Source organism: Carettochelys insculpta, chromosome 6 (genome assembly GCF_033958435.1).
Source record: "Carettochelys insculpta isolate YL-2023 chromosome 6, ASM3395843v1, whole genome shotgun sequence".
Taxonomy (NCBI): domain Eukaryota; kingdom Metazoa; phylum Chordata; order Testudines; family Carettochelyidae; genus Carettochelys; species Carettochelys insculpta.
The window spans coordinates 62,192,736-63,312,798 of NC_134142.1; the positions used below are offsets into that span (position 1 = coordinate 62,192,736).

The 1,120,063-nt window shown below is 44.6% G+C and overlaps 13 protein-coding genes and 2 pseudogenes across 34 annotated transcripts; 6 read left to right on the forward strand and 9 right to left on the reverse strand.

Annotated features, from left to right (window-relative positions):
- Window positions 1–24,730: 24,730 nt before the first annotated feature.
- On the reverse strand, window positions 24,731–73,997 carry RPAP1 (RNA polymerase II associated protein 1). Of its 5 annotated transcripts, none has more exons than XM_074997029.1 (25): window positions 73,974–73,997; window positions 68,245–68,488; window positions 66,508–66,656; window positions 66,208–66,300; window positions 64,637–64,823; window positions 62,616–62,792; window positions 59,156–59,353; window positions 52,134–52,249; window positions 51,524–51,622; window positions 51,003–51,104; window positions 48,894–49,061; window positions 45,966–46,148; window positions 42,708–42,842; window positions 42,325–42,504; window positions 40,908–41,065; window positions 39,448–39,624; window positions 37,550–37,751; window positions 35,555–35,664; window positions 34,573–34,768; window positions 33,254–33,403; window positions 31,751–31,893; window positions 28,533–29,337; window positions 26,538–26,714; window positions 26,086–26,142; window positions 24,731–25,217 (listed from the first exon to the last, which is right to left on the reverse strand). In XM_074997029.1, the coding sequence occupies exons 2-25, from the start codon at window positions 68,432–68,434 to the stop codon at window positions 25,062–25,064; spliced, it is 4,308 nt and encodes a 1,435-aa protein (XP_074853130.1). In that variant the 5' UTR covers window positions 68,435–68,488; window positions 73,974–73,997; the 3' UTR covers window positions 24,731–25,061. The 5 variants fall into 5 exon arrangements, with proteins under 5 accessions (XP_074853130.1, XP_074853132.1, XP_074853131.1 ...); XM_074997031.1 differs by lacking the exon at window positions 73,974–73,997 and adding an exon at window positions 69,675–69,853 and having other exon boundaries at window positions 52,134–52,246; XM_074997030.1 differs by lacking the exon at window positions 73,974–73,997 and adding an exon at window positions 69,675–69,853 and having other exon boundaries at window positions 37,550–37,748.
- Window positions 73,998–93,709: 19,712 nt separating this feature from the next.
- On the forward strand, window positions 93,710–125,879 carry LOC142014688 (transmembrane protein 151B-like). The gene is made up of 2 exons (XM_074997659.1): window positions 93,710–93,802; window positions 124,307–125,879. Exons 1-2 carry the CDS (start codon window positions 93,710–93,712, stop codon window positions 125,735–125,737), a joined length of 1,524 nt encoding a protein of 507 aa, XP_074853760.1. The 3' UTR covers window positions 125,738–125,879.
- Window positions 125,880–134,977: 9,098 nt separating this feature from the next.
- On the forward strand, window positions 134,978–206,065 carry TYRO3 (TYRO3 protein tyrosine kinase). Of its 7 annotated transcripts, none has more exons than XM_074997037.1 (19): window positions 134,978–135,439; window positions 139,617–139,800; window positions 143,948–144,048; window positions 149,730–149,900; window positions 153,248–153,334; window positions 159,592–159,707; window positions 162,185–162,362; window positions 163,098–163,240; window positions 165,109–165,253; window positions 176,818–176,947; window positions 177,161–177,261; window positions 178,826–178,921; window positions 181,746–181,826; window positions 184,467–184,559; window positions 185,382–185,503; window positions 185,779–185,888; window positions 187,267–187,426; window positions 188,607–188,743; window positions 205,836–206,065. In XM_074997037.1, exons 1-19 carry the CDS (start codon window positions 135,352–135,354, stop codon window positions 205,927–205,929), a joined length of 2,337 nt encoding a protein of 778 aa, XP_074853138.1. In that variant the 5' UTR covers window positions 134,978–135,351; the 3' UTR covers window positions 205,930–206,065. The 7 variants fall into 7 exon arrangements, with proteins under 7 accessions (XP_074853138.1, XP_074853140.1, XP_074853134.1 ...); XM_074997039.1 differs by lacking the exon at window positions 205,836–206,065 and adding an exon at window positions 197,703–198,523; XM_074997033.1 differs by lacking the exon at window positions 205,836–206,065 and adding an exon at window positions 193,508–197,609.
- Window positions 206,066–217,997: 11,932 nt separating this feature from the next.
- On the forward strand, window positions 217,998–306,421 carry MGA (MAX dimerization protein MGA). 8 transcript variants are annotated; one of them, XM_074997041.1, is made up of 25 exons: window positions 217,998–218,157; window positions 233,254–234,403; window positions 242,310–243,237; window positions 243,630–243,717; window positions 243,893–243,988; window positions 249,327–249,458; window positions 249,836–249,934; window positions 250,878–251,512; window positions 253,508–253,868; window positions 254,938–255,275; window positions 256,004–256,150; window positions 256,880–256,952; window positions 258,405–258,925; window positions 260,754–261,051; window positions 268,392–269,027; window positions 269,679–269,978; window positions 270,924–272,620; window positions 279,358–279,482; window positions 280,767–280,818; window positions 282,627–282,809; window positions 287,510–287,621; window positions 297,162–297,398; window positions 298,514–298,693; window positions 299,128–299,280; window positions 301,860–306,421. In XM_074997041.1, exons 2-25 carry the CDS (start codon window positions 233,340–233,342, stop codon window positions 303,164–303,166), a joined length of 9,762 nt encoding a protein of 3,253 aa, XP_074853142.1. In that variant the 5' UTR covers window positions 217,998–218,157; window positions 233,254–233,339; the 3' UTR covers window positions 303,167–306,421. The 8 variants fall into 8 exon arrangements, with proteins under 8 accessions (XP_074853142.1, XP_074853141.1, XP_074853143.1 ...); XM_074997040.1 differs by lacking the exon at window positions 217,998–218,157 and adding an exon at window positions 228,940–229,024; XM_074997042.1 differs by lacking the exon at window positions 217,998–218,157 and adding an exon at window positions 228,940–229,024 and having other exon boundaries at window positions 254,938–255,161.
- Window positions 306,422–340,745: 34,324 nt separating this feature from the next.
- MAPKBP1 (mitogen-activated protein kinase binding protein 1) lies at window positions 340,746–476,865 on the forward strand. Its single transcript, XM_074997048.1, has 31 exons — window positions 340,746–341,208; window positions 342,232–342,593; window positions 384,911–385,002; window positions 416,973–417,035; window positions 418,106–418,163; window positions 423,734–423,904; window positions 426,673–426,810; window positions 427,574–427,756; window positions 429,006–429,166; window positions 433,240–433,429; window positions 434,062–434,208; window positions 435,149–435,333; window positions 435,448–435,539; window positions 435,949–436,074; window positions 436,469–436,539; window positions 436,969–437,090; window positions 437,672–437,747; window positions 441,311–441,422; window positions 442,141–442,204; window positions 445,341–445,466; window positions 452,148–452,296; window positions 452,889–452,932; window positions 454,013–454,249; window positions 455,266–455,435; window positions 457,069–457,214; window positions 460,177–460,356; window positions 461,916–461,994; window positions 463,251–463,561; window positions 464,581–465,465; window positions 470,175–470,260; window positions 471,660–476,865. Exons 2-31 carry the CDS (start codon window positions 342,477–342,479, stop codon window positions 471,951–471,953), a joined length of 4,875 nt encoding a protein of 1,624 aa, XP_074853149.1. The 5' UTR covers window positions 340,746–341,208; window positions 342,232–342,476; the 3' UTR covers window positions 471,954–476,865.
- Window positions 476,866–479,400: 2,535 nt separating this feature from the next.
- Window positions 479,401–491,406, forward strand: JMJD7 (jumonji domain containing 7). Of its 5 annotated transcripts, XM_074997051.1 has the most exons (9): window positions 479,417–479,527; window positions 480,317–480,413; window positions 480,669–480,822; window positions 481,554–481,807; window positions 482,797–482,853; window positions 483,905–484,000; window positions 485,215–485,291; window positions 488,738–488,897; window positions 490,737–491,406. In XM_074997051.1, the coding sequence occupies exons 3-9, from the start codon at window positions 480,680–480,682 to the stop codon at window positions 490,823–490,825; spliced, it is 876 nt and encodes a 291-aa protein (XP_074853152.1). In that variant the 5' UTR covers window positions 479,417–479,527; window positions 480,317–480,413; window positions 480,669–480,679; the 3' UTR covers window positions 490,826–491,406. The 5 variants fall into 5 exon arrangements, with proteins under 5 accessions (XP_074853150.1, XP_074853151.1, XP_074853152.1 ...); XM_074997049.1 differs by lacking the exon at window positions 480,317–480,413 and having other exon boundaries at window positions 479,401–479,527; XM_074997050.1 differs by lacking the exon at window positions 480,317–480,413 and having other exon boundaries at window positions 479,401–479,527; window positions 481,554–481,765.
- A 6,672-nt stretch (window positions 491,407–498,078) lies between these two features.
- LOC142014465 (cytosolic phospholipase A2 beta-like) lies at window positions 498,079–562,241 on the forward strand. The gene is made up of 20 exons (XM_074997055.1): window positions 498,079–498,399; window positions 531,048–531,120; window positions 532,544–532,680; window positions 533,158–533,289; window positions 533,832–533,872; window positions 536,902–536,944; window positions 538,980–539,043; window positions 539,852–539,979; window positions 540,119–540,229; window positions 541,957–541,994; window positions 542,961–543,096; window positions 543,963–544,099; window positions 545,566–545,788; window positions 546,423–546,540; window positions 552,122–552,259; window positions 552,993–553,097; window positions 553,893–554,084; window positions 556,439–556,605; window positions 558,552–558,738; window positions 561,762–562,241. The coding sequence occupies exons 1-20, from the start codon at window positions 498,349–498,351 to the stop codon at window positions 562,004–562,006; spliced, it is 2,466 nt and encodes an 821-aa protein (XP_074853156.1). The 5' UTR covers window positions 498,079–498,348; the 3' UTR covers window positions 562,007–562,241.
- Window positions 562,242–564,781: 2,540 nt separating this feature from the next.
- SPTBN5 (spectrin beta, non-erythrocytic 5) lies at window positions 564,782–718,561 on the reverse strand. The gene is made up of 68 exons (XM_074997660.1): window positions 718,451–718,561; window positions 714,539–714,706; window positions 713,517–713,633; window positions 712,393–712,550; window positions 710,342–710,570; window positions 706,006–706,637; window positions 704,893–705,031; window positions 702,866–703,098; window positions 701,785–701,938; window positions 700,772–700,972; window positions 696,876–697,082; window positions 695,836–696,048; window positions 694,409–694,561; window positions 693,820–693,950; window positions 692,059–692,310; window positions 690,648–690,935; window positions 689,632–689,875; window positions 688,429–688,568; window positions 685,419–685,518; window positions 683,969–684,139; window positions 681,786–681,950; window positions 680,994–681,220; window positions 679,312–679,498; window positions 678,128–678,328; window positions 675,946–676,062; window positions 674,208–674,371; window positions 672,475–672,607; window positions 669,610–669,755; window positions 667,921–668,035; window positions 665,506–665,616; window positions 664,046–664,225; window positions 659,963–660,166; window positions 657,823–657,972; window positions 642,571–642,675; window positions 641,029–641,214; window positions 627,346–627,501; window positions 626,498–626,689; window positions 624,904–624,999; window positions 620,835–620,953; window positions 619,767–619,881; window positions 618,270–618,383; window positions 617,440–617,561; window positions 615,871–616,037; window positions 612,975–613,159; window positions 610,914–610,991; window positions 608,750–608,922; window positions 607,371–607,461; window positions 606,105–606,251; window positions 604,845–604,982; window positions 603,706–603,962; window positions 603,318–603,504; window positions 599,681–599,893; window positions 595,476–595,672; window positions 594,291–594,495; window positions 593,315–593,509; window positions 592,400–592,555; window positions 590,971–591,188; window positions 588,912–589,101; window positions 587,388–587,564; window positions 585,988–586,092; window positions 584,878–585,477; window positions 577,438–577,509; window positions 574,451–574,537; window positions 573,912–574,003; window positions 573,594–573,679; window positions 571,207–571,336; window positions 569,582–569,709; window positions 564,782–566,117 (listed from the first exon to the last, which is right to left on the reverse strand). Exons 1-68 carry the CDS (start codon window positions 718,559–718,561, stop codon window positions 565,981–565,983), a joined length of 11,757 nt encoding a protein of 3,918 aa, XP_074853761.1. The 3' UTR covers window positions 564,782–565,980.
- Window positions 718,562–734,006: 15,445 nt separating this feature from the next.
- EHD4 (EH domain containing 4) lies at window positions 734,007–789,512 on the reverse strand. The gene is made up of 6 exons (XM_074997056.1): window positions 789,245–789,512; window positions 772,868–773,044; window positions 767,252–767,349; window positions 748,361–748,773; window positions 743,894–744,058; window positions 734,007–737,391 (listed from the first exon to the last, which is right to left on the reverse strand). Exons 1-6 carry the CDS (start codon window positions 789,475–789,477, stop codon window positions 736,858–736,860), a joined length of 1,620 nt encoding a protein of 539 aa, XP_074853157.1. The 5' UTR covers window positions 789,478–789,512; the 3' UTR covers window positions 734,007–736,857.
- Window positions 789,513–792,590: 3,078 nt separating this feature from the next.
- LOC142015378 (cytosolic phospholipase A2 epsilon-like) lies at window positions 792,591–846,720 on the reverse strand. Its single transcript, XM_074998859.1, has 21 exons — window positions 846,610–846,720; window positions 846,137–846,228; window positions 840,544–840,626; window positions 834,057–834,193; window positions 832,552–832,680; window positions 830,675–830,715; window positions 825,692–825,734; window positions 824,100–824,175; window positions 822,498–822,667; window positions 822,279–822,374; window positions 821,419–821,456; window positions 819,705–819,840; window positions 817,802–817,938; window positions 815,963–816,188; window positions 813,114–813,228; window positions 812,498–812,635; window positions 811,576–811,683; window positions 810,143–810,331; window positions 807,084–807,250; window positions 794,549–794,735; window positions 792,591–793,301 (listed from the first exon to the last, which is right to left on the reverse strand). The coding sequence occupies exons 1-21, from the start codon at window positions 846,718–846,720 to the stop codon at window positions 793,093–793,095; spliced, it is 2,628 nt and encodes an 875-aa protein (XP_074854960.1). The 3' UTR covers window positions 792,591–793,092.
- Window positions 846,721–859,135: 12,415 nt separating this feature from the next.
- On the reverse strand, window positions 859,136–885,996 carry LOC142015379 (cytosolic phospholipase A2 epsilon-like). Its single transcript, XM_074998860.1, has 21 exons — window positions 885,886–885,996; window positions 885,119–885,205; window positions 882,705–882,777; window positions 881,859–881,995; window positions 881,348–881,479; window positions 878,345–878,385; window positions 877,589–877,631; window positions 876,503–876,575; window positions 874,200–874,369; window positions 874,006–874,092; window positions 872,362–872,399; window positions 871,565–871,700; window positions 868,078–868,214; window positions 867,443–867,665; window positions 866,428–866,542; window positions 865,887–866,024; window positions 863,712–863,819; window positions 862,896–863,087; window positions 861,020–861,186; window positions 860,445–860,631; window positions 859,136–859,344 (listed from the first exon to the last, which is right to left on the reverse strand). Exons 1-21 carry the CDS (start codon window positions 885,994–885,996, stop codon window positions 859,136–859,138), a joined length of 2,604 nt encoding a protein of 867 aa, XP_074854961.1.
- Window positions 885,997–895,167: 9,171 nt separating this feature from the next.
- LOC142015380 (cytosolic phospholipase A2 epsilon-like) lies at window positions 895,168–941,692 on the reverse strand (annotated as a pseudogene).
- A 20,402-nt stretch (window positions 941,693–962,094) lies between these two features.
- LOC142015381 (cytosolic phospholipase A2 epsilon-like) lies at window positions 962,095–1,012,466 on the reverse strand. Its single transcript, XM_074998861.1, has 20 exons — window positions 1,012,440–1,012,466; window positions 1,010,119–1,010,191; window positions 994,062–994,198; window positions 992,665–992,796; window positions 991,530–991,570; window positions 989,806–989,848; window positions 988,052–988,115; window positions 984,849–985,009; window positions 984,612–984,692; window positions 979,618–979,655; window positions 978,572–978,728; window positions 977,744–977,880; window positions 976,720–976,942; window positions 974,302–974,416; window positions 972,903–973,040; window positions 970,821–970,928; window positions 968,757–968,948; window positions 967,727–967,893; window positions 964,092–964,278; window positions 962,095–962,321 (listed from the first exon to the last, which is right to left on the reverse strand). Exons 1-20 carry the CDS (start codon window positions 1,012,464–1,012,466, stop codon window positions 962,095–962,097), a joined length of 2,448 nt encoding a protein of 815 aa, XP_074854962.1.
- Window positions 1,012,467–1,019,283: 6,817 nt separating this feature from the next.
- On the reverse strand, window positions 1,019,284–1,078,225 carry LOC142014690 (cytosolic phospholipase A2 epsilon-like). The gene is made up of 21 exons (XM_074997661.1): window positions 1,078,159–1,078,225; window positions 1,077,726–1,077,761; window positions 1,064,226–1,064,298; window positions 1,058,359–1,058,495; window positions 1,057,958–1,058,089; window positions 1,054,700–1,054,740; window positions 1,049,979–1,050,021; window positions 1,049,280–1,049,343; window positions 1,046,794–1,046,957; window positions 1,046,600–1,046,668; window positions 1,045,847–1,045,884; window positions 1,040,374–1,040,509; window positions 1,038,015–1,038,151; window positions 1,036,677–1,036,899; window positions 1,035,084–1,035,198; window positions 1,030,854–1,030,991; window positions 1,028,030–1,028,137; window positions 1,024,873–1,025,064; window positions 1,024,071–1,024,240; window positions 1,021,480–1,021,666; window positions 1,019,284–1,019,531 (listed from the first exon to the last, which is right to left on the reverse strand). The coding sequence occupies exons 1-21, from the start codon at window positions 1,078,183–1,078,185 to the stop codon at window positions 1,019,284–1,019,286; spliced, it is 2,478 nt and encodes an 825-aa protein (XP_074853762.1). The 5' UTR covers window positions 1,078,186–1,078,225.
- An 11,191-nt stretch (window positions 1,078,226–1,089,416) lies between these two features.
- On the reverse strand, window positions 1,089,417–1,114,031 carry LOC142014691 (cytosolic phospholipase A2 zeta-like; annotated as a pseudogene).
- Between the last annotated feature and the right edge of the window lie 6,032 nt (window positions 1,114,032–1,120,063).

The following is a 1,120,063-nucleotide window of genomic DNA, read 5'->3' on the forward strand; positions in this document are numbered from 1 at the left end:
GTACTGCTACTTTGAACTGCTGCCCCGCCCTGGACTGAGGGCTGGGCTAAGCTTGTATTGCCATTGGGAACTGCTGCCCCGCCCTGGACTGAGGGCCTGGGGCCTGTATTGTATTGCACTGGGAACTGCTGACCGCCCCAACTGAGTGCGGGCCGGTGTTGCAACCCCTCTTTGGTTGCCGACCGCCCTAGGCCAAGGGCCGGGTGGTCTAGGACTTCCTACACTAATAAATAGTAACAGAGAGATAGCCATGTTAGACTATATACTATCAAAACAAAAAAGCAGTCCGGTAGCACTTTAAAGACTAACAAAATAATTTATTAGGTGGTGAGCTTTCGTGGGACAGACCCATTTCTTTTACCTAATAAATAAAATTGTTAGTCTTTAAGGCACTATACCACTCTGCTGGGGGTGTTTTTTATGTGAAACCAACAAAAAGAAGCCAGGCTAAAGCAGTAATATGGAAAATTAATGTTTTTCGACAAAGTGGCTAACTAACCCTATCTCTGAGTTGAGATCTCAAATCTATCCAGATGTCTTAAGGGGAAATGAGATAGAAATGAGATAACTGTCCCCAAAAGAATGCACTCTGCCCCGAGAGAACCACAGAGTGGTTTAAGCAGACTGTTCAGGGGAGGGCACAGCACAAGCTGGTACGGACTGAGAATGACTTACTGCCCCTGTAGCAGCGGTTTCCTGCAGGGCAGGATGGAAGCATGGGTGGGCAGGTCAGACAGCAACTGGTCCCAGTGCATTTATCCTGATTATTTAAAACTCAAGAAGATTTGAGTTGGCCTGTAAGGGCGTGTCTATGTGGTGAGTAGTTTTTGAAATAATTTATGTAATTTCTGCCATGCATATTGCATAAATGATTTCCAAATTTCTTATGCCAAACAGCACTGCCGTTTGGAATATGCAGCTATTCCAAAAGTTCCGTTATCCCCTCACGCACCAAGGGGAACCAGAGTACTGTGCTCAAAACAGTAGCACTATTTTGAGCGTGGGGAAAAGCCGCAATGTTGCTATTTGGGAATACATTCGTATCCTGAAATAGCAATCCCCGGGCAGACATAGCCTAACTCTACCACTTTAGGCTGCAATTTAATCAAATCTTATAAAGCGAGTAGCACCAGGTCCTGTTGTTGTTTCCCAAAGTCATGTGAGGGACCCAGTAAATCGCAGTGAGCCATTGCTCCAGCATGGCATGAAGAGATCATGCTGCTGCAGTCTTGCCTGCTTATGGCCTGCTTCTCTGCTTTACGACACTGGTTTTACACTGGCATAATGCCAGTGAAGTCAGCCAAGTTACACATGGTGAAACAGAGTAGAGAATCAAGGCACTTTTTGCCAGATTAGGGATACAAGCCTTAGCCAGGTTCCAACATAGGCGATTGCAGCTCGCCTTGGTGTGAGCCTGTCTTCATAAGCTGGTTAAGAACATTAGAATGGCCACACCAGGTCAGACCAATTGTTCATCTAACCCGGTATTCTGTCAGCCAATACTGGCTGGTGCCAGATACTTTGGACCGAATGAACAGAAAAGTGCAGTTATCAAGGGATCCCCTCTGTTACCCAGCCCCATCCTCTGGCAGTCAGAGGCTTGGGGACACCCAGAGAAAGGGGTTGCATCCCTGACCATATCATGGCTAAAAGTTGTTCATAAACTTATCCTCCAGGTGCTTAACTTTTTTTCATGCTGTTATAGGTTTGGCCTCCACAACATACCATGGAAATGAGCTCTCTGGTGCAAAGTTCTTCCTGCCGTTTATTTTAAACCTAATGCCTATTAATTTCATTGGATAACCCTTGTTCTTGTTTTATGTGAAGGAGTAAATATCATTGTATTCATTGTCACCAAACCATTCCTGACTTTATAGACTTCTTAAATAGGTCCCCGTAGTGGTTTCTTTTCCAAGCTGATCAGTCCCATCTTTTTAATCTCTCCCCATCTTTTTAATCTCTGCTTGTCTCTAATCATTTTCGTTACCCTTCTCCATACCTTTTCCAGTCCCAATATCTCTCTTACAGATGGAGTGGCCAAAGCAGCAATCAGTATTCAAGATGTGATTGTCCTATGGATTGATACTCTGTTATGTATCCCTTTCCCAATGGTTCCTAACATTCTGTAAGTTTTTTTGACCACAAAGATGCTTTCAGAGAACTATCCACAATGATTCCAAGATCTCTTTCTAAAGTGTTAGCAGCTAATCTAGACCCCATAATTTTTATAGGAGTATGTTTTACAACGTTCATTATTTTGCATTTAACACCACTAAATTTCATCTGCCAGTTTTTTGCCCAGTCACTACGGTGTATGAGATCTCTTTGTAAATTTTATAGCCAGCTTTGACCTTAGCAACGCTGAGTAATTTTGAATCATCCGCCAGCTTTGCTTCCTCTTTTTCCAGTTCATTTCTGAATGTTAAATACCACTGGTCCCAGTACAGATCCTTGGGGGGACATGCTATCTTCCTCTCTCTAGTTGGAAAATTGATTATTTATTCCTATCCTTTTTCCTATCTTTTTAACAGATACTAATTCATGAGAGGACCTTCCCTCTTACCCTATGGCTGCTTACTTTGCTTAAAAGCATTGCGTGAGGGACCTTGTCAAAGGCTTTCTGAAAGTCCAAGTGGACTATAATCCACTGGATCACCTTCGTCCATGTGTTTGTTGACCCTTCTCCCCAAAGAATTCTAATAGTCCGATGAGGCATTATTTCCGTTCACAAAAGCCACATTGATTCTTTCCCTGACATAGTGTGTCCATCTGTGTGTCTAATAATTCTTGTCTTCAACCTACAGTAAACCCTCGATTTAATGGATCTTGATACAATGAACTTAGGAAATAACAGACACTGTCTGCCAGTTCCCCCAACCCCCTAAATAAACACCGGAGACTCGCCAGAGACGGTGCCGGGGCTGGAGAAGCTGCCGGAATTGCTTGGGCTGCCAGGGCCACTGCAGCCGGAGGAGCTTGGGGGGGAAGGGGGGCTGTTGGCAGGCTGCAGGAGTTCTCCTCCCCCACCTCTGTGTGCATGGAGCATGGTGGCATCCTGCAGCCGGTGCCTGCAATGGTGCTGAGCAGCAGCCAGGAGCCGTGTCTACATGTGCACGCTACTTCGAAGTAGCGGCACTAACTTTGAAATAGCGCCCGTCACGGCTACACGCGCCGGGCGCTATTTCGAAGTTAACTTCGACGTTAGGCGGCGAGACGTCGAAGTCGCTAACCTCATGAGGAGGTAGGAATAGCGCCCTACTTCGATGTTCAACGTCGAAGTAGGGATCGTGTAGTCGTTGCGCATCCCGCAACTTCGAAATAACGGGGTCCGCCATGGCGGCCATCAGCTGAGGGGTTGAGAGATGCTCTCTCTCTCGTCCCTGCGGGGCTCTATGGTCACCGTGGGCAGCAGCCCTTAGCCCAGGGCTTCTGGCTGCTGCTGCGGCAGCTGGGAATCCATGCTGCAGGCACAGGGTCTGCAATCAGTTGTAGGCTCTGTGTATCTTGTGTTGTTTAGTGCAACTGTGTCTGGGAGGGGCCCTTTAAGGGAGCAGCTTGCTGTTGAGTCCGCCCTGTGACCCTGTCTGCAGCTGTGCCTGGCACCCTTATTTCGATGTGTGCTACTTTGGCGTGTAGACGTTCCGTCGCAGCACCTATTTCGATGTGGTGCCGCGCAACGTCAAAGTTGAACATCGACGTTGCCAGCCCTGGAGGACGTGTAGACGTTATTCATCGAAATAGCCTATTTCGATGTTGGCTTCACGTGTAGACATAGCCAGGGTGTTGGAAGCTGTCGCCCACTGGGAGGCTAGGGGCAGCCACGCTCTACATTTGTGCGGGCGGCTCATAGCCAGGGACTGAAAGCTGCAGGAGGTGGAAGGAGCCAGGCTGGCATTCAGCTCCTCTCCTGGTAATTGGGAGGGAGAGAGAGAGGTGTGAGTGAAAGAATGGGGCAGGAGGGGGAAGGGAAGAGGTGGGGTGAGGACAGGAGTGAGTGATGGGCTGGGAAGGTCAGTGCCTCATCATACAGTATAACCATTTGGATATAACAGCTTTCGGCATTAACGGACACCCCTTCTCCCATTAGTCCGTTAAATTGAAGGTTTACTGTAGTTTCAACCAGCTGGCCTGGTATTGAAGTTGGTTTTATCAGCTCCTAATTGCCAGGATCATGTTGGGAGCCTTTAAATAAATAATTTGACATTACATTAGCTATCCTCTGGTTATTTGGTACAGAGGGTGATTTAAGTGGTTGGTTACACACTACACATAGTAGCTGTGCAATTTCCTATTTGAATTCCTTCGTAATTCTTGGATGAATACCATCTGGTCTTGGTGACTTACTACCGTTCTGTTTGCCAATTTGTTCAAAAATGTCCTCTTATTGACTCCTCAATCTCAGACAGTTCCTTAGCTTCCTTGGCACCTAAAATAATGACTCAAGTGTGGAAATCTCACTCACATCCTTTGCAGTGAAGACCACTGCAAAGGCTTACTTCAGTTTTCTCCACAATGGCTTAGCCTTCCAATGGCTCCACTAATTGTTTGGCAGCATTTCTGCTTCTGATGTACGTCTAACAGCAAAAATTGTTCTATTTTGTGCCTCTTGCTGGTTTCTCTTCAAATTCCCCCTTTTTCCCCCTTTTCTGTCCTGCCTAATTACTCTAGATTAATGAAAGGGGTGGCTTTCTGACACAGACTTCGTGATTGACCTTGGAGGAGTCAGCTAAGCTCTGGCTACCTCAGTTATTCATCCATAAAGTGGAGAATCAATACTTCCTTTTCTGTCCTGTCTACTTAGATTTCAAACTTCCCAGGGCAGGAACTGTCTCTTACTCTGTTTAGCACAGTAGAACCCCAGTTTCAATTGAAGTCTCTAGGTATGACCTTAATGCTAGTCACTTTCTTAAAGCTAGGCATAGTAAATGAAAACAAACCAAAACCTGTCATCATCACGGTTGCACTCTTTGAAATAACAGACAGAAGATTTTCAAATTGAAATTCCAACAGCAGTGTTAACTTGATGACACTTGCCAGCCTGGCCTGTGTTGCAGTATTTCTAAACACAATAAATGTGTTAAGTTACATTTAATTAAAAAAAAAAAGCTGGAATACAAAGTGCTAGCTATGTGCAAGGCTGGTGAGTTAACAGTGCCGTGGGGAAAATAGCAACTTGCCCTTAAAGTCACGGTTTGAACTCCCACAGTGTTCTGGTTCAAGTCACTCTCTGAAAGGGAGGCATCAAGATCTAAAAAGTTCCCCTCTTAGGCCAGGTCTACGCTAGACATTCAAGTGGATTGTAGATATGCAATTCTAGCTATGGCCATTGCATAGCTAGAATCAACTTATCCACCATCAACTTAACCTGGCTGTCCTCACAGAGGGAGATCAATGGGAGAAACTCTCCTGTTGACCTCCCTTACTCCTCGCAATAATGAAGAGCACAGGGGTCGAATGCCAACCCCAGATAGTTGGATTTCACTCATTCCTACGAGGAGCACAAAGTCTAACACCAAAAGATCGACTCTGACCGGGTCAATCTTCTGCGTAGTGAAGACATACTCTTATAGAAATTGGGTGGCCTTCCCTTAAGGGTTCAATGTGATACTTGTGGGTGCAAAGGCTCCCACTGAGATCAACGGTTGCACAGTCTACCCCATTATAATGAATTTATATTGAAATTATCTTTGCTTTGTTCCACTGCCATTCTGGTGTACACTATACATTGTCTCCCTCTCCCTCTCCCACTCCCTACAGCTAGCCGTTGTGTTCATTTTTGACAGGCCTGGGGAGCAAATGAGTCAGTGAAGAGAAAATTGGAAGCTGATGAAAAATGCATGTGGCACCTTATCTGGGAAATGGACAGTTTCTTTCCATTTCTCTACTCCTTGCTGGCTAAACAGGTCAATCATGGAGTCAGCGGCCAGAGCAATTTTGAATCAATATTTATAAAGCCATTTCCCAAACGTTATTTCACGCCTCATTGATCAAAGAGCATCCTGACCTTGCTGATGATGGAGGGGCTGCTTGAGGACGTGAAGCAGAACTGGTTGCTAGGCCTGAGATGACATTCCTAATGTGACTGTGCACTGTTCTTCTCCCCACCCCCTCCCCTTCTTTGTTTGTGCCCTTGCCCAGTGGCAGCCCTGGCTGGCGGCCTGCAGCTTGATCCTCATTAAAAGCCCTAAACAAGTGCAAGCTGCTCATTAATTGGCAACAGTCGAGCTGTGAAAAGGGGGCATTAAAGCCAGGGCTGCCCATTGCACCCTCCAGCACAATTAATTTTGTCAGTAGTGCTTGTCATTAAATAGACCCGTTTCCCCCCGCCCCCCCTTACTTAAGCACACAAAATGTACTCACAGCAAGACAATTAAAACTATGGCAACAATTATAGGGAGGGGATTGTCATGGCAGACCGCAGCAAACCCCAAGGAAGACTGTGTGACTAACGTAGGACGGTGTCTGAAAAGCGGATCACAAGATCACAAAATCGGATCACAAGAAACAAAACAGTTTCCCCTCAAACAAAGAAAGAGAAAACTGTTCATTAAAAGCAAAACCACCAGTTCAGATATTGGAAGATACTAAGGCTTTGTCTACACTAGCATTTTTGTCAGCCAGAGAGTGAAAAATACCCTCCCTCCCCACCCCGCTGAAATAAGTTTCACTGACAGTAGCACCGCTGTGGACGGCACTATTTCTGAAGATGTTCTCAGATACGCATTGTGGGTGACTTGATTGTGCTGGTAGAAAAGTTCTCTCCCACCAGCACAGGCTACGTGGGAGACGTCAGGTGCTGCTGTAATGCCTGTAATGTAGACAAAGCATTGGTGGCGAGTAGCCTTTGGAAGCCAGCAATGCAGGCCTGTGATGGCAAAGGGATGATGCAGAGCCCTCACTTGAAAATCCCACTGCCAACAGCACCAGCCGTTAGCAGTCATGTTAGTACTGAAGACCCGCGCTGGGTTACGAGATCTGGGATTACAAGTAGCCCCTCCATTGCAGTTGGGCACACTTGCAACTGTGTATAATGCCAATTGATCCAGATGCCCCATTGTAAGTTAAAACTGCAGCTGAGGCAGGAATTGTTCCTGGCTGTTAAAAGGAGGGTAAAGAATTCAAGCGCCATTGTGAAGGGGCAGTAGGAAATGTTGGTCTCTGACCCTGACTCAGGCAAAGTAAGTTCCATCCAACTGTACAGATTGCTCCTCTGCCTTCCGGTCTGTTGTGAGATCCCTGCTGTGAACTTGCCACTACTTTATTGTGTGCCTCTTTGGGAGACTCCACTATGCAATACAATAACCGAGCAGAAGTTCTTCCCTACTCCCTTTGATGTTTGTTTTTCTATACACATTTTCATCACCTTATGCCTAATTATACTCCATGTACTCCCTCATGAGTAATTTTTCTCACTCCTTGGTGTTGGTACCCTTCCAATACCTGCAAACTAATATTATAGCTTCACTTAGTTGGAATTTAGTTATCCCTATTCAAGTATTTTTAATGTTCCCAAAGTCAGTCACTGAACTCCTTCTAATATGTCATATCACAATTTCTCTAAGACTGCGATCCCTATACACCATATTCTAGGGCAACACCCTGCCCATACGAATAACTGAATCAAACATTATGATGCCATCCTCTATTGCCATACAGGCAATAGGTATTACCAGTACTTCAATCTGCAAAGGGATGCCCCTGTATGCAGAGCTGGAATAAAAATCGTCATCTGCTGTATCTCATTACTATAGGCTTGCCTCTCACAACTGGGTGTCTCCTGTCACCAATGTCTCTTCCATCATTTTCCAGGATTTTTTTTTTTCTAACTGTACCTGCATTTCATTGAATCCTCCCAAGTTATTGTTCCAGGAGGAATTCTGCTCTGTTAATTTCTATGTTGATTTCAATATTCCTCGCCCCCTGCTGACTCCTTGTATTTATCTGATGTTTACTGTGCCTTCCATACTACTTGCATGAGTGACCTTAATTCACATGCTTTCTTCCAAACCACTAGCTAAACTCTTAAATAAAAAAGACTCACAATTGACCCTTGTACTTCTCCAAAGAATACCTCCCCTCAGCCTCGTGCATTGCTGCTTATCATTTTCCTGTGTCCATGGGCCTTCCCAGACATGTGACAGTGCTATTATCCACACCAATTTGAATTTGTTTTTCAAGTTAGAGTTTATGACCATACTAGAGCAGACCAGCGATCCATCTAGCAGAGTATCCGGTCTCTGACAGAACAACCAGAAGTCCTGTGGAGCCTTATAGACTAACATATTTTGGAGCATAAGCTTTCTTGGGCAAAGACTCGCTTCGTCTCTTACCATGGCCCATGCCAGATGGTTCGAAGGGGATGAACAGAACAGAGCTATCAAATGATCCAGCCCCAATACTTATTCCAAGATTGTGGCAGTTGGAGGTTTAGGGACACCTCAATGCTACGTCTGTACTACAGCCAGCTGTTGCTAGAAGTTACAATGGGAAGAGATCTGAAAAAACACACAAAAGCGGATCGCTCTGGCAATCTGCTCTGTTGACAGAGAGCGGACGGACTGCCCAGCCGCTCTCTCAACAGAGCGGCCAACCAGAAGCACAGCAGACAGGGCTGTCCAGTGACCTGGAAGCCCTCTCTGTCAACAGAGAGCCCACCCGGAGCATCCACACAGCTTTTTTGTCGACAGATTCTGTCAGGAAAGGCATTCTGCCTCGTCGGGGAGAGGACGAAGGCTGTCGGCAAAAGTGACATTTTTAATGTGGACACTCCATGAGTTTTATTGGCAAAACCCTCTAGTGTAGACATAGCTCGAGTGTGGGGCTACATTCCTGATCATGGCTAATTAGCATTAATGGACTCATCCTCCAGGAAATTAACTTACTCTTTTTTTTTTCTTTTACCTCAGCCATACTTTTGGCTTTTATCATCTCTCTCTTTCCTAATGGTGCTGAATATTCTGTGAGCTTTTTTGACTGCTGCTGTACATTGACCAGCTGTTTCCCAAGAACTATCTCCGCTGACTCCAAGATGTCTTTCTTGGTAGGCAACAGCTAAATTAGATGCCCGTCTTTCTGTATGTTTTTTCCAGTCTGCATTACTTTGCAGTTATCAACATTGAATTTCATTTGCTATTTAGTTGCTCCATCACCTAGTTTAAGAAGATCCTTTCACAACCCTTTGCACGGTGTATGAAATGCTTTCCTAAAATCCAGGTCTGTGTTATTGATTGCATTTCTTTAAGCCAATAAATTACAGCCAAATTAAGCAGCCATGTTTTCCTTGATAGTTATGTGTTTTGGGCAGGGCTACTGCCCTGGCATCAGGTGGCCATTGCAGCAGTTAAAACAATCATAGTCCCCAAACCTGCAAAGGGATCAGCCTGTGCAAAGGTTTAAATGGGTGCCCCCATGAAAGGAATTGTCCATGTGGCTGGAGTTCCATGTAAGATCAGGGAATACCAGTTGAAATTAGGCTGTTGGGCAGCCACTATGTTTTAATAAAGGCTAGTATAAAAACCTTAGTTTTCACCATGCTGAAGGCCCGAAGGGAACATTACATCATCTAGTCTGAGCTCCTGCATATCACAGGCCACTAAATTCCAACCAGATACCCCTGTAATGAACCCAATAACTTTTGCTTGGCTAAAGACATGCATCCAGGCTTGATTTTAAGTCCTCAAAAGATGGAAGATCCAATACAGGTCTGGGTAGCTCATTGCAGTGGTTAATGACACTCACCCTTATAAATGTTCATCATATTTAGAAACATTTCCATTCAGTGATGATTCCACATGGACAACTATTTTTAAGAACCATCAGCTCTCCAGTTTTGAATCCATTTAATGTGTGCACTGTTAATTTTGGAGAGTGCTAATTTTCTTTAGGTCAGAAGATCATGCAGCACAAATACTTCAAAAAAGAGTCTCAATATATGAAATCTGCAGTTATCTGCCTCAAAAAATTGTCATCTCAGATAAATCAGCTGTTATATACCACTTTATTTTCACATAAACACATTCAATGCCAATTCTCTTCCTCTCGTTTAACTCTTTATTAATTGAGTCGCATATCAGTTTCTCTCTTAATTTGTCTGGGACTGTCGTCAGACTAACAAACCTGCTGTTACTCTCTACACACACACACACACACACACACACACACACACACACACACACACACACACACACACACACACACACACACACACACACACACACACACACACACCCCTGCCCTGTTCTACCCACTCTCTCCTCTTTAAACAGATACCAACCAAAGATTTTAACATTCCAATTATGTGATTGTTTCATTAAGTCTCAACTATGCCATTTATATCAAATTTCTTCTCATCAGTGACAATTTCCAATTCCTTTTGTTTATTACCAAGACTCCTAACTTTGGCATACAAGCAGGTGAAAGTATCTTGTTACATTCTTTGCCACATCTGTTCAGTTTGTTTGAAAGCTTTGCCGATTAGAACTTTGCCATTGCTTGGGGTTACAGTAAAAGGTGTCGATGTCTTCTATGACCAGGGCATAGGAATTCTTTCTGCTGTCACTGTGATCTTGCACTCAACACTACCATACTAACTGGCTGTATAAAACCCAACAAAAGGCGGGTTCCTAGATCCATAGACTGGATTTCCACAATGCCTGACCTTCACAGCCCTGGATTTGAACAGCGCAGCATGTCAACCTTAAAATTCATCATTCATGTGCATGTCAAAGATGATGTTCTACTGACCACCAGCTGGCCATGTGACTAGAGCATCTTAAATACTTTCAAAATATAATAAAAAAAAATAATATTTTGATGACTTGAGAGAGAAAAGCCCCCTGTCTCTCTGAAATTGAGATCTTCTGATTTCAATTTCACCCCTGCTTCTGCTGAATCAAGCAGTTCAAAACACAGATGATGTACAGAAGTGTCCTATTTGGGATGAAGCAGAGCATCGTAATCAGTTGATTGAGGGAGCTGGCAGATTTCCAATTCCTTATGCATGCCAAGGAAGGAGAATATTTTCCTTCCTCTGTTGTCTCCAGCAGCCCACTGATACGAAGGAGAAAGGAGGGAAATTGCACTGGGGCCTATAGATTCAAAGAGGCTCAGAGCTCCTGGCTACTGCACTGTCCAATTTACAAAGTCCCACATCTGAATCCTATTTGGCTTCCCGGGTCTCCTTCCTCCCCTCCCCACCTAGAGTACCTAGGCTCCGGGGACATCCCCCGTCTCCTTCAGGTAGACCACAAGGGGCAACACCAGCTGCTCATGGGGGCTGCTGCTAGCCCAGCTGAGTCTCTGGCACAGCCCCAGTCTCTGACTGTTGCAAGCTCCAGCACCTGGGAAGAGACATGCTGCTCCTCTGGCACCTTTCCCCAGCTGAGCTAGAGGGCTGCCTTTTATAGTCCCACTTCCTGTCCCGCCTCTCTACTTCCAGCAAGGCAGCCACAGGCATCCTGGTTCTGTCTTCCACAGGGGGCAACTGTGGATCTCTCCCTTTCTGGTCAGGCAGGAGGTCATTCCCCCTTGTTACACTACACGACAGCTTATGCTGATATAATTGACGTCCCTCGAGGGTGTGAATAACCACCCCCTCATCCAAACTCACATAAGTTACAACAACATAAGCACTGGCATGGACAATGCTGTGTTGGTGGGAAAGCTTCCTAAGGAACACGTCAAGCAGATTTCTACCTCAGTGTGCTACGGAACAAAAGATTAGAAGTTAGAACCGAAACGCTCTTGGGGGTTTATCAAGTAGCAAACCAAGGAATGAGAAAGGAATACAACCTTGCATAAAACAACCTGGAGCGGATCTTTGGCAACACTGCCCACGCCCACCACTCACTGCTCACTCTGCTTCCTTCCCCCCAGCCACTGAGTGTGGAGAGGTGACTCACACAGGACAGTGGACAGGAAGAGCTGCACTCCTGGGGTGTGGGGCAGTGTTCCCTCTAATGTTTCCTATCCGTGAGTGGAATAAATTTTGTTATGCGCACCAAGGCCCGTGCAGATGTCAATAGAAACTCACTGTGAGTGGCTGTGTGCGTTACGCTAATCAGCTGGGCGGCACCTGAATCTCTCTTGGGCAGCTGCCGAAGTGCTCAGCTTAGAGGGAACATTGTGGGGGGAATGCGTGGGAGCGTGACTGAGGCAGGGATGCAGGGCTGCACTCCACAGGTGGGGGAGTGACTGGGACAAGGCAGGGGGAAGGGAGAGCTGCACTCCAGGGGAGAAGGGGTGACTGAGGCAGAACGGGGGCAGCACCCCAGAAGCAGAGCAAAAAGGAGAGTAAAAAGGGAGCCTGGGCAGTGACCCCAGCCACCAACCCTACTCTTCAAACCATCAGACGCTTCAGGATCCCTTCCCAGGCACTGGCCACCACTATCGCTCTCGGCCAGAGCTGGGCAGCTCCTGAGTGGTCCCCCAGCTCCCTCAGCTGCTGCTCTTCCTGCTCTCCAGGCAGCAGAGCAGAAGCTGCTTGTGGACAGTTACTGGGCTAACTGGATTTTCAGTGTCCGGTCAGTAGCACTGACTGTACCCTGCCAGGTCCCCTTTCTAATTGGACTTTCTAGATGAAAACCAGATTTGTGGCCACTATGTTCTGGTAAGATGCTGGTTGTGGCCATACAGTGTTCTCAACCCCCACCTCCAGGATGCATCTTAAAATTTCCACATTCATAACACTGTCTATTGGGACCAAACATCACTAAATTATAATCTTCCACAAACATATCCCTACCTCTTCTCTCTGAACAAAACATAAGAATTAACTCTTATATACTTGTATAGAAACAGCTAACAACTATCTAACAGCACATGCATTAAATTCCCAAGCCACGTACAGCCTGAGCCACTCTAGTCCAGCGCACTCTCAGCTGGAAACACCCATAATCCAGCATGATTTTAGTTACCGGGATGATCACTTATCATGGGTGTGGCCAAGTTTCCTGTGGTCCCGTAAAGTTTGGTTAGAGCCATCAGTCCTGGCTCTCAGTGGTCTGTGTTATTTAGCTCTAATTTACTCCTAAATGTGTTCTAAGAGGCTAGTAAGCAGTGGAATTGCTGGTAACGCTGCTAGACAATATTGACCTCCCATGGTCCAGCAAATTCTGTCACTCAGCACTGGTCAGGTCCTGAGAGTGCTGGACCAGAGAGATTTAACCTGCAGTACCTGTCCTTAAATCCAACACATCAAGTATCTAGAAAAGAGGGGTTACCAGCCCATCACTCTTGAGTGAGCCTTTGCCACTCATTTTCCTGAAATAACCTTCTCCAGTCACATTAGCAAGTCTCCATGGCTGTGGCCACACTAAACCCCTCCTTTTGGAAGGGGCATGGTAATGAGGGATTTCAGCAGATGCTAATGAGGCTTTTGGTTTTGGGAAGAAGGGGCTTTCGAAATCAGGGGTCCTTTTGAAAGGCCCCCAGCTACATGGGCAGTACACATTTCAAAAGTGGCACTTTCAAATCGCATATGGCTGCCATTATGCTAATGAGGCACTGCATATTCATGGTAGTGCATCATTAGTATCTGCCGAAATCCCTCATTAACACACCCCTTCCGAAAGGAGGGGGCTAATGTGGCCGCAGCCAATGAGTCTTTCAGGACATTTAATTTCCTTCTCTGGTCTTCTCAGTATCAGCCTTTCATTATGATCAGAAACAACAGGAAGCCCTGTGGCACCTTATAGACTCTCAGAAATGTTGCAGCATAAGCTTTCATGGGCATCTGACGAAGCAGGTCTTTGCCCATGAAAGTTTATGCTCCAAAATTTTTGAGAGTCTATAAGGTGCCACAGGACTTCTTGTTTTTGAAGATACAGATTAACACAGCCACCTCTCTGATTATGATATGAGTTGCTCTTTTGTTCCTTAACAATTTCTATGTTGTGCATTGATGAAAAATGATCAGGCAGATTGGAAATGTCAGAGTCCACCTCTACTCTCAGTGTGTTGGAACTATCTGGCATTACTTGTAGAACCCTTCAGTCACATCAAAATGTGTCCCCCGGTCTGTCAGGAATATATATAATGCTGGATGCAGCGTTCTTCAGTGGTACCCTTTTAGCCCTGAAATTTAGGTGTGATTTCTCAAAGATGCTCTGTCGCATGGGTAAAGAGATGAGAAATCATGGGCCCTTTTGTCAAAATAGTATTCCTGTTTTCACGTCAGAGTTTCCTTCATCTTCCATATGATTTCACTGTTAAGAAATTTCAGCAAGTTTTTGGTAAGTGATAGATTAGATCTGATCCTTCTTCCCTTCAACAGCTGAGGTGGAGAAAAACCATTCTCCAGAGGCATAACACAGTAAACTAGTAACCCTGCATACAAATAACCCCCACTCTCATAAGTAAAAGTACTTTTCATAATGTTCTTTACTGTCTAGACCAACCTATCCATAAATCCATTTGATTGGGAGCAATTTAGATTCACTGTTTTGTGATGAAAATTCCAATTTATGACAATTTGCCTAAAATATGCACTGAAAAATTGTGGCCCACTATTGCTGGAGACTTAATCTGGAATTGCCTGGCTGGAGGAGATTCCCCTCACGCTGGCTATCACTGACGTACTAGTGGTAATTTGCTAAATACAGACGTTTTCACACTGCGCAGTGCTATCTGTGAGTATTAAAAAATCCCTTGCCAGGTATTTATGTCAGTGCCGACCTTCTCATAATGCCTCTGTGGAACAGTGTCTCTGCCTGTTGGCATGACATTTATTTCAAGCATGAAAAGCTGTTTCCTACCATATTAGTAATGTTGGGCTTGATTCCGGGCTAACAGAGCACCTCTCATCCTCGTTCTTTGCACTTCTCAATTCCCAAAGTAACCCTCGTGGATCTTCTGTAGTATTTCTTTTCATAGGCTCATGGGAATTGAAGCCTTGTTATCCTTGAAAATCACCCCATATATCACAGTAAATTCATGTCTGCTGTTCCAATAGACACTTACACATGGACAGCAACCGCTTATTTCTTCAGGCCACCCTTTAATGATCACTTCTTTAAGGGTTTTCAGCAGTTCAATTTTCTCTCTTATTCATTAGTGTTCTGTTGGCCATGGGAATTGACTTTACAATCAAATCTCCACAGGGTTTCATCTCTATTTCTGAAGTCTTTGCTGGTTCTGTGGCAGCCACTGTTCTGGAAAATGCATCACTAATGAACATGAGTTTACCGGGCATGTAGGTCACAACCAAATCATACTTCTGCAGCGTTAACTTCATTCTTTGAATTCTTAAGACACAATAATTTAGTGGTTGGCTAAATAACTATCAGAGGCTTGCGGTACATTTTATCTTCCACTGCCTGGCCGTAAATTATGCTCACTGAATCTCTCATATGCAAGCAAAATTCCTAAAAGCGCCTTCTCAATCAGCGTGTGTCTGGTTTCTGCTTCAGTCAGTGAGTTGGATGCATATGCTACCATTTGCCAAAAATCTTCGTGCTTCTATAATCTAACCCAGAAATACATTTACTTCAGCCCTGGGAAAGAGAATGCATGTGGGATGTAGTAGCTAATAACCATCACCTATTACTACAAACTGCGAAGTGTGCCTTGGTATTTCAGACAAACCTATCCTGGAAAGGATAATGAGGAACAGATTAAATTCCTTCAGAACACTTGGTGTGTGGTGAAGGGAGGGGTGAGAAACCCTGCTGGTCATTTATATTTCTGGCATCACCATAAAGCAGTCTCTGAAATGGATGGCCAGATCAGGTGGTGACAGAGTTAGCAGTTATAAATTCATAAGCTTTCAGATGAGACACAAAACTGAGCTCATGTCTGCTGATCATTAACGATCTCAATGATACTTTTTGCAAAAATAGGGTTGTTAACCCCAGTGGCCTGGAAACATTCCAATTTAGATAGCCACTTAAATCATCCTCACAGACTCACCCAAAAACGACAGTCTCCTCTACTTTCAGAGCTGAAGTATTGTGTAGTACTTCTGCAGACTGCAACATTACCCCCTCCTTATTTCAGATCACTAGATGAAGAGATCTGTGTGTACAAGCCCCTGCCTTCCTTACCACTGTGTTAAGAGGCTTAATATTTGTAAATGTCATTGAGATGCTATAAATGAGAAGAGACTTACAGACTTCAGCATGGTTACCTCTGTGTGAACCTTGTCCACGCTGGGGCCACTAACTGTGTTTTCTGAAATTTAGAAAGCTGAGCAATCATAGAAGGGACCTTGAGATGTTTTTTAGTGTAGGCCACTGCACTCAAGCCAGAATTAAGCATTATCTAGACCCCTCCTTGACATGTGTTTGTCTAACCTGCTCTTTAAAATCTCCAATGATGGAGATTCCATAACCTCCTTGGGTAATTTATTCCAGTGCTTAGCTACCCTGAGTTAGGAAGTTCTTCCTAATGTCCAATTTAAACTGCCTTGGCTGCAATTTAAGCCTCTTCTACCGTATCCTCAGAGACTGAGAACAATTTTTCTCCCCCCTCCTGGTAACAACTTTTTATGTACTTGAAAACTATTGGCCTGCCCCCCCACCCCCCGGCCCCCATCTTCTCCATTTTTTTTTTTTTTTTTTTGCCATTCTTCTCTCCTAGGCACATGAGAAACAGCAACATCATAAGGTAAAATATTTATGCCCTTTCTACTGAATAAGACTACCTGAGACTATTGAAAGAGTAAGGGAGATGCAAACTAAAGAACTCACTGCAGACTGAATAATCATTTAGCTAGACTACCTAGGAAGAAGTGTGTGGAATAATCCACCTACAGGAGAGTGAGGACCATCCTAGAGAGCCACAACCTCCTTTGCAGACAACATGAAATACCAATGAAATGAAGCAGAGGGAGTTTTTGACTGCAATCAAAGTGCAAAAGAGTATACACATCCATCACTGACATTATTGAGCCTTTACAGACGCTGGATAGCCATCTACTCACACTCTCCTCAAGACAAGCATTCATTTGGCTAGTAATTCAGCAAGAGACTGGAATTCTAAATTCAAGCTCCCTATCACAATCTACAGAAACAAATACATTCTCCTAACTTACTATTGGAGAGGCAGATGAAGAGAGGAGTTCATTACTGGCAAAATGTTCAAGTATGACTTTCTGAAGTGACCCTTTAAACCCTCACTATCCAAAGGCCTTAATTCCATTCCAGTTGTAGCCTCTGGAAGTTTTGTCATTGACTTCCCCGACAGCAAGATTGAGCACACGCTGAGAGACCAATGTGAGGGCAGATTTTCATCCAACTATTGCCACCGTTATAGAGTCATTTCTGAGATGGGCTAGAGGAAAGCAGGAGAGCCAAGAGTAGCTTAGCAAGAGGGATTCAAGTAGAGTGGTCAGATGTCTCAATTTTATAGACACAGACCTGATTATTTCCAGCTTTGTCTCATGCAGGTGCTTATTACTACCCACACCAATCCTGATTTATTCACCCTTGGTATCTGTTCACTCTAGTGAAGAAAGATGATGCTTCCCAATTTGGGACTTGTTTAGTAAAGTGTACATAGGATTAAAACATTTGGAAATCACCAGGAAACATTTCTTCTCCTGGGAGTCAGTGGTAGAAAGCCCTTCCTCCCCTCACAGGCCAGGGAACCCAGCAAAGGTGGGACTGTTTCATGCTGAGTCTTCCTTGTCATCTTCACACAGGAAATGAAATGCAACTGTCAGGAGACTACAGAGACTGGACAATAAAGCCGCTCCAAAAAAAAACCACTCACCCAGGAAAGTCTAATTTAAGAAAGCGTCTTGCTTTGAGCTACTGATTTGGTGCCACTGGCTGAACTCCATGTGGTTACTGCACATGGACACAGAACTAAATCATTAACCACATTTACGACATTGTAAGAATCCTATTCCTAGACAAATTAATGTCTCATAATGGCCTATTGGATATGCCTTCCATTTACCACCCGTCTTAGGAACAGTCACAGCAAGCAGCAGCATGAGACCCTAGGATAAGGGGCACCAGCCTGAAGTTAAGGAAGGAAAAAGTTTCACTTGCACTGCGAGAACAGTCAGAGCAATTTGGCAGCAGAAGAGCTCTCCCCTGGAGATGGGGGAGGCACCAGCCGTAAGATTCTAGTGAGAATGTGTTGACTGCAGAGGAGCCCTGCAAAATGCACATGGTGTGAGGGACTGTGGCCTCACCAGTGCCATGTAGTCTGGGATAGTTACATCCTGTGTCTTATACACAAGACTCCTGTTAATACATACAAGAGGAATATTAGCCTTTTTGCAAGTGTATCATACCATTAGCTGATATGCTATTGGTGATCCACTGTAAGCCCTTCTCCCTAACCCGCAAAGCAGCTGGTCTGGTGTGCACACATCAACAATGGCCATGAGGCAGTAGAAAGCAAGCAAGGATCCAAGTAGGCGCTAGAGCCAGGATAGATAAGCAAGAGTTGGGGTCAGATTCAGCCACGGGTTGGAGACTGGATATCAGAAATGGTTCACCAGGATGGAAGCAGGTAGCCAATGAAAAAAAACACAGTAAAGACAAGTGCAAAGCACTATGTTTTGGAAGGGGAAAAAAATCAAAAGCATAGCTACAAAAGGAAGTACAGGGGTTCCTCGTTATATGTCACTTTGCTATAAGTCATTTCACATATGTATTGTTAAGTAATTCAGAGAAGCATATTCATTATAAGTCGCACTGATCTACACTTAATGTCATTTAGGGGCCAAGGCTGGGTGGCAGGCGCTGTAGTGCAGGGGCCCTGGAAGTGAGCCCTGAAGTTATGGGGGACCAGCGGGGAGCTGGCAGGTAGCCGGGAGAGCTACAGGGAGCCATGGTGAGCTATAGGGAAGCTGGTGGTTAGCTGCTGGGAGTCGCAAGGAGCCTGCAGGGAGCTGGTGGGGAGACAGCTTATTTTTTATCTATTTATTTAGTTATCTGTTTCATTTATGGTTATTTATTTTTTATTATTTTTTGTGGGTTATAGGTACATTTTATGTACCACACATGTGAACTCTGTGTGTTGGGAACATCTCAAGCTAATTACATTATTCCTTATGGCCATGAATTCCCCTTTATAAGGCGTTTCACTATAAATTGCAATATTTAGGAACGTGACCTGGACTTACAATGAGGACCCCCTGTAATTGGCTAAGCAATAGCACAGCTGAAAAGCATCTGAAGGGGATTCCAGTGAATCACAAATAGCTTATCAGCAGTGTGATACAGCAGCAAAAAGGCTAATATCTTTCTGGTTAACATTAACAGGAGTGTTATATATACAACATGGGAGGTAACAGTCCCACATGGCACTGACGAGGCCTCAGCTGGAACAATGCATCTGATTCTAGGCATCACATTTTACAAGAGAGGAGGACCCAATGGAGATTCCAGAGGAGAGAAGAAAAAACCAACAGGTTTAGAAAACGTAACGTAGGAGGCCAGATTTGAAAAACTGGGCATGTTTAGGCCAGAGGAAAAGAAAACTGAGGAGGGACCTGGTAACGGTCTTCAACTATGTCAAGAGCCATAACAAAGAGGACAGGAATCCACTGTTCTCCATTCCACTGAAGGTAGACAAAAAAAGGGAGATTTGGGCTAGATGTTAGGAAAATAAGTAGTTTAGATGGGAGGTTGTGGAATCCCCATCCCTGGATGTTTTTAAGAACAGGTGGAATGAATATCTGTCAGAGATGGTCTAGGTTTAGGGCCTCAGGGCCTGGCCTACGTGATCTCCTGAGGTCCTCTCCAGTCCTACATTTCTAGGGCTCTGAGAGCTTGTGGTAGCAAGGGCACTCTGCCTGAAACTCTCCATCACTTATTCCCCCAGTGCAGGGGGGGCTCTTCCCAGTATCTTGGAACTATAAATAGGGCCAAGTAGCCAACCTCAGGTGCCTTACTTCTTATCTGGAACTCTTCCTTCTTTTTTCACTGAGCTCCACATTCCATTTGAAAGCATGCGAGTTGCTGATAAAGTTGCATCCCAAGCCAGCATCGTCAGCAAGCCAAACTTCCAGTATAAATATTTTAAATGTATGAGAGGTATTAAACAAACACCCTAGTCAATCACCACACTCCCTCACATCTTTCCCCTCCCCTCCTCTGCTTTAAGAGTGAACAGAATGTGAAAATAACGCCTGCTCTTCTGCACACAGGGCCAAATGTTGGAAAATCCCCTTGCCAAGCCACCCCTTTTTCCAGGCAGGGATGCTGGCAGAATGCCCCAACGCGACAGACTTCTATTGAGACACCTCCGGTCTCCCAGCAGAAGCCTGTAATTTAGACATAACCTTACAGAAGTGCTGACGCTGACTATCCAAAAAATCTCCTGAGGCCTCACTGCTGCATGACCAACCCCATGGGTTTACTTTATGATCTACTGCTGTATACCTCTTCGAGAAGGTCTCAGCCCCAGTCAGCTCAGCTGATCAGTTACAAAGCAGAAAGCATTCTTTAAACTCTTGAAAATCATGTGCAAAGAACTTTGGAAATAGCTTCTATGCTGAAAAAGTAAAGGCTGGAAAATGTATGTTCTCACCTCTCCCTTTGCTTGCTTTTTACCTCAGCAATACCAGGAAATGCAAATCTGGTCTCCCCTCCCCCCGCTTTTTTTTTTTTTTTTTTGAAGTTTTATAGGTCTTATTGGACATCTCAGTCATGCTTATTAGGAACTTTTTACTACCTCCACTGAAGGAGCAAAAGTGCTGAACCTTTAAGACGTTCTTCCTTTATTCTACTAAATGGGTGACAGTGATAAAAAACAACCACCCAGTTTTACATTTGACTGAAATCTCTGCTCCTCAACTTTGTCTTTTCTACCTCCCCAATGACATTGCTTCACAAGATCTCCAGCAAGGAGTTTTCTGACCTAACCCAAACAAGGGCATCCTAATATACAACCAAGTTTTGAAAATGTCAGGCCTTCTTTCTGTAATCTCCTATAGAACCAAAAATAAGCACTAGCTCAATTTCCCCCTCACTTTAAATTAAGATATTTTAGCCATCTTTGCTGTTGTCTACATCAAGAGCCACACCTCCTAACTGCCAGGACTGGTTCTTTCTGCTCTTATCAGACATGAGAAACTGAACCTGGGAGGAGCCCAAGTATGGTCCAGCCAGCCTTGGCCAGAAGGCGTTTTTACCCTCTCTTGGAAATTAAAAGATTGCCCTAGTCTTCACTTTGTCCTCTGATTAGAATTATCAAGCACCATACAATGCTTGGGTTAGAATTACTTCAACCCCAAAATGTGATTGGAAATTTAGGTCTTCATGGATAAGCAGAAGCAGCAGGATGACCTTCCTTCTAAAGCAGTTTTAAACCTCTGACACAACACCAGAGTGTATGGAAAGAGAGAAATTACCAAGCCCTGCCCGGGGTTTGATTTGTTTGTTTTTACTTTGTATATTGATCCAACAAAAGATGCCAACACAATAATCAAACCCTTCTAGCATGTTATTTTGATGAGGATTAAACTGGATTACCATAACTAGCTAGCACATTTTGTCCCTGCTTAAAACAGCAATTTAAATTTCAGTTTCCACTGACTGTAGCAACAGGTCTTTCAGACATGTTCTCTCTCTCTCTCTCTCTGCTGGCAGAGCATCGATTGGTTTTAATTCTTGAGTGGTTGCTAAGCAGCAAACACATAAAGCTTTCAAAAACTTTTAAAGAAAACCTAGTGAAAGTTTGCAGCTACTCAAAAAGCAGCAATATTCTAAATCACCTTCCCCAAATACAGAATAGGCTGCTGCACAGAAATAGGGGGCTTAAAACAGGCTAAGCAGCGCCCTCTGGTGTTTTATAAAGGGAACACAGCTACCCAAAGCCTTGTAAAACTGCCGTATTTGCACCATGGCCAGTATCCAGGCATGGTCAAACTTTTTCAGTTATAGTAAAACAACGTGGCCTGCTGCTACCCCCTCCTTCATGATTGTTGTCACCCCCGTGCCTGGCAAACTTGGGTGGCGTAAGGAACCACTGAAGGCACAAAGTGGCAGAGGAAGCCAGAAACTAGCCTGATCCACTTTTCGCAACAAGGATCATTGGAAGACTTCAGACATGTTTATGAATGTACCAATATACGCCATGTGACTTCTTCCACTATTATTCACATGCAATCTCAGTGGCACTTCGTTGCACACTGTCAGTAGGGAGTCTCTTCTAGTGAATTCAAATCACATTGGTCCCGTATACAGAAACGCCTGTTGTTAAAGGCATGAAAGTCAAGTGTAGCTGCTGCAGTGTGAGTAACAGATGGGGCTAGCATCGTGACTATAGATCTAGGGTTTCAAAATTATACTCAGAGCAGCTAGCCCCTCCTATGGTTACATTTCCAATTTCAGGATGCTAACTAGATCAGAGCTCGTGCCGGAAATCACTTTCAAGTTCCAAACCTAGAGCTGTCACACTCCAGCAGCTATTCTCTCTCGTAAATATCACTATTACAGGAACTTGGAAAGGTGAGAGAAGATCAGTAGAGCAAGCTGTGCTGCCCAAAAATGACACACTAGTAAACCAGGAGTTAGGTACGCAACCCTCCACTGTATGTGTCCCAGGATTCCTGAATACCAGGATTCAAGCTCCTGACCTGTAGACAAGGTAAGCCCCATATACAGTAATCTCTTTCATATCCAACATTCTATCATCCGGAACTCTCAAACAACCGGCATTTTAACCATAATTAATTTTAGTTACATTTTCCGTAAGTACAGGGTAGTGAAAGTAAACACAAATAAATAGAGCAAACACTGTACAAGTTGACAGTGTACAATACTGTTGTTGTTGGTAAATCAAGTCATCTGCATACGTTTTTATTTGTTTCTTAACATCTCATCTTGTTTTTCTTTAGTGTTACGCATTGTTAGGCATACCTCTCTATCATCCAGAATAGCTGAATATCTGGCAACCTGGGGTCCTGAGGCTGACGGATATGAGTTTACTGTACCAGCACAGGAGAGTCCAAGCCTCTGACTTGTAGAGGAATCCACAGACCGTTGCTGTGTGGCCACCATCATGTCCCATACTGTATAGTACTTCCCATGGGTTAACCATCTGCAAGTGACAAGGCCATCCAGACCCATTTAAGAGGTTAAATGAAGACAGAAGGAATGAGCATCCCCTTAGTTCCAAACAAGCTAAGAACTATCAACGTTATTTACAATTTGTGTACGTTCCAAAACTCCCCTGTGTCTAAAGCACAGGTCTGAAAGAGTTTGGCAAAGGAGGTTGGAAAAGGAATGTGCCATCAAATTATGCAATTAGGCAATGAGCTTAGACCTAGACCTTAAATCTTTTCTCCATATTTTTCCTAGAAGAGGAACTCTTGTTGTGGTAAGACAGAGAAATCAGAACAGGTGTCAGTAAAAGTTTTATCACTTTTAAAAGAAAAAAATAAAAATCAATACTGCCTACTTCATGCATATCTGGCTTTATGAGGTATTGACTTTCATCTGTGAGAGACCTCAGATCAGAAATTGCAACAGAAAAAGAATATTACAAAGGATTAAAGAAATACCAGCACTGCCCAGATCCTGCTTGAAATAGAGGAGAAATTGCTGCATAAGAATCTAAGATTTTTGCCCTTCTGCGGGCCTTGGGACTGGAATGAGACACAGGTGCATAAATGTGCACATATTGGTCACGTTCGGATTAGCAGGTTGGAGTTATTACCATCTAACAGGAGGTCACGGGCCTACATGCGCAGCGGGGCCAACAGAACTGTGAGGCCAAGGGGTAAGTGGGGGTGGGGAGAAGGCTCCATATTCCCAGAAGGGGTGAGGCCACAGGCAGAAAGGGATGGGGGAGAAGTCAGCCAGCCCTCAGCACTGCTTGGACTACACCATTCTTCTGCCTCCCTCTGCAAGCCAGCCATTAGGGCCACCTGGGGCTCTGACAGTAACTTAAAAAGGACCCAAGGCTCCAGCTACCACTGTTGCTGCAGTAGTGGTGGCCAGGAACCCTGGGCCCTTTTGAATCAAGGAGGCAACTGTCTCAGGGCCCAAAGACCCCCCACCCCCTGCTTCCTGGCCTGCTCTGCCCACACAAATGAGTAATTGCTTGCAAGGGTCTGGATTGGTCAGAGCTGTCGCCATGAGTCCAGTGTGACTGCTCATGGTAATAAGTGCTGTGACTGGCAATGGACACAGTTATTTCTGTCACTATACCACCAGCCCCCGAAGTTAAAGGATAGAACACAGGATTAGGACGGGGAGGCTATTCCAGGCTTGGGAGTTTCATTATTAAACATGTTGATCCTTTAGCCTAGTAACTTCCTGTTCAAGCCATAAATTCTATTCACCTGCTCTTGGTTGAAAAGACAATCAATCAGTGCCCATTCTAGTCAATCCGATACCTATTTTTTCTTATGGGGAAGTGCAGGAGCTGCTAAACTTCTGGTCCTGCAGAGTGAGGATTTTGTTATATTAAAAAATAAGGGGGCGGGGAGAAAAAGCATCTCACAGCCCATTCGAGAGAGTGCCGTGGGTGGATGTACACAGAACTTGGGGTTTAGCGTAGTTTTCTTAGGGTCTGACACAGCAGAGCTGTGTGGCTTACTGAATGCATGCAGCACTTTCTGAGAAACACTGCTGAAGAAAAGAGCACTTCCTCCTGTGACATTGCCAGCCTCTGGAAAACACCCTGCAAAGATTCCAGGATCCGGAAAAGGAGCGAGAGCTAGCATTCAGACACTGGGGAGGACAACTGAAGTCACATTAAAAACACAAAAACAAAAAAACAACAACAGACCACCAGCAAGAGAAGACTGAACTTTTTTTTCCCCACTTCATTTGCTTTATTAAATCAGCCTGCATTCACATTCCACTATGCAGGCATGTTTCTTCTGTTCTCTCCAGTACCAAGCAGTAACAAGCCAGAGAGAACCCAAAAGGCTGTCCCAGCACTGCACACACCAAGACGAAGATCATCCATATCTTTAGAAGCCATGTGACATACCATAGTTCTGAAAGGTTACCATGTGCCTTTCCCTTTGCCAATATGGAAAAGAGGCTCAGGTAACATCGCACTCCATGGAGTTCACTCAACACTTGTCACCATCTTGTATGAAATGACCTTTCCCACCCCTCAAGTCCTTATGTCACCGAGATACTTCACTATGGCTCTGACATCTGCATGTTCTCCATAGGCTTGCTCTTGATTACCGTTTCCAGGTACTTCAATCGAATGGGAGGGAGCTGCTTGTAAAGGTCAAAGCCCATTGGGCTCTCTGTGTTGGGCAGTTTGTAGTAGAGAAGGTGCTTTTTTAATACCTGAAGAAAGGAAAAGCCATTAAGTCTGGTGGGAAAAAGTCAGAAGCTAAAATGCTCCCCACTCATCGCAGCTGGAAGCCCAGGCATTATTACTGTCCCATGTGCAGCAGAAGAGGAAAATCTGTGTGAGGACCAGCTCTCTCAGAGGAAGATTCACTTCCTTCCTTTTTACCTGAGGTCAACATGCCCTCCCCACCTCCCTGCTTTTGTCAACACAGAGAGGGGCAGGGAGTCTGACAGGTGACGGAAGCCCACGTTAGACAAGGGGGTTCCACCAGAGTATTCATCAGTATATGTTTATCATTTCTGTAATTTAAAAAAAGCATGGTGCTTTACAACAAGTGGAGATAAGAAGGAAGAGGTTTTGTCTCTTTGAAGAGATAACTTCTGGAGTGGGGGAAGAGAACATGTGACCTCATTTCATACGGTTAGCAGTTTGCCAGCTTCCCTTCATGCATCCTCCCACCTAGAAGGTGCCCAAAGTAGAGCAGGCTATGAAAACCCACGCTGCCCCCATTTGTGGCTGAGCTGAAAATGGAACCTCTCCTCAGATCTCAAGTTACCCAGATATAATGGTGCTCACACTAGCCCCATGGAACGAGAGAACAGGAAACCCATCTCCCTCCCTTCAGGCATCTATGCCCCTCATTCATTTGTATAGAGGACAGGACATTGCTGCTGGGGCTCAGGTTTTTAGATGTTTCAAGCCAAAATACAGCAACTAAATTTGCTCCTGCTTATGGCAGCAATGATTTGTATTATCACAGGTGGATAAATGGGGAGTCCTACAGCCAGAGTCGAATCGATGATGGTTCAACATCAATAGAAATCCACTCCCAGTATAACAGCTGGGTGCCGAGGAGCCTACCTCATCCACCAGCAGCCAGGTCTTCCACAGCATGCTTTTCCGAGCAGTATCAGCCTCCTGGGAGCAAACCAAAGACGCTCAGCTCAGTGCAGCACAAAGCCTGATGTGTTCATATTTTTACTTCATATTGTGGTGCACTCCTGAGAGAGTTCTGCTATCATTACGCTACATCATACAACAATTTGCTCCAGAGCAGAATAACCAAATATGCAGTTGCTGAACCCTCTCACCCCTTCTTCCTCAAGTGCAGAGGATTTGGGAGGTCATTAGGGTCACTCTCAAATTGCCACAGCTGAAATTCTACCCTTGCCTCTTGGCATTTCAACTTTTTCAGGCCCACTGCATAGTAGAACGGAGAAGAGCAAACACGTGCTTAGAGCCAGGGACCAGGAGCACGGACAGCAAAACTGCTAGCCTTGCAGCTAGCCCCAAGGTTATCTATGACGACATACCTGTGTTGTGCTGTCCTGGGAAAAAATGAAGCTATTCACATGAGCCACAGCCACTACATACAGAACAGGGCACCAGATATGACGCAGTGCACCAGTGACAAGCGATCGGAAATACTGTCGCAAGAGGTTCAGGTTCTCCTCAGGAGGCGAGGTGTACCGCTCCAGGGGCACAGGAACCTGCAACGAAGCCAAACACACACTATCACCCTCTTCCAAGTGCTTGTGCCAGTGACTGACAGGACAAGCTCCTCTGACAAGTGTCCTCCAGAAAGGGCTATTGTGGTCATCTAGTCAGGCCTTGTGCATAATAGAAGCCACAGATAGTCCCCAAAATAATTCTTATAGCAGACTTCCTTTTTCTTTAGAGAAACATCCAATCTTGATGTAAAAATTGCCAGGGACAGAGAATCCAGCACAATTCCAATTGTTTCAATAACGGTTGAAGCTCTCTAGCCTGCCACTCTCTCATCTAGCAACATCCATAATCTAGCTTGATTTTATATGATTTTAGTTAGCTGGATGACCAGTTATGTGTGTGGCCAAGATTCCCGTGGTCCCATAAAGTCTGCTGACAGCCACCAGCCCTGGCTCTCAGTGTTCTGTGCTGTTATTTACCCTAAACGTCTTCTGAGAGCCCAGTAAGCAGTGGAAGTGTTGGTAATGTTGCTACGCATTGATCTCCTGTGGCCTGGCAAATTCTCTCATTTCACACTGGTCAGGTCCTAAGGCTGCCAGACTAGAGAGGTTCAACCTGTAGTTAATCACCTTCATTGTGAAAATTATACATTTTATATCAGGTCTGAATTCGCCCGGCTTCAGGTTCCAGCTTTTGAAGCATGTCACATCCTTGCTTGCTAGACTGGAGAACATTCAGTTGGATACAGAATTCTGATTGTCTTTATGCTAGCAGTTAGTGATTGAAACAGTGAGAAGATGGCTGATGAGGCACACTCAAGTTATGAAGCAGTCACTCTAACAGCATTGCAGTCTGCTAGTGTGACAGTGAGATTAATATATTGATATATACATGTGGCAGAGTCTATGCTGCTGCTGGAAGCTCCCTCTTTCAAAACCCAACTATCCACCTTACCAAAAAAAGAAAAAAAAAGGCATTAAAACACAGCTTTTTAAAACTGTCTTCCCAGAGTCTTCAAAACCACAGTTCTCAGCTAATTTTCCTCACATATGCAGTATGAGGAGGACCTTCTCTGTTAAAAATCAATTCCTATTACTTTTCAACTCAGGTAAAGGCAGCAGTCCTCACTGACGAAACAGGTCAGTGCCAAGTTTCAAACTTCAGTCTTTGTTGTAGCAACTGTATCACTGGAATTTTTCCCCTCATTTAAAGTATTTTTCCAGCTCTCTTTTATAATTTAAAAACAGCTGGAGAGATTTTATTTAATAACTTTCCAAAACAAAATTTTTTTTCGAGCAGTGACAAAGCAGGGCAAAAAATACTCTAAAAATTCAGCAGTCCATAAGTGTCTGTGCATGTGAAAATGAGGGATCCTGATTGAAATTCTTCTGTAACTATTGCTAGGCTTCTGTATTCCTTAGTCTTCTGACGGGCAAATCCAAATGATATCATAGTGCTGTTCTGCAGAATAAAGCCTCCATTTAAACAAAGATGACAACTTAAATGCCAACGTGCAGAATTTCCATAACTTCAGCAATGAAGCGCCATGAAATCCAATAACCACCCCCCACCTCTCCTAACCTGACGTTAGGTTGAGTTGGTCACGATTACCAAGGACCTTGACTACAGCAGAAACCAGTGGCAACTCCTACAACAGCCCTGAACTGAAGGAGTATCACTTTCAGGTCATGTGACATTTCATGTTCCACATATTAGATTTCTTCAACAGGAATACAGAACTTGCCAGCTAAGGAAAGAGACAGCTAGGGCACCCAAGGCAGAAAGACAAGAATCATAATGGCGACAATACCCCCTTTAGGGGAATAGAAGGACTGTCAAGCAGTGTGCCAAGAGGTTACCTGTTTGAGTGACACTCCCAGGGCTCTCAAGGTGCTCATGTGCTCCCCAAAAACTGCCAGCCGCAGCTGAATGCTGAACCGCCTCTGCAAAGGCAGGAGAACAAAGGCTCCAAAGAGGGGGTCACCAAAGGAGACGCCTTCAAACTGCTCCAGGAGACTTATATAGAGGTCATGGAATGAGGCCAAGCCAGGGAGAGGTGCATCCAATTCCAGGGAGTCCAGGACTTTGGGCTGGCAATAGAGAGCGAGAAGGGCAGCTGTGTAGCAATGGACAGGTCCTTCCAAGAACAGGTCACCACCTGTGAGGAACACACACATAAGCCGTGCCAGCTTGGCAGCTGCTGAGATGTTCTGAAGCACACGGGCACGCCAGGTTTCCAGGAGCAGGACCCACTGCAGGTTCCGGGTCACAATGTTCACAAGATCAGGTGGAAGAGAGTTCAGTACAGATCCTTGTGTCTCCGCACCGGTCACTTTGTTGTAGAGGCTGATGAGAGGAAAGAAGGGCCAGTCCGACGGGAGGATGGGCCCTTTGACTTCTGGAAGCAGCATGGATTGGACGAGGTAAGTTCGACCTTGGTAGGCTACCTGGGAACGAGCGAGAGCAGGCTCCAAGTGTGCAAACTGAGAGAGGTAACAGGCACGGATAAGAGGGAGATGCTGGTATGATTCTGCCAGCAATGCACCACGGCGGAGTTTGGGGAAACCAGCTGCTGCTGAGCCAAGCTGTGCCAGCTTTGCGCTTGGGCCCAGATGTAGGATATCAGAGAAATCTGTCGCTTCTGGCCCTCCAGCTTTCCCTTCTCTGTAAAATAAGGCCAACAAACCAAACACTGATACTGAACCCTGGTTGTACTCACACAGAATTAGACTGCATGCTCTACATTTCCCTTCCAAGGTGAGGAGCAATGGAGTACCAAGCCTCACTGAACTCATCTTTGGCTTCCAGCTAGCATGACACAACACTGCTAGCATCCCAGATACCATTGGCGGGTCAGAGCTGTGAGGAAGAGCACATGTTCTGTGCTGGCATAGTCCATTGCCAGAAAGAAACCCACACACCAGGAGAGCTCTTGTTACTCAGAGTTCTCGCTTCTCTTACGGGAAGCAATGATGCTTGGAAACTCACAGAGCCAGATGAAGTGCCAGCAGGTATTTATCTGAGAGGCAGCCGTGTTAGTCCGTATCTTCGAGAACAACAAGAAGTCCTGGGGCACCTCATAGACTAACAGATATTTTGGAGCATAAGCTTTCATGGGCAAAGACCCACCTCATCATATGCATCTGATGAAGCGAGTCTTTGCCCATGAAAGCTTATGCTCCAAAAGTCTATAAGGTGCCACAGGACTTCTTGTTGTTCAGGTATTTATCTGTCTCAGTAGATAACACCATAGGGTGCTGTTTAGGGCATCAAAGTGAGAACACAGAGACTCCAGGAGCCCCATTTGCATTGCCAGGGCAATACTCACTCTGCTGGTTTTGCAACTGGCTTTGATAGGGGACAGAGAGAGACATGTGTTCTAGTGGTTAAACTGCAGGACTGAGAAATCAAGCCTCACCCAAGCTCCAGTCTCAGCTCAGTCACTGATTCCAACTACACCTAACTTAACCATTACATGGAGACAATAGGAAGGGCTGTTGGAGGATTGAACAGTGCTTGTAAAACACTCTGAACAAAAAAAGAACATGAGAAACATGAAATATTTTTGTGGTGGGTACATCCAGCCACTTCCAGGGATCTGCCATTGTTCCATGGCAAGCTACAATGAGACATTCAGAGATAATACAAGGCCCAATTGTCTCCATTATTAGATAGTGAAAGCTTCACATCTGTGATGATCAGTCTAGTAGTTTGAGGTAAAAGTTTCTGTGGTTAACTCTTAAACTTCAGCTTTAGCATACTGAAACTAATTGTGCGGGTAGCTAGATGGTAAGGGTGAAAAGGAGATTGAGAAAGGTGTTCCAAGGGGGATAGGGAACAACAAGAAATCTTGTGGCACCTTATACACTAACAGATATTTTGCAGAATAAGATTTTGTGGGGCAAAGACCTGCTTCATCAGATGCATGAGTTGGGGGGGGGGGGTTCAGAGGGGTATTTAAAGAGTGGGGTCCCAGAAAAAGGGAGGGCCAGAGCTGACAAGGTCTATTCAGCAAGGTGGAAATGGCCCATTATCAATAATAGATATCAAAAGAGGAAAAAACAAGTCAAATCAGACAGGGGGATATATGCCATTGTCAGTCTAATGGGGATATCTTAACACCCAGGGTAGAGAAGCTGCCTTTGTAAGCTGCAAGCCACTCCCAGTCTCTGTTTAATCCTTTATTAATGGAGTCAAATTTGCAAATAAATCGCAGCTCAGAGATTTCTCTCTCCATTTGATTTCTGAAATTTCTTTGTTTCAGGAATTTGTGTCCAGTAGTGTCCACCCTCCCCCACGCATGCATCTGATGAACTGGGTCTTTGCCCACGAAAGCTTATGCTCCAAAATATCGGTTAGTCTATAAGGTGCCACAAGACGACTTCTTGTTCTTGAAGCTACAAACTAACATGGCTACCTCTCTGATACTTGTCACCATTGAAGGGGGATAGAGAACTGATGTGGACTAGGTTTCCATCTGCTTCATAGATCTTACCTAACCTTGACTCAGTGCCTCGGTGCTGTCACAAAGGTGAGACAACTAAATGGGGATGGAAGGATACCTGTCTCTAAAAGGAGGGGAAAACAAACTATCACGTCTCTCTCATTATCAGTGTGCTGGAGAGAAACCCGAAGCTCATGCTTCCCGTTTTCACCAATAGGTCATGGTGCAGAGGAATGCACTATGAGGTTTGTCTTCACTCAGGCCAAACATGTCTGCACTGCAATTACAACCCATGGCTGGTCCCTGCCAGGCAACTCTGGCTCATGGGACTCAGACTAAGGGGCTATTTAACTTCTGGGTAGATGTTTAAACTTGGACTGTAGCCTAAGCTCCAGGACCATCCCTCCTAGAGGTTGTTTGCCAGCTTGAGCCTGAATGTGTACACTTCAATTCAACAGACCCTCAGCTGGAGTGAGAGGCACAGGTTTTTAACTGCAGTATAGTTCTACCCATAAAATCTGACACACATTCTAATGTAAAAATCCACGTTCCCCTTCTTTTTCCAAGAGATTTCCCACCTCCCAAATTACAGGCAAGGAACCAGGTTTTTAAGGAAAAAAATACAAAGCTTACGGAATGAATTCTGGATTAAAGGCAACACCCAAAAGGAGCTCATGAGCAAGATGCTCACTTCCTGGCAACAGACGGCTTAACAGCGCCATGGCAACACAGTGGTGGAGTGAAGCATGCTGGGTGTAATCTGGACATGTGCCTGCCTGCACAGGAAAAAAAAACCAACATATGAAAGAACATTGCAGCATGTCTCAAAGAGGCAATAACAATGAGTTTGAGGAGCAGTTAGCTGGCCTGGGGAAAGCAGTGGATGACAGAGCTATTAGAAGTTGAATCAGAGCAAAGGAACAGCCAGTTTTCATATGGAGATACAGTAAAATTCCTTTAATCCAGCCTCTGATGGTCTGGAAACCCTGATGGTCCAGCATCTAGCAAAAAGTCCCATTTAAAGAGATAATCCAGCAAAAATTGATGGTTCAGCATACAGTAATCCCTCACTTTATGCAGCTTCATGTTGAGCGAAACTTGCTTTAACGCAAGTTTCACACAATGTGAAGCTGCTGGGCTCTAGGCAGGGTAAGAGCCCCTTCCCCCGTCTTCCCAGACTGGCGCTAGGCACCACTCTGGGAAGGCAGGGGAAGGCTTTTAGCCCGCCTAGCTGCCTATCCTTGTGGGCAGCCAGAAGGGCTAAAGCCCGCTTCCCTGCTTCCTAGAGCAGCGCTGCTTGACGACCACGCCAGTTCACCCTCATTAAACCCCCTACCGGCTCAACCCCCGCAAAATCCCCTGCCCCCGTGGCCCCAGCTCACCTCCCCACATGCCCCAGCTCACTTTCCCCAGCAGGGGGCTCCAGTGCACGCCTGGGGGGGAGCTCCAACCCCTATGCAGCTGACTCAGTATGTGCAGGGCTCCGAACACCACCCACTCTGTGCATGGGGTTCCAAACGCAAGTAAGTCAGGTGTGGGTCCATGGGAGGGGGTAAGGGTTTCAGCCTGGGGTGGTTAGGGTTGCAGGGGGGCCAACAGCAGCCACCACCGGTGCCCCGGGAAAGCAGCGGCCATGGGCACTCCTGCCCCCACTGGGCCTAAATATGGGACAATTCGTCCCCTTTAAAAGATAAGTAGGGACGCCAAATATGGGACCATCCCACCCGATATGGGACAGTTGGTCACCCTACGAAGCGGGAGGAGCACAGGGTGGTAACATCCAATAGTCCAAAAAATTTGGTAATCTGCCCCCGTCCAGTCCTGGACACGCGGATTAAAGGAATTTTACTGTAGCTTTCCTTTTTGTCCTAGACTTTTAGGTATTGTTGCTGTACATTATTAAAAACAACTGCTGCAGCTCTCTTTTAACAGTGACTGCAAAGTGATTTGGGATCTAAGGCTCTGGAAAAGTAATTGTAAAATAATGATAGCTTTGGATCGGTGAGTTGAGCAGTCAGAGTTAAGACAGAGACCAGCTGATTCAAGAAAGAGTTGCTTGGCTGGTATGTTAACTGGTAGGAAAGGCATGGGTGAGACTAGCTGTCAGGGTAAGAACGATTAAGGTGCTGGGGTTACCATTTTCTGAGCCAACGCTAGCACAAAGTACTGCAGGTGGTATTCATGCCGCAGGATCCAGGCAGATGAAGGGGTTATGGAGGGAGGGCTGGTGGGCCAGCTGTGGAGCAGGTAGTCCTTCAGACCTTTGAAGTCTAGCACAGAGGTGTACTGTTGAATCAGAAATGGAGGCAAATACCATTAACACCACCCTACTCAGAGAGAATCCTGTCTAGTAATCATCACCTTACCCTCCCCAGCACAAACAATAGTAGCTGTAGGCAACTCCAGACAAGGGTATTCATATAACCTGAAGAACCCTTCTTCCTTGCCACTGCAATGAGAGGCTCTTCCTCAATGACTCCCACTCTTTTGACTGCTTTACCCTTGAATACATACAGCCAGGCCTCCTTATGTGATCATCAGAATCATCTGTACCAGATCCCAAAGTGCTTCAAAAAGGGCACATGGGGAAAAACAGCCCAGTGGTTTATGTGGCTTCTGTTTTTAACATGAGGAAGATGCAATTGCACAGATCCAAGTAAAGCCACTTCAGCAATAGACCAGACAACAGATAAAAATGAGTTTGGTTGGGGCCGGGGGGCAGCTGGGACTCTGTCATCACTGGCTTATATACGTTTGAATGTACTTACTGCCACTATCTTTTCATTCACAGAAATCAGAGTTAGACTATGCGACTGGTCAGTTCATCCCCAGGGAGCTAATACAGAGTAAATCTCAATACTGTATCCTCCAGTGCTTTAAATTACTTTTAGGTGTCTCTGGTCCTAGACTTCTGCTTCTCCCAAGAGATTACTCTACAAGGTAATGGCTTTCTTTGCTGGAAGGTTTACCTGATACCCAGCCCAAGTCCCTCATTTAATTTCTTCCTTTTACTTCAACTACATCTGCTTTGACAGCCCTAAATAATCAATCATTCTCTATCCTTACGCCACCGTATTTCGATCTTTCAAATATTCAGGTATATCCTTCACCTTCAGCATCACTTAGCTGAACTATAAATACCTGTGTGTCTTAATCTTTTCCTACAGATTAACCCTTTGAGACCTTGTGGTCTTTCTCTGAATTATATCTCGCATCTCAAAGATTTTCAGGTACTGAGCATCCCAGGACTAAATGGATGATTCGAGTTGTTATTTCGCTGGAGCTGAATAGATGACAGACTCTTAGGCTGGACCAAAAATGTAGTTAGTGGAAAACAAAAACACACTATTGCTCAGTAGAAATGATCCTACTTTATTACCCTTGAATTGCATGTGCAGTTTATATCCCTTTGCTGGGTTATCATGCAGCATTGCAGCCAGAAGCCAAACACTCACCTTGCTAACCAGCCCTTTGTGGATATGGGTGATGTTGTTGGTAAGGAAGAGGAGGGCAGTAAGGAAGGGGAAGGGTGACTTGGAGCCAGCTAAACTCATCAGGGGTTTCCCTCCAGTGCAACTCAATGACACGATGCTGGGGACTCGCTCTGGTGTTGGGGAACAGGACAGGGGATTGCACAGAGCAGAGCACGGCCTGCGTGAAGAGAGAAATGGAGATCAGGTCATTGGCACTCATTTCACTGGTTTATTTGGTAGTGAGTTGCAGGCATGGGATTCTATCTCAGAAACACCCAGACAATAAATTGTAGTCTAAGAGAGTATCCCAGGAACTGCGAGTGCATACAACTCCTTGCATTATAGAGCCCTACTTGGAGCTGTATGTAACATACTGGTTGTGAGGAATTCCAATCGTTTGATGACTTGTTCACAGAGCCCAGGAACACACAGCACAAGCCCCCGCTCTCGTGTGTTGTGCATTCAGAACTACTAAAGCCCAAACAGACTAACATTATTCCACACAGGTAAGTGCAACCCATATTGCCAAAGCAAATCCTGTTTGCAAAGACTGAGGAAGTCAGCCCCTGCCTAGAACACAGGAATCTGAAAATATGCTGGTTTTTTCAGAGTTCCTCCTTACATTTGTCTGATGTGTGGGAGGTGTGGTGCTTCAGTATTCTCTTGTCCCTTTACAAGAAATCTTCCTGTGCAGAATTTTGCTTAAAGGGGGCTGTTTACACGTTTACTGGTGCACTCACAACACAGAGCTACTAAGCTCTGCACTTTCAGCAAAGAAAGAATGGAGTAATGCTCTTAAAACAGCATTTTTCATGTATGGAGGGGGGCACCAGACAGTATTTTTATAAGAAATTTTCTGTTCTAGAACTGCTTTTCTCACTGCACTGCTGTGACAACAGGTCAGGAATGGGACTGCAGCCAACTTGTCCAGCTGCAGCAGCAGTCTGGCTTGGAAGGGTTTTACCTTAGTAGATCCCACATGCTGTGCATGGCAGGTTGGCTAAGGAGGGGCAGCAGCACCTCAGATGTCAAACACTCCACTTCCTCCAGGCAGTCAACTGGATTTATTGACGGCTGCAGAAATCATTGAAAACAGGCAATTCAATTCAAAGACATTCAAATGAAATGAACAAACTACTTTTGGGGAAGAGGCAGACAGATTTACCTTCTTCCCCTTTTTGTTTAAAAGAAACCTTTGCTCTACACACATATTTTGCTTAGTGAGAATACCATGGGTTACAGTAAGTCGCTACAGGTGGATAAGCTGCCTACTATGCTAATGCATTAAACACACTGATACAAAACTACGTTGCCTGTTTCAGGACTGCCATTTCAACACAAGACCTAATGCAATTGCCTTGTTTTTTTAAAGATGGGTAGCTCTAGTGCAATGTTATCAAGGACTTCAAGAGTGTGTCTACACAGCAAAGTGACTTCGGAATAATGGCCGCTATTCCAAAACAACTTTGCAAGTGTCTACACAACACAACCGCTACTTTGAAATAATTTTGAAACAACAGATGCCTTATTTCAAATTTGGTAATCCTCATTGTATGAAGAATAGTGCCTAGGGGCTGTTTAGACAGGGAATAGGGGTTGTTTTGAAATAAGCTATAGTGCATCCAAGGGCCCTAATCCAAAATAGACTCCTTTTGTCTGGACGCTCTATTCTGAAACAGCTGAGCACTAGTTCAATATGCCTTGTGTGTGTAGATGCACTATTTCGAAATAAGCTATTCTGGAAGAGATTTTTCCAGAATAGCCTATTTCAAAATAATGCTGCTGTGTAGACATAGCTCAACAGCATCTGCAGCACACAAGATCATTTTGGCCTTGGAGGTTGAATAGTTCCCGGTACTTTGGTCAGAAGGGGAGGTGTTGGTCACACGCACGCACGCATCCCACCAAGACAAGAAATGTCTGAGGAATATGGAGAGGTGCCCTTGCTGGGACCACATGGGGGAAAATAAAGGTGCAGTTGCTGTGAACTGTGAAAATTACAGAAACAAATTTTTGTACCAACCAGTTCCAGTGTTTTGCAAATATTTTTTTATCTCGTCTAACCACAAAACATTACTGGGGGTAAATCATCTTTGTACAGGCAGTATCCTATACACAGTTTTCTTTTTAGATTTTTAATGGCAAAAACATTCTAGAATTAGAATTCAAGACTATACAAAAAATAAAATAAAAAAAGATTTCAAAATATCCCAGGAGGGCTGGATAGGATAAACATCTGGCAATGAGTGTTGGAACCATCAATGCCACTAGTTCCAATCCAGCCCCAAGTTCGTAGCAACTGAACATCACATGCATCTTCTGATCGTTTGGTGACCTGTCTGAAGTGAGCTGGTGGTCTTCCTCCAATTCCTAGAGGACAAGATTCCATGCCACATGATCAGGCAACTTAGTGCACGTGTTTTGTGGACTCTCAGAGGAGGGAATCAAAGACTGAATAGCCAGATACCAAATTCTCTCATACCCCTAAGAGAGATTTCTTCCAGGGCAGGGTTGAGCTTTTCTGGTGTATAAATGTAAGATGTCAGGCTGATGTCATTAGAGGCCTGACAGATTTCAGAAAACTCCTTAGTCATACAACATGACAGTTATTGGGTCCCTCTCCTTCTGTACTTCAAATGCCCATTGGGTAGAAAATACGCTCATCTTCATTGTTCCTGTACTGCAAATGCTCATGAGATGACAGTTACAGGTGAAAAGAAGGCTGTGGGCAATGCTGAATGTGAAGGACATTGGCAGTTCAGCCAATGGTTAACTGCAGTTTAAAGGCTGTCCAGCCCGGATATAAGGACTGGAGATCAGCGCATGGTCATCCACACTTTCAGTTAGACCTCCTTATAACCTGTTCTCATTTCAAGCCTTTCTTCGAATTCAGGAGTAACGGAAAAAAAACACAAGTGCGTGACAAGGGAGGATGTGCTGGCTCTTTAGCAGGCCTTACCTGTCGGCTGCAAAGGCCATAGTAAACCCCCAGGTAGATGATGGATGCTGTTGTGAGAGGCTGGAGAGCCTGCCAGGTTTCCATCTGAGATATCTCTTGGATGGACTGCCTCAGATTGGTCTCCAAGAAGGGTCTCAGGCCTGACACCTGACTCCAGTTGACTGGTGGGGGAGGAATCTGCTCTCCCTCTCCTGGGCCACTGCTGCAACATAACAGAGGGATGACAGGACAAAAAGGAATTTCTAAGCAAAAATCTTATCCTTGAAACCTCAAAGATAAAAACTGATTTTACACTTAGGTGTAGTCCAGCTAATTCAGAACCTACACAGATGCGTTAAGATTCTCACCCCATACTTTTACCTCTACCTGCATTCCCTTCTATTTATCTACCTTCACTTTACCTGCCACGCTGACTCAATCACCCAATTTGGGTAGATCACTCTGAAGCTCCTTGCTCTCCTCCAACCCACTAATTATGCACCTTTAGGAAAATCTGCTGCTTTGCTATTTACTCCTTCTCTACAGCAGTAATAAATATTAAGACACTGGATGCAATATAGATTCTCTGGGGGAACCTACTATTCATTTTTCCCCCCCACTATGACACTCATTCACCCTGAGGAACCTGGAGATGCTCCTATAGTAAGCTGCTTTACATCCATGGAATGTGCAAACAGGAATACACGTCACTGTCAAGTTAAAACTCATGAAGTTGTTGCTCTTGTTTCTGTCACTCAGACTCTGAAAGGTGCAGGAGTTTCTAAAATCTAATTTGCTTTCCATTGCTCAGGTTGGACTACAAAATAAGGCAGCTCAGTTTCACTTTGTCTCTGCTCAAACGCTTGGGTCTCACCTACACTCATGCAAGCTGTTGAAGTTGACTCCCCAGTTCTCACAGGGAACAATCAAAGGGAAACCAAAAGAGGCCTAAAAACTTGCTTTTTGTTAAAATAAGAACACCATGGAATAGGTTTCAGAACAAAAAAGCAGTCCAGGAACACTTTAAAGACTAACAAAATAATTTATTAGGTGATGAGCTTTCGTGGGACAGACCCCCTTCTTCAGATCATAGCCATACCAGTCTGAAGAAGTGGGTCTGTCCCACGAAAGCTCACCACCTAATAAATTATTTTATTAGTCTTTAAAGTGCTACTGGACTGCTTTTTTGTTTTGATAGTCTATAGACTAACACGACTCTCTCTCTGTTACTATGGAATAGGTTTGTTTGAGTAAGATGTTTTGGTGAGACAAATGCTGCTGTACTAAAAGTGCCCATTTCCCCATACCACGCCTCAGGTGTTACTCTAGAAACTACAGCTGATCAGCACCACTTCTGACCTTCAGAATGCATGAGAAGCAGCACTCTCACTTGTGATGGGAGGACAATAACCGCTGGGAGAAACTAGTATTCCTGGGAAGCTGCTTCAGTGATTTCAGCTGATTCAGTGCTATTTAAATTTGGTTGATGACAAATTTCATTATACAAAAGCACCAGATAAAGAGGGTGGCTCAACTGTCTCTAATTTCCATGTATCTCCCCATTGCTAGTCATTGTCTTGCTCTTTCCTTAAGTCATACCCAATGCACTAGATAACCTACTTCAGCTACTCTCAGAAAAGCATGTCCATCTGCAGAATTTCTACAAAAATCCAGGGGCTTCCTTGGGACTGGATCCTGCTTTCTTCTGTGTATTACCCACTGCTGATACCTCTGGAAAGTCTGACTGTTGAGGACACTGTCACATAATTTTGGTTCCAAACGCGATCTAGCTAAAGTGAAGGTTAAAGAAAATGGGAGGGAAGGCCACTCTGCATCCCTGTTTCCCCAAGGTACTGCAGACAAGAAACAGAATTCAAAAACCTTTAAAAATCACAGCTGATGAAAAGCAACGGGCCTACCTGCTGAGCTGGGCCTGCAGCTCTGCTGTGTAGCCGGCAGTCTGAGTCACATGAGTCAGCAGCGTGACCACAGCTGTAGCTCGTTGGATGTCGAGTGGAAATGTAGGCTCTTCCTGGCATTCACTGAGCAAATGGGGCAGGGACTGGAGGATCTTCACCAGCACTGGGTAGAGATCCCTGTAGTTGGTGATGATGGTGGGTTGGGGAGGAGGAGGGGGAAAAAAAAAAAACAAAAACCAGGAGAATGTCATTCCAAACTCATCAGAATGGGAATGTTCCATTAGTGCAAAGCTCTTCCTGTTAGACTGGGCAGCGTCCTTACTTGGCAAAGTATTTATATCACATTCACTGCTCTAACACCCCCATCACCTGCTGTGAGTAACATACATACAGACCTGCAGCTTTAAGGAATCCTCTTCGCTTTCTCTCCTCTTTCCTTCTTCGGCATTAAGACTTAAAAAAGCATGATGCTAAACTTCCTCACCTTATTCAGTGGGTCTGGTGTATTGGAGGATGGATCTTTTGGAAGCATTATTATGAAGCAACAAGTCCCCCACCTGGGACAGAAGACAGTGAAATTCCCCAACATTCTGAAGTTTTCTGAAAGGGAGCTCCACAGATAAGCCCTGCCACTGAAAAAGCTCTGTCCACCACTCCTATGAACCACACTCCCCTGCAGAATAAGTCTATGGCTGCAGGACTGCGCAGTTATCAGAAGAAGGTTGTAAACGAAGAGGAAAAGTTGATCCCTGAAGTGGCCTGGACCCATCCCACTTGAACGTCAAGAACAAGGACGGAGAATATGCTGCTCTACTGGATGGAAAGCTGCACAGAATGCAGTCCGCAGAGCACCAGGTTGCATTGGCCTGTGTTGTTTAGCAGGCATGTGCTGCTTTGTTACAGCTGGTGGGTTCATTCCTAGGTTTGTTGTAACAACTGTGCCCAGAGGTCACCAATACATGGGCCACCCATGTTACATGAAAGGTAAGAAGGCAGCAGTGAACTACTGGGAGAGTGGGGATTTCTTGTTCTGTGGAGGAGCTGCAGCACAATGCTGGTGCTACTACTCTTTTAAAAGAGGGAGGTCGGTGGAAATCGATGATTTTACACAGTGCTTTTGTCCTTTAAAAAAAACAAACAAACAAACCAAACAAAAGATGCCAGAACTGAAGTCCTGCCAGCAGCCTCAGCCTCTGGGTTCCTGGCGATGTGGGGAGGGGGGGCATGATACACAGCATGGGACAATGACCCCTCAGCCCCACGGCTGGGAGCCAGCTGGGGCATGGAGCCCTGGCCAGCAGCCTCAGCCATGGGAACCCCAGCCAGGTGAAAAAGCCCTGGTTTTACAGCATCCTGGGGAGGCTCCACAGACCTCCTGAAACTGACCACACTGCAACAGGCAGCTCATTCTCTTCATTACACAGACACCAAATCCCCATTTCTCCAGGTTTAGGTCATACCTGTAGAGTTCACAAGACTGACCGTAGCCAGCAGCCACTGCCCACAGCCGGAAAGCCTCAGTGCTCAGCCTTATGGATTCCTCTCTGCACAGAGGCAGGTCCTGGGGATCTTCGGCTATAAACCGACTCAATCGACTCTTTAGCTCACATTTATTAAGCTGAAAAAAAAAAAAAAACAGACAAAAATCTACAAGCGTCTCTACCATTAGCACCTCATGCATTGATACAGCTGCAGCCTCCATTCAGAGATTTGAAGGGATTGTCTATGGTGATCATCTAGTCTGACGTCCCCTATAACACAAGCCATCAAGCTTCCCCACAACAATCCTGAGAGTGACCTTTTAGTAAAACATCCAATCTTGATATAAAAGTTATTAGTGATGGAGAATCCACTCATAGAACCGTAACGAGGATGAGGCAAGCAGGGCACTTGTCCCAGGCTCAGCATAATTAGGGGCAGAGCTCTGGTAAGTCACAAGGCCCCAACCCCCTGGATTGTCTGTGCTGGCCCCTGGCCTGGCCTGGCCAGGCAACTTCCAGGAGCTAAGGAGTTAACTCCTTCTCCCATGCTGCAGGACTCTATCCCCTGCTCTGGGAGGAGGCAGGGGCTGGGTTACTCCAGACAGCCAGGGCTGGGCTTCTCAGTCTGCTCCCGCACTGCTGCCACTGCCATGTGTGTCAGGAGCCCGGACTGAGACGTGGCTGCTCCCCGAGGGGTTTGTGTGGACCGTGAGGGTGGAAGCGCCGTTTGCCAGCACTTGCCTGTTGTATCATGATGTCTTGCACAGCTAACTTCATCTGATTTTCTGGCTTGTTATCGGAAGTGAGGTCATCAGTTCAAAGGGCAGGGACAGTGTAAAGGAAGAATGCCCACATCTGAAGGCGGATCACTTGCCTAGTGTCCAGTCCCCTTCACCCTCTTTATGTGGTTTCATTAAGAAAATGACTCCAGGAGGAGTGTGAGAAAGCACCTGCTACCTCCATGGATGGGACAGCTGTAAGAGGGAACCTCTACAGAAGTGCTGCCAACGCTTTCCCACCACTCATCCATGCACACGCTCTTGGCCTCCCACGAGCCTTGTTTAACCTTCAGAGACAACTCATAACAGTCAATCAAGTTACGCATAACGTCTGCATTGGCAGCACACATCTGAGGGACAGAGATGGAGGGGCTGGAACTCACACTGTTAATATTAAAGTATTTGGAAACCAGCTGCTCTTCATCATTCCCGAAATGGATGCAAATCAGAACCCAGATCCAACTGTCCCTCCACATAAACTCTGGGTCCAACTTGGCAGCTCAGTCTCACCTCCAGTTAAATTCCCTCCCTTCATTTAGGAAGCAAGGCATATTAAATCAGTGCTTCCACTTCTGATCCACGTGACCAGAAAGGCCATGCTGAATCGTAACGCTTACCAGTCTGGCTGCTGCATTCCTCCCACCTGATGCCAGGACTCTGATTAACTTCATGGCAGTGGCACATGCAACTCCATGGAGGCTAGTAAGCAAGTGCCCTGGGTCTGCTACCTGAGGATCCCACTGAGTAGGGAGAAATTCTCTAATGATGGTTTCAATCAGTCGAGGACACGCCAGGAGCTGTACAAAAGCAAGTAATACAGACGTTCATTCTCGGTGCAAGAGAGCAACTTTGGCTGTTGGATCGTCAGCTGGAGCAAGTAGTTTAAGAATACTGAAAGTCTCCCCTATCCCCTCTCCATTTCTTCACCACTTTTTCTTCTTCCTCACCATTCATCCCTCCCGTTAGCCCTTTCTCTCTGACCTTCTGCACAGGTGGCTACCTGACTGCAGGCTTCAGAGGAATGTCTTGCTACCCGGGTGAGAATATCCAGGATATCCAAAACTACTGCAGGCACTGGCCGCACCACCTCAAGGATGTACCTCAGCCGATGAAGAATCTGAGTCTTCAGAAGTCCCTGCAAAACAAAAACCAAAAAAATTAAACAGAACTCTTTCATGTTCCTAATGTTAGCTCTCCACGGCGTTCATCCTACCGCAGATGGAGAGAAAACCCTGGGCTTTTATTTAGAAGAACAAGACTGAAAACCATTGTTTGTTTTAAAACAAGAACTTTCTGCTAAGAGCTGACAGTGTGATGACAAACAAGTTTAAGCTGGGATAACCAAACTTCCACATGGGATTGGACCAGCATGTTAGGGATCTAAACCCACGTGCTTCAGAACATAAGCCCACTATTGATTGAGGGGGATAAGAAGACATCTCTGCCATAATAGACAATTATGAACTAATATTCCTGTACAGGTTCTCCCTCCTTTTTCTGATTTAACTGAGACTGGCCACTGATGCTGCTCTAGCTCAGTATCCTGTTTCTGGCAGTGGCTAATCTCAGCAACTGAGAACGGACAGCTATTCCCATTTTACAGGTAGGAAACCCAGGGCACAAAGATATAACGTGACTTTTTGCCAGATTAAATAGCGGGAGATCAAGATCAGTGTCAAAGGTAGGAACTGAATCTGAAGGTCAAAGGACACATTCATTTGTGGACCTGGAAAGCACTCTTTTCCAAAGATGTGGATTTACTACTCTTGCTTCATGACGCTACCTTGGGGGTCTCTTCTGAAATTTACTACAAAATGCACTTTCAATAAAAAGAGGAAATTGAATTTCAAAAGGAACAACAGACCCATGATGAGTCTATCGATGGGATCTATGACAGTATTCGTATCTCGTAAGGTCCCTTGAAAAATCTTTTTCCCTTGGTAACAATCAGCATAGGAGGATATAAGTTTCTTAAATCCCACAAAATTGCACCTTCCAACCTCATGCGCTCCTTCTTTTGATGCAGCTTCATAAACCTTCTGTAAAAGTACACCACTTCTTGTCTACATCAGATATGACCCTACCATTGCAGTCATCCTGTTCTCAATAAGTGCAAGCCTACAACTTGCTGGTATGGTCTATGGATCAACTCAGTTGTGACCAAAAAAAAACAAAACCACCAGATCAATAGATGCTAAGGATGTGGGCATAATTTTGGCACTGAAAAATGTTAAGTTTCCTCTTCGCTGCTATTTTTAACATCCATGTTTCGGCTCCATTTAACAGGACTGTCATCAATACCGTGCTGAACACTCCTATCTTAGTTGTCACAAAGGTATCCCTGCAGCCAAAGAGAGGCCTCTGAGGATGTTAAAATACCACAGACACAAGACCAAGGGTTGGCAACCAAAATAGCAAGAAGAGCCATTTATTTTTAATTCAGCAAAAAAATCAACAATTCAAGAGCCACAATGCACGTGAATATGAGATGGTCCTTAGTAAATAATGTCAAACCATACTTTTTAATCCCTATTTTAAGAACAGTATGCACACAATGATTTGTAATGTGATACGTCTATTGCAGGACATTCACTGTTTATTGAAAATAATCAGGAAAGGTTTTTAACTTTGCTATCATAGCATCAGGAGCCACAAAGTAGTCCTGAAAGAGCTGCAGGTTGCAGACACCCGCACAAGCCCAATAAAATGTATGATTCTTTGGTTACAGAACCTCCTGCTGTCAACCAACCTCCTGGACAGATAAAACAATTTGATCATTCCATGTCACTGCCATCTTCATGCACTGTCAGCAGTTTTGGGGGGTTTTTTGGGTTACAAGATGCATGCATGGCTTTGATTTTATCACTACTGGTCATGCATCTTGTAGCCATTATTCTCATTTCTTCCAGCATTAACTGTAGTCATTCAGTAGTCTTTCCAAGTAAGACATCATCATCCACATATGAAATTTTCTAAAGAGAACTATTTAAAATGTCACACCTCCTAATTTTGGCCTCATCTAGCTTTATGATCAGCCTATTAGAACAGTAAATAATGTCAGGGAGAGAACACACACACAGCACTCCTGATTCTACTGGAAAAAAAAATCAATCTAATAGAACTGTTGACTCATACAACTAAACGTACTGTGGTACAGCTCCAACATTAGGTACACTACATCCTCAAGCACTCTAAGCTAGCACAGCTGTACCTTCAGTGATGACTGCTGCACTGAGTCAAAAGTGGACGCCAAGTCTGTAAACGTAATCTGAACTTCTTCTTGATCATTTGTCATTTTTCCAATGATGTTCCACAGAGCACACATAGCATGGATTGACCTGTATGGAAACCATGCTGCTTGGGTCTCATTTTGTGCAAGTTAGTTACTCTTCCTATTTTTTAAAGGGGGATGAAGCGGCCCTTTTCCAATCTTCTGGAATGTGACTGGTTTCCCAGATGTTTAAAGACAACTAAAAGCCAGATTTCCACTCTTGAGCAGTTTTAATGAAACACTGTTAAAAGCAGGTATTTTATCATTTTGTAACTGACAGCAAACATTTCCTTTGATATCACCAGCCTGTTTGTGCTGATTTCATCTTTGGATTAAGGTTGTTGCTAACACCTTGGTAGGCATCTATCTTTATTTCACAAAAAAACACGTTAGCTCAGGTTAGTTATAACATGACTTGAGAATAACAATCACATCAACATGATTTGGCAGTTATGCTGATCTGAGAACAACCAAGCTTTTCATTCAGCACCACAAGCTGAGTTCTCCTCCACTTTGATCCAGGCCTCCATTAGCACTCCTTTTAAACACCCTGTCAGTATCACTGGGCAGAACAGAAGCCTAAATACCCCTGAGCTGCTCAGCTAGAATATCCCAGGAAAACAAAGTAACAAATGATAACTGAGACGGTATGCACCAAAGTGTGCAATGGTGGACATACCATTGTTGCCTATAAGGTTTGCTCTGAGACAACAATGCTGTTCCTAGGTCTCGTATCAGTGGGACAAAGAAAAAGAGAAGCAGGCGGTGAATTCACATTGTAGTGTTTAAGTGCAAGATGAATGATTTACGAGGTGGTCTCACTGGGGTAACATGCCACAAGAGACGGTGACATCAAGGTCACCAATGTTCCAGTGATTTCACTGGGACTTCAATTGACAGGTCCAGCTGGTTAGCTTTAACAGCACATAGAGCTTTCATGCAAATATCTTTTTGGTGGCAAGATTCCAAACATATCTATGAGCTTACCTTTATGACATCATACCGGGCCACAACTGGATCTGGCTTGTTTTCATCAGATTTTTTGCCTTCTGTCTTTCTCACTGAAGTAATTTCTTCCTCTTCATCCTCCTCCTCCTCCTCTTCATTGTTGGGGGTGAAGGGGAACACAGCCATCCCCTGGTACCATGAGAAAGTCTGGTCAAGATACTCCTGGAATGAAAAGAAAATCACATGCACAAATTATAGCAAAGGGAGTGGGGCTGCAGAGAATGGAAACGCTTAAAAATGCTTGTGAGTACAAGCTAGTGCAACCCAAAATGGGAACAGAAGACCTTGGAACGCAAAGCAATGCTGAAAAGATGAAGGATTAGCTATGATGTCAAGAGCTCATAGAGAAGGCTGGGATTCCACCTGGAAGCCTTGAACTTGGAACTTTACTCTTTTAAACCAAGAAGTCAATAAGTGCTAGATAGATAATTTCAGTCTTCAAATAAGAAATAAGTCACCTCCCTTAGATAAGATCTAATTTTTGGATGAAGGAAACACTTAGACTAGAATGATAAAGACTGGAAATTAAAACAAACATAACACAAATTAACAGACTCTCAACCAGCCAGAAACTGATTAACACCTGATAAAACCTGAAGTACTCCTCAAGATTGTGGTCATGTATAGACGAAGGTGAGAAAAGTTAGTGATGACATATTTTGTAGACTATTTCCCTTGGATAAGAGGTACTTTGCACACGTTAACTATCTTCCAGCCAATGACCTCAGAGTGCTCGACAATTATCAATAAATGGAGCTTCCAAATATCCCTGCGAGCCAAAGCAGAACCATTTACCTCCATTTCAGAAAGGCAGACTGAGGCTGTGAAACTTTTCCAAGATCACACTGCATGTCTCTAGCAGAGCCAAGACATGATGGCAGATGCCCACTCCAGAGCATAAAACCATCCTTTCCTTACAGGTCTGGAGCCGCCCTCTGAAGCCTGATAATATGCATGACACATCAAGGATGTTCAAAACAAGAAACAACAAAACAGACATGCCTTTATTGTGCAATTGTTGGTAGAGTGTTTCTAGCCATGAGTATGCAAAGACCACTCTCGTGAATGAGTGCAGGGAAGGGGTTAATCTCTCTTGATGTAACTTGAGACCAGGTGAGTCAATGGGAATGAAGTACCTTTGTTTAAGATGAGGATAACTTTAGCTTCTGGGGGCTATTTGTCTGCAGAACAGCAGAGAGCGAGACCGACAGGAGAAGATGTTTCCCAGGCATTAGAATGAAAATCAGAAATATCCTGACCATAGCAAAGGTCAGCCATAGAGGTGTAAGTACAAGGAAATTTTATAGTTAGATATGATCAGGTTATAGTTATTTTGAATTTGGTTGGACTGAGTACTGTGTTTCTCTTTTGTGTTTTTGTTTATTTTGAGATTTTTCCCCTGTAACTTTTAAGCTGAATCTCAGGGAAATATTTTTCTCTACATGCAACCCATGATTAGCCTCTCTTGCTCTGTGAATAAATCATGGTTTTTTAGCAATTGATCCGATCCTATGTCATAAGAAAGGTTTGTCTGCATCCACTGGCCATATAGCTATCAGGTTACAGCTTGTTTTGTTCTCAAGGCCTCTGTGGAGGGGAGAATAGGGCAGGAGTTTCCCAACAGGAGGCATTCCCCAGTGTGCCTGTCTGGGTCAAAGGGGTCTCCAAGGACTGCGGTGGTGGCAGATATCTTCCAAGGTCCAGGGGATCGGTGACTTGGGAAGTTTTAAAGTAAAGCCAGTGTATAGACAAGATGTTTTAAAGATTTTGCAGGACTCCACTTTCTGCACTCTGAGTGCCACAGTGGGGAAGGATCCCTGACAACCTCATACACAAGTCCAAGCCATAACATTCCTTCTTTACCGCCCCAACAGAGAGAACCCTGACTACTGCATTTTGCTCTTAGTACCTAGTTATCAGAAACATGCAGAAAATTCAGAGTAAGAGAAGAGAAAAAGAAAAAAGAAAAAAGTCAGCCAGGAGCTAGTGGGACTGGTTCATAGACAGGGGACAGGAGAGCACAATTAAAGTGAGGGATGCTGGTGCAGAAGAAAGGAACAGTAGAACAGGGAGAGCTACATGACTCAATTTACTTCACATCCCCACTGTGACTATGCTCCTGTGATTGGCGCATAGGGGGTGTTACAGGGGACTACCTGATGGAAATCTTACTGCAGCCCCCCAGCCCCCCTCATATCAGAGCAGCTCCTGGCCAAAGGAGTGAATTCAGGCAGCAGGGCTTGCCATGCTCCTTCTGGAGGGCTAAGCCCAGCCAGGAAGTATGTGAATCCTTGCCCCAGAGGGCTATCAATGATATCTGCACCACAAAAAACAAACAACACACTATAGCCTTCTGGTGAAAGAGTGACACACGGAGGAAAGAACAAGAAACAAGACCAAAATAGCAGAGAAACCAAAGAAAACAGACAGAGGAGTGGAGTGAAAGTGGCAACTGTGCTGGGATAAAGCATCAAGGAGAGTGTCCAGCTGCCAATCCAAGGGCTGGTAGGGAGCACCACCATAAAGGGCTGGAAGCCACTGATGGAAGAAGTCCAACAAAAGGAACTAAATACACACAGCTTGAAAATGGGGCTGTGAAATAATACAGTGTACGTGAAGACCGAGGAGAGAAATTCAGCAGCCATGGGATGAATTTAAGGCAAGGCAGAGTTAGTTTGTCTATCAGGAACAAATTCGGAATAGGGAGATCTAGTAGAGTAATTAGCCAAGGAAGTGGCACAGTGGAAGCCCAACTGTTTTCAGTGAGACCATACAAAGCACAAAAATAGAGTTGTATAGAGAATAATGCAACACTGACCACCCTGGCTTGATCCAAATGACCTAACAGGTCCCAGCCTTCAGAGTCCCACACCCAAATTGGCACTGAACCCAGCATCACTCTCTCACCTCATCTTCAGGCGACACCAGCAATGCATGAAGAGCACGGACAGATGCTGCAATGACATTATCCACTGTATCATCCAAAGAGAAGCGCAACAGGAAGAGGAATCCAGCATCGAGCAGCAAGCGCAGGACGCTACCCTTCAGGGAGGAGGCAAACTCCCCAGCCTTGGCCTGAAAGAAATGCCGCCCACATCCTCATCATCAAAAACAACAGGGTCTTCCCATTAAAGCCAGATGCATATGAACAAGCACCACACTGGCGGTTGCTTACATTAAACACAGCAGCTAAGAGATCTGTGTTTGGTTAGCGACTACAAGGGAGTGCCCTGCCCAAAGGGAGTTACACAGGAATGTTAAAACATTACCTAGAGACTATGTATTTTTACATGACTAACTCCAGAACTGATTAACTTCAGAATGATCCTGGCAGCTGCCCGCACTCAGGCAGGAGGAAACTTTAGAACCAATTAAAATGGGAATCCAATGAGCATCCTAAACTCTAGTGGATGTGCACGATGCAGAAAGCTCAGCAGAGCCAAGTTTAGTTTGGATACCCGCATTTCCAACTAGCAACCTGCCATGAATTCTTTTGAACCCCTCCCCCTTCTGGCTCCCCTATCTACCCCAAAATGCCCCAACGGGATCAACATACAAGAGCAATTACATTGCAAACACCTGGAACCTGTGAGGAAGGCTGTGCTGCCATAGCACATCATGACACCAGACTGATTGTGGCTTTATGACCCACAGTCTACAGCTGCATCCAGAATACTCCGGTTTTACCTCTACTAGGTGGGACCTGTCCCATATGCTTTATACCATTCCATCATTTCTTGACATTTCACACTTTGTTTGAAGGATCAGAGCTCTTCTCCTATTCAAAGCATGACAAACTATCCCTGTGACTGCACTATGGCTCTCCCACTGTGGTCTCACCCCTCTGCGCTAGCCCTATCAGTGGTAAGCACCGAGACCCAAAAGCAAGTACCCCAGAAGTAGAAAGGCTCTCTATCCATTGGATGCTGTTCTTTTCCTTTTGCCTTCTGTAGGGGTAGGTCCACACAGCAAAGTTATTTCAAAACAGCAGCCATTATTTTGAAATAACTTTGCCAGTGTCTACCCAACGCAACCCTATTTCAAAATAATTTTGAAACAGTGGTTGGCTCATTTCAAAATTGGCAAACTTCATTCCACGAGAAATAGCACCTATTTCGACAGCAATTTCAAAAAAGGGGCTGTGCAGACAGGGAATAGAGCCTATTTCTAAACAAGCCACTGTGCACCCAATGGCACTATTTCGAAATATGCTCTATTGTGTGTAGACAGGCTATTTTGAAATGCATTTTGTTTGTAGCAGCATTATTTCAAAATAAGCTATTCCGGAAAAATACATTCCAGAATGTTTTATTTCAAAATAATGCTGCTGTGTAGACATAGCCTAACTGAACAGCTCCCCTTCCGTCATCTCAGAGATCGTACTTTTTAGTTCTGAACCAAACTCCTGCTCTTCTTCCCACCCCATAAGATTCTTCACTATTAAGTCTTCTGTACATCATTCCTTGCTGACCTCCCCTGCAGTACTTTCCTTGTAAGTCTGGTAGGAAGTTGTGCTGCTTTCCACCCCACTTTAGGAGTAAGGATGCTTTGCTCTCACCTGCTATAAGAACAAGCCTATCATGGAGCTGGCTCAGCCAGTGGGAGAGGAAGTGCAATATGTCAGACGAAACCATGGTGCCACCAAATACGTAATTTCTGGAACATTGATGAATGCCACTTTTGAGCACCTTCAAGAGATACCTGGGGCTCATTTTTTTTCATAGCCCCATTCCACTTGCATTCATGTGGGCACACATCCAAAAAGCATATGCACATGGCTCACCCATTTGCCAAGGTGGCAGGGGTAGGAGATACAGGAGTTGGCTCTGCCAGCTCTGCACCAGTAAGGGGTTCTCCTCAATAGCAGCATTCGCTGCTCGTGACTTCTGGCTGGAGTTCATTGACTTTGTGCTGCCTCAGCAGTGTGATGTGAACACATTGCATTAAAGAACATGGGCTCGGACTTAGCCAGCAGCGTAAATTAGGAGGAAGAACTTCCACACAACATTCACCCACCTTCTGGACAATACGACCTAGCACCTGTAGCGCCAATGTCCTCTGCTGAATAACATGACTGCGGCACAGGTGGAAAAGTTCTTGAAGGGAGTAACCAGCCCTCTAAACAGACCGGGAGGAGAAAGGAAAAGAAAGGTAGTTAAACAGGATCCTTAGAGTAGCTACAAAATGCAACACAGCACATGGGATAAACTGCATTGCAAAAGAGTTGTGGCTGCTGCTTTATTCAAATGACCGAGAGATTCTAAACTCATTGGAGACTGGCTAAAGGGAGGCTTCACCTTGATAGGTAAAACAGCTGGGGGGAGTAATTCTTTTGCAAGTTGGGGTAGTGGTGGTGGGGAAAGAGGGCTCAGCATGTTCTGCTTTCTCTCCAGGGCCCTAATTCTACAAAAAATCATCTACACATTCCTACAGTGACCACCACTAGGATATCCAGAAACAAAGAATCTGAGAATGAAGCACAAATCAGAATAGGGTGCACTCTTTGCATTTCCACTTGATTCTGGTATCTCCCTCACCTCTGCTTCTTCTCCATGGTGATGTAGACCCAGATGAGTAGGTAAATCTGCATCTGGAGGAATCAATTCTCCTTTCAGACTAAATCGTGCTTGCATTCCCTATTTAAAAAAATATATATATATTTTACTGCCTTCTATTCCACACAATCCAGCTTTTATATCACACTTCCTCACCACACTTTTGAGCTCTTAGCTCACAAAGTCCCAAGTTTTCTGGAACTTAGCTCCATTGCCGTGGTCTCTTAACTTCCACAGGTATCTGTCTTTCATATTCCAGTTGCCAAACTTCAAGTTCCCCGATTTCTCAGCCACTAGAAATTAAATTCCCATCTCAACCCCTGGTCCCCTCTAATTCAGATCAGATCAACCCCAAAACAATATTATGGAAAAGGCCAGGACTGGACGAACATGGTCACTGGCATCTCATCACACCCTAAGAGAGGACAGCAAGAGATATGGAGAGATGCCGTTGCTGGTGTCGTTTATCGTTTGAAGAGAAAAAGGCACATTTTTGCAGGAATATCAGTCTCTGAAGACTTCCCCAACATGAACCAGGCGCAGCCCAACCACACACGCACACAGGGAAAACATCAGTTTTCACTTTCCAAACCTTTTTGGTTCTCCTCTGCCGTGGGCGGGGCAGATCCTTTATCCACTGCAGCTTGTCTAACTCCAAATTGTCCATGTGGATCCATTCTTTCCGGGGCTTGATTGGAAGGTCAACTTCTTTGAGGAGGGACAGAAAGCATCAGAGGCATTATCTTTCCTGGGCACAGAAGGAAACAGCCAAATATGTGGCTTGGAGACCCTCTCATATGCAATTTTCACCCCAAGCAACAAACACCCACTATCTTCAAACTGACTCATGCCTCGTGCATAAACATAAAAGATTACTGCTGTTATAATCTTTCATAAACTCTAGAAGAGGAAGTAAACAGCACTGTAATGAAATTCACAGATGAGTTGCTAATTTATGAGGAGGTGAACACCTGACAAGACACAAACAAAAAGGGACAGAAAAAAGTTAAGTTCAAGTTGGAAAAAATGTAGGCTAAACATCTGGAAAAATAATCTGAAACAAAAGGTAGAAAGCTAAGAAGCAGGAAAGAAATAGGTGACAATGAACAGTAAATTAGCAGCCTCTGGTGAACTATGGCAGTCAAAAGGTCAGTGCAATATTGAACTACTAGGAGACATGTCACAGGACAGAGATAATAGACCCTCACTACACAGATCTGATACATCCACACGTACAACATTGTACTTGTTCTGGCTACTCGTAAGACACTGAAGCAACTGACTTCTGAGTAAAGACACGGAGCTTGTGAAGGGATGCAAACTCCATACAGGCCCCAAACAGGTCAATGTGAGCCTGACAGACCACTTACGTTACCTGGCTACTCCTGGAGGGAGATCCAAGCCTAAAGGACCATGAAGCCCAGTTGGGCAAAACAGGATGGTGAGTATAAAGAGCAAAAATCTATATCAGAAAGGGACTGAAGGGAGAGAGCTGGGGTAGAGTGGGGTGGGGACAAACTCTCCAATCCAACCTGGCTAGAGAAGGCTGGTAAGCAGATGGAGAGGCACTAAGTGGCCACCGGGGTGGAGTAAGCCCTAAACTGCTACAGCCTGAAAGATGGGCAGGATCTGGACTGCCAGGAAGAGCGTGCTCTGGCAGCTGTTCTAGGGAGGAACAGTGTCATGAGAAATTCAGAGGCATAAAAGACCATGCCCAAGCAGAACGGAACCCAGCAAAACAGCAGCAAGGGGTGGGAGTGCACAGACCGTGGCTGCTGGTTATAGGGTCCCTCAGCTAGAATCCCATGTAGCAGTCCAGCCTGAATTTTCCTCCCAGCCTCTGGAAAAGGGGCAGGACCCAGGGGTTGGAGCCAAAAGACCTTCTGGTGAAGGCATTGCAGTTTTATGTCAGATCTTCTGTTACCCCAGACAGGGTGGACAAAATCATGACCTAGCTAGAGAAACGTCAGCGGGGGGCACCGTACGGGGAAACCCCTGCTACCCAACATCCGGCCATGAAGAGGTCTTCTTGCGACAAGCAAACACGCTTCACAGTGCCAACTAAATAGAGAGAAAGCCTGCCTGAGACATGGCTCAGTGGAGAAACATGACAACTGACAAGTAAACACCATAGAGGAAGAGCAATTATTTAGCATAATAAACAGATCTTTGAGCTAGAGGAAACCGAGAGGGGACAAATTTAGGCTCAACATAGTGGAAAACTTCTTGAGAGAGAGGGAAGTTAGGCTGGAAGTTGCCCTCCACAGGGACAGCATGCCTGTAACATGTAACTGGAGCCAACTAAACACTAGCAAAGGTCACATAAAACCTAGTCAAGGATGGATGAACTACGAGTCTTGGCCATCTCTAGATTCCACCCAAGGTACCACACAAACATTAGCTCAAGGCAGCCAAGACAAGGAGTAGTTGCTGTGACCAGAGGCCACGGAAGAGTAGCAGCCTTGCTCCTGAGTAAGAGCAGGACGTGGTGACTGTTTAAATTACTGCCATGTGCTGAAGTTGCCTTGCAAGAGAAAGTGGATACCTGGAAATCCTTTTCCCTGAGCAGCATTTTGCCTGCAGATAATTAGCCTGGCTTGAAGCCTGAACTTCTCCTGGATCGTGTTTTCCACTAGACCTTTAATCTTTGTAAGGGCCCCTATAATTTGGGAGACATAACCACAGATTCATGTCTATTGTAGTCTTGAATTGGGCAATGAACCAAGCCTATTTCTAAATAAGCCATAGTGCACCCAGTGGGTTATCTACAACCCAGGCAAGAGCTGCTCCACAGAACTTCAGCCAAAGGCCCAATGTACATTTTAATTAGTGAAAAAAGCATCTCAAGTGTAAGAAGATGGCATGTTTGTGGGTCATGGGTGTGAAACAAAACTGAAATCTACTGACATTTCCAATTCAACAAGTTATTTTTCCCTTCTCCCTTAACCACTTAGACTGGGTCTACAGGGAGCAGCTAGCGTGGATCCGCCGGGAAAATGAGCAGCCTCAAAATTGCAAATGGCTGCTCATTAGCATGGTCCCATGGCTCCTTAACATAAAATAAAAGGAAATTTTTCTTCACACAGCGCACAGTCAACCTGTGGAACTCCTTGCCCGAGGAGGCTGTGAAGGCCAGGACTCTATTAGGATTTAAAAAAGAGCTTGATACATTTTTGCAGGTTAGGTCCATAAATGGCTATTAGCCAGGGATAAAGTATGGTGCCCTGGCCTTCAGAACAAGGGCAGGAGATGGATGGCAGGAGATAAATCACTTGATCATTGTCTTCTGTTCTCCTTCTCTGGGGCACCTGGCATTGGCCACCGTCGGCAGATGGGATGCTGGGCTGGATGGACCTTTGGTCTGACCCAGTATGGCCATTCTTATGTTCTTATGTTCTAACCACACGAGAGCTCAGTCTTGGCAGGAGTGCTGGCAGTAAAGAAGCCGTGTGGATGTGCCCCTGCCGGGAAAAAGCCCCTCTTTTGCCAGACCCTTATGCCTGAAAAAATTCAGGCATAAAAGGACTTGGACACAGAGGGGCTTTTTGCAGCAGGGGCACATCCACACGGCCTCTTTACTGCCGACACCCCCATCCGCCGAGACTGAGCTCTCGCGTGACTATGCTAATGAGTGGCCATTTGCAATTTCGAGGCTGGTCATTAGCATGGATCTGCCAGGAAAGCCACGCTGTGTAGACCCAGCCTAAGTGGATAGGGCTAATTTAATCATGCCATGAACAGGTTATTCATGTTACTGATGGCTATTGTACTTCAATCTTGTCACAAGGAAAAAGACATATTTAACCCAAGGTACATAAACAGAAGCTGGTAGCCTGACTACAAGGGGCTGTATACTGACCTTTTCTGGGTTTCTATTGCTTTAAGAGTTGCAAACCCAACCCTCTCTCTCTCCCCCAACTCTCTTTCTCAGAGCCTGCAAGCACTTTTTCTCCTCTAATGAGAGTACAGCCTCTGAAAAAAGGTTTTGGTACCTTACTTACCAGAAATTGAAGCCTTTTATTCTCTTTAAGAAGGAATTTTCTACTACTGAACAAATGTCTCTCATAGAGCCATCGAACTAAGCTGCCCTCTCTCTCCTGTGGGATTCTGAGTTACCATTTCTGCACATTTACTCATGATGAATATACTACTTGACATCAGCAGTGCTAGTTTCCCAATGTTAAGTGCTAATGTAAAATTAATATTACGTCCCCTGCCAAGCACGGTGCATTGCATGTGTATCCGGAGGCCGCTGGAAATGCCTCACTGATTTTTAGAATTGCTTCTCTCTATAAATAGCTCTCCTGCAGCTCTCCTCCTTGAAATAGGAAGTCTCCCATAGAAAATCCCTTTTTCCATTTCAACACAGGCTTTTGTGGGAAGCAAAAGGACCTTTTCTAAACAACATACTATAGGCTGAACCTCTTTAATCCAGGACACTCTGGTCCTGCAACCTCTGTAATCCAGCATGATTATAGCAGAGGTGGGAAAAGTACCCAAAAAGTTACTTGCGTAAACATACATCTGCTTGGGATGGGGGTGTACTTAAGTACAAATCAGTGGTTCCCCTCTGGAAAACTACTTCAGTAAAAGTACACACACATTCTCTCTCTCAAGTCACATCTTTATTGTACTCAAGTATCCAAAAATGAAAGTAGCTGCACTTTTACTCAAGTAACGTTTGGGGTACTTTTTCCACCTCTGGATTTTCATTAGCCCCAGTCTTGACAAATGGTTGTCTGGCTAAGTTTCCCATGATCCCATAAAGCGTGTTTACAGCCAACTAGGCCTGGCTCTCAATATTTTGTGCTGTTTAGCTCTAATTTACCCCCAAAATGTCTTCTAAGAGCCTAGTAGGCAACAGAAGTGTTAGTAATGCTGCTAGACAACAGTGACCTCTCATGGTCTGGCAAATTCTCTCATTCGGCACTGGTCAGTACCGAGGGTGCCAGATGAGAGAGAATCAGCTTGTACTCCCAAGAGCTCCAGTTCAACCAACCCCAACTTACAAAAACCACTTCTCCTGAGCAACTAATCTGTTGGTGTTGCCTGGTGTGGAGTGGGGTAAGGGAGCATCGCTAAGCTGTAACTTGTGCACTCCATTGTTCAGGAGATAAAGAGCTAAAAATAACTCTTTCATTAAGGCTGCAGTTGATAAAGAATGAGAGAGGAAGAAAATGGACTGTCGAGTGAGGCAAATAGATGCTTGTGTGTGAGAAGCTGTTTTAGCATGTCTCTCTTTCTCTCTCATCAAGGAAACGGTGAGCATCCTTATTCTCTCTCCAAAACACACCGCTGAAATTCAGGAGCAATTCAAAGCTCTCATTAGGCAGCCTGCATGCTACACTGTCACCCAGAGAAGACATCAGAAGATGAAGAGACGGAGACAGCAAAGGAACAATGTGAATTTGGGGAGAGAGGTAAATAAAGACACAAGTGGTGAGGGAAGAGGAAACTTGGGCAACAGGATGGAGAAAAGGAAAAGGCATAAGCAAAACGAGAGGGAGGAAACTGGGACTGGGAACAGAAACGTAAGGGAAACGTGCTCTTGTTTTCTGAACAAATTCAATGCTAACATAACCAGTGAGGCCAACGGCCACTGCCAACCCAGGTGCAAGGTGGAGGTCAGGCCAGATCCACTCCCCTGGAAGGGGCAGAGCCTCGGGCAGAAGGGGTGAAGCCGGGGCAGCCAGCCCTTATCACCACCCAAAGCTCGGTGCTGCGCCAGCACCGCCCCTCCTGCCCAGCCTTCAGAAGCCATGTGATGCAGCAGATTGACACTGGGCCCTTCTGCCTTTGCCCCACCTGCCCAGCAGGCCTGTTTGTAAGACTGTCCTACAGACAGATGTTTTCTTGCTGTCCAGAGGACAGAAACAGCCCATGAAGTAGCAACGCTGGCTTCCCACAGCGCCTTTCCATGGTTCCCCAACAAGGATCTACAGCAAGAGGGAATTTGTCCTCATGTCCATTCTCCCCTTGGCCTCTCAGCTGAGAGTGGAAATAAGAGGGCAAACAGCACCAATTACAGCGGTACTTTGGTGAAAACAACCAGCAACTCAGCAGCAAGACCTATTCATTAATTTAACTTTCTTTTTAAAAAAGGGAAGCAAGAATAGGCATTCAAGTATGCAGAGCACACACTGATTGGTGATCTCAGCAAATCCAGTAGTCACACCCCTCATCTGAACTGTGGCTTTGCTGGAAAACAGGATTCTGCTTGGACAGAGGGCAGGATTGGTGGGGCACTGGCAGCAATGTAGCTCCCAGTACCTCACCTTCTTCCCAGACTGGAAGGCCGCAGCTGCTTTTATGCATATTGGATAGAAATTAGCCACCTTGTGGGAGAGCAGAAATGGTGGATACTTACACCTGCCTGCAGTTACCTTGTCTCCCTTCTATGGCTTTTAGAAAGAAAAGGGGACTCAACTACATCCTATTCGGAGAGAGAAAGAGTAGAAGACCTTGGGGATATCATGGGGAGAGAGAGATATTTGCTAGTAAGGTGTGGAGGGAGGGAGGGGAAATAAGATCCAGTTGAACACTATAGGGTGTCCCTGAAGCACAGCTCAAAGGTGAGCCAGAAACAGTAGTTGATTATTTGCCACCAAAACATCAGCTGAGCCAGGGCAAGAGGTTGAGGGGACTGGCTCCAAGATATTAATTGCCAAGATAAGGACATTTTCCTGCCTCCTCTCATACACACTTTGCCTCCTCTCTGAATATCAAAGACCAGTCGTGGTAAAGCAAAGCACAAGAAGCACCTGAGATAAGTGAGCAGGTCGACCTTTGAAAGCTTCTCCCTGTAAATGCATTTCTACAGAACAAGTGCTCCCTCCCTGCTTGATATTACTCTAACACCCAAAGAATGACGGAGTGCGCCAAACTCTTCCACCCCAGCATGAAGACAGGCATTCTTCGGAAACCCGATCAGTTGGTTCTCAGACCCAAGCCACAGAGTAAGATCATGGGAAGTAAGTTAAGAAAAGATCAAGTAGGTCACCCGAACTGACCAAAACTATTTACTGCAGAATTCCCATTAACGTCTCATCTTATAAGTAGGGCCAACACCTTCCATGACAGCTGACCTCTTGAAGACAGAAGGTGAGCCACACAGGCTGTAAATACACCTCCTGCAGGTGTGTGGATTCACTGCAATTGAACAGTAGTTGCAGACGTCCCAAGCTCTGCTGCAAATGAACCAGTAGCTAAGGGCATCAGTCAATGCACAAGAAAGCAGCTATTCTCAAAGTGGTGGTGACATTTAAAGAAATCTATTGCAGCAGCAGTTGCCTCTGTTTCTTTTTGCCACACTATTTCCTTTCCTCACCCTGTTCAAAAGATCAGTAAGGCTCACCTCTGAACCAGCTGTAAAGATTAATGAGTTCTCCTTACTTACAGTCCACATGTATAAAACAGTACCCTTACAAAGCATTAGAGCTCAAACTAACAACTGTTGTTTTTCCACATGGACCCAAAATTTGATATATTTAAAAACATCTAACCAAAGGCAAATTTGGCATTTAACTAAGTGCTGCAGAATAAAGCACTGGAAGGATTCAGTTCAATCTTGATATAGAATTATGTCTATACTGCTACTAAGTGTAAGTTTATTACCTGTGATTTCCATTTTTTTATCTTCTTCAGTCTTCACAGATACCTCCGTGCCTGAAGCCTCTACAGAGAAACCCTCTGAAGTCTCCTCTGCATCATGCTGGGATTCAGTCCCAACTTCTGGATGTCCAGGCTTCTCTCTTCTTTCCTGGTCTTCATCAACACCATGTCGTGACGTTAAGAAAGCAACTAAGCTGGGATCTAAAAGTAATGACAGATTGATAGAATAGCAAAACTGAGCTATCAAAATGCTTCTTGGTCTAGTTCCTACTCTTTACGTTTAGTCTTTTTTTACTCCAGCCCCAAACGCTCTTGGTGATCATCTCTCCTGTGCCAAGTTAACACATCTTCCCGAAGGCACTCACTGCTTTAGGATCTCTTGATCACCGAAGAGACAATGGGTTGTTCAAATACAGGAAGGACCAAACTGAAAAATGCTTATCAAAACAGAGAAAAGACCTTAAATTCTACTTATTCTCACAGTTTGAAAATATAGAAGTAATATGCTCCCCATATTCAAAAAAAGGCATGAACACGTCACACTATTTCTTTTGGAGAAAACTTGGCTCTCAGATTCACCTGGTGATCTCAGTTCTGATAGTCTCCTTACATATGAATTTCTCATTGATATTAATATGATGTCCACATAAATAGGAAGCACAGAACATATGTAGAATGGTTTTATTGAATCATTTTATTGGACCACAGTTCAAGTTCTGGGTACAAGTTCAGGGAAGTTCTTTTTTTTTTAAAAATCTGAACTGGCTTACCATCCCTAGTATCAGCCATGGACTTCACAGTACCCAGAGAACCACAGAAATGAAAGAGACCTCCAGGAGTCACCAAGCCTAGTTTCCTGCACTCATGGAAGGACCAAGTTCTATCTAGACCATATCTGACAGGGGTTTGTGAAATCTCCATTCTTTGGAGATTTTAAAAATCAGCTTAGACAATCTCCTGAGGCAACACTGTCAGTTTGGAAGTTTTTCCCTAATGTCCTACCTAAATTGCTATGCTGTAATGTAAGCCCATTGCTTCTTGCCCCTGTCCTCAGGGGTCCAGGAGAACATTCTATTCCTCCTCCTTGTAACAACTTTTTATGTACTTGAACACTGTTATCCCCGCCCCATCTCATCTTCTATTCTCCAGACTAAACCCATCCAGTTTTCTCTTTCTTCCCTCATAGGTTGTATTTTTCAGTCCTTTAATAATTTTGTTGCCTTTCTCTGGACCTCCTCCAATTTGTTCTCATCTTTCCTGAAAAGTGATGCCCAGAACTGGTCACAAATACTCCAATTGATACATAAGCACGGAGCTGAAGAATTACTTCCTGTGTCCTGCTTAAAATACTCCTGCTAATACATCCCAGAATGATTTTTCCCCCCAGTAATGTTACACTATTGAATCAAATTTATCCTGAGATCTGCTATGACCCCCAAATCCCTGTCTGCAGTACTCCTTCCTAGGAAGTCATTTCTTATTTTATATGGGTGCATCTGTTTGTTCCTCCCTAAGTGGAGAACTTCGCATTTGTTCTCACTGAAATGCATCTCATTTTACTTCAAACCATTCTTCCAGTCTGTACAGGCCACTTTGAATTTTAATCCCATCCTCCAAAGCATTTGCAATTCCTCCAAGCTTGGTACTGTCGATAAACTTGAGGAGTGTATTCTCTGTGCTATTATCTAATTCACTGATGAAAATATTAAATGGAACCAGATCCAGAACCGATCTCAGTAAGACCTCCACTAGCTATGTTCTCCCAGCTTGAATATGAATCACCATTAACTCCTCTCTGAAAACGGGTTTCCAACCAGGTATGAACCCACCTTATACTAGACCAATTTAGATTGTATTTCCCTAGTTTGTTCATAGAAAGGTTCATGCAAGACCGTACGAAAAGCCTTAATGAAGTCAAAATACATCACATATGAGCACTGGCAGCTCTCTTCGTGTTGGGCAGTGGGGGTGGGGTGGGGGAGGGATGCATGGAAGAGGAAGGCATTTACAGGGGAGAAAAATATTCTTTTAGCTAAAATATGGGTCAGGCAATCTCAGTTTTACCCCAGCTCTGCCACCGACACTATATAATCTTGTTGCCAGGCACATAACCTCTCTCTGTGAGAGATTCCACATCTGTCAAGTGGAACAGTGACAATTACGCCCCCCGCAACTCTTTGTGGGGGCATGGCAAGATTCAGTTCATAAAGTGTCTGTCAAGTGCACAGAGAGCCTCCAATAGAAGGTAACAGAAGTAAAATGTTATTAGAGAACAACAACCACCATGCTGATTACTACTAGGGGAGCGGAGGCACAAGGTATTAGGAATTCCTTTGTAATTCTTTGGAACCCTGCAGGGGGGCGTTATACTGTTATAGCAACATTAGCTTATGGAAAATTAACTCTTCTAAATGTATGTCACGTTTTGAAGTCCATTTGTAGAAAGGAAAAGTGGTAATTGGGACTCCACAAGCTACGATATACTTCCATCTATCATAGCATGCCCTTATCTTGTTCTCTCTCACATCCCATGATTAAATCTAAATCTCCCTCAACGAGAAACTCCACTGGATCAAACACTGTGAGGTGTCTGACTAACTTAACACGCCCAATATTTCTCTTATTGCAAGCAGAGTTATGCTTTCCTGAACTTCACTGCATAAAAAAAAGGAGAATGATTAATAAAATCTTTCTCAAGTCATACATATAAATATTGTTCAGAAGACCCTGACTGTGGCAATACAGACACAGTGGGTCAAAAACATGCTCAGCCCCAGCATAGAGCCTTCAGTGACAGAATCAACAGAGTGCTGCTGCAAATATCCCTACCATGTGAAGAGGGTATACGGGGTACAATGCACCTGGGCATGAAGCTTTATGGTCCCCTCCACACCAAAAACACAGATGCTAATCCAGCAACTGGGCTGCAATAATCCTTGCAGTGTCACTTCCTAGGTGCTACGCAACCTCCTTCACTTCTGTCCAGCACTGGGCCATTCTCAGGCTGCAATGTGGGTTTAGAATTTGCCTCCATGTGACCCTGTCTTTATGAACAATTCACTATTTTGTGGACATAAAATGCAGCCCACCAATCTAACCGGTCTAATTCCTTAAAGCCAGAGAGCTAAAAGTCTTGGTAGTTTGATCCTGCTTGTTGTGACTGTAGATACCACAGTACTTTATATTCCAGAAAGATGTGAAATAGTTTTTGAAAGATATTAAGTCTTCTGCCTCACCAATGCTCTCTGGTGGGGTGTTCCACTGCACAGAAACAACAGGTTTCCTTTACACAGTTTTGTTACAAGTGGCAGAAACAAACAATTTCATCTAGGGGGTTTGGAGAGCACAGATCTCTTGATTAAGGGTGCCCCCAAGATTCTGGCTTTACTCTATCCCTTTATGGTCAATCGAGTACACTCTACATCTCCTCCAGCCTGAAAGAGGCACCAATATGTGTTCATACCCAGCTCAACCAGCAGCTTCCTCTGCTCCTGTAGGATCTCCTCCTGGGTCATGGAGCGCAGCTTCTGTAGATTCTCCTTGTGGATAGCCAAAGCTTCCTGCTCACCTCCCAGACTTCCAAGACCCTCTCCAGTTATAATACGAGGTCTCAGGGTGCTCACATCCTCACCAACTTTGCCTAGAAGATCCAGCAAAAGAATCAATTAGCGAATCCAGTGTCTATAGCATTATCCATTCAAATCTGAAAGAATCATAAACATGCACAGAAATCAATTACTTTCCAGTTGTCTCAAAAAGAAAAATGAAGGATCTTGAGAGGTTCTGCTTTCATTCTGTAGGGGCCACAGACAAAGCGACAAGGAAATATCTGAAGGTGCTGGTACCAAAAACTGACTGGTTAACTCTCCGTCTGCCACATGATTTTTCAACTGCTAGATACAGTGATACTTCATCTTCCCCCATTTAATAACAACAAATTGGAGCCCCAATTTTTTCTTATAGTATCACCAGGAAGGAAGACATGGAGTGCAACTTCTAGCTAGAGATGAGATTCCCCATTACAGGAGTCCCACGTACTGTAGTCATGGACAAACCACATCAACATTTTAGAAAGTAGGATTCATTGACTGAAAGGCCAGAGAGCTCAAAAGTGACTGGCCAGAAATGAAAGACAAAACTTCAAAGACAAGAGCTTGAAAGTAAGCCACGATGTCCCTTTATGAGGCCAAAGTGAAGGCAGAGAAATATGGCCCAGTGGTTAGGTACCAGTCTGGAACTCTGATGGAGCAGGGAACTGAACTCCAGTCTCTGAGATGGTCTGTGGGACCTTGGTCAAGTTACATGGCTCCTGGAAGCGCTCCGGTGGTGACTGATAAGCGGCGGGCAGGCGTGGAGCCCACCTGCCCTTTGGTGCCCCTGGCGCAGGAGCAGTCCCCCTGGTGTCCCTCTCACTGTGCACTCTGTAGAGCCAGGGTGGTGGCTCCCTGCACGGCCCCAGGGCGCAACGCCTGTTCTGGCCCGGCCCGGCCAAGCCCTGGGACTGGCGGCCAGCACATGGCACCACGCGGGCAGTGGGTGCAAAGCAGCATTGGGCTTTGCAGGGTGGGGCGGGTCAGAGCGGAGTGGATTGCTCCCGCAGCGGTGGTGGCGACGGTAGGGCGGTGGTGGGAGGAGCAGTCAGGCTCACCAGGGCCAGGCCCAGTAGGCAGTGGCAGTGCCGTGGGACCCTGGCTGCAGGCAGGCTGACCACCTGCGGGGGGTTGGGGTGCTGTGGGCGGGTCTCACCCCAAGTGGAAGTGCCATGTGGGAGGGGTGCCCCAGCCAGCTGAGAGAGGGAGTGGCTCTGTGCTCACCATGGCACCTCCTGGACACCCAGCACTGCCCGAGGAGGAAGGGGCACAGTGGGGCTGGGAGGAAGGGTCTCCAGGCATGAGGCTAGTTCCTAGCAGTGCTGGGCACATTGCTCCGAGTCCCACCTCTGGACGCTGCCCACCTAGCACCAAGAGCAGCACCAGGCCAGTGCCCAGTGCCTGTCGGACACAGCCTCGTGGCAGAGAAATGCCGGAGAAGGTAACCTCTGTGCGAGGACAGAGCATGGAGCAGGGTGGCCACACAACGCCGCCTGCCACGCTCTGAGCTGCGCAGGGGTTGGCACAGGCTGACCACTTGGCTCAGCTTAGAAAAAAAAAGTGGGGTCAACAATGAGCATTTTAGGGTGAGTGCACCAGGGGCGCACTCTCTCCCCCCAGGCATAGCCGGGTGACTTTCTTTAGGATCAGTGAATTCTTCTTTTAATGCATTGCAGTCCAGGTTTTAATTATCTGTGTTTTGGTAGGAAGAGACCCATACCAATTATTCAGTACCTCAACTTCCCATACATAACATGGGGATAATTGTACTTGGCAACCTCTCAGGAATTTTGTGGCAATACAGGTATTAAAGATTGTGAGGCCAACCAGAGACCACAGTAGTGGAGACCATTTAAGTATGAGAGTTGAGACAGACAGAGGCTCTGTGACTCACCATTCTTAGCGCTGTGGAGTGGCTCCTTCTCTGTTGAGTCAGGGGAACAGGTCACACCTGGAACTGCTAAACTTTTGTGTGTATGCCTAGTCTCCACCGCAGGGGGAGCTGTCACAGACTTTTCAGCTGCTCTCTTAGCAGCTATCTTCTGTGCAAAGATACTTTTTCCTCCAGATTCCACCTTCCCCTGCAGAAAGATAAATTCCCACATCAACACTACTTCTTCTCCAGGCCCCCCACACCCGTATCTCAGACAATTGTGTATACACTATACAGAGAGAATGGAACAGAACATTTCGGAGGGAAATGCTAGTGCCTGCCCTCACTCCTGTACACATATGACTTGTTTCTACGACACTGTTTGAAATCAGAACAGAAGGAGAAAAATAACAGTCCTCACTGTTTGATGATTAAAAACAACTGGGTTTCATTATAGGTGAATTCTGGTACATCAGAAAGCAGATACACCTCAAGATCCAAGAGCACAATAGCTCATGCTCTCTGGTTAAATCTGAAACCCTGTTTATCGAATGCTTTGCATTTCTGAGGATAAGTCAGGGGTTTTAATATACCCGGCACATGCTTGGAACAGGCTTCTTACAAGATTATTATACTGTAGTGAGGTGAGCAGATTTACATAGTAATAAGTGGGCAAGTGATACTAAAATAATCTTGGCTAAATTAATGTACTGCTTCTGCTAAGGAAGCAATCCTCTGTATTCCCATCAATCTATAGGAAATCCATGCACACCAAGAAAACAGGACTCCCCTACTTTTCTTGCCTAGTGACGGGGGAAAAGTGTCTAAAAAATGACAGCGTATTAAAATGCTAAGAAGCTGCTTACATATTTATAGTAACCAACTTGGCAGTTTAATAAAAGCTATTCCTTTTTAATAGCCTTCCCTCTAAAAAAAACATCTCTTCAGATGCACCGGCACATCCATAATGTGGCATTGCCCCAGAAACAGGATCCTGCTCTCAATTAGTTTTGTTTTCTTAGCCTGAGTCTCCTGTTACTGCAAAACTAAGCTAATAGAAGCTTCTGCCTCCATTTCAGGTCAAACAAAATCAAAGCTCAGAAAGCTGCCGCACCAATGCAAATGAACTCACAAGAGGGTTTGTGAAGAAGTGCCACCTCCTGGAGGAATTGGTACAAATCCAACTATTAAAAGTCTTTTATTCTTTATTAATAGACTATGGTGTTTTCTCTGGTAAAAAAAAAGAAAACAAAAACAGGTCACCTAGCTGGTGACACCCGGACTGTCCTGGGCTTCCTCGGCAAACAGCTCTGAAAGGTCCTCTGTCTTTCTAGATTAGGGGAAGTGAATCTCATATAGTGGTAGGATACATAGCAATCTCTGGCTCTGACTTGGCAGGGCAGCTTTTTTGTTTGACGAGGAGAAAATTCAGTAGATACGCAAATTAGCTCTTGATCTCTAGTCTCCTGAGCTGCCTGCTTATGGCTCAGAGAAGTCACAGTATTGTTGCCAGGCATTCTGCTTTACAGTGGGACATTCTGGCAGTTAAATAAGAACGTTGGGGAAGGTTTAGGTGAAGGTGCATTTCTGACCTCATTTTTTATTTCAGACCGGTGAAATGCTCTGGGAAAGGGGTCTCCAGTGGGTCTGGGCATGGTCACAGCTGCCGTGCTTGTGTCACGTTCCTGCAGAAAAGAAACAGAAGGAACTAGAAAAACTACTGCTTGAATGTAAACACCACATTGTTTGTCCTTCTTAAGATGTCACAACTATAGCATTCAACACATTCTAAGACAACAAGGGCTTCCTTCCACCAGAGAACACTCCCTCCCCACTCTGCAGGGCTCTCTTCACAGCAGCCTGATGCTATAACACATAAGCACATGACGCACAATGATTTTACTGAAGACAGCTGTGATATGTCGATCATGATGCTCCAGTCGTTCCTCTGGATCCTCATCTTCAAAGTGAACAGAGGTATTTTTGAACTTGAATTTCTTTGGGGGTGCTGGAGAAAGGGTCGGGAGAGCATCAGGAAAATCTGAAAAGGCAAAAACAACAAGAAAAGAACACCAATGAACAGTCCATGAGGCTATTTATGATGTACAGATTTACTCAGCTCTTCAAGGGGTTTGATACATATTAGGGAATCTTGCTCGGATATGTGAAGATATCTGTCAGCTTGGTGAGAATTAAACGTGATGAAGAGACAAGTTAAGAATTCTCAACTTCTCTGAGAAACAGGGTGAACTTGTATTTTATTGCTGATTTATTTACAGACACCATTCATGGGCAAAGGTTTTAAACAGTCGATTTCACAGGGAAGAGCACTGAATTCAAAACCACAGGTCACAAGGAAAAGCTATAGGTACAAGGGCAATACAAATATATGTTAAGATAAGTTTGAAACAGAGAGAACGCATTGTTCTGTAGTTAGAGCACAGGCTGAGAATTCCAAAGACTAAGCTTCTAGTCCCCACTTTGCGACACTGAACAAGTCAATCCCTCAGTTTCTCTATCCACAGAAGTGGGAACAATATTTCTCTATCGCACCAATGGTTGTGAGGTTTAAGTCACTGATTTTACAAAAGCACTTTGAACTTATATGATTAAAGGTTCTATAGGACTGTTTGCTGCTATCAGTCCATGGGCAGGCAGACTGAGGGATGTTGCAGGGGCAGGCTGAGGGATGTTGCAGGAAGGAACATAGAGCAAACTAAAACAGCTGCTTGCTGGTAGGATGAGGAGTAGAGAATTAGACAGAGATGCTGAGAGTCTAAATCAGGGGTGGGCAGATTATTACCTGCAGGCCGCTTCTGGCTCAACTGTTTTAATCTGGCCCTCAAGCCCCCACTGGGGACAAGGGACTTGTCCTACTCTGCACGGCTCATGGAAGCAGCCAGCAAGTCCTCCCTCCCAAGCGCAGGGACAGCCAGCAGGCTCCACGCACCGTCCATACCTCAAGCGCCACCCTGCAGCTCCCATTAATTGGAAACAGGAGCAAGAGGAGCTGCAGGGATGGTGCCTGCAGATGGAGGAGCAGCATACAGAATGGCCTGGCACCCACTCTGCACAGGAACGCAAAGGGGGACTTGCCATTGCTTCTGGAAGCTCCTTGAGGAGGTAAGTGCCGCCCTGAGCCTGCACCCCTGACCTCCGCCTACACTCCAACCCCCTTGGATTTTAAATTGCCTTGATTTAGATCAATCCACCCTAGCCCAAATGAAGAGCAAAACAGCTGGTGCTATGCACATTAGACAACGGAGGTGGCTACTACAAATATAAGTCAAAGGAAATGGATATCACGGAGTAATATGTAGAAATGAATGATGCCACAGGCAGCACGGCACTGCACTGGAGACAGATGTGCATTGCAGGGATAACTAATGAAGGGTATAAGAGGACAGGCATGAGCACATAAGAGGAGCTCTTTAGCCTAGATATAGGAGTTAAAGATGAAGAATGTCACAAGCAGGATACAATCGAAGCGATGCAAACAGATGAATGTTGAAGGGAAGGAAGCAGAAGGCATAAAGTATACGAGTGCTGAGGTGGACGTGATTACTCAAAGATCAATGGGGAAGATGTCCATAGGAGCAGAAATTTAAGAAAATCACAAAGGAAGTTACCGTCTAATATCACCACATCCTTGCTGTTGTGCAGCGGGGGTGTCTCTTCCTCTACACAGTCACCGGCTCCACTCCTCTTGTCTGCCTTCCTCACAACCTTGACTGCTGGGGAAGTCTTTGCTGCCAGGAACTGGTTCTGAAAACGCAGCAGGTCTGCCTCAGACTCCCCAGGTTTTGGCCTTGACAACATCCTGCTTCCTTGGTCTTGCTGCCCGTCCTACCGCCGTGTGTCACTCTGGGGATACTTGGCACACACACACACAGCGATAACAAATTAGAGACTTGGATTATGGGGAGAAAATCCCCAAACATTTCCTTCTGACACACATGACTCTCCCAGGCTACAGCGCCCACCGCCCTCTCGAATAACCCTGACCACAGTTCATTGGCACCATTGCTGTGAGGAATGGTTACCTATCATCACTACCAGGCAATGCACTGCACAAGTAAACTTTTGCTCTGCCAGACATCTGGGAGCAAAACACCACCCGTCCAACAAATACAGACAGTTAACAGACAATGCTCTTTTAAAGATGTTTTAATACAAGTTTGGCATGCTGCCTTTAATTGTGTCATGTTGTGAGTGTTTAACCCAACAAGGTACAGTTGGAGCGATCCTATTTTCAGCACCAAATTAGTACAAAATCACCCAAATCTCCCTCTGTAACCAATCGCTTTTCTCCATTCATTTAGCCCTGACCTCCTCTCAGAATCTTACATTCTCTGCCCACCTTTGGTGCAAGAGCCATTTCTTCTGCAGCTCCTTGCAAACTGAAACAACTTTCCCACATCTTCCTGCCTCTTTCATTTCCCATCTCACTATATCACTTCAAAAGTGACTTCTCTTATTTTGCCTTTTTATTGTCACTGGCCTTCTGCATGGGATTCAATGTTTGGGGAGAAGGGTGCTATCAGAAATACCTATTTATTTACAACCTATATACCCTATTTAGAATATCTGGATTACCTGTATCGAATTTACTGGAAAGAAAAAGCTGAAATAGGGTACATAGTTCGCCCTCCGGAACACTGTTGATTTCAATAGCATTTGATTGGGGATGCATCCAGCCCATTCTCTCACTGTTCCTTATCCAGAGACCCATATAAATGCAGCCAAAAATTCTCTATTTTAAAAAAGAGTATGTTGGGCAAAAATGTTTAGCTCCAAGCAGTTATCTTCAGGCAGGTAATAAAGCAGACTTCCAGAAGTGCTGAAGACACACAGATCCCACTAACTACAACAGTCATTATGACTGCTCAGTACCTCTGACACATAAGGAGGATTTAAGTGCCAAATTAGACACTCAAGTTTGAACACAATGGCCTGCTTTTGACAGTTGCCAACTCAACAGTCCTACAGAGGTGACTCCTGTTTATGCCAAGACCAGGTACAGCATGTGCAACAGCAGGGTGAAGTTCCCTTCACTAACCTGTCAGCAGAACCATCTCTAGGAGCAAGAGGAGAATTCCTTGGCTTTTCCTCGGAGTCTGCCAGCAAAGGTCCCATGAATGGCTGCTTTGTTTTGGAGGGCCCTGGAAGGAGGATGCCCTCTATTACACAATAGGGAGTTAATATTGTGCTGAGCTCTTTGTAAGAAGTAAGAGAACATGATTCTGTATCATAAATCTGCATGTATCGATGCTGGATTGCCTTTAAAAAGAAAGGGCAGAATGCTGCCTGCATTACACTTTGGCTTCCTTCCAACCGCACCGCAACACCTGTGACTTATTTAGACACTTCTTCCTTCTGCATTTCACAAAACAAGCACCCTTGTCTGTAGGTTATTTATAGAGTTCTTTGTCTTGGCAAGGACTGCAATAATCTCATTTTGACTTACTCCTTCCCCTCACCTCCCTGCACCTATATGCATAAGCAGCACCACATACCATTAGAAATCCAGCGGTTCTGCCCCACCATAATGGATTTCAAAGACCATCGCAGCCCACGTTATAATGGTGCTGGAGTATCAAACAAATTGGCTAGAATCACAATGTGTTGCTGATGTCCCTTGGCACTTGTCTACACTTACTGATAGACAGATGCTCCAGAGATTGATCTCCCAGGGGTCAATTTAGTGGGTCTAATAGCGGCATGCTAAATTGACCCACTGCTTGCACTTCCATTGACCCTGGTACCCGACAGGGTCTCAAGGAGTAAAGCAAGTTGATGGGAAAGTGTCTCCCATCGAACCCTCCTCCCCCCAGTGAGGATGCTGTGGTAAGTCAAACTAAGTTACATTGACGTAAATTATTTCAATTTTGCCCTCTAGGCTAGACCTGCCCTTAAATAAATCCCTCACCAATTCTACCATCCTTGCCCTGCCTTCAACACTCAGATTTACACATGCCCACTTGGCTACCCTGTGCACTACTCACAACATCTGAAAATAAATGAGGTCACATGGTCACTTTAAAACAGTCTAGAGAGAGACATCAGCCACTGTGGGGAGAAAGCCAGCCACAGATGTTCAATTGCCCCAGAAAACACCTCTCTTTCTCAAAGGCATTCTCCTCAGCATGGGTGCAGCTACTGCCTCCAACAGGACTGAGACACAATATAACATCAGAGTTCACAGTGTGGATGGGAATTTAACCTTGTTCTGGAATCAGGCTAAAGAAACATTACTGATTCCATCCACACTGCACCTTGATTAAGAGACATGTTGCAATCAGCTTCCCCAGTTTGGTGGGTTTCTAAGTGTGCACAAACCAGAAATTATTTAAATACATTTGATGCTACCAGCTGGGCAGAAGTTGCTGACTATGTGCATGGGGTTATTTCACCATCCCCCAACACCTTTATTCTAGACTCAGGGTGCACCAAGTAGGAGGTGCCTGAAATTTCATAAGCGGCTGCTGGGTATTGGACTCATCCATTCCATTAAAAATGTTGAAATATCTGACTGCTTTTGTGTGTGCACATTCACTTTTACATACTGATTAATAAAGTTTGTACATTCTACAGACTTATTTTCTTACAAGTGCCAACAGGTTTTTTTCCATATGAACATAACCAAAACTTCCGTCGGTTTGGATGCCATTAGATACCTTGGTGGGCAGGGAGGGGCTGATAACTGCAGGGATGAAAAGTGGGGCATGACATAAAAAGTTTGCTTACCCCTGTCCTACTCGTGGACTGCTGTACAATCTGGCTTGCCCAGTTGTCAGAAAACAAGAAAGCCCCGTCTGCAGCAGGCAGAAAAAGCATGCTAAAACTTGCCGGAAATAATTATATTGCCACTGAGCTGAGTTCTGAACCCAGTGCAACCGGGCTTTGAAGACCGGTCCCAACCATCTCACAAATAAGGCCTCTACTTGCACTACCAGAAGCACCTTAACTTAGTTATCTACTATATTCAGAAGTGTCTCTATAAACAGAGGTAGCTGTGTTAGGCTGTATTCTAACAAAACAAACAAGCAGTCATGTAGCACTTTAAAGACAAAACAAGTTATTAGGTGATGAGCTTTTGTGAGGCAGACCCACTTCTTTAGATCTGGAGATAGTGATTTGTCAGTTTTTTCAAAAAATTTTTTTTTGCACCTCCATATTATAAAACCATCATGCCATTTCCAGTATAGCACCATCTCCAGATTTGAAGTGGGTCTGCCCCACAAAAGCTCATCAACTAATTATTTTGTTAGTCTTTAAAGTGCTACATGACTGCATTTTTATTCTGTATAAACACTTTTTTATGATGTTTGGTAAAATACCCACCAGCATTATGGATAGAAAGTAATGGTCTATAACAGCAGTGGGCAATAATTTTTGCAGGGGGGCAACTCCATGAGTTCTGATAAGCTCTCAAGGGCCACACATTTCTTTCATCACCATCTATTGCAGGGGCAGGCGAGATGCAGGCTGTAGGCTGGATCTGCTTGTGGGCCGTATCTGGTCTGCATACTATTTATATCCCACAGCTGGTGCAGTGGTGGGGGCTGGAAGCCACAGCCTTTTTTTACCCTGATGTTAAAGTTATATGATAAAGCGAATCCAAAACCTGTTAGGTAAGTAACAAAAAGACAGAAACCGCAATCACAGGATGATTCAAATTTTCTCTTAAAATATATAGCTCTGGAGAGAAATTGCTGCCTATCACTTTAAGAGGGGACAGGGCCAACTGCAGGAGCCAGGATCTTATTCCCTTGGTCCACTGGGTCGCTCTATTTCCTGCTCAGATTGCCTCCTGTTTGGTAACAGTGCAATGGCTGCAGGTTTTCAGGGGGAAGCAATACACACTTAAGTCCATTCCCAGCCAAGTGGTGGATGAGGCAGCAAAGTACAATACTATGCTTTAAAAGTCACAGTTAAAATAAATTATAAATTAAAATTTAGAAATTATATATACATAATTAAAAGTTTTAATCCTTAGATAGCTGTAGGAACCCCAGGTGGAGCAGTTGCAGCAGGGGCTGGCAACCAAGCCCTGAGCCCTTTCAATCAGTGCCATTTGCGGGGCTCCCAGCCCCCCACCACTACTGCACTGTCTGGCCAATGCCTGTGGTTCCTGCAGATATTTAAAAAACCTACCAACTCCTGGCCTACCCTGGGCTGTGGAATATAAATAGTATGCAGGCCAGATTCAGCCAGTGGGCCGGATCTGGCCTGCCCCAGTCTATAACCATCCTGGAGACCAGTGTTTTAGACTAGCTGTATGAGAGTGATGGGAACAGGTGTAAGAGATTCACCATGTTTTGTTATAAGTGTTGAACTCAGTCAACCCTGTTTCTTCTGTTATGATCACCAAACAAGCCAGCAGGAGCCATATTTGACACCAACAGTAGAGACATGTACCATTACCGCAGCCAATGATAGGCCCTACCAATTTCACAAATGTGAAAGACATGACAGGAAGCATGATATAAGCCCTTTCCCATGAAATCTGGTCTACCCCTTGCTGCTCAAAAAGCAAAGTCAATGGAAGGCAAAGGGCACTGACAGTACACAGTGGATCAACACTCTCCCATTGATTCCGGTACTCCATCGGGATGAGAAGATTGGTGGAGACAACAGGAGAGCATCAGCAGCCAACCTTACTACGTGGAAGATGCCACGGTAAGTCAGTGCAACAATGTTGACTTCAGGTACCTGTATAGTGTATCTTGCATTGACTGGGGAAGATGATAGCAGATGATAGGTCTAAGCTGTAAGTAAACACCCTCAACCCTGGCAGTGTCCTGAGGGCTTGAGCTCCAGTCTGAGCCATAAGCAGGACACAGCTGGAAGGGACCAGCTGTGTTGGTTTTTATTGCAGCGACCATACCCGAAGTATCTTCCTCAGTAATAGTAGAGTGCATCTGTAGGCCCCCCAGCAGGGTCCCTAAGGGCGGTGAGGGATTAGGACTTGTCTCTCCCTTTGCAGTTCACTTCCAATCTCTCTCTGAACCCCACTTCTCGGGCTTTTGCCCACTCCCCCCCCCCCCCACCATCACGCAAGGTGTGCGGGGGGCCGGTAGGCACGTGTGCGCCCTGGCGGGCGGAGGTGAGGACTGCGCTAGGCTGGGGCAGGGCGTAAGGAACGGGCCGCATTAGGGCACCAGGAACGAGGCGGGGTCTAGCAAGACAGCCAACCCGGGCGCAAGACGGGGGCGGGGGCGGGGGACACCAGGGGATGCGCCCAGCGACCCAGGCCGGGAGCGAACCAGCGCAGCGTGAGGACCGGCAGAAGGACCCCCGCGACCTGAGGGCAACAGCCCATGACTAACCCCCGCCCCAGCCACCAGGTACTTACCTGCGCATGGGCCGCCAACCGCAGCGCTTCCGCCCCGCAGAAGTCGTCATTTCCGTTCCGCGACAGAGCGCAGTTCGCCCCAAGCTCCGCCCACCGGCGCCATATTGGAGCCGCGGGAGAAGCGCGACCCGTGAGTGGGCGGCTGATAGGGCTGTGGAGGGGAGTCCCGCCTCCCTGACGTCGGGCTGTCAGTCACTACGAGCAGCGGGGCCGTGAGTGGGACGTACACGTGGGTGCCGTCTGTTCATGGCTGCTCGACCCTGCCTCGCGCCTCTGCCCCGCGGCACGTGCTCGCTTCTCCCTCTGCCCCGCGATCCCCGGCGCGGCCCTTCCCAGCCACCGGCCCGCCCCCTTGGGTGGAGGAGCGCCCTGTGCGGGGAGCTCCCCCACGGGAAAAGAGAAGTAGGCTCCCACCGTGGCCCCAGCCTGCAGCCCCCAGGATCACGCTTATCATTTTGCACGTGGGTGTTTAGCCCAACTGCTCCCCTGCGGCCCTGCCTCGAGTTAAGGCTGGGTGTGACTTTGTGAACATGGGGAGCAGAAGTAGGACCCATAAAGGGGACTGAAGTCCACATTGCAGTGTGTCTGGTTGGCAGGAGGTGCCATGGCAAAAAATAATTGTGAATACTTTCTGTGTATATTCCTGGAAGTCTGCCAAGTCTGCTGCTTCCCCAGGAAACAGCTGCTTTGTGGCCTGTTGGGGAAAAAAACACCCAATCTGCTTGAGCTCTGCTGGCTTGTGGGCTCCATGAGATAGGGTAGCATGAAAACTCTGGCATTGAAAATCAGAGCCACTAAAATACTTACCTGAATTTTCTCATGATTCAGTTGTCTCATGACCGAAATCTCTGGAGAGCACTTGTTGCGCAATGTGCCCAAACACACAGGCGAACCTAAGTCTAAGTCTAAGCAGTAGATTGACTATTTGGGATCTTGATATTGAAGATGTGAACCTTAAGGGAACAAGCTTTTAACAGTGCCCTGAATTTATGTAAATATTTTTAAATTATGCAAATAGTACAGTCTTGATGTTACAAAGTGTTTGCATACAGGAGATTGCAAACACTAGAGGAAAAAGGTATCTATAGTAACGTGAGTGTAACTTGACTATTCATTTAACTTCCATTGCTTTTATCATGATGGTGTAGCAATGTCAGTCCAAGAGTATTAGAGAAGGTGAGTGATGTAATATCTTAATATATTTTGTTGGACCAATTTCTGTTGATGAGAAAATCAGGGCTGTTTCAAGGAGGGGGTGGGGCCTGAAGCAACCAGGCCTCTAGTATTCTTGGTAAAAAGCCCAGAATAATCCTTCCTACACCCTGGCCCTGCAGTGCAGCCTGGAGGAGTATGGGGACCTGGCATGGCAGTAGCAAGGGGTGCTCCTCACTCACCAAGCTGGCTACAGCAGGAGCTGGAGTGGTCCAGTAGCCTGTTCCACGCCACTCCACCCTGTTGCCCTCCCCATACTTTGTGCCTTGCTTCTCTATGTTGGTGGGAACTGGAGCGCCCTGGGGCCAGAGTACTATGTTTCCTGCTGCCACTGAGAAGTGGACCACAGTAGGCCAGGAAAGGGCATCAGGGTGAAGTGGACCAGGCTGCCAGGTTGCTACTGATTCTGCTGCCGCAGTGAGTGTGGGGACTTGGAGTGTGAGCCCTTCTGCCACCATTCCAGGTCCCCATAAGTAGGGTGAACATCCGTTCCATTTTGGAGGGGACAGCTGTGTATTTCAGGAGCCATCACAGAAACCCGATTTATTTTGCAACAAGGGTTAATTGCCCCGTATTCTGTTTTTATAGCAGGTGGCTGCCCCTGGTTCTGGAACCCCATGGCTGGGGGAGCTCGGAGCTGGACCCAGATGGTGGCACGGCTGTCGCCTGGCTTCCCGTATGTGGGGGAACCAGATGAGCGCAGCTGCTGCCCGGCTTCCCCTGGCTGGGGGAACCAAACCAGCATGGCTGCCAGCAGGCTTCCCCTGGCTGGCGGGAGCCAGATCGGTGCAGCTCCTAACCAGCGTCCCACAGCTGGTGGAAGCCAGGAGCTTTGCTGGCGGGGCGGCAGCCTTGGTCCCAGTGCCCTAAGTCATGGGGCAGCTGAGAACCACAGCTGCCCGCCCCCCGGCCGCCTCCCCAGCAAGGTGGCAGTCCCCATAAGGCAGCCACCGCCTGACTCCAAGGTAGGGTCACCATCCGTCCTGTTTAGCCTGGGACGATCCCCCTTGCCCCCTGTGGTCACCCTACCCATAAGACCCTGCACAAGACAGTTGGGACAACTGCTGCAGGGCCCCCAAAAGTACAGGGCCTGCGGCGGCCACCCTGAGCCATCCTGTGGACGAGACAGGTCTGGAGAGAGTGAAAATGATAAAAAAGCTTTTGTTACCTACCAAAAACGAGGAGCATAATAACTGCCACTAGACTGGAGACTTCTTCGTCTTTCATCTTGTACATGCCAATCAAAGCGTTTAGATCAGGAATACTAATTTGCTCCTAATAGCCACCCTGTCCCTACAGGGTCTGAACCAAGTTGACTGCAGGATTTTAACAATTTTTTCACCTCATTAAAGAAGATAAAAGTAAAAACAAATATTAAAACATAAGTGTTAGTTATGAATTACTAAATCATGTAAATATATATGCAAAGTAGGGTCAGCCCATATTCTCCTGGTGGGCAGCCAGCGTGATTCTCAGCATTGCAGATTTCGGGATACTTCCTGGCGTGCAACCTAGTCGTGAAAAACCAGCTTGAAGTGTCAAAAAAAGGAAAAAATTCAATTCTACACCAAAAATTTGGAATGGAGAACTTCCTCAGCAATTAATTTAGCTACGACAGATCAGGAAAGGGATCTTGGAGTTATAGTGGATAGTTCTCTGAAGACATCCACGCAGTGTGCAGCGGCAGTTAGTAAGGCAAATAGGATGTTAGGAATTATTAAAAAAGGGATCGATAATAAGACAAAAGATATCATACTTCCCCTATATAAAACTATGGTACGCCCACATCTCGAGTACTGCGTGCAGATGTGGTCTCCTCACCTCAAAAAAGATATATTGGCATTAGAAAAGGTTCAGAAAAGGGCAACTAAGATGATTAGGGGCTTGGAAAGGGTCCCATATGGGGAGAGGCTAGAGAGACTGGGACTTTTCAGTTTGGAAAAAAGGCGATTGAGGGGCGATATGATAGAGGTATATAAAATCATGAACGGTGTGGAGAAAGTGAATATAGAAAAATTATTTACCTTTTCCCATAATACAAGAACTAGGGGACACCAAATGAAATTGATGGGTAGTAGGTTCAAAACTAATAAAAGGAAATTTTTCTTCACACAGCGCACAGTCAACCTGTGGAACTCCTTGCCCGAGGAGGCTGTGAAGGCCAGGACTCTATTAGGGTTTAAAAAAGAGCTTGATAAATTTTTGCAGGTCAGGTCCATAAATGGCTATTAGCCAGGGATAAAGTATGGTGCCCTAGCCTTCAGAACAAGGGCAGGAGATGGATGGCAGGAGATAAATCACTTGTCTTCTGTTCTCCTTTTCTGGGGCACCTGGCATTGTCCACCGTCGGCAGATGGGATGCTGGGCTTGATGGACCTTTGGTCTGACCCAGTATGGCCATTCTTATGTTCTTATGTTCTTAATCTCCCATGAGGTTAATCTCCCACCCTGCTCTTAGTAATGGCAAAGTTAGGAACACCTCCACGGTGGTTATTTGAGAGCATTTTTTTTTAAAGACTAGCCAGCATGGAAAATAACACAGATGCCTCTCTAAATCTTGTATAGATGCACAGTCCAACTTACCAATTAGGCAGAAAGATTATAGGCACAATTCTGATTCTGACCCAATGATGTGACTTTTTTTTTTTTTTTTACTTCCTGTTCCTGGCATTTGCACTTCTGGAGCTAATGCTGAATGATTCTGTTTAAGAACATCATGGCTGTTGGCCTAGGTATACTATCTAGAAGAAGAAAGTAGGGATGGCTGGGCCATGCTCTCAGAAAACCGTCATCCAGCATAGTCCCTCAAGCTCTCATATGGAACCTGCAAGGAAATCGCAAAGGAGGAAGACCTTGGACAATGTGGAGAAGATTTACTGAGGCTGAAGGACAACAACAGCAGGACTCCTGGAGTCAACTAGAAGTTTTGTCCTGAGACCGACTGAAGTAGAGGAGGCTTGTGGATGACCTATGCTCCACGCAGAGTACAAGGGTCTAAGTCAACTAAGTCAGTGTACCTAGGAGTTCTTAATGTGAGGGATGAATAAATGCCTATATGGATTCCCAGGGAGGGAAAGGAAATCCAAGTGTCTTCGGTGCTCCTCTGATCCTGCCCTATCAGAATAGCTCTTCTTCTGCCAGAGCTGTGTTTTTCAGTGGGACTGGAACTGGAGGAGGTGGAGGAGGGCCACCATGGGGCCAGGGCCTTCCCTCTTTTGGGAGGGTTCCAGGGCTACTGCCTAAAGGAACTGGAAGAGAATGAAAGATTATCCTGGTTCAGGGAAATCTGTTGCTTATAGAAGTGGGGGGGGAGGGATAGCTCAATGGTTTGAGCATTGGCCTCTTAAACCCAGGGTTATGAGCTCCATCCTTGAGGGAGCCATTTAGGGATCTGGGACAAAGAGATTAAAAGAAAAACAAAGGGGAGATGATAGTGCTGGCTCCTGCCAAGAGGGCAGGGGACTGGACTCAGTGACCTCCTGAGGTCCCTTCCAGTTCTATGAGATGTATGTCCCCATAAATTGGGGAAGGGATAGTGCAGTGGTTTGAGCGTTGGCCTTTTAAACCCAGGGTTGTGAGCTCAACCATTGAGGGAGACCATTTAGGGATTGGCGCAAATAGATGCCTGGGATGTGCTTGGTCCCACCAAGAGGGCAGGACACTGAACTAGATGACCTCCCAAGATTCCTTCCAGCTCTAGGAGATTTGTATCTCCAATTTTTTTTTATATTTTTTTTAAGTATGTCTACACCATAGCTGAGTGTGGTGCCCATCCACATACATGCAAACCTGTGCCAGCTCTGCTCAAATTAGCCTGCTAAAAATAGCAGTATGGACATTGTCGCACAGGCTAGCCACCTGAGTACAAACCCAGAGGATTGGGCTCTTGCCTGTGTCATGGTGTCTACCCTGCTAGCTTGAGCAGAGCGAGTGCTTTTCTGTAGCCAGGCTGGAAGACATACTCCCAGTTGTACCCTGGGGGTAGGTCTACACAGCAAAGTTATTTCAAAATAACAGCTGTTATTACAAAATAACTATCCTAGCATCTATACAACGCAGCCGCCATTTCAAAATAGCGGTTGGCTTATGTTGAAATTGGTAAACCTCATTCCACGAGGAACAGCACCTATTTCAAAACAGCTATTTGAAAATACGAAAGGGAATAGAGCCGATTTGGAAATAAACCATAGTGCTCAAGTGCCAATGGCTCTATTTTGAAAAATAGGCTCTGTGTGTAGACGGTTGTATTTTGAAACAGCTAAGTGCTATTTCAAAATGCATTTTGGCTATGTCTGTACTGGCCTCTACTTTTTGAAAGGGGCAAGCAAACGTGGTGGATTGAAAATGCAGATGACGTGCTAATTTGCATGTTTGATGCCTTGTTTGCATAATGGCAGCCACTTGCCGTTCCAGAAGAGCTGCTTTCGAAATGCAAAAAAGCCATGTAGATGGGGTTCCCTCAAAAGAAAGCCCTGCCTTTGAAAGTACCCTTCTTCCTAATTTTTTTTCAGGATGAAGGGTGCTTTCGAAAGCAGGGCTTCCTTTCGAAGGAACCCCATCTACATGGCTGTTTTGCATTTTGAAAGCAGCTCTTTCAGAACAGCAAGTGGCTGCCACTATGCAAATGAAGTACCAAATATGCAAATTAGCACCTCGTTTGCATTTTCAATCCACCACATTTGCATGATCCTTTTGAAAGGGAGAGGACAGTGTAGACATAGCCTTTGTGTGTAGCTGGGTTATTTCTAAATAAGATATTTCAGCATAGCTTATTTTGAAATAAGGCTACTGTGTAAACATACCCTGGGAGACTTCAGGCTTGACTCTGCACTCCCCTGAAGCCTTTCTAGTTATGCCAGTGTAAAACTGAATGGACAACTTTCTTGCCTTTAGCTTCTAGTTCCCAGTTTCTCCTGTTCTGAGGAGGGGGAAAGAGATGACAAAACAGCTATTTGTTTGTTTTTGGCCTGTAGATGGAGTTTGAAATTATTATTTAGTCTGCTTGGTATTGGCCATCTAGAGCCAAATTCTAGGTTTCTCTATCTTATTTGAAGTAAAGAGACTGTTTTAGTTTGTTACTAGGTTTTTGTTAATCCCTTGAACAGTCTGATCAAAGCATGACTAGCAATAATCTGTAGAGAGCAATACTAATATTGTAAGAGAGATGGACAAGGTTACTAAGACGAATAAGTATTTTTCATCTCTGATTTATCTCAAAATTTCTTTACAAGTTCTGAGGGTGTGACATGATGTGACAGTTACTGGAGGCATAAAGTAGGGAAGCGTCCATAATATTTTCTGTCAGGTATAAAAAATACTCAGCACTCAATTATCAATTACTCCAAGACAAGAAGACTTCCTGTCAGAGCTTCCAGAGTTGTATGTATCTCCCTCCATCATTATTTTTTTATCATCAGTTTTAATAATACAGTTAAAGATGCTATATATAGTCTATGTTCTATCAATAAATCATGCTTAGGCAGCTTCATATTTGTCCTATAATTTATAGGTACCGCCTTGTATTCATGTGTTAAATTATTCTGGCTAACAAAATGTCCCTAGTCCAGTTTCAGGAGTCATGAAGGTGAACCAAAATGTTTTTTTTACTTGGAATTAAAGAAGACACTGTATTAGACTTTACTGACTCCTTCCCCTCTGTCACAAGCCTGGATAATCATCCTCATTCCCAGTTCTAGCCCACCAGTGGCCCCAGTTTAATACCTTCTAGTAAAAGCTATTCATCTTCTCATCAAAGGATGGCCATGACAGTCTCTCCCTAAGGGCCATATGCTTACTCTTGGGTGTGGGGCATGGGTCAGGAGCCAGAATCACAAAAATGTCTTAGAAACATACATGGAGGGTGGTACGTAGGGCAAATGCAGCTAGGATATGCAGTATTGTCTACTGCTAGTCTGTTGCAGAACGGCAATTTGGTGACATGAGTGATGGGCCAGCTGGGAGACTCATCCATACTTGTGTGTTCTTCCTCCACAGAGATGGAATTTATGAAACACTAATCAGCTCACTACCGTGGTCTCAATCCTGCAAGGTGCTGAGTGCCGTCAGTTCTTACTGAAGTTGGTGGGAATGAAAGCACTTAGGCCTAAATGGAAGTGCTCAGCACTTCAGAGCAAAAGCCAAACATGAACCGCCAAGGACTGTTTCTTAAGCTATGTTCTGCGGAACACCGGTGTACTGTGAACAATTTGCAGGTGTGCCGTGGTGGTATAGCAACTAGAAACGGAACATAGCGCGTATATACATTTTCTGTTATTAAAACCAGATACAATGTTACTTCTTCATTGTGATGATTGGATGACTTCATTTTGTTTTTGCTGTATATGTTGTTGTTTGACTTTTGCGGGGGGGGGCGGGTCTGACAACAATTTTTTTAAGAAAACTTCCATTCATTTTCCGCATAAAACATTATTGTTTGATGTTCCACAGTCTCAAAAAGTTTAAGAAACACTGCCCTAGGAAGAGTCATAGCTCAGCAAAACACATATAAATGCTTAAAGCGTGGGAGGTCCCCCATGAAGTCAAAAGGGCCCTGACACTGTGAACAGGTTGTGTTCCGAACACCTGGGCGTAACTCGATCTTGTCATAAGTTGGAATACCCTTAGACTGTAATCCCTCATGTACCTTGAATTTCACGTAAGTCGAGAAGGGCTTGGGTCAGGGCCCTGGGAGGGGGCAGGGGGCTAAGCCTGGGGTGGGTGAGGGCAGCAGGGGTGGTGGGAGGGTGCAGTTGAGCTGGGGATTGCAGGGGGTTGGACACGGGCAGCAGGGGGTTGGAGTGGGGATTGAGCCCTGCCAGGGGTTGGAGCTGGGGCTGCAGGGGTGGTGGGTCGGGGTTGGAGCTGGAGCCCTGTGTGCTGGGGATTGGGAGCCCTGGGTGCAGGTTGAAGCTGGAGCCCCATGGGCTGGGGAATGTGAGCTGGAGCTGTGGGGGGCTGAACGGGATGAACCAGGGTGGGAGGGGTTAGCGGGGGGGGTAGAGCCTCATGTGCCTGCAGTGGCTGACAGCTGAAGCCCCACGTGTGCTGGTGGCTGACAGCCCAGTGTATGTGGGGGTGGGGGGTTGAGGCAGGTGGAGGGGGAATTGAACGGGGGTGAACTGGGGTGGGGGTGGGTTGAGCTGGCAGCAGGGATACAGCCCCTGTGCACACCAGCAGTGACTGACAGCTGGAGCCCCAAGTTGGGGGGGAAGGGGTGAGCTGGGGCGGAGGGAGGGAGGGAGGGATTGAGCCAGGTGGGGGGCCTGAATGGGGGTGCACTGGGGCAGGGTGGTTGAGTGGAGGAGGGGGTTGGAGCCCCATGCACGGATTGAAGTCAGCCTCATGCATGGGAGTGGGGGGTGAGCTGGGGCCATGGAGGGATTGAGCCACGCTGGGAGGGGTTGAACAGGGGTGCACTGGGGAGGGGTGTTTGAGTAGGGGCAGGTTGGAGCCCCCTGTGTGCTGAGCCAGCCGCATGGGGGGCGTGATCTGGGGCCACACGGGGGTTGGGTCAAGAACCATGGGAGTTGGGGCTGGGTGGGAGGGATGGGGCACCAGGGCTGGAGCTGGGTCCGCAGGGGTTGGAGGGGAACCCCAGGCATACAGCTGGAGCCAGCTGGGGTGCATGGGAGGGGATGAGCTGGAGACTGGTCATAAGTATGAATGGTCATAAGTCAGGGACCACCTGTACTCATTTGTTTAAAGTTATTATCCCTGTGAGCATTGCTGGCACCAATGGCAGCTTTGTTGCTAGTGGGACGAATTCAGAAGCAAGCAGAGCCCCTGTATGTATCCATGTATACTCAGAGACCCAGCCACAGAGGTCTGGATGGCTTTTCTTTTAGACCTCCAGCCTTCATGATGATTTGAACCCAGGCCTAGTATACTAATCCCAACAGGTATACCTCATTACACCTGTTGAAGATACACAGGCCCATGTAAGCCAAGCATGTTTTAAGTAAAACCTCTACCTACTTACAAAAAACCCACAGCCCAAGCGAATTCATGTAAACCTATGAATGGGGATGTGTGGATTTTTTGAACAATATTTGCTCATATCCAGCAGTGCATCTGCCAAGCAGCATTTTGGCTTCTGAGAATTAGTGGGAGATTTCCTCCTAGTTGTTCGTTGTATCAAGTTCATGTATATAGTGTTATCGGGCTATGAGGACAGACTCTCAAATAATACAAGTCTTCGTACGCTCCAAAGGTAATTATTTCTGGAGCAGTTGGTATATATCACTCTTAAACTACAGCATCTCCTTTGCCTCATCACCACCCCCATCACAATCCCAAAATAACTCCCAGTGAGTAAAGAGTTTTTCCTTCAGATATCAGCTCATAGCTGACACTCCTGAGGATTGATTCCCTTGCAAACATGAAAGTGTAGTCCCGTGGATTTACTTCTTTCATACGGTACATCAGCCGGCAGCAACCTGGCACAGGATCCAAGCGTGGCACGTGAGCCAACTTTCATCAGCATGTGAGGCGGGAGCTCAGCCCCACCCTGCCTCCCCCACGCAGCTGGGAGCTTGCTCAAAGCCTGTGGATTAACAAAAGAGCAGCTAATGCTCCCAACCACCACCTAAATGGTGAAGCTCTGCGTCTTCATTTATTTATTAATGAAGCTGTTGTAAGTAGGTCTGTTAGTGACTTTAAAAAAAGTTATCACCGGCGTTTGGACTGTACATAGAGGTCAAAAGGTCATATTTCGGCGTGCCACCTCGGAAACGTTGCTGACCCCAGCTTTACATCATAAATCAAGCACTTCATTTGAAGAGTGGTGTAAGTGAAATTCTACATTTGTACAGCTGGTGAACATATCCCCATCAATACACAGAATGACTAATGGAAAAATCCATGAATGGATGCTTGAGTCACCTTTTTTTTTTTTTTTTTTTTTTTTTACTGGCAACATACCCCAAAGTACCAGTGGTGAAATAGAGGCTTCTAAATTTCAGCCTGCTCTGCACAGGAGGCTTTTCCTCATTGTTACTGTCATTGGACCTGTCTGCCAAAGACTGAGTAATGTAACGGATGTGTTTAAGTCTACTGTAGCAGATTTTAAAGGAATCCTGCCGAAGTGCCTAAACATGACATTTCACACAACTTAAAATAGTTTAATGCACTGGGCTTGCTCCCTCTTTCAAATTATCCTTGGAGAGCTTCTGAAGAACTTTTATTCTGGAGGTGCGCCAGGATTCTTTCCATTTTTCTTCTGTGACTTTGTCTCCCAGGTCATAGCAATCCATTCTCCAGTTGAGGAGGAGGATAGAGTTCTAAAGGCTGCTCCCATCATAAGCCATCATTGCTACTCAGCAATGTAAGACAGAGGGAGTGGCTTAAGTGAAGGTGAAATGTTCTGCCCTACCAGTGCTCCTTCAAAGCTGAGGGCTTGGGCAGCTGCCCACGAGAGATTCAAGTGTTGCGCAGCTGATTAGCAGAGTGCCCACAGTAAGCAGCAGCCAACATTTTTTGAGACTATGGAACATCAAACAATAAGGTTTTTTTATGTGGGATGCCTATGAAAATTTTCATAAAAAAGTTGTCAGACAAAAAAAAATCGAACAGCAACATATACAGCAAAAACAAAATGAAGTCATTTAACTCATAGCACGTGACTCAGCACATAACAAAATTTATTCAGCACATGGATGGAAAAAAATTGAGGGAACATTGATCCCCTACCCTGTTCCCATACACAGGGAGCAGAATCGCATTGCCTTTGCAATGCCCTTAGTGCAGGAAGCTCAGTAGTGAATGCAGATCTCCTGTGTGAAAGTTATATTGTGACTAGGATCAAGCCATCAGAAAGTATTTCATACTGTACAACTGTGCTAATGCTATTAGGTCTGGCAGGAGCCACCGACACTACTGATCATGAAGTGGTGCTTTCTTCAGTAAGCTTGCAAAACTGAGTCACGCAGGATGGGAGTAACTCAATCAGCTGTGAGAACTCAGAAGGTTGTGATGGGGAACTGTGTCTCTTGCTCATGTTTCCTCATGTCAGGTGCCTCACATGTGCCAGCTGCTCTCCTCTCCTGTTTACATATATGTTAGTCCCCTGGTGGAACCTGTGAGACCCTGTAGCCTCCTCCAGCAATATGCATAGTGATATGTATCAGTACTGCTTCATTGTCAGCTGCACCCAGCCCCATCATCACCCAGAGCTCTAGGCCTCAAAGAGATAAGAAGCTGCATGAAAAAATAGCTGGCTACAATGAAACCCAGGCAAGATGGAGGTGATGGTTGGAAGAAGAAGATTCCTTGAAGAAATTCCTATTATCTTAAAGGGAATCTAATCTCATTCTGTTACCCAGTCTCAGGATACTACTGTGCACTTGGCTACCTCTTGGCTACCCAAATAGCAACGATCAGTGTCCTTCTCCATCTTGCACCGGTTAGGAGTAAAACTCTTGTTAGATGCAAACCTAGTCATGGTGATTTACATAGTCATGACATCCAGACAGCACTGTTACCACATACACTATGCCCGGGGAGGAAAGTAAAAGTCATAATGAAGCTCCAGCTAGACCAAGATGCAGTAACTCATTTACCAAGCCACACAGGGTGATGGGAGCCAGTTAGCTCTGCTTGCTACATTAGCCTCCTGCCCCATACCAGAGGCACTTCAAAGATCAGTTGCTCATTTCTGAAGCCATCAGTGGGTTGGCTGTGGCTATCTTAGTGACTCATCATGACTGGTGCTTCCACCAGGGACTATAGAGCTGATAGTACCCAGAGGAAAGCTCACAGGTGCCAAGACCAGGTGTTCTCACTCTATGGATGTACAATGCACTTCTTCCAGAAATCAGGTTGATACCAATTCTTGACACCTTCTCCGTGCAAGCTACAACTCTTCTTTTTGCTACTTGCATCACACAACAACAATGGCAAATGGCCTGGCAATGCTTCCTTCAGGTTAATGAGCAAGGATAACCTAAATACACACACATAATTAAAAGGCTCTTTTCCCCAGAGTAGGGGCACAAGGAGCAGCAGAGTACAGTCCTTCTGACCGCATGTTGCTCTCCATAATTCTGTTAAAGCATTGATTGCTGTGTGTGTTAGTTAAATTAAGTAGTACCTTTCAGTCTTATCTTATTAGTGAGGGAGATTCTATTTTAAACCCAAAGTCGGTTTGGCAGTGGATACTCAGAGTGCTGGCATCTTGCCTTTGAGAGAAATAAAAGCAGCAGCAACTCCCCTGCTTTCTTCCTGGGGAACAATCGTGGAAGCGCTCCAAGCTATCAAATTGACTAAAGGATGAAATTGTCCAGATCACAATTTCTGTATCAGAAATCTTGGGCTCAGTAATTCCTGCTGTAACAGCTGAGGCCTAGAGGCAGATTTGGCCTTTTGTGTTTAGTCTGGAATGGCGTTTGGCCACACACGGCCTGGTATGAACCACAAGATGCAAAATACCCTTAACTGGTGAAGTTCACTGCTTTCTAGGGTCTGGAACCACTAGTAGAATCATCTCCTCTTTTGGCCGCTCCTTTGGTGAGACTTTTGGCTCGACTGCTCTATATGTTATTTAGTTGTTCTTTTGCTTCTTCCCAGCTCTCGTCACATTCCCTGAATTAACCATGCCTTTGAGCTCAGTCCCCCTTCTTTTAGCCTTGTGGGCCCTGAATTCTAGTCTCAAGCCTCCAGCCATCCCCTTCCTTGGGGCAGAATTTCTCAGTCCTCTCTCTCCTAGCCTGTGGTGGTCCTGTGTTGCAGAGGTCTGCAGTTCACTGTGATCGCCTCAGCAGCTCTGACTGCAGCTGAGCAACCTCCAGTCCTGTTCTCTCAGAGGCAAGGACAAGATTATCCAGTGACCATCCAGCTTCCATAAAACAAAGTCCTGTATATTCACAACAAAAGCATTTCCACACAGATACATCTTCAAAACAATAATCAGCTTATGTGCATGCTTACCTTATCAGGTGCTCAGTCATCTTCCACAGAGCCCTGTAAAAAGTCTAAAATACTTCACGTGTTTCTGTTTCTGATTGCTAGACAATCTCATGCCAGCCAATTCTTAGATGCAGTGAGAACACCCCTCTCCTGAGCTCAGGGCTGCTTTTTATACACTTCCAAGTCTTTTGCCTGACAAGGCCTTTGAACCAGGTCAAACCAGTCTGTATGCGATGCCTCAAGGGAGACAAGAAAAGAAAATAAAAGCTTATTACCTGCATAGTTTCAGTATTGTGAATTTGTATTAATTACCAGCCCCCATAATCGTTAATTCCATTGGAAAGCATTCTTTATCTTACCCTTTAAGCCAGCAATATAATCTCTAGCCAGCCCCTAAATATACATACAATATTTAAAAAATGAACACAACAGTCTTTGCATATTCCATAGTATGTCACACTCCTGTATCTGCAAGTTTCAGTTTGGCTTCACTACATGTGAGTCTAGTGCTCCTGGAACGTGATGTGTTGACATCCATGGGGAACAAAGTCATCTTTGCAGAGAGCAGGTAACATATGGGCAGTGAGATTTCTCATGCTGGCCCATATATGCAACTTTATCCTGCCTGGAGCGGAGAAAATAGTTCACTTTCCATCTCTGTTGTAGGTTATGTTCTCCCCCCCCAGCAGCACACAGTGAAAGAGGGAAAGACCTATAGTCTGAAGGAATAAGAGCAGGGAGGGAAGGATTGGAAGCAGCAGGACTAGGAGAGGAGTAGCCCTCATCCACTACAATGAACCGCTGGAGATAATTCAAGGCAGGGAGTATGTGAGGAGAGGCTGCTTTGAGTGAGAGCAGCAGCTCAGAGGCAATGTCAGAAGAGGCAATCCAGGTTCCTGTGAATTCAAGATGGAAGGCACGAGAGTGGAAGAGGTTGTGGTTGGCAGGGATCTTTTTAGTGATGTAGCGGGGCCTGGGCATTCCAGTGGGGAGCAAGAGAAGGGGAGGAAGGGAAGGGAAGAGTGTGGACGAGATTCGGAAAGGATGGGCCAAAGGAGATAAGTGACGGGGGGGCAGGGTTAAAGTAGTTGTCCCAAGAATCAAGGAAGAAGTGGCAGAAAAAATGAAGTGAAACAAATATGTAGCGGTAGGAAGGGAGGGACCGGCACAGATGGGACAACATAAGTAGGTAGGGTGGATACGAACTGCAAAGAGGTGAAGATCAAAGGAGTGGGAGATGTAGCTGGTAGGAGATGGGAGAGGAAAGGGGAGCATTCCACATTCCTCCACAATGGACAGGGAAAATACAATTGTGGGCCTCAGACCTGGCTATGCACCCACAGTGCACCCACTCAGGGCCTCCTGGGACCCACACTGAGAATATGTCCTACCAGTTGCATTTAAATCCCAGATCTCTCTGCTGAGCAGGGTTCCAGTTAGCACTGGTGATAAGAACACCTCTCCCCAGGAAACTGGGCTGTGCTCCCCCAAGTACATTTTACATAGTTCACTGAAAAGTCATCATAAGACAACAACCAATCCAATGCTCATATCCCATTACCAGTCTTTCACCTATGCCACTCCTCAACAGTCAGTATGACTAATACTGGATTAATAATATGGGTAATATCAGAACATCCTTCATAACAGAAGAAGCCTTTCACACTGCCAGCTCATTAGAAAATATGAAGTCTTTACAAACGAAGAAGGAATATTGCCTTTGTCCTCGCTTGCTCCAAAGAAGCAGCAAAGTAAAAGCAGCAGAGTGTATAATCCAAGTGCTGATAAATTATTGATGCCCTCCCTTCAGCTTTTTACTAATCAAAAAAAAATCAAAGCTCATTTTGTAAATGGCCCGGGCAGGTTTTATTTGGACTCATCCATAATTTGATTAACAGATGATGCCTTAAGGTATGTAGTTGCCTGACTCCTATTGATTTCAGTAGGAGTTGGGTGTAAAAATGCCTTTGTGGGCTCTGGACCTATTACCATTGCAGCAATTTTACTCTTTGCAGACGGTAAGACACAGGTTTTGGGTTATGCTTTTAAAAATAGACGTAAGTTCAAGGCAATGCCACTGTTACCTGATGTTACCTGATGTAACTGTTTTAACATGTGACTACGACTACACAGCAGACTATTGCTATAAATACTCATCTCTACACTAAGGCCTGTTTAAGTGCCCACCAATTTTAACAGGGTGTAGCTCAGGTCCCAGCAGTCCTACAAATGCTAATGCAACATTTGTAGGACAATGTGACTTATTTAACTAGTAATAAAGGCACTTTTCATCCATGATTATCCCTATATGCCAATATGCAGCAATTTACAAACCTCATCTACATCAGTCACTCTGCCCCCTACTGAAGTGCAACTCCTCTGAGGCAGAATGTGGTAGCTATTTAACAATGCACAAGTTGTCACCACTCTTCAGAGGAGGAGGAAAAGTAAGTAGTCATAATGTAATTACTCAAATTGGAACTTGATCAGGACAGAAGATTTAACATGTCTTTTGGTGAAGTGCTGGAGGGTCTCTAACCATCATAAGTACCAGAGGGGTAGTCATGTTAGTCTGTATCTGCAAAACCAATGAGAAGTCCTGTGGCTTCTTTTTGGCGGTAACTCGATAACGAGTAGGACGTCTTCAGGTCACCCTCCTATTTGTAAGTCCACTGATGGCTGATCAGCCCAATTCTGGAACTGCAGATCTTGTCACAGAAGAGGCATGGGTTGCTAGCCGTTGGAGCAGGGTGTGGGGCAGTTTTTGACACTCTTTTCTTCTTCTCCACCTCTCCCTGTCTGCACTCCGGCAGGGCGTCTCCAACTGCACCACCCCCTCACAGATTACCACTCTCCACTGGGGACAGTCTTGGGCAAGGTTCTTCCAAGTGTCAACCCAGATGCTGTGCTTTTTCATGTGTGCCCCCAGCATGTCCTTATATTGCTTCTGCTGGCCTCCAACGCTCCTCTGTCCTTCCTCCAATTCAGAAAAGAGAATCTGTTTTGAGAGGCACCGATCAGACATCTGAATCACGTGACCAGTCTTACAAACTTGTTGATGAATGATAATGGTTTCAATGCTGGTCATGTTCAGTTCTTCCAGGATGCTAGTCCTGTGGCTCCTCATAGACGAACAGTTTTTTTGGAGCATAAACTTTCATGGGCAAAGACCCACTTCTTCAGATGCATGCCATCTGACAAAGGGAGTCTTTGCCCATGAAAGCTTATGCTCCAAAAAATCTGTTTGTCTCTAACAAGCATAAGTGGTCAGGACCTCCATTTTTTGTCTCATCTGAAAAGCAAAGAACAAGCAAGGTGACTTAAGACAGTGATATAGCTTTGCAAATTTTGCGCCAGTATTCTCAAACTATAGCGCAGAACACCATGCTGTCTGCTAAACTGTGATACAACCCCTGGCCAATCTTGGATGAATAGGCATCAAAACTTAAATTGACATGCGCTGTGTTCCTACTGTGAGTGGTTGATTGTGACCTTACAGCAGCCGCAGATACTGATTGCACCTAAGGGCTCTGCAGAGAGGAGGTGACACTGAGAACGTATTTTGCGAGCCACATAAAAAGAAAGAGACCATGCTGCCTCTAGCCCAGATGCGGGAGAAGGGGCAAACTTTTGGGTAGGGCACATGAGTTGTGTATGTCTCCCTGTGAAGCGCTTATCATACTTTGGGCACTATATACATAAGTATGCATATTTAATGTGTGTTAGAATAGAGAAAAAGGCTTCTAAAGGGAAAAAATAGCCCCTTCAGGCAGCTAGCACCAGTGACACTGATCCTCTCCATTTACGGAACTGCAGAATGAGCTTCTTTGCATGGATTTGCTGTCCTCTTTAGAATTTAAGCTTTGGGATCTTTTTCCCCCATCCCTTCTGGTTCTGAAAACAACCTTGATAACTGATGAACTGGATCTGTAGCGAGTGAGATGGAAACAAAAGCAGCAAGTGAAATGTGAACACTGTTTAAAGCTTAATTTTGGGGGACAGTAACTGCCATTCCCGCTCCCTTCCCCATCTCTATTCTTCTCTTTTATTGCTATGCTTTTCACATGCAATGGGTCAAGGGCAGCAAGAGCACAGGCAGCACCCGGTGCCACTGGATGCTCAAGTCTGTGTCTCATACTGAGAACCCCAGCTAGGCTCAGGCCCCGAATCTTTCCCTCCTCGGCTCCCAGTCTCTTTGGTTACCAGCCCCGGGGGTCAGCTTGCAGCAGTAATCCTAGAAGCACCCAGGTTCAAAGAAGCAAGCCAACATTTATTCAACATCCAAAACTGTCGGAGAGAATCGATGGAAATGAAAGCATATTCCTACACTTCACACCGCTGTTCAAAGCTGCCCGAACCTGCTAGGGTAGGTTTTTGCTTAGTACAGGTGAATATTCAATAGAGTGTGTATCTTAACCATCAGGGTTCAGCTAGGTCTTTTTTTGACCCTTCTGGTGTGACTCAGCTTTCAACTTGGAGGTAGCTCTCCCCTATAGCACCTGGACTAATGATGCCTTTCAAGGGATAAGCCCTGTGGCCCTTATCCAAAGGGCAGCCAAGTCAAGAGGAGTCTTTCCACTGACTTCCTTGGCCTTTGATCAGATCCCGGGGCACCTCCCTTCTCGGAAGAACCCTCTACAGTCAGACCTCCAGAGGAGCTCTGCTTCACAGCTGCCTGTCTGGCAGCATCTTGAGCCTGCACCAGGCCTTCACCCACATTGAATGAACAAGTACCCTTAACCATTTTGTTCATCCAGGCCAACTCTCCAAGGAACTCCCAGCACCGCTCCCTGCTCTTGGCTGAACAAGTGAGCTTATTCTCCAGGCATCCCTCTCCACTCCCGAATCTTCCTGACCAGGGACCACCACTCCAGGGACCAGCCAGCTTCTTAAACCAGTGGGAGTTTATTGGGACATGGGCCAGCTTTGAAAAAGTAACATGATGTGGAGGGACTGGGTGTGGGCCAGGGAGATGCCTCCTGTCTGCTCACTTGCCTGCTGTAGGACTTTAAAAAGGCATTTCAAAACACACACCTACATGGCACAGGCATGGAGAAAGGGATCCTAGGGGATGCATCTCGCCAGGCACAGAGAGTAAGGAAACAAACCTGCAGGGATGCAGCATTCAGGGCTGCCAAGTGCAGATAGGGCAAGGAGTTGGCAGGAGGCTGTGGAGGGGGAAGGGGGACCTGGCATGTGTTAGGTTTAGGGGAAGCAGAGAGGAGTGAAGGGGGAAGGGAAGGGAGAGTGGAGGAGCCAGCTTCCTTGCAGGCTCGCAGGTCAGGTGAAAGGAGGCAGAGGTGCTCGGTGCTGCACAGATGCGGGGGCAAGTTGAGTCCGGACCACCGCCTGCCCCGGAGCTATTGCTGCGGACGGGCAGGGGTCCCTTGGGGGTGTTGGCAGGGGAAACGCTGTTATATTTTGTTCTCATAGAAACATTGTTTTGTAAATGAATGCTTACTAATGTTCCCATGAGGTTCAATATTGTATTTAGCATTGTTAGTGAATCCTCCTTAATTTTCTCATGAAATTCAGCATTGTTTTGTTACTGAAATCCTGTTCATGCTCTATACGACTGAATAACTCTACCTCTCTGTAACTTACATTCTGTTAATAATCTATTGGTACTTTACCTCCTGATTAATAGGGAATTACCAGAGTGAAATGTCATATGGGCAGTAGAAATTCAGTTTGAGCTGGAGGAATGGATGAAGAAACTCTCCCCTGGTTTGTTGGGGGGGTGGTGAACAAAGGAGGAGAGAGGTATAAGTATTGCTCACTTTGTGTTGCAAGGTGTGCAGGCTTTGAGGAGAGATCCCCCTGCACCTTACTTGGCATGCCAAATAAAGATTCTTCTTCCACTCTCGGTGTGTTATTGGGCCAGCGTTGCATACCGGGCACGAACTGCCACTGTGCCACCTTAAGAAGGAGGCAACAGGGGAAAGTGCTAACCCCAGTCCCCAGAGCAAAGCCCTGGCGGCAGCTGCCCAGGGAGACGCCGCAGCCCACGGGGACCTGGGGCCCCACGCGGCGGGTTGTTTCCCGCCCAGGAGAGACCCCCGCCCGCTTCCCCGGAGAGCGGGACTGCCCCCAGGGAAGCCGCGGGTGGCCTTGGGCTCGGACGCTGCGAAGCTGGCAGGGGCCGGATCCCCCGCGGGCTCCGGGATTGCCTGGGCTGAGCTGTGCAATGACAGGTGCGCGGGAGGGGGACGGGGCCCCTGGCTGCCGCACGGCTCCGGGAGCATTGTCCTGGCTCCCCCGCGTCCGCGCCATGCACAGACAGGCAGCTGGGCGGCAGCGCCAGGAGAAGAGCTCCCGCCGGCGGGAGGGTGCGGGGGGGGGCACTTTCCCCAACTGCAGCGTCTGGCTGGGACTGATAAGGTGACCGCGCTGCAGGGCGAAGGGACTGCGAGTGACACACACACACACACGCCGCTTCCTTCGGCTGGTGGCCGCAGGACGCCCTGCAGATCTGCCGGCGCAGGACGCCACTTGGGCGATGGGGAGAAACCTGCAGCCCCGGCGCTTCCTGCCTGCTCAGATCCGTCTGTCCCGCGGGGAGACGGGACTTGGGGACCCCGCGGCCCCTGGGCGTCTTTGAGGTGCGGGGCTGAGGGCCAGGAATGGCTTCGGAGGGGGGCCCAGAACCCGCCGCTGCAACACCTGGCAGCCCCCCCGCGGGGAGCGCAGCTGCGGAGGCAGAGGCGCGAGAGGAGGTGAGCGGGGCCGGGCCGGGCGGGGTGGGGCTGCGTGCAGGGTGTGCGGGGCCAGCGGTGCGGATGCAGCACTCGCCCCCCTGCGCCGTTGCGCCAGCACACGAGACAAGCGATCGGCCCTTGCGCTTGTGTCCGGGGCCAGGCGGGAGGGGCCGAGCTGCGGGCGCGGGCGGGTGAATGTCACCGCGAGGAAGCCAGGCGCGGCCAGGCACCGCCAGGGGCTGGCGCGGCTGGAGTCTGCCCGGCGGCTTGTCGTGCAACGGAGAGGGGAAAATAAGTCCTCGTACTTCAGCCTCGCTGGGCGACTTGCAGCCGCTTTGCTGGGGCAGAGGCCAGGCGCCCACCCTGCACTGCACGGAATAGCCTCGCATGGCCCCGGGCCAGCCCCCCATGGTGCAGGGCTACCTCCACGGCGGCGTCGCTTTGACCCTCTACTGCCGCCTGTCGGCCGAGAGGCTGCGCTTTCCCCGCCGCGTGTCCCAAGGTAGGATCGGAGCCAAGCAGCACGTCCTGAGAAGGGCTGGGAGACTCGCCTGGCCTCTGCTGGAAGGGAGGCCCCCGGAGGGCTTTGCGACTGGCTGGCGGCGCAGGTTCCTTCTTTCCTAACCATTGCCTGGTGCGGAGGTACAGACGGTCCTGAGCCAATCTCGGGGTCCTGTACAGACGTTTCATTGGATAAGCCCTGGGCCAAATTTAATGCCGACTGATAGGGAAGGACTAACGTCTGCGTGTTGAATAACAGGTATTTTGGAGCATAAGCTTTCGTAGTCTATAAGGTGCCACAGGACTTCTTGTTCTCGAAAATACAGACTAACACGGCTACCTCTCTGATACTTGCTTTTTGAATGGGACTCTACATAGTTACAATAAATTGCACCTTTAGGCACCTATCACAGATGCCAGGGTCTAAAACACCCCTAAAGATCAACCAATATCAAAAGCCATACTTGTCCTACATCCACACATTATTAGTATTATAACATAGCAGTGAAGCAAAGTAGTGTACTCCATGCAAAGTTTGAAATAGAAACATTTAAGCTCTGTGTTTAAATATTTAAGGAGGTAATAAGAAAACTTGAGGCACCTTATAGGCTAACGGATATTTTGGAGCATAAGCTTTCGTGGGCAAAGAACCGCTTCGTCAGATGCATCTGACAAAGCGGGTCTTTGCCCACGAAAGCTTATGCTCCAAAATTTAAGGAGGTAATAAAGAACCGAGTCCTGGTTATGGCAAAACTCACTGGGTTCAGTGACAATTTTGCCTAAGTAAAGACTTCTGGATTAGATTTATAAAAATTTACGCCCACCCCCCGAGATATTTTTCAACTTCCAAGCAATAATCTAATTGACTGAGTCCCTCAAGCAATTTAAAATAATTTTGCATTATTGTCATCCAAGATAATCACTGCTAATCAACTTGTGTTGACATAAAACAGATTGACCCATAACCCATTGGTTGAAGCAGAATTATATGACTCAATGATTGTAAATATAAGCACCAGAGAGCATCATTCTATGATAGAATACATTTAGGGCAAAGAGAGATTTAAGCTTTTTTCCAAACTGAGTGCAGCATTTGGTGTGCACTTCTTTGATCTTCTGGCTTTTCATAAGCTTGTCTATGAGACATACATCATGGTTGGAGGAGAGAAGGATATTTTAAAGTAGTATGAGTTCAGTTCTCAACAAATTTAAATGCTCTCCCCTCCCAAAGGAAATGCTTAAAATGAAAGTGAGGGGAAGAACATTTCCATGTTTATTCAGGATAGCTCCTGCTATCACTGCCTGGGCTCTGCACTAGATCAGAGTGCCACATTACAGTAGCTTGTAAATGTAAACAGAGCATCCTCAGCAAACCCTACATTAAGTTCAGATATATTTAAGAACCTTTTAAAGAGAATATAATATAAAAGTAACTCTTCAGCTTACGTTGAAGAAAAAGTTACTACAATTGGACAATGATGCCATCAATGATTGCAAATATTTTATCCCCATCCTCAGTCATTTTTTAACTTGTGAGGCATAGCTCACTGCTGTAAACTTCAACTAGTATCATCCTACAGTTACTGATATCACTGGAACTCTCAAATATAATGACACCCGTGTGGGAGCTCAGTAACCAGATAGTGTTGGGCAGGACTTCTCGATTTAGCCAGTCTGTGCTCCTCAACCGCAGAGGGTTTTCACTGCATTAATCCCACTGCAGAAATATCTAGACCCTTCCTGGGCACCACGGAAGATAAGAGTACTTGATCTCCGCACTAATATCATGCTTCAATAATCCCCACTCTACAATTTTGTCTGTGGTTCAATATAAACATTTCCATGTTTAATTTTACACCGTCTCCTTGTCTCATTTGTTTACTCTTCTGTAATAAGTCCTTTCCTCTCCTTTCTGCCTGCACACAAAATGTCTGTGTAATGTTCTTAAGTCCCCGCAAACCCCTTCCAAGTTCTGGTAACTCATGATCCATTATTGACACAATTATCTATTATTATAGATAATCTAATATTATCCATTATTCACACAATTTGTGTGTTCCAGTTCTTCATAAATCATGGAAGAAAATTTTAATAGTGACTAGAAAAGCTTTTAATTGAATAGGCAAAACAAAACTGGTAAATTCCCAAGCTACGAATAGATGTTTGAAAGCTGAGTCTAAACAAACTGGCTATGTCTACATTAGAAGCCTCTGTCTACAGCAGTTATTGTTGGAAGAGATGTTCCGAGAAAACTTCTGTCGACAGATCGCATCTACACATAAAAGCGGATGGATCTTTTGAATTGCACTGTCAACAAAAGGGCCCCCGGAGCATCTACATGGCTTTTTTGTTGACAGTTTCTGTTGACAAAATACATTTTGTGTGTAGATGCTCCATGAGTTTTGTTGACAAAACCCCAGTTTTGTATCACAACTCTCTAGTGTAGATGTAGCCATACAGTTTAAACCAGACATTTGAAGAACAATTTGTTTTTTTAGTTATTTACTATGACCCTAATAATGCATTATTAAAGTCGGTGGATTTTCACCATTGACTTCAATGACTGTAGAAACAAACCCTAGGTTGTAAGACCAACATTCTGCAATTTGCCTGAAAGGTATTGACAATTAAAGCAAGATCAAGAGCACTCTGCAATGTTTTAGGTGTTAGTGACACTATCAGCTGTTGCAAAAGAAACACAGCCTCAGGAACAAAGGTTTTGATAGGGAAAGCAAGGAAAAAGGATATTTCAGGTACTTCAGATCTTTCCATATCTACATGAATTCTCCAGAAATATTTTCTTTCTAATTTACCTTCTTTCTTGATGGTCTTTTTTTGTTCCAGTATCTAACCCACCCTCCTCCGTTGTTACGTTTTACCTGCTGGCGGGCCAGGTTTCCTAAACTGGTAATTACTGTGCCATCTAGACCCACATCTGGTGCAAATCAATATATTTCAATGTAGCTATGCAACTTTACACCAGTTCAGGATGTGGCCTTAAATATATTAATTTTAAAATGTAATTGGAAGTTTTGTTTTATTAAATGTCATGAATAAAAAGTAATTTATAACCTTTATTAGCTAAATAATTGCCAAAGAATCAGAAACCAGGATTCCCCCAGGTAGCTGGCATTTTAAAATATTTGTTTTTCACACCCATTCCTATAGATTTAAACAGTGCTTCTCCATTAATGTTTTTAATTTGTCCTTTGCATTGAAAACCTTTAATTAAGTGTGAGGTAATATAATCAGTTAAGCTCTCCAAATGAAAGAAAAAAGTATAAGAAGCCATGGGCAGATATTGCTGAAATTTGCAGGCACTAGGCTGTGTAACATGATCATAACATCACAGCAGATAAGAGACCTCTTAAGTCATCTCATCCATCTCCCCTTGCGCAGTGCAGGAACACAGGGAGCTTATTTCTTTTGTCATCAAAGAGTGCCATTTATGATCATGACAGCACCCTTAGTATTGCAACTCTGAAAAATACTGCTTATTTGTGAGCTTCGTGTTGTGTGACCCTTTTCTCGGAAACACACACAAAAGGCCATATGACATAGCGCATTTTCCCATTGAGGAATTATTGTAATCCCAGCTGTTTGATCTTTTGTCTTAGCCCTCTCTCTTACATAAGTCTAGGAATCTCAAATGTACTTACAATAGTCATGTGCCCACTTTCTCCCTCTCATATCGTAGTCCCTTTTTTATCACTATTTGCATGAAGTTCTGAATGCCTAATTTATGGTGTTTTCTAAACTTGAGGTTGAGTCCCTTAAATTTTCCATCACGTATATAAGTCAATGTCAACAATTCCATTTTATAGTCTTGGCAATGCTAAGGATTGGACCAACTCCCTTTATGTTTCTTCATAACTTGGATTTAGTTCTAGGATCCTCATGTTCTGCTCACAGTGTCCAGCAGGCTAGCCACTAGCCACACGTGGCTATTTGGTTAGCTGAGTGTGGCTAGTTGGCATGAGCAAGAAATATATTTTCAGAATAAAGTGGCTAGTTAACCATAGTGGCTGCTGTTTCAGAACTGACTGGACACTACAGTTCTAAATTGTTCCCTGTCTATGGCCTGAATCACAGTCAAGAGGCCCAGGAAGTTCATGGTGTTCTCAGCAAATTTTTCCTTTCAGCGGAAGGTTTATGGGCCCTGTAAACATGGAGTACAGCCCCCCTCCAACACTGTATATTTCTGAAATTTACAGGGATGGAAACCCCCTTCGTTCCCCCTTAGGGAACATTTCTTTCATGTTCCCCTCTTGTCCGCCTTCTGAGGTAACGAAATGGTCTGGCAATAACCATGTTCTCTTCTTTCTCAGCTCAGCAGAAACAATGCTGAGGGAGGCGTGATTTGGGAAGAGGGAAGATGGGTGCTGTTCCTAATCAGCTTTTCAAGAAGACATCGTGAGGGTCAGTAGGTAACAATCTTTCAGAGAGTAGCTGGCAACTCTCTTATCCTTGCCCCCTCAAAAATTCTACACATCACCATCTCCACAGGGTTCTAGAAGAAGAGCTTTTGGAGGGTTCCAGATCAGGGGTAGTGTGAAATGATGCCAAGGAAGCACCATTCCCTCCCTGGCCCCTTCAAAACCCTACTGGCAAGTCTACCAAAGTGACAACGAAGATGGCAGCGGGTGCCTAGCCAGAACATCATACCGCAACAACATTGCTCTTGTTTTGTATTCTATCCCTCTGCAAATGTGTTATAGTAACTGGTTTTGTTTTATTCATATCAACACAGCTGCAAGGTATTAGGCTGACATTTCCAAAGACCAGCCGCCTCTCCAATTCCTTTACCTGATTGCTTTGCCAGAATGTGGTCCCATTTTAGCATCTCATCCTTAGACTGCTGCCTTGATAATATACTAATTCCACATTTTCTGCCACTGAAGTGTGTTTGCCACCTGCTGGCCTCATTCCTCCAAATGCTTTTGAATCAAGACAGAAGAGAACAGATCCCTTTCCCTCCCTGCCTCAATTCTCCAAGTAAATGTAATCAAGGAGCAAACTTGCTTTATCAATATTGATAACCTCATTGTAAAAGCCATTCAAAGTGCCAACCATAGCATCAGCACAGAAAAATGGAACACCCGTCCCAACAGTTCTTGTAGTTCAAGGGAATATTTGCACTACATATCCTGTCAACCCCTACTCCATGCTTTGCCAGTGTGTCTTTTCATACCCTCACTCAGAGTTTCTGTTATTTTCTTATGTCCTGTATTTTGTCCTGCTTTGTTTTCTAATCATGTTTATATGCTCCGTGTTATGAGGTAGGCTCATGTGTTGAGGCTGGCTCTGTACTCTGTCCTCATTACCTAAAGATTATGATAGAGAAAAAGAAAAACAACCGGGACACTGCAGTTGCCAGTGTGTGAGCTTCAAGTGGCAGCTATAACTCCAGCAGCGTGTGCATTTTAACAGTAGCATGTCCTTCCATGGTCTTTTAGCAATGGGGGCTTCCTCCTGGCAGTGTATTTTTAATGCCTATGAAATTCCATCAGTTTGGATCTCCTTTAACTAATACTCTGCTTTGGATACCATTCAGATGAGAAAACACAGGAAAAAACTGGATGGAACTACATGATCAAAATTGTACCAGGCCCTGGAAACTTCATTAATGTAGTAAACAGTATTTGCTGCTTCATCTAGCTAGTTTATTTAGGACTAAAGTGCATCGTGCCCTTCTAATTCACTCTCAACAGTCTTTTAAACAATAAAATATAAAGTACAAAGTAAGGGATGGTTTACCCTGAAAACTTACATTATCTCTCAGGAGTATGGAAAAACCACATCCCCACAGAAGCATAATATAGCTAACCTAGTCCCTGGAGTGGCTCATGCAAGGTTGATGGAAGAATTAGTTACCACCCAGCAGGGAGGTGGATTACCTATAGTGATGGAGAAACCCTAAGTGTCTACACTGAAGCATTACACTATTGTTGCAGCCGTGTTGCTTTTGCACTTCAAGTGTAGACACAGGTGAAGGCTCAAAAAAACATATAAGGTAGGTCCTGGTCAAATCTGGTCAAACTTTCAGCTGGTGTAAACGGAGTAGCTACACTGACTTCAATGGATGTAGGGCATTTTAAACGAGCTGGAGACTAAGTTCATGAATTTATATATACTAAAACTGACCCAAATGGATTGTAACCACTCTGGGACAATGAACAGGAATAACTGGTACTTACTGGTTACTCAGAGGAGCAGTACATTCTCTTACTGGGACATATCCAACAATGCAGTATTAATACAGCCCTCGGGGAAAGCCAGGTTTTCTCCATCATGAATGATCTTGGATTCATATCCCTGAAGGAGAAATTAACCCTAACTAAGAGTGAAGACAATATCATGCCTTATTAACCCACCTACTTCTACCTCCACTTCAGATGGGGAAAGCTCTCCATGCCTGGAACTCCAAGAATGCTCCCTGTTTTTCTCTTTTCTTTCCTGTGCTTCATACTATGCCTAACCTCCCTCTGGCAGAGAACAGCTGGACCACTCTCTCTCTGGTGTTTACCAAGGCTGTACCTCAAGCCAGCAGAAGATTGTGCTATGAAGTGATGTAAGGTACATCCCTTCATGGGGAGCAAAGCAATGCTGCCTCTGCCAGGATCCCAGCCCATGATTACCTCTGCACAAGAAGGGACCACGTGGGGGTAAGATTGTGTTCACTTAAATAGGGAAGTCAGACACTTCCATTTTGATACCAAAGGCCCAAAGCGGCTGCCCCAAATTTTATGCACACAATCTCTGAGTAAAACTTGAACTTTCTGAGAGTTTCAAGAAAATCTGTTCATTATTTCCAAGTTATAATAAATAAAAAAATTGGTCCATAAAAAATTTGCTGAGTCTCATGATTTTTCAGAGCTTTCTAGCTTAAAATACAACCTATAGAAGATAATTTTAAACGTCCATAGAGTTCAGTGATTATTTCATTAATTAAAAGAGAAAAATGGGACTTTATATTAAAATTGTTGGTTGACATGGCCATGACATAGTGAGCCCATAGTTTATCATATTAAGCAGTAGTTTTTGGTTCATCTTGGACCAGAAGCTCTGTCAGCGTGGCCATCTGATTCTGGAGTGTCACCATCAGCTCATCTAGCCACAGTGTGGAAGTTTCCATTGCTCAGTTAATCTGAAGATCCTTGAGAAATTAATCCACTCTGTATTGTACATCAGTCAAGATTGTTCTATACACTGTATACCTTACATAAAACCACAGTGAAGGCAAGTAACAGTACACACCTTCTACACCTCCTCTTCCTCCTCTCCCAGAGACACAACAACATCCCACCACTGGAACAATCACTGTACCCCACAGATAACACACCTCACAATCTTCAGTCCAATAAAGAATGGACCAAGGCCTCCATTCACAGAATCATAGGGCTGCAAGGGACCTTAGCAGGTCATCTAGTTCAGCCCCGTGATTCAAGCAGGATCAACCCCCACTAAATCATCACAGCCAGAACCTTGTCAAGACTTAAAAACCTCTAGGGATGGAGAATCCACCACCTCTAGGCAACACATTCCAGTGCTTCACCACCCTCCTGGTGAAGTACTTTCTCCTAATATCCAACCTACTCCACTCCTTCTGTAACTTCAGACCATTGCTCCTTGTTCTGCCATCTGTCACCACTGAGAACAGTTTCTCTCCATCCTCTTTAGAGCTCCCCTTCAGGAAGTTGAAGGCTGCTATTAAATCATCCCTTAGTCTTCTCTTCTGTAAACTAAATAGGCCCAAATCCTTCAGCCTCTCCTCTTAGGTCATGTGCTCCACCCCCTTAATCATTTTTGTTGCCCTCCGCTGAACCTGCCACATCCACATTCCCCAAACATGAGAAAGTGTGATGTTCTGGAAACGTCCAGAACATATAAAGGAGTGCGAGCTGGGAGAAAGTTGTTGTTGGGTTTGAGGAAAAGAGGATTGGAAGGCTGGCTCCTTACTAGGCCGAGATAAGGTTGTGACCAACGTTCCTGCTAATCTTTTACATCCATGTGCAGATTTTTTTCCATCCCTGTGTGGAATATTTTTATGTGCACTGAGGCATCGGTGAATGTGCACCACTAACAGAAACACAGAACGTAGCTGTGGGCATTCTACTAGTAAGAGGGGTGGCATTTGAATTTCTCCTGAGCAGTTGCACAAGTGTACAGCTTTCAGGGAACACTGGTTGTGATGTGTTGTCTGTGGTGTATGGTGGTGGTTCTGGTGGTGGGTGGCTATCTGAGAGGACAGGCAGAGGAGATATACTATTGGGGCCTAAACTTTTTATTTCTTTGCTTTTGTGATTTTTGGATTAGGTGCATTATGTACAGAACGACCTAACACACACACTGATGTGATTTGGGGCACGATTATAATAATACTTCCTGGCTCATTATAGGGCACTATGTGAATCCCCAGTTCAACAGCTAGTCCTCTGAGGTCTCGATAGTTTCCAAAGCACAGGAAAGGGAAGGAACCCCTGAGTTCAGCGAGGAGGGAGTAGAAATGCATGGGAGATAGAGCAGTGGGGCTGGAGGCATCAGCCAGGGAACTGGGACTGAAGGTCTGACATTCAAGCTGGGAAGCAGCCAACTGCAGGCAAAGGAACTAGTGGTAGCTACAGCTGGTGGCCAGTCAGGGGAGCCAGCAGCTGTGTAGAGAATAAGGCCCCAGGTGCTGAACTGGGGACTGGACTTTGGCTGGTGAATGTGCAGGCCAGTGTGAGTTTGCCTCCAGGAAAGGGGAGAGCTAGAGCGATTATTCCTGGCCAGAAGAGCCCTAGTTTGACACAACTGGACTTCACCTAGGGGCTGAGCTAGGACCTGTGGAGTACCATCTCTTTTGTGCTGTAACTTAAACTAGTCATGCCTTGGTAATCTGCCTCCTATTTCCAGCAGTTTGGGCAAAGAAATCCTCTGTTACCAAAGCCACTAGTGTTCTCAGGGGTTAGAGCTGGAAAAGCCTGACGCTTGGAGTGTCTACAGCACTGGACCCTGACAATGTGGAAGCCACCACCAGCCACCAATCAACTGGTGTGTCCCCCGCAACAAACTGGCAGAAGCATTGAGATCCCAGTGATAGCCCAAAAAGAAAGGAGAAGAAACCCTTCCAGTTGGAAGGCGCTTGAATGGCTGGGAAGAAATGCAAGTACTAGGTACAGGAAGCAAACCTCTGGGGGGCTGTGTGGATGGATGGAAACGAGACAGTAGGATAAAAGTAGGCATGTCATAGGAGGGGGAGAATGACACTCTACCTCCATGCTCAAGGTGTACAATAGAGTGGATCCCACTACCCAGCTGGGATTTCAGTGCCAAAGGAAGATGGTTTGTAACAGTCTGCTGGCTCTGCCAAAAGTCCTTTGGCTTTGGGGTGTGGTTTGGAATCCCATAGCTACTGTGAGTTTATAACTGACCCCATTGCAGGGTGTGACTGGTCTCAGGCTGCCTGGCCTTCTCTTCACAGCCACCTCTCAGGATGCTCTGGCTGCCTGGCTCTGGCCCAGCAGCTGTCTTTATACTGGCTTGCTGGGCCCTGATTGGCTGCCTCTCACACTGACACTCTAGGGAGCTTGGAGGACTTCTCTATTGCTCTTTCCTGGGTTGGGGTGTGACAAGAACCCAAGTCCCCAGCAGGAAATTTCATGGCCTAGTCCGCCCCATCACAGTTATTTATGAAGCATATTATAGCCACCTCCTAGGATTCTGCTTTGCCTTTTAAATCACCTCAGAAATGTGAATTTTCAATGTCCCTTTGAGGCAGGGGTTGTGATTCCTATTTTATGGATAGGTACATTCAGTCACAGCAAAATTAACTGAGGACCCAATGAGGCAGTGGTAACAAAACCCAAGACTTCTGGCTCCGGGCCAAGAGGATACGCGGGATAAAATTAAATTGATAAGTGGGTGTGCCTTTACTGAAGTTGTCTCAATGCTACACTGTTAGAATCTTTAGAAGAACGTGTGTGTGTGTGTGTGTGTGTGTGTGTGTGTGTGTGTTCTTCCTTTGGGAGGCAATATTTATCTCTAATTCTCTTTTCTCTCAGAGAAGTGTTGACTGCTGAACTCCTATCTGGCATTAACAGGGGCACCGTTAGAATTACCACACTGGCAGGGGTCTTTTTGCTACATTTGACAAGATGTGGATGCAAGGAAACCTGTTCCCTAAACCCCATATGTCTGTGGCAGCACTGCTGAGGCTAATGCTTGCCAGACACTATTGTGAGTAATGCTGGCCAGACACTACTGTGAGGACCATGCACTGTGACGCCTGACCTTTGTTGACGCTTCAGTGATAGACATTCCCTTACAATAGCATTAGCTGCTACTGGCAGGTTATTACAGTGAGGAAGCTGATATGAGGATTAACAAGGGAGATGCCTGTGGAGTCTAACCATAGAATCATCACATAAAATAAAAATTGAAAACTGTCTAGTGAAAAAGAACGAAGGAGGAAATAATTGCAGAGCTACAAAGAAGAACTATATGAAGAGAAAACAATTATTTTTACAGGGCTGGACCCAAAGCTCACTGAAGTCAATGCACATAGTAACATTGATGTCAGTGGGGCCTGGACCATTCCCATACAATACTACTTTTGAGTATTTCACAGAGCTTTATATTCACAAGTTAAATCTCACGTGATCCCTTTGAGCTAGAAAGGGATTATTATTATTATTCTCCCCACTTAGAAGCATGTAAGTAATTTGAGACAAGAAAGCTCAAATGACTGGTCTAAGAAGAGTGAATTTTTGGAAAGAACAGACACAGAGCCTTGCAGTGCATTTTCGATATCGCTGTGAAGCCCAACAGTGACAAGCTAGAGTGACAATCTTGAACAAATATTTATGATGACACTGACAAGTAAAGAGATCATGCAGCCAGCCCCATTTTAGTGGGACAGTCCTCATTTTAAATACAACCTGTTGGTGTCTCGGGAATGTCTTTCAGGACAGCTCACATTTCCTGGCTTTTCATTTAATCAATCAAATCTTTTTAAATGCAAAATCTTTGTTCCAGACACACCGCTATAGAAAGAAAAACTTGCTTTGTGTTCATCAGAGATAACCAACAGCACTGTGGAATAAAAGTTCAGTCTGATAAACAGAATTTGGACTGAAAATTTAAATGGGTAGTTATTCTCAAAGCTACTCTTTTATTAAAGTAGACACAATATTCAGCGTTGCATGATGAACTCATTCAGAACTGGAAAAGTCCTCCTCGCTTAGAAAAATATATATTGTGTTGTTGCTAAGTCAGAATGCAACAACTTCAGCATTGCAGGTTTTAAAGGTGGCACTTTTGTGTGTGGAAGGCTGACAGACCCAGGTCATCAGCAGGAGGGAATGAACCTGCAACCTTAGGGGCTAAAGCCACGTGCTCTATCACATAGTGTAAAAACCAGTAGGCATTCAACAAGGCGGAGACTTCATTTTTCCTTGGTCAGTGGTCTTAGTGCCTCTGGGTTACATGTGCATTAATGTTTGGTGACTGCACTGAAAGTTGCCATAAATGTGGGATTTTTATAAAATTCTGAAAATCAGGGTCCTCTCATGTATCAGTGTCCCCTCAGTTTAGAGAGCTACCTAAATTTGTTCCCTGCACTTCTGTAGAATGTGAATGTCTCAAACTTGTAAATGGATTTTGGACCAAATTCTTCTCTCTGTGCCAGTGGTGTTGAAGTTGGTGGCATTCCCACCTGGTCTTAACATGTTACATACACTGGCTCAGATGCAAATTTACTTATTTCCTGGGGCTTCCTTTACTTCTAACTTGCAGAACAAACAAATATTCTTCAAGAGCTTGCATGTGAAAGTGACTGCTTTCAGCATTAGAGATTCCTCCTGTCCCTGCCTCTAGTTCTTCTTCAGAGGGAGGCTCAAATGTTTTTATAAACTAGGCTGAAGCCAATAGGACCCATCTGGAATGGATTTTATTTTTCTATTACATTTTTCATCTGAGGAAGTGGGTCTTACCTACAAAAGCTCGTGTCCTAATAAATGTGTTTGTCTGGAAGGTGCTATAGGACTGCTTGTTATTCAGTAGAACAGTGTTTTGTGTTTATGCAACCTCCTGAAGCTTGCTACCCAGACCAGTCAGCACAAGAGCTCTGCCTCTCTCTGCTATAAGCTGACATCCCGCTACAGGCCATAACTGAGGGGAGAATTTGCCTCCCTTCATTTTGCATGGCCTTCTTTCTCTAAACAAGCAATCTGATAACTTGATTTAATGAGAGGAAAACGGAAACTGCTGAGAGTTAAAACAAAAACAGATTCAGGTACACAAGAAGCCGAAGGGAGATTTATGGATTAACTCTTCTGCAGAAATTAATACTGCTATGTTAGTGCCACTACAAAGGCACAGAGCATGCCATAATTTTATTAAGATCAAAGTAAAGAACATTTCTGAGCAGCATGTGACACCACAGCTTTTAAAAGGAGAGATACTGCACAAAGATTTCACCTTGATTGGAATTCCACCCCAGAACCATGCATTTGTTACATACACCCAACAGCAAACAAGCACTGCAGGGAAATCGGCTAAATAACTCTTCCCATTAAATTCTCCCCTTATTCTCCTCTCTATATACAGTACTTGGGCAGCCATGTTTTCAGCACTTTCTGTTGGCTGAAGATTATGATATACAGGTCTACACCAGGAAATGTATGGGTGTGTGGGCCCAGCTTCCTAATTTAGGGGTGGTGGGAGCTAGAATTTGGGTTTAGACTCTTCTCTAGAGACACCCAGTTAGACCTGATGTAAGGGTTCAGCTGGAACTAAATTGCACAGTGCGTTGATTTTGAATGGTTCACAGTCAGTGAACTTTCTTCTCTAGACAGCCCCTCCCCACCTCCATGGAGTTAGTCCACAGTTCCACCAGCTGCAAAATGGTTGCCAAAAATGGGTTGTAATGCAGCTGTCATTAGTAGCTTTATAGTGGGTCTTCTGTCTCTATTTGCCAAAGCTCACCTCAAGCAAGCTATGAATATTTCTCTGAAGTGGAGGATACTTTGGAATATTTCAGCACCCTACTGTATGTACAGCATCCTTGTTCTGGACAGTACCATTTTATTGCCACACAGGGGCTATGTCCACACTAGAGCATTTTGTCGACAAAACCTGTGGCGCATCCACATTCCCAAGGCACTTTTGTCAACAGTGTTCTACTGCTTCCCCATGGGGAAGAACACCTCTGTCAACAGAGCTCTGTCGACAGAAAGGCAGTCTGGATATTCTGGGGGGCCTCCTGTCAACAAACAGAGCTTCCGGGACACTGGGAAGCCCTGTCTGCTGTGCTTCAGGTTGTCCATTTTGTCAAGAGTGTGCCCCGGCAGCCTGGCTGCTCTCTGTTGACAGAGCAGATTGCTCTTTCGGTCCGCTTTGCAGTCTGACCACAATCTATCAACAGAAGTTCTGTCGCAAGATATCTTCTGACAGTAACTTCTGTGGACAGATCGCTCTAGTTTAGTTTAGTTCCAACAGGTAGCTTTGCACAACATTTTTCTTCATAGATGAAGCATTTCCATAGCTTTCTCTAGATGAAGCATTTCCACAGCTCTATCTAGACCAAGGAGAAAAGAGTCACAGAATTATAGCAAAAATCCATCTGTACCCAGCCATTGCACCATCCTGCTCTAGAGCATAATGTTTGGTAATCCAATATTCTCTCCTTTTTTCATGGCCCTCATTCTCTGGGCCACATTAGTCCCGGGTTTTCATCCCCTACAGTCAGTAGACTTATACCTGGGATTAATTTAGCCAATCATATTTTCTTGGTTTGCTGGCTCCCTGCTAATTGTGTTTCTTTTTCTTTGATTTCCTCCATCTCTTTCTTCATTCTTTTACTTAGTTGACCCATCTATGGTATATAAAAAAAGCCTCATCCATGTACACAGTAACACTGAATCATCACCCACATGAGTAATCCTTAGCCTTGCTGAGTTATTGAGTGGTTTTACTGTTAAATTGCGTCATGACCTGACTGCATTAGGCTCAAGCAGGTACGTGGTCATGCAATCAATCCATCGCGACGCAAGGCTGTGATGCAAACATTGCAGTGGAATGCAGAAGTATCACAGCATGATTGTTGTGAGGGGCTCTGATCCCATTTGCCATCATCACTCCCCGTGTCTTATGTCTCTTAAGATGGAATTTGGAGGAAAGAGTTTCTTTTTCCTCTTTCTCTCAAAGCTATTATTCAGCAAATCTCCCCCAGGAGCCAAAACAACTTGTGGTACCTGAAAGGGCCATATGCTGCATTAGAGCTACACATTGGGGCTCACTGGCAGAGTGCAAGTAACTTAAATTTCTTACTAGTACTGTGGTATCACAACCCTCTGCTCTGGAGTGGGGAGGGGGCTTGGTGCAGGGTTTTGTGGGATCTGCCAATGACAGGACCTGTAAGAAATTTAGGTGTGGAGTAGAAGGTGGGGAGGGGCTTTGAAAAGGGAGTTGGTGAGCATGTGTGTGTTGGGGGGTGTGCTGGAATGAGAGGCTGGGGCTGTGGGGAGCTCAGGGGAGGGGGCTGGGGGTAGGTCTGTGTACAGTGGAGTGCAGGGTGTGGGGGATCAGCCAATCCTTGTTGGTGACACTGGCCTGCGCTGCGCCTGTTTCTGGCCAAAAGGCAGATGTGGGGCAGTGTCCATCGGCATGGGAAAGGAAGTATAGTGTGGGGGAGGTGAGGGTTCTGGCTGCTGGCCCCAGGCTGCTTTGAGTCTGCTGCCAGCCCATTACTCTAACCTGCTGTGTGCCTGGGGACTTTGTCTGCAAGCTCAACTCTGTGCAGGGGGGGAAGGAGAAAGGAGAGAGGGAAAGAGGCTGCCTTAGAGCCCCATTGCCCAGGAGGCCACTTTCTTACCAGTGCACTGCACTGGGGCACCCCGCTTACTTCCACCTTTGCTCAATGGGCTATATCATGTGTTGGTGGAGTAATCTTCATTGTCATCCTCCAATTAATTCTTACCTGGGACTCATCTCTGTGCTATAGTCCATTCTCTACCTCTCTAGGTTAGTTGCTCTCCCTTCTTGCACTGTCCTCACTATTTCTCTGCCTTTGTTCCATCTGCATTCTTCCCACGTCTGGGTTATCGGTTCTCCCTCCCTCTCTCACCCACTTCTCTCTCTCTCTCCCTCCTTTCTTTTCTGCTTCCCTGTCATGTTTGCACTTTCCATTCAGGCCACGTCTGGGTTACCTTCTCTTTTTAACTCAATATTTCATTTTAGAAATCATAGCAGTTTGCTTCAGCAAAATTAGGGCCTTGAGGTCTGCCATCAAGGGCAAGTGTGATTTTCAAAGGGGACAGAGGTTTATTTTAGAAATGCTTTTGGAATGATGTTTTTTTATTAAGTGTGAATTTTAATAACATTGAACACGAGGAACTAACAGTTCTGGCTAGGAGTCAGGTACAGCACAGTCAGCACTGGGTCACAAACTATCTATGAGAAAGAAATGTAATGAATCATTGTATTCACTTGCAACATATTTTCTGCAAATAGGCCCACGGCAAGAGTTTTCAAGATTTAAGATGCAGAAAATGTGAATGGGTAGTGAAAAGGAATTTTTTAACTAGAGAGAAAAAGAAATAAACATAGGCCATTTTTTCATGTTAGGATAACATTTTTCATTAAATTAAAAATCCTAGAATTCAAAACAGTTTTGTCATTTTCCTTTCAATTTTGCAAAAAAATGTGTCCCCAGATTTCAGAGTATGAATGGTGATTCCAAGTCAAATTTTTTTGGGAGTCAGAGTTACACCTGGAGTATATATGGCTTATAGCGGAAGCTGCTTGAAACCTTAGCTGTCCTACTCCGTAAGCTGTACTAAGGTATCTAGGAAAAGATATAGCAAGAGGGATTGCTTGTGGCTTCCTACACCACCAAAATGCAGGTACTTCTGGAGTAGAACACTCCTCCTGTTTAACAACACATAGCAAAATTAAATAACTGTTTAGAACAGAAATTAAATAGTAAGTAAAATAAGCAGAACTTCTGTGAGACTGTTACTATGCCAAATAAATATTACCCCAGAGCATTGATGGTGAAACTGGTGTGGGCTCCTTAATGACTACCTAGAGCTCATGGTCTTGGTTTTACAACCTAGACATTTAGTTTTATGAACGCATCTGCCCTGTATAAATTGATGGCTAAATTACTATTTAAGTTACTGGGGTTCTGCAAGGATTCAGCACTACCCAACATTCTCATCAATATTATGGAATTAAATGTAAAATCACTGCTCATAACATCTGAGGATGTCACAAAGATTGGGAGAGTGGCAAATAATGAGGAGGACAGGACAGTCATTTAGAGTGATCTGATTGCTTGATTAGCTGGGCAACTGCCATCAAATGTGTTTTAATACAGTCAATGTCATTCCTCTAGGAACAAGAAATGAAGGCGAGGCATACAGACTGGGGGACTGTTGTGTTTCTGAAAAGGTCTGGTGTCCTTGTTTCTAAGAGCAATGTTGAGATAATGGAGAGAGGACAGAGGAGACCCACAAGAATGATCCAAGAGCTGGATAAAATGCCTTACAGAGAGAAACTTAAAGAGCTCAATTTGTGTAGTTTATGAAAAAGAAGATGGAAAGGACATTTGATTATAGTGGGTAAGTCCCTTCATGGGGAGACCAAGCGAGGTACTATAGGGCTCTTTAATCTAGGCCTATGTCTACACTAGAGAGTTTTGTTGACAAAACCGCGGTTTTGTTGACAAAACTAGCAAACCGTCCACACACAAAATGCGCTTTGTAGACAATATGTCGACAAAACCCGGCACTTCCGTCGACAGCCTTCTGCCTTTCCGCCATAAGGCAGAATGTTTTTGTCAACAGATTCTGTTGACAAAAACCAGGTGTGGAAGCTCGGGGGGGAAGGGGATGGGGCTTTTGTTGACAGAATGGTCTTCCATGGCGCCAGGAGTTCCTTACCTGAAAGAGGACGGCTCTGATGGGGGACTTCCCCATGCCAAACTGGTTGCCCACTGAGTGGTAGCTGTTGGGAGTGGCAAGTTTCCTCAGGGTGATGGCAACCCACTTCTCCAAGGGGTGGGAGGCTGCATCTGCAGAGGGCAGGGGCGAGCCGGGTGCAGAGCTTCCGGAAGTCTCCTTCCCCATGTGGAAGTTCTGGAACCACCGCTGGTTGTCACACTGATCCATGACCAGCCGGTCCACTACCAGTCAGAACTGGTGGTGTACCTCCTGACCTGCCTGGTCACCCGGCGGGCATGAGCACTGATGGGGCACTGGGGGGGCTGAGGTCATACTCCTCAGTCCCATTGTTGGGTGCATGCCTCCAGGAAAGGTGACGGACAGCCGTCAGCAGCACGAGCAGCAGCTCAAGCAGCAGGGAGTGGTCCAGGGCAAGCCGGGGGCTGCTGTGGCACTATGGCTGACTGGAAAGCAGAAACTCTCTCTCAGAAAGCATGGGAGCCCTGCACTAGCTATGCTGTCCCTCAGTGAGGTAGGCAAGCCTCAGCATGAGCAGGGAACATGGTGGGGGTAGTCCCTTTAAGGGTGCACCTAGCTTGGTCTCCCGTAAGGGTTTGCTGGCCATGAGACCCTGTCTGCCAGGGTTCCGGGGCCTGTTCTGTCGAGAAAGCAGCTGGGAGGTCTGCAGCTTTCTGTTGACAGAGCTGATCACTTTTACGATCCGCTTTTGTGTGTGGACACGATCTGTCAACAGAAGTTTTGTTGGAAGATCTCTTCCAACAGTAACTTCTGTTGACAGATCACTCTAGTGTAGACATAGCTTAGAAGGAAGAACGTGTAATAAGTAATAGTGGCAGAAAGATGAAGCCAAACATATGTCAGTTAGAAATTAGGCATGATTTTTAAGTGAGGATGATTAACTAATGGAAAAAATTACAAAAAGAGGAGGACTTGCCATCACTTGTTTTCTATGAATAAAGACTGGATGTTGTTTTGGAAGTTACAATTGGGCTCAGTACAGGGATAACTGGATGAAATTTCATGGCCTGTGAAATATATCAGACTAGCCTTAGACTCTATAAATCCACTTCGGCTACGTCTACACTAGGACTCTACATCGAAGTAGCCTATTTCAAAATAACAACATTGAAATAAGCTACTTGGACACATATTGTCCACACATCCTGGGGCTGGTGCCATTGATGTTCAACATCGAAGTAGCGACAGGGAACATCAAAAGGAGCCACCCCGGAAGGAAACGCGGAGTGTCCACACACACAAGCACTCCCCGACGAAATAAGGGGCCGGGAAAGCCTGTGGACGGAGTCACAGGCTGGACTAGCCCTTCTGGGGTGACAGCAAGCCGTTCCTTTAAAGGGCCCCTCCCAGACACACCCAGCCTGCACAGCACGAGGTCTGCAGAGCGCTAGCCACACTCTTGCAGTCCAACGCACAGCAGATATGGGCACCCAGCAGCAGCAGCAGCAGCACCTGGAAGCCTTCACCTAGGGAGCAAGTGCCCTGCTAGGTGCTGTACAGGAGGCCACCCAGCAGCTCCTGGAAGGGGGGCCCTCCCTGGGGGCATACGGGGATGCCCCTGACCACCGGGCTCCCCTGTTCCTCCCCCGCTGGGTGCTCTGCTGCCTCTGGAGCTACCCCACCAGCTCCGAGTGGTGGGAGCAGCAGGTTATGGGGGAGTGGGACGATGGCATGTGGCTGCAGAACTTCCGCAATTGTATATTGGTTCCAGTTTTTGTTGTGCACATAAGACAGTTTACCAGTATTCAAAAATCCACAGTTTTATTTTCCACAGAACCTGAGACGTGTGCTGAGACGTGTTGGGGGGATGGTGTGCAGGTGATGGGGGCGGTGTGCGGGAGGATGCTTAGCAGGCCCAAAGCATTTCATTTTGGGCACCCAGAAAGAGAGGAACTCAAAATCAGTGAAAGCTTTTGAAAAGATTGTCCTAAGTTTCTACTTCTTTCTCCCGAGATCGATGATTCTGACCGCTCAACTAATAAATTTTGCCCAGCTATTACTCAGCTCCATTAAAAATATTTACTTCTCACAGGACTACTAGGAAGAAGAGTTACTGACATACCTCCTCAATGGAATAAACATTTCTCCTGAACCTCTAATTTCCATCTGACCTCTGGATGGTATCATTTAAACTTTTGGAATCCGTGACCATGCTGGAGACATTTCTGCTGAAGCCATTCAGAATGAGCGTAACAATACATACTTTCACAGGTTCCTAACTACTTGCTCAAAGATATTAGAAGTCAGGAAGAGAAACCAGGAGCCCTGGTACTCAGTTCCTTGCTCCAGCCAACAGAGTTCATTCCATCCCTGATAGGCAAATGGGAGAATATGCCAACTTATATACCCAGCTTCTTCTCTTTCCTCATTCTTCATTGGTATGAAGATGTAAAAGCCAAAGTCTGATCCTCAGCTTGTTACAATACAAAATATATTTTTTTAATTATGAAGTTGCAGGAGCAACTAAGTTTCTGTGGCAGAAGCAAAAGCACTAAATGCTGTAGCTGCAGTTGAACAAGGAACATGAAGCACTGGGTGTGCCTGATAAGCCAAAAAGCATTCCAGAGTGGCTCTTTATTTTGGGCGCCTGCTACTCCACAGTGTCTGTGAAGCCAAGTGCACAGCAAGTCTGGGCTTTGATTTGTTTATGATTTGGAAATGAAATTCTCTAGGCATGTCCTGAGGGGGAAAATTAAACTAACTGCAGATTCACACACTGGCCTCATCTCTGATAATTTTGTCAAGTGCCAACCTGCAAACACCTGTTTGTTACAGGTACCAGAAATTCTAGTTCTTAATCTGCAGATTGTGACTATCCAGACTATTTTCTAATAACCATAGGAATGAATTAAATAACATCTATCACATACAGCAGTGATCTAAAGGCTTCACAGCATCAGATAGTAAAGAAGCCAGGACAGTATATGATGCTCATAGATTGTAGTTTACTGTATAATGAATTTATATGAAAGAAGGGTGTGTTTCTTTATTACCTTTGAGAGTGGGTGATACATTATTACTATTATTGTTATTTTTATTCTTGATTGTATCTGACATCTTTCATACAAATTCTGAGCCAAGATGCTTTGCAGAGTTGGATAGCAGAATGACAACATTAAATAATTATAATGTCAAAGGAAGAGAGAAATGAAGGTGTGTGAGCAAGGGAGAATATATTTGGGATTTGAGATCAAATGAACAGCTGAGGAGATAGACTGATACAAGGGTGTTGCAAAGGAGATAATTGGTACAGGAATAGACTAGAAAGAATAAGATGGTGAACAAAAGGGGAGAAATAATGACAAGGGTCCCTGAACAGTTCTGTGGAAGATTTTGAACACAAAGACCATTTTGAACTGGATTCTGAAATGAATGGGGAGTCAGGAGAGCCGTCTGACGCTGAGAGCAGTACACCTGTGTTTCTTCATGTCTGTGAGAAGGTTAGGGCTCGGGGAAGAAGGAAGCAGCATTCTATACCTGCTGGAGTCTGGAGCATGTGTCTGCCCTAGAGAACAGAGCAGCAAATAGTCAAGGCAAGAAATGGAAGCGTGAGTGGGGATTACAGCTGAACTGCTGGGCAGGCATCAACATTCAAATACAAGGGCACAGAGACAGTGACAGGTTGTAAGAAATGGGCAAAATGAAGATTAAGTTTACCAAACAGCATTAACATCTGCCTTTTTTGATGAGTCTCATATTTCCAGTATCACTGGGAACATATTAGACCGTCAGGTATATGAACCCTCCTTAGACATTCCTAGTTCACTGCAGCATTATGTTCAGGCCCAGCCTTGGGACTGGGAATGGTGTTGGGACACTAGTGAGAAGGGCTGAGATATTTTCAAAGATGTACAGGAGAGTTAGCTACATATCTTCCATGATAATAGATGGCTCAAGCCCCTCACAGCTTTGAAAATCTCTTCCAGAATCCACATGTAACCAGTGTGGTTATGGGTGACCAGTCAGATTAGATGTTAATAAATGCTTGGCTGCATGTGTGTTTCTTCTGTGTACCATCCCAGCCTTGGGCAGACAGCTGGCACAGCAGACCTCAAGCAAGCCACTCAATAACCACAAGATCAGGAAAGGGATGAAGGCACCCAGCCAGGTTTATTGTCAGCAAAGCATGATACTAGCATCCCGCAGACTCCGCTGTACCACTAGTACGTGCATGCCCATAACAATGAACCAACTCAGTAACTGACGACGCTTTCCATTCCTCCCTAGGCCAAGGAAAGACACTCCCTCTGAAATACATTTTATATCTCAATTCAAACATAGGTATTGCCCCTTGACATGGCTAGCTATTACCCATTACGTTGTACATACTGGTTCATTAAAACATCTTTATTACATTCTGTTATCCTGACCATATATTTTAAAACAGGTCAGTGTGCTTCTGTTATCCTTGAACAATGTTTTTGTGCCATTCTTAGTATTAAATGAGCATATGCTCTAATAGATAAGCAAGCTAAGATAAGCAAGATAACAAGGAAACAGTGTTAACTGGGACTATGTTGAGTGAGGAGTTACTGTATTTCTACAATATCAGCCCGATTCTTGCCAGATCCTGTAAACAAGTCCTGCCTCATCACCAGGCCTTTGATGTAAAGACCTATGTCTCAGGCTCTCTTCCTGCTGTAACTGGCTCATTTTAAATGAAAAGTTCCTGTGTGAGCAGCTGAGTGTGAATTTGAAGTTCCACAACTGCCTTCTCCTGCAGGAGCATCCAGCTGTTACTTCAGCCTAAACCTAGAAATTGGTTTACAGAAGTTTACAGTCTGCTCACAAAGACGAGGGCTCAAAACTTACTTAGAAAAGTCATCGGAGATTCTTCACGAAGTTCCCTACCTAACTCCTCCTACACTTCAGGAGAGCCGGTGGCCAAGAACTTTGCTGGACCCAAAAGCTGGGCTATGGGATTAGGGTTTACAGGCAGGTGACAGAGAGCCTGAATCACACACAGCAAGGCATCAACCAAATCCCCCCAGCTCCCAGCCTCATACGCCATCTTGCACTGCTCAAGACTCTTTACTGAGCAATGCAAGTTTATTAATTGATTCGCCACTTCATCAATGGGAAGTGGCTATACACCAGCCTTTGTAAACTTGAGCAGATTTACCATCCGCTTCAAGCAAATTCACTTGTAAAGATAACTGGAAAGCACCTTTATTGTTTACAAAAGACGAGTTTTGCATACAACCTCCCAATGGTCCCTGCTCATTTGTTAACCTTTGCTATTTGAAACACACATTCCTGATGTGTGTCAGAGATAGCAATAAATCTTCTTTATGGAATAAAAACCTTTATTTTTACACAGTTGGTGGAATAATGACCAGCTGCCATTAGCCCTCTGTAACACCAGCAACTCCAAAAGCTTTAGAAGTATTCAAGAGCATAAACATATGCAACAGTGATATGATGTATAAGACACCCTGCATACACACTGTTGTTTCCCCTGCCTCCATCCCCATTCTCCTTTCCCCTTCTTCCACTTTTGTCACACACTTAGGGATGGGGCACGGGTGTGGAGGTATCCATGGGGGCAGCTTCAGCACTGAGGACTGCCTGGGGCACATTTGCCCTGCCCTGCCATTCATAGGGCCTTACTGCAGGCCCACCCAGCCATGGAATCATCCAGGCTGTTTCTGCAAAGCAGGCCAGGATGCCATGGAGAGGGTACAGTCTGTGGCTCCTGCACTTCTGCAGCCATTCAAGACATCCGCTGTTCAAAGAGTTCTCACTGTTGCATTCTACTGTCCTCCCTTCCCTGCCTTTCTTGTTCTAGGAACCGTGAAGCAAGTGCCTGCTCCCACATTACTACCCTGTCCTCAAACTACGTATCCTTCCTGCTTGCATTTTAGCTGGTCTTCCCTTTTGTAATAGGACAAGACACAGGCTGGTTCTACACGTTCCCCTTCCTTTCGAAAGGGGCATGTTAATGAGCAGCTTTGAAATATGCTAATGAGGCACTGCAATGAATATGCAGCACCTCATTAGCATAATGGCAGCTGTGGCAATTCGAAAGTGCAGCTTTTCGAATTGCGCACCGCCTGTTGAGACGGGACCTTCTGAAAGGACTCCCCCCCAAGTTTTCAAAAGCCCTTCTTCCAATCTGGTGATTGGAAGAAGGGCTTTTGAAAACTGGTGGGGTCCTTTTGGAAGGTCCCGTCTCCACGGGCGGCACGCGATTCGAAAAGCCGCACTTTCGAATTGCCGTGGTCACCATTATGCTAATGAGGTGCTGCGTATTCATTGCAGCACCTCATTAGCTTATTTCAAACATGCTCATTAACATGCTCCTTTCGAAAGGAAGGGGAACATGTAGACCCAGCCAGCGGGTGTGTCTACACTTGCATTCCTCTTTCAAAAGGGGCATGCAAATGAGGTCACTCAAAAATGCAAATGAGGCGTAAATTTGCATGTTTGATGCCTCATTTGCATATTCCAATTTTGAAAGAGCGTCTTTCGAAAGAAGAAAGCCAGTGTAGATGCTGCTCTTTCTAAAGTAAACCCCATCTTCAAAAGAATCCGTCTTCCCTTTATTTAATGGAATTCTGTGGAGTGCCTGTGTTGTGAAGCATCCTTCTGCCAATGCACTGAACTTCAACAAGGAATTTCTTTATTTAATGGGAAGAAGGATTCTTTCGAAGATGGGGTTTACTTTCGAAAGAACAGCATCTACCCTGGCTTTCTTCTTTCAAAAGAAGCTCTTTCGAAATTAGAATATGCAAACGAGGCATCAAACACGCAAATTTTATACATCATTTGTATTTTCGATTTACCTCATTTGCATACCTCTTTCGAAAGAGGAATGCAAGTGTAGACACACCCAGAGGGTTATTGTCCTAAGTAGCCCAGCACAGGAGCCCAGCAAAAATCATTCTGGAATTTCAAGGACAGAAGAAATTCCTTATTGAAGGTCAGTGCATTGGCAGAAGGATGCTTCACAACACAGGCACTCCATAGACCAGGGGTGGGGAACCTTTTATGCGTCAGGGGCCACTGACCCACAGAAAAACCAATTGGGGCCACATAAAAGTGAGAAGAAGAAGAAGAAAGACAAAATCTCCACTGATGTGGCCCCTGACTGAGACACCTCACTCCCTTCTCACTCCAGTAATACAGGTAGCAGGGGAAAAGAAATGGGGTCTGAGGTTCAGAGCTTCCCCCAGGCCAAATTAACTTTTCTTGGGGCCTGGGGTGGAACCAAAATGGGGGCTCAGGGTTCAGTGTGGGGAAGGGGGCTGCCAGGGAGCAGGTGTTTAGGGTCTGGATGGGAGGGAGGGTGCAGCAGTGGGGTGGGTGGGTGTTTGGAGGTCTGGGTGGATGGCAGGGTACAGGAACTGGCTAAGGGTGGGTGAGCTGGGTTGGAAGGAGGCTGCAGGAGCGAGCTGGTGATGAGGGGTTTGGGGCAGAAGGGAGGGGGAAGGAGCAGGCTAGAGTGGGGGTCTAGGTGAGTGGGAGGGTACAGGAACAGGCTGAGGGTGGGTGTCTGTGTGGGAGGGAGGGAGCAGGAGGAGGGTGGGCATGTGGGAGTCTGGGAGGAAAGAAAGGTGGGTGCAGGAAAAGGCTGGGGTGGGGGCTGTGCAGCAGCAGGCTGGAGATTGTGAATTCTGGGTGATGAGGGGCACTTACCTCAGTGTGCCGCACCCCTCCCCCAGCTAGGTTATGGCAGCACAGAGAAATGCTCCCTGGAGAGGCTTTTCTCTCACTGCTCCCAAGCACTGCCCCTGCTGCTCTGATTGGCCAGAATTCACCGGGAGGAGGGGGGTGGTGCCTGGGACAGGTGGGGACAAAAGCCTCTCGGGGCAGCCGTTCACTCCCGCTCCCCCAGCCAAGAGACAGGGAGAAGCAGCAGCAGCAGGGGTAGAGCTGCTGTGTCTTGCTCCCACCAGGCAGAGCCCCTGGGCTGGATCTGGCCCTGGCTCGCCTGACTCCAACCTGTGAGGCTCAGGGCTCCACAGCTCCCACCTGCCTTGGGCCAACGTTGGGGAAGGGAGCCCCGAGCCTCAGGGGCCACATCCAGGCAATCCATGATCTGGATCTGGACAGTGGGAGGGGGTTCGACATCCCTGCCATAGACGCTGCCAGGTTAATCGTACTGAAAGAAGTGCTGGGAGAAGGGAAGTTTAAAACTCCCGTTGCCCCCCCGCCCACCCATGCCCCCCTAAATAAAACCCTGGGTTTGTGGATAGGTGCCACGCCGTGCTACGTAAGCCTTCTCCATCATTTCAGGCATTGCCCATTTTGGAGGTTATTATAGTTCTCGTGGTGCCTGATTTGCAAAGAGAGATGTTAGTCTAAGCTGCTGGTGGAAAACCAGGCCAAGATACCACCAGAGTATAAAAACATATGGTGACTCCGCACCTACAAGGATAGTGGGCTGGTAAGCCATCAAGGTGGCCCTGAAAAATAAGCCCTTCCCTGACATATGACTACCCACATGAGTCCTGCTACGGGAAAAATTTGCAACGATCAGCATCAAGGATAGGATTCATAAAGGAATCAACAGGATGCTGTATTAGCTTCCACTCAGGCCTATTGACAGGTGTTGGGGGAAAAGGGCGCACCTGGTAGTCCAGGCTTTTCAGGTGTTTTGTTACATGGCTGGACTGGTAGCAATTAGCACACATACGAGGAAGGTAATACAGGGTTCTGATTTTAACAGACTGAAATGTACTAGAAAAAACGTGAGCCTGCCCAGTCAAACCTCCCTTTCACATGCTTGTTTTACTCCTTGAATTTCCAAGACTCCATTTCAAATTGCACAGGAAGGGAGGATGGGGCATACCAAGGCACTGGCATGCACCAATCCATGGCAGATGCACACTGCTGCCTGTGGGGCTTTTAATCCCTTTTGCATCCATTCACAGAGGTGAACTCTCCCTGCCCTCCCCTGCCCCAATCCTGTATTAATAAATACAAAAATGGAGCTAGAAACTTATCAGGCTCCAGGGCAGCCTCTCCCTCTTTCATTCCTGCAGCCTAATCCATGGCAGGCTTCTCCTCTGGGGGGAGGGAAGCATCAAAAAGCTCTTCTGAGTATAGCCCCAGGTTATGCTACAGCTGCTTCTGCAGCAAAGTCTGCTCTGGAACTGGTTTCATCAGCAGAGTTATTTCATTTGCTTCATTCATTATCTGCTGCTGGCTCCTGTCTATTCCCCGGCTGGCTGCAGGGGCTAGCAAGGCACCATCCCAGCTGATCAGGCCCTCGTGCATTGCTCATGGTGCAGTGCTCAGGGGAATCCCCAGCACCAGGTCAAACTCAAGAGATGCAAAGCCGGTGAGCTGCCAGAGGGCCAGTTGTGATCTCTGGTTTTCTGGCATGTGGTCTTGAGCCTCTCTGCACAGGTACATTTCCAACACTGCCAGTTTCTCTGATATTTCCTGGTGTGCATGGTCATTTCTGATACGCTTACTAAAATCAGTTGTTTTGCTGGCCTCATATGAGAGGTTAGCCAAAACTGGGCTGTGCTCTTATAGCCACGATGCATCATGCACTGTGAAGGACTTCTTGGCAGTATCCATGGCAAATACTGTAAGTTCCCCGAAAGCCTGTTTGCAGGCTGGCAGTCAGAATATAATGGTGAGCTGTTGAAGTAGACCAACATGGGATGCTTCCGTTTCCTGCTGTCAACTGATGATTCTGGAGAGACAGAGGACAAACAAAGTCTGCCCGCAGTGTGCTGGATATGTTTGGTGGACTTCAAGAACCTGAGTCCAAAGAGGCTGTAACTACACTGCCAAAATGATAGCGCTCAAACGCTGGGTGCTACATTGACTTGAGCTCAGACCCTCTCTCCTCACAGTCTGCTTGGGTCTGAGCCTGAGAGATGTGTGTGCAGGTGGAAGAGGGGTTGGCACTTGAGCCAGAGTAAGAGCCTATGCTTACACTGCCATGTAGACATAACTCAGTGGATCTGGACTCAATCAGACCCCAATATGGCTCCTGTTGTTTTGCAGTTATCATTCAGACATTCTGAGCACTGGTTGTAACCACTTTGCTGCTCTCCTCGGAGTTCTCTAAAGGAGAGGAGGAAAAATGTGCCTAATTTTCATTTGTAACAAGGCCACTAAATACTATTCCGGCAGCATAACAGGGCCTTAAAATAGATCTAAATTACATGTTTAACAATTTGGTCCCTTTGCGGCAGTTATCATCGTTTCCTCCTCGAAGCACCTTGGGCCAGAATCTGATCTCAGTTACTCTAGGTTTACACTAGTGTAATTCCCTTGAAATCACTGGCACCACATTGAGTTTACATCATTGTGAGATGAAAATCTATAAAATTAGAATCTTGCCCCATGAGTCTAACTGTACAGGGCTCCAAGAAAGGCATGGAAGACCTCTAAAAATGACCCAAAAGAGCTTGTCTGTGCCTAAAAATGCATGACTTTAAAGTCAAAACCTCAGCCTCGCACAGACAAAAGCAAATGCTGCCATCCCACCCGGAAAAGGGCAAACTCTTCTTTCAAATGGCATACAGTTCCCATTTCTCACTCTGTGGGTCATGAAGCATTGGACCTTAAACTCATCACTGGGACATAACTCACTCTTGCCTCTGGGGGATCTCAGGAAACCAATAGTAAGAGGGGAAATGGTATTTAGGGGGAGAAGGAGGCAATTATTCTCTCAGGCTGCTTTAAAAACCTGGCATCTGCTGGGAGTTGTTAAGAGGTCTGGAATGCTCGAGGTGGCCCTTGGGAGATGGATAAATTCTATTTTTGCATCAGATGTGGAAAAGCAGAGAGCAGGTGTGTGTGTCTTGGTGTGTTTCCCCTTTTTATTGCGGCAATGCTCTTACCACAAACTGTGGCCAAGGGGCAGCAATATTAAGAAGGAGGCCAGTATAGAAACAGTCCTGAACAGTGCACATCACGTAGGAGGCTGTATGCTGGAACCCACCAGTACTGAAATTCACACTGCTGTTGGTCTTTATAAAGAGACAGCTCAGTGGTCACAGTTCGTGGCTGCTTGGCTTGATTTGTTTTTTATTACAGCCCAACATAACATGACATGCAACCGATTCTTTGCAACATGGTCAGGGTGGGAATGCTCGTCCCGTCCTTTCAGGAGACACAGGTGGCAATATAAATGAATTCATTTGCGATCTGAGTCCTGCCTTTTACCCATTAATTACACAGTGTAACACACGCACCCTTTTTTTTTTTTTTTGCTTTAGCGAATACTGTTTTCAGCCTGTTACCATGCCACCTGGAACTGTGATTGTGTCAGAACTAAAAGTAAATATGGTTGAATTTAGGCAGTGTCTGCATGGGAGGCCTCCAAGAAAACGCTGCCGCACACATGGTGTTGATAATTTGGTAGGTGTCACTCTTACCTCTGAGTCAGCTCTGTGCTGCTGCAGGCACAGGCCCTAGTTCTGGGTTACATTCCTCCCACTTCCAGCAGCCCTCTGGGGTGCGGCCAGAATGAGCGGGTACCAAATCACTAAAGGAGGATGCTCCCCAGGCTTCTGGGCAACAGTGCAAGAGCACAGATTCAGAACTTCAGCATTTGCAGAAGACAGCAGCCACCTGTCTTCTCCTTCAGACATTGCACAACCCTCTCGACTCAGTGGGATTGCACAGGATGTACATGGAGGCAGAGGTTGGACTGTGTGTCCTGATAGGGGTGTGAGAGCAAGATACTTGCGTGGACTGTTGGCTGTTGGGCCCAGGCCCACAAGTGTGAGCAGGCACTGTGCCTCTGCTCATCCTCACTCCTGTGCATTTGGGTGAGGAGGTGAGAACAGGCAAAGTGTTGGCTCTGCCTGCTCTCACACTCAACACACGAGGATAGTACAAGGTGCCAAGGAGACAGTATAGGTTAGCCTGATCCACGCTGGCCTCAGTGGCTTAACCCTCGCTCTTTTGTGAGCATTTCAGCAGGTTTCAGTTTTAAGGAAGGGTTCAAAGGAGGACAATGAGGTAGCTTGGCTGATAGTTACAGAGAGCCCCTGCCACGCACAAAGGGCGGCAGGGAAGGAAGCACACAGGGGCCTGGTTAAAACTGAACAAAGGATGATGGAGGCAGGAGATGACTTTTCAGTGCTGAATAAAAGAGGACAGGGTAGGGTGGGGACAGTGCTCAGTTTATGCCAGGGTCACTAGGGCTGAGCCCTGGTACCTCTTCCCTTGGCTGTTCATAGTCCCAGCACCTCTGGGCTTGCTGCCTCTGAGAGGAAAGTAAAACAGTTGCTTGAGTTCTGGCCACTCTTTTATTACAAACTGAGCCCTGGGTGGCACTATGTCCTGAAAGGCCTGAGAATGAAGACAAGCAGCTTATGTTTGATAAAACAGAGAAGAGGGAGCCCAGAAAAGTATGACATGGCCAAAAGGAGAGGCTAGGAAATGACCTTTTCTTTTTTCTGCATGGATATGAACAGGGCAAGACATGGCCATTGAAAAGGGTGTAGCAGTAACTGAGATGCAAGATGATGAGAGATGGACGAGTTTTAGCTCTGTGTGTGGATAGGAATAGCTGTTTCTAGGAGATGTTAAGCAGAAAGTATCTGCAAGCCTGGCTGTGAAGACCTAGAGAGAAATCTGACTGCAAGGTGACATCCAGGCTCTGTGCATGAGTGAGGGGTGGAATGATGGTGTTACCCACAATGACTGTGAAAAGAAGTAGAGGGGAGCATTTAGAAGAAAGATTCACAGCTCTGTGTTAGCCATAGGTGGCTCGAGCTGATGACTCTTCATCCACAAGGAGATGTCAGAGACACAGGCTGCGATTTCGTTTGGCCCGAAGGAGCGTGGTCTGGACTAGGTTTGCTATCAGCATAGGCCTATCGCACGTTACTCCCAAGGTGGAGCAAGGAGAGTAAAAGGAAGGTGTTGTGCCTTGGAGAGAAGTCTCTGAGGTACAGTCCTTTCTGGGGCTACTCCTGTGACTGCAGTTTACATACCACACCTTACTGAGGGCTTTGCCTACAAGTCCAGTCTAGCCCTAAGACATTCAGGGGTGAAGCCAGACAATCTTGAAAGTAAGAGTCGTGTGTTATGTACGATGCCATCACTGACATGTATTACTCTCTCTTTTTCTTCCCAGCAACGCCCTGTCAAAAAGTCCTTGAGTGCCTCCATGTGCAGAGAATCCCACTGGAAATGCCTCCTCCTTTCTGTCCTTATGTATGGCTGCTTGGCTGCTGTGGCCTGGTGTCATCTAGCCCGCGTCACCAAGCTCAGCTTTGATAGCTCCTTCAAGGGCAAGTCCATGATCTACCATGATAGCCCATGCTCTGACGGCTATGTGTACATCCCCCTCGCCTTCCTCACCATGCTGTACGTGGCCTACCTAGTGGAGTGTTGGCACTGCCATGCCAGAAGCGAACTCCAGTACAAAGCGGATGTGGACAGCGTCTATGACTGTATCAACCGCATGCAGCAGGCCACTCCGTGTATCTGGTGGAAGGCCATCAGCTACCACTTTGTGCGACGCACCCGGCAGGTGACCCGGTACCGCAACGGCGATGCCTATACCACTACACAGGTCTACCACGAGCGGGTCAACACACACGTGGCTGAAGCCGAGTTTGACTACTCGCACTGTGGATTCAAGGACATCTCCAAGGAGCTGCTGGGCCTGGAATGCTATGCAGCCACGAAGCTAAGGTTCACCAAGTGCTTCAGCTTTGCCAATACAGAGTCAGAAAACTCCTACCTGACCCAGCGGGCTCACTTCTTCACAGAGATTGAGGGGCTGGATGACTACATGGAGGTCAGGGAAGGTATGCAGCTCAAAAACATAGACTTCAAAGAGCTAATGATGGCCTATGGGGACCCAGAGCACCTCCCATGGTATGTGTCCCACTATACTTTCTGGCTGGCAGCTGTCTTGATGATCTCTTGGCCACTGAGGGTGCTCATAGAGTATCAGACTGCATACGTGCACTACCACGTTGAGAAGCTCCTAGGCCTGGAGTACACAGGGCCCAGCATAGCAGAGGAGCCCCGGTATAGGTATCACGTGCCCCGGGATAACACTCAGGACAGCACTGAGCTGGAATGGCACATCTGTACCAACCGACAGCTGATCCCCACCTACTCAGAGGCTATGCTCTTGGATCTGACAGACTCCCCTGTGTACAATGGCTACTCCGTGTGTGGGTACCGAGAAACAGCTCGCGGCTGTGAGCGCTGCAACCAGGCCTCCAGCACCTCCTCCATCTTCTCCCGCTACGCCTTCCACAGTGGCAGCGGAAACTCACGTCTCTCCCTCAGCACCAGCCGCTTCTCTTTGTGCCGGGTTCACGGCTCCCACAGGACAGGCCTCTGGAGGAGCTGCAGCAGCAGTATCGTAGACCGAGCCTGCCAGGATGAACAATGTTGCTCTTACTCTAGCCAGCTAGCCATCAATGAAAACCCACCCACCTACCAGGACGCCCGTTTCTTCCCAGTATTAATTGTACACAGGCCAGAAGGGCGTGAGGGGAGGTGCTTCTACATCCGGCGCTCATCCTACCTGGAGACCTCCTTGTGATGAGTCTTTATGGCTCTACAGCCCCTCCCTCCCCAGGACAGCTCCACTCCTCTGGCGTGGTCTGACAGAGATCAGCAAGGAAACCATAAACTTCAACACTGTGCCACCACAGAGTACTTCACATGGCAAAGTCTCCAATTACAATGCAAGAAAATATATCCACTCTGACAAGCAGCTACTCCTTTCTATTCATTCCTCCTTCCCTTATTTCCCTTCACGTGGTGTCCCTTCTCTCTTTTCTCTTTCCCCACTTCTTCTGCTCATCTGTCACCCTTTTCCTTTCTTCCCCTGTCCTGCCTTCCCTCTCATTCCCATCTCCATCCTCCCCTCATATGTCAGTCATTATACTTGCAGCAGTTTCCAATGAAGGACCTCCAAGAGCTTTGCAAACATTGGTGCATATACCCTCCTAACTCTCTTGTAAGGCAGGAAACTGAGGCCCAAAGAGGTTACGCAATTTGCCCAAGATCACACAGTAAGTCAGCAGCAGAGCCAGAAGCAGAATTCAAATCTGCAGCTTCCCAGTCACCTGCTGTTACCACCAGATCATGCTTACTTTCCCAAATCTCTCCCTTTCTCTCCCCCTTCTCTTATTTCCTGCCTCCCTCTTTTGCTTCCTCCTGTGTTTCTGTGTCCACCTCTAGCTTTCTCAGTTCTGTTCTCTACGTTCTCACCATTTCTTCCAAAGGCCCTAGAGTGCTGGATCTTGCCTAATCAAAGTGTCTTGCTTGCTTGCCTTCTGTGTACGGCAGTTAGTACTGGTGGAAAATATCTGCACCACACAAGTTTAATGGACCATTTGTGTAAACAAAGGTCCTGATGCTAAAAGTGCTGCCCATCCAAAGCTATCACTGAAGGATCATGCCTCAAAATACTATTTCCCAGTAAAAAGACAGAACGTGTTCCATCCCATCTTTCCTCCTAATCCACCATATGCCTGGGCCTTGTCAATAAACATTTCCTGCTGTTGCTAACCCCAGTTCCACACTTCAGAGTTTAACCCCAGAGGCACTGAGACCACTGACAAGTGGGAGTGAAGTCTCTGCTCTACAGCCTTGGCTGAGAGCCAGCTGGTGTTTAGCTCATGCGGTAGAGTCCAGGGCTTTAGCCCCTAAGGTTACACGTCGGTGGGGAGGGATAGCTCAGTTGTTTGAGTATTGGCCTGCTAAACCCAGGGTTGTGAGCTCAATCCTTGAGGGGGATTTAGGGATCCAGGGCAAAGGGATTAAAAAAGAAAGCTGTTAGAGATGGTGATAGGCCTTGCTGCGAGGGCAGGGGATTGGAGTCAATGACCTCTGAAAGTCCCTTCAAGCTCTATGAGACAGATATCCCCCTCTCTCTTTCAGATATATATGTACACACACATGCAACAAGTTCATTCCCTCCTGCCAAGGACCTGGGTTTGCCAGCCTTATAAATGGGGACACATCCAAGATGGGATAGGACAAGCCCCCACTTGTAAGGGCTGACAAACCCAGGTCCTCAGCAGGAAGGAATGAACCTGAAACCTGAGAAGCTAGAGGCGAGCAGGCTTTCAGCCAAGGTTGTAGAGCAGAGACTCCACTCCCCCTTGTCAGCAGTCTCAGTGCCTCAGGGGTTACAAGAGTTAGCAATGTTGGAGGCACTAACGCATACTTTGTGCTTGTTGGCACCCCCATTTTTTGCACGGTGACCCTGCTTCCCAGTTACTCCATTCAAACACCTGGCACAGGAAGGGGATTGCTAAGGGGCAAAGGTTCTTTTGTCACCTCAGTGTTCCCCGTATTCTGAGGCTGTTTGGGGGTTGCCACAACCTTCAATGTAAGTCAGAGCAACCTCAGAGCTGCTCTAACTTACAGTCTGCTTCCCATGCCTTCTATGGGGCCCGGGAAGCAAAGAATAGCTGTAACTGTGTATGAGGGTATATCCCCTGCCCCACTCTCAGTCTCCAACTCCCTGGCCCTGGCATCAGGGGCTGAGATCACACCCTGTGTCATCCTCATTCTATGCTGGCCAGGAGGCCCTTTATGCAGGGGTATCCTTGGGCGCTGTTTCTACTCCACACAAGGCCCCTTTACGCTGCCAGATCATGATAAAGGTGCCTTACTGTAACGCCAGCCTGGCCCCTGTGTCATCTAATCCTGCTCAGAGCAGGGCTAAATGACACATTAAAACACCGGCAGCAGCTGATGGCACTTCTACAGCATGGTGCTCCACCACCAGTGGAACTGAACTACCATTTGCAACAGTCAACAAGGCTGGAGATTCTGTCAGTAGCACTCCTGCTTTCCCACCTTGGGTGTCAGAGTCACTGACACATTTCCTAGCTCCATGATCTGAAGGAACCAAAGGTGGCTGGCACCTCTCAGGATCTGCTAAGGAATGCAAACCTCTTCCACTTTGTTGGGGTCACGGACTTCATGATTATCAGTGGATTGCACTAGATATCAGAATGCAATACAGTATTTTTCAGAAACAAGTTACTTTAACCCCACATGGCAAACAAATAAGAAGCATTGTCCACTAAAGTATTGTTAGCAAATGCTTGCTCTCAAATCAGTCTCTTATATATCTACTTGTAATAGGAAATTTGTACTGTCTGGTATGTGTAGATCATATCTCTAGCCAGTGCTTTTCTCGTAAAAAAAAAAAAAAAGAGGAGCTGGTACAGCTCCTTGCCACCCCACTCCCCACCCTCACTGGTTCCCACAGCTGGGGCTGCCAGAGTGGCAGTGAGGGCTCCAGCTCCTAGCCCCGTGCTGCTGTGAGGCGGTGGGGCCTCCAGCTCCTGGCCCCTGTGCTGCAGCAGGGCTGGCAGGCAGCTCTGGCGGCCCTGCAGCTGAGAGCCAGCTGGGGCACTGATCACCACCAGAAGTCCCAGCCTCAGGAACCCTGGTGAGGAGTTGCCGGTATGCAGTACTGGTACGTACCACCACAGAAAAAGCCGCGTCTATAGCTATATATGTATAGTGATTTCTTATGGCATTGACTGTTGCACTGTGTAAAAAGCCTTTCGGGTTAATTATTCTGTTTTGTAATACTGCATTTATTTCAACACAGGACAGAGAGGGATTGCTTCTACTTATGCAACACAAAGTTAATCTGACACCAAGTTATTGATGACTACAATCAAAAGGTTGTCTCACTCCACAGGAATTTATCTATTTATATACATGTCTTGGGTAAGTGCCTCCCAGTGTGACAGCTAGGCACTAACTGCACAAGTTCAGAAACATATGTGATGCTTTGTCTATTATCTTGACAAAAGTGCTTAGAGCTGCCCACATACTTAGAAGAGCCAGGTCTAGGTTTGGGGGAGTTTATAGAGATGGACTCAAGCCAAAATTTCAGTTGTGACAAACCTCATACTTTAGAAGGAATTCAGACTTAGATTCACACTACCATGAGCCAAACCAGACATCAGATCTGAATGGCGCACCCCCCCAAAAAAAAGCATGGGGAGATTTTAAATCTTGCTCAAGACTCACATCTGAGCTCTATAGCTTCTTGAGCTCATCTTTAATTATTTTTAGATGGAGTATTTGAAACTGTTTAATATGGTTCCCTTTCTCCTTTACATACACGCATGCACAGAGTTAAATTATGGGCATATGGAAGACTTAAGAAATGTAGGAGGCTCTAGCTTCCAGAAATACAGGAATTGGGCACATTCCAGCACTATTTCCTGCTAGAGGAGATGATGAAGAGACAGAGGAGAGAGAGAGAAGGAAACATGAAAGGAGACAGAAAAGGGATGCTGGATACATACACATTAAGTGAAGGGAAGCAGCTCAGATGGGGGAAAAGATAGCTCTCAGCCTGCGATCACAGCCATATCAGATAACATGGTCATAGTGTGGGTGTCCTACCCACCCTGGTAAAATGTGGTACAGTCTTCTAGCATAGCTGGAGCTTATATCTCTGAACTGTGCAAAATCCCTAGAGCTGTCCAACACTCTAGCACAGTTTGGGGACTAAAGGATATTTAGGTGCAAGATAGAGACAGACCGGTGTATCGACCATGTCAGCAGACAGCTGTATTTTAAGTGGGTCCCTTGACATGGGCATTATTGTGCAATGCTATGTTATGTAAACAGGCTGTCACAAGTCCACTGTTATGATGGGCTGGGAAGAGCATGGGAGAGAACTGTTGCCAAACCAATTAATTTAATCTTTTCAGTGAAGTGTTAACTAGCTATATGCACTATATCCATCAGAATGTCCCCCATCTCCCTCGTTATTTCCCTGGCAGTGCTTCAGAAGCCCTGAGGATTCTTACCAAATTCACTCATCCTCTTTGACCCTGCCTAGTTGGGGCATATATTGAGAAGGCCTTAGTAGGCCCAGAGAGCGGCGGTAAACACAGCACTCATTTTGCTATTTGGTAAAATACAAAAGCTGATGCTGCTCCCATTCTGACCTCGCACAAAATGTGGTGGTTCAGCCATCACCAGCCAGCTCAGGAGGCATTCGAACCACTATCCTGGACCTCCTTCCCAGCTGAGCAGACCTACTCCTGCTACATGAATGTCACTTCACTGTCATTCTTTCCATCACTTCAAATTGCTAATGCAAGATGACAGACCTATCTTCTAACAACTGAGAGAACAACTTGTGCCCTTTGTTACTAAAGTCAGTGAACAGAGAGGACTGGACATTAACATCTGAGTGTGAACTGTGTCAGCTGTAAGAAGACCACTTCATTTAAACTATGGGGAATTTGTGTACAACTGCAAGGCAATAGCTTAAGCAACAACAAAGATGGAAGTAATCTAGTTGCATTTGTGGAATTTGATCCCTTTTGACACAGAACAGGGACACTGTGGGACTCTGTAGCGAGGCCTTTACTTTGCAGCCATCAGAGAGAGGTTGTGATGGTGATGAAGACAAAGACAAAGCTGTTTTCTCTTTTGATGGCCAGTTCTACTTTTGTAGTTTCGTTATTCAGCAACCCTTGCAATTAAAGCTGATTGAAAAATAGAGCAAAAAATTGGGCCAATATTAAAAAAAAACCTCCTTGCCTTTAGAACTTTGTTAATGCTTTGACCAGCCCTGTAGTTGGTCAAAAAATGAGGTGGGAAGAGGGAATTATGCAGATTTTCATCATGAAATTTTTCAACAAAATTTTGAAATTCAAAAAATTTCAACATGCTATACAGGTACTGTGCTCTTTCTGCCTTTATCAAGACACATATAAAGCATACAATCGGTCAGGTGAGCCATAACACAACAATATCAAAATAGAGAAAGGAGGCAAGCAGGAAGGAGGTAACTTAATTGTGAGTCATTGTAATTGTTGTGTAATGACCATTGTCATCGGTAATCTATGGCCAATAGCACAAAGATCCTAATGCCCAAAATCATTGATGCTGACAAGCAAATAAAGATTGTTCATGACTGTTTGAATCTTAAAAGCATTTTAAAGTCACAAGTTATTTCTGACAAGAGGATAGCACTCTTCCATAAGTTTTCTCACAGCAGTCTGCAGTCCAAGATTGGCACAGCATCCAAGATTTCAGTCTAATTTTTGAAAAGTTCTTCCTCCTTATCATTGAGGGTATAATCCACTTCTAAGAAGATACGAGGCCAGATCCTCAGCTGGGGTAAGTCAGAGTAGTTCTGTTGACTTCAGTGGAGCTACGCTGAGCTGAGAATCAAGTCAGTAGCCCTTAACAAAAAGTTCATATTACATACTGTACTTATGTTTGCAGATAAAGCTGTTCCTGCAGGCTTGTTTTCAGGGAGGTTGGTAATTAGAGTCAGTTGAACAACAAGGGGGGAAAAACGGTGAACACTTAGACAAATTTTTTTCTACACTGGTTAAAAACTTTTCAAATGATAAGCACTAAAGGGCAAATATTTCAGATCCACCAGTAGTATTTAAGTGTGTTCTCTTCAGGTTCCTTGCCTTTACCCAAACTCACTACCAAGAGATAGGGTTGCATGTGAGTTACCACATCAAATAAAATAACTTATAAACAATTGTTTATGTTGCATATCAATGTCTTGGAGGTCAGATCTCTTTTTCTGTGAGTCAATTTTTCTATTATTCCATCTTGTTTTCTGCCCATCTGCATTTTTTTTCAGTTAGCTTGGCCCTCAGCACACTTGTACTGTATGTGAAACATTGTCTAATAGTTACAGCATGGTAATAGAGAATCCTCAACTATGCCACTACTCCTGTGTGACCTGGAACAACTCACTTCATTTACCTATACCTAAATTTCCCATTTATCAGTGCCTCAGTCCTCCCATCTCTAAACTGGGTATATTAATATCCTCAGAAGGCTTCTGGGACATTTGCAAATCTCAGTTGTTGAAATCCTTACATGAAAGGTGCCATAGGAATGCCAAGTGTTAGTATAATGTCCATTACTCTTCACACAACGTTGCTGAACCTTGAGAATATAACTACTTCTCATAACCAATGTGTATCAATATACAGCATATATAGCTAGGTCTGTATATATGGCTGGAAGGGAGAGAGAGAGATTAGCTACAGGGACTATCCTGGAAGTGCTCTGTACTTTTAGCAACCATACAACTCTGAGCATCATATCACAAGAATTGACGCAGTCCCCACAAAGGCTCCGTCATGCCCCATGAGCACAATGGCTCCCTGCTAACTGTTCAGTATATCTGATTTGTCAAAGTCTCCTCCTTGCCTTTTTGTGTCAGACTGGAAAAACAAAGGAGAGAGGAAGTACCTACCTATTTTCATTCCAGTCATGGATCCCGTGTGGTGTTGTTCAAACAGACCAGGGATTCCTAACAGAAATGCAAATGGATAAGAATTAGTATGAGTGCAGAGACCAGAACCTGTAGCTTGGGTAACCCTGGCATAAGTTATGTAACCCTGCTGTGCCTCAGTTTCCTCACCTGTAGAATGGGGCTAGCAATACCTCCCTTCCTCACAAAGGACCTAATTCACAAAGGTTTGCTTGTAGAGCCTGAGATGGAAGGCACTGTACAAATGCCACACAGCATATTAACTATTATTACAATAAACTCTCTATTTAATGGACCTTGATATAACGGACTTCAGAAATAAAGGACGGTGTCTGCCAACTCCTCTACCCCCTCCTAAATAAATGCCGGAGGCTCACCAGAGCTGCCACCGGGGCTGGAGGGGCCACAGCAATGGCTGGGGCCACTTGGGCCAGAGGAGCCGGGAGGGAGGGGGAGCTGCAGTGGGGCACAGGAGCTCTCCTCCTCCAGCCCTGTGTGCAATGGCACTGAACACCAGCCATGGGGTCATGGGCTGCTGCCCACTGGCAGGCTGGGGGCAGCCATGCTCTACCTTCGTGCGGGTGGCTCAGAGCTGGAGGCTAGAGGAGCCGCAGCTCTGAGAGCTGAAGGAGATGGAAGAAGTCACGCTGGCATTCAGCTCCTCTTTTGGTAACTGGCAGAGGGAGATGGAGGTGTGAGGAAAAGAATGGGGCAGGAGGGGGAAGGGAAGAGGGTGGGCAGAGGACAAGAGTGAGCGATGGGTTGGAGAGGTCAGTGCATCATCATACAGTATAACCATTCAGATATAACGGACTTCTGGCATTAATAGACACCCCTTCTCCCCATTAGTCCATTAAATTGTGGGTTTACTATATTACAAAACTCAGACTTGCACTGGGCTACAGCGAAACTTTTGGTCCCTTCAGCTGTGGTTCCCAGAGTGACTCTGCTGAAAGAACAGTGTCAGGACAGGGATGCTTGAACAATCTGTATTGTGAGGGATGTTGAGAGCCAGTCAACAAAACTGTAAGCCCTGTGTGTGATGGAAATCATGTCAAGCCAAAGGGTGCACCCTTATTTCCAGCATCTATCTGTCAGGGTCTTTGTCACAACCTTCCCTAGGTTCTTTACCTCCTCACAGAAACACCTCCCTGGAACATGGAAGCTAAAATTGGTTCCCTTTCCACAGACTATGTTATCCCTTACATTTCCATGAGCAGATAGGGCCCAAATCAAGCCAACAAGGTCCTGGGGACACAGAATATCAGCCAAGTTAGGGTTTGGGAGATCTTCTGGGCTTGGGTCTCCACTACCTAGTTGCATCTGACAAAGGAGGTCTTTGCCCATGAAAGCTTATGCTCCAAAATACCTGTTAGTCTATATGGTGCAACAGGACTTCTTGTTGTTTTTATGGATACAGACTAACTTGGCTACCCCTCTGATACTAGTTGTGCTTGTGTCCACAAAGCACACACACACACATACACACAGACTGCAAGTCAGAGGAAATTCTGCAGGAGGAAACTCAGGTCAAAACTTTCAGACAAAGTTACCAAATAAAATTAAATTCATTGTTAAGACACCAAAATAAGGGGGTTGATTTTCACATGCCCTGACTAAGCCCCAAGTGACTCCTAACTGATTTCATAAAGTTAGGGATTGCTCATGACCTCTGAAAACCAGGCTGCTTATTTAGGACCATAACTATGGGCTTAGCACCTTAATGAATTATTGAACAGCCACCTCCGCTCTTTTTTATTATTATTTTTTGCGTTCAGTCTCCTCCTAAACTGGTTTTTCCTGTGCAGTGGACAAGATAACCCCAAAAGAACAAGAGGTCCTGTGGCACCTTATAGACTAACAGATATTTTGGAGCATAGCCCGGCTTCTCCTCTCTTGATGTTCACAACACATTAGCTGCTGATAATGCGCCACATCCTCCCACACTGAACAGACCTTGTCAGCTCTGGCCCTCCTCTTGACTGGGACTCTCTCCTTTTCATGAGCCTATAAATTTAGACTCTCCTGATGAAGCGGGTCTTTGCCTACCTGAGCTTGTGCTCCAGAATATCTATTAGTCGATAAGGTGCCACAGGACTTCTTGTTGTTTTTGAAGATAAGGATTAACTGGGCTGCCCCTCCTCTACTTCACCCCACATGGTTTTCCTCCCGAGCATGCCCCCCCGCCCGGTTGTGTAGGGATGTTCCTCAGAGAGCTGGCCTGCGGGCATTATTTAAATGAATGAATGGCACCAAATGGTTTGCTGGCAAGAGTGGGTGTTGGGGGGGGGGAGGTAAAAGCCTTATACAGAATCACCTGGCAGGGCGCTCGACTCTCCCTTTCGGTCAGGCAGTTCCCGGGGAGACTCTGACTCCGCCGAGCTGTTATTTTCCACTTCGTTAAAAGTTCGGGAAGATTGGTTAATAAATAGAGCCCATGCATATTCATGAGGAGTGATGTCACGGGGCGGCGGGGGTGCCAAGCCGCTCGGTGCCTGCCTGGCAGCGCCATTTCCTGGAGGAAGAGCCGGAGTAAGAAGGGCTGAAGGAATTAGCAGCAGCCCAGGCGGCCGCGGGGGCTGCAGGCAGCTCGAGGCCAGCAGAGGGAGACCGCCCGGCCGGCCGCCCTGCCTTGCGTTCCCGCTCGGGGGAAGTGACTGGCTCTGAGCGGCGGGAGGAAGAGGCGAGCGGGATTTGGGGCGGGGGGCTTCCTGCAACTCCCCCTGCGCTCCTCCCCGGGGCAGCGGCGGGAGAAGTTTGCATCGCCGCCTCCCCGGGGAGCCTCCTGGGAAAGAGCAGCGCCCTGGGGTCCCGCCTTCCCCCGCCCTGCTCCTCCCGTGGGAGCCCGAAGCAGGCGCCGGCGTGGAGCTGGGGGGGAGGATGCTGCCGATGGAGATGCGGGAGAGATGGAGATGAAGCAGAGCATGGGGATCCCGGGGCTCCTGTGGCTGGGACTCTGGGCTCTGGCTCTCCGGGACGTCGCTGCTGAGGCAGGTAAGGCTGCCCGGGCGGGCTCCCGGCTGGGGCGCAGGAGGGAGGAACGCCGCTCGGCCCGGGCTGGCGGGCTCTGCAAGGGGCTCATGCTGCCGGGGAGGGGGACGTGAGCACGCTTAGCCCGGGGGGCTTTGCCGCCCCCTTGTTCTTAACCCAGCCGGCGGCTCTTGCCTGTTGTCCCGGGTGGCAATTCCGGGCGGACCCAGAGCGCTGGGGCCAGCCGGTCTCCAGGGGCCGAGAGCGCCCGCTGACACCGCACCGGGGCCACCCTCGGCGCGCCGGGCAGGCAGCGGGCGGCCGGCTCCCTTCCCAGCCCTGCAGCCGGCGGAGTATTGCTCAGACCTCGCCGGTGGCGGTCAGAGGAGTCACACTCCGCCCGGAGAGCGCCACGTTCTCGCTGGGGAGCCGCCTGGCGGCTTTTTGGAGGGCTGTGGTCCCGTCCCCCCCCCAGTCCCTCCCTCATTCTGAGTTCCCCTAAGAGCTGCTGCGAGAGGTGTGATCAGCAAACTGGGGGTTTTTTTGGTTTCAAACGTGGCTGCGTTTGCTGCTGCTGCCCAGTTGGCCCTAAACAGGTCTTGACTTTGAGGAACTTGGTTGCTCTTTTCAAGGACATGACAGTTTTTGTGCCTTGTTTTCAGCCTAGGTTTTCGAAAGGTTTGGGATGGGTGTTTGCTCCCTGTACTCTGTGGTTGGTCACCCCGCTGGCATGGGAATTTTTCTGCCCCCCCCCCGATGGGATGAGTTTGGTCAGGTTTTTTTAAATGAGTGCTGACAATGAGGCTCCTCCACCCATGCGTTGGCACCTTCGTCAGTGGCCTAGTTTTCAAAAATGGTACTCAACACTTCTGACAAATAGACCATTTATGGATCAGGCCATCTGTGCCTAAATGTGGGTGGAGGAGCCCGTGCATTTGAAATTGTTAGCTTCGGGTTTTCTATCTCCCCGTTGCTATTTCCTTTGCAGTGGACTCTGACTTGGATGGGACCTGTTGATTGTTTTTTGTTTTTGTTTTTTTTAAATTCACATTACTTATTTATGTGTCTATATTTGAGGTGGGTCCAAGTATTCTGCTGCACATTTCTATGGATTTATCAGCCTCACTTTAAGCACCCGTATTTGAAAATCTTGTCAATAAGTTTGAACAACATAAAGGTGTTTCATTTCAGGTCATGAATTACCTGCCAATATTTGACTATGTGTGGTAGATAACAAGGGCTTTCCAAAATAATGTGGAGAGCACCTCTAATGCAAATGCTGGGGAGGGGAAAGTTTAGATCCTACACTGATGCAACAGGCTGTATTTATGAACCTTATGCTTGCCGTGAATATTCTTGTGAATAAGACCTGGATGGTTGCAAATAGAGTCCTGAATACCAGTTAAGTGAGTCAATGGGAATGTTTGCTCATTATTGTTCAGGTATTTGCAGAGCTCAGCTGGCTATATAGGAAGGCCAGGTGATGATCTACTCCTACATGGCTTTTGTTTGTTTTCCTTCCAGCCTACATTTTCCTAGTTTCAGCTACAAGTAGACACACAAGGACTTGATTTTATAGCCTAAGCCTTCCACATAAAGGTTTCCTATTGAGTTCACCAGGAATTTAGGCCTGAATTTTACCTTAAGATTCACGTGGGTGGAGCACTTTGGTTTCAATCGTTTATCTTACAGATTTTGATTGCTAGATTGGGGCCCTTAGGTATGAAAGGAATGGAAGGTCTTTGTCTTAGTAGGTAAAAGTCTGCTGGTGTTTCTCCCTCCATTCGAAAAACAACTCCAAAAAACTCTTGTCGTTAATAATGAAAAGGTGCGGAGATAAGATGTAAAATATGCCATGCACACAGAGAGAAAGAGAACTAGTGTACTCATATATTGTCGATTACGTCTGACAGGCAGTCTGGAGTTAATGCAATTTCATTTCCTAACGAATTACGAATCTTCACTTCTACACTTGGCACATTGTGGCCGGGGGGGAAGTTAGTTTTTATTTCCTGCACTAGTTAAAATGTTATGAGGTAAAAAATTGAGAGTGGGTGAGTAAGAGGAGTAATATCTCAAATATAAAATAAATCTCTGATCCTTCTCAGCCAACCTGCGTGCACCCTTTTCTTCTCTTCAGAAAAAGGTGCTGCAGCTAAACTGCACCTGACAGATGAGAGAAAAGTGTGTCTGTTAAAAATTCTCTAGTTATTTTGTTCCTTTCAGTTCAGTTCTACTCATGGATTACACAGAAGTGCTATAGAAAATAGCCAGATAGGATATATGTTAGCGCTGTATTTCAATTTCTTGCATGATCAGTTTGGGTGGGAACAGAAACCTTTAAAGGCCTTCCAGATACCTTCATTGTGTACATTATGATTAACCCTTTCAGCAAAGCAGATTGTGGCAAGCTAACTAGCGACAGAGAGAGTAACCTGCTGCTTCAGTAAGGCATTTCTTACGAAAGAGGTGGTGTGTGCATTTGGATACCTGGCTACGTTAGGCTTATATAAAACAGATGGCTCCGTTGTGAAATGTTAATGTTCTGTTCCAATATTCTGTGCGGTGAGGGAGGATGCTCTGCGGCTTGCACTGGGACGTGTAATTTATGCCACTTTCAAGTTAAGTAACGTGAGATTAGATCATCCTCATTCAGGTGATTCATTCCTTTGCCCAACCAAAGTATTGCTGCATCTGAAATTAAATTATGACTTTTCTAGTTTCAGTGCTCTTAGTAAATTTGCTAAATTAACAGCTCCTCATCCGTATTTACAGCTGCTAAAACACAGCTGAAAACGCACACACGATGTTTTGCTAATAACACAGTGCTAGGAATAAAATTGCCACTGTTACCCCAGGGATGCAGTGTAATGGCAAAGGGACGTGGGGCACCAGGCCATCTCTGTAGTCAAATGCAGTTCATGCTATGAAAAAGTTTGAGGCCAGGATGGCTGCATGCTTAATTAAGGGCAGTCACAGGCTGGTGTTTTTCTATCATGGCACTGTGGGCTGGAATGTCATCTGGTGACAGAGCTGACTGCATGTGAGCAGAGATGGGTCTTAATTCTGCAGGGTAAGTCGAGGGCAATATAGCGGTGGGCAGTTTAATCTTTCTCTGAAGGATCCAGTATAGGCCACTGCCAAAGGTAAGGTACCAGACTAGACTGAACAATTGGTCTAGGATAATTTGCCACTGCCTGTATTCATGGGCAGGAAAAGGCTACTTCCACCAGCAGGACTGGATACTTTACCTTTGTCTTCCACCTTTCTGCTTCACAAGGTTTCCTGTACTTCCCCCGTTCCCTGTTTACATGCCCATCTTTTAAAAATGTACTTACCCACTGGGCTTCTGTGTTTTTACAAGGTGACATATTCCATACATTCACTTCTCATTCAGGGGAGTGTGTCCTACCCACATGCAACTGTGCTTTAAGCCAAATGCCGATCTCTTTTACACCAGTGTCAGTCACGGTAACTCCCCGGATTTCAGAGTGACGCTGATGTAACACAAATCCAGATTAGGCCCTTTGTCTCTGTTCTGGAGGTACACAGTGGGTGACTGAAGTATTCTTCCACCCCATGCTAAGGAGAAGTATGTTCTGGAAACAGGGTTTTTTACCCCCCTGTGACAGGAATACTTTAAAGTAGGCCTTATTTTCACTGGGTTTATAAATTGCCTTGGAGCTTTTCTAATGCAACAGAACAGTGTATATGGAATAACCTGCTGAGATTGAGTCTAAAATCCTGGTTCTTTACAAAGGCATACAGTGGAACAGAAATGAGGATTTATTAGTGATAGCATGGCTGCTGAAAAGTGTATGGGGGCAACATGATACTGTTCTGAGGGAACGCAAATTGTCCGAGCACTGCTGTGGAGCGCTCATGGCATTTATATCTAGCTATGCCTGGGAGCTGCTGCGTGGACACTCATTCTGCTGCTGTCCAAATTGGCAGTGTTTTTGAAGAAGCCCTGTATAGATTAAGTCTCCGCCATTTTCAAGTAATTGGCATGTCAGTATTCTCGTCTTATAATCATAAAACAAGCATAATAAGACTCTGGGGGGTGGGGGCAGTTAGAAAACTGTGCAGCGTGTTCTTGTACATTATGTCCTTCCAGACCACCAGCCTAGATTAATTTCCTGTACTCCAACCCCCCACCTCTTTTGGGGCTGGGGAGGAGGAGTATTTATTTATTTTTTAGGTATGAAATTGACAGACTCTCCAATCAAATTAAAGGTGTCTCAGGGTCAGCCGGTGAAACTAAATTGCAGCCTCGAGGGAATGGAGGACCCAGAGATGTTGTGGATCAAGGATGGAGAGGTGGTGCAGAGTGTAGACCAGGTGTACATTCCAGTAGATGACAAACACTGGATCGGATTCCTCAGGTACAACAGCTGTGGAGGAGACGGACTATCATGAAATCTACTGAGCCAGATTCTGCTATCAGCTACAGCAGCAGAATCCCACTTGTCACCCTGTGATTGTACCTTTATACTTTGCCTAGATATAACTGAGAGTGGAATTTGATCCATTGTGTTTAAGTCACTTAGGAAGGGATGGATTAGAGCTGGTGGAATCTGACTGGTCTCCTAGATGCTGCGGGGGATGGGTGCTTTGGAAATAATAGATAGTCTGGTAGCTAAGAAGTGAAAGGCATTGCTTATCCTATCAGAAGTTCTTTAAGCCATCCAGTCCTGCATAATCTGTGCTGAAATTGCGAAGGGATATTTAGCTGCATTCCTTTTCGTCTCCCTTTAAAAACAAAACTTTTCTCCCGTTCTGTGTGGTATGCACGCCTGAGTGATATTATGGAGAAAGAATGGGTCAAAGGATTACTAAAGTGAAGGAGAAACTCTTACTTTAAATCCCCAGCTCAACTCTAGCCTCAGTCATTTGTGTTTAAAAGTCATTGTCGTCAAAAGTCTCTTCACTGGTCACAGAGATGGGATAGTGGTCTCATCCCAGTGGTAGTCTCAGCCCAGTTACCTGTAAATAGTTCTTCCCCACCACAGTTTGTAGCTTTGAAGCTAGTCTCATCAAAGGACTGAATGGACCTGGGGGCTGAATTACCTCATCAAACTCTTCCCAGGGGTCATACTAGGCTCATGCTCAAGATCACTGCCAAGTTGGCTGGGGGAGCTTTTGCCAGTTCTGTCCTTGCCATAGCTGGATAATCAACAGGGGTCTCTCAGTCCAGCTCCTTCACCAGCACTGGACAATGAACAAAACAAAAAAGCAGCATGATGGGATGCGTTTATCTTATTTGTTCTAATAAACTCTGCAGCACAGCTGGAAGCTTAGATTCTGACATGGATAAGTAAGTTCTCTCTCTTACACTCATTAATTCTCATCCTCTCCCTCTCTCTGACTAAAAGGGTTAGGTGTCCTAATTAAAATGAGACTCGTGGGACTAGATTTCAATCCTGTTTGGAGAGGAGGATTTGTCACGCACACCATCCCTTAGTCATTCCAGCACATTTACTCCAGTATGTATATCAGGCCTGCTTTTGTCACAGGCCCAAAAAGCTGCCTGTGGGGCCAGCTTTTTATACCTTTTCTTCAGCAGGAGGTGGCCTCTCATGTACCCCTGGGGGTAATAATGGGTTAAGCAAGGACCATGCTCCATCTCTGACTCCTTCCTCCAGGCATAAAGGGAGCTTGGTACAAATGGCGTGCTATGAGTGGGAGTGTACCTGGAACAGCCAGGCTCAGTCTGGGATCATCCATTCACAAGCACAGGCCTCCCTTCCTTTGGATTAGCATATCTTGGAGTTACTTTGTATCACTAAAGCTGCGTCTACACGTGCACGCTACTTCGAAGTAGCGGCACAAACTTCGAAATAGCGCCCATCGCGTCTACACGCGTCGGGCGCTATTTCGAAGTTAACTTCGACGTTAGGCGGTGAGACGTCGAAGTCACTAACCTCATGAGGAGATAGGAATAGCGCCGTACTTCGACGTTCAACGTCGAAGTAGGGACCGTGTAGACGATCCGTGTCCCGCAACGTCGAAATTGCTGGGTCCTCCATGGCGGCCATCAGCTGGGGGGTTGAGAGATACTCTCTCTCCAGCCCCTGAGGGGCTCTATGGTCACCGTGGGCAGCAGCCCTTAGCCCAGGGCTTCTGGCTGCTTCTGCGGCAGCTGGGGATGTATGCTGCAGGCACAGGGTCTGCAACCAGTTGTCAACTCTGTGTATCTTGTGTTGTTTAGTGCAACTGTGTCTGGGAGGGGCCCTTTAAGGGAGCAGCTGGCTGTTGAGTCCGCCCTGTGACCCTGTCTGCAGCTGTGCCTGGCATCCCTGTTTCGATGTGTGCTACTTTGACGTGTAGACGTTCCCTCGCTGCGCCTATTTCGATGTTGGGCTGAGCAACGTCGAAGTTGAACATCGACGTTGCCGGCCCTGGAGGACGTGTAGACGTTATTCATCGAAATAGACTATTTCGATGTCGCAACATCGAAATAAGCTATTTCGATGTTGGCTGCACGTGTAGACGTAGCCTAAGAGTCCCTGGAGTTCTGGAGATTCAGATAAAAGGGACCAGTAGATCACTTAATTTGATCTTTTCTGTAACACAGGCCGTTACATTTCATGCAGCTGGTCCTATGGTGAGTGAGCCCGATAAGCTAATGCATTCCCATTCTGAGGAGTCTAAGCTGCTGTGTCCCACCGGCAGAGAACAGGAGGGAGTAAGGAGCTACCATTGCCCCTGCAATGGCAGGGAAGTGATCAGGTGTGATATGCCCAGAGGATCCCAGCAAGTGAACCACACATCACGCTGTAGAGGAAGGCAAAATAAAAGTCCCTGTCAATCTGGTCTAATGGAAAATTCCTTCCCAGCCCCAAACCCGGTAGTCAGTGTGACCATGAGCAGCTGAGCAAGTCCCACCAGCCAGGCATCTAGGCATGAGATTATCTGCAACACTCTACAGCCATTATCCAGCCCATTCAATGACCGATCTCTGGCTATGGCTAATCTCTGATGCTAACCCCCACCTTCTCCCCAAAACAGACTACATGTAGCCAGTTGTGCAGAAGTCAGGAATGAGGCATGAGATTTGATTACAGATGAACTTGGGCTGCAGTAAGCTTTCCTCTGATAGGACAAATCTGGGTGCAGTAATCCCTCCTGCAGCACAGCATAATATACTCTCTCCATTGTATACCCCTGCCTGCCCCCAGATGAAGGACTTTTTTGTCTCCCCATACTTTCTTGTTCTGATCTGGTCTTGCTAACCCTTTTTCTCTCCCTTCATGTTCCTCCACTAACAATAGCACCAGAGCTGACTCCGGATGCTGAATCTAGATATGGCCATTGTCTTTTCCTGTTACCTTCTTACTCCTACATTTCAACCACCCACTGTTTTATGACTTTCTCCTACAGTCACTGTGTTTCAGAACATGCGGCTGGATGGGCAGGACAGCTGGTTTCATCTGAAGGTACAGCTCTGAAACTCAGGCTGTAGTGGGAGCACTTTGTGCTTTTCAGCAGGCACTCTCCCCTTCCTTTCTTTCATCCTGCACATTCACCCCATCACTGAGACCAAAAAATGGAGCATTAGATCTGCTCAGGGTCACTGCATGGCCGCAGATGCATGGCTGCAACATCAAAATGATGCATTTTGCATTTGTATAATCAAAGGGCACACTCTTTTTCTGAGGTTTTTTGTACCTGAGACCCTGAGGCCTCAACTCCTGGAGCAAACTGCTCTCTGTCTCAGGGCAGAATTTCCCCCTTGGATCTGAGGTCTCAAACTCTGACACCACTTAGGCTCTAGGTCTGCCCTCACTTACATGGGTCCGTTCTCCTGCAAGTCTAGGGAGCTGCACCCGAGTGAGGGAGACCAAACTGAGGCCCTATAGATCAGATCCTCAGCTGGTATAAGTCAGTGTGGCTCCACTGAAACCACAAGTCAAAGATCTGTCCCTTAGATGATTTGTAGTACGAATAGATCAGTTTGGTAGACGTGTTCCTCGGATAAGAATACAGCTGAGTAGGTTTGAGCAAAGGAATGCCAATTCTGCCAAATCATCACACGAGAGTTTGTGCAAACAGTCCTGTCCCTAACGAAAGCACAGCATCTACATTCTCCGCAGGTGAGCGAATTGGAGCTGCTGGCTATGGATGATTTAATAGTCCAAGCTTCCATCCTTAGACTAGCTAAACTCTTGGGAATCACATGTTCAGAATCCAGTGGGTTAATTAGCCCCTTTATATTTTCAAGATAGGTGAGTTAAGTGCCATGCTGTTTCCTTTCTGTAGTTAATTCAGCTGAGGGCCTGTCTGCTCTGTGTGGGTATTAAAAATCCCCCAACAGCTTCCACAGAAGTAGGGCTTGACCTAAAATATCTCTGTTCTCTATCCACTGTTGTGACACATGCTTTGTGCTGGTTGGCTACTGCCCTCCTCCCCAGAGGTGGCTACACCTCAGTGGTATTTTGTGTGTATCTTGTTTGCCTAGTGCTTTAGGAGTCTGTGGGACGAAAGCTGCTTTATCAGTGTAAAACATCAATGTTTTTTCACTCTTTTCAGTTTGAAATCTGTTGAGCGAACAGATGCAGGGGAGTACTGGTGCGAGATTGAAAACAACGGGAAGAAGGAAGAATCACAACGAGTGTGGCTCATAGTAGAAGGTAAGGAGGAGTAGTGTTAGCTTCTCTTTAGGGCACTCTCCTACTGGGATCACAGTGGTAGAAGTGGTCAGAGGAGGTTGTGCCAGGCCCTCTAGTCTCTTCACAGAGGGGGGCAGCAGCAAGAATGATAAAATACCACAGTGAGCTAATTAAGGGGCAGGAGTAGGAAGAGAGAGAGCGGTGCCAGCTGCTCTGGAAGAGTGGGTACTCAGTTTTTAATTTTGCTGACCAGAATATAAGTGAAGGTTCCTCCCATGCACAAACCTCCAATCCAACCTCCTACTTGCTCACTGTGTGAGTCTTTAGATGCCTCCTTCTGCCAATCACCAGGAAGAACTTCACAGACCATTGCTTATCCAGAGATCACAGGTTGAGCGCCATTCCCTTAGTTCCATGAGAAGCACTTTGCTTTAGAATTTCCAAAACCAGTACTGCTTCAAACCAAAGTTTTTTTTTTGAACAGTAGCAGCATCTATTTAAGTGTATAAACTTTAATGCAAGTTGCACAGCAGTCTGGCCTGGTAAATGTAAAGCTTCTGCACATTTGTCCAACAGTTACCAAGCCAGAGTGGACAGGCAGTTCCTTATAACCTGCAGCCATACCTCCTAAGGCGATCCTGATCACATTAGGTCTCACACATTAAGGCTGCTTAGTATTCACACAGTAGAGCTACAGAAATATCCAGATAGCACTGAGAAGTCATATCGTTGGTTTACTAGGTGTTACTCCTCTTGCTGGGCAAGTGCTGAATCAGCACCTCAGCATAGTCCTAGGGTGCACAGTGTTGTGTGTGCGTGGGGGGACGGGGGTGGTGCAGTGCTGTGTATTAGATGGAGATGTAAAACCAGGGTTCTAGTCATAGTGGCCATGTCTACACTCAGAAAAAACTTTGAAATAGCCGTGCTAATGGCCAAATCAAAAAATACTAACGAGGCACTGAAATGAATATTCAGCACCTAATTAGCATGCCGCCAGCCACGGCACTTTGAAAGTGCCATGGTTCGCTCACCTGCGGCTCGTCTATGTGAGGGTCCTTTTTGAAAGGACCCTGACAACATCAAAATCTCCTTATTCTTATTAGCTGAATATAGGACAAAAAGAAGGGGATTTTGATGTTGTCAGGGTCCTTTTGAGAAGGACCCCCGTGTAGATGAGCTGTGGGCGAGCGAACCGCGGCACTTTCGAAGTGCTGTGGCTGGAAGCATGCTAATGAGGCGCTGAATATTCATTTCATCGCCTCATTAGTATTCTTCGATTTGGCCATTAGCATGGCCATTTTGAAGTTTTTTCTAAGTGTAGGCATAGCCAGTCAGTCATGAATCTTTCATAGTGGTTTTCAAAAGAATAGGGTGTTCACTCTGCTGTCCATCCGGATTCAGTTTCAGTGTTTTGTCAGCGTAGCATTTCCTTGGCAGCTTCAACTGGAGGAAAAAGGTTATAGTTAAAAAAAACCTCCCCAAGAGTGTAGTGTTACTGGTTCACAGAGATGACTGCAGTAGCATGGTGAGTATGTGATCACTATATATTGGATAAAACACTACACAAACCTAGGTTATTACATGTAATATAGCCCAGAGGTGAGCAAAGTTCGGGGCAGGCCCCTTTGGGAGTAGGGTGTGAAATTTTCAAAAGGGGAGCTCAGCATGATTGGCTGCTAGGTCTCAGGTTCATCTATCTCATTAAAAATGTTGAAATGTGTTACTGTTCTTATGTCTGTGTGTTCACGTGTGTACTGATTAATAAAGTTTTGACATTCTGCACACTCATTTTCATGCTGAAAGAGCTTTTTTTTCCTCCATATGAACATAACTGACATTTCTGTTGGTTTGGATGACATTAGACAAGTTGGGGGGGTCCTGCTAATTTGAGGGATAAAAAGTGGGGTTCGACATAAAAATTTGCTCACCCCTGATCTCACCCAATGAACTTGAATGAATTTATATATATTTCTTTATCTAAAATCAAAGGCCAAATCTCACAGGCTGTATTCAGTCAGAAATCTTATTGCCTGTAGAGGGAATTTGGCCTTGATTAGAACTACAGGATTTGGCTTTTATCCTCTTTATCCAAGAATTTAAGAAAGCAAAATGACTTTGCAGCTGGTTCCAGTTTAAAAAGTGGGGTCTGTCATGTAGAACAAGACCATATGTGAAATCTGGGGAGGTAACACAATAGAGGCACTGTGGTAAATGTGACTTGTTTGAAAACAAACGCTCAGGTTCCTCTAGTACTTGGTACCTTTGAAATGACTCAGTGACCCCTTCCATCCCTGTAAGTGTCTACACCACAGTGGTATAGCTGCACCACAGTAGCGCTTGTAGGGTAGACGTTCCCTTAGAGTCAAAAGACTTCCAACCAAAATTTTTAAACTTGAGTGGGTCTAAAGTCAGGCATCTCAATCTGCATTTAAGCATCTTGATAGAAACAAATGAGGTTACACTTCTTAGGTGCTGATCCAAGGCAGTTCCTTCTGAAGTCAGGCCATTTACTTATATTAGAATTGAGTGCTTTAATTTAAGCATTGAAGTTCTGCCTGTAACTCTCACTGGTTCCCAGACCTGCCACTGGGAGAAGAAGGGATATAAGCGGGGGGCAGTTGCCCTGGTCCCTTTTGAAAAGCTGTAACAGTGCTGCTCTGTGGTCTGGGCAGTGCTGAGGGCTGACTGCCCTTGGTTCTGCCCCTTCCACAGTGCAGAGCCATGCCCCCCTCCTGCCTTGCCCCGAGGTCTGCGGTGGCTGTCAGCATTGGTGCTGCTGCTGGTTCCTAACCGCTGTTAAATGATCGCATAGTAGCATCTTCCAGAGAGGCCTTTTTTTCAATTTTGTCCAGCTAGGAGAATGTGTTCTCTCCTTTTGGATGCTGATTTTGCCACCACCCACAGCCTAAAGATTTGACGATTAATGTAGAGCACATTTCAGCTGCACTATAAATCAACCTGGAAACTGAAGCTGACGCAGAATGTGGCAGCCTTCTTTTTAAGCGGTGCATCTCCCCAAAAGCACCTGTCACCAGTGCTCCAGGATCTGCACTGGGTCCTTATTGGTACCTAGGCAAAATTTTGTTGTTGTTTTGGATCTAAAAAGTGGAATGTTTTGGGACCTGTATCTTTCAGTGATCACCTTTTTCTTTGTACCTACATGCTGTAGTGCTGGACAAGAGTATAAAATCCAAAGATCCAGCTGCAGTCAGCTGGGATGCTGGTCCAAAGCCCTTTAAAATCAACGGGAATCTTTCCATGGACTTTAATGGGCTTTGGATCGGGCTGTATGTGGGAGAGCTGACAGCAGAGTGAGCCTGTGTGAGAGGCCCCGGCAGCTGTGGAACAGATTCTCCCCGTTGGTGTCAGATAGCCTGACTGTATTGGCCTTCAGGACAGCTGCAAGGCTGGTCTAAAAGCTGCTTTTTGTTTAATTTCCGGGACAGATATGGCAAGTTCTCGCAGTCTCTTTGGGAGATGTTACCAAGTTCAAGCATCTTTAGAGTCCATTGTATTAAATGCAAAGGTTACATATTATTACAGTAGTGAGACTGGATAATTAATCAGAGGACTTTACTCAGTAAAGTGGGAGCCAAGGATGAACTTTTGGGACAATGTGTGTGAAGTGGATTTCCTGAGAAATATCCTGAGGGAGGTGATTACAGATTCCTCTGCTCCCTGCTGCCTCTGGTTATCCAAAAGCCCAGCTTTTTAAAGCTGTGCCCTGGGGAGAGATGGACTGATTGTCTGCTGATTATTGTGACCCAGGATCAAAGGCTCTATCTGCCTAAAGGAAGGACTGCTATAGATTCATGCATGCTTGTTCTGAGCTAACAGCTTCCATGAACTTGTAACAATAAGAAACTCCTGGGTGGGGTTTGGAAGACTGACCCCTACCAGAGTTAGTGTGATTTCTGGTAAGCTATTGGTGGGTGTGGAGCTTCTTGTATTGCTTTAATGTTTCTTTGGAATGCTTTCACCTTTAGAATACATGTGTTTGCTTAGCAAGGACTGTGCTCTTACTTAATTGTGGGCAATTACAACTCTTTATAGACTCTATGGAGGCAAAAGAGGCCTGTTCGTGCAGTCATAATTCCCAGGGAGCTCCTGTTTCTTCTGTCAAGGGTTCAACATATAGTCTCCTATCTTAAATGGAGTTACTCCAACATCCACAACACTGGATTAGTTTTAACTAAACTTGTTTTATTTTTTAATTAACTATAAGAGAGAAGGTTTGGGGGGCATTAAAGTCAGCCATGGTTGAAAGAAAAATAAATGTAAAATGTTTTCTAAATGTAACAAACAAGACTTGATTAGAAGTGAAGCTCTTTCTCCATATTCTCAGTATGTTCCTGACCAAACTGTCAGACTAGGATCTGCTCCCATTGTCCAGTGGCTGTTTCTTTTGTCTGCTTAGGTGAACAGACCAGCAGTCCTGTAGCACTTTAAAGACTAACAAAATAATTTATTAGGTGATGCACTTTCGTGGGTCAGACCCACTTCCTCAGATCTGGAGATATCAGAGAGCTGGGTAGGGAGCAAGAACTTGGGGTATTTTTGCCCCTTATTTTCATAACTCAGCCGTCCTTGGAAATACATTTTCCTGAGCCCTGCTTAAAGACTTTTTTTCTGCCAAGAGCAGGGAGTCATGGGGCCTGGTTGCTCTATGCTGTTTCTTTTCACTTGTGAAGGCTGAAATGCAGCTTTTCTTTGTCTTCCACCCCACCCACCACCACCATCACACACATTCACGTTGTCTGAGGACTTTGTTTACAGCTTATATGCAAATTGAGGAAATACTCATCCCGTTGTTAAGACAGGCCTGTCCGACCAGTTTTACCAAATCCAGGCGACATGAGTTTGAACACGTACCTGTAGCATTGCTGGCGGGTGGGGCGGGGGGGGGGCGGGGAGAGGAATTTCTTAACTTCACACAAGATGTTCCTAGGCATATTTCACTGTGATAATTATTGACCAGTGAGGAAATTCCAAATAGGTTTCCAAAGGACACTTCACAGGGCACATTTGGGACAAAGGCTATCACAGAAGTGTGTAGGGTGTGAGTACAGGAGTATGTTCAGTGCTATGGGAAGGGGTTCAAAAATACCTCAGGGAATAGGTGCTCAGGTCCTACTGACTTTCAAGGAGAGCTGCATAGGTGGTGAGCATAATAAACAGGGGAAGCACAGCCACCCTCTCACCCACCTCTTGTTCCAGCTGGGACCACACACTGCCTGGTTCTTCCTTCCCACCTCCCACCACTCCATTTACACTCCTGTGCTCCAGCCTGGGCTGTGAAAAAGCTGAAGTCACATGTGTCATCCACCTTCCCTCCCTCCGTGCTCTGGAGCTATGAGGAGAGCGAGGGAAGAAAGTTGGGCCACGCACCACCTGCTGGGATAGGGGTGCCTTGCTTCTACAGTGCAGGACCACTTGGCTTCCATGGGGCCCTGGGCGGCAGGAGTGGGGCTGAGGGCTTGCCTTTCCCAGTCCTAGATTCACTCAGGAGAGCAGGCAGCCTTAATGCCCTGAAGTGCTTTGGAAAACATAACCCTGGCTGCTTTGTGGAGGGCTCAGAGATCTCTGACCAGTAGCTGTTGAATAAGTTCTAGGTATTCGTGTTAATGGAAGACAGTGGGAATCTCCTGCTGGAGACAGAGGGAAACTCTCCCGCTGCTACATCTCTGCGTTTGCTGTTCTAGGTGTGCCCTACTTTACTATGGAGCCCGAAGACTTGTCTGTGTCCCCTAATGCCCCATTCCACATGTCCTGTGCTGCTGTTGGGCCTCCTGAGCCAGTGACAATTGTCTGGTGGATGGGAGACTCCAGAGTGGGGCTTCCCCACATCTCCCCCTCCACCCTAAATGTGTCAGGTAAGGCTGCCTCCCTGATTAAAGTTGCTTGTGGTGCAAGGAGGGTGGGGGGAAGAGACCATGTGGCAAGGTGTGCAGTGATACCGGATACTGGTGTAATGTGAGACTGGGCCTCGAACGTGCTGTGAGGCTAAAAGCTGGAGATTAGGACAAACCTATATCCAGCGTATGGCGCAGGTCACCCAAAGGGGTTGTTGTTCCCCACGATACAGTGCAAAGTGGCTGGCTGCATGCTGCTGGAGAATAACAGTTGGTTGCCTCTACTGTGGCTGCATCTCTTGAGAGCGTTTTTGGTTTAATTAGATTATTCTGTTTGTAACATTTGGCTTATGGGTCCAGGTGTGTGCTGCCAGTGCTCACCCCTCTACAGCCTGCTGGACATATCCTGTCACCCTGCCCTGCTGCTGCACCCCCAGATCCCCACCATGCCAGACCCTGCATTTTCCCCACTCCCATCTAGCTGTGCTGGACACTGGACCAGCCCTTCATCCAGCAACCCTGCTATACACTTCTCTCTGCTCCAGCCATGCTGGACACCTGCCCAATTAACATTTGTCACTCAGATGAATTGTTTGAAAAATGTGATAGGAATTGATTGTGACTGAAGGTGGCAAGATAACAGAGAGTAGAGTCTACTGTCTACCTCAGAAGAGGACCGCCAGAGTGCAGGCCTCCTCACTGGAGTGCAGGAGCTCTGAGCTGGAGCAAAAAACTCTGAGGTGAAAGGGGTGTGTACGGTCTCTGCTGAGATGGTCCACAAAGGTGGGGCCAGGAGGCAATGAAGAAAAGAACATCTGTCCACGAGAAGCAGGACCGCATATCCACATGCCCAGCTAGCTATCCAAGAGTAGCACTGTGTAATCGGCATAGCCCTGGGCCAGATACTCCAGAGCTCCTTTACCGACAAAAGGTTCTGTGCACCAAATTTCTCCCTGGCGAAAGCCATTCAAATCAGTGCAGTTGCACTGGGGATTAATTTGGCTCAGTGTGTCTTTGACCATGTCTTGGGCTATCCAGGCTGCCTGTCATATTAACCCCTCCAGCACGCCTCATTTAGGTGTAAATCAAAATAAGGGCTACAATTCGTCGCAGTGTTCTCAGCTGTGCCCTCTCTTGGGTTGCTGTTTTGTGCTGGTCTGAGAAGGAAACATACATTTTCCTGGGTGTTATAACCTGCCAGTCGAAATGGAAGCAGGTGTGACACACCATCAGGCAGAGAGAGAGAGCAAGGAAACAGTCTCTATACACCCATTTTCCCAATCCGATGGCACCTCACAGAGCTTTAATTTCTTAGGGAAGGGGGCTGTCTAGTTCTCCTCATACCAAGGGTGGAGCAGTCTTTAGGCTCATTATTCATTCATTGTAGGCTTGCCCCTCCTCCCGCGCGCGTGCGCACACACGCACACACACGCACACACACACACACACCAACCAACCAACCAACCAACCAACCAAGGGGCCAGCTTTTCCTGCTCTTGGGCAGCATTGTTCTGAGAGTTTAGCTGGAATGAGGTTGTTAAGACCAGAGGTTCCACACCTTCTGTCCTTGTGGAGAGTCTCAGTGGAGGTAGAGCAGGTGCCAGGTTTCTGTCTCCCCCATCTCCCCACCACTGGGACATGCCTTTCCCCTGCCAAGCAGAGCAGCGCTCAGTTCTGAAGTACCGAGCAGCCTGTGAGTTATTCAAGATCTGTCTTTTTAACCACAGAGATGATTACAAAATCATCCTTTTGACTTGAAACCCACTTAGTGGTTACTTCTTAGGAAATTTAACTCTCAGTCATCCTCTGGGCTTTGCCTGTTGGATCTTGCCGTTGAAACAGAAAACAGGTTTCCCAGCATGAAGCTGTGTATGCTGACACCAGGTGGTCAGAGTTCCCAGGCATGTCGAAAGAGCAGGCCTGCGGGGGCAGCATGGCATGCTTGTGTTGGCAGAAGGACGAATCCAATCACAGGAAAATAATAATAAAGCAGTGACTGAAAAGCAAACGTCTTGTGACTGAAGTCAACGAGCAGCCCCTGACTGAACGAGGACAGGACTGTTGGGGTAGGGGAAGCACAGCTGCCGAACCAGCCTGTGATGGGAGTTTGGTGCACAGCCTGTTTCCCGGCAGGGACCATGTTTCCCTCTATGTTGGGAAATTGCCCACCGTGTTTTGGGCACTCGCGCTGCAAACCAAATAATAACAATAATAGTAGTGCCTCAGCTTTCTTGCCAGCTGGAACGTCTTTCGCTGTGGTTTGGTGAGATCAGTGGAGTGTGTTAAAATGTGTCATTCTCGCTGTCATTCATTGTAGTCTCTCCTTTCCTCCTCCGCCTCCTTTGCCGCCCCCCCTCCTTTTCAGTCCCTGTCAGTCTCAGTCCCCGTGAGGATGAGTCAAACACAGCGAGGGCAGGCATGGTGCCAGCTGCTCCACACGGCTTTGAGACGGTATTGCCGTCCTAACTTGCATGCACAGCGGCTGCATTGACCTGACTGGAAGAGAAACCATAAAGCAGACTAGGGCCAAGTGTACCAAGGACAAGTGCTGGATACATTTCTCCAGGGGGCTTTGCCAAGGCCTCTGAATCTTGACTGATCTGTAAGCAACGCTGGGTCTCTGCTCAGAAGCTTGCCCACAGGACTGCATTAGACTTTGGCTTTGAGGGCCCACGCCTCCCCTGCCCTGTGCCTGGTGTAATCATTTATCCCCATGCAGAGGAGTGTCAAATGTCTCGGTTTTGACTGAGGAGAATTTTACATGCACTTTGCCCTCATATACATGAGGGTTAACAGCTACCTACAGGGTGAAGCAAGAGACAGTCAGGCTCTGGGTTGGCAGTACAAAGCCTTGTTTACCCATGCCCCAAAGTGGATTCCTACCCCAGCTTGGAGCTGATTATTATATGGATTGCAGTAGAATCCAAGCATGAGGGCCCCATTGTTCCAGGCATGATTCTTGCCCCCTGGTCCTGGTCCAAGAGCTCCCAACCAGTGAGTGCCCCAAACAGTAAGGTGGGGAAGGAGGCCCAGGCTAACAATAATGGGATGGGAATGATGGTGAGAGAGTTGCCAGCCTAGCATTTTGACCTCTTCCTTCCCAAAGTCCTATCTCTCTCTCTTGTTGTACCGCAAAGTGCAAAGATGGACTCATCCACCAGGCCTCACACCTCTCCGTTTTATAATGAGTAGTTGACACACTAACGACACTAAAACCCTGCTGCTTTTGGTTGTCACCCGGCTTTGCCTCCAGTGTCACGTCTAGTGTGAGCTGGATGTTGAATGTAACCACAATTTTGCTTGTGGTTGAAGCGGGACTTGACGGCAGTTTGTATTGCTTTCTTTGTCTTGGCTTGGCTGACCTCCAGGTATTAATCAAAGTACGGTTTTCTCCTGTGAAGCCCACAACATCAAGGGACTGTCTTCTTCTCGGGCAGCCACTGTTCGGATTAAAGGTAAGAAAGCCCGAACAGGGAAGCATTGGGGGTGGAGGAAGAGGGAGGGCATGCTGCTGCTGAGCAGCCATAGGACTGAGCAGAGAGGAGCTCTCAGCAGATGGAATGCACTGTGCTGTAATGGCTGCTTGCTGCTTGATATGCAGGCCCATACCCCGGCAGTGAAATTGGCAACTGAAAGCAAACCACAACTGCGCCCGGAAGGGAAACGTGATGTAAGACAAAAGGGATTTTCCTCACAAAGGTAAAGCGTCAGGGCCACAGATCAGGCTAGGCAGACTCTAAGGTGTAAGTGGGGAAATCTTTCCTTTCTGGAGAAAGATGAGTCGCATCGGAGCTGAAGATGCCTTTTTCCTGTTGGGGCAATGCACTGGCATCTCATTGGCTGCTGGAAAGAGAGAGGGGGAAGATCACCGGAGGCCACTAAAATTAGCAGACTGACACTGATTTTATGGATTTCTGTGTTCTATACTGTTTAAAATCTCATTTACCCTAAATAATTTTTAGCCCTTCTGTGAACATCCATCATTCTGTGAATCCCTGAGCTCTTGTCATGTTTTCTTTTTAGACAGACTGAAACCAATAGAGAACCTGAAGTGGCCAGTTTCCTCCCTTCATCTTAGGTCACATTTGCCCCTGAGTTTTTGATTGTTCTTTAACATGTGTAAAATGTGCAATTTTTAAATGCTAGTCTTCAGACTTGTCACAAACATTTGTTCCAGGCTACAGCCTAGAGTAAGAACAAATGTTTGTGTCTCTACTAGAATCACAATCTAAGTAGTTAATGTCTTGAAGAGCCCCTTTAAATCCAACTATAGACCAAACCTTTTGTGGTGTGTATTTGCCTTTATGTTGACACTTGTATCTGCTGCCAACAGCCCAAGAACGCAAAACCCTGTTCTGTTTTGTTGTTGTTTATGACTGACTTAGAAAGCATTTGGGACTGTCAGGCAAAGGGCTTGTCTGCATGGGGAAATTAATTGGACTAGCTAGTGAAGAATAGGTATTCCACAGTACCTCATCTGGAACTGCTCCCCCTCTGGACGCTTGGGCTAGGTCTACGCTACGAGATAAATTCAAATGTATTAATATTGATTTTGTAACACTGTATTTCATAAATTCGAATTTGACTATACTCGCCTCCCCACATGTGCCTCACAAAGTCGAATTTTGCCGCCACACTCAATCAGCAAACATCAACTGTTGCAGCAATGCATTGTGGGAACCTATCCCACAGTTCCTTCATCCCTGTAGCATTCTGGATATGTTTGTTGGTATCTGACATTTTCCCACATTGCATTGCCTTAATTCCCCTCCCCTGGTAAGCAAATGTCCATTTTTCCAGTCGGAAGGATGGAAAAGCAGGGCATCAACAAAGATGGCAAAGTTAGCAGAAATCTATTTCTTCTGTAACTTGAATTATCAAGGATTTTATAAAAATCAGCAAGTCTGTGTCTTCTCAACTGGCCATCCACCCATCCATTGACTGTCCCCATCTCCTTGATTGCATCTGATCCCCGACAATAACACAGGGCAATTAAAAGCATTAACAAAGTGATGATAGTAAAGTTTTTGAAAAAAGAGAGTTACTGAGGGGAGGGTATTTGGCTTCCCTGTTCGTTATACAGCTTCTGTGCACAGTCTGTCTTCTCAACTGGCCCTCCACCCACTCTTCTCTGCATGAAGGGGTGCGAAGTTAGAAGAAAGAGGATAGAAAAGGCTAGGAAAAACGTTTTTTGTCTTCCCTCTTCACTACACCGACATTGCCAACACAGGGAACACTTCCCTTTGATGGCAAAAACACCCTGAAAATTTTAGCTGCCGGGGATACTTCCTCCTGAGAGGCAGCTAGCCCCCTGGGTCCTTGTTGGGGGGTAGCTTGTAGGGAGCCAGTTGAAGTATTCCCCCAGCAACAGCAAGCCCCTGAAAATCTTGGCCATTGTGGTAGACTTCCCCCCTATGGCTGCAAGCTCTCAAAATTCTTTCCTGCCTTTGGAGCCCTAACTGTGCGCAAGCCAGGACATAGTGCTGCCTGGCAGCATGGTCAGCACCGAACTGTAGGCATGTCCTTGTATTGGATCAGGGGCTAGTCACGTGATGTGGCTGAGCGTGGGAGAGATCCCGATGGCGCAGCACCTGTGAGGGAGGGGAGGGGTGTGCACAAATGTAAACCGCTGAGAAGAAGTTTCTCAGCCTCTTATGCAAGCACACCCTCCACAACAGCCTTGTTGCCATGTGGCACAGTTGGGCAGCGGGTGGCGCTGGGCAGCGCAGAAAAAAAAATACCAAGTGTTAGAGATGGAACCCTGAACTCTCTGCTGGGGCTATTGTAGTGGGTAGATTCACTCACAGCGCTAATAGCAAGGAAAGAAAGACGTTTCTCAGAATCTCATCCAAGCGTGACCCCCCCAGCCACAGGCTTCCTGGTCACCATTTGAAATTAAGGTCTTCCTGGTATCCAATTCCTGCGCACCCAAAGAGCAGCAGCCAGAGCGGAACACTGAGGGGCATTGTGGGTTACATACAGGACACCTCCGGAGGCTAATAAATTTTGATTTTAAGACGGGGGCGCTTCCGCACTGGCCTTTAATCCAACTATTAACATCAAACTTGATGCTACACCCAGCAGGTACTGACGATATTGATATGAGTGCCCCCTAAATCAAGCTAATGGTATTTCCAGTGAAGACAGTCATGTGGTAATATTGAGCTAACTGCCTTAAATTCGAATTGATCTCGTAGCGTAGACATACCCTTGGATTCCAAAATACTAGTGCCTTTTTCCTACCTAGCTCACTCCACAAAGCTGTTGTACTATAAATTCATCTCCTGTCTTCTTCCACAATAACTTTCAGTTTTAGAAACTTGACATACATCTTTAACAGTAAATTACCATGTAAATAATTAGGCTGAGTCCAGGCTGGCGCATATCCAATGGCTACAGGGTTCTCGTGTATTTTAAAAATTATAGATTGCCACAGTAAACGCTTCCTAGCCAAGCTTCATAATCAGACATCAATGAATGAATCCCCACAAACTTCCTGAGAGGAAGGCATTGTTCCCATTTTATAGATAGGGAAATCCAGGCACCAAGACATTGAATGAGTGACCAAGTGTCACGCAAATTGGTGAGAAACCCAGGAAAAGACTTGTAGACTTCCAGGCCTGTGCTGTAGCCACATGTCTGCTGATAGCTTAGCAAAAATGCCCAAGCAAGTTGCAGTAAAGTGAAGGAAGTGGGGAGGCAGTCTAAGGCCTGCAGCTCTGATTCTGCTCCCATGGAGACAATGGCAAAGTTCCTAATGACTTCAGTTGGAGCAAGAGCAGACATGAGGGGTGCTCATTTAGGACCTAATCCTGCAGCTACACATATTCTTTATTTATACTAAGAATACGAGTAGCCTCATTCACTCCAGTGGTGGGTGGAGGGGGTGTTACTCATGTAAGTAAAGGAAGGTGCACACATAGGTGCAGGATTGGGGCCTTACAGTTTCACAGGTGAGGAGACGGGTGAGCACTCAGGCATCTTCCCTAGTTTATTACTGACTCCTTTCTTCTGTGTCTCCAGACTCTCTCCTATTGCTGCTGTTCTGGGCTGGCCATGGTGCCCCAATGTGCTCGGTATATTCTTAACAGAAAATGACAGTTGTTGTAGCATCCACAGGCAATGTTCTCTAAGCTGTGAACTAGTGCAGCCTCTCAGGAGAGAGTCACATGCTGCCTGGCTGATTAGCTGAGTGCCCACAGCTAGGTTTTGTGTTTCTCTTGATGGTGCACATTTGCACATACCTCAGTGAATGTAAAAAAATATATAATATTCTGCACATGGATGGAACAGATTAGAGGGAACGTTGTCCACGGGCCCCACTCAAGTTCAAGGCCCATGGTTCTAGGCAGTCTACAGACACGCAGGAAGAGGTTATGTCTTCACTGCAGAGTTAACTTCAGTTATTCCTCTCTTAGTTTAGCTCACAGGAGAGCAGTCACACTCTGCACAGTAACACTCCACCTCCTGTGTCCATACTGGTTCTGCATGCACTTGGGTACAGGCTTCTTGGAACGTAGCCCCTGGTTCTTAGCCTTGTGGTAAACGGAGCTGCTCTATGAATTCTACCCCAATGAATTGTGGGAGAACTTGTTTGACCTGTCGGGAGGATTGTGGGAAGGCTTTGGAGGACTAGGAGCACTTGAGTGGCACTAGTCTACATCCACACTACAGAGTGGTCATGTGAGCAGTTGATGAGTTGTGCTCACTAGAGTTTTGGACTGTACCCCCCCAGAAGTAACAGCCGTCTTCAATTGAAAGGACCTGCATGTTAAGGACCTATGTGGATGAACAGGACACGAGTTAAGGGCAGCATCTGTCTTCTAATTGGAGTTAGGTTTACTGAAGACAAGTCCAGAGAGAATTCTTGCCCCAAAGAGCTTCCAACCTAACTAACCAAGACACAGGGCTGGGAGACACTAAACATTATCACCCCCTTTATTACAGGCAGACCAAAACATAGAGATATGAGCCACTTCCTCAGGCTCGCACAGGAAGTCCAGAGAAAGACTAAGAACTGAGCTCCTGAGATCTCCTGATTCCACCCCCATCCAGAGCCTTAGCCACCAGAGATTCCTTTCTTTCTAGGAGACACAGGCTCAGTCTTGGAACTCTGTAGCTGGTTTTGGAGTGACAAAGGCTTGCTCACCATTGGAACAAAGCAAACATTCAGCTCCAGTATATGCCATCCTCTCCCACAGCCCTCAGAGTAAGAAGTTTGGGGGAGGGGGCTGGGCAGGACTAGGGAGAACTGCACCTCAGCTGTGGGTTGGCCTCTTGAGGACTGTTGCAGCCAAGCATAAAAGAAAGTAGTCCTGAAACCTCCCCTACTGATACAAGTGGTAGAATTGGACTCTGGTAGGGCAGAGACTGGGAAGAATGGAGATGTCTCTGGCCCTCCGACACCAAGGGAGGTGTAGCTCATAAGGAAGGATCTGACACCTGCCAGGCATGAGACCGGTGATTGTTTCAAGCAGAAGATGTAGCATGAATGGAGAGACAAAGCCAACAGTGGGAGAAGAGGAGGCTGGGTATGCTAGAAGAGAGGTTTGGGGGAAGATAAGTGGAATGAGAGGGAGATTCAGATAAAATGGGAGGAGGGAACGTGCAGGGGACTGAAAACAAGGAGAAGGAGCTTGCATGAATGCATTAAAAGACTTGGAAGCCAATGAAGAGATTTAGGTGAGTTGGGGTAGTGACGTTGTTAGAGCTAGGCAGAAAAGCTCCATTCATGCCAAAAACAACGAGATGTCCTGTGGCACCTTATAAACTAACAGATTGATCGAAGCATAAATTTTCATGGGCAAAGACCCACTTCTTCAGATGCATTCGATGATGGAGGTCTTTGCCCACAAACGCTTATGCTCCAATAAACCTGTTAGTCTATGAGGTGCCACAGGACCTCTCGTTGCGGAGACAGACTAACATGGCTACCCCTCTGATACTTATCTCCATTCATGTCAGTAGTCATGTTAAATTACTACTCTAGGGACTAGGCTTTGTTCTGATCCCTGCTGGGCACCAGTATGGAATCAGATCTAGGGCAAATCATTTAACCTCTCCATGTCTCAGTTTCCCCATCATAATATATGGGGACTGTGGCGGGGGCGGGTAACCATAGGCCTGAGACTAGCAACTCATGTGCCCTGTGAAAATGAGGGAAAAGTCTGCAACAAATGTATTTGTATGTATCATCAATAACTGGCCAGTGAAAAGTTCAGTGTGGAGCAGGAATTGGAACAGTGCGAGCAAGCCTAGCAGTTCACAGGTCCCACCTCCAAAGGCCTGACTTGAGTGGGTGGCTAAGATTAGAAGGGGCTCAGCTGTCCCAAATCAATTTTTGGAGTCATCCTGTGCACCTGCCCAGCTCAGCTAGCAGCACCAGGGCCAGGAAGAAGGTGGAACGGGACATCATGGGGCAGGGCCCCACTTTTTCACAGAGGCATTCATCAAGTAATGCTGTGGTGGCTCCTCAGGATCCGGGAGCCGTGAGAGTCAATGGGCCAGAGTGGGTTGCTGGGCTCAGCCTCTCAAAACACCTGCTGTTGCAGCAGGAGGATGAGGCAGGCTCAGCAGCGCCCCCAAAGAATACTTTCGACCTGGCACCTATGCTTCAGCCCCAAATCCCCAGACTGTCTCTTCCGCCTATAGCCTTGTGACCTTCTGCTCAATTCTGTGTATACTAAAGAGTTTCCTTTTTTTTTTCCTGTAGCCATGCCTCTCCCAGCTTTCAATGTGACCGTAACCCGAGTCACCAGTAGCAATGCCAGCGTGACGTGGGTCCCGGGATTTGATGGCCACTCCCTCCTTCATTCTTGCACGGTTCAGGTACGACCCTCAGGTCTCTCCTCTGGCCTGCATGCGCAATGGGATCCCTCCCCTTGGCTCTCCTGCTAGATCATCCTTCACACTTGACTTTTCTGTGGGAGCACTGGGTTTTCAGGCCAGCCCTTTCAAACGTCGGGGTCTACGTCTGGATTTTGGCACAAAAAAAAAGGTGGCCTGGTTTTCAGATGTGCTGAGCTCCTGTCATTCTGGTTGAAGACTATGGCAGTTTTGGGCACTTAGCACCTCTGACAGTCACCCACTTACATATTGGCTTTAGACATCCAAGTTTAGATGCTGCCGTAACTTGGAAGCTCAGCCACACGTTTGATGCCAGTGTGCCAAGCAGAGAGAGGCAGTCAATCCTACAATAGTCTGGGCCGGTCTAACCAGGCATATTCCCTCAGCCTGTGTATCTATCAGGTGTGAATATCAGGCAGGGTTCACGCAGCCCCCTGTGACGCCCCTCTTCTGTCACAGCTTTGATACCAGTGCCAGTGGGATCACTATGTGGTGCTGAGACATTTTCATTGGAAGGAGGCCATTAAAAGCACACTGGTAAAGCAGGAGCACAACGCAGCAGTACAGGCTATCCTGCTTTCTCTCCTGTCGCATTTGCGGAGGGGGGACAAGGAAGTAAGCCCATGCTCTCATGCTTATTCCCTTTCCTAAAGGAAGTAAACTGTCACTATAGAGACATTTTTAACCACCCACCTGCAGACATTATGCCTAGATGTAGCCAGCTTTCTGGGTCTCTGGCAGCGTTTTGTTGCTGCTGCTGCTGCTATTGTGTGCAGCTCAAAATGAGTTTCTTCTTTTGCTTTGCAAGGCTGAGTTAGTCCCAGTTGGTACAGCCTATTCTTCCAGGCGTACATGCTCCTCTGCCTCGACTGTTGTAATCTTTCTGGGCTTTGAGCTCCCCCTCTCTGTTTGTGGGCCCAGGGAGGGGGAAGGCAGAGAGGAAGCAGAATCAAAACAGCTCCAGTTCCAGCCAGTTACCAGGCTTTAGCATTTCTTAAGTCTCTCAGCCCTTTCTATGCCAGTGCTTGCAACTTGGGTCAGGTGAACTGGACAATAATACTCCATTTATTGGAAACATGACCCTGAGGGAGCTGGGGTTCCTGCAGTGGGTCTAGCACAGGAAATCTCATGTTTCGTTTTCCCTCTCGCCTCACCCTACAGCACTGATTTTTGTGAGAGCTGCTGACTTACCTTTCCATGTGAAAAAGCATGCCTCTGGCTCCCAGTGAATGAGCGATTGTGCTGCTGCGAGGGTGCGAAAAGAGGGGCTTGGAGGTTGGCCCTAGTGCATCCGCAGCTCAGATGAGCAGAGAGCATCTCACAGGAGAGGCTAAAATAGTGCCACTTCTCCTCACTTCAGTGCAAGGGGGTGGGGGTGGGAAGCGAATGCAGAGGCTCTGTTTCACCACAAGCAGCTGAACAGAAGCATAGGCAGAAGGACAGAATTCAAACAGAAAAATCTGAGAGCTCCCACCCAGCTCAGAATTACTTGAACTGGCAACAGGAACACCAAGTCAGCCTATTATGTACTGCACACTGCCTGAGCGTCCTTATTTCTTATTATTAGCAAAATACATTAATGGAGCAAAATGGGGGCAGAGCAGGAGCTGTTACATTCATAGTGGAGACAAAGTTAGCAGAGATGTTTCCCCTTTGTTGAGACCCCGGGTTCTGTCCCCAGCTTCGCTGGCGACTCATGGCAGGTGTCTGAATAAGATGTGCTGAGTTGGGGCTGCCTAGTGGATTCCTATTATTCTCAGGCCATCGGGGTGTGCTGGTGTTGAACCCGACTGCTTGCAAAAGGGATGCTGCAAGAGCAAATAGGATCCAAAATTCAGCGTTGGGAAAACTTCAGTTTTGTAGCCACTAAAGGCCCAGAGAAATAAAGCCCAGATTCTTTTCCTTGTTCATTCCCGTCAAAAGCTTGTCCGTTTTGAAAGAAAAATGCTTTTTCTGCAGTGTCTGCAACCTGAATGCTGTAGCAATAACACTAGTGCAGGAGATCCTGACAGTGACATTGAACTGAACATAGAAACTGACTGTGAACAGGAAGGGAGCTGATTGGTCTGTGTGCTTTGTCTGTGTTTAGAGAAATGCCGAAAGTCAACAAGTAGCATGAAGTAAATTTTGATTTTAAAAATGCCTTTCACTTTAAATAGTCCAGTCTGTGATTTGTAATGCAGGCGAGGAAACATTTTAAAATGTAGGGCCAGAGCAGTAGCTGACATAAATCATTGTCTTTGCATTGAGGTCAATAGAGAGGATGGCTCATGATTTTTAATTTGACAGCGTCTCTTGAAATATAGAATTATACTGCTGATTCAATATTTGTTGCTACTTGTTCCGAACTGGTTCAGAAATTAGCCATTTGTGTGAAATAAATGACCAAGTGTAGAGCACGGTCTTGTCGTTCACCCTTCTTATTGTAATATACCTGCATGCTCCTCCTTGCAAAACAGGTTGCTGAGTCACCCGAAGATCACAAAGGCTCTGCAGAAGTTGTCCCTGTCCCACCCTTTTCCTGTGGTTTACGAGGATTAAAGCACTCCACCAATTATAGTGTACGGGTGCAGTGCGCTAACGAGATGGGCACGTCCCCCTTCACAGATTGGGTTTATTTTCAGACCGTGGAGTTAGGTAAGAAGATATCAGACAGAGGCTGGAAAAATTAAAAGATGTGTTAATGTTTGACAAGTCAGTTCTGATCAGGAGGGCAGGGGAGATCAGAACAAACCATTAATGAATTGCATTGAACTCAAGGTAAGGAACCCAGAGGTCATCTGTGTGTGACTCCACTCAGAATTTTCCTAAAGTCCCACTCCTATTGTTTCTTTTACCGTGAGTGATACTATTGCCAGAAAAATGATTGTAAACTGGATATTTTCTTTTCTTTTTTTTTCTGGATGGTAGTTCCATATTTGTTCTTACCCAGTACTTTCCAGATTACATCACACGTTCATAAGCAAACGTGAAAGCTACAAACTCAACTCAGGATCTTAAAATAAAGTCAATATAATGGGCCAAACGTACCCCTGGTGGCACATTGCTGGTGTAACTTCAGGGAGTCACACCAGAGATGACTTTGGTCCAGGCATTCTGCTTTTTCGCATTGTCCTCACTAATAAAAATGCCTGGCGACACTGACGCACAAGACAGAATGGAAACTAACTCACACATAGCCGTACAAGCTGGGGAGGCCCAGCTGGTTTGTTGGCTTTCTTGTGGAACGCCCTTTGTGCAGGTGAACGACATGTTGGGGGTCTGAAGTGAGTGTGCAGGCAGACAGCCTCTGTGGGTGGAGGGAGGTGGGTGGGGGAGAAGGAATGCCTGTTTTGCAGGGCAATTGACTGAGTATCACCCTCTTGTCTCCAGCTTCGGGCAGCTCTCCACAAAACATCCACATCATACAGAGAGACACTAGCCTGGTTTTGGGGTGGGAAGGAGTGGCTCCAGATCCGCTGAAAGAAAATCAACTGGGATACAGGCTGGAGTGGAGTCAGGATAACGCCACACAGGTAACATATCCAGATATCAACCCTGGGGAGATAGATGGTGACTCCTTTTGGACAGAGTTACAGAATACTAAAATTAAATCTTGTTGTAGACCATGCGGCCTCTCCTATGCACTGTCATCTCTCTGTTAGATCCTCATTGGTGTAAATCAGCATTGCTCCCTTGGTTTCAGTGGAGCTGGTCTGATTTACATGAGCTGAGGATCTGGCCCAGTTCTGCTTTCTTTGCATGTGCAGAACTCTTATTTGCAGGAATTAAAGACCATTAGTAAATCTCTGAACACCATCCGTTGTAATTAATGGGAGTTCTGGGTATTCAAAATATGCAGCAGCCGAGAGGGGCCTAAACCGTACACAGTGGCTTCAGCTCAAGGCAAGCAGTGTCTTGGCCTGATCATTTATTATGTGTAAGTTTGACTGTGCTCAGCTATCACAGCAATGGGTGCAGAGCACTGAGGAATCAGATCCCGAAGCATTTGAAAATGGCAAGGGGTATGTAAGTGCACAGTGTTATTACAGTTATCAGAGGGGTAGCCGTGTTAATCCGTATCCAAACAATGAGGTTATTATTATTATTATTACTACAATGTACACTTTCCATAGTTCCTTGGGCCCCCTCTATGTCCACATTGCACCCTGGAGCTTTTCTACCAGGACAGCTGGGGATTCTTCTGACTCCTTGTAAGCCCCTTGCCCTCGCCAGAGAGCACGTGTTGGTGCATGGCTGAATGCGCTGTGCACCAGAGATCCCCAGCTGCAGAACTACCCCAGGAGGCAGCGCAGAGCCCTGAGTGCTCTCTCACACACTGAAGCCCAAACCATTTCCCAGCTGCTCCCTGCATCAGAGACGTGATAGAAGACGACACACCTTCTCTTAAGATCCTGCACCAAGGAGTTTGGCCAGTGTAGTAGATTTGGGCCTTCTGTCTCCTGTGGCTTATTTGTTTTTCAAATGCCAGGGATACAGTAATATTAACAACTGCAAAGCATGTGAAAGGGGGTTAAATCCTTTATATTTTTCATAGTGATCAAGGGGGTTTAAAAGGACTCTGCCATGGGGGCGGACTCTAAGTTTGAACATCAGTACTTAATTTTCCCTGATACCTGCTTCTGAAGTTTGTGATTCTCTGTGGGGGTTTCCCACTTCCATACAAGTGCTTTGCCAATGATCCCATAATGATGAGCAAGTTTGCAATAACAGACAAAGGGGGAGAAATTATCCAAGCACCAATTTCACACGAGTACACATCCACTGACTTTGGTGGAGCTCCTCCTGACTTGTACCAGTGAGAGAGGAAAATCAGGTCCAATATTGGCAGCCAAAAAGTTTCAAGGCTCTATTATAAGTGATGCATGTGAAAAGGAAGTTAAAAATTATGGCAAATAGCTTGGCCATGTGCACTTCAGTGAAACTGGGCTAGAAATGCTGGCTGGTGATTGAAATTTGGCAACAAGTTAAAGCAGAATTTATTTTTTCTGATTCAGCTTTCAGTGGCTTTGGAGCATGTTGCAACTGCTTAATGTCTTTGAAGCAAAAGGAACTGTGCATCTGAAAAAGACAAAAGAAGATATTTCTGTAGCTATTTCATCCAAAGGCCTCAAAACAGTCATTAATTAAGCCTCCCAATATTCTTATGAACTAGGAAGATATTACAGTTAGCAATTTTAGAGACAGGGAAGCTAAAACACAGGGGAGGTGGAGCCTGAGGTAACATAGCCAGTCAGGGACAGAAAGAGGAGAACCCAGGAGTCTTGTCTTCAACCTTACTCTAACCTCTGGGCACAATGATCCATTTTAATAATAATAAAAACCACATTTTTCCCCTGATTGCTTTGAATGCGGGTTACTACTTGTTCTCATCTGCTTTCAGGGGGAAATGACAGTGCAAGAGACAAAAGCCAATCTTACAACATGGAATCCCCAGAAAGACCTTATAATCAGAGTGTGTGTACTTCACTCAGCTGGTTGTGGACCCTGGAGTGACACTTTCTTGGTTGCAGCCCAAGAGGTCATAGGTGAGTAGCAGGGTGATTTTAATTTGTTTTTGCTATGGTGAAAATCCTCTCTCCTAAGCTGGGAAACAGTGACTGCTGCTCGTACCACTATATCTTGTGGGCCCTGTGCCTTGCAAAGCACACAGCTGGCTAAACATCGTGGCTGTGTACGCAGTACATTACATTGAACAAAACAGAATTTAAACAGCCTTTAAAGATCTGGCATAAGCAAAACAATTCCCACCTGCTGCTTTCTTCTTTACTGATGCTGCAATGGGTAGCACGTGGAGCAGGGAAGGACATGCAATTCAAGAGATAAAGGCAAGAGCCTGATTCTCTTCTCGCTTAGACAGTGTCCACACACATTTGCACTGACTGAATGAAACTGGTGCAGTCTTCCAGGTGGATTCTCTTCTCTGGTTGAGTTTAAACCAGAATCTTCCAGCTTTAAACTCAGTCCCCACACAGCCTTTTGGACTGGCTTAACTAAGTCAGTTTAAAATCACCCTGTATATGAAACAGGAGAACGGTGCATGTCGACAAGTCCTTATGCTGGAGAAAATCTGAGGTTATTTCTTTGGCGTCAGTGGGCCAGGTCTACAGCTAGTATACACCAGCATGTCACTAGAATGGAGCGATGCCAATCCATACAGCTGAGGACACAGCACTGTGGAACTACAAGCGTGCACGTGTGAGGAGACACGGGTACAATGAGTCTGACATAGGAGTGACCGTGCTGGGCCAGACCGATGGTCCATCTCTCCCCTTCTGTCATCCAACAGTGGCCAATGCCAGATATGTCAAAGGGAATGAACAAAACAAGGCAATTTTGAGAGCTCTATCCCCTGTTGGTCAGTCCCAGCTGCGGCCAGCCAGAGGTCTACGGACCAATCCAAGCATGGGGTTGTGCCCCTGAGCATACTGGCTAGTAATAATTTATTGGCCTGTCCTCTCCATTTCTTTTCATCATCTGTGCTCACCTATTCCTAGGCACAGGCTCACAATCTGAGTGCAGGGCAGAATCTGGCCCAAGTAAGTGCAAAAGGACTGCAAAACCCTGATATTCTGATGTGGAAGCGCTTGATAATATATGTCTTTTGGAGACACAGGGCAGCAGGCAGTCAGACTTTTTCTCATCTTTGTGGATTTTTTTTTTGACTGCGTTTGTTATGAATGTTGTAGTTTTTACTGACCCTTTGCCCCCGTATGCTGTTTCTGTGTCACTTTTTATAGTTCTTTTTCTGCATTAAAAATAAACTCTTGGCAGGGTCTCATTTAAAAGTATAATGAATTGTGTAACTGGTGATCTTGAAGGTGACAGACTAATAACATTGGGACAGATCTGGAATTCACAGGAAAATATTACCTCTTCCATCCCTTTTTCCATACCGATTCTGATGACAGATGGCTCTCCGTGCCTGATGATGAAATTATTATTTGCAAAATCAGAATTGGGGCTTCACTGATTTTCAGTGAGATTTCGGCCCTGTTATGCCTTCACTTTTGAAAATGGCATCATCTAAAGCACTTAGGCCTTGCAATGGTGACTGAGCAAAACATAAAAAATACTTTTTAAAATCTGGGCCTTCCAGTCTAAATGGACAAAACAGAAAAAGGTTGGGAGGAACAATACAGAACAATCAGGATCTCTGTTCTATTTTATATAGGTTCTTGGATAGTGCTCCTGACCATAGTATTCAAGTACCTTATAGTCATGCATTATGGAACATGACTAACAGCTGTCATGAGTTCTTTTGTCCTCTTATTCTCTTCACAGAGGGAGAAACGTGTGTAGTAGAACATCATATCTTGGTAGGATTTTTTGTGAGGAGGGTGTTTTGTTTTTAAATCTACATGTTGCAATGTATTTATCATAGAGAAAGGAAGGTCAAAGAAATGCAACTTACACTTGGTTCTTGGGGAGGTCATTCCACCGTCGTGAGGTGGTCCCCAAGAAAATTCTGTCTCCCACGCAGGTGAGCTTTACCCTTATATTAGTAATTCCGTTAGGCCATAGAAGTGAAATGTTCAGTCCCACTCTCTTCACCCCAGAACTTCAGGTGGTATTTCCAATATCTGGACCCAAACCATAGAGCTGCTTGAAAATAAGGACCAAGACCATGATTCAAATTCTGTGGGAAGCCAATATGGAGAATGGAGGACAAATTGGATGTCCCTGCCTAAGCCCATGTTGCAGGGGTGTTAACTAAATGCTGAAAACTTTGTGCCCATGTTAATCAGATATCTCTAGTCCTTCTAAAAGGTGAGAAAGGTATGAATAACTGAGGCCATGGTTCACCAGGATGTGATTGTCTACTTGCTACCTGGGAAAATGCTTAGAGTCTATGAGGAATCCAAGAATACTCCTAAACTACAGACTAAATTGGCCAGTTTTGTAGTTCCTGCACCAGGCTCTTCAGAGCGCTTTCCTCCTCTGACCAGCATTGCCTGTGTCTTGCTCTGGTTCAGTTTCACCCAGCTGTTCTTCACCCAGGAGCTGATCTCATCCAAACGCTGGCCCACCTTGGCAGTAGCAGCATGGTTTTATGTGGTAAACGAGAGCTAGCGCTGTGTGCGCACTGCTCACGTTTGAGTCTGTGTCATCTGACTGGTTCACCTAATGGCTGCCTGCAGGTGGCAGAGAAGGAGCAGCAAAGAGAATCGAGCCTTGCGAGATTCCAGGGGCTCCACCAATCGTGGAGGTACAGTTTTCCATCACTGCTCTTTGGATGCGTCCCTCCAGAAGGAGTTGGACCAATTTAGTATATTACTTTGGACCCTTGCCAACTCTCTCATGTAAGGCAGCCCAGTGCTGCAGAGAGATCCGGGAAAATGAGAATGGATACCCGCTTCTGTCCACTGACAGGAGATCATCCATCAGTGCCACTTATGTGGCTTCACTTCCGTATCTTAGCACAAATCCAGATTTTGCCTGGCCTGTGACGTTAGCTTCAGAGAAGGGAGCTTGGAGTTAGCTGTGGTGCATGCCATGCCACAAGGATGATGAGTGAGCTCTGTGTTTGTTTCCATTCGATTTGGTTTGTGCTGCAAGCTGGGGACTGGGTAAGGGATGGGTTGGGTTAACTGGGGCCTGGTTGTGGAAAAGGAAGGGCAATCTGTAGGGAGGCAGGCAGAGGGCAGGGGCTCACACTTTTTTGGACAGGGAGGCGAAGAAAACAAGCCATCAGCAGGGAAGAAGAATGTCGGGGATCAGGATGTGAGGTGGGAATGCTGGGGAGGGAGTCTCCTCAAAGGTTCCGAAAACTCTGGCGTCTCTGTGACCAGTCCCAGCTCCTTCTAAAGAGGGGAGGCTCACTGCTCCTAAGGGGCTCACTTCCCCTGTGGTTTCTTTCTCCTGCCAACCCATGTGACTGCGGCTTGGGGGAGAAGCATAAGCCCGGGTGCCGTGGATGAGAGACTGGGCTGGCTGGGGGCAGGGGGGGTGGGGAGAACCTAGCCTGGTTTCACCAATCACCACCCTCCTTGTTGCTGCTAATGTTGCTTTTTCTGATTAAGCCATCTATCTAGCCCTCTCAGGCCTCATTCTTGCAGTGAGGTCAGCAATGATGGTCAAGCAGTTCTCATGGTGCCTCAGCTTTCAAGATAGGGCTTAGGTGACACTGAAGTGCTGGGTGAACGTCAGTCAGTCAGGCTGGCAGCATTCCATGTATGTCTTTCCCAGGGCAGCCACAATGAGAAAATCACCTTCAAGAACTGGAAAATGTGGCAGGAAAAAAATCAGTGAAATTGTCAGGGGCCTCTGGGGCTGGTGTCGTGCCTGAAACAGTGTTTAGCCCCTTCTCATTAACTGATTAGATTTCCAGAGGATGGTGTCCTACTAAATCAGAATAAGGTCGCTATATAAGAACAAAACATTTTTGTTTGCTTTTGTCTCAAAAATTACTTTTAAAATAATCTCTGTATTGATGCTTGTTGTGGCCAAGGGTTGGTCTTCAAAAAATGCACATGACCAAGGGCACAAAAGCAGGAAAACTGGGTTATTTATAGAAATGCTGACAGGCTCTAAACTACAGAACTGCAGAAATGACATAACTTTATTCCAGGCCTGTGCCTGAGAGAAAAGAAAAGGGGCTGACTTACCAAAAATAGCCATCTGGCAGTGGTTACGCTTTGCGTGGGTGCTCTGTGTGCAAAATGCCAAAGGGTGTGTGGGGGGTCAGTCATTAACACTCCCTGGGTGGGGGCAGGCAGCTAAACTTATAGCAACTTTGAGTGCTGTTACTACAGAGAGCCATAAGAGCTCTGCTGTCTGCACATGGGAATCTCTTACTCAGGTGGAAGAACCTGGGACAAGTACTTCAGGGACATGGGCAGAATGATTTAATAGCTCTCCTCTGTCTCTAATGTTTCAGATTATATACTCGGGGGCGGGGGGACCCTTAGGATGTGCTCTTCGTACATCCTTGGAGTGAAAGAACTGCAAAGCTAATAAAAACCAGTGCTCTCATAACACAGGAATGTTCCTACATGCTCATGTAAACACATATGTAATTCTGCTGGATTTTTGCCTCACACAGTGCTGTCAATAAGACACCTTCTGCAGACAGAGGGACAAGATGGAAGGTGAGGAGCAGAGATGGTTCATGCCTATCAACCCACAGGGGGTGGGGGGGTGTGAAGGCAGCCAGCTTCAGCAGTGTTGTTGAGCATGCTCAGTACAAGCCATGCTGCAAATCTGGGAGGGAACATGGCCCAGCATGCCTCCAGGCATGCATCATGTCAGGTCAGGAGGCAACTCTTACCATCTTTACTCTTGCTGTAATGCTTGCCTCTAGTCTAGTTCAACAGGAAGAAAGGTTGTAACTGGGATACATCCAGAGGTGGGGGGCAGTGGCTCTAGGATGTGTGCTTCCTTTCCCTCCAAGTCCCAATCCTATGGATTAATTTCACAGTGGTTCAGGAGGAGTGAGAATTAAGGGGATAATCGCTTTGCAGCACTGACCCCTTCCATCACGTGCAGAAATCAGACTGGGCTGGTACATGTTAATTAGCCATTCCAACATATCTCTGCTGGTTTTAGCAACTTCAGTGGAATTTAGCTTTTCTATTTTTTTTTAAACTTAGAAAGTTTCTAACCTTTTTCATTTTGAAGAAGACCTGCACGTAACTTGCAAACAGACTTAAACATAGCTTTGAGAGAGGTGTGAACTGTTCTCTTTTGTCTCCATGTCCTGAAGGTGATAAAGGAGATGTGTGGGTTGATAGAGAGGTGCCAGATCTTGTTTACACATCATCAACATCATCAATAACTATCAAAACAAAAAGCAGTCAAGTAGCACTTTAAAGACTAGCAATATAGTTTATTAGGTGAGCTTTCGTGGGACAGACCCACTTCTTCAGACCATAGCCAGACCAGAACAGACTCAATATTTAAGGCACAGAGAACCCAAAACAGGAAGCAAGAAGGACAAATCAGAAAAAGATAATCAAGGTGAGTAAATCAGAGAGTGGAGGGGTGGGGGGGAAGGTCAAGAATTAGATTGAGGCAAGTATGCAGACGCGCCCCTATAGTGACTCAGAAGGTTCCCACCATGATTTAAACCATGTGTTAATGTGCCGAATTTGAATATAAAAGCCAGCTTGTCCACTTCTCTTTCCAAAACTGTGCGATAATGTCTCTTCAGTAACACACATACCTTGAGGTCATTGACAGAACGCCCCATTCCATTAAAATGTTGACTAACTGGTTTGTGGATCTGGAGTGTTTTGATGTCTGTTCTGTGCCCGTTGACCCTTTGTCTAAGGGAGTTAGAAGTCTGTCCAATGTACAAAGCATCTGGGCATTGTTGGCACATGATGGCATATATGATGTTAGTAGAGGAGCATGAGAAAGTGCCCGTGATTCTGTGAGTAACCTGGTTAGGTCCAGTGATGGTATTTCCAGAGAAGATATGTGGACAAAGCTGGCAGCGGGCTTTGTTGCAGGGAAAGGTTCCAGGACTGGTGTTCCTGGGGTATAGACTGTGGCTGTTAGTGAGGATCCTCATGAGGTTGGGAGGTTGTAGGAGAGAACAGGCATGTTACCCAGGGCCTTCTGGAATGTAGCATCCTGATTAAGAATAGGTTGTAGGTCTTTAATAATTCATTGCAGTGGTCTGAGTTGGAGGCTGTAGGTGATGACCAGTGGTGTTCTGTTCTTGGCTTTTTTGGGCCGATCTTGGAGTAGCTGGTCTCTGGGTATGCGTCTGGCCCTGTCGATTTGTTTTTTTACTTCTCCTGGTGGGTAATTCAGGTTTATGAATATTTGGTAAAGTTCTTGTAGTTTTTGGTCTCTGTCAGTTGGATCAGAGCAAATGCGATTGTACCTAAGAGCTTGACTGTAAACAAAGGATCTAGTCACGTGTGCAGGATGGAAACTAGAAGGGTGTAGATAAGTATAGCGATCAGTAGGTTTTCGGTACAGTGTGGTACTGATCAGGCCATCCTTGATTAGTACTGTAGTGTCCAGGAAATGTATCTCTGGCATGTTGTAATCGAGGCATAAGTTGATGGTGGGCTGTAGATTGTTAAAGTCTCTGTGGAATTCTTCTAGAGCCTCTTTAACAATCTACAGCCCACCATCAACTTATGCCTCGATTACAACATGCCAGAGATACATTTCCTGGACACTACAGTACTAATCAAGGATGGCCTGATCAGTACCACACTGTACCGAAAACCTACTGATCGCTATACTTATCTACACCCTTCTAGTTTCCATCCTGCACACGTGACTAGATCCTTTGTTTACAGTCAAGCTCTTAGGTACAATCGCATTTGCTCTGATCCAACTGACAGAGACCAAAAACTACAAGAACTTTACCAAATATTCATAAACCTGAATTACCCACCAGGAGAAGTAAAAAAACAAATCGACAGGGCCAAACACATACCCAGAGACCAGCTACTCCAAGATCGGCCCAAAAAAGCCAAGAACAGAACACCACTGGTCATCACCTACAGCCCCCAACTCAGACCACTGCAATGAATTATTAAAGACCTACAACCTATTCTTAATCAGGATGCTACACTCCAGAAGGCCCTGGGTAACATGCCTGTTCTCTCCTACAGACAACCTCCCAACCTCATGAGGATCCTCACTAACAGCCACAGTCTATACCCCAGGAACACCAGTCCTGGAACCTTTCCCTGCAACAAAGCCCGCTGCCAGCTTTGTCCACATATCTTCTCTGGAAATACCATCACTGGACCTAACCAGGTTACTCACAGAATCACGGGCACTTTCTCATGCTCCTCTACTAACATCATATATGCCATCATGTGCCAACAATGCCCAGATGCTTTGTACATTGGACAGACTTCTAACTCCCTTAGACAAAGGGTCAACAGGCACAAAACAGACATCAAAACACTCCAGATCCACAAACCAGTTAGTCAACATTTTAATGGAATGGGGCGTTCTGTCAATGACCTCAAGGTATGTGTGTTACTGAAGAGACATTATCACACAGTTTTGGAAAGAGAAGTGGACAAGCTGGCTTTTATATTCAAATTCAGCACATTAACACATGGTTTAAATCGTGGTGGGAACCTTCTGAGTCACTATAGGGGCGCATCTGCATACTTGCCTCAATCTAATTCTTGACCTTCCCCCCCACCCCTCCACTCTCTGATTTACTCACCTTGATTATCTTTTTCTGATTTGTCCTCCTGGCTTACTGTTTTTGGTTCTCTGTGTCTTAAATATTGAGTCTGTTCTGGTCTGGCTGTGGTCTGAAGAAGTGGGTCTGTCCCATGAAAGCTCACCTCATAAACTATTTTGCTAGTCTTTAAAGTGGTACTTGACTGCTTTTTGTTTTGATAGTGTACAGACTAACACGGCTTACTCTCTGTTACTAATCATCAATAACTGTGGGCTCAGCGCCTGTTGGTGTCTGATGCCTCTCTCACTATTTCCTTCCATCTTCCCCTATCCAGAGTGCAGAGTGGCTTAGTTTCGGTAGACTAGCTCTGCACCTATCTACTACACCATCTATCCATTCTCTGTGGGGTCTGCCTCTCCTACTCGAACCATCCACTATGCCGAACACTAGGGTCTTGATTTTTCATTCGTCGTTCATTCTGCAAATATGTCCAAATAGTTGTAGCTTCTGTTTTACAATCTTCTGCACCAAGTTCTCTTTTGGCTGCATCTTCCTATATAATTCCTTGTTGGTGACCTTCTGCATCCATCTGATTCTCAGAATCTTTCTATAACAACTCCTTTCGAACACCAATATTCTTCTTTTCGAATCTTTCGTTATCACCCATGTCTCACATCCGTACAACATGCTGCTGAATACGCACGTTTTCAAGACGCTCAGCTTCGTTCTTAAGCTAATTGCTTTGCTTTTCCAGATCTTATCCATCGCCTTCAAACTTGCAAATAGCTTTCGCTATTCTAGTCGCTATTTCCTTCGCAACTAAATCTCTGATAGCTTTTTTACAAATATAGGAATACCAGCAGCCTTCAACCCTTTCTGCAGAATCCTCATTCTTTGTGAAACTCTTTGCTCTTCATGGATATGTCATCTCATTTGGTCAAGGTACCATGTAGCTTTCAGGAACGTCTCCCACGGTCTGTAGCCCAACATGCTAAATTTTGTGGCACACTGACATTTGTGTAGCAGACGAGTATATGCAAAAACAGATGTTTACTGAATTAATACAATCCTGATAATACAATCAGCACAGTAGTCCTTTATTATATGCTGAACTAGAAGACTTGCCCTGATCGCTTGGCTCCTCTGTGGCAGGGTGCTGGCAGTGCAGGGAGCACAGTGATCAGGGCAGGGATTGGGGGCTCAGGGCAGATAATGGTCGGCGCAGGACTCACATCAGGGGGTTGGATGTGAGAAGGGCTAAGGGCAGGGGGCTGGGGTGCAGGAGTCAGGTCAGGGAGGTGGGTGGTATAGGGGAGATCAAGGCTGGGGGCAGGGAGGTGTGGGCAAGCTCAGGGCAGGGGGTAAGAGTACAGGATTTAAAGCAGGGTTGCAGGCTCAGACCAGGGGGCTGGGAGGCCTGGGGGTGGGCCTCACTGAGGCCACCTATGGCAGCGAGGATGGACCTGCAGCTGCTGACCCCAGCTTCCCCTGAGCAGGGTCCCAGGGCAGTGCTGCCTGGCCCTATCTGCTGACTCCTCTGGGGAGGGGGCTTGGCTGGGGAGGCCGGGGCTGTATTGTCTGGCCCTGACAGCTGGTGGAGTCTTCTAGGGGAGTGGTGCTGCGTGGCCTGGCCTTGGTCCCTAGTGATGCTCCTTGGGGGTGGGTCTGCGTGACCTGGTCCTGGTCCAGGACCTGGTCCCGGTCCCGGTCCCGGTCCCAGTCCCGGCCAGTGCTCCTTTGTGTTGGAGGTCGGGGGGGCAGGGCTGCATGGCTGGCCTCCCTCTTCTGGCATTGCAGCCAAGTGCTCAGGGGAAGGGTTTAGGTCATGGAGGCCAATTACCTGGGCCTCTTGCAGGCAACATGGAGAGTCCTGGTCCCAGCTGACTACTCTCTTCCTGGTGCGGCCGCCTCCCTGTCACCACTCTGCAGTACAGCTGTCCCCATGCTCACTGCCCCACTGGGGTCACTCCGCAGTATCACTGTCCCTCCTACTGGCCCCCACTTTTTCCATGTTATGGAAGACACTCCCGTTCCAGGCTAGTAATGTAAATGATTAACCGGTTAACTGGTTAACCAGTAAAGCCTCACCTTGAACAGCCTAGGCACATGAGCCAGGGGTGCTCCAGTCCGGCTGGAGCTGTCCCCATCTGCAGCTGCTTGTGGCAGGTGGTGGGTGTGGCCGGGGAGACAGACAGAGACTGTTGGCTGAGCTGGAGCACCCCCGCCAATGGCGCTCCCTCGCTGCAGATGGGGGCTGCTCCAGCTGCATTGGAGTCGTCCCCCCCACAGAGCAGTACTGCAGGCAGGGATGCTCCAGCCGGGCTGGAGCAGCCGCCCCAGCCATGCTGCCCCCTTTTTGTTGGTTAATATGGTTAAACCTAACATTTAACCAATTAAACTGGATTTTATATCCCTATTCCAGGCACGTCCTCTTTTCCTGGCACAATCAAACCCTGACCTTGCTTTAAATTAGGATATAAGGAAGCTGCATACAAAATTCGGTGGTCCTGGCTCTGAGCCTTTAAGAGGAATTCTTGAACAAATGGACCCATAGACAGATGGGCAGACAGACTCACAGACAGACAAACACAAGCTCTCTGAAATAATTTCCTGGATTTATTCCAACTCAGAAGTTTACACTGATGCCTTACATTTTCCCAGTTTGTTACATGAATCATTCTTCATGCTTTTAAAAATTCCACACTAGGGGTATACAATTCGACCGATAACTGAAGGCCCAGAAATGCCTGTCACCAGACAAGGCTCCACCAGTAGGAATGCCGAACTCCCTTTCCCCGCAGCGCCCACCCGAGCAGCTGGGAGCCATGGAGAGAGGTTTCTCTAGTTCTCAGTCCATTGGTTAGTTACTTTTTCCAACCTATGATGACAGAAGTATTGCTCAATAATTCCATTGAATTCCTGAGACCCCTCACAATTCACTCCCATGAATACCCCTCTTCCAGATCCTCAGAATACCACAGTCAGCTGATGGAGTCTGTCAAGCCAATGCCAAGGCTGGAGACACGCCGAGTAACCTGTTCCACATTCTGTTCTCATCCCAAAATAGTTGAGAAGCATTGAGATTATCCTGGAGTTGAGGAACTGGAATAAATTAGTAAAAATATCCCAATTCAAACTGAGACAGCAATGGGTATTTAGACACCATATATAAGCACTCAGATCTTGTTGCTGCAGTCGCTCCATTGCTCAGGGGACTTCATCTACACTTCCTAATCAGGAAGGTTCTGATGTCCTTCTGGTGCCTATGGACACTTACAATATAGGAGTTATCCTTTGGCCTCACTCCCCCCCTACATATATTCACAAAGATATTTGTTCTGGAGGCAGATGTCAGTCAGCAAGGGATTCCTATCCATTGTTTGTTGGACAACACACAGCAGAAGGTGAAACAGAAGGTGACACCAGTGTCATGATTAGTTTTCCCCAAGCCAGTGGACCCCTGGTGGACTTTCAAAATATCAGCTTACTCAATTTACCTTACACACAACATTGGAGGCAGAATTAATGCCAAGCTCTTCTATGTCTTTCAGAATGCCGCCAAGCCTGTGAGGTATGCTTGGCATCGCATACAGATATGTTGGCCTGTTTGAGACTCCTCACATCAGAAAGAAAACAGAGTAAAACCTGTACATCTGACCATCCTTGTTAAGAATCCATCCCAATGATTACCGAATCAAATTCTGACCTCATTTAAAATAGGGTAATCTGGAACAACTGTTTGCTTAATTGCTGTGGGTGAATCCACTCATATGATACAGGGCTGCTTCACTTGTGCTAGAAATTCATCTCAGTTAAGCAACCAGGCTTTTGATGATCAGTTGAGTACTTGCCTAAGCCAAGTCTCACTGTAGATAAAAATCCTCAAGGCACACAATATTGGTAAACTGGATTAATTCAGCTTTTGTTTGTCAAGCACAGATGGTCTCCTACTTCTTAAGCATTGTTTTATTTTCTCCCTAGACGGTCAAAGACAACCACCTTATGGGACATCTTGGGTCCCTGTGGCTTTGGGCATTCTGACTGCCCTGGTTACAGCTGTTGCCCTGGCACTCATTCTCCTTCGAAAACGAAGAAAAGAAACTCGATTTGGGTAAGATAGGTTCTTTTCCCGGTTACGGATGCTGGAGCTGGTAGTCTTCAGCTCCCTCTCCATGCTGGTTTCTCGTTTGCTGGTTTTTATAATGCGGACTGGTTGCAGATGGAACATTTCTACTCCTCGTTTGGAGCCACTGCACCGTCTGACAGATTTGGGTGGGGATAGCCCTGTAGCAATTATAATTTTGTGCTTCTGTTTGCCTCCTAGACAAGCCTTCGGCAGTGTGATTGGCAGAGGAGAACCGGTGGTCCATTTCAGAGCAGCTAGGTCTTTCAACAGGGAATGCCCAGAGCGGATTGAGGCAACATGTAGGTAAAATGGTCTGAGTTCCAACAAGTCATGTCCCCATGTATATATCGGTCTTGCTCACCTTCTCCTAAAACTCATTTTTTAGGACAAAAAACTGGGATTAGCTCAAATAAGGCTCCAGACACAGTGTGGGCAGGTGCTGAGCATGTTTCCCTACACAGTTCTATTCAGGGTTAACCCTTTGTCTAATCCAACTCTGGAAAAAAAGCTGGGCTGGATTGTTGTCCACAAGGCCATGTCTAGATCAAAGAGATCTGTTGGCAAAAGATACACAAATTGCACAATGCATTTGCATATCTCCTGCCAACAGTTCTGTCGGGAGAGGCTTTCCCAACATTTGGCCTGTCAACATGGGGCCAAATGTCAGGAAAACCCCATCTGCCAACACCTCCCTTCTTCCTCGTGGAACAAGGATGACCTGGATGTTGGCAGAAGGCTCACTGAAGGTCTCCCAACAGATGTCTGCAATGTAGATATAGCCCAAGAGTCTTGGTTGAGGCGACCATGTTGGATTTCAAACACAGTCCGCAGAGGTGAAAGGACAGTGTGTTATATAGCTTCTAGCCCTCTGCATTTGGGTTTACACTAAATGCAGATCTTTTTGCCACTGTCATTCCGTACTACAATGCAAAACAAAATGGGTCTTATTCCCCACTCCACTGCACCAGTGTTACTCTGATAGTACTCCATTGACTTTAATGTTAGTGACCTAATGGAGACTAATCTGGACTAAGAACAGTAACAGATGAGCTCTCATCGTAAAAAGTAACCCTTCAAAATGTGGTACAAACATGAACTAATTAATCAGTCCTCTGAGCACCTGCATGCAGCAAGAAAGAAATATTAGGCTGGTATTCACAGATGAGGAGCTAAGTCACAGTTAAGTGATTTATGCAAAAGTCAGAGCCAGTATTAGAAGTTCCATCTTCCAGTTCTGCGTTCCAGGCCCTCAGCTAGATTCTGCAGAGGGGTGATTCCTTGGAGCAGTGCTGCATCACCAGACTGAGATGGTGGCAACACATGCCTTTGATTGTGCTCCTCTGGAGTTAGAAATTGTTCTGTTGCCCTAATGCCCGTCATGTTTTGTGCATTAATTTATCCATCTTCGTGAGGCACAGTGAGACTTGTACTGTGTGTGGTAAGAGCTAAGGGCCAGATCCTCAACCACTGTAAACCGATGCAGCTCCAGAGATGTCAGGGGAGATATGCTGATTTACACCTGCTGAGGTCTCAAACACCCTCTGGGAAACTGATAAGAGTCTGACTCTCCAGTGTTGTGCACTGTACACTTTTATCCCATTTACTTTTGGGGCTACCAAGAGCAGTGTTATCACATCAGTTCCACCTTTGTTTCTGTGGCACCGAAACAGCAATTTCCATATACTGGAAAGGTACTGGAGTCTTGTCTTGCCTGAGACTCAAGGGTATGGGAGGAGTCCTCCCTTTTCCAAGTTCACAAACATACAATGTTGGTGTAGGACTGAAGGACTGGATTATGGGAGACGGCTAAAGGGCTGGACTCACAGCATGTTCTTTTGATCCCTCTTCCTTTCATTTTTCCAGTGGACAGCATAGGGATCAGTGATGAACTGAAGACCAAACTCACAGATGTTCTAATCCAGGAGCAGCAGTTCACTCTGGGAAGGATGCTAGGCAAAGGTGAGTCTATACTAAAACCCAGACAAGACCTAATACAATCACGTTAATGCCCCATCTACATATCAGGCATCTCCAAGTCAGGGGAAGTGGTTACAATCAACTTGTCTTGGAGACTGTTAAACATGATTAAAAATTTTAGGGGTTGTACCCATCTCTTGAGTTAAAACAATTAAAGGCTTTGTCTTGGTTATGGAGATGTGATTAGGCCACATCTACACAACAGCTGTTAGGAGCTTTGTAATCAGGTCATGAGACTCATTTGTAGCTATGATACACATAAGGTTTTACACAGTACTCTTGGTCCACCACATGCAAACATGGCAGATGTTTTAAGCTAAGGAGTATTTTTCTTATATTTCAGCCATCCTTTCAACTTAAAAATGAATACAATGCAACTAAGTGGTTTGGAAGGAGTTCTATAAAAATTGTTTCCTGATACGCTTTAAAATCTTAAACAAAATAAAAAGGCACAAATAATAGGAGGCACTTTGCAAAAAAACCCACAAGACCAAAAGATTAGATGGGTCCAGAGTCAAATGTTCACAGTCTGGGGATGAATTTTTCCACAATTTGGGGGCGTTTGGCTCTAAGATTTTAGGTCAGGTTACTCACTAGGGCTACGTCTACACGTGCAGCCAACATCGAAATAGTCTATTTCGATGAATAACGTCTACACGTCCTCCAGGGCCGGCAACGTCGATGTTCAACTTCGACGTTGCTCAGCCCAACATCGAAATAGGCGCAGCAAGGGAACGTCTACACGTCAAAGTAGCACACATCGAAATAGGGATGCCAGGCACAGCTGCAGACAGGGTCACAGGGCGGACTCAACAACCAGCCACTCCCTTAAAGGGCCCCTCCCAGACACAGTTGCACTAAACAACACAAGATACACAGAGCTGACAACTGGTTGCAGACCCTGTGCCTGCAGCATAGATCCCCAGCTGCCGCAGAAGCAGCCAGAAGCCCTGGGCTAAGGGCTGCTGCCCACGGTGACCATAGAGCCCCGCAGGGGCTGGAGACAGAGCATCTCTCAACCCCCCCAGCTGATGGCCGCCATGGAGGACCCAGCAATTTCGACGTTGTGGGACGCGGATCGTCTACACGGTCCCTACTTCGACGTTGAACGTCGAAGTAGGGTGCTATTCCTATCTCCTCATGAGGTTAGCGACTTCGACGTCTCGCCGCCTAACGTCGAAGTTGGTGCCGCTACTTCGAAGTAGCGTGCACGTGTAGACGCAGCTTAGGAAAGCATAAAGCCTTTAACCGAAAGACCAGCAATGAATCCAAAGGGAAGGAGAAATCAGGTGGCAGAGGCAATGGAAAAGGGAGCTGGCTTTCATTTTGACATAAACAATAGGTTTCTAAGATTAGCTTTAATGTAATTCTCTTCAATTCTGCTCAAGTAAGACTCTTCCACCCGCCACACGCCCACGTCCCCCGCCTCCAAAAAATGTGCTTCTGAAAGTCAGTTTCATGCAGGGAGAACAATCTTTCTACGGAAGAAAAGGGCTCAGATCTTGATGCCGCTAGGCAATAGAACTTGTTAGAACTAATGCAGAGGAAACATGTGCCTGCCTCTTGCCTGGATTTCATTGACAGACCCAGAGATTTATCCCACTGTTACCTAGCTGGCCAGGTCCTCAGCTTGTACTCTGACATAACTGGGGTACTGTCATGGTATAAGTGAGCTGGAAATTTGCCCTAGCCAGGCACTTGAACATTCCTTCAGTGTGAGAGAATCTCTAGTGGGCATCAGCCTGGTGCAGCCAGTTCTGCACCATCTGCTCCAGGCCCCACAACCCCAGTGCTCAGCACTGGGCTGTCGTGGGGCTGGGAAGGGGCACGGGTGGAATGCCTTATGCTTGGATAATCACTAGCTGCCTTTGGTTCTCCCCATGGAACAGCATAAAGGTAGCGTTCAACTGCCTTTACTTTCACCCCTCCCTGCTTTGGGTCCAGCGACGTGATCTTTTGTGCACTGCAATTATGAAATGAACACATACAGGAGGGTGCTGGAGAAAAGCCAGCCGAAAGGAGCTAATTTTTATCCCGTCCTTTCACTTTGTGGTGTGGATGCCAGAACCATCTTGCACCACTTCCTCCCTCTTGCTCCAGTACTGCTTACTTGGCAGCACTCTGATCTGAAGCAATATGCCTCAAATCAAATGCATTCATCTACAAGATAAGCAGTTATGAAACGGCATATGTAGATTTAGTAGCTGGAATTTATCCCAGCAGGCAAGTAAAAGCTAGACTGAAACTAATGCAAACAGATATATTATTTTTGTTTCAAATCTATGTCCTGGTTTAAAGCCACTTCAGGCCAAACCAGCTTTAACATGGTGTAGCCAGACATGCTTTGTCTACACTGAGGCCTTGTTTCCAATGGAGGAATTTACAGGGGCAATCCCCCTCCGCCCCGCCCGCCCACACTGGTCAACATGTGCTCCTTGTCCGCACACAAGTGCTTCAATCGATTGTCAGGACAGCTATAGTCAGTGACCGTTAATCCCTGAATTTGCAGAGATATGGCCTGATTGTGTCTCATTTGATGAATCCCACTGGCACAGTCATTGGGTTGTCACCTCTGACAGCTGTCACCTTGGAAAGCTTCCTCAGATGAAAACTTTCTTAGTTCTCCAGCTGAGAGGCCCCCCTCTGCCCCTAGCCAAGTCCCATTCTGCCGAGCCCCTGGTGACATCCCCTCTCCAGAAATAATCCTCAGCTGTGACCCAGGATCCTTCCTCCAGCTCTGCATGTCCTCAGTCAGCATCGTCTGTGATGGTACTATCTCCTTACTGCCTGCTCTGGTATTCCACAGGGGAGTTTGGGTCGGTTAGAGAGGCACTTCTGAAGCTGGAGGATGGCTCTTTCCAGAAAGTTGCAGTGAAGATGTTGAAAGGTGAGTGAAAACAGGGGGCAGCTGAACACTTCAAATACAATAATTTGTCGATAGGTAAATGTCTGTAAACATTGATTTCACCATACACACGCCAAAGTGATGAACAGATATTTCCATCTGGCCTTGGCCAGCTCCTGCTGAGACAACTCACTTCTTTGTTGATCCCTTTTCATTTCCCTTTATCACTGTCCATTTTGTCTTTAAAAATGGGGCAAGGGTCATGTCTCCTTACAGTTTTTACAGCACCTAGCACTTCTGGGACACCACCAGAGGCAAATAGTGTATGTTACCTATGGGTTGGGTATAAGATACAAAACAGCAGAACTCCCATTGATTTGGCATTCAGCCAGTCAGTGGATGTACAAAACAACCACAGCTTCCATGTTGGCCAGGAAGGGGAGCCTGTAGCTGGAAAAGCAACTACTGGATAAAGCAGATAAAACAAAGCAGGGTACAGTCTCCCATAATATTCTTGCCCATAAGTTAAGGAAGTATGGATTGGATAAAATCGACTGTGTAGTAGCTAGAAAACTAGCTAGATTATCAAGCCCAATGAGTGGTGATCAACGGCTCAAGGTCTGGTTGGCAGTCGGTTTCAAGTGGCGTGTCCCAAGGATCAATTCTAGGGCTGGGATTGTTCAAGATCTTTATTAATGACCTGAACAAGGGAATGGATTGCACCTTCAGCAAGTTTGCAGATGACACTAAGCTAGGAGGACAGATACACTGGAGGGTAGGGATAGGGTCCTGAGTGACTTAGATAAATTGGAGAATTGGGCCAAAAGAAATTTGATGAGGTTCAACAAAGACAAGCGCAGAGTCTCGCACTTGGGATGGAAGAATCCCAAGCATTGTTACCGGCTGGGGACCAACTGGCTAAGTATCAGTGCAGCAGAAAAAGACCTGGGCATTACAGTGGATCAGAGGCTGCATATGAGTCAACAATGTGTCCTTGTACTCAAGAAGGCTAGTGGCATGTTGGGGTGCATTAGGAGCAGCATTTCCAGCAGATCTAGAGATGTTATTATTCCCCTCTGTTCAGCACTGGTGAGGCCACATCTGAAGTATTGCGTCCAGTTCTGGGTCCCACAGTATAGAAAGGATGTGGATGCATTAGAGAGTCCAGCAGAGGGCAATGAAAATGATTGGGGTGGCTGGAGAACATCACCTATGAGGAGAGACTGAGGGATTTTGGCTTATTTAGTTTGCAGAAAAGAAGAGCAAGGGAGGATTTGTTAGCAGCCTTTAACTTGCTGAAGGGATGCTCTAAAGAGGATGGAGAGAGGCTGTTCTCAGTAGTGACAGATGGCAGAACAAGGAGCAATGGTCTGAAGTTACAAAGCAGGAGGTGTAGGTTGGATATTAGGAAAACTATTCACCAGGAGGGTGGTGAAGCACTGGAATGTGTTATCGAGAGAGGTGGTGGAAAATCCATCCTTAGGGGTTTTTAAGTCCCGGCTTGACAAAGTCCTGGCTGGGATGATTTAGTTGGAGATGATCCTGCCTTAGGCAGGGGGGCTGGACTCAATGACCTCCTGAGCTTTCTTCCAGCCCTAGGATTTTATAATTCTATGAAAGTGGGACCCTTCCCCCTCCCCCACCAACACTAACCTGTAGCACTCCATCCCTGTCACTCCTAGAGCTAAAGTCAGCTTTGGTGTAAATGGATGCAGCTGACACTGACTTATGCAAAAGTTATGCTTGCTTATGCTTGGAACCAAGTTTGGTCACCACTGAATATACTCTTTTTTTCATTTTTTTTAATGGCAGATTAATACAAATTACAATGCTTTGCCACTTGCAAGCATGATTCTGATCATCTTGTAAACCTCTGGGTCTGAATCTGATCTCCTGGCAGGTCTTAAGAACTCCCACCACGTTCAGCAGTGACATGATGGAAGGGGAAAGTGACACACAGCACTGACTCCTGATCTCACTCCCATCTGTGTAAACGTGGAAAAACAGCAGAAAAATCTAGGATGCTAGTCCAGATTGTTACTGCTGTGATCAGATCAGAAACTGGCTTAATGAATAACTTCCATGCCCTTTAATGTCACTGTTGATCTTAGTCCAAGATCTCTAAGGCTGCTGGAGCCAAAGAATATCATTGCACCTGCAAATTGAAAGAAGCAGTATTGCTAAGAGACATAAAAGGACTGAACTTATGTGCCACAGAGGTCATGTACTAAATAGTCTCCCCCATTAGAACTGGGATTCCAGACAAGCCACTTGGTTGGCAAAAACTTTAATCCCTTCTGCCAAGCTATCACCTCATCTCCCCACCCATTATAGTTTAGTTCCTTTTAGCTAATTAATTCCCACGTCTTTATGCCCCCACTCATGATTTCTGTGGCTTCCAAGGAAAGCTGTTGCTGAGAAAAGAGCTGCTAATCGACAGGTCTTCGCTCTGCCAAGAACGAAGTCACCAGATGTCCCTGCTAGATGCTTGCAGCTCTCTCGCTATTCTAACTTCTGTTCTTCCCCCTCCCCCCGTCCCAGGAGAGTGTGGCAGGGTAGGCTTTGTATCTCATTGTGTGCGTGAGCCGAAGTGTCATACTGCACAAAGTGAGGTTCTGATAATCATGTCTCGCAATGCTCCTCTGAGTCACTAAGGAAAAATCTCGTGCTTCTGCCTTCCAGCGGACATCTTCACCTCAAGCGACATTGAAGAATTCCTGCGAGAGGCTGCCTGCATGAAGGAGTTTGACCACCCACATGTTACTAAACTGATCGGTGAGCCAGCAGCAGAGATCTGTGACACAGAATAGTTGCTTCTGTGCTGCCAGATCACAAACTGCTTCATAAACTATACACATAATGTATGCAGATAGAACAACACCTTCTGGAGGAATGAGCAGCAGCATTCACCTGAGCCTCCCCACTCTGTGGGATGTGGATGTTGGTCCTTTCCAGGCCAAAGTAGAGTGTTGAAGTGTGTGTAATGATAAGTATGTGCGCACACACACGTTTGTAATGCAGCTGTCATTCATTTCTCTTGCTTAAACTGTTTCTCCATTCTTCTTTGGCTTTCAGAAATAACTAGAAGACGTTAGCCATAGCTAGCTTGGCTGTGAAATTGGTTGAATGGTGGTGAAAGGGTATGTTGGATGGGTCAGGGGAAAAATAGGGGAATGCTTCAGATTAGAATCCCCTAACCACTGAGGAAAAAGATAGCAGAACACTTCCTGCCTTGCTCTAAGGCACTGCAGGATGTGGGGCAATGCAAGCAAAACTCCGATTTCTCTGATAACTGAGGGGCAGCTCACTGCTCCATTTGGAGGGATCCTACGAACTTTAGCGTCCAGATTTGTAAGAAGATAAGTGCCTCCTGAGTGGTGCTGAGCACCTCCCACTGAGGTAAGAGTAGAGGTGTCTCTGCCTCACAGGATGTGTCTGGCCCTGAGTGGAAGGTTGGCACATGGAATTCAACCCTCCAGAAATGTGAATGACTGTGTTTCCCAGAGATTGCTAAGAAGAGGGAGAGGCAAGTGTAATTCATTGCTCAGAATGGATCTATTTGCAAACAGCTCTTTGCTGTGTGCTCTCTCACACCAGGAGTCAGCCTGCGGAGTCGCCCCAAGGGTCGGCTTCCCATTCCCATGGTCATCCTGCCCTTCATGAAGCATGGAGACCTTCATGCTTTTCTGGTGATGTCCCGGATAGGAGAAAACCCATTTGTAAGTCTTTCTCTTTGTATGACCCCTTCTGGGAGTGAGTAGGTTTGGGAAGAGTCAGAATGGTGCAGGCTTTTACCTGTGATGGTACTTGGCGTGGGGCTCGAAAGTTTTGATCTCCCTGGAGGCTGGCAAGGTTCTGAAACGTCTTTACTTTGTCCAGCCTGCACTGGGAACAGGTTGCCTCTCCAATGCCTCTGGTGCAGACCAGCAGGTAAATGCCCTAGTTTGGGCCTGGAATCTCCCAGGGACCAATCTAGAACTGTGCTTTCTTGCAGAATTTGCCCCTTCAGACACTACTCAAGTTCATGATTGATATTGCCAGTGGCATGGAATACCTGAGTTCGAAAAACTTCATACACAGGGACCTTGCTACTCGGAACTGCATGTAAGTGGGCCAGGCACTTTTAAGACCAAAAAAAGGCTAGAGAGGGAAAAGGGCAAATTCTTTATAAGAGAGGAATAAGAGAGAAGGGGTGGGAAGCCTCATGAAGTCACAGATGCTGGGGGAGTAGCCTGCCTTCTACTGAAGGGTTAGCGGGAAACCAGTTCTTCCTCCCAAGAAAGTGGCAACAGATATGGGGAAGCTAGAACCTACTCATAGATTCCAAGGCCAACAGGGACCCATTGCGATCATCTAGTCTGACCTCCTGTACAACAGAGGCCATAGAACTTCCCCAAAAGAATGGCTGCAGTGTTGCTTTTAGAAAAATATCCAGTCTTGATTTTCAGATTGTCACTAATGGAAACTCTACCACAACCCATGGTAAATTATTATAATGATTAGCCACTGTCACTGTTAAAAGCACAGTTTCCTGCTGAAAGAGTGGCATCTCCCTGTGAGTGATGCCTAAGACTGGCTCAGTACCCAAACTCAACTCTCTTTCCAGGACGCTGGTCACTGGGCTGATGTTTGGTGGGGCTTGTGTTATTTTTTTGTAGCATTGTGTCATTCTGATGAGACATCATCAGGTATTGAGGTGAGGTCACAATGCAGCATACAGAGCAAAGAGGGGATTTGGGATGTAAGAGAAAGGAGCTTTTAGAACAGGTGTGTCAGTTGTGAGGGCTTGATAATGATGGTGTAAAAACTTGTCTAGGATTCCGCAAGGTGCACAGGGGACCCTCTGGTGACATGGCAGATCCCAACCCACATTGAGGATTTTCTTTTGAAATAATTAAATTGTTTACAGCTGTGCATGATGCAGCATTGTGGCTTCTCTCCCCCAACCACCTGCCTGCTGTGAGGAAGGAGAAGGCATCCTTTCTCATCTCTCCTCCTTCCTTGGCTACTGGGGATGGAGCAAGGGAACAAGCCAAATTATGTTCTAATTAGTAGAACTTAATGGACATCTAAACAAAACCACTTCCTGCTACTAGGCACCTGTCTGCAACTTTAGGCACCGAAATGTCTTTGAAAATTTGGCCCAGGCAGTGGCAACTTTGGTGTGCTATTTTATATAAAATCTTTGGGGAAGGGAGATGATTCCCTCTGGAACCCTTCAGGTGGAAATCACTCTGCTCGTGCACTTTCAGCAACATAGTGAGTTTCTTGTTCATCCTTAGGAACTGTGCCTAGACCTCCAACCTATTTCACATCAGCCTCCAAAGGGTGATGGCCTGGGGACACTACTAACTCTCAGTCCTGGTTGAGTTGGCGAGCTAAGGCTCATTACTCTGCCATGAGCTGGCTAGTCCTGGACATGTTTCCAGCTGCTTAAATGTAGCCAATAGATGCCTTCTGACACAAACTCATTTTCCCTTAGGTTGGATGAGAATATGAATGTGTGTGTAGCAGATTTTGGACTGTCTAAGAAAATCTACAGTGGGGACTATTACCGCCAGGGCTGTGCCTCAAAGCTGCCAGTGAAGTGGCTTGCTCTGGAAAGCCTTGCAGACAATCTTTATACAACACATAGTGATGTGGTAAGTTTTGCTCTTTAATTTTGAGCCAGATCCAACTCCCCTAGAAACCAGTGGGGATCCTTCTGTTGACTTCCCCAGAGAGTGAATCAGGCCCTTGATGGTGGGAAAGAGCCCTGTGCATGTCTGAGGACTTGTGTGGGGGTGGGTCCATCCCTGCCTTCTGGTGGGGATGATGACATCGGAACTGGGGAATAAGGGAAAATATTGTGAAGCTGAAAAGAGCAGTTTGTGGTGCCAATGTGAAAGCACTGAATCCTCTCCTAGTCTTCTCTTCTCTTTCACCCCCTCATTTCCCATCCCTTGCCTCCTTCCTCCATCTGCCTCTCTTGTCTGCCCCCCTCCCCCCCAACCATTCTTCCTATCCCTCCATTTTTATCTTTCCTTTCTCACCCTGGTCGTCTTCCTTTTCCTTTGTTACCATTCCATGCCACCAAAAATTGACATGCTCCTGCACTTACGTACTTGAGCAGGCTGGCAATGGTATTTTATTCAGCAACAAGCTACACTGAGGGTGACACCAAACAGCCCTCCCCTTTTGTCATGTGGATTAAAAGGCCACTGACTCCTTAGATACTCATCCTTATTCCATTTCACTAAGGAGGTGAGGACAAGCACATACATGCACCTGGAACTCCTATTTCTGTCTTCTAGCTCTGCCTCCTGGTTCTCTCCATTCTCTCCCTTGGTGCCTGCTAACCTGGTTTCCCAGTGGCTCCCTCTTTGACCTGTGGACCTGCACTTCCCATTACTAATTGCTGATGCTGCCTCTAAAGAGGCAGACAGTGATGCTGTACAGCCTGGCTGCAGTATTGCCTTAGGTACTATCCTTGACCAGCTGCCGAGTGTGCCCAATGAGCGACTGATGACACACCTGCATGCATCAGTGATTGTGAGGAACAGTCCTCTTTGCAGGCAGCAAATCCTGCTGGTTAGACATCCACTGGCATTTTCCAAAGATGCGTGTCATTAACACATTAAGCCAAAGTGGCTCATTCCCGGAATTCACTTTCCTAGGCCTGATGGCTAAACTCTACCTTCACTTACACCTCCGTATCCTCCAGCAGCTCCAAATCCGGCTCAGCACAATAAGCTAATTAGCTCACAGCAGCCAGTTAGGCTGCCCCTGGCCCCAGCAAACTGGGAGCCAAGTTTCCTAGTTCCGTTTGCTGTTCTCTTTCAGTGGGCATTTGGCGTGACGATGTGGGAGATTGTGACCCGAGGACAAACCCCTTACGTGGGCATTGAAAATGCAGAAATCTACAACTACCTCATCAGTGGAAACAGGTTGAAGCAGCCCCCAGAGTGCTTGGAAGACATGTGAGTAGCTTGTCTCTTGCTTGTTTCCCCATGGAGAATCCTCTCTTAATGGAGATGGACAGAGAGGGACAGAGACAGCTGGCATGGCTTCTGCTCACAGTCTATTTCTTTTCAATGTTTGAAGGCATCTGATAGAGACAGTCATTGGGGTTGTAACTAACTATAATAACTAGGGGCCAGTTTCTCTGCTGGCATCACTCTACTGTAGTCAGGGTGGGTACCTGGCCAGCTCACCTTGGCCTCAGAGCTTGGGAATCATCAGCCCCGCTTGTGAAATTATACCCAAGTTCCTTGAAACTCACTGCTCCCCACCTCCTCCTGGTTAAAGCCTAAGCAAAGAGATGGACCCCATGCCATGCTCTGAAGGCTAGGAGGTTAATTATTTAGCTGAATAATGGAAGAAGCAAATCTCAGAGCAGAGGTTCCTTTATTGCATTTTCCCTTCAGCGCTAGGCACTGTTATCAAAAGCATCTTCCCTGATCTCAACTGCAGTGGCAGTATTGGAAGAGAGGGGGATTTCTCAGGTAGCCAGTACCTGAGCCATGTAAGTTTTTGTAGATCAGTGTTCATATCTTCCACTGAAGCTGGAAATGACAAACCAAACCAGTGTTTTTGTAATACTGCTGTAATATATTCTCTGACCCTGCAGCTAGTGCCATTAGGCAGCCACATTCTGCACCAGCTGTGGTAGCCAAATGGTCGCCTCCACACTCTTGCACTGTGATGAAGTGGTCCCTCTTTATAAAATTACATGGAACCAGTGTGTATCTGGACCTTTCACACTAAAGAGGCTGACATCAGCCTCCCAGACTTCTGCCTAGACCGGGGTCAGCAACCTTTCCAAGGTGGAATGCTGAAATTTGACCTTTTGACGTCTGTATGGTCCGAGCGCTGATGATACTTTTTAAAGTCAATAGTGCTACTTACAACAGCTTCACTAGTAAACAAATGAAGATGCAGAGCTTTACCATTTAGGTGGTAGCTGATAGCATTAGCTGGTCTTTTGTTAATCCACAGGTGGCATGGCTTTGAGCAAGCTACCGGCTGCATAGGGGAGGAAGGGAGGGGCTGAGCTTCCATGTCACATGCCGATGAAAATCGACTTGCATGCTGCTCTTGGTATGTGTGCTAGGGATTGCTGACCCCCTGGCCTAGACTGAATTGTCAAGCTGGAGTGAATCCCCGGGGGCTGATTTATAGTTCCTTTGCTCCACCGCAGTACATGTTGACCAATCAATGCCTTCCACCTCACTCAAAAAGAATTCTCAAAGCTTTGGGCAAGCACTGCCATCTTTCTCAGCCCCAAGAGGATAACTCCACTGTATTTTCTAAGGTAAATGTCTTTTCATTGTGGACAAAAGCATTTGAAAAAAGGAAATGAGAATCCATCCATACTGAGCACTCCCAACTGTTGATTTCTATTCTCCCTTTTTTTAACTTGAGCATCTTAATACAAATAATACAGTCTCCATTTAACCCTTTCACTGAGGCTCTGGCGACACTACAGAGGTATTTTAAAATATCTTATTTCAAAATAACACAGCTACACATGAAATCCATTTGAAGATGCCACCCAGCTATTTCAAAATAGCATTTCCAGGCACATAGCACTATTTTGAAATAGTGCCATTGGACACCATTATGGTTTATTTCGAAATAGTGCTATTCTGTGTCTAAATAGCACCTATTTCAAAATATCTGTTTTGAAATAGGAATTATTCCTCCTGCAACAAGGTTTACTGATTTCAAAATAACACACCTGCAATTTTGTATTTATTTTGAAATCGTGCAGGCATAGTGTAGATGCTAGCAAAGTTATTTCGAAATAACAGCTGTTATCTCAAAATAACTCATCATGTAGAGGTACCCTCGCTGCTCAATAAGGTCTCCATGTCCTCTGTGGCAAACCACATCATCACACAGCCCAGCTCAGGGGTCACTTCTGAAAAGGTCAGCATTCCCCTCTCCATCTTGGCTTCTCTATCTGTAATGTGTTGATGACAGAGTGATCTGGTGCAATTCTTGGTTCATGGAGTCTCCTGCCCCCCGACATGGACTTTTCCACAGAGGGGCTCTTGTTGCTGAGTCATGCACCTTAGTCATCCTGGCAGACCACTTTGACTGTTTTCTAGCATTTGTGCACCTGTTTGTCTACCAAATTCCCATTGTATGATCCTCGCAATGAAGCCAAAATATATAGTTAATGTGGCGCTGCAGAGTGGCAAGTCAGAGTTACCAGGATTTGGCTCCACGGCTTTGTACGGAGTGTTTATGTAGCATGTGGGCCTGCCTCTGACTGGTGTAAGTCAGAAGTAATACCACCAGAAGTCAACTGCTCCACTGCAAAACCAGTAACAGGCTCATTAAAATGCTGTCCAACCTCAGAGGAGTGAAAAATGGTATCATGTGAGTCAGCATTCTTTGTTTCTCAGTAAGCCGCATATTGAATACACTTCATTTACAAGTTTATAGGTCTGTTTTGTTTTGGGGTAGTTTTCACTGCCAGAATGGTAAGGTCATGCTCTTCTGGCAGAATCAGTAACAATGAGGGTTCTGGAATAGGAATTTAGCTGCCTGCTTGACGGCTGACACACAAAGAATACAATAGAGCTTTTTTTTTTCCCCCAGCTAAATGGGTTCTGCTTTGCTGATGACACTAAGAACTTGTTTTGTTTACAGGCTGAGCAGAGCTGAGTATAAAACACATAGGGCCTGATTCTGCACTTCTTACCTGAGTAAAACTTTCAGTGAAATTAGTGTGAGTTTGTGTGGGCCTTCATCCATGTACAGCAGAGAGGTGACAAAGATCCCACTTTTCAGACTGTATTGTCACCCAGGCTACCCAACAGGATCTAACCATTGGAGTCCTTAAGCTTAAGCTAAAGGTGCCTTCCCAAGTAAAATCTCCACAGGAAGGTGCAATACCAACACTGCCTGCCCCCTGGAGAGTGAATCATGCCTGGTGCAAAAGAGCCAGCCTAGCTCTGGGAGGTTTCATGTATGCCTCTCTGCAGTCATTTCTTTGGGTGTGGCCTTTGTTCTCTTGTGCTGCATTTACAACCCACACAGTTGCTGGGCTTGCTGTTCTGTCCTATATAGTGGTACTGAGGCCGTGCAGAGAGAGAGATAAATGAGTCTGCTTTACAGCATTAGCCAAGAGGCATGTGGCTTTTAGCTCATGCTCTTCCAGGAGAGAACAGGTGGCACTGTGTGGTCCTGAGCTTGCAGACACTGTCCTCTGCCTCTCCCATTGGCCATGTTTCCCAGCCAATGGGAGCAGCAGGGTTGGCGCCTGAAGGCAAATACCACTAGCAGTGATGTGCACAGCTGGGGCGGGGCAGGGGGGGACACAGGGGAGAATGGGTAGAGCCATTTCCCTGCCCTCCCTCCACCGTGTTGGGCAGAACCCCAACATACAGGGGTTTCAGTGTCTGCATTCCACAGTCCTGGGCTAAAGTGTGGGGAGGGGCCTGAGCTGTAGCCCCCTAAAGCCTCTTTCATCATCTGAGCCTGTACACTGTAGCCTTGGTAAATTTCCACAGAGCAGACAAGGGCATTTTTAGTTCAGCTATTCAAGCAGAGAAGGATTTATCCGTTTCTTTACAGCCCTTTGAACAAAAATAATAGTGCCCATGTTCCATGAGGATGGTGCCCGTTACCAGTCAAGCTGGCATTCTGTCAGCTAGTAATAGTGGAAGGTTTCCATTGTGCCCAAAGAACTGAAATAACAAAGTTTAGATAGAACCTTTTAGAATTCTGACTAAAAATTGTTGCTTCTAAAAATCCGTCTTCTGTTTTCTTTTTTGTTTTTCCTCCTCACAGTATTATCTATCATTCTGTTCAAATCTGGAACAACAAAATCTCTGATCCACTGCTGAGAGTATCAACTACACATTACTGAACAAAGAGAATAAAAATCTATTCTTGACCATTACATTAATTCAGGGCTTAATTCATGCTAACCAGCACCAGTAGGCTGATGTTCTACCAAATCAGCTTTGTCTGATTGGCATTTTGATTTTGTATGTGTGTGCCTCCTGAAATACTGGTTCTTTGCAACAATCGTTCTGATCAAAATGAAAATGCATTGGAAAATGTGAGGAGATGAGGAGCTTGATCCTATTGAATATACTGAATGAAAACCATCTCACTGTATGCCATGCCTGACCACGTGGCCTTTCTGTCAGTGAATTGTGAAGAGGGAGGTGTGCTTTTTAATTTTTTGTGTTGCTGTATCTATATCAATTTGCTACCTAAAAAAGCACTCAGCAGTGCTTAAAATGTTCTAGTGACATATGTAGCTCAACCAAAAGAGGAAAAAAAATTAAAAAAGCACCCAGAATTGAGATTGGAGAAAAACCTTTGTTGACTCTTAACACCCCAAAACTAGAACTCTCCCTTTCCCATCACCCTATTTTTTTCCTGCTCAACCACCCAGAAAAATCCTAGGAATATCCACTTAGGGCTGTAGGTGACTTCTCTACAGATCAGGCAGCTTGAATATTCCCTTGGTACACACAGAGTTTTGGATAACGTAACAGATTTTCTCCCAGAGCTTCCACTGGATGAGGGTAGAATTTCATGAGCCCCATTAAGGCGTGGCAGCACAATTCAGCTCTTAAGTGATGGTGGTACTGTGGCAGGGAGGGAAGAATCAGTCCCGTTTTGTTGATAGTGCCATTAACCACATGAATAAAGGGCCGAGTTACTTTGCACACAGCCCCTCTCTGGTTTCAGCTGTCTTTATTCTGTTTGCATTGCAGCTATGATCTCATGTGCAGATGCTGGCATTCAGAGCCCAAGCTACGCCCTAGCTTCGGAATGCTGAAATCACGGCTAGAAATGATTCAGGGGAGAATGTCCGTGCTTTCCTCCAGTCAGGATCCTCTGTATGTCAACATTGGGGAGGCCAAAGAGACTTCTGGGAGCGACCCTGCCCTGTATGCTTCATTTGGAGATTTGGACAGCGGAGAGAACATTGCTGAAGCAGTTGCTGCTGTCACTAGTGACTATCGCTACATCATGAGCCCCTTGTGCCTTGGAAATGATGTTGGAAGTGACAGGTATCCCAATGAAGCTGAAGGGGAGGTCAGGCGCCTTCTGCAGGAGCTGGAGACAGAAGGCGAGAGAAGTTGTTAGCCCATAAGAAAAAGACATTCCAGTTCTCTGCGATAGAGGGTGTGCAGCTGTGTTGCCATGTCACACTGCTTGCTTAAACCAGTTGGGGGATGTTTTCAAGCCACAAGGGCAGCTATAATTAGGGCTACTTTTGTAGCTATCCCCATCTGTGTTGGCTGCTGTTGTGGACAGCTCAAAAAGATCACAAATCGTCATCGCCCCTTGGACTTTTGTGGGGGTTGGGGGGAATAGGATTAAAGGTTGATTGCATCCAATGGTAGTGGGTCACGGTTGCCAACTCCCCAGGCTTGACCTGGAGTCTTCAGGAATTAAAGATTAATTTTGAATGAAAGATTGTCATGCGATGAAATCTCTAGGAATACATCTGTCCAAAATTGGCAACCCGAGAGTAGGTTCAAAGTTGTAGCAACCAATAAGTGTTTGTTTGCTCGGCCAATTCTCATTTGCTGCCACCATAGAGTTGAATGCACATACTAGGTCAATCAGTGCTCGCTATTTTGCGGATGCGTTTTGGATTCTGGCTGTGTGAGATTTGAACCAGTAGATCTGGAAAAACTGGTGAATATTTACTCTGTCATTCAGGACCAAGGGGAAGAAAAGCCCCCTTGTGTTCACCCAGCAGTACTGCCTAGACCTGTTGCCTACCTCAGTGGTTCTCAATCTGTGATCTACAGAGCTGCTTCCAGACAGTGACAAAACAGCCAGTGTTTTTTTTCAGCAGTGACACGTGTTGCTAGAAGTAGTCCAGACCAGGGCTCTCTTAGAATTTCCAGATGCTTTTGTTGAACAACTAAACAGAAACCAACGAAAAATCCAACACCTTTCTCCTCCCTGCACGCCTGTTTTGTGTCTCTCAGTCTTCTGGTTGATACGAATGCAGTCCTGATCAAATCTGCAGCTCATGTAAAACTGGGAGGGGGCAGGGGAAGACTTATGCAAAGAGGATCACAGAACCGTTCTTCAATGGGATGTAAGCTGAGCCCTGCAGTGGGGATGGGGATTAGCAGCAGTACAAGGAACCCCTCCTCGTTAATTTAAAGTGGAAAGGAATGAAACAGCACAGGTACAAAATGAAGGCTGATAACCATGCATTGACTTCAGCAGAAGTGGGATCCAGCATTTGTTTTAGAACAAGTTTATTTTAATTTTTTTCTCCCTTAACTGTCTCACCTTTTTCATGGAACCAGGAAACGTAACAGAAATGGTGTGGAATCATTGGGAGCAAAGGGATCAAAAAGCAGGGGTGCTGGAACAACTTGTATAGTGTGAGGTCTTGAAAGTCACCAAACCCAACTGTATACCCTATACATGATGGAAAACACTTCAAGTTGGGGGTGCTGCTGCACTAGTTCTATTGCCTATGTCAACAAGAGGATCTCTGACAAAGAAAACAGTCCTCACTATGAAAAAAAAAATCAAGAACCAGGAGCCTGATTTAGGAGATCTTCATGTATCTGCAAAAGATCAACCAGATTGGAACACATTCTGTATATCACTGCAGCCTTCCAGCGAGGGAGAGATTCGTATTTCAGTTCTCTCCTCCTCCCCTCCCCAAATCAGCATGTCTGAGACATTAGATCTGCAAGCAGTCATGTGTCTTGTTTTCTTAAACAATTTAATATTTCAATGTAAACTACTAAGAGTTTTGTACAGCGGTTCCTAGCACGCGCAGAGACGTGCAGTGCACCTTACCCTGGTTATCTGAATGTTTACAAGACCTGGGTCTATCTCATTTGAGTTCCTCTGACCTTAAGAACTTTGCAGTATTGTGCGACTTGGGCTTCCATACTGCACTTCCCTCACTGCAAATGCTGTAATATTCAACGTTTATACTTAGAAATGAAGTGGTAAAGAGGGCACCAAGCTGCAAAATTCAAATCCAGATCTGGAATGTGCAGACCCAAATTTTGCTGAATATGATTCTTCTTTTTGCCCATTGTAAAGAGAGGTGCTGGTTGCAAAATTCAGCTCCACATTTGAGTCCTGATGGAGAACAACATCTGGTGTATTTGGAGCTTGGGTTGTGAAACTCCAAACAACAGTGCCCTAAAGCTGCCTTCCACTAGTCCTTATAGACCAGATAATGTCTTTTTTTTTTTCTTGCTTTAACTGGTATACAAAACCCACAGGTTTATAAGCAAGCCAGTAACTTATAACAAAGAGTATTGTTTTACCACAGTGTCTGCACAGGTGCATATGTGTGTTTATTGTGAGAGCTGAAGGCCATGTTCTCTGCAGCCAAGCTGGGAAGTGGAGATGTAAATACAGAATCTAACTTCTAGAAACATCTCATTAGTTTTTATTCTTTTTTAAATAATAAATTGTGTTTTGTGGCTGAAGCCCCGCCTCGTGTCCACTCCATTCCACAACTGGTGATGATGTTCATTAAGGCCTCTCTCATTCGAATCAGGCACTGATAAAATTGGTTGGCGTCACGTATGCCCCCTCCCTCCTCATTCGCATCAAAACACAACAAACCAATTCTTTCCGCCCCATACCGAGCCTGAGGCACTAAGCTCAAGGCAATAGGATTCCTGAGTGGAGTGGGCCTGAAGGAAACTTCTAGACTGCAGAACCTCTGTGTGTCACTGCTGCAGGCTTGAGTCTGCCATGGTCCCCTGGTGCTGTGCCGCAGGTCTGGGATGGCAAGGGCTGGTGGAATAGTGGATGTTCTATCCCAGCCATAAGAGCCATCCAAATCCACTGCACAGGAGCTTGGGGTGAGCCTGGGGTACCAGCTTCATGCTCTGCAGGAGCTCAGACCTTGTCATGGACTCCCTGAGACCTCCCCATTCCTGTTCTGTTATAAACAGACCATGCAAAACGGGACCATTTCTGTGTCCCCTTGAAACCGCAGCGGCTGCGTGATGGGACTCAAACATAACACTGTAGGGACCCTTTATTTGCTGTGCACCAAGTACAAGGGCACGCCTTCCTCTTTTTCCTCCTCCTGCACCCATCGTGATCATGTTGAATGCCCTCCCATGGCCAGTCTCTCCAGCGAGAGGGTTGGCAATGGGAGCTCAATGTAGGAGAGGCTCCAGTCCCTGGCATGCTCTGTGGGGTTTGTTTGTTTGCATTAGTTCCAGCTTCTAAGACACCACCTCCCCGCAGTGTATCTTGGCCACAGTTCAAGTCATGGCTTAGTTCCTTTGTCAACAAACTGGTCCAGTACAAACTGCCACTGAGACAGTGAAAAAGAAATGAGTCTATAAACAGTGCCAGTGCCTGAGGTGTGAGTGGTCATTCCTACTGGTTACAGCAGGAGTCAGTAGCCAGGAATCAATGCCAAGGGACTCAGAGTCTGAGTCGGAGGTCAGGTGCCAGTACTGAGGCGCTGATCAGAAGTCAGGAATTGAAGCAAAGGGGCAGAACTGGGTTACCTACAGTGAGGCAAGGCAGAAGCTGGGCCAGGAACAAGCAGATGCAGGACCCTTAAACAAATGCTTGGAGGAGCTGCTGAACTTCTGGTGAGCTTAAGAACCCACCTGCAGACTCTTCCAAGCAATCAGCCAGTTAGGCAGGATAGCAGCAGAGACTGGTTGTACCTCTGGCTCTGCTTCAGGATCTGCTTCCTGACAAAGAAAAGCTGGCGCTAAAAGAGGAAGCAGGGTGAAAACAGATGCATTGATTCATTAATGCAGGTGGTGGTGGTTGGGAACTCCTTCCCGAGAGGAGCGGATTCATCCATCTGCCATCCAGACCTGGTATCTAGAGAAGTATGCTGCTTACCAGGAGCTAGAATCCAAGATGTGACTGAGAATCCTCCAAAACTCATCAAACCTTCAGATTATTACCCCTTCCTACTTCTCCATGTAGGAGCTAATGATGCGGACAAGAATGACCTTGAGCAGATCACTGCAGGTTATGTAGCACTGGGCAGGAAGATCAAGGAATATGGAGCACAAGTGATGTTCTCGTCCATTCTCCGTTGAAGGAAGTTGCCCAGGTAGAGATCGTCAAATTGTGGAAGTAAATGCGTGTTTGTGCAGGTGGTGACAGAGAGAGGGTTTTGATTTCTTCAACCATGGGATTCAGTTTGGGGCACAAGGATTGCTAGGAAGATATGGGATCCATCTAATGAACAGAAAAGGACATCTTTGTGGGCAGGTTTGCAAACCTAGTGAGGAGGGCTTTAAACTAGGTTCATTGGGGATGGTGACATAAGCCCAGTACCTGATTTTCCCACTTCTCAGGGAAGAAACACCATGAGGAAAGAACAGCAAGGAGAACCCCAATTCCAAAGGAGAAGGTAGGCCAATCAGCAAGTTATCTAAGGTGTTTGTATACAAATGCAAGGACCATGTGAAATATATAGGAAAAATGAGAAGCCCTGGCACAGTCAATGAAGTATGAAGTGATTGGAATAATAGAGACTTGGTGGGATGACTGACATAACTGGAACACAGTCATGGAAGGGTATAAACTGTTCAGGAAGGACGGTCAAGAGAGAAAAGCAGGAGGAGTTGCACTGTATGGAAGAGAAGAGTAGTATGATTGCTCAGAGCTCCAGTATATAGAGGGAAAAAAGCCGGTTGAGAGGATTTGGGTTAAGCTTAGAGGTGAAACCAAAAAAGGTGATGCGGTCGGTGTCTGCTATAGACCACCAGATCAGGTGGATGAGGTAGACGAGTCTTTCTTCAGACAACTAAGAAAAACTTCCAGATCACAGGCCCTGGTTCTCATGGGGGACTTTTATCACCCAGACATTTGATGGGAGTCCAGTACAGCAGCACACAGACAATCCAAGAAGTTTTTGCAGACTGTTGGGGATAACTTCCTGGTACAAGTGCTGAAGGAACCAACCAGGGACTGCACAGCTTGATCTGCTGCTCACAAACAGGGAGGAACCAGTATGAGAAGTAGTAGTGGGTGGCAACCTGGGCTGCAGTGATCATGAGATGTAGGACCCTGACAAAAGGAAGAAAGAATTTAAGTAAAATACAGACCCTGAATTTCAAAAGAGCAGACTTTGACATCCTCAGAGAACTGATGGGTGGGATCCGATGGGAAGCTAATATGAAAAAGAAGGGAGTCCAAGAGAACTGGCAGTATTTTAAAGAAGCCTTATTAAAGGCACAAGAACAAACCATCCCAATGCACAGTAAGAAAAGCAAATATGGTAGGCAATCAGCTTGGCTTACCAGGGAAATCCTTGGTGAATTTAAACTCAAAAAGCATGTGTATTAGAAGTGAAAACTTGGATGGATCACTTAGGAGGAGTATAAATATGTTGCTTGAGAATGCAGGGGTGTAATCAGGAAGGCAAAAGCACATTCAGAACTGCAACTAGCAAGGAATGTGAAGGGTAACAAGAAAGGTTTCTACAGGCATGTTAACAATAAAAGGGAGATCAGGGAAGCTGCGGGATCCTTACGGGATGAGGGGGGTACCTTGGGGAAGATGATGTGGGAAAAGCTGAAGTACTCAAATCTTTTTTTGCCTCTGTCTTCCCAGATAAGGTCAGGTCCCGGACTACTGCACTAGGCAATGCATAATAGGAAGGACATGGGTGGCCCCCGGTAAGGAAAGAACAGGTTAAGAGTTATTTAGAAAAGCTAGACATACACAAACCCATAGGTTCAGATTTACTGAGGGAATTGGCCATGATCTTTGAAAACGCATGGAGATAGGGAGAGATCTCAGCTGATTGGAAAAAGGCAAATATAAAAAGATAGAATGGCAATTCAGGAAACTATCGACCAGTTAACCTTTCCTCGGTCCCCAGAATAATCATGGAGGCGATTCTCAAAGAATCCATTGTGAAACACTTGGCAGAGTGGAAAGTGATCAGGAATAGTCAACATGGATTCACCAAGGGCACGTCATGCCTGACCAAGCTAATTAGCTTCTATGATGAGGTAAATGGCTCTGTGGATATAGAGAAGGAAGTGGACATGGTATACCTTGACTTTAGCAAAGCTTTTGATACAGTCTCTCACAGTATCTTGCCTGCAAGTTAAGGAAGTGTGGACTGAGTAAATGGACTATAAGGTGGACAGAAAGCTGGCTAGATCATCGGGCCCAACGGATAGTGATCAACGGCTCTGTGTCTAGTTGGCCGTAAATTTCAAGTGGAGTGTCCCGAAGACTGGTTCTAGGGGCGGTCTTGTTCAACGTCTTTATTAATGACCTGGATGAGGGAATGGCTTTCACCCTCAGCAAATTTGCAGATGACACTAAGCTAGGGGTACAGGTAGATACATTGGAGGGTAGCAATAGGGTCCAGAGTGACCTAGACAAATTGGACGATTGGGCAAAAGAAGTCAGATGAGGGTCAACAGAGACAAGTGCAGAGTCCTGCACTTGGGATGGAAGAATCCCAAGCATTGTTACAAGCTGGGGACCGACTGGCTAAGTAGCAGTGCATCAGAAAAGGACCTGGGGATTACAGTGAATGAGAGGCTGTATATGAGTCAACAGTGTGCCCTTGTAGCCAAGAAGGCTAATGGCATATTGAGGTGCATTAGGAGTATTTCCAGCAGTTCTAGAGAGGTTATTATCACTCTCTGTTCAGCCCTGGTGAGGCCACATCTGGAGCACTGAATGGGGTTCCCAGTATTGAAAGGATATGGATGCATTCGACAGGGTCCAGCAGAGGGCAACGAAAAGTATTTGGGGGTTTGAGCACATGACCCATTAGGAGAAGCTGAGGGAGTTGAGCATATTTAGTTTGCAGAAGAGGAGGGGGGATCTGAGACCAGCCTTCAACTTCCTGAAGGGGGGCTCTAAAGAGGAGAAGTGATATGCTGTAAGGGCTAAGTGCCCTTGGCCCCACCCACTGAGGCCCTGCCCCTTCCAGGTCTATAGAGCTGGGCTCTCACACACCTTGCCTCCCAGCTCAGAGTGGCTCTTGGCCCCACTGTGTCTAGTAAGGTATGGAGCCTTCTAACACAGCCATAGTCTCATGTGCAGCTTGTATATACACAGGGGCTGATCCTGCACTCTTTGCAGCCCCACTGATGTCAGGCCTATTGACAGAACTGGACTAGTGTAACTAAGGTCAGGATTTGTGCCACAGTTGTGATGGGATAGAACAGATTGTTTTATTGAAGTGGCTGGACACATCTCCAATATGAGACTAAACCATTAGTGTAATGCAAATGAAGTATTCTCACCACCACCACCACTAGATCCTCTTGGCCGTGTCTACACATGCCCCAAACTTCGAAATGGCCACGCAAATGGCCATTTTGAAGTTTACTAATGAAGCGCTGAAATGCATATTCAGCGCTTCATTAGCATGTGGGCGGCCGCGGCACTTCGAAATTGATGCGGCTCGCCGCCGCGCGGCTCATCCAGATGGGGCTGCTTTTCGAAAGGACCCCGCCTACTTCGAAGTCCCCTTATTCCCATGTATCATGTCTCATATAGGATGATAAATTGACCGACATTCTCTCCCGTCTACAGTGGTATTCCACTAGAATAGAAGAGTGAGGGGAGTGGATGGGAAAGTTTCTTTTGTGGACCCAGCATGGTATGGATCCTGCCATAAGCAGATCTGAGCTCTGTCAATTTGAGTTATACTACTAATGTAGCCTTACAGTAGTAAAATGTGAAAAATGCCTATGATTCTGCTTTGTCACAGCCTCCAAATCCATATATATGTCCTCACTCTTCAGATACTTATAAACTGGTCCATTCTGAAATCTGTCTGGGCTGGGGAAACAGGATATTCTCTAATTCACTAAACTGAAAGTGTACAAGGCTGTAGTCCTGACCAGTCTCCTGTATGGCTGTGAAACCTGGACCTCGTACAGAAAACATGTAAAATTGCTGGAGCGCTTCCACACATGCAGCCTGAGGTTAATACTGCACATTCAATGGCAGGACAGAGTTACAAACCTGGAAGTCCTGGACAAAGCAGGAACCATGAGCATCAAAGCCATGATTCTGAAAGCCCAGCTTCGCTGGACAGGGCACATCATACAAATGGAGGAGTCAAGAATCCCTAAGCAACTCCTCTGTGGTGAACCCTCTCAGGGCAAAAGGAATCAAGGTGGGCCTCGCAAGAGATATAAAGATTGCGTGAAGGCCAGCACTGCTCATGCTGGTTTAAAACCAGATCAGCTAGAGCAGCATGCAAAAGACTGAACAGGCTGGTGTGCTCTCGTACGACACGTGTATGACAACTTTGAACAACAGCGATGCGTATGCCTCATTGATGCTTATGAGAGGAAGAAAGCAACAGCAGCAGCTGCCCCAACAGAGCCAGGACAATTCCCTTTCCCGCACTGTGAACGCCCATGCCGTTCAAAGCTTGGACTCCTCAGCCACATGCCAGTCCACAACTGATGAACCTGTGCAAGCTCAAGAGGTCATCATCTGACACGACGGACTACCTACACGCAATTCACCCACAGTAGCAATGAAATTGCAGACGGGCTATGTATTTAACACCACAGCTGCTCACCTAGTCTAGCACAACTTCCCTGACTACTGTTCTGAGAACATGCATCCAAGTGTAATTCAGGTTGAACCCCTCTAGTCCAGCACTTTTTCATCCAGCAACATACAAAATCCAGAATGATTTTAGCCAGATGACCATTTATCATGGGTGTGGCCAAGTTTCCTGTGGTCCCATAAAGTTTGTTTACAGCCATCCGTCCTGGGTCTCAGTGTTCTGTGCTGTTCTTTAGCTGTAATTTACACCTAAATATCTTCTGAGAGACCAGTAAGCAGTGGAAGTGTTGGTAATACTGCTTGACAATATTGATTTCCTGTGGTTCAGCACAGGTCAGGTCCTGAGGGTGCTGAACTAAAAATGTTCAACCTGTACAAAAACAATGTAAATGTTTTTGCAGTTTTTTTTTGCAAGTTTCTATTTCTATCACAGAACTTAGTACAAGAAATATTTGACCTTTAAGAAAGTTGTTGGAGCTACTAAATGAAGTGCTCACAGCCTGGATATAGATTTAAATTGATTGATCTAGTTTTTTAAATGTTTATAGGGACTGACTGGCCAATCTACTATATGAATCAATGAGAATTAAGAGGAGAGAGGTGGTGGGTTTCTGTTTGGAAAATTCTGCTGGAAATATACAACATGATGCTAAATGATGCTGAGAACATTTCACCGAACAAACAAAAGTGACAGCTCTGAAAGCCTTGAGACAACTTGAAGGGCATTCAAGAAAACAACATTATGTAACAGTAACATAACTAATACACTGGATCCAGTGTGTTACCACACGCTTAGCTGGCATATAACACAGGATTTCTGATTGCTACCTTGTTATTAACTGGATAGTAGACTTCTGTGTTGTGTCTCTTGTGTTCAGATGATTATCGCATTTACAATACTGTTTTTGCCTTGTGGAGCACTGGTGATTCACAGAACACTTGCTGGTAGTTTGCAGGAGTTGGCTAGTCACATGAGGATAGCTCTCCTTGTCTCTAATTATGAAAAGAAGTTGAAGATAGTTTGAGCTTGAGGGAAACAATATGGCCCACAGAGACTGGCAAAAACAATGGTGTAAAACCAACTTAAATGAGAAGGGAAATCAAGGACAGAATCTACTATTCAAATAGACATCCCTGAAATCACATTCTGACTTCTCTTGTGTGAAGATGACTTGTAAGGATAAAATCAGCTTCGTGATTTTTCACCTTATCCAAATGCTACTTACTATCACTGAGGCTTGATTTTGATACTACACCAATGTCAATCAGCGGTAATTTCCTTCTGTCTCACATGTGCATCCAGCATCTGCAGAGGAACATGTGATAGATGCAGCTGCAGGTCCATAAGCCATTTCAGGTCAGCTTCTTTGACACTGAGGAGTTCATCCATTTCACTTTTGAATCTATATTTGGAACACTGCATTAGGATGTGCTTGTTGGTTTGGAAGTTCTCGCTGCAGTCACATAAAGGTGAATCTTTGATTTTCCACTTGGGCATCAAGCAGCCACATGTTCCATAGTTTGTTTGGATGAGACTTGGTGTAGTCCAAAGTTTACATGACAGATAGACGCTGGGAGGGTGACTTGTGAAGCCTGTGATATCGCGCTTGATTGGAATAGTGGATGAGGTTCAGATACTCTGCCATTCCCTGGACAGATCCAGGAACATGAGGGGGTTGCATGGGGTCTGCAATGATTTTAATTATTTCAGGGATTGTTGAAGTATGTTGTCCATAACCTGCCAGATAAGAAGTTCCAGGTAGTCTTCAGCATGTTTAAGTTCTTGTGGTGTGACTATAGCTTGATGAAGAACTGGAAACAATAAAGGCACTGATTTTAAAGTTCCCATAATGATTTGCGTGGCCTGTTCATCTTTATGGCAGATTCTTGTTCAGACTGGTGCACAGTCAAGACCAAAGCAGACTGTAAAGAACTTCAAAAGGATCTCACAGTACTGAGTGATTGGGCAACAAAATGGCAAATGAAATTTAATGTGGATAAATGTAAAGTAATGCACATTGGAAAAAATAAGCCCAGCTATACATCCAATATGATGGGGGCTAATTTAGCAATAACTCATCAGGAAAAAGATCTTGGAGTCATCGTGGATTGTTCTCTGAAAACATCCATCCAGTGTGCAGCAGCTGTCAAAAAAGCAAACAGGATGTTAAGAATCATTAAAAAGGGATAGAGAATAAGATGGAGACTATTTTATTGCCCTTGTATAAAACCATAGCACACCCACATCTTGAATAGTGTGTGCAGTTGTGGTTATCTCATCTCAAAAAAGATATATTGGCAGTAGAAAAGGTTCAGAAAAGGGCAACTGAAATTATTAAGATTTTGGAATGGTTCCCCTATTAAGAGAGATTAAAGAGACTCGGACTTTTCATCTTAGAAGAGAGGAGACTAAGGGGGGATATGATAGAGGTATATAAAATTATGAGTGGTGTGGAGAAAGTGAACAAGGAAAAATTATTTACTTGTTCCCATAATATCTGAACTAAAGGACATCAAATTAAATTAATGGGCAGCAGGTTTAAAACAAATAAAAGGAAATTCTTCACACAGCGCACAGTCAACCTCTGGAACTCCTTGCCAGAGGAGGCTGTGAAGGCTAGGACTATAACAGCGTTTAAAAAAAGAACTAGATAAATTCATGGAAGTTATGTCCATTAATGGCTATTAGCCAAGATGGGTAACGAATGGTGTCCTTAGCCTCTGTTTGTCAGAAGCTGGAGATGAAAGACAGGAGAGAGATTGCTTGATTGTTACCTATTTGGTCCACTCCCTCTGGAGCACCTGGTATTGGACACTGTTGGCAGACAGTATGCTGGGCTGGGTGGACCTTTGGGCTGACCCAGTATGGCTGTTCTTACTCTGTAACTGGGAACACCAGTTACAATGGATAATGTTGATGAGAATCTTTGCTGTGGAGGCTGCTTTCTCGAGGTGGTTATGAAAGATGAGTGTGTGGTCAAGAATGACATCAATAGACATTGGGTTTGGGTCATATCACTCAGTTTCAACACAAACAGAATGTTTTATGTATTTTTTGTCAGTTTTCTGATTTGGTTGGGTCTGGTCTCAGTCACCCCTTTTGAAAATACTCTTCCATGAGTTGAAGGTCAGATATCAAGGTCCCATCAAATTCTTTAAAGCTACAGGTCTGATTTGCAAGTTCCAAATCATCAGCATATGCAAACTTCAGTGCTATCTTGCCAGGCATATCACTATTTAACAATATATGTGTAATTTGAACATCTTCCCCGAGGCCATGTTTTCCTCTGTTACATAACTACAATCCTGTTCCTTCTGTGAATAGGCACCAGTATAAGTGAGAGAAAAATATTGGCTTTCATTTTTGCCTGATACAATGCCTATTGAAGTCAATGGAAAGACTCGCAGTGACTTGAGTGGGCTTTCAATCAGGCCCTTTAAGCTGTTCTGTCTGATAGAAGGCTCTGCAAGACCAGATGGAGTGTTTGTCATTGTGACTGATCTAAGAACTTTCCCATATAATCTAATGGTACTGTTTTGTCTATACAGATCGCCCACTTCTTGGTTCAACATTGCAGAGCACATGCTGTCCAAGACAGTTTTACCATCTGAGTGCTTTAATCTGTACAGTAAGTTTGTTTGAGACTAATAGTAGCAATAACAATAATATTGTTAATATACTTAACTATATAATACATGTATTTATCAAGGTTATTTGTAAATAAGAAGTAGCAAACTATCGTGAGAGAGAAAACCCTGGTGTCCATATACATGGAAAGTTGAAATGGAGATTTTCATGGCTTTAATTTGAATTTCACTCTCTGTAACTGTTGACTTCTATGGTGTTACAGAGTGTAACGGTACATTTACCTTTTTGCATGCAAAGACTAGATAGACAACAATTGTAAACTATTAGAGGACTCATTCATAAGGTCTCCACAGAAACAGACAAAGAAGGATAAACAGCAATTACCAAATACATTCTGCAACTGTCACTTTTAATTAGGGTTATGATATAAACATGACGGAGTGTGTCTGTATCAGTATCTACCAGCTCATGCTGTATTCACGTTTTATATCTAGTTCATTACTACAGTGTGAACTGGTAGATATTCACACAGATACACCTCATCCCTCAGGGGCGTCCTCTTTTTGAAAGGTTAGATATGGTAATCCTTTACAGCTTTTGCTGGTTATTTGTCTTTCAGGATTTTTTTCAGAGCGTCAAGGCAGGTGAGATAATATCTTTGACTGGCTAACTTCTGTTGGTGAAAAAGACCAAGGTCCACTGGGTCCACAGGGCTCTTTTTCAGGTCTTTGTGGAGCTTGAAAGTGTGTCTCTTTCATCCAAGAAGGCCAAATAAAAGATATGACCTCACCCACCATGTCCCTCTCATTTCTCGGGACCAACATGGCTACAGCAACATTGCAAACAACAAAGGATGCTTTTGGAAATTTTACATATGATGTGATTCCTTTGTTTCCTTTCAGTGCTGTCTATTCCCTGGTCTCTTTATTTTCTAATTTAACCTCATTTAATTTGATTTCTTACAGCTGTATTTACTGTAACCATCAAAAAATTTCTGGGTATATTTACATCATTTAAAAACAAAATGCACAATATGCTGACTGATGTCAGCTCTAAGATGATTCACTGGAATACGTTTGCCATTACAAATCCCTTGTGCAAAAGCCTGTAGTTCTGATTCTACATAGATACACACTTGGTATAGACTATCCGCCTGGGGAACTTGCCTGGCCCCATTATCAATAATAGCTGAGCCCCTCACAATCTTTAATTTATCTCCACATCACCCTGTGAATGTAAGGTAAGGTCTACACTAGACCTTAAAGTCAATTGCAGATACACAATTCCAGCTATGTCAGTCGTGTAGCTGGAAGTGACTTATCTACAATCAACTTTCCTGGCCATCCTCACTGAGGGAGGTTGACAGGAGAAACTCTCCCATTGCTCTGCTTACTCCTCCTGAGATTGAGGAGTACCAGGATCAACCCCTGATAGTTTCACTTTGTGCGTCACCACTAGGTGCGCAGAATCAAACCTTGGAAGATCGACCCTGACCCGTTGATCTTCCAGGTAGTGAAGGCATACCCTAAGATGCAAATCACACTTTCCTACACTTACAGGGGAGTTGCGCAAGAGGGGTCACTTACTTGCTGGGAATTTCACCTGCAGATGGCAGGTTTAAATCCCTGTCAGGGGAACTCAGATGCACCAACAAAGGACATCCAGAAGATAAGCTGAAAGAGGCACCAATTCATCCCTGTAACATCCTGAGTGCCTCCCTTCTCAAGGGCCACTTTAGCCCCTTGCACAAGTTATGGAAGAACTGAGGGCAAATCCACTCTGTAAATGGTCCAATGCAGAAGCACTGAATTGCTAGGGTATAAGGATGCTCTGGCCACTGCTCCTCCTGCCTACCCTCCTGAACAATGTCTCTGTGCTCCTGTCAGGTAGTGCTGGAGCAGAACTATGCCTCCGATAGAGAGAGCCATGTGCTAGGGCTATTTCCCAGAGAAGGGGCTTGTGTCAGGCCTCTGGTCCCTTTGTAACAGAACAAAGAGACCGTAGGACAGGGTTGAATTTTGTAATTCAACAGTCCTATAATTTCTACAGAGCTCTGCAGCTCTTCTTATTATTTAAAACATTAATATTATAGACTTTAAAATATTTGCAGTAAATACATTTTTCACAAATCTGAGAAATCGCTGGTTGGGATGGGGAAAGCGTTCACAGCCATTATTTCTAGTAATGAGAAAGAAGTCAGCTATAAGCATGAAAATAATATCCAGTAATATGTATGTAGGCAGCATCTTTTGCACTAAAATTAATAATGCTAAAATAAACACATCTACATTATTTTACTGATAGCTCCTTCAGACCTGCTCTCCAGTGTGTCAGCTCATTGATTTTGGAAGAAAAGCAGAGTGTGAGGGAAATGTTTACATTTTTGTCTCTTTTGCTGTCCTTAAACAATGGAATATTGTCTCTGTGTCCTTTTGACAAAGAAAGAGCTTACTGTGAGAGAAATCTCAGGCTGTGCTGTAACCTTTAAGATGCTGTCTATAAATACAGTAGAAGCCTGTTCAACATGTATCCTGGCTGCAAACAAAGACTGGCTCATCCAAATGTACCAGTCTGCATAAGGTGCTACAGGAAGCATGTGTCACCAAAGAAACATTCACAGATCTATTCTCTTGAGTTGCCAACAAAATGCCAGCAAAGCCAGTTAGTGGCCTCAAAGATTCTATGAATGGTCTGCAACAGGTTTCTGAAAAATTCTGTCTGCACCAATAAAGAGAATACTTAGACTCAGGAAGAGGCAGCCAAAACTCTCAATGCCCCCAGTGGCAAACATGCAGTATTTACAAAAAGCAAAGACTATTATGGGTGGAAGAGGCAAAGAGCTGCATGCTGGATGCCTGCACAATCATTCAAAGCTATTACGATTTACGAGCCAGCATTAAAAAAAAATCATCCACATTTGGAAACAGCTATTTTATTAGCCAGCTTCTTTCATGCATTGCAAGACACCACCATGTATAATCCTAAATAAGAATTCAGATGCTTTACTGTGTTCCTGAATGGTCAGAGGTGCACACATACAACTGAGCAGTCATTCTTCCAAAAATGTATTCTTGTCCTTCTGTCTGTGCACACGGGGAAGTCAATAGTATGTGCAAAGGTCTCAGACCAGTGCTTGTTCGGCAATTGCTGCTCTTGGTGTGGAGAAGCTGAGGAAAGCTGATGTATTGCTTTTTGAAGTGCATTTGCATATATAAAAATAATGGTAAAACAATTTTTAAAGAGGCAACAGTGGGATAGATTTAACTTAAAAGGCCTGTGTATATTTTAAGCATCCTCCATGAAAAGCGAAATGATTGGCTTGGAATCCTTCCAGACTATGAGACATTGAAAGTCACTGCAATATGTTACTGCAAAGACATTTTTTCATCGATCTTAGATTTAGCTAGTTCTCTCCATGTCACCAGGGAACAAAGATTTCCCTGCTGGTAACATGCCTTCAAGCAAACATGATTTTTATAGCTCTGCATTACCATTTATTCTGTAGGGAAGGCATGTTTCACTCACAAATACAAGATCCATCATTTTTTGTTAACTGAGGGGACACCTGTGGTATATTATCCCTCTCTTTTGCTATTCAGACAGCAATAAAATGTCTGTCTGATGCTCTTCCTATTGGAAAAAGGCCAGGAGATTTGGACTGGAAGTTCCTGTGGCCATTGAGGAAAGCCAGTTGGAAACAGAGGGAAAAGTGCTAAACGCAACTGATAAAGGGAAAAAGACAAATCCTATGGAGCTGTAGCACACCCTCTTATGAAATGGAGCAACTGGCAAAAAACAGGGAGCATCATGGGGAGATTTGTATTATCATTGCCTCAGGGAACAGTCAGGCTTAGTCAAATAATGAGGACGGATTGTGCCTGTCAGGGACTCCCACAGACAGAGCTCTGTTGAACCCTACTACCACAAGAAAAGTTCCCAACGGGTTTGTGCCTTCAGGAACAAGCTGGCACAAAATGGCAGTGAACCAGTCATCCCCTTCCTCTTGAAAATGCGACATGCAGTACCCTCTGTGGGCAGCCAGCTCTACTGTTGACCATCACATGAAGGGCCAAGCAATTCTGTTTCCTCCTCACCTTTTATACGGTGGCTAGCTCCATATGGAATACTAACTGGGGCAATCCCTGTGTTCAGGAGAGATCAGGAACTGCAGTTGTCCCTGGTCCCTGTGTTTCAGTGGGAGGGAAAGGGAAGTCTGGGATGGAGGGAGGCTTCTCGCATCCTTTTTCTTCTATGAGTCTTTGTGTGTATGGCAGTAACTCCAAATAGTCATCAGAGTATTCTCACATTTGATTAATTTGTATATTAATTACAGTTTTCTCCTAGTTTTCCTTTACTGTGACTGTTATATTTCTTTGTTTTAAAATACAGAGGATGGGATGAGAGGTCTACTTTTTTGTCCTATTGTCCTAACAACCTTACTGGTCCCTCACCAAAACCCTTTCCATTAACCCCACTAATCTCCTAGCAATTTGCTTTGAAAATCTGATCAACTTAGAGAGGGAATGTAGGTTGTAAGGACAGAGATGGGAATGGGCAATGAAGGAACCGGTGAGGCCTGGTTCTGATTTTGGGTATTCCCACAGCTTTATCTGAAGAAGAGCTCTATTTAGCTCAACAGCTAGACTCTTTCAACAAGGGAAATATCTTTTATTGGTCCAATAAATGGTATTACCTCACTGGACTTGTCTCTCTAACAATAACCTGGGAACAACATGGTTCCAGCAACACTGCAAACATCTATTTATCTATACATTTCGAGAACTGAGATTTCCAGGACTGAATGCAGTCTTCTAGGAACCTTTTCACGAGAGCTGTTAAAGACCTTCCATTCTCTGAGACGGGATTCTTCTGCCTTTACAAACCAAAACCAGGTTGCTTCTTTTGCTGTCATATTGCATTGCAAACTCATTTCTAATATACTGTTCATTACTGATCCTATGTTTTGTAATTCTCAGAGGCACTAAGCCCACATGCTAGGGTGAGTGAAGTCTCTGTTCTAGCCAGCTGGCCTTTAGCTCCTGTGGTAGAGCACAGGGCTTTAACCACCCTGCTCACAGGTTCAATCCCCAGTGCCAGCAACCTGGGTCTGTCAGTGTTATAATTTCTTTCAGCATTGCTGCTTTCCAAGTGTTTCCTTCCATAAATATTTGCAACTTATTATATTTCCCCTGTATGACTTAGCTTGCATTTTTCCATAATTCTACCCTTTGTAGGTCCACTTGTATTACTTCTCCTTTCTGGTGTTTGCAGCTCCTCCCAATTTAGTACCATATACAAATGTGATACATGTTCTATTTCCTCCCTCCTTTTTGATAACTAAAATGTTTGCTAAATAAAATTGGATTTAACATCTGTCTCTGGCAGAACTGGGCCCCATATACATTACAGATACAATATTGTCAAGGAACTGGTTAAAACACTGCTGTCCCTTAACCTGGTTACAAAAAAGTTTCAATTTACAAGGTAGGCAAAGTTACATCTTCCAAAAATTTATCCTCCAAAACTTTCTAACCAGGTTAACCAAGAAGCTTCCAAGATGTCAGCCTGATTGCAAAACCCAGTGAAGGGCCAATTGATATTGTAAGTTTAAATCACATTGGTTGTGTCTGCACTACAAAAATAACATTGAAGCTGCTTACTTCAAAGTTGAATGTCTACACACACCCTATTTTGAAGTTAAACTTTGATGTAGGGCACTACTCCATTCCTGGGAATGGAGTAAGACCTTGAAGTTGGGCTCCCTACTTTGAAGTAAGGGAAAATGTGTGTAGACTCTCTGCTGGCTACTTTGAAGTACTGCCTAACTTTGAAGTTAACTTAGAAATTAGTTCCTAGTGTAGACACACCCGTTGAGAAGTACTTTATGTGAAAGCTATGTTGCAATCACTTTCCCTGAAACAATGCTTTTTATAGTGTAGATGAGGGGAAAAACTGCTGTAACGCTGAAAAGATTTAGGAAGTAAGGCAATGTCTATGCTACAAAATGTGCTTAATACAGTTGCATCATTATACAGCTGCCAAAGTTTGTATATCAACTTGGCCAGGGTGCCCTACTTCCCACTGCCATGGTACAGCAGAACAACCCAGCTGGATAAAGGCTAGGGAGCAGACTAGGCTGCCGCCTCACTCCAATGCCCATGGCTCCCACTGCTGCAGTAAATGCAGGGATGGGTCCCAACCAAGCATACTGTCCTATGTCAAGCTCCCTTGTTATCCCCAATGCTGCCCTGGACCCCACAGCTATCCCCATCGGGAAACAATCCCATCCATAGGACAGTTCAGGCAGCCACTGTGAGGCCCCCTAAAGCCTGGAGGAGCCACTCCTCCTCTGCCCTCCCAGAATGCTGTGAATAGCCCATTTGCAGCTGTCATGCTCAGAAAGGGAGAGGGGGGAGCACGGATGGCAGGCGGGATGCTCAGAGGAAGAGGCAGGCTGGCTGCTCAGCCCTGTGGCTGGGGGCAAGAAGTGTTCTGCTGCCCCCCCATTTCATCCCCCCAGTGTCCCTCACTCCCCATTTGGTCCATGCTGACTCCTCTGCAGTTGCCAGAGCAGGCCCTGCAACTGGCAGCAGTTGAGGAGCTGGCATTGACTGAGCAGGGACTGTGAGGAGGTTCACTCTGGGGAAGGGGCAGACAAAGCTGGCAGTGGGACCCAGAAACACTGCCCCATGGCAGATGGTGAGGAGCCTTGAGTGTAGCCCTGTGGCAGGGGTCTGAGGCACAGCCTAGCAGTCACTGGGCTTGGTGCACTCCCGCCTGCCAGCCGCAGGGCTCTCCAGGCACTCTTCTTATTCCTGCACGTGCCCATCCCTGTCTCTGAGAGGCCAGTAACTGTCCCTCTGCTGCCATTAGAGCAGAGCCTTGCAGCCAGTGGCAGCAGAGGGGCTGGAATTGAATTGATTTCCCCTGATCCAGCAAATTCCCTGGTTTGAGGCTGGTCATGTCCTGAGAGAGCCTCACTCCGGAAGTACAACCGGTATGGGCTCAGTAGATGCAGAATGACAGCTGAATGTTTTTTGGTAGCCTGAAGCTGGTAGCTGGCAATGTTTACTCACAGGATTAGATCTCAGTGAGAAAAATATGCCAAATGTGTATAGCTCCATGTTGTGTCCTGTGTAACATCTGTGAAGCAATGCAGGAAAAGCTATTAAATAAAAATAATTGGAGATACACATCTCCTAGAACTGGAAGGGAGCTTGAGAGATCATCTAGTTCAGTCCCCTGCCCTCTTAGCAAGGCCAAACACCATCCCTGGCATTCATTTGCCCCAATCCCTAAATGGCCTCCTCAAGGATTCAGCTCACAACCCAACCCTAGGTTTAACAGGCCAATATCCTAACCACCAAGCTATCCCCTCCACCCCAACTACCCTGGAAGGCAAAGGTAGAAGAGCTCTTTTCTGACTGAACAATCAGACACAAAGACCATTACAGGAGCTTAACATGGAGTTATGCAGTTCAGGGACACTTCAGTAGTAAACCACAGTGAGGTTCTGTATTGGAGTGTGCTCTTTGCTAGTTGCTTTGGGTGCTTATAAGAACAGTGACATGTTTACTATCCATTTATAAACATGACTGGTAGTTTCCTGAAACTACAAGGTCCATGGTACTTTGAGTATCACTATGAAGTCTGCTAAATTTGGTGTCTACTAATCAAGAAAATTTAACCCTTCAAAAACAGTACTTTGAGTGGATGACAACAATGAAGAAAATCAATTTGCAACCCCCCCAGAGGCAATCTTATATAATAAACAAAAATTATTGGATACAAATTTAAAATTAGAGAAGGAGGAAACAATTTATGTCCATGTAAGTACACACATATAGTCTGTTGTGGCTATATGTACACCATCTGTGGTTCTCCCACATCAGCATATGTGAAGCTGTGGTTTTCCATTCTGTCCCCCGAAGTAGTAGGGGTACTCAGTGCTTTTTTTGCTGGTACTTGCTGATACTGAGTACCAGAACCTCAGCAGTCCCAGTCATAGGATTGGTTGAGGGGTATGGAGAGGCCTGAGTGCTGGCTCCTCTTTTTTTTACAAAAAAAGGACTGGGGAAACTCATGTGTCCTGTACTGCCATCAGGTATGCTAAGGGGCCTAGGGAACAGCTATCATATAGTTCTCCAAAAATTCCAAAGAACTGTAGATTTTTGGATCTGTAGGTCAACCAAAATCTGCAAAATTTAGGTTCATCTGGGAAGATCCATTTTGTCCACGTCCATTTCCCTCTCCTTGGTTAGCTGTGACTCCTGGGCTTTTTTTTCCCCCGTACTCTCTGTCCTTTCCCATACTGAGTGTCACATTGGCCTTTCAGCCCTCTTTGTGCACAGTCTAACACAACACTGGGTTGTAGGATTTTGCTGACCATGTCCTCCCCAGTTCTGTTCTTTTTCCTCCTCATTTTGATCAGGTGCACCCCTCAAGCCCTGCAGACGTACCAATTTATTTACAGTTCCCTGGGAAAGTAAAGTGTCAATTCCCATAAGCACTCTCAATAGGACATGCTTATTCACACTTCAGCCTTGCAATGCTTCTGCACAGGACTGCTTTCCAGCCTCTCTAGGGGCAAGGTCCAGGAAAGGATTTTATGTTGCACAAAGCTATAAAATAGCTGGTCCTTATTTTCTGGGCCTGAATATTGGCACTATCTTCCACAGGCAGTGGTGGTTTTTGCTGATCTCTCTTCTCTGTGGGTCACAAAAGCACAGAGAGCATAGGTAGTATCGGTGCCCCACAGTTACCCAGACTCATATGCTGTTAGCCTGTTTACTGCAATGGTGACAACTGAACTTATTACAGATCCTTATTATATCCCTTTTCCTGCATCTCCTGTGCAACCTGCTCATAAATATCCATGTTCCTAGGACAGATCCATAGCAGTGATTGCCCAGGCCCAGGAGATCTAATACTTCCTCTTTGCTCCAGGTAGGAGTGCATCTGGTATGCAGAATCACATGAACAGCTGGACAGTTGCAGACAATAAAGGAGAGCTGCTACATATACTCACTGACGTGGGCAATTGGGAAAATACATTTCAAACCCGCACAAAGATTTTAATGGGGGTGTATGGCTTCTGGTTGCCCTGCAGAGGTGACAGGAAATATTAGGTCTCATTGATGTGTCCAGGCCTGGTGTCCTTAGCAAGAGGTGCTGGTAGTTCTGGGTTCCCTGAAGGGGCAAAGCCTTGGGTGGAAGGGGCAAGGCTGGGGCAGATTCCCTCCCTAGCCCATCCTTCATGGCCTGCCACTGAGAGCCCTGGGGCTGCAGCAGTGGAAACCAGGAGCCCTGGGCCCTTTTAAAACACTGGTAGGGCTGCCTCTAAGCATGCTATGGATCCCAGAACAACTCCCAACCCACTCTGCTTCACTGGCTCCCAGCTGCATTGCTCAGCTTCCACCTGGTGATTGTACAGGATGGTTCCATTTCTTGCCCCAAGCCTCCTTTGACTTTGCTGCTGATTTTGCCATCAGGCAAAAGGGACAACAAAACGCTGCTGGACCCTATAGGCAGAGCCACTGATGGGGAATGTGTGCAAAAAGTCGGCTGTGTGCAGTCTGGTCCAGCAGCTGATTTTTAACGGAGTGCTGCACCAACCCACTTTCACTGCTATCTTCCTCACTCTTGGGCAGTGGAGTTTCAAACTGCTTCCAGATTGGCCAACGTCACAGGGAATGGGACACTGTGTGACAGCTGCTGAAGGACTGTGAGGGTTGATGCAGTGTCTACACTCACACAATCAACCTCAGTAGGGTGACCAGGGCTCTGGGCTATTCAGGAAGTGATTTTACCCATGGGGTTTCAGGCTGGATTGAAATATGTGTAGATGCAAACATGCACAGTTTGATGTAAGGCAACATATGTCAATCTAACTGTGTGGTATGCAACAGGCTACGTATCCCATTTTCGAATAGTCTTACTACTACTGAAAGTCAGGTACACAGTCAAATGAAAGTTAAGTGTGCAAAGCACATGAAAATTCACATATGCATAGCTATTATTATAACTATTCTTGTGAGCATTCTCTTGTTTGTATGAGAATGCACATTTAGTTCAATCTTCAATTAATTACATTTCTTAAAGTGTTTCTCATCTTAGTAACAAGCCCTTAATTTATTGCTTATATTTTTCATCATCACATCATTTGTTCTCTATTCTTTGCAATCAAACTACACTAAACCCTCAATTTAACAGACTAATGGGGGGAAGGGGTGTCCATTAATGCTGGAAGTCCATGATATCCGAATAGTTATACTGTATGATGATGCACTGACCTTCCCAGCCCATCACTCACTCCTGTCCTCTGACCCCCCTCTTCTCTTCCCACCTCCTACCCTATTCTTCCCCTCACACCTCTATCTCCCCCTCCCAATTACCAGGAGAGGAGCTGAATACCGGCCTGGATCCTTCCACCTCCTGCAGCTCTCAGCACTGTGGCTCCTCCAGTCTCCCCGGCTCTGAGCCACGCATGCAAGGGTAGAGCGCGGCAGTCCCATTCTGCCAGTAGGCAGCAGCCTCCAACACCATGGCTGCTGCGCTACACTGCTGCAGGGAACGGTGGCTGGGCACCCAACATACTCTACCCTCATGAGGCTGGGGGAGGAGAGCTTCTGCACCCCGCCGCAGGCCCCCACAGTTCCTCTGGCTCCAGTGGACCCAACCACTGCGATGGGCCGTCCAGCCCCAACAGCTCCAGCCCTAGTGGTGGCTTTAGTGAGTCTGTGGCATTTATTTGAGGGAAGGAGGGCAGAGGGGCTGGCAGACAGCATCTTGTTATTTCTGAAGTCTGTTATATCAGGGTCCAGTAAATTGAGAGTTTACTGTATAGCCTAAGAACTGAGATATTTTACAAACAATCCCCCCCTGCACCCAACTTGTGATCATTTCCTTTCTTACTAGGCATGCAATATATCAAGCGGTTAAGAAAGTTAAAGCGATGTCTTAGAAATATTATACATCTGATAAATGGACATGAGCATAATACCAAGTTGTTCTGTGGCAAAGCCACAGCAAATCTGTTTTTTCTATCCATGGCTCAGCCTGATTCCTTACCCCCTTAAACTGTTCTTTGTAATTGACAGTGGGGTCCCAGATCAGGCTGCAGGTCTTCTGGAATGTTCTTCTTCCCAAAGTTCTATCCAATACCACCTGGGATTCATGTGCCACAGATGTACAAGGCAGTGCCATGGCAGGGCAGGAGAGGGAAGAATGTATGGGATGCAGGACAGGGTCCTGTCACCTTTGCCTTCAGCACAGGCATCATTTCCGTTCTGGAGCAGTGCTGGGTAAGGCCGGAAGGCTGTGCTCCAAAGCAGGGCACTGTGGGCAGCTAGTGACTTGTCAGGAGGCATTCAGGGATGGTAGGAGACTGAGCAGTTCGGGGGTCTGGCGCCTGTGGGAGGAGGGGTGAACAGAGGGCTACCCAGAAAGGCAAGGAGGGGGCATGTGGGGGCACCCCATTAAGCAATGAAATTTTTGCCCGGGATATAGGGGGCGCTGCACTTCCCGAGTGCTCCCATAAGTCACCCACGATTTGAAGCATCAGGTACCTCCCACATAAAGACACCAGCGTGGACTCCTCACCTCAGACTTTGGCGGCTCCCCTCCCGCTCGAGACCCGTCAACCATCGTCTCTCGCCTCCCCCTCCTTCCCCGGCGGACGACCACGTGACGAAGCTATGACATTACTTTGAGGTAGGGCACGCCGGCGAAGGAGAGAATCACGTGAGCGCGACAGCCAGCCAATGAGGAACGAGTTCTGTTTGGCCCACGCGAGAACGGCGTGTTTCCCTCGCGCAGGGGAGGGGCAGGAAGGGCGTGGTCAAGAGAAGGAACGGAAACTACGTGAACGGGTGACAGGGCCAATGAGGAGGGCGGTGGTGCGACAGTCGCGAGGCACGCTTGCTTTGCCTGTCCGCTGTGGCCTCTCTCGCTTCGCAGCGTGTGCGCGCGCCAAACGCCGCTTGCTTCCAGGCTGCTGCCTCGCCCCAGCAGGCTCAGCTCCCACGGTGTGGGGGCGGGCCCACTGGCCGAGGGGGCCTGGGGGGAGCACGTGACAGGCCCTACAGCCAATGAGAGAAGAAGCTACTCGTGGCACGCGAAGGCCTCGGGAGGTACGAGCGGGCTCGCGGGTTGCAGTGTGGCTGTGCACCCTGCACCGCGTGGGCCAGCGGCGGGAAGCAGGCAGGAGCTCGGCGCGCGCGACGAGACCCGCCCGCCGCTTTCGCCCCCATTTTGAAGTTTTATTCGAGGAGGCGGCGTGAGGTAGGGGCGTCACGTGAGCGGCGCGGCCCAATCACAGGGGCTCACTGTCCTCTGCGCCTGCCAGCGGCGGCTCGGCCTCCCGGTCCCTGGGCGCTTTTGAGGCGAGAGCGAGGCGGGCCTCTCCCTGGGAGGTGGGAGCGCGCGGGCTGAAAGACCCGCGATTCCCGCGCAGGTCGGGCCCCTCCTCAGCCTCTAAGAAACGGTTGCCCACGAGCACGCGAACAGCAGGCGCCGGGAGGGGCGGTTGAACAGTCACGTGACTCGGCACCGCTGCTGGGCCGGGCGGGGGGGCGGCGGGAGAGAGCGAGGGACGGAGAGTGGCGTTGCCGCCGGTGGCTCCATCCGAGCCCTGGGCCCGCCCCAGCCCCGCCCCGGGAGGCGGCTGCGATTCTCCGCTGATTGTGCTAGGAGCTATCGCGCCTGCAGGGATCGCAAGCGCGCATGGCGGCTGACGGGGCTGAGCCATCTTATAGATGTCGGTGTCCCCGATGGCACCGTTACCCGGGGTTTGCGGCCTCCTGAGAAGCGCAGAACGCCTGGCTTTGCATGGGCCAGGTGGCTAAGGGAGCGCGAAGCGCTGAGGCTCCTGCTTTCGCGGGGCCGGAGTTGGCGAAGAGGGGCGAGATTCTTGGGAGCTTCGGGCTTCAACCCAGTCCGTTTGGCTTGTCGCGGTCACAGACCACCGTGCGCCTCCTGTGCCGCTGGAGCCTTGACAAATGAAACCGCAGCACAGCGTTAATGTGCACGGGATTCATGGTCACCAGCGAACGCCCCTCTCCGAGATCTGTCCTTCCTGCAGATCACCGCTCTGCCATGCCCCAACAGTGCAAACTGAAACCACACACAAGTGACAGGAAGCAAGACCATCTATAGGCTCAGGCATAACAGGACCACAGATCCGCTCTTCTACGTTTTGCATGTACGTGGTATCCTGTATGTAACTCGAGTCTTCGTTAAGATGATGATTCTTGCTCATTTCATCTGTGTTGATGAAAGGCCTTCTGTCACCCACTGTTGAGCAGCAGCAACTCTCTTGTTGCGTGGATTGTGTTTTACTGTGCATATTCTCGGCAGTGCTTTGAAGCTCAGTACACCACACATTCTAGTATATTCTTTGCTCCTTTATTTTGATGGGTTATGACAGCATAAAGTGAAGAACATGTTGATAAATATTGGGGGAAAAAAATCTAATTTCAGATTGTGAAATTGCACCCTTAGACGTACAGCCCTAGTTAAATATTACCTAAGTCTTGTCTCCCTTAGGTATTACATGAGACTTTCCTATTAGCCTGGGGTAGAGAGGGAGAATGTAAGGCCATCTAGGTTCTGTAGTTGACAGTGAGGATCCATACTTGGTGGAGCAGTGGGCTTATGCCAGGGGATAGAACCCAACAAAGTGGATTTTTATTTGGGAAAATGATCAGTGATTGGAAATCTTTGTCTATGAGGTATTGGCACGTTCTGCCTTAGTAGGGTTCATAGAGAAAATGAGTGGGACTATGTGTTAAATTATGTCTCTTTATATGTTCTTTATGAAACTGGTATTCAGATTTGGGGATGAAGATTTTTTCTCCCTTTTGCTCTGTGTGACTTTGTTAGCAAGAATCTGATTGTGATAATGGGGATGCTCTTTTGCTTTCTGATAAATTGGAGTGGGAGAGTCTGCTACAGTCTGATGATGAATCCCAAATGATTGTATTTCTGGGGATTTTTAAAAAAACTTCAGTCCTTTCCATTTTCCTTATTTCTGTGCGTTTAGGAAGGGGTGGAAAAGGGATGAAGGTTTGGGATAAGAAAAAAATGAGGGTAATAGGAGAGAATAATCTGGAAAGGAACAGAAAAGAAAAAAGACTGCAGAAAATCAGGGGTAGATACATGAACTTGATCTAAATTAAATGTGTTTTCTAGAAAAGCATTTAGTCATCACAAGAAAGGCCAATCTGGGAAACAGGAGGACTAGAGAAGTAGATGAGTAATTTTTTTTCCTAATTTAAGAATACAACAGAAGGTAGGCCATCTTGTCAGTTATAAAATTTTGCTGTTTTTTTTAATTGGTGGAATCCTGCCTCACCTTGTTATGCCTTTATAGTATAAGTACGTTTCCCTTCTACAATGCTTTCTATCCAGTGATCTCAATATGCTTTGCATGCATTACACCCTATTATCTCAATTTTAATATGGGAAAATAGGCACAAAATCAAGTAGTTTGCCTAAGGATATGTATAGTAAGTATGTGACAGAAATGAAAATAGTCAAAAAAATCCTTCCCATTTTTCTTACCCCTTAAAAAGTCATTGTGACTCTCTGTCCAACCTAAAGATGGCCATAGGGCCTGTCCATGGTGTTTCTTTAGCTTGCTTAATGGAATTTCTGGACTTTTAACAACCTGGAGGGAGAATATTTGGTTTGAAATCAGTTGTCTCCTTTCTTCTCCATTTCCTCACCACTTATTTTGTTGTCTCTTTTTCTCTCCTGGTTTGTTTTCTTTAGTTTCTTATATGCCTCTCTGGGTCAGTGCCCCATGCTTAGAACTCCTGAACATGATGCTTGTAAAAATACAGTAAACCCCCCAAAATAGATGGCTTCTAGTTCATCGTAACTCATTTTAATGCGAGTTAAGCACAACTTGAAGCTGCTCGGCAGCTAGGCAGGCTAAGAGCCCCATCTCCCTGCCTTTCCTCAGTGATGCTGTCAGGCTGACAATGGGGAGGCTGGGGGAGGGCAGGGAGAAGCAGCTCTCCGTGTCCACCATTATGCTAATGAGGTGCTGCATATTCATGAACAAAAAGAAGTCCTGTGGTACCTTATAGACTAACAGATATTTTGGAACATACACTTTCGTGGGTGAAGACACGCTTTGTCAGATGCATGAGTGGGGGGGTCTCAGTAAAGGGGAGGGCTAGAGCTGACAAGTTCTATTTAGTCAGGGTGGATATGGCCCATTATCGGCAGTTAATGTGGAGTTGTGAACATCAAGAGAGGAGAAAACAAGTCAGTTTAGTTGGGAGGATGTGGCCCATTGTCAGATGTTAATATGGAGGTTTAAACATCAGGAGCAGGAAAACTGCTTTTGTAATGGGCCAACCACTCCCAGTCTCTGTTCAATCCTTGGTTGATGGATACATATAGAAGTTACAGTTGTGTAATCAACTGTACAGAAAGCCCATTTAAATTAGAGAAAAGGGTCAGTGGATTTTGCAGGACAAAACCCAAGTCCTTCACTCATGCTGTGTAGTTACAGTAATTTTTCGGGGGCAGAAAAAAAGGGTAATTTTACAAGTGAATTTAGGACTGGTGAAAGTTACGAGATTAATTGTTCTAAAGCGGGAACTTTAAATTGCCACTGTCATATTTTACTTGGCTATAAACTTTCTCTCACCCCTACAATGGAAGGACTGTATCTTTTTAAGAAGTAGTTGAGTCTCCATGAGTGTTATATGTTTTCCCTCTGCTTTCAAATCAATAAGGCTATATCTACACAGCAGTCGTATTTTGAAATTAGCTATTCCAGAAGGCTGTGTCTACACTAACATTGCTCTTTTGAAAGAGGCATGCAAATGAGGGAAATTAAAAATCCAAATGTGGTGCAGATTTACATATATGGCACCTCATTTACACATTCATTTGAAAGAAAAAAAAGCAGTGTAGATGCTGCCCTTTTGAAAGTAAACCCTATTTCCAAAAGCACCCTTTTTCCCAATTTTTTTTGGAAGAAGGGTGCTTTTGAAAATAGGGTTTACTTTCAAAAGGGCAGCATCTACACTGCTTTTTTCTTTTGAAAGAATATGCAAATGAGGTACCAGATATATAAATCTGTTCCTCGTTTGCATGCCTCTTTCAAAAGACCAGTGCTAGCATAGATACAGCCCAAGAGATCTATAAAAGACAACTATTCTAGAAGGCTGCTACAAACAAAATGCATTTTGAAATACCTGAGCGCTCTTTCAAAATACAGCATCCAGACAACATAGACTATTTCAAAACAGCCATTGCACACACTATGGCTTATTTCAAAATAGGCTCTATTCCCTGTCCACACATTTAAAAATACTTATTTCAAAAGAGGTAAAACTTCTTATATTTATAACTCTATGGCTGTGGCCACACTGCGTCTCCTCTTCAGAAGGGGCATGCAAATGTGGCCTATTGGAAATCCAAATGAGGTATGGATTTAAATATCTCACTCATTTGCATACTCATGCAGGATCTCAATTCTGGAAGAGCTGATTTTGAAAGACAAAATAGCCATGTAGATGGGATTCATTCAAAAGGAAACCCTGCTTTCAAATATCAGAGGGGTAGCCAAGTTAGTCTGTACCTTCAAAAATGACAGGAAGTCCTGTGGCACCTTATAGACTGAGATATTTTGGAGCTTTGGGGCCATCCGCTGGTGCCACCAGGGCGGTGACAAGGAGGCGCGGGACACTGCCCATACCGCAGCTTTGCGGGACCTTACTGGCGTGCTGCAGGAGTGGCTTGCCATGGAATGGCAGGCCTGGGGCCAGGTTGTGGTGAACATGGACACCCTGACCCAGGCTGTGGTGGGCCACCTAGACCCAGCTGCTGCCCCATCGCAAGCCACTCCCGCACCTGCCCCTACCCCACCATCCCTCAACCCTCTGTCACCCAACTGCCCCCCCCACCTCCCTAGTTCCCCAGTCAGCCTCACCACCCCTGACCTCCACCACCTTCCCAGTCCCCTGGTCAGCCTCCCCACCCCTGCCATCTCCTGCCCCCCGGTCTCCTTCCCACCCCACTCCCTGCAGCAAACCCCTCTCCACAAGCCCGAGCTCTCTGCCCTTGTCCCAACCCACCTGCCCCCGTCTGCCCTGATGCAGCTGGCCCATATGTTGATGGCCAGGGCTTGCCAAGGTGAGGCCATTCCCCCCACACCTCCCATGCCAACCCCAGGGAGCCCGCAGGGGCCCCTCCTCAGCAGTGCCCCTACCTCCCTGTGCCACCCGCCCCAGCCCAGCCATGATGGACCATCTGGACCTGGGGGGGAAGGGGTGGACGTGGGCAATGGGGATCCCGTCCCTCAACTCCCATAAATGAATAGGGCCTTCCACCCTTACCCTTGGCCCTCCCAGGGCCTGGAGGATGACCACCTGGGGCCGCAATGCCCTTGTATATAGTTCTCCCCAGCCCCTCTTTTTTTGATACCCCTCCCTGTACATAGGCAGCAAAGTAGTAGTATTGGTTAAGTAAAGTGTTTATTTCGTGGTTCCATCTGGGTCCCCTGTGCATGGGGGTAGTGGGATGTGTGTACGTGGGGGTGGGATGGTTACTGCAGTTCCCACTCAAAGGCCTGGCGCAGGGCCTCTGATATCTGCACCCTGTCCTGCTGAGCCTGGCGGCATGGGGCAGCAGGGGGCCACTTATATCCACACCCTGCCTCAATGGCCCACCTGTGCATGAATGGCTTGTGCTTTGCCTCCACAAGGTTGTGCAGGGCACAGCAGGCCCCAACTACTGCCGTAACACTGGGAGACCCACCTCCAGCCTCGTGAGGAGGCATCTGAAGTGCTCTTTCAAGCGTCCAAATGCCCGCTCCACCGTATTGCGGGCCTGGTTCAGCCGCTCATTAAAAACGTCCTGGCTGGGCTGTGTGTGTCCCGTGTATGGCCTCATGAGCCAGGCCTGCAGGGTTAGGCCACGTCTGCCACAATGGAGGGTGGCATTGTGGTGTCTCCAGTGGGGAGCTCCCACTGGGGGATGAAGGTCCCCTCGGCCATGCGGCAGCCCAGCCTTGAGTTCCAGAACACCCTGGCATCATGGGCACGGCTGGACCAGTCCACACAGATGTCCTGGAACCAACTGCTGGCATCTACGAGTGCCTGCAGGACCATGGAGTGGTAGCCCTTATGGTTTCTGAAAGCCCCACTGCTGTGCTCTGGGGCCCAGATGGCGAAGTGCATGCTGTCCAGGGTCCCGAAGCAGTTTGGGAAGCCCAACTTCTCGAAGCCCCAGATGGCATTGTCCAGGTCCCTGACACACACCAGTTGCCGCAGGAGGACCCTGTTGATGGCCCAGACGACCTGCAGGGAGCGGGAGAAGGATGCACTCATGAGCAAGGGGTGGGGTGTAGTGTGCCTGACCATCCCTGTCCCCTGCAGGGCGTCCCTGTCCCGTCCCCATTGGGGGCTACCCTGTGGTCCTCGGTGGTGCCCCATGCTGGAGTGCCGCCCATCCCCTGGCCCCCGCATGCGCATGGCTTACCTCATTGAGGACAGCCCCAACAGTGGCCCTGCCCACCCCAATCTGATGGCTGACGGATCGGTGACTGTCCGGAGTGGCCAGGTTCCAGAGGGTGATGGCCACCCTTTTCTGGAGCAGGAGCGCTGGCCTCATGCGAGTGTCCTGGTGCTGGAGAGCTGGGGCGAGCCAGTGGCACAGCTCTAGGAATGTCCCCTTGGTCATCCGGAAGTTTTGTAGCCACCAGTTATTGCCCCAGTCCTCCAGCACCAGCCAGTCCCACCAGTCGCTGCTTATGGGGAAGCTCCACAGGCGGTGGATGCCCCAGGGGACTGGCTGGGGACGTCGTGCCCTCTGGATGACTTCCAGGAGGGTGGCTAGTAGGCTGGCTGCCCGTAGCCACTGCTGCACGGCAGCCAGAACCACAGCTGGTGCACTGGCCACGGCCTTGATGGGGATGGCGGCTGCTTGGGTTCCATGTGGGCCCGGGGTGCCTCCTCTGATCTCCTCGGTGTGCGAGCCTGGGGACAGGTGGCTGGCCCTCGACGTGTGCATGCTGACGTATGGGATGAGGGGGGGCCTTTAGGGGATGGCGGGCTGTGGTCCTGGAAGGGCTCATCCGCCATGTGACCCTGCCCGTGGGGCTTCCTGCTCCTGTACTTTCGAAAGAGCGCCCTGCATAGTGTGGACGCTCATTTTCGAAATTGCAGTCCAGGACTTTCGGAAGAGTGGATCGCACCTTCGGTCTCCGTTTTTCTGTGTGGACGCCCCCTTTCGAAAGAACGGCTTTCGACGTTCTGTTTCGAAAGCCGCCCTTTTGAAAGGGGGCTGTAGTGTAGACACGGCCTTAGTGATTGTCTATTTAGCTCATTCCCTTTGAATAACTTGGCATTGGTCACAGTTGAAAGATAGGGTTTAGATGGACTGTTGGTCTGACCTTGGCTGGTGTGTTGTTAATATATCTGGGATTCCAGAAGTTCTAGAACTGACAAACGTAACCTACAATTTTTTATTTGTTGTAATAACAAGTTCTCCAAAGTGGCAGAAGATTGGCTAATAAAATGTAATTTTGGGTTTGTTTTGTTTTCTTTTTAACAGCTTATGTGATAAAAACACTTATTTATTTTTTGCATTACAGAGATCGATATATTGTAATATACCTCAAATGCACTTAGAATTCTCATGGGAGTGCTTCATTTGATTATCAAGTATGCAGTAATTGACTGAAGTTACCTAATAATTTGAAGATGTAAAACTTCAACTGATTGAGATTCAAGTGATTTGAGTGTGTTATTGTGATGCTGCAGCAGTGGCAATCAGTGCAGAGTTGAATCTTCTTAGTTCATTAGTTCAAGGTCTCCCTTCTTGCTTCAGTGCCACCATGCTCCTTTCAGTAATACCCTCTCACCCTCCTCATAAAATGTCCTTATACCATGTTCCTGCTTGTGTTTTAGTTCTTCAGCCAGTACAGTAAATCCCCAATATGCGCACTTTCAACTTGCACTTAAGTTGCGTTAATGCGAGTTAAGCGCAAGTCAAAATCATGGGGTTCCTGGGAGCTGGGAGCACAGCTGCTCTGCCAGCTCCCCACTCCAACTCCCAGCTCCTCCAACTGTAGAAAGTAGGAGGGACAGACAGCGACGCCACTGCAGCTTCTCCCCAGCTTCCCTGCTGCAGCTGTCTGCCTGCCCAGCTTCCCTCAGCAGGGCCGCTGCAGCTTCTCTACATCTTTGCCCAATGGGGCGGGCAGCTGCACCTGGCTCCCAGAGTGGTGGGGAGCTGGGAACAAGGTGACAGCCTGGCTCCCTGGTCCCCACCTCTATGGGAGCCAGGAAACTGACCAGCACTGGAGCACTGGTCAGTTTCCTGGCTCCTACAAGCCCAGGGGAGCTGGGACCCAGGCTCCCCCCAGCTTGCTGTGACATTTGAGTTGTGTGAGGGTGCGCAGGAGTGCAACCCTCACGTAACTCAGGGGACTACTGTACTGCAGTGTGGATTGCCAACTGAGACTCTGGTCCGTGCTCTTCTCTTTGAGTTAGACTGTTTGTTTTCATATATAAAGAAAGAATTGGGGGCGGGGAGAGCCTTTTAACTTTTGAGGTCATGCTTAAATCTGACATGATAGGTCATGTAAATGTGCGTTTGTTTAAATTCCAGTTAGTCTACAGAAACTAAGCCACCCCGCACTGGACAAGGAAGGATGGAAAGAAATAGTGAGAGAGGCATCAGACACCAACGGGCACTGAGCCCATGGTTATTGATGATGATGAATTACCATTTTAATGACACTTGGCACCAACTATGAGCACCAACTTATATTATGTAGCAAATAAGCAATATACTATTCACCATTTTAATGTAATAATGCACAGTTAAGAATATGAAAATATTAACTTATCTGCTTAAATAAATTTATGTAGTTATAGTGTACCCTTCTAGGTAGCAAAAAGATGTACCAAATTTAGCGTAAAGGCTCTATTTAGTTGTAAATAAACGTGTTTGAATGGTTATATTAACAAATGAGAAGGCATCTTTCTTTAGCAGATAACTGAAGTACACATGGAAAAAAACTGATCACAATCTATTATTTAAATCAAGGTGATGTTTAATTTAAGGAGTGGTGGGCAAACCGTGACCCCTGGGTTACCAGCAGTCCATCAAGTTTCTGTGTGATGCCCACAAGGCACCTTCCTTTTCCGGCATCCTTGGGACCTGACCTGTCCTGAACAAGGGAATTTGGTGGACGACGAGAGTACCTGCCCCAACCCCCCGCCAGCCCTAGAGGCCCCCTTACCTGCAGTAGGCCCCTGCTGGCCTGATACCACTGGCCCTAACTGCACAGTGCTGTTACTGCTTCAGCTGCAGAACTGGCAGAAGCCTCCGCCAGGGAGCCAGCTCCAGCCCCAGGTGGGGACCCCATACCAGATGCTGGTTCAGGCCCTGGACAGGCAGCCAGCTCAGGCTCCTGTGCTGGCACTGCAAGCTGAGTAGTTGGTATGGGGAGCCTGCACCAGGGATGCAAGCCCCTGGCCTCCCTTGGACTCTTTCTGGCTTTTTGATCTAAGCAGAAAAAAAGGGAACTACTATTTTGTCTGCTCTGGAGAGAATGATGGGATATCAGTGTATTTAATCTGGTATATGTGTGTCTGTTGAACCTGAGAAAATGGTTGTGCAATTTCTTTATTCTATGATGTTCCTGGAATCCAAACTATGACAGATCATCTCAAATGCATATGAATAAGCTACTGTTGCCTAGAAACAGTCATGGGAGGGCTGGCCTTCCCCTAATTTTACATTAGGCCTGCCAACTCTCAGTATTAAAAATTGGATTTGAGCAGGAAAAAAAATTATGCTAACAAAACTGACATAGATGCTTTGATAACATTACTTGCTATGACTGGTTATCTAGCCATCTCTGATTTCTAGGTTGCTCCCACTTTGGTAGCTTGACATTGAACCATTGGGGTCGTTTGTTTGTTTGTTTGCATTTCGTAATAAATAACCCTGTTTCTCCCAAGCTAGGAGCACAATGATTTTGAGATTGAAAGCCAGGTAGACATTCCATTTTAGGGTTGTTAAAATTTTGCAGGTTTTCAGATAAAATTAAGTCAAAATGTATTTTTTTAAGTCTGACTTTTAATGCTAAGATTTTTTTTCCCAGACATTAATTGGGTTTTCACCATTACTTGTCCTTTGCTGGCTTAATACCTGATACTGTGTGGCATATTGGTAGTGGTCAGAAATTTATATTGGTTTCTTCTAGATGCCCACGTATCTTCACCCTTCATGAGGGTCTAGGAGATTTGTAGATGGTAAGAAATTGTGAATGGAATTTTAATGCCTAACTTTGACACTGTGTAATGGGATTATTTTGTGACCTGCAAATACAAATAAAATACAAAAGTAGAAATTATGAGAAGTAACATCAGCCATCAATTAGTTGTTTACTCCTTATGATTTTTAGTTTAAAATGTTTTACAGGATCTTTGTTAGAAAATGATGCTTCTGGGTATGCAACAAAGGCCATGCTTTGCTGCACATTCACCTTTTTTAAATTTGTTTTGTAAGAGAAAAGGTCTCTAGAATTATATTGTGGGAGGGCTCGATGGGAGTTTGACTGCCCTGGAGCAGATTTAGTCTCTGTGTAAAGGGAGGGACCAGCCGTTGTGTAAACCTGGCAGAGCCGGTCTGCAGAGGCTGAACGTGTCGGAGGGTTCCCGGGGCCAGAGGCAGACCTGGGGCCGAGCGAGCAGCCAGCTCCGAGGGCCTCGAGCCAGCGCGGTGACTCCTGCAGCGGGGGGCGGGCAGGCGGGGCGGTGCTAGTGCCGCTGTGGTGAGGACCGGAGCTCGCCGGGCTTCGATGGCAGCAGTTCCCCAAAGCGGCGCAGAGCGCGCGGGGACCCCCAGGCGGCTTTTCTTCGAGAATCTTCCCCACTCTTCGCCCGTGGGCGGGCTGGGCCCTAGTGCAGTGTGGGTGGGGGGGCCCCGACTCTCGCACGTGACAGATGGGCGGCCAGGCGGGAGGGAGGGGGAGTGCCACCTACTGGTGCGCTTGCGCGCATTGCAGCGTCTGACGTCATGGGGGTGCGCACGCACGTTCCCCCCAGCTGGTGGACACACGGTCCCGCTGAAGAGAAGGGAGGGGGAACCCCCTTCTCCCAGTCGGCCCACGGTAACTGCGGGGAGCGGGGGTGGGAGGTAGTGCCAGAACCAGCACTGCCGGGACGCGCTGTAGTGGCGGCTCGCGCAGGATCCGCATCCTTCTCCTGCGCCTCCTGCTGGCCGCGCCAGCCGCGAAAATTAACACGAAGCGCGGCCGCGAGGCGGCAGGGCCCCTGCGCGGGCAGCTCCCTGAGACCGCGGTGACAGCGCCAGGCGCCGGCCCGGGCCTGTGCCGTGGCGAAGCACGTGGCGCGGCTCCTCGCACTGGTTTCTCATTGGAGGCGGGAGGAGGGGGTGGAAGGCGTGAAGCGCCTTCGAGTGACGAGGGTCGGGCCAGGCCTTGCGCGCTAACATCGGCCCTGGGCCCGCCTGCCCGATGCTACAGCCTCTACGGTAGCGTAGCGCCGTGCGCCTCCCATCCTGTGGTGAACGCCTGGCCGATCACGGGATTGCTTGGCGCGGCGTATCTGCCGGGGCCGGCTTGTGCGCTGCGATCGAGTGAGGCGGAGTTTACAGGGTCCCGAAAATGCCCGTCCTGGTTGCTGCAAGTCCTGGTAGAGGCTGATGAGCGACCGCTCGCAGCGGAGCGTAGCCTCGCCACCCCGAGGCCGCCTGGCGTCCGATCTCCGCCTAGGGAGCGTCTGCTTAACCGATTCCTGGCCGAGAAGTCACCTGCTGCGCCAGCTCTGCCAGCTGGGGTTTCGGAGAGCGTGCTGAGCTGCCGCGCGGCGTCGCCCCACACAGCTACTCTGCGGCGGCCAGGCACAAATGTTTCTGCTAACTTCAACAGCAGCGCTCTGCGCACGTCTCCTGCTGTCATTGGGCCCATCTCGCTGGCTCTCATTGGCAGTTGGATGGAGATGAATATTCACAGTTCTACAGTTACTGGCCTTGTGACATCGAGCGCGTTGCTCCTCTCCCACCATCATTTTGCTTTTGTTGACATTAGGAGAGATTAGGGATTGGGTATGCAGATAAATTCAGAGTATTAAGAATGTGTTCTGAGAATATGCATGTTAAGTAGTGTGCTAAAATAGTGGTATGGATTGAACACAACAGAAATTCTGGACTTTAGCACACTTTTGAGGGGGTGGATGGGTAGCTTAGTTAATTATTTATTTGACCCAATTTTCAAATGTGTCTTTTACACTTCCTTAGTTATTTTTCATATAACAGCCCCATTTCCCCTTCACAAGTCTTATTGCATCTTCAGTAAATTTTCACTACATATCTGTTCAAATCTTGAAAATCAACTTGTTTTTGTATTATTCAAGTTCCAAAAAGCCTTTGTAAAATTGCATGAAAAACCCTACACAATCCATTGTTCACCCACAAGTACTTCCAAAAACCAAACATAAGACCTCAAGAACTTAAGTACCTGAAGACATTCTCAGAAAGAAAATGTATCTTCAAATGTAAATGTAATGTAATTTGGTTAAATACAGAATGGTACATACGGGAAAATAAAACAGCTTTTACAGAAGGCGATATGAGCATATTTGGAGTTGATTTTTGTTTCTTTCTGACTGTGCTTCACATGATCAGCATGGGCAGGCTGATTATCCATGGAAAGTGCAGTCCTTGCAGTTTGGGATGTACGCTGTTAATTAAATCTCCTGCTTTGTTAGTGGATTGCATGGAAGAAAGAGAAACCATAGTCCAGTAGAGCAGCCGTTTTGATTTGTCTATATAATTAACTAAATAAGTGTGGGAAAGGCAGGAGGTGATTGCTTGCTAAATCAGAAGCTGAGACTAGTTTTGAATATTTTTCTGAATTTGAATGGCAAGAGTTGGAAATACGGGTACAGCTATTCCATCTCATGAGGAGTTTCCCATTATGTTCCATGTATTCCACTTGTACTGGTTCATCAGTCTTCAAAAACAGTGGAATTTATACAGTTTCATGTTCCTACTTTGGAGTGTGATCAGCAACTGGTTTTTCTTGAGGAGACTGGATCCCTACCTTCGCTGGAGAACTGCTCTGTGCTGGATCCTGTATGATTTCATGGAGAAGGGATTTGTTGAAGAATCAGGCAGGACATGTTGAGTCTGTCTGATGTTTAAAGTTCCACTAACAGAAACAGTAGATCTGGTTTATGGAAAGATTTCCTTTTACTTAATCACTTTTCTGACCTTTGCCTACATTGAAATCAGATAATAAACAACAGTTAACAGTTAAATAAAGTGCTCCTAAGTCTTAGATTAATATAAACTGTTTTATTTGAGGCAAATACCTGATAGAGACCTCACTTTTCCCCAAGTGATCCAAGTGCTAGTGATCTCAGCTCCATCTCTTTGTCTTAGTTTCTTCAGTATGCATGAACATAATGTATTAATTTTGTGTTTTTATATTAGCATTTTATCATAATACAGTTCTTACATATTCAATATAAGAATGAAAAAAAGATTGTGATATTTAGTGCAGACTATGCAAGTTGCACATGTGTTCTTTAGATGAATATCAGAAGCAGACAAGCTGAAAGAAATTACACCATACCAAGATGAAGTTCTGATATTTTCCTTCAAACTTTAGAAGTCTCCATTGGTATTCTCAAAAGGAAGATGTTAGGGAGTTGCCCATACAATCTGACAAGCTTGCTTGTGGATTTTCCCTTTTTTTTTTTTTTTTTTACATGTTTTTCAAAGTCATGAGAAATTTGCTTAGTGGCAGAGTAGAATGGTAAAACCACATGGAGGTAGAGTCCCTCATGTTCATTCTCTCTCTCTCTCTCTCTCTCTCTCTCTCTCTCTCTGTGTGTACACACATACACATAGCAGTAGAGTGGTTGCATATTTTCATTGTTTACATAACTGTGTCATAATATTAGTGATACTGTTATAGGCAGAACTGATAACATTGCTTTATCATTATGACACTTTCCACCATAAGGCCCTGTTTTTAGTTCCTTGTAACTTGTCCATTTTTGGATGAAATTTATCTGTGGGAGTCAGTATGATTTCCCACAGTATTTTTTTTTTAAGCCTAGGAAATTACACACAACTGTTAAAAGATCATTAATGTTGCAAGATCAAGCACTCAGATTAGAAAATGTGAAGTTTAAGGTTGCCTGTGGTAACTTTATTTGACTGCCTTGTACATGTGAATTATGGTACAATCTTTAGGTATGTGAACACAGTATTTTTTTATAGGGTGGTGCTCCTCCAGTGCACAAGATAGATGGTGGTTGTTTAATGAGTAGATATACAATATTTGTGTTTTATTCTCATTGTCTTATATGACTCCATGCCTTATTTACTGCAAGCTATTCTAGTTCAACAACCTTGAGCTACTGTTAACTAAGACTCGCAGTAATGCTTTATTGACTGTACATTTTTCCAGCCTGGCTGTGAAGATAATTTTTTTTTTATTTTCTCATTGGCTGTTCTATAGTGTTTATTGCTGTAATGTATGATTGTCTCACAAACATTAAAGAATTTGTTTTCAGAACACTCTTTTGTGAGGAATTGGTATTCTCACTTTGCAGGTGGGGAACTGAGACACACATTGAGTAAGATCAAAAGTGTATGCTACTTTTGGGTGGTCGATTTGAGACGATTAGAGCCTGACATTTAAGAATATTTAGCACTATATCAAAACACTGCTCCTATTGGCTTCAATTGCAGTGGTGGGTGCTCAGTTCTTCTGCAAATCCAGACAAAACAGTGGCTCAGTCTATGCTTCTCCTTTTCTAGATGCCCAGTTAGTGACCATCTTTAAAAAGTCTAGTTTAAATTACTTGTCCCGCATTACATAAAACTCACTGGTAGTAACTGGAGTAGAATCCTCTTCTCCCAGATAACATTCTACTAACTTTATCAAGAAAGTAGTTTTCTTCCTGCAATTACGTGCCTCATTCACTACACGTTCCAACTTCTGCAACAAATTGAGGCCAGGATCCTATAGAAAAGTCTCCTTCACTTTATAATCCTGGTTCATTCCAGGAGTACAGTCCATTCTGTGCGTTGCGTGAGGCTCTGGGTCTTGTAGGAAAAACAGTATGTGATCAGGTAATAATTGTATAGTTCTAAAAGAGCAAATTAGTTACCTAGGTGGCATTAACGCTGATATTGTCTTAACTTTAGGTACTTGACTTTCATGTCCTTTTAATACAGTTTGTGTATGTAAATATATTGTAAAAATGTTTCTGTTATTATCCAGCTCCTTCACATAAAGGGAGGAGTATTTTTGGTATATTGCATTTGATTACTGTTAACTGGGTTTGCCTGTTTTGTTTCCAGGATGGTGAACATAGGGGAAAGGCTATCAGAACCATTTCAAATTTGCAGTTAATTTAAGAGAATTTCCAGCACTGTCCATCATCATCATGGAGAAACAACAAATTGTGTTGGGTAACCCAGACAGCGGGACAATGTCTGGTGCAGCACCTGCTTTTTTTGTCATCCTGAAACAGCAGCAGGGTAATGGTAAAGCTGATCAAGGAATTCTAGTAGCAAACCGGGATGCCTGTGCTCTCACCAGTAATGTGTCAACGCCAGTAAAATCCAAAGTAAAGACTTGCCTTCCAGCTGATTGCACATCAGGGAGCATCACTGTCACCCTGGACAACAACAGTATGTGGAATGAGTTCTACCATCGCAGTACAGAGATGATTCTGACCAAACAGGGGAGGCGTATGTTCCCGTACTGTCGGTACTGGATTACAGGCCTAGATTCCAATCTGAAATACATCCTAGTCATGGACATCTCTCCTGTGGACAATCACCGCTATAAATGGAACGGTCGGTGGTGGGAGCCTAGTGGGAAGGCAGAACCCCATGTTTTGGGACGGGTGTTTATTCATCCAGAATCACCCTCCACTGGTCAGTACTGGATGCACCAGCCAGTATCCTTCTACAAACTCAAACTAACCAATAATACTCTGGACCAAGAGGGTCATATCATATTGCACTCTATGCACCGCTATCTGCCACGGCTTCACTTGGTACCTGCAGACAAAGCCACAGAAGTTATTCAGCTGAATGGTCCTGATGTCCATACCTTCACCTTCCCACAGACAGAGTTCTTTGCAGTAACAGCCTACCAGAACATCCAGATCACCCAGCTAAAGATAGACTACAACCCTTTTGCAAAAGGATTCAGAGACGATGGACTGAACAGTAGACCTCAGCGTGATCTGAAGCAAAATAGTAGTTCAGAGCATGAAGGAGGAAGCGTTTCCAGCTCTCCCAGCAATCGTGGCCGGTCTACTGAAACTGATGGGTTAGATTCACAGCAGAGAGATCTAAAGTCTTCATTTAATGGTCAGAATCCATCAGACATTGATTTGGAGAAAGAATCCTTCAATGCAGAACGTGACTTTCTAGGTTTCCTAGATGCAGACCTGCCTCTTAATGATATGCCCGTGTTAAAACAAGAGATATCTGAAAGGTAGGGGTGCATTTTGTTTTTTGCCTGGGTTGGGCTGGCCTTTTAGTAAAATGTCAAACAATGTGGTTTTGGGTTACGGAGGGTGAGAGGGAAGATGGATTTACATCCAAGATTTGGTTGAACTGATGTAGCAGAGCATTTCAACAGCATTTCAATCGGAGCAGATCAAGCACTCTGATTAGAAAATGTGAGATTTAAGGTTGCCTGTGGTAACTTTATTTGGCTGTCTTGTACATATACCTTATGGTACAATCTTTAGGTATGTGAACACAGTATTTTTTAGAGGATGGTGCTCATTCAGTGCAGAAGATAGATGGTATTTGTTTAATGAGTAGACATACAATATGTTTTATCCTCATTGTCCGTACATGACTCCAGGCCTTATTTACTGCAAGTTATTCTAATTCAACAACCTTGAGTTACTGTTAACTCTGACTTGCAGTAATGCTTTATTGACTGTACATTATGAGCAGACCATTTTGGGTTGACAGAAGGTCTCTTTCATATGTGGGTATCCATTCGTTTGGAGATTTCATCTTCATTTGGCTGGAATGCTGCAGTACTGCACTCTTGACTCGTTTGCTATGATTTTGTTTGGGAGAGAAGTTAGGAAGTTGCAGTTCCCCACAACAAAGAGATTTAGAGGATGAAAATTTTAATTTAATAAACTGCCAGGAACTTCAGATAGATCAGATTTTGGAAGCTACTGATCTTCCTTTTAGGACAGCTTGAGGCACCTGTTTGCTGAATCTATTAGTTTTCCAACTCTCATAAAGCATGTGACTGCATTTGGTCTTACCTAGCGTACTATCTTCTGACAGCTTTCACTGGTCTCTCTCAAGTATGTAGCAGAGCTGTTTAGCCCATGCTTCCAGATGATCTGTGCCAAGTGGACGTCTGTGTTCCTAACAGTTTCCATTATGTGCACATGTATTAGTGCAGCCTAATCAAGTCCAGCATTTTACCACACCTTACACTGGCTTCCTGAAGTAATGCTGCAGTGGTCTACACCAGCAGTGGTATACTGTCAGTCTGCCTGTGACAGCATATTGTGACACAGCTAGCATCTACAGGACGTGGTAAGCCTGACTTTCTTTCCGTCCACATTCCTTGGAATATATGCCAGTCTAGACTGGCACCTGACTGGGCTTTTGACAGTTCTCTGCCAGTCAGTACTACAGAGAGTAGCCAGTAGTTCTCATCATCAATTTGCCACTGAACAATCAAGGTCATTGTAAGTCTAAAGTGGAAAGTCACTATCAAGGAAAAAAAATATCCCATGTGTGGCATAGCTGTAAAGCTATTGCAGCAGCACCTAGTATACGCTGTCTTTTATAACTATAATTTCAGCCTTTACTTTTGAAGAAAGTAAAGATGTTCCTCAGTCCCTTTGAGGTGGTCATCGATCTGGGCAGCAGTGAATAACTGTAGAGGGGTAACTTTTTAACCCCACAAGGCCACCTGAAAACTACAGCAGTAATACCTCATAAGAATGTTGGAATCATGTAGGTCCCCAGGATTGTTACTGCCTTTTGTTCTGCAGCTTTTTCCAGTTTTGAGTCAGGACAAATCTGAGTTTCTTGTAAATTTCTTATGTATTTTTAAGCAGAAGGCAGACCTCTCCTCAGGAGAACTTCTAGGTCAAGAGACCTGTAGCCGAACTAGTTCTTTAGAATAAGAGGATTCTAATTTTTTGTTAAAAGTATCTGTAGCCAAAATGGAAAAGAGTTAGTTCTCTCTTTTTAGGAGCTGTAGGAATTTCCTGCATAGTTTAAGGTAAAACTTCTTTGTGTTGGTCTGAATGGCCACAGACCATTAAATAAAATCTAAGAAATGTAAGTTTCCTAAAGCCAACATGATCTTTCTCATGGTTCTGTCATTCTTGCTCTTTTAAACTTGACAAAATTAGTTAGAAAGTGCCATGAAGATACTCTCAGAGAATTTGTCCAAATTGTATGATTTGCTTCTTCAACCCAGCTCTTTCATCAGGAATTAAAAAGACCAGTATACGCATGAACAACATGCAGTTCTTCCAGGTATTTTGTTATTTAGAAGGCAGGATTATTTTCAGCTCTGCAGGTAGACACCAATACTCCTTCAACAATGTATAATATAAATTTCCCGATTTAGGGCACTTTATATCTGAAAAGAAAATGTAAACACTTTTCTTTTTTTCCTTCATAACAGTTGTCACCTAAGACCAAAAACATACCAAAAATTCGTACAAAAGGAGATGCTCCAGTAGAATATGCTTTGTTTTCCTCTTCTTTCTTCCTTCTGTGCTAGCAATTTTTTATTCGAAACTATAGAAATTGCAGCACATATTTACACAATACATTTGTAACGGTAGTCCTAGGACTAAGCTCAGAATGTTGTCAAGTATTTTCTTTTAGATTTTAGTATTCACCTTCACAGGAATGAGAGTCTTCATTCACACTCTCACTTACTGAAAGAAAAAGTAGAACTAGAGATAGTCCATGACTTATTCCAGAAATAATTCCACTTGGCTTTTTTTACATCCTGTATACATCAAAAATTTTGCATTCCTTTTTCCCATCAGATCTGCTCATCATTTTCATGACTGGCAGTTAAGGGGAAACACTATCCATTACTATCTCTCATTCTTCATAGTTTATCATTGGCTGTGTAGAAATGGCATATGTTATGGCTGATTGGGACTTCACATGTATGTGTGAATAATAAATATATATAATATACCAAGATGTTGGATTTCTTAAAAGGTGTAACGTTAACTCATAAACTAATTAATGGATTTCCTTGTACCTATAAAAAAATTGAGTGATTGTATAGTTCAGAAAAATAGGGTCTATTTATGTATCTTAGTACATAACATGGGTTGAATATTTGCATTTAAGTGTGAAATGTAATTCAGTCTATGGCACCAGGAAGGACACCTCCATAATTTCCTCTATTGGCTAGAGGAGTATCTTGTTAAATCTATCAGGGTATTGGTTTCTCTACCAAAGAAATACATTGTAAGGAAGGAGGTATTTTGCGACATTGTGAACTAGTTGTTAATTCCACTTTTTTTAAAAAAATAAAACTTTTCTCAAGCTTTGTCTAGATGAGAAAGTTGAACTGATCTAATTAAATCTGCTTAATACACCGCTCCCTTGATTTACGAATGTAATTCTCTCCATGAAAACTGTTTGTAAGGTGAAAATTCATGAATCGAAAATTAAATTTCCATAAACTTAAATGTCAAAAATTCTGATTGATTCCAAGTATCAGAGAAGTAGCTGTGTTAGTGTGTATCTTCCAAAACAAAAATAAGTCCTTTGGCACTTGATAGACTATAACAACAGTTTTGGAGCATAAGCTTTCTTGGGCAAAGATGAGTAAGCAGGTCTTTCCCCACAAAACCTTATGCTCCAAAATTTCTGTTAGTCTATAAGGTGCCACAGGACTTGTTGTTTTTGATTGATGCCAGGCTTCTGAAAAAAAATCACCCAGTATGTTTCCCACATATGTTACAATACTATACAATCCTAAAAATAAAGAACAGTGCTACTTTGTTGCTTTCTTGTCATAGAATCTTAGAATACTAGGACTGGAAGGGACCTCAAGAGGCCATCGAGTCCAGCCCCCGCCCTCATGGCAGGACCAAGTACTGTCTAAACCATCCGTGATAGACATCTATCGAACCTGTTTTTAAATATCTCCAGGGATGGAGATTCCACAACCTCCCTTGGCAATTTATTCCAGTATTTGACCACCCTGACATTTAGGGACTTTTTCCTAATGTCCAACCTAAACCTTCCTTGCTGCAGTTTAAGTCCATTGCCTCTTGTTCTAGCCTCAGAGGCCAGAAAGAACAAGTTTCCTCCCTCCTCCTTATGACACCCTTTTAGATACCCGAAAACTGATATCATGTCATCGTGTCTTCTCTTTTACAAACTAAACAAGCCCAATTCTTTCAGCCTTTCTTCATAGGTCACATTTTCCAGACCTTTAATCATCCTTGTCACTCTTTTCTGGACCCTCTCTAATTTCTCCACATCTTTCTTGAACTGCGGTGCCCAGAACTGGACACAATACTCCAGCTGAGGTCTAACCAGCACAGAGTAGAGCGGAAGAATGACTTCTGGTATCTTGTTCACAACACACCTGTTAATGCATCCCAGAATCATGTTTGCTTTTTTTGTAACAGCATCACACTGTTGACTCATATTTAGCTTGTGGTCCACTATAACCCCTAAATCCCTTTTTGGTGTAGTCATTCCTAGACAGTCTCTCCCCATTCTGTATGTGTGAAACTGACTGTTCCTTCCCAAGTGGAGCACTTTGCATTTGTCCTTATTAAACTTCATCCTGTTTACCTCGGACCATTTCTCAAATTTATCCAGATCATTTTGACTTATGACCCTGTCCTCCAAAGCAATTACAACCCCTCCCAGCTTGGTATCATCTGCGAACATAAAAAGCGTACTTTCTATGCCAATATCTAAATCATTGAAGAAGATATTGAACAGAACCAGTCCTAAAACATTCCCTGCGGAACCCCACTTGTTATACTCTTCCATCAGGAGTGAGAGCCATTAAGAACTACTCTCTGAGTACGGTTATCCAGCCAGTTATGCACCCACCTTATAGTAGCCTCATCTAAATTGTATTTGCCTCATTTTTTTTATAAGAATATCATGAGAGACCGTATGAAATGCTTTACTAAAGTCTAGTTGTACCACATCTACCGCTTCTCCCCTGTCTACAAGGCTTGTTATCCTATCAAAGAAAGCTATCAGATTGGTTTGACATGATTTGTTCTGTACAAATCCATGCAGGCTGTTCCCTATCACCTTACCACCTTCCAAGTGCTTGTAGATGATTTCTTTAATTACCTGCTCCATTATCTTTCCTGGCACAGAAGTTAAGCTGACTGGCCTGTAGTTTCCTGGGTTATTGTTATTCCCATTTTTATAGATGGGCACTATATTTGCCCTTTTCGAGTCTTCTGGAATCTCTCCTGTCTCCCATGATTTTCCAAAGATGATAGATGAAGGCTCAGATACCTCCTCTATCAGCTCCTTGAGTATTCTAGGATGACATATATGGCATTTATTATCTCTGCTCAGTTCTTTGATAGTGGTAAAGAGAATGGTGTTGATGCGAGTTCCATGGGATCATCCGTGTGATCATTGCAAAGAGCTCCATAGGGACTTCACCCTCCTTAACTGGGGTTTTATCTTCAGCTTTTGAGGTTGAGGGTTGATGATCAGCTGATGGTGATGAGGGTTTAGGAGGAGGTGGTGAGGATAAGGGTTGAAAAAATGATAAAATTGAAGTTTAAACTGTAAGCCTCTTTTTCCTGTCATCTAACTCCTGATAGCATCGAATGGCTTCACGAATTTGTCGCTTGCATGCTGAACTCAATTCTAAGTTTTGGGTCGTTGTCATTGAGAATTTGCAAAGCTGCGTCCAATGCACTGAAGAATTTTTAGAGTGTTTTAGTGTCCAGTGTTTTTTGTGGTTCATTTAATTCTTATTTCTTCCCCTTTTCTGATAATTCAGCTGGATGCAGAAATGTAAATTCTTCATTAGTCAGTTCTTCACCATATGACAATAACAGGTCTTGAACATCATCTGGGTCTACTTCATTGAATCCTGCTTGAGTTGGCAGTTGCACAATAGAATTTGAATTTCTTTTACTTCATCCTCAAAGCTATGGAAATCATGAACTTATTTTGGCAAATAGCTTTTTCCAAATATCATTCACTATTCGTTGAGTAATTTTATTCCATGCAGTTGTGATATTTTCTATAGCCATCTTGACGTTGTAGTTCTTCCGCAGTTGCTTAATTGTTGGTATGTCTTCTCTGTCTGATGCAGATACAGCAGAACCCCGAGATAGGTGCACTCAAGTTGTGCAAATCTTGGGTTAATGCGACTCTGAGTGGTGGAGACTGGCGCCTGGCTCTGGACTGCCCACCACTCAGGGTAGTTGGGAAACTGACCAGTGCCTGGTCTGTTTCCTGGCTGGTGATTCAAGGCAGCTGGGAGACAGGTGTCAGCTCCCTGCCACTCACAGGAGCAGGAAAACTGACCAGTGCTGTTCAGTTTCCCCACTCGTGTAAGTGGTGTCAGCAGAGAGTCTGACTCCTGTCAGGAGTGGCAGCCTGACTCTTGCGGTTCCTGATAGGAGTGGTTTCCCTGCTTGTGTCGGGTGACAGCCTCCCCGCTTCTGTCAGGAGTGACGAGAGTCAGGCTGCTGCCCCGAACTGCAGTGCCCAGAACTGGACACAATACTCTAGTGAGGCCTAACCAGCGCAGAGCAGAGCAGAAGAATGACTTCTTGTGTCTTGTTCACAACATACCCGTTAATGCAGCTCAGAATCATGTTTACTTTTTTTGCAACAACATCACTCTGTTAAGCTTGGTGGTGGGTTGGGGCTGTGGGAGGCAGGCAGAGGGTGCCTAAGCCTGGGGTGGGTTAGGGCTGTAGTGGGGCGAAGGGTGGAGTTGAGCCGGAGCTGTGGATGGGGGTGGTGAACCGGAGCCCTGCTTGGGTGGTGAGCTGGGCTGCAGGAAGTTTGAACTAGAGCGCAGGGGGGTGGGTTGAGCCGGAGCCAGGTGTGAGGGGTAATGAGCCAGGGCCGGGTGCAGGGATGGAGCGTGAGCCGGAGCTGCACATGGGGGGTGAGCTGGCTGGGGAAGTTGAGCCACAGTTGCGCCTGAGGGATGGTGAGCTACAGACAGAGGCGGGGGTGAGGGGTGAACAGGAGCTATGCAAGGGTGGTGAGTGGAGCTGGGCAGGGAGGAAGGGGGGTTGAGCCAGGGCTCAGTGGCGGGGGAGAGCGAGTTAAGCACAAGTGGAAATCGTGCATTTCCAGGGTTTACTGTAGGAATCCGGGAGTCAGCCACATAAGAGCGGGGTCACATACTCTGGGTTCACGTACTCTGAGACCTTACTGTAATATAGAGGTGTTGTACTGTACATAACCATACTGCCAATCAACTTCTCATCTAATAAACTTAAAAATGCAGTTTATTTCATCTTGTGCTTTAGATATACCTTCTTTTTACTGCCTGTCTTTACTGCCCTCTGCCTTTTCTATTTCTTTTTTGCATTGTTCAGAAAATGTTTTTTGTTTCTCTCCATCTAGCCCCTTAAATCCCTTTTTCTGGTTTCTTATATTATTTTGAATACCATTTACCTTAGATTTTCTGATTTTATTTGTCCACAAATATCTCTTAGATATCTATCCTTCCACTTAATTCCTTTCTCTGTCTACCTAAAAAGACAGCTGTATCTAATTTAGTTTAGGTAATTCATAATTTTTATGGGCTGCAATTACTGCTAAATATCTTAAAGAACTATCGGTTTTCCTTTAGAATGGTTTTACAGTCCCATTTAAACTTTAGTTTTGTGTTATTTCCTGCATTAGTATGGGAAGCTTGAAAATCATGAGGCTCACGTAGAATGAGGCGTTGTTGGGATACAGAAAAAATTTCTCATGGTTAGAACCAACACCTGGTATTGCATAATCTCAAATTATTGAGCAAAGGATTCTATCATCACAAAAAGGTGGTAAGGGGGCAAATTTGTATGTTTGAGTTTTCTAATGGAAACCTTTTTGTTCTTGGGTGTGTCTACACTCGCATTCCTCTTTTGAAAGAGGTATGCAAATGAAGAAATTGAAATGCAAATGAGGCACATTTGAATAGTTGACACATCATTTGCATATTCTTATTTCGAAAGAGCTTCTTTCAAAAGAAGAAAACCAGGGTGGACGCTGTTCTTTCGAAAGTAAACCCCATCTTTGAAAGACTTCTTCTTCCCTTTTTTTATGGGAATCTGTTTTAAGGAAGGACTATACAGTTTGATAGAATAGTTCTAGAATTTTGTATCTTTCAGCTGTGTGGTTAAGTTCTTGTTTTCTTTCTCTAGTCCCATTACTAGCAGCTATGAAAGCAGTTCCCGAGTGGCATCCCCGTTGGATCCAAATGAACAATTCAATGTAGTCATTAAAGAGGAGCCAGTAGATGACTATGATTATGGATCAAGTGTGTGTACTGAAGGGATAACTGTGAAGCAGGAAACCACAGAAGAGGAAACAGATGAGTATTCCAATAGTGACGATGATCCCATACTAGAGAAACAACTGAGAAAACACGGTGAAGTGAACAGAAGAGGTGTAGGAATCAAGTCCACCAAACGAATGCTGGCCAATCCTTCAGGTGTTGCCAAAGCCAAAATGTTGAAATTAGATAGCGGGAAGATGCCTGTAGTCTATCTAGAGCCCTGTGCAGTTACAAAGAGCACAGTAAAGATCTCTGAGCTGCCACAGACCATGCTGTCCTCTTGTAAGAAAGATAAATCCCCAATGAGTGCAATATTGGAATCCTTGCCTGTTTGTTTTGAACATCATAATGACTCTTTCTTTGACACAGTAATGGAAATTGAGGAAGTAGCTGTGAAAAAACAGTTCTTGGGAAACAGAATGCCACAGAAATACTGTTCCATCAAAGAGGCACCATGGACTGTATCTAAATCATCTAGTTTTAAGCTTGGGAGCTCTACAGGTACCCTTTATTCAGCTAAAGATTTTGCTGGCAGGAAGAGAGCAGCTATACTAAGGAATCCCATGTCCCAGAAGTGTACTGGCACTAATCAAAATCCTATGTCATTGGGCCCAAGTAGAAGAGGAAGGCCACGGAAACTGAAGATCTCCAAGGCTGGACGACCCCCTAAAAGCACAGGAAAGAATATAGTGACAAGCAAGAATGCCTCCTTGGGAGCAGGGAGTATTCTTCCAGACGTTAAGCCTGATCTTGAGGATGTGGATGGAGTCCTCTTTGTCTCTTTTGCATCAAAGGTAAATCACTCCTCCTTCTGTGTCCTCAGTAAAACTTAATATGCTCAGAAGGAGCAGTGGCTTTACTTAAACTCCTTAGTGCCGACAAGCTGAAAATGGTGTATTTTTCCTTTTAGGTCATTGCTTGTGGGACCCCTGGAAAAAGTTGCTTTAAATGTTTGCAGTTGTAGCACTGTCTATGTTTGCTGCCTTCTTAGCATTCTTTGTTCTGATTGGCTCTGAGAGAATGAGTGTTTGGGAACTGGAGTTTGGGGCACAGTAAACCAAAACACTGTTAATAGGCCAGTCTAAGAACCTGTTTTAAAGGTATGGCTGTCTACCTTGTGTTGAGGTGAGCACTGTGAATTTCAAGTATTTTATATTTATATGAGACTCTTTCTTTTTGCGTGTAGGAAGCTCTTGACATTCACACTGTTGATAGAGTTAGACCAGAAGAATCGCAAAATCTACAGACTCCCTTGCTAGCTACAAGTGATCCAGGTAACACACAATAATCTTAGGGGGCAAAAAGGGGAGGGGAAATTTGGGTGGTGTGGTTTCCGTTAATAAAAGGTGTAAGCATACAGGTGCAGATAATTATTCAAATAAGCATTGTATTGATTTTTCATAGCACATGATATCTCATTGCACACACAATCTTTGATTTTCTGAGCAGGTTGTCGAGCAAGAATATGCTTGCTGGAAAAAGAACTCTTGGAAGATCTGAAGTCCTTGAGGCATAAGCAAGTGATACATCCTAGTCTCCAAGAAGGTATGCGTGTGAAACTCTCTAGAGTAGGAACAGTTTTCTATTGTGTTTTAATATAGTATCAACCACAGTGGGGACCTAAGTTTGGGAGGTTTTTCAAATATGTTTCACTGTGGATGCCAGTGTAGCTGCTCATGTGAATGGAAATCAGAGACGCTTGAATATAAGTGTCTGATGCAGCCACTGATGCATCCTTTTGCAGCTGTCTGCGGGCATAAGTGTCAGAGCTGGAGCAACCCTCTTTCAGTTTCCCTTTACTGCCTGTGGTAGTGAGACTCATTTGCTCCAAAGCAAGATGGGATCAGTCAGTGATGGAGCACTTCAGTAGCAGCACAGTATTCAGTTCCCACAAAAGCTACACACAGTCTCCCTCCGACAGCAAAATGTACAAGTACTAGCAGAGACGGGGTATTATTTTATTCCTGGAGTTAATGGCTAGAGTAATCATGAAGAAGGAGGCTTAAATATCCCAGGCTGTGTTTATTTTCCACTTTCTTAGATAACCCAGTTTTATCTCAGAGATTTTAGATTTGATAGGAACATCAAGAGTTGCACAGGAGTTCTTCTGGAGCCTTTCCCCACTTTCAGGAACTGTCTTGTCCTTTTCTACTGGAACAGCTGTCAGCTGGGCATTAGACATTACATCCTAAGACGAGACTATACTTTTTGACTCCATATCCTTTCCCTTCTCACGAAAGCCTGTTACCACCTTGGCTCTGTAGTATCTTTTATGGGTTTATATTCTTGTGATGAAAGATCACCAGAAAAGCGATATGTAAGTTCAAAAACTTGTCTCTCTCAGCAACAGAAGAGAATTCAGTAAAAGGCTTTCCACCTGTGGTTGATATAGTCTGACGTCCTGGGGTTGGTATAGCTACAACACCACTGTATGTTACAAATACTAGGAGCCTTGACACTTTACCTTGGAGCTTTAGATAAGATAGTACAAGGGAAGAAACGTCTGTTTCTGTCACTTCCTTATCCTGTGGAAGAAGCTGGGTTTTCGTCCTCTCCTAGAGGAGATTGAATAAATAAATACATAAGTAACGTCAGTTTCAGGATGATAACACTTGCCTCTGTCATCCCACATTTTCAGACTCATGACTGGTTTGTAGCTCTTGAGTTTTCCATTCAGGACCCTTCCATGCTGTTCACATACTTCCATATAATCATCCATGCAGTTGACAGTAAATAGTTAAGATTCATGATAGGCTGAGTCATTACAAGTAGAAAGTACTGCCATTCAAACTCTCCATGTTACCAAGAATCTTCATGAAATGCTCCAAACTAGTAACAGCTTATCTAACAAGGTATTACATTCATGTCTATCTTTATCTGGGTGAACAGCTGGTGGAGAGTGGATCCCAGCAGGATATGGCAGCAAGCCTGAAATGCGTCCTCTTTATTCTCTCAGTTGGGCCTCATGGGGCGCTATGAAAAATTCTTGTCACACTACAGAGTGAGTTCCTAACAGTCTTGATCAACTTGGATCAGTAAGAGCATATCTTCCAAAGGACAGGTTCATGTCAATGCAGTTGCTATTGCTTAGGTTAGAATTTTACCTGACTGCAATATACGAGTGTGTCTGACCCTTCATGCACAAGCACCTTTGTGTTTCCACTTTCCAGACTCCACCAGTCTTCACCCTTCAAGGCTGAGTCTGGTGAATCTCTCTTCCATCAGTACACCAGATGAATAAGGAGTTTGTCATTCCATCAAATCATATCAAAACTGAGATGGAGGAAGGAACTCAAAAGATGTGTGGAAAGGTGTTGTTCTTTGCTTCCTTCCTGACAATGACTTCAATCACAGATCCATCAGGGACAGGTTGGAGAGTCCACCTGGGTGTTTACAGATACGGGTGACCTGGTCCCAAAGATGTGTAGACCAAACCATAGAATCCGTAGACCTTACAATCAACTGCAGGTACGTAAGTCTAGCTACAGCAATTGCATAGGTAGAATCGATGTATCTGCAGTTGGCTGTAAGGTCTGTCCTCACTCAGGGAGGTCAACGGGTTTTTCTCCTAATGACCTCCCTTACCTCCTGCGAGAGGAGGAGTACAGGGGTTGATGGCTGAACCCAGAGAGAGCAATTTTGTGCATCTTTACCAGATGCGCAAAATTGACCTCTGGAAGATCAATCCTGAATGGATCAATCTCCTGGTAAATGTCGATAAGCCCTACATCAATGTCATGGAGCTCAGAGTAATCAGGCTAGCTTGCACAGCCTTTCTACCTCTTCGTAGAATCATAGAAGATTGGGATTGGAAGAGACATGAGGAGGTCATCTAATCCAACCTCCTGCCAAGCAGGAGAAACATCAACTAAATCATTCCAGTCAGGGCTTTGTCAAACCTGGTTTTAAAAACCTCTAAGGATGGAGATTCTGCTACCTCCTTAGGTAACCCATCCCAGTGCTTCACCACTCTTCTCCTTTAAATAGTTTTTACTGATGTCCAACCTACATCTTTTGCACAGCAACATGAGGTCATCGCTTCTTGTTTTGTCATCTGCCACCACTGAGGATAACTTAACTCCATCTTCTTTTGAACTTCCCTTCAGAACTGCACGGTCCAGATCTTGACAGATAACATGCAGGTGATGTAGTATGTAAACAATGAAGGAGTGCATACACAGTTGGCCTCCCCTTTGTCTGGAAACTAGTAAGCTCTGGACATGGTCCCACCAACATATGAGTAATCAGTCTCTTCATCCCTTGAATATCATCAATAGTCTGGCTGATAATTTGTTTACTACCACCTCATGAATGATCACTGTGGAGGCTCTTTATATAACTAATATTCTTGTTTTCCTCTGTTAATGGACTCCCATTGGCTTATTTGTCACCAAGATCAAGTACCAGATGGTTTGTTCCAGACAGGGTAGAAGTGTGGGGTCACTATTGGATGCTTTCTTCAGTGATTCGGTACCCTAGGGTAGCACCCAAAATTAAAGAAGACCAAACTATCTTTGTGTTGCCTAGCAGTTGAGATAGTTTTGCTTGACTGGCCTCTTAAAAATATCCGTTCTGATGTTGGATCTAGATCTGATCTCACAGCACCATGGCCAGATACTCAATCCAGACCTGAAGTCATTGCACATGACAGTGTGGTTGTTGGGTGGTAGAGTATTACAGATAGAATCTGCTTGATACAGAGCCAGGAAATGCTGATACAGAGAAGGAAGGCACTGTCTAGGAAGCCCTGTTCATCTTAATTGAAGAGCATCTTTATATGGGCAGTCCAGCCTAGCCTGGACCAGGTCCAGGTGTCTGCACACTAAACCCTTGATTTAATAGACTAGTTGCGGTGAGGGATGTCCACTATTCCTGAAAAAGCATTAAATCCGAGGGTTTACTGCTCCAGTCCCCACCTCAGCCAAAACAAAACAAAACAAAACCCTGCCACTCACCGGAGCTTTTGAGGAGTAAAGGGATTTCGAAGTTGCCCTGGCACTTCGAAGTACTAGCAGGTGAGCTGCGGCTAGACGTGAGCCAGTACTTCTAAGTTTAAAACTTTGAAGTTGCCACGAGGGGAATTTGCACAGCATTTCATTATTAAACTCCCAACACCCTCATTACTGTCCTTCCTTCAAAAGAGGGTGGTAGTGTAGATGAGCCCTGGCAGGACTAAAACGTTCAGTCTCCCATAGTATTTGTGACAATAGCCAGGTATTCTGAAGGTCAGGCCATCTTTTCATGGAGAATATAGGGGCTGATGTATTTCTCCACTGAACATTGTCTCCCTCCATCAGAATGTAAACAACATCTTTCTTTGGCTTCAGGAATGTGCTAATGCTAGAAATCTGCAAAGCAACAGGGTAGACCGCTGACTTTGTCAAGCATTTTACTTTGAGCTTAACAGCTGTAGACTGATGCCAAGCTTGGGAGAACAGTTCTTCAGTTACTATATTAATGGATGCAGTTGAAATGCCTTATTTCTACCATTCTGAAAGGATACTGCTTGCCAGTCACCTACAGTGATTCATGCACACTACCTCTGATGAGAGGTTACTTATCCTACTGCAGCTATGGTTCTTTTGAGATGTTCTCACAGTGGGTCCCATAACTCACCCCTCTTTTTTTGGAGTCCTAAGCTGTCACTGGCTCCAGGTTGTGAAGATACTCAGTGAGGATGATGACCATGGCCCTTTGTGCCTTCCCACAGGCATATGGCACAGCATAAGGCACATGCATGGCCCCAAAGGACTTCAGTAGTGTGCATGAGGTACATGGGCAACCACAGTGGGATCTATGTTTTACTACAACATTTCAAAGAACCACAGTTACTATAGGTGAAGTACTAAGTGTTACAGGTGAAATGAAGAAGATTCATACTTTGGATACCTTTATATGGAAGCTTCAAGAAAACTGTTTTTTTTTCCCCCTTGATGTTTTTGTTTTTAATTTGGTCTCCTGTAGTTTTAATGTACTCTTCTGGGATGAGCTGAGGACTTTGCTTTTCTTGATTGAGTCTGGGGCTTTTCAGAAAAAAATTCCACAGCACAGTATGTACACATTCCAGTTTAAATAATTGTGCACATACTAAAGGTCCCTTTTGTTACCTAAATTCTAGATATATTCAGCTGTATTTCTTCAGGTGAAATAATTTGATTGACTTGTTCACTTAGTATCTGCTGTTTCTCAATAGTTTAAGTGAGAGAAAGTCAATATGACAGTTGGCGTAACTTTGTTTTGTAACAAACCTTACAAGCTTCCTTAGAGGGAAAGCATGTGGGGAAATAGAAGGCCTTGAGAGTCTAGAAATTTCTTTGTACCTAGTAGTGTGCTCTGTTAAATCATTCTGTGCAATTGTTCCTTTCACATTTTCTGTTCAGCTGTTAAGAAGAAGTTGATTTTTATATCATGCTTTGTCATATACTAATAGCATCCGATAATTTAAAAAAGAATGAGTATTTTGTCAGTAATATACTGGACTGTGCAGTAGCAAAGTATGTAAACACAATAGCAATAATCATAATTAATTCCATTTTATAGGACTTCCCTTCTAAAAACACATTAGTATATGTAGACTGATATAAAATAAATGTTCAGGAATCACTTCACCCACTACAACAGTTTGCACAAATGTTCAGTGATGTACAGCACCAGTATATAATTTTTTAAGACAAGTAAGGAGTTAAAACTCAGTCAGTGTCTTACACCTAGCTTTTGCATATTAGTACCTGCTGTTTTTGAGATACAGAATGTTGCCGTTTGAGAGTAGAAGTTGATACGTACTATTACCTTTAAGAAAATACATTTCTCAGTGTATACAAGGAGTTGCTAAATTTGCGTGGCTGTTTAATTTTGTTTCCTCACCACTATTTGCTTCTTGCAGTGGGACTGAAGTTGAATTCTGTGGATCCAACAATGAGCATTGACCTGAAATATTTGGGTGTGCAGCTCCCACTCTCCTACTCAAACAGCTACTCTTTTTGGAACTATCCAAGAGTCAACCATGGTTGTTCAGGTAGGGACACAGTGCTTTCAAAAATATATTATTTGTTCTTCCCGCATTTTCGTTGAGGACTGAAGTGGTTGGAGTTAGCTGTGCATGCGGAATAGGAGTTTTAAATAAAGGTGAATGTTGGTAACAGATAGGATTTCTTTTGTTTTAATGAGGAATAAAAACTTGCTGTTGAGTTACTATGTACTTTTTGGCTAAGTGATCTCCTACGTGACCATCAGCCTCTGATTTTCAGTAATAGCATCAGTTAGACTTCCATATTATTAGGGACTCAGTTGGAAATAGTGGTGTCACATGTGTCGGAGGATCATTATTCACTCATGTGTAATGTTGTTTTTACATCTGATTGATAAGCTGAGGCTGGCTTGTTTTCTTTCCAGATGCTGGGTTTCCCTTTGTTTCCAGAACAGGGAAGACGAATGATTTCACCAAGATCAAGGGATGGAGAGGGAAGTTTCATGGTGCTTCTAGAAATGAAGGTAAGAGAGAGATTGGAATGTGGGTTTTTGTTTTTGTTTTGTGTGATAAATGCTCTTGTTTTTGTCATAGCAACAGATCCCTTTGGTTTACTTACTGCATTGTTTAATGTTTAGTGATATTTTTGGAGTAAAGAATCCCCATGTAATTGTGATTTCAAAGGTCTGAATGGGTTTTGTGGGAGGAGAGGGATTTTATTTTCCCATTGTGACTTATTCTGTTTTGAAATAGGATAAAATGTGTATTTTATTTTAGACAAATAACTCTTGAGAAAAGACAAAAGCTAACTGAAAAAACATTTGTTATAACTGGTCCGTTTTGGACTCTGTATAAGCAAACCTTCTTTGGAGAAGTGTGGGAAGCATTATCTTCAGTACTGCTTGAGACTGCCCTTTGGGGGAAGAATCTGCAGTTTCTTTCAGTATATTTTTTTTTAAAATTATAATGGGAGTAGCTAATGCATACTTTGAAGAAACCCAACATTTGCCTAACAGAGGGCTTGCTTTTGGCAACTTGCCAGGAGCCTGAGGACTACACTCAACTTAAATAAACTGTAGTTAATTTTCTTTTTTTTTTCTTTTGTGGGAATGCAAGGTATAGCTTGGGGAGACTACATGTCCCAGTTGGTAGTACTCCAAATGGGACTTCATAGTTTCCCATTCAGCATGAGATGAAACGCTATAATCCAGAGACCCCTCTGCATCCGTGTACTTACCCATCCATATAAAAGAATCAAGTGGCTGCTAGATCCATTGTAGCACAAAGTGGACATATATGGCATGCTTTTTGTGCTATGATCACCCATTTTATACCCAAATGTTATCTAGAAGCTTTGGAAAGTTAAATAAATATGATTCTTCTCCATTAACAATATGTATTATGAGAACTGGCAGTGTACTGTCTCTGGAGTTACTTCCTCTGTATTTGGATTCCATATTTATTCAGGTAGTAGTTCAGAGGGCTCGTTGAAGAATCGCTCCGCTTTCTGCAGTGACAAGCTGGATGAATACCTGGAAAATGAAGGAAAGCTGATGGAAACAAGCATGGGATTCTCTTCTAGCACTTCCACTTCTCCTGTGGTTTATCAGCTTCCAACCAAGAGCACTAGCTATGTACGAACACTAGATAGTGTTCTAAAGAAGCAGTCCACCTTCACGCCATCCACCTCTTATACTTTCAAGCCTCTCTCTGTGTCTTCTGCATCTAGGAAGATGAAAGCTCAGAATAAACACACAGCCTCAAAGACCCGAGTCAAATCATCCTACAAGCCCATACTTCCTTCACCTGCTGTATTAAAACAGAAACACAGCTTTTCAGTCCCAGGGGAGAAGGTTACTAAGTCCCTAATGGCTAATCAGGTGGATAATTTTATGGTTCCAGCTCTAGATGAAAATATGTTGCCAAAGCAGATCAGCCTGCGTCAGGCTCATCAGCAACAACAAACTCGCCCACCAGGTTTGTCTAAGTCTCAGGTGAAGCTGATGGATTTAGAGGACTGTGCATTGTGGGATGGGAAACCACGGACCTACATCACAGAAGAACGAGCAGACATATCTCTGGCAACTCTGCTCACTGCTCAGGTAAGCTGTTGTAATGGCCTCCCTACTCTACTACTTCTGCACTCCAGTGCTCAGTACCTAAGCTTTAACAAAAAGATGATGCTAATAAAAATATACAGGTGAAAGGCTACCTTTTCCACCTCTTACATGTAATGCTCTCCAGAATGTCAGGAAAACATTCTCAGTTTCTTCATCTGTACCAGGCATTCTACACAATTGGAGACAGTGTATTCACTCACTTTTACTGTAAAGAAAGGGGTTTGCCATTTCAGAAGAACAGTTACCTAGCAAAAATGTGTTGGCCTCACACTGCAGGGTGAAATAAAATGTTTCCATCGTAGCAGCAATAAACTGTTGATACATTATAATTTTTTTTTAATCAGGTCTCTCCAGTGGAGACATTCTTTTCTGCTTCAAGAAGAATTTCTAAGTCAGAGAAAACATCTCTCTGTTTTTTATATAGTATTTCTGCTATTCTGAGAACTCAATTGCCAGTAGTGGTGTTCGATGTGCCAGTGGTGTTGTCAAGAGGCACTATTCACCCTGGGATAGAGTGAATGCCTATGGTCTGCGCAGTGGAAGTGACAGTTGCCAGACACCAAGCACAGGGAAAAAAACATGTATTAGAAAGAAAATAGGAATATAAAATATTAGATAAGTGCAAGAATTAGTGTTGCTCTAGGGTTAATTTTTTGTACACCTTGCAATTTTAATTGTGAAAACAATGTTCGGTTAACATAGAATTTTGATATGTATCTTAATATATTCTGTTAATTGTGTTATCTATTTACCATAAAATATACAGGGACATGGTAATAGTATTTCCTGATTTGGTAACTTTGCATAAAATTCGCATTGCTTTAATACAGTTAATTGAAAATTAGTTTTTCTCATATCAGCCGTGTCTACACGTGCACGCTACTTCGAAGTAGCAGCACTAACTTCGAAATAGCGCCCGTCACGGCTACACATGTTGGGCACTATTTCGATGTTAACATTGACGTTAGGCGGCAAGACGTCGAAGCCGCTAACCCCATGAGGGGATAGGAATAGCACTCTACTTCAACGTTCAACGTCGAAGTAGGGACCGTGTAGTCATTGCGCGTCCCGCAACATCGAAATTGTGGGGTCCTCCATGGCGGCCATCAGCTGCGGGGTTGAGAGACGCTGTCTGTCCAGCCCCTGCGGGGCTCTATGGTCACCGTGTGCAGCAGCCCTTAGCCCAGGGCTTCTGGCTGCTGCTGCTGCAGCGGGGGATTCATGCTGCATGCACAGGGTCTGCAACTCGTTGTCGGCTCTGTGTATCTTGTGCTGTTTAGTGCAAGTGTGTCTGGGAGGGGCCCTTTAAGGGAGCAGCTGGCTGTTGAGTCCGCCCTGTGACCCTGTCTGCAGCTGTGCCTGGCACCCCTATTTCGATGTGTGCTACTTTGGCGTGTAGACGTTCCCTCTCTGCGCCTATTTCGATGTGGTGCTGCGCATGTTGAAAATCGACGTTGCCAGCCCTGGAGGACGTGTAGACGTTATTCATCGAAATAGCCTATTTCGATGTCTCCACATCGAAATAGGCTACTTCGAAGTAGGCTTCACGTGTAGACGTAGCCATCAAGTCCTGGGTGTAGTAAGTATAAATTTGAGCTCTTCTGCTTTCTTATTATAGAATATCTGGTGACATGACCTCAGAGCAGTTAAATTCAAATGTTCTCTATCCTGTCATTTGGTTTAAATTGCAGATTCTTAAGCGAAGAGCAGGTCTGCAGCTTTTTTACAGTTGGTCTTCTCCCAACTGCAGCTTTCTTAGAGGCAGAACCAGACATGTTTTTGTCAGGGTGGGATTGGAGTGACCATCCCCATGAATATATCATTCTGTGTCCTATCATTCAATGTAAATTGCAAATTTACCTCTTGTAAATTGTGTCGTGGCATTAATTGTGTATGCAGATCCTGTTTGTGTGTTTTGTTTTGTTTTAAATCTCTGTAGACTTCTAAATACATATGTATATGTCTTTTAAACTTCAGGCTTCTCTTAAAAATAAACCTATCCACAAAATAATCAGAAGGCGAGCACCACCTTGCAACAATGATTTCTGCCGCCTGGGTTGTGTCTGTGCTAGTCTAGCCCTGGAAAAGCGTCAGCCTACTCATTGTCGCAGGCCTGACTGTATGTTTGGCTGCACTTGCTTGAAAAGAAGGGTGTTACTAGTAAAGGGAGGAGCAAAACATAAGAAAATCCTGAAGAAAGCTGTGCGTGGAAGCCTTGTATTCTATGGGCCACAAGAGGAAGATCATCAGGAAGAGGATGAGTTGGAAGAAGAGGGTGATGGGGAGGAAAAAGAGTTGAAACTTAAAGATAAGCGGAGGAGAAAGAAGGTGGAATACAGTGAGTATTAAAGACAGAATGATTTTGCTCAAAGCAATTTCAAAATCATATGCTTTTGCATGAGATTGTTATGCTGAATTGATAGCAAACACATCGCTGAGTCCAGAAAGTACATCCAAGAGATTATACTTGTAATTTTCAACTGCTTTGCTAGAAACTAATTAGAATCAAATCTTGTTTCTTACTTTATTGATATTTTAGAAATATGCCATTCATTTAACTGCATTGTTGATATTTTTTGAACTTTTTATGTGTTTGACTTTTAATATAGTGAAGTAATTATCTTCCTAAATCAGTCTAGCAGCCCCAGGATATGAGTCTTAACATGTTGATTGTATAATTTGGGACTTCAGTATTATTCATTCTTTTGTTTGCTTGGCCCTGTATTTCAATACTCCATCTCACAACAACTGAACAGCTAGGCTCATATATTCAGCTGATTTTAATTGTTTTAGCTCCATTGAAGTTAGTGGAGCTCTGATTTCTATACTAGCTGCGGATCTGGCCTTTAGTGTGTACTTTGGGGAAATAACGTATTTAGAATCAAAAAGAGGTTGAAACTGCTGTGGGACATACTTTGCTCCTACTCTTACATATTCTTGGCATTGTCTCATCATGTTGAAGTCAGTGTGGTTTATGGAATGAATGATTATTTTCATGGTGTGCTCATGAGAATCATCACAGTCTTTGGTGTCCTGATTTTATTACACAGTACTGAAGTAGTTCTATACATTATGTAATTTTCTTCATCTGTTCTTGTTTCACATTTAAATAGCGACAGCATTCTCTCCTGCTGTTGGCATTTGGTAAATGAAGATGAAGTTTAATGTAATTTTTATCTTGATTCTTTTCCCCTCCTCCTTGATATGGTGAAGTGCTAGTCACTCTTAACTAGATCTTGAATCCAGAAAGATAACCAGTGTTTTTTCCTGGGAATGTGAGTGGTTGGTTACTGGACAGGCAATGTTTAGACTTAGACTGATATTTATATAATTACGGTAGCATTAGACTATACACCTTCATTGCAAAAATAAGCCATTTAAGTTTTTTTCCTCCTTTCTTTTTTCAGCTATCTGTGATACAGAGCCAGAGCAGCCTGTTAGGAACTGCCCATTGTGGGTAAAAGTAGAAGGAGAGATAGATCCAGAACCAATTTACATCCCAACACCATCTGTCATTGAACCAGTGAAACCTTTGGTGCTGTCTACGCCAGAGGTCTTGCCTTCCAGTAAGAACAAATCTTCCAGTGGAGTCAAACCAGGGCGAGTGTATACTCCCAAACCCAACCCAGTGGTAAGCAAGGAAAGGAAGATGCTCTATTTTCAAAGGAAGAGGGCAAAACCTACTTTCGTGAAAACAAAACAAACCAGCCTTCATCTAAAAAAACTGGACAAATCAGTATCTGAAGTAGGTTGATATGAGATTTAAGTCCATAATTGGATAATATTGTAAACAGAATTTTTATGAGGTGGGATTGATTCCCCCGCCCCCATTTTAAAATCAGTTTCAATCTTTTATTAAGACATTGCACCAATACAACTACAGGTGAAAGAGATGGTGAATTTCTAGCAACTTTGTGGATAAAATAATAATGTATGGTCTACCTTTTCCAAAATAGTATGCATATCCTTAAATACTTAAGTTACTGTGCATAGCTTATCTAATTAATGACTTGCAAGGCAAATGAGGAAATATATTTCAGAGCTAATGGACTTTTTGTTTTAGAGCATGAAGAAATTTTGATTTCCAATGCTAAAGCATTAAAGTCTGCTTTGTGTTTTAGCCCATGACAACGTGAAAAGTAAAACCTTCCACAGGGACACTGGTAAATAAGAATCTTGAGAAGTGACCAGAATTCAGCAGGTTGCCACAAAGCAAGATCTCTGTGCATCATCTACCAGATTAAGCAGAATAGTTGTCTTTGTGCCTAGATTTTTATTTAAAAGAAATCCTAAATCAGCAATAAAGCCTAGATGGAGGAATGGTACTAGGAAGGAAATCACCTTTGAAAGCAGGGACACCATTTACTATTTTTTCTGTTTGTTGACGCACTGCTGGAGGTAATACTAGACTGTGTAGGTTGTTTCACAGCTCTGATATATCTCTTAAGTGAAGTGGTTCTGCTTGGGTTGCAGATTCGGGAGGAGGACAAGGATCCTGTTTACTTATATTTTGAGAGGATGATGACTTGTGCCCGGGTCCGAGCATATGAACCCAAAAAGGAGGAAAAAAAGCAGCAGAAGGACCCATTCATCTCTAATTTAGATAATTGTACTGGAAAGGTGAGGTGCCACCTTTTGTTCACAAACTTCTTTCTCAATTCACCATTTCATTAACATCAGACTCTCCCTAACCTGTGTGTCCCTGATCTGGGAACACCTGTGGTTTGGACCCTGGCAGTGGGAGCAGGAAGCTGGGGGGAACAGCAGTACAGTGAGACATGCTTCTGTGGAAGCTTTTCTCCATGCCACTCCAGTACTGGCAGGGGGCAGTGGCTGGGAGAAGCAGGGAGTGTGGAGCCATGTGTATCCATAGGAGCAGAGCGCCCAGACCCTGAAGTTCATTCAATGGCCTGGAAAATTTTGTAATCACCCATACCCTATTTCCCACAGTCGCCAGATCACAGATTTCTTGTGTATTGAGATGTAAGACAACATTTTCATAAGCACCTAAGTAATTTTTGAAGCTGGGACTTAGACTCCTTTACTTCTTTTTTTTGAAAAATGTATCCACATGCTCAACATGAAATTGTTGATTCTGGAATCTGCCTGCATCTAAATGTAGGATTATGTGTAATGGTTTAAATGTCCATTCATTCATAGTCATCCTGAGATTGGAACTCTATTTTTGGAAAAGCTTATGTTTGTTTACTTGGGTAAACTCTGGATACTAGAATGGTGAAGTAATTTATTTGAAAACATTTTATGTTATTGAAGAAAATATGTCACATTTAAAGATTTTTCTCATTCTTCACTTCCCCTGCTCCCACATATTTTCTCTTCCCCTCCCAGGAGCATGATCCTGGGCATGAGACCCTTAATAAGGAACACTGTGAAATGGAGAAAGACGCTGATAAATCAGGAGGTAAGATCTGAGATTTGATCTTAGTTTATATATACTGTAGATATTGATGAAACCAAGAGCTGCTGTGCATGGGAAGTACAAGAAGGTGGTATACCTAGATCTTTCATAAGGCAGTCTGAGACCCATTTAATCAGGTATGGTATCTTTAAAGGGTGTATCAAGGTATTCTGTTTGTAATTTTCAATACTTAAGGTGATGTGTTCTTAAAGTAATTAATAAGATTATCTTCTGATGTTTTAGATTCAGTCCCCTGACTTACTAGGCTGTGTGTGCAAGTACAGCGGGAAGCAAAATAAGTTAAATGTCTGCTTAAGAAATATTGCTGCTCTAAAAGTAAAATAGCATTTACTTGAAGTCTTGGTTAGCAGGACAAAGCTTGTTGCGCAGTAGATATGTGTCCATAAATGACCATAAGGTGCTTGGAGATTTTTTTATTACAACAGTCTTGTTACAGAAGGCTCAAATACCCATCTTGCACTGTCAAGGTGGAATCCGTTGTAGAACATTCCAACTAGAGTCATATGGGGCAGAGAAGTGCCTATACCATCATGCTTGGCACTGTTTCGCAGCAACCTCTGTTACTTTGATTTGAAGTATTAAGATAAACTCACTTTTCCCAGTCCATAATATAAAACTGAATTTAAGATTTCCATCCAAAAAGAAATAGATTAAATAAGTATATGGAGTAATATCTTGCATTTACATTTTATCTTTCAACTCAGTGTGTCCAATAAGATGTGACGAGCTTTAAAAATGTCATACAGACTAGAGTGAACACATCATCCACCACTGAATAAGCCTTTGAGGTGAAATGTGGAAGCTATTTACAGTGCATAGCAGCATTCTGCCGTTAAGGATGGGAAGTGGAAATACATTTATTTGAAAATGCCAGTGATTTGGGTAGGCAGAAATTACCAGAGTTAAACTTGCTCAACCTCCTTACCATTTACAAAAAGTACCATTGAATCACTATTGATAGTGAAAGGCCAAGCCCCCGTTTTATGTCTCCTATAAAAGACAGCACCGCTAACAGCACAGTGCTCCCTAATGCCATTATGGGACATTGGTTCTTTTCTAATTCCAAGGGAAAAGTGCCACCTACTGAATCACCAACACGACTCTCTGCTGCATGTTGGTGTTCCTCGGAGTTCTTGCCTCTCTGTACTGAACTGACCGAGCCTTGTTAAGCTTGTTAGATGTGGTGGGATTGCAGTATACAGTGGTATGGCTGCATTAAATGAACCATAATGAGATTAGAGGTTTTAGATTTCCATTGAAGTTTTATTGTTTTTTGTATCACTGTGAAGTGGGGACTGGTGCTCTGACCTGTTATTTGACTTCTGTTTCCCTCCTGCGATTACAAGGGTGGAGGTGGGGAGAATAAAACTAAATTGAATGTCCAGGTATTAAAATTCCATAGTATTGCAGAAACCTATTTCAATTCTTCCTCAGAGAAAAGCTGGTGGTCTTCCCGTAGTGAGGAGGAATCCTCCTCCACCTCCTATGTTCGTCACACTACTCCAGGTGGGCCAACCAAACTTATCGAGATTATCTCTGACTGCAACTGGGAGGAGGATCGCAATAAGATCTTAAGCATCCTATCACAACACATCAACAGTAATATGCCACAGTCTCTCAAAGTGGGTAGCTTCATTATTGAGTTGGCTTCAGAGCACAAGTCCCGGGATGAGAAGAACCCTCCCATCTATTCCTCCAGAGTGAAAATCTCAATGCCCTCCTGCCAGGACAAGGTTGAAAAGCCTGAGATGCCTATCTTGGAGACTCCTGATAGTGCAATGTCATCATGCAATATATCAGAAAACCTAAACTTCTTGCGGGCAGATGCCTTGGACAAGCTACAGGAGAAGTTGCAGGGGGGAAAAGGCTTGCCTTTTTATACAGGGCTTTCTCCTGCAGGAAAGCTGGTCGCCTACAAACGCAAAGCTAATTTGAGTCCCTCAGGCTTGATTCAGGTGGGTCCCTCTGCCTTTACTGTGGAGATTAGATTCCATTCCTTCCAGTGTTTCTGAACTCCGTGGGGCAAGAACTTACTACCTTTTTTTTTTTTCTATCAAATAGACTTTCATACTACCTGGGAGATGTGGTTAAGTCTGCAGTCTAGCACGCAGGCTTTTTGCTTTCAGGAGTCAGTCAGCAGTAACGTTCTATATATTGATTGGAAGTCTGAATCATAGTCATTTAGACAGTCCTGTTGCTTGTTTTGGAGGTCAGGTAGCCAAAGTATAAAAACTTTATCAGGGTCTTTCTGATACTTAATTTGAAAACTTACAACAGACATAGTTGGCTCTGCATTTAATCAGTCAGTGCCTGGGGTCACAGAAGAAACCTGCTCAGATAAAGACGCACACTGGGGAAGATCTTTAAAAGGAGACTAAACAAGCTGAATTGCTTTGTGTGATAATTTGTTATCCTTATCTATCTACTTATCCCTTCAGTCCAAGTTCTTAGTCTTGAAGTTGATGTCTTAGTGCTGAATCTGAAATCAGTTGGTTTCTTGGAAATTATTGATATCACAAATTCAGCACTATGAATTAACTGTAAAATCAAATAGATAGGGATAAATGGTGAAGTTAGGTCAAGGCTCTTGTTAAGCATAGTTATCTCTGATAGAGAAAACAGTGAGAACATGCTAGAAAAGCATATGAATGAGGGAAGAAACCCTCTCGTATTTGCATGAAGTTTTACAAATACAGTGCCCGCATAAGCAAAAGCCAGACAAATATATACATTTTTAACTTGATAAATAATTCATCCAAAAAACAGTTTTAGACTACGATTTTCAAGAGTGACTAGTGATATTGGGTGCTTCCATTTTGGGACACCTTAAGTAGGCCTGATTTTTCAGAACATAATTGTTAATGTCTCTCTGAAAAATCAGTCCGCTTTAACACATCTCAAGGCGGGCATTGAAAATAATCAGTCCATCTTTGAAAATATAGGTAGGTTGTAATCAGTAGGGCTTCTTCAAGATTTATTTTGGATGACTTGACTAGAGGGTGCTATTGACATAATGAAAATTAAAATAGTTTAATATAGCCAGAAAATAGTAAAGCTCTACATCTTGGAGTTTGACACAGTGCAGTGACCACAGGTGTGTAGTCCATTCTTGAAGATGCTTTACTCCGTCTCTCTCAAACAACCACTGTCATAATCCTTCCTTTTAAAACATCAGCGGTGTAGGAGGGAAAAGCTGAGTTAGTGCTAAACATTATTCAGATGAAGCCAGCTAGTGTTCTACATCCTGTCACAATATCAAATAATAGCAAGAGTAGTAATGAAAAATATTGCCAAAGTAAATTATTTTGCAATCTCTTAAATATTTGTCTCAATGTGTGTGGCTCTTTGTTTCTTCTGTGTCTTTGGACAGCCACCAAAGGTAATTACAATAGGTTAGTTAGAGTGATGCATTCAAAGCTTCATCCTCACCAAGTTTGAATATCCATTCTTAGTCAAGACTAGGAGATAAGTTGAAGCGCAGGCAAGATACGGGGCTGCTTCACTTTATTTCATTTCAGTATCTTTAGACTCTATGGTTCTTTGTGAATAACCTTCCTCCTAGAGTCTAAATGACATCTAAAATCTATGGGTTTTATAAGTGATGTGAAATAACTGCTTGGAGTTACCCTGAGCAGAAAGCAGATTGATTAACACCCATTCTGAATTGCAATGTTACTCTGAAAAGCGCTTTTGGAAATCCCATAGAATGAAACACCTTATTCAAAGGTGGTAAAATAGCAAGTTTTTTTTCTTCACAGAATTTCCCTTTTCCACTTCTTTCAGGTTAATGGTAAAAGTTATCCTCAGGCCAAACTCCTTTTGGGACTGATGGGGGCATTACATCCAGCCAATCGGCTAGCTGCTTATATCACAGGCAGGCTGCGACCCACAGTACTTGATCTCTCAACCCTCAGTACTGTGATCTCCAAGGTAGCATCCAATGCTAAGGCAGCTGCTTCCAGGACACCATCAGTCCAGGTGCCCACTACATCAACTCCCAAAACTACATCTTCCATCAGCACTACTTCAACCCCCACTGTGACGGCTCTGAAAGCTCATGTCCCAGCACAGAGACAGATAGGTAGGTTGGAACTTACTTACTGTATTTTAAATTGCCTGACGCATAAAATGGAGAATTAATGTACGGCATTGCTGTTGAGTTCTGTCCAACAGCGCACACTGCCTTTGGCACTTACAGTTGCCTACCTAAGCTGCCTCTGCAATAAATAATCTTTTAACCTAAAACACTTAAATTTTACCTTAGGTTAGAATTACGTTTGCAAAGGTTGAAAATGTGCTGCAGTAATATTGATTTTTAAATAAAAATCAGGACAGAGAAGATGGGATGGAAACCACTAATTGAGCATTTAACTTTGGATTTTTCTTCTCACTGGTGTTTCTGATTTGAACCTTCTTCTCTTTGTCATCGTCTTTTTATTGTTGAGCCTTTCTTAAATCAAGGTTTTAAAAGAATTAGGATGAGTGTAGTCTATGCTTCTTCAGTTGTATTTTCATTTTTCTGACGTTGGTATTTACACTTGAACTTCAAGTGTCAAATCTTTGTGAGGTATGAAAATAGCAAAAACACAATGAACAGCAAAATGTTCAAAATCTGAATTAAGGGAACTACATGTGAGCATCTGTATCACACGGGTTTCACAAGCTAATCAGAGTCCTGGCCAGTTCCTGGATGGGAGGTCTTCCAAAGTGTAAATGAGAATTTCTTATGTCCCTTGGAGTACTCCACTGTAGATGTGCTTGCCTTCCTGTGTTGCTGATCAGAGAACTTTGGTAGTAGTGTTTGTTAGGCCCACACATGAGCAGTCTTTCCTTGTGCCCTTTCACGAGGCTCACCAAGGCATGTAGACTAACCTGCTTTAGTTCTTTCTCATCTGCCCCGCCTGGATACGGAGTCATTAGCAGTCCATTTGTGACATTAGCTTCTTTAACGTTTTTGTAGTTAATCTCCCCAGTGCTAGTGACTGTTTTCTTTCTTAATTTTTTCTTCCCGAACAACAAAACAAAAAGACCTTTATTTCGTCTCCTTTTTCATTGGGGACTCTTCCTCCAGTGCAGTATACCTGGTTCATTGAGCTTCAGGAGGAGTCTCTCCTGCAAAGAGGTAATCTCCCTGTAGCAAGAGAGCATTCCCAGTTCATATTCTGTCTTGGGAAGGCCATATCCCATAGAAGTGTGGTTCCTGCCAGCAATTAAAACTCATATCTCGGAGGGGAAGTTGATACAACAGATCACCTACAGGGAAGCAGCCCTCCAGCTCCCCCATTTATCTCCCCAACCCTTGCAGAGGGTCACTTGATAGATGTGAGTCATTCCCACCACACTCAACATCCAACGACTGTAGGTCAAAGAAATCAGCTGCAGACACCATCATAATTCATCAAAAATAGAGTGAGAAGTCCCCAAAATGAGCCTGAGCGGCTGTTGTTTGTGCTGAGCTAGGCATTGTTGGTACTGTCTGCACAGAGATAATCCCAGCCTGGTACCCCTAGCTGTCTGCTATCTGGTGCAGCAGGCATCATTGACACACTTAAGGTACAGGCTTTGGGTCAGCGGTATTGATGAACAAAGGTAGGAGCCAGCACTCCAGTTTTTACCAGAGTAAGAAATATGTGCTGTACCCTTTGGTGTCGTCATCAGTGTTCCATCCAGCACCAATGTGGCCACAATGGGCAAAATCACTGATTACTCTGGGACTATTGGCAGTGCCAGGTTGGTCAGCACAACTGGAATTTTGGCCCTCAGGAGATCTGTGGGACAACTCTTGACACTAAATCATCGTGGAGTCTTGTCTGCTACCCTGCTCCTATTTTCACTTTCTCTAATGTGGACTTGGACAGCAAGCCAGAGAAGGCCATTTCCAGCTCTTCCTCTCATGCTCTCTATGGTATCTACTGTAAAAGGGTCCCCAGAGCATACCCTGAGATGGCCGACTACCAATTTGGTACCTCAGCCATAGCAACCATCATCAGGCTCTGTGCCACCTTCCTAGTGGCTGTACTGGGATCCTTGCAATGCATACTGTGCCCACATTTCTCTGGTATCCAGCCTTACACATGAACTGCTGAGATGTTCCGCATAAGCCACATCATTCAGAGGAGATTGTGGAAGAACAGGAGGGGAGCACTGAGGAAAAGGTGACTGCAAAGACCAACCTATCTTCTTCCACCCCAGATGAAGTCATTGTGCCTCTGCCACCATCCTTAGCTGATGACTTAAAACTTTTCCAGGACTTTGTAAATTTGGAGGAGGTTAGCTGATGAACTGCACTTGACCTCTAAAATAGCCCATTCCATTAATGAGGCTCTCCTGGACCCTGCAGAAAAACCATGGATGCTCCCAACATTGGTGATCCCTACTTGGATGTGGGCTGATTAAAAACACTACCTTGAAGTTAGGAAGGTGGAACTCGTCTTCTTCAACCCTCCCCAACTCCATCATCACGGATACTGTATACTCTTGGGGCTACTAACATTAAATGAGGTCCACTCCTACAACAGATATTGGAAATGCTTGGACTGCTTCAGGAGGAAAACCTATTCCTCAGCCACGCTACAGTTCCAGATCACTTATTATCAAGGCTTAATGGCTTAATATGGCTGACAACTATTTGAAAGTTAGCAACTTTATTGATCGGCTTCCTGAGCCACAGCATGACTAGATCAAAACCCTCATCCAGGAGGGACAATCTAGTAGCCAAAACACTGTTACAGTCTGCCCTCAGTGCAGCCAACACAGTGGCCTGTTCAAGTTCCATAACAGTGACAGCAGTGGTTAGGCAAAATGTGTCATGGTCACACCTTTCTGGGTTCCCTAAAGCAGTGCAATATTAAAGGAGTGCAATTGACTGTTGAACACGTCCCCTTTGAGCGTACCAAGCTCTTTGCACAGAAGAGGGACTTCTGTCTTCAGGCTTATAATGATTCTAGGGCCACTCTGTGCTCATTAGGAATCTACATGCCTGGGCAAAAGACTAATTTCATTCGACAGCCCCAGAACAAATCATGTACCTCCTAGCACACAAGTTAGTGTTACTACATACCTCAGGGGAAGAAAGCTAGGATTCCCCATGTAAAAACCATCTGACCCACAGCCTTCCACATCACAGCCATCCACCTGCAAATATCAGTTCTGATGTGTTGGTCAAGTTATCAACAGACCAGTTACCTCATTTTTTATAACTAACAGCTTTCTATCCATTTGGCTCGTCTTGTAGTGTTCTGCACTACCTGGGATTGTAGAACATGGGTCTTGGAAATTGTTTGCAATGAGTAGAGAGGGGAGAAGAGTAAAGTGGATGGACTAAATACCCTTCCTGTCCCTTTTTAGGGACCTTTCTCATGAGAGTTAACTATTGTCTTCTCCATTTAGGGGACAGAATCGGTACTGTGACATCCACGATGCAAAGGTTTTTACTTTTATTGTTTTTGAATACCCAAAGGAAGGAAGGTTGGAGACCAATACTAGATCTCAGGGCACTCAACAATTTGTCAAAGCTCAGAACTTTTTCACAGAACTTGGCCTATAGATCAACATTCAGGAGTCAACAGTCAGTCCACTGCAGTGCCTATAATTCATAGACCCCAGCCTCAGCTTGTTACAAACCAGAGCACCCTTACCTTAATACAGATTCCTCTTCTTGGCCACAGCATTCAAAACCTCCCAGAAATATCAGCAAATAACAATTCCTGAAGCTCTGGGGGCGTATAATAGTGGATACAGCAGTAATACCACGTCAGGCTTCATATGAGATGCCTCCAGATATGGTTTGGCTCTGTTTATATAACAGAGACAGACTAGACAAACCTTGTCATTACCCACCAGGATCAAAAACTCCTTGGTCTGGTGGAATGACCTAGCAAATGCTTGTAAAGAGATCCCCTTTTCACAAACCTCACCCCCCCAGTCCTGTCATCATTTTTCATCACTAGTGCATCCCTCATAGAATGGAGTGTGCATTTAAAGAACAACCTCAACAGAAGGTGAGAGGAGGTACGTCTTTGCATCAACCTCCTTGAATATGGGATGGTCAGGAGTTCTTGCATGCATTTCCTCTCTCTGATTAACATATCTCACAAGAGTCCTAATAGACAACATAGTGTACGTGCACTGCGTAAGCCAATGGGGGAAGCCAGATCAGCCTCCCTGTGGATGGAAGCAGTGAGATTATAGAACTGGTGCATCTCCCACAATGTTACATTGTCAGTAGGTTACCTTTGGGGCACAACCAACTCAACAGCGGACATTCTCAGTTGCAAGTTCCCACACCTCCACAAATGAGAGAGAAACCCATCAGTGCGCTGCGACCTATTCAGATATTGGTGGACATTCACTACAGACCTGTTTGGCCATTCACTTGAACAAGAAAATGTCAGTGTTACTGTTCTGGAACAGGCATAGGGCAACACCACATGTGTGATGGTTTCATTTATTGGGGGTGTACCTATTCTTTGCCTTTCCTTTGTTTTCCCTGCTGTCAAAATTCTTATAAATGAAAAGAGAAGGAGCTAGACTTGGTTTCTTTACCTGTCACAACTTGTGATTTGCCTGCTGATCTCTCTCTCTCTCTCTCTCTCTCTCTCTCGCTCTCTCACTCCATATCTCCACAGGAGGCAACGCAGAAGAAAGTCCTCTAAATGTCATATTTGAAAAATGGTCCAGGTCCCTGATTTTGGTGTATTTCCCCAATACCTGCAACTATACCACAGACTTTAGATTATGTACTGATGTCAAAAAAATAATCATGATTACCTTTCAGTTCTCTTAGGGGCTTCTTTCACACACCTGAGTACTAAATAATTCCTCTTTGGTATAGTAAACCTTTTTCCACAATCGTGACATTTTACTCCTACATTGGACCTACACCTGGTGTTGAAAGGCCTAACTAGATGTCCCTTTGAACCCATGGCCTTCTGTTCACTTATGCCTTCCAGTGAAAATGCCTTCCTAGTAACAGTAACCTTGGTTAGGCAAAGAAGAGAAATAGCATTTCTGATGACACATTTCCCCTGTATAGTATTCTTTTGGGATAAGGTTAAACTAAGGCCTAATCCAAAATTCATCTCTAAGGTGGCTTAGTGCCACATGAACCAGTTGATTGTCTTTCTAAACTTTTACACCAAGTCTCACCATGGCAACAGGGAAGCTGTATTACACTAAGGCTGTGTCTGCACTTGCATTCCTCTTTTAAAAGGGTATGCAAATGAGGTGCAGATTTGTATATCTGTCACCTCATTTGCATGTTCTTATTTCAAAAGAGCTTCTTTTGAAATAAGCTCTTTTGAAACAAGAATATGCAAGTGAGGTGCCCGATATGCAAGTCTGCCCCTCATTTGCATTTTCAATTTCTCTCATTTGCATACCTCTTACAGAAGAGGAATGCAAGTGTAGACGCAGCCTAAATGTCAGAATAGCCGTAGGCTTTTATCAGGGTAGGACAAAAGCTTTGAGGACATCTCCTAAGCTCTTCCTCTCTATGGGGGGAAGATCCATGGTTTCAGCACCATGAGTCTAGAGATCCTGCAACTGTTTTGGCATCCTTCTGGACCAAAGGTGCTGCAAAGGGGTCTGAAACTGCATTAGACAGTGTTATCTAGTTCGCATTGTGACCTCGCCAGATAGTATCCACATATACTCCATGAGGTCGATCTCCTCATGTGTCACCTTCTTCAAGAATGCCTGTATCTCAGAAGTCTGTAAAGCAGTGAGATGGGCATCTGTCCATGCCTTTGCAGAACACTATATGATTACTGGGGACTTCATCTCCAATGCCATTTTCGGACTCCACAGCACTGCTATTTGTAACTGATCTGCTTCCGAAGCCCTAGCCTTCCAATAGGGTTTCTAGTATTGCTCAGGAGTCACTTACAGAGACGCCCTCATAGGCATGCTATTTGAAGAAGTTACTCAGCTTGTGCAGTAATCCTGATTTTTTTGGGATGTGTGACCCTTTGGGTGCTCCACAATCTACCCTCTTCCCCTCTACTTAGGACTTTGTCTGTGTCTCTGTGGTAAAGAATAAACTGGTGAGGGTTAGCATGGGTGTGCTGGCTAGTCTCATGGCAGGGCACAAGGAGAGAATTTGCAGGTTAAGACCTAATAGACGCTGCTACTGAAGTTCTCTGATCAGCAATATAGGGATGCAAGTGCACCCTCAGTGGAGCACCAGAGTGACACACACATTGAACAGCTTTTGTTGCAGCATAAGGTGAGTAATTTCTAGTTCTGAAAAAATGTGGCACTGTTTTTGTTTTTTGTTTTTTATTCCAAGTCAGTTCCGAAATGGAACCCCAGCTTGGCATGAAGGGAAACTGTGCTATAAGAAGTGCTATCTTTTGGGTAAGATGTGAAATCTAGGGGCCTGACAGCTTGGTCAGTAGCAATTCCAAGTTCTTAGCAAGAGAAGGGGGTGTTAATTTGCGTTTTGGCAGCATTCTGATTTTTGGTTAGTTGTGTTCTTCCTACTAAATATCCCTGCAGCATAAACTAAATGTGCTGTTTTCTCTGTCCCATAGTAAACTTTCACATTGTGTTTGTATGCAGTTTTGAGTACGTGCCTGCATTTCAGTGGTGGGTGAAGTAATTTTTGGGCATCTAATGTTTAAAAACTCGTTTGGCATCCTTCTAGACCAAAGGTGCTGTATACATATAAGACTGATATTTTAAAATAATAATTAGGCTTGCATCCTGGTAATCTGTGCTGTCACACTAGATATTCAGATTCTGTTGCCCAGCTGATCAGGGTCTGGTGCGCTATGGAGACAGCATTCAGAGTCCTGGAGAGCAAGGGATAGGGAAGGGAGCTTCTTGATATTGACTCCCTATGCTTGCTTGAAAATTGTGTCAAAGGGAAGCCCTCAGCTGGAGGGGTGATGATTGCAATGTGAAGGGCATGGCAAATCCTCCCCCATCTTAAACCTAAGTGGCTGGCATGACGTGTGAGTGCAGTGGTAAGGTGATGGAGACCAAGAAGTGGTGAGGTGATGGAGACCAAGAAGCAGTAAAAGGACAAAGACATCACAGAGAAGCTTTTATTGGAAGAATTTGAGAATCCCTTATGAGCTTATTACTTCACTCTGTTCTTTTTTTTCATGTATTGAAATTGTAATTGTCTATTTGTAGTGTCACAATAAAGATCATAGTGTCATAGAGCCTGATTCTTTTCATGAGTAGGCAGAAATGCAGCAGAAAGTTGTAACTCTTAAATATAAATTTCAATAATGTAAAGCCTGTTCATGACTACAATAAAGTGAGTGACTGTGTTTTTAAATATTTTAGTTTATATACAAGGTGCTCTTTAACAACGGCGGGGCCTTAACTTTTGCTAAATTGACTACTGGAGCACCTCATACAGGGCAAAGAGGGAACCTGTTGAGATTTTGACCTGCAAGTTTTTATTTGCAGCCTCCCGACCCTCACCTGGTGGTGTATTCACACAGTTTGTGATGAGTAAAGTTGGAGCTCTGCAGCAGAAGATTCCTGGAGTTAGCACCCCTCAGCCCTTGACAGGGCCACAGAAGTTCAGTGTCAGGCCTACACCAGTAATGGTTGTCACTCCAGTGGTTCCTTCAAGGCAATCTCCAGTTTACTGCACTGTTTCTCCTCCTGCCACTGCAGCTACCACCACCTCTGCAGTTACTTTAGAAAATGCTACCACTGTGATATCATCTACTACGACCACTACTGGCCATACAAGAACTAATGAATCTACCCACTCTCCTCCTGGCATGGCTATTATAGGTGCTCCTGGAACATCTGAAACCAGTGTCTGTACTACTGTCTCCCCCATCACCCCTACAGCTACTGTGAACATAACAAAAGCAACTGGAATGGCTACACCAGTAGCAACCATATCATTCCCTAAATCTGTAGTAACAACACCAACCACTAATCATCCTGTTCCTACCACCTCTTCATCCCCAGTTGTGATGACAACAACTACAGTCACTTCCATGGTGACCACTCCAACTTCATCCGTTAGTTCTGTTCCTATTATACTTTCTGGAATTAATACAAGTCCTTCACTGAATCCAAGACCAGGTAAGTCTCAGGCACTACTGGATAATTGTTACTAGAAACACTGGTTGTATCAGAATTGGGAAAAGTCTGCTACTGTACAGTTCCATCAGAGAGAAAATAGTAGGCCAAGGCAGCTCAGCAGATCCATAATGGGATATGGAGCCTTTACCTTTTAAGTTTTTGCTTTGAACTTCAATCAGCTGTTTTTGAACAGAAACTGTAGACGTGATGATTCACTGGGTAATATGAAATGAGTTGGTGATTTCAGTCGATTTCCTAGCTGATCATGTCTTATCACAAAACCATCACTAAAGCAGCTGTCTCTGATTGTACCAAGACTCCAATGAGTATACCAAAGGCCAAGAAATGAGCCCAGAAGCAGATAATTATCCTCTCATTCTATCGCTCTTCCATGTGGTTGAGGGGATAATTGACATAGCAGAGTGGAGAACACTGTATTGCATGTGTCTGTGTTATATGTGTTTTGTGGGTGAATGAAAGCTGTTGAAATTACTTGTTCTACAATAGTTTTTAAAGGGATATTGTTTGCCAAAAATGGCACTACCGCCTGGAGACATCTTGCCTGTTTTTGTTACGAGTAAAGCCAAATGGTGTATGTGATTTGTTTTTGCTGAGGAGTAGTGTGAATCATATTTTTAATTAATTTTTCAGAAGATGGTAGTTCTCAGACCACAACTGCAAGCCCGCAGGGGCTGTCTTCTGGAACAGAGAAGCGTGTGGGACCTCGGTTACTGCTGATTCCAATGCATCAAGGCTCTCCTGCTTTACGACCTCTCCACAATGTGCAGCTTGCTCAGGGACACAGAATGATCCTTCAGCCTCTCAGGAGCCCTGCTGGGGTAAATCTCTTTAGACATCCCAATGGACAGATCATCCAGCTTGTTCCACTACATCAGCTCCGAGCAGCTGGCACCCAATCCAACATTCAGCCCATAATGTTTCGCAATCCAGGTACAAAGTCTTGACCATGCTTTTCCGATCCTTTGTTGTTGGGAGGTAAAACTTATAGCAGATGAACTTCACTTTTTGAGGTGTCCTTTTCTCCATTGCCAGTGAAGGTAAAAGTAAATGCACAGAACTAGGACAGGATGATTGGAGTATTTCTGTGCTGAAGTTTAACCACCATAATGCTAAAAAAAAACTGCCCTCAGTGTGTTTTTCTTGTGTAGGTTGGGCGAGTAAAGTATAATTATTCAGATGTGATATGATGTAGGATACAGTATTGCTTGTTTTAAAATGAAAACGTGTTTGCACTTACTTTACCCCAAATTTAGGAATTTTGTATGCTAGGTAAAGATTTTTGTGTCTGGCAAAGGGTGACTGTAGTGTCTCAGCGTTGTTTCAAAGAAACCACATTGCTGTTGAGTAGAAATCTGGCCATTTTGTTTTTAGTTAAAATATTTTTTTCTGATTAAATGAAATCTTTTTGTGAAAAGATCAGCTTTTCATCAAATTTCAGATGGCTTCAATTTACATTTCGAAGAAAAGAAAGGGAGCAAATAAAGAAAAAAGTGAATGTTCCTGCACCACCATCGCCACCAAAAATGAAATATTTTAAATTTGATTTTTATTGAAATTTTCTGACAAAATCTGTAAAGGAAACAAAACTGGTTTATTTTAAATTGTTTTTATAAAATCTTTTTCTGACAGTCTAATAACTACCTTTTCACTACTTTGATGAAATTTGTGCATTAACTGTCAAAATATGGGAGAGAGCCTTTCATAGAAATCTTATGGTAGTATACCTCTTATGCAGCACTAGGTATTATGTTGATATTTTGTACGTAATTATATTATAATCCTTTGAAGAAGGCTGTTTGCTTTACTTTATATAAAATCACGTAGTAGAATCAGGAGTGATTCTAGGAAATAATGATTGTTTCATCTCTTTCATAGGTTCTGTAGTAGGAATCCGGTTGCCTGGACCATCTAAGCCTCATGAGATACCTATATCACCTAAGACTTCCAGTTCTGTTACTTCAGTTTCCCCTGCCAAAAACCCAGCAGTACAAACAGTTGGATCCAGGTCTGCACCTACAGCTAATTTGGCCACTCAAGCATCATCCATCCTTCCATCAGTACCTAGTTTTGTGTCACAAGCAGGCACCCTGACATTGAGGATCTCTCCGCCAGGACCAAGCGGCATTACAGGTCAGACAGGCTCTGAATCTAAAATAACGTACAGCTCAGGTGGTCAGCCACCTAACGCTACCAGTCTTGTACCCCTTCAGTCTGGCAGTTTTGCCTTGCTTCAACTCCCAGGACCAAAGTCTGTCCCAAACTCTATTCTTCATCATGTTGCATCCCTCCAGATGAAGAAAGATTCCCAGGATGTAAACCAAAAGGATGAGTCTAGTCCTATTAAGCAACAAGAACAGGAGAAGGCTTCACATTCGGAAGATGTAGAAGTCATGGAGTCAGAGGTCACAGTGTCAGATAGCAAACAAGAAGAAAATGAGTTGCCAGCAAATGAGTCAAGTAGTAATGTTGTGTCAGCAGCTGATGCAGTCATATCTGGAAGAAACTCCACTGCCTCAGAGATGGCTGAGAAGGATTCGGAGGTGTTGGAGGATTACTCAGATGACATTCCCATCTTCCAGCATGATGTTTCTGCAGATGTCATATCATCAGATCACTCGTACATCAGTGAGAAGCCATTCAGTGAGAAAAACAAAGTGATCAGTGAAAAGAAAGAGGATGCTGTACATTCTGAACAAGTATTGGAGGAGATTTCAGGTAATTCAGGGGCTGTTTCTGAATTACAAGGGCCAGCCATAGTTGCTCCTGGAAATACTGCTTCTCCAGAGAGTCTGAGGGAGGAGGAAGAGACTGCATTGTTAAAGAGCCATATGGAGGAGTATATAAGCACTGTACAAGCAGAGAGTGCAGATACCGAACAGGAGAGAAATGTACAGCTGCAGGAAAAGGGGAAAGAAAAGGTGAATGCTTCACAATCACAGAATCCACAGAACAAAGAGAGTTTTGCACAGCAGGAAAGGACTCAACAACTTGAGAACCAAAAAGAGCTCCAGGACAGCATTGCACAGCTAGAGATCAAAAAGAAAGAATGTGACAACTCTATGGAGGCAGAGGACAAACTGGAAGAAGAGGAAAATAAATCTGAGATGATTTATAACAAAGTGCATGGTAATAATTCAGGAAAGATTCATATGGAAAGTATAGATGAGTGTAAAAAAAATCTAGGTATCCAGAAAAAACTTAAAACTCCCAATCAAGAACAAGGAACCACTGGTTTTCAGAAAGCTAGTGAAAAGGCTAAAAATATTGCAATTCATGTCAACAATTCTTGGAACACAATATCTAGTAAGACAACTGGTTTAGATAACGAAAGTAACACTGAGAATGGGAACAGAGTTGAGAAGTCTGTTAAAGGTCACCTCCTGACCCCAGAACAGAGAGCAAAGGAACCCAAACACCACAAAAAAGGTTATACTTCTATTGTTGATATGGCCATTGGTGATGTGGAAGAGGAAGAGGAAGATGATGATGAGAAAACTGATGATTCTGGTGATGAGATGCTAGATGGTGCTTCTGATTTTCAGAGTGAGGAGGAAGTGGATGTTGAAAAATTGGTGAGTATACAACTCCTTAAAACTAAAAATTCTCTGATTTTTTGATAAATAAATAACTTTTTAAAAAATTAACAAACTAATCTCATGTCCAGGCACAGTAGGAGGATCAGAGCTCACTAGTATGCACTGATCTTTTGTTGCTTCAAAAGATCTGGATACAGGTCTCAAGTGAGAATATTTTTGGTTTCATACTAATTATGCACTCTTGACATAACTTGTCTCTGTTGGTAGCATTTCTTCTCTTTGAGAAATTCACAGAACCAGAAATAGAGTTGCCTCTCTTTCACAGATAAGGATTGAGGTGAAGTAGCATAGCTCTGATATGAACATTGCTCATTGCTAGTGCCCTACTGAATTCATAGTACAGTTTGATCAGTTTCATGGCCAGAGGGTTTTAAAATCAGTTAATTTCACATATTTAGATGTTTTTACATCTAAAATGTCATGATTTTATAGCTGGGGGCCCTGACCCAGTAGGAGGTTGCTCGGGAGAAGGTTTGTAAAGCTGATGTGGTAGGGAGGGCTCAGAGGATTACCACCCTTTTTCTGTGCTCCCTTCAAAGCTGGGCTCTTGAAGACAGCAGCTGCAGAGCTTTTTGCATCTAGGGGAGGTACCCCAAGGTGGGTCTGATATGCCTGCCAGAGTGGCTCTGTTAGTGCAAAAGGAAGTCCTCTTCCTTCCCACCCTGGGAGACTAGCTGCTGGAGCCCAGTGAACAGCAGGCGCCACCCCCCCAGCCGCCGCCAACTGGGGCACCTGTCCTTACTGTCCAATAGCTAGATTTCACAGCGGATTTATGATTTCATAAGCCATATCTTGTTTTTCAGGGCAGTGAATATGGTAGGGCCCTAATCATTGCCTTCCTGCATTGAATAGGTTCAGGTTAATTCTATTTGTCACTTTAGAACATAAGCAACTTTAAGATGGTGAAAAAAAACATCTGGCCCAACATGCCGGATTTTTTGAATTCCATTTTAAGTCCATTTTCCTGCCTTTCCACTATACCCATTGGTGCTTTCCAGAAACGTTAGGTGTTTTTTGAACTTTTCCTTTAGTGTTTATTGTCTTCTCTACTGCATTATTTCACATCTGTGAAAGAGTTTTGCCCAAATTTCCCAGCTATTTAGATGGCTGAGTATGTATATACCCATGACTTAAACCCCTAGTATGCCAGATCATCTACAAGTCTCCTCCACTTCACTCTGTCTCAGGACAAAACTTTTAACTGGCCCTGAGAGCATCCCAGTTGTTATCCTTCGATCTCAGTACATCTTCTCTGTGTTGTCTGAGGTCTTTCTCTTTTGCATTTTCCTTGTGCGTTCCATGTGAGAGCTTGACCGACTGTGCTGGATGATGGTTAACTGAGAGCGTGACTTAGCCATCCCTACTTTCTTCGCTTAATTTCAATGTTAAGGTGTTCTTGTTTGTTTGTACCCATACTACGTTATAAAATACATTTGTCCATCTTATCAAGACTTTTAAAGTAATTTTTGTGTCTTACTGTGAGAATAATCCCAGTTCCTTTTACATCTCTTCATTATTTGGTTTGTCAGACATCCTATCTTTTATATAATTCTCAACTAAATGCAATATCCTCCCTTTGGACCAGTGCTCAATACTGCATAGTGTTCCTGAGGAGGTCTTACGAGTGTATTATACAGTAATGCCATTTATCATACATGTTGATATTTTGGTGTCCTGTTGGTCTTTCCCACTTTTGCTCTGCACTGGAATATGTTAATTTCACTGACTAGTCAGTGGTCTCTTCAGTTGACAGTAGAGGATTTTCCTAATTACTACCTTAAATGGGTGTTCCATTTTGCACATATTACCTAGATTGGTGATTTGCTGTCAGTCAGCTAAACTATCCAGATTCATTAGAATTTTATTTTATTTTTTTTCTTGTTTCTCATTTTTGTATCAAAGTTTATTATACTGTACGAAACTGAATATCTTGTTTTCTGCTTTCATTCAAATCTCTAAAACTAAACTTTGGCATTGTTCTTTCAGAGATGTACTGATATAGTTAGTAAATGGGTATGTGGAGGAGTTGGTGTTTTGTTTATTTTGATTTTATTTTTTGTTGTATTTTGGGGAGGAAGTTATGGGGATTAAAACAAACAAAGCTACCATTTAGAATGTTTAGCTTCATTGTAGTACAGTTGTGCTGTATTATTCTCTGAAGTTTTTTTTACTGTTAAAGTATGATGTGAGAGCCATCACTACATAATAGATGTCACAGCTTAGTTTTAAATATAAGCATTGTTTTATGTTCTTTCTCCAAAAACCTGATAGTGCTGAGGCACTGTTTGTTAATGAAGCTGTGCTGGCCAGCCGCAGATCAGATTGAGAACGGACAGCAGACTCCATAAGGAGGATTCTGAGTCTGTGCTCTCAGTCTTTAAGAGTCTGTGGCCAAAACCTTTCGCAAATTCAGCACCTTTCTTTTGGATGACCCCTCACTCTAAAGCACTTTAGACATTGTGTTCGGGTTACTTTTTGGCATAAGCTTATTACAGTCCACACAGCATTAAACTTTGAGGACAGAGGCATGCCCTGGCATGGGGAATGGGAAGAAAACAAAAACAAACAAAAAAAAACTTGTAAGAACTAGGCTAACTACCAACTATATACAGAAAAGTGGCTAGGAACATTTGTAAGCAAAGAGTGACTGTTTCAGCTGCTGTTACGTAGCAGTAAGGAGGAACTTGGAGGTAAGCAGGTCAGCCAGTCTGTATATCAGGCACCACGCCAGTGACCGGGTGGGTTGCTGTGAGGCAGAAGTCTTCTGGCTGCTATGCATGTGTGCACATGAACATACCCTGATTGGAATGCACATGAACAAGCACTCGAAAGAGCACATAAACCTGGAAGCAGATTCTGGGCCCCTGGTTTGTGTTAGTAGTACAGGAATAATCTAAATTGTGAATACTCTGTGGAGAGGGAACCAAAAGACTCAAGCTGCTTAGAAAGAAATCTTAATCATCTGTGTCCCCACAACTGTGAGAAGCAGATTGCCAGGTCCTTCTGGCCAAGTATGACTATTAACCAGGGACAGACTGGCATCTTTTTTAATTGAAGTGCCCATCTGGACAGCGTAACCACAGATATCACATTCAGATAGTCCTGTGTCTAGATGATAGGCTCATCAAAGCTGGTTGACAATCCCAGGCTGCAGACTGTGACTCTGGCATGGGACTAGATGAATTGTTTCAAGCAGTCTTCTGATCCACAGCCCAAACTGTTCTGCTCCCCCAGAAGGTGATAGGGGATCCCATGCCTGACCTCTGGGTTCCAGCCCCAGGAAAACTCTATTACTAGCAATCTTGGCTACACGGTGTCAGACAGACTCTGTTGCTGTTTACCTGGGCTGCTTCCTACTTTCTTCTTTATTTTCTGATGTTCCTCTGGGTTACTACTGAAGCTTCCTCTGATTCCTGCAACTATTCCACCCTCACTTTGGTTCTTGCTAGAAACTGTATTGCTAGGCAGGATCCCAGGATTTACTCCCACCTAGGACTTCTCATCTTTTGTCAGTCTCCCCTTCTCTAGTGAGTGACTGCAAAGTTCCTTCTTACCAGCCCTTGTTTCTCTGTACTTTCTGGTACTAGGTCTGCTTGCCCCTGCCCAGTTAGGGCTGCTGCTTCAGTTAGGTCTTTTCAGTCCCATCTCTCCTCCAGGTGCAACCTTTGATTGGTTTAAGTGTTCCTTTTAACCTGCTCAGGCCTTGTCTGAGGTAGATGTCCTATCACAGTTTCATTAGACTCATTCTATGCTTAAGATTCCAAAATAGCTGCATGCAGGACATGAAAATAGCGTGCTGGTTGGCATACTAGGGTTGAGGTGATCCCAGAGGGAATCCAGGCCTTCTATACAAGGTTCCTACTGGCATTGTGAGGAGAAAGCAACTGACAACATTTGCAGAGCAGCACCTTGATCTTCATAGAATATATTTATCAAACGCTACAAAGTAGGATTCTAGTCTTCTGTAGAAGACATCCCTTGAAAGGAGGATATGCTGCCTATTATGATACTCAAGCAAGTATCTGTTCAGATACATTTTTTAACTGGGGGGTGATATGAGAGTTTTGTTTCTTCTGGATTTTTTCATCTTCTTACTCCAATATTTTACTGTTCGGTACATCCTGTTTACCTCAAAATTATGGGAGAGGTGGATTGTAGAAAGAGGAAGTTATCCATTTTTCCTTACTGCCATTAGTGTCCCCTACAGTATTAGCCTCCTTCGAATAATAATGTCTTAAGACTTTTTTTTTTTCATTCAACTTTGGGACTGTATCGAGGGGCCATGCCCAAGTATCACAGCCTAGAAATGGAACTGAAAAGCCTTTGGTGTATTCAGAAAGGAGTTAAAAAGCCCTTGCATTACAGAACAGGAGTAGATGCTGCTAGTAGAAGGGAAATGGTCAGATAAAATTTTTTTCTTTTTACAAATTGGATAACTTTTTAGATCCTCATTATATGAGGTTTCACTGGCATATTTTATGACTGACAATTGGAAGTAATACGTTGGAAGCATCAGGGAGTAATGTAATTTAATAAATTATGGTGTTTTACGTCGATTGTTTTGTGCTGCAACTTATGAATGCTGATTAATTCATGGCTTAGTTTTATCCAGGCCAGTTGCCAGTATCTTAAGATTTAGTACAACATTTTAATTTTCTTACCTACCCATTAGGTAGTAAGACTTTCTCAAGGCAACTCTATAGCTCTATGTTTTCTGAATAATAAAGACCAAATTGCAATGATAACATATAAAATAAGAACTAGTTATTACAAGCCTCATTTTTCTGATGTGGTAAGTGCACATTACCACTTTTATTCCATCTATGGACTGCTACTTATTTGATCAGATGTCTGCATTGGTTTCAGGTAAGTATACAATTCACAGAAGAGAGGAAGCAGCTCAACATAAAGAAGGACAGGAAAGAGACAGAAGAGAAGAGCAGGAAGAGAGAGTGAGATAGGGGTGATTTAGGGTATTTGAACTTAAGTTTAGAATGAAGGCATGATAATAGTTTATCCAATAAAGGCAAAGAATGTTATAGTATGTATGTGATGGGGTTCAGGGGTCCCCCTGCACTGCACCCCGTCCGCTGGCAGGAGTGACACTCACTCAGCAGGTACAACAGGAGGTTTATTAGGCAACAGATGCCCAGTTTCTCACAGAAGTGACAGTACAGCAGCCAGAGACAGTCCTTCCAACCCGTTCTGGGGAGAAGACCCCGAGGGGTGCCCCTCTGGGGTGTAGCTTTCCCCCTCCTCCAGCTGGCTGACTTCCAGCTCTCTCTTCCCCTAGCCTCTAACTGCCGCCCCCAGATTCAAACCCAGCTCGGCTCCTCCCTCCTCTTTGTTCAGGGCAGAGGTGTTACCTGCCAGTTGTAGCCCCAGGGTCATCCTTAGCCACAGGGATCTGCTCTGCTTGCCTCTCACATCCACCCTGACTCACACATGCATTCCCCCCACTCCATCACAATGTAATTAGATGATTGATCATAAATACAAAAAATAAAGGCTTTTTTAAAAATTGTTTGGGTTTTTTTTCTTTTTTTTCTTTTAGTGTTGTATTATCCATGCGAATTTGACCTTACTAAAAACAGCTGCACATTTTCAAGTGCAGCTAAATTTGATTTTTTCAATGGGACTTAAGCAACTTTGACACTTATGTGCTTTGAGAACTTTTGCCTACATTGTAAACGCAGTCTCTTCCTGGAAAGCGAAGGGTGGCCTTGCTATGCATTTACTTTCACAATCCTTTATTAGTGAGTTTTTTCTGTGCCTGACAGCACCAGCAGTCTTCTGTGTTCTTTATTTTCATCCTTGCACATTGTAAAGGGATACTGGCAATTTGAATTTTTAAATAGATGAATTTCAAAACATTCACATTTTCTGACAAAGCAAATTTTAAATAGTTTATCCTTTTAAAAAATCTTCTTTGTTTTAAAATTTATTTTGTAGAGTCTTCCAGTATATCCACCCGTAACTGCCAAACATATCTGGAGCCTTTCCATGTTCCTGACCTCCATATTTTCTTAATGTGCTTGCTTGCCAGCTGTTGGGTTTCATTTTTACTGCCCGCCTCTGGTTAAACAGCCTTTTGTCTGGCATGGAGATGACCATGGAGAAAAGCTGCTTCTTCGGCAACATACAAGTTTGGTGATAACATGGTAGTGGCATGAGAGAGAAAAACAGTGGACTAGCAACAAAAGTAAAATTGACTACACATTAAGTGCTGTCAAATTCACAAAGTAAACAAATGAACACCATCGCTCTGATCTCTGCCAGTTACTGTAATCTGGTATTTACAGCAATCTTCAGACTGATGGTGTAATTTTAATTGGAATGAGATAAGTGTTAGTGGCAGAAGTCCAAAGAGTTGCTTTTACTGTTAAGGATAATGTAGTCATAGCCCATTTGAAAATGCATGCTGGAGGATTCTGCCTTTTAAGGTCTTTGTGTAACGTATAATAGCAGAAATAGGTATTCCTTAAAGCTCCAATCCAATGTGAAGATTCTAGGGAGAGGGGATCCCTGAGTGTTATGTTTGAGGATCTGTCATAAATCACCTGTTTACCTGTTTATTGGCACATGAGCCATTAACTTATATTGCAGTGTAACATTAGGAAACAGTCTTGAGTCTGGAGTGAAAAAAAGTATTCAGCCTGAGCTCAGGTGCAGCTTTCATGTTTGCTTTAAAAAAAAAAAATTAACTATTTCAGAATGACTGTGAGTACAGTGAGAATGATGAGACTGTGGACATTGAGACTGTGGAAGAGCTTTCAGAGAAGATTAACATTGCCCGTCTGAAGGCTACAGCTTCACATATCCGATCTTCCAAACAGAAGTAAGTATCTTTTGTACAAGCCAAAAGAACTAAAGTTCTGCTTTACTAATGAATTGGCATGAAAATGAACTGGTTAAACTAGGGGCTTTAAGAAGTTTAAAACAAAGTAAGGACCAAATCCTCCAGTAGGAATCTTCCAGTGAGATGGGACTCCACAGTGATGGACTCAGAGGTCCATTACATGAGAACTGATTGAAAAATTGAGGACTTTCTGTATATTTTTCATTTTAATCAATATGAGTATTAAGTTTCTGTGTTACGAGCACTTTTCCTTAACAGGTCCAAGGATCTAATTAATTACTGAAAACAAGCAGAAATATCTCAGATTTTAAGTGTTTTTTGCAGCTGTCTTTCTGCTGGCCCTCTGTGTTTTCACTAGTTAATGTACTGCAGTAGATGAGGGATTGCCAGGTAGTTTCAGGCTGTGGTGTTTGTTGTCTCGGTTACCAGTGCCACAGAAAGAACAGAGCGCAGAGCATTTGACTTCACTGGGATACCCAAAACCTTGGTGAACAAATTGTTTTATTATTTTTTAAATTCTCCTTGGCATTTTCATTATTGTGGTTGTTAAATTTAAATGCAAAGCAGCACACACTATAAAAGCTAGTGAAGTTTTTCTTTGTTTTTTCTGCTATGCCACAGTAAGATTATGAGATCTTGAATTCCCTCTCCTTACTATTTTGGCAAGATCTTTGAAGAAACCTGGCTGATGGTGTCACACACCTCAAAATATATTCTTCAAGGGGCTCTGCTTAAACTTCAGCCTCAAACAGTGATGTGACCATTCTCTAAATACTGCCAAAATCTTTCAGTAAAAATGGGGGAGTGACCATATGGCATTTGCTAAATGTGAATATTTGTAATGTTTAAAAACATACTCTTGAGTACATATATTGGGGCCTATATTTTTGTGTCATAAGATAGTAGTAAATCAGAAATATTGCTTGTGCTCAATAGTCCGTCCCTACTCTGTTCATTACAGAGATTGGTACTGGCAGATCTTATTGTTGTTGTTGTGACATAAAGAAGTGTATGCTTGTCTCTTTGTCTCCAAGATAATTTTACAGTTTTGAAACATATTGATCTGAAATCTGTGGTGTCCAAGAAAAGAGCCCATGCTCTCAGTGCACCACTGGCAGCTGTACACCATCTCCATCTAGTTTCAAGGAAAACTAATCTTAGGGGATAAACCTGGACAATTTTAAGCTGTTGGGAATGTGGTTAATGAGACTAGAGAATGTGAGATGAGTATTAGTGGGGAAAAACACCTTGCATCTCTTCCAGGCACCGTATTCATAATCCTTCGGATGAGAAGGGAGCAGACAAGTCCACTAAGGTATATATTTACTTCTTTTCTTTTATTGTTACATTTCTGTTTTAAAGATAAACTTTCATACATAGAGAAACTTAAATGTTAACAAAAATATATCTTCTGTATATTTACAGTTAAACACTAGAAACTAGATAGGAGCTTAATTCCAAAGTCCATTAATATTACAAAGAGACTACTGTTGACCTCAGGGACCTTCGTATCTGAGCCTAACTTGTACAGTAGGAAATAACAGCCTTCACTGCCATCTTATTAACTTTGAAGATGTTTTAGAATTTTTGGTTTTGGTTCATGTAGCTTGCAGTGAAAATAAACTTGCCACAGATAGTCTAGATGGTGCTTTGTCCTTCCATGAGTGCAGGGGACAGGGCTTAATGACCTCTCAGGGTTCTTTCCGGTTCTTCCTGTCGCATAGTCAGCAGGATCACTGTGATGGATTGTGTCACAGAGATCCTCTTGAGACTGTCACTTGAGTTGCTGAAAATATTACTGAGCCTGCATACCTCCCCTCTTGGGAGCCCCACCACCCTGTCCTGCTGAGCCGGAACCTCTGGTCTCAACTTTATGATTCTGTGTATCAAATTCTGATTTATGTTTTTTCTGCCTGGGAAGGGAGTATAGAGCTTAAAACAAGACTTCTCTGTCAAAAGCAGACTTAAGCTATGTCTCTACTGGAGAGATCTGTCAGCAAACAATACACAAATTGCACAACACATTTGTGTATCTCCTGCCAACAGTTCTGTCAGGAAAACCCACTTCTCTGACACATCCCTTCTTTTTGTGAAATGAAGATGACTGGGATGTCAGCAGAAGGTTCCCAAAGTGGCAAACTTCTGTTGGGAGGCCTCCGGGCTCCTGACAGAAGCCTGCAGTCTAGACACAGCCTGAGTTGCTGAAAATGGGTAGTTTAGTTTTCATGGCCTGAACTTCGGGAAAATTGAAGTGTTCTGACAAAGATCATTTGATCCACAGGCCACTGAAGCCAAAAACAGTCTTTCTGTTTTCCCACAGACCCTCAAAAATTTAGACTAACCTCTTGTTGCTTGAAGAGGCCAATAAGGAGCACAGTACTGCTTCACAGGATAAAATAATGGAATATACCTGTCAGAGTAATAATAAAATAACAGACCTACCAGCTTTGAGTAGAGAGAGGAGTAATTCATGCATGAGCATCATAGATATCTGCCTTCATGGCAGCTGACTAAATTAGAGCTTGCTTTTCTATATGCTTTTAAGTTAGTTGTAATCATAGAAAGAAATTATTAGTATCTTAAATTTAATTGTCCCCTCCCATTCCTTTCTGTACTTTGCCTTCATCCCTTCATAATCACCCAAATCAAGGAAAAAATAAATATTTGATTTGATGGTTTTCAAGGTATTCTGTTTTTTAGAGAGGTGAGACAAAGGTAAGTTTTTTGGGCAGAAAAGGATACAAGTGTGTTATGTAATACTATACGTTAAGCCTTGTATTGCTAAGTGTGTGTCTTGTGCAAAGATATATAATTTAGTCATATATGAAAAGCTGTTATCTTCTCAATGCTTTTGTGTGGAAATGGTTAGTGGACTTTCACCTTCACTGGTGACTCTGATATTCTGGTCCCCTTTCATTGTATTCCACACATCCTGTAGTGTGATTATGCTTTTAGGAATCTTCAGATTTCATGAATACCTTTGTAGTTAAACAGCTGTGTTTTATTCAGTAATGATATGACTTAAACAGAAATGTGTCTTAATGACTCTGTAACTCAGGCTTGCATTTTTCCCCTTCAGTTAATTTTTGATTTGAAATAATCACATGGTTTCTTTTCTATCAGAAAGCCCAATTCTGGAACAGAAAGAAGAAGAGTGAGGCCGAGGCCTTTGCTCATTATCGCCAAACACACACAGCAAATGAACGCCGACGTCGCAATGAAATGAGGGATCTTTTCGAAAAGCTGAAAAGAGCCCTGGGACTGCATAGCCTTCCCAAGGTCTCCAAGTGCTACATCCTCAAACAAGTAGGCATTTTACAGCCCAACTCATATGGAGATACGTTTCTTTGATTTGGGGTAAACTGGCATCAGGTCTTCGAGAAACAGTTTAGGGATATGAAAAACAGTTTAGTGGTTAATGCAGAAATTCTGTTCAGCTGTATGCAGTCATTTTGCAATAAAGTACTTCGTGAAGAAATGGGTTCATTGAAGAGCTAAATTTTAGGAGTAAGTGGGGTGCAGTCAGCTCCCCTGTCTTTCATTGTTTCTTTGTGAACTTAACTCCTGAAAGTAACTGACAGTGTGCCTTGTTAATTTTAGATTGGATAACAGACACTTTTGGTATGCATTGATGACAGTTTCCCTTAGAAAAGAAAGCCCTTCACAAAATAACTTTATTTTAACATAAAATATAGAAGCAAAACTGTAAATGAAAGAAAACAAACAGCACATAATCAAGAGCCATAAATAATTAAGCTTATCTGTACATTATGTTCCTAGGGCTTTGTCAGTTACCTGTTAGACATAGGTTTAAGGAAAACAGATCCTGTCATACTAACATATTTTTATGAGGTTACAACTTTGACTGATAAAGGTAAGGGGGTTGATGTGATATATGTTGAACTTCTGTAAGGCATTTGACTTCATACTAAATGGCATTTTGATTAAAAAACTAACCCATGCGGAGCATAGGTCATCTACAAGTCTCCACTTCAGTGTATCTGGGGACAAAACTTCTAGCTGACTCCAGGAGTACCCCAGTTGTTGTCCTTCAACCTCAGTAGTCCTTCTACATGTTGTTCAAGGTCTTCCTCTTTTGCCTTTTCCTTGCAGGTTCCATGTGACAGCTTGACAGACTGCTAGATGGTGGTTTTCTGAGTGTGTAGCCTAGCCACCTCCACTTTCTTCTCCTGATTTCAGGGTCAGTTGATTCTTGCCCTGCTCTGTTCCAAAGCTCCACATTTGTGACAGAGTCTTGCAATTTGATGTGAAGGGTGTACCTCAGGCATCTGTTGATGAATATCTGTAGCTTGTGATTTAAAGACTTTTTAATATGCCAGGTCTTGCATCCATACAAGAGCATACTCTTTACATTTGTATTGAAGATCCTCAGTTTTGTCTTCACAAATATTATTTGTGAACTCCATATGGAATGGAGACTCTTGAATGCAGCTCTTGCTGTCTCTCTCCTAGCATTGATATCCTTGTCTGTTCCTCCATCTATGCCCATAATGCTCCCCAAGTAGATAAGCTGTTCCACATCTTCCAGGTCATTCCCTCCCAGTGTGATGGTGGTGGTGTTGGACTAGTTGTTGATTCTTATTGTCGTGGCCTTTCTTTTGTTAGTGCTCAGTTCAGTCATTGAGGCAGTTTTGTCTAGTGTTTCTTTCATGCTTTCATGTTGGTGTGAAAGGAGGATGACATAATCAGCAAAATCAGTGTCCTCTAGCTGTTTGAAAAGTGTCTCCCAAATGCCTCATTGATGGCCATCTGTTGTCCTGTTTATAATCCAGCCCATTGTGATCAAGAACAGGAAAGGTGACAATAGGCACCCTTATCCAACTGTATGCTGAAGGATTCTGTCAAGACACCATTGTGAACAACTTGGCGTGCTGAAGGTTTGTACGTTGAACGAATAGGGTGAATAATTTTTCGATGGAATGCTATGGTGTTGCAGCAGTTTCCACAAAGTGTCTCTGTCAACGCTGTCAAAGGCTTTTTCAGAGTCTATGAAGGTTATGTACAGGGGGGTGGGGGGGGGATTCCACTTGAGCGACTGTTCTGTGATCACGCTGAGAGTTGCTCCTTAGTCTGTGCAGGATCTCTCCCTTCAGAAGCTGGCCTCTTCTTCCCTGAGCTGTCTATAGATTTCTGTTTTCATTCTCTCCAAGGCAATCCTATTGTACACTTTTCCTGGCATAGACAGTAACATTATGCCTGTCCAGTTCTTGCATTCCTTCAGGTTGCCTTTCTTTGGAAGCTTGATAAAATAGCCATGTTTCCAGTCTTGTAGGATCTCTTCAGTGTCCCAGATTTTCCCAAATAGATTTGTCTCACTACCTGTCTTGATTGTTTCTGTGGCAAGGTTGTCTGGACCAGGTGCTTTTCTGCTTTTCAGATGGGAAATGGCTTTTCTGATTTCTTCTTTTGTAGGTCTGCTGCTGTTAATTTGCAGCAGTATATTTGCAAGTGGTAACTTGGGAGGTTCCATGTGGGCAGGGCAGTTGAGTAGCTCTTCAAAGTGTTCCTGCCATCTACTGAGCTGCTCACTTGGGTTTGTTAGCACGTGCCCCTCCTTATCCTGTACTGGCTGATCCAGTGTGTGCCATGAGCCAGCTACCTTCCGTGTGATGGTATAGAGCTCTTTCAAATTTTCTCTGTCCTGCAACGTGCTCAGCTTTGTGTGCAAGGTTTCCACAAAGTTCTTCTTGTCCCGTTTTACAGCCTTTTTAACGTCTTCGTTGGCTTCCGAATACAGTCTCTGAGTTTCTCCCTTGACTGCTCTTGTTTTGTTGTTGACTGCTGTTCTTCTGTCCTCTCATTCCTTTGCTTTTCTCAGAGTTTCTTCTGTGATCCATTCTTTGTGATGCCTTGTCCGCTTTCCCAGTGTTCTATTGTGGAGCTCTTTCCAGGCTGTTTTGATGTGTTCACAAATTTGTTCCACAGTAGCATCTTTCGGGATGAGGTTTGCCAGATGTGCGTATCTGTTGGACAGCTCCACTTGGAAATCAGCTCTTGTCTCTAAATCCTTCAGCTCTCCATGTTGAATCTCGGTCTCAGCTGGGTCACTTTTGTGGTGTACCTCTTAAGCTTGAACTTGAGTTTTACCGTGACCAAATGCTGGTTTGAACCTACATCTGCTCCTCTTCTAGTGCAGATGTCCTGCATCGATCAAATTAACATGGCACACATTAAATGACTTAAAAGCTAGCTAGCTGATTGAACTCAAATTTGATGTGTTTCTGGTAAGGTCCTTCAGGGATTGGTTCTTGTCCCTGTATTGTTGGAAACATTTTTGCTAATGATCCGGAAGAAAACATAAAATCAAGAACTATAAGATTGCAGGTGAGACAAAAATTGGAGGAATGGTTAACGATGAAAAGAACACTCCACTGATGTAGAATTACATGGATTGCTTGGCAAACTGGGCACAAGCAAACAATATGTAGTTTGAGACAGGTAAATGTGTATATGTATATAGTACCAAAGAATGCAGGCCATACTTACAGGATGGGGAATTCTATCCTGGGAACCAGTGCCTGAAAAAGGTATTGAATTCAAGATGGATACTTTCTGAACGCAAGCTCACAGTGTGACACTATGGCCAAAGGAGCTAATGTCCTTGAATGCATAAACAGGAAAGCTGAAATAGGATAGCGAGGTTATTTTATCTCTGTATTTGGTGCAGGTAAAAGTGCTGCTGGAATATTGTCCCGTTCTGGTGTCCACAGTTCAAGAAGAAGGCTGATAAATTGGACAGGGTTGAGAGAGGAGCCATGAAAATGAGGACAGGCTTAGAAAAGGTGCTTTATAACGATAGACTGAAGAAGCTCAAGTTATTTATTTATTTAACAAAGAAAAGATCAAGTCATGGCTTGATTACAGTAGACCCCTCACTTACATGACTTTGACTTGCACGTTTCTTAGAATAACGCGAGGCAAATCAACCAGCACTGCTATGCTGGTCAGTTTCCTGGCTCCCGAAAATGGGCAAGAGCTGGGAACCAGGCAGCAGCTGGCCCTTGAGCTTCCTTTCTCCCAGCAGCTGCATCTGGCTCCCAACTCACCTCCACTTGCTGCCGCGCTGGTCAGTTGTTTGGTTCCCGCATGTGACGGGCAGCTGGGGGCCACGTGCAGCAGCACCAAGCAGTTTCCTGGCTCCCCACCACTCGCAGGAGCTGGGAAACTAACCAGTGCTGCTGCACTGCTCAGTTTTCTGGCTTCTGTACCTGGTGAGCAGCCAGGAGCCCAGTGCAGCAGCACCAGTTAGTTTCCCAGCTCCCTGTTCCTCACGGGACCCTGCAAACTGACCAGCACTGCTGTGCCTGGCTCTGGGCTCCCTGCTGCTCATGGGAGCAGGGAGCCAGGCACAGCCAAGATGTGGGGGGAGGACGGGGCCCATCCCCACTTATGCGAAATTTGACATATGCATGGTTGCCCAGGAACACAACTGGGGGTCTACTGTAAAGTGCCTGCATAGTTCTTAGTCTAACAGAGAGACGTATAATATGATCCAGTGGAAGGTGAAACAAGAAAAAGTCAGACTGGAAATACAGTATACATTTTTAACAGTGAGAGTAATTAACAACTGAAACAATTTACCAAAATCATATTGGATTCTCCATCACTGAGAATGTTTAAATTGAGATAGGGTGTTTTTCTGAAATCTATAATTTATAAATTATTTTTGGGAAGTTGGCGCCTTTTGTTATACAGGAGGTCAGACAAGATGATCACAGTGGTTCTTTCAGGCCTTGGAGTCTAAGAAACATAAATTTGAAGTGGGAAGAAACAAATATTCATCCTATTTCCGTTGCATTCAGAGAAACATTACATAATGGAGATTGAACTACCTTGTTCTACCTCCTGATTTCTTAAAGTAATTGTGGAATATGTCTGCAGGGAGACTTTTAAAATGCCTCTGTTGATTGGGGAAAGGAAAACTACTTATTTCTGTTTGGATGCACTAGCTTGGTCTCTGATCTGGTATTCTGACATGTTTCTAGGCCTATGAAGAGATCCAGGGGCTGACTGATCAGGCAGATAAACTGATTGGGCAGAAGAATTTACTGACTCGCAAACAAGATGTTCTGATCCGTAAAGTGTCCACACTTTCAGGTGAGGTTGCTTAAGGGGACATAGTGGTTGGAGTAGTGAAAGAAAATGTGCAGTAGTGAGAGGAACTGGGGGGGCTCTAATTAGGTAGGTACACAGATGATAGAATATGCAGATATGAGATTTAGGGTTAGGTCCTCAATCTGTAAAAGCCATAGATTCTACAGTGGATCTTAAGCTCATCTGCAGCTTTGAGGACAGAACTCAGACCTGCCCATCACTAGCTCAGGAAAAACAGCCCTGCTGCTGAAGAGACCTGCTACTGTTTCACCTCCACATGCAAAGGAAGTATGCACATACCTTCCTGCTGCAGAGTTTTAGGGTCTTAGTGTCCAGTACATTGGGGATATCCAGAGAGAAGATTATTTCACTTCCTCCAGAAAGAGTTTTGTCCAAAGAGCATTTCTTATATATACTCTCAACAGCCAAACAGGGCTTCACCTTTGGAGAGCAGTGTGATGCTAATTCTTTTCCTGGCATCTTTTCAATCTTTCAAAGGGTCTGCCCTTGTACTGTTTCTCTGTCTGGTGGCTTTTATGATAATACCTGCATCAGCCAAATAGGGTATGGAATTAGCTCTGTCCTGAGAACACAAGGACTGCATATTCCATGTTGACATATTAGTTCTCAGAATGATCCTGATTGTCATCTGTGTTTCATAAATTATGGGTGATAGAACTAAAGTCCTTCTGTCCCAAACCATTGTGCCTTGTGGAAAAGCTGTGGCACACGGAATGTCCACCTAGCACCAAAAATTTTCTGGACAAATCTAAAACACAAAAGCAGACAGGCTCAATATTTGCAGTCTCTCTGTTGGCTGTAAACAGAGAGGAGAGAGTATTTTTCAAAATCTCACATGTCTAGGTGTATCCGGGGCATATACTTGAGCAGTAGAATTTATCTTTTTAGTGAACTCTGGTCACACTTCGTAAAGGCAGTACATGGGTTCAGATATACTATTTATAAGAAATGTGCAGGACCGTCTGCTGGTCCTTTACAATATGCTGCAGAGCTGACAGGTAAGCTTCCCTTTTTGCTGTAGTCGAAAGGATGGTATTGACTCTGTAGTACCTCTGTCATTTGGGAGACTGCCTGTGTACAGTTATGTGTAGTGTACAGGTTGAATATCTCTAATCCAGCACCCTTGGGACCTGCGTTGTGCCAAACCAGAGAATTTGGTGGACCACAGGACATCTGTCTTATCTAGCAGCATTACCAGCACTTTCACTGCTTCCTGGGATCTCTGAAGGTATTTAGGGGTAAAGTAGAGCTAAATAAGAGCACAGGATACTCGCAGCCACCGCTGGTGGCTGTAAACAAACTTTATAGGACTTCAAAGAACATGGCCACATCTATGATAAGCACTTGTCTGGCTAACTAAAATCATGCTGGATCATAGATGTTGCCAGGCTAGAGAAGTTCAACCTGTCGTTGTGATTGTGTCAGCCCGCTCTGTGTGGCTCAGAAGCTTATGATTCTCACCAACAGAAGGTGTCAAATAGAAGATATTATCTCACCCACTTTGTTTTTGTGTGTAAAGTTATGTCACCGTGGGTTATAAATTAAGCTAAATTGCTAGGTAAATTCTTGCCAGGCCTCATAAGATCCCATTGTGTAGTCTGTGGATCCAGCTGTTCTGAGTAATATTAAAATTGATATGAGTTTACTCTAAAATGTGCTTCCTTTGAACAGTAAGATGTACAGATCTGAACCACTTTAGGTAGGATGAGGGATCCCCATTCATAGCTAAATAGACCTTATTCAGTCAGTCACACCGTCTGAGCCCCATCCTGGATTATTCTATTTACCTCCCAAAATCCACAAACCTGGGAACCCTGGACAACCTATCATTTCGAGTATTGGCACTCTTACCACCGGACTATCCAGTTATGTGGACTCCTTCCTCAAACCTTATGCCACCAACACTCCCAGCTCTCTCTGAGATACCATTGACTTCCTGAGGAAATTACAAAACATCAGAAAAGTTCTGACAACACCATCCTTGCCACCATAGATGTAGAGGCTCTGTACAGTAATATTCCACACAAAGATGGATTACAAGTTATCAGGAATACCATCCCTGATGTCACCACAGCCAATCTGGCATCTGACTCTGTAACTGTGTTCTCACCCACAGTTATTTCCGATTTGGGGACAATTTACACCTCCAGATTAGTGGAACTGCTATGGGCACCTGCATGGCCCCACAATATGCTAATATATTCATAGTTGACTTGGAATAACGATTCCTCAGCTCTTCTCTCCTATTACCCCTCTTCTACTTAAGATACATTGATGACATCTTTATGATTTGGACTCATGGTATAGAGACTCTAGAAGAATTCCACAGAGACTTTAACAATCTGCGCCCCACCATCAGCGTATGCCTCGATTGCTCCACGCGAGAGAGACATTTCTTGGACACTACAGTACAAATCAAGGATGGCCTGATCAGTACCACACTCTACTGGAAACCCACTGATCACTGTACTTACATGATCCTAGCTTCCATTCTGCACACACAACTAGATCCATTGTTTACAGTCAAGCCCTTAGGTACAGTCGCATTTGCTCTGATCCTACTGACAGAGACCAAAAACTACAAGATCTTTACCAAATATTCATAAACCTGAATTACCCACCAGGAGAAGTAAAAAAACAAATCGACAGGGCCAGACGAATACCCAGAGACCAGCTACTCCAAGATTGGCCAAAAAAAGCCAAGAATAGAACACTACTGGTCATCACCTACAGCCCCCAACTCAGACCACTGCAATGAATTATTAAAGACCTACAGCCTGTCCTTAATCAGGATGCCACACTCCAGAAGGCCTTGGGTGACAGGCCTGTTCTCTTCTGCAGACAACCTCCCAACCTTATGAGGATTTGCACCAACAGCCACAGTCTATACCCCAGGAACACCAGTCCTGGGACTTTTTCCTTGCAACAAAGCCCGCTGCCAGCTTTCTCCACTTATCTATTCTGATACCATCACTGGACCTAACCAGGTTAGTCACAGAATCATGAGCACATTCTCATGTTCCTCAGCTAACATCATATATGCCATCATGTGCCAGCAATGCCCAGATGCTTTGGACAGACTTCAAACTCTCTTAGACAAAGAGTTAATGGGCACAAAACAGACATAAAAACACTCCTGATCCACAAACCGGTCAGCCTACATTTTAATGGAGTGAGCCATTCTGTTAATGACTTAAGAGTTGGCATCTTACTGAAGAGGAGTATTTGCACTACTTTGGAAAGAGAGACTGCTGAACTCTCTTTTATATTCAAATTCGACACATTAACACGTGGTGTCAACCAGGATGCGAACTTTCTGGAACATTATAGGGGCTCTTTTGCATACTTGGCTTAATCTAATTCTTGACACCCTGCCCCCACCCATCTACTTTCTGATTTGCTCACCTTGATAATTTTTTTCTGATTTGTCAACCTTGATTACTATTTTTGGTTCTCTGTGCCTTAAATATTGAGTCTGTTCTGGTATGGCTATGATCTGAAGACGTGGGTCTGTCCCACGAAAGCTCATCACCTAATAAATTATTTTGTTAGTTTTTAAAGTGTTACTTTACTGCTTTTTTGTTTTGATAGTACATAGACTAGCACGGATTTCTCTCGGTTACTAAATAATGTTCTTCAAGTGATTGTTCACGTGCATTCCAGTATAGGTGTGCATGCACGTGCATGCCCAGTTGCCGAAAGTCTTTTTCCCCCTAGCCTGTAGCCATCAAGTCGAGGCGGCTCCTGGAGTGGCACTGATACGGCAACTAACATATACACTGCCTGCTCTGCCAGCCCCGCCCCACCCCTAGTTCCTTTTCACCTTGCAGAACCTTATCTTAGGCGGTAACTTTGCTTATCTGTAGATAGTTAATCATTGTATATAGTTCATTAGTTAGGTAGGTAGTTGTTAGTAGTTCATTCTTACAGATTGTTCATGGTAGGCTGATTTCCCCTTCTTACTGCCTCAGCACTGGGGCATGCCAAAGTCTCCAGGCTTCACGGCCTGTGGAATATGTGGCAAGTGTATACCAAAGAGCAACACGCCCTCAGTCTGTTTGAAGTGCTTGGGTGAGAGCCATCAGCAGGACTGTTGTCCCATTTGCAGGACTTTTAAGCTAAGGACCTTAAAGGACAGGGCACAGCATCTGAAGGTCCTCCCTATGTCACAAGGCAAGCTGGCTGTGAAGGCATGCCCACTGAAGCCCTCAGCCCAGACAGTGACTGCAGTGCTGGCACCATCAGTACTGAGACAGGCACCTCCCTGGTCCTTGGTGTTGGAGGCGTCAGGATCAGTGTCAGGCTTGGACTTCTCTGGGTCAGATAGGAGCAGGAGCAGCCATTCATCTTCCTGGCGGAGCCAACACTCAATGCAGGGACACTGACAACAAAAATGGCAAGCTCCGCCTCAATGGGACCGTTCCATGAGTCACAAGGGCAGTTTATCTGACTGCAGTCCAGGGCCCTGTCATTGCTGGAGGCATTGGGAGTTCCCCTGGTACCACGGGCACTGTCAGCTGTGCTGGGAGCACCACTGGGCCACTGCTGGACCAGATTCCTCCTGGAGAGAGAGCAGCCTTGGTGTCGTCCCTTGCCCTGGTGCTGACCCCTGAGGGGCTGATGCCAGTGTCAGCTTTGTTGGTGCTGCTGCCTCCTCCCTCAGTGCCATATATGTTGGTGCCATTGGTGCCAGTGAGCTTGACAGCTCCTGCACCTCCCCCAAGCACATTATCCTCGGCACTGCCTCTGGTAGTTGCCATGGTATCGGTGCCATAACTCTTCTGCCACCTTTGTTGGCCAGCCTGTCGGACCATTCTAGTGCCATGGACCCAGCTTGTTTGAGGCAGGCTGGCACCTCCTCATCTTTCTCCCTGGATGAAGCAGTGGCTGGCTCTTCTGTTTTTCTGGTGCTGGAGGATGGCCAAGATCTACAGCAGCTCTTCTGCAGAGTTGCCCAGAACTTGGCTGACCCATTGATAGACAATTTATTGTCTTTGGGCCCCCACTACAGTAGCCTTGCGTATTATAAAGGTAATTGCCCAAACGGCTAAAACTATGTGGCAGATGCTGGCGTATGTCCAAGCTACCCCACGAGAAAAAATGAGTGCAACTGGTTTGTGCCCTCTGAGGGGAATGAGCACCTATTTACCCACCCTTCTCCTGACTCCTTGGTCGTCAATGCAGCCAATCATAGGGAGTGACAAGGCCTCCAAGGGCTCTCACCCAACAACAGGGAGGCCAAAAAAATTAAGACTCATATGGGAGGAAGGTTCATTCCATGAGCAGGCCCTGGTGAGCAGGGACGAGATCTGCCCTTTGAGGGACCTACATTATTTTCCAAAGAGAGGGCTAAGAGGCTGCACAGTCTCAAGGACTCAAGGGCCATCCTGAGGTCTTTGGGGCTCCACAGGCAGACATTTTTGCCCTCGCCCTGCTCCTAGGCAGTTCCATCAGCAGCAACCTTGGGACCAGAACAGGAGGCAGGGTCACAGTGGCAGGAGGCGCTTTGGCCAGTCTGGACTGGGTCATGGGCAACTAAAACCCCTTCTTGGGCTGAAATTGAAATTTTGAAGGGGGTGGTCAGGAACATCACACTGCTCCCCACTTTGGATCCAGCACGCCTTTTATTTTTGTTTCACCTATTCTCCTTCTGCCCTGCTTGGTGCCATATAACAGCAAACTAGTGGATCCTCTGCATGGTGGAAAGGGGATATGCTATCCAACTAAATTCTTATCCCACTTCCTATCCTCCTTCCCTGACCCTCTTCAGGGACCCCTGTAACGGGAGTCTACTCAGCCAGGAGGTCTATCACTCCTTGAGCGAGGTGCTGCAGAGGAGGGTCCCACATAGTGCCGGGGTCATGGGTTTTATTCCTGCTATTTCCTAATTCCAAAATCCAAAGAGGGTCTGGGACCCGTCATGGACCCGTGAACAAATTTGCAAAAAAAGGTAAGGTTTTGCATGGTCTCCCTGGGACATATTATTCCGTTTCTGGATCCAAGGGATGGGTTTGCTGCTTTCAACCTACAGGGCACGTCCTTTCACATTTCAGTTTATTCTACCCACAGGGGGTTCCTGAGGTTTGTGGCAAATGGAGGACACTGTCAGTTCACAGTCCCATTGGCCTGTTGATGGCTCTAGGGGTTTTCACCAAGTGAATGGCGGTAGCGGCAGCCTTCCTCCGCATGCATAGTGTCCAGTTGTTCCTGTAGCTGGACATGTGATTGGTCAAAGGAGCTCAGAGGTCCAAGTTCACCAGCACACACAGTTCATCCCTCAAATCTTCGACAGTCTCAACCTCCTGGTAAACGAGGGAAAATTGACACTCATCCCCACGCAAAGAATAGAGTTTATGGGGGCTCTCCTGGACTCAGTGCTCACAAGGGCCTCCCTACCAGAGAGCAGGTTTCAGGCTATGGCCAGCCTCGTAAACAGGCTGATCAACCTCCCCACCACAACAGCCAGGTATTGCATGAAACTCCTGGGACACATGGCAGCTTATACATTTGTGGTGCAGCATTCCATACCCAGATTACACCTTCTTAAGTTGTGGCTTGCTTTGGTGTACCGCCCGGTGAGGGATGATACAGATAAATTAGTGTCATTGCCACCACAGGTACTGTGGACCCTATATTCATGGCTGGACGCTCAGACGATGTTTGTGGGGATACCCTTCAGGCCACCCCAACCTCCCCTTTTCTGGTAACTGATGTGTTAGACTTAGTCTGGGGTGGCGCATCTGGGGAAACGCTGGACTCGGGCTCTCTGGAGCATGTCAGACATTGAGCCTCACATCAGTGTGAGAGATCTGAAGGCGATCAGGTTGACGTGCGAGGTGTTATGGGACAAAGTAGTGGAACAGTGCATGTCAGTGAGCACAGACAATATGACAGCAGTGTATTGTATCAGCAGACGGAGGGGGAGGTGCATGCTCCTCTCCTCTGTGTCTCGAGGCCCTCTGGCTCTGGGAGTTCGGCATTCAGCACCAAATTCTCCTGCAAGCTCACTGCTTACCAGGGGTACACAGCACCATGTTGGACCACATGAGCAGGTCCTTCATGAACCACAAGTGGTCCATTCAGCCAAACATGCTCCAGTCAATTTTCCAACTTCGGGGCTAGCCCCAGGTGGACCTGTTCACCGTGCACCTCAGTGTGAAATGCTGGACATATTGCTCTTACTGGAGCTGGAGTCCTGGATCTTGGGCCGATGCATTCAGTGTTTCCTGAGTAGGCCCGCTCCTGTATGCGTTCCCTCTCGTTCCCCTCATCCATAAGGTCCTCCTCAAAACTCAGTTAGATGAGGCCTCAGTAATCCTGGTGGCCCCAGTTTGGGCCACACAGCACTGGTCCTCTGTTCTCTTGGACCTGTCGGTAAGCAGCCCAACAGCGCTCCCATTACACCCAAACCTGTTGACTCAGGGCGAGGGGCAGCTGCAGCACCCCAGCCTGCTGTCCCTTCTCCTCTTGGCGTGGAAGCTTCATGGCTGAGTGCCATGGAACTTTCCTGCTGAGAACCGGTGAGGGGGTACTCCTGAACGGCAGGAAACCTTCCATGAGGGCCATTTATCTGGCAAAGTGGAAAAGGTTCACTGTGTGGGTGTCCGTAAAAGGATTATTCCCCTTCCAGGCCAGAATCCTGGCTGTTTTAGACCATCTGTGGCACCTGAGTCAAGAAGGCCTGGTCCTCTCCATTAAGGTGCGCTTGGTGGCCTTTTCCACTTTTCATTCTGGCCCAGGCTTTTCATGGGTGTTCTCAGACCCAGTGGTCAAGAGATTCACAAAAGGCCTGGAGAAGGTTATCCTCCTAGGACCTTCATCTGGTGGTGTTTAAGTTTATGGGGGTCCCCTCTGAACCCTTTGCTTTCCTGTTCCCTGTTTTACATTACAAACCGGCTTTTTTGGTGGCTATTACATCGGCCAGAAGGGTGTCTGAACTTAAAGCCCTGTGTATGGACCCACTCTGTATCGTGTTCCACAAGGACAAGGTTGGATTGAGACCCCCTCCAGCTTTCCTAGCAGGTGGTCTTCTCTTTCCATGTCAGTCAGGATATTTCCTTACCTGTGTTTCATCCCAAACCTCATGCCACCCCAAGGGAACAGGGTTTGCACACCTTAGATGTCTGTAGAACGTTAGCTTTTTATATAGACAGAACCAAACCTTTTAGAAAGTCACAGCAGCTTTTAGTTGTGATGGTGTACAGGGTTATAGGTTATATTAAGGAATACTACAAGGTGGAGGGGGTGCCTGCTCCTGTGAGTAGGGCTCAGTCTGTGAGGGCTCAGATGTCTTCAGCAGCATTCCTGGCCCATGTCCCGATTCATGAGATATGCCGGGTGGCCACCTGGTCCCCCATACACGCGTTTGTGACCCATTATGCACCACACTAGGGAGGATGCTGCAGTTGTTAAGGGGCTCTGACCCCACCTCGTAACATCAGCTTGCATTCATCTACATTGGAATGCACATGAGCAATCACTTGAAGAGGAAAAGGCAGTTACCTGTTTCCATAACTAGTGTTCTTCAGGATGTGTTGCTCATGCCCATTCCAAAACCCTCCTGTCTTTCCCCATTGTCCAAGTAGCCAGCAAGAAGGAGCTGAGTGGGAAGCAGGTCACGCGGTATATATATTGGTTGCCACATTAGCACCACTCCAGGGAGTGCCATCGCGACCTGATGGCTACCAGCTAAGGGAAGAAGACTTCTGGCAGCTGGGCATGCACATGCACGCACACCGGTGTTGGAATGGACATGAGCAACACATCTCAAAGAACACAAGTTATGGAACCAAGTGTTTTCTCATTCCCAGCTGGAAGGTTTTCATAATTAAGGACAACACAGTTTTTAGCATAGCTGTAAAAGTTCTTAACTGGCAACCTGTCCAACAGGGAGAAACCTATTCCTGAATCATTGGTTGTTAGAGCTGAATAATGTCTATCAAAGCTGCAGACAGGCTGAAGATCAGTTTTAAGATCTGTTCTTTCTCCTGAAAGAGAGAGTAAATGTAGATATGTTTTCTTGTTTCTGTGGTATGCTGTGGACCGTTGTTCAGTAATTGAAGGGGGTGTACTGCCAAAAAAAAAAAATTGAATAGGGATTAAAATGCTGTGTTTGTTTTGTTCCATTCCAACTTTTAGACCTAGAAGCAAGCAGAATCTGAGGACATATTGACTCTCTTTGGCTTGTCTAGATTGCTGAGAACTGTTGGCAAAAGATACACAAATTGTGCAACACATTTGTGTATCTTTTGCCAACAATTCTGTCAGGAGAGGCTTTTCCAACATTTAGCCCATCCACATGGGGCCAAATGTGGGAGAACCCACTCCCTCTGTTGAGGCATCCCTTCTTCCTTGTGGAATAAGTTGTACAGGGATGCTGACAGAATATTCCTGACCAACAGATTTCTTGTGAGAGTCCTACAGTCGGGATGTGTGTTCCGTCGACAAAATGCTGTCAACAGAACTTTTGTTGACAGAAGCCCGCAGTCTAGACATAGCGTTTCTCTGTTAATGTTTCCATAGGCAAGACAGAAGAGGTGGTTCTGAAGAAGCTGGAATACATTTATGCCAAACAGAAAGCAGTGGAAGCACAAAAGAAGAGGAAACAAGTTGAACCAGAGGGGACAGTTGTGTGTATGAAGCCCAACAGACAGTCACAAGAAGGATCTTCCACTTCTTCCAAAGAATTGGAACAAATGATTGTGACAAATAAGAGGGGGAAGCCATTAATACTTGCAAGGAAAGGAGGCCAGGCTGCTGGTAGGCTGTGAAAGATATATGTTCGATCTTTCTGAGACCTTTGTGATTTCTGTAGTGGCTGGTGTGGCTGGCCCAGAGGCCACCTGGGTTGCTCAGGCAGGCCCTAGGCCCACTCGCATTAACTGCTGCTGGGGCATCGCAGGCCAACACAACTTCCCTGCCCCTCTTCTTTCCAGCAGCAGCAGCAATAGATAGAGTGTGAAAGGGAGCTCAGGGCTGGGGCAGGAAGTTGGGCCATGGCAGGGGTTTAGAGCTCTGTGTGACATTTACCTTGTGGGGAAGGGGGTCCTTGTAAGTGGCCACATGTGCTTAGGCAGAGGTGTGGCCAGGCAGCCACTCCAGCTGTAGGCGCCACGCTGCATAGCTCCAACTGGCTGTGGTTCGTGCCCACTGGTGGTATCAGAACCAGCACTAAAGGTTGGGGGCAGCATATTGAGCCCCTCTCGCTGTGCCTCCCCCTAAGAGCTAAGGGCCATGTCACAAGTGCCACATGGAGCCAAGCAGGGAGCCCGTCAACTCCACCAGTCCTTCCCTCTCCACTTTGAGCACTCCAGGACCTTGTCCCAGAGCACTCACGGTTTAGTCAGGGGTTTATAATACAAGCCATGGACAATGAATTTTTAACATAACTGTCCATAACTTTTACTAAAAGTATCCATGATTGATTAAAACATAGCCTTAATTATTGGATACCTTGGGGTGAGGGGATAGCAGCCTGCTGTGTGTCACATCTTGCTATAAATGTATTAATTTCATAAGAAGTAAAGGTAAAGTGTCAAAACAATAATGCGTATGTTACATATGTTGTACATTCCAAGGAACAGTCTAAGGAAGTCTAGGAGTTTACAAACATCACATTTACTACTTCTGTGTTTGGTTAAGGTGGGTCAGAAATCTTCACGTGAAGAAATTTAGGTAATCTGACCTTGCCAGTTACTGGTTTGAGCCAAGAAAATTGTCCAGAGTAACAAAGTGGATTGAGGGCACCCATAGTGATAGTCACTCAAAAGAGAACTGTGGTCAACTAGTAAATTTACATTGATTAAAGGCCTTAAGGCAGGCTGTGTCAGAAACATCACGTTCAGTGTATGGTTTTTATTTGTATTTTTATACAGTGGAGACCACAACCTCTCCTATTACATTAACTACTGCCAGCCTAGTGATGACTCCACAAGGGCAGGTGCTCACACTGAAGAGCCCCCTAATGTCAGGACAGGTAGCCACTGTTCCTTCCACACTGCTACAAGCTGAGCTAAAGAATCAATTTGCCAGCAACACAGTGGAAACACAGCCAGGTAAGGTCAGAGGACAGCAGGTTTATTGGAAGATAAGAATTTGTGTTGAATCTGTGCATTTGTTCATTTATGCACTTCAGTTTATATTTTTCTTCTGTATAAGAAAATGTGCATCTCACCAGTAGTATCCTTTATATAATTTTTTCTGTAGTCTCACAACTTCACTGGCTAGGTAGAGTCTGTCATCAGAGAAAATAAAACCTATTATTGAATGTTAGTATTCCCAAATTAAAGAGAGGGGAAAATACCCAAAATGTTGTGTAGAAGGTAGAGTCTGGGGCTTATCTTTATTAGAAACAAAACAATCAGGTAACCATTTCTTAAACTGCTTTCTGTGGTTGTATACTAGCAGATACAACATGGAGCTATAGTGCTGCATTTTCTATTTTTGAGACAGTATCTAAAAAAGAATTGCTTTTTCCCCCCTAAATAAGGTATTGCATCTGTGATGATTCAGCTACCAGGATCAACAGTTCCTGTCCAAGTGAAAGGCATCCTTGCTAACTCAGCCATTCCCATTACTTTGTCAACCATTGCGAGTAATCCGGTTCCCCCAGCTGTTGGACAAGCTGCAGAACCTGCTTCAGGTAAGTTTTTTTACACATCTTTGTTTGGGGATATGGAAAGCTGTCTGCACATATTTAGGCTCAGCTTTTCTTCAAAATAGTATGTAACATTGCATCTGACCTTCACAGTTTTGTACTGCTCAATAAAATTAAGTGCAGGGGTAGAGGTGGCATTTCTTCGACCTCCTATTCATTCAGCAGCCTCAAGGTTTGAGCCTTCTTCAAACTCAGATTTAATAGTGTCAGATATGAAACATTTGACCGAAGTATTGTGAGTGGGATCTTGGAAGAGAATAGTAGTGGATGTTCATACTAGTAGCACTTCCTGTCATCCAATGTGTAGAATTCCCAAGAGGAAGCCACTCACCATCTTACTAGAGCTACCCATATGATAGGGCAAAGGAGAAAAGGAAAAGGTCAGTTTCAGATGTAGGACTGGGGAAAATCTGACTACTGTGCTTTTTTGCTATCAGTATGTGAGCACATAGGGTCCCTGAAATATGCCATTTTTGCCAAGAGACAAAATACGCAGGAAACATAATTTTCAAGTGTACGGCGGGAAAATTATTGTGTAAAAAGTTAAGTATTTGGTGGGAGTGACTGTTGCATGATTTTCACCCACTTCAGAAAATTACTCTTCTTGAAGAAGTGCTGGAAAAGGAGAGGTTGGTAAACTTAGCTTAGTAAATGGTGGCAGTAATTCCACTAAGAATTTGAATGAAATGAGGTAGTAATTATTTTAAAATAGTGTGACAACGTAGGACTGGGAGGGGGTAAGAATGAGAGGGAAAAACGGCAGGGAAACAAGCAGGGTGTGAGTAGCTGGGGAGGAAGACGCTCTGGGTCAGTTGGGGCCAGCTGGTCCCACTTAAGCCTGCTTTTAAAAGAACCCTTGGCCAGTAGGCAGAGGGGAGAGAGAGGAGGAGAGAGCTGGAGGAGAGGAGAGAAAAAGCCAGGCGCAAAGCAAAGCAAAGAGGAGCAAAGAGAGTTTTCTAGAGGGACCAAAAAGAAAGAGAGGAGTGTTCGGCCACAAGGGGCTAAAGCCCCTGTCCAGGAGGCCTGGGATTTGGCGTAAAGCCAGGCAGGCTGAATCTACAGAAGGAGCCAAACCAGGAGGGTGGACAGGCTGCTGCTGCTGCTACCACCGCCACTACCTGGAGGAGGTACGGTGTGGGAAGGAATTGTCTGGAGAAGTGGCCCAGGGAAGAGCTGTGGTGCTCAATACAAGGGGAGCTCTCCTCCACCACCAGCAGCCACACAGGGTCCCTGGGCTGGAACCCGGAACGAGTGGGTGCGGCCCGGGTTCCCCCCACACCACCATCTTCCCCCTTCCCCCTCCTCCTGAAGGGCAGCGGTGTCCGGGCCAGGGGAGAGTGGACTGAATAGAGGCCTGGAGCCCAGGAGCCTGGCCAGCCCTGCCACAATAGATAATGCAGAAACAGTACTTTTGCACTTGACAGACCTGCTGTATAGTAGTTATATCTATTTAGGGCAGAGGAATACGTGTATTACTTTTACTTCCAGTAAGCAGGCACAACTAAGAGACAGTGTGTGAGGATTTTCTGTTTTGTGCATTAGCAGATAATTTTCTTGGAAAGTTCCAGTCAGTTTCACTTATGTCAGTCCACTGAAACCATGAGGAATTACGCACATGGCATTGAGGCACACAATCTGAAGATACAGGATTTCACATGTGTAACTGAGGGCTGCAATTTTTCTACTACTAGCAGTCAACTGACAGATGGGAAAAGATGCTAAGCTGAGTATGCAAGGGCTGTCCCTATGGGAAATAAAAACTCTATCAAATGTGCTCAAGTTAAAAAAAATATTTATGGACAATAGATATCACGTGATCTCATGTTACAAGTAAACTCTGTTTTATCCGGTATTCACACAAACCAGAATTCTCCGTTAACCAGCATTCCGTCCTGCCCCAGTCATCCCCTTCTTACTCTGGCGGTCTCTAAGTGTGTGAGTGGTCAGTGACTCTTCCATTTTCCTGCCCAGTGCCTGCTGCACAGCAGCAGCTTCTCAAGTGACCACACAGCAGCCAACCCCAGCAGCAGCTCCCCACCCAGTGCCCACTGCTTGCAGCAGCTCCTCAAGCAGCCATGCAGCAGCAGCTCACTGAGCCACCATACAGTAACCAACCCCAGCAGCAGCTTCCTACCCGGTGCCCGCAGCCAGCAAGTGCTCCCCGTGTGGTGCAGCTGTGCCTGATTCCTGCAAGCGGCTCACCGCCATCCGCACCAATGAGGGAACAGGGCAGCAGTTGAGCAGGAGCTAGCACTCGAGGGGCAGGAGATTACGTATGCTGGATAACAAAGTTTTAATATCTCGCAGTCTCCTGGTGCCAGGGCTGCTGGTTATGAAAGAGTTTACTGTATTTGTGTGATTCTGTCTTCAGAGAAATATTGAACATTAAGTTTGTAGGGAAGAGAAAAAGTTGTAAAGCGTACAAGACTGTATATTACAGCATGTGTTTTAAACTCCTTGTCGGAGTTGGTTTTGTTGGGGGAAGATGATATGGGATGGGGCAGATTGTCTTCAGCTGCAGTCACCAGTGAGCTGATGAGTTTTGCTTCGTTTGATTTTTGCAGAGAATGAAGATTCATTTGTGATGCCAAAAATCGTCAATGTGACATCACTGGCTGCTGAAGGGGGTGTTAATTTAAATCTGAATAGAAACAAGAATTCTCATGTAATCCCAGGTGCTGGAGCACAGACGACCGAACCGTCCATGAAAGCAGGCTCTCATGAAAGTAGACAAGATGAGGACACCATTTCAGAAGAAAAAAACAAGGCATCTCCTGGAGATAGCTGTGGAGATGCGAGAAATGTCATAGGGCCCCTGCAAATTTTCCTTGAAAATAAAAACAGCTTTCCACAGATTCGGAATGTATCTAGTATAAAAGACTCTTCAGAGTCCTTTGCTAAAAAGCCTTGCACTGGAGAGTTTGTTGGAAATCAGGGGAGGAGGAAAGAGCTTGATCAAGGAGGGGAAAGGGTGAAGCCAAAGGATTTTCCAATCCGCAAACTGCAGGTTAAAGATCTGAAAGACTCCAGGATAGAAATGGAACTGAGAAAAGTAGCTTCTGCAATAGAGGAGGCAGAATTAGACCAAAGTGAATTATTGAGCAGCATTGAGGAGAGTGATGACACTGATGAAACACTCACTTCACTTCTCAATGAAATTGCCTTTCTCAATCAGCAGTTGAACGAAGACGCTTCTGGCATGTCAGAGCTGCCTGGTACCTTGAGCTCAGACTTTTCACAGGAAGACTCTGAAACTCGCAGGGGAACTGCTGGTGATCTGCCTGTCACAGCTGGATCCTCCTTCCCGTTCGGCCACTTGGGTAGCAGTTTCAAGGCTCTTTCTGAAGTTCGAGAGGGTAGTGGCTCCATAAGCCCCCTCCTCCTTCACCTGGAAGATGATGACCTTACTGGTGGTGAGAGGAACTCTGCAGAGCCTTCATCTCAAGCAGATATTTTGAAGATTGTGATAGGCTCTGAAATGAAGGACCCACTTGCCAATGTCTCAGTGACTGGTGGTGGAAGTGGTAAAATCTTAGATACCCTGGCAGAGACCAGTGTGTCTCCTCCAATCCTGCAGATGAAAACTAGTCTAGAAGCTGGTAACACTGACACATTATGGAGGCCTATGCCCAAACTGGCACCACTTGGGTTAAAAATTGCAAATCTTCCATTAGACTCAGAAGGGCAAAGTGCCAAGGTGATGCCAGTGTTGGCACCTGTAGTTGCAAAACTGGCACCCATTGGTTTAAAAACAAAATTACCTGCAACTGACAAGGAAGGACAGGAGAGCAAAATGATGCCCACACTAGCATCTGTGGTTGCAAAATTGAACAGTATTGGGACCTTGCCTTCAAATTCTGCAGCCAAATAAATGCTTGCATTTCTCAGAGTCTGAAAGAAAAATCTGGAGCAATTCGGAATATAAAAGGAATTGGTGTCTTGAGTTTTAACATCTTCCTGTGTCTCCAGACATTTGTTTCCACATCCCTGTAAAGAAAACATGGTAACAGTGCACTCTTCTGACTGAGGGCAGTCCCCAAGCTGAGAAATCAATGCTATGAAACTTTGTATTAACATAAATTTTACCTCATACTGTGTTCTGGGTTTTCCTCCCCTCAAAAAGAAATAAGGTGTTTCATTACCATTGCTGGGCATATGGTACCCTTGCAACAGTGGGTCCTTGACAAACAGTTTATGAACCTAGAGGTCTGATGCTCCCAGGCCATTGAGAGATTCATTCTCTAACAGAGATGTAGTTGTTTCTGGATGAGGAGAAATCAGGAGTACTAGTTTTGGTAACAGCCAAATAAACTATCTATGCAGAAGCAGGGTTGTTCACATCTGCAGTTTGTGCAGAGCCCACAAAATGGAATGAGCCTGTGTAAATGAAATTGGAGCAAGCTTGTTCGAACTGGTTGCCCTGGCTGGAGGAAAGGGAGATCGGGGATAGATTTCCCAGAATGCTAATGTCAGACATTTCCATTCTTTAGTGAAAAAGGATTTTCTTTCTGCTCAGGCTCTCTCTAGTAGTTTCTGCCTGCACCATTTCCATATTAAATCTTAAACTTCCATCTTAAGGGGAGGAGGAAAAATTCTTCCTGGAGCACACTTGGAAAAAGACAGCATCCAGAATGAACAAATTCAGATGGGAGAATTCAATTTGGCTACCAGATTGCTATCCCTTTAAAGCATCACTGAATTACTTGCCTGTTGTTTGTCTCAGTTCTCTCCTTCCTTCCCTTTTTCCTCCCTTCCTCATATTTCTTGAAAACATACACATCTTGCATGCTTGTGCAGAAAGTGACTCTCTCAGGATGATTGGAACATGAAAATAAATGTATGTAGGTGTACATGTCATTCCAAACCATCCATTTCTTTATGAATTCAGGAAAGGTACTCAGAGTTTGCTCATTGCATTTGTGCAAGATGAGTATAGCAAAAAAACAAAAAATGCTCATTACCAGGGAAATAGGGCAGTATTTGAATCACAAGATGTATTTTTTATTCTGTCACCACTTCTTCTATAAAATGTAGGTACTCTTCACTGTTAAGCTGTTGGAAGTGGAGGACCTGCAGAGTGTAAAGATATTTATATTTTTGTATAAAAGTTTTCTTTTCTTAGTTTCCTTGAAGAATGAAATTTTCAGCCTAGAAGAGGCTATTTGTTAATGGGTGTATAAATGAGTTTTTCCTATCTAGTTTGTAAATAATAGGAATTATGGTGTTTTTCAGGGGCCGCTTAGGTGCTTCTAAAAAGTGAAAATCACTGCTGTGAAAATTGTGTAGAAGCTGGGACTCGGCACATTCTGCCTTTTTTTGCATAATTGTAGTTAGGAATGTAATCCTTGCTTTAATGCTCAGCAGCAGCAGTTGTGATCCACAGGTCCCCTGTACGCCCCACTTCCCCAGTTGTGATGCACTAATGCAGGAGCTTTCATCTCTCAGCGCCAGGGCTGTGCCTGTGTGTCTGACTTTCATGCGCATGTACTATAAGTGAGGTTCTTCTGCTCTTGAGGAGCAGTGTCAAACTACATTTAGTGCAAAAGTATGCCCTGTTCAGAAGCTGCAGCTACTGGACCTGTGTCTAGAATGGCTGTGTCACTCGGTATATGTATCTTGTGGTGTTCCTTTTCTGCGTGAAAAATTTTTATTGGGCTGCAAAGCAAAAAGATGGTTCTTAAACTGGATATGCATAAAATTGCTCCAGACTCTGTGCAGTAGAGGTGTCTTTGCCTTGTACAAGGCATGTTTGAAAACAGTTGGGCAGGTGTGAATTGCTTTTATTGCCTTTGCGTATTTTATAGTTTAACCTAAGTTTTTGTCATAAATGCTAATCTCCTTCTTGCACTAAAGGATTGAAGAAGATGGTATGGGTTAGCATAAGAGCCATGCAAAGCCTTACAGCTATCATTCATTGCCTTAGAAAAGGGAACTAGTATATAAATACATGTTTACACCTACTTAGACATGAGAGGCTAGATCCAAACTTGGTTTGCCTCAGTATAAATCTGGAGTAACTATATAGATGTCAGTTGAGTTACACCAGCTTTACACTGTAGTGTCTGAGAGTTTGGCTCTGGGTGTTCTAAACTGGCTGAAGTTGCTTGTCATTCTGCCCAAGGCATTTTTATTAGTTGGTAAATTAAACTCCTTGCTATTTGTGTAGCGGCCACTAGCATTGCGCTGAAGGTACCACGCACAAAAAAGCCACTAAATTTCCTTTCTGTCCCCATCGCTTCTTGATCCAAAATAGCTGCTGTTCACTGTAGTGTTAAAATTATTAATCCATGTCTGGACATGAAGAAAAATGCCTTTCACATTTCAACATTTCATAGGACACACATAGCATTAAAGTCATTCAAACACTCATTTACAGTAACTCTTACTGCCTAGCTGGGTCCATTGGCTAGCATCAAGGAGATGAAAAATGCCTAGATAATATATTTACTGTTTTGCAGTGGGCAGTCAGGAATTCCTGTTATAACAAAAGCTTGTTGTTGAAATGAAAGTTGGTCTGCCTGATGCCAAAAAATGCACTAAGTCGGCCAAGAGGTGACCCCAAAGTCAAAAGAACCAATAGGCACGCAGCCAAGAAAGATGTTCAGCTGGTTCTGCTTAGCAACAAGCCCCCTTTGAAAAGCTCATTAGTCTGCTTTTCCTAACCCTCTCATGCCATCTTTTCATTTCACTATCAATTCGAATGCTCAATCCCTTCCCACCCGCAGCCCCAAAATTAATTGGTTTGAAACAAACCTTTTGGAAATTATGCACACTATTTTTGAGAAACAATAATGCAAGAATATGTTGCATTTGTAACGAGTGGATTTTGGAAATCAGTAAAACTATAGAAACCCCTGCGAGGAGCACATTTTCACTAGACCAAGAGTCCTGGGAATTTTGTTTTTTGTTTTTTTTTAGACATGTCTGTAAATAAACAAATGTTTTTAAGAATATAATGTAATGTCAGATTTAGCATTTTTCCTTTTATATATTAAAAATTATATCTTTCCCTTTTTTCAGCTTTTGAAAAATTGATATTTTTTTAGAAATCTAATAGTACAGGACTATTCAATGACTGTATGTGAGAGAGAGGAAGTGTAAAATTAAAATAAACAGATCAAGTTCAACCAGGAACTGGTTTTGGAAGTTTTGTTACTGGGATGGAGGGAGTGAGGGTGAGATGAATAATAAAGTATTAGTTGCCTTGGTGGTGACAGGTGGAACTGTACAACTAACCAGAACTATAAGTATTGAGTCTTTAAGTATAATTCACACTGTAATTATTTTATGTGTATTGCTCTAATGCCTAAGAGCGCCAGTCATGGAACAGATGCTGTACAAACACAGAACAACATTGCCTAGGAAGACTGTGGAATCTCCATCATGGGAGATTTTTAAGAGCTGGTTGGACAAACATCTGTCAAGGATTGGGATGGGCAATAATTTTTGATGGGGAGGCCATTTTTTTTTGGTTAAGTGGTCAAGGGCTGCACTTCCCTATGGAGGGAGTGGGGGGTCTGGGATGGAGGTTGGGCAGAGAAGTGGGTAGTTGACTGAGGCAAGGTGTTGGGGTGCAGAGTCTGGGAGGAGGTATGGATGCAGGAGAGGATTCTGGTCTGGGGAAGGGATGGGTGCAGGGTCTGAGACGGAGTTGTGACCTGGGATGGGGAGGATGATGTAGAGGATGTAGGTGGCAACCTGGGGCAGAGAATTAGGATGCAAGGTGCGGGGGTGGGGGTAGGGGTGCGGGAGAGGGTGCTGGCCTGGGAGAGATGTGTAGGAGGGGTGTGGGTCTGAGTAGGAGGTGGGGAGGGTTCAGTTCCAGAGGCAGGCTTGGCTGCTAAGTTGCTCCCATCCAGCAGCACTCAGGAAGGCTTACCTGCCAGCAACCCACCCACTAGCTGTTCCATATGGCTCTCTTTGCTGAGCAGCGGGTGTGGGGAGAGAGGTGTGCTTTGCCCACTGCCCTGGCCCCCAGCAAAATCTCTCAGCTCCTAGTGGTCAAACTGGTCAAAGGGATCTCTCAGCTTCTATTGGGTGGTTTCAGGACAAAAGGAGCTGAGAAATTTTGCTGGGGTAGGGGGTAGCATGCATAGCTGTCCACCAGTCTGCAGCATAGAAAGGCACAGGGAGAAGTCAGCTGCATTGAGTGGCACTCGTGTCTGCAGGTCAGATCTGCCCTGTGGGCTGAAACTTGCCCATTCCCTGGTCTAGGTGGGGCTTGGTCCTGCCATGAGTGCAGGGAACTGGACTTGATGACCTCTCGAGGTTCCTTCCCATTCTATCAAAAAGACAGTCCCTCTCCCAAATAGCTTAATTTTCATCTGTCTGCTTTTCGATTAGATCAGAAACAAGTATCAGTTTCTCAGATGGGGAAAGTTTTTGTTGTTCTTCAAATGGTCCCCCTGGGTGCTCCACATTAGGTGTCGAGCTTGCCCCAGCGCCGCAGATCGGAGATTTCCAAGCTGTATCTCGTTGGATTGTGCAAGCACAGGTGCGTGCTGGTCCTTTGTGCGCTTTCAATCGTGCGCGATCCGGTCCACTCCAGTTCCTCTCAACCACCAGTGGCTGCAGACGGACTTTGCTTCAGCTCCAAAGGCTGAAAAGATAAAACCATTTATTGGTTACTAGTTATTAGTTTGTATTCCTAAAAACTGTTCTTTAAAGATCCTTTACTGTATATAGTTTAAAAAAAGAAAAAGAAAAAGAAGGGAGAGGAGAGCAGCGGTTACTGCTGCGGCCTTCCTATCTCTAACTTAGCAGGTCATTAAACCTTATCTACAGTTGTTCATTTGCTGTTACTTAACTACCCTTGTTAAAATTGGACTGCATTAAGTTACTTAACAAGAAAGCTGTCCCCGGCAGGTTTAAAAAAATGTGAAGCTATGCCGGCCTCGGGCTCAGACAGCCATGGCAAATGTATTCGTTGTCTGGGCAAGATCCACGTACCTCAAAAATGTCCTCACTGTTCCAAACTGACTGCCAGAGCGAGGAAGGACAGAGAGAGAAGGCTGAAAATTATTCTATTTGACAAAGCCCTTCAACCTGAAACAACTGAATTATCCCCTTCGGAGGGCCCATCAGTGCCGCAAAAATGAAAGGCAACCTCTCTGACTTCCTCAGGTCATAAGAGGAAGAAAGTATCCCCTACTTGATCCTTGCCTGTATTGCCTACAAGCAGGACAAGTGAAGCACAGGGCTGGGGCACACTTGCTGACAAAGGAACCGAGAAAGTGGAGAGCAAAAGACAGTGCCTGGATCTCAGACTGTCAAGGATGCGGCACTGAAGATCCCACAGGCGTCTAAGCACCAGGTGCTGGGAACTGTGGCACCAAGGCCCTTGGTACCAGGAGCAACAAAACCGGAGATGTCAGAACAGAGACCTCCGGTGCCAACTACCCATGCGGAACCAGAGGCCCAGGCACCGTGTGCGGAACTGCCGGCGCCGATATCCGCACCGAAACCCGCAGCACCAGACATAGTGCAAGCCCTATTGGCACCAACCCACCCATCCCGAGAACAGAGAAAAGCACATTCTAGGACTCAGCACCAAAGCCCATTGCCAGACCTTCTCATCGTGCCTCTTTCCCCCAGCTCTGCTCCTGAAACATATATGCCAGAGCAGCCACTAACACCGCCATCACCTTTCTTGAGACCACCGTCTCCACTCCCGTGGCCCCCCTGCCCCAGCTCAGGCACCCTTCGCCTGACTTCCAGCACTCATATGCGCTACATGCATACCCTTAGAGAGCGTCTCCACCTATGTCCACATTGTCGAGGAGATCTCTCTCCTTCTATCATCACAGATGCAGGCAATGCTCACGCTCCAGATCCTGATCACCAGGGCCATACCCTTGCCACTATGCACACTCATATCACTGTGAGGACTATCATCGACACCAACACTACTCCAAGTCCAAGGACAGATCCCCACACCCATGTCCCTCATACAGACAGTCCTCATCCCCTCCTGCCAGGAATGACCATTTCTCCCCTCCAAGAGGAGGCCTGGAGCTGGTTATCAACCCCTCCTCAGAACGCTTGGGGGAACTGGAACAGGGGGTATCTGAGGAGCAAACAGAAGCATACCAAACAGATGCTTCCTCATCCTCTCCTGATGAGGCTGTTGTTCCAGGAGATATATCACCTCCAGACGACTTTAGGCAATTCCAGGACCTGTTCAAAAGGGTAGCCCAGTCCCAAGATATAGAGGTGACAGAGGTACAAGAGAAGCAGCACAAGCTTCTTAAGAATCTGAGACCTCCCACATCATCAAAGATTGCGATCCTGCTGGATGAGGCTATCGCAGAGGCTGCTATGAACATCTGGCAAACCCCAGCCTCTATTCTGCCGACCAATAAAAGGGTGGACAAAAAGTACTTTGTTCCATCGAAGGGAATGGAATTTCTTTTTAACCACCCCCAACCAAATTCCCTCGTTGTAGAGTCCTCACAACAGAGGTCAAAGACACCACAATACAAATCCACGGTGTCTGATAAAGATGCAAAGAGACTGGACTTATTCAGGCGGAAGGTATACTCATCCTCCACCTTCCTGGTACGCATGGCCAACTATGCTGCATACCTTTCCAACCACAGTTTTTATAATTATACAAGACTCACGTCACTTATGGACTACCTTCCTGATGACAAGAAGCCGACCCTGAAGGCGATAGTTCAGGAAGGATACGTGGCTTCACGCACAGGAGTCCAAATCACGCTAAACGTGGCAGACACAGCAGCATGCTCCATGGCCACTGCAGTGGTAATGTGGCGAGTATCCTGGCTGCAAACATCCGGTGTTCCTAAGGAACTGCAAATGAAAGTTGAAGACCTTCCCTTCCCTTCCAAAGATCTCTTCAGAGTTCCCCATCAACGAGCCGACAATTCTACCATCCTTCTACCCTAAGCTGCATAACTCAAATAGGGAAATACTGCTTCATTCACTTGACGTGAGAAGAGCGCTGGCTTTCTATATAGCTAGAACCAAATCCTTCCGAAAGACGGATAGACTGCTGGTGTGTCTCGCACCCAAATCAAAGGGGGAAGGACTATACTTGCAAAGAATCTCAAATATCACCTCCTGTATAAAGATGTGCTATGCATTACGTAAGACACCTCTGTTAACTCCGCCTAGGGCTCACTCCACCAGAGCAATGACAGCTTCAATGATCTTCTTTAGAGGTGTCTCCCTGAAGGACATTTGCAGAGCAGCAAGATGGTCGTCCTACAATATGTTTGCCCAACACTACGCGATTCATCGGTTGCTGGAGGAGGATGCATGCCTTCCAACAGCAGTCCTTTCAGGGGCAAGCTACGCATAATCCGGTACCCACCTCCATGTTTTGGGGCCACTGCTAGATGGTCACCTAATGTGGAGCACCCACGGGGACCACTCGAAGAAAGAGAAGTTACTCGCTTGTGTAGTAACAATGGTTCTTCGAGATGTGTCCCCATGGGAGCACCACTACCCACCCATTCCTCCCTGCTTCGGAGTTCTCCTTTATATCTTCACAGGGGTCCGAGGTGATTGTCGGGGACCTGGTGTGGACCAGATCGCACACATGATCGAAAGCACGTGAAGAATGGGCACGCATCTGCACATGCATGATCCAATGAGATACAGCTTGGAAATCTCTGATCTGCGGCGCCGGGGCGAGCCCGACACCTAATGTGGAGCACCCAGGGGGACACATCTTGAAGAACCATCATTACTCCGCAAGTGAGTAACTTCTCTTTAATGGGAAGTCTTAAAAGATGTGAGCAGATTCCAAGGAGGCTTTGCTTTTCTGCTGCTGTGTTTTACTGCAGTGGTATAAGCAGGAGGGATTGTGAGGCTTTTCCTAGGCTCTGTTTAGACTTTTAGGGCCAGGGAGAGATGTGTTAACAGCCAGCTTTCACATTGCAGCAGCAGCAAGCTACTGGAAATAATAGTCTGTCCGCAGCTTCTACTGCAGCTCCAGAGTCTATGCTGTTTTAAAACCAGGAATGCCTAAATTCATTGTGTGTGTGCTTCTGTTCATTCCAATTAGGAGGATGTGTTCTCTGTGTGTGTGATTGCCAGTTCTTTCCTCCTAGCGATACCCATCTGTAAGCTTTGGTGCCCCCTAGAGTAGTGCCTTCATGGCGATGTAAACGGGACCCTGCCGACCTGCCACCTACTCAGCCCCTTCTTACTGCCAGTGATGGTTGTTGGAGCAACTTGGTCTCTTCTGGTCCTGCAAGTGCCAGTAGAGCAGTCTGTCTTTGCTTCATTGTGACTAGTTATAGGTAGTTGTTAGCATTCAGTTCATAGCATTTTAGTGGGGGCTTCCTGCATTTTCCCTTCCCTCCTCTGGGGCGTGTCTCAGTTGTAGGCTTTAAGCCCTGTGAGAAGTGTCTGCAAACCTGGGCCACGTGGCAATTCACATGAATCCTGCCTTAAATGCCTTGAGGGAGGTCATCAGAAGGATAGGTGCAAAAGTTGCAGGGGTTTTAAGCCCCGGACAAAGGAGAAGCTACTGCTGCCGGAATCAGCACCTCATCCACAGTCGATGCTGGAGGGGGTACCGGCTTCCTGAGCGTGAAGCATGCTGCCATCCGTGCAGCACTCCTCAGCACTGAGGAAGGACCACAGTAAGGAGCAGCAGCACTGGTCCCAGACCCTGGTCGTACACGCCAGTGTCACACAAAAAAAATGGATGAGCCACTCACCTTTGTGATCTATGACTGCATGAGCACACCAATGGGGGGGTGCGTCCTCCATCAGGATACCTGAAAGTTGGCCTGCGAATCCCATGGCTGTTGGCTCTGGCCTCGAGTGGGTCCATTGGGTTGGGTTTGGCTGAATTCTCTGGTTCAAGAAAACCTGGAGGGATGTTTCCTCTACAGCAGACAAATTTGAAGCAGTACACGGCCCGGGGCTCATGCGAGTGGCTCTGACAGTGCAGGTCTTGGTCTGGAAGGCGGGTGGTGTGGGCAGCTCTGGCGGATGGCCACTGCCCAGCTGGGGCTGCAGCAGGCACCCACCGGGGCCGAGAAAAACTATTTGTGCTTATTTTAAATTTTAAATAACAGTTTTATGTCACATTTTTGTGTTTGTTTTAAATTATGAATTGCATTTTTAGTTAAAGGGGGGTTGGATGATGGTAAAGCGGTGGGGGGGAGCGTGAAGGTTTCTCAAAAATCTAAAAGGATGAGCGTGATACTGAAAAGTTTGGGAACCACTGCCGTAGAACCACTGCAGGTGACCGGCTTTTTATGGTGCTGCAGGAAATAACCAGAACTGCCCATAGGAAAACAATGGCTTCACATTTATTTGAGCTTTGTACTGAGCAAGGCAACTTGAACCTGGAGCAACAATTGCAATGGCGGGTTTATTACGCTCACTGGCTGACATGGTGCGCCACTCTGGGTTCTGTGGAGGGGACTTCAAGCACTAAAAGGCAGGTAGTTCTCAAAGCCTACCACTAGAGGGCACCATTAGCAAACGCCAGGTGAGATGCCTGGGCTCCTGGGTTTGGGCTGGCAAAGGCACTCCAATGGAAAGAGCTAATCCCTGCAGTGATCAGCAGTGAGTGGACCCTGCTAAAGAGCAAAATACAAGAAAAGACACTTCTGCAGGTAGCTTCACATCAAACAGCTTATGTTGCCCTACCTGTGTAGTGTGGACCAGGGCCTCGTCTTTAACTGTGTTAACTCCCGTCCACCCTCATGTTCATAGCCAGCTGCGTCATGTGTATCTGTCCACTAACCTGCTGGGCACTAACTGCTCCCATGCAGCCTGGTCCCATGCACTTACGTACTGTTAGCGCCTATCAGCAGAGGTCGTGTCCACGGTGTGGGGCAGGGTAGAGTGGCACGAGCTGACTCAAGCCCCTGCTTGCTTGAGCGCTAACCTGGGTGTGGACGGGCCCAACACATCTATATTTGCCCACGTGCCAGTATGTCTAGTCTTTCAATATAACAAAAACCATTTTGAGACTACTGAAGACCTTACTGTAATCATCCGGCCCGACCCCCTGTATAACAACAGGCAAAGATTCTCACCCAGTGATTCCTGCGCATCAGCCACATCTTTCAAGCTGAGCCAGCTCTGGTTTTTAAGATGTCCAGTCTTCAGTGAACAGCTGTGAACTTGGTTTTACCCTGATTTGAGAATCACGGATCTTGTGTTTAAACAAACTCTGCTCATCCACGCAGCCCTGGTGGTTAGAAAGTGGGGTGAAATCTAGGCCCCGGGGAGCCAGAGTTCTGCCACTGACTTCAAGGGACTCGGGATTTCTAAATGTGGTGTAAACGTATTTTGGTCCTGTCCAGCCAAAGTGTGTGCACTTGGAGTCAGCCTGAATGTTCTTAGAACAGTTTCGGAATGATACTGTCTAGCTCACTTGGCTACAAGGCCAATTTAGCATGGGCTGACGGGGCCATACCTTTGTGCTGTAATTCGCCTGTGATGCTTAATAACTGACATTCAGTCTTTCATCCCAAGACTGCACAGTACATTACTGTCATTAACTCAGTGTCTTAAGATCTGTGAGACATGTATTATGATGTCTGTTTTGCAGCTCAGGAAACGGTCTGGCGCAGAAAGACCATGTGATTCACTCAGGGTCACCGCATGAGCCTGTGGCAGAACTAGGGAGAGATACCTGCTCTTCTGCCCAGGGTCTAACCCAGTGATGGGCCACCTGTGCTTTTGAGTGGGCCACCTGACTTCCCTCCTTCACCTCAGTGAGCCCCAAGATTGTTGTAAGCAGGACAGTCTCCTAGGACAGGGTGGTTTTGCTAACTTCGTTTGCATACCAAGAATTTGTTGATTGATGCAGTGCTTTCATGGACAACAGAGGGAGCAGGGCTGTCCCTCTGGGGCACAGGGCCTGGGACAACACCCCCACCAATCACCCAGGTGTGGGGCCCAGGGCAGCTCCATCTGCACACTCCGTTCCACTTCTTCCCCAAGCCCCACCCCTGCTCGTCCCCCACCGTGCCCCTTCCTGTCCCTGCTCTACTCTCTTATCCTCTGCCCCATGCCACATAAGCCACCGGATTACTGGGAGCCGGACAGCAGCGGAGGTTGCTCCATCCCTCCACACTCACAGTGGTAGCAGGGACTGGGCAGCCCGGCAGCCTGTGGCATCTCGCTGCTTCATGGCAGTGGGAAGTGGAGCGCCTGGGAACCAGGGCATTCCGCTTCCTGCTGTGGCAGAAAAGCCAAGAGCAGTGGGCCAGAAGAAGGCAGCAGGGCAGGTGGAATGGAGCAGGCTGCTGGGCCTCTCCTGCTGCCACGGTGAGTGCAGAAGAGCAGTGGTGTGGCCCCTGCTGCTGCCCTCCACCAGAGGAATCTGGCAACCCTGCACATGGGAAATAAAATGACTCATGGGCCACCCAAAGAACCCCAATGGGCTGCAGATTGCCCACTAACAGTCTAATCACTTACGCTCTCTCTTTAAAGCCCTGGGTAATGGAGCTCGGTTGCAGATTTCTCTTGAGGTGGTTCCTCAGTGCTATGTGTGATGCTGTCTGTCAAAGACACTCCATTAAGATGACTGCTTTCTGAATGGTACTACAGGTTGACCCTCTCCAAGTCGGACCTCCCTCATCCGGCAACATCTTTAATCCAGCATGATTTTAGTGATCTGACACCAATTCTTGTGAGTGTGGCCAAGTTTCCCATGGCCCCATAAACTCTGTTTACAGCCACCAGTCCTGGCTCTCGGTGTTCTTGTGCTATTTATGCTGTTGGACAATATTGACTTCCCCTGGTCTGGCAAATTCTGTCATTCAGCACCAGTCAGGTCCCGAGGGTGTTGACTAGAGAGGTTCAACCTCTATGTGCATTTGTATCATTTTGCAGAGAGAGACTGAGGTGGATTCCAGGTAGGAAAGTACAGCAAGAGAATGTTGCACAGCCCATCCCTTCACTCGCCCACAGCTCAGGGAAGTGCCTTTCTGGGGAAATCCAGAACAACAGTAACATGTATCCACGGGAATTTTCACTGTGCCCTCTTTCAATTCACTAGCAGCTGGAGTCGTCATCTGGCTACTGCGTGTTCCTGTCCTATTCCAAATGATCTAACAGAGCCAGTTAAATACTTCTTATGTATTTGTCCACCTTGTTACGTAGCTGCAGCAGGAATCATTAGTATGTTCTTTCCAATTCCCAGCAAGGGTGGAGTGATTTTAGCCTTGCCACACTAGGGCTTATAGCTGTGCTACAAACTATTGACAAATACAGTGGAAGCCTTCAGCCCTGACCGTACTGCAACTTAAAATGCCAGTGGCACTATCTGGAGACACAGTTCATGCTAGCACAAGGCCAGCGTCCGAGAAGTCCTGACCAGCTGCTATGATTAGTTTCCTTGGGCTATGTGGGTGGAAGCAAGGTTTGAGTGATCTCTTCTGTGACAGCTGGTGATGAACGGGGGCGGGGGGGAGCGAGCTACAGTACCAGACCGTGTTTACATGAACACACCCACTCTGCCTAGGGATGAGCAGCCAGAGCTGTGTTGCCAAAGGGACCAGTTTTGGGTGGTCTTGGGCTGCAAATCACCATTTGAGCGCTGGGCAGGGAGAATGAAATGTAGTTTGTTCCTCTGTGTGTGTGTGTGTGTGTGTGTGTTTGTATTTGCTCAAGACTTTCTCTGAAGTGGTAAGAGCTAAGGCCACCAAATTAGGTAGGCAACTTCCTCTTATCCTAACTTATAGCAAGATCAGAGTTTGGTTACGCACAGAAGATGGGAAGTGCCAGGAATGGGACTGTTTTCCACAACATGGAGAGGGAGGGGGCAGAAAGAGGAGGGGGTTGAAAGGGAAAGGGACAGAGAGGACATATGTGATACTGAGAGTGACCACTGGGGTGCAGCTGAAGTACCGAGAGGGCGGCCAGCAGGGCTGGGGCTCTGCCTCCTTGCCTCTCACCAGACCAGGTAAGTAGCCCCCCTGCCCCAAGCACAGAGCTGCTCTGACCCTGTGCAGGGCCTGCTGGCCATGGGGATGCTGCTGGAGCAGGGGGCAGCGTGTGGCTCTTTGAGGAGTCAGTTGCGGCTCCAGAAGCTGCCGCCACTTAAAAATCTAAATTCAGTTGCCCGCCATTGAGCCAACTGAATGTAGGTTTTTGTTTTAAGTGGTGGCAGCTGGAGTCGCTCAGCAATGAGCTGCAGCAGGGACCCCAGCAGAGAAAGCTGGCCGGGCAGGGAGCCGCCCCACATGGGTGTAAGCCAAAGCCGGCAGGACAGCTGTGGGGAGGGCAGCTGAGCCTACCCCTTCCAGAGCCGCACAATCATGCCGAGAAGGAGGAGAAGGCAGTGGGGGAGCCAGTGGGGAGAGGCAGTGGCTGCTGCAGATGTACGCACACGGAAGTGAGTTAAGCCTGTGAGCAGGGGGGAAGGTTGGGGCTCAGAGGGGTTAAGCCTGGGGGTGGGGGTCAGCTTTGCGGGAGGGGGGAGTAAAGCCTGGGGATAGGGGACAGATTTGGGGGCTGAGGTGGGTAAAGCCTGGAGATGGGGGTAACTTAAATTTCTAACTGGTACAAATCATTGTGTGTGCGCTGTTCTTAAAATAGGGGTGGTAAAAGCACGGTTTGATGTTATTTAAGGACTGCCTTGTATTCATGTGCATTGCGGCTCTTGGAGTGCAGATTTTTGAAACTGAATTTGAAAAAAAATGGCTCTTCTTGCTATTTTGGTTGCAGACCCCTGCCCTGAAGCATCACGCACTCCCAGACAGCCTGCAGGCCTTGTGGGGGGGGGGGGGCACTGGAGGTTGGGCACACCCCAGAGCCTAGCCCCACCCCAGACAGCCTGCTTGTGTTGCTAAGTGATCGCTAGAGCTGAAACCATCTGTGGTGAGAGAGTTTTTCTGCCCAGCCACCTCAGTAGTGAGTCACTGAGTGATGACTGGAACCTCAAGAGGCTGAGCCCCAGAGGTCATGGGAGAGAGGCAGGTGGCCGCAGAAGGCGATGAGGTGCAGCCAATGGTGCAAAGACGTGAGCAGCCAGCAAGGTGCTTTTTCCCACCCTGCCAGGTAAACTCACACAGAGGCCCCTCCGAACTCTGGGTCTTCGCAGGCCAAGGACACCCCCTGTGACTGGCGTGTGGTGGAGGAAGAAGGGAGAGGCATGGTGAAGGGACTTTTGGTAGCTGGACTCGAGAACCAGCGGCAAAAGACACTACTGCCCAATGTACTCTGATGTGGTGTTTTGCTCATGGTTTGATGCATATGACCCTTGCTTGTGGTGTTTCCCAAATTAAGGCTAGGTTACTTCCCTCCCCCTATTAAACGTTTCTTTTCTACACTCAGATGCTGTGCTTGCCAGCGCGGGGGCGGGGGTGAGTATTGCCTTTTAGCAGTGCCCCAGGGCTCATGTGTAATATTCCCAGGTTACTGGATGGTGGCTCAGATCAGTTCTTAATAATGCAACATGGATGGCCGCCTGGATATTGCACCTGGCCCTGGTTGTTGCTGTTGACTCCACCTGGCAGAAGGGTTTCACGCATGTGACCTCACATCATGTTTTGGAGCTAGGCTACAGGATGATTCTGTAAACCATTGACTGGACCAGTTGTACAGGGGGTTATGTCACATTGAAGTGTGAACTCCATCTTTTTTGGAGTCTTCTAATTTGTGTGCCAACTGCCTGCTTGTATTCTGTGCTGTATAACCAGCCTGGACCTTCTGTTCCAGTCAGGGCCATGGGACACCAAGGAGAAGATTTTCAATAAAAGAACCATCGACCTTGATTGTCTGTCAGCTAGCGACCTGTGCACAAGAATGAGCTCTATACATGGAAATGTGGCTGGGGGAAGAAATGGACATTCCTCTGCTTGTGGACATAGGGTTTATGTGGCACATATTTTATATTAAGGGAGAATGGTCTCTATGCTTTCTCCACGGCCACAGGCCAGGAAGGTGGATAGGAGCGAGGCAAGTCTAGAGCAACTACCTAGCCTGAGATGCTGGCCGGACCTCAGACTCATGGAAGGACTGAATTTAGCTTCAGCAAAGGGGAGGTTGCTTCTGATGATTCTGATTTTTCAAAGAGCTGTAAATCTGGTGATTTCATGAGTAAAGTGCCTGTGGTTAAGGAAGTCCCTGGAAAAGCTTGTGCTCCTTGCTTGCCTGCCTTATCATACCAGAAGGGGCAGGCAAGAAGCTCAGAGTAACCACAGGGATATGGGCCTCTGAAGGAGTGTGTATAAGCAATAAGGGGCTTGGGAGGCTTGAGATACAGGCCCTTGGATTAAGGTAGCTGGGCTGCAGCACCTCCTGGGCTGGTGCTGGTCTTGTGTCGGCAATGGGAGATGTGCCTTAGAGTATGTCTACATTTGAACTGGGAGGTTGAGTCCCATCTTGCATAGACACGTCCATGCTCGCTGTGCTGGAGCTGACACCTGAAAATAGCCATGTGTCTGCAGTGGCACGGGTGGTGGCTTGGGCTAGTTGCCCAAATACCTATCCAAGGGGCTGCACTGGATTATACTCAGGACAGCTGGTCCAAGCTGCTGTCAGTGCTGCTACAGAGGGGCTTCTATTTAGTTCTCTTGGGCATGTCTATGTGAGCTGGGAATTGCTCCATCCAGCTCCGACGTAAAGTACCCTGACGGTATATCTCTGCAGCACAGAAAAATCTGTGGCTCATGGGATGTGGGGCTGTTCCACTGGGTGTTGACTGCCATGGTGGAGCCTGAGCTCTAGGACCTTCCCACTTCACGGGGTTCTAGAACCTGCACTTCTGCCTGAGCCTGGAATCCTACACAACAGTGAAACAGCCCCATAGCTTGAGCCCTGTGAGCCTGAGTGGGGTATCTAGTTGCTGTGTGGATATACCCTTAGAGGCCCAGATCTTGGCCCAGTAACCTGGCTCTGCCTAGGCCCAGTTGGTTTAGGGCTGAGTGGGATCTAGTGGTTGATTCCACTCATAATTGGTGCTGTCTAGAGATGGGTACTGGGCCAGGTGAAGACAGGTCCATCTAAACTTGAATGGGCCAGTGTTGGCACAATTTGGGGGGACAGTTCAAACCCACGTTTTATTTATAGCTGTAGATAATGATGATTTAAGTGTTTGCAGGAGGAGGGAGCCTACATTCTAACCAGTTTCCTTGATACAGTGTATTGTAGGGTAGACCAGATCTAATGTTCTTCTTCGAGTGTCCCCGTGGGTGCTCCACAATAGGTGTCGGGCTTGCCCGGCGCCGCAGATCGGATCTTCCAAGCAGTTTCTGCCGGACCGCGCATGCACCGGCGCGCACCGCTCCCTTGCGCGCTCCTGGCCATGTGCGCGATCCGGTCCCCGCCAGTTCCTCTTAACCGCCGTCGGCTGCAGACGGAATCCGAACTAGGCTAAGGCCAAGTAGCGTATTCAACGACTTTAACTGTTTTTCTTTAAAGTTTTTCAAGTACTTAGGCTACTGCAAGTTAGCCGGTTGTTATTTTTCAAAAAAAAAACCAAAACAACAAACAAACTACAAGCGGGACAGCTTCAATCCAGTCCCAGTAACAAGCGCCGGAGGCCAGGAGCATCGGGCCATCAGCCCTCCTGCTGAGGCAGGTCATCGGACGGGGAAAACAGCACAGAGAAGGTGCTAAGTACCCGCTTAACAACTGAAAGACTCACCAACAATGTCCTCTTCAGGATTTAAAAAATGTGAGTGCTGCCGAGAGGCGATTAAGGAGAGACAGGGAGATGCGGCTTAAAATGCTGCTTTTTGATAAGGCCCTCCAGCCAGACGTGCCGGAGCGGCCGCAGCAGGAGGGACCCTCCGGGGCCCATAAAAGGAAAGCTGCCTCCCTCACCCCATCAGCGCAAAAACGGAGGAAAGCCTCCCCAGCCCGATCCCTGCCGGCAGCAACAGCGAGCGGGATGGGAGGAGCGCGCAGCCCCCAGCCGCAGCAACAGCTGATCAGTGGCGGCACGGAGAGCCACGTTAAAGTGGCTCAGCCTCCGATAATCAGCCAGCCGCCCCGCACCGCAGGCAGGGCGGCGGCTAAACAAGCGCCGGTACCAGCGGCACCGCAGGCAGCGGCACCGACCCCCGGGGTACCGGCGGTGCAGAGCGCGCAGGCACGTAGCCTGCAGGCACCGAAGGACACCGCACGTGCGGCACCGCCTTCGAGCGTGCCGAGCACGGTGCGGACGGGGCCGGGATCCCCTGTGCGTCAGGGGGCGGAGTTACCTCCTCAAGGGAGGGGGAAGGCTGCACACAAGAGGAGGCATTGCAGCCCCTCTCCGCACAGGGCTGTGGAGTTGCTTTCTCACAGCCCTCCGCTTATGTTGCAGACTCCAACCAGAAGGCAGGGGACCCCCTAGCCTACCCGGAGCCCCCTTCTCCATTTTTGCAACCAGCCTCACCCTGGCTGGGACCACCTTCACCCTTCCTGGGGTTTGAACCGCTGGACTATTATGCAAAATCGCTCTCTCCGGTGTCTCGACGATCTCCCTCCCCCAGACGCAGAGGGTACGCACCAAGGGAGTGGTCTAGGTCACCTTCCCAAGAACAGTGCCTATACTGCCATGGTCGCCCCTACCACGCGGGGCATAGACACCATCGGCAATCTACTAGGGGAAGATCCCCACAGACGATCTCGTACCCCCGAGGGCAATTGCGACCGGGGACAGAGACTCAAGCATCTCAGGGGGGACTGGTTATGGAACCCCGAGATGTTCCCTCGCAAACCTCTAGCGAGAGGGTGTACCATCGCCAACAGGAACCGGAAGGGTCCAGAGAGACGTACCCCAGTGGTTCCTCGCTCTCCTCCCCGGACGAGGCTACGGCCCCGGGGGACGTCCATCCTCGGACGATCTCAAACAGTTTCAAGAGCTGTTTAAGAGGGTGGCCTTCACGCAAGGCATCCAGACAGCATAGGTGCAAGAGAAACACCATAAGCTCCTCAAAATTTGAGACCTCCGGCCTCCTTCCAGAGTAGCAATACCGCTTGATGAAGCGATCTTAGAGTCCGCCACTACGATATGGCAGACCCCTGCGACTATTCCGCCTGTCCAAAACAGAGCGGATAAGAAATACTTCGTGCCGGCGAAGGGCATGGAGTTCCTGTTCAGCCACCCACAGCCAAATTCGTTGGTGGTGGAGTCGTCGCAACAAAGACCAAAGACATCTCAATTCAGGACAGGGGGAACAGACAAAGATGCCAGGAAGCTAGAGCTGTTCGGCAGAAAGGTCTACTCCTCCTCCACTTTAACGTTGCGAATGGCAAATTACGCAGCGCACTTAGCGAACCATAATTTCGACAACTATTCCAGGTTAACCTCCCTCATGGACTCGCTTCCAGAGGACAAAAAGCTGGTGCTCAAGGCCATAGTGCAAGAAGGCTACGCGGCCTCGAGGACGGGAGTTCAGATCGCCCTGGACGTTGCGGACACAGCAGCACGTTCCACAGCAACGGCAGTGGTGATGCGAAGGGAGTCCTGGCTCCAGACTTCGGGTATACTGAGGGATCTGCAGGTGAAGATAGTTGACCTTCCCTTCGACTCGCAGAAGCTGTTTGCTGAATCAACTAACTCGGTCCTTCATTCCAGTAAAAATTCAAGAGCCACACTCAGGACCCTGGGGATTTACACCCCTCCATACACAAAGAAAAGGTACTACCCTCAACAAAGACGGTACCAGTACCAGCAACAGCGCCCCCAGTACCACAGGGGTTACGAGCAAGGGTGACATCAACAGCACCAGCAGTACAGAACTCCCAGGCGACGTTCACAACAGAGCTGTGCGTCCTCGGGGCGGGGCCAAAGGCCACAAGTTTGACCACAATCGCCTCCATCCTTACAGCACTGGACGATGGAGACTGGTTCGCAGCCCTCGATTTACAAGACGCGTACTTCCACATAACTATCCATCCGGCTCACCGGCGATTCCTCCGGTTCATGGTAGGCAACGAACACTTCCAATACAAGGCCCTACCGTTTGGCCTCTCCTCGGCCCCCAGAGTCTTCACCGAGACCTTGGCAGTGGTGTCAGCCTACCTGCACAGACGGGGGGTATTTATTTTCCCGTATCTGGACGACTGCCTGCTCAAAGGGGCCTCGAAGGGGGAGGTTCTGCGCATGATACGCGTCACAGCAAACACGTTCTCTTCACTCGGCCTGGTTATCAATCTGGCAAAATCAAAAATAGACCCCACACAGGACATAGAGTTCATAGGGGCTCGCATAAACTCGGTTACAGCGAGAGTATATCTACCAGAGGCTCGCTTTCGGGCCATCGGTTCCCTCGTGCAGGTCATCACCTTCAGCCCTACGGTGCCGGTCTTGACGTGTTTGCAGCTGCTGGGCCACATGGCAGCGGCGACGTTCGTAGTACAGAACGCCAGGTTACACATGTACAGCATGCAGCACTGGCTGGCGAGTGTATACAAACCGGCAGTACACACCGTTCACAGGGTGGTGTCGCCCACAGCCGGGGTGCGGAAATCCCTACAATGGTGGGTAAACCCCAGGAACCTGCTAACAGGGGTACCCTTCCACCAGCTGCAAATATCGGTTTTTCTCACTACAGATGCCTCCCTCATAGGGTGGGGAGCGCACATGGGCGAAGAGGTGACTCAAGGACTGTGGTCACCCGCGTACCAGTCACTACACATAAATATACTGGAGCTCAGAGCAGTGTTCAACGCCTGCAGACACTTTCGAGACCACATACAAGGCAAAGTCGTTGGGATCAGTACAGACAATACCTCCACCATGTTTTATATAAACAGGCAAGGAGGAGCTCGATCCCGTGCCTTATGCGTGGAAGCAATCCGTTTATGGAACTGGTGCATCGCCAACAATATAATCTTGAAAGCCTCATACTTGCCGGGTGCGCACAATGTGAAGGCAGACCAGCTGAGCAGGCGTTTTGCACTCACACACGAGTGGCAGATCCGTCCCGATCTGCTACGGCCGATTTTTCCACGCATGGGGTTTTCCCCAAATAGATCTGTTTGCCACTCAGCACAACAAGAAGTGCCCACGATTCTGCTCCAGGGCAGGACTGGGATGGGGGTCCCTGGGGGACGCGTTCGCGATCCCGTGGAGGGGCCCCCTGCTTTATGCGTTTCCTCCCACAGTGCTGATCCACAAAGTCTTGCGGAAAGCCAGGAGGGAAAGGGCCCAGATGATCCTGATAGTCCCAACGTGGGATCGACAACACTGGTTCCCCCTACTCCTGCGCATGTCGGACCGTCCACCGATGCCTCTTCCGGTGGCGCCGGATCTGCTCACGCTAGCCATGGGGTCCGTAGTGCACCCGCACCCCCAAGGCCTGCGACTGCAAGCGTGGTTAATCCATGGCTCAGCTCCCTAGAGAGCACATGCACAGTGGAAGTACAGCAAGTCCTAGAAAGTAGCAGGAGGACTTCCACCAGGAAGAACTACAAGCAAAAATGGACTCGCTTCACGGCTTGGTGTTCTACCAAACAGCTGGCCCCCCTTTCGGTGCCTATACCTACAATACTAGAGTATTTACTGGACCTCAAGAGAGGAGAACTCTCGCTATCGTCGTTGAAGGTCCACCTTGCCGCCATCTAGGCGTTCAGACATGAGGAGGAAGGGCACACGGTGTTCGCCCACCCTATGGTTACCAGGTTCCTCAAAGGGTTGGTAAACCTATACCCCCCTCGGAAACCGATTCCACCTTCGTGGAACTTGGACCTGGTGCTTACCACGCTAATGGGACCACCGTTCGAGCCCTTGGCCACGGTTCCCCTCCGCCTCCTTACAGTACAGACGACCTTTCTTCTTGCAATTACGTCAGCTCGTAGGGTGAGCGAGCTCGCGGCAGTCATGGCAACGCCACCCTGCACTGTTTTTTCCAAGGAGGCGGTAACCATACGGCTGCATCCAGCCTTTGTTCCCAAAGTTTCTTCCGAGTTTCACATTAACGAACCTATTGTTCTACCCTCGTTTTATCCAAAGCCTCATAACTCCAACGAAGAGGCGCGCCTACACCTCCTGGACGTGAGGAGGGCGCTAGCCTTCTACGTAGAGAGGACCAAGTCCTTCCGGAAAACGGATAGACTCCTAGTCTCCCTCGCTCCCAAATCGAAAGGAGAAGGTCTCTCCTCGCAGAGCATCTCACAGCACATTGTATCCTGCATAAAAAATGTGCTACGAGCTCAAAAAGGCTCCTTTATCGGCCACTCCCAGGGCTCATTCCACGAGGGCGGTGGCGGCATCAACAACCTTTTTCAAGGGCGTTGCGTTAAAAGACACTTGCAGAGCGGCGACCTGGTCATCCTACGACACCTTCGCCAAACATTACGCCCTTCACAGGGTATTCCAAGAGGATACCCGTCTCTCTGCAGCGGTCCTCTCGGGGACAAGCTGCACATAATCCGATTACCCACCTCCTATCTTGGGTTACTGCTGGGTAGTCACCTATTGTGGAGCACCCACGGGGACACTCGAAGAAGAAAGAAAAGTTACTCACCGTAGTAACAGTGGTTCTTCGAGATGTGTCCCCGTGGGTGCTCCACTACCCGCCCATCCTCCCCGCTTCGGATCTCTGTTAGTGTTTTGCAGGGGCACCCGAGGCGGTTGGTCGAGGAACTGGCGGGGACCGGATCGCACACATGGCCAGGAGCGCGCAAGGGAGCAGCACGTGCCGGCGCATGCGCAGTCCGGCAGAAACTGCTTGGAAGATCCGATCTGCGGCGCCGGGCAAGCCCGACACCTATTGTGGAGCACCCACGGGGACACATCTCGAAGAACCACCGTTACTATGGTGAGTAACTTTTTCTTTATCATCTGTATTAAGAATTGGGATTTTGCTGCGAGGTGTGGAGGCTAAGGGCAGCATATACCAAGCTTCTTACATATGTGACCCCTTTTCATCTCGACAGATGGTGGTTAGCAGCGGCGGTGAGGATCTATGGGCCGTTTTTGAGTCTGCAGCTTCTCTCGTGGCTTATCCATCCAATATTGGATTTGCACGGTCGATTGAAATAACCACATATCAATTTATTTCCAAATTCTTGAGTATGAGAGTTTTTCCTTCTAAGATGAGGTTCTTTCATGTGGTTTACAAATATACTGTCGAAGGATGATGTGCCCTGTCATAGCAATCGTTGCCAGGTACTTCGATCTGATGATGTAGATTCCCAGGATTTTGGATTGATGATGAATTTTTTCATGGTGTTTTTGCATGTATCCTTGAATCTTAGCTTTGGTCTTTCTCTTGTTCTCAACCCACATGACAGCTCACCGAAGAGGATTTCTTTGGGAAGACATTCATCACCCATTCCTCTCACATTCCTCACCATCATAGTCTTCTGCTGTTGAGGATCACTATGAGGCTGGGTATGCCAGATCTTGACAGGACATCTGCATTTGAAACTTTATCTTGCCAGATGATATCCATAATTCTGTGAAGGCAGCAAAGATGGAAGCTGTTCAGTGGTTTTTCCTGGTTTGAGTAGGTGGTCCATGCCTCAGAACCATATAGCAGGATACTCAATACATGTGCCTGGTAGATTACTATCTTTGTTTTCACTGTCAGTTTAGGATGGTTCCATGCTCATTTTGTAAGTCTGTCAAAAACCGTAGCTGCCTTTAGTTCTTCAGCCATGGATAGGTTTGTGGTGACAGTAGATCCAAGGCCACAAAATGGTTGAACCACATCTAATAGGCTGTTATCCAGAATGACATTGGGTCACTGAGGTCTACCATGAGTGAATAAAACAGTTTTCTTCATGCTTATGTCAAGGGAAAACTACTTGCAGACGCTGGACAGAGAATCCATCAGTGACTGCAGCGTGTCTTCATTATGAGCAATGAAAACTGCACCATCTGCAAAGAGGAGTTCCCTGATGAGGACTTTCTTGACCTTAATTTTGGCCTTGAGTCTTGCCAGGTTGTAGAGAGCCATCTAATCTTGTGTGGAGAAATACATCACTGCGTGAGTTTTGAAATGCGCAATTTAGTAGAACTGAGAAGAATGTGCCAAAGAGGGTGGGGGCAAGAACACACCCTTGTTTGACTCCACTGTTCATTGCAAACAGTTCCTATGTAGATCCATCATATTACACTCTTGCTTTCATGTCTTTGTGAAAGGATGTTATGAGCTTGAGTAGGGTTGGTCGGCAGCCAATCTTGGTTAATACTCTGTATAGTTCTGATTTACTGACTGTGTCAAATGCCTCTCTTAAGACCACAAATGCAAGGAATAATGGCTTTCTTTGTTCTCTGCATTTATCCTGTAGTTGTCAAGTGAGAATATCACATCCATTGTAGACCTGCCAGCCCTGAAGCCACATTATGGCTCTGGATAGACTTGATCTGCGGGTTTTTGCAGGTGTTTGAGAATGATACAGGCAAATGCTTTACCTGTGGTGCTCAGTAAATGCTTTGCCTCTGGAGTTGTTGCAGTTATCCTTGTCTTTGTTTCTATAGAGAGTAATGATGTTTGCATCCTTCATGTCATGTGGGACATCACCTGCTCTCTAACATTTTAGGAGTAAATCGTAGAGGAAGGGGAGGAGCACAGTCTTGTTTGCCTTCAGGACATCAGCTGGAATTCTGTCATTTCCTGGCGCTTTTCCATTAGAGAGAGAGCATCAAGAGCTTGACAAAGTTCCTCCTCAGTAGGTTCTGCTTCTAGCTCAGGCATTTCTGGAAGAGTTGGAATGAGATTGTTGAGTTCAGGTTGTACTGTACACTCATGGGAATAAAGACTTGAGTAGTATTCAACCCATCTAGACGTCTGCAGCTTTTTGTCTGTGATCACCTGTCCATTTAAATGCTTCAGAGGGGTGACTTTGGTCTGAGTGCTTTCTTCAATCCATCATATGGGGTTTTCAGGTCACCCAAATCAGATGCCTTTTGAATATTAGAACATAGGCTGGCCCAATACTTGTTTGCACACCGCCTGGATTCTCTCTGAAGAAAAGGTCTTGCGTATCGAGGTTGATCTCTTATGCTTTGAGATGGGTTCTTTATATTATTCAGATATGCTTTGTGTTTTTCTTCCAGAAGCAGCCTAAGAATGTCAGCGTTTTCATTGATCCAGTCTTTGTTAGAGAATTTACATGTTCCAAAGTCAGATTTGGTGCATTAGTATATTGAATCTGTCAGCATTGACCATGTTTCCTCAATGGTTTATTGGCTAGGTTTGTGTTCCATTTTGTGAGAGAGATCACCTGCGAAGACAGAGCATTTCAGCGCATCCCTGGTATTAAGGTTATTGATTTTTGACTTATTGCATTCCTTTGTCATATAGTTTCTTTGGGATGATTGTCACTCTGCTAATGATCAAGGAGTGATCAGTGTCACAATCTGTGCTGTGACATGCACGTTTAATTTTGACTGTGTTGAGATGTTTCCTGTGTATCAGTAGAAGGTCAAGTTGATGCCAGTGACTGGATCTGGGGTGGCGCCGTGAAACCTTGTGACACTCTTTCAAGTTAAAGAAACTATTTGTGATTCAGAGCTGATTCTGAGAGCTGAATTCAAGAAGCCTTTGACCATTTTTGTTCATTTTCCCCAATACCGTGATGACCGAGGCAGATGGGCCAGGACTCATGGTCGCGTCCAACTCTAGCATTGAAGTCACCAAGGATGTACAGTTGTTCACCAGTTGCAAAGGAGTCAATAACTTTCTGAAGATTACACTAAAAGCGGTCCTTGTCTTTGGCGCATGACGCCAACGTGGGTGCATAAGCACTGATGATGTTGACATCTCCTGACTTGGTGGAGAGCTTCAGGGATATAATACTTTCTGATTCAGCTGTGGGTGTATTGATAGATTTCAGCGGATTGTTCTGAACAGCAAATCCAACTCCGTAGAGGCAGTGTTCCTCTGAACTCAAACCCTTCCAGAAGAAAGCGTAGTTGGTTTCTTTCCTTGACCCGGCACCTGCCAGCCTGGTTTCCTGGAGAGCAGTGATGTCACCATTCAGATTGTGTAGCTGTTGATCTATGACTGCTGTTTTGCATATTGAGTCAGTGGTCATGGGCAGATTCAAGTCCCGGGCACATGCTCTGCAAATTCCAGCTACCGAGCCAGAGGCAGGTTGATTTATTATTTCGGTTTTTGGTGGGTATACCATTTACACCTGCCTTTAATTTTTGGTCTATCCCCATGCACCCAATGAGGAAGACAGATGTGGTGGGTCAGCACCTTATTGACCAGGGGCTGCCTGGCTTGAGGTGGGCAGTAGCTGACCAGTGTAGCGCAATGACTCCTCCCACTGGCAAAAGTGACCCGTGGAATCCTCCTCTTCGCCAGCTGAGGAGGGCTTATAACCTGTAAGTGCCACTTCCCATGTTGTTTCCATGCTATCAGCAAGGATGGAGTGTCCTCTCCATTTGACACCCTCTTACACGGGGCATTGCCTGGGCTTGTGTTTGGATCAAGTGTGTTGCCCAAGCGGCACTATCCCCCTCTCGGTTGCTCCAGCTGAATCCAAAGGAAAAACAGAAGTCAGTATGTTTGGAACTGCGGTGACTGCAAGGAGATGCCAGAAAGCAGGTTGGATGAACCCTCCATGCTAACTGCCTTAGGGTCTCCACTCCGGATTTTCTGTCTAGGTTTACTCCCATAGCCTTTGGATCTCCCAAACCTATGCACAAGGTTCCTATAATAACAACAATATAGCAAAGCCAGGTATTCTATAATGCTTCTTTGCAGTAGATCTCACAGCACTTTACCAAGGAGAGCAATATGACCACGTTAAAGGAGGTACAACAAGAACAGAAGATTTCCCTCTCCTCGCTGAGCAGCAAGACCACACTTCAAAGTTGCTTCCCAGCTACACTGCAATCAGCGCAAGTCATATTTGTGGTGGAAAAAGAGCAAAAAAAACCTGCTGTCCCACACCCCTGAGCCCTCTAAATTTTGTGTATCCCAGCACTGAGATGTGTGCTGGCCACCGTTTGGCTTAATCTGTACTAAGGAAGGCTAGAAAATAATTCCCACCAGACTAGCTGAGCTAGTGAGAGCACCAGTGGGAATTGTTTACTCCAGTTCCTTAGTGTGGACAAGGCCTCATTGTCTGACTGGCAGGGAAAACGTCCAGCTCCACAAACTTTACTGACTGAAGGGGACAATAATTACACTGAAAACGACTGCACAAGGGGCACATTCATGACGGAAAGAGAAGCTGATTTTTTTTTGTGCAGCTGGGATGGGCGGAAGGCCAGCCGCAGCAAGCCCCACCCGAAAGGGATGGCCTTGGAGCAAGCCGTACCTCTTGCTGAGGGTGGAGTTTGGGGGCCAGCACCTTGGCTGTGGCTGGGCAGCCCCCGGGTGCAGGCAGAAAGGTTTTGTGTGCACGTAGGCATAGAGCACTTTGGCTCACATCCCAGCCCAGAGCTGCTGGGTGTACAGCTGGTCCCAGGGCATGAGGCAGTAGCAGAAAAGCGGCTCAGACAGCAAGGGCTAAGCCTAACTGGGTCATGCATTGCCACGGGAACAATGAGACGTGCACACGGTGACCTGCAATCTGTTCAGGCTCCAAGGCTCTTATGCCTGCGATGTCACTAGCTGGAGTGTTTGCCATAGCAGCAGCCTGCGTTACCGGCTCTCCTCCACAATGCCATTGGCTGGAGCCACGCCAGGGTATGGCTCCACTGTGACCGGGAGTAAGCATCCCAGCCAAGGGCCACAGAGATGGTTAGCAGGGCCTGCAGCAGAGCTCTGAAAGTAATTGTGGAGACGGCACACCACAACCCTGGCCTCACACCCTCTGCCCCAATATTGATACCGCTGAGCCCTAGTGAGTGGCTGGGCACTGGCCTGGCAGCTCACTCTTGGATACAGGGTCATCACGTGGTGTCAACATGGGTGTCAGCCTCAGGACAGACTGGGCTGGAAACCTCAGGCTGGCTGTGTGCTCCTCAAGCACTGTAATGGCCTTTTTTGGGTGGTGGTGGGGGGATGGCAGAGAACGTCCCCTTGGGTACTACAGTCTATCTGGCCACCCAAGCAAACCTGCTTCTGTGATGAATGATCCCGTGCGCCAAAGTTACAATATTCAGGCTGGGTTCAGTCCCAAAGGACCAGCCCCTTACCTGGGTCATTTGCACCATAGGTTTGTCACCAAAGACAATGCATGTAGTCAAGCCTGTAATGAACTAACCAGGAAAAAGAAACAAGTGATTTATAAGATTAAAGCAGGGAAACGTACACATGTAAATGAGCGACACCTTCTGTTTCAAAAAGTAATAGGAACTGCTGTAATGGGCCAGCAGTGTCCAGCAGGGAGTCAGAGACCACCACACTTGTGGTTGTTGTCTTTCCATATTCACCCCTTCCCCGCTCCCGGCCCTCCATTGTAATTGAATGCCCTCCCCCTCAGCCAGGCATCCCCAACCCCTCTGTTCTAAGTGCCAGTGGCTCACCCGAGCCACCACAGGCTTCTGCCACCAAGCGGTGGGGCACATGCTTGCAGCAGGTAGACACCTCTCCCCACTCATGGCTCTCAGGAGCAGATGCGTTACGGCCAATATGGCTCTTAAGCCGCATGCATCTCCAGAGCCCTATTCACCACACCACAGTGTCCGATTTGCCCTGTGTGGTGAACGTGTGGGACGCGAGGGCTTGACGCCCACCCAAGGGAAGCAGCTTGGGGATCCTTTGCTCAGGTTTAGAAATACTGCACTCCTTGACGTCCAAGCAACGGTGATACAGATTGAAACATGGAGGTATACGTAGAGCCAGAAGGGACCACGCAAGGTCGAGTCCAGTCCCCTGCACTCACAGCAGGGCCTGTCACCCTCCCTGGCAGATTTTTATTTATTTATTTTTTTAACTCTAACCTGCCCCAGGCCTTTGAAAGGCCCCCTCGAGGGCTGAGCTCACAACCCTGGGCTGACAAGGTCAATGCTCTAACCACCGAGCTACCCCTCCACCTCATCCTTCCTTCTGGTCAGGGATTTTTATTCCTTTGCCCTAGTGCAGTGGTGTCCAAAACAAAATGTAGCAATCGCCATAGCCCCCTGCCCCCCCCAGCCAGGCGGGCACCTTACCTCTCCAGTGAGGCATCCCCACTCCCCGCCCGCACAAACGGCCAGTGACTTGCTGGAGCCGCCCCGAGCCACTGGGAGCTGCACCACCCCACCTTGAGGAAGCTGCAGAAGGAGCAGCCTCTCCACTGCCGCCATGCGCTTGTCCCACCAGGTGGTGGGGCACGTGGGTGGAGAGGCTGAGCGTGCACCGTGTGCGTGGCTCGAATGAGCTGCTTGGCCACATGTGGCGAATGGACAGTGTATTGGACACCCTGGCCCGAGAGTTCACACTGTGATGCAACCAGGGTTGGTCTCCTCTTCATTGGTGTGGGGGAGGACTCAATAGTCATTTGTCCACTGATGTTATGTAGCCCACACACCTAGGGGTGTGGTTCACTGTCCCATGTAGAGGCACCTAGACCACTTACACACAGACAGAATGAGTGTCCTCTATGGCCTATGCCGAGAGTCAGGTCTGAGTCTCCCTGTTGGCTGTTATGGTTACACAAAGGCCCTTCTGGTGTCTAAGGCCATTCTCTTGTTGGGCAGGAGAGGACACATTGGTTGGTAAACAAGGGTTTTGCACTTGGTAATGCTTCTCTCCTGCCTGAGAGGGGTGGTGGTGGTGATGTGGTTGTGGTAACGTTCCAGACTTGTCCCACATCAAGGTCTTTCCTAGTTGCAAAGCAAATATGTATCACCTTATAACACAGGGTACAGAGAGAGTAAGTGAAATTAATGCCGGCAGCAACTCACAAGCATTTCCTGAAGTCCAAAGTGTCAAGACAGTCTTACAAAATGAACATCTATTTTAACAATGCTACCACACAGGTGAGCCACACTGGTTTGCAGTTAGGCATTTGTCAGTGTTCACAGAGACCTATGGACCTTGGCATGAGGTGTCTCCAGGCCTGCCAGCATCCCGGCTGTCCCCCAGGTCCTTCCCTCAAACCTCCAAGTACTACTCCTTTTGTGTGAGTGGGGCTTGATTATAAGAGATGTTAAAGTCTCAACAAATCACCAGCAAGTCCAGCTCCCTCCCTTTATGCTTCTGACTATGGTGTATGGCAGCAGTAGATGATACAATATACCTCATCATCTTCATCAACAACCATGGGCTCAGTGCCCATTGGTGACTGATGCCTCCCTCACTATTTCCTTCCATCGTTCCCTGTCCCGTGCGGAGCAGTTTAGTTTCTGAAGACTAGCTCCGCACCAATCTACTATATCATCTACCCATTCTCTGTGGGATAGTGTGTGTGTTAGTCGTAATTTTCTTTTGGTAGCCAACTTATTGACCCAACCCCAATCGCTCGATTGGTATCGCAGACCTTGTTTATCCAGGAGACATCTTTTATCAGTCAGTCATACTGGCATCAGATTTCGTTCATGTTGTTGTTTCACGATCACCACATCGACATTCATCTGACCCACCCTCTCATTCATCCAGGCTTGGGACTGGCATGGAACCCATAGAGGCTTCATGGCGGAGTTGATACAATATACAGCGGGGTGAAATGTTCGTCAGGAAGAGTTGCGCTGTTATAACTTGCCTAGTTTTGAACTTAGGCTGGCAACAGTTCTGTGGTTTTTCACAGTATTTGAGCAAAATGTTGGCAGTGTTTTGTGTTATCTATTTTCAGTTATTAAGACAGGGGTGCAAACATTTGAGCTATGCGTTTCAATTTTTGTGTTGGATTGATTGATTGTGATTGGTTACATGGTATTGGTTCTTGTCCTCTGATTGGTTGATGATACGTTGTGTTGTTGTGGGGATTAATGGAAGCCATTTTGGCTGTGTTTCCCTGAGGATGTAATTCCTTTTCTTCCTGTAAAACAGTAGGGAGAAACGTGCATTAAAATAACTGAAAACAGCAGCAGGAATTAACTGACAATCTGTTATTTCCATCCAGTCTAAAACTGAGTTCAAATACATGAATCTGGTGAAGCTCACTGTTTTTGTGAGCACGCTTATCTGTAGACCTGCTCGCTAATAGACTAGCAATGGAAGCAAACAGAGTGTTTTGATTTACACAAATATGCACTGATGTTTATTAACCGGTTTGACCAGCTGTAATACCTTCTCTTGTGTGCTCTTTCTTAGGCCACTATTACTGATCGCCAGGCTTCCCTTGTGTCGCATCGACCCACCCAGTAATATTTAGGGTGTCACGCCGTTGGCATTTTTATTTATTTCCTGTGCCCCACATTTTTTTATTTCATTACTCCCATTTGGGTGTATTCTTGTCCGAAGGCCACTGAGTTTTCCACTTGGGTTCCTTTTTCTTTCCACTGGGCCATTGTTTTGTGCCTCATTTTTTGCTGAATTATTAGTGTAGGCCACTTTCTGCCTTGCTGAATTCTATCTGACCAGTCTAAACTCTTGTTCTAAGCTCAGCACCATGGTGTCTGAGGAATTCATCCCTGGGAGCAGAGGTTTTGGCTGCAGAGTCCCTTCCTTTGGGCAGGTCTCCTGCTGGATCATTACCTGCCTGTGTTTGAATTTGGCTTTCAGTTGCTGTCCCCTGCCCCTTGGCTCCAATTCAGGAAAGTGTCTCCAGTCCAAACAGCATGTTAACAATGGCAACATGCCCATGCCTGCAATTAAGCATGTGCTTGAGTGCTCTAGGGATAGACGCCTCTGGATCTGATCCTTGCTTTTGTCACCAGACTCACACAGGGCACAATCCAGGGAGGTGTGTACCTGTCCTTGCCTGGAAGTGCATCTACTTGCTCACTCTGTTTTGACAAGACCGTAAAGTTGTCTTCTGGTTGGAACAGAGTTAGTAATATTGCTTCCTACGGGCAACTGCTTCCCCAGATCTGCCCTGTTCTACCCAGGATTGGCTGCTGTGACTGAGCCATGGTGACGTTTCATGCTGGTGGTGGGTTTTGCAAGGAGGGGGAAAAAAAAGAGAAAAAAAAAAAAACCCCCAAGGAGGCAGAGGATGAATTAGTGAAAAAGTGAGGTGGGGTTTCCCAAGGGGCCTGCAGTAATTAGGTGCTCAGCTCCCATAGAAAGACAAGGGGAGCTAGGCACATGACTCCTCTTCAATGCTCTGGAAATCCCAACTCCACTGTCAGATACCGAAACTCTACTTGTGACTCTCTCCAAGCCTAGCTCAAGGGTTCATGTCCTCATTTCTTCTGGGAGCGACTCATGCTCTGCATCCAACCCCCGCCAGAACTCCTCCTCTTTCCTACAGTGAGGCGCTGGCACTTTCCTGGAAAGTAGCAGGGCTGGTGCTGCCCACTCATGAAGTGTACACTGGTACCTGATGGTACCAAGGGTTTGTCTACGCTGCAGTGAGCCACCTCAGCTGACTCAGGCAGTGGGTCTAGAAAATTGCAGTGTACATGTTCCTACTTGGTCTGGAGCCCGGGCTCCGAGAGCCGGCAAGGCAGGTGGGTCCCAGAGCCGAGGCTTCAGCTGGAATGTGTACAGCACATTTTTACAGCCCTGCAACCTGAGCCCCATGAGGCTGAGTCAGCGGATGTGGGTGTTTAACTGCAGTGTACGCATCCCGGGAGAGTCGCCTCCTGGAGACGTGCTAAATCAGACTGTCTGGGCCTGGCAGTCAACCCAGGTACTCCTCAATCTTGTGAGGAGTAAGGGAGGTCAACAGGAGAGTCTCTCCCCTCCACCTCCCTCTGTGAGGACGGCCAGATAAGTCAATTGTAGGTAAGTTGATTTCAGCTATGCAATTGCTGTAGCTTGAATTTCATATCTACAATCGACTTTAAAGTCTAGTGTAGACCTGACTTGAGTCTCGGGTGTCTCAGAATTACGGATTATAAAGTGCCTGTGGGCTCAGGCAGGTTTCATGAGTTGGGCTGGATGGATCTCTCCAGGGGAGCGCAGACCACGAAGAGCAGGTAGCAGCTAAGGTTTGGGGAAAGGGAAAAGCCAGGGTCTAGGTGGAAAGCCTCAGCTAGGTCCTGAGAGCCCCGTGCTGGGGTTTGTGATCCAGTAGGAGGCTGGCTGCAAGACCACTTATTTTTAGAACTTGAGGTCACTAAACCAGTCCCTGAAAGCTCCATGTGGAGTTTGATTATGTATGGAAGCAGAAGCAACTGAGGCAATAGGGGAATCCGAGGACAGCCCAGGCAAGCCGTGCAAGAGTGTGCGGTAGGAAACATCACACATACCTATTACGTGCCTCCAACCATTTGGTTTTCAGATGTTTGTGTCTGATCCCGTTTACTGGAAAGGGAGATTGCAGTGATATTTGTGGGAATTTAGCAAATCTGCTCCCAGCTAACTTTAGCTCCGGCAGCTACTGCAATCCCAGTTAACTTGTTCTGAAAACAGATCCAAACGAACGTTCTTCAGCTGGTGCTGTGTGCAGCTATAAGGACACTACAGCCAGGAGTTGTGCCTTGTTTTTGCTTACCAGCCATAGGGTTTGTGCAATACTCATTAAAGGCTTGTTCCAAATGAAGGCAGGGCTGCTGAGGGCAATGTGAGTAAGTGACGTGATGGACGGCCCTTTTAAACGTGCTGGCTCTAGCTCATAGCAACTAAAAGCATTTGGGTGGCTGGAAGCCTCATAACTTTACAGCCTGCACAACAAGGGCTCATAGATTGTCAGTGTCACAGGGCAGGCATGGAGTCCCACTCTCTTGTGTCCAGTGCTGAGCACATTCCTGCTGCTAAACACGCAAAGAGGAAGAAAATCCTGAACTCCAGCAACCAGGGTGGAAAAGCTCACCTCTGGGAGGAAAGCCTCAGCCAGACAGAAGTTACCCGTGTGCCATTGTTCTCCTTAATTACTGTTCCCAAGACCAGTCAAGCATGTGATGAAGGGAAATGGACTAAACGCATTTATTAAGGTCAATTACAAAATTATGGGCCAAGTAGGTACCAGGAAAACACATGACTAGACAGCACTCATAGGAAAACAATGCAAGGTATGGCCACCATCTTCCCAAAGTGGGCTGGTGAGCAAGGATGAGGCACACCAGTAGGCATGTGTCCTATAAGCATAGTTCCCATCCCGCCAGGCAGCAAATGCTGCTGCATCTCTGCTGAAAGGAAGAGCCCGTTGTCCAAGAAAGGCTGAGCATGCAGTTTTTCCCCTTAAAGTCAAGGAGAAGGGCAAGCCCCATAGGGTATATTTACACTGCTGCTAGATACCTATGTCTGAACTGTGCTGACCTGACTTGGGCTCATGGAGCTCAGGCTAGGGTGTGGTTTAACTGCAGTGTAGATGTTTTGGCTCAGGCTGTAGCCCACACTGTGGGACCCTCTCACCTCACAGGGTCCTAGAACTTGGGTTCAAGTCTGGGACCAAGTATGCAGCCCCTTCTCCCAAGCCCTGTGAACCAAACTCAACTGGCACAGGCCAGCCCTGGGGCGGGGGGGGGGGGGGTGTCTAATTGCTGCGTGGACATACACTTTGTAACTGTGGATTTAGGAGGCTCATTTTGGGCTCCTGATGTGAAAATTATTATTTTGTTACAGAAATGTAAATCTTGTCCTCCACTCCTTCAGGCTCATCTTGATGAGCATCAAACAGCAGGTGGGGGAGGTAGCTCCTATTAAACAGAGTCACTAGTGCTCAGCAACTCTGATCAGACCACAACAGCTTTAAGGAGAAATAGCCCCTGGGAGCATTGTTTTCATGTCCCTTACATGAGCCACTGGTCTTGGGGGCATTTTGCGTGTAAGGGCTGGAAGTCTCAGGACAAAGCTTTCTTGTTGTGGTATTGCTGTGATGTGCATATAGCTGTAACCCTGTTAGCCTGTGTTCTCTCGTGTTCTGCCTTCATCAGGATATTTTTGGGAGGAAAAAAGTATTTTTTTTCTTAAAAGCATTTACAAATCATCCTTTTGCCTTAAGCCTGCCTGGGAGTTTACTAAAGATTGGCAAGTTATTGCTTCCTAGAAAAGCAGAGAGGTGGGGGCCAATTTATTTAGCATTTAAAAAATAATCAAGCATTTTGTTTCCATGGCATCTGTTCTCCTGCATTTATGGCTCTTTGCATTAAACCCACCATTAAAACAACCACACAGCCCAAGAATAAAACTGCCCAGGAAAAAGAGGCATTCACCACAGAGCAATGTCTGAGCCGAAAGGACAGAATCTGTCATCCCTGCTGTGAGACTGAAAATTTAGTTATCATTTGTCTTACTCTGGTGCTCAGTGGCCTCAGTTGAGATGGGTGACCCATTGTGCTGCGCTCTGGATAAACATATTGGGGATAGGGTGGGGGAAACAACCCAGGGCCTGTTCTGGAGAGTGGAGAGTCCAAACACGGGCTAAGTATAACACCTGGCCAACATGCACAGTGGAGAGGATGAGGCTGGTGTTCGAAGAGGAGGATAAAAATCATAGGCACACACGATTTCACAAGCTACACATGCTTTTAATTTACAGGCTTGTATATAAGAGATAAGTGATTAGTCTCCAACAGGCCACCTGCTTGATCACTGTTGTTTAGGGTGAGCAACTGTCCCCTGTTGGGTGGACGGTCCCATATTTGGGACAGGGAGATGTGGTCGCCCTACTGTTAGACAGTTTACTGTAAGCACCATGGCAGAAATCTATGTTCCAAACATATAGGTGCATTTTATGTAGTATCAAGACATTTATGCACAGTTTACTGGGTATCAGGAAGGTGGTATCAGAAGTAATGCTCAGACCTTTTACTTCTGTTTGTTAAAACAGTCACAAGAGTTCTACATTGGACTTATGCTTTCCTACTCTCCTTTCACAGTTTTTGTGTCAGAGACAGGAAATACCAACAAAAGGTTAGTGATTCTACTTACCTGCTCCAGTAATTGAGATCCTGGAGCAAGGCTGGTATCCCAGCTGCTTGGTCTGCCATTATATTTCCAAAATCAGGAGGAAGGGAAAATCCCTTTAAAAATAATTTCAGCAAAATTCTTTTATTTATGGATTGGTGAAACCTAGTGAAATTTCACAATGGCTGTTTGTTTACACTTGGGAAAGGTCTGTATTTCTTGCAGAATAATTTGCAAAGTGCATATCAGAAATTTGAGTGTGCTCGACCCAGAAGTTTCTTCTCAATGGACTTAAAACTCCCTTTTTGTTATAGAGGTAATACACATTTTTAAAAAAAATCCGTTTACAAACCCATACCCTGGGACCAATCACATGTGCTCTGGATTCAAATAAAAAAAGCAAATAGTCTTAATTACGTTTAAACAACTTCAGTCTGTTTTGTGGACACCAGTTACTCTTGTCCCAAGCTCATATATGTTTCACGCAAATTGTGGCCCACCCTCTGCTTTTATTGTTGGAAATTATTTACATCAGAACTCAAGACTCATGGAATAGAAGTCCTAGGAAAGCATTCCCCTCTAGCAGACTCCAGTTCTACAAAGACTGAGGGACATGTTTAATTTTATACTGCCATTGAAATAAATGGGAGTTAGGTACCTCAATTTCTTTGAGGGTCTGGGCCACTGTATATAGTGCCATTCACGGGAACAGAATGAGTCGCAGGGGATAAAGATAAGCAGATGCATAAATCTTAGCAGGATTGAGGCTTTAATTGGCTGCAACAGCTCTGGTCTCTATTATTAGTCCTTTCCTATCCTGTGCAGTCAGGCACTGTTATTCATACATACCACAGTTACTAACACTAAGGTGAGGAGCCTGGCCTTTTAAGTTGCCTGCTCAAGTCAAATTTTGTGTTTCTCCTGCTGGATCTTTGCCACATATTGGCTACATCTACACTTAGGAAAAACTTCGAAATGGCCATGCTAATGGCCAAATCAAAGAATACTAATGAGGCACTGAAATGAATATTCAGTGCCTCATTAGCATGCCGCTGGCTGCAGCACTTCAAAAGTGCCGTGTTTCACTCGCGCGCAGCTTGTCTACGTGGGGGTCCTTTTCGAAGGGACCCTGCCAACATCGAAATCCCCTTATTCCTATCAACTGATGTACAGTCCTGTTGTTTAGATGCCTCACTGGAAGTTGCTCAGATACTAAAGTGATGAGTGTGGCATAAGAACCTGAAGAGAACACGAGGGGTATGAGTAGGGTTTTGCCACTTTTACCCTGCTTTCACGGCAGGGAATGTAGGTTCCCATCCCCTCCCTTACTTTGTAGCCACAGCTCTGGGTTGGGAGCAGTGTGGAATTGCACAATCTCTTCTGAGCTCCCAGATGCACGTGAGGAGTGAATGCACTAGATATGACAGGTGCCAAAGAGCTGCAGATAACACATTAAGGAGCCACTTGCAGCTCCTGAGCCTCAGTCCGGGTATCGCTGTCCTACATACACCCCCTTTCGTTGCCACTCAGCCTTGCTGGCTAGTACTTACTGAGGCACTAGGGCCCTCCTGCCTCCCCACCCACTTGAGGTGTTCAGCAGCCCTAGTGGCACCAGCAGGCAGCAGTCCTTGTGTTTCAGAGAATGCAGGCACTGGAATTTGGCCATGCTCCCATGTGTACTTGCATAGACACAGACCACCCTCTGGCTCCAGTGCTTAATTTGAGCCAAGCCTTGTTGGGGGCTGCCCCTGCCACCTCTGGGCCTGGCAGTTCATAGCTCCAGCACCTCAGGGCTTGCTGCCTCAGTAATGAAAGTACAATAGTTTGTGCCTCAGCAACATTCATTACAAATTAAACACTGTCCGGCACTAGGGTGGAGCCTCTTAGCTGGGGCAGCATTACACTTGCCTGGTACGACCGCGGTGGTGGCATTCCCTCCAGGAAGCATAGGTGTTGGAAAGAGGAGTGTAGGGGTGCTACAGGGTCCCTGGCTTGAAGAGGGTTTCCATTAGGTACCGATATACTGGGTTGTTCAATACCTGTGAGCACCCCTGCATGAAGGCAGTGAGAAGGTTGGCTGCTACAGCTGAGGCCAGGGGCTGGGAAACGAGGTGGACAACTGTTGCTGAGTGATGCATAGGATCCCGCTGGATGGTGCTTTGATGCTGGGGGAATCAGCCGTGGTACGGGTTGAACCTCTCTAATCCGGAACTCCCCCCTCCCCAGCAAAGTCCGTAATCTGGCATGATTTTTAGTTCGCCGGACAACCACTTATCCTGAGTGTGGTCAAATTTCCTGCAGTCCCATAAAGTTTGTTTCTAGCCACCAGTCCGGGCTCTCAGTGTGCTGTGCCGTTACTTAGCTGTAATTTACCCCTATGTCTCCTGAGAGCCCACTGAGAGTCTTGGTAATGCTGCTGCCAATACTGACCCCTCCTGTGGTCCGGCAAATTCTCTGCCTGGCCAGGGGTCAGGTCCCCAGGGTGCGGGTGAAGAGAGCTGTGCAAGAAGCTCTTGCAGAGAACATACCAGACCGGGTTCACCGGCCTGCACAGGCAGCGTCAGCCCAGATTGCTTCTCCTTCAGCAGCGGCTAATTCCGCCTCCGCCAATCACAGCTCGTCCGCCCCGCTGCTCCCTCCCCCGGCTCGGCCGACGGCCAATCGCTGCCCCGGGGGTGGCTTCTGCGGCCTTCCCCTCCATCCCCCTCTGCCATTTCAGCCCCTCTCCCCGAGGGGGCTTTCAGTTTCGCGTTTTGAGCCGCCCGAGCCACCGTAGCCCTGCTGAGCCGCCTGCCCGGGGCTGCCGCAGCCAGGCGCAGACGAGCCGCCCGGGTTGGGGCGGCCGCGGGAGCCGGGCTGGAACTCCGGCGGCGGAAACAGCTGAGCGCGCAGGCACTGCAGCCCGCCGGGTCGGGTCGGGCCGGCTTCAGCCCCGGGACGGGCTGCGGGGAAAGTCACGCGGAGAGCCGCAGAGCGCCCCCCGCCCCGCAGCTCTCCGCTCGCTTCTGCGGGGGGCGGCGGCGGGCTCCCGGTCCCCGCTGCAGCCCGGGGGCTTGCGCGTCCTCTCCCCGCAGCGCCGTGACATCCGCAGCAGCAGGAGGCGGTGGGCGCTGCTGACTTCCGAAGGGCTTTTCCTGCCGGGGGAGCTTGGCTGGATGGCTAGAGCGCGGCACCAGTCCTTCGTACCCGTGCCTCCCGGCTGCCCTCCGCGCCCTGCGGCAGGCGCCGCTCCTCCGGCACCGAGGTAATGGGAATCGGTCCGTGCAACCGCCTCCCTGAGACGTTTGTCTCAATTTTTCGGGGGTGGTTCTAATTAAATCAAACAAGCTGCAGCCCCTCTCCTCTCCCCCCCACCCACTCTCTGGCTTCCTCACTAATCAGCGGCCCCACCAGCTCGTTTCTGCCGAAGGAGCGGGCAGTGCGCGCACAGGGCTGGCGGTCTTGCTGACTCGGGCATTCTTTCCCCTCCACCCCCCCCCCCCCCCGCCACATCTTGTACGAAAACGAGGAAGCTCTTTGAGTGCAAACTCCTTCGTCTAAAAGCCTGACTTGATTTCCCCGTCCGCCCCCTGCCCATTCCCCGGATCGGTGGCTTGGGCGAAGGTGGAGGAGGTTTGGCTTGAGACCCATAAGCCTTGCCAGCGGTCACGATTCCTTGCTGATCTTTATAAATAGGGGTGCGTGTGATATTGTATGACTGTATATTTAGAAAAAGCCCAGTGTATTATAAAGCAGAGCTATATTTATGGGAGCCTTGAGAACACCAGCAGTCTGCCTCTAGTTTTCTCTCTGCACTGCAGCGTGACCTTTTTTTTTTAATATTAGTTACATGAAGTCTGACAATGTGCTCTGCACCCTATAAACTAAAAGAAATGAAGTGGCCTGTCTGGATTCTGCACTAATCAGTGGCCCCAAGTCTGCAACTGGATGTATTTGGATGAACTTGCACTGGCTGTACTGGGCTCCATGTGGGTTACAGAGCTGTTTGTCTGATGCAGCTGCAAGGATCAAAGTATTTATATTTAAAAGTTAAACCCTGACATTCATCCTGTCACGTGCATCAGAATTATGTCTCTTTAGAGTGGTAAATGGTAAAGAAATCCAAAATTTTCATTTGTAACTTTAAAAAAAGTTCTTTGGTGCCATGAACAAAGGACATCCCAGAAAGACTTAGATGGTGTCTGCTTTTCACTCTGTGCTCCCTAGTAATATGAAAGTACAATTTGTTGGGAATGGTTTTTTTTGACCCACGAATCCTTGTTTTTAGGTTCTAGCTGGTCTGATGCTCTAGCGTCTGCGAAGGAGAAATCTGAAAATATACTAGAACCCCTTGGCCCAGAAGCTCACGAGTTCTGGTGAAGCAGAGTGGGGAGTCCTAGAAAATGGAGTCAGTGCACAGCATGCGAAGGAGGGTGAGGTGGCCCTGAGCTTGTGGGTGTGCTGGCCGCAGAGTGAGGCTGATTCGCTGCACTTTGTTTTGGAGTGGAGCAGTATCTTCCCCCTCACCCAGCTATGATGTCGGTGGAAGGGTCTACGATAACAAGCAGGATAAAAAACCTGCTCCGCTCCCCATCCATTAAACTGAGGAGGAGCAAGCCAAGGAGCAAGCGAGAGGACATCAGCACTAAGGTGAGTGAGCGAGCGAGGTTGTTTCCTAAGGCCCTGTGTTTGCTAAAAGTACAGCCCTGTTGGGACACCTGACCTACAATGACTGTATCCCCTAGTACTAGAGCAAAGTTTAATATTAAACAGAACCTTAACGGTGTCACTGAATCTCGGTAGGGTCCAAGCCCCTCCTGCAGAACACTGTGCATTCACAGGTTGGATGCAACTGGTGTAGCAGCTTCAGAATGTTACGATAAGAATGTGTATTTCAGGGAGAATACTGAATGGACGCAGTAGGTCCTCCTCTGGTCTGTGGGCATTTGCTGGTCACCCACAGACAGGTGCCTGGTCCCTGTGGGCTGGCACCTCCTTGTTTCATAAATATTAAAAATACACAAGGAATTGCTGGAGATGCAATGGGGCTTTATGTGATTGTAAATGGGAGAGGGATGGTTTGTTAGATGGCAGATGGGAGATGAGGTTTCTATGAAATGATTCTCTACTTCGATGTGGGGCTTGCTGCAGAGAAGTGTAGGACGCTTGAACTACAGTAAACACTTTCATAACCAGCATTCTATCATCCAGAACTCTCAGATAACTAGCATTTTAACCATAAGTAAATTTTAGTTATGTTTTCCATAAGTACAGGATAGTGAAAGTAAATACAGCAAATACAGTGTACAAAAGCCTACTCTGTGTGGCTTTTAGAAGTTTTCAGGGATGTTTTAGCTTAAGAACAAAGTGGGGAGGGGAAGGAGTTTTTCCTCAAGGCTTATCTTCCTCTTGGTGTGAGTAAAGTCAGCAGGCTGAACCCAAGGCCAAAGCAAGCATTCATCTGGAATTGATTGATGTCATCAAAAGAGGGTAATAACTTAATGGCATGGTTAAACAGAAGGCAAAAGCAGGCTAGGAGGTATTGCCACCTGCCTGGAGCAGGGGACTGTGAGTCAGGGGATGCTGTTTCAGGCTCTGCCACTGACTTGCTGCATGACCTTGGGGAGATCACTTAAGTTTTTACATACCTTGGCTTCCCCATCTATGAACAGAGACCAATTATTCCTCCTCCTCATGAGGCATCCCTAATGAATGTGCAATTTGTTGGATCAAAGGAGTCATTATACAGCTTGTTTAAAAGCTACAGCTTCAAAAATGTAGCCACAGAAGTGAAGACGACACATACAGCTGCAGGGGAAGTAAAATAGTTTAAATGCTCTCAATCAGGCTTGCCCCAATATTAAATTCTGGTCTTAAAACTGTAGATCAGAGATGTGCTTTCTCTTGTGTAGCTGCTGAACAGCTATACATTTAACTGTGATTTACTCTACCCTGGTTCCTATGGGATAAACAGCACCCTGCATCCTCTAAGTTGTTTGGGAGAGAGATCTCTCTGTCTGTAAGCTGTATGTGCTGCATTCAGTACAACTTGACTGGAATGTAATGCACCAGACTTCTTATCTGCTGATGAGGAGTTCTTGTCTGGTGTGTGTCCACCATTAAGCCTTCAAACTCATAAGAAAGGACATGTGCGCTTTGTGGGGTTCAGTTTCAGTAAACGGAAAAGGGCTCCAGGCTCAGCTGAACACTGCCTGCTCCTTTTCAGAGCTGGAAACGACTGCTAGCTAACCCCCTGGCCATGCACTGGTACCGTCTCCACCGTGTGTGCCTTCCAGAAGAGTGCCATTGTAGGCTTCTGACATGAGTACAGTAAACCCTCAAAATGTGTAAATTTTTTGAGTTGTGCTTAAGTCACATTAAGGTGAGTTAAGTGCAACTCAAAATCTTACCCCCCCCCCCCCACCCCGCCCCGGCCCCAATTCAAACCTCCCTGCAGCCCGGCTCACCACCAGTGCTAGGTTCCAGCTCACCACCCTCATGCGTTGCTCTGGTGCAAACCCCCCTACCCCCGCTGCATGGCTCCAACTCAGCCCCCGCCCCCACTGCTCTGCTTTAAACCCCCCACGTGCGGCTCTAGTTCAACTTCAACCCCCCCACCCCCTCCCTGCAGTCCTAACCCACCCCAGGCTTAACCCTCGCCATCTGTGTCACCCCCCAACCCCACCCCCGCCCATAGCTCCAGGTGCTCCTGCTGCTTCCCTGGCTGCCGAACGTGCGTTCCACTGGGGAAGAAAGCTGCCCTCTGACAACCCTCACGCAACTCAAGGGACCACTGTAATGTGAAATGTCTTCTCATGCCCTTGCACTGCAAGCTGTCTGACCCCTACAGGGAATGGCAGATTCAGTACACACCATTAAATTTAGTGTTTTGTATCTTATTAGCAAGCGCCAGTAGGTCCGTGAGATGCAGACACCCTGGACGGGTTGCTTCTCATGGCATCTCCTTGCTCTGGGGAGAAGATGGATGGAAGCAATATGCTACCATGAAGAGCTACATGCTAGTGCTCTGGGAAAACGGCCTCTGTGCCTGCCCTCTGGTATAATTAATCCGTCTTTGAACTCAGATTTTAGACTCCTGTCCTGATTTCAGTGAGATGCTGGGATAGGCAAACCGGGTGTGGCCCCTTGTCGGAGGCCCAGTAGGAAATGCATTCCAGTTCATGTACGTGTTCATGTACCGTCTTGAGTTGACAAGCAGCTTCTATCTGCCGTGAAGCTGTGGGAGGTCCCTGGTTCTGCTGGAAGGCACAACTGCAAGTCTACTGGCCCTGGGTGATAGTGTTAAGCACGTAACTCCTGGCTGGCTCCCGTGTTTGTTCACTCTTCAGTGAGCTCCTCCAGAGGACAGGCGAGGTTGCTCCCCAGAGATGGTTGATGCTCTGCACTTGTATGTTGGGCACCTTGGGAAAATGTCCGCATGCAAAGGGCTGCACTTGTGTGCATTGTTGCCAGCCTGTGGTGGCGTGGGGCCCTTTTGGCGGTGATTTGCTGTCTCTTTCTGGTGAATGCTGTGTGCTTCTGTGGGAGGGAGCAGGACTGTCCTTCTGAAGCTAGACCTGAAAGGAGAGAGCACACCTTCCAGGCTAGGTGTACTACTAGTAGTGCGGGGTTGAGTGGGTGCAGGTGTGCCCCCCCCTCAGATAAGAGGGCAGAACCACTGAGCCCAGGCTACTAATAATTTCTGAGAACCACAAAGGAGCGAGGCCAGAGGCCTATGTGGGCTCTGGAAGGGGCCACTCAGCAGTGTCCCTGACAGTGCCCATTGCTCCTCAAAGACATCCCTGGAGTGAGTGGATTCTGCCCAGAGGAGCTCTGCCTGTAGACATGGATTTCCAAGGGAATGGAAACAGACCCACATGCATAGAGTATCCCCTGCCCCCCGCCCCCACATCCAGCTTCCTTGTCCTGGAGTAACGAAAGGCAAGGAGGTCCCATAAGTGTGGCGGGGCCAGTGATGGGGTGTGCATACAACAGGAAGTGCAGGGAGAAGTGCAGCCAGAACCTCATACGAGTTTTAGGGGGAGCCGTAAGAGAGGCTGCAACTTGAACCCACCAGGTACATTCTCATGGTCCCGTGGAAGGACCACTAGATCGTATCCCTGATGGGCTATGTGTCCACCTCGCTAGCGGGAGGGGGAGAAGTGAGACACCTTCAACTCCACATTTCTCCTACTGAGTCCTTGAAGCCCATGCCACCCCCAGCAGCTTGCCTTCTGATTGGTAAAAACCTGCAGCAAACAGCCACTTTGATTTGCAAGTGATCTGCCCAGTGAGGCGAGGCCATGCCATTTGCTAGGCCTGTGCGGGAGGCCTCTCAGGCTGGTGTGGGACATTCTTTGTCTCCAGGGCTTTGGAAGGTGGTGAGAGATGCCTGTGCAATGGGTCTGAATGGGTCAGGGAAGGAGGAGCTTTGTTCCAGCTGTCTCCTGTGCCAGCAGGCCTGTACTCCTGTGGTGAAGGGAGGGGCAGAAGCAAGCACAGGTGAATGTTTTGCAGGAGGGATGTGAACAACAGGAGCTGCATAAAGAGGAAAAATTGGATTTGTGACCTTGCTTTTGCTTCTGAATGCCTGAAAGGTGCGTGTGCGGTGGAAGATGTTGTGAGCACTCTTAGGTTATGCATTTGTCTATGCTGTTTTTTGTGGAAGATTCTACGAACACCTAGTGAACTATCGGGATTGTGAAATCACAAGTACCTGGGCAAGTAAATCTGATCCATTGGAAGAGAAAGTTAATAGGGCACAAATAGCCTGATAACTTTTTTAAAATGCCTGACAAATATGTGGGAGAAATACTTTTGCTAAATCTGTAGCTCCTCTTCCTTTTCTGTAAGGAGGATGTGGTTGGACTCTGATTCTCCAAGGAGACTTACCACAGAAACAGGGAAGATAGATTTGATATTCTTTATATTTCTAGTATTTTTAAAAAAAAAAAAGCTATAAAACAAAAATACTCTTCCAGGCAGACCTGTCTGTAATATGGGATGCAGATTTTTGCAGAATTGTAAAGAAAACCAAAACAGCAGCAACAAGAAAATCTGAACCAAACACAAGCCCCTCATTTGTCAAAATCATGAATAATGCTTTTTTGACTAACTCCATTTTAAGCTTCCCCCGTCCCCCACAAGTTCTCCTCTCCTGATTCCATTTTAGGCTCCTCTGAGTTTCTTCTTTGAGACTAACAAGGATGGACCTAGGATATGTAAAAATGAATCTCCAGGTCAACGAATCTAGTGACTGCAAGTCTTTTCTGCTAGCTGGCTAGTATGTTATCTTAGGTCAGGTGGTGTAGGTTTTTTGTGGGGCGGGGAGGGTCTTAGTCCAGTTTCTAGTTCAGGAGCATTCAAACTTACTAATGCTCCGAGCTCCATGCAATAGTCTTCAGAAGTTCGAGAGCTGGGTCGCACTTGCCGGGGCTTGGGGCGTCAGCCCTACTCCTGCTGAAACCCTGAGCCCTGGCAAGTGTGCCTCATAGGGCTAAAGCCCCATAGCCCCTCTTCCCCCTGGGCAGAAGCCCCTACCTCACCAGCCTGCTGCAAGGCAGAGATCTGAGCTCCCTTCTCTCCATGAGGCTCGGTGGAGAGTGGGGTGGCATGGTGGGCTCACAAGCCCCACTTCAGCGGCAAAATTGCTGTGTGCAGTTCATGAGCCACAGTAGGGCCACCCTTGTTCTACTGGCAGGCTGTCCACAGAACCTCCCCTTGGTATTCACAGATTTACTAGATAGGCTGAGGGTTGCAAGGCTCCGTGAATGGTCCCTCAGAGAACCATTGGCAGGGCAGTGAGGGAACCTACTAGTTGAACAGAGGATTTGCAGGTTTTGGGGCTCTCAGACCAGCAGCACAGTCTGTCTCTCTTCTCTGCATTGTTCACTGTGGCTTTTCAGGGCTGATAGACACAGCTCTTGTGTCAATTGACATGCCTTGGTTTAGAAATCAACGTAGTCACAGTGGTGAAATCCTTAGTGTGGCTGCAGTTAAAGCAGCGTATGAAGGGACTTAAAGGGTGTGAATAGATGATACCAGTATACTGGTATTGCTGTGCTCAGCCTGGGAAAAAGGGGATTCAGCTTTTGAGTTAGATCTATTTCTAAACTGATATTTGTGAATGTGTACAAAAGTTGCATTGAGCCCAGGAAACTTGAATGCTGCTTTAAAGGGCTGAAGTCCAGCTAAGTGCCTGTCAGGGGTTTAGTCTGTGGAAGGGACTCCTCTTAGATCTGGAGTCAGTCACACTAACTTCCCTATGCACAGTATGTGAGATGTTGGGGTTGGTCTCTAGAGATGGTGGGTGGCATTTGGTGTGGCAAGAGGAGAGAGACAATCTTGAACTCTTGGTCCTGGCAGGCGTTGGGAGGGACTCTAAGCCTGGGTCTATGCTTAAAATTTAGATCGGCCTTGAGATATTGCTCAGGGGCATGAGAAATTCTCACCCCTGAGCGCTGTAGTTAAGCCGATCTAACGCCAGTGTACTTGCAGTTACCAAGACAGAAATATTCCTCTGGCTTAGCTATTGTTACAGTGACAGGAAACATCCCTTCCTTCGGGTAGGAAGCATCTACGCTACAGGCCTGCAGTTACGTAGCTGCAGCCGTGCCACTGTAGTGGCCATATTGTTGACGTGCCCTGAGGTAATGTTTCCAGTTCCTGAAGGAGCTCTTTGCATTGGGTTCTGTTGCCAGCTTCTCATCCCAGTCATCGGCTGTGCAGATGGTTCAGGAATGCTGTACAGATGGAATACAGAGGCCTGTAATGAAGGGAGGGGGCTTGGAAACTAGGTTTCTTTAGTCTGTGTTTCAGGAAGGTAAGGGCTCGTTAGCCTAAATCCTCATTACAATTGGCGAGGAAGAATGTGGGGAAGGCCAGGTTTGCTTGTTGGCTGCTTCCAAGTACAATAATGGAATGCATCTGCATTCTCAAGAATGTTGCTTGCTCCAAAAATTTTTTTTACACATGTTTGGGTGATGGGTCCACCTGGAAAGGAGAATCCACAGACCATGGTGGGCTGTTTCTGAAGACAGGATCTTATGGGAGAGAGGAATATGGAAGCTCTTTTCTTTCTTCACTAAAATTTCATAATGGCACAAATGTAGATGTCAAAGCACCATAGAAAGGTGAGTCAGTATCATTGTCCCACCTCACAGGTGAGGAAACTGAGCTTCGGTGACTTCCCTGTAGTCATGGAGAAAGTCAAGAGAAGAAATGGGAATAGCAACTGGGTTTTCTGACCTCTAGGTCAGGTCATCTTCTAGTGGCCCACACTTCCTGGGTATAGTCCATAAATATTGTGGTTTGTGGCTGGCAGATTGCTTATGTTTATATTTTTACATGAACATTTCTTCTATCTCTCCCATCTCTCTCCATGCTACTTGTTATTGATCAGCTTTCACCCTATGTACCCCGCCTGAGAACTTCAAGACCAACAGAGCTTACATTTTTCAGGGGTAGGGCTGGGTTAATTAACAGTGATGTTTCTTTTGCTAGGGAACTTCACACCAATCATTTCCTGTCCATAAAACAAAGAAGATAAAAGATGGTAGAACAAGCCTGTGCATTATTCCAGTTAGAATAAGCCTGATTTTTTTTTTAAGAAATGCTGAGCAGCTGCAACTCCCACTCAATTCAAGTGGAGTTGCAGGGTCTCAGCACTTTCAAATGACACAGAAAAAAGTTGTCCTTTGGCTCTGGGAAAGTAGGTAGCTGTGTAGAATCCTAGAATACTAGGACTGGAAGGGACCTCAAGAGGCCATCGAGTCCAGCCTCCTGCCCCAATGGCAGGACCAAGTACTGTCTAAACCATCCCTGATAGACATCTATCTAACCTGTTAAATATTTGCAGAGATGGAGATTTTACAACCTCCCTTGGCAATTTATTCCACTGCTTGACCACCTGACAGTTAGGAACTGTTTCCTAATGTCCAACCTAAACCTCCCTTGCTGCAGTTTAAGTCCATAGCCTCTTGTTCTAGCCTCAGAGGCCAAGAAGAACAAGTTTTCTCCCTCCTCCTTATGACACCCTTTTAGATGCCTGAAAACTGCTATCATGTCGCCCCCTCAATCTTCTCTTTTCCAAACTAAACAAGCCCAATTCTTTCAGCTTTTCTTCATAGGTCAAATTCTCTAAACCTTTAATCATTCTTGTTGCTCTTTTCTGGACCCTTTCTAATCTCTCCACATCTTTCTTGAACTGCAGTGCCTAGAACTGGAGACAATACTCCAGCTGAGGCCTAACCAGCGCAGAGTAGAGTGGAAGAATGACTTCTCGTGTCTTGTTCACAACACACCTATTAATGCATCCCAGAATCATGTTTACTTTTTTTGCAACAGCATCACACTGACTCCTATTTAGCTTGTGGTCCACTATAACCCCTAGATCCCTTTGTGCTGTAGTCATTCCTAGACAGTCTCTCCCCATTCTGTATGTGTGAAACTGATTGTTCCTTCCCAAGTGGAGCACTTTGCATTTGTCCTTATTAAACTTCATCCTGTTTACCTCAGACCATTTCTCCAATTTATCCAGTTCATTTTGAATTATGAGCCTATCCTCAAAGCAGTTGCAACCCCTCCCAGCTTGGTGGTATCTGCAAACTTAATAAGCGTATTTTCTTTGCCAATATCTAAATCGTTGAAGATATTGAACAGAACCGGTCCTAACAGACCCCTGCGGAACCCCACTTGTTATACTTTTCCAGCAGGAGTGAGAACCATTAAGAACTACTCTCTGAGTACGGTTATCCAGCCAGTTATGCACCCACCTTATAGTAGCCTCATCTAAATTGTATTTGCCTATTTTTTTGAGAAGAATATCATGCAAGACTATATCAAATGCTTTACTAAAGTCTAGGTATACCACATCTACCACTTCTCCCCATCCACAAAGCTCGTTATCCTATCAAAGAAAGCTATCAGATTGGTTTGACATGATTTGTTCTTTACAAATCCATGCTGGCTGTTTCCTATCACCTTACCACCTTCCAAATGCTTGCAGATGATTTCTTTACCTGCTCCATTATCTTTCCTGGCACTGAAGTTAAGCTGACTGGCCTGTAGTTTCCTGGGTTATTCTCATTCCCTTCTTTATAGATGGGCACTACATTTGCCCTTTTCGAGTCTTCTGGAATCTCTCCTGTGTCCCATGATTTTCCAAAGATGATAGATAAAGGCTCAGATATCTCCTCTATCGGCTCCTTGAGTATTCTAGGATGCATTTCATAAGGCCCTGGTGACTTGCAGACATCTAATTTTTCTAAGTGATTTCTAACTTGTTCTTTTTTTATTTCAACTTCTAACCCTACCTCTTTCCCACTAGCATTCACTATGTTGGGCATTCCTTCATCAGACTTCTCAGTGAAGACCGAAACAAAGAAGTCATAAAGCATCTCTGCCATTTTCAAGTTCCCTGTTACTGTTTCTCCCTCCTCACTGAGCAATGGCCCTACCCTGTCCCTGGTCTTCCTCTTGTTTTGAATATATTTATAAAAAGCCTTCTTGTTTCCCTTTATGCCTGTAGCTAGTTTGAGCTCATTTTGCGCCTTAGTCTTTCTAATCTTGCTCCTGCATTCTTGTGGTGTTTGCCTCTATTCATCCGTTGTAATTTGTCCTTGTTTCCATTTTTTTTTATACAACTCATTTTTTATTTTGAGATCATGCAAGATCTCCTGGTTAAGCCAAGGTGGTCTTTTGCCATATTTTCTATCTTTCCTACACAGTGGGATAGCTTGCTTTTGGGCCCTTAATAATGTCCCTTTGAAAAACTGCTGACTCTCCTTCTTCTTTGTTTTTCCCCTCAGTTTTGCTTCCCATGGGACCTTACCTACCAGCTCTCTGAGTTTACCAAAATCTGCCCTCCTGAAATCCATTATCTCTCTTTTGCTGTTTTCCCTTCTTCTCTTCCTTAGAATTGTGAACGCTATGATTTCATAATCACTTTCACCCAAGCTGCCTTCCACTTTCAAGTTCTCTACCAATTCCTCCCTTGTTGTTAAAATCAAATCTAGAACAGCTTCCTCCTGGTAGCTTTTTCAACCTTTTGGAATAAAAAGTTGTCTCCAGTACAATCCAAGAACTTACTGGATAGTCTCTGCCCTGCTGTATTAGCTTTCCCAACGTATATCTGGATAGTTGAAGTCCCCCGTCACGTAGCCTTTCCTGTGGGACAATGATGGTGTCGCTAGGGTGTGGTTACTGTTCTGTAACCAGGAACATGGTCTCCACATTGGGCTCTTCCCAGAATGGTCTGTATTTACCCTTGGAGGATGGTCCGTTAAAGCCTAGGACCTCTTGCTAGGGGAAGGAAGGGATAGCATGTTAACATGTGTGGTGCAGAGAGCATGAGTAACCTACACAAACAGGGCCATCTGCTGTGTGGGTTTTAATGGTTGCTACAGGTCCTCTGCACACTCATGCTTCTTGCCTGGATGATCTTTTGCAGCATTTACACCCTGCATTGCATGTGACTGTATCTCCTTTGTTACACAGTCACACGCAATACAGGGTGTAAATGCTGTATCTCCTTTGTTCAGCAGAGGGCTTTGGGAGCAAGCGCGGAACTGGGAATTATAACCTGGTTTGTGAGACTTAAACAGATTCTGCTTTGTCCTCATTACCCAAGTGCTGCACTGGGTTGAATCTTGGTGCTCAACATAGGAACTGTTTGGAGCTAGCCAGGCCTCTGTGCTACAACAACGAAACTGGGATCTAAGATACAGCCCTGGCCTCCCTCCGTTGCGGTCTCACTGGGACAACTTCCAAAGAGTTCAGCACAGTCAGTTTTGCTAGACACTTGGTCGGAAAGTGAGACGGCTACGATCTAGGCCAGATTGCTCACGTGTGACGCCCTTTGTCCTACATGGCTGTTGTTCACAGTGTGGATGCCGCTGTGTTGTAGCATGGAGCAATGCCTGCACTGGTGTAGAATGGGACTGCACTAGTTGGGGGGCCAAGTGGCTTGTGGAGCCAGAGGTTTGGAGTTGAGCAGAGAGCGCTATCCCACAATATTGACTGTACGGCTGTTTGAAATGTAGCCAGTGTTGTTGGTCTTCAGGGCAGGGCCTGGCTGTCCCTATGTGGTGGGGTTGTTTTTTTTTTTTTTTTTAAAAATAGTACTTAACAGACTGGCATCAGGACTTCAGTGCTACAGTAACACTCTAATCATTAATGATCACCAAACCCCACTGTTTTTTTTTTTTCCTTGAAGCTTTCATTGTGTCTGACTCATCTGTCTCCTTTGTGGCTTGTGAAGTCCTCCAGGGCTCCTGCAAAGCTCTGCTCAGCAGAACCTCCCTCTGCTTGGGGAACTCTGTCCCCAGGCGTAGCCTGTTTGCTGCAGTTTGATGAAACTGCCAGTGAGGCTGGCACGCTTTCTGCTGAAGTGTGGCTGAGTAAACCTCCCGCTGTTACTTGTGAGCACAGTAGTGGGAGCATCTGGAAACAGGGCTGGGGGATTTCATTACCTCAGTGCCATTTAAACTGGCCCGGAGCACCTCTTGACCGCATAAGCGTGAAAATGCCAAAGGTCTGTCAACACATCAGTCCCTGGCACAACCGATAGGGAGGTGCTATGGACGTGGTGAGAGATTCTGCCCCACCACCTGGTGTTAGTGTAGACCGAGACTCATTAGTTGCATGCAATAGTGTAATAGCTGTGTTGGTCCCTGGATATTGGTGAGACGACATGGATGAGAGAACTTTTTTTTTTTTTTTTTAAATTGGACTAGTTTCCATTAGTGAGAGAGGGAAGCTTTCCAGCTTGCGTGGCACTTTAAAGCTTCATTGATTTGTTGTCCTTTGCGTGACAATAGCAGTCCCCAAGCCCCAGTGGGCTCAGGGCTCCATTGTCCGTCGCCTTGTACGGATGTAAAATAAAAAATGGTCCCGTCTTTAAAAACTTACACGCTAATTAGCTAAGGCGGACTTGTTAACCCCACTTTAAGGAACTAAGATGCAGAGATACTAAGGCCCATGGTTCTCCAGGTATCTGGCGGAAAGGGGAATTTCCTGACACTCAGATCTTTTGCCTTAACCGCCAGGCTAACCTTCATTTTTCTTTGAGGCCATCGGTGTTTAAGCCCTCGTCCCACTCCCGGTTCCCTCATTGTAAACCCTGATTCACTGATATTAACCATTTGGGAGCCCTAAATGGGATGGGTCTTCAACAGTATCTAGCGTATAAAGAAGCATATCCATTAGAGTGGAGTGGCAGAAGCATTCCCAGGAACCTTGTTACTATAAACTGCATAATTTTTGCTATGACTGCAGTGGAAAAGGAAGCTTTTACAGGAAATGATAGTGTAGACGAGGCTATGGACTGCTCTTGATGTAGCATTTCCGGGCCAGGAGTTTTAAACATCAGACCCACATTGTCTTCAAAACACTCTGAGGCCAGCATGGTTGCAAACCAACATGGAATTTCTAGCTCAGTGGAATCTGAAACATGGCATTCCAGCTGTAATGAAAGGTAAGACTTTACCAAGAATGAAAACAGTTTTGGCTTTTTTTTTTTTTTTTTTAATTAAGAAAATATCTTCTTATCCCCTCCCACAGGGCGGCAGGATAATCCTGAAACCTTCCCCAAAAATTCCCTGCTGGCAGTAGAGGACTTGTGAAACATTTCAGCAGGAAAGTTTATGCCCTCTGGGAGTAGGAGGTTGAAATTTGGGTTTATAATGGAAATCTGTTGAGGTGAACTGATGTCCTGATAACCAGCACACGTAAGCCTTTCCGATAAAAGAACCACTTGTCAGAATGAATTCAGTCTGAGACCAAACCATTTTCTGGAACTCTGTGAATGGAGGGGTGGGGAGGGGTGTTGAAATAATGGGTTCCTTTCCCCTTGGATTTGTTTTTTATTAGAATCTGTGGGGAACAGTACCTTCCAACCCCCTCCAGAAGCTCCTTCTTGCTGGAGGGCCAGAGAAACAGAGAAGACAGCTAGTGCTGAAAGTGGCTGTGCTAAAGCACAGGCTTCCTGGATTTCCTGTGCATAATAGTATTAGCATTTCAGTGTTCCCTGGAGGCTTTGAAGTTGACGCTGGATGAAGATGAATGGGGGAAGGGGCCAGCGGGCTCGAAAGGTTTGTTTATAGGAGGGATAATTTTGGTAAAATTTTCCAGTTGTGGACATGGCAGTGTGTTTAACTCTATCACCCAAACTGATCTGGAGCCAGCTTAATTAACATGATGGAAAAACTCTAGTGGCTGGGAGCGGCAGTGCCAGCATCCCTAGATGCTGGAGGAGCTCGATTCCTTGCTCTGCCCAGACTCCAGCCCTCTCCTGCCTCTTCTCTTTCTGCCTCTGCATGGAAGGGGGAAATGCTGGGAGGGAGGGGGGACACCCAGACTGGTGGGGCTGTGGGAGGGCTGGAGGCAGTGTTCCCGCTAACATTTTGCATCTGCGGGTAGAATAAATTTCATGTGCACCAAGGCATGTGTGTATGTGAACTACCCGTAGAAACACTTGGTGCCCACTGTGGATGGCTGTGGGAGCAATGCTAATCAGCTGGGTGGCACCTGAATCTCTCCTGGCTGGCCTCCCAAGCACTCAGCTTACAGTGAACACTATCTGGAAGGGGAGGGACAAGAGCTGATTGTCAGGACTGTGGGTAGATGCTGAGAACCTATTTTTTTTTTTTTTTTTTTTTTTAAACCCCTTGGGTGCTTTGGGCCTGGAACACCCATAATTGGTACTTGCAGCCAGATAAGGGACAGATCTGCCCTGCTACCACGAGTGGCTCTGCATCAGGGTTAGCAATGGTCTTTTAAGCCTGGATCCTGCCAGACTTTATGCATGTGTGACCTTTTTATGCGTTGAGTAATCCCATTGAAGTTAACACAACTACTTACATGGCATAAAGTTAAGCATCATGCATGAGAGGTGTTGCAGGGCCAGGTTCTTAGACTGATGGCCCCTTCCCATTAAAGTGTGTTTTTTTTCCATTGCCTCACATGAGTTAACTGAGGCCCATAGACACTGTCATCATGGAAGTACAAAATAACAGCATATGTTTTGCCCCAGAGATAAAAGCCTGGTGTTAGTCAAGCTGGTCTCCTTATTTGGTGGAAACCAATTGTTCTCATTATCAAATTTACACAGGGCATGCTTTGTCCTGTATTGCATGCTTGTCCCACAGTGCAGGGCCCTTTCCAAAGTTACTGCTGCAACGATGGCGCTGAGTATCGAGAGCAAGACCATTATTTTGAAGGAGGAAGTAGAAAGAGCAGTGACATGACTAAAGAACAACAAGAGCCCTGGAAATAAGATCACAGGAGAGATGATCAAATATGGCAGAGAAAGTATGATTCAGGAAATACACAGACTATGTAATATAGCGTGGAAAGAAGGGAAGGCACCTAAGGAATGGACAAGATCTCTGCTAGTGACAATACACAAGAAAGGAAGCATGCTGGAGTGCAAGAACTACAGCCCTAACGAGTCATCTGGGTAAGTTGCTGCTGCTAATACTGACGGAGAGGTTGAGATCGCAGCTAGCAAAACATCTAGCGTATGAGCAAGTGGGATTCAGGAAAGATAGAAGTACCATGCAACGGATATTGGCACTAAGATTGATAACAGAGTAAGCGTGATGAAAGAATAAGAACATCTACAATTATTTTGTTGGTTTTTTTTTTTTTTTTTTTTTCCAGAAGGCATTTGACAGCATAGATCAGAAGGTGACTTGAGTGGTGTTTAGAATTGTATGGAGTAGATAGCAGACTGATATGGTGGTTGAAGGATATCAACGACAATGCGGAGGCAGTGGTGAGAACGTGTGGAGCATTGGGAAGTTGGTTTAGAACAAGTATAGGGACAAGACAAAGAAATCTGCTATCGCTGAGCATCTTTATCACGCACCTTGAGCGATAGACAAGATCAAGGAAGAGGTAGAGAGGATATCTCTGCACAGGATGGGAATGAACAACTTGAGGTTCGTGGATGATATAGTTATGGAGGAAAATAAAGAGAAGCTAGCGAGAATGGTGCAGGTGCTAAACGAGGAAGGGAAGAGGTATGGACTGGTTATGAACATAGATAAAACAAAGACAGTGGTATTTGGAGATGAGGAAACAAGAAGGGAGATCAGCGTAGATGAGATTGAGCTAGAGAACGTAGAGAAGGTCACGTATGTGGGGAGCAACACGATGTGTGATCTAGACCATGGCTTCCCAAACTGGGGGAGTGCGAGGCAACCCAGCCCCCACATCATTCCCCCCACCCTAAGAAAGAGCCAGCCCTTGCTTTCAGCTCTCAGCCCCTGCCACTTCACAAAGGTGGCCCAGCGCAGCCGCTATAAAAAGCAGGCAGCCAGTGAAGGCCCACGTGGAGCTAGCTGCCTCCTGCAAAGGTGGGTGAGTGTGGGTTGCGGGAGGAGGAAGATGAAGGGCTGGCAGTGTATGGCTTGGGGGGAGGGGAGGGGCTCTGACAGGTTGTCTGGCCCGCGGTTTAAAAAAAAAAGAGTTTTTGGGGGGGGGGGGGCCGTGAAGGTAGGTTTCTCAAAAATCAAAAAGGGGGTGTGATGCCGAAAAGTTTGGGAACCGCTGATCTAGATTGTAGAAAGGAAATAGTGACTAGGATAGCGAAAGCAAGAGTGAGTTTGAGGGCGATGCATAAGCTCTGGACGAGCAAAGCAATTAGCTTAGGAACAAAGCTGAGCATCTTAAACATGTATTCAGCAGCATGTTGTATGGATGTGAGACATGGGTGATAAGGAAAGATCCTGAAGAGAAGGATGTTGACGTTCGAGAGGAGCTATCATCACAGAAAGATCCTGAGAAACAGGATGGATGCAGAAGGTCACCAACAAGGAATTATATAAGAAGATGCAGCTGAAAGAGAACCTATTGAAGAAGGTTCCACGAGTTACAGCTATTTGGACATACCTGCAGAATGCACAATGAGCGAATAGTCAAGACCTTAGCATTCGGCATAATGGGCAGTTTGAATAGGAGAGGCAGACCCCACAATGAATGGGTAGGTGATCCAGTAGATTGGTGTGGAGCTAATTTACAGAAACTAAGCCACGCCACACGGCACAGGGAGGGATGGAAGAAAATAGTGAGAGAGGCATCAGACACTAATGGATGCTGAGCCCATGGTTGATGATGATCCCACACATTGGGTATTGCTGTGGGTGTTAAGAAGTCTGGGTGGTTTTCCCAGTTCTGCCATTGGTTGGCTTGCTTTCCTCTGTACTTCAGTTTCCCCACCTCTAAAACAGTGATGATACTTAACAGTAACTTGCAAACTCTTTCAGGGTATGGATACAGTGCTGTACAAATGCTCAGTAGTTTGTTTGATACCCAGGTTCTAAATTGGGTTACATTTCACCCCAGACAAAGTAATTTCACATCTATGGCTGGCCAGTACAGATGGAGTCGGGATGCATTCAAATGGGCTGTTGGAAACCTTGATTCAGCCTCGGTTGGGCTCATGCTACACTGGAAACCAGAATAGCCAGGACCATGTTTATACCGTATCCAAGTGACCTTTTCAAAAGAATGGTTCAAAGACCCATACAAGTGGGGCTGCAGATACCGCTACAGATGCTACTTGACATCTTAGAATTGTTGGGGATAAGGACAGAATAAAAAGCTTTTAATAAAATATCTTGGCACACATTTCCTTTGTGTAAGTGTGCACAGTTTGCCACCAGACGCAGCTGTTTGTAAACCCTCAGCTGCTTCTGAGAACTGGGAATCCATCTCTTTCCAGCACTGGGAGGATAATCTTCCTATCTGATAATCCACAGGTAGCCACAGAGCCAAACAGCATTAAGCTGCTGAGAAGTATTTTATGTGCAGTCAGCAGGACCAAATACCTGGCACCATGGGGTGGGGGTGGGAAGAGAAGGGTAAAGACAGGGCACTGTGGTCAGGCCCGGAATGGATTTAAGGAGCTTCTTTATCGCCGACATCTGGGGTGTGTTGCAAAATGGTCATGTAAATGTGTAGAGGCCGCAGTTTGTTCATGTACCTCCTGAGCCCCTCTCTGAGCTGTTTGATGGTAGCTTAGATCGGAATGATAAGCCTCACTTGGTGCTGCTGTTACCTTCTGAAATCAAGATTACCCTTAGGTGCCATCATGCTATAGTACCACCTTGATGCTTCAGTTCTGTACTGGGCAGAAAACGAACAGGTATACAAATTCAGCTGTCATAGATGATTGTTGGAAAGACCAGGTGGGTGAGGTCATATCTATTATTGAGCCAGCTTAGGTTGGTGAGAGAGAGACAAGCTTGTGAGCTTATGCAGACCTCTTCCTGACCTCAGGAACTCTGTGTAAGCGTGAATGCTTCTCTCTCTCTTGCCAACACAAGGTGGTTCAATAATAGATATGACCTCACCCATCTTGCCTTTCTAATATCCTACCTAGGCCAACATAGTTACAGTACCACTGCAGACACAGATGACTTGTCCGCTGCTGGTCTCCCTTCATTATTGCTGGAAATGGTTTGCCTACGATAATCACTTGCTTTGCCTTGAACTTGTCTATATTGCCACTTTACTGCACTCTAGATTTCTTGGTCAGTGGTGTGGGAAAAACACCCTCCCAAGTGTAGTGAGTTGCGGTGTTGTAAAGTGATAGTGTAAACAGGCTTTCTAAGTTTCTGCTAAGTTGCGGAGCTGCACAGCTTCCCATTAAGCCCTGCGACAGGCAGGGAGGTATCTATTCCCCAGTGGGCAGGTGGCTGGGGCAGCTCTGTGCTGGGGCTAACGAAGAAGTGGCCAGTGTCCCAGGACAGGCAGGTACCAGGCAGTCTGCCTTGGTGTCACCAAGGAGGAGCTGCCCAGGTTAGCCCAACTCTGTGGCACATCCCCACACAGGGCCACCTCCTGCATATGAAGCCCCTCATCCCTGTCCCAACCCCAAAGCCCACACCTCTAGCCTAGAGCCCCCACCCTCTCCAGCACTTCAGCCCCCAGACTGGAAGCCTCCTCTTGCATCACAGACCCTTCATACCTGGGCCCTCCCCGGAGCCCTCAACCTGCAGCCCTGCTCCTGTACCCCAGACCCTTCATCCCTGGAGCCCTTGCACGCCAACCCTCTGTTCCAGCCCTGAGACCCTCCTCCCTGGCCCCACCCCAGAGCCCATACCCTCAGCTGAAGCCCTGCCACCCCTGCACTCCATCTCTCTGCCCCAGGCCTGAGGGCCCCCCACCCCCGCCCCACTCTGAATCCCTGGGCCGCGCTCCTGCCACACACATTTTATTGTGAGCGCCGGTATGAAGGTGATGTGCCACACGTCGCCTCCCCTCTGTCGTACGTGACAAAATTCGCTTTGCTCGTGGGTGGGCAGAAACGGAGGGAACACTGGCTCTGACCGCCCCGCCCTGGCTGTGCTTTACGCTGCGAAGTGGAGATTAAAGCCTATGCTTTCAGCTCACTCTCGGCACTGGGGCCTGATCCCCCCCCCCCCCACTCCCCCGCACCTTTTGTCTGTGTTTTAAAAAACAAGTGATTTTTTTCCAGATTCTATGGAGTGACTTGTTGCTGACAAATACAGTGAACAAACAGCTCTCGTTTGCAAGAGTAATGCAGAGCACACAGTGTCTGAGAATGACTGGCTTAGTTGTGAACTGGGCCTGCACAAGGTACTCAAAATGAGCGTCTGTATCCAGGCACATGAATGTAAACACAGCTGCCAGTGAGCGGCTTGTGGTCTGATTTATTGGTTTATTTTCTCTGTCTGCTTGAGATGCACGTGAAGCCTAGTAGCTGACGTGACATTAAAGATCCGTGCAGCCTAGCTGCACCACAGCGTACTGGCAATAGTGTAACTGCTCCCGTGCTACATACCTACTAATCTGCTTACAAATTTAATTCCTATCTATAGCGTGAGCCCAAATCCCGCAGAGGAAAGACTCGATTATGACTGTGCCCACCCCCCCACCCCAGCATCTACTCTGCAGATGGGACTAGAGGGGAAAGTACTTCCTACTAATTTGTTTTTACATGTTGTTGATATTCTTGCAATTGGTTATTGCAAATCTCATTCCCCAGCTGGTGTTCGGCTGTTCTCTGTAACACCTCCTGTACCAGAAGCTTTCCTTCTTCCTGCCGCTTCAATTTACAGGTTAAAAAAAAAAACAAAAAAACAAGAAGTCCTGTGGCACCTTATAGACTAATGGATACTTCTGAGCATACGCTTTCTTCAGCAAAGACCTGCTTTGTCAGAGGTGGACTCCTGTATTGCCTGGATCTGTCTCTTTTATATAATCTGTTGTTGCGAAGACCGTTGTTCCCTGACTGGTCTGAGACTGTTTGTGTAACTGGAGAGGATCTGGGGGGCATGGGGCTGTGTTGTCTCAGTGGGGGCGGATTTGGGACTTTAAGGGTGTGTCTGTGCCGCACGCTTCTTTCAGTAGCGCCTAGTATACGTACCGGATAGCCTCTTCAGCACAGTTAAAGCAGTTGTGTAGAAAGTGTGGCACAGCTCAGGTAAGTAAAGAGGCAGCTGAAAGTCTCTACTCACTCAAGCTGGGCACACCTGTCTACATGGTGACTTCTGACAGTGTAATGTCCCACAGCTGGTGCCTTTCCCTACAAGAGCCTCATGCAGTGGGCAAAGGCTGTGCAGAAGGGAGGCAGGGAGCAGAGCGCTGCCAGCTCTGGGCTGTGGGAGCCTTTCCCTGATGCAGTGAGGCGCTGCTGGTGGAGTGGGAGACTGAACCTTTCCCTGCTGCCAAGTTAGCTCTGCTAGAGCCTTGCACCGAAACCAGTAGCTTGGCCCTGCAGTGTGGCCACAAGCTGCTGCTTGCTGCTGGGTTTGTTACACATACCCCTGCGTGCCACTGAATGCCGCCTGGATGTCTGGCGCTTCCTCACTGGAACAAGAAGCAGTGTTGCGATGTGGAGCCACGCAGCTGGGGGAAACCTGCACGTGGGACGGGTGTATTGACCAGAGATTGACAATTAATGTGGTGGGGGCGGGGGGGGGGGGAGTTGCAAGTTTGTGAAGTCTAATCAAACACTTATCCCTGGACATACAACGTTGTGGTTCACCTTCGCTATCCATTAATTCTAGATTTAAAAAAAAAAAAATTGGTGTAAACGAGCCCCACAGTGTGCCCCTGCCTTCTTCCCTTCCCTACACTCCCACGTGCATGGGTGGGATTGTTCCTGAGAGTGGCTGACCTAACTGAAGCCTGGCTTGTGAGAGAGCATCTTCAGAATGACCGTCCTGGGTCAGACCAATGGTCCATCTAGTCTGGTATCCTGTCTTTCAAGCCAGGTGCCCCAGAGGGAATGAACAGAACAGGTATTTATCAAGTGATCCATCTCCTGTTGTTCATTCCCTGCCCTGACAAACAGAGGCCAGGGACACCATCCTTACCCCTGCTGGCTAATAGCTACTGAGGGACATACCCTCCATGAATACACGCCTGTGCATGTCTAAAGAGACCTAATATTTTAATGCATTAAAATGGGTTTTATGCTCATCATTTACATCCTGTACTTTAATTTTATTGCCCCAGGTTTTGTACGCAGCGGGGTGGGATAAGACAAGTGAGTTCAATGTAATGATAGACAAATGAGCAGTCCAGTGGCACCTTCGAGACTAACATTTATTCCATTGTGAGCTTTGCTGAGTAAAACCTACTTCTTCTTCAGCTGGGGTGGAATGGAAATAACAGAATCCTGGGTTTATAGCAGGAGGGGGAATGGGAAAAAAAAAGAGTGGGGGAGAAGTTACCTGTCATTAGCAGGATTGTTTAATGAAGCAAATTAAGCTGGATGCATCTCATTCATAGCATGTAATTTCAGAGGTGCGTTATCAAATGCAGGGAAATGGCCCTTGTAGTGCCATAGCCAGTTACGATCTTTATCGAAGCCTAAGTTAATGGTGTTTAAAATTGTAAATGAATTCCTGTTTGGATGTCTTTCTCTGTAATCAGGTGATACCATTCTTTTGTGGATGAATGGCTACCTGTGAGTCTCTTGGTAACAAGGCTAAAGATGCAGCCAAAGCCCTTCCCACTTGCCCACACACTGACTAAGCAGCTTACTTTCTCTGTCAAGTAAAATATTCCCTTCTTCCCAAAGGATACAGGAGGTTGGCAGTCAGGCAGGTGGGATATTCCCAGAAGAACATGGGATTGGAAGGTTATTACTTGACCATAGAGAATTCTGGGGCATCACAATGGGAAGAGAAGACTTGATGGTGGCTAGGAGACTTGTGGCTTTGCTTACGTTACTGTTACCAAAGATTTAAAAGAACCTGAGAAATTCCCCAGACCTAATTTACTCCCTAAGAGTCTGCTGGCAATCATGGGAGAGCTGTTCTTTGTGCGTGGCTCATTCTGACAACTGGGCCCCCATCTTACTGAGAGGAGCGCCCAACATGTCTTAGCCAACCACCTTCTCAGAGGCAAAAAGTAGCATAAACAGCACTGTAATTCTCCAGGCAGGACAGAGCTGATGCTCCCGGCACAGGCTGCAGGGAGAGGAGCTGTGGGCCCTGGAGCCTGTTGTTTGTGTAGCATGTGGGGTTATTTGTGCCTGGGAACGCTCATCCTGGGAAGATGGCAGAACTGTAAATCATCTGTGAGCGGTGTAAGCCTCAGAAGCCGTTTAGAGCAGAAGGAAGAGCCCAGAAGCAAAATCCATTTTAAAATGTCCAAGTGGATAACTGTTCTTGCTGGGGAGCATGTTTTCCCCCTGAAAACAGGAGGGTGCTGCTCTCTGAGTGCTCTGCCTCTTGGAAGCAGGAAAAACGCTTGTTCCAATGCGGTCCCTTGCCTGGAAGAAGGGATTTATTTATTTCTAGACCTGCAGGTCTGCCTGTTTGGGCTCTGTCCCACATGCTGTTCTCTGATGTGGTTTAATTCAGGCGCCTGTACCCAGTTCCCAGAGAGAGAGGAGCTGTAAAGAGTTACCAAGTGGAATTTTGAATTTTAAAAGGTGTTTAAACAGCGTGGCAGTTCCGGGCGTTGGCTAGATAATGGGGACCAGAGAAATGTTTTATAGCATCAGGAAGTAGATTGTACACGTTACATATATGCAACAATATTATAAACTCACTTCCTGCACGGTGATTCTGACCCTAGTTTTAAAAAAAAAAAAATTAACTGAGATCTGGAGAAGGGGGTGAGCAGTGAGGTGGCAAAGTTTGCAGATGACACTAAACTGTTCAAGATAGTCAAAACAAAGGCAGACTGTGAAGAACTTCAAAAAGGTCTCCTGAAACTGAGTGATTTGGGCAACAAAACAGCAAATGAAATTTAATGTGGATAAGTGTAAGGTAATACGCATTGGGGGAGGAAAATAACCCCAACTATACTTACAATATGATGGGGGCTAATTTAGCTATAACTAATCAGGAAAGAGAAGGACAGAGATCTTGGAGTTATTGTGGATAGTTCCTTGAAAACATCCACGCAGTGTGCAGAGGCAGTCAAAAAGGCAAATAGGATGTTAGGTATTATTAAAAAAAGGGATAGAAAATAAGACAAGGAGTATCTTACTGCCCCTATATGAATCTATGGTACGCCCACATCTTGAATACTGTGTGCAGGTGTGGTCTCCTCACCTAAAAAAAGATATTCTGGCACTGGAAAAGGTTCAGAAAAGAGCAACTAAAATGATTAGGGGATTGGAACAGGTCGCGTATGAGGAGAGTCTAAAAAGATTGGGACTTTTCAGTTTAGAAAAGAGGAGACTGAGGGGGGACAGGACAGAGGTATATAAAATTATGATTGGTATGGAGAAGGTGAATGAGGAGAAGTTGTTTTCCTTGTGCCCATAATACAAGAACTAGAGGACACCAAATGAAATTAATGGGTAGCAGGTTTAAAACTAATAAAAGAAAATTCTTCTTCACTCAGAGTATAGTTGACCCGTGGAACTCCTTGCCAGAGGAGACTGTGAAGGCTAGGACTATAAGAGGGTTTGAGAAAGAGCTAGATAAATTCATGGAGGTTAGGTCCATAAAAGGCTATCAGCCAAGGGTAGGAATGGTGTCGCTGGCCTCTGATTGTCAGAGGCTGGAGATGGATGTCAGGAGGCAAATCACTTAATTGTTGTCTTTGGTCCACCCCTCTGGGGCACCTGGTACTGGCCACTGTGGGCAGACAGGCTTCTGGGCTGGATGGATCTTTGGTCTGACCCAGTATGGCTGTTCTTATGAGATGCAAACTGTGGTTGAAACATGTACACAGCAGCATTGGGTTACTTCTGGCTAGAAATAAACCATGGAGCCTTTTTTCATGTACTATTGAACTCTTGAAATTAAATTGTTGGTATAAATAGTTCCAGCTCCTTTGCTCCCTTCCAGTGAGATGCATGGAGGGTTGGAAGAGCTCCCCTATATACAGGTTGAACCTCTCTAGTTCAACAGCCTCTGGATCTGACGGATGCTGGATGAGAGAATTTGCTGGTCTACAGGAGGTCCATGTTGTCGAGTAGCATTACCAACACTTCCACTGCTTACTGGTCTCTTGGGGGTAAATTCCAGCACAGAACACTGAGAGCCAGGACTGGTGGTTGTAAACAAACTTTATTGGACCTCAGGAAATCTTGGCCACACATGTAAGTGGTCATCTGGGTGGCTAAAATAATGCTGAATTATGGATATTGTTGGGTGAGGGTGTTTCGGATTAGAGAGGTTCAACCTGTGGTAAGCTTCCCTTGCTAGGTACATGAAGTCCTCTAAAGCCAACTCCTCTAGCTGCCTTGGGGGAAAGGAGGATGGATGGATGGAAGGGGAAGTGTTGTTCATGGTAACATAGTTCTTTGGAATACCTTGCTGGTAGACTGAGCCTCCGACTGCTTAAAGGGTCTTAATGTGGATATGTGTGAAGGTTGCACAAACCCTTTTTCCCCTAATGGGGGAAATGCCAGGAATCCTGTGAGGCTGATTGTAGAGTGGTGCACCCCGCAATCTGTGATTGTCATGGCACTCTCTAATTCTAACCTTGCACCTGAATTATTTTTGTGTTCTTCACAGTAGTCCGAGGCGTTTTCACCCCGTGCAACCCAGTGAATCACTAGACCACCACTTGGGATTTAGTTCTAGACAGACCAGTGGTTAGGTTGCTCACCTGAGATGTGGGACTGTGAGCATAGGGATTGTGGAATGCACATGACAGAATTCAGGTGACCACTAAAATTGGGGTAGATGGCCTTCTGGGCTTCTAACGTCATCTAGTGTGTTGTACTAAATGATGCAGTAGAGATGTCCACCTACACCATCTTCAGTGTGACCACCGCTGTAGAGCAGCATGAGGAAACCTTTTACACTGGGCTCCACTTCTCATCCCTGCAACCCAGCCCCCTGCAAAATGTCTAATGTGATCCCAAGCAATGGAAATTGTGGTTACGTTCATATAGGGGTGGGGGAGAACGTGTAAGAAAATAAGTCTGTAGAATGTTAAAAATTTTACTCATCGGTATGTAAACACATAAAAACAGTAACGTAGTTCAACATTTTTAATTAGATGGATGAGCCGCAGCAGCCAATCATGCTGTGCCCCTGCTTATGAAATTTTATGTCCCACTGAGGGAACCCTACCCTCACTTTGTGCACCCCTGTTCTGGAGAATGCTGGCGAGCTTGCTGTCCTACACTCTGGGTGTGTCTACGCTAGAAACTAACTTCTGAGTTAACTTAGAAGTTAGGCACTACTTCGAAATAACCAGCAGAGAGTCTACACATCTCATACTTCAAAATAGGAAGCCCAACTTCGAAGTCTTTACTCTGTTCCTGGGAATGGAGTAGTGCCCTACTTTGAAGTTTAACTTGAAAGTTATTTTTGCAGTGTAGATGCAGCTTCTGAGGAGCGCAACGGAGCAAAGCTCAAAGATAAGTGCCTTGCTGCCAAAGGAGGCACCGGGACTGGTCCCTACAGAGACAGGCAGCACAGAGGCAGTTAAAGTGCGAAGAACAGCTCCAGTTGTACTTGTGACACATGCTTATCTAAGCCTCAAGGTGCAGAAACTTGTTCATCTTTTATCTAACTTGCTAATGAGTCTTTCCAAAGTTCAGTCTAGCGGAACGTTTGGATATAGCCTCCGCTTAGCCTGATCCAGCGCTTGCAATAAATACAATCTATAACTTGCATTTTTAAATTTAGGTGATAGATAATGAGCCATGGTCCATCCCATAGCTGCGCTCTGGAGAGTCGGCTGAACTACACAATTGATGGAGGAGCTACCTAACACCCTCTTCTTGTTCATGAGCCAATAAGAATAAAACAAGTGTCCCATGCTCTACTTGATCTGAAGAAGTGGGTCTGCCACGAAAGCTCATCACCTAATAAAGTGCTACATGACTGCTTTTTTATTTTTTTTAATAGAATACAGACTAACGTGGCTATTTCTCTCACTGTTATCTAGGCATTAAGGTACACTGAGTACTGTCTAGAAACCTACACAGAAGGTCCATCATACAACTTGATTTGTGGAATTTGTGAAATATGGCATTAGCGTGAACAGCAGAGCATAAGTATGTACAGCTTCCAAAAAACTGAGGCTTTAGCTACCAGCATTGTTCAGATGTCCAAACCTTGATTTACAATGTGTCCTTTGAATATCTTTGCCAGTTTTTTAATGGTCCTAATTTTAAACCAGCGAAACAGCTCGGTGATCAGTAAGAAAGGTACTTACCAATATGTGTATTGACCAGCACATACCTTTTTGTAAATAAACGCCCTGACAAATAATGTCCCTGGGGAAATGTTTATCTAAAATATTTACTGTATAAGACAACCATGCTTCAGGAACGCAAGCTCCTTGGTAGGATTGCATGTCCCAAATCTGCCACTTTCTGTCTTTTCAGCAGAATAGTTTTCATGAGGATTAAAAACTGTGACAGCAAAAAAAAAAATCTGTAGAGGAGAGAGAGAAATTGAGTACCTGCCCATTTTTAATTACTTTCAGGCCACCTTTGTATTCTGAAAGAGTGGGATTTTTTCTTCCTCTTAGAAATATCGGGCATTAGATATTTAAAAATAAGCAAATTTTAAAAAGTCTGAATAAATGTAGCTTCCTCTTGGTCAGGTTTCACTTCCTTGGTACTTGTGGTTCATAATCCTACTGTTTGTCTAGTCATCCGTCGCCTGGATTCCTGGGTAGACAAGACCTGTGTTTATGGTGTTAAAAATACTGCATGAAGCAAACAAGTGGAAGGAAGAAGGGAGCCTTTTCCACACTATCTTAATACATCACTGCAATGAGGACTGGAGCATTTTTTCCTTTGTAGGTCACCTTTTAAAGCCCTTGCCTGAACTGTTGTGCCTTTGATTTACTTACTCGTTTTTCATTAAAGAGAACAAACTAAAATACATTTGCAAGAAGTCAGAGGTGGAATTAATCTAATGCAAAGCATGTGGGTGAAGTGGAATAATTGAGCTACTCAGCAAGTTGAGAATGATAGTTCAAGATTGACTTGTGGTTCTCTCTCTAACTTTGCCTTCCTTTGTGTATTCCCTATTCATATTTGCATGTCTGTGGGCAGCAGCACAGAATTTTATTTCTGCTGATTTGTAAGGAACCCTTTTGAGGTAATGGATTCATTTGCTTGGCAAAAACTTAGACTGTTCAGGAAGATTCAAACCAAGTTGAGCGATCCAAGTTTCTGTCTTGTGAGTAGTGGCTGCCTTGTGCTTGGGGCAACTTAAACCTTGAACAAAAGAAGGCTGCGTAGCACGTATGATAAAATGGAATAGTCTACGAAGCAGAGATTCGCCCGCGTGATTGTTGATTCAGCAGCTGTGCCAGCGTACCTGTTGAAGCTTCCAACTGTGTCATTGCCAGGGCTTGAAAATTATGGGTCTCCAGCATGCCACAGAGCAGGTACATCATTTTTTTTTGATGGTGCAGTGAAACAAAACCTAATATCATCTGATCCTGGGTTTAAACCTTTCTATTTCTCACTCATTCTTTTGGGGCTAATCCAAAGCCCCGCTGAAGTAGATGATTCTGTTGATTTCAATGGACCATGGGGCAGGGCCTGTGTAACAGAGGTGTGCTCTTTAGACTGATATTGTGTTCTGTGTTCCTGGTGTGGTCCATAGGCTTTTGTGGAATTTGCTGTGCCTGGCAGGGGAGCCCTTAAGCTAGAACACCCTAAGCATTGTGCTGCAGGTGAGGAACTTGGCAAGCACTATTGAGGGTGGTAGTACAGGTTGAACCTCTCTCATCCGGCACCCTTGGGACCTGACCGATGCTGAATGAGAGAATTTGCTGAACTACTGGAGGTCAATATTGTCTAGCAGCATTACCATCACTTCCACTGCTTACTGAGCTCTTAAAAGACATTACGGGGGGAGGGGTGGTGGTGGTGGGGAAATTGCAGTTAAATAACAGCACAGAACCCTGAGAGCCAGGTCTGCTGGCTGGAAACAAACTTTATGGGACCACAGGAAACTTGGCCATGCCCACGATAAGTGGTCATCTGGTTAGCTAAAATCTGGCCGCATTATGGATGTTGCTGGGTGAGAGTGTGCTGGACAAGAGAGCTTCAACCTGTAGTGGACCAGGGGAAGTTGGGGCTTGCTTGCTCCATCCTTTTTAAAGACATTTTCTGTATCTCTCCAGGTAATGTTTTCTTTGTAGCTCACAATCTTCTTCCCAGCTGACAGGCAAGTGCTCTTTAGTGCTCTGTGTGCATGTTGATCAGAAGACAGGAAGAGCTGCTTAATTCTTGGGCATGCCAAGGGCACTTGATTTATCAGGTCTCCTCTGTAAGTAGCTTACCCTATAGGGTAAGTGGCAGAGAACAAGGGAGTGGATTGCAGAGAGCTAAGAGAAGAGGATGGAAGCAAAGCTGGTGAGGGTAGAGGGTTGCCTTGACTATCCCAGGAAGCAGACTGTATTAATGCTAGTTGGTGCCGTTTGCCTAGGACACGGGGCCTACAGCCCAAACTCTGCAGTAAAAATTGACCCGAGATTTTTCAAATCAGTTAAGTTCTTGAGTACTAAATAAATGTCTGTGTTTTTTTTTGTTGTTTTTGTTTTTTCCAAAAGTGCCAAACACCTTTTAAAGTCAGTGGGGGCTGCTGAGCCCTTTTGAAAACCTTTAATTAAGGAGCTTTGTACGGGTTTAAGTGCCTAACTTTGGTCACACAGGTTGGAAAAGAATGACCCCTGGGGACTTGGTGCCTTGTCACTGCTCATCTGAAAGATACGTGAAAAAACGAGTGGACTTTAAACTCTATTTTCCTTTGATTTTGCTTGGAAGTTCTTTTCTTATCCAGTAAACCCTCAATTTTTACGGACCCCAGTTGAGCAGACTTTGGCAACAATGGACACCCACTAGCCCCTCCCCCTGCTGTTCCTGAATTCTGGGCGCCAATGTCCACTCCCCACCTCCCCAAAATATATATGTATAACAACTTATGCTTACCGCAGCTGGAGGGGCCATTGCTTCCAGCCACCAGAGCTGTCATGTGCTCCTCCCACCAGGGGTAGGGTGCATACATGAGCAGAAGGCAGTCGCCTGCGCACCCCACCCCTGGTGGGAGGAGCACATAGTGGCTCCGGTGGCAGAGGCGGCTCCTCCAGGCCCCAGTGGAGCCGCCAGCTGTAGCAGGGCCTTGAGCTGTGACGGAGTCTCCAATGGTGGCCGGCCCTCCAGCTGCAGGCAGGCCCCCAGCTGCGGCAGCAGTTCTGGCTCCAGTGGCGGTGAGTCATGGGCATTTTTTGGGGGGCTGGGAGGGGACTGGCGGTGGAGGGGCGGACAGTAAACCCTCCGATTTAATGGACTTCTGGGTTTAAGGGACATCCTTCCGCCTATTAGTCTGTTAAATCGAGGGTTTACCGTACTTGTCTCAGGCCTGGCTTTTGGCTGAAGGCTAGAGAGGAATTGGTGTATGTAAAACATGGGAGGTAACCGTCCTGCTCTGCCCTACGCTGAAGAGACCTTAGCTAGCAAATTGTGTCCAATTCTGAGTGCCAGACTTAAAGAAAGATGTGGACAAAACGGAGAGAGCCCATGGGACAGCAACAAAAATTATAAGTTTTTTTTTAGAAAACCTGCCCTATAAGGAAAGATTTAAAACAAACTAAAAAGCCCTGGATTTGTTTCGTCTTCAGAAGAAAAGCCTGAAAGGGGACCTGGTACCTGTCTTCAAATATATCAATAGTTGCTATTACGAGGATGGTGATCAGTTTTCTCCGTGGCCACTGCAGGGTAGTACAAGAAGTAATGGGCTTCATCTGCAGCAGGAGAGATTTAGGTTAGTGAGGAGGGAAAAAAATGTGTGAAGATAATTTAAACTCTGGAACAGGCTTCTTTGGGAGGTTGCAGATAGCGCCCTATGTGGGTACAAAATTGGTACCCATGTCCGCAGAAATGATCTGCGGATATAAAGCAGTTATCAACAGACGTGCAGGGCTCTAGCTGTGGAATCCCCCTCAATGGAGATTTTTAAGAACAGGCTGGGCAAATACCTAGTCAGGAGTGGGGTAGGTTTACTTGCTCCTGTCTCAACGCAGGGGACTGGACTAGATGATCTCTCAAGGTCCCTTCCTGCCCTGTATACCTGTGATTGTAAGGGCTGGAGATGTGCAGCTTGGCTCAGTGGATGGAGCACCAGATGGAAACTGAAGAGAGCTGACTTCTATTCCCAGCTCTGCCACTGGGCTGTGGAGTGACCTTGGGCAAGTCGGTGTGGTGCTTTCTGTTCACCTGTTTTCCCCTCCTACCCCTTCTTTGTCTTGTTTACTTGAATTTCAAGCCCTTCAAGGTGGGGGCTGTTCTTTACTGTGGATGTACAGTGCCTTGCACAATGACATCAACGGGGAGCATCTAGGTACTATTGAAATACAAATAGTAACTCCTGTGCACACACCCTTTACAGCAAGATTCATTAACTGGAAACAACCCCCCTTCTCCCACATCTGGTGATGGCTGTGTGATAAATGTCATTCTGTGCACATCTTTGTCTCACCTGAACTCTGACAGTTGAGCCTTGGTATCTTCATTCCCATCTTCCGAACCCCTGAGAAACTTTTATCTGCAGCCACTCTTTTTTATTAAAGTTAGTCCGGTACATTAAATGCCTCTAATTCTCCCCTGTCGGGAATGGATACAGATGCAATTTTCCTTCCCTCAGTCACACTGGGCTGAGGCGTAGTGCAGGTGTCAGTCTATCTAGGACCAATTGTGATTGCTCGAGGCAGGAGTTTTATACTGGTTGAACGTCTCTAGGCCAGCACCCTTGGAACCTGATCACTGTCAAATGAGAGAATTTGCCAACCCATGGAAAGTCAAATTGTCGAGCACTTTACCAACACTTACGCTGGTTACTGGGCTCTTAGACATTTAGGGTTTAAATTCCAGCTAAATAACAGCACAGAACACTGAGAACCAGGACTGGTGACTCTAAACAAACTTTATGGGACCATGGAAAACTTGTCCACACCCATGATTAGTGGTTGTCTGGCCGGGCAAAGTCATGCCGGATTATGAATGTTGCCAGATAAGAGTGCGCTGGATTAGAGAGGGTCAACCTGTACCAGTGAATGAAGGCCAGTTGTCCACTTTCTCGAAGCCCCTGAGATATTTGGCTTTAAAATAGTTAAGTTCGCGTGTGTAGTAAAACTATTAAGTTGCTTCTAGAGGTGTCTTAAATGGATTACTTACAACTCTCCTCTTCTCTGTAAGACCTCTTCAGTTGGCCTTGTGTCAGTTAGAGCACTTGGCTTCCTAGGATAGCTACGGTGGTTCCCAAAAAAAAAATCCACCCCCCCCCCCCCCAAAAAAAAACACCACTCATCCATTTCTAGAATAGTTTGCTTATACCACACATGCTAGGTGAGAAGGCATGGTGGTGAGCTCTTTGGGTGTGATTGACATGGAATTTGGAATGGCTGCAGTGTTCACCAGGGAAGCCACAAATGAGCTATGTAGGGTATCTGATTGCCCCATTTGCTGCAGGTATGTATGTTTTCATTCCGTCTTGTCTTTGCCGGCACAAAGTTCCAAAAGGCAGTTACACTTCATCAAAAAATTGGTTCATGTCAAGTAGTGTCCTGGTCCTTTCATGCCTAAAATAAATGGAGGGAGGAGAGGAGTAGCTGTGGGGAAAGCATAGTTTTGAATCTTAATCTGGCTCTTTTTTTTCCAGGGTTGGGACTTTGTTCTTTCTCTGATTTCATGTTGGAGTATCTAGTTTCCTTTCAGTCTCCTTGGGCCTATGCAGTTTTGTTTCTCTCTGGTGTGGGCTGGACTCTTTGCATTGTGTACTGTGTCAGCAGTAATGAAGGCTTTCCGAGCATTCCTTCACAATATGTCCTCGTAGTCAGTCATTTTGTCTGAGAGTCTGCATCTGAGTGGAGTATGCGGTGACACAGTCTAGAACTGAGCCAAGACTTTTGCCTCACTGAGGTGGCATGAGGAGTAGATGCCAGTCACCCTTTTCCCCCGAGAGGCCAGTGTTTTAAAATCTCTCCTCTCACAAGTGATGAGTTGCTTCTCAGTCTCCAGAGAAGACTTTTTCAACTAATGTTCCTCTCCGTTTAGGAGTAGGCCCAGGCCTGGGACTGGGATGAGGGAAGGTGCATTTTCAGAACTATGTTGGTAGGGCCTTTATGCAGTTCTTCCTGGCTGTCTTCGGTGTCCTCTTTTCCTCATTTCTGTGTGAAACAGAGGAAACTGGCTGGGGAAAGAGCCTTTCTGTCCTGTGGGGTGACAGTTAATGATGATAAACAATACTATCTTACCCTTTCAGAGCCTTTTTGTTCTTGAATGAATCCAAGTTCCTTTATGCGTAACTGAAGCATTGCCCTTGGAAATCTTACTTATCTGCATTTCATTCTCACTCCAAAAGCCACTTTCTCTGCCTACCTGTGGTATTAGTGGTTGGATTGGGAGCGGACTGGTGGTGAGCAGCCCTGACCTCTTAGCAGGAAGTGGTGCTGGAGATCTAAGCTGCTAAAATATGGACAGCCAGGGGAGCTCTGGTAGCGCTCAGTTGCACTCTGTCCTTCTGTAAATCTTTTGCTAAACTTCAGGATCTTGGTGGAAGGGTGGATCAGCTTCTTTACCGGCTCCAAAAATAGACCAGATGTTAGTAGCAAAGAAGCATGACGGCATGCTGCTAAATAACCTAGATGAATGGATGAGTGCCCACAATACCTCCTTTACAGCAGGAAACTGAGAAGTCTGAAGCTTAGCTCTGCCCCCATTCTCTTTCTCTGCTTTGTGACAAGTAACCTAAAAGAAGCATTTAAAAAAAAAAAATACTGAGGAAGTAAAATATTCCCTGAGAGTGACTCTGGACATCTGTGGGACTCCAGAGCCCAAGCACTGTTGTCTTTGTAGCCTGTCTAAACAGGATCCACTTCTTTCGCCTCCCTCTTTTAAGGTTTGTCTCCTTCTGATTAACTTCCTGCATGGACATGCACGTCCCAACATAAGGGAGCCACGTTCCTATTTAGCTTGACCCACTGAGTGGGTGTTTCCCAATACCCACGTCTAGATAGGCCCTTAGGCTGGTGAGTGTCACAGTTTCAGCTTTGGCTTTGACAGGCGTGACAGTTTGGAGGCCAGTATGCGTGCCTGACATATCCCACAGGGGCTTGAGACTCAAGTCCCAGGCCTACAATTAGGCAGACAAGGACTCTAGCTGAGTGGGAGGAGGAAAGAGCGCTTAGTTTTCTCAGGATCTTCTCAGACTGCAGGAACGAGGAAAGGCCCTTATATGTAAAGGGAAACTACACCTCTGCGACTAGCGTCAGGGTGAGGAGGGGGAGGAGATGGCTGTTTCAGCCTTGTCTTAGAACTGGGACCCTTGGGCAGTGATTTAATGGTGGCTACGCCCTGCTTCACAAACCCCGTAGGGAACTGACCCTTATGTCCCGTCTTTCACAGAGTAATGGGGGCACCAGCAGCTGCTTATTGCTACCTGCTCTGAACATCCTCTTCGGTTCCTGACGCAGGTGCTTTGAATGGACTGTCTCTGCCCCCCAGCCTCTTCCCCAAGGGCCGGGAGACTGTTGGTGGGACTGTGTAGGTGCCTCTCAGGGATGGAAAGTGCAGATTCAGCAGTTGCCTGGTCAGGAATGTGATCCTGACAGCTGGAATGGGACTGAAACGATTAACTCTGCATGTGTGGGGAGCTGAGGAGAGAGGCCGGGTGGGTGTATGTAGAAAGAAAATCCATAGGGAGCTAACTTGCTCACGTTTCCTGGCCTCTGGTTCCCTCTCTGTGCTGTTCTCCGTTCTGTGTATTCTGTACGACGCACGCCCACTCGGGCATGTTGTCTTGGCACCTGGCAGAGCCCTTAAATCGAGCTGTCAGCACTTCCATTAGAAGCCCATCTCCACCCACTGCTTTTTTTTTTTCCCTTCAGGATTTAGAATATAATGGCTTCATGCATTATAATGAACAAGCCTCCAGGCAACTGTACTGCAGCTCCTGCCACCGGTGGTTCCAAGGTGCGTCAGGCATGTAATGACATGGTGGATTTGTATCCCCTGTGTTTTTTTTTTTTAAAAAAAAAAAAAAAACCGAAAAGACCATTGTGGCTGTTTTAGTAACCAAACGCATTGACCTTGCAAACTGCCCTGGCTGATTTGCTGATGTCAATCTCCTGCCAGCTCTGACCTCTTACAGAATTACTGTTCGTACCTGCAAGGAAGCAGAAGGTGGAGACCAACTCAGTGGCTTGGAAGTGGGATGTACGCTGTCTCAAATGGGGCAGAGATGGGAAGTACCCAACCAGATGGACATGGTGAGGCAAGTTTGCTGGTTCCAGTGCAATTCTTAAGAGGGTCAGTGCTTACAAAGAGTCCAGCAGGACAGATTGCAACATGAATGGGCTGTGGAGGCTGGTTAACCCTGGGAAGGACTGAGGTGCATTTGGAAGACCTGGCAAGGGAGTCTGCTGTGCTGTTCTGTCCCGTCTGGGGTGGAGGAATTTCAGTCTGCTGCCTTTCAAGCCAGCAGCACATTTCACCCGCACTTGATTCCGAGAGAGGGGAAAATGATTAAACTGTAGTTTGGGAAAAGGCGGCAGAAGGCAAAAGAACTCAAAGTTAGAGGATAAGTGTGTTTCTAATGGCTGTACGATGAAGCTGTTTAAAGTTAGATGACCTCAAAAAAGGGGATGACTGGAAGAGGAGGAAATCAAATGGAGCAGTGTGTTTTTTGTTGTTGTTTTACATTCTTATAACTTAGAAACAACTCCTTCATTTAAATTCTCCCCCCAGACAAACTGCCCCACCCCACCCCCCCCTTAAACCAAACCCAGAAACCTCAAATCCTCAAAAGCAAGCAAACAACAGATAAACCTGGTCAGGGGCCAAACCTTTGCATGTCAAGCTTCAGCCCAAGGAGAATATTTCACAGCTGTGCTGTAAACCCCCTGAAATGAAGGCTTTACAATGGAAACGCTGACAACCATATAAGCGGAACAGAGCCCTGTAATTAGTGTTCCGTGTTTTAATGTGCCAAACGAAGCACAGCAGAGGTAAATGGAATACCTCGAGCCTTAGTTTTGCAGCAGTAACAGGAGATCAGACCATCTGTTCAGTCAGCATGCACCAGCCCCCGAAGGTTACGCACACTTGTACTTGTGCACTGCTATGGGGAGGGGGGGCTGATGGGGGGGAAAGCTGAGAGCTGGGTTAGCTTAAAGGTATGCTCACCAGTTGAATTTAGCCTCTGTAAGGACTCTCAATCCTCTCCTGCCTCTGCATCCTCACATGTTGATAGTCCAGGTGTGGCCACGATCCATCTTTGCATGTTGGTGTTGGGGTGGGGGTGTGATAACGCAACATCATGTCATATTGCTGTGTCGCAACATTCTAGATTCAGAACTGCAATGGTGCTGAATGCTACAGTGGGGAGCGGGGAGAGAGAGAGAGGGTACAATCATGTAAACTGGGGATTTTGTGAAATCTAGCCGTGATCTTTTGTGAGGTGGGGGTGGGGAACAACGTTCATTATGTATTGAGTTTTCAAATAAGACAGTAAATAGTGGTTGCCAAGTGTTGCGTTGATCGTGACATTGCTCTAGTCTTTCCCACATGCAATGACCAAGGCCCCTCGCTGCTTTCTTAACACTGAGATTTCTGTGCCTGCTTCTCTCTCAGGGTGGTGTGGCTGGGCTCATGCATTACTGATGTACTCCCATAACACTAAGGCTACGTCTACACGTGCACCCAACTTCGAAATAGCTTATTTCGATGTTGCGACATCGAAATAGGCTATTTCGATGAATAACGTCTACACGTCCTCCAGGGCTGGCAACGTCGATGTTCAACTTCGACGTTGCTCAGCCCAACATCGAAATAGGCACAACGAGGGAACGTCTACACGCCAAAGTAGCACACATCGAAATAAGGGAGCCAGGCACAGCTGCAGACAGGGTCACGGGGCGGACTCAACAACAAGTCGCTCCCTTAAAGGGCCCCTCCCAGACACACTTTCATTAAACAGTGCAAGATACACAGAGCCAACAACTAGTTGCAGACCCTGTATATGCAGCACGGACCCCCAGCTGCAGCAGCAGCAGCCAGAAGCCCTGGGCTAAGGGCTGCTGCCCACGGTGACCACAGAGCCCCGCAAGGGCTGGAGAGAGAGTATCTCTCAACCCCCCAGCTGATGGCCGCCATGGAGGACCCCGCTATTTCGATGTTGCGGGACGCGGATCGTCTACACGTCCCTACTTCGATGTTGAACGTCGAAGTAGGGCGCTATTCCCATCCGCTCATGGGGTTAGCGACTTCGACGTCTTGCCGCCTAACGTCGATTTCAACTTCGAAATAGCGCCCAACACGTGTAGACGTGACGGGCGCTATTTCGAAGTTACTGCCGCTACTTCGAAGTAGCGTGCACGTGTAGACGCAGCCTAAGTGTATTATGTGAGTGTGATTTATTGACAGTGGAGGATGTTGTCTTGTCTTGCTTGCTTGATGTTTTCAGTTAATGAAATGGCTTAAAACATTAATTGTATTATATCTCTTGACCCCCAGGAGGCTTTTAACTAAGGGCTTGTCTGTTCCTGGAAACTGATTGGAACAGATATTCTGGAATAGCTACTCCATTCCAGAGTAATTGTTGCAAAATAATTACTCTGGAATAGCTCTTTTAGTTAATCTGCAGGTATTGGCAAGCCCTTGGAGCAGTTGTAGTTCTGCCCCATTGTTCAGCTTTGGGCTGCCCTCTCAGAATGGCCGAAGTGGACTCTGTCATTGCTGGGACTGGCCTTCCTAAGCTGCCGTCTCCTGTAAGATGCTGATTGATGAATTCCTAAAGCAACATCAAGACCACATTTCATGCCTCTCCCACCTCTGACCTTAGAGGCTGCTGTGTACAGGTGCTCAATGGCACTACAGCGTGTGGGAGAATGAAGCAGCTGTGGTTACCGTGGGCACTTGAAATTTTGTCCTACTCCTCAGATGCAGCAATGCTTGCCATTGGCTGGTGCCTCAGCTTCCTCAAACCAGTAGAGTGAGTGTGAGCTAGTGGTAAAAGCCCTTGCTGGGAGCTATCAGCCCCACTGCTTGTGTGGCGGTTCTTCCTGTTCCGGGCAGCTGGCCTGTTTGACCAATCTTTAAGGGGTTAGCAGTAATTCAGTCCGGGAGAAAGAGGTGGGGTGGAGGACAGCTGGAGACTGCTTGGTTGCATCCCTGGGTTTCTTATTGCAGTGTTTGACTGTTGCCTGATGAGGGGAACTGGGAAAGCTCTGGCTGCAGTACACCAGCTGCAGCAACACAGTGATGGCTGCTTCCTCTGCCAGGGCTGAATAGGGTTCCAGTAGCTGGCACTTCCTGGCAACTGTACTGTGTTGGCATGCAGAGGACAGCAGTGCTGGGCTCTTTGCTGCTGTGCTCTGTGACAGGGCCTGAAGAGCGGTCAGAGGTAAAGGATGAACGTGTGGCCTGAGGCACAGGAATGGCCGGTGGGAGGTCTGGGTTCTGCCACAAGCCTGCCATGTGGTCTTTGGGAAGCCACTGAGGGAAAACCTTTTTCAAACTTGGGTGCCTGACGTTGGCACTTAAAATCTGTACTTTGGCTCCTGAATGAGGGGGCTATATCAGACGTGCCGAGTACCTGCAACTCCCCAGCGGAGTGAGGCTCTCGGTACATCTGATAATCGGACCCCTGTTTTAGGGTGCCTAAGTGTGGCTTGAGGTGCCCAGTTGTAGGCACCCATGTCTGAAAAATTTGTACTGAAGGCAACTTCTGTCTCTGGGTATGTTTTTACTTCCTGCGGGTTCGGCATGCCGTGATAGGCTTTTGTTCTGGGGATAGATTTTTTTTTTTTTTCCTGCACGTGCGAAGATGTGGCAAAATAGATCTCTCTCTCTCTGGGCTCAGCCATTGACGCTGGTACTCCACGCTGCTGCCTGGAGTAAGAGACATCGGTGCGAGCCCAAAGAGGCCCGCTCAAACCAGGAAAGGAGGCTGATCCTGATACATTGATTCAAGCTGCGCAAATGGCATGGCTAGAATTGCGTATCTGGGATTGACGTTGATCCCTAGTGTAGACCAAGCCTATGAAATATGGGTGGTGTCTAACCTGAACTCCATGAGAGGGTTATATTTGGCTAAATTCAGTAACACTTTGAAGCTCAGATCCGTGTGTGTGTGTGTGTGAGAGAGAGAGAGAGAGAGAGAGAGAGAGTACTCTCCAGTCAGACTTTTAAAAAGCATTTTGCAGCATACTAAGTATTACTAATAGAACTCCACAGTATGGCCCTTTCAGTCATTGTGTCAGACTTCTAAAATGTAGACTGTAGTTTGAGGGCACAGATTATTGCAGGCACAACTGCGCTACTCAGTCTTGTAATTATCTTCATGTTCAGCAGGTGCCAGTTAGGCATCTGCTGTCTAATACATGGGGGGCTAACAGGGACTAGCATGTCTAAATGACAAGTGTGGGAGCAAAAAGGGAGGTCAGCTTGAGGACCCCTGGGAAAATTACACCCCAAGTTTCCAGTATTGAACGCAAACTCTGCTGGCTTCTGCCACCAGTTTCCCGCTCTTCTAGCTTAGGTTCACCTTGCTCCCACCCTGTTTCTGATCTGATTGGGATTTGGAGGCAGGTGATTAGAGGCTTCCATGGTTGGAGGGTAATGGAGCTCTGCAATAAATGAAGCTGCAAGAATCAGAACAGTAGAGCTGGAAGAGACCTCAAAAGCCAGGAAGTCCAGCCCCCTGCCCTAGGCAGGACCAAACCCACCAGATCAGCCTAGCCAGGGCTTGGTCAAGGCGAGACTTAAACACCTCCAGGGATGGACACTCCACTGCTTCCCTGGGTAGACCATTCCAATGTGTCACCACCCTCCTAGTGAAGAAGTTTTTCCTAATGTTCAACCTGGACCTTCCCAACCGCAACTTGAGACCATTGTTCCGTGTTCTGCCATCCGTGACCACTGTGAAGAGCCTCTCTCCAGCCTCTTTGCAACCTCCCTTCAGTAAAATGAAGGCTGTGATGAAGTCCCCACTCAGTCTTCTCTTCTGCAGACTAAACAGTCCCAGTTCCCTCAACCTTTCTTCATAGGTCGTATGCTCCAGCCCCCTAATTATTTTGGTCACCCTCCACTGGACCTTGTCCAATGTGTCCACATCCTTCCTGTAATTGGGGGCCCAGAACTGGACACAGTACTCCAGATGCGGCCTCATCAAAGCCGAATAAAGAGGAATAATCGCTTCTCTGGATCTACTGGCAGCGCTCCTCTTGATGCAACCTAATATGCCATAAGCTGCCTTAGCTACAATGGCACACTGACTCATGGCCAGCTTCTCGTCCACTACAACTGCCAGGTCCTGTTCTGCAGAACGACTGCTGAGCCAGTCAGACCCCAGCCTGTAACAATGCTTGGGAGTCTCTGGCCCAAGTGCAGGATTCTGCACTTGTCCTTATTGAACCTCATCAGATTTCTTGCAGCCCAGTCTTCCAATTTGTCTAAGTCACTCTGGACCCTATCCCTACCCTCCAGTGTATCTACCTCTCCCTCTAGCTTAGTGTCATCCGCAAACTTGCTGAGGGTACAATCCAACCCCTCATCCAGGTCATTGATAAATATTTTGAACAGAACAGGACCCAGAACTGAATCTTGGGGCACTCCACTAGAAACCGACTGCCATTCCGACATCGAGCCATTGATTGCTACTCGCTGGGCCCAACCTTCTAGCCAGCTTTCTATCCATCTTACCATCCATTTATTCAATCCACATTCCTTTAACTTGCTGACAAGAATATTGTGGGAGACCGTATCAAAAGCTTTGCTGAAATCAAGATAAATCACATCCATTGTGTTTTTTTTTTTTTTTTTCCCCTCCTCCTCCCCCACCCCCACATCCACAGAGCCAGTTCTCATCGTAGAAACTAATCAGATTGGTCAGGCATGACTTGCCTTTCATGAATCCATGCTGACTATTCCTGATCACTTTTCCCCTCCTCCACGTGCCTCAAAATGACTTCCTTGAGAAGCCCCTCCATGATTTTGCCAGGGACTGATGTAAGACTGACCAGCCTATCGTTCCCTGGATCATCCTTCTTCCCTTTTTTTAAAGATGGGCACTACATTTGCCTTTTCCAGTCATCTGGGATCTCTCCTGATCTCCATGACTTTTCAAAGATAACGGCCAAGGGCTTGTCAATGACATACGCCAACTCCCTCAGAACTCTCGGATGAATTACGTCTGGGCCCGTGGATTTATGTACGTTTAGCTTATGTAGGTTAGGAAAAGTTATGGCTGAGTAGCATCTATAAGACCCTGCAACGAGTTCCTAACTCTTGCCCTGTCAAGTCAGCCACGGGAGCAGGCAGCCTAGATGCAAAGGCATTGTGGTGAGATGGGAGGAGTTAGTTTTTAAAAAGCTGTCAGTTATGGAGCTTTGAAAATTGGGCTCAAGCTTCTCTTGTCGCACGGGGTCGAAATATGATGGCAAAACGATCCATTGTAACACCCTCAGCAATAGTTCTGCCTTTATACAGGAAGGAGCAGGGCTGGGGGCATGATATGCTGGAGGGGAGATGATGATGTCCAGTGGGAAAATAATTTCGTGGGCACATATGTGACAGGCATCCTCTTTGTGTCTGAATCCTGCTGCAGGGCAAAGGGGTATTTATTGCCCGAAGGCATTTTCAAGCCTGACCTATGTTACGCGGGTGCCTGGCGTGTCTGCAACACGCCTTGTGGGGAAGGAATTCTTGCGGTAGCACAGTGTGGCACTACAGCTGAAGTGCCAGGATAGAGGTGGACAAATAGTAGTATATAGGCTGCCTTTTTCGAAACCAGAGTTAAAAGCAGCCTGGACTGCACCTGGTGCTAAGCTGTATTGCATGCTTGATGTCTGTTATTAGCAATGGGTAATTTTCATAATGAGACGAGGCTGGAGTGTTGGCCAGATGGGATCACTTGAGAGAGATGTAAATTGCTTTCCATCTCTGGGGCCGAGAGTGCTCCGCCTAGGGATCTCCATCCGTGGTAGGGGCAGAGAGCTGGGGATCTGAGCTACAGTGCTGGATTTGTGCATGTAATTACTTTCCAATCCAAAATTGACAAGCATTATTGCAGTGTATTTTAAAGCAACTGTAACAAACCTGAAAGAGCACAGACATTTTTAAAAAGGAAAATGGAATTGGAGCACAGCTCTTTTTCTTGCTTTGCTAGTGGATTTCTAGATGCATTTTTAATAGTGCATGCTTATTTAATAACCATATTTAGTTACAGTTTTGTAAAAGCCACATTTCCAAAGAGACTTATTTTGCAAGAATGGGGATGGAATTGCTGTTGGGATTGTGATATGTAAGGGATATGAAATCTTCCATCTCTTGGTCACCAGCTGGAATACAGGGAAATCCATGAGTTACAGAACTGCTGCCTTTTGGTGGCCTGTGTGAAATGAGTTGATGGGGTGTCAGTTCTGTTCGTTATGGAAGTTGTAGTTGTATCACAAAACCCTCCATTATGGTTGGTACACTCTCTGGTACCATGAGCAGAGAAGTGAAGGTTTAAAGAGGCAGTACTTTTCCTACAGATGATTCCTGGGACACATTGACAGTGGACAGCTTGTCCTACCTCTATCTGTTGATCTGGATGAACACAAGACCTTAATCTTCCAGGAAGCTATTAATAATCATAGTAATCCATTGCAATAATAACTTCTTACGTGGCGCCCAGACCTGGAGGCTTCTGGATAGTTAACAAAATGTAACTCAAGCCATGTTAATGAAAGCCAGAAGACATGACCCAACAAAATCAAGAATTGGCATGGTTGGCGTATGCATGTGTTTTCCCCTGCACCAACATATAATAAATAAAACCACACTGCATGAACAGAGGTACAAAATTGTTCTCTTTCATTTACAGTCAGGAGAGAGAACACCAGGGAGGAGAGTAGGCTTCACGTAAGCTAACGGGTTTTCTAGTGTCTTCTCTGGCCCTTAACTGAGAAGGCCCAATGTAACTTTGCCCTCAGAAGTATGACAAACTATTATGAACTATTCATCTGGAACTTTTCTTTGTTCTAGAACAGTAATATAGTTTTCAGTACCTCAAGACCCTCCCAAATGCAGTTAGTAACCCTCTCCTGGGGGGTTACGACTCTTCAGTTGAGAAATACAGCATATTAGAGCTGAAACCCAGTTTACTTATAGAAATATTTGTATGAATTATGAACTATGAAAAGCCTTGCTGCTTTTAAAAATATTTTTTCACTTTTAAAAATTTGTCACTTTTTGTCACTTTTTAAAAAATATTTCTATAAAGTAAACTGGGTTTCAGCTCTAATATGCTGTATTTCTCAACTGAAGAGTCATGACCCTCCAGGAGAGGGTTACTAACTGCATATGGGAGGGTCTTGAGGTATTGAAAACTATATTACTGTTCTAGAACAAAGAAAAGTTCCAGATGAATAGTTCATAATTTGGGAAGTCAGATGCGTTAATTTCAGTCAAAGAAGTGTATATTACGTAGGCAAAAACAACAAGAGGTCCGTGGCACCTCGTAGACTCTCAGATATTTTGGAGCACAAGCTTTCCTGGGCAAGGACCCACTTATGCTCCAAAATAGCTGTTAGTTTACAAAGGTGCCGCAGGACTTCTTGTTTTTGCCTAACAGATACCTTTGGAGCATAAGCTTGCCTGGGCAAGGACCCACTTATGCTCCAAAATATCTGAGGGTCTATAAGGTGCCACAGGACCTCCTTGTTATTGCCGATACAGACGAACATGACTACCCCTCTGATACTATATTATGTAGGATTATCATTGTTGTTGTGGACACATTTTCTGTAAAGAGTAAACATACAAGGGAGGGCTCTATTAATGTGTGACTTCAAAATAGGGGGTCGCCACCCTGGAAAAGTTGAGAAATATTTATCTAATGGTTAGAATACAGGGGTGAGCGCTAGCTGGATCCTGGGTTCCATTCCACATGATCCCTTGTGACTTGAGCAAGTTGTCTTGTGCCATAGGCAAAAGCAGAACCTCAGTGAATCCCCCAGATTTTTTGAATACTTGCTCAGGAACTTCTTCATACCATCTAGGCTGGAGACCTTTGGCAGCTTTTTGAGTCCCAGTGGGAATCTAGCAGCACAAAGACATGTGGAAATGATCAGAGGAGGGTGCAGAGGGGCAACAAGGGAAAGGTCTCCTCTTTGCAGCTCTTTAACATGAAGAGGTTCTGCAGAAGGGCAGAGGCTAGGTCAGGGGTGGGTTGGTAAAATCTTCAAGCGGCTGTTTCCCGGTCTGTTTCTTTTCTTTCCAAAGCAAATCTCTGTCTGCAAAAAGCAGATATTTCAAGCTATGCCTTAGAGGATGGGATGTTTACGTTTGCAAACCCATTTGTGCTAGCCACCGGCCTCCCTTGAGGTCCCTAAAAGTGGCAGTACTACTCCAATGGATGTTGCCTGAGTGACTTTAGGTGCTTTCTTCATTTGCCGTCGGGAACCGTATTTGAGTGACTGTATGAACTAATCCATTGCTACCCGTGTGCAGATCCACCTGTGAGTGCTGCTTGTGACCCTTTTTTGTTTTCTTTTTGCACTAGGTGACCTTGGAGAAAGTGTTAGGAATAACTGTATCAGGAGGCAGAGGATTAGCATGCGACCCCAGGACCGGCCTTGTCGCGTATCCAGCAGGGTGAGTCACTGAGCATGTCATTAAAGGCCTTCGCTTAACACCGTCTGATACGTTACTGGAAAGATGAAGTATGTGTCAAATATGGTCTTTGATGGTGAGGCTGCTAATTGTCACTAAGTAGCCTCCTAATACATGAGGACGACTCCTCTCAGCAACGCTGGTTTAATAGCTTGTCGGAGGGATTGCATTTTCACTGTCATCTTTTAATGGGATTCTTTTCAGTTCTGTCATCTTGTGCTTTCAGCTAAGCGTTGAATGCCATCGTTTTTTAGTTAGATTTGCTGGTGTGCTAAACGTGCACATAACTCAAGTGGGGCGTTCAGCTCGGTACTCCTGAAGGGGAAGTGAAGAGGTGCAACCGTAGCATGGACTAACTCTCTCACATGTATTCTGTGACCTCTGGTGTGGTGCTCTTCACTCAGACATGCAGAGAAATCCAGTCTGACTACACTGGTAGCTTCACTCCAAGCGTCCTCTGGAATGCACCCGCCCCCCAATCCTTACTCCCTACCCATCCCCCACCTTGCAGTAGGTTGCTCAGGAATAGTGAGATGTTTTCTTCCTCTGCACCAAGGGACTGGGCTTTCTGCCTTCACATCATCCCCTGAGAAACTGAGCTCAGATCCCCAGGGATGCACGTTCCCCAAAAGCAATGGGCTGGGCTTTTTTTTGTGTTTGAATATTTTCCCAACAGAGCAGCTTTTATCTGGTCTTAAAACTCATAAGAGGCTCAGTCAATTTGAATGGAATAATGTTATTGAGGCTGAAGAATCCAAATGGTTCTGTTCTGACTCCTAGCACTGGTAATGATGTCTATCTTACCTATTTTATAATGCAGTACTCTGCAATAGAGCAATGGGGGACAAAATGAGCAGAAGATTTCCCTCAGTGTTATGATCTAGGAATGTAGACTATTTAATATTGTCTAGTTTGAGTGGGTTACTCCGCTGTATAGGTGACCCCTCAAGACAAAAGTTACCAGATCCCTGACCCCACTGAAATTTTAGCTCGTATTTTGATAACCTACCCACACGTTTCAAATATCTGTCACATCTGGTTGCTAGAGTTTTTTAATATTAGCTGCAGATTTAGTTTTGTTTTATGTAGTTATGGATGACCTCTGTCATGCCCAACTAGTTGTCTTTGGTAGTTAACGGTCTGTATTGGCTTGTGAGAGAACAGTATCTACCAGTTTGTGCCTCCAAAATGAGAGGAGAACCTGAATGGAGTCATGAAGGACAAGCGAGGCAAACACTTCAAGGGGAGCATGATGAACAATGTCAAATGCAACAGAAGTACTAAGGAGAATGAGGCCTGAAATTTAGCCAGGAAAATACGATCATACACTGAGAGCAATTTGTGTGGAGAGAAGATGGTGTAAGTCAGGCAAGAGCACCCAGAGTGAAGCTGATAGAAGGAGCTTGGGAAAGCAGTTGTGGATGACATGTTGGAGAATGCAAGGTTCAAGTCAGTGAATTTTCAGTCCTCTCTCTGTCACCCTTGCTTAAAAAGTAGGTGGAGGCAGTGGACCTGACCCCAAAATTTTATCTCAGCTTTGTTTGCCTACTCTCAAGAGTTTCTTTTCCGCTATTCGCAAGTGCGCTTCTAAGTTTTGGGCATGGATGAATAGAAGTATAATTTGTAGGATACAATATATTAATAGCAGGAGTTCTGATTTTTACATATAGACCCTTCAAGAGCCAGGTACACTGGGGAACTGGTCTCTGCTAGGTAAGATATAGCTGTTCCACGAAGCTACATCCTGGCTGTGATGACCAGTAGCTGCTCTGCTTGTTTTGTTCTGACTCCTAGCAATTCATGCCTTGATGACTGAGAGCCCTTGGAGGACTGGGATTCCATTCTGTGTTTAGCATTCGTTATGGATCGCAAAACGTCTTGTAAACTTGAGCTTCCATATAAATAAGGCACAATAACTTTCCTAGGCCCTTTGCTTGAGTGTGAGGCACAGCCAGACACAGCTGAATAAACATAAACCACCTGCCTTCTTTTGGTGTGAAGGCCATTGCATGATGCAGAGGTCCTGGGCTTGCTCTGGAAGGTGTTTAAGTCTTGTGATGGCTCTTTACTGCATTTAAAATGCTTTTGTTTAAACTGACTGCACTTTGAGTTGTGCATCTAAGTACAGCTCTGTATCCTTCACCCTTAAACCCGCAGAGGCCAGGCAAATGGATTCCAGTGTATATTGTCTTTCCCCCACTACCCAATGTTTTCTAACACGGAATACATTGGCATTTGAAGAAGGGGCTGTGGGGGAGCGGTGGGGTGGGGGTGGAGGGGAGAGCGTGTGCGCAAGCTTAGATTTTTTTTTTTTTTTTTTTTTGGCTCCTCTACAGCTTAAAATAAACTAATTTGTTACTAGTGATCTCCTGTGAGAAGCTCATGCCTGCCAAGAATCAGCCAGCTCCGGTTCTATCAGATGTGTAAGGACACGTGGGGATTATTCTGGGTAATTAAAAGGTTATTCAGTTCTTTAGGCCTTTTTCATAGGACTCCCTGTTCTTTCTTGTTGATAACACCATAGGTCCTCAGCAAACAACACAGGGCCTGTGCCAGCTGTGTGATCAGCAACGTGAATGGTTTATTTGCATTGCTGTTGGCATGCCGTAGCTTGGCTGGTTTGTGATGCTGATGTGATTTGGTGCTGTCAAGACAATCGTTTGTGCTTAGTTTGCCCTAGTGCTTGTTAGGGGCTCAATACACACCAGGAATAACGTGCAAACCTAATTGGGCAGCAAGTTCGGTTTGTTATGTTACTACTTTCCATTCTCATTCCCAGGGGATTTCTCCCTTCAGGGCTGTCTGGCATCACTCTTGCGATCTTATTTTTGTTTGTTTGGATTGCCAAATGTTATTGTTGCCTTTTCAAATGGACACTTAATTTCAGTAGCTAGAGTGGTGCATAGAACAGCTGGCTGGCACCGCCAGCGTGCATTCCCCTGCTTGCCAGGTATTCCTGTGGTTTTCTCAATGCTGCACAAATGTACTGAAGTATCCCACTCCTGAGAGGCAAATCTCCTGCCCTTGGCCTGCCTCCTGAAAGAGGGAGCTTTGTGCTGTCTTTAGGTTATTGCATTGGAATCACTGCACTTCCGTCGGGTCAAAAGAAGACTGTTGAGCTCTTTCCTCCTGAAGGAGGAAGCCCGATCTGCCCCAAAAGGTCTGCCACGTTGGTCAGCCGAGTTCTGTGCTGCTATTCGCTCCCTGTGCTTTGCCTGCTTCTTGATCTTCCTCAGTGCGGAGCCTGAATCCTCTGCCTTTTGCCTTAACCCATCCCAGACCCTACTGAGCCTTCTTAGCACTGAGCCTTCTAGCTCCTAACGCATGCTTGCTTGCTTTCTGGCTTGGCTCTTGTTAGCAGTGGTGTTTTCACTCCATGTCAGGCCTGCGAAGAGGGGCCAACTGCACTGAAGGTGGCAGATGTTCTAGGGCAGCCCTTTCATGTAGCTTTTGCTTGGGGAGACACGACTTGGGGGATGTATTTACCTTGTTTCTTGGAAGGTCTCTCAGATGCCTCCCTTCCCTTCCTGTTCCTGTGCTGACAAGTAAAGTAAGCCCCCATTGGTTTAACTTGACCTCTGTCTCCCTGGTTTGTTGTGTAGAGAATAGCAGGGTAAGCCTAGAGGAGAAAAGTTGTGGGATTTTTTTGGTGGCAGGTGAGACCCTAATTTTTGGTCCCCTTTTTAGTTTCTCTCCCTACAGTTTCTGCTCCTCTTTCCTTCTGGTTCTCTTTTCTCAGTAGCTAGCAGTGGTTCTGTCTCCTGGAAACAAGAAGGGAAACAAAGCTAAGAAAATCCTCTGAGATTACTGATGGCTAGTGTTTAAAAAAAAATGTTTTGAAAGGGAGAAAATGTATCTGTCTGTTTTTGAATTCCAGGCCAGATGCGCCGATGACTTGAGTCAGCTCATTGAAGTTTGTTTTCAAGAGCTTGTAAGGCTGTGTGACTTGAGTGACTTTTTTTTTTAAATCCACTCTTGACCCCCTCTTCTTGGCTCAGTCACTCATGAACTTCTGCTGCATGCAGACGACGACGCTACCTGCCCCAGGGAACAGCCAGGTTGCAAGTGAGCACCAACAGCACTCTGGTAGGCTTGTGTTTTGCCCAGGATAGCTTGTGGTAGTGGATAGTGCTGTGCTGTTCAAATTGCTGTGGCTTTCAAATACATGTCTCCTGATTAAGTAAGAAGCATTGCTATGATCTAATCAGCCTGTTCTTTCCTATTGGCTCCTGTTACCAATTGGCGGCTGCTGCCGTGACTGAGGGGAGCAGCACATGGGTTAACACATTACACCAGTGATGGGTAACCTAGACTAGTAAGTAGGCTGCATGAATGGCCCTCCTTCTCTGTGGGACGCAAGGTTGTTGTAACAAAGAGTTTCCCAGGATGGGGTAGTTTTGCCAGCTGCGCTTGCATACCTAGAATTTGTGAGGTGTCCCACTTGAACCGTAGCCGCACTTTGATTGGATGCAGAGGGTGCGCATGCCTTCCACATTGAAGTGAGGTGCGCCGTGTTTGCAGACATGTGCCCTTGTTTTACACCTGTGTCACTTTAGCAATACCTGTAGGGGAAGAAACCTTGTGGGATGGAAGTCGATGGATCTGACAAGCCAATGCATGGGCAACAGCAAACAAAACGTCCCATGGGCCACACCTAGAACCTTTATGGGCTGCATGCAGCTCGGGGGCCGAGGGTTGCCCACCGATGTATTACAGTGTCTCTCTGGGGGAAGTGGAGTTCCAAGCTGTATTGGATGCATTTGCTGGTCTCGGTTTGGACATTTTCTCCTCCTATCTACCGCATGCCACACCAAAAAGAGTGAACTCCCCCCTCCACTCCCCATGACAAGCATAGTTCTGTATGCTTGGCAGCTTCTGCTCAAGAAAAGATGCAGGACTGGAACAGTGAATTAATACCTTGGTACATTGAATGAGTTACCTTGTGAACTTGCATAGAATCTGTCTTAGCTCCTCAGCTTGCACTAAATTCAGTAAATAAATGATCTGGAAACCTCATTTGGAAGCTGTGCAGGTGCTGAATTACCCAGGCTCATCAGCACCCAATATTGGGTGAGACAAAGGTAGCAGGGAGACTGGTGGAGCTTGCCAGCAGAGGAGGGCAGGGAGTTTTCGTTAGCTTGCAGATACTCTGCAAGAATGAACGTGAAATGGGAGAAGAATGAAACATCGCCAACAGCACTGCTTTGTTCTTCCTCTGCTTGCGCCTGAGGGGACCCTTACCAAACAGGGATCCTGTCCCTGGAGGCTTCTCCCTGGTCTTAACTTGCTGAGCGTCTGGCTTACATGTCTCTGCTGAAGAAAGCCAGAGAATTGTAACCACCTGGCATGAAAGGTGCCGGTAGGTGAAGTTCCTCAGGAAGCAGGTGTGAGAGCTGCAGGAAGAGGTGGCTCTTCTGTGTACCATCTGGAAGCATGTGAGCATCAAGGACAGGAGGCACATGAAAATGTCCAGGATAGAAGATGCTAGCCAACTACACAGGACTGTGCCAGCACCAGAGAAAGAACAACTGGCTTCTCTGTGGGCTGGAGACTGGTTGCTCTCTGAGATGGTCACTAGACATTAAGTCACACCTCCTGCTCCGCCGTTGCCTTTGCATCAAGGTCCAGAAACAGTACGTTCTGCTGGCAACAAGAGGTGCAGCGCATATCTCAATGGCTGAGAAAGAGTTGCCGCCCGCCTGCAAGACTGGGAGATTCATGGCACCACAGCCAAGAGAAGGAAACGTTGGATGGTGGTGGGGGCAGGGCTCCCTCTGAAGAGGACTGAAACATTCATCATCACCTGCAGCCCCGGGGAAGTGTGGTGCCTGACCCAAACCCATATCCCAGGCATGTCAGAAATATTATCAGGGCTTATTTGTCTCTGTGCGCTCTTCCCTACTTCTCACCCACATGGGCACTAATGATACTGCCAGGTATGACCCTGAGGATATCCGTAGTGACTGCAGGGTCCCCAGAGGGAGGCTGAGGGCATCAGAGGCCCAGGTGTCCAGTTGAGGGAAGGAGCCCAGGCAGTGACGGACACATGCTGGAGACAAATGCCTGGCTGCTCAGATGGCATTGACAGGAAAGCTTTAGTTTACCTCACGATGGGATGCTATCCTAGGAAGGCAGCATGCTGGGAAAGAGATTGTATCCACTTGATCAGCAGAGGGGAAGCCTAACTTTGGCTTCTGGAAGGATGCTGAAGCAAATGATCAGTCAGTCAGTTTGCAAGCATCTAAAAGAGGTGGTCAGTAATCTTTGGAGGAGCGACTCCAAGAATTTGAAAGGTCAAGGGCTGCACCCTTCTATGTTAAGGGAGGAGGTGCGGGGTCTGAGATAGAGGTTCGTTGTATAAGGGACCTCGGGGTCCATGAGGTGGTGCAGGAGAGAATTCTGACCAGAGGTAGGACGCAAAGGGTTTGGGTTGTGACCTAAGGCAGGGAGAGGATGGTGCTCTGGTTGGGAGACGCTTACCTTAAGCACCTCCAACCAGCAGCCCAGTGGGACCCTCAGGCAGGCTCTAAGTGGCAGGCTGCTGGGGCCATGCACATCTCTGCACCATGTGCCCATTGGTGTGGGGGGAAGGGGACTTTGCACAGTTCCCAGCCAGTGGGAGCTGTGAGATTGCACTGAGGGTTGGGGTAGCATATGAAACCTCCGCCCCTCCCCCCCGGGCACATGGCACAGAGATGCACATGGCCCTAGGAGGTGGCTGCTTTGAGCTGTATGCAGAGTGTGGCAGTCAGGGGGCCTGCCCAAGGGTCCTTCTGGGCTATGGGACACTAGTGGCCCAGAGGGTCACAGCAGGCCAGAGCTGAAGGTTTGGTGGGCTGCATCGGGCCCACAGGCTGCATTTTGCCTCCCTTTGATCTGGAGTAGCGGTTCCCCACCTTTTCCAGACGGGACCCATTTTGACAATTTAGGAAGACTTGATGACCCAAGGCAATTCAAAAAAGGCTGTTGGGGGTGGGGGGGAGCAGTGCTGTAACTAGCTAGTATTGTTCCTGAGGCAAGAATATAAAATTGTCCCCTCATGTTTATATTCAAGATAGTTGCTTCATAGAAAAGGGGAAAATTCATTAGTAAAAACAGTAACACTACATTTACTGTAGTTAATCAGAGTTGTGGTGGTGGAAAGACACTCAACTTCAAACTGCTCCCCCCCCATCTTAAACCCCACACTCAAAGGCTAGGAGTCACTCAGGGGCTGCAGAGGGCTCGGGGAGTAACCCTTGGGGGCTAGGAGAGTCACACTTGGGCTGGAGGGGGCTAGGGAGGTTCCAGTCAGGCTAGGAGTTACTCAGGGGCTGAAGGGTGCTCGGGGAGTCACACTCCAGCTGGAGGAGTCTAGAGGGGATTAGAGGAGTCACTCTCAGGGGCTAGGAGTCACACAGGGAGTGAAGGGGGCTAAGGGTGTTTTGCTCAAGGGTTGCAAGGGGTAGGGGAGTCGCACTCAGACCGGGAGTCACTCGGGCTGAGGGCAGCTAGGGGAGGCACAGGGACCCCTACGGCTGGCGGGGGGGGGTACCCCGGCCCCCATGGCAGGAAGCCAGTGAGGGCAGAGCCCTGGCCCAAGGGGAGACACCGACCATGCAGCTGAAAGCTGGCTGGGGCAGAGCCCTGCCGCCAGTGCCAGGCACAGGAACCTGGCTGGGGGAACCCCACCTGCTGCAGAGGCTGGAAGCTCTGCCCCTCCTTCCCAACCTCCTACCCAGGCCTCCACCTTACCTGAGCTGGGCACTGCTCCTCAGGCATGCAGTTCTCTGCCCTGCAGCTGAAATGGTTCTCAATTCAATTGATTGGCTTAACTGCCTGACTGCTGTTAATCCAATTAAGAAGTTAAGAACCACTTCAGGAGTGTGAATGGCTTCTTAATAGCCGCCTGTGGAGCTGCCCAGCCCAGCCGTGACCCAAGTTTGGGTCCCGACCCATAGGTTGGGAAACCCTGATCTAGAGTGTAATAGGATTATAAGAAATAATCAAGAATAAGTCATGCCAGACCAATCTAAGTTCCTCCTTTGCTGGCCTTTGTTAGTTGTTGGCTTAGTGGATAAAGGCAAAGCAGCAAATATGATATTCAGTGACTTTTAATAAAGCTTTTGACAGTCGCACATGACAGTTTCAGAACCAAGGTTATGTGTTCTGCATGTGTTCTGCATGAGTCTACTGAATTGTGGATGTACAGCTCGTTGAAGAAATATGCTGAAAGTGGTTATCAGTGATTCTTTGGGACATCACATGTCTAGTGGTGTCCTGCAGGGGTCTGTCCCGAGTCCAATTCGAGTCATATTTTCCTGAAGGACTTGGAAGATGGGTTGGAGAATATGCTTCTAAAATTTTGTAGTTGACACCACGGTGGGAGGAGTTGCAAGCACTTTGAAGGACAATATTAGAATTCAATATCATCTTGATTAAATTATGGAATTGGTCTGAAATCAGTAATGTAATTTGGGAAAGGAAAGTACAAAATACTGCACTTAAGGAAAAATCAAATGCACATCTACAAATTGGAGAGTACTGGACAGCCAACCAATCAGCGAAAATGACCTATGGATTATAGTAGATCACATACGGAATATGAGAGAGCAACGTGATGCAATTGTGATGAATGGAAACGTTTTTATATATGACTTGGCAGGTGATTTGTCCTGCTCTAGCTGGCATTGTTAAGGCCTTAGCTCAAATACTGTGTACTGCTTTTGGGCACCACACTTCAGGAAAAAGATGTGGGCAAATTGGAGAGAGTCCAAAGAAGAGCAACAACGTGTTGCAAGGTATAGAAAACATGACCATAAGGATGGGTTAAAGGTGACCAACCTTAGTCTTTGACAAGGGGGTGGCCAACCAGTAAGTGACTAAGGGATGTGGATAGCACACAGAGCCTCATATTATATATCTATATATAAGTATTTGATGACCTGGATGAGAGACTGGATTGCACCCTCAGCAAGTTTGCAGATGACACTAAACTGGGGGAGAGGTAGATAAGTTGGAGGGTAGGGAGAGAAGATCCAGAGTGACCTGGATAAATAGGGGGATTGGGCCAAAAGAAATCTGATGTGGCTCAACAAGAAGTGTAGAGTCCTGCACCTGAGGTGAAAGAATCCCCAGGGTTGTTACAGGGATTGTAACTGACTGGCTAAGCGGGCAGTACAGCAGAGAGGGACTGAGGGGTTATGGTGGATGAAAGGCTGGATATGAGTAAACAGTGTGCCCTTTTGTAGCCAAGAAGGCTAATGGCATATTAGGGTGCATTAGGAGGAGTATTTCAAGCAGATCTAGAGACGTGGTTGTTCCCCTCTGTTTGGCACTGGTGAGCCCACATCTGTAATATTGTGTCCAGCTTTGGGCCCCCCAGTATAAAAAGGATGTGGATGTGCTGGAGCAGGTTCAGCGGAGGGCAACAAAAATGATTGAGGGACTGGAGCACGAGACCTGTGAGGATAGGTTGAGGGATTTGGGCTTGTTTAGTTTACAGCAGAGAAGACTTAGGGGTGACTGAATAGCAGCCTTCAACTTCCTGAAGGGGAGCTCTAAAGAGGTTGGTGAGAAACTGTTTTCAGTGGTGTCAGATGGCAGAACAAGGAGCAATGGTCTGAACTTACATCAGAAGAGGTGTAGGTTGGATGTTATGAAAAACTACTTCACCAGGAGGGTGGTGAAGCACTGAGATACCTAGAGAGGTGGTGGATTCTCCATCCATTGAGGTTTAAGTCCCAGCTTGACCAGGTCCTGGCTGGGATGATTTAGTTGGGGTTGATCCTGTTTGAAGCAGGGGCTGCACTAGATGAGCTCCTGAGATTCCTTCCAGCCCTATGATTCTATGTGGCTTAATGCCCTCCCCCTCCCCCAGAGCCAGGCACCCTTATCCCCCTGCTATAATCTCAGCCCCTCCTCCCCGCTCTACACCAATCCTGTCCCCCAGAGTTAGTCGCCCCCAGTCACCTGGTCAGACTCGATGCTCGTGACTCACTGGAGCCACCACCACCTCTGTCACCTAAGCTTCTCCCATCAAGCACTGGGATGTGTCTGCAGAGTGGCGGTAAACGCTCCTGGCATGCAGCTCTGAGCAGGAGCTGCATCTAAGTGCTCAAAGAGCCACCTGCTGCTCATGTGCCACAGGTTGCCACCCCTGTCTTATAGTGAGCGGGGGATTTGATGAGTCTTTAAATATGTTAAGAGCCGTTGCAAAGAGGACAGTGATCAGTTAATCTCCATGTCCACGGACAGCTGGATAAGAAGTAACGGGCTGAATCTGCAGCAAGGGAGATTTTAAGTTAAATTTACAGAAGCATTTTCTAACTACAGGTTGAACTTCTCTAGTCCGGAACCCTCAAGGCCTAACTAGCGCCAAACCAGAGAATTTCCTGGACCAAGGAAGGCCAATACTGAGTAGCATCATTACTAACACTCCACCTGCTCATTGGGCTCTTAGAAGACATTTAGGGGTAAATTACTGCTAAATAACAGCACAGGACTGGTGGCTGTAAACAAACTTTATGGGACCACAGGAAACTTGGTCATGCCCATGATAAGTGGTTGAGTAACTAAAATCACACCAGATGATGGATATTGCTGGACCAGAGTGTGTTGGACTAGAGAGGCTCAACTTGTATAAGGATAATTAAGCATGGGCACAGGTTTCCAAAGGAGGTTGTGGAATCCCATTGTCTGAGGTTTTTCAGAAGCGATTAGGCCAATGCCTCACAGAGAATGGATTAGGTTTACTTGACTGTACCTTCACGGAGCAGGTCTGGAAGTCCCTTCTAGACCTATATGTCCATGATTCTGTGCTCACACAGATGGGGAGGGAGACAGAACAGTATTAAGACTTTGCTGCTGCTTTTTAGCAAAAGCTGTTCAGACAGAAGCAAAGCTGCTTTTGTTTCAGCCTTTTCACCTCAGATTACGTCGCGTGGCAATTACCCCTTCCTTAGAGGTAGAAGCTCTGTGCCGTAGTTAGCAATAGACTGCCACGTGCCCTCCCTGGGTCAAATTTCATTTTGTCACTGCTGCTGCAGGCACATTGGACTCTGCAGGATTTTCTTGGTAGATAAACTCGTGTACCAGCCTAGACTGTCCATGGAGTGAGCTGGGCAGATTCTCTCACCTCCTAGCATGGGTGGATTACTCGGTGCAAGCCTTGTGAATTTAGACAAACCTCCTGAGTCAGGGCCATCCATGTTCTGCTTCCTGCTACTCCAGAGAGGTGATTGACAAGCTGTAAATCAAGAGGAAGATGACAGCAATCTGTGTCACAACGAAGGGGAGGGAGGGTGAGTGAATCGGTCACAGTCAGCATTTCTCCAGCCAAAAATCTGCTCTGCACGTGTGGAGCTGTCTCAGATGACTGAGTGGTAAATCCCACTGGAAACTGAAGGGCTGAAGATTCTCCCCTGCCCCCCGCAGCTGTGGTTACTGGTTTGTTCCCAAATTCCTCATCCTGTTGCATATAGACAAGGCTGTAAGACCGAGCCTTTCCCAGCAATCCCCATCTGGAAACCTTTGGAATATTTTAACCCTGAATTTTTGTTTCTGGTGTATAGACAGTTGTACAAGCAGCACACAAGAAAATCAATCATACAGGGGGAAATATGCTCTTAACTAAATCAAAGGTAACTATTCCATAACTTTGGGGACTCTCTGGCATGCCAAGAACACCCTGTACTGGCAGAGGAAATGGATGGAGTGGCAGCAGGACGCTAACAAGCTGTAATCCGGACACACTGATCCTGTCATTGACTTGGTAATTGGTAGGGCCCTACTAAATTCACACTTTCCCTTTAGTCAATTTCATGGCCGCAGGGTCTTTAAAATTAGTCAGTTTTGTGGTTTCAGATGTTTACACCTGAAATTTCTGGATGTGGTTACCGGAGGTGCCTTGATACAAAAGGGGTGTGGGGGGGGGGAATCCCAAATCTATGGTAAGGGGGTTGCAGAATTGCCATACTTGTTTCTGTGCTGCCTTCAGAGTCTCATTCCAAGGGCCACCAGCTACAGAGTCTTCTGCAGTTGGAGAAGGGTCTGAGAAGTGGCGGTAGGTCCATCCTCTTCCACTGCAACTGGGAGGGCTGCAAATGGAGGCTTGCAGCTTCTAGTCTGGGCCAGTGGTGCCCCAGGACTCTGGACAATTTGAAATATGGATGACCCAGCTCTTGCAGGAGCCATGGGGTGGAATTTCAGATGCTCTGATCCCTGAGTAAAGCCCTGGTGGCAGAAAGCCTGGAGCTCAGGCAAGAGCTGGGAGGGAGCTGGGGGCAAGCCCTGGAGGGTAAATTTCCCAGCCCAGTCCCTGAATGCAAGCATGTGCTGAGGGTGTGGGGTAGAAGCCCTGAGCCTGGAAAGGAGCAATGGGAGGTGTTGGGGGTGGAAGGCTGGAGTTTAGGCAGGAGCTGTGATAGGCGAAAGCAGAGGAAGTACAAGTCCTGTCAGTGCCCAGCCTGGCTAATTTTGGGGAGATCGGATTTCATGGCACAGGGCCGATTTCACATCTGTAATTGGTTAGGGAGATTTCATGCCCCTGGTTCGATTTTGGTTTGGATTTGAAGTGATTAGTTGTATAGGGGCTGCGTAGAGTTGGTGGCCTCCATTGAACAAATGTGCACAAAGTACCTTGCTGTCATAAATGGCCTTAATTGGTAAATTTGTTAGCAGTTAATCCTTGGCCTGGAGAGACTGAACTGTCCCTATTCTCTCCCCAGTGATGCACTGTGGAGATTGAACTTGAAGCATCTCTGTATTCCTGCTCCTCTGCCCCTCTTCACCCTAATCAGCTCTCGGAAAGGCTAGACACACTGGAGCCTGTGTCCATATCCCATAGCTGTTTCTGACATCCCAACATTTTGTTGTTTCTTCTGCCAAGTTTGGAAGTTCAGTCTGGATCTGAACTCCAAACTATGAGGTGACCCACTGTTCTGTCCCACTTCAGGATAGTTTCCCTCAATAGTGCTTGATTGCTGAGCTTAGACAACACACCAAGAGGGATCTTGGAAATACCTTAAGCATGAACGAGGAGTGTAAGTCTCTGGCTCTGCACCTTGTGTAGTCATTTACACATCTGCAAAATGCCATTGTTCTGATGTGGGAGCATTTTGCACTGGTGGAAATGACAGCACAAGTTGCATGGTCAGGGAGAATCAGGTGCTAGGATTCAAACAGAACTGGGGCTGTCCTGGAAGCTGCTGAGGTTCTCCTGCATGCTGTCAGCAGTTCTTCAGGGGCTGACATCTCCAGAGGCAGGGAGTACTTGGCTTTGGGTTGTAAGATTCCTTTCTGAGCAGAACATGGTGGCCTGTAAAGACCTGAGTAGAAACACAATCAAAGATGGCAAGAGCCCTTCACTCCGATAGTCAAGGGAACTTCGATCACTGTGGAGGAAGCTTTCATCCTCTTCCATAGAAGAGGATTGACTTCTCCAGAGAGGTTACATCCACCTGCAAGGACTTGTCTGCTGAGAGTTAATCTGTTTGCATTGGCATAATTTGCTCCTGGACAACATCTGGGGAGACTTTGCAGCTGGCACCATGGAAGGGTTAGGCTAGATGAGAAGGCCCCTTCATTCATGCTGCTTACAGATATATTTGGAAATAGAGTTATTTCCGCATCTGAGCTTCGGGTTCACTGTTTTGCTTGTTTTCTATGCCAAGAGGGAACACCACAAATTTTCATAGTCTGATTCTGGCCCAGAAAACCACAGAAAAATGGCCAAATTCCTGCCCCCCGCCAAAAAAAAAAACAAACAAAAACATTGCTGTTGGATTGAAGCTGGAACATTTTGTTTTCCACCTCCTCGGTTCCTTCCCCCATTTGAGTTAGGCAGCAGAGAGAGAGGAGTGTGTTCATGCTGAAGGACGAGGAACACACAATATATTGCCTTGGTCTGCTTTCTTGCCCTCTACTCTGCCCAGTGGCTGGGTGGAGCCAGTAATGCTCTCTCTAGTTCTGCCCATTAGACAAGCTTGGCCCAATTGGGATACTAGAAGAAGTGTCTGCTCACACAAGGCCTGTACAATGTCACCATGTCAGAGAAATAGTTAATCTTGACATTTTAAGTTGCCATCGTTAGACTTCTGACTAGCGAGCTCATGATTGGCAGCAACCCTAGATAGACCCTTAGTGGCAAAGTAGGTCACCTGGCATCACCTGAGAGGGTGAAGAACTAGGTTCACGGAGAGTGAAGCCCAGCTGTGGAAGGGCTGGGCCAGGGCTGGGTGGAGAAGCTGAGAGCAGAAAGTGGTGCAGAGGAAGGGCAGCCCTCAGGGACAAGGAGGCAATCCAGAGGCGTGTAAGGAGTCTGGTAAGAGAACAGGAGAGCGAAGTAGCCAAGGGCAGTAGAACTGGCTTCAGTGGTGAACCCAAAACCAGGAAAGAGCTGATATGGGCCCTAGGGAAACCACAGTCAGGGGGCTGAGGACTTGGATTGCTGGTTATAGGGTTTCTAGGCTGGAATTTGGTGTAGTAGGGGTCCTGGGTTCCCTTGCCAGCTTCTGAGATCATGGCTCAGAGCCTCAGTTGAGGCTGAAAACCATCTGGAGATGGCATTTGGACTATTGTCCTGCTGGTTGTTGTGATCCTGGGAGGGATGGACTAAATGGGGACTGGACCAGAGGGGCAAGTGACCAAAAGAAAGATTATTGAGGAGGAAGGTGTACCTGAAGCAGCGAAAGCTGCCTCCCCTGACCTAGATGCAAGGGTAGACCCCTTGAAAGGGACCAAGGACAGTTTCACACCTCTCTGAGCTGCTGCTTTCACCCTGTTTGCAGCTATAGGCCTATGTTTCTGCCCACGTTTATGCTTTAGTTCCCGTTTTTAAAATTATAACTCAGGCTCCTAGGACAACACTTTCTTTTGAGTTTTATTTTATTGTATTTTATTAAATTGAAGCTTAGTTTCTGTATCTCCAATAAGGCAGCCTTCCAGAGAGAAGTACTGCTTGGCTGACCCACTGTGAATTGGTCTACTTCAGCTGTTGTCTCATTTGGTGCCCAGTGAGTTTAAGAGGCAAAGGTGTGGAAGAAGCAATGTGATCACCACTTCATGCAGCTGGAAGAATTCATCACTGTGTCTGCCAGGGACAAAATGGTTTCCAGGCTTTGAGGGGAAAAACTGAGAATCCAATTTTAATCTCCCATTGTTTGGTGTCCATTTTTCATTTCTAAAGGGTGGCTTATTTTCGAAAAAAGTGTCGTGTAGCCAAGCGCCTAGGCGCCTGAAATGGATGAACCCTAAATTATAAAAGACTGGGGGTAATATCACTGCAATTTAAAGGCCAGAACAACCTTCCGCTGCACAACAGAAAAAGGGGTGAAAAATCAAACCATTTACTAAGCTGAACCAAGACAGTCTGAGCTTGATGAAATAGATTGTTCTCTGCTCTGTACACTGATGCAGCCTGGGTGTTGTGTCACTGCTGGAGGGAGCATGTTTCAGGGTTAAGAGCCTTTCACTGAGAATTCACTGCTACTGCCCGTATGGAGACATTTATCCCGCGGGGGGGAGGTAGGAGAGGTGGAGTGTGACTGCTGTGGTGGGCCTGAGGCGACTCTTGTGGATGACTGGGTATCAAAGCATATAGGGCTGTACACAGTGCTGTCCCTAGGAGGGCTGTGGAGCTTGGAAAACTCCCCCTCCCCCCCCGCCAGGTCTTGCCCTGCCCCTTCCCATCATACCCTCCCCACCAAGCCCCATCTTTTTCCACCCTTTCCTCTGCTCTGCCCTCTCCGGCCGCCCCCTTGCACCCCTCCTGCTGGTGACAGCATCAGGGGTCGGGGTTCCCCCCCCACCTCACTGCAGGGTAGGGAAGAGAAGCGATATGTCCCCAGCCCATTGCATCCCCCCAAGCTCGGCTTCCACTTGTGCTGCTGCTCCCTTTCCTGCTGGTGGGGTGACCAGGCTGGGGCTGGGAAGCTCTGGTTCTCATGGCTTCTGTTGGGAGGTGTGTGTGTGTGTGTGTGTCCTTCCAGTAATCATCCTGGCCACCATGGGGCCCTGGGCAGCTGTCCTGAACCATCCAATAGCTAGGAGAGCTCTGACTGAACACCTTGAACTTTGTGCAGAAGTGGAGAGCCAGTCAAGGCAGCAGGTCAATTACTGGTGTTTGGAACTCCCGCTCGAGACAAGCTGCTGTATTCTGTGCTACTGAACTTTTGGATACTTTCTAAAGGCAGCATGCAGTAATCCAGCTTGAGGTTATAAAGGTGTGGCTCGCTGTTGGGAGCGCTGCATCAAAGAGGGACAGTTGCTGCCTCAGGCCAAACATAGGCGGAAAAGACACCACATGCGAAGCAGGAGTAGCAGGTTTGTAAACGTCTTGGTGGAGTGCAAATCTGGTCCAAGTCTCTCCCTCTACACATCTACCTCAGGCTCCGGTCTGGGTCCTGGGTGCAGGCTCTGGGCTGGGACCAGGGTTGGGTTGCAGGAAGGGTGCAGCATGCATATTTTGTGAGGGCGTTTGCAGGAGGGGTCTGGTGTGCAGGCTTTGGGATGGAGGCTGGGTTTCGGTTCCGTGCTGGGGCAGGTGCAGAAGGGGATGTGGGGTGAAGGCTTTGGAAGGAGGCTTTGGTGCAGGGGAAAAGGGGGAGTGTGGGGGGGGAGGGGCGGAGGGAGAGGCTGGAGGGCATGGGATTTACCTGGGGCACCCATCTCTAGCAGCAGCTGTTAGGCTTGAGGGGTCAGGGCTCCTTGTGCCCAGAGGCACCACCCCGTCAGCACCCATTGGCTACAGGGACATTTGGGGCGGGGACCATATGTGGCGATGTGACACAGAGCGGACAAGCAGGAAGCTACCTCACTGTGTTGCGCACCACAGCACAAATGGTCGCGCCACCAGGTAGCTGATAATGGAAGTAGCTTATTATTTCGGTGGGGGTTGGTTCTATGGCCTGAGTCTAGGGGTAGTGACTGCAGAGAGCTTGGTATGGGGCATGTGCTGTCAATGGTGGGAATGACAGGGAGCAGAGCTCGTGCCCCCGTAGTACTGCCAAGCATGGGCGGGGGGGCTTGGAAGGATGGCTGGGAAGAGTCAAACCTGACTTCCTGGTGTCTCCTATTCCTTGTTACAGCCGTTCTTGCAACAGCCAGGCAGTCTCAGGACCGTTAGTGGCAGCGTGAATCTGACCCTCCTAAAGCAGGTGTTTAGTTATATTTTGCTCCCATGCTAAAAAGTGAGGTACACAAGTGAGAGAAAACAAAGGGGGATTTTTCAATTTCATGGCACAAAGAAAAGGTGCTTCTCAATGCCAAGGGCCTTTCAGTTGCCACATTTTAAAGGCCTGTTGAGTGGAGGCTCAGAACTTCGAAAATCAACAAGTCACAAGAATCTTCTGGAAAGTGACAGGCAACCCAAATATAGAGGTTTTAATGTTGTCTGACCACAGGGTAAATATCAGTGTTCACACAGCGTGTGGTAGTGTATACGACACCAACCAAAATATCAGAATTTGCACAACTTTTAGTGTAGTCTCTTTTTTATTATCATTTGGGTGTAGACCCCTATTCCTACGCTCTTATTGCATTTTTTCTTTAATTTGTCTTTTAAGTAATTAGGAATCATGACTGTTCACTCACAACAGCTTCCAGTGATTTGGAACTGATTAAGAAAACTTGGTGGGAAATCTTCGTTGCTTCTAACCAGTGCTTTTTTTGGTGCCGGTACTTGCAGGTACAGAGTACCAGCAGCTCAGCAGCCCTAGCCGTGGGATTGGCTCTGGGAGGGGGAGCCGGCTGATTACCAGTTGCTCTTTCTTTACAAAAAAAAAAAAAAAAGCCCCGCTGCTTTTAACACGCACAACATTACCGGAGGCTTTGACCCAGTTAGCCACTGAATGAATTAAATGGAATGTCTGCCATTCTCCTCCCCCACCCTTGCAACACCTTGTGTCATTTTGCTATATTTGCGTGACTGTACAAATGGACGGCAGTGGGAAAGCAAGCACAGCTGTCTTGTTCCATGAAGATATCAGACCCTAGAGTGAAGCAGGGCAGATAGGAAGTACTGGCAGAATTGGAAAGGTGTTGCATGTCCGTGTGCGTATCCTTCCTCTGGCTGGAAGAGCAGCATTTTCAAAGCTCAGACTGTCTCTGCTATTTTGGAACAGGAGGCTTTTTCTCTTAAGGCAGCTGATGCCCTGCAGTCCCCAGGGTATTCTAGCTGCTTGTGCAAGGAAGGGTGAACAGGGGTGGGGTTCAGGAGGAAAGTCTCAGACTGCCTGCGTACAGGTAGCGGCCTGCCTCTCTCGTACCTGTCAAGAATTTTGGCATCTTCTGGGTGTCTGTGCCTCTTAGCAACCAGTGCCTTGTGCAGCAACGCAACCTGCTTTGGAGCCAACTTCTAAGCTTGCACAAGATTGAAGAGGAAGATACCTGGCTAAGCCTGGGTTAAAATTCAGAGATGCCAACTGTCTGAGCTGAGCTGCCACCCTACCTAAGAATCTCATAACAAGCCCTGTGTCTCCTTGCAACATTGACATAAATGGCAAGATTTTAATGTAATGTCTAACCCCCAGTCAAATATTCCCTCCTCTCTTTCCTTTTCTTGGAGGTTCTGGCACTGGTGCTGTTTTCACATGAGGCCACGAGGGAACATCTGTTGTTAGGATGTTTTGGGAACCCCCCTTTGTTAACAGAACTGCTAAGAAGTTGTGCACTTTCCTTGTACTCTGTCATAAGCTGTTTTTTTGCCGAGCCGAGTTTCTAACCCACCTGAAAACGTTTGCTTGAGCCCATAATAGCAGAAGCTGTCACTGCATTGGGGCTGCTCTGTGACCCTCCCCTGCCTCAGAAGCAATGGGCTGCTCTTGGCCTGTGGTTCTGTGCTTTCGAGGAAGCTGATCCTCTGATGCTCGGGCACTGCTGCTGCTGGCGTAATGCTCACGGAGGCGTTCAGGGGGAAGGGCTGCTCCAGTTTCTTTGCTGCAGTGGGGCTTTTGTTATCCATTTAGGAGTGCGGGATAAAGAGCAAAGCTGGGTTATTGGCTCCTGGAGGGGACTGCCAATGTGCATTACTCTGCCTGTGCAGATTCTTAGATGAGATAAGGGCGAACGCAGGAAGGGGGCTCCAAGCCAGCCCTGCCCCCTCCCTCAGCCATTTCACTGCGTGGGTTAATTTAGGTTACATTAGAGAGAGAATTAAATTGGACTCCTCTTTATAAGTTGTCTTTTGATATTGGTTTAGTATTGACTGCCCTGCTTGATAGTAGTAAAACAGCCGTGGCCGGGGGCAGCTGGTGTGAGATGTCCCCTCCCCCAGAAGCCAATTGATCTGTTTTGCTTGGAAACCTGGGTCCCTGTGCTGTTAAATCACAGTGCCCTGGCCATGCCTGCTGATGAAGCAGGAGAGGCGTAGGCTCGCTGTTCAGGCAGGATATTTTTTTTTTCCTTGGAGACTTCAGTGCAGGGGAAACTTGTCTAGCGTGCAGATCTGTGCAGAGTGATACGAAACCCGCAGTGTCCTGCTCCATAAAGGAAGGGTGGCACTGACCTGAAACCCAAAGCCACTTGTGCATAATGGGAGCCTGTTCTGTGCCCCCTCCTCTCCCACCCCCTCAGCAAGGTGGCTGGGCTTCCTGGGGGGAGAGGTCACTCTGAGTGTTTGGTTATGGCCTGGTGACAGGTCTGATTTTTCTACATGGATTTATTTGTAACCCCTGCTCCTCTTACCGTTTGTCTCCCTTCACCTTTGGTTTTACTCTTTCCCTTTGCTTCCCCCCACCTCCCTTTCACCTCGTCATCTACCCTCGTTCTTCTCACTGTCTCCTTGGTACCACTCCCACTGGAGTTTCTCTGCCCTGGAAACTCTATTTTCAGCCCTTCTGCTAAGAACGTAGTAGATTCGGATGATCACCTGCTTGCTGCAGTATACCTGGGAAAGATGTGCTGGAGGTGGGAGCCCAGTGCTGTTCCGAGGTCTCTGAAGCAGGTATCTTGGTAGATGTGGAAAGACCGAGGCTCTATAACCAGAGTGTGGTATGCCTACTACAATTTTAAATAGGTAAAATAATCAGTGAATTGAGGCAAGTAGATTTCCAAGTGAAGGTACAGCGCTCTATCCAACCCACAGCCCTCAGAATTTCTATAGGAACGGTCCTAGAATTTAAAGGTCAGAGTGTGGGAGGGTTGGCACAGTGCTTGTCAGGGCTCTGCTTTCAGTCACATTCGTGCTTTTTTGCTGCTGGTGGAGCTTTTCTCCTTCTCAACAGCTTCTGAATTGTATGGTTTTGCCCAAGGCTCCCTCTCTTACCCTCCCAGTTCTCTCTTCTGTAATGCTCAGCCTCCCAATACAGAACACCTGGGTGGGCCCTTGACCCTTGTTGGCTTTTGGTTGTCCACCCACATGACTCCCCCAGCAGTGGTCCTTCCTTGCAATGGCTCCCTGAGTGGCTATTCTGAAGTAGGGCTGAAATCCCTCGAGTGGGGATGGAATAAGCATTTCAAGAAACGTGTTTTCTAAACTTGGTGCAGGTTTTATGGTTGGATATTTTTCCTTTACCTCGGGGTGGGATGGCATGTGTGGTTTTTATGTGCACATGTATGTGGAGAGTCGTTGTCTTGTGTCCTCTGGAGTTATGCAGCCACCCAAAATTGCCACACAATTTCCTATTGTGGGATTAGGTAACTCTTTAACATTTGACGGTCTCTGGGGCTGCTTTGTGTAATTCAGTGGTTCCACAGGGCACATGGCTATTTGAAGAGTACGTGTTGCTGGATTCTGGGGGAGCAGGCAGTGCTTTCAGAGGAGGGGTATTTTCAAGCTCCACCGGGAATCATGTCATTCCATAGGTGGTAGTCTGGAGGAGATGGGGGACTAGGACGGGGAGAACAAACGGCGGGGTGGCTTCTGAAGAGAAAAAGGGTGGGTGTTGGTGTGAGACATACCCTGGTGGAGGCATTCAGATCAAAGTGAGGAGGCAGTGTCGAGCCATTACAATTAAAACCAGATGGTTTTCCATGTTGAAAACTTTGTGTATAAAGTTTTCAGCGTGATGTGAATTGTGATGATTCTCAGCTGCTAACCTGGCTTCAATTTCAGTGCTTTCACTAAGCTCCTGTCTCTTTTCCTCTCTACTCTTTCTGGTTCACGTCACTGCATATTGCTTACAATCCCAGCCTGGAGCCCTTGCCTTTTGAAGAAGGTGCCCTGCCTACCCTATCTTGGAGCTCTGCTAGAAAGCCTTCCTCTCCCTAGGCTCATGCTGGATGAGTACAGGAGAAGGGCCCTTTCATGTGTCTAGATTTGACTTCTTTTCTGCATTTGTTCTGTGAAAAATGTGGAATCTCAGTATTTTCTTAATTTTCTTTTTCTGTGCTTGTGTGTCCCAGGACCAGGCAATAACTTAGCTCTGGCCTTTAAGTCTTGGGAGGCTACCTCTGCTTTCTCAGATTTTTCACTGGCCACCTGTTCTGTCTGACTCTGCAATGTTTGTGGTGGATGTGGAGAGTGTGATCGCTGGTGTGGCCTCTGTCTCCACTTCATCCTCTTAGAGGTTTTCACAGCTAGGCAGTTTGAAGTGTTGTTTCATATGTGTAACACCAAATCCAGGCAAAGTGACTGACGTTATAGTTATAACTTCCCCCTCCCCCTCCTTGGCTGCTCTAGACATAATGAAACTCTCAAAACCACTTGGTGTTATTGCCGTATAGCTCCGTTACCATGACAGCGTTTTTAATTATAAGAGTGGAAGGGAGGCTCTCTCACGTCTGAACATCTATTACCAGTTCCACCTGGTTGTGGCCCTGAGGTCAGATGCATGGCTGGCCTGACTTAGAGAGAGCCTCTGAGGGATGCATTTCATTAGGGACTGCTGAGAGTTGCCAGTACAAGCCATCTGCAGTACACAAAGAGGAGGTTTATTAGGCCTGCAAATCTCAGACACTATGCTACATATTCTTAACACCATCTGGAGCTTTACCTGTAGCTAACTATTTACATTACATACCTGTTTAAAGCCCTCCAGTAGTGGGGTACTAGTAATGTCGATGGTCACCTCAAAAGGGAGCATAGCTTTCAGTCTGCCTGAACGTTACAGGAACACCCAGGCTGCTTTCGTTTTTCTAGGCCTTGGCTTTTTAGAAGGGAACATTTGTTTTATTGCATGGTGCCTCGAATTTGTCTCAAGTCACCTGGCCATTGAGGAAAAAGGGAGCAGTTTCTTTTCCTTTTGCCCTTCCTAAACTGGGGAGAGGCAGCAAAACAAGGAACGTTTCACCGATGGGGTATGCGTGTGCAAACAGTAGATTCCTCCATTACCCCATATTGGAAATGGCTGAGCTTATGGAGTTGGGAGGGGGTGAGTTTATGCAGAGGCAGGGAGGGTGGGAAGGGGAGAGACAACCATTAGCTTTGCAGGGATTATCCCTGAGAAGCCAGTAAGTCAGCTGTGCTCTGCCATCCCCTTACAAAGTGTGCTTTTTTTCCTTCCTTTCCCTTTTCAGCCAGCTTGCTTCTCCCATTGACTCCAGAAGCACTGCTGAGCAGCTTTTTGTTGTGCTAGTGCTGGTGAGAGAAGGGCTGTGGGCATAGCAAGGCTGGAGGGGCGGTCATCTGAGGAGCCCAAGGGAGAAAGAAAGGGGGTTCCCAGGGCTGCTTCTAGAAAGAGAGATCACTTTTATGGACGTTTAAAAAGTGGTGTCACTCACTGGGAACATCTTCTGCCTCTGTTCACACATTGCTTGGTCAGGATGCTGGAGAATGGTGCGCCTGCCACCTCCAGTTGGATGTATCTCACAGCCATCTGTAGTGACCTTCTAACTAAAATCCTCCTGCCTGATGGACCCAAAGTGTTGGGGCCAAAAATGGCTGTTGTCTGAATTTTCCCTTTCCAGGTAGAGGGAGTGGTGGGTAAATGAGTTATTTTAAATCTATCTTCTGCTTTTTCTCTGCTTGGTTATGAAGAGTGGTCTGCGGGCCAGCTGACTGGAGCAAGAGTGGATGGCACTGCTCTGTGGCAGCAGGGCTCTTCCTGAAGCGTTCTCAAAGCCAGCTGTGGGGCAGTTGTTCCTCTTCCCCAGTGGTGTCCCTATTTGGCGTTCTACAGCTTTCCATCTTGGTTTCTCCTCCTGCCAATGTGTCGAAGGAGCTGCTTAGAGTTAGTGGGAGAGTTTGGGCTTTGGTGCTTTCGTTGTGCTGAAGACTCCCAGCTCAAGATCTTTACCTCAGTTGCCTGAGGCCTGCATCTGAGACAGATGGGAGCACAGAGGTGGCGGGGTTGGTGGAAGGGGCAGGTTAGCTATCTGCCTGAAGCTCAGTCCAGACAAGGCTGAGATGCTGGCAGGTTGAGAGAGACAGCCAGAAGATTTGGCAAAGATGGAGCAGGGTCTGCATTATGAGGTTCCCTGGCTTTTTGCCCTGCACATTTGGTGTGCTGTCCAGGCTTTTAAGACAATACGTTCCCCCTGGGAGCCTTGTGCCCTAGATCACACAATGCTTGAGCTTAACAACATGTCATCTCCAATTCGTGAGCCTAGCAATTTTTAAAATACAATTAATCCCTTTTTGTTTTGAGCCAGCCTTCTTATTTAGCTGTCGTTTCCTGCTAATCTGTTTTGGTCTCTCTGAAGTGGCCAGCATGAATTTAACCCTAGCCCTTCTGTGGTGCAGCCATCCTTGTGGTATTCTCCTCCAGCAAATCTCCTTAGCCCCTAGTATGATGCAATGAGCTGCAGGTTGCCTTGTGCTCATGTTACGACTCCCATGTCTTAATCTGTCCATAAATCTGCCCTTCCCTTCCAGACCTATTTCATTGACATAGATTAATAGGTATTTTGCGTGTGATATGCATTCATATCCTCCCCACTGACATGTCCCATCACAGCTAACCCGTGCACAGTGTTGGCCGTGAACTAAAGAAACTTGTTGGCAGGGAATGTTGCCACGTGGAAAATTATCACCAGCTTTTACTGACACCATCATCATCTGATCAAGATTTCCCCTAAGACATAGTACAGGGTGGGAGAGATTTGGTTCTCATCAAGGCTTCGGGATGTGTTTTTAAGAATTAGGAAACTATTATATTTTGTTGGGCTGGGGGAAGATGGGAGTGATCTTAGGAGGAGTGAATGAGCACGAAGTCGTGGAAGTGAATGGGGAGAAGCTGACGGGGTGACTTGTTCCCTTCACTGGCTCATGCAGGAGATGGGTGGGTGGAGAAGCCAGCACGAGCCACGGTTTGAAAGGTGTCTGAATAGAGCTTGCTTTTCTTCTCTGCAACTTCAGTTTACAGCCCAGATTGGGAGGAAGGAATTTGTCCCATGAGTTTTCCCTCTAGTCATCTGTGAGCTGAAGCAAAGCAGAGTTGATGAATTGCTTTGGATAGAGATTCCATAATTTTCTTAATCTTTTCAGGCCTCCTAAGGAAGGTGGGGATGTGCAAGCAGGGGGGGTGGAAGAAATGACTTCTTGCAGAAATCTGCTTTTTGTTGTTGTTATTAGCAGCTTCCTGGGGAAGAATTGGTGGGAGGGGGTTTGGGGGAAGAGGTAGCAGAGACTAGACGGATGGATCTGGGGAACAGATGTGAAGATAATGAGCAGGAAAGTGAAGTGCTGAGGGAGACTGGGATTTGGCGGGAAGAAGAACAAGCAGCGGGACTGGTAGGATGAGAGTATGAAGAATGTGTGTGTGTGTACGGAAGGTGGTGTGTTTGGGGGCTAGAAGGGGAAGTGCTGGTGACTGAGTGAGTCAGATGCTGTGTGTAAATGAGATATTGATGTCTGGTTCCTTTCCATTCCTCTCCTAAATTTAGCCTGGGGAAACAGCCTCTGTTTTTTCCCCTTTGCCAGAGCTGCCTGTTTCTTCTCTGGAGGTTTCGTGATAGCCCTCGTTGCGCTGATCCCCAGCACATGTGGAGTGTGCACAGTGCAAAAAGGCCTGTAGAGTTTTCTGACAGCATGCTGGAGACAAACTGTCTCAGCCTCTCCTACTTACACACTCGCTACTCCAAAGTGGCCCCCTGCCATCTCTGTTGGAGGCAGTTCAACTCCTCTACAAGAGGCTTCCAAGAGGGTCTGGAAGCAATGGAGATGTGTCACTGCCCCCTGTGCATTAAGATTGAACCAATTACTACCTTATGTGTGGGCTCCCTCGGAACTAAACAAAACAAGGCACCTAGATAACACCTTTTGTCTGAAGATCTCCAAGTGCTTCACAAAGGAACATTAGACTTTAGTGTGTACACCATAGATTCCAAAGCCACCTTCTGATTTCTTTTTTTTGTCTGCAGCCAGAGTCCATGATTACATGTTGCCACTAGAATGATTTAATGCAGGGTCAAGCGTGTGGGACCATAGCCCTAGAAGTAAAATCAGTTCTGTAGGAACCAACATGCAAAAGAGCTTGATACCTGATTAGCTGGGACACCACTTAGGTATCAGTACTACTGCCACTCAGCAGTGGATAGTTTAATTGAGGGCTTTGACATCAAAACAGTGTTCAAAGTGGGAAGAAGAAATGATGCAGTTAATCTGCGTAAGCTCTGCCCACAATCCCAGAATAGCTGGACACATCTGCTAAAACAGCAGCAGCGAACTAGTTAATAATGTTGACCTTTTAAACTCTCATCAGACACAAAAGTTCTCCATTGCATGGAAACAATGCAAGCCTTTTTTAGATCTGTTGTCTGTTTTGTCTGTATTTGACAGCTCTCATTGGGACACACGTAGAAAGTCTTCATGAGAAAATATATATATATTTTTTTAATGATTTTCAAGGCTTACTTTCTGCAGAAACTGCTGTAGGCACTAGAAAAAGTGGTGCTTTGATGGATTTGACTCAATAGTGTTTGGTATGAAGAGTGAAAATATCAACACTATTTTCCCTACCCACTGATAGCAAGACACTGAAGAACTAGAAGCTTACAAAAACTAAACATGTAGAAGGCTAGATGGCTCCTTCTGTGTATTTGATAATTTATTTTCGAGTTTGTCTATTTGATCAAGAACTCCTCCAAAACGGTAAGATATTGGACCACCACATTTGGTATACAGCTTCCTTTTATTATAACTTAAAGCAAGTTTGGTTGTGGTTTGGGTTTGATTGTGCCATGAAAACGGGATGTAACTGGAATGGGATGGCTTCTGTCTCTTTTCTGCATGGCTTTATGAATCACCAAAGCAAGTTCAACCTCAAAATTGACGAGTGAATGTTGAAAGAGACTGAACCAAGATGAGCCAGAAAAATAGGCTGAACCTGGACTAGGATTACTTCTCAGTAAACCTTACAGAAGAGAGGTAAAATGGAGAAATTGGAGTAGTGCTCTGTTTTGGCACAGCTAAATCAATGCCTAGGTTTGAAAACTAGAAGAAAATGTTACTGTAAACCAAATTGACTGTTGCCCTCCTCTTAAAACTCAGTGAATTATAAGATTTTTAGAGGGTTGAAGGAAAAAAATGCACTTGATGGAATTTCCATTTAAAATGTATTAAAAAATTAAACACATTTTAGCAATGCTTTTCTTTTAAGGAATCCAGAATAAAAATTAAATTTCTTAAAAATTACACTGTATTTCTGAAAAACATTCATTTAAATAAGCGTGTTCATTTTCCTTTTGTTTTCCAAAACAAACTTAATTGAGTTAAGAATCCAAACAATACCATGTAAATCTGCTCATTTAATACTAAAAAGCAATGTTCATATAGCAGGGGTGAGCAAACTTTTTATGTTGGACCTCGTTTTTAGCCCCCCAGTTAGTAGGCTTCTTAGCCTGTCTAATGTAATCTAAACTGATGGACATTTTGTGTTCATATTTAAAAACAAAAACAAACCTTTTTTGGTGTGTGTAAGAAGCTAAATCTAGACTGTAAAAACTTTATTGGTGGTATATAAATGTGAATACACATACATAAAACCAGTAACATTTCCACGTTTTAATGAGATGGAGGTGCCTGAGACCGACCAGGCATTTGTGCTGTGCCCCTGCTTACAAAATTTCATGCACTCCAAGGGCCTGCCCCCGCACTTTGCACACCCCTGAATAAAGCTTGACAGAGTAAAATTCATTAGGGCAAACCTGACTGATACATCTCAGGATTCATGATGACCATGTAATCTTATAAGGGTTAGAAACAAGATAATGGACTAGGTAAACCAATGATCTGTTCCGATATAGCAGCTTTCATTTTCCTATATTGATTTGAGCAATTGCATAGTCACAGAATACGTTATAGGCTCTCCATAAACCCTGCTTTGGGAAGCTGTTTCAAACACCATTGGCCATGGACCTCAGCAAAACTGTAACACAGAACACTCCAAGGATTGGAGGCAGTGCCTTTTTTTTGAGTGGACAGGGAGAGAAGGAGCTGGTACTCAGCTGGCCCCCCTCCCACCAACCCCCCCGGGGCAGCCAGTCTTATGGCTGTGGGGTGACCATATCTCCCTCGGCCAAATATGGGACACGGGAACGATGCTGTCCTGGCCAAAACAGGATGGATAGTCACCCTACTTGGGATTCAGGTGGTGGTTGCCCTGTGGGGGCTGCCACCTTGCTGGGGAGCTGCAAGGGGGCAGCTGCGGTTCGTGGCTGCCCCATTAATAGGGGCCCCGGGAACTAGCCTGCCACCCTGCCAGAGAAGCTCCTGGCTCCCCCTCCCCCGCCCCCCCCCTCGCCAACCGGGGAAAGTCAGGTGGCACCCACCTGTTCTAGTAAAAAAGTAGAATATAGGACAATTAGCCCCTTCGGCAAAATATATCAGGACACCAGGGTGGTGCCCAAAATACAGGGCTGTGCTGCTCAGAATGGGACGGCTGCTCATCCTATGTGGCTGGGGCTGGTTGGAGGGATTATGATGTGGAGGCAGACTGAGCTGAGTAGCAGAAACCAGGAGAGCAAATGTGGCCATAGTTAGCTTTTAAGCTTTGCTAGTGCAAGTTAAAAGAACAACTCTGACTTCCACCCTTTGAAATGATGCAGCAATCTAGCACAGAGGGGAAATGAGACATTCCTAAAGCTGCAGAGCGATTCAAAATGAGAACCAGCTTAGAACTGAGGCGTTTCTGGCTCCCAGGCTTGTGTTTGTAGTATGCAATGCTGCCATATAATTAACGGCATCTCATTTGTAAATTACAGTTCTGTTCTTTAAAACAACCTAAAATTTGGGTGGAGTTTTTATGATGTAAGAAGACTGCCATGGCCTACATCTGTGAAATTCATTCCCCATGGCAGTGTAGCCACAGGATATGTCTTGTTCCATGTTAACTGGAAGTTGTGTATGTGTGAGGTGAAGGGGGTACGTGTTCATATATTTTGATGGATATGCTTAAGAGTTATTTTTTTAAAATGCTGGGTATGACTGGTGTTTAAAACCTTGTGTGACTGTCAGGAGAAAAATTGGCTGACTAGCAGGTTGGCACAGTGGTGGGATTCAGTAGTCTCAGCACAGAAGTTTTAGCTTCTTTGATGAAGGAAGAGATCTAGAAGGAATGACAGGAAGTTCTGCAGAGAGAATCACTGGGGACAGCCAACTCTGGAGGTCTGAAGTTTGTTTGTAAGTAACTACAGGCTCAGTTGCTTAGGTTAAGAGTAGCAGCAAAAGCTAGGATCCTACTCATTTGCTGATCCATTCTCAGAAATGCTTTGTTTATTGATTTGCCTGCTTAGTTTGAAGTTCTTGGCATGTTTTCACACGTCTTTTAATTTTAATGGTTTCTTAGAGAAAATGACACAAAGGGCTGGTCTGTATCAGGATCATACTTTGGCATACCTATGCCTTTCAGGAGCATGAAGAAAGCATGTAGTTTAGAGGCATAGCTATGCCGACCTAATCCCTGGTGTTCAAATTGCTGTTTTCCATCAAACCAGCTACCATGTCTCGGGTAAATGGATTATGTGTGCAAGCAGGAGAACCCTTCCTATTGGTGTAGGCAGTGTCTACACTGAAGCTCTATGGACACTGCAGTGGTTGAAGTATGAATATATCCAAAGGTCCTGTTTTTAATGCAAATGTCCTTAGTCATGAAATAACACAGGAACTTAACATTTTAAAAATGAAACAAAATAAACAAAAAAAACCTTGGACAGAAGCAATTCTACCTGGATATTGGGTCTGTTCTCAATTCTTCATGCTGTTTTCTGAAACTTAATGGGCCAAAGTTCTCCTGCGTATCATCTTCTGAGTTGCACAAGGGAGGACTTTAGTCCATGAGGCCTACCTTGCTTCATGTGGAGGGATTTCTCTTTGTGTTTCTGATTGGCTGAAAGCTGTGGATTAGGTAGATTTTTCCATTTGCTAATATACTATTTTATAGGTCATGATTTCAGGGCCTTATCCTCCCTTGACTTGCAAATGGGTTCCAGACCACTTACCTCTTTACATGAAACCTGGAGAAGTGAAGTAGAGTACATCAGACCTGAAAGTGGTGTGACTGGTCAGGCTAAATTAGAACCTTCGGTGCTTTTTACTCTTAATTGCTTAACATACTTGCCCTGCTGGCTGACCAGGTTATCTGGACCATTAGAACTGTGCCAGTAACAGACCAGTGAATGATGGTGCATGTCTGGATGTTCAGTACAGCAGATGTATTTTACCTGGGCATGGCTTCAAACATTTGGCAGTCACACAGGCTATGTCTGGAGAAAACACAGGGTGGAAACTTAACGCTGGTCCTAGGGAAGGAAGTGGATGTTTTGCAAGCTGGTGAGTTGGAGGTTAAAGTTTCAGTGAGCTGTGGCGGTGTCTGGTATGAAGCAGTGATGTTAACAGAGTGTGACAGTGTCAGGCAGTGGCTATGGGCCTGAGGTGTTCAAGTGTCTGTACCTCTCTGTGGAGTCTGTTCTATTTCATAACTTATATGGCTCCTGGCGAGCAACCCTGTCAGACCAAGGGAGAGGCACAGCATGGGTCAGGTGAGAGTTTGTTATGACGTGCCAATGCCTGGAGATATGTTGTGGCTTGCAGGCTTATCCGACCGGTGCTGAACTTGAGGCAGGGGATCCCTGACTGCTGCTGAGGTAAATGAGAGAACAGATTGAAGGGACACACTTGTAAAGTTATTTCCTGAGCCTCATGAGTGTGATGAGTCTCAATTAGTTCTGTCTAAAAGCTCGTGCTTGAGAACTTTTGCCTTCTCCATTGGGATGAGACCTTTTGGTGGCATTTGTAGAGCGAGCAGGTGCTGTAATGAAACCACAAGGCCTCTTCGGGATGTGGTACCATACTCCCTTATTACAGTTTGTAAGCGTTTATCTACCCCAGGAATTTCCTCCCGTGACTGACGTTGATGACTTGTCACGTGCTGGTGCAAACTTCTGTTACACGTAGTGTACAAGTTGTGATTTGCCCACGTGTATCTAAGCCAGTCTGAAATCCGTAGTATAGACAGGGCCTTTCTCAATCTAAGAGGCACGTACTGCCTAGCCTCAAAATGGCACATCAGTGGAGGGAGGGAGCTGCAGGGTGCAACCCAGCTAAGGAGCAACACTGCAAAACTGGTTAAGCTTTTGAGGTGTTCCCTGCATGTTGTGTGGAGGAGGGTGCTGTGATGCATCCTCTTGTACTGGGGAGGAAGCATGGTCATACCTAGCCATTATAGAGGGTGCCAGCTTTCCTCAACCATTTCCTCCTCCTTTCACTGTCCCCTTTTATGCTTTTTGCCAGGAGAAGGTAGGAGCTATGTATTTCTATGTCAGAAGCCATGTTACCTATTTTTTTTCCATTTAAAGTGCTGAATAAACTTTTTTCCACATGCACTGGGGTGCGTGTGAGTGTGCACCACCAGCACAAACCAAGCATAGGGCTCTGGACCTGCCACCCATCAGTTGGGAAGCATTGAATCTCTCCTAAGCAGCTGCCCAAGCACTCATCTTACAGGGAGCCCTGGTCAGAAGTCAGCGTCGCTCCTGCCCTTGAAACAAAAGATATCTCCAGTGATACTTCCAGCTCCAGTGAGTCCCTGCAACACCTGAAATGTCTCCTCCCCCCATATTGCAACCCTATGTGAGGGGATTTCCTAGAGGTAAGAGAGAAATGGGGTTACCGGGAGCTGCCCTGCCAAGTCTTGAGTTGTATTCGACTCTTTCCTGGGCAGCTGCAGGCCTTTCACTTCTCAGAAGCTGAGTTTTCATAGGGTTGGGTCCTTTCCTCTTGTGTTATGTGATGAGGACCGGGCAGAGATGTGTTCTGTTCTGTCCAGTGTTGAAAATGATCCCTGGCTTTTCACTGGTAGAAGGTTGCAGGGGGCGGGCTGGACAAAAATGGGGAGACTGTACCCTGGAATATACCCAGACTTGTGTGGGAGCAGTCGTCGTGGCCCGCTAAGGGTGAGAGTCCTAATTTTGTCAGTAATCTTAGAGGGAGGGGGTCTCCCCGTTCTTGCTATTCCAGACTGGTGGACCTTAAGATAGTGGTGGTGATGATTATGTTGATTACCCAGGGAGATGCTCACCACCGTCTGTTTCTGGAGTATTTCCTGCTGGCTGGTTTCTCAATAGCCCCAGAGGAAGCTATTTATTGTTTTAATTTATCTTCAAAGTAGGTGGGCTTTTGCTCTGTGCCTCTTGTTTTCTGACTGACTAATGACCTCTTAGCCCAAATTGCAGCCTTTTCTCTCCTGTCAGTACTTACAGACAAGAAGCATACCACTCAGGCAGCATGAGCCAGACAGGAATTATCTTCTATCTACCCACTAGGGTCTAGACATCCTGATTTGGTACCCAGAATGAAGAGCCCTCCTATATCTGGCGGGAAGGGACAGAACCATAGGGCTGTTGCATAGACTTTCCTAACTCTCACCCTTTTTTTCCTCTTTCAGCCTCTGGAAAGGTGATTGTTTATGGCACTCCACATCAGAATGATTTGTGATTATTCCCCAGCCTCTCTTTGCCTTTTCCAGCTGGCTGGGCAGGGGTGGGGCAGGCGTGCCAGGCTGTCCTTCGCTCTTCTGCCAAGGATGAGGCTACGGAGCACGTCATGATACCAAGAGGCTGTTCTGTCAACTTTTCTGTCTTTTGTTCTCTCCTTCTAGGTGTGTTGTCGTGCTTTTCAACCCTAGGAAAAATAAGCAACATCATATTCTAAACAGCTCCAGGTGAGTGAAAGTGCAAGACACGCAGGCAACCGGCCTTGTATTACTTGGGAGGTGAATTTGGAGTCCCCTTTCTGGCTCCAGCGACCTACAAGATTTGCTGGGGAGAGTGGTGCCCAGAGCTAAGGAAGAGATGGGGACTGGTGTCCTAAACTCCCCCAGCAAGAGTGACTGGCCTGGGATGACTGGCTGTGGGGAGATGTTGCCTGCTAATTTAACCCTAGTAGGGAAAATTGTAGCAGTGGTTGTTAGGGAAAAGCTCATAAATACTACATGCCCATGGAGAATGTTTTACTTGAATTCGGTGGGGCTAGAATTACTCGATTTCCTCCCCCCGGCTCCCCAAGTCTGTAGCCTTAGGCCAGGCTTATATTAGACCTGAAAGTCAATTTTCAGATATGCAGTTCTAGCTACCCCAATTGCGCAGCTAGAATGGACGTATTGGAAATTGACTGTTGACTGCCTTCATTAAGGGAGGTTGATGTGGGCGTTTCTCCTGTTTTAACTTCCCTTACTCCCCGTGATAGGAAGGAGTACAGAGGCCAGCTGTCAACACCAGATGGATTGACTTTATGCATCTTTATCAGACCGGCAAATCTGAACTCTGGAAGATAGACCCTGATGGGGTCAGTCTTGGCAGAAGTCCAGACAAGCCCTTAGTTGGGAGTAGGACTGACGGACAGCTGGTTCTCTAGTTGCCAGGCAGGTGGCAGGGCACCACAAGCCTGCAGCTGTGGAAACCTTTTTGTGCTGCAGACATGCTGAAAGGGTTTGAGCTGCAAGGAAGCCAAGTGATCAACTCATGGGGAAACAAAACCATTGTCAAGTTATGATGTGTGCTGTGGGCCACTTCTCGGTCATCCCCACCCTCCCATCCGAGGGCAACCAGATAGCAAGTCTAAAACATCCAAGTGGGGTGGAGGGAAGCAGGATCCTATATAAGACGAAGCCCCTTATATTGAGGCTGTATTGACAATTTAGAGATCTGCTCGCCCTCCTCACTCATGACAGACTGAACTGAAATCCAATACAGGCACGGCTTCAGGGTTCTCCTGTCTGTTTCTCTCTTTTAGGAAGACAATTACAGCTCTTGCTTTCTCCCCTGATGGAAAGTACTTGGTTACTGGAGAGGTAAGTGCTGAAACAGGGATGGGTGTGCAGGCTGGGAAGAAGTGTGTGAGAGAGACATGCCTCGGTTTCATTAAATCCTGTATCCTCCTTGGCAGGTTTTTTTGCCCACAGGGTGTCCAAAGAGAGATTCTAACTGTGCCACTGCACTGCCTATGTGAGAAAACATGGTTTTGGCTCTCCCACACTGTGATGCATCTTAGCTTCAGACGAACTCATTACTGGTTGTCTCCTTAAGCTCCTGTTAAGAGGGTTTTCTAAATATTCCCTCTGCACAGATCAGGGCAATTAAATCTCCTGGGAGAGATTCCTTGTGCTGGAGACAGGATGGGGATTAGCCGAGGGTATTTGGAACTGCAACACCTAGGAACATAGGAGAAGGAGTCAGGAAGGGATGGGGCCTGGAAGTTTCCAGTGGCTGAATTTAATTTAGGGTTGCATCCCTTAGGATATCCGCGAGTGAGCCACGACTGTGACAATGTGGTGGAGAATGGAAGCTTCATGAGCAGTGCTAAAGTGGCCAGTGCCCCGGGTTTGGTAGTTTATGCTTTGTGGTTCACAACAGGTGTTTTAAGAAGAGCAATGGTGGCTGTGGCTGCGTTAGAAGTGCAAGATGCATACCGTACGTGTAATGAGTTTGCAGTTGTTAGATTCTAGAAAAACACACAGATGCCACCCCAACCCCTTTTTGATCATGTTCAGCTTACTGTCATCTCTCTTCTAATGAGTACTTGTCATCCAATTCCAGTGTGTTGTAATTTGCTGGTGAATATGTGTGCGTCATTGGTCCTTCACTTGTGCCCAGTTCTTGGAGGATATGAGTAGGACTGGGCAAAATTCTTTTGTCAAACTGTTTTTATTTGCTGAAATGTGAAGGGATGAGTCAAATCTAGCTAATAGTTTCAGAGCAAAAAAGAGGAGAAAACTCTCTGAAAAAAGTCATAACATGATTCTTTGCTTCAAAATGACAATTGGTTTTGAAATTTATCTAGAGTTAATTTAAGAAACCTATAACAAGTAAAACACCCTTTTATGAAATATTTCATTTCAGCTTCAATTAAATATTTTTAGTCAAAATGATTTTTTCCTCCCTGTTTTTTCACTTCAATGAGAAAATCAAATGTTTGCTGTTTTAGGTGGCCCTGAAAAATCTTTCCTTTTCTTTCCTTTCCTTTCCTTTCCTTTTCCACCTACCTACCCCTCTAAGTACAAGTCTGTTACAAGCTCAGCTGTAATTTTTCTGGCTCAAGATCGTACGTTTAGCTTGGGATGTCCCTGATTCAATCCCCAGTGTATTGACCAATCCAGTGAATAGTCTTAGAGAGGTCTGTCCACATAGTTACACTAGAAATACCATCACTGGACCTAACCACGTCAGTCACATGATCAAGGGCTCATATTCCTGCACTTCCACTAATGTAATATATGCCATCATGTGCTAGCAATGCCCCTCTGCCATGTATGTTGGACAAATCACTTCACAAAAGAATGAATGGATACAAGTCAGACATTAGGAATATGAATACACATAAACAAGTAAGCGAGCATTTCAATTTGGCAGGACACACCATGGAAGACTTAATGATGTGCGTCTTTCAGAGGTTTTTAACCCCAGATTACAAAGGTGGACATCTGAATTGGAATTTATGTTCAAGTTTGATACCTATCGCCATGGACTCAAGAAAGATCTCAATTATCTTATGCATTGCAAGGACAGTTTTCCCACTTTTTGATATTTGCAGTTATGGCAGGCATCCCACTTAACTCAACAGACACTTGCAGAGTTTTTTTTTTTCTGCCCCCACCCTCATCTAGCTGATTTGTTGAGTTTTTCTTTCTTTCTTTTCCCTCTGTTATCCATTATTCTCCAGATCTGAAAAAGTAGGTCTGTCTCATGAAGGCTCATCACCTAATAACTAATATTGTTAGTCTTTAAGGTGCTAGAGGACTTGCTTTTTCTTTTCTCCTCTCTCTTCTCCCCATCTGGTGAAGTAAGCCTGTTAGTTGTGCTTCAATAGGCTTCTTCTCTCTTTATAGACCCGACACAAAGAAGGACCCATTTAAAACACACACACACACACACACACACACACACACACACACACACACACACACACACACACACACACACACACACACACACACACACACACACAGAGTCGTGTGGCACCTCATAGACTAACATATGCATCCATCTGACGAAGTGGGTCTTTGCCCCCACCAAAGCTTATGCTCCAAAATAGTAGGCATCCTTCAGTCTGCATAGACTATGGATCGCGCCCTTTAAAGTTTCAATTGAAGACTTCATTTACAGCGTCTGTTGTGACTATGAAGACCCACACGAGAGTGACAGTCCTTGCTGCATCTCTTGCAGATGTGGTGGGTGTCTGGCAAGTCCTTAGTGTGCTTTCTGTGCGCTCGCTTCTCCTCTGCGAGCTGTCTGATCCTCATCTCGCCCTTCTGAAGGCCCTTGTGTAACCCCTGCCTCCATCTGCTGCAGTCGTCTGCTAGTTCTTCCCAGTTGTCCAGCTCGATGTCTGCCTCTCTGAGGTCTCTCTTGCAGACATCTTTGTAGCGCAACTGGGGGTGTCCGGGAGGTCTTTTGCCAGAGGCTAGCTCACCATACAGGATGTCTTTTGGAATCCTTCCATCATTCATCCTGTGGATGTGGCCAAGCCAGTGGAGCCCACGCTGCCTGAGGAGGGTGTGCATGGTTGGGATTCCAGCTTGCTCAAGGATTCCGCGCAGAGAGGTCTACCGTTGACATGGTCTTCTCTCTAAGGCAGCTGCAGGAGAAGTGCAGGGAGCAGAGGAAGCCACTCAACATAGCCTTCATCGACCTGACCAAGGCCTTTGACTTGGTCAGTAGGGATGGTCTGTTCAAACTGCTCCACAAGATAGGCTGTCCTCCACAGTTACTCAAGATGATCCAGTCGTTCCACGAAGACATGAGAGGAACTATCCAATATGACAGTGCATTATCGGATGCTTTCAGAATCGGGAGTGGCGTCAAACAAGGATGTGTGCTTGCTCCGACGTTGTTCGGGATCTTCTTCGCATTCCTCCTGAAGCATGCCTTTGGATCTTCAACAGAGGGCATCTTGCTGCACACAAGATCTGATGGGAAACTGTTTAACCTTGCAAGGCTGAAAGCTAAGTCTAGGGTGCAGGAAGTCCTCATCAGAGACGTGCTGTTCGCAGATGCTGCTGCTGTAGTGTCTCACACAGAAGACCAGCTTCAAAAACTGCTGGATCAGTTCTCCAAAGCGTGCAAGGACTTTGGGCTTACCATCAGCCTAAAGAAGACAAATGTACTCGGTCAGGATGTTGCTGAATCCCCATCAATCAGCATTGACAACTATACGTTAGAGGTCGTCCATGACTTCGTTTACCTCAGGTCCACCATCACTGACACCCTGTCGTTGGACACTGAGCTAAATAGGAGGATCAGAAGAGCAGCTCCAACTCTGTCCAGACTCAGCAACAGTGTGTGGAATAACAACAAGCTGTACACTCACACCAAATGCAAGTCTACAGAGTCTGCATCCTCAGCACCCTCCTTTATGGCAGCGAGACTTGGACCCTGTATGCCCGCCAGGAAAAGAGGCTGAACGTCTTCCACTTGCGCTGCCTCAGGCGCATCCTTGGAATATCATGGAAGGACAGAGTGACCAACACCGCTCCAAAATATCTGTTAGATACAGACTAACTCGGCTACTCCTCTGATACTTGTCACTGTAAAAGACACTTAACAAGTTATACCCACAGAGTAGAGCTGGCTGAAAATTCTTTGTGGGTTGTTTTTTTTGAGCAAAAGAGTTTTTTGTATTGGTTGACGTTTCATTTTTCAATGAAAATTCAGATTTTAGTTTTTATTTTTAAATTTTGGTGAGGAAAATACCACTTTCTCTCCACCACTTCCCCATCATTGAGGTGTAGAAGGTCAGAATTAAAAAAATTAAAGGCTATTTTCCCCCGGCACAGCACACAACTTCCTAATCAAAAACTTTTTTTGCTGAAGAACAGGAGAACTGAACAAAAATGACACCTTTTCATTTCATGAGTTGTTCTGCAGCATATAATTTGCCTTTTTTGTGTCCAGTTCTACAGCCATTTGTGGCTTCTCAAAAGTATTAGTTTTGTTTCTTTTCCTGTAGTGCCCCCTGCTGGTGGCAGCACTTGGTCTTACCCCTAGTACTGCCCCTGACATTCTGTGCTAAGTGTAGACTGGTGTTAGGTGACTGAAAGAGTGTTCAGCTTGAAGTCTTGACTCTCTCAAAGTGTACTGATTCTGCTTAGTGATGCTAAATTGGTGCAAGGCTGGATTGTTTTGAGAGAGACCATGGAGGCTGACCCTCATCCCTCTGTATGTGTTACCTCTGGTCTGAGTGTGTCAAATGCTGAGGAAATGGAGGCTTTCCATATAGGACTAAATTGTGTGTGTCATGGGAGTTGATAGAGCTCATGGCTGGTAGCATCTATTCAATTATGTAAAGTGTATTCAATTTGTTCAAGTCTCTGGTGGCTGAGGATCTAGAGGTTGGTTTCTTAACTAGTGCGAGTGCTTTGCAGAGTAGCTGTATTGACTTTTGTACCCCCATGACTGTAACCTTGAGGCTAGAACTCTATCGGCGTGAAAACTTGAGCTGAGTAAATTAAAATCTGACCACTGCACTTTTCCAGCCCAGTCGCACCCGAGGTAAAGCTGCAGAGCAAGACAGTTAAGTGCATTCTGCTCATGTTTCTGAGGCTTTGACTTTTCTGTCAAGCATGTCGCCCTTTCACGTGAGCAAGCGACTTGTTTTACCCTGACTGGAAAAGATACCATTTTGCCTTGTTGCCATGGAGACCTTATCTTGCAGGCCACTTTTTGACAGGCTTCCATGTGAAATCTCCAGGAAGCTGTTGAGTAGGCTTTGCCTGTTAGTCATGTAGTTGGCAGGGATCTCTGCCTGTCTTGTACCTTGTATTTCCCTTTTAAATACTTAACTAAATAAGTGGTTTTTCACAAAGATTTAGTGCTGGCAAAAGGTGCTGCGTTGACATCCGTAGTGACTGTTTATCCACAGAACAAGTGCAGCAAGAAGAGAAGAGCATCCCCTCCAGACAGTGCCCTATGTCTGCACTTCACATCTAATGTGGAGTGACTACCTTTGGGAAAGAGAAGATTGCTAATTTCCCGTGATCCTCCCCAAAGAAATTGTGATGAGTGTGGCAAGTGTCATGTTTTTGTGGTGTGAACACCTGGCCATTGGGACCTCTGCCACCCATGAGTTACTGGTTTCCATTACAGAGAACAGAGATATGTGTGAAAGACACTGATCCACTGTCTTGTTTCGGGTTTTATTTTATTATTGTCCCTTTCAGTCACCTATGTAAATGCGCTAATTCATTGAACTGGGGACTTCTGCTGTGAACAGCCATAGAAGGCCTAAAGGTTGAGCTGTGATCTAGTCCAAGATTGACTGACTTCCAGGTTGTGTGTGCTTGGGAAAATGTGTGGGGATGTTTGTGTATGTGAACCCATCACAGCTAGCCTTATCACTGCCCTCTGTCTCTGACTCACCCTTCAGAGCGGGCACATGCCAGCCGTTCGCGTGTGGGATGTGGCTGAGCGGAATCAGGTGGCGGAACTCCAAGAACACAAGTATGGCGTGGCCTGCGTGGCATTCTCCCCCAGCTCCAAGTACATTGTCTCAGTGGGGTACCAGCACGACATGATTGTCAACGTGTGGTCATGGAAGGTAAGTGTGCAAGAAGATCAGATTAATGGCAGGAAAAACCCCATTGTGCAAGGCCAGACATGGTCCAGGAATAAACCTGGTTCTCACTCCTTCACACTGGGCTCCTTTTGATGTTCACGAAATCAGGAAGTTGGAGATGGAAGAGATCTATAATATCATCTAGTCCATTCTCAAGGAGACAGTGCAAGATTGTTCCCAAAAGTACGTGACCTCTTCCTGGCCAGTTGGAAGACTGTTAAATTTTTGTCATACTTTGTTTTTTTTAAATTCCAGAGAACTGCTGGCAACCAATTCAAAATAGGGTTGTGGAGGGAGGAGTGGGAACTCTCAGAAACTAGGAATCTGTTTTACCTCAGTTTTGAGATCTGTGTTACAGATGCTGGTGAACAATTTGCTTTTGTTTAGTTTGAGATGGAAAAACCATAAACTGTTGGATGCAGTGATATGTACGTGCTTAGATTAAAAAGTACTGTGAGTGTAGCTGTATGGAGGTGATTGACTGACTGTGGCTGTAATAGTTCTTGAGGGGCAATGTTATGTTGGAGTACAATCCATGCCTTATCTTCTATAAAGCACGGTGTGAATTGCACTGTAAAATATTTTATAATGGTGATAAATAGTTTCTGCTTGGCGGACCTCCGTGTTAGTTAGAGAAGCAGGCAATCACACAAGTTTGAGTTAGCTTTCTCCACCTCTGCAGGTAACCAGTCCTCTCTTACATTTTTATAGCCATATCAGTTGATCTCATAATTTTCAGCTGCAGGTCCATGTTCCCTGGAAATATTATGAACCACTTCATCACCTTTCTCACTCTACAGTTCAGATTCTGTCTTTTCATGATCTTCTCCTATATCAGCTAGTGTATGACCTGCTTCTTTTTCTTGTAGGCAAGTAATGTAATATTAAAACACTGATGTCCTAGTGGTCGCTGAAACCCAGTGTTTAGTCTTCAAGCTCTTCTCAGTGAGGTGCACAAAAATAGTGATTTGAAGATGAATGTATTGTAGTGTAAGGCTGGGATTTAATTAAAAAAAACCCTTGCTGTACCTCAACAAACAAGTTTTTAATTGTCTCTGCTCTCCCACTGTTATCCCTGTGAAGAGAATGACCTAGGTGTGAATTCAAGCTGAAGCGACTAACTTTTGTCTGAAGGAAGCACCCACTAGTTCCTAATGGAGAGGGGCCACAGGAACTACCCTGATGCTGAGGACAGCAGCATTTCCTGTTTGCTTACTTGGTGGGGAAGCTGTGCATAGGGCCCCTAAGTTTGCTCCCAGCAGCACTCCCAGGCCCAGAGTCTTGCCTTGCCCGCTCCCCTGTACCTCCTCTAAGGCCTCTGCAGTGACATGGCTCCTGAGCCAAGGGCAGGCTAGTGTAAAGTGCTGCTAATGGGAGGAAGGGGAAAGTGGGACTCGTGGCTTTCTGAGAGAGGAAAGTGGAATTAAACCATTGATCAGTGTGAGTGTTGGGCTGATCACTGAATACTGCAGGAAGTAGACCAAGAAATTAAACCCAAAAGGGGGCAGGAGAAAGGCAAGATCTTTGAATCCCCCCTCTGCTTCTAATCCATGGAATAACCTTCCCCCAGGCTGATGGAGGAAAAACCCCCCTGCACTCTAACCATTATGTCCAGAAAACAATCCGTTCCATTGCCTTCTTCCCTCAGCACAAAGGGCAGAATCACAGTAGATGTAGGTGCTCTGTCTTTTTCATTAGGGCTGGGCAGAAGCAGCGTGTTCCCTCTCTTTTTGCCCTGTGACTTCCATTTCCACTCCTCAGGTGGAGAGAGCTGTGGTATTTCCCTGTGGAAAATGCCTGTAGCCCATCTTGAGCACTGTACCCCCTGGCTGCCTGGATACTGGAAGACCTTCAGCCAGTGCTGGCCTGAATGTACTTTCAGTGTTTCGAAAGGGAAGTATTTGTTGTTCTGAATGCCCTGTGGTTATGAAATAGCCAAGGTGCAGATGACCTTGTTACTGTAGGCACAAGTGACCTGAGAACCATTATATGGCTAAAACAATGTAGCAGCAGGAATGCATGTAAAAGGGTGATGTCCAAAGTTCTGCAGCACTATAAGTAGTGGACAGAACAGTCCCTCAAGGGGTGGACAACTCCCTCCCTGCCACAGGTCTACCTCCCCCCGACCCAACCCCTCTTGCACCCTTTCCCTGAAGCTCCCTGCCTTGAGCGATATGACCTGGAGGATGACCTGAAGGGGCATGGGGTGGTAGCTGGGATCAGGCCCCCTGCAGTCACTGCAGTGGTGGGAAGCATGTGCCTTGGCCCCAGCTTGCTTCCCTCTCCACTCCTGAGTCCTGCATCGCTCAGGGCAGTAGGGTGGGCCAGGACATCTGCTTCTTGCCACCATGGTGAAGCAGAGTGCAGCGAGTTGGGAGAGGGTGGTAGGGTGTGGTGAAGGCTGCTGGCTCACTTGGGCTGCTGTGGTGAGTGCCCCTTCTGCTGCCCCATGTCAGGTCCCCCATGTAGTTCCACAGGTTGCTGTGGGTCCTGTCTATCGGACAATTGAGGCAGCTGCTGCAGGGTTCTCCAGAGCTCGGGGCCTGCTGTGGCCCCCCCGAACTGCCCTGTTGTTGAGACAACTCCTAGTGGTGGAAGGTTGAGTGGAAGTAGTGGTTCATCCTCCCATCCTGTGTTCGGAAAGATTGAATCTGTGCCTGCCAGGCATAATACTGGTAGCTGAAATGAGCCTTTTTATGCTAAGGCTGTTGAATAAGAGACTCGAGCTATTGAAACCACTGTCTTTCCAGAAAAACATTGTGGTGGCGGCCAACAAGGTGTCCAGCAAAGTGACAGCAGTGTCGTTTTCAGAGGACTGCAGTTACTTCGTCACAGCTGGCAACCGCCACATCAAGTTCTGGTACCTGGATGACAGCAAAACGTCCAAGGTGAGAGCTGGGGACAGAAGGGGTATCAAGAAGAAGCAGTGAGCAAGGGCCTCCTTGGCTTCTATAATGGTATAAGCTTGCGCCACAGGCTGTGGGGAACAGAAGCACCTGGGGCAGAATTGATCTCTGATTTCATACACGAAGGGGCTGACGGTCTTTGACTCTCAAACGCAGCATTCAACATGCCATTTTCCAGTGCCTGTTGTGTCAGGCACCCAAACCCAGGTTTCCCCTGTGCCAGTGCATTGGTTCTGCTGTGCCTGGCATTGGTGGTACTCAACAGCATGTCTACTTCTTCCTGGCGATGCTCTTTGTAGATGTGGTCATGATCTCTGGGCCCATCACACTGCAGGGACTGAGGGTTCTTTAATTTGGATGTGCGTGACTGGAAGTATTAAAGGGCATGTTTCAAAGAATCACGTCATGGCTTCCGCTGCTGCTTTTGGGAGGCCGAATCCCTACGTGCCTGTCTGCGTTGCAAAGGTGCACTCACTCAGGGATAGCCATTCACGCTTCGCACCACAAATCTTCCATGGCACTGTTACGTCAGTGCAGGTTTAGGTCATCAGGCAAGACCCAGCCATCACTATCCCCAAGATTCCTGTGAGTGGGTTAACTGGCCCGGGTCCGCCAATGGCTCTGTCTCGTTTATTTTGCTGCTGTTGATGCTTGCGATGCATTTTACGTGCCCATCTCTTCAGGCTGCTCACAGCTCTCCAGTGTGGGGTGCTCCCTCTCTCTGACAGGTTATTTCTTCTGATAGGTGAATGCCACAGTCCCCTTGCTAGGGCGCTCTGGTTTGCTGGGGGAACTGAGGAACAACTTCTTCACGGACGTGGCCTGCGGAAGGGGTAAAAAAGCCGACAGCACTTTCTGCATCACCTCCTCTGGCCTCCTCTGTGAATTCAATGAGAAGAGGCTGCTGGACAAGTGGGTAGAGCTGAGGGTGAGTCATGGGTCTGCTTCCTGTGTACATCAGTGCCCACTGACATGGGGGAGGGAGCAGCGAGGACATCCCAGGCCACAAGGTGGTGTTAGCAGGGAGAGTTGCTGGCATGTGAGGAGTGCTGGAGACTTCCCCTGCTTCATGGCTTCTAGTGAAGCCTGGCAAGAGCAGCAGTGTGTGCTAGGGAAACCAGAGCCTGGAGAGTCTCTGTGTAAAGGCCAGTTGGGAAAGGGGTTTGTGCATGGGATGCTCTAATTCCCGAAACGTTTCCTCCCTGCAGGCTCAACATTGTGATGTGTCCCCATGGCTGCTGGAAGGCTGGGTGTGGCTCCTTTTGGGAACCCATAAAAGTCACTCCTTAGTTGACCAGGGAGGGAGGAGGGGGTAGCGGCAATGTGTGGGTGGCACTCCATCCCCTCAGGGGCTGTGTAAGCTGTCGCTGCAGCGCCCTCTCCCACCCCCTCCCGGTCCTAGAAGCAGAAGTCTCCATGGGAATCGGATTCAGCTCTCCCTCTTGTGGTGGTATATCCAGACTAGCCTCTTGGGAAAGATTTCAGTATTCAGTTAAAGGGCGAGAACCCAAACTGTAAAGCCAAACGGATCCACGGTATTCAAACCAGGGCAAAATCTTCAAACGCCTCCGCAAGTGAAACCTGTCTTCTCTTCTTCCCTTTCTCCTCTATCCTCTGCCTTTTCCCCTCCTGCTCAGAACACAGACAGCTTCACAGTAAGTGAGAATGAAGCGTTTGCCTTGACCTTGTTCCATTTTGCCTTCGTTTTCTGCCATTTGTACATCTCTCACCAGAGAGCAGAAAAATTCCGCTTCTCCCCCCTTGGCCCTCGCTGTACCAGGAAGCACGTTCGTGTACTCGAATGAGTCGGACTGCATCTTCCCAGTCAATGATGCTGGACATCTCCCCTCAGGAGTACAAGGCAATAAACATTCAGAGCCAGATCCCACTGGTGTACACACACACAGGCCCTCTAAGGTCTGTTGAGCTTCACGAATTTGCCCTAGGAAGTGGTACGTGCTCTTGGTGATGTTTCCTGACTTTCGCTGAGCAGACCCCATGGTAGACCTTGGCTTGGGTTTTCCTCAGCAAGGAAATCCAGAGATCAGGCTTTCCCTTAAATTGTGTGGCTTCATTTCACTTCACTTCATTTCTTGCTAGTCTTGAGTGCTTCATGTTCTGTCATTTACACAGTGAGAGACACCCACTCCTCTTGGTTGATTTTGTGTTCTCCTCAGACCACAGTGGCAAACTGCATCTCTGTGAACCACGACTACATCTTCTGTGGCTGCGCTGATGGCACGGTGCGGATCTTTAACCCTTTGAACCTGCACTTCGTCACTACGCTGCCAAAGCCGCACTTCTTGGGAATGGACATTGCCAGTGTCACGGAAGCCAGGTACCATGGGAGAGATGGTAGGAGACTGCGGGGAGCTTGGATGGGTAGAGCAGGGGCAATGACGACATGTGATTTGTGGTCCTGCCCTGGCCTTGCACACCAGAGATCTTCCTCCATCAGAGTTCCCTCTGCACTGTAAGGAGATTCATAGGCTTTCCCGGGATGTTTTGCTTTATATCGCAGCTTTCCACAGCTGTCCTCTGGCACTGAAGCCTTCTGCCTCACCCTCTAGTCTTTCTTCTCTCTGTCTTGTGTGTTCTGCCTTCTCCTGTCCCTGGTGCCCCCTCACCATCTCCCTGATAAAAGGAGTGTCACTTTCTGAAGCGCAGAGGTTGGCCTTTTAGTGGACCTTGCTAAGTAGATTATTTTATGCATGAGTCTGTGGAGGCTGAAGTTAGAGAGCCCTTCCTTCTTCCCTGCTTGCAGAGGCCTGAGCAACACAAGATCTTCTGTTGCCCTCCTACAGCACTGCCACGAAACAGAGGTCGTCTGGGAAAGCAGTCTGGATGCAAACAAGCACACACACAGCCCCTCAGTTGGCTTCTCACATCCCCAAGTCTGCACAGAGTCACTGAATTTTTTCCCTTGCCTCTCACTACGCTTGGTGTGCAAATGCTCCTTGAGAGTGCTGAATAAGCAGCTCAGACAATGAATTGTCTGCTGCCCAAGGGAGCAGGCTGATATCTCAAGACTGGGGCAGGGAATAGATTTCCTCCAGATTTAAAAAGCTACGTATTCTGGAAGTAATGGCTCGAGAACTCCGATGCACTGGCCCTTTAAAAGCAACCTTTTGTTAGTTTTCACATCTATCCATCTTCTGAAGCAGAGATGATCATCTGACTCCCAAGCAGGCATTTGTTGGGCCGATTGCAATCTTAACTGTGGTTTCTCTTTTGTAAAGAAAATGGGAAAACACAGGAGTCCTTCAGCTACCAGGGCCTGCCACAGCCTCCTTGCGGAATGCCATTCTCAAGCACTTCACAATCCCACAGCCGCATTAATAACCTGGCTTTCGATAGAATCTGGATTGTGCTTGTCTAGCCCCACAGCCCTTCAAGGTTGCACCTTTGGTTTGCACTTGCAAAACTAGGGATTTTCCTTGTAAGTTACTCCATTCTGTTTGGGCCTTCTCCCCACAAGCCCTTTCCCCACACCTCTGTAGGCTGATCTAGGTCGGGGTGGCCAAGTTTTTTTTCATCAGAGGCCATATGGCAATTTTTTACATGTTCTAGGAGCTGGAGATAAACCTGCCACCAGGCTTAACCTGCCCCCCACCCAGGCTTAGCGTCCCACAGCTCCAAACCACACCCCACCCAAAACAAGGATTCACTTACCTTGCACAGGAACTCCATGTGCTGCCCCCCTTTGTTGCTCCTTCACCATCTCCTCTTCACTGCTGCTGTATGGCTCCCCCAGCCCTCTGGCTCCCCATATGTAGAGCATGGCAAAGATAGCTCTCCTCATCCTGCTGTGCTGAAACAATAGGGCTTAGTTTAATTAGCTTAATGGCCATTAAACCAATTTAATTGAGTGCTGCACTTCCAGTGCGGCAGGAGGAGTCAGGCAGCAGTGGTGTGAGCTGCAAATGGCTTGTTAAAGAGCCACATGTGGCTCAGAGCTGCTCAGCTGCCTTCTAAAAATGACACCACTGCCAGCTCCACAGGCTGGATAAAAAGGCTCCACGGCTATGTGTAGGGCACCCTTGATGTAGGTATTCTAAGACTGTAGCTATTACTATCTAGGAACATACCAGCTCAGATGTGGAGGACAAGCTAGCATGTTGGGCTATAGGAGCAGCTTCCATTTTCCTGGGACTGTGGTGGGACTACAAAGGAAGACAAGGTATTAATCACAGCTGTGTGACCCAGAGCCGCTCCAAGAAAAGGGATGTTTTCATAATCTATACCCTTTTCTCAGTGGTTTAGGCATCCCAGCGAATGGGTGTCCGTTGAACTGCTCTGAACAGCAGTGGGGGTGGGGGACGGTAATTCTTGGACATGGAGGTGTTGAAAGGAATTGTTCCTTTGTCTGTGGTGGCGGTGTGTGCCTTTTAATTACAATATGATTGGCTGCTCATATGCGCTCTCTTGGTCTGGGAGCAGCTATGTTTCTGTAATTGGAGAGATCAGTTAATGACAGAGCACTGCTGCTTGTGCCCTAGGAGAGTCCTATTTTATATTATTTGACATGGATTTTTTTCCTCACCCAGTTCTGCCATTTCCCGTCTGGTCAAGTTCTCCCTTGCAGGCTTTCATTAATACTCATTCCTGGTGGGTCCAGCAGGGACACAGGTCCGTCTGTGTTGGGGTCCTCAACCCAAACATGACTTGCAATGGAAAGCTGACCCTGTCTCCCGTGCCACACTGTTCTTGTACTCGCAAGTCATCTCCTCTGCCCAGGCATCCTGTCCCAGCAGACGGTGGATGTGTGGGACACCAGCTGCTTTCTGCTCAGAGCATTCATCATCTCCTCAGACAGTTGCTCACAAGAGCATTGTAGCATTGGAGAGGGTATATTTTGCATGGGCAATACGATCAAGTGGTTAGTCAAAGCATTTAGACTCTAATCCCGGCTCTCCCAGGGTCTCTTGACTTTGACAAAATCGCTTTAATCTGTGACTCACCTTTTCCATGTGTAAAGGTAGGACAGAGTGTGCCCACCTTTGTAAAGGGGTCTGCAGCCTCCATACGCTTTGCAAACAGTCTTCACAATGCCTCTGTGAGAGCAGTAAGTCTGAGCTCCATTTTACAGATGGGGAGAACTAGGCACAGCTGGGGGGGAAGCGATTTGCCCAAGGCCAGATAGCAGTTCCGTGGCTGTTCTGAGAAGAAAACGTGGGTCGCTTCACTCCCATTCCGCTGCTCTAACAAGAACATCATGATTACTGCATTTAAAGAGCATCTCGCTGCTCCCTCCCTCCTTTAAATCTGCTCTGGTTTTTAATGCTATCAGTGCTAGGGGAGGTTAATTGTATCCTCACCTAGGTTTTAGAACTGAAACTGAGCCGAACCTTTATTTGAGATTTTGCAATGTTCACAATCTTTTTTTAAGATAGTTTTTCTTAATATCAGGTGGAGGGAGTACAGGGAGCCTGTTTTTCATATGGCTTGCAGCTCAATTTTGCAGAGCAAAGAGGCACCTTTAAAAATAGCCGAACCACTGATATCTTGTTCAACCCTCTGGAGCTCTGTCCTCTTTAGCTAACACTGTAACCCTACAATCCAGCTCCTTGAGGCCTCCAGTATGATCTTGGTCTCATAGAAATGTGAATACATAACACTGGAATGGACCTCCTGGGTCCTCAGACATGATCTCTTGCCTGTCACAAGCAACTCAGTCAAAGTATCCTGTTCATGAACTCACCGATTTCCACTGTAAAACTAGCCAGCTGGTTTGCCCCTGCTCGTCCTATAGGGAAGGTTCTTTCAGAACATCACTGAAACAGGTGCTCTCCCAGGCCCTGTAATTGCAGATTGTTTAGCAGCGTGGCAGTGCAATGCACCCGGGCTCCTCCATCAGGGATTTTCCTCCATTTAACTTCAGCTTTCATTTTTCCCTCCAGCAGCTGGCAGACTAGGTTACAAGTAGGCGGTCTTGCTGCCTACACTGCTACCTCCTAACGCTATCTGTTTGCGCCCGAGATCTTTCACCGACAGCGGTACTCCTCTCTCCCCTCCTTGCTCCCAGCTGTTGGGCTGGCTCCTCTGTCTACTCCCCAGTATGTGGCAGAGCTAGAGCCTGAATGGAGCTGTGAATGGAGTAGCTGGAGAATGAAGTAGAGGAAATGGAGCCTGGTAGTCAGTCCTTCTGGCCTCTCCCCTTTAGGGAGTTTGGGCCCGTCTTGGGACTTTTATTTTGCAGTGTTGAAAGAAGCTGCTGTACTGATACAACAGATTCAGATTCTCCCCATGCACCCCATGGTTTTTACCTCTCCAACTACTCACTCCACTCCCACACCGTTTTATACCCCTCGGCCTGGACAGCACCTAATTCATCCTGCCCCAGAGGGTTTTAGCTTCAAGTCTTGTGTCCACACCCTCGGAAATTAACCAGATTGTCCTGTCTCTGCACAGCCGTCTCTTCTCTGGTGTGGCAGATGCCAAGTATCCGGATACGATTGCCTTGACATTTGACCCTACCAACCAGTGGCTATCATGTGTATACAATGACCACAGCCTGTATGTGTGGGATGTCAAGGACCCGAAGAAAGTGGGCAAGGTTTACTCTGCTTTATACCACTCTTCCTGCGTGTGGAGTGTTGAGGTAATGACAGGCTAGGAATGATGCCCATGTACTGGGGTGAGGGGCAGTGTAGGAGGGGGGTTTGTGTGTGTGGCTCGGAAGGGGACTCTTTGCCTCCAGGCCATCTGGTTATGGGTGTGTTTAGGGGAATAACTCCATGGTGTTATGTACACCATGCAAGTGTGCAAGTCTCTCCATGCCTGGTCAGAAACGGAGGGAAGAAGATAGGAAAATGGAACAGGCAGGAGATTTTCCTCTGCATTTTTGTTTATCTTCTGACCACTTGTCCTGGATCAGGTCTTGAGAACTCCAGCCACATTCCAGATATTAACTGCCTGTGGCAGGAGACCTGAGCTGCCCTCGTATGCTCTGTGGTAGAACTCTGTTCAGTGATGAGGGTTCCTGGCTCTCTCCCCTCCCATTGTGCTAGAAAAACTTAGAGGGCCTTGTTTACACCACCTTTGTCTAGGTAACGCCACTAAGCATAGCTTGTTTGGCATGAACCCAAAGCTGTGAGTGATTCTAGGTAGGTGGAGTTCCTACTGCCATTTGATATAAACAGGACAGTTGTCCAGTCTGGCCTTGATTTGGAACTTGCTGCTGCTAACCAGAACACCAGTTTCACTTGTGAGTTGTTTGCTGCACATATTTAGGTGTATCCTGAAGTGAAGGACGGCAACCAGTCGTGCCTGCCCCCAACCTCATTCATCACCTGCTCTTCCGACAACACCATCCGGCTATGGAACACTGAGAGCTCCAACATCCATGGCACAGCTCTGTACCAGAACATCCTTAGCCATGTGAGTCCCCAGATGCTGCCGGGGCCTTTTGATTCTGTTTCTCCTCTTACACAGGAGTGTCCATGGTAGGGCTCACGGGTTATGTCAGGGGAGATGTAACTTCTGGCCTGGGAAGGGCAGGGGCAGGCCAATTGCAAAGAAAAATAATAGGTGTCTTAGGAGCTGGTATTCCCGGACAGATTGTTGTTTCACCGACTCTCGTCTCTTCTGGAGCTTCTCATTCCAGGTGCTTTGGAAGGCAATGTAACTGTTTTCACCCCAGTGCCCCACTCTGTCATGCTCCTGATTGTCAGGGTTGATGAAAGGGTGTTCTGTGGAAATTGGGCCTCGGGATTCAGAACAATTTGACTTTCATTTTCCTCACCATGGATGAGGAGGGAGAAGAAAGCAGAAGAATCTCACGTGGCTAGAGTCTCTTGTTAGTTCTAGTAACTTGGTTCTGTATTAGTTGTGTGACCTGTCTGAGCAATCTGCAGTCATACAGACTCCTGCCTATTTTGCAGTAGGGATTCCTAATGATTTGGCTCCTCTCACGTTACCACAAAATGTGATTAACACTTGGAGTCATGTTAGTGTTAATAACTGGAGCTGTTCCCACCCCACGCCCCCATTCGAGTGCCCGCTAGCCCTGAGCTGTCTCTGTGGCACAGGAAAGGCTGCATGTTCCCAGCCCCGATGCTGCTTGTTTTATCCAGCTCCCGTAGAAGGTTCATTGTGTGATGTTGCTGTGCAGCCTCTTCCCCACACCGCTTCTCTCTGCTCTCCCCTTCCTTCCTACCCGCCTTGAGTAGCTTGCTGCTGTGGGCCTCGCTCTCAAAGGGGCCACCTTACCTATTACTGCCACTCAAAGGACCCCATTGGCCATCACTCCAACTGCGTGCGCCCTCTGCCTGCCGGTGCTTGGCTTTGATACTTAACTGGCCTCTTCTTTCTTCCCAAGGACCTGATGAAAATTATCTATGTGGATGGCAACACGCAGACCCTGCTGGACACAGATTACAACTCTGCTGGGAACACAGACAAGGCTGACGTCCAGGCCTTGGACATGAAGGTGGGGATTCGCACATTGTGTGTGAGCCCCAATGGAGAGCACCTGGCGTCAGGCGACAGGATAGGCACTCTGAGGTAACTCTGGGGCTTCTTGAAGAGAGTTAGGATGGAGCTGGCGTAAGGACTAGTTTGGGTGTCTCGTTCTCTAGTTCCACTTTCACTATGAAATCCATCTCTGTCCTATTTCAGGATCCATGATTTGCAGTCCCTAAGGGAAATGCTGAAGGTGGAAGCCCATGACTCAGAGATCCTCTGCCTGGAATACTCCAAATCTGACACAGGTAAGATAGGGTAGAACCTTTTATTCCAATACATTATTTGTGCATTCCTTATGACGTTCTGGCTTGTGTATGTGTTGCTGAACGGCTCCATTCTGACCATTACGTGTAATGACTGCCTGCTGGTGACTTGCTTTGTTACCTCACAGAATAGAGGCCTGTAACACTGCAAAAAAGGGACGGGTTTGAAGCAGGCTTCCTCTTGCTGTTGTATAGACACAGGCAGATACCAATCATTACTTCCCCTATTGCAGTTGGGAACCCTGAGGATGTTTCCTTGTGCAAATCCGTTTACTTGCTTTAATCCATGATGATCTTCTGTAGCTTAACTTGAGAGGGTGTTTGAAACCCTGACCAAAGGAGCACATTCCTTCTCTGTGATGTTTCTGCTCTCTTGTTAAATCGATCATAGGGTTGAAGCTCTTGGCCTCAGCCAGCCGTGACAGACTGATCCATGTCTTGGATGCTGGGAAGGAGTACAGCCTACAGCAGACGCTAGATGAGCACTCCTCTTCCATCACAGCTGTGAAGTTTGCAGGTAGATGTGTTTAACCCTTTAATCACGGGGTGCAGATGAAGCTGCTTTCTCCTCCCCTTACATAGCTTGAATTCTTGCTCAAAGGCAAGAAAAACCTTTATCCTTTTCCCTCCAGAATCAACTATCTCCATGATGGGCCTGCTGGCTCACTGAGGCTGATGTGGCATTTATTGTGGGCGCCTTCGGAGCGAGGCGGGTGGTAGTGGAGGCTGCTCTCTGTCTAGGAAATAGAGTGCTTCTGCTGCCATGTTGTACCATCCCACCGGTCTGATGTACAGGAGCAGGCTTGTGGGGTAGCTAGAACGTCATCTCATCCATTCTTCTTTGGCTTCCTCTTAGTTGTTTACTGACCTTTCTTTTTTTTTTTTTTGTCCTCCCTCTTGCTTTCTTCCAGCCAACGATGGGAAGGTGCGGATGATCAGCTGTGGAGCTGATAAGAGCGTCTATTTCCGCACTGCGCAGAAGGTAACAATGATGGCCATCCGGGGCTTTTTTCTGTAGCCACTGCACTGAGGAGGTTGGTATGGGAGCAGAGTGTGTGGGAGCTTGTTGCTGTTTCCATCACAGCCTCTCCCTGTGTGACGCTGCATGAGATTGTGGGACCTGCTGACTGTGAGGAAATGCCCGCTGCCCCAGCCTCTCCCAGCAGGAGTCACTGTAGGGAGCACGTCGCTTGCCCTAGCAAACGTTGCTGTAGGGAATGGTATAGGGACAATGGCTGTGGGCAGGAGTTCATTACGCCTCCAAGCTCTGCCTCTCCCAGCAGGAGTCGCTGTGGGGCGTAGTTTGCTTGCGCAGGTGAGCGGTTTGGGGCGAGTCAGGCACGTGTAGAAGTGTTTTATGACTGGTCAATTACTTGGCCTGCACTAATTTTTTTTTATCCCCTGTGCTCAGATGGGCGATGGGATCCGATTCACTCGGACACACCACGTGGTTAGGAAGACCACTCTGTATGACATGGACGTCGACCCCAGCTGGAAATATGCTGCTATTGGCTGTCAAGACCGTAACATCAGGTTTGTTCACATGCTGCTGTATTTTAGTGGAAAATCCCAGGTGGTGGACAGTGTTGGGTGGTCAGGGTGGCACCACTGCTGAAATAGAAGCTTTGTCCCCCCTACCTCTAAATATAACCCACCTCTATGCGTGGACCACCACAGCTGTCTTAGTGCTGGGACAGCCCAGTGGAGTTTGGTTAGTGTCACTTGTAAAATGTGGCCAATGAACGTACTGAAGTGCCCCCAAGTGCTCTTCTGATTTGCCCCATCAGTTTCCCGGTGTTACGTACTCAGCATTTTACCAGCACGAGGCTCAAGAAAGTGAGTGCTGATTCAAACCCATGTATTTGACGTGGTGCTAAACAGTGTGCTCTCTCCTAGGCTGTTTCTCTAACTATTTGGATGGTTGTGGGCTTCATGAATTTTGGCCAAGCTAATTCTGCTCCCCTTGAAGCAGCCACCTGTCCCACCTCCTGCCCTTCTGTTCCATACAGGGCCTGTGCAGCACAGCCTGCCAGGGTAGGGAAGGAGGGAGGCTTGGGAGAGGAAGCCTAAAACAGCACAGGAATGGGATGTGTTCTGGCTTTTGTTCCCCTCAGGATTTTCAACATAAGCAGTGGGAAGCAGAAGAAGCTGTACAAGGGGTCCCAGGGTGAAGACGGCACCCTCATTAAAGTAAGACCTCCAGAATTTCTGGCATGATGTACTTTGTCTCACCTACTGCCCCTTCTACACACTCGTTAGTCCATTTGTTCGTTCGTTCTTTGTCTGTCTGTCTCTCTCTTTTCCTGGCTCTTTGAAGCTGAATTACTTCTCAGGTAAGTGAGATCCAGGATATATTTTGGCACATGGCTTTTTCCCCTCTGAAATGCTAATGTGGACTACGGATAGCATTTATTAATGGATTTTTTGCTCTTAGATACCAAGTACCTGTTAAACAGCCTGTCCTAGGCTCTGCGCTCTCAAGGCATTCCTTTACAAATGCAGTTGTATCCAAGACAGACTCAGGCAGCAGCTGCTCCTCACCCCATGTGCATGTAACGATTTGCTAATGCTGAAATCTGGTTCCAAGACTGCTCACCACACATAGGCACAAATATTAACCCTTATGCCCCACTCACAGTTCGGGTAAACACACCTGGGCTAATTCAGTCCAGAGTGAGGGCAAATGAATAATTGTTTTGTTTAATCGCTCTCATTGTATTTCAAGTGATGCACTGGGTCACATTCTCTGGTGGTCTAAACTGGCCAAGCTTCATTGAATTCAATGCACCTGCAGCAATATTTTTCAGAGGAAAAATCTGTTCAGTGGGCTGCTGCTTGCAGGGATCGAGGTCGTTTCCTCCTTTTGGCTTTGGAGACACTTGCCGGCACTGTCATACTACCTGTAAGGCTGTCTTTGGACTCTTGCCTCAGCTTTATTTTCCTTGTCGTTCCTTGCCCATTGATGGGAAGCCTGGATTTGATTGCTTTCTCCCTGAGCTCCACTGGGGATGAGCCCATTCCAGCCCTTTTGTTTGTTTGATTTAAGCCATAGAAATGTGAAACCAAGGAAATGACCCGGTGCTGCCAAGGAAGAGAGTTTCAGACGAGCGAGAGGCTTAGGGAGAGATTAAACTCCACAGTGCTCATGCTGAAACACCCTGCTGTCCTGAAGGATTGGAACACCTCCTGAGCTGAACGCTGCATAGGAGGGATCCATGCAGGCTGGTCTCTGCACCTCTGCTCTGGGACACAAGGCCCACATGGTTCCTAGCCCTATACCTCTCCTGATGCATGGGACGGGTGGGGGGATGAGCCCTGAGGAAGGAATCCTGTGATCTATTTCAGATTTGAACTTGTCAAGTTGAAGAGCCAATTTGCTAGAGGCTAACACAGCATGCCTGGGGCCGCTTTTTTTATAGTCGGTCATTTGCTTTTTGGTTGATTATTTCTGTGGGGCTAGGCAAGCGAGTAACGTGATTCATGGGCACTGATGCATTGCAACAAATGAGAAGCTTGCACATTCACCCCCCCCTTTTTTTTTTGTGCTTTTTGTTCAGACAGGCGACTACACTTTTTGTCTTCAATTACTATAATTTTCCCTTCCGCTTTACAAGCCAAGGCACTGCTCTTTCTTTTCTTGCTACTTAATTCTTTGCAGTCCCAAACAATGAAATATAACTGATAGTTGGTATTTTTTTTAAAAACATCCAATACATATCTGCTTCTCCTGATGCAGAGAGAGTGCATTGGTACTAATAAATTACAGCAGCATGAGAACTTTTCAATTTTTCAGCCTATGCTATATTGTTTAGAGGCTCATTGCATAACCAGCTAATAACTCTCGTTTGGAGTCTGAGGTCATACCTAGAACTGGAATTTTAAAAAAGAATCCAATAAAAAATATGTAATCTAAACCCGAATAACTGAAATTGTCACCACTAGTTTAAAAAAAGCACACCCTCACCAATTCAAAACTTTATTACTCTTGCTTTTCTAAAGTTCGTCAAAGCATATATCGTAACAGCTCCAGAGTAGAGGCTGTGGGGGTGGGGAGTCATAGCAATTGCAGAAATGCAGTAGCAGACACCTTGACAAGTCATTTGAGTTTTTTATTGCATTGCTTTTTTTTTTATCGGGCAAAGTGGATTACAGAAGCTGGAGGTTTCATGATCGACTAGTGTAAGTTCTCAACAGCACCAGACTCATGGCTAGTTTCCGTGTTGGTTTTGGATCTAGGATCTTAAAGAGATTTTTGTATTTTATGTAACGTTTCCCAGCGATAATTTGTGAGCCTGGGTAGTGTTCAACTTCAAAGGAACCCGGATCAACTGGGAATAATGGACCCTAAAACAATAATTTAAGGGTGTTATTGGTGGGCTGGGGGCGCTTCTGAGCAATCAGATCAATCTCAGATTGAGCTCAAGGTGATGGGAGGGATTTTGATTTTTGGCAATGAAGCTAGATGTAATTCTTGGAAGGGATTTGACAAGTGGGTCAGGGGCTTGTCATGAGGTTGGTGAATAGTTTGGCAACTGAGACGGGACATGAATGAGAATCGTATTATCTAGCTGAAATTCCCATAATTCTGGTGTATAGCTGATTAAAAGACTACTCAAAGACTGGTTATGAATGGTTTGCTGTGAAGTTGGCAGGACGCAGACAGTGAGATCCCACAGGGATCTGCCATGGTTCTGATATTCAGTATTTCCACTGATGACTTAGATGATGGAGTGGAGAGTACACTTACAAAACTGTAGTTGACATCAAGCTGGGAGGGGTTGCAAGCACTTTGGAGGACCACATTAGAATTCAAAATGATGACCCATTAGAGAACTCATCTGTAATCAGAGATGAAATTCAGTAAAAGTGCAAATTACTGGAGATAGAAAAGAAAAAAAATCGAAATGGGAAATAAATGGCCAAGTGATAGTACTGCTGAAAAAGATCTGGGTGTTACAGTGGAACACTTGTTGAATAGGAGTTGTCAATGTGATGCAGATGTGAAAAAGGCAAATATTTTTGGGGTGTGTCAACTGGTGTGTTCTATGTGAGACATGGAGGTAATTGTCCTGCTGTATTTGGCATTGGTGAGGCCTCACTGGGAATATTGTGTCCTCTTCTGGGTGCCATGCTTTCAGAAAGATGTGGAGTAATTGGAGACGGTCCAGAGGAGAGCGACAAAAACGTCGGAAGGCTTAGAAAACTTGACCCAGGAGGAAAGGTTGAAAAAACTGGCTTGAGAAAAGAAGACTGCAGGAAGACCTGATAAGTCTTCAAATATGTTAAGCCCTGGTAACAAGAGGAGGAGGGTCAGTTGTTGTTCTCCATGTCCACTGAAGGTAGGGAAAGAAGTAATGGGCTGAATCTGTGGCAGCAGGGCCTTAGGTTAGAAAAACTTAAGGACAGTTGAGCTCTGGAAGGGACTGGAGATTATGAAACCACTGTGATTGGAGGTTGTGAAAGAACATGTTAAGCTGGCATCTAGTTTTGCCTCAGGGAACTAAGTGGGAACAGCCAAGCAGGGGCAGGCCATTATCTGGCTAGATATGTTGAAACTAGAACAAAAAAATGCAGCTTTTCAGTATACAGTAATTGCCCTGATTCTCTTTTGGAGTATAAAGTCTGGGGTGACGCTAAACCTGTCTTTCTGTGGTGTGCGTGTGCCCTTCTTTCTGGCATTCTGGGCATTTCTTGTGCATCTGCCTAAGATACTTTCTCACCAGCCATTTCTGCTTCCTGTACTTGTCAACCAGGTGCAGATGGATCCCTCAGGTCTCTACATTGCAACTAGCTGCTCTGACAAGAACCTCTCCATCTTTGACTTCTACTCTGGCGAGTGTGTGGCCACAATGTACGGGCACTCGGGTGAGTCACAGAAGCTTAAGGAAATGACTTTTTGCTGCTGGTTATATAGTGGCAGGTAGTGCTGGCCAAAGTTTCACGCAGAATTCAGGACACTTTGAACTGGTGATTCAGTTTTCAATTTGGACAAAAAAAAAACAAAAAAACCCCAAAAAAACAAACAAAGGAAGGGGAAAAAAAGAAACAAAAAAACCAACCAAATATAGCCAAACAAACAAAACCCTGTCTTGGAAATGTTTAGGGTTTTTTGCCCAGTTCAGGAGCTGGCTGAAATTTTGATGATCAAAAATTTTTTATTGAACTTGCAATCTGTTGAATTTCAAAACTCTCATAAAAATTCGGCAGAACAGAATTTCTCTTCCACTTCAAGTGGACTCTAAACCAGCCACTCCTTTCCCAGAGAATCATAAGCTTCTCTACAATGTGTCTCAATGTAAACCAGAAGAACCGCTTTCCAAGGTGAGCAGGTTGCTCTTTCAGTTGTGGACTTCCCCACACTATTCTACATCAATAAATCTTGACTCAGACTTAGAGTGACCAACTTAGATGGGTATCGCTGCGTAGATACCCAGTCACTGGGTGTCTCAGCTCCAGGCAGCTATGGTGGAGTTAGTCACTGTCTGTGTACGGAGTGGAGACCAGTAAATTACATTTTGCCAGTGATCTGTGCTGCGCAGAGGTATATTTCGGAGGCATTGATCTTGTATTCTATCTTACACAGAGATTGTGACTGGGATGAAGTTCAGTAATGACTGCAAACACCTGATCTCTGTCTCTGGTGACAGGTAAGCATGGCATTTGCTGTTGTGATGTTAACTCCCTCTCCTTCAAGAGTAGAGTGATGGTCTGTGGTTTTGGGCCACCTCGTGCAGGAATTAAACCACCAAGCAGGAGGAGCACAAACATTCATGCCACTGCAGTACTACAATTTCCAGAGTAATTGCTGTGCTTCCTGGATCCCAAACAGGTGCTGTACAGCCCAGGAAATCTTAACGGGTAGAGCTTTGTGCTAGCTTCCTTTTGGTGTAAATGGTGCATGTATGTAAGGTACCTGCCACAGTGGCTGCCTTGTATTCGAGGGCTGGGTCTACTACTTGTTAGCTCTCCTTGGAATGCAATTTTGCCCTAATAGGGACTATGTCTAGACTAGAAGGTTTTGTTGACAAAGCCTTCGGAGCCACCAGATTCCCAAGGGCGTTCTATCAACAGTAAGCTAGCAGAACACAGCTCTTTTGTCAACAGCTGTACCCTGCTTGTCATGAGGAAGAGCACCTCTGACAGAAAACCAGACTGGACGTTCCAGGTGACTTTCTGTCGACAGAAAGGGCTTCTGGGATACCGGAGAGCCCCGTCTGCTTTGCTTCTGCTTGGCTGTTTTGCCGATTAAAGTGGCTGGGCAGTTCAGCCACTCTCTGCTGACAGAGTGGATTGCTCTTTCGATCCGCTTTTGGTGGTCTGGCCACAATCTGGCATCACAAGTTTTGTTGCAAAATATCTTCTGACACAAACTTCTGGCAACAAATCGCTCTAGCCTAGACATCGGCAGGGAAAAGTCAGCCATGGCATAGCTCCTCAACATCTTTCAGCACATAGTGGCCTGGAGAGGGGTGGTGCAAACTGCACCATTCTAAATGGAGGGAAAGCAGTAGCGCTCTGTCGAAACTCTGGGAAGCATCATACTTCTGAGGCAGTGGTGCCTGTTTGGAGCTTCTGCAAGGATCAGAGCAATTCTTCACCTTCCTCTAATCAAAAATAATGAGAAATCTCTTGGCACGTTGTAGACTAACAGATTTTTTTGGAGCTGAAGCTTTTGTGGGGCAAGACCGGCTTCGTCAGATGCATCTGCCAAAGTGGGTCTTTGCCCACGAGAGCTTATGCTCCGAAAAAATCTGTTAGGGGCCACGAGACCTCTCATTGTTTTTGCAAATACAGACTGACATAGCTACCCCTCTGATATTTCCTCTCATCATGGCTGTGCTTTATAGGCACAGTCTGACTGTTCGTGAGAGAAGTATTTTGTTCTTTAGATGTAACAGTGTTCTTAAATGGCTTAAGTGTAGGTTCTTGTGTGTTAGAGATGTGCCCTTTTCTGCATTTTATCACTCAGTTGGTTCTGGATTTCCATAAACTGTAAATCACCTTCTCTTCTCCCTTCACTATTTCCCTTGTGTGTATAATGGGGAAGTGTGCTTTTCTGTTGTTGTTGTCTTAAATGTTTATCTAGCATAGTCCATTTACGCAATACAGTTTGTTATTTTTGGAACAAAGTAAATGTGAGGGAAGCGTGTGGAGGCTAATGATTGGTTTCAGGCCCTTGAGCAGGACGGTAGATGGCATGAAGCAGTGGGTGAGAAAAGGAAGTTCAGATAATTAAAGCAAGAGGATTGAGTGGGGCACAGAGGAAAGAAGAATAGGAGAAAATTGTGGCTGAGGAGTAGGTGGGGAAAGTATATGCAGACCTGTGTGTCCCGAAACTCTGTGATGTTGCCTATGAATTATCTAGGTTTGATCTGTCCTGGTGGGGTATTTCATGACCAGGCTTAATCTAGTTTTCTCAGTTGTAATTCATGCTGTTGATGTCACATCCAGGAATTATAACAGTTTGTTTTTATGTGTATGTGTGAGAGAGCTGCCCCGTGAAGGGAAGCAGCTGGTCAGCTCGGGGTGCCTTATCTCCGGACTGCAACATCTCACAGCTTTGACTCTACTGTTTAAAAAATAGGCTGGGGAATTTCCAGTGCTCTGGAGGGGTCTGCGTGAATACTCACGGTTTCAGTAACTGGGAGTGATGCTCCTGAAGCTCGGTACCAGAAGAGCTGGCCAGAAAACATGTCTGTATTGTGAAAAATGTTGAGGTTGTAAAAAATGTTCTTTCCTCTAAAGAGCAAAAATTAGATATTTGAGTTTTAATTAAAAAATTAGACACACACACACACAAGTGCCCACTCTAAGCCAAGAACAGCCAACAGAGGGGTTTCTATGGCACTTCCTAAAGAGACTCTCTGGTTCAAGTCCCTTTTCCAAATTGGGCAGAGCAAGGACTTGAACCCAGGTCTGTGATTTCCCAGGTGAGAGCCCCAAGTACAAGAAATTCCATTAAGGACCTGAGAAACTTTCCCAATGAATTGTGAGTTGAACCAATACATTTCCATGAGAAAAAGTTTTGTCAACACTTCTTAAATTAGCTGTGGCTACCGTGCCCTGCGGTACCAAGATTTTCTACAGAACTGTTCTACCCTGCTGGGATCTATGTAAGGCTGCACTTAAGGACAATTTGGAATCTTCAGGTTTTGTGGACTGGGGCTCTCCGTTTGCTTAGCAGTGTTCCTTGCATCTTTCTTGCTTGTTGCATCTATGCTCTGCAGACTGTATTGGCTTCTTTTCATTTCCAGGTGCACCTTAATTTGCGTTGTGAGCCTGCATAGCACATATTAGCTTGATGGGGGCGGGGGTCGAGTCTAGGAATCCTCCTAAATCCTGCTTAAGGCGAACAGGCATGCAGCCCTTTGATGATAGTACCATCAGTTCACTCTTTTTACCTCACTATAATTAGACCCATGCTGAAGGGAGCGGACAAGGGGAATTCATTCAGAATTAGAAGAGGTTGACCACCAGTGAAACGCAGGTCCTTTTTCTCCCTGCTAATGGGATGTGCCGTGAGGATAGGATGCTCTGTAGTGTGAGGAGCCCCATAGTTTTTGTGTCCTTTAAAGGTTTTTTTTTTTTTAAGCACTTATTCTTGTCACATCTAAGTGCTACATAGAAAAGTTAACAAACGTGCAGTATCTTGTCCATGTCCCCAGAAGAGGAGCTTCAAAAGCATCTTTTGTGAACAGAAAAGTGTCTTCCGTCAAAGAGCCTGGGGTGGGACAGGAGCTTCCCTACTTACCTAATTCCTAAGTGCTCTTTCCTCACTTCCAGCTGTATCTTCATTTGGCGCCTGAGTTCTGAGATGACTATCAGCATGCGGCAGCGACTTGCTGACATGAAACAAAGAGGGAAGCAGGTGGAGAAATCACCGCCACACAAAACAGCTGGACTTGTCAGGTAAGAGGTGCGCGGGGGAGTGGGGAGTGCAGATCGGGAGACAAGGGTTGCCTCATCTCCAAAACCGAGATCTACTGGCACTGGAAAAGGTTCAGAAAAAGACAACAGAAATGGTTAGAGGTTTGGATGAAGAGAGATTGAAAAGAGCAGGATTTTTCATCTTAGGAGACTAAGGGTGGATTTGATTAAAGGGCTATGAAATCTTGACTGGTGTGGAAAAAGTGAATAAAGCAAAGTTAATTTTTCTCATAACATAAAATGAAATGAATGGGTAGCAGGGTTAAAGCTAACAAAAGGAAGTGTTTCTTCACGCAGCGTATGGTTGGCCTCTGGAACTCCTTGCCAGAGGATGTTGTGAAGACCAGGACTTCAACAGGGTTTTAAAAAGAGCTGGACCTTTCATGGAGGTTAGGTCCATCAATAGCTATTAGCCAGGATTGGTAGGCATGGTGTCTCTAGCCTCTGTTTCTCAGAGACTGAAAACGGATGACAGGAGAGGGAACACATGGTGATTATCTGTTTTGTTCACTGCTTCCGTTCGTTGGTCATTGTTGAAAGACAGGATACTGAGATAGATGGAGTTTTGGTCTGACTCTGTATGGCTATTCTTATGTATTTGTGGGCCTAGGTACTCGTTTGTATGGGGCATTGAAATGCTGTTTTGGGATAAATGTTGTTCCCTTGTCAAGAGTATTTTTTCTTTCAGCTTCTCTTACTACTCGTTTGTTGGTTTTACGCTGGTTTCTCGTGCTGCTTGTTCAGCATCTCTGCATTTTTGGGTTTAAAACTTGACTCTGATCAAATGCCAGGGTACACACAGCATCACTTCATTCCATCTTGTGATCTGTACTGAACGTCACAAATCTTTAATGCCGAGCATGGTGTCAGAAATCTAATTTTCAAAGCCATGCAGAGACAGGTACATAACATCCTGTCAAAGTGAACTTGGTAATTTATGGCTAGACATCTCTGGATCTAGGTTAAAAACTGAAGGCTAGAGTTATGCAAAGATTATCCTGGAAAAAAACCTGACATTTAAATGGCATTGTGGTGTAGATGCTCTCTTTTTTTTTTTTTTTTAAAAAACAAAAAAAACCCACCACTGGCACACATTAAAGAGCTGCTGTATTCATTAACTTCACCCTAGGAGTGCAGGTTTCTGGGAGAGTCACATTAAAAAAATATAAATCCAGGGGAATGACTTTTGCTGGCCAGTCCAGATTTTTTTTTCCTCTTACAGTAAACAAAACATGTCTAAAAATAAACCCCACAAACTGGAAACTCTGGAACAGATCTAAAATTATCCAGTAATCCTCCTCTGAAAAGAGGGGCTCTTGCGTTTTTCAACCAAAACAAACTCAGCTGGGAGGACTGCCTGGGCTTTTAGGGTGGCTGGTCAGCTCAGTGTAAAATATGTGACTCCATGAGCTGACACTGTTTTGGGTGTCTGTGTCTGTGTGTGAATATCTACAGCCCTGAGGAGGCTCACTGGGTAGCTAAATGGGAATTAAATCTTTTAGAGATTTTGAGGTTCTCTCTCTCTCTCCTCTTCAAATGGCTGAATTAAAATCTGGATGTAAAAGTGCCAAAGCAAAGAAGGTCTTAAGGTCTTGTCAGACTGGTTGTTGGCAAGAATTCTAAGCCACTCTGCTCCCAGTGGGAGGGGAAGTTATAGGAGAAAAAAATCTCAGCATATTTTCACTGAACATAGACTAAGTTTGCCTTTCCTTGAAGTTCGTCCTGCCTGACTTGCATGCAGTAAGTATTCTGGGATGCCTCAATATTGAGCCATGAAGCTGCCTTTTCTAGCCAAAATGCTAGAGCTATAAAGCAATGTGCTTTTTATAGCAGACTCTCCATCATTCCAGCAGCTGCAACTTTGCCTTATTGAGGCGCAGTCTGTGACGGTCGCTCCCACTTTCATTCAGCACTAGGTGAGGCTTGTCTGTGTCACATTCTCTTGCTGGAGGCCTGAATGGGTGTCACGCTGGCACAAACAATTTGGAAAACTTGTTTGGTGACCTCTTGGCTAGTCTGGAACATTTTTGGTTGGTCAGCTTTAAAGCTTGTTTTCAGTTTTGACCTGTGAGTACAGTCACTGGATATTGGCAGTCGCTTCCAGAGCATTTTGGATTGCTGGTTGGATTGGAAGGGGGTTGCCCATTGGTTTGGAATCACTGTGTATGGAGCAGAGGAACTGAGGGTCTTGAGTAAGATTCCTTGTTTTACAGATATGTAGTATCTGCTCTTGGTTTGTCTTCAGAATCTGTGTATAAGTGACTGTACAGAATTGGGTTGCTTCTTGAGGTTTAAGAGCATTGTCTTGGATGTGTTTTGTTTTTTTTAGGTACAATGTCCACAGAAGCAGTAAGATACTCTGCCACCAGAGATATGTCTCTCTTTTAGGAGACTCCCTTCAGAACTGTGTTACTTTCACTTATGGGAGGAAGCCATGGAGGTGATCTGCTTCACCAGCTCCCTGGGGTAATGCCTCCATGTTCTGAGGTGGTCACAGGATGTTTGAACAAAATAGGAGGGCCTCAGAATGCCGGGGAATCAAGAGCACCGATTAGGCAATGGGTTGTTGATGCCTTCTAATTTAAAATAAGGCTGGGACTATCCATCTGTGACTGGCAGAGTGTGAGCTGAGCCAGCTCTCTGTTGTTCTGCACCCCGTCTTATGTAAAAATGAATCCTTTGAACCATTTCATTTTCATGCTGCAGCTAGTGCATGCAATATCCCTCTGGGCTCTGCTTCTGGTCATGAGAATTGCTGATGTGTTCTCCCCCATTTAACTTGAGCTGGTTGTTGATTGGATGGGGTAATGGAGCCTGTGCTTGTTTTACACTGCTGGCGCATTAGGCGGTGGGGTTGCGGTATTTTTGTTTTTTCAGATTGGGCATTGCATAGAGGCCTTTAATGTCTGTGTGCATGTGTACACCTGTGTGCAAAAACGGTTCTAGTGTTCAGAATACAAAGTGGTCCCAAGTTATTTGCAGAAGGGGGTTACGCTAATCTTCCAGTGGAAAGCTTGGGGGGTTAAAGACTCGTAAGTTAGCAGAATGTAACTTTTTAATCCCCTCTCTGTGTGATTTTATTTATTTATTTATTTAAATTGACAATGTGCCTCTAACAGCAGGAGACAAACTTGATTTTAATTTTTGTCTAGTGCTTCTAAAACCAGTGTAAAACCTTTTATGCTGCATGTGCTCTAGAGACGCACTGTTTTCCTTGGATTTATTCTAAATGGATGACCTCGTATCAAACTCTTGATAAGGCAGTGACATCCATTCCAGGGAAGCTGGGTATTTCCCATAGCTGGCAAAGCATCAGGCTTTTGATGTATAATCAAGACCAGGGGCTGATTCGCTACTGTTGCTTCAGCTTGATGGCAAGGTAATTATTGAAATAAATACCATTGTGGTAATTACAAAAGGGCATGCTTTCAACCCCCAGACATTCAGAGAGAGGAAGTACAGAACTCCTGCTATGTTCTACATACATTGCTGCTTAGCAGTGTTCCTATAAGCTGAGCCCTTGGGCACCCGCCCATCTGATTAACAGCATGCCCACAGCTGGTAGCACCTATGTTTATGGTGGTGCACATCTGTGGATGCCTTGGTGCACATAACAAAATTCTGCCCACAGATGGAATAAATTAGAGGGAACAGGACTACTTCGAGTGTTCTAACTAGATCAATATGTCTTTGAGGTCTGAGGGCGCAAGCAGCCCAGGCTCAGTGTTGGAAGCATGGCTGTTTATAGACACAGTCCCTGTTCTGGATGCCCTCTTCCCATTCTTTAAGTATGAATGAATATCAGAACACAAAGGGACATAGCTACAATTATACAATGCTTTCTTTGTTTGGAAAAAGAAAAAAAAGATGTGTTGGTACTCAACCCCCCCACTGCTGTGGCTGGGAGACCGCTGGGGTGCCAAGCCCCGCTGGCAGCCCTAGCCACAGGATCTCTGGCTGGGGGTAGGGGGAATCCCATAGCTGGAGCCCCACTGGCAGTCTGAGCTGTGGGATCCCCAGCTGGGGCATTCTGAAAAAAGGTTCCAGTATGCTGTATTGGCACTTTCCAACACAAAAAAGTACTGCAATTAAGTATTAATTATATAGCACTGTCTGGCATGGCATCTTGCAGACAAAGACCATTTCTCTGTCCCGTGGTACTTACAGTCGAAGCTCCAGTCCTGTAACTGGCCCTGAGTCAGTGGATTTCTACACCTGCAGAGAGTCCCATTAATGTCAATGGGACTTCAAATGGCTCAGAAACACCGCCCCTGCACTCGCAAAAAAAAATCATGTGATTAGGACCAAGTTTGGATGATGCAATTGAGAGGAGGTAAATGCTGGCGGAGGAAGGGAGGGGAAGAGTGGGGAGACAAGAACATATTGTAATGGTTGAAGTGAGTAAGACCTAGATCTTGAGATTTGTTTTTATTGGTCCTTAGGTAAACCAGGGTTTGCGTGGGGCTGCTGGACAAAGAGTAGGTAGAGGAGGGTCAAGAAGAGGGTTCCAAGTTCATGGAAGAAGTTATTGAGAGCAAAGTGGGAGAAGGGGAGCAAAGGATGGGATTAGGTGTGTGGTTTGGATAAGTAAAAGAGACGTCACAGGGTATAATTTTTCCAATGTGCCCCACATGATCTGGAGGCCTAGGTCTCATTTTCTAAGACCCTAAGCTTCAAAGTCAGTGGAATGTATGTGCGTTTGAAAAGGTCACCCACAGTGACCAGGCATGGGAGTATATGTGAACAGCACATGTGACTGCATGAAGTTCAGCACAGAAATGGGTGTCCTGGGAATACATACGGTCTGGTATGTTAATATAGGACCAGAACTTAGCACAGCAGTTTAGCTTTCTCTAACCTCAGTGTTTGACAGCTTGTGTGCAGTTTGCACTGATTTCTCTTTTGGTTCTAAAATGTTGTTCATATCCCATTATTTAGGTCCTCTGGAAAGGCTTCAATATGTCCTTTGTTTCCCTACTGAATTTGTTGTCTCCATCTGACAAATATGGCTCACCTTTTGGTATAGATTTCTATGTATAAATCACATCCATTCTGGTTAATCTGTTAGTCCTTCCCCACTCCTACCGACTACAGTATACAGAAAAATCTCTCAAAAGGGAGTCCTGACTTGACACACAATATACTTGGTGAAATTTGAAATGTCTGACCGGTAACACTACTAAAAAGCCAATGAACAAAAAAATAAAACAGCGAACCAAACAGAAAAACCACCAGCAAATTTACCAGTTAGACTCCTGCTGGTGGGGCTCGAGCTAGCATGCTCATACTAGCCATGTGGGTGTTTTGGCTCAGGCTGGATCTCAAATTCTTAGGCCCATCCAACCCCAGCTTTGAGAGCTCAAACTTCCAGCCTGAGCTGGAATACACGCATAGCAGTAAATGGCAATCTGCAAGGCTGGGAGACACCCCCAGCTGCAGTGTGCCCACGCACAAAAGGGGCAGTAATGCAGAGGGCCTGACAGGATTCCACTGCTCAGGTACAAAGCCCTGAGGAGGACAGGATTGAAAGACGTGGAGTCCAATAGGAAAGATGCAGAGACTGACAAGTGCAGGTAGATAAATGAGAGAAGGGTTAATCTGCCATTGGACCATTTTGCTGGAAGACTCTATGGAGTAAACTTAGAGTTCTGTTCAGAACCTTGCTCCTAAAATATTGAGTCATCTTTTAAAGGCCTGGGTCTGAGCCTTTGTATCTCTCTTGATAAAACAGAAATTAAAGTGTCATGATTGATAGTATTTTCTCCATTATACAAAAAACCTCAGTGTTCCTTATCCTACTCTAGTGCTGCGTGAAACTGTAAATTGCAGGGGATTTAGTCCATAGCCAGATGTTTGTGTTTGATAGAGGAGTTATTTTTGTCTCCCAACTGTTTTGCACTCCATGTCCACCCACTGCCCCCTGTAAAGGTTGCTCATATTACACTTGGCTCTGTTGTTCAAGGTCACAGGGTAGGAGCTGTGCTGTCTGATCTGTTAAAGGCTCTTAATTTATTTGTGATCTGTTACATCAGCTGATTTGGCTCACCTGTAATTTGACTAAGTGGGGAAAATGTCTCTTGTGTTCATAAGTCCTTTGTTGATGAAAATTTATCACCCGAGTTGCCTCTTGGACCCATACCAGGAATGTGTCTCTTCCTTTTTGTTTAAGGATCTATCCAAGGTATGTTTGACTTCTGCAGTGTGCCCCTTGGCTGACACAATGGCATGGTGAAATTATGATGCTTGGGCTGGGCATGTGATGTCACTGAGGTATAATATATTTGCACTGAGGAGTCAAACCGGTCTCTTATAGCAGTGGCCACCTGTTCCTCAAATGTCAAACTGGCATCAGAAAGAACATCTTGTGATGGGTGTGATGCATGGCACACTCCACCAGAGGAAATTGTTCCCCTCTCTGAAATAGGTACTGAGAATCTCGACCTTAAATTTGCTTCTCCATCTGCTACTGTTAAACATTGATTTGAATCGGAAGAGGAGATTACAATTGTACTTCGCTCTCGTGGAAAATGTTTAGAGAAATGGGCACGCCTGGCTAATTGTGCTGCAGGATAGGTGTAAAGTAGAAGTACCGGGTTTCATATGGAGGATCCTGTGATGTACTGTAACATTGTCTAAATGTTCCTTTTGATTCCTTATTCCCAGGCACGAATCCATCTCAGTCCTATCACCAGTGCCTGTGCTCTCATCAGACAGCGACAAAGATGGTGAAGATGATGGGAATGATGAAGATGAGTTAAATGGCCTGCAGTCTTTCCAAATTACATCCACCTGCAACACTGAGAGAGACTCAGGTATAGATGAGGAAGGAGAGGCACATGGATGAATAAAAGGGAAGGGGACCTTGAACCTGAACAGACTTGCAAGGCTTTATAGGAGCCGAGAAGGGGGCTGGGGACAGGGATGGTGACAATCAAGTGCAGGCAGGCAGAGACATACCAAGAAAATACTTTGGGGATGGGAAGAGAGGGGTGATCAACAGCTGTATGTGCCTATGCCGAGCTGGAGAGAGGTGAATTCTGACTTCCCGAGTGGAAATTTCTGTTGAGAATTTTCAACAGATTCTTAGTGATTCCAGATGGCCAAAGAGGTTTTGAATCAGCACTATGGGGGTGGTTACTCTAGTGGCACCTGGGTCTTCTGATTTTTCAATAAAAAGCCAGAGGTCGGTAGAAGCATAAGGGAACTAGTTGCAGGCTTCTCAATGTGTTGGCCATACCCACTTTTAGCTGTTACTTTGAGAGACGAGTACCACAACTGGAATTGCAGGAGCCATAAAAAAAAAAAGGCTTTGGAAGATGGGAAGGGTGGTAAACTGGCCAGGATGCTAACTATTTATATATATATATATATAAAAAAATTTTTTCCCCATCTTTTTATATCCAGACCTTTCGCTCTCAAGGAGCCTCTCCCATTGGGAAATGAGGAGGGTGAGTCACTAATTCTTTTTTTTCTTCTTCTCATAAAGATGAGTATCTAGTGAGACCAGAGACTATGTATGACCCAGACTGATGGTAGGAGGACTGCAGTGAGAAGTCTCCCTGGGCAGGAATCCCACTGCTCTGGTTGTTCTGGGACAAAGCAGTCCATTGGCAGGAAGCATCCAGTATTACCATGAACTGATAAGGGGCGAGAGGATAAAAATGGCCATGCTTTGTCAGGCCAGTAGTCTACCTATCTCAGCATCCTGTCTTCCAACAGCAGCCAATGCTAGATGCTTCAGAGTGAAAGAACAAGGCCATTATCAAGTGATCTATCCCCTGTTGCCCAGTCCCAGCATCTGGCAGTCAGTCTTATGACCTGTAGAGGATGATGATGCTCCTAAAAATTAACTTTGGAATTGATCTAACTGTGCTGGATTGTCTAGTCAGTGCAGGGATAGGATGTGAGAGAGACCTAAAATGTCAGCAGTACAGGACTTCGAATGTTAAAGGATCTAGATGGAAATCGTAGTCCATATAATAAAACCACTTCTTTATCCACTGTTACTGTTGAGTGCAGCAGAGTCTTGGTGTCTTGGTAATCACACCAGATCCAGCACTCATGGGATTTCATACTGCCTTAGACAAAGCTGTAGCTGTATTTGAGGGTCTTGTGGTTTCTTGGAATCTCACTCAGGTGGATTCTCTTACATCAATATTTCTGACCCTTTGGGAGCAATTTCTTTACTTCTGGTGTCATGCTTGTGGCACCTTCGCTTCAGCCCTGAATAATAAGTGTCTGTCAGGACACGATGCTTGATGCTGAGGTTTAATTGAACCATTTTAGGTGGACATAAGAACTTTTGAATTGGTTTCTTTGGTGAATTAATCTTGATACAGTGAGGGTGTGTTTGTGTCATCTTCGCATATCTAGTGCAGTGCAGCTCCCTGTGTGACTGAGGAGTTTTGGGGTTTAGGAAGATTCACTGAAAACCATTTGGACTCGATCGTCCATTTTGTCTTCTGTTTCTCCAGAACTAGAATTTTACCTCCAAAGGTCTTTCACCATTTTCTTTCTACTTCCTCCAGGGGAAAGAGGTTGCAGAGATCCAGCGTTCAGAGACTGCAGTGAACAAGGTGCCTCGGCGGCGGGGGCGCTGGTCCCAGCCAACCAGCAACATAGAAATGACAGTTAAATCCATGCTTGACTTGCGCCAGCTGGAGTCTTTCTCGGTCTCTCGATCTCCTAGTCGAGACTCCCTGTCCCAGACCAGCAATGGGGATGACCGAGAAGAACATGCTGATCTCTCTCTGCATGTCGGCAAGGTAACATTGGCTGTGGGTTCAACATATAGGCCATTGGAAATCCAGAGCTTTCCACAGGAGCCTTTGTGCATCTCTTTGACAGCTGGTGGCCAATGGCTATTGAGCCTAATACACTATAAATGCTTGGTTGACTTCCTGCACTTTATTTCACTTCAGCCTGTTGCTGGTAGCCAGGTGAACTCTGTCTAGAACATTCCCCACGTGGGCTTTGATCCAGTTCCAAGAATGGTTGACTTGCCATGCCTCTGAGATCCACAGAGTTCTGGTGCAGCCTGTCATCACGTTTATCTTGAACAGGGTGCTGTGGCCTTTGGAGACCCTAAGTCCTAGTAAACAGTGAATTATCCTGCTTCAGAGACTGCTTAGATCGGGGTGGGGAATCTCTGTGCGCCAGCTGCATGCAGTTTGTCAGGATTAGCTGCTGGCAGGCCATGAGATGGTTTGTTTATCTGAGCATAGGCAGAGCCACTTGCAAATCCCCGTGGCTGCAGTTTGCTGTTCCCAGCCAGTGGAGCTGCAGGAAGGAGCGTGGGCCAGGCCACTGCTTCTTGCAGTTCCCATTGGCTGGGAATGGTGAACCACGGCCAATGAGAACCATAAGCTGCTGTACCTGAAAATGCCTAGGTAAACAAACCATCTGGCAGCCCACCAGCCTCTAACCCTGACAAACCATGTGTGGCCCACAGTCTGGAGGGTCCCCACCTGTGGGGCTCAGATCTGGATGGATCATTCTGTGCTGATACCTAACTTCAATGGCGTTACGCCTACTTTATGTTGGTGAGAGAGAGAGGGGGAGGGGGAGGGTGTGTGTAGCTGGTTGACCGTGTCAGATGAGGTGTGTATGTTGGGGTGTGGGAAGTGGGTGGAACAAGGCTGATGGAAAAGTGCTTTTTTTCTAATTTCAGATGACTAATTGCATCCCTTGCTATAGCGGACACTATCTCATTCCCATGCAGCCCTGCTGACATAAAGAACCCACAGCAGTAATGTGTACTATTTCTGTATTTCTGCACTAGGCTGAAGAATCCCTAGCTCCTCAGGACAGCCGGCCTTGCGTCAGACCCCAAATGATTCGCCTTGTGTCCTGTGAAGAGGGGGTTTTCTCTCAGGACCTGGAGCCCTTTGAGAGTGAGGAATGTGTCATCTACCCTGAACAAGTTGAGACCCACTCCACAGACGCTAACAGGTTAAAAAAAAACCAAACACACTCTTCTATGCATGGCTAAGCCACAGCTGCATCATTTTACTTGTCTGCAGCTTGTGTGGGAGCTTGGGTGAGATGATTTATTGTCAGCTCGATGCTGGACATATTTAGTTAAGGACTTTTCTAACACACTCCTGGCTCTAAAGGGAGCTGAGCCTAAGGTACAGTAAGACAATCTCTGCTTTTGGGCAAGTCATGCATGTCAGCAAACTCCTCCAATTTCTCCATGAAATAAACACCTCGGAGGAACCTCTTTTCTCCTGCCCACTTTTCCTCCCGTGTTTGGGTTGAATTTAAGGGTTGGAAAATCTTATGTTGGAAACCCCACTGACAGCGGAGGTGTATTTGGCTGTGGAATGGCCTCTCGAGAGGTGTGCTGGAAACCCTATTGTTTGCGACAGTTTAAACCTAGACTGGACAAAGCAAATAAACTTGCATGTGACGACTGTGTATTGGCAGGAAGCTAGTGTGAGCTAAATGGAATAAGAACTTTTTTCTTCCATTTTCTCTCCTTCCTTCCTAGTTTAGACCATTGCACCTTAATCGTTGTATCCTTCCCCACATTTCCTTTTTTCTGAACAACACTCCCTCCCCTTCCACTGATAGCTATTTAATTCTCCTGTCTCATTCAGGTACAGAGTAATGGTTGTGAGTTTTAGATGAACGCTCATGGAATGGTGCATGCCAGCATTATGTGGCGGAAACATTTAGTCCCCTTGCCCATTTTCTCTTTATTTATGTTTTTTTAATTTTAGAGTAATATTTAGACAGAGCAAACCAATGTGCAGTCCCAGCATGTTAGAAGGGGGCTTGGCTGTGCTGGTGTTACATGCCAATTGGACACGTTACAAAGTACATACAGTGTGTTAAGCTGTCGGGGCTGATCTCCCAACAGTTATCTTAGAGTAAACATCCATCATAGTGACTTTCACGTTCCAAATCAGCTAAGTCAGGCTCAACTTGTGTTTGAATCCAAAGTATGCTGTGAAATGAAACACTGTAATCTTTGCAAGTCAGGCTAAAGGTCACCATTGGCTTGGCTTGTGGATGTGGAGTTGGGACAAGAGCAAGGAGTCAAATCTTATAAAGCTGGTTTCCATATAGTATTCTCTGATGAAAGTCAGTCTTGCGGTCCTCAGAATCTGCTTTGTTTGCCGGAGGGTCTCAATGATGGGAAATAGGATGCAGCAGTGTGGAAAGATACTGGCTTAGGCCTCAAATTATGGAGAAATTGGAGTTTACAAAATTTATTAATAGGAATGCTTTAATTAGGCAAAATTCCCTCCCCCCCCTTTTTTTTTAAATGGACTGGGCCTTCATTCTACTTTCGTGTTGGAAAGCCAGCCACAGCAGCAGGGTTGGTGCCTGAGAGTCAAAATGTGAGACTGAGTAGTCAAAAAGTAAAACGGACCAGTTTGATTTCCCTCTCCAAGGCTAGTGAAATGAAAACGTAAACTGCATAAATGGTAGCAGTGAATATAACTTAATTTTTAATAGCTTTTTAAAAGAATAAAAATCAAAGGTTTTGCTGATGCAGGTAAGGACTCTAAAGATTATGCTCCTTAACTGAAAAATGCATCTTTTCTAGTTTGTACTCTTCCTGTCTCTCTTGTAGTGAGTTCCAGGTAAAAGCACTGCCCCATGGGAAGCTAGGTAGAGGTTACCAGAGCAACGGATGCCCCGATAAGCACAGCCCTGACAGTGCTTGCTCTGTAGATTACAGTAGCAGTCTCCTGTCCAGCCCAGATCATCCAAATGAAGGTGAGATATGAATACCTGTTATGAGCCTGTTTTCACACCACATGGAATGCTGCAGAAACTTACTGAGATCATTCACTTCCCTGCTTAGTGGTAAATTGGACTCAGATGTGATCTTTGGGAAGCTGCGATGAGGCCACTTTCTTGTTAAAGATCACCATGGTAGTACCATAACCCTTCAGGTACTTATGAATATACACTTCCCTGAGTACTTTGTGAAGGGTTAGAAGGTGAAGTGACTTGCTTCTGCTCCCTTAACTACCTGCACAGTCTTCATGGGTTGTCCTTCCTGTGCAATATTGTACATCTAGGAATTGCATCCCAATGGCAGTGTCATAAGTGCATGCAGGGAAAGGGTTAACCCTTACAGAGACAACTCTCCACGGGGCCAGGTAAGCCAATGGGAGGGAGGGAGACTTTTTTTTTTTTTTTTTTTGAACTGAAAACAATTGCAGTCTGAAGGACTTTTTGTCTGCATGGCTGATGCAGCAGAGACAGAGATGATTACTCCTAAGCAGTTGGAATTAATCCAGTAAGTATCCTGACCGTCTCATAATCAGCCTTAGATATGTAAGTAGAAGGGAAACGTAGTTAGATGCAACCAGGTTATGGTTACTTTGAATTTGGTGTAGACTTTTTTTTCAGTGGCTTTGGTTAATGACTTGACTCTTTCCCCTGTAACTCTTAAGATGAATCCCAGGGAAGTAATTTTCTGTGCTGCAAGTGGTATTTATTTTCTCTTGTTTTGTGAATATATTACATTTTTTTTAAAGCAAATGGTATGTCCTGGAGGAGAGTCTGTGTACACCCGTGCCTTAGACTGAAAGGCCAGCTATCAGATTATAGTTCTTTGTGTCTTAAGCTCTCTGCTGAGGGAGGGTTTAGAGTTTGCTGTGTCCCACAGGGCAACGTCCTCAGTGTGTCCTCCTGTGTCAAAGGGGATTTTTCTCGTGTGGGTGGTGGCAGTTACCCTCAAGGATCAGGGTATCTGTGACCCTGGCGAGAGTTTAAAGCAAAGCCTTTTACAGGCAAGGGTTTTAAGTTTTTGCAGGACTTCACTTTCTGCACTCGGAGTGGGGAACAACCCTGACAGGCAGTAATGCCAATTTGCCACGTGCCACTTTCCTGAATAGCTGAATAGCAATAGGGCCATTGGTCAGTGAGGAGGGAGGAACAGTAACAGGGAATTTGGAAATGGCAGAAATGTTTAATGATTTCTTTGTTTCAGTCTTCACTGAGAAATCTGAAGGAATGCCTGACACAGAGAATGCTAGTGGAAAAAGGGGTAGGCTTAGAAGCTGAAATAAGAAAAGAACAAATTAAAATTTACTTAGAAAAATTAGATGTCTGCAAATCACCAGGGCCTGATGAAATGCATCCTAGAATCCTCAAGGAGCTGATAGAAGAGGTATCTGAGCCTTTAGCCATCATTTTTGGTAAATCGTGGGAGACGGGAGAGATTCCAGAAGACTGGAAAAGGGCAAATATAGTGCCCATTTATAAAAAGGGGAACAAGAATAACCCGGGAAACTACAGGCCAGTCAGCTTAACTTCTGTGCCAGGAAAGATAATGGAGCAGGTAATTAAAGAAATCATCTGCAAGCATTTGGAAGGTGGTAATGTGCTAGGGAACAGCCAGCATGGCTTTGTTAAAAACAGATCATGTCAAACCAGTCTAATAGCTCTCTTTGATAGAATGACGAGCCTTGTGGATAAGGGAGAAGCGGTGGATGTGGTATACCTAGACTTCCGTAAAGCATTTGACACAGTCTCACATAATATACTCATCAATAAACTATGCAAATACAACTTAGATGGGGGCTACTATAAGGTGGGTGAACAACTGGCTGGATAACCGTACCCAGAGAGTAGTTATTAATGGTTTTCAATCCAGCTGGAAAAGTATAACTAGTGGGGTTCTGCAGGGGTCTGTTTTAGGACCGGTTCTGTTCAATATCTTCATTAACGATTTAGATATTGACATAGAAAGTACACTTATTAAGTTTGCAGATGATACCAAGCTGGGAGGGGTTGCAACTTCTTTGGAGGATAGGGTCATAATTCAAAAGGATCTGGATAAACTGGAGAAATGGGCTGAGGTAAACAGGATGAAGTTTAATAAGGACAAATGCAAAGTGCTCCACTTAGGAAGAAACAATCAGTGTCACACATACAGAATGGGAAAGGACTGCCTAGGAATGAGTACAGCAGAAAGGGATCTGGGGGTTATAGTGGACCACAAGCTAAATATGAGTCAACAGTGTGATGCTGTTGCGAAAAAGGCAAACGTGATTCTAGGATGCATTAACAGGTGTGTTGTGAACAAGACACGAGAAGTCATTCTCCCGCTCTACTCTGCGCTGGTTAGGCCTCAGCTGGAGTATTGTGTCCAGTTCAGGGCACCGCAGTTCAGGAAGGATGTGGAGAAATTGGAGAGGGTCCAGAGGAGAGCAACGAGAATGATCAAAGGTCTAGAGAACATGACCTGTGAAGAAAGGCTGAAAGAATTGGGCTTGTTTCGTTTGGAAAAGAGAAGATTGAGGGGGGACATGATAGCAGTTTTCAGGTATTTAAAAGGGTGTCATAAGGCAGAGGGAGGGAACTTGTTCTTCCTTGCCTCAGAGGATAGAACAAGAGGCAATGGACTGAAATTGCAGCAGGGGAGGTTCAGGATGGACATTAGGAAAAAGTTCCTAACTGTCAGGGTGATCAAACAGTGGAACGAATTGCCAAGGGAGGTGGTAGAGTCTCCATCACTGGAGCTATTTAAGAAGAGGTTAGATAGATGGCTTTCAGGGATGGTCTAGAAAATGCTTGGTCCTGCCATGAGGGCAGGGGGCTGGACTCGATGGCCTCTCAAGGTCCCTTCCAGTCCTACTCTTCTATGATTCTAAGAATGATGCTCAGCTGAGGCCAGAATATAGATCTTTATTGCGACTCTGCATTATTTTCCACAACCTTCTAGATTCTGAGAGCACAGAGCCCCTCAGTGTGGATGGCACCTCTGACCTGGAGGAACAGGCAGATGGGGAGGAGGAGGAGGAGGCAGGCACAAGCCTGCTGGAAGGGGAGGTCCCCAAGACTCCAGATCAGGAGAAGTTCCTCAAGCAGCATTTTGAGACTCTGGCCAACAGTGGCGAAAAAGGTACACTTGCAAACCCAGGGAAAGAACTTTCTCCCTGAGATTTTTTTTTTCCTACCTCCTGGCCTATCTGCTTTATAAAACCAAGTAGACCCAAAGGTTCTGTCTTGCTGTTGCTCATGCTTTACAGCCACTGAACCTTGCCTGTATGTGGCAGGGAGGTGGTTAAAAGTGGAAAGATCTAAAGAAAAGGGTGTCTAACTCCCCCAGTGTGGAAAGGTGTGTTTCTTGGGTTACTGCAGTGTTTCTCATCCTTGGGGTTGTGGGCTCAGGATGTCAGCCCCAGGCAGCAGAGCTGGGGCTCAGCAGTTTCAGCCCCATCCCTTCTCAAGCCTTAGTAAGGGGTGTGGGAGGGGGACAGGGGCTCACTCCCCCCCTCAAAATGTCCAAAGTCTCCAGCACAAAAAGGTTGAGAAACACTGAGTAAGTGTAAGTGCTCTTGGTGGTGAAGTGCTATCTGTGCGATCTGGGAGACCAATGTTCTTGTCTCATCTGTAGTTTTGCCATATGAATGAAATAGAGCAGTGGTTCCCAACTTCGGGTCTGCAAACCCTCAGGGGTCCAAGAGGGTATTGCGGGAGTCCATGAACAAAAGAGAAAAATAATCATGGAAAATAAGTTGTTTTTTTTAAATAAATCACAAAATTGCAATCAATTATTGTTAAATTTTTTTGGAAAATATGTATTAATTGCTGTCTGAAAAATCTATGTTCTGGGTTTTTTTTTTTTTCATTTAATAAAGTGTACATAGAAGCTAGAATTGGCTTTGATGGGGGTCTGCAAGTGGTTTTGCAGGGGTGATTGTGGGTCCGCACTAGTGAAAAGGTTGGGAACCACTGACCTAGAGGGTGTGTGTGACTGTATGTTAAGACAGGGTGTCCTCTAGTGGTGCATGTTTGCATAGCAAATATCACCAAAGAGATGAGAAGTGTGAAAGAGGGAGAGAATGAGAATGTCCAGTTGGTGAAAGAGATGTTTCATTTGCATCAGCCAATTCAGGGATCAGTTTGTTGCTAGTGATGATGACTGCAGAGAACATTGTCCCTGCATGCTCGCTCGCTCACTCTCCCACAAGCCTAGTGGCAGGGTAAGAATCTATGGGGCAAGCAAGAGGAACATCCCTAGGGAAACCTTCTTTCTTTTAATACTAATTGAGGTTGGAAAATGTGATGCTCTGATTAGAATAGAAAAGGGTGGCAGGAGATAAAATTTGTTGTCTGTATTATTTTATTGCCTCAAGCAGTTCTTGCATCTTCTCTGAAACGGCAACGAAGGGTCCTGTGGCACCTTATAGACTAACAGAAAAGTTTTGAGCATGAGCTTTCGTGAGCACCGACTCAAGTGAGTCTGTGCTCACGAAAGCTCATGCTCAAAACTTTTCTGTTAGTCTATAAGGTGCCACAGGACCCTTCGTTGCTGTTACAGATCCAGACTAACACGGCTACCCCTCCGATGCTTCTCTGAAACGGGAGCACTAGCTAGAAGTCATCTGAAGAAACGTCATTTGTCCTAATGTTTGCATCTTGTTACATAACCTATCCATTTCCCCCCTGAATCCATAGGTGGCTCATGTAGGACGCTCGAGAGAACCGAAAATACCAGCATTTCTTCTCGCTTTCTTTCCCAGTCCCCGGCTCTCAGGTATAGCTCTGCCTTTTTAGCAGTATGAAGATATTCCTTCCTAGGCGTTGGTCTAAAGCATGACAGCAGCCTTCTGCATGTGACCTATTTTGGTACAGTGGTCTTTTTGGATGGAGACCTAACAGGCTGGCTGCGAATTGTCCATTCCGTATCATCCTAGCTGCTCTACATCAGCCTGAAGCAATGCTGCTTCTTATCTACTTTGATTTTTACCACTTATGCTGTTTTACTTTTCGCATTTCATTCCGTTTAGGCAGCGGAAAACATTCTGGTCAGTTTTGCTTTTGTTTGCAGTCTGTTCCTAATCAGCTTTGTTTCTGGTTTCCAGTCTGAGTCTGGGTGACAAACGCTACAGGGGAAATTTATTTCTTGAAATTTAAAAGACAAACACAAATAATGGAAATAGTTCTACTGATTGGTTTCATAAAGCTTTTTTAAAACCAACATCTAAATTTTGGGTTTGGATTGGCTTGACAGCATCATTTTTAACTGAAATGGATTCACCTTTAGCATTCACAGGTTGTTGTCCCCCATAAAGACTGTAGAGAAACCTCCTGGCATTTCTCTATTGGCAGTGCAAGTTCCCCTACAGAGGAGGTGTAGACTGCCTGCTACTGTGTTTGCTCCTGTGTCAGGATTCATGTCGCCCTGCTAGTTATCATCTGTTGGCATTTTACCCCAATGGTTTATTCCATTTCCATGGTTTATTTGATTACTAGATTTAGGAGAGCTGCAGTGGCCACAGCAGAACTGGGAGATTTCCAAAAAGCCCCGATTTAAAGTAGCTGGAGGGTAAGCTGCATAGACTTGTGAATACATTGTGGGGTTATCAGCCCAACTACCAATCCAGCCAGGTGGAGCTAGCTTTGATGTGTGTGCTACGAAGACTGACCAACCTCCAAATGTGCTGGGGGATTGTCCATGGAGCACTCTGGTGGAAGGAGAGAAGATTTCTGGTGTTGGCAAACTGAGCTGGGAAGGACCTGTCCTGACATGACCCCATCAGTTCCTCCCCTGGCAGAATCTCTCCTCTCCTGGCTTGCTTTCCTGCCAAGTCCCTCCATGGAACATGTGACCTGGGGAAAAAATATACCCATGTGATAATATAGGTTGGTTTGGCCTGTCACTCTCCAGTTGACGGGATCTTTTTCCCTGAAAAGTTGGTTTAATAAGTTTGTAGTTCTTTACCTAACACCATCTATTTGCAATTCATTGATTGCAGCCTTGAGAGTCTTATCTGTGCTTTATCTCTGTAGGCGTTTGTCACGCTCCTCATCAAATCTGATACTGGATCAAAAGCCTACTGAGGCTTCAGCCCAGTCCAACCAGGTTTTTGCAGACCTGCTGAAAAATGGGAACAGCCACCATAATGCTGCCTTGCAGAGCGACAGTCTTCTGGACGGTGTAAATTCCTACCGGTCCATTTACACTCAAAAAAAACGGAAGGCAGCAGTGGAGACCAATAGACTTGCTGTGGGTCCTGGAAAAGTTATCGCACCCTTTCCAGAGGCTACGGGGAATGTGGGGATGAGAAAGTGCCAGTCAGTTCATGACCTCCTTCATGATGGTAAGGAAGCCGATGGGACTGCTGTGTAACTTCAACCGTAAGTGGGTGGGGGGACTGGAAACTGAGTTTGAGTAGAGATGTACTATAACCCTCTCGTTTTGGCTGGTGAGCTGCAGGCTCTGGCCTCGTATGTCTTTGTCTGCCAAAGAAAATATCCTTAATTACACAGCAGGCTAGTCTGTGGCTTCCATCAACTGCTGCCTCTGGCCAGGAGTCACTAGCTCAGCAGGCCTTCTAAATGAGCGGAAGGAATAAAAGGGTTGGTGAGGATAAAATTCAGCTTTCGTCCTGACCCTGAAATACTAGAAGCAAAACCCCCAGAACCAAACAGAGAAAGTCAATGGTTGGTATTGTTGCTGCCCTCTGTCGAGGGGAGGGAAGTGAACTGGAAATGCTGAACTAATGACTTTATAGGTTGGCCAGTCTGCAGTGGCAAAGGTGGGACATCATGAAATTTCTAACCTCTGTGTCCAGTGTGAAATGAGTCAGCATTGTTGGCCAAATCCTTCATCCCCATCATGTGGCCACCATCCTTATTACTACCATTGTCTGAGCGTCTCAGCAGAGAGACATAATACAGATCTCAGTCCTGGCCAGAAGTGGTTACTGCAGGTCAGGTTTGAGGCACGTTGCCTGGGCAGTATGGTGGCCCTTTCCCCAGCACTAAATTCACTATTTTTTTGTTAAAACCACACTGTTCTATGTAAATAAGTAGGCTGAAGCCAGGTGAGAAATTAGGACTTTCTCCTGCTTCCTCTGGTTTCCCCTCTCTTGTTTCTATGGTAGTCTAGTCTTAGTCCTTATGGGAGGGTTACCATCTGAAAGTAAGCAACTATTTCTCAGGCGAGTGAAGGAGGGGAAGGATCTTTAAGACCTGTCAACATTAATACTGTTACAGTGGTTCTGTTCCAGAAGCTGAGCTGAAGTTAATAGGTTGGCACAGTCAAAGCTGTTTCTGATTGTACAATTCATGGTATTCCTTGTCTAGTTTAGTACATTTCTCTGTTTAATTTTTGCAGATAAGAGTCCAGGAGTGATAGCCTCTACAAAGCAGGGCCCTCAGACATTAGCGGTGATTGAGAAGGATCCAAAACCTAATCATTGCCGGCAGTTGTCTGCAAGCCTGCTGAAGATGGATGGGTCCACTTCCCTGCTGGTCAAAGATAGCAAGATTGCAAAACCAAAGTCCTACATGAACCCCACAACCAGCTTCATGGCCAAGATATCACGCAGCATCTCCGTAGGGGAAAATCTGTGCCTAGGTGACTCCGCTGAAACACTGACTGAGGAGAAGACAAGCCCTGAGGGGCCTGAAAAGCTACAATTAACTCCCCCAGCAGAGACTGAAAAGAGCAAGTCACCTACAAAAGAAAATATCCCAGGGAAGCCAGCCCTTCAGCAAGTTGTAAGCTGCTCATCACCTAAGCCCTTCCACAGCAAGTTGGCATCCTCAAATCGTGCACACCTGATCCTTGACATCCCAAAGTCATTGCCTGACAGACCCACCTTGGCTTCTTTCTCACCCACTGCCAAATCCAAAACCTCCCTTGAACCAGACTCTCCTCAGTCACCAGCTGGGATCCATAAAAAGAAATCTTCTCTTCTTGAAGGACGAGTCTTGAAGAGAGAGAGCCCAGCTGCTGTGTCTGTTGGACTCGCTAAAGAGAGCCCCGTAGAGAATCCAGCACCGAGGACAGATCACCAGGATGAGCCAGGGGTCACTAATCCAAAACTGAAAGAGTTTTCAGAAGCCTTGCACCCAAGATCTCCTGAAAGCACACTGCCCAGGTGCAGAGAGAGGTTCTCCAGCATTGCCTGTGTGGTAGCCAATCCACTTGGACTTTGCCCAGTAGACCCCATCAGGCCATCAGCAGCCACACAGGCTGCCTCAGCACAGGACTCAGGTGTGCATGGATACCCATCTCTAATCTTCTTCCCCCTTCTGTCTTCTGTCTTTGTGAAACGCTTCACGATTCCATCACATTTTTTTACGTCCAGCTTCTGGCCTGTCTCGTCTTGTCTGCACCTGTCTCGTTCCATAAGTCACCCCCTCAACGGTGAGACATTTCGGTCTAACATCCTTTTTTTCCCCTGACTTAAATTTCTGTTTCTTCTTTGTCTTGTGTCTTGAATTGTGTGCAGCTGGAGAGTAGCTGAATGTTCTGCGGACCTTGTAATGCCCAACTTTCCCAAAGGGGAACAGCAGGTGGATGGTAAAGCACGTGTACAAACACTGTAGAGATACCCAGCTTGTTAGCTTTTGGATTGAAGGAAAATGTGTGGCACTAATGTGCTATAACTTTAGAATTATTTATAAGTAGGAGGGAGGGTGTAAGCTGGAGACTCACTCCCCAGCTCAAGAAAGAACTAATGCTAAGTTCGTCTTCTTCTGGCCTTCACTTCACGACCCAATCCATAGGTTAGAAAATTCATGGTTAACATCAAAACAAAGCAATTTCTCTGCTCCACAGGGCTTGTAGTCATGGGTGACTTTTCCCTTGTCTCCCTGTTCTTCTCCAGAAAGAAGGGATACTATTCCCTTGAATCTATTAGTGTCATGTGACAGGTGGGTGGGTAGTACTTTAAGCCTTTCCTGGCTGTTCTAACCTGTCATGGGCTACGTCTACACCTGAAGCCTACATCGAAGTAGCCTATTTCGATGTGGCGACATCGAAATAGGCTATTTCGATGAATAACGTCTACACGTCCTCCAGGGCTGGCAACGTCGATGTTCAACATCGACGTTGCGCGGCACCACATCGAAATAGGCGCAGCGAGGGAACGTCTACACGCCACAGTAGCACACATCGAAATAAGGGTGCCAGGCACAGCTGCAGACAGGGTCACAGGGCGGACTCAACAGCCAGCCGCTCCCTTAAAGGGCCCCTCCCAGACACACTTGCACTAAACAGCACAAGATCCACAGAGCCGACAACGAGTTGCAGACCCTGTGCATGCAGCATGGATCCCCCGCTGCAGCAGCAGCAGCCAGAAGCCCTGGGCTAAGGGCTGCTGCACACGGTGACCACAGAGCCCCGCACGGGCTGGAGAGACAGCCTCTCTCAACCCCCCAGCTGATGGCTGCCATGGAGGACCCCACAATTTCGACGTTGTGGGACGCGGATTGTCTACACGTTCCCTACTTCGACGTTGAACGTCGAAGTAGGGCGCTATTCCGATCCCCTCATGAGGTTAGCGACTTCGACGTCTCGCCGCCTAACGTCGAAGTTAACTTCGAAATAGCGCCCGACGCGTGTAGCCGCGACGGGCGCTATTTCGAAGTTAGTGCCGCTACTTCGAAGTAGCGTGCACGTGTAGACGCAGCCACGGGGAGCAGGATACAGAACACAGGACATGAGACTGTTCAAAAGGTCAGACAAACTTTTACTTGTCGTCTTTCTCAATATTGTTAGCCAAACTGTAGGGAAATAAGTCACCATTTATAGTTTTCTGCTTGTCAGAGTCCTTCAGTGATACTGTCTTCCTTTCTACAGTAGTGAACTCTGAGGTTACAAACAACGGGTTGTGACCTCTCTGATGGAAGCAGTGGATTGTAAAATGAAAGTTTCATTTCTTATACACGCACAGCCTAGCAACCAAAAAAAAAAAGTGGAACAAGTTTGTGGACTGAAAGCTTGTAAAAAAGAGGTTTTTTTTTATCTAGATGTGGGTTATTTTAATAGTGCCTAGATGCTCTGACCTAGATTGAAGCCCCTTATTGTATTAGGCATACTACACACTTCTTAAGCAGGATGTGTGGTCGTTGAGCCTGAGGAACTTACATCTGTAACACTGTGCAATAGTTAGATTTCAGAACACTGAGTGTGTCTGGACTGTTCTAACGCTGGCACCCACTCAGAGCTATAGAATCTGATTCTAGAATCAAAAAGTCACAGGTGAGCTGTTTGCACTGGGTGTATTTGTTTTTCTTCTGGAGCGGAGAGAGAAAGCAAAGGTCACATGAGTTTTGGGGACCATTCACAGGAAATTTCAGCCCAACGGCTGTAAAGAAGAGAATTCCCAATTGAGAATGAGTCAGTAGGCAGAACACAGATAAAAACTTCAGGTCTCTAACCCTCTAATTACCTATCCAGAAAAGCGTACCACCCTGCAGTACTCATGTCCTTTTACAAAGTGGTTTGCTGTATATTACATATAAATACAAAAATGTGGCTGTAAGAGTCTGCAGCTGGGAATCCACCATCACTGCTGCCAAAATAAATAAATAAAATAAAAATAAAAGCAAAGAGGAAATGATAAAGGCTCTTACAGCCACATTTTTTTATTTATATGTAATATGCAGCAAACCACTTTGTAAAAGGACATGAGTACTGCAGGGTGGTATGCTTTTCTGGATAGGTAATTAGAGGGTTAGAGACCTGAAGTTTTTATCTGTGTTCTGCCTACTGACTCATTCTGCAACACTGAGGAAGTCACTTGACTTTTCTGTGACGCTCCAAAATGTCTTAGTCGATAAGGTGCCACAGGTCGTCTTGTTCTTTTCTTTCTGTTTTCCCATCTCTAAATAGACTCTATAAATAAAGATATTTCCCTTTGTAACATATTGTGAGATGTAAAGATAGAAAGTGTTGTAGAAGTAATAATATTGCCATTACCTGTTAAATGGCCTATGCCTCTTTATCGAGGGATACTGTATCCACCTCTGAGAGCCCGTAGCTGAAAATGCCCATTAGCTCAGGCATTTTCACTACATTTACAACCTCACTTCATGCCGGTGGCTCTCAGAATTGGAGGACAGCGCAAGCCCAAGATCATGGAAGAAATCCAGATATAATCCTGAACAGGCAGCATTTTGCTATGTTTCTATTTAGTAATGATCATTGATCAAAAAAAAAAAAAGCCACTGTGTTCAAGCTCTTAGGCTGGGTCTTTGCAGCACTTCCCCCAGCACTGCTGCTGGCAGAGCTATGCAAAATAAGGTTCACAGGGAATTGCAAATGACATGCCATTTGCATACTTCCAAAGCTCATTACCATAGCCCCACGAGAGTTCAGCACTGGGAGAAGCAGGTGCCGGCACTGCAGAGGCCATGTGGCTGTGCCTCTGCCAGCTGAATGTTTGAGGCATAAGGGACTGGCAGTGGGGGTGTGGGGGGGTGTGGGGGGGGGTGGTGTTTAGCTGGCAGAGGCACGTTCTGTCTTACAGTGCCTTTGTGCCTATTTTTCTTAGTTTACAGCTCAAAAACAAAAATATGTTGAGTTAAGTATATGCATACAGCTATGTATTTTAGTGAATACACTGCTTTCTGCTTCATGCTCTATCCATGCTTCACATGATGGTGTTTGCAGGTGATTATCTTATGGATCTTGAAGAGGATAAATTTTGTGTTAGCTTCTTGCCTAAAATTTTTGGAGCCTTCACTCTGTGTGTATAGTATGGTAAAAGAATGGTAAAAGAAAAGTCCCAACAACTGATTGTTTTCATAGCAAAAATGAAATCAGAATAAAGATTTATATATAGTCTGGATCAGAGCCTTTTTTTGAAAATAAGGGGTCAGTATTCAGCCATCTCCCCAACCTCTCCTACCAGCCAGTCCCATGGCTGGGGCTGCTGAGGTGCCAGTACTCAGTACTGGTAAGTACTAGCACAAAAAAAGCAGTGGTCTAGATAAAATTTATATTTCCCTGGGAGGGGGAAAAAAGTTTGATTAATTTTTTATTTATTCATATGAAAAGAAAGATAATTCTCCCTTATTCATGGTGTAAAAATGATATATTGTCTTGTTTTCCTATGGGAACGTAAAACTTTGGTTTTATATATTCAGCGTCCTTTGTGTGAAAATAGTTTTTCATGGTCTGGGGCCTCTCCACACTTGACCTAGTTTAGGGTCTCGATGTCATGACCTGGCCGTGCTGTCCAATGCCTTTCAGAGCGGGAGATGATAGTCATGCTTGTCTGTCTGTCCATCTGTGTTGCCTTTAAAGACTTCATATCTTCAGCTGTTTGCTGACTTAACAATGGGTATTAAGTGAAAAGCTGAAATTTGTGCTTTTTTGTGTCTTTTTTTTGTGTAGTGGTGGTTAACATCATTTATCGTTAAAGTACAGTCTCCATTCTCATGGGTGCAGTTTCCCAGGAGATACCTCCACCTTGCTCCCCAGCCACAATATCTTCTGGTGGTTTTTATAACCACCTTCATTGGAACTCATCTTTATAACACATCAGATGCTTGTCTCCAGAGACGGCATAAAGAGAAGTGTGTGGCATTGTTGAGCAGGGAGAATGGTGCTTAGTGTAGGGTAGCAATGCCTTTTGCTTTTGGAGACCTTGGTTTGGGTTACAAATGAGTGGCTCTGATGTACTCAGCCTGCCCACAGTTAAAAATCCACATTGCATGACAAAAATCAGGGTATAGAGGTATGTGATGGAAACTTGCAAAGCAGTTCCCTACACAGTACATGGCTCAAGCCATTCTGGATAGCCTCTCATTTAAAAGTTGAGTGTAACACACACACAACCTTTAAGTATTAGCAACAGTGTTGAACAAATGGTTATTCTACAGATGGATTTCCTAGCAAATGGGGGGAAAGGAGGCCCTAGGACGTTGGGATATATTCACGACTAAGTTCTTCTATTTTTGCTCCCTCTTCAGAGCGTTCCATCAGCATTGAGCAGTGTGAACATGTTGTATCTGAGCTCCAGGACAGCATGCGCAAGGCCATTCACCTTTACCGCATGGTGAGTGACCTCCAAACGCTAGTCTACCAATCCTCTTATTTCTGTACATTGCAAGTTAAGCACGCATATGCGTGCACATGCACACAGAGTATCTGGATGGATTGAGGTATTCTTCTGGCTGTTGTATGTTAGAGGCAGAGGCAGTATGGTGTAGCACAGGGGTCTGCAACCAAAAAGTGAGGATCCATTTTTGCAAATTCAGTTACAAAGTTGATACTTGAAGAGCCACAGTGCACATGAATACGAAACGGTCCTCCTCATAAATAACATCAAACTGTGCTGTTTTGTCCCTGCTGTTTTTAAGAACAGCACGCACACAATGATGTGTACCAGTTAGAAAGTTTAAATTACCCCCATCTCTAGGCTTTACCCACCTCAGCCCCCAAACCCCATCCCCATACTTAACCCCTTTCAGCCCCAAACCTGCTCCCCCATCTCTAGGCTTTATTTGCCTCAGCCTTCAGATCTGTCACCCCCCTCCATCCCAAGGATTAACCTGCCTCAGCTGACGAGCTCTTCCAGCTATGTGCGCTGCTCCTCCACAGCTGCTCCTTCCGCTCCCCACCTCTCGCTGCTCCTTCCACCCCTCACCTCCTTCTTAGGGGGCTGCCTGGCTCCAGCAGAGGCAGACTTGGCTGCCTCTCCCACCAGCTCTCCTGTTCACTTCACCACCTGCAGAGTGGGCAGCTCCCTGGCCCGCCAACACCAAAATAATGGACCTCAATTTAATTAGTTTAACATCCAGATCCCTCCCACCGCCCTTCCGGCTGTTAAACCAATTAAATTCAGTTCTATTGTTTCTGGCAGGGCAGGGAGCTGGAAAGAGCAGTCAGCAGTGGCAATGCCTGGAGTTGCAAAGGACTCCTTAAAGAGCTGCGTGCATCTCCGGGGCTGCAAGTTGCTGATCTCTAGTGTTGTGGGCTGTGCCTGAGCTTGGGATTGGGAGTTGGGAACTCCTAGATTCTAATTTTGTCTTATCCCAAGTTGTTGTTTTGCCTTGGGCAAATCATTTAATCTTTGTGTCTTATTTTCCCCTTGGCAAACTGAGGATAAAAATTAACTCCTTCACAGGGGCGTGGAAAGAGCTAGTTAATATTTATACAAGACTTCAAAGATGTGTAAAGCATGATTGAAATACTGAGTTTTGTTAGTCTTTGATTTTTCCCATAAGCAATTTGGTGCTCAGGGGGAGGTTTAGCTGATATGACATACGGTGAGAGCTGGGTTTTCTATGTGAACACACATGGACTCTCCAAAACCGCTTGAAGGCAAACCCTGTCAATACTTGGAGCAGTGTGTTACGCCTTTTGCTCAGACCCACATATGGCTCGCAATGGCCCTAGAAACTTGAAAACTTCTTTGTCTTGTCTAAATATTAACTGCATTTTTTTTCCCTCAGGTATCAATGGACATGGAGTCTTCTACTGACAAAGATAAGATTGCTAGCCTCCTGTCGGAAACATTCTCTGTGATGAAGAAGGAGCTGGACTCCCTGAAGGAAGGAGAGGGCCTTGAAAGGGCCAAGAAGGTGCTAGTGAAGCCACAAGATGCAGCTGGGTTGTTGAATGAAGGGAGTGGTGTCTCCCCATCCAGTCCTAAGCATTTTGGAGATGAGCAGACTCTGGCTTTGCTGGAACAATACTCAGAGTTGTTACTACAAGCTGTGGAACGGCGCATGGACAAAAAACTGTAAAAGGGATGGCGTCGAGGGTTAAAAAGCACTCCTTGCATAAAACTGATAGCTACATAGAAACAATCCCAAGAGGACCATCCCAGTGGAAGCCTCAGACAAGTGCTGTCATCACCCTGATCTGTGGAGAGAGACTTTTTTTTAAACTGATCTCCTCAGCCCCATAGAAAAAGCATCCCCTAGTTTTTAGCAATGTGCTGGCCACAGTTTTAATAGCTTTTCCCAAATGCTCTTCAGCTTCCAGTTTGTGAAGACAGCCTGGAAAGAAGAGTGCAGAAATATTGCTTGGAAACCTCTCCATAGCCAGATGTTTGGCATCTCCTATCAGAACAAAAAATAAAGTCAGTTGCCCAAGAAGCTCTGAACTGCTTACTAACAAAAGGGGCCTGGATGAAGCCAATCACTCCCTTCCCAGGGCTTCATCACAATCCATGGCAGACTTTAAGTGTTCTATTTATTAATTTATTTTTCTGACATTTTGCTCTAACCTTTTCTCACAAGTGTTTGGTGGCCATTTCCTTCCCTTTTTCAAACAAATTTTTCTCCTTTGCCGTATCCAGCGAGATACAATCTCTGTATTATCATGACCCTTAGCAGCCAAGGTAGGCTGGAGCAGCTGTGCAATTACCAAACAGGTCTTTTCTGATGCAGCCTGTCTTACTGATACTTTTTTAACTCCCCTATCCCTGGTTTGTTTCCCACGGTAGTCTAACTGTTGTGATGACTACCATATTGGCTTTTCCCATCATTTAAATTATATCCCAGACAGCCTTTTATCTACATTGAGAGGAAGAATTTAGTTACCCTTTGGACCAAGTTGTGGATTTTATGTCAGGAGAACGTAGTGGCTTTTTAATTGAGCTTTGGGGACTTATCTGTGTTCAAATACTTCAGAACGGGTTTTCATCTGACACGAGAAAGAAAAAGGTAAAAATAATGCTGGCGAAATGGAGACAGCTACAAAGTTCTCTTTAGCCATGTTCTGAGAGTGGACTTGGATACTGATCTCATTATGCTAGGGAGGCTGTGGTGAGGGGGTGGGGTTGAAGCTGATTGATTTTATTGGGGGAAGTTAAGTGGGAAGCATTACCTCCAGCTCTTTGAGTGAAGCCCTCCATCAGAGTGATCACACATACAGCTACTACTTTCTCCAGATTTGATGCTTTCATTGCCCTGGTGGGAAAGTCAGCTTTTGGTTGCTCTGAGGGAAACAGAAATTTTTTTTTTTTTTAACATCCCTGGGGAGCAGAGAATAACTTAAATTTTTCTAATGGACTACAGAAAATGATCTCCCAGAGGTGGAGCCCAGACAGTAATGGATATTTTGGGATGTAATTATCACCATCCTTTTCCTACTCCTTCATGGGTCCTCATGATGGGGAAATAGAAAATCTGGCACCTTTTGAAATTCTGCGTGCAATAGCCTTCTTGCCTTATTGGATGTCTCAAAGATGACAATAGTATGTTTGTCTGGACCTACAAGTATCCAATGTTGCTATTGGTTAGTATCACTAAGCTAGCACAATAGGATGTGGTGTAGGTGGATCCGTAACAAAGCCAGTGACTATCCAGAGAAAATATTTCATTTTCGTTCTCTGCCTTTAGTCTTCATCTTGGAAAACAGAGTGAAGTGTACAGTCCCAGCTCATGAAACTCTGGTGCAACCACCAAGCTTCAGTTACTCCTAGTCCTGAATGTAGATGTTGGCTGGCATCAGCAAAAGTCCTTTAAAGCTGGCCATTGCTTTGGTCTTGTGGTTCTCTGGAATGGAGCTGGCTTTTCTTTGCTGCACTTGGCAATTGTGGACCTACAGTGCAGCCTTTTCTTTAAAGGGCTGATAGTTTGCTTTGGGGCTGGTTGGCCCATTTCTTCACCGCGCTCCAGGACTGTGGGGCCTGCAGTGCAACCTTCCTTTTATAGGATGTCTGGTCTAGAGCCAGCTGACCCTCTGTCTGTTTCCTGCACTCCAGGGCTGGAGACTTGCAGTTCAGCCATTTATCTACTTGATGGCTGACCATTGTTCACTGAGCTACAGAACTGGTGACGTGAGGTGCAGGAAACCTGTTCAAAGCCTTTCAGCTGGTTCCTCCCATCACGTGTACCTATCTGTCCAAATGTTTCAGGTGTCCCCTCTGGTTCAATAGTTGTACTGTCCTTCAAGGTTTAAACCTTGGATTGCTGTGCTGCTAGTCCCCTCCCGCTATTGCGCTTTGCTGGCGTGTACAGCGAGCTGGGATGTGGTGGACAGTAGGTATGGCAGATGGAAAGGAGATGCCTGTGCAGGAGGAAAAGAAGAAATCTCTGGGAGCTTCCTTTGGTGGAGCGGGCGCAGGAATGCAGATAAATGGAATGAAAGATGGCAAGCCTATTGGTTTGCTAATGGAGATCCTCTGGGTAAGGCTGAATGCAGGTCAGCCAAATGTTCTCCCATCACTTGCAGACTGTGAAAACGTGCCACTCCACAGGAGGTCCTTTGAGGGTATTAAGGCACCGCTGCTCAGGTAAAATAGCAGTATCTTCAGCCCCTGAATCTCTGGTGCTGGAAGTAGTGGCTTGAAGATTCTTTATATTCCTACCCTTGTAGAATTTGATTCCATTTTATTATGTTTCCTATTTAAAGTATGAGGCGATGACATGGGATTGGAAAGAGTGCTGAAGACCCAGTGGCTGGAATGAATTGAATATGCCCTGATGTCATTCCTGTTAGATACAGTAATCCCATCCATGGTGTACCTTTGGGCTGGCATAGGTGAAAATCAACAGCTCTTAGGATCCACAGGAATGCCAGATAGGACTCCCTTGGGAGCATTTCACAGGGAGTGAGCTTAAACAAAATGAACAGGATTTTTGTGGCTCCTGAATGTGGCCTTTCCCTGGGTCATGGGAGCAGGTGAGAAAAAAGCAAACAAGGGGTAAGTGTCTAGTTAGAATTGTAGCAGGAGCAGGCTCAAGCAAGTAGCTTAGGAGGAGAATCTATGGGGTGTGTAATTTTTAAATAATTAAAAAGCAGACTCAGGGCTTTCAAAACCGTAGTGTTAGGAATTGAAAGTCTTGGCTTCAGGAACAAAGGTTGGCCAATAAAGGCCTTGAAGGAGCTATGGAAGATGTAGTGCAGCAGAGGCAGGACTTCAGGGAAGTAGAACCAGGACTGAGTTTAGTGATGTGAATTAAAGAATAGATGGGGTAGTTATTTTGTTGAATACCTTTTTGTTGAGTCTTTTTTCACACTTGCTCTCATCTAAACAGCTGTTCCTTAGAAGGTGTGGGAAGACCAAGGTGCAGAACTTCAACTGTTTACTCAAGATTTAGCACTTAGAGGCATTGTTCAGCTAAAGACCTGTAAATCAAGTTGATATCCCCAAGTTTGGTAGTGTGATCCCCGTTTGGTAGTGTGAAGGGAGAAAGTGTTGCAGAGAGAGAACTTTAATTCTATTTATATGTAGATATATATGGCAATTTCCTCATGATTTCCCATTGCTTAGCATTAGGAAGTGTGCTGAAAAATGCTGGTGTTTGAGAACAAAGGGAGAATAAATGTCCTTAACAAGATAGTGTAGTTGGTAGCTGCAGGCTGCACTACTTACATTTGACCTGTCCATACAGCATCTGCCTTCATCATGGGTTATACCTTAGCCTGGGGACAGAAATCCTGAACAATGACTGGCAGCTGGCACGTTGAAAAGAAGTGTGGGAGGAGGCAGTATTGGAGCCCAGACCTCTGATGGGTTTGTGCATGCATGCACGTGTGTGCAGATGTAACGTATTAAAGGGAATTATTGCTTAGAGAAATATTTTAAAGATTTTGGACCTATTTCTGTCTTTTGTGTAAACACTATTTCTCTTCCTAGGATATTCCTGGTTGAAATAATAGTTTTCTTCTCATCTGGTGTAGCTTGTGTTACTTTTCCAAAGAGATCCCTTTAAAACAATGAACAAAGACCTATGAACAGACTGGTGCAGTGAGAGTACTTGAATCCAACAAGACAGCAAACCCTTTGCATTTTATTCCCTCTAAAGCCAATTCACATTTTTGCCGAGCATGGAGACGTACAATTGGTGCTCTCCCATGAGCCTGCATTTCTTCCACTTTCTCTCTCAGGTATTCTCCTTTCTGAGGAATCTCCCAAGTAATGATTGCAGCAGGTCCTTTAGCACTCTCCTCGCTGGGCTGATCTCATCGAATCTCTGAGGAAGAAGTCCAGTTCTCCAAAGGAGTTGAAACATACGAACTTTAAAATGTAAGGTACATTTTTAAAAGGAAGAAAAAAAAGAGAAATAGAGGTATTTAAATATTGTCCTTCAACTTGTGCATTTGTAAGTTTTTCCACTTGCAGTTCAGTATCCACAACATTATGATAAAAATCCTCATTTAGAATTAAAATAAAAACACAGGACTTCCTGCAGCCCTAGAGTGCTGTTAACAGATGGTTCCTTCTGTAGATAAGACTAGAATGTCCAGAATTCTGGATTGCTTGTTGTAAATAATATATTGGATTGGACTGTATATTCATGTGGGTAACCTGCTAAAAAGCAAGGATAAAGATGCATGGGGCAGCAACTTTAGGAATAAGCCATGTCCACTCTGCATGTCTTAGTTATGTCATAGGCACCAGGCAAACAACTCTTTGCCTGTGTTTTTCAACACACTACCTTTTTTCCTCCACCATTTTAAAAATACAAAACCAAACAAAAATAAACCTTTATTTATGAATGTGGTTTTTTTTTATACTTTGACTTTAGGTAAAAACAAGTCTTCAAAATGTCATTTTTAATTATTTGAGGGGAAAAGTGTTTTATGTTTGTGGGTTGTTTCCTTTTGTTTTATTTTGCACTGTGAGGCACCCATCTGGGGGCTGTTTTTAACTCCTTTATTCATTTGTACGCTGTGTCTTAAAACTGTTTCAATAAAAATGTGATAATTTGTTACAAAATCTTTCAGAGAGTTTATGGCTAGAAGGGACTCAATGATCATCTTGTCCAATCCCTTGAATAATACAGGCAATAGAATTTCACCTTGTAATTCCTGCATCAAATCCATAACTTATGATTTGAACTACAATGTAGTTTTTTTTAGAGATGCATCCTGTATTGATTTAAAGATTTCAGTTGATGATGAATCTGCTGCCTTCTTGAAGATTACTGCAATTGACTGAAGGGACCTTAGTGGCTATTAGTATGCTGTATATCTGGGATCAAAGTATAATCTGAGCTCACTGTCAATTGGTAGGAGTTCATCCAAGCAAGTTTTTGAAGGGGGAAAAGATGTGCTTTTTGGCAGATTGTAAATGAGAGCAGTGTTCTGACTATGCCCTGCCTTGTGGAAAGGAGAAGACTGGAATTGTGCCTTGCCAAAATTCTGGAGAAAGAGAAAGTAGATTGTGGCTTCGTGAGAGGCTTTTCCTTAATGCTGAAATTACTGCACCATGTCCCCTACCAAACTGACTATTTTGTAACTTTGTGCATCTGATGGCTTACCAGTCTTACGCTATTTCGGATGCATCTTTGAAGTATAAACTCTAGCACAGGGCAGGGGTGGGGAACCTTGACTGGCAGGCCCAATCCACCCTGTAAGGCTTGGTGCACAGCCTCCTCTTCCAGGGGGGAGCTTGCGCTGGCACACCAACCTTGTGGTCCCTATGTGAGGCTGGAGCATGAGCTTCCTGCTGTGGTGGAGGGACCCACCACCATCCTCCATAGTCCCATCCAGACAAGCTGGGGCCAGATCTGGGCTAAAGGCTCTGCCTGGTACGAGGAAAGAAGTGACTACTTCATGCCTCAGAAAACCACTTTCTGCTCTCCCCCTTGCTTCCAGTTATCAGGTGAATGAGGAGGGACTTGCGAGGTGGTCTGCTGACAATGAAAGCAAACCTATACATCTTCAGAAACAACTACAGAGCATGTCTAGGAACTGCCACTACCTAGTTCTGAATGTTTCTGGTCCAGGTGATCGTCCCTGCATTCTGCACAGGTGCAGAGGCACAATATCACAATGATTTAAGTGAACTGAATGTATTTTTGTTGCAGCAAATGGAGGTTTAGCGCACACCCCTTTTGGGCAGCACCTCCTGCTGGCTTTGCTGGCTCCCCCCCCCCCCAGATTGTTGGCTTTAGTTGCTTGCATTCTGAGATGCTGCTCTTATCCCCATTCATTGTAGACAGAGCTTAGGGACCCAGCTTAGGCTTCGTGAATCATGTCATTCCTATGACTTTTTAGGGGTGTAAAAGTTAGGTTGCTGCAATACTGCGTATTACAATGCCTAAGTCCCTTGGTGACTGCTCTGCCTCAGGGAGGCCTTTTATTTGCTGCTAAATAAGGTTTGTGGGTAGCAGGGGGGTGGCTTTTGTTTTAAAACTGTGGGTGATTAAGGTAAAAAGTCTGAGAATGAAGCCCAGTCAAGGCCTGAAGAAAGCAATGAAGTGCAATCAGTGGGCAACACACTCATGGTTGTGCCAAAGTACAGAACTGCAAATGTGCTGATGAGATTAAGAGCCAGCAGGTGCTCTTGCTGAACCCTATTCCCACCCCCGGCCCACTTTGTAGCCCTCCCAGCCAGCCTAAGGGCTCAGGTACTAATCATAGGGCTGGAGGGGACCTCAGGAGGTCATACAGTCCAGCCCCCTGCCCAGAGCAGGATTAACCCCATCTAAATCATCCCAGCCACGACTTTGTCAAACCAGGACTTAAAAACCTCAAGGGCTGGAGATAGCACCACTTTCCAATGCTTCACCACCCTCCTGCTGAAATATCTGAAATCACATCTGATGAAGTGAGTCTGTGCTCACAAAAGCTCATGCTCAAAACTTTTCTGTTAGTCTATAAGGTGCCACAGGACCCTTTGTTGCTGCTGAAATAGTTTTTCCTAATATCCAACCTACATCTTTGCCTCTGCAACTTCAGACCATTGCTCCGTGTTCTACCATCCATCTCCCAGCTTCTCTCCACCCTCTGTAGAGCCCCTCCTTCAGGTAGTTGAAGGCTGCTGTTAAATCACACCCGTTTTCAGTTCTGCCAACTAAATAAGCCTAAATCCCTCAGCTTCCCCTCATCGATCATGTACTCCAGCCCCCCAATCATTTCAGTTGCTCCAACACAGCCACCTCCCTTCCACACTGGGAGGAACCCAAAACTGGACACAATACTCCAGCTGTGGCCCCACCACAGCTACGTGTAGGGGAACAATAACTTCTCTACATCCGCTCGAAAGGCTCCTCCTACTGCACGAAAAGGCACATTAAAAACCATCAAGCTGGATTTCTGCTCCAGCCGCCCCAGGCAAGGCACGGGGCTCGGACAGGCCCGTGATCGCGGGCGCCGCTCCCTCGCAGCTCTCGCACCAGCCCCGCGCACGCTCCGCCCCGCCCCACCCTCCCGCGGAGCACGTGGCATCCCAGGTCAGGGCAGGTTCGAGCGAGGGCGGCAGCTTCAGCAGATGCTTCTGAGCATGCTCAGGACGCGCGCGTCAGGCGGCGACTGTCCGGCATGGCCCAGGCGGCTGGGGGAGTTGGGGGGGAGGCGGCGGCGGCGGCGCTGCGGGCGGTGCGGAGCTGCCTGGCGGCGTTCCCGGCGGAGGCGCGGGGTGAGCGTGCGTGGGCTTGGCAGCTCCCCGGCCGGCGCTCGCCCGGCGTCCTTGCAGAGGAGGGCGGGGCCGTGCCGGGGGTGCGGAGAGGGGAGGAGCCGTCCGGCCCAGGAAGGGTCCCGGGTCTCGGCCGCTGTCGCCGTCGCTTAACGCCAGTGTCCACTTAAGGAGCTAGCCGGTTAGAGGAGGTGACCGTGACGGCTTCTTCTGGCCCGGGGCTGTCGGGGCACCCTCGGAGCTGGCCGGGAGGGTATAAGGGCCAGTCATAAACCTCACTGAGCCGCCTCCTTCCCCCCGAAGTCTGGCAGCCAGACCTCACACCCCGGTATTACAGCCCTAGCTGAATAGGCGGCGGGGGCAGTTTTGGGGTCTTTGCCCTATGTTGCAGAGGAGCGAAGCAGCGCCCCAAGCCAGCTGTCTAAAGGCTGGGGTAGGGTGCTACTAAAGATCCAGTGGCCCCACGTGGGAAACTGACCAAAACGTTGTCCCCTTTCAGAGGGGTAGCCCTGTTAGTCTGTTTCAGCAAAACCGGTCTGTGCCCCCGGCTTTCTTTGATTCAGGCACCATTCTACGTTTAAAAGGGCATAACTAAGTATTTGTTTGGCAGCAGACCATGTTATATATTTATTTGTGTAGCCAATAACGGTAGGCAAGAATTTGGGAAATGGCTTTAAAGTCTGTTTATGTTTAGGCACCTAAATGAAAGTTGTTGGATTAGAAGTGCAAGGGTATCTGTAGTCTGGGTGTCTTTGTTGTATGAGTTCCAGTACTGGTGCTGTTTCTTTCCAGCCTCACATGGTCTTTTGTCTGTATGACGTGTTATCCTGTAAGAGATGAATCACAACAGCTCAAACAAGTGGTGGCCAGTTCTGTGGCTTTGCAGACGGTGAGTCTGACGGCAAAGACTAGATCTTCAATACATAGGGTATTGGCTGGTGTAAACTACAGGCTCCATTGTGTTGCAGGACCAGTTCTAACCTAGAACAGTGCATGTAGGGATGTGTAGTATCTGTGCTCCTGTTTACACAGAAGACACTTTCCATCTTGTTTTAAAACTGATTAAAACAGTGTAGATGTGCTTTAAAGTGGCCTGAATTGGTTTGAAGACGTTTATAAAATTGATTTTTCTTCGTTCTGGCAGAGTTGGGACTGATGGAATCTGTGCCACTTATAGATAACCTTCCATCTCCACTGGAATTTTATCGGGAATGGGTTTGTCCAAACAAGCCATGTATAATTCGGAATGCCTTAAGTCACTGGCCAGCTCTGAAGAAGTGGACATTACGTTATCTCAGGTAGGAAGCAGCTATGAAATTAGCTGGTAGCTCAGCTAAACGTTCAAACAGTCAGAAAACAGTTTCCTGTTTTACATTTTTATCATTGATAAGACTGGCTGAGATGAATCTGGAATCCTAGGAGAAGGCTTCTGTTGGACATTCCAGCTTCAGCACCCAATATTCAGAAGTTATTTTATTCTTCCAAACTACTGTGCCGTACTTAGTTCTGTTAATGGCTATGGGAAATTTGGTTATGTGTCGCACAATGCATGTGAGGGGAGAGATAGGAAAATGCTACTTGTTAAACAGGAGGAATATGCAGTGTGCTCCATTCAGGGCTGCAGTCTCGATTCCCCTACACAATCAGATTTTCACTACAGGGTTCATTCCACACAAAGTAGTGCCTTACATCTTGCGACTCTAGTACATGAGCAATAACTTGCTGGCATTTCATTCTGTTCTGATTGTGGTGGATTTTCTGTGGCTGTAGGTTTGGCAGCATTGTCTGAACTGGCCCTGGTGGCATTAGTTGTGATTATTTTAAAAAAACAAAACAAAAAACACACCAACAAAGTCTTATTGGTTTTAAAAAAGTCAGCTGGGTATGGGCATGAAATAATTCAGTAATTTAAATGATTATGTACAAGAGAGTGTTTCTGGGTACATCCGAAGTGCAAATTGTGAATGAAAATGGTCTGTAAAGGTTGTAGATTCTTCAGTTGGCTCTGAACCTCAGATGTATTTTGCAGGAAGGTAGTGGGCTCCAAGATGGTGAGTGTGGCTGTGACACCAAATGGGTATGCAGATGCTGTTTATCAGGACCGGTTTGTCATGCCAGAGGAACGGCACATGCTTTTCAGCAACTTCTTGGACATTGTGGAGAAGAAAGTGACCTCTCCAAGTGTGTTCTATGTTCAGAAGCAGTGTTCAAACTTGACTGAGGAATTCCCTGAACTCTTAGGTGATGTGGAGCCTGAAGTACCATGGATGAGTGAGGCACTTGGTAAACAACCCCTGTGGTCTGTGAATTCTTGTATAGCCCTTTAAACCAATTGGATAGTTACCTGTTAAATATTCGTGTTGTATTTCCAATTGCCACAGATGAGTGTGGATTTGTCAGCTCGGGAAGGGAAGGGTAGTAAAATAACTTTGCCTTGTCTTTTGGCTTGGAGGACTCCAAGCAGCTTACTTGCTTAGTGGATTCAAAGAATGTGAAACTGCGCTATTACCTTAACGGATGTCACGTTCATCCACAACTGTCTAGAATGCTGGTGGCTTTCTGGGGCTTTGTCTATACTTCTGCTCGTACTGTTACTCCCAACCGTGGAGCTCCATGGGTAGCAAACAGAATTTTTTTAAAGCCTTCGTATAGCCTAGAGTGTTGCTGTAATACTACCTTTCTGCCCCTTGTGAAGTGAAAGGTGCTTGCTTAAGGTAGTTAAGGATTGTTCATGACAGTTAAATTTCCTGATAAAATATTGTTTATTCCTTTTAAATGTGACCCCCCTGATTCATTTGGAGTTCTAGTACGTGAAGTGCTAGTTTATGATTTGAGCGATGTGTTGGGGACCCAAGTTTTCAGAAGATGGGAGCTGATGAAGGTCATAAACACAGTCTTGGGGATGAATAATGCTCCATCAGTTAGTTGGATGGGTCACTACAACAACCTTCAGTCTAGAAGGAGCTAATAATTATTAGCAATTAGCAGTACCTTTTTGTAAAATGAAAAAAAAAAAAAAAAAAACAGAAAGTGCCGGTGCTCAGCCAGCTGCCCACCCTCCCCACAGCCACTCCTGTGTCTGGGGCTGCAGAGGTGCTAGTACTCAGTATGGGCAAGTACCAGCACAAAAAAAAGCACTGGCTCTTAGCAGTCGAGGCTGACGTTTATTGAGGTGGCTGAAGAATGTAAACAAACTGAGTTGACAGAAAGATGTTCAGCTGTAGCTCTTTAAACATAGCATTTGAATTAATTTTCCGTCCCTTCTCTTTCAGGAAAGAAGCCTGATGCTGTGAATTTCTGGCTTGGTGAATCTGCAGCTGTGACATCCTGTGCGTAGCCTATGATGCTGTCAGGTCTTGTATGTTCCCTCAGCTCAGTTTTGTGGGATCATGGGGTGGGTCTCTTTATGAAATCCTTTAGTTTTATTAAAGGTTAGGTTTGATCTTGTCTGACATCTTCCCATGTAACAATCTTTCTTCCTATTCACCTTGTCCCAGCACTTGGCTGCTGTAGCTGTATGTGCATCTGGCTTATCGTTTCAGGTGGAACACTGAAGATTTCTGCCCTGTAAATCTTGGATCTTGGTTTAAAGTAAAGTAATCAGGTTTCAATCTCATGCTTCAGAGCTCAGGCTAATTAATATGGGTCAGGAAGGATTCTCCCCTCCCTATTACTTTGCACAGTTAATAACATTATAGGTGTCTTCCTCTTCTTCTGAAGTTTATTAGCAACTTCCATACAGTATGTTGGACTTGCTAGAGCACTGGTCTCAGGTGGTATGGCACATTGTTTGTCCCTTTTTTGCCCTAGCCATCTCCTTTGTGTGATTTTTTTTTTTTTTGACTTAAGAGAAGAGCCAAAATGGATAATTCAGTGGTGTAGTCCTTAAGTTTGAAATATATTTACTCTCTGGAATCACATTTTCAGTTCCTGGAATAGCTGATTTTGGCCCTTTTATATTTTGAGGTAGATTGACTGCCTTGACAGTTGCTCTGTGTTGGGGTATTTTGGATGAGACCTGAAAAACTGAAGCACTGTCTGCTGCTTGGACGTTGAAGATCTCCAGATATATTTGTAAGAATAGATATTTGCAGAAACTGTTGCCTGAACTCAAACTCTTGATCAGTATGTTTTTGTGCAGGTTAGTTGCCAGGTTCCACCCCAGAAATGAATGTTATGTAGTGCTCTCTGTATGTTGCTGGTGAAGTGATTTGGGGTCCTTTTGAATTAAATGTGCTACATGCATATGAAATATTTATTTTATCCTTATTTCTTTCTCTTCCAAGAGGAAGAAGCAGCCTAGCAACTTCCAAGAAGAACTGCTACTTTCAGTTTGTTACCATTTGTGATGTGTTGCTTTTTCTTCTTTCTCAATCTTAGTACATAAAGATCACTATGAGAACTTGTACTGTGTGATTTCTGGCGAGAAGCATTTTCTGCTGCACCCACCAAGTGATCGCCCCTTCATCCCCCACAGTACGTGCTTTCACGCATGCGCACGTGTGTGTGTGAGAGAGAGAAAAGTAACTAAACTAATGGAAAGAAGAGAAAAGAATAATGTTCTGATGATTTCTTCAGTGTTACATTTTGTAATATGAATGGGAATCTCTGTACTCCACTCATTAAGCATTGATAATAGGTTTCTGTTCCTGGGGCTGTACCCTCAGCTGGTGTAAATTACTGACTTCCACTAGCAGTTGTGCCTGCGCGGATGCTGGCGGAAAAGGTCGGTGGTGGGAGGGCCCAAATCTGAGACAATTCATCCCTTTTAAAAAATAAGTCAGGATGCTTTTTTGGCATCTAAAATACGGGACCCTCCCACCCAATATGGGACAGATGGTCACCTTACGGTTAACTGTATACAATCTAGTATACAAAATGGGCAATGTGAACTTGGTCACAAGAATCTTTTTTTTTAACTTCCTAATTTCTGAGCCATTATGCTTGTAACCCTGATGTGAGACTCTCTGTGCGTGTTGTTTTTATAACTTGATCATTTTATTACTGCTGTGCTCTTGTTTGAAACTTACATCATTTGCCTGCCTTGTGTAAAACCCATTAAAGTCTTTGCTGAAGTTCCTTAATCTGTGGTAGTAAGGCAGATCACAATATCTAAAGATCAACAAGAGAACCAATGAGTGCAGAGTTAAATAACACAGGTTCTGAAGTAATGACAGAAGAGCAGACCAAGTTTTCTTGAGTGGCTGATTAACCCAAATACAATAAAATTTAGATGCAAAAGTTCATCCATATCCATGAGAGCTCTCTACGTAGAAATGACCAGGACAAAGAATAGAATGCTAGGCAAGGTAAAGGAAAAGTTGTGACTTGAAACCAGGACATGGGATGGTAACTGGAGCTGAGGAGAAGGTAAGGTACAGTATGAGGAACAGGAAGAAAATTCCTTTGAAGGAAGAGGGTCAGAGCCCAAGAAAAGTGGGGCATTAGTGAATGTTGTGGAGTAGGAGGCATGCAGAGCTGGTAGTAGGGAGGACAGGAACTGGAGGACATGTTGTTGTGGAGTGAACAAAGGGAATAAAGCAGAAGAAAGAGAACTGAAAATGTTGGTTGTGTGGTGGTGTCTTAATATTTGTGTCCCTCTGTGAATGGTGTTGTATACTGTCTCTCTCATACTCTGTATTTATTATGAAGATTAATGCCATTTAACCCTTTCCACTCTACACTTGCAGAGCTCTACCTGCCTGCAACTTATTGTATATCAGAAGATGGTTCATTTCAGGTTGTCGATGAGAAGGCTGCAGATGAGGTACTTATGAAATCTTAGTATTAAAGAAACACCATCAACTTGTCAGTCAGAAAAATTAGTGAAAAGTAACTTCAGCTGTCACACCATACCTTGTTGTCGCCTTGTAAATTTGTTGGTTATTATTTGAGTATGGCCTGTCTCTAAGATGAGTCTTTAACTGTGTAATGGAAACCGTTGAAATTAACAGCTGGTAAAGGAATAGCCTGTCAAAATAACGTCATCTGTGTACTGAACACCAATCGGTCCATTGAAAGTCTTAAATAACACCAGATGCAGGAATTTAGCTCGGTAAAGGTGAATTCCATTGCAGTGCACACACGTCGTGTTGTCCCTCTGTGCAGGGGTGAGTTTCATCCTAGAAAAATATCTTTTGCCGCTGTAAAATGTAGTTATCTGTGTAAACAAAGCATTGTTTTCTTCATAGTAGTAATTGTTATTTGGTCAGAATGAAGGAAAAGAGGCACAGTATAAAACATAACAAATATTAGGTCCCTCCCCAAAAAGAGAAGATTGGTCCAGTGCTTTGGATGCTACGATTGTGGGGCGTTGTGGGGCATGGGTCAGTTTCCTGTTCCGTCACAGATAGCCTGTGTGGCTTTTGGCAAGTCACTCACTCTCTCTGCACTTCAGTTCCTTAGCTATAAAACAAAATGGTAATACTTCAGTAATAATACACAGAAGCTCTGTGAGGGTAAATATGTTAGATTGGTAGATATTTAGATACTACAGTAAGGCAAGCCAGTAAGTACACAGAGTTTTCACAAAAAAAGGTTTAGGAGGGATAAAGGTTGTAAGTATAAAATTATGCAATTTACTCTGAATGCATATGATTTTAAGGCCAAAAAGGTTTATTGTGATCACCTTTCCTTCATATTGCAGGCCACAGAGCTTCATCAACCCCATCCTATAGTAGAGCTATAATTTCTGCCTGAGTTAGTGAAGTCCTCAAATCATGATTTAAAGATTTAAAATTACAGAGCATCCACCATTTGCTTCAGTTTAAACTACAAAGTGATCCAGGCCCCATGCTGCAGAGGAAGGCAAACCCCTGAAGAGTCACTGCCATTCTGAGTTGGGGAAAAATTCTTCCCAACCCCAAATATGAAGATCATTTGAACCATGTATATATTGGCAAAACCCACCAACCAGTTCCCTGGGAACAATTTCTGTAGGCATTTGAGTCATTTCCACCTACTATCCTATTTTCAGCCACTGGGCATTTTTCCTACTAGTAGCTGCAGGTGAGCCACCTGCCTTTGTAGGCAATCTCAGCATACCATGCTCTATATAAATGTATTAAACTCAGTCTTAAAACCAGGTAGGTATTTTTGCCCTTTGTAAGGCTGTTCCAGAGCTTCACTCCTCTCGTGGTTAGAAACCTTAACTTAATTTCAGGTCTAAACTTGTTGTCTGTTTGTTCTCGCATCCTCATTGATATGTTAAATACCTGGGAGCCTTCATTTGGTTCGGCTAAGCAAGCCAAGGTCCATGAGTCCTCTCTCAAAAGAGAGGTTTTCCAAGTCTCTGCTTATTCTAGTACGTGGGTGTCCGACCTTTTGGCTTGCCTGGGCTGCATTGAGTGAAGATAGTCTTGGGCCACGTACAAAATATATAATATAGTTAATGTATATAAATCACATTATGTTAAAAGTTTATGATCTTGTGGGGCCGCATTACTAGCTGTCCAGGGCCGCATGCGGCCCACAGGCCGCAGGTTGGACACGCCTTCTCTAGTATATATTCTGTGCACCGGCTCCTGTTTGAAACCATATTTCCTAAACATGGAAGACAAAAATTATGCACACAATTCCAGGTAAGGTCTCACCAGTGCCTTGCGTGATAGTTGTAACACTTCCCTATTTTTACTGGAAATACCTCGCCTGGTGCATGCTAGCACTATATTAGCTTTTTTTCATGGCTTCATCACACTGGTGGCTTATAATCAACCTGTGATGAATCAACACAGTAGAGTCTTTTTCCTCCATCATTTCCAATTGATACATCCCCAGTTTAAAAAAATTCTGATGGTAGGTGCTAAGCTTACATTTATCAATATTACATATAACTTACATTGAATTTCATCCCATTTCTATTACTTCCATTTTCAAGGTCCTCCAGATCTTCTCATATGATATTTTGGTCCTCCTCTGTATTGCCAATATCTTCCAACTTTGTTTCATCTGCAATTTTTATTAGTGCTCTCTGATATTTTTGTGCAAAAGTCCATTAATAAAAATGTTAATAAGTTTAGTCCCATGACTGATATTTGGGGAGCTCCAATTGTAATCTCCCTCCAGCTGGACACTTCAACTTTCAGGATGGTCCATTCTTGTCTTCTCTGTAACCAGTTTCTTATTCACCTTTCAGTTCTCCTCTTAATCCCTATCTTCTAGTAACTAGTAATTTCCCATGTAGTATCGGGTGCCATACTGACATCCATGTAGTTAAGATCTGTATTTCCTTTTGGTAAAAAACTGGTTATCCTCTCAAAGAAAGAGATCTGGTCGTGTCTAGCATGAACTACTTTGTAAAACCATGGTGCATTTTTACCCCAGTTACTGTTTCTCTAACAGCTGTCTTTCAGATTTTGTTCTAAGACCTTTCATTCAGTTTAGGTCAACTAATAGGCCTATAGTTTTCCAGATCTCTCTCCTCCTTTCTAAAAGGTGAAATTACCAATTGTTCAGTGATAGGATATCACCTGTGAGCTTACTTAGTCATATAAGATGCTTATCACTGCACCTGCAATTTCATATGCTGGTTTCTTTTGTATTCGTGAATGGTGGCTCTCTGAGCCCCCTGATTTGGTCCCATTAAGCTGTTCGAGTTTAATTTACAGGTCATGTTGTAATTTCTGTTTCCATTAGGTGCCCTATCACTACCCCAAAACTTCTTGTTTCTCTTATTAAAACAGACACAGCATTCAATTTAGGCATTGGGCTAAGCCTAGATTGTCTTTAATCTCCACCCCATTCTCAGTGTTTAGAAGTCCTACTTCTTTCCTGGTTTTTCCCCATATGTGTATCGCCTAGAAATTTTTAGGTGACGCAAGCTCAATCTGTCTTCTGATTTTATGAGTCTACCAATAAGCTAACCATGTCTTACTTCTATTCCGCAGTTCTTCAAGTTCCTCTTTTCCCCTGTCCATTTTCTATCCCAGGTCCATTCCCTTCCATGTAACGTCTGCCACATCCCTTTTCCTATGTGCAAAACGGTATCCTCAGGGTCTGCAGTTGGTGATGGAGTCTTTCATTTACCAAATACTGTGTCTTACAAGAATATTTATTTCTGTAATGTGGTAATGTGGATTTTACAGAAATTATAACTGTATTTTCTGGGTTCAAAGTACATTTTATTTACAAGCACCGTAAATAAATATTTTTATTTAATTTTATTTTCCGGGAAACCCTAAATGCCATATGTACTATACACTCTTCCCTTGGCAGGTGCCATGGATTCCACTGGATCCTTTAAATCCAGATCTGGAACAATACCCAGAGTATGCCCAGGCAAGGCCTTTGCAGTGCACAGTGAAAGCTGGTGAAATGTTGTACCTCCCTTCTCTCTGGTTTCATCATGTTCAGCAGTCACATGGTTGCATAGCAGGTAAGAGCAGCTGTTAGGGACCAATGTGGCTTGAGTCCATGATTGCATAGTCCATTTTCTCCAGCAAATCGTGGTTGGGTATCAGCACTTTCACATAGTCCAGGGGTCAGCAACCTTTCCAAGGAGGAGTAGTGAAATTTGATCTTTTGACCTCTGCGTACTGTCCGAGTGCTGGTAATACTTTCACTAATAGTCCGACTTACAACAGCTTCACTAATAACCAAATTAAGACACAGAGCTTTGCCGTTCAAGTGGCTGGTAGCATTATCTGGTGTTTTGTTAATTCACAGGGTATGGCTTTTAGCAAACTCCCGGCTGCATGGGGGAGGAGGGGCAGGGCTGAGTTCCTATCTTGGGTGCCAATGAAAATATGCTCATGTGCTGCTTGCTGACCCCTGACATCATCTTTTCTTCATCCCTGGTACAATTAGCCATTTTGCAATGTGACTGCAGTGTTACCTGTTTAGAAAGACTTTTCTGACCATAGCTTAAGAAAGTGAAATGGGTGGAGAAAGTAGGAAAAATCAACTAATCAACTGAGGCTACAGAGGGAGAATCAACGCCAGCGTACTTTTTGTTAGAGAGCTCTAAACGGGTTTTTTTATTTGCTGGTTGCAAATTGTCTGTCTCCACCACAGGCAAAGGAACTGCATGAATAAATTTGGGTTTTAAATGTTACCAGGCCAGTAAAAATGAGTCCTTAATGTGTAAACAACCATCTGAAAAAAGTTACTTGTCTCTGCCTTTTAATAGAAAATTTCCCTCTCTGCTCATAGGACATCAAGCATTTTTTTTCTTGGAGAATGAAAACTTTCAACACTTTCACCTCATATACTATTACAGTCTGTATTGTATGATGCAAGGAAGGATTTTACTGTACCTATTCTTCCATAGCTAGAGTAACTCCTTCCATGCAGAGAATAAACAAGTAACAGATGAGTGTTGAATAACATCAACCAAGTTAGGAAAGCAAATACAGAACATTGCTTGCAGCTATTGGAGCCATTTATTTTAGTATTTGCTGTAGCATGGGAAAAAACACTTAAAATGAAAATTAATTGGTAAGAGTTAAGATTAAAACGCTTTCTATCTGATGACCAAGGTAAAATGATATCGGGTGCACAAAGTGGGGGCAGGCTCTCTTGGGAGGAAAGTGAAATTTTGCAAGGGGGGCACAGCACAATTGGCTGCTGCATCTCAGGATCATCCATCTAATTAAAAATGTTGAAATATGTTACCAGTTTTATATATATGTAGTTACATTTATATACCAATTAATAAAGTTTTTACAACCTACATACTTATTTTCTTACATGTGCTGAAAGGGATTTTTTTATATGAACATAACTGAAATTTCCATTGGTTTGGATTACGTTAGACGGGAAGGGGACCCTGCTAACTGCAGGGACAGAAAGTGGGTCCCGATGTAAAAGGTTTGCTCCTCCCTGTGATAGGCATCATCCTTTAAATTCTGTTGGAGGGAGGGGAAGAGAGGTTTAAATCTAGAGTAGGTTGTAAATAAAAATAAATGTGTATTCTTGGCATAGATCATAGCAGATATTTTCTGTTTCTAAACATTTTGCAGGTCTGCTCAGGAGAGTTTAGGGACTGGTATTTTGGGGGTGATTGTGTGTTAGGACTTGGCAGAGAGATGTATCTGATGCTGACTCACTCTCTGCATTATACTTGCCGCTAGTCAGAGGTGTGGGTTCTGTTAAAATTCATGCAGTCTTAAGAAATGAGTGCCTGCTTTTACCGTTCAAAGCAGTATATGAATATGACCTTTAAGGAATTTCTAATGCCAAACTATAATTAACTTCCTTTCTTTTGTCTCCTCAGTGAATTATTGGTATGACATGGAATATGATCTGAAGTACAGCTATTATCAACTTCTAGATTCTCTCACAAAAGCTGTGACAATGGTATAGCCAGGCTGGGGACGCAGAGCAATAAACCGTTCTCTCTGATGTAGCTGAGTTACATGCTTCTGTGCCTGGAGTACAAATGTGTTTGAGTCAGAAGAATTAAACATTGTTATACTCAACAAATTTCCTTCAGATGGAGGATATTTGTCCTGCTTGCCTTTGGAAAGGGTATGCAGATGTTAAGTGAAATTCCAAGCCAGTGGCCATCTTGTTTGGCTTGACAGGGGAGGGCTTGATGATATTTTGAAGCCTTCATACTTAGCCTTACTTGCCCCAGCAATGATAGAATTTTAATGGAGCCACTGGAGGTTTTGGAAACGTCATAAATGTTAACGTGTGTTCTTTTCTCTTCACTGGACTCTAGAGAACATGCAAAGCTACAGCCTACAGATCTTGGTATCTGGAAAAATAATGAAGCAAAATCAGCTCTGCCATAAACAATGTAATCATTAGTGGAAGACTTCCTTTTGTTATGAAATGACAGTGCTTTCCCAGTTTTAATTCACTGTGTTCAGTGGCTGCGTGTAATGCTTTGAGAATTCAGAATGCAAATTGAACAATAAAATATCTGTTTTGTAAGCTTATTTATATGCCAGCTGTGGGAACCTTCAGCTCTTATGGGCACCGGGGAGAATCAGGAAATGGCAAACTAATTGTGGTTGTTTTTTATGTAAAAACGTGTACATTTCATTTTGCAGATTACAAAAAGCCTTGCGCAGCTGTTGGCATTTGTACCTTCTCACTTTCTTGGTGGTGATTTAAGGGTTGCTTTTCAGTGTTCATAATAACGGTCTGTTCTCATCAATAGAAAATTCCTCTTGCTAATGCCCATTTGCTATGATCAGTGTGACTTTTCCTAATGAAATTCTGCCGTTGTTTGGCTTGTGTTATGAAGTTTAGACTAGATAATTGTTCCCCTGTCCTTTAAATTGTATGAGGCACATAGTTAGCAAGTTTTATGAATCATGGATCCAATTCTGTAGTCCTTACATAAATGTTTTCAGTGTACCCATTGGAGTATGGACCGTAGGATTGAGAACTGTGGCAATGCTCCTAAAAACATAGCTAGCACAACAGACGTCCAACAGCATTGTTGCTGATGCACAGTGCCAAATTTTATTTACTAATTACGAACCTGCGAAGATGGATGCATTCTCTCATTGTCCTAATACAATAAATGTATATCATATATATTATCAGTCAGGAAAATGCACAGAAACTTTACACAGTACTGGCTATTGCAAGAAAAATCCTTTCAAAAGAAACAAATTAATTTTGAGCCTAATCCTGTTTTTCATAAACCCCCTGTTTCACAAAGTACTGCAGACTAGAGATGGATTGAAGACACAATTTGGATTTGTAACTGAATTAGAATCTGTTTGACTGGGATATTTAAGTTTATTTGGATTCAGTGTGTCTTAATAGAGCACAAGCTATGAATTTTCAAATTAGCTCTTTGATCTATAGTTCCCCAAACTCTAGAGAGGAGACGAGTTTGGAACTGTCATATATAAAATACTGTCAGTACCCAAGACTTCCAATCTGTTCTGGAACTATTGGAGTGTTTTTGTACCTATTTATAGGCATCTATTAAATCACTAGTCTTGAAATAAATGAATTGGTAGTGATTTGGTACAGCGTGTTCCCACAAAAGCTTCTGAGTTGTGCTGTCCTTTCCTGATATTTTGAATCTCCCAAGAGACCTTTGGAAAAGGGCTTCCCAGACTAGTTCCTTTTGACTCTGGCATGTGCCAGGAATTTCAAGAAGAGCCAGAGTGTCTGGCAGTTACTGTCACACAGGTAGCTGGTTTTTTGCATTAAGCTGAACTTCTCCAACACTTGATGGCAGAGAGTGTGAAGATCTTGCCTTCTCTTTAGTGTTTTGATGATCCCATTCAGATTAAAGTGGAAGATCTCTCATTGCTATAGGAGGTCACCCTGAGAGCATCCCTCATTGATGAGAATGGGGAACTTTTCCAATCCTTTGCCTACTACAGGGCTGAGAGAAATGGAGAACTGGATCTGACATGCTCCTCAGCCCTTGCTGGCAGCTGCTCTGGAGCAGAACCCATGGAACTGTTGTGGTCGCTGGATTCTGAGACACCCTTCAAATGGCTGGCAAAAAAGAATGTCCTAACCCCTTTCTGTGTAAATGTGGAAGTGTTTGAGAGCCATAGTATCACCAGTCCTGGGCAAATGCATTCATGAGCAAAAATTTTGGAGAGAGTGGGTGAAGAGTCCTGCCTGACCAATCTGATTCGCTTTTATGATGAGGTAACAGGCTCTGTGGACATGGGGAAGTCAGTGGATGTGCTATACTGTGACTTCAGCAAACTTTTAATACAGTCTCCCACAACATTCTTGCCCATAAGTTAAGGAAGTATGGATTGGATCCATGGACTATAAGATGGATAGAAAGCTGGCTTGACAGTCAGGCCTAACAGGTGGTGGCAGTTGTTCAATATCTGGATGCAAGTCTGTTTCAAGTGGAGTGCTGCAAGGCTTGGCTCTGGGGCCAATGTTGTTCAAAGTCTTTACTAATGACCTGGATGAGGGACTTAATTGCTCCCTCAGCAAGTTTGCGGACGACACAGAGCTAGGGGGAGAGAAGGATACGTTGGAGGGTAGAGATAGGGTCCAGAGTAACCTGCATAAATTGGAGGATTGGGTCAAAAGAAATCTGATGCAGCTTAACAAGGAGAAGCATAGAGTCCTGTACTTGAGACAGGAGAATCCCAAGCATTTTTATAGGCTGGGGACCCACTGGCTAAGCAGCAGTACAATGGAGAGGGACCTAGGGGTTATGGTGGATAAAAGGCTGGATATGAGTAAACAGTGTGCCCTTGTAGCCAAGAAGGCTAATGGCATATTAGGGTGCATTAGGAGGAGCATTTCAAGCAGCTCTAGAGAAGTCATTGTTCTCCTCTATTTGGCGCTGGTGAGGCCACATCTGGAATACTGTGTCCAATTTTGGTTCCCCCAGTATAAAAAGGATGTGGATGTTCTGGAGCAGGTTCAGCAGAGGGCAACAAAAATGATTTAAGGGGCTGGAGTACATGACCTCTGAGGAGAGGCTGAGGGATTTGAGCTTGTTTAGTTTACAGAAGAGAAGACCTAGGAGTGATTTGATCGCAGCCTTCAACTTCCTGAAGGGGAGCTTTAAAGAGGATGGTGAGACACTGTTCTCACTGGTGTCAGATAGCAGAACAAGGAGCAGTGGTCTGAAGTTACAGAAAGAGAGGCATAAGTTGGATATTAAGGGAAACTGCTTCACCAGGAAGGTGGTGAAGCACTGGAATGCATTTCCTAGAGAGGTGGTGGATTCTCCATCCCTCAACGTTTTTAAGTCCCGGCTTGACGAGGTCCTGGCTGGAATGACTTAGTTGGGGTTGATCCTGTTTGAAGCAGGGCATTGGACTAGATGACCTCCTGAGATCTCTTCCAGCCCTATGATTCTATGGCTCTGTGAGGATTCTGATCAAGGAAGGTTGGCTCAAGGCAACTCTCTTCCTGCCGCCTGGTGAGTTCTAATTTTCAGTTAAGTTTCCCAGCTGTTTATTAGCTTTTGTTCTGCGGTCCTTGGATAGACTTATGGGACCCAGCATACAGTTTCCCCTGCTCACAAAGCAGGAGTGGGTCCGGTTTTTGCATTAGGAGCTTAAGTGTTTATTGCAGAGGGCATGCTGGCTGCTGCTCCCTGAGAGGAGTGGGAGTAAAATATGACATACCAGCTATGTTCTGCTAGAGGCTGTTCTGCTCAAAGAAGAGAAAGCAGATGGAGGTGGGGTTGGAGATAGAGTGAGGGCACTGGGACAGGGGCAGTTCTCTTCTTTTAAAATTCCTCTTTACTGACCTAATAACAATATATTTCTGATTTTTTTTGACTGGGGCTTTTAAGTGTCACTTTAATACAAATAATAGAACAAGAAGTTTGTTCGGTGGTGAAGGCATTAGACTAAGACTCGGGTGAGCTAAATTCAATTCTAGGCTCTGCTGCAGTCTTTCCTAATGACCTAAGACAAATTGCTTAATCTCCTGTGCATAAGCTCCCCACCTGTAAAATGGGGAATGAAAAGGATATGTGGGGAAGGGAGGGGGAGAGACTGGTGTGAGAGCCCAAATGATAATTGTTCATCTCCCCCACAGGAATCCTACCCTGCTGTCAGTAGAAAACCATTTAACTCCATCGAAATACATGACTGGGAAAGCTTTTTGACGGGATAAAAAGTGTGCAATAGGCAAGGCAGGAAAAAGCTGTGTTTCCCGAGAAGAGAATTTTGACTTCTGAGATAAATAGGATTTGAGGGAACATCTGGAGTTTAGATTTGGCAGGAGTCACAAGAGGTGTAACGGAGGTGAAATAGACTTGAAGGAAGCTGGAGGTGTTGGGCTGCCAACTGTTTGATGTTTGGTGTATGCTTGAGAAATCTGGAATCAATATGAAATGAACCAGAAAGGTAAGGTGCTAGAGATTTGGTGGGTCTGGACTGGGAAATAGGAGGTCGGTAGTTGTGTGATTAAAGGAGACTGATAAGGGGGATTGGCAGACTGGGATGCTATGTACTAGAAGAGGGAATCAGAAAGACAGAGAAAGGTGTTATGAGGGTCTTGAAAGACAGGTGAAAATTAAAATATTTAAGGACACAGGAGACCTGCAGACCAATAAGGCAGCCTAGTAGCATGGGAATCCTAGGGATAAATGGACAAACCAGAGTAGCAAGATATGAGGACTGAAATCTTGTTTCATGGCTGTGTGATTATTTGCCTGGAGCTGCGTGCAAAGAACACATAAAGCTGACCAACATTTTAAGTTTTGTAGAAACAAGTTTTGATAATATCAAAGCCTGTTAAAAATATTTCCACTGCTTTTTTTTAATTTCCTGGTCAAGGCAGTTGAGGGGGGTGGCGGTGATTGATTAGATCATAGAACCATAAGAAATTTGACCAGAAATGTACCCATCCAAAATAGAGTAGAATTGGTTTAGGTCATGGGTAGTGTTCTGCAAAGCTAGTTTGAATGAACTGAGAAGTTTGTGCTTCAGTCGATTTTAGTACAACCAATGTACAAATAATGTAAACCTTTTAGTATGGACAAGGCTTGAGGATAGGCATCCCAACCAAGGTGCTGATGTACATTAGACAAGCACGTTATGGATCCTAGATAAAATTCTAAACTAGGATTTCTTAACAGTGAAACCATTTGAACACTGAGAATTCAGGAAGGAGACTCTCAACTATTACGTAAAACAATGTTCTGAGAACAACAATCACAAGTAGGTCATTTTTATCCTCCTTGCTAAAGGACATATAGTACATACTGTGGAGAACCAGACAAAGGTGAGTTGTGGGCTTTTTATTCCTTATCGTTTACTCCAGAGGTTTTTGATTTGCTGCAGAATATTCATACCCACTGACTTCACTGCTAGAAGTCACTTGCATCTTATGGTGGGAGTATAGGTCCCCATGATTGTTCTGAAGTTTTAAAATAAAAACAGGTAGCCAGGGAAGTTCCATTTAGTATTTAAAATTTTCGCCAAGCTTAACTTTAATTGCAAACGTTTCGTTACTGAACGGAGTAACATCATCAGTGCCGTCATCAACATCAACAACACATATAAGGGGCACTGATGATGTTACTCTGTTCAGTAACGAAACGTTTGCAATTAAAGTTTTTAAGCTCGATTGAACATTTTAAACACCTAAATGTTTTGAAGTTTGTTTACATGGGGAAACTAGTCAGAATAATGCCAGTAATATAATGTGGCAGACTGCAAAAAGTTGATTGAAGGCAGATATATTGGGAGCTGGGTTAATGCCTTCATTTTCCTTAATTAAGCTCACCTGAATTCAGCCCAGCAATCAGGGCAGGCAGCTGTGGTCTCATTAGGAGTCAGCCTGAAGCAGGGCTAATCAAGCACCTGTTGTCAGTTTAAAGCCTGTGGGCTCTCGGTAAGAGGCTTCCTCCACCCCCAGGCAGCAAGGGGAAGGAGTTGAGAGGTGCATAAGGAGAGAAGGCTGGAAGCTTGAGAGCCAGAAGAGAAGAACAAAGCAGAGAAGTGCAGTTCAACAAGGTACAGGGGAAGAGGCCCAGAGGAAAGCGGCTGTGTTAGCACAGGGCGAAAAGCCCCACCAGCTGCTTCTTTTGGGTCCCTGGACCAGAGTAGATGTTGGGCCTGAACTCTCCCCACACTTTCCCAGGAGGGTTGCCCTGGTAGGAAGACAGGAGCAGACTAAAGACTTGCAAAGGGTGTCTGCTTTACCCCCACTTAGGATCTGTCTGTGAAGAGAATTGCTTAGTAAGTGGAGATCCTTGCCTTTGGGGGGTCAGGAATTGCAGGAGCTCTAGGGGGCTGACAAGGAACTTTCACAATAATTACTAGCACATTTATGCAGTGATACTCAATTAAGGGTTTTTTTAAACTAAAGGAAAAAGGCACGTTTTATTTAAATGATTGTATTTCTCAAAAATGCAGTGCTATTTTTATCTTGACAATTTTTATTTAGGATTTCTTTAAAATTTGCCTTTTTTAAAATGGGAATTCCATCAGGTGTCTGTGTTTCTTCATCCCTATAAACTCTTAGTCACTATGTTTTAACAAAATCTGGTATAGTCAGTTTGATTTCCAATTACGTTTTCTTTTAGCTGTAGTAAATATTGATTTGCTTGTGCCAAAAAGAGCACTGTTCCACATTTCTCTGTTTTATGTGGTTTCTGAAAGGTTTATTGGGAAGCAATCCTATTCCAGGTTCATTCTACATTTCTGGCTCATCTGGGTTTAGTCTTTCAACACTTGCTCAGTTATGTCAATTCTGAGGACTGTACTTGATTTGGTGATGGTCTGTCTTTTATTTGAGAGGCAATTATGAGATATGAGAGGCAATCCCATTCCAGGCACACCCCATTTTCCTGGCACAACCACACACTTATATTTCTTTAAGTTATGACAAGAAGAAACCATATATTGAGTTTGTTTCTCCTAGCTCTTACCATTTGGGAGGCGTTTTTGATCAAACATACTCTAAATATAGTTGATAATTTTCTTTGCTGCAGACTAATTGGCTCCACTTTGGAAGTTTTTATTCCAGAATAGTGTCTGCATCAGGCAGTTATGCTGGTGCTGGTAATTCCACTGTGGTTATGCTGGTCAATTCCCCAGCTAGACAAGACCTTAAAGCAGTGGCAGGTTGTGGGGGGGTAGGGAGGAGAGAGAGAGAGTGTGTTGGGGGGGGGCGGGGCGTGGAGAGAGAATCTAGTTTTTAAAAAAATCTATTGAGTGGTCTTCTGACAAGACCTATTGTATGACTTCGTGCTGAGGAAATATTACTAAACAGCTGTATGACTCCATAGTGACTGAGCTCTCTTCCTTTTCAGGATCTGGTCCATTCCCCAGACTTACCAACTTGTATGGGTATGGAGGAGGTCTTGTGGAGTATTGAGCAAGTCCCTTGGCTAATAGGGGCTTTGCAACACTGTCTCTTGCTTATGAAGCCTTTGAAGATATCCCAGTTTTCCCAGACACCCTTGAATGAGACTACCGGGGAGAGGCTGTGGCATTTTTGCAGAAGTAACAGAGCAGGTATGAAACAAATCAGTGTCTTTCCAACCGGAGGCTATAGCATACATTCTTGTAAGTTTCTGAGAGAGGTGGAAGGAGAGAGTGCCGTCTGAAAGACCGAGCACAGTATGGAGAGCCAGGAACATGAGGCCTAGTCCCAGTTTTGATACTAATTTAGTGTGTATATCACATCCCTGGCTCTCATTTCCCCCAGCGGGAAGAATAACTATTTCACAGGGGGTTGGGAAGTTTAATGAGTGACTTGCACAGCACTTTGTGGTTCCCTGGAGGAAGGTCACTAGAGTGATGCTAGGCAAAGTAGCAACTGTTATATAAAGTTACACGTTAGAGAAAACAGATGAGCATTACAAGAATACTAAAATGCTTAAGACAGGATGTGTTATAAATCTTTTTGTCTATTATTAAAGTTCAAAAGACCTTGGAATGGAAAAAAATCTGTTCACTTGCTGTGCTAAAATTCCCTTCAGGTCGGAATTCTGTACAATTTTGGCTCCAAATAAAGTTTTGTAAGCCAATAATAGAGCACAGATTTATAACATTGCTTTTTAGGCTATCTCCATCAATCGTTTGGCCTCTGTGTGTTTTGTAACTTGGTTCTCTAACACCAAAATTAGAAGAAGCAATGTATCATCGTACTATAAACAGAAAAACGTATAGAGAAAAATACCTCTTAAGCTTTAAAAGAAATGTGACAGTGTTTTGCTACATGGGTCATTTTCTAGCAGTCATAGGCTGACCATATTCCCCTATGCTGACTGTAGGACACCTGGTAAAATTACTCAAATTTAGGTGAGTTCAATGGCAATCAGTTGTAGATGCTGAAATTAACCTCAAGTTAAATTGATGTTAGAAAGAAGCCAGCTATTCAGTATATTTTAAAAATGTATAGTCTTATTTTTAAGACTGTTGGGTTCAAACAGGCAGGGGTGACACACAGACATCCCCATACACCTCTCTCCCATGTAAGTAAGGGTGGAGTGACTGACCAACCAACCCAACCTCTCTGGCCTGGCTCTCTTCACCCTTAATGCCTGGCCTGGTCCCCAGGTTGGGCTTGTCTCTCTTGGTATCTGGCATGGCATCTTCATTTTGCAATGTGTTTGGGGGAGAAGGACATGAAGGGTCACATGCAACCTCTCTGGGTTTCTGCCAGTATTCACACTAGAAAGTGGCCAGAAACAGTCTTTCAGCACTGTGCGAGGGAGAAGGAATGGGACCCGATTCCATCTGCAAGAGGAAGGAGCGGGTGAGGAAGGGATGATCATGCAGCATTCATCTCTGTCCACTCACTGCTCCTGTGTGGTTGGAAGCAGCTTGTCCCTTCCTGACCACTTGGTACCAGAAGGTAGCTAACGTCTCAAGGCTGCTGCTGGCCACCAACATAACCCAAGCTGCTGCTACGCTACCATGGTCCCATCAGAGGGGTCGTGGTAATGAAGCAATTCAAAGCAAGCTAATGAGGCTCTGACATGCATATTCAGTGCCTCATTAGCATAACGGTAGCTGCACAAACAAACGTCGGTTTTCAGATTGACATTGTAAGATGGGGGCAGCTTTGAAATAAGCCCCTGGCTTCAACATTCCCTTACTCTGATCCAGTTCTGTGGGAGTAAGGGAACGTCAAAACAGGGTGCTCATTTCGAAGCTGCCCCCATCTTCACTGTCAATCTGAAAACTGCTGTTTGTTTGCCTGGCTGCCATTATGCTAAGGAGGTGCTGAATATGCATGTCAGCACCTCATTAGCTTGCTTCGAATTACTTTGTTACCATGGCTCCTCCGAGGGGACCATGGGAGTGTAGCAGCAGCCCAGCCATCTCTTCTTGTCTTCTGTCTACTGCTTGGGCAGGAGGGGCTTATGCCATGAATTTCCATTGTGCATCACAGCCGAGGGAACCTCACTGCAGGGGCTTCAGCAAACTCAGGCAGAGAGGTGGCTCAGCAGAGGGGGGTTCCTATGGGATGGAACAGCCCCACATTTCCTGAGTGCAGGGCCCAGAGCTAGAGGACATGGGATGGATTAAGAGGGTCTAAGCGAAGTTCTCACTAAGCTGTGTCAGGGTGCTCAGCACCTTGAAAAATCAAGTCCTTACATAGTAAAGCAAAACACAGGAAAACAGTAGCAGTAAGAGATGGCATTACAAGGTTGGTTGCACGTTGAAAGACCCAGGGCCTTGGGCCAGCCAGCCCTGTTGTGAGGCAGAACTCCTTTAAGCAGAGTTATGTGAGCTTAGTAGAAGGGATTGTCAGATGCAGTTGGGAAGGAGTCAGAGGTAGGCTTATGAGAACCTGATGCCTTTAAAGACTGGAAGAGGTTGGTTGAGGAGGGGAATTATGGGTAGCAGTTGGGCTCCTGAAGCAGGGAATTCCAAGGCAGATGGTCTATAGGAGGACTGGGGAAGTGCCACCAGGAGGACGGAGACTCTAGCAGGAAGCCCTTGGGATGGGGAAAAGCTGCTGTTGGGTTTATGTTTGATGGTTTTATTCTGGTGTTTACTAAAGCTAGGTGGTGCACTAGATAAATGGTGCCCCAGAGAGAGAGCTTCAACAGCCTCTGAGGAATGGCTGTGCATCCCCTTCACATTGGTGCATATCATCTCTGCCTTGGACTCTTAAGCTGGGTCTACATGTGCTCCTTCCTTTTGAAAGGGGCACGTTAATGAGCGGGTTTGAAAGATGCTAATGAGGCTGCAGTGAATACACAGCGCCTCATTAGCATAATGGCAGCTGCAGTGATTTGAAAGTGCGACTTTTCGAATCGCATGCTGCCCATGGAACATCCTATCTGGTGTTCGGAAGAAGGGCTTTCGAAAACTGGGGGGGCATCCTTTCGGTAGGTCCTGTCTCCACAGGTGGCGTGTGATTCAAACAGCCGCACTTTTGAATGGCCGCGGCTGCCATTACGCTAACGAGGCGCTGCACGTTCATTGCCTCACCTCATTAGTATCTTTCAAACCCGCTCATAACATGCCCCTTTCGCAAGGAAGGGGCATGTGTGGACACAGGGTTAGAATGTGGGACAGATGGCAATTTCTGGGGGGTCTGAGGAATCTAAGGAGAGGTGGTCAGCCAGGAAGGATTCCTGGAAGAAACAGGTTTCTAGAGGAGTTTTTAAGAGAGGATTCTTGAAGGCTGTACATAGTGAAGAGGCACAAGACAGTGGAAGGGAAGAGAAGGGCTTAATTCAGGGGGAAGATAATGAAGGATATACAGCAACAGAGAGAATAAGGAGACACTGGCTCATCCATGATTGAACTACTGACCTACGCCATCCATGACAGATGTTTATCTAATCAGCTCTTATCTCCAATGATGGAGATTCCACGTGCACCCCGTAGGCAATTTATTCCAGTACTTAACCACCCTGAAAGTTAGGAAGATTTTTCAAATATACGACCTAAACCTCCCTTGCTGAAATTCAAGCCCAATCAGGTGTTCAATTTCCACACTGTTCTCATTAAACCAGTCCTAATGCTTCATGGACTGGTAGCCAATGGTTTCTCCACAAGTTCCAGTGATGGCATTTTTTCAAATGACACCAGTGTTCTTGAACAACTTCAGGGTGTACCATCAAATCACCTCATCTGATGGGATCCTTCAAGCTTTGTACATTGATCTTTTGTCAGCTCAGTTTCCTCTGACTTCGCTGGTGACAATCCTACTTGCCATCATGGATCTAATAACATGGTGCTCGGTCCAGCAGTTGTCAGCCCTGGTCACTGCGCATGTGAGAAGGACATCATGCCGTTCGCGAGCATGGACAATTACCTAGTCTATGAGGTGCCAGTGCTTTGATCAAGGATGCTGCCGTGAGGTCTTAAGTTTATTTTTCTGGTGGAAGAGGGTGTTTGTGATGACAAGCTTGTGTTCCGCACATTTCTTAAGGGGGAGCCCTTGTGAGCCAATGCCCAGGTGCCAGCTAAAGGTCTGGTGGGGCAAAGGGGGCGATGCCGCACCAGCAGCTACGCTAAGCAGCCAGGGCAGGCTGGGCTCTTTGGTTTGCATTTAGTTCGGGTACAGCAGCAAGAGGAAAATTACACTTATTAGAGGCTTTAACAATTACATTTTATTTATACAAAGATAGAAACAATTTAACTTAAGAAAAGTTTTAGACACACTAGCTAGCTTAAACTAATACAAGTAATGTGTACACAAGAAAGGCACGTTGCAGGTGTGATTTTCACCCCTGCCTCTTAGACCTGGTGAAACCAGAGTCTTTCCCTCAATTCCTATAGGAAAGAAGTATAATACAGGTGTAATTCTTACCCCTGCCTCATAGATCCGGTGTGACCCAGAATCTTTCTCTCACTCCCTTGGGAAGAAGTAGATGCGAACCAGGCGTCCCCAGTCTTGGGAGTCAATACCGGACCTGGCCAGCAGGTGTAGGTGATCGGAGCTCAAAGGGGGTGGGCTGCCAAGCCCCTCTTTATACCCCTTTGGTCACGTAGGCTTCTTCCTGGTCTCAAGTGGCCAATTGGGGAGGAATGTGTTTGAACCCAGGGAAGGTTTCCCAGGGAAGGTGCAAGGCTCAATTCGCACCTGTGAACTGTGGACAATTGGGCACCTTTGGAGGTGATGGGCGGAGGTTCCCCGTTCTTTCTGGGGCAGTGATCAGGCGTGTCAATTAGCGATATCAGCCATAAGGGCGGCCATTAGCTAGCCCATTCACTGTCTGGTTTCTGTGTAAGGTAGAGAGTCTGGGTGAGACAGCACACCTGCGTTCCCAGGGCATCAAAGGCTGCCTGTCTCCCTCTCTGTCTCTCCCAGTGGCCGGGGGGAGAAGAAGAAAAGGCCAAATGCGGGGGTCATGTCTGGCTACAGCCCTCCATTGGAGTGCTCTTGCTGACTACTTCTTTCCCGGTGGTAGTCTGCCAGAGGGCCATGTCTCTTCCAACGCTGGCATTGAATTCCCCTAAGAGAATAATCTTGTCTCTTTTGGGGATGTCTTTCAAGACTGTGTCCAGTTGGGTGTAGAACTTCTTCTTCAGGTTATCTTTGGCATCTAGCGTTGTTGCATAAGCAAAGAACTTCAAGAAAATGTAAAATAGAGAAGTTATGAATTGTTCCTTCCAATTCTATGTCTGGGGCTGCTGAGGTGCCAATACTCAGTACCAGCAAGTACTGGCACAAAAAAAGCACTGTTCCTCAGACATAACCGACTTCCGCTGTATGCTCCATCTAACTCCTTCTGCTCCCACTCGACCATGTAATGGAAGATCATATTATACACTGGAAGATCTCTCTAAATGCGGGAGACTTTCTTTCCTTCAGTCATCATGGGTTCTAAAGAAAAATATTTCAATGTTTTTGTCATGAAAAATGTGTAAGTATGTTTTTGCTGGTGAAAATGAAGGCTCGATAGCGGTTGTGAGCCACACATAATAGTAGGAATTCTTAACTGCATGACCCTAAGAAGGGCTGTCCCCTGTGAATATCTGTGTACAGGTGGTCCTTGTTGAGCTGCTAATTGTGTAAACTTGGCTCATGTCTCTTCCTCCCATCCCTTGTAAGAGTCCCTGTCATGGGAAGCATTTCACAGGGACTGGGAGTATGCTGGGCTGATCTGGGCCAGGCCAGTGGTATATGGGGAGACAGATGAAGGATCCCTGTGCCTGGGCCACTGACAGGGAAGGGACAAAGGGGACAGTAGCATGACTCAGTGATTCAAAAGGGCCCGAGCTCCTGGCTGCTGCCTTTGCTACCACCTTTGCTACCTTTAAATCTCATCTGGAGCTTGGCGAGGTGCACTCCAGACAACTCTGAGTGCTGGTGTGTGGGTGGCATGGGAAGGGTGTTGGTGCACTCTGGGCAGTGCTGAGGAGGGGCTGGATCAGCCAGACCTTTTGACCAAGGCCCCACCCCTTCCAGGAGTGCAAAGCTGGCCCCAGCCTTACCTTGGCTAGGGTCCTGGCAAGTCTACTGGCCCCTCGTCCACTGATTCTCAACCTGTGGCCCAATCAGCACACGGCTGAGGCCCATGTGACAGCCTCAGGGCCACACAGGTAGTGTATATTGGATCAGTGTGGCCCAACTAACACAGAGCTGCCCTATGTGGCCCACAATATTAAATAGGTTGAGAAATTCTGCTTTGGACTGCTCATAGGCATCCTGTCACCCAGAATGCAAATTAAGGGAGTCCTAGATGCATCTTTTTACTAAAAATCTTACATTCTTTCTGTAGAGAGCTGAAGGGAGGCAATTCTAGAGCTCAGGTCTCCCACCACCACCAAGAATTTTCTGCTCTTTGCTCCTCTAGGTTTATGGGAATACAGCAAGACTTAGGATTTCTTATCCCTCTCACAACAGTATAAATCTGGTGTAGTTATGCTGAAAACATGTCCTAGAACCAGAAAGCAAATAAATAGAATTCTACATGTACTGTTGTCGTAAAAATCTGTCTCACGATTTGGGGGGAAGCTAACCAATGTTCCGTCTAATCTTTTCCACCCATGTACAGAATAAACTTATGTGCACTGAGGCATGTGGGAACTGGCACTACCACTAGAAAACCAAACCCTAGCTGCGAGTACTCTGCTGATCAGCTGAGGTGGCATTTAAATCTCTGAGTGGAAACGCACATGCAGGGCTTAGAGGGAACACGAGCTAACATGCTTGTTGAATGGTTGGAACTGGCAATACTGTAGTAGCAGTACTCCCCATCTCGTGATAGAGAAGAGTTTAGTTCCTAGTGTTTTGCTACTCAAGTAACTAAGGAATGAAAAATCCTGTGGAAGAACACATGCTTGGTCCATGGTCAGGACTGATATACAGCACACATACTGAATAATTAATAGTCTTGATGAGCCTGTGACCAGGAGGATTGTGCCTGTGATCAGACAGTGAGGGCTGGAAAAATACAGGTGTATATTTTGAAAGACAGCGTCAGATGTTTTGAACCATGGAGCACACAAAGGGCACATCTATCCTTACATGAAGATCAGTGCTCTGGAGGTCGATTTCAGGGCTTAGATTTAGCGCATCTAGTAGGGGTGTGCTAAAGCAAATATTGAGGTCACTCCCATCAGCTCTTGTACTCCTTACAATCACAAGGAGTAAGGGAAGTTGATGGGAAAATGTTTCCCATTGACCTCCCGCATTTGGGCCACACTACAAATTCAACTTAAGGTACATTGACCCCAGGTACACTATTTGTGTAGTGGGCATTGTGTGTCTTAAGTCAAAATTCTTTTGTAGTGTAGACCTGGCCCAAGATACACAATTGTATACAGATATTAGTTGTGTGTAATGAGATCTCTGTAGCTGAGTAAAACATACTGAGCCAGCAGATGGCAATGTAACCAAAGAAACAAAGGTGCCGCTCAAAACAAAAAAGCAGTCCAGTAGTACTTTAAAGACTAACAAAATAATTTATTAGGTGATGAGCTTTCATGGGACAGACCCACTTCTTCAGACCATAGCCATACCAGAACAGACTGTAGAGGAGACAAGTATCAGAGAGGTAGCTGTGTTAGTCTATATCTTCAAAAACAGTAAGAAGTCCTGTGGCATCTTATAGACTAGCAGATATTTTGGAGCATAAGCTTTCATGGGCAAAGATGAAGCAGGTCTTTGCCCACAAAAGCTTATGCTCCAAAATATCTGCTAGTCTATAAGGTGCCACAGCACTTGTTGTTACTGTAGAGGAGAGTCTATTGATAGAAATTTTCTAGGTTTTAGTCAAGAAGAGAGGGTCAAAGAGGATAAAGTAGGGGCTGGTTCAGAAGAGCAACAATCTCATGAAAAAGAATTAGGAAAGGGTAGACATAATTAGTGACAAGCTTTTAAAGTGCTTATATGCAAATGCTAGAAGCCTAAATAAGAGGGGTGAAATAGAGTGCCTTGTATTACAGGAGAATGTAGATATGATAGGCATCACAGCAACTTGGTGGAATGAGGACAATCAATGGGACACAATCATACTGGGGTATAAAATATATCGAAAGGACAGAACAGATTGTGCAGGTTGGGGAGTGGCACTATATGTGAAAGAATATGTAGAATCAAAGGAAGTAAAATTCTTAAATGAATCAAAAGGTTCCATAGCATCTCTATGGATAGAAATTCCATATTCTAATAATATAGTAGTAGGGATATACTACTGACCGTCTGACAAGAACAGTGTGAGTGACTATGAAATGCTAAGGGAGATTAGGGAGGCAATCAGAATGAAAAACAATAATAATAGAGTATTTCAATTATCCCCATAATGATGGGGTGCCTGTTACCTCAGGATGAGATGTGGAGATAAAATTTCTCAATACCTGAAATGATTGCTTCTTGGAGCAGCTAGTACAGGAACCCCTAAGGGAACAGGCAATTCTTGATTTAGTTCTGAGTAAGGTGCAGGATCTGGTCCTAGATTTAACTGTAACAGGACTGCTTGGAAATTGTGACCATAATATAATGACATTTAACATTCCTGTGGTGGGCAGAACATCTCAGCGGTCCAACACTGTGGCATTTAATTTCAGAAAGGGAAGCTATGCAAAAATGAGAAGGTTAGTTAAAGGGAAATTAAAAGGTACAGTGACTAAAGTAAAATCCCTGCAAGGTGCATGGAAACTTACCAGAGGCCCAATTTAAATGTATACCCAAAATTAAAAAACATAGTAAAAGACCCAACAAAGAGCCACCGTGGCTTAACAGCCATGTAAAAGAAGCAGTGAGAGATAAAAAGGCATCTTTTAAGAAGTGGAAGTCAAATCCTAGTGAGGAAAATAGAAAGGAGCATAAACACTTCCAAATTAAATGTAAAAATGTGTTAAAAGCCAGAAAGGAGTTTGGTATGGCCTTTTGAGTTTTTGACTAGCTGTTCTTCAAAGCGTTTAAGTACATCAGAAGCAGCCTGCTAAGCAACCAGTGGGGCCCTTAGATGAACGAGACACAAAAGGAGCGCTCAAAGATGACAAAGTCATTGCAGAGAAACAGTGAATTCTTTGCTTCAGTCTTCATGACGAAAGGTGTTAGGGAGATTCCCAAACCTCAGCCATGCTTTGTAGGTGACAAATCTGAGAATTGTCCAAGACTGAGGTGTCATTAAAGGAGGTTTTTGAACTGACTGACTAAACTTAACAGTAACAAGTCATTGAGACCAGATGGCGTTCACCCAAGAGTTATGAAAGAACTCAAATGTGAAATTGTGGAACTGTTAACCGTGGTTTGTAACCTAGCCTTTTAAATCAGCTTCTGTACCCAATGACTGGAAGATAGCTAATGTAATGACAATATTTAAAAAGGGCTCTAGCGGTGATCCCAGCAATTACAGACCAGTAAGTCTAACATTGGTATTGGGCAAACTAGTTGAAATCATAGTAAAGAATAAAATTGTCAGACACGTAGAAGAACATAATTTGTTGGGTGAAAGTTAGCATGGTTTCTGTAAAGGGAAATCATGTTTTACTAATCTATTAGAATTATTTGAAGGCATCAACAAACATGGATATGGGGGATCTAGTAGATATAGTGTACTTGAATTTCCAGAAAGCCTTTGACAGCTTCCCTCAACAAAGGCTCTTATGGGGTAAGAGGGAAGATCCTTCCATGGACTGAGAACTGGTTAAAAGACAGGAAGCAAAGGGTAGGAATAAATGGTAACTTTTCAGGAAGGAGAAAGGTAACTAGGACTGAAGCTGGGGAACACCACTAGGACCAATTCTATTTAACTTATTCATAAATGATCTGGAGAAAGGGGTAAACTATGAGGTGCTCAAGATAATTAAGACCAAAGCAGACTGTGAAGAACTTCAAGAGAATCTCACAGTACTGAGTGATTGGGCAACAAAATGGCAAATGAAATTTAATGTGGGTACATGTTAAGTAATGCACATTGAAAAAAATAACCCCAACTATACATATGATATGATGGGGCTAATTTAGCTACAACTCATCAGGAAAGAGCTCTTGGAGTCATTGCGGATAGTTCTCTGAAAACATTCATGCAGTGTGCAGCAGCTGTCAAAAAAGCAAACAGGATGTTAGGAATCATTTAAAAAAAGGATAGAAAATAAGATAGAGACTATCTTACTACCCTTGTATAAAACCATGGTATGCCCACATCTCGAATACTGCTCACAGATGTGGTCTCCTCATCTCAAAAAAGATATAGTGGCACTAGAAAAGGTTCAGAAAAGGGCAGCTAAAATGATTAGGGGTTTGGAACAGGTCCCGTATGAAGACAGATTAAAGAGACTAGGACTTTTCTACTTAGAAAAGGGGAGACTAAGGGGGGATATGGTAGAGGTATATAAAATTGAGTCGTATGGAGAAAGTGAACAAGGAAAACTATTTACTCTTCAATATAAGAACTAGGGGACATCAAATAAAATTAACGAGCAGCAGGTTTAAAACAAATAAAAGGAAGTTCTTCACATAGTGCACAATCAATCTGTGGAACTCCTTGCCAGAGGAGGCTGTGAAGGCTAGGAGGATGACAGGGTTTAAAAAAGAACTAGATAAATTCATGGAAGTTAGGTCTGTTAATGGCTATTAGCCAGGATGGGTAAGGAATGGTGTTGCTAGCCTCTTTTTGTCAGAAGCTGGAGACGGATGGCGGAAGAGAGTGCTTGATCGATACCTGTTCAGTCCACTCTCTTTGGGGCACCTGGTATTGGCCACTGTCAGCAGACAGGATACTGGGCTGGATGGACCTTTGGTCTGACCCAGTGTGGACGTTTTTATATAACAAACTTGACTGCATTCTGTATTTCATTGACCTTTTAACTCTACATTTTCCTTCTCAAACCAACAGACTTACTGCTCAATATCTGAGTCTGCTGATATTCAAAACCGTTATATTGAAGAGATAACTGACATAACGTCACTTTCTAAACCAGCTTCTGTAAATCAGTCAGGCCAGGTTTAGCTGTAGTTTAATTGTGAAGTGGATGGATGAACTTAGCCCATCTGCTTGTAAGATAACTAATACAAAATAAAGGAACATATTTGTATAACCAATACAAAATAATATCTGTGGAACTTTAAGGCCGTGTCAACACTAGCCAAAAACTTTGAAATAGGCATGCAAATGGCCATTTCGAAGTTTACTAATGAAGCGCTGAAATACATATTCAGCACCTCATTAGAATGTGGGCAGCTGCGGCACTTGGAAATTGACGCGGCTCACCACCGCGTGGCTTCTCCAGGTGGGGCTCCTTTTCGAAAGGACCGCGGCTACTTTGAAGTCCCCCGTATTCATATGAGCACTACTGGCTCCAGTAATGGAGCAAAGACTTCAAAGTTGGGCTCACTACTTCGAAGTTAACTTTGAAGTAAGGGAAAATGTGTGTAAACTCTCTGCTGGCTACTTTGATGTCGTGCTTCCCTTCGAAGTTAGTTCCTAGCATAGACACAACCTATATGTTTACACAGGGCTCTGCAAATATAGATTGTCACATTTTGTGTCCACATGTGCTTAAAATCAAAGGACTTGACCATTTAACCTTTTGCACATGAAAAGTTGAATAGGAATTGTTCACACATGCACAGCTCTCATTACTGAACAAAAGAACCAAAATTTTCATTGGCCATGTTTTTGATCTGGTATTGATCTAAGTTTACAGTCAAACAACTGATATAAAATGTATCCATCTGAAAACTTATATAAGAGAAAAGGCATTTTAAAAGCTTTCTTTACCCAGTGCTACTATAGGAGTGTCCATTACTTAGCATTAAGCAATTGGCCAGATGGTGTCATTGTGATTTAAGCCATCAGAACTGGCTGCTAAACCTGTAGCACTCTTCACTTGTACAAAAAACTGGCTCCCTGATATTACCTAAGGAGACACAGCAGCTAAGTGATAAGTTCACTGAAGTTTTGCTATAGTAATTGTAGAAGAAACTTTCATTCTAAGCCTCCATTTTCAGGAACTTTATATTTTTATGCAAATAGTTAAGCTTGGGGTTGAAGGTTTTAAGTCCAAAGGTGCTAGGTTTCTAGAAATGGGCATATGTAAACAAGCTTAAATATGGTAAGACTTAGAAAAAAAAATGTAGTATAGATTGTCATAGGACTCTTCGCACAGCCTGTCCAGCTGTTCCTCCCCTCTAATCCTTTTAGCTTGTGTATCCAAAGGTGCAAATTACATAACAAATTCAAGACAAATGTTGCGCACCTTGGGGCTGTGCTAACCAGCTTGTCCTTTGCCATATGGAGCATAGAGTGTTTGAAATTGCAGGTCTTGGTGGACCCAACAGATTACCATTACAATCCCACTATGGCTGAGTAATTTTTTTTAAAAACGTACCTGCTTGGCAGATGCTGTTGAATTGGGTAGTTAAGGAAAATCATAATAGCCTGCTGCAGCACAGTTCCAGGGGCAGTTGTGAATGGACTTGGTGTTGATTTGCCAACCCTCCAAGATGTGTCTGGAATCAGAAGGTATGAATGATTAATCTTTTGTTAAAGATCATGTCGTGATGAAACCTCCAGGAATATGTCCAACCGAAATTGGCAGCCCTGGCCCAAGCATTTGCCACATCAGCTCACTACAGCATTGCAAGACCATGTGTTTTAACCAAGGCTTATGTTCACCCTCCATGAGATTGTGTACTGTCTTGGGCTACAGCCACGGTACTGCAGAAGATCAACCTGCTCAGGGTCGATCTTCCAGGGTTTCGTTTTGTGCATGCGTGTAACTACGCTTTCAGGGGGTCAAAGTTGGCCCCGGAACTCCCTGCAAAAGGTGAGGAGTAAGGAAAGTCAACAGGAGAAATACTCCCGCCCGCCTGCCTCCATGTAGACAGATGTGGAAGTCAACCGCCGATAAGTCAATTTTAGCGACGCAATTGGGGTAGCTAAAGTTGCATATCAGTGGTCAACTTGTGTCTAGTGTAGACATAGCTTTAGAGTAGCAAGCCCTATAGTAGACTATGCTTGGCTTAGTTTAAGATCCCATTTAAATTTTAGTAACAGCATCTGACACCTACCAGTGATGTGCCGTACTGTTTTCACTTTCAGTCACTTGTAACGTTTTTAGCTTTGTGAAGGGCTGTGGTATATGGTGTACAACTAGTTCAAGGTGAAGTTTACATTCTTTGCAATCATTGGGTATTTTAGAAGCTGCAGAGTTCTCACAGTTATGTACAGACATCCTTAATCATGCTACTCAGAGATATTTTACTGACTTCTATAGAGCTAAGATTTCAGCTATTTATTTCCTATTACAAATCAGACAAAAATAACATTTCAAGAAAAAATGTGTTTTTCTTAATGAACAGCTGTTCCTGAAATAAGATAACTATGTCGGTCTGGCCTGAAGGATGATGCAGTGGTAAGTGATTAATGAGAATTAAACTATAAAGGCCGTAGGCTATGTAGAAGATACAGACTCTCTGAGGCATGTGACTATCAAACTGACAGCTTAACCCCACCTGCGAATCATAGAATCCTCAGGCTGGAGGGGACCTCAGGAGGTCATCGAGTCCAGCCGTCTGCCTAAAGCAGGATCAAACCTATTTAAATCATCCCAGCTAGGACTTTGTCATGCCAGGACTTAACCTCTAGGGATGGAGATTCTACCACCTCTCTGGGTAATGCATTCCAGTGCTTCACCCCTCTTCTGGTGAAATAGTTTTTCCTAATACCCAACCTACACCTCCCACTGTGTAACTTGAGACCATTGCTCCCTCCCCTACTATGCAGTTCCAGCACCTAGCAGTCAGTGTAGGGGCCCTAGACCCCTCAACATCCTGACAGATATTTTGTATGTATAGTTGGGATTATATTTTCCAAAGTGCGTTACTTGGCATTTAGCAACATCGAATTTGATTGTGTACAACTAGGTTCAGTGGAAGCAACTGAAAGCAATATCCCAGGATGATTTTTTTTTAAGGCTGGGGGCTAGATTCGATGATCGCCTTAGGATTCTACGATTTGCAGGTGGGGTTAGGCTGAGAACTGAAAGTGAGAGTGATCAATGGCTTAAACTTCTGCACTTAAGCCACAGCCCCAGGATGCAACCCCAGCTCTGTTGGTGTGCAGTGCACTAGCCTTGATACGGGAGGCCTCGATACCACACCTGAATGAGCATAGGGATCACCAGCACCGATCTTCTATGTGGAAGATGGGCTTGTCCTCCTGGCACCGGTCATGCTCCCTGATATTATGGAAAAAGGGGGGGACTGTGGTCATTTGCCCTCCAGGAGGTCTAGTAAGGCCCCAGAGTCAGCCTTCACTGCACGGAGCCTGCATGGGCCAATTCCCTCGGTCTTGGCACTGTCAAGTCCGGTGCCAGGGATGGGTATGTGGAGTCTGTTGGGCTCTCCAGTGGCAGTGGTGGTGGAAGAGGACTTCGTTCTTCCCTCCACACCAGACACTTCTGAGGCCACTTAGGACTTTACTGAACTTACACTGCCTGAATGGTTCTGTCTGGGATTTGTCTGCCCCCTCCATCTGCAACATTATCCGCCATGGCTTCTTCGCCACCGCTTCCTGGGCCCTCGACCTCGGCTCCAGTGGCACCACCACCAGTGTCTCTTCTGGCACCAGAGCTTTCGTCCACAGGACCAGTTGTGACACACACTATGCTTCCTCCACTGTGTCTGACCCTGGGGACATCTTTAGTGCCATCAGCACTGCGGCACTGTGGGAGACCTGTGGCTGTGAGCCAGCACGGGCACACTCCTCGGTATCAGTCACTGGCACCATCTGGCTCTGCTCTTTCTTGGTCGTTGTTGGAATACATGTCTAACTCTGATGGTGAGTCCCTTGTGTCCAGGAGCTCTTGGTACCACTCCCATTCCTGGCACTGTTCCCAGCATAAGTATCCGGAGGTGTCTGGGGCACCAATGCAGTCCTGGCCTTCCCTAGTGGCAGGCACCTCTGCAATGGCCTTTTTGGGATCCGTGGAGGTACTGCCAGACCCAAGGGCAAGGGCCACTCTCCAGGGCTACCTCTGTGGCATGCTCACTCCGAGTGTCTTCAGTGGCCCCCAGCCCCTCTTCCTACACCTGAGGACCCTGTTGGACAATTCAGGCAAGTAACTTCAGTGGCCCCACCACAGATGACCTTCTCTCACCCACCACCTGAGTGGGACGTTTTGTGAGATCCTATTACCCTGGTGGCATCTTTCTCATCATCACCAGATGAGGCAGCGGCAGGCATGTCCATGTTCTCCACTTCCATAGATTCTAAGGCCCACCAAGACATACTTTGGTGTGTAGCCCAGGGCCTCAACCTCCTAACTGAGGAGGTGGTAGAAGAATCTGACTCAACAGTGGATTTTCTTTCACCTGAGGGTCTGGCATGGGTGGCCCTGCCATTCAGTAAATCCATCCAAACTGCCTAATACAGTGCACTCAACTCAGGTGCAGGCTTCTTCGTCAGCCTTCCTGGGACAGGTAATTCAGGACATCTGCAGGGTAGTGACATGGTTTGCCACGTGCACTTTTACAGTGCATTACTCTGTCACTCTGCAGGTATGGGATGATGCTGCAGTCAGCAGAGGAATCACTCAAAGAATAATATGGTCACTTAGCTCTCATATAATGCTTGTTTTTTGAGGCGTGTTGCTCATCTCCATTCCAGACTCTCCCCTCTGTTGGACTGTTTCCGCAAGAAGGAACTGTGTGGGTGTTGGTTTGGCAGGGGTTTATGTATGCCACCATGGAGGCGCCACAGCCGATCTGATGGGCACCACTAGAGAAAATCTTCTGACCGCCACGTGCATGGCATGTGAACAACCTTATCAGAAGGGACATGAGCAACACATCTCGAAGAACAACCGTTACAAAAGGTAAGTAGCCATTTTTTTGTGTATGAAAAAGACTAACCATACATGTGCAGTCTAAATAACCTTTTTTAGTTTGGATTAAAACAAACAAAAAGGGAAAAAAAATAGCAGGAAAGTTTCTGAGAGAGAACTGGGTGTGATGCACCTTTGTAACAGACTGCAACTTGAGCTAGAGGGCTGCTTTGCGTGCAGTTATGCAGAGTTCTTTGAACCTTATTAAAAGGATTGCAGTTTCAAGGTACACCCATTCCCAGGAGGAGGTATTCTGAGGGAATTAGGAGGAAGTGAAAAGGTTGGAATAGAATCAGTGGAGTTAATTTATTTACGTGTGACCTGCCCTGTGTGTCTCTTTACCTTGGTGAAAAGGAAGAAGGATATGATGACTGGATGAGCCCTATGTTGATAATTATCCTAATTATACTGCCCACACATTGATGTGTTAATAATGAACAGGAAAGTCAGAAACTTGAATTAACCTGAAATGAATTAGGGCATTTAATTATGACCCTTCCGTGAAGTAGCATTGATAACTGACCCAGGAAACTCTGTAAGGTTCATCTGCCACTTCATTCAACTGCTGACTCAGGGAGTAAGGGTTTGGGAGCACATGAAAGAGGCAGGAGCCGTTTCCTGCTAAGCTGCTGGGTCACAGGAGCCACAAAGAATTGAAGCTCAGTTCTACTCAGTAAGGCCCTATACACATCTTCTGTAGTACTGCTCCTGCAAAGCTTTTCTTCTTCTTCGAGTGTCCCCGTGGGTGCTCCACAATAGGTGTCGGGCTCGCCTGGCGCCGCAGATCGGATCTTCCAAGCAGTTTCTGCTGGACCGCGCATGCGCCGGCGTGCGCCGCTCCCTTGCGCACTCCTGGCCACGTGCGCGATCCGGTCCCCGCCAGTTCCTCTTAACCGCCGTCGGCTGCAGATGGAATCCAAACTAGGCTAAGGCCAAGTTAGCGTATTCAATGGTTTTAACTGTTTTTTCTTTAAAGTTTTCAAGTTCTTAGGCTACTGCAAGTTAGCCAGTTGTTATTTTTCCAAAAAAAACCAAAAAAACAAAAAAACAAGCGGGACAGCATTCAGTCCAGTCCCAGTAACAAGCGGAGCACCGGAGGCCAGGAGCCTAGGGCCATCAGCCCTCCTGCCGCGGCAGGCTATCGGAGAAGGGGAAAAACAGCACAGAGAAAGTGCTAAGTACCCATTAACAACTGAAAGACTCACCAACAATGTCCTCTTCAGGATTTAAGAAATGTGAGTCCTGCCGAGAGGCAATGCCAGCGTCTGTTGGGCACAGTCTCTGCATAAGGTGCCTGGGGGAGTCCCATGTCATGCAGAAATGCTCCTTCTGTGCAAAACTAACAGCCAGAGCAAGGAAGGACAGGGAGATGCGGCTTAAAATGCTGCTCTTCGACAAGGCCCTCCAGCCAGACGTGCTGGAGCGGCCGCAGCAGGAGGGACCCTCCGGGGCCCATAAAAGGAAAGCCGCCTCCCTCACCCCATCAGCGCAAAAACGGAGGAAAGCCTCCCCAGCCCGATCCCTGCCGGCAGCAGCGCACAGCCCCCAGCCACAGCAACAGCTGATCGGCGGCGGCACGGAGAGCCACGTGGAAGCGGCTCAGCCTCCGATAATCAAACAGCTGCCCTGCACCGCAGGCAGGGCGGCGGCTAAACAAGCGCCGGTACCGGCGGCACCTCAAGCAGCGGCACCGACCCCTGGGGAACCGGCGGTGCAGAGCGTGCAGGCACGCAGCCTGCAGGCACCGGAGGACACCGCCTGTGCGGCACCGCCCATGAGCGTGCCGAGCACGGCGCGGACGGGGCCAAGATCCCCTACACGCCAGGGGGCGGAGTTACCTCCTCAAGGGAGGGGGAAGGCTGCACACAAAACGAGGCACCGCAGCCCCTCTCCAGACAGGGCTGTGGAGTTGTTTCTTTCAGCCCTCCGCTTATGCTGCAGACTCCAACCAGAAGGCAGGGGTCCCCCCTAGCCTACCTGGAGCCCCCGTCTCCATTTTTACAACCAGCCTTGCCCTGGCTGGGACCACCTTCACCCTTCCTGGGGTTTGAGCCGCTGGAATACTATCCAAAATCGCTCTCTCCAGTGTCCCAGATCTCTCGACGATCTCCCTCCCCCAGACGCAGAGGGTATGCACCAAGGGAGTGGTCTAGGTCACCTTCCCAAGAACAGTGCCTCTACTGCCATGGTCGCCCCTATCACGCGGGACATAGACACCACCTGCAATCTACCAGGGAAAGATCCCCACAGACGATCTCGTATCCCCGAGGGCAATCGCGAACGGGGACAGAGACTCAAGTATCTCAGGGGGGACTGGTTATGGAACCCCGAGATTTTCCCTCGCAAGCCTCTAGCAAGAGGGTGTACCATCACCAACAGGAACCGGAAGGGTCCAGAGAGGCGTACCCCAGTGGTTCCTCGCTCTCCTCCCCAGACGAGGCTACGGCCCCGGGGGACGTCCATCCTCCGGACGATCTCAAACAGTTTCAAGAGCTGTTTAAGAGGGTGGCCTTCACGCAAGGCATCCAGACAGCAGAGGTGCAAGAGAAACACCATAAGCTCCTCAAAAATCTGAGACCTCCGGCCTCCTCCAAAATAGCAATACCGCTTGATGAAGCAATCTTGGAGTCCGCCACTACGATATGGCAGACCCCTGTGACTATTCCGCCTGTCCACAAGACAGCGGATAAGAAATACTTCATGCCGGCGAAGGGCATGGAGTTCCTGTTCAGCCACCCACAACCAAATTCCTTGGTGGTGGAGTCGTCGCAACAAAGATCAAAGACATCTCAATTCAGGACAGGGGGAACAGACAAAAATGCCAAGAAGCGAGAGCTGTTCGGCAGAAAGGTCTACTCCTCCTCCGCTCTACTGTTGCGAATGGCAAATTACGCAGCGCATTTAGCGAACCATAATTTCGACAACTACACTAGGTTAACCTCCCTCATGGACTCGCTTCCAGAGGACAAGAAACCGGTGCTCAAGGCCATCGTGCAAGAAGGCTACGCGGCCTCGAGGACGGGAATTCAGATCGCCCTGGATGTTGCGGACACAGCAGCACGTTCCACAGGTACGGCAGTGGTGATGCGAAGGGAGTCCTGGCTCCAGACTTCGGGTATACCGAGGGATCTGCAGGCAAAGATAGTCGATCTTCCCTTCGACTCGCAGAAGCTGTTTGCTGAATCAACTGACTCGGTCCTTCATTCCAGTAAAGATTCAAGAGCCACACTTAGGACCCTGGGGATTTACACCCCTCCATACAGAAAGAAAAAGTACTACCCTCAACAAAGACGGTACCAGTACCAGCAACAGCGTCCCCAGTACCACAGGGGTTACGAGCAAGGGCGACATCAGCAGCACCAGCAGTACAGAACTCCCAGGCGACGTTCCCAACAGAGCGGTGCGTCCTCGGGGCAGGGCCAAAGGCCACAAGTTTGACACACACATCCAGGGCTGCGCCATCACTACCATCGCACAAGGTCATCCGAAGCGGCTATTCCACCATTGCCTCCGACCATTCTACGACCAGTGGCAAAGGATCACCACAGACAAATGGGTGCTGGAGATCATAGCCACGGGGTACGCCATCCCCTTCCAGTCACTCCCACCGCCACGACCTCCACCCAGGCCCCACCTCCAGGAGGCCTCCCACGTAGCGAGGCTCAAGCAGGAGGTAGACCATCTCATGCTCATAGGGGCAGTGGAAAGAGTGCCGGAGCAACTGCAAGGGAGAGGGTTCTACTCGAGGTACTTCCTCACGGAGAAAAAGACAGGAGGCTGGAGGCCCATCTTAGATCTTCGAGGCCTCAACCGGTACCTGCACAAGCAACGCTTTCAGATGATCACAATCGCCTCCATCCTTACGGCACTGGATGATGGAGATTGGTTCGCAGCTCTCGATTTACAAGACGCGTATTTTCACATAACTATCCATCCGGCTCACCGGCGATTCCTCCGGTTCATGGTAGGCAAAGAACATTTTCAATACAAGGTCCTACCGTTTGGCCTCTCCTCGGCCCCCAGAGTCTTCACCAAGACCTTGGCAGTGGTGTCAGCCTACCTGCACAGACAGGGGGTATTTATATTCCCATATCTGGACGACTGCCTACTCAAAGGGGCCTCGAAGGAGGAGGTGCTACGCATGATACGCGTCACAGCAGGCACATTCTCTTCGCTTGGCCTGGTTATCAATCTGGCAAAATCAGATAGACCCCACACAGGACATAGAGTTCATAGGGGCACGCATAAATTCTATTACAGCGAGAGTATATCTACCAGAGACTCGCTTTCGGGCCATCGGCTCCCTCGTGCAGGTCATCACCTTCAGCCCTACGGTGCCGGTCCTGATGTGCTTACAGCTGCTGGGCCACATGGCAGCGGCGACGTTCGTAGTACAGAACGCCAGGTTACACATGCGCAGCATGCAGCACTGGCTGGCGAGCATATACAAACCGGCAGCACACACCGTTCACAGGGTGGTGTCGCCCACAGCAGAGGTGCGCAAATCCCTGCAATGGTGGGTAAACCCCAAGAACTTGCTAACAGGGGTACCCTTCCACCACCCACACACATCGGTTTTTCTTACTACAGATGCCTCCCTCATAGGGTGGGGAGCACACATAGGCGAAGAGGTGATGCAAGGGCTGTGGTCCTCCACGGAGCAGTCTCTGCACATAAATATACTGGAGCTCAGAGCAGTGTTCAACGCCTGCAGACAGTTTCGAGACCATATACAAGGCAAAGTCGTCGGGATCAGTACAGACAATACCTCCACCGTGTTTTATATAAACCGGCAAGGAGGAGCTCGGTTCCGTGCCTTATGTGTGGAAGCAGTCCGGTTATGGAACTGGTGCATCGCCAACAATATAATCTTGAAAGCCTCGTACTTACCAGGCGCTCACAATGTGAAGGCAGACCAGCTGAGCAGGCGTTTTGCACTCATGCACGAGTGGCAGATCCGTCCGGATCTGCTACGACTGATTTTCCACGCATGGGGTTTTCCCCAGATAGACCTGTTTGCCACTCAACACAACAAGAAGTGCCCACGATTCTGCTCCAGGGCAGGACTGGGACGGGGGTCCCTGGGGGACGCGTTCGCGATCTCGTGGAGGGGCCCCCTGCTTTACGCTTTTTCTCCCACAGTGCTCATCCACAAAGTCTTGCAGAAAGCCAGGAGGGAAGGAGCCCGAATGATCCTGATAGTCCCAACGTGGGATCGACAGCAATGGTTCCCCCTACTCCTGCGCATGTCGGACCGTCCACTGATGCCTCTTCCGGTGGCGCCGGATCTGCTCACGCAAGCCCAGGGGTCCATAGTGCATCCGCACCCCCAAGGCCTGCGACTCCAAGCGTGGTTAATCCATGGCTCAGCTCCCTAGAGAGCACATGTACGGAGGAAGTGCAGCAAGTCCTAGAAAGTAGCAGAAGGACTTCCACCAGGAAGACCTACAAGCAGAAATGGACTCGCTTCACAGCTTGGTGTTCTACCAAACAGCTGGCCCCCCTTTTGGTGCCTGTACCTGTAATATTAGAGTATTTACTGGACCTCAAGAGAGGAGGACTCTCACTATCCTCGTTAAAGGTCCACCTTGCCGCCATTTTGGCGTTCAGACACGAGGAGGAAGGGCACACGGTGTTCGCCCATCCCATGGTTACCAGGTTCCTCAAAGGGTTGGTAAACCTATACCCCCCTTGGAAACTGCTTCCACCTTCGTGGAACTTGGACCTGGTGCTTAACGCACTAACGGGACCACCGTTCGAGCCCTTGGCCACGGTTTCCCTCCGCCTCCTTACGATAAAGACGACCTTTCTTCTCGCAATTACGTCAGCTCGCAGGGTGAGCGAGCTTGCGGCAGTTATGGCAGCGCCACCCTGCACTGTTTTTTCCAAGGAGGCGGTAACCATACGGCTGCATCCAGCCTTTGTTCCCAAGGTTTCTTCTGAGTTTCACATTAACGAACCTATTGTTTTACCCTCGTTTTATCCAAAGCCTCATAACTCTAACAAAGAGGCGTGCCTACACCTCCTGGACGTGAGGAGGGCGCTAGCCTTCTATGTAGACAGGACCAAGTCCTTCCGGAAAACGGATAGACTCCTAGTCTCTCTCGCTCCCAAATCGAAAGGAGAAGGTCTCTCTTCACAGAGAATCTCGAAGCACATCGTATCCTGCATAAAAATGTGCTACGAACTCAAAAAGACTCCTTTACTGGCCACTCCCAGGGCTCATTCCACTAGGGCGGTGGCGGCATCAACAGTCTTTTTCAAGGGCGTTGCGCTAAAAGACATTTGCAGAGCGGCGACCTGGTCATCCTATGACACCTTCGCCAAACATTACGCCCTTCACAGAGTATTCCAAGAGGATACCCGTCTCTCGACAGCGGTCCTCTCGGGGACAAGCTGCACATAATCAGATTACCTACCTCCTATCTTGGGTTACTGCTGGGTAGTCACCTATTGTGGAGCACCCACGGGGACACTCGAAGAAGAAAGAAAGGTTACTCACTGTAGTAATGGTGGTTCTTGGAGATGTGTCCCCGTGGGTGCTCCACTACTCGCCCATCCTCCCCGCTTCGGATCTCTGTTTAGTGTTTTGCAGGAGCATCCGAGGCAGTTGGTCAAGGAACTGGCGGGGACTGGATCACGCACGTGGCCAGGAGCGCGCAAGGGAGCGGCGCGTGCCGGCGCATGCGCGGTCCGGCAGAAACTGCTTGGAAGATCCGATCTGCGGCGCCGGGCAAGCCTGACACCTATTGTGGAGCACCCACGGGGACACATCTCGAAGAACCACCGTTACTACGGTGAGTAACCTGTCTTTTCATTGGTCAGGCACTTCATATAAACCCTATCTTAGGGTGAAGTGTAGGGAAGTACATGTGTGAAACCAAAATTTGATGTTTCTAGCAGACTTCTTGTGGCAACAGGAACAGCTAAGGTCTTCCCCCAAATTCCTCCTTTCCCAGCTAGCTCATGGAGAGCCTTCATTGCCCACTATCACTGGAACCAACCTCTGAACTGTTAATGCATGCAGTGTGTGTGGGTCAGTGGTCTGGGGGCTGAGAAGGAGAGGAGACAGATTTTTAAGGTCAGAAGGACCCACTGTGATGATCTAGCTGGACCTATTGTGTAACTCAGGCAAAAGAATTTCAGCCCATGTTTCTGATGTCTAGGGGGTGGGATGTGTGCAGAGGAGGCTGACAAAAAGGTCAAGGCTGCAATGTGAAAGGAAGGCATGGAGGGTGAGAATACATAAAGGTCATCTTGGTGAACACACGCACTCAGTTTTCAAGGACTAAAAATAGTTAATGATGACTGGTTTTACTCCAGCAGCTAGAAACCTCAGCTGAGATTAGGGCCCCATTTTGGTAACTTCGACATGAACACACAGTGAGGGACAGCCCCTGCCTGGAAGAAATTGCCTGTAAATAAATTGCAATAAAAATCAACACCAAACAAATCTGCAAATAGATGTGAATGGATCCAAGTTAAGCAAAAATACCTAAGGTTGAGCAGTGTTGCTTGAAGAAGAACTTAGTGGGGAGATGGGGTGAGTGTGGAGTCATATTGAGAACTCTCGTCTGTCCAGTTGTGACCTGATCCTTCAAACACTTAGGCATGTCAGTAATTTTATTCATGTTGATTGCCCAATTGATTTGAATTTGACTAGTCATCTGTGGAAAGCTATTATGTCTGTAAATATTTGAAAGACTGAGGCTTTAAATTGTAAGCTCTGTGAACCTATAAAATGATGATGAAGTACCTGACATAATTTTGGGTGCTCTTCAACCAGGATTAACACTAAGCCAGCAATTACTCCAGGTGGGGAGAATATGTCAGATCTGCTTCTCACCACCTGCCTCCAGCACTACAGCCCTAAACTACACAGAACTTCATCCCCACATAGTGTTACTATGGCATACTCAAAGGCAGGGGGACGATGCTGTGATGGTCCAAAAAGCATGTATTTTCATTGCTCTCTGGAACAGTAGAGCTAACTATTTATAGCCAAACTGCACTGATCCAAGAGCAAGGAAGCCCTGCTTGTTTCTACATTCATTAACCTCCTGCAGTGGATAGTTTAGCGTTCTTGCTTTGGCACAGTGGCCTCAGGGAGACCACTGCAACATTCGTGGTAAAGAGCAGAGGTGGCTCAAAATCTTCTGAAGGAAAAAGCAGGTGTGATAAAATCACATTTTTATGGGAATGTCATTTTTGTTGAAATTTTCAGCAAAATTGATAGCAAAATATGTTTCAGTAACCAAGTGTATTGACATTTTGGACTACTTCGCTTTAATTTCCATTATATGTGCTCTGTGTGTGTGTGGGTGTGTGTGAGAGAGAGATGTGTTATTAACTGCTTTAAAGACAAAATCATTAGATGAGGTTGTTTTGATATTTCAAACCAAACTTCTTTCAAAAAGCTTATTCTGTGGGAGATTTCTGCTTTTCGTTTTGGTTTGGGATGAAATGAATGTTTCAAATAATGGAATTTCCGGTTTCAATCATTGGGAGTAGCTGGGTCTGAGAGGAGGCAGCATTCCATGCTATAACTAATGGGAAAATGTCTAACATGCTGTACTTCACCCCGTGTAGCAGTGGGAATTCAGATACTCTGTTCTGCAATAGGATTTCTGTGGAATATTATATTGACATATCCACATTTTGTGCCCTGTCTAATGTGAGACAGCAGAGAGGTTATTACTAATGTTTATGTTGGGAGAAGAGAGCTAGAAGCTAGGATTTAGGTGTTTATTTCTAATTCTCTTGCTTGAAATAGGTAGACATAGATATTCTTTATTCTTACCAACTGCTGGTTAAATGTGTGATCTTAAAGCAAATAACTTGAATATTGGTTTCCCCACTGTACGCTAAAATGGGATAGTCGCAGACGAGTAGCCATGTTGGTCGTTAGCGTCACAAAAATCAAGCAGTCCAGTAGCACCTTAAAACTAACAAATTACCTAATAAATAAATTTGAGTCTTTTAAGGTGCTACAGGACTGCTTGTGTTTGTGTAAAGTGGGATAATGCACATTTCACAGGTGTGTTAGGAAGCTTTGAGCATCTCAGATGAGAAGTATGACAGAAATCCACTGACTGATTTATTGCTGATCTGATGTGCAGTCACATAAGCATTCCTGCCCCCAGTCATAATTGGAGCCCATCCTTTATGTGGTACATTTTGCTTTACAAGCACCCACATGGTACGTTTTTATTATGCAACTCATCTTTCAAGCATGTTTGTGGGGGATACTGTGACAGACTTGGTATGCTTGCCAGTAAGCATATGGCACAATAGGGAGCAGCAACTTATCCAGAGACAATGGTGTGAGTCAGACTGCCCCGTCCATAGGGGTCCTTATGCGCATACTTGAGGACGCTTATGTTCAGTGGTGTTAGACCAGCTGTCAGAGTGGCAGAGCTGAGTTGCCCCCCACACCACCCTCAAGAACTGGTACCAGCAGCAGGGCCATGGCTTCGGGAGGAAGGGCTACAGACAGACTAAGTCGACCTAGGCTGATGCCACAGCATGGAGTAGGTGCAGAGCCCTGGACAACGGGCCAGTGGTTGGGACTCCACACGAAATGTGGGAGTGCTGAAGCACACCCTGCACCCTTTGTTCCCGTGTCTGTGCCTGTGTTCTGAATACGATGAGACCATGCTGCTCCTCTGAATGCCGCTGTACTCGCAGGAGACTCTTGCACCTCTGAAAGGAGTCCAAATGATGCATGTAGTGTGTTGCTGTAGCAAATGACTGTCTAAAACCTGCTCACGTTTCTATGCAAAATCCCCATGTAAAGCTGGTGGCTAATACCCCAAGAGTCAGGAAGTGAATTAGAGAATTAGTATCTTCTTTAGTGAGAAGCATGCTTCAAATATTTGTCAGGACAGCTAGAGTGGTCTCAGAGAGCCACTGAGTAGACTAGGCCAGTCTTCATACTACCCACACAAACTCTTAAAAAGCTACACATACCATATCACCAGAACTTACCCCCGACTGAATGCACTTGGAGGCCGGGGACTATTACCAAAGCAGTTTGAGAGCTGTTGAACCCTTTTGTGGGGGTTGCACAGATGTAAGTATATTTGTCCAATAATTGCTGCTTTTCCTGCTAAAACTTATCAAGGTTTCACTGTTGCATAACTTGTTGCATGCCTTGGCTAAAAAGGGTGAGGGAGACATTAGGGACAACCCCTGTGAACATGGCATTAGGCGGTGACTGGCCACCAGGCACATAACTGCATTTTTCCCCTCACCCCAAGTACTGTGTGTGTTACTGGAGGACACGTCAGCTGACTGTTTCCTCCACATGTAGGAGTCAGGGGTGGATCACAGAGCCTATATAAATTACACTTGCCCGTCTGGGTGTATCAGTGTAAAGGCATCAACAAGCTCTGTGCGCGCCTGGCAGCCAACAGCCCTGTTGCTCAAAAGTCAGTTTGGATTTTGCCATCACCACCGCAGCCTGACTTGCAATTAATGGAGAATGTGGCGAGTAAGGTAAGAAAATACTCAGAGCCCCTAGCGACCATCAGAAGCCCTTCTGCTGTGGAGGCTGTGTGCCAGTTCTCATCTGGTAACTTCTGACCCCTCTGCAGTCTCAAGCAGGATCCTGTGAGATGCAGAGGCGAATGCCTGCGGTAGAATGCAGAATACAGTAGTCCCACCTTTGTTGCAGGGAAAATTCTGTTGAGGATTCAGGTCCCTTTCTGTACCTCCACTAACCTCGTGGAACCTCTTCATGTGTGAGCTTGTCGTCTCCACTAATGAGTGTTGTTGGCAGGGGAAGGGAAAATTCCTGCCTTTTAACTAAAGGTAAACAGAATTGCTGTTAACAGCCTAAGTTTATTTTCTCACGGGATTATTAAGAGACGGTGACGGGTATGAAAGAAAAGGGACTACAGCGTAGTGGAGGCAGTACAGACAATGACTTATTTCAAAACCAATAGCCCATAAAAAAGGGAAAAAAATAAAATGGGGCCTTCGGAAGTTTTAAATAAACAGGACAGTATTATGTGCTGCATCTTGAGGAGATTCATTGATAATGGTGTGCTATTTATATTGTTCTCACACACACAACTCATTAAGATGGCATTAAGGTTGCAGTACGTATCAATGGTTTGAAAGCTTGACTTTAAGAACGCAAAGTTAAAAACTATTCAAATATTACAAATCGTTTTTACCACTCAGAAAGGGCATGGACCCATTCATTCAGGGACTGATAATTAAGTTTCAATTTTCTGTGCATTTTGAAGACATTCATTTTGTGCATGCGTGTAACTACGCTTTCAGGGGGTCAAAGTTCTGAAGACATTAACCTGAAGAGTTGCCTATTATACTAGCTAGCATTTTTTATAAGGAGCATCTGAAGGGATATTTATATTTTCCAGCATCTTGACAGGGCAATTAGAGTTAGAAACAAGAGAAGAGTGGTTTTATTTTTAAAGAGAGCTCTTTAGAGAGTATAAATACTTCACAACATCTAGAAAATTCTGTTTACCATTCTTATCTAATTGCACTACCATAGTTTGTATGGAAGTTCTGGTCATGGTTACTGTCAAAATGATGATAAAATTTTGCTTTGACATTCCCATCAGGCATTTTCTTCAGGTGTTTAGCTGTAGTTATCACTAAAGCTGATGAACATTTTGTGATGGAACATTTTTCTGTCAGAAAATGCTGTATTGTTGATCTTGAAACTTTCCAAGGACGTGCTGATTCCAAAGAAATTTCATTAAGAAAAAAATTTAAACAAAGTGATTTGTTCTGATCCAGAATGAGAACAAATTTTGAAATCAAGAGAATTTCCTGAGTCAGGAGAATTCTTATTCCTACTTAGCTGTAGCAATCACTCCTTACTAGTTTTTATTTCTTAGGCTATTAGGTCTCCTCCTAAGGTTTGCAAACAGCCTTTCCCTTTACACTGAGCAGAACCAAAATCTCAGCATTCAACAGTAAGGATGAATATGCTAAGTGACAACAACTAGTATAAGGAGTATTACTTCCCTCTATCTGATAAAGGAGAAAAATTATATATACTAGGAGAGAAGTCTTCTGCCAGGTGGAATGGAGAGAATTAAGGACCAATGTGAAATGTGATCAAAGGGACCTCAGGGCAAACATGTTCCTTCTATCTAGTCAAAACTGCCTCAGTCCCCTGTCTAGCCGAAGAGCTGCAGTTCAAAGCCCAGAGACATAAAAGTAGATTGGGAAGGGTGAAGCCCCTACTCCTTTCTTCCACCAATGTGTGTTATTCTACAAGATTTCTTTCATACTGTGACTGGTTGCTTTCTAGCATATTTTTCTTGCATTGAAGAGTTGACGGCCTGTGGGGTTTATTGATAAGAAGAAAGTAGGAAAGATTGCTTGAGGAGACAGGTGAAAAAGGAGTTTGTGAAAGGACCGAGGGTATTTGGCTGTTGGGGACAGGGGCAGCTTTCCAGATGTAGGGGGCAGCACGATGGAAGGCAGGAAGCTATGAAAAGGAAAAAGAAACAAAGGGCCAACCTGTCCCTGGCTCTTGTGGAGGAGAATGGGTACAGGGAGGGAATAGTACTTACAGGCTTGTACAGCCTCTATATTCCCCAACAGCACATTGGGGAACTCAGGGATGGTACAGTTTAGCACAAAGGCCACAGTAAAGCCAGGGGCCTGAAGGGGCAGAAGGGAATGAGAGGGTAAGTTGGAGTAAATTCTATTCTGGTCTTTATAGGTTTGTTCTCTAAGTTTATCATTATAGCATCTGACCACCTGCCAGTAGTGTGGTAAGCAACGTGACTAATATGTGTCATAAGTTGTCTGGTTTCTCCCAGAGGAAGAAGCATTGCAGTGCAGCGTTTTGTTTGGACAGAGGTTGATGGTTTTTTAATTGCCCTGGTCTGATGTTAGAGAAGAGAAGGTCAAAGAAGTGGGCCTTGCTCATAAAGTTGAAGGTGATGAGGTTTGTGATGACCCTTAGTCCCTGGGACAGTTCATTCTACAGCTTGGATTGGTCCCTGAGAGAACTCTGTCAGTGGTGCAGATGTGCCTGGCTCTTACTGTTGAGAGTTCCATTGTGCCTGGGATTTTAGGAGGATCTTTTAACTATCCTGGGCCCAGGCCATATAGAGCTTTGAAGGTAAGGACTGATGTCTTGAACCTGATTCAGTAGTCTGATTCATTGCGAAGAGCAGAGGGCAGGCTTGATGTAGCCTGTGTTGTCATGGCATTGTGCACTAGTTTGAGTTTTCCTAAGCCCTGAAGGCTTCATGTCTAGGTATTTTGCATTCCTGTAGTCTAGATGAGAGCTGATGAAGGCATGAATAACAGGTCTGGTCATCATCCACAGGAAGGGGACGGGCACTTTCTCACCCCTGTCTCGTTGAGGTTCGGCTTCTGCCAGCTGTTCATAAGTAGTCACCTTTGCAGTAGCAATGTGGTCATATGTAGTGACAGATAACTGCATATTGCTGGCATTTGAGACCATATCATTTGTCCAGTTCACCTTCTTGCTGCACAGACTCAACAGATTGTGAGTTTAAATTTAATATGTTACATGAGGTATTTTGTCTAATGTGTTTTCGAGTTATGCATGTACATACTCAGAGGCCAAATTTCATAAGCATGGCAGGGGGTGGCCCCTGATGGTTTTTCTCTCTCATCTTTTTCCAAAGAGGTGAACTGTGTACACTCTGCAGTGGTTTGTTTAGGCTGAGTTTGGGGCTTGTATTTTTTTTTCCCCCAAGTGCACAGGTTGCTCTGTTTATGTTTTAGAAAATTGGTTGAACAAACATTTGGAACAGAAAGTGTTGAGGTTTTTGATACCTCATGGCTCCTGTGCGAGATGGTTCCACAGTCTTAGATCAGTCTTGAAAAAAATCCTGTCTCCTGCACAGATGAGTTTTATCTTTATTGTGAAGTTCTCATGGGCCAGAGAAGTGCAGTTGTCAACTCTGGTCTTCATCCCTGAGTGCTAGGTGGTCTTTTAGATATACTGGATCCAAGCCACTGAGCTCCTTTGAAGACAGTGACTGAGACTTTGAACTTGACTTGATATCAACACAAGTAGATGATAAACCCTCCCTGCTAGCCCCTTTCTCAATCATTGTGGATGTTACGACAGTTCTTCATATCATTCAGGGCCCTAACTTGTGCATCATTTTTGACATGCACATCTCTGTAGCTCCTCTTTTCCAGGCTATGATTAGGTCTTATAGATTTTTACCATGTAACGTTTCTAAGGCACTGCTTTCTTATCCATCCACATGGCTAAAACTCTTGCCCAAGCTTTCATCATTTCTTCTCTTTGTTATTGCACCTTCCTTCTCTCAGTCCTTCATGAAAGCACTCATGCCTCACTCGTATACATTCAGAATATAGCTCAAAGAGAATTTTGCTACCCCATTGCTTTGACATGGTCACCCCTTTCTTTGTGTATCTCTACTGGCTCCATCTTCTCCTTCATATCAAACATAGGCTTCTTATTTTCACTTCCAATATCCTTCATGTCCTCTTCCCATCATACATATCTTCTCTCATATGCTATTTAAAAGTTATCTCATGCCTCTGATCAGCCCTGATGCTAGCTTCCATCATCTATATGTTAAATTTTCAAAAAAAGCTCTCATGGTTCCTTCCATGCTGCCCTTCATTCCCAGGAGGAGCTTCCTGTAAACATCCACAAAATGAACTCATTATCCGCCTTCAGAACCCTCCTTAACGTTCTTCTTTGCAGTGAGACGTATAAAAACTTGACTACCTATGAGGCCAAAAGATGTGAGCTATACATATGTAATTACACCTACATTGACTCTGAATCTGTACAAATGAGTGCTATTCACTGGCGTGTAGTTACTTTGAAAGACAGGAAAGTACTGTGAACACAGGAAAGGGATGTGTGCTCCAGAGCAGAAGGAAAAGTATAGCTATGGGAATATTGTGACAATCATTCAGGAAATGTATCCGTGCTTATGATTGTGAATGAGCTGTAATGTCATATAATTTACTATATTATGAAGAAGCCAAATCTTACCATTAGCTCAAGCTAAAATGTTCAGGCCAAATTATCTTAGTTACACGGGGGTGAACTTGGAATAATCAAAGCCTTGGTTCCATTGTGAGGTTGGATCATTTGTTTCACTTGAGCTTTTTGCACTGAGTGCAGCAGAGATGGTTTGGTTAGCTCCAACAGCCACCTTCAGCTGATGTGTATTTAGCTCTGTATCCAACACTGGGGCTGCCCTAAACCAATACGTCCACTTTGATGAACTCTCTCTCAATCGAAAGGGGAATGCTCTAGCCCTTTTAAGGGAGCCTGCTGGTGTACTAGATGCGTACGCTATAATGTCACAAAACCCCAAGGGTTGGGGAAGCTGGTCACAGTCACGATGGTCAGAACTGACAGCTTACCATTGGTCTCACAGACATTCATCCCTGATGCCATTCAATTGATTCATCCTGCAGCAACTGGGGCCTAGTTGTTGTTTACCCAGTACAAGCCCAGGACACATTTACTGATAGTTATTTAAATTTCTTCAGTGTAGACAAAGTCTGAGAGTAGAATTTGGCACAAATTGAGCTGGTGATATTATTAATTATAGAACCTGGAAATCCAACTAGAAATGCTGATTGTATATTCCAGCATTCACATGTTAACTAAATCTTTGCACATGAAGACGTGTGAGTCAAACTCTTATGATTGGCTCAGCAGAACAATAAAGAAGCCAGTTTCCTTGTTAATTAGGCCTTGTCTTTATGGGGAAATTGACTGTCCTAGCTATAGTCACGTGAATTATTCCCGAAGTAGACTCATTGTGGAACAAAAATACTGTTGTCTGGGAATAGTGTGTCAACACAGGAGAGTTATTTTGCAGTAGCTGTATTATATCAGAATAGGTATGCTGCTCAGTTTCCCCCATGTAGATTAGGCTGCTGACAACAAGCTCTCTACAGTAAATACACACCTAGATTAAGGATTAAATCCCCAGTCTGGATGGGAAAAAGAAATCTAGCTATTAATGCATCCAAGTTTGTGTGTGCAAATGTGATTTTTTTTTTTGTTTTGTTTTGTTTCATGGCAGCCCGTTCTGGGCATGCTGAACTCAGGCCGTCTTGAGGACTGGTGAAAAACAGGTGCTAATTCTACAACTCTGTAAAATGCTCTGAGATGGGCGTGGAAGTGGTGTTAGAAACCTGTTAGATACCCAGATGATATTGTGGGGCACGTTATTCAAGTAGCTACATGCTGCCTGGGTCGGTATCGCATAAGGCCCAATTTTGGCTCATGTTTGAGCCAATGTTGCAGGGTTTCCAGCAGGTCTGCAGTGTAACCATGCTTGACACTCACTGGTGTACCAGGAAATATGAGGAAAGGGGCTGCATTGAGGTAGCTATAAATGCTGTGCCCGATTATAAATGTTGTCAGAGGGTGAGACCATCGCTTCTCCCAGATGATATCTTCATCCCGCCAAGTCGTGTGCAATAGCCTATATTGCACTCACCGACATAGTGTCTTGGTCTTAGAGTGTGGGTCCTTCATTTTACATTACTGGAGCAGGGAGGGAAACCATTTTAAAACCTGTTTTCTGATGATGGTGGTACTCTTGCAATGCAACCTTCTATGACAATCAATAGTTGCTAGCAGAAGAATAAGAGCAAATAGTAAATAGGCCCTTTTCTATTCCATTTGGAATGTGCGTCATGGTGTAAAAACAAAAAGAAGTCCTGTGGAACCTCAAAGACTAATACATTTACTTGGGCCAAAACTGCCATGGGCTCCATTCTACAAAAGCTTATGCCCAAAGGGATTTGTGAATCTTTAATGTGCCATAGGACTCCTCGTTTTTCTTGCAGAAACAGACTGGCATGGCTACCCCTTTGAAATGTAATGCTATGTTGTTTTATGCCAATGAAACTCAGGTTTGGTTCTTCTGCAGATCAAAACCTCTCCCAACTGCCTGCTCTCTGTGACAGTTGTCCGAGCCAGGAACATCACCTCATGTGACCTGTGTGAGTTCTGTTCTTCCTTCAATACTCTCCAAAGCTCACTGACAGTGAGCAATGTATTTGAGAAGCAAATGCAGTATAACCAAAGAGGTAGCACCTGGATTGTTGCTGGGAAGGATATCAAATGCCTGAAGTATCTGCAGATGTGAGTCTTTTTCAGGGAGTTAGTGGGACAGGAGGTTCTCAGCTGCATTTCCTTTTGATTGGCCTCACGGTCTGTCACTGCAGTCTGTTAATCTGCTTGAGACTGTTTGTTCATTATTTGTGCATGGAGATAAATCAGATCATGGCCTGGAGTTTCACTAGCCAGTCTGTATCAAGTGGAAATGTTCCACATGCTTTAAAAGGCTATTGTAAGGACAACAGACATTCAGAATCGCAAGTGTGTCACAGGCCAGCATAGAGAATGCTGAGCAGCCTAACCCCCTCTATTTTCTGGGGTCTCCGCAGCCCCAGATTCTCAGCCACAAATATTTATATTGGTTTCCCCTTGATAGGAAAAGCAACCTGCAGGCCAGTACCCTTGCAAATACCCCTCTTAACTGGCATTCCCTTCCTATGTGTTCCCTCTCCCCATGTCCTCATATGACCCCCCCCCTTGAAAGATGTACTGTGGCACCTTCTCACCTCCCACTTACAGTGATCTTCCATAGTTGGTGAGAACCCCATTTGAATATCCCAACAAAGCCAGGCACTTTGAACCTCCATTTCCAATTGTTTAATCCCCTTGTCCTGCATTGTCTCTTCTTGTAAGCATCCTTGACTTGCCCAGTCACACCAACTCACTCCAAAATGTACTATGTGAGTTAGGGAAGTTCGTCTGAGAGCCCACACATCTCACTTCAGAAGGTCATGCAGAATCCTGGGCCAATCCCAGCTTCAGGACAGACCTGACCCTGTGTATCTTTGGGTGGCCCTTTGTGTCTTGAAGTTTTTCAGATATAACGTTTACAACTAAGCCCCTGTGCAAAAAGGCAGTTGAGTGAATTTCCACAATGATTCAAATAAGCGTGTATTATTTTGTTGCATCATAATAAAAATTAAAAAATAGCTTGGAGCTTCTGAAGAGCTGCAAGTGTTCCTTGTCCTCCAGGACATGAACTAATCTTTAATGGGGTTAAAAGAAAAATGTCTCTGTGTACTGGTTATGTGGTTATGGATGAGTGCAGTGTTTCTTGTACCTTCTTCTAGCACATAAGGTATTAGTGTCAGAGGGAGATAGCGGATGGATGAATGGAGCACAGCTATGTGGCCTCCCTCCTTCTCTCTCTCCCTCCATCCATCCAACTCTCCTTTTCTGGAATAGACAGTGCTTCTTTTCCCCCCAAAGCCTGCTGGGTAATGTCATTCACCTCTGATTCAAGGACTGAAATAAGTTTTCAGTGTCTGATATAAAATGTTGGCATGGCATTTTTTTCTTTTGCAGTGACTGGATCTGACTGCTATGTGAGCCTGTGGCTGCCGACAGCTTCAAATAAAAAGGTCAAGACCAAAACCATCCAGAACAATGATGACCCTGTCTGGAATGAGACTTTTTACTTCAGGATCCAGAATGAGGTCAAGGTAGTTAAGACAATAAGAATTCATCCTTTCAAAGAGTCCAAAGGCCTCACATTAAGTTCCGTTGATCAAACATGCTAGACAAATCAGGAAAATGGTCTTGAGACCAAACTCCAAACAGCTGAATCTGCAGAATAAAACAGCAGAGATTAAGTGATTTATATGAGACAGTCTTGGTTAAGAAGGAGCTGAAAGCATTGGTCTCTGAATTGGGTGACAGCAAAGGCTGTCGAGAGCGAGCCCATCTCAGGATATAACAGATGATTGAAAAGACACTAATTGGATAATTATGCACAAAACTATGTACAGTTTCTTGGAATTTAGTAACTGAATTCTGCATTGCTAGGTCATGAAGTAATGCACAGCCTCCCTTGTTCTTTCCTTCTCCCCACTGAAAAAAAATGTAAAGAAGGTTGCCTAATGTTTTGTTTCTTTCAGCTGGGATATAGAATTCTTACCTATCTTCCCTTTTACTTCCAGAATATCCTAGAATTGACAGTCTATGATGCTGATTCATTCACCAAAGAGGATAAACTATTCACTGTGCTGTTTGATGTTGCTAAAGTCAAGCCTGGAGAGGTAGTCCGTGAGATATTCTGTTTGAAATCAGAGGTAAGGACTGAAATTTCAGGAATGCTGAGCAGGATGCTGATGTCTCCTCTGCTTCTCACAGAGCAGACAACCACCCCCAACCCATCCTGTTTCATTAAATGTTTATTAGCAGTGCACCAAAAATCTCTTCTCAGAGACTCAGAAAAAAACATGTATTCCCTATTAGCCACCACCTTTGTGAGAGGCCAGCAAGCACTGACAACTTGTTATCAGTTAGGTCTGTCCAAGATAGTGCCCTCTTTTTCTTATGTGATCCAAATCAATAGTTTCCACTCTTTGGCTCAATTTTAGTCTCACCAGGCTCAGAGGGGCTTTCCTAAGAATGTGAAAATGGATGTTGAAAAACCTTTGCCAGGTTCCTTGAGTTTTCTTTCATGTGACTTTAATTTTCATTGAGTAGCAGCAAAGGGAGGCGTAATCTGATAATATTCCAACCATGCGCTGGTGGAAGAAATTCATACTGAAAGCAAAGCTAGGCTTTTTCTGCTCTGAATGAGATGGTAACGATGATTGATACTTACCGTCCTTTTTTTTCTTTTCAGAAACAGGAATCTCTGGAGGTGGAATTCAAGATGGAGAAAATGTGAGTAACGGTCCAAAGTTATAGGTTCCTGAGTGTGAGATGTAGGTCTGGGAAGGTGATAGTAATAAATTTGCAACAAGGGCAAATATAATGTAATATTAGAAATGTATCTTCCTCTTCCTCCTCCTCTTTTTTTTGCAAATAGAGATTTGAGATTACAGTTTGCCTGCTTAACTTTGTTCTATTTATACCTTATCTCAACACGTTGACTCCATTTATCTGCTTTTTACACCTGTTGCAGGTGTCTCTAATGGAGTTTCACAGGGGTCTTTTCTCAGTCTAGTGATATTCAGTATGTTTATCAATGATCTAGATGAAAACATAAAATTATTGCTGATAAGATTTGCAAAATATGCACAAATAGATGGAATAGATAATAATGATGAGGACAAGTTTATAGAAGTCAATTTGCATTGAATAAGATGTATTTGAATATGTCCAGATGCAAGATCTAGGAGTAGAGCATGTGGGTGACTCTTGCAGTATGAAAGACAATATCCTGGATTGCAGTGACACTGAAAGAAATTTAGGAGTACAGGTTGAACCTCTTTCATCCAGCACTCTCTTGTTCCGCAACATTTAAAATCTGGTATGATTTTAGTTAGCTGGATGACCACTTGCCATGGGTGTGGCCAACTTTCTTGTGGTCCCATAAAGTTTGTTTACACCCACCAGTTCTGGCTCTGCATCCTGTGCAGTTATTTAGCTGTAATTTACCCCTAAATCTTTTCTAAGAGCCCAGTAAGCAGTGAAAGTGTTGGTAATGCTGCTAGACAATAGTGACCGTCTATGGTCTGGCAAATTCTCTTATTTGGCACTGTTCAGCTCCCAAGGATGCCAGACTAGAGAGGTTCAGCCTGTAATGATGGATAATTAATATGAGTGTAACGATCTTGGCATTCATGAAATAGCTAACCAATGACTAAGAAAGGAATACAATTTTAATAAAACAAACTGGGGAGTTTCTATAGTGACCTACTACACAGAGCCATGTGATGGGCCCAATCTCCACCTTTGGAGATGGGCACATCTCCTCCAAATTCTTATAAATCTATTTAGCTTTATCTATGAGAAGGTTAAGAAGTGACACAAGCATGTTCTACAAGTACCTACATAGGGAATAGTAACAGAGAGGAAGCCGTATTAGTCTATACACTATCAAAACAAAAAGCAGTCAAGTAGCACTTTAAAGACGAGCAAAATAGTTTATTAGGTGAGCTTTCGTGGGACTGACCCACTTAGGGAAGAGATCTCTGATAATAGATGGGGCTCTACGGTCTAGCAGAAGAGCCAAAGCTAAACAATTTCAGGCTAGAGGTACTGCACAATATTTTGACAAGAGTATCTGACTATTGGATCAATTTTGCCATCACTCAAAGACTTTAAATTCAGATGGTCTTTTTTCCGCAAAAGATATGTTGTATCTCAAACAGAAGTTGTAGGCATGCTACAGGAATCATTAGGTGAAACCCTATGACCTTTGTTATGTCGGAGTCAGACTAGATCACTGTAAACGATTCCTTCTGGTCCAGAAATCTATATATCTATAAATATGTATCTATAAAAAACCACTTACACCTGTGCTTGCTTTACTGTGAAATCAGAGTATGTGAGATTTCCTTCCCTGGACCTTTGTTTAGCTCAAAACATGCTTTTCTGACCAACTGAAGTTGATCCAATAAAAGATGTTACATCGCTTGTTTTGTCTCTCCTGTATCCTGGGACCAGCACAGCAAGTTGACTTCATTACATCTCCCTTGAGTAGTCCCACTGATTTCAATGGTCTCACTGACTTGACTGCTGTGAGCTGTCTCATTGATTTACTCAGAGTAAGAAATGATCACATGTGAGTTTGTAGGGCTGAGGCCTTAAACCAGCAGTAGGCAATAATTTTTGGTGGGATGGGCCTTCCAAGAATTTGGTAAGTGGTCATGGGCTGCACTTTTGCATGATGTTACTGGAGCAGGTGCAGGTTCTAGGATGGAGGCTGTATGCAGAAGGTCGCTCAGGGTAGGGGACTGGGATGCAGGCGGGGGTGTGAGATCTGGGAGGGAGTTTGGGTGAAGGAGGGGGTTGTAAACTGGAGCAGGGGATGAGGTACAGGAGGGAGTGTGGAGTCTGGAAGGGAGTCTTGGTGCAGGAGAAGTTAGGGACCTGGAGGATGGGTGCAGGAGAGTGGAGTGTCTGGGAGGGTGTTGTGACCCGCTGCAGGAGGAGGGCCTGGGGTTTGGGTTGTGGCCTGGGGCAGAGGATTGGTGTGGAGGGCGTGGGAGGGGGTATGGGTGCAGGAGGAAGTTTGCAGAAGGTTTGGGTTACCTGGCGTGGGGGTGCAGGAGGAAGATTGAAGGGAGAGGGGAACTGGGGTGCCGGGGGAGGCTTTGGCTTGGAGGCACTTACTCAGGTGGCTTCCAGCCAGCAGCCCTGCAGGTCCCTCATGCAGCCTCCCTGTCTGCTGCAACCCCTGCACGTCGCTCAAAGTGGCCAGCTGCAGGGGCCATGTGCTGCTTGGAGTGCATTGAGCTGGGAGTGGAGGGGAATAATTCACGTGCTGCCTATCCTACAAACAGACAGATCCTGTTGGCTGTTTTCCAGGCAGCGTGAGCTTTGAGATTGTGCTGGGGGTGGGCAACGTGTGGTAATCTTGCATGTCTCATTGGTCAGAAACCAGGCAATGCATTTCTCTGCTGTGTGGCCTCAGGCAGGATGGAGTATAGCCCTTTAAGAACCTGCTCCGCTCACCCCCATGATAGGCTGTGCATGGTCTCACCGTTCTGCTGAAGGGCAGGGGAAGTGCTTTGTTTTGGTTTCTCAGTATGATGACAGCTGTATATCTCTGTGGTCTAATTTTTGTTTACTCTGCCTAGTGAGTGCCCATATTTCTATTCCATATGTTAGGGCTCTTAACACACACCAATGGTTTGTGTTATGTTTTAAGTAAAGAAAGTGTTTAGTCTTAACTATCCAAGTACAAAAATCCTTCTGCTCCATGAAATGTGGTTTTGTTTTGTTTTTTTTATTCTGTTTTTCAGTCCTGGTCCTCCTGAGCAAATCATTACAAATGGCGTCCTAGTAGTAAGTTTAAATTGGACTTTTTTCCTCTGTTCCTTCACTATGTGGCTTCCCTTCTTTTGTTTCTTTTCCCTGTACCGGAAAATCCTTTTGGTACTTTATACAGAGGACTTGAGTGAAAATTTTTAGTAGTAGCATGGGTCTAAAATAAGGAAACGAAGCAGGGATTCCCGGCTAGTGTGTTTTCTGCATTTCATTCTCCATGCACAAATAAAAATTCCTATACGCCATGTGTGAAATCCTGACACGTTGATGGGAAAACTACCATTGATTAAAATGAGTTTATGGTTTTGCCCATTCTGTGGTTTGTAGAAGCAGCAGTGTCCCAGATCGCCAGGGTTTCCCAGGCAGTGTTTCTTTCTAGATCGACTAGAACATACATAACAAGAGCATCTGACGAACTGGGTCTTTGCCCATGAAAGCTTATGCTCCGAAATATCTGTTGGTCTATAAGGTACCATAGGGCCTCTTGTTGTTATGTATGTTCTAGTAGATCTAGAAAGAAACACTGCCTGGGAAACCCTGGTGATCTGGGACACTGCTGCTTTTACAAACCACAGAATGGGCAAAATCATAAACTCATTTAAATCAATGGTAGTTTTCCCATCAAAGTGTAAGGATTTCACACATGGCGTGTTGGAATTTTTGTTTGTGCATGGAGAATGAAATGCAGAAAACACCCCAGCTGGAGTCCCTGCTTTGTTTCCTTATTTTAGAAGCCTCACCTTCACTCTGCCCCATTTAAGGCCAGTGCCTACCTGCCTCAGCTTCATTGAGTCACGCATCTGACAAAGCAGGTCTTTGCCCACGAAAGCTTATGCTCCAAAATATCTGTTGCTCTATAAGGTGCCATAGGACCTCTTGTTGAAGATGCAGACTAACATGGCTACCTCTCCGATGCGAGAACATGCATATTCACTGTGAGAACTTTACTCTCTTTACTTTGGGTCCGATTGCTTTTGGCCATGGTGTGGCATCACAAGGGTGTGGAGAGTGCAAATATCTTTCCTCGCCTTAGGCTACCTTCTTCAAAGGACAGCCACAATGTGGCTGAGGCAGGCAGGCACTAGTCTTAAATGGGGCAGAGTGAAGGTGAGGCTTTTAACTCTAGTAACCGCATGGAATTTGGAAAGAGGAGCACAGGCTGGAGGAGGAAAGCATTTGGAAGAGGCATCTGGACATCTGTCTGCATGCATGTGGTTGGAATGCTAGTGGAATTTCAGCCACGCTTAATAAACAGCCAGTTTAATTTTTCAAGCATGGAGTCCTCTCGTGTTACTACGTAGAAGGTGGTACATGAAATACTGCCCAACCTCCTGGGCCATGCCTCCCAACAGTCTGGGATTTTGCAGTGCTCTTGCATTGACCCTCAAAGCCCTCTGTCTTGCTTGAAGGCCACTTTGCCACAACCCCTGCATTTGAGTGGCACTGTATCCTGCTGCACTGGCTCACAGCACCAGCCAGGTTTAGCTCATTTGCTTCTCTGTGTCCTCCTGTGCGGGATGGACAGGCCACGCATGACTGGCGCTGTCTCACTTGAGCTGGTGGAACTCCTGAGAGGTATATCTTTTGACTGGCCCAGGGCATAGGGAGCACAGATGGCATCTTACCAAGTAGTGGAAGAGCTGTAGGCAGCACAGACTCTCTAGTAGCCTCTTCTTCCAACTGCCAATCCTGGATATTTCCTCCAGGCACGTTTTACCCCTTTCCCTTCATTTCCTAAATAAGGAGTAAGCCTTGTAATCATATGGCCGTAGATTTTTCTCCAGCCATGCTGTCTGAATGTGTGTGTTAATGACTTAGTGTTAGCGGTCCCTGAAATGGCCCAAAGAGCTACAGGAGCATTAATAATGCCTTACCAATGGGAATAAATCAGAGGGAAGAAAGTTGAAATAACTTTGGTCCAGAACAGTGGGAAGCTGGCACTCCTTGGTATGAACCTCACAAGAACCCATCAGCTGTCCAGCCTTCACCCCCAGTTGAAACGTTCTGAGTAGATGTCTTTATCACCCACTCTTTCACTGATTGTCACTCACAGTCACGTGAAGTTTGCTGCTTAGAAGTTCAGGTGGACAAGGAGGAGAATAAAAAGTACTTGAAAGGTGAGTCCATTTCCTGGCCAGGGTTAAAACTGACACCTTCTACCCTTTTACTAACTTGTTATTTCCAGCTGCAGTCATGGTATCTCTAGATAAGGATTGTTTCTAAGTAGCCCTTTGAATGACAATAAAATATGGTTCAATGAAAGTCTCTGACCTGCCTTTCTCAGCATCAGTCCTCTTCCAATTGCAACTGTTAACTTTGAAGAAAAAACACCTTGGTGGGTGGGCGAAGGTGGAAGAGGACCCCCTCTGTGTCAGCAAAGGGAAGGCCAATGTGTCTCAAATTTCCTTTTGTTGAATGAGAATACCTGTTGTTGGCCATTTTTTTCACTGACTGTGGCTTGTGAGAGCTGTTGGTGTGGAAGGCTGCTGAAGGCTTGTGTGGAAGATTACGACTGCATGGAAGGAAATGTGTTGATTTTGGTAGGGGTTGTACCCCCCCTGTGGAGGGTAACATTAGTGAGTCTACTCTACAAGGCTCAGCTAAGGGCCATGTGCTGTAGCCTTGTGTCTTTAGCTGTAAGCACCCCAGGTTCAATCCTGCCAGTATCATAATCTGGGGCTCATCCTGGATGAGCGGCTGAGAGGTCTCTGGAGCTCAAGATGCATGTCCTCAGGTGGGGGAGTATGTAAGGGAGACCATGGATGGAGAGACTAATGAGACTAGTGATTTGCGGCTTTAGTTAAGGGGGCCTTGGCTTTTAGCTCATGCAGTTGAAGCCACTGCCTTTAGCTCCAAGGATCCCAGGTTCAATCCAGCCTACAGCCAGCCCATGCATCCTGGCTGTCTAAATCTATTTTTTTCTAGAGAATAAAAATGTTGTGCTTACGGTGGATGCGTCGTATGAAGGAACACAGAAAACCACTATGGACTCAGACACTTTCCACTTTCACTGCATAAAAAGTTGGGAGCCAATACTAAAAGCCAAGCTGCAGGTAAAGCCCTCTGTTCATTAGTATTTATAACAACTCTCCAACTGATTTACCAAGGATCAGACCTGCTCATTTGTTCAACAGACTTGAAAAGTTTCCTGCCTGCAGATAAAACAATTAAACGTCTCCTTCCTCCTTCCAGAGTGTTTCAGATAAGGAAGGCAGTGAAGGCAGTTCAGATGACTCCTTAACAGTACCCCTGAAATTACTTGCTGTGGGAGAGAAAGTGAAAGTACACCTTCTTGTAGGACAGGTGAGACCATTATCATCTCCGTAAATTTTTATTGAAAGGAACAAAGATAAAGCTTGATTGACTGAATAAAGGAAAATAATAATTTAAGCATTGTAGCTATTGGTAAATTGTTGAATCTGGTGGGGTGGGCTGGGAGCTAGGATCAAGCTGTCAGGTTATTGAGTCTTTGTAAATGCTATGCAATCTTGGAACATACAGGCTACGTGTACACTAGCACACTACGTCGAAGTAGCCTATTTTGAAGTAAGGACATCGAAATAGGCTACTTTGATGCGTATCATCTACACGTCCTCTGGGGCTGGTGCCATTGATGTTCAGCATCGAAGTAGCGATGGAGAACATCGAAGGGAGCCGCCCCAGAAGGAAACAGAGTGTCAACACACACAAGTGCTCCCCATCAAAGTAAGGGGCCAGCAAAGCCCCACGCTGCTCCCTTAAAAGGGCCCCTCTCAGACACAATTGGCCTGCACAAAACGAGATCCACGGAGCTGACAACTGGTTGCAGACCCTGTGCATGCAGCATGGACCCCCAGCTGCAGCAGCAGCCAAAAGCCGTGGGCTATGGGCTGCTGCAAGCAGTGACCATAGAGTCCCGCAGGGGCTGGACAGAGCGTCTCTCAACCCCTCAGCTGATGGTCGCCATGGAGGACACCGCTATTTCGAAGTAGTGGGACGTGGATCGTCTACACATGCCCTACTTCAACGCTGAACGTCGATGTAGGGTGCTATTGCCATCTTCGGATGGGAATAGCGATTTCGACGTCTCGCCACCTAACGTCAATTTCAATGTCGATATAGCACACAGCGCGTGTAGACGCGATGCATGCTATTTCGACATTGTGCCGGCTACTTCGAAGTAGCTGGCTAGTGTAGACGCACCCACACTGTAACAACATTTTGTTGAGCTGAACACTTCAGGGATGTCCCTCTGTGAAGATGACAATTACAGGTGGGTGTACCCCAAACTAAGTTTCCTGAAGAGCAGCGGTAGCTGTGCTCTCTGCCTTGCTGGAGATTTTTAAATGTGAATCTAAAAATGTTTAGCAGATTGACATTTGTCATCCATCCTCTAGTTTGAATTAGACCAGGCAGAGCTAAAGGAAGGCCAGTCCAATCATCTCCTCTGCCAGCTGGGACTTTTCGTCGTCTTCTTTCAAACCTCATGGCAGGCCTGGTGTGAGGCTAAGGCATGAGAAATTAATCCCCAAGGAGCCTTTCTCCCAGGGACAAGGGAACATGAAAATCTTTTTTACTTCCTCTGGTTTCCCCCCTTTTCTAGAAGTCTGTGTTCCCGCTCTTCAGCAGGCCCTCCTTTCTTAAAATTAGCAGCCTTTTGGGAGGACTACGTGACTGATCTTCCTTCTTCCCCTCTCTAGTCTTCAGTGGGCTGGCTGAACCCCTTCCTCCAACATGTCTTGGTGTGAGGGGAAGTGGGGCATTGCTGCTCAGGCTGACTGGGGGCTCCACCAGTCCATTAGGGAGGTGGTTGACTGTTCTATCCCACTCAGTCAACAGTGGGACCAGAAACAATGCTGTCAGTGCCACCCTAGGCTGTCTAGAACGGTTGTTGATGGCAGTAGGCTTATTTACGCCCCTGCTCCTACTCTTTCCCAAGGTTAACAGATGTGATAGGTGGGAAGTTGCTCACTTCAGATGGCACTTCCTCTCATTGTGTCCCTCATATGACTTTTATCTGTCCTTTTAATAGTTCAATTTTTTGCTTTTAGAATGCAAAACTGGAACTGCAGCTCCAAGTAAATGATTGGTAAGAGATCCTCTTTCTCCATAAATTTCTTATTGCTTCCTGGGGCAGCTAAACTCCAAAGCCCATGAGAATGGAGGGTATTCTTGACTTCACCTAAGTAATGCACATCAGTTCAATAAATCACTATTGTGGAGCCAAAACAGAAGAGGGACCACACTCCAGTAAACATTCTTGGGGATAATCACAGTAGGAATGAATACCACGACTCTAAGCGACAAAGGAGAATTTCAGAAGTATTAGGAATCTAGCTGTAAAGACCGTAATGTGAAAAGTGAGACAATTTAAAATACGCAGGCTGGAGCCTTCTTAAACGTAGCACAGCAGAGTTGGAGGAGCAGGAAAGCAAGAGAGGGGAAAACCGGATAGGATTTAAATGACAAGATTAAAAAGGTTTTTCAAACCAAACGGCTATCTTCCAAAAATGGAAATCCAGCGCAAGGGAAGCCAATAGAAAGGAGCAACAACTAGGAAAAGAAAAATGAATAAGGAACAGAAAATGCAGAACACAGTCTAATACACTTACATAGCTCAATTGTGCAGCTTCACATGGAATCCTGTGGTTGGTTCAGGTCGGCAAAGCTCAGAAAAATTTCCAGAGGTGGTGGTGACAAAGCTAATCAGAGGTATGAAGAGATTTCTCTTCACAGTTCAGTTGTCTTTCAGTGACTGAAGTGCCACATATGCTTGGAAAATGAGCTTGTTGTCAGGCTGGTTATACCAAATATGTGCTGAAATTCCATTAATCTCAGTGTACTTTCTAATAAAAAATACAGAAAGGCTACCAAGCAAAATCAGGAAGAACCTAATGCCAGTGGTTTGCTCTCTGGCTGTCGGACTGGTTTTTGTGTCTGTAAAACTGAATGGAGAATCCTGATTCTTTATAAATATTAACTAAAGCTGCTAAACTGTTTGCTTATGTTTTAATAAGCGGACCTGTGTGATGACGTATCATTATGCATGTTCCAGCCCAGAACATCTAGATGTGCGTTTAGGGTATAATCTGTGTGCAGAGGAGCAAGAATTCTTGAAGAAAAGGAAAAAGGTGGTTGCAAGTGCCTTGAAAAAGCTTCTTCAGTTGAAGAGAGATCTGCATGAACATGAGGTTTGTGAGTTGGTCAGTCTTGTGACTGGGGTAGGATATGGGAGGGGAAAATGTATTTCAAATATGGTGAGTCCTGAATCGATGCCATTTCCAGTGAGCTTTCTTCTTCAGTCCTTCTCTGTTCCAAACAACTCCATCAACTTTGAGGCAGCTGGAACAGAACTGCAAAGTGTCATATTGGAAAATGATTAAGGATCTTGGAATTCTAAGTCAAGTTAAAAATGCTCTTGTGTACTTCCTATGTATATTGGAGCAGAGCAAAAATGGAAGAGGAAGTCCAGCCAGGCACCCCAGTCTCTGGGAAACGGGGACACACGAGTCCTGGGTAGTGAACATCCATAAGACATTCTGCCTGCACTACTGAATTGAAATTTTTCTTTGTTTTTTTTTTTTACAAGAAGTTCTTGTTTTTCCACACCGTCTGCTTTGCTACTAGGAACCAGGATGCATTGTTAATGTAACACTTCCCTTTCTAGATGGGTTTTTACTAGTTAAATAAATAAGAATAATTTCATGTAATTTGAGTATTCCCTCTCCCACACTTTCCCTCATTCATAGCTCATGGACTAGCAGCGAGCAGATCACACTGTCCTTGAATCCTTTCATTATTTGGCTGCGAAGAGGAAGGAGATTTTGCAGACTTATTCAACATTTTGAATGATTTTTAAGGTTTAATTGAGGCTAACAGAACCCATATACCCTCTGAGGTTCACTCCTTATTGTCCATGACTGAGATGCCTCCATTGAGGACTGGCTAAACATTGATTCTATGTAACCACTGTCCAGTGATACCGCTGAAGACTGAGGTTGGTCTTTTCTGGGTAGGCAGGTAGCAAAAAGTTAAGGTTAATGCTTGTTTTTAACAGATCCCAGTGATAGCTGTCATGGCACCAGGCGGCAGTGTCAGGGCAATGTCAGCACTGTATGGCCACCTGTTGGGTCTCCAGAAGCTGAATCTCTTGGACTGTGCTACATACCTCACTGGTACCTCTGGCTCAACATGGTGAGGACAAGAGAAGGGCTTTATTTATTTTTTTAACTGCAGCTCCACAGTGGTTGCGGCTGCAACATTTCAATGCAGTGACAAATGCCTGTAGCTTACCTAAATCCTTCATATTCTTGAATGGGTGTAGCCCATTGCTAAGACTCGGAGCTGGTGTTTAAAACAATTTAAGTTTTGCACTGCTAAATCACTCCGGGTTTTGCTTTTTTCCAGCTCCTCTTGCCTGAAAGAACTCCAATCATCATAGAAAGCCTTAGAACTCAGCTTCTACTTGCCCTCACACAGAGATGGCCTGTGCTCTCCCCCGCCCTACTTTTGTGTACTCCCTGTCTAAATTATGTACATAAACAGAGAAGTTATTTAGCCTTTATTGAAGACACGTTAGTTTCATTGCCTGACAGGAACACTTGCACTGTAAGATCAGGCTATTTTAGATCTTTTTTATTGTTGAAAACACCACATTTATTTAATCTGTGCCAAAACTATTTAAATATGTTGAAGAATCACTTCTTCATCTGCCTGGATCTCTTATGTTGGTGCTTTTAAAGTTTGGAACTTTTAAAGGGCAGCGTCCTGAAAACTCTGCAAAACTCTGTGCGTACCTTGGTGGAGGGAGGGGAAGCATCACTGTGCAACTGATCCAACTTTCAGTCGTGGCTCTGCTGCGAAATTTGGGCAAGTCACTTAGTTCTGTGGTGCAGAAACTTTTGCAGTTTTGAGATCTGATGTCATGCTGCACTGGAACAAAAGCCAAACATTTGATGATTTTTGTGGAAACGGAATTATATTGAAGTGCCTGCTTTTGGACTGAAACGTGACACTTTTATTTTAGATAGCGGAGTGCTTACGTCACTACCTTGGGAGACAAAGGGTTTACGTCCCTGTTATGTTAAAGTTTAAAGCAAGCCAAGGCAAGGACTTTGAACCTGGTTCTCTCACGAGAAAAGCCTAACCGAGCAAGCATTCACTCAGTCTCACTGTTTTTCCCATTCCCTTTCGAACGAAAAACAGCAAAACTGGTTTCCTGAAATGTTTGACTTTTCTGAGACAGCATAACTGAGTGTAATTTCCATTTTATTATAAATGTTCCAACCAGATATCTTTAGGACAGAAATCCTGTACCTCAGGAAGTCAGTAGAAACCTGCACTCAGCCCTATGGGGGAGGAACACATACTTAATAACTCTCCACTGGCAAAGTAAGACTAGCAATACTGGACAAGGGGCTCTATCCAAGCTAACACATCCAACCATCTCTAAACTAGAAGCAGACTGTGTCTAGATATCAGCACTCTAGACAAAGAACATCCATAAATAATTCTCACCTGCTTCCTAAGAGTGTTACGAGGTTTAATTCCTCAGAGTTTGTAAAATGCCCTGATGTCCTCAGGTGGACAATACTAAATAATTGTAACATGTTTATCATTAAACCAGTTCTTGCTTTGCTAATATAATCTCTGTGCTTCAGGACCATGACCAACTTGTACAAAAACACTTCCTGGTCACAGAAAACATTGGAAGGTCCAATCAGTCTAGCAAAGAAACAGGTGATGAAGTGCAAGACAAATGCTATTTCCGTGGAGCATCTGAACAATTATTGTGAGCAGATGATTGAGAGAGCAGAAGAAGGACACATGCCATCTTTTACAGAGCTGTGGTCACTTGTTCAGGAAGTGTTTTTACGTGATGAGGTATGTAAAGTGATTCTTGGAGCTCACATCAGCTATTCCATAGCTAAGGAAAATGCTTTCCCTGTTTCTTTGCGCTTTTAATTACAACATGTGTAGGTGTGCACAAAGATGTAGTCACCTTAAATGTAACTATTCAGAAATATCAGTGCATAACATTCACCAAAGTGCCTAAGTAAGTCCTGTGTTCAAAGGTGCTCGAGATCTTCCAAAGCTTCTAGTGACTTTGAGTGCCCCAGTTTTTGAGTGCCCAATTGATTTTCAGAAGATGCTGATCAACCAGCCTCTGAAATTCAGTCACCTGTAAAGGTCTTGCTAGTTGGGCACTCAAAAGTCGATTCACTAAAATCACTAATAACTTCTGCAAATAGGCCTCTGCCTCATTCAACGTCAATTGGATTTAGGGGCTACATCACTCAGATGCTTTTGAGAATGTTATGTGGTGTCAAAAATATCCAGAGAGCAATCAAGGCAGAGATTTGAAGGCCACTTCTGAAAATATGTCCAGTAGGTTCATGCATTTGACATGAAAGCATCTGTTTGTTATTCAAGTAGACTCTGGTAGCTTCTTCTCACTGCATTTCAGATTTACAATTTTCCTTATGGTCTTTGTAATATTTTCTGTCTCCTTGATTAGCCAGATGCAAGTAAACTCTCAGACCAGCGCAAGGCTGTGGACCAGGGTCAGAACCCCTTGCCTCTCTATGCAATCCTCAATGTCAAAGTGGACCAGATGAGCACTTTTAAATTTAGAGGTAAGTTTTCCAAGATTTACCTTAGTTTATGAATTCAGTTCCTGTTGACCAGAGAGGCTGAAGAGTGTTTCAGAGAGGGGGAGGAAATCCTCTACAGCTCAGCCCCAGTTCTCGAAAGCTTACATTTTCCTGATGTAAGGAAGGAATTTGTCCTTATCTTGGAACTGCTAGGGACTCGCTACTTTTTGAAAGTTAGCAAAGATGATTCGGTGGATAATGCACATGGATGTGGACAAGGAAGTAGACTGTTAACTCAGAAGAGTGGAGCATAGATTCCAGCTGAGTCACAGACTTTGGGTTTAACCTTGGTCAAATCACCTAATGTACCTTGTGTAAAATTGGAGACCTCTACAGCTCTTCCATACCATTGTGTACTGGGGCATATAAATATTTAAGCAGACATTGATCTGCTCTCATTTAGAAGCCTGGATCTGGGCTTTAGAGTCTAATGTTAGGACAACATAATTTGAAAATCTTGACCTTACCATCTCAGGTGGTTCTCAGCTTGCTAGCTACTGAAACTGTCTCTTATGGGCCATGCTAGCCTTGCTTAGATTTGCAAATTACCAGGAGGTGCAGCCCATTCCCTGAACCCATTTGAATCATTACCCTATAGAGGACAGCCCCGTATCTGCTGAATGTTCACAGAAATCCCAGGGCTGCTGTCCCAAAGGGAACCATGTAACTATCAGCTTGTCTAATGAAATTTAGGATCAATTCTTTTATATCACAGCACTGAGATAGATTTACAGTGAAAACAGCCTTAAATTATTATCAAAAGAAAAGACTTAAGAGCTAGTGAATAAGGATAATGTAAACAGAAAGGTCACATATAAAACAAGTCAGTGCATGCTTCCCAGAGAGTAAACTTAACTTTAACCATCACTCAAAAGTAGTCTGATGTTACTTAGATATTCTTTGCCGTGTTTCCAATCAGGGCAGGTTGGGATCCCGTTTTCACAAATGTTTGTGCATTGCCTGATTACTTCGTGAGGTGCAGAATCCAGGGGTGTTGCCTTCTGCTTATATCCCCAAAGATCGTTGTCTGCCTCCTGACTCAGGGAAACTCCCTGTGGTTCAGACTCTGAGGTCATGTTTCCCTGTTGACTTTCTAGCTCTGTTAATTTGTATAAAAATAGGACTTCCATTGTATTGACTTACAGTGCTTAGTTTACACATGAACCAGGATAGATAGGTGGATATATGCCCCTTGTCTGGAGGGGGGAAAAGAAAATGTTTGTCAACCCTACCTAGATTCAGACTTTAGAAGCATGTTTTCATTATGTATACACAACTTTTAACGTAATAACTATCCATACATTTCATAATGATTAGCTGACGCTGGCTTTCATGTAAGATCTTGCATGGCATCATTTGTGGATAAATGCCATGAAAGCTCTGTATGGGTGCAATGAGTTTGTCAGGCCTGTTTAAAAATTGCTGTTACACAACAGCGAACCTGTTGTATCATGCAAGCAAGGTCCTAAAAAACTCAACAGAACTTTATGTACAAAAGTGAAACCTTTTTACAATGCTGCTGCATCATTCTGTAGCTCTCACTAAGCCCCCGGCTAATATCCTCCAGTCTCCTTCTGTTTCCTGTACTTCCAGACTCCCAGCAGCCAGTGCTCTCAGTTCTAGTAATTACAAGCAGTATTCCATCTAAAACAACACATTCCCTCCTCCCTTAAGAAGCCGTCAATTATAAAATAAACATTGCTCTAACTACAGCAAGAAATATGGAACAAGCCATACTGTTGGCAGAAATATTACACTGAAAACACTGTAAATACTACATAACATAGTCTCTAGTCCACGCAGGTGGTTGTCTGCGTTGGCAGACCGTCTTTCAAATCCAGTTTCTAGTGCAATGTCTTGTGTTGGTACTGTGGTGAAGTCATCCAACACAGGTTGAGTGTTGGCATCATTTCCTCTTGGTGCATAGGCAGGCGCAAGATAAGAAGCATTCCACACATGTCCATCAGAAAGCCAATAGGTGCAAAGTCGCCCTTTTCTCAATGATTTTAATAGGGGGAGTGAATTTATGGTCCTGTTTGTGTAGAATTTCAGGTTTTCTTATTCTAACAAAGCAACCACACTCAAACTTCGGTTCCTTAGCATCTGGCCATTTATTTGTGTAAGCCTTACGCTTTTCTTGTTCCTGTTCAACTGTTTTTCTCACATCATCCTCTTATGGTGCATCAGGTCTTGACTTCAGCAATCCAGCAATGTTCAGTTTAGTATTCCTCTGTTTCCCATGCAGTAACTCTGCAGGTGATCCCTGGATTGTGACATGTCATGTAGCCCTGTGTGCTTGCAGGAAATCAGTAGTGAAGGCTATCTACGACTGCCCTTCCTGTTTGCAAACTCTTTCAAGCTTCTATTAATCCTTTCAATTTCCCCATTGATTTGAGGGTAATACACGGATGATCTTCTATGTAAAATGTTCCTCTCTGCTCAAAAAGTTTCAAATTCCAGGGAAGTAAATTAACTACCATTATCTGAAACCAGTTCTTTGGGATTACCTTCCTTGCTAAAAACTGTAGAGAGGAATTTAATCACTGTTAACAGAGGAGATTTGTGATGTAAACACTACTTCAGGCCATTTAACTGAAATAATCTGTTAAAGTGATGGCATAAAGACAGTCAGCTGGAGCAGTATCAAAGGGTCCTACCATGTCAATTGCAACCTTTCCCCATGCAGACTCTGGATCAGGTTTTAGTCCAGCTAGTGAAATTGTATGTGCCAGAAAGGAGAGTTCTGTTCCTCTAAATGCAAATTTAGACAAGTTGAGCTTGAGGCCTGCAGCACTGATGCAGTTTAGTACAGACTGCAGGTTATTTTTGTGCTCCTCAGAAGTATTTCCAAAGACAATATCCTCCAGCTGGCACTGAACCTCCACGTTGATTCCTCAGAATGAAGGACGTCATTTTTGGAAGGCACTTGGGGCAGATGCAAGACCATATGGAACATGTTTAAAACAAAATAGTCCATCATGCACAGGGTGACCATTCCTCCCATATGAGGCGGGACAGTCCTGTATTTGGGATGCCAAAAAGGCGTCCTTACTAATGTTGTAAAGGGATTCACTGTCCTGGATTTGGGCCCTCCCCTTCTGACCTTTTCCGCCAGCAGCTACTGGCGGGAGTCACTTCCCTGAGACTTGGGGAACCAGGGGCAGTGTGGGTGACTGCTGTGTCCCTGCCACTTCCCCAGGACTCATCAGCGCCAGCAGCTGCCACTTTCCTGGGGGTTCTAGGGAGGTCTGGCAGCTGCTGCTTCCCCAGGCTGTTGGTGGCTGCTGCTTCGCTGGCGGCTGCTGCTTCCCCGGTGGCTGCCACCTCCTTCCTGGCTCCCCTTCTATATATCAACCTGTCCCATATTTGGGACAGGGAGATATAGTTGCCCTAATCATGTGTAATAAATGCTGTGAGGTGGTGGTATGCGCCCTGCAAATCAAGAGTGGAAAACATCTTTTGCTCCAGAGCTCTGCAAATACTCTGTGTGAGGCAGGGGGTGGCTGTCAGTCACAATAGCTGTATTTGACTCCCTTAAGTCCATCCTTCCTCTGTGTCACCGCTCTAGGTAAAACCCATTCAGTTGAGTCAATCTCTTCAATAATGTCCTTTTGTACAGTTTTTTAAGTTCCTCTGAAACAGCTGCCCTGACTGAAAGTGGCAAGTGCCTTAACTTCTGCCATACAGGCATCACATTATGTCATATTTTAACTTGGTGCATAAACCCGTAAGCACAGCCACGTTTCTCCTCAGCCTGGTCCTGGGTTCCAGCTGAAACTGGAGTGTGTACTGCAAGAGTGCTTTGCAGAGGAAGATCCATTTGTCCCTTAACTACCTTGAGGTTTAAAGCAGCACATAAATCTCTGCCAAGGACAGGAGTGCCTTTATGGACAATGTAGAACTCTGCAGTTGCACAGCAATTACCAAAAGTCACCGTTGCTGGCAGGCAGCTGCGTACTGGAATTTGGTTTTTCACATAGCACACCAAGTGGCGTTTGGGTTCAGTAAGAGGCACATCTTTAAAGTAATGCAAATAGATGGAATTGGGTAGCATAGGTACTGCTGAGCCAATGTCCAGCATTAGCTGAATAGTGTGTGATTTGCCTGAAGATGCGGCAGAAACATTTACAGTGCACATGATCTGTTCTGGAATATGTGCAGTAGTGATTTTGTCCACACTCAGCACAGTAACATCTGGTATGGTCGCTACGTGCACCTGTCGACTGGACTGGCTGCTGCGGCATACCTTAGCAAAGCGCCCTGTGGTTTTCTTTTTTTGCAGTGATAGGAATGAGCTACTTTTTGGAGGACATCTTGTGTAACTTGCGAGGTGTTGTGGGGATCCACAGTAGAAACAGGCTTTTGCTGTGCTTTGAATTTGCTGATTTTTGTGGGTTTTATTAGCTTTTGCCTTGTAAATGTTTGTCTGCAGTGACAGAGAACTTTTCTGCAAAAGAGTCGCAGCCTGGACTGAGCCTCCTGTATCCATACTCATTATTTTGGCTTCTGCTATAGCTGACTCAATCTGGGTAGCAGTGGTTATTGCTTTTTTCAGTGTAAGTTGTGGTTCTAGAAGCAAGCGTTCTCTTACGTGAAGCATGGTTGTTTTTTCAATGAGCTGGTCTCTAATCATCTCATCTGCCATATTCCCAAAGTCACAAGTTACAATCAGAATCCTCAGAGAAGCAATATACATTTTCCCCTGTTTTCCGCTCATGCTCGCAAAATCTGTAATGATGAGCTACTATGCACTTTTGGCACAAAAAAATTCTTTACTGCATTGAGTGCAGTCTCATATTTATCATCTGCAATGGGAAAGGTGTAAAATATACATTGCCTTTCTGCTCCAAAGCAGAAAGTTTTTCTTCCTTCAAAAACCTCTGTAGCACTGATTGCAAACAGATAAGTCTCAAACATCTGAATCCAGGCAGTAGAAGCAATTGGAGGCTCACCTAGGCTTTGCAGAAAGGGTGCGGGTGTGTTCAGAGGCAGAAGAGCCATCCTCATCACCAAAATGTTGTATCATACAAGCAAGATACTAACTAATAAACTTCAACAGAACTTTATTTAAAAAGTGAAACCTCTTTACAACGCTGCTGCATCATTCTGTAGCTCTCACTAAGCCTCCATTTAATCTCCTCCCTTCTCCTTCCTGCTTCCAGATTCCCAGCAGCCAGTGTTCTTAGTTCCAGTAATTACAAGCAGTATTACATCTAAAACTCTACAGAACCTGTTGCCAGTTGGTACTAATTGGCCTCTAAGTAAGGGTATCTAGCTTCATTCTATTCTGGCTTCAGGGCTTCATCAGTGGGTCTTCCTACTCTTATCTGGAGGGACACATCTCCTGAGATGAGAAGCCAGTTTAGTCTCCAGGTATATCATTTCTCAAAATTTAGTGAAGAAGATTGTATATGATAAATCATACTATCTGCAGTCAGCTCTGAGGAGCTGGATGGAGCAAACCTGTTTGATTTGTGAATTGCTTTTGCTCTCTGTGTAAGTTTCTTCTTTTCCCAGTATCTTAACATTATAATAAAAATCTTGTGTGTCATTCCTTCTGTAGAATGGGTGGAGTTCTCACCTTATGAGGTGGGATTCCAGAAATACGGAGCCTTCATTCGATCAGAAAATTTTGACAGTGAGTTCTTCATGGGGAGGTTGGTGAAGAAGCTCCCGGAATCTCGGATCTGCTTTCTGGAAGGTGATCTATTATTTATGGAACGTAGCCTAATGGAAATCCAACAAAGAACATAAACGTGACGCTAGGGAGCCAGTGGCCTATATTGCAATCCTAGCTAACCTCCCTGCCCCCGCTGTGTGTGGCAATTTAGTTGCCAACTGTTCCAAACAGAGTCAGGTGGTGTTGGCTCTCATTCGCTGCTGGTTAGTGCAGAGATTCCAGCTTCTCCTCCGACCCCAAATTTCTAAATACTTAATTCTGTGCCCTGCAGCCCCATATCTACCCACCCCACAGTCTAGAAATGAAATATGTATTCCCTACCCAGGCTGGATCAGATGGTCCAATTTTAGGGATATTATTTTAGGGATAGTCCCAATATTTGGGGCTTCATCTCACATAGGTGTCTATTACTATCCACCTCTTGTTTTGAATTTTCAGGTTTGCTATCTGATTTACTCTGTCCCCAATGCCCCCTTCCATTCTACCCCATCCGCCCCAATGTCTTTTCCATCCCCTGGACCAGTGGTTTTGGACCAGCGTGCTGCGAGAACTGTCCGAGTGTGCCATGGAATTTTCCTGCACCATGGCTCTATGCAAAGCCACGGTGGTGGTGGTGGTGCAATTGACGAACCCTGCCTGCTCCAGTTGAGGCTCATGCAGCAGGCCTGGGGTGGGTCAGTTTCCCCCCATGGTGGCTTTTTTGCAGGTGGACGTGAGCTGATGTGGCATTTCTCTCATGTGGTTGGACTTGCAGGTATCTGGACTAATCTCTTTGCTCGGAACTTACTGGATGGCTTATACTGGTCCTCCAGTCCAGATGAATTCTGGGATCGCTGGGCCAAAGACATGAAAGAGATGGGTATGTAAAAATCAACATGGATTCCTGCTGTGACTGAGCACATGGTTCCCATTACAGTGGTTACCAGCGGGTCCCCCAGAACAACTTTCACTTATAATTTACTCTGATAGCATGACAGTCTTCCTCTTGTGAAATAAATTAGTTCATTCTGCACTGAGGGCATGTAGACTCTGACAGTATATTATCATGTAACTTCTTGTCTGCCACTTCCCCAGATGACCAATATCGTGTTGCCATTGTTTCACGTTTGGTAATGGCACTGGTTCAGTAGCACTGTCTCTGCCTTATTTTTGTGCCTTTGACATGGAAACTCTTGTAAAGACTGTTGAAATGAATCAAATAGGACTGGGAAGCATGAAGGGCTAGTCTCTTCCTACTAGCCAAAAACAACTTGTCACTCACCTTTCCAGTCCTACCTTGTTGACCCAAGCCATATTTAAGTTCTAATTAAAATGTTTTGATTAGTTCACGTCAACTGTGACCGTGTAAATGGTGGGGCATTTGGTGACGTCACGCTATCAGCAGGGCTATGAAGTAAGCATTGCATTTGGAGGAGGAGGTGGAAGTTGTTGTTTAAATAAAAAAAGAATCAAAGATGGTCAATCGTTTCTTTAAAGCTTGTGAGAAAGAGCAAGAGTGAGTGCGAGAGAGGTAGACACACAAAGATTCAAGAAGAACATTGAACCACAAAGCAGACAGAGAGGGTGGTTAGCCCAAGAAAGGAATACTCCACATTCTTGGTCTTACTCTATATTTTTTTTTTTTTTTTTTTTTTTTTTTTTTTTTGTCTCCCAGCTCGAGAAGATAATGCCTCTGATGGCTCTCTCATTGCCACCACATCTCCATCTTCCACAGCAGGGAAACTTAGTGAAATCTTCAACGACGTTCTGACCACTCGCCCGCTACTGAACAAAACGCATAACTTTCTGAGAGGCCTAGAATTTAACAAGCACTATCTCCAAAAGAGAGAGTTTATTAAATGGAAAGGTAACTGCAACTCAACCTTAGCTGCACTTTTGAGATATCACCTCATGTCAAGGGATAAGTCTAAAGGCAATAACAAAAACATAAGTCATTGCGTGCTAAAGATGAGTGACCGGATCGGCTGAAAATATGAATCTGTTCATATATGTTGCCTTTGTGCCTGGAGAACCAGTCACTCTGGGACCACATCTCTGGAATGAGGGCAAGAGTATGAGGTTGACTCCGGTGTACCTCCAAGCTCCTTGTAGGCCCTGGCTCCCACCTGTGCAACTGTGCTGGCCATTGTATTCTCAGCCCTGCTGGTCATGACCAATCCTGCTGCTGCTGCTGTTGCTGTTGTCAACTAGATTCCGATATCACCCACAGTGTGCTAGGTGTTTTCTTAATGTACCACATGAGAGAGGCCCTTTCTCAAAGAGCTCACATCCTAAGAAAACCAGTAACACTTAAAGTGTGGGAGGAGAGAGAGAGAAAACATACAAAAACAGTATCAATGAGCATTCTCAGCTGCAATATTTGTGACTATTTATGAAAGCAGCCTAGTAGAGGAGGGAGTTGCAGGAGGAGAGCATAGTAGTCTTACAGATTAGTTTAGGGAAGGAGTTATGGTATGAAGGAAACATGCAGTTAGTTGTGGGAAGAGTGAACAATTGACCAGGTGATTGCAACCTCTTTTGGCTGCTTCAGGGAAGCTAAGAAAAGGCCATGTCCAAGAGTCCATCTTTAGAAAAGAGGCAGGAAAGGTCACCTGCTTGGACAGAAATGAGATGAGGGTGGGTGATTTCTAGGCTAAGTGTGAATTTAGTTTTATTTTAAAGTTTTCTTCAGGTAAGTTCTGCCTGAAACCTCAGGCCTTGGTTTAGCATGACTACTTCTTGCCAGCCTGCTGGTGGTGACAGTGGTAGGAGAGGAAAGTAGAGACTGGAAGAAAAGAAAATGGTCTCTTTTTTGCTGTGGTAAATTTGTGAAATGAGGGTAAGGAATTTCACACAGTGACATAGTTAATGACTCCAGCTGACTGCCTTAAGAGAGTCTCATGGAAAGGATTTTGTCAGCCTCTTTTTGAATTTGAAACTCTGAGGGAACTCTTCCAGTGAACTGCTTACTTTCGTTTAGATTTTTAATGAAGAATAAATACAGGACTCTTTCAGCACAGATGGGGGTTTGAGTGGAATGAATAATACACATCTAACCAAAAGAAATCAAAATTTAAACCTCTCTTGTTTATGCTGTGTGATTCAGCAAGTGACTTTCTCCCATTAGTTCAGGATTGTGAACTCCTAGCAGCCAGAAATGTTACATTTGTTTACAGACCTCTTTGCAAATTTTAGCAGTGGGAGATGGAAACATAAGTTATTACTTCAAGATGCTGTCAAGAATTCAAAAATTTGGAGCATCTTACAATTATAATAAATACTTTAAATCAACAGTATAGTATGACTTTATGGCAGGCCAGTTAGAAGAAATAAAATTATATAAAACAGCTGCGTGATCTGTTAACTCTTGTTTCTGACTACAAACTGGTCAGGACCCCAGAGTTCTATTTCTGGCTTTACCATACACTCATTTTGTGACTAATTTTTTCATTTAACCCAGCAACTCTAGGCAAAACATTTAGGATCATATTCTTACTCCTAAGGAGTAAGAAAGTGGGATTTAACACCAGGAAATACTACTGGACTTAGAATGGGGAAGCCAAATGGGCTGCAGCTGGAGTGATGTGTTACCTCAATGTATGAGGATTTGGGCCTTAAAAACATAAACAACCTCTGCATGCTTGAGTTTCCCCATCTGTAAAATCCATCTAGGAGTATTTGCTTGGTTTTTAGCGATATCGAGGCTTAATTAATTTTTTGTAAGTACTATAAGATCCCTGGAGAAGAGACAGTACACATTTGAACGATGATATTTGGTTGGTGTTAGAAACATAAGAATGCAAGAAAAAGTAAATTGAAAACATTTGGATTTGAGCATTGCACATTCTAATTTTCAAGCATAAGGGTCCCTTGTTCTGAGATTGCAAAAGCCAAACATTCAAAAGACATTTTCTCCCATGTGATGTACAGAAACAGAGAAGGAGGAAGCAAGTAAAACAGGAGAAAACCCCTCTAGATGCGAGGTTATGATGTGAAGAAAAGCATAAAATGAAACCAGTTGAGGGGTCAGCTACGAAGGAAGCTATTATGGCAAAGCATGTTACAGCACTATTAAAATAACTGCAGAATACCTCCTGGGGCTCTCCCCAGTTTTCACACTGCCCTACCACTTAATACTCTGCTCTCTCTTTGTTTTCTTATTCTTAGAAAATAGTCCATTTTTCCTAGTGATGCACTGATTAAAACACCATTATCTTTCAGACACCATGCTGGACTCATCCCCTCACAAACTGACTCCACAGGAGAAACATCTCTGCCTAATAGATGTTGGCTATTTCGCTAACACTAGTTGCACACCGATTCTTAAGCCAGAGAGGAATGTGGATATCATCATCTCACTTGATTACTCGATGGGTAATTTTTTCCAGGTCAGACGATTCAAATTCATGATTGCTTCTAGCACGGAGGGCAACCCTTCCCAGAAGGCTTGCCTGCTCTTTTGATTTTAACAGCACAGTTATAAGAGAATTTGGACTCAGTAGTCCAAATTCCACCATCAGGGTGATACAAATCAGGAGTAACTCCTGATGTCAGGAAATTAATACCCAGGTAGGTATTAATTGTAGTAGCCATTGTAAACAGTTGCTGAATTGGGGCCAATATTTTCTGCCGCCAAAGCAAACAGTGGTTAGTTAATCTCCAGGAGAATACAGGTAGAACCTCTCCTCCAGTCCAGCACCTCAGGATCTGTCAGGTGCTGAACCAGAGACTATGCTGAATCATGGGAGGTCAATACTGTGTAGCACCATTACCAACACTTCCAGTCCTTTTTGGGCTCTTAGAAGACAGCTGGATTAAAGTACAGCTAAATAACTGCACAGAACATTGACTGCCAGGACTGGTGGCTGGAAACAAACTTTATGGGCGATGAGAATCTTGGCCACATTCATAAGTGGTTTCCAGCTAACTAAAATCATGCTAGATTATGGATGTTGCTGGACGAAAGGTTCAGCCTATACAACGTTGTTTTAACCACCTAGAGGCTCCCATTATTTTTCCTGTTCTGGGAGTGAACAATAGCTGGAATTGCCCAAAACACCAGTAAAATGCATAGAAAAGGTATGATGTTCGGACAAAGCCTATCACCCATTTACAACAAGATCCTCAAGGGCTGTGAAGAGAATTGCCCCTTTTTCCTTCCATTTTGACAGTGAGTGGCACCGTGTGTAGGGCACAGTCATTTCCGTGTTGGATTAATGCACAGTGAACTGCTTAGTATTTTACACACACACAGAGAGAGAGAGACAGACAGACAGACAACTGGAAAATTCAGTCAGTCTAGACCAAAGAAGCTTGGATACTTAGTATTCCTTGCAAGGAATGTATTAAATCTTTGCTCCACAGGCTATGCTAGGTTCTAATTCATATCTGGGTGCAATTAACATTGATTTCAATGCTGCATATAGATTGTCTTGTGTTTGCTTAGGGACATCCACCCTGACCTTGGGTTTTAACCCAGCAACAGAGATCACCTAGAGACAACTACATCTAGGTTGGAGGCAGTGTATTTTCAGTGCAGGGCAGGGGGGAAAGTTTTCCTTGATTCTGGTTGGTCTCAGGATTGGCTGAAAGGGACTTCAGATTACCCAGGACCTTTCTCAGGAGGTTGTCTGAGGGAATTTGTGGCTGGGGGGAGAATTACCATCCATTTGCTCACCTTGGATTGTGGTATGAAGAGTGCTGTTTTACTGAGTATTTTAAAGACACCGAGAAGCAAATGGACAGGGGCATTCTACTCATGAGATAGATAAAGTATAAAATACATAAGGGGAACATGCCAGTGCTTGAATCTCTCCAGCTACTGTAACCATCCCCCCACCCCATGGATGGATGGTTGGATGTGCTCGAAACAAAACTTCGGCATTGAACAACCCTCTCTTTATAACGGACTGAACAAAAGCATTGGCTCAACTGTTTCCATACTTAGAAAATTTACTACATCCTGTGTCTAATAGAGAATAATTGTAATTGCCTTTTCTACCTGGCCACAAGCCCCCTTTATTATTCTGTATAAGGTTTGTGTGCTAAGTATGAGTGGGATTTTCAAAACACTCAGAGTTGGCCTAATTCTTCCCCTGCTAAAATTGCCACTGGCTTCTCTGGCAACAGTGATAGACTGGGACTGAAAACTGCCACCCTCTGAGCTTTAATACCCCAGAGGCTTTGCATCAGGTGGCCATATAGGCTATTTGTGTCATTCTGTATTGTGCCTCGTGCAGTTTCAGAGTAATTTAATGTGAATTATTACAGGAAAGCCTGAGTCTAGTGTCTTTTGTGGGGGGTTCTAATGCGGTCTCCTTCTGTGTCAAACCAGCAATTGGAGCTCACATCCAGATACTGTAAAACGCTAGGAATCCCATTCCCTACAATTAAGCTGAGTGAGGAAGACAAGAAGAATCCCAAAGAATGTTACGTGTTCTCAGAGGCAGAGGACCCCAGCGCTCCCATAGTGCTCCACTTCCCCTTGGTGAACAATACGTTCAAGGACTACAAGGAACCTGGTAAGTTTGTCGTCAACAGAAGAAAATCATTTTACTACACTGTATGTGGTCAGCCTTCCCACATCTGATCTTCCCATTTGTTCTGTATTGAGGCCCCATTTTTTGACTTCACTCTTAAAGTCATTTAACATATCACAGTAAAAGGCTTGACAGAGCCAAGTTCAAGCAGACTAGTGAATGGTGATCAGTGGCTTTTAAGTTGCATCTGAGGAGCAGGGGGCGAGGGAAGGGTAAGAGAATTTTGTGTTGACTTAAGTACAATTCTTCCTAGATTGTGCGGGAAGAATATGTTAGAAACAGGTTCATCTGTCCTGGGCCAGCTCTGCTCTCATCCTGCCACTCCCAGGGCCTGATAGAAGGCTAGCACCATTCATAACACTGCTCAGTCACTCCACCAAGACTGTGCTTAAATCTCTCCAGGTGTTTAGACTGTCTCCTCAGGAGGAGCCTTTAAATGGAGGCCTTAAGCACATTAAAACTACAAGGATTCAGCTGTAGGACACCCTGAGAAAATGAACAGGCAATGGTCTATCTGTGGCTCTGCAGACATTCCAGTTGTAAACGCTCAGCACTTTCAAACTAATGAGTTGATTTTATTCAAATTTGGAACAACTTGCCTTTCACAGGGAGGATGCTGAAGCCAGCCAGGCTTGAAGTTTCTCCCTGCAGCCTCTGTGAGCTATCAGAGTGCAACATTTCAAATCAGACCTGAAGCAACCTGGTTTTCTTAGATGAATCTGCAGAGAAAAATACTCCAACAGTTAAATGGATGCTGTTCAAACTCTGCAGAAAAATTAATTTGCTCTGGGCCAACTGCATGGAAAACTTCTCCCAGACAGAATGTTGGAGAAAGTTATAAGCAACTAAAGTGGCTTAGAAAAATTTCTTCAGACTTACGGTCCCATTTACCATGGAAGACTCATGTTAGTGTTAACTCCAGGCTAAACACCGTGACTAAATATGGTTTAGAAACTTTACAAATTAGTAATCAACAGATTAGAAAGAAATTTGGAGCCACTCCATAGGGACAGAGAGCTTCACAATCAGATAAAGCTGTGGAACACAGCATCGCAGGTCAAACAGCAGCTTTCGCAGTTCACTTAATGAAAAACAGCTGAGAGCATGTGGAAGGAATGCTGGAGTTTAGCTACTCTGTACCCTGGGCCCAACCTATGAGTGATGAGTCATACTGGTTTGCCTCCAAAGGGCAATTTATTCCTAGATCTGAGCTTCAAGGTGACAGGTTAATTCTTAAAGAGTGCACTTGGGGAATGGGAGACCTAGTCCTTGCAACTTCAAAAGGTGGCTATTTTAATTTCTGGCTGAGGGGGAGACGTGCCAGAGAGCTTTAAATTTAATCAGTTGATTTTGACTAAGGGGCCAGTGTGGACAAGTTGGCTCTTTAAAATGAAAATCCTGTGTTTGCATGCACGAAACAAGCAGTAACACCTGCAGGGTACAGGGTTGGCATAAAAAAGTCTAGAGTACAAAATGAGCCATTTGAGGCAAAACTCTTAGCACAGCCTGAGAAGTTTTACACAGTAATATTCAATAGTAACAGAGAGTAAGCCGTGCTAGTCTGTACACTATCAAAACAAAAAGCTGTCAAGTAGCACTTTAAAGACTAGCAAAATAGTTTATTAGGTGAGCTTTCGTGGGACAGACCCACTTCTTCAGACCATAGCCAGACCAGAACAGACTCAATATTTAAGATACAGAGAACCACAAACAGTAAGCAGGGAGGACAAATCAGAAAAAGATAATCAAGGTGAGCAAATCAGAGACCACTCCACTCTCTGATTTGCTCACCTTGATTATCTTTTTCTGATTTGTCCTCCTTGCTTACTGTTTTTGGTTCTCTGTGTCTTAAATATTGAGTCTGTTCTGGTCTGGCTATGGTCTGAAGAAGTGGGTCTGTCCCACGAAAGCTCACCTAATAAACTATTTTGCTAGTCTTTAAAGTGCTACAGTAATATTCAGTTTCTCTTGCCTGGAAAGCAAACACACAGGAGAAACCAGCAATCCAAGTTACAATGAACGACAGAAGCCAACTGACTTCTCATGAATGCAGTGTAGGTGTCAGTTTGACATGGCTCCAGTAGGTACTACAGATGACATCTCAAATATGGTATGGTTTTAGAGCCCTGGCAGAGGTTGTACAAAATTAGTTTATTCCCAGCCGCTGGCCTCAATGCTGGTGATTTATTCATTTCTGCCTCCTGTGGCAATGCATTCCAGGCTTCAAATAAATGTGATACTCGGAGACGCTGGAAGGGTGAATCCAAACTCAGCAGTCTAAATATTTGATTTCTGTAGTCTCTGGATGCAGTATACAGGACTGCCTGACAGCAAGTCCTTAGTAGAAAGTAAAATTAACCAGGAGCAGTGGAATGCTGACTGCTAGCACATTTGGGTGATGGTGGTAAGATAGCAAAGAGCTGGAGGACTGTAGCTTGCTAGGCAATGAATTCCCACCCACAGCTGATTTCTTCTTTTCTGTCTCCTGTGGCATCGCGTGGCTTTACCTGCTGGCAGGCACTTAATACTCAAGCCAGTAGTGATCAAAATAGGCCTAATTGTGCACTCTGTGTGATGTTAAGCCAGACCACTGAAGTTAATGGAATTGCTTTGTATTTATGCAGCATAGCTGGGGGGTGGGGAAGGGAGGGAGAACATTGACCCCTCTGACCTTTGATGTATTTTTGTTGGTCTCTGCTTTTGAAATTTGTTTGTCATTCAGCAGGTTTAAAGTTAGCATTTCAAATGCAGCTGGATTATACTTAAATTCATCAGGAAACTTCAGTCTCCCATGGAGGTCTGCGGGATATCTGGAGAGTTAGATTCCCCTTTTGAGCAATCAGACTGCTCCATCTATACTAGCCTTTATGTAATGAGCAGGAGAACTTAGCAAATGAGCTTCACCACTGTTGCTAATGAGAATGTTATGTGCACCAGACACATATTTTACTGTCTTTGATATGTGAGAGTCAGCTCACAATGGTGGCTTTTCCCTTCCTTTGCAGGGGTGAAGCGCAGCCCTTCAGAGAGGAAGGACGGTGATGTAAATTTGACCAATGATAGGTCACCTTATTATTTTACAAAACTGAGGTACTCTGCAGAAGACTTTGACAAACTGGTGAAGCTGGGTAGCTACACTATCTGCAATAACAAAGACCTGATTCTCCAGACCATCCAGTGGGCTATGACACGGAGGAGATTGAGCATGAGGGGATGTTTCCCCACCTGTCCTGAAGTTGAATCTGCATAAACCGGATTTCTGCCACCTCTGCCAGCTGTAGGTTACCCTGGTGTGCCAGTGTTCCAGGGGCAGTGCTGGTGCTTACATTGTATGAAGTGACACTGTACCTGTATAGTTCTTTTCATATCTTCTTAGTGACAAAAAGCTTGATTAAAAATTCACTTGTTGCAGCCATACCAACCTCAGATTGTGTTCCTGTCCCCTATGAGAGTAGGGCTTGGGAAGTGAGTACTAGGAGATGCTGCAGGAACTAGTCATGGGAGGGCGGTGTATTACACTCTTTGCTCAGTACTGGCCCAGTGCCGCCTACCTTGCCCCTGGTGCTGAGGGCAACAGTGATGGAGGGGCTGAGTTTGGGATGATACATTAGGAAGAAAAGAACTGAGGCCTTGTGGTCAGCGGTGGCCTGATTCGCAGAGGTTCGGCTTACCTGAATTCCCACTGAAGTTAACAGGATCGGTGTGGGCTCAGCACCTGCCCATCAGGCTGTACAAGAATCAAAGAAATTGGAGTAGCATGGCCAAAATTCTAAGGGGAGCACTACGAGTGATAGACATAATTCTATCTACATGCCTCTTGTGGTTAAGTTATTCCTTTCCCCTCAAACAAATGGACATAGTAACACTGTCACATTCTACCATTCCAGGTCTGGTGAATGACATACATTTTTATTAAAATGATTGTTGAGAGCCTGCTGGTAGAAACATAAACAGTTTTGGGTGAGGCTTTTATTTAGATTGTTATGGGCTAAATTCAGCTCTGTAATAAGTGGTGGTAATGGCTGCTTGTCTTCATAAAAGGGCCTCTGACATAAAATGAGATGTTGCCAGGGCAAAGTTAATCTAGAACTGAGTGAACAGTTTTACCCAGGAACTGTATCCTTTATAAAACCGTTACCTACAGCATCATATGCAAACTGTTTTAATAGGGGGGCTTGACCCCTATGTAAATACTTCACACCCCTTTTGGCTGAAGGGTGGGGAACCTTACATGATTTAGTCTGGTATTCATTAACATGCTGTAGAATGAATGTGAGTTGGACTGAGGGGAACCAGCTCTTGTAACCTTTCTGCACATTTAAACAAAAAGGCTGTTGAACTGGACAAAAATTAAAAGCCAGCACTTCAGCTGATGCAATTCAGCAGTGATACAGATGTCAAAGGCATTATAGTAATTTGGGATTTAGTTCATGCCCTGTAACCTTTTTCCATGTGTATTCATCATTGGGGTAGGGGTGGGGGTGTGTGCTTATGTGTTGTAAATGCACTACAGCTATGGACTTACTTGCAGTACAAAAATTAACTCAATAAGCTAAAATAGTGACAGCAGCTGCTGCTTATTGACTGTATATGGCATAAGATACTTTAGCTAGCCCCTTGAGCTGTCATCCAGGCTCACAGTATACTACAAGTCAAGTCATTGAGGCATTAGGGCTTAAGCACTTCTTTGCTAGAGGCAATACCACTACTCTACCTCTACATGCCTAAACACCTATTCTGCGCCCTCACCTCCCTGGTAAAAGTGAGTGAGTGTGGGAAAGAGTGAGCAGCAGCAGAACCATCCAGAGGGAAGAGACAGGGCAAGGCTCTGCGGGGGGGGGGGGGGGGGGGGGGGGGGGGGGGGGGGGGGGGGGGTGAGAGAGAGAGAGAGATTTGTGCCATTAGCAAATTGGCACCACTGGTATCCAAGCAAGTTCCCCAACTCACAGTGTATTTCAGAAACAGCCATAACACTTGTAACTTCATACATGCTTATGTGTAGGTACAGTAATGGCTTTTAGCAGATTATCATGTTTCCCTGGGTACCTTACATGTCATGCTTTATGTGGCATAGCACTGTCATCCATCACCAGTGAGTGTTACTCGATGCTCCCCTATGCTGACAGTTTCACATTATGTATTTGCAGAGAGACTAGGGAAAAAAAATAGCACCCTGGCTGCACTTGTGTTGGAGCCCTTACACCGCCCCCAGCCTGCCCTCCCACCCATATTCCCAGGGCTCCCTGCCCTAACTGGTCCCTTGTGTGGCCTCAGCCTCTTGTCCAGTGCTTGCTGGGTAGTTGCCTACGTCACCCAATTGAAGTGCAGGAGTGTGGACAACATTGTCAAAGGTATGTGCCCCCATTGTTCAGGTAAACAAGGCTCACTGGGTGTATGCACAAATGCATGGCCCAGTGCAAGATGAATCCAGGCCATCAGAGTTAAAGGTTGTGACAAGCTCCTCCCACCCACAGCAATGACTGGACAGGAAGCTGCAAGGACTAGTGAGAGCTTTTGTTTTTGTGCCTCTCCCTCTTATTCCCAGCCAATTGCCATACTTTTTATTTTACACTATTGCATGGGACTAAATGTTGGTTCTCATCTGCAGTAAAAATACAATGGCCTAGAAGAAAACTTCAGACATTGAAGTGCATTTTTGTGTTTTGCTACTTAGACAGGCTATTAGCAACGGTCCCTCTAAGCTTTTCCAGCCCTGTGCGCATTCTTTATTTGCACCAAGGCATGGGCATCTGGGCATCACCAGTTAAAAAAAAAAAAAACAAAAAAAAAACCTTTGCAGTGGGTGCCCAGCTAATTAGCTGGGCAGCATTTAAAGCTCTCCTGAGAAGCCGAACAAGCACACACATTACAGGGAACACTAGTTAGTAGCTGAAGTATTTATCTGATTTTAAGGAATGAAATTCTGCATGAGAAGTGGCACTGGCATGAAAGCAAAGTGAAAAAATAATCTACTGCTTCTTAAGAATTCAGACAAATAAAAGACGCCATCGTGTTACTACTGGGTGACTTTATTTAACCAGGAGGAGGAAAAATATTTTGCTTACACATTTATAGTAGCAACTGAACCAGACGTTCAAAATGAATCAATTAAAAAAAATCCCAGGTTACTTTAGAACACAGTTTGCAGTTGAAAGGAAGATGGAATTTCCATACATACTGTTTGGTCCTGTATTTAAATTAAAAAGAATCCCTTGGGTTTGGGCACTGATAAGTGGCAGCTTATAGCTGCAGTAATGATTTGCCAAGTGACATTCAACCAGCCACAGAAATTGCCATCTAAACACTGTTCCTGATTTTTTTAACTCTTACTGTCTAGCACAATTTTTAGGGAGGTCATTTGTTTTAGTGCCACAGTTAACATGCCATTCAAATCTGGTGCCCTACTCCCTTTTCTTGTTGAAATTATTTGCCTAGTAAAGAAAAACTCCTGAAATTGAGAGCTCAGCAAGAGTGGTAGACAATGACTTGAATGCCACGCCCTTTTGAATGAATTGTTTTGGCAGTAGATGCGAAGCTCTGCAAGACCCTACCCACACCTGAAATATTAGTGGGAAATAGTCCTTCCTCCTCTTCTGTAGTGACAGCTATACGCCTTGCAGCAGTCATGTTTGTCACTTCATTAACTGATTCCATGTTCTTACCTTCTGTATTGTGATGCCACCAAGTGCCACTCTAATGGCGAGCTGTATGCATTTAAGGTGTCATAACCATGCACGCTGATGTCAAAGGCAACTTTCTTTAAATAAGACACTGGGTGCTTAAATAGTGGTGGTTCTATGGAGCTTTGGGCTCAAACTAAGTGGCTCTGAATTCAGTTGTATTTCAGCTTGGTCCCCAGCAAGTATTTGCTGTATTTGATACAATTTGCTATGATGGATGGGGAGAAGCAGCCAGACATTAGCCAGCACTATGATTTCTCTACATTTTGTCAGCATCAAAATTATCCCAATTAAACAGCCTTCAACGAGCCTCGTAGAACCAGGTACATGTATCCACTCAAGTTCAATTTGTTAAAACAGTGACAGTTCTAATTTTTTTTTTTTGCCACGTGCTGTGTCTGTTCCCAATGCCTGAGCATTCCCTTCTCCCACATACATTTCACGTGCTTACTGTCCATCTGGACTCCAAGGCAATAAGGTGTGTGCTGGAGACGAGGTCATCTCATCTGGAAAACTGAAGAGCGTGAGCACTCTTGTGCCACTCTTACTTTTTGGTAAAAAACTTTTGAAAGACATTCTTAGCTTTCTCTTTCTTGCCCTCAGTCACTAGCTCTTCCTTCATCTGGGTCAGTGGCTTCACTAAGCTCTTGGTCTGTACACTCTGATCCTCAGCCTTGGTGCCTGAAAAGAACAAGGAATGTAGTCATTGTCTTATGATGGACGACACCGGAATCTGGATTCATCCTCAGACGTGTGTGTGTCAAGGAGCTTCTGGCTAGGTCACCCTATAAAACAGGCCAATCCTAGCCATTTCATAGCATTATTAGCCACACATTAATTCACAACTGCCATAGGCCTCCTTCCCTGCCATTGATTGGTAGAAGAAATGGTGATGTAATTTTGAACTCCAGAGGGCTGATAAGCCCCTTCAGTGGACAGTTATAGGAGCAGAAAATGATGCTAGCTTGATACGCCTACCTCTACTGAATGTCTAGGGTTTTCTCCATGCTGCTTCACAGTGCAAGATGCCAGAGGTGAAACTCTTGCTGGGATAATGGATTGTGCCATTAGCCCAAGCAGCAGCATATTTAACTTTTTTTTATTCATAGTCTTCGAAAGGACAAAGCTTCCCCATTGCAGCGCCCTTTGGTTAAAAAGAGCTGGTGTCTCATGGTAGAGTTGCTGGCTTTTTATGATATTGCTTTAGTAGCAGGTAACTGAGTACCTTGGAGAGCACATGGAAGCAAAATGGATAATTTGTGCATGATTGACACATAGCCAGTGGCACTGGAAGTAATTCTGTGGTGGGAGGGCTGAGCTGCACCCACTCCCCACACACCCAAAAACCTTTTTGTGCCCCTTACTGCCCCCGGCTAGGGGGGTCACACCTAGAATTGCCAGCTCTTCTGTGCCTATGTTCTTAGCTGAAGAAATAGAAGAACTGTGAGAAAGCCCATCAAATAGTGGAATTAGACCATGCAGGAACTGTGTACAGATTGAGTGTCTTTTTCAGCGCTCATCATCCCTCAAGCACTCACAGCATGGAGCCTAGTTAATCTAGGCTCCCACAAGAATGATGTAAATGTAGAACTGCTCCAGCTTTGCTAACCTGGGGGAGATTTCAGGCACCTGGATTGCCTTTTTGAGCTCCTACTCTCACTGTTTACAATGACTGTGTGAGACACCAGTGAAAAAATGATGGCCCCTCTATAGTCACTGTATTTACGTTTTTCAGTGCTATCTGCCTCAGAAAGCAGTAGGAAGGAGCTAGGAAACAAAAAGCATTAGGGACACCCTGCAACTCTTGAGGATAGTGACAATAGCATGAGTCTAGCTTCAGGAATTATTTGGCAAATTTTACGTAGCATACCTCTAACAATCAGGATCTAGATACTACAGTGTGAGAACAGGTTTTACCCCTCAAATAAGCAGATAAATCAACTGCCTGCATGCCATGTTATAGTATGATAAAATGGATAAAGCACATCTTTGTGTGTGTGTGTGTGTGTGTGTGTGTGTATATATATATGGGGAGAGAGAGGTGATGGTTAAAAATTTATATAATTTGTATATTTAGGAAACTACACTGCAATTTCAGCTCCACTTCATATCTGGGCACCAAGCAGTCAGGTGGGTAGGAACACCTCCCAGTGTGTCCTCAGGCAACCAGCTTCAAGTAACTATTTTCCATTGAAGGTAAGGACACTGGAAGCCCATGAGAGTTACTGGAAAGACACTGAGGCAACCAGAAACTGAAAAGAAAACTCCAGCCTTTGAAAACCAAGAAAGAAGGCAGTTTTTCCCTCCTATTTTGACTATCTGTAATGACTGAAGTTTAAAAACAAAACAAAACCACCACCCTGGAATCCTTTGTGAAATGGAAAAGGGTTGAACAGAAAACCTTTCAGAGTGTGGGGAGCAGCCTCGAGGTGGGAAGCTGTCTATGAATGCTGGCTCTTTCTGACAGATTGGGAACTGTTTTAAGGCCATAAGTAACTCATATTAGAAAAGAGGTTTTCTTTAATATGGCCACGTAAAGCATGAGGCTGTTTCTTCATGTTTATATTCTGTGCTTTCCCTTCCCATTTCCAATTTGATTCTGTGATTTTCCTATTAAATAAACTTTTTGCTTATTTTCACCTCAGGACAGTGTGTAGTGTGGATGTGTGAGTCAAAATTAGCTGATGGCCGGGGGGCGGGGGGGGGGGGGGGGGCTTGGTTTCTCAGCTTTGGGGGGTGACAAATCACAGGGGAAAAGAGTGTCATTGGTGTCACCCTGCAAAGAGTAACTAGCCTGGTGGGTGACATCTGATGCTTGTGGACTGGGCTACTCTTGGCAGGGAACTGAACCATTGCTCCATGGCACAAAGAGCTCCTAGGCTACAGGGCAGATGGCAACAGAACCTCTTATTGGTCTGAGTAGCCCCTAAATGTTATTCCCTCTTCTTCCAGATTGCTATACAGATGGAAATAGCTCTTTTATTTAACCAGCAGGACTGTTGATGCTGTGGGCACCTGTTAACTCAAGCCCTGTTAATCAGTCCCTACAGAGCTATTTGCACCTGGATGTCACTCAGTCACAGTTGCATCCTGTTATGTGCCGTGCTCATTTAGGCTGTGTCTAGATGAGCCCCCCGCTTCAAAGGGGGCATGGTAATCAGGGTGGTGGGAGATTACTAATTAAGCACTGCGGTGAATATGCAACACTTCATTAGGCTAAATCTCCCCCACGGCAACTTCGAAGTGTGAAACTTCAAAGTGCCGGCTTGTGTGTAGGAGGAGTAAAGGCGTGCAAGCTGGCACCTGGAAGGGGACATGGTAACTAGGGTGATGGTAGATTGAAGTGTTGAGGTGCATAGGCAGCACTTCATTAGGCTAATTCTCCCCTGCAGCAACTTTGAAGTTGAGGGCTAGTCTAGACACAGCCTTAGTTCCAGCAACAGTCCTCATTTCCTTCCCCACCTCTTTAATTAGCTTGTGCTGTCTGGCTCAGAGCTCCCATCGTACTTCTCTATGCATGCGTGTGTGCGTTTGTTTGTTTTGGGGCTGACCAGCTAGCTCCTGGGTTATACTCCATGGAGAATATAGAGGAGAGGCACCTGACATGAGCTATTTAATGACCATATGTGAGGGAGAACACAGCACCACCGATCAGTGTCATGCTGTTCACTTTCAGCTGTGATTGTGTAACAAGGCATTTCCCGTGAACAGTCCTCTAAGAGAATATTGCAAGGTTGTTCAGAAGAGTTGCCCACAGTTCACACCTCACCATCTTGAATATAGAGATTAAACACACAAAAATTCTCTCTCTATGAGAGAGCGAGAGAGAGCATGCATGAGAGCAAGCACCCTGTATTTCATAATCCTAATGATGAGAAAAACACTCTAGGAAAGAAACCTGAACACAGGCAGACCTATGGTATATGATCAACTAAAATAGGCTCCTGGGGAAAAGAACTAAATCCAAATGTATCAGGAAATTTCTAGAGAAAGTGAAAAAGCGGAGGGCTGGGTAGAGGACATAACAGGGGAGGGAGCGGTATAGATTGTGTGATACCATGGCTTTCCTCACTATATTTAAAAATTTATTTTCTTAATTTCAGTATTGTGCTTGTCACACAGATCAAGGCAGAACTACTTATTACCCATGTCTGCAGGGTCCTGGGCACAGGTGGAAGTTGGTGTCTTCATAATCAAATGAGCGTCTTCTGCTGATTCTCTGGGAATGTTGGAAGTTTCTTTCTCTTGCCTGACTTTGAAGGAGGGAGTTCTCCTGTCAAGAGATTGCACCAACAGAAACTCAGGGACTTTTCAGACATGAATTGAATCAGTAAGAATACTGAGGAAAAATTCAATCATGCAACCATCTCAAAAAGCAAAATAGCCACCAAACAGAAAAGATGCATTATTATTTACATATATACATTAACATAGTCAGTCAGCAATACAAAATAGGAGTAACTTGCCAAAAACCACCAACGTACTCACCTCTGAATGTGAAGGACAAATAACGTATCAGTAATTATTTTATCATCATTCTTCACAACTGCATAACAGATTTTGTGACTGGGCTTGAAATATTCTTAACAATTTTATAAGTCTGATACTAGTTACTAGGTTTGTGCTCCATCTTTTGGTCAAATAATTTCCCATTTATTGGAATGAGAACAAAATGAGTACATATGTGTACAGTGCAGCCGGTACTCACTGTCAACATCTATATAGAGAAGGATGTTCTTGTGCTTCAGACACTGGACTGGGATTCAGGATATCTACCTTCACCTCCTGGCTCTCCAGTAGCTTTCCTGTGTGGCCTGGGATAAAGTCACAATCTCTTTGTGCCTCAGTGCCTCACTAGTCAAAGTGAGGGGAATAATTCTTCCCTACCCCCAGGGGATTTGCAAGAATAAACGCCTAAAGATGTGTTGAGTTACTATGGTGATGGGTAAGGGCAGCCTGCAATTCTCTGGCAAAACCAGTGGAATTTCTAGCAATAACGTTCAAGTTCTAAGTTGGGTGACCAGATGTCCCCGACTTTATGGGGACAGCCTTGATACCTGGGGCTTTATCTTACAGGTGCCTACTACCCTCCCGCCTCTGTCCTGATTTTTCACAGTTGGTGTCTGGTCACCCTAGTTCTAACCATATTAACAGGCATGAGGTAGGAGTTGTCCTGCGTAACACAAGGAGCTGGACGGAACAATCAAACTGGTCTCTTTGGTTTCCATGATGCCACGTGTGCTTATAGCACTCTGGACACTTGTGGGCTTTCATGGCTCAAAGAGCTCATGAAGCATAGGGGCATGGATCCCTCCAATCCAACAGGGCTGTTTTCACATCACAACTTATAGGATTCCTACACACTCCACATGCAGCAGAAACGGATTTACACCATTGGCCAGATTTTCTTCCATAGAGATACAAACAATATGTCCAAAGGTTGGGTTTGGATTCTCAGAGTCACACTTGACTATGTAAAGAGGCCATTGTGCACCTAGTTATAGGTCATCATCTCAGGGGAGAAGCTGGATGAGTTTGTTAAGCACCACAATATGAAAATTGCTGTTAGCATTTCACAATGGTCAAAAATGGACTGAAACAAGACATTTACTACATAATATAGTCCAGGGGCTCTGTGCTACTGAAACAATGAAAACTGAGCCAGCCTTTTTATTTCTGAGTGTGAGTGTCTGGTTTCATCCTGAATCTGAGCACTGCCTAAGCACAGGCAAGAAGGAAATCAGACTAACGCTGGAGTGTACTTTCTCACCTGAGTAGTAAGCCGCTGCTGGCTTGTCTTTCAGCAGGCCCTCCACTTGGGAACCTCAAAGACCCAGTCTGAGGCCTCTCTGTATCTGGAGTGACTGGCTGTCTCTCCAGTATAGAAACCTGACTGCGGCCTGCAATGTCAAAGAAAGTACGGGAAACAGGCATGAATCAGAGAGAGAGGCAGTTGGTCATTCCTACAGCCACTGCATATTTCTCAGAGCTGCAGGTATCACTGCATTGCTGCCCTTTTTCATTACGCCAAAGAAGCCATCGCTGCTTGGGGAGGTTTTCAGTATAGGGATTGGACCTAGGAGGGAGCTACCAAGAGCCAAGGTCCCTGTCTACATGAAGGCTGGAAAGAAAAATTCACGTAGTCATAGGGAATTTCTCTCCAATCAGTATCTTGGCTCCAGCCACACAACAACTGAGAAGTTGTTTTCAAGCTCCCTTTGGGGTGTCTACTGCAAGGTTTCCATGTGTACCTCTGCTCTGCATTAAAAAACAGCAGCTGGCCCATGACAGCTGGCTCAGGCTCATGGGACTTGGGCTAAGAGGCTATTTTAATCACAATGTAAAGGTTCAGGCTCAGGCTTGGGCTGTGGCCTGGGCTTTTGGACTTCTGTTAGGTGGGCAGGTCCCAGAGTTCAGAGCTGGAATGTCAACATCACAATTAAGCAAGCCCTTTGCCTGAGCTGCAAGAGTGCAAATCAGCTGGCATGGGCCTTTCAGAGTTGTCCAGCTGCAGTATAGATGTTCACTTCTTGTCAGCTATCGAGTACCTCAGAGTGTACTGCTGTCTATAGGTGACACAGGTAAGCAGGGATCCCAGAAATTCATTTGCCAAAAGGAGTGGAAAAACAGGGAATTTGCATTTTTTGCAAAAAATGTTTGTTACATTTATTAATCCCCCATATGTTAATTGTGAGTTAAATTTTACCAAACATAACAGCGTCATTTAATACGCACAACCTCCCCTTCCTGGGGCTGATTTCTGAACGTGTTTTGAATGTTCATAATTAAATACATTCCAATCAACTGCTTCTCACACATGAAGATTACTCAGTAGTGTTTACAGGCTCGTGTTTTAACGCATCTCAAATTTCCTGTCAGCCTCCAGATCTGAGTAATTAAAGTTATGAAAAGATGCCAAAAACTTTAAAAATCACTGCTAAGGACTGAGCTTGGCAACGACAAATTTCACATTGATGGCAGTGTGCTATTCTGGACTGTGTGCAACAAGGGCATAAATTATGGCTGAAGGGAGACAATTGTCCAACACAGCATTTCCTAAACTTAAAACATTTGTATAAACCTTTCAGGACTTTGGCCTTATCAGCATACCCCAGCTCCCAGTGCCGTCCCAGTGCTTATCTCCTGATTTTTAGTCCTTTATTTTCTGCCGTGAACCCCTTGAAATCTTTTCTTGTACCACCGGCAGTGTGTGTACCACTCTTTGGGAAACAGTGGGGCAGTGTGTATACCACTCTTTGGGAAACAGTGGTCTAACACGTCAAAACTACTAAACATTATGGCTGCATCTACACTACGTTCCTGTTTTGAAAGAGGAATGAGGGAAATCAAAAATGCAAGTGACCTGCTGATTTGCAAATCTCACACCTCATTTGCATAATCTCTTCTGATCACGTATTTGGAAGAGATCTTTTGTAAAATAATAAAAGGCAGTTTAGATGGGGCTCTTTCGAAAAAAAGCCCCATTTCTGAAAGAGCCCAGCTTCCTATTTTGTTTGAGGAAGAAGGGTTCCTTCAAAATGTTTTTTCTTCCCAAAAGAACCCCATCTATACTATTATTTTTTTTCCAAAAAATCTCTTCTGAAAATGCAATTGAAGGAGATTATGCAAATAAAGCATGAGATGTATAAATCAGCACTTCATTTGCATTTTTGATTTCCCTTATTTGCATTCCTCCTTTGAAAGAGGAATGTAGCGTAGATGCAGTGAAACTGCAAGCAAAGAAACAATAACAACAGAGACAAACAGCAGGGCCATTGACAACAGTAAAGAAACAATGCCCTGCTCATTCTGTTAATTTTATTTTATTATGATTAATGGCACCTGTAGGCTTTGAACTTGCTTACAAAACATTAGCAGATCAATAAAACTGTTGTGTTCAACAGATACCTGGTAAATATTGTGGCTAGGGAAACTCAAATTCAGTGTAACTGTGGGAAAACATGGAGTTTTATGGCTTTTTAAGTAGAGATGTCTTTTTTTAATCACAGAAAAGTAGGGTCCCAGCTGATGAGACACTCAAATGTTTTTAAAGGACAAGTACCATACAAAGAGACAGTTTATGACTTCATGATGTTAGTTGCTCTTCCCTTCTCTGAACACTGCTAAACAATTACACCACAAAAATAGATGATCTACCTATAGCACTCCCAAGTGCCTGTATCCATTCATCCATCAGCTTCTGGGAAGGGGCTGCAAAGTAGTATTCTGCCCCATCAATCAACCTGTAAAGAGCAGGGATAGGAGAAAGGACATTCAAATCAGTCTCAACTTTTACACTATTGTCCGATTGAGAAAGGCAGGAATGGCAGTGTCTGCAAATTCCTACAAGGACTGCACTCTTTGCCCTACCACAACTTTTTCTGGGATAGTCTTGAACTAGTGTGGCCGTGGTTAGTTAAAACATTGCAGAGCAGTCATTTACATTTTATTAGCAGGTGTATGCATATGATTTACCGTAAACTGAAGGTGTTTTCTTTCCTGGCATAGTCAGCCAGCCTCTCACAGTTGGCACAGGCAACACTGACTGATAGGACTGTTGTTAAGTTCTGCAGAAGGAAGAACTTACAATGAATACCTGAACAGCTACACCTTTTTGGAGTCTGCCTGACCTATGCTTCGTCTGTGAACACACACTGATACTGTTATTCACACTATCACTAGCTCCCCCAATAGAAAACAACTATACAAGGTCCATCCTTAATGCAATAAAGAAATGGTACTTCACTGTATTTTGAAGGCATCGTTCAAATACGAGCGCGCACAAGAAATCTCAAAAGCCCTTTTCTTAACTTTACAGACAGAAGCTGCCTCCATCAGATGATAAGTTCTGACAAACTGATAGAATTACATCCCCTTCTAATCAAAAGGAAGTGTGTCTACTTTCCTATTTTTTAAAAAAAAAAAAAAAAGAAAAAAACCCTTGGATATTAGAACAGGAAGAAAACGAATGAATCTTAAGGCATGTTACCAGACAGATTCAAGAAACAAGTTACCTTGGATGCTTCCTTTTCATCATTGTAGAAGTCAAGTTTTTGTTTGTGGAGTTTTATGTAGTAGGTGTTCCAAGACCTCGATCTTGGCTTCATGAATAAAGAGGACAATAACATATAATCAGTTATAGTATTTGTAGTTAGATCAATAACATTTCTTTATGCAGTGTGGTGACAGAGAGATAGCTGTGTTAGTCTATATTCTATCAAGACAAGAAAGCAGTCAAGTAGCACTTTAAAGACTAACAAAACAATTTATTAGGTGATGAGCTTTCGTCACACAGACCCACTTCTTCAGACCACAGCCATACCAGAACAGACTCAATATATAAAGCACAGAGGTCCAAAAATCATTATCATGGTTGACAAATCAGAAAAATTGTTACCAAAATTGGCAAATCAGAAGAGCAGGGGGTGCAGGAGCAGAATGTGGGGTGGGGAAGTCAAAGAGTTAGATAAAACAAAGTATGTAAAGGAGTCCTTATAATGGGCCAGGGAATTGCTGTCCTGGTTCAAACCATGTGTTACTGTGTCGAATTTGAGTATAAATGAGAGTTCTGAGCACTCCCTCTGTAATGGAGTGTTAAAGTTCCTTTTCAGAAAAACACAGACTTACAGCTCATTAACAGAATGGCCCACTCCATTAAAGTGCTGGCTGACAGTTTTGTGAGTTTGGAGTTTTCTGTTTTGTGTCCATTCATTCTTTGTCAAAGAGTGTTTACAGTCTGTCCTATATACATGGTGAACAGTAACAGAGAGAGCCATGTTAGTCTATATTCTATCAAAACAAAAAAGCAGTCCAGGAGCACTTTTAAGACTAACAAAACAATTTATTAGGTGATGAGCTTTCATGGGACAGACCCACTTCTTCAGACTGGGATAGTGAGTCTGTCCCACGAAAGCTCATCACCTAATAAGTTATTTTGTTAGTCTTTAAAGTGCTCCTGGACTGCTTTTTTCTATATACATGGTGTGCGGGCATTGTTGGCACATGATGGACACAAAACAGACATCAAAAACTCCCAACACAAACCTGTCAGCTCGCACTTTAATGGAGTGGGCCATTCTGTTAACGACCCGAAAGTCTGTGTTTTACTGAAAAGGAACTTTAACAATCCTTTACAGAGGGAGTGCTCAGAACTCTCATTTATATTCAAATTTGACACATTAACATGTGGTTTGAACCAGCACAGCAATTCCCTGGCCCATTATAAGGACTCTTTTACATACTTTGTTTTATCTAACTCTTTGACTTCCCAACCCACATTCTGCTCCTGCCACCCCCTGCTCTTCTGATTTGCCAACCCTGATAACAATTTTTGGACCTCTGTGCTTTATATATTGAGTCTGTTCTGGTATGGCTGTGGTCTGAAAAAGTGGGTCTGTCCCACGAAAGCTCATCACCTAATAAATTGTTTTGTTAGTCTTCAAAGTGCTACTTGACTGCTTTTTTATTTCTTTCTGCAGCTTCTAGTCATGCAATCAGGGGCTCTGACCTCATAAGCTCTCTTGAGCCAAGAATGGTCAGCCTAGGTTATTTCCTAAGATACTGTAGGAATTGATTTTCGTGATTCCATAAGTGAATCCACATAAATCAGCACTGACCTAATGAAACACCCTGGCGGAAGCAGGCACTAAATGGTTGTGTCAGCTGGCTTTCCATGAAGATATGAACCCAACATTCTATTTCTGCTCACTGAAGATGTCTTTCACTTTCTGCAACTGGGTGTTGGCTGTAATGCACTATCCAGGTTTCAATTTTGGTAATTACAATTTGGCTACAGCGGATAGTAAATTCGTCACTGCTTTCTAGTCTGAGCTCTTGCATAGTGTTACTCAGTGTGTGTGTGTGTTTTTTGAAAAAAAGTAGAGGAACCAGTACTCAGCTGGCTCCCCAGCACAGGGCTGCTGGGGAAGCCTGCCCCTCTCCAGTGAGCTGCGGCTGGGGCTGCTGAGGTGCCAGTACGCAGGACTAGCACAAAAAAACACTGGTATTACTGAGCACTTTTACTAAAGCAGCTGCTCCTTTCCTCCCCAGAAGGTGACACATCTGTGGAGCGCTTTGGGACCTGTTTGGGTGGATGGTGACATCTAAATGTAAAACAACTGGAAGTCCTGTGGCACCTTATAGACCCGCTTTGCCCACAAAAGCTTATGCTCCAGAATATTGGTTAGTTGATAAGGTGCCACAGGACTTCTTGTTGTTTCTGAAGATACAGACTAACTCAGCTACCTCTCTGATATCTAAATGTAAGACATTATTGCAGGTTGAACCTCTCTAATCTGGCACCCTCAAGGACTTGACTTGTGCCAAATGAGAGAATTTGCCAGATGACAGGAGGTCAATATTGTCTAGCAGCATTACCAACACCTCCACTGCTTCCTGGGCTCTTAGAAGACATTCAGACGTAAATGAGAGCTAGATGACAGCACAGGACCCTGAGAGCCAGCACTGGTGGCTGTAAACAAACTTTATGGTGCCATGGAAAACTTGGCTACACCCATGATAAGTGGACATTCAGCTGATTAAAATCATTCCTGGATTATGGATTTTGCTGGATGAGAGAGGTTCAACCTGTATTTTATTGTGCCAAGAGCTTTTTGGTGACTGAGGGAGGAAGAGGGAATAGGTATGGTAGATGTGAGGAGACTTTGTTATGAATTCATTCTATTTCTTACTTTTGGGTGCTTGGGTGAGGTGAGAATTCACTAACATAGTTCATTTAATTTGAGGGTTCACCTGTGTATCTTTAACAGGGTATCACTAGATTCAGTTTTGTATAAGAAAGAAAGACCAAGTGTGGATCTGACACCAACTGAAGCCAATGGGAGTTCTTTCACTGGCTTCTGTGGGAACTGAATCAGGCCCTTATTTCCAAGAGCCTCACCAGTGTAAATGGTTCAGTCACCCAACTCTTGAGGTTCTGTAGCTATGTGGTTATAATGCAAGGAACACTAGCTGAACATGAAGTGAGACCATATGAGCTTACCTGCTTCCGTCCTGGAAGGAGCTGGTCTCTCTTTTCTAGGAACCCCTCCATCATCTGGTGACCTGCAGAAACCTGAAATACACAACATTATAGTTCCACCCTGAAGAAGTGTCAAAACTTCAGACACAACTGTGCTATACATCCCAAGCAGGGGCCATTGTTTTCCTGTTAGCCTTTGCCTTTTTTATGTTCCCAGGAACTCTCTGTAAATCTCTTTCACAAATCTAAATTAGTGCCTGAATGAAAAATGTTTCATGCCTACTCCAAAGAATCTGCTCACACCGTTAGCTTCCCCACACTGTACCAAAGGTTTTTTTTTTTCCTAGTCTACACATCACTTACATGGAGTGACACTGCATTTGTGCAGTGCAATATAATGTGACTATATGGAGCAATCTTAGCAAGAATGGTTTTATAAAACGATAGAAGAAAATTGCCGTTTTTCTCAAAATATTTCACTCTGGTTGCTGTCATCCAGATCCTGCCTCATGGTTGGGCCAGACATCTGACTGGCACTGTGTGGTAGAAGGGACTGCTGGAGGAAAATAACAGTTTTATGGGTTTGGATGCTAATTTGCATTATTATAATTAAAATGGTTTATTTAAAAATTAATGTCCAAAGTATTTTATAATACATATTCAGTAAAGTCTTTTAATATATTTCTGTAATACTTTATTATGCTGTTCTGGCATGTCTGGGGATCTGTATCATGAACACTACCATTTCAGGTACTCACCAATAATTATAATAAAAATCAGCTCCTTAAAACTCCTCTTAAAGGTCCCTCTCAATGTCTTCCTATATCTGCTAGTACTGGTCTGTCCAGTTACTGTAGATCGTAAGTGCGATTCTACAATAAACTTTAACTAGTTGACCTAATTCTCTAAATAATCTTCAGAGGCAATGTATCTTCTCCTACATAAGTTCCTCCATTTCATTTATCATACTTGTTGCCTTATTTCGTACTTTACGCCTTCTGTTGTTACATTTCTGCATTCCAGTAAGGTAACAAAACCAGGACACTGTATTCCCAATGTAATCTCTCAGTGTTTCCAGGAATGTTATGCATCTGTTTAATGATTTATGTGCTATAACTCTCTTAAAACAAAGCAAGCGAACACCCTGCTAGCTTTCTTTATTGCTGCTGCAAAAAATAATCCTTTGATTGTTATTTGGCAATATGTGTTATATCATCATCATTTAGCATTCAAAAAAAAAAAAAAAAGAGCAGAATCATACAGAAACTGATAACAGAGGAAAAAAAGCAACCCATGAATTATAGGGGGTACAAGTAGCGATAACTATAGTTCATGTTACCCAAAATTTTTTATAAAATTAACCTGTTTTAATATGCTTGTACCTTTAATAAACTTTAACAATTCAGGCTGCAATTGTTGATGCGGTGTGGCTGCCTGACACTGAAGCTTTTGGAAAAATGTCAATGAAACCAGTTGAACTAGTCTCAAAATGAGGTACATGAAAGATATATTGCCTTGCTCATTTTAAAAAAAAAAAAAAGACTGGGACTTAAGTAAAAAAGTTTTAGGAGGTGGCACAGTTGGAAAGACTGGAACATGGAGCCAGGACAGGAGGGTACAGGCAGAGAAAATAGGACTGAAAAAGTGGGTTTCACCCACCAAAGATCATGACCTAATAAATTTGTTAATATTTAAGGTGCCATAGGACTGCTTGTTATTTAGGACTGTATTGTAATGGCTGTATCATGCTTGAAAATATTAGATTGTTAGCAGAAAATGTAAATTTCACCATACACACATCAATCAGAGGAGAAAAGTTTTCCATTGATGACTGAATTTTACAAACAGGCAAAGTAGGAAAAAATATGCTTAACAACTTACTAGTCTTTTTAAAGAACATCACCTGGTAAATTTTGAAATGTGATGAGGGCAATTTGTATTTTTATGGTTATAAAAGAATATGCACAAAGGGGCCAGATTAAAGTTGCACAAACCACCTTTATGTGAGCTGGAGTTAACTGAAAATTTTCCATAGAATCAGGTTTTCACTGGAACACACAGCTTAGACAAAACAAACATGTTGCAGGAGTATATTAATATGGTCAACATTTTCTATGGAAAGTTACTGAAAGTTACTGAAATTTCAATTTCATCATTTTGAGATGAACTGACATTGAGAAATGTCACAATTTCCAACAGGATGGAAATTCCATTTTTCAGCCAGCACTAATTCTGGCATTTTTAAACTTCTGAATGCTTAGTTTGTGACTTCAGCAAAGGTTTTTAATATGCTTTTTAATGTAATAGCACATGGAACTTTTACTGTTAAAACTTTTTCTAACTGGCTGCATACTTAAATGAATATTCCTTTTGTGTATCGGTTTCCTTCAGTCTTACCCAAAACCCCAATGTGAGTGCAGTCCAAATCAGGTAGCTACATGCAAAATGTTAGTTTTGTACATAAGGTTGTCTAGTTTGGCACTCACTTTTTGCAGAAGCAAATGAGTGGTTTAGTTGATGCAACTAGATGTTTCAATAGTCAGAAGTTTGGCCCTGTTCCTTAATATTTGAATTTTTTCAATTAAGTTGGTCTATTTTGAATGCTACTTGTTATTTATTGAAGTGAAGAGTGGTATATGACAAGATACATTTTCTGGGACATAAATTCAACTAAAATGTTACTGGACAAGACTTAACTGAACAATTGCTTCTTGGAGATTAGATATCATTCCAAGAATGCACAAATACACCAGTCAGAATAGAGGCTTCTTGGTATTAGAGGAAAACCATTTTTGTGAGCCCCATGCTGCCCACAGGCTATATTTACACTACAGCATAAAGTTGATTTTATGGCAGTTAGCTCAATTTTGCAATGTGACTGTCTTCACTGCAAATACTATTAGGATGATTTCAAAGCACGCTAAGGTCAACTATCTTGCATCGACTAGCCAATGCATCATAATGCCAAGTTTGAATTTAAGAGGTTGAATTAATGCTAGCGTGGAAACTGTGTTTCTTAAAATCAACTTTATTGGCCTCCAGAGGTGTCCAACAGATATCCCATGATGGTGCTTGTTCTGGCCATTTTTACCTCTGCTGCTCTCCAGCTGTGCAGGAAGTAGGTGACAGGAAGCCCAGGAATTTGAATTCCTTGTCTTTTTGACCAGCATGGATAGCACACCTCAGGAGCCATCTTGCCTTCATGAGTAGTCAGGGTTCTTCTGATCCGAGTTCTCCAGGTCACAAGAGAGCTCCAGTATGGAGTCATAACAAGATCCTGGACTTCATTTCTGTTTGGGGAAAGGAATCAGTGCTGAGCAGACTGCGACTCAGCAAGCAAACTGTGAACATTCATGAAAAGATTTTGCGGGGCATGATCACAAAAGGTTACTCCCAGGATGCTCAGCAATGCTGGGTGAAAATGAAGGAGCTCCAGAAGAACTATCATGAAGTCCGAGATGCCAATGGGTGATCTGGGTCATCTCCCAAGATGCGTTGGTAGTATGAGCAGCTGAACTCCATTCTTGGGAGAGACACAACCATGCTTCCTGATCTTAACTGGGACTCTTCCAGAGGCTGCACTCAGGACTCCGGTGGGAGCTGAGAGGGGGACAGGGAGGCAGAGGCCAATAAAGAGGAGGATGCCAACAGTTATCAGCAGGTGTCCGATGAAACTGATCCTACTAGGTTGGAGCTTTTTGTCACCCTCGACTTTGAGGCAGTCTCCCCATTGACTCCTGAAGCTCTGGGGTCCAGCAATGGTGCAGACGGCTCTTCTGGTGAGTATTTTTTTTAGAATGCTACAAGTGGATTGCAGCTGGGTTGGGGTAGAGTTCTACTTCTGTGGAATGTGTTTTTTAAACTGCTACAAGCAGGCTGTGGCAGGTGCAGTAGATCTATGCCCCTTACAGCAGCTTGTTAATATTTCTGGGGATAGAGCACTTATCCTTTTCGGAGACCTCCATAAAGATCTCAGCCAGGTACTCTTAATTTTCACACAAGGTTTTTGGGGAGGTCTGACTTATTGCAGCTTTCACAGTAGCATATCTTGCCATGCCAGGCAACCAGTAAGTAATCTGGTTTCACGGTGTCACACAGCATTCTGGCAAATTATCCTGCCTTGTGCTTCCACAGTATGAACATATTTTCTTTTTCACTCTCCATTATGCTTAGGACCCTGATGTCTCTTTTCGCAACCTAGAAGCAGCATGGGAATTTTGATTAGTTTTTCACACTGCTCCCTGGCCACTTACATTTAAATCCTCTGTCTCCCGTGTCCATGTGGCTGGCAGGTTCTACTGCCCTTCTTCCCTCCCACGACGCTGCTGGCTTTTTCCCTGCACAGGTTTATTGAGCCATTGAGAAAGTTTTTTTCTGCACTTCACAGTTTACAGCGATGACCCTCCCACAGCCCAGTATGGGGCTGGCGGGCTCTACGGACCCTGCTCCCAGATACCAGCATGTGCAGAGAGGGCTTTCCTTGCTTTAAATGGCCTTTTCCCTGCAAAGGATTGATGAGGAGCTGATGGGAAATTTTTTACCCCATGCTTTACAGTTTACAGGGATGACCACCCGCTCCCAACCTGCCATGCGGCTGCCAGGATAAAACTCTCCCCCAGCGTCACACAGCTGCTGGGCTCTGTAGACACTGCTCCTGGACACTGGCATGGCCAGTTTACAGGGCTTTGTTTCAACCCCCTCCCCCTATTCATAAGATGCCAAGATCTTAGCACGTCTACAGTGAAATGGTCTGGATAAGTAATACCTTCTGTTCTGCAGAGTTTGATACATTGCCATCTGTAAGAAGCCAAAAGTGGCGTTGGAAAACAAAAGTTGCAGTGATTGTCAAACAGAGACCCATTAATTCTATTGGTAAGCACTTTGTGTTAAATTTAAAAATTGTATCTAAATTTCGACCTTCACAATCTACAGCAGGCAGTATCAATGGGGGAGACAAGGTTGCTATGATGAGGAGAAAGAAAAGAGCTAAATATGACCTTATCCTGCAGCCACTGGAGAAGGCTGACAGGGAGAGAACCAGAGTGATTGCTAACCAAAAGTGGACACAGTGGTGGTGCCAGAACATGCTGCAGTGTCACCAAAGCATTCTTGAGTATAGGAAAGAGGATTCGTCGAAGCGCCTGATGGTTCTGAAGTAGCAAACTGAGATCCTGCACTCCATACTTGGGCTGCAGAGGGACACTCACAACAGGACTCATTATGTGGACTCCATACCCCATTGCCCAGCCTCTCTTCATTATGGCTTGACACCCCCCGCCCCCCCGTCATTGAGGTCCCAAAATGTTGGGGGGCCGGTAGGGCAAGGATAGTCTTTTGCTCCATGCCCAGGACCTCTCTACACTGCAAAAGTCTCATATTCCTTCTCCTTAAACTCCCCCCACAATAAAAAGAATGTTTTTAATGAAAACCACAGTGTTGTTTATTGGTTCACATGAGGTTGGGTGCAGTTGGAGGTGCTTTCATAAAGGTCAAGCACACATCACTGGGAGGGAATGGGGTGGTATAACAATAGTTAAATGGAGCAGAATCATGGGGCTGTCGGCTCATCCATAAGGGTATTTTTCAAAGCCTCCCTGATTGCCATTGCTTCTGCATGTGCAGTGGTTAATGCCCTTGCGTTCAGCTGTGCATTAGCTCTACTGGTGGCATCTGCCTTTGCAACCAGACTGGCATGAAATTATCCCTCTGATTCGCAAATATCACGGAAAATACAGCACGCTGTAAGCATGGTGAGGCTGTTGGTTTGGAAAAGGTCCAAATGGGCCAAAAGGCACCTGAATCTGGCTTTCATATGGCCAAAGGCACATTTCACCGCCATTCTGTATTTGCTCAGCCTGTAGCTGAAGCACTCCCTGCTGCTGTCCTGAGTGCCTGTGTATGGCTACGTGAGCCAGAAGAGCAGAGGGTAAGCAGGGTCACCCATTATCACTATGGGCATCTCTATGCCACCAACCTTGATTTTCTGGTCTGGGAAGAAAACCTCATCCAGGAGCTTTTTGTACAGACCTGAATTTCTAAAGATGCACTCATCCTGCACCTTTCCCAACCATCCCACGTAGATGTCAGTGAAATGACCTTTGTGATCCACCAACGCCTGCAACACGATGGAGAAGCAGCACTTGCGGTTTATGTATTCTGAGGCCAGGTGGTACAGGACCATGATGGGGATGTGGCTTCTATCTATTTCTCCACCAGAATTAGGAAATCCCATGACAGCAAAGCTGTTCATTATGCACTAGACATTTCCCAGAGTCACAGTCTTCTGCATCAGACGTTGATAGATTACACTGGGGCTACCTCCGTCACCATGGACTCCAATTCAGGGTGGACAGATCTACAGTGATTTCCCACTGACAGGTAGCTGTCGGGCATTGCAAACTTCCACAGAGCAATTGCCACTTGCTTGTGAACTGTCAAAGCAGGTCTCATTCTGGTATTACTGTGCTTCAGGGCAGCAGATGGCAAATCACAAAGTTCCATGAAAATGGCTTTGCACATGCAGTTATGCACCCAGTGGCGGTCATTCCAGACCTCCACAATGATGTGGCCCCAGAAACGGTGCTCCACTGTAAGCAATGCATCCAGGGCAGCCAGCAGCTTTGCATTCCTGTTCTCCTGTTCTTCAGAGTCATCCGCCTTCTTGTCCAGTTCGTTCTCCCACTGACTTTATTTAAATAACTACTGCACAACACCGCAGGCAGTGGCCATGACACAATGTGCAGCAGCTATAAGCTGTTGAAGATTCATGCTAGCGCCTTGCAATGGCGTGAGCCAAGGACAGACTTTGGGAAAATGGCTCAAAAACTAGTATAAAATCAGCTGGGATGGCCATTTGTTTTCCAATGGGGTCGGGGTGAGTGCTTTGCATTCTGGGATGATGACATCAGACACCCACAAGCACTTGCGGTGCTTTTTTCCCCATAAGCCACTGGCACAAAAACCCAGATAGTAACAGACACTCTGGGATGGGTAACCACAATGCATTGCTCATGCAGTTGAATGTAGGTAAGGCAATGGAGACACGCTAAGTTGACTTTCTGCACTCAACTTTTACTTAATAAAATCTGCTGCTAAAAAGCTGACTATTAAATTCAACTTTATTTCGTAGTGTAGACGCAGCCACAGACTAAAAGAGAGTGAGAGAGCATGAGACTACCACTAATTGCTATTTTAGGTAACAGTAATATCTATAGAAGTGAGGTACTTAAAAAGGTTCCGTAGACTGCAAGCACACAACAGCTTCACATCACTATCCTTTTGGATAATTTATAAAGTATATTACACAGGTATATCAACCATTTCTTGCTGTTTGGATCCACTAGGGATGTATGTGCCTACAGTCAATCTTTGCAGTTTGCACGCATTGGTTAGTGAGATATAGGTCTGGACATTGCTTCAACCATGTAGCCATAGAGGTTTTGTGAATGTCAACATACTTACCAAAAGTTCCTTATCTGACCTCTCAAGAGAGGACATGGACCGTGGAAAATGTGGAGAAACATCTAATGAACTTTGGGTAGAAGAAATCTTCTCAACTTTTATTTCCGGGTTAGTGATAGGGTGAGTGATAAGGGTTTTATCATGGGGTGATAGGAGATCCTTGGAATATGGTTCCAACAAATTGCTGGCAGATTGTCTGTTTACTGGACTGGAAGGTGAGATGCTTCCCAAGGATGTGACTTGCAGGCCCATCAGTTTTGGTGCAGGTTTCACATTAGTTTCACTGAGCGTCCTCACAGCTTTTGTTTTTCCATTGATGCTGGATAACATCTCCAGATTTTCCCCACACTCCAATTTCTGGAATGCCTCTGTGGACTTTTGAACTGGAGAGACAATAGTTTCAAGAGGATCCCTTACGGTGAGGCTAGGTAAGGAGGAAGGAGATGGTGGCTGTCTGGGTCTCTTTATCTCTATCAGCCTTGAGGGTGGCATCCTTCTGTCTGAGGACCTCTTTTTCAGAGATGGGACCCTAATGATCGTCGCTCTCTCTTTTTTCTCATTCTCCTCTGTATCAATCTGCTTCAGTAGCTTCATTTCTCTCTGAAAAATACAAGGTTACATGTATGACACAATCTATAAGTATACATGAAAAGTGAAGTCAAGATTCCATTCAGGAGCATTTTCTACTGGTATTGGTCTTTATAAAAGGGTATCTGACGGTGTAAGGCCCACCTTCTACTATGAATTCCCAGACCTGGAACAGTTAAAGTCTTGTAATCCAAACTGTATTGTCTTCCTCTTCTTCTCAGAGGCTCTTCCTATGCTCACAACCTTCCTTGCTGCCCTCCTGCTCTCAGTAGAAAACCAGCTACCAATTCTGGTCTCCCTGGCATCTTCCCCAGTCTACCTAGTCTTCTGTAAACTTACCTTCTGCTCTGATTTTCCCAGCAGGTCTCCTCTTAATTACCTGATCCTTTACCAATAATCTCCACATGAGGTGAGCCGAGTTTATCACTGGAGCAGCTGAGCCCCAGCCTTCTAAAAAGGCCTCTCACCACCTGACAATCCCCCATCTCATTAACTAATCCATTAGTCTTCTCTCCCCTCCACCTTTGTCTTCCTGTTCAGCTGCTCAAACTTCTCCTCTTGGGCTGCAAGCATCTTCTCAAAGTCTTGGTGTTTCCTCATCAGTTCTTCTACATCGGACACTGAATCCTGAATGGAGAAAAATTAAAAACAGAGACAGGAATCCAATGAAAAAAATTAACTGTTTCTGAAATGACTATGACAGAGTTATTTTTTAAAGGCAAATGTATGTATCTAATCCCATAACTCCCTTTAAAATTAATGGGAGTTTGGGTCGAAATCCGCTAGCTGGCTTTCAGTCTCAGCCACCCCTTCTAAAAGGAGTGGTCCATGGGCTGAACATGGCATATGAAAATGAAGGCTCAGCTGACAAGACTTCTTTCCCCTATCTGCTGGCTTTGTTAGCCATCAGACCCTTGGCATGAACCCTCAGTAAAGCTCTCACTGGAACACAGGATTTTTCATACTGAGACACTCTTCTGTAAGGGTCACCATTCATTTAAAAATGTTCCAAGTCATGTGAAACTTCCCTTTCTTCTCCCTCTGTGTTGTGGAATACAGACCCTGAAATATCACCACCAGCATGGCTTGCATAAGCACTTGATTTTCAGGGGGTATCCTGGCTGCTACAGCGGAACCAGTGTTACCTAGGTTAAAGGCCTGGATTAAAGTTTATACCTGGTGCATGGTTTATTCCTGTCTTTCCCCCTGCCCATGACCACTGCAGGAATTCTATCACTGATCCTCTTTTGCCCCATGCTTTAGGCCCCCATCCATAGGTGCTCTAACTAGAGGTCGGGGGTGGGTGCTGCAGCACTCCCCGGCTTGAAGTGGTTCCCATTATTATATAGATGGTCTACAGTCTGGTTCAGGGGTCCTCAGTACCCAGACTAGAAAAATTGTTCCATCCCCCTGCCCCCCATACCCAAGTGCGTGGCCAAGGCATCCCAACCCAGCAACCATAATACGGTCACCAGAGAGAAAAAAGCTGTGGATGCTGATGAAAGAGTAGGGATTTCTGGGTCATGATGGAAAAGCCATCTACACAAACACCCTACTCCCAAGAGAGGAACAATTACTTCTCTTCAGATCAGGCTCTCTCCCTCATACAAAGGGGTCAGAGCCTTCTTCCGGATCCCTGACTAGGCTAAGGAATAGGTAGAAATTCTCCCCAATCTTTCCCCTGACCGGCAACAGGTCACTACTACTTTATTTATTGTTTCTACCCTACACTAAATCCTTAAGAAGGACATAACACCTACCCTTTCAGAAGCTCAAAGGTGCATTACTCAGCCACCAATGTTTAGACTGTGCTTAACTTACAACAGAATCTCTTGGGGTGGGGTTCCCTGAGACTGCACACAATTCAAGTAATCTGCCTACACAAAGAGACAGCGTAATACATTTATTCTATCCTTACTCACCCCGTAGGTAGGGTCTGAGAGAAAGTTCTCCTTGGCAGCCAGCCATGCTTCAGCTTGCTCCAGCTCTCGCCGTAGTAATTGGATCTCCCAGTTTTCCTCACACAGCTCCTTCCTTGCTTCCCAGCTCTCTCTTACCTTCTTCATTAGCTCTGACATCTCTGACAGCTTTTCCTCAATCTAGGGAAACAACATTTACAATATAGGGACATAAGAGGCCCTGTCAGGCTTTCATATGATGGCCATCTACATTATAATCTGACCATGTGATCCATATATGACCTCCAGAGAACTTTGTGGCCCAACCTAATTTACAAAGGAAGTTTGATTCTGTTTTTTCCCTGCTTGAATTAATTTAGCCACATCCTATATTCCATATCTGTATGCTTATTGCAGGTATGGCAGGAACAGTATTTTGCTATATATTTTTCCATGGCCATACTTAACGCAGAGGTTACAGTAAGTAATTTGTAATACTGAATTAATGACAAATTCCTCTGGCCATAGCATGACAACACTGATTTATCTTCTAATACCAATGGAAAACTGTCTTGAAGAGTTGGCAGCAGAGTGCAAAACAAAAGGGATCTTTCATAAATTTCAAAGATTCCTCTCATTTTGTGATTTCCAGATCCATTTCCAGTCTCAAGCTAAGCTTGGAATCATTGTTATGACCAAGTTCTGAAGTTACATCTTTAACAGGATCACAGATTCTTTTTCCAAGTTACTTCTCACCCTTTTCTCCTTTGTTAAACTTCTGAAGAATTTCACGTTCTCTGAAGCATTTACAGACATCATTCACTTTGTCTGGCACTGCATTGCTTTCTATTGTATCCTATTTCTTGTCATTTGGACAATAAGATTTAAAGGAAGGTACTCAGTGGTTTGAGCATTGGCCTTGTAAACCCAGGATTGTGAGTTCAGTCTTTGAGGAGGCCATTTAGGGGCCTGGGACAAATAGATTTAAAAAAAAAAAGTCAGGGATGGTGCTTGGTCCTGCTGAGAGGGCAGGGGACTGGACTTGATGACCTCTCAAAGTCCCTTCCAGTTCTATGAGATATGTGTATCTCCATGTGTATGTATTTGTGTGGGTCGTATTCCCCACTTTATAGTGTCCTGTAGACCTATAGCAGAGTGTAAACCATCATCAAAAATATTTTAGTCTAGATATTGCTGAAATTTTATAGGTTAGCTTCAGAATCAATTTGGAAGGAGAGGGACAACTCTAAACGGGGTTCTACCTTTTCGGGTCTTTATGCAAAACTTGTCTTCATTTTTTAATATTAAAGACCCTGCTTTTTCTACCTAACTTCTCTGTTTTAAAGAGCAGAGGTATGTGATAACCACCAAAAGGCATGGACTCGCTGAGGGCTCTGAAATTTAAGTCTTCATCTGAACACTTACTGAATGTCCTATATATCTGGCAGCTGATTAGCATTTCTGGCAGTGACTTCTATAATACTGTAACGAAGGTATTTCCATAGCTCAGCCCCATGTTTTTGTATGTTTAACCCATCATCAGCATACCTCCATGGACAGAAAATGTTTGTTCTTCACCAGGTTGTTGCCTGCCTGCTGCAAATCTTCGTATTTTAGCCACTGCTTCTCTATTTCACGCTTATACTCTTCATGGTGCTTGATTAGCTGCTCGGCACCAAGGACATCACTTGCTAGTTCCTCAGATATCACCAGTGCATGCATCTCATTGGCCCAAACCCTAGCAAAAGAAATCCAAAGGAGTCAGTGAAGTCTGGAAGTGGCTGAGGCTAAAAATGGAATCACTCAAAAACACTCAGACACAGCCACAAGCTTATGCACCCACACTGACAGAGGCACAGATGAACAAGCTCTTATATATAGATATCCACATCCACATGCACATTGATACACGCAAAGAACATACACTAGCACATACACATATATGCAGACATACACTTGCCCCATCAATACTTACATGATACTTATGGAACAAACATGACATGCGTTTAAATAGAGGAGGGAATCATGCAATGACATGCACTGAAGATGACCTACGGGCTACAGTCACAATGCTTTTATGCCCGGGGCATTTATATCTGCATTTAAACTTTCACATCCTGCCATGCACAGGAGTCCTTAGCACACATCCAGGGCACACATGCATGAAAGGATATTCCAGGAGATAGTGAGGCAAAACCATGTACCTAACAGGTCCACAACCTCAAGTGGTATAAAACAAGGTAGCTCCATTGATCTCCAAGGAGCTGAGTGACAGCAGCAGAAGAGGTAACTCATAGCAGGATATCTTCAGTGACACAGTCTCAGTCACAATACTCCTAAACCAAAGCCACATTTGTATTCATGGGGAAAATATACTCTTAGAACCTGAGAGAGCTAGTCAAACATTTTCTGATGAAATATATTTTTCATGAAAAATGCTGTTTCACTGAAATGGAAACATTCTCCAGAAACATGTAGATGTTGAAAAACACAGGTTTGGAAAAAATCGTAATGGAACACTTTGATTTCTTTTGAAATATATTTTATAATGTAACAATTAAGAACAGACGACACTAAAATGAAACAAGCAGTCCTGTAGCTCCTTAGAGACTAATACATTTACTAGGTCATGAGCTTTTTTGAGTAAAACCCAGTTCCTCAGGAGAAAAATACCTGAAAACCCACTTCTGAGGGAATGGGCATTACCCACAAAAGCTCATGACCTAATAAATTTGTTAGTTTCTAAGGTGCTACAGGACTGCCTATTTGTGGACCTACAGATTAACACAGCTACCCCTCTCACACTATTAAAATGAAATGTTTTGATTTCATCGAAATGCTGTCGTTGACCCTAAATAGAATTGTTCTCATGGGAAATTTCAAAAAGCAGTGTTTTATTTGGATTTGGAACAAAATATAGTTTAAAAATTGTGGAACTTCTTGAAAAATAGAATTTCCAGTGCCAACACAGCTCTTTTACTGATGCAGAAAAGAAACAATGGCATGCACATGCAAGCAATATTCTCTCTCTCTCTGCTCCCCCACAAAATATTTCAACTTTTTTACATGCTCGAAATAGCTGTGCTAGGATTGCTTGTGAAGCGGCTGTGCTGACTCTTAGACGTGTGAGCAATGGTGTCTGTACAGCTACATAGAGGACTGATGTATTCGGATGAGAGGAATAGACTCTACCCTTATGTCAAGTAAATCATGTTTGGAAATTAAACCCCCGAGTACTGGGCTACCCAACCTGCTTGATTTACTAAGACACCAGAGGTCTTATGTAAGTTGTTCAAACTGTGGCAGGTTTGTAACACTGTGCTGAAACAGAGTGATATGATCCCATGTTCTAGACACATACATTATGTCATAGGTTCATACTAATAGGGCTGTTTCTGCAGCCAAAGTATCTCTTCTCCTGTACTGTGAGGTCAACTCTGGCTACTGAAGCTGAAAATTTGCTTCACAATATCACATAAGGGGAGCTGCAAGCAAGTTGCAGAGAGACAGGGGAATGGATGGCCTATGCTAAGTGTCTAATTTAGAAGACTGCATCGGCGAAAACAAAAATAATGCTCCATTGCCGGACAAAGGCCCCTACACTTACATCAGCTCCCTGCAGTCGTCGAAGTACACCTGCACCCGTTCTGCCTGTCTCAGCCTCTCTTTCCTCTCCAGAGCTTTCCTGTTCAGTTTCTCCCAGCAGTCGTCCACCTCTTTGAGCCTTTCTAGTATGTTCTCCCTGGCCTGAGGGTAGAGGCAGCTGAGATGCCGAGCTTCCCCTTGGATCTGCACCAGCTCTTTCATGATGGCAGCAAGGTCTCTCTGGAACACAGAAACAACCGGTGACTATATCAAATTGGGAACAGTAGGTTCTCCTCCAGGACTGACACTTCTGGGAAATAATAATGAAAGCAGATCTCAGGCTCTTCTTGACTTTTAGGTTCCTTCTACCCAATTGAGCCCACAGAGTGAGAAGGTACTTCATTACATTTCCCACTGCCAGTTCTCTTCCAGGAGTCACATCCATTCACCATTAGACAAGCTTGTTTAGAGCCATCATGAAAGCCACTACAGTAAGGAGGAACATACTTTGGGTGTCTCCCTCTTTGGGCCAGCAAAAGCTGTATTTTCCCAATACAAAGGATGTATATTTTGAGAAGGGGTCCAGGATGGAGGGATGGGTCAAGCTAGTCTGTAAAGCAGACCAGTGATACTGAGGCTGGCTTTCATGTACCAGGGAAAAAACAGGGTGAGGATTAAGAGAGAGAAAAAGTCAGTAAAGCAAGTGTGCAGCAGTCCCCCAGCAGAACACCACGTTTCCAGAATTAAACCTTTTGTGTTTATTTTGAGAAAGTGCTGAGAGGAAGTCCTGCATGTTCCGAACACACACCAACATTCCTTCCCCATCTTCACAGGGCCTCAGCTGGATCTTAGAGATCATTTCAGTTTTTCTGCTCTCTGACTCTTTTTTCCCACCTCTTGCTCATTCGTCTTAAACATCAAAGATACCGACTGCTGGCTACAGGGATTATCTGCTCCCAAACTAGAACCTGTCAACACCACGGAAGTTAAAAATAAGCAGTTTGGGTACAGCAAAATCTAGGCTCACCATTACCCTGATGATGAGTGTTACTTCCATGGGACTAGCATGGTTTAAGGAGCAAGGAGTCATGTGGGACTTTAGAACCGCAATAAAATATCAGGATCCGATGGCCTCTTTTCCAGCAATGAAGTGCCGGTCCCAAGAGATCCCAGCCATTGGCATTGCAGTGCCAGGGTCTCCTCATCAACATCACACTTAGGCTTTCACATTATTTGAGCTTGGATTGGAATTTAGGTTTGAAGTCCATTAGAAGAAGTAAAAAATACAAAAAGTAGTAATGACGTTTGTTTCAGGATGGCAAAAGCAGACTGGAAGGCTTCTTGCATGTGGCACCATGGACGTTGCAGTAATGGATCAAACACAAACAGCCCAAGTCAGGCTGATATAGGTCTCTTGAATTTTGCCAGTGTTTCAAGGGTGTTCCACTTACTTCTACTCCTTCATGCTGGCCAAGGAGGGTTTGTACTCCCGCCAGGTCATATCCATAATCATCTATATCCACCACTGCCTCTTTCTCTTGCATCCATCCCTTTAGCTCATCCACATCATGGTCATACTTGTGAATCTGCTGGGCTGCTCTTAGATTCTGAATGGAAATAAAAAAAAAAGGGATTCACTAGCAGCAGCATCAGAAAGCAGAACATTGTAGCACACACACTGGGCAAAGTGACACTCTACTTTGACACACTGATGTGGTATGGTAAAAATGGGGTTTTGGAACTGTTCAGAGGCACATGGTTAAAAATATCATAATGCAAATTTACATTTCTTCCAAGATCAAAACACTGTTCTAAACAGATAAAGATAACAAATAAAGTTGTGACATCATGCAAGCCCATGTGCTTAACAACAAGGAAATTTATAGCTCAGGACACAGCATACATTTTAGTTTGTGCACATACCAAACACAAACACAGGGTAAAGTCTTGGGCCCAGTTCTTTGTGTTACCATATTGGTCTGAAGCTTCAGGAAGCATAGGGAGACAGAATATACTGACGTTGGCCAGGAGATTGGACCTGAAACTCATTCTTATGAAAAGTGGAAAAAGGTTTTAATAACCACAGGAGATCAGATTTCGGTTTTAAGCTTCTTCTGAAAGATGTTCTGTGTGTAATAACAGGTAACTACTAACCTATTTTCTTGAAGCATAATGCACAGGCCAGCAGAGGCTAGACGACAATATATGAACTGAAAAAAAGAGAGCTGTGTGCACCCTTTCTGCTGTTACAAGAAATACTTTCTGAGAATAGCAGCGGCACTGGCCTGATGAGTCAGAAAGGGAAGTGGGAACATTCAGGAGCTTCAGGGCTCAAAGAGCATCTTCTTTATGTACATGTGTCATACCTCTGTCCTTGTCTGAATGGCCTGGCATAGTCTCTCCCATGCATCATTGACCTGATGGGTCCTCCTCTGGATCTCTCCTATCTGGCTGTGGCACTCTCTCTCTAGGTGGGATGCTAATTCATTTATTGAGGACACCTTAGTCTGTCCTAGAGGTTTCACCTCCTTTATAAAATCTTCAAATTTTTTCTCCAGCAGCTGCAGAAAAAGGATGGACAGGCAGATTAAAATATATGAACTCCAACAGACCTATGCTACCCACAAGAAGGAAGCAAAGGGAACTGATCAATTCTCTGTCCTATAGAACTTTCCTGGAGTGTAGGTCACTTAACAAGCTCAGACTTCCTGCACTTATTCCCAGCAGAAGTACCTCCTGCTGTGAGGAGTCAGCTAGTCAACGCAGAGGAGATGGCCTACTTCCTTGATGGCCTGATATGTCACCAAGAAAAAGTCAAGACCAGGAAAGGAATAGCAATTAATTCAGCCTCTTCCCACAAGGAAAAGTTGTTGAAAGTTACACATTCAGTGAAGCAAGCCCTAGGTAGTACAAATTAAATGAATCAAACTAGCATTGCTGTCCCACAAAGGGGGTTAACCCTGCAATAAGCAGTTAGTGGTATGTACGCTCTCTCTCAGGCTTTTCTGCTCACAGTGCTGCAAATTTACAACCAGGACCCCAGGTCCAGCTCCTTTCTAGCCGGTTCTGGGCCCCTTTTGGGATATGCTGGCTTTCTCTACCCTCTGCAAAAGAGGAACAGAAGATGTGACAGCTTTCTGGCACCCCAACTTTCTCCTCTGGTCAATACTGTCTCAGAGACCCCTACAGATAGGTTAACTAGGCAGGATTTTGACCCACTGTTTGTAAAAGAGAGAATCTGGTTTTGCTTAATTTCTGTCTGTATATTGTGCTCCAGTGTCATCAACTGTAAGTACAACAAAGCTAATATCTGCCCGTTTGGCCCAACAGAAATCTTTTTACCTCAACATTTTCCAAGTCCTGCCCATAGTCATCTGACTCTGCCACAGCCTGCTTACTGGAAAGCCAGGCCTCCACTGTTTGTATCTCTCTCTCAAACTGGTATGATTGGTACTGCTCCTGCAGGTGCCTCCTCTGTGTCTCAGCTTTCTGCAGGAGAGACTTGTAGTTTTCCAGGACAGCCTGGAGCTTCAGAAGCATGGCTGAACTGTAAAAAATAACAACCAGCAGCTGTGTCACTGGGTAGAATATTTAACCAGTAAAACCAATCTCTGCTATTACCTTTGTACAGTTTCCTTTGCCTTCTACTGCTGTCAAAGCTGAACCTGCTGCAGTTCAAATACATGAGAAAGGAAGAAGCTAATGTATAGGGTGAATTCGGTTAAGGGTGTGCGAACCACTAGATTCAGGAATTTAAAGTATCTTACGTCAGAAGAGGCTTTCCTTTTCCAATCTCCTTTCTCCCCCAACAAAAACACATTCAAGACAGAAAGGTAATGACTTGTGAAGAATATGGATTTGCTTTCTCAGACATGCTGATACCAGAGCCTTTAAACAATGAGGTCTGGATGAGAAATGTTGGGAGTAGCAGAACTGTCCCATTCAGAGAATGATTCGGGGCACCCTCCCTGGGCTCCATGCTTCAGGAGAATGGGGAAAGTACAGGGCCAGGAGCAGCCAGGTGATTAGTGGGAGACCCGGTGCCAGCAGCTGGGACCAGGCTCATTGGCAGTAGCAGAAGGTGTTAGTGACCTGGCCCCAGCCTGCTTTGCTCCATGGGCTCCATCTGTCACTCATGGGAGGGGTCTAGGGCTTGGGAGGGAGTAACAGCGAGATGGGGGTGGAGCAGGGGTAGGAAGAGGAAAGTGGGGAGGGGCTTGTCCTGGGTCCCACACACTTCTGGGGATGACCCTGGAGAGTCAGCAAGGGCCAAAGAAATTAGGCTAAGATCTGTAACTTTTTGTTGCTTGTTATGTAGTTCTGTTGTATTCTCTGAATAAGAGGTAACTGTGAAAATGAAAAGCCTGTTTTTGTTGAAGTGAGAAGGAAGGGGGTGTAAAATGTCTCCTGATATCAGTATTTCTGAGAGAGTCACTGGATGGTTAAGGAGGGCTGCACTTTTCAGACTATACCTCTCCAGCAGGTTTCTGTTAGAGGTGCATCAGCAATCCTGCTTCATTTTCTTACCTCTCTGGGTTGTCGCTGTTTATTAGTTTGGTGCCAGTCTCCTGAAGCTTCTCAATTCGGGGCTTAAACCCTTCCACATCCAGCTTCATAGCCTCCAGTTTACGAAGCAACACCTGCGTGGATTCTTCATTCTTCCCAGAGTCAGATGTCTCCAGGATGACCCCTCTGTCTGCCATCCAGGACTCCACTTCCAGAAGCTGTAGGAAATACACATGATTAACTCGGCACCTTTAAAAACCCAAGCAAGAGAGACTAAAAAAATGCATGCATGAGAAACAAATCTGGGCAGTAATCCATCCCCCAAGAGACCTAAAGATGTTAGTGGACAGCAACCTAGACATGACCTTGCAGTGCAACTGAGCAGCTTTCACTCTGAAAACTGAGAGATTAAACTGGGGACAGCAACCTTCAGCACCCAGGCTGTAAGCCATTTTGTTTACATTGACTGTCCACAGGAATGGCTCCCTGCAGCTCGCATTGGCTGCAGTTTGCTCCTCCCAGCAAATGGGAGCTACAGAAGTGGTGTGGGTGCAGGAACTTCCTGGCCACTGCCTCCCACAGCTCCCAGTGGCTGAGAACAGTGAATCACAACCTCTGGTGGGTGGGTAGGTGTGTCTGGAAACAGTCAAAAGAATGTCTGTTTCGCAGCTGGCCAGTAGATTACCTTGATGGGCCACATGCTGACCCCTGCACTAAACCCAACCCTCAGGGTCAGATTTAGTCATTAGTCACTCAGCCCTCATTGTGGTAAGTGGGGAAGCAGTTTGATCATCCTCCCTCCTGTCTGCATCAGTACTTGCCAAAAACAAAAAGTCACACAAATGTTTTCAGATTCTGGTTTAACCCTGCTCTGCTCCATGAACTGTCACCAGTTAGCACTCTGGACATCTGCTGTGCAGTGGTGTTCAGCAATGGCTCAGAGCCAAGCACTTCAGAGCTCAGCCGCTTCATTCAGTGTCTGAATTCTACCTGACTTGCACTGCTTAGCATGAGGCTGCTGAACAGTGTAGCAACCTGTTGCAACTGTCTCTAGTCAGAACCTCTTAAAGATGCAGTTCCATACACAAACTTTCAAACAAATGAGAACAGCATGAGAGCTCCAGGATACTCTTGTTAGAATGCTGGAGTTTTATTGGGGCTCTGAATGCAACAATTGCAGAATTCTAACAGAACTGCACAGTGTAATGGACACATGGGACTGACGTGCCTGGATGATTAATAAGTAATGATTCTATCAGGGCCTTAAAAATTAGAAACCCTTTCCACCTAAGAAGATCATAAAAAATTATTCACATCGTGTGAGACACTTTGTCTAAAGACCCACGTTAGCCAAGGTCGGGCATTCCCCTCCCCTGGAATGGAAACTAAAAGGACGAAATGAAGATATTGTTACTCACTCAGACAAGAATCTCTCATTATTTACATAGGTGTAAATTTCTCTCTCTCAGCCTAGCTTAAATATTCCAGGTTATTAAACAAGAGCTGCCCTTTGCTTTCCCACAAAGTGGCCCAGTCCCGGTTGAGTGGGGCAGTACAAGAAATGAGTGGGGAACCTGCCACTTAAACAAGCTAGAAATGTGGCTGTAAGAGGGGAAGGTGAAATTGAACAAACTTACCTCCAGAAATCCCAGCAATATGCTTTCACCCCAAATTATTAACTATACATTGATATACAAGGAAACAAATACATCATGAACAATCTGTCTTTCATGCCAAATTAGAATCTGTACACTTGTTTGCCTGTGAGTCAGAGTGATATCCTTCTGTGTGTGGAAAAAGCCTCTTGTTCTATTGTCAGTCCTAAAAAAGAGGTATGTCTTCACTATGAGGAAGATCAACCTGGTCAGGGTCGATCTTCCAGGGTTCGAGTTCATGTGCCTAGTAGGGACATTTGAAATTGAACCACCAGAGCCGTGTCTACACGTGCACGCTACTTCGAAGTAGCAGCACTAACTTCGAAATAGCGCCCGTCACGGCTACACGTGTTGGGCGCTATTTCGATGTTAACATCGACGTTAGGCGGTGAGACGTCGAAGCCGCTAACCCCATGAGGGGATGGGAATAGCGCCCTACTTCGACGTTCAACTTCGAAGTAGGGACCGTGTATTCGTTGCGCGTCCCGCAACTTCGAAATAGTGGGGTCCACCATGGCGGCCATCAGCTGAGGGGTTGAGAGACGCTCTCTCATCAGCGCCTGTGGGGCTCTATGGTCACCGTGGGCAGCAGCCCTTAGCCCAGGGCTTCTGGCTGCTGCTGCTGCAGCTGGGGATCCATGCTGCATGCACAGGGTCTTCAACCAGTTGTCGGCTCTGTGTATCTTGTGTTGTTTAGTGCAACTGTGTCTGGGAGGGGCCCTTTGAGGGAGCGGCTTGCTGTTGAGTCCGCCCTGTGACCCTGTCTGCAGCTGTGCCTGGCACCCTTATTTCGATGTGTGCTACTTTGGCGTGTAGACGTTCCCTCGCAGTGCCTATTTCGATGTGGTGCTGCACAACGTCGATGTTCAACATCGACATTGCCAGCCCTGGAGGACGTGTAGATGTTATTCATTGAAATAGACTATTTCGATGTCGCCACATCGAAATAGGCTACTTCAATGTAGGCTTCACGTGTAGACGTAAACCAGGGGATCAACATTTGAGCCTTGTACTCCTCAACAGCACGAGGAGTAAGAGAAATTGACAAGAGAACTACTCCTGTTTCTCCCGTTGACTTCCTTCTGAGAGGATGGCTGGGCAAGTCGACTGTAGATAAGTCAATTCCAGCGATGCAAGTGTTGAATTGCTTATCTACAATCGACTTTAATGTCTAGTGTAGACCTGGCCAAGGTGAAACGCTTGGTGTACTGAATGAATCCTCAGAGTATGTCCTCCATATTTAGGAGACCATAAGGATTGTTGGTTTTCATTATAACTAATTATTGTGCTCTAGAAGTAATAGGAATTGTCTGGCACAGGGAAGGAGAAATGCTGAAAGGCATAAACAAAGGTATAACTTTGGGATATTAAGATAAATTGTTTAAAAGGAACAACAAGAAGTCCTGTGGCACCTTACAGACTAACATATTTTTGAGCATAAGCTTTTGTGGGCAAAGACTTGCTTCATCAGATGCATCAGATGCTTAAAAGGAGAATCCTGACTGAGAGTAGAGGGCAAACAATAAATTAAAACCCTTGAAATGACTAAAACTTAATAAGCCTCCGACAAGTAAAGGATTGAGTAAACTCGTTATGCACCAGTGCCATCTACTGGTTATCAATGGAAGCAGCAGAGAAACTAAGAGCTGAAATCTGAGGACCCATTTGGCAAGAGTGAAAGAAGAAGTTCAGTCGACATGAGAGCATGGGCCCCTCCAATGGACACTGACATTAGAGTTTATAACGTGAGGCCCCATGGATTCAGGAAGTTGACTGAACCCAATAGAACAAGCAGCAGAATCCCAAATACATCTGACTCTGAAGTCTGCCTCTCCCCTATTAGACAGTTAAAAGGATAAGAGGAATTGGTGAGATTTCATCTCAAAAGTTGTATCTCCTGTCCCTTCTTTAATAAAAATAGCTGTAGATTATTTTGCTGAGTCTACAACTTCTTGTGAGACCTCAGGTAACCATATTTTAGATTCTAACACCTTTAAAAGTCCCAGCAAGAGAGACTGAAAACAATAACTTTAAGTAATTGCTTTTAATATTCTAAAGGTGCCCCTTTTTGGACCAGACTAGTCAAAGAGAAGTAACCATGCTCTCCAAAGAGCCTTAAAGACAAGTGTACCCTGGAAAGTATGACAAACATGTTAGGTAACAAACTACTGAGAATTGTTGGCGAGAAGAAATCCGTTCTTTGATATGACTGTTAAGCCCCAATTCTAGATGACGATAATTGCTTTCAGGAGTGTATTGCATGTATGAGGGACACAATTGGTTGTGTGTACATTTGAGTGGTGAACTGCTGATTTTAATGTTATATGGTTCTGGGAGCATTAATAAATGGTTGGTTGGTTAAAAATAAGCAAACATCCTGATTTGAAAAAATACAGTTCAAGCTAAAAGCTGACCTGAAAACCAGCCTTAAACTGGTAAGCTAATGCTTCCTGGACTCAATAAAAAAGGGTCATCCTACTGGATTCTACTATATATTGGCAAACTTAGTTTGTTAGATTTTTGTTTTCACCCTGGCATATTCATAAATTTTGAACTTATAATGAGTCTTACCTCACTGAGGAACTGATGGGCCTCATAGGATTGCATGAGTCTCCTTCTCCTCTCCTGAGCCTCAGCCTTCAAGGTCTCTACCGAAGCCTCCAACTTCTTCAAACATCCCGTAATCTCATGGGAGGCAATGTGTCTGCCCCTCACCAGCTTCTGCCCAGTGCTGATCACAACTTTTGTTAGAGCATCACGGCTGCTAATTTCATTCTCCAGGTTCTGGAAGGCACAAGTGGGAGGCCCAAAATGTAAGCAATTGAGACTTTTCTACCTATGTGCTGCATTTAGTAGGTTAGTCAATAAATTTGATAATTACAAAACAAAGTCTTTTTCACTTTTAAAGATCGGCCAAGGCTGCAAAGCTTAGATCCAGATCAGAAATTATTGAAAAAGGAGAAGTTTTGTTTGGAACAGTTAGTTAGAGAGAGCTGCAAAGTTCAGTTTCTGATCCAAACTGCCTGAAGGTTTTGAGGTACCAGTTCTTAACCACAAATACTTGGTATCAGGAGCAGACACCTGAAATACCAGCCTGAATCCATGGTTATACTGCTTGTTGCGTTAATTAATAAACTTCTAGAAAACTGCCCTAATTTTCCGTCAGCAACTCAGTAGCTCTTCAACACCATTCCAGGACACACAGCATTCACAAAAAGTGGTCTTTATAACAACCACAGAAACAAACAGCAAATGACCAAGGTAGGGAGATAATGGTAGGAGATGCAAACTGCTGAACCCAGCACCCACCACCTCCCAGCCTAGTGTTTACCAAACCAATTCAGTTCATTCCCATGTACACATATCTGCCTCCCAAACCTCAGTAACGTTCTTCCTTGTCTTAGCGGGGTGGGTTGAACCTCTCTAATCTGGCAATCTCTGGTCCTGCAACATCCATAATCTGTCATGATTTTAGTTAGCTGGATGACCACATATCATGGGTTTGCCCAAATGTCCCTTGGTCCAATAAAGTTTCTTTACAGCCACCAGTCCTGGGTCTGGGCTGTTATTTAGCGCTAATTTACCCCTAAATGTCTTCTAAGAGCCCAGCAAGCAGGCTGGTGATGCTGCTAGACAATAGCAGCCCAGCAAATTCTCTCATTAGGCACTGGTCAAGTTCTGAGGGTGTTGAACTAGAGAGGTTCAAGCTGTATAACTTAGACTTCATTTCCTTTGTGTGAGGGACTTTGTTTTCATACTTGTCTGTCATGGGGACAACCCATTCTGCAAGACAACAAAATGACAGCACCCTACATGCAAAACATTTCCCAGCCTTTTCCAGACTGATGTAATAGTGCTGCTTAATTTGTAATGCCCCTGGAATTGAGCCAGAATGAGAGTTGTATGCAGTGTTGTATGGTGTGGAAGAGATTGCCTCTGTAGCAAGGAGCTATACTTTTAGCTCAACTGGCAGATCACTTGTCTGTGGATGATGGGTCCTGCTGATTCTAATCTTTACTTTAATTTCCCCTTAATAGGCAGCCACCGTGTTGCTGAACAGTGACACCCTGCCTGACACCAGTAGAACAGAATCAAGCGTAAAAAAGACCATACCACCAATCAATAACAACATAGCAATGTGAAGAAGTCGTTGACTATTTAATACTTAAGGACATATTATCAAAGCTCCTTTATGTGCACCCACATGAAATAAAAACAGTGATGTGTACATTTCCATTTACACACACAAGCTAAATATTTTTGAAACATGATTGTTGTATGTGGATGTAAATACACACCACAGAGGCAGAACCAACGAGAAGTCCTGTGGCACCTTATAGATTATTTAGGCCTACCTCTGGATTTCACTACATGCATGAGATGAAGCAGGTCTTTGCCCATGAAAGCTTATGCTCCAAAAAATCTGTTAGTCCATAAAGTGCCAGAGGACTTCTCCTTGTTTTTGTGGATTTAGACGATCACGGTTACCCCTCTGATACCTGTCATCACAGAGGCAGCTATCAGCTAACTCCCAAATTTTACGCACACCCTTTTGTGTGGTAGAAAACAAGGGACTGAATTTTGGAAACTTAGCAGATCAAGACTGAAAATAAAAGTGTTGTGTTTTTTAGGGGGTGAAACTAATCTCACGCTAGAGTGCACCCTGGTTCCCAAACTCTCATCTGAGATTCCCCCACCCCCCCACAACCAATGTAAAAACATCTAGTAGCTTGTAGTACCTAAATGACTCAGATCTGGAAATCTGAACTAAAAGTTCTGAGGGCCAATATTACTTCTTTTAGAAGAACTGGAGAATTTTATGGGCTAAAACATCACCAGAGCCCTCCCCTTACCCCCCTCCCAATCTCTTCCCCTGGCAAATCCAACCCCAATCATTAATTCCTTCAAGGGACCTAACCTACCTTCTTACAAGTCAATTGGCAAAACATGTTTTCAGACAGAGGAGTTTAAATGCAAACATAACGTGGCCCCCAGGTTCCATCATGGTCGAATCAGCCTCCCATACCAACAGCATGTTCTTAACTTGATATAAAATCTCCTATTTCTTCTGTTCTAGCCACTCACTGTTCAAAATAAAACCTACATCAAGCATGAGGAGGCCATAAACTATCCACAATATATCTGTGGCTTCCACAGCAATATGCTGGAGAGTGCTTGACAGCCATTTGTTACAAATTTGCCATTTAATTCAAGAGGTGTTCAAGAGGACTTCCCCACCCTTGGTGGGAGTCCAGACCTTCCTAAGAAGCCACCTGGGCTAGACATGACTTTTACTCCTAAGGCTTTAAAAATACACAAAGGCAGACATTTTTTCTCTTGAATTGCATCATATTATATCAAGCATCAGGTGTTTAAAAAATACACGCTCAGGGGACAATCACCATTAATAGATCTTCTGACCCTAGTCCCATTATAAAAAGCACAAGTTTAACCAGTAGGAGAATGGGTGTGACAATGAAATGAAATGAGCTTTGTTACCCAGAAAAAACAGTAGTTCCTGCAATCCCCCTATCATGAAGTTCTTCTTTCCCACCTCATCTATTGCAAATGGCCAGAGTACTTTAATTGAAAAGCATGAGCAACCCAGGTGCTCTTTCACTGGTATGGGAGATGACAAAGTTTCAGGTTCTTCTTGTCTCTGATGACACATCCATACCTTGCAAAATCTCAGTAGCCAGATAAAATGATGGTAGAATAAAGGTAATAATATTTTATTCTGTCAGAGAGTGCAGGAGGAGAAGGTTCACATTATTCCCTCACCCTGCAGGCATCTCAAAGACATATATGTAATATGGATGCATTTGCTGAGTTTTAAAACTCTTCTTTGGGACTCCTGTTGCTTGCAGAAGCCATCCCAGTATGCACAGCAGGTTGTAAAATCTAGTTAGTATTCCAACAACCAGGGTCAGAGCTTGATAACTTGCACAAAGGCCTTGGGTGTCTAACAGGCAGTGCAGAGATACACTACCCAAAGTATTGGTGTGAAAAACATGTCTTCAATATTACAAAGGAAAAGAATTGCTCATTAAAAAGCACCCTTTTCAAACCAGGATAAGAGTCATCCTGGCAGCAACAGTTTCACTGTAAGCAGAGCAAAGGACAAATATTACTCTATAGGCCACACAGGGATCATTCCCTGTTCTCTTGCTTGGCTTCAAACAGGGGAGATGGTTCCTATGATTTTTACCTGATGCTTTTCTTGTAAACTTTGGACAGTCACCAGGGATTGGCCATAATCCTTGGAGGAAGCCAGGGGAAGCTTTTCATGAACCCAGGCTAACTCATCCTCAACATCCCGGAAAAACTGGTACTGCAGCCTGCTTGCTTCCAAACTCCCACGCCTCTCCTGCAGCGGGTCACTTAAGTGCTTATACCTGCAGATTTAAAGTGAAACCAAATTAACACAACAGAGAGATAGGAGACTAATACAAGCAGGTGCATTGGCAGGTGCATTGGCTATGGCGGGAGGGAAGAAGAAAGACAGGGGAAAAGAGAAAGTGAGAAAATACAGAGGAGAAAGAGGCCAGAGAATAGTAGAAAGGGACAGAGAACCAAAAAACTGGGCACTCACATACCTGTGCACCACCTGATCAACCCTGTCCTGTATCTCATCTGCAAGGAAATGCTTCTCTTTCTGGAATTTCTGGGCGGTGTCCACAAGCACTTGTAGCCGATCCCTATGGCTAGCAACATCTTCCTCCAGTTCCCCTTGTTTCTTCAGGAGACCATTTAAAACCACCAGGTCACAGCTATTGTCTGGAGCTTTCAGCTCACTTTCCACATCTTCTAGCCATTTTTCCATGTCCTCCACATTCCTCTGGAAACACAAGGCCTGAGGGCATGTAGGAAGCAAATGTCAGCAGGCATTTATGGTTAAAAAATGCCAGCCTCCTCTGTCAAGGAGCAGGTATATCACTTTCAAAAACTTTTCTGGGGCTCAGTGAATTTGGGATAGGGTGTGCAAATATTGAGAACACAGTCCCTCTGAATACAAGAACCAACTCACAAAATTTAAAAAAAAAAAAAAGCTTATGATCTGGACAAACTGGAGAAATGGTCTGAAGTAAATAGGATGAAATTCAATAAAGACAAATGCAAAGTACTTCAGTTAAGAAGGCCCACTCTGTTGCATACATACAAAATGGGAAATGACTAGCTTGGAAGGACTACTGCAGAAAGGTATCTGGGGAATGTAGTGTATCACAAGCTAAATATCAGTCAACAGTATGACAGTATTGAAAAGAAGCAAATATAATTCTGGGATGTATTAGCAGGAGTGTTGTAAGCAAGACCTGAGAAACAATTCTTTCACTCTACTCCACACTCATTAGGCCTCAATTAAAGTGCTATGGTTCAGTCTTGGGTGCCACATTTCAGGAGAGATGTGGACAAACTGGAGAAAGTCTAGAGAAGAGCAACAAAAATGATGAAGGATATAGAAAACATAACCTATGCGAGAATATTGAAAAAAATGGGTTTGTTTAATTTGGTGAAGAAAAGACTGAGGGGTGACATGATCACAATTTTCAAGTACATAATAGATTGTTAGAAGGAGGAGCTTTGTAGTACTTGTTACTTGCTACTGACGATTAACTCCTTTGCTCCAGTGGTCTGGTGTGACAGAGCACGTGAGGCAACAGGACACTGATGAGACTTAGCATCGCAGCCTTGCTCTGTCACTGGAAATGGCAACAGGACCTGTCCCCAGTTTTACCTTGTAGGCATCCTGTAGCTTGGTCTTTTTTTCATGGCAGTTTTCCAGTAGCTCATCCCAGAGCTCTTCCATTTCTTGCAGCCTGGACTGAACGGCCTCAAAAGCATAATGTCCTTCACGGATCATCTTCTCTCCCTCCTACAGCAAAGACAACAGACACCACCCTCTCTATTACCCCACTGCATCACAATGTGCCATCTGTCTGTCTGAGACGTGTCCTGAGTTATCAAAATCCACAAGCCACTGCTTGGGATAAGAACCTGCATCTATGTTCTTTATTAGCCCTCTACATAACACGAGGCATGCTGGGGAGAGAAGAAAACAATCTAAGCCAACACTGTTGCTGGGATTGGGGTGGTAGGTTGAGCTTCTCAGACTTCAAGCCTCTAGTGCTATTTGAAATGCCAGACACTTACTTATTGCAGCAGGATGTTGTGGAGGTCAGGTACTGACTTACAAAAGCAAAATTACGGTCTTTGTCATATAAAGAAACCATAAATAAGATCATTTCACATGACTCTTTAAAGGCACAAGATGTGAGGTATTTCAGAGAAGACAGCAGCTGCACACTGCAGAGTTCTACAAACAGTGAGTATTGCAATATCCAGGTACAAAGGTAAGTGTGGATTGAAGCTTCTCAGTGAGGTTAGAATTAGCAATATATTCTCTTTTCACTTTCATTTAGTGACTTACTTTTATCTCTCTGTTTTCACTTATACCCACTTAAATAACACTTTTAATGTTTAATAAAAAACTCTTAAGATCAAGCCCTGTGTAAATAATTGTTACCAGGGGCAGGGGGCACCACTGTGCATATCTCTCTTTCATTGATAAAGGGGGCTTACCTGATGAGCTGTGTCTCTGTGCAAAACTTTTGCACAGAAAGATGGATTTATATGGGGTTCTGATCTCTTTTGGGAACTGGTTTCCTAGGTGCTGTGCCCTAGAACCGCATCCTCCCAGAGTTGACATAAAACAGTGTTTGCATTGCTTTGCAGGTGGTGTTCATCCCAGCTCCGTGCCTTGTTTGAGGGATACCAAAGGATCTAGCCTAGCAGGACAGGGTTGTGGGGAGCCCCAGAAAGCAAGAACATGGATGTCAGTGGCATGATCAACACAATGGGGAACAATCCCAAGGAGTGTTCTGTGACTGTACCCGGTCACACCCTGCTTGTTTAATATCCTTGTGATTCTGACATTCTGTTTGGCTGAACATTTCCTGCCAGTCCCCATTCCCCACATCAGTCATGCTTCTCTTACAGCCTTGGTGCTGTCTATGTGATTTCTGTTGGCCATGATCTCTGCGTGGAAGGTCTGGTGTTTCTGCAGCTTGTTCTGCAAGTTGCTCAGGTCTTTCCAGCTCCCATCCAGAGCAATACTGTTCTTCTCATTTATCCAGGCTGCCACCTTGGAGCAGGAGGTGGTGGTGGGGACACAGAAAAAAGACATAGAATGTTAGAAGCTTTGCATATCTCATTTTCTAGGATCCCTTCTAATATAGTGACATGGAGGGGCTAGGTAATGGAGAGAAACAAAAATGGCTGAATTTTCCTTTCTGTGCCTCCCAATCTGTTCCTGTCCATCTGGAGAAGGAGGGCACACCTCCGCTTCTCCAGCCACTACCATCCTGTCCATCACATGTGATCCTAAACACAATGGTACTATCCCCTTTGCCCACACTATGTGCAGGTGTGTGCAATAAGGGGCAGTTTCCATAGTTCTACCCACAAGTCTCCTGTGTCTCACAGGTGTAAGGATTGCTCAGTCTCTTTCCACTAGCTCTCCAGTGTGGAACACAGCCCCTTCAGTATCTGCATTGCCTTCTGTGCCATAGTCTTGCTGTATCTCCAAAAGCCATCTCAAGCTTTCTTTGCACTTGCCACAGTGTGGACTGCAGAGTGTGTTAAAGTGTGGCAAAGCTAACTGCCCTGCGTGGAAGTGGCTGGTGTGAAACAAAATGTGTCTAGTTTGCATCAGCGTAGCTTGGGCTGAAAGAAAGCTGTGTTAGGACGAATTGGATACCTATTAGCTCATGCCAGCAGTGTTCCCATGAGGAGGTTAGTGTGCTACACTGATGTACTCTGCAGTTCACACTCCCATAGAACACACTGTGATGCAGTGCAGACAAGGAATGGATTTAATTTTAGGTGGATAGGCAGGTGTGGCTCAAGGGCTGAAGGAGGTGACTTCTGTCTTTGCACGTATAACCTCCACTCTCATCTAATGTCATCCCAGGCTCAGCTCCTTGATTCTTTCTAGTAAAAAGCCTTTAGGGATTCAAACCCAAGCAGCGCTGACGAACTACCAAACGTTTTAAGAAATCACAAAGTGAAGAATCCTGTGGCACCTTCAAGACTAGCAGGTTTATTTGGGCATAAGCTTGGGTTTCTGCCCATGAAAACTTACGCCCAAATAAGTTTGTTAGTCTTTAAGGTGCCACAGGACACCTCACTGCTTTTGAAGACACAGATTAACATGGCTACCCCTCCAGTACATGACAACAGGATGAGTAAGATATAACTGTACCTCAAAGGAATTCTGCAGAAACTTCTGCAGAAGCCTGGATTCCTCCAGGATGTGCCTGCGAGCCAGGGCCTTCTCCAGCAGTTTGTCTTTCCTGGGATAAAATGAGACATGAGAACAAAGCCACAGCAGAGACGACTAGTTAGCACAAGTGGTTAGCATTTTAGCCTTTTACCTAAAAAATGCAGGTTTTCATTGTGCCTTTAAGTTCTAGTGGATACCTACCCATAAAACCCAACTCATATAATTCAGCATATATGGCTCACTTGATGCCCAGGACTGGAATATCAGCATTTCTGTAGTTAAGGACCATTAAAAGTTTTATGCTGCACAAACACATGCTGTACCTGTCCCCAGCTAGCACTACTGGTGCCTTCAGCAGATGGCTGTATAGGCAGCCACATGATCAGCAAAATCATATTGATATTCTGGCTGTATGTGTAACCCACAGATCTACTGGGTGTGTTTCACTGTCCCATGTAGTGGCATCTAAACCACCATCACAGAGAAAGAATAAGTCTCCTTTACAGCCTTAGCTGAGAGCCACCTGATTTTTAGTTCAAACTGTAGAGGTTCGAGCACCAAGCTCCAGAGGTCCCAGTTTCAAGTCTGCCCATGGGTGGTTACATTTGCACCTCACCTAAAACATTTCTAGTTCCTGAAATAGGGTTCAGCCTTTAAGATTTACCATATTAATACTACACCATTCTTGAATGCAGCCTCTCCCATTATCACAAAATGCAGAGCAAACAGTAAGAAGCATGACACATAATCAAGGCCTGGAGTATTGCATTCAAATAAACGATGTGAGAACATGGTCAGCATAATAAATTTATATGTCCCATTTCATCCTAAAGGATCTCCAAGTACTTTATAAACTGTACACACCTATAATTTCTGTCCGGCCTAGTGTGAACAGCTGTTTAACACTGCAATAAAACCACATGCAGCTTTTTGGGACATGAAGTGAATATTTTCTGAACCTGAAATTGGAGGGCAAAATTTAGACAGAAACACAAATATCTAAACTGAGGATTTGATCAGGACTTTGTGTCAAGCCTGTACCTTCAAAAAAAGGGCCCAGAGATGTTGAATGACCACAAGCAGTCAAAACAACTCTCTGATTTCTTATCCATCAGGGATGATGTCCATGCAGCACTGCATCTGTAATACCAGGCAGGGACACTGATTCAGTACTGATCTGCCTCAAGCTTCCTTAGCTGGCAAAATTTGGCATGGCCCCAGAAGAAAGTGCTATGTGGAGAGACTGCAGACCAATGTCCATGGTTTCCCTAAACTATCTAAACAAAAAGGAGTAGAGCACGAAGGTCTCATTTGGTCAAGGCTGTGTATCAGTGAATGGAAAAGAGGGGTAGCTTTACCTCCACAGAACAGCTTGACACTTGTTCAAGATGTTCTCTGAGTCATAATGGTTGTTCTGCCTCAGTTGTTGTGCAAAGGAGGCCATCACATCAATCTTCTCCATCTGGGCTTCCAGAGCCTTTTCAAACTGCACATGTTTACGCTGCAGGCTTTCCACGCTAGACACGGAATCCTGGATGGGATTCAGTGACAATATCCATCATTAGAAGGAAGATGCTCTGAATGGGAGTCAGACCAGCCACCACATTCAGGATTTAAGATATCATTACCCTACCCTCACAAACAGTCCTAGAAATGTATTAGCCTTTGAATTTGAGACCATGGCCCCAGCCCTCAAGGATTTCCTACTTATAATATGGGGACTGCAGTTCAGGGTCTGTCTGCCTCAGTACTAAGCAATCTGCTGGGTATTTAGCTCCCCATGCAAGGACAGAACATTCAGTTTTGATTTGTATAAAGGGCTGACTGAGGTTTGGCGATAACTGAGCTTTCTCCTGCTCTCATGGGAAGCCACAGGAAGGAGGGCTCTAACATGTTAGTGGATTTGAGCTCCCATTAGTCATAATCCAGCCTCAGAAGAAATATTTATTGGAAACCAGTAAATATGGGATGACAAGCTGGGATCAGGGTTAATGAACACACGTCAGGAGAGATAGGCTTGAAGCAGAACACCAAATCCAACTTTTGAGAAAGCTCAGATCCAAATTTGATCTAGATGACTCCAGCCCAGTTTTATCAGAAGCATGGGAACTCAAGTCTACTGAAACCTGTGATCCAACTTCATGGCTACGTCTACACTAGCCAAAAACTTTGAAATGGCCATGCAAATGGCCATTTCAAAGTTTACTAATGAAGCGCTGAAATACATATTCAGCACCTCATTAGCATGCAGGCGGCCGTGGCACTTCGAAATTGAAGTGGCTCGCTGCCGCATGGCTCGTCCAGATGGGCTCCTTTTTGAAAGGTCCCCAGCTACTTCGAAGTCCCCTTATTCCTATGAGCAGATGGGAATAATGGAACTTCCAAGTTGCCGGGGTCCTTTTGAAAAGGAGCCCCGTCTGGATGAGCTGCGCGGTGGCGAGCCGCGTCAATTTTGAAGTGCCGCGGCCGCCCGCATGCTAATGAGGCGCTGAATATGTGTTTCAGCACTTCATTAGTAAACTTCGAAATGGTCATTTGCATGGCCATTTCGAAGTTTTTGGCTAGTGTAAACACGGCCATATCTCAGATTTATCTGCCCCTCTTTACTTCTGAGTTTCTTTGGACTTCTTTATTTGAGAATTAGATGTGTCAAAATACCATAATTTAGTTAGGCTCATTTCTCTCATTATTCCACAGCTTGGCTAGCATGAGAAAGCACTGGAAATCTCTTGAGAAAAGCTATCTTTATGAAATTTCTAGCCCTATTTTCAGATCACATTGCACCAGAGAAGTATGCAAATACCCAGACATTCATAATCTTTGAAGGCATGTCCATCACTAAATACATCAACATCACTGAAAGGCAGAGGGGACTCAATAGGATATTTTCTGTGCATTAACGAGCTAACGATGAATGGGAAATATATGGATTCTTATGAATCTCTGCTGTTTTTCAATGGATGGTATTGTACATGTGTATATCTGCATTGAAAGCTCCAGAGAAACAGACACCAGAGACCAGCACTGAGCGTATGGTCTATGTATTAACACCGATGGATGTATTTTCCTGGGTCATATGTGACAGGTCACAGATGTAATTTTAGCTTTCTTCTCTAACAGGAGTGAGGAGAATATTTCATTACCTGTGATGCCGAAAGCCTGAGCCTCCTGCATACAAGACGAAGAAAAGAAACAGGATTTTGCATATACAGCAAGATGTAGTGGGGATCGTCTCATGAGGAAGAGCTACAGGCATAGATAACTGGTGTCTGTGGCGGGAGGGCTATTCAGAGGGACAGTGAGGGGGTACAAGTGGGCATCCCCATTAGCAATTGCAATTTTGGTGAGAACACAGGAGGGCAGTGGGGTGGGGGTGCACCTCCACTGGGTTACCACGAGTCACCTCCAGCTACGGGGGGATTTCAAAAAGCTCACAGAGAATCAGTATTTCACACCTTCCCCATCTTCTCATTGAGGTAGCCCTGCTCCAATGGACACATGGTCATTATCCACGTCACCTACCCCTAAATCCTCATTGGCCAGGAAGGCCTCTTTGCTGCTGAGCCAGCTCTCATTCTGTTCAACATAGCCAAAGAATTTCTATTTAGGGTAGAAAAAGAAACCATGAGTTCAGTCTCTAGCCTGTAAAATAATGACAATAATTTTCTGTAAAAATGCACTAGTAAATACTTACTGCTTTACAGGAGTCCTTTGAGGATTAATTAGTCAAAATAGACATGAAAAATTAACATAAACAGTGTACATAAGTATACCATGTAAGTATTTAGCTACAGGTTGAACCTCTCTAATCTGGCACACTGGGAACCTGACTGGTGCTGAAAAAGAGAATTTGCCTGACCATGGGAGGACAATATTGTCTATCAGAGTTACCAACACTTCCACTGCTTACTGTACTCTCAGAAGATATTTAGGGGTAAATTAGAGTTAAATAAAAGGACAGAACACTGAGAGCCAGGACTGGTGATGGAGAACAAACTTTATAGGACCACAGGAAACTTGGCTGAACCCATGATAAGTGGTTGTCTGGCTAACTAAAACATGCCAGATTATGGATGATGCCAGACAAGAGAGTTCTGAACTAGAGAGGTTCAACCTGTATTAGTAACAGAACTCTCTTGCTGGGAAAGACAACCAGTCAGACTCAGAATATTGGATTTTCCCATGTGCAACAAAAATATCTCCAGTGTGTCTGCTAATGCTGTGGATCAGAATCTAATTCCTTTCTTCACAATGAAGACTAGTGTGCTCCATGGACCATCCCAGAAGAGTAAGGTACTACTCAATTAGAGAAAAGGAATTAGAAACTGCTCCTACATAAGCAGAATAAAACTCTGCTCTTGCGAGCTTCAGAGTACAGCACACTCTCCAAGATCCTGTAATCTGGTATTCCCCTGACATGTCCAAAGCCACTCGAGCCTTTTCCATTTAATCCACACTCCCATAAATGACCAGCATGATTTAACTCTTCCACATTTGCCATCCTGTCTTGCCATCTTATTTGAAGAATTATGCACCTGATATGAAAGCTGTTTATTATTTTGCTATGTTTGGCATAAGTCATCCCAAATTTCTGAGCCATGTGGAAGCACTTAGTAATGGGTAACGAAAGCTAGTGAATGGGCCACATGAATGGCCCTTCTTCATCTCCGTGGGCCTCATGGGCAACCTGCAGCCCACACATCCTGTTTTGCTCCTTTCCCTGTACATCTCGCACGCGCTGGAGCCCTGGGACCTTGCATTTCCTACTCCTCTCCCTTTTGGAGCACCATGAATGACCTGATTGCACTCTGGCCTCACTTCTCCTCCTCCCTCCCAGAGCTTGAAGAGCTGTGAATGGCTCACTCCCTACATCGAAGCTCTGGGAAGGAGGGAGAGGAGCAGGGATGGCATGTAATCAGCAGATTCGTGGTGCTCCAAAAGTGCTGGGAGAGCTGGGGAGAAGTAGGAAGTGTGGGGCTCTGGTGTCCCTGTGTGGGAGAGGCATGTGGGGAAAGGGAGAAGAGAGGGGGTGCACAAGCTATAGGTAGATTGCATGCGAGTTGCATGAGGCCCAGATGCTGTAGGTTGCCCATCACTGACCTAGATAGTATGTGAATGAGCACCATTGAAAATCCCAGGAGGAAATTCATCACTCTCTCTTCAGACCAGGGTTTGAATGATATGAAATCAATAAGGCCTAGGGTGGCTCATTGAACCACAAGGAATATTGAATAGTTGCTCATTCTTTGAACGCTAGCCAACCTGTGAACTGTGCAGAAAAAAAGTATGTGATCAAGTATTTAAACACTGTATCATAAACGCATATGCACAAAGGCACCAAGTTAAAGTCTCAATTTTGGCTTTTCTAGCTTGCAAGTGCCTGACTTTGCAACCTCAATAATGTCCTTACAATAGTTTTTGGTGTGTCATATATAAACAATGTTACTATATGACTCTGCACACATGTGTCTTTGCCACCTGTATGTAATTCCAAATTAGGTCTGCCTGTTCTGTTTGAAATCCACCTGTGCACCAAGGAAGGTTTATTAATGCTGCATTTTGTTTTTGTTGCTGATCACTTACCTGTAAGTTCTGGGCCTGAAAGAGTTTTACATATTGCTCCTGCCATGCCTGGATCAGTTCAGACAAGGCTTGCTGCAATCTGGAGAGAGACTGATGGATCTGAGGAGTCGCATAGTGACCAGAGTTGGCAAATTTCTGGCCAAAGCTGTTGAGTGAGTTGAATCTTTCCATTCGGGTTTCAATTTCTGCCTAAAGTACATTAGAAAGATTGATGTAAAGGGTTTATGGAAAGTCAGCTATTCAGGATATATGTCTTAAAGCGAAGGAAATGGACTGTATTTTCGCCTTCCAACACTAATATTTGTACTGAAAATCATCCATTTTTGTGCTATGTCACTGAAAGAGTGAGGGAAAGTCTAAGCAAATAGACATGGAAAGCAAATGCCCTTATTTCTCCAGGAAGAAACTGGTCCCCTGCAAGTAAGATTCTGATTTATTTGGGATCTGAACGGGAAATTTAAATGGACATGGATTTTTAATTTGCATAACACCATCTGTTCCTCTCCTAAAGGGTGGCTTCTGCGAGGCAAACTGTACCTGGGATTTCTCTTCTGTCAAAAGAATTGACAGCTGATTATTGCATAATGAGCACTGTGTTACTTTCTTTCTTGGTAAATAGTCTCAGAGGGGTAGCATTATTAGTCTGCAGCTTCACAAAAAACAAACAAACAAAAAAACCCCTCCCAAACCCAACAACAACAAAAGCCAAACAGTCTCATAGCACCTTAAAGGCTAACAAATTTATTCATTAGGTAATGAGCTTTGAGTGGGTATTACCCATGAAAGCTCATTATCTAACAAATAAAATTGTTAGTATTTAAGGTGCTACACGACCGCTTGCTTCTTTCTTGGTGTTAAAGTGAAACACATTTAAAATTCTCTTCTAAAGACAAAGGTAGCAGTATATCTATATAATGAATCCTTAAGGTGAAATGAAATTTATTGTTAGCTCCATAAATTTAATATGGAAGTTACAATATAAACTATTTGAAACTAAAATAATTATTCAGTAAAATAACACTAAAATAAACTTTTTCGTGGTATGGACATGTAATACCTCAGACAGCTGATGAAATATTAATCAGCTAAAATTACCATTGCTGATTCTTAGATACAACTTTTCCTTCACTATTAGACCTTGAGGTCATAGCTTTTAACTTCATATTAATTAGTAATTACAGCACATTTTATGTCTGGAAATTTGGAATGTACAATAAAAATGTTTGGGGTAAGGCCTCTTTTTACTACATGGTTGGATAGTTCCTGATTTGAGACGAAATTGGCAGCACACAAAACTTGTATCTGAACACAGGAGAAAATCCAAGGTGTGTTATTAAATCCTGATCTAGAAAATTAATTAGGATTGTATTTTGTTAATTGTGGGAGCCACAAAATGTGTGGATTTGCATTTGTGATTTTCATTAATGATTCTGGGAATAAGTCTGTTCAAAAAGAGAGCAAAGCTGCAAAGGATATCTGACAACCTAGGGGGAAATAGCATGATAAAAGGTTACAGAAAATCTGGGATGGGGAAGAGGTTGTATCAGTATGATATAGATCAGCATGATATAGATCAGCAGGGCTTTTTTTCCAGTGGAATGCAGTGAAACTGCGTTCCGCCAGCTTTTTTCCTGGCGCCAGTTTTAAAAGGCGCCGGGGCTGCCGCTCTGCTTCTAGCTCACTGCCTGCAGAGGAAAGAGCAGGATTTGATTTAATTGACTTAACAGCTAGGTGGACCATTAAACCATTTAAATTGACTCCTGCTCTTTCAGCGTGCAGGTCAGGGAGTTGCTCCTGCAGCTGTACATGGCAGGGAACCACACAGCCAGGGAAGCAGTGGGAGCATGTGGAGCTTCTTTTGAAATGTAAGTCCTGGGTTGGGGCAGGTGGGAAGCTGTGGAGGGTTAAGCCTAGTGATGGGTTGGGGCCATGGGAGGTGGGTGGGAGGTTAAGGCTGTGGTCGGGGGTGGGGTGGGTGGAGGTTGAGTTGAGTCAGTGCCGCACAGCCATTCGGGAGCAGGGTGAGCGGGACCGGGTAGTTTGAGATGGGCCATGTGGCTGCTTGGAGGGTGTTGAGCCAGCACAGCTGGTGGGTGAGGGGCGGGGTTAGAATCATAGAACACTAGAACTGGAAGGGACCTCGAGAGGTCATTGAGTCCAGTTCCCTGCCCTCTCAGCAGGACCAAGCACTGTCTGGACCATCCCCGATAGGTGTCTGTCTAACCTGCTCTGAAATATCTCCAGTGATGGAGATTCCATGACCTCCCTAGGTAACTTATTCCAGTGTTTAACCACCCTGACAGGAAGTTTTTCCTAATGTCCAACCTAAACCTCCCTTGCTGCAGTTTAAGCCCATTGCCCGAAGCAGAAAGGGGACTATGTGACTCAAGAAATTTGCACTGGGATAAGGAGTATTTCAGCTTGCATGTGGTAACAAAACAGGCTAGCAGCAACTATGTTTTCAGTCCACTTCCTAGTGGACATGTGCCTGCATTACATAACATAACTCATAACAACTGGCGCTAACTGACGCCTTTGTTAGTTGTCTCAGCAGAGTGGTCAAGGACTGAACAGGCCTGGAGACTGAAGCTCTTCTTTGTATCTAGAAGTGGACTCTTCAATTCAGGGATAATGAACACTGATGGGATTGTTTGGAGAAACATGAATGGCCATGCAGCCCATGCTGTATCTGTCCTGGGGATACACAGATGCCTTCAGTCTCCAAAGATGATATTTTGGAATTTTCAGTTTATTTATTTATTTATTTATTTTAAAGACTGAGGCCAATCCGGTAGGGGGAGTGCACCTACTATAGGGTGTCCTGCAGTGAGTAATTCCAGTCACAGTGTTATTAGAAGATTCTCCAGGAGACACAATGGCAAACAATGATCATGACTTGCCTTTCTCTCATGATGCTCTTCAATCATGCTGTCTGCTTCAGCTGGGCTTTTGGGAAGGCCTCCTGCTGCCATTAAGCCTCTGATATTTTTAATCCAATCTAGCAGCTCTTTTAGTTCCAAGTTAAACTTCTGCAACTGGTAGGAAGCTGCCAGCTTTTCCCTCCTGCCACATGAAGTACAGTTATGCATTAGCCAATACACAGTCAGTCTACTTCCTTTTCCTGAACAACCCCTGCCCCTCTCTCTACAAAAGTGGTTCTCAACCTTTCCAAACTACTGGAACCCTTACAGAAGTCTGTTTTGTCTTGTGTACTTCCAAGTTTCACATCACATAAAAACTACTTGTTTACAACACCAGTCACAAAATACAAAAGTATCTCAGCACGTTATTACTGAAAAATTGTTCACTATTTCATTTTTAACCATATGACTCTAAAATGAATCAATTGGAATATAAATATTGTACTGACAGATCAGTATAAGTCTACAGAGCAGTATAAACAAGGCTTTGTATGTATGGAATTTTAATTTGTACTGACTTGACGAGTGGTTTCTCTGTAGCCAGTTGCAAAATCAGGCAAATATGTATATGAGGGGATGTACCCACTAGAACAGGGGTGTGCAAACTGGGGGCGGGCCACCTTGGGGGACATGAAATTTTGTAAGGCGGGCACAGCATGATCTTATTCATGCCATTAAAAATGTTGAAATATGTTACTGGTTTTGTGCGTGTGCATTCACGTTTACATACCAAGTAATAAAGGTTTTACATTCTACAGACTTATTTTCTTATACGTGCCAAAATGTTCTTTTTCATATGAACATAAGCAAAATTTCTGTCAGTTTGGATGATATTAGACAGGTGGAAGGGGGCGGGGAGTGCTAAATGCTGGGACAAAAATGCTAGGGCCTGACATAGAAGACCTGCCCAAGAAGACCACTGTGTAACTGCAGGGTGCATGTATCCCTGACTGAGATCCCCTGCTCTACAAAGCTCCTGCTAGGAGAAACCGAGGCTATGGTAGTTTGTAAGCTTCAGGTCATCCAACATTCTCCAAAAACTCCTTACGGTGCTGTTGTGAAGTGGTGCTCACAGTAGCTGCAAACTGCATTAGAATCACTGATATTTTCTTCAGCGATTCCTCATGAGAGGCCAGAACTGGAGCAACTTAAAATCTTACGCAGTCCTTCCCGTTAGTGATGATTCCTGCTCAGAGTGAACCTTTGGAGTTTTGGATGAGCCTGAGAAACAGTCTTTCATCCCCATCCAGACAAAACTGCTACACACAGTGATCTCACCAGGGCTGGTTGGAGGATTTGGAGGGATTTTGAGATAAACCACAACTTTATTGGACTCATTTTACATAAAAATCTGCATGTGGAACTTAAATTCCATTAAACCAATCTCAGTCTGCTACAGAAGTAAAACTCAGCTCTTTGCACTACATAATGTATGAAGTCGCCAGAGAACTTTGGCAGCCCATGGCAGCTCGCTTCAGGGCCCCAAGATGCTGCTCTGTTTCTGCTGACAGAGATTCAGATGGTAGCCTGGCAGAAAGCTTTACCTTTGTTTGGCCTGGCCCTGGAGTCGCAGCCAATTATCTTTCATCTCTCTTTGCTTTGTACTCAATTTGTCATTTATGGATGGATTCCTCTTGCAAAGGCGGAAAGATTCCAACTCCAGTGTCTAAGGAGAGATGTACAGTGAGCTATGTTTACTCAAATTAATTATTTTATTAATTCCTAAGAGCAAACCTTCCCACTCAATTGCTTGGAGGAAAGGGCGGCTTATTTTAAAGGCCCCACTTTCAAACATGGGTGCCAAAATTTTGTCAGTTGTTCCTTTAGATTTTCTTATGCTGTTCAAGTATCAGAGGGGTAGCTGTGTCAGTCTGTAAAGGCAAAAACAATGAGAAGTTTGTTTGGGGGACTGCACTTCAAAACTGCTCATTGTGTTTCTCCAGTTTTTAGAACAGAAATGGATCCATGCTTTAGGTTCAGTCCATTGCTGATATAGAAACAAAGCTGCAAAGATGTGATGGGAATCTGGAGCCATGCTTTCCATGAGAGCCAGTCTAGCAGCGAGATGTGGAACGGTCTCCAAACACAAGAAACATAATATGCTAAAAACATACTTTCCCATCCTCAGCTTAAGTCCTTCAGAACGGGTTTTATGTGACATTTTGTGATTGATGGCCATACAAAGTAATTATGATTCTTCATTATAAAAAAGGCTGCTCAGAGGACCTCTGAGTTCTCTCTTTGCTATTTTCCTATCCCAGTTCATTCAGTCTTTCCAAAGGAACTCCTCAAGCATTTTAGAACAAAGCACCCCACCCTCCTGAGTATTGTTTTAGCATCTTCACTCTGTACCCTCTGCCCTTAAACCTCTGACCTCCATTTTGGACTTGATGACTCTGATTTCCCTCTCCATTTCCTCATGTCTTCTCATCAGGTTTGCCACACTCTCCACATCTTTCCCGTAATCCAGTGCTAGTATCAGTGCACTCTTGGGGGAGGAAGAAGGGAAAAAAAAAACCCAGTATCATATTTCAGCTCCTTCAAATGTTTCCTCTCTCCTTCTGTCTTAAAGCCTTCCTTTTATCCCTCTCCTAAATTTCAACAGGTCGATGACCGTGACAGCTCTCTATGCCACTTTTGGAAGAACAACAAGTATTCATAACTCCTTGGCTAGTCCCATCCCTGCTTGAGTTCATTTGTGTCTGCATGCTTGTATATTTAACCACCGCTATTTTTGGTTTTAAGAGGAGCTGGTACTCAACCAGCTCCCTGACCCCCCCAAGGTTCCCACAGCTGGGATTACTGAGGTGCTGGTACTCAGTACCAGCAAGTACCAGCACAAAAAAAGCACTGTATTTAACAAATGTGAAGGTGAGAGAGACTTCCTCTTTTGCTCCCTCCCTCTTTTTCTTTTTTTCCCTCCTCATAAATCAAAATATTTGGAGGCAGAAACAACTACAGTTGAACTTTCATGGGAGATTTATCTTGCATAAAATTGCAATAAAAGTGCATTTTGTGAAAATTTGCGGGGAGTTTTTGAGTTCACAAAATGTGGCCAGAAGGGAAATCTTGGAGACTCAAAAAGAACATTGAATTAATTGGCAAAAAATGTTATGGAAATTTTTACAACAACTTGTTTACCAAGTTTAACAAACACTAATACCGGTGTGTCTCTTGACATATAAAGTCATCTATGAATGCTATAAAACTATGAATATGAAATAATGATAGTCCTTATACAACATTTTGCTAGTATAAATTTGAAAGCAAAAAGCAATTATGGCCATTATGCTCTATTTACAGATGGAGAAACTGAAACAGAGAGATTAAGTGACTTGCTCAAGGTCGCACAGTGTGTCAGTAGCATAGCAAGGAACAGAACACTGTCTTAGTCTAGTATCTTATTGACTGCACCTTGCTATCTCCATTTTAAAGCATCCATCTGCCTCCTGAATGTCAAGGCATCAAGCTAAAAAATTCCAGACAACCCATATTTTATTATTACCTGAAAAACATTTATTTCTCACCCTAATCTGCAATTTTTGACAATTACGACCAATGCCTTCAAACTAGAAGTCAGTATATTTGATGGCATTTCAGTCTTGCTACAGTCTCTGATTAACAGGAAATGCCAGGGACAGTGAAGCAGTATATTACTCTACCTGAGCTTGCTCCATGATTTAGAGATCGATTAAAGACATTTTGTCATGCTTATTTTGCACAGAGGCTATTATTAAAAAAAGATCACCTTTGATTGCTTATTCTTTCCCTAGTAATTAGACTCACGGGAGTTCACATACTTTGCAGGATGTCCACTTATCTACAGAATCAAGTGATTCCCCATCAGTTAACACATTCATGAGCAGCTCACCTTCTCACTAATTCTCTCTGTGATGTCATCAATTTCTCTGATTAATGCATGGATTTCCAGGGCTCCCTCCAGCTTCCTCCTGTACGTATTCAGGTTACCATGGAAACTTGTCCACCTTTTATTGAAAAGATAAGTTTAGAGGAAAGAAAGAATATCAGAACCTCCACAGCTACAGCCATACTGCGTTCAAACGTGGGATTTCTGCTCTCTCTCTCTCACTGACTCCTCCTTCCCACAGTAGCCCAGATGCATCTCCTAGGTAAAGCATTAACCTGTAGAAAAGTGACTTGCAAGATTTTTAGAGTCTAGGTAAGAAGATCTTGGAGAAGGAAAACTGGGACAGACTCTTGCATGGAAAAAGTCCTCACTGCACTGCCAGAAACCCATGCTGCTAATCCCCTATCTGGCTATTGAGCTGTGTGAACCAGCATAAACTGGAGAATTTGGCCAGTGAGCACATATTTTCAGGGGTTGGGATGGCACTAGTTTGGAGTGAGAGAGGGTCAGATGGGAGACAGGAGATAGCAGCTGGTGGCAGAAAGCAAAGAGAAAGTGATAATCTGTTGTGAGGAGAAAAAAAATCTGATGTGGGGTCAGCAGCTTGGAGAAGAGCTAGAAAACACGGTGTAGGCAGATATTGAAGAGACAGTTTGATAAGACATTAACGGGAAGGAAAGCTGGAGCTGTTCTGTGAAATATAAAGCTCAGGCTGGGTATCCAGGTCCGGACCCACTGCCTCTATCTCCAGCGTTTGTGTGGAAAATGTTGTGGGGAGGCATGTTCAGCTCCAAGGCTGAACAGATGAGTCTGGCTTTGCTGAATGGGAAATCCTTCTGGCCAATGGAAGTGCTGATTTGGCAGTGTCTACAGGAAACTCTATTGGCTGGAGGTGGAAGCCAGCATGTTGCATGTCCTACTAATAGGAGAAGAAAACTTGCATATGTACCCCCAGCCTTTGTTTGGCTCAGCCCAACCTTGCAGAAATCTAACCCTTCCCTGCCTTCCATGACACCATTAGAACACCCTGACTGACCTTTCCATTGTCCAGAGTCTGAAATGAATACTCACTTTTCATTGAGCTGCTTCCGGCGCTGATATATTGTCTTCATCTCTCCTTTGTTCTGTCTCTCCAGTTTCATGGCTAGGGCATTGATGGTTTTGATGTGAGCATCATCCACTGTCATCTCCTGTGAGGCCAGAACAAGACAATACAATGTGTGTGCCCAATATGCCCATCCTTGTGTCAGCTGCACAGAATATCTCCGATCCATATGCTCTTCCCTGATACAGAGTCTTGTATCACTCTCAGATAAATATGGAGCAGGGACAAGGGTGTACAACACTATGAAACCAACAATGGTCAAAATTCTACACATGGGTCTTAAGGACTTCCTATCTGATCAGACTGGAGACTGCTGTCAAACAAATCCCCACATTCTCTAACATAATTCTACCTTAAATTCTATAAATCTTTTATTCTGCTAGTTTCCCACATAACATACTATGGAAAGGAGAATATTGGCACATAACTCATTTTCTGAGCTATGCCACGTTCAGGATGTTCTCTGGAAGCATGACCTGCAGCCGGTTCTGAACAGTACATGGCATCGAATGCAACGTAGAGGCATTCCAACACTCAAAAATATCAAATGTTGCCGCAAGTCCAGTAACTCACTAACTCAGCTGCGAGGTATTAATCATGGGTCTAGCAGAGGCACAGTGGCAGGATGCCAGCACTCAAATAAGAGAAGTATTGATTCTATCTGCATTTTATTATGCTACGTACATGCATATTTCTAAACGTACTCTGCTATGATACGCAGCTGGAAAGCGAACACACTGAAAGCATTCTGTATAGACTATAATCCATCTGATCCTGTAGAAACTATTCTAACAAAGCAGAGTCCCACACTCTTCTATGTTGGAGGCTGGGAACTGACCCTACAGCCAGAAAACCTCAATGAGCCCACAACACCCTGTTTCTGTGCCGCTAGCTCTCAATCTGCCCATTGGGCTGTAAAGCAGCAGGATTAGGAAATGCACAGGCAGCCCAGGCTGGAGATCATTGCCTCTAGATTGGTAACTCATCTCCCTAACACCAGGTTTGCCTGGCAGGCAACTATGCGACAGTGGTGAAGGGTCAGTGGCTGGCTGGTGGAAGCAGTTACCCCAGTCTTAGCCTCTCCCTGCTTGTGCCATTGTGCTGTGGACGAGCTCTGGTTATGAGGGTGAACACCACTGCATCTACAATTCCAGCTTCTCAAAGATGTGCATGGAACAGCACAGAAGAACTGGCTAAGGTAGCAATTCTCTCCTGCTTAAGGCAAAAAGTAACAAAATATATTATTTCCTGAGGGACGTGGCCCACTTAGATCTACCTTAACAAGGCTCAAAAAATAACTAGATAAGTTTGTGGAGGACAGGTCCATCCATGGCTATTAGCCTGTACAGTGTCCCTACTCTCTGCCAGAAGCTGGGACTGAGCAATGTGATGGATCACTTGGGCTGGGTCTACACTTGCCGCCAGTTTTGAAGGGGGCATGTTAATCAGGGTGATGGGAGATTACTAATGAAGTGCTGCGGAGAATATGCAGCACTTCATTAGGCTAATTCTCCCCCGGCAACTTCGAAGCATCAAACTTCAAAGTGCTGGCACGCGTGTAGCTGCGGGAATTTCGAAGTGCCCATGCTGCTTCAAAATGCCTTTAAGCCTCAAAATTTTGGGGAGTAAAGGCACTTTGAAGTGCCCCCAGCTACACGCATGCCAGCACTTCGAAGTTTGACAATTCAAAGTTGCCATGGGGGAGAATTAGCCTAATGAAGTGTTGCATATTCATTGCAGCACTTCATTACTAATCTCCCATCACCCTGATTCACATGCCCCCTTCGAAGTTGGCGGCAAGTGTAGACAAGCCCTTGGTGTTTACCTGTTCTGTTTATTCCTTTTGGGGTATCTGGCATTGGCCACATAGGAAGATAGGGTACCAACTTCCCGGTAGATGGACCTTTGCTCTGATCCAGAATGGTTGTTCCTATGTTTTTATGTACCTTACTCCCAGAGGCTACGTCTACACGTGCAGCCAACATCGAAATAGCTTATTTCAATGTTGCGACATCGAAATAGTCTATTTCGATGAATAACGTCTACACGTCCTCCAGGGCCAGCAACGTCGATGTTCAACTTCGATGTTGCTCAGCCCAACATCGAAATAGGCGCAGCGAGGTAACGTCTACACGTCAAAGTAGCACACATCGAAATAGGGATGCCAGGCACAGCTGCAGACAGGGTCACAGGGCGGACTCAACAGCAAGCCGCTCCCTTAAAGGGCCCCTCCCAGACACAGTTGCACTAAACACCACAAGATACACCGAGCTGACAACTGGTTGCAGACCCTGTGCCTGCAGCATAGATCCCCAGCTGCCGCAGAAGCAGCCAGAAGCCCTGGGCTAAGGGCTGCTGCCCACGGTGACCATAGAGCCCCGCAGGGGCTGGAGAGAGAGCATCTCTCAACCCCCCAGCTGATGGCCGCCATGGAGGACCCAGCAATTTCGACGTTGCGGGACGCGGATCGTCTACACTGTCCCTACTTCGACGTTGAACGTCGAAGTAGGGCGCTATTCCTATCTCCTCATGAGGTTAGCGACTTCGACGTCTCGCCGCCTAACGTCTAAGTTAACTTCGAAATAGCGCCCGATGCGTGTAGACGCAACGGGCGCTATTTCGAAGTTGGTGCCGCTACTTCGAAGTAGCGTGCACGTGTAGACGCAGCTAGAGTGACTTGAGGGTTATATCATTTCCTCCTCCCCATCTACACCATTCCTAATTCTGCTTATTGGCTGTCACTACCTATATCAGGATGTCTTGGTACTGTCCTGTAGCTACTAGCTCTGCAGGTGAGGGGCAAAGGGACAGCGGAGGTTTCTTTTGGACTCTTCTGGCCTCACAACACTGATGTCTGAAGTGTGGCAGTTCTGGCACTCTTCCTAGATACAACAGGACTGCATTCTCACAGGGACTCCCGGAAGTGGGCAGCACTGGAAATGAAAGGCCAAAATTTCTCCCCAGGGCACAGGCATCTCAAGGGTCTCATTCTATTCATAGTATAAGCTTCTGTTCCTGTCACTGGGGGCAGAAAGGGAAGATGTGAGAAGTTCTGACTTAATTTGGCAGCAGTATGGGGAAGGACATAGGGAACGTGGGCAGATAACGTTAAAGGAAACTTCTACAGACAGACCTTAGTATTTCCCCCTCCAGACATTGATTAGGGTTCCTAGGTTACAATGTCAGCAACACAGTGCAAGTATTACTTCTTGAATGTACACTGTGACCTGTTTGCTTATGCCTAGATTAGGGCCCCAACTGGGGAGTGAGAAAGCCAGCAGCAGTTTCTCTTTGTGGAGGATAGCTCAGAGGTTTCAGCAAAGAAAGCTGACCCAGGCAGCTGGGACCACAGCAGAACCTGGGAGTGTTCCAGATGGTTCCATGCCCCATTTAGCATAGAGATGTGACCAAACCAGTTGTAGTGACTCACCACCATAGAAGAGAAGTGTAGAGAGGTCATAATAGAACGATGAACCAAGCAGCTGTCATGGTACATTGCTGTTATCCTATATGTGAAGTGCTACTATATTTTATAGTTATTATTAGTGACATATAACATGTGCAGCATACACCAAAGACACAAAACTTGGAAGCGGGTGTCAGATGAGACCTTTCTAGAGGTTGAGTTACGAAGGTCTGGAATGTTATTGGTTCACACCAATCCGAATTGACCCTGACCTGAAACCACCGTTTTGCCTGATTGGAGGTGGAACACAGGAAAAGGCAGTTCTTTATGAGGTTTGCACAGTTTCCATCCAAAAGCGTAATCCATTTGAAGTCCACTCCAAAGGTTTGCCATGCAATCCTAAGTTTCATATTTCAACGTGATCTTTTGTACAGCTGTTTATATGTCATCAGGCTTTTGATGCAGCGGTGCAAGGAGAGAAAATAATAGCTATTGTAACAGCCTGTGAACAGGCAACCTCCTACACTTCCTTCCCCCAAGGACAAGGAAATAGCTTCAGTGGCTGTAATATGTTTATGTGATGAAAAGCTAGTGTTTGAGCCATACCAGGCACAGGGAACTTCTCTTACCCCTGATGCTGCCCCTCGGAACTCGTTCAGTTTTTTCATGAGCTGCAGGCAGTGCTCGTAGTCATTCCCCACATCACCAATATTAATCATCACTTCCTGGGGACAGGAAAAATGGTCAGGTACATATTCACTAGCCACAGGACTTGGCTCAGGCCCACAGTGCAAACAGCCAAGATTTCCCTTGGCTTATCTTTATTTTCCCTTTTTTTTTTTTTCTTAACTGACCAACCAAAAGTGATTAGACTCATCCCACCACAGCACGCTCCAGAAACACAATATTCTTTGGGATGGAGATTTTATACATCAGGGTCCATCAGTGTTTAAAGTGAAAGTTTTCCATGTTCCTGAGTAGCATATCCCACTCTTTGCTCATGCACCTCAATTAATGAATGTCCTGGCACCCCAGTTGTCTGTGAGTGGAACTGAACCTGGATCTTTAGAGAATGAACCTCTACCACATAAGCTAGAAATCCAGCTGCTTTGTACCTAAGGTTGTAGAGTAGACTCATTCTCATCGTAAGTGGTCTCAGGTTCACCAGATGGGACAGTACACCACACCCAGAAGGTGTATGGGTTACCCCATTACTTACAGAAACCGGTACAAGGAACAGAGATTGGAGTCCCCTTTCCACAGGACATATTTTGACACTGAGATCAAACAGTGGAGCCCTCACTTTGAAATCCCAATACATCTATTTATTTTTCTCCCCCAATGTGGCTTTTAGTATTCATAAAATTGAAATACTTAGGCAATGGGCCGGAGCAAGGCACAGCAGTGGATAGTGTTTTGCAAGTTCCTTTGACACCACTTTCTAAGGGCATTATCAATCACGACCTGCAAAACTCTTGGACCTTTGCTTTAGTCCTGCTCCCCCCACTGTGAAAATGCCTCTCATTCCATGTCTAGAACCCTCCCTTTTTCCTGCATTTAGGCTTCTCCTGAGCGGAGATTGACTACTGATGTTAAATTTTGTTTAATTTTGTGACCCAGAAACATGTTCAAAGACTACGGTGAGGTCACCGCCTAACTCATTTACACTTGTAAAATACGTGTGCCTTAATCCATTGCACCACTTACCACCAACTCCCCACCCTTAAGAGTACGTGTCCTACAAGTGAAGTATGACTATTGACAATGAGCACCGACTACTTGGACAAAAGGGACTATTATTTTTTTTTATTTTTTTTTATCAGAAAAATGACTCTGAGTTAATTCACAGTTGGGTGAATCTAGGATTTTAGGTGCTTAGAGTTGCATTCTTTTTCATGTCTCTGTTTTAAAGAAGATGTAAAAGTGACCCTGAACCTTTTGGTCACTATAGACACCATGACACTTTTTGAATAACAAGGGAGATTAATACTGGAATCCTGGCCAAATTCCAAGTCAGCACGGAAACCTGCCAGAATGTTTTAACAGTTGCTGGGATATTCCCCATATACAATCTGTAAAGCACTTTCAGATCATGCAGGACCAAAGACACTATGTAAATATCCTGAAAGGTGACATCACCATCAAACATTCTTTACTAAAAGGCAGTTCTTTATGAAGCACCATGGATTTGCTTGACCCCACTAAAGAACAGAGTCTGTGTACCTTCTCCCTGATCCAGGCCTCCACTTGATCCACTTTCTGCAGAAACTCCAGGAAGTCCCGAATGTCCTCTAGCTTCTTTCCATGGGCAGCAACAGCCCACTTGAGCTTCTCCCAGTGGTCTTGCAGCACACGGGTCCTACGACAGATCTCCCCTGATTTTGGGTGCCTCCGTGACACGAGGACCTCCCCTTTCTTATTTGTCAGAAAGAAAGAAAGGAAGTTTACCTCTAACAGAATGGTTACACGGTCTTTCTAGAACCACCTCCTTCTCGTCATCTCCTGCTGGCCCCCACCCCAAGTACCCTCATTCTGTGACTACTCAGAGACTATTTGCAAAAACAGATAAGAAATTCACTGCTATTCTAATGCAGTTAAGGACATTTGGCTTGGATATTCCCCTGGCAAGGTGAAAAATCAGAGATGGGGAGCACAAAGGATGATATTGCAGACAACCATCTTCCAGAGGATGATTTACTCACTCCCAGGAAGAGGATTCAAACTTGGCATATCTTCTTTCCTAGGTCAGGAAGATTCACTACTAGCAGGGGAAGTCAGTGGCTCTGTCCCTTAAAAAAAAAATTAAAAAAAAAGAAGTCCCCTAGAAACTGTAACATGTACTATTAATAGGACTCCCCACCATGAACTAAGGACATTCTAGTCACTCTCATGGAATGCCAGCAGGCTTTGTGTGTCACAGAAAGAAATGGTCTCTGGTTCAGGTGGAAGGAGATGGAGAAGTAACTCAATACCGGGGTAATGCTTAATATTCACTTTAAGCTTCTTCCCCCTCACTTTCTGCAGAATGAACCTGTGATAATCTTAAGATAGCAGCCGAGCGTGGGAGTTACCTTGTTAACAGCTGTGATGATCTCCTCATTGGCCAGAATCTCAGCCTCAAAGACCTGATGTTTCTGCAGCAGCTTCATTTTGCCTTGCAGGTTGCTGAGGTCTCGGATAGAAGGGTCCTCCAGCTTTTGCATGCGCTCATTGATCCAATCCTCTGCCTGCAACCAAGGGGAGCACCAGAATTAACATGACACACAGAAGCTGTCTCTGCTCTCCTAGTCTCAGAGCCTCTGCCCAACGCACAGCATTGTCCTGTGATATGGTACGTGCTTGGAGGAGGTAGATTTCCAATAATAGTTAATAACAAAAGTGACTTCTGAACTGTCCAGCTGAAAGGGAATGAAAACAATTGCTGCAAGTGATAAGAAAAAAATATGAACAGTTGCTTGGATACTATTGTTATTGTATCTTAGATTATAAGTGAGATTAAATGCAAATCTACGGTGACTCTTGTTTACATAGGCCTAGCATGTTGGTCATGGCTGGGGCCTGAAAGGAATTCTATCCCAAGATTACTGCCAAGGATTCCATCCCTCCCACCTTCTCCTAGGTTACAAGGCAAAGATCTTTCACTAAAACGGAACAAGCATCACATACAGAACCTATGTGGGGTGAGCACATGTTCAGGGATTGTAGTCTTTCCCATCTTCTTCACTTCTTCCATCAAACAGCTAATCTCCTGGAAACCCTTACTTCCCCTTAGGAGACTCTGAATTAATTCCTTTTAATTGTATATGGTGGAGTACACAGGATTCCCCTCTTGTCCATTCTGTTCGCAGGAACTGCAAACCCCATAGGGAGCTGAATGATAATAATTGTTAACTTGCTGGGGCCCTTGGATCTATAAGCCAGCTTTATAGACCTGACCAAGGCGTTTGATACCGTCAACAGAGAAGCCCTGTGGATTATCCTGTCAAAATGTGGCTGCCCAAGAAGATTCGTTAACCTCATATGCCTGCTCCACGATGACATGACTGGCTTAGTTCTTTTGAATGGCGAGTCCTCAGATCCATTTGAGATATCCAATGGCACGAAGCAAGTGTGCATCCTGGCCCCAGTGCTATTCAACCTCTTTTTCATGTGCATCCTCAGCCACTCACAGTTAGAGACCTGGACCATGGATTCTACATAAAGTACAGGCTTGATAGGTCACTTTTCGACCTTCGTCGTTTGAATGCTAAAACCAAGATGTTTGAGAGGCTCATCCTTGAAGCCCTTTTTGCTGATCATTGTGCACTTATGGCACGCAAGGAATCTGATCTCCAGCTTATTGTCAACAAGTTTGCTGAAGCCACTCGCCTCTTTGGTTTGACCATCAGCCTAGGAAAGACCGAGGTACTGTTTCAACCTGCTCCAGGATCTGCTGCTCTCCCCGCTTCAATCTTTATTGAAGGAACAGAGTTAAAAACCGTAGATGGGTTCAAGTACCTTGGCAGCGTGATAGCCAGCGATGGCTCCCTTGACAAAGAAATCAATGCCAGGATCTGCCAGGCCAACCAGGCCCTAGGATGTCTGAGAGCGCAAGTGTCGAATCGGTACAACCTGACAGTCCACTAAACTGAAAGTGTACAAGGCTGTAGTTCTGACCAGTCTCCTGTGTGGATGTGAAACCTGGGCCATGTGCAGCAAACATGTGAAACTGCTGGAAGCGCTTCCACACATGTAGCCTGAAGTCAATACTGCACATTCGACGACAGGACAGAGTCACGAACCTGGGAGTCCTTTATAGAGTGGGAACCACAAGCATAGAAGCCATGATTCTAACAGCCCAGCTTCGCTGGGCAGGGCACATCATACAAATGGAGGAGTCAAGAATCCCAAAGCAACTCCTCTATGGTGAACTCTGCCAGGGCAAAAGGAATCAAGGTAGGCCTCACAAGAGGTATAAAGACTGCATGAAGGCCAGCATTGCTCATGCTAGATTAAAGCCAAAGCAGCTAGAGCAGCATGCAGAAGACTGAACAGGCTGGCGTGCTTTCGTATGACACACATATCGTAACTTTGAAGAGCAGCGACACATACACCTGATTGATGCTCGTGAGAGGAGGAAAGCAAAAACAGCAGCCTCACTGACAGAGCCAGGACAATTCCCTTACTGTGAATGCCCATGCTGTTCGAAGCTTGGACTCCTCAGCCATGTGCGAATCCACAACCGATCAGCCTGTGCAAGCTCAAGATGTCATCATTGGACATGACAGACTACCAAGAAGAAGAAGACGACTGAGGCCCTTGTGGTGCATTAGAGTCTACCCTGAGTATAAGGGAGGTAGGAGGAGCTCTCTGGAAAAGAGAGTATGGGATAGGTTGCACCTGAAGGAAGGAAAGCCCAGAGCAGCTAAGTCTAGGAAGAAGCCAACCTGGGAGTTGATAAACTGTCAGCTCATGAGGGGTCATGTAATATTATTATGCAATTATCTTTACTGTCAATACTCCTGACTGCAGGAGGTTGGTCACCTACTTTAGTTCATTCTTTGTTTGAAGCTGGATGAAGACTCAGCTAGCTGCCATTGCATTAATGACAGCTAGGGTGATTGCAACACCAGGGCTGAGAGTCCAGAATAGAACACAGGAGTCCTATGTCTGCCACTGAACTGCTTTGCTACCTCGGTTAAGGCAATTCATAGCTCTTTGCCTCACTTTCCTCATCTGTAAAATGGGAACAAGGTATAGGTTCAACATCCCCAAACCAGCATTCTCTGGTCCAGCAACATCTGTGATGGTCCAGCATGACCACAGATGTTACTGGACCAAAGACCCAGGTTGGGAGGCTGTTAGAAGGAGGACCAGCTGGAGCCTAATAATAGGGGAGCCCAGCTACCCTGGGCAGAGGATCCCAGCAGGGCTTGTGTTTCTGACTGAAGCCAGTCTCTGTGGTGCTGGGGCCACACTAGCAGCCTGACCAGGCTGAACCTGGTGCTTGCTAGATTGGGGCTGCACTGACAGTCCGGCTGGAGTCACAGCCAGTCCTGGAGGCCAGAGCCAGTGACCAGTCCAGGGACAGAGGTGGCCTCCATAGCGCTGTGGCTGCACCAGAGGCACCCATGGGGCTGGAGCTCAAGCGGATGCCCATGCCAGTACCCATGGGGTCATGTCCATGTCCAGCACCTGTGGGTCTGGGGTCACAGTGGCAGCCTGGCTGGGGTCAAAGGAAGCCTCCAGGTCCAAAGCCAGCACCTTGGGCTGGGGCTGAACCTGATGCCCACTGGGCCAGGGCTGTGCCGGCAGCCCAGCTGGGGTAACAGACAGCCTGGGTGGTTGGGCTGGGGCCAGAGCCAGCATCCTGGCAGGGCTGGACCCAGCTTCTGCAGGGCTTTGGGTGGGGTTGCATTGGTGGTGGCCATGGGGCTGGGGCTACACAGAAGCCCAGTTGGGGTTGTCCATATCCAACACTTGTGGCGCCAGGGCTAGAGCTAGTGCCTGAGGGCCTATGTCTGTGTCTGCCACTAATGGGGCCCGGGCTGGAGCTGGCAGCTGTGCCTGTGGGGCCATGTTCATCAGCTTGGCTGGGGCTGGAGCCCACCTCCACAGCCAGCAGCAAGAGCTTGGCTGGCCACTGTTGGCCCAAGGTCTGGCCAGGATATAAGGGGGCATGGGGCTGGAGATGGGAGGAGGAAGGCACAAGTGGAACCGGCAGCAGGGAGCAGCCGTAGACTAGGTGACTGAGGTGGGGGATACCTCCCTTCATCTTGCAAATTCCCTCATCCAGGACCAGTCAGGTCCCAAGGGTGCTGGATGAGGGAAGTACAACCTGTATTTGTCTATTCCAAACAGGTGGTGGGAGGTTTAATGAATTAATACAAAGCAGTTAGAAATCTTCATGCACAAGGAATTATAGAAGTGCGGAGTATTATTAATAGCACCCATGTTACTAATCCTTTAGCAGTATTCAGGAGTGCTATCTCAGGAAGGTTTTTTTTTAAATACAGGAAAAAGGTATTTTTTCTTTTTATTTCTACCAGTAAAGTGTGAAAGATACCATACGTCCTCTGACATGCAGATGGTGGGGCATTGTGCTTAGACAGGTTCTGAGTTCCTCCTTTATTCTGGGCAGGTGTTGGGAGCCTGTTCATCAGGATATATTTCACTGTGGGTCCCTTCACAGTCATTATTTTATGTCACAATTGTATGCATGGATGTCACCAAATGAGGAACTGCGCCAGCTTATTTCTGTAACCTGGGTCCTTCTCATATTGACCCTCTTCTGTATGTAATAGACTCAGCTGTTGGGCAAGTCTGCCATCTAGATTATAAGGGAAAGGTCCTGTTTTCTGCAGAGTGTTCCCCAGGCCCTTGTGACTGCTGGAAAACAAATAAGAATGCAGCTCTTTCTGAAGTCTCTCTTAAAAATTCATCTTCTTCAGGGATTTAAATGAAGCCTGTTAGAATAAACAGACAACAGGATGTACTTTCATTTCAGACAAGCATGGCACTTTTCAGTTCTCAGCGCTGAAAGAAACACCTTCTTTCCATTATGCCTTTGAGAACTGGAAACTTGGCATGTGTTGTTTTAGTCCTCAAACTATGGACATATGAGATTTTGGCTGTGCAAGGACAGCCAAGTGATATCATTTTTGTGTGTCTGAAAACACAGTAATTTGCCTGCCTTTGGAGAACTGCACTGACAGTATATGGGACTCGGAAGCTGGGTGATTTTTTTTGCTTGTTAATTATTCATTTGAATCTTCCTTTCAGCTACTGAAATTCTGTATGCACAAATAGCCCTCATCTGGTTTTTTTTTGCCCCAAGCACATGCAGCTATTCAAAAAAAGAAACTTGGTCTTAAGGTTGTTCAAGACAGCAAATGTCATCTGCGACGTTCATTACTAATGCTCTCCCCGTCCACAAGCTAGGACCTTCTCCCATTACACAGCCACACTAACACTCAAAGGACATTTAACCAGCCCTCTGCTTTTTATGAAAAGGAGAGCCTTAGCTGAATAGTGAGATGGAGCAGCCATCAGAGCTTTCCTGGTAACCCACCAGGGGGTGTCTTTCTCACTTTCTAATATTAAACCCAGGGCATGATGATGCTATTTTTATCAGGGCCACTGCCACAGTCTAGTGGCAGACAAGGTACAGTTTTGTTAAAATACTATTTAAGAACCATTTCTGTAGCTCTCCTATTATCATTCTTAGCTAGCTAGGGTATGTCTATGCTATGTGGAAGATCAACCTGGTCAGGGTCGATCTTTCGGGGTTTGATTTTGCTTGCCTGGCAGAGATGTGCAAAATTGAACTATCTGGGGTCGGCAGTCAAGTTCGGTACTCCTTAATATTGTGAGGAGTAAGGGAGGTCGATGGGATAGTTTCTCCCATTGACCTTCCTCTGTTAGGCTGGCTAGGTAAGTCAATTGCAGATAAGTCTCTTATAGTTACACAATAGCCATAGCTAGATTTGTGTATCTGCAATCCACCTACCTGCCTAGTGTAGACCTGCCCCTAATCTGTCCCCAGGCTTAAGTAGAAAGGAGCAGAAAGCAGGAGCTAGATAATGAGGACAACATTCAGGGGAATATAACAAAGCTGAACTATTTCCCCAGGATCTCTCCATGAAGTGGGCTGGGTTAGACATGATGAATGAAATCCTGGCTCCAGTGAGGTCCTTGGCAAAATCCCACCGGGGGCCAGATTTTCGCCCAGTTTAGGCAAATGGAGCAGCCTCATTTCTGATGGGCTCTGGTTGCTTTTTTTAGTTCCATGCAGCATCTATTTAGAAATATTTATTTTGAATGTACCTTTGCTTAGAATGGAATTACATGAGTAAGCACTATAGCGCTGTATGAGTTCCAGGCAATGTTATAGAAGTTAATGAATTAATCCTCCCAATTCATTATGAGGTAGGTGGAGAAGTACTGTTATGCCCTTCACAGAGGGAGAGAGAGAGAAAGCTGAAGAGGCTCTGCCAAGCCATATAAGTAAATGGCAGGGCCAGGATCAAAATGGACCTTCTGACTCTCAAACTTGTGACCATTCCCTTTGGCTAAAGTAAATACATACCTAATCAGCAGCTTCCCTCTTCTCCTGGACAGTTAAGGACATGATGCACAATTTGTGGCAACATAATTCATCAGTACATAAACATACTGGAGACCTCACTACCACTGGATGCTCAAATAGCTGCAGAAGCAAAAAATACCCACTATCAATTGCATCAGAATATTGCACCCCATTCTGTGATCGACATGGGTGTGTTCTCCAGACTTCAAGATTGCACTTCCTATCTAGAAATGAAATCACATACCCTGAAAATGCCCAGGCTGCTGCATTTTGCACCCAACTGATTGTAAACAGACCGTATGGCTGCATTGCTCTGCTTTCTGTACTTCCTCCCCCATAAACACAGAATTCAGTTGTCTTTTACGATTTTCAGAGTTCTCCATGTGATTAGCTCCAGTTATCTGAGGGACTGCCTCTCCCTCACTACTGCTGTAGCTACTATGTTGAACCTGGACAATGAGTCTATCAGCCCATGGGGATAGCTTGTGATGTCGTGAGACAGAACCCCTGCACTGTGGAATTTAATCTCGCAACAAATAAGAATAACGGCTGTTGGCACACATTGAGGAACCACTGTGCTGCCTCACAGGGCCAGATCCTGCTCTAAGCTGCACAGATGTGTCTGTCAGGGAAACAGGGAGAGCTTCTTTCCTCAACATGATTACAAGTTAATAGTCAGGGGAATTGAGGGGCAGATACATTCCTAAAGCAGCTGTGGACCGCACCCACAATAGGCACTGCTGGTCCCCCATCCAGGCAGCACATCTGTGGCCATCTGCCTCATTAATCTGGGATGTGCGACTCATTTTGAAAGCAGCAGCAATGTGCAATTCAGCGTTAATTCCCCAGCACAACTCATGGACGCCTGTTCTGTCAGGAGGGTTTGTGGGGCAGAGGATGCCTCAAGCCAGGACAAATGTGAGGCTAGCATTTGGCTGTTTAAAAGGGACTTGTTGAAATACATTTTAAAGAGAGGCTGGGCTGTGCCTCTTTGAAAAAGGCTTTTCTGCCCCTGAAATCAAACCCTGCCAAGGAAGGGGTGGGGGGGGGCCTGCAGACAGACTAATCTGCTTAATTGATTAGTATGCAGAGAGGGGGCCACCCACAGGCTATTTACAGAAATGGAATTTTAAAAGCTGCTTAAAAATCCCATGGCTGTAGTAGAAAGACTAGAGGACTGGACGAGGGCAGCAGCTATCCAGCTGGCATTTGTTTTTGGTAACATTATGGGCTTGAAATATGTCAGCCTGGCACAGGGCAGTATTTGGGCTGACAGAACACCTGTGCTTTTAAATAACCACTGAGGGGGAATGTTTCAAAGGAGGCACAAACAGGTGCATCTCCACGCCCAGTAACAATGTGTGCAATTGCCCGTTTCAGCTCCCACGTGTGTGTTGTGTGTACCATCCTGATGGGTGCACGCACATTTTCCAGGCACGCATGTTGGGCTTCCCTTTGGAAATGTGACCCGGGATGTCTTCCCAACAGTGACATCAGTATCAGGGACAACTCTAGTACAAGGCTAAGCTCACCACAGGAGAAACAAATAGAATCAGTTTCATTTTACAGAGATGGGCCTAAAGCAGGTCAAGAGCAGCTCTAACTTCTGAGATTGACAAAGTTCTTCTTGAGTGACCTTACACCAGTAGAGGACAGGCATTGATCTACTTGGCTTCACTGTTTTCTCTCTCTCGCCCCACATCCATCCCATCTTGGAATCACAATTCCTTCTCTCCAGAGAGAAGGCAGCAAAGGGCACAGATGACAATTATTCCACCTTTGACATTTTAAGCTCATGAACAGTTCCCCTCTATGAAAAGTGGCTGTAAACGGACAAGGGAATACAACCCTCGAGACCACATCACAATCAGGATGAAATAACAATGCTTATTAAAATAATGTTCCCTTTGAATGTTTAGAAACACAGATGACTGATCCGGTTAGTCTCTTGCAGTGGCCAGCGCCAGATGTCTGAGGATGTGATTCCCCCATCTTGTCATAGATCATTCTTGCTGTAACAACAGTAGAAATTTTGAAGTGGAAACCAAAGTTACCCATAGTATTGTGGCGGGAATAGTTATGCAGCGAGCCTTATCAGTAGAAGCACATTGCACTTGGAGCCAGGCAGGCGAGCCAGCAGCACCAATTCGCATAGATATCAGCAACAAGTTAAATTAAATGTTTATTACTTTAAAAAGTCAGAAAACATTAAATGTAGGAAAAGAATAGAAATGAACTGAAAAACAATGGACCATCTGTTTAAAATTTTGAAGTTGCCGTGGGGGGGAATTTGCTTAATGAAGTGCTGTGTATGCAGCACAGCACTTCATTAGTAAACTCCCATCACCCTATTTACCGTCCTTCCTTTGAAGGAGGGTGGTAGCGTAGACAAGCCCATTTAGTATTTTTCAGTTTGGTGAAGTAGCAGATAAAAGCACAAAAACCAGATCATGGCTACGTCTACACTAGCCAAAAACTTTGAAATGGCCATGCAAATGGCCATTTCGAAGTTTACTAATGAAGCGCTGAAATACATATTCAGCGCCTCATTAGCATGCAGGCGGCCGCGGCACTTTGAAATTGATGCGGCTCGCCACTGCGCGGCTCATCCAGACGGGCCTCCTTTTTGAAAGGACCCCGGCTACTTTGAAGTCCCCTTATTCCTATCTGCTCATAGGAATAAGGGGACTTCGAAGTTGCTGGGGTCCTTTTGAAAAGGCACCCCGTCTGGACAAGCCGTGCCAATTTCGAAGTGCCACGGCCGCCCGCATGCTAATGAGGCGCTGAATATGTATTTCAGCACTTCATTAGTAAACTTCGAAATGGCCATTTGCATGGCCATTTCAAAGTTTTTGGCTAGTGTAGACACGGCCCATATGTTTAAGGCATACTGTGGACTGCCGAGAAATAGGTCCCAAATTTTTCACCAAAAGCCAAACGGATGGGAAATTATAGCCCAATATGGATCTGATTTAAAACGGGCAGTACAGTTTTGGAGAATGTGTGAGTCACTTATTAAAGACTGCATCTTGCATAGTGTTGCAACAGACTCAGTGCAAGCTAAGCTGCTGTGGAAGAGTAATTGAACGTGCTATGGACATATGACATTCAGACGAAATAACTGCAAAATATTTGAAAGACCTGCATAAACTGGAAAAAAACCATAATGTACGTATTGCAGTGTAAGTCCACCTTTCGTAAACACCCAGACACAAAGTTACAGACTGGAGGGCTGGCCTGCCACTAATAAAAGCCTGTGATCAACTGACCTGAAAAGGGCGATCAGAGAGGCAACTAAAGGTTGTTATAAACATGGTCAGACTCATGCCATAAGGAAGCCTCCTACACTCAAGCAAGAATACTGAAAGGGTGGCAAATGCCATGATTTTGCCAAAAAGTGCAACTCTGGAAGGGAAAAGCACCAGGCCAAAGAGATGCTTATCCACAGAGTAGCAGATGAGCACTCACAAGATCTGTTCCCAGCGTGCCAAGTAGTGAGCCTCCCTTCTCAGGGGAGAAACTGCAGGTATGTGGTGAATGCAACTTGGACTGTGAGTATGGGCAAAAGAAAACATTGCTGGAGTTTGAAGTGGTAGAATTTGACTCCAAAGCTACATTAGGCTTACATACATGGAAAAGTTTAAACTAAGTGCAGAGACTCAACAGGGTAAAGGAAGAACTGGAAGGTGACTGGGATGCATTTAAAGAATAAAAGGATTTATTTGAATGTGAGGGGTGCTTGCCAGGGTTACATACTTCATAAAGATGAATTCACAAGTACCTTATGTAACTCAGGCGCATTACAAAGTAATACAAAGAAAAAATAGCTTTGGAAGGAACAGCTGAAATTATTTACAACAGTTCAAGAACCTACAAAACTCCAGACTCTCCTGCTTGGATGCAAGAGACATGAATAAAATGATTCAAGGGAAGATTTTCAATTACTCAAAGTAGAATACAGTAACTCACTAGCAAGTTAACAAAAGTTAGTTTTCACTGTTCTTAGATGCCAGTAACGAATTTTATCAAATACAGCTGGTTGACCAAATTCTAGACCAGTGTTTCTCAACCAGCCGTATGTGTACCTTTGGGGTACGCCAAGATCTTCCAGGGGGTACATCAGCTCATCTAGATATTTGCCTCATTTTACAACAGGCTACATAAAAACACTAGTAAAGTCAGTATAATCTAAAAGTTCATTCAGACTATAGCTTGTTTCCACTGCATCATATGCCTTATGCTGAAATGTAAGTATATTTCTATTATAATTCATTTATTTGATAATAAGATAGTAGAAAGTCAGCAAGTTTTCAGTGGTAGACTTCTGTGATATTTTTGCATGTTTTTGTAAGTAAGCAGTTTTTTAAGTGAGGTGTATCTTGGTGGTATGCAAAACAAATCTGACTCTTGAAAAGGGTACAATAATCTGGAAAGGTTGCATGTTGCACTTGTTTCAAGGTTACCTGAGGATCATGTTACTTAACCTGTGGTACATGTATCCCTTAGGGGTACATGATAGAAATCTGGGGGTACTTTTTTTTTTAAAGGGGTACTTTATAAAAAAAATAAAAGGTTGAGAAACACTGTTCTATACTGTTCACTCAACACATCATTTGGTAGGTACATGGTCATCAGCTCTTGAAATATTCCAAAGAATGATCCAACCAACATTTGAAGGTCTGGAAGGTCTTAAATGTTATATAGATGACATACCGGTCTTGGGAAAGGCTCAAAAGAGTCCTAGAGAGATATTCAGAAAGGAATCTATGACTAACTGAAGTAGAGAAATTGCAAATGGGCTCTGACAGAGATACTATATTTGACAGCATTTCTCGGCAACAGAACCTGACAATTAAAAACTGTTGCCATAACTAAAACGGCCATACCAACCAGCAAGCCCCAATTGTAAAGATTTCTTGGAATGGTTATTTACTTTGAGAAGTTTATCCTGCATATGTCAAGAGTAACAATTCCTTTAAGACAACTATTGGGAAAAGAAGTCAAGTTTGCCTATACGCCAATCCATGAGGTGGCATGGGGGCACTTGGAAAAGGTCTCTACAAGTGCACCTGTGTTGAAGTACTTTCACATCCAAGACCAGTTGCTGTGCCAGAGGATTTGAGTTCTACTGGATTAAGGGCTATTTCTGTAAAAGGGGGCACCTGTTGCTTATTGCCTCTAAAGCACCAACATCTATCCAACAGACCCATGCCCAGACAGAAACATAATGCTGGCAATAGTATGTGGCTGCACTTGATTTTGTCAGTTAATTTACAGAAAAAAGTAGCCTAGGAAACAGACCACACACCCGCTATGGCCATTTTCAGAGAAAGTGCATTGAATGCCCCACCAAAGTTTCAAAGATGGTTGCTAGCACTCCAGAATGTCAACCGGAAGTTGGATACTGACCAGGGAAAGTGTTAGCAAATGCTGATGGACACACAACATGGTGAAGGAGTCAGTTCAGAAGAAGCTCATGTTACAATACATTTCATGATGTCTTACTTGTAAATTTCAGAACAGAGGTTGAAGGAATTTCAGACAGCTACATCAAATAGTGTCCTGCAAACTTTAAACAATGTTCCAAGAATGGCTAGACAAGAGAACTGAAGTACCAGAGGATCTTTGTGCTTATTGCTCATGGAGAGAGGAACTAAGTACGCAAGATGGACTTGTCTTTAGAAGTGAAAGAATCATAGTTCTGGATTGTCTCAGAAAAGTAATCTGACCTTGTATCGATAAGAGCATGGGAACAGAGTTATGTAAAAGAAGGGCTTTGGATGCTGCCTATTTGCCAGACATGAGTAGTCAAGCTAAGGACATGGCATGATCTTAACACACGTTAAACCTTCAAAAGAAACTACTCTTACCACATGAGGTCCCAACAGACCAGGGCAGAAATTTGGCATGAACCTGTTTGAATTTCAGGGTACAGATTATCTTACTCTGGTTGATTATTATTAAAAATACTTGAATACTTGTTTCAGGACTCCACAAGGGTGCCTGTCATCAGACACTGTAAGTCTATATTTGCAAGATATGATATACCTTGATGAAGTTATTAGTGACAACAGACCACAATTTGGTTCTAGAAACTTTAAAACCTCTGCAAAGCAATGGGACTGTACTCACAAAATGCCATGCCTGTTATTCTTACAGTTGAAGGAAATGGTTGAGAGAGCAGTTCAAACTGTGAATCAGATTCTTCAAAATATCTAGTCTGGATAACATAGATCCCTTTGTTGGCTTTTTGGGCTACTGGAATACCCCATTGGATATTAAGGATCACCTGCTAAACTCCTGAAGAGAACGTTTTTAAAGACAAGATCGCCAACTTTATCAAAGTTGTTGCAACACAACCTGATGCAAGCAGATATACAGTCTAGCCTGAAACTGAGACAAGCAAAGCAGAAATATTTCTTTGACAGATGTGCAAAGCTGTTATCACAGGACAACTGAGACAGAACCGTGGAGGAAGGAAACAAAAATAGAGAACAAACAGAAACTGTGTCAACAGTCAACTCAAATATAAGATATAGTAGCTCAATCTACTGAATCTACTGAGACTCAAATGGCCAGTTCAAATACAGAAGAGAAGTGGAACACTAATGATCCTGTTACTACCTCAAGGCAGAGTGATAAGAAAAACTGTTAGATACAGAGACAAATTGTTCTAGGCCAGGGGACGGCAACCAAAATAGCAAGAAGAGACATTCTTTTTTGAATTCAGTAAAAAGCTCAATAATTCAACTTGTGAATACAAGACAGCCCTTAATAAATAACATCAAACTGCACTTTTTGTAGCCCCTATTTTAAGAACAGCACACACACACAATGATTTGTAATGCAATACATGTTTGAGGGATGTTCACAAATTTTTTACATATTCTATTTCCTCACACTTTAAATGTGTGTGTTTGTAGCACTATTTTCCTGATTTTCACTTCCAAACCTATTTTAATTATGAAATTTTTGCTTCACATTTACTTTAGGTTTTCTTTCTTAAAATGCATGTTGCCCTTCACAGCAGGAATGCCACAAGTGTCCTTCTTCTTTTCAAAATCAAGACTACTAGCAACACAATCAAAACACAGATACAGTTTCATATTCCACAATGCACTGCACATATTATTGGGGGGGGGCGGTTATCCAACATTTCAAGATCACACATCCTTTGTTATTTAGATACGAGTTGTTCATTGTTGGGCTTTTTGATGGTCGCCATTTACCAAAAACAACCAGGAGGGTTTTTTTTTTCCTTTTTCTTTTTTACTTTGCAATTATAGCGTTGGGAACCACAAAGAAGCCCTTAAAGAGCTGCAGGTTGCAGACTCTTGGTCTAGACCTTTCAGGATTCAGATTAGAGTTATGGAGGCTAAATTAAGTAGTCATGGTTAAGTTAAAAAGTTGACATGTAATTAAATTATATGCATTTTGCAAAAGGGTGGCAATGTAATAATAGTAGGAATTTTATGGGGACATTTCAAACCTCCTGTAGAATTGTATGGAGGAAATCAATGTAGTGTGCCGTACCAGTAGAAGCACATTGCTTGCACTCAGAGCTCTGCCGTCAACCTAGCAATTGGACAGTTCTCAGCAACAAGATAAGTGTTTATGGTTACTTAATAAGTCTTGCGTATTTTTCTTGATGCTAAAATGGCAAACGGGCTATAACCATTGCACCTACCTCTTCTAGGTTCTGGTAGAAGAGCATGAGAAGGAGTGCGGTCTGCAGTTTTTCCTGTCTGTTCTGAGACAGATCTTTGATCTGACTCCTCCTCTGAAGCACAGAGTTCAGTTTGAGCTGAATCTTTATCCCCTCCGGCCCACTTTCCTTTTGCAGCTTCTTTGCCTGTTCCTGAAGAGATGTCACCTGATAAGAGAATAAACATGAAATATTAGCTTTGTCCTTTAATACATGAAAAGCTATGAGAGAATAGTTTCCTTTCTCTGTCTTCTTACTGTACCTAAGAATAGATGGTACCTTCTGCTGCAAGGACAATAATACTTGGAAGACCCAAGAAAGGCAGCAACAAGCTAAATTGTATTGTAATGTATGTATTGTAATACATCTGTGGGCACCTAGGATTTCCCATTTGACACTATGCTGCCTTTGATGGCCACTTGGAACTACATGGCAGCTGCATGGGTTAAAGGAGAATCTCCAACAGTTGACAGCAGCTTAGGAACTATTAGACAGCTGAGTCATTCTACTTCAATCCCATAAAAGACAGGGGAAAACAAGCAGACACATTTCATTACTAACTTTGTATTTATTTACACAATCATCCCACCACTGCCTTATGTCCTACCTAATATGTATTCTTGTTCCATAATTTTACTTTTGAGGGAAGAATAGGAATATATGCAATTAGCAGCACTTAGTACAGAACTCAGTCTAGATTTTCCTTGGGTCTCAGCATTCCAGTCATTCGATGATTTTCTTATAAGTAGTAACACAACAGTGAGGATAAAACCATGGACTCGTTCTTGGTTTCCTTCCACTTCTCAGGCTCTTATTTCACTTAATTCTAGAGAAGATATTATTTCCCTCTGTTCAGTGCTGGTGAGGCCACATCCAGAATATTGTGTCCAGTTCTGGGCCCCCCCAGTATAGAAAGGATGTGGTTGCACTGGAAAGGGCCCAGCAGAGTGCAATGAAAATAATTAAGGAGCTGGAGCACATGACCTACAAGGAGAGGCTGAAGGATTTGAGCTTATTTAGTTTGCAGAGGAGAAGAGTGAGGGGCGATTTGCTAGCGGGCTTCAACTTCCTGAAGGGAGGCTCTAAAGGGGATGGAGAAAGGCTGTTCTCAGTAGTGATGAATGGCAGAACAAGGAGCAATGTTCTCAAATTACAGTGGGGGAAGCTGCGGTTGGCTATTAGGAAAAACCGTTTCACCAGGAGGGTGGTGAAGTACTGGAATGCGTTACCTAGAGAGGTGGTGGAATCTCCATCCCTTGAGGTGTTTATGTCTCGGGTTGACAAAGTCCTGCCTGGGATGATTTAGTTAGGGCTGATCCTACTTTGGGCAGGGGGCTGGACTCGATGACCTCCTGAGGTCCATTCCAGCCCTAGGATCTATGATTCTATAAATGTCATTAAGACTTTTCTGCCTTCTCAACCCTCTCTGTTTGGCTTCAGCATCTAAGCCCAACCAACAAGACTGTGCTTCGCTCATAAGACAAAATTCCTCCTCTCTACTTGGTATAGTAGTCTTTGTTTTACCTTTTCATCCTGGGAGGTCAGTATCTTCTCAAAAGCTTCATGTTTCCTGATTAGCCGTTCCACCTCATCTACTGAGTTTCCCAGGTCACTGGTTTTCAAATAAATCTACAAACAAAAGCTGAATTAGCTTCTAGCCAACTTTACCACAAGTGAAAACTGGATGAATCAGACGCCTTCTAGCATCTTTCGGAATGAGACAGCAATATCAGAATTGACAGCATGCTCTGAAAAGACTAGGCATGAAACTGCTAATGAAATGACTAATGGAGGAAGGGGAGGCACTGTAGGAAAAAAACAAAAAACACTTAGCAGCTAAAACTGTAGCGCTGCACATATCTGGGCAAAGTGGAGGTGTGTGAGAGAAAGCTGTGAGAATGCTTACATGTTATCTACACAGTTCAAGCTAGTGTCACTCATGGCTTCAGAGAATGCTGGAAAAGGTGAAGATGATACATTAGTAGAGCTGCAAGAAGAACGGGGAAATGTGGAGGATGGTTGCACAGCACCTCCCTGCAATGTGTTTGTTACCAGTGAATGTTGTCCGCTTCATGTGCTGCCTAGACTGACATACAGGGACAGCTTTTGGGGAACTGATCCCTGCACTCGCCACTTCTGAAATCCTTGTGTTTTTGCGGAATATGTCACGTGGCTCTCCAGAGCACTGAGCAGTATTTCATGTGTTATCCTGGATTCAGGGAAATCAGTTGCACAAATGGGTATCTCCTATACTGTCTGTAACTAATGCACTCCCCTCCCCCAAATGCAAATAAACACACTTAATAAATTCCCCTTGGTGGAGATGAAGGGGAATCGTCTGCAGGAAACTTGTGATTTGCTGCATTTCCTGGGAAGGAATTGCTCTTAACGTCATCTGCCCTTATTACTAAGTGCAAAAATCAGGACAAAATCCTTAATGGATTGACAAGGTCTGGCCAGGGATTAGTGGCTAGCTTAGTGCTCAGTGGAGTGACCAGTGAACAAACATGGCTGCACAGACAGCTTCCAATTTTGTAGAGAGGGAAAAGAGGTGAGAGACCCAGGTATAATTTAAAGGAATTAAGAGGAGGGAACAATCGAACAGAATCAGAGAAACGACAGGAAGATTGACACACCAGGAAGAAGCTCCAGCAGAATATCGGTCAGTTGATACCACACAATATATACGTGCATGAGGGAAATGATATTGCCCAGAAAGTCTTCTCAAAATATGTAAAAGATTCCAATTCATCCCCGTCTCTGTATGTAATATATAACAGGGCAAAGATATTCTTACACAGCTGCATTGGAAAAGCCAATGGTGAACCCACTGTTTCCCCAGAAATATCAAATCTTCCTGTCCCTCCAAGTAGCTTCTAAAGGAGAGGCTTACCTAACATATGTTACATACAGTGTCAGCCTAATCCTGAAAGCTCTAGATACAGTTGGATCAATCAACAGACATTAGGTCCTGGTCTCACTTTCCAGTTCATTTTGGAAGTGAACTTGAGATAAATATTTTGTATACGCAAAAATGTGTACAGGGAAGGTTTTAGCTCAGTCAAGATTATTAGGTGCGCTGCATTAATCCACTGAAAGCCAGATGCAAACTCAATTGACCACAACGGAAGAAATCTTACTGACTTTGCTGGGCCTTGAAAGAAGCTGCCACAGCACAAGGCACTAAACTCTGTGCTGAACAGAGGATTGGCACACAAGCCTTCAGTACTGTAGGAGTACTGTAGGAGTGGTGATGATATGGTTGGAAGAAAGTAACACCAATGGTGCTCCCTGCTTATGGAGTTTGTGCGCTGAGATACTTTCCTTTCCTCATTTAAAATGAAAACTCAATGAGACTGTAAAAATGAGGAGAACTGTAGCACTTTCCCATCAAAACATCTGTTGTAACAGTCTGAAAGCAGAATAGAAACTGGCTCTCAAACTCTAACACTGGCCCTTTGCCAATTAACTTTTTATTTATTTTTGGCCATAAGGAGGTCCCCAAACTCCTATTTTTAGTGAGCAATGTTAATTTCAAATACAATCCACTGCATAGCTTTCTCCAGGTCACTAGCTCGTGCCCCACAATGTGTTCAAGGGGCATAAGTATTCTTTTGGGTTTGTTTAAGCTTTTCTATTCTGAATCATCTCTGTTACTGGAACTGAATTCTTAGAGAGAAAAAAACCTAGAGTCTAGAATATTTGCTGTAAAAGAATCTTCCTTTTTAATGGAAATTTATTAAGACTCTTTAAAAGCCACAGAGTGCACCTACCCCTTCAGAGATTTAAAAATGGAACATTTAACCAACAGCCACGTTGTAAAAAAAACTCAGAGTGCTGAAATAAATGGAGATTTTCTCTATCCCAGAGTTCACAGCAAATGGAGGTGACTATACTATTATTGCAACACTGTAGCACCCACTATGGGTCAGAACAGTGCTAAAAACAGAGTTATATAGGTCCATTGTGTCAAAATAAATTCCTATTTTAAATCAAAAGGCACAGCACACTCACTAACCTGGTGGATCAGACCAGCTATTTGAGAATATCGAAAGAAAACATTCTGATTATTAGTGTAACCTGTGGTTCCCTTGTGCCAGTACTTGCTGGTACTGAGTACTGGTACCTCAGCAGCCCTAGTTATTGGATTGGTTGGTGGTGGGGAGCCAGTTGAGTACCAGCTACTCCCCCCCTGCCTTTTTTTTTTTTTAAACAAATATAGCACTGAGTGTAATTATGTTGTCTGGACCCTGCACCCTTACACTCACCAGCTCATCACAAAGATCTATTGGTGGCTGTTGCAGCTCATGGAAAAGTTTCAAGACTTTTTTTTTTTTTTTTTTAAACCAGAACAAGAATTATTGTAACTTAGCTCTTGGCTGAATCTTTCAACCACTCACTTCCTGAGCTGCTTTTCCTCAACTGATGACCAGCTCCAAATATTTGCCCACCACAATCCACATCTTGGAACCTACGCTGCGCCTGTTCCACGTATGGAATGCCTGCTGAAGGCTCTGAGAGTTCTAAGTGTGGCCAATGGCAGGATCAGGCTAGTCTCTAAGGCTACACTACTGTTTCTATTTTGGGATACAAATAGCAATCCAGAGCTAAACACCACACACAAAATAGCAGTGCTATTTTGAATGCAATATTCTATTTCTGCTACCTCTCGTTGTGAGACGAGTAGCAGTAACCTCGAAGTAAGGTAACTCAAAATAATTTACGCAAATTGCATAAGTTATTTCGAGTTACAGCTACAGCTGTAACCTATATCGGTTTTAGGGTCCTGAAAAACCTTAAAACTGACAGGGAAGTTCTCTGTTAGCACAGGTAAGAGCAACTGCAGGGGTCAACTTCATCTATAGACCAATGAAAGTACATTAAACTCAAGAATTTAAAATTCAAAAACAAGGTTACATTTTCTTCAGGAGAAGTAAATAAAGCACTTTCTACAATTTATATTTCACAATGATTTGTTTATTATGCTGTGCTGAATAGAAGGCATACTTCTTTATTTTAAGTTGAATAAGACACACTATGCTTGTAAATTTTATATATATCACTTACTAACACCACTCTGCTTTCGGGCTCATGTCTCACAAAGTACTTATGTGTTTATATTAAAAATATATATGGGTATGCTTCCCCATTCTTCCATTTGTATGTTATTTCTTACATACGTGAATATAAACATGACATGACCCTTGACTGAAATACACATAGGAAGCACACAGTCATGTTCAGTATCTAGTATTGCTGTACTGCAGAAAAACAATTCCATAAGGAATAGCTTTAAAAACAGAATCCTAACACTTTTACAATAGCAACATTAAATGTTCACTGATGATACATTTAGTACAAAAAAAATTATACTTCATTCCCCTTCAACTCCCCCAAGCTTCATTAATAGAGAGGTTGTGAAGATGTCCAGATTTTATAGAGACAAAATTCCCTTATTTCCTCTAGGAGCGAGTGGTCTCTCTTCATCTTGCTTGTTGTCTCTTTTTAAGAGTAGTTTCTTTTTATGCACCTGAACATATTAATTTTGCAACCCAAGTGGCACTTATTAAAAGTCAAAGTTAAAGATGCACTTTAAAATAAACACAATTTGACAACTTAGTCAATAAAAATTGTTATACAGGAAAATCTAAGAGAATAGATTGAAAATATCAGCAGGTTCCCACAGTGACTGGCAAAGAGGAAAAACAACTCTTGGCTTAAAGTGTTTGCTCTTGGAAGGTACAGAGCATTTAAATACAAGCATGCATTTAAGCACATGAGTAGTTCCATTGACTTTGGTGGGACTATTCACATATTTAAAATTAAGTGTGTGCTTGCTGGATCAGATCAGATGACTCAACACCTTGTATGATTGAGCTCAACTGTGGCCGCAAAAGTGGCACAGATAAGTCTACCCCACTAGATAAGACGTTTCTACATAGAAGGTGTATACCAGGAAGAAACAATGAGGGATACACATCAATTGGCCAACAAAGATCTGTTTGCAAATGTTTCTAGAATGGAATGGAGATCTTTACCACTCTCCTCCCAGCTCCAAACGAGGCAATGTTAACAGCAATCGATGGACACCAGGCACCCCTGCCAGCTCTGGGTGGTGCATTTGCAGTGTGGGCTGGTATGTTTGTTAAGAGGATGTCAGGAGCTATGGTTCTTACAGTACATGCATCCTGGGAAGGTCTTGAAGCCGACGTTGCCCAATATTCTTGTGAAGAGAGCACTTCTGGATAGCAAACTGGATTTACTGACAGAGAGAGACCAGCCCCAACCCCAATGGGGTGTAGAGGTGGTCCAGGTGCATCCAGATGATGTGGTTTGATAAAGATGGTGGGTGTTGGACTTTTTCTGAATTCTCTTACTACGTGGATAGGCACAGTAGTCCAAGGAGTGGCAAGTATCAGGGTGATTTTGGAGATCTTGTGGTGAGCTGGTGTTAGCCTATCACATCGAGTCTTCTCAAATGCGGTCTCAGATGAAGGGCTGTTCTGAAAGATTATCAGGTTGGGATCCTCACGTCCACCAACAGAACTGTTTCTTCTAGTCAGCACAGCTGGCGAAAGCTGTATTTCTCTGGAGACTGTTTGCTGGGGTGGGCTGGGGCACTCAGCAGAGGAGGTCACATGAAATCTTGTAATTTGAAGAGCTGGAGACTCAGATGAGGAGAAACCTGGTTTGGTTGCCTGAGATCCTGTTAAAAGACCAGCAGATGTACCAGAACCTGTCTCCAATTGGGGCACTAGAAGAGTGGAATGAGTATGGTTGCTCACTTGGGTACCAGTTCTACAAGGCTTTATTGCCAAGCTGCAGGTTGAAATATAGAGCTTCACTGAAGTATGGAGGTCTGGGATTGGAACACTGCACTGACCGTAGCCACACTGGGGTGGAGCTGAGCTACAAGAAGCCAGAGTTGCATGCATCCTTTTGCTCTGAAGCGGTGAAACAGCTGGAACGGCAGACAGAACAACATCTAGACGTGATGTCCAGCTTCGTGGGGCTTTTGAGGAAACAGCAACAGAAGGCAAAGACACTGCAAGCTTCATGGAACTATTTTTATCAGTGGAAGAGTGACAGCCACTTTGATCTCTGACTGAGCATTGCTCACAAGAATTGGCTGTGGCCCATATGCCAAAACTCCCATATTCACTGCCCCGAGGGTGTCTGTGAAAACTGGAACACTTTGATGCCATGACAGAACAATTAACACATGGTTTATCTTTCCTAAAAACTTTCCTCCTATCTGTCTGAACCAGGATGACATCTAACCTTGAACAGTGAACACTAGAAGACATGTTGCTTGGTGGCAAGGTGATATTTCTTGGAGTACTCTCTGCTCCTGATCGACCATCTGGAAGATACCACTCCGGAGATGGGATCTTTTGGAAAGGCCGTCCCTGCACAGCTGATTCAAAGGTTGGTGGTGGAGTCATTGTACTGGAAGACAGCGTCACTTCTACAGTGGAAACATAGACTGGTGAAGATGAAGTTTTGCAGCGATGGTCTCTGCATGACATTCTGCAGCTCAGTCCTAAACTGCACAAAACCAAAGCAATAGAAACTTGCCTTTCCCCTTACTTTAAAAATAAACTCCTAATCCTTGTTCCTTTGGCACTGGAAATTTCCATTCTTCCTCTGATGTGAAGGAATGAGAAGTTAATAAATATTCCTCAGGGGAAAAGAAAAAGAATAAACTAAAGTATCCACATTCAAAATAAAAAGCTCTATTCCTCCAACGCTGCCACCACCACCACCTATCCTCTCTGCAAAACGATATGAGCATGTGATGGTCTGAAAGATAAATTATCAAGCATGAGTCTCTGAGTGCTCTGGCAGCGAGACTGCAGCCAGAGGAGGAGTGAGCCAAGAATTCTTGCCAGAGATGGACTGAATTTGCCGTTGTGTCGTCTGTGAAAAGACCCAAATCAGCTAACCTAAGCAACGCATCTGTTGCCTTGAAATGGTTGGGAGACAGCAGAGCATACAGAGGTCTGCTTCTGTTGAAAAACAAAGCTAGTTTATGCTCTTTTCATCTCTCTCAGACGCTGCCTGTCTGCACTCAGAATGGCAAGGTCTCTGTTCAGACTTCTGAGGAGAATTTCCTACAACTGTTCCAAGCAATGGCACAACAGACTTAAGTTAAAAAAAAAAAAGATAGCTGCTTGCCTAATTTCCTACACATGTGCTCTGTTTTCTTTAGCGCAGAACCCTGCTGAAATCCTTCGAAGGTTTAAGTAACTTGGATGTAACCTAAGCTGCTGGCATGAAGTCAAACATGTCACACTGGCACAGCAAACGAATGAGAAAGCAGTTCTAGTTTAAAACACTAGGCTGCTTACCTTTCCCCCCTCCTTATTCCTTGCTGCTGGAAGAGACTTTGTTTAAGGTGTATGCAGTGTGTTTTGTGTACATAAACAATCCAGAACAAACGTCTGACAGAAGCAACTGCATTAAAGAAGTGCACGCACATTCTCCAGACACGTGACTAGAAAAAGACGCAGCTAAGCAACACCACACTCCCACATGCACGTACACGCATGTGAAGTCAGAAAGGAGGGAAAAGAGTTTTGAAGGGTCTGCCTGCTTAACAGGAATCCTTTTTAAACAAGTGTTCCCTTCAGTCTGTCCCCAGACTTGCTCCTTCTTGTGAAGGTGACTTGGAAGTCCACAACTGAAGCCATGGGAGGCAAATGAAGGAAGAAAATCTTGTTAAGAAAGTAGGACAACAGCATGGCTATAGCTACACTGGTTTAGAAACATCAGTTTAAAGTGGTGTTTTTCTTCATTTCTGTTCATGGCCCCAAGGAAGAGGACCTGTGTCACTACTCAGCCATATGTTAGCTCTGAATAGCTGTAGTAGTGCTCAAGTGTGATGGAATAATGCCCCCTGCCCCATTTATTGTTTTAATGGATATGCAGATAATAAAAATAAAGAAATACTCAGGTGTAGCTTTGTCATGCTGAAACTCTGGGCCCAGTAGATGGATGGAACCAGTTGCAGAGGATACTACCACATCTCTTAATCATCTCCTTTTATGTAAATAAATGCCCAGAGGCAGAATCTGTGGGGAAAAAAAATCTCACATGAGCCGTGTCTACACGTGCACGCTACTTCGAAGTAGCGGCACTAACTTTGAAATAGTGCCCGTCACGGCTACTCACGTCGGGCGCTATTTCGAAGTTAACTTCGATGTTAGGCGGCGAGACGTCGAAGTCGCTAACCCCATGAGGGGATAGGAATAGCGCCCTACTTCGACGTTCAACGTCGAAGTAGGGACCGTGTAGTCGTTGCGTGTCCCGCAACGTCGAAATTGCCGGGTCCTCCATGGCGGCCATCAGCTGAGGGGTTGAGAGATGCTCTCTCCAGCCCCTCAGCTCAATGGTGGCCGCATGGAGCGGCCCCTTAAAGGTCCCCTCCCCCTCCCTTCCTGTGCAGGAAGCTGAGGGATTGTGCAGGCGGCAGCCCACACACGCGGCCAGCCTGCACGTCCCTCAGCCACCCACCCAGCTGCGATGGCTGCCCGGCAGCCCCCCCCAGCGCCCCCAGGGGACCCCCCACAAGGGGAGCCAGGGCAGCCAGGCTAGCAAGCGGCAGCAGGGCCCCTCCTGGATGGAGGCCGAGCTGCGGGACCTGCTGGGGCTCTGGAGCGAGGAGCAGGTGCTCCAGGTAATGGGGAGCAAGAGGCGGAACGCGGATGCGTTCGCTCGGCTGGCCGACGGCCTGGCTGCCCGGGGTCACCCTGCCCGCACTCCTGATCACATCAGGAGTAAGGTGAAGGAGCTGCATCAGGGTTACTCCCGGGCCCGGGATGCGGCCAGCCGATCTGGGGCCGCCCCCGTCACTTGCCCCTTTTACAGGGAGCTCAGGGACATCCTGGGCCCCCGGCACACCTCCTCCCCTCTGGCCACCCTTGACACCTCGGCTGACGAGCCCCAGCAGGCCCTGCAGCCAGAGTCCGCCCCGGAGGTAAGCCCCGCACCCCAGGGGCCCCCCCCCGGAGGCCACCCCCGGGACATCGCGGCAGGAGGAGGAGGAGGGGGGGGCTCCTCCTCTGCAGAATCCGGGCTGCAGATCCTCCTCCTGCCATCCCGGAGCAGCAGCAGGGCCTCCGCCCCCCGGGGATCTCCGGACCGTGGGAGCGGACCAACAGGTAGGTACCCCCCTCTGGTGTACACCCCTGGGCTTGAGGGGCGGGGGTAATAGATATGTGTCCAGGGCCCCCCACATGCTCACATGTCCCCCCCAAGGACAGCAGGGCCATGGCCCTCACAGCACTGCATCAGCCCCTGCCCCCCCCCACCCCGCACGACAGTGCCATGCCCCATCCCCGGGCCAGGGGGGAGCAGAACCTCAAGGGGCCCCCGGGAGGAGGGGGTGGGACACCCCGCAGCAGCAGCATGTGATGGAGTGGGGGGAGTGCAAAAGGGAGACTCAGGCTACATCATATGAGCAACAAGAGCCGAATAGCTCCCAGGGGCAAAGGAGGATCCTGGGGCTACAGCTGGCAGGTGACACCTCTGCCCTGAACAAAGAGGAGGGGGGAGCCGAGCTGGCTTGGAATTGGGGGGCGAGGGCGGGGGCCACAGGTAGAGGCTAGGGGAAGGGAGAGCTGGAAGGCAGCCAGCCTGAGGAGGGGGAAAGCTGCATCCCAGAGGGGCCCCCCCTTGGGGTCTTCTCCCCACGACGGGTTGGAAGGACTGTCTCTTCCGACAGCTGGTGCTGTCACTCCTGGGAGAAACTGGGCATCTGTGGCCTAAGAAACCTCTCCTGCTGTCAGACCCTGCGGGGTGAAGTGAGAGTCGCTCCCACCAGGGGACGGGGTGCAGGGCAGGGGGACCCCTGAACCCCATCCATCACAGCAGCATCTCCCGGGGACGGGGATGGGGAACCTGCAGCACAGGGCTGGGGGGACAAAGGCCACAGCTCGGGGCCCACACTAACACCTGTCTCCATTCTTCTTCCCCGCCCTCCTCTCCTGTGTCCCGCACCTGTACCATCAGAAGGACCAGAAGAGAGCTCCGGCAAGGCCTCAGTGGTCCCAGAGAGCCCGCCGGGACCATCGCTCCAGGCCAGCCCCTCGGCCGAGGACCGACCGGCCCCACAGCGGGCTAGACGGCGGACCCCGCACCACCACCACCTGACGGCGACGGACCCCCAGCTGCTGGCCATCCACCGACGGCAGCTGGAGGTCACGGAGCAGCAGCTGCAGCTGCAGGAGCGGGCGCTGGCCTGGTGCCAGGAGGCATGGGGGGGCCTACATGGAGACTTTTAACCGCCTGGTGGACTACCTGGCCCCCCATGCCGCGCTGGCCGCCACAGCGCCCGCCCTGCCTGCTCCACCAGCTGCTCCGCCCGTCGCCGTCCCGTCCACCGTCGCCCCGCCACCCACCGCCGAGGGCCGGAGTGCCGAGGGACCCCTGGAGCCACCTGAGACTCGCCGGGCATCCTATCTTCCGGTCTGGCCTGCCCCCAGCCAGCCCCGGACAGGGCTGCGACCGCGGTGGGGCTCCCGGCCGGCCATGCCCAGTGCCAGGCTATAGGGGCGAGGGGCCCAGGACATGGCCCCCCCCTTGTATATAGTTTAAAGTTCTTATTTGGTGCCCCCCGTTTGCCCCATCCCCCCCATGTAAATAGTTCTCCCCTTTATCCTCCCTGGTTTTTTTTTATTATTGAGGACACTTGTTTGTTAGTATTGTTTTATTTTTGTACATATTAGTTTGTTTCCACATGTTTGTATACAGTTTGTTCTTGTTTCATATATTTACAGTTAAAAAAAAAAGTTCTGAAAGAAAAAGAAGTTTAAGTTCAGCCACAAGTGCGTGCTGTCATTTGTCCAGGAAAAGTGGGAGGGGGGTACGGTGGGGTGCTCCATGGTGTGGGCGTTGGGGCAGGAGTGTGGTGGAGGAAGGGGCGGGCAGTGGGAGGCCTGGGCAGAGTTCACCCCGCGGCCTCATCATTGAAGTGGGCCCGCAGGGCCTCCCGGACCCGGGTCCCTTCGGGGTCCACCTGCTGACTGGGGGCAGCAGGTGGCTGGACGTCTGCCCTGCTGGCCTCCGCAGCCCAGCCCTGGAAAAAGGTGTCTCCCTTGCTCTCCACCAAATTGTGCAGGGCGCAGCAGGCACCCACAATCTGGGGGATGTTGTGGGGGCCCGCATCCAGGCGGGTCAGGAGACATCTCCAGCGTCCCTTCAGGCGGCCAAATGAGCGCTCCACCACCTGGCGCACGTGGTTCAGGTGCTCGTTGAAGCGCTCCTGGCTAGAGGAGAGATGGCCCGTGTACGGGTGCATGAGCCACGGCCGGAGGGGGTATGCCGCATCTGCGATGACGCAGAAGGGCATGGTGGTGTCCCCCAGAGGGATCTCCCGCTGGGGGATGTAGGTCCCCGCCTCCAGCCGGCGGCACAGGCCCGAGTTCTGGAAAACCCGGGCGTCGTGGGTGCTGCCAGGCCAGCCCACATAAATGTCCTGGAAACATCCCCGGCTGTCCACCAGGGCCTGGAGGACGACAGAATGGTAGCCCTTGCGATTCAGGTATCGTCCTCCACTGTGATACGGGGCGCGGATGGGGATGTGAGTCCCATCCAGCGCCCCGAAGCAGTTGGGGAAGCCCAGGGTGGCAAAGGCCGCAATGGTGGCATCTGGGTCCCCCAGCCTCACGAGCCTGTGCAGGAGCATGGCGTTGATGGCACGCACAACCTGCAGAGAAAGCACATGGGACAGCACCAATGAGGGGTGAGCAGGGTGTGCGTGGCCCTGCCCTCCCCTGCCCTGCCCTCCTCTCCCCTCCCCTGCCCTCCTGTGCCCGGGCCCCCCTCCCCTGCCCTGCCCTCCTCTCCCCTCCCCTGCCCTCCTGTGCCCGGGCCCCCCTCCCCTGCCCTGCCCTTCCCCCGTGGGTTCTCTTACCTCCAAGAGGACAGCCCCGACGGTGGCCTTGCCGACACCAAACTGCTGCCCCACGGATCGGTAGCTGTCGGGAGTGGCCAGCTTCCAGACAGCGATGCCGACCCGTTTCTGCACTGTGAGGGCACGCTGCATGGCGGTGTCCTGGTGCCTGAGTGCGGGGGTGAGCCACTGGCACAGCTCCATAAATGTCTGCCGGCTCATCCTGAAGTTCCTGAGCCAGTGGTCATCGTCCCACTCCCCAAGCACCAGCCGCTCCCACCAGTCGGTGCTGGTGGGGTAGCTCCACAGCCATCAGCGTGTGAGGCGGGGGTGGGGGGCGGGGTACTGCAGGGTTAGGGGTTGAGCCCTGCTGCCCTGGGGGCAGCTCCTCCTCTGGTGTAGCAAGGAGGTGCTCAGCTGCCTCCCGCATGGCATGGAGCAGGGCAAGCCCTGCTCCTGCCGGGAGGACCTCTGGCTGCTGCTGCTGCTGCTGCTGCTGCTGCTGCTGCTGCTGCTGCTGGGGGTCCATGACTGCGGCGCCCGGGGTCTGTGTGCCTATGGCTCCTCAGACTGCCTGCTGTGCAGGCTGAGTGTGTCTGGGAGGGGCCCTTTAAGGGAGCGGCTAGCTGTTGTCCCGGAAGCGCTAGTCCACCCTGTGACCCTGTCTGCACCTGTGCCTGGCATCCCTATTTCGATGTGTGCTACTTTGGCGTGTAGACGTTCCCTCGCTGCGCCTATTTCGATGTTGGGCTGCGCAACGTTGAAGTTGAACATCGACGTTGCCGGCCCTGGAGGACGTATAGACGCTATTCATCGAAATAGCCTATTTCAATGTCGCTACTTCGAAATTAGCTACTTCGATGTAGCGTGCACGTGTAGACATAGCCATGGAGAGATAAGAAAGTGGAATGAAAACCCCTTTGCAAAAAACACAGAATGAAAAGACAGTCCTTGTCACAAAGGCTTTACAATACAAGCAAACCAGCAACACATTGATACCAATGGACTGATATTGGAGTACTAGGCAATCATGACACAATAATGGTCATGACTCTGCTGATTGACTCTATTGCTGTAACAACAACGAGAAGCCGTGTGGCATCTAATAGACTAACAGATTTGTTGGAGCATAAGCTTTCATGGGCAAAGACCCACCGCTGTCTTTCTTTACAGATGCCAGCCCCAGAGGGAAAGCTCTCTCACTGAAGAGTGCTTTATATTCGGACCTTAACAAATTCTGTCCTGGGCTCTCTCTGGTCTCTCTTGGCAAGGAATTCCAGAAGCCAGGTCTTACAATGGAGAACTCTGTTCCACAGGCTAACAGCCTAACCAGTACCCCCTCCAGCTTCCTAATCCCCATAGCGCATAGCAGGAGAGCCAGGGAGGATTAGTTGGTCACCACAGTAGCCAATACTCATATCATTACCAGCTTGAATAAGTAAAACCAGGCCTTGGCATTGTGGTTTAAAATGAACAGAGGGCCACTGACATTTGCAAAATGCAGGAAAGATGTTTTTCTATCTGCATTTTTAAATTTTGGAGGCATGCATAAATGCGAGACCAAATTCAGCCTTGCGGTACCATTTTTATTCAATACCAGGTAGAGAGAGTTACAACCTCGCTTCTGAGGTGAAAATGAACAGCTTCTTGGCTTTTCAATAATGGAAGAAAAGCATTCCTCAGGACTGTGACAAACTGCAAGTCTAGGACCAAAGATCCAGTCCAATCTGACTCAGAAGATTCATGATAGCTTGAGAACCTATATCACAACTGGCACCTTTGGCAGCCTCCAAATAAAGGTCAAGGACTAACCTGACTATTACAATCCACTGAATCAGGGTGGAGCTATGCAGGCAAGGAAGTCAGTGGAATTGTAATCCGCACACCTAGTGTCCCATGTAGTGGCACCGAGACCACTTACCCAGAGAAAAAAAATGTATCTCCTCTACAGCCTCAGCTGAGAGCCAGCCAGCTTTTAGCTCATACTATAGAGGTTTCTGCACTAAGCTCCAGAGGTCCCAGATTTGAGTCCACCTGGGCGTGATTACAGAAGATTGGACTGTGTTGTATTTCACCTGGTCTGTGAATTGCAGACTTGACACGCCTAGGCTGTTTATCCCGCAGCTTACAGTAACACCCAGTTTATGTAGAGTAAGTAAAGTTAAACTGAGTTTATGTAGTTAAAGTTATATAAAGTTTATAAAGTTAAACTGAGTTTATGTAGAGTAAGTAAAGTTAAACTGAGCTACACTTGCTGGTGTTGGCACCGTCTAACCACTGGAACAGGCGGGTACTGACTCCTTCCATGTGAAAGCGGTATTATTTTTTGTAACCCTTGCCCATACAAGGTGATCAGCAGCATGGAAAAGACCAGCCTCTTATCAGCAATCTAGAATGTGCCACCTTTGAGACAGCGCACACACAGTAGAGGTACAGCAAGCTATACTTCTCTTGAACCAGGGGAGATGGAGGGTGTTTCTCCTGATCTGACTGGAGCAGGGATCTGTCCCACCACATACAATGATAGCATTTATTGTAGCTCTCAATGCCTTTTCAGAGGAAATAAATTAGTGAACCAGTAATTAAGCAGCACAGAGATTGCCTTGTACTTCCTTAATCTGGGCAGTCCCTTGTCATCAAAATGGCTGCCTTTACCAATAGAATAAGAAATGCCAATTGCAACTGTAGTATTTATTTTCAACTGCACGTCTAAATGTAGGTAGAGCAAGAAACATTTTCTCAGCAGCAGTTTGTACTTCGGAAAATGGGCATATTGTATTTTCGTCTTAAGCACACACATCTGTGTGCTGGCTGATCTCCATTTCACTCTTAAAAAAACATACCAAAGCTAGAATTCAGCCTGAATAAAGTCTTTTCACAGACCCTGAGCTTCCCCGATGATGTTTTCCACATGGGATGTTAGCAGGAACTGAGGGTAGGTATTTTCCAACCTATGTCACTTATTAGCTGAGCAACAAATGCAAATTTATAGCCAGCAGAGCTGTGCTCCCCTTTAATACAGAAACCTGCAACCAGGTGAAACCCTCCTGGCTTCAGGTTTCAGCATGTACTCAGCCCACAGTTGCCAAAAGCGCCACCTTTTGAGAATTCTCACCACAAATGCAATTGCTACAAACACTGAGAAGGGGTGGATCCAAGGCTCTGACCCCCAAAGGGTTAAATAATATTTTACGGCACAACTCAGAGACACCCTGCTAATGCAGCTCCCAAGTGATGCTGTGACGTGTTGATGCTGTGGCAGAACAGAACATGCATGCATTGTCGGGAAACTGGCTGCTGCTCCGTTGTGTCTGGGAAAGTTTCACTGGCACCAGGGTACGTAGCATTTGCCCAAATGCAACCATTGTCCCAAACAAGCCCGTAACTGCTTTGCTGCACTGCCACCAATCCCAGAGATTTAACCAACAAAAAATGTCTCCTAAAATACCTCTTAAGGAGAAGCTACCCTGAGATTCCACCTGTTTCAGTTCCATTCGTGATATCTATTGTGATGGGCATGGGCATTGCTGTTGAGAAAAATCCACACCCATGGCAAGCCTGCTGCATTCTGGTAGCCTATTAGTTTGTGTAGAGCCATATCAAACATCATCGGAGATTGCACTCACAATTTTCTTGGTGAGGAACATTAGACAACTGGTACTTGAGTTTTTTAAAAGTTACCATCAGTAAAAGATTGGGAAGAAGAAATAGTTATGAATTTATTTGATACTGATGAGGAAATACATTTCAAGGGCTGACATCCTGCTTCAGTGTATCGTGTATGCATTTGTGCTCCAGGTCTTCAAATAATCCCAGTTAACATGTTACAGTCACATAGTTTAAGGGCTGAAAGCATTTCACCAGCAACAAGGGTTACTCACCTCCTGAGAGTTCAGAATCTTTTCCAAGTGATCCTGATCCCGGTAGAACATTTGTTCTCGGTGTATCTTCTCCAACCACACCTTCTTCTGCTCCCATTGATGGTACACCTTATCCTTTTCTTCCAATAAAGCCTGCAACTTCTGCTGGATCTGCAAGGGGCACACAAAGGAAAATCCCTTAGGGGAAGGCAAGTAAGAGGAAAGCACAGCTGTGGAGTGACTTCTTTGATGGCACTTTGGCCAACGTTATCAAAGGAGAGAATGAATAAACACTAGCACTTTTATACGGGCACAAAGAGATGCCTGAGGGGAGTCGAGTCTCTCAGATGGAGGAGTCTTTGTGACAATGTACGTCTGTGTACGTACACTGGGGCCCACGCCAAACATAAAACAATAGCAGCTGTTTCTTGGGGTCTCTCTCTAGAACTTACTCCCTGGTATCCATGGCCACCTGGAAGGCACAGAAAGGACCACTGAAAATTAAGAGGACAGAAACTTGAATGAGGCATCAGCACCAGAGCAGCATGCCATGCAACAGTGCGTATGAACACACAGTGCGTTGCGTAAGTATTGAAATACCTGCTATTCCAACTGCCAAAACTATTGGTGTCCACAGGCCTCCCACTATATTAACATTAACATCTTATTCTTTTAACTGCACTTATAGGTCAAAGCCATTCCTAGCCAGGCTTGAAATTGGGAAAATTAATAGTTATGGTACAAGAAGTGTTGTGGCACCTTATAGACTAACAGATATTTTGGAGCATAAGCTTTCATGGGCAATGACCCACTTCATCAGATGCATGAGACAGTTAAGGTAGGTGCACAATATTTAATAAACCCTCAGAGACATGCTGGTCAGAGGAGAAGGCACAGCACTTATTAACTGCAAGGGCTCTGCTTAGGTGTCTGGAAGGACCAACACCAGATGCTAAGGTACAAGATCGGCACAGAGCAAAGGTCGGAGGGCGTATATGTGTTGTGTTTAAGACTCCTCTGACCTGGACGTAACCTGTGCTTCAAGCCAGTCCTTTACAGGGTCTGCTAGACCCTCACCAATGACAACCATTCACGAGGAGCTGAACAACAGGTTGATGTTTTGCCTGGGTGTAGCACAGTGATTTAGCTCTGACCCATTATGATTTGTCCTTGTTTCTTGCTTGTGGTAAACAGAGAACTGGTTGAGGTCCATCAACCTTCAAACAGAGGTGAGGACAGTGAAATTAGAGCTGTGATTTGTGCTGTCCTCTTTAGTGGCTAGCATTGTCCCCAATCATGTCTTGAATATAAGGTTCTATTTTGTGACAATGTATTTTATTGCAGCAGTGGTTAACGTTTTGACCTTCTGTTATGAAGGTTTAGCAGAGTGTCCCCAATACTCTGAGGTTTCACCAAAGAGAACGCCAAATATTTTGCATAGGATTTTATGTATAAATGATCAAAATATTTTGCTCTCTCCAGCAACTGAATGGGTGGAGGGCAGCTTGCCTACCTCTCTTCCAACAGAGATTCTAGATATTTGAGTTTATTTTGTTGGTGAATATTGGGTTATAGGAATTCAAGACATATTAGAATACTCTCCAACATGCGAAATAGGTAGCTGTAAGAGAATTTTAGAAGATGCTTGGGCCTGGTATCATAGGATTCTGCTTCCTATTTTTTTCCATGTTTTGAGATGCAACTATTTCAGCATCATTTAGGACTGTTTCAACTTTTCCAGTTTTTCCTCCAGATTATCTTATGCTTTTCAGCCTTTTTGGTTCATTTGCCATCTCATCTAGTGTGGACGCTCTGCCATAAGTGGAAGACAAGAACTTGTAAAATGCAATTCAGGAAGTAAATACCATTGCCTTGATTGCTCAAAAGATTCCTGGCTTCTCAGGTAACCCAAATGCTGCTTTGGTAGCTACTTGTATGACTCTCTCTTTGCTCCAGCCTCAGGTATGAAGGGGAATGAAAGAACATTCGTGTGTGTCCTAGGAAGATCTTATACTGAGTTGGGTGTGGAACATGACCTACGACTGTGCATGTGTTTATGTAACCAAGGCCAGTTTGAGTGCAGAATGGTATCTGGGACACCACAGAATGGTTCTGCAAGTGACTACAAACACAGACAGGCTATCAAATGGTTTCTAGTTACCTCTTTTGGTGGCATTTTCCCTTCCTGCAGCAGCGACTGTCCTAGCTGAGCCACCTGTTTGTATGTCTCCTCTCGTGCTTCGATCTCTGCCAACAGCTGCTGATGTTGGGTAAGCCTTAGGCTGCTAGTGGATATATCCCGGATTGTCTCCTCAGTCTTCATTTCCCTCATCATCTCCGCTGTCCAGGAGAAATAGTCCCGCACCTGGAACCCAAGTAGAAGTCCAGGGTCAGGTTATTCTCAGACTTAGGTTGTCAGACTGTCACATCAATGCATAACCGTTCACCTCTAATAACAGCAAATGCTGCCATAGAAAACAATGATAATATTCCATGAAGGCGTGTAATGCCATTATGAACCTCAACAGGGGAGTATTATAAGCCTAGAGGAATATCCACTTTCACTATTTAAAAAACACACAGGTCTTTTGTTTTAACATCAGAACCACAACAACGTTGTGTAATGTCCCATCAGCAATAATGGGATGTTTTCTTTTACCCTTTCAGCTATGCGCATTTATACCAGACATCTCTGCAGCATGCTACGCAGAGTTTCTTCAAAATCCTGTTGGCAGATAGGCACCATTAGAATTTCAGACACAGAGTTTGAAGCTGTCAGTTGGGGCAATGATGGGCAAGAACGCCCCCCAAACACTGGAGGATTCTTTTTAGAATGTGACTGCCTGAACTTACGAAGCTAACTATAATTCTGCATGTTTGTATGTGCAGTTTTGTGCACTGAATTTATGGAACCTCAACTCACTTACTCTTGGTCTCTCGTGTGAATGTGAAATACGGGTTGCACTCCTGTCAGGACTGTCCTGAGGGGGACATTGGGACTGGAGCAACTCACCCTCGCCTTGACCACTCTACCCCTTCCTCCAAGCCCTGCCTTTGCTCTGCCCCACACCCCATCCCTGTGTGACACAACTCTGGGGATTACCTGCAGGGCCTAGCTCAGGGCAGCAGCAGCAGGTTCCCCACCCTGCCACTCATTGTGGCACAAGCCAGGCCTGGAGTGACCCAGCAGCATGTTCTGTTCTGCCCTGTTGCCCTGTCCCAGCCATGGTGGCAGGACGTAGAGTGTCCCAGTGCTGGCCCTAGCTTGCTCCTTTGAGCCTTTCATAACTCAGGACAGCAGGCTGGGACTGGGGCACTCGCGGTGAGTGGGATGGGCACCTGTTGCCATTCTGCATCATGCCCCCCAGCTCTTCTCTTGGGACAACCTCGGCCCTAGCGTCCCATCCATAGCATGATTGAGGCAGCCACTGCATGGCTTCTCAAAGCAGAGGACCTGGAGTGGCTGCCCTGAACCATGCTATGGATGGGACAGCTCTGACTGCTGTAAAAAATAGAAGGGCAGAGCACACTGGTGAAGATGGTGAGGAAAGATGACTTAACTTTTTGCTATAGTTAAATTCACCCTGGGCTACCTGAGCTGATCCTGTGGAAAATCAGCAGGTCTGTCTGTTAATTACAGTAAACCCTCAAGTTACGCCAGGGTTGCGTTCTTCAAAGTTACGCTCCTCTCAAGGGTGGCAAGAGTCGGGCTGCTGCCCTGACACGAACAGCTTCCCGGCTCTTGTCAGAGGCGGCAGTCACGTTAAGCCGAGACATGCGCAACTTGGTTGCGTGTATCTCAAGGGTTTACTGTAATGTATTTGAAACAGATTGTCAAAAGCCTCCAGAACATTGCCTGGGCGCTCTTTCATGGCAGAGTGCTAAATTCCAACTCAAAAAATAAACAGCAACGCTTTATTTGCTTTGCACTTGTATCTCAGGTGCATCATTTTGACAACTGAATCAATTCTAAACGGGTGCTGTGACCAGCGACCAGGATTTGTACCTGACTGTGACTACAGTCATTTTGGAGAAGGGCAATTCAGTGCATGTGTCCAGGTTCAATTTCAACTTGCGCAGCTGTAATTCAGTCAGGGCTGGCTGTCACTCAGGTCACTGACATTCCACATGACAGTGCAAATATGTAGGGCCTCACTGAGATTTAAATGTTGTGGAAAAAAATCTACAAATCTGGGAGTATTTAGAGCAACAGAATGAAGCAGCAGCTGCAGGGGCTTATAGAACAGTCACTGCCGGAAATATCCAAGGACAGAGTAGACTCCAAACTGTAGGAGATTCTTGAGCAGAGCCAGTCTGAGCCCACAGGGAGTCCAGTGCAAACCTCAGCACTGGGCTGCGGGAGCCATTTACCTGCTTCCACTGTGGGTTCCCCTAGAGATTTGGAGCCCTCTGCTGTTGCACATCACCAGGGCCGCCTCTGCTGGCTAGTCACTAAGAAATCACACAATTCGGTGGGAAGCTCTAGATCAGAGGTGTGCGTGTGGGGGGGGTTCCTCTCAGAGGGGACATGACATTTCATAAGGGGGACACAGCACGATCAGCTGCTGGGTGTCAGGCTCACCCACCTCATTAAAAATGTTGAAATATGTTACTGTTTTTAATGTATGTGCATTCACATTTATACACAGATGAATAAAGTTTTTACATTCGGCAGACTTATTTTCTTACACATGCCAAAAGGGTTTTTTTTGTCCCCTATGAACATAACTGAATTTTCCATTGGTTTGGATTCAATTAGACAGGACGCGGGTCGGGGAACTGCTAATTGCAGGGACGAAAAGTGGAGTCTGACACAAATAGTTTGCTCACCCCTGCTGTGGGCAACAAGGAGAAGTGCTCTTCTACAGAAATGATTATTTGATCCTTTGTAAAATAAACGAATCCACAGAATGCAATTCAACAGAAAAACTGTGTAAACACTGTTGGGGCCCCAGTACAAAGCAGGACAAGTGAACAAATAAACAGTTGTTTGTTTAGCTAAATTCCAACAAAATAAAATTATCACCCATTATTTGCTAGGATCGCCTTTCACATAATTCCAGTGGTCCCAAGGAGCACTCAGCATGGCTGGAAGGAAAGGAAGTGGTGCAGCTTTTCATGATTTTGGAGGCTTTTGGAAGTGAGCCAGAATCCAGCTGCACCAGCTGCCTACAGCACTATGGGGTCATTCCTAAAGCTGACCAAATTGCAGAGCTTTCAGATCAATGGCTGAACCAAAAACATTTTTTAAAAACAATTTTTTTACGGTTTTTTCTTATTGAAGAACACTGATCCCCCCCACCCCATGGATTGGGTCAAAAAAAAAAAAAACACTTCAGAAGTTGATTCCAATTGACATTTTGTTTTGGAATGTTGATGAGAAAAAATGTTCAAATGGCCCCTTGTTACACACCCATTTCCCTATAGAAATGCACATACAGATGACACCCACAGAATCATCCACTTGTCCACTCCCTTGCCTACATGGATTGGTCTTGGTTTGCAGAGATGTCGAGCATTTGCAATCACTGTTGACTTCAGTAGCATTTTGCAGCTGTTCACCCTCTGAGAAAATTAAGTTTACCTCCTTTGCCACCTGCACAGTGATGTCAAAGTCTGTCAGTTGCCCTACTCCACTGTAATGGGGTTAGTCGCCCACTACTGCAAAGAAAGGGTTAAGGCAAGCTGGAGGGGGCTTGCACAGCTCCACCAGCCAATGAGTGGAGGGCTCCTGGGGAAAGCCAAATCAGAGGGCAGCTTGCTGGAGCAGCCTTGCATATAAGGAGCTGCTCCAGCACACCTAGGTGAAGGGGTGACTAGGCCACAGAGGCCTGACCTTGCATGACAAGGCCACTGCGGCCTGAGTGACTGGGCTGCTGAGCCCATCCTGAGAGGACTAGGCCATTGGGCCTGATTGATGGGGTGATGAAGCCACTATGCTATGAGGTGGGGCCCCTTGGAAGAGGGTTAGGGTAGGAGGCCCCGCTAAAGCTTCATATATCCTGACATAGGTCTGCACGTGAACATCCTAAGCATTCTTGCACAATTTGTCCCCATCTACTAATAAACACACTTGCAGCTGTGAGCTTTCATACATTTAGAAAGTGCATGCACAAACACCTGTCTGTTCTTCCGTTCTGTCACAGAAAGCTGTGTGCCAAACACACATGCTCATGGTCATGGAACACAAATTCAGATTCCTTTGTGCGTTAACAGATAGAATACAGAAGGCAGGAATGCTCACAGCAGCTTGAAACTGGTAAAGCTTGCAGGCCTGCTCCAAACGCTCCCTGCGCTGCTCCACTTTAGACTTTAGGGACCCCCAGTTCTCCATGACGGCTTGCTGCTTTGCTCGCAGGTCTGCCACCTGTGCCTCCGAACATTGGGCCAGCACACCATCTGCAGCATCAATCAGCTCCTGCAGCTACAGAGTGGAGAAAGTCATCATGATTCAGGTTATGACAGGGCCAGTTAGAATCACAGAAATAACAAGCAACGAAGGGTCCTGTGGCACCTTATAGACTAACAGAAAAGTTTTGAGCATGAGCTTTCATGAGCACAGACTCACTTCATCAGATGCTGGTCTTGGAAATCTGCAGGGCCAGGTATAAATAAGCCAGAGCAAGGGTGGGGATAACAAGGCTAGCTCAGTCAGCAAGGGTGAAATAACAAGATCTATATCAACTTCACAGGGCAGCCCAATTCACCTTACGCTCTTCAGAACACCTTTTGCTCATGTGCCAATTATATTCACGTGGAATAACAGTGACACCCAGTGTCTGCTGAAGGTCATCACAGCAGTGCAAACTTCTCATTAGCTATTTCAGGTCACAGCTCCTCCTTCCACTGTCCCATTTGTAAAGGTAGAAGGCTGTCAAGGATGTGTCAGATATGCAGATCCCAGGAGAACACATGCCCCCTACTTGGTTTTTTATAGGGACTGTTTAGACTAGTCACAGATAGGTTCTCTGTGGATATATGTCTTGCCTCATTTCCCCTAAAGGTATCACACAGATGGTTAATTCCAAGGGCTAGATGTCACCATTGCTCTTTCAGTGTCATGCAGCTTTAGCAGTTCCAGTGTAACACATTGTCAGAACTGTGATACTGTTAGATTACTGAGAAACCAGCTGCACAAATTTCATTCTTACAGCCAGAGCCGAGCACGTGTTTTTGGACAAAACAGGATTCCATTTGAGCAACAGCATTTGTCATGAGCTGAGCCTTTGAAAAAGTTTGCGTTACAAGCCTCATCCCCATATTCCCACCTAGCTCTCCTCTTGTCATCCTCCTAAACCTGTCAGAATTCCTGAAGTCTGTCCTAGACAGTTCCCACCTCCATCGCCTCTTCCACAACTCCATCTGACCTGCCGATGAATCCATTGCAGGGCACAGCAATGGAAAAAGCATCTCATTATTCAGAGTGATGAAGACTGGAATGGTTTTGACAGGGGGATCAGCATGGCACAAGCATCTATTTCAAGTGGTTATCAGAACCCACCGTCTGGTCCATTTCAGAGTGTTCTAAACACTTTCTTATGCCTGATTCACAAGAGACATGAAAAGAAAGAGCAGGCTTGGAGAGAGACCCCTGGCCTTAGACAGGCTCTGATGGACAAGTTAACTGTGGGAAATTGTTGCTAGAGCTGGCCTGGAATCCAGACCATTGGCTGCACACTGAAGAGTGAAAATGACTGATCTCACCTGCTGCTCGTTCCCAAAGAGCTCGTGTTCAAGGGCCGCATGTTTACGTAGCTGGGACTGCACACCACTTGTGTCCTTAGCAATGTCATCAGGGATGCTCTTGGACTTCTCCTGGAAGGAGTTCCAAGGGAACTTTGTTAATCAACACCTCCAGCAGAATATTAAATACCTGAGATTGTCACTCCTGTTACAGAGGACATTTTTTTACTCTGCAATTCAGGACAATTCAAAGGAACTGTTCAAAGATATTTATTGCTCAATGTAAAGCTCACAGAATCTGGCCATAAGCCCTATGGAATCTGGGCGCAACCCACTGGCAGTGGGTGTTGCAGCTCCCTCTAGTGGTTGGGCCACTAAAACCTAAGAGCCTACTTCTACTACATGTAATGGAGCAACTTTAGCTAAAATGGTGAGGGTCTGTGCTGAAGACTCTAGATCAGGGGTGGGCAATAATTTTTCATGGGAGGGGCACTCCTGGGTTTCCAAAGATGGTCAAGGGCTGTACTTCTCTATGGTGGGGGGTACATAGTCTAGGACAGAGGTTGGGCGTAGAAGGGAGCTCAGAATAGAAGACTGGGGTGCAGCAGAAGGTGTTGGGTCTGCAAGGGAGCTTGGGTGAAGGAGAGGGTTGTGACCTGGGGCAGGGAATTGGGATGCAGGGTCCAGGAGGGGGTGTGGGTGCTGGAGAGGATTCTGGTCTGGGGGAAGGGCGTAGAGGGAGATCCAGTATCTGGAAGGGAGTTATGACTTGGGGCGGAAGGGAAAAGGGATGTAGAGTGTTTGAGTAGTGGCCTGGGGCATGGAGTTGGGGAAGGGAAGTGCCAGAGGTGGCCAGGTGGCGCTTACCTAAGTGTCTCCCTGCCTGCCACAGTCCCACACTGTTCAAAATGAGTGGAAGCGCTCTCTGTGTGCCTCTTCGTGTGTTGCAGCGGGCAGGGAGGAGGGAGACGCTGTATTATGCCTCTGCCCGCAGCCCAATCATGGCCGCTCCTATTGGCCGGTTTCCAGCCAATAGGAGCTACCCTGATTAGACCAGCAGAGGGAACAGCACACAAAGCCTCCCTCCACTCTGCCTTCCCTGAGTGCGTGATGCCTAGTGGGCGCCACCAGCTGATTTTGAACAGCCTCTGGTTGCTGCAGCAGTCAGAGAACCTGCTTCGGGGATCCAGAATGGTGAGCCAGATCAAAAGGCTTGATGAGCTGGAGCCAGCCTGAGGTCCATGTCTTGCCCACCCCTGTTCTAGATGCCCATGCTATTGGAGACTGACGCACGTGGTCATTACATGAAGATGTTGTCCTGCTGAAACAAGTGGTATACAGAGACATCTAGAACAGCAGGCAGTTTAGCAAGTATGCTGATAATTCTGCTGGAATGACCCATTTGATATAAAAAAAAAAAACCCAAAAGTCGGAGAATCCCTTGAATTTGGTTGCCAAGAACTCTTTCTGATATGTAACGTGGTAATGTTCTAGAAAAGGCAGAAAACCCTTATGAGGCCATAGATTATACAACATCTTTTTAGGCCAGTCCCAATGGGTTAGAAGTAGTGCTTCTTTGGGGACAGGTCTTCGCAACATACAAACCATTGTTACAACTGCCCTCCTTTGCCACCTATCTCAGCAGAGAGGCCAATGAATGAATGTTTGAGACTAGGGAATGACCCTTTTAAACTTAGGTGCAGTACATCCGTGTTATAGTTGAGGTCCATTAGCAGGGCACCCTGAGGGAAAGGTGCTTGCAGCAGGGCTTACTTTGACCTATGGATAAACCCAGATCTTGAGCATGTAGACCTTCTAAACCAGCACTTTCATTACAGAACTCTTTATACATTTACACAGTGCCTCAGAATGCCAGTTGGAATAAAGGTGGTGGATTCAAATCATGGATAAATTATGCCACTGTAAGGGCAGAGTCCAACATACAATGTAGCAGAATCTACAGCTTTGCAAGTGGGAAGCCGTATTGGATTTCCTTCTCTGATTCACACTTAAGGAGATAATGCCTTTTTGTGGGCACTAACTCTCCCTCCAACGTATAGAGAGTATAGGAGGAGGACAATGACATAGTGAACAATAAGGCCTTTTTACACTGGCTTGATGGATTAGAAGTAGCATGATGGTATGTGCTGTAACATGAGACAATTTAGTCCAGCTTCAGCCTCTTGCTTCTTGTGCAACTCATCAGGAGTCTAGTGACTTACACAGGTCCAATGGCGGCTCCAACAGCAGATGAAGTTCAGGCTTGGAGGGGTTCCACTGGAGTTTTTTTTTAGCACTTCTGATCAGAGAGGCTTGTGATGTATGGATCTTTACTGTGGGAACACTCAATAAGCCGCAGGTAGGAATGGTGGGGGTCCTAGAGAGCCTTACAGCAAATGGCATAAATTAAATCCCCTTTTTCACCATGATCTTTACCTCAATATGGGTGAGGGCATCTGTCAGGTCTTGGTAACTCTTGTGAATTGCCTCAGCATCCTTTAGTCGCTCGCCTCGTAGCCTGGTTATCTTCAACAACTCTTCCCAGGAGTTCCTGCAAAGAGCCATGGAGAGACAGGCCACACAAGGGTGTGAAATGGGAACAAATAAGATGATTAGGAGAAGCAAAGCTTTTAAAAAGACCCCCTGTTCATTCCCTGGCTCCAGGCATCATGTCAGGCTGAGGCAATTCCCTTTCGGGCAAGGAGTGTTTCCCATCACTGAGTCAGTCTTACATCATTTCCTGTCACAGTCAAATGAGAGAAATTCAATATATGCTCTTGTGGGACTGAAAGAAGGTGGCAGTACAAAAGTAATCAATAAAAACAAATGGTCAATCTCCCACTCCACTGTGTTGTATTTTTTTTCCCGGTGTTTATGCCATCACAGGCTTTTTATGATTTATTTGTAATGTGTGATAGCATGGGTGAAACAGAATTTCTAAGAGATTCAGATTTCCACTTCCTGAGCTGGATTTTGGTTTGGGGTTAGACAAAGGAAATGGTGCAGATTTGGCCCCTCAGACCAATCACATGTGTATCACACTATCCAATAGCAGAATGAGAGACCTAAGAGGTAGAGTTAGAAGTATGACAAAGTCTGGTGAATATGCATAAAAAGAGGGCTGATGAGTGTGCCTGAAAGCATGAACACACCAAAACAGAACAACATTTGTCTTGTAGAAGGCTTAGAAAGACAAATCTGTTTGTGTGACTATAGATGAAGAGTGGGGAAGAGGAGAAAAAAGAGTGGTGTTAATCTACATAACCTCCAGCCACAATCCTGGAGCAGCGTGATGTGTTTCAAATAATCAGCAGAGAAATAGAGAACCAATGCTGACATCTAACAGTCTCTGTTAACCTTTAGTTTTAACATTCACTGAGACAAATGGGGCATTTCACACTGCCCACTGATATTAACTCTAACTGTTAAATTCTGAAAGATTGCACTGATCCTTTTGTGTTTGGAAGGCTGTCTTCACAACCACTAGGAGTAGAAAGGTAGTCGTGGATTCTCATTTACACTAATGCCTCCAAAAAATTAGATTTTGAACTGTAATATTTATACCTTGCTTAGCACTTTCCTCAATAAGTCTCATAGATGCTTTTTAATGGAGGTCAACCTCACAACCCTCATTTTAAAGATCGGGAAACTGAGGCACTGAGTGGGGAATGACTTGCCCAAGATTACCCAGGTGGCAGTGGCCAAGATTAGAAGAGTACCAAGGTCTGGGTCCCAGAGGAGTATTCTATCCTCTGACCATGTCACCTGCTCATAAGGACACAACAAACTCCCTAGCAGTTCAGTGAAGTGATTCCATTTAAAGTAACACAGTAGGCTCACTGATGTGGCTTCCTAAAGGCCAATAGTTCACTGTACAAGCTGCCAAAGCAGCAAGCTGATACTATGATTATTTTGTTAAAGAACAAGGCATGTTAATTGTCCTGTACTAATGAAGTTGCTACTGACATCATTTCAGAACAAGCCATATCTTTCAGATCCTCAGTGCTCTACACTTGTTATCTAATGAATTCTGCAGGCATGTCTTCTACTTTCCTGGATTTCTTCCCTCCTCCCTCATCTCCCACAAAGTAGGAACAGAAAGAAGAGCCAGTGCTAGTCTCTTACCGTAGCTGCTTTTGCTTCTGCCGGATTTCTCTGGACTCATTATGCCCACGGTCCAATAAGTTCTCTGCCAGCTCCTGGCAAGCGGCAACTCTCTTGCCAGTCATTTCCATCTGGTGCTGGAATGTGTCATATTTGGCACAAAGATGCTTTTAAAGAGGAACAAAAATCAGGGATCAGACTTGGTTTGGGAAGCTAGTGTCCCACGTGGATATCTGCTCAGCTGCCTACTGAATATAGCCTCGCGTCAGGTGATTGGCTGGTGACCTTGAGATGAAGCTTGACCGCAACTAAGTAATTTTTCTCCAAAAGACCAATAAGGTCTACAGATTAGCTAGAAAAAAGCCATATTGCTGCTAGCGCTTTGATGCAGGTAAGAGGCAGAGAGCATGATGCAAAAGACAGAAGCATCCCAAAATAATAAAGAACCGTATTGCAAACATGTAATGAAAACTGAATTTAACTTGAGTTCATATTATTAATATATACACAAGATAGGGATACAAAAGTATATTCAGCGCTAGATGTTCAGTCAGCCTCAGTCCAGCCTCCATATTTATGGATACAGTTTTGCAGAAGTCAAGATTTTAAAAAATGAGTGTAGAAAGGAAGGATCCTAAAGGAGCTGCATGACTTTCAAGAGTGCCAAGCACTCAGCAGCTCCTACTGACTTCCACGGCCAATGAAGGCAGGTGGGTAGATGACTACCTATTAATATGACCAAAATCTACTAACTGGACACTACTTTAAATATCTGATAATCAAAATATAGACTGGACCTGGGACACGTTGCTTAACTCTGAGATTGGAGACAAACCTGAATTTCCCCCCCACCAGATATTTTGTATTTAGTATTTCATCACACAGATAGACCTAAGTCACGGTGCTCAGATACAATCCTGTAATCATATCCAAAATTCACCTGAAAATTTTTGTAGTAGGAGTGGGAGCCATAGTTCCAATTATGGCTCATCTCCCATTGAAAATCATTCCTTACTGTTCACTCTGCACTTTGAGAACCTTGCAAGGAATAGGTTATATATTCTGAAATCATGTGACATAAATGAAATAATCATGGACTGACTGATTTTCAGGGATAAACAATCCCTTGTCTAGTTAGGACAGTCCTCTTAGTAGTAATCTCCTAATGGTGAACATCACCCTTGTTCAGAGGGCTTACACAAGACCGCTTCTGCACTTAAGTGTTACTAAATTATAACTGCCTTTAACGCTATTGCTTCAGATACTTGTCTTGGGAAATTCTTCCATTACAATACAATTCAAGGACCTCTTGGGATGAGACAGAGCCCGATCTCCATGGTCTATTCAGTCCCTGCTCTAGCAACAACAGCACCAACTCTGTTGTTGTTTTTTTGTGATACAGACACTTTGTCCATTAGACACCGAATGAAGAGCACTATAAGCAGCCCACTGCTGCCATGGTCAGCACTATTGAATTTAACTTAGTCAGCCACCCAAAATATTAGTGTTTCAGAAAACAAAGTCTCATGCCAAATATTTTTGAACACTTACACCAAAACCCCTCCCATCTGAAGCCTTCCCCTCAGGTTTGCTTCACAAATGTGAAGTAAATATTTTCCTCAGGTCTAGCTCATTTCATTCCCTGCTGGTCTGAGGAGCTATTCCCAACATCTTTTAACAGGAGCCAGCTGCTTCAGTAAGTTAGCACTCACTTAGCTCTTTTTTTTTTTTTTAAGCCAGCTCCTCTGCTAACAGTGTGGATGTGTTAGTCAGCCCTGTCAGTCTGTTACAACCAATGAAACTATTTCATTTCATGATGTTACGCATTCTGGTAACAGCTCATTTGCGTTTTCTCTTGGTTGATATTATCCCTTATTTTAGCACCTTCCTTCCTTCTCCTCTCTTCTTCTATCCCATCTCCCAAATGTTTACAGCAAGTTCTCTTACTGCTGTCACAGTTTTCACCAACAATGTCATTCTTTACAAAGTAGGTAAGGTAATATCTTTTACTGGACCAACCTCTGCTGGTGAAAGAGACACACTTCCAAGCTTACACAGAGCTCTTTTTTACGTCCTGGAAAGATACTCAGAGTGCCACAAGGTTTAACATCAAGGTGAAAGGGGTAGGTAACACTTCTGCAGTTGTAGGTCACAGACAGATCAGTGACTTACAGACTGTTGCAATCAGGCATAAATACAGTATCTCTAGTCAATTATGATTTTTAGTGGCCAGGAAAATTATGAATGACAGCTCCCCAGCTCATCTTTTGAAGGTACTGTTTCCCTTGAAGATGAGGACTGATTGGCCAGATATGAAGCGATCGTTTCATGAAAAGTGCTTGCCAAAAGGTGATGTGGTGTTTTTGTCTGTTATAATTTTTTCTGTGTAAGTTCATTTGAAAGCCTAGTGATTGTCTGTTTTCTCCCCTGTGCTTGGTATTGGAACAGTTAGTGCACTGGCTGAGGTATACCACATGTTGTGATAGGCAAGTATAAGACACATGGATCTTGAAAGGAGTGTTGTGGGTGGGTATTAATCATTGCAGCTGTGGAGAGAGGGCTGCGGGTTTTACATCTGTTGTTTTGGGAGAAGCTGGTCGTGCTCTGAGTTTGTGGATTGCAGTCTGCGATGACTTGCTTCTGATGATGATCCTGCAGAGGTTTGAGTGTGTGTGGGAAAGATTTTTTTTCAGGGTGTTGTCCCTGTTGGTCCCTGTCATAACGGCTTAGTGATCCCCTGCAGGGGTTCCAATTGAGGGTGGTAGGTGACAAGTAGTGGTGTGCCATCAGGGGGCTTTTTCTTTATTCACTTCCAAACTCCATACCTTATATTGTTACAGTTCGAAATCAGGTAAACTGTGCTTGTGTTTGGCACCATTAACTCACCAGGACATGTTCATAATCACTGCCATAATCATCAGAGCTGGCCACCTGCTGCTGCTGACTGATCCAGTCCTGCAGGTCCTCATACTCCCTCAGATACTCGTGAAGACCAAGAGTGTCATCTAGCTTCTTCCCTCTGTTTAGCAAGAGCAACAGAGACAAGGGGGAATTTAAATATCTACACAATGCACAGCATAAGGAAGACCACAAATGTGGGGCTCCCTCCAATAAAGAAAACTAGGTTCAATCCCGGAGTACAGACAATAACCCCAAGCTTGAAGGACAGTGGCCTGATGGTCTGCTACTCTCCAGCACTGACTAACTGAGCTTTGCTCTGTCCTGATACTAGCAACAGCACAGAATTTCCTCCATTTTTCCTGATCATATTTATGTCTACAGATAAATGCAGTACTTATTGAAAGTGAGATGGAAAGCCACTGTACATGGTGAAGCACAGTGAGGCATGTGCTGTGAAAACCACCCTATGTAGCTCTCAGTGTTGGTCAACAAGCAGCAGTCCCACAGTTTGCCGCACTTTCCTGAGCAAAAGTTGTCAGACTGCTTAGATCTCTTGTAGCACAGTCTAGCATCAAAGGACTTGGCAGGGATTAAACATGCCAACTTTCTAGTTGTTAATGTGCCTGGCCAACCGGAACTGTGGAAAAGTTCAGGAGAAACTGTCCTGCCAACTCTTGTGACTATTGCAAGCATCCAAATAGTTGCTGTTCTCCTGGAATCTAAATCTCGCAATGTTGTGCTGCAGTCTCTCCCCTGGGTGAATCACAGTTGTGCATCATGGGAGGCATACTCCAGGCACTAAAGAGAAGAGTGATGCATGAGACATCTAAGAAACTCAGGCTGATGCATTTCTGTGTCAAAATGAGAACAAATAAACAATACTGCTCTTCAGCTCAGCACACCACAACAAAATCTTTTTTGACCAGTCTCAATTAATTTTTTCTGAACAGGCCATACCATGCACATTTTCAATTTTTCAACTTTTTGTGAGGAACCAGGCTGAAAACAATTATTGACGTAGCAAAATTTCCTCTGCCTTGTTAAATTCCAACATTCCACCAGCTTGTCTCTTTACTGATCTTACAAACTTCCCAGCCTCTCCCTGAATGGCATTTCATTGGCAAGAAATTCAATAATTCAAGAAGATATTTGATTCTTGCTAGTAATAATTGGGTATAATCTCACTCTCTTGGTGTTGACAGAAGGTTTCTTGTGTTAAAAAATCCTCAGACTTAAGCTATCGTTACGTGTGTCCATTTAGGTGAAACACTGAGAAAACAATAGGCCCCTCTCCTGGAAATATAATTGCTTTGTTCCACCTCTGAAGTTAGACTCTAACAAGGAAGCAGACAAGTAAGTGTGTGAGATAATCCAGCCTGCAAAATCACCTTGCCCGAGGATGAAGAACAGAAAAGGTGAAATGGGAGGAATTAGCATCTTCTACAGTAAAGCAACCTTACTGGACAGCTCAGGTTCTGCAGCTGTACAGAGCTTCTTTTTTATCATCAATTTGGGTAGTAGCTCAGTGCTGAACAAGTTACAAGTATAGACAGCAGCTCACAGTGACCCAGATAAAAGAGATAAGGGCCACAATACAAAGCCCACTGAGATCAATGGACAGACTCCACTGCCTGCAATGGCCTTTGAATGAAACCCAGGATGCAGTCAGGGACCCAGAAGAGGGAGGTAGGAGAAACAAGTATTTTTCTAGCCCATACCTGGCTGTGGCCAGCTCCAGTAATTCTCGGAGCTTAGAATGAACTTGTTCCTGGGGGGCATCAACTTCATCAAACTGGATGGAGCCAGGGAGAGGAAGGGCTTTGGCAGCTGCACCCAGCTCTAGCATCAAATTTTCATAAACCTGAATTTCATGTTCCAGTGCCTGAGAGCAAGAAAAAACAGCGGAGTAAGATATCCAGCATTTACAGTCCATTAACCTGGGCAGCAGCCTCAGACATATCCAGGGTAACACCATAATGACAAGCTCAGATATCCAAAGTAACATATGGGCTTTCCCCAATACAAAACATTCTTAGTTAATATTTGTGCTAATTTTTTCAGAAAAATACAACTCCTAGGCAAATTAATACAATCTAAGAGGTCTATTAGGGTTTAAAAAAGAGCTTGATAAATTTTTGCAGGTCAGGTCCATAAATGGCTATTAGCCAGGGATAAAGTATGGTGCCCTAGCCTTCATAACAAGGGCAGGAGATGGATGGCAGGAGATAAATCACTTGATCATTGTCTTCTGTTCTCCTTCTCTGGGGCACCTAGCATTGGCCACCGTCGGCAGATGGGATGCTGGGCTTGATGGACCTTTGGTCTGACCCAGTATGGCCATTCTTATGTTCTTATGTTATGTTCTTATGTCTGCCACATGGCTGGAAAGGGAGGGCTATTCCCAGAATATTTTCAATCCTGGAGAAAAGTAGGGCTCCCCATCTTCCTCTGTGACTAAACATAGGGAAATAGCTGGTGCTTTTGCTTACAGAAATGACACCGAATCCCCCAGATTTGCTTTCCGAGTCAAGCCCTTTCCAGATGCAACAGTACATTGAATTTGAATCCATACAGACAAATTCATTCTAAATTGCAGACTTGTCAGTTTCAAGCATTGAAAATAAAATAAAAAATCCTCTAGATGGTCAGACAGCTTGTTGATCAGAACAACAGAAAACTTCAGACAGACAATTTGGCAGACCAAGCAGCCATCATAGAGAATCTAAGCTGACACTGCTTAAGAAGAAAGCCTCTCTTGCTGCTAACTTTGGGAAAAGCCAACTAAGGGAAAGAAAGAATAGTGAAATGATTTATAGAGGTAGAGAAATATTTTTCCACTCATAAGCCTGAAAAAATCATTTTTATGTGGAAAATGGCATGGTATAAATGGCCCAGCTTCCATTGGTGCAAGAGACAACATTCTACTTGTTCATTCACTTTAAAACTTCTACCACCCAGAAATGGGGTTGGGCGTGAAAAATTCTTTATGACCCTGTTAAAGAACAGATGGTTCCTGCATCACTACCTCTTGCTTTATAGCCTGAACATCCTGCATCTTGAACATCCTTTCAGTTGAGACAGACAGGATGAGGGTCCTCAGCCACCTTCATCACTGTTCTTTCATCAGTCAGAGTGAGTGGTGTTCAACAATGTGAGACGTTTCTTTTACTCCCAGGGGCTATGTGCACTATTTTTGTAGCACTCATATGTGCTGCTGTTCCAAGGGATGACACACAAAGACCAAGAAAACTTTGCCTTTTAACCACTGCTTTATCTATAAGAGCCAACCTTCTCCAAAGAGACACACCCAGTCTCCAAACCCTTTAAGTCAAGACCTTTCCTTACAGTTCACCCCAAGCAGATTCCCCTGACTTACTAAGAAGGATCACTCTCATCCGTGAACAACCCATGCTACATCCCTCAAGAATAATTACTTGGGCAATAACGTTCAGTTACCTTGTGTTTCTTGATGAGTTTCAGCGTTGCAGCCTCATCTTTCCCATAATCTTTGCTGGTCACAAATGGAAGCTTTTCTGATACCCATGCCTCCAGGTCTGAGGTATTCAGCAAAAACTACCAATTAAAAAAGAGTTATTTTCCTCATAATGTTAATGCCTCTTCTTTGAGCTGATAAATTCTAGTTGCAGATTGCACTGTAAAAATTAACTTTTCCTTTGGGTGAATCTCTAGAAATTCAGTTCTAGACAATATCTTGCTTTTCACTGTTTTTACATATTCTAGATTGCAGGCTTCTTAGACCAGTGTGAGCACCACTTGTGCTCTGTAATAGGTGTATGGACACAGAGGATTAGCTTTTAGCTGCCTTACTTGAGAAGATGATCTTTGAGAAAGCAGATTAAACTACTACAGGGACTGGTCTTATTGTTGCTGCCTGCCATATGCTAGCAGGATCTTGGACATACAATAGACCCTTGAGTTATGTGGGGCTTGCATTCCTCACAACCTTCACATAACTCACATTTCACACAAGTCGGGGGAGACAGGAAGCAGGAGGCAGCTTGCGGGAGCTGCCAAATTGTCCAGCCCACCAGACTGCCACTTGGTTCTCAGCTCTCCTCCCGCCGCTTGCGGGACCCAGGAAACTGAGCAGCACATGGCTTGTCAATTTCCCAGGTCCCACCAGTGTAGAGGAACCAGGAAACAAGCTGCTGCCTGATTAGTTTCCCGTGGGAAAGGAGCTGGGAACCTGGGCTTGCAGGAGCTGGGAAAGTGACCACCCCACTATGGCTGGTCAGTTTCCTGGCTCCCAGAATGGCGGATAGAGGGGAACCAGGTTTCTCCCTGGCTTCCCCCAGTGGTGCGGCAGTCTGCCCACCTGGCTTCCCCCAGTTGGGGCAGCCTGGAGGGCAGACAGCTGCAGAGTGGCTTCAAGTTGTGCTTAACTCACATTAATGTGAGTTAAGCACAACTCAAACTTGTGCATTTTGAGAGTTTACTGAACTGTTGTATCAATTCCTGTGCAGAAGGACAAGGCCAGAACCAGTGTATCTCAATTTAAGAGAGGTCTCTTCTGGGGGTATTAAACCTAGAATTAATTTTGGATGCCTCAACTCTCTCTCTTCACATTGGTTTCCAATATTTCATGTTTTCTCTTGACCTTTTCACTTTATACACTCCTCTTTTATGAGGTAACCTAAGTACTCAATAAATACTATAGGGCAAAGTGATATACCTCTTTCACCTATGGGCAAAAAGAGATGCACATGTTGCTAGATTATCACTGGCTAGTGCCTGAGGTACACTGGCAAACTTTGTGCACACCCCTTTATGCAAACACTGTACATGCAAACTGGGTTACAGCCCTCTAATTACCCATTTATGAGAGAAAATCTGGATTAGCCAGAAGAATATTCATGTGCATTTTTCAACACGCCTGTTTTAAGTTCTTTCTTTTTAAATTTTGGCCCATATTTTATTTGGGTGAAATTTACTCCAGTTTAAGGCCTTTTCCACCATTTAAACCCTAATTTGGGGCTCAGCGTGGGCACTGCCAATGCAAGTGGCTAGTAAGAGGAACACGTGCCCCACTGAGAGGAATTTGTTATACATAGGGTCTGATCTAAATCCCACTGAAGTCAAAGGAATTCCCTCCAGTGTCTTCAGAGGGCTTGGGGTAAGAAGGGCAGAGATAATGGAGAAATAGGAGAAGATTGGGTAAGAACAAGAGGACCTGCCATGATATGGGTCCAGCTGTTCAGTGCCTTTTTTGTTTAAAAAAAAAAAAAGGAGGAGCTGGTACTCAGAGCTGGCTCCCCGCTTCAATCCCACGGCTGGGGTTGCTGTGGTAGCGGTACTTAGTAGTGACACAACAAAAGCACTGTTACTGTCCAGTCTCGCTGAGTGAGTGGTGGAACAGGGCTGGAGCTAGTGTTCCAGCACAGGAGAATACCAATTTCTGAGAGGAGATGCTGGAGATGCTGCGATATTTCTGGAGCCTAACCCATTTCCCCCAGTCCAGCCCAGCCCACCACCCACCTTGCTCTCGCTTTACGTAAGGGAAGCAAATTTCAGCACTAATAGTCTGACGTCTTAAAACAGATTTGTTTTTTCTGTAGATCACTTTGTTCTCCCCTCAGCCTGAAAAAAAAAGTTGGCGGCACTTTGTTCTAACCCATACCTGCTGGAAGCCAACAGTGTGCTGCAGCTGCTTCAACCTCTCTTCACATGCCTTCTCCAGCTCCACCCAGCTGGTGCTGAGTTCCTGGCATTTCTCCTTTATACTCTGAGATGAAGAGTGCTTGCACTCAATCATAGTCTTACCCTTTTCCAATACCCTCTGAACTTGCTGTTTGTGGGCATTCACTTCTGCCTGTAATTCCTAGAGAGCAGGAGGATGGAAAAGCAAGTGAGGGCTGGACAGTAGACAAGAAAGTGGAGCAAAGCTATCAGAAGTGGGAAATGACAGGGTGTGCACAGTTTACAAACCATGGTGGGTCTCTATCTCTAGATGCCCGCTGAATGTGAGCTGCTTCCGGGACAACCTGACAACCTTTTATTATCAATAGAAGAGGGCAATACACATTCATGCAATTTGTTATACACAGTCTGTTACGCAGATCAGAGTCTAACTCATCAGCCTGATCCTGTCTGCTAAGGCTAGTAAGCAGATGGTCTAACAGATATCTGTGAAAGACAACTAAAAAACCCAAATCCACAGAAATATTACCCTGTTAGGCTGTCATTACACAGTTACTTTGCTGTTTTCAGAAGTTTTTGTCAGGAAAAGCACTAGAGTGAAATTTAGACATCTATAGTGTGTTGTGCTGGAGACTGCACTATGCATGCTTCTCCCTGTGACACTAACTCCCTGATGGGAATCATTAATAATATAGTCAAAAATACAAGAAAGCAAGGAATAGCTATAGCATTTCACCCAGACAAGAGCAAAATCATTCCTTATATTTAGCGTGTAAGGGAACAATCTAAGAGTTTTCATGAACAGCCAGTGTTTTCTTCATAGTACTTAAGAAGAATGATTTCTTCAGGAATGGGGAGGAACTTCAGTGCCAGCAGAAATTCTGAAAATCGGACATTATAGGGCTGGATCGTATGCATATATCAAGCAATAGGAAATGCTTAACTGGAACAGTGTCCATTACCTAGCTCTGGGGCTTACATAGCAGGGAGAGTTTTCCTTTATTCTTAGTTTTCTCCTTCTGTTAGTGGGTTCATTTGTAATGGCAGTCTGGGGGGCAAATGAGAAATGTGTAGCTGTACGTTTGGAGGTGTTGGGGCAGTAGAGTGTCTGATGTGCACTATGCTCCCATAACATCTAGAGCAGGGGTAGCAAAAAGGGATTACCTTGTGCTTGTGCAGGAGGCTTTGTGCCATATCCAAGGACTTGCCGCAGTTGGTGGAGTTGGCAATGAGCAAGCGTTCACTGATCCAATTCATCTCCATGTCATAGTAATGGTAGAACTGGTATAGGTCCACAGTTGCTTGCAGCAGCTGGTGCCTCTTATCAAGAGGCACCTGCAAAGACTCAAACCTGAGGAACAGATGTCAAATTGGAGTTATCCCCACAGTCCTCTGAGGGAATTACTTGGGATACTGAAGTGTAGACTGTGACAGGCCAGACACTTTTCTATGCTAATAAATTCCCTTGGCTAGCACTGTACACAAAGAGCCTTCTTGATAGGGCTGCTTCTGGCACATTCACCTGTATGGAATTTATGTGATATGGTAAGTGTACGCAATACAGAGGAGAGCAGGAGAGCAGGCAGGCCTACATTAATCAGTATACAGTATAATCCTGATGGTAGGATTAAAAATCAACCCACCCACATAACCAGAAAATCAACAACCCAGGGCCTAGAAAGAAACAGGGCATGGTAGTGGGCTTGGCCCACGTTTTGTGACAAGAGAACAAGAGGCCAGAATGGAGAGTGGGGCCAGCCCCGTGGGACAGGAGTCACTGCAGAGTAACAGCTATGTTGGCACCACTCCTTTTGCAGGGTCTCCCACCCTCACGGGGCAAGAACCACGCCACACACCTTATAGGATTATAGAATACTAGAACTGGAAGGGACCTCAAAAGCTGATCAGGTCCAGTCCCCTGTCCTCACGGCAGGATCAGGCACCATCTACAGCATGCCTGATATTTATCTAGCTAGCTCTAAAATATCTCCTATGATGGATATGTTATTTATGTTCTCTGACACTTACCCCACTACAATGCTCCCTTTAATTTTTTCCATCTGGGGCAGAATAAATTTTATTACATGCACTGGCACCACAAGTAGAAACACATGATGCTGGCTGTGTTAGCTGTGGGCACTTCACTAATCAGATGGGCAGCACCTGAATCTCTCCTGGGTGGCCGTCCAAGCACTCAGTTTACAGGGTGTTTGTTTACACTGCCCTACTATTGCAGGTCCCCAAGTACCAGAGCACACAGGGCCCTAAAATTCTTTAATCCAGCCCTGCGAGCAGGTTGAGGAAGCAGCATTACAGTTTAATACCCTCTTTAAACACTCAGTTCTGCGCCATCTTAACCAGCATTGGAAGACAAGAACCTGGAATTTAATTCTTGACATTGTTATTGAGTTCAGTTAGTCTATGGGAGGGTGGGAGGAATGAGATTCGCTTGTGGAGACGTTGGTTCAAATCAGTCTTAATTCACAAGCAAAACGAGTTGTAATGGTCTGAACCTAGTTCCTATGAAATGTTGGACCACCTCACGGTTTAGCAAGAAGTTGGGAGGATCGGCAAGGAAGCCAAGCATTGGGATGGCAGGAGTGTTGCAGGCCAGGACAGAAGGTCACTAGCAGCATCTGAGGCAGGAGAGTAGTCAGTTGTAAAACTGAAGTGAGTTCGCAGAGTTTGGTGGCAGAAGCTTGTAGCGAAGGTGTGCCTGGCTGGCTTGCTGAGAGACAATCTTTTCTAGCAGTTAGAACAGGGATTGAGGAATCCAGAATCAAAGTTCTCTTCCCATCTCTCCTACTAATTCTTTTCTCCCAACAACTGAAAGAACATTCACTCACCTTTCCAGGTATTTTTGTGTCTCATCCAGAATCTTCTGGGAATTAAAGTGATTGGTTGCCATTTTCTTGGCCCGGGACACAATGGAATTCATTTTCTCAGCCAGCTCCCCCGTCTCCTTTTCCAATTGACTGTGCTGCTTGAGCAGATCACGGCTGGAGCGCAGGTCATGGCCTGTCTCAGCATCCTGAAGAACCTTCTCAATCTTTTCTATCTTCTCTTTTGCATCCTACCGTGAGCAGATGAACATGTGTTAGCTCAGACCTTGCCCTATATGTTCTTCCACTCTTTTCCTCCACCCTGTCTATCCTAGAAGGAGGCTCTCTGCACTCTGCACTGTGCTTTGCAAACCCTTTCTCAGGATAAAAAGCAGGGTTCTCTAAAGTTGAGTCATCTTTTTGGAACATTCTGGTACCCCTTTTCCAGCCACTTGACCAGATTTCCCAAAATCCAATCCTTTAAATATTTGAAGCGACAAAATATTTAAAATTTCTTAACACTCAGAGATCCACAACTGTAGCTGTACCACCACAAGGGTTCTCTTAAATGATGGTACTGCACAGTTTAACAGCCTTGTGTTTCTCTCATTCAACTCTCCTTGGTATATAAAATTGCCTGTGTAACAATTATTCTTTTGGTGCTGAGAAGAGACAAAATGAATACTACAACAAGATGTCACCCTCAGGGGCTTCTCTCTTTACTAATCTTTGTGGTGAGCTTTTTGTGGCAACTGACAACATGGAGAGTACCAGCTCAGTCAAGTCGCTCTCCACCAAAATCAACCACTTCCTGACCTGGAGCAGTTCCATGAGTTGTTCTTCCTGTCCAGCCTGTCTCAATTTGTCTCCTCGCTCTATCATCTTGTTGTACAATTTCTCCCACTTCTTCTTCAGCTCTGACATCTTGTCCCGGATAGAAGCTGCAGCATAATGGTCATCTTGAATCAGCTGATTTCCAATCTGGGGAAACACATTTCATTATGTAAAGGTCACAAAAAGAGGCACAACCAATGCTAATAATGCTGCCCTACCCCCCGAAATGCTGGGTTTTATAAATTTGAATTTGACTATCCTCACCTCCACCAAAAGTCAACTTATTGCTGCCACACTCAATTGTCAAACATGGACTGTTGTAGCAGTGCATTGTGGGAACCTATCCCACAGCTCCCTCATCCCCATAGCATTGTAGATATTTTTGCTGGTGTAGTATGGGAAAAAATGCCCCACAAGTGGTTTTGAGTATGATGTCATCTTCTCACATTGCATTGCCCTCACTGTCTACTGCGGAAAGCAAATGGCCATTTTTTCAGAGTGAAAGAAGTAAAAGTAGGGAATTCCAGACAAAGGAAAACCAAATAGGCTGGCTTCAGAAGAAACAATGCCCCAGGCAGGGGGTCTGTCGTATTGACCTGGAAAACTGGCCCTCCAGCCACTCTCCCCTCCCCCACACTTGAATCCAGAAACGTTATCCCTGAAAATATTGCAGGAACAGAGCACACCTTAAAGAAAGAGACAAACAGTAAAGTTGAGGGAAAAAGAATTTGTGATGCAGAATTTCTGGCTTTCCACTTCATTACACTGATGTGTGAAACTCAGGGGATGGAGCTCAACAAATTTCCACATGCATGAATGACTCTGTGCCCTGGGATCACCCAGGTGTCTGTGCCATCTCAACGGCCCCCTCCACCCCTGAAAGCACCCCTGCCTGGGCAGAATGGTATGACTTCTACCTGATAAGTCAACTAGTGCTCCAGGCATGAGATTGCCCTATCTGGCTCCCCCACATTTTGTTAGGGGTGTCATGAGGTGAGGGGGATTTCAGTTGAAGGACCAGTTGACAAGGATCCTTCAGTGTGTTGCACAGGTGGGGGAGCCAGTCCCAATTGCCTGTTTGGGGGCCACCCCACCACTTCCCATTGGAGTGTGTTGTGGTGGGGCGTTTCAGTTGATGGGCCAGTTGAAACAGTCCCTTCCCTGGTGACAGCCAGTCCCTGAAAATCTTTGCTGTGGGAGAGAGACTTCCCCTGCCCCCGACAACAGCAAGCCCCGAAAATCGTTTCTGCCTTTGGAACCTTCACTGCACCCAAGCCAGGACATGGTGCTGCCCAGCAGCATGGTCCACACTATGCAGCAGGCATATCCTTTTATTGGGTCGGGGGCTAGCCATGTGATGTGGTTGGGCACGAGAAAGACCCCGACTGCATGCTGCCTGTGTGGGGTAGGGGGCTGCCCCGCACAAATGTAGACTGTAAAAAAGAAGTTTCTCAGCCTCTCATACAAGCATGACCCCCACAGCTTAGCTGCCACGTGGTGTGGTGGGGCAAGGGCTGGGGCCACTGCTGAAAAAAAAAAAAATCTAAGTGCTCAGCTTCCAGAACCATGAACTCCACCTTGGGACTATTTTTAATGGGCTTCCTGGTGCTGAATTCAAATTCACAGGTTTCCTGTTACCTAATTCCTGCAGACCTGGAGAGCACTCGAGACGGAAGCAGACAGAGAGGACAACCGTGGGGCATTGTGGGATACATACAGAACATCTCTGGAGTCTAATAAAGCTGATTTAAAGATATGGCTTTTCCACACTAGCCTTAATTTGAACTTGACACTACACTGAGATACTTTTGACAATGTTATAATATTGACCTTAGCTCTCCCTAAAATCAACCTAATGGTATTTACAGTGAAGACAATGACATTGTAAAATTGAGCGAACAGCCTTAAATTTGACTTTATCATGTAGCGTAGACATAGCCTTAGTGTCTATAATTCACGTGCACCCCATCACACCTTTAACCTGCCATGCTAGGATTTGCAAACTTAGTGCTAAAAAGTACCCAAAACCATCACTTAAGCAAAGACGTATCCGTTGTGTGAATGGCTTTGCTGGCTACAGGGCTGTTTCACAGGCTCTTAGAATAAATCAAGAAAGTCCATTTGCAAATAAAGCCAAACCTAACAAACACTGGCCACACCCTCACCATTATCAACTCTGCAAAGTGCTTCTTGTTTGCCATCATCTCCTTCTCAGCAGCCTCGTGCCACTTCAGTTTGCGCAAGATATTTGTTGGATCTCGATAAGACTCATCTGATGCAATTTTATACTTCTCTTCCATCCATATCAGCAGCTCAGCAACATCATGGTTGAACTCCTATTAAAGACAGGATTACATATATTTAACTCCTGATTATACACAGACTGAAGGACAGCAGTTTGCAGTGGATTCTGAGAACTCCTTCAGTAAATATTTGGTACTTTCTTTATCTAAGTGTCGGGGAACCCAGTTTCTTTTACAATGAAAGACAATTTGAGTAAACAGTACTCTGTGTTGATGGGTCAGAACCCTGGATTGCTGACAGACTGGGACAATCTTTTGCAGCAAATAAGGTAATATGTTGTTTCCCCCATTTGGGCAATATTTCCTCTCCCCACTGCTATCAGTAACCAGTGAAGACGCAGATTTCAAGCAGAAAATGGATTTATAAAAGGGGCTGACCCACCATTATGACCAAACTGCAGCATCAAAGTGGGTGGTCAACATTCCATTACTGGCATTCAGTTGCAGGAGGGACACACATCTAGGACCAATGTAGTAATTCATGCCCCCCAATTTGTTTGTGCATGCATGCATGTGTGTGTGTGTGAAAGAGAGGCTTTAATGACTAGAGCCTACAGAATGCAGGTAGGAAAATGCAAAATGAGTCAGGCTGAGGCACCTTTGAAAATCAGATCTCATAAGACAAATTCTTTCCTTGCTTGTGTGGTAGAAATTATAGTTAATGAAAATATGACCAAAAATACCAAATGTTCAGTTCTGTTCGTCCTTACCATTCATCAGTTTTACATTCATGTAACCATGTTTATATCAATGGAGTACTCACAATTAGTACTGGTATAAGTAAGAGGAGAATCGGGCCCAATAGAAACTTTCCTTTCATAGGGAGAAGCTGAACTAGACTCTTCTTCTCACTGGTTCTGGAGTCTGAGCTCTTTTGCTTGTTCTACCCAGTTATAATTCACTGTGGGAGCGCCAGTCCTCAGTGAAGTAACACCTGAGCCCAATGGGCCAAGGCCCAAGATGACATCCACAAGGACATTACTTAGTGACCAAGACGTCTACGTGTTCTTTTATTACGTGCTTTAATTTTTTGTGTTAATTGGACTCACAGTATATTTCACTATGGCCTATTCGATACGCTCTGATCACTCCAGCAGTGTTAAATGAGTTCTTTAAATAAGTTTGCCAGTAATCTAGGCATTCTACATGTGGGTCAACATTTGCTACTTCCTGCTCTTAGGTGAAGTGGGCTGTGGTTGGGGACAAGGACTGTACTTAATCTTTGTAGCCTTGGCTCCAGACTGCAGAGAATGTTAACCAGCTGCAGTCCCACAGTTTCCTTTAGACCGCTTTAGAACACCAGCCCTTTCACCTGCAGCTGAAGAGATGCCAGCAGCTTCTTTTTCTTCTGTTCATTACCCTGCCTCAGCCGTTCCCATTGGTTCTGGAATGTGGCCATTCTCTCCTCGATCCTGCACAGAAAAGAGGACAAAAAGGAATGACAAAGGAGCAAGGGCACTGAGCTGTGTGGGTTTCCTGGGTCATTCTGTATTTCCGGTTCTGATAACTTTGGACTAGATTTAATCTAACCCAATGTGCCTGTTGCTAAGCGCCAAGAGGTATAAGGCCCAGTACCTTGCATCCCTTTGCACAACCATGCTGGGTTTTCCAAGAATGGTGTGTGTGTGTGTGTGTGTGTGTGTGTGTGTGTGTGTGTGTGAGAGAGAGAGAGAGAGAGAGAGAGAGAGAGAGAGAGAGAGAGAGAGAGAGAGGTGGGGGGGGGTGGGGAATGGCAGTTTTCTGGCTAGCTACAGCCTCTTATGTGCAGATAGGTGGGAAAAGGATGGATGGGATGAGGATGGATGGACTTATAATTATTACAGGCTGCACCTCCCTGGTTCAGCACCCTTGGGACCTGAGTCCGTTATGGGGTTGCTGGCGGATGCTGGCTCTGGCCTCCTGCTGCTTCCTGTGGGAGATAATGCCTCCAATGCTAGCCCACTGCAGGGCTGCTGGGATGCTGGCTCCAGCTTGCCCTCCTTTCCCAACTCTCTGGTCCAGGAGCATCCCTCATCTGGCAAGACCAGGGATGTCGTTGGATCAGTGTGTCAGTTTTTAGCAGGTGCAACTTGTATTAAGAACTATTGGTATGACGGTAGCTCCTCAAATATGCTGGGCACAGTATATTCATGTAAGCCTATACAGTACATATTTGTGTTTAATTCACTCCCACCCTAACAAATATCTACTAAGGAGGTAGTTCAAAGGTTTGTGAAACTCTCAGCTTCGTTTCTGGGGAAGTTTACATAGAGAGCTTGAGTGCATAAGACATCTTCCTTTAATTTGAGCACATGGAACCGATCCTTAGCTAGTATAAATCAATGGTTCTATCAAAGCTGATGGAAATACAAATACACCAGCTGAGGATATGACTCAGGGCTATTTTCCCCAGAGTAAGTCATCTGAATGACAGACAAATATGTCTTTATAACTAATGAAGACCTATCTTAGAACCACCCCCAAAATGACTGAACTTGTACAAACATATGTTCCACTGCAGCTCGGGCACAGGTGCCATATTTGTGCATTAGAACTTCTCTTTTTTCACCTCCTTTCCACATTACCATAGTGTCTCTGTTTTCTTGTTTGTTTTACTTAGGTCCATTTTTCATCCTGCTTCTTCTTTGGGCTCTCTCTGTGCTCAGCTGTGCTCTTCCCCTCCCAACTACTCTCCCCAAAGCAGAATGTGGGCCAATAACATTTAAGTGTGGGGTAATGCAAACACAGTAAGGTACACAAGTTCACCTTTAAACCCTGGCTTTTGGCTCTCGTGTGTCTTTTGCCATACAAATTTATTCTGTGAAATTGCCAAAGCCGCTGCCTCTCTCTTTTCATATTTAATTTCAACTTTGCCACAACATATCATGACAGTAATGGTATCAGAGTAGGAGACAGCCAGTATAAGCAACTTAAAGCACAAATTGTGGCTTTTCAGTTTACCCCCAGCACTCTTACTGTCACAGTTGTGCTCTCTAAACAGACAGGGCCCAATTATCATTTACACTAAGGCTTCTTTACATCGCTCTAGCACTGTAAAGGAGCCATGAATTACACTGACTCCCACTGTAAGGCCACACTGTAGTGCCATGGTGGTGTAAAAGGGCCATAACTAGATGAGAATCAGACCCACAGCAAAAGAATTACAGCCGTTGTTCCTTTGTGAAATGCTCTGACATTTATTGTATTCATACAATATATTATTGATACTCTCAAATGCAAGGAACACAAAATTATAAGAGAATTTTAATGAGTTCTTCAGTAAAGAGATCATAGAACCATAGGGTTAAGAGACACCATAAGGTGTATGCAGTGTAAAATGCAAGGAGGAAAACTTAGGTATTCTCCATTATTGTACCAAAAAGGGAACTGAATGTGCTGCCCTGGTCATCAGAGTACAGGAATTGCATAGCTTTGCAATACCAGCTCCACTTTCTTCATGTTAAGCAGTAGTATGGAATGAAATAAGATAATTCCCACTTTCCCACCCAAATCAGAACACCACAGCTCATCGACTGATGGAGTTTGGTATGAATGCTGGATCTTCCGATGGCACCTCATGGTTTGTAAAAACTAAATGGCTTCAGTGGAGTTGCTGTCTTGTCGTCCTCCTCTTTGGACCTGTGACAGACCCAGAGCAGTTGGCTACAATAGTTTGGCAGAGGGCAGACATATTAGGAGCCAGGTGAACGGTTTCCTGAATAAACTACCAAGGATTGCTGTCACATTATCAAGGCAGGCAGGCACCTGAGGCTAATTAAGAGCTTGCCTAAAGCAGCAGGTTAATCAAGCACCTGCAGTCAATTAAGGCCTGCTAGGCGACCTTAAAAGGTAAGATACCTGCAGGTAAGAGAGGGGGAAGAAGCGTATTGCTGGAGATCTGAGGAAAGCATACCTGTGCTGAAGGAGGAAACGGTTGCTTGGGTACCAGGGAGAAGGTAACTAGGGGAGCATTTGGGAAGTGGCCCAGGAAGAAGGCTGTGGTGCTGGGGGGTAAAAAACCCTGTCAGTTACCACTACCTAGTGGACTACCTAGGGTCTTTAGGCTTGAATCCCAAAGCAGTGGATAGGTCTGGGATTCCTCCCAACAGCACAAAAAGTCTGCCCCTGGAAAGGGGGCCAGGATTAGGAAGGGTATTCACTCCGATCAGTTGACTGTGCAATGAGGAAGATGGCTCAGTAAGCTGTGAGTCTGGACTCTAGGAAATGGTAAGAAGCCGTGTGGAGGGTCACAGTGAGCCCCTGAGGCCCACTAACTGGCTAGATGCATGGGGCACAGCACAGCTTTGTCACAGAACCTAGGCTAAGAATGGCTCTGAACTCACATGCCAGAAGCGAAGTGCCTGTTCCTCACTAGCTTCTCTCCATACTCATTCATCACTTCAGCCCGTTGCTTCAGCACCACCAGCAGTCGTTCAAAATCCTCATGCCGCTTGAGAAGGGTGTGAACAGCATCCACATGGTCCTGGGATGGGTGCGGGGAGGAGAAGAAAAAATGATCAGATTTCACTCTGGTAACATGGCTGCCTCTGTGGCAGTGGAAGAGATGGTATCATTTCTAGTTCTGTGCAGGTCCTTACTTTCTTCCCTGTACATGAAGTCAATTGTTGGTTTTCTACACCATTGTGTCCATTCAGGGCTTTGAGCAAGTCTGCAGCTCTGCCTTGCAGGATCTCTCATTCCTCATGTTTTCTCCTGCCCTAAAAGTCTTTTCCCTGCTGTTAACTGTAGCAGCATGGGGCCACCCTAGGGTAAGCATCGTGCCTGTCTCAGTGAAGTATGATGGGGCTCCCAGTTTCACAAACTTTTAAAACAACTCTTATTTTGGAAATTCTTAACAGCTATTTTAGATCCCTCTGTTGATCTGACATTTGTTTACCCAAAAATAGCAGCAACCCAGTCTCTGTAGATTCTAACGGTATTAGTAACTACTTTATCATCCCACTTAAAGAGAAGTCTCCAACCAGAGTTAATTGTACTCATATCCTCTTTTCCTTGCCTCTCCCCTTTGGAGGTGAGATCACTACATATTTGCCCCTGCCTGTCTACTGTTAAATGTTTTAAGACTACCCAACTAGAACACATCTGTTTTCCTGTGAAATGTACCAGGTACTTCCTTGCTATTATTTTACTGATTGCAATAATGTGCTAATGGATGATGAAAGAGAACAAATACCAAAAAAATATGGAAAAAGCATGGTGAAAAGGTTAACCAGAACATCCTACTTCAAATGCACAAACACACCTATGGGCTACAACTGCAGTTCTGTGTTTGTGTCTTTTATCAGTTATAAGCCTGCTTTTCATTTACAAAAGTGAATAAAGGCGAATTGGGTCTGGTGGAGGCAGCTTCTGCACAGTAACCCATCATTGTTACAAAAATGCTGCGACCTGTCAGCTTGGCTTCAAATTCTGGGTTTTGAGCCACAGGAGAGCAGTTGCCACTGAATCTCAGTTCTGACAGAGTCATTGTGGGTTGGGGCTATTCTGGGTGTGGAGTGGGAGCAGGAGATTGGTCTGATACATACCCCAAGGTCATCTACTCGTAGAAAAGCCTCATGGCTGGAGAGGGTCGCACTGATGCGATCTGCTTCTCTATTGAACTTTTGTAGTTCCAAGCCATCCTGAAGCTTCTTCTTCCGTTGCTCCCACATCTCCTCCAGTTCACTGCTTTCGTGAGGAAGCTTCTGCATAATCTGGCGCGTATCCTGGGTCCTGTTGCTGGGCTGACTATGCATTACCTTCTGTCCCAGCTCTTCTAGCTGTGTAAACCTGCTCCAAGTTACACAAAAAGGACAAGTTACTGTGAGAGGAGACTTGAGCTTGGTGTTCTCCTGGCAAAGCACAAGAACAGTTAAACCACCTCCTCCTCCTCACATAGCTTCCCCGTTTCTCTGATGCTGCCGCTGGTGTATTCCTTACTTTCTTGATCAGAATTGCCATTACTGATCGCTTCCCCTGTTAACTTCCCCTTCACATACCAGTCTGCCAGCTGGTGCCAAAATTGGTTGCTCAGGGTTGTACATATGAGCTGGCCAATAGTTTTCTTCTTTTTTCAGTTGGCTTGAGAGCCCAAGAAAAGAGGCAGTCAGCCATTAAATGGGACAGAAGCAGCAGCTTATGCCTGTTTTTATAAAGGGAGAGATGGGGCTGGTGGCCTGCAAGTCTGGCATGCTTGGCTCACAAGACTGGAGGAGACAGGTGACTAAGTGATTGGACTGATCTGGCAGAAGTGATCTGGGAAGGAAAAGAAGGCTGGAGACTTTAAAATAGACTGCTTCCTCCCTCCTGGGTATCAGGAGCAGGAGAGAAGGCAGCTATTGCAGCCAGACATTGAGTTAGCAGGCAGTTTCAGTTGGTATAGGGAAATTAATTGGGTTATGTGCACAGTCAGCTTTTATTTTCTTCACACTAAATTTTACATGCACCATCACTTTCATACCAAGTTTGTCTCCAGATCTCTTTTCTGGGTAAGCTCCAGGCCTCTCTAGTGCTTCAGCTCCAGTACCGCACCCTCCTTCATCACCCTGGAAGTAAACTCTACCTTTCCTTTTGAGCGCGAATTTCCTTCAGCAGGTCCTGATGTTCCTTCAGCAACTGCTCTGCAGAAGCCACATCTATGCCCATCTCTTTACTGCTCAGTTTCTCCCTGATACCATCTGCCCACAGCAGAAGCCTGCGGCTGTCCTGCAGGAAAGCCTGTTGACTCTGTGCCAGCTCCAGTGCTGTCTCCCTCTCTTTAGTCTGTAACTTGAGTGTGACCAGCAGCTTCTCCATGTTCTCCACTTGCTCTTTGATAGACCTGCTCTCTGCAGGATTGGTATCCTTAATCCTAGGCAAGGAAACCAAACAATACCCATGACATAGTTTCAGAAATAACTTCAGTCTTAGAGTTTGATCCAGCTCATATTAAAATCAATGGGATGGTGGTGTTAGTGGTTCTTCCCAAAAAGAGGATCAGGTAGGGAGCTCCATGTTCCTGATCAATAGTAAACAGCACAGACACAGTGATTATAGAGACCTCAAGAAAATGCATCCTATCAAAAGACTTTACAGGTGATTGTGCCTTCTATCACTCAGGATCAAAGTAGGTTGCTTTTCGTTATTTTAATTTTCTGGCTTAGTTAGGACAGGAGTGTTGAAAACTAGTATATCACAGCAAGAAATTCAGTACCTTTACTTCTAAGATAAACCTTTACGATGACAATTAACTGCCTTTTTTCCATAGCCTGACTCCATCTTGACACCTTTTCCCCAGCCATTACAGGTTTCAGTGTACGGTATCATCTCTGATCAGCGTAGAACAAAGATATTGTAGGACTAGTTTCCATAAGCAGATATAAATGACTGCGTCTTTCCTGCTCCCAGATACCAGGAAAAGCACAATTGCACCCTATGCCCCTTTTACTGCATGCTATGTTCCTTGTCACGTGCCAAAATAAATAGGATGATTAAATTTCTTAGCTTATTGAAATGTTTCCTTTTTATAGTTCAGAACAGGGAATGGCTAACAGAAGGGAACAGGTGTGTTGCAATGGACTCATGGTATAGAACAAACTCAGTGGGAACTGCGCTGTGTTGATAATTCATTATATATCACATTCCACTACATGTGCCGGGGACATGGGTTGGAAGAATAGCTCAGTCATTCAATATCACCCTAGCCAATAATGAATTTTTATTCTCCTCCATTAATAATATAGGGATTCCTTCTATGCAGACAACATTAGGAGCGAGCTATACAGACAGTCATCCAACTCTACCCAGGATAGACGTTCTCACTCAAAGAGGAAAAGGAGCAATGATGACAGCCAGGCAGGGAGAGCAAGTTCACAGGAGAAATTGACCTAGGTGTATGTCAGCCTTTCCAAACTGCATGTACTCTACTCGCTTTGCTTCAAACATGAAATAAGAGCAGTTGGCAAAACCACAGCAACAAATGACTGATTCCTTACGATTTGGCAACACTCTTCAGGTATTCAATTTTCCTCTCCAGGACCAGGACCTCTCTGCCAAAGGCCGACAGCCTACGCTGGACCGCTTCCAGTGAGACAGGCGTGTTACCAGGTTCCAAGTCCCTGAGATGGACCATCTTGTCTTGTATTAGCCCTTTGGTGCTCTGGCAGTCTTGGAGGAATGTCCTCACATCAGCCACCTCAATCAGCTCAGAACCCTTTTCCTCCTTCAGAGCTTCCAGACGCTCCCATCTAGGAATGGAAAAACAACTGCAACAGCTGTATCCAAACACTGAAACCACGGTGCCTTTGCCTATGAGGGGAAAAGTAGATTTCTGGTGGATTTGTTGCACACTCCATTAAAAATCACACATGGCCAAATTCACCTCTATGCAGGGGTGGGGTGGGCGAGGCACAAGCTCAGTGCTCTCTTTATATACATACCACTACAATCTTCAAAATAAAGACTGTTTGCACTTAAAGGACTAGGACTAGTGGTTGGCCTCTACACTTGGAGGAATGTCCCCTCTAATGAGATGTCCCCCTCTCGCACCCAAAGGAAGCAGATATCACACTGTTGATATTATGCAAAGAAAATAATCAGAATAAGGACCCAGTTGTGCCTAGATGTTTCTGACCATGGTAGGGGCTATATGCTTCCAAAAGCCCATATAAAAATGCTTTTGTGAAAACACAGTTGATATAAAACAGGTTGTTATATTTACCATTTTCAGGCATGGATACCTCAGGCAGACATCCTTATCCCTTCCCCCGCTAGGTATCTGCTAGGTATTTGATCTCTCCCAGCTGGATTTTCCCAGTGCTCAGATTGCATTTAGCTGTGCAACACAGGTTGAACCAAACTGAAGAGCCCATTGCTTATTCCAAATGTATTCTCCCTGTTATCATCTATCTATTTAGGACCTCTCAAGCCTGATCTTTGTATCACAGCACAAGGAAGTGAGTAGCATGCAACGAGACTTCTATCCCTCCTGCTTCCAGTGCAAGAGTCAGGCCTCTTCCCAATGCATAAATGGTATACCCATTGACAAAATGAGAGAATCCATGACTTGGCAATAGTTCTTGTGATTTATATATTTTCCCATATCTCCAGTCATTAGCTATTGGGAAAATAATTTTCAAATGGGAACACAAGCAGAAAGATCCCATTCCCATGTAGGTACTAAAATGAACATTTAGGTGTGTACAGTAGGCATATGTATGAGCGTCAATTAAGGTGGCCATTGTACCAGACACACACACACACGGAAAAGTGAGCCACTTGCCTGCCTATAGAAACTGCTTGTCCTTTTCAATGACTGATTGCCAAGAGCAGAGAATAGCTTTTCCATTACAGCTGTCATAATACCATAAGCTCCTAGTCAGTGTAGGTAGACTACCTGCTGCTTCTTATCTTATCGTTATCCTAGTTTTGTCAGACCATCTCCAGCAGCTCTGCATTAAGCTGTGATGCAAAGAATTCTGGTTGGTTTGATTCCACTGATTCTTGGCAAATAATTCTACTTAGCTTTACTTGAGTTATAAATAAAAGAGATTCTACATATGTAATTCTTAAAAGCTTCCCCAATTAAGTAATGCAAATTGCAGTGACTAACAGCAACTTTCCATAGACAGCCCTCTATCTCTACACCTTTGTGCATGCCAAAATATATCAGAAAGGTATTTTCTTCAGGATAGTTTATGCTGGGAATGAAAAGTCCTTGATGAGGTGATTCCCCATTCTTCCAGGGCCACCTTTACCTCTTACTGATCTCTTTAATGTGGGCTTCGATCTCATTCTGTTTGCTGGGACTGCTCTTTACAAACTTATCTGCTAGGTGTTTGATCTCTCCCAGCTGGATTTTCCCAGCAGCCATTTCCACTAGAAAGCTCTAAAACAGAAAAAAAAATAAATACAGGGATAATGTATGAAGTGAAGATCTAAAAACTTATCATCTCTATGGAACTGCTGTCATATTAATCTTCTATTTGTGTAGCCAGTATGCTTTGCTGTCCAATTTATTTCTTTTCTTTCTGTTCATTCAACTACCTCTTGTTAGAGTATGAGCCTCTTAGTCCACAGATACATAAGCTTATTCTGGTATAATATACATTCCATCCTACCTCCCTGATGAGAACAACTTATTCTGGCATAAATCTGCTGTTACAGACTCACACCTTAGCTTACATGGAACAAACTTTCCTGCACAGACAAAACCCTATGGATTAAAATTCAATTAACAAAATGAATGCGGAAGTAACTTTGTTGGAGTCCTCCATTTCCTCACATACATCCATTCTCCCATAGTTAGTCTGTTTCAGAAGTTTACACTGAATGGCAATGAGGTACCTCATATTTCTGCTGCGTGACTTCCACATTGTCTGCTTCTGGCTGAAGGGTGCGGAAAATTTTGGCCTTATCTTCCATCCAAGACTGAAATTCTTCACAGGAGCTGTAGTAGCGGTACAACCGGATCATCTCCTCCAGGCCTTTCTTCCTGTGCTGTATGACAGATGGAAAATCAAGTATTGTGGAACACAGGCCTTTTGCAGAATGAGATTCCCCGGCTAAATAACTAAAGCACACAGATTAACCTGCTAGGTTGGTGGCAGTTCTCCCTGCTAACACACAGGCTATGTCTACATGACAGCCCTATTTTGAAATAACAGAACCACACATCAAATGCATTTCAAAACCGCACCCAGCTATTTTGAAATAGCATTTCAGGTTCCACAGCACTCTTTTGAAATAGTGCCACTAGATCCCATTATGGCCTACTTCAAAATAGGTGTTATTCCTCAGGAAATGACATTTACTGGAATCAAAATAATGTACCTGCTATTTTGAATTTGCTTTGAAATAGCATGTTGGCATGTTGACATAGCCACTGTTATTTTGAGATAACTTGGCTGTGTAGACTTAAGCACAGCAAATATAACTGGCATCTTGAGCTTGGAATACTGGTTCTTGGGCAACAAAAACTGAGTGTGTCAGAGAACAGATGCTCACAAAGCCTGACAAGCAAAATATTTCACAGTGGTGTATGCTGCCTGACTGAAGATACAAGTCAACACTACTAAGGGAGCATTAACCCTTTAATCGTAAGCATGTGTACAGGCACTGGTTGCAGGAAAAATAGGAATCAGAGGGTTTGCATGGCAACTTTTTGGGCAGGACCTCTTGGAGATTGATGATACTGAGGAACAAAATGAAAAACTAATGGTCTTTTGTGAGCCCCTGTGTTAAAGTTTCCAGTCTTTATCACTACAGCCCCAAGACTTAGGGTTAACCTCCCATGTTTCTCCTATTTAGGAGAGGTTCCCCCCACCCCCACCCCAGTAACAGGCAAACTCCCATAAAGCCAAGGAGTTACAGAAGGGAGCTATGCTCCCCAAAATAGAAGAATTGGAAGGAGAATGTAAAGATTATAGAAATAAATGGGTGGTTATCACGCAACAATGGATAAACCAGACTAGATAACAGCTGAAGCAAAACACATTTAAAGCTTAAATAAAAGTTCTGATTGTTTAAGTTTCACCTATGATTGATTTCTCTCCTACTGCTAATGTGATACTGGCCAAAATCAGAAAAGCATTGCGCAATTTAACATAGCCACCAGTTTGTCCTGAGGCTGCATAGTTCAGAATTGCAGCACTGTCAGAGCTGAACAAGAGAAGCTAACAGAACACTAGCCCATGCTTTGCATGGTGTGAGACTCCACTATTAACCTCCAAGACAAGCTACACAAGCACAAAGGATTAAAATATGTACAATACCTCAGCCATGCTCTGCAGGTTTTCATAAAGTAAGTTAATTTTATTCTGGGTCTGCCAGATATTCTCTGGAACAAAGTGAGGGTCCGTATCAAGTGGATTAGAAAATCCAGTATCCGGGGTTGCCCAATGCACTTTGTGGCTTGATGCTAGTTTATTGATCCTCAGGTTTAGGCAGCTCTGGGTATGACCCTTCTCCAGTGGCACTGATATCACCTGTTAAAGTACAACAGAATCAGTCCGAGAGGCTGTGGTGAATCGGTGCTCCAGACCTCAAGGATAAATTAAAGGACTAAATTTTCAAAATGATCGGTCTGACTCGGAGTGTTAGATATTACAAATTGCAGATGCCTGTGTGTTATGTATTGAACACACTGAATGAGGGGTGTTAGGCCATAGCTGGAGATCAAGTGAGTTTAATGAGACAAATCAAGAAGCAGTGGAATCAAATGGAAGTCTGAATTCTGCTAAGATGATTACAGAAAAGCCTGAGGTTAGAAGATTCAAGCAAGTTAAGTATTGGAATCATGGAAGAGGAGGAAGAGAGGCATTGGTTGGTATATAAGAGGTATTTGGAAGGTGACCTGGATTAAGTAGAAAGCAATAACAATGTGGAGAGGAGTAGGAGATGTGTGGGAGCTAAGGGAGAAGAAAGATGTTGATGAGACAGTCTTGGTGCTAAAGGACCAAGATCTCTCTTTCTAGGACATCTTCAGCGACAGCCAGCAGAATGGACCCTGACTCAACTATAATTAAGAGCTCATTGAATCTGGGTTTTTCTGTTCGATAGGAAATTCCAACATTTCAAAAACTGTTTTCATTCTAATTTGGAAAGAAAACTTATTTTGACCTGGAGAACTGAAACATTCCATTCCAAAAAGACTGACATGGAACATCTGGACCTTATCTAAATGATTTTCTGAATAACATTTTGTCAGAACCGACACATATTCATAAAATCTTGCAATTTCACCAAACTTCATCCAGATCTAATAAATAAAAACAAAGGGGAAGGAGAGGGCCATAACCCCATATCCACTTACTGCAGATGGAGCCTGCTTTGCTACAGCATGGGCTTGTTCTTCCAAGCGCCTCATCTCCAAGCCGTAAGCTGTGATCTCCTTCTCTAGTCGCAGGTGACGGTGCAGCAAGGCTTCTGCACTGGACTCATCTTTCCCATAGTCCTTGCTGGCCAGAAGGGGCTGCCGCTCCCGGAGCCATGAGTCTGCTTCATCAATGTCAGCAAAGTACTGAAGGGAACACGAGCAAAGAGACTGCTTAATTAAGAGATACCCATCCAACAGGCAAATGGCCAACAGGGCAGTAACTGTATTAGATACCTATGAGGCTAATCAGAACACATACACATACACCAGTTATGTAAGTATTCCCACTACAGATCAGCTGGCTTTTTTTTTTTTTAATAAACCCAACTACAACATCACACTCAGCACAACTATGGTTCACAGGATAACAATTAACTAAATTAGTCCCAGTTATTTCTTCCATAACCCTTTTTGGCCAGTTTCCAGGTCAATCACTCAGTCCTAGACAGTAGTCAGACTTTGCCACTTAACAGAATCACTAATACATACTTTCAGACTGAGTAATCTTATATAACATGGTGTGATCAGTAAATGACGGCATTATAGCAGCTTTTTGCATGTGTGTGGTTTGTCCATTTAATCAGACAATGAACCAAACCAAAATTTCAATTCTAACTGTAGTAGGAAGAGAGCCTTGAGACATAAGCCTGGTGTGAGGCGCGAGGTAAAGTAGTGGTTAAACCTTTGCTAAAATAAAGGCAAACCAGTCTGTGAGCAAGACCTGCTTACAGAATTTGGTAAGAACAAGGCTGATTTGGAGAAACACACACTCCTAAGAAGCACTGGGTACAGATAATTATGCAAATATATTTCAGAAGGGATGCACCAGAACACCTCGGTACCGTCATGTTCCCCCGTAAGAACAGGAACATGATGACCCTACCTAAAGATAAGGGCAAGATGACAATATGATGAACAGAGATGTTTTGACTGAAGTGACATATACAAGATAATAGGCGTCACCAGAGGGAGACAATAAGCCACATCTGTGGGACAACATGTAACTTGTTTGTATCGGTGCATGAAGAGGTATGTCAGAGGGAATTTCTTTGACTGCCCTAGGGCAGGTGTCTGCAACCTGTGGCTCTGGAGTCACATGCGGTTCTTTAAGGATTTGTTTGTGGCTCCAGACACTATAATTGCAAAGTTAAAAAAACAAAAAAACAAAAAACACCCTCCTGATTATTTTTGATAAATGGTGAACATCTAAAAGCCCCAAAATGAACAATTCCTGTCTAAATAGTAAACAGTATGTGATCTTAAAATGTTGGATAACTCCCCCTAGTGTCCTCCAGAGACAGAGAAGTTTCAGGAGTGAAAGTCAGAAAGACAGTGGTACAAAAACACACATGTAAAGTGTGAGGAAATAGATTTTGTAAAAATTTTGTGAATGTTCTTTAGTAAACATGTATTGCATTACAAATCAGTGTGTGTGCATTGTTCTTAAAACAGGTTACAAAAATATGGTTTGATATTATTTATTAAGGACCATCTCATATTCACATGCATTGCGGCTTTTGAATTATTGATTGTTTCACTCAGGAAAAAATAGCTCTTCTTGGTATTTTGGTTGCCGACCCCGGCCTAGGGGATCATGGAACGTTCCACATTTAACTGACCTAGTCCACTGCAATGGGCATACATGGGTTAGCGTACTTGTGACCACTGGGCCAGTACATTACATACATGTTTGGTTGACAGTAAACCTGACCAAGTTCCTTTGCTACAAACTGAGTCTGATTATTAAGCAGCTAGATCAAGGTCTGCTCTGACAACTATCTGCACAGAGCTGGGGGACAATTCAGGGATAAAAGATGAAATCACACTTTTAATGAATTATATCCACCAGTATGACATTATATAACCTCATGAACTGTACCACTTTTGCTCTATTAAGAAGTACCTTGCAAGCATTTTTTGCTGCAACTTTCTTTCATATTGTAACAGAAACTCCATTTTAAGGACTCTGTACTGCCTTGACTCTCTTTGAACTGATGTGTACGTCTGCAATTTCATTTAGAAGTGTGACTGTTCAGGTGGCTGCAACGGGATAGCCCCTGAAGCGTCTGGACGACCAGCTGCCAGCATGGCCTTGATGCCTGAAGAGCAATGCAAGTGAGCCCTTCAAAAGAACCCATCCAAGAGAGAGACAAAAACTCCATCAAGAAATGACCAACGACCCCTCTGCTGTTAACTGATGACTCATGGTCATACAGTGTCCTGGGGCAGTGGGACAGGACAAGAGCGAGGGACTGAAAGCTATAAAAAGATGGGTGTAAAACTACAGGAGCGGATCTTTTCTCATCAACATCAGAGCTTTGTTTTGGACTGACAAAAGCCTGGCTCCCCACTCCCTTGCACTTAACTCATCTGGTCAGTGAAATAATGTGGGCAACAGATTGGTAACTATAAGCAACAACAAGACAGTGCGTGTGTGTGCCCCGATATAGTCTATTATATGCACATAATAATGTGTAACCAATAAGTATGGTGCTTTGCCTTATCCCCCTAAAAAGATGCTATGTATTTCTTTAAAGTACAACAAACACACACATATAGCCAAATATTTATCAACATTTATCACTCCTATTTTGGGGAAACTCCAGTCAGAATACAAGCTTTGTGGCCTGATATTTATTTTTTATGGGGCAGATTTTCAAAAGGCACAAATGGTACGTCCCATTAGAGTTTGGTACCAAACTACCACTGAGCCTTTGAAAAATCCCCCATCCACCTGTTCAGTTAATAGGGCTCCTCAGGAAGGACTTTCACCCATTTGTGCGATGTTCACAACCAATTTCTCCAATGTTGTGTATCCAGCACGTCATGGCTCAGTAGAGGAGGTATACTTATAAATTGAAGTTAGCAATGTAACCATCACAGACGGCATTATATTAGGTAGAGCAGAGTGGTTACAGCAGTGCTGAAACAGAAACAAAGAGCAGAAAAAATGCTAATGCACCATTATACTTATATCTCTGAGATTTAATCCTGTCTATAAAATGAAAACTTCTCACTCTATAGACACAGGTCAGTTGAAGGGAGCAGTCAGAAAAAAAGCTTCTCAGGAACCACTTCGTCAAAAGGACCCTCCTACTTAGCTATTAGGAACAGCCGGCCTGGCTTGGATCTTTGGGTATTTTGCAGATAGAGCTGGGAAGTCTATGAGTTCTGAAGAGGGACTGATCCTGCTATTTTTCTACAGAAAAAAGAGGGTCAGAATGTTACCCTGGTCTCACCCAGAAGGAAGCTAATTTACCTGCCAGATACTTTTTCAGTTATTTAACTCAAGTGCGTCTGAAAATGAAGGCACGAATATGTTCTCAGCTTGTTATTTACCACTGCCCTCTGCTGGCTAGCTTACAGAAGAGATGAGTCTGATCTTATATGCTAGAAATCTGAATTTTCAAAGTTGAAGGTCAACGTTTCCCCCCCAGTACTCCACACACAAGGAGTAACCAAGAGCCACACAGTGTACATGTATCAATTATTAGGGTGAGGAATAAGAAAAGCAGAATTTGGAATACAGTGTGTGGGGCACATTTTACAGCAGTCAAATGAAAAAAGAAATCAGAAGTTATGACACACAGCTGGTGTTTGCCTGCAGAAGACCAGAAGGACTTGTGAGAAACACAGAGTGGGGGGGACACAGTACGCTAATAAAAAATAATATCATGTGAGCCAAAAGCTACTTTGTTTCACCTGAAAAAAGCACACCGCTTCCAGACCCTTCTTGCATTTCTTTCAGAAACCCCAGCCTGGTGATGCAAGTGGAGATGGACAGAGTTCATGTTCTCTCTGTTATAAAATGCAAGAACTACAGCCTTGTTTACCTGTTTGATTAGAGCAGCTGCCTGTAGACGGATTTTACGATTGGCCACCTCGTCTTGGAGCTGTTGCCACAGCTTCTGGAGGCTGTCTGTCTGCATCTGGATCTCTCTCTGGTTTGAGTAATTCCTTTGACTTAGCTCCCACCCCTTCCTCACCACGCTGGAACAAATCGCCTTGTGAGAGTTGCATTCGATTTCTAAAGCCTGTGAAATACAGTGCCATGATGAGTAGTGGAGACTTATAAGCCCAAGGAACTGACCTGCCCCGGACAAGCTGTGGCGTATTCCCACTGCTGGACTCTTCTGTCAACTATTATAAAACTAACTGGTTAGGATTCTGTTTTTTCACCACTTTGACACCGCCTCTTTTTCCACAGCTAGTTAAAGTCCTTTTAGCCCTATTATCTCTTTTTCACTCACCCACCTATTACCTTACAGATAGTCATTGAGATACTTCCTTTCGTCATCCAGCACTGTATTATTCACAATAGTTTCTGGGGAAGGGGCTTATCGTCTACGGGGAAGTCAGCCTTCCGCTACCAACACTCACCCTCTCTCTCTCACATGACTCTAGAGATTTTTTGGCTTATGACCCTGCTCTCATGCCATTACTGTTGACATCCTAATTATAAAGAGCTGCATGGAGGAAATCATGTTTGAATTCTGCCGTTGCCGTTTCACGTTTGCCACAGTGATATCTCTTCATCCAGCAGATTGAACTTCAGGAAACTAAGGTTTTCTCCCCATACTTTGTCCCCTTCATAGGGAGAGCTGGCAGCAGATTTCTGGGAAGCCTCATCAATGGTATTCTAGGGTTCTTCCATGCCTCCTTTCTGAATTACCGCTCATTACAGATTATGCCCCACTGTGAGGGATCCCTAAACTGAATGGTGTCTTAGGTTCCAAAAGCCACCCAGGACCCTTAATTTGAAGAATAAATTACAATTGGTTTAGCTGAATGATGAAAGACAAAGATTCAGTATAGAGAAGAGGCACGGGTGAACAAAACACTGTACCTTGTGCTTCTGAATAGAGGCAGTAATCTGGCTGAGATCTCGTCCTAATGTTGCTGTTCTCACCAACTGCCATTTCTCAGAGATCCATGACTCTTCTGCTTGACAGTCATGGAAAAACTCAAAAAGCTTCAACGCTTCCTGTAGCTGGGACTGTCTAACACAAGCCAACAAGCAATAGAGCTCAGTCAGTGCTAAAATTGTAGGTACAACTTAGAAACAGAGAATAGCAAAATTAAAGGGCTTCAGCACTGCAAAATATCCAGAGATTGAACTCCCATGGTACTTCTGAGTCATGGCTGAATGGAGCAACACAGGGAAGCCAAAAGAAAATTACTGTGTCAACTCAGGAGAGGGAGAATCAGACATACCAAGTTCAGATCACATAGAAATAATTAGGCATGACCTTGGACACTGATGGAAGGTCTACACTAGGGGAGAAGTTGACCTAAGCTACACAACTTCAGCTACAAGAATAGTGTAGCTGGAGTCAACATACCTTAGGCTGACTTTCCCCTCCATCCCCACAGCAGGAGGTTGACAGGAAAAACTCTCCTGTTACTTCCCTTATTCCTTGTAACTGTGAGAAATACTGGGGTTAATGAGATGTCCTGAATGTTTGATTTAGTGCATCCCTATTAAATGCGCTAAACCAAACCCCCAGAAGATCAACCTCTGGAGCATTGATTTTAAAGTACAGGTGTGCCTTGAATTTCCCACTCAGTCTACTACAGTTGATGATGATATTTGAGGTCCATGTGATGTACTGTTCCCTTAAATGTTTGGGCACACCCCTCACTCCCAGTACAAAGCCCCACTTCCATGTTAGTTTCCGTTTTAGAGCTTGAATAATTAAGCTAACATAGTAGGGAGCTGCGTTTCCATCAGTTCTGTGTGTGATTATTTCCTTCACTGCTGGGACAAACACAACAGGGAGCATTAAATATTGCTGGGTAACTCAAGTTGTGCCCGCGTCTTTTATATCTGTATACATGGAGAAATGAGAAGTTCTGGATTCTGGCTCTCCCATTAAAAGGGCCCACCATTTTAATCAGAAAGAGCTGGGCCACAGGGAAAGCCTCACCGGGATTTGCTGAGAGTTGCAAGGTTTTGGTACAGCTGATGGAGAATCCGAGCTTTGGCATAAAGCATATCTGTCTTGATTGCTTTGCCCTTGGTGACCTCTGCAGTCCTCTGGGTGATGTATTTTACCCTGTCATCATAGGAAGAGATCTGGAAGTCAACCAAATTATGCTTCTGCAGCAAGTCGACTACCTCCAAGAGCTGCTTCCCATAATCCTGAGACGTCACTAGTGCCTGCAAACCAAAAGTGAGAAATAATCAGCACTATGATCTCATCCCCTCCTGTGTGTGCCGACAGCGTCATCCAGTGATATAAGGGCTTGACCAAAGACCACTGACATCCATAGAAAGGCTCCCATTGGCTCTGATAGGTGTTGATTTGGACTCTGAGACTGCTTCTACACTACCATTCTCCCATCGGAGGTGCAATGGTAATGAGGCAATTTGAAGCAGGCTAATGAGGTGCTAACATGCCTCATTAGCATAATGACTGTTGTGCGAATAGACTTTGAAGTGCAGATTGATAGTGAAGATGGGGGCAGCTTTGAAATAAGCACCTCGCTTTGACATTCCCTTACTCCCACAGAACTAGATCGGAGTAAGGGAATGTGGAAGTGGGGTGCTTATTTGGAAGCTGCCCCCATCTTCACTGTCAATCTGCAATTCAAACTCTGTTTGCGGGGCCACCATTATGCTAATGGGGCACTGAATATGCACCTTAGTGCCTCCTTACCTTGCTTTGAATTGCCTCATTACCATGGCACCTCCGACAGGAGAATGGTAGTGCAGCAGCCGCCCACATAAGAAAGTGGGTATGCGGTTTGAAATCAGGGAAAGCACTAACTGGCTGATTGGAAGGAGATACATACACAATCCTCTCCTTTAAATTCACTAGATCTCATCCAGAGTCCACAGCTGTTATCTGCTGCAGTATGTGGGAGAATTAGTCATATTCTTGAAGCCAGAATCCCTTTTCAGTGCTTGATACACCCTTACATCCAGCATTTGCTATGCCCACTGAGTGGGCTTCTACGTGCCCAATTACAGTGCACTTGATTCAGTTTTTATCTGAAGACTTCTGGGACACTCCCCTTCTATAGTACAGTACAGTAAACTTTTTCACGTCCAGCATTCTATCACGTGGAACTCTCAAATAACTCGCATTTTAACCATAAGTAAATTTTAGTTACGTTTTCCTTAAGTAGAGTCTAGTGAAAGTAAATACAAATAAATACAGCAAATACAGTACAAGTTGACAGTGTACAATACTGCTGCGGTTGGTAAATCGAGTACTCTGCATACATTTTTATTTCTTAATATCTAATCTTGTTTTTCTTTAGTCTTACGCATTGCTAGGTATACCTCTCTGTTATCCAGAATAGCTGAATATCTGGCAACCTCCTAGTCTCAGGGCTGCTGGATGTGGAAGAGTTTACTGTACATCGTAATTGTATAATTTTCTTCTGAGGATAGTAGTTGGGTTTGGAGGTTAGTGTCTTGTTAGTGGAAATAATAACCCATGCATAGTATGTTCTTTCCTGACCAAAGACTATGTCTCAGGGCTAGTCGCGGTCTCCAATTTGCAATTTAACAAGTTGCTGGGTCCATAAACAAAACATTTTTTTATATTTCATATTCAGCACAATCCATAATATTTTCTGTCTTGCGCAGTAGAGAGCAAGACAAGAGCATATATTTACAGTGGTTTCCATTACACCAAAGTTACCAACCACCACACAATGGCATATATCTCCTATACTAAGTGACAGTTATCTCCTATAGTAAGTGACTTCAATTGGAGTCGTGGTGATTGGTACTTCTGCCGATTGGGACATTATTGTTTGGTTGCTTTAATATGGATTCAGCTGCCTGCTTTTGAGAATTCTACCCATACTATTCTCAACTCCCAGCACACAATAAACATTGCAACCATAACTGTCCCTGGAATACTGGGTCTTCTTCAGTTACTTATATTGACCATGGTACAAAGTGTGCACAGCCCACATGCAGACGGAGAGGGGTTGGTACCTGCAGTCCTTTTAGTTCCTCCGTAATGGTATCAATGTCCCTCAGAAGGCCCAGAATTTCCTGCACTGCTCCAAGTGTGTGTTTCTGTCTCTGGAGCTGCTCCAATAGATCCTGCCATTGTTGGGCTACGTCCTCTTGCCTGTAAAGAAGGGAGGAGAAAGGACTGACACATCCAGAAGGATCTGATGCATTGGACAGCATGGAAAAAGACACTGTTGACACACGGGACTGACAATTTGAGAGGAGTTGAATGAACACCATGGGTTCCTATAGTCATGGACAGCGTATGTGATGTCTGATCAAGTATACATTGGTCACGTGACTCTGCACACTAAATCCTTTCAATGAATATGGTTCTGTGGAAGATAGCTTGATTAATACGTAAAACATCATTAATTTTGTTTACGAGACTATTGTGGATGGATTCTAATCCCTGATGTCCCATGTCCCCTTTTTGTCTGAGATAATAAATAGGTATGCACAAAAGAGATGATCCCTTAAATGTTTCAGATGAAATAAAAATTAACTCTACCTGAAATCAAAGCTAAGTATTTTATTATTTTCACATATGCTTCCAGCTTTGGTTGAGTCTAAACAAGGCAAGTACTGAACTACCACAGGAATGGTTTCTCCTAGGTATTTCCATCCACTCCCTAACCAAGAATTACTGATAATTTTAGAAGGCCTGATATGAGATTTACAGCCCAAATTGGGAACTAGAGAGGCCTCTGAAGATTTGTGGCCATCTATCTGAACCTCTCAAACCACACACTAGAAGATCTGTTGAGTCAGCTGAAAATACTCCACTGAAACTTTCTATAGATGAAAGGTTGGATTTTCTGAAAACAACCCTTTCACATTGTTTCAGCTTTCCACACAATGTTTATTTTTTATTGGCCAAATTTTGTTTTCCCATTTTTGAGTTTCTTTTTTCCAGTAGAAAGTTAAAATTTTAAGGAAAATGAAACTTTTTGTTTCATCATTTACATTTGTGTGTGTGGTTGGAAGGGAGGGAATCTGATCACCTCTACTCACTCCTTTCTTTTCCACATGCTTTAAATATTATAACTTGTTTTGTTTCCACTCCTGCCCATTTCCACTATCATGACTCACTTCTTCATGATCTGGCCCTTGTGATGATAGTTCTCGCGGGTTATGAGAGCTGCCATGTCAGCCAGTGCTCTGAAGCGCTGCTCCCTGGGCAGTACATCTGCCATGACCGCCTCAAACTTCTTAGTGGCAGCCTCCACCTTGTCAACACTCTCTGGCTGAAAGTCCTGCTTCTCTATCACTTTTCTCATGTCCTCCAGATATGACTCACGCAGGGCTGCTTTCTTCAGGAATCTCTGGGCCAACTGTTCCACTGTCTCCAGCCTCCTCATCTCCCGCTGCAGTGCTTCTCCCCGGCTGTGCTCTGCTTTCTCCAGGATGATCCAGTGTTTTTCCATGTCTTGCAGTGTCCTGCCTTCTGGGGGCAGATATGGCCGTTGATTGTTGGCTCTCTGCTTGGTTCTGATCTGGAAGAAGTGGGCTTCAATTATGCCTCTCTCTCGGTATTTGGGGGGCTTCTCTATCATGCGGAAAGTCTTGAAGTTGGCCATGAGTGTCCACATGTTCTGTATGGAGTTGGGAAAGTGGCGATCATCCAACTCTACTACTTTCTGTTTAATCCATTTTAACAGCTCAGAGATCATCTGCTCATACTGAAACTTCAAGTCATCTATTTCCTTCAGGAAGAACAGAATCTGAAACAGGAACACAAAAACACAAGGTGTTTAAGCAGCAAGGTGAAGCAAACAGGAAGAAAACAATGCGGCTGCAGGGTCATAAACTCAAGTTTAATCAGGAAGCAGATGATCTGCAGTTGGGTAGCCATCAGCACAAGGAAAGTGCTATTTAACGCAGCAGGCTGCCACGGGGGCATAAATTGAAGCAAGGAAGGTTTAGGTTGGACATGAGGGAAAATTTCCTAACTGTCAGGGTGGTTAAGCACTGGAATAAATTTCCTAGGGGAGTTGTAGAATCTCCATCACTGAAGATATTTCAGAATAGGTTGGATAAATATCTAACAGGGATGATATAGATGATTTTTGATCCTGCTGTGACGGCAGAGGACTGGACTTGATGACCTCAAGATCCCTTCCAGTTATAGAATTCTATGTCCCTCCTATTATTACATCAATATGGAGACAGTTACCACACATCAGACAAGGAGGATTCTTTCCCAGTCTAGATTCAGAGTAGAACGATCATCCCCAAAATATCTTAAGCAAAGGGATATAAAGTGATTTCATGTGCCAATATTCATTTTAGTTTCTTTTCTGAAAAGCTCATCTTGATGCTCATACAAGCTACTTGCAAGAGAAGGCCATTATGCTGGCAGGGAGGATGAAAGCTTTCTTCTTAGACTCAAAAATAAGAATTCTATTTTTAGAATTTGTTTTTGTTCCCCATTGGAATAAAACCAAAACTATGCAAAACTTTTTTAGAAAAAAAAATGAGGGAGAGGAAGTGACAGAGACATGTTCTGTAGAACAACCAATAAGCCAGTGGTTAGGGGACCTTGCCTGAGATGTGGGATACTCAGCTTCAGTTCTCTGCTCTGCCAAATTTAGAGGAGGACCTTGAACCTGGGTCTCTGCCAGTCTAGGTAAATGCCTTGGCTATTCTGGGATTCTTGCCTTCCCCCATCTGAAATTCCATCCTACACCTGAGAAACCTTCATCAAGGAAAACTTCATCAAAACTGATATTTTTCTGTAATCAGTTTCAATGAATCAACATTTTCGAATGAAAAACAACATTTTGCTGGAAACATCCCAACCAGTTCTTCTTTCTATCCAAGGTCAGCCTGAGTTCCTGACCGGCAGCACTCCTGCCTGACTGCTGAACTTATGTTGAACGGACACTGAAAAATGTACCACAATAAGCAATGATTTATTGAGGGCAGCAAATGTCAATCAGTAACAGCTCTGAAACCACAATGATTTATTTCACTTGCCATGTTGCCTGAAACGGGACTCAGTTTTCCTGAAGTAAAAGGTTACAATAAAATCTGTAAACAGAGTGAGGGTCTATCCCCATTTTCTATTATATATACATACTCGTTATTCCTATTGTTTGTGCTGTACCTTGTATTATATTTCTTCCTCATCCCACAAACCTGTGTGAACCCCTAAACCTGAAATGCCCCAAGGATACCATGGCTAATACTGGCTGAAACGTACTGCCTGAAAGTTCAAATGAAGAATGACATTCTCTGTCTCTGTTGCTATGTATGGCGACTCAGCACCATCTGCTCTGCAGACACTTCAGTTAATAAACGTGGTGTTGTCAGTGAATAAAGACCTATGACCTACAAATGGAGCTAGAAATATTTAGCTCAAAATCCCTTTTCAGAATATTAGTTCTAATCTGCTTTTGTCTATCACAAAGGGTACTTGGAAAAGAGTGACTGTCTCAGTGCTCGAAGAGGAGTGAAACGGCACCAACCTTTAGTGCAGGAAAAGCAGCCCGTGGCATCAGGGCTCCCTTCTGTATGTTCTGCCATCGCACCCAGTTCTGGCTGAAGGATCCTAATAAGTGCATGGTCACTGGAGTAGGTGGGGGAAGGGAGATTTCTCTCTCTTGATTGATTCCTGCTACAACCCTGGTCACCCACTTACCTTCAGCTCTCAGGCTGTCTTGACACATTGAGGCTTCCCTCCCCAATCCTATTAGTGAATTCAGAGCTGCCTATCTGAGGGGACTGAGGACATGAGGATATAATGGTGTGTTTGTGTGTGTTGCGCACACATACAGAGAAGGCAGAGAGGTCTGTGACATGGGGAACGGGGGAAAAAGATGAGTTGAGAAAAATGGGAAACAAAAAGTAGCTAATTAAAAGGATTAAAATAAACAATGAAAACAGAAAAACACAAACAGAAAAATACAGAAAAAGAAATACATGGACCATTTAGAAATGGAGCTAGAAATATTCACCTCAAAATCCCTTTCCAGAATATCAGCTCTTATGTGATTCATCTGAGTAGCACCTGTGACAGGCACTTTAGCAACATCTATTTAAATACAGTGGGTGCACTTGAAAATTCCCTCAGTTCTGAGGCAGAGTCCCATTTCCAATGATAATACATTTTACCTATAGAAAATCACTCGTGAGCCAAAAAGTGTGACCTCTGCTCTGTAGATTATAACTATAGGAGTGGGTAATATTAGGGATATAGTGCAGTAAGATAGAAAATCAAGTGATCTAATGAAGAACCTGATATGTCTCCAAGCCAGAGTTTAATCTGGTGCGCAATCATTGCTTATGCAAGCTACAAGTTCTCCTCTCCTCTCACACCCTTGTTTAGGGTACAGTGCAGTTGTTTCCATTCAGCTCAGAATCTCCTCTTCACCCCAGATTAACGAACTGTGCAAATCCTCCATTATGAAAGTTTTTTACATTGTCACAACAAGGGAAATCCTGCTTTGGATTGCTGTCCCTTCCACTTCGCAATAAGTTCCCTGCTGTAGCACAACCACTTTTAAAAGTCCAATCTTCATCAACTCATATAAAAAGATTTTTGCATTTGCTTCATATATTTGGGGGGAAAAAAAAATCAAGGATGGAAATTTTGCAGTTATTGTTGCAACTAACATGACATGTTGGACAGAACCATTGAAAAATACCAGTGGTTTTTCCATAAGAATTTTAAAAAAATTGTTAGTTTATTGTTTTTAACGAAGAACTGAAACAACTTTGTTTTGTTTTTGAAAATACTAAAACTTATTTGTTTTATTCTCTCTTGTTTTTGGTTTGGGGGTTCTTTCCTCCTTTTTTCTTACCCTTTTAAAAAAAACAAAACTATTGTCCCTTCATCACTGGAAAAGAGGGGGAAAGGGAGAGAAAAGGGGAAAAACCAAACTGAAAACCAGGATTTAGTTTTTCGCAGTTAAGTGAAAATTTTCTGCTGAAACATTTCAAAGACATTTTTACAGTTTTTGTTGGTTTAGGAAAAAGGCTATTTCTTATGAGAAAGTTTTTTGACCAACACGAATTTCTGCACAACTGCATTACTGCCGATATTAAATGAGGTCTCTACGTGCTTCACTACTTCCCAACCACTTCAGTTATCAAATACAAAATACAACTAAATAAAGAAGCTAACTTTCATATTGTTAAACCCCCTCAGAAAGGCCTGGTTCTAGCACCAGAGCGGGTGAAAGCCATTGCTAAGTCAGAACTGTCTACACACTCACACCGGTTGTGCTATTTACAAATCTGACTGTGCAAAGCCCTGCAGAATCAAGTCTCTGATATCTCTGCATAAAATAACTAGAGTTAACATGACTGTGCTGTTCACCTAATTAAGGTGTTTTTCCCAAACTGGTTTAATTTTATGCAACCAGCATGGGGGCTCAGTGGAGACAGAAAGAGAAGACAATTGTAAAAGTTGCTATGCACTGACTTTAGCGAGCCTTTTCTGGACTGTCTGGCCCTGTTTCAGCCTGGAAAAGTAATGGTAATAGAGCGACACATAGGTCATGATGGATCTCTCATCCGGAAGAGGCACAGCCACATCCTCCGCATCCAGCAGCTTAGTGATTCCCAGGTGTTTCTGTGCCACGCTGAAGGCATTGTTCAGGTTCTTGACAGGCTGGTCCTGCCGCAGTGAGCTGTAGTGGATGAGATCGGGCCTGGATGAGGAAACAAGCACACAAAGGCCACAAGAAGGGAGGATTAGATTTAGAAACAACAACACTGAAATCAGTTACTATCAAGAAGGGTTACACATCTCACGCTTTACAGAGCTATACAACATGCTGAATATGTCTGTATATGTCACTGGTCTCTTCATTGTGGGCTGTTCAGTAGCAGATGTTAAAGATTTTCCTTTAGCTTCAGAGGTCATGTGCTCTGCTTCTGGTGCAGCAGGACCTGTTTTCTGGCCCTGCTGTCACCACGAAGTTCCAGGTCATGGTCATAGTACACATCATAATGACCATGGTGAAGTCTAGCATAGTCACGGCTTTATTTAAATGCACACAGATTTCTATATAAAGGATGCAACTGAAAAAATTTCCGACACTGAAGGAGGAACTTTAGTAGAATAATCCCTTAAACTGTTCAGACACTATCTGTTTTCCTGTAGAGCTTTGGCATAGACCATTCACTAGCTCTCCCTTGCTTGACAGAAGAAGAAAAAAATCCCACTTCAGAACTCAGCCCAGCTCACCACAAAGCCCCCACTGCCCTCTGCCGCTTGTTGTTCCTGGCTGGTGAAAGAAACACTCACCAGCTAGGAAATTGTGAAGTGAGAATCTTGTCCCTGACCCAGGCATTCTTCTACATCTTCCTGCGAATAGATGGAGCAGCACTGGCATCTGATCGGGCAACTGTCAAAGGCAGCAGTCCCTCTTTTCCCATTTTTCTGCTGTTCCCTGTTCCCCCACCCCTCAAAATGGGCATCCAGAGGAAGAGGGAGAACCTGCTTCCTACAGCTCTCATTGAACTCAAAGGTGCAAGTGCTAGTGGAGACCATAGAAAACCCCATTGTCAGTAACATTTCAGAAAGTGCAACTGAAACCAAAGGGGAAGGGGAAGATGAAAGAAAGCAAATTTAACATCTATTTCTCTCCTATTTTCCTTCATGCAAATGTTTTGAACAGGAGGACCCAAGCTTGGAGACCACAGTGATGCATTCCTAACAACGGATAGCCAAGATCAGCAAGAAGCAACTGTCCTGCATGGCAATGCTAGCAAAATCACATTCCTGAGCACAGAAACATTGCTCCTGCAGAGAACATGAAGTGGCTGATCTGATGATGTACTTCTAAGCCTTAGCAATGACTGGCCACTTACAATAGTGGAACAAAATATCCTCTTGACTTGTCATCAGCCCTTTGATATCAATGATTTACAGTGGTAGATTTAATGCTTACCTAGCAGATTCTACTTGATTTCTGAGCAAGACACTCTTTTAGAGAAATGGCAGCGCTGAGTGTACAAGAGCATAGGGGGAAGAAGAAAACATTTTCTTGTCCATCAGTCAAGCTGGGCACTGTGGTCCGGTACATTGTACCAGCAAGACATTTATAGCCATTACTCTGTACTGGTAAGACACAGGAGGAGCAGAGTACGGGGCCAAGCCCTTCTACACAGCTGCATCTGTCTGACATACATACAGCCATTCCACGAGGTGACAGGGCTGCGGGTGGTACATCTGCACTGGAGGAACTGCCAGAGAGGCCACTGGAGTTCCAAAGTCTCTGGTGAAGAGGGAGGAGGATGGAGCCCCCTAGCTCCCCTATTTAACAGGGGATGGAGCATAGGGATGGGACAGGAACAGCATGGGGTCAAGCAGGGAGGAGTCACTTGGGGAGATCTCGTGCCCCCCTCCCATACCTATCAGAAATGGGTTCTACTTGCACCACTGATTCACACTCTGGAAGTCATCATGGTAGAGCTAGACACAGCGGCATCAGCTCTTATGGCAGCATCCCCTCCTCACCAACTTACCTGTGAACGTGAATGAGAGCATTGAAGGCCAGGCCATCCGACCAGCTTCTGGAGAAGTCCTTCACACTCACATTGGAGTAGCTGGCAGTCTTATGTTGACACCAGATCAGCAGAGCTTCGTTGGCAGATAGCACATCAGCACGGACTCCGAATTCCTCCTGGCAGGACAGCAAGGAAGATAAATTCTGGCTGAGCAATAAAATCCTGCCCTAATGACAGCAGTCGCTCCCTAGCTACAGTTGCAACTGAATAGTGTGGAGCCCTGTTCTAAGGGAGTACAACAGGGAAGCCTCTTTCTGGTTAATTGGCTGGCGTGCTTTGCTCGCCTACTCAGGATACAGCTGATCACTGGAGATGGAATCGGGAAGAAATCTTCTCCCTGGTCAGATTGACTGGGCTTGTGGATTTTTTGTCCACATTCCTTTGCTGGGATCTCCGAAGAATCCCACTTAATCCATTCTTTCCCCTTGGCAGGACCTCAGACACTATTGTTGGCACCTTGGGTAAAAATTAATGGACTGTGTTACATGGGAGATCAGATTAGATGAGTTAATGGTCCCTTACAGTCCACAGTCTACAAAATTAAATAGTAGGGGGCCTGTGCATTTGCATTGAAAGGCATTGGGTGAATGATGCATATCTTTAGGGAGTCTGTGTGTATGATGTCAACAGTGGAGCTCTTTTATTAGCTGTCAGCCAGTCAGCAGAGAGCTGTGGTAAACACACATGACGGCTGAACACTGGAGCCATCCTTCCTTGTACTGGCTGAGATAATGTCACTGCTCCTTCAGCTGTCTCAACCAAGACCTGTGCTTTCATTAGTGATGGAAAATGAGTCTGAATCGAACATCATATGAATGCAGTCAGCAGATGACCAGTCCATCAGCGGTCTTGGATACATTAAACTATTCTGCACAGCAGAAAAGAAATAGCAAAACTGGTTCAACCATCTTATTGGTTCAACCATACCTGATTGGCCTAGATGCAAAAATCTCTGGGTGAAGAGTTTTGGTTTGCGTGATCCATGTGGTCAGAACAGATAATAATGATCCCTTCTGGCTTTAATCTCTATGAAATCTCTAAAACACATATAGGCAATCAGAAGAACAACCATCTTGTTTTACCTTATCAAGTGTGATGGAAGAAATCTGGAACCGGAGAATAATGATCCAGATTAGTCCTAGAATTAGGGTTCGATCTCCATCAACGATATTCTCAGGCCCAATCACCTTTATTTGCACCTGCTAACAGACAGCAATTCCCTTCAGTATGAAATAAATCGGTGTCCACTGTTTTGGAGGGGGCAATTGTGTAATAAACAATGTGTGGAAAAATATGTTTCTTCTGGACAGTGTTCCCTTTAAGAAGAGTGCTCGGGTGGCTGCTAGGAGAGATTCAGCTGCTGTTCAGATGATTAGCAGAGCACCCACAGCCAGTAGCATATGTTTCTACTGGTGGTGCATGTCCCCATCTACCTTGGAGCACACAACAAAATTTATTCTGCACACGGATTGGAAAAAATAAAGGTAATCCTGGCTCTGGGCTCTTATTCTAATGACAAGCAAAACTGTACAATATAGAGTCACATCCTTGCAAATAGTTGGTGAACTTTTTATTGGCTCTGTCTTCTGTGTTTCATATGCCACCCAGAACCCTGACAGAGTAGCCAAACATTGGTGTAGCTAAGCCTTCCATGATGCATATATTTAATCAACTTGGTTATTTGGATTCCACTGTGCCCACATACTGTACTACATTTGTTTTATTAACAAAAAGCACACAAATGATTTAGAGGATGTCCCTTCAATGAGAAACAAGAGAGAATATTGATATCAGAAAGCTCCAAGGTAGACAATTTCTCAAGCTGCCAGAGACTAAGAGAAAACTACAGAAGATGCAGGGGCAGCAGCAGAACAACCCTCTTCTCTTTGTTGAAGAGGAAACTCCAGAGAAGGTTAACATGAAACCAGGTAAAGCTTGTGTAACTGAGGTAAAGAGGGAAAAATGAACAGAGTAAAAAAAATCTCTCACTTTCATTATGTACTATCAGGGAAAACAGACAAGCAATCAAGCAAAAACCACTGCCAATTTAATTTTAAAATGAGCTTGGAAAATGTTCAGGTGAGTGTAGGCTTCCAATTCTCACCTTGGATTTGAGGAATGTGATGGCTTTGCTATTGTTCTCCAGAAAATGTACCCTCATCTTGCCCCAGTTTGGTCTAGGCAGTGATTCTCCAGAGAGCAGCTCCAGCAGTCGTAGGAGGTAAATGCCATCTTTCAGGTCTGTGTAGATGTCTTGTATCACAATGTTCACCTGCAAAGATAAAATACACCACATAGAAACTTGACCTCTGTGGCTCTTGCCCCTGGCTGATGGATTTTGATTTTTCAAAAACACTGAGAAAGAGCATCCAGGTGTTGAAATCACAAGATCTGCTCTGTGAGATCTAGTTTCACCTGTGTCTGCGAGCAAACCTGCTACAAGGTTAATGGCAACGGCACCCAGAGGCTTGGTCTACACTCGCTGGGGAAGACTGAATGCTTAGGTTTGATCTTCCAGGGTGCTGTTTCATGCTTGCACTAAAAGGTGCATTCCACGGTCAATGTCAAACCTGGAACTCCTTGTGAGCTTCAATGATTAAGTAATATCAATGGGAGGTGCACTCCTTTTGACATTCTGCCGTGAGGATAGAGACGAATATTGACAGCTGCTAAACTGATTTTTGGTACGCAATTGGCATATCTAAAATTACATAGCAGCAGTCAATATTCAAGGTGAGCGTAGACCCAGCAGCCTAAACGAGGGCAGGCTGGTGGAGCAGTTCTGTAAGATTTAGCAGTTTCTATGCTTTTCAAAAACTCCAGTACTCTGTGCTTCTGCTACTGAATTATCCTCTCTTCTGTTCTGTTCTGCTTCATTGGCAGACAGTACATCAACCCGGATGCCAAATTCTTCCTGGCCAGAGAGCAAGGAAGGTAAATTCTGGCTGGGCGATAAATTCCTGCATGGTGGGAAGCTCTCCTTTATTCAGCCAATGGCCAGCTCCATTTCCAGAGCTTCCTCCACATATTCTCAAGCAAGACCTCCAGCCTCTTCCTGGGTTTCACCTGAAGGCTACTTGATTTGCTTTAAGAGAGGGAAAAGGCCAGTTTGGGGGTGAGTCCTGAAGGAAGCAAAATATTCCCTTCCAATTTATATAATTAAGTTTAGGCCCAAGGTGTTAGTGCCATCTCTTCAATCCTTTCTGAAGTCTTGCTTATATAACCACCCACTTTCAGCATTGTGTGGATATAACAAATACACAGAGGCAAGAGTTACTTTCCGTACAGGTGGATATTTTTGTGTTGACTTTAAAGAGGCACATTCACGCTCAGGTGAAAAGGCTCCCTTTTTCCCCAGAATTTTTATTGCCATAAGTGCTAATAATCAAATCTATCTATGGCTTTATCCCTTACAGTTCACTTTCTCTCCAACCTTGTCAAGGAAGTCTCAATGTCAAAGCGGTGACATCATAATAATTGTTGTGGAAACAGATTAATATCCTGAGCACAGGGTTGTCACTTTGCTGCAGGATCAAGAAAGGGCTATGTCACTGGCAATGCATGGGGCCAGGGGTAGGTCTGAGTGAGAGGCCACATGCCCCCCTCACCCCCCAAATGCCATGGGCAGGAAGGGCAAGAGGCCAGGAGAGACCAGAACCTCTGGGCAGCTCAGGGGACTGGCAAGGGGACCTGGTATCGGCAGCAGGGATTGGGCCCCTCACACTCACCTGCCAGAGACTGCTGGCCTCCTTTGAGTTCCTCAGGCCACATTGTTCAGCAGGGGAAGCTTGGGGGAAGAGACAGGCTGGGGGTGAGGCTTGGGGCAGAGAGAGGGTTGTCCTGGCCTTAACCTGGTCATGTGGGGAGAAGTCGCATGGGGGGGCAGTCACGTGGCCAGTGGTTCCCGCTCCCCTGATTACCGTGACGGGAAATGGTGTATTAAAATACAAATAGGTAAAAGGGAGCACTAAAAGGAAATGGATAACATAGACCTCCTGTGGTTTAAAACAAGTGTTTTAGACTCACCAGTTTTTACACTATCTCCTGGCTTGAATTCCAGTTCAGGGCTACAATGGAACACTAGTTACAACCTCAAGTAAAGGGTTGTCCCAGCCATCAATCATGTGTGCATTAAGATCCATCCACAAAAAGCATATAACTCTGTTACCAAGGAGGTAACCTAATGCTTCAGCAATCTGGCAGGACGGCTGTGTACTGTAACCTAATTACAGCATGTCCGAGGAATCCCTTTTGGCCTCCGCATATTAACTCAAAGTGGGTCATATATTAGACCACACCATACCTCCTAGGGTAATTTAATATGATTCTGAACTATTAATTTCTCAAAACAAACTCATACCTTTAAGATGAAGTAATAGTTTTTTGAATTAGGAATAGAATTGTATGTGAGGAAAATAAGATCAAATAACAACAAGATTAAAGATCAAACCCTGCTTTATCATCTGTGGGTTCATCAGGCTCACCTGCAGGAGAACATCTGACTGTTTTAAAAAGGTAAAAGCCTCTTGGTTATGTTCTGTGTCAGTTTTAGTCAGGAAGCCAATTTTTTTTTTAAATTATTGGAAGTTTTCTCTATGGATCTGTGCTTTGCGCCTTCACACAGTAATAAATATTAATCACATTATTATTATATAAAATAGTTCCATGGTTCCATACAAATTGGAATAAAGCTACCAAACTCACATTATTAAATAAACTGACAGTGGAACAACATTATTATTAGAGAATGAGAACAAACAAAAGTGGCTTCTGTTTGCAGAGCAGAGTTTTTTTGTCCTGCAATTACTTGCTGCCAGATGGTCAGCCAGGAATCCGTGCCTATCTCTGAAATGTAGCTTGCTATCTTCGCTTCTTCAGTGCATGGGGCCAGAAACTGAAAGTACATTCCTGAGAAGACATAGATAAGCTCCTCAAGCAACTTCATTCCTTATATGGTTTGAAAGGTCTCTCCCTCTCTCCATGATTATGAGGTGCAAGCAGGAATTTGCTAGGGAAATTTAGAATAGAAGTCAGCTTTTGAACTCTGATTTCACTGAAATTATACATATGAGTAGAGTGTACTTTGATATCTCCTTGTTTGGGTGGCAGAACTGGGTTGTTTTTCATAGTTTTTGCACACTAAGTAATATTTAATCAATCCCTTTGCCTCTGCCCTAAAGCTACCAAAGCCTGAAGCTTATCTTCATTAGATATTGATCTGATGAAGTGGGTCTGTCCCCCAAAAGCTCATCACTGAAAAAATCATTGTTAGTCTTTAAAGTGGTACATTACTGCTGTTTTGTTTTGTTAGAATACAGACTAATATAGCTACCTCTTTGTTACCAGAGCTTAAAAACGTCCGTCTTTGATGAGTCATCACTGCCCATCTCACAGACAGTAATGCTCATGACAGTCTAACTCCCAGTGGAAGCTAAACTGCTCCACTGGTTGCAAGACTATCCTTTAGAACAATTCCCACTTCACTGTGGGTGATAAAATGCACTGTTGAACGGGAGGCGGTAAGCACTGGTGGTTACATGTAAGGTCCCAGTCTGGTCAACGGGAACTTCCCCAAAAGATTTAGAAGCATTGCACAGAGCTACAATTTAGTAAATGTCATCAATGCATCATTAACTTCTCAAATGATCAATTTCTAGGTTTCTTTCACTTAAAATGTGTTCCTATTAAGACTGCACTGGAGATTCATAGTCAACGATGCTGCAGGAGCCATTCTAGCCCCAGAACAATGGGATTAGATTGTACAGATTCTACAAGGCAGTTTTGTTTTTATGCCACAAGACTGAACCCTGATTGTAGGGGAGACCAGGAACCTGGACTCCAAGGAAAATCAGAAGGTTTATTTTGTAGGCATGGTGGAAAATGCATGGTTGGATCACTTTACTCAGCATAAGCCTCTGCTGCTTATACATCTAGTGACAGTAAATAGGAAAAGGCTGAGCAGAAGACAAAATTAAGAATGAAAAAAAAAGAGTCCAAAGGAGAAGAGACTACTTACATTGTTCTTGTAGAAGACATTGTTCATCCAGTTGGTGAAGGTTTTCTTCTGCATGAACATACGCTGCTCTTGCAGCTTCTTGATGTGATGTTGAACATATTCATTATCCATGTTAACGGTTAAAGGTCTAGAGAACGTGACCTATGAAGAAAGGCTAAAAGAATTGGGCTTGTTTAGTTTGGAAAAGAGAAGATTGAGGTGGGGACATGATAGCGGTTTTCAAGTATCTAAAAGGGTTTCATAAAGAGGAGGGAGAAAACTTCTTCTTGGCCTCTGAGAACAGAACAAGAGGCAATGGACTTACTTAAACTGCAACAAGGGAGGTTTAGGTTGGACATTAGGAAAAAGTTCCTAACTGTCAGGGTGGTCAAACAGTGGAATAAATTGCCAAGGGAGGTTGTGAAATCTCCATCGCTGGAGATATTGGAGAACAGGTTAGATATATGTCTATCAGGGATGGTTTAGACAGTACTTGGTCCTGCCATGAGGGCAGGGGGCTGGACTTGATGGCCTCTTGAGGTCCCTTCCCATCCTATTATTCTATGATTCTATAACCAAAGACAACAAACAAGTAATTCACTACCTCTTCCTCCCACTTCTCCAAGTTATCCCTTCACTCTGAAGCTTTGCTTTCTTGGACACAGTCCTTCCTTCACAACACAAACTACACAGAGAATTTATACCAAGCTGTCCACATCATCCCTGTTCATTCTCTTTCCAAGTCACTTGATTCTGTTAGGTACGTGGCGGAATGCAAGCCAGCAACACCTTCCTAGAGTGTCCTGAAAACAGATGACTGGGAACAGAGGCACAGTCTCTCAAGGCAGTAGCTGGATCTCCAAACTCAGACTTGGATGTGTTGCTGGAGAATCTGGTCTAGTGTTATGGGTCAGTTCTTAGTCACATGCTTTCAGAACATTCTGTGGTATTGCCGCTGCCTTTCGGCCTAGGGTATATCTGATGGGCTCAGATGACTGACCGGAGAAGGAATGAAGAATATTCCCACCCCTCCTTTTGATGAGCCCTTCATTGTCAGAACACCCCTTATTGCCAGTGGGGTCCCCTAGCCAAATATACTATTTTGTAACAGAACTGTGCCATCTATATAAGGATGGTTAACAAATAATAAATAATAATAATATAAAAGCTGTTATGTTGAGAAGTTTTAAAGATCAGAAATTCATGTTCTTAGCCTTCTCACTGTATTATATTTAGACTTAGAATAGGAAGAAATTAAGACGAATTACCTGGAAGAACAGCCTAGATGTGAAACCAGGAGGAATCGTGGTATCATGCAGGCAGAAGAGGAAATTAGACAGACAGACAACTGGCAACGGAACACAGAAGAGAGAAGGGACTGGAACGTACTAGATTGGCACACAACAGGGGAAATGGCTACAAGGAATATGCTTTATAAATCTTTTGTTTTCCGCTGTCTGGGCCTGGCTCTACAAAGGGTGTAATACAGGCAGCCTTATTATAAGTCAGCTGGCAAGTGGAGTCTTAGAATGATAGAACACTAGAACTGGAAGGGACCTGAAGAGGTCATCAAGTCCCGTCCCCTGCCCTCACGGCAAGACCAAGCAACATCCATATAATCCCCGTTAAGTATTTCTGGCACATGGAAATGGCACATGGCATGATGTGAGAGGTCAGAGCACTGTTGGGGTGCAAGCAGCACTTGCATGTGGAAAGTCACCTACATGTTAGTCTTCTTAAAGTTAACAAATTAAAATAAGGCTAGAAGCAATTTTAAGCACATGGTATCCATGAGAGGTGGGAGGAAAGAATTAAAAGAACAAATTTGCTCCTGCCACCCAAGAATAGGTGCTGTTATTGTGTCACCATCTCACCATCTGTCTGCTTTGCTACTGCTTTGATTTCACAAAACACACTAAATTGAAAACTGAAATATGAAAATAAAAAATGGAGAATAAATCCAGGAAATTTTCATAAAAGTTACATAGAGCATCTTGGAAAGTGTGGAATTTAACAAATTAAAAAAATGTTTAAAAAAATCACTGCCCCCCCCCCTTTTTTTTTTTTTTCTGAAAGGATGAAGGCAGCATAGAAAGGAACAGTCGAGCAGACTGGAAAGAAAAAGAGAAGACATTATTCAGCACATACACAGCTTCCTATATTCCCCTACCCTATTGCCATAGAAATACTGTCATAGCTTCTGGGTGTAAAACAAACCCTATTTGAGAATATTCTGAAGAAATTCATTCCCCAGGTGAAAAAGGAAAACTTGTCAAGTGTAAGCAGTGCAAAAAGAAACTGCTTATTGAGAGAAAATGTGGCTGAAGATGTGGATATGTCTGAAGTACAATGTGGTTCAACTTTGTAATGCATCATTCTTCAGCACTCTCTTTGCCTTTAGTAAAAGTGTGATTTAGAGAGAGAGAAGCAAAGGAAAAAAGGGAGGGGGAGGCACCTATCGTTAAGAGGACCTCTGAGAAGCATAAATTAAATGGGAACCTATCTCTCCTCCTCCCTGTTTTATATTTACCATGATTCCTCATTTCTACCCCAGAAACTGATGAAGTGGGTCTTACCCATGAAAGCTCATTACCTAATAAATAAAATTGTTAGTCTTTAACATGCTGCAGGACTGTTTGTATGTGGTGAGGCTACAAATTAACTGGGCTACCCCGATGAGATTATGTCCCTGGATTATATTAGAGCTCCTACATGATTTTAAAAACTTTTTGGAGGTCAGCTTTGAAGGCTCTTCTTTTCTAAGGACGAGTATGAGATATTCTTCTCTCTATTCAGGCACATAGTCCTGTAAAGGGAGTTCACATTGGCTGAAAATGATGGTTTCTGCTTAGACTGCTGCCACGCTCTGTAGCCTACTAACTAGCGAACAATTGCTCACATTTGTTAACGTAGACAGAGCCATGAAAGGAGTAGGTTTTCTAGTGAAGCTGAACACATCAATTAAGTTTTGTACTGCAGCACACCCTCTTTCCCACACACGAGTAAAGCCTCTCATTTAGACATTCTAGGCTGAGATCTAGCTGCATTGGCACAGAAGAAGTGTGCTACTAACAACTGAGCTTGACTTCAGTGACATGTCTTCCTTTATGCCTCACTGAGAAAGAAAACCCAGGAACATAAACAGCCAGGACTTACCAGGTTTGCAAAGGTTCCCTTTCAAGTTCAGAAGTCCATCATTCTAGAGTACGACTATCGACTTCAATTCTGCTGTTCCTGCATTTGGTTCTTCTTGGGCTCTCAGAGTGACCTTTGGGCTGCCATAATGAAGGGAAGGTAGTTTATAATCTGCATGCAAACCCTTCTGCTGACTATGGAGGAAACAACCTATTAGCGCAGGCAGGTGGGTGCGGTGGGTGGGGGCAAAGGTTATCACAGATTGACTTACCGTAATTGCTATGTTAATAGACAGGCAAAGGGTGTCTTCAGCACTGACAAGGTGTCCCTTAAAATACAGTGGCCACACCACAGGTGTTCTGGTACAGAAATCATAACCTGCCATACTTTGGCAGCTCTGGTGAGTACAGACTCCCCAGAAACCTGTTATCCATGAGAGTTGAGCTGGAATTTGAAATCCAAATGCCAATAAAGAGCAACAGAGGGTCTCATTGTTCAAGAGTCATTTTAATGGGCTGACTCAAATGTGAAAGCAGAGTCAGGTATCCTGGAATTACGTGGCAGCACTGGGAGCACATTCTCATTACCGCATATCTACCTGTCATCGGCAAGGCTACGTTACACGTCGGCCTCCTGTGGGACTCCATTTTTAAAAGGCAGACTCCATTTTGCGAAGAGGTCAGATGACAGTAGCCCAGGCGGGCAGGGTCAATTCAGTTTCAGAGGGATCTTCCCACCCTTTTACCACAGAACTTTCATGCCATTGGGCAAATAAAAGACTGCGCCTGTCAATCAAGAGGGGAGTTGAGCAGCAGTAGAACAGCAGTTAAGAAGCAATTCAAGATCCAGCTGCAGTTCCAGCAGAGCATTCTATCAGAGCAGCCCCCTCAGACAGCTCCCGCATGGAGTCAGTTTCATCTTGTTATCTTTCATTAGCAAGTTAGTGAAGCTGTTCTCCATCTCTTCGTGGGATCTCCCTGGTGTTCCTCCCAAAGAGCTTTCACGCAGCTTGACAGGAGAAGGTCCCAGGCTTCAAGCTGCCATTCCTCGGCATTGCCTGTAACATTATTCTCCTTGTCACCCAGGGTCGTCGTCATCATCGGCTCAGCGCCCGTTGGTGTCTGATGCCTCTCTCACTATTTCCTTCCATCTTTTCCTGTCCAGTGCAGAGTGGCTTAGTTTCTGTAGACTAGCTCTGCACCAATCTACTATATCATCTACCCATTCTCTGTGGGGTCTGCCTCTCCTACTGGAACCATCCATTACGACACTACCAAGGTTTTGATTTTTTTTCCCATCATTCATTCTGCAAATATGCCCAAATAGCTGAAACTCTCATTGTGTAACTTGCTTCAGTAGATTCTCTTTTGGCTGTACCTTCCCACATAATTCTTTATTGTTGACCTTCTGCATCCATCCTATTCTCAGAATCTTTCCATAACAACGCCACTCGAATGCCGATATTCTTCTCCTTGAATCTTTTGTTATCGCTCACATCTCACATTTGTACAACATGCTGCTGATTACACACATTTTCAAGGTGCTCAGCTTTGGTCCTAAGCTAATCACTTTCTTCCCCCAGATCTTACCTATTGCCTTCAAACTCACACTTGCTTTTGCTATTCTAGTAGCTATTTCCTTCTTATGGTCTAGATCATACATTACATTGCTCCCCAGATACGTGAGCTTCTCTAGCTCAACCCCATCTACACTGGATCTTCCTTTCTATTTGCTTATCTATAAATGCCATTGTTTTTGTCTTATCGAGTTCATAATCAGTCCATACCACTTCCCTTCCTCATTTAGCACCTGCACCATTTTCAGTAGCTTCTTCTCTTCTTGCTCAATGATATATATATCATCCACAAACCTCAAGTTTTTAATTCTTTTCCCATGCACAGATATCCCTTCTAACCTTTTCCTTGATCTCATCCATCGCTTTCTCTCTAGATGTGTGATGAAGATACTTGGTGATATTGGATCTTGTCTTGTACCTCTCTACTCGTTCTAAACCAACTTACCAACTCCCTGCTTGCTCTCACCACTGCCTCTACATTGTCATTGAGATGTTCCAACAACTGTATCGGTCTTCTATCCACGCTGTACAACTCCAACACTGCCCAAGTCACTTTCTGATCTATACTGTCAAATGCCTTCTGAAAATCAACAAAGCAAGTGTATATGTTCTTGTTCTTCCATCAAACTTTCTCCACTAGCAGTCTTTCCCTTTTCTTCTCCATTGGCTATTTTTGGTCCTAGGATTTAGGCCTAAGTAACTGTTCTGGTTACCGTGGGTTATGGTTACTATAAGCTATTGTTATTGTGTGTTATACATTACAGATGCTTTGTTAATTGATTCATTATTTCCCTCTTCCTACTTATTGTAAATTAGTCTCAATACATGTTTTAAAACACATTTTACTGTCCATTTCTTTCTAATTAATCTTAATTTACTTAAATTGGGTGTGATCCTCACTGCTGATAGATACAGCATTGGTCAGGAGGTCTGTGCTTCCGAAAGAGGGACAACCCAGATTTGGAGCTTGCTCAAATGTCGTAGTTCCCTGAGTCCCCAAGGTAACCTTCTGTATCCTCACAAAACGAAAAAGCAATCCTGTAGCACTTTAAAGACTAAAAACATAATTTAGTAGGTGATCAACTTTTGTGGGACAGATACACTTCCTCAGTGGGTCTGTCCCACAACAGCTCATCACCTACTAAATTAAGTTTTTAGTCTTTAAAGTGCAATAGGACTGTTTTTTGTTTTCACGCATTTGAAGTTAGTGCTTAGAGGCAAGGACTGGGCTGATAAAGGACAGAAACTGAATACTTATTTTGTGCTAGGTTTAAGTTGTCTTTTCATGCTGAGGAAATCACTAGTCTTATCCTCTCTGTTATTGTAAGAACATAAGAAAGGCCATACTAGGTCAGACCAACGTAAGAATGGTCCTATTAGATCATCTAGCATGGTATCCTGTCTCTGATGGTGGCCTTGCCTGATGTTTCAGGGAAGGCAGAGAACAGATGACTTTCTCATGATCCATCCCCAGCCATTCAGTCCTAACTTCAGGCAATTGGCAATGTAGAGACCCGTGGTTTGTGAAGACACATCTCTGACCAACTTGTGCCATCGCTGTTGGTGGACCTATTCTCTACAAACTCATCTTTGAACCTACGTTTCTTTTTTTTGGCCTTCACAACATCCCATGACAATGAGTCCCAGAGGTTTACTGAGTAAAGTACTTCCTTTTGTTTGTTTTAAATCTGCTGCTTATTCAACTCACTGGGTACTCTTAGCTTTTGGGTTATATGAAAGGGTTAATATTAGTTCCTTATTCATTTTCTATACATCAGTCATGATATTATGGGCCTCTTGTCATATCTCCCTTTGTTGTCTTTTTCCAAGATGAGAAGGCCCAATCCTTTAAATATCTCTTCATCTGGAAGTTGTTCCATGCCACTAATGATGTTTGTTGCCCTTCTCTGAACGTTTTCTGATTTTAATACAGTAAACTCTCTCATATCTGGCATTCTACTATCCAGAACTCTCAAATAATCAGCATTTTGATCATAAATAAATTTTAGTTGTTTTCCTTAAGTATAGCATAGTGAAAGCAAATACAAATAAATCCAGCATAAATTTACAGTGTACACTACTATTCTGCACTGGACAGGGAAATATGGAAGGAAATGGAGAGGCATCAGACACCAATGGGCACTGAACCCATGGCTATTGATGATAATGATGATACAATAGTACTGTTGTTGATAAAATACCCTGCATACATTTGTTTGTTTCTTAATATCTAATGTTTTTTATTTAGTGTTATACATTGCTAGGTATTCCTGTCTATTATCCAGAATATTTGAATATCTGGCAACCTCACCATCCCCGGGGCTGCCAAATATGAAAGAGTTTACTGTACAACTTCTTGAAATGAGGCAACCAGAATTGCATTCAGTATTCAAGGTATGGGTACCCCAGGGATTTATATAGCGGCATTATAGTCACTGCTTTATTATTTATCACTACCCTACTAGTTTCTAATATTGTTAGGTTTTTTGACTGCCACTGCAAACTGAATGGGTATTTTCAGGATACTATCCAGTGAGTCCAATATCACTTTTTCAAGTAGTAACTAATTTAGACCCCATCGCTTTGTATGTATATCCAGGATTATTTTTTTCAGTGTGCATTACTTTGCACTTAACAACGAATTTCACCTGTGCTTTTGGTGCCCAGTCACCTAGTTTAGTGACATTGCTCTGTTAATCTTCAGTCAGTTTTGCATTGAGCTATCTTTAGTAACAGCAAATCAAAGACAGACAAAGGCTGATTTGGATCTTTGTTGCCACGCATTTCTCTATGGGGACTTGAAGAGTTCAGTTTAATTGAATTTTTTTTTTATTTTTATTTTTTTTAAATTGTTCTGTGCCACAGGTTCAAGAAACCTCCAGAGTACGAAACATATAAGCTTCCTAAAAATGCAAGGATTTTCCATAGTATGTATAATCACTTCCATAAACATGAGTTAAGCATTAGCTAATGATTAGTATGTGGAACAAAGGTTCTGTTTTTATTGCTGAATGTTAACACTATGGGCACTAGAGTACCCTGGTATGAAATCTATTGATCTTCAGTGTCTTAATATAGGGTGTTTAAAATCCTCAGGAATATGAGCAACAATGTTTACAATTGTATTAAATAAAGCCATTTTACAAACACACATCCCATTAAGAGGAACCGTACACACACACAATCCATCCCTAAACAACAGCTGGAGAGAGGGACGCCTAGGATGATTCACAGAGGTATACATTTGAACTAATGAAGCAAACTTATGGTAAATGGGGGGACATGGCAGTTTTTGTTAAAGGAAATGGCATTTTGTTCATTTCACATGCAAGTCACCCTTTAAAAATGAGCTCCCAACAATCTGTCAGCCCCAGCCTGCTCCCATTGCAGAGAAATTGGGTGTTGCCTCTGGCCTCAACAAGTGTGGGGGATCAAGCCCATTGGCCAAATTCTACTGTGCTACTCGACTAAGTCTAGAGTATTCCCAGTGAATGCAGATGCATGTCTTTTATTGATGTTTCCTGGTGACATGAAATGGTATTGCATTTTACAGCAACGGAGCCACACAGCTACAACTGTAAAGCATGTAGGGCGCTGTCCTAGTAGATGTAATAATAATTTCCCCTCTCAAAGTTGGCTTTTGGACCATTTGAAAGAAATAATCCTAATGAAGCTGTCATACTTCAATAGCACTAAATCACTCCAGGGCCTACTTAAGAAGGAAATTTGTCTTTAGCCTCATATCAGAGATGTACAGTACACATTATTTAGACATGAAGGGCTCAAAGGGACCTCAAGAAGTCAAGTCCATCCCCCCTACACTGAAGTAGGACCAAGTAAACCTAGAGTATCCCTGCTAGGTGTTTGTCCTAGAAATGCTTACGGCTATGCTCAAAAAACCTTTTATTTGTTCAGTAATCTAGACTTACACTGTGCAAAAAGTGTCCCTCTGTTTGCAGCGCTCTGATGTCGCAGGCGGGAACTTCTAGAACAGCTTCAGATAAATAAAACAATCACTTAAATAATAAAAATGGAACATTGATTATGTTAATTATTGTGTAACAAAATTTATCTTTTTTAACCGACAATGTTTTGGTACATTTCCAAAGTTAAGAAACAAGTTGTAGGTTTTGGCAGATGGGCTGGGGAAAATTGATATTTTGGCACCTGGAAAGGTGTGGAAAATTATTATTTGGAACCGCAGAATAAGTATACTAGCTGAATATTTTCTGCTAAATTTCAGCTAAGATAATGTTAAGATTCCAGAAACAACACTGAAGTGCATGTAATGAAGTGCTCTTCAAAATAAGCTGTTTCTGCTCGTTTGTAGATTCTGGATGACATCACAACTTTGGTTTATCCTCCGTTCACATATGGAAGATCATTTTTAACCACAAGAGCTAGAAAAAGATTTTTAAAAATTGAAAACAGATTCTGGAGTACAATTCTGGAGTAGGCACTGAATTCTGCAGCAAACTCTAGGGTCACAGAATAGGTAGAGCCCCATACAGGTTGTCTTTACAGCTCTGTAATGCAGGCATTGTGCCCAATTTACAGAGAAGTAAATTGAGGCACTGAGATTAAGAGGCTTGTAAAGGAGTACTCCATAGCAAAGAAGTAGTAATTCAGATGAGTATGATCTAAATGATTAGTTCAAAACTTCTTCCTCTAATTGATTTTTCCTCTCAGAAAAAGTTTCACAACCACCTCAAAATGATTAGAAGACATTCAAATAAATAAATATATATTATATATATATTTATTTCAGTATCTGTATACACTTTATTGTGCATGTAACCACAGCAGAAATCTTGATGACTATATCCTTGTACAGATTCAAATATGCATCAACAACTTATTAAACATCTCTTTAAAAATTACCTGTCTTTGGTATGAACATAAAATATTTAACAATGACTACAGCTCTCCACAGATAGAAAATTTGTATCCACATCCACAAAAATGAGCTGCAGATATCCACATTGACATACAAGAGATGTGAATAACCACTAATACAAAGCAGATATCCATGGACTTTGCAGGGTTTTAACAATGACACAAGGACAGGTGATTGTGTAAAACAGAAAATGCAAAGTAGCATATTCTTAGTACTCACGAAATTACATACACAAAAGAAAAGATAAGCCCTAAGGCAGTGTCTCCCAATTGTATTTGGACATGGAACCCTTTTGAACTTTAAAGAATTTGGCAAAACCGCATTCCCAGGCCTTACCTCCCTTGGCCCCCAAACCCATCCCCAGGCTTTACTTGCCTCAGACCCCAAATCCACCCCCCCATCTCCAAGCTTTACCTCCCCATTCTGAACCAACCCCCCCAACATCCCTAGGCTTAACCCCCTCTCAGCCTGAAACCTGCCTCCCAATCCAAAGGATTCTCTCACTCCAGCCCCAAACTGGCCCCTGGGATTAACCCATCCCTAGCACTGGCTGGGGAGCCTACACAGACTGCCACGTGTGCCCACCGAAGGGAAGGCTGATGTGGAGGTGTTTCTCTGGAAGGGGTGAGCTGAGCCATAACCACTGGAGGAGTGTGGCCACTTGGGCAGCTGTGCGAATGAGGGGCTCTCTCTGGCTCCTTGCCCTGCCGCTGCTGAAATAATGGTACTAAATTCAGTTGTTTTAATGGCCAGATCCCTGCCACTGCCCTCCTGGCTGTTAAACCAATTAAATTTAGTTCTACTGTTTAAGGGCAGCAGAGCAGGAAGCCACAGAGGAGTCAGCTATTGTAATGGAATTTTCTTGAGGAACCCTGAGGTTCACCATTTGGGAAACACTGCCTTAAGCTCTTTGAGTGAATTAAAATGACAAACCATCAAATTGTAGAAACAGCATATTGTTAGAAAAAGTATGTATTTTTAAGTGTTGTAGGTAAGCTAACAAAAGTGAGGGACTAATCATATTACTTGCTTGAGAGCAGTTTTTGTACAAATTTGCATACCTTATGCCAAAGACAGCTGTTGTACACTGGGTCTATCCAGACTAGAGTTTGAAATTATTTCTAGTAATTTGCATACAGTATAAGTTTTATAGTCAGCATGGATATAAACTCTCCCTCCTTCTCTTCTTGTTTAAGGACACGTCTACACTAAACCTTAAAGCTCACTGTAGATAACACAAATTCCAGCTACTGCAACTGCATACTTGGAATCACCTTATCTGCAATCGACTTACCCAACCATCCTCACAGAAGGAGACCGATGTGAGAAACTCTCCTGTTGACCTCCCTTACCCCTCACAAGATTGAGGAGTACAGGGACTGACTATCAAACTCTGATAGTTCAATCTTGCACTAGGCATGTGAAATTGAACCCCTCAAGATTGATCTGGTCAGGGTCAATCTTCTAGGTAGGGAAGACATACCCTAAGTCAACCTGTGAGAATAGAACCAGAGTGTACGACACAAAATTAATATGGTGTTTCAAATCACCTAGGGATGGATGGCGGATGTAATGTCTATCCTCGTTTCAGCTTGTTGAGTTTGAGAAAAATACTAGCAAGTAGTACTGTTCTCACAAAAACTATGCTTGAAAATATTTTTGAACACTAGAAAATACAGTTTAAGCACAGTGAGGAAGTACGACCAGGCCCAGGTAGCAGTGCTACCAATTATCCACATTTTTTGGTTAACTGGTACAGCTAGGTCAGTTAGAAGTGTGAGGTTTTTTGTTTTTTTTTTTTATTGACATAGATATGACAGCACAAGCTCTACCCCAGAGTCATTATATGGCATAATAAAGCTTTTGTTGGTATCATTTATTTTGTTCAGGGAATGAGTGTAAGGCATACCAGCAAAAACACTATTGTCAGTGTAAGTTGGTGTATCTATATTAGCAAACTATTTCCAGTATAGACAAGACCCCAGTCCTGGGTCTTTCCTGAGCACAAGTTAATGGTAATGTCAAACTCAGTGGGCATAGTTATGTTGTAACATGGTTCCCAGCAAATAATCTGAAAATGCATTTCATTTAGGATTTGTCAACCAAGAAAATGTGGACTCTGTTGTGATATCAATACACTGCACTTATCTGCATATGAAAAATATTAGAGTCTGGCAGCTTGTGAAACTATCCAAAACATTTCTCCTCCTTCTCCCACCCCCATATATTCTTTACTGCACTCTTTTAAAAGAGCAACACAGCTGGGGAAGAGTTGAGAGAAGAAAGGGGGCATACAAGAGAGGGAATTCTGACAGCAAGAAATGTAGAAACTTTTTGCCATTACTAAAGAACTGAGTAAAATCTGGAATTTCAATTGTATAGCAAATGCTCTGATTTTGAGATTTTCTTCCAAATTCAGAATTTCAAGCAAAAAGGAATATTAAAAAAACCTGACCATATAATTTCAAGAAAGTCAACATGGTACATTTCAGTTAAACATTATTATTTTGTCTGTATTGCTTTGGCGTTTTTTTTTTTTAATCATAATTATGTAAACACGGAAAACCTGAAATGGAACAGGTAAAATAAGATGTTTTGACTTTATTGAAATGAAGCATTGATTGTTTTGATAAAAAAATTTTGGCAACAAATCAACCCATTCTAACTGAAAATCAGACTCTCTCTCTGTGGCCACACTAATCCGTCCTTTGGGAAGGGCTATGGTAATGAGGCACTTTGGAATATGCTAACGAAGCACTTTGAGGAATATGCAGCACCCCATTAGCATAATGGTGGCCACGTCGGCTTCAAAACTGTTGGTTTCTAAACGCACGCCCCTGTGTAGCTGGGGGCCTTTTGAAACAGCCCCAATTTCAAAAACCCCTTCTTTCCGTCTGGTTTTGGGATGAAGGGGCTTTCAAAATCAGGGGGCTGTTTCTAAAGGCCCCCAGCTACACAAGCAGCGTGTGTTTCAAAAACAGTCATTTCGAAGCCTACGCAGCTGCCATTATGCTAATGAGGCACTGCATATTCATGGCAGTGCCTCATTACCATATTCTGAAGTGCCACATTACCACAGCCCTTCCAAAAGGAGGGGCTAGTGTGGCCACAGCCTCTCTGTTCATTAACCATGTTGAAAGTGCCATTTAGCAGTAGCCTGCACCCATAGGAGTGAAAAAGGTGGTTTCCCAACAATAAGTTTTTCCACTAACAATAAAACAAGAAAGATAAAAATGTATGACAGAAAGCTACTAAGGGACACATTCTGCTCTGCAATTCAACAGATAGGGAAAGTCCCACAGCAGCAGAATAATTGTGTCCATTGTGTCAGAGTGATTCAAGATATGGAGTCACATGATGGTGATTTGCAGCTCATCTCCACTATGGATTCTTGTGTCTCTCTACACAGAAAGGTTAGAAGGAAAGCAGAGGATCTGCAGTATGCAGATCATGTCCGTCCCACCCCCAACAATATGGTATGAGTGCAGTAAAGGATTTTTACCATCTCCCCCTCCTGCCCTACCCAGTGAATTTCCCTAGCTAAGATACACAGGGAAGGTGCTAGTGTGTGCATTTGCCCCTGACTGTAGAGATCATACACATTTAAACACATTTACGTTAGTACAAATTGCTTCTAAAATCTCAGTGTCTATCAAACAAAACAATAGTTTATCATAACAAATGATTTTATAAGCTGCTACATAAATTACATAGAGGATAAGTACTACCATTCAACATTGCAAGGCTTATTTACAGACTCAGGGCTAGACTCACCCAGAGCACAAATGAGCACAAACACAAAGAAATTAATGGAGATCAATAATAAAGACTGAATTTTGCCCTTACACTAGCTTCTGGGTTTTAGTTTTGGGGGGAGTTTTCAGTGGTGTTGGTGACTAAGTTTTATTCAGGAAGGAAAAGTAATTAAAACTGTTTGAGAGTTCAGGAGTAATTAACTAAATCAGGATACCCTTGATACAAGGGTCTGAAAGCCTGGCTGGGTAAAGTAACATTACCCTTCCGTCACTGTGTAAAATGGCTCCAATGATTTCCCACACAGCAGAATTCTGATAAAGATCAGGTAGCTCCTTTTCAAAACACAACTTCACATTTAGGATGGGAGAAGGAATTAGTTTAAGCTGTAAACAGTTTGGACCAGCAGATTTTAACAAGACTATTTCTGTATTGGTTGCCCTTGCTCTTTGGTATCCTTCTTGCCTCAAAAAGAATGCACAGTTTACAATTCTGTTCATGGAAAAAAACCCCTTGGACCAAAATTGCCCAGTCATGTCTGAAGCAAAACTCCCACTGACCTTGTACTGGAACAAATTTTACTACTGAAATTCCCATTAAACATGGAAGTAGTGCAAATCATGTCATTGATCAGAAAGCAATTCTCTCCTGCTACCAAATGTGCCTCTCTATGCTCATTTCTCAACTGCACTCTATGAGATGACAGTACCAAAGTGGCTGCCCCCCACATGCTAGGAACTGAGATAAAAGGAGAAGGAAGACGTGAATCTTCTCTTTAACAAGGGAAAAGTTTTCTTCCCCATCTCATTCCCCAAATACTGAAGCAACCCTATAAACATGCTGTTCTGCCACAGCTGAGCTGAAAGGAGTGAGTATGTGTTTAGTGTGTGTAAGTTTATCATCAGCTTAAAAGAAAAAGGAAAAACAGAGAAGTGAAGAAAAATAAACTGTTTCCCTCATGAGCATAAGCAAAAGGGGAAACTCTGCAATGAAAGTTGGCTTTAGGCTATAAACAGGGACCCAGAAATGCAAAGGGGTCTTCTTAACTGTAGCTTTGAAGAGGTAAGCAAGGTGCCTTGGTGGCACAGAAGCAGCAGGGAGTAGAACAAGCTAAAAGGAACAGCAACCATTTCCCCTGCAGGACAACTGCGTTATTTTCCCATCCGTGCTCAAATAATTTTCAACATTGCTCATAATTAGCAAAATCAACATAAACAGCTTTGAACAGCTTTTTGTCATCTGTGGATTCATCAGAAAAAAACTGAGTAGCATCAATATGTTTCTCATGTATGCCATGAGAGACAGGGCAGAAAGCATCCTGGATACAGAAGATCTACACCACATCAGAAGAATGTATATAAAATAGGAAAGAGACAGAAGTAAAACTGGGAATGGGAAAACTAAGCTACCCCCAAAAGATTTCAAAGCTTTAAACAGACAACAAACATGAAAGAGGAATCATAAACAAAGACGAATACACGAATATATCCAGTAGGAGACACTGAGGACAGGTAAACACAGAAACCTACTGGATGGAAGAGGTCTCAAGACACCCCGCCCCCCCCCCCCCCCCAAAAAAAATAAATAAACACACCACGTAAATCAGCTGAAGACTTAATATCATAAAAGGGACTTATTCAACTTAACAGAGACCTCCAAGGCATTTAGAAGTGAGAGAGAGCCAGACACTCACATAAGATATTCAGACTTGGTAAAATGATCACAGAGCTAATGGTGTACAACAGCATGCAATGTTGAGAAAAGTTCCACCCACCTGCCCCAGTCTCCACATCCAGTGATGACTGTAGCTGGAGCAGTGGATTATATTTAACATTTCAGCAAGAACCTTTCAGAATTCCAGATTACACTGGTTGGCCAGTGTTATTCTGAAAGCCTCAGAGAACATATAACCTGGGACAGATGAAAGCAAAGTCAGCACATTGCCAGAATACAGATTGGAGACGTTTGGCAGAGATTTCTGGTAACACAATATGCTTATATGAGATCCTACATGCTCACTCCAGAACAGGAGTCAGCAACCTTTCCGAGGCAGAGTGCCAACATTTGACCTTTCGTCCTCTATGTCTGGTCCCAGTGCCAGGGATACTTTGTAAAGTCACTAATAGTACTACTTACAGCAGCATAAATTAAGATGGTCATTTGTAGTTTTGAAGTACTATTCTGTTTTACACAGACACGCTAAGAGAGTTGAGGTGTTAGATTTATTTAACAATAAATATTAGCAATATTAAACAAACAGGCAAGTGAATGCTCCTGAAGAGATGGTGGATAGATAGTCTGTTCTCACTTATACTTAGTAAAGGTAATAAACAGAACAGATAGTTACAAAAAAGCATCTCATTCATAGGCACCGATTACCCCTCTCGCTGGGACATGCCCGACCCCTACCCTCCACCCCAGGTCCTGCCCTAGTGCATCTCTTTCACCACCTTTTCTCACTCCTGCTCCACCCATCCTGATCCCATTCCATACTCTCCCCCAGATCACTACCCTGCCGCCTCCATTCCCTCTGAATGTTGCAAATCAGCTGTTTGTGGCACTCCAGAAGCACTGGAATAGCAGGAGTTGGTTAGTGGGGCCACCAGTGAGTGAGAAGCATGGGGGGAGCTTGTCTGTCAGGTGGGTGGCTCACCACCCACTATTTTTCAACTAGGGGTGCTCCAGTCCCAGAAGTCAGTGTCTATGATAATTTATTTGTGGATAAGTTAGTTATCTTAGGGGCTCCTAAACCAAATGAATAAAGAACCTTTTATTGTAATACTTATAATTAGCATAAGATATAAGCATGGATAAATATTAATTGGCATATATTCTATAAGACCTTACTATGGCTATAAGCTTGAGTTATATATAAAGACGGATTAAAATTTTTGCTTCCATTTGGTGAAGATTTTTATGCTGTGTATGTCTTTAGCCTTCATATTATGTCAGCTGTAGTGAAGATGAGAATACATTTTTAAATTGCAGCAAAGAACAACAACAAGATTTTAAGATACTAGATTGATTAAAAAGTATTGCCAAACCTGAAGCAGTTAATTTGAAGAGCCTGAATTTATACAAATTTGAGAATATATGGGAGGACTTTCTTAGAGTATTTAAGTACTTCAAACATGGAAATTCGTGAAAATTATAGATTTAAACCGGCTACAGTTAGAAAATCAGGAACTAGTTTGGAGATGCAAGGATATTGTACAACACATCATTGCAAGCTCAGATGCTGAGAGCTCAAAGTTAGCAATGAACCATAAAGGCTTCTCAAAATTCTGCTATAATGCCCCTGCCATTCAGATATGGTTAAATGAATTTGCTTGCTTAGTCTCAAAAAATTTTCCCGTCTTCACCCAAGATCTGAGTCAATCATTCTTTAGATTTGACTATCCCAGGAGATACTCCCAGAATCTACCTTATCTGGATTCTAGGAAAGAAAGAAAGTGCTCAAAGCTACAGTACTTTTGATACCTACAGTATTTTATGTAATATATGGATTACAAGGTGATTCTCATTCACATGCACATAACTAAATTAACTGTCAAGTTTGGTGCCAGGAAGGAACTGTTCAACCCCCAACACTCTGTAGGGAAAATAAAGCATATTAAAACAGCAACAGGCTGGAGAATCGCTTCCCTCTGGAGCACCAAGAATACAGATGTTACAATCAGTGGTGCTTCGCCCACACAATCAATTTTCTCTGCTTGCATCATCAGGAAGTATGGCAAAGCAAAGTGCTGGTGGTTCCTCTTTCTCTCTCAAATGTTTTTTTAATAAATTAACAGTGCTCTAAGGGGCCAACCCAACTTTTGTTATAGAACACCATTAATTTCAATGGAAGTTGGCTTGTCCCCTTAGTGGCCTACTTTCTGACGATGATGCTACAGTTAGAGTAAAGCATCTTTTCTACATTTGCTTTCCTGTTAAAGAATTAAAATAAACTAAAATGAATACTTGGAAGTAAGGATATCCACATAATTGGTTGTAAACTCTGAGTGCATATCCCAAGAAAATTTATCATGCCAACTAAATATGCACAGACTGTCCTGAAAAGTAGTTCAGTAAAATACACCCTTCTCTCATGATCCAAACCAAGCCTTCTGTTTCTGCTAAAACAAGTGAACACATATGCTTTCAAGACCCAGGACCATACAGTGTTACAACTGGAAATGTTTAGGGATTTACACCAAACAATCTGCAAAGCACCTAAGCAGAAATCTCAAAGTTCCCATCCTCAACACAGTGGGCGTACAAATCTTTTTTAGTTTCACATAGACTGAATCAGCTGCTCATTTTTTGTGCATAAAGCAAAAAGAAGCATCTCTTCTGTTTACAACAATGCAAAATGGTCAGATTTAAAAAGTTCTAATGTATTGCAGATTTTAAAAATGGTTCAGCTCTGAAGACAGCTGATAAAAATTCTGAACTTTCTGCTCATGTCCTGAGTATTATTACCAAAAAAAAAAATTCCACCCATGCTCCTCTTCTCTCCCAAAGGTTATTGTTAAAATCAACAGGAGATGATGAAGGCATGCTCCTTTGTATTTCTAAATTTTAAAGCTAGGGATGCTGATATTCATAAAGGCACCTGATGCACCTTTGCTTAATAAAGCTATGTCTCTTAGAAACTGGTGGGTTTGAACTTTAGAGTTTCTTCCATTTGCTAAACAGTTTGAGGAGCTTTGCATTTACTAGGTATTCATGTTTGGTAGATGATTTTAGGTGTGGTCTAACTGTTTTTGGTTGTAAGTACAGTGGGACATGAATGGGATGATTCTCAAAGAAAGCCTGGCTTTCTTAGCAATATGAATTGTGGAAGTAGTTACAAAAGGCACTTGTGATAAACCTCTCAGTTAAGGCCAGCCAGAGCCAGTACCTAAGTAACTGCTGTAACATGTTGCTGGTTCCAGTAATTCATGTGAAATCTGATATATGATTTAAAGATTTCCTCTAAATCTAACTTCAGGCACTGGTGGGTCAACTGATATATAAAAAAGATTTAGAGGGCTCTTAATTCCCTCCCCCCATCCCTTAACTTAATTCCTCTGCTGGTGTTTTTCACTCCATCATCTGAGGCTTCCTGTGTGAAGGTGGCACCAGGTGAGATGGTAAAACACCGGGCAGTTCATACCCATCCAGTTTAATCTTGATGAGATGTTTTGCCAGTGCAAACTCCTCCTCATCCAACATGCCATCGTTATCACAATCTGCAAGCTTCCAGATTTTCCCCAGGACGCTGTTCGGCAGTTTGGAGTTAACCATTTCTTTCTTTGCATTGACCCCAGAGATTTTGCCATTGATTGGTGACAGAGTGTAGAAGATCTCATCATATGCAGGTTTATCTTTAGCAACAACCCACTCGTTCTCATCAGCTCCTTCCCCGGCACCTTCCCCATATCCATGGTTAAAGGGTCCTGCTGTGGTGCCATCAAAGGCTCCACCGTGCACCATCTGCGTAGGCATGTTGCTCTCCTCCTGGCTGATCAGGCTCATCAGAGAAGCAATTTTATTGGCCAACATGTTATCCACAGCTTCGATCAGCTTTGGTTTCAGAGAATGAAATTTAGAGAAGTCACAGGTCTCCAGCTGTTCCTGTCATTAACAAAACATACAACAGAAGCTCAAAACTAAACATACTTGAAAGAGAAACAAAAGTTTATATATTTTTACATACACACAGACACACACTGACCACCATCCTTACATACAAAATTCTAAGCATAATTTTTCAATGACTCAGTATTATATCCTTCCCTACCAAACTGCAGTTCACTTTGGTTAATTTAATGGTCAAAGGATTTTTAAAGTTGTAAATGTCATGCTTTCACCCTCTTGCCACCAAAATGTCACAATTCTGCAACTGTAAGGGTCTTGACCCAAGAAGGAGTTGTGAGGGGTTACAAGGTTATTGTCGGGGTGGGGGTGGGGAGGAGGTGTGGTACCGCTACCCTTATTTTTGCACTGCTGCTAGCAATGGTATTGCCTTCGGAGCTGGGCAGCCGGACAGCCATGGCTGCCCACGAGGAGCCCAGTTCTGAAGGCAGAGTGACCAGCAGCAGTGCAGAAGTGTGGCACTGTATGGTGCTGACACCCTTACTTCTGTGCGGCTGCCTGCAGAACTGGGCCCTCATTCAGCAGCTGCCATTCTCTAGCTTCCTAGCTCTGAAGACAGCTATGTATAAATAAAGGGTGACACAATATGGTACTGCCAACCATTCTGAGCTGCTGCAGGCAGAGCACTGGTTTCAGAGCTGGATTACTGGACAAGGATCTGCTGCTCTCCAGATGCCCAGCTCTGCAATCAGCATAGAAGTAAGGATGACAGTATCATAACCCCACTAAAATAAACCTGCAACACCCAGCAACTCCCATTTGGGTCAGGACACACAATTTCACAAATCCTGGTCTCTCCCATGAAATCCATACTATCCAGGGTAAAAGCAAACAAAAGAACTGCTATCATGGCCTCGAATTTGGTAGGGTGCTGCCTATTAATTTACACTTGTAGCATTTTTCTCAAGAAACAAATATCTCACAAATAACTTTTCTCTGATATGTGCTGACCAGCAAAGCTTTCAATTTAATATTATTTCTTATAACAAAATACTAAGTTCCAAAAATCAATAAATAAGTACATTAGAAGAAGAGCACAGAGATTTTCCAGTAAAGGTACCAGCCTTGCAAACACCTACAAAGCCACAGAAAGTTAAAAACAAGTCAAAATATTTGCAGCATCAGGGATCAATTTTGTAACTAATCTTTTTGCCAGTGGCTAAAGCAACAAAGAGTAGGCATAACTTGCAAATATAAATTCACTACGCATAGCAAATTTTATTTAGTTCCATGTCACTCAAGAATAACTTACAGAAACTCTGTAGCACTTTCTCCAGTTTTAAGAACCTCACTTCAGCTAGTTTTCCACATTCCTCCCCTCCAACTTCTGCAACTCTAATAATTGATTTAATTCACAATCTTTTTAAAAATCAGGTGAAGTAGGAACTAACTGTCAAACTTAATTTCACAGAGCTTTTCTGTTCTTTCACCGTACCTTTAATGTTAGCCCTGGTATTAGGTAATGCCACAGAGACTTATTGGACACTACTATGTACCATAACAGCAGCCAGCCTATTCCCATGTCAACTAATTATCAAAGGGGTATCCATGTTAGTCTGTACGTGCAACAACAATGAGAAGTCCTGTGGCACCTGATGGACTGACAGATTTATTGGAGCATAAGCATTTGTGGCAAAGACCCACTCAGATACATGAGGGTCTTTGCCCACGAAAGCTTATTTTCCAATAAATCTGTCAGTCTATAAGGTGCCACAAGGGCTTCTCATTGTTTTAACAATACCAATGTTTTAATATCATCCTACCTGGAGCTTCCTACTCAGCTATAACTCCCACTGATTTCAGTTGGAGTCCTGCCCACACAAGGTGTGCGAGATCAGGTCCTCGCTGATGTATATTTATGGCTGACATAAAGCTATTAACATATTTCAGGCTGCTATGAAATGTTGCTATCTGATTAGCTATCGTTTCAAATGCTTTGCACAAACATCTAAGTGAAAATGAAAATAGCAAAAGAGCAAAGATTCCTGAGGGCATGGAACAGCTTGTCCTCAATGATCCAATGACAAGTGTCAGGTCAAAGGCTCAGTTCCATTAGAGAGAGCCAATGGGTATTTCTCTTAATGAAGGTGACGTCAACCTCTGTTTTTTTTAGCAGAGCAAGGAAGACTAAGCAAAGAAATACCAGAAAATATGCACAGGTAATTTTTGTGAGCCCAACTGTCTCACATGGATATAATGGTTATATTTAGTTCCAGAAATGGTTACGTTATATTTTTATTCCTACACCTATTTCAACCAATAGACTGTCTTGCTGATCAGAATAGAGAAAGTAGGTAAGAGTTTATGAAAGGATAATTGTCACTAACAGAACAAGACTGTACAATGCACTCACAGATTATAATTGCATTTGTTCCGTCACAAGCATATCCTACAAGTGATAGTGTTTCCAAGTTGAGTTTCTTGACAGTAAAGCTGAATTTAACATGTCAGCTTTGTAATCAAATTTTACTAATGAACCCAAAACATGAGAAATCCTACATAAAAAAGTTTAAGGTTAGATATGTACATCCAGAAGGGCAGTTATATGCACTGCAACCAGCATCTTCTAAAAAGCTGTAAGCAGCCTAAGTTATGGCACTGTACCTTCAGATCCTAGGTATTGAAGTCTTTGGAAACTTTATTTGCTTCCAGTCACTGAAGCAATGAGATCACAAGTCTGTGCCTCCTGTTTGTCATGGCATCAGCTGGTGGTACTCATGTAGTTTCCCGTAAGTGTTCAAGTAAAGTTAGATTTGCTATTTATTATTGTTTATTTTCATAGTGATTAACAGTTTAGACTTGGGTCTCTAAAGTCTCTATACCAGAAGTATACTTGTTTTGTTGTGGCTCATGTAAACATGGTTTGGTAATAAAAACTAAAATGAGAAAAAGCAGATTCTGAAATGGTGCCCATCTGGGGCAAGATCTCAGTAACTAGCTTAATACTTGAAGCATCCTGGGAGCACCTGCTGAGGGAAGTACACAATTTGTTCCATGCCATGTGCTAGGGAGGAATGGGAGTGAAAACCCCTAGTCTCATTCAAAGCAATGACAAAACTCCCATTTACTTCATCAGGGCTCAGATTTCAACCTATAAACAATGGTTTCCCACCATAACTCTCCACGTCTCTTCTGTGGCAACCTCAGGCACCTGTTAAACACTGGATGAACTGTTTTGACAAATCATGGCTAACTACAGGCTTCCCTGCTCCACAAAACTCTGGAGTTTGTTTACTGGTTCTTCTGACCCAAAATTTCTTAAAGGATGCGCACACACAATCAGTTTACACACTTGCAAGACCAGGAGACTCTTGGTTTCTATTTAGATGGACTTCATTCACTATTACCAGCTACAAAGCTTCATTTCAGGAAGCAAAGATTAAGACCACAACTCAGTCTGCTAGCCACATCACAACTTTGCTGCCATCTGCTGCCAAGTTTTAGGCAAATACAGCCATCTTTTTTTTCCCCCAAATATTAACCCCTACTGAAAGAGAGTTCCTTTTAGTAACCAAAATAAAAAGCAGTCAAGTAGCACTTTGAAGACTAGCAAAATAGTTTATTAGGTGAGCTTTCATGGGACAGACCCACTTCTTCAGACCATAGCCAGACCAGAACAGACTCAATATTTAAGGCACAGAGAACCAAAAACAGTAAGCAAGGAGGACAAATCAGAAAAAGATAATCAAGGTGAGCAAATCAGAGAGTGGAGGGGAGGTCAAGAATTAGATTAAGCCAAGTATGCAGACGAGCCCCTATAGCGACTCAGAAAGTTCCCATCCCGGTTTAAACCACATGTTAATATGCCGAATTTGAATATAAAAGCCAGCTCGGCTGCTTCCCTTTGAAGAATGGTGCAAAAGTTTTTTTCCAGTAACACACATACCTTTAGGTCATTAATAGAATGCCCCATTCCATTAAAATGTTGACTAACTGGTTTGTGGATCTGGAGTGTTTTGATGTCTGTTTTGTGCCCGTTGACCCTTTGTCTAAGGGAGTTAGAAGTCTGTCCAATGTACAAAGCATCTGGGCATTGTTGGCACATGATGGCATATATGATGTAAGCAGAGGAGCATGAGAAAGTGCCCGTGATTCTGTGAGTAACCTGGCTAGGTCCAGTGGTGGTATTTCCAGACAAGATATGTGGACAAAGCTGGCAGCGGGCTTTCCCTGCAACAAAGCCCGCTGCCAGCTTTGTCCACATATCTTGTCTGGAAATACCACCACTGGACCTAGCCAGGTTACTCACAGAATCACGGGCACTTTCTCATGCTCCTCTGCTTACATCATATATGCCATCATGTGCCAACAATGCCCAGATGCTTTGTACATTGGACAGACTTCTAACTCCCTTAGACAAAGGGTCAACGGGCACAAAACAGACATCAAAACACTCCAGATCCACAAACCAGTTAGTCAACATTTTAATGGAATGGGGCATTCTATTAATGACCTAAAGGTATGTTTTGATAGTGTATAGACTAGCATGGCTTCCTCTCTTTTAGTAACCAGTCTGCCTCAAGTGATCTACTTCATTTACTTGTTACTTAACTCCTCCATCAATGAACAGCGAAAAGGAAGTTGTACTCTTCTGCTCTTCTTTATATGACTCCTTCCTTAAAAAGTCACCCCTCCCTTCTTATTAATTATTCCTACACTGTACAACTCCTGAACTATCACTCGAGGTTTTCTTGTCTTATTGCTCATATAATTTGCTGGTTTCTAAGTTAACTGTAACCATTCAGGAAAGAGGCTTGATTGTTGTGGACAGCTCCATAACAATCTTTGTTCAGTATGCAGTACTTGTCAAAAAACCAAACCAAACAAACAAAAACACCCACTCCAAACCAAAATATTAGCATGTATAAAGGATAGGCTAGAAAACCATTCTGAAAATATTATGCTGCCATTACATACATCAATGGTCCATCCTTGTTTGGAATGCTCATTTCTGGTTACCCTATTTCCAAATACAGATATAGCAGAAATTAAAGAGATCTCAGAGATGCATGGTGAAAATGATCAGAGGATATGAAAAGGTAAGAAGAGGGAGTGAAATTAGCGGGACGGCTTAGATGGGATATGAAACAAGAACAAATATGAACATTATTCCAAATACTGAACAGAATAAAGGAAGTAAATTAAGCACTCATATTTACATGTTAACATAAGAGTAAGGGGACAGTATATAAAACCAAAAAAGCAGTAAGTTTTAATGAGGTTTTTTTCAATGAATAATTAGCTTGTAGAACTTATTGCCATAAGAAACCACTGAGGCCAAAACCATGGTAGGATTTTAAAAAATAGGATCAGACGTATATGGATAATGAACCTCCGTAGTCACATTTATTTTTTTTTTTTTAAATAATGCATCTAAACCCTTGACTTCAGGGCACAAACCAGTTTATTCCGTAGCTGTCCACAGGAACAAGAACTAGATGAAATACTGACTTGATTTCTATGGCTAAGTCTACGCAAAAGGCCTCTCTCGACAGACGTTACTGTCAGAAGGGATCTCCCAGCAAAACTTCTGTTTACAGATTGTGTCTACATATAAAAGCAGATCGAAAGAGCAATGCTCCCTGTCAACAGAGAGCAGCCTGACCCTCTCTCAACAGAACAGCTGACCAGCAGCTCTGCAAAAAGGACTGCCTGGTGAACCAGAAGCCATGTCTGTCAACAAAAGGGCCCCAGAGCACCTACATGGCAGTTTTCTTGACAGAATGCTGTTGAGAGAGGTATTATACCTGCACTGGGAGAGGTATAACGCTGCCGATGGATGTGCTGGGTTTTGTCAGCAAAGCGTATTTTGCATGTAGATGCTCTGTGGTTTTTCTCAACAAAACACCAAGTTTTCCCGGAAAAAGCCTCTCGTGTAGACACTGCCTATATGCTTTGCTATTATGAGTTTAGGATACTTATTTCTGAGTAAGTAATTCATTGTTTTCCTTACAGGTTCAATCTCTCTAGTCCAGCACCCTCAGGACCTGAGCAGTGCTGAATGAGAAAATTTGCCAGATCACAGGAGGTCAATATTATCTAGCAGAATTACCAAGACTTCCACTGTTTGCTGGCTTCTTAGAAAATGCGTAGGTATAAATTAGTTAAACAACAGCACAGATCATGAAGGGCCAGGAACGGCAGCTGTAAACAAACCTTATGGGACTGCGGGAAACTTGGCCACACCCATGATAAATGGCTGTCTGGCTAAAGTCATGCTGCATTATGAATGTTGTCAGACGAGAGTGTTCTGGACTAGAGAGGTTCAGCTCTTGGTTAGGTCATGCTAGTCTAGTTGTGAGACATCGCACTCAGTTTTCAATCATTATTAATTTCTAATGCTTTTTTGCCATTATCTGCAAAACTCACACTACTGCAAACATCACAGGAGACATGGTCATAATCCTTCATTTGCTAGGCTGGTCAGAAGTCACTGGTTGATATTCAAGATACAAATAAACTTTGATTTGAGTTAATGTACCTGCATTTTCTTAACCTCTGGGAAGTCCCCTGGTGAGATATGGTGCTCTCGTTGCAGTTGGACATAGATTTCAGGTAACTTGCTAATCAGCTCCCTCTTCTTAGCCTCTTTTCCAAATACAGATGGCATTTCCTTCTTTAGATGGCTTATAATGTAAGCATGAACCTAGAAAAAACGGATGACAATGGACATTTATGTAGAGAGTAAAAAAAAAAAAAACCATGACAATATTCCTCCTTCTGACTATAAAAGGACATGTGAAAGAAAAGCTGGGTATTAACAACCTGCTGAGCTGACGATGCCCCTAGGCAAATTTCATGCAGATCATATTTTGTGTTTGGGGAAATATGTGAGTCAACTACCATTTACTGCTTTCCCTCAAGCCGTCTGGTGAGTTTTTGGAAAATAAGTGTTTCTTAAATTTTCACAAAAAAATGCTTGAAAAAATGGAATGCAACTAGTGAGAAGCACAACATGACATTCTGTCAGTGTCAACGGCCGTGTCTACACTATGAGAAATTTGAATTCAAGGCAGCTAGCTCAATATTGCCATGTGACTGCCTTCACTTTAAATACCATTAGCTCGATTTAGTGAGCACAAATATCGAGATTACAATACTGTCATTACCTGATGGGTGTAGCATCAAGCTTGAATTCAAAAATTCAATTAAAGGCCAGTGTGGAAGCACCACGTCATAAAATGGAATGTATTAGCCTCCAGAGGTGTCCTGGATGTAAGCCACAGTGCCCCTCAGTGCTCTGCTCTGGCTGCTGCTCTCCTGGTGCACAGGAATTAGGTAACAGGAACACTGAATTACAAAGTGGGAGCAGCAAGCCTGTAGCTGTGGGCTCATGTTCGTATGACAGCCTGAGAAATGTCTTTCTTTCCTTGCTATTAGTGCTGAGAGTGCATCTACCCATTACAAATAGCCCCTATTGGGAGTTCATGGTTCTGCCTCTACACTTGGTATTATTTCCTGCACTGCCTGGTGCCAGCCACTGCCCCGCCACACCACATGGCCACAAGGCTGTTGCAGGGGGTCACGCTTGCATAAGACGTTGAGAAAAGTCTTCTTGGAGGTTTATATTTGTGCACAAAATTCCTTCCCTCCCCCACAGGCACCACACAATTGGAGTCTCTCTCATGCTCAGCCATATCACGTGGGTAGCCCCCAACCCAATAAAAGCATGTGCCTGCCATTTGGTGCTGACCGTGCTGCCAGGCAGCGCTACGTCCTAGCATGTGCACATTTAGGAATCCAAGGGCAGGAAAGAATTTCAGGGGCTTGCTGCCGCTGGGGGGGCACCTCCCCTGGCAACTAAGATACTCAGGGGCTTGCTGCTGCTGTGGGGAAGTCTCCACTGGCAGCTAAGATACTTGGGGGGACCCCTTCAAATGGCTCCCACACTGAGCCCCCCCCCATACCCCTAGTAAGGGACCAGTGGTGCTTGCAGCTGGTGGGAGGAAGTTTCCCCCCCATGGCTAAGATACTCAGGAGCTTGCTGCCACCAGGGAAAAGTCTTGCCCAGCAGCTAAGATAGTCGGGGGAAATACTTCAGCTACAACAACATTACAACTGGCTCTGCAGCTGCTGACCACTGCACCCCCCCACCCCACCAAAAATATTTTTGGGCGCTTGCTGTCCATTGCAGACACCTGCTGGTTTGATATTTCTGTTACAAAAATCTTTTTTTTTTGTAACATTTCCTGTCTGTCTTCATGCTTTGACCCCCCCAAAAAACGTGGGGGGCAGTTGAGATTCCGGTTGCTGTTATAAGTTCAGTGTACGATATTTCACTGACACCTGTGTTGACAATGTCTGTGTAGTGAAGAGGGAAGTCAACTTTTTTTCCCCTAGACTTTTCTGTCCTCTTCCTTCTAACTTTGAGAGTACAGTTAGGGTCCCTGTATTATTTTCAGGGATCGGATGGAATCATGGGTGGGTGGACACTCAGTGGATGGCCAGTTGAGAACACAGCCTGTGCACAGGAGCCTTATAGCACTTTGGAAAGCCAAAGACCCTCCAGTCAGCAACACTTTTTTTCAAAAGCTCTAGTTTTTTTTTTTTTAAATTGGACTGCATAAAACTTGTGTGTTACTTAATATTTAATTCAAACTTTGGATAAACACTTGGGAGAAAAACAGTTTATGCTAAGATTCAGACAGTACACTTTGACCCAGAAAGGTCCCGCTCTATTTCTTTGACCCTACAACTAAAAACAGAAACAAAAAACTTGATATTCCTGAGTTCTAAGCGTAAAAATAACAGAAAGTAACTCTCCATCCTTTCTATATACCCTGTAGAGACTCAAAAATGACATATGATTTTTGTTCCTTTTTGAGGCCACTTTTGGTATCGCTGCTTTAGGTGGAAGATTTACGTGTGTGTCTACTAATGGAATTTTTTTAAAATAGCCAATTTGTGGTCCATATGACAGAGATATAGAAATGGGTCTAAAAGCAAACTATAAACCAAACATGCATCTATTGAGCATCCCTTCTTGTTTTCAGTTAGCTTGCAATCAAAGGAAAAAGGCATTGATAGGCTTGCATGGAATCCCTTCACACCAAAATAGAGACATAGGTGGCACTCTCTATAGAGCAGTGGTTAAACTTTCGGCATCATGCCCCCTTTTGATTTTTTGAGAAACACTCCTGCCCTCCCGCCTCTTCTTTACTATCATCTAATCCCCCTTTTAACAAAAAATTCAACGCATAATTTAAAACAAACACAAAAACTTGATATAAAATGTTATTTAAAATTAAAAATAAGCACAAATAGTTTTTCTTGGCTCCTTGAAGGTGCCTGGTGCAGCCCCAGCTGGCCAGCTACCTGAGCCCCATGCCAGCCGCCAGAACTGATTGCAGCAGCCACCTGCCATCCCAAGATCTGCACTGCCAGAGTCCCACACCACCAACCCACCCACCAGCCACCTGGGCTAGCTGCCTGTCTGCCTGCCAGCTGCTGAGCCCCATGCTAATGGGATCAGCGGCCTGCCTGCCTACCACCCAAGCCCCATGCTGTCAGGGCCAGCTGCTCGCCTGCCATCCGTAGCCAAGCAAGCCCCATGCTGCCAGGACCAGCCATCTGCCTGCCAGCCCAAGCTGTATGAGCCCCGCGCTGCTGGGGCCAGCTGCCTACGTGCCAGCCTGAACCACCCAAGCCCCGCGCTGCCAGGGCCAGCTGCCAGCCCGAGCTGCCTGAACCCTCGATGCTGGGGCCAGCAGCCCAAGCACTACGAGTTCCACAAGCCGGCTGGCTGTCCGAGCCCCGCAAGCCACCTACCCAAACCCCTCCCATCTCACAAGCCATGCACCACCAGCCCCTCATTCTTACCCCACCGCCAGTAGCCCTGCTCCAAAATCCAGCAGATCATTATCTGGCACCCCCAGTTCTCTGGGAGTGGCAGATAATACAGCTTCTACTGTATTCTGTTTGGAATTTTAATACTATACTATAAAGGAAGTCTACTAAGGAAGAGAAGGAAATATTTACAGGAAGCCATTGAGAACATGGCAATTGAAGTGTCTCCAGGTTGGGCCTAGACAGGAAAGGCCAGCAGAAGCTAGTGTCATTAAGTAGGGATTTTAAAGATTAGTGGAAGTAATAAACAGAAAGCTTTTAAAATTATAAACAAAATCTGATGAGAATTCCAAAAGCTTTACAAATAATTGGTAGTTAGATAATTAGAGGCCTACTAAAATTTTTAGTACACATTTTCAAAAGGCAATCTTAAAAAAAAAAGTCAAAAAACACTGCCAACCCTAGATATAGGAATACAAATCAGGAAGTTACTAAGGGAAGCAGTTTTCTGATTAGCACACACAAATACTGTTTTCCACAGGTTAAAATGGAAGACAATGTTGGTAGGCCATTGTCAGTTTAGGGACTTCCACAGCATGGAGATGTGTATCTCACCATTTTGACTAACAGCCATTGACAAACCAAAACAAAAATTTTGAACGTTTATACCCTTTTCATAACATCCCATGACAACAAGTTGCATTGTGTGAAGAATTACTTCCTTTCGTTTATTTTAAACCTGCTGCCTATGGATTATGGGATGGGGTAAATAAGGCTTCTTATTCACATTCGCCACACCATTTGTGATTTATAGAGCTCTATCGGATCACTCAGTCATCTTAGTAGCATAATGTCTTCCTTTCTAGAAAGGAGAGGTATCCTAACAGATTTCAAACTTCCTTCAAAAAGCGAAAAAAAAGAGTTGCATCCTAAAACACAGTACTTTTCCTTGTATGTGCACTGGTCCACTGATTGGCTCACCACATTACTGTCTACCTCCAACAAACATTTCCTTTAACTTTGTTAACTGAATCCATTTTTCAGGAAATACCTGATTTCAGGGTGGGGAGGGAAAGATGTGAAAGAATAGAGTAAGAATGAGCAAAACAAATGTAGAAGAGATTGGTCATTGAAAATAATGTGAGTTCTATTCCTACCTTACCTTTGCAAGTCTTGCTCTCTTAATGAGGTCATTGAGTTTCCTCACAGCTGCCTTCTGTGGAAGGCTCTGAATGTCTCGGAAGAGGTCCTGGGCTTCCACCTCAAAGAGCCTTCGGTTCTCTGTATTTTGGAGAGGCTGGGACCAAAAAGAACCAATGTAGACTCGCAACACCTCTGGAGTGTTAATCACCTTTCCCAGGGACCACATGAGTGCACCATAGACCCTCATCAACTGCTGTGTGTCGACCTGGTCAGCTTTGTTCAGTACCACTCTAATCTTGTCATCCTGGCCGCGGAATGATTTAATAGCCTCAGAGAACTCATCAGAAATATCCAGCTTATGGGCATCGAAGAGGAGGATGATGCGGTCAACCCTCTCAGCAAACCATTGGAGCACCTGGCAGAAGTCATAGCCTGAAGAAACAGAATACACCACTGGAGGTCACTCAATTGATAACTCTTTATTAAGGATTGTTTAAAGGATTGACTTGTAACCCAGCAGTACAGCGTGAGAAGATTTGACTTCTAAACTCAATTCTGAACCCTCATCTCAGTACCTAACTGGATAGAAGGCTGGATACACTCTTGGAATGAAGGATTACACTGTTACGCTCCATGGTCATTAAGGAGTCCAAGTAACAAGAATTTTACCCACTCCAATAATAGTTTTAAGGACAGGTAGGATACAATGAATATAAATGAGTGGCGAGACCCAGACCAAAAGAATATGTAAAGCAAAAATGATTTAAAGTCTCCTTGCACAGTATACAGTTCTTGCTGGCAACAATCCAACTCACTGTCATATGACAAACAGTACTTCAGGAACTCCTGCAGGACAGACGCACCCAGTCTACAAAAGGAATTTTTGACAAGGCACTGGATTTGGTCTGACTGACTCACCTTACTGAAATAAGGAGTCAGTGAACTAGTAGCCAGTTTTTTATCCCTCTCCAGCCCCTGAAATGAAAAATTACTCTTAGGACATGTCATAATGCAAGGATAGTGGAGAGGAAACCTGAACAGAACCCAGAATTCAGGATCCACCTCACCATTAAATAACTCTAAATTTTATGCCTTTAGACATTTCATGGTATTGAATGCTTCTTTCACATTTACTTATAATTACAGTCAAACAAACAAACAAACAAACAAACAAACATTAAAATATCCCTTCTGCATAGATTAGCAAGAGATCCTTATCTTTGTACTCTGTGTCATTATCTACTGTTTTCTACTTTAATTTCTTATCTCTGTGAAGCACACAGCACACAGGCGGGAGAGGCTACCCATTCTAAAATAATCTAATTCTTCCTGAGATAACGCCTGCTTTGTCAGGAAAATTCACATCTATGTCATAGCTGAAGCTGAAGGGTATCTGTGAAAAGTTTCAGCACATAATCACAAGAAAAATAAGTTCACAATTATTAGTAGCTATGCCTCAAAAGATGTCTGCAGTGAGCAGTCAACCCCAATGCCCTCCCATAGGAAACTGGCTAGAGCCAGTGTCTAGGAACTCAAACATGTACAGTAAACTCCTGAGCAGCTGAGTTGCACATGTCTCAGGTTAACGCAACTGCTGCCCCTGACAGGAGTGGGGAACCTTCTCCTGACAGGGGTGGCAGCCTGACTCTTGTCACTCTGACAGTAGCAGTTTCTCCGTCCCAGAAGTGGTGGGGAGCTGACAGGACCTGGGAAACTAACCACCACAGTGATGTGCTAGTCAGCTTCCCGGGTCCCACCAATACAGGGGAGCCAGGCTGCTGTCTGGTTCCCAGCTCCCCACCACTCAAGGGTAACTCCCCAAGTACTCAAAAATTCACCTTACTTGGGGTTGCCAAGAATGCAACCTCTGTTTTAGTGGGGGGTCTACTGTACATTAAAACCTTTAAGTGCCACATTCTGCCAAAAAGCACACAGCATTTGCATCAGTTGGCAGAGGCTGACCTTAAGTCTTTTATTCAAACCATGCAGTCCTTAAATTTCACAAGCTCATAGCATATGAAACCAAAAAGTAGAAGGTCTTAGTACTCAAAATCTTCCCAATTTTTGCTCTCAAGTTTAACTCCATTAGAAATTCAGCATGTTCATGCCAAAAATCAGATGGCAAGACTACAGTAAGATACCTTTACCGAGCTCAAAGCAGATTCAGGCCAGTTTAATTAACCAGGCTTTTTTTTAAAAATAAAGTGGTACACTCATTAAGCAGATTGCTTCATAAGGAATATAAAATTCAATCCTCTGCAGGTTATTCTGGGTTTTTTTTTCTCTTATGTTTCTTCTTATGAGCAGTTCAGAAGGAGCAGAACAAAAGTCAGTGGGGGAAAAAAGGGAAAATGAACAACATAAATCCAGAAGACAATACTTGTTGCCCCAAGGAGTAACATTTAATCCAAAAGGATGTGCTTTTGTATCAGTGCTCTTCATAAAAATCACAGAAATAATAAGAGAAAAACGAACACACTAAAGGACAAATCAGGATGAGGAAGCAGAATGCCAAACTACCCCAAAATATGATTTTTTAATCGTCCAACCAATCTGAAACATGTAGCAGCTTGGTTTTGATTTTTTATTAATTTGGAAGCAGAACATTACTACATTGTGTATATCAGTCCAAACAATGACGCAAACTAGTGAATGAAAAATAACCATTTTTAATAAAATTTAGGTTTTGCAATTGACAAAGCCAACCAATCCCTGAGGGTTGGTTGATAAATTTCCATCAAAGCTCTTTTGCAAAAGAAAACTGAGTACTTAACAAAATGAACGTTGGTATAAAAATATTTTCTTCTCCCAGAAAACATCAACTTTGAGTTTTAGGTCAAAAACAATTTGCCTTTCATTTTTTCAGTGAAAACACCTTTCATTTCCTGTGGAAAATAAACCCATTTTTTGACCAGCTTGAGCAATTATACAAATGTTGTACAGACATACTAGAAATAACCAGCTACGGTTAAACATTTCAGTCAAATATTTCTAGCACTTTTTATTTCTCTGTTTCTCCAGGGCCAAGTTAACTACACTGGCTTACTGCAATTGTTCTAGTATGCCCACAAACAGAACTTGCTCCAGCCGCTGCCACAACGTGCAGGTGTAGCACACATCCCATAATTCAAGGCAAAGTTTCTTGAAGTGTCTGCATAGCAAGGCACCATGAGATGAAGTGTATTTTACATCATATGTACATGTAGGGTACATTTACTAAATGGCATCTTACTCAAACTCACCTGTCAGGGATCAGCTACCTTCCAGCTATGGATTAAAAAATGATAAAAGCCAGGAAGTGAGTAGAGAACTATCAGGAAAACCCTGGTCAAAGAATGTGGCAGAGCTGCAGGAAATGGTGTGGCCATTGTCTATGTATGGTCCAAGTACTGGTGATACGTTAAAGTCAGTAATAGTCCTACTTACAACAGCTTCATTAATCAATAAAGTTGTAGCACTTTACTCTTTAGGTGGTTGTTGGTAGCATTAGCTGCTATTTTCTTAATACACACGGCGGCTTTGAGCAAGCTCCTGGCTGCATGGGGGAGGAGAGGCAGGGCTGAGTTCCCACCTCGCGAGCCCATGAAAATCAGCTTACACGCCACTCTTAACATATGTGCCGGAGGGAGGGGGAGCTGCTGACCCCTGATTTAGACCATGCATCCCCTGTTCTACTCATAGGTTTGTCAATTAATTCACCATTATCCTGTACTATCAAACCTAGATACTTGAACTTCTGTACTGGTAGTAGCTGGCCCCCTAGATTACAGTCGTTTTGTCACCCTATGAGGTATCTGTGCCTTTACTTGCCCACAGGAACACAATATCATGAGGAAAAAAAATGTGCTGTGGTGCCACTCAATGTTTTTTGTAACTGCAATGAACACAACAAAGGGTTTAGTGGTTGATGTGCTCAGATTCTTACTACAGATTCTTCAGTTTCTCCACATAGCATTCTAATTGGGATATCTAGGACCCTATCAAATTCATGAGCCATTTTGGTCAATTTCACAATCATAGCATTTTAAAAATTGTAAATTTCATTATTTCAGCTATTTAAATCTGGATTTTCAGCTTGTTGTACTTGTAGGAGACCTGACTCAAAAAGTTGTTGCCGGGGTGCAGGGGGGGAGGCCGAGGGAGGGGAGAGAAATGCTGTTGCAATGGAGGATTGCAATATGGCTATCCTTACTTCTGTAGCACTACTAGTGGTTGTGCTATCTTCAGACTAGGGTAGCTGGAGAGCTGTGGCTGCTGGCTAAGAGCCCAAATCTGAAGACAGACCCACTGCCAGCAGTCGCACAGAAGTAAGGATGGCACAGGAAGTTATTGGCCCACTTTGTACTGCTGCAGGTGGGGTGCTGACTGAAGAGCGGGATGCTCAGCTAACAGCTGATGCTTTCCAGCCACACACCTCAGAAGGCAGCACAGAAGTAAGGGTGGTAATACTGTGAACCCCCTAGTAACCTTGTGACCACCCTGCAACAACATGTTGGGTCTGGACTCCCAGTTTGGAAAACGCTGGTCTCTCCTGAGAAATCTGCGTAGCATACAGTAAAAGCACACAAAAAGACCAGATTTTATGGGAAGAGACTAGATTTCATGGCCAGGAATTTGGCAGGGCCTTAGTACAGGTTGAACTTACAGCAAATCTGTTTATTTTTGCCCCTGAAAAACCAGATCCAGAAGCCTAGGTATTTGTTAGAGCTGTAATTATTTCAAGGTGGAAAAGCCAATTTTCTGCCTCTGTCCTCTGCGCACACTTTCTAAAACCCTTGGTGCCTCAAGTATCCATCTGAATTCCAGTGAAACTACGGCTTTGCATACATTTCTACGTTTAAGTGCAGTTGTAGCTGTGCTTTAACATAGCAGTGTAGCCACACCACCCATTCTTAGAGTATTACCAGTGCTCTAGGTAAACCACTGCCACAAGGTGGGTCACTAACAGCGTTGGAAGCTTGGTGTGTGTGTGCGTGTGAAGACTGCACTCCCCTAAGTGGCAAGTTATAGAGCAGTAAAATGGCAGTGGAGACAAGCTCTAACATGCACAATTGTCAAACAGCATGGATTGACCTCTGAGTGCTACAGCAGCAAAAAAGCCACCACACTGTAAGGAACTGCCGGAAATACAAGACAGACACAGGGTACACTCGATGGGAGGGGGGTGCACTGCTCTCTTATCCCACCACCAAAATTTTAATTGCTAATTGGGATGCCTCACTCAGTCCCTCCCTGTCCCTTCCCCTGCAGACACTAGTACTATTCTTTTACAGCATGTTAGGAACAAACACTATCAGGCAGCCAAATTATTTTTATACTGCATCTGCTCTCCCATTTAATGTTAATGTAAGCAAATAACAGTTGAGAGTAATCCAGGAAGAGCTGCTAAATGTATTTTGTCATAACTGAAATGGAAAACTTCTCCAATGCACCACTTCCTTCCTTCCCTCCCTTCCACTTGTTTTCTTTTCAGATCCTGTTGGCAACAAACATGTTTGAAATAGCTCAGCAAACATCACACATTGTGTTACCACAGAACCTTGTGACTATGGCAAGAGGCCCACTGCATACACATTCTTCCTCCTCCTCCTCCCCAACAGCATCATATGGCTGTGTATTTACATATACTGCTTGAAACCTCCTGGCAAGCTTAATGAGGCTACACAGCATAAAGTATAGGGAATATATGCTTGTTTATGATGGCAAGACAATGTTATATTCAAATAAAGACAGCTTTGAAAAGTGACCAGAACCGAACCTTGAAGAGGAATTTAAACTTTTGCCCTTTTTCAAAACATGTCAATTGCTCTTTCTTGAGTAATTGGTTGAACTGGTGATGGTTTAACTATTTTAATAAAATATATAGGTAGGTAGCCATGCTAAGAGGCAAGCACTTGGGTGAGTTTATTAAGATATAAGAAAGCTTAATAGTTTCTGTTTAAAATTACAATTTCTATATACTATTTAAATCAATCAATCAGGAGATTAATTTTACTTATTCCCAGTAAATTAGTAATACCTGTCAAACCTTTCATGCAATTACGTTTGCAGATGTAAATTGATAGTTAATAGTTAAACCATTCAACAACTGCTTTGTAGAAAAAGAATAAAACCTTTAACTCTACGCTCAGAAAGCAAAGAATGGATTTCCTTCCCATCATGGTTCATGTACACACACAATATTTTGCCAGGGTGGCTGGTTGCTGCTCTCTGACTTGTCAGAAAATGACCAAAGTTTTCTTTCAGAAATGTCATTGATTCAAATCAGGTGACTGCCAATATGACTGTCAATAATTGCGGTAGTGATATCCCGTGCACAGTGGATAGGAGGGGTCAGATTAGTCATCAGACTGTACTAAATTTCACTTATCCTGGACCAGTGCAATACTTCCCCATCTAATTAATTTACTTATGGGGGGGAAAAATACAGTTGCACAAGAGGAAAAGCTTTAAAAACGAAAAGTAGGAAGAAGCTAAATGTTTAAACAAAAAGTTGCTGAAATCTGAAATTTTGAAATGCAATAGAACCCCAATCAGCCAGCAACCCCTGCAGCAGCTGGCCTTGTTGTCCACCAGCATCCCACTATCCAACATTTCTGGTTACCTGACCATCTGCCAGTCTCGTTTATGTTGGATAATCAAGGCTGGACTGTAATGAGAAAAGTAACTCTTCCAAAGAAACAGCACTATGGGTGAGGAGATTTCCTGTCACACAAACAAAATATTAGCTACTAAATACAAGTCAGCCAGAAACAAAAAGAAATGACAGTTCCTACAGAAGACAAACTGGTATCTAATTTTAATTAGCAACACTTGATAAGATAAAATACCAGTATTATATTATCTCAGGTTTGGGCTGAAGTAACAAAAAAAAAACCCATGGTTGATTAGGTACTAGGGCAGTGAATTACTGGCTATATAAAAAATTGCTTCATTTGGCCTTAGCTAAGGTCCAGTAAGTAGCAATGACACCACTCATATGTAAGTGATATAAAAAAGTAAACTCAGAGCATTCATTGCTAATACCTGTCTGATCAATTTGGAGCTGCCCTACACAAGTGTAAGCACCTGCGGGCATTCTGAGCAAATGCTTATAAATGTTTTGTTAAATTTCAATTTGGTAAATTGCTTCTTGTTTAGGCTTCTTTGGCCTGTTTGGAGCAATTGTAGAAATACCATTCAGTCTTTGGATTTCATAGAAAAAATTATAGTTAAATTAGGGTCATGATAATACCCTACATATATACTCCTAACCACCAAGAATGAACAAGGTATTGCAGAGAAGAGTAAGGGACAATTCCCATCTTTGAAGGAGTACAGAGGTGAATTTACTGCCCATGGAAACCAGCTATTTGTAAAGGGTTCATTTGTGTTCCCTTCTCTTACCAGTGTTGCTGGTTTACCTGATTGCAATGGACTCAGGCCTACTGAAAGAGTGGAGGTGGTGGAAAGCGGCCTAATACTCTGGTTGCCAGCACTGCTACTTCTAGAGCTCTGGGCCACATATGAAATGCTGCGGCAGTGCACTCTGCTGCTCCAAGCAGCTATTGAGGGGGGAGAGGAGAGGCCCAGCACTGTGACCTGAGCAGTGCTAAAGGCTGACTGCCATAGGCCCCACCCCTGCAAGGACACAGAGCCAGGCGCCTCTTCCACCTTGCCTGGGGGCCTACAATGGCTGTCAGTCCTGTGGCATGGACTAGTAGGAAAGGAGCTGCTGATTCCTGTCTCTCTCCTAGCACCACAGATGAAGAATCAGCTACTCTGATAGCAGCCCCCTCCAGTATGGCCTTCTGCTGCCAGCTGATATTTACAAGAGAATGTGGATTCCTGTCCTAATAGCAATTTCTTTCCATTGCTGCTGGTCTTTGGATACTGAGGGTGCACAGTGCTGCCCCTTTCCACTCCAGATTGTCTGAAGGATCCACTGCTCTTTCTCTTCTGTAGAGCTTAGCAGCTTTACTGCCTCCTGCTGCGTACAAAGAAAAGGTATGTCTACAAAGCAGCGGAAATCCAGAGCTCAGACAAACTCTTTGAAATATAGTTGAATGGAAACCAAACTGACTATAGCTCAAGACTTACGCTCTTCTGAGTACACACATCCGACTAAAGCAAGGCTCATACACAGGGCCTCAGAACCCTCCATGGGTGGAAGGTCTGAGACTGACTCAAGCCAGGATCCGACTGAGAGTCCAATGACAGTATTCCACAGTCTCACACCCACTGTGCTTCTAGGAATTGTGGTTAGCTTTGGGCCTATACAGAATTATGAAATTGTAGGACTGGACAGGACCTCAACAGGTCATCTTGTCCAGTCCCCGGCAATCTGGGTGGGACTAAGAAATTAAATAATAATGCATAATGTAGTGCAAATGTTGGAGCTCCAGGGTAAGACCCTAGGATTTAAGATGTTCCAACTGTGGGTCACAAGAAATGCAAACTCTCAAGCCCTTGGTTAACAATCCCAGGGTTTGCTAACTCATATTCTGCTAATTCTGTGCTTCCTGTTCCAGTGATATCAGCATGTACAGGGCTTGTTTCTGCTAGTGGAAAGGATAACTCCTTGTGGTTTTAAAATACAACATTTAAAAAAAAAACCCAGGATTGAACATACAGTCTCTGTCAAGAACCCTAATTCCTGCACAATTCACATACCAAATAAACTTTCACTAACTACTAGAAAAAAAACAAGTTGGCAGGCATGTCCTGGGAAAAGAAAGGTTACTCACCATAGTAATGGTGGTTCTCCGAGATGTGTCCCCGTGGGTGCTCCACATTAGGTGTCGGGCTCGCCCGGCGCCGCAGATCGGATCTTCCAAGCAGCTTCTGCCGGACCGCGCATGTGTCGGTGCGCGCCGCTCCCTTGCGCGCTCCTGGCCACATGCGCGATCCGGTCCCCGCCAGTTCCTTGACCAACCGCCTCGGATGCTCCTGCAAAACACTAAACAGAGATCTGGAGCGGGGAGGATGGGCGGGTAGTGGAGCACCCACAGGGACACATCTCAAAGAACCACCGTTACTACGGTGAGTAACCTTTCTTTCTTCTTCGAGTGTCCCCGTGGGTGCTCCACATTAGGTGACTACCCAGCAGTAACCCAAGATAGGAGGTGGGTAATTGGATTATGTGCAGCTTGTCCCCGAGAGGACCGCTGTCGAGAGACGGGTATCCTCTTGCAATACCCTGTGAAGGGCGTAATGTTTGGCGAAGGTGTCATGGGATGACCAGGGAGCCGCTCTGCAAATGTCTTTTAGCGCAACGCCCTTGAAAAAGGCTGTTGATGCCGCCACCGCCCTAGTGGAATGAGCCCTAGGAGTGGCCAGTAAAGGAGTCTTTTTGAGTTCGTAGCACATTTTTATGCAAGATACGATGTGCTTTGAAATTCTCTGCGAAGACACACATTCTCCTTTTGATTTGGGAGCGATAGAGACTAGGAGTCTATCCGTTTTCCGGAAGGACTTGGTCCTGTCTATATAGAAAGCAAGCGCGCTCCTCACGTCCAGGAGGTGTAGGCGCGCCTCTTTGTTAGAGTTATGAGGCTTTGGATAAAATGAGGGTAAAACAATAGGTTCGTCAATATGAAACTCAGAAGAAACTTTAGGAACAAAGGCTGGATGCAGCCGTATGGTTACCTCCTCCTGGGAAAAAACAGCGCAGGGTGGCGTTGCCATAACTGCCGCAAGCTCGCTCACCCTGCGAGCTGACGTGATTGCGAAAAGAAAGGTCGTCTTTATCGTAAGGAGGCGGAGGGAAACCGTGGCCAAAGGCTCGAACGGTGGTCCCGTTTTCGCATTAAGCACCAGGTCCAAGTTCCACGAAGGTGGAAGCGGTTTCCGAGGGGGGTATAGGTTTACCAACCCTTTGAGGAACCTGGTAACCATGAGATGGGCGAACACCATGTGCCCTTCCTCTTCGTGTCTGAACGCCGAAATGGCGGCAAGGTGGACCTTTAACGAGGACAGAGAGAGTCCTTCTCTCGAGGTCCAGTAAATACTCTAATATCACAGGTATAGGCACCGAAAGGGGGGCTAGCTGTTTGGTAGAACACCATGCCGTGAAGCGAGTCCATTTCTGCTTGTAGGTCTTCCTGGTGGAAGTCCTCCTGCTACTTACTAGGACTTGCTGCACTTCCTCCGTACATGTGCTCTCTAGGGAGCTGAGCCATGGATTAACCACGCTTGGAGTCGCAGGCCTTGGGGGTGCGGATGCACTATGGACCCCTGGGCTTGCGTGAGCAGATCCGGCGCCACCGGAAGGGGCATCGGTGGCTGGTCTGACATGCGCAGGAGTAGGGGGAACCATTGCTGTCGATCCCACGTTGGGACTATCAGGATCATTCAGGCTCCTTCCCTCCTGGCTTTCTGCAACACTTTGTGGATAAGCACTGTGGGAGGGAAAGCGTAAAGCAGGGGGCCCCTCCACGAGATCGCAAATGCGTCCCCCAGGGACCCCCCGTCCCAGTCCTACCCTGGAGCAGAATCGTGGGCACTTCTTGTTGTGTTGAGTAGGAAACAGGTCTATCTGGGGAAAAACCCCATGCGTGAAAAATTGGTCGCAGCAGATCAGGATGGATCTGCCACTCGTGCATGAGTGCGAAACACCCGCTCAGCTGGTCTGCCTTCACATTGTGAGCGCCTGGTAAGTACGAGGCTTTCAAGGTTATATTGTTGGCGATGCACCAGTTCCACAACCGGACTGCTTCCGCACATAAGGCACGGGACCGAGCTCCTCCTTGCTGATTTATATAAAACATGGTGGAGGTATTGTCTGTACTGATCCCGACTACTTTGCCTTGTATATGGTCTCGAAAGTGTCTGCAGGCGTTGAACACTGCTCCGAGCTCCAGTATATTTATGTGCAGTGACTGCTCCGTGGAGGACCACAGCCCTTGCATCACCTCTTCGCCTATGTGTGCTCCCCACCCTATGAGGGAGGCATCTGTAATAAGAAAAACCGATGTGTGTGGTTGGTGGAAGGGTACCCCTGTTGGCAAGTTCTTGGGGTTTACCCACCATTGCAGGGATTTGCGCACCTCTGTTGTGGGCGACGCCACCCTGTGAACGGTGTGTGCTGCTGGTTTGTATACACTCGCCAGCCAGTGCTGCATGCTGCGCATGTGTAACCTGGCGTTCTGTACTACGAACGTCGCCGCTGCAATATGGCCCAGCAGCTGTAAGCACGTCAGAACCGGCACCGTAGGGCTGAAGGTGATGACTTGCACGAGGGAGCCGATGGCCTGAAAGCAAGTTTCTGGTAGATACACTCTCGCTGTAATAGAATTTATGCGTGCCCCTATGAACTCTATGTCCTGTGTGGGGTCTATTTGTGATTTTGTCAGATTGACAACCAGGCCGAGTGAAGAGAACGTGCCTGCTGTGACGCGTATCATGCGCAGAACCTCCCCTTTCGAGGCCCCTTTGAGCAGGCAGTCGTCCAGATACGGGAATATAAATACCCCCTGTCTGTGCAGGTAGGCTGACACCACTGCCAAGGTCTTGGTGAAGACTCTGGGGGCCGAGGAGAGGCCAAACGGTAGGACCTTGTATTGGAAGTGTTCGGTGCCTACCATGAACCGGAGGAATCGCCGGTGAGCCGGATGGATGGTTATGTGGAAGTACGCGTCTTGTAAATCGAGGGCTGCGAACCAGTCTCCATCGTCCAGAGCTGTAAGGATGGAGGCGATCGTGGTCATCCGAAAACGTTGCTTGCGCAGGTACCTGTTGAGGCCGTGAAGGTCTAAGATGGGCCTCCAGCCTCCTGTCTTTTTCTCCGTGAGGAAATACCTGGAGTAGAACCCTTTCCCGTGCAGTTGCTCCGGCACTCTTTCCACCGCCCCTATGAGCATGAGATGGTCCACCTCCTGCCTGAGCCTCGCTACCTGGGAGGCCTCCGGGAGGTGGGGCTTGGGTGGAGGTCGTGACGGTGGGAGCGACTGGAAGGGGATGGCGTACCCCGTGGCTATGATCTCCAGCACCCATTTGTCTGTGGTGATCCTTTGCCACTGGTCGTAGAATGGTCGGAGGCGATGGTGGAACAGCTGCTTCGGATGACCTCGTGCGATGGTAGTGATGGCGCAGCCCTGGATCTGTATGTCAAACTTGTGGCCTTTGGCCCCGCCCCGAGGACGCACGGCTCTGTTGTGAGCGTCGCCTGGGAGTTCTGTACTGCTGGTGCTGTTGATGTCGCCCTTGCTCGTAACCCCTGTGATACTGGGGGCGCTGTTGCTGGTACTGGTACCGCCTTTGCTGAGGGTAGTACCTTTTCTTTGTGTATGGAGGGGTGTAAATCCCCAGGGTCCTGATTGTGGCCCTTGAATCTTTACTGGAATGAAGGACCGAGTCAGTTGATTCAGCAAACAGCTTCTGCGAGTCGAAGGGAAGGTCAACTATCTTCGCCTGCAGATCCCTCGGTATGCCCGAGGTCTGGAGCCAGGACTCCCTGCGCATCACCACTGCGGTTGCTGTGGAACGTGCTGCCGTGTCCGCAACGTCCAAAGCAATCTGAACTCCCATCCTCGCAGCCGTGTAGCCTTCTTGCACTATGGCCTTGAGGACCGGCTTTTTGTCCTCTGGAAGCGAGTCCATGAGGGAAGTTAACCTGGAATAGTTGTCAAAATTATGGTTCGCTAAGTGCGCTGCGTAATTTGCCATTTGCAACATTAAAGTGGAGGAGGAGTAGACCTTTCTGCCGAACAGCTCTAGCTTCTTGGCATCTTTGTCCGTTCCCCCTGTTTTAAATTGAGATGTTTTTGATCTTTGTTGCGAGGACTCCACCACCAGGGAGTTTGGCTGTGGGTGGCTAAACAGAAACTCCACGCCCTTCGCTGGCACGAAGTATTTCTTATCCGCTCTCTTTCGGACAGGCGGAATAGTTGCAGGGGTCTGCCATATCGTAGTGGCGGACTCTAAGATCGCTTCATCAAGCGGTATTGCTACTCTGGAAGAGGCCGGAGGTCTCAGATTTTTGAGGAGCTTATGGTGTTTCTCTTGCACCTCTGCTGTCTGGATGCCTTGCGTGAAGGCCACCCTCTTAAACAGCTCCTGAAACTGTTTGAGATCGTCTGTAGGATGGACGTCACCCAGGGCCGTAGCCTCGTCCGGGGAGGAGAGCGAGGAACCGCTGGGGTACGTCTCTCTGGACCCTTCTGGTTCCTGCTGGTGATGGTACACCCTCTCGCTGGAGGTTTGAGAGGGAAAATCTCGGGGTTCCATGACCAGTCCCCCTTGAGATGCTTGAGTCTCTGTCCCCGGTCGCGATTGCCCTCGGGGGTACGAGATAGTTTGTGGGGATCTTTCCCTAGTAGATTGCCGATGGTGTGTATGCCCCACGTGGTAGGGGCGACCATGGCAGTATAGGCACTGTTCTTGGGAAGGTGACCTAGACCACTCCCTTGGTGCGTACCCTCTGCGTCTGGGGGAGGGAGATCATCGAGACACTGGAGAGAGCGATTTCGTATAATAGTCCAGTGGTTCAAACCCCAGGAAGGGTGAAGGTGGTGCCAGCCATGGCGAGGCTGGTTGTAAAAATGGAGAAGGGGGCTCCGGGTAGGCTAGGGGAGACCCCTGCCTTCTGGTTGGAGTCTGCAACATAAGCGGAGGGCTGTGAGAAAGCAGCTCCACAGCCCTGTCCGGAGAGGGGCTGCAATGCCTCCTCTTGTGTGCAGCCTTCCCCCTCCCTGGAGGAGGTGACTCCGCCCCCTGACGCGCGGGGGATCCCGGCCCCGTCGGCACCGTGCTAGGCACGCTCGAAGGCGGTGCCGCACGTGCGGTGTCCTTCTGCGCCTGCAGGCTACGTGCCTGCGCGCTCTGCACCGCCGGTTCCGTCGGGGTCAGTGCCGCTGCCTGTGGTGCCGCCGGTACCGGCGCTTGTTTAGCTGCTGCCCTGCCTGCGGTGCGGGGCGGCTGGCTGGTTATCGAAGGCTGAGCCGCTTCCACGTGGCTCTCCGTGCCGCCGCCGATCAGCTGTTGCTCCGGCTGGGGGCTGCGCGCTCCTCCCGTCCCGCTCACTGTTGCTGCCGGCAGGGATCGGGCTGGAGAGACTTTCCTCCGTTTTTGCGCTGATGGAGTGAGGGAGGCAGCTTTCCTTTTAAGGGCCCCGGAGGGTCCCTCCTGCTGCGGCCGCTCCGGCACGTCTGGCTGGAGGGCCTTATCGAGAAGCAGCATTTTAATGCGCATCTCCCTGTCTCTTCGTGCTCTGGTTGTTAGTTTAGCACAGAAGGCGCATTTCTGTGCCACATGGGACTCCCCCAGGCACCTTATGCATAGACTGTGCCCATCGGACACTGGCATCGCCTCTCGGCAGGACTCACATTTTTTAAAGCCTGAAGAGGACATTGTTGGTGAGTCTGAGTTTTTAAGCGGGTACTTAGCACCTTCTTTGTGCTGTTTTCCCCGTCCGATGGCCTGCCTCAGCAGGAGGGCTGATGGCCGTAGCTCCTGGCCTCCGGCGCTTGTGACTGGGACTGGCTGAAGCTGTCCCGCTCGTAGTTTGTTTGTTGTTGTTTTTTTTTTGGCAAAATAACAACCGGCTAACTCGTAGTAGCCTAAGTATCTGAAAAACTTTTAAAGAAAAACAGATAAAGTCGTTGAATACGCTATTTGGCCTTAGCCTAGTCGGATTCCGTCTGCAGCCGACGGCGGTTAAGAGGAACTGGCGGGGACCGGATCGCGCACATGGCCAGGAGCGCGCAAGGGAGCGGCGCGCGCTGGCGCATACGCGGTCCGGCAGAAACTGCTTGGAAGATCCGATCTGCGGCGCCGGGCAAGCCCGTCACCTATTGTGGAGCACCCACGGGGACACTCGAAGAAGAAAGTATGTTACAAAAAGGCTGTCTACACTAGAGAGTTTTGTTGACAAAATTGGGGCTTTGTCAACAAAACTCACAGAGCATCTATACACAAAATGCATTCCATGAACAGAAAACGTCAACTAAAAAGCTGTGTAGATGCTCCTGGGGGCCCTTTTGTTGACAAGGGAGATCCAAAGATTGACTCACTTTTCTGTATCAACAGAAGTTTTGTCGGAACATCTCTCTAGACAGTAACTTTTGTAGACATGCTCGCAGTGTAGACATAGCCAAAGCATAAAACCTGTACAAATTTCTTCTTCATTTGCCCCTTTAAAAAACTGTCTTCTTCTACTACATTTAAGAATCACAAAGAAAAATGACTACATGGATGAAGATGCTTACTTGAAACAAAGTGACTATCCAGTGCCCACAATGGAATGTTAAGTCTACATGTTTGGTCTTTGCAGAAGTTTACACTATTTAGTTTTTAGCTTGCTATTCTTATTTTTTTCCTACAAAATACATAGCAATCAAATTTGTTAATCCTAGATTTCCAACATTTCTTCAGCATCATTTAGATGTTTGAGTAATACCTTACTTGTAAGAGGTTTTTGTTGTTCTTAAGTAGTTTTAAAGAAGCAGGCAGGTCCCCTATAAGCTGATTTAAAAAGTCATGGTCCAAGTTAGTTTTCATCCCTTTAGTTTTCATCCCTTTCAAGTACAATGCATATATCACAATAAAATAACATTTTGTAGCTTGCAGCATTTGTACCGATGTATAAACATGTTGAATCCATAGCCAGAGATATTTCTTGTTAATATAGAACATTGCGTCAATAATAATAGTGCATCAGTAGGGCAGATAATCTGTCGGAAGAGAGATGACAGCAATCTGGCAGTATGTAATATAAAAAATCCTTTACCACGTTGACTGAGTCATCTCATAGCTACAGTAAGATCTGCTTCCAACAGGAGGAACAATAAAGGACAACTATTCACTCTCCATTTCTCTTTTTTTTTTTACTACTAACAACGGCAGATTATTTCAAGTGAACGTACTAGTTTAATTTACTAGTCTTAGTGTAATATAAATATAAAACACAAAACAAAAAACATTAAACTACTATAAGGCTGCAAAGGCAAGCACTAAAAATGTAGGAAATGACCGTGCCAACTTAATTCAGACCCCTTTCCCATCTGCATTATGATGCAGTATTTAATTACATGAACATATCCTCAGTGGGGCTGATAGCAGCTGCTTGCCCCAGGGCCAGGTGAAAGGGAGGCCAGGCTCAATGCCCTGGAAGGGGCAGGGCCTAGGTTAATCAACCCTCAGTGCCTCCCAGACCCTGGAACTGAGCCCCCAAACACATACTCCCTCATGCCACACACAGTAGCAGAGCAACGCTACTGTGGCACTTCAAAGGGGCACGGAGCTCTGGCTGCTGCCTCAGCCAAAGTAGCAGCTGCAGCAGCCAGAGCTCTGGGTCCCTTTGAAATGTTGGGACAACACCACATGCTACTTTTTCCCCCATGCCATTGCTTAATTTGCGAGTGTTCAACTTTGCAACATTAATATTCTTTTAATGTAGGCTTTTTGTACGCCACTTCTGGGGTTTTCAAAAAGCAAACTGAAAAAACAAATTCCACCAGGTGACATGTTGACACCCACTTGGGATACAAGCAAAGTTGTAACCTGTGGTTTCACTGTGCAGACCTCTGCTACTTGAGCAAAGTAACTGATAGGCGTTGTAGGAGGTCATCTTCTAGATGACATGGAAATAAGACATTTTGCCAGGGGCTTTCACCTGTCCCAATCTTGTCTCTTCACCACCATTTGCTCCTTTGTCCCAATCCAATTCTCCTTGCCTACCCAATCCCAGTCCCCATTGCTCAGGGTTCTCAGCATAGTCCCAGTCCTCCCACTCCTTGTCCCTACCCAGACAGCCCCCGCTTCCCACTCCTGGATCCCCATGTGATCTCTCCCCCACTTCTCCCCACTCAGGGGCTTCCATTCCTGGTCTCAATCTCCATGACCCTCATCCAGTTTCAGGCCCCTCTGTACCCCAGCTCCACAACAAACCTGCCTTCCCTCCCTTCTCATGACTTTTCCACTCAACACTAGTTCCTACTCCCATTCTTCTTGTTCAGTTAGTCTCAGATGCCTCTCCTTTCCCATCTCAGTCCTCTTTACCCAACCAGCCGCAGCCATTCTACGCTCTGTCCCTAGTTTTCTAGCTCTCCATCGTATCACAGAGTTCTTTCTCCCCAGCCATGTGGCTCACAGCCCACCCTCCTGTTTCCCTCTCTGGCTCCCATTCCTTTCCTAGCTCCCAAAACTAGTCTCCTTGCACAACCAGCACTAACCTACCTTTCCCCCCGCTGCAGCACTTAATCCCTACCTGCCCCCACCATACACTCTCCATCTTCTTGCCTAGTTTTCTTCACTCCAACTCCTGTTTCCACAGATTCCTTGATGCAATCTACTTCTTCCATCCTCTCCACACTCTAATCAAATGAGTTCTTCTTCCAAACTGCTTGGTACTCCAAGAAAAGTACTGCTAAGACAACTAAGACGACAGGGGAAAACAATTCCTGCTGTCAGTGCCAGTGAATAATTCTCCTCCCTCCCCCTCTGGCCCACAGCACCCATTATTGGTAAAGTTGGACTTTGTACCTGTAGCCCTGGACTAGAGGGAACATGCTCAATCACACTGCAGTGATGGGGCAAGCACAGTACTGTCAGCTCTAGGAGCTGGCGGGGGGGGGGGCGGGGGGGGCGTGGCGCGCAGGATGATAATCGTACTCCCTGAGCACAGGGAGGTATAATCGTACTCCCTGAGCACAAAAATCTTCAGAGATTTGAGCATGTGCAAACTACCAATTTTTCAAAGGCTTATAACTTGGCCAAATGTAGATGGATTTTTCCACTGAGTTAGCGAAAGGCACATCCATGATGCAAAGACACCACCTGTGCCAAACTGTTATGAATGAATGCCTGTAAAGGGTTAACCCTTAGTGGGGTCTAAGTGGCAGGCACCCAGGTAAGCCAATAGGAGAGAAGAATTTTTTTTGAATAGGAACAATTGCAGGCTAAGGGGTCTTTGGGTCTGTGACTGGAACAGGGAGAGACCAAAAATTCTGATGAATCCAGTAAATATTCTGGCCACATCATAATCAGAGCATGGATATGTAAGTAGAAAAGAAATATTTAGTTAGATGCGATCGGGTTGTTTTTATTTTGGGTCTGATGTGGAATTTCTCATGCTTGTTGATGATTTTTGTCCCCTCTACTCTAACTTCTAACTTAAACCCAAAGAAGTAATTCTTTGTGCTCTAGTATTAATAATCATTAGTTGTTATAATTATGTCTAGCAACTAAGTATGTTTATTTACTTTCTTGATATTTTGTTTTGTGAATAAATTACTTTTTTAAAGGCAATTATTTGATGTCTGTGTCCTAGAGAGCGTCTGTGTAAATGCCTGCCTAAAGCAAGGTCAGCTATCAGATTAGAGGTCTTTGTTTCCAAGCTGTCTCCTAAAGAAAGTGTGAAGCTTGAGGGTTAGTCCACAGGGAGATAACCAAGTTGTCTTTCTGGGTTGGTGGGGGGAGCTTTCCCACTTGGTGATAGTGACATGATCTCCCAGGATCAGGGAATCTGTGACCATGGGAGGTTTTTCTTTTTCATTTTTTTTTTTTAAAAAAAAAAAAAAAAAAAAAAAAAAAAAAAAAGCAGAGCTTACAGAGGCAAGATATTTTTAAGTTTTGCAGGCTCCCACTCTCTTCTGCACACAGGGTGTCAGAGTGGGGAGGCAGCCCTGAAAGATGTCCACAATGCTTCTTTTTAAATTAAAATATTTTGTTATAGTTCAGCACAACAGAAACCACTCACTATGAATAAAACATTGATACCAGTCTCTGTAGCTAACCTCAAAAATTTGATTGCAACAGACTATAACATTTTTTGGCACAGAGACCCAAAGAGAGACAATTAACATACAGGTCCTCCACATCACTGGAGTGAAACCACTGCAGCAAGCTCTCAAGAGAGACTAGGGGAACCAGTTCCCCAGTACAGCAGAACAGGTTGCTAGAGATGTTAGTTATTTTGACTGCTTCAGCTCACCTCTACTGATGCGCTGTTTCTCTCCTGAAAGAATTCCAGGACTATCAATGATACTGATGCTCTTCAGAACTTCATTAGGTAACTGAGCACACATAAACCTGCACAGAAGGAGGGGAAGAAAAAGGTTACTTACAGCAGCTGGAGTTCTTGGGTAGAGTGCCTGTAGCAATCCCTACTGTGACCGCTTGTACCCTCAACAAAGATTGACTTATTTTAAAGTAGTGAGCACTGGGGGTCACTGTACTGTTTACCACAAATATTCAATAATAAGATTTTTAAAAATAATACATGTGGTGTTCCTTTAATCTGAGCCCCTAAAGTACACTACATTCACATTTCCCGGTTTTTTTCTTCAGCATTAGAGACAGGCACTTTAATTTAAACATATAATCTGAGATTCTCACATAACCACTTGCCTTGAAGAGTGGAGGCTGTACTAAAAATACCAAGGATGGCAAAAAAGGGTCAGACATTTGCTATGGCAAGAAACAAAACACAGGGTGCAAAGTTAGTGCATATAAACAGCTATGGCCTCAGTGCCTTTCCATTTAGTAAAAATTCCTAAGAGTCTAAAATTCCGAGGAAGGCAGGTAGAAAGCTACAGAGATATCAAATTTATTAAAAAACCATCAAATCAAGAGAGTAATCCTTCATAAACATAACTCAGAACTTCAAATACCAGCCTTATACAGCACCGTGATGGAAAGTGCTCGAGCAGGGTGCTTCTGATCTGGAAAAACACAGGTTAAGAGAAGTTGGGCAAAATACAGCCCATGAGCTGGACGTGGCCCAGCAAGCTACTGAATCCACCTCTCAGGAGTTTCAGCTAGCAACCCAGACCCTCCCTCTCTCACAACCTTCTGCATACCTACCCATGTTACCCAAACACACTGCACCACCGCTTCTGGATCCACACCTTTTTCCCCACACCCTGCACCCCCTCCTATCTCTTTTCTCCAGATCACAATCTTCTCCCAGACACTATATCCCCTCCTGTACCCGCTCTCTAGGTCAGAATCCTCTTCTGCGCCCTATTCTAGACTCTGCCCCAGGTCACAACCCAAACCCCTGCTTCCCCTCCTGCATCACATCACTATCCCCTCCCAGACTGCGTACACTCCTCCAGGTCAGAATCCTCTCCTGCACACGACCCCTTCTGGCACCCCCAGAATAGAGGCAGAGCTAAACAATTTTTTTCTGAGTAGTCAAAGGAAAGAATGTTCTCTACTGTTCTACACAGAATTCATGTCTTTCTAACAAAATGTATTACAATCAAAGTCAAAATGGGTTAGTGCACTATGGTGCAGGCAGACAACTGCAGAAGTTTCAAGTCCAGATGGAAAATATGCTCCTGTTTCTAAGACAGAAGATCTTATGGTTCTTTAACAACTGGAGGGACCACTTAGAAAAGTGATCAACAAAACTCAAGCCTTGTCTTTGTTTCCACATGACCTATGGAAGTAAAGGGATTTGAGAGAGTACAAAGAGAAACTCCTTGGTTTTGTCCACTGAAAGGCATCACTCAGGAAACTCAACTCTGATTCTGAATCAGAAGTGATGACAGATACAACAATCACCTTGACTTTCCACTAGCACAAGATGCAACATTACTACAGAGAATACATTGCTTGCTAAATATAGCAAATGCTGCAAACAGAAAAGTAACCTTTATCTAAGTAAAGTTTTTGCAAGTTTGTGTTGCTTTCAAAAGGTCAATGAGACAGCACTATTAAAATCAATGCCCTCTACTTCCAACAACAGAGATAATAAAGAAAACAATGCACCAGAAAGCACAAAACTGGCCAGATTCTGAAGAACAATACATACCCACCAACAGTCAAGGAAATACAAAAAAAAAAAAAAGAAAATCAAATCCAAATCTTGAATACCAGAATATAAACTGGACAAAAGAAGAACAATGGCCAATATATAAAAGTAGAAAACATTTTATGAGAAATACTGTAGACTGGCTTTTTTTTAAATCCATCATGTTTTTGTAGAAAGCCTAATGGCTGTGTAGTATCAGCTAGAAAATTCAGAATACATTTTACGGGAAAGAAGAACCTTTATTTCAGTGGAACAATGCTACAATGTTCAAATTTCTAAACAAACCAAATGACATCACAGCAAGGATACAGAAAAAAAACCAAGAGCTACAATTAGACGTGGGGATAGCACTGCATATCACACTAGAAGTATTAATAGCCTAAGGAAGCGGACAATCTAGAAAATGAGTGAAACACAGGAGGACAAACTGAAGCTAGAAATGGCTGGCTGCAGTTTCTAGAAGAGTTCATGACATGAAAAAAAAAAAAGTGGAGCTACATGACAAAAATATTTCCAGAGTAGTCATCCTAATATGTCATATAAAAGTTTCAAACTCCAAATGTAATGAGGTTGGCATGATTATTTTAAACAGCTTTTTATGACAAATTTTTAGAAAAAGTTATGCTGTGCACCTGAAGTGCAAGAAATCGTAATTCTGAGATAACTCCCACAGCCCACTTGTCTCCTACACATCCTCCTTTTGTTATAACAGAAACAAATAGACATGCAAAAAAAAGTTTACAAAAGTTGTTGTAAATACAGTATTGCAATTTTACAAGTACAGCAATAAAAGTTTCCTCCCAATTAGTCCATATATAAGATTTTCATTTCACCTTTGAAATTAAACCATAGCAGTACAGACAGCAGCGCTGAGAGGCGCTAACGGCCTCTGGGCAAGGTGGGATGGGAGCCAGCTCTGAACCCCCTAAGGGCAGAAGGGTGGGGCAGAGGACATTCATCCCTCACTGCTACCTGGACAGTGGCACTGACACACATCTCCTCCCCTCTCCACCCACCTAGCCATGTGCAGCAGTGCTACAGCGGCAATTCAAAAGGGCCCACAGCTCCAGCCACTGCTACTTTGACTACTTTTTACCCATGTGCCATTTGGAAAACAGAATTGGAATGCAACAATGTGGGCTGTTTGATTTCTTTTTTTCAGCTTCTTAATAATCAATGCCCTTTAAACACAAATCAAAATTGTGCTTCCAGGGTTTACTGTATTGTATAAGTACTGTTTATGACGTACTTCACATACATATGGCTTTCATGGCTGCTTGGTATACAGCACAGTACACAGACTACACTGGCTTGCAGAGAAAGAGTAGAGGTAAATGTCATGGAGGCCAGAGATCACAATCACCGGAGTACTTTCGGGGGGGGGGGGGGGGTGTGTTAAAAAAAAAAAAAAGCTTACCTGCAGCTACGCAGAATACTGCCATAGTTATTTATATATCTTATTTCTTAGCAAACATAGTCTGCCTGGCTTCAGGCAGATGCAACCTTTCTTTAATGAATAAAAACAGCATGAGAGAATATTGCACATTAACTCTGCTAAAGCATAAGCCGGAGTTTATCAGCAGAACAGGAAGCACTTGCGTTAGAAAGGAACCAATTTAACTTGTCTTGCAAATGCTCTTCAAAAGCACTGCATACAACAGGAAAACAAAAGGCTGGCTCCTGATGTGCTTATTCAGCCAGCAGAAGTCACTGAGGTCACGTCTACACTTGCCCCCTTCTTCGAAAAAGGCATGGTAATCAGGCTGATGGGAGATTGCTAATGAAGTGCTGCAATGCATATGCAGCACCTTATTAGGCTAATTCTCCCCCTCGGCAACTCTGAAGTGCCAAACTTCCAAGTGCCAGCATGCCGTGTAACTGAGTGCCCACAGGTACGTGGCATGACAGCACTTCAAAGTTTGACACTTCAAAGCTGCCGAGGGGTAGAATTAGACTAATGAAGTGCTACGTATTCACTGAAGCACTTCATTAGTAATCTCCAATTACCCTGATTACCATGTGCCCCCTTCAAAGAAGGGGGCAAGTGTAGATGCAGCTTGAGAGTTTTAACTCAGCGAGAACTGTGGGATTTGACCGAAAACAAAACCTCCAGGTTGCCAGGCTTACAAAGAGTTAAAGAGTCCACATTTATGCAAAATTCTAATGGTATATCACCCAACCCTTACACTAATCTGTTTTATCAAAACCCCTTAAGGATTGTGTCCATCTACTCCTTTTGTAGAAATTAAGCACTTGTAGCTTGGAAGTACTCAGAAATTATATTGTATTTTTTTCAAATGTTGGCCCGTTTAGAAAGTTTTTAAATCTCCAGAAACCACCGCTTTAAAGGGTTATGCCTGGAATTGTGGTATCCAGGGCTGCACAAAAGTAACAATGTAAAAGAGCACAATAGTGGATGCAGACCAAAACTATAGCCAACCTGCACTCAAAAAAGCATAGGTGGTGTGAACACACACTACAATAGGTACATGCATTGAGGCAAATCCACTCTCTAATGTGGAGATGACCAGGTGGGGCTAAGTCTCTTTTAGAGTTATGTACCTTGAACCTTGCATCCAAGACATGTTTGGCTCAAAAGACCTTTGAACAGCTTCTTGTGAATTAATTTTCATAAAAGCAACAAAGGGTCCTGTGGCACCTTATAGACTAACAGAAAAGTTTTGAGCATGAGCTTTCATGAGCACAGACTCACTTCATCAGATGCTGGTCATGGAAATCTACCGGGCCAGGTATAAATAAGCCAGAGCAAGGCTGGGGATAACAAGGTTAGCTCAGTCAGCAAGGGTGAGGCTTACTACCAGCAGTTGATCTGGAGGTGTGAACACCAAGGGAGGGGAAGCTGCTTTTGTATTTAGCCAGCCGTTCACAGTCTTTGCTCAAGTGCGAGCTGAGGGTGTCAAATTTGCAGATGAATTGTAGCTCAGCAATTTCTCTTTGGAATTTGGTCCTGAAATTTTTTTGCTGTAGGATAGCTACTTTTAAGTCTGCTACTGTGTGGCCCGGGAGACTGAAGTGCTCTCCTACGGGTTTTTGTATATTGCCATTTCTGATATCGGATTTGTGTGTGTTTATTCTTTTACGTAGAGACTGTCCAGTTTGTCCGATGTATGTAGCAGAGGGACATTGCTGGCACATGACGGCATAAATTATATTGGTAGATGTGCAGCTGAATGAACCCACGATGGTGTGGCTGATCTGCTTAGGTCCTGTAATGGTGTTGCTGGTGTAGATATGTGGGCAGAACTGGCAATGAGGTTTGTTGCCTGGATGGGTCCCTGAGTTACAGTGACTGTGGTGCGGTGTGTAGTTGCTGGTTAGGATAATGACACATATAGTTTCTCTAACTGAATATACACAAACATATACATTTACTCTGGTCTGGCTATGGTCTGAAGAAGTGGGTCTGTCCCACGAAAGCTCACCTAATAAACTATTTTGCTAGTCTTTAAAGTGCTACTTGACTGCTTTTTGTTTTGATATAAATTTAGTGTAATTTTTATCACTATTATAATGTTTCTTTACGGCACGTTATTCCCTTTCACAGTCAAATATTGTAATTATGCATTAACGTTTGAAGATTAAAATACCATATAGGGAATTTTTATTTATATAGTAATTCTCAATTGCTGCTGGCCACTGCATTGGAATATGCGTCATTTGTATTGTTAGAAAGAAATACAGCAGGAAATTAGTAGTTTTAGGATACGACAGAGATGGTGAGATGGATGGAACTTTAAAACAAAAGGCCAGCAACTAACCTGCTCTTACCTGTTCAGAAAAGCATTTCCAAAGCGGCTGAGTTTACGGAATGGCTTCTTGGGATCCACAACCAACGCATTTCCAGGAGTACTCCCTTCTGCCTCTCCATACATCACAGCAATGAAAGAATCTGTGGTAGGCTCCGGACCAATCCTCATACCTGGAAAATCCTGTTCGAGCAGGTACCTAGGGAAGGGGGATTACAAAAAGAAAAGGGAAGATGAGCAAGCACTGGAGTTAAAAATATTATTTTCTTTATAATATTAAAGAAATAAAATTGACATGACTTACATCCCTTCCACAATTCAACCACCACCAGGGACTAAATTTTTATGTATTTCATTATTTTTCTTGACTATAAAATAGTTGTCACAGTGTAAAGCTGGAATTCTACCTTTTCACAAAACGCGCATAAAATTCAGAATAATGAAAGTCAATCCTCCCCATGAAACCATAGATAAAAACATGCCTTCAGCCTAAGATTTACTCCTCCAATTCAGACTACTGACGGCCCAAGCACAACTACATCAAGTTGTGGTTAACTCAAGGTATGAAGCTGGACATGACTGCTGCTAGAAATAGAGTAATTCATACATCAGGAAGTCTCATTTACTACAAGGGTATTTAAGCTTGCAGGTGCACTGCTAACAGCAATGTCTGTACAGAAAGTTGTTTTTACACTTAAACGGGTGGCTATAGTGATAAAAGTGATCATGTGAAAATGACAAATATCCTGAATACATCTGAGTGCTAGCCGAATTCACAGTCCTATCTGCTAACTGTAGTAAAGTTACCTAAGTAAACTTTTCTTCTGTTAACACTTCTACAGCAGGGGAGGAAGGGAAGGGCACGCCAGGAGTTGAATTTCAGTCTCAATTGTATAACAGAATTGCTAACTAAGTTCCAGTTGCAGAACTAATTTCTGCCCTCAGGTAGAGAGAGAATTTGTTTCCTACTATAGCACTATACACTTCCCTAGCAGCATTACGATGGGTTTTCCACTTCCCTCTGAATCACTGGGGGATAGGCTACTGCCAAAGGCAGGACAGTCTGCTTCATAGACCAGCTTCAAGTGCTTGTTTTGAATGTTTGCTAGAGTGGAAACCTGTCAACAGCAGACTGATGAGGATCAGACAAGTGAACATCACCCCGATCCAGGTTTATGCCCCAACCAATGACAATGGTGAAGAAATTAAAGACACCTTCTATGAACAGCTTCAGGCAAAAATGGAGTCTACATCACACCATAACCTTACTATCATCATGGGTAATCTGAATGCCAAAGTGGGAAATGACACCACACACTATGACAGGGCCATGGGCAGACCATGGATGTAGCATCATGAATGCCAACAGTGAGAGCCTTGTAGGGTTTTGTTCCATCAACAATCTGGTCATTGGATGAACTCTCTTCCCACACCATGACATTCACAAGCTGACTCAGCGTTCACCAAACAGCAGAAATAAGAACCTGATCGATTGTCTGATGATCAATGGTACATGGCGACACTGCTTTCAAGATGTGAAAGACAGGAGAGGAGCGGATGTCGGTAGTGATAACCACCTAGCGATGGCACTTGTGAAATTCAAGCTGTGAAGAACAGGCATTAAAAACACCCATACAAAGATGCTTCAATGTTGAAAAACTACGAGATGTCACCATGAAGACTGCTTTCACCATTCAACCGAGGAACAGATTCCAAGCAAGATTTAAGGGATGACATACCTACCAGCATCACAGATAAAATCAACATGGCATGGGAACAGACTGCATCAGTCTACACAAAGAGCACCAAGGCTTGCCTGGGTTTCAAGGATAGGAAGAAGAGGAAGGAGTGGATCAAGCCTGATATGTGAAAAGCCATCAAAGAGAGAGGGGACATAAAGAAGAGATTGGTAGACACTAAATCAGCCAGAATTCAAGAAAGATAGATACGAGCAGAATTACAGAAAGGAAAACTGAAAAGTGAAGAAGCTAGTGACGGCAGACAAATGAGCAAGACCGTGCAACAAAAGCTGAAGACACAGCTAATCGAGCGTGGCAAGGAAACGTAAAGAATCACCACACTTGTCTGCGGCAAATATCGTGGCAGGACAAGTGCCCCCATAAAGGACAAATGTGGGATTGACAGAAAGAACAAGAAGCATGTTGCACAGAACATTTTAGAAATGTTCTGAGTAGACCACCACCTGAAGAAGCAAACATCCAGGAAACTGAGGAGGACCTTGATAACAACACTGAACCACCAGAGAAAGAAGAAATCAATGCGGACATCAAATCTCTGAAAAACGGCAAAGCTCCAGGACTTGACAAACTGAATGCGGAGATGTTTAAAGCTGACTCATAACTTGCAGCCACCATTCTCCAACCACGGTTTACAACAGTTTGGGAAGGACAACAGATACCCAAGGACTGGACCAAAGGAGTCATTGTCAAGATTCCCAAGAAAGGAGCACTCAGCAACAGCAGCAACTGGAGTGGGATCACCTCTCTATCTGTACCCAGCCAGATCCTAGCCAAGGTCACCATCCAGTGGATCTCACATGCTGTCGACTAGCCCCTGAGGAATGAGCAAGCCAGATTTCGCAGGGGATGTATAGACCAGATTTTCAACCTGGGAAACATCAGAGAGCAGTGCACACAGTGACAGAGACAGTTGTACATAAACTTTGTCGACTTTGAGAAGGCTTTTGACAGCACACACAGAGAAATCCTTTGGCGCATTCTGAGAGCCTATGGAATCCCTCTCAAGTGGTCCAGCTCATCAAGAGTTTTTACACAAACTTCACATGCAGCGTGGGATACTGTGATCTGTCTTTCAAAGTCAAGACTGGGGTTGGACAGGTATGCGTCATGTCTCCACTAGTCTTCAACATGGTGATTGACTGGGTGATGTGGAGAACAGCAGCAGATGTGCCAAGTGGTATCAGATGGACACCATTTTTCCCACTGGAAGACCCTGACTTTGTGAACAACCTGAGTTGCTTTCCCACACACCCATCAAGACATGCAGGAAGAGACAACGCCTATGCACCTTCGGATGCCAGGCTGGGTTAAGAGATGGCCAAAAAAAGAAACCCCAGAGACTCAACATATATTCACCAGCACCAATCAAGATAGATGATACAGACTTACCCAGTACAGACCACTTTATGTACTTAGGCAGCAGCATCCACCGGGATGGCGGCACCAAGAACGACACCCGGAGCAGATTATGCAAGTCCAGAAATGTCGTCAGAAGAACCAACAAAGTATGGAGAGCTACACAGTACAGTGTCTACACCAAGCTTAAGTTGTACCAGATATGTATTATATCAACACTACCCTATGGCTCAGAGTGCTGGCGGATGACAGAGTAAGACCTTGCCAAGTTCTGGTCCTTTCACACTACTAGTTTTTCAAGATACTTCACATCTTTTGGCTGAAGAAAATCTCCAACCACGACCTGCACCTGTGATGCCACCAGGAGGACATGACCACTTTCATCATGCGAAGATGCTGGAGATGGACAGGGCATGTGATGAAAAGGGAGGCAGACACCATTGTAAAGATAGCACTTCACTGGATGCCTGAAGGACAATGGAAATGTGGGAGGCTCAAGACAACATGGTGGTGTATTGTTGATGCAGACATGAAGAGAATGAACTACAACTGGGACACACTGGAGAAAATAGCCAAAGACAGACAGAAGTGGAGGACCTTTGTTGCTGCCCCACATGCCAGCAGGCATAACAGGCTTTAACTAACTTTCACATAAGGATTTCCTTTTCACTGCTTTTGCTCTTCTTCAGAGTGTGTCCTCTATTTGGTTCTAAATCTCCTATTTAGCTAGGAATTAAACTAGCAAAGACTCTTCATGATGGAAGACGGTGACACGTACAACACGAATCTTACAAAGAGGCAGCAACAAACTTAATCCCCAGTTCTGCAAACCAGAGCCATATACATGAATTCACAAGCCTCTGTGGACACTCACTGTGTGTGAGTCCACTACCACAGATCATATTATAGGATTATGTCTTTTAGATACTGTTACCCCTCATCAACCTTTCAGGGACCTTGATGACAGATTCCCTTCTCCCACACCTTCTTTTGCAATTTCTCTATTTAGACTTCTCAAGGCTGCCCAGGAAATTTCTGGGCACCTGAAACTCTGAATGAATTCAGCAGGGGGATGAACACCTCTGAGGATCAGACCCTTATAAACAGATTTTCATTATTAAAAATATAAAATGTGCAAATGGAAGATATTTCCACATTCGCATACAATTGCCATCTGTGGGCAAATACCAGACCCGCACCTGCAAGCTACAGTAGCTGCAACTACAAATTAGTTTCACAATGACACCCAATTTTGAAAACCAAACCCTTATAGTAGAAATAATTTCCCTAGTAACTTCCATCCAAGGATTTCAAATCATTCTCCATATATTGTGCCTCACACAATTGACCCTGTATTCTTACACTGACAGACACCCTAGAAAAAGTGATACATATGTAACACTGATGAGATGGATATTTGCATACATGCAGACAGGTAAACTGTCTGGCAAAGAAGTTAAGTGACTGTCTCACAATCGTACAGCAAGTCTGTGTCAGAGTCCAAAACAGAATCGAGTCCTGACTACCAGTTGAAAATTTAAGCATGCTTCCTGACAATGTAGACACCCCAGTCACACCCAGGCACATGAAAAAGAGAGGTCAGTCTCACTTCAGTGTTTTCTGAACAATACATTATGTTAACAGAAGGAAAACATCCAGATTTAAGGCCAGTGACCTTACGGCTTTGTTAACAAAAATCAGTAGAGAAGGAGTCCAAGAGTTCACAGGAAGACTATTTAAAATACCATTGTCTCTCACAGACAAATTCATGCCACGCACATCCTATGAACTGCAAGATTAGCTGCTATATATGAGATGCAGTCTTTCTGCTCTTGTAATGAATACTGTAAAGTCTTCCCAAGACCTCTCACCTGTGCCTAAAGCCAAAAACTGTTTCAAAATTAGAGGCATCAAGGGTTAGGCAGAGTTCATGGTAGGCAGTCAGCCTTTCAAGTGCTTTGTTTCAACGCAGGATAACTGTTTCTCAGCAACAGAAAACAAGGAGGCTACAGCTAGAAGTTGTTATGACATGTGGAGACACTAGGGAAGGCTTTTTTCCTCCCTCCGGGCCACTCCACTCAAAATAGTTTTTTTGACTGTTGGCTTTCTTTTTGTTTTAATCAACTGGGCTCTTTGGTCCAGGGAGAGGATGTTTGTTTAAATGTGGGAACTCTGCTCTGAAGGAAATTCATGACATTTCATGTTAGTGAAAGATAAAATTTAATCTTCACACAAATCCAGAGGTTAAAAAGTATCAGAAATCTTATCTGAACCATGATAAAGTTTGTGCCATTGTCATTTCTTCCCCACAATCTGGTTAAAAATGTACTGTCATAACCTTTGCAGATCCAAGACTTCATTTGATCCTACAGCATTAAAGTGTAACTTTGGCACAAATATTTTAAAATCTAGCCTCAGTGTTTGACACTTACCCACACGGAACAAAAAAGTTTAAGTGTACCACTTGGTTAACAATGTATGTAATAACAAAACAACGTGGTGAATTAAGGAAAGAAACAACTTTAATTCTGAATTTCATAGCCTTGGCTAGCTTTTTTAAAAAGTCAAATCTTTCCAGTTTTAAAATACATCTATTTAACAGTATTAGAATGCTTATACCTCACACTGATACCAAAATGACACTTAATGCAACAAGATTTTAGAGTAGAGTAGAAATGTATTTGATCGTTAAATAGACCAAAAATAAACACTACAGCTCATAGCGTGGGCAGGTGACTAAAGCACATGGGTGGGTGAAAACCATGGAGACCTGGCAGGTAGGTCAGAAATTGGAGGAAGCATGGGCTACAAAAGAAGAGACAAAGGAGGGACAAGGCAGAAATGGAGGGTAAAATCAAATCAGTATGTAAGTTTTCTGCATACTAATGCAGGAAATATGGGGAATAAGCAGGGAGATCTTAAAATGCTAGTAAATAAATAAAAAAAGTATGACATATTTGGTATCACAGACACTTGGTGGGATAAATACCCAATTGGAATATTGGTATAGAAGGGTGCCATTTAGTCAGTCATGAAGGATGGGCAGGGAAATAAGGGAGAGGTGTTGCTTCATATATTAAAGTGTGTATATTTGGACGAGGTTGATATGGACATAGGAGATAGACTCATTTAGAGTCTCTGGGTAAGGTTAAAAAGGGTAAAAAGCAAGTGAGATGTCATAGCAGGAGGTCTACTATAGACCACCTAACCAAGAAGAGGTAGATGAGGCTTTTTTAAACAAAACAGATTCAAGGCACAGAACTTGGTGGTGATGGGGAACTTCAAGACATCTGCTGGGAAAAGAACACAGCAAGGCACAGATTATCCAACTAGTTCTTGGAATGCACTGAAGACTTTTAATAAAATTTCAGAAGGTGGAGAAAACTGGGGGGAAGCCGTTTGAGATCTGAATTTAACAAATAGGGAGGAACTGGTTGAGAATTTGAAAGTGGCAGAAAGCTTTGGTGAAAATTATCATAAAATGATACAATTCATGATTCTAAGGTGTTGTAGAAGGGAGAAGAGCAAATAAAGACAATGGATTTCAGGAAGACAGACTTTAGCAAACTCAGAAAGCTGGTAGGTAAGGTCCCATAGAAAGCAAAACTAAGAAGAAAAACAGTTGAAGACAGTTGGCAGTTTTTCACAGGGACATTACAAAAAGCACAAGAGCAAACAATTCCTCTGTGTAGAAAAGACATTAAGTGTTACCAGAGTCCAGGCCGGTTTAACCAGAGATTCTTAAATGACCTATAAATCAAAAGGAACTGTATAAAAAGTGGAAACTAGGTCAAAGTACAAATGAGAAATATAAACAAATAATACAGGAATGTATGGGAAAAATTAGAAAGGCAAAAACACTAAAGCAGGCGTGTCCAACCTGCGGCCCGCATGAGGCCCTGGACAGCTAGTAATGCGGCCCCACAAGATCGTAAACTTTTAATATCATCATCTGATTTATATACATTAACTATATTATATATTTTATATGCAGCCAAAGACAATTCCTCTTCACTCAATGCGGCCCAGGCAAGCCAAAAGGTTGGACACCCATGCACTAAAGGATCTGAGTCTAGCTCAAGACATACAGGAAAACAATGAAAAAAAATTCTACAAGTTAGAAGTGAGAGGAAAACCAAAGACAGGGCAGGCCCATTGCTCAATGAAGAGGGAGAGACAACAACAGAAAACATGGAAATGACAGAGGTATTTTATGATTTATTTGTGTCATTTTTCACCAAGATTGATGGAGGCTGGATGCTTAACACAGTTAACGCTAGTGCAAATGGGGTAGGTCATGAAGTTAAAATAGGAAAAGTTAAAAATTCCTTAGAAAGGTTAGATATCCTCAAGTCACCAGGGCCTGTTGAACTGCATCCTAGATTACTCAAGCAGCTGATAGAGGAGGTACCTGAGCCACTAGTTATCTCTGAAAAGTCATGGAAATCAAGAGAGATTCCTGAAGACTGGAAAAGGACAAACACAGTGCCCATCTATAAAAAGGGAAATAAGGGCAACCCAGGAAATTACAGACCAGTCAAGCTTAACTTCAGTGCCAGGAAAAATGATGGAACCCATCTGCAAATATCTGGAAGACAAGGTGATAGGTAATGGTCAGCATGGATTTGTCAAGAGTAAATCATGCCAAACCAACCTGATAGATTTTTGATAGGTTAACAAGCTTTGTGGATAAAGGTGAATGGTGGACACGGTATACTTGGACTTTAGCAAGGCCTCTGATACAGTATTGCATGGTCTTATCAGTAAACCAGGGAATGGCAACCTAGACGGGTCTACTATCAAGTGGGTGCCTCTGATGACAGGACAAGAAGCAATGAGCTTAAATTTCACCCAGGAAGATTTAGGTTGGACATTAGAAGCAAAAATGTCCTGTCAGGTTGGTTAAGTACTGGAACACATTGTCTAGGATGGTTCTAGAATCTCCGTCACCGGAGATATCTAAGAACAGGCTGGATAAATATCTAACAGGGATGATATAAATGGTTCTTGGCCCTGCCATGAGGGCAGGGGACTGGACTTGATGACCTCGAGGACCCTTCCAGTTCTAGTATTCTATGATTCTAAAAGCATTAAGACCTAGTCCTTGTTTGATATGACAAGTTGTCCAATTGCCCACACTTCCCTCCACCAACATATTATTTTGTTCATATTTTTGTTTTGCATAGTCTTGCCAAGAAGTAGTGAATGCACTGTACTTCCTTCCATCTTTATAATATCCATGACAAACTGAGAGACTAAATAGAAGGATTAAGAGTATGTTACTACGTTGTTTAAACCTAAGAATCTGGGTTTTTCCCTATTAAAAACAAAGAATGACGAACAAGAATGTTTGTTGGCTTTATTATTTGAATTAAAAGGGCTTTTGTTTTGTTTTTTAATTATGTACTCTCAGACATTCTCCAGCAGCGTCAGATGCTCAGACAATTCAATACATTAGTACTGCATGATAGCTAGACAGAATAATAAAACTAAACTGATCATTTGCACTAAAGGCAAAAAAGTCAATGGTATTAAGGATGCCGCTGAAGAGTTATTAGAAACATGGAGAAATTTGTTCATAATATTTCAAATCTTGACAGTATTCTTTTATCTGCTTTCATTCTGTACAGTCTTAGTGTTGAGGAATTAGTGTTTGTAGAGTTTGAGAGTAGATGGGGAAGAGTTAGAACCAGCAACCATGATAATTTCACATTTTTGTCAGTCTAAATTAAAAAGCAGCAATATATTTACTATAAACAATGCAAAATATTGCATTCTGTGTTTCTAAGGCCAGAACTTTTGCACATGAAAATAAGAATCTAAACACTAAGTCACAACAACTATGATCCTTCCCTGTTTCCTTTCTTCATTTAGTCCTCCCCCATCGAGCAAACAAACATGCGTTTAACTTTAAGCAAGAGGGGCTTAATTTTAAGCAAGATGGGACTACTCATACACTTGGAAGTTAAGAGTTTTGCAGACCACTAGGAAAGACTGCACAGGAAGTATTATTCTGGGGGTAAAATAGTTTCCCACCTTTTAAATCCCAATCCTTCTTGAAGAAGCAGAGCATTAAATTTAGAAGCAGGAACAATATGGATTTATGCCTTCAGGTTCAAATCAAACTTTTCTTATGAAAACCCTGATGGAAAAAATTACCAGCCAATATTTATTTACAATAAAAAAATACTTCCCTATCTTTTTGTTCAAGCTCCACATTCATAGCAGTTAACCACATAACTAAATATTTTAGGGAATAGAGCTAAACAAAGAGCAGGTTACATATAAGAATGTGGCACCAAAACCAGAAATTTACATAACCTTGCAAAGAACAATGAAATGTTTAAACATTTATGTTTATCTGCCAAAACTGCCCCTTGAATTCAAACAAAAAGTAGTACAGAATACCTGGAGAGCCATGAAACATTTGCTCTCACCTAAATTTGTCCTGAAACCAAGTAGTAAATTAATTTGGAAATATATTACACAGACTCCAAACCCACAAAGCAGATTTTAAGGTTTTGTTTTTTTTAAGTTAATGTTACTCTGTTTGCACATTTGGAAAATAAACTTTTTCACAAACAGCCTTAAAATTCAAATAACTTTTCTCTTCTCTTACATGCAGCTACTGTTTAGGAGTCCAAAACTGAACTTCGTTTCCTTACCTAACTGAGTCCCTAATTCTGCAAATACTTATGCAGGCACTTAATTGACTTACCCAAGAAAAACTAATCTGTGTACAGTAAATCCTCAATATAATGGACCCCCTTATACCGGACAGCAGTCATAATGGTCATCCACTACCCTTCACTGCAATGGAGTAGAGTACTGTACTCTAACATAGTTTAAAAGACTCACCACAGCTACCATCGGGTCTTCCAAGGCTCAGACCTCCGCAGCTGCAGGGTGCCTATCTGCACCAGTCGCTGGGTCCCTGCCCCCGCCCCCAACTCAGATTGCCACAGCTGTGGGGTCCCTCGTTGCAGCTGGGACTGCCACCGGTGTGTCATCTCCCCCACCCCACTGAAGCTGAAACCACTGCAGCCGCAGCTTCCCTGGCAGCAGTTGGGACTGCCACAGCTGCCACCACCAGGTTCCACCCCCCTCCCCCCCGCCAGTGCTGAAACCGTCCCAGAGGCTGGAAGAGCTCCCACACTCTGCCCTGAGTGAGGGCAGCTCAGAGCCAGAGGAGCTGCTGCATTCCGGGCAAAGCGCAGGTGGCTGGGAAATGGAGGAGCCCCATGGCTCTGGCCTGAGCCCCAGTGCCATGAGAGCCACCACACTCTGCTGGAGCTGGAAAAGTCAGTAAGCTCAACCCTCAGATATAACAGACTTTCGGTTTTAGTGGACACCCCTTCCACTCCATTATATTGAGGGCTTACTGTATAAGAGTTTGCATGATAGAAGCATAATCACTAACCAAAAAAAATCAGTTTCAGGCTTCCAGAGGGTAGTTGTAAGTAAGAGAAGACAAAACTGACTTTCCAGTTAAACATTTGAAAACTGCTGAACTGTTCAAATGAGTTAAGATAAGTAAGGGTATAAGTGTCAGCAGGACCTGGGCCAACATTACAAGGTAAAAAAAGCTATTTTGTCATTTTGGGCTTGCTAGTAAGTGATCATCTGTTCATACTGAAGGAATATCAACAGAGCCCTGCACATCTGCATGTATCAGTGGAAATCATTTTTGTAGATATGAATGCAGATGCAGATATGAACTTTGTATCTGGAAACCTGCAAACTGGCTGATATCCACAGATATCTGCATATCATTTTTGCAGGTGGAAATAGTTTTATATCAGTGAAGGGCTCTAAATATAAAAAAGCTGTATCATAGAATTTAAAGTAGGACTTTTGTAAACTTTGCAGATATAAAAAGGACACAAACATGATTCTCACTTTTACAATATTCTTTGGGCTTTTTTTTTAATGTTACTATAACTGGGAAAAAAAATTTTCAGTGCAATTTACAAGGAACGCAAAAAACACCAGCAGTTTTGTATAATTAGCATGTGGGGGAAATGAAGAGGGTTTTCCATGCTCTGCACATAACTGCAAAACCTGTTTGAAGTAAGAGGTGAAACATGAAAGACAGGAAAGGCAACAGGAAAAATGCTAAACTTCATCCTTTTTTTTTTTTTTAAAGTGTCTTTCACGGAATGATTAATTGCAGATAGAACTATTCTTTATACACTGCAGCTCACAGAAAGCTGAATATTTTTGATGACTGTAATCCACAAGCCCTTCAAGGCTTAGGCTATATCTACACTAGAACGTTTTGTCCACAAAACCTGGGTGGGGCATCCAGATTGTCAGGGCTTTCTGTCAACAGTAAACCAACGGAATGCAGCACTTTTGTTGACAGTCTTCTCTCACTCTCTACAAGGCATAACAGCTCTGTCAACAGAAAGCCAGTCCGGATGTTCCAGAAGCCCTCTGTCAATAGACAGGGTTTTTGGCAACCCTGTCAGCTATGCTTCCCTTTGGTCACTTTGTCAAGAGAGTGGCTGGACAGTCTGGCTGCTCTCTGTCAAAAGAGCAGATCGCAAGACCACGTGTCAATTTGGCCGCAACGTGTTGACAGAAATTTTGTCAGAAGATATCTTCTGACAAGCTTCTGTCGACATATTGCTATAACCTAGACATAGTCCAGGTGGCAGACTGGTCCCCCACATACTATAACCTACATCAGGCCTGACACACTCATTGCCTCAGCACATTGTTGTCACCTTAGATATCTCAAAAGTGCCAGGCAAGATGTCATGTGCACACCTGTAAACAATCATTGTGTGATATACAGGATTTTGTATATATAAAAGTTTATTTGTGCGTGTGTGTGAGTGTGCACGAGAGAGTGCACAAGTGTGCAGCCTGGTTACATGCACAGGACAATGAAAGTACATTCATAGGCCATGTAAACAAAGTCATCAAGCTAAATGAGGAAGGGAGAAGAACACCGAAACATCATAGTAGGTGACAGAATCTGCATCCCAGGAAGCTCTTCAGATTCCTGTAGCAGAGACAATGGACCTGAATAGAAGGTGTGCAACAATGCTTTAACTACCTATCAATTATTAGAGAACAGCATCTTGTGAGCAAATGGAAGTTGCACCCTCTTGTCTAGAGATGCTGGTAACTTGATATGAGTAAGAAAACAGCTTTGGCAGAGATTGTTATGATTATGTTTTAGTCACCAGAAAACGTGTTGTATGCTGATTTATCTTGACTTTTTTTAATTGCTTGATAGCTATGGTAAAAAACCTAAAAGCTCTCAAGATCATAGTACTAGTTTTGGTTTTGCGTTGATATAGAAGATTCAGATTTGGAAGTCACACTGGTACTTATGTTTTTGTGACGAGTAGATTTCATCATTTCAGAGTTCTCAGAAAGGTAGCATGTATACGTTAAGTTAAATAAAGTGCAGTAAGTGATAACAGATACCATTTGTTTAAATATTTTGAATCTTTTCTACATTTTGAAACATACTGGTTTCAATTACAAACACAATATAAAGTGTTCAATGCTCAATCTATATTTATTTTTATTTTTCCATTCCCTTATTATAAGTACTGAAATGTAATCTCCTTATCATGAAAGTTGAACTCAGATGTAGAACTATGTAAAAAAAATAACTTCATTCAAAAATAAAAATGTAAAATTTGAAAGACTACAAGTCCTCTCAATGCTACTTCTTGTTCAGTCACTTGCTCAAACAAGATTGGTTACAATTTTTAGGAAATAATGCTGCCCACTTCTTGTTTACAATGTTACCTGAAAGTGAAAACTGGTATTTGCATGGCTGGCATCACAAGATATTTACACACCAGATGCGCTAAAGATGCGTATGTCCATTCATACTTCACCCACCACTGCAGAGCACACCCATCCATGCTGATGGCAAGTTCTGCTTCATAACAATCCAAAGCACAGCAGACCAATGGACGCATAGTCATTTTCATCATGAGTCTGATGCCATCAACAGAAGGTTGATTTTCTTTTTTGGTGGTTCAGATTCTGTTACTGTTACATTGGGGTATAGTTTTATTAAGAATTTTGAAGCAAGAGCTATACCTTGTCCCTCTCAGATTCTGGATAGCATTTCAGATTCCTAAACCTTCAGTTGAACGGGCTACCCATTTTTAGAAATATCCCGTTGGTACCTTCTTTGCATTCTGTCATCTCCTCTGTGAAAGAGAGCCCTAACTCTATTCTTAAAATAAACACATATTGGGTCATCCCGTGAGACCAAGATGACATGAAATATATGGCAAAAAGGAGGTAAAACAGAAGAAGAGACAAAATGCTCTCAGGCTGAATGTACACTACAGCCCAGCTTCAAAGGGAGTATGGTAAGTAGGGTTTCGGGAGATTATTAATGAAGTGCAGTGAAGGAGTAAAGGGACTTTGAAGTAGCCCAGGCACTTCAAAGTACCCAAGGGTTTGCCACGGCTATACGCAAGCCAGCACTTTGAAGTTTAACACTTACAAGCTGCCGAGGGGGGGAAATAAGCTTCATGAAGTGCTGCATGTGCACTGCAGCACTTCACTAATAACCTCCCGAAACCCTACTTACCATGCTCCCTTCAAAGCTGGGAGCTACTGTACACAAAGCCTCAGTGAGTTTAGTCACCAAATTTAATTAACATAGTATTTTTGTAATGAGCATTCTCAGCATGAAAGCATGTCCTCTGGAATGGTGGCTGAAGCATGAATGGGTATAAAAAATGTTTAACTTACTGGCACTTAAATACCTTAAACCACCAGCTACAAAAATACCACGCAACACATGACCGCCCTTTCAGGCGATACTGAAAGCAGGTAGCATTCTCTCCCATATATGTAAACAAGTCCATTTGTCTTAGCAATTGGCTGAACAAGAAATAGGAATGAGTGGACATTAGTCTCTAAAGTTATACGTTGTTTTGTTTTTGAGTGCAAGTATAAATTTCTAACATGCACTTTAACTTTAAAGAGATTGCAGTACAGTCTTGTACGAGGTAAACTGAAAAACATTAACATTTTACAGTTCAAATTATTTATTACATGTCTAAAGTGAACACTGTGCATTTTGTATTCTGTGTTGTAACAGAAATTAATATATTTGAAAATGCAGAAAAACATGAAAAGTATTTATTAATTTTCAATTGGCATTCTGTTAACAGTGAAATTAATCATGGTTAACTCAAATAATTTTGATTAAAAAAATTACATGAGTGAACTGTAAATAATCACCACCCCTGGTTTTTTACATGACTGATGATGCAGGTATGCACTATTAACTCAATGTTCACTGAAACAAACTAGAAAATACTACAAAAAAATTGAAAATGACATATTACTTCCCTTTGGAATAAAAAGCCATGAGATAAGCCATCCCTAAACAGGAAGGAAAAACTGAACCAGAGTGCTACAAAAATTCAAAAACATGCTTCAAACTTTATTATATTTTGCATACTTTTACAAAAGCTTCATTCTCCAACAAAACAAAAGGCTTATAGTTAATTTGCATGTCAACAGATAGAAGGCCCTAACTCACTCTTTACATCCGTACTCCTTGCTTTGCGGTTTTAAGATGCAAAGGGGAGTTAGTATCTTATGTTTTATCTTCCTGTAAAGTACTTCTAAATCATGCTAAATACTTTTCTACATGTGCCACATTTTTCAACCCTGCCTCTATTCAACCAAACTTGTTCCACCTGTCCACCAGTGAAGATGTTTTCACTTGCCCTTTCAGGATAACAAGCTACAGCTTGGGGCTTGTTCTGAGTCAGCCATCAAGGTTATTGTCTCCAATTTAATCACACGCCTCTCGCCCCTGCTCCTCACATTTACTAGGAGGCTGCTTCCTGATCTAGGAAAGTAGGTGTATTACTGTGTGGTTTGTTCACCCTCAGCAGTGGTACTTACCAAAACCACATGAAAGGGTGGGGGTTTTTTTGTTTCTTTTTTAAATCCAAAATGCTGGTGGCAGATGGAAGATTTAACAGGCAGCAGGGCAAGGAGGAAGTATTTACCAAGTGAGGGTGTAAATGTCATAAGCATTTACCATATAAAAATAGAGGGGTAGGAAACTATTAATTCAGTGGAGATGTGAAACAAATTCTTTACACAAGTGAGGGGTTGAGGGAAGCACTGCCATGGTGCATGCAAACAGTTATGGGACATTTATTGCATGAAACTGTGCACTGGCAGGAGGACCAAGGGGATACCCAGACACAGAAGCTTTTTAGTAACAGAGAGTAGGCCATGCTAGTCTATACACTATCAAAACAAAAAGCAGTCAAGTAGCACTCTAAAGACTAGCAAAACAGTTTATTAGGTGAGCTTTCGTGGGACAGACCCACTTCTTCGTGGGTTTATTAGCTCACCTAATAAACTATTTTGCTAGTCTTTAGAGTGCTACTTGACTGCTGTTTGTTTTGAAGCTTTTTAGGGTATGAAGCTTAGGCACAGGAGAAACTACGTGATAGGAAGGAAGAAGAGGAGGCTACACATCTATTTTTGGGCTCTATACATGTAGGGGTATTCACCAAATGAGGCAGAAAAGGGAACATTTTACCACCAGTGGGTTAATTCAGTAGATGAAGCAGTGTAGCAAGGAGCCTCTACTGGGCTGAGGTAAGGAACAGCCACTGAAGTGGGCAGGAGCAGAAGGGGCACAGGTGATCTAGCAGATGAAGGCAGTCCCTGTGCTCTCTTTGCCAGAGGGGTGTATTTACCAGAGAAAGGTAGGCAGTGTGTGTGGGAGGTGTATATTTACCTAGGGCACAGAGATATTTCCCAAGAGAAGGCAGGTAAGTGGGTGGGTATTTACCTGAGGCAGGGTGTGGGGTATTTACAGGAAGAAGATGGTCAGTAGGCAGGACTTGACAGAGGGAGCACAGCTACCAGAGGAAGGAGGGCAACAGGGGCTATTTACCTACAGAAAAGCAGGCAGGTTAAGATACAGCATGAAGTCAGGTGGTGTGGGATATCTACCCCAAGCAGTGGAGGGGGTATTTCCTGAGAAAAGATAGGCAGAGGAAGGTATTTACAAGAGGAAGGCTGGCAGTGGGTGAGGAGGCTGTGGGGGTATTTACCTAAGGCAGAAGCGGGAGGGTAATTTACCAGAGGATGGCAGGCAGCGCGGGGGAGGAGGTAGCTACCTGAGACGGGCCGGAGGAGGAGGGATAGTTTACCAGGACAGGCGGGAAGCGGGGTATTTGTACCCGGCGGGGGGCGGGTATTTCCCACAACAAGGCGGGAGGGCTGGGGGTACGCACCGCGGGGAGGGGGGTATTTACCGGATGAAGGTGGTCTTGCCCGTGCTGTACTGCCCCACCAGCAGCACCATGGGCTTGTTGTCGAAGTCGGCCTCCTCCAGCGCGGGCGAGTGGAAGTCATGGAAGCGGTAATAGTCCTCGAGCGGCTGCAGCCGCCGCGTGTACAGCGCCTTCAGCCCCCCGGTCACCGTCTGCACCGGGTCGCCGCCGGCCCGCTCGCGCCCGCCCGCCTCCTTCCCCAGCCAGCTGAACATCCCGACCCCGCCGCCGGCAACGCCGCACGCACCGACTGACTGACTGACTGACCACAGCCCGGCCCGCGGCGCCCTCCTCCCTGCGCACCGCCCTGGGGGCGGGCAGCGAGCACGGCCCACCCAACCCGCTGGCTCCCTGCTGCCCCGTGCGCCGCTGGGAGTAGCCACCGGATTGGCTGTCAGCGAGCTTGGGGGCCACGTGCCAGGAGTGTCCCTCGGCACAGCCCCAGCTGGTCCCCCGCCCGTCCCCAGAGCAGGAAGCCGCGCGGGGCCCTTCATTTCGGCCGCGTGGTGCTGCCTGAGTAGAGAAATACTGCACCTGCTTTTACCCAGACGCCCTTGCAACTGGCAGAGCAACACCACCCTCGGCCTAGTCCTTTCATCTTAAACGTCTAGCAAATACATAGAGAAAAGGGGCAGCTGGCTCTGCTTCTTGGAGAAATCCAACCCTCCAGTTCCTAAAGGTAGCCATTCTTTGTCATCTGAGAAATCCGTACCTAATGTAACGTGTTTCACAGAAGCCAGATGACCCAGAATGAGCCTCCTCTTCATTTCTAGAGACAAGCCAGATTTCATACCGTATTGATATTGACATTATGCCGTGGAACTGGTCTAATCAATGTAAATTAACAAGAAACAATGACTTAAAATTGCACTTATCTTTCTTCCTTTTACTTGATATCGCTGTCTGATGTACTGAAATTTTCAAAAACTGTATTCTATTATTTTTTAAACACAGTTTAATTGAAGATGTGTGTCTAAGTCTCCTAATTGCTTTAAAAGACACAATGAATGGGATGAAAACTTATCAAGTAAAAGGAATAAATAAAAGCCTTGCTGCCTATCTTGAAGATAAGACTTTGGAGTAGATCCATGTGAATGGGCAAAACATTGCTGAAGCTACGTCAACATTTGGCATTAGAGGGTATGTCCTCCATACTGATGGCTGATACAAAGTGATTAAGTGTTTCTGCAACATCCTTCACCTACTTAAATACTGCTTGGTAGTCTAATATAGCTACAAACAAAATTTAGTGATATTTATTTTTCAAAATCCCACTTGGACTGCCTAGGTTCCATCTATCTTAGAACATAAGATTAGCAATATTAAGTCAGACCAAAGGTCCATCTAGCTCCGTATCCTGTCTTCTGTAACTGGCTAACACCAGGTGCCCCGGGGGAGGGAACAGAATAGGTAATCATCTAGGTGTCCATCATCCCATGTCACCCATTCTCAGACTCTTGCTTACTGAACACCCCATTTTAAGGTCTCATCTTCTGACTTCAGAGGGACTGGATTCCGTCTCCTCTCCTCTCCACTCAAAGAATAGCTGTTGGGCTCAGAAACCTCATATTTTAACCATTTTGCTTTTGCTTGCATTTCTGTTTCTTAGTTTGTTTAAGGCTACCTAAGCCATTTGTAACTTTGTTATTCTGTGTTTAAGAAACTTCGTGCTGAGTCTAAGTATTTTAAATTGCATCACTTTTGCTCTTTTTGACTGGCTTCCCCCTTTTTTTTTTATTGAAATATCCGTTTAAGTTTTGTTTCCCCTTTCTAAGTTTAGTTTTCTGTCTCTAATTTTTGATGACTTCTTCTTGAAGGTATGAATTTAAACATATTGTAGCCACCATTACTTCTTCCAACCAACATGTGCATATAACTTAAGAGCTCACTAAGGTAGCAGCTATAAAAATATAATTATGGTATTTCTAAATTACAACAAGCTAATAGAAGGTACTAATAGAAGGCAACCTATTCAGATCCTGAGGGAATTCTCTGATGCATTCAGACTGATTTATGTTCCCCTATCAGTTGAACCAACCACACGAATATTTCTTCTACAAAGGGTGTGCACCTATAATCCTAGCAAAGTCAGTGATACATGTAGAATGATTCTGCAGACCCTTTCTGTATATTACTGAAATCAGGGATAGTAATATATTTTAACCACACATTATATTAGTACATTTTTACATAGTTCTGAAGTTCTGAGTTTTCTTCATTATGTATGGTCCCTCTGCATAGAGCCTTCACGAGGTTCTATTTTTGTGTCTATTAAGTATTGTTAACATGCCCCTTAGTTAAGATTGCTACTGATTTCCAGTATAAAGTTTTATTTGTTACCCCTTATAAAACTTACAGCATCTCAAAGAGGAGAACTATGACTTGGTCTCTGATACACAAAATGTTACTCATAGAGCTGCACAAGATCTGGGAAAAGGGCTTACATTCCCAGTGACTCCTTCATGGTGTCTAAAAAGCAGCAGGAAGGTTAGAGAAGTGGTTCTTCTCTTGCTTCTGCTCATCAAGCTTGCTGCCCGGACACATTTCCCTCCCCTCCTTCCTGTACTCAGTAGAATTCTAGTCCTTCTGGCACTATGAAACCAAGAGGAAGAGTGACACACTTCTACGCCCTCATTAGATAAGAGCCTTGATGCTGAGAACTAACAGGAATTTGCAGATGACAGACTTCTTTTTTCAGACTATGGAAAGTCTGCCGCATCAACACTTCCCTCCACAGAATGGTAGATTAGCATTAGGACAAGCAAGACACTTTTACCAAGCAAGCAGACCATTCCACATATCACTGAATCACATAGTCTGCTAGATTGGGCCTTCTCCCAGGTCCTTCTCCCACTAGGCTTGTGGGCCTAGTAGGAAGCCTTTGCAACAGAATATAGTACTGTTCTTTAAAAAAATTAAGACTTTCCCCACACCCAAAGAGTTTGTTAAATTAAAATCAAGTTTGCAGGCACATATCTGTGATCTGAGTTTCAAAAACAGACAAAAACTAAAGCTCTGCTATGTTTCTACAAAATTAACTTCACCTTAGGAATTGTTTTCTGTAGAATTGCCTTATTAGTTATGAACCTAAACTGGAAAGCCAAATTCAAACTACGCAAAATACTATGAAAAGTCACATTCAGGTCTGATGTGGAAGCCTGGTACTTGAACCATTTCTACAACACCAGGCCCTTTGCTAGTTGTGAATACAGAATCAATCCTTTGCATTAAATTTTCTACTAACAGAAGAGGAGGTTGTTTAAAAAAATCATTATTACCACTTTAGAATAAAAAATACTTTATTATGCAACTTTAGTTCATATATGTCTTAACATTATTTTATTTAAAAACTGATTCTGTTCACCTTAAAGTAGTGGAGGTCTTGTTTTAATTGACAGAATAGGTAAAGTACAAACAATGATAATTGAAGTTCCTTAATATTTCCTTGCCAATCTGCCTCAACTTTGCCTTGGAAAGTCCATGCCTAGAAGTGACAGCACAGTTCATTCTCCATGATGATTCAGTTCTTGGCTGCTCTGCTGAAAATGTCAACAAAGAAGCATGTTGCTAAATTATGGAAGAGCTTTCCTGCCTATTCCTATTTCTGACAGGCAGATATTTATTCGTTGTATTGCAGATTACTGTTTTAGCACCCTTCGGATTTCCATCCATTTCTGATTCAGTTTCTTTTCTTCAGTAATATCTGTGAGTTGATACTTCCTGTGAATTCCATAATGCTTGACAATAAGTAAAATGCTAAGATCCCCTCCCTCAGCCCCCAATGATAGGAGAGACACATATAATATCACAGAGGAGCATGAGGTTTGAGATTATTTCCTATGTTTTTTTTTCCGTTCCACAGCTATACGCAAGGCCTGAAAAATCAAGTCCTTGTTATTCTGAACATTGTAGTAACTCAGTTTTGCCAGTTTGTCAAAATCTTCCTCTGAATATCTCACATTATTTACATTATATGCACCGTTGACATCAGCAACATCAATTTCACCTTCTGCCATCTCCGAGGCACTACGTTTCACACCTACAGGAAAATAAGCAATTATTAAGACATTATTATACTCTTAGGCCTTGTTAGCCATGTACACATAGTCACAGACCAGACTTCTCTCCCATGAGATTTTCTTACTATGAGAATGTTTTTGTAAATGTGTATAGCTTAATTCACTACATTGCTGCCTGCATCAACATTTGCAAGGCTGGTGAAAATTAGATGTCTTATGTTGAAATGGACTGAATCATTCATTGAACACCCTCTACAGGTTAGCAAAGTGGGAGACATTCGTGGTGATCCTAGAAGCTGCACATCTATTAGTAAAGCAGGACAGGAGTACACATGGATGGCGGTCAGCAGACAGGAAGAGGGAATGGGGAAAGATGGGGCAGTGTTTGTTAAGAGGTGAGCAGCAGAACCAATCTTATTATAAGGGAGAAACAGTGATTCAGTTAGCTATATCAATCATAAGGTGTCATACACTTTGTGGCAAGCTACATTTAAACTGTCTAGCAGGATGCCTGGATTCTGATGCAGTAAACTGGAAATTACATGACAGCTTCATTTAAGACACGGAGATGATTTTAATTTTTAAATACAAATATGATTCCTAAACCAATACAGTAGACCCCACATTGTTTATTTCAATATTAAATATAACTTATTACAGGATGTTGTCAGATTTTCCATGTTCAGCCTAGGGTAGATTTTTGTATTGATAACACATAACTGTGTTGTAGACAATGCTCAGGAGGAAGCAAGAGGTTTTAGCACTTGGGTAAGGTACAGCGGAGTCTTTGACTAGTCTGAGGTTGTGACAAACACATTAGGTGGATACATCTATTAAAAATGATCAGCAGCCAAGTAGTCATCAAAAATTGATATTTAAAACTATTTGAAGTTTCAGCATCAAGAACCCATTGAAGTCAACAGAAGCTATTCACACCTTTCAAAGATATGTTTTTTAGGTTGTCATCACTGAGATGCATCACAAGTCTTGGGCTCTGAGGCTATAAAACTGCAATGTAGACATCCAAGGCCAAACATCCATTCTATAATTTCATAAGCCAGTAATAGGTGTTTTATTGCAATATAGATATACCCGTAGTCCAACACAGAGCTGTCCTGGTACTGTCATGGAGGAGTCTAAAAGCAAAGTCTTTTACAGGCCTCCAGCCAATAGAGATGTATTATAATGAAATTAAAAGTGGGATACCAGAGAATGGATAGGCTCATCATGTTGGCTTTCATAAAGAGATTGGATGCTGCTAACTCACCAGGTGCTTTGTAATTTCTGAAGGTGTCATTCACTAGTGGGAAAAGAAGCACTACAGGTGTTTCTGGGCCTTCTTTGTCTCCAACTATGTAGCACTCCTTTAGATTTTTTTCTTCATCTTCAGCTGGCACAACTTGGGGAAAAGGGATTCCCTGCTCTGAGAAGTACTTAGATGCTTTTATCAATGGCTGGATAATCAAGGAGGGAAAACATAACATCAGAAATCAGTGATAAGATTAAAACCACAATTTAGCTAAGAGATTGACTTCAGTGGAAGTACCTTTGGAGTAAATCACTAAACAGCATGAGTAAGGGTGGTAGTATATACCACACTCTGCGATCTGTAGTTCTCGTATCTCCCCTTCTGCCACAGCTGTGGTTCCATTTCAGGGACTGATAAAGGGATCCCTCGGTATAGTTTGCATTGGTACACCACACTGGAAGCCTTGAGGGTGTCAGGCACCATAGGATGGTATATTAATTTTGTGGGCAAGTTAAGATTATTGTGACAAAAGAACTGCATGTTAATAAAGTAATTGTGCAAGTTTTATTTCATGTGGGTGGGTACTCACTCACGTATTCTTTCACTGAAGCTCATCAGGGTAATAGGATTAAGCTCTAACATGTTAACTACAGTATAACACTTCATCAAATGAAAGTTATCTTTTTGTAGTGAACTTCCTGTTTCTTAAACCAAAATTTTAGGGAAAAAATGCATTTAAGTATTTCTTCAGCCACAGCTACAGTTATTCAGAATGCAAGATACTTTGAGCTTCTCTGAGGCTGCATCTACACTAGAAAGTTTTTTTTTTTCTAGAAAAAACCTGTGGAGCATCTACACACAAAATGCGCTCTTTTGATCTGAAAGCGAAAGAATGTGATCCTGTTTCTAGTGTCCCTCTTCCTCTCCCAGATGAGGAAGAGCACCTTCTTCTGACAGATTCTTTTGATAAAACAACAACAGAGGGATAGCTGTGTCTATATTCTATATTCTATCAACACAAAAAGGCAGTCCAGTAGCACTTTAAAGACTAACAAAATAATTTATTAGCTGGTGAGCTTTCGTGAGACGGACCACCACCGAATAAATTATTTTGTTAGTCTTTAATGCTACTGGACTGCCTTTTTGTTTAGGAAAAAAGGGTGTGTAGATTCTCCGTGGACCCTTCTTTTGAAAGAGCAGTTCCCATGGCACTGGATTATCAATCCCTGGCCCATTCATTCACAAGAGCAGGGGCTGTGTGGACACTCTCTATCGAATAAGCAGATTGATCTTTTGATATGCTTTTTTGTGCATGCACATGATCTTTCAAAAGAAGGTCTTTTTTTTTATTTTGGAAGATCTCTTCCAGAAGACCTTTTGAAGGATTGCTGTAGTGTAGACAAAGCCTGGATGTCTGAACAAATACTGGAAAGAAAAAAAGCACCAAAATGTTTTTATTTGAAAGTCCAGTCCCCATGATGAGACACAGGAAATTGCATTTAGGTATCTGATGAGACATTCAAATTGTCTTTGCATGTATTTGAATATCTGACCACAAGGCTCAAACACTCCGATGATTACCGGTGCGTTTAACTGAACTTGCAGTTCCCCACACACGTGCCTGAAAGTACGTTTATATCTGGAAGTGCACACCTATACATGTGGTGGCACATGTAATTTTCAAGTACTTATAACTCCAGTATTTCTAAATGTAATTTCTTCAAAATTAGTCAAAGTGCACTTGCCTCATCCCCTCACCACGTCTAATCCACTCGAGTCAAATTTACAGTCTTTCACATTGGGATAATCCCAAAGTTGGCAGAACAATTTTTGACATACACACCCATCATGCATTTATTAACAGGTGAGAGAAGTTTTTGCCTAATCCAGAAATGTGTACATCACCTCTCCCACAAGTACCAAGGTACCTCGCCACTCTGTTGAATCCATAAACGCTGATTTTAGCACACAGGTTTCCCGTACAATGAATGAGGGAGAAATAGGCACCCAAGAATAGGATCCGCAAAAGCTAGTATGCTAGTTGAGAAACTGCCTGAACAAGCCCATAGTGGATGCTGATGAAAAGGAGTTGTTCTAAGCCCCACCTCTTTTGGGGTTAATGCCTCTAACTCAAGGCTGGTGTGAGGCACTTAGCTTTACTTGGGATCCAAAGCGGTACACTATGGTCTCAAACTCATGGCCTGTGAACCAACTACAGCCTGAGCATTTTTGTAGTCTGGCCTAGGACTCCCTGCAGCCTGGGGCATGACTGTCCATCTCCTTCCCCAAAGTCCTGCCCCTTCCCACCACTGCCCCTCAAGTACAATCCAGTTCCCACGGCTTCTGCCCCTGCAGAGAGTGCAGGAGGCCTGTTACCTGCTGCTGCCCCACTCCAGGCTCCCATGGCAATTTCCCAGTCTGCATGCCTTGCAGGGAAGGGTTTCCAGGGGGAAAAAGAGTGGGGTGGTAGCAGGAAGGTGCGGGGCTTGGAGAACAGGTATTTCCCCCTTAGGCTGCAGAGACTCCTAGGCCAAACTGCAAAAATGCTTGCACCATAGATGACCCACAGGCTATGAGTTTGAGATCCCTGCTGTAAACTAGAAAACCAGGAGCACATGCTTAATTCCCAGTGACAATGCTGGAGGGAGGAGAAGCATAGCAGCCTCTTTCACGTCTTTTGACCTGGTGGTTTGGGCATTCAGTTAGAACGTTGGAGCTAACAGCACAATTGCCACTTCTGCCTGATATGGAGAAAAGTAGGAAACCCATTTTCAAAGCCTAGTAGGTGAATGCCCTGACCACTAGGATCAAGGATCTAGGGAAGACTGCCTTTTCTGCTCCTCCTCAACTATTCTGAGAGGTGGTGGTGATGTATGGAGAATGCCTATTGGTTTTGTCCCCTCTTATCGGATAGGAATGGTAACCCACTGTTTTCCCTGGTTTGAGGATCCACAGAGGTTTGGATATTAGATAGGTGTCCAGCGACCTAGCTAAGGCAGCAGTGTATGTACCTGTTGTTAGAAACTTAGGCCTCTAGGGTTACATCTACACAGCAGCCCTATTTTGAAATAAGTTATTCCGAAATAGTATTTTGAAACAGGTCTGCTACACGCACACAAATATATTTCAAATAGCACTTAGCTGTTTCGAAATACATAGTCTGCACAAATAGGCCACGTCTACACAGCCATCTCCCTTCTGGAAGGGGCATGGTAATGAGCAAAGGGGAATAATAAAATGAGGCCCATATTTAAACATTGTGTGCCTCATTTGCATATTCCCATGAGATTTCGCTTCCAGAAGCTACACAGCAGTGTATACGAGGCCCTTCTGGAAGAAACCCTCCCCTTATTCCTCAAATGTTTCAGGAATAAAGGGGTTTTTGGAAGGGGAGGTTCCTTCTGGAAAGGCCCTGTCTATACAGCTCTGTAGTTTCTGCAAGGGGCTCTTCTGGAAACCAAATCTCATGGGAATATGCCTCATTTGAATATTTCCCCTTGCTCTTTACCATGCCCTTCCAGAGGGGAGGAGGCTGTGTAGACCCGGCTGTAGGGCTCATTTAAAAATTGCACCTATTTCAAACTAACTATTTTGAAATAGATGCTGTTAAGACAGACTGCATCTACACTATGGCTACGTCTGTACTAGCATTCCTCTTTCAAAAGGGGCATGCAAATGAGGGAAATCAGAAATGCAAATAAGATGCAGATTTACATATTTGGCACCTCATTTGCATATTCTTTTGAAAGAAGAAAAGCAGTGTGGATGCGGCTCTTTCAGAAGTAATCCCCATCTTCGAAAGAACCCTTCTTTCCCCCCTTCCCCTTTTTTTTTTTAAAGGAAGAAGGGGTCTTTCGAAGATGGGGGTTACTTTCAAAAGCGCCACATCTACACTGCTTTTCTTCTTGCAAAAGAATATGTAGATGAACCAACAGATATTTAAATCTGCACCTCATTTGAGTTTTTGATTTCCTCATTTGCATGACTCTTTCAAAAGAGGAATGCAAATGTAGACACAGCCGATGAGGTAAAATCAATTTAAAGTCTGTTAATCTGATTTTTCCAAGTGCCTGTCCTCACTGTAAATTCCATTAGCTCAATTTATGGACAACTAAAATTGCCATAATATCGAAATCCGAAAATTGTAGTAACCTGACGGGTGTAGTGTGCAGTTCAAATTTAAAATTCCAAATAAAGGGTAGTGAGGCTATGCCATGTCTTTAAATCAAATTCATTAGCCTCTACAGATGTCTCATATATGCCCCACAATTCTCTGCTCTGGCCTCGTACATCTCCACTGCTCGCAGGTGGGGAGGAATTAGGCAACAGGAAGACCGTTACAATTCGGCACCTGGAAGCTCATGGCTGTAGGGTCATGAGAGGCTGCAAAAATCTTTTCTTTTTCTTTGCTAGAAGTGCTGCTGCGGGGTGTGTGGTTCTCTGTATACCCCTGCTCGCTGCCTTTTTTTCTGCACTGCCTGGTGCCAGCCACTGGCCCCCTCTGCCATGTGTCAGCGAGGCTGTGGGTGGGAGTCGTGTTTGTGTGGTAGGATGAGAAACTTCTTTTCAGACATTTACATATTGTCCTGAGCCCCACATCTCCTCCCTTCCCTTTCCCCCTGGGGGCGCCACACAGTCTGGAACATCCCCGCATGCAGCTGCATCACATGGCCTGACATGGAACCCATAAAAGGATGTGCTGCACAAGGTGCCAGGCAACTTGTGTGCTCTGAGGGTCACCATTTTGAGGGGGGCTGGCTGTAGCCAGAGGTCTTTTAGCTGCCCGAGGGAAGTATCCCTCGGTGGTCACAGTTTTTGGGGCTGGCTGTAGCCAGGGGTCTTTTAGGCCCCCCCGCCCGCCCCCCTAAGCCATACATGTTTCAATGAAGTTAATCTATTAGCTATACAATTACCACAGTTGTCGAAGTAAGGCTTGTTGCAAGGAATATTCTTGTCCTAAGGGTCTTCTTTTCCAGGTGCAAACCTGGCTGTAGTCTAGGGTCTTTTAGCCACCCCGAGCCATAACTGTGAATAATTCATTCAAGTTTCAGTGTAGCACCCGTGCCTGCTTAAAGACTTAACATGGCAGGGGAAAGAGGAGAATGAAATGTGGGAAGATGTCATTGTATTCCCACATCCACTTATGGGGCCAGAATGCAACGAGGCTCAGGGAACTGTGGGATAAGTTCCCACAATACACTGCTGCAGCACTTGATTTAAGCTACTTGTGTGTGGCAGCGGTAAGTCAATTTTGTGGGGAGCATGTGGAAAGGGAAAGATGCTCAGAATCGAATGGATAAAACCTAGTGTTAAGAAATCAATTTTAATAAAATTGATTTTACCTCGTAGTGTAGATGCAGCCACAGGGAATAGTGCTTATTTTGAAATAAGTGCTATCCCACATCTTAGCAACACCTGTTTCAAAATAGTTATTTCGAAAGGGGCGCTATTCCTCCTGCATTGAGGATTACTAATTTTGAAATAATGCACCCACTGTTTCAAATTTATTTCGAAATAGCATGTATATACTGTAGACAACAGAAAAGTTATTTTGAAACAACTGCTGTTACCTTGAAATAACTTAGATATGTGCTGTGGAAGTGTAAGAGTTACATTGTAAAAATCACACTATGATACAATGTTGCTTCTGAGCTCAAGAAGGGGAAGTTAAGTTGATGCTGTGTATAGGAATGTAGGGTGGGTTTGGATGGAGCCAGGTGTGCCTGGGAAAGCAGGAACCAGAGCAGTAGGTGCTAGACGGTCAGGCGCATCCTTGGAATATCATGGAAGGACAGAGTGACCAACACCGCCGTCCTCAAGCAAGCTGGAATCCCAACCATGCACATCCTTCTCAGGCAGCGTCGACTCCGCTGGCTTGGCCACGTCCACAGGATGAATGATGGAAGGATTCCAAAAGACGTCCTGTATGGTGAGCTAGCCTCTGGCAAAAGACCTCCCGGACGCCCCCAGTTGCACTACAAAGATGTCTGCAAGAGAGACCTCAGAGAGGTAGACATCGAGCTGGACAACTGGGAAGAACTAGCGGATGACCGCAGCAGATGGAGGCAGGGGTTACACAAGGGCCTTCAGAAGGGCGAGATGAGGATCAGACAGCTCGCAGAGGAGAAGCAAGTGCACAGAAAGCACAATAAGGACTTGCCAGACACCCACCACATCTGCAAGAGATGCAGCAAGGACTGTCACTCTCGTGTGGGTCTTCATAGTCACAATAGACGCTGTAAATGAAGTCCTCAATTGAAACTTTAAAGGGTGCGATCCATAGTCTATGCAGACTGAAGGATGCCTACTACTATACCCAGAGAGACAAAAACAGGAGACTGCTGAAGGTGATATGGAAATGAAGATACATGATTGGTCTCAGGGGCTATGTGGGGTGTGTGTGTGTCTGGTTTTACTTTGTTTATTAACTTGCCTTCTTTTGTCTGAATAAATTGAGAGACCTGAGTCCTAGGTGGGGGGCTCACATTTTTCTGATTGTATTAGCAGAGCAGCTTTGCTAATAAACAGAGTGGTCTGACAAATTGTGAGTCTCAAGTCTAACTTTGACAATTTGGAGGTTCCACCGAGATGGCAAACATCTTCGCTGAGGCAGCCGGCACCTGGACATTTAGTCCGAGCGGTCCTCTGCGAGATGGAAAGGTGCACAACCACAGCGCGGTCTACGCCATCGAACCTGTTGGTTCCCACTCTGTTCTGGTAGGGGTCCCGGGATCTAACTTCTGGAATCTGGTCCTGATCAGGTAATTATTCTTTCTGGGTTTTGACCGGTCTGAGGACTGTCCTGTCTCTCTATCTATCTGTCCTCCCTGTGGTGTGCTTGAGTCTGGGCGCTGTCTCTGTCTGGGGACTGGCTGACCAAGGGGTCCCATCCCCGCGGTCTGGATAAGTGAAATCTGCACGATTGGAGCCACACCACACCTTGGGTATAACCTCTGGTGTGAAAGCAAGGGCGATTGAGGCAGTAGCTTGTGGGCGCCTTTCTGTGTGTTCCACCGGGTACTGCTCTGACAAACCCGAATTTCCTTCTTGTGTGAGTGGTGTGTGAAGTCCTCCTATATGGGTAACCAGATGTCTAAGGTAGAACAGTTCCCTAAGGGGATGCCGGCTCATTTTATGTATTTTAGAAAGGGTCCAGACTCTCGTAGGTTTCTGGAGGAATGGTCTAAACTGACCCTGGAGGACCCCAAATTGCGGTGGCCACTGTCAGGTTCTTGGGACAAGGACCAAGTGAACACCTTAAAAGACAAACTCGTCCTCCAAAAACTAAATTGGCTAAAGGAGAGGTAGACTGCTTCATGCAGTGGTGGGAAGAGGCAAATCATAGATGAACTGAATCAAAGCTCACCTCTCTTAGAAATTCTAATGATAAATTAAAAACCCAGTTGGATGCAGTCTCTCCCACCACCAGTCTGAGAGCTCCCCTTTGCCCAGTCCTGTGTAATGATCTGGATTAAACCCCACCGTACTCCTGCCCTAGTAAAGGAAAAGGGAAAGAAATGCCCTCGGTAACTACCGATGATGAGAGTGGTGACGAGAATGAGGAAGATACCCTCATTGGCCTCGCAGCCCTGCAAAATGTTATGAAAAGACAACCCAAATCAGACCACAAAAATTCTCCTGATCTCGCTACCTGGAAAAGAGAATCTGATGGGAGGTTGAAAAAGGACACTGATAAAAATGTTGTGGCACCTTTACAGGTCCTTAAGATGGAAGGAAGTGAGCCTGTATGGAATTATAAGCCCTGGACCCATACGGAACTTTTGTCTATAGTTAAAGGTTTTCCTAAGCCACAGGAAAATCCTATCAAATTTGCTGACGAGTTTCTGTTAGTCTGTGAAACCTGTGAACCCTCTGAGACAGAGCTTCTCCAACTGTGTAAACTGTTAGCCTCTACCGGTCAGTATCAAAAATGGTTGACTGCCACAGACTGGCCAGCTGAGGCATGCCATTCAACCATGAAAAGTACTGGCCCAGATACTGCATATAGAGACCGGTGTAGGGCTCTTTGGACCTGCCTGTATGAAGCCATTCCTAAAGTGTGGTCCCCTAAACAAACTGGACAGCCATACGCTGCTGTAAACAAGGGTAAGGAGAGAGCCCGGGAGACTATCGGACCCAGCTAACTGATATTTTCCTACAACATTCGGGAATACAACAGCCTGATGTAAATGGACAGGGAGTCCTGGCACATGCATTTGTTGACGGCCTTCTCCCTGCTATAGGCAGTATGCTAAAACGAATAAGTGTCGGGTGGGAGACCGAGACCATGGACAAATTGCAGGCAGTAGCAGAGCATTGCTACCGCACTTTAAAGGGAAAGGAGGAACAGTCCTCCCAAAGGTTAATGGGTCTGCAAATGCAGCACTACTGAGGACAGAGCAGGCAGTACCGGGGATGGGGACGCGGTCACGGGGGCAGGGGGGGGCATGGGACTGGACTTTCGGGTGTTTGTAATTACTGTAAGCAGCCTGGACACTGGAAGAATGAGTGTCCAAGCCAACCTAGTAACCATGCAGGAAACCAGCTAAACTCTCCGCTGGTCCTGTCAGCTAATCCCCAACCCTACTTTGTGCCGCAACAATGATGGGATGCTGGGGAACCTCAGGAAATTTTAGTTCCCTTATTACCTCTGTCCCCTACTGGGGAATGTGTCCTGACTATTAATGATCTTTCTCTTCCTTTCCTTGTTGATACTGGAGCTTTTCTTTCTACAGTCCATACCACTGACCTACCTGCGGTTCCCCAAGCTAGAAAAACTGTGTCTGCTGTGGGCATTACGGAAATCCCTACCGCTTTTCCCCTTTCAAAACCTTTATCAGTTCAGGTTGGCCCCCCTCTCTGAGGACCATGAGTTCCTTCTCTCTGATTCCACTCCTGTAAATCTTCTGGGTCGGGATTTGCTATGTAAACTTGGCTGTACTATTTACTGTTCCCTAGACGGTGTCTATCTACAAATTCCTCAGTCTTACCTGTGTGATTCTGCAGCCTCCCTGCTGTCCAAAACTTCCCTTTCCACGCCAGTTCCTTGTTGCCCCTTAGTCCCGTCCCTCAAACATCTAATTTTTCAGGTTCCGTCCTCTCTATGGCCATCGCACCCGCCTGAAACGGGCCAATTAAATACTGACCCTGTTCGCATTACCATAGACAGTTTCAAACCTCTGCCTTGCCTGTCTCAGTACCCTTTAAATCCTGATGCAGAGGCTGGTATTGCTCCAGTTATAACCACACTGAAAGAACAAGGCATTATTGTTCCCTGTTCTAGCCCCTGTAACACCCCTATCCTCCCAGTCCGAAAGGCTGATGGTAAATCGTGGCAGTTTGTTCAGGATCTCTGAGCTATTAATCGCATTGTCATACCCACTTTTCCAGTAGTCCCTAATCCAGCCACAATACTGGCTTCTATTCTGCCAGACGCAACCCATTTTACTGTTGTGGATTTGTTCTGCTTTCTTCACCCTGAGTCCCAGTATCTTTTTGCCTTTTCTTATAAGGGTCAGCAATACACATGGACTACGCTTCCCCAGCGGTATACAGAGAGCCCATCTTACTTCTCCCAAGCCCTAGCCGGGGATCTTGCTGACCTGGTTTTCCCATCAGGATCTACACAGATCCAGTATGTAGATGACGTACTCCTCTGTTCCCCTTCATTGTCAGCCTCAGAAACTGATTCGTTGGTGCTCCTTATTGCCTTAGCAAACGAGGGCCATAAGGCCTGCTCAAAATTGCAGCTCTGCCAAACCTCTGTCATGTACCTTGGCTTTCTTCTTTCCCAGGGCTCCCGTACACTCTCTCCCACCCGGGTTCAAGCCATCCTTAGCTTTCCACAACCTCACTCTCCACGCCAGGTCAGAAAGTTTTTAGGCATGACAGGTTTCTGCCGGCAATGGATTCCCCAATATGCTTCTCTTGCTAAACCGCTCCAGGAGCTTACTCGGTTCTCTGTGCCTGACCCCATGCCGTGGTCCTCAGAAGCAAACGCTGCCTTTACTTCTCTTAAACAGAGCTTAGCTTCTGCCCCTGCTTTAGGATTACCTGACTATTGCAAGCCTTTCACCCTTTTCTGTCATGAACAATCTGCTTGTGCACTCGGAGTCCTTACCCAACAGCATGGTGACAAAAATCGCTGAGTAGCTTATTTCTCTGTCACCTTGGATCCTGTTGCCCAGGGTTTACCCCCCTGTCTGCACGCTGTAGCCACTGCAGCAAGCCTTGGAACCCTGGTGGAAGAGTCCATACCAGGTACTGCTCATTACCCATACAGCTGTAAAGCTATCTGGCATCGCAGCATGGATTCATGCTTCACAGTGTAAGAAAGCACCGTCACCAGTGGACCAAGCACCACCTCAGGACCCTGCAGAGCCAGTTTTGGCTCCAGAAGAAGACACAGAGGAACAGCCTGCAATACCTTACAATCTACGCCCCCGTAAGGGTTGCCAGAAGCAAACGGTAAGCAGATAGCAGGACCTGAGAAGAAGCAGTAGTGAGCCTAGTGCTTGCTGTCTGGTGGACATAAAACCGTGACTGCGGTTCCCTCGAGAGAGGTTGTCAGAACCAGAAAGGGTCTTGCCTCCAACAAGTGCCCCTGGTGGAACCTAATCCTCGGCTACTGGTGTCTTAAGGTCTGGGGAATCCGAAGTGACAATGACAATTCTTTTATTCAGCAGCAAGTGTGGATAGCTCAGACTCTCAATACCTCTAATTGCTGGCTCTGCAGCCACATCCCAGCTCACTCACGAGCTAGCGTCCCCGTCATGTCAATTCCTCTTAATTCCTCAGATCTCACCGGAGGACCTCATGCACTTGAAAAGACGTGGAAAAGAAATGACACTTGGGGACTGGTGAGAGCAAATGTTTCTAAATGGATAAGTGTGGTAGAGGGAAAGGGCAACTGGTGCTGGGTATGTAATGGGACAGGGCTGAATTTAGGGAGGAGCAGCTGTCTCCAATATATTGTGACCCATGGTGTATGGGACTATTCAAATAAGATTGGAGTATGGCGAACTGGGTATGGGGATATGAATTTTTTCTCAACCTGGGATCAAACAGGAAAATCAATCTCTTGCTCCCCCTACAGCCTCCCAGAGAAAAACAATACAATCTTTCAATGCCATGCAAATGTTACCGCTCCCTGCAAGGAAGATTATCCTGTGCCCTTCGAGGGATATTACTCCTCTTTTATAGACGCCTATATGTAAAATAGATGCAGAGAACCTTTCCCGGCTCTAATAGGGCATCATTGGGTCTGTGGGACAAAAGCTTATACCACGTTACCAGCTAACTGGTCGGGTATCTGTTAGCCTGCTCAGCTTTTCCCGCAATTCCGTGTGCTTCAATCCCTCCCACGAAATTGCCTCCATAATTTTAGGCAAAGAAGAAGAGATTTGTCGGATGCCCAATGGTATGTGGATAACATAAGCCCTTTGATCTGGGAAGAGGCTATTTGTAGTTCCTTCATCCAATTGGAGGAGAAATGCACCATGCAAAAAGGCTTTTATGATTACATGCAGTAGCTGAAATCATCGCAAATGAAACTGGAGAAAGTCTAAAGGCTTTGGCAAAAAAAAAAAAAAAAAAAGAAAGAAACAGGAGCAGGCCGACAAGTGGTCCTCCAAAACCGTCAGGCTTTAGACATAATACTAGCAGCAAAAGGAGGGACCTGCACCCTCACTGGAACAGAATGCTGTGTATATATACCTGATAATACCAACGATATAATAAATCACGCTAGCCACTTGGAACAGATTGCATACCTTCCCCACAAAGAGCCAAGTTCCTTATGGAAATGGCTAAGTAGCTTATTTAATTTCTCTAGCCTAGGAAACTGGTTGTTTCAAGGACTTCTGACTATCTTATTTGGAATTTTTATGATTTCTGTATGTTTCCAATTAATCTCTTGTTGTATCCAGAGCTGTGCTAGACACACCATCCAGCAGGTTACCCCTAACCGGAGTGCTAACCTGATGGATTTAAATAACACTGATGAAAGGAAAGAAAAGGAACGGTTAATGTATGTAGCCAGTAATTGTTGGTCATAGGCGTAGCTTGACCAAAAGGAGGGATTGTGGAAGTATAAGAGTTACGTTGTAAAAAATCACACTATGATACAATGTTGTTCTGAGCTCAAGAAGGGGAAGTTATGTTGATGCTGTGTGTAGGAATGTAGGGTGGGTTTGGATGGAGCCAGGTGGCCGTAGCCCAGAAGATTTTTACAGAAATAATGCCAGTATTTTAGGTGCCTTCAGGGTTAGGTGGAAGCTGAGCAGGGATTTTGAGGATCTCGGTGGTGCCTAAATTTTGGACTTGTGCCTAAAGTCAGAATTGTGCCTAAGTTCTTTTGTGGATCTGGGCCTAAGTAGTGATTTTTATAGAGAACACACAGCCCATTGCTTCTCAAACAAAGATTCACACCAGTGATAGTGCAAGGTTATTCCTCTTACAAACAATTTTCTTTTCAAGTATTTGTCAGTAGAGCATTAACAATACTGGCAGGGGAAAGTGGGGATATTACCAAAGAAATAGGCATAAATCTGACCTTTATCTGTGATCCTGAACTGTAGTTGAAATGCAGGATGAGATCTACTTTCCTCTCTGGCCTCATCAGCGGTGGGTAACTGGTTTCAAAGGCAAATGCAGTATCTATCAGAGCCAGGTTTTCTGCTGCTCCTGTCAGCTGGTTGGGGTAAGAGTCAAGCTCACAGTCTACCAGAAAAAAAATTTCTTATCAAGAGAGTGCAGCGTTGCAAGGCTGAGTGTGCCACTACTCAAAACAGAAAAGAATTAGAGAGAAGAGAGAGAATTCAGCTTCCATTTTACTCCAGACAGTTTTATACAACTGCAGTCTAGTTGGTTTTTTTTGTTGTTCTTCATGTTTGTGTTTCCTCATTTTGCTTTTTGCATTATTGACTTGCAGCAGCCATCTTTTTGTCTATCACATTACAATTGGTTCTGTCTGCTCTCTGCAGACAAGGAGGTGATATGCTGGAACACAGAAGACCTGTGTTCAATTCCCTGCTCTGCCACAGACTTCCTGTATGACCTTGCCATATCACTTGGCTTCTCTGTGTTTCATTTCTTCCTATGAAAAATGGCGATATTAGTACAGTAGGGTCTCAACATTCGCAGAGGGTTCCATGTTGGGAACCCTTGCAAATGCTGAATTTCACAAATATGGCAGCCCTGGCTACTGACGCTCCTGCCTGGGGCCCCGGGGGAAGTGGCACCTGCCGGGGCCCCGGGGGAAGCAGCAGCTGCCAGCGCCCCAACCTGGAGGCCAAGGGGAAGCGGCAGCTGCAGGCGCTCCTGCCCGGAGCCATGGCTGCTCCAGCTGCTCATGAGTAATTGAATTTGGTTTGCAAATTTGGAGATTCTAGTGTACTTCTCCACTATATGAGGTTCAGGACTGGGAGGTGTCTGGATGCGATGATAGTGAGGTCATATACGTGCCAAAGATAGATATATGTACATTTGGAGCAAATTAGACAGTTTTCTTTTTCGTTTCACTGGTAGGTGAAATCTTACTGGCTCAAGAAGAATTCCCTATATCAGTGTTTCTTAAACGATGTTCTGTGAAACACGGGTGTTCTGTGAACATCTCGCAGGTATGCTGCAAGCGTTTCGAAAAATATAGTGATGGTGTGTACTTTCTGTTATAAAAATCAGATAGAATATTATTTTTACATTGCTATGATACTGGATTAAATTACTTCCTTTTGTTTTTGCTGTGTATGTTGCTGTTTTTTTGTGGGGTGTGGAACAGTTGGGAGTCTGACAATTTTTTTTGAAGAAAAGTTTCACAGGTGCTCAGCTGTCTCAAAAAATTTAAGAAACACTGCTCCATATTTACAATGGAGAATACTGCCAGAGCCAGTAACATCTTACCTCCTAGTAAAAAGGACAAAAAAGACAACTTTTCAATGGCATCAACTGCACATCTACTGACCCTCACACACACAACTTGTAAATTGCAAAGCCACTTGATAAAGATTCATGATAATTCCTTAACTGTCTTGTCTGCTCTCTGGCCACTATTCCATCCATCTAGGCAGGACGATGAGCTGTCTTACTTAAAGTCATGATGTATTTATGTATAGAAAGGTTTGAATGTCCTTTCTAAAGGCTTTTATGGCTTCCTCCAAGCCCTGCATAGTTAGATTCATGAAAACTAAGACCTCTGATATTTTGAAAAAGGGGGCCCAAAAATAATCCAAAAGGGACATTTAAAAGCTCTCTAAAACATTCCTATAGCAAATGTCCTGTAACATATATGCCATATACAGAATATACTCTAGTGTGTTGTGGATTAAAGGTTTCTTAGGCATTTGTTTTGGAGGCAGAGACTTCAGCCTCCTCAATGTCTTGACAATCGCTTGCACATTTGGGGCATATTTGGAATAATAAACAATAGCAACATAGTAATAGCCTGTATAACATACTCATGGCTTTGCCACTCACAGGTATTGGGCATATCCAAATTTATGTCCTTTAAGTTAAAGCCTTCCTACTATACTGTACCACAACACATCACGGCCGTGTCTACACTAGCCCCAAACTTCGAAATGGCCACGCAAATGGCCATTTCAAAGTTTGCTAATGAAGCGCTGAAATGCATATTTAGCGCTTCATTCGCATGCGGGCGGCCGCGGCACTTCGAAATTGACGCGCCTCGCCGCCGCACGGCTCGTCCCAGTGGGGCTCCCTTTTGAAAGGACCCTGCCTACTTCGAAGTCCCCTTATTCCCATCTGCTCATAGGAATAAGGGGACTTCGAAGTAGGCGGGGTCCTTTCGAAAAGGAGACCCGTCGGGACGAGCCGTGCCGCGGCGAGGCGCATCAATTTCGAAGTGCCGCGGCCTCCCGCATGCTAATGAAGCGCTAAATATGCATTTCAGTGCTTCATTAGTAAACTTCAAAACGGCCATTTGAGTGGCCATTTTGAAGTTTGGGGCTAGTGTAGACGTAGCCCACATCTCCATGGGTTATCCCACCTAGGCTATGTCTACACTAACACCCCTCTTTTGAAAGGTGGATGCTAATGAGACACTTTGAGATATGCTAATGAGGTGCTGAAATGAATATGCAGCAATGTTTATTCGCTGCATAGGAATATGCAGCACCTTGTTAGCATAATGGCAGCTGCAGCACTTCGAAAGAGCTGCTTTTGATGGCGCGCGGCTTATCTACACGGGGTCCTTTTCAAAAGGACTCAACAGACTTCAAAATCCCCTTATTCCTATAACCATAAAGGAATAAGGGGATTCAAAGTCTGCAGGGTTCTTTCGGAAAGGTCATCGGGTAGATGAGCCACACACCAACAAAAGTGGCACTTTGGAAGTGCCGCGGTTGCCATTATGCTAATGAGGCACTGTATATTCATTGCAGCACCTCATTAGCATACCTTGAAGTATCTCATTAGCATCCCCCTTTCAAAGGGGGGGGGGCTAGTGTAGAGGCGGCCCTAGGGTGTTTTACAAAGTAGCAGAACCATTTGAGTAGCTTCATACACTTCCACTAGAAACCACAGGCAGCAACACTAAATTCCATCCCCCCAACCAATCTTTTGAAATATGTTTCAAATAGAAAGTTATCACCATACCTTTCCATTTAGAAAACTCATTCTCCAAGTAGTTATTGTGCATCTGGCAACCCTTTAGAAAACTGTGGATTTCTGAAATTGCTGGCCGCAGCATAACAACATCTCGAAAAACAGTTGAAAGGCTATTTGCGGGGGAGATTGCCTGAGTATTTAACTCACTCAGCCTTATAGGAAGAAAAGGTTCCTCCTCTGTAGAAAAGAAATGATACAAGTTTTGTATACCTGGATTCATTTGGGGGATAATCGGTCATTAATTAATAGTACATTTTGACTTCCTTCTCCACTAATACCCAGGCTCTCTGCAGATGTAGTTGCTTATTTGTCTAACCTTTGCAAAATCTGCCTCTTCTTACTAGTCCACAGTGCTAAAAACCTTGCCCATATATAATTCTCTCTAACCTGGTACATTCTAATTTCTTTGCCCTGACCTTATCCCAGTTAGCATTTTACACCTAAAATAATCTTCCTCTGCCACACTTTTGTCATTTCCCTTTCTCTCACAAAAACACATCCCTTTACTAAATTCTTATATCTCAAACAAATTCAAGCTCTTTGTTCTTGTTCTAACTATATACAATTTGCATGTGTGTGAATAAATAAATAAAACAAGTTGCAGCTTACAAATGTGAAAGGACAAAATGAATCATAATAATATTTGCTGCAGTGGTCTCCTTTCTCCACTTTGTCTGTTGTAAGATTCCTTTGTTTCACAATTTGGTCCCCATCCTGTGAGCCCTTACTATTTAGTGGTGTACTTTCTACTGAGAGTCATTTATTGACCTTAATGGAATGGACCCACAATAACAAGCACTATATTATGCAGTAGTAAATGTTTGTCAAATAGGACTCTTGCATCATAAAGTCCTTGGGGTAGGGTCAATATCTATTATTTCTGGAAGCATCTTGTATATCTGTGCTGCTTTGTTATTATTATTATTATTATTATTATTATTATTATTATTATTATTTCGTACTACTATTTTAACGTATGTCTTACATCTCTGGACATCCTAATAAATGCTAAATAAAACCATAAGGAAATATACCTAAAAATTCCTGAGTGGGGTCAAAAATAAAAACCACTTATAAACAGTAAAATCTAATGGAAAGGAGAGCATGTTAAATCCCATGCACAAGGACGACACCCAGTTGGTGTTTATCTAGACAGAGAACATGGAGGAATTATGGACTCTGAAAGAATAAGCCCCGTCTACTATACTTTCAAGATTATTTTTTCTTAAAGTTTGCCCTCTTCCTTTATGGCTCCATCTCAAGGGCATCTCTTTTGAACCCACAGTAAATCTCATAATTTATGCTTCTCAATCAACCAAAATGACATACTCTGCAACACAAAACCCGACATTTCACTTCATGTATTGGATAATAAACAAAATAAGCAAACTAAAGCAAGATATAATGTAAAAATAACTAACCAATGTCAGTAACTCTATCTTGGGTCCATTTGTGCCAGAACTCTTCTGACTCACAGGAAAAATACCAGACATCCATAAGGTTTAAGGAAAATACACTGCTCCAGATCCCTGTGACGTGAAAAAAATTTGACAGTGACCTGTAACTTCAAAGTATTTTACTTGAAAATTGCCTTCCATCCTCACCAATGAACTTTATTCAATTTCTTTCTGTTTGAAGACTTCTATATAAAAAAGCAGCATCTCCCTCACTGTGTATGCTCACATGTGTAAGAAAAACGAGAAGTCCTGTGACACCTTATAGACTAACAGATTTTTTGGGGCATAAGCTTTTGTGGGCAAAGGCTCACTTCGTCAGATGCATTGGAAATGACAAAGTGGGCCTTTGCCCAGGAAAGCTTATGCTCCAAAAATCTGTTAGTCTATAAGGTGCCACAGGACTTCTTGTCGTTTTTGTGGATACAGACTAACACAGCTACTCTTCTGATACTTTTCACCTATGTGTGGTAAGTATAAAGAACACCATCTACTGATTTAGGATGTGTAGTGTTTTTAATGTATTTGTAAGTTCATTAAACTCCTTATACTTCAAATAACTTCTTTATTACAAAGATCATAAGATGTTTGCCTTTTCTTTCAAGATTCTTCTTGCAGTTGCAAATTCTTGACACACATGGATTGTATATAAACATGCAATCTAAAGTGTTTTTTTATGACAGCTCAGATTAGGCTGACTTTTATAGGTACAATTCCACTTCTATAGATACAATCCCAACAATCAGGGATCCATCTTATCCAGATGCCTATTGCACCCCACACTCCTCAGCCTAATATACTCCTCTGTGCCATTCTCTCCCAGCTTCATTGCAGCAGCAGGAAGCAGAGCTCCCTACCCCACAATGCATTTTTCCTGGACAATAAATACCTTCCAAGAAGCAGATCCGGGATTCTGGGATCTTCTTCATCAGCCGACCCATGAAAAACTCACTTCCAAAATTCTCAGAGCGAATGAAGGCCCCATATTTAAGGAGTCCCACCTCATAGGGAGTGAACTCTACCCATTCTAAAGAAGGAATCAAATGAAAAACCATTACTTCAGTAACTGAACGTGGGTAAAGAAAAACATCATTGCCATATGGATAAACTGAGTTATTAATAGCATAAGATTTTGACTTTGGTCTCCATGAAAACCTAGTTGCTGAACTATTGTATCTTCAAACATGTCAGTTTTATTCAATATAGTTCCAACAGTGATGAGCATGGAGAGTGAATTCTCTTCTCATACTCTCAGGTATCTAGAAGGTTCATGAGATTTCTGGTTCTTCCTACTTCTGTGCAGGCCAGATCATTTTATGATAATCTCTGTCATAATATTCTGCTTCTGATTCCAGGGAAAATTAGAAATATAGAGATATACAAAGGTTGCAAATGTGAGTAGATTGGTTTGGAGAATTCTCTCATTAAATTAACCAGTTTACCTAACCCTAAGATGAACCCTATTAGATTTAAAGAAAAATATTTTTCTAGAACATAATTATTACCTCTAAAATCTCGATTGCTAATGTTATCCTTCACATTGAGAGCAAGGTAGATAGGCAAGGGATTCTGACCATGACTGAGTGCTTGTTGCTGATCTGTGAGTTTATGGTGGTCTTCCTGTTTGGAAACAAGATACATAACTGAGGAAAATTTAAATGACATAGGGACCTACCACTTTATCAGGGCTTGGAATATTACAACAAGATGTCTACTTGCTTCCAGCCATGTTTTTCTCTATGGGTATGACTTTGCAATGTGCTGAACACTCTGGTACTGATCCACCGAAGCACATGTGCTTAACTTTAAGTACATGAATAGTCTCATTCTTTTGAATGCTTAAAATGGTTTAAAAATCACTTTATCAGAGTTTTGTACACTGGAAAATTCGAAGATTTCACTGGTGAAAACTGTTCTTTTTTACATTAGCTCATTTTTAAAAATGGACCCCAACAGACTTAAAAAAAATTTCTCAGCTGAGAACATGCATGACTCATTTCATCTATAAAGGGTAAATGTCACAGGGAAGCCACCATTACAGCACAGCTGTATGAGAATGGAGAGCCCGGTGGTCAGAGTGCCCTATAAACTGAGCACTTGGTCATCTGCCCAGGAGAGATTGAGGAGGCGCCCAGCTGATTAGCAGAGTACCTACAGCTCCACAGCATATGCTTCTATTGATGGTGCACATCCACATGTGCTTTGGTGCACAAAAAATTTATTCCACCCATGGATGGGGAAAAAAGAGAGGGAACACTGCTGGTGATGACATGGTTTACATTTGTATTTTGGGAAGAACCACTTTCCATTGCAGTGGGTAGGGTTTCTTGCACCACGCAGCCCTGACCGAAAGATGGCAATGTGATCCGGGAAGAGTGTTACATGTCAGCGTGGCTGCACAATGTACTGATTCAGCACTTCCTTGAAGGGGCTTCACTGTGGGGGTGCCATTCCTTCCCAAACCGTCGCCTACAACCATGAAATAGAGCAGAATTGCCAACATTGCCAGCCTTCCTGTGGACTGAATTCCATTCAGGAAGCAAGGGTGCGTGTAAGCACTGAGAAACAATAATCTCATCTGCCTACATCAGCTGTCATAACATTCTCCTATTGTGTTTTAATTGGTATGGGTTGGAATTTTGATATTTTAAAATGCCCTTGTGGAATAAGTAAATAAATAATTAATAACATGCGCGCGTGTGTGTGTGTGTGTTAAAGGTAGAAAAGGTTTGATGGAAATGGGTAAATGTGAAAAAGTTTTATCACTCAATGAAATTTGTATTTTTTAAACATTATTTGTGTGGTTTGATACTTTATGTGCTTATTTTCACTGCTCACCTCAGTCAGACACAGATTATTTTTCAAAAATAGGAGAAAATAATTTTTAAGGAAGCAAAATTAATTCATTTAGAAGAATAACTGATGGGGGAACAAAAATGGGGATAGAAAATTTCAATGGAAAGTTTGGAAAATTAAAAATTGAACTTTTTGGGGGGGGGGAAAGAAAACCCGTTCATCTCAATGAGTGTGCCGCCTCCTTCTCCCTGGCCCAGCCTCGGTTCCATGTGCTGCCAGGAAAGCTGCTTCTCACCTCACTTGCATTCTGCATTACATGCTGTGTCATGCTTGGAGTCCATCTATTTCCAGCTTCCTAAACAGAATCTTTCCTACTTACTGCTGTCTGGCAGGAGTTCTGTGAGCCTTTCCTGGCCGGGATACTTGCACTGGCCTCTTTGGTTTCATTTTCAGTTTGGCAGCTACCGCCCGCCCCTATCTGCCCAAAATCTTCCTCTCCCACCCTAGGTTTTGTCCCCCATATGCAATAACACCCCACTGCAGTGTGGGGATGACAGAAAATTGCAGATGGCTTTAGGGGAGCACTTATGATGAACTTCCTCAAAATTGCACATTGATTTTAGAGCCCTTCAAAAAGTACAAGCAGCTCATATGCCAAGGGTGCAGCTGCATTTTGGGAACTCTTAGACCAAACAATTCCAAATTTTCATCACATGCTCTATTCCAGCTCAACTTGTAGCATGCCCATTGTCAAGGAAATCTCAATATACGTATTGGTTTTAAGGCACTTTGGATAATCAGCTCTTAAAATACAATTTTGGATTTTCTAGAGTTTCCATGGGCATAGGGTTTCTTTCTTGGTTTTGAGAAGGTTGAATTTTAGCATCCACATGATGCAGTCAACAAAATATTTGTGTGGATACCTCTGCAGCCATATTGAGTGGGCATATCCCATTAGAGTTTAAAATTTATCCTCATTTCTTCTTTCATAGACTCATACAGCCAGAAGAGACCTCAGGAGGTCATTCAGTCCATCTCCCTGCCCAAAGCAGGACCAATCCTAACTAAATCATCCCAGCCAGGACTTTGCCAAACCAGGACTTAAAGTCCTCTAGAGATGGAAATTCTACCACCTCCATAGCTAACACATTCCAATGCTTCCCCACCCTCCTAGTGAAATAGCTTTTCCTCAATATCCAACCTAGATCTCCACCACACCTACTCATTCTGATATCTGTGACTACTAAGAACAGCCGTTCACCATACTCTTTCAGACCTCCCTTCAGGTAGTTAAAGGCTGCTATCAAATCCCCCCTCACTCGTCTCTTCTGCAGAAGAAATAAGCCCAGATCGCTCAGTTTCTCCTCATAGGCAATGTGCTCCACCCCACCAATTATTTTTGTTGCCCTCCGCTGGAGCCTGTCCAATACACCCACATCTTTTCTGTAGTGTGGGACCCAGAATCGGATCCGGTACTGCAGATGTGGTCTCACTAGAGTCAAATAAAGAAGATCAGCTGCTTAGAGGAAGTCTCTGAAGAGAAATAGTTCTGTAGTACCCCATCATGTAACATGGCTTCAATAAGGAGTCCCCAGAGATCTGTAAAACATATCTTATGACCCTCTTGTTTCCGCTGGTGTAGCTCCTTTATATAGTATTTCAGACGATCCATGGAAAAACAAGCCAAGAACTTGTTTTTGAGCACATGTCTCCGAGTATCACTGACTGATGCCTCCAGATCCTTCTGTGACCACTCAGGATCTTCATATAAATTTGACATTGTCCTGGGAAAAGGAAATGTAAGAAGAAGATGGTCAAAATTACAGCTCTGTGAAACTGAACTTTTAGCTTAAAGCACATTGGGCAAAATTTCTTGATTTCATAAGGATGTGTGGGTTTACACCTTTTTGTTTCTTTTGGGTTTGAAGGAAACCAAACACCTGAGTGAAAGATAATTAAATTTAACTGAAATCAAAGTTTCATGAAATGTCCATTAAGTGGGCCCAGACTTGTTTGACACTCAACCCAGGCTTGCCAAAAGATTTAAGGTTAGTTGTGAATTTAAGGTTTTTTGTGAATTTTAGCAAACAATTTGGAAACCTACTTCAAGTTTTGGATTTGTAAGACATCAAAAACCAGGTGAGTCGTGCTTTGTTTTGAATAAGCTCATTTGTTAATGAAATGAAACAAAACAAAAAAAACCAAAGCGATACATTTAAACTTTTTCAGTTAAGATTGACACATTCCTATGAATTGTTTTGATTTTGACACAATTCTGTCGACAAATTTCCAAACCAGCTCTAGCCAAAACCCTTTTGTGGGTGTGTGTAGTCATCACATTTACACCTAGAAAAATATTTTCAGTTTCTTAGTAAGAAGTCTAGGTAATCCCATAATTTTAGAATATGCCAAAACAAAAAATATTTGCCATATTTTTATCATCAACAAATTAATATCTTCCTGTTGGATCTGCAAGGTAAATTTTGAAAACTATTTAAATTATGCAACACATTAAAACCAACTTATGTGCCATAGGCACTTATAAAATATTTAGATCCTGCAGTGGATTCTGTATCACCATCATGGTCTATGCCAGAATTATACTGAGAATCTAATATGAAATGCAGACTTTCAAGCTCCTTTTAAATAATTTAAAGCATTTCTTCACCACTGAATTTATTCAACTACTTTAATTTTAACTGGAGATACAAGGTCAGCAATGTTTTGCAAACACAGTTTTGTGGCATATGTCACTTGATTAACTAATGCTGTAAACTGAGTAATGGATCTCAAACTTCATGTTGCAGACTACTTTCGATATAGCATCTGTTCTGTATACCACCCATCTCCAGTCCTGATTCTACACTTTCCTTGCGGTAACTGTATCACTTATGTACGTGAAAAAGTGATATTAGGGTAGCATTAACACCACCAAATTATTAGCTTTATGACAACATCCGATTTTCCTAAGAGTCATGTTATTTCCAACTTTAGCTGGTCGTGTAACACTTTACATTTATTAGTACCACATCTCCCTTGGGTGCCTGTAGCTTCAGCTGCTCTAATCTTTCTGCTTCCCTTTGCTACTTTTCCACTGTTGAAATCATCCATAAAGATGATAGCAAATATTGATAAACGCCTAATAAAGGAAGACAGAAAAAAGCTACAACAGATGAAAATAGCTACTTGTTAATTACAATTCTTTTGACCAAAAAGCTCTCTGGTAACCATGAACAGTGATGGTTCTGGTTTTGTGTATACCAATAATAGTTAAATATTTAAACTAGTTTACAATGGCCACATACTTAGTTACTTGGAGACTAATAAACATTTCACCACTTCTGAGACCACTTATCCTTAATTAATTTCTCCATGTTAGAAGCTTCGTTGTCCTTACCATGTTGTGCCAGATAAACCAGTGATGTATGTAATACAGTCCAAGACATTCAACTTCTGGATACTCAACAGGTGAGCGTACATTGCTGTCAATGCTCTCATACCACCACCTGTTGTCATGAATGCCACCACTGGTACCTGTTCAATAAAAGCAAGCATACATTTAATGAGCAATAATCATATGGGTGAGGACAATTAGGCTGTGTTTACATGGGCACAGATCTTCGAAATAGCCATATTTCAAAGATTACTAATGAGGCGCTGAATTGAATATTCAGCGCCTCATTAGCATTGGGATACTTCCAGCTGCGGCATTTTGAAAGCCCCGCTTTCGAAAGCGCGCGGCTCCGCACGGCTACATGGGGGTCCTTTTCGAAAGGACCTGCCCTTTCAAAATCGCCTTATTCTGATCAGTGCTAGAAACAGTGCTACAGCCAAGAGAGGTAAAGTTACTATCTGCTTTACATTACTGTGTAGAATTAGTCAGTTTGTTTAATGAAGTTGTCCCTTGAATCCTCCTGAGAGATCACTATGAAACTTTTATGGAGACGCTTTGCAATCCTCCGTCAAAGGTCTCTAGGGAGGGCTGCTTTGGTTCTTTCTCCAAGGCAGGACTCACAAGCCACTCCTTGATAACTGCAGCGGACACCACTGCAGTCACACACACTTGCAACATACTTCCCAGCAGCTGTGCTCTCTCTGCCTTTGATACTCTCAGGAATGAGAGATCAGCTAAAGTCACCACGATATGTGGAAAACAATGCTGGTATCAAGTGATGATGCCCTATGCTACTAGGCTCATGCAACTGAGCCAGACCCTCCTCGTTTCCTCAGCCTTTAGTGGGCTGTATTTTCCAGGCCCAGTGCAGTGAGAACATCGCGATTAAAAATTGAGGGGAGCAAGGCCAGCAGGTTTCACTTTCTGTAATGGATAGACTGACTATGATACCTCTGTGTGTTTTATCTGCAGCTGATGCCATTGCAGCCTTCAGGGCCTCCCTCTCCACACCCAAGGAACACTGAGCCAGACAAGGAGGACAAAGAAGAGGACTCTGCATGACTCATTAAGAGAGAGCCAGCAAGCTAGTGCTGTTTTGAACTGTGAGCACACAGCCTGAACAATGAACATGGCAGACAGACCAGAGAAGGAATGAGTGTCATGGAGACATGCCTGAGAATCCAGGAAGGAAAAGGCAAGGGAGACTCATCAGAACATAACAGGGCTTCTCAGGAAGCAAACACAGGTGATACTGGCTCTTTCTGAAGCCTATTGAGAATTCAATATCTGGTCCTTTCTAGAGCCCTCTTCAAAGTTCCATGAGGCATCAAAGGACATTCAAGGCAATCACAGGGCAAGTCTATGCTGCAGAACCACACTGATGCAAGTGAATCTGGTGAAGCTACCCTATGCTGACAGGAGAGCACACCCACCAGTCAGTGCTCCTTTCTTGGGCTCAGAATTGGTGCTTCAGCATCTAGAGCTGCTCCATGAATGCCACCAAGTGGTTCTCACTATGTCCGACAACAATCTGTTCTATAAGAAATCCATAGGCACCGACTTCCCTCGCAGCTAGTGTGTGCTCAGCCCCTCACCCTTGGCTGTGAGGAAGGTTTGTTCTAAGAAAGCTTTTGCTCTAGTTCTGGGCCTAAAATATCTGATATTTAATATTTATATCTAGTAACACAACGCTCCTTAGGAACTGCAAATATAAGTAAAAATATTTTATTCATTTGATCTGTGACCACTCATTTCCTCCCTAAGAAGGAAAATCACCCACTTTTTTGAGTGCAAAGCTTCCCGATCACATGTAGATTGTGAGAAATAAAATGGAGAACAATTTTGGCATCCACTGGACTGAACATGCCTCTGTGGAAAGTCATGGAAAAGATTCTGCACCACATACCTCATCCTCCTGCAGATCCTCCTCTAACTGCAGAAGCTTTTTCAGAGCAGCAGCAACCACCTTTTTCCTTTTATGGAGGAAATCCTGCTCCTCCACACACAGATCAAACCCCAAACGCACATCTAGCTTTTCCTGGCTGAAACACAGACACAAATATAATACATTAGTACTTACAGTCTAAAGGTGTACTGCATGGTTAAATTAATAAACTGTATATGCTTCATGAACAGGTAAGTCATTACAACAACTTTTATATGGACAAATTAATGAACTATAAGACAAGACAGAGAGCAATACATGCAGAATCCTTTAATATTTTTATCTGTTTCCAAAACAGAAGTATGTATCTGCTCTGAGTGAAATTAGGGTATGGCTTATTATTTAAAATGTCTAAATATAAGGGCAAGTAACAGAATTGGCAATTTGAACTTCGAAGGGCAAAGAGAGACACAGATGCTATGTCTACACTGGAGGGTTTTTTCAACAAATCGCATTTGTCAACAAAAACCCATGGAGCGTCCACACTAAAAATGCATTCTGTTGACACTTCCGTTGGCACTGTTGTTGACAGCCTTCTGCTTCTCCCTCATGAGGCAGAATGCCTTTCTCAACAGAATCTGTCAACAAAATAGCTGTGTGGATGCTATGAGGCCCCTTTGTTGATAGACAGGGCTTCCGAGTCACTGGGCAGCCCTGCCTGCTGTGCTTTCAGTTGTCTGTTCTGTGGAGAGAGAGGTGGGCAGTTAGGCCACTCTCTGTTGACAGAATGTATTGCTTTTACAATCCACTTTTGTGTGTAGACACAGTCTGTTGACAGAAGCTTTGTCGGAAGATCTCTTCTGACAGTGACTTCTGTTCACAGATCGCTGTAGTGTAGATGTAGCCAGAGAGCTATATTTTCAATAGTGCTTCTAAATTGTAATATTCTTCAAAATAAATAGAACCATCCATTTGCACTTGGAAGACAGGAAACACCATAGGCTTGCCTGTTCAAATGCCAAAATTAGGGTGTCATTGTATACATGTGTACAACGTGGACAAATGATTGCTGTTATGTAAATATTTCTCTAACTGTCCTTTTTTACAATATTTTCAAAGCAGCTTCCAAAATTGTGATCATAATACATGTGAGTTCACTCAAATGCACAAACAAAAAAAATGCATTTGTAAGTTCTTTGCCAAGTATTTGATTATCACGCTTCTATCTTAGGTCACTGGCCATGTAAAGGATTTCATTATGCATGATAGCACAAGGGTGTTCCCCAGACTGTGGTGCTCAGATGACAACAGATTGGCAGTATGGATGAGATCTCTTCTTCTAGCCCTTGATGCTGAGCAAAAGGTCTAAAGTGGCAAAAAGGGACTCTAAGACCTCTGACTTTAGCTGGTAGAGGATACACCTAGCATCTGTAAGGCTTTCTTCGAAGGAACCCCTCACATGCCCTGGCAGCACAGAATCTTACTCTTTGTGTGCACATTTCAAAAATCACTATCAGCAACACTTCTTGTGGTGCGTTTAATGTATAAGTTTCATTAAATGTAGACTGTACTGGGTGTATTTCATTACATAGTCTCAATCTGAGATGAACACACTTTGGAAAGTTACCATATAAGTACATCTTTCCCCAGAAACAAAGAGCAGAACTTGGCCACCATCCGTCAGACACCAAGGAACAAAGAAGAAATTATTTTGGAAGATTCATAGGTATCTTACCAAGGTTTTGTCTTAAAGCGTAGGTCAAATTTTCTGTGCTGAAAATGAGAATGCAAATACAATAAATGCTGAGATATTTCTACAGCCTTCCTTCCTCCCCACCCTAATGAGTTTCATCTTCTTGTTGTCACCAGAACATTCACAAATGCCTGAATGGTAGTAATCTGGGGGATATATATGGCCTTAAGAACTTTTGTAGAAAGTGGTTCCTTGTTTCCTCAGGCAGGTGCACTGATTTACCATGTCTGTATCATCTATCACCTGCCTCACTACTGCATGACTAGGGTATGAGCAGCCCAAGCTCAGTTTCAGGTTAGGGAATACACAAATTAATGGGAGGTGGGTAGCAGTGCAGCCTCAGGTCCCAGTGGAAAGGTCATTATTCAGCTCTGGACAGGCTGCCAGGAGAACCATAAGCAAAAGCTTGAATTATGAGTATTGATGAATGAGCCTGGGGCAGCTGAGAATTGGGCCTATGGTGTTAGGGTTTATGACAGAATAGTCCCACATTCTCCGGAGATACTGTGTTTTCCAAGAATCCAGAACTGTTCTATTATTTTCCTGGTCTAGGAACTCTTTCTGGTTGAGTGTATGTAATACAAATGAAGTGTGGATGATATCAAACTCTTTTCTCCACCTTCTTTGCTCCTCAATAAAGAACTGCTGCATTGTTTTCTGACCCGTCCACAAAGCTTGGCAGACCCATCCCTCCTTCTGCCTACTTTTTTTTTTTTTTTTGTAATCTCCATAACAGAGAATTTCTCCTTTGGTTTGTAGGAGGGGAGGTTTGGTCTTCTGGGTGGAATCAGCAAAAATGGACACAAAATTCAATATTAGTCTAAAAGGCTGGCAGTGCTTACCTCATCTATTACTTCTTGATCAATGGGAAGTAAATTCAGTGGCACAGTCAGGGCTTTTGTTCTTCTCTTTTCTGCTCTACAGGACATACAAGCACACTGAAACAAAACAAGGGCTTTTACTAAAAGAAGTACTCTTTTGCTGCCCGCTCCTAAATAAAGGTAGATGTATGTTGCTGTCTATATTATTCCAATCTACTACCATTTTCAATTATAACATACACAGCTGGGAAATGTCTTCATCTTTGGGACTGTAATATCCAGTTGTGGCTGGCTGTGCTTGGCATAGTGGAACAGGATGGGATCTGTAACAGGAAAGCTGGGGTCACAGCACAATGAAAGGCTACGGGTTCCTTCGAAGGATCCTTTCACTGTAAATGTCAAGTCGTGCTCTAAAGAATAGAGACAAAAGAGAAAACAAAAGCAAAACCCTTACCCGTGCCTGTGAAAAACAACCAAAAATCCCCAAAACACAAGAGATCGACTGGTGCTCAAACCCTTGTTCTGTGTGCTCACAGGTGTGGGGAGCTAGGAATTCTGGAAATGGACTCAAATATTGACGATGGCCCTATCTTTACAATGGACTGAACATAAAACCCAGATTCAAATACTCCTGAGCTTTTGAATGCCCTGTACTTACTCCCACAGCAAATGTACACTATTGTATGGTATGTTAGCATAGACCAAATGACGTAGGGTGGTTTTTTTAAAAAATATTGATCCTACAATGGTGAAGAACATTGTTTATAAGAACAAGCAGACCACATGAGTCTCTCCCTGTCTATTTTAGTCATTTTATAATTACTAGGCCAGATTGTTGCCAATGCTACAACCATTTTGTGACACTCGATCAGTACAAGGGGTTGTAAAGAAGTATATCTAATCCAATCAGCTGGAAATCAAACTGGGTAACTGGAGATTCTCTTTGCATATGTCCATGGACTACTGTAGGTGGCATGCCACCAATTCCCAGCCAGCATATTAGTTCATGAGAGCCATAACTGCGAGCATAAATCAGAGCATCCCTCAGGTTCATCTAACACCAGGAGCCAAACCAGCCTCCTGAAGGCATAGGAATGCAAAGGCACCTTGAAGCCACCTTTGGCTCCCCTACCCTAGCCTCTTGCATGCACCAAGCAGAGCACATAATATTTTAGACAAAGATAGATTTAATTTTGTAATTGTTCAAGATAATTAAAAGCAAAGGAATTAATATTACGGGAAGTGATATTATGGCTCTGACATTAATCACACAAAATTGGGAAGTTTAGCTTTTCTTTCGCATGTGAAAGTTAACTCTGCCTTTCCTGAATGCACCACACAGACAAGAAAACTTCTCATTACATAGTGACGGTCACATAAAATGGGCCTGTGATGCATTATGCAATTTGCCAAATCATGTTCCCATAACTGTAGCTAAGCAAACGGAGCATTTATTTCACGTATACGTGGTGTGACCATGCAGTGAAAGCTTTGTTGTAGTGCACCCTGGAAAGAGGGTAGAATTAAGGTTACAAGTGAAATTGTAAATCTGAATTCCAAGAACCCAATTTCCCATTGTCTTGCACTTTGTGTAGTCATTTGTAGCAGTTCAAAGTGCGTACAATGCTACTGTTCAGATTTGGTTACATGTTATACATGTTTTGCACTATTGTAAATCACTGTACATTGTGCAGGGCTAGGAGAGGTGTGTCCACTATCTCAGCCTTAGCCTTGCTTTAAGGCAGTGAGATTTTAACAATTATAACGTGGTTCAAGCATTTTCCAGTTGCTATTATAAAGACTACAACTGTGAATCAATAATAAATGAACCAACGATCTCACCTGGAGGATGCTTTTTTCTCTTTTTCTTCCACCTCCTCCTATCTACCTGAACTTCCAAGCAGAAAATTTCACGAGACTGTAACAAAGACGACCAATGAAACAATTACTAACAGGAAATATCACAGAGGGAGATTTACCTCCTCAGCTCATTATTCTGCTGTCAGGGTGGCAAAGACTGGGAGCACTGCAGAGGAAACATGCTTGATCAATGGGCCTAAGCACCTTGCATTCTTCTGCAATGATTTCTCTGGCAGAATAAGAAGTAACATTAACTGGCTCGAGGGAGAGTCATAGCTAATCCTGAGGTGAAAGGATTGCAGCTAAGGTACACAGACCTTCAGTTTCTCTGAGGTGCAGTATAAAGCAATCAAAACTGATGGCATTCTTAAAGCCCCTGTAAGGATGCACTAGACTCCCAAAGGGGGAAAAATAAAGCACCTAGAGAACGGGTGTATTTGAAGGGTGAAGACTGGCTGTGTATTTTTCACTGTCTTCATAAGTAGGGCAGCTTGCAGTGAGGCTGACAGACTTGCAGGGCCGCTGGGCAGGATGGTCATCGTGGGGGCAGCTCTGGAGGCCTGGAGAAGGTGGTACAGGACTGGGGAAGGCAGCGCCACACTGCCCCATCCCTCAGCATTGCCCAGAACACACCACGCTGCACCCTAGAGGCGATTTAAAGGGCCTGGGCGCAGATGGGGACGTGTGTACCATCCAATGTGCCAAAGCAGTTCAGGACGCCTTGGCCCCCAGCCACTGCTGCTCCTGTGGTAATGGTGGTGGTGGCTGAGCTCTCTGGGTCCTTTTGAATCACTGGGCCTGGGGCAGTCACCCCCTTTGCCTCCTCTCTCAGCAGGCCTGCCAGCTAGGCTACGGAATGAGGCAGGCATACTGGCTGGAGGAGTAAAATTCCATTGCTGCAGCACTCCAGTGGAGTTTTCTTCCAAGAGAGTCACTGCAAGGTACAGGGGGAGAGCCCTGGCAGCGAGTGCTCATATTTACGCCTTTTCCAGCGGGAGCCATTTCTATGGTGGGCTAGCGTGAGGAAGCTTAGAGATCCTCTAGTCTTAGAAGGGGAGACGACAGCTTCTGTGGGCTGCTGGAAAAGGCAGGGGCGCTCCTGGCTCTGCACTACTGGATGGATGGAAGCCTCAGGCAGCAGGGGTGGGGCCAGGACAGCCAGCCCTCCATGCTGCCCAGAGTGTGGCACCCCTCCCCTGCCCTCAGAGCTGCACAGAGTGTGCAGTACAATACTCGGAAATATATACGGCCTGGGGCTTTGGCCACCGCCACTCCTGCTGTAACAGCAATGGCAGCTGGGACCCCCCTCAACCCTTTTGAATCACTGGTCCCTGGGACAACTGTTCCCTTTACTCACCCCCTCATCAGCAGGCCTAAGTCTCAGCACTCCCAATACAAATATTGCAGGGCAGGGTGGGGAGAGGCAAACTGTAAAAAACTTATCCAAGCTCTGCTTTTGCCTCAGCGTGAGGAGGGCTATAGAGAATCAGCTCTGGGTTATTTTACTGAGTCTCCAGTTTCTACAAGATTATGTGCCATGCAGTACGGGCAAGCATAAAGAAAACAAAATGTACCACTACTACTCCATTAGTGAAGAGGATTTCAGGGAGCCCCAGCCTAGAAAAGAAAATGAAAAATTCACATTTTACAACCAGTATCATCGAAACATTATGTGAAGCATTTTTGTCTTCATCATTTTAATTTTTGGTTGGTCATAAGTGTTCTTCTTTTGACTAGAGGCCACACTGGTACTTAGATGCAGAGATGGTTCAGCTGCAATCAAATGTCTGGGAGGAGCTTGTGACAGTTATAATATTAGTTATAATAATAGCGGTCGGCACCCCGAATACTGGCATACATTTCCTGGGTCCCAACAAGCCAGCCCTGGAAACTGATGGGTAATCTAAATAACACACTGTCATTAGGAAAAGTGTGTGTCACAAACTCTTAATAGAAAATGATACAAATATAATCGTGTTCTGCCCACCACCTTCTTTCTTTCCTCTCCTCATTTCTTTTGAAGATTTATTTAAACATATTAGCTGGCTCTCCACACGAGCATGCCTTCGAAAGGGCGAAAATCAGCTTGTGGAGGTCAAAATAGCAGCCGTCGAAAGGGAGCAATTGCTAATAGAGAACCGACAGGTCGATCTGCCCTTTCGAAGGGCTGCTATGGTCTTTTGAAAGGGAGGGTCTGCGCGGCTCCAAGGTCTCCTTCGAAAGAAGGGAGGCAGGAAACGCCGTGGACAGAGTCCCATGGCCAACAAGCCCTTCTGGGGCTGCACCCAGCAGCTCCCTTAAAGGGCCCCTCCCTCCACCCCGCACGAGCTGAGAGCTGCCCAGCTGTCCCCAGCCTGGCAGAGCCCAACTATGCTGCAGGACAGAGGCACAGCAGCAGTTTCTGCAGGAGGACACCCTCATCCTGGAGACCCTGTTCTCAGTGCTCTGCACCGTCACTGAAGCCATCCCCCATTTAGTCATGTGGCTGAGCAGTTCCACTGAGGTCATGGGGCCCCCCACAGCCAGGACACTGCCAGGTTTCTGCCCAAGCGCCTCTGGATTCACCCCAGCAGCACCGACTGGCGGGAGCACCTGGTACCGAGAGAGTGGAATGATAAGAGGTGGCCGCGGAGGTTCCGCCTGTCGAGGTGGACCTTCAACGAGATCTGCCACTGGCTCGCCCCTGCACTCCGGCACCAGAACACCCGCATGCGGCCCGTTCTCACCCTGGAGAAGTGGGCTGCAATAGCTATCTGGAAACTGGCCACCCCAAACTCCTATTGCTCTGCGGGACAACAGTTTGTGGTGGGCAAGGCCACCATCGGGGCCATACTTATGGAGGTAAGGCAGGCCCAGGTCATATGCCCACCCTCTGTGCAAGGTAGGGGGCTGGGGCGAGGGGAGCCTCCCAGCTGCAGGGGCCAGGTGGGCAGGGGGCAGGCTGGGAGGGGGCAGGAGGCAGGATGGGATGGGGCAGGGAGAAGGCCAGGAGGGGGCAGGCCCAGGCCAGGGGCGTGCTGGGGGAGATGGCCCGCCACACCCTCATGGGACCACACGTCCCACTTCCTCCCATGCAGGTCATCAGAGCCATCAATGCAATGCTGCTGCACAGGGTCATCCGCCTGGGGGACCCGGATGCCCGTCACAGGCGTCAAGGACCTAGGGTTCCTGAACTTCTTTGGCACATTGGATGGTACGCATGTCCCCATCTGCGCCCTGGCACACAGTGCCAGCCAGTATGTCAACAGAAAAGGCTACCATTTGGTGGTACTCCAGGCCCTGGTGAATGCTAGGGGCTGGTTCACAGACATCTGTGTGTCCTGGGCCGGCCACATCCACAGTACCCAAGGCTTCCAGAGCTCCAAGATCTGCTGGCGTGTGGGGGCTGGCACATTCATCCCCCAGTAGGGGATCCCATTTGGGGGGTTGGGATGTTACCATGCCATTCTGCATGGTGGCAGATGCGGTCTACCCCCTCCAGCTGTGACTCCAGCAGCCATACATGGGACACCTTGAACCCACCTGGGAGGCGTTCAGCCAGTGCCTCAACCATGCCCACACTGTTGTGGAGCGGGCCTTCAGGCACCTTAAGGGGTGGTGGAGGTGCTTCCACACACAATTGGAGACTGGGGTCCTCCATGTGCCCCAGGAGATGGGTGCCTATTGCGTCCCCCACAACCTTGTGGAGGGCAAGGGTGGACATCTGTATGTGGGGGAGTGGGCAATGCAGCCAGCACCAGCTATAAGCAGCCGGGCACTGCCCCCATCTGCCAGGCCCACCAGGACGGCCTCTGCATTAGGCAGATGGCTGCCTGTGACCCGCACCTCCTCCCATCCCCCCATGCACTTTCACCGCCCGCCATCCCTGCCAGCACCACCCCCACAACCTGCCACAGCACCCACCAGCACCGCCCCACACATCCTCTACCCACCATCCCTCCCCGAGGAGCACAGCGTGAGGGAGTGTATGGTACATAAACATTTATCAACAACTGTACGGTATGTGCAACTATGTACAGGTGCGGGGGACATGGTGTGGAGGGGGGCAGGGGGCACCTAACCGAGAGGGGGGCAGGGAGGCTCTGAACCTGAAGTGGGGTGGGGGGCTCATTCCAGGGCTGGGATGGTGGGCCGCAAGCCTCATTGGCCCCAGGATCCCCTGCCTCCCTGGGTGTGGTGTCCAGAGTGTAGTGGGGACAGGGAGGGTAGCACCAGTAGGTAAGGCTGGAGGGGCTCAGCGGGGGTTGGAAGCAGGCTCAGCAGAGGGGCTTTTGGGGGGGCCATGGGGTGGCAACATAGAATCATAGGGCTGGAAGGGACCTCAGGAGGTCATCTAGTCCTGCCCACTGCTTCAAGAAGGATCAACCCCCACTAAGTCATCCCAGCCAGGATCTTGTCAAGCCAGGACTTAAAAACCTGAAGGGATGGAGAATTCACCACCTCTGTAGGCAACACATTACAATGCTTCACCACTCTCCTGGTGAAACAGTTTTTCCTAACATCTAACCTACACCTCTCCCTCTTCAACTTCAGACCATTACTCCTTGTTCTGCAATCTGACACCACTGAGAACAGTTTCTCATCCTCCTCTTTAGAGCTCCCCTTCAGGAAGTTGAAGGCTCCTATTAAATCACCGCTAAGTCTTCTCTTCTGTAAATTAAACAAGCCCAGATCCCTCAGCCTATCCTCATAGGTCTTGTGCTCCAGCCCCTTAATCATTTTTGTTGCCCTTTGCTGAACCTGCTCCAGCACATCCACATCCTTTTTATACTGGGGGGCCCAAAACTGGACACAATATTCAAGATGTGGCCTCACCAGTGCCGAATGGAGGGGAGCAACTACTTCTCCAGATCTGCTCCTGGACTGTCGTGGCACTGCCCTCCAAGGTGTTCAGGGGCCTCTCCCACGCTGCCCTCCACCACTCTAGCTCAGCTTCTGCAAGCCACAGGTTCCACTTAGCCAGGCGGTGGCTGGCTGGGTCCTCCTCAGCCTGGTGGGGACCCTCCAGCTGTGGTTCTGATGGTGCACATTGTGGGGAGGGGCCTGGCTGCAGTTAACATCTGTCTGGCGGCTGTCAGGGGCCTTGGACAGTGCTGGGCTCTCGTGGTCCACAGATGGTGCAGCTGTATGTAGAGGGGGACAGCATGGTGGGCATCCCATCCAATGGTGCGGTGGCCAGGGGGTATTTCAGGTGGGTGGCCCTTCCTAGCCCATGGTGTGTGGTCTCCAGGTGCTGTCCAACAGTGACCGGCGGCCGCCCCGTGTGCAGCTCGCTGCGCTGTCCATTGACGGCGGGTGTTGGCCATTGCCAGCAGACCACCATGGGGTGCTGTATATCATGGCGGCCTGGCATGTGTGTGGCCTGGGACCACTGGTCCAGTATGTGGCTGGCTGGCTGGTGCATCACTCCACCCCACAGAGTGGGTTGCACGCCTTGCTGCATACATACTGGAGAGTCCCTTGGCGACATCCGGGGATGCCCAGCTCTCAGTCGCATGGCTGGACAAGCAGGAGGGGATGTAGATCAGGAGGTCCCCATCATCCCTCACCCACTCAGTGGTCACATTGGCCTCCTGGATCCCTGGTCCAGGGTGCTCCTTCGCCTCTGGCTGCGGCTCGTTCACCGATGTGTCCAAGACCACTGGGGGGGTGGGGAGCTGTCCCGGGGCCCCAGGATGCCCTGGAGCTCCCAGAAATAAGGGTAGGTGGCTGGGGCTGCCCTGGAACCTTTGGCCTGGTCCTGGGCTTGGTCCTGGGTATAGCTCTGACACAGTTTACTTTCACTTTACTGTGTACCTATTCTGCAGTATGCTCTGGGTGGTCCTTTGTGAGGAGGCCCCGGGCCAGGTGGGTGAATGCTGTGGCATTTTCTCGCTTGACACCGCTCCATCCAGGAGGAGGCCCTTTTTTTATTCCCCTCCCCAGAGCCCTGGAAGCCCTGAGAGGGCTTGGAGGGAGAGTCCTGGGGCTCATGCAGGGGCTGTGTGCTGGCCATCGGTGCATCAGAAAGTGCAGCTGGAGCTCATGTTGGGGCTGCTCCTAGCATGCTCTCAGCTTCCTGCCACGAGGTTCCTGCGTGCATACTGCTTTAAGGTGGCTGGACACAGGGATCATAGAACCCTGTTGCTGCTGGCTGGAGCAGCCCCATGCTCCAGCTGACCGGTGCCGTGGCGGACCCTTCTTTTGAAAAAGCAGGATGTGGAGCATCTACACATGTACTCTTTCGATTTAGTTTTTCCAAAGGGGACGATCATCCCAATATGGGATCGGAGGTCGGATTTTGATGTCTGAGCCCCATTCCTTTGATTTTCTTTTGAAAGAAGGTGTTGCATGTGTAGACGCTCCTCCCATTCTTTCGAAAGAGGGCCACATATTTCAATGTTTCATGCACGTGCAGACACAGCTATTCTGTTTTGGAAAAGGAAAGAGTCTGGTGATGAAGTCTGGCTATTGAAGAGATGGCAGGTATATGAAATGTTTTCCCTATTGATTAATTCTACTCTTGGAATTGCTGCATCCATTCATTTCTGATTCCATAACATTTGAGGTTTACCCACCTGTCATCTAGTGTGAATTCAGCCTCCAGCTCTTCCCTTCTCTGGAAATTAGAGAGAGAAATGAACGAATCATGTAAAAACCTTCCCCAGTAAGGGCAGCTCCATTGATTGTATAAACTCAGTCTCCTCTCCCTGAGCACATTTGCTATGGTACTTAAAGACTTTCTGAAAAGTAACCTTCAATTTTGTGGCTGCCAGTACCATCAGGTAAATTCACTTTTGGGTCTCTAACAATATTCTGCTTCCTACTGTTGGTTCCCACCACTGGGGAGAGAAGCTCATTTCTTTCATCTCTTTGGGATCAAAAAGATGTTGATATTACTGAATGTATTAAGGACATTCTCAATGCTCCTGATCAATTTCTTGGACATTAGCTTTTTCTTTCCTGTCAACTGATCCTCCACTTCAGGTACAGGATAAACATTTACCACTTAGAAAAATGTTGGGAATCACAGGCCCACTTTTCAAAAATAGCTATGTAAATAAGGATTCAATTGTCCAAACCGAGGATATTTTAATATATAAAGTGTGTCCAATTGCCTATTTGCAAATATAGGATTAGGGCCAATATTTAAATATTGAACTCACTTGGCATAATTATCTTTTTTTTAACCAACATCTGTTTCAAGACTCAAAATCACTATTCTTGCCACCATAGTTGCTAGATCAATATGAATAAGTTATGACACAGAAGAAAAGTTGAGTGATTGTACAGCTCCTTCCATCAGAATTTCTCTAAGCACTTAAACCAAATTACTTATTTAATCTGCATAACATGATAGTTCCTTTTGGAGAGCCACTGCCATGATCCTAATTCGCATGTGAAGAAACAGGCAAAGAAAGATTCATTTGCTGAAGGTCACATAGCTAAGCTACAGCAGAGCCTGGGACAGCATCCAGGTCCTACTCTCTCACAGTCCTGTGTTCTAAAGACAAGCCAAACTTCCCTTCTTCAAAATTGTTCAGTAATATAACTGGGGATGTTCATCTTCAGAAATTCAACATTTATGATACAGTCAGCAATATCATGAGACTTTTGACAACTTCCTTGGACATTGCAATTCTGGCCAAACTATTCAGTACAATGTCAATGCAGTTTTAGAGAGGCTTTGCTCTTCAGTAGGCTGAAAGAAGCAAATATGGATGGATGGATGAAGAATAACACTCACTAAGGTAAAAAAGAAATATAAAACAAACTTTAGGAGGAAAATCATAAGAACAGCCATACTGGGTCAGACCAAAGGACCATCTAGCTCAGTATCCTGTCTTCCCACAGTAGCAATTGCCAGATACCCTAGAGGGCATGAACAGAACAGGTAATCACTCAAGTGATCCTGCTCCTGTCATCCATTTCCAGCCTCTGACAAAGAGAGGCTAGGAACACCATTCTTACCCATCTTGGCTATTAGCCATTGATGGACCAAACCTCCATGAGTTTATCTCGTTCTTTTTTGAATTCTGCTAAAGTCCTGGTCTTCCCAACATCCTCTGGCAAAGAGTTCTACAGGCCTACCACGTGCTGTGTGAAGAAAAACTCTCTTTTGTTTATTTTAAACTTGCTACCCATTAATTTTATTTGGTGAACCATAGTTTTTATGTTATGGGAACAAATAAATAACTTTTCCTTATTCACTTTTCCATACCAGTCATGATTTTATAGACCTCTATCATAGCACCTTGAGTATCCTCTTTTCTAAGCTGAAAAATCCCAGTCTTTTTAATCTCTCCTCACATGGCACCCATTCCAAACCCCTAAGCATTTCTGTTGTCCATTTCTGAACCTTTTCCAATGCCAATATATGTTTTTTAGATGAGTTGAACATATCCAGATAAATATATGCTTTCTGCCAAACTCTGTTTGTGAGATCAGTTCTCACCTGTGAATTCAACTGAAACTTCATAAAAATTGTTTCTCCAAGTGGGACTTTAGCTATGTCAAAGAGAACAGTGAGGTGGCCATCATCTTGGACAATGTCTTCATCAAAGACTGCAAATTCCAAGACATTCTGGGAATAGAAATAAAGAATATGTTCTTTGTTAGAGAAACAAGATATTTTGTGTGCATATAGTACAGGGAGATAATGAGGGAAAGGGGTGGAGGAGAAATTGGCATAAAGGCAGAAGGAGAGGGAGACCTGATGGATAAGGCTGGGTCTACACTTATCTTGAATATCGACGGCTGCAATGTAATTTTAGGTATGAAAATTGCATGTCAAAATTGATTTTACACCTGTTGATATTCATCCCTCTCCTTACTGCGGAACGCCGATGGGTGAACTCCTCCCATTGGCATTCCTCAATCTTTGCAGCTCTCCAGGAGTTCTGGGGTTGACATTGACCCTGGAATGTGCTGTTTTATGTACGCAGGAAACGGCACCCTAGAAGATCGAACCTAAGTGTTTGATCTTCCATGGCAAGCGTAGACCCAGCCTTAGTGGACAATCATACCTCTTTAGTGGAAATATATTCCAATCTGAGAAAGAAAGATTGTAGCAGGAATTCTATTTTGACTACACTTCCATTTGCCAACAACTTTCTGAAAAATTCTCCAGCTTGATGAAGAGATAACTGAATTTTAGATGTAGATAACCCCATTTTGAAAACAGCTGTTGATGTCAATCTACTATTGATAGAATAAATGTTTCTATCCCCAAAGAAGCAATTGTGGCTGCCAGGAATTTTTGCCAGGATTCAGATTTTTAAGTTGTCTGTTGGTTTAAGTGTGCATTATTTCTTTAGATCCATAGGATAACAAGCTGTGTTCAGGAGGATTCAGGTATAATGTCCTTAGGAGAACATGCCTGAATAACATTTAATCTATTATATTGTGACACAGCTGCTCCTAGAAAGCAGGAGCTCCTGGATTCTCTGCATTGTTGTCCATTAACCCAAGCTATTGCTCAATGAAAATTTGTTCTCAATGTGGAATAATTATCTTTTATATTTCATTGATTGAACTGATTGTCACACTGTGATGTATCTCTCTAGTGCCAGAATATCTATCCAGGTATTGGTGACATACAAATAAGTAAATAAATAAATATCCTTCAGGGGAACTGCATAAGTGAAATCTGAACTAAGACAGAATTTTATAGCTCTCAAGCTTGTTATCATAATTTTCAATGAACTCAGTTAAACTGGTTCACTACTAGAAATAAACTATATTTCTAAGTTGCCTCAGGACTCAAGCCAAACAGTGGATTCAAACTCCAAACATATATGACCAGAGTTGTTAAAATTATTCCAGGAGAAACTGTTAGGGTACTTTTAGCATCTGGGAATTGAAGTGATACAATATACATGCTGCAGCAGCTTTGTCTAGAACAGAAGGATCTGGCTACTGAAGAGACACAAGACAGAGTATTTGGTGTTATTTCCGCACCTTGACCTGACTCTGAATCTTGAAGTAAAAGGTTTCATTCCACACTGGATCACTGCAGTTCTTGATAGTTTTGGTCCGGACCTTTTCAGCTGAAGCAGTTGGCAACCATAGGCTCACATAGCAATCAGACTGGCTTGCTATTGGAAAAAAGTACAGAATACTTGACAACATAGCATGTATTTGTGTCTATAATAGCCATTGAGAAAATTCATAGTTACAAGGCTGTCTACACGAGATGGTGTATTGGCTTGCATGTCACACATTCTTCAGAAAAAAGAGCATACCCTAAGCTGGTTGATACAACTTAAAAAGAAAGTATTACTTGTAGGAATCTTACTTATATATCTGTAATTTAGAAATAGCTGTTGGGAGAAACCTCAAAAGATTTGGCATTTGGGTTTGATTTCGATAAGCACTCAAATTTTTGATTTGTCAGATAGGAATAGCCATGGTTCTATCCTCCCTCCATGCCCATCAGTGGAGCTGATCCCACTGAGGATGGAAACAAGTACACACTTAAGCTCTTCAAGCGTAGCACAGTGGTTGTGCTCTCTAGCTTCTGGAGACAAAGGATAAATTCTCCTCTCATGCTAGTGTAAGGCCGTGTTGATTGTACCACTCATTCAGCGAAGGTAACATGTCACTCAGGAGTTTAAATATTCCCCCCCACCGAGCGACAATTACACTGGCATAAGTACTGGTGTGAAGAGTGGAAGGTCAATAGGAGAGCTTCTTCTCCCAACATATATTAGAAGGGTAGCCGAGTTAGTCTGTATCTTCAAAAACAAGAAATCCTGTGGTGCCTTATAGGCTAACAGATATTTTGGAGCATAAGTTTTCATGGGCAAAGACGTGTTTTGTCAACATAGCCACTGCTGCTCACTAGGGAAGTGGGATTAATTATGGCTATGAGAGAGCTCTCTCCCTTCAGCTTAGAGTAGCTGCCCAAAAGCTCTTACAGCAGTGCAGCTGGATCTTTACAGCTAAATCATTGCAAACTCTCTACTGTAGAAATAGCCTGAGTCAGGTGTAACATCTGAAGTCGATGGAGTCACACTGGTGTGACAGTGGCAAAGTGAGAAAAGGAGCAGCAGCTGACATAAGGCAGAATTCTACTGGGACAAGCACGGATTTAAATAAAAAGCAACAATTAAAAAACCTTATACGTAGCCCAACTGCAAGGAAGACATGAAAGACAGGAAACAAGAACCGTGCATATGAAGAAACAAAACAAAAGAAAGCGTATTTATTTTCACAACTTCCTGTGAGACAGGAAGTACTATTAATCACATTCTACAGATGAGAAACTGAGGCACAGAACACCTAATTGATAGGCCCAATATCACACTAGAGGATTGTAGCAGAGCAAGGAATTGTACCTGGTTCCAGTACCAAGGTAGTGCCATACATGTGTGGACATCCTTCAGCGTTGTCAGCCTCAAGTATTGAAAGAACCTGAGCTCCACACACCCCCATAAATCATGAGACTGGCTTAAAATCTTGAGATTTAGTATTGCTGGGGAAACGGTGGGTTGTCTTGTGGTTTCTGACCCTTCAGGGCTGGGGTAGACAAACTTTTTGGTCAAAGGGACACATATGGGTACAGAAATTGAATGGTGAGCCCTGGCTGAAGCACTAGGCTGCCAGAGTGTGGCAAACTTCTGACCCCACTCCCTGACTGAAAACCCAGAGTGGGGGGCAAGCTCTAATCCCGCTCCCCATCCAGAGAAAGGCAATGGCACTCAAGGGCTGGATTAACAGTGGTGACAGGCTGGATGTGGCCCACAGGCTGTATTCTGCCCACTCCTGCTTTAGGGTTCATTGTATTCAGCAAACATTTCAAGATTTTCTCTACTACTGTAAAAGTTAGCACCATGATTATTTTTTTAAACGAAAACTGCCATTTGCATGCATTCTCTTGACCTCAGAACATAGGCCTGTCAGAAAAACAACAAATACATTGCAGCTTGGGATAAAATAATTGAAAATGTTCCTTTTGATGGAGGAATCAGAGGGCCCAGTCCGAACTGAAGGCTACAGAGGCAAAGAACCTGCTTTATTATTGTTTTCCCCTCTCCTGAGTTTGTTCCCTGTAACAAAGTAATTAGACAGTGCTGTTTTCTCAAGGATGGCTTTGTGTTTATTTGTTTTAATATGAGACTCCCCTCCATAAATTTTGAAAGAAATGTAATGGTGAAGTGCTGATAGTGACAGCTGGACAGGGAGAAGTGAAAGGAGTTACATACTATTACAGCATGTCTCCAGCGGTTGTCTCCATATTTAGATGTTAGCCCTGGAGATGAGATGAACCCCTGGCAGCAAAGTTTCTCAGCCTCTTATGGACATAAAGGTACAAAGGGAAGCTTCCCACACACACTCACACCACCATGCATTATGCTGTCCCTAACTGCCCTGTCTGCATAGATATGTTGTTGGGGTTTTTTTAAGCCTCGGAAATCCATTCAGGTTCCCTTCGCTCCATGCAGTAGCACAGCAGGGAGTAAGCCCCAAGTTTGCAGCAACTTCTGCAGGCCCTGCCTTTTGAGAAGGGGAAGACTGGTAAGTTATTTGAAAGAGATCTTCTTTCACTGACTGGGTTCTGCCCTTCATGGTGTGACCTTCCGCAGCACTTTCCACACTGGGCCAAATGCTTCTTGGGCAAACCGGCTTGTAAAAGGATAAGTGGCACCCAAAACCAAAGGGCCCCAAAAATCAATGGTCGCTTTCGAAAATTTAGGCCTTAACATGTCTGTGCTTCAAGGTCCTCATCTAAACTTTGTACCTATCCTTTGCAGAGCAGTGAGAGTCACCTGGATGAAAAGCGCTAATTGGCAAATACCAGTATCAGGTATATCAAGTAGCCTGGCCATTCATATTCATTGTGAGACGCATTATCCTATTAATCAAATGCAGTTTAACCTCTTTCATACAAGTGTCCCATTTCTTAAAATCAAGTAATTCCCTTATACAGCCATTGCTTCTGACTACATCTTCATAATGGTACCCACATTTCACTCCGCACAAATCTACACCTTTATTCCTAATTTTGTGTATAATTTTACTAGAGGTATTGAGATAAATGTGGTTACACATTTTCTGGACTGCCTGGAAACAGAGGAGGACGTTCATGCACTGACCAGCGTAATCAATCAGTGCCTTTGCTGTTTAAAGAAAAGAAAAGAAGGGAAAAAAGAAGAGCCAATACTCAGCAGGCTCCCTGCCCTCCTCCCCCAACCAATCCCAGGGCTGGGGCTGCCAGGGTGTCAGTACTCAGTACTGGTAAGTACCAGCACAAAAAAAGCACGGAGCATAATGAGTCATTAACGTGTAATAGTGGGTTATATTAAAATATCTTCTGATTTTTCTTTTATTTCTTTGGTGTGAATTCTGACTGGCTCAGAAATACTACTTGGTGCATCTGCTCTTGTAAACATCTTGCTAACATGTCAACCAATGCTTTCAGACTGGAATCTGATAGAGCATTAGGTAGGTGAGAGTCAGCGCTATGCTTTGGGTAGCCCGGCATACAAAAGAAAATAATAATTGTTGCAGTGATGATAAGTAGTCTCACTTCTTACAGCAGCACCTAAGGGCCAACCAACAATGGATTACCATTACACTAAGCACTGTACAAACACCAGGTAATTGACTGTCCCTGTTTCAAAGTACTTCCTCAATAGACGTGATAGTCATGGTCACAGGATGCCGGAAAGGTAATAACACACAAGAACAGGGAATAATATGAGAGCATCAAAGATCATGTTAATTCCCTAATTTTTGAAGGGGGTGGAAGGGAGGATTGGAGGTAAATTAGGTACTAAAGTTATATGCAGATTTTGTAAATGACTGAATTGTAATTCCAATATACTTCACTGAAGGAAGGATGGCTACATATTAGCCTCAAATTAGCGTTCACAGGTGGCTTCTGTGACCAAAAGCATCCCTGTATTCACATTCTACACACCCTACACACCCTGTAATAGTCTTCATACAAAATATGCCTTGTGAGGGAGTAAATTTAATAACTCATTGGTCAAGGATATCATTGTGAAATATATGTAGTACTATAATATGTAAAGTTACTAATTCCCCCTTGTGTGATGTTAGCACATATTCAAGAACCAGACAGTCCTGCCTTGACAAAAGTTGTGAAACAGACCTATCCTAAAGAAAGAAATGTGTGTTTCACGCAATTACATATAAGGAATAAAAAGGGGGTTCTCATTGTTTCATTGATCTTCCCTCTCTGTCTGAATCTACTGTCTCTTGATTTATACTTGGACCGTGAGTTCTGAGTTTGTGCGAGTTCTGACACAACGGGATCCTGGACCATGACTAGGGTTCCCAGTCATAGAGCATCGTGATCCAAATATCACTGTGGAAATGCATTTGCTGATAATGACTGTTAAACTTGTACTTTGTCAGCATGTAAAAACTCTACTCAAAATAATTAAAATATCTAACATTTACACCACACCAAAGAGAGTTCAGTCCCTGCACAGCATAAACTAAGCACCTCTGAAGTACACATTCAACCACTATTCTAATTTTTCAGATGGTGCCAGAAACAGAAATAAATGGGCTGCCCTTGGCTACAGAGTGAGTCAGCAGGCGAGCTGGGACTAGAACTCAAACGTGTCTCTGATGATTACAGTTAATTGCACACACCATTAATCATGCAACCACATTTTTAATTCTTGACAAACAGATCTCATTAAAACACCTTTTTGAGCTAGGTATTACATGAGGCAATCACCAAACTAATCTGATTGGTGTTGTAATTTTCCTCTTGCAGACCGCTAAGTAATGGAGCAAGGTTCTTTTTCAGAACATACCTATGTCCCTGCCAGTAGTCATATCTTGCAGTTATTAAAAGAAGTCTTATGCTAGTGCCTAGAGATGTATCTGATATCAAGGCTCCCCTTTTGCCAGGTACTGTACAAACAGATGAAAGAGCTTTCAAATACCAGGACAAGGAAGTATTGTTATCTACAATTTCCAGAGGGAACTGAGGAAGAGATAGATCAAATGACTTGCTACATCTTCTATACTTTCCCAGGAAATGGTTTGTATGTAAACTCCATATTCTTTCAGGAGAATCAGATCTGAGGCAAACATTTAAGAGATCTATTAATTATTATCAGTGTTTGAAGTGATTCCAGGTTCCAAGGCCCCACCGTGTGGCTGTAGGGTCTAAGTGACCTCCGAGATCCTGCCTGTCCCATAAGAAAGGGAAGATTGATGGCAGAAGATTTTGGAAATGAACTGCAGGCTAAGCGTTGTAGGGTTGAGGGGTTGGTTTAATAGTTCTGGAATGCAAAAATGATCTTGAATGTTTATGGAACAATGTTTTGACACGCAAAACACAAGACAGGTTATTTAGTTACTGTCTGCTACAGACTAACAAAACACACTAGGAAACAGGATAACTGATTACTTATGCACTTACAGGGGAAAAATTCTTCATTATCACAAGGGATTTCAATCTGAGTGGCACATGTTGGAGAACTCATGCTACCAGCACTAAAATAACCATGGAATTTCTAAATATTATGCAGATGACAGTGTCCTAATAAAAATTCAAAGAGTGTTGTATCTAACACAGGATAATTTTATTCACACTACTAAATCATTCAGCCTTATTTTTAATTCTTGATGAACTGTTCTCATTAAAATACCTATTTGACCAGTGTGTTACTTGGAACAATGTAAGTGACAACTTCCTCATTCAAAAAGTGTTGCATCTAACACAGCTGGATTTTATGCTAGACCTCATTTTTACGTATAAAGAGGAGCTGATCACAGAAATAAAAATTAGTGGTAGTTTTGGGTACAAGTGATCATATTTATAATGTGGAAAAGAAATGACGTCCAGAACAATTATATATCTGTAAAGTATGGGTTTTCAAAGGGTCAATTTCCACAAAACTGAGAACAAATAGGAGCCAGACAAGCTGGGAGAAGGAATTTCAAAAGGAAAACGTTAATGATAACTGGAAATTGTTTTAGAATATTTTACTACAAGTTCAGAAAGCCACAGTCTCACAGACATGGCACAATGGAACCTAGCTCCATGACAGGAGATACTACAAGCAAGGCAGATAGAAAAAATGGACCGATTATAGTCCGACAACATTCTGTATATGCGTGATAGCCTGAACACTCTTACTACTCCAGATATCTGCTATAAACAGCTCTTCTACTGTATTTGGGTAACAATACAATCATTTGTCCTTATGTAACTGGACCATACATGATATCCTCTGACAATAATTTGGGTGCATAGGTATACCTTCATGAGGACAATGACCCATTTTATTACACACACGTAGCCAAATTCATTGCTGCTTTAGTCATTCTGTTGATCAAAGTCAGATTCATCCTTCAAATTAATTTACCTTAGAAATGAATCTCCCCTGTTGCTCAGCTGTATTCTGAGTAATTCTAAAACAACGAGGCATCTCAAATAAATAGTAAAGGTACTCACCGAAATCTGTTTGCTGAAGATTTTTAATTCGTATGATTTTTACAGTAAGCAAGTAGCAAAGTGATGCTTCCTTTGTAGAAAAAATGACACATGAACATTATCATACGGAATGTTTATACAGGTTGTAATTTATAACAATTAATTTAAAAAGGAGCCCAACTGCTATTCAGGAACTCTATTTAAAACAATAAATAGATCAAAAATAAGACCTACAAGAACCCCCCAGAAAACTTCACCCTTAACTCAGTGATAGGTTGTGCTTTCCCCACAAAACCTCCATCCCCCATTTAAAAAAAAATCACTTCCATCACTCCTCAAACTTTTCAGCTACCAATGCAAGATGTAGAACACACACAAAAAAGCAGAGCAAAGAATTAACCGGACAAGAAACTTTAATCAGCCAACAATCCAATTTTCACATATTAACCATCTAAGACAGATTCTGGATCCAAGCTGTCCCTTGTATGTAAGCCAACCCAACATGAGAGATAGTGCCTCAGTAAAATCAGGGGCTGTCTGGTTTGGTTTGGTTTGGTTTGGTTTGATGGTTTAATAGAATGCTGTGGTGTCTGGGTGTAAATTCAAGGCCCACTTACAGGCATCTACTTTTGATGCAGTTTTTTGATGAATGGAGAAAAACTAGAAAAACTTGGGTTAGTTTGTTTCAAAAGGCAAGATTTAAATTTCTTAATACCAAATGGCCACCCAGTATAAACCACACAATTATTTTCTCTCCTGTGTTGGTTAAGTGAGTGGCAACTTATCACAGAAGACCTTTTTTTAGTATAAACTTGTTTAGGTTTCCTTCACTCTCAGCATTTTGAGGAGCTCTTCACCATGGCTGTATCTACACAAACCCCCTCCTTTCGGAAAGGGCACGCTAATGAGGGAGTTTGAAATATGCTAATGAGGCACTGCTATGAATATGCAGTGCCTCATTAGCATAATGGCGGCTGCAGCTATTTGAAAGTGCCGCTTTCGAATCGTGTGCCACCCGTGTAGCCAGGGGCCTTTCGAAACAACACCCCCTGTCTTCAAAAGCCCCTTCTTCCCATTTGTTTTGGGAAGAAGCGGCTTTTGAAGACTGGGGGGTTGTTTTGAAAGGCCCCCAGCTACATGGGTGGCACACGATTCGAAAGTGGGACTTTCGAATTGCTGCAGATGCCATTATGCTAATGAAGTGCTGCATATTCATGGAAGCACCTCATTAGCATCTTTTGAACTCCCTCATTAACATGCCCCTTCTGAAAGGAGGGGGCTCGTGTAGATGCCTTAAATATTGAGTCTGTTCTGGTACGGCTATGGTCTGAAGAAGCGGGTCTGTCCCATGGAAGCTCACCTAATAAATTATGTCGTTAGTCTTTAAAGTGCTACTTGACTGCTTTTTTGTTCCCATAGAAATTGTGGAAGTACTAATGTAGACTGTATGCTGGTCCTCAGGCCTGCAGACGGGAGGGAAAAGAGGTCAATTCCCCCGGACCAGACAATCAGCTGCCATTACTGGAGACTCAGGCCCTTTAAATTGCTGACAGAGTGCGACCACACAACACTCTGGACAGCTCTGAGGACTGCCGGGGGGTGGGGGGAGGGAAAGGGCACAGCATGGTATGCAGGGCTGGCTGCCCTCAGTCCTGCCCCTTTTGCCCAAAACCTCACCCCTTCTGTGAGCAAGAACCAGCTCCCGCCACACACATCTTGCCTGTGGGCTTAGCAAGTCAGTGGGATCCCCTGCTGGTGCTTTTCCTTCTGCATGCTCTGGTCTTTCTCTACCAATGTCTAGGGTTCAGGGTGCGTGACAAAAACACTGAGTCACAAGGAGCCTAAATGACATGCCCAAGGTCACGTAGGAAGTCTGAGACACAGTCAGGAATAGATTCCAGATCTACCAGCTCACAAGTCTGTGCCTCATCCAACCTTCCGTCATAGTTTACTTGTGCAAAATAACCTGGTGACCTCTAAGTGACCAGCCATGCTCGGGCTTGTTAGGGTGAATTGCATGGGCACTTGAACAATGCGGTGAGGTACGTGGGATGGAGGCAGGGTACAGAGACCCTTTTAAAATACTATAAAGAAATATGCCTCAGCACAAAATGGCTAAAACATTAACCCCGGGACAAGAACCGAGGAACTGAGTAAATTGGGCAAGTGTAAACCAGTTAGCACTGGGATTTACTGGATTGCATACAGCCTGCATTAACAGCAGTATGTAACTTCAGCAGCATCCACATCCTCTTGGCCTAAATTGAAAAACAGGAAAGACCATGGCCTCTGAGCCATCAGCCCAGAGGAGCCAGCTGCGTACTTTAACAAGGACAAAATAAGTATGAGATATAGTTGTGTAACATGGAAAGGGAGGCTATGGGGGGCTGCAAGCAAAGAGAAGCAGAAGCAACCAGGCTGTGATGTGCCAGGCCTCGGGTGGAGCCAGCAAACAGCAGGATTATAAAGGGGGGCTACAACGTAATGAGGAGGAAGAACTTCCGAATCCTGGAGAGACCCGATGCTGTCTGCGACAAGGCCTGATCACCCTTCTCCGCTCTTCCCGCCTGCTCATGAGTTTGATAGAGTAGAGAGTGAATACCTAATGGTAGCACGAAAATCTGTATTAGTAGTATTGCTAGCTGAAGTAACATGATGCAATGGTGCGCCTTATTCCTGTATCTGCTTAACTATGTAAGTATATGCTCTCAGTAAATGCTCTCATTAACACTATTTCTATTCTGTTTGTATCCTGTCCTGTGGCAAGTCTGTCTATATGGTGATGTGTTTATGTTTTAGTTCCATAAGCCTGTAAGAGTCACGTGTAAGGCTGAGGCAAAGATGCCCCAGAACCTCTGGAAGGGCTTTGACCGAATGACTGGGAAGTTCTGAAAGCAAAGCTGCCTCAGCTGGGAAGCATGATCTGCTGAGCCTCCGTGTTCTACAGAACAGAGTGTTGTTTGTGCCTGTATGCCATACCCCTCTATTAATCCTTAAGTAGTCCCACCCCTGAAACTCGAAACTCACACTTCTTGGGGGATAGATAACAGCTCTTAGAAATTGGGATAGATAACAGCCAGTGAATTCCACCAACCCGTGGGCTGTTTTAGATAACTCCTGGGAGCGAGAAAAACCCCAAGGGGTGCTTCTCTTTCTTTTGGGCATAATCCTATTCCTCCTGTTAGTAGTGTGGTGTAAGCCATGGCTTTAACTACACCAGTTTCATAATAGCAGAATCAATCTCAGTGGTGCGGGTCATCACCGAGGAGCAGCCCTCCTTTTTTCCCAGTTCAATGCTCCACTCACCTCCACCCTTATTTGGGACTTGGAGCACAACTTATTTGCTCCTCATTACTAAGGAAAAGTGAAGGTGTGTGATCATGTTTCATAAGACCATGAACACCAGATATCAAAATTTCAATTCAAATATTCAGTGCTGTCAACTCCTGCAATTTTACCTCAAGTCTTACCATATTTGGTGTTTGTCCTAAAGAGCTTCTGGAGCCATGTGATTATACATGACTGATTTCATTTAAAAACAAAGACACATCTTCTAGCTTGTATGGTGGCAGAAAAACAGGGAAAAAAATATTTCAAACAGTTCAAAAGCAGAGGCAAATAAAAAAACACCCCCAAATATTTTCCTTCTTAAAAATCTTAGGATTGCTTAATGCTGCAGGATAGCAATTCTGAGCATTACTCAAGTTTCTAATTTAGGAGTGGCTGTGGGGAGAGGAGCAGAGAGATGAAGTGGTGGGAAGGAGCCTACCTTATTTCAGGCCTTATGTACACACAGTTTCCCTACTGCTTAAACGATATTTGTTCAGAAGCTTACACTATACAGCATCTTTGCATCCCTTTATCTGAATCTGCACAAGTGGGTTGTACCACTTTAATTGTGTCTGTTGCAAGAAAAGGATGTTTCAAAACAAATATAATTAAAGCAATACAAAATCTGTTGTTGGACCAGGTTTTACATTCCATGTTAGTTGCTCTTTCTGCTGTATCACACCCCCTCTTCAAGCCCCAGCGTGCAAAATACACACCCATTTAATGCAAAATCAGTGCAGATTATGCCATGTTTCCTTTTACATCTGCTTGCAGATCCAACGGGCAACCTGTCAACATTTTTCTGCTCTCAGATACATTTTTTAAAACGACTGGTTAACTTGCCAGAGTACCTCTACTGATAGGCTACGTCTACATGGGAAGCCTTGGTCAACAGAAGTCGCTGTGGGAAGGGATTTCCTGCAAAACTTCTGTTGACAGATTAGGTCTACACATAAAAGCAGATTGAAAGAGAAGTCCGCTCTGTTGACAGAGAGCGGACGGACTGCCCGGTCCTCTCTTGCCAAAACAGCTGATTGGAAGCTCTGCAAACAGGAAACTGTTGATAGAGGCGTTATACCTGAAAGGGGAGAGGTATAAAGCTGCTGGCGGATGTGCCGGGTTTTGTGGACTAAGCACATTTTGTGGATCGACACTCTGCAATTTTTCCTAATAGAAGCCCTGTTTTGCTGAGCAAAGCCTCTCCTGTAGACACAGCCAAAGTGATTTACATACTTTTGAACAACTTATGAAATTAAATAAACAAATATTTTATGCCCCGTGGTTTGCTGTGGAAATTGAACTTATTTTTTTTGAACAGAAAATAAGTCAATTTCCCTGTATTTCCCATGAGTCACGTTTCTGAATCATATTCTACTATAGACACCATTAATGAATTCTGACACAGCTTTTGAGTAAAGCTACACAAGTTTGCTTTGAGTTGACTACTGTATAGAACACATAACCAGCAAGAAGCAAGCCAGCAATGGACAGAAATACTTGCATTGATATTTCTATTATAAAATAAACACAAATGTAGATCTAGAATTGATTCCCAAGCAACCATGCAGGTACCACCATCTGTCTTCCCTCAGAAGCTTTTTATTGTGATTAATCTCCTCCCCAGAGCTTAAAGAAACATTTGTTTTGGAAACTGGGGGCTATACAAAAACAAAGGACCTTCAACAATTGTATTATAAATGAGACAGTAGGCCACATCTCCTTTCACTTTGGTATAAATGTGGAGTAACTTGATTAAAGTCAATGGAGCTATGCTGGTGAAAAATGATAAAAGTGAACCAAGAATCAGGCCCACTGTAATAATACACAATGGGGAGTATACAATAGGGAGTCCACCTTAATAAATAATATACAACGGGGAGTCCACCTTAATGAGTTTCTTTTTAAAAGGACCAAATCTCTACCTGCTGCAAACCAAACACAAACAATTGTAGCCCAAAAGAATAATGGGCTTCAGACAGTGCTTTATTTATAATGAGAGAGTTGTTGGAGCTCAAGCAATTTTTGTATTTTGAACTGATGCAACAAGCCCAGATGTACCAGGACTATGAACTGCCAAGCCTAGAGGGGCTGGAACAAGCCTGAGCAAAAATGAAGCATTGAATTCAGATGATTAACAAAAGGAAGTTTCAACCTGAAACCCACTATCACTAAATAGTCAACACTTCACTAACTAGTAAATTCATTCCATAATTCCCCACCACCCCGACTCCACCTCCAAAAACCCGTCAACTTAGTTATTCTCTCAAAATGTTGCCTGTGTTACGGTACCTTATTGCCAGCATTCCACTGTACTGCGTGCTGTTTTGTCCATTTAGTTCCTACTTTTCCCAATGGGCCTGTTTTGCTGTTTAAGTCCTGAAAATGGGGCAGGGGCCGGGGGAGAGAAGGGAAAAGGGAAGCAAGAATGGGAAAGTATTAACATTTGAAAACATTTTTCCAGTTTCATATTATAAATTCGTAACTGCAATGCCATATTTTAACCTCAAAGCGCAGCGCTGTTGCACGTTCACTCCCAGTCTAGCACAGTGCTAGGCTAGGAGGTACAATTGAAAAAAAAAATAAGGATGTGTCCATCATTTCTATAAAGTAGGGTTGAGGTATTGACTCCTCACCACTCTACCTGTCCGAGCAACAGCAGGTGAACAGCAACCCTGGCTGCTAAGGCAGCATGGAGACTTCAGTTGTGCCATTCTGAATCAGGGTCTCAGAAAATCTGGCTTTATCTTTTAGTCTTACCTCATGGAAGCCAGCAGATGATTCCATTGTAGCCTCTGCTGCATTCAGATCAGGTGCTACCAATGGTATCTGAGTACTAGGTTCCACACCTGGCAGTGACTCCTGAAACATGTGTGCAGACTTGTTGCTGAACAGCTGCTGTATGCCTGTTGGCACAGAGCCCTACCCTTCCATGATTTCTTTAGAAGAAAGAATCCCCACCCTCTTTCCTTGCAATAAGAACAAGTCTGTTGCAAGAGCAGGATATTTCTTTTTTGCAGGTGCAGTGATTGAGAAACAGAATATGCAAAAGTCAAGGGTCCTACTGTGCGCTTTTAGGCACTGCCCATGGGGAGGAGTGGGAGATTGGGAAGCAATGTGCCACTCCTTTCTGAGGTTCAAATCCACTTTTTGCTCTCCTGTTGCAAGGAGAACAAAGAGGGGAATAAGATGCTACAGCCATGAAGAGAAGGCTGGATATTTGTCCCCTGCCCAGTGTCCAGCCAGCTTGGCTCCACCCCTCGCAGATAACCCGTTTGCTGCTGGGAGCACAGTGCAGTGACTGTCACCAAAGATGAGGGGGACATAGACCTCCTGTACAGTACTACAAACATCCCCTTCCCTCCCAACATTATAATTTACTTGCTATACTTCCACCCCCGGTAAGTCTGAAAACTCTCCTCTCTCTTCAAACACTCTTGTTCCCACACTTCTTCCAAATTTCCAGTTTCTCCTCCCTGTGCCTCCAAAATCACATTAATCTCACTAAGGCTCCTTCCAACTTCATGTTCCCCTGAATTTCCCTTTCTAAGTCTCCCTGGAAGGCCTTTCCCTGAGTTAAAAACAACAAGAAGTCCTGTGACACTTTATAGATTGGCAGATATATTGGAGCATAAGCTTTCGTGGACAAAGACCCACTTTCTCAGATGCATCTGATAATGAAGGCCTTTGGCCATAAAAGCTTATGGTCCAATAAACCTGTTAGTCTGTATCTTGAAAAAAAACACGTCCTGTGGCACTTTACAGACTAACTCGGCTACCCCTCTGATACTCTCCCTGAGTTGTGTCCCCTTCATGATCCTCCAACAGCCCGTTCCCCAAGACCCTCCTTCAGAGGCTGTTTCATCAGGGCCTCCTTCCCCCAGTCATGGCTGTCCACAAGATCACCTCTGAGGCTGAATTTCTTCCCAGCTTCAATCAGCAAAGTCACCCCCCCAACCCAAGTCCTTCTCTAGTTTCCATATCTTCCTTCCTCAGACTTCTTCACTGATGAGAGGAGGAGGGGCATCTGCTGGCAGGGATTGATGTAGCGTTAGGAATATGCCACACAGGTGTCCACCGAGGGTACCAAATGTTATGCGAACCTGTGATTATGACTGAGACACACAACCCCTCAAGGTCTGTGAGCTGCTGCAGTGTGGTTCTCACTCATCTGCCTGTAGCAGGGTTTCAGTGGGAGTGTCCAATTAAGGCATAGCCCATCAGTGAGGGTTGTAATGGCTCCAACCTAGCTTTCAGGAACATGGAGTTCTGTCTCTTTAAGGGCATTCTCTGCTCTGACACAGGCACCTACACATGTGTGACCAAAAGCTGGAGCTATGACACCAGTAGCACTTCTGCATGGCTGACCACTATAGCTCAGGTATCAGCTTTTAAAGGGCAGCCTGCCTGTACTGGCTTCTCTACAAATAACACGCTGGAGTGGTATACCCATGAAGAAGTGCAGAAGGTGGGAAAATACAGTGCCAGCCCTGGGCCAATGGAACTCAGACATCCATGCTGTGAGGCCATCTATTGTATATCTAGTTTTCAGCTCACTGTAACGTGATGCAACAGTCTGCCATAGAACTCACAGGCATCTTCGCACAGGCATCTTTGCACCGATTCACACACCAAGCAGTTTCTCTAGTGGGAGATCTACAAAGGAAGTCATCTCTAAATCTGGTTGAGATTTTCCAGTGGAACATTTTGCCATGAGAAAATGGCTGTTTTTCTCGCTGGCAAAATCTTTTGGCAACATGTTGATTTTGACAAAATTTATTGAGAAAAAAAATATTGGAAAAGCATTTTGGTCAGCATTTCATTTTCAGAACGCAACATTTTGAGTTTATATTTTCAGATTACTTTCTGTTTTAACTTTAACATTTGATATAACATATTTTTTAAGAGTTCTAAATTGGAATAAATCATTTCTAGTTTGTCCAAACACGTTGTTCAACTTGAAATTAATTTTTCCTTAGATTTTTTTTTCGGGTGGGAAATTTGTAAGTTTGTTGTTTTTGTTCCAAATTAGAACCAAAGCAAATTTTGAAATATTGGCATTTCTGTGAAACAGATTCCACGTTTTGCCCAGCTCTACTTACATTACACAGTAATATGGCGTTAGTAGAAAGACTGGCCAAATTTACTGGGCTGGAGCTGGTAAACTGGAAGGATATGGCAAGACCTCAAAGGAGTGGCCTGATTGATTTCAATAATGATCAAGAAGGACTTGGGCTTTGAGGCAACTTTGCTGGTTGAAGCTGGGGAGAAATGCAGCCTCAGAGGTAATCTTGATCAATAATGCAAGTGTCCTTTTTAGGCACATTTTTAATGTGCTTATGTTAAAAAGCCTCCCAAAGGATGAAACTGTAGTATCTAATTGAAAGGCAACAAGATTAATATGATGATAAAACTTGACATTCATTATTCATAACCTGCCTGTTTATGAAATCAAAGCCATTCAGAGATAAACATGATGGGTGTGGTATAAGAACTAAACTGGGAGATTTCAAAAAGATATTCAGGTATACTTAGACTTTTCCAAAGAATTTAAACTTACTATTGCACACTGCTTTGATTAAAAATACTGGATGGATATAAAATTAATATGTCAGACATTAAATAGATTAAAATTTTGCTGAACATTAAGTCTCAAATGCAATTTTAAATATGGAATCACTTTTGAGGAGGTGCTTTCCTAGTGGGGTCCTGAAAGGGCTTCTTCTTGGCCTTGACCTATTTAATATTTTTATGAATGACCTGGAGGAAAACAAAGTCATCGTTGATAAGATTTGCAGACAAAACAAAAATTGGAGGAGTGCTAAACAATGAATGGGATTGGCTAGTAAAACAAGTATCTGGATTGTTGGTAAGCTGGATGCAAGTGAACAATGTGTGTTCAAATACTGCCAAATGTAAATGCATTTAATGACAAACAACTTTGTTAATGCAAAACTGTAGTTGCTTGGTAGTATGACATTCTCTAGCAGAACATTGAACTGAGAAAACCACAAATGACAGAAAACCAGGAAATGCACAGTTAAGGATACCTATGCAACCTTATTCTGCCCTCTTTTGGTAATGCCACAATATGCCCCATTAACACCCTACCTTTGTTTCACCAGCTGCAAAGCGGCTGAAATGTACAAGCTCTTCAACAACTTCCATAACCCATTCTCCTTCACCTTCACTTCACCTAGTACTTTTAAAGAGCAAAAATGGAAGGAAAAGATTCTCCATGTCCTCTTTCCTTTATCCACTTTGGGCAATGTCTCTGCATGCATGCAGCCACGCTGGCTCTTGGCAGGATAACAATAATGATAATAATATATGGAAATAGACATTTCATAGAACTGGAAGAGACCTTGGAAGGTCATTGAGTCCAGTCCCCTGCACTCTGGGCAGGACCACGCACCATTTTTTTTTTTTTTAAACTCCCAGTCTCTAAACAGCCCCATTGAGGATTGACCTCACCACCATTTAGCAAGCCAATGCTCAAACCACTGAGCTATCCCTCCGCAGAAAGAATGAAGAGGCTCCAGATCTGGCATACACTCACACATTTAGCCAGCTCCTCAGAAACAGTACTACTCACTTACAGTTTAAGAACCATTTCACAGCTGTTTACCACTCCCTGGCACATATGAGTTACCGTCTCACTACACCTTCACGTAACCATCATTTAAGCAGTAGAATCCTCTCATACTCCAACTCACTCCTGACAATATCCATTGTAATAAAAGCCCTATGCCCTGCTACTGACACAACCTATACAGTTCAGCATAAAAATGAGGCATGCTGCCATCAGGAGGTGTGTGAATTGGCTGTCTGGGGAGGCTACCCTCCATTCCCACTCCTCTTTCCCTCCCAGTTGTAGCTCCTACTGCTGGACACATCTCCCAGGCCTGAGCATCTTCAGCACCTCCAGCCCTGGAGTGCTAGGGGGCACTCCCAGCCCCAGAGCACGAGGCAGGCAGCCCCAGCATCAGAGCACCAAGCAACACGGCCACAGACCTCTGCCCCCCTCCCCCAGCTCCAGAGCACCACCCCCAAACATTGATCCACCTCCAGTCTAGTCCACAGGGGAGGGTTGGGAAGCAAGACAGGACAGAGCGTGGGCAGGGCTGCGCCTGGCTGTCTGGGGAGGCTCAGCTTCCCCTAGCCTACAAAACCTACCACATGTACCTCTTCTCTTTCGTCATACACACTGGAGAGTGTGAAACATGCCACGTACCTCAGACTAAGCCACACATGCCCTTACATCCCAAATATAACCCTGACCAAGCAGGCCAGAGCACTGCCTCCACCAGTTAGCATAGGTGTAACGAACATGCTAACCACACCTGCAGAGTATGCAAATACTTCCTTTTAATGCCTGTGCGTTTGAGGGGAAGAGAGGGAATGTGCCAAAGACAGCGTTTAAAGAAGAAATCATTTTGTTCTCTATGTGGAATCCAGTGGCTGAGTGAATGAGTAGTAAAATGAGCTTAAGAGTGTGTATATTTCAGCAACTACAGACTTCTTAGAATAAAGGGATGTGTGTTAATAGGCATGTGGTGGACTTCAAGCAGGCCGAGTTATTGTCTCATGGGCAGTCTGAACTCAGCCTGTTCTATTGTTTTGAAATTTGAGTGCTGCTCAGCTCAATATTCTGCAGGGGGTCGACATAACCATCTTAACTCTGTATAATTGGCAGTTCTGCCACTGAATTACCTAGGTGTCTTTAATAGGAAAAGATACCTTATTGGCAGGAGTTTAAACAAGTTGAACACTCTACTGGCACCCTCGGGACCTGACCGGTGCTGAATGAGAGAATTTGCCAGACCGTGGGAGGTCAATATTGTCTCACGACATTCTCAACTCTTCCACTGCTTACTGGGCTCTTAGAAGGCATTTAGGGATAAATTACACTAAGTAACAGCACAGAACACAGAGACCCAGGACTGGTGGCTGTAAACAAAATTTATGGGATGCTGGGAAACTTGGCCTCACCCCTGGTAGGTGAACGTCCAGCTAAATAAAATCATGCCAGATTATGGATGTTGCCAGATGAGCGTGTGCTGGACTAGAGAGGTTCAACATATAGTCATTTGTAGCCATCATATTTCACAATTTGCAAACAAGGCCACATCAGCCTGGAGAGCAATTGCCATGTCATGGTGTTCACTTTGCTCTCCAAAACACTTCGACAGCCTTATGATCCAGATATCACTCAAGCTCCACTCACTAGCCACCTGGCAATGCACGTATTTCTTTTCCCTTAGAAGTTTAGGAACCTGCATGAACAGTTCTACACTTCTGCATGATCTATCTTTGGAAACACCATAGTAATCTGCCCCAAGATCAAGAAGGAGCTACTCCCTCATCCCAGTCTAATAAAGCACAGGTTTTCCTCCAATCAGCAATTCAAGGCTTTCCTACCTCCCATCTCCATCGCCAAACTCTTCTGCAGCTGAAACCCTCTCCCCAGCCCTTCTTCCGCCTCTCATCATAGGCACAAAAAAGCCCTCTGTTGTCACTTCACCATCCAGTACCACTAAATGGTTGCTTACACCAGCTGTCGACTGTTCTGCTGAGTTCACAGTTAATTTCCCCCATAAAATAAAAACACACTTACTTATAAGAGAGACATCTTGTTCAGTGAGTAGTAACACCGACTGCAGAGAGGTGAGGCAAGGTTCAGGTGAATAGTAATGGCTGTGAGAGCAGCTAGCAGGATTTAGACAAACAGCAACAGCTAGCCTCATGGGGGTAAATGGGGGAGCAGGGCTCTGGGTGCAGCAATGCTAGCCTTGCATTGGGGTGAGAGGGGTGCGTGGAGCAGGGATCAATTTTAGCATGTAGACAAGGAGGCTCCAGTGGATATAGCATACTTAGATTTCCAGAAAGCCTTTGACACCAAGGGCTTTTAAGCAAAATAAACTGTTAAGGAAGGTCCTCTCATAGATAGATAATTAGTTATAAAATAGGAAGCAAAGAAGAATAAATGGTCAATTTTTGGAATAGAGAGAGGTAACTAGTGGTGCCCCCCAGGGTCCCCATCCTATTCAACATATTCCTAAATGATCTGGAGAAAGGGGTAAACAGTGAAGCAGTAAAGTTTATAGATGATACAAAACTGCTCAAGTCTGAGTCCAAAGCAGACTGTGAAGAGCTTGAGAAAAGGATCTTACAAAAGTAGGTGACTGGACAACACAATGACAGATGAAAGTCAGTGTTGATGAATGCAAAATAATGCACATTGGAAAATGCAATCCCTGCTATACACATAAAATGATCAGGACTAAATTAGCTGTTTCCATTCAAGAGAGATCTTGGAATCATTGTGGAGAGTTTTCTGAAAATATCCAATCAGTGTGCAGCAGCGGTCTAAAAAGCAAACAGTGTTGGGAAACATTAAGAAAAGAATAGAGAATAAGACACTGAATATCTTATTGACTCCCTATAAAACCATGGTAGGCCCACATCTTGAATACTACATGCAAATGCTGTTGCCTCGTCTCATATTGACTCTGGAAAAGTTCAGAAAAGGGCAACAAAAATTATTAGGGATATGGAACTGCTTCCATATGCAAGATGAATAAAACTGGAACTTTTCAGCATGCAAGAGAGATGAGTAAGGCGGGTTATAATAGAGGGCTACAAAATCATGACTGATGTGGAGAATGTGAATAAAGAAAAGTTATTAACACCTTCCCATAACACAAGAAATGAAATTAATAGGTATCAGGTTTAAAACAAACAAAAGAAAGTACTTCTGCACACAAAACACAGTCACCCGGTGGAACTCCTTGCCAGAGGATGTTGTATTTACCAAGACTATTATAGGGCTCAAAAAAGAACTGGATAAATTCATGGCTAATAGGTCCATCCACGGCTATTGGTTAGGATGGGCAAGGATGATGTCCCAGGTTTATGTTTGTCAGAAGCTGTGAATGAGTGACAGGGGATAGATCACTTGATAATTACCTCTTCTGTTCATTTCCTCTGAGGCACCTGACACTGATCACTGTTGGAAGACAGAATACTGGGTAGATGGACCTTTAGTCTGGTCCAGTATGGCCATTCTTACGGACTTAGATGAAAGCTTTACATGGGAGAAAGGCAGCACTTGGGCCAGCAGCTCATATCATTCCCAGGCCTGGAGAGGGAGTACATGGGACAGGCCAGTCCAAAGCAGTCTCCCATTTTCCCTTGGAGAAATTGGTCACCCTTCTTAGTTAGTGTTCACAGTTTGGGTTCCCCAAAGACTTAGTGAGTGCCATGTACTATCTAGGGTAAAAATTGACTGACTGAGACCACTTTGACTTGGGTCACCTCAGTAGTTTGATCTTTAGCTTTGCACAAAACAAACAAAAAATAAAAACTTGTTTAAAAACAGGTTTTTTTCATGGCTTGTATATTTGGAACCCTGGTTCAACTTAGCACCAAATGTGGGTCAGAAATGTCACTCTGTACTGATACCAGGCATAGTCAAGAAAATTTGCGTAAGCATAGGGATTGTAGAGCACTTAGGCCACATCTACACCAGTGTGCTTTCAGTGGCCCAGCTGCAATGACTGAGTTTTTACTCCACTGTGTAAGATCTCTCATACAGTTGCTTTATGCCAGTGAGAGAGAGCTCTCCCATTCACTTAATTAAAGCATCTCCACAAGCAATGATTAGAAAGAACTCTCCTACCGACATAGCCCTGTCCACACCTGGCTTCTGTTTGTGTGTGTCATGTCACTTTTCTCACACCCCCGGTGACTTAAGTCATACCAACAAAAGTGGTTGTGTAGACATGGCCTTAGAAATGTCATCCTCCAAGCAGGAAGGATGGCGAGACTATGGAGGGAAAGGGCTGGCCTACACATCCATTTGTAGTCTAGGAGGGTCTGAAGACTTAAAGTGGCCTATTTCATCTCAATGTGATGGTCTTAGCTGAATGATAACACCCCCCAGAGTAGAATACAACCTGAAACAATACCTCTGAGACCCATGAACCACTCCATTCATCCCAGTGGGTGTTCCCATCTCCCTCTTGAATGCTCTATAGCTTGTGATATTCATGAAGTGTACCTGGTCTTAGTTCCCCACCCAAAAGGGTATAGGGGCTTTTCCAGAATCCACCTGACATGAGGAGAGTGTGCAAGTCCAATGCCTGTGGAGGGGCCAGGGTCCCACCAATGCTGGCATACAAATGGGGGCAGTGAGAGGGGCTCAGGCAGGCCCAGAGGATCAAGGACCCCATATCCCAGCTCATATGATGGGATTGGGAGGGGGCTCGGCACACTCAGGAGGGGAGAATATATGGAGGACATGTGACATGTTGAAGTCAATGAGGTTCTCTATGAGAGCAAAGCTGTAGTTGTATGCACCACATTGCAGTTTGGGGCTTAAGAAGAAGCCAGAAAAGAGAAAATCCAGGATCCCGTTAGCACAGCTTCCTGCTCTCAGCAGCTAAAGCTGTTTTCCCTGTTTTGCCAAAGCCATAAGCAAGTTCACCTTTGACTCAAAGATGACACAATTAATTAGTTGCTTAGAATGATATCAAAGTATTAGTTTTTTTTATTGCAAAGTCATTTGTTGTTACACAGAAATTACACTTTTTTTCCTGTTACACAACATATACATTGAGTAATCACTAAAATACATCTTCTTCAATTATTTTTCCCCAGAGTTACACTAATACTGAAAGGACAGCACAATTAGAAACCTGGGCATTTTGTCAATAAATGTTTGTTTTGCCTTGTAAGAACTGTGTTGACATTCCATAGGCAGAGGTCTATGAAAGTGCAATGAAAAGGCCATGGGCAGTGAACAGCACAGTTCTTGCTGTAAAGTTAGTAGAGCTCACAAAATTTAATATTGCATTTGTCAGTACATCAACTTCGTTCATGGCCAGGACTTTGGAAATATGCGTAAGATGGAAATTAAACTCGTATTTCATTTTGGCTATGTTTACACAAGCATTCCTCTTTGGAAAGAGGCATGCAAATGAGGGAAATTGAAAATGCAAATGAGCCACAGATTTACATATCGGGCACCTAATTTGCATATTATTTTGAAAGAAGAAAAGCAGTGTAGACAAGGCTCTTTTGAAAGTAAACCCCATCTTCGAAAGATCCCTTCTTCCTAAAAAAAGGAAGAAGGGGTCTTTTGAAGATGGGGATTACTTCTGAAAGCGCCACGTCTACATGGCTTTTATTCTTTCAAAAGATGAATATGCAAGTGAGGTGCCAGATATATAAATCTGCACCTCATTTCTATGTTCGATTTCCTTCATTTGCATGCCTCTTTAGAAAGCGGAATTCTAGCGCAGACACAGCCTTTCAGTCAGTCTAAGACCCTGGAGATGTGCTTCATGAAGTTTAGGGGAGGAAGGCGGAAGACTGAAATGGTGTTGAGCCACTTTTACGCCTCCGTTTTTATTCCCTAGCAAGAGATTTAACGTTACTCTAGTTTGCACTGACTGTCATGCATCCTAAGGCTCATTCTCACAGCGAAACATCGCTGGGGTTTAAATATGCCTTTACTCTTCTTACGCCTCCTGGGGATCTGAGCTTGTGGTGTTGCTGCAGAAGTAGGGAGCATGGCAACCTCTGGTAATAAAGCTAACAGCAAAATCTTTTTAACTTATTTCCTGTATCTTAGTGTCACTCCCAGGCACAGTGTGCTGTAGTTATGCAGGGTTTCTAAATAAAATACCTGATGCTTCTAGTTGTGAAGTTCTCTGCACTTTGAATGGTTCTGCCTGGCTATAGAAGTTGATGCTCACCCAAGAACAATACAGGCAATATTCAGTTCTCAGAATTCCCATCGTTATCCTCCCGCTCAGAGGTAATTTGGGAAAGACTGGGGCAGGAAGTTCTCTCGAGAATGGTGGGAAGCCTTCTATGACACTTTTCCTGCAGGCCTGGTTTGTTTGTTTATGTTCATGTGTTCTTGCCAAGGTTACATTGAGTACAGTAATTTTGATGTTACCACCTAAAATAGCTGCAAGCCGATGAGACGGTCATTTTGAGGTTTGTAAGAGTGACAGTTAAGGATAAGTGAAAGATCAGTGCCAGGTTATGGTGCTTCTCTCTGCACCATACTCCCCTGCAGCTCCTTTCAGCTGCCATGCCTTTCTTTGCCAGTTGGCATGCCTCCCCCTCAGTCTCCTCCTGAGGTCCCTATTCCTCTGCCCATTGTTTTACAGTCATGTTTCTGTTCATGTAGGTGCATAGCTGCAGCTATCACAAGCCTGACTACACCAAATGCATTCAACGCTGAAGGGAGGCATATGGATTTTCCCAGATTAGAACCTCCCTGTCACAGATGCAATACTGCAGAAGGGCTCAGTAATCACTGCTAATCAGACTGGGTGAGACGAAGCCAGCCACTTTTACTGCACTAATGTGTGCTGCCTGATTCTCCTCCTATTGGCAGTGCTCCAGAGTTCTTCTGCAAGGCAGGTAGCTTCCTCTGTTATAGCCCTGGAAAGAGGGCTAGGGAGTACAGGCCATGGGTGGAAGAGAATACAAGAAGCAGAAGTGGTGACAGTGTGATGTAAGACAGGAAGAGACAATGACATTTTGGACATTTTTTTCTATATGGTGACGTATGGAATGTTAAGATGTTGAAACATAGGGCCGAGTGATGTGTTCACCCATGTCTATTTCAAGGTGTCGAGTTCCCAGTCACTGCTTCAGAATGATACTTACATGGGAACAGTTCTCATCAGGAATCTCATCATATATTGAAGCCCTTCCCATGACTAGGATGACTTACTATATTGTGACCTATTGTGAAATATGTAAAATTGTATACAGCACATGTAGGCGGTGGCTGACAAGCACAGGTTCTGCTTAGAATAACCCTCTACTATCCTGTCGTTAGAGAACCTGCCTGTATCACAAATACTGCCAGCTACTTATAATTTGAATACTTAACTAAACTGACTTACAGGCACTATCAACAAAAAGCAGTTCCTCTCAGTGTGCCAAAACACTGCAGTTTGATATTAACCTGTGTGGGGAAAAAAGGAAAAAGAAAAACTGCTGTAGGGGTTAAAATTTTTACTTTTCCACAATAACCAGACCCCACTCTGTGAGAGGAAATTAGGGGGTCATCTGCACCTCTTTAAAGTTGTTACCTTGTCACCTAGAGACAATTTACCCTGTAGACTCCTCTGTTTTTGTTATCATGTACCTTTGAAAGGTAAACTGAAGTCAGCAGAGCTGGTGTTTGCAGACAGATCTCAGGATAACTTGGCTGAGACTTTGGTATGTTAAAGAAGACAATTAATTACCAAACTATCTAAACAAACTGTATAAAAAGGCCTGAAAACTGATTCTTAGGGCTCCCACTTCTCTGGAAGTTGGCAGCCTGCATATATGCAAATAAACTTTCCTTTTAGATCTCACTCTTGCCTCACTGCTTTGACCTCCAGCCTCGGACCTTTGGGGAACACTGTACCCCAGGGGAAAGTGGCTTCCCCGACACCTGGGCGCATGGATTAGGCAGCTGGAACGATCTAAAGCTCACATCATAAACTTACACAGGTGAAATTTAGTTCCATGCTGAAGTCCCGCACAAGATTAGTAGTCCGCTTAGGTCCTTAAAACTGGACTGATAGAAAGTATTAAACTATATTAATGACTATGTAATTTTTTTTTCTGGGAAAAGGCGCTGACAACAGAGGGCATTTTTGCTGGCAGAGGCACGTCTACATGGCCTTTTTACTGCTCTAGCGTGGCTATGCTAATTAGCTGCATGATTATGCAAAGGGAAAGCCATTTGCATTTTCAAGAGCCCTGCTTAGCATAGCGCTGCCAGTAGCAGCGCTGAAGAAAGGCCACGTCTACTCAGAGCCTAACTGTCCTTGTGAAGTGTTTGACTGGCAAGATTTCTAGTTTTTTTCCCTGGAGTGCCCATTTGCACAACACGTCACAGTCTGACCCATGGATAGTCATTCACTGAACAGTTGTTTCTAAACTAAACCAAGGCAGAACTAGTATTACTTAAATATTAATTGAATCCAGTGTATGCACCGTAGTTCAGACATGCATTTTTAAACTCACCCTCTAGGCATTGAGACCAAGCCCATTACCACAGCAGCTCCTCATATAAGACTATCCATACACTATTTCCACAAAGTGCACTTTATTCTCCTCAATTACTTTTGTAACAATGAAATTTTTGGGGGTCAGACTGAAATCCATTGAGACCTGCTGGCCAATCTCCAGAAATGCAGTGGTTTTTCATAGGCGAGAGGACACAAAACCACCCTCCCAGGGATAAAAGCACTTGGCATGGGGCCTACTTTTTGTGTGGCCTCTTCCTTTCCACTGCTGTACGCAAGGCTTGAAGAATCAGGTGTTTGTTATTCAGGATGTTGTATTCGGTCAGTTTAACCAGCTGGTCATAATCTCTCTCCTTGTATGTGACTGAATATGTAGAATAGGGAGAAAAGCGACTGGTGAGATCAACTTGGCCCTCCTCCATCTCTGAAGTGGAGCGCTTCACCCCTAGGGAACAAATCCAAAGGACATCGCTGTAGTGTTGGGCTTATCACATACCATCAGTAACAGCCCAAAGAGGGAGATTTCTGTGCAGTAGGAGTGTTCACCCATTTAAGTGGCCTGGGCATGTTTACAAGTGTTGTTGTTGCAATCCAGTAATTTGATCCCTGGATCATTGAACTGTCAGTTGCCTGATATGCTGAAGGGAGAGGTACAGGTAATTATCCGTATGAGTGTCTCCTGTTACCTGCTCATAACTGCTTTAGAGAAACTATCTGTGACTCAAGCAGGAAAGGGAAATATCAATGTGGAAAATGGCAGCGTTTGGGGAAGGGGAATGAAACGAAGGGAAGAATAGAACCCCAATTTAATAGGTATTTAATAGGTGAACTATTGTCCTGTCCAATGGAATGGCTATTCTTACTTGTAACTCAGACGCACTGAGGCCACTGACATGCGAGAGTGGTGGCTACTGTACAGCCTTAGCTGAGAGGCAGTTGGCTTTTAGCTCATGTGGTAAAGCACAGGGCTTTAGCCTTTTAATTGCAGGTTCAACCCCACCTACTGACGAGAAAGGTCTGAGTTGTCTAAGTGCCTCTGGGTTATGTACTGAAAAGTGGAACAGTGATCCAGTCTGTGAACTGGTTATTTACAAGGAAAGCAAAGTTCTTGTAGCCATCCTGCCTGAGAGGTGTGCCAACTGACCATTTTATGCTTGGGACAGAGACCTAACATTAGAACCACCCCTGAAAAAAGTCTACTAAAATAGAAAGAAGTTTAAAATTATTTGGGATTTTCTCTATAAACATATACTTCCTTTGACCTTAAAGATTTTGCATTTTGGATTACAACAGTTTACACTAATTTAAAGCAAGATAACAAAGACTGTGTCAGAAATGAAGATGAATACGGAAATAACACACGCCCTAATCTTCTTAACAGGAAATGTGCAGTCAGACTAAGTAAAAGTGTTGTTAGGCAATGGAGGAGTTTCCTGTAATGAAATGAGCAAGTGGAGAGGAATGAAATAGAGAAGAAAATTCAATGGGTTGCCAGGCTAACCAGGGTGGCCTTCACTGAATGTTTGGCTACTGCTGATAACTTACCAGGTGCTTTGTAACTTTGGTAGGTGTCATTCACAAGTGGGAAAAATAGCAATATAGGAGCCCCTGGAGTCTCGGGATCATCAAAGAGGTAGCACTCCTTTAAGTTCTTCCTCTCTTCTTCACTCAGCACAACTTTGGGGAATGGGATACCTTGTTCAGAGTAGTACTTAGAAGACTGGTCCAGAGGCTGGATCAAGGACAATATGAGAACCCAAAGAATAAGCTGAGATCATGAATGCCTGAAGCAATGGCAACTAATACTAAATTGTACTAGTCTTTCTGTGGGATAGCACTGGCTTTTCTGTTGAGAAACATGCATTTCTCTGAACACATACGGACAGGTTTTTTAATTTTTTCCTGGAATGCTCCACAAAAAACCCTCATGAAATGTTTAAGTTGCAGGTTGGGAAAATCATTTTAAGCTACATCCTTAAGCTAAAATACTGTGGTTCAGAATACTTGACGCAGGGTTTTCAATCAGAACAATATTGCAAGAGTCTAAGTGCTAAAACCTTACAGGCAAATTACTATTACTGAAGAAAACAAAATAATCATTTTTCTTTATTTTTCCTCACCAGTATCTGTGATCCTGCACTATAATTTAAATGCAGGATGACATCCACTTTCCTCTCTGGCCTCAATAGTGGAGGGCAGCTGGTATTGATGAAGAATCCAGTATCCACCAGGGACAGGTATTCTGCTGTTTCAGTCAGCTGATTAGGTGATGTGTCCAGCACAGTGTCTAAAGAGTAAGATATTCCTTGCATTAAGTGAAATTGCGTAAGAGAAGTTTTCTGGTGCACTGTTGAACAAGCCATCTAAGAGAAAAGGTTATTCAGCTCATTCCTCTCATTTCATGAGTTGATAAACTATTTACATCACTGTCATTCTCTCTTAAATTGGAACAACTATTTTCTCAGATCTCAGACTCTCCATGTTCATTCTATTCCTGGCTGAAGAAGTGGGTCTCACCCATGAAAACTCATTACCTAATAAAATTATTAGTCTTTAAGGTGCTACAGGACTGCTTGGTATTTGTGAAGCTACACACTAACCCTCCTGCCCCGCTGAGATTATTCAAACAGCATTAGCCCATCCATTCTCCCTCCCACATGTTTTCCTTTTTCTTTTGGATGCATTTATTTGAAAAACTTTATGTATTAAAGCAAAGTTTCAACACAACATCAACACTTTCTATTGCACTTTGCACATTCAGGATCAAATTAATAGTAAAAGAATATGACTGAAGAGTCTAGCTTACTGTCTTAGGAGCTCTTCTTCTTTTGAGGACACTAGCACGGGTCACCAAATTCCTAGAGCCCTACCCCTCTGTTTGGTGTTTCTCTGATGTGCATACTTGGTGTGAAAGCTTTTTCCTTTGAAAGCTACATTCTACTGTACCACACTGCCATACAAGGGATCACTTTTTTCCCAGCGAAGTGCACTAACTACAGTGTTTGCCGACACACAGCAATTAAAAACCCATGGCTGGCCTGTGCCAGCTGACAGGCTCACAGGACTCAGGCTTTAGAGATGTTTAATTGCCATGAGGACTTCTGGACTTGAGCTGGAGACCAAGCTCTGGGACCTCAGTGGCTTCAGAGCCCTAATGTCCACACTGCAACTCAACAGTCGTGCAGCCTGAGCCGGCTTGAGCCAGCCGTAGGTGTCTAATTGCATACACAGAGGATTCAGCTGCTAACCATAAAAATAAATTAATCTGTTGTTCGGTTCAGAATGCAGCTCCTTTACTGGAGTGTTACCTAAGCAGGTCAGGGGATCTCTAGGAAGCTGGCATTTTGTCCACTTGACCCGCAGTGGCAGTGTCTTCTCGCGATCAAGGATGCTCAAACTCCCACTGGAGACAGGTGGCTAAATACCTTTGAGAATCTGGGCCTTAGTGTCTCGTCTCTATTCATAAAGACTGTGAATGCTGCCAACAAACTGAGGGTATGTCTTCGCTGCACGGAAGATCAACCCTGTCAGAGTCAATATTCCGGCATTCGATTTCGTGCACCTAGTAGTGCTACGTGAAACTAAACTATCTGGGGTTGACAGTGGACCCCTGTACTCCTCCATATCACGAGGATTAAGGGTGGTGAACAGGAGAGTTTCTCCTGTCGACCTCCCTCTGTGAGGACAGCCAGGTAAGATAAGATAAATCAATTCTAGCTACGCAAAGAGACATGAGTTTGAGCCCATGAAATCTATGTCCCTAATGATTTTTAGCCCCATATAGTTCAATTGATTAATCAAACAATTCTGTTTAAACTTTAGCTCTGAAGGTTCAAAGTTTGTCATGTAGGGAAGCAAGATTTGGTTTTGTTTTTTGTTGTGTTTTGTTTTTTGGAGGGGGCATTGTTTGTTTTGTTAAATAAAAGCCATTCTCTCTCCCAAATCACTTCACACTATTCCAGATTTCTTCAAAGGATGTTGAAGAAAGACTCTTACCTTTCCATCTACAGAACTTTTCATTCTCCAAGTAGTTATTATGCAGCTGGAGGCCTTTCAGGAAACTGTGGTACTGGGCAACAGACGCACGTTCTGTAATGGCAGCACGAACAGCACGGAAAAGGGGCCCTGCAGAGGTGAATACTTGAGTCTTCTGCTCATGTGGTCTCAAAGATAGGACAGGCTCTTCCTCTGCAAAAGAAATTATTAGAGGGTTTATTTGCCTAGATAAATATATCTAAGAAGCCCCCCAAAAGAGCAATAATATGCAGGAACAATCTCTATGCTATTAGTTTATAGTGTCCGTGATAAAAATTCTCACAAGTACCTTGACAAAAGATAAACGTTTTTTGATTTATCAAGACATTTCTTAAGCTATCCCTGAACTAGCTTAAAATCAAAGCCCCAAAATCCAATAAACCCTACAATGTCACACCACTTACAAATCATAGTACTGACAAATAAACCAGGTAAAACTGTATTTGTCAAATTAAATATCCAGCAAATATTCCTGTGGTGTTTTTCCGGTCACTTTTTACTTGCTAACCAGGGTGGTTGTTCTTGAATATATTCACTCTCTTACATATTCAGCAATTATTGCTAGTGATCAAAGAGCAGTCGATGGGTTATTCAGAAATTATCCCATGATGGTATTCAGTATTAGTTTTTTGAAACTGGTCCCTTCCAGGCAGGATACAATGCCTGTGTGAATTTTTAAAAATAAAAGTCCAAAAAGCTAGTGTATGGTTTACCCAACAAATGGATCTGAAGCATAATGATAAATAAATAGTCAGGCAGAGATATAAAGTAACTTACCCATATCATTTACTCTGTCTCGGGTCCACCTGTGCCAAAAATCCTCTGAAGTGTGGGACAAATTCCAGATATATAACAGATTCAGGGAAAATATACTACTCCACATGCCTATATGAAAGGAGAAATATATCAGTATTGCCAATCCAAAACATTTAAAAAGTATAAGTTGGGCCTTCTAAAATCATAAAAGATTGGATTAAAAATCACAAGATTGATGTATGAATACTAACTGTTGCATTCTTTTATACTTGTTTTCTGGTTTTTTTTTAAAAAAAATTAGGGCATTGGAGCACATTTCCAAGCTTTGTTCTATAACCATGAAGGCTAAGAAATATTTTTAAAGGAAAGTTGCAATTCTCATGTACTCAAGAAAAAACACCAGATAACTCAAGACATGTCAAAAAATCATGAGAGTGGGCCATTCTAGAAATTGTACAGAAACCTAAATGATTGTGTCTTGGTAACATTTATTTAATTAAAAAGTGCCTTTGTAAGCTTCCATCTGAAGTTGTTACAGTGCCTTCTATTTTTGCAGGAATCTCTCTGCACTACTCCAGACTTTTGCTGTTAATATCTGACCTGGGCTCATGAGGCTCTGGGGAACAGTTTGTGTCTTGCTTTTGTGGGTGTGTGAGGAATCTCTCTCTCTTGTGTAAGTCTTGGATATCCCTGTGTTCTGGGATAGCCAGGGTGCTGTCTTTTCATGGATGCTACTCTCTGGTGCACCAAAGGAACAATATTAAGCATTTAAAAGTACGGTGCAGTTGCAGTTACATACCCGAGAGCTTGGAAAATAAATTATTACTTTTGGGGCACAAAAAGTAATGCCCTCCTCCACAACCCTGCCATTACAAGTAATTTGTTTTTATAGGTATCTGCCCTGAATGGTACACTTTTGTCTAACTCTAATTCAAATAGTTGGTCACAGTGAACATTATAGAGAGAATCCATTATAGGAAGAGAGCCTTCCTGTATCTCTCCAGATCATCCATGCTCTTCCTTCCCAAATCACCATTTTTTTTTCCTCAGTGACTTACAGAGCTGATTTTCTCTCTTCCTTTCTAGGACCCCATTAACTTGGAAGAATTTTGACATTCAGGCAGTACTGAACTATGTCAGAGTTTCAAAAGGGTCAAGGGTTGTTACATTATTTTCTAACTGTCACTAATGTGCTTGTGTTGAAGACCATTACAGTTTCTCTGACTGTACAGTTTAGTCACCTTTTGTTACATTGTGTATGCTCATCTGAGTTACAATTTTCAATTAAGACCATGTTTAAGAGACTAAATTCAAGATGCTGGGGCCATGTCACCACTGCACACTCAGGACATGGTGAGTCGCAGTTCATGTACATGTGCTCGCATTAGCTCTCATCCGAGCTGATGCACTAAAAATAGGAGTGTGGCCATGATATCATGGGCAGCAACAGCACAAGTTTGTTACCCCCAGTATAAGCAACTCAGTAGCCTGAGCAGTGGCCTGCTAAATCCAAGCTGTGAGCTCAATCTTGTGAAGGCCATTTAGGGGGTCTGGGGCAAATAGATTAAAAAAAAAATCTGTCAGGGATGGTGCTTGGTCCTACCCAGAAGGCAGGGGACTGGACTTAATGACCTCCTGAGGTCCTTCCAGCTCTATGAGATGTGTATCTCCACATATATATATAAAATCAAACCTGCCTGAACCATAGAGGCACATACTCAGGGTGGCTAGTCTGTTTCAGCACTAGTTGCCTGTGCCCATGGCTACAGTGCTTAGCATGCTAATTCATGTGTATGTGAGCTGGGAATCATACTGCTAGCACACACTGTAAATACAAGCTCTGGGTGAAATCCTAGCCAAGCCAAAATAAGTGGCAAAATCTTATTGACTTCGGAGAGGCCAGGATTTCACTCTTGGACTGGAGTTTGCATTGTTATGCAAAATCAATTAAAATTTTCAGCTGAAAATGTTTAAAGTCTAGTAGCTGCCATTCACCTGTTATTTTAAGCATCTCACTTTAGCAATGCAAAGGAAACAACTTTATCAAATATTAATTCATATACGGTACTGGCACACACTGTAGCAGGTGATATTGTACCATTGCCGTTAATCACATTCCAGTGACTCACCAGCACCTGACTGATGTAGTCAATTACATTTTTATTAGACTGTTATTTTTCCAAGACAATAAATCACCTTCCAAGTAGCAGATCCGTGATTCTGGGAGCTTTTTCATCAGCCGACCCATGAAGAACTCGCTTCCGAAGTCCTCAGAGCGAATGAAGGCCCCGTATTTCATGAATCCAACTTCATACGGTGTGAATTCCAGCCATTCTGTCAAGAGAGCCACAAATAAAAAAGACAAAAACAAAAGAAATATTTTAGTGCATACCCCTGGCTGAGGACAATGACTTACGCTGTTATCAATGGATAAAAGGAGTTAGAAAAAGGTTGAACAACTGAAAGTTTATTCCAAACATTTCTGATTCTGAATACCAGAATTGTAGAAGCACTACAAAAATTAAAGCCAGAGATTACAAAAAGCCAGCTGGAGTAATATGCTGCTGCTCCATTGACAGTAGAACTATGCCATTTTTTGTTTTTTTTAATCAGGTCAGGATCTGATCTTTAATTTAGAGGAGATTTGGGGAAACCCAGTGAGACTGTAAGCACAAAACTGAGCTGCCTAATTCATTTAAAATCAAGTACTAGGATTTGAGATCTGGAGTATCTTTACCTTTGAAATCCATGGTGCTATAGTTGTCTTTGACATTGATTGCTACGTAGATGGGCAATGGATTCTGACCTTGATCCACTGTCTGTCGCTGATCTGAGAGTTTATGGTTGTCTTTCTGTTTTACAAGAAAAAAGGAAAAATTGAGGGGCATGATGGAACTGACAGAGGATTCTACTTTCTCTGTCAGTTCCCCATTATATGACCACGTTGTGTATAGGTACTGATTTGTCTGGGATCTTCCATACCCGACAAAATTCTCATGAACAGCTGGCAACCATGTTGCTATATGGTACACGAGTTGACGGCACTTTCAGACTAACATGATAGAAAGACTAATAAGAAGAAAGATGCCTACAATATCAGGAGGCTCTGGAGTGGTTTGGGTTAAAAATGTGACTCATAACAGATTTAGGGTTATGGTTAAGGTTAGGTTACAACCTACTTTAAGGTACAACATTGCAACTATATGCTGGATGGGGCATACACGGATCAGGAGTACAACAACTGCATGTGGTGTGAAAAATGAGTGGATAACAGCCAAATGTTTGCTATTCTGAAACACTTATAATTTCATCATTTCTAAAGAAAACATCTTAAAAATATGCCTACAAGGCTTAACTATTGTGTTTTCAAAATGTGGTATTTCCAGCAAAAAGCATCCAAAAATCTATGAGTGAAGATAGTAATTTTTTTCCCTAGAGATTCTTTTAAAAAAAATGCCAAAACTTGTGTGAATAATTTGCACATGTGGGTGCAATCACCCATGTGCACACGTGCGTACACACACACACACACACAGAATTATCATCCCAAATGGGTCAGATTCAAAAAAGTGTAAGCATCTGCAAATTGGAAGGGAAGTGTTAACTCAGCCATAAAGAGAATATTATTAGTAAAATATTAATCATCATAATAACCTACAAAAGCTCATCACCTAATAAATTATTTTGTTAGTCTTTAAAGTGCTACTGGACAGCTTTTTAGTTTTAAAACAACAAGCTTTGACATACTGTACCCCATCATGTAACAAATATTCAACAATGAGCCCCCACAGATCTATAGAAGATGTCCTATGTCCTTCTTCTTTCCGCTGATGTAGCTGCTCGTTATAATACTTCATACGCTCCATGGAAAATGAACCCAGCTTGCATTTGGTCACATGTTTTCGAGCTTCAGCAATCTTTTCCTCCAGATCCTTTTGTGACCACTCAGCATCTCTGTACAAATTTGCAATAGTCCTGAGAAATATTTTGAAGATGTTAAATTTAGCATTTTCAATTTGAAGGGTTAGCGTAAACTTCATAAAAGGTTTCATGTCTTAAACCTATGCTGCTCTGAGTTCTATCTTCCAAAAAACCCATATTTTTAAAATCACAAATATTACATTTCCATTGCCATGCAAATTTAAAATGACTGGCCAGCTTTCCTAAATTATTTTTAAACAACATTCTTCTGTACTGACTCTAACTATAAGAATTTCATACTTCACAAGAGATTTTTTTTCTGGCAAAGCTATAAATGGGTCAAACATAAGGCTTAGATCACAATTCGGGCTATGGGAGGAGTTGGTACAAGCGAATTCCATAATATTGCTTTAGCATAGATATTTGTATTAGCAGAGCAGAGATGCTCTGTTCATGTCTTCCTTACCATGTCGTGCCGGACAAACCAGTCAGGTACGTAGCACAGTCTATGATATTTAATTTCTTGAGCCCCAATAGACTGCCATATGTTGTTGTCAGTGATCTCATTCCACCACCTGTTGTCATAATTGCCACCACAGGAATCTATTCAACCCAAAGACAGCAAGTTACTGCAAAGCAAATGTCATATGAACATTTAGATGAACCTAAAATGGAACGCTAGAGCCAACCTAATTCCAAAGAACAACTGTAGTCTCTCTTCCAACAAGGCCAAAGCTGAAATACATATGCACACTCCTCGACATCGGAGAAGTTTAGAATCTGATTTTAACTCAAGTGTAGCAGCTTAGGCCCTCTCTATTTTATGTAAGGAAGGGGAGGAATTAAAAGAAGTTCACTTTGCTTTTGTTTTGTGGCCAAGATGGGTTGAAGGATGAGCTCTCACTCCCTAGAAAATGCCTCATGCGGCTGGCTCAATACATAGCTTCTAACAGCCAAACTCCCACCACCTGTTTTCTCATGGCAAAGGTGTTTTTAACTAGGAGTGGGGGTCTGCTGCATTATAACAGCTTGCTCCAGGCAGAGGGAGATCATTAGCCATTAAGGCAGTCCACATAGGAGAAGGAAAAACTTCAGCATCAAACAAAGAATTCATTATTCCCTGAGAAGAGGAAGAGATCTACAAACAAACAAAATCCAGAAACTGTAAAGTGATTGCAGAGTAACACAGACCACATATAACAGGGATCTCGGTGAAACAGGCCCTGGCACTAAAGATAAAGCACTGGAGACCTGCAGGTAGCGATGTTAGTCTGAGGTTTAAGGATGAGGTTCTACAGATGTTGGACAATGACCAAACCAGCCATTGGGGTACTAATGAAGTTTGGAGTAAAATATCCAAATGTAGTACACAAAGATGACAAGCAAATGAACAGACAAACGAAAGAAGATGTTACAGAGGTCTAATAAAGTACAAGAAGCATTAAAGAAAAAGGAGAAAAGGCTTGAGTGATGACAGAAAGCAAAAACAGTGGAAAGTTATGAGGAATACAAGTTGGCAAAGAAAGCTGAAAAGAATGGTTGCAGAAGTTAACAGGAACTTAAAACTTTACATGTAGGTTGATCAAGAAAGGTAGGGCAAAAGGGAATATAGAGATTAGCACTGAGGCTGTAGGAGTCGTAAAGTGTATCGCAGACAAAAGTGGAAGAGTGTTGATGAAAGATAAAGTCATTAGGAGATGTCAGTGGTTTGATGAGAAACTGCTCGACGGAGAGAATCAGAGGAAATCATTGAGGTAAGTATGTGCGAACAACTACCTTAGAAGAGCAACAGGTGTGAGTGAGTCAGACAGCTCTAAAGACGAGGACACATGGGAAGGCAGAGGGACCAAAGGGTGTGCCGACCGAGCAATTTCAGTCATTGGGACATGAGGGAGTGGTGATGATGGTTAAGGCTAAGATTTTGTCAGGGATATTTTTAGTAGTGGCCCCAGAAAAGTCACAGGCATTAGCAAAGGTCACAAAAGCCCCTGACCAATGTGCCCTGTATTATTTTTCCATCCATGTGCAGAATACATTTGGGTATGTGCACCCAGGTATGAGGTGCAGGTGTGCAGTGCCAATAAAAACACATGCTGAAGGCTGTGGGCACTCTGATAATCAGCTGGCCAGCATTTGAATCGGTCCTGGGCAGTTTCCCAAACGTTTGGCTTACAATGCTGCCTGCCCTGCCCTTGACTTCTACTAAAAATACACCTGACAAAGATGAAGACCAGGTATGAGGTCCCCACATCACCTGCAGAGGTTAGGCAGGTGCAAGGATGCTCTGTGTTGTGGGGTCCCCCACTGCTTGTAGGGGCTCAGATCTCCTAGGTTCCCTTGCTCGCTTGGTGCAGGTGGACCTTGCAGCTCCTGGCAGACAGGGCTGAATTCATGCAGTTCATGGGAAGTCATGGATCCCATGAAAAAATTGTGGCCTTAAAGATGATGAACTTCTTTAAACTAATCCTCCAGAATGAAGGAAAAAAATACTGAGCTAACGGGAAGAGCATACTGGTCTCTGTCATAAGACCATCAGAATGGCCATACTGGCTCAGACCAGAGATCTGTCTACAAGCCTGTATGCAGGAATTTCTGGGGTGGTGTGCTTTTTTACTGAATGTGGACTGCAATTTTTTTAAACTTACAGGAGTTCAAAGCAGTTGTGCAATGGTTGTGCATAAGAAATATTAATGAAAATTTTGAATGGAAACAGTGATTGGTAAAATTATGTTGTTATAACATACTAAAAATGTATACAGCAGAGGTGTTTTAGAAATTACCTTCTGGCATCTTGTGGTAATACTGCAAGTAAAAAGCAATATTCCAAAATATTCCAGTCTGCTGAGGATGAGATCTTGGCCAAAGCCAACTAACCCTAACCCTAAGCACTCACGTTTTCCATGCACAGTGCTGGCCCTCCGCCGCAGCCCTCCCCAGGCACAGCAAGTGTTGTTCAGGGGTCTCACATCTTCCCCCTTGTTCCCCTCCTTTCCTGTCATTAGAAGCCTGGGGCAAGCTGGGAAACATTATCCCTTCCCTGCTCTAGGGCTAACTCTCTAGGCAGGGAGCTGGCCAAGGAACTTCAACTCTCAGGGTGCTTTTGGTTCTCCCTTCATGCCCTGAAGGCTCCCCCGGCACAGTGCAGCAAGGAGAGAAGTTAGATGTGGGGAGGAGCGTTTGCACCCTTCACACCCCCTTGGTATACAGGCCTGATCTAATTCAGTAGCCTGTCTTCTGACAGTGGCCAATGCTAGATGCTCTAGAGCAGTGTTTCTGAGACCATGTTCCACAAAATACTGGCGTTCCGAGAACAACTCACAGGTGTGCTACAAGTGTTTGGATAAATAATTCAAAATTTTACAATAAATAACCATTTTACAATGAGAACAGTAATGGAAATACTGAAGCAATTTTCTTTTTACATCTCATGAGAGTGGCAGTAGTCTGGCCACACAGCCAGGCTGATGAAAATCATGCTAACTTTCCCTCCACTCTAATCTTCTCCTATCTATATGGCAGCGTAGCAACTAGCAACGATGTGGTGCATGCATTACACTGGCATTGCTGCTACACTCTCCAGAAATATAAATGAACTTAGAAGGACAGAACTAATGGGTATGGGAGTCAAACAGTGGGGTCATGATACTTTGCCTACAGGCTTTTGGTGACATGGGAACAGGAAAACAGGAAGCAGATTTTCGTAATAAACCCCGACTGAGGTTTATTCGGATAGACTTTGTGCAGCAAAGGAGTGTAGTGTGTTGGCGAGGGCGTAAGGGAGAGATGAGACATCTGACTCTATGGATATGATAGTGGCAGAGGGCCAGTGCTTAAATCAAGGGCCTCCAGACCACTCAGAAGTTTTAATAATAGTAAATGTATCATATTAGGTGTCCTACTGCTGGGTACTCATTTTATCTGAGAGGAGATATCTGGAACTCTGTCCTACATACCTCATCATCCTGCAGGTCCTCCTCTAACTGCAGCACTTTTTTCAGAGCAGCAGCAACATATCTCTTCCTTTTACACAGGAAACTCTTCTCCTCTGTGCATAAGTCAAACCCTAAGCGCACGTCTCGATCTTCTGAGCTGGAACACAGACCAGGAAAAACACAGGCCCAGGGATCGCCATGTTGTCACTGATAGCCAGGTTTAGAACTTACAGTGAAAACAATCAGCTGCCTTCAAAAAGAGGCAAACTGATAGGACAATCTTGTTCCTATACAGACAAACTGATGTAACACAAGTGAAAAAGAAAAGCAAGAAAAGATTGGGAAAACTAACTCCTACAAAGTAATTATTGAAGGAGACAACAGGGGGATCCTGCTATATTTTAGATGTGCTCTTATGGCTGTATTGAAAGCCCAGTGCCTTTTTGAGAGCTGTAGAAGAATGAGCTTTGCTGGCTGCATCTGATCAAATTTACACCTAAATCAGCATCATGACAGATTATGGCTTGTGTTGAAGAAGAAACCAGGACAAAAGTACAAATGTAGATTTCAAATTGCTAAATATGCTACTGCTTCTCTCTCAGATGTGATTCTCCTGGAATTGATGAAAATATTTGGAACAGTATGTCATGTCTTTTTTTTATATATATATATACAAAATTCAAGCTTTTGGTCTAAATTAATTAAAAATTGCATGTATTGTTGACATATAGAAAGCAGACTTTTTCTGTATGCAGAGAAGGACAGCACAGAATTCAGCTGACAAAACCATTATCATCCAAAGAGGAGGGATCTCTTACCAGTCTGTAGCCTTCACGTACAAATCAAACTTTTTATCCTAAAAACCAAGAATACAAAATACCATAAGTGCCATCAATTTTTTAAGGCTTCCCCTCCCTTCAGCTTTTGAGAAAGCATATTCTTGCCTCTTTTCAGCAATGCAGACACAAAGATGTGTCTACGCTATGTATGTGGATTCGATACCAAAAACATATTCTCTGCAAAGCTGCTCAGTAATTCTTAGTATTTTCCAGTGACTCTATCATTCTAAATGGGATGCAGACTATGGCAGTACTAGCCAGGGTTTGTCTCCTTTATGGGCCTGTAGCTATGTCTCCATGACCCAGAAGATCGACTGTATCAGGGTTAAACTTCTGAGGTTTGATTTTGCACATCAAGTGGGAACACGTGAAACTAAACCATGAGGGGTCAACTGTTGACTCCTATACTCCCCAATCTCACGAGGAGTAAGGGATGTTGACGGGAGAGTTTTGCTCATTGACCTTCTTCAGTGAGTACGGCCAGATAAGTTGAATGTAGATAAGCTGATTCCAGCTATGCAATTGCAAGAGCTGGAATTGCATATTTACAATCAACTTAAAGGTCTAGTGTAGACCTTGCCTGCATGTGATTTATAACCTAGCAGGAGGCTGATGCTGTCCAAGTCCCACAGCTAGGTAAAAAGTCCCCCCCTCCCCGAAACAGGAGAAGGTCAGTGGCAGTGCCACAAAATCTAGCATCATGATATAACATTGATGTCTAGATTGAATGTCTGCAATGTCACTCACTAAAGCCTGAGATGACAAGCACTGGTTTGAGAACTAGTGGAATAAATGCAAGGTCAAGGTGACTTGCTTGTCTAACCATGAAAATCTTATTATAGCTATTAGCTTTTGTAGAACCCAGGGTTTTTGTGAGCAGTTGCGTGTTTTCTTTTCAAAAAGCTAAATTTTGGGCTCTTAGCAACATCTCTTCATTGTGGCCTTTTAACATGGGTTTACATGATCATAAAGCATATTGTTAAACACCATAAAACATCATACATCTGATGAAGTGGGTCTTTGCCCATGGAAGCTTATGATCCAAACAATCTATTAGTCTATAAAGTGCCACAGGACTTCTCATTGTTTTTACCATAAAACTGCAGAATCGTAGAATAAACCAGGAGTTTCTAACTTCCCAGTCTTTTCAGGAAACTGAAAAGTCTTGGCTGAGATCTCTGCTATACCAGCAATTTTCCTTCATAATCCAATCACTTAGGCTCAGCGAGTTTGGAATCTTGGTACTCCCAGTGTCAGGTGCATGAATATAAGATTGCATTCCAGAGCAAGTCTGAGCTCCACCATGGTCGTGTGGCTACAGCAGAAGCTGTAACATCAGAGACAGAATGTGTGAAAAATCAACTGACCCCTGTGGGACAGAAAGACAGCTAGCTCCCAAGATTCATGAAGGCAGTAAGGGACACAGCCTTCAAAATCAAATTTCCCTAACCTCTTCCACCATAGGGATAATGCCAAAAAACTCATGGAGGAGATTATCTTCATTCTCTTCCCTTTTCCATCTGTTCTTCCATGTTAGGGGCAAGGTAGGCCATTGTTGATACACTGGTAATAGCCCAGGATTGGATCAGTGTTTATTCCTAAAAGCTAATGGTAGGCACTCACCTCTGCTATTGGTACTTTCTCTCCTTTTGGAAGTGAATTCAGAGCCACATTTGGGGAGTCTGCCTTCCTATGACAGGCACAGTTATGCTGAAGAAATACATACAAGTTTATAACTCAAGGAGTTTATGTTGCTATTTAAAGTATGCGTTTCTCTTAAGTTACTCTTAAGTTTATTAATACCACTGATCACTTACACAGGAGTAATATGGTTTCTGCTTTGGTAGAACAACATCCAATGCTGGCTCCTTATGTTCCGCATAGTGGAACTTAGTGGAACTTGAGGGCATAATAATGGAATCAGAGGCCAGTGTAAGGTCTTGAGTCTCCTCATGAGATCCTTTCACTGTGAGGGAGATGCTTTTCCCTAAAAGAATAAGACAGTTCACAAACAGAACTTAACTATGATTGGACTGGAAATGTAGCATTTTAGGGGTATTTTTAAAAGCCCTTCATTAAACTGATTGGAAGTTTTCTAGACTGAGTTTAAAGAGACCACTTATTGAGCGTTATTCTTCTTTTAAAATATTTAGATAAATGAGGAGTTGGATAACTATGGAAATTTTGGGGTGAGTAATTTACCACCAAGGCATTAACAGAAATTAGAGTAAAATTAAGTTTCACCAAAATGGGCTCAGATACATGGGATTTTATGATCTGTACTGCCATTTATTTGCTTCCATGTTATTCCAATACAGCACATCTATACTAATATACCACATGTGAGAATCACTAATAGTGCTTATAAAAGGTCAGGGCCCATCAATGAATGGAGCAAATGATCTAGATATGTCTGTTATATCTTTATTTCCTTTACAAATAAAAGGTTAATATTATTATACTCTATAATTCTTGTAAGGACTGTTATTTCCATAGCAACCAACTGTTTGACTAAGATGACCTTGTAGTTAAAGTACTGACTGTGCCTCAGGCAGGTTTGCTGAGAGCAATCACCCTTGACTGCAAAGGGAGTTAGGTGCCAAAATACATATGGTCTTTGTCTACACTAGCAAGTTCTTTTGAAAGGTTTTTCAAAAGAAGGGAGCTCTTTTGAAGGATCCAATGGAGTGTCTACACACAAAAAGTGTTGTTTTGAAATTAAATTGAAAGAAAGTGGTGATCCTTACACAAATCTCTCTTTCTTACATGTTTCAGGAAAAGAGCCCCCTTTCGAAAACTTCTTTCAAAATAAAACCTGTAGACGCCCCACAGGGTCCTTCTTTCAAAACAGCAGTCCTCATGACACCTGATTTTTCGATCCCAGCCCTGTTCTCTCAAAAAAGCAGGAGCTGTGTGGATTCTCTCTTTCAAAAGAGCAGCTACACTTTTGATCTGCTTTTTTGCGTGTGGATGCACTCTTTCAAAAGAAGTTCTTTTGGAAGAGATCTTCCAGAAAGGCTTCTTATGAAAGATCTCTGTAGTGTAGACATAGCCATGTACAGCTGGGACCAAACTACTTCATGAGCTTTAAATATGTTAATTACAATGTTTTAACTATCAAGTTTTTTTTTAAACAAGCCTTTCCCCCAATTTAGAGAAGCCCTAAATATTTGTACAATGCCAAGCACAAAAGGTCCTATGGTACTAATATATAATATTAAAAAAATGAACAATATACAGACTAAATCCGGAAAAAGGGCCCCAAAGGAGACATTAAGAGATGGCACGCAGCAAGATTTCCCTGATTTTGTAATCTTTTTTCAAGAAATATACCAAGGAAAGACCATATAAATACAACATGACTGCGGTGCCATGCTTGAGATTTTATCACAAAACTGTCGGACAATCCTACTTATAAAATCAATGTTAATTCTACACTCCTGAATATTTGCCCTACATATATGGCTATCTCATTAAATTAATAGCACACTGAACAAAGTGATTCAGTATTTGGAAAACAGTCTAATAAAATGTCATGTAAAAATTGTACTCTTTTCTATATTTCATATTCTGAATTATTTCACTTTCACTGTGTAATCATTTATGAAAAGCTCTTTGTAATGGACCTCACCTCACATAGGCTATGTTTAGACTGGCTATTTTGGGATACAGCGATATCCTGAAAAACTGATGCCACAGCTTTTTGCCTATGCTTAAAATTGCACTGCCATTTTGACACACCAAAGTTTGGAATAGGGTATTTCTATATAATTTATGCAATTTGCATTGCGTAAATTACTTCAAACCACAGACAGTCTAAGTTTAGCCATAAAGAAAAAAATCTGAAGTTGCTACCGGAATCATAACTCTAACTTGTGTGCTTAAAATCCCAGTTTTAGTCTTACTTTCAAAGATTTTGGTATACAAAAATATGTGATGAAAAGTCCATGTAATCAGTACTACAGATTATTCAACTTAAAGTTGGTGTTAAGAAAGTTGTATTATGTTGAAATATTATTTTATTCCATTTATTTATTTTAATGATTCATAAAATGGCCAGTTACTGTAGTAGAATCAATGTCTGGTTACTTTTAGCCAGTTAATGAAGCAACAAGCTCACGTGTTGAAGGCTTCCTCCTCTTCGACCTCTTCTTCTCCTCCACCTGCACTTCCAAACAGCAGATTTTGCGAGACTACAACAGAGATGAACAATAAAAATAACTCATGATGGAGAAGAGCATGGCTTGTGGGTCTATTTCCCATCCTAATGTCACTATTGTTGAATAGATTGAGGACTACATAGGCAGCATGCTCAGCCCCTAGGAAAACCAAATATTCTGTAGTAATTATGTTATCCAATTACAAGTGAAAGTGAATAACTGTAGAGTCATGTCAGTCATCAACTGGAAGAATGGTGACTGTGACTTAGAACAGAGCTTCTCTGCATAGAGTCAGGAAGGCCAAGCACAGCATTATCGGGATACAGAGAGAGCCAAAAAGTGCTGATTAAGGTGAAAAATAATGAGATAGCTACTGAGAGAGCACATGACTCTGGCAGGCAGAACCCTTGTGGCTGGGAAGTTTTATTGTTATGAATGCTTAAGTGCCAGTAATATGGGGGAATGGTATAGCAGCAGAGACTATGGATAAGCAAATTGTTCGTCCACCACTTCAGACAGTGCCAAAGGATGGGACTGAATAACAATGGCTGTGAAGGAGCTCATAGCTTTACAGATCTCAGTGTCTCCCACTGAAGGAAATAGGGTGAGGACACTGGCTGTGAGGCAGCTTTCCACTTCACCACTCCCCATTTTTGCCAGAAGGAGTCATCCCCCTCTGTTGTAGGAGTGCTGGCTTGGGAGATCTCAGAGCTGCTCCAGTCATAGCTCTCTAGTCATGACACCTGGGAGCAGACCATGTGAGAATGATGACTAAGGAGGAAATCCTCTATTTTCAGTCTCAGCCTCTCTCCAGGAGTGTGTGTTGGCCTACTGACTACAAAGCTGCTCACAGTTTCTCTTGTCCCACCAAGAACTGTCAACCCTCTGGGATTCTCCTGGAATCTCCAGGAGCTAAACTTTAATTGACAATTATGTCATGTGATGAAACTTCTAGGAATACATCCAATCAAAACTGGCAACCCTCATCCCACCTGCATTATGAGTACTGCAACAGGACAGGAAAGATAACAGAAGATAAATGTTACCACTAGAACTCCATTAGTCACGATGGTTTCAGAGGGACCCAAACTAGGAAAAAAAATGAACAGTGCATATTTAGTCATGGATGTTGTATAATACAACGAGATACTTTTCTTCTGACTCTTCACTTGCTTATCCTAATCTTGTGCTGAATTTTGGAAAGAAATAATTCTAGAAGACTTGTGGTACTTTGTTTCCCTATACAGCTCTGCTAGGGCAAAACCACGACAGCTCCTGAGGTTCTAGCTGTTGCGTTCAGCTGACAATGATTTCCTGCTGGGTCAAGCTGAGATTACAGGTGGTTTCACTGGATCAAAATTACATATTTAACATCCGGATTCCAGACAAACATTGATGCATTTCTTGGAGATCCCATTATACCCTCAAGAGGGCATTTCCCCAATTTATTTCAAAAGGAAACTATGAAGCTACAATGACACTGAGCTAATGCCAGATGCAGGTGCTGACTGTTTCACTAATTGTTCCTTTATAGGTATTCAGCACAGGAAAATCTTAACCCACTTTTTGAATAATTTGTCCACCGCTGTGAAATTCTTCTCCCGGTCCAGGATTCACTGAGGATTTCCCCAGAATGCACCAATCATTGGTATTATGGATACCATAAATCTCATTGCAAATTATGTTTATTGGTAGTAATGTCAAAGAATGATGCATTATGAGCCAATGAAATGGATTCATTAATTAGTCACTGAATTGTTGCTTCTGTGCCTTACTGATTCTATAACGTGGCTTTTACTCACATATTTTCCAGGCTGAATTCCACCTCCAGCTCCTCCTTTCTCTGAAGAAAGAAAGTTAATGTGGTTATTATACCAAAGATTCTCAAACTGTGACCCACACGCTACTGGTGACCTGAGGAAAACTGTCAGTTCACCTGGTGCTGGCCTCTCCTCATTTCTAGCTGCTCTTAGACAAGGACTAAGGCTATGTCTATATTACCCCAGAAGACTGATCCACTCAGGCGTAAGATTCCATTTTCCAGGGTTTGATTTCATGTGCCTAGTATGTATGTGTGAAATTGACCTCCCCTGATTTGCAGTCAACCCCTCTACTCCTTGCGAGATGCAAGGAGTAAGATAGGTCAACAGGAGAAGCTCTCCCATTGACCTTCCCCAGCATAGACAGCCAAGTTAGCCAAGTGCAGATACATCCATTTTAGCTATGCAATTGCTGTAGCTAGAGTTGTGTATCTGTGGTTGACTTACTTTGCCTACTGTAGACATAGTTTAAGACTCTATTGCTAAGAAGAACCTGGATGTCTCTAGTAGCAGCTGTTAACATAGAAGCGGTATTAGCTTGCTTATCTCTACTGGGCGTTGCTGTTACATAAGCTGGGGTGGAGGAATCAGATGCTGTCTGGGATAACAGCCATCAGTGCAACTGGATTTGCAGACCTTCAGTGGGAGGGGAACTGGAGGCTAGAAATAGAAGGACGCCTTCTTGGGTATGTCTACACTGCAGCTGGGATCTAGCTTGCTGGAAAGAGTTGGAGCGGGGCATCACAACGTGGGTTACCTGCTTGAGTCCAAGCCTCCCTGACACCCTATGTCTGCACTTGGGTGGCCAGCTCAAGCTGCAACAAGTACTGCATCTTTCACATGGCTACATTTATCACACTAGCTTTAGTGTCCCTGGGAATCACATCTTCTCACTGCAGAGTAGACAGACTGCTAGCGGGAGAGGTGATTCTGGATTGCAGGGAAAGAGGGTACCTAGGAACTGATGGTGTGTCTGCACTTCAAATGGGGGTGTGATTGAGGAGACACACTCTTTCTAGCTCTGAACTAGCATGCTAAAGATAGAGCATAGCTGCAGCCAAGCTGCCAGATAGATATTCAGAGCAGCTAGCCTCTTATGTATGATGATCAGCAGAGCTAGAGTCAGAGGGCCCATGTTCCCAACAGGGATTGTCCTTAAAGGGGGAAACAGGAGCTAGACTGAACACAACTCAGCTGCTTGGGCAGGACAGTCCAGAGTGTTTAATGAAGTTCTACTTGTTCAACTTAACCTGAATTCAGACTTCCTGGTTTTAAATAAGATACTTCCTACTGCTCCTGCAGTTGCAGGTTGGGGTTGCCAACCCTCCAGGAATGGCCCGGAGTCTCCAGGAATTAAAGATTAATCTTTAATTAAAGATTGTTATGTAATTAAATTTCCAAGACTATGCCTGGCCAAAATTGGCAAACCTGCCAGAGGTACTCTCTATTTTTAGTGGACTAGCTCAAACAGAGCTGGAAATCTCACCTACAGCTTGAAGTATAAAAATACCCTAAGAAACACGCAGGAGAGCAGTGGAAAAGGAGGAGGATGTCTCTTGGCTACAGAGTGGAAGGAAATCTGGCTTTAGGGCAGCATCGATGGGAATGGAGGGAGCGATCAGCTGGCAGGAAAGGGAGGGCTAGATGGGAAGGGAAGAGACGAATAACTGTGTAACTGTGTACGATTGTGTGTAATTAATATAGCCTTTTTAAAAGGACAATACACTCCACATTGCAAATACCTAGCTTCTTTCAGACTAATTACTTTTGAATAGCAGCAATTATAGTAGCTTTTTCAGACGTGTTTTGGGTTCATGAATGGGATCATGACTGAGATATTGGGAAGGAAACGCGAGCTCCAAGCCATCACTCCAACAGATGTGGTTCATGATGTGAAAAGCATTCAGAATCCTGAAAAACATTATAATGCTTTTGGTTCAGAACAGCCCTGTTGTGTGTACAAACCCCACCCCAGTACAAAAAGTGCTGCTGCAAAGGCACCTTAAGTTTTTTCTAGCTTGTAGCTTACTTCATCTTTTCAAGTCTTAAAAATATAAAAGCAACAACCCATAGTTGGCTTTATTTTGCAACACAAGAGCTGCTCTCACTGTTCGTGTGCGTGGGGGGATACTTTATATATGCTTATACAAGCTCCTGTTGTTTTAGCCTCTCTGGGCATTGTGAAAAGTACACAGAAGAGATTCACCACATGAACACAAGTGGATTATTCTCCTCTGTCTGACCTAATCAACTTTCTTTATTTTAGCAATGAGAGGGCTTGGGCGTAAGACTTCAAGTGGATCTTTTGATACTAAGCTTTCCTGTTCCTTGCCCCACTTCACACTGTAGTATATTATATCACAATTTATCACTTAGGAAACTTGTTAAGAAAATGCAACTTTCAGATGTGACCTTCAAATTTGCATTCTAAATAGGAATTTATACAGCTAGTTATCAATTTAAGTGCCCAGTTGTGCAATTTCTAGATCTTATTTAGTGGATGTGTCAACATTGTTGTCACACTGCATAATTATAAGCTATGTATAAATGAGTACTAGATACAATCTAGCATCAATTACAGATCTCAGGGCTACCACTATGTAGTTGTGGGTGTAACCCCAAAGGCACTGAGACCACTGATGAGTGAGTGAAGTCACTGGGTTGGTGCCAAGTTGTGACAGAGAACTCTGAGTAATACTCGTCGGAGGGAAGAATAGCCTAGCGTCATCTTTGATGGCAAACTCAAAGAGAGAGTTTGTGAAGAGCATCCCACTTTCCCTTCCATTGCCCAAGAGTGCTGAGGCAAAATCTGTCAATATAATGGAGGAAGTGGCAGCAAAGAGGACTTTCCAGGGGCTAGATTACTACCCTCTGTAGGGCTGGCAATCCAACACATGGGAAGAAAAAACAGTAATCCATTACAAATAGTAATTCTGGCAGAAAATCCAGGAGAGCACATCCTCTTGACACAGCTTTATACATCACCTGTGGATCAGACTTGAAGTGCATGAGAACTCTTTCTCCAAGTGGAAGTTTAGCCACATCAAATCGCACAGTGAAAAGATGATCATTCCAAGTAACATCATCCTCATCGTAGACACTCAGCTCCAGCACATTCTGCAAAGGAAGGTGAGTGATTTTAAAATTATGAATTCTGACCTTCGATAGAGCTCGGGAGGCAGGGAATCCTGGGGAAAATCTGTATTTAGGTTGCACAACGAGAGGAGGAAAGGAAAGGGGGTGGGGAGAGGAGTAACAAAGAAACGAAGCAAACGTCTACCTTTGAAAAGACCAAACCTAGCCATGTGGGTGACATACACTTGGCTTCCACAGCATGGTGCACGATGGCAAACTTTTCAGTTGAGATGTATCATTTTCACATATTTCTGTCTCTCCTCCTGTGAGACAGGAACACGACCTGCATCCTTTCTGCAGGAGAGATACCCTGGAAGCAACTTTCTAGAGCACAGAAAAGAGGGAGCTCTCAGGGCCTTACCTTGACTTGACTCTGTATCCTGTAGCAGAAGGTTTCATTCCAGACTGGGTCTTTACAGTTGTTGATGGTTTTAGTCCGGAACTTTTCAGCCGAAGCTGTTGGCAGCCACAGAGTCACATAACAATCAGACTGGCTTACTGTATATTAAAAATAAATTTAAAAGCCTTGTTAAGTGACAACACAGCTAATTGTAACTAGAGGAATGAACACACTGAGCAAAATTAAAGTTTTCATGTCCAACATGAAAGCCCAGTCCAGATAATAGGGACAGAGGAGAAGAGGAGGAAACTGATTCTTCTGCAATAAAAACCACATAAGCATGTTTTTAAAAAGCTTTTTCATTACATTCTATAAAACCGCGCAGTTATTTTCTTCAGTTTTTTACTCTTTTTCTTGGAAAAAAGCATGGCTATTTTAAATAGCTCAGGAGAATTTATCACCCCAATCTAGGATGGACCCTAACATAAGGGCACAAGATGGGCCAAAGCCCAAGGAACCTTTGCACATCCTACATAAGGATCAGACACTGTTGCAGTCTCTCCTTGCAACCGGGTGCAGTAGCTGCTTTCTCTTGTTCCTCCTGCCATGAGGAGTAGCGTGGGATAGATTCAAGCAATTGCCTGGCCTGCTCCTTTCCACTCTGGCACTTGGTGCTGAATCAGTAGACAAAGTACATATGCTGCCTCTATTAAAAGGGTGTAGAATGGGTGCCTTCCTCTGGCACTAAGAAAGTCCAGGAAGCCTCCTCCTTCCCTGGAGGCATACAGGTCCCCGTGGAGCAGAACAGCTGGGCACCCTTCCCAGTGCAGCACTCTGTGGAACCTCTAGATCAGCGTAATTACTCACAGGCATCCGTCCAATGGAGATTCCTTGCCCTTATGAGTCTTACAGTGAGCAAGTAACAAGGAGATGTTTCTGCCTGCAGAATAAGCATACAAAAGAGAAAGGTGAACACTGAAATGTGGGATGTGGTGTACTGAGGAGGGAGAAATACCTAACATATAAGCAACTTGCTCAGGCAACCACTTTATGATAATCAAATGAGCAGCAAATCTTTTACTACTTATCATCTGAGCCAGATTCTGTGATTAAAACAATGTGAGATATTGATTCATACAGTTACAGAGTTTGGTTCAGTTTATAACTAAAGTAGAGATACGTTAGCTTGCACAATTCATGGCCTAGTTGGGAGCTGGACTTTTCATGTAATTTTTAGGTGAGAAAAGGAAAAAAAAATATTACAACTGGCATAATTTTAATGCCTCGAGATCCAGCTGCCACCACTGCAGCACACACAGTTTGGGAGTCAGGGAAGTAGTCGCTGTTCTCAGCAGAGCTTACCTTAGGGTACGTCTCTACTTACTCAGTGTTTGACTTGCTGCAATCGATCTTCCGGAGTTTGATTTTGCCACGTGTGAAGATGTGGCAAAATCAATCTCTCTGGGCTCGGACGTTGACCTTGGTACTCCACGCTATCACATGGAGTCAGGGATGTCGCCGTGAGCCCAAAGAGCCCCAGTCTACACTAAGGCAGAAAGTCAACTGATACGTTGACTCTGGCTATGCTAATGGCATAGAACTCTGTCTGGGATTGACTTGATTCCCTAGTGTAGACCAGGCCTTAATGTGTTGACAGCTCCTACAGGCAATATTTATTCCATGGTCCCCAGGTTGCTGCTAATCTTCAGCTCTAATTCTCTTTGATACCTCCCTCATGCTACTCACCATAAAATATTTATTCTTTGAAAACAACAAGAAGTCTCACAGCACCTTATAGACTAACAGATATTTTAGAGCATAAGCTTTCATGGGCAAAGACCCACTTCATCAGATGTATGAGTGACCACTCATGCATCTGATGAAGTGGGTCTTTGCCCACAAAAGCTTATGCTCCAACATATCTGTTAGTCTATAAGGTGTCACAGGACTTATTGTTTTTGAAGATACAGACTAACACGGCTACCCCTCTGATACTTATTCTTTGAAGTGATGTCTCATGATGGTGTGATAGCACTAAGGTAAGCTCTGTGATTTCAGTGTACAGAGATGTGTGAGACTCTCCTTTAAATCTGAATTATCTTGGTGTGGGGCAGCTGCAGAGCTGCTCTCACTCTGGTAGAAGAAAAGGTTAAAACACAGCCCCTGAGAGGATTAAATGCTAAACCTCCGAAAGTTCTGCCCATGAACAGGCCTGCAGACAGCAATTCCAGGCCCCAGGGCAAAACAGGTAATGAGCCCCCCACACACACACCAGCTGTGCCTGCTGGCACACGGTCTACCTGGCATTTGGGTGGTGCTCCACCTGCACTGGCTGGTGTCCAGCAAACTGCTGGCTGTGTTGCTAGGCACATGTTTCCTTCATGGCCAGGGCTGCTATATGCCCACCTGGTAGGGTTGCCAACTGTCTAAATCATGCAAACCCAAAGACCTGGACTTTTCCCATGCCCCTTCACCGAGGCCATGCCTCTGTGTTGCCCTTCTCTGCGACTCACTCCATCTCCCACCCCTCTGTCGCTCATGCTTCCCCACCCTCATTCACTTTTACCAGGCTTGGCCAGGGGGTTGGGCCGAGGGAAGGGAGTTTGGATGCAGGAAGTGATGCAAGCTCTTGGAGAGAGTTTGGATTTGGGAAACAGGGCAGGGTGTGGGCTCTGGGTTGGAATGGGGGTGCAGGCTCTAGGACGGAGTTTGGGGGATGGGAGGAGATGTGAGGTGAATGTTCTAGAGTGGGGCAGTGGGTTAGGGTTCTGGAGGGGACGAAGATGTGGCACTTATCTTGGGCAGCTCCTGATAGCAACTGGCACATCCCCCTGGCAGCAGCTTCTAGGTGGGAGAAGTAGGGGGCTCTCTGCACCCTGCTGCGCACAGGCACCACCCCAGAGCTCCCGTTGGCAGCAGTGCCTGGCCAATGGGGGCTGCAGAGTCAACGTTCAGGTTGGAGGCAACACACGGAGACACTCCCCAACGGCTGTAGGAGCATAACAGCTCCTCCAAGGAGCAGCATGCAGTAATGGCGGGCAGGAAGCCTGCCTTAGTCCACCAGTGGCAACTACAACCTCTTGGGCCCTTTTAAATTGCCCAGGTCCATGGGCAATTGCTCCTTTTCCCTCCCCGATTTGTGGGCCTGCCTATTAAGGTGAGTTTTCTGAGACACTTAAGGAACTAGTCAAAGTATCAGTGAACAAATTTGCCCTCCCCTTCCCTCTGCTGTCAGCAACCACTCTAACATGGTTTGACTTTTAAATTCTCTCATATAGTACCTTATTGCCAGCCATCCCCTGCGCCGTGCATGCATTCCTCTCCTTGTCTTGCCCCATTCCCAGTGGTGAGGTCTTAGTGCTCACGTCCTAAAGTCAGAGGAGGAAATGGTGATTCTTGAAAACAAAACTTCTCACCATCTGGCATCACTCACCATTATAAATTCACAACACAGACCAAAAAGCCCAAATTGAGAGCTGTGGGTCGCTGAGTCCCAGAATGTGGAGCTGCTCACCTGGCCCTACCTCGTATTGCACACAACAGCCTCGTTACTTTAATAAGTATGATTGTAGGCACAAAAATCACATCAGTGCCACCCTTTGTGTGAAACAGCAGAGGATGAAGGGTAATCACAGCTGTGGCTGTGAAAGGAACAGTTAACCTGCCTCCCACTGACTCACCTGTCTTGCTTCCCACCTGAATCTCAGCTGCCTCCTCTCTCCCTTGGGGCTAATCAGATCACATTTTAAAATGAGAAAACATGAAACAAAACAAAAAGTCCCACATGAGTTGGTATGTTTAAAAGTGACCCTCAATCCCCAACATGCTTCCAGCACCCGTTACAGTCCATAGCAAAACTTCCACTCACTTCCCTGAGACAGAGTTCCCTGAGGTGAGGACCTCCTCTCCTGGCTGGGAAAAGCCACACACAACCATTTATGAAATAAACATTAATGAGCACAAAGGATAAACAGCACTGCTCTGAGCTGTACACACTGTAACGGTTTGGAATGTCAAGCAATCTGATTTTCCTTTAGGACTTTCTTACCTGAGGTAAACTGGCACAAGATTCCAGTGTGGGGTCTGTTACATGAAAGTCTGATGCGACCAAAGGCACACGGAAGCCATGTCCAACAGCTGGCAGTGATTCTTGAAGCATATTTAAACTTTGTAAAGTAACAGAAGCAGCAGAGCATTTGTTTTATAAACTGACTCAGAGCCCCACCCACTCTGACTTCTCAAATGAAAAGAATCTTCTCCCATTTCCCCACACTAGGAGGATGAAGTGTTTAAGTGGCTGCAAAGAGGGGTGATTAATTTTGCAGGGGTGACAGGAGGCCAGGAGATGCTGAAACCACAGAGTCCTAGTCTTCCAAGTGATGGAGTTTTTAGGCAATAGCAATAAATTATCATTTTTGCCTTTAAATGGCACCTCTCCTTGCAAAGTGATCTCAAAAAATCCTTTCCAAGCTCTGCAATTAGAGCACCACTGAAATACAAGTATCAGAGGGGTAGCCGAGTTAGTCTGTATCTTCAAAAACAAAGAGTCCTGTGGCACATTGTTGACTAACAGATATTTTGGAACATAAGCTTTCATGGGCATAGACCCGCTTCATCAGCTGCATGAGTGGGGGCTCCAGAGAAGGGTCTAAATTTATAGGGTCTTAAAAAGGAGGGTGTCCCAGTCAAGAAGAGACCCTTCTCTTTGCCCACGAAAGCTTATGCTCCAAAATATCTGTTATTCTACTGAAATACTAGAACCTCTGACTATAGAGAGTGGTAACCCATTAGCAGACAGTATGGGAAGTCCCAAATCCTTCATGTACTGGAAGACAAGGAGCTAGTAAAGACACTTCCCTTCTATATCTTCTTAAGAAGTCAAAGCAGCTCAAAGTGAATCTTAGTCTTTGGCCAGGCTGTCATCCTGATAGCACTGGCCAAGGACAAGAAGCTGCTGGCCTCTTGAATTGATCTGCTTAAAACAGTTTTGCATCTCCCCAAGATTCCTGATCTACACAGCCGTCCTGATCACCTCTAGGGAGGCAGGAGAACAAGGGGAATCAGGATAAACTTAGCTCAGTATAGGTACATCATTCAGGGGGTGAAAAATCCACATCCCTGAATGAGACGGTGATACTACCCTAATCCCCAAGAAAAACACTCTCGTGTCAGTGAAAGAGTTTCTCCCATCAACAGAACTACCACCTCTCAAAGAGGTGAATCAACTGTGCCAATGGGAGAAGTCCAGCTGTTGGCACAGGTAATGTCTTCAAGTGTTAGGGCAGTGCAGCGGTACCATTTAAGTGTAGACCTACCTGAATCTGATAGGGTATAGAGAAGTGAGTGGGACAGCTGGGTATCCAGAGATAAGTGGGGGTATTTAGCAGCTCCAGAGGACAATGGGAGAAAGGAGTATCCTTTGATGTGAAAAAGGTCCCTGCAAGCTTGAGAAAGACTTGTGACCAGAACCAGAAGATTGTGACATTTCCTATCAACAGGGATGGGCTTTGAGAATGTCATGATTCATGCAGTGGTTTGAAATTCAGCAGGGTTTGTTAATCTCTCACAGAACAGAGCAATGGGCCAGTTGCCAAAATCAGCTACAACTGGGATTCCTGAATCGCTTTTCTGGTTTGTCTGGGGTGGAACATAGGCTGTCCAAATATAACAGTTCCAGGCATGCAACCCTGCTTGCGTATTCTTATTGAAACATAGGTACAGCATCTATTACCACTAATTACATTAATGTTTGCTACCTAAGCTAGACAAGACCCCTTCCCTGCCTGCCATAGTCAGCACAATATGATACTGTTCTTGCTTTGGACTATACTATTTCAAAACACTGCAGAGCTCAACACCTACCTGCATTGTGTAGTTTTCTCTGAATGCAGGCTTCAGTAAAATAGGACAGTAACATGCACTTCTTATTTACATTCAGAAATCACTCTTGCTGATAAGTGGAATAGGCGAGAAACAGTTTTCCTGTCCATAAATATTTTCCCGCCTCAAAACAGGATGAAAAATAGAAAAAAAATTCATTTTGGGTCAACTGAATATTTGATTTCAATAACTTAGGAATGTTTCTGATTGTGAACTTTTTTGATACCTTTTCACTTGAATTAGCTGAAATGCAACTACATGAACCAGAAAACAGAAACTGAGAAAACGTTGAAACAAAATGTCTCAACAATTCTAATTTTTTTTCCTCATGATTTTTCAACTTGGGAAATTTGCTGAACCCAAGTCTGTGTCAGGAACAGTTTTGGTTTTGATGAACTGGCATTTCTTGACAAATTCCTGAGAAGCTCTACTAATAATATATATACTCCAGGCCGTTCTGAATTAGGGTGCAAAATCACAACCACCAGCAGCATTCTCTGACCCAAACAGATATTATTTATATTAAGATTATTTAATGCTTTAGGGGAGGATTTCATGAGAACTCTATTATTGTGAGAAGTCTCTGTAGAATGGGAAGAGTGCCTTAATTTATGTTCTGTATAAAGCAGTGGCTCCTAAACTTTCCGGCATCATGCTCCCCCTTTTGATCTTTTGAGAAACTCTCATGCCCCCCCGTCCCGTCTTTATCCTCATTCAACCCACCTTTTAACAAAAAATTCAATTCGTAATTTAAAAAGAAATGCAAAAACTTGACATAAAAATGTTATTTTAAATTTAAAATAAGCACAAATAGTTTTTCTTGGCCCCTTGTGGGTGTCTGGTGCAGCCCCAGCTGGTCAGCTGCCTGAGCCCCATGCCAGCCATCAGAGCTGCCTGTGCCAGCTGCCTGCCCACCCGAGCCCCATGCTACTGGGGCCAGCCACCCACCAACCAGTCACCTGAGCCCCACACTGCTGAGGCCAATCACCTACCTGTCAGTCCGAGCTGCCCAAGCCCCACATTGCTGGGGCCAACCGCCCAAGCCCCACAAGCCCAGCAAACTGGTTGCCCAGCCCCATGAGCCCCCCCGCCCCGTGCCCAAGCCCCTCCCTGAAAGCCAGGAACCCCCAGTCCCCAACTCTCACTCCATCCCCCTCCCCTGAGCCACGCACCCCCCATCCCCCATCTAACCCCATCCTTCTCCTCCTCCTCCTCCCCTTTCCAACTCACACTCACTCACCTTTGCAGGAGGCAGCTAGCTCCACATGGGTCTTTGCTGGCTGCCTGCTTTTTATAGTGGCGGCACCGGGTTGCCCACATAAAATGGAAGGGGCTGAGAGCCAGAAGCAAAGGCTGGCTTTTTCTTTGGGTGCGGGGAATGACGGGGGAACTGGGTTGCTTTCTAACCCCCTTGGAATTTCTTCATGCCCCCAGAGGGGGGCATGTCCCCCAGTTTGGGAAACCATGGCATAAAGCATCAACTATTGCAAAAGAGCTCAGAATAAAATCCAATTTCCGGTGTTAGGTAATGTATTGTTTTTGCTTATTATAGTTATCCTTAAATGTTACCTTGTTTAATCATGCATGTTGACAGCCTCAGAACGTACATTTAAGATCTGATCCTTTGTTGTGCTGACTCTTATACAGTCATTATATTAGCACCAACTGAGTGTAAATCAGTATCTGTCTGAATTGGCAGCGCTTTGTAGCCACTTGGTAATGAAAAAACTCAGGGAAACAGACAATCAGGCCTTTAGGCTATGTCTAGACTACAATTTGTGGTCCTGCTTTAATGAGTTAATTGCTGAGTAAATTAATACATCTGCAAAATTTAGCCTTGATACTGTGCATGCATTTGTGTAAGACACAAACATCTGTGGTTTAGTCATCTAGTGTACAAATGTCAGTGGAGCATCTGGACTGACTTTTATAAATGGGTTAGTGACCTTGAGTTGACTGGCAATTAACTAACTGGGGTTAAATCACAATCAAGGCAAATCTCAAAGGGACATAACCTTCCCGCAGAGAGAAAGCATCACCTGCCTCAATATTTAATTAGGTCCTCAAGATGACTTGGCTGAGGCATTCAGATGTAGACTGGCCAAACTCCCATGGAAATAGGAAACAGGGTCATGTATGTACCGTTAATTAAAACACAGTTTTCTGCTCCATTATAGAGCTCTTCTCTCAATGACCATCAACCCAGGCACACTAAGCTGCCTTGTCACACACCACAAGCTTGCTCAATGCATTGAATCAAAGGCCATGTGGAAGTATATAAAGAGTGCTGCACACGGCTTTATTAAATACAACCATCTTCTCAACAATGTTATCTCAAAGTGAAGCACAACAGGGGCAGCACAGCAGAAATAACGATGGCACTACCACATAACGCCACATTTACTTCCAGGCTGCTGCTTTCAATGCTGGGCAGCCAGAGAGTGGTGGCTTTTGAGGGTTGAGGTCTGCAGGCAGCAGCGCAGAGGTAAGAGTGACAATCCCGTATCATGGCATCTTTACGTCTTCACAGCTGCTGATGGCTGCTCTGCTTTCAGAGCTGGGTTCTTGGCCAGGAGCCATTGCTCTCCAGCTGCCCAACTCTCAAGGCAGCTCTGTCACTGGCAGCACATTACAATAAACCCTCAATTTAATGGACTAGTGGGGGGAAGGGGTGTCTATTAATGCCAAAATTCTGGCATATCCAAATGGTTCTACTGTATGATGATGCATGGACTTTCCCAACCCATCGCTCACTCCTGTCCTCTGCCCACCCTCTTCCTTTTCCCCCCCTCCTGCACCATTCTTCCCTTCACACCTCCATCTCCCTGTTTCAATTACCAGCAGAGGAGCTGAATCCCGGCCTAGCTCCTTCTACCTCCTGCAGCTCTCAGAGCTGCGGCTCTTCCAGCCCTGATGCTGAGGCACCCGCACGAAGGAAGAGCATGGCCGCCCCCAGCCTGCCAGCGGGCAGCAGCCTCTGAAACTATGTCTGAGCAGCCATTGCGTACAGCGGTGGCTGGGCACCGAAATGCTCCACACATGTAGGGAGAGGGGTGGAGAGCTCCTGCGTCCTGCTGCAGCCCTCCGGGCTCCTCTGGCCCCGCTCTGGCAGCTTCTCCAGCCCTGGCAGCAGCTCTGGTGAGTCAACGTCATTTATTTAGGAAGGGGGCAGGGGGCTGGCAGATAGTGGCCATTATTTTCAAATTCCATTATATCAGGGTCCATTAAATCAAGGGTTTACCGTACTCCATTTTCTTCTGGTCATGCCACCCTCACCCCACTAGTAAATTGTATTTATTAACTGCCTTCTTGAGGATACCATGGAAAAAGTGACTCTTTTGCTGGGAATAGCTAGAACAAACAGAATGTAGCGGCTTAGTGAAGCAACCTCTTGCTCACCCTGGTCCATATCTTCAACCAGACAAATTCCCAGTCCATTCAATATGAATAAAACTTCAGGAACATTGGCTATGAAGATCCCAGGGAGCTTCTGAGGTTGTGAAAACATGATGCTGCTGAATGTCTGGACCCCTATAGAAATTCTCTTCCCATGAGGCAGTGCTGGGCAAATATTTATATCAAATCATTTGAATTTCTTACAATCTTTGTGGCAAATGGGGCTGGAGAGGGTAACACTATCTTCTGGCCAAGCCAGTCATTCAGTTCCCTAAAGTCTTTACTCTGTAGTGTTAACCATTTAAATCTAACCTGCATGACCTTGCCTGAAAGGGTTCAAACCATAGACAGGGACTCTCAGAGAGTCCCAGGAATGCGTAGGGAAGAAGGAAGTGAGTTGGTAATGGGCAAAGAGAGCCAATGAAAATAGAGTATGGGCTTTTGAATTGGATGCAGCAGCCCTTCCTGTTTCTGTGTGGCAAAAGTAAAGCCCCTGGAACCAGCAATAAGGAGACAGGCATGCAGAGTCCAGTGACTTCCATGCCTAGGCAAACTACAGACATGTGAATAGAACTGGGGAGCCACTGTTCTTTATTACCATCTTCATTTTGGAGGTCTGTTGTTGTTTTCTGTGCTGGTGCATTGGGTTGTGTTGCAGGCTTTGATGGAGCCTTTTGTTCAGGTTCAGCTGCTGCTGCAGGGGCACCTCGGTGACCACAATCTTTAATTTAAATATGCAATAGGGAAGTATATATTTGAACGGCACATGGGGGTACTAGTCACACTGGGAGATGGTGCCCAGTATATTTTTCGTCAGAGAAAGTACTCATCCAAGTTTCATTAGTTTATGGTGGTGAGCCCAATCCCAGGCGCTCCGAATGCCTATAGACATCCTTGGTGACAAGTTGAATCTGCTCTCATTTACCAGCCCAAACAAAACTGTTTGGTTGTTTCCACACAGTAGTCGGTCTAACACAGATGTCATTGCTTTGGTTGGATTTCTGAGGTCAGCACTTAATAGCACAGCCTTGTTTTTCCATTAATAAGGTTCAAGCTGGTTGCATATTTCATTGCAAAGCATGCCTCCACCAAGTTAGTGAGGATACTTTACGTGATTCTGAAGCAGTGGTATCTCTGTGTGGCAGCGCCTCCAGCCCTGCACCTCTTTGGAGGCCTTTTCTGCTGTCCTCAGGGCTCCACGACCTAATCCATATCCTCTGTCAGGCCTCAGCAGCTTAGTCAATGCTCCCCCTTCCTCAGGGTCACAGAAGTGGGGAGAGAGGGGCTCAGGCCCTCCTTCTCCACCAAGTTCCAGCACAGGGCCCTGTCAGTGGTGGGTATGTCTCCCCAGTCACTAACTCAGCAGGGATCCCCATGGCAACATGCTGAGCTCCCAAGTTACCTCCCTGGACTGCTTCCTACCCCATCTCCAATGAGGCATGCTGCTCCAGCTCTGGCTGCTGCTGCTGCTCCTCCACGGACGACGACGACGACGACTACTACCACCACCACCGCCGCTGCCGCCACCGCCGCCGCCGCCGCTCCCAAGTTCTAGCAAGAGCGCTTCCTCCCCTTGTGGCCAGCCCCAACTGACCAGCCTCCCTGACTTTTATACCTGGGCTGCAGTTGGAGCACGCCCAGCAGAGCTGTGGGGGAGGGGCCTTTTCCACCCAGCAAGCCTGGCCCACACCCCCTGGCTAGTGCAGGGCTGGTACACCCTGTCAGACTCTTGGTCAACTGAAATATGGTTTTTCCATTATGTAATGAAATAGTGTATGAGGAAAAGTAAGAGCACTACAGTTCCGGAGTGCAACGCATAGCTGGGTTGTTTACAGCAATGATTCCCCATAACATAATGAAAAGACTAATTGTGATAGTTAGGGCCAGATTCTCAGCTGCTGTAGATCAGCATAGGTCTACTTAGGTCAATGAAGCTACACTATTTATGATACCTGAGGAGCTGGCCCCATGGGGACTACTGTCATAAGTAGACACTCAACTAAGAAGAACAAATTGTCCTTTTAAAATATCGTAACAGCATGAACATATGATGATGATGTGCAATAAAATCCCCCAAGGAGGGCAAAGCATAATTTATGCTCCTTGTGCCGAGGAGAGTTAATGATGTTATCTATACAGTCTTCTGCACAAGTGACAGGTTGAAGGAAATCATTCTTCAGATTTCACTTATCATGGACAGCATTTGAAAACCGTACCAAAGGCGGCTCAGGGGAATCAAATGCCCCAGCTCAACTCATGTATCAGGCTGTTCAAAACGATAGCTGAAATTGGGATAACCATGATTAGTTTGTTCCTTTATTCACTATGCTCACAGCTAGGCACTGTTTGTTGTGTTCTCTGCCTCAATAAAAGCTGTATTATCGGGGCAAACAATATCATGCAATCGTAAGATTCGTCACTGCAGTGCATCATTTGAATACATGAGCAGAGACTGAGTTTACCTTCTGCAAACTACCCTTTATTGTGCAACATATCAAAAACATGAACTACTCATTTATAACTAACATTTCATCCCAGCTGATGACGTGTGTTCTGGCTAAAAGCAACCCATCTTTTCCCTCATAGTAGGGAGGGGAGGTTCAAACGGGTGCTATTTCTGATGTTGCTGATGTGGCATACGCAGCACCTTATTTCAAATTAAAGCTAGTGACCTTATTCTAGACCATGTTGCAGAAGAGAAACAAAAGCACACATTTGTTCACTGCTCTGAGCTCTTACTAACTCACGCCTGGGCCCTGAGCTGTAGATTTGATATTTTGGTTTTGGAAAGCAGCGACTGCTGCAGTATGTTTGTCACTTTGCAGCTAGCACCAGGTGCTCTCAGAGTAGTGGAAAGATTCATTCCTTTAAAATAGGGATTTTTTTAATGCAGCTTCCCAGCAAACCCTTTCAGCCTTGTGAGGACCTGATCCCACATAGAGGTCTGCTCACACCATGCTTTTTACAGGTGCTACCCACAACAAGCTATCAGTTGGGTGAAGCATGCACCAGTTTTGACTCTCCAGGATACTATAGTCTGCTCATGTATCTTTCACTCCAATCTAAGAAGGCTCATTATGCAGTTAGAAGCCTTTCACTGCTCTGTTTGTACGACTGTGTGGAGGTATATGGCCGTATTTTGTCTCCAGACACTTTGACACAGACCTTCAAGATAACTGGTAAACTGAAAGTAGCTACAGGGATCAAATGCCACCTGCAAGCATGGCTTCTTTACTTTACGTGGTACTTATGCTCCATTTGTGCTTAAATGTTTCCTGGGGCTCCTTCCTGGCTTCAGGGTTACCTCAGAATCAAGGACATAACTGGTGGGAAAAAAGTGGTCTGTTTATACAGTTTTCCTACATCATGCCCTGAAGACATGAGGAAGAAGTCCTCCAGCTGCTGCTACTTCTCTCTCTGCTGCAGGTTACACCTGACACTGGATCAGCAGGACCAGACCAATCACAGGAACTATAGCATGTAAGAGGAAGAAATGGTTCAGTTGGGGGCTACTACGGAGACTAACAGCAGAGGGTGGTGTTTTGAAGGAGGAAAAGGAACCTTTCATGTTTTCCTCATTGGCTTAGTAGGGTTGGGCATGGACTTCACTAGGGGAAGAGAAAGTTGTAGGGGCAGAAACCCACCACAGCACACATACCCCAACCCCCACAAGTGATTGAACCTATGTTGTCCTGGTTTACTTTTACACTTTAAAAGGATTACAGACACATTTTCCCCTATGTCATACATTATACTGTATTAACTTTACTTAAGCTTCATTCTTAGATTTTGGGAATAATTTTAAGGTATTTTACAAATAGTTTTGTTGCAATTAAAGTAATTATGGAACAAAGTATCAATAAAGTCTTCACAGATGGGGAATTTTGTTTATCGAAATCATCCACATCACAGAGAGGAAAGAGAATCCACTGAGATATCCAGGCTAAGCATCATGCATGACGCATAATGGCCAATCATCAGAAAACTTTGGTCTTTCCATGTGCTGGGAAATAAAAAATCTCAACACAGAAGATATAGGCATTTCGAATGGGGTCTATTTCTTACATTGCCTTTTTCGTTCCACTGCCATATGCAAGGCCTGCAGAATCAGGTGTGCATTGTTCAAGATGTTGTATTCACTGAGATTCACCAGTCGGTGGTAGTCCTCATCAGTGTATGTGACTGAGTATGTATTGTATGGGGAAGAGCAACTAGTAACATCAACTTTGCACTCCTCCATCTCTGAGTGGCAGCGCCTCACACCTAAGAAAAAGATTCAACAAGACCTTGGTGTGGTATTGGGTTTATCACTGCTTGATGGCCACATTTTACACTACTAACAAACTGACTTGTGTGAGACAGAGCGGAACACAAGACAAACAAGGACTTGAATCTCACAGCAACGGACAGCTGGTGATATGAGCACAATGAAAATGGCAAGTTTAGGCAATGGAGAGGTTCATGGAATTGAGATGACCATTGGGACTATAACAGGGTCAGGTCAGCAGACCCCAGGCAGAAGGGTGAAAGGCAGCTCCGAATTTAGCCTGGGCTAAGGAAAGGAAAGCAAGAGCCAGTTAAGCTCCTAGATGGAGGCAGTAGGGCGTGGTGAAAGTTAATTAACAAGGCCCAGCTGGTCTCACTGCCAGAGTGCAGACAGGGTTTAAAAAGCAGTCCCAGTTGGCGGACAAGGTAGGGAAGTGGAGGTAAGAGGAGACAGAGAAGGAGAAAAAACAGCATTTACAAAAGACAGCAAGGCGGGGAGAGAGAGTAGCTCAGCAGAGAGCGTCTGGGCTCCCCTCGCACACACAGAGTGAAGCTCTGACTATGGAAAAGTGAGGAGAAGACTAACCAGCTGGCCCAGATCAGAAGCAGATGCAGCCTAACCTCTCCAGCCAAAGGGAGTGGCATGGAACCCTGGCCAGACCCAGGGATACCCTGTCACAGACCCAACCAATAGAAAGAGTCATCGAATGAGGAATGAATGGGAATTCAGTCAGTGCATAGACCAACCAGGCTGACTCTTAGTTAAATGCTTTGCATCTGACAACTTACCAGGTGCTTTATAATGTTGGAAGGTGTCATTCACAAGTGGGAAAAATAGCACAATAGGGCTTCCTGGCGTTTCTGAATCTTGAAACAGGTAACATTCCTTTAGATTTTTCTTATCTTCCTCACTCAGGAAAACTTTGGGAAATGGGATTTTCTGCTCTTCATAGTACTTACAGGTCTGTTCCAAAGGCTAGAGCATTACAGAAGTCAACAATATTAGGGCCCAAAGAGGTTACAACTACAGGATATCTCTAATGTATTCCTGGCTCACCTGTGAGGCTGCACGAAGTTTGAGACCCCCAAAGTATGCTAAATGGCATCTCCTTTGGCTTATGATGTCACCTTTCCCACCACCACTACCAGAGTACTCAACACAAAATCATCATCTGATACAAACAGAACTCAGGAGCTCTTACAAATTGTAACTAGCTTTTTAACACTCGACTAATAAGTTGGAATACAGATTGATGCTAATCCTTAAAACAGGATCTTGAACAGGACTACTATAATAAATGTGTAGAGTAAAGCATGGAGTATCAGATAAGGAAAGAGCCTGCATCACATTATAATTTATGGAATTTAGTCAGAAAAAACTACATTAAGAAAATGGCTTGGTTTCATGGTTAAGTGCTCATAAGTCAGGAGATGATAAAATCTGATTTGCCCTTGCAACAATATCCCCTTGTGTACCAGCATCCTCATGCCATTTTTAATTAGATTACATTTTCATTAGCTACAATTCTCCATCTCAAGTAATATGATATACTTTACATTTTCATAACTTAAATGCCTATGTCAAAAATCTTGTAGTACTATATACCAAGTATCGGAGGGGTAGCTGTGTTAGTCTGGATCTGTAACAGCAATGAAGGGTCCTGTGACAAGCCCAAGAGAGAAACCAACAGACCACCACTAGCCATCACCTACAGTCCTCAGCTAAAACCTCTACAGCGCATCATCAGGGATTTACAACCCATCCTGGACAATGATCCCCCACTTTCACAGGCCTTGGGAGGCAGGCCAGTCCTTGCCCACAGACAACCTGCCAACCTGAAGCAAATCCTAACCAGCAACTATACACCGCACCACAGTCACTCTAACTCAGGGACCCATCCATGCAACAAACCTCGTTGCCAGCTCTGCCCACATATCTACACCAGCAACACCATTACAGGACCTAACCAGATCAGCCACACCATCGTGGGTTCATTCAGCTGCACATCTACCAATATAATTTATGTCATCATGTGCCAGCAATGCCTCTCTGCTATATACATCGGACAAACTGGACAGTCTCTACGTAAAAGAATAAACGCACACAAATCAGATATCAGAAATGGCAATATACAAAAAACCTGTAGGAGAGCACTTCAATCTCCCAGGCCACACAGTAGCAGACTTAAAAGTAGCTATCCTACAGCAAAGAAATTTCAGGACCAGACTCCAAAGAGAAATTTCTGAGCTACAATTCATCTGCAAATTCGACGCCCTCAGCTCAGGCTTAAACAAAGACTGCGAATGGCTGGCTAAATACAGAAGCAGCTTCCCCTCCCTTGGTGTTCACACCTCCAGATCGAATGCTGGTAGTAAGCCTCACCCTTGCTGATTGAGCTAACCTTGTTATCCCCAGCCTTGCTCTGGCTTATTTATACCTGGCCCTGCAGATTTCCAAGACCAGCATCTGATGAAGTGAGTCTGTGCTCACGAAAGCTCATGCTCAAAACTTTTCTGTTAGTCTATAGGTGCCACAGGACCCTTCGTTGCTGTTACTGTATACCAGTGTTTCTTAAACTATGTTCTGCGGAACACTGGCTTTTTGTGAACAACTCGCAGGTGTGGCATGAGCTTTTAGAAAAATAATTCAAACTTTTACAATAAATAACCATTTTGTAATGATAACAGTAATGGAAAATAGTGAAATACAATTTTATTTCTGTATCTTGCAAGAGCAGTGGTAGTCTGGCAACACAGCAGGGTTGACTAACGTTGCACTAGCTTCCCCTTTCTAATCTTCTTCTCCTATCTATATTGTGGCGTAGCAACTAGCAACGTCATGTGGCTCATGCACTATGCCGGCAAGGCAGCTATAATGTCAGTCAGCTGCTTGATATCAGCCAATGTGCATGTGTGGCATGTGATCATTCACTGAATTTATTATTTCTGCTGATAGAGTGAACAGAGTAAGTTACATTTTTTTAAAAAAGCCAGAAGCGAGCGAAAATACTACGGCTAAGGAACAGGTACCATCAACGAATGAAATACAGGTAAATATTTCCAATTCTCCACAACTAAACTAAAATTAGTGGCAGAAGGTTTTGGTGTAAGATTATGCTAAATGTGTTATGGTAAAAGGTAAACTGCTCTTTGCTAGCTCTGCTCTTTATGTCTTTTCAGTCTGACACTTTTTTGATATCATACACTGATGGTATATATTTTCTGTTGTTCAAACCAGATACAGCATTGCTTCTTCATTGCTATGATGCCTGATTAAATTATTTCATTTTGGTTTTTCTGCATACTTTGCTGTTTGTTTTTGTTTTTCTGAAGAAAATGGTCATAGGTGTTCTGCATAAAAAATATTATTGTTTGTTGTTCTGGGGTCTCTAAAAGTTTAAGAAACACAGCTATATACTGCTCTCTATAGCTAAGTCTACATGTGAAGCCTACATCGAAGTAGCTTATTTCGATGTAGCGACATCGAAATAGGCTATTTCGATGAATAACGTCTACACGTCCTCCAGGGCTGGCAACGTTGAAGTTCAACATCGACGTTGGGCAGCACCACATTGAAATAGGCACTGCGAGGGAACGTCTACACGCCAAAGTAGCACACATCGAAATAAGGGTGCCAGGCACAGCTGCAGACAGGGTCACAGGGCGGACTCAACAGCCAGCCGCTCCCTTAAAGGGCCCCTCCCAGACACACTTGCACTAAACAGCACAAGATCCACAGAGCCGACAACTGGTTGCAGACCCTGTGCATGCAGCATGGATCCCCAGCTGCCGCAGCAGCAGCCAGAAGCCCTGGGCTAAGGGCTGCTGCACACGGTGACCATAGAGCCCGTAGGGGCTGGAGAGATCGTCTCTCAACTCCTCAGCTGATGGCCACCATGGCGGACCCCGCTATTTCGATGTTGCGGGACGCGGATCGTCTACACATGCCCTACTTCGACGTTCAACTTCGAATTAGGGCGCTATTCCCATCCCCTCATGGGGTTAGCGGCTTCGACGTCTCACTGCCTAACGTTGATGTTAACATCGAAATAGCGCCCAACATGTGTAGCCGTGACAGGCGCTATTTCGAAGTTAGTGCCGCTACTTCGAAGTAGCATGCACGTGTAGACACGGCTTATATGCGCTGAACAAATAGAAAATAGTTTGTATCAACGTGGTAAAAATCTCAGCATCCTTTCTGCATGAAACCCATTTTGTTCCAGTGGATGCCTAAAGACAAAATTAAGCTTTGTTCAGTGTACATACTGTGCATCATATGACTTGAAAAGTAGGGGCATTGGCTCTTACTACTCACTAAAAGCATTCTGTTCAAGTATGTTAATTGCCCGACATCATTACCAAGATGGTTACTACATGTAGGCATGTGGCATTCCCACACAGCCTTCAACAAAGTAAACACACTTAATATAAAGATCCAAATGTAACCCTTTTCTTGGCTTAGGCTTTATAGCAGCAGGTCCCAACCTTTTCAAGACAGCGACCCATTTTGACAATTCAGGAAGACCGTGTGACGCAAGGCAATCCAAAACTGGGCAGGGGGTGGAAGAGCTCCTGTGGGAAAAATGCACCCCTTTGTCCCCCAACTTAAACCCCTCTCAGCCCCAAAATGTCCCCCACCCCAAAGCTTAAACCTGTCTCTCCCCTGCACTCCCCTGGCCCCAGGCTTAAGACCATCTCAGCTAGGGTTGCCAGATTTTTGAAAATGTATGTGGGACAGGCAGCCCCGTCTGTGGAACCCCCAACCAACATAAGAGTTCAAAAACCAGGTTGTGGGGTGGGGACACTGGCAGCCCTGCATCTGGGAGCCAGCTGGACACAGAGCTCTGGCTGGCAGCTCCAGCCACAGGATCCCCAGCGGTTGTGGGGGAACCCCTCAGCCCTGCAGGTTGAAGCCAGCTGGGGTGCTTAATCCTGGTTGGCAGTGCCAGCTGTGGGATCCAAGGCAGAGGAAGGGGACCCTGCAGCAGCATGGTGGAAGCTGGATGGGGCAAGGAGCCATGACTGGCTCTAAGCCCTCTCTGTCCCCACATCCACAGGCTTAAACCTGTCTTAGCCACCCCACCCACTACCTCAGAGGGGAGTTCCATTCTGCTGTGAACCCCGCTGCTCCTTTGTCGGGCCGCCTCCTTCTCTGCCTGGCTCCCCACAGCTCTCTCATGCCCTTACCCCACGTCCAGTGGGGCAGTTCCCTGCCCTACAGTTTTAAATGGTACTCAGTTTAATTGGTTTCAGGGCGGGATCCCTCCTACTGGCTGTTAAACCCATTAAACTGAGTTCCATTTCAGCACCGCAGAGCAGGGACTGGGAGCGGAGGTGAAGTCAAGTGGCTGCAAATGGCATCTTAAGAGCCCAGCTGGCAACCCTTAGAAAATCTAATGGGAACCCATAGGATGGGAACCCTTGCTTTATAGGTAACTTAATTAACTTAATCACAAAATCTAAGATTCTGCCTAATTTCTCTCCTGAAGACAACTTCCAGAGCTGTCCCTGTAGTATACTTGCTTCCTAACCTGTAAAATGCTTCTGCTCCAGAAAGGCTATCATATGTATAATTATGTGTTTGTATGTGTAGGCTCGAAGCTAACTCCGATGAGATGATTCCAGTCATTGAAAAGAAGCATGCTGCACTCCTGGAGTACAAACGCTCACCGAGCCAGAGTACCCAGCAAGCACTCAGAGAGGCCAGAAGAACAGTACAGCAGACAGCCAGGCGCTGTGCCAACAACCACTGGCTCCAGCTATGCAGCAGCATCCAGACTTGTGCCGACTTTGGTAAACTCAGAGGAATGTATGAGGGTATGAAGAAGGCATTAGGACCCACCCAGAACAAGATGGCACCTCTGAAATCCAAATTTGGTGAAGTTATCGCTGACAGAGCCAAACAGATGGAGCGCTGGGTTGAGCACTACTCTGAGCTGTACTCACGCGAAAACGTTGTGGTTGACGCAGCCCTCGATGCCGTCGAGCTCCTACCAGTAATGGACGAACTGGATCAAGAAACAACTGTGGATGAACTGAAGAGAGCCATCGACAGCATTGCAGCAGGAAAGGCCCCTGGCCAGGATGGTATACCACCAGAGGTAATCAAATGTCCCGCAGACACACTCCTGGAACCCCTACATGAGCTACTGTGCCTGTGCTGGAAAAAGGGTGAGGTTCCACAGGATATGCGCGACGCTAACATTGTAACGTTGTATAAGAACAAAGGAGACAGAAGCGACTGCAACAAAAACCGTGGAATCTCCCTCCTAAGTGTCACTGGTAAACTGTTCGCTTGCGTCATCCTTGGCAGACTCCAGAAGATTGCTGAGAGGGTGTACCCCGAATAGCAGTGTGGATTCCGCGCAGAGAGGTCTACCGTTGACATGGTCTTCTCTCTAAGGCAGCTGCAGGAGAAGTGCAGGGAGCAGAGAAAGCCACTCTACATAGCCTTCATCGACCTGACCAAGGCTTTTGACTTGGTCAGCAGGGATGGTCTGTTCAAACTGCTCCACAAGATAGGCTGTCCTCCACGGTTACTCAAGATGATCCAGTCATTCCACGAAGACATGAGAGGAACCATCCAATATGACGGCGCATTATCGGATGCTTTCAGAATCAGGCGCGGATTCAAACAAGGATGCGTGCTTGCTCCGACATTGTTCGGGATCTTCTTCGCACTCCTCCTGAAGCATGCCTTTGGATCTTCAACAGAGGGCATCTTGCTGCACACAAGATCTGATGGGAAACTGTTTAAGCTTGCAAGGCTGAAAGCTAAGTCTAAGGTGTGAGAAGTCCTCATCAGAGACATGCTGTTCGCAGACGATGCTGCTGTAGTGTCTCACACAGAAGACCAGCTTCAAAAACTGCTGGATCAGTTCTCCAAAGCGTGCAAGGACTTTGGGCTTACAATCAGCCTAAAGAAGACAAACGTACTCGGGTCAGGATGTTGCTGAATCCCCATCAATCAGCATTGACAACTATACGTTAGAGGTCATCCACGAGTTCGTTTACCTCGGGTCCACCATCACTGACACCCTGTTGTTGGACACTGAGCTAAATGGGAGGATCGGAAAAGCGGCCACAACTCTGTTCAGACTCAGGAAGAGAGTGTGGAATAACAACAAGCTGTACACTCACACCAAAATGCAAGTCTACAGAGCCTGCATCCTCAGCACCCTCCTTTATGGCAGCGAGACTTGGACCCTGTATGCCCGCCAGGAAAAGAGGCTGAACATCTTCCACTTGAGCCGCCTCAGGCGCATCCTTGGAATATCATGGAAGGACAGAGTGACCAACACCGCCGTCCTCGAGCAAGCTGGAATCCCAACCATGCACACCCTTCTCAGGCAGCATCAGCTCCGCTGGCTTGGCCACGTCCACAGCATGAATGATGGAAGGATTCCAAAAGACATCCTGTATGGTGAGCTAGCCTCTGGCAAAAGACCTCCCAGATGCCCTCACTTGCACTACAAAGATGTCTGCAAGAGAGACCTCAGAGGGGTAGACATCGAGCTCAACAACTGGGAAGAACTAGCAGATGACTGCAGCAGATGGAGGCAGGGGTTACACAAGGGCCTTCAGAACGGCGAGATGAAGATCAGACAGCTAGCAAAGGAGAAGCGAGCGCACAGAAAGCACAATGAGGACTTGCCAGACACCCACTACATCTGCAAGAGATGCAGCAAGGACTGTCACTCTCGTGTGGGTCTTCATAGTCACAATAGATGCTGTAAATGAAGTCCTCAATTGAAACTTTAAAGGGCGTGATCCATAGTCTATGCAGACTGAAGGATGCCTACTACTACTACTACTACTACTGTGTAGGCACACGCTAATTGGAGGCAGCTGAAATTACTTTTCGTCCTTATTCAGATTTGTAGAATCTGAGTTAAAGGTGACTTCACAGAAGACTGCTAAATCCCTATGCACCATATTTCAGCTTCACACAATATTGGCCACCTTGTCTGAGCGGACATCATAATCAATTCAATGTATATCATGCCATCTCCCTTCTACAACTCAGGTGAAAACCAGACTGAAGTCTTTAGGAGGATTCAATAAATTCATAAATCAATATCAGACATTCCCGGCATAATCAGAGGGAGTTGGAATACTGCCATTCACCGCTACCCCGAAACTCACTGCAGATGGAATGCATCTCTCAAAACTCGGCCACTAAAAGAAATCTGCACCCATATCCAATTTTTTTTTACAGTTGCTAAACCCTAATGGTCTGTAATGATGAGATCACAAGAAGCTGGAAGTGAGACCTTTTAATTAACTGCAACTTGTAGATCAATGGTCTGAAACAAGAATTCATACTACTGAAATTGGCAGCTGAATTATCTCCCCCCTGGCATCACCTGCCTCTTCTAATTCTTGGAAATGGAAATAGAGAAATTAAAATGTAATTAATTTAATAAATTTGTTGAAATAATAGATATAATATTTCTAGCTATTCATTATTGAAAGGTTACAGACAAAAGGCTAACACTGGAAAAAACAAATGAGAACTTAAAAACAATGAGACGTCCTGTGGCACCTTATAGGCTAACAGGTTTTTTGGAGCATAAACTTTCGTGGGCAAAGACCCCATTTGGCAGATGCACTCCAAGGCATCTTTGCCCATGAAAGCTTATGCTCCAAAAAATCTGTTAGTCTACAAGGTGCCTCAGGACTTCTTGTTGTTTTTGCAGATACAGACTAGCACGGCTACCCCTTTGATAAATAAGAACTTAATGCTTCTCACCAATGTCTGTGATCCTGAGCTGTAACTTAAATGCAAGATAACATCCACTTTCCTCTCTGGCCTTAAAAGTGGTATGCAGCTGGTATTGATGAAAAATCCAGTATCTATCATGCTCAGGAGATCTGGTTGCTGGCTCAGCTGATTGGGACTCATGTCTAACACAGTAGCTGCAAGGCACAAAACATTTGTCACAGAAAATACAAACATAGCAAACTTGTGACTTCTATGAAGAAAACAGAGTTGGAAAAGAATGCGCTTGTCCCATGCCTCAACTTGAATTTCGCTGCTATACCACAATAGCTTTATCCTAAAGGAACAATCTTCTTTGATTTAGGCTTCTCTATGTTTGTTCTTTTCCTGGCACCCTTAAAAAGCTACAACCCCTTTTTGATCTGCAGAAGGCACCCAACTCTCTCCTCCCTGTCCACACAGCCCCTCTCCAACGTCCATAAGGACACACAAACACACACTTGCATAGTTTGCAGGATTGGAGCCTTAGTCTTTTCTTTCTGCTCATAGGCTACTTTGAACTTTGTCAAACATCAGTTATAACAGGTAGCCCTGTGGCACCTTAGAGGCTAAAAAATGTATTAGGTCATGAGCTGTCGTGGGCAAAACCCCACTTGCTCAGATGAAAACATAGGTGCTGAAACTAAGGGTGTGGGAGGAGCTACAGCACCCCCTCGCATGAAGTGGTTCCAATATATAAAGGGTCTACAGTTTGGGTCAACAGCACTCAGCATCCCCACTGTAAAAATTGTTCCAGCACCCTTGTATTGAAAAAAAAAAAAAAAAAAAAAAAAAAAAAAGACAGTTAAACTCCGGGACTGCACCCCAAGGAGGTAGGAGTTAAGTGCTACCCAACTGATATCACTAACAATTTTCAGCCTTGCACAATTCAGGTGATCAGTCAAACAATTTTATCTAACTTAGATTCCAGTATTGCTACTCGTGGGTTAGAAATTGAACCTCCTTCACTCTCCTCCAAGCCCTGGCCCATCTTGCTAAATTCCACACCCAATACCACCTGAAAGGATGCAATTAATAAAAATAGGGCAGTTACCCTTCCATTTGCAAAAATTCTCGTTCCCGAGGTAGTCATTGTGCAGCTGGAATCCCTTGAGGAAATTGTGATATTGAGCAACTGAAAGGCGATCCGTTAAAGCCTCTCGAAGAGCAGTGGAAAAAGGGCCTGCAGGAGTGTACATGCGAGTATGCAGCTCATGTGGCCTTGTGGGTAGCACAGGCTCTTCCTCTGTACAATGGGAGACAAGGGGAGGCAATGTTTGGTTTTGTATAATCGTTTTGGAGAGTGTTGTCCTTGCATTTCAGTGACAGCTGAAGCAGGTGGTAGGATGATTTATTGAAGTAACAACAAACTATAGCTTTTAAAGTAACCTTGGCACCATTGCTGTAATATTGGCTAGTTTTATTTGCTGTGTTGGTCTCTGAAATGGGTTCTGGCCTGTCCATATGCAGGTCTGCGAGATTCACCAGCCAATGTGATTCTGCATCCTTTTTGGCAGGATGCCTGGGAACTTTCTCCTGCTGACACTTAACCCTTTTAAACACACTCAGCAGTTTGAGCTGTTACCATAACTGCAGCAATATTTCCCCTGGATTTGTATCTGCCTCCTTTAAATTTCTTGTGTCATGGCAGTTGTCATTAGGCTGAGAAGGGTGCTGCTCGTAAACCGGAATGAAAGAACGTTGTTCAGGAGCATTAGGCACTCCCCTGGTTCTGCAGTGAGTGTTTAAAGAACCTTCCTACAGAGAATACGCTCACACTATGTGGCAGGTTTTCATGTAGAGTGGCATGAGCCTCCAATTTAAATGTAAAAGAAGGGCAAAGTTGAGGTATAAAAATGTCTCACCAATATCAACTACTTTTTCACGAGTCCACCTGTGCCAGAAGTCCTCTGAACTGTTGGTCAAACTCCAGATGTATAACAAGTTCAGGGAAAATATACTGCTCCACATGCCTGAGAAGGAAAGAGGTTTTATGGAAATTACCATAGTGAACTTTTGGAAGCATCAAATTGAAAACCACCTTTTCTCCTTCCCCTTTGTGGGAACCTGAGGAGCATGATTCAAGCATTCCTAAACCTTCAAGTTCTGGTTCATTTAACACTTCAAAAGCACTGACTTTAACGCTAATTGAAGAAGTCAGCCATAAAGAGGGTCATATCTCTAACTTATCACAGGTAATGTTGCTCTTGAAAAAGAGGCAGTGATGGGAGAGAAACCCAGATGTGTGAATGCTCAGAAAGCTGAACAGAGCTTTATTGCACTAAGTCTGAGATCATCCCATACACTTACCTTTCCTGGTGATTCCCTAGCTTCACTGAGCAGGGCTCACTTGTCTGTACAACGCTCCCGCCAACCTTGAGTTGCCCAGCATCAAAATGGGGATTCTCTTGAGTGTCTAACAGTTTGCCCCATGAAAAGCCCCCATGGTATGTTGAAGGGTCCTGTCATCTTCCCAAACCCTCCCCATACACCTACTGTCATAGAAAAATAGAATCATAGAATACTAGACCTGGAAGGGACCTCAAGAGGTCATCAAGTCCAGTCTCCTGTCCTCACAGCAGGACCAAGCACCATCTACATCATCCCTGGTAGGTATGTATCCAACCTGTTTTTTAAAATCTCCAATGACAGAGATTCTACAACCACTCTAGTCAATTTATTCCAGTACTTAACCTTTGACAGTTAGAAAGTCTTTCCTAATATCCAACCTAAAGCTCCCTTGTTGCAACTTAAGCCCATTGCTTCTGGTCCTACCATCAGAGGCTAAAGAGAATAATTTTTCTCCCTCCTCCTCGTAACACCCTTTACCCATTCCAACTCCTCTTTTTTTTCCCCTTGCTCTCTGAAATCAGGGTTTCTGCCCCCACCCTCTGTCATATTTCTCAGACTAGCATTTTGGCATTTCTAATGGGAGCTACTCTGAACACGTCTCAAATGGTCTTATGTGGAACCATGTCTACCATTTTAACATTACCTTTGAGTAAAATACTCAGTGTAACTTAGCTAAAACATGCTTTTAAGATATGTAGGCCACACTACTTCCCAAGGAAAAAAAGATGGGAGTCAACATGTGCACAGAATATATTTGTAGTGTCATTTTTAATACTTGTGATAAACTCGTATCTCCATTAGCTTAATGACGGCTAAAGACACAGGATCAAAGCTCAGCTTGGCCATGGACTGAGAACTCAAAATGCCCTGAACTTAAGACTTTTCCAAATGACTCCACTATAATGAGGAGCTGGAGGATTCTGGCTCTTGGAAACTGGAAAAGGCAACTATGATGGAGTGGGTGCTGACTAGTACCGAATGTTACAGACCAGCAAATATGCACTTTCTGTTTATGGTTTTGTGTTATTGCAGTAGGTTGATGTATCATAGAACAATACATCACCATGAAGGTAAGAGATCCGGGTTTCGGGGAGCCTCTTTAACAGACGTCCCATAAAGAACTCGCTTCCCAAATCCTCCACGCGAACAAATGCTCCGTATTTCGGGAATCCCACTTCATAGGGTGTGAACTCAACCCATTCTGCAAACAGAGCCACAAAAATACATTGAGAAGTGAAGTGTCTCCCAAATGATTGGAAAGAGGGACACTGCTACTAAATAAATCAAAAGAGTTTTAGATGGAATACACCCTCTGTTTTCTATCTCGCCTTTGCAAAGTATAATTTACAACACACCAGCTTCTGGGAAAACAAAAAGCAGTCAAGTAGCACTTTAAAGACTAGCAAAATAGTTTATTAGGTGAGCTTTCGTGGGACAGACCCACTTCTTCAGACCATAGCCAGACCAGAACAGACTCAATATTTAAGACACAGAGAACCAAAAACAGTAAGCAAGGAGGACAAATCAGAAAAAGATAATCAAGGTGAGCAAATCAGAGAGTGGAGGGGTGGGGGGGAAGATCAAGATTTAGATTGAGTTAAGTATGCAGACGAGACCCTATAGTGACTCAGAAAGTTCACTATAGGGGCTCGTCTGCATACTTAACTCAATCTAATTCTTGATCTTCCCTCCCACCCCTCCACTCTCTGATTTGCTCACCTTGATTATCTTTTTCTGATTTGTCCTACTTGCTTACTGTTTTGGTTCTCTGTGTCTTAAATATTGAGTCTGTTCTGGTCTGGCTATGGTCTGAAGAAGTGGGTCTGTCCCACGAAAGCTCACCTAATAAACTATTTTGCTAGTCTTTAAAGTGCTACTTGACTGCTTTTTGTTTTGATAGTGTATAGACTAGCACGGCTTCCTCTCTGTTACTATTCAGCTTCTGGGACAGATAGTCAAAGTTAAAAAAGCTGAATTCATGCATGTGTGTGTGCCTCTTTTATAGGTGCAGTCACCTTCTGCACAAATTACTCTATTGCACTGGCATCTGTGCGCGCGCGCATGCGCGCACACACACACACACACACACTCTGTATTGTTTGTGCTCGCTGGACCGAATTCTGCTTTCACTGCCTTTACCTCAGAGCAACTTATGAGCTGAATGATCAGAATTAGGCCCACTGTGTATTTCCATGCATTAATTAGGTGTATACCAATATATATGTGCAACTCTCTGCATTTAATCTGGAAAATGTGGTTCATAGTATATGATTTCATTCCATATATGGAACACTGATGATAGTTAAGGCAGAAATTTTCTCTTTCATCCTAGCAGAGGATGGTCTCTTCATATCCAAGGTAGAGGCCTTTCAACAGCAGTCTGAAGAAAGCCCAGGACTAAAAGTACACGGGGAACAAAATTCCTTGTCATCCAAGAAGGTAGTAACAGAGAGGTAGCTGTGTTAGTCTGTACTCCAACAAAACAAAACAGCAGGAATGTAGCACTTTAAAGACTAACAAAATGATTCATTCAGTGAAGAGCTTTCATGAGACAGACCCACTTCATCAGATCAAGATCCAAAAGGGTGTAGGACTGCAACGTCACCAGTGAAAGAAAGCTCAATACTTGACTTCTTTTTGTTTTTTCCTCTCTTCTTGGCTTAAGAGAGAAGCGCAGAGGTAACGATGGGCAAGATTCAACAAAGTCCTCCTGGGTCACGAAAACAGGACTCATCAAACTATTTCCAATGGTTTCTTCTTCCAGTCAGGCCAGATCATATTCTAGGAACAGTCTGACTATGGTAATTTTATGCTTATTGTTCTAATCCTGATCAGAATCTTGAAAGGCTGAAGCTGCAAAACTCTCATTTTGTACCAAAACTGTAAGTTTCGGGGGGCACAGCCTGTCTCTTTGGGCATACCTCCACAGCAACCAGGAGGCGCAACTGCGGCACATGTAGGCATACCTCAACTAGCTTTGATCACGGGTGGTCACAAAAATAGTACTGTAGATGTGGCAGCATGGGGGGTGGCATGGATTAGCCACCCCAGTACAATGCTGCTCAGGGCCCTATGTACATACACAGGTAGCTAGCCCGTTCTATGCTGCCTGTGCTGCCATGGCTACCCTGCTTTTTTAGCAAGCTAGCTCCACCACAGCTAGTTCGGGTATGCCTGTTGATGCCGTGCCGAGCGCAATCCAGACAAGCCTCCTGCAAAATCACAGCTGGGGCTGTGATCTACAAGCATCTCCAGAAAGCAAAGAACAAACAACAACTGAAGTGGTGGGCCTACAACTAAAACCCAAGCTTGGTAGATTCATAATCCAATACTTTGCTTGAATGCCATCATTACCTTTGAAATCTAGAGTGCTGTAGTTGTTCCGGACACTGATTGCCACATAGATGGGTAACGGGTTCTGGCCCTCACACAACGCTTCCCGCTGGTCTGAGAGCTTGTGGTTGTTTTTCTGGTTTTGAAGAAAAATAGTTACATGAAAGTGACAGAGGCATCTCCACTTTGAGCTAGACAGCAGCGTTTATGGCCCTGCTCTGTACGTCAGGTGGCACGGAACCAGGCCGCCCCAGGAGAAACATTGACAATCATTGGTCCTCAGGTAGATATGATCCCCTGGGGCGACTCAGTGCAAACAGGAGAACTCACTTCCTGATGTTGTAGCTTTGGTTTGTGAGCTGGTAGAAGGCAGGGAAGAGCTACAGCCCTGTCATTTCCACACCCCCTTTCAGGCAATTTGCTCTACAGGGTGGAGCAGGGGTCAAACAGTCCTTACATTCCTCAGGGGTGAGCAATAAGCCACCCATAGGCCAGACACGGGTTCATCAGGGTTAGCCTCTGGTGGGTCACCAGGTGCTTTATTTACCTGAGCATCCCCACGTATGGCAACTCGCAGCTATTGTTGGATGCCATTTGCCATTCTGCCACCAAAAGGAGCTGCAGGAAGTGGTGGCCCAGTCTGCACATTTTCATAATTCAAGGCTAAACAGTGACTGCTTCTTTCCAGCACAATAGCCACTCACAAAATCTACACTATCATTTTATACCTGTAATTAAACTGTGGGTGGAAAAAGAAAAAAGAAAAGCTACCTAGGTCTCTTGCTATTGTAACTCTGGTTGCAGATTAGGAGGTACCACAGCTATTGTTAATAATGTCTTCCTCTTACATAAGATTTGCACAGACATGAAAATATTGTGATCTGCACCTCCAACTTCTTTTGCAAAGCTGCATCCACAAAAAGGGAGTCCGGGCCTTAAGTTTAACTTTACAAAGACATCAAGGATCTACTGTGTTTTCAGTGATCCTGCAGCCGAAATACAATTTATTGACTATATGGCAGGAGTAGCCAAATTCTGGCTCATGGGCTGCATTCGCCTCTTTTACAGTTGAAGTGTGGCACCTGGAGGCTCCCGAACGCACCTCATTCTCCACCAACCAGACTGGGGCAGAGGGAGAGCTCAGTGCTTCTCCTCTGCAGAGAAAAGAGTTTGAGGGCTTTTGCCTGGCAGGGAGCACCTCCCAGAGTTTTGAGCTTCATCAGGAGTGGGGCTGAAGGCCTACCAAGTGTGCCCTTGGGACTCAAATCCCTACTCTGACTGGCATGCAAGAGGTCTCCAACTTCTGAAGATCATACTAGGTGACTTGGAGGATTTATACGTTTGTATGTATGATTTTTTTGTCTAACCATTCCAAAATAATTCTGATTCCAATAGAATTTTCTGATGCAGATAACTCTACAGCACCATAGGGCATGCAAGTTCTCTTCACCGATTTATTGCTCCTGATACTTGTAGAGGAAACACCTGCTGTGCTCTGAGAAAATAAATACCCCATCATGCAGCATGTACTCAATGATCAGCCCCCACAGATCTATAAATGATGTCCTGTATCCCTCTTGTTTACGCTGACACAGCTGCTGGTTAAAATATTTCAAGCGCTCCATAGAGAAACAGTCACTCTTGCATTTGGTTACGGATTTCTGGGCTTCGCGTATTTTCTCATCTAGATCCTTCTGCGACCAATAAGCATCTTCGTACAAGTTTGTCATGGTCCTGAGGAAGGGTAATATTAAAAAAAAAACTTTAACAAAAAATACATGCATTCCCTCAGTTAACAAAAACTTCCAACTTATAAACATGTGCACACACCAGCAAAACTTTAACTGTAACCCCAGCGGAGCAGGCAAGAGGCACAGAGGGTTGCAAGCGGACTCTGGAAAAGCAGGGGGTGGTCACACAGCAAGTAGCTGGAGAGAAGCAGTGCTTCCCTCCAGCTGCACAGCCATCCCCTCCTCCTCCAGCGTCCGTTGGCCTGTGTTCCACCACTTGTTGTCTCCTGGTGAGTGGGAGCTGGGTGTAGCCTCTGGGTGGATGGGCAGCCGGGGATGCTTAATAGTGCCCTTCAGAATCTCCACCTACCTCCTCATCCTCCTTTAGTTAAATCTTCCAATAGAATACTTCCTTGTGTTTGTTTTAAACCTGCTGCCTGCTAGTTTCATTTGGAGCCCCCTAGTTATGATGGTGGTGGGGGTGCAGGTTAAATTATCTGCTTTGTGGAACTTTTTACCTAAGGATGTTGTGAAAGATAAGACTATAGCAGGAGTCAAACAAGAACCAGATACATTAACGGAGAATAGGTCTATAAACGTCAATTGTCAGGATGAGCAGGGATGGGGTCCCTTGCCACTGTTTGCCAGAATCTAGGAAAGGGCAATGGGGATGGATCACTTGATGATTACCTGTTGTGTCCATTCCCTCTGGGGTACCTGGCATTGACTATTGGTCAGAAGACAGGATGCTGAATGGGATAGACCTGTGGTCCGACCCAGTATCGTTGCCTTACGTGAGACCCCAGCTACTTGGTGTTCTTTGATCACACTCGGTCCCACTGTTAAGGGTATGTTGCACAATCACTTTACCCCAATGCCACCGCTGAGTAAAGACATCAATTTTCCTGCTCTTTAGTAGCAGCCTGGAAAGGTTAAGAGCCACCGTCTGTGCTTGGGGTGTGAAGGAAAAGGTTACGAACCACAACGTTTTTATGGCACATGATTTTGAGGTGGGGGAGGCGCTATATCTCAGAACCCACTACTCTCTTTGGATCGTTAATCCTATGCTGTATCCTCATGTTAGACAATAATTTTTATGACTATGAAAATAAGCACATGAATTTTCAAGCACTTAGAAAAATCAGTTGTTAAAACATAGTGGTTAAACTTTCTCGAGTGGGTCACACCTAAAAGCTTATCGCAGTTTCAACTACACAAGGGCTACCCACCCACTTGAAGGATATCATTTATCTTATTTTGTCCACAGAGGGCCAAAGGGGGGGCAGACAGACACAGACCAATGTTTAGGGAGAAATGGAACTGCACTGCCCAAGGGAACTCTAAGAGGGATAGTTGATTGCTTCTCAAATATATATGTGCAGCACAAATACACATGCTAAATTGCCATTCTGCCTCTGGTCCACCAACTGGCCCCACCTAGTAATAATAGCAATAGTCCCAACCAGCAATGGACAAATGTGGAAGCAGGTTTGGACCCAAAGCTATGAACAGCAGTTCCTAATAACGGTACTTAAACACTACCCATTTTCTTCAAATGCAGCTGGAGTAATGTATTACAGGAGTTGCAACGGCAGTAGATGGAAAGCTGGAAGAGGTCTTTTTAAGCAAGAGGTGCATAAAGAAATGTTAAGAAGTCAAACTTTCAATTCAAGATAATACTGTAACACCTGTAAACAAAAAGCATGGGGAAGGGCTAAAATGAGGTTTTATAATGGAAGTTGGTTGCACCCTTACTTAGAGAGAAGTTACTGGTTCTCCATAGTAGAAATGGGATTACAGTCTTGATGGACAACCGACACTAATATCTCCATGATATTTCTACCAGAGCTCTTTATATCACCATCTTACAGAAAGATTAAATGACCCCCTGACTGAGTTCTGCTTACCATGTTGTCCCTGACAAACCACTCAGGTATGTTGCACAGTCTAAGACATTTAACTTCTTGAGACCCAATAAACTGCCATATGTTGTTGTAAATGATCTCATTCCACCACCTGTTGTCATGATAGCCACCACTGGAATCTGTTCAACACAACGACAGAAAGTCAGTGCAAACCAAGCACATATGATTTCTCGGAAGTAGAAATGGACCAGAATCAGAACATTGACCCCAATCCAGTCCCCGAATTTCATAATTAAGGCCTCTCTGTTTTTTGGACCCAAACTGGAAGAGTGAATCCACATTCATCTTTCTTCAGGGTAAAATGCAATCAGGTATGGATCCACATTCAGTGGGTCTACCCTCCTCTGTAGAAAAGGGCAGGAATCATAGTAAGTTCAGGTGCTTTTACTGAGCTAGAAATGCAGTATGTACCCCAACCCATCTCATTTCCTTATTGCTTCATTTTAATCCCCCTTCTTTTTATAAAATCTCTCTATCAACCTGTGAGAAAATCCATACAAATCAGAGAATGTGCTTATTCATCCCTCACAAGGCCTTTAAGTTCCTTAAACAGACAGAAATTTTGCTTTTGAAATGCAGAAGCTTGCAACGGAAGGCAGGCATTTTAAACAATATTCGCCAGAGAGGCTAACTGAGCCCCTGTAAAGGGGTTTATCAAAATGCATTAAGTACTTGTGAATTAATTTAGTTAATGTGCTTGGGTATCGATCATTCAAGACGACTTATTATCAGGAATAGAACTCATAACTATGGGCCCCAGAACTGGAAATGGTGTACCCATTTCAACATGTAAGAGACATATATAGTTCTCCGACCTTATAAAGGCCTCATTATTCAGCCTCTGCAGCACTAAAACCCTCTGCTGGACAGTCATAAATAAGGCCAGGAGTTAGTATATTATATTTTTGTCACACATGTGCCACTGTGATGCACAAACTCCCAAGATAGATTGCAATTAGATAGAGTAGTCTTCGATAAGCTAGGTAAATGAAGTCTTTGCAATTGGCCTGGAATTTAGGGGTTCTATGATTTTGGTACATAAATGCGTGATGGTTCGTAAGTTTAATGTACCATCCATTCACTTCACAACAAATTTTAGGAAGGTGGTATATGAACCGATAAATTTTGGCAGCCACACACAGTGTAGCCATTACAGCCATGTGGAAATCAAGGAAACCATCACCAGACTCCTGAAAGGCAACTATCTAACGAAGCTTGCAAGTTTATCTCCCAGACTGTTGAGAGAATACACCTGTTCAGAAAAAGTGTCAAAACCAATCATTTTTATATTTATGAAAACAACTTGTTCATTTGCTTCCTATGTAAAAATGACCCATTTTGGGGGCGACTCTTTCCAGAACAAGTATCAGAGGGGTAGCCGTGTTAGTCTGTATCTGCAAAAACATTGAGAAGTCCTGTGACACCTTATAGACTAAAGATATTTTGGAGCATAAGCTTTCATGGGCAAAGACCTGTTTCATCAGATGCATGAGTGGGGATTCCAGAAGACGGTCTAAGTATACAGGGTCATGAAAAGGAGGGAGTCCCAGTCAAGAAGAAGGCCAGAATTGACAGGGTCCTAGATGTGCAACCCTGTCAACTCTGGCTTTCCTCTTGACTGGGACTCCCTCCTTCTCATAAGCCTGCATATTTAGACCCTCCTCTGGAATCCCCACTCATGCATCTGATGAAATGGGTCTTTGCCCATGAAAGCTTATGCTCCAAAATATCTGTTAGTCTATAAGGTGCCACAGGACTTCTTGTCGTCTTTCCAGAACAATTCACCCAAAAGATAAAAAATTGAGAAATTTATAAAGAGCCAAAAAAGCATCTTTTGGAACAGGACTACTGAACTACAGGAGTCGCACATACTCCAGCTCTTATTTACGTGTGACATTTGCTGTCCAGTGTGCTGAGCACTCACATGAGGGAAGGAGAGAGGCAGCATCCAGGATTCCATTTCACATACCTCATGGTCCTGCAGGTCCTCTTCTAGCTGGAGAACATTTTTCAAGGCAGCAGCAACATACTTCTTTCTTTTACACAGGAAGTCCTTCTCCTCTGCACACAGGTCATACCCTAAGCGCACATCTAGGTCTTCTGGGCAGGAACAATGACTACGATAATATTCCTAGTCAATTTCAGAACTTACATTACAGAAAACCCTAAATGTATTTACAGACAAATTTCCCACATCCCTGTATAATCAAGTTGATATAGGATGATAAGGAGAGAAAGGGTTAATGTCAACCTTAGCTGATATTTTAATATTATTTTCTAAAATTAGCTGAAGTTACATATTCCTGGAATTTACTGAAATGGAATTTCTACTCTACCTCTAAGGTGAAACCTACAGGGCCAGATTTTCATAGGAGCCTCCCAAATGATGACTGTAAAATTGATGGAATGTCACCATCCCTTGTGACTTACTATTACCACAAAATTACATACACAAATGCATATTTACATAATTAACAGCTCTGAAGCATATGTAATCAAGGCATCCTCTACTGGCAGCAATTCATAGAGTCTATGGCTGTGTCTACACTACAAAAGTAAATTTGAAGTTGCTTACTTCGAAGTTAACTTCAAAGTTGAGCATCTACGCACACCCAGCTTCGAAGTTAAACTTCAAAGTAGGGCACTACTCCATTCCTCGGAATGGAGTCAGAACTTCAGATTTGGGCTCCCTACTTCAAAGTTAACTGTGAAGTAAGGGAAGATGCATGTAGACTCACTGCTGGCTACTTCGTAGTAGTGCCTAACTTCGAAGTTAACTTTGAAGTTAGGTCCCAATGTAGAAGCACCCTATGAGGTGTAATCCTGCCCTATTGAAGTGAGTGGGAATTTTGTCATTAATTTCAACAGGGCTGGGATTTTGTCTTAGTAACACACCAGGATGGTTTTTCATAGCAAAGCACTAGTAGATTTCTTTCACTTCTAGTTTTATTCAAGAGTGGCAAAGCACATATTTACTCAAGGAAGAAGATTACGGGTATGTCAAATTTCAAAAACAAAACTGGTTTTTAAAGTTATCCAAGTGAACAAATGAAAAGTGTATGGAAAACATTTTTTCTTACACCAAGATAACTCAAAAAGGTAGATTTTTTTTCAGAATTTCAAAGTAAATCAGCTTTTGAGCTAAATGCCTGAAATAACTAATACATAACTAATAACACTATATTAGTTACGAGCAGAATCCAATGTAGTCTGCAACAGTCTGGGCCTAAATTACTCAGCACAACTTTCTTGTTTTTTTGCAGCAAACCATCGCTAAATTTTTCATCTGAGTTGCAACTTCTGCTGCATTATGAAATGAAATAACCCATTTTAGAAGTTCTCTCAACCGACTAACATTCATTTTTATAATTAATGCCATCTGAACTCATTCTGAAATTATATTGCGCTGGTGCAGAAATCAGAATTTGCATCAGGGCTCAGTGCTGAGGAGTCCTGCAGATCAGGAATCAGGTAGCACTACCCTATTTTTTGCCCTCTATTATAAATTAATGCATTTGTTTGATGGCAACAGGTAGGATTACCCTTTCCTCATGAGATGCAAATCCCCTTATCCAGCTGTACCAGCTATAGTAAGGGAAATTCCTGTCCCTAGCTCAGTGGCTGCAGATGGCCACTGATACAATAATACTTAAGGTTTTGCTGCATGTAGAGGATAAGATCTGTGGGCTCCATACAGAGAATCTCATATGCCATGCATCCTACGGACTGTCTTACAGGGCAAAAATGGTGCCAGGACAGGGGAAGGCTGGGGCCGGTGGTCAGATCCACCAGAATGTTACTGCTGGAATGAGGAGTGGGGAACAGCCCACAATGGCAGCAGCTATAACAATCTCAGAAGTGCAGTGGTAACCACAGAGCAGCTACATTACATTGCTCAACCAGGATCTGGAGCAGAGGAATGATTCCTTTTCCCCACTCACAGAGCCCAGCTACCTGGGCTTGCTTCTGTTGGGGAGAGTTTGCCGCTTTGTGTCTGTATTTAGTGAACTCAGCAGTACAGGCCTGTTACTGGGGCTACGTCTGGAAGATATATACTTTAATAAGCAGATGTGACACTGAACGTCAACTGCTAGGTCACATGCATAAACAGTTTTTGACTGCTTTGAAATTAGTTACACATTATAAAATAAAGTTATAGATACGTTTTTATTTGGCAGCCCAGAGGGATTTCCATCACCTGGAGCAATGGGAAGTGGCCCTTGATCATTACTCTCAGATAAGTAAGTCAAAATGGCAGTGGCGGTGTGGTACTTCCCTATGAAAACCACATGGTACTGTGCAGTGGCTGCTGTATCCAGAGTTAAAAAGCCCTTTTCATGCTGAAAAAGAATAAACTTTGCTATATTGTGATTAAGGCTTCAGGGAGGGACTTAAGCACATGTTTAAACCTCTCCCTATTCAGGGAACTGCTTAAGACTGTACTTTAAGTAGGTGCTTTAGTGCTCTCTTGAATAGTGTTTTCTTGAATGGCAGTCTCCTTAGTCTGCCCCAGCTACATATTGCATAAGATTACAGATAACACTAAGGAAGTGACAGATCTCACAGGAGTGGCAGTGTTAGTCTGTAGCCACAAAAACAATGAGGAGTCCTGTGTCACCTTATAGACTAACAGATTTCTCTGGAGCATAAGCTGTCGTGGGCGAAGACCGACTGTCAGATGTATGACTACGAAGGAAGTGGGCAAGATATGTGGGCATATATTTCAAAGCGTTAGCTTTCCTGCTTAACGCGGCTTCTCGAGTGCAGTATTGTGTATTGGGTATGTGTTGTGCGTTCTTTTAAAAATACATTCTAGCTTTCAATTCAAAGCTGTTTGGTTTTTTAATGGATGCAGAAAGTGGCAGGGGCAACGCTTAGCTGACAATGTCACTGGCATTTCAAGAAGCAGAAGAGCTCTCACCAGTCTTCTGCCTTCACGTGCAAATCAAATCTTTTCTCCTGAAAAACAAAACTCTAATGAGGAAAACACAAGGATAGTCTTTTAGGCTTTCATTCCTTCCCTTCAGCGTGGAGAGTGAGTTTTATTTGCTTCTTGGCAAGGTGCAGTAATCACAAAATTGAGCCCCTCACTAATCCAAGAGATGTATATAGCATCAAAATCATTAATTTAGTTTTTAATAGAATTTATTCTTAGAGGCGCAGTATTTCCCCAAGATTTCAGACAACCATGCCACGGTACCTGTGACCTCAGTTGCACGAGCCAGTTCCCACCAGCACCCACTGAATTATCCAAACTATCAAACTCAATGAAGAGGGGGAAATCTCGGAGCTCCCAAATGCAATCTCGTAACTGTGACTAAAAACAGTCAAAGATTGAATGCATAGTAGACAGAAAACAAATGAAACCAAGCCCCAGCAAAGACTCATGATTAAGGCAGAGAATGGGAGCCTAGTGTACAAGCCTCAAGTATATGGAGCTATACCTATCTCATAAAACTGGTCATCGAGTCCAGTTCCCCACCCTCACAGCAGGACCAATCACCATCCCTGATTTTTTTAGTCTATTTGCCCCAGATCCTTAAGTGGCTCCCTCAGGGATTGGTCTCACAAGCCTGGGTTGAGCGGGCCAATGCTCAACCCACTGAGCTATCCCTCCCCGACGAGCACTGGAGCTGGTTTCTTTGGCTGGGAAGCACATCAGGTGGAAGCCTGTTGCAAAAAGGTCTGACAGGCTGAGAAACAATGATTTTTTTTCTTAGAAGTGATATTTTTGGGGAAAATTTAAGTGTCCATGCCTACATTTATTCAGGCAAAGCAATTAACTGCACGTGCTAGTCGTTTGCATATAACTTTTCAGCCTGTATGTGCAGTGGAGAGATTTCTGCAGGCAAATATGTATAAACCCGCTGCATATGAATCTTAACCTGAATTTTTTTTAAAAAAAACTACAGCTGTTACAGTTATAGTATTTTATGGCTGTTTCTTTTTGTTTTGTTTTGTTTAGAGAAATGTGCCTTACAAGTGGTTGACATCAATATTCCCCTGGAGACAGACAGCGATAGGTGGATAGCCCTGCTGGCAAGACAGACACTACAATTTGCACAAAAATTCCCCTGCAACGTAAGTCACCTTCTCAAACAAAAGGAGAACAGTTCCCTCTCAGTCTGAAGGCAGACTGGCCAGCTCACTGTACAGCTGAGGAGCTGTCCTGAGCGGCAGAGCTGCGGAAGAGGAGAGGGGCAGGGGAATGAAGGAGGCCGAATGCAGGCAGACCGAGAATGGGACTGCTGCTCCCTCTTCTCTTTTGCAAGGACAGTTTTGCACATTTGACACATTGGCACAGCACCAGTGGTGCCATACTCGGGGACAGCCTTCTCTGATCACATCCCCGCTGCAGGATCCCTCTCTGTATCCTCTGTTAGCATGTGCCCAGGGACCCAGCCAAAAGGTAGCATGGTCTTTAGTAACAGCAACGAAGGGTCCTGTGGCACCTTATAGACTAACAGAAAATTCTGAGCATGAGCTTTCGTGAGCACGGACTCGCTTCATGAGTCTGTGCTCACGAAAGCTCGTGCTCAAAACTTTTCTGTTAGTCTATAAGGTGCCACAGGACCCTTCGTTGCTGTTACAGATCCAGACTAACACGGCTACCCCTCCGATACATGGTCTTTAGTGACACTTAATGCTGCTACGGAGGAAGGAGCCAAAGAAGCAGTAATCATCCCCGCAGCACAAATCCCAGCTGCAGGCAGAAGGAAGCCAATCCTTTCCCCCAAGGCCTGAGTAGAAATTCATCGAGTTTTTCTCACTTTTAGTTCGCTCCTGCGAGTTTTTTCCATGGGAGGGGACAATCTAGCCCTATGGTCCTACATTACAATTTTTAAATGGTTCATTGTTTGTTCTCAAAGGCTGGGTGCTGGTACTCACCTCTGTTACTGTTACTCTTTCTCCAGTGGGGAGTGCATTCAGCATCACAACTGGTGCATCTGTGTGTGTAATGTACCTACAGGTACGCTGGTGGAACAAAAAAAGTTTGTTTGCACAAAAAGGAAAGAGTTACCCTGCTCCTTCCATAAAATAGATCATGTTGCTAGCTCCATATTACTATTGTGTCACAAAGACAGCTATGACATACAGCATGGTAATACTTCTTCTTTGGGAGTACAACATTCAGTGTTGGCTCCATGTGCTTGATATAGTGGAACTTGGTAGGATATGAAGAGCTGATAATGGCATTGGGGCCTAGTATAAGATCCTGTGTTCCTTCATGGGAATCTTTCACTGTGAGGGAGAGGTCTTTCCCTGAAGGAAAAAAGCAAAGCAAACAGAGAAGTGTATTATAATCTGACTGCAAAAATTAGGTTTATGTGATAAAAATTTAAGCAAACATTTCAAGCTTCTCTATATTATGTTCCAAGAGTTTGTCCAATAAGAAAAAATATAATCCTGCTAGAAAAAAGCCTGCTACTCAGCCAAACAAAATGAAACCTAACGTATACTAGTGTGACAGAACTAATGCTCATGGTAGATAACTACCATGCTCTTTCATACTTTAAAAAAAAAACAAAAAAAACAGATATGTTAGTTAATTCTGGTTCACAGCTGTGAAGTGTGTTGTAATATACCTCAGCTCATGGAAAGGAATAAATATAAGGTGGCTACCATGGAAACACAACTCTGAATGTCCTGACACTTGTGGGATTAAAAATCTCCAGTTGGGTGTTGTTTCAGAATGGTGTATTTGCATATAGCCATATAGATTCGTGTGATGACGACAATGTAATCCACACCAGAGATAATGCATCTTTCAGTAGTTGTTGAAAAGTTTGCATCAGGTGAAAATATTAGTTGATTTCTTGTAATGATCTATAGAACACATGTTGCTATCGCAGCAAAAGAATACGGCTATTAACAAGCATTTAATAAAGCTATAACCTCACTTGATCTATGAGTCTTCTTCTCATTCACCTCGACTTCCAAACAGCAAAGCGCACGGGACTGCAACAGAATGAAACAACTCACAAAAAATGCCTCAGTTTGAGATTGCATTCCCCATCCTGACCTATTCCTGGGGTGTCAACATTACGCAGGCAGCACACACAGCCCCTGGGAGCCCTGAGCAGTAAGCCGCCTAGCCAATGCTCAGTGAAAGTGAAAGGGCCTAGAGGGAATCAAATCTAGTCATGATGGGGGACTGATGACAAACTAAATGTTGTGTATCAGAGAGGTAGCTGTGTTAGTCTTTATCTTCGAGAACAAGAAGAAGTCCTGGGGCACCTCATAGACTGACAGATATTTTGGAGCATAAGCTTTCGTGGGCAAAGACCCACTGCATCATGGGCCCACTCGTGCATAAGATGAAGCGGGTCTTTGCCCATGAAAGCTTATGCTCCAAAGTATCCGTTAGTCTATAAGGTGCTACAGGACCTCTTGCTGTTCTAAATGTTGTGCAGGGTTTAGGATGTCAGTTGCAAAAATGGCAGCACATTCAGGGTCTAAATAGGGATACAAATGACCAAAAAGGGCAAAAACATGAAGAGAAAAATCTACCATCAGCACAGGACTCATTGGTGGAAACTGCACATGTCTAAAATAGTGTTATACGTGTTTTAGGGGGACTTGTTCCTCTGTCACAGTATGAAATTGTGGTGGACGGATGGCAGGGGTCGGGGGAATACCGGATAGCTACTCCCATCTCAGTATCTCCCACCGTAGGGAATGGGATGGGTGAACTGACTGTAGTGGGGTTCATAGTTATACCACTTCCAGGAGCGAGCATATGTTTTTGTAGGAATGCTGGCTTGAGGGAACTCAGAGGTACTCCAGTTTCAACCTCTCCAGTCACAGGGCACTCTAGGAGATAGGCTGGAATGAAGTAACTATGATTTCTCTACTAGTAAGCTGTTTCATGTTAGTTTTTAGACTATCTCAACAGGAGAGAGAGGATGTTGGCCTGATGACTATGGAGCCACTCACAGCTTCTCCAGTCCCACCTTTATTTTTCAGTACAGTACTGCTATGGGATAGGAAAGATACAGAACAAGAAGTTACCACTATTATTCCATTAGTAATGATGGCTTCAGGAGGACCGGAACTAAGAAACAAAAGGAAAAATACATATTTCACAAGTAGGTTAAATAAAATAACCAGCCATTCCCCCTCGCCCTGGATGCTCATCTTCCTTGTCACTCATATAAAAGCACTGAGAGTGATACAATAAACTCTCTCATATCCGGGCATACTATTATCTGGAACTCTTAAATTAACCATAAGTACATTTTAGTTACTGTTTTCCATAAGTACAGTCTAGTGAAAGTAAATACAAATAAATACAGCAAATACAGGATATAAGTTTACAGTGTACAATACTGCAGCTGTTGGTAAATACAATACTCTGCATACATTTTTGTTTGTTTCTTAATATCTAATCTTGTTTTTCTTTAGAGTTTTGCATTGCTAAGTATACCTCGGTATTAACCAGAATATTTGAATAATTTGTCAACCTCCCTGTTCTGGGGCTGCTGGATATGAAAGAGTTGACTGCACCAAAGGCCATCTAAGAGCACCTGTGGCAGACATGTGGTATGAAGCTGCCCCTAATGCTTGCTTTGACTATGCACAGCTACTATAGCTCCTGTTAGCTTTTTTTGTGGAGGTCTTCTAAGCAGAGCCTTATCCTCGTGTCAAAACTGACTGATACAAAGTAATCATAACTTTAAAAGCTCTTCAGTCTCCATTGATCACGGGGCTAAATGGTCGTTCACTTTGCTGTCACAGTCTCAGAACCATGTAAATTAGAATCTGAATTTAGCCAGTTAAATTCCAGCACTCAGGAAAGCGCATCTCGTCAAGCACATTTAATCTGCTAACACCATGCCAGTCTTCCAGGGTATAGATGCTGGGAAGTACAGCAGACCCCTGAGATACATGCACTCGGATTGCACATATCTTGGGTTAATGCGACTCTTGAGTGGTGGGGAGCTGCCGCCTGGTTGCCAGCTCTCCTCCACTCACTGCAGCCATGGTCAGTTGCCCTGCTCCTGTCAGTAGTGGCAGCTGAGAGCCTGAATCTTGGCTGCTGCCACTGACAGGAGCAGCTGCCATCCTGCTGCTGTCAAGGTGGCAGAATCAGGCTGAGAGGAGCGGGGCAGCAGAGCCAAAAGTCAGGCTCCCACCCCTGAGAGGAGCAGGGAAATTGACCAACACATCAATGCCACAGATGAGCCATAAACATGATAGCACTGGGGAGTTTACTCATGCTCTGAACCCAATGGGTCTGGCCATTTTCTTTGGAGGCAGCAATTACATAAAGGAGATTTCCAACTGCTGGTTTATTACTCCCTGAATTTTTGCACCTTTCTAATGAATTTGTTTTTCACTTACATGGTCTCCAAGGTAAATTCGACCTCTAGTTCCTCCTGTGCCTAAAATAAAAAATAGAAATGAGCCGAGTCACTCCGTTATTCTCTCCCAGTTGGTGTATAAAATGTGACCCTCTGGCATGCAAGAGAGGGCTCAGTGGATAAAATTTAGCAGCCTGTAAAATACAGAAGGTACAAAGAGATATTCTAATGGTCCCTTCTGGCCTTACATTCTATGAAGCTTCTGCAAATTAACCCATAGTTTTGTTTTTTGGTGTGAAGTCCACTATTTTGCAGCTTGCTTCATCTGCTTGAGTCTTTTTTATATATTTGGCATTAATCTGCTACCCAGTAGCTGCTCTTGCTAGTCAAGTGAAAGGGTTGGTCAGGAAGGGGCACATGTCCTGTTACCTCATCTCTTTGCTCTGTCTGAGGAATGTTAAAAACAATTGGCATTACTAAATTACGAAGGGATATTCTTAACTCCCCTGCCAACAGTTCCTTATAGTTCCACCAATAGCATCAATATGCCAGCAGTATTGTTCAGACATAAAGATACTGGCCAAATATCCTGAGGCTAAGCTTTCCTGATACATGCTGCTCCATTTTAGCTAGGCATGACACTGTAATCACTTGCAAAACATTTGTGAACTACTGAGCCCAGTCTTCCAAATATGGATACTTATATTTAGATTCTGTGCTTATCTTTTCAAATGGGAATTCGTGTAATTACAGGCCAACGTCAGTGGCCAAATGTGGGATTTAGAAATCTCATTAAGATGCTGGTGTTTGAAAATTGTGTCAGAGTCTATAACTATTAGCAGATTTTTCAATTAGCACGAGATCTAGATGTTACAGTCATAAAGATGCTGGGTCAATGGAAAGCTGGGACGAAGGGTCTCTGATTATAGCCATTGATGTTGATATTCTCAGGGAGGTTCATTCCTGGTGGCAAAATCAGACAAAAGGGGTATTTTGCCAAGAGCATCATATGTTTATTATGCACCACTAGCCAGGAATGCTGAGGTCAAACTGCTGTGCATAATGGTGACGTGGTTCTACTGTGTAGTAATTGAAAAATAGTGGAGGTATAGCTGGCCAATCCATAACATAGAAGGAAAAACAATATAATGGGTGTACAATTAGAAGTTTAGGCTTGAATTGCAGGAGAATGTGCCATTCGCATCCAGCCCTGCATATTACTTCAGACCTTACCTTTGGGTCCGTCTTAAAGTACTTGAGAACTCTTTCTCCAAGTGGAAGTTTAGCCACATCAAAGCGCACAGTGAAGAGGTGATCGTCTGGGGTAACAACATCCTCATCGTAGACACTCAACTCCAGCACGTTCTGGGAAGGGAGAAGAGGGAGTTTACAAATCCCACATTCTGGCTTCACAAAGCCCAGGAAGCGAGGAGAGGAAAGAAAGTGAAGGGATGAGGAAATGTTGCAGAAATGTCCTCCTCTATATCTGAGTAATATAGTTTTCTTTCGGTGTTCCCTGTAAGTTGAATGCTCGTGTGGCCACCCAGGAGAGAATCAGGTGCTGCCCAGCTGTTTAGCAGCGCACCCACAGCCACACATGGTGGGCAGCATGTGTTTCTATTGGTGGTGCACATAACAAAATTTATTCTGCCTATGGATGCCAAAAGTCAGAGAGAACGTTGGTTTCCTCCCTAGTTCAATTTAAAGGCTGTAACGTGGGTATGTGAGCGAATGAAAATTTGCAAGACCCAAAATTCCAGTTGCTACTGCAATTCCTGGCCTTATAGGAGAAAATTATCGATGGATCTACGTGATGTGGCCACCCACCTAACATCTTCTGCATGGGGCTGTATGAAACCCCATGCAGAAATGGACTTCATATTGCTTAAGAACCAGAGAATTTGTCAGACCCACAAATTTCCCACAAATCCTGCTCCTGTGCAGTATAAACACATCCATTTCATTTCATAGGGGACTTTTTCCTTCGTGGAAGAGAGGGAAGGATTCGCCTCTAAATTACAGGCCACATATATTGAGTTCCATTTTGCTCCCATTGACAGCAGTGCAAAATGATGCTATTTGACTTCAGTGTTTTTAGGGGCAGGACCATTATGAGTAGCCTGTAACTAAAGAGCAGAATCTGGCCACTGACCCAAAGCTCAGGGCCTCATTTGGTCGCACTGATACAGTTTCACTCAACAGGAATGTGAACACTGCCTATGAATTGTGTAGCAGTGGTTACTGTAAGGATTAATTTAGTGTTAAATTTGATTGAGTGGTAGAGTGAGCCTAAGTAAATGCTATGTAATCTGCAACTAGAATATTTTGTTTATTTTCTACATATCAGCATGCAGCTGAAACAGTAATTACTACTATGAGAAAGTATCCCCTAAAAGCAATTCTATTGCTGTATGTGGGGATGTTATGTTATTATGTCTAACTTCAAAGCAATACTAAGCAACTCTTTTGTTGTCACACATAAGGAAATTATCTTTATACAACATTTCTGTGCTGTAAAACTGAATACCTTTCACTAAAGAAACATTCCAAATATCCTGCAGTTTATGCAGCACTTTACCTTGATACCAAGCTGCTACGAAAGGCTTTAACCTAAATTACAATATTCCTGACTTGTAAATGCTGGGTATCTTCAGCTTGATTTTTGACCCTAACTTTAAACGTTCTAGCTTTCCACATTTCTTGCAAACAACTAACTGTTCTGACAGTTAGTTAATATAATATTTAACTAGTTAATGGTTTTGAAACACTTTGAACATAATGAGAAGTCTGGTTGCACCTTATAGACTACATGCATCCGACCAAGTGGGTCTTTGCCCAGGAAAGCTTATGCTCCAATAAAACAGTCTATAAGCCGCCACAGGACTTCTTGTTGTTTTTGCAGATACAGACTAACCTGGCTACCCTTCTGATACCTGTAAAATAAGAAGTGGTATATAACTTCTCAATGTTTTCATTACTATTTTAATAATGAAGTTTTACCACCGTAAACTGACGCGTCACTAATACAATAGCTATTTTTAAAGATTTCTGTTTTGCAATCATTTTGGTCATTTACAAAATTTTAAAACACCAATAAGCAAAACTTCTTGTAGATTTTTTTTTATTTTCTTCTGCCAGAGTAATTTATTAAAATTACAGCTACGATGTAAAGATCAGTACATAGAGCACAGTATCTGGCAATTGTATATTCTTTGAATCAGTGCAGTTCAGCTGACAGAACTTACAGGCAGCACTGTCCTCTCGAGCAAGAGTATTCTGTGGATAAAAAAGAACAACCCTTTCTCTATGGACTGCAAAGTGTATTTGGGAAACTAAATTTCTTGCACAGGTTGAAACTTTCTATTCTAGTATTCTCTAATCTGGTAACATCAATGGTCCAGCATGATTTTAGTTAGCCAAATGGCCACTTATCATGGGGGTGGGCAAGTTTCTTGTGGTTCCATAAAGTTTGTTCACAGCCACCAGTCCTGGCTCTCAATGTTTTGTGCTGTTATTTAGCTCTAATTTACCCACTAAGGCTATGTCTACGCTAGCCCCTTCTTTTCAAAAAGGACACGGTAATGAGTGAGCTCAGAAGATGTTAATGAGGTGCTACCATGAATATGCAGCACCTCATTACCATAATGGCAGCTGTGCCAACTCAAAACCGAACAGGAATAAGGAAGACTGGGGGATCCTTTCGAAAGGACCCCATCTACACAGGCAGCACACAATTAGAAAGCGGCACTTTCGAATTGCCATGGCTGCTATTATGCTAGTGAGGTGCTGCATATTCATGGCAGCGCCTCATTAGCATCTTCCGACCTTGCTCATTCCCATCCCCCTTTTGAAAAGAAGGAGCTAGTGTAGATATAGCCTAAATGTCTTCTGAGAGCCCAGTAGGCTGTGGAAGTGTTGGTTACGTGCTGGACAATATTGACTTTACATGGTACAGCAAATTCTCTGGTTCAGCACCAATCAGTTCCCAAGAATTCAGCCTGTAGAAAATCAGGTTCCTTACGTGACACTAGTCACCAGCCCCTCTTCTCCTACAATGAGCCTTCCCACATCACCTTTCTTGCTGCTTATGCATTCATCCATTTAGTGGTAAATGTAAAGCGCACACAATTTGACAACTCTCATTTCCCAGCTCAGCTTCACAGCTGATTTGAATGCCCCCAGTTCTGAGACTGAATCTTTCGGATGACAGGTAGAAGTGTGAGGAATCTCAGTATTTTAATGATTCAAAATGTGTCAGGTATTCAGTAGACAAAACACTGCTGTATGTATCATCTATTAAAGAACAAGTCAGACTGGTGGTAGTTAGAACCATTTTCAAATTTTTCCTGAAAGTACTTTTGGGTTTAGGGTTTTTTTCCATCTTTCTTTTTTTAATGGAAAATACAGTTTCCACAAAATCAAACACATTTGTGGGAAAGTTTAGCTTTTGCTGCCACCCTGTATTTTCTTTCAGGAAAATCTAAATTAAATATTTAATTTGAATACTAATCAATATTTGTTCAAGACGCTGCAATGCTGATAGGAATTGTAATTTGGATGTCTTGCACCTCCATTCTCCTGGCTAGCCTTCATCTCCTGTGATGCCCTGAAAACTCCCTCTGGATGAACAAGAATGACGTGTACAGGGAAATGCCATCCAGCTGAGGCTCTTGGCCCATTTAGGAGAATGGGGGCACAAGGCATCAACATTTCAGCTCCCTTAAGGCACTTCAGCAGCTCAGAGGGACACAGACTCATGATGAGCCAAGCTGAAGCAACGTGTTTTGATTTCATCCAAAAAACTGAAACATTTTACTGTGGAAATGACCAAATGTTCCATTTCAACACTTCCACACTAAGGGTATTTTTGGAATTTTTGGAAAGTCAGTGTTTTGATTTTTTTCTGTATTTGGAATGAAAAGAAACTTCAGATTATGAGAATTTCCTGTGGGGTCAAACTTTGGAATATTTATCAGCTCTCACTCATCAGCCGATTAGAATTTGTTATGATCATATTGTGTTTCATTCCACGTTACACAGAGCATATTGTCATTCAGTGCCAGTGTAGGAGGTCATGTGGTAATGGAATTTTAGACTAACTCTGAAATTTGCAGCTCCTGTTTTTTCCATCAACACCAAAAACATAAGTTTATCTATTAGGAATGAAATGTAGCTACCTTAATTCACCCCAGCACTTAAAATACAAATTATCTAAATCCATAGCTATCAAAACCAAGGCAGTGACCTCAAAGGAGTTTTACTGGGGGCATTTTTAATCAACTGGGGGTGCAGGTTGTAGAAGACTTGAAAATCCTACTTCTGTATAGGTGGTAAGAGCTCTCCAAGCTGTCAAAAGAGGGGAATTCTCAGGTTCTTACCTTGATTCGACTCTGAATCCTGAAGTAGAAGGTTTCATTCCACACTGGGTTCTTACAGTCATTGACCGTTTTGGTCTGGATCTTTTTACATGTAGCTGTTGGCAACCAGAGGCTGACATAGCAATCTGAATTGCTCACTGTATAAAAAGAGGTATGGCTTACTGTTAAGGAATCAATACTCCTGGTCTGAAGTGGCAGTGAAGCAGTGAGTGCTCTGCGGTAAAATTAATATTTCTCTAAGGACCGAGATTACAGTAAGTGATGTATAGTACATCTCAAGTTCTCAGCTGTGGGCCTGTGCCTTAATTTGGTTCTCATGTGCATATGCATTATGACACAATCTTTAACATCACGATCACATTCTATTTTCCCACTGACCCCCCAGACAATTCTATATTACCTGAGTGCTTTACAAAATTGAATTAATTTATTCTAGCATCACCTCTGTGTGATTAAGGGATGCAATTATCCCCATTTTACAGATGGCACAGAGTCCCAATTGGGTGCCCAATTTGAAATGCACAGGGGCTGGTTTTTCAGCAGACTTAGAATTATATAGCCCTCTATATGCAGTGCACAGCTTTCACTGACTTTAGTTGCATCAAGGTAGAGTGACACAACGGCTCACAGGAAAATGATAAAAGACACAAAAACATCTCCACATCACCTATGAGTGAATACTTTTCACAAAGCAACTACTTTGCCTATGACCTATCAGTCCTCATCCTCAAAAGAAACTTGCACAATGCTTTCAAAAGACAAGCCTGGGAATTTATATTCATTACTTTGCTAGACACTATGAATCATGGACCAAACGGAAACACTGGATTTACGACTTATTACAGAAATCAGTAACCCACTGGCCCCCTTTTTGTCCTATGACTGGAGAGGTATTAATTGGCCACTCTACCTTGAATGGTCCCTTACAACATGTGCTAACTATTTATGCTAAACAAGATGTTCCACCTGGCATTCTTCTGTGACTCAGCATAATTTTCCCAGTATACACATACACTACAGCAAAAAGTTTACTTTAGGTACACAAGTCCAGCTACATGAATAATTTCCCTTACTTATCTCAGCTGGGGTAATGTAACAAGGTTTACTGGAAAGCCATCTTCAGTCAGTCTGGCAGGTCTTCACTAGACCTGATAAATCGACCACCAGTGGATTGATCTCATAGCACTGATCCCTGCAGTAGTGTAGATGTAGCTTCAGATTTTAACAAGCTTTGTGTGGCTCCAAATCTTGTCTCTTTCACCCACTGAATTTGGTTCAAAAAGATATCACCTCACCCACCTCATCTGTCAGTGTTTTTTTAGGCTGGTAATTGCTGGTACTGAGTACTGGCACCTTGGTAGCCCCAGCCAAGAGACTGGCTGTGGGGATTGAGTGGAGAGCCAGCTGAGTACTGGCACCTTTTTTTTTTCTTTTCAAAAAGGCACTGGGCACAATTAAGAAGTTTCTTTGAAGTCTAAGGCCACATCCATGCTTAAAATGCTGCACTGGAATAGCTGCACCATTTCGGTGAAAATACTGTGGCCACATCTGCATGGAGCCATGCTGCCAGCAGTGTGATGCAAAGAAGAGTTCTCAAAAATGCAAATGGCCACTCATTTGCATAGCCATGTGGGTAATTTGCAGATTCCCGTGGGATCACCCTGCCAGCGGAGGCTGTTGTCATGAAAAAAATGCACCGTATAGGTGTGGGTCTGTCAGCGAAAACCCCCTTTGTTGGCAGCCCCTTATCCCTAGAAAAAATCAGGGATAAGGGGCTGCTGACAAAGGGGCTTTTGGCCGACAAAAGCACATGTGCATGACGTGTTTTCTGACAACAGCAGCCTCTGCTGGCAGGGTGATCCCCTGGGAGTATGCAAATTAGCCACACGACTATGCAAATAAGTGCCCATTTGCATTTTCAAGAGCTCTCCTTTGTATCACGCTGCCAGCAGCACAGCTCTGTGTAGACGTAGACATAAGGTCTACAATATCCCTTCCACTGCCTTGTAACACTAAAACAAATAAAGAAAATTGAGGACCTATTCACCTCTAATGCATTATATAATATACACGTGGGCCCTTTCAACCCAGATTTTGTACCCATGTGAAGTACCATGAGCTGGCTCCCTGAAAACACTGAAGTTAATTTTTGCTCCAAGTTTTACCCATTTTTTTTTTAATTAAACATTGTCAGATTCCCAGGGAATTAAAAGAAAAATAAAAACTAGAAATGACAGGCCTTAAATATAGACAGAAGACATGAGCTAGCTAAAAAACAGGTGCATTTAAGGGTGTCACTTTGATATTATTTTGCCACATACTTCCTATGCCCTTCTATTGTATGCCAGTTGATATGAACAACAGCATAAAAGAGCCCTTGATGAAACACTTGTGATTTAATGTGCCAGGATTGTTGTTTCATAACCATGGAGTACGTGCAGGATACTGCAGTATCGGAAACAAAAATTTTTGTGAGTCAATGCTGTTTCCAGATTTCATGTTGCAATTTTCTATGTGCAAAGCATGTCTTTTTAATTTGGATAATAATTCGATTCTTGGTCAAATATGATTAGTGTTTGACAAAACTACTCTACAGAAAGCGAGACACATTGCCCACGGTGATTTGGCTACCTACATATCATGTTAGGACTTACTTTTCTTTGTAGAGGTACATAGTACCAAGCTGCATTTCCTTGGGATCTTTCTGACTGCTTATACTGGCTTTATTAAATACCTTGGTTATATACTGGAAAGTCCTCTGAAATATAAAATATAAAATAATTTGCCCTACCACTGTGTTACTTGTGTGTCTTTTCCCTGTTTATAGTCTGGCGGGCACTGCTATCTTTATTCTTCTACACTGTACTGATTGGTAGTTTCTGTGCTCTACAACATCATTCTGTAATATTTCAATTCCTGCTGAAGTGGGAGAGCCAAACTGGATCCTAAACCCAGGCCTTTTTGCTTCCATATTGTAACTAAAACACTGTAAACTGGATCATCTCTTACACCCTTTCACCACTGCTGCAATAGCTGCACAGATTCAAAGAGAAGGTTCTGTTTACAGACCATCTCTCTTTTAAAATGGTTCCCCATATATAGAGAAGAGACAAATCAAAATTCATTTCCTGCATGCATGAGGCAAAGGGTGGGTCTACACTAGGAACTAACTTTGAAGTTAGGCACTACATCAAAGTAGCCAGCAGACAGTCTACACACTTTTTCCCTTACTTCGAAGTTAACTCCAGAGTAGGGAGCCCAACTTCCAGGTCCTTACTCCATTCCCGGGAATGGATTGGTGCCCTACTTCAAAGTTTAACTTCAAAGTCAGGTTTGTGTAGATTCTCTACTTTGAGATTGTACTCCAAAGTAAGCAACTTCAGAGTTATTTTTGTAGTGTAGAAGCAGTCAAAGTGGCTTTGCGTCTCTGCTTCTCGTCACATTCCACCACTCTGTTCCACAGGTATTTTTAAAATATGCAATGTTCATAGTAATACATAGCTGCTTTATTATGCAATTGCTGGAAAAGCATTTAACAGTAAAAAGAGTTCATCACTGGGGTCAGCAGCTGTTGCTGTCCAATAATAATATTAACAATGGCTTTGAGGTAATAGTTTTAGAAAGAAATTTGTTATTCATTTATTGTAAGTGGATCAAAATCCAGACTGAGCCGAAAATAGAGATGTTTTCTGCTCCCAAACAGTAAAACAGCACACTGCAAGGAGAGATGCATAGAACAGGGATGGCATATAAAACGAGTTAAGTTAGAATGCCTATTTACACTTCGGGTGCATCTACTCTAGGAACTAACTTCAAAGTTAGGCACTACATTGAAGTAGCCAGCAGAGAGTCTGCACACATTTTCCCCTTACTTTGAAGTTAACTATCTTAGAAGTCCTTACTCCATTCCCAGGAATGGAGTAGTGCCCTACTTCAAAGTTTAACTTCAAAGTAGGATGTGTGTAGATGCTCTACTTCGAAGTTGTGCTTTGAAGTAAGCAACTTCAAAGTTATTTTTGTAGTGTAGACACAGCCTTACAGATTCATGAGCCTACACTGTCAAAGGCAGCTGTTGGTTTGGGGTAGCTCTATTTTTTAGTGTCCATCTGGGGTGTGATTTTCAAAGCTACTTACGCACCCTTTTCTCTGAAACTGCAGGTGGATCAGCACCTCCGAAATCAAGACAAAAATGTCTCATATGGGGCATGAAACTCATTGCCACTCTTTGAAAATGTGAGTCCCTTTTAACTCCTTCACCCACTTCTACCAGTGCATAAGTGAGCACAAGGAGATGGAAACAGAAGTAAGTGAAAGGTCAGGCAAATGAAGGAAGGTGCAAGGTGTCAATGAGCAACCTCATGCTAGAACTCATGCTCTCCTGTTAGTTGCTTTTCATGCTGCAGGCCAACTTTCTAGCTACACCTGTGTAAGAGGTACACCAACTTATACTGACTCAGTGGGCCAAATTCAAAGTAATGTGGCAAGGCAGGCGCACAAGTTGCATTCAGTTAAATTGGTGCGATGATCAGACGGCCGAAGTAAATACGATCAACGTCATCTAAAGAATCTCACACTGTTAGAACATATGTGTTGAGGAGCAAATTACACCAATTTCAAGTCCCAGTCGTCTTCCTGAGATTCACCTCTGAATTCAGCCCCGCACTAAGTACAAATGCCAGAGACACTTCAAACAGACCCTGCAAAGTTTAGTTTGAAGAACCAGACAGCTAAACACACCCAAGTAGAGTAAAACATATGGGAGTGTTCAGTGTGGTATTCAAGCACAGACCACACCTAAGTGGGAAGCCTACAGAGAAAACCTATCATTAAAAAGTAAAGCCCTTTGGGAGAAAGAGGCTGCTTAGGCATACTGGACTCAGTCTTCCACCCTGGCTCTGCTCAGCGCAAAGTGGCCTGAAAGCTTCTCCCAAGGGACAGCTGAGAGCTCTTAGCACAAAGCCAGAGAAGGCAGCCCTAGCCCATGTGCTCCTCACAGGAACGTCAGGCACACAGAGGCAGGTTGGGTTGGAAGCGGGAGGTTCAGTGTGCACAGTATTCTTTCAGAATAGGAGCTGGGAATCACAGTTCTTATAGGACCACTGCAGCTAGCTTAATTTAGGCCATGTCTCCACTACCACCTATGTTAGCAAAACTTAACGTCGCCCAGGAGTGTGAAAAAGACAGTCCACTGAGCAACATAAATTTCACCAGCCTAAGCAGTAGCGTGTGTTGTGCTGTGTCGGTGGGAGGGATAGGGCTGCTTCTTGGGGCTGGTTTAATTGTATTAACAGAAGAGCTCTTGCCTTTCAGCACAGAGTGGCCATACAAGAAGGTGTAAGCTCTCTAGTGCAGACATAACTTCAGATAACCTTTGAGACGCCCCATAATAGGGGAGATGTCCAGGTGGTTTAAAACCACCATCCTCTGTGCCTGCGACACCAGAGGATTTGGCCTGCTATTTCGTGTGTGCATGGAGAAGGAGAAAAATTATTGATATCACAAATTGAAGTGGTCAGCTGAAATAAACTGATGCCAAAACAAAGGTTGGGCCTGAGCTAATGTCCAAATGGACCAAATGGAAAGTCTCCTGCGGGTTTTAAAAGCCATTGGATCAGGCCTTTTGAGTTTTATATGGATAGTTTATTTTGACCTAAGAGTCCAATGTATTTTTTTAAAATGTCTAAAATACAAGGAAAGAGCTGTCTCAATAGATCTCAAAGTAGATAATCCCCAGAGTAAACAAAAAACTTAGCAAACTTTGTGAAGTGTCAACATGATACTTGTAGGTCTATTAGAGAAAAATAGGCTGCCAGGTGAGCATGCTAACACTACTTTTTTAACTACAGACTAACACAGCTACCTCTCTGTGACTACTTATTTGAAATTAAAATTGTCCAAAATGCAGGCACTGCTATCTTGATGGACTCCAGAAACTGCCTTGTCAGTAGAAAATAGCCCAGGAACGTTTGTCTTTAAAACCAATGAAAGCAATCTCATCCTGGGTGTGGATCCATTTATTTCAATGACATAGCAATGATGTGTCTGGCTCATCATGTTTTATTTATGAGACACACTGGTTAATTTCAGAAACACTTGGGATATGATAGTGATATACCTGTAAAAGAAAAACTGTTCTCTTTTCATTCCTGGGAAACAGTGCACCTTGACACTTGAGACACTTCTTAATTTGTGTGGGAAAAATAGGCTGTCTTCCTTGTTACACCAGGATGATCGTTGGACTAGTGATACTTGCACAATAATACAGTTACTATTTCTCAGGTAATACTCTGATAATCAACTATACTGCAGTATGGTAGCTGTTTATGTATACTTTAGCAATATCAATTCTTTCTTTTTTAACATATGGTGTTTGCAGTGTTTAGTTGTGTATTTATTACATTCAGAACTATTTCCAGTAAGAATAGACACACTCACATGCATCTGCCCGACGGAGATTTTTCATCCGTATTATTCTTACAGTAAGCAAGTAGCAAGGAGATAATTCCATCTGCAGAAGAATTATATATAAAAGACAAAGATTACATTTAAAAGCCCAATACCTAAAAAATGCAGAACCTAATCAAGTACTGAATTACAATAAAATGTTCAGTGAAAATACATCAATCGTTTTCTAGACTGACATCTACAGTAATGTATAGATATTCACAAAGTCAAGAATCATATCAAGAATCATGAACTTATTCCTTTATTTATTTATTGTTAATGGAAGTGCAACTGTTTTTTCTGAAAAAATTCAGGGCCTACAAGTGAGTTTAGGTTTTGTCACTGAACATTTAGGGGAAATAAGGAAAAAAAACGCAAAGGTTTTGTTTTGCTTTTATTTGTTTTTAACAAATAGTACAATTTTAATTCTGTGCTACCAGCTGCCAGCAGCGCAGTACGCAGGGTTTGGTCTTCACAGATACATAAGTCAAGAAGTTTGCAAATATTCTTGACAAAGCTCTTTCTTAATGTGTTGGAGCCTGATAAAGGGCAAAACTTACTCTATGAGCTGCAGGTCGCTTTTAACCCCAAGTTAGCTATTTGATATCTCCCTCGTGCTACTCACCATTATCCATTTATTGCTTTGAGGTAATTAGTTGTAACTGTACTGTAGACTTCAGCTAAACGCAGTGGTGAGCATACAGAGGTTTGAGACAACCTTTCCTCCAGTTTTGAGTCACATGGATTTGTACTTCTTGAGTTTATTGTGTGAATTTTATGTTCAAACAAAAGCAAACTATCCAAATTAAACTCAACTAAAACCACCAGGCTTATCTTTGCTTATCGCAGTCGTGCCAATCAACAAATAAGTTATAATGCAATCTGATACTCCTATGCAAGCTCCCATCAAGTTACCACTCTAAAAACAGAAGTGGAACTGCAGTGGTACAAGCTGAGTGATGGGGTTTAATCCCCTTTGAAATCTGTACTTGGAGTGGCTAGCTCATCCCCCTGCTTGCACTGCCACAGTTACACTTCTACTTTTAGCATGCTCGCCCCGTTAGAGCTAACATGGATAAATCTACAGAAGCTGGCAGTTACACCTCCCATGCCTGTGTAGAACCTGAGAAACTGATCTGTATGCTCCACCAGGTGTATGTGGCAGGGAACCCCATAGTCCATGCACTGTATTTTCTGTCTTTAATCATTAAAAGGGCAAAAAACAGTGAACAAATTAGAAGGCTCATACTATGACTTGCAGTGCTTTCATACCTTCACCATAACAAGTACTGTTAGCTTAACAATGTATTTCCAGCATCCCTCTCTGATCTGAAGTCTCCTCTCAATGTGCTACAACTAACAGGTAAATTTCAAACACCTAAAAAGCATATTGAGAGTCTTCTTCTGGTGGTAACTATTCCTGTACTTCAAAACCTTAAAGATTATATTTGTCTCCTACTCTTTATTCTGTGAGGAGAGAGCAATTTGTAGTCACCATATGCCCTCAGATACCTAATTCTACCAAAGACCAAGACCCAGAAATCCATTTAAGGGGTATCTCCAGGAGACTTTATGGCTACAGGGCTTAGGTGCTTCAGTTGTATTGATTACCATAAATGGGACTATCAGACTCATGGGGCTGGAAGGGATCTCAGGAGGTCATCGAGTCCAGTTCCCTGCCTAAAAGAGGATCAACCCTAACTAAATCATCCCAGACAGGGCTTTGTCAAGCCAGGATTTAAAAACCTCTAGGGATGGAAATTCCACCACCTCTCTTGGTAACACATTCCAATGCTTCACCACTCTCCTGGTAAAATAGGCTTTTTGTAACATCCAACCTACACCTCCCCTTCTGGTACCCAACTCTCTCAAATGCCTTTGATAATTCCAGCCATAGTCTTTTATCAAGCCAATCTCCTTTTCTTTGCAGCTACGGACAAGCCTACGAGAAGACAGTATGATTTCTAAAGTAAGGTGTTTCCTGATGGTGTATTTGAATATGCTGCATATAGTCATGTCACCCTGGCAAAAAGCTACTCTGACAAACCCCAGGAACAATTCACTATTTCCTGTAACCAAGATGCTTGGTGATGAGGCCCTGTCATAGATGCTGCTGTTTCTTCATACACCTAGGAACCCTTCCTCCTTCAGTGAGCAAACCCTAAACCATCATTATTTTTATGAGCTGATTTCTCCTCAGATAGAAGCAGCCATCTGTGTCTTCCACAACACTTCACTGTCTATCTAGAAAGAAGACGAATAAACATGCGGAGTAGATGATGAGACATTTGCACATGAAGAAAGGCTAGAACTTCACTCAGCATGTGCATTGACTGAAAGATACCAGTCTAATTCCCAAAACTGCCTGCTAATGCATTAAATTGATCCTCTGGCTGTACCTCACAAATATGATATTTTTATTTCAAATTGGCAGTGATGATTAGGCCATTTAAAGCACTGGCATTTTGTTTATGTAGACATTTTTTGTGTTCACTATGCAGTAAGCCTGGGATACCTTAATGCAAATAAAAATACTAAAAGGACTATGACCTATATCAGTAATAGGTAGTCATCCTCTTCTCCACTTATACTCCATCACTTGCAGACCTCACACCTGAAGTCCACACCAAATGCATACTTGGGCAAATAGTTGAGCCTTCCAGAGTGCTAGGAAGGACGGCTCTCTAACAGTGTTGCATGAGCTCAGGTATGCCAGGGACTAAAAAGTAACAGTTAAGTATGGGTTTCAGCTCAGATGTTCCAGATCATAGGCCTAGAGCTGGTATGATGATTACTCTGGAAAACTTTTGAAATGCAGTAAATAATGTCATGACTCTACACTGGTGCCAATTTTTTAAAAATTGCACTACTAAGTTAAGATGATGGGCTCTTTTTGATACCTTAAATGTATTTTTTTTTCCCATGTGTGTTCCAAATCCTACTAAACCTACTTATATACAGATGTCCTCTGACATACTAAAATGTGTCATTATGCTGAGGTCTTACACATTGTCCCACAGGGAGTTCCTACCATCTCCCCATGATCTTTGCAAATCCCGCCATTAATTCCACTCTGCATGCCACTTGCCCTCTATTTCAAAGTTCTAGAAAGGAAGAAAACAATCAAGCCTAACCCTACTTATAAACATATTGAAGACAGTAACAAATTACTCAATAAGCTCTAAATAAGCATACTGTCATTAATAGGATTAATCTCAAAAGAACTCAGATCTTATGGAAGGGTTAATTAGCTGATGGAGCAGATTCAGTCACACTTACTCTAGCAAGACCCCTGTTGTTCCCAAAGCCCACTTAACCAGGGCCATAAATTCCTAAATCCTGTTCCCCCCCTCAAAAAGTAAAGGACTTACCCTAGCCACCAGAGCTGCCACTGCCAGTACCACCACATGCCCCCACCAACAGAGGTGGGGCCTGTAAGTGAGCAGATGGCACTCACATATGCCTCCAGCTCAGTGGGAGGAGCGTGTGGCAGCTATTGTAGCCACACGGCGGGCTCTGGAAGCTCCAGCCATGCGACTCAGGGGCAGCACCAGCTGCGAGTGGCGCCGGGCTCTGGCTCCTCCAGTAGTGGGTGAGTAGTGGGCATTTTTTTTGCTGTGGGGGGAGGACACTGGGGATGGGGGAGTCTGGTGAGGGCGGGTCTCAATAAACCCTCTGATTTAACGGATGTTCGGGTTTAATGGACACCCCTTTCCCCATTAGTCCATTAAATGGAGGGTTTACTGTATTCATTAGGTGTGTTGCGTGATTGGTTATCAAAATCAAATGAGAGTAATTATGTTCCACAATTGGGTGTCTCAAACATTTTAAGCAGTAAAAGAATGAAATTTCAGTGGGTACATAGCTATGGCTGCTATTCTGAAATAACTTTGCAAGTGTCTACACAGCAAAACCGTTATTTTGGAATAATTTTGAAATAGCAGACAGTTTATTTTGAATTCTATAAACCTCATTCTGTGAGGAATAGCGCCTATTCCAAAATAGATCTTTTGGAATAGTGGCTGTACAGACAGGCAATAGGGGCTGTTTTGAAATAGGGGAGTTCCAGTACAGGCCTTAAATACGATTCAAAATTCCCTCTATTCAGCACTGGTGAGGCCACATCTGGAATATTGCATCCAATTTGGGGGTCCCCAGTATAGAAAGAATGTGTATGTGCTGGAGTAGGTTCAGCAGAGGGCAACAAAAATGATTAAAGGGCTAGAGCACATGACCTATGAAGAGAGGCTGAGAGATTTGTGTTTTTTTAGTTTGCAGAAAAGACGACTGAGGGGTGATTTAATAGCAGCCTTCCACGTCCTGAAGGGGCGCTCTAAAGAGGATGGAGAGGAAACTGTTCTCAGTGGCGACAGATGGCAGAACAAGTAGCAATGGTCTGAAGTTACAGCAGGAGAGGTGTAGGTTGGATATTAGGAAAAACTACTTCACCAGGAGGGTGGTGAAGCACTGGAATGTGTTGCCTAAAGAGCTGGTGGATTCTCCATCCCTAGAGGTTTTTAAGTCCCAGCTTGACAAGGTCCTGGCTGGAATGATATAGATGGGGGTGGATCCTGCTTGAAGCAGGAAGCTGAACTAGATGACCTCCTGAGGTCCCTTCCAGCCCTAGTATTCTATTATTCTATGATCACTGTGGATGCTCTATTTCAAAATAGCTGCACACTATTTCGATACGCATTTTGTGTGTAGATGCACTATTTTGAAATAAAACAAAGCAGCAGAAATGTAGCACTTTAAATACTAACAAAACGATTTATTCAGTGATGAGCTTTTGTGGAATAGACCCACTTCATCAGATCAGTCTCATTTCCAATACAGACTAACATTGGTAAGTACTGAGGACCCCCCAGAAATTCCAATATAAACTGACAAATCACATACATAGGAAGGGGGTGAGGAATGGTGGGATGTTAGTTGTCGAATAACCAGCATTTTAACCACAAGTAAATTTTAGTTACGTTTTCCATAAGTACAATCTAGTGAAAGTAAATACAAATAAATACAGCAAATACAGTGTAAGTTTACAATGTACAGTACTACTGTTTTTGATAAATAAAATAGTCTGCATACATTTTTGTTTATTTCTTAATGTCTAATCTTGTTTTTCTTTAGCTTTATGCATTGCTAGGTATACCTCTCTGTTATCCAGAATATTTGAATATCCAGTAACCTCCTGGTCCCCAGGGCTGCTGGATATGAAAAAGAGTTTACTGTACATTCTATTTTTAGTGCACCAGCTTAACCAGAGACATTGTGCATGTCTTCTCAGCCGGGGAATCACACCATAGTAGAACTCTCACCAGCGTCAGTGATATCTAATAAGTACAAAAATGGATCACTGACTTCCCAGGACTCCCAGAAGCAACACTAATGTATCCAAAGTTCCTTCCTTCCTCTGGATGTGCCCTCCAGCAGAGCTGAGAGGCCTAGAAATCAAAGCTTAAGCACCCAAAAGACCTTTGACAACTATGTCATGGAAATAATAAACGTGGTCAAAGGTGACTCTGTTGAAGTTGAAGGAGAAGTTATCTAGTCACAGCAAGGCTGAATGTGGCTTGGACACAGTAACAAACATTTTAAAGTAGAAATTATACCATTTGTAAGTAATGTTGATAACTAGAGAGGGTTCATTTTTCATGCATCAAATCAAATGCAAAGAGAAATAAAAAGTAATTGTGAAATTCCCATAATGAACTATAATGTTTCAAATACCAAAAACCAGGGAATTTCACCCAGAAAACCTGAACTGCTGCTATCACTGGTTGCCAGTTTACACTGATAAACCATTATGTGCCAATCTTCCCACCCTCCATCTATACAAGCTTGGTTTTGAAATCCAGTGATGTACAGTACCTTGAATTTGGTATTCTCCTGCACGGCACACTGGTAAATAAATAAAACTCAGGACTTGCATTACCTTCTTTGTGCTCTGTGTTTCAGAATTGAAACTTTAAACAAATTTGTTGTTAGAGCTTTCTTACCTGAGAACTGGCACATTTTTTGGTCTCTCCTGCATGTAAGTCATATGTTACTACTTCAGTGAGAGCTGGAAGTGAGTCCTGAAACATCTTTGCAGTCTTTACCCTGGTAGGAGTCAGTGAGAAGTTGTTTTATAAATTGAATTAGAGCTCCACCCATCTCATCTCTGCAAGGAAATATGGCCCCTCCCAACCTCCTCCCACTAATGTAGAGCATGATGAGTGCCTGGATGGCTGTAAACTGAGGAGATTTATTGTGCAGCTGTATGGGTTAGTTGAGCCAGGAGGGAATTTTTCCTGTGATTTTTTTTTTTCAGTTGTGGAATGCTGATTTGTCTAATTTAAAACGTGCTGCATAACCCTCTTGTGTTCATCACAATCTGGGCAGAAATCCAGCAAGTTTCAGAAGGAAATCTGCCTTTGTTCCAGCAGTCTCAGCTCTCTGCTCCCTAACCTGGACAGCCAGTGCAACTAGCACCATGTGGGGAGCAGTGTGGGCTTCGGAGACCCAGCTCCTGTCCAAGCCTGCGCCTAAACATCTATGCAGCTATTTCTAGCTCAAGCCTATGCACAGGGCATTGAGACTTACTGCTGGAGGATGTCACTTAATGTATAGCTCTACCCACCATGTCCTACTCTCTGGACTTGCAGGCTCCTGTCCTCTCAGCATTCCACCAGTCAGGTATCTTGGGAGCCTGGGAAACATCTCCTAAAGATTAATAGGAAAAGTCTGGATTTTTTTCCACTTTTTTTCCCAAACCCAGTTTCAGAATCCCTCATTCCACAGGGAATATTGGAAGTTTGAGTTTTCATTCTCGTGCAGGAGTAATCTTTCTTCAGCATTTGCGAGTTTCCCACATGACTGGAAATCCAGGCTCCAAATACCTCTAGTAGGCAGAGGAGACCAGATTAACACGCATATTGTCAGGGTGGGGAGAGTAATCGATGGTGGGAGAGGGGGCGCTAGACAAGGGGCAGGGCTTTGGGAAAGGGAAAGCACCCCCAGAAAGGGCAGGACCGAGGTGTACAATTTTGCATAATTAGAAGGTTGGCAAGGCTGAGCCTGGCGAGAGGTTTGCTAAAGGAATGGGTTTAAAAAGTGCTGGAAAATCCCTAATCCTGATGACCTCTCCCCACCCCCACCATGCTCTAATTGCACCAGAGGCTTCTACTCTCTCCTAGGGAGAATTAACGACTCAGGTGGCTCACTACCCACTCCATATACAAACCCTCCTGGGCACCGAAAGGCAGACACTCAGTGGCTAGCCCAAGCCACTGCTGCTACTCCACTGTGAACTCTGTAGCAGGCCCACCAAGTGTGTGTGTTTGCGGGGGAGGAAAGGCAGCAGTTGCCCTGGGGCCCTGCCACTCAGAAGGGCCCAGGTCTCCCAGCCACTGCCACTGCCACTGTGCAGCATGCTCCAGGCAGCTCTGAAGGCTGGCTGGGGCCGAGCACTGCCCTCTCCAGGCAGCGGTAAGAGCCGGCTACCCCAGCCCTGCTCCTTCCGTCTGGGGCCCCAACCCTTCTGCGAAAATGGAGCTGTCCCCTCACCCACCACCATGCCTAGGGGCAGGCAGGTCTATTGCCCCCTGCGCCCCTTCCCCAGAAATATACCCATGACATCCTCCCAGTCCGAGGCCTAAGTTATGGCAGCTTGTCCACAGCTGCCCAAAATACCACCACTATGCCCCTGGCCTACTTTCTCAGCACCCAACCCCACACTCATTGTGCTTCCATGACAGGACTTCAGAGCTGACCCTCAGAAGGTCGCCTGGTGACACTGGTCAGCACAAAGACTAAGGGCGGGCTATGAAAGAATTTTGCAAGAAACTAATGGGCTGAAATATATTTTGATTGAAACAGTCAGTGAATATTTTTGCAATAATGAACACACTGGTACAAATCCAAGTCTGTTCACAAACCCTAGTAGTACCTGCAAAGAAAAAATAGTAAATGCTTTGCATATTAGTTTGTTACACATAGTTCTCCCATCTCTCATACAGTTTCATTCCTTCTCCATTTTTAGGTAAGTGCCATTTCTCATCTGTAACTTATAAGAACAATGCGAATTCATTTTAAAGGATGTGTGGGAATATTTCTATTTGATCCCCAGTGGCTCCTGCTCATGTAAAAAGTAATGGTGGAAACACAATATCTTTGAAAATCAGACCTGGTCCAAAGCTTACTGAAGAAAATTTGAATCTCTCCACTGACTATAATTAGCCCTGGATGACCCTCTCAGCATCCAGTCAAGAATTTGGGGCCAACCCAGCAATACGCTTATGTACACTTAACTTAAAATTCTAATACTCTTCTTGCTTAAATGCCTTCCCACACTGGGATTTAATCATCTTCTTGATGCCTCCCAGTACACATGAAAATTTAATTATTATAAATGAAGAGGCAGAGCTTACCCACAGAGTGGAGTTTATGCAATTTCCTTAGATTCCTGTCTACTTCTTGTAAAACTCGCTTTTCTAGTCCTGCCAGGAAGCCTGGAAAAAGACATTTTAAACCAGCATCATCTTTACCTTGGAATCTGGTAATATCATTGATGTCAGCTCATAAAATGCTGCAGAAGGTTTCATTGTGTTTTCTGACATTTCTGGAATGGCCTCTTCCATTCTTTGTACTGCAGGTAGAATCTCAATTAAAGAAGCCTTTAAATCATGAACATTATTACAGGAACTCTCTTCACTTGTGCCATTTGCCTCTGGGATACTGAATATTGTTCTTTTTAAACTGTATCTATAACAAGCACATGGTTATAAGCATTTTAGGTCTGATTGATAACAACCTGGCATTAACTAAAAAAAAAAAATTGCTACAGCTAGTATTTGTAACCTTCCCCGTATATAATTATCACACCTAAAACCTGTGTGTCTACTTCCATAATCACTTCTGCATTTATATGTAAAAGAGCCCAAAAGCTGATACAGTTTTGTGTACATTAGGTACTCAACTATTTGGTGTACAGTTTTTTATATTCATAGGTGTTACTTATTCAGCAAACAAACGAAAAGTCAACACAATTTATGTTGCTGCATCGAAAGGATATTAGTTTGTTTTTGTTTTGTTCATGTTATAATTACTGCAATTCAACACTTCTCAAATAGTTCTGAGGCAATTTAATCCAAACTGTCATCTACTCCACATCTTGTATTTCTCATACTTTGTTTCCGTAGTCAACATTATCAGTGTAGGGTCCACCCTTGTAAGCCATGTGCAGATAAACTCACCCACAACTCTTGTAGTGTGCCTTATAAATACGTTTGTTGTTACAAATTTACAGGAGTGTTTTCAAGACCGTAATAATCATCTCTAGCAGTTTTTGATGTATGAGTAACCGAAATGTATGGATCTGTGAAGAGACCCAGAAAATGTTGTGAGACATACAGGCTCATACCATCTGTACCAGAAGTTTGAGTTCTTTAAGGTGTATCAACACACTACAACTCACAAGAACAAACCATATCACACATTTACAATGTAGACAAACAAAACAGAAGCAAGGGAAGAGGTCACAACTAATACTGGTAGACATGCTGAACTTCAGCCAAATGACCTACAGGAATTGTGGTACTGAAGAAGCAAACAATTTACCTCGGGTTAAAACTACATGCTATTGTATGGACGAACATCAGTTTCCTATCTGATAATGAAGGATGAGGATGCACCACTTCCATACAATAAGGAAAAGAGAAGTCAGAGGAAAAAACTATAGAAGCCAGACTTGTTTATTAGCTGTAGAGAGGGAGATACAGCAAGTGACGAGCATCTGCAAAATGTCCACGTTAGAGGAGCAAGAGCTTGTCTCTTCCAAATGTAGAGGGCTAATTACCAGAAAAGCAAGGTGGGAAAGGTGGTTGGCCTTATGATGGAGACTGTCAGAAGAAAGCAGGCACTCACAGGCCGCTTCTACACATGCACGATCTTCTGGAGGACTGGCGCCTTCTTCCGGAAGATCTGTGGAGCGTCTACACATGCAAGGTGCTCTTCCAGGAGGAATCCAGAAGAAGCCGCCTCATTTTCCAGATTCCGTACTCCTCTGCAGAGCCGGGAAGCGTGCCTTCTTCCGAAAGAGTCTTCTGGGAGAAAGCATGTGTACATGCTCTTGGACTGCTTCTTCCGGAAAAAGCAATCTGCCATGGCGGTGGCCCGCTGGAGAGCAAAGGCACTCCAGGTGACCCAGCGGGGCTGAGAGCATGGAAGGTGGCAGCACCTGCAGGGCTGCTAGCCACAGTCCACCAAGCTCCTGAGTTGCCCACTGAACCCCAAGGCAGCCAGATGGGGCTCTGGCATGATGAGGGGGTCCTCTGTGACACCAGCGGGCACTGCCACAATGCCCCTGCTTTCGCACACCTCATCCAGGGCCTGGCTGCCTGAGGCCACACTTCCCAGACATCCAAGCACCTCCAATGTAAAGTTAAAGAGCTGCACTAGGGATACATGTGGGCCCGAGACTGCACCTGCAGGTCTAGCCCTGCCCCAGCCAGCTGACCTTCTACCAGGAGCTGCAGGACCTCCTGGCTGCAGATGATGTCTCACCGCCCCAGCTCCCATGGCACGGTGGCCATGGATCCTCTGGACCAGATGCCAGAGGATGAGGCCATGGCCTACACAGCTGCCCTCCACCACCAGGACATGCTGGTGGAGAGGCGGCTGGCCTTCCATGATGCCAAACTTAATTGGTGGAGGGACACTTGGGAGAGGTGGTAGGGATGTTCCACAAGTTGTGTTCCTGGCCAGCCATCCCCAGCTGCTCCCTCCGAGGCCCTGCCCCCCACTCCTGATGCCCCACCTGCTGTTCTTGCACCCCCAGCCCATGACCCCAAGGCTCTGGCCTCTCTACTGCCCACAGACCTGTCTGCGGCAACCCACAGGGACCTTGCAGCCTGGCTCGTGGCCACAGCGGGCCCCATGGAGGGCCCCCTGAGCCATAACCCGATCCCTGCCCTCCCTGCTGAGCCCCAGCCTGCAACAGACCAGCCTTACCTCCAGGTGCTCCCTGCCCCATCAGCGCTCCACAAGGGACCACATACACAGGGTGAGAGAGGCACCTGTCGGCACTGGGGCTTGCAGCCCTCTACCCTGTCCCTTGACTAGGGCCCCCACCATCCGTGTCTCAGGCCCCATCCCAGTTCACATGCCCCCATTCCCTGACCTCCATGTACATAATGGAGGTTTTCGTCTATGGGGGTTGTTTTAGTGTTTCCTAACAACTATGTACAAAAAAGTTTTTTATTGTTCCAAGTTTACTGTTATATACCTATTTACAGCTCGCACCCCCAGTGTACCTGATTAGTGTGGGGAGAGTGTGTGGAGGATTTAGTAGCAACACCCCCCCGGCCAGGCAAACACCTCTTGGAGCACCTCCGGGATGCAGACCACATCATGTTTGAGCTGGCTGTCAGGGGCTGCGTCAGGCTGCTGGTAGCGGGGGACCAGCTCCACCATTCGGCCCTGGGGAAGGTCCACTCACATGCTTTGAGGAAGCTGTAGAAGGTGCAGCAGGTGGCCACAACCTGCAGGATGTTCTCCACCCCGCCCCCCCCCCCCCATCAAGGCATATTGAGACATCTGAACTGCATCTCCAGACAGCCAAACGTACACTCGACTGGGTACCAGGCATGCGTGAGATGGGCACTGAACAGCTCCTGGGACGGTGTGAGGTGGCCCACGTACTGGCGCATCAACCGGGACTGGAGGGGGTAGGCTGGGTCACCCACAAGGCATAGGGATATGGCAACCTCCCTGATGATGTGCGCCCACTGGGGCACAAATATTCCAGCCTCCATCCTGTGAAACAGGATGGAGTTCTGCAGGATGTGCAAGTCATGCGCCCTGCCTGGCCAGCCCAAGTAAAGGTCCATAAACCTTCCCCAGGTGTCCAGCACTGCCTGGAGCATGATTGAGTGGTATCCCTTTGTGGTTCATGTAGCGGGTGCAGCTGTGGTCTGGGACCCTGATGAGGCTATGCGTCCTGTTGATTGCCTGATGCACTGAGGGAACCCAAGCTCCACACAGCCCTCGATGAGCACATCCAGGTCCCCAATGCACACCAGCCACCGCACTAGCATGTCATTAATGGCTCTCACAGCCTGCAGGAGAATGAGAGTGGGCACACTCATGGGCATGTGCAAGGATGCCCTGACCCCATCCCTGTCCTCACCCTCCCTCCCTCCTACCCCCCACCCCCCCGTGGGGCACCCCTCCAGCAGTGGGTATGTTATCATCCCCCTGGGGTACACCTACCCACCACCCAGTCCAGCCCCCCTGCCCCTTCAGCCCCCAGGGGCCTCCATGCCCGCTGGTCCCCTCCCTCCCCCCCGGCCAGGGCAGGGCTTACCTCGAGTATGACAGCCCCGATGGTGGACGTGCCCACCCCAAACTGCTGCCTGATGGACCAGTAGCTGTCCGGGGTGAACAGTTTCCATATGGCGATGGCCATGCACTTCTACATGGAGAGAGCCGGCCTCATCCGAGTGTCCCTGCATCAGAGCATGAGGACAAGCCAGATGCATATCTCCAGGAAGGTCTCCTTCTTCATCTGGAGATTCTGCAGCCAGCAGTTGTTGTCCCATTCTCCCATTGACTACCCTGTCCCACTAGTCCATGCTGGTGGCGAGGGTCCGGACGTGCTGACCAACCTCGGGGAAGCCTGGCAGGGGCGGTGTGAGGTCAGGACCCACAAGGCTTGGTCTCCATTGCCACAGGAGGCTGTGAAGGGTGGCCAGGAGGACCACCAGCCTGCAGGTCAGGGCAAGCCTGCTGGCCTGCATCTGCTAGGGGGTCCATGCCTGCTGATTGCGAAGGACAGGGACCTGGGTCTACCTAGCGGCAAGCAGCACAGCAGGCCTCGGCAGCTTGTGCAAGGAGGGGCTGTTTGGATGGGGCCGTCACGTGGCCAGCGGCCCCAGAACAGCTCTCCGAGCAAGCGACCCTGTCCTACACTGTTCTTCCGGAAGAGCGCCAGTGCATGTGCAGACACCCTCTGCCAGAAAGAGGGCTGGCTCTTTCAGCACACTTTTAGTATGTAGACGTGATCTTCCAGAAGGTGATCCTCTGGAAGCTGTGTTCCAGAGGATCATCTTCCGGAAGATTGTGAAGATCGTGCATGTGTAGAAGTGGCCAGAAAGTATACAATAGTCTCCATGTGGCGGACAGAGAGGGATATAGTGGCAAAGTTATGATAAGAATCTGAACTGTAGGACTCCCAAAATTCTAGTATTTACTCATGTGATTTGTGCTTTCTGTTTTTTAAACTGGAGGAGCCTGTTAAGGTTGTTTTGAAGGAGGCAGACTACCTTGTATATGTTTTAACAATTAGGTGCATTATTTTTTTTTCGCCCTTACTTCCATTTCTCACTTCCATTTTTAGATCTTTCCATTTTCTTTGCAGTTATAGCAATTGTCCTCCCCCCCATTTGATTCATCCCCTTTTCACTTCTGTCACTGCTGTACCATGCTTAATGTCAGTCCCCCTACATCTTTGCTTCTGTTCTCATGAAGGTGACACCTGTAATTTATAAAACCAGGACAATTCTCAGTTCTCTTGCACTTTGCCTCTTCTTGCACCTTCTCACTCCCTTGCCCATTGCTGCTGAGCTTTTAGATTTTTTACTTCCGTATTTCCATTTCTCCTAAGATTCCTGAATATCTTCCTACTAACAGCATTTCCCAGACATCTGAGCATCACCTGAATATTAAGATCGTCACACATCCCTAATGCCTGCTTTCCTGGATATTGTGAGATAAGCAATCACATGAGTGCTATAAAGCCGACGTATCATAAGGGGGCACCCATGCCTTGTATGTGTGCCTCATCCGCCCAGTTAATCTCCAAATCTGTGGTTCCCACCCCTCACAATACACACACATTCCTTTCTTATACCTCTTAATTCCTTTGGCCTATTTGCCATTCACTTCTGTAAGTGTTTTGGATGCAGCATGTATAAAAGCCAGTTGTATTTTTAAAGGCCATTATTGCCCTGCTTAGTCATGATGACTTATGTTCACCTGCACCTTAATGCCGTGTAGGTGCTCCTCAGAGTTAGAAATTAGCAGTAGAAGGGCTACAATGTAATTAAGAGTCTTACCTCCAGAGAGGAGAGATACAAAAGGGTGTGGTGGCAGCTCTGTGGTTATGCAGTATGAAATCAAGTTGAGCTGCCTTTAGACCCAGCAGCTGCCTTCCACCTTTTACTGGCAGTTGCCAAAACACACCTGATTTCATCATATTAGCAAGATTAAAAATGCAAAGAAAGCATCACCTGAATGTGCAAGTTATTTTCAATTAAGGATGAAATTAGTCAAAATGCACAATATGTTGTAACTTTTTTTTTTTTTGCTTTAACATACATTTAGCCTGTTCTCAGTTTAAATTCACTTTGAAATGCACTATGTTTCAAATGTGAAATTATGCTGAGCTGGGGTTGTGGGTAGGGAGGAGAGAAAAACTTCACAGGTCAGAGTTGCCTGAAATCCTGTGTGAATAACATTGTTTCTAAAGTAAAAATGTAATTTAAATATTTTCTCATCATTTAGCACTGCTGAAGCACCATGCGGGGGTATTCATTCAGAATTAGGAAGGAAATACTGTGTACTCCCAAGCGAGTGCTACTACTGACCCAGTCTTGCAAGGGGGCAGGGCTGGCCCCAGTAAGCGGTTTGTGTTGTCATAGAATCATAGAATTCCAGGACTGGAAGCGACCTCAAGAGTTCATCAAGTCCAGGCCCTTTCCCTCAGGACAGGACCAAGCACCATCTGTGTCATCCCTGTTAGCTATTTATCTAACCTGTTCTTACATATCTCCAATGATGGATATTCTACAACCACCCTACACAACATATTCCAATATTTACTCACCCTGAGAATTAGGAACTGTTTCTTGATGTCCAACCTAAACTTCTCGTGCTGCAATTTAAGGCTATTGCTCCTTGACCTATTTTCAGAGGCTATACAATTGCAAGAACCGACTGAAAGCAGAGTAACAGGCTACAATAGCTTCTACTCATGTACATCTACTTATCAATAATTAACTAGCGGGATTTTACTATAGCTTTCAAATTCCTTTGTTAGATATCAAAGCCAGGAAATGGAAAATATCAGATTTCTCATACTAGTATTCACTTGTCTCCTTTACGCACAAAGTTGCACTGGTTTAATTAAAGATATGTTTAAGCAGTTTAGGTAAACTTGTCAACTTGGTTATACACGTGTGTTGTCTACATTTACAGCTTTTCATGTGTTGCAGAGTTCTCTATTGGCAAAGTGGAACTGCCTCAAAAATTATCATGGTGAAAAACTAGGGTTTCAGTAGGCAGGGAGGCATGAGATAGCAATGTTTGAAAGTGAGAAGGTGTGGTAGGCAGTTTGGAACAGTGGCATAAACTCTTCAATTTGATGTTTCTGCCTAAAATGGTCAGTATGGGAAAAGCCGTGTTATCTATCACTTGGATAACCAGTATGCTGGTTAACAGGCATGCCCTGCCAGGGCCAGCTGCCGTGGGGCTGGCTTCCATAGGGCCAGTGGAGCAGGGCCAGTGACCCAGCTCAAATAACCAGAGCATTTGGAGATTCCAGATAATGAAGTTTGTACTGCATTAACAATTCTGTTGTTAATATTGTTATTGTTTATATTACTAATAATGGCATTTAAAGTAATCTGGATATTTCAGCGTTAATAGCTCATTATCGTCTTGAGATTAATAGAGTGGTTTAAGCTTCTCAAAATGATCATTCGGGCTGTCTGTAGACTTATCTTTGTTCCTGACTAACTCCATGTGTGGACACACTTTTACCAGATTCCAAGTGTCACATATTAGCATTTGAAAAAAATCATTGTTTTTTCAAGTCAATGGGCAAACTGGAAATAAAAATTAAAAACAAAACAAAAAAACACACCAGGAAAAAAGTCTTTCAGAACTGAAATTTTTAAAGGTTTTCTTGCCAAAGCAAGATACAGAAAATTCTTTTGCTTTAGATAAAGCCCATCACACACATGCAAAGCAAACTAAAACCCCCAAATGGAACAAAATTTATCTCAGTTTTCATTTTGTTTAGTTTTCATGGTGCTTTTATTAAAATCCACTTTGTTCAAATCCATTTTTTTTCAGTTTCTCAGTTTGGGTTTTTGCACATTTTTAAAAACTAAATATAGCTAAATTCCTTTAGGTAATACAAAAGTTGGTGTGCTTTTCAAAGCAGTCAAGATGCTTTAATACATGTAAAAGATTTAGCAAGAGCTGTTACCAGCCTGCAAATGGCTAGAGAGTTTCACTATTGTTTCACAGCATTTACAGAACCCAAGGGAAAAAAAATAGAGAAGAGAGGATTTCCCGTTGGGTCTGTCACTACTGTTTGCTAAACGTTTCTCTCACCTCCCTTCAAAATTTTCCACTGCAGATACCTTGCTGGTTGCCAAACTGATTTCTGTTGCAGTGTGCCCTGTCAATATTGATTTTGCAAGAGGAGAAATTTTTTATCAGGAACCTGTGGTCTCTCTCCCAATTTGCCTCTTGATCTTTCCCCATTCCATGCTTTCTCTGGAAGTCTATTATCTATACCACGGGTGTCCAACCTTTTGGCTTGCCTCGGCCACATTGAGTGAAGATAGTCTTGGGCCGTGTACAAAATATATAATATAGTTAATGTATATAAATCACATAATAATATTAAAAGTTTACGATCTTGGGGGCCACATTACTCGCTGTCCAGGGCCGCATGCAGCCCGCGGGCCGCAGGTTGGACATGCCTGATCTATACGGAGGTGCAGGTGTGCTTCCATGGAAATTGCTTCAACTTGTTTGAGCAACCTCTTCTTTATGCCTGATTTTATCTTGCCATTTTATGTGCATAATAGCTTGAAATTACCATTGGTGAAATATTTTCCAGTTCTTCAATGTGGAGGTGTGAACTCGCCTGTACTTCATAAAGAAATATAAGAATGACTATAGAAAGACAAACAGAGACCTTGGAAACGTCTTGAGTGATAGTCTGCTGGGTCTCTCTCAGATGGTACAATTTTCACAATGCAATATAGGTAGACCTGGTCCAGAGAAATTTTAAAATTTAGGGGGGGATAAGTGTTTCAGAACAAAAAGGAAACGTTTTGAAACTTATTGTGGCAGGAAATTTTTTAAGCGATAGTTTTGAAATAATCAAAAGGAAATTCCCTCTGACTGCTGTTCCTGGCCAGTGGGAGCTGTGGGAAGTGATGCTCCAGTCCATGCTGCTTTCTGCACATCTCACTGGCCAAGAACAGCAATCCCCATGGCCAACGGGAGCTGCAAGCAACTGTACCTGTGAGTGGGCAGGTAAATAAAGGACCAGCAACCTGCCAGGGGTTATCCCTGGTGAACTGCCCCTGGCTTATTGCCCACCCCTAGTCTAGACTGTAATAAAGTCACTATTTAGCCTTGTCTTTGTTAAGCCAAATAGACTGAGCTCCTTGAGTTTATTGCCATAAGGCTTGTTCTATCAGCCTGTAAACATCCTTGTGGCTCTTCTCTGAACCCTGTTTTTTCCAATATCTTCTGAATTATGGACACCAGAATTGTACACAATACCAGCAGTGGTCACACCAGTGCCAAATACAGAAGTAAAATGAGTTCTCTATTCCCACTCGATAGTCACTTCTTTATGCCTCTTGAGATTATATTAGTCCTTTGGGCCACAGCATCATAACTCAGGTTATGCTCAGCTGATTATCAACCAGGACCCCCAAATCTTTTATCAGGGTTACTGCTTCCTAGGGTACAGTTCCCCGTTCTGTAAACATGGACTTCATTCTTTCCTCATCTCACCAGTGTATGCTAGACTCATACAAGACTCCATGATGGATGCAACTAAGGAAATCATGCTTTTTGATGATTCCTTTGAGCCCAGAAGTTAAGTGAGGCATAAAGCAGGGGGACGTTTGTTTGCTGAAGTTGTTTGCCAGCATCCTGGAAGATGTCCTGCAGAGGATCGCAGTGAAAGGTAGATTTCTGATTGATGGTGAGGGTCTTCAGCTGCTCCTTTTTGGAGATAACATCATCCTAAATGTGTTGAAATCCAAAATATTGAAAATCCTCCTCAATGACATTGGTAGAGAATGTGAAGGAGATTGGCCTGACCACCCACATTGGAAAAACAATGTCAATGAAGATACACATATTCTTCAAAGTATGTCTTGCAGCTGGATGGACAGTTTGTTGAGCTGGTGGACCAATACGTATATCTTAGCCAAAATGTTGCAAGTGGACAATGAGTTGGGCCCAGAGCTGAGGAGAAGGAGGTCGTATTTGATTCCCTTTGGGAATCTGTTTAATGTCTTTGACAGCACAAAGGGTCCTGTGGCACCTTATAGACTAACAGAAAAGTTTTGAGCGTGAGCTTTCTTGAGCACAGACTCACTTCATCAGATGCTGGTCTTGGAAATCTGCAGGGCCAGGTATAAATAAGCCTGAGCTCTGGCTTATTTATACCTGGCCCTGCAGATTTCCAAGACCAGCATCTGATGAAGTGAGTCTGTGCTCAGGAAAGCTCATGCTCAAAACTTTTCTGTTAGTCTATAAGGTGCCACAGGACCCTTCGTTGCTGTTACAGATCCTGACTAACACGGCTACCCCTCCGATACTTTAATGTCTTTGTTGATTCCAAAATTGCCACCACTGTAAAAGCCCATCTCAGTATCCTTCTGGTAATGCTATATGGCAGCGAAATGTGTAATGTGATGCTTACAGAAAAAACAAAACTGCAAACCTCCCAATGGGTAATGGAAGGATGCATAGTGGTTGTAAGTAGGCTACAGCATGATACTGTTGATGATTTGTGTACAAGAAGAGGTGTCAATAATATCATCCAAGTCATGTATGACCAGAAAAGGAAATGGGCTGGTCATGTTGTGACACTGAGAGAAAACAGATGGACAGCGCATCTATTCTACTGACATCCAAGAGACATGAGAAAAAAAAAGTTAAAAAAGGAAGACCTCCAGCATGTTGGGTGGCTCCTGTATGGAGCATTCATGGAAGGACATGGACAAGAGTCACACAAAACAGCATGGTGTGAAAAAGCTACAATCTGCATCAGTAGCAAGACTATCCCACATTGATGAAATAACAGATCTTTTCACTTATTCCAAACAAGTATATATTGAGTCATATTAAAAAGCATATTGTTTGCTTGTGACTGGCTTACTAAGCATTCCAGATCTTGTGGATCAGTGACTTATTTCCATTCTTTATTGCTCTCTAAGTTTTTTTGTCATCTGCAAACTTTATTGGTGATGGTTTCATGTTTTCCTTCTGGTCATTAATAAAAATGTTAATTAGAGTAGGGCCAAGAATTGAGCTCTGCAGGAACTCACTAGAATTATACCCTTCCAAAGATCATTCCATTTACAATTACATTTTAAAATGTATCAGTTATTCAACTATTGATACATTTAACTTGTGCCATGTTAGTTTTATATTATTGTAACCCAAATGTCATGCAGTACCAATTCAAATGCCTTGTAGAAGTCTATTACATCAAGACTATTGCCTTCATCAGGCAACCTGTATCTCAACAAAAACAACATCAAGTTAGTTTTGCAGAATGTGCCATGCACTGGCATTATGATAGTAATACAGGTTACACTCAGAGTAGACTAAAAGGAAGCATTTCTTAGATCAAAACCAGCCGAAGAAGAAAACAAAAGAAAATATACCCAACCAGACATTAATCACCATTAATAAGACCAAAGGAAAGAGAGTCCTGCCCTCCCCTCCCAAGGAAGGCTTACACATTGGTATCTGCCACATATCCTATATTTGATAACTCTCAAAGCCCTAACTTACAGCATTGTTCACAGAAACACATGCAGCTTCTTACACAGAGATGCACAAGTAAGCCACGCTGCAGCAAGACAGACTGGATAGTTTATATACCCTGCCTTGCTTTGCTAACTGTTGCACCAGTCCCCGTTGTAAACCACTAAGCACGTGTATGGAAGATAAGCTTTGTCATGGAGCTATACTACCACGTATGCAATCAGCTCTGCACGTAGGAGCACAGAAGTGAAAAGGCAATTCTAGGAAATGGTAATTGTCACTGGCAAGAGACAAATTGTCTAATGTTCCCACACCTTTCTTAGCTAACAGAAACAAATGAGATTCACAGCAGGATACCTTCTTACCATACAATGAGGCAGTCATTAAACATGGCCACTTACCACAGTAGTCTACAGAACAATAACGCACTAGCACAGGATGCCTGTGTCAGCAACCAGTGCATGAATAAGTCTATATTAATTTCCTATTATACACACACACACACGCCCTTGCTAGTATGTCTGCCTGGAATTACCATCATCCTGATCATTAATGAAGATATTGAACAAAACCAGTGGCGGACCAACTCCTGGGGCATTCCACTTGATATACACTGCCAACTAGATATTGAGTCATTGATCACTACCAGCCTGACAATCTAGCCAGCTTTCTATCCACTTTATAGTCCATTCGTCCAAGACATGCTACTTTAACTTTCTTGCAAGAGTACTATTGGAGACCATCTCAAAGGCTTTACTAAAGATAAGGTATATGATGTCCACTGCATTCTTCATATCCACAGAGCCAGTTATAGTGTTATAGGAGGCAGTTAGGTTGGTCAAGCATAACTTGCCTTTGGTGAATCCATGTTGACTGTTTCTGATCACCTTCCTCTCCACCAATTGTTTCGAAATGGCTTCCTTGAGGACTTGCTCAATGATATTTTCCAGGGGCTGAGGTGAAGCTGAGCAGTCTGTAGTTCCCCAGATCCCCCACCCTTTCTTTTACAGATGGGTTTAAAACTACTTATAAATTACTCCTGTCACATTCAAAAGAAAGACCCCAGGACTGGACTAATAGGAAGCTTATTAGAACTCAGCTATTAGCAAATGTAACACAAAAAGGCAAGTGGGATATTTTTAAAAGGCATCTTTGACTCCAAAAATGAAAAGCTTTTTCTAAGGAAAGAAGAGTAGCCAAATACGTAACAGAGTATGTGAAAACGTCGGTTATGTGTTTCATCTATAGCTTTTCAAAGGGACAGTTTTCTCCTATTTAAAAAAAGCCCTCAGGTTGTAATGCTGAAAGAGAGCTTAGTGGAATGACTTTAGTGCAAATGAAATAAAATTACATGTATACTGTACAACCCCTCCAGCAATAATAATGCCTTACAGCTGAAGAAAAATTCCCCATAAACAAACTGAATTCTCATGTGTGTGTGTGTTGTGGGTGGGGTGTATTTGTTGAGATTCTAAACTAAACTGCCTAAAACATTAACCTTCAAGAAACAAATTTCTACAAGCTTCTTCTGTAGAATCAGCCCCTACGTACCACTTGGGTAGTGCAAAAGAGTTGAAACCTGTCTGTAACTGGCCAACAGAGACTTTCCTTAGAGGTGATGAACTCTCAACTGGAGCATATAGAAAAGAAAGGGCTATTGCTCCTCTCCACTTATGCCGAACTGGCTTACGGCTCCTGGGCAAATAGCTTTGACAGGCTTTTTGTCATTTTTTTTTTTTTTTAAATCTCTTCTCAAATGTTGAGGGGCAACTGTCTGAAATTCCAGTTTCACTAGCTGAACTGTTGTTGAAAGCAAAGGAAGCTCAGAGGAGTATGCTGGCTGGCAAAGGATCATGCAGTGCAAATTAGGTTTGAACACCCAAACTCCCCCTTTATTTTAACATGGGGGGCCACATCAGCTCATGTAATGTTCGCAAAGAAACCGCCCTGTCCCAGGCAGATTTTATAGGAACAGTATATACACTTTTGAATGTCTTGACACTGTTATGGAGCTGTGCCTTAGAAATCAAAACTAGGTGCTAGCAATTATACAGATGTCAATCAGTTTGTCAGTTCTAGAGAAAATTAAAGGTGGCAATTATGATGAAGCAGGATCGAGGCCAATTAATATGCAAAGAAATTGAAGGTTGGACAGAAGATTGTTGAAATATAAAAATGTCAGCTTTTCAAAGGCAGCCATTTTATACAGGGGAAAGAGAGAAAAAGAAGTGTTGTTAGTTGGTTAATGGCTAATTTAACGAAGATTACTCAATGATAGTGGCCTGGTAATGAGCTTGATGATAGACCATGAACACTTGTAGGGTCCTTGGAAATTGGACAGTTTACCTTTGACACTATAGAGAGTCACTGCATAATGGTTACACATGCGTTAACGGTACAGTGGGACGTGCCTCGTGATCTGAAGCTTTTGTCTTCCATGCCATGTCATATCAAACACGCCCAGAAATCACAGCAGCCATTGTCTGGAAATATTCACTGCTTATGTGCCATCTGTCTGGTAATCTACCAAACACTGGCCACTGTACAGTTTGAATCTCTTTAATCAGGCGCACACTCATCCAGCAACATCTGCAATCAGACTTGATTTTAGTTACCTGGATGAACACTTATCAAGGGTGTGGCTAAGTTTGCCATTGTCGCATAAAGTTTACTTACAGCCACCAGTCCTTGCTCTCAGTGTTCTGTACTGTTGCTTTCCTGTAATTTACCCCTAAATGTCTTCTAAGAGCCTAGTAAGCAGTGGAAGTCTCAGTAATGTGCTAGACAATTACTTCCCCTCATCTGGCAAATTCTCTAATTCAGCAGGTCCTGAGGGTGCTGGATTAGAGAAGTTCACCCTATATTAGTAATGTTTCACGACTCCTGAGCAGAGTTAGGCTCAAGCCTTAGTCACCTGAGGGAAGCGTTTGGTGTCAGATGATTTTACGCAATCTGAGCTGAGACTGGTAGTTCAGTTTAATTTTTGTTAACATACTGAGAGCTACCCTGGGGGGCCTGGCCAGTGGGTAGAGCCCAAGGTGGCACACTGACAATGGGGACCCTTTGATGGGCAGTAGATGCTAAAGTCAATTGGAGTGTGGGGCCCTGAAGGTGCAAGGCCAAAGGCAACCACCTTGCTCAGCTTGACCTAAGACCAGGCCTGACTATGTTTCTGTTCTCTATACAAATATTGCCTGATTGTTTGACTCAGTGGCCAAAGGACAGGAGGTTATGACTGTACCACAGGACAGTTGTGACAATGGAATCCTAGGAGAGTCAGCATGTGGCTCCTTCCTTCAAATTATGTTCTACAAATAATATATCGTCAGCCACCCTATATGTTATCCATATACTAACACCACATTAATGTGTGTCAATGAGGAGCAAATATTGTGTGCATGAATGCTGGGCAGGTTTGTCAACTGAATTGTACCGTTTTTTTCCCACAGTATTTTGGAACGGACACATCAGCGTTTGGTATAAGTGGATAGGAAAATTGTCAAAGATGAAACATAATATCATAAACTTTTTCATATCCAGCAGCACCAGAACCAGGAGGCTGCCAGATATTCAAATATTCTGGGCCGTATACCTAGCATTACATAACACTAAAGAAAAATAAGATTAGATATTAAGAAACAAACAAAAATGTATGCAGTGTATTTTATTTACCAAAAACAGCAATATTGTACATTGTAAACTTATACTGTATTTGCTGTATTTATTTGTATTTACTTTCACTAGACTATTAATGGAAAACGTAACTAAAATTTACTTATGGTTAAAATGCCAGCTATTTGAGAGTTCCAGCTAACAGAATGCCAGATATGAAAGAGTTTACTGTACTAATAGCCTACAGCGGGAAAAGCTGGGGAGGTGCCTCGGTACATACTACCTAGAATGCTAGTATGAAAAACAAAGATAATGACAAATTAAGGAACTGGTACAAACTGGGATGACTGGGTTTTAGGTAACATATAAAGTATTTCCAAATACTTTTAATCACTAATGGTTCAATATGACTAAAAATAAAACAAGACAGTGAGAAAATAAGATAAATAATAAGCCCCCAATATTGACATTAACTTATCTTAGTTGAATTAATGTAATGAAATTTGCTACAGCTTCAGTACAAAGAAAGGTAGCTTTTGACGGCTAATTCACCTGATATCCATTTCCTCCCCAACCCCAGGAGGCCATGCCAGCTTAACAGCAGCTGACCTATAACTACACGTGGTTTTGGGACAATATCTTTGAAGGACACCTTCTGAGTAAGGGGAATATCTTGCAAGATACAAGAACTGTACTGTTTCCCCCAAAGCAGAACACACGTGTCACCTTTTCACATTGTACTGTTGTGGTATTTTTTTAAGAATAATTTTGGCCAAGATTGACTATTTTGAACACGTGTAATAACAAATCACAAGCGGCTAGACTACTGGCTATATAACACTGTGAAAGTTCCTATGAAGCACATTTGTTAAGAGAGGCTCCTCCAGCACATTCCTTTGGTGCAAAGCAGAACATAAAACTCTTTTTTTAGCTACACACTTCACAAGTTTAGCAAAACGCATTGTGAATAGATGATATACTCACAACTTGATTGAATAAACCCCCCCTTACACCAGAACACTCTCAGGCTCAGACCTATTTCATGACACATTTCAGCTTTTTTCCCTGATCTGTTTCTATAGCAGCAATATTATGTTTGCAAAAGCTAATTTAAAATGGCAAATGTAATTGTTCTCATTCTTCTCTTCTCCAAAAGAAAACAAAAGAACTGTTACTTTCAAAATCTATCCCCACAATTCACTTAGGCCCAGTCGCCAATACTGGGAAATTTCTGCAAGTTCTGAGTAACTGAAAATAAGTGTTTCAAATGGAAATTGTCCTACAGAATTGTCCCTTTCCCAAAAATACCCGTAAGCTTGCAATAAATAGTCCAGTCTCCCTGTTAATGCACTCTAGACTTCTGCTCAGCAACTGGCATGGCCTCCTGGAGTTGGGGAGGAAATGGATATCAGGTGAATTGGCCGTCAAAAGCTACCTTTCTTTGTACTGAAGCTGTAGCAACTTTAAATTACATTAATTCAACAAACATAAGTTACTGTCAATATTGGGGGATTATTATTTATCTTATTTTCTCACTGTCTTGTTTGTGTTTTTAATTATATTGAACCATTAGTGACTAAAAGTATTTGGAAACCGGACAGTAGGGAAGTAGGGATATTTATACTCTCTATGAGGCATTGGGCATACCAATCCATGAAAGAAGGCACTCAACAAAGTTGTTTTTAAAAGGCTGGATATTGTTTATTTCATATGAGAGTGAGAAGAAAACTGACACAAATAAATTCAACATGATCCTCTTATGAATGAAGAGGATTTTAGTGGATTTTGGCTATAGTGATGCCAATGAAACAACAGGAGATTTTATAGTTGAAAAGGTACTAGCCACTCTGAAGACAGCAGGTGATAAAAATAACAGACAAGGAGGAGTTACACTTATTACCTTATGCACACAGCCAGGCCCATTTTCTCCATAACAATGAAATGAAATGGCACCAGCAGGGTAAACTGGGGGCAAAATTATTTGAGAGTCAATTCACTATTTGAGCAGTCATTCCTGACTGAAATTAGACTTACTGAGGTTTTAAATGATTATTTAAATTTTCACTTATCTGCTAGCATGTTTACTGTGGCTTTCAAATGTGTACATTAGGTATAGTATTTCATAAAATACAGTGAATTGTCTTTTACTTAAAACAAGTACATGGGTAGTACTTACAGTGAACTTTAGTTACTGGATGGATGCTTAATTAGAACTAATCGAAAGCCACCAAACATCCCAGGCCAAGTACCTACTGGCCTAGCCAAACAGCCCTCCCAACTGGTAGAAGATAAAGCATTCAGGAGGATTAGAGCAACAAGGTGGGTGAAGGTGACACTTTTACTGGATCAACTTCTACTGGTGAAAGAGCCTACGTACGTTTCCCAGATCTGAATAAAAGCTCTGTGTCAGCTTGAGAACTTGCCTATGTCTACACTGTATATATTTCAAGGTATTGTACGAGGTAAAGTAGCCTGTCACCTTACTAGTCAGAAGAGGGGGAAAACGGCTGGGGGGAATGGGACAGAGGGATAATGAATTACGGCTTGTGGTCTTCAGACATAAATCCAGGCTCTATTCAGTATGACTTGCACTGTCTAGCAAAGCTGTGACTCTATGCTCACAGAATCTTCTTCTGAAGGCATTGTGGACATTTCTTTCAAGGACGAGGACTGAGACATCAGCTATAGAGTGATCACTTTCTGAAAAGCACTTACTTACAGGTGATAGGATGTTTTTGTCTTTTATCGGTTGTCTGTAACTTCATTCGAGAGTGTAGCAGTTGTTTGGTTTCACCCATATTGTTATTATTGGGGCATTTAGTGTCCTGCATGAGGCACATAGCATGTTGTGAATGTCATGTGTAGCACACCCATGGATCTTAAAGGGTGTGCTGTGGAGAGTGTTAATTATTGTCACCATAGAGATATGTATGTAAGTTTTGCATCTGTTGTTCTGGGAGGTTCTGATGCTGCCTTGAGTGAGTGTGTCCTGGTCTGAGGGGAGATCGTTTTGTGATGATGATCTTGGAGGGGTTGGGGGATCTGAAGGCCAGAAGAGAGGGTTAAAAGAAGATTTTTTTCAGGAGGATGACTGTGCTTGGGATGGAAATTGTTTTCTCCGCTTCACTGCTGCATGCAAGGCCTGAAGAATCATGTTTTCACTATTCTGGATGTTGTAATTAGCCAGTTTCAGCAGTTTATTGAAATCATCTTCCTTCAACGCAACGTTCCTGGAGGAGTATGGGGAAGAGAGGCTGGAGACATCAACTTTGCCCAGTTCCATTTCTGCTGCACTGCGTTCCACACCTAGGGAATGAAAGAAAGAAACCACGGGTTTCATTACTGAGCCCAATATACCTATGGTGTACCTGCAGCTAATGAACTGTGTCCAGAACAGCCCAGAGGGTGCTCACAGATTTAAATGCCAATCCAGTACTTTGATCTTGGGAACATCAAATCTCAAGTCTGAACCCTAATGTGATGTGGGCAAGGATGAAGGTGACTTCATTGCTATCAGCACTGCCCTGTCATTAGAAGGTCATCGCATGTCCACCCTCAAGTCTGGAGAGAAATGATTTCAATAACAGTGAGAAAAAAGAAAAAGCGACATTGAAAGCAGGAAGAAATAGAAACTGGTAGATCCAGAAATGATCATAAAAAGAAAAACTGTGACTCATCTAATGACAAGTGGTGGCTGAATTAATAGAGCAGTTTCTCTTCTTAGTTGGTGTGTATGCACCACTGTAGTTTCTCAGCATGAAACAGCCACCTCCTCAAACAGACCACAGTGTGAAATACAAAAAGCCTTCTCCCACGTCTGCTTCATCCCATGCGAAAAGCCTTCCCAACATCATCTGAAATCAAACAACTGTTCAACTTAAAAGTTGTGCTTTGTGCAGCGCTCTGAAAGCTGTTCAACTCAGACTTTGGAAGAGGTTAACAGGCCAGCAAGCTGCCCAGCCTCTCCTAAAAAACACTTTTCCTCCATGCCCCAGTTGCATGTAGAACCTACAGCCAGATCCTAAAGCCCTTGAGTTTTATGAATTAAACTCCACCCCTTGAATTTCTCTCTCAGTGCATAGGAAGTCAGTGAAATTCAGACACCAGAAGTATAATGTGCTCATGCACATTTACGTCACCAAGCAGATGACCCCACTATATTTCGCTCTTAAATTTTTGAGTGGTGTTCAAAAGTAATCCCATGCATAGCAAAGTACATTAAGGTAGGCAGGAAATGACAAAATCAGGGATGATGGTGGCTCACTCCATATCATCAGAGAAAGACCATGGCATCTCAGCTAACTACAGACCCAAAAATAGTCATACATACCCTCAATGAATATGATTAACATATCCTTTTTCAACACAACATTATTACCACTACATCCTCCTAATCCATGAGTAGATGGTGGTCCAAAACTACGCTAAAACTGAACCATAATGGTAAAGGGTGGACGTATATCACCAAGAGAGGGAGCAGTGGAATTTAGTATAGGAACAGAATTTTGTTTCTTGGGAAAAACTGTGAAGGTGTGTAGTTGTTTTGTATGTCATTAATTGACACAATATAGGTGGAACCATAGGGTTAGGGCACTCTCTCATCTGGCAACATCTGTAATCTGGCATGATTTTAGTTAGCTCAATGACCACTTATCATGGGTGCGGTCAAATTTCCCATGGTCCCATAAACTTTGTTTACAGCTACCAGTTCTAGCTCTTAGTGTTCTGTGCTGTTATTCTGCTGTAATTTAAGCCAAATGTCTTCTAAGAGCCCAGACAGCAGTGGAAGCGTTGGTAATGCTTCTAGACAATATTGACCTCCCATGGTCTGGCAAATTCTCCAATTCAGCACCGGTCAGGTCCCATGGGTGCCAGACAAGAGAAGTTCAACCTGTATCAGTTATACAACAACAAAATCACATTTGACAGGCAGTTAGAAGTCAGTGTCATGGAAATCAGAAATAGGAACTCAGAGAATAAGAGAAATATTTATTGGTATGAAGCACAAAAATCTAGAGAGAGTGAGCAGGCTGGACATGCTTACTGTAGCCCAGCGATTGGCTGATGTTTACTTACCAGGGGCTATGTATCTTTGGAAGCTGTCATTCACTAGTGGAAAATAAAGCAGTATGGGAGCACCTGAGTTCTCTGCATCTTCAAATATATAACACTCCTTCAGGTTCTTCCCTTCTTCCTCATTCAGCTCAGGCTTGGGAAATGGGATTCCTTGCTCTGAAAAGTACTTGGAGGCCCGGTCCAGAGGCTGTATCACCAAAGACAAGAACAAGCAAAGAGACAAAAGTCAGGATGGTTTTGTAATGGGATGCCAATAGGAATGCAAGCACCTGTTGACACATGGGTTATATTAAGATAATGCATTTATTTTCCCTGTCCAAAAATCTTCCTGCACAAAATAGAAAGGCAGTGCAGATTGTAAAGACCTTTCATAATTGCATGATCCATTTAAAGACACTAGCAGCTGTGAGAGTTGTAAAACAGGAATCTGACTTGGAGCAACACAGCAAGAATTCAAGGAAAGAGTGGTGTTACAAACGATAATATCTGCATTCAGTTATAGACAGGTCAGGGAAGTGGCCTGCAGATCTAGGTTAGACTCCATTTCAGTGTGTGTGCTTGGTGCAAAACTAAAAGAGGTATCTCAAATTCTAATTCTACTGTGCTAAAAATCTAGGGGGCTGGTCTCATAAAACTCCAGCCCCAATCTAAGGCAGGCATTTTGAGCTCTCTCTTGCAGTTTCAGCCACTTTCCATGCCAAAGAACCGGATGTCTGATGAGACATTGAAATACTTCATTTATCATGCATGCATTTATCAGCAAGCTCAGTCACAGCCATTTGACACACAATAACTTCATTGAAACTTCCAATAAAACACTAACACAACACTCACATTATTTGAACTAAATACCCTGAATAATAAGACAACATTCAAAGAAATTACTGGACAGCCAAAAAATGTAGTTGCATGATAATAAATCTTCTATTTATAAACATACTGTCTGGAACAAGTAATAAGTCACTTGCCATATCAGAGTAATTTCGATATCAATGGTCAAAGCATAAATATTTATACTTGCAAAAAGCACCTTAATTTGTGACTGTTGAGATTAATGGCATCCACCATTAGCTAACACTTGTGTTAATGTGTATGTATTTGGAAGTCCATTTGTGTGTTCCAGGCCTGCCAGCAGAGTGGGACAAAGACGACAGTTGCCTCAGGACCCAGCATGAAGTAACAGCGCTGGTGGCCAGAGATCCAGGCCCCCTCTGCATGCAGCGCTGAGGGAGTGGCGGGAGCAAGGCTGACCGCCCTAAGCCACACCCTTCTGCCTTTGGCCCTGCCTCTGGAAGCCACGCCCCCCTCCCACCTTGCTCCCAGGCCTACAGTAGCTGTCAGTGCCGCTGGTGTGTTCATATGTGGAATAGCACATGCAGTACACTGTGCTGTAGGTTGAATCTTCATCACTGACGGTTTTTAAGAGCAGGTTGCACAAATACCAGTCAAAGACTGATCTAGTTGGTACTTGACCCTGCCTAGAGAGTAGGGGACTGGATTTGATGACTTCTTGAGTTCCCTTGCAGTTTTAGTTCTCTACAATTCTATCTGAAGACTTTCTTTGTTCATTAAATCACACTGTATCTCATGCTTGCATAACTCAGGAAATACATTAAGAAAAGACCAAATAAAGTTTTATCAAACTTTTTTTCAATTACATGTGGGCTGAAAAGAAGCATTCAAACCCTAATGGCTGTCAAAGACTGTCTACACCAGCTCCCAACTTCGGAGGGAGCATGGTAATTAGGGTGTGGGGAGATCATTAATGAAGTGCTGCAGTGTATATGCAGCACTTCACGAAGCTAATTCTCCCCCACAGCAACTCTGAAGTGTTAAACTTCAAAGTGCCGGCTCACGCGTAGCCACAGCTCACCTGCTGGTACTCCTCAAAATTTTGAGGAGTAAAGGGATTTCGGAGTGGACTGGGAGTTGAATTTTCTCTTTAAAATACGGGACAGGTTTCCAATGGAAGTTCCATCTCAACCATCACTACTGCTTCGTGCCACCCCACCATGCTTCAATTTAATGTAGCAGAGAGACCATTGTTCCCAAAACAGGGATACAGGCCACTATCTGGAATGGACCAGCCTGATGCGTCATTTCACCTGACCCATGGCAAGTGTCCACACCAGGGGTTGGAAGCCCTGAACCTCAGTGCCCCCTGCGAGACTGGAGCTGAGAGCATTGGCTCACTGACCTCACCTTGTAGCCTTTAGAAGTAACAGCAATCGGGGAAGCGTTACGTGCTGCCCCAGGGCTGGCTCCACAAATCCCAATAGCCAGGAACTACAAGGGCTGTGCTTGAGGGCCTGAGTATACACACCACACGGAACTGCTGCAGGGCCATCCCCACCCGGATGCAAATGTTCCCAGATCTCATGCTGCCCTGTGCAGCTGGGTGATGTGTATGGGCTCCAGTGGTTCTCATCCCAGTCCCCATCTGCCCTCCTCCACACCCCCAGACTCAGGGCTGGGGCTCATCTCCCAGCCTGGTCCCTGCACCACCCTGCAGGCTGCACTCAGCCACTACTTATCTGGTGGTGGTGAGTGGTGCAAGGGTGGGCCAGAGGACTCTGGAGGAGCAGGAGGCAAGCCCAGAACCCTGGGTTGGAGAGAAGCAGTGGTTTCCCCTTCCAAGTGCCATTTCTCTCCTGCTGACTGTGTGCCAGCCTGATGTTGCTCCTGAGTCCTCCAGCCTGTGCTTGTGCCACTCACTGTCCCACCTGCTGCCTCCCCCTTGCAGCTCTCCTGCCTGCTTCCCTGAGGCTGCAGGTGAGCCTTCCTCCCCGTCCTGCTCAGTGCTTGCCAACTCTCCTGGACAAGACAGGCTGGATGCCATCGCAACACAGCCGCTGCCTTCACCCCCTCCTTCCCTGCAGAGGGGCCACGCCTGACGGTGGGGTGGGGTCCCAAGTCTGGGCTGTGTAGGGCACCAGTGATAGTAGGAACAGCCTTGGCCACCTGGCCCATCTGTCAGGGGCCAGGCATGGCAGCCCTGCTTGTGAAAGAAGCAGGGAGGCAGGGCATGAAGGCTGACTGCCGTAGCCCCACTGCACCACCAACTGGGAGATACCTGAGGTAAGTACCACTGAGACAGAGCTTGCATCCCAAGGCCCCTATCACACTCCAACCCCCTGCCCCAGGTGAGACCTCTCGTGCAATCCAGAGCCCCCTCCTGCACTAAACTCCCTCTTGAGCCTGCACCCCAAGCCTCCTCCTGTACCCCAACTCACTGTCCACCACTCCTCAGCCTCCAGCCCCAGAACTGTGTCCCCTCCTGCACTCCAAGTCCTACACCAGAACCCACACTCTCTCCCAGACCTCAACCCCTTGCCCCAGCCCTGAGCCTCCTCCAGCACCCTCATTCCTGGCCCCATCCCAGAGCTTAGAGGAAGCCCCAAGCTTCTATCCCTGAACTGATTTTTTCCTGTGAGCCAATGGCCTCCGATAGGAAAAAGTTTCCCTGCCCCAATCTAAAAAGTAGTTCATATTAGATCGAGATTTTCCCTCCTGGAATCATCTTTAATTTCTAATGTTTCAAAGTAGGACATTACCAATACTAGTTGATGAAGGCTTACAGACAAATGGGCATTACCAATAAAACAAAAACCGAAGGAGAAAGTGACCACTCTTACCATTGTCTGTGATCCTTCACTGAAATTTAAATGCAGGATGACATCCACTTTCCTCTCGGGTCTCATAAGTGGTGGGCAACTGGTATCAAAAAAGAATGCCGTGTCCACCAGCTCCAGATGCTCTTCGGTGTGTCTCAACTGATTAGGCATACAGTCTAGTACAGTGTCTGAAAGGCAAGTATTTCTTATGAATGAACCATTGCAGGAACAGATCTGCTACATCCTGAATTTCAAGGGTCATACAGAAGAGAGAAGTACAGCTTCCATCCCCAGGCAGGTACAATTTTCTTTGGGACAGATATACCACTCTAGCTTGGTTGCCCTGTTCAAGAGAGATTTTTTTTGTCAATGCTTTTTGCTCAGTGAGTGACCCTATGTTACAAGAGGAGAGAATCCAGCACCACACTTTCTGTCATTTGGAGACCACTTTTTATCTAGGCATAAAGAAAAGAAAAGCTATTTAAAATGTAGCTGGAGCTATGAAAATCCCTTTCTCACTCCCTCAGAGTGCCAGGGCCCTCAGGCTGAGAATCTATGCCTTGATATGGGTCCTTTCTGACACAGAAGGTCATTCCATACCTGGCTTCCTCCTACCACTTAACCCCAGTCATTGGCTCTAATAGCCAGCCTCCCCTGGGTTGAGAAGAGATTTCTTCTGACCACCCATTCAGTCCCTGTCCATCCAAATGTATGAATTGTGCCAAATCTGAAAGAGCTTTTCCACATGATCTACAGCAACATGAGTGAGGTTCCGCCAAACTAATTCCACTGAGCGAACACAGCCCCAAACAATTCAATAGATTAATCAAAGAGTTCTCTTCAAAATTAGCTTCCGGTTTTGTTAGTTGGGGTGAAGTGATAAAAAAATGAAGCTAATTCATTCTCCCTGTCCTACTGAGCAAAAACGGTGCACGAGTTTAACATAAAACTTACTGAATTTTCTACAAAATACACAAATTTCCCTTACAAAATTGCAGACCTCCCAACTTATCCCAAAGGAAGCCACAAAAATTGTGCGGCAGTACTATACCTTTCCATTTAGAAAACTGCTCATGTTGTGTGTACTCGTTATGCATCTGGAAACCCCTTAAGAAATTGTGGTACTTTGATACTGCTGGGCGATCTGTTAAAACATTTCGAAGAGCATTGGAAACACCTCCCGCAGGCGTGTACATACAAGTAGCCATCTCGTGTGGCTTCTCAGGCAGATCGGGTTCTTCCTCTGGAGAAAAGCAGTAGAAAAGTCATAAAATGATTCATGTTGTAATGACTGGTAGGGTAGAGAGGTGGAATGGTCTTCTGTAGTAAAAGTATTATTATTTATGTTGATTTTTAAACATGCTCCTATGGGCTGGATTCAATGCCTGCCGAAGTCAGTGGGAGTTTTTTAACAGACGACAATGGGCTTTAGAGCAGAACCATAATGCCCCTTCAGAATTTAAGGGCTTCAACTGTAATTAGACAACAATGTCATTGTAGTCTTTTGCTTGGAAGACACAGTTAGAAAAACTGGCACAAGTTATTTCATCCCCCTTGAACTAGGCTTTTTGAAGACTGTTTGTGACACAGTTTCACTGGGGCACATTGGATCCTCAGACAGCTCCTCTGTGATCAAGTAGTAGCAGCAGTAGCCAAGAATACTCTTTCCATCTACTCTTGACTCAAAAGGACGTCACTTTTCTTTTGAATCTGGAGTGCTCTATTGTTCCCCATTTTGTAAATGTGGTGCTGGTCTATTGTGATATATCTACATACAGCTACATTTCATATTGTTTCCTAAAATGTGTTTAGAGCAGAATTTGGCAATCCATGATCTTAGCAGTCTTTCCTGCCACGGTACATTACTTCTGTGCTCTGTGTTGTGCACCGATTGCCAGTTTATCATCTATTGCAGTATGATCTATAAGGGCTAGATTTTAAAATCTGTTTGTCTAACCACCATTTCCAAATCTGGCTTTAATGCCCTTAGTGGCCGAGTTTACCTGAGGGAATGACAATCTGATAATAAGATAATTCTATAGTGAGATGAGTGGAGGCCTTTGAGTTTAACCATGAAGGAGCCGAGAGCACAGAATTATCAGTAAAGGACCTTTAACTTTGGATCTTGCTTCCTTCCTTGGCCTAATAAAGCTACTAACGATTGCAAAGCCTGCCTGTGTCCAAGTTTCTGAGAAGGGAGAATGCTGGAGAGGGTGAAGGTTAGTTTAATAGGGGAAGAATCACCATTATTACTATTGGACTGTTGAGCAAGGAACATTCAAAATTTGTTTTTGCTTTACGTCTGAGATTATTATTCTCTTTAACATGCATGAAACAAAAACGAAGAAGGGCTCATTTGCAAAGGTCCAAATGAAATGAATGTGTTTAAATGACAAAAAATAAAACAGTGTTCAAATCCAGTGGGCCTCCTGCCCATATTAACAGTTCCCTCAGTCCAGCATAACTAATATTTTCCTCCCTTGCTCTACATACTCCCACTGAACCACAACTCTACAGGCAAGAGTCTACATGGTTGCACCAGCACGGCTGTAGTGCTTCAGTGACAATGCTACCTATGCCAATGGGCGGGTGGTTCTACAGGCAGAGGTCCTCCACCTCTGCTCCTACTTAGGTACTAGCTTTGTTGACTGACATAACCCTCCTGTCAACATAGCACTGTATGCACCCATGGGTGAGGGCAGTTTAATTGCATTACGAAGGGGGAAGGATTTCACACACTCTTGACCAAGGTAGTTATAAGGCAAATTTCAGACTAATTTTGTGGCATGACCTCAAAGGCCTGCACATTCTGAGAAAAGTGGAGGCAAATTGTAGAGTCCAGGACCCTCACTGAAAATACCCTGCTATCAGCCCACTGAATTACACCCAGAGATGTAACTACCTCATTTTTCCATAGCTCCTTTTCATTAGGTACTCCGCTAGGGCAACCTCAAGAGTAGTGTATTATTACTGCTTCATGACCAGCCAGAGAGAATGTTGCTCAGCTCAGAATGTTGCTACTTACTCTCCCTGGTCCTGCCCTGGTCATGAGACTAAGCACACTGCCTCTATGGAAGGGACATAAAAACTCAACACTCTACAAAGTAGGTATTACCTATTTCCTTCACCCTCTCTTGGGTCCATCTGTGCCAGAAGTCCTCCGAATTGTCAGCCGCATGCCATGCATCCAAGAGATTCTTAGAAAACACACTGCTCCACATTCCTGACAAAGGGAAAAGATTTAATAACAGCTAAGTCCAAAGGAAGACACTGAAGCATTTTCAGTGGATACTTCCATTTTTCCCTCCCTACAAATCTGTTCCAACTGGCTTTCATATTTCTTTCTAATTTGAACACACAGTGCAGGCTTCTACAACTAGATTCCTGGAGCAGGAAAAAATGGATAAAAAGCCAGTCAGGCCCTCCCGGGAGTGCAAAGTCTGCAGCTCTTGTCTGAATTAAATTTGCAAATGCTGATTTGCACCCATATTTGAAATTACTGTAAATTATCAAAGTAAGAGACTTTTGAGGGCTATCATTTGGATCCAAATACTGGAATATTAGGGCATTCCTCAGTTCAGCTTTTGCTACCTCAGCTGTTGGAACTCTGTATTTCAATGAAAATGATTAAAGAAAAAAGAAAAGAAAAGAAAAGAATCCTTCAGGATATTTTAAGCTGATTTCATTTTACAGGGTTTGACCTGGAACCACTGTTTTGGTTTGTTTTCTCTTTTTCCTGGACTATGTCTTTGAATTTTAGTTTTCCCTACTTTCTCTTTTTTCCCCTTTTGTGTCACTGAACACAATACGATGAAAGATCTCCACAGACAGGCTCTCCAACTCCAAACATTTTCTTCCTTTTTGCCATTGTATAACTTTTCCAAAGTGGACGTCCTGAAAAGTTACAGTGTGATCAAAAGAAATATGGAAAAGAAAAGTGAAAAAGTGCATGGAGGGAGAGAGAACCCTAAACATCATTCATTTGACTGCGTTCAGTAACAAAGAGGAATGGCAGGGGAAGAAAGCAGGTCAAAATGTTTAATTTGAAAAATTCCTGAAAATTAAAAACACAAATATTTTTCAAAAAAAAATTGTTTTAATAGAAGAGCATTTTAATCAAAAAATTTTCAAATGAAAAAAGTTTCTGCTCAGCACTAATTTATAGAAGCACCCAATGAGACTGGTATTTGGACTGGTGGAACAGTTTTCCCATCCCAAAAATATTTTCAACAGTTCAATTTTTCCCCATTTCTGAAAGTTAAAATCTCAAAAACATTTGCAAACCAAAATTCTAATTCCTCTTACCCCCCCCAGTTTTCTGTTAATATGAAAATTTTCATTTAATTTCAACATTTGTTCTTAGACCCTACTTAATTAGATTATGTTTCAAAACAAAAATCATTTTGAAACAGAAAAGCAACATTTTTGTTTTAAAAAGTGACTGAGTACTCTTCCATGTTGACAATTTCCAACATTTTCTTCCTTATGTCAGGAAATTTGTTCAGATACTCTTTCACTGTTGCAATTTGGATGAATCAGCATTATTTAAAGAAAGCAATCTGTCAAAAATTCTGAGGTGCTGTGGTTCTTATCTCTCAAAGCGCCAGATGCTGGCAGACTTTCTATGTCTTTTTCTATTTATTATCTTTTTTTCCCCATACGTCTGTGGCTATATAATCTTTCTTTTATACCTTGCTTCTCCTTCTTTTACAACCTTCCTTTTACTGCTGGGAATTGTTTATTTATGTAATTAGTCTTTAAATCCTTGAAGAGATATTGGTGTACAGTGTGGATGAAAGACACATTACTAATGGGCTTAGACATGCCACTATTCACTGGGCTAAATTTTCAATGTTCTCATGCAGTATTCCTCAGGGTTGTCAAGGAACAATAGTGCGAGGCTCTAAGGGACTTAACTGCAGAAAAGAATATGGTATTCTCTGCAATGTCAGTTTTTAAAAGGTGCATAAAAATCACACATCTGCTTTAAGTCTGTTATCTGGAATCACCCAAGTGCAACTGTTCAGGACAATTAAGAAGATTTTACTTTATCTGCTCCTCACTAAGATATAGAAACATTTTCTACCATTGATACTGCACCACTGCTGCAAGTCAGAAAGCACTCATTTGCCAAGCACTGGTTTCCATAGCTATTCAGGTTCTTATTAAGTAAATACTTTCCTAAGTGATAAGTCACCTTGCATGAAGCAGATCCGAGATTCGGGCAGTTTTTTCATCAGCCGACCCATGAAGAATTCACTTCCAAAGTGCTCTGCACGAATAAAGGCTCCATATTTTGGGAATCCCACCTCATAAGGGGTAAATTCCACCCATTCTGCAAACAGAGCCACAAAACACTATTTAATCTGCAGTGGGTAGCTAGATTTGGTGTTAGCTAGCAGGTGAAGAGAGTCAGTAGTAGAATAAACTTTCTGAGTTTCAGCTTTTTCAATGAGAACTATGATACAGGAACCACCACTGTTTCTAACTAGCTATTTTATTGACTGTGAGTGCCACTGCAGGACATGAAGAGTGTGGCAAATGAAGCCTGAGAACAGCGTAACAGCACTTCATCTTCCACTTCCTGTCCATTTCAGATTAGTTGACAGAGTATTGATTCAACTTCCTTTTCACCCAGGAAAAGGTCCTTTCCTCAAATGAAAGCGAGCCCCACCCAGGATATAATTGGTTTCTACTCCATTGATTTTTCATGCAAAAGCAGCACTGAACTGGTGACGAGCGAGCTCCCCAAGGTTCAAAGAATTAGGTTTTTTAAGGACCCATGTGTTTAGATGCTTAACAAAAGGTCCAGTTCTCCAAGGTCTGTGCACTACATGTCTGGAAATCTCAGGAAACCGGGCTCTTAGAACATTTTCAACAACCCCTGCTTCTAATCAAGTGGAGGGAATAATAGAATCATGGAATAGTAGAACTGGAAGGGACCTCAAGAGGTCATCAGATCCAGTCCTCTCCCCTCACAGCAGGACCAAGTACCATCTAATACTGGGAAAACAGCCATTTTTGCAATATTGTGGGAAATATAACTTCAGGACCCGGTTACAGCACAGTGTAGAGATGCACAGACAAAAGGTAACCTGACTATATATGCATGTTAAAGTAATGCAAACTCTTTTAAACCATCATAATAGAATTTGTTTCAGGCGTAGGGCAAAAGGTTAGAACAGCAGTGTCCAATAGGAATGCAAAGATGACCGCATCTGTGGTTGTCATCTTTCCATATTCACCACAGCCTCTCCTCCTCCCCCAGCTCTAATGCACAGCGGGATCCACTACCAGACCCACTGCTGGGGCCACTGCATGCTTCTCCCACCAAGTGGTGGGGCGCAGGCACAGAGACGGTGGACGGCACTCCCCATATGTGGCTCTCAGGAGGAGCCACATGTAAAGGCTCCAAAAGCTGCATGCAGTTCAGAGCCTCATTTGCCACATCGCGGTGTCCCGTTCGCCACAGGTGGTGAGTGGCGAACGTATTGGACACTGCAGGGTTAAAAGGTTCCTGTGCCGTCTGGTTGGTGTCTCCAAAATTATTTATAGGGCCATCTTAGATTTAAACTCATCCGGAATACAATCATTACCTCTGAAATCTTTTGTGGTAATGTTGTCCTTGACATTGAGAGCCAGGTAGATGGGCAGTGGGTTCTGGCCCCAGTTCACTGCATGTTGCTGATCAGAGAGTTTATGGTCATCTGTCTGTTTTTGAAGGAAAATTGCCTAACTGAGAAACAATAGCAATGACACAGAGATCCTTGCTTATAGAACCTCAGAGCTCTATCAGGATGCTGCAGATGCCAGCTATAATATACATGAGCAAGACTGAACTTTCTGCTAAGCTCTCTTTCCCCTTTTCTGTCCTATCGATAACACAATACACAAGGCAATAGTTTAACACTAAGGTAAGGATATAGCATCACGTGCTGGTGTAGGTGCTGCCTACACTAATCATCACACTACCACAGCATCTGAGTTTGAAATGTTTAAATTCCCACCTAGGTTCTCCTCTATGTACTTGACTCCACAGGAAAAAAGATTTGGGTAGAAGTCAGGATCTCTGGAGTGGTCTTGATTAAGATGGATCCTATTAATTATCCTACGTTCTAATTCAGTGTGTGATACTAGAACTTCCAAACTACACAGTATATCCTTAGCATTGCATTTGCACATATTGTGGAAAATTAAGATAGACAAAGCTATTTCTCCTGTTTTCATGTAATTTAACATCATGTTTTTTAACTATGATTTTGTCAAGCCACAATGTTAAAGACATTCCTCCCTGGTCAATTCCAAATATTATTTTTCTTAGCAAAAGCAAATACTGACTCGCCTATAGTTGAAAAGAGATCTGAAATGAAATATATATTTGTAATTGACCTCTAAACACACAATTTCATCTCTTTTGGCAAATTAACTTGTGGCCCATGAATAAGAATGAAGAATGACCCAGGAAAAAGGGGCTTGGCTTTGCCCATAACTATAACTTTATATATAGAGTCTGAAAATGAAAGAGCTTCTTTTTACGTTAGCATGGCAATAGGCTGAGAAACCACAATTTTTCAAGCTTTGCATGTGTAAATCATATAACTTCCAAAATTAACCACAGAAACACCTGCTCGAGCAAAATACCAAAACAGTTTCCACAAGCTGATGAACAATAGTTTTAAAGGTCCTCTAATTTTAAGGTCTGACAGGAGCGCAAGACCTGCTATATGTTTTTTAATGAGTGAATTACACTTACAATGTATTTTAATATAGTTGAAGCTCACTAACACACCCTTTGCTAAATCACACCCCTTATCACTCCCACAAATATTGACAGTCTTGCTTCTGTTCTCAGCAAAGATTTAATAGAGGCTGCTGGAGGGGAGCTTCTGTGCACTACGATTTGATTTCTTTCGTTTTACTAGTACATTTACTAGTACATGCAGTGTTGCTGTGGCTGCGTCGGTCCCAGGATATTTGAGAGACAACATGGGTGAGGGAATATCTTTTATTAGACCAACTTCTGTTTGTGAGCTCTGACAAACTGTCTCACTGTCAGAAGTTGGTTCAATAGAAGATATTACCTTACCTATCCTCTCTCTTTAATTTACTCATATACTCTCAATTATTAGCCTGCCAGTGGTTCTCCACACTGATACCCCTTTTCCATAACAAAAACTCAGACCCACATATCTAAATTCTCTTTTCATTTAGTCTGGATCTAGTCTATATGGCTGGGTCTACACAGACTCCTCCTTTCCAGAAGGAGCATGGTAATGAGTAAAGGGGAATATTCAAATGAGGTGCAGATTTAAATATCTCACACTTCATTTGCATAGTCCCACAAGATTTCACTTCCGGAAGAGCCCCTCCCAGAAGCTAGAGAGCCGTGTAGACAGGGCCCTTCCAGAAGGAACCCCCCAAACTGAAAGCCCCTCCCAAATGTTTGAGGAATAAGGGGGATTTTGGAAGCAGAGATTCCTTCTAGAAGGGCCCTGTCTACACAGCTCTGTAGCTTCCAGAAGGGGCTCTTCCAGAAGTGAAATCTCATGGGACTATGTAAATGAGGTGTGAGATATTTAAATCCACACCTTATCTGAATATTCCCCTTTGTTCATTACCATGCCCCTTCTGGAAGGGAGGGGGCTGTGTAGATGCAGCATGGGAGAAGAGCAAAAGGCTTTTACCCTTCAGGCGGTAAATCACTGTGCTAAATAATAAACCTGAAACTACAGTTGAGAAAATATATGAAAACGAGGTACATTTCTCTCTTCTGTTTGTTCATTTATTCACTAATTCACAACACTTAGTAGCTCACTCTGTGTCTCGCTGCCACTTGATTATGTTTGTAAGGTCCTATTCTGTGAGGTATTGATTTGCCGTTAACCTACTGGAATTTCTTTGTGCGACTAACTCTACAAAGATCTTGAATGGGTGTGTCTGCTTTGAGTTTAATTTCCTCTTCATTTCTAGAATGAGAATGTCATCCTTAGTGAAAAGAGGGATGCATACAATACCCCATCATTCAACATGGATTCAACCATGAGTCCCCAGAGATCTATAAAAGATGTTTTGTATCCTGCTTGGGTGCGTTGACTCAGCTCCTTATGATAGTTCCTCAGATTTTCCAAGGAAAAAGCACTCATTTTGGATTTGGATGCTTGCTTCCGAGCTTCAACGATTCGGTCTCCTAAATCATTATGTGACCAGTCATCATCTTCATACAAGTTCGCGATCGTCCTGGGGGGGGGGGGGGGGGGGCAGGAAATACCATGTTAAAAACAACAATGAAATAGAATTAGGTGCCTGTGACATGCAAAGGATCTATGTGGCATAACTTCATGAAAACTTTTTTTCAGATTCTCTTCACTTTAGCTAACCTCCACCACCAATGTTTTCTTAAAAGTTTCCAATACAGACACAAGACAAAGCCAGGAGGAAACTCATCTGAAAACATTGCAGTTGGGGTCAAAGATGTGCAAATCCTCATGATTTCCAAGTTTTACATATTTCCACCCAGCATAAGAAAAGAAAAAAAAAATCGGTCAAAGGTCATTCAAAACTCACAGGTTTGCTTGAAACCTTACCCAGGATTGAGGAAAGGTTCACAAGTCTCAGACAAACTCTCCTTGTTTCATTAGCAAATATTTAGTGGGCTTCAATTCAGAATACAGACCATGCAATTAGCAATTGCTCCCCACTGGTATCCATGAATGGGATTAAACTACCTCAGATGATCATTAGTTTTTCTAGTTGATATCTAAGTGCCAGACAATGGACTCTAGGCTAGAAAATGAGAAACATGTAGGTTGAGGTGAAAATGTCCTGTAGCTCCTAAGGGCCTGTATCACTTTGGAAAATGGGACTTTGAAATTTTTATCCCTTGGCCCTGTCCACAGGAACTATAGTGGAATAGCTAGGATGCTGTAGCTATGCAGACATAACCATGTAGCGTATTTCCAAACAAAACAATGCATTCCTTGACCGCTTCTCTCTCTCTGAGTCTAAGGATCAAATAAAACCTAAGAATGACCTCCTTACCATGTTGTTCCAGATGAGCCAGTGATATATGAAACACAGTCCAGAACATTCAGTTTCTGAAGACCCAAAATGCTGCCGTACATGGCTGTCAATGCTCTTATTCCACTTCCAGTTGTTGACACTGCCACAACTGGCACCTGCACGACACACCAAGACAGTAAGTTGGCGAGAAACAACATGGTGGGGTATTAATGGTTAAAAAGGAGACAGGCAAGCAAAAGGTAAGCAAAAGAATAACCTGATCAGTGAGTGGTTACAGTAGCCCCATAAACTGAGGTATAGAAAAATAATACAAGATGGGCTCCATGGTATATGCTTCATTCTAAATTGTTTGGTATGTCTATCTTTTGAATACAGTGAAGTTCAGACTCTTCCGTTATCTAAGTTTTTGTTTTGTTTTAAGATAAATGTATGGTAATGGGGGTTAAACTCAGAACTTTGGGATTCTTCTAAACAAGGTATCACCCGGATAGAAATATAGGATTTGCCAACCCAGAACCGAACATTAGTCCATCAAATCCGAGACCTTCTTGGTCTGAATAGTATCTGGAGATAAAACTTCCCATAGAACACCTTTATTCCAGATTAAATGGGGGCTTGATGGGAGTAGAATACTCAAGTGCCTATTGTCCTGGCCTGGGGAAAGGAGAGAAAAAGATCTCTTGGCTGTCACCTTCTACATAGAACATATTCTACTTTCTCTGGCACCCTCTGACAACAAACCACTAATCGTAATTGGCAACTCCCAAAGAAAGATCATGAAAGACTCCCCAGTATATTGAGCATTCATCTGGGAAAAAGTACACAGGGTTCTTCAGCCTCCACTACCTCATGGTCCTGAAGATCCTCTTCTAGATGAAGAACCTTTTTCAGAGCAGCAGCAACAACTTTCTTCCGATACTTCAGGAAATTTTGTTCCTCTGTGCACAGGTCAAATCCCAAACGCACATCTAGGTTTCTTGAGGAATTAAACAGGCCCTGAGTCCTGAAGCCAAGGTAAAGCCCACAAATTATTGCCTATTGTAGTTAATTTCAAGTCTCTACCTCTGTGCATATTAGAAAAAAATCAGATAGACCTACAGAAAATACGTTCCAACACTTCTGTATTCACAAGCTAATGTAAGAAATGAAAGACGAGTGAGAAAGCAACATCTGCTTAAATATAATTGTGGGTGGTGGAGCCAGTGTTCCCTGTAAGTTGTGTGCTTGTGTTACCGCCCAGGAGAAATTCAAATGCGGCCCACCTGATTAGCAGAGCACCCATAGCTAGGTTTTGTGTTTCTATTGGTGGTACACACGTGCCTCGGTGCACATAAAAATTTAGTCTGCACATGGTTGGAGAAACATCTGCACCTGGCTCTAAAAGATTAGAGGACACATTGCTAGGAGCATATCTAAAGTTAAACATGACTGACTGTGCTGTGGTGGACCAGGGTCACAAATCGTAGTACTTTGCAGGGTAACACTTAAAATTTTGTACCATAGAAGAACTAGGCTGTGGGCAGGGAGCTGCGACAATGTGTTTGTAGATTTTTAATTGCTAGTTTGACTGGTCTTTCTGTGGCATCTAATGAAAGAGGTTTGTTAAAATGGTTAGTCTATTGGCAATGTGTTATGTTTCATTACATATCCTCATCTGCTGTTGAAATTAATTACAGGTTGTTCTGTTTTGTTAAACAATTGCAGCAAGTGATTATGTAATCATATTATTCCCAGGCAAGGAGAGGGAAAAACTCAGATGATATTATCCACTTCTAAAGGATAAATGGCCTCCTTTCGGACATGCCAGAACACTTGCATGAAGCCCTGTTGATTTCAAAAGGGGTCCACACAGGTCCAAAAGCAAGATTGTGACCCAAAAGAATATCTCTTACCATTGTTTTGTCTTCACATTCAAATCAAATGTTCTGATCTAAAAATCAAGAATAGAAAAATTGTAAGCACCATCGTATTTTTAATGTTGTGTGTTCTCTCAGTCTTGGCATGAATTTTAGCTGCTTTGCAATCAGCACTGGAGTCACAGAGCCCAACAATCAATAACTTGAGAAATATAGTTATAGGCAGACTCAAAACTGGATCTGTGCAAAGAACTGATTTTTCAGTTTACTGGGCAATGCAAACATAATTGGGGGAAGGACAGGAATGGTTTCCAAAATGATATTTTAAAAATTTTTTTGGATAACTGAAGTGTTTTAAAATTTCTTTCTGGTTAAATAAATGTTTCAGTTTCAAGTTTTTAAATCTTTTTGGACAACTAAAATGGAAGTAAATTTTGAGACAAAAAGTTACTTTGAGTTAAAAAATCAAAAGCCTTTCATTGCAAAAATGGAGCTCTGATTTTTTTAATTTATGGGGTGGATTGCAACTGAAACAACACAGAAAATTCAGCACAGATTTGTGAAAAGTCTTCATTGACTCAACTCTTCATTTTTCATAAAAAATGATTTCTCTGAAATATTTCACACAGCTCTGCTCAGCACCTTTAATTCTCATTCCAATATTTTAATTCATTTTTTCCAAAGTTTTCGGGCGTCTGTAAGATCAAAAGATGTAAGACCTTCACCAGTAATTACCACCTTTAATTAAACTGTGTATACCAACATATGCTCTAAAACCTAGGCTACTTAACCGCGGAAATGAGTTCATGATGGGGCACAGCCTCGGCTACTATATATCAGTATAGTTCCACTGAAGTCAGTGAGAACATGCTTATTTAGACCATCTAAAAATCCAGCCCTCTGGGTGGAAATTGATTTTTGAAGTGCATTTATCATACATGTTTGCATGGATTTGCCCTTCATTTGTTGTTAATGTTTTAATTTGGACTCCATTTCTCTTGTCTTCACTGCTGAAAAAAGAAGGTGTGGAGGAAGAAAATAAATCCACAGGAGGGAGAGCTAAGCTGATGCACAGAGCAAAAGGAAATTTTCCTATTTCAGGAATTTCAGCCAGCAGCACTTTTTCTCAAGGTCATCCAAACCTACCACTACAGACCCTGTCTTTTCAGTGGCTTGGAATTTTCAGGCTTTAATGCGAGGGCTGAAACTTTTCATGCTGGCTGTTTGCCTCCAGATGAATATTTTTGGAAAGTTTCAGACCATATGGTTCAGTCATTTCTGAAAGTGCACTTTAGAAAAATATCCTACAGTATAGTAGGGTCTCAACATTCGCAAGGGTTCCATGTTGAGAACCCTCGCCAATGTTGCATTTCATGAATGGCGCTCCCTGCCTGGGGCCCCAGGGCAGCAACAGCCTCTGACACTCCCTGCCCCAGAGCCCCAGGAAGTGGTGGCTGCCAGCGCTGCTGGCCAGAGCCTGGAAGAAGCAGCGGCTGCCAGCGCTCCTTGCCCGGAGCCCCAGGAAAGCAACAGCTGCCAGTGCACCCTGTCCAGAGCCGTGGGAAAGTGGCCACTTATGGCCACTTGCAAATAATTGAATTGGTGAACCTTAGGTTCGCGAACATTGAGACCCTACTGTATTTTCAATGGGAATGTTTTCACTGCAGTGACTGCACTTTGGAGCAAGGACTTGAACTTTGGCTTTTGCATCAAGGAAGTGCCATTTGTTATTCACATGAAAATCCACCCAAATTTGACTAAATTGTAATTGTCTGGAAAAAAGCCAGTCCAACGAGAAATAAAAATTAGACTGAGATAAGGCTCGAGGGTGACAGGGTGAAACATGGGATGCGAAACTGTGAGGGAGGTTAGAAAGAAACAGAGTGGAATTTGGGGGGTGAGACTAGAGCTGACTAGGCAAGGAGAATGGGACTGGGAAGCGTACAGGGAGAGGCTGGGAAACAGGGACATTGGGACTAACTGGTTGGAGGAAGGTTTGGACTGAGTCCCTGAGTGGATGGAGAATGGGACTTAGAGTTGAGGTGAAGATTGGGACTGGCTGCACAAGGAGACTGGGACTGAAATGCAAAGCCAAGAGGCGTGGAAAAGAGAGGACGAGGCCATGGACAGGTTGAAAGGGACGGAGGAGAAGGGATCAATCTTGGACAGAAGAGCTGTGACAACTTGATGTGCTACCCTCCCGGGATCCAAAATTCCCACATCTCTAAATTCTTCTGCTATCAGCAAATATCTGTGAATCCCGCTAGGAAGGGAACTGTGTCACAGCTGCTTTCAGTGCTGCTCCATATGGGGGATGACAACCTAATACAAGGTGAACACCTCTAGTCCAGCACCCTTGAGACCTGACCAGTACCAAACCAGAGAATTTGCCACACCATGGGAGGTCAATATTGTCTTGTAAGTTATCAACACTGCCTCTGCTTACTGGGCACTTAGAAGACATTTGGGTTAAATTACAGCTAAATAACAGTACAGAACACTGAGAGCCAGGACTGTTGGCTGTAAACAAACTGTATGGGACGACGGGAAACTTGGCCACACCCATGGTAAGAGGCCATCTGGCTAACTAAAATCATGCCAGATTATGGATGTAGCTGGATGAGAGAGTGCTGGATTAGAGAGGTTCAACCTGTACTGCTATCAATTACTCCATTAACTCGAGAGGTAGATGTCTGGTTAGTGAATGTAAAAGTTCCAACTCTGATGATACTCCATGTGGGTGCCAATAAAATGCTGTATGATGGAATTTCTGTTTTATTCCCATTTGCTATTTCTAAAACATTGGCAACAACAATTACAAAAATACATTACAGCAGTGCTTTTTTTTTTTTTTTAGTAAACAGAAGATGCCAGAACTCAAGCCCCAAACTGCACCCCATCCCCAAGGCTTCACCCCCTGCGTGGCCCCAAACTGCAACAAGACTTAACCTCCTGCATGCGTCCAAACCGCCCCCCAGGCTTAAACCCCTGTGTGACCCCAAACTGCCCCTTCTACCCCCAGGCAGCTTAACTCCTTGCAGGCACAAACCATGCCCCACCCACCCCCAGACTTAACCCTTCGGAGGGCCACTGCATTGGTGCGGCTCTTCTGAGCTGCATTTCGATGTCCCCCACTGCTGGGGAGTGTATTGGACAAGCCATATGCGGCTCCGTGCTGCCCAGCCACCTTCCAAAATGGCAGCTCTGGGAACAATGGTGCTGGAATGCCATTCCGGCAGAAAAAAAGCTCCGACTACAAGAATGTTGAGTTTTAACAGTTAAACACTCCCTAGACAGTATCAGAGGTGTAGCCGTGTTAGTCTGGATCTGTAGCAGCAACGAAGGGTCCTGTGGCACCTTATAGACTAACAGAAAAGTTTAGAGTATGAGTTTTCGTGAGTTAACTCACTTCTTCAGATGCTGGTCCTGGAAATCTGCAAGGCCAGGTATAAATAGCCCAGAGCAAGGCTGGGGATAACGAGGTTAGCTCAGTCAGGCAGGCTGAGTTGTACTGTCATCAGTAGATCTGGAGGTGTGAACTCCAAGAGAGGGGAAGCTGCTTTTGTATTTAGCCAGCCATTCACAGTCTTTGTTTAATCCTGAGCTGAGGGTACTGAATTTGCAGATGAATTGTAGCTCTGCAATTTCTCTTTGGAGTCTGGTCTCCCTAGACAGTGATTGCCAGAATTAAAGGTATCTGTGCACCCTTAAGTTGGCCTTTTGTGCATCCACATTATAATGCAGTCTTTAAGTAGATGACTACGTACTATTTTTTTTTTAACAGGACCCCTGGTTCATTCAGTGCTCAGGATGAATCGACTGTGGGGATACATCAGGGTTATATAGTAAAGAAGAGTGGCAGGGAGCTGGGAACCAGGGGGCACTCTGGTGGAGCTGGTCAGTTTCCTGGCTCCTGCAAGTCCATGGGAGCTGGGAACTAGGCTGCAGCCTGGTTCCCTCTCCCCGTCAACTTACACGAAAATTTGAGTTCCATGGGGGTTGCAAGAATTGCATGTAACTCGTGGGTTTACTGTACAGTGATGTAGAAATCCAAGTGTCCACACTTCTGCAAATCAGATCACAAAGTTGTAAGTCATAATTCATGACCATCCATTTAAAGTCTGGTTTAAATTAAATTGCCCAGCATTACTTGGAAACTCAGTAGAAAATGCAGGGTTTGAATCCCGATCTTCAGGATATCATTCAGTTGCCTTAACCAGAAGGCCATCCTTTCTCATTGGTTCTGCCAATGCAAAGCAGCTGGGAACCAGGCTGCCGCTTGGTTCCCAGCTCCCCTCTGCTCGCGGGCCTGGGATACTGAACAGCTCACCAGGGCTTTTAGCAGCTGTGGGCAATTAGGCAAGCTAAAAGCCCCATCTCTCTGCCTTCCCCCAGCTGTGTGTCTGTCAGCCTGACAGCCACACAGCTGGGGAAAGGCAGGGGGAAGGGCCACAGAGCTGCTTCAGGTTGTGCTTAATTCACGTTAAAGCAAGTTATGTGCAACTTGAAGCTGTGTATTTTGAGGGTTTACTGCATACAAGTTCTCTGTCTGTAAAATGGGGATGATAGCCATTCCTATTGTACGGCTGTAGGGAAGATAAACTCATCAATGATTCTGAAACATTCAGACACTCTTAGCAATGAGTGCCGTACAAAAGTCCGAAAGGAAATTAATAATTGTGTCTTTGTAGCAGGGGTTTGAACAATGATTAATGAATAAAGCTTCATGCCACAAATTTAACAATATGCAAAAATCAAAATATTCTACAACTGCTTATAAAAGCGTGCACCATCCATCCTGTGAGGTTAATGAGGCAGAGGTCCTGGGGAAAAATACCAAGTAGTCATATAACTCAGAACTGTCTTATAATGCATATGGTCAAAGAAATTGAACTGAATTTATGCCGGCATCCTTAATTCTTAGGTGTAAACTAACTGAAGTTTAGCAGCAATGTAAATTTATTTCCCCATATGCTGAAATCAACGTGGTTTGGTACTTATTCTATAAAGACTGGTAGGCTGGCACTCACCTCTCCTATTGTTACTTTGTCTTGAATGGGAAGTGAATTCAGAGGTAGAGTCAGGGACTCACTTTCATCTGGACTAGAAGACTAAAAAGAAAATGGTCAGGGAGTTCATTTTAACACAACAATGAGGAAATAGTTAAATGCATCCCTCTCCCTCCCTCCCCCCGATACAGGCTTCTAGGTCCCCAGAACATATGAATGGATAAGATGTGTTCATAAAGGTCCGTGACGATAACGTACCGTGGAGAGCTGTCTCCGACTTGGCAGTGCAATGCCCAGTTCTGATTGGTTATATTTGATATAGTGGAATGCGGCAGGAGAAGCAGGACAAATCCAGGAGCCCAGTGTAAGGTTCTGGGTTCCCTCATAAGATCCTTCCACTGTAAGCACGAATTTTCTTTCTAAAAAGGTGACAAAACAAACACTGACCCCTTGCTTATCATCCCCTCTTTAACTAATTAAAACAATATTTCAGAGTTTTCTACATTAACTTAATAATGTGGATGCTGCTTCATAAGCCAATAATGTTCCAAGACACCACATAAAACCATTCATCCATAAAGTATTGTAGACATAATAAACATGGTGTAGGGACCCAGTCTTGTGATGATGTACCATCAACTCCCAGTGAAGTCACTGAGTTTGAGGGGAGTTGGCAGCTGAGCCACTTGGGTCCTAAGCGGTTTACACTGTAGAAGGCAAGAGGGTTCCTGATAAAAAGCATTCAGGTAAATGAGAGGCTTGCTCCTTTGGTTATATGACACACCAGTACACAAAAACTCACGTACTTTATGTCACATTCTTTTTGACAGCCAATGGTTAGGTTACATTAACTACTATACCGTTTCACCTGTATGTCTTGGTTTTGGCTTTAGAGCTTTTATAAACAATCTCATTCTATTCTAACGGTCTGCGCTATAATTGACGCTCGGAGCGTTAGAGCCTTGCAGTAGCAGTTCTCTTGCTGTTGGTGGGATGACACACATTACAAACCACTAGTTTCAGCTGATTCCATCATTCTCTGTACATTCCTATTTCTGGGAAGGGGGAATTTTCAAACCAGCTCAGTGGGGAAATAACTCAGTTCACAGTGGAATCAATGAGAAGCCAAACCTTCATCTACCTGATCATTCTTTAGTTAGGTGGGCACATGTGTGTTAAAAATGAGCTCTTATGGAATGTTTTATTCACTTTTTGCACTCAGAGAATTTGAACCTTTTTCCTTATAAGCTTAAAAGTGGTATTTGCATTTTAGATAGTTATGGTTTGGGCCCCACTCTCTATGAATATAACAGGAAAAGTACCACATTAATCCACATATTTAAAGATACACAAACATGTGGTAGGGCCAACAGCCGCTGCAGTCCCAGGGCAAGGTTGGAGGGGCCCTGGCTCTGGGTGGTGCCACGGGCAGTCAGCCCTTACCACTGCCTGGACCATGGAGCCCACCTCCCTCACAGCCACATGGAGCAGTACAGCAGCACTGCCATGGCACTTCAAAGGGGCCCAGAGCTCTGGACTCTGCCACTGCCCAAGCAGTGGTGGCCGGAAGGCAGGGGCTGTTTGAAATGGGAGGCCCCAGGGCAACTGGCCCCTTTATAGGACTCGCTACAAGGATTTTCTTAGTCAAGGAACTTGAGTTCTGACCCAGAATGAGAGCAGTGCCTTTGACTTTAGTGTGACATTCCACTTGCTTATATATCTTGCTGGATTTGGGGTGAACACGTAATGTTTTAAAAGTTACACTGCAAACCCATAAGGCTATGGCTATAGGAGAGACAAAATGGCTATGCACTGCCCCAGATGTGCAATGAGTTTCTTAGCTATAGGTAATATGGATTATTTTCAGGTCTCAAACTACTGGTATATTTGTCTGAAAAGGGGCAATTAGACATTTTGAAAAATGAGAAAAGAGTTTTGTTTCTCCCTTCACTAACTCCCATGTTCTCTGAACTCAAACACCTGGAGGTATTCCAGCTCTTAGAAGTGGCCAAGCATGGAAAACTTTCTCTCTATACATTCGGTCACCATTTTTCCCCAGGCAAGGATCCCATGTCTGAGGCTGCTGCCAGGGCTCCACACCCCAGCCAGCTCCCACATGCAGGGCTATGGGATCCCACCCACTCTGTGGCCAGTGCTGCCAGTCAGAGCTTCATGGTCCAGCTAACTCCCAGCCCCGGCTGCAGCTGTGGGTCCACCCCTGCTCCCCATCCCCAAGCTGAGGCTGCCGGTGGAACTTGAGTTCCAGCAACCTTTTTTCTAGGGAAAAAAGCACTGAATGTTTCAGAAAATTATGAGCAGCTGGCAGGAAGCTGTAAGGGAAGCTAGTCCGCTTTTATTTATCTTCCATTGGTGTTCAGCGGTGCATGCTCTCATACTCCCTATCTGTCATCTGTACAATTAGAACTTTATCCAAAGCCCATAAGACTAGATGGGAGTCTCTCCTTTCCTTTAAAAGGCATAATGCCATCATTATAATGCATATGAGCAAAGCACCCCAGAAATTGCCAATAATTTTGTGTTGAAATCTACTATATATTTAGAGAGCATGTCTGTCGGTTAGTGCTATGTTTGTTGAAGAATGTCTCTTCAGCCACAAGAGCTATGACCACAAAATACAGTGTGCAGCTTCCTCTTACTTTAACTTAAACCCAGGTTAGGGTTTGGTTGTGCCTGGAAAATGGGAAATGCCTGAAATCCCAGGATTTCCCAGACATAGGCACTGATGGGATGGACAACATACTTCCGCCTCATCACTGGGGGCAGCGAGCACAGGGAACCGTAACACTGCAGAGTGACCTCTCAGAGGCAGCCACAGCAGGAAAACAATGGCCATGTGGAGACAAGGCTCTTGACTCTGATTACTTCCAGGTAAGTAACACCCCACCCCACGTCCCCCAGAGGGAGCCCTGCTGCTCCCCTGCAACCTCACACATACACACAATTCGTCCTCCCTGACATGCTGGGGCCAGGAAACCCAGCCTTGCCCTGCCCCCACAGCTCACTCTAGGGCTGGTGAAATTCCACAAACCCCCCCACAAGCCCCTCCTCACCCCCTAGACCTGAGGGTCAGGCTGCCCTCCCAGCTCACCCCAGGGCCAGCCCCCGCATGAGGACAGGGAGCCAGCGCCCAAACTGCCCTCACTCGAAGACAGGCAGCAGGGGCCAGGAGCTACGGCCTAACCCCCCAACCCCCTGCCACAACATGGATACATGTGGAGGGGGCTGGGCATCACAGCCCAAACTGCTCCCAACATCTGAGGACAGGGACCAGGAAACGTGGCCTGACCTGATCCCTCAATCTGGGAACAGGGGAGGGAGCGGGGCTGGAAGCAGAAGAAAACCTTCAGTGAAGGACCCGAGCAACGCTGGGTACACCTGCTAGTTTTGTTATAAAATTTCAGCCAGTTTCATCCAGTTCCACCAGTGACGGATGTACTAACCTGCAGATTCATTCTTTAGTCTCCCATCATTGACCTGAACATCCAAACAGGCAACTTCACGAGCCTGTACCAGAGACAACCAATGAGAGACAGGTGAAATGACACAGAGATAACTAAATCTGATCCCCCTGTTAGTCACTTGCTATCGGGATGGAAAAGGGGTGTGAGTGTTGTGCAGACTGCAAGATCAGCCCCTGGGAGGACTCAATGCTCTGTACCAAATGCCAGTGCGATGTGTGTTTACAGATGGAGAGAAGAGAAGCATGCTCAGGCCTCCACCAAGAAAGCAATAGGTTCCCGGGGTGGTGAAGCTACCACAAGAACAGCTGTAATCAGAGGTGAAAGCAAACTGGGGCACCCAGGCAAGAAGCCAATTGGCTGGGGCACTCCAAACCCAGCTCCTGGCTTTTTTATATATATGGAAATACCCACCTCATGGAGCTGGAAGTGACCTCAGGAGGTCATCAAGTCTAGTCCCCTGCCCTCTGGGTGGTAAGGACAAGCACCATCCCTAATAGACTTTTTTTTTTTTTAAATGTATTTGCCCAAGGCTCCTAAATGACTTCTCAAGGATTGAGCTCATAACCCTGGGTTTAGGAGGCCAATGCTCAAACCACTGAGCTATCCCTCCCCACAGCTTATAACCTGCAAGATGCCCTATTCACCAGCAGGGAGCAACCTCAGCCCCACCCTGAGCCCTCCATTTCTGGGGATAGGGGCCTGCAGACACCCGGAAAAGTCCCTGGGCGTTGCCTCCTGTTTGCTGTGACCAGGGAGAGAGAGAGGACGGTTCAGAGTCTGGTGCGTTCCTCTCTCCCCCGGATGCCCAGGGAAGGGCAGAGGAGGAACGCAGCACAGTCTGCACATTCCCCTCATTCGCTAGTCACAGCAACCAGGAAGCGACACATCCGGACTGGCAAATGTGACTGAGGTCCCTCATCCTCTGAAATGTAGCCCTTGCTCCCCCCACACTCACCCAGCCCCAGCCTGAGCCCCCGTCCTGAATCCTGCACCCCCCACATTCCCCAGCTCGGAGTCCCCAATGCCCTGTCCTGAGACCCTCCTCATACCCCACTGCTCTGAGTCCCTCATGCACCCCAACCGTGTGACTCCTGAATCTCTGCCCCAGCCCTCCGCCCTAACTCTGTACCCCACCCCTCTCTCTGCCCTGAGCCCCCACAATGCACCCCACACTTACATTTCTTGCAGGCACTGTTGTATCACTAACGCCTCCAAAGGGGCAGGCCGTGATAGGACAGTACTTGTAAAATAATTAAGTTACTTTCATCTCTGGCTCTGAATTGACAGCTAAAGAGCTTTGTAGTTATATGTATTTTGCTACCTTGGTCCAGCCACACTATGGATAATGGCTCATGGGAAATCTCACAGCTACTCCAAGTTTAGCTTCTCCCAGTAGGAGTGAATCTAGAGAACAGTGCGGGAACACTGGCTGTGAGGATGTACACAGCTGTACCACTTCTAGCCTTTGCCATTGGTTGGCACTCTGTGGAACCGCGAAGGAGTGCAGCTTGGAGCAGTTCACAGCTTTTCCAGATCAGACTCTCCTAACACAGGAAATGTGTGGGACTGTCATGTCGGTCCCTGTGCACCAAGACCAGCCTACCTCTGGGAAGAGGTTTTTTGTTCGAAGGGTAACTGGTGGTGGCAGAGGCGAGGGGACTTATTCTGTGTTCCAAGCAGTATGATGTGCTACACAGCAGAGGAATGTAAATAGAAAATAAAAAGAAAATTACCACTAATACACCATTAGTAGCAATGTTTTCAGGAAGATCTGGACTGAAAAAAGAAAAGAAAAGAAACACTCAGTTTGTAACAAATATTCAAATAATAATGTAAGGACATTAATGGCCATTTTTGTTTTTTATTTGTCATTTACTTCTTTTAAATTTTTGTGTTTTTCTTGGAAGTGTTGGGTTTGACAGCACTTGCTAGCAACAGGAGTAATTTTCATTTCATGGCCCCGTTTTCCTCCCACTCCTTCATCATCATCAATAACCGTGGGCTCAGCACCCGTTGGTGTCTGCTGCCTCTCTCACTATTTCCTTCCATCTTTCCCTATCCAGTGCAGAGTGGCTTAGTTTCGGTAGACTAGCTCCACACCAATCTACTACATCATTTATTCATTCTCTGTGGGGTCTGCCTCTCCTATTCGAACCATCCATTATGCCGAATACTAGGGTCTTGATTTTTCATTCTCTGTTCATTCTGCAAATATGTCCAAATAGTTGTAGCTTCTGTTTTATAACCTTCTGCAGCAGATTCTTTTCCAGCTGTATCTTCCTATATAATTCCTTGTTGGTGACCTTCTGCATCCATCCTATTCTCAGAATCTTTCCGTAAGAACTCCTTTCGAACGCCAATATTCTTCTTTTCCTTGGACACACTAAATACCTAGCTTTTTAACACACCTGCTAGTCTAGTACTAGAACTCTGCTGAGCATAGCCTACTCCTGGAAAGGCAGGGTAGTTTTCAAATAATCAAGCAAAGTGTGCTGACAGCTGGAAATAACTGAATTTATTCCACTGGCCCAAAATAGCCACACTTGAGCTTGGAGTTCCACAGTAGATAGGCTAATGAATTGGTCCAACATGGCATGATGAATGAAAGGAGACTCTTTCTTCCTCATTCACTTTGAACATCACTGACTAATGTCCATCTTATTATTTCACAGAAATGGGTTAAAACCCTTTTTTTTAAAATTACTCAAAACTGTGTTAAATGCCACCTACAAAGCAACTGGTGAGGGAGATCAGTAGATGTAGCATTGCCCTCAACTTTCATTTTAGTTTTAAAATGTCTTTGGCTATATCTACACAACAGCAATCTTTAAAAGAAATCCTTCTGGAAAATCTCTTCAGAAGTAACTTCTTTCAAAAGAGTGTATCTACACACAGAAAAGTGGATCAAAAGAGTGATCTGCTGTTTGGAAAGAGACCAGCCATGTTCTTTTGAAAGAACAGGCCAGGGATCAAACAAATCAGGCCCCATGAGCACTGCTCTTTCGGGGGGCTGGGGGGAAGAGCCCACGGAGCATCTACACACATTTTCTTTCAAAAGAAGCTTTTGAAGGAAGGTGCTTTTCCTGAAGTGGGAGTGGAATAATGCTTTCGAAAGGACCACCACTTTCTTTCAATTTAATTTCAAAAAAGCTTTGTGTGCATAGACACTCTGCTGGATATTTTGAAAGAGCCCCTTCTTTCGAAAAATATTTCAAAAGAACTTGCTAGTGTAGACACGGCCTATGTGTGACCACATAAATGTCCAGCATTGCCAATCGTTCCCCTACTCATGCTATACAGAAACATCCATCTAATGCATTTATCCAAGAAGGCTGAACACACAGTAGATAGGTCTGGCCACATTACTTAAGGTGAGAGCAGGTGTACAAATCATGCTCCCGGTTTTAATTAAGCTCTAATGCTTGCACATTTTTAAGGTCATTTGAATTTTACTCACCTGCTCTCCATCGTGAACTCAACCTCTAGCTCCTCCTTCCCCTAAAAATAAAAATGAATTAAGTCACTGCATCATTATTCTTTTACATAAAGATACTGTGCAAAACCTGACCCCCTTGATATACATAAAGCTTATGCAAAATAACAGCACCTCTTCTTGGGGCTAATGCAACGTGCTTCATTTTCTTCTGCTTCTCTCTCATTTATATTATATCCAGTGCTTTTTTTAGGCTGGTACTTGCCAATACTGAGTACCAGCACCCCAGCAGCCGTAGCCATGGGATTGGCTGGAGAGGCGGGGAACCGGATGAGTACCAGCTCCTTTTTTAAAAAAAAAAAAATCACTGATGATACCCACTAGATTATTCTGCTCCCTAATAACTGATCTTCCCATTATAGCGAGAGGCCTTTAAATAAGTCACACTCACTGTTCTCTTTTCCCTCTTCGGGCAAAGATAAAGTGAGGTAAAATGAGGGAAGTATTTCTGAATGAGCAATGGATAGTCTCACCTGTCCTAAATAACGTCCCTTACCTTAGCAACCGCACACCTAGCCTTCTTGGTCACAAGAAACCACATAAGTCACCTGACATCATAATTTCCTTTCAACTGACCTTACATTCTAGTGACAATAATTTGTGACCAAAGAAAACATGAAATACAGAGACCAATGCACCTAAATCTGAATTTGGAGACTTAATTCATAACATTGGCATTAATATGGCTCACTGTTGATCTAAGCTCCTCAGCATGGAATCAGTTAGTATTTACAATATAGAGATGGTTCCAAGTCCTATTTAGACATTTATATTTGATCATTTGGCTCACAGTACATAGCTGCAGCATCAGTTGTTTCTGTGCCAGTGCAAAATAACAGCTCATCCACACATCAGAGCCATTAGCTCTAATTGCAGAAGAGCCTCTAATACCATTAGGGCGAGATACCCAGGTCTTTCGCTGACTCATCTGTGCTATGATATGAACATCAGGAGTAAAATTGACTTGGTCATCACTGTCAAATTCCCACCAATATCCTTTGGACAACTGTGTGAGCATGCTTGCTCATACTTTATTAAGAATATTTAGAGGAAAACTGTTTCCTTCACATTGATTTCTGCCTTTGATTTCAATACGCACCTGTGGATTCACCTGAAAGTTCAACCGAACTGTTTCTCCGAGTTGGATTTTAGATACATCAAAGAAAACAGTGAGGAGATGGTCATCTGGAGTGTGTTCATCTTCATCACAAACTTTCAGCTCCAGGATGTTCTGGAAACAGAAATAAAATAAATTTGCAGGCGTTTACTAAGCAGAAGTTTCACCTGTCATAAGTGGGGAAATGAGCTGCAGATTTAAAAGGTGAGGGAGAAAATGAGACAGAGAAAAGGAAAGGGAATGTTTGTCAGTCACTCAACTGTGAATAAGTATATTCAAAGTCTAAATAAAATATGGGTCTATTGCCTGCCCCATTTTAATGTCAAAGGCTAGAATTGTGGTCAAATAATATTCAGCGGCCATTATGTGAACTAAGACAGGCAACCTCTACCAAGTTGTCAAACATTTCTCCACAGTAATGCCTTCTGTCTAAAAAGCTCTGTTGTCATCCCCTCTGTCAGAAAGAAATGGAAGATCTGATGCTACATGCTATGCATATTATGGTAACCATTTTATGGTCCGTGCCAGGTATATCCATGCAGGTACTATGATGATACAGGGAAATTACTGTTGAGCTCCTGCTGATGACATGATCAGTGTATATTTATTTATATTGTAGTCATCCACAATGCAAGTCAGCTGATTATTTTTGTACCCAGTAAATATGCTAGCATGTAATAGAAAGGCAACTAGTATAATTACTACAGAGTTATATAGGCCCTATGCTTCCTCCTACTATGAGACTAAGAGGGAAACAAAACTTCACAAAAATGTGTGCGGATGGGAAAATACTTATTCCAGATATTCTCCCCTTCTGCAATCAGTGTGAGGCTTGTTACCCAGTTCTGAAATGTAATTCATTTTGTCTTAAGTAAGGACTGGTAGACAGGTGGAGGGAAGTGTCTTCACATCTTGTACCTAAAGATACAAAACCCGGCAGGGGCAACAAAGCACCTGAGTGGAAATACCTAACAACTTGTGCCATATTAGTTGTTGGTCAATTGTGTCCACTCATCTTTTCCAGCAGAGCCAGCCCTTCTACATTACTCTGTTTGGTGCTCATGTGCTCAACGGGTTGTGGTGTGCCCAGTCCACAAGCGTAGGCCCTGCAGCTCAGCATCCAGGCTGGGCTGAGATTCTCCTACTTTGAAGCTGCAGCACACAGCTGGGCAACAAAGCAAGATTCTCATTGCTGTGAGAAGTCTCATTTGATCATGTCAGAAACTGTCAGGATGCGAGCATCATTTGTAGCAGTTTGCTTGTTGTATTTTTCTCATCTAGGAAGAAGGGAGCTGAAAACGTGACCAACCTGACTCAGTCTGGTTAGCAGGACAAGAGATCCACCAAGGCCTGACAGCAGGGTGTTCACAATAGCTTACCTTGACTTGGCTCTGAATCCTGAAATTGAAGGTTTCATTCCACACTGGGTCTTTGGAATTTTTGTCAGTTTTTGTCTGGACCTTTTTGATTGCAGCAGTTGGTAGCCATAGGCTCACGTAGCAATCAGACTGGGTTACTGTGTAAGCAAGGTACAGCATGAGTAGCAATGAAGTAATACACCATATCCACTCTTGGCTTATTTGCTGAACGAATTTACTCTGTATACAGAGACACAAAGTATTCAGTATAGCGGGGGGGGAGCAAACTTTTTATGTCGGGTCCCACTTTTCACCCCTCCAGTTAGCAGGGCCTTGCCCCCTCCCCTGCCTGTCTAAGGTCAACCAAACCAATGGAAATTTTGGTTATGTTCATGTGAAAAAAAAAAAAAAAATTCAGTATGTGTAAAAAAAATCAGTCTGTAGAATATAAAAACTTCATTTAAGTGGTATGTAAATGTCAACACACCTACATAAAACCAGTGACATATTTCAACATTTTTAATGAGACGGATGAACCTGAGACCCAGCAGCCAATTGTGCTGGCCACACTTACAAAATTTCACGCACGCCCGACGGGGCCTGCCCCCACTTTGCACACCCCTGCAGCACAGTATGGTAGTTGATGTTCCATCATCTCTGTCCAACCTAAAGAGCCCATTGACCCCAAACCAATTTTCTCTTTTTAAAAAACCCATTAATGTTTTTAATTATTGAAAAGGGAGTGAATAAACTAAAACCTGTTCAAAATGCACAGCTCTATTGTAATCTCCACCAAGGAGACAAAGAATCTGTTTGCATGCTTTGAATTATTTGGAGCTTCAGAAATGGTTAGCAGTCTACAAAGCACTGTGTGTCAGAAAAGCTATGCCCTGAACTGGTTAAGGAACTCTCTCATGGAATGCCTGCAGTTTGGTTATACACTGAAAGAGAGAGAAAGGTGTAAGGATTCTTTTTTTTTTTTCTCCCCTCGAGACAGCCATAGGGCAGGATTTCACCCTAGTGCTTACCAGAACTAACAGGAAATGCCTGGACAGCAATGCCATCCTATGCACCAAAGCCCCAAGAAAATGCTCTCTGCTCTGATGATCTCAGCCAGATAGCTTATTTTCTTCTGTCCAATAGCATGCGCTCCTCAGGGAAACATTCTGCTCCTAATCAAAGTAGCAGCATGCATGCTACGCATACGTACTTTGCTAGCCACTTCTGCAACTTTGGGAAACATGAATTACACCACTATCACCATTCCCCTCAAACCAGTGCAGGACTGTAACTAAGAGAGCCTCTCAATGCCAACCTGGCCAAGGTAGAACATGCTAGTTCTCCAACAAATATCACCAGAGATCTGAAATGAAAGCCAGGGTCATGTATGTTATTAATATCTGTGTACAACGTATGTACAGATTCTATATAAGGCATTATGTATATGTATATATGGAAAATCTGGACATAGCTGGTTTTCGGCCAGACAAATGATGTGTATTTTCTTGTCTCTGCTGACATGTAAGCATTGTAAGCAAACACAGTAGAATTGCCAAGTACATACAAAGGCTGCATCTACACTATGAGATAAATTCAAATTTAAAACAGTTAGCTTGATATTGGCAGGTGACTGTCTTCACTGTAAATACCTTTAGCTCAATTTAGGGAGCCCTAATATTACAATACTATTGTCACCTGATGGGTATAGCATCAAGCTCAAATTCAGAAGTTCTATTAAAGGCCATTGTGGAAGTCTCACATCTTAAAATGGTATTTATTAGCCTCCAGAGGTGTCCTATATCTACCCCTCAGTGCTCTGCTCTGGCGTGCTGCTCTCTTGAGCCATGTCTACACGTGCACGCTACTTCGAAGTAGCGGCACTAACTTCGAAATAGCGCCCGTCACAGCTACATGCGCCAGGCGCTATTTCGAAGTTAACTTCGACGTTAGGCGGTGAGACGTCGAAGTTGCTAACCCCATGAGGGGATAGGAATAGCGCCCTACTTCGACGTTCAACGTCGAAGTAGGGACCCTGTAGTCGTTGCGCGTCCCGCAACTTCGAAATAATGGGGTCCGCCATGGCGGCCATCAGCTGAGGGGTTGAGAGACGCTCTCTCTCCAGCCCCTGCGGGGCTCTATGGTCACCGTGGGCAGCAGCCCTTAGCCCAGGGCTTCTGGCTGCTGCTGCTGCAGCTGGGGATCCATGCTGCATGCACAGGGTCTGCAACCAGTTGTCGGCTCTGTGTATCTTGTGTTGTTTAGTGCAACTGTGTCTGGGAGGGGCCCTTTAAGGGAGTGGCTTGCTGTTGAGTCCGCCCTGTGACCCTGTCTGCAGCTGTGCCTGGCACCCTTATTTCGATGTGTGCTACTTTGGCGTGTAGACGTTCCCTTGCAGCGCCTATTTCGATGTGGTGCCGCGCAACGTCGAAGTTGAACATCGACGTTGCCAGCCCTGGAGGACGTGTAGACGTTACTCATCGAAATAGCCTATTTCAATGTTGCTACATCGAAATAAGCTATTTCGATGTTGGCTTCACGTGTAGACGTAGCCTTGGTGTGTAGGCATTAGGTAACAGGATTTCAAATCGTGACCAGGAAGCCTGTAGCTGTGGGCTCATGTTTGTATGAAAGCCTGAGAAATGTCTTTCTTTCCTTGCTATTAGCACTGTGAGTGCATCGACCTATTACAAATAGTCCCTGCATGTAGTTCGCGGTTCTGTCTCTACACTCGGTATTTTTTTCCTCAATGCCTGGCACCGGCCACTGCCCCGCCGCACTGTGTGGTAACAAGGCTGTTGTGTGGGTCGTGCTTGCATAAGAGGCTGAGAAACTTCTCACTGTTTTATATTTGTGCACAAAATCCACTTCCCTCCCATGCTCAGCCACATCACATGAGTAGCCCCCAACCCAATAAAAGGACATGCCTGCCTTTTGGTGCTGACCATGCTGCCAGGCAGCACCATGTCCTGGCTTGCAAGCAGTTAGGGCTCCAAGGGCAGGAAAGAATTACGGGAGCTTGCAGCCACTGGGGAGGGAGGAGTCTCCCTCGGCGGCTAAGATACTCGGGGGCTTGCTGCTGCCCAAGGGAAGTCTGTGCACAGAATCCTTATAGCACACAGAAAAGACAAAGACCCTCCCGTCAGCAATTCTTTTTTTTTCCCCAGAAACTTTCCTATCTTCTCTTTCTTCAAGCTTTTCAGGGTCCCTGTATTATTTTCAGGGATCAGATGCGGTCATGGGAGCAGGGCCGTTCAGTGGATGGCCAATTGAGAATTCAGCTGCAGAAGAAAGATTTCTGTGAACTTTTTTGCCATCTCTGCGGGTGCCCTACTTTTCCTTCTTTCTAATAGAAAAATGGATATTTGTTTACCACAGGAAGGGAATGAGGAAAATGAAATGTGGGAAGATGATGCCAAAGACCAGTGAGCATACCCAGAACGCCATGGGGATGAGGGAACTATGGGATAGGTTCCCACAATACACTACTGCAGCAGTTGATGTTTGCCAGTTGAGTACAGCAGCAATGTTGACTTTGTGAGGCACATGTGGGGAGGTGAGGATGGTCAAAATCGAATTTATTAATTCGAGAATTATAAAATCGATATTAATAAATTCAAACTTATCGCATACTGTAGAAACAGCCAAAGTCAATGGAGAAACGTGAAATCAACAGGGAGACATCACACCAAAGAATGAGCTCCCAGGATTGTTTGGCTCTGTGTACTAACAGGGAGCTCTGGGCAATAAATAGAAAAGGCGAGCAAGACACCACTGTAGTGTGTCCCTGGGACCGAATTAGGCAGGATGATTATATTCATGGAAATAGAAGCATAATCTGCACTGCTTGAAATGCTGCAAAGGACAATTGGAGTGAGATACACTTCTTTTGATAGGAGGTTAGCCTGTTTAGTTACTGGAAATCGTGTTGATTTTGTTTGATACACAAATTTTGTTTTGATACACATTTGATTTCCTCTTCTTAAGGGAAGTACTTTGCACTGGGTTTATTAATCTTCTTTTTGTTGATTTCTAGTTTCTCAAGGCCCTTTTGAGTTCTACTCCAAAGTCCTTACAGCCACTCCCAGCGAGGTGTCATCCGCAAATTTCATAAGCGTATTCCCCACCCCATTAGTGTGGTCATTAATGAAAATATTGAATAATACCTGATCCAGCACAGACACCCTGGGGGACCTACGAGATGCGCTGTCATAATTTGACTGCTTAACACCGATAACTATTCTTTGAGTACAGTCTCTCAACCAGTTTTGCACACACCTTATGGATTTCCTAGTTTCCGTTAGACCAGCGTTTCTCAGCCTTGTTTCATAAAGTACACCTTTTTTTCAAAAAATAAAGTATCCCCAAACTTCTTTTGTGTACCTCTAAGGGTATGCGTACCACCAGTTGAGACACATGGTCCTAAGGTAATCTGAGGGCTTGAAACAAGTACCATCCAACCTTTCCAGATTACTGTACCTTTTTCAGGAGACAGGTTTGTTTTGCATGCCACCAAGTTACACCTCACTTGAAAACAACTTACTTACACAAGCAGACAAAAATATGACTGAAGTTTCCTACTGAAAACTTGCTGACTTTCTATCGTTTTATTATCAAATAAATGAATTGGAATGGAAATATCGTACTTGCATTGCAGCATAAGGCATATGAAGCAGTGGAAACAAGTCATTGTCTGAATAACTTTGAGATTGTGCTGACTTTACTAGTGTTACATAGCCTGTTGTAAAAGTAGGCAGATCTCTAGATGAGTTGATTTCACCCCAGAAGACCTCAGCGTTTCCTCAAGGGTACACATACCCCTGGTTGAGAAACACTGCTTTAGAGCACAGCTACGTTGTTTACATATAGGAATGCAGCATGGACCTCTGTCAAAACGCTTACCTAAACCAAGATTTATCACTTTTGCAGCTCCACACACCCACACGCACCCACCAAGGCCAGCAAAGGAGAAAAGGAGGTTGGCTTGGCATTATTCAGTCTTGATAAACCCAGGCTGACTATTGTTTGTAACCTGTTAACCTCAGGATGCTTAAAAATTGACAGTTTCAATATTTGTTCCAGTATCTTTCCAGATCTGGCCATGACTCTGATGGATTCACAGGTCCCTAGGCCTTCTTTCTTCGTCTTTTCAAGGATGGGTTCTGTGGCATTCTCCAGTCCTACATGGCCTCTCCAATTCCCCACCAATTCTGTAAGACCATTGCTAATGGTTCTGAGATTGCTTCACCTAGTTCCTTATGTGCACTAAGGTGAATTTTGTCAGATCCTGCTGACCTGAATACACTGAAATAATCTAAATATTCTTTCAACTTTTCAAATGGGAGAGTTAGAGAACTATAGGCCAGCTTCAGAAGTGAGCTCCTTTACAGGTAAGGGATGTTCTGATCCAGGAGTTCGATATGGGGCAATTCCAAGCATTACTCTGCTGTATCTAGCTCATTCTCAAGCACTTTGTCTCCTTCAGGGATGATAAGGTCTCTATCTGCCTGGTCATAGACTTGAAATTCCTCTTTATTGGGTTTATTTTCACAGCACTTTGCAAACATGACTTGGACCCTGCTCACCATAACCACCATCCAAGTCTTTTCCTAACAAGTGCCATGAGAAAACTTGAACAGGAAGTTATAGCTGGATAAGAATAATTCTGTGGCAAAATGATACCTCAGTGTGAATGCACTTGACTTCAGGGAATAGGACACAAAGAACAAATGTGAATCATAAGCTCGCACTGTCCATTGTGCCTCACCCCTAAAACTATATGAAGTGTAACCTTAAAATGAAGGTCCATTACTAATGGATGACTCGCCAGGGGAGACTGGTGTACATGGCACAGAGGAAGCTGGTCATAAGTGTAAATCACTAGAGCAGTTATGAAGCTATTTGGAAAACTTTTCCATTTAAACTACACACCCACACAAGTATTCAAGCTACAGGACAATGGACACACCCAAATCTGGATATGTTGTGTCTTGTCTTGTCTTGTCCCATTGGAGTTTGCTTATGCCTTTAAATTGTACATTCTGTGGGTAGCCCTGACTTTTGGGAATCATAGTGAGTGGTTTTACTTTTCATTTCCTCAGTTTTGGATCTTGGAAGTGACAAAGCTACCTCAGGTCTGTTTGGCAGTTTGATTTTTAAGTTTGATGCCATTTCCCTCATATGGATACAGGATGGGTAAACCCATTGCTACAGTTTAGCATTTCTATGTAAGGCACTGACATTTTGAACCCTGCTCTGATTCTGACTCCCTCTGAGGCTTTCAGACAAGTCATGTAACCCCTCAGACTCAGTTCCTCACCTGTAAAATGGGAACAACAACATTTCTCTCTTTCTCCCAGAGGCTGAAGGTGGCTGTGAGGATGATTCTCCTTCGATAGTCCTGTAGCTCCCATACCTGAGCTTTACTGAAGAACCATCCAAAGAAAAACTTTTTTCAAATGCTGGAAACTGCACACAGGCTCTATCATGAGTAGCTGAGCTCCTTACACCCTGCAGCAAGAGACCTGAAAGGGCTGCGGGAGGAGTGGGTTGGATTTGGCCTTTCCCCATTCTTAATATAAAAGCACTACAGAAATGCCAAGAATTGCTATGACCTTTTCAATATCATTTTCTTTTGTATTCTACCATGCTATGTACTACTATTCCCCAAAACAAAAACAAAAAAGACAAGAAGGAGGAAAAGAAAATCAGTTATTTACTCCACTCTAATCATGGTATCGCCCATCTGTAAAAGTGTGCATCATGTATCAGCCCTAGGATCAGCATTGAGTGTAATTAAGTGCAAAAAACTGGAACAGCATGCAGCTGTGGGATCGAGGATGCTTTACTCATCTGTTTAACAGGTTACTTATTATCTTTTGTTATAGAAGCAGGGCTGTGTCTTAACTGCACTGTACCATCACAGATTACAGCAATATGCTCCCAACCTGAAAATACCACGCCCACACCAAGACACATTGCTCAAGACAATAGCAGCAATACGAGAGCAAGGAGCCAAGCGTGATGTTTCCATAACAGGTATCACACAGGCACAGACTTCATCAAACAAACAGTGATAAATAATAGTGCTTGGCATTTTTAGATCTTTCATTCTAGGATCTCAAAGCACTTGACATGGTAGCTGTTATAAAACCCCCTTTTTACAGATGGGGACCTGAGGCAGAGTTAAGAGTAGAAGCCAGGCTTCCAACCTTCATTATACCCTTGAGATTAGATATCCGTGCCATGCCAGAACACGTCAATCACAGCCCACACCGCAGGAAACAATGTACACCACTTTGGAAGCATATGTTTTTATGGCACTACCGCAGTATATATGATCAGCATGTAAACTGGAAAAAAAAATCAGGCCCTATTTCTTCAAAGGTTTCTACTCATTTCGTAATTTATACTGGAGGTGTTTCAGCCGCTGGTCCAGACAGATGGTAGCAGAGTATCATAGTCCCATTAGGCACACTTGTTAATTGATAGCTCTCTCTCAGCTGGCATTTGGAACAACGCTGTAGGTGTTGCAGTGCAAATGCCCTGGATAACAAGGGACACAACATGTGAGGAATGTGAGCCCTCATGTGGAAAAGAATCCCACCTATGAGTGATGGTTACAATCATGGCAACACATAGTTATTGATGACCATAGGTCAGTGGTGGATAACCTGTGGCCCACAGACCCCACTATCTGCCCCCTGCTTTTCCATGCACCTCTTGCATACAGGGTCATTGGAACTATGCATGTCCTACTCCTCCTCCTCCTACCTCCCAGCACTTTCAGAGCATTGCAAGTCACATGCTTCACACCCAGGTTGCATTCGCGTGCCTCCTTCCTGCCCAGAGGTGGAATATTGCAGATCAGCAGTTTGCAGCTGTTCCAGCTCTGGGAGGAAGGCACAGGAGTGGGGATGGAGCACAAATCAGGCAATTCATAGTGCTCCTACAGTGCTGTGCGGGAGGGGGAGGAACTGAAAAGTGCAGGGATCTGGTGCCCCAGTGCAAGAGGTGCATTGGGGAGGTGGGAAGACAGGGGATCTGCAGGGCGCAGGTGAAACCCAGGTGGTCCACAGGTTGCTGAGGCCTAGTGGGGTGAAGGAGGGCCACTTGTGCGGCCCACTCACCATCCCTGGTTGAGCATCCCTGCCTTCGGCAATAATGTACTGCACATTATGCGAAGCAATACATAATGGGGACAGCAGGACATTCCCACAGTATGGCATGGATCGAGTGCAATGATAAAATATCACAGAGACAGCGAGAGAGAGAGAGAGATCCCCATTTACTCTTCCATTGCACTAACATCCATGGTTGCTATAAATAAGCAAATAGTGAATGTGCCTAAAGACCACAACATCAACCCGCCACAGAAAGGGAAGGGCCCACACAGCGCCTAATCAAGATCATGTGCCATTGTACAACCACTTGTTTTAAAATCAGATGAATTTTTTCGTGCCCAGATAACCACACTCTTGCATAGTTCCTGTTCCTATCCCGTGTGATGACTGAGCTGAAAGAGGAATATTGAAATGTCAACAACCTGCTGCATTAAGTGATGTACTTCATACTAGTGATGGCACAACCCCACAGTGTTCAAAGTTCACTTTCCTAGGATAAATCAAACCTCATGACAGACAGCTGCAGCTGTACACTAAATTTCTTTGTATGCGGTACATAAGAGCTGAATGCTAATGAGAGGGAAAATATAGTGGGCTCTAATGTGTACCAGCGTGTGCCATTAGTACAGCATCAGAGAACTGCTGGGCTGGAAGGGATCTGGGGAATTCCTCTAGTCCAGCCCTCACTTCAGTCCAGCCCTCACTCAGCACTGAGTCAGAATCCACAAAACCACCCCAGACAGCTGTTTGTCTAACTTTTTTTTTTTTTTTTTTTTTTAAAGATCACCCATGATAGGCATTCTACAACCACCCATGGAAAGCCACTCACAGCTTAGTTGCCCTTCTTATTTTTGTTCTACTTTCAGGTGGCACAGAAAATAACTGAACACTGTCCTCTTCATAATAACCCTTATTGTATTTGAAGATGTGGCAGGTCTTTTTTCTTTAGGACTAAACATGTCCATTTTTTAAGCTCGCCTCATAGGTCAGATTTTCTAAACATTTTAGCATTTCTGTTACTCTCTTCTGGTCTTTCTTTAGGTTGTCCTCATTTTTCTTACGATATGGTGCCCAGAACTGGAGAGGATACTCCATTTAAGGGTCTCATCACTATCAGAGTACTTTCCACGTCTTCTATAGGATGCTTCTTTTAACACACTCTGGAATATTAGCATTGTCTTTTTTTTTTAATTTGTAACTGCATCAAACTGTTGTCTTTTTTCAATCTGTGAACCGCTATAAATCCCAGATCCTTTTCAACAATACTTCTTCAGCAGTTCCCCATTTGTAGCCATGCATCTCAGTTTAAGTTTCTAACTGAAGTACCTTGCACTTGTCTGTATTGAGTTCCATCTTGCTGAATTTAAACCAACACTTTAATTTGTCATGGACCTCTTGAATTCTTATTCTCTCCTCCAATGTACTAGCAATCCCTCCCAGTTTGGTGTCAGCTACAGATTTTGTAAGCATGTATGCTGCATTTCTTTTTGCAAGGGATTAATAAAAATATTTAAGAATGCTAATCCCACTAGATACTTCCTGCCAGTTTGACAGCAAACCTCTGCTAATTATTCTTTGAGTATGGTCATTCAAGTGGTTGCGCACCCACCTTATTTCTTCTAAGACACAGATCCATAATTTGCTTATGAGACTGTCATCTGGGACTATGTCAAAAGCCTTATTAAAATCAAGATAGATCACATCTACTGTTTCTTTCTCCCATCCAGCAGACCCTGCCTCATCCATCAGGCCAGTAATCTTGTCAAAGAAGAAAATTCTTCCATGTGGAAAGTACACTTACTAAAACAACTATAAATAAATTGTGATGATAATCAAAACCTAGCTATGTGATGGGTGTTGCTAGTGAGGGATTGAGGGACTGGTGATAGTAAAGGCCTTTTTTTAACACCTTCATCTGGAAAAAGGAATAATCAGATGATATTATAGTGTTAAGAGTTCTAAACACCTGTAACCATGAGACATACACATGATACAAAGAGATTAGAAACCTGAGCTGAAAATAACAAAATGAGATTAACAGTAGGAAAAATGCAGGGAAAAACACTGGGGGAAAATAAACTTAAATGCAAAAATTCAGTAGGAGAAAATATGCCAGAATGCTTGTGATAATACAATACATTTGGTATGAGTCTGCAATAGGCTAGGTTGCACAAAAGAGTGATGCAATTTTGAGCTGCACATACAAAAGCATCACATATCACTGAACAAGAGAAATAGCAGTCCCTCACTATCTGGCTCTCATGTAATGACCTCTGAAATAGCCTATTCAGTTCTAAGAATCATGTTTCCCAAAACACCTCAACAAACTGAAGGGAATTCCAGGAAGAGAATCAAAATGGAGAAAGAGAGCAAACCTGTTCATGAAGAATGATTTCAAAAGATAATCTACAATTATCTACAGAAGAAAGAACTACTCACAGTCATATACAAGGTTTTGACTTGTACTACTGAGGTGAAACTAAGAAACAAAATTCCAATCTTAATGTTGGGAAACATGCTGTGGCGAAATCTCTCATGGCCAGTGGTGGAAGCTCATCCCTCAAGAATGTCAAAACAAGACGCAAAGAAAATGCTAAGAAAATGAATCAAAACAAAAAGCAGTCAAGTAGCACTTTAAAGACTAACAAAATAATTTATTAGGTGAGCTTTCGTTGGCTCACCCACAATTATTTCCAATTTGGGGACAATTTATACCTCCAGATTAGTGGAACTGCTATGGGCACCCGCATGGCCCCACAATATGCTAATATATTTATGGCTGACCTGGAACAATGATTCCTCAGCTCTCGTCCTCTATTACCCCTCCTCTACTTAAGATACATTGATGACATCTTTATGATTTGGACCCATGGTACAGAGGCTCTAGAAGAATTCCCCAGAGACTTTACCAATCTGCACCCTACCATCAACTTATGCCTTGATTACTCCACACAAAAGACACATTTCCTGGACACTACAGTACAAATCAAGGATGGCCTGATTGGTACCACACTGTACTGGAAACCCAAGGATCGCTATACTTACCTACACCCTTCTAGCTTCCATCCTGCACACACAACTAGATCCATTGTTTACAGTCAAGCTCTTAGATACAATTGCATTTGCTCTGATCCAACTGAGAGAGACCAAAAACTGCAAGATCTCTACCAAATATTCATAAACTTGAATTACCCAGCAGGAGAAATAAAAAAAACAAATTGATAAGGCCAGACGAATACCCAGAGACCAGCTACTCCAAGATAGTCCCAAAAAAGCCAAGAACAGAACACCACTGATCATCACCTACAGCCCCCAACTCAAACTACTGCAACCAATTATTGAAGACCTACAACCTATCCTTAATCAGGATGCCACATTCCAGAAAGCCCTAGGTGACATGCCTGTTGTCTCCTACCAACAACCTCCCAACCTTATGAGGATTCTAACCAATAGCCACAGTCTATACTGCAGGAATACCAGTCCTGGGACTTTTCCTTGCAACAAAGCCTGCTGCCAGCTTTGTCCACATATCTAGTCTGGCAATACCATTACTAGACCTAACCAGGTTAGTCACAGAATCACAGGCACATTCTCCTGTTCCTCAACTAACATCATATATGCCATCATGTGCCAACAATGCCCAGATGCTTTGTATATTGGACAGACTTCAAAGTCTCGCAGACAAAGGGTTAATGGGCACAAAACAGACATAAAAATGCTCCTGATCCACAAACCAGTTAGTCTACATTTTAATGGAGTGGGCCATTCTGTTAATGACTTAAGAGTTTGCATCTTATTGAAGAAGAATTTTCAGTCTGCTTTAGAAAGAGAAACTGCTGAACTCTCTTTCATATTCAAATTTGACACATTAACACGTGTTTTGAACCGGGATGCAAATTTTCTGGGACATTATAGGGGCTCTTTGGCATACATGGCTTAATCTAATTCCTGCCTCCTCCCCCCCACCCCCCCGCCGCTCTGCCCTCTGGTTTGCTCACCTTGATAATTTTTTTCTGATTTGCCAGCTTTGATTACTGTTTTTGGTTCTTTATGCCTTAAATATTGAGTCTGTTCTGGTATGGCTATGATATGAAGTAGTGAGTCGGTCCCATGAAAGCTCATCACCTAATAAATTATTTTGTTAGTCTTGAAAGTGCTACTTGATTGCTTTTTTGTTTTGATAGTATATAGACTAGCACAGCTTACTCTCTGTTACTAGGAAAATGTAGTGTAGGCATTTGACTTGGCAATCTAACGAAGTCTTCCATCTTACTCCGATGAAAACTGGTGAAGCTTGTGTCCTTTTATGTTTTCCTATTAAGTTTCTTATGCTGCTCCACCCTCCTTGTTTATTTCTTCAGAGGATAAGTTACACCCAACATGTAACATGTTGCCAACATGTAATTTACATCACCCAATCCTCTTTGAATTTGACCCAACATATTTTAACATTTTTTAAGACAGATGTTTTAGTTGTACCCTGGTTAATTATACTTTTGCACCAATATTTATGTATTTCATGGAAGGCAGTTGTATTTTAACCATCTGAGAGCCATTTAGTACATACAAATTTGATTCTGTGAATTACAGTGAACATAATATTATTGAAATTAAATAGTCATTTTGGCACTGATCCTGCAACTAGAACCATTCATGTAAACACAGATATAACTAGGAACCCAGAGGATTTCAGCAAGGCTTTGCACAGGGTCTGTCCTCACTGCTTAGTTGTAAGGATGGGATTCAATACAGAAATACTTAATCTAGGAATTGTTTTCTGTATAATGCTTGGGAGTTCTGAAAATACAGGCATGGAAGACAGAATCACAAATGCCACCATTTTTACTAATTTCAACCTTGTTTACTAATCACCTTTACTCATGCATTAGTAAGCAGAGATGGTCTGCAACTTCTACTTGCAACATGTCCTGAATACATCTCAAAACATCCTGAGTGAAATATGGAAGGAGGCCAAAGCAATCAGTTTACAGTAGAAACTTGCTGCATGTTAACATCTGCCTCAGAAGAGGTGATTTTAAAAGTTTGTTTCATTTGCTTCTTGATCGCTCACACTTTCGAAATTTTTCTCGGGGAGTCTGGTTTTTACATTAGGAAGGTTGTACCAGTCCACCAAAACACTTCATTTACAAGCATAGTTTCAACGTGGTTTTGTCCAACTTATTATTCATGATTTTATCATTCCACTTTGTGTGAATAATAGCTTAGAGCCATTGATGAAAGATTATATTTTGTTATAGTGTGAATATGCTTTTCATATTCACGCAATGACTTTAACAAGCAGCATGGTCTACTAGGACTGAAAATATAGGTCTGGGAACCTGGAACTTGTGATTTCTAATCCTGGCTCATCCACTGCCTTGTCCTTCATCCAAAGATCTTCTTGAATTAGGAAGGGTAGTGTCCAGTTGTGGTCAACTCCCAACAGAAAAGAAGAAAGAAAATCAGATCTGAGGATGGGATAAAGAATATTGCCTTCCCTCACTGAAGATATTTATGGAAAGAAAATGGGAAGAGCTGGCAAGGGAGCATGGTAAAGTCAATGTAATCCAAAGGCCTGTTAGAAGGGAGCTGTGTGGGGAGACAGACACAGAATTAGCTTAACAGGGAAAAATATTGCTCAGAACCATAGGCCATTTCAACTGCCTCTGACAGGATGAAGATGAGGAAGGAACCTCCTTTATTGCTCTGAGACACATCTTGAACTCTGGCACCAGGCCTGTGGGTGCAGGACCCTGGGAACTCATGTTGTGGTTCTTCATCCTTTACACTCAGCAACAGGAAATGGGTGTTTAGGTGGAATTTCTTGTTCCTGATTACTTCAGCACCCTTCCACAGTGTGGGAAATCAGAAGGCTCTTCTTCACATCCACTTCCCTCATGGACCCAAAAAAACCCCAGTATTGAGCCCTACCAGTTAAATTATACATGGGAACCCCAAACTTCTGAATAGTTGCAAAGCTGCATCATTTTTTCCGAACCAAGGTAGTTTGAGCTGATTCATGTGGCATTCTGGTTTCAGCCTCTCAATTTAAAACAGCCTCACCCACAGGAGACAAAGGACCACTTCCTGTTTTCCAAAAGGAGAGAGATCATTGTTCACAGCTCTTTCTACTGTACTTTGAATCACAAGTACTTTTAAGCATATCATTAGAATGCTAATTTACATATATTTTAGCCTTCTGGGGCTCCTAGGAGATTAGGTGAGAATAAAAACAATTAGCCAAGAGAGGGCTCAATTACAACTCAAAGGTACACACTGCACTGGGAAAAGAGCAGTGCAACGCTGCTCCAAAGGAACTGTGCCACCTAAAGACAGTTATGTCTTTTCACTGATGATGACTAAAATGTCCTGGCAATGGTCACTCTGGACAACAGAATCCTCGGTACAGAAACATGAAACATAAATAAATTTACACCAGCTGCTCTATTCTTGAGAAAACACACAACACTAGAAGAAATATGAAACTAATAGTGGCATTTTTCAGTGATTCATATAACCTCTTAAAATTCTATAAGACAACAGAAGTGAATTATGCTCCACTAGCATGGTATCATCTGTTCTCTTTAAACAAAGGTTCTCAGAGTGGGTGATGATGTCTTCAGGCACAAACAATCAGAAAACTCTACAAGATTTCCCTCACAGAATTTTCCTCTGCGTTATTTTGTCAAACGCTGTGGTTTGCCCTCTTGATAAAGATCCTGGGAGTCTAGTGCATAGAATACAATCCCCTAGAATCAGGTGGGGAGGAATTGTTATCCACGTGAAGGCTTGTGCCTCTGCATTGGTTCTGGACCCCATGAAACTCTGCCTTGGTTTCCTGGGAGTGTGTTCCCCTGGAAGCCAAGCAAGAGAACTATGGCTGGGTACCTATCCTTCTAAGCCCCATGCTCCTTGAAAGGAGCCCTTCGGTCTAAAGAGAAATAGTGCCATTGTCTATGTTACATTTCACAGTACACATGAGATAACGAACACCTGCCCTTCACCTCTTGAATCTCTGGTCCTGCTGTGACTACAATGTGCTGTTCAGGGGAGAGGGCAGGGCACAAGCACTGAGGGGGTGCTTGACCTTTTAGCCACATAGCAGGGGACAGCCACGCACACAGGTCCTTTCAGTGTGTGGATCCTAAGGGCAGAATCTGATCTTTGGTTTTCTTGTGCATTTTAAAGTACATCTCAATCTGACAGTGCTATATGGTTTCTGTGGGACAAGGCACTCTACCAGAACTGCTTGCGTACAAAGTGGTAATTAGATTTTAGAAGTTCACTGATAAAGGCGCTTTTACTTTACAATGCCCTCCAAGCTTACATAAGGCCGATGAACCCAAGTGGTCAGCAGAAGGGAATAAACCTGTGACCTTAGGGGCTAAAGCCATGGGCTGTACCACATAACCTAAAAGTCAGCTGTCTCTCAGCTAAGGCTATATAGCAGAGACTTCATTCTCTCTTGTCATTGGTCACAATGCGTCTGGGGTCACACATTTGGGATCTAGGTAGACTGTAGCGGTTGCCTCTCTTTTTGTTGTTATTGTAACCTGTCTGGTATTTATGTTGCTCAGCTGTACAACCAGGCTGTTTCTACACTAGCATTCCTCTTTTGCAAGAGGCATGCAAATAAGGTAAATCAAAAATGCAAATGAGGTGCAGATTTACGTATCTTGCACTTCATTTGCATATTTTTCTTTCAAAAGAAAAGCAGTGTAGATGCTGCTCTTTCAAAGTAAACCCCATCTTTGAAAGACCCCTTCTTCCTATTCTTTTTTAAGACACTGTTTTGAAAGAATATCCAAATGAGATGCAAGATATGTAAATCTGCACCTCATTTGCATTTTCAATTTCCCTCATTTGTGTGCCTTTTTCAAAAGTGGGATGCTAGGGTAGACTTAGCCCCAGTGTTTTCATATCTACAAGGAAGTTCTGGGAACTACAGAAATACTCACGCAGGTCGGCCTTCCGCAGATTTTTCATTCTGATAACTTTTACACTGAGCAAGTTGCAAGGAGAGGACTCCATCTGTTGAACAATGACAAACAAAATTGAACATATACAGAAAGAGAGAAATAAATGCCACACTGAGGTGAGTCAGCTATTGTGTCACCTCGACTGATTCAATATTAATTATTGAAGAGTTTGTACATGAAATTCTTCCCTGTGGCATGTTCTTCTTCTTTCTCTGTGCAGGTTTATGGTAATGTAGATCCATCCCATGCATGGAACACTAGTCAATCCTCCGGTTTTCCCAGATGCTTCACTTTCTATTCTGGGTAAGCTGGGGAGACTCCACTTTCGAGGTATAAGGTTAGTTGTTATAACTTAGCTCCACTCACTCATAGTCAATAAAAAAATATTGAGGAAGAAATTGCATTAATCAATCAATATGATAGTCGTGGCATAACATCTTATGATCCAATGGGATAGAAATGTGTGTGTACATAAGTGTATTTTGTTTTATCAATACTAGTCAGTACAGTTAAAATAAAAACACCAGTTCCATTAATTTGTGCAAACTCAAAGGAAATAATTTCTTCTTCACCATAATTTGACTGATAGATTAAAAATTTGAGCAGACTAACAGTTACTGAGGGACTTGAAAACATTCCTTTTGTTTTGGGCTTTATGTCATCAGCAGCATTTAAACTGGTGGGTTCCATGCAGAAAAAATGTATTCTGTATAGAAATGGTCTTATTGAATCTTAAATGACACATCTAATACTCTGTAAAGCTACAGCTGAAAAATACTTGGAAATGTCCACTGTCTGGGAATTCTGCTCTTTCCCCTTTTTACTTGAGCTACTGTTAAGAAACATATTGCACATTCTTCAGAGTCTGCAACAGCTGGCAGTTCATACTCAAGGGTAGCAATTCCATGACCGAAACCAGAAAGCTCCAAAAGTAAAAACATTTTGATCTAAAGCTTTGTCGTTAACACTAACCAGTGAGCCACATACAAGCAGAGAATAGTCACATTTGGACTGGACATGACTATTTTGCCCACTGCACAGTCAATAGGAGATCATGTAGCAGTGCAAAAAAAATGCCAGCATGAATATTGTAGACATTATCCACCAAATCCTCAGCTGACTGAAATCACCATAACACCACTGATTTCCATGGAGCTCTGCCCATTCACTCCACTGATGATTTGGCCTATAACATCAACAGAAGTGGATATAAAAAAAGCTTTGACCCCTATAGAACATAGTAAGTCTAATGGGCATTTCTAAAATTCCCATCCTGAGTTTCCTTGGTTGAGGCAACTTTTCTTTCAAAGATGGAGCCTGAAGAAATATTTGTCCTGGAAATGTAAGGAAATCATTGGAAACTGAAGAGCACTTAATACTCCTGTCAGGAATGTGAAACCTAGGACAAAATTCTCATCTTGAGCAAGGATCAGAGAGACAAGGCACACATCCACTAGCACAGAGGTCAAGGGGAGGGTGTTCTGTAGAGGAATTTCCTTTGAAAGAAATGAATAAAAGTCCCATGCTCCAATCCACACAAATAAAAGAGAAGAACTTCACAATGAAGAAAGGATAGAGGAAAGGATTCAAAGCAGAAACAAGAACATTTAGTATGTGAGGCAGTAAATGCTACGATCACTAATCACTTAGTCAACTTTTTGCTGCTAGGCAAATTCAATCCCTCCTGACATCCCCACTAAAAGCCTAAATTATTATGTTCGGCTGGTACTTAATATCCCATTTTTTGCACTGCTCTATGTATTGGCTCATCTGATGTGTGTCTACCTTTTGCAATAGATTTCCTTGCATGCTTCACTTTAAAACAAAGCAAGAGAGGGCAGTGGTAAGCATCTGCAGTTGCAATTGTTACTATAAATTCATTATTGCATTGTCACAGGTTGCCTCCCAAATTTAGAAGCGCTCATTAACCCCTTAGATGTTTTAACCTTTCCCCTAGTTTCCTCTGAGAGTTATCCCAGAGGCACGGAAAACTGGGTCATTTTTGAATATGTAGTTTCAAACTGCCCACATCACCATACCACCTGACTACCTGCCTAACACAGAGTTACTGCATATCAAGTTGGAGGTGCAGAGCCAATACAGAGCCCACCCAAATGTCTTCATTGCTATGGCAGATGGTGTTACAGGAGGAGGTCCCACAGCGGTAGCTAGAGAACGAACAGCAAGTCTGCCTCCCGTAGCCTCATTGTGTAGTTAAAGCAGCACTCTGGCAGCAGTACAAACTGCAGGAGCTGCCTGCTCATCTGAATCCCACGGAATCTTATTTTGTTCTTTCTTACCTGGGATGAACTGGTAGCTACCCCCATTGTGAGCTTTGCTGTGTTCAAGTCAGAGGCTAAAGGTGGCACTTGAGCGTAGGTCAGAGCTGACAGTAACTCCCAAAGTAGGTTTACAGTCTTTAACCAGGTAGCAGAGAATGAGCAGGTGGTTTATAAACTGACTCAGCGCCCCACCCTTCCCTGCCTTCTAAAAATTAAGTAATTTCCACCTCTTACCTCCCATTAGGTGTGGGAACTGGAAACATTTCCTTTGCAGGTATAGTGACTGTGGGGGAGAGGCGGGGGGAGACAGTACAGAAAAAGAGGCTCTATCCATCTAATTATAGGGGCCTGGCCTATGAAGAGTAAGATTGTACTTTCATATAACCCCTTCTATGTTAAGCAATGCCAAAGGGCTTTTCAAACTAAAAGAGGGAGGACAAGGGGCAATGCCATGACAGGGGATTAGTATAGAGTATCAAAACAGGAGAGGTTGGAGGCTGAGGCATGTCGAGAAGTGAGAACAAAACACCTGACAAGATTAGATAGTAATGGGGGATTCGTAAGTGCACTGAGGGGAACTAATTGTGTAACTACAGTTCTGTGATACCTGTTGGAAAAACTGCTTCCACCTGCCCGTAAAGCAACAGGGCTCCAAGAAGCCCCAGGCAGGAAACTGGTGGGGGTGGTAGATGCAAGCTGGCAGCATGTGCTCAGTCCCACACTCCAGCAGCCACTCCCTGGCCATTAGAAATAAGGTCCACACTGCCTGGGACCACACTGGACCCTCCCAGGGTTCCCCCAAGTTCTCCCAGGAGTACACACATGGGACCTGCAAGCAGGTCCCCTTCCTGGTGCATCACTGAGGTCTCGGATTTACTGATGCACTATGGTCCTCGATGGGACAGCTCTGCCAGGCACCCACATCCCAGTCCTGGCACCTGTGCCATGTGCACCCACTGGGGCATCCCACCTGGATCCCATGGGCAGCCCCTGGACACAGCTTCTGGGTTGCCTGCAGCCCCACAACACACTGCCTGACCACCAGGAGCAGAGGGGAGGCAGCTGCACACCTCTGCCATGCCTGGGAGCATGCCAGCCACTCGGGCAAGGGGCACAGCCCACCTCTGGGTGCAGCTGCCTGCTATGGGGCATGGCTGCTGGTGACAGCCAGCACCCACCCCCTCTGGACACAGCTATGGGCCATATGCATGCAGGGAGAGGGCTCGGGGATGCCACAGCTGCACCTGGCATGCCTGCCACCCACAGGTTCGGGACCACTACGTGGCCACCCTTGAGGCTGTCCTGACAGTGCGCAGTGGGCTGGCTGGTGGCCATGACTCTGTCCAACATGGCCCTCCATCCAGGGGGCATGGGCTCACAAGCCCTGACCGGACCCATCCCATGGCCCAGAGCCCGCTGCCTGGGGACATGGGCCACGGGCCACAGAGGCTGTGCAGAGTATGACCACAGTGTTCCCCCACTTCCCACCCTACACCTGCCCCCAGCCCCACCACCCAGCCAGGCAGCCCCAGTGAAGAGCCCAAGGCCAGAGGGACCTGGACGAGCATCACCCAGGGAGGACACAACACCTCCCCTGGTAGCACCCGCAGTCCAAGGGTCCATCACCAGCCGACAGACCACGGCTACCATACGCATACGCTGGCAGCTGCCATCCAGGAGCAGAGCGCCATTGCAGGGGTGTTAGCCGATGGTCAGGTGAGATGCCACTATGCCCTTGTATTAGTATGAGATATTAACTGCCAGAGCAGAGCTCACCAGTGACCAGGCTAAGAGCTGCTGAAAAGCAGCTGGGTTCTTTTGTTTGTGTGTTCCGGTTAGCACAGTAACAGCAGGAGCCAGGTTACCACTTCATCAATTACCTTGTTTATTTACCTAACAAGTTAATCTCTTACTGTTACAATGTTGCTTTATTTGTTACCTCGCGAGTTCAGCTCTTGTGGTTACAATTGTTACAAGGTTTATACTTTGATTACAAATAGCTAGCATGCACTGTAGTTCATAGACCTATACTTCTTAAATGCGTGCAAAAGAAATAAAAAGTAAAACCTAGCAAGTCTTATCCTCACCCCTGCATTACCAACGTGGCTTGGCCAGTTTCCTCTCTCTCAATCCCTTGGGAAGAAGTCCTTTGTCCTTTTTTTCGAGGAGTCAAAATGGGCATCTCCTGGAACCGTGGGAGACCCCACTCTCCTGTCCAGCAGGAAAGATGATCGGAGCTCAAATAGGGGGTCTGCCGGACCCCTCTTTATACCCATTGGGTCACATAGGCTTCTTCCCTGGTTTAATTGAATTAAACTGTCTGATACTGGTTCTCACAGGCAGTTCAAGGGTGTAGTTCACACCTGTGAGGTAGAGACAATTAGGGGCATTTGTGTCTTAATGGGCCAGAGATTTTTTCCTCCCCAAGTCTGGGACCATGTGGGCAAATCAACTAATGGTAATTAGCCAAGGGCAGTCTGAAGCCCGGCTGTTAATTAGCCCTTTGTTCTTTGCTTTGCTCCGGAGCTTCAGAGGCTGTAGCTAAGATAAGCCCATCTGCGCTCTCAGGCATTCCAGGGCTGGGCTATTCCTTTTTAACCCTTTCGTGCTCTGAAGCACCTAGGGAAGGCAAGATGGAGTAGAGCAAAAGGGGGCGGGGGCTCTGTCTGGCTACAAGGGGAGCAGCAACAAGTGGACTGGGAGTGGCTGCAGGCAGAGCGGGAACAGCTGCAGGCCCGGGTGTAGTCCTTGGAACTCTGGCTGGCCTGGGTAGACCATGAAGTGGACCTGGTTGAGGCCTGGGTAGCCCAGTAGCCCTGTTGCAGCACAGTTCCCGGGGCCCTGCCGCCTCCCTGACCCCCCACCACTGATGTCCTCCCTGCTGCCCCCATCATCCCTGAGCCCATGCCTTAGGTACTCCTACAGGCCCTGCGATGGACAGCAGTGGTAGCCCACACCCACACTCTCCAGGGCCTCCTGTTCCCCCCAGCATCCCCGCTGACCCTGTGGCTGCCCCCCCCCCAACCTCTGCCTCCCCATGCTCCCAGCCTTGAGGCAGGCCCTGGACTGGAAGCGGAAAGGGACCCTGTGGCCCGTGTGGCTCAAGGCCGGCCACCCACCCTCTCCCTAGGACAGTGCCCCCCTCCCAGTTCACAGCACCCCATTGCAACCCCCTCACAGTTACATATGTAGTTCATAGGTGCACAGAGTCCATATAGAAGTTTTTATTAATGTACAATTACTTGGTTTAAGTCTTTCACAATTATCTATCATTTGGCAATTGGTTTCAGTTTTTTTTTAAAATCATCCCCACCTGTTTCCTTTGGGTGCAGGAAGGACAACAGTGAGGGGCTGGAAGGGCCGTTGGCATGGGGTGGCCCCCAGAGGTGACCTGGGGAGGGTTATTGGGGGCTGGGGCAAGGTGGTCCTGCAGTGTCTCCCGGCTGCAGATCCCCTCTCCATGCACCTGACAGCTAGGTGCAGCACCCAGCTGTTCATAGGGGCCATCGCCCTGTGGCCCCCACCCAACAGAAAATCCTCCCCACTTCCCCACCACCAAGTTATGGAGGGTGCTACAGGCAGCCACAACGTGGGGAACATTCTGCTCCCCAACGTGCAGCCAGGCAAAATAACTCTCCTTATTGTACACAAGAAACACATTTTCTTATTGCAATACATGCAGGATATAACCATACAACTATTTACAGATGGGAGGGAGACATGGGTGGCCTGTGGAGGGGGGGCGCTTACTGCTGGGCTGGAGTGAAGGACCTTGACCCATACCATCCCCAGGATGTGCAACCCACCCCCAATCTGGGGTCCCTGATGAGACTGGGAGGGGGCAGGAAGGACGGGGAGGTAGGCCCAGGGGTCCGTCTCAGCTGAGCGATTGGCCACAGCAGAGATCCCTCCAGGGAGACAGGTGGGTGGGGCCATGGCAGGAAGGGAGCACTGGGGCCAGCAGCTCCCAGAATGTGCCTGCCACATCCCAGAGGGTCCCCATGAGCTCCCCCAGGCCACCTGGCACTAGGTGGCTTCACTCTTCTTCAGGCAGATGGAGGTAGTGCTGTGGAGGTCCTCCACTGCTCACCTCTGTCCACTCCTGGAGTGGGGACACCCTGGTGCCAGTAGTGGTACAGCCCAGTCGTCATTCCTCACCTGAGGGGAGTTGTCCGGCACAATGGAGGGTGCCAGGCTCTCCCGGCTCTTGAATTGCACAACTGCAAGAATGGGAAGGGACAGGCCATGAACCCCAAACCCTGCTCCATGGCCCACGCCCCCCTTCCCCCATGGGTGGCGGGTCAGCCCTGGAGCACCATGGTGGTGACACCATCCCGAGAACCATAGCCCAGCTGGGCTATGGCTGGGCAGGATCTGCTGGGGGTGTCGGGAGCCCTTTGGTGAGCCTGGAGCTCCTGCCCTGTGATCCTGGGTGTGTTGGGTACATGCCTGACAGGGTACATACCTGACAGTCCACTGCCGAGGTCGGGGGATGTCTGGCTGGCAGAGGCCCAGATGGAGGTGTGGAAGGTGAGGTCTATTACTAGCTCCCCCTCCTTGCTGGACCACTCCACTGTTCCTGTTGGCTCTGAGTCTGGTCCTGCTGTCATGGGGCTGGCCAACAGTCCCAGCTCATCAGCATCCCCAGGCTCATGCTCCTCGGCCAAGGTGTTAAGGATGCTGGGTGGGGAAGCGGTGTCCCATGGGCCCAGGAGGCTCCGGAGATCCCAGTAAAATGGGCACAAGGTAGGGGTTGCCCCCGACTGGCTGGCCAAGTCCCGAGCCTTGGCATACCCCTGCCGCAACTCCCTGACCTTGCCTCTCACTTGGACAGGAGAGCGGGCAGGGTGGCCACAGGTAGTCAGGCCCTTGGCCAGCTGGACAAAAGCTGCTTCATGTCCGTTTCATGCAGGACCTACTCCTCCTGCCATAGGTTCAGCAGGTACCAGAGCTCAGGTCCTGGAGCTCATGTCCTATCCAGGAGGGGACTTGCTTCCCCCTCACCTCCGGGCAGACCCCTGCAAGCCCTGGGCACACTTGGAGGTGGGGAGCTGTGGCTTCTGACCTGGCTGGGTGCTGGCCATGCTGCTGTAAGCACTGCTGGGGGTCGTGCTGGGGTGGGCAGAAGTGGCACACGTAAAGGCTGCTGCCTGCACACACTCAGCTTCCTGCAACAGGCTTTCTGGGTCTGTGAAGCTTTAAGGGCTGCTGCACGCACAAACCATAAAGCCCCGCAGGCACTGGGCAGCACGTCTCCACATCCCAGCTGATCGGTGCCATGACAGACCCTGCTCTTTCGAAAGAGCAGGTTGCTGAGCATCTACACGTCTTCTTTCGAACGAGGCTTTCTAAAAGGTGCACGTTTCCTATTTCACATTTGGAAGAGCAGTTTCAAAAGCTGAGGTGCATTCCTTTGACTCTCTTTTCGAGAGCGCATGCAGTGTGTGTAGATGCTCCACTCTCTCTTTCGAAAGAGTGCCTGGAATTTTGAAGATTATGGCTAGTGTAGATGTGGCTTAGATGTCTGATCTGAAACATACAATGAAAGCTGTCTCACAACTGTCCCTCTAGCAGGTACTAAGACTCTTGTACATTTTAAGGTGCAGAACACAACAAAACAGGATTACAGCATCTCCTTTCCAAATCATACCTACTGCGTAACCACTATAATAGATAAATATTATGGCCCATTTCTCCTCATCCAATATTTAAGTAGTTCCAATTGACCTTCCCCACTACACACACGCACACGCACACGCACACGCACACGCACACGCACACGCACACGCACACGCACACGCACACGCACACTTTCTCTGATGGAACAGACTTGGCTTTGCTCCCACTCATGTCCAAAAATGTTTTCGGGATGGGCTAGGTGCATCCTAACTGATCATGAGCTAAACACACTCCCATTCACAGTCAGTTGCAAAGCACTGGCTTTGTGGTTGAAATATATATGAAGAGTAGGAGCCTTCTCACTGCAGGTAGAACTTGCTTGGGATTTTCCTAGAGGCTGTGAGCAAGGCCTTATGGGCTTCTCAGCCCTACTGTCTAGTGCTAGCACTAGCTGCTGGAGTAAATCATGAGCACCAGCAACTATGATCTCACAAAATGATTCAAGGATAGTTGAGGAAGAACCACCATCCAGGGCATCCCGACAGCAGACTACTAATAGCATTACCGCCTCCTCAAGATCAGGAAGAAGTTGAGGGGCCATCCACTTACAAAAGAAGTTAACCTTGTGGGGAGGAGTATTTTAGGCCATTTGTAGAAGGGGAGGAAGATGTTCATACCTATACGCTGGGCAAATTGAACGTTTGGGATCCCCATTTTTTCTAGTCAACGCTGGGTCAAACAAAGAGATTGCAATTGTCGAGATATGTTAAGTTGCACATTCCTAACAATCTCCATATGCTCTTATGCATGTTACCCTATGAAAAGACACACCCTGAAGAAATCCTTTAATAATTTTTTTTAACAATCTGTGTGGGGCAGTGAAAACGAGTTTAAACAAAAATTACTGAACTCAATCGTCCACTGAGGCACCACAAAGCTAATACATATAAGATGCATCTTTTCGTAGGTATCACGCATAAGGCCATATGCAGATTGTTAGGAATGTGTAACTTAACATATCTTGGAATATATATATGTATATACAGATATATAATTGGCAAGCCTTCCCAAGGCTTTGGTTTCTCCACATACGAGAAGACACAAGAAAAAAAAAATCCTGGGAAATTAAGTCTATAGGATAGTGACTATTTTATTTGCTGTTTCCTCCATTCCACTGCATAAGGCCCGAACAATCGACTTTTCATTATTCAGGATGCCATAGTCAGTCATTTGAACCAGAGCATCAAAATTCTTTTCCCTTAATGAACGCTCCTTTGTGGTGCATGGAAGCTTGCTGTTTCCTCTTTTCTACTGCTCTGCACAGGGCCTGAACAATCATATTTTCATTATTCTGGATATTGTAGTCAGTCATTTTCACCAGTTTGTCAAAATTCTCTTCGCTAAATGAGAGCTCATTTGTACCATAGGGAGTACAGGGACTGGAGACATCAACTTCCCCCTCCTCCATCTCCGTAGGGCTGCGTTCTACACCTAGAGGAAAAATGTTCACCAGTGAAACAAAAGGCAGTTTGCAGCTTATATCAATTAACAAAGCAATAATTGACTTGTGAGGGAGATTTCTCTGTAGTGAGAGAGATGGCACAGTTAATTGCCATGAGGATGTAGAGGTGTTTCTAGCCAAATGAAGTTTTTCAAACGCTATATCATCACTTTCCAGAATTGAGGAAAACCAGAAAGCAGACAGGGTTGGAACGAGGAAGAACCCATCCTTACAACACTCATTACAGAGAGGTAGCCGTGTTAGTCTATCTTCACAAAACACAGAGCACTTCAGATCTGAAGGGGAGGGTCTGGCCCACGAAAGCTCATCCCCAAATAAATCATTTTATTAGTCTTTAAAGTGCTACATTACAGCTGTTTTGTTTTGTTCAGTAACAATGAGGAGACAATTACAGATGTGAACAAACAAACAAGCTTCCAAGCAGTCTCAGTGAGAGACTATAAATTATTTTGTTAGTTTTTAAAGTGCCATATGATTGTTTTTTTTGTTTTGTGAACACTTATTACTATTCATCCTCCTGAATATCATTTACAGGGAACCTACATGATGCTGCCTACCTGCTTCCCCAAGCTAGGAAGGAAGGGAAGCAAAAAGAAAATGGAATTCTGAGATCAGAAGAGACTCAACTATGAAATTTGTTATTAGTGATGAAACGATGCCCCAGCCAGCACAGGTGGGTCACACTGAAGGGAAAATGATGACCAATTCAGTGATCTGATTGTTGATACTGTTGACTAATATATGCTGGCTAGCATATATATACACCCATTAATAATAAATATTAGTATACCTAAAACACAAATAGCATTAAGCACAAATATTATTGTAGTTGCATGGCCTAAATTGGTTATCATTGGCTCTGCTTACTTATGATAAGTATCCCATAACCCCTTTACATCCCCGGAAATAAGTTTTGACTTGAGCAGTTAAGGAAGCTGTCAAGATCCAGAGAGATGAGTGTTTTACCATAGCAACAGAAAGTTACTTTTACAGGCCTGTGCTGGTATGTTCCAAAGGAAATAGGACAAGATGTGATTCTTCTACCCTAGCACAAACCTAGGAGTTGCCTTCATGCCTGATGGTGTCTGAAATGCAGGTGTTCAGAACAAAAAGATAATGGGTACAACATTGAACGAGAAAAAAAGCTGAAAGCTGATTGATTAAAACTTGTTTCAGCTGATGTATGCAGTACCTTTTCCTTTTGAACCAGCAGGGTATGAAAATGTGACTGACGGGGTATAATTTTGGGGCGCACATTCTGCATAAGGTAAATGTAACATTGTTGCACAAGACAGCTTCTTAGAGAGTGCTGTCATATAGAACCATTTCCCTGTATTATATTATTGTTGGGCTATAGGAATAAACCTGACTGACATTAGTTATGTGGTCTCTTGAGTATATGTCATAGCAAGTCACTGCATGGTGAAGCAATTGACTGTATAATTTATCAGCAACACTGAAAACAGAGTTCTCAACCTGTGAAGACTCGTGTGCGTGTGTGAGAGAGACAGAGAGAGAGAGATAAAAACTATTAAATATGTGCAAAAGACCCAAAAAACGGAAGGTCTCAGTGAAGCTGGTAGAGTGGAACTTTGCTTCAGCAGAATAGAGTCCTCACATCTCCCATTTTAAGGATTTGCATTTTTAATTAATTTAGTTTACACTGGTGCAGAGCAGACAGCACCATACTTTTGAAGATGGAAATAACTGTGTGGCTAAAAATGGGCACTGTGCCTTATAATGATGGACAACTGAGCGGTAGTGACTCAATGTGAAAACAGTCATTCTTTTCCATGAAAAAGTTGATTATAGTGAAATCAGAAAGGAGAATACACCCAAGAGAGTCATCAGATATGCCATGGGCAGCACAGGTTGATAAAGCAGACTTTTTAACATTACTGACTACTCATAGCTTACCAGGAGCTTTGTATTTTTTGAAGGTGTCATTTACTAAAGGGAAAAAAACCACAATAGGAGCTCTTGGACTCTCAGCATCTTCAAACAGATAACACTCCTTTAGATTTTTCCTGTCTTCCTCACTCAACTGGATTCTGGGGAAGGGGATTCCCTGTTTCGAGACGTACCTCTCAATTAGGTCCAGAGGCTGAATAACAACAGAACAAAGATTTTAGACCTCAAACAGGAGACAAAAACCAGGATTTCCTGAAACACAGTAAATAAGCAAGGGGCATTTCTATAACTAAGGCATTACACATGAATTCACACAGGAATATGCGAGCTCAGGGAAGACTGTCATAGAACACTGATGCAACAGTTTAGTTTGCTACTTGTAGTGCTTTAAACAAAATAGGAAAGCAAGCAGTCACACCCATATAGATTCCAAACCCACCAGAAAACTGAAGTACTAATTTAAAAATACTACTACACAGATTCCATAAACAGATTTTGAACTGGAGTATCTGAGAAGAACACATGAAAAGTGTATGTAACTTTCTAAGACATGTACATGGGCCACATCACCAAACTATGTGAGCACCTTACAGTCTTGAATGTATTTAGCTTCATATCATGCCTCTGAAGTAGGGAAGTGGAAGTAACCCCATCTTCACAGATCAGAAGGTGAGGCACAGAAAGGCAAAGTGACTTGCCCGTGTCACAAGGTTGCAGGGTTGGGAGAAGCAGGTAATTGAACCTTGACTTCTCAGAGCCTTCCTTCCTCACGATAATTTATAACACGATATTAGCTACTGAACGACTTTGTAGAAATTTGAGTCTTAAGGTACTGAATAGCTCCACTGACCACGGAGCTGCCAGAAAGCCACAAATCATCTTATCAACAAGGAAGTAATCGCTATATAATCATATGCAATTTAATGATCAACACTGTAGCTAGCAGAATGGGTCAGAGAACTGAAATACTTCTAGTAGACAATTTTGAGCAGCAATGGAAAAAAATCTTCATTTGAAATGTTTCGGTTCAAAGATGAGATTTGTATTCAGAAAGGTTTGAACTGATTAAAAAGGGGGAAATGATTTGTTTCAAACCAACAGTTCAAACTGAAACAACATTTTTCATATCATTTGCACAACGTCACTCCGATGTCATGATGGAACACTTCAGAATAAGAACAAGGCTTGTCTGTGCAGGAGATACAACTTTCTCCCATGGTAGTCCAAGACAGTGAAATTAACTTCCCCATAAATGAAGGGCCATCAAAAACCTCACCACTTTCCACTCTGAGAGCAATGTCCTTTTCTTTGATGTTGCCTGCTCTAATATAAATACAAATCAGCAGACACATTGAGCAACCATCACCTACCAAACAAGATACACCATGCACTTCACCCCCAGGGGAGAATATGAAAGAACAAACAGCATGTGACAGATGTGTCATCACATTGCTTAATGCACTACTGGAAGACACTCAGATACTATGGTAACGAGCACAGTATGAAAACCTATCAGCTGGGTCTTCACTACAAAGTTCTGTCCGCAAAAGTCACTGTTGACAAAGTTTTACCAATAGAACCTCTGTCTACAGAACATGTCCATACCTAATAAGCCCCCTCTGTTGATAGAGAGGCCCCCCAGAGCATCTATACTATTATTCTGTCTCTACTAAATCTGTCTACAGAGGCACTATGCCTCAAATTTTCAGGACATAACTGCCAGGAAAAAGGTTGTGTTCTGTCCACAGGTTCTAGGCAGAAGGCATTTGTAGCATGAATGCTCCCTAGCTTTGTTGACAGAAGACCTCTTCTGTCGACAAAACTTTGTAGTGTAGACACAGCTCTATAGAATAGAATTAAAATATTGCATTGTTTCAAGTTTTTGAGTTTCAAAAACTCACAATGAAACTTGTAGTCCAAAATTTAACCTCTCTTGTCAAGTTACCCCTTTGAGCTACCATGTTGTTCAGTTATGGCTTTTTGAAACCAAAAAGTTGAAATGACATGAGGTGTAAGTTGAAATAAATCACTTCAAAATGTTGATTTGTCAGTTGTCATGTAATGTAGAAAAATCAAATTTTTGTTGGAATTGACATTCCCCATCCCCCACCCCTCCCAAAAAAAATCAGGTTCAACAAAACTATTTTGGTAGATAAATTTTCTGCACAAAAAGTTTTAATCAGCCTTAATAACTCCTTTCTCTTACTGTGTGCGCCTGCCGATTTCTTCTCCTAGTTTTTCTATTACATTACTGAGAAACACTGAAAATACCTTAAGTGAGTTTGTTGGACTAGTAAAGATTCATGGATTTTAAGGCCAGAATTGAAAACTGTGATAATCTATTATCTGAACTCTTGCATAACACAACCCATAGTATTTCCCTGAAGTGCTAATTCTAGTACAAAACACAGAACAAAGATATTTACCTATTATTATTATTATTATTATTACATAGTGCCAACGAAATGAAGTTTCATTCTTCTGGAATCAATTTCCTCTTCTAATATTGGAAAGTTAGGAAAATTGGCTACTAAATGCTTAAGGCTTTGATGAAAATGACCATCACTGGAAAGAAAGAATAATTTGACTGCTTTTACCTGTGTCTGTGAGCAGCCACTGTAATTTAAATGCAGGATAACATCCACCTTTCTCTGAGGTATCAAGAGTGGGGGGCAACTTGTATTGATAAAAAATCCCGTGTCTGCCAAAGATAGAGGGTCTTCTGCTGTTTCAGCTAGTTTGTTTGGGAAAGTGTCCAACACGGTGTCTGAAATACAAACATATCTTGTTAATACTACCATAAGAACAGATGACCTGCTTTCCTGATGACAATGAAGAGGTCAAAGAGAAGAAAGGAGAATTCCGCCCCCTACCCCATTGCTTCTCTTGGCTGTTGACACTGCAGTTAGCCTTGACTTAGACCACAGTGGTTCCCAACCTGGAGTCTGTGGACTCCTGGGGGTCCACAATGGAATTTCAGGCATCCGTGATAAATAGAATTGGCTTGGATGGGGGTCCACAAATGGTTTGGGAGGGGAGGGGGCGTGAGTGGGGATCCACGCTACTGAAAAGGTTGGGCCTGAGGAGGAAGAACAAAGCTCTCGCTGTTCATTCCCTTCCTGTCTACCTATTTTGCCCCTCCCCACTTTTGAAGTCACATTGCCTGGTGACATGCAGACCAACAAAAAAATTACCTGCGACCCACCAAAGCAATATCACTATGAACATTCAGCCCGAACAAGCCAATAGATTGAACTTTAATTCAAACTTCAGTGCTTGAGGATGGAGAGGTAGAATTTAAACATGAAGCATCAACATTCTTCACACCATGCAGCTCCCCTCACTGTATTCCAAACCATCTCAAAATACACCACTGCTAATCATGCTTTATTACTGTGCCTTTCCATGTAGAAAAGTGTTCATTCTCCAGGTACTCGTTGTGCAGCTGGAAGCCTCTTAGGAAATTGGGGAATTCCGCAACTGTTGGCCGCCCTGTTAAGACGTCTCGAAAAGCTGCAGAAAGGGGGCCTGCAGGAGTCAGCGTGCGAGTCTCTATCTCATGAGGCTTTGTGTACAGAACTGGATCTTCCTCTGCAGAATGAAGAAAGAAATTCTAAAATACTTAGTTTGTCTAGATCAATATCAGGGAGTAGGTGTGTTCCCTATAGTAATAATCGTAATGTAGTCAGAGGGGTAGCTGTATTAATCTGCACTTTCACAAATAACAAGCAGTCCTGTAGTTATTTAAGTTAATTTGCTTCTACTGGCCCTGGGGTTTGACACACACAACCCCCATTTTTTCCTTCCTTCCTCCCCCACCCCACTAGATAAACCCTGAATCCTATTTGTCTACCCCAAAATCTGAGGAAGTGGGCCTTACCCACAAAAGCTCATTATCTAACACAAACTTGTTCTTCTTTAAAGGTGCCAAAGGAGCGCTTTGGTATGTCTACACAGCAAAGTTATTTCGGAATAACAGCTGCTATTCTGAATTAATTTTGAGAGCGTCTACGCAACGCAACCATTATTTTGAAATAGTTTTTGAAATAGTGGACAGCTTATTTCGAAATTGGCAAATTGTATTGGCTGTGGCTACACTGCCCCTCCCTTTCAGACGGGACATGCAAATGCAGCCAATCGAAAATGCAAATGAGGCATAGATCTAAGTATTCTGTGCCTCATTTGCATACTCACATGGGATCTCAATTCCAGAAGAGCTGATTTCGAAAACCAAAACAGCCATGTAAGAAGGGTTCATTCAAAGGAAACCCTGCTTGTGAAAGCACCCTTCCTCCTAATTTTTTTTTCAAGAATAAGAGCGCTTTCAAAAGCAGGGTTTCCTTTTGAATGAACCTTGTCTACAGTATGCTATTTTTCTACTGACAATAGTATGTTGCAATCATGGCAGGGTTAGGTGAAAAGGGTCTATGCCCTTTTCCCTTAGAACAGCTTGTTAGTATTTCTGGGTATGGAGTGCTGACCCTGTTTGGACAAAAAGCTGAAGGTTTTAGACAGGCATGCTTGGATTCTCCTCATGAGAATTTTTGGGAAACCTGACTTGTTTCTGCTTCCATGGTAAGACACCTTACTGTGCCAAGCCACCAGTAAATGATCTGGAAGCATGGCCCCACAGAGCATTCTTGCAAGTTTTCAAGCATAGTACCTGTACAGAACAAGCAATCTTTCCTTATTCCTTTTCCTTATTCTGAGAAGGCTTATGGCCATCTAGAACACGTGGGAAGTTTCATGAGTCACTAATGATTTTTTGCCTGTGACCTACCCAATGCAGAGCAAAACTCAAGCATCCCCTGGAGCAACTGTTTTAAAATCCAGGTGCTGCTGTAAGTAGCACACACTCCAGGCAACCCCTGTCCCCCACTGGGCCAGCATCTGCTGGAACTTGCTGCAGTCCCCCTCCCAGTGCCCGTAAGCGATTGGACACCCCCACCCCCCAGCCCACCACTAGTTCATGTGCATGGCTGCAGGGACTTTTCATGAGCTTTTCATTACTTCTGGAAGAGACTGCTATTAAACAAAGCACTGCTTTAAGAATGACATGATGAAGCCACCCACTTCCCCTGGGCCAGCCCCCAGGTGCTGCTTTATGAAGGTTGGGCTCAGACAAGTGGCAAATTATTTTTTCCATCTAGTGCCCCACCACAGTTAGGGAACCCTATGGCATCAAATTTCTCCATGATCTCCTGCACATTCCCCCAGTCACTGTCTTTGGTAGGAGAAGTTTATTGATCACCTTGACTAACTGGAGGACAACAACAATTCCCACTGTAGATGTGCCCACTCCAAAATGAAGTGCCAGTGGTTGGTAGCTGTCTGGTATTGCAAACTTCCACAGAACAATTGCCACATGCTTCTCATCAGTCAAAGCAGATCTTATTCTGGTATCACTGCACTTCAAGGCAGGAGACAACACTTCACAAAGTTCTGTGAAAGTAGTCTTCCACATGCAGAAGTTTTGCAGCCACTGTTCGTCATCCCAGGACTGCAAAGCAATGAGCCCACCAGTCCAAGCTGGTTTTGCAGGTCCAGAACCTGCACTCCACACTTGGCACTATGTCCAGTAGAGTCAGCAACTCTAATGTGCTTCTCTCCAGATCATCAGATCCATCAGTGCCTCCAGCATCAATGAGCAGATATTGCATGGGCAATACGTTCAGAAGATACTGCATCGCAGTGTGGGAACTGAGCACAAAACACTGCAACGAACTTTGGTGCACCTCAGGATCCGTGTCAGCGTTTGTAATGCTGGATGGCAGTCAATAGCAAACTCCGGGAAAATTCCATTTGTTTTCAGTGGGAAGCGAGGGTAATGCATTCCGGGACGATGACATCAGAAAACCAGAACCACTTTTCCTCCTCACAAGCCACTGGCACAAAATCCCAAAATGCAATTGGAGGGGGGTAGAAACTGTGGGATAAGTGCCCACCATGCACTGCTTCTACAGTCAGACTTGGGCAGCCTTGTGGGAACACACTAAAATCGACTTTCTGAGCAGTTCAGGAAACTCAAATTTTACTTTATAAAATCTAGTGTTAAAAAGTCAACTTTAATAAATTTGAATTTATTCCCTTGTTTAGTGTTCTCCACAGAAAGGGTACCTGTAATAAGCTGTAAGTCCAAATAAAACCCAGAATGGGAGCAAAATGATAAACAAACCCAACCAAAACCCAGTAAATTAAATAAACCACCCACCAATGTAATATTAAGACAACAACTAAAATCCAGTATTTTAGACTTAACCAGATTGTAGAGGCAAGGGCCCTCTGTGAAGACAACACTGCCCTCTGAACTTATTTTGAAGTAACTTGGAGATAATCCTTCAATATTTTTCCTATGGCCTTTGTGTCCCCTTCCCTGAGGTAATGCATGTCCTAAATCAAGCAGAGATTGCCTTAACACAGCAGACTATCCTGTTATCCCTTTCCTCTTTTTCTCACTCTGAACATGCTACTTTTGCAGAGAGTAGAATAATTTATTCATCAGAAGAGTGTAGACTACCAAAACCACAGGCAAATCAGATAAAGAAAAACCACACACCAATGTTCTTTACACGGTCTCTGGTCCATCTGTGCCAGAAGTCCTCTGAATCAAAGGTCGCATTCCAGAAATACATCAGGTCAAAGGAAAATATACTACTCCAAAGGCCTGTAAAGTGGAAGAGAATCAATGGAAGCTATTTAGATGAAGTCTTGGAAGCATTGAAAACTGCCTTGTGTCGTACCCCATGAAAATTTCCTTCCAAATTTAACAGATGTTTTTGTGGGTAGTTTCAATACTATAAACATTTGCACATATGTTTAACCATATTTGCATGAATATTCCCATTGAAATCAAACATTTGCAAAACTGGGGCCTGTTTGAACTATAGTTGTAACTACTTGTCCCACTGCCTTGTGGGTTATCCCAGGAAAGAGCAAGGCTAAGGGAGTAAACCCTGACAGAAAATCTGGAGGGGAGTCCTAAAGCAGTTCTGTGCCAACTTCTGGCATTGACCCGACAACTCCTGCAGCTGAGTTGGTACCAGACGTAGAGGTTATCCTCTCCTTTGGACTATATCAGTAAAGCCGAGAGGGGAACACTGGCGTCCGGGCAGCCCAGGGTCCCAAAAAATTGCCCAGGCTCGCGCCTGGAGAGGTACTCCAGCATCGCTTAACAGCGTTGAACCAACACGGGAGGTAACAGATACCGGTTATAAGCTCTTGCTCGATTGGCGTAGAGAACGAGTGCCAGGGGTTGCCTTCGACGGTGGGAGAGATCATCGCATCTCACTGGACAGTCACCACCCGCCTCAAGCTGGGCAGCCCCCAGCTGGTAGGGTACTGTCCCACTACAGTTCACCTGCCTCACTGCGTGCATGAGGCTTAAGGTTCCCAAACCTGAGTGTAACTACTTCAGCTGTAGGAGCTTTAAATGTTAACTAATTCCAAGTAAAGTCAGACACAGAAAATTATTAAAATAACCATATAAGGTGTCATTTTCCAATTTATCTTCCCATCTCAGCTTTGTAGCTTCTTCATATTTTATCAGAAAAACATACATCCTACGTTCCCTTTTAAGATTTCAATTTCTCTCTTCATTCACTGCTATTAATTGAAAAACTAGATTAGTAATCTCAAAACTGTATTTAAAAGCTGTTTTGTATTCTATTGTTTCAGAAACTGTTCTGTATAATTATGTAGATGTTGATTAGACTACCTTTCAATGCTCTGTTGCTATATTCACCAGGGTTAAAATAAGAACCAAGTGGAAAAGAACAGATTAAATTTAAATATTGGATTTCATTTTTGGTCAAAATCTTGTTTCGATGCACTTTTTCTGAGCAGTTATGCAGTTACGGCCAGTGCTGCAAAGTACGCCCTTACAGCTTGACCCCTGACCTTGAATACAAGTGTTGGGTTTGGCTCAGGTCAGACATAAAACCAACTCAAAACTCTCAGGACCAGGTCATGTTTGAATTAGGCTTTAGGCCCAAGCAGACACAAATCTGCAGAAGGCAACAATGTTGTACGAGGAGACCCTGCATCGTAGTACCATACCATGCCACACTTCCGGAAGCCAATGCTGCTGCCACTGTCTCTCCTTTCACCCTTCCCTTCCCAGGACTGTGCAGCAGCTTCAGAGCAGCTTTGCATTTTGGATGCCTGCACAGGCTCCCCATTGTCTGTGTGGAGACAAGGAGCTGGAGGCTTACTCAGAGTGGCAGTGATTCTTGGCATAGAGATGGCACACGTGGGGCATGAAGCAGGGGAACCCAGCAGCCCCTGAGAGACTGAACAGCAATGGGACCAGGTCCTGGACAGCTTGTCCTGACATTGCAATGGGGCAACTATGCTGCTGCAGACACACAAGCTTTGCATGTTGCATGGTAGATGCAGTGCACCCCCAAGTGCATTGAGAGTGCCCAGATCCTCAGGGAGATGCTCAGCACCATGAAGGCTGAAGTGGTGGCAAAAAGTTACGTTGGCTGTAAGGCAGCTGAGACTGCAAAGCCCTGTTCATTCCATTCTCTAGCCCTGCTGCCACTGCTCCCCAGTGCCACCTGACCGCCCCCACCTGACCAGCTGGAGGATCTGGTGAGTGAACAGGGTCAGACCTAGGAGACCACGTGTCTTTTGGGTGAACAAAGAAACCCATAGGGCAAGTGAGAGCAGCAGCCACCTCCACCCACCCTGCCCATCTGTCTTCTGCTCAGCTACTGACACACTCAGTCTGTGCTGCAGGGAAGCCTCCTCTCCCCTGTAGCTCCAGCTTCTACTCCCATGCGCCCACTGGCCACAACAGCAAATAGTTAGCTGTTGGCTCTGCAGGCCTCCTCCCATTCTTTCCCTCACCTTTTCCACTCCCATTATATATGACTAGACCCTGGCAACCTGCCCCAAACTCAGCAGGACCTAACTACTACAGCTGGGTTTAGATGAGGTATGAAAACAACTCACTCATCTCAGGGATGGGTCAGGTTCAGATGTGCTGTGGTCTGGTCAGTTGCAAGTCAGGCTTTACAACTAGACCTCAACAGACCTCTACTGAAAAGGGCTGAATTCCAAATACTTGTGATATAAAAGGTAGCAAATGCCACTGTTGGATAAATCAACTCAAGTAAAGATATATCAAAACTCACAGCTGCCCTGCCTCTGAGAGTTGCCTGGTTTCATAGCACAATCAAACCAAACATGCAACAGATTTAGTTACATGAGGGAAATTTAAATTCACATGGCTATCGATATATCTGGTACTATACACACATTTTTGGCAGGTGATTTGGTACCAAACTCACCAGTGATAAACCATTTGCTCACTAGTGCCTAGTAATGCACCCAGTTACATTCTTATTAAATTAACATTTGCTCAAGACGATAGTCACCTTCCATATAGCAAATCCGACTTTCTGGGCACTTCTTCATCAGTCTTCCCATGAAAAATTCACTTCCAAAATCTTCTGGGCGAATAAATGCTCCATATTTCCAGAATCCCACCTCATAGGGAGTGAACTCCAACCATTCTATGGAGAGGGGAACAAGCACAAAGAAGGCTTTTACTGCAGTTCCTTGACAGTGGGAAGAGACACCCATATCAGATGACAAGAAAAAAAAATCAAGTGGAATACACCTTCCAGCATCAACTTCTTTATGTATAATTATAGTTTAAAACCTATCAAACTCTGAAACTAAATTATATTTCTATTCAATACTGGTTGCAATGTTGATGAGCCTAGAGAGCAAATTTTTGTCATACATTAGCAGGGGATGGTCCCTCCAGCAGGGACTCAGGTCTGTTGATAAAGCAATTGGCGGGGAGAAGAGTCATGGACTGAACCAAAGCCATAAGTACTCATCTATAGCTGTTCTTCCCTAAAGTTTGATATAGTTCAACTTCCCACTAGCAAAACATGCTCTAAGAAACTTCTAAGAGCGTGTCTACATTACAAACTGAAATTGATTTATTAACACTGGGTTTTAGCAATTCGACTTTGAGCAGCCTCACCTTCCCACACGCTCCCCACAAAAGTCACCAAAATTAACTGTTGCAGCAGTGTGTTCCAGGAACCTATCCCACAGTTCCCTGAGCCCCATAGCATTCTGACTATTTTCACTGATGCAGCACTGGGAAAAAATGCCCCGCAAGTGGCTGTGGGTATCTGACATCATCTTCCCACATTTCATTTCCTACATTTCATTTCCCTGCCATGTGAACCCAACACCCCTTTTTCTAGACAGGATCTGGCTTGCCTTATGAGAGATGTGCTTTTTATAATTGAGGGGAGGGAAAGGGTAGTAAAGCGCTTAGGAAAGGTTAGAAAAAGGATTTTGGGTTTCCCAACCAACAGGTTTTCAAAATGAGATGCAAAAGTATTGACTCTTTGGACTCTCAATCTGGATTTAGACCTCCTTCAAAGAAGACCCTCACATCAATAATTTTGTCTCAAAGGCCCAATAGCCAGAGCGGGGCACCAAGAGGTGGGTCCCTCCTGGACCGGGCAAAAGATGCAGACCCTTTTGGACCTGTGGGACTTGAATGCCAGAGCTGAAGAAGTGGGTCTGTTCCACCAAAGCTCATGACCTAAAAAAATTTTTTTTTTAGTCTTTAAGTGCTACATGATTGTTGGTTTGTTTTGTTAGAGCTGGAAAAGATAGTGACATTTGGAATGGGGTAATAAAGAACAATGGAGTCCAAAAAATAAACAGTAATGGTTTCTTCTTACTCAGCAAGTGTGCTGAGCATGAGTTTATTATTCACACAATCTTCAAGCAAGCCAACAGGCATGGAACGTCCTGGATGCCCTTGAGATCAAAGCACTATCACCTGATTGGCTATGTCATGTTACCGCAAAGGGACAGCAGGGACATCAAGATCACCAGAACAGTGCAAGAGACAAACAACTGATCTGTCCACAGGATGATCAGAACCATTTTAATGTATATGCTGTTCAGTTAAATAAAGTTGGGCAGATTAAAGCAAAGATCCATTCAATCTATAAAAGCTAAGGGAAAACTTAGAGGAAGAATGCGACAGCACATTAAGTCATTGCCCAATAATGCACTCAAAAAAGTGAAATATGGTCAAATCAACCATTCTTGAAGACTCAGAAGAAATTCTAAGCAAAGATCAAAAAGGTCAGACAGTCATATTCTTCAGGATAAGTGGTGGGGAAATCAAGCAGAAGCAATGTGCCAATACTTAAGACCACAGAGATGTTTTATGATTCTCTGAAAACAATTTATGACCGACTGAACTCCAGACTATCTCCTGAAAAGAATTCAAATTGTTCACCCTTAAATCAAGGACAAAAGGCATTTTGGAAAAATAGGTGCAAAATTTCACTCAATCATCCCTGCATAGGCAACCACAGATGCCAGAGAAACCGACCCAATATCCATAAATGAAGAAACTGACCAGACATCTACTACTGAGAAAGTGGAAAAAAGTCAAACAAATAAAATCAGGTAAATCACCAGATTGAGACAACAACACAGCTGAAATCTTTGAATTTGTGGTTCAAAGATATTAGTTATCTACACAGAACCATCTGAATATCTGACAAAACCATGAAATCTCTCAGGACTTCAAAGACGTAACCCAAGTTAATCTATACAACAACAAAGACAAGAAATCTGACTGTAGTAACTACCAGGATGTCTCCCTGCTACCTGTAGATATAGTAATATCCTTGCTTGTATTGTCCTCAGTCAGGTTATGGAAACAGTATCAGAGAATTTTCATCCAGACAACCAGTGTGGATTTAGAAAAACTTGGAGCACCATAGACATAATTTTTATTGAGGTAGATTCAGGAAAAATGCCCTGAAAAAGACATTAAACTGTATGCTGTCTTTATTAAACTTTAAAACATCTACCCATTTGACACAGGTGAATAGAAATGGTCTCTGGAAAATTCTACAAATGGGCCACACTAAATTGGTTAATATCACACAGCTATTCCATAAAGACATGGCTGACCAAGCACTCTCAGATGGTGGCTTCTCAAAACTGAAATACAGTTGCATGCTGGCACTGGCACTTTTTTTCACCTCTTCTCTGCAGCCTTTCTGAATAAGGCAATGGTCAGTCTTCAAAAGGGCATATGCATACAATACAGAATTGATTTGAAAAAAAAAATTCTTACGTCTCTGAAGGCTTACTGCAAAGTTAAAAGCTCTTGAGGAACTCAGCCCAGAAAAAAGTGAAGTCTACTTCCTACCACTTCAATCATTATCTTTGAGCCAAACTTCTTCACTGATGATACACAACTAAAGACTCTCACTCTCTTTACATAACTTGGCAGTACCATTTCACACGACCGTTCCTTGTACCAATAATCGTTAAATAGCAATATGAAAGTCAAGCCAGGTCTTTGCAAAGCATCACCATAGGATACTCAGCCTACACACCAAACATGCACAAAATGAATATACAATATAGCAAAGGTAACATCTCTTTTATATGGGTGTGAAGTATGGACAGTCTACCTCAGACACATTAAGCAATTTGTACAATTTCATATGCATTGTCTCTTCTTTATTAGCTCATGTGGTAGAGCAAAGGGCATTAGCCACTAAAGTTGCAGGTTCATTCCCTCCTGCCAACGACCCCAATCAGTTGGCCTTACACTTAACTTCCTTGAAAAAGCAAAACCAAGCAGCACTGAGGTAATGATCTTCAAAGCACAGCTTAGATGGATAGGTCATGTTATCAAGATGGGCAATGACCTCCTCAAAGAAAGTTCTCTGTGGTATGCTGACACTTGGACAGTGCAGGAAGGGTGGTTGATAGAAACAGTTCAAAGACCTACTTTGGCAGAAACTGACCTTACAAAACATAAATTGTTACAATTTTGAAGACTGCCAAGGAAAGACCGGAACTGAGATCAACTACAGATTTTAAAAAAGGACTAAGCATCTTGGGAACCCTTGCTTTCCTGTGGGACATCTGTTCATGCTCGTCATAGATCAGAACTGTACGGCCATGTGACAACACACAGGATGCTATGGCATCATTGTCAAATACAACAGACGTATAGTAAAACTGAGGTAAAAGTTTCATAGAGGTAGCCATGTCAGTCTGTATCTTCAAGAACAAGAAGTCCTGTGGCAACTTACAGACTAACAGATATTTTGGAGCATAAGCTTTCATGGGTAAAGACCTGCTTTGTCAAGTTGTTTTCTCAAGGCCAATGCTGTTAAGAAGCCCAGCACTTCTATTTGCTTTCTCTCCTCTTGAGTATTCATACTAAGCAAGCGTGGTTAAATCAATGAGGTGCATATTAGATTAGCACTGCAGCCAAAGGTTCACAGATTTATCTGAGGTGTCACAGATTTTCCTAATTCTAAAAGGTACGTATAGAAATCTGAAAGGGTTTCTGGTACATTCTGTATTAAGCATGAACTCTGAACTTGACATGCCCTATGCTAACAAAAAAACTTTCCTTTCTGATACAATTCAGAGCTTGAAAGCACTTGAAAGAGTACGTGCATCAAAAAAAAAAAACCTTTATGCAGTTTTTTGACGTTTAAAAATGGAACTACTTTAACACACAAAATGAATTAAAATTGCTTAGTGTATAAATCACATTCAGTACTTTAAAATGTCAATATTACCTTTAAAATCTTGAGCACTATAATTCTTCTTCAGGTTGATAGCTGTGTAAATGGGCAGTGGATTCTGGCCTTCGTTCACTGCCTCTCGCTGATCTGAGAGTTTATGGCAATCGTTCTGTTTTCAAAGAAAAATAATTAATGGAAGAGATGGATCTGGATTTCAACTAAGATGATGTTAGCCAGGTTATGATGCAATGTTTCAGACATATACCTACTCAGGCATGCAGTGTACCAGATCTGAAGCATTAAACTTTGTTAGGAAATTACCAATTTTAGTCAGTTTTCAAATAACATTATTTCTAAATAAAATTTTTCAACCTTGTTAACAACAGTCATTCTAAATGACACTTAAACATTTAAAACATTTTGGAGTTATTTAAGCACCAAATGGTTTAATAAATCCACGCTTTACTTCCTAAACTCTAATTTTTTTGAGATTTGCATATTGAAAATATTTAGAGAATACATTTAGCAAATGCCAACATTTTCCATCCAAAAATGCATTTGCCACTCAAAAAAAGATTTACCTAGCAAATACATTCCTCAATGGTACGTATACACTTGGATCTAAATTTGAAGTTAACTTCAAAGTTAGGCACTACTTCAAAGTAGCCAGCAGAGAGTCTACACACATTTTCCCTTACTTTGAAATTAACTTTGAAGTCCTTACTTCATTCCCACAAATAAAGTAGTGCCCTACTTCGAAGTTTTACTTCAGAGTAGGTGTGTGTAGATTCTCTGCTTCAAAGTTGCTTACTTCTAAGTTGTTCTTCGAAGTAAGCAACCTTTAAATTATATTTTCAGTGTACACACACCCTGTGTTGTATAGATTTCACTTATAGATATCTCACAGGCTATGTCTACACTACAAAAATAACAGAAGCAAACAACTTTGAAGCTGAGCTTCTACACACACCCTACTTTGAAGTTAAACTCTGAAGTACGAAAGTACTCAGAAGCTGGGCTCCCTACTTCAAAGTTAACTTCAAAGCAAGGGAAAATGCGCATAGACTCTCCGCTGGCTACTTCAAAGTAGTGCCTAACTGAACGTAACTTTGAAGTTAGTTCCTAGGGTAGACGCACCCTCAGAATATTTTTTCCTTCAATTCAAATAGTTCTAAAAACCAACACGAAGAATATCAAGACAGATAGTATTTCAAATATATATACATACATTAAATAAGTGGTCTGTGGCATATCTAGAATTTGTCATCTACTTGAAGCCAGTTTTTGTGTCAATTTTATATTTAATCAAAAATGAATATTTGAACACAGGAAAGATCTGAAAAGGCATTTGAATTACAAAATGAATCCCAGGGCTTCAGATTTTTTTTAAAAAGTGGCACTAGCTTGCTGGAATTTCTTGGCCATAGCAATTTACGGTTGCATGGCTTGCCACATTTTTAAAGTGAGAACAGTGTTCATATTTGAATACACAGTTGCATCTATTTCCACCAAAAAGATCCTCATCAATTCTTTGCATCAATAGCCCAACAGAGTTGTTGGAAGGAAATCCCTTTCCAGGTTTATATTGTGCTTGTTCTTAGCAGTAGAAATTCATAAGATCTCTGAAAATAATGGGATATTCAATACCTCATCATGTAGCATGTATTCAAGCAGGAGCCCCCACAAGTCTACAAAAGAGGTCTTGTACCCTTGTTGCCTCCGCTTTTTCAGCTCATTGTAATAGTACTTCAGATGGTCCATGGAGAGACCATTTATCTTACATTTGGTCACGTGCTTTCGAGCTTTATCAATTGCTTCTGCCAGATACTTCTGTGACCAATTAGCATCTTCATACAAGTCTACCATAGTCCTGAAGAAGGGAAATAGGTTGTTAAACAATATGGGTAGGCTTACACTGAAGGTCAAGATACATAATTTCTGGCTTGCAAAGACATATTAGCATTTGCTTTTATTCAGAGAGCCTGCTAAAAACAGTAGTGTAGCTGAGGCTCCTGGGGCAGTGGGATGGATAGTCGCTCAGTAGACACCGAAGGTTTAAAATGGAATTGGTCTCATGTTGGCTAGCCCATCCCATCATGTGTGTGTCCATGGCCACTGTGGCAATTTGCCTATGTGAAACCTAGTGCAGTTAGTCTCCCTAAACTGGAAATTACACCTCCAGTTCCACAGTTGGAGGGACTAGTCACTGTGTATGACCAGGAACCCCTCATCTTCCTGCTTCCAACCCTAGTTTATAGATAAGGTTCATTATGATGGATCTAGAACAGTGATTCCCAATCTTTTCACTAGTGCAGGCTCCCAATGACCCCACCAAACCATTTGCAGACCCCCAATCATCCCATCAAACCATTCCCAGACTCCCCCCAATTACCCTCCAAACTGTTCACAGACCCCCATCAAAGCCAATTCTAGCTGCTATGTACACTTCATTATATGAAAAAGGAAGCAACAACATAGATGTTTGGACAGCAATTAATAACATTATTGGAAGATATTTAATTTAAATATAATAATAGATTCTAACTTTGCAATTTATTTAAAACTTATTTTCTATGATAATGTTTATCTTTTATACTTTTCATGGACCTCCTGCAACAACCTGGTAGACTCACAGAGGTCAACAGATCCTCAGTTGGTAACCTCTGATCTAGAGTATAATTGAGATCATCAAGAAAGGTAGCAGTTATTTAAATAAAAATACATTCTTAAAGTGATCTGAACCCTACTGTTGTGATCTAAGACACACACAGTAACCATAAAGGCGGCACAGGCAGTTGGTCAGGGTGACAGCCAATCTCTTGGATTATGGTATTTTTGTCTCCAGTAGATACTTAGGAAAATAGAAGGGGGCTTATTTTTTATCTGTAAAGTGCCACACAAATCAAAAGTGTTATAATAAATCGTAAGAATATAGTCATTGTGTGCAGAAAGATCAAATAAAATCATCACTCATGACCAGCTTACCACGTAGTGCCCGATAAACCTGTGATGTAAGAAACACTGTCCAAAATATTCAATTTCTGGAGCCCCAACAGGCTGCCGTACATTGCTGCTAATGATCTTGTCCCACCCCCTGTTGTTGTGATTGCCACCACCGGTACCTGCTCAACACACAGAGGAGAAGATAGGTGAAAAACAATAGAACATCAGAGACAAGACATATATGTGAAGGATGTGAATGGTAGAGGCATGGCTAATACTACTAATAAGGAATGATATAAGTTTGCGAGCAATTAAATAATTCACGTCAGCTACTCTCTAATTGGTGAATCTTATTCTGTTGCTTCAGCTTTGTTTTCATCGTACATATGGAAACCAACCTCACTCTGAAAATCCTCCTCAAATTCACCACCTGGAAGTTGGCAGAAAAATTGTACCTTCCAGAGCAGTTTACTAATCCATGAGCCTGCCTCTGACAGCAGCAGTGTTTCAGAAGAATACATACCACCTTACCAAAAGTGAAATTGTGCAGTAATACAGCCTGGGCATCCCTCCTGGCCCAACATAATTACTGTACTTGATATTCTCTCTTACTCTTACTAAGCCATTTACTTCCTGTGCCAGTGAGTTACATGGCCGATCACATGGTGTCAAAAGTTACGCTTGCTTGCCTATTTAATTTTGTAACCATTTAATTTTATCATGTGCCCTACTGTTCTTCTGTCATGGAAAAGAGTAAATTAGTAGAGCCGGATGGGAAACACGTTTTCCCATACCTCCCCCTCAAGAATTTTTGAGACCTCCAAATTTTTTGACCTCCTGAACTGGCCTCAAATGCTAAAATCACATTTTTTTTTTGGTTAGTTTTTGCAAATCTGTAGCCTGCCTGTCCAGTCATCCTTCCCTCACAAAAAATTCAGAAACATTTCATTTTAACTATGTTTTTTTTGTTTTGATTTTGATCTTTACAAAAAAACCACTATTTTGGGGGCAACGTGCTGACAGTTTAAAGTGAGAGGTCACATAGGACTAAAAAATTGAAAAGAGAGCCAAAGAACCCTTTTCCAACTGACATATTCCCATTCTGCCTCCTTCATACAAACTACCTCCACTCAGCAACCACTGACATTCCTTTAGGGTCTGCAGAGAAGCTCCTGCCTAACAAGCTTCCCTCCCTTCTGTGATACAAATGAGTAGTGTACAAAAGGAAACTAATGCATGACATCAGGAGACTGTGGAGTGTCTATTAGAGTACCTCACCTGCCCTGCTCTGCCCTACCTCACTCCCCATGTTCCTAGGGCAACTCCTACACTCCCACTCTCTCATTTCAGAGATCTAAACCTGACCTGGGAAAACAGGAGGGGGAGGAGTCAGCTCTGCATGTGGTGGGAGTGGAGGTAGGTGGCTAAGACCCAGTACCTTGGACATCCTCAAACTTTCAATGAGGGATGGGTGGGAGAGAGGAGGCAGTGGCAGACTATAAAACTCATATACTTGTTTCTCCACCCCCCAGGTCAGCACCTGCCCAGAGGGTGTCAGCTCTGCTGAAAGCTACTGTGGCAGGGTCAGTCTCTTTCCTGAGTTCCAGATCCTCTGTTCAGTCCACTGGCCCCACCATATGAACCCCATTACCCTTGCTGGGGTAGGGAGGTGGTCTGTGGGGAACCCAGTCCCCAAGCAGTCTTTCCGGGTTCTGGCCCAGGGACCCTGGATGGTTGCTCCCAGCGAGGGCTGACTTCCTTCACCCTTACCCCTGCAGTACCTCTCCCTGGGCTACTTCCCCAGAAGATTCCCCCCAGGTACCTCATACCAGTAGTGGTAGCCATAGCAACAAGTCCCCTCCAGCTGACCAGTTCCCCACAGTCTCTGGTTGAGCTTCAGGACCCCTGGACTGGGGCAGCCCAGCCCCTGGGTTGTTGCGACCCTTCTCCCCTTTCATGGCCCCTGGTGTTCCTCCAAGTCTCCTTCCCTCTTCTCACTCACCTCCCAACTCTCCTTAACAACCCACCCCTCCCATGCCCTGCATGAAGGAGGGCTGATAAAAGCAGCCCTGAGTGGGATCAGCTGGCTCTAATTGATGTAGGGCAGTCTGCTCCTCAGCTGCTCCCACTCTGATTGTCAGCTCCATCTCTGCCCTATTTTTACTCCTGTCTTTCCTCCCCTAGCTCCACCCTGCCACACTACCAGTAAAGGCAGCCTAATGTAACAGATTCATCCTGGAACTACACATTCCACTCTTTGAAAGCAAATAACCCATTGCTTGCTTCCTACGCTTCCTGCCTACCCAGAAGACACGCTGCTCTGAAACCTGCCACCAGCTAAGCACAGCACTGCCATTGGGAAGAGGAGAGAGGGGGACTGCCAAGATTCAGTTCCACATACTTCATGGTCCTGTAGGTCCTCCTCCAGCTGGAGCACTTTCTTCAGAGCAGCAGCAACATATTTCTTCCTTTTGCAAAGAAAATCCTGCTCCTCTTTGCACAAGTCAAACCCAAGGCGCACGTCCAGATCTTTTGGCCTGAAACACAAACCACAGCAAATGTTGTCTTCTTTAACAATGAGAAATCCTGTGGCATCTTATAGACTAACAGATTTTTTGGAGCATAAGCTTTCATGGATTGTTTTTATGGATACAGACTAACAAGGCTAACCCTCTGATACTCATCGTCTTCTTTGGGTCCCATCCATCAGCTTAGCAGTGACAAAAAATGTATGCACATTTACACCAGTTAAAGTCAATTTCAGGACTTAATTAGGGCAGATAATTAATACACTTCATCAGACTTACATAGCAGCCTACTTCCATACCTATTTATAGGCTGAATAATGTAAGGCAGCTGGTAATATTTCTATTACTGCTCTTGAGGAGCAATGATGTTGACAAAGGATAAGTCCCAGAGGCTACATCCACACAGCTGACTTATTCCTAAATAATTTTGCTGCATATACACTACAGAGATCTTTTGAAAGCTGGTCTTCTGGAAGATCTTCTTTTGAAAGAGTGCATCCACACACAAAAAAGCAGATCGAAAGATCAACCTGCTCTTTCGAAAGAGAGTATCTGCACAGCCCCACTCTTTCAAAAGAATGGGCCAGGGATCAAAAAATCTGGCACCATGAGGGCTGCTATTTAGAAAAAAGGGGCCTGCGGTGTGTCTACATATGGTTTTCTTCAAAAGAAGCTTTTGAAAAGAGGTACTCTTCCCGATCCGGGAGCGGATGACAGCTTCCAGAAGAAGAGCCACATTCTTGAGATTTCAGATCGGAAGAGCACATTTTGTGTGTGGACACTCAGTGTGTTCTTTCAAAAAAGAGACCGATTTTCAAAACGAACTTGCTAGAGTAGAAGTGGCCAGAGCATTTCAGATTTCTTCAAAAATGAGTTACAAAGGAAAGTGAGACAATCTAGCAAGTTTTCATCTGAAGGGTAATTTCTGAACTGCAAGCAGCCTAGTCTTTCCATACCAGTCTATTTTTCATCAAACCACCATGAAAGATTCAAATAGCCCTCCCAGTTTTTAGTTCCATCTCTTTTCGGACGTTGAAATGAAAGCTTACCAAAATAAAGGGTTTAATACTCCCGTTAAACTGACTTTTGTAGCACAACCTTAACTATACACAAAATTACACCTGAACAACTGCACACAACTCACTGGAGTTTCCTGAGTGAGCTGCCCTCAGCCACTTCAGGAAACTCCACGGACTTGTATGCGGTTGTACAGGTGTAGTTCTGTGTATAATCTGCAGATATTAGGAAACAGCTGGAGAACCTCACTCAATGTATACTTGCACTGGTAATGAATAAGTATGCTGTGCCAGGTCAATGTTCTATTTTTGTTGCTGCTGTTGTTTTTTATATCACATTTGCACCCAAAATGTGTTAGGTGTTGCTTAGACATAAGCATGAGGAGGTTGCAATCTAAGGCACAGATGATAATTCACACCTGCATGTTTGTCTTCAAAACCTGCTACTGGATAGAAATGTCAGAATTTCCCAACAGGCTTTCAACCCATTGCAGTCTGGTGGTCGCAAACTATACCAGCTGTTAGCTCAAAATATAATTCATGAGCATGGATGCTGCATGGGAGACTACCATAATTCTCTATTCCCAGCCACTTTTGCAAAGTGCACCTCACTCACTTACAAGGTTAAATTTTAAAAATAAAGCTGCTTTAATTATTTACTGAATGTAAGAATGTGTCTCAATATTTTCAGACTGATAGAAAAAATGCTTACACTCAAGAAAGTCCCAAACACTTCTATCTATTTTCTTCAGGCTTGCTACTAAACTTCACTCATGGGTTGAGATTAATCACATAGATTTTCTTCCTCTCTATGAAGTAGAACGTTATAGTTCTGAAAAATTTTTTCAAGGCTGTAGCATAATATGCTTTAAAGTTTTCTCTGATCAAGTCTGAAAGAACAATATCCTATAGGATATTGCACCTGGTTTTCCATCTTGAAAAAATATCCTATGGTATATTGCAGATGGCTTTCCCATCTCACAAAAAAATTCAAGATTTTGAAAACTGTTCCCATTCTGAGTCACAATGAAAAGTCAGAATATCACAATGCTCACAAAACAAGATCTGAAAAAATTTCAGTGGAAGCACTTAGCTCTGGTATTTCTCAAACATTTTGTTTAGACTTTTGACCTTTTAAAAATATTTGTACTGTGCTAGAATTAGCTTGAATGTTTAAAGAAAAAGGTATTGCAGGCTGGAAACCTGGATCTCTTTCATTAAGAAAATGTGGAAATGCAACATTTCAATAATTTCAATATTTTTTAAAAAATTATTCAATCAAGAAATTTGCTGAAACTGAAACTTTTCATCAAAAAGGTCCATTTTCATATCATATATATCCAACAGTCCATTTTCTAGTGAAATATTTTGTCAAAAATTCCCAACTAGCTCTAGTTACAATACTACATGTAACACTAGTTTTACCTTTCAAGGTTATCAGTTCATCAAAGGAGCAGGGAAATATCAGACAATGGCTACGTCTACACGTGCAGCCAACATCGAAATAGCTTATTTCGATGTTGCGACATCGAAATAGTCTATTTCGATGAATAACGTCTACACGTCCTCCAGGGCCAGCAACGTCGATGTTCAACTTCGACGTTGCTCAGCCCAACATCGAAATAGGCGCAGCGAGGGAACGTCTACACGTCAAAGTAGCACACATCAAAATAGGGATGCCAGGCACAGCTGCAGACAGGGTCACAGGGCGGACTCAACAGCAAGCCGGTCCCTTAAAGGGCCCCTCCCAGACACAGTTGCACTAAACAACACAAGATACACAGAGCTGACAACTGGTTGCAGACCCTGTGCCTGCAGCATAGATCCCCAGCTGCCGCAGAAGCAGCCAGAAGCCCTGGGCTAAGGGCTGCTGCCCACGGTGACCATAGAGCCCTGCAGGGGCTGGAGAGAGAGCATCTCTCAACCCCCCAGCTGATGGCCACCATGGAGGACCCAGCAATTTCGATGTTGCGGGACGCGGATCGTCTACACAGTCCCTACTTCAACGTTGAACGTCGAAGTAGGGCGCTATTCCTATCTCCTCATGAGGTTAGAGACTTCGACGTCTCGCCGCCTAACGTCGAAGTTAACTTCGAAATAGCATGCACGTGTAGACGCAGCTAATGTGTGTTTAAATTTCAGCTTCTTGGCTACCCTCCACTTTAAAAGCCCCATGAAAATAATGACCATATTGGGCCAGACTCACTTGTGCATAAGGAATATTTGCTTAGTCAGCCACAGAAAGCTTTTTCCAATATAAGAGGCTACTTCAGTGTCATAGAGCCTTCCCAGCTGTAACTAAGTCGTTCTCTCTCCTGTCTAGAGCAGAGGGCCTGGATGGGGAAATGGGAGATTGCCAAGAAATCCTTGCATCCCAGTGGTTCCACATAGACTTCCCAGCCATTGGCACTTGGGGTCTGACATAGCTTACAGCAACACCAGCTTTGGAGGACCATAAAGGTGACAGGCATCTTTCCACCCTAGCCCACCCACAGCTTGTGCTAAAAATCCTTCACCTGGACTTGCAAATCCAGCCAATCATGTGCTATCATACTAACATCATGTGCTCTTTTATGTTTGGTTGATTTTTAAAACACAACTATTCCCTGAAAAGCAACAGCAGAAATGGCATACTGGGATTCCATGTTTACTGTTCCAGCGAGTCCATATCAAATCGTTTGTTTACGAATTAAAAGATTTTTCCCTCTGACTTTGGGCCTACAAATTCCACCTGAAAGTCAAGCTGTTTTCTTTCTTATGTATGATACTTAGTACTTAAGGTTCTGTCAGGCAAGCTGTGCCTTCATTTACACCAGTGCAATTTCATTACCTTCACACTATGTTCTCAGTGCTACCTGTGGTTGAATCTCAGTTAACCAGTTACATTTCCTTTGATGAGGCATGAGAAGGAATGGAACGCACCTCATTCTCTTGACTATTTTGGAGATAAAATGGTACCCCTCCTCTCCAGTGTCATCCCCCCGCCCCTCCGGACCCTGCATCTCCACCCCAGACCCAGAACTGTCTGGAAAAGATCTTGGAGCACTACAAGCCAGGCAGTACCACCTCTGTACCCCAACCATGTAATGTTGGAGGACAACTGTAGAGACCTGTCAGCCAGAGACACCAGTGGTAGGCACAGAAGCAGACAGCTTTGAAATACACACATCTCAGTTAAAATTGTCACTGCCCTGGGTTGATGGGCTGTTGGCTCCTGCTCCACCTCCCTACTCACAATCTCTTCTCAAATTACTCCCCACCTGTTTTTTTTTTTTTTTTTATCATCTCCTCTTCTGTCTCTCCCCCATCCCTTTCCTTCCATTTAGCTGAGCCCCTTCTAAAAAAAATCCACCAAAAATAAAACTCATTAAACTAACAAAGTTTGCTGCCCTCACATTGCCCCCTTCACTTGTGTTCAGAGCCATCCCATCCATAGGATGGGGTTGGGCAGCACTCCTAGGCCTCATGCTTGTGGGGCCCCTGCAGCAGCTACCCCAGCCATTCTATAGACTGAAGAGGAGGGTTACCTAAGGCTAGGGCCAGGCCAGGGTATTACCTGAAGCCAGGTTTTGTGTGCAGCAGCAGCTACAGCAGAGGGTCACCTCCCCTCCCCTGTACCCACCTTGCAGGTGGTCAGACCGGCAGACTGCTCCGTGGCCCTTCCAGACTGCTGAATGCAACTTCCAGCCCCAGGTAACCCCCAGCCCCATTGGTGGGGGAGTGTGGAGGAGGACAGAGCAGGAGAGGGACACCGGGAGGGGGGATGGTTTCCCTGGGCACCACACATGGGGCACTAGTGAGGGGTAGCTCCGGGCCCCATCCCTGACTTGCTTATGTTGCACTCCTTCATTCACTCTCTCTCTGGCTTGTCTATTCAGACAGTATTTCTTATTGTATCCTTGTGCTCCCCCTCTGCCTGCATCCACTTGTCATCTCTTGCCTGAGACTTAGATTGTAGTCACTTCAGGGCAGGGGCTGTCTTCATTTTGAGTTTGTACAGATCCTAGAGCAGCGGGGTCGTGCTCCATGTGCAGGGCTCCTAGGCACTACAATGGTACAAGATAATAACTGATTCTACCAAGCAGGAGCACGTGTGATTTTAGTCTCTCAAGTCAGGAGATCTGACTCTGACTGCAAACAGGGAACAAATACGACAAATAAAGACGGGGTAATTTGAAATAGTCACTTTCAGCACCGAGTCATACTTTAAATGTTTGCAGAAGCTCTTCACATACTGCAAGTAATATTCTTCCCAACACACATGCAGAGAAGACGGCAGAGTTCAAAAGACAGTCATTAGCACTCTAACAACACAGATAGGATATCTTACCAATCTTTTGCCGAAATGTGTAAGTCAAATGTTTTGCCCTGGAAATTAAGAAAGTAAAGGTAAATTACAATCATATTTTTAAACATTGGTCTTAAAGTGAGTTTTATCTACTCTCCAATTAGCAATCTTCTGAAATGTCTAATTAGAGTATCTGTTTAAATGTCTGCAAATCAATTTGCACATAATGGAACACGACAAATATGCAGTGGTTAAAGTAATAAATGGAACAGTCTCATGTTCTATTTGAAGGTATATTGTCACAGAATGTTAGGAATAAAATGTAATATTTAACTGTTAGTTTACTAAAATAGAATATTACTTTTTCTACTACATTCAATCAATAAATTCAGATTTTCCTCAACATAATGAAGGAATTCCATTTGGAAGAATCATCTGATTTTAACTAAATAAAGTGGACTGGAATTTCATTTTATCACCAACAATATTAAATAGCTTTATCCCCACTTTTTATAAATGCATTCTGTAATGTCTGTGACAAAAGGGATTTACAGTCTAATTTAACATCGTTTAAACATAGACTCTTAAGGTTGCAGGTTTCAAAGAGCTATCAAGTTATATAAATTAGTGTTGCTATTTGGTACTCAAAAAAGAAGTTGAAGATTTTTTGAACGTTTCTTTAAACCTACATAATCAGCTAGACTCTGCACAACAGTTATGCTGTTAGTAACTTTTTCACATTAGTAAAAACTTGTACAGTTAAAATATTTATTCCAAAAGGTCTGCAGCACTCACCTTTGCTATTTTTATTTCCTCATGAAAAGGGGGTGAATTCAGAGGCACGGATTCTTCTTTGGATGAGTTCTGCAGAATTAAAAGAGAAGTGAGAACAGAGGTGTTTTATCACAAGGAGGAGAGGGCTAGCCCTCCCCAAAACACAAAGTAGATGGATGATGCTGTTTGCATTCTATTCCAAAATGATAACGTACAATACAACACATCTTGTTTGGCAGTGCAACATCCAGTGTTGTTTGGTTATTCCTGGCACAATGGAACACAATGGGATCTCTAGTCCTGAAGCCAGAGTCAGCATCCAATACAATTTTCTGTGTTTCTTCATAGGATCCTTTGACTGTAAGGGTGAGCTCTTCCTCTAAAGACAAGAGACAGTGAACGAGGAGAATCTTAACAGTAGTAGCCCAGAAACAAATGTTGCATGACTTTTACCCTACATTCACTGAAGAATTGTTTGCATCATCTTTATAATACTAGCTGCTTAGTAAAGCCAGAGACTGCCCCAAAAGGTACTGCAATCCCAACCATCTAAAATCCTATCACCAATGTTCAAGTAAACATGGATCCAAATAATTCAGCGAGTAACAGAAAAAGTTCTTTAACTGGAGGACGATAACCAAGATTTCAGTTAGACGGAATTTCATATTAAAGGGTTTTTTGGATAAACACAATTCAAACTGCATACAGGAGCCACTTATTCACTGCCATTCTATTCTAATATGCATTGTATTTTGTGTCATACTTATTATAAAAACCAAAGCTCTTAATAGCAAATCAAATAGACTGATTTATCTGCATCTTTCTGTGACAACTGCTCAGTCGCAATGATGAGGAGCATAGATCTGTGTTCATGTCTCGATCCAGCCATGTCTACACTTGGCCAAAATTTCGAAAAGGCCATGCTAATGGCCAAATAGGAGAATACTAATGAGGTGCTGAAATGAATATTCAGCGCTTCATTAGCATGCTGCCAGCCGCTGCACTTCGAAAGTGCCACATTTCAATTGCACACAGCTTGTCTACACAGGGCCCTTTTTTCAAGGACCCTGCAAGCATCAGTAGGAATAAGGGGATTTCGATGTTTTCCGGGTCCTTTTAAAAAGGGCCCCATGTAGACAAACCATGCACAATCAAAATGCAGCACTTTCGAAGTTCTGTGGCCAGCAGCATGCTAATGAGGTGCTGAATATTCATTTCAATGCCTCATCAGTATTCTCTATTTTGGCCATTAGCACGTCCCTTTCAAAATTTTGGCCAAGCGTAGACACAGCCTCACTGCCAGTACCCAGCCTAGCCCATGGAAGCAGACCAAATTCAGTGTGAATCCTGGTCACATACTCCTTGAAGTATCAAGCATCAGAGGGGTAGCTGCATTAATCTGTATCTGTAAAAACAACAAGTAGTCCTGTGGCACTTTACAGACTAACAGATATTTTGGAGCATTAGTTTTCATGGGCAAAGACCTGAGTACACTGCATCTGCTTCAAAATGTTTAAGCCAGGCCTTCCGCACGTTGCAGCCTATGGAATTTTGAGCAAGAACAAAACCTTTCATAGAAGCCTGCAGAGATGCCCAGCTCTTCATACAGGATCAAGATCCAAGCCTCTATACTTTTTGTCACTTGTCCATTTCCTCAGAAATTACCTTTCAGACACAAACTTCCCACACATGGGCTCAGCAATAGCAAGCCAGAGCATATGTTCCAAGCACATTATTTATCAGATTTGGCTTCCTCTCCCCTTCAATCCTATTCCTGACCTGTCTGGTAACAAGTCATGATTTTTCAAACTTTTTTCAAGCTGTAAGACTTTAGAAAGAACCCATCATTGAAATGAGTGTGCAAGAAGTATCAGAGATCCCTGTTACATTTAACACAACTGATTTTACAATCGCCCCATTCCAGCACCAACATCTGTTTGTGTGGAGCCTGCACCCTTATGTAACCTCACCTTTAAGCCCATGAGACCCTTTTGCTTTGCTCAAAGAACTCAAAAACAATGAAGTCTACAGATTATACCTTCTTTGCAGAAATGTAGTTATAAAACAATATTTAAAAGAACAATGCCAGGTAATATCTAGCCCCAAATTCATGTTTTGTATGAATAAGGTTCACAAACCTAAGAAGACCAAAAGAAATCTATAATGTTCTGTTAAAATTTCAGTGTAAAAGGTATCTTTGAATAAAGAAAAGGTCGTAAAAGCCAAGAGTTTAATTATCTGATCATTGTTAATGTCTGAAACGTAACATTACTATAATGTGAATGGGGTTTTGGTCATATAAGTGTGATATGGCACAGTCAATATCACCTATATTGTCATGGCATTGCAAACTTAGCTAAGAGACTTCAATCGGTCATCAAATTCAGCTCCCTGCACTGAGAGAGGACCATCTCTGACAGATGTTTGTCCAATCTGGTCTTAATACACTCCAATGGTGAGGATTTCACAATCTCCCTTGGAAGCCTATTCCAGTATTTAACTACCCTTACAGTTGGCAAGTGACTCCAAATGTGTAATCTAAATCTCTCAAACTGCAGATTAAGCCCATGGCTTCTTATAAGAACAATTGAATGCAGTCCTCTTTATAACAGCCCTTAATAATGGATTGCTCATTTTCTAGCTCGTTACAACTACTGAATCATAACATATACAGAGCCAGTTACTGAAGCAATAACCTCACTTGTGGATTGTTGTTCTAGCTTCTTTGCCTGCCCATTAACCTCCAAACAGGAAACTTCACGTGACTGTAATAGAAATGACCAAATAAACGACAAAGAATGACACACTTGCGGTAAAAGAAGTGACTCTGTTCTCCATCAGCTCTTCTGGTTGAGCAAGCAGTGACAATGAAGGACTGTTTAGGGAATCCTATATAGTCCTTAGACAGGAGTATGGTGGCTGTGACATATTGTCCCCATGTTGTAGCAGATAAAGGAGGAGAAAATAGGAGATTCTGACTAGTATAAACAGAGAAGTAACGTACTTCACATGAGTGGGAGAATTATGGGAGAGAAAGCTAGTCAGGTAACAGGCATCTTTACAGAGAATAGCTTGCTTGAGGGAAGCAGTCTGTGTGTGTTTTATTGCTTTCATGGGTAAGCACTACCACCTGATTGTAGCACAGGAGTAGTGGGGCCAGGAAACTCTCTCACTCACATGTAGATGTGAGAACACAGGGTGCTCACTGCCATACCACTTCCAGTCTCTGGCAGAAAGTGACACTCTGTTAGAGTGGCACAGTTTACAGCTATGCCAGGTTCAGGAACGTGTGGCTCAAACTCTGGACCACACAAGTTTTCCTTATGCTGGTATTAATGCCAGTATTTGCAGTGTGGGACAGAAGAAATCACCAGAAATTAAAAAAAAAAGAAAAACTTACCACCAGGACTCCATTAGTAGTGATGTTTTCAGGAGAGTCCAGACTGAAAAACAAAAATTAAAAAGATAAATGTCATGATCAGAATGATCGATATGACCAAGTGTATCAGCCACAGAATTTTCCCCTCACATTTTATGTTGCTTATCTTAATTTAGATGTCTCAGAAGTGGGACTAGCAGCAGCAGACTGATCTAGCATACAGGTGTTACGCAAGTTTTCACTTATTTCCTTAATGTAAAGGAGCAAATTATTTACTGCTCTCTCGATGCATAAGTAACTTCCCCCTTTAGGTATTTTCACCTTATCACCCTCGGAAGTGGGCCACATTCACCCTGACTGAATTAGCCTCACGAACACTTTTGTAATACTCCCTTCTCTGTATCAGAGGGGTAGCCATATTGGTCTGTAGCTTCACACATAAGTATCCTGTAACACCTTCGAGACTATTACATTTATGAGGTCATCAGCTTCAATGAGTAAGACCCACTTCTTCACAAAAGCCTATGCCCCAATGAATTTGTCTTTAAGGTGCCACAGGACTCCTCGTTGTGAATCTTTTGAGATCATTAAATCAGTTGGAATGATCCAAACCCACACCTCCACAGATGAAAAGCTGACACAGTAATTCATCACAAAAAAAGTTTTAAAAAAATCTTCTCCCCATCTGATATATCAGGTCTTTCCTGATTTATTCAAGATATCATATGATGCATCATATGCATTATATTGCAATTGCAGGTTCATATTGCAGCACGTATAACTCATCTAATTACCGAGGTGTGGAACACAGTCATCATAATTTATAATCAGAGCCTCAGTCTTATGTACATTGTTGCTCCACTGATGTCACTGACTACCACCAGTTGAGGATCTGGCCCTAAAGTATGAAATATGTAAATACAGGTTGAACTTCTCTAGTCTGGCACCCATAGGGCCTGACCGGTGCTGACCCAGAGAATTTGCTGGACCACGGGAGGTCAATATTGTCTAGCACATTACCAACACTTCTACAGCTTGCAGGGCTCTTAGAAGACATTTGGGGGTAAATTACAGCTAAATAATAGCTCAGAACACTGACAGCCAGGACTGGTGGCTGTAAACTTGGCTTCACCTATGATAAGTGGTTATCTAGCTAACTAAAACCATGCCAAATTTTGGATGTTGCCAGACAAGAGAGCTCTTTATTAGAGAGGTTCAACCTGTACCCACTACTCATTCCTTTATTAGACTGACTCTTGTAAGCAGCTATACAGGGAATATAAACATATAAAACCGGAGGTGGATGGCATATTATTCAGGGATCAGGGCAGGGGGGCAGTTATGAAGATACTGCAACCTGTATCCTACACATTTGCAGTTATACAATGTCCGTACCAGGAAATGGGCACCCAAGTTCCTGATATTTGATTACTGTGTTTGTAGTTTGCCACATACTATCATTACAGTTCTTGTTCAATACAGGGATGGGCAATTGTGTGTGTGTATTTAATAATACAAGGCAAGATGATTTCCTAGTTAGATGAATATGTACTTGCTTAACTCTTTCATATGAAGACCTGGACTCCCTGTGTTTTCAACAATGACACACACATCCCAGCAACCTCTTGATTCATGAGTGCCACCATGGACCTAATTTGATTCTCATATACACGAGTATAAATCTGGAGGGCATCTGTTGAAGTCCATGAATTCACAGTGGTGTAAAACCTGGATGAGGTCAGAATTAGGCTATTAAAGTCCAGGGTTTTCAAGTCAACTGCCTCCCATCCCTGGAAAGTTCCACTGTCCTATGAAAAGGTAAAGAACCGCAGGAAGTATCACTTCCAACACTTTATTGGAATAAGGAAAAATACTATAAGCTCCCAGGCTATTTTTGTCTGTCCCTCCCCTTCACTTTTAAGTCTCTGTCCAGAACTTCTCTCACATCCTGCCTGACTCCCTGCTTCAGATTTAAAGAAACAAATACATATAGCTTCAGAAGACTCCATTCCTGTGCTTGTGTAATGCCAACAGACCCTGGTCACTTGCCAGCAGAAACGAGCCTGAGCTATCTAGAGCTTAGTTCATGAGTAAAACCCAGCTGACTAGTTGTTAAGGCTGCAGAGCAAACATCTAATTCTTTCCATAAGCAGTCTCGGTGCCACTAGCTGTGACAATACGTCACATCTAGGTGATGTGTGCAATACACTTATCTCTGTGATTTCCTTCTGTGGGATTCAAAACAGCAAAGTCATGTAATCAGCTGCTACGAGTACTGACATGGAAACTTCTAGAAATGACACACCAGAGTTAAGGAAACTAAGGATCTTTTATTTACTAAAAATTGCAAAAAAACCATGCTTTCCGCTTGTGTGATATTTATCTTAACATTTACAGCTGTTTTGTACATCTATTTACGTGTATTTCTTCTTTTTTTTTTTTTTTTTTTTTTTTTTTTTTTTTTTTTTAAAGTTTTTTAAAAAATCTGTTCCTTCACATTTCCAAACAAAGGCGGGGTGGCATGAAAGCCTTTTGAGAGGGGCGGGAGGGCCTTCATTCTTCTAGGAACTGCTGCTGAAGCACCTCCTCAAGTTGGAACATCTGAAAGATGGAAAGAAGAAAATGTCAAGAGTCAACAGCCTGCTGGGCCCTTTGGGTCTCTGCAACCCTGTTTATACACTGACAGTACCTTTCAGTAGGGTCTGCCGAAAGTCCTGCCTCCCACTCTGTACCAGGGCGTAGGCTATAGCAGATCTCGGATAAATGGAATATTGGCTAAGCCAAGCCTTCCAGCCAGCCTGGATCCTATCCCCTCGGTGCTTCTCCCAGGGCAGCTCTGTCTTCCCTGGACCCTACCAGTGGAAACAAGAAAGAGAAAGAAAACATTAGTATTGATTCAACCCAAAGCTTAACACACCACACAAAACAGCTGCCTAAATAAAAATGACTTACCTCCTCAGTCACTGCTGCCCAAAGGCAAGCAGTTGTCACCCTCACACGGGCCTGGGCTATGGGCTCACAGGCAGCTGGACAAAGTGTCTGCCATCTCTTGGCTCAGCGTTGGTGCAAGAGCTGTCTGCAGGTAGGCACATGACCACCTATTTGGGCTAGTCAGAACCAAAGCATTGGGTTCTTGGACTATGCTATTGGTACTGGTCCCAAAGAGTAGGGTGCTCCACTGACAGGTAAACCCCTGTCATACTGCTAGTAGTGGTGCAAGGCAGTGTTTCTCAACCAGGGGTATCTGTACCCTTGGGGGTACAAGGAGGTCTTCCAGGGTTACATCAGCTCATATAGATATTTGCTTAGTTTTACAACAGGCTATATAAAAACACTAGTAAAGTCAGTAAAGGCAAAAGTTCATTCAGACAATGATTTGTTTCTACTGCTTCACATGCCTTATCCTGAGAGGACAATATTTCTTTTCCAATTCATTTATGTAATTATAAGATGGTAGAAAGTCAGCAAGTTTTCAGTAGGAGTCTTCTGTCATATTTTTGTATGTTTTCGTAAGTAAGTAGTTTTGAAGTGAGGTGTAACTTGGTGGTATGCAAAACAAATCTGGCTCCTGAAAAGGGTACAGTAATCTGGAAAGGTTGAATGGCACCTGTTTAAAAACCCCAGGACCATGTTTCTCAACTGGTGGTACACGTACCGTTGGGGTATGCAAGAGAATTGTGGAACTACTTTTTTTGCTTTTCTTTTAAAAAAGAGGTACTTTATTTAAAAAAAGGTTGAGAAACACTGGTGGAAGGAGTGGTCTCAGAAGGCTAGAGAAGGCTTCACCACAGTCATAGAACTTCAATAGTCAAATTGTTTGCTTCCCTCTAAATCAAAGTTGATTAGCATGAGTGCAAAAATTGATTTGCATGCTTCCATCTGGTGATGAAATAGTACAAATAATTGGACAAATGAAAAATGTGTGAACATTAAGAGGCACAACTTTCCCCACTGATGTCATACTGCAATGCAGTGTCATGAAATCAGCAAAGGAATACGCTAAAGGATCATTGTAATGTGCTGCAACCACCTTTCTGGGCTTGTGATTACACTTCCTAAATAAAATTATTATTATAAGAGCTTGGTAAGAAATTAACAGACCCTATAAATAAGCTTTTCTACATAACAATAAATCAGGCCTTGACTTAAGCTAGGGAGACAGTAGGCCGTAACAACATCAGGCAAAATTTCTGTACATGAGTGATGATTACGTTACATGACAAGCCAGCATACTCAGCTTTGGAAATAAATTGAAGTCGTCATTCTAGTCAAGAACCTATCAGAATTTAGGAAAAAGACAGAATTCTGGTGGCCTGCAGTGCCAAGAAGTGCCACAGGCCTCAGGGAGAAGGGAGCCCGGCTCTGCAACCTGGAAAGGGCGAGACCAATTGCAGAAGGGGTGGGCCCAGGGCATGGGGTCACAGGGACTGCAGCTCTGTGCCCCCTCCCACTCTCAGCCATGTGCAGCACTGTTGCTGCAGCAACTCAAAGAGACCCAGAGCTCTAGACACCACTGCTACTTTGGCAGCAGGAGCAGCTGGAGCTCTGAGCCCCTTAGAAATGTCGAGCCTGGGAGCGATTGCCCCCTTTGCCCCATACTCTGTTAGCAGGCCTGCTGGTGGCTCAGGATATTGCCTCAGGAGACAGGCACTTGACACATATACCTCATTGCCTACTTTTTACTTTCAGAACAGTTCTTTTCTACCAGTTACAGCGTCTATAACATTTATGGTTTTACTCACGTATTCTGCAGTGTAAATTCCACTTCCAGCTCCTCCTGTTCCTGAAAAATCAAGAAGAAATGAATGAAAATCAATACACAATAACGCTACCTCAAAAGGGTAATTTTGTTGAAAGCACAAACTTGGATTCACAAGTGCACAAGGAGACTGTATCTTTAGGGGAAATAATGGCAAAGGTAACTTTGAAAAAGCTCCTTGTGCTTCAGTGGAGATGGACTTCGCTGAAGAAAGATCCTTCATTCTCTTAGCCAACACACTTTACCTCAGCACAAATGCCATCATCGTTACTTGGACATAAGTCACTGGATAGATCTGGTTCCTGTCAAAAGCCCAGCCCCAGCTATATTCTTCTTCTTCTTCTACCATATTCACCCATCAGCTAAACAGCAATGCTGGGGACAAATGAAGATTTTTCCATTACTTTTTGTCTTATAGCAGATCCTGACATTCTTCATCTTTAAACTTTTTTTGTTCCATGTCTGTCCAACACATCCATGGTCTTCCCCTAATTCCTTGTACTCTGGTATCTATCACCATGAAGAGTATCCAAGTCTAATCTTGATGTGTGCTCAAACCATCGCAGTGATCTTTGTTGAATTTTCTTTCATAGTGTTAATTTCTTGCCCTGGCCATTTTTTATCACTTTTTTTTTTTAACCCGTGGACCTGAAATTCTCAGTATCCCTTCCAGCTAGTTTGCATCTGCAGTTAATATCTTTCATTCAACGGATTTCCTGGTACTTCAGCATTCTGATCAAGCAGAGGTAGCTGCATGATTGTCTCATTAATGGTGATTTTTGTTTTTATCGAAATGCAATTAGCTTTCAAAATCTTAGAGTTTTCCAAATACAGTTGCAGTCAGTCTGATGCTGTTTGTGTCATCTTCACAGTTCCCATTCTTCCATATTAGTCTTCCAATGTGCACACATTTCTCCACATATTTTGCTTCTTTGTCTCTGACTTTAACCTTTTTCTATTGTCTTCCACTTGCCATAACCTTTACCTTGCAGATGCTGCTCTTTAGTCCAAATTTTCTGCTCTCCTGATCTACCTTGTCAGTGATTCTCTGTAAATCCTTGTTCATCAATGCTAAGAAGTCAATATTCAATACCCTGAGATTATTCACCATCCTGTAATGTAACACGATGCCTCTTATTTCATCTCTCAGCGCTATGGCCATTGCTGCTACCAGTGTCCAGTTGAACATATCTGGTAAAAGCATAAACTCATGTCTCACTCCTTTGGCAATCTTAAATCATTTCGTCAGCTTCTTCTCTACTCTCACTTCTCTCATCTACAGACTGTAGACAATGTACCTCTTCATTCTCTTCTGCAGTATCCTGGGGCTCAGTTTCTCAGCACACTCACTAAACCTTTTAGAATTCTTGCACTTACTCTTATCTCCTTTCTTTACAGATCGGTGCCATTATTATTTTCTACCGTTCGCTCCACTTTTGCTCCTGTCTGTGACTCTAGCTGAACAGCTGGCAGAAAGCGTTGATTGTGTGTTCCTCACCTGCTTGCAGCAGCTCTGCAGGTGTGTTGTCACTTCCCAAAATATTTTAATTTTTAGCTTTTGATCAAAATCTTTCTCCTATCTGACATTTGCTGTCCATCATTTGTACTGGGAAGCTTAGCCTTTTCTCCAGGAACATTTTGTCAGCTGTTTTCTGCATGTTGTACAGTTCTTCAAAATATTCTTTCCCCACCTATATATAATCTATAAGTAACCAGTTAAATTTTTTTTCCAGAAATACTGGGCCCAATATCAAGGAGGGAACCTAATCCATATGCTGAAATCATGCCCTGAATGGCTTGAATCAACACTAGGGTGCCTTGGTATCAATGTGAGTATTCAATGGTGGGATTTGCCTACTCTACCTGGGCTGCCCCATTTGAAAATTGAATTCCCTCGGTAAAAATTATCAGCTATTTTTATACCAGTTCAATCCCAACTGACCGGAAAGTGAGAGCCACTAACTTCACGACAAACCAATAATGACAAAGTAATGCTGAATAGTGCTATCAGATGCTCATAATCTCTGGGAAGTCCAACCTTGGCAAGTCAGCAGAGAGATTTGTTCCCAGAAAAAAAATAAACTTGACCAATAGTATTAAACCACCCTCAACTTCCACTGGCCCAGCATACTGAAATTTTGGCCAAACTTTTCATTATGGCAGAATAAAATGTCAAGTAGATTTTTTCCTGTAGCAATCAGAGAAAGATTGATACAGGTTGAACCTCTCTAGCCCAACACCCTGAGGACCTAACTGGTGTCAAACGAGAGAATTTACCGGAACATGGGAAGTCCGTATTGTCTAGTACCTTTATCAATACATCCACTGCTTACTGGGCTCTTAGAAGACATTTAGATGTTAATAACAGCACAGGACACTGAGAGCCAGGACTGGTGACTGCAAACAAACTTTCAGGGACCATGGGAAACTTGGTCACATACATGATAAGTGGTCATCCAGCTAACTAAAATCATGCCAGATTACGGACGTTGCTGGGCAAGAGAGTGCAAGAGAATGGACTAGAAAGCTTCAACCTGTATAACCTGGATGGAGAGCAAGCCCATGTATAGGAAGGACCCATAAAACACAGTACAGTAGACCCCCAACTTACGCGGAGGTTGCGTTCTTGGCAACCTCCATGTAAGTTGAATTTTGCATAACTTGGGAGTCAGAAAACTGAGCAGGGCAGCAGCGCTAGTTAGTTTCCAGTCTCCTGTGACCACGGGGAGCTGGGAGCCAGTTCCAGCTCCCCACATTCACAGGAGACCGGAAACTGCCTCCTGAGAGCAGCAGAGAGCTGGGAGACAGGCTTCCGCTCCCCACCACTCTCTGGAGACAGGAAACTGATCGGCGCTGGTGCTGGTCAGTTTCCTGGCTCCCACCATAAGGTGGGGAGCTGGAAACCAGAAGGCAGCCTGGCTCCCAGCTCCTGACTGACCACTATACCACTGGTCAGATTCCTGGCTTCCATCAGCAGTGGGGAGCCAGGCACAGCTTCTCCCTGGCTTTCCCCAGCTGGGGGAAGCTAGGTGGGCAGACAGTCATGGCAGCATGGCTCCCCCAGCTGGGAGAAACTGCACCAGGCAGACAGCTGCAGAACGGCTTTGAGTTGTGCTTAACTTGCATTAAGCACAAATTGAAATTGCACATTTTGGGGGTTTACTGTACTAGAAAATATTTAGAAGGAAAACCCACACAAAAGTCTTTTCCCTTTAGTTCTCTCAATGATTTCATTGCTCACCTGGGGATTCAACAGGAATTTCATACGAACTTTATGCCCAACTCGAAGCTTAGCTATGTCAAAATAAATTATGCAGAGGTCATCATCTTTGCTGAATCTGTCTTCATCACAAACTTTCAGCTCTAGCATGTTCTGGGAAGAGAATTGAAAAATTTTATAAATTATTTAATGGAAAAGAACCCTGTTAGCAGGAACTCTCCGAGAGTTGGGAATGTAAGGATATGTGATTAGGCAGATGAATTAATGAGCAGAAGACAGATGAGTTATACATACACCCCATTAAGGGCCCTTATGGATTTCTATTAAATGAGTATTCATTGCAGAGTGCAGTCTAAAGGAATTCTGACTCAGTTGAGATCTGCATGTTTCTGAGAGGAGTACAGAGCTCTTGTGTCTCATACCTTAGCACGACTGTCAATTGTATAGCAGAAGGTTTCATTCCACACTGGATTTTTACAGTTTTGGATTGTTTTGGTCCGGAACTTTCGCGCTGAGGCAGTTGGCAGCCACAAACTCACATAGCAATCAGACTGGGTTACTGTAGGGGAAAAAAAAAGATAAATTATAAATAAGTCTGTCCCAAGTGCAGTACCAACAAAGGAATTAGTTCATCAGACTCATTTAATACTTAGTTTACAGGAAGGAAAGGAACTGATTTCTTCCCAAGTCTCTCTCAGACTCAGAGCCCAGAAAGAGGAGCAGATAGTACACCACAGCAGTATCCATCATTTTAGGGAAACATCCTCCTGATGCAGCAACGAAGGGTCCTGTGGCACCTTATAGACTAACAGAAAAGTTTAGAGCATGAGCTTTCGTGAGTTAACTCACTTCTTCAGATGCTGGTCCTGGAAATCTGCAAGGCCAGGTATAAATAGGCCAGAGCAAGGCTGGGGATAACGAGGTTAGCTCAGTCAGGAAGGCTGAGTTGTATTGTCATCAGTAGATCTGGAGGTGTGAACTCCAAGAGAGGGGAAGCTGCTTTTGTATTTAGCCAGCCATTCACAGTCTTTGTTTAATCCTGAGCTGAGGGTATTGAATTTGCAAATGAATCGTAGCTCAGCAATTTCTCTTCGGAGTCTGTTCTTGAAATTTCTTTGCTGCAGGATAGCTACTTTTAAATCTGCTAAAACACTATCCTAGCAACCATGGATGTAGAGGCTCTGTATACCAACATCCCACACAAAGATGGGATAAATGCTGTCCGGAACAGTATCCCTGATGATGCTACAGCACATCTGGCGGCTGAGCTCTGCAACTTTATACTCTCACACAACTATTTCAGATTCAGTGACAATATATACCTTCAAATCAGTGGCACAGCTATGGGTACCCGCACGGCCCCTCAATATGCAAATATTTTCATGGCTGACCTAGAACAACGCTTCCTCAACTCTCGTCCACTAACACCCCGGCTCTATTTACGCTACATTGATGACATCTTCATCATCTGGACCCATGGGAAGGAGACTCTGGAGGAATTCCACCAGGACTTCAACAACTTCCACCCCAACATCAAGCTCAGCCTGGACCAATCTACACAGGAGATCCACTTCCTTGACACTACCGTGCTTATACACAATGAACACATCAGTACCACCCTGTACCGTAAACCCACTGACAGCTACGCCTACCATCATGCCTCCAGCTTCCATCCCAGACACACCACACGATCCATTGTTTACAGCCAAGCACTTAGATATAACCGCATTTGTTCCAACCCCTCCGACAGAGACAAACGCCTACAGGATCTGCACCAAGCATTCTTGAGACTGCAATACCCACCTGAGGAAGTGAGAAAACAAATCAACAGAGCCAGACGTGTGCCACGAAGCCTCCTGCTACATGACAAGCCCAAAAGAGAAACCAACAGAACACCACTAGCAATCACCTACAGTCCTCAGCTAAAACCTCTACAGCGCATCATCAGGGATCTACAACCCATCCTGGACAATGATCCCACACTTTCACAGGCCTTGGGAGGCAGACCTATCATTGCTCACAGACAACCTGCCAACCTAAAACAAATCCTAACAAGCAACTATACACCGCACCACAGTCACTCTATCTCAGGGACCCATCCATGCAACAAACCTCGTTGCCAGCTCTGCCCACATATACACACCAGCAACATCATTACAGGACCTAACCAGATCAGCCACGCCATCGTGGGTTCATTCAGCTGCACATCTACCAATATAATTTATGCCATCATGTGCCAGCAATGCCCCTCTGCCATATACATCGGACAAACTGGACAGTCTCTACGTAAAAGAATAAATGCACACAAATCAGACATCAGAAATGGCATATACAAAAACCCATAGGAGAGCACTTCAATCTCCGAGGACACACAGTAGCAGATTTAAAAGTAGCTATCCTGCAGCAAAGACATTTCAAGAACAGACTCCAAAGAGAAATTGCTGAGCTACAATTCATCTGCAAATTCAATACCCTCAGCTCAGGATTAAACAAAGACTGTGAATGGCTGGCTAAATACAAAAGCAGCTTCCCCTCTCTTGGAGTTCACACCTCCAGATCTACTGATGACAATACAATTCAACCTTCCTGACTGAGCTAACCTCATTATCCCCAGCCTTGCTCTGGCCTATTTATACCTGGCCTTGCAGATTTCCAGGACCAGCATCTGAAGAAGTGAGTTAACTCACGAAAGCTCATGTTCTAAACTTTTCTGTTAGTCTATAAGGTGCCACAGGACCCTTCGTTGCTGCTACAGATCCAGACTAACACGGCTACCCCTCTGATCCTCCTGATGGTGGAGCCCCTGTCCACCACCAAACATGGGGCTCAACTCCTGGCCCCACACCCAGCTCTGGCCCCAGCCTTAGCCGCTCCTGTCCCGGTCCCCCATTTCACCAGAGAAATGGTAATGCTCCTGGTCCCAGCTTAGTGGAAGGTGTGGACAAGGCTGAAGTGGCTATTTAAAGTGTTCCAGTGCCACTGTTATTGCTCTCTCAACTGAATAATCACTCAGCTCGATCTCAGCACAAGACTACATGTCAGAAGAGGCCATACTAGGGAATACAGGGTTAACCCCTGCAGCCATGCTCTCATATTGCAATACTTTGCTGCATGCATTATACATCATTCTTTCTGTGCCAAAGCTCAGGGTATTTCCCTTTTGTCTTTTACAATATGCTCAGACTTAAGATTATTTCACCCATATGATGTGCCTTTAAAACCTGAGAATAAACTGTGCCTCATAGGTCTGTTTGACCAGCCTTCCATGACCAATGAATCATGGAATCACAAGGTGGAAGGGACCTCAGGAAGTCATCTAGTCCAGCCCCGTGCTTCAAGCAGGATCAACCCCATCTAAGTCATCCAGCCAGGACCTTGTCAAGCTGGGACTTAAAAACCTCTAGGGATGGAGAATCCACCACCACCCTAGGCAACGCATTCCAGTGCTTCACCACCCTCCTGGTGAAGTAATTTTTCCTAATATACAACCTACACCTCTCCTTCTGTAACTTCAGACTATTGCTCCTTGTTCTGCCATCTGTCACCATAGGGTGAGACAAGGTGGGTGAAGTATCTTTTATTGGAGCACTTTCTATTGGTGAGAGAGATTAGTTTAAGCTTACACTGAGCTTTTCTTCAGGTCTGGGAAATACACACATTTAAATACAAAATGAAACAGATTGTTCAGCAAAAGTAGTTAACATATATTTCAAAGGCCCATCTGAGTTGAAGTGACCAATTAATACCTCTTTGGTCACAGAGAGTTATGGATCTTTGCAACAGAGACAATCACTTATTAAATCCATGAGTTTTTAGTGTACAATGGCCTTTTTTAACTGCTTATGCTAAACAATCTGTTCCACTTTGTATTTTACTGCAACATTCTCAGTACATTTTCCAGACATGAAGAAGAGTTCTGTGTAATTTTGAAAACTTGGTTCTGTTACTAACAGAAGTTGGTCCACTAAAAGATATTACCTCACCCATTTCATCTAACTAACTTTGAGGGCCCAACACAGCCAAAAAACCCTGCATACTACTTTACCAGTGTCATTTTGTGGGGTAGGCAGTAGCAAAAAGCACAATCATATGTGACTGCAGCAGCAGTTAGCAATAATGAGGAAATGACCCAGCTCATCAGCCTTAATTGTGAGTATGTAACCAACCGAATTAAATCTGAGTGCCTCCTTGTGCATGCCAACTCCAAAAAACATGCTTTCCAATCCATGAGCATTTATACTTGATTATAATCTTAAATTATAACACCTATAACAACAAAATATCAATTTTAATGGGAGAAGAGGGTCAACTACCTCAACCTTCAAGCCTAACAACAAGATTATTCCAAGTCACTTTCAGCAGGCTTGCTAACATATTACTTGTTTCCCCCTCCTTTCTTTGACTTTGGGCTCTTTGTTTTTCTTCCCTTAGTCTTCACATCTGGTGTTTTTCCTTTTTTTCCTTTTCTCCATTTTACTTCCTGGATTCTCCATCTTTCCCAACTCTGTAGCTCAGGGTTCTTGGAAGAACTTGATGTACCACTCAAAAATCCAGGAACCAAGTGACCACACAGAGCATTGTCTTGTAAATCATCACATTTACCAGTGGCATTACAATAGGTCTCATGGTAGCATGGCACTCAAGCAGTGCAAGACCTGGCCTGTGGTAAAGAAGCTCATTCCTGCTGACTTGGATATCAGCTATCTGCAGACTCTCCAGTAAGACGGACATTATTAAACCCTGAGTGGGACCAAATTCTAAGGTGGGAGAGTCAAATTAGTATTCAGTCAATGAGCTAACTTTATTTTCCACTTATTCCAAGCTCCTTGCTTTCTAAGGCTATCAATTTTACATTTGAATCTAAATTAATCAGTGATCTTCAATCACAATCTCCAATAAGCTACATCTCATGAGTATGTATCGTCAGAGAATATGGACCCACATTCCCAATCCAGCCCTGCCATGATCAGACACAGGCCTTGCCTTAAGTCAAAGTAAGCAAGGCAGTTTCCCTGGGCCCAGGACCTTCAGGGCCTCTGCTCCAATTGACTTTAGCAATCACCACTCACCAGCCAGGCCCCACTGGGCCAGCTCTGATCAGAAACTAGTAGAGCTCTGTCACCATTTCTGTTATGAAGGTCTCCTCTACCTCAGGCTCTTTTTTGCCACCATCTCTAGTGCAGTTATCAGATACTGACACCCCTTTAAATCCCCCTGCTGCAGACATCGCTGTTTCTCTGGTTGTTCTTCACTGTGTATCACTCCCACCATTAAGATACACACAGTGGCATATAGTGTGCTTTTTCTGGACTCTTATATTATTTGGCTTTGTGTGAGTTAAACATTTTCCAGGCATGCCGAGTTTTACCACATCTTCTGCATATGGCTTTTTCTGCATATGGCTTTTTCTTCTTTTTTACTTGTCTTCCATTTGAAGAACTCAGCCGTGGTTTTCTGTGGGTTTGTTTTTGAACTTTGATGCTAAAAGAAAATTGCTTTAAAATTTTCATGATCTGGGTCCCCTCAGTGGGACAGCTTAGGGTTTGCTCAGGTTTCTAAATGACAAGTATGTCAACCAGTTTTTCACTTTTTCATATGCGTCCTTTTAAATGGGATTGAGGCCTGATGATATGAGTATGTGAAGGAAAATCTGTCTCAGTGAGATTTTTTTTTAAATGCTAGAAACCACTGACTCATTTCACTCTTTTAATCTGTTCTGGGTAAGCAATTGTCCTCCTTGTTACACACATCAATCCAAAAGACTAAAAAGAATAAAATATGATTTTAAAACCACAAAAAAAATTCTTGCAAGTTTGGAACAACAAAGTACAATAGCAAAGACATACAATAAAATATGCTCCTTTTCCTTTAGCTGTACAAAATTATTGTGTATTAGAATTATGTACCTTAAGATTATCTCTTTTCTCCTTCAGTTAGATCTAAGATGATGGAATCTGACATTTCTATGAGTATTCTGTAGAAAAAGGTACTATTTTCTAGCATTATCATAAATATAAATTATGGTAACTAGATCTGGGATTGAAATCTGATGTGGCAGTCAATAAGAATGGTAGTCCTTGTTGACTGTAGTGTCAGGCACCTTATGCCTTTTAAAATCCAAGTTATACTTTGACATCCATATGGGTATTTGTATTCTGATAATAAACAGTGTGTTATGGGGGGCTCTCTTGGTTCCTGAATACTTCCCAATGACACTAATACTTACATTAAATAATCCGTTTGCTTTTAAGAGCTATGAGGAACAGGCAGGAAGAGCAGATATACTCACAGAGGTCAGCTTTCCGGAGATTTCTCACTCCTACTATTTTTACATAGAGCAAGTTGATATGACTTTCTTCTCTCTGCACAAAAATGATTAACAAGACACACAGATTCATATTAAAGTGTGTATTCATCAATAGAGATGCAGAGAAATGACACAAGAGGTTATGGCAAAGTACACAGACATTATTGGCCTGAGTTTGCACTAACCACATTACTCAGGTGAGGAAAAGGATAAGCAAGTTATTGATAAGTATATCATCTGAAATAAGCATTAATAAAACCTCTGTATTCTGTCATTGTTGGCTTAGTAGATGCCACATATTTAGCAGCATTTGTAAAAAATCTACAAGAATTAAAAATGTTGAATTATGTACCTTTTCAGCAACAGTTCCAGTAGACACTGAGGGCCCTGGAGCAAAGCGGGCCCAGCTCCGCACCTCAGAAGAAGTGGGGCCAAGGACTGTAGAAGCAGGGCCTAGGGCAATCAGTCCTTAACGTCACCTGTACTGTGCGCCTGGGCCCTCACTCCATCTAAGTCACGTGGTGTGGTGTAGCAGAGCTGCTAGGGCACTCAAAAGGAGCCTGGAGCTCCAGCCACCGCTGCCACCAAAGTAGCAGTGGTAGCAGCTGGAGCCCTAGGCCTCTCTGAATTGCTGGTCCCCAGGGCAACTGCCCTCTTTGTCTCCTCCATACCATCCCCATTAGCAGGTCTGCTTTTCAGTTCTCAACCTTAACAAAACTAATCTTACCCGTTTGTGCAGAGCCTAATACCTTGAGGACCTAAAACTCATTGACTTTGGACATTAACATAAGTAGCGTGAAGGGTAACAAGAAGGATTTCTGCAGGCCTGTTCACAATAAGGGTTGTCAGAGAAGGTATGGGGCCGTTACTGTATCAGAGAGGTAACCTAGTGACAGACGATGTGAGAAAAAGCTGAAGTTCTCAGTGCTTTTGCCGCCTCAGTCTTCACAGACAAGAACAGCTCCCACACTACAGTGCTAGACAATGCAGTATGGGAAGGTGGAGGGTAGCCATCGGTGGTGAAGGAACAAGTTATGAGCTATCTAGAAAAACTAGATGTACACAAATCCATGTGTCTGAATTTAATGCACCCAAGGGTACTGAGGGAATTGGCAAATGTTATTGCCGAGCCTTTGGCCATTATCTTTGAAGACTCTTAGAGACTGGGAGAGATTCCCAGATGACTTGAGAAAGGCAAATGTAGTGCCCGTCTTTAAAAAAATTAAAGGAGAACAATCCAGGGAACAATAAACTCGTCAGCCTTACCTCAATCCCTGGGAAAATAATGGAGGGGATCCTCAAGGAATCCATTTTGGACTACTTGGAAGAGGGGAAGTGATCAAGAGTAGTCAACATGGATTCACCAAGGGCAAATCGTGCCTCACCAATCTGATTAGCTTCTATGACAAAATAACAGGCTCTGAGGACATGGAGAAGTCAGTGGATGTGATATACGTTGACTTCAACAAAGCTTTTGATACAGTCTCCCACAACATTCTTGACCATAAATTAAGGAAGTATGGATTAGATCCATGGACTACAAGATGGATAGAAAGCTGGCTTGACGGTTGGGCCCAAGGGTCAACGGTTCAATATCTGGATGACTGTCAGTTTCAAGAAGTGCCGCAAGGCTCCGTTCTGGGGCCAGTGTTGTTCAAGTTCTTTATCAATGACCTGGATGAAGGACTGGATTGTACCCTCAGCAAGTTTGCAGATGACAGTAAGCTGGGGGAGAGGTAGCTACATTGGAGGGTAGAGATAGGATCCAGAGTGACCTGGATAAATTGGAGGATCGGGCCAAAAGAAATCTGATGTGATTCAAAAAGAAGAAGTGTAGAGTCCTGCACTTGGGACAGAAGAATCCCAAGCATTGTTATAGGCTGGGGACCGACTGGCTAAGCAGCAGGACAGTGGAAATGGACCTAGGGGTTCTGGTGGATGAAAGTCTGAATATGAGTAAACAGTGTGCCCTTGTAGCCAAGAAGGCTAATGAGAAATTAGGGTGCATTAGGAGGAGCATTTCGAGCAGATCTAGAGAAGTGACTGTTCCCCTCTATTCGGCACTGGTGAGGCCACATGTGGAATATTGTGTCCAGTTTTGGGCCCTCCAGTATAAAAAGGATCTGAATGTGCTGGAGCAGGTTCAACAGAGGGCAACAAAAATGATTAAGGGGCTGGAGCACATGACCTATGAGGAGAGGCTGAGGGATTTGGGCTTGTTTAGTTTACAGAAGAGATGACTGAGGGGTGATTTAATAGCAGCCTTCAACTTCCTGAAGGGGAGTTCTAAAGAGGATGGAGAGAAACTGTTCTCAGTGGTGTCAGATAGCAGAAAAAAGATCAATGGTCTGAAGTTACAGCAGGAGAGGGGTAGGTTGGATATTAGGAAAAACTACTTCGCCAGGAGGGTGGTGAAGCGCTGGAATGTGTTGCCTAAAAAGGTGGTGGAGTTTCCATCCCTCAAGGTTTTTAACTGGGGTTGATTATGCTTGAAGCAGGGGGCTGGATTAGATGGCCTCCTGAGGTCACTTCCAGCCCTGCGATTCTATGATAGTAGAGCAGACCCTAGCCCCAGTTTCTCCTGTTTGAGCCAGTTTCTGATGTTGCAAAAAAGACAATTATCATGTGATCACAGCTTGCAATACCCATAGCATAGGCATGTAAAACCAGCATAATCCTGAATATGGGAGAAGAAATGAAGAGACAATATGGAAGAAGCACAATGCACTCTAGCAATCCTCTAGCGATAGAGCAAACTTACATAATTTAGAGCAGTCAATTTGCCCCAGTAAGTGAACTAGCTCTACATTTCCTCAGACTGCTCAAACTCTACTCTACTGCACTCTCATCCATAGAGAGTTCTCAGAGAATAAGATTTTATGGCAATTTGGAGACAGACACGCCACATGGGCTCCAGAAATCCCACCATCAGTACTTCTGTGCAACACAACTTCACCTGTTTTGCTGTATCCCAAGTTCATAGCCACAGAAATGAAATTTTCCATCTTTTTGTGGCTAAATTATAAACTCATATTGAAATGGTTCAAACGACATAGTGGCCTAGGCAACGCAGAGTTGAAACTGTCAAATTTAGACGTACATCAAATAGTGTATTATATGTGTCAAAAGGTTAAAGGATTTGCAAGTACTTCAAGAAACATGAAGGCTTTAGGAAAACACTGAACAATGTATTACTACTGCAAAGCATTCAGGACACAATTTATTTACTCATGTTATGATTAACAGACATGATACTAATGCTATTCCAAAGTGTACATGTGGGAAACACGGAAGAAAATACAGGTTGAAACTCTCTAATCTGGAACTCTCTTGTCCAGCAACACCCATAATCTGGCGTGATTTTAGTTAGCTGGATGACCACTTCTCATGGGTGTGGCCAAGTTTCCCATGGTCCCATAGAGTTTGTTCACAGCCACCAGTCCTGGCTTTCAGTGTTTTGTGCTGTTTAGTTCTAATTTACTCCTAAATGTCTTCTAAGAGCCCAGGAAGCAGTGGAAGTGTTGGTAGTGCTGCTGGACGATACTGACCTCTCATCATCCAGCAAATTCTCTTGTTTGGCACCAGTCAGGTCCCCAGGGTGCCGGATTATAGAGATTCAACCTGTACTCTGAAAAGATGCATCCAAGGAATTATTCACATAAGCATATCTATCTGTGACAGGCTACTCATAGTTAAGGGTAACTGGAGCCAGAAAACAAAGTTAAAACTCATCATCGTTTGATAAAACAGCAGGTTTTTCACAGCCCCTAAGGAACAGGGGTAAGGTAAGATCACGTTCAGCTAGTAGAGCTGGTCAAATCTCAGAGAGACTAGTCACCATTAAAACTGAGCACCTCCCATTTCCATGTCTAGCAAAGTACTGAAGCAGTGCCTAGCTGCCAATTCCACCTATGTCCTTCCCTGGCAATCCTGTGATGCCATGGAAGTTTTGACATTCATGTTCTCATTTGCCATATACAATAAAAGCTGTTAAAACACCATTTGGATAACCAACATATTTAGTTAACCAGCATGGCCAGTTGGGGCTGCTGGCCACGGACCAGTATCCTAGTCGAAGCTGGCTGCTGCAGGGCTGGTGGCTCAGACAAGACCAGCTGCCCACTGCTTGCTCCCCAGGGATACCAGATTAAGCATTTACTGTAGCAGAATTCTTTGATATATATGTTTCTGTATTTGTTGGTCTTCCATCTAAACATTGTACAGTATCTGTACCAAGGAAGCCTGCAAAACTGAAGCATTGCTGTTGAAGGTAGTACTAGGTTAGGCTTCAAATATCCTAATTTCTGATCTTGTCCTGCCACTTGATATGGAGTAGTTGATGAAGACAACAAGAATCAAAAACAGGAGCCCACAGTTCTCCAGCATTCCTCGCACCCACATATCACTGCCATGCAGTGCAGTTGATATAACTGTGATTCTATAAGTCCAAAGGTTACTGGCAAATTTTATGACACGGCCCCTAAATGGGGCTGAAATACAGCAGCAGCTGCTGTTATTCGAATGGCCACATCTTTCACGCACCCTCCAAGCACTGATTTTGACATTTCTCAAATGGCTACCACCTGCTCAATGTCATGCCTGAACAAGTTAATATTGAAAAGTTCATAATCTGGAACCAGAGGCTGCTTGATGATAATGACCAGTGACTTCTTTTTATCCAGCTAAGTAACCCAGACCAATGCGTGCTACTCCTTGCCTAACTCGTACAGCCATCAGTTGCAGTGATTCACCAGACTGAGTCAAAAAGGCAACATCATGGGAATGTTTGAGATCTCAAAAAAGAATAATGCTCAGCCAATGATGCCATTGATAGCCCCTTCCTCAAGCTTCTCCACCAGTCATTCATTGCCAATATTGCACTTGGTTCGGGTGACCATCCATCCCGCACTGGGTGCAACAGTCCCATATTTGGGACACCAAAAAGGCATCCCTACTTATTTTTTAAAAGGGACTCATTGTTCTGTATTTGGGCCCTCCCACCACTGACCTTTTCTGCCAGCAGCTGCGCAGGTGAAGCTGCTCCTGGAGGAAGTCACTTCCCCCGAGCCTTGGGGAAGCGGTGGAGCATGGGTGGCTGCCATGTCCCCGCCACTTCCCTGGGGCAGGCCAGTGGCTGCTGCTTCCCCAGGATTCCCAGGGAGAGCTGCCAGCTGCATCTTCCCCGGAGCTCCAGGGGAGGGCCGGTGGCTGCTGTTTTCCCAGGACTCACAGGGAGCGCTGGTGGCTTCCGCTTTCCCAGGGGGCTCCTGGGGAGCACCAGAGGCTGCCACTTCCTTCCTGGCTCCCTGTGCCTTGGTGGAGCTGGGAGGAGCTGCCCCTCCCCCCATTAATGCCCTGTCCCGTATTTGGGCCAGGGAGATACGGTCGCCCTACACTTGGTGGCAAAAGCCAGGATACCATCAGTGTGGCTTTACAACAGATTGTTCCAGTGTCAAGCAAATGTATACCTTGAGACACCTTCTGAGAAGATGTAAGAGTTTCATAAACCCTGTGCAGCACCTTCTATGTTTCCAGCAGGCCTTTGAATAACAGCATAGAATCACAGAAAGGGAAGGACCCCAAGAGATCATCAGGTCCAGGATGCTGCACTCACAGAAGGGCCAAGCACCATCCCTGTCAGGTGTTTGTCTAACTTTCTCTGAAAGATGCCCAGTGACAGAGATTCAGCATCCATGGGAAGATAGTGTCATTGATAAACCGGAAAGCTGCACTTGAATCAACGGCAGACACACGACGCGGTTTTCAATCTCCGCAGGAGTTTGGCAAGGTTACATTCTGCCACCATCATTGTTCAGCATTGGCACTGATCGACTGATAGATAAGAAAGTTGAGGTCAGCAGGTCAAATAATATTGGGCAAAAAAAGTAGTGTTGATAATTTTGCCTTTTTTCAAAGAAATTCCTCATTTTTCAACTGAATTACTTTAGGTAAGAAAGTACTAGTTACTAAGAAAATATATACTGTGCAGAGATGGGGAACTGAGGCACAGAACTGCTAAATAACTTGCCCATTGACCCGCAGGAAGTCAGTGGTGAAGTAGAAAATTGAATGCAGGTCTTCAAAGTCTAAAACCCATACCCTATCTGCAGAAATCCTCCTCCTCTTTATCAGCAACAATTTTTTGGTCTTCCCTGTTAACCCAATGAATCCTTAGCATAGGCTAATAAGTAGTGAGGGAAAGACTGCTGAATTCATTGGTCACAAACACCTCAGCTTTCAGCCTCTATTTATCTTGGGCATGGTTTATTACCCCATAAACAGGAAGTACACTATAATTACAATGGCTGGAGTTGCTAAAAAATGAGGAGATCAAACGTGAGCCCAGTTATACAGTCATACTTTATGCCATCATACCTTAAACAAAAGTCACATCAACATCTAAGAACCTAATTGTGTAACACTTACTTACACATCATTCTGATTGATGTCAATGGGACTGTTCACATGCACAAGTGCTCAGCTATGTAAGAGTTGCACAATTAGGTCCTAAGAAAAAAGCATGGCTCCCTGTCTGTTACTAGGTCCTAAGAGTGTTTTGCCAACTAAAGGCTCCAGGCTGAAACCCATGTATTCTGGAATACCCAACAAACACAACTTCCATGACCCTATCCTACTGATAATCGCAACGACTGCCCTTATCCTAATGACATTTATTCAATGTAACCTGACTGCTTGGTACTGTCAGATATTCCAAACTCAGTGGTCAGATAGGTTTCAGACACTCAGTTTAACAGTGGCAAAAGAGTTCAGACAACGGACTGATACAAGATGCACAAAAAGAGGAGAAATCAATCTCGGATCCCAATAAGTCACAACGTATGAAAATACAGAGTATTGTGTGTGAAAAATAAAACAAAACATGGGGAATATTTCTGTTATATGGAGAGAAAAGGGCAAATACTGAAGTAAAGTAGCCTGCCAAAACCAGTACTCATGACAGAAAATTATTTTCCTTCTTCCTTTCCCCCATACTTCGAGATCTTTAAAAAGGAAAGGAGTTAGGCTACATGCTGCTTATTTAAAATGTTGCCAAAATAGAAGAGTAAAATACATAGAATGTTGATTCTGCGAGATCATTTTGTCTTCAGTCATTTTCCCATTAAAGTGAAGACGACAGGCTCCGTCCTAAGCCCTGTCTATCAGGTAGGTAGCAACTAAAGACCTTTAGAGCATCTGCACTTCAGGAGGTAGGGTTCATTCTCTTACTTTATATGTTCCCTAGCTCAAGCAAAGTCACTTGCACATGAAGCACCTTCCCTTGTGTTTGCTGCTAGAACATATTTATTTCTCTCCCCTAGAAAAGTCCCTTAACAGGGTTTCATTGGCTATTACATTCAACAAAGTCCAATGGAGTTACACCAGTATGAAATTGAAGTAGCACAGTTATGAATCAGGACCTGTCTTTTGTAGAGCTATGCCAGTTACAATGGTTTCAGGTTGCAAAAGTTCTTGTGAAACTTTTCTGCACCTCTAATCTGCACAAGCCCATCGTCAGAATAAGAAATTCTGAGTGGTTCAAAAATGTGCAAAAATGGACCTAAACATTGACATGATTCAGATGGCATTGTGTCATTAGAGGGTTATTCTACCTGTTTAGGATGCAGTGCCTCAAGTTGCCAGATAATTATGTAATTATTAATTATTTTTCCTTTCAGCCAGGCCATGTTCTTCGGGGTCAGCACCACCATTTTTCTACTGAATAAATGTGTTTTATGTTGGCCAGTTGATCAGATTTCAGTATCGTCTGTACAAAAGCAAAACCACAGTTTTTAAGGGTGACACTTTTCTGAAAAGGTTCCTGTGTGAAAAATGGCAGCTGCTTATGTCACAGATTTGCCCTGTGTCCACAGTCCCATCTGCCAACTTCAATGGCAAAAAAGAGATTTCCTCTGCTTATTATTTCAATCAGCACTGTACTGTCAAATACACCTCAGAGAAAAGCAAGTAGATCTTATTCCATCTGTGCCACATCAACAGAAACAATTACTAAGTTCAAGCAGTTACATCTCTGCAAGTCTCTTGAAGACAGAAGACATAATTTAAAGGCAGTGGGACTGCAGTGGAGTCATGCGATGAAATAGGTGGACTCCAAGGTGATGAAGCGCATGGAGGATGAAATTTGGCACCGAGAACCCAGGCTGGGTTTAGAAGAATGGCAGTTACCATAAAAAGTGTTTTTTACTTGTATATGCAGAAACTCCTGATTAGGACCACTTGAGAGAGAGTAACCAAGGAACCCCACTGTACCCTTCTTCTAGTGTTGCTTTTGAGAGAACTCTGACCTTTAAACTCTCACTGCACTTCTGTACATACACTTCAAACCCAAAAGGCAACGCACAAAATAATTCCAGGATGCAGTTGTAGTTGTTAGCTATTGCCACTAGCAACACAAGTACACTTCTCCATGAGGCAAGGAGGGAATCTCCCCTTTCTGAGCCACGCTATAAAGAGTGTCTCCTGCGGTTCTCAAACAGCAACCCCACAAAACCAGGCTCTAGAAAACGGAGCTGAGTCTGCTGTTGTTGACCACTCCAGTCAGTGCACTTCTTTTAAAGACATCTGACACACAGTCCCCTTATCAAAGCTACCAAGAATCAATGCCTCCAGAGGGAAGGTCCTTACCTATTCCCTCACCAATATCACTGCCAGCATACCCTCAGTTGCCTATAACTTTACTCATCTGCATAGTTTCCATTACACTAGTCCCTCACTGGGACTGCTTGGAAACTTGTTTGTTCAGTTCTGCAACTGTCTCCTCATTGTTACTGGACAAAAGAAAACAGCAGAAATGTAGCACTTTAAGGACTAACAAAATGATTTTTTTCAGTGATGAGCTTCCGTGGGACAGACCCACTTCATCAGGCATTGATCTAATGAAGTGAGTCCGTTCCATTGACCTGATGAAGTGGGTCTGTCCCACAAAAGCTCATCACTGAATACATAGTTTTGTTAGTCTCTAAAGTGCTACATGACTGCTGCTTTGTTTTGTTAGAACACAGACTAACACGGCTACCTCTCTGTCACTATTCAGTGTTACCTGATATATTGCGTGCTCACTCTTTTGGATCAGTTGTCAGCCTCAGGAATTGTTTAGTGCAGGGGTCAGCAACCTTTCCAAGGCGGAATCGCAAAATTTGATCTTTTGACTTCTCTGTATGGTCAGAGTGCTGGTGATACTTTTTAAAGTCACTGATAGTCCTACTTAAAACAGCTTGATTAATAAATAAATAAAGACGCAGAGCTTTACTGTTTAGGTGGCGGTTGGTAGCATTAGCTGCTCTTTTGTCAAGCCACAAGCAGCATGGCTTTGAGCAAGCTCCTGGCTGCATGGGGGAGGAGGAGTGGGATTGAACTCCTGCATTGCGTGTCAATAAGCATCAGTTCATAGGCCACTCTTGGCACCTGTGCCAGGGACTGCTGACCCCTGGTCTAGTCTGTTTCTGATCCTGTTCTCTTCATTTATTTTCACTAACACTCTTCTGGTCTCATTCACCACCTGGTTCTTGATCCCTGCTCTCTTGCCTTTCTTGGCCTTCTGCTTCTCTCATTCATTTTTTACCATCTCAACTTATCTGGCCTCTGTATTCTTTCCTGTATACTTTCCCCCTGGCTGCCACATCTGCTTCTCTCCAGTTCCCCCCACCCCAGTTCCTCGCCACCCTCCTCACACTTCCTCCCTTTCTCATTGCCACTGATCACATCCACCTCAAGTCCGGCCCTTCATCATCTCCTCTAATTCCTCTTCTATCCTATGCACTTCTTCTTCCATGGCCTCTTTTAGTCCAGCAACCTCAGAACCTGAATAGTGCCAAATGAGAGAATTTGCCAGACCACAGGAGGTCAATATTGTCAAGCAGCATCACCAACACTCCAGCCTGTTTCCAAGAAGAGGGGGATTAATAATGGGGGATTTCAACTATCCCCATATAGGCTGGGTGCATGTCTCCTCAGGATGGGAAGCTGAGGTAAAGTTTCTTGAACAACAAGAAGTCTTGTGGCACCTTATAGACTAACAGATATTTTGGAGCATAAGCTTTCGTGGGCCAAGACCTGCTTCATCAGATGACTCATGCATCTGATGAAGTGGGTCTTGACCCACAAAAGCTTATGCTCCAAAACATCTGTTAGTCTATAAGGTTCCACAAGACTTCTTGTTGTTCTTGAAGCTACAGACTAACACAGCTACCTCTCTGATACTTGTCATAAAGTTTCTCGACACCTTAAATGACTGCTTCTTCGAGCAGCTCATCCTGGAACCCACAAGAGGAGAGGCAATTTTGGATTTAGTCCTAAGTGGAGCACGGGATGTAGTCCAAGAGGTGAATATTTCTGGACCACTCGGTAACAGTGACCATAATATAATTAAATTTAACATTCCTGTGGCTGGGAAAATACTACAGAGGCCCAAGACTGTAGTATTTAATTTCAGAAAGGGGGATTACACAAAAATGAGGAAGTTAGTTAAATGAAATTAAAAGGTATGGTACCTAAAGTAAAAATTCTGCAGGCTGCATGGAAACTTTTTAAAGACACCATACTAGAGGCTCAACTTAAATGTATACCCAATTTAGGAAACGTTGCAAGAGAACCAAAAAAGTGCCACCACGGTTAAACAATAAAGTAAAAGAGGAAGTGAGAGACAAAAAGTCATCCTTTAAAAAATGGAAGTTAAATCCTAGTGAGGAAAATAGAAAGAAACACAAACTCTGCCAAGTGAAGTGTAAAAATATAATTAGGAAGGCCAAAAAAGAATTTGAAGAACAGCTAGCTAGAGTCTCAAAAAGTACATGAGAAGCAGGAAGCCTTCTAAACAACCAGTAGGGCCACTGGATGATCAAGATGCTAAAGGAGCACTCACGGACGATAAGGCAATTGCAGAGAAACTAAATGATTTCTTTGCATCCGTCTTCATGACTGAGGATGTGAGGGAGATTCCCAAATTTGAACAATTCTTTTCGGGTAACAAATCTGATGAACTGTCTCAAATTGAGGTGTCATTAGAAGAGGTATTGGAACAAATTGATAAACTCAACAGTGGTAAGTCACCAGGGCTACATAGTATTCAGCCAAGAGTGCTGAAGGAACTCAAAAGTGAAATTTCAGAACTACTAATTGTAACTTGTAACCTGTCATTTAAATCAGCATCTATTCCATATGACTGGAGGATAGCTAATGTGACGCCAATCTTTAAAAAGGGCTCCAGAAGTGATCCTGACAACTACAGGCCAGTCAGTCTGACTTCAGTACCAGGCAAACTGGTTGAAACTCTAGTAAAAGACAGAATTGTCAGGCAGATTGATTAACATAATTTGTTGGGGAAGAGTCAACACAGCTTTTGTAAAGGGAAGTCGTGCCTCACCGATCTATTAGAATTTTTTGAAAGGGTCAACAAGCATGTGGATCCTGTAGATATAGTGTACTTAGATTTTCAGAAAGCCTTTGACAAGGTCCCTCACCAAAGGCTCTTAAGCAAAGTTAACTGTCATGGGATAAGAAGGAAGGCCCTTTCTTGGATTAGTAACTGGTTAAAAGATTGGAAACAAAGGGTGGGAATAAATGGTCGGTTTTCAGAATGGAGAGAGGTGAATAGTGGTGTCCCCCAGGGTTCTGTGCTGGGACCAGTCCTATTCAACATATTCATAAATTATCTCGAAAAAGGGATAAACAGTGAGGTGGCAAAATTTGCAGATGACACAAAACTACTCCAAACACTCACAACACAAGAACTGTGGGTCACCAAATGAAATTAATAGGCAGCAGGTTTACAACAAACAACAAGAAATATTTTTTCACACAATGCAGTTAACCTGTGGAACTCCTTGCCAGAAAATGTCATGAATGCCAAGACTAGTAAAGCTTAAAAAAAGATTAGTAAAGTTTAAAAAAGAATTAGATAAATTCGTGGGGGATAGGTCCATCAATGGCTATTAGCCAGGATGGGCATGGACGGCGTCCCTAGCCTCCGTTTGCAAGAGGCTGGAAATGGGCAACAGGGAATTGATCACTTGATGATTACCTGCTGTGTTCATTCTGGGGCACCTGGCATTGGCCACTGTCAGAAGACAGGATACTGGGCTTGAAGGGCCTATGGTCTGACCCACTATGGCTGTTCTTATGTTCTTAAGATATGTGAAACATTAATTTGTGAGAACTTTCTTTCACATACATACTACTGGCCAAAAAAACCTCCATCTTCTGCCTTTCTCTATTACCAAATGACTATCTGTGCAGAGATAAATATTTGTAGTAGACACCAGGTCCAAACTCCACTCTAATTTCATGGCCTACTTCAGGGTTCAACAGCCCCAGGCTCGCTTTCCAAGAGTGGCATGCAAGCTGATTTTCACTGACATGTGAGACAGGAGCTCAGCCCCACCCTCTTCCCCCCATGTAGCTGGAAGCTTGCTCAGAGCCATGATGCCTGTGGATTAACAAAAGACCAGCTAAACCCACCACAGTTCAGATTCCCTGAAAGCTTCTGAAGACTGAGGTAAAATCTCCAAGTATTTCTCTCTCACCTATAAATTTACAATTTACACACGAGCCTTTTCTACAAATAATACCCCATATACCTCAAACCTACCTAAGAAATCCACATACAGGTAGAGCAGAAAGTGGTGGTTTTTACGGAAGACCAGTCTTTGCTGGCTAGTTCCTTACTTCTTGAAGAGTCCAATGAAGTCAGTGCAACTACTCGCTGAGCAAGGTGCATTCCCGTGTGACTAAAATCACCAGAATGTAGCCCTCTGGCACTTTTCTAAGAGGCAGCAGGCTTGTGGACTGGGCTGTGGTTCCCTCATTCTCAGTGACGACTTAGTCAACTAGTACCATTAGTTTCAAGGAAGTTAGCTGCATGAGTAAGTACTTATTAGTATGAGTAAGAGGTCCACGATCTGGCCCGTAAGACAACTGGATAAGTCCATTTAGTTAGAGAAGCATTTCAGCTACAGGTTGAACTTGTCTAGCCCAGCAACCTCAGGAATGGTGCCAAAATGGTGCCAAATGAGAGAATTTGCCAGACCACAGGAGGTCAATATTGTCTAGCAACATCACCACTGCTTATGGTGAATGGTGCCACTTTAAAAAAAAAACAAAAAAAAACTACCTTTTTCTGAAGAGTTGAAAACTGAAAGAATGCATATTCCTGCACTGAATTCAAAGCACCAAGCAAGACATTTTAAAACGAATACAGGGTAGATGAACCAGTGTCTAGATGCAATATGGTAGTGATAGGCAAACTTTACAAATATGATTGATGGATTAGACTGGAGACATCCAATTGTTACAGTACAGTTTCACCCATAAAATTAAATTGAACAGTGATTAGCAAGTACGTTCCTACACTCTCTCTCCTCCACCTCCCCAACCTCCAGACTGGAGTTTGATACTAAAATGTTCTGTACTGATCTGAAAATCAGCATTGGACAGCATTTGGCAATATTCCAGATATTTAGTACCCACCTGTCTCATGTTTTGTCCTAGGATGCTGCTCACACCCTGTAATATCAGACCAGAAATGGTTACATTTTAAAAAAACCTTCCATTTTAGCTTCTATGTTAATTTCACCTTTATAATCCCATGTTAAAACCACATTTAAAGATATTCACTAAGTGCTGCGAGACCATGATATTTCCCCACTGAACTTGCATAGTAGGTTATTCTGCATACACTGGTTTTATTAATCTTATTGTACCGTTTAGTTATTATAATCACACACAATGGGAGGACAAGATTTATAACTGCAAATACCCGAGGAACAGCAAACTTGTTCTTCCCAAATCATCCCCACAGTTCAAGAGAGCTCTCACCACTTCTCATATGAAACACCTGACTAGGAACCTCTCACAATTTTGTTTAGGGTTTTGGCAGGGGGTGGTCATGTGGGGTCCTTACCTGATTAGAACTTGTATTTAATCCCATCGTAGTCCCTGTTACATACAAGTCAGGTGTGACAGACAGCACTTCAGTACTACGTCCTGCACAGCCAGCAGTGATTCCTGATGGTTTACAGTCTTTACACTGGCAGAAGTAGGCAAGCGGGTGTTTTATTAACTGACTCAGGGATCCGCCCCTTTGTCATTTCCAAAAATTAAGCAATCTCTTTCTGCTTTCTTCAGCCTATTGGAGCAAGTCTGCTGAGTAAATGAAAGATGGGAATATTTATATTACATCTGCCTTCAGTTGCCTTACTGGGGACACTGTGACCAGTAAAGCCCCATTATCTCCAGAACCATTTTCTAGCAAATAAAACATAATAATAAATATCATGAAATTATATAGCACCTATTATCCCCAAAGGATATCAAAACAAATATGGCCAATTAATTTTACAGAATTGAAAAACATTCTGGACACTTCACAGTACAACTATCAAGTCCCTGCCCTAAAGCTTAGAATGTTATTTTAGATGTGACCAGCAGAGGTAGAGCGTAAGAACGGGACAAGGTGCAGGAGGAAAAGGGTTAAAGCACTAAGTCCTGCAGCTTCACAGTAGGAGTTTGTTCATCTTAGTAGTTCATTTCAAAGGGATCTCCATACCAGGAATAGTTCCAGTTGACACTGTGCCTGAGACATGGCTCTGAAGTTACAACAGCTTCCCTGCATCTTCCTTGCACCTGCGTATAATCAGGAATTTTTTCAACAAATTGGTTTTTCATTTGGAAAATGCCAAACTTGTCTAAACCAAAATTTTGTGTGGGAATGTTCCAGTTTCAATCGTCCTTTAGTCAGGGAAAGCGTCTCAGGTCCAAGAAGAAAACACTGGTTATAAACAAAGACAAATGGAGAACCCCGCCACCCACCTCAGAATACCCAACAGCCTTGTGGTTAGGCCACTTACTTACAATGCATTAGACCCAAATATGTGTCCCTCGGGCCCAATTCACTCTTTCCTCCCCACTGGCTCCAGGACTTAGGAAGCAGGTGCAAGGGAGTTATAGGCCCCAGCATGGGTGTGTGGTTAGTCCAAGTCACAGCCTAGGTCTTGCTGACTGTCACTGTTAGCTCACTTGTTGTGGGCACCTAAAATAACAGCTTCATAAACTACATACAACATTGCTAACCTGCAGTCATCTCTTGCATAGAGACTAGCAACCACACATCACTTAAGGAAGGCAGGAGGAGGGGAAATTTTGTCCAAGGACAACCTCTCTTCTTAACAAAGTCTTCAGCAGATGTTTAGTGTCAGTGTGGTTCACATCTGATCCTAATTTGTAAGATCTCATCTGAAACATACATACACACAGGAGCTACGTGAAACTTACTAACAGTAGGATGTAACATAATGTGCACGACTCTACAGTGGTGCACTACACAGACAGCAATAATCTGGTGCTGGTACCAACCAGATTTGAAGTATAAAAGCTCTGGATCAAAATCTGACTGTCTGAAGGACTTCTTAGAAATCTATTTTAAAAGGACAGCAAACATCTGTATGCCAAAGAGAACCAAAACGTCCCCGTATGCCTGTTTCACAATGCCTTCCCGAGACAAATACATGTTAAACCATTATGAATTAATTTGGGTGGAGCACTCGCAACTGAGGTGCATTTTCCTTGTTCATCTTGTAAAACTGGCTTTTCTGGCCTTTGGATGGGGAATATTTCTCTAGAGGACATTCATGCGAGTATCAGATCTTTAATTGGCAGTCTGTAGTAAAAGTCCAGACAGACTCACTGGACAAACCATTTACACTGGCCCAAAGGAGACGGAGCCTTCTTCCCCTGGGGACAGACAAAACACATTTATCCCATTGTCAGACTTGGAAGATAGATGTTACAGAAAGAGGGGGAAAGAGAGGGAGAAGGCTCTTAGCCTGGTTCCCTCCCCTGCACTGGCAGGAACTCGAATCTGACCATCCATAGGCTGATCAGTTTCCAGGTCCCTCAAGCCACCGGGAGACTGGAATGAGCCTGCCTCTCATTCCCAGCTCCTGCCACTCTGGGAGACAGAAAACTGACCAGCCCTGATGGTTCCTGGCTCACCTCCCCTTGCAGGAAAATTCAAGTTATGCAGGGGTTGCAGGAACAACCCCTGGGTAATTCGGGGATATACTATATTAGAGGCCCTGCCCCCCACACCTGCCCAGCAGTCCTCACCCTGGGACAGGTTTTAACCACCCCCAAGGTCCCAGACTGTCCCCAGTCTTACCCCCCCTCCGCAGCAGCCCCAAACCACCACCCGCCTTATAGCCCATCAGCAGCCACAAACTGCCCTCAGCCTTAGACTCCTCCAGCAGCCCCAAAGCAGCCCCAGCATTAGACTCTACCTGCAGCCTTCAAACTGTCCGCAGCCTTACACCCCTCCACATAGCCCCAAACATTCCCCAGTCTTAGACCCCGCCCCCCTGCATCCTTAAACAGCCCCAGCCTTAGACACTCCTCCTCCTCCCACAGCCTCTTCTCTGGGGCTGCTAGGCTGGATGGCTCCTTGAGCCCTCCTGCTCCCAGAAGGTAACAGTCCTTAAAACCAATTAACTCAAGTGTTAAGCTTTCAGCACCTAAGCATAAGGTAATTGCTGTCTCTAGTGATAGATATCTGCCTGAGGCAGCAGTGTTAAGAAACTGCAAATGGCTTGTTTAACAGCCACGTGCAGCTGGGAACTGCTCAGTGGGTGACCTTTAACAAATCTAATGGGACCCATGTTTGGGTCCCACCCACAGGATGGCAATCCCTGCTCTACATACGTACACTACGTCCTATTTCTGATGCCAAACTATTCAAATACATCAAAAAAGTACCTAAACCCAACTGGTTTATGTCAAGTTACAAGCACTTGGAATGAATTGGAGACTTTTACATGTATTTGAATGGGAATTTAGTTTCGCTCTCATGAGTTTTGCCTATAAGCAGAAGTTTGGGAACAAACTGTGCTCATCTAGAGAGATGAGTGTATTCAAGTTTTTCTAGTGTATAAGATACACCAAACCTATGATCTAGGGGTCAGCAAACTGTTTACGTCAGACCCTAATTTTCAGCCCTGCAATTAGCCAGGGCCCTCCCAACTTATGAAAGGACCACAGAAAGGGACAAGGGGCAAAGGCATTCAGGAAGGGGGTGAGATGCTCAGGAAGGGGGTGCTGGGAGACTCCAGGGAGTACCCCAAAAGGGGAGGGGTGTTCAGGGGAGAACATCAGGAGGGTACCTGATCATGTTGGGAATTCACTGGCTGCCCCACTGCTTGACTCAGGACCTATGCGGATTCTGATTGGCCCAGTGACAGCAGGGGCATTCCCTTTACAACAGCAGTGGCAGAGGCCAAGTGGGAAAAAGAAGAGGGCTGTGGCGGCAGCAGAAGCCACTGGAGGGAGCTGATTGCACTGCGCTCCCCCTTACAAAATGTCATGCCCCCCACTTTGCGTACCCGATATAACGTATGAGGGATGTTGCATGTTTTATTAAAGACAAGCAAGAGGGCCCTGAGGTATGCTGTCAACAGTGCTTTTGGATGAGGTCACTTCTCATTCACAACTCTAGGTCCTGAACAGCGGTATGGAAAATTTCATTTTTTCCTCTGATAAGCATTTATTTTTGATTTAATATGAGGATTGTTGCTTTGGTATGTGTCTATATTTATCTGTCTGCAGCTACATTTGAGGCAAAAAATTAATTTGCTATTTGTACTATTGCTAACACCTCTCTTATACAGCACTTTTTTATGTATATTTCAGTCACACTTAAGAGCATACGACCTCAGCAGTATATAAAAAGTACAAAACTGGTAAAAATGCCTCACGTGGAAATCATCCTACAATTGCAGCATATTCCACTTATATTCTTTAGATACTACAAGGGCTTTGGCATCATCTCTTTGTGATCACCCAGAGCTACATAAACGTATAACTAATGGGGATTTTCAACAATGGTGCAAGGCCAGGGAACAAATGCAGCACCTCTGAGATGACAAGAGTTTATGAGCACTAAAACAGCTTAAATGTGACTGGAAGGAAGTCAGATATCCAAATACATACAAGAAGTGCTATAGAACCCCATTTCGGTTTTCTCTTAGTGACCAATGTACTTAGAGCATGGCATCAAGAGCGTATCTGATCTGATCTCCAAAACTAACATGCAGTTTACCTTTCCAATCAAAGCCAAGTGGGAGAGCCAAGAAAGCAAAGTTATTAGATACAATGGAAATGTATATCTACAATATATACATCAGTTTAAAAGAGTGACCAGGCCCTAACAGTAAGGGTGCATCTACACTAGCCCTGTATTTTGAAATCAATTTCAAAAAGGGGGCCTTATTTCAAGAGAGGCCTCAGAGCTTCTACACGCATAATGGCCTCTTTTGAAATTGTCTGTGGTGGAAAGCAGTGGCCCCTTTCAAAACTGAATTTCAAAAGAGGGAACGTGTAGATGCTCCTGGCCCGCTCTTTTGAAACAGCAGGTCCACCATGATGGTGGATGCAGGAAATGCAGAGATGGTCTTGCCAGCCCCAGTGGGGCTCTATACTCTCTGGATCCAGCCACTTAAAAGCTGCAAGGACCTGGCAACCCCATGCAGGAAGCTGAGTGTGTGCTGGTAGCCTCAGGCACATGAGCTCTGCCAGGCACACCCTCCAGCAACTCCTATTCTCCAACCACACAGCTCACCAGCCAGATGGCGAGCCCCCAAGACCCCCAGCCAGAGAGGTCACCAGAGGCCAGCCAGGACCAGAAAAGGAGGGGCTCCTCCTGGAGGAGGCCAATAATAAAGACCTCCTCGGCCTCTTGGTGGGGGAGGAAGGCATGCTGCAGCACAGCACCAGCCAGGCCAGAAATGCTGCAGCCTTTGAGCGGCTGTCGCGAGGGCTCCAGAAGTGTGACCACCCTCAGCGCAAAGCCAATCAAGTGGACTCAAAAGTTAAAGACCTGAGGCAGACCTACAGTCAGGCCAGGGATTCGGCCAGGTGATCGGGGGCCGGGGCTGCCCTGAGGTGCCCATACTACAGGGAGCTCCAACAACTCCTGGGCCCAAAAGATGCTCCTGACTTGGTGGCCATCACAGACACTGCCAGCCCTGAGACTGTCCCTGAGCCGGAGGTGCAGGACCAGCCAGGACCATCAGGCCAGACCAGGGCAGAGGAGCCGGAGAGTGCCTTGGAGAAGGAAGACCCCCTGGTCATTGCCATCACCTTGGGCTCCTCCAGCCAGGCCCCCTTGAGCCAGGTCTTCATGGATCTGTTCTCCAGAGCCCCAAGTAGGTAATGGGTAATTCAGGAACCCCGGGCTGGGGGCGGGGGGCGCACTTCCCCGCATCCCTGGCCATGTCTCAGGCCTAGGCATGGCAGCACCCAGCACCTGCACCCATGGAGAGCACTGAGACTTTCCCGCCCAGGAAGGGAGGCAGGGTGCAGACCACATCCAGTGGGTGCTCCATAGAGATGGCCCCACTGGCCACATGGGAACCCTGTGGGAGGGGTGTCGGGCAAGTGGATGGTGTATTGGGAGATGGCTGAGGGGGGGCCCCTGGGGCCGGGTGGCAGCATCGACAGGTCACCTTTCTCTCTCTTGAGTCTCCTCAGCTTCATCCTCCAAGGGCTGGGGCAGTCCCCACATCCTGGGAGCCACCACTCCAGCTCTGCCCTCTGAGGGAGCCGGGGCACCCCCCGCACCCCCACTTGCCCAGCCCCAAAAGGCCCACTGCCACCACTGGCACAACCTGGATGAGGCCACAGCTGCTGCCATACAGGAGCAAATGGCTGTCCTCTGCCAGTGGCTCCAGATGGAGCAGGAGGACAGGTCCTGGCAGCGGGAGGTCTGGTGTCAGGCAGCTCTGGTGCTCCAGCGCCTTGCCTGCCCAAAGCCAGAGCACCCTGCCCCCCCCCCCACACCTCTGCCACCACCTTGATGCGAGGTAGAATATATTTATAGAATAATGAAGTGAACCAACAGCACCAAGAGATGCAATAGAATGAGCTCATTCTAGTCCTGCAAGATTTTTTTAATATCATTATTTCAAGAAGGTTTAAATTTGCTGGCGATACCTGTGTTCATCAACTGACAGAAGAGGTGTGTATTGTGAGTGCTATCAGAGAGGAAGCATCAGTTATTGACCCAGTTTTAAAATGACAGGAAGGTCATTAGGGCACCCCAGGACCTGCTTTTGGAAAAACAAGAGAAATGAGTTCGTGTAACTCAGGAGAGATGGAGCCAGCGACAGGACATCCAGACACATCCTGTACAAGTAAGATCATTCACGAAAACAAAGAAGCTTCCTTGCATGCGCTGTGGCTGCTTCAGGATTAAAAAGGTGATTTCAGGAGGAGTCCCTAACCCAAAACGGAGACAGCAAGAAAATCCCAGAAGTTACAGTAGGAATCAGTAAGATGTCAGGAACCTGGGTGATTAAACCATGCCTGCTTTTGTACCTATGCAGCATGCCCTCTACTCAGTGTACAGAGAAAATTCCTCAGGCAGACCATGGTTTGTGCTAAAGACCCCCTATTCAATTCTTAAAGTCTAGAGTAGGCCTATAAAATAAAGACCCTAGCAAGCAAGAGTGGAAAAATACCTTGCTGGGACCCCTTCTCCTTATCTCTCCCACCAGATACCTCCCTGGGCCCCCATCTCCCTTATCTCCCTCCCAATACCCAGAGAAACGCAGGAAGGGCCTTGAAGTCTGAAGGGAGGAAGCTGCCTCAGCAACTGCTTTCCAAGGAGAGGCCCTGCACGTGGAAACCAATTGTTAGTGCTGTCAATGATTTGTGCTTTAAGTCTTCTAGAAAACTCCCCCGCCCTTCTGGATGCACCAGTGTGGAGACATTGCCACATCCCCCATCCTATCTTGACATGAACCAGTCATTGTGTACCTGTTTTGTTTAATATGCAGAGGAAACCACGTGTACTAGAAATAAGATGTTCTATAAACTATGTACGGAGATGCTCTGTAACCTTTGAACCTTTTTAGATTATTGGCTTACTGTGCTCATTTCATCTTGTCTTGCTGCTATCCAGGTGTGGGTGATGCCCATGTCATAGTTCCCCCACCCACCCATCAATAATCAATATAATCAATTGTAATCTATTGTCTGGCAGTGCCCCACTGAGTCCTGATGGGCAAAGTAGCACTCCACCAGCAGTGTGTGTAATAAACCCTCCTGCTTGCTTCACACACAGGGTCCAGCCTTTGTTCCAACACTCAGCAACTTTCTTTAACCCTCCTGTATTGTTTATACTGGTAAGCACCTACATTAAAAGCACAAGAACCATTGTACCCTTCCCCTGTTGTGTGCTTCAGTGTTTGATTCACATTGCAGCTACAAGCAACTCCTCAGGCCACACCAAGGGAGATCAAAGTCCAAGAGCTGTTTCCTGTTCCCACACTTTTCCTATTGGTACTTGATATCATTGGCTGAGGCTGGAATGTGAGAACCCTGACAGGATGCTGCTTATGTATCAACACAGCACTGTACCTCTGCTGGTAGGAAGTGAAAAAAAAGCCCTTGGCTATTCACTCAGCTAGCTTAAATAGAGGTGGAACAGGCTCCCCATATGTGAGATTGGATTTTAAATCCTGGGAGACTCCCCATCAAAACAGGCAACTGGACAGCTGGCAAATATGCACACACTGGGCTGGTGAACTCGGTCTAAAACAGCCGCTTCATCTCAGTTCTCTGTGCCACTATTAATTTTCCATCATTTGCTGCAAGATCCAACACCTCTGCTTCTCCAACATCTTTTGCGTGCACTGTCTATTCTGCCTACGTACTGATGGCTGTTTCACCACCTTGGTCCTGCTGTAAATTGCATGTTGTTTTCATAGAAAGCACGAGGAGGAAGAACAAGATTCATTAATGCCATCCCAGAGTAATGTGCTTTGCCTACTGGGTGTCTTACAGAAAATCAGGTCAGAACAGATACACACGTGACTGGGAGTGCACACTCCACACCAGTGAGGCAAAGGGAAAAGCTAACTGATGGTCTCAAAAAAAGTTTTTGATGTTAACCAAAAGATCTCCGTATCCTCCAGCAACAAACAGAAGCATCAACAATTGGATGATTGGGATCATTCTCCTTTCTTAACAGGAGAGGCACAGCAGCAGAGGCAAAATTCCACTTCTGGTATATTATAGCAACACACTCTATTTGCACTTACAAAAGACAATTCTCTCCCACTTCTTATCTCCTCATATAAAGAGTCTGCCTTATGATATATCACAGTGATGGGAAACATGGGCTACTGAATGGGTCCTCCATCTGAGTGAGCTGCAAGATAGTTGTAACCAAGACAGTTTCCCAGGATATGGTAGGACTTCACTTGCATAAGTAGAATTTGTGGGTTGTACCAATTGAACTGTAACAGTGCTTTGATTGGATGCAAAAGGAGCACACAGTTCTCACAGCGTGTACAATCAGCACTCACCTCACTTCACATGCCCTTGCTTTCCATGTCTGTCACTTTAGTAATACCAGTAGGGAAAAAATGAGACGGACAGAAAGCAGACGAATCTGGCAACCCTGCACATGGACATCAGTGAACAAAATGTATTGTGGACCACATGCAGCCCACAAGTTGTCAGCTGCTGATCTACAGTCTGTCCACTAAGCCTAACATTTCTGACTGCCACTGTAATATTAGAAGGGTTCTGGGACACAGCTGAGAGAATCTGTCCTAGGCAATTGGCTTAAAACCAGGCCACTTACGGCCCAGACTGGGGTCTCCTTCTCAGTAAGGCGAACCAAGCCAGCCAGCCACAAACGTACCTCTCCTAACCCCTCTGGCCAGCCAGAAGTAACACAAGCAAATCCCACAGATTCTCCAGCAGTTACAATGCCCAATTACCCCACCCCTCTTCCCTGCCTACTCAGGTGAGAGGTTTTGAAAACCTATTTCACCAAATCCACACATGTTCTTCCTGTCCCTGCCACATTCCCAGGTCAATATATACTTATATCTTACCCAAAACAGCACACTGTGCCAATCCTTTAGAATCTAAAATCTAAATGTTTATTAAAAAAGAAAGAATAGGGTAAAAGAAAAATTGTTAAAGTGGTTTAATTACGTACATCAATCAAAGTCATTGATGCAGGTTACAGCCCATCTTAAAAGTTGCTATCTTGAACATCTCTGAAAATACATCCTCTGAGGGACGTATCCCCAGGCTATGCAGGCTTAGTTCATAGCATACACAGAGTGACCATCCGTCCTGTATTGGCCTGTATTGGGCAGAACAGTGCCAATTTGGGTAGCCAGAAAGGCGTCCCACCTTATTTTTTAAAAGGGACTCCTTGGCCTGTATTTGGGCTGTCCCTTGACCACTGACCTTTTCTGCCAGCGCTGACTGCTGCAGATTCCCTAGGGCTCCGGGGCAGGGCTGGCAGCTACTGCTTTCCCGGGGCTCCCAGAGAGCTCCAGCAGCTGCTGCCTCCTTCCCAGCGCCCCGGGACTTGGTGGAGCTGGGAGGAGACACCTCTTCCACCCCTGTATCTCCCTGTCCTGTATTTGGGACAGGGAGATATGGTCACTCTAAGCATAGATGTTGAAAACTGCTCCCCAGATGGAAGCTCAGAGATGTGTTTTGAGGACTAAGGACAAAGATGTCCACAGCCAGGATCAACTTTATAGACTGCCATGTGGAGGAAAAAAAAAAACCTTTCTTGGTCAGGTAAGCAATGGAAACTTACACACTTAAGTTACCTGTCCTTCCTCTACTGAGGCCCTCTTCCATTGGCTGATTCTTCGAGGACACATCTCAGTCAAATTCATAAGATGTGGATTTGAAATCTGAGTCTGTTTAGCCAATCTTCCTGGCTAGAAGGGGACCACACCTTCCATTGCGATCCTTAGCACTAAAAAATTTCTAATACAGATATAGAGACAATATCTTTAACATAACAAACAAAAATGGCACAGATATACAAGTAGCATGAACAAATTCAGTGCATCACCAGCTTTCACTGGACACTTCACTTGGCACAAGTTTTGGTGCCAATTTAATAGAGTGGTTATAGAAATGGTTTTCATATGCCATTTAAAAATCCAGTAGCATCACAGCCACATAGAACCCTGATGGGTCACGTGCAGCCCACAGGTTGTCAACAACTGACATACGCTCCATCCACTAAGCCTAAAATTTCTTCTACGCCTTTGACCTCTGTTTGGGGATCGTCCCCCACTTCCCCATCATAAATAGACCTTTAGAGGAATTTAAGGCAACTCCTTTTCTTCCCTGGCTCTGCACCACCAGACACACAGAACACTACAGTTTCACCATGAGTGCTTGGAACTTAGTGAAAGAATAAGAGTTTAAAATACTGGAATTTATAGTCTTATGCATAAATGTCTATTATTTGTACTTCAACTATCACATAGTAGGCATGTTTATATGTTCACCTGAGATCATCATATGATTCTATAAACGTCCCCTGGGCATTAAAATAGCCCAGGTTTCAAACTGACTTTTACTTGAAAAAAAATTAAAGCCAATGAATGCATCTATTTATATTTAACAATAGAAATAATATTAAAGCAGAAACAATCAAGCTCAGTGTTGTAGCAAAAGCAATCCTCATTTATGCAAGAAATAGTCCTCACAGACTGTGTTGCCTTAAATGGCCATGAGACAAAATTGTGAGATTTTATAGATTAAGTGTGGTAGGCCTATAGGGGAGCCACACCTACCAATGGTTATTGGTAACCACCGTAGGTATACTATTTTGAAGGTGATAGATGACTTTAAGTTGATGGGGGTATCTAAATATTTTCCTTCTCATTCTATTAAGATAAAGGAAGTAAATAACACACCATACATTCTGTATATCCAGTTAAATCAATGTTCACACAATATTTTCCTAGAATGAAGCAGGTCTCCCACCTGATTCTTCTAAGGTAGATTATAGTAGGTGTATCTTGTCTAAGGGAGTTTGAACCAGTCTGTCCAATATACAAAGTATCTGGGCATTGTTAGCACATGATGGCATGTATGATGTTAGCTGAGGAACATGAGAATGTGCCCGTGATTCTGTGAATAACCTGGTTAGGTCCAGCGATGGTATCTCCAGAATAGATATGTGGACAAAGTTGGCAACGGACTTAGTTGCAAGGAAAAGCTCCAGGACTGGTGTTCCTGTGGTATAGAATGTAATTGTTGGTCAGAATCCTCACAAGGTTGGAAGGCTGTCTGTAGGAGAATACCTCCCAACCTTATGAGGATTCTCACCAACAATCACAGTCTATATTCTATGATGAGGTCCCACAAATCTGTGAGTGTGGCGTTCAATCCTTCTTTCTCCAACAAGACCAGCTGCTGGAAATAGTACGTCAGCCATTCCACAGAAAACGTCCCCACTTTGCTGCTGGTCACAAGTTTCCAAACAATGCTTATTTCATCCTGTAGGTCTTTCTGGGACCAGTGAGGGTCTTGGTAGAGTTTAGCCAAACACCTAGTTAAACATCCAGCAAGTTTTTCAGTAAACAACAAATTATTACAGAAGATACCAGATGTCTGCCCTCCCCCTTTGTGATCTGAACAGAACTAAACCCAACATTGTGGGTTTTATTTAGCATCTTTACAGGATTGTCTGGAACACCAAGGAACTGACAATGAATTTACTGTCCTATTAATTTTTTTTTTTTTTTTAAATAACTGGTCACAGTTTGGGCCTCAGCACTGCATTCTCTTAAAGTTTTAAGAGCATAACTGTCTGAATGCCCTCAGACTTTCAGGAACAATGTAAATAGTGTCTAAAGCACAGTCATGTTAGTCTGTATCTTCACAAAACTAAACAAAAAGTCCTGTAGCCCTTTAAAGATTAACATTTTTATTTATTAAGTAACAACAAGAAGTCCTGTGGCACCTTATAGACTAACAGATATTTTGGAGCATAAGCTTTCGTGGGCAAAGACCCACTTCATCAGATGCAATACTGAGACATGCCATCCTGTTCAAAGCAGAGTGCCAGCTTTCTTGCCCCTGCTCATACGTGCATTAGTTTTCGGACAACGCCATAAACTATCATTTGAAGCAACCTTTTCAGATTTGACTTGAGTAAGCAACTCTTCACTGCTCAGTCCTAAATTTGTTAGAACTGCAGTTCTTTTTCTCAGCCCACAGATCATAGATGACTAACACCTGCAGGAGGAGGGGAGGGAGGAAGGACCACCCCAAGGTACAGGGAGGGGGGCATGAGGGAACACCCCATTTAGCAATTAAAATTATGGTGGTTGCCTCTCCCAAGTGCTACCATGAGTAACCTATGTCACAGGTACAATGAGTTTCAAAGACAAGGAAAACATAATAAAGTTCCAGTGAATTGGTACAATGGAACAAAAAGTCTTCTCAACTAGGTATCTTTTTTCACTTGAGGTAGTCAACTAAAATGAATGGTAAGTGTGACTGAAACAGGTAAAACAGCGACTAAGAGAGTTTATAGAAGAGAACAGTATTTTCTTATTCTTTTCAGAATTTCTGGGTATCTAACTTACCTCTCTTCAACCTTCACACTGAGATCCACAGCTTGCTCCTGGAAAAGGAGGAAAAGTAATGAACCAAAGCATAGTTTTACAGATGCTATCACCCGGGAAGCATGAAGAATTCCCACCGCTTACCATAAAAATCTCTCAAAAAGAAAAGTCAACTCAAAGAATGGCCATATTATGCTTTCACCATATACAAAAAACAAATGTATACTTTAGTCAGGTTGACCTTAATTATCGATTAAGAACAGCTAGCAATAACGGCACCTTAAAGGAAGCACAACAGTGTATGGTGAGGCTTCCTGGGATATGTGGAACACTATGATATTGTCCATATCAATATTATAAAATTGCAAGGAATCTGACCAGATATGCCATGTGAGGTATCCTCAAAAATGTTCTAATTTGCTAAGTACACAAATCTTGTTTATAAGTTTGTATCACCTTTGCATTGTGAATTATAGCCATGTCGGGTATATTTCCATTTCCAAACTTGTGCTTTGTTTCTGGCTGCTCCTTAATCTGAAAGTGCATCTACACTAGAGTGCTACTTCAAAGTAGCAGGCACAACTTTGAAATAGCACACACTGCATCGACACGTGCCACGCGCTACTTCGAAGTTAAATTGACATTAGGTACAGAGACGTCAAAACCACTGTTCCTATGAGAAGAATGGCAATAGAGCCTACTTCGATACCTAATATCGAATAAGATGTGTGTAGATGATCCGCATCCCGCTACTTCGAAATAATAGAGTCCACCATGGTGACAATCAGCTGTTAGGTGGAGACGTGCCATCCAGCTCCATGGGGCCCCATGATCTCTGTGCCCAGTGCCTCTTAAAACTGCATGGACCCTGAAATGCCACAGCAGGAAGATGAGACCATGCAGGCAGCAACCATGCCATGCAGTACTCCTGCATGGCCCAGAGACAGACCATGGCAGCCAACAAGCCCCCAGGGCTCCCCCTCTGGGCCATCCCAGGGCTCCCAGATCTCCAGCAAGTAGGGCAGGAAGGGGGGCCCTTACTGGACAGACTCCGAGCTTTACAATCTGCTGGGGCTCTGGGGTAAGTAGGAGGTGCTTCACGTAACAGGGAGCAAGCGGCAGAATGTGGAAGCGTTTGCCCAACTGGCCGAGGGCCTGACCACCCGGGGTTACCCAGCCTACACTCCTGACCACATCTGGAGTAAAGTCAAGGGGCTGCAGCAGGGTTATGCTCAGGCGCAAGACTCAGTCAGCTGTTCTGGGGCCACCCCCGCTGCTTGCCCCTATTACCCAGAGCTCAGGGACATCCTGGGTCCCTAGGACATCTCCTCCCTGCCGTCCAGCCCTTGACACCAGGGACAAGGAGCCCCAGCGGGACACGGTGCTGGAGTTGGGACCGGAGGCCAGCCCTGCACCCCAGGGCCAGCGCTAGGACCATCTGCTCCACCCTTGGAGTGGTCCAGCAAGGAGTGGGAGCTGGTGCTGGACATCCCCTCCTGCAGCTGTAGCCAGGCATCCACCCGATGGGCCTCACCAACCATGGTGGTGGACTGTCAGGTACATACCCCACAGGGTACACCCCCCACAGGGCATGGGGCAGGGGCCCCATACTTGAACAGGGGCCTCCCACACCCCCAGCAGACCCTAGCCCTCCAGGGCCTGGGCAGACCATGGCCCTGGAATGGCACCACAGTTGCCAGTGCCCATCAGCAACCACACCCATAGACAGCGCCATGCCCAGCCCCCAGAAGGATGGGTGGAGGGGGCGGACCACACGAAGGGGCCACCATACACACTGACAGGGCACAGGGGAGAGGGACCAAATGCCCATGGAGGAATGGGGGCATGGGCCACCGGGCAGGACTCAATCAAGACCTCCATCTCTCTTCCCCCATTTCTGCAGCCACAACATCCAACAGCCAGGACAGCATAGCGCTGTGTGTAGTCCCAGAGAGCTCACTCAGCTCCCTGGACCATGACCGCCCAGGGGCACTGCCAGTGCTAGTACAGGCCCTCCCCCACCAGGGCCAAAGGCACACCTCCCTGGACCCCAAGGTAGCCGCCGCCCTCCAGTGCCAGGCAGGCATCATGGAGCAGAGGCTCTGCTTCAAGGAGAAGTAGGCTGCCTGGTGCTGGGAGGCCCGGTGGGACTTTATGGCCACCTTTAACCAGGTGGCCAGCTACTTCAGGGAGCTGGTGGTCGGGCTGCCACTCCCCCCCGCCACCCTCTCTGCTGCCCTGCCTGCTGTCCCACCTTCCAGCCCCCCAGGGCAGGAGCCCATGTCAAGGACCCACCCCAGACATATCTCCCCATCCTCCCAGCTCCCAGACTGCCTTTCCAAGGACCCCGGACACAGTGGGGGCTGCACCTGTCCACCCCCACCCTGGAGTGATGGGCCGATGGCTGGCCTGTCCATATGCTCCCCCTCACATATATAGTTATCCCCCCAACATGTACATAGTTGTGACATTTGTTATTGTTCCAAAATCATAGGCAAGAATTCTGATCAGTTAACAAGAATTCACAGTTTTGTTTCTCCCAAACCACTGTGTTACATGTGCTTTTGGTGGGGGCTGTGTGCAGAGGGCCCACCAGGGCAGCACTCATTGGGCCCCCTGATCAAAGTACTCCCCCAGGGCCTCCTGGACCCAGACCACATCTTGGTGAGCCTGGTGGCTAGGGGCAGGAGCCAGCTGGGGGTAGGGTGTTCCAGCCTCGACTGCTCACCCCTTGCTTTCCACCAGGCTGTGGACATATTTGCTGACAGCACAGGAATGGTGAGAATCAACCTCAGGAATCTATCTCAGGTTCTGGAGAGGAGTTTGCTGTAATGGGCATGGACTTTTCTTCCTGTTCCACACCAAGGTTAACTCCTTCTATCCTGTCTCCTCTAACCTATACCAGGCCTTTTTCTTTCCCACTCCTGGCTCCTTACCCATTCTGGTCTCTTCATCTAGCTAGTCCAAGTCTCCACACTTCAGGTTGCTCACTCCAGTACCAGGCATACAATTTTATTTGTTAGATAATGAGTTTTTGTGGGTAAGACCCACTTATTCAGATCTGGAGCAAAAGAACAACAGAGGGTTTATAACAATGAAGGGAGAGGAAGTAGAGGGGAGAAAAACTTGAGAGGAGAGTCACCTATCATTAATAGGATGCTGTGGAAGTAGTAAATTTAGTGGGATGGCTGCCATTCCTGTGAAGGTCAAAGGTGGGGAAAATGCCCTTGTAAAATTGAAGATAATTGAGATCTCTGTTAAGCTGCGGATAAAATGTATCACACTTGCAAAGGAGTTCCAATTCAGATGTGTCCCTTCGTAATCTTGTGGCAAAATCCCTTTTTTAAGAGGGTGGCCACTTTAAGATCCATTATTGAATATCATGGGTGGTTACATAGGACTTATTGGGACAGCTTAATAAAAGTCAGAATGACTAGGCGCACCCAGTAATTATTTATTGTGCCTTCTCATATCCAATACTTAATATAAATACATGGATGGCAGCTAATGAGGACAAGGGAAGGCACTGTCTACCCACATGGATGTTGGTGGCTCCACCTATTGTCCACCCCAGGAGATGCCTCTTCCAACCTGCTTGCAGCAGCCTGCTCTTGTACAGGCAGTGAGACTGGCAGATGGAGGGGAAGGAGTGGCCTGGACTGGGTCTTCCAGTGAAGCCTGCACTTCCTGTCTCCCTGGTGCTCCAAAGCCAGGAAGGCTGGGGCCCGTCTGGTGCTCTGGGGCTGGAACACTGGAGCTGTGCAGCTGTCTGACATTCTGGAGCTGGAAAGCCTGTGATTGTGCAGCTGAGCTACAGTGCCTGTCAGCACAGCACTAGACTTGGACAGGGGCCAGCCAGTGGCCACACTACCTGGGGTTGCAGGACAGGGGCCAGCGGCTACATTGGGGTTGGGTGGGCTCTGGTGGCCATAGAAAGGGCAGGACCTTAGGTAAAAAGGGCAGGGTTGGGGAGCTTGCTTCCCCAAGCCATACATTCATCCACCACCCATACACAAATAATTGTTTTAACGTAACAGACTTATTTTCATAAACACATTTCAGAGTTATGTCAACTGTGCCTCTATTTAAACAGCTGGGGTAGCACATGAAATCATTACAGACAGAACATAAGTCAGGATCCAAGTGTCATTTTCAGGAGCCAAAGCCCTGACTTCTGAATCGATTTGCCCAGCTAATGGATTAAGCTTCTAGACAATGCTGTTTCTCACCTCTAGGACAGCTGTCGTTTGCAGCAGCTCTGAGCAGATTTCTCTGTCTACATAGAAGACAAATGGGATCTTCCTTCTCTCTTCTGAATCAGCACTGCAGAAAGTGGATGATGGATTCTCAAAGGCCCCTGGTACGGACACCTTGACCTGACAGTTCTCTGAATAAGGAAATGAGAGGTTCAGCCCACACAAGTGAGAGCATAAAGACAGAAGAGGAAATCCCTAATATACTAGATTGCAATCACCTCTCCTCAAGTGACTAATGCCTCAACATGAATTACACCCCCCCACACACACTCCAGAACATCTCACATCCTCCAAAACAAGTTTCACATTGATTCCTCAATGTCCTGCCTGCAATGCTTCTCCACTTACCATCTATAGGTGTCAAACCTGCATATGCACCTTTGTAATGTTTAGGTGTGTTCCCTGGTTTCCATTTGTAGGTTCTGGTCATCACCACCCAGTACAGACACAATGACAGCCTAGGTGTATTAGCTGTGACCCCCAGGACTGCACATTTCAATAAGCGTGAGGTGGGAATTTGGCAAGGAGGGAGTAGTGTTACTTCACAGAATATCTACAAAATTAACCTCGTTTGTCCCAGATATCCTTCTAACACTCTCTCTTTTGTATGAAAGCCAGGATCGGTCTTTTGCCAGCCAGATGAACAAAAGGTCGGCTAGAAATGTACCAGACAGACTTCCTGAAGGTCCTATTCAGTCCATACTCATGTTTCTGATAGAATTCCATACCAAGGGGAAGTGCATTTCCCCATTATTATCTTCTGCCTCTAAACCCTAGAAATGGATGGCTATGGCAAAGCAAGAACAAATGTATTGCAGTTCAGAGCAACTGCACCTGTATTCCAGCCCTCCGGTTCCTAGAGTGCATCCTTGCTAGGCTCGCAACTCCTAAACTTCCTCACTTAGGTGGAGACCACATTTTTCTCTTTTCAGATCTGAGCTTCTCCAGACTGCCCAGTTTCCTACCTACACTGAATTTCCCAGAAAGCCAGACACCACAAACAGGTTGGCGTCTGGACTTTGCTTTCCCTTTGATGGGTGTGAATAGCTACAGCTGTCCATTGTTATTAGTGTAAGAAATGTGCCAGCAGGAACTCAACACAACAGAAAGTACAAGGCCACAACCACTACCCAACACATCTAGAGAGCATAAAATCTGGGAAGTTGAATGTAAAAATATAATTAGGTAGGCAACTAGCATGGCGCACAGAAATTCAATCAGGAAAACAAATACATCAGAAGCAGGAAGCATGCCAAAAAATAATGGGGCCGCTGGATGAATGAGGTAAAAAAGGAACACTAATGGAAGACAAGATAGTTGCAAAAAGCAAAGGAGATCCTTTTGTCATTCTTCACTTGCTAGCACATAACAGATTCCCAGACCTGATACATTATTTTTAAGATGACAAAGTTGAAGAACTCTGCCAGATTGAAGTGTCAGTAGAGGAGCTTTTGGAACAAACTGATAAACAGGGATCAGATGGTATTCACTCAAGAGTTGTGAAGAAATTCTAACAGGATACTGCAGAACTATGAACTGTGGAATGAAGCCTATTGCTTAAAATCAGCCTCTAATAGCTAATGTAACACCAATTCTTAAAAAGGCTACAAAGACAACCCAGGTATTTACAGGTCCTTTAGCCTAACTTCAGTATCAGGCCAATGGGCTGAAACTATAGTGAAGAATAGAACTATTGGACACAGAGATGAACACAATATGTTTGGGAAGTGTCAACACAGCTTTTGTCAATGGAAATCATGCCTCACCAATCTATCAGAGTTCATTTAAAAAAGTGGACAAAGGTGATCCAGTGGACACAGTGTACTTGGGCTTTGAGAAAGCCTTTGACAAAGACCCTCACCAAATGCTCTTAGGCAAAGTAAGCATTCCACCCATGGATCAGTAACTGCTTAAAAGACAGGAAAGAAAAAGTAGAAATACATGGCCAGTTTTCATAACTGAAAAAGGTACATCACTGGGACCTGTACAGGAACAACATATTCACCTATGACCTATTCACCTATGAAAAGGGGATAAATGCTTGTAAGTAAGATGAAGGCCTAAACCCACAAGCCTGGTCTGAGGCGAAAGACCCATGTGGGCACCATGGCAGCAAATCCACTGAACTGTAATACTGAGATGGAAAAGTTTGCAATAACACAAAATAAGTCAAGATAGTTAAGTCCAAAGGTGGCTGCAAAGACTTACAAAGATTCCACAAAATGGTGGAAATGACAGATCAAATTCAATGTCGATAAAAATAAAGTAATAGACATTGAAAAGTATCATCTCAACTATACATACAAATTTGTGGGGTCAACTCACTGTTACTGCTCAAGGCAAAGACTGAGCAGATTCACAGAACTAGCCACACTATACAGCAACAGGTAGAAAAAGCTAACAGAATACTAGGAGCCATTAAGAAAAGGGTAAGACAGACAAAATATCATTTCACTATATAAACGCATGGCACGCCCACATCTTGAATGCTGCTTGCAGTTCTGGGTACTTCAATTCACAGAAAATATATTAGAATTGCAAAAAGTACAGAGGTGCACAACAACAATCATTAAGGATATGGAACACTTCCATATAGGGAAAAATTAGAAAGACACACTGTTAAGAGACAACTGAGGGCAGATATGATTGAGGTCTATAAATTCATGCAAGGTGAGAAGAAAATAATGGAAAGGTGCTGTTTACTCCTTCACATAACACAAGAGCCAGGAGTCACCTAATGAACTCCATGGGCAGCAAGTTTAAAGCAAAGCACTTTTTCAGTCAGTGCTCAGTCAACCTGTGGAACTCACTGTTGAGAAGGCCAAAAGCTTATGTATGTTCAAGAAAGAATTAGATAAATTAATGGCGACTAAGTCCATCAATGACTATTAGCCAAGATGGCCAGGGATACAATCCCATGAGCTCTGGGTGATTCTAAATCACTGACTGTCAGAAACTGGGACGAGAAGATGAGGATGTTCCATTTACTTCCACTGAAACATCTGGCACAGTCCACTATAGGAAAATAGGATACTGACTTAGATGGATCATTGGTTTGACCCACTATGACCATTCGCCTGTAACTTTTTACAGAGGTATCTTTTACAGTCAGGCTTTACCAGTAACTGAGATGATTGGTCTTAGATACAAAGATATGAAATCTCACATTTACTCTACATTTATAATCTCCTTTCAGTTTCTCTGTTAAATTGTTTCTATTAGAACACTTTGATACCAACAGGGAGCACGCACAGCCCTGTGGCTGGAAAAGACTAATAGTATGGAGGGTGGAATCCAAACTCCCTATGTCCAAATGTGGCACCTTTGCCACGGAGCGAAATCCAGCTGATCTGAAGAGATACATGGCTGAGATTACTTTCTGTCTATGCACATCATCTGGTGGGATGCATTCCCTCCTGATTCAGCTGTGTTGCTGGAGAGCTAAATATACAGGGAAACTGTAGCTACAAATCCTAAATAGCAGTAAACTAGAGGTGACAGTAACATGTAAGTACTTCCCTACTAACAAAAAAGAAATGCTTTATCATAAGCTCCCAGTCCTTCGTCCGAGCAGTGGCATGATGGCACTCAGTCAGCTGAGATGGGGCTGTCTGTGACTTTTCTCTCCAGGGAGCAAAGGAGCTGGGTTATAAGACATTCCCACCTACACTAGATTTCTACCTTCTTGGAAGTTGGGTAGAAGAGCCTCACCTGAGGATTTAGCACAAAAGTGTGTTTCAAAGTTTGCCCTGGGGTAATATTCCCCACATCAAAATGAATGGAGGCAGCGTGACTCTTCAGCACAACGTCTTTGTCACAGAAGGTGAACTCGAGGATATTCTGCAGCTGGAGAAGTGAGAAATCTTATCTAAGCATCTTCTAATAACAAAATCTGTTGTTGCCTAAAGTGGAAAAAGATGCATTCTTTATTTCATTTGTCATTTTTTCCCTTTGTCTTCTATCATTTTATTTTCAAGCAACTAAAACATAGCATCATCGAATACTAGAACGGGAAGAGACCTCAACAGGTCATCAATTCCAATCCCCTGCCCTCATTTCCCGTACTAAGTTTGTGTTTTGCATATCCCTCTCAAATGCCAAACCTCTGCATGGATTCTACTTCTGCTTGCAAATCCCTCAGACTGGAGAAAGGAGGACACCCAGGGTCACTATACATATAACGTATTTGAGAAGGTGGGGTTATCGGTGGACAGAACAGTAGGTAGCTATACAATGCAAAGGAGTATCAATAGGGACTGGAGCTGCCAAATACACGTATTCCCTCCAGTCACAGACTTGGGGTATAAAAGGAGCAAAGAAACAGAGCAAGAGGATGAGTAAAGGAGGGAAGGGGAGCAGACTGAAAAGAATGCAAGCAACTAGCCTAGCCATGTGAAGATGGGAGCGCAAGCATAAGCAGCAAAGACCCCATTTAGCTCCACTCGCTAGAGTAAGGCTATATCTACACCATGAGACAAATTTGAATTTATTCAGATCGACTTTGTAACACTGTTATCTATTCAAATTGGAGTATTCCTCATCTCCCCACAGGCTCCGCACAAAGTCGACTTCTTGCTGCCACACTCAATTGGCAAACATTGCATTGCCCTCATTCCCCTCCAATGGAAAGCAAATGGCCATTTTCCCAAGAGAAAGGAAGGAAGAAAAAGTAGGGCATCAAAAAAGATCACCCCACAAACTGAAATCTCCTACTTCTGTATCTGAATTGCTTTTCTATAACTGTAGCTGCAGCTGTAACTTAAGTATCAAAGATTTTACAGAAAGTGACAGCTGTGTGAGACATCTCAGCTGGCCTTCCAGCCACAGTCCCCTCCTCCCCTGATTACATATGATCCCTGAAAATAATACAGGAACAATGCAGAGCTTGAGGAGAGAGTAGGATTGTAAAGGTTTTGAAAAAAAAGATTTTGTGAGGCAAGGTTTTTGGCTTCTTAGGCCATTACACAGCTTCTGTGCCCTTGGCTCACCCAGCAGTCTGGTTCTTCTCAACTGGTCCTGCACCCACTCTTCCCTGTGTTAAGGGGGCTGACGCATGAAGAAAGAGGAGAGAAAAGTTATGGGAGAAGATTTTAGTTTCCCAAAACTGGGATGGTGTGAAATCTCTTAATTTCATAAGTGAAATATCAAAGATTTTACAAAAAGCAGCAGGTGTCTGCAATGGGCTTACAGTGCAGCAAGGTGTCTGTCTTCTCAACTGGCCCTGCACCCACTGTTCTCTATGTTAAGGGGGGGCAAAGCTTGAAGAAAATGGATAGAAAGGGTTCAGCAAAAGATGTTTAGCTTCCCACTACACTACCAAGAGTTGTCCAACATGAGGGAGGGGCTCACCAAATTTCAACAAGAGGTAGTACTCAGGTGGGGACGAGCATCAATTGACTGTCAGGTTGCTGGACCCTGTCATCCCATGGGGGAGGGCAGGGTAGGTGGATCAGAGGACGATGGGCCAGTTGACATGGCTCCAGAAAATATTTTTGTGCAGGGGGTGGGAGGATGGACCATGGCTTCAGAGCCAGTTGAAATGGTTCCCATGGTGGCTGCAAATCCCCAAAAATACTTTTCAGCGGGCAAATGTGGGACCTGTGGCTGCAGAACCAGTTGAAATGGTCCCCTGGGTGGCAGCAAGCCCCCAAAAACCTTAGCCACAGGGGAGACTTTCCCCCAGCAGCAACAAGCCCTGCAAGTCTTAGCCGCCTGGGGAGATTTGCCTCTAGTGGCAGCAAGCTCTCAAAAATGTCTTTGTGGTGGTGAGGGGCCAGTTGAAGAAGTCCCCCCAGGTGACAGCAAGACCCTGAAAATCTTAGCAACTGGGGGAGACTTTCCCACACTTGGAGCCCTCACCACATGCAAGCCAGGACATGGTGCTGCCAAGCAGCATGGGCCACACTGAACGGCAGGCACATCCTTTTATTGGATCGGTGGCTAGCCACGTGATGAAGTTGAAGGCAGAAGAGACCACGACTGCATGGCATCTGTGGGGAAGGGCTGGGGTGGGGGCCTGCACAAATGTAAACAACAGAAAAAAAAGCTTCTCAGCCTCTCTTTCTTCCACAACTCCCCAAACAGCCTTGTTGCCATACAGTACAGTGGGGAAGGGGCTGGCACAGCAATGAAAAAATAAACAAACCAAGTGCTCAGCTTGCAGACATAGAGACAAAACTATAAACTCCATGTTGGAGCCATTCTGAATGTGTAGATGCACTCACAGCGCTGATAGCAAAGAAAGAAAAAAGTTTCTCAGCCTCTCATGTGGGAATGACCCCACAGCCACGGGCTTCTTGGTGCCCAATTTGAATTCACAGGCATCCTGTTAACTAACTCCTGCGCACCTGGAGAGCAGCGGAAATGAAAGCGGCCAGAGCAGAGCACTGTGGGGCACTGTGGGATACTTACAGGACACCGCTAGAGGCTAATGAATTTAATTTTAAGACATGGCGCTTCCACGCTGGCCTTCATTTGCACTTTAAATTCAAGCTCGACACTACACCCAGCCAGTTTCGAAGATGTTGTGATAGAGATATTAGTGCTTTCTAAATCAAGCTAATGGTATTTACTGAAAAGGGAGTAACATCATAATCTTGAGCTTACCGCCATAAATTCGAATTTATCTCATAGTATAGATGTAGCCTAAGTTGGGAGAAGAAATTCTAAGCTAAACAAGTGTTTAAATACTGAAGGATATTTCTGCTAACAACCAACAGTAATGCTGTTGAGTAGGACACAACGAGAGCATCAGAGAGTTAGTCTAATATGTTAGACAAGAACCAGTTAGCCAATGACACCGAAAACAGCAGCTGTGTAAACCAGCAGACCCTGCAATTGAATATGAAAACTTTTCTAAGAGGTCTTTGGCCACTTCTGCTTTGTGAGTGGTTCTGAATGCCATGCAATTCAATAGTCAAATAATATGCTGTGTCCTAAATAACTGATATTATTTAGAAAGGCTCTGGGGCACATAAATTTTCAACAGTTGGAAAGAAAGTTGGAAAAAACAACAGGCTCCATTTCAGGCTTCCTGTGGAGCAGCTTCTGAAACGAAAAAACTAGTACCAGTGTTACTGTGCTGATGCTGCTTAGCTCGGAAAGTGTAGGAAAATGACTTCTATTAAAATCTTTTAGCAGAAGGTTGTCAACAGAGACTGATTTAATGTACGCCTCTTTGACATCTGTCCTACAAACCAGGCCAGGAGCAAAAGCATTTTCCAAAGGCAGACCAGGTTAGAGCTCAGTCGGCCAATCCTCTGTCACAGCCTATTGAGGCACCGCATTCCCACCTTGACCCCTTCTTTAAACACCTACAGGGGGTTGCTGAATTTGATACCCCATCTCCAGTTACAGTTTATGATTCTTTATTAGGAGGCAGAAGTGTCTATGATTTGCACTTTGGACTAGAAATCTGACTTCTAATCCTGGCTTTGTTCCAGATCCTGTGGTGTTTGAGGTGGTCTACAACATTTTTATGCCTCAGTTTTTATGTTTGCAACGGGTTGCTTACTTGACTAAGTTAAAATGTTCTGAGGATTATTTTGTAGGGCATTTCTAGATGTATATGAACATATTATTCAATGTTAAAGAGATGCAAAAAATGCAAAATGTCTTCCTCAGTTCCCACACCCTCTCCAAAACTTTTAAAGGGCACAGTGTCTGCTTTTCTGCACAACTATTTTTCCAGAGCCTTGGGGTTTTTTTTCTTTTTAGTAAAAAAGGTTAGACTCAGATTTACCTCCTACATTGGTGTCATCACAAATACCTCTTCCCAGTGAAGAGCTTGATAAAGGCAGATCCGGAATCTCTAAATTTTATATCACATCTTGTAATATATATGTCTTGTAATAAAGATAGTTTGGGGAGGTTTTTGGGGTTTTTTGTTTTTTTTTTGGCTTTTTTTGAGGGCAGGGTAACTACTAAGTTCCTTATGCTGCAGGAGAAACCCATCTCGCCTTCACAATTCTGTGGATCCTGTATCTAAATCTTTCATTCAACTCTGGATCACTAGAATTATAAACAACCTGTGTTCAAGATGTGACTGGAGATGCAGTTGGAAGATCCAGTGCTACATAGCAGTCTGCCTTGGACACTGGAAGAAAGGACACAAGACTGGCATAAGGGAAACCTTATCAGCTCATACTTTCTTCACAACCCATTATGTCTCATTAGCCACTTTGTTTACAGTTTTTAGTTCAGGCTATTGAATATCAACAACCCATTCAAAATGGCTGTCATAAATATGTTCCTTTGGAACTGATTCCACTGAACATGCAAAAAGCAGCCAATGCACCAAAAACTGAGGTTACCTACCTCTAACTGCAAGTTCTTTGAGATTTGTAGGTCAATCTGTATTCTACATAGGGCCAGAAATTCTAACAAGCAGTGTCCACTGGCTGGCACATGGGCAGAAGCTCAGTTTATACCCCAGCCTGAGGGTGTAAGAGGCAGTGCAGGCCTGCCTCTCCACTACCACTTCATACAATGAAGACAGCAGCATCTAAAGCGGAGGGGATGGAAGGCAAGTAGTGCAATACAGACATGAACCACACACCTAAGACCATTCAGTTACTTGCGAAAAAACTTCCATTTGTTCTTCAAGTGCTTGTCCCTATGTGTATTCCACAACATAGGTGACTGGCCAGCAGTATTCATTTGGGAGGAGCGTGGAATAATGTCAGCCACAAAGATGTTTGAAGCACTTCAGGTTTTATTACTGCATCTTCAGCACAGGCCCCAACTGGCATGTAGTGTTTTGTGAATGTGTAAATGGAGCTCCAGGAAGCTACTCTGCATGTTTCCACTCTCAGTACTTCCTACTGCAACGTTGTTGGGGTAGCTGGTGCTTTTGTGGAATGTGTCCTTATGCCATCATGCGGAGGTGCAAGTGCTAACTGATGGCACGGGATGATGCATCCAGCAATCCATTTAGCGATTCTCTAACAAGATATAGCTTGTCCTCATCACCAGTCTGCTGTGGAAAAATATAGTCTAGGTGGTTTTCTGGTAGACTTGGCCCTCTGCAGGTAGAATGTCCAAGTACATCTGACATCAAGGGAATTTTGCCTCTTCTCAGATAATTTGTTTGACATGGAACTCAGAAATAACTTTAGGAAGGAATTTAGGATGGCACAGCAGGGAGATCTTTTGTGCATGAAAAATAATATGTGATGGATGTGCCGTGTGGGTTCCCATCTTCCTCACCCTTCTGGCTAAGGTAAAAGCAACTAAAATGCAACTTGCATGAATAAAATTAAACAGCAGTCATGTTGCACTTTAAAGACGAGAAAAATGATTTATTAGGTGATGAGCTTTCACGCATCTTCAAAGTGCTACGTGACTGACTGCTGCTTTGTTTATTAGAATACAGACTAACATGCCTGCCTCTCTGTTACTTTTTCATGGATAGAAAAAATGCTTTATATTCCACCTAAGAGTTCAAACAAACAACAGCCTGGTGACTGTTGACAGGACGAGATGAAGGTCCCAATGAAATGCAGATCTGATGACTGGCAGAAAAGTTCTAACATAGCCTTTAAAAACAACTCACAGTTGTAGAGCATATACAGATGGAACATCTTTACTGGAAGAAGGCAAGCATTGACCTCTGCAAAACAGACCTGTAGTGGGCAAGTGAAAAGCTCTGAAATCTTTAAAAACGGGAGATAAACTAAATAACTGGGATCTCTCAGAACTTGGAGAAGGCTGTTTATGCTGAGCCCAGGTCGAAAAGCATCTCATTTAGCAAATGGCAGGCCACAGGTGAGCATTTCCTACTTGGAATCAAAATCTTGGATACGTGCCAAATAAAGACGTCTTTGGCCTCAGAGCACACGCTGCTGGCCACTGTCCCTTCCTGCTGTTACCTGCTCCTTTCCTTTACCACTCAGGCTCCATATCCCTCCTGAACCTTGGTTCCCTTTCCGCAAGTACTGCCCTCCTCGTGGTGGCAGCTGCCTGGAATCCTACACTCCTAGAGGACCCATTATCCCTAGGCCCACCTTGCCTCAGTGACCCTCACTGCCATTCTTCATTTAGCCCCTTCCCTCATGGGGTAACTGCAGTCTAAAATTGGCCACTCATCATTCATAAGGGGTATGGACCTGCTACCTTCTCCCATCCTGTCTGCGCCCAGGCAGCCCTAGTACCTCCTCAGGTCTCTGTGGCAGGTCACAGCCCTGAGATTTGCCAGGTAAGAACTCACCTTTTCCTCCTGCCATTCCATAGCACTGCTCTGCCCTAGGTACCAGTTCCTAGCCAACAACTAGATCCTTTTCTCTCCTCACCAGCAGTGAGACTTACCATTCATCCAGGCTATCAGCCTTTTTTTCCCCCCAAGCCCAGTTCGCCTTGGTGGGCTGCCTCATGCCTTCTTTTCCCATTGTCTCTTGGCCCTCTCACAAGATTCTTTTCACTCTGCATACCACATGAAGGGGTGACTGCTCTGTTACAAAAGTATTTGGACTGGGGTGTCTAATTCTGCCCCCTTCTTGAGTAAGGAGATCCAGGAAGGAGCAGATCCTGAGAGGAGGATCAACTGACATTCTCAGGAGTTCTGGAACCTGAAACTGTCAGAGCCAATGGGTAAGAGAATGACTCTGGCCTTTTCATGATGGATCTTTCTCAAAACCCATGGTGATGGGAGAGCGGGAGGAAAGGCATATCTTCATTAGTCCATCCATGACAACAGGAGAGCATAGCCCTGGAAGCCATGACCCGTGGAGCACTACAAGGGAAGCAAACTGCCAGTGCATTTGGGACACAAAGAGGTGAATCTCCAGTTAAGATACTCCCCACTGAACGAGTCTCTCATTCCGGACAGAGCTAGGTATCTCCTGCACACAATCTGCAGAGAAGTGCTGTTCAGGTTTGTCTGCTGAAGAGTATTGAAACATTGAAAGGTAGGGGGACTTGGACAGTGATGTAGTGTCTGGTAGGTACACCGATTCATAGGTCTGACGGCTAATAGGCAAAGGAGAAAAGATTTTGCTCTGTCATTTATGTGAAAGACCCATGGTGATATCATTCAGTATTGTTTGCACATGGAGAGGAGAAATCAACAGAAGAGAAGTCCTCATGCCACACAATATGCCCTCAGTTCCAATAGACTAATGTGCAGTCTGAGCTTCTGTGGGGTCCAAATACCTTGTGCAGCTGCTCACGTGGGCACCCAAACCCATAAGGGATGCATCTGTTGTGATGGTGACACTACAGGTGAGATTGATGGAAGGACACCGACCATCCAGGTTTGACCACCAAGAAAAAAAGGGAACGGTCACGCTTGAGTTGATGCAATCCTTATTCAGTGCATAGACTGACCAGACCCAGACCTGTTGGCAGCTTAGACAAAGTCTGGCAAAAGGTGTCATGGGACTTAGAAAAGAAAGGCACAGCTTGACAGTCATCTTTGGTCAGTAAGTAATCCATGTTATCAGATTGCTCATTAACTGAAATCTTTCTGCGGAGAAGATAGATAGCCCTTGTTGAAATAGAGTCCAGAGTTGCTCTGATAAAGTGGGTCAATGGGGTGTTAAACTGGACTTTTCTTTGTTTAAGCAGATATCCCTCACTACTAGAGGATGGAGCAGAAACAAAGCTGCCAGCCCAGCCTCTTGGCTGGAGCAGCCTACTAGGTGACAATCAAGCAATAGGAAAACTGCACTGAGAAGAACTCACAGGTTCTTTATGTCGTAGGATCAGTTTATCAGATCTAATTATATAACCTCTACCTCTAAGTATAGTGCACTAAGATACAGGTGCAGTTAGATGAATGGGCAAAAGGCCATGTTCTCCTTATATATTTTTCAATACACAGACTACAATTCCTACAAGGAGACCCACAAAAAAAAGCCCCCTTTTCTGTCCACAGAAACCTATGTATGTATGTAATCAGGTATCCAGCTGGTTAGCATACACAAATGGCTGTTAATATGCACAAATGGTTTTTCAGGAGCAGCAAATGTGCTCATTTTCAATAAATGCCTTCACATTTGAAAATCAGGCTACAGAAAAACTTCAGTTAAAAATAAATTTAATGTTAAAATGAATGCAATGTTTTCAAAGGGGGCTGACTAAAGGAACTAACATTGTCCTGTGATTTTGTTTAGTTTTTTTTTTAAACATTCAGCAGAGAATACATACAGTGTTGAAGGTTTATAAATAAAAAGAGCCAGACGCACTTTGCACACACCTTAGCTTTTATATTAGTGTTACTCTGGAGTGAGTCCTCATTTACACCATTGGAGTTAGTCCTCATTTACACCAGTGCAAGATAAAAATAATCAAAAGCAACATTTTTGCCCTACCAAGTTTGCCATTTTCAGTGTTCCAGAAGTGAAACGCTTCCTTCATTTTAATACTGTACCTTGAAATGAACCTCATTGGCCTCAGTTAAAAAATTAAGACTAACCCTGTAAAAAGTTCATTTATTGTTTGTGACAGAGGACAGACAGGTGCTATGGAAAATGACATTCTAGTTACAGAAAAAGATTATTAGTTTGTATAATTTTGGTCAAGGACTTACACAGGTCTGTGCCATGAATGTTTCTAGCTCTCAGGACTTTCATAGTGAAGTTGTAGTACAGGTACTTCTCGTGCTGAAAAGACAATCAACCCAAATGTTCAACTGTGGCACAAACCGCCTTAAGAAAACTGCTGATATCAAACAAAAATGGGGAACCACCCAACACCTGGCCTGGTTAGCCTGAGAAAACTCATAACTTTCTGAGAGCAGCAACGACGAATGCCATGCATTTTCTAAAAACTCAGGGAGCCTCAGAGAGTCCAAAGGGGAGGCCATGAACTGGTAGTGATCCCTGCCCATGCACAGCATAGTAGAGGTATGGAAGTAGGCATCTTTTAAATCAAGGGCAGCATACCAGTCTCCAGGAAAGGGATGATGGATACCAGGGTCACAATTTTGAACTTGCTGTTGACCAAAAAGGCATTGAGATTCTGAAGATTGCATATGGGATGGAACATGCCCTTCACCTTGGGGACCAGAAAATAACAGGAGTAAAAACCCACGCCTATCCTTTCCATGAAGACTATCTCCACTGTCCCCAGAGTGAGGAATTGGCACACTTCTTTCTGCAGCAAACTGTTGTGAGAGGAGTCCCTGAAGGACAGGGTAGGTGGAATGGGGTGGGAGAGAATGGAAGGGTATAGCATACCCCCTTCCCAATGTTTCTAGGACCTAGCAGTCCAAGGTGATAGATATCCAGGCCCATTTGAAAGGGAACAAGCAGTTCCAGAAGGTGAAGGGTGAGACTGGTATGCTGTCCTTGGGCGTACCCTCCAAATCCCTGATGAGACCCTGAGGGTTTACTGGACTGACCCTGCCCATGGTTCTGAATTGACCAGTGCTGGTGCCTGCCGCTCCTTCCACTGCCGTATCTGGGCACAGATATGGCTGAAGTATGGATACCGAAGAACATAAGGGCAGCCCAGGTATCCTTCAGGCCATGAAAGCACTGATTCATCTGTTCAGAAATTACCAAAGGCCCCTCACAGGGGAGGTCCTGGATGGTCGACTGTAGCTCCCCAGGAACCTCTGACCACTGCAACCAAGAGCTGCAGTGTGTGACCAGCCCTGTGGCCATGGTGTAGGCCACCACATCCGCTGCATCGAGGGCAGCCTGCCCTGCTGCCTTGGAGATGGCTCTGTCCTCCTCTGAAAGTGCTGTAAATCTAGGCTTCAAATCTCTGGGGAGCATCTCAGGAAACTTGTTCACAAAGCCCCAGGTGTTAGAGGCATCGTGAGACACCAGCACATGTTGGTTCACTATGTGAAGAGGCAGCCCTGCCCCCACCCCGGCATCCCAAGGCGTAGGCCTTTCTACCCAGCAGGTCCATTTTCTTAGCATCCCTGTTCTTAGGGGGTCACACCCGGTTGCCCCTGCCTCTCTTGCTGGTTCACTGTCTGGATGACCAATGACCCCAGAGGTGGGTGGGAGAAAAGATACTCATTCTGGTGCTCAGCCCTCTTATTTGTCAGAGGACTGGAGACCAGGGTCTGCCACAGGGACTTGGAGATCTTGGCCACTGTCTTTTTTTGGGGAGGGCCACCCTAGTTGGGGCATCTAACTGCAAAATATCAACTGCTGGTCAGAGTCCTCAGATACCCTGTGAGCCTGGACCCCCCAGGCTCTGGGCTGGGCATCAAAGGAGGTCCTGGTGAGCCTTTGTATCCTTTAAAGGCATCGAAGGGAGGGTGTCCACCACGACCTCATCAGAGGACGAAGAGGAGGACCTCTTTGACCCTATCTCCCCAAAGGCCTCTGCCTGTGACAGGGCCTGCTGAGTTGATGGTGAGGAGTCCACCAGTGGCTGGATCACCTGGCCCTCAGGCTCCAAGGGACATGGGGAGAGTGGGCCTGGGGGAGCCAATGCCTCTGTGCAGATGAACAGGTCAGCGGTGCTGCTGACAGAGGTGCCCTGGACGCAGAGAAAGACAATCAGGATCCAGAGGGGCCTGTGCTCTCCCCAAGGGGTCCAAAATGGCCACCAAGAAGGGCTCAGGGCCTGCAGGGGCCAAGATTGCTGCACCGGGGCAAGTTGTGACCAGTGGTGCCGCTGCTGGCCCAAGAGGCTCCAGTGCCAGGACTTGGACCTCCCGGACAACCACACAGACTCCACCTCGGAGTCAGTGGAATACTCTGGGGCAGACCGCGGTGGGGTGGAGGTGGATGCTGCCAGTGCTGCTTGCAGAGCATGCCAAGCCGTCAACTAGGGTTTCCCCCAGCGCCAACGGGGAGGAGGAGGAAGCATTAGGTGGGACCAGATCCAGCAAGCTCAAAGAGGTGACAGAAGTGATGGAGACTGGCGTCACACTTGGTGCCAGGCAGGTCCCTTTTTCTGGTGCTGCCTCCAGTGCTGGAGTACTGAAGTCACCGGCACCAGCCGCACACCTCATGTCACATTCAAGTCTGGAATGGCATGTGAAAGCACCATGGAAAAGAAGTGCTTTTTAGGTACTGGTACCAGGGCACCTGGTGCCTTAGGATCCTCATGGTGCTGTCCATGGTCATGGTATTCCCCCAAGGCTGGTGCTAGAGGGTAAAGGGGGACAACACAATGAGGTCCCAATGTCAAGGGCTCTGGTAGATCTCCCGCTGACCTGTAGTCCTGGCATGGATTGTGCTGTTTGCCTGACCGTACCAGTCCAGGCTTGGCACTAAGGATGCCACATGCCCACTTGAGAGTGCACCAATGACACGCGCCATTTGGGTGATCTGCCCCTGCTAGACCTCCCCTTCTTTTGCAGCACCAGAGACTGGAAGCAGTGCTGGGACCTATGCAGTGCCAGGAAGGCATGCAAGTTTCCAGAAGTTTCACACGCCGAAGCTGGTATGCTCTGCGTCACTGGGGCCAAGTCCAACTCCAGTGTCGGGCAAAGAGCCTTCGCCATTAAGATACTCTTGAGGCGTGATTCCCCTTCCAGCCTAGTCTGGTGTTTACAAATCTTGTAGGCCTTAGACAGATGGGCCTCACCCAGGCACTTGAAACAGATAGAGTGTGGGTTGCCACAAGGCATAGACCACTGGCAACTTGGACAGTGTTTGAAACACTGGGGTGCCAGGCATGCCCTGCTGCACATGTGAAGTGCACGGCTCAAGGACCACAAAGAATCCTGAAACTTACAAACTAACAAACATTTAACAGCAACTACTCAACAACTGATAACACTAACGAACCACTAAAGGGCACTTCTGACTGGAGCAAGAGAACTTTCTAATGACCGCCTGGACAATAAGAAGGAGCTAGAAAGAAGTTGAGCCGGCAGGGGTATATATGGGCTGATATGCTTGATGGGTTTACAACAATGTGTGCAAGCTGTGTTCACACCCATACATGGACTGGACATAAGCAAGCACTCAAAGAAGAACAAGACTTTTTGGGAACAAGAATGGGCAAAGTCCAACTGTAGTTTATGTTAATAATTGTGGGTTTTTTACTTTGTTATGCAAACATTTAAACAAATCTCTTCCATTTTTCTTCCAGAGATTAGAAATATTCCACTCGGGTTATGTCTATGATACAAGCTCTATGTCAGCATAGTTACAGCATTGCAGTTACACCTCTGTAGTGCAGAGGCTGACAAAATTAGGGGTTTCCCGATGCTGTACCAAATCCACCATCTCAAGAGGCAGTAGCTAAGTCAATGGAAGAATTCCTCCATGAGCCTACTGGTGTCTATATTGAAGTTTGGGTCATCTTGACAACAACTCTCCAGAGAGTGAATTTTTCACATCACTAAGCAATGTAGCATGGTCAGTCTAAATTTTAGATGAAGACCAGGCCTCACTCTATGTACTGAAAGGGTCAGAATTAGGACCTAATCGTGCAAACATACACTGGAAAGTACAGGCCTTAGTACTGTTAAATCTTCCACTGACATCAGCAGTACCACTTAAACCAATAACCATTAAGTTCAGGCCTGTAGTTTTACATGTCCACCGCAACAATTTGAAGTTTCTTCATGCACTAATTGCAAAATCATAGAGCAGAACTGCTGCAGTTTGTATTACCTGTATGTCAGAAAACCCAGTCTCCGTTTTCTTAAATACCACAGAAGCCAGAAATGGCAGCATTCGAGTTGACACCTAATTAAGCAGCACAGCCCAGAACATGAGTGACAAGGTCCAGGCAGCTACCAAGCCTGAGTTAAATATAACAGAGGAAGAACACTAGAGGTTCTGGGTTCACTGTCTGGTTCTGGACTCTCCGCAAAACAGCTGTTTTCTAAGATCCTCTTTCCCTGAAAGCACTCACACCGTTCTACTCCCTCCTGAAAAATTATTTTAATGTTGTTTCAAACCCACCTTTATAATTAACTCTTTGAGGCAGCGACTGGAGACATTTTGAAGAAGTCAGAGCACAGGAACTGCCACTGTATGTTCCTAAATCACTAGTACCCGTTTCAAAATCTATCTCTGCATATCTTGCTCTGTGCTTTGCTGTGCTCTTCTTTCCCATAGCATTGAAAAAATAGTTGCATTAAATGCCTCAAAGCTTGCTTTTTGCTTCATTTTTCGTTGCCTACTTCCATGCCCCACTCTTCCTCTTTCGTCTGAATTTGCTCCTTCGAGCAGTTACATGTGCACGGACTTTGTAATAGTTATATGTAGGGCTTTTTTCCTGCTAGAACACCCAAGAACAGTGTTTCAGCACCCTTTTTCCTGTTGCCACCATTCTTAAAAGGCAGCTGAGCAGCTCTGAGCCGCATGTGGCTCTGTAAAGAGCCATTTGAGGATCTCGCCACTGCCACTACTGCTCTCCAATATCCCAGCATACTGCCATGATCAAAGAGGACTCAGTTTAAACAAGCCAATTAAATTGAGTCCTATTATCAGCACAGCAGGTTCTGGGAGCTGCCCCTGCTGCACTGTACGTGGGGGAGCTGGAGGGAGCCATGCAGCCACGGGGAAGAGCAGAGTGCCCAGTGAAAGAGCAGCAGCACGTGGAGCTCTGAGTCCTGGGTAAGGTGAGTGAATCCTGGGTTTGGGGTGGGAATTAAGACTCAGGGTGGGAGGCGAGCAGTTTGGGGCCATGGGGAGGGGAGGTTAAAGGCTGGCAGGGGGTTCAGGCTGTGCAGGGGTAGGTTACAGGCTGGTGGTGGGTTGTGGGGGAGGAAGTTTCTGGCAGTGTGTAGGGGGTTAGAGGCTGGTGGCAGGTTGGGGCTGTGAGCGGGGAGGAGGTTAAACCTGGCAGCAGCTGAGGCCATGCGTGTGCGGGGGAGGTGGTTAAGTCTGGCAGTGGGTTGGGGCCATGGGATGGTGGCAGAGGGATTGGTCCTTGTATTCCAGCACTTTTTTTCTCAGGAGAAAAAAAAAAAAAAAAAAAAAAAAGCACTGGCTATATGCATCAGAAAAATGATGGTCCAGTGATTTTGGCATTGATTCGGAAGATGGGGGCCTGGATTCTTGTTCTTTTTCAACCACAGAACTCACATGTGACCTGGTGGCGGAAGAAGTCAATTCTCCATCTGTAACATGTGGATTTCTTTTTTCTCATTAAAGAGTGGGAAGTGTTGAGAGACGAGGCAACGCATGAAGTTAAGACAAGTAAAAAGGACCTCAGACAAAGACAGCATCTGCTCATCTCATGATCTTTTCCTGTTAGACAATATATCTTTTCCCATCCTTTGCTTCAGAATTCATCCCATGGAATAGGGACCATTTCTTGTTTGTGTACAAAGCACCCCACATATTTATCTACAGAAATAATAAGTAGGGGAAGGGAATTCGGTTATGAATTTCTTGAGGTGCGAGTTATTGTCATCATACTCTTACTGACATACATTTTACATTAGTTTCAGTTTTCTTTTTCCATGCTTTAAAAATAAAACAATTAATGGAAATTATAAAAATGTATTTTACCCAAGACAATGGAAAGATTCTAAAAAGCCATTCCCTCTTCCATATGCATACAGAGCTATCCTGGCATATACACGTACTCGGTCTAGACATACAGTATTTAAAGCAGGCCATAAGGGATTCAAAAAAAAATCAATACATATTACTGCACACTCATTCTGAAAACGCTTATTAAAGCAGTGGAAGTACCTGATCCCGCAAAAGGTCCTGAAATTGAAGTCACTGAACAAATACAAAGCCATATCTTTGTAGTTGTTTAAGGCACACTTTCCAGCTTGAATAGACTAGGGCCTCTTGAAAATCTGCTGGTTTTTACTGTTCAGTTCATGACAGGTGGCTTACACTAATCATGGTCATCCTCATTATTACATTGTGGTCCCCACATTTCTAGCATCCACCTACTAACCCCTACCTGAAGCCTTCTTTGGGGCACAGACCTCTTTTTGATACAATGTAGAGGACAATGGGGCCCCAAGACCTGAATGGGGCCTCATCTGTTGCATTGTGATGGCACCTAATATTATTGTAGTGGCTCTACCTGGTCAATTAGGTTCTGAAAGGTGACAATGGATTTTTTGGATTACTGGTACCTGGATTCAGTTAGAGGTACAGGAATCCCAACACAGATCAGTTGATGGATTCTAATGGTAACTTCTAGAATTTCCACTACAAAGTAGATTCTAATTATCTGAAGTCAATTGTGACATCAACAGTTACATGCAAGAAACCCTGAAGTGCAAATGACAGTCAGCACATTCATCAACCGTTGGGAGCCCAGTAGAAGTTTCACTCTGACCATTCTGACTCAGTTTTATAATTATATTAGAAGTGAGATGCAATTAGCCACATAGATTCTTTTAAATATTTCAAGTGTAACAAATGGGCATTTAAGATTTTTCTTCCAACCTGAGTTAGACCTCAGCCTTTCAGACTGCATGTTGAAATGGGTCTTATTGATTCTGGAATAAAAATGCTTTCAAAGCGAAGTCCAAGACAGGTAGTGCAAAGACATGGATTTCATTCCCAGCTCTGCCACAGACTTACTGAGTAACTTCTGGCAAATCAGTTAAACACTTAGTAGCACGTTATTTGTGATGCAGCAGTGCCTACAGGCACCAGTCAGAGGTCAGGGCCTCATTGTGCTAGGTGCTGTACGTACATTAGAAAAAGAAAGTATCACATTTGGTACAACAGAAAATGCATAGGGGGATATGGAGGGTCAAGTACCCTCTCCACAGACTGGCCTGTTGGAGGTAGGGAGAGAGGTGGAGGGTGGTCTCCCATCTTTTTCCCCTGCACCTCCCCGTTGGCACATTCACTTCTCTTCCTAGCTGGGCAGGGAGTAAAACAGAGCCATTTCTCCCTAAGAGTGTCTGCCTGAGAGGCAGCAGTGGCTAGCTCCCTAACTGGGGTTTGTTTGCAAGGCAGGAGCTGAGCATGCTGCAGGGAGGTGGCTGCTTCTCACTTAGTCCCTGTCCTCAGCAGTGGGAAGCAGCTTACAGCTACAGCAGCTGCTGGGGCAGGTGCCAAGCAAACAAAGTATGTCATGGGGGAGGGACTCTGGCACACCAACACCCAGCTCTGAGCCCTTTCAAATAGGGAGGGCCCCTCCTGTACCTCCTACCTCTCATCCCCATCCTCACCTCAGAGCTTACACCCCAGCCAGCGCCCTTAAACCCTGGGCCTCTGTGCCAGCCCTGAGCCCCTCAACCCCAGCCCTACTTCTGCCATGCGCATATTATTATGTGCACCAGGGCGATGTGTCACATTGCCCGTCTCACATGTCACCTCCACACTGTTGCACACAAGAAAATTCATTCCCCTCAGGTGCAGGGAAAAAAAATACAGTGAACACTGGTGCTCAGCCCTTCCTCTGGGGGGCTGCTGTGCAGCCTCCAGGTTTGGGACACGAAGAGGCTGCAAATCACTGGAGCTTAGCAGGAGGGGCAGAAAGGTTTCCCTGTCTCAGTGCTGTGGGGGGCTTTGGCACTTGCTGGCTGCAGCAACTGCTGACAAGTGTCCAGAATGGAAGGATCTTAGGCTTTTGCAATGCACTGGCACAGTCCTATGCAACGGGGGAAGGAAAGAGCCCACTAGCTAGGCTGTTGGTGAGCTCAGTGCTTCAGTCAGGGGCTGGTACTCCATGCAGAGCTGGGAGTAGAACATCCTGTCTACTGGGAGGAGAGGTCTGGAGGGGCAGCGGAGCTTGTGGGTGGTGGGGGGGTGTTGAAGGGTCAAAGCAGGCTGAGGACAGCAAGAAGGGGAGCATGTAAAGGACTGATGGGTGCGTAGCAGAGGTGACTTATAATTAGCCACTGCACGGCACCTGCTCCTACTCACCAACCACTGCAGCCAGAGCCAGCTACCAACAGGACTGAAGCTGCGGGCTGCTGGACAAGAGCTGCATGCAGTGGTGGCTGTGCTGATGGACCAGCAGGAGACACAGCCAGCCTTGTGTGCTGTAGTTTGGCCCTCCACACCACCACGGGTGGATGTGCAATAACATCTCCTGCCTCCACTCACTGCTGGTGGGCAGCTGGCTGGCAAGTCTGGATCTGTCCAGTACCAGGACCCACCAATGCTGATGAGGAGGAGATAGAAAATATGGGAAAATTTGCCCATTTTTCCGAAAAAGTTGGGACATCTTCAGGAGGAATTAAATACAGTAATGTCCCTTTTAAAATAGGACATATGGCCACCCTACTCCTGGCTCATTTGTTGCAGAAATAGGATCACATTTACTATTGGGAGATCTGGAACAGGCAAGTCTTAGCCCATCCAAAACCAAAGGCCTGCCCCCTTAGCTAAAGGGAAGGAACTACTTAGCCCTGACCTCAAGTGAGAATGTGGAACAACAAATAATCAGGAATGAGTGTGAAATCAGATCAGAGAATGCTGGACAGCACCCACTACCCATCAAAGGTGTCTTACAAAAGTCAGTGGACATCGCCCAGAGGAAAAGTGGAAGAGCCAGAAGAGGGACTTCAACCTGACACAGCATACACAGATGAATGCTAGCATCTCCTTCTTTCTGCAAAAGGTGTCGGAGGAGTTTGTCAGCTGCAGCAGATACTTGCCTGTGCTCACACCCACATGGAGGAACTGCCAGCTGATGTCCCCATTGTGTCCAAGGTCCAGAAGAGAGTACAGATTGGCCCACCAAGATTGCTCATCTTCCTCAGGTGACAGCATGTCCCACCACATGTTGTCAGAATAGGACAAAAGGGCAAGGAAGGGGCTGGCATGAAGCAAGGTTCATAGGTGCTGGAAGAGAAGGTTACTCACCCTGTGCAGTAACAATGGTTCTTCAAGACGTGTCCCTGTGGGTGCTCCACTCAGGTGTTGGGGCGCCCTTGGGCTGCTGATGGGAAAGTCTGAGAGCAGTATCCATCGCACCTTGCGTGTGCACCAACTGGCTTGTGCTCCTGCCACTCTGTGGAGAATGTGTGCAGCTCAAGCCTCTTAGGTTCCTTTACTATCTGAAGTCCCTATAGATTCCAATTAGTGGGGAGGCTGGGAAGGTAGTGGAAAGCCCACAGAGACACATCGCAAAGAACCATTATTACTGCACAGGGTGAGTAGCTTTCTCCTCTTCTTCGAATGGTCCCTGTGGGTGCTCCATTCAGGTAACTCCATAGCAGTACCCATTTGATTGAGGTGAGTATTGGAGTCTTATGTGGAGGAAGGAAGGCCTGCATCTGAGAGAGCTATCAGGTATTGGCCTTTCTGTGAAAGGCAGTGCTCTGCAAAACTATGGTAGGAGGACCAAATGGCCACCCTGCATATGTCCATTAACGGCAAGTTACTCAAGAAGGCGACATGGCCCACCACCCTTGTGGAGTGAGACCTGATAGTATGCAGTGGCTGTTTGCCTGTTAGTTGGTATGCAGTGCATATGGAATCTGCAATCCACTTGCATAGGAGCTATACCAAAACAGCTGTTCCTGATCAGGGCCCCAACCACACCACAAACAGTCAGTCTGATTTTCTGGTTCCTCTAGTTCTCTCAAGATAGAATGTAATTGCCCATCTTGCATGAAGGGGTTGCAATATAGCCTCCTTGGAGGAGGCATGAGGTTTAGAGAAATTAGCAGGTAAATAGATGGGTTCATTTACATGAAAATTGGTTATAACTTTCAGGAGCCTGAATATCACTTTGTATCTGATAAAAGTAGCAAAGGTGGGTCTACCATGAGGGCTGTAATCTCTCCTACGCTTCTTGCTGATGTTATTGACGCTATGAAAACCACATTCATAGATAAGTACTGTGATGGTGTAATGGCTAGTGGCTCAATGACTGGCTTGTGAGTGTATCTAGGAAGCTTTAATTTTTCTTTGCTACCTTTGCTTTACTCATTGACAAACTGAGGCTTGTGTGTTTTGTAGGGAATCTCCTCTTATCAGGCAGTCACCCCAACATGAGAAGGTACATATTTTCTGCTTGCGCAGATGAGCTGCCACTACTGCTGGTACCTTGGACGATACCCTGGAACAGTGAAGAGGCCAAAGGCAAGTACCACACACTGGAAGTGATGTCCACCCACCTTAATACTGAGGTACTTCCCGTAGATATGCTGGATGGGCACACAGAAATATGCATTGTGGCAGAGTGGGCCTCACTCCAGGGCTCTAGACCCTTTGCCCTGCTCAGCATCTCACAGGTTGCCCAGGCCCCATGTATTCTAGCTGCGGTTTGCCCCAAGGTCTCTGGGCTGAAAGAGCTAAAAGAGCTGGGGGGATAGGCCCCCACCCGACCCCAGTTGCCTGGGGAGACGGAGATCCCCAAAACCTCTTTGAAGGGACTCTTCCCTTCCCCTGCTGTCTCTGGCACCTCTGAAGTTCTTTCTCTGCTCCCTAACTCACTTTCTCCTCTGTTCTTAGCAATCCAACCACCTCTTCCCTTCTTTTCCTTGTTCCCAGGAGAGGACACCTTTTAAGCAGTCCTAGGGCAGCCTCAAGGGGGCTTGGGTGGCTCTAATTGATTTGTAGCAGCTCCTCCTTGGCTGCTTCCCTAGCTCTGCTGTTCTCTGCCCTGAGGTAGCCCTCTGCTCCTTTGCCAGGTGGTGCCACTCTCTCTCTCAGCTAGCTCTCTGACCCAGCCCCCTCACCGCACCCTGAAGGTTGACAGTCGCCAGTCAGTTGTGGTACTGCAGTTGTGAACTCTATACACCTTGCCATGTTAGGGTTTGTTAGACCTGCTATTCTTGCCAGTAGCAGGGCATCATGTTTGTGCCACTCATGTGACAGTTTTATGTTTTTGAGCCACACTGGTGTTAGGCTTGGCTAAGAGTCACAGGGTCCATCCAGTCCCTCACTTCAATGCTGGATTAAGTGCCTGGTTGAAGCGACAGGTCCGGCATCAGAGTTCTCTGACTGAAGCACAGATAAAACCAGCATTTCCTCTAAGTTCTTCAATCCATGGGCAAAATAAATTGTCACATACACCACAGTGCACCACCAACAGAAACACATGCTGCCAGCTGTGAGCAGCTGTCTGTGCTCTGCTAATTCACCTGACAGCACCTGAACTTTTCCTGGGTGGCCAGCAGAGGACTCTGATTACAGAGAACACTGGATAGAATCCAGACTGTTTACAGGTGGTCACAAGTTGTGTGCTTCTCCTTTTCTGGGTGCCTAACTTAAAACCCTGGGGTCTGATTTGCAGGCGTGTGGAATGCTCATAGCTGCAACTTTAGTCTGAAGGAACAGGTAGTTGGCGTGTCAAACGGGACACCCAATTCAGTGGCCACTTTTGATTTTACCACCTATAATATAACACCCCTGTCAAACGAGGGGAGCTATTAAGAAAATAAATCAAATGTTTGTGAAGCACTCAGATAACACAATCATGACCATCATACAAAGGGTGGGGAAGGAAATTGTCTTCAGAAGAGGGTTTGAATAGTGTGCAGTAAATAAGATCTGATACCACTCACTGAAAAATGAAAATACACTTGAACCTCCAGATTTGGCGTCTCCCTCATCCCAGCACACCCGTGATACTGACCCTGGCAAGGGAAGGAAGCAGTTCTGCAGGCTGCTGCTGCTCCTCCCCACAGCTGGGGGAATGGCAGCACAGCGATATACATCATCTCAGGCTCTTCCTTGCAACAGGGGTACAGTGCCTGGGAGCAGTGAGTACTGCAGATAGTTTTATAATATTTTGAGCAGTACTCCCTAGTGGATAGAGCACTGGACTTAGACTCAGAAGACTTGGTGTCTACTCCTTGCTCTCTTACTGGGCTTCTGGATGAACTTGGCAAGTCACCAGCCTTTTGTGAATCAGTTTCACAACCTGCAAAATGGGAACAATGATATTGACTCTTCTTTGTAAAGTGCTTTGCACTCAGTTGATGAAAACCGTAATGGTAAGAGGTATGTGTTATACTATTTACTGTTATTACTGACCTTTGACCAAAAAGCACTTAAATGAAGAAGGGAGAACCACCATTAAATTGATCAAGCATCAATCAAGCAAAGAAAAAAAAATCCAACTTCAGCCTTTTTATAGAAATAAAGAATCACAATGTTCTGGAAAAGTTACACCTCCACTATGGTCTGCTTTAAACAAGGCATCAAACTTCTGTCATGACAGTTCAAATAAACCAGCAGTACATTCAGTTCAAAGTAACACCATACACACAAACAGTGGTTATTCCCCAAAAAACTGTTTTGCTTAGATATGCCCTGCAGATTACTTTCTTTTGCTTAAAAATTCTCTCACCAGTGCAACAATTCTACCTCACAATATAGCAGGCGGCCCCTCACATAAC

Excerpts from the sequence above, each read along its gene's own strand:
- RPAP1 (XM_074997029.1), bottom strand. The coding sequence starts at position 68,434 with ATGTTGTCAAGGCCAAAACCTGGGGAGTCTGAGGCAGACCTGCTGCGT. Across the intron at positions 64,824-66,207 it reads GGTCTGAAATAAAAAATGAG|GGGAAGGTGGAATCTGGAGG; the intron begins GTCAGAAATGCA and ends ATCTTTCTGCAG. Across the intron at positions 52,250-59,155 it reads TAAAAAAATGGAAATCACAG|AAGTTGACCTTCCAATCAAG; the intron begins GTAATAAACTTA and ends CCCTCCTCAAAG.
- LOC142014688 (XM_074997659.1), top strand. The coding sequence starts at position 93,710 with ATGGCTTCGGAGGGGGGCCCAGAACCCGCCGCTGCAACACCTGGCAGC. Across the intron at positions 93,803-124,306 it reads AGGCAGAGGCGCGAGAGGAG|CAACGCCCTGTCAAAAAGTC; the intron begins GTGAGCGGGGCC and ends TTTTCTTCCCAG.
- TYRO3 (XM_074997033.1), top strand. The coding sequence starts at position 135,352 with ATGGAGATGAAGCAGAGCATGGGGATCCCGGGGCTCCTGTGGCTGGGA. Across the intron at positions 149,901-153,247 it reads CTCCACCCTAAATGTGTCAG|GTATTAATCAAAGTACGGTT; the intron begins GTAAGGCTGCCT and ends GCTGACCTCCAG. Across the intron at positions 184,560-185,381 it reads ACATGTTACTAAACTGATCG|GAGTCAGCCTGCGGAGTCGC; the intron begins GTGAGCCAGCAG and ends CTCTCACACCAG.
- MGA (XM_074997041.1), top strand. The coding sequence starts at position 233,340 with ATGGAGAAACAACAAATTGTGTTGGGTAACCCAGACAGCGGGACAATG. Across the intron at positions 256,151-256,879 it reads TAGATAATTGTACTGGAAAG|GAGCATGATCCTGGGCATGA; the intron begins GTGAGGTGCCAC and ends TTCCCCTCCCAG. Across the intron at positions 298,694-299,127 it reads CACAGTGGAAACACAGCCAG|GTATTGCATCTGTGATGATT; the intron begins GTAAGGTCAGAG and ends CCCCTAAATAAG.
- MAPKBP1 (XM_074997048.1), top strand. The coding sequence starts at position 342,477 with ATGATGTCGGTGGAAGGGTCTACGATAACAAGCAGGATAAAAAACCTG. Across the intron at positions 433,430-434,061 it reads CCTGCGTGTGGAGTGTTGAG|GTGTATCCTGAAGTGAAGGA; the intron begins GTAATGACAGGC and ends GCACATATTTAG. Across the intron at positions 457,215-460,176 it reads CCCAGATCATCCAAATGAAG|ATTCTGAGAGCACAGAGCCC; the intron begins GTGAGATATGAA and ends ACAACCTTCTAG.
- JMJD7 (XM_074997049.1), top strand. The coding sequence starts at position 479,431 with ATGGCCCAGGCGGCTGGGGGAGTTGGGGGGGAGGCGGCGGCGGCGGCG. Across the intron at positions 480,823-481,553 it reads TGGACATTACGTTATCTCAG|GAAGGTAGTGGGCTCCAAGA; the intron begins GTAGGAAGCAGC and ends TGTATTTTGCAG. Across the intron at positions 482,854-483,904 it reads ATCTGCAGCTGTGACATCCT|TACATAAAGATCACTATGAG; the intron begins GTGCGTAGCCTA and ends TCTCAATCTTAG.
- LOC142014465 (XM_074997055.1), top strand. The coding sequence starts at position 498,349 with ATGAGACTACCGGGGAGAGGCTGTGGCATTTTTGCAGAAGTAACAGAG. Across the intron at positions 543,097-543,962 it reads GAGATCTGCATGAACATGAG|ATCCCAGTGATAGCTGTCAT; the intron begins GTTTGTGAGTTG and ends TGTTTTTAACAG. Across the intron at positions 554,085-556,438 it reads AGAGTTTATTAAATGGAAAG|ACACCATGCTGGACTCATCC; the intron begins GTAACTGCAACT and ends ATTATCTTTCAG.
- SPTBN5 (XM_074997660.1), bottom strand. The coding sequence starts at position 718,561 with ATGGATAATGAATATGTTCAACATCACATCAAGAAGCTGCAAGAGCAG. Across the intron at positions 694,562-695,835 it reads ACCTGCAGAGCATGGCTGAG|CACAGGAAGAAAGGCCTGGA; the intron begins GTATTGTACATA and ends TCTGTCATACAG. Across the intron at positions 573,680-573,911 it reads GAAAACACCTTCAGTTTACG|GTTGATTGATGGGGCAGAAT; the intron begins GTAAATCATATG and ends TGCTCTTTACAG.
- EHD4 (XM_074997056.1), bottom strand. The coding sequence starts at position 789,477 with ATGTTCAGCTGGCTGGGGAAGGAGGCGGGCGGGCGCGAGCGGGCCGGC. Across the intron at positions 773,045-789,244 it reads GGCAAGACCACCTTCATCCG|GTACCTGCTCGAACAGGATT; the intron begins GTAAATACCCCC and ends CCCCTTCCCTAG. Across the intron at positions 748,774-767,251 it reads GAAACAGCGCATCAGTAGAG|GCTATGACTTCTGCCAGGTG; the intron begins GTGAGCTGAAGC and ends CTGTTTCTTCAG.
- LOC142015378 (XM_074998859.1), bottom strand. The coding sequence starts at position 846,720 with ATGTTTCAGGAGTCACTGCCAGGTGTGGAACCTAGTACTCAGATACCA. Across the intron at positions 819,841-821,418 it reads CGCTTTAAGACAAAACCTTG|CCAGGAAAAGCTAGATGTGC; the intron begins GTAAGATACCTA and ends TCTGTGTTTCAG. Across the intron at positions 810,332-811,575 it reads AGATAGAGTTACTGACATTG|AGGAGGAACCTTTTCTTCCT; the intron begins GTTAGTTATTTT and ends TCTTTTCTACAG.
- LOC142015379 (XM_074998860.1), bottom strand. The coding sequence starts at position 885,996 with ATGCTTCAAGAATCACTGCCAGCTGTTGGACATGGCTTCCGTGTGCCT. Across the intron at positions 867,666-868,077 it reads GGTTTGTCCGGCACGACATG|GACTATTGCAAATTTGTACA; the intron begins GTAAGGAAGACA and ends AATATTTCTCAG. Across the intron at positions 866,543-867,442 it reads AATATTTGTTACATGATGGG|AAAGACAACCATAAACTCTC; the intron begins GTACAGTATGTC and ends CTTGTAAAACAG.
- LOC142015381 (XM_074998861.1), bottom strand. The coding sequence starts at position 1,012,466 with ATGGGGGTAGCTACCAGTTCATCCCAG. Across the intron at positions 985,010-988,051 it reads ACTAAAGAATGAATCTGCAG|AAAGAAAATTCGTGCTTACA; the intron begins GTTAGTACATCC and ends TCACCTTTTTAG. Across the intron at positions 968,949-970,820 it reads AGAGAGGGTGAAGGAAATAG|AGGAAGAACCCGATCTGCCT; the intron begins GTAATACCTACT and ends GCTTTTCTCCAG.
- LOC142014690 (XM_074997661.1), bottom strand. The coding sequence starts at position 1,078,185 with ATGGGATTAAATACAAGTTCTAATCAG. Across the intron at positions 1,049,344-1,049,978 it reads CTACTAATGGAGTCCTGGTG|TCACGTGAAGTTTCCTGTTT; the intron begins GTAAGTTTTTCT and ends TTTCTATTACAG. Across the intron at positions 1,045,885-1,046,599 it reads AGGAAATAAAAATAGCAAAG|GGCAAAACATTTGACTTACA; the intron begins GTGAGTGCTGCA and ends CTTAATTTCCAG.